This window comes from Syngnathoides biaculeatus, chromosome 23, assembly GCF_019802595.1.
Source record: "Syngnathoides biaculeatus isolate LvHL_M chromosome 23, ASM1980259v1, whole genome shotgun sequence".
In the NCBI taxonomy this organism is placed as follows: Eukaryota; Metazoa; Chordata; class Actinopteri; order Syngnathiformes; family Syngnathidae; genus Syngnathoides; species Syngnathoides biaculeatus.
In genome coordinates this window covers 9,547,477-10,670,912 of record NC_084662.1, presented here as the reverse complement: position 1 = coordinate 10,670,912, position 1,123,436 = coordinate 9,547,477, and the positions used below count along the sequence as shown (strand labels likewise).

The window sequence follows — 1,123,436 nt, the reverse complement described above, 5'->3', positions numbered from 1 at the left end:
GACCCAAACTGGTAAAATTTCAATGTCCTTCTGTTTTTCAACATAATTCGGGCCAATTTAACTAAAATATTGTGAACTTTTTTTTTTTTTTCTTTGCAATTTTTATTATGGGTGGATCAGCTGATAAAGCGCTGGCCTCACAGTTTTGAGGTCCCGGGTTCGATCCCGGCCCAGCTTGTGTTGAGTTTGCACGTTCTCCCCCCATGCCTGGGTGGGTTTTCTCCGGGTGGGCACTCCGGTTTCCTCCCGCATCCCCAAAAACATGCGATATTAATTGGACACGCCAAATCGCAGGTGTCAAACCCAAGGCCCGTGGGCCAGATCTGGCCCGCCACATGATTTTATGTGGCCTGCGAAGCCAAATCTCGAGTGTCAATTTCCATGATTCTTGTAAAAATCTGTACCAAAATTTCAAATCGTTGCCCCCTCTGAGGGAAAACCGGAACAACAATGTTGACTGCGAGAAAAATTTGACAGCTGCGGCTGTTTGTCTCGATGTGCCCTGCAATTGGCCAACGACCAGTTCAGGGTGTACCCCGCCTCCTGCCTGTTGACAGCATGTTTTTGGGGATGCGAGAGGAAACCGGAGTGCCCACCCGGATTGATGTTTTTTATGCGTGGTTTACAAGCGTAAACGCCATTATTTAGTCTCAAACCAATTCCTTAGCGTTCATAGTGTAGTGCAGAAGTAACTGGAGTGCGTCGGCATCCACCCGAGTGCCTTCAATCTGTCTTTGCAGAGCGCACCGAGCGCATACCAACACCCCCCGCGCAGAGTACACACAGTATCTCGTGGCAGGAATGAATTATTCAGCAGCGCGCCCGCACGGCCGACGGCGGTCATGCCCGCGGCCGCCGTGACTTCGAAGCTTCGGAGAGGAAAATAGGAAGCTGCGAGATGATTATGCACGTGTTGGCGTACGAGATGCCACGATATCGCACGAGGGACCGTATCCGCCGTTAGCTACAGGAAAACCAAAAACAGTCACTTTATCAAAAGGAAAAAAGGGGAAAAAAATGGTCTAACAAGATGAAAGATGTGCGCTCTCTGTACCTTTGGACTTGTGAGCTCCTACAGTCATTGTCTGTAACTCATAAGTGCACGAAATATTCTGTAAAAAAAAATTGTTCATCATCTCCAGCCTGTATTTGGATAACTAAGATTCTCGCTATCTGAAATCAAACTAACACACGGAGGGGGAAAAAAAAGCATCCAACAGAATGTAAAAGCCTTGCAAGTACAATCTGGATGTAATATTCCTGACTCGTTTTAAGAAGTTGCTCATTAACTTCCTTGTTGTAAGCGACAATACCAGACCGTATTGTTTTTAATGTAAATGTGGCAGATGAAGTAACGATGCTCGCCTTTATTGTCACCAGCGATGATGCTCGAGACTTGTGACTAAGAGCTGATGACGAGCTGAAACTTGAACCTCCACCCGTGTCCTTTTTTTTAGATGTAAGTTTATTTCAGCTTGTCCCGTTTCGACATCTCAGATGAACACTCATATTTGTTTGACAGAGTTTTTGAATGGCAGATGCCCTTCCTGACGCAACCTCTCTCAGCCTCATGACCCCCGGTTTACCAAACCAATGCTCTAACAACTTCGCTACGGGGCCTTTAGATGACATCCCCTTTTCGTGGGCCAACAATCGCCGAATTGTGCTTCCTAACCTACAGACTGGAGGTGGCCACGCCCACTCAACCGACTCGCTGGATGGCAGCCAAGGTGAGAGAAATCCTTTTTTTTAATGTTGTACCATGATTAACACATTATATTCACATTATGTGGGGAAAAAAAAAACTTTGGTTCCACAGTGAAAATGGTTTATCTGCAGGAAAGTTAAAAATACCAAAAATATTTGTAAAAAAACGTGCTGTAAAGTACTCGTTTAGGATTTTGGGTCCTTCCGAGGTACGCGAACAGAGTCAGGAAAAAAAGGGCGACATGCGTATCAAGTCATGTTCGTGCAATGCGACAGGAAGTAGACGAAGTAGCTTTACCTTTCTAAAAACAAACAAACAAGCGGCTCAGAATATGGATACGTGTATGTTATTGAAGAATTAATTAATTTGATTCCAGGTAAATTGTTTCCAAAAGAAAAATAATTTTGGGGGAAGTATTTTTTTTTAGGAAAACTTTAGTTGGATTGGAAAAAAACAACTTTAAAAATAAATTTGTTTTTTGAGAGCAATTAATTTAAAAAAATATGTTAAGTAATTTTTTTTCAAGAGCATTTTTAGGATGTTTTTTTTTTATTGCAACGAGAATAGTTGTACAACACACTCTTAATTAAATTTTCAATAATTAAATCCAAATTAAAGTAGTGTAGAAGTAGAGCAAAGTTACAATTTTTTTCTTTTTTTTTAGTATATATTTTTTTTCAATGCAATTTTAAAAAAAGGTGATATTTTTTTCTTTACCAACTTTACCAAGTCTTTTTTTTTTTTTTCCAGATTTTTTTTTTTCAAATCAAAACTTTTAGGCACTCTAAATTGACCCCTCCGTGGATATTGCGCAATCGGCGTCACTGACCAATCAGAGGCCAGAGATCTGCATAGACCAAAGCCCGTTTTTGCTCCCGCCATTTTCTCAGACAACATTGCATGGTCCAGTATAGGGTTAGTTAGCGTTTTATCGCGTATTTGGGTTATTTAACCAAAAATATGGTTAAGAGGTGTAGTCACGGACTTTGTAATCGTGACCACAGGTATCCTGAAAGGCTAGTTGGCGGAGTTCCATTCGTACCCTTTCCAAAACCGAAGACCCGGTACGAAAAATGCCAAACTTTGTGGTAGACCGCATCATCAACTAAATCCATCTAATATCAACCGGAACACACGTTTGCACGAAGGTATGCCCTATATTTGATTTTCAATACATGTCTCGTATAAATGAATTCGAAGTTCTTCGCCAGCATAACACTGCTGCGTGTGAACGATTGCCACACTTATTCTTTGTTGAGCGATATTTAGCGATGATCGGACTGCGCAAACGTGTCGCTTTCTTGCTGGCTCGCGGCCAGAATCTTAACCAGACTGTGTTTTCACGAAGATATGCCCTAAATTTGATTTTTAATACACGTCTCGTAGAAATGAATGAGACGTTCTCCGCTAGCATAACATTGCTACGTGTGAATGATTGAATGAAATCAGGAGCATGGAGTCTCTCTCAGTTAAGAATTTATTGTATTGTATTTGCCATTTTTACTGTTTGTCTTACGTGAGCGCACGTGGCGTGACGTCACTTCAGGAGGGTTCGGGTTAAGTGCCCTGTACGGAGGGGTCAATTGCCCCGAGGTGTGATTGTGAGTGTGGCTGTTTGTCTCGGTGTGCCCTGCGATTGGCTGTTCAGGGTGTTCCCCGCCTCCTGCCCGTTGACAACTTTTTTTTTTTTTTTTTTGGAGGGGGGGGGGGGGGGAGACTTTTTGCCAATTGCGCATCAGTAGTCCATGCTCCGCATCTTCCTGTCCGTCTTCCGCTGCAGCACGGCAGGAAGTAGCGGCAGACCGAGCTCCGTCATCCGTCGCGGTGGAGTCGAGCGGATCCCGGTAACCGAGTTCCTCTTGGTTCCGGCCACCTTTGTGTTCTTTGCTCCCCAAGCGTTTTTCTGCGAGGCGAAAGTGGGAGTTTTGGACCCGCTCACTTGTAGTCCAGAGGGCTCAGATGGGCTCAGGTGGACCAAGGAAACTTTCTTGTCCACCCCTTCCTTTAGCCCTCCGTTATGTAGGTGTGGCAGCGTGGTAGGCGGAGCTCTCTCCGTGGCCTCCAGGTGCATTCTGGGAGTAGCGGGGCTCTCCTGCGGCCCTGCAATCCTCAGGACAGCCTCCGCAGGACGCCCGCCGCCGTCATCCCAGCGGGGTTTTCCGACGAGCTGCCGCGTCGGTCGGACCGGCATGGAGGCGGCGCCGTCTCCCAATGGATCGGTGGGTGAGCGGGTGTGGCAAGGGGCGGAGTCACACAGGTGCGACGCGGTGGTTTTAGGTGGAGAAAGATGGACCACTTGGTTCTTTGTTGGCAAGGCTACGAGGAGATCATCATACAGTTACTATCAATTATATCAAACGTAATTTTTAGAAAACAACCCACATGGAAAATCAGTTTTTTATAGAATTTTTTGTTTTTAAATGAATTTCAATTTAAATATAGTTTTCCGATTTTTTTGAAACATTCTATAGATTTTTTTTTTTTTATTTTAGGAAGGAGTCGTAAGAAACTAATTTTAGCTTTTTTAAAAAAAGTTAAAAACATTTTTTCTTAGGATCGTTCTTGAATTAAATGAGTTAGCCGTATTTACATTTTAAGAAAAAGTGATTCATTTTATTAGTGTATTTCATTAAAAAAATAGAAAACAGTATGTGGGTTATTACATAGGAAAACGAGCCATGATAATTTCTTTTTAGAATAATTATTTTATGATTTAGAATTTTTTTTTTTTTTTTAGAATTTTAAAAAATATTTTTGGAAAAGTTTTTTAGAAAAAAAATATATTTTTTGAAAAATAACCTTTAATTATATAATTTTTAAAAGTTAAGAATTTTCCCAATAGACATGTTTTTTTTTTTTTTTTTTGTACCATCAAGATGCAGCAGAGCCTCCCTGGCAGAAGCTCCCACGTCTCCGAGCTGGCGTCTGAGTGAGGGGATGAAGGAAGACAGCGCTTTGTCATCGTCATCGTTGCCGTCTCCTCGTGGCGGCTGCTGGACTCCGGCGGCACCGCGGCGCCGCTGTGCCATTTGTCGGTTTGCTTTGGGACGTCTGCTTGGCGCCTTTTTGACCGTGACGCGGTGGCTCTGAAAGTATGTGGCGCAGGGTAAAGGGCGAACCAAATGACGTGACAAAGTGACTGACCTCAGCGCACCCGCGGCTCCTCTTGATCTTGGCGAGCAGCAAGTGGTAGGTGGCCATGACGGCGGAGGGTCGGTTCTGGGCGAGGGTCCGCGCGACCTCTGCGACCGAGTAGCCCAGCGTGTCCGTCATGTATGCCAGCACTGATGCGTCCGCGTCCTCGCCGCTCTGCCTGCGTGCCGGGGTAAGACCGCTTAGTAGCCACGTGCTACGTTGCTACGCTAATGCTTTGCGCGTTTGTTTTTACCGGTCAATACGGGCGTCAATACAATCAAAGGTGAACACTTTGTTCCTTCTTCTAAACATTCTTCCAACTTTTTGGACCATTCTCGTAAAGAATATCAAAGCAATGATGTCACGGCATTTTCGAAAGAGCCCCTCTGGCCACTAGGGGCCGTGTGTGCATCGCTAGGCTAGGCGTCGACGTAGCCGTGATGACATTTCCACACGGCTCCCCATAAAAGCCTTCGAGTTACACTTTAATACACAAAAGCTGTCACGCTGACGACCACAACAATTTTCATTTGCCTTCATTTCCTTCTGCTCAAAGTTCTCGCGTTACAAAACTCACATTGCAACGAACGTGGGACTTTTCTCCCGGGGAGCCGAAAGGGAAAAATACCGACTTTGACGGGAGGGTGTGTTTGTGTGTTCTCCTTGTTCACGTGTGTATGTATCAGTGGCAGGTTATGCATCCGGTTCCTTGTAATAATATGTCGCAAATAGAACTCCTCAACTCAACGCAAACATCTGGCAGAATCAATATTGATCTTAATAACACAAGATTGAACTTCTGACTGACATTGACGGCTTTTGCCGGGCCCGATTCTCCACCGCCACCACGTTGTCGCGCGAGGGCGAGCGCGGCGGCCTCTTGGCGTAGCCCTCGTTGATCCAGGGCCCCTCCATGGCGGCTCGGGCGCCGGGTCTCTTGTCGGGGTCGGCTTCCAGCAGGGACAGCACGAACGTCACCGCGCCTGCCGGACCGATGACAAAAGACAAACGCCGAGGCCGAACAATCGCACTCCGTTTCATCTATCAATTTTCTCTGCCGCTTATCCTCACAAGGGTCACGGGAGTGCCAAAGCCTATCCCAGCTACCATTAGGCAGGAGGCGGAGTGAACCCTGAACTGGTTGCCAGCCAATCGCAGATCACATAAAGCAGACTCACAATCACACCTCGGGTCAATTTCCAATGTCTAATTAATGTTGCACTTTTGTGGGATGTGGGAGGAAACCCACGCAGGCACGGGGAGAACATGCAAACTCCACACAGGCGGGGTCTGGGATTCGAACCCCGGTCCAACTCCAACGTGTTGATCCACCATTCCGCCTTCATGAATCTATCCATCCATCCCTTTTCTGTACGGCTTATCCTCACAGGGGTCACGGGAGTGCTGGAGCCTATCCCAGCTGTCAACGGGCAGGAGGCGGGATACACCCTGAAGTGGTCACCAGCCAATCGCAGGGCACATCGAGACAAACAGTCGCACTCACAATCACACCTAGGGGCAATTTAGATGGTCCAATTAATGTTGCACTTTTGTGGGATGTGGGAGGAAGCCCACGCAGGCACGGCGAGAACTTGCAAACTCCGCACAGGCGGGGGCTGGGATTCGAATCCCGGTCCTCAGAACTGTGAGGCCAGTGCTCTAACGAGGCGCTCCACCATTCCACCTTCACGAATCTAATACTTGCGAATTTTGTTGTACAAAAAAAAAATTAAAAATGCTGCAAGATTGAAAGTCAGGTCATTGTGACAAATTACTGGTGAGCCGTATACGCCGTTGCCGACCTTTGCTGACGTCGCCGGGTATGTCCGCGATGTCGCCGTCCACCATCTTGTGGTGCAGATGCTTGATGTTGAAGGGCTCCACGGCGAACGGCAGCGTGCCCGTCAGCATGGCGAACACGCTCACGCCTCTGACAACACACGCATCACGCACTAACGGAATATATTTGACTTGACATTGTCTTTGGTTTTTTTTTTTCCTGTCGGGGATGGTTTTGGAGTTAGGAGTGGACGGACGGATGGCATTTCAATTCATTTCAAAGTCGGAAATTTGATTTGAGACTTTGGCCAGAATGAGTTTAACTGCTCGGCCAGGGAATGAATTCAACTTTCACGTCAGGGTGCCAACTGGAGAAATAATACGAACAACTTACACGGACCAGACGTCAACTTTGGGTCCGTACTTCCTGTGGGCGAGGAGCTCGGGGGCGGCGTAGGCGGGGCTTCCGCACTGGGTGCTGAGCAGCTCCGGAGTCAACGAGTCCGACCTCAGCGTGTTGCTCAGGCCGAAGTCTGCGAGCGGAAAGCCAAGAGGTCGGCGGCTTTTGTCGCTCTCCGACGCTTCGCGACGCTCCGCGGACGTACCCACGATCTTGATGTTGTTGTGCTCGTCCAGCAGGAAGTTCTCAATCTTCAAATCCCTGATACACATCACAAAAAAAAAAACATACATAAGAGTATAAAAAATGTACACTTGGAAGCATTGGCTGGATCGTTGCGGGACTTTTCCATGACGCTCTAAAGTAGCCACACCAGTGCAAAGCCCCTGTCCGTCCGTGCTGCTCAAATCAGGCTTAAAAAATAAAATAAAATGCTGGTTTTACCTCTCACTGTGATGTGCGTACACTCATGTCAACAACGAGGCGCTCTAAAGTAGCCACACCAATTTGAAGCCCCTGTCCATGCACATTGGTCAAATCAGGCTTTAAAAAAGAAAAATTCTCCTGGTGCTTTCACCTCTCATTGTGATGTGCATGCACTCATGTCGACAATGAGGCACTCTAAAGCGACTATCCAAAGGGAAGCTTCATGATTTAGGTACAGCTAACCGTATGCCACAATCGTACCGGACAAAAGCCGAAACGGTGAAAAACAGTTGAACAACTTTCAGAATTCACCTTGCAGCACCTTCAAGGCGCAAATTTGGATTTTTGGCAACCTGACAAACACCCAAAAACGCTCCTGAAGCCATCAGCCTAAACGAACATCTGCGCATGTCATCCGGTCTTGGGAATCACGCACGTTCCTTTCAAGTTCCTTCATCTCGACAACAGATGCCGAGAAAGACGGCGAAACGAGACAAAAGCCAGACGGGCGACAAAAGGACCGAGGAACGCGTCAGCGGCGCCGCCGACGGGGGGACAAAACATTTGCGGTAAACCTCCTGAACGTGGGGGAGCGGGAAGCGCACTTAAGTGCAAATTTTCCACTTATCCCCGTGTGCGCTTGGCCATCGTTGAGGGACTTCATTAGAGAGGAAGTCGGTGATGTCGTGATGATGTGTGAATCATGGCGCCGGCGCAGCGTGATGAGGTCATCGCATGGTAATCACATTCCCACCTTCGGAGGAGCCAAAACTCCTAAAACCGACCGAGCCAACCTTGCTGCTATTGTGTGTCCCCCCCCCCCCCCTGCATTCAAATTCCTCTGTGTGTTTGTATTATATTCAAAATATGTACTTTCTACTTCTAACTTTGTGAAAATTAGCTCACTTTTTTCAACTTCACTGCATTGTATCAAGTACATTTATCACTTTAGTACTTTTACTCAAGTACATGAAGGAGTTGAATCAGTGCTGTCACCTTTACCAAAGTATATAATTTTCAAAAACTTAAAAGAAATGACAAACATAATTCAATCTAATGTAAAGAATTAAACAGTTTTCATGCTGCAATCCAATTCCCTGTGCTGCTCCTTCTGATATAAAATAAAAAAATTAAGGGTATTTTTGTAATTTCTTTCATTATTGAGAATAAATTATTTTGGGGTGAAATATGTAAAATTATTTATTTTAAAATATCTTATTTACAATAAATCAGGTCATAAAATACAACCTACCACACAGCCACCCAGCCTACCACACTCTACTACTAAAGCATACATTTTAAGCAAAAAATAAGTTAATTTTATTATGTAACGTACTTAAATTCTACATGTATTTCTACTATGCAATTTATTATAAGGAAAAGCTAAAAAATGCTTTTAAAAGCCCAATTTTTTAGGCTTAGAACGCATCATTTCTTTTTCCATTTGTTGTAATGGAATTTGGTTTTCGAACAAATGACTTCAACCGTTTTCCGGAACGGATTGTGGTCAAGAACCGAGCCATCACTGTATAGCATTATAATTAGCACATTTATGTTCAAATATTTGTTGTTTTTAAAAATGAAAATATCACTGCTAACATGAGCATTTCAAAGGCGTTTCGCGTTGGTTGTTAGCACTAAGCTAAGCAGACCTTCTCAGAGGTTCTTTTAAATGCGCAACTTGTAGGTTTTTGTCTTCTCTTTAGTTGGACAGTAAACGTCAAACAGCTTGCACTGAAGTACGTAGTGCGAGTACCTTTATGCTAATACATTGCGCGTGTTTGTCGCGTTTGCGTGCACTCCCACCTGTGCACGACGCCTCGCTGGTGGAGGTGCGCCACCGCCGACAGAATCTGCCGTGCGTATCGTCGGACCTCCTTCTCCGGCAGACGCTCCCTGTCGCAGATTCGCTCCATCAGGTCGCCGCCGCCGCACAACTCCATGGCCATGTAGTAGCCGTTCTCCGTCTCCAGGGTCTACACGCGCACGCCTCAGAGTAAAGACTCCCGTCGGGATTTCCGAGGCGGTCCGAAAACTCCGCCAACCTCCAGCAGGACGACGACGTTTGGGTGTCGAATCATCTGGTGGATGCGAGGTTCCCGCTTCATGTTCTTTTGGACGTAAGGGTCCTGACGCGCTTTTTTCTTGTCAATCACCTTAATGGCCACCTCGACGCCGGCAAAGAGGAAAGAAAAGGAGAAGTCAGTAAAAAAATAAAAATAATAAATGCGGGTTGAATTAAAATGATTTAAAAAAAAAAGCCCACCGGGTTGAATTAAAATGATAAAAAAAAAAAAAGCCCACCAGCTCAAGTCAACTGAATTAAATGGAAACATCTGGAGAAATTACCAATTAAAAAAAAAAAAGCTACTGTAACTAAATTAATAATTACATAAATTATTCAGTTGCAGTAAATATATGTTGCCCAAAAAGCGGAAAAAAATAAGATTTAAAGGGACAATCTTGGAAAAATGCTCACAGGAAAACATCCAAAAAAGTAAATCAAATAATAAATCCTGGTTGAAATAAATGTCTGTGATGGCTTAGAAAAATATAAATCAAATATATAATAATAAATATTCAAATATATATATATAATTAAAATACAATAGTAAAATGAATCAATATAAACATTTAAAAAATGAAATCAAATAAATCGGTAAATTCAGAAAAACCCATGCGTGGATATTAACCGAGGAGTCTTCTGGGTGGGGGGAATCTAAAACTGCATATTGAAAGTTGTGCCCTCCCAAAAAAAAAAAAAAAAAAAACCCACGCAAAATAGATCAAGCAATAAGCAATCTGTTATTGCAATACATTGTTCAAAGTGGAGGTTCACATTCAAAGTTGAAAGGTCAACAAATGTAAACAGGCGCAGCGCGTTTGCTCGTTGCCATGGCGACCATGCCACGTCGATGAGCTTTTGAGCCCTGCATCACACGGAGAACTTTTTATTAATTATTCATAAACTGTGGTACCTTCTCTTATAAGAGGCCCAACTTACAAATTTACAAAATAATAATAATGTGCAAAAAAATGATTTGCTATGCGACGGAAGTGATTGAGCGGCCTTCCCATTCACGAGCGTTCCTAATAAAACGAGCGGCGTGCGCGGGTAGCCGACCTTCTCCCCGGTGGCCAGGTGGAGGCCCTCCATCACCTTGGCGAAGGAGCCCCGGTTGATCATCTTGCCCACCAGGTAGGAGCCCACCCGCTTGCTGTGAGGGAAGCTCCTCAGCAGGTCCTCGCGGGGGGCCGCCAGCCAGGCCGGGGCCGCCCCCGCCCCCGCCGCCCCGTTCTCCTTCTCCTTCAGCGCGGCGCCCGCCATCGGGGAGCGTACCCCATGGTGCGACGCCCCGGTTGCTCGCTGAGGAGGGACGCGAGGAAGCGGCGGAGCTGCTTCCTGCTGAGCTGGTGCATCATTAACTCTTCTACGCGAGTGACATGCGACACCATAATTACGCACCCCCCCCACAGAACTACCCACACACCCTCGCTTCTGCAGCGCTTCCTCACAGTTACTCAGTAACTACTCAGAGCATCTCACCTCCACCTGCTCTTTATCAGACCGCGAACGAGGCCAAAACCGCATCGGCTGGACTTACCCGCAATTACAAACTCATTTTTCCTGCGGGCCACATTGTCGTTCCGGCTTCCCTCAGAGGGCCATTGGTGACTGTGAAACAATAGAAATATTTCATCATGTTGTCACGTTTACATCATCAATTTATGAGCTAGTTTTGGAATCAGAAATCAAGTGCAATGTGTTTTTCGACTGGTAACGCAAAAGTGCTTGTAATATCTCAACTTCATTATTTACGAAACGATTTACGACATTTTGAAATTTTGGTACACGTTTTGCAAGAATCATGGAAATTGGCACTCTATATTTGGCTCCGCGGGCCACATAAAATCATGTGGCGGGCCGAACCTGCCCCCCGGGCCTTGAGTTTGACACCCGTGCTGTAAAGTGAAATCAGAGATTTGTTTATCTTTGCTTTAAATGCACTAATTGATGAAAATCTAAGTAGCACCGAATTGCAGCAATATAATATTAAATGGCTTTGCCTTTTACCATTTCATTTTTGCAGATTTTTTTTTTTTTGGGGGGGGGGGGGATGACAAATGGAGGAAATTCGTTTGCACCAGCAATCATCAACGCACTTGTGACGTGCCGTTAGCTAGCTTTACCTGCATGTTTCATATTCATATAAATATTTCACATTTCTTACTTTCAGACAGTTGGCCGGGGGTGGCTGCTTAGAGAGCCTCGTTGTCTGCCTCAAGTGCATGCCAGAGCTCACATTGGGGATGGCAGAATTATTTTTGGGTTTGTTTTTTTTTGACAAAGTTTCTGGGCTGACAACACGTCGATACTTTTATGAAACTTTGATAACTCACGACTGGAGAGTGCTGCAGCCTATCCCAGCTGTCAACAGGCAGGAGGCGGGGTACACCCTCAACTGCTTGCCAGCCAATTGCAGGAAATGCATCTCATTTCCAATATTTGTTCTTGCAATGGGATATGTCAATATTTTTCACACTGATATATTAATATAGTGTGCAACGCAGCCATTTAAAGGGCTGCAGGGCACAGTTGTGATGAGTGGAAAACAGAGGTGAGGTTTCAATGAACTCGACCACCACGTGTGTGAGCGTGCATTTGGGTTCGGATTGCAGCGTGTCGTACTCGCTCGCTCACGGGACGCTCCAAAATGCCGTGTAACATGAAACACGCGCAAAGTCTGCTCTGATTGGTCGCTCACGCACACAATACATAATTGCACCTTCAATACACACACATCTATTTTATTTATGTCTAGTATAGATATGTTGGACAAACTCAAGTACCATTGACGCACGGTCATTTTGACACAAACAGGTGTATTAACAAAAGGGGTCGATTAGTTACACTTTATATTATTTTTATATAGTTTATATATTGGTTGATTCTTTTTTTTTTTTTTTAACGGATACTGTTATACTACTTTTGCGATGTTAATATTACTTAAAACAACACTTCCTACACACTTAGTTTTTTTTATGATGGATGGTAAAAGTTTGATTCTGGAACAAATTATTAATATTTTTTAAATGACTTCCTGTTATGTTTGATGGGGGAAATGATCGAAAGCCAAGGAAAGCATTGCATTGTTTTGGGAATTTTGTTAAAAATAAGATTCCAAACCGCAATCCCTCTAGAATGTATTAAAAAAAAGTTTTAAACCACAACAAATTCTCTCATGATGTTTGATATGATTGTATTGGTAATTATTTTTACAATAATGATTACTGTTGTTGAGTAAAGCGGATGAACTGTCGCTGCTGCCCTCTAGCGGCTGGAGCGACACAGTGCCGCAACCTGCACACCATTAACAATTTAGGACTTGACAAAGACTGTAATAAAGAGTGGAAAGTTTTGGTGACGTGTGAAAAGCGACTCAAATTTTATCTCGAAATAATTTGAGAAATTTTGCAAAGTAAAATTTTCCTGTTGGATAGGCATATCGTTTTAATTGAATATATTTCTCATTTCATTATTTTTTTCTAAGAGGCCAGTTTTTTTTTTACTAGGAAAAAAAATGGGAACCCCCCCTGCATAATTTCCCCTTTAAAAAACATCAAATTATTTTCTCTATTACATGTTCTGGAAAAAAAAAACAAATAAGAAAAAAAACCAAAAAGAATATTTTGAGCTCTTAAATTAATATAGCTTTAAAAAGCTCAAAAAGCAGAAGAAAAAACAAACAGATATAGAAATCTAGTTCTAAACATCTATATGTAAATCTAATGTATGGAAAAAACAAACTTTCAATGTGTTGTATTTACTGTATATTATTACAAATGAAAATGAATGCTATCAAAACTAATCCAGACGTCTGTGTGCATTTTCCAAGTCGCTTATCCTAACAAGGATTGCGGAAGTGCTGGAGCCTATCCCGGCTAACGTCGGGCAAAAGGCGGACTGCACCCTCAACTGGTCGCCTGGCAAGACTCCATGTGATGTCACTTCCTTTCTTGGCCTTTTCCTTTTGCATATTGCACAAACGCACACCCCTGCCCCCCCCCTTTCCCGCCACTCCACGTACACAAAATAAAAAGAAAAGCCAAGAAAAAGGAATTTGAACTTTGTGAGGCGCGATGAGGTGGGAATATTTCCTTTTGTTATTCTAGGGGGAAGCGGCAGCCATTGTGGTCAGCTGTGCAATACAATGTGTGCGTGTGTCTGTGCAGTTGTGTGTGTGACCACGTGTCTGCGTGCGTGTCCGTAAATGTGTGTGGATTTAAATATCATGTGTATGTGTGACCAGGTGTGTATGTGTGTGCATATACAGTATACATACTGCATATATAATGTTTGTGTGCGTGTGCATGCGTGTATGTGTGCGTGTGTTGAGTGGTGACAGGAGGCTGGGCCCAGTCCGTTTCCTTCAACCTTTTGCAGTGTTTCCCTTCTGAAAAGGCCAATTAAAGTTAAAAAACAAACACACGCTGGTATGCATTGAACACACACACACACACACACACTCCCCTGCTTATTAAACCAGAATGTGGTGCAGATTTGTGAGCACGTGTGTGTGTTTAACGCGTACCAGCATGTATGCGCGCATGCGTGCGTGTGTGCGTGACACATGTGGGTCGGGCCGCCAGGAAATGACTGGTTCGCTTCACTCTTGTCATCACCTTCCAACACGTTTCTTTCACATTTCAATTTGGGGAGCGGCGCAGCGGGGCGGCGCGCACACACACACAACGTGCACGTGTGCACACGAGGTCCACATTAGCAGCGATGCTAGTTTGGCCCTCACCAACTTGCGGTGTTGAAAAAGAGTGACACGATGGATTTCAAGTCATGAGAATGTGCAGGCAAGTGTGGCCACTGTTTTGAATAAGTTCTGTTTAGAATCGTGAAAATCATTTTTTGTCAAAATAGGAAAAAAACTGGATGGTTGCTCGTTTAGAACAAGCAGGTATAAATGGTTGAAATCTGAAAAGAATCAAATCAAGTCACGAAAAAAAATGGCCGCCCGTCGGTGAAAAGGTCGCCATTCATTGACGCCGCTTCAATGGCTCGACGGGCGCGCGGACGTAATCGGCCGCTTGCGGGCGGCGCTGAGGGCCAACCCGTTAATGACGCTTGTTAAATATTCCCGACACTAACGCCAAACGCCCCGCCACCTCCGCCCCCCTCTTCCTCTTCCTCTGCTCACCTCATTTGTGACTCGTTAAAAACCAGTGGCAGCCAGTGAATTTGGGACCGAGGACTTCAGTGGGGACAGCGTCGGATCGTATTTATAGAACATGACAAAAATGTCAATGGGCTACGTCATCCTAAACAGAACTGGCAAATCTGACATTTAATTGGTTAAAGAAACGGTCCCATTAGGTTGCGACAATCATCGGGCCAAAAAGGTTAATACAGTGGCGTCTCGGTTCTCGACTGCAATCCGTTCCAGAAAATGGTTTGAGAAATGATTTGTTCAAAAACCGAATCGATGTTTCCTATTACAACGAATGGAAAAAGAAATAATGCGTTTTAAGCCTTAAAATTTAGGCGTTTTAAACCAATTTTTTTTTTTTTTAGCTTTTCCTGATAATAAACAGCATAGTAGAAATACGTGTATAGTTAAAATGCTTTATATAATAAAATAATTTAAGAAATATATTATTTTTTTGGCTTAAAATGTATGCCTTAGTAGCAGAGTACGCTAGGTTGGGAGTGCATTGTTGTGACTCGGCCCCCAGCCTTGTAAACTTTTTTGTATTAACTAAACTGCAGAATAACTTTAAACAAACAATAATGGGGGGGGGGCATTTTTTTGGAGCCATGATTGGGGGTTAATATGGTAGTTATTGATAAGAAGAAAAACTACAGTTACTACTGGGACACGTCTGTGTTATACAGAATAACAAAAGTGCGCTGGTTGCGCCGTGCGCGTTGTGTCATTTCCGTTTTTTTTTTGTTTTTTGTTTTTGGGGGGGTGTGTTCGAATTGACAATAACAAAACGTGTCGTGGGTGGGTCAATTGCTTCCGCCGCGGTGGCGTGAGAATTCACAACAAAGCACGCCGTGGGTCAGCTGGTCTAGCTCCGTGCAATATGTTATTTCCGGGTTTTGTCGGGGGTGTTGAAGTACCGATTTTTGTTTGAAAAGAGGTGCAAAAAAAATCTTAACATTTTTGTTCGAAATCTGATTTGTTCGAAAATGGGGAAGTCCAAGAACCGAGCCTTTACTGTATTTAGAATCTGTGTAGATTAGGTAGACATGGCAACTCATGGAGGCTGAAATTTAATAAGACTAAACATTCTAACATCCGCATACACGTACTGAAAGAAGTGCAGCTAGGATAAGAAAAAAAAAAAATCATGGAGCAAATGTTGGAATTTAGATCGTAAATGTCGTTCAAGTGCCGGTGACAGCGTTTAGTCCGGCACAGAAGAGGGGCCAGAACTGCTCAAAAACGTACCCTGAATACGCCGCCGCTGCAAGTGCTCAATGCCAATGAAGTGCTAAGTGTTGCGTTTTATGAGGAGGAAACACACTGGAATAGCAGCAGTGTGTGTGTGTTTGCCACATACACACACAATCGCACACATTCACAAAGCCGGAATATGTTCTGAGTTACGACCTGTGCACTGACGGGACGACCGCTCAAAGTTTTCCCTCACTCGCTCATTAGCCTTCATGTGTGTTGCATTGTGGGAGAAGTCCAGTATCTGTGTGCGCATGTTGATTTGTGTGTCAGAATCTGTTGCCAATCGTTAACGTGTAATTAGCGCCGCGGAAGCGAGCGGCAGGCCGCGAGGCTACGTTGACCCGTCCCCGTGCACAACAAACCAACGTTAGCATCACAAACGCTTGATATTGTGCATGCAAGAACACGGGTTCGAGTTTAAAGGCGATCGCTACCTCAAGATGGCGAGTCGGGTGGGTGGCGAGACACTTTTTGCACGTCACGATCGTCGTTACCGCACAAATCGCACGCAGGAAGGGACGCTTTTGAAATGGTGCGGCGTCATGGCGCACTTGGAACACCGACAGCTGAAAAAGAAACTCAGTTTGTTGTGTTGCCGCGTGCAGGCACAATGTGCACACAAACTAAATCTAACAAACATACACATGAAGGTAAAGACACAAAATGGGAAATGGAATTAACGCGGATTATTGACAGAAGCTCCCGGCAGGCCTCTGTCGCCGCGACACCTTTGTTGTGACTTTGTGTCGTAAAAAAGTGTTTCTGTGTGTGAACGCCACGCCGTAAAGCGTATCCTCCTTTATTAGTGCCTGTGTGAGTGTGTGTGTTCATTAAGCACGTGTTATGTTGTTAATAGTACACCTCGTTGGCTTGCAAAAACCAGGCCGTTAAAGCGTCACACAACTCTGCTTGTGTGCGCCACAAAGACCAGCCTGTGTATGTGTGTGTGTGTGTGTGTGTGTTTGTGAAAGAGAGAGAGAGAGAGAGAGAGAGAGAGGAGAGAGAGAGAGAGAGGAGAGAGGGAGGGAGAGAGGGAGGGAGAGAGAGAGAGAGCGTATTTGCATACAGCTATGTTTTTAATAAATAAATAAATAAATAAAATGAAATGCATTTGCAGACTGCTGGGAGCATGCCAAGGCAACAGGTGGCGCCACTCAAGTCTTAACATTGAAGTCGTTGTAGCCAATAGGAAGCCAGGAAAAAGGCAGTTACAGAAAAGGCAAAAAAAAAAAGTTAGTGTAACAAATACAAAGGTTGCAGGAATACTAGAGTACATTTTATCAGCTGCTTAGGAAACAATAAAATTAAAATATGATCAAATCATTTACAAACATAAAAGGAATAATTTGCAATAATAAAAACAAAAAGTGAACATTTTGGTTTGTTTGTTTTTTTTTAATCCTGGCCAGAACTTTTCCCATTTATCGAAACCTAAAGTAATAAAAATGCAACTAATAAGTAAACAAATACAATTAAAATAGTTACAATAATTATATGCTACTACATCTACTACTACCAATAATATTATCCATCCATCCCATCTATCCATCCATTTTCTTCATCGCTCATCCTCACGAGGGTCTACCCTATCCCAGCTGTCAACAGGCAGGAGGTGGGGTACACCCTGAACTGGTTGCCAGCCAATCGCAGGGCACATAGAGACAAACAACCTATCGCAGTCACAATCACACCGAGGGGCAATTGAGAGTGTCCAAAATTAATGTATGTTTTTGGAATGTGGGAGGAAACCAGAGTGCCCGGAGGAAACCCACAGAGGCCGGGCTGGGGTCGAACCCAGGTCAACTGTGAGGCCAACGCTTTACATGCTGAACCACCGTGTCGCCCCAATAATATTAATAAAGCTGAAATTCTGAAAATGTAGGCCAGCTAAAAGTTGACCTGGTGCTTGTTTGTATACACTAGCAGGCTCTTGTTTTTTTCTGAAGGAGTTTGCGCCTTCCTGTATCGCTACGCTACGTCGCTTGTATCGTTATGGCTGTGCAAAAGTCATAAAGTGCCATAATCTGTAGATGTGCAATCTTTACATTTTACAGGATTGAGCCTGGAACGGTGGTTCAAGGGCACAATCAGAGCAAAGTTGTTTTCCATAACTGGAGTAGAAATATCAGTAATTCAAAAAGAGCAAAGCTTATTTACAAATGAAGTATTAACAACAAAACTGTCTGTCTCAATTGCCAGGTGGAGAAGGCCAACTAGAATAGCTTGAAGGGCAGCCTGGGCATTTTCAACCCAAATTATTGTGAAAACTGAAAAGGACTGCAAATATTAAAATAAAAAGTACAGTTTTTAAGTGTGCTACAACATTTGTGTCAAGTCCCGTTGCCTCGGGTTGGCCTCCGCAGCTACAACAGCTCGCCGACGCGAACCACGACTAACCCCGACTCATCTGCCTCCGTTTTCCCAACGCGAAATCTCACCACGTGTTAACGAACCCCCGTCTTTAATTTTAATGCGACTTTTACGCGGCCTTGTAACGAGCCATCCGGCGTGTCGCGTTTCGGCGTCGGGCCTTATCGTGCGGTGCCGGCTGCCCGTGCTAATGCGCTAATCTGCTGTTTAGTCCAACCAGATGCAGGAGAAAGCCGGGGGGGGGGCGAGAGAGGAAGTTACCTACAGAGATCTCCTCTCATTAACCACGGCCTCCATTTCACACGCTAACCCCCTTTCTGAAATCGGGCTGATTTTTCACACCCTGTAAAGTGAATTCAGAGATTTGTTTCTCACATATGTGAAGACAATTCCTGCAAAGACTGAGAACTAAATGTGGAAATACACCTTTAACTGTTTTTAGTTTCAGTTTTCCTGTTTTGTGGGAGGGGGGGGGGACGAGGCTAAAATGGTGTCTATCATGAGTAACCCCCCCTGACCCCTCCCCCCCACACTTAATAAAAATTGAGTGCTCATGCTCACATCTGCATCGATCTGCGACTTGCTAACTAGCGATGCCTACGCCCAGAAAAAAGCATTCCTGCTTCAGCGAGGCAGCTGACGTGGCCGGATTAGAGCGCCTCGTTGTTCGCCATGAGTGCATGCATACTGCTGAGAGACAGCAGAGGAGTGAGCCTGGGCTGGGTGGGGGTAAACCCAAACATCCTGACCCTCATACAAAGACCCACCGGCCGGCCGTATCCCTAACGCCACTCATTAGGCCACACCCCTTTAAAGACACAGATACAACACTACTCCTGATTTCAATGTGCAATAATTGCAACTTATAAAACCCGTTTATTTCTCGTTGCATTATTTTTTTTCACGTTTTATGTTTTTTTTTTTAATCCAATGCAGTACTATTAACTTTTTAATTCAAAAAATGTGGCGTTTTTGTGAGGTTCTTCGTCGCGGTAGCGCCGCACGCACACAGACGAGACCGACCGATCTGGAGTCGGCATGTGCAGTCGGCCCGCGTCCAACTTCCTTCCTCCTCCTCGCGTTCCGGCCGCTTTCATCTGCGAGCTCGGATGCTTTTTTTTTTTTTTTTTTTATTGTGGCATGTGCGACTTTTTTATGTGAAGTCGAGAAACACGGCGTGTGATGTCTGCGCCAACCTAGACGCGTCACGTTAGCAGGAAGCTCCGGCGCTGCGGAGTCAGATCTTCAAAAGACTTCCGTGCGCAAATGTACTGGGACACCTCCGGGGCAGTAAAAAGTCAAGAAAAGGCAGAAATGATCTCTCCTCGTCTTCTGGGAAGATTTTACAAGACGCAGTCTATATGCCAAGGTGTTTAACGGGCTTGTTCTTCCACACCAAACTTATCTCAGTGTCCTCCTCAACGGACTTTTGTCTACGTTGCTAACAAGATGCAGATTTCGGATCGCCAAATTAATTCAGAAATATGAAAACGCTCCACTCCGAAACGTATCCTTGTAAATTCCACATCTTTGATATCATTTACAAGCGACGTTTATTTGCCGCCTTCTGCAGAACCGCTCAGCATCTTTGAAAGTTTATTTGAATATGAAATAGTCGTGAATGGATGAATCTAGAGGCTGTAAAAAAACTTACTGTGCCTCTGAACGAGGGGCGCGGTGCCAGGCGGCGGTGCCATCGGAGACCAAGCAACGTGGCGCTGCTCTCGTGGCGCTTGGAAGGCAAGACTGCAACAAAGAAAACAAAGAAAAAAATTCAAACAAAAAGATTATTGCCATGGCTAGTTCGGCGACAGTGAGTGCAATACATTTAAAGGAAACGAGAGAAGCATCTCTGATTGGTCGCCACTGTAGCCGGGTGTAAACGCTCCCACGGTGGCGCAGCCTGCCCACTATCAGATCCACCAAATTCCCAACACCAGTCCAACCTGCCCACGGCACGCAGATTTTTAAGCCGTTCACAAATTTGGGGCCCAGGGACTCTCCACACTTTGCTTTTTGGTCAGTATTATTGCAAAACACACTACCTGCTGTATTGATACGCCTTGTCTTGGGTCTCGCTAAGGACCCAGAAACCCTTTTTTTTGTGAGGGCCCATGTGTATTTTTGATTAACCGTTACATCTGCAACTTTGTGACGGCAAAACCGGCGGCCCACTGATGAAAAGTGGTCCATTTGCAGCGCTGCTTTCGGGACGACGGGCGCGCCGCAGGCATCAAAAGATGGCGGATGGGAATATTTTCTCCTTTTCATCACTTGTTTCACCCCCCCCCCCTCCAACCCAAAGGCCCGTTCACAGTGTGGTCCCGGGCCCTGCCCCCTCTCCGCTTCCACCCCCCTCCCCCTTTTACCCGTCTTTCATCCTGTAAAGACTGAATCCAAACACTTTGACTTCCCCTGCACTCATCTTTTATTAATCACATCTCAGCGCCGCGTCCGTCGCCTGCTACGTGCGTGCTCATGCACACACACACACACACACACACACACACACACACACACACACACACACACACACACACACACACACACTTATGTGCACACGCACGCTTAAAAAAAAAAAAAAAACGCCACAAGTGTTTCATACTTGGTGTACCCCAGGGCTCGTTTATGGCCTGAAGAGGTGTTGAAGAAGGATTAGCGCGTGCACATACACCCACACATAAACACACACACACACGCACACAAAACACGTGCACGCCGGCAGGCCCGGCCAAAGCGGGGCGGATATTCCGGGCGCTGTTGTTCCAGGTGTGGAGTCATCGGGGGTCTCCATGCTGTGACCCCCGTTATCCCGGGAAGAGGGAGGAAGAAACGCTGGATGAAAAACACATTTCTCGCCCGAGGCCGTATCACCGCCGCCAAAACGCTGAGAAAAAGCGTTTGGGGCTTCGAGCGAGAAGCGGAACCAGCCCGGCACAGAAAACGGCACGTCGCTCGGCTTTTTGCACTTCTGCCTCACTTTTGACTGTTTCTTTTTTATTTGATTTATTTTTTTTTTTTACTCGTCATTCACACACTTCTAAACGTATGCACCTACCTTCAACAACCTTTATTCTTTATTTTATTCACATTTTCAGAAATTTATATATTTGGGGAATATTTAGAGCAATTTTTAAACATTTAAAAAACATACATTCATTATTTTTCCTGGAAAAAATAGGATTTTTTTAAGAAATTAAAAAATATTTTGGGAATTGATTTAAAGAGGCTTTACTTTTATAGAAAAAATTATTTAAAAGGGATTGTTTTTTTCTCTTAATATCATATCCATTTTTCACATAAAATTACATTTTTCTCCTATATTGTAAATAGATTTTCCAATAAAATGTTTTTAGCTCTGTGAGAGCTTTAATTTTTCTTTTTTTTTTAGTCCTGTTTTTATCCTTCTAAAATTAGGATTTAATTCCCTGTGTAGAAATAAATTGCTGACATTTAATTTCTTACTGGAAACAAAAATTCTAATATGCCGTAAATTCATAACATGCCACTTCCAATCTGTATTTTTGAAAGCCTGTTTTAAATTTACTCAAGTGCCCCTCTATGAAAAAAAAAAAGTTCAAATTTTTTTGGTTTTGTTATTTTTTTTTTACAGTCCAATTGTGTCCGGGCTTGGGTGTGCTTCATGTTTGAAAATGACCAGCAGGCCCACGAAAAAAAAACAAAAAACAAAAAAAAACATATTCAATGTGCAACTGCGGTCATGATGACGACTGAGAATACGCCACTGATGGGTGGAGGGTGGGGCAGAAGAAGAAGGTCAAGATGTTGGGTGGGACAAGAAAGTGATGAAATGGGCTCAAGGACAAGAAGCAAGCAGCCATTTCGCTCCGAAAGTCTTCACAGTGAAATGTCAACGTTTTGAAGGCGGAAAAAAAAAATTCATAACCAAGGAGGAGGGAAGGGATAAAGGACAATGGGTACAGCAATAACATCTTTTAACGCTAAACTATGATGTCATAAGGGCCAAGAACACGATGTAAATACAGTATAGCAGGTTTTGGTGCCAAAATGGAACTTCTGAAAGGAGGTATTCATGTTTATGTCGAAAAATAAGCCATTTGTGGGTGTGATAATGTTGACAAACGTGTCATTGACACTGCAATATAGCGAGTGTCTTCATGTTCAAATGTTTTTATGGACAAAAATCTGGAAAATTTAAGTAAACATCACATAAACATGTATGCTGTCTAAATAACAGTGATCACGTGCCCAAATATGGAACAATACCTCTTCTGGTAGTGTAGTTGGCTGGCAATCTTCACCCTAGAGCGCCTCGTTGTTGGCAGCGAGTGCACACCAAACTTCAAGAAGGACAAAACAGCAAGGAGGGATTTGTTTTGTAATCAAGCAATTCTGAAAATGGATGGATGAATATTTTTGATTGCACCTTAACAGCCAGCATGTAGACTGGGGCTTTGGGTCGGCGTGGCCGCTTTAAAGTGCCTCGTTGTCGCAAAAATTCCGCACGGTTGACATAATACAGCGCTGGACCTAAAAAAAATTTAATCTGAGCGTACAGCTTATGAATGGCAACATAAGGTTCCGACCAGGTGGACCCCTTCACATAAAAATGAGGGATCAGGCCCGAGGTTGTCAAGAGAACACGTGTAACGTTTGCGTGCAGCTTTCATGTCGGCGTTTGCCGTTAAAATGCAGTCATTACCACCAATTAGAAGGAGCTAAAAATAGGAACCCGCCAGAGAAACACTGGAAGACTTTCTTTCCTCTTTTTGCAACGTCCTCATAAAATCCAGTGCGTGTTTGCGCACATTTCAACTCCCTAAACACGCCAATAAAAGGACATTCCTTCAATGTGCGCTAAATGCTAGTTAGGGGGGGGGGGGGAGGCGGGATTAGCGGCCCGTTCCAATTTTTTATGACTTTTTCTTTGATTAAAAAACATTTAAATGCTTCCAGTTGCGTGGGAGAAAGAAATGGGATGGAAATAAGCCTTAGTTGGGCGCTTTTTAAGATGGCCGCGTGCCCCCTCTGTGAAACCTCACTTACGAGCTGCAGATGTTTGAGTTTCAAGATTATGATTTTCACATCAGCGTTAAGGACGCACGCGTCCTTCAAAAGGCACCATTTTGATAATTGTGACCTTTTTCCAAAAATAAAAAAAAACTAACTTTTCTGTTGAAATTAATTGGAAAAATTAGGAAAAATACATGTAATTTTTTGTTTAAAAAAACCCTTCTGACTGACAATAAACTGTTTTTCTAAATTATTTTTCAAATTCTCAAAATAACATGACTACAAAGAAGAGTTTTCCACACAGAGATGTTTTTTTTTTAATTTAAATAAAAATATTTAATCATTGAAAGTACATTGAATGTTCTAATCTTGCATTAAAAAATAAAAAATTAAAGTATCCACGTGTCCCCCTCCCCTAATTTTTTTTTTGAATAAATGAGATTTCATCCAAACTTTTAAAAATTCTATCCTCCTAAAAAAAAAAAAATCATATTTCGGGAAAAAATCCAAAGAACTTCAGAAAATTTACCGGAGCAGCCATAGTTTGAGATAATGAGGAAAAAAAATCATTTTTAGTACAACTGACATCACATTTGTGTGGGAAAAAAGTTGTAATCTTAATGAGTAATAATTTGAGAATATATAACTGTTTCAGAATAATTTAATAGAAAAAAATGATGTGACTTTATGTCACAATCTGTAAAAGTATTTTAAGGGTTTGTCAGTTTAAAGATAAAAAACATTTTTTAAAAACAATACTTTTGCCAATAAATGCATTTTAATTTTAGATGAAATTTGTAATTTAAAAAAAATCCCAATGTTAGAAAATGTTACTCTTTGAAGAAGAAAAAGGAAGTATTTTCTTGTTGTTTTACAAAAAAAAACAACATCTATATTTAGATGTAACACTTCCAGCAAATGGACAAATGAGAAAAATGTTTTGCAACTACATTGTCTTCACAAAATAAATAAAATAAACAAAATAATTGCCCTTGTGTGAAAGGAAATTCCTCTTTTATGATACAAACAAATTTTGTTGCAAAACCGCGAATGTTGACGAAGACGCGTTTGTCGTTTTCAGCACGGGGTGACGTCGCCGTCTCGTTTGGGGAGAAAGGAGGAGGCGGAAACTTATGAACGGAATGTCGGAAACACACAACAGCCGCCTCTCAGTTCGGTGATGCATTTGTTGCCGCCATTTTTTCCCGCCAACGGGTCGTTTCTTCGTGCGTCGAGTCGGAATGAGATGCCAAACGTGAACGCTTACAAAGTACGTACGTGCCATCAAACTCCTATAACAATGTTGTGTCCACAATTATGTTTTTATTTCCTCCTCTCCCTCATTAAAATTACACATCTTTTTAAAAAATGTTTTGAGAACAAAGTCGTGGTTTTAAGGTTTTTTTTCCTCATCGCATGAGAAAAAGGGGACATTTTGGGAATGAAAATGGGAATATTTTGAGGATAAAGTTACAATTCCTAAAAGGAAAAAAAATCTGTACAAATATAAAATAGATTTTAGTGGAAAAAAGCAATTTTACAAAATAAATAATGTAATTTTACCCAAAAAAAAAAAAATGGGACAGCAAAGTCCTAATTTTATGCTGAGGAAAAAGGAATTTTGCAAAATATAAAAATTGAAACAGTTGAATTCTCTGTTTTCTTCAATTCTAGCATTACTGTATGTTTTCACAAAATACAATACTACAGAGTGCTTTTTTTCTCATAAAAAAACAACTATCTAGTGAGGTGAAACGAATTGATGGCATTCTCATTCATTTCAAAGGGGGGCGGCGATTTGAGTTTTATTTATTAATTACTACACAGTGACTTAGTATTTTAATGTGTACTGGTCTGCGCTCCAAGACTTTACTGATTTTATCTGCTTTAGATGAATACTGATTGGTGTTGTAGTACAGTACATGAATCATGACCAAATACATACTTTAGCACTACTGATGCATTTTGTTGGTTTAGTTATCACTGGCAGTAATTAAAAGATTAATGACAACAACAATTTAATAGATTGTTTATTACTGATGCGTTTCAGTACTTGAGCTGTTAATTTGAGCTCGAGTCCTTTAATTATTGCGGATTTGTTCTTTCATGGTACAGCGATTACTGATCGTAGTACTTTAATTAAAATATTGAACATATGTCTTTCAATACATTTTAGTGGAGCAGATTTTTATTTTTACTGACATTTACAATGTCATGAAGTTTTTTTCTGGCTGCTGATTTGAGCTCACTTCTTTCAATTCTTGTTTATTGAGTTGTGATATTACCGAAAAGTTGATTACATTCAGTTGACTCCTTACTGCTCCATTTTTTCATGGCTCCAGGATGTAAATTTTAATTTTGTGTTTTCCACTGTATGGTCGGGTGTTTTCTAATATTTTGACACTCTACCAAGGACCAAGTAACCCAAATGTTTATTATTAATTACTGTTTTAATATGGCGTCATATTACATATACAGATTGTTTTTAAATGAAATACTTTGGTCACAAATGTTAATTTATCTATTGTTGCAATTGCCATCTGAATTTTATTCTAAATCCTTTCATGTTTTTTACCCCGTGAAGATTAAAATGAAAGCAGGAGAAGAGGCCTGTAGCTGGCACGCGCCTGCACACACACGCATGCCCCCCCCCTTTTTTTTTAAGTGCAGGTGCGCAAATCCAATAAGTCGTCAGCCGGCCCTCACGCTGATTGGCTTCTATAGTCTGATATTTGAGTTGACGAATTTTTGTGGTGACGACGCGGTTGCGCACGCACGCGAAAAAAAATATTCCATATGTAGTTTTAACACATAGTTTTTATTATTGCTGAAAGAGGAGGAAATAAAATAAATGCTGTCGTGTTTCGAGATTATATTCCGCCATTTTATGGTTGCCAGATCAGAACTGGTTACGAATATCACAGTAATGATGATGTTAATAATAATGACATTGATAATAATAATAACGACCATGGAAAAACATTGATCGTCACTAATATAAATGACATCTCTAACCACTAACCACCGGCAATAACATTTTTATTTTAACTCTTTTTTTTCCCCTTTTTCTACTTGGATGACACATTGAGCAGTTTAAAAAGAATACCGATACATTTCTTAGCAATATCAACAATGTTAATATAGACGAACATTTATAATAATGAAGACTCCATCTTACAAGTCAGACAGAATTAAAAAAAATCCTAATGATAAAAGATTGTACGTTTTACTTAACAATTCATAGAAGTAAACGAACGTCTGAATTATGAATGTAATGAATGTACCATTTATACCCCCCCCCCAAAAAAAACAAAAACTTAATAAAAAAATAACTGTTTGAAATTGAAAAGCAGATGCAAATTTCAAAATGATGACATCAATTATCATTCCTTTTTTTTTTGCAAACAAGCGGTGAATAATTTCCTCACGTTTTTTTCTCACCTGCTCGCTCTTCGTGGACGCTAACGGGAGACTGCAGGGAGGGGGGGGGGCGGTTGGGGGTGGCGGGGGTGTCGTCACCTTCCGTCACTGAAACACACAAACAGCGAAAGGCCTCAACTTTGCGTGACGAATCTTTTCGACTCAAGTAATACGGGACAGTTTTGGGAAATTTGCCTTTTTTCCCCCTTTCTTTTAATTTGATGAATACAAAAGGAAAGTACCGACTCCATATATATATATATATATATATATATATATATATATATATATATATATATATAAACGCCACGATGATCTCCCCTCCTCATTTTCATTGAACAAGAATGTCATTATGTCCTTGATGCGGTTAGTGAGTGACAAATGGAAGACTATGACGGGAAAATGGCATATACGCTACATATCTTCTTAAGACTTAAGTTTGTGTGGGGGGAAAAAATATTTTCCGCAATGACTTTGAAGTGGCCACGCACATCACAAGTATCATAATTCATGGCTGACGGCAGTACATCTTATACATCTTACTCAATGTATTCTTCGGGTACGTCGGATTTGTTTCAGTTTTTTTTGTTTTTTTTTTTTTTTGCTTAAACGTGCAAGATTTTGACGTTGTGTCAATTACACTGGATGTTTTATACTTTTGAAATATTGGATGCACGATCATTTATTTGACATGTATTGATTACTGTCAATAATATTACACCGAGCCTTTATTATAGTAATTACAATACAATGTTCTTTACTTGCCACATAACATGTAAAATCTTGGTTTTTTTTGTTGTTGCTTTGATTACATTTATTTTTAATTCCGCCTCAGTCTTCAGCCTCTTTGTTTTTGTTTGTATTTTTGTTAGCTGGACTACATTGGTCATGCGTGAATATCGCCGCTTTGACAATTGAATTCCTCCATAAATCTTTCCACTTATCTTTAATTACGACGAGACGTGCAAATTTCCCCATTTGATGCTCGATAAACGAGATGAAATAATGCGCCTAATAATTTGTCACTCTTGTTCAAATGCGCGGCGCATAATGTAATAAATTCTCGCTGCAGGCTTTGCTCCGGCGCCGCGCCAGTGGGCGTGGCCAAGGCGAGAACCCACTTCCTGAGTGGGCGCTGTTACGACTCGTGATTGGCCGAGCCTCGCTCTGATTGACAGGCGCCCCCCCCACACTACCCCCCTCCCTCCAAACAAAGTGCTGGATAACGGAGACGTCAGACGAGGAGAAACTTTGCAGCACTCAAGACTCGGGCACATTTTTGGCGAACCTTCTCCATCTTCTCCGAACCGGAGGTTCTGTTGACTGGCAGCCGCCGTCGGGATCCGAGTCATGGCCGAGAAGCGGCGCTCGCCGTGCGCGCTCAGCGTCAAGGCGCACGCCTTCTCGGTGGAGGCGCTCATCGGGGCCGAGAAGCGGCGCCGGACGGCCGGGGAAGGCGCTACGCCGCCCGCCAGCCCGGAGCCGGACCCCGAACCTCGGCAGGCGGAATACGCCAGCGACGGATCCCGTGAGTCAAAACTGCGCAAATAACGAGCGATGCCCCCCCCCCAAAAAAAAAAAAAAAAAAGTGCAACATCGGGTGCAATAACGCCAAGCGGAAAGTTGCAGACATCTCGGAAAACGTCCAACAAGAACATCGGCTCCCCTTACTTGACTTTATACGCACTTTGAAGTGCTAGAAATTGAGTTTTGTGTGCGTGCACATTTAGGCATTTTCTATCTTATCGTGATTAAACTCGACTCTTGCCGAAAATGGTCCGTGCAAACGGGACATTCGAGTTTGCGGCCGGCGTGTCAAGTGTGCGACGATTACGAGCGCGAGTTGCTCGACTTTTTTTTTGGCTTTCGGCTGCAGTCGTAAACACGCCAATTAGCAGCAGGACGCGAGCGGAAAGTCGGGACGCCAAGAGGCCGGTGCACAAGCCGCTTCGGAACCCAAAGGAACCTCCGGGCGTGCGTGCATGCGTGCAAACCATTTGGAAAAAAATAAGGTCCTAAATATGATTACTTTTCGCAAGGATCAATAAACTCAAATGACATTTACAAATTTATTGCGGTGAATGCATCCCGAACATGCGCAAATATTGCCTGGAATAGCTAGCTACTTTCAGAAGAAAAAAAATGTCCTAATTTGATAAATATAATGGTTGATATTCAGTCGAATTTTAGCACTCAAATGTAATAAAATAAATGATGTATAGTGCAGATTACAAAGTATATTAGAACGATATGAATTTTGTGCAACGTGTCTGCCGAACAGAGAGCGAGGACGCCCTGGCGGAAAGCCCGCAGCCCGCAACCCTTCGCCGGGACGCCGGCGAGCAGGAGCCGCGCGTGGACCTGCAGGGATCCGACTTGTGGAAACGCTTCCACGAGATCGGCACCGAGATGATCATAACAAAGGCCGGGAGGTACACAAATACCCCCCCCCCCCAACGAAAAATCGTTTATGTGTATTTATGTCTCTATATGCTGCGTTTGACTTTTCAGGCGGATGTTCCCTGCCATGCGTGTGAAAATGTCCGCTTTGGACCCGCATCAGCAGTATTACATCGCCATGGATATCGTCCCCGTCGACAACAAACGATATCGGTATCAGATACCCGCCACAAATATCACGCTTCACTCTTTAGTCTTTTTTTTTCCTAAACAGACACACAAACGGCGCTGCACGGGGAATGTTGTTTAGTTGTTCCTTTTGGACTTTTGACCTCAGCCTGATGGAAGGTCAAAGCAGCAAATGTGCCCCCCCCCAAAAAAAAAAAGAAAAGAAAAAGAAAGCACAACAAATCTTAACAAAGCTTCCAAGTGCCTTTTGTGCTCATCCACGCAAGCCGGAATGATCCCACTGTCTGCTTAAGAAATATTAGCAAAGCGGAACAATTATGGAAGATGATTATTCTTAGTCTCTCTTTTTTTTTAAAGACTCGCTTCTCATTCAAATTTTCAAATTGAAATTTCATATTTTCGACATTCCGCAGCATTTCATTGAGCATTCACGCATTCACACGGCATTGTCTCTTACTTGCCTTGCCAAGGTACGTGTACCACAGCTCCAAGTGGATGGTGGCGGGCAACGCCGACTCGCCGGTGCCGCCCCGGGTCTACATCCACCCGGACTCGCCAGCCTCAGGGGAGACGTGGATGCGGCAGGTGGTCAGCTTCGACAAGCTCAAGCTCACCAACAACGAACTGGACGACCAGGGACATGTAAGTACTGTTTTATTATTATTATTATTATTCATGGTTACACATAGTCAGGTATCAATGCATTGAGGTTTGAGCTTAACAATTTTACAAAATGTAAACCGAGTTTTTAATGCTGCCAAGATCCTTTAAAAAAAAGGAAAAATATCACTTGAATTGCACCCTGCAGAATTTAAACTTAGTCTTTGAGCATTTAATATTATTACAATAGCACTAATTGGCGATTATTAATAATAATTAAGACTACTACTACGACGTTAATATTGCTGGATGTTGAATCATTTGAAAAGCTAACAATAGTATTTTCATTATTCATTTCAAATTTTTAACACCACAAAATCCCTTGTTAAAAAAAAACCTAAAACATAACTATATTATATAATAGCATCCTGCAAAGCTCAGATCCCCACCAGGGTCAAATTTTAAAAAAATATCAAAAATGTGTTTTTCATTCTGTTCCAAGTTAGGATGGTTTGGCCTCAGCAAAAATCTGCATTCCAGCAGATCATCACCAAAATGTCACTCATCACTCTTTTTTCCTTAATTACCATTTTTTTGGAAAACACATTCCCCTAAATTTGAAATATCACGTAAATCCAAATTTTACAAAACTCAGGCAAGTGAACGTTTCAGATGTTTGGCCTTGGGAGAGAGCTGTAATCTGGGAGATGAATCTTTTTCAAAACCATGGCAAACATAAAATAATTTACTGTCAACACCAGAAAATTGTAAAACGTAGATGTAAAAAAAAAAAAAAAAAAAAAAAAGTAAAACGAAAAAAAATCATCTTTTTGCTCTCTGATCTGCAAGTGATGCCTTGAAATAGAACTGACTCGTTCCATGACCACCCTTGCATCTCAAATCATCTTTCCCCAATGAAATGAATGGAAATGCATTGAATTCGTTCCAGACCCGCCAAACTCACCAGAGAGAAATTGCGCTTGACAGTATTTCAGTGGATAACCTGCAATGTTTTGGCCTTAATTGCCCCGCTGTGGGGGTTGGTTAGCAAAGCAGCCCAATGGCACATTAGCGCCATCAACTGGTAATCTTCTTTCACTACACGGAAATCAATGTGAATTGACGGTGGCAGAATGTTGTGAAATTTGCTGTCGCAGTCTAGCAGTGGGATTCTAAATCGTACTCGTAGTGCAAGAAAAAACTATTTTATAAGTTTTGTCAAGGCACAGTAATTTATTTCAAGTTTGTTCCATTCCATTGCTTTTTTTTTCTTTTTTTACATACTCTATATTAATGATATTGTGGAGTTTGGGTGGATCTGAAATGCCTTCACTGTCTAAGTACAAATGAAAAGCATGGCAGCCAATTAGTGTCGATAAAACTGTGAGCTCACCCAAAATGAACGGTCGCTCGCTCCCAATCCAGATAATCCTACACTCCATGCACAAGTACCAGCCGCGGGTACACGTGATCCGCAAGGAGTACGGCGACGAGTTGTCCCCGGTCAAGGCCGTGCCCGCCGGGGAGGGCACGCGCACCTTCTCCTTCCCTGAGACCGTCTTCACCACCGTCACCGCGTACCAGAACCAGCAGGTCGGTACCTCCTCGTCGCCTCCGCACACAATTCCGACATTTCAAATCTTAGGATTTGGTGGTGCAGTTGCCAAGACTGAAAAATCCTCAAATTATCCAGTTGTGTGTGTACGATAAATGTAGTGACCTGGGGGCAGGTTGGATCAGCTGGTAAAGCGTTGGCCTCACAGTTCTGAGGACCCGAGTTCGATCCCTGCCCCGCCTGTGTGACGTTTGCATGTTCTCCCCGGGCCTGTTTGGGTTTTCTCCGGGCATTCCGGTGTCCTCCCGCATCCCAAAAACATGCAACATTGATTGGACACTTAAATTGCCCCGAGGTGTGATTGTGAGCCCGACTGTTATCTGTCTTCATGTGCCCTCCGATTGGCTGGCGACCAGTTGAGGGTGTACCCCGCCTGACAGCTGGGCTAGGCTCCAGCACACCCCATGACCCTCATGAGGATAAGCAGCAAAGAAAATGGATGGACAGGAATGGAAAAAAAAGGAATTCAGCTGATTTTCACTTTCCATCTTACAGCAGTCAATGAAAACCAGACATCTCTGAATTCTTCAAATTTTCAACTAGCCTGAAAAATGTATTTCCCATTGTAAAGGGACAATAACGTCACTGTCAAATGAAAAGCACGGATGTCCAAATGCTATTACTATTTTTTTTTTTTCTTTGCGGGTGGGGTTAATTTACCTGAAAAAAAAAAAGAAAAAATGTTCACCATTGAAAAGCGGCAAAAATACACATTGGCAACCCTACTTTAACCCTCTCTGGACCAAAACAAAATTTCGCAGAGAGAAAAATCAGATACTTTCATAAAATGATGCTCTGGATTTAAAATTTTCATTTATATTAAACCTGTCGTAAATTTGCAACCCATGCGCGGAAAAGGGTTAAAGTTAAATCCAGTTTTGTGTGCGTTGCGACCCTTCGCAAATGCCGATTAGGGCCACTGGGCACCGTACCCCCAATCCCGGAACACCGCACTAGTCGTGTCTTACTATTTTTGTCGCGTCCCTTCCACACTGGGAGCATTTCACAAATCCTACGTAGCTAAGATTACAGTAGTCAGACAATATACATATACAGTACATGTACAGTATATACTGTACCACGTTATACTGCTACGATCTGTTGTCCATCTGCCCTCTCACAAACTGTTTTGTGACTGGCGACATTTACAACAAATAGCACAATACAAACAGCCACAGATGAAATATTGAACATTAAACCCATTCGTGGGCAGCGTCCCATTTTTGGGACGTCATGATTTTCACGCATTATATCCTTCAGTATATCAAAATATTTAAGTGTTTTAATCTGATTCTGATTCTGGTTTTTGGGACGATCGACTAAGAAATCCCGAGTAGTAATCCCAGCGTCCCATTTTTGGGATGAGATTAGAAATGAGTAAAGTTATCATGTAACTTAACCATAAAGGAAAAAAAGAAGTGTTATTTCCTTGATTGTGGCCTGTTAGGAGGCTTTAATTTCGATAAGGCAAAAAAATTGCCCATGAATGGGTTGGAAGACATTTAAAAAGCCAAACTATCATTGCCATCCAATGCAATTATATCAAACTCGGGAATAAAATCGCTCGGTGATACATTTTTCGATCGGACGGTGAAGATGTCATTGATGTTCAATCAAAAGAATCTCCAAATGTAACTTTTCAACTTATCTGAAAATATGTCAAAAGGAATTTGGACATATATGTAAGATGAAAAACATCTATGTGTTTGTCTGTTTACCTGACATTTGGAAAAACATTTTTGCATTTTTTATTTTATTGGCCAGCGCCACAGACGCTCAGCAACTTTGCACGTGCGCGATTTTTGCCAGGCAGCGACGACATGTCCCGATTTTGTCACAGACAAATGAAAGAAAATGTTAATGTTAATGTTGCACAAAAAGCACGGCAAACTTAGAACCAAACAGTGGACGCGTCTTTTCCCGAACCCTGCCCACCCGCAAAGAACCCGCTCGGCAAAGATAACGCGACGCCGGTCGGACCTCCGGACTGAACGCAGAGTGAGGCCGAACATCTGACGCTGGATGTGGGTCACGCTGTTGAAACAAATGTTTTTTGACTGGGGCCGCGTCACATGTGCGCCGCAGCAAACACACTGCTTCAGTTTCCCAAATGTCAAGAGAGGGAACGCGTCGCACAAGCGAGGTTTTCACAAACACAAGACTTATTTCTGCTGGCATGGCCTGTCTGTTGTCATAAGATTTTGGGGGAATTTTGCTGTGTGTTCCAGATAACCAGGCTGAAAATCGACAGAAACCCTTTTGCCAAAGGATTCAGAGACTCTGGAAGGAATCGGTGAGTCCAGAACTCCGCTTTACCCGCCGCAACTGGGTCATGTTTGATATTCTTGCTGGCCTGTGGCGTTTTTTTTTTTGTTTTGTTTTGTTTTTTCTTGTCATGGTTATTTTTGTCTGATATTACGGGAAAGGAAAAAGCACGGCCTGCATTTATTTATCCTTCTCTCATGGGAAATGTGCGCGACGGGCCTCTAAGAACCTGAAAATCCAACCAGAGCGGAACTAATCGAGTCTTACCGCAGCGGCGTTCGGGAGATTGAATTGCTGATTAGTCGTCATTTCGTCACTTCGCCGGAGATCACATCACAGCCACTGAAATGAAAACGGCAAAAGAAGCAAGTCCGAGCCGCGCAAAACAACACATCAGGACGCAAACTGTTCCAAAGCTTCAAGTAATATGTCATCATAATAAAAGTATAATGGTGACATCACTGAGAATCACTGACAGATTCGAGAAAATCAAAGGAGAGGATAAAAAAAAAAACAAAACACTTCCAGATTCACACCAAAATTTAAAGTACTTACCTGGAATAGTAGCGCATAAAATAATATAATAATAATAAAAATAATAATAATTGTGTACTTCCGCCAAATTCTCTGTAAACAGTACCTGTGCGGGGCATGTTTTCTAGAATTTTCCAGATTTGATTTTCATCGGATACAAACAAAAACTGAATTTTGTCATTAATGTACCAAAATAGAAGGGGGGGGGGCACTCCTGTATCTGAAACACATTTCTTTTGGCCTTCAACCAAATTTCCTCATCTACCATAGCGATGAAAAGCAGCTTATGTCACAATTTTATTTCTTAAAAGTATATAAAAAATTGGTGCATTCCAAATTTCAAAGAAAGAAAAAAAAAAGCAAAAGTAAATTTCATCATTATCGTATAAAATAATGCCAATTTTCTGTGCCCGTCCCTGCGTGTCACAATTTTGTGGAATGCAATTAATTTTCACTTTTGTCCAGTTGTTTGATTCCCCGATGAAAGTCGTTTTCAGTGAGATGAAGTCAAACTTGAGAAATGTGACCGTACGCGCTTTTCATGGGGCAGCTTGTCTAAATTATCACCGCGGGTTGTGCGCATATGTTTTGGAGGGGGCGGGGGCGGAGGGCTTTCATCCTCACGCTAACGAGGTCTAACAGAGGAGTCGCGTTGGGCTTCCACGCCAAACCCACCTTGGAGGAGGATGGGCGGCGGGACGGGCAGGCGGGCGGCGGTGTAGATCCCACCTCATAAATCCTCACTGCGGCTTCCTGCCTCCTTGCTCCTGATTGGCCCATAAAAGCCGCGTGAAAGCAATTACCTCGGCGCGCCCGGCTGGCAGCGGCCAATGGCGACGTGGCGTTTATGCCTCCTCATTACCTGCACAGAGAGAGAGAGAGAGAGAGGAGAGAGAGAGAGAGAGAGGAGAGAGAGAGAGAGAGGGCAAGATGGCGGCCTGGCGCTGGCTTTACAAGGTGGCTAACCCGATTTGCGTTTGCAGGATGGGCCTGGAGGCCCTGGTGGAGTCGTACGCCTTCTGGCGGCCGTCTTTGCGGACGCTGACCTTCGAGGACATCCCCGGTATGGCCAAACAAGGTACGCCACGTTCTTGATTTGGGGAGAAACAGCGGCACCGTCACTTACGAGTGCCACGTCTTACCAGTTTTCCCAGTACAGTAAACGCATGGCTATATCGCGGTTCACGCGTTGGAGTCTCGCTATATTGTTTATTTGTATTATTGTGCAATACCTATTGTCTAAAACCGGGTCAGGCGGATCGTCTCTCCCGGATGCAACCGCCTTACTTTTTGAACTGTGTGTTATTATTATTAATTTTGATGATCAATTCTAAATAATTATAACAATACATTATATTCTAATTTTTAGATTATAATATAATATATATTACAATTCTATTATAATATCATTATAATTATCATAATATATAAAATAATCATTTTAAATAATTAATTTGGACATTTTCACCATTTTTGGGGGCGTTCTAGAACATTTATTATATCGAATCGTTGCTTAGTTTTGCGCCACCCTCAAGTTCAAAAGTTCAAACCCAAAAGGTAGACGATCTCCAAGTTACAAAAAAATGTCCCGCTAAATACAATTTGTGTTTGGGCAGGAATCCCAGGATCCCACGGGGGTGTCGGGGCATCACCCCACTTGCTCTCGCCCTCGCCGTGCTCGTCGCCCTTCCAGGTGTGCCCCCTGAGCCCGAGCGACTTCACCTGCAGCCGCCCGGCCCTCCCCCTCCACCGCTACGCCACGCCTCCGGAAACCTTCCCGCCGCCCCGGGGCCCGGTGTCCTTTGAGGGGGACCCCTTTTCCGGCCTCCCGCTCCCCACGTCGCAACTGGGCTACCTATCTGGCCACGCCCCGCAGGGTTACGCCGGGCTCCGCCTTCACACGCCTCCCTACGGCCTGTACGGCTACACCTTCCCGCCGTCGCCCCGCCTGGCCTCCAGCCCGGACAAAATGAGCGGCGCCGCTAACCATCAGAGCTCCCCGCTGGGCTCGTCACCTAGCGGGACCCAAACTGACAGCCTCGGCGTGCTCGCCGCCGGACAGCAGGGTTTCGTGTTCGACTCTCGGACCTTGGGGCTAGCGGGGAGCTCGTTGGGGAGCGGAAGCTCGCAAGTCGCCGCCCACCTGGGGTGAAACTGGTCACCGAAACATTCATCGAGAATGACGCTCAGGGGTCAGGAACGCTTCAAACGTCAGATGAAGAGGGTGTCCTGACAAGGGTGAGCCTGAGAGTATCACAGGTGATCTCCGGCCGAGAGACGACGTGGACCATGGACTGGTTGCTACCGGGTCGCAGTCGAATGACGCCATCGCGTGATGATAAAACATCCATCCGTCTTCTGTCACGCTTATCCTCATTGGGGTGAGTTCAAGCATGTCTCAACTGGTTGAGACCGGACTCCACCCTGGACTGGTCCAGAGCCGTTCGCGGTGACAATACAACAATTGGGGTGAAAACTGGAAGTTGTCATGGAAGGAGCATTGAAGGGAGCACTTTGTTGTTGTTGCTTGGGAGGAGACGCAAAACTTTGCTTCCTTTTCGACGGACAAGATCCCGTATTCCACAATATTTTATATATACATATATTTCTTTTTAAGTGACAAGCATCGAATGAGCCATCTTTCAAGCCGGTCTGACACAGCAGAACAAAGTGCCCAATTCCAATTCAACCCCCGTTATCTCATTTTACTTGTATTTATTTTGTCAATTTCAAATGATACATACCATACCTCGTATGGCTGCCTGAAACACGTGTACACGCATAAACGGCGCGTCTTGTTCTGTAAGCGGCAACAAAAAGCGAGCAAATGACAATACATCCATCCATCCATCCATTTTCTTCACCGCTTATCCTCGCGAGGGTCAGAGGGAGTGCTGGAGCCTATCCAAGCTGTCAAGGGGCAGGAGGCAGGGTACACCCTGAACTGGTCGCCAGCCAATCGCAGGGCACACGGAGACAAACAGCCACAATCACACCGAGGGGCAATTTAGAGTGTCCAACTAATGTTGCATGTTTTTGGGATGTGGGAGGAAACCGGAGTGGGCGGAGGAAACCCACGCAGGCACGGGGAAAACATACAAACTCCACACAGGCGGGGCCGGGATCTAACCCGGGTCCTCACAACTGCATGGCCAACAGAGCAAAACAAAAGTAATTAAGTGCGAAACCTGGAAAAGAATCCCACGAATAAGCAGGGGTTTCCGTGAATAAAGGCCGATAGGTCCCACCCCCCCCCAAAAAAAAAACAAATATCCACCAATGATGCCAGGGTCCACAGGTTAAGCATCTAATGTACCAAATTTAGAACATATTTAATGGTCCTTATGTTGTAGTTTGGATTTGTGTTATGCGGGCAGACGCAGGTGCGCATCTGTCACCGCCGACGTCGAGCTGGCATTGACGTGCGGCTATGTGACACCTGCGCGCGTTACGCTTGCAAATCCCTCACGTATCAGATTTGAAGCCGCATTTGGAACGCGCCCGATTCCCATGTGAGGAGATCCGATCCCGCGCGGTCACACTTCCGCGACGCGTTCTGCATCCCGACTGCGCCGCTCGTGTTTCAGCCGCTGCGCCGAGCATTCCGGTGATGTCAAGTTCGCGGCGACAATTTCCCCATCTATGAGTTTCTCCTGGGCTACCACGAAGACAACTGTAGTTGTATCGCTTGAATCATACAGCGCCAATCCAGCACACATCAAATCAAACTATTTGCATTAATCAGAAGGTCGATAGTATGCGTTGTACGCCGGACTTGGACAAACAAAGCAGCTGCTTGTACGTCTTTTCACACTGCGTGTGTATAGTGGCAAGAAGGAGATTACAGAACGGGGGGCCGGGGGGGATCTGTGGCATTTACGCACCTGCTACCCAACCTTGAACTTTAATTTTTTTTTTTTTTGGTCATCAGACTCTTTTTATACACACGCTCTTGGCCCAATAATATATTGCACACACACATTTATTTACAGTAACATCTTTTGTGCGGAAGTAAACGCAATTGCTGACATGTTATACCCCACTTTTTTTTTTTTTTCTAAATCTCAATCAATCAATTACATACAAGGTTTACCTTATGAACATTGACTTGTGGTCCGTCTTAATGTGCGTTGAAGACGCTGGCCTGTTCCCACCAGAATCTAGGAAAAACAAAAAAGTGCCATCAGAAGAAATACTTTATGGATTATGAATAAAGGAGGGCCTTGGTTCACAACTGTGCTAACCTCAATTACCATCCTACTTGGCATTTTCCATTTGTTTTATATTTATTTGTCCTGTCATGTCATTATCCAAGCCGCTGATCCTCACAAGGGTTGCGGGAAAGCCGGAGCCTATCCCAGCGAGCTTCGGGCGAAAGGCGGACTACACCCCGAACTGGGATATCGATTCCACGCTGCCCACACAAAAGGCAGGCGCGTGTAACACTACAGCATCAGTGACTCCTATATTTAATTGCGTTTCAAACAAATATTGACTGTGGTACGTGGCCTCCCTCTAGTGGTACACGAAAGAATCACCCAATTAAATTCACCAAGTGATGAAAGCTTGTTGCAATGCGTACAAGGAGTCTAAACTGTTTTCTTTTCAATACAGTACATAAAGTACAGTACATTACGTCCAGTTCCGTTGTGTATAACCTTGAAATACAATACATTTGCATTTAATCTTGTAAAACTCAACATTTATGAACGTACAATTTTTATTGAACTTATGTCATGTGCAATACATTTAAATGGAATCAGTATTACAGTACTTTTTTTTTTTTTTCCTTTTCCCATATTTAAGCGCAATGTTTATGTCCAAACTGTGCATAATGTTATAGTGGCTTACAATGATAAAAATATACTTTTTAGGAATAAATTTTTAATGAACACGTGGGCCTTCTACGTTCATTATTTCAATTTTGGGCTATTATGATGATTCTTGGAGAGCTGGGTAATTTTTAAGCTGGTACTTGATGTAACATGTTTAAGAATCACTGGACTTCAACGTAAATTTGGTTTATTTTCATTTCCGCAGAAATGCAATTGCGTCGTATAGCGGGGACCCAAACTGAAAATAAAGTTCTCAAAATGCTGCCATTTTCTCTCCGTTTTACAACGGAATGTCTAGAGTTTCATCCCTAGACAGCTTTTATGTTGGTTACACCACTAACTCCAAACTGAAATCCAGACTCCAGCGCAGACATGCAGCGCTACTCGTTGAGTGAATATCGGGGGTCTTCAGTTTATGGTCGCCACGCTGCAGCATCGTTAGCGGAGCACGTCCACCTCGTGGCTCTGCGCGAAAGGGGCAATGGGCATTTTCGTACTTGAAGACAGCTCCACAATCTAATAACTACACTGACAGCATACACGTGATTTATGCACCAGCAACATGGGGAATACCTCGCACATACGTGCGCAAACACACACTTCACGGGTACGTGTCACATCGGGGGGGGGTGACACACATTCCAAATACCCCCAATGTGAACCTTGGCATCTCCGGCCAACCAGCCTAAACCCTGATCTAATTCTGACTAAAGCCATAAACAGGCAACGTGGATAAAAGTGTTGTGTAACGGTGTAAGCAGACCCCCCCCCCTCGAACCCCCCCCCCATGTACGCCAAGACGGGTGTGAAGGTGCGAATGTGTGTGGCAACAGGTGGTTGAGACGTCTCAAAAGGTCACGCTGATCCCAGAAAACCCCAAAGAACCCCCCCCCCCCCCCCAGGAGTCCCCTTCCCTCCTCCTCCAGAGGCATTCTAACTCGGTGAGAGCACAAATCAAGTTACTCAACAACGCGAAATCTGCTCACAACGTACGGCGGTTAATTGCGCACACCTCGTTTCGGAATTAAAAGCCCTAATGGAATATTAAAACGTGTGTTCGTAGGGGTTTGTCTGGCCAACTTTGTGTTATTTTAACTTTCGAGGGCAGTCGTGGAGTCCACCCAAACAGCTAACGCGGCTAACATCATACCGCAGATGACTTTACTTGAAAATGACCTCAAACTTGATATTTGGGCTCATTGGTCACATTAAGGGTGGGGCCCATTTTGGAAGGGTTCACCTTAACCTCATTTTCTTAATGCTGTACCACAAAAAACCAAGATTGAACAGGGGTGTGTAGACTTTTTGCAAAAAAAAAAAATTACTAAATTCAAAATACCATCTATGAACTATATTAAACTCAATTTAACTGTACTTTGACTACGGAAAGTGCATATGATCGTGTAACCACAATTTAACGCGCACAATTGGACTGTTTTTCGACAAGCGGCAGCATCGGTGTCACAGGATGAACCGCTGACACGCCACATTAAAGATATACATCAATCATAGGCACTAATAAACAATAAAAAAAAGACTTTGACTGCATGGGAATATCGTTATAGAAAAAACACTTTTTAGCCGGCTCATGTAGAAACTGCTCTGAAGAACACGGTCGCCCACTTCCTCGCCGTTCCCCGGCTGTGGCCCCCTGTCAACGGGAGGGCGAGGGGACGCTGACGAGTCGAGCACATGTGAGGAGGAGGAGGGCGAGGAGGGCGAGGAGGGCGAGGAGGGCGAGGAGCTTATTTTAGAAAGCGCGGAATGGTCGCCTTGTTGTTCCTGAGCGACGGGGGGAGACGGGACCCCCGCGTATGACATGCACGTTTACACACAAGAACACGCATACTTTATGTAGAACATAAATTACAGGTTGGAAGCCCTTTTAAAATGTGAGAATATTTGTCATAATTTATGGAGTCCTCAACACACACACACACACACACACACATATATCCAGTGTCTCGGTGGTCCGGTGTTCTTCTGCCAGGGTGGGGGACACGGACACTTGCCCGCGGCCAGGTGCCGACGTGACAAATCTGTCACGCTTGCTGCGAAGAACCAGTTAGGGGCGCAGTGTCGAACTGCGGGGGGTTCACAGCAAGGGGCAGTGTGTGTGTGCTTATGTGTGTGTGTGTAACTACTATCATGGCTAATTTATGCAGGGGTTTCCGTGGCTCTTCATCTACCGTTGAGCATACTTTCAAGTTTAAGACATAACAAAATTGTACTAATTCTGTTTCCTAATGCCTTCAAATTGTGGGCACACGTCAGTTTAGACCACAGGTGTCAAACTCAAGGCCCGGGGGGGGCCAGATGGTGGCCGCTACATGATTTTATGTGGCCCACAAAGGCAAATCACGTGTATCAACTTCTATGATTTTTGTAAAATCTGGACCAAAATTTCAAATTTACATATCATAAATGATGACGTTGAGATATTGCAAGCATTTTTGTGTTACCAAACATAAACAATTGTTGAGAAAGCCATTACCCTTGATTTCTGATTCCAAAACTAGTTGATAAATTTAACGTGTAAATATGATGGGTCAATTAAAGATTTTCATGGTTTCAGTCATAATGGGCGTCTGACAAAAATGAGTTTGACACCCCCGGTTTAGACTTTCCTACGCATACTTATCTACTGTAGCATAGAAATGAGAAAGATCATTTAAAACAGTGAAATCGTACTAAATCAGCTTTTTTTGATGAATTTGCTAAAATCTTTTCATAAGTTAATGTATCACGCAAACTTTGTAGCTTTGACTTCAGAATTCTGATGCACTTTTCAGGGTTAATTTTTTTTTTGGGTCCGACTTCAGCTTCAAAATGGAAAACAATCCTAATAGTGTTTGTGGGATGGCTCAAGCTATGGTGGCGAAGGAGGACGTGGTGACATGAGTACAAATAGTAGTTAGAAAAAGGCACAAAAAGCGTATGACTGCTCCCAAACAAGTAAGAAAGTACATAACTCCACTCCCCCCCTTTGAGGGAGGACAATAACCTCATCGCTCAACACTCGAGTTAGCATTTGCATAAAAGCCAGTTGTGCGGTTTTAGTCTCGCTTGGCACGGGAGCGCCCATTAGCATTACGGGCCTCAGACGGGGCGGGTTCGGTTTTGCGGCGGTCGACTCCGTGACTGAGCATTAAAAGCGGCAGGTGAGGTCATAGTAGGCAGCGGCAGAAGGATCCGGAGGGGGTACAGAAACAATAAACGTGCACATGTAGGGCGAAAAGTAAAATTTTTTGTTTTACTTAGATCGTACCAAGACTAAAATGATTTCAAGGCACTTTGGGTATGAATGACATTTGGGATCACATTATTCAATGAAATGAGCCAGAAGACCTGTAATTCAATACTTTAAAAAGGCGAATATTGTGTAAAATTGATGTCTTAATATTTTGTATACACATCTCTCTGATTCTTTCTCTGAGGTGGATGACCACCAATCAAGTGTGAAAATACCGAGAATCAGAATTTCGTCAAGTTGCGACTGCATCAGGTTCAACAACCTCGGCACAAACGTTTTCCGAGCGGGAACTTTCTCGATCGAGGTCTTTGGATTCAAGTGCACCTGTGCTCTTTGCGGCGGAGGGAGGGTGAGGCCGACACGGCGGCCGCGGGTGCGCCGAGGATCAGTTCACCGCGTGAGCCGTTAACGACTCGACGGCTATTTGATGACAGTGGCGAGAACCCGAAACCCCGGGGCCGCCGTTTACAGCTGTTAAGACTTTGTCAAGTCAAGCGATGATTTAATGCGCCGCCAGCCACCAACGTCGCATCCGACACCGACTTTTTTTATCTATTTATTTTTTGGGAATGTTAAAATGCCCGAGGAATGCACCAAGTACTACAACAACAAGATTCCATGTTTTACGGCCAGCTAGCTGCCCGTTTTCATTACATTTTGTACCTTAAGGTCGTCGTATACGCACAAAAAAAAACTATTAACAGAATTGAAAGAATGTGCCACTCAAGTGTCAGAAACTTTAGAGTTTGAGCTGTCATCATCCGCCAAAGTTACAGAAGATGTAGAAGAAACAGAAGAAGAAGACAGAAGAAGAACAGCTGTCAGCAAATTCCTCATGACTTCTGTTTTTGGGGACACTTATTGAAAAAGAGAGGAGAGGAAGTCATCACATTGTCTTTAAAATTACACCCGAATTTGGGAGGTCAATATTTGCACGATCAAGTTGCACAAAATTTTGAACTGTTGTTGCCGTATGTATTGCCACAAAAAGATAGACAAAGTAAAAAGTAGAAGTTACAGCTCATCCTAAATTTTTTTTTACATTTCAGAGTTGCTAATTTCTTCTTGAGTTTGTGATATTTAACATTGTAGTTTACAAAAGTAGCACTATTTAGACCATCCATTATCTTAAACGCTTATCCTCACAAGGGTCACGGAAGTGCTGGAGCCTATCCGAGCTATCTTTGGAGAGGAGGCGGCCAATCGCAGGGCACATTAAAGTCCCCAATTTATGACACTTCAAATGTTATTCAAATTACATTGCCTGTACAGTAAACAAAGTTAGAGTCGACTAATATTTTATGTCCTCTACTTCTTCTGGCAAAAGTAGCAGTAATGGAATAGTAGATTCCACCATAGATCTGAAGTTTGATCAAACAGAACCAACGGATACTAAATGCCTGCCTTAGCCGTCTAAAAATCTGTGTATTATATCTCATTTTAACAAGAAAACAAAGAAAAGTTCCCAGAAAGCTAAAGTTCCCCCCTGGCTTGACTCGAGTAAGAACAGAGCCGGAACATTCCTGGGACAGTCCAGCTCGCATGCTTTGACTATTTTTAGATGGCAGATATGACGGATACAGCGGAAACCGCACTTTGGATAGAAGAAGCAGAAGCCAGACAGGAAGTGACTGGCAAATAAAATCAGTCTTCCAGTACGAATAAAATCTTGACTTCCAGCAAAAGGAAGCAGCGTTCAAGCATGACTGAAATTTCACTCTGATGGTGCTGATCCAATCCTGTCAACTTGACGGTATCAGGACAGAAGTATGGGGACTCACGTAAAACCGGAAGTGGAAAGTGAAGAAAATGCTGAGTTTGCCGTCCCATCAGTTTCCACTCTTCCAGATTCTGGATGATTTTGGAGTGATTATGTGGGGAATTTTGTCAATCCGCGAGGTCAGAGGAGCATAGAGCGGGTCTGGTTAAGTTCTTCCACACCAAAGTCACCCTAGCATGCCTTCAAGGATCTGGGTAAACTGAAAAGGGGGCTTCCTCAAAGTTCTCCAGATCTCAAGATTAAGATTAAAACTAATGAGTTCTAGTGATGAATTCAATGATTAAGCAGTCCCCCGCTCCTGTAGGTGGCAGTAGTCTGAATTAATCATTAAAAATGGAGACCCAAGACACCCAATGTTAGGGGGGGTTTGTTTGGACGGCTCACTTTTGCGTAACCAAAACAAAGCCTTATCGCGATCCCCGACGCCCACGCGTGCGTGTAGGTCATTTATAGCCGAGCAGCTCATCAATCTCAATAGTGCGGAGCTGCGCAAAGAGCGGATGAAACGACAGACGCGATCGCCATTCGGCGGACGGGTGTAAATGGGAGGAGGGACGAAAGATGAGGAGGAACAAGAGGTGGGGGAGGAAGGGGTGAAGGAGCGCGGTGGGAGTGAAAGTTGTGAAAGGTGGCGGGGTATAAGAAGGATGGGGCGAGAGAAACTGATCTTGGAGCTTGTTTTATAACAACGCGAGTGACCATAATGACTGACTGACTGACAGTTAAGCTTCTGCGTGAGCGCATCGGGGGTGAAACGGCAAAGCCACCATTCATCCGCCAGCCACAAATGTAGCGTCCAAACAGCTCTGATAATACACCCCCGCCCCCAATGCCCCAATCGCCGTCGGTGAAGTTTATGTCGAACAGCAAAACGGGAAATATGCCTGGCTCCGGCTTGCCGCAATTATAATATTCTATCGCTACAATTTAACCTTCCTGTACGACCAAAATACCACACAACACGCTGAAATCTGCTTTGTCACCGGTGCCCCATTTAACACCCACTACTCTGAAAAACATACTTTAACACTCAGTCGCAAGACGTTTCTGCATCTGCTCTATGCTCACCATGCATACCACCACCCACACTCTCCGCTGGAGCATTTTTATTGTCCTCTTTGTTCTCAAATGATTCGTTTCAACCTTCTGGCCTAAACAACGGGAACACTGAAACAAATAATTGAACTTAATTTATTCGTAGGCGGCACGGCGGTGCCAGCTCTAAGGACTGGGGTTCAAATCCCAGCCCCGCCTGTGCGGAGTTTGCATGTTCTCCTTGTGCCTGCGTGGGGTTTCTCCGGGTACTCCGGTTTCCTCCCACATCGCAAAAACATGCATTCATGCTCGACTCTAAATTGCCCGTAGGTGTGATTGTGAGTGCGGCTGTTTGTCTCGATGTGCCCTGCGATTGGCTAGCAACCAGTTCAGGTTGCACCCCGCCTTCTGCCAGTTGACAGCTGGGATAGGCTCCAGCAATCCCGCGGCCATCGTGAGGATAAGCGGCTTGTAAATGAAAACTTATTCCTCCCAACGTCATCATTTAAAAAGTTTGCGAGCAAAAATACATGATTGCCTCTTTAGAGCTTTTTAATGACCACGTAGCAATGTATTTTAACATATTTGTACCGTTTATGCAGAGTTGTAGGAAAATGTCCACTTTTTCGGTCAACATAAAAAACACAACCTGGTCCCGACTTTCTGCAATTACCTCACACGCAGACGCCACCTCCCCCTGTTACTCCTCTGATACAACCTTGGAATTTGTCATTACACATTGGACACACACACACAGTGGACGGGGTCACATACTAGGGCGATGGATCGCATTCTGCTGAGTGTGTGTACGTGAGGGCAGGGGGTCGGTCAGGAGTGAGGCACGGCGAGGGGAATATTTGTCAATGAGCTGTGAAGCCGTGCTGACACGGGCGGGACAACGTGTCTCCGTACAACAACAAAACGTCACAAAATCCCCACGTACCCAGTAAATAGTTACACACAAAAAAAAAAAAAAAAAAGCCTCGAGTGATCCTGTCATGTGTTGTACTTTCTTTGCCATACCAGCTGACATGAGAAATTGCAATATTGCAACATCATTATTCATCAAAACGAGGTTAATATGTTGGTACGGCAAGAATTGTCGACGTCGATTCACATGATTTGCTTTCCCGGGCCACAGAAAATCATGTGGTGGGCCAGATCTTCCCCCCAGGCCTTGAATTTCAAACCTGTGGTTTCATTTATTCATCCATCCATCCATTTTCTTTGATACTTATCCTCACCGGAGACATGGGGAGTGCTTTAGCCTATCCCAGGTGTCAACGGGCAGGAGGCGGGGTACACCCTGAACTGGTCGCCAGCCAATCGATACAAACAGCCGCACTCGCAATCACACCTTGGGGCAATTTAGAGTGTCCAATTACTGTGGGGTGTTTTTGGGATGTGGGAGGAAACCGGAGTGCCCTTCCGGAGAAAACCTACGCAGGCACGGGGAGAACATGCAAACTCCACACAGGCGGGGCTGGGATCGAACCCGGGACCTCAGAACTGTGAGGCCAACGCTTTCTAGCTGATCCACTGTGCCGCTTGTGGTTTAATTTATATCGTACATTTTTACCCATCACGTCCAGAACATATTTTCTGTGAAGACGCACAACTTGTTTTGTTTTTTGAGGCAAGAACAAACAAGCGCACATCAAAAGAGGCCCGAACGGCAAAATGTGCGGCGGCGCCGTTGTATATTTTGACGTATATTTTGCCTGCCGCTCGCAGAGGCGGGCGGGCGGCGACGGCAGCTGCGAGGGGACGTCACGCGCCCCATCTCCTCGCACTTCGACAGACAACGAGAGAGCGATTTATGGACGTGGGGAGAAGGACACATAAACACAAGTGGCGGCGCTGCAATAAACAAAAGGCGGGGGGAGATGATGATGCTGAAAGGGAAAGCAAGAGGGAAGACAAATACGCAAAGGAGACGGGGGAGGAGGCCGCGACGCTTTAACGTTCAATTCTCAAATGAGAGAGCGAGAGAGAGAGAAAAGGCCCGTGTTGGTTCCTCGGTTCCAAGGCGCACTCTCCCATGACGTTCATGTCAGCGACCCGAAGACGGTGTCAACAGACGACCCTGCATTAACGCCACACCCTCACACACACACACATGGCCTACAATATGCCCGCGTGTGTGTTGTTGTGATGGATCCCCGGGGGCGCTCACTGATCGACTCGTCGGCCTGCCGTGTTTGTTGCCGTAGGGACGGGGTTGTCGCTGCCCCCTACCACCCAGGAGGATCTGTCAATCACGGCCCACCACGTAGACAACTGAGCCGAACGTTATGACAACATTATCGTCAGGAGCCAAGGCTGCTCACGCTCATCTGGGCCCAAAACAAAAAAAGCACTGATTACTTTTCTGTTTTCAGCTTCAGCTACCTTAAATTGGTTCTTGTAGCTATTAGTTCTTTGGTTTAGAAACTCGGCGTGGGCGTTTATTATATAAATTAGATCCAGTATTGCATCACAATGCGGGAGGAAATTTTTTTAAAAATCACAAAGCAACAGGCAGCTAAAGATTTACTTGGTTTTTAAATTTCATACTACAGGACAAGCCGAAAGAAACACACACACATACTTGATGCAGGCACGCCAGAGACAACCATTTTTTTTTAAAAAGGGATGAGTAGCCATAGTCCGATAACAGCCCGGATTAACCGTATCGATCCGATAAATGTGAATGCTGCGTCAATAAAGCCCAAAAGGACTCTGACGAATCAAGTCCTCCTCACCAGTAGTTGGCGCTAGACGGCGACGGTTTGACTGACGAATCATCGTCGTGCATCAGTACGAAAGCAAAGTCTGTTCACAATAATCCGTCACCGTGTTCGTGGAAATTTTATGACACATGGCAACTCAAATTTCAATGTTGCATTTAAAATTAATCGTTTAAACGCTGAACGGGACAAACGAGTTCATCGCTACAACTCAAAGCAGATGTTGCTTCGTCGCACGTTGGCACGGAGGGGGGAGAAAATTAGCAGTATGGAATTTCGACATGACGAGCGCCATCCTAAATCATCTTTACCTCTTTGCTGACACGCTGATGGGTGACATCAAGGAGGCATGCTAAAAATTAGGGTTCGTCTTTGAAGGCTGACATCATGTTGTTGATGCATCACGAGATGCTTGTCGACGTGTCAGCGCGCATAAATATCGGCAAAAAGGAGGCGGGCGCCATGAAAAGAGGATGAAAAAAAAAATTCGACAATCATCTTAATTCGTATTGTAGTCGAGGAAAAAGGTAGGTTTAAAAGATATATAATTTTGTTCCAATAGCCCCAGAAAATGTTTTTTCTATTGATTAATATGCATATTTGGTTCACAATCCAACAACAATCCCTTAAGAATAACTGCCGAGTGTAGACTTTTTTTTTGTACCTCAAATTGTGGTTTTCCATTAATACAAAAATATAATTATTCCAGTAAGTTTATACAATTCTGTAAAATGTTTTAGTAATTAAACATTACTTTTGTACCAAATGTCAGTAAATATATTTACTAACTGTCATTATCTGAGCCTGTGAAATTCATTTTTTGCATCAGTACAAAAAGGAGCTTTTTCTTTGAAATGACTCCACAAAATTAATCAGAAGCACAGAGAATTAATACTGACTTTTTAACACAACCTTAATTTTCCCATTCATAAAAAAATGTTTTTCATGCAATGCTGTAAAATGTTAAATTTTGCTTTTTCTACAAAATTCTAAAACATTTGAGATGAATTATTGCTGACAGACTTGTTAGCTTGCACTTATTCTATTCATACAAATGGAAATAAACACTAAAAAAACAAAGCCCAACTATTTCAACAGCTCATAAAATGTCTATAAATGTGAATTCTTGCAAAATCCCATTAAATGCTTTCATTATTGCCGACTGCAGCATTTTCAATGGGTTAAAAAAAAAACCCTGAATACAAAACGAAAAGTAAATCATATCAAGTAACAAAGTGTCAACTTTCATCTAATTCCAGTGCATTAATTTTTGTGTACACCCTAATGAATTTTGGGAGAAAAACCGCACCAATATATTCGAACCTCCACAAATGTCGGATTGCTTATTCTCCATATTTTTGAGCCGAGTGCAAGACTCCCTTAATGAAGTCAGAGGCGATGTGCAGGGTGGTGGGTGGGTGGCGAGGGGGCTAATTAGGCGAATCAGGCCCTAATCCCTCTCCAGGGTCATCTGCTAGGGTCAGGCCTAAAGTGAGAAAGGTCACAGAAACATCCGGCCCACTGAATTAACGACGCCTTCGTACTGTAGAATGTGTGCGCGCGTGCGTGCGTGCATCGGAAGAAGGGGATTGGGTTCTTTTTTTTTTTTTTTCATAGTTAAATACAATCTCTAGAAAGCTTTCACAGGGGCATCTGTAAATAGTGAGTCATGTAAACAAACATTTAACAGATGTTTGTGTGACTGATCGCTTTCTATTGATCAGTGATTACAGTGCGTGGACGGGATTTACTGTATGGGACTGACCACATGCTCGAGCACATTACAGAGACTACCAGAGCCCACAAAGGGCAAATGTGCACGTGTGTGACCAGTCGACAAGGACAAGGATTAGCAAATGGGGATACGCGACCACTAAATTAGTAATGAAGATTTAAAAAAAGACGGACGTCAGCAGTACCGTAATTTCCGGCCTAAAGAGCGCACTGGATTATAAAACCCCCCCAGTACATTTGTAAATACCATTTGGTACATACATAAGCCGCACCTGTGTAAAAGCCGCAAGTGCCCACATTGAAACACGACATATTTACAAAGAAGATGGTAAACAGAAAGCGTTTTCAAAGTTTTTATAACACGGTAGCACGAACAGGGCTGAAAAAAAAGAACAAAAACCCAGCAGTGGCAGCTACACAGTAGCAACACGGTAGCACAGCACTAAGTGGGCTGGTTAAAAAAAAATAAAAAATCATATCTAAACCACCCGGCAGTAACACAGCAGCAACCGCCTAGCGCGGCGCTAACAGGCCCAGTTAAAAAAAAAAAAACATACCGGCAAAAGTCACTTCCTCGACACATACATTCCACCAGCCTCATTCTCAAATTTTCCACTGAAGTGCCCTCTTGCGGCCGTTAGAAAAAAAATGCAAAAATTTGCCACATCACCACATAAACCGTAGGGGTTGAAAGCGTGTAAAACGTGAGAAGTCGCGGCTTATTGGTCGGAAATTACGGTATTTCGTTTTGCAGTTACGTAGTAGGATTCGGTACAAAAACGAAAACAAACCCAAAAAGAGTAACATTCCTTTTGTGTGGATAGATAATAGGATCAAAACAAGTATACTATAATTGGAAGAATTTTTTTGCGCCGTTAAATCGAAGGACATTTTTTTTTATGCAGGGGATATTGCGGATATGTAATAATTCAATATATACAAATATGAGTTTCATAGTCAGAAGACTGAGACTGAGGAAAATCTTAACTACGAAGCAAGGGGTTTGTTTTACGTCGACTGAAAATCACTTCACCTTAAGATCTGGAAGGTTCTCCGCAAATCTCCATTAAGCCCCCCCTAACCCACCCTCATCGCCCCGAATGCTACCAGCGGTCCTTGGCAAACGTGCGTAAAACGTCCGCCAAGCCTAAACAAGCGTATTTTGACTGCTCTCAACAGAGGAGGAGGAAGCATAGATTGAATTTCCACGGGGGGCTTTAAAGCAGACAAAAACATCCACGCTGGAACCGGCGGAAATAGGCCTGCCTGTTAAACACAACACAACACACACACACACGCGCCCACCCTCGCAAGGACAGCGGCAACCAATCAGCTGTCACGGTCTGCCGGAGCCCGATAAAAATACAGAAAATGATCATGAATGACTTTGTCGGGGGTGAAGATGAAATGACGCGTGAAGGAAAAGTGGCTACCATAGTGCTAATGATTTGATCTATTATTGATTGTGATCATCCGAAAACATTAGTGAGCTGAAACAGACGCCCGCCCGTCCTTTAGTTATGAGTATCATAACTCGCGCGTGTGACAGACAAACAGAAAACAGCAGACAACAGATGTGTCCTGACTTGGGGCCAAACCGAAAGTGTATTTTCAGGGTTGCCAGGCAACACCTTATGCTTCACTTTGAATGGAACTGGAATTGTAATAGGACACGCTGGAGAGACCACGTCTCTTGGCTGGCCTGGGAACGCCTCGGGACCCTCCCAGAAGAGCTGGAGGAAGTGGCTGGGGAGACGGAAGTCTGGGCATCCCTGCTGAAGCTACTGCCCTCGCGACCCGACCCGGAAAAGCGGTAGAATATGGACTGGAATAGTTTAATTTTTTTCCTCAAATTATCGGCTTGACTTGTAATAACTTCTAGCCTGTTCACAACTCCTAATTTGGATCACATATTATTTTGTGCTTGTGTGCAAGCATTTTTGGGGTCACTTTTTTTAAAGTTATTGTTAAACAGCCATTTAAAAAAAATATATATATATATATATATATAACATGAGACAATTTCATACCTATATTTAAATAGCTTCCCTGCAAAGAAAAAATATATACAGTGAAGAAAATAAGTATTTCAACATCCTGCTATTCCTACTTGCTATTGCAAGTTCCCCCACGTAGAAATCATGGAGGGGTCTGAAATTTTCATCGTAGGTGCATGTCCACTGTGAGAGAGATCATCTAAAAAAGAAAAATCCAGAAATCACAATGTATGATTGAGCCCAGAAACCTGTCTGATCTAGAGAAGATCTGTGTGGAGCAGTGGTCCAAAATCCCTCCTGCCGTGTGTGCAAATCTGGTGAACAACTACAAGAAACATTTAACCTCTGTAATTGCAAACAAAAGCTACTGTACCAAATATTAACATTGGTTTTCTTGGGTGTTCAAATACTTATTTGCAGCTGCATCACACAAATATATTGTTAAAAAAAAAATCTTACATGATGATTTCTGAATTTTTCATTTTAGATGATCTCTCTCACGGTGGACATGCACCTACGATGAAAATTTCAGACCCCTCCGTGATTTCGAAGTGGGAGAACTTGCAATATAGCAGGGTGTTCAAATACTTATTTCTTCACTGTATTACAAAAAGACTGTATACATAGTGCAGAAATGTTCGCAGTGGTGTCAACGCACAAACGCTACTAGAACACGAATGTTTGCTAGAGACACCGATGTAAAATCATCTTTTTAGATTGTGTTAATCCGACTACATTAAATTTCCAATTGCAAATCTGTTTTCAATCGTCCGAGAAAGATAAATGAACAGGACATAAAATAAATATGCTCAATACTTGTTTATAATGTTTTCATTTGTTTAAGTAACTGTTGATGCGCCAATTGCCGCTGTTTGGGTTAGCAACGGAATTTGTGTCTGTGCATGTGATCAACATATTCCATATGATTATGTTCATGGGAAATACTGCGTGTACAGTTTATCATCTTGCGTGTGTGCGCGTGACCTCTGAGGGCCTCCCTGCAGCTGTAACTTCTCCAAGCGTGTTTTTGATAACGCCGCTTGTGAATGGCTTCGTTATTGTGACGGACGGATGGGCGCACATGTACTTGCGTGTAGCTACATGTCAGTGTTTGCTATACAGGTGCGAAAGTGTTAAAGACAAAATGTATGAGGACGTTGTGGTGCGTGAAATACTAAAAGTGGTTCTTAATCACACAGAAAAGCCAGAATGGCTGTTTCGAGAGCAAAAGACTCTAAAAGACATAAGGAAACCATGTGGGCACACGCATAAACACACATAGGTAGCTAATAAACGACATAGGTAGGTTATTAAGAATGTCAAACTCATTTTTGTCACGGGCCACATTGCAGCTATGGTTACCCTTAGAGGGTCGTTATGACTGTGAAACCCCAAAAAAATAAATCTTTAATCACCTCATCATATTTGTACATGAAATTTGAAATTTTGGTACAGATTTTGGCAAGAACCACAGAAGTTACCACACGATTTGCCTTCGATGGCCACATAAAAATATGCAGCGGGCCAGATCTGGCCTCCGGGCCTTGAGTTTGACACCTGTGCCTTAATCCTAAAGAGTTAACAAAAGACGAGGGCGATGAAACAAAAACCTCTCGCTGGGGGAAAACGACTTCACATCAACAAGCCCCTCCATCACTCCCAAATATCAATATCCCCCTTTTGTGTCAACACCCTCAGCATCCGGGCGCGCTCCGAAGCCGCAGACGGGCGCCAGAGGACGCGGATAATCTGCGTCCGCGCGCTCAAACGTGCACGCCGGCGGCGAGGCGAGACTATCGGAAGGGCTCATCGCATCAGATGTGGTCTGGCGGGACGAAGAGGGAGGCGGAAACATCGGGACTGGTTTCACAAGTAACAACGTGGCAACGCGAGGGAGCTTGTTCTGCTTCCCTGGCTCGAGTCCGTCTGGACTAGCGGTTCTCGAACTGCGGGACCCGACTCGCAGTATTTGCGGACGTAGCGCTATCTAACGGAAAGGCGGTTGCTCTGCTGCCATCTTGTGGCATCTATAGGCATTTATAAACCATTGTAGGAAGCAGAGGTTTTAATTGTTATATGGGGGGAAATAAAGGCAAACATTGATTTAGAAATTGGTAAGATCAAATTGAACACAGATCATCTAGAAAGACAAATATAGCATTTTTCTTATTATTAGTATCATATACATTTGCTTGTGTGTGCCGAGAAGACTTCCTGGCTGCCTTCATTTCCCACGACCATTCTCGCTCCAGGGAAGGACACGCCGTTCAGATGCTAATGTAGCATGAGCCCGGAACCACCACAGTACTGACCACGTTGTGTGTGCGCGTGCGTCTGTGTGTGTGTATGTGTGCGCGCGCCGCCCACACCTTTCTATCCGGTTGACACCCATGACCAAATAAACACGCTTCACACTCCATCCCAATCCACACATGCACAGAGTAATTGAAATAAAACGTCATGGGCTCTTTTATGATTTTTTTTGACGTTCCCACCGCCTTCCACATGTCGATCACACTTCGGTGACTCACGGGAAATGTGCAATGGATTACGGGTTTGGGACTTTAAAAAATAAATAAATAAAAATAATAAATGGGGACTTCACACATCAACATCTGGAGGCCAAAAAGAGTCAAGGGGAAGTTGGGAATTAATCCAGTTACAGGAATAAATTGTACACCTCTCCTGGCCTTATATTTGCTTGGCTCAAAGTATATCATGAATTCTGTATAGGGAAAAAAAAAAAAGACCCAGAAAAAAAAAAGATTAAAGTGAGGAATAATGAAAAAAAATAATCCGATTTTATTTCTAGTCCTATTGAGAAGCCTGTAGACAGTTGCTAGAAAATTAGCAAGCGTTTCTGAATGAAAATCCTCTTTTTCCATGGAAATACCAACAACTTAATTTTGTCCCATAACTGTTGACAATCTCCTCCAGATGGCCGCACGAGATGTTCCCATGTCGCCTTTTTCGTCTTGCCACTCATTTATTTTTCCCTGCGCGCGGAAATCCAAATTCTTCGTCACACGCCCGACCGTCCGTAAAAACACCCTCCCGACGCCCTACCAAAAACAAAACATTTCATCACTCCAGCACACGGCCATTCGACGCACACACTGAAGTTAAGTATTACTACCGGCCTTGAACTATGAACTCATGGGTTGTAATTCCACTGCCTGTCCATCCCGCACACACGCACGCACGCAAACAAATCACTCACAAATGTACAAGTGTGTTAGAAAGCAACTCAAGCTCGATATCTTGATTATAGCGGCTTCACATCTGTGTTGCATAGTGCAAGTCTCAGAAGGGATGAAGCCCCAAAAAAAAAAATTCTGCATGTGAAAAACTGGACTTTCTATTCTGCCTTTCTCTGCACGACCGGTGTGACGGTCTGAGTGCTCCCCCGTGCTGAAAAGTCTCCTTGTGATGAATGCGCATGCGTTTCTAACAGGGGAACTCTGGGCACGTAGCAGACGCTAACTGGGAAATCCCCCGGTCTCATAGTTCCCCATATTGGGAGCTAATATACGTTACATCCTAACCCACACCTTAAAACAAAAGTTGACAAAAATATATACACATATACGTACGCTCGCTGTGTTCATCTTTCTGAGACGTCCATAACGAAGATGAAAACTCGGCGACAAGTTGTCGACTGGCACATGTTGAAGCACGGATGGGGATGTTTCAGACCGGCCGGAAGTTTACAAAATACGTCACGTTTACAAACAAAAACGAATCTACACACCAAATAGACAATTCGCAAAAGAGGCTTCACTATAAAGAGCCTAAAATAGCGTTCTTCCACATGTGCTAACCTGTCAATTCAAATGGAGCCACCAAATGCGCTCGCATTTGTGGTCCCGTGCGTGTGCGGCGGCGTCGTAAACACTAAACATAGCGAGGCCGGGGCCCAGGCCAACGAGTGCTTGTGATTAGCGCCGTGAACGGAGCGCGGAGCGCGAGGGGTAACCGGAGAATGTCTTCTTCTTCTTCTTCCTTTTTTTTTTTTTTTTTAACGAGGTCGTCCATTTTAGAAGGCGCTCTGAATTAGCCGGTCCTGCGGTCGGGCTAATTTCAGACGTCGCTGTGTAAACGCTAAACATAGCATCATCAAGCGTCCCATCCAAGGATAAAATGATAAAAGGCATATTAGCAACAGTCGTGTGGCTATGAGAAATAGAAACACACACAAGATGGAGGGCCCAAATACAAAAAAATAATAATAATAAAAATGCTGGCTTCCATTTGAGTGGGCAAACCTTAAAAAGTCTTTTTTAAAAAAAGCTAATATTGTGGTAAAATCTTTCTATTAAACAAAAATACAGCAGAAATTTTTTTTTTTTTTACCCCAATAAATTTTTTCCCGTTATCTAATAATTTTGAAAGTTTTGGCTACCATTTTTGTTTTATCCCAATATGTGTTCTTTTAGACGCAGTGGATCAACTGGTAAAGTGGTGACTCAGGTTCGATCCCAGCCCCGCCTGTGTGGAGTTTGCATGTTCTCCCCGTGCCTACATGGGTTTCCTCCCACATCCCAAAAACATGCAACATTAATTGGACACTCTAAATTGCCCCTAGGTGTGATTGTGAGTGTGACTGTTTGTCTCTAGGTGCCCTGCGATTGGCCGGCGACCAGTTCAAGGTGTACCTCGCTTCCTGCCCGTTGACTGCTGGGATAGGCTCCAACGCTCCCCGTGACCCTCGTGAGGATAAGCGGCAATGAAAATGGATGGATGGATGTATTCTTCTATCACGCAAATAGAACTGAAAATCAGAAGTCGGCCAGGAACCCGCAACTGAATTAGACTTGTTTCATTTTTACTTTACGATGACAGTAGCATCAATCCAAAACAAAAATAGTGAAATGTTAGCACTTTTTGCTTTAAAAACAAAACAAAACAAATCATCATGCATAAATGTGTTCTGCAGTAAATCAAAGCAATTTCTAAAGGAATTTAAGGATTCACGAGCGTCCATCTATGCCGCGTTGTTTTCCAATGGTCCGTTTCAGTCCCCGCGCCGCATTCTCCGTATTGTTTTAGCAATTACTGTCAGCTTTACAACGCATGCTAACTGAAGACAGGAATCATACGTAATTGAATAAAAGCCCCTACATGTGTAGAAAGGGGAGGCCTCAGGGGGGGGTACGCAAAGGGCCGATATAATCTTTATGGTCCGAATCGACGCTTGGCGGACCGGGAAACGGGAGATGGAGCAAAACTTCCACTGCAAGTGGACCTTAAAAAATTCCACGTTCATCTTGGTCTCCACAGCGCCACTTGCTACTGTGTGTGCTTACGTTTTAATATAGAAAATGTCATTGCACCTTTGCATCCTCCAAACACAATTGTCAACTGAGGGGTGAGAGTGCAAAAACCTCTGCTTGAGAATCATTGATTTCAGCAATAAAAAGTGCTGCTTAGTCAAAGGACTGTAATTTGAGGAAAGTGCGAGTGAGTCCCCCTCCCCGCCGCATTCTCCCAGCATGCTTATCACCACCGCTCCCTCCCCGGGCCCGGCGTATCACCGCGAGCGCCATTTCGAGCGGGAGATAAGCGCCCGCTTGCCAGTGAGTGCGCGCACCGTTTCGCACTGCGTAATTAATGAGCCTGCGGGGGTGAGGACATTCCGTCAGACGTCTGTCTCCGGGTACGCAATCAGCCGATTACCTGCGAGACGAGGCGGCGGTGGCGAGGAAAAGCAGAACCGGCCTGCAGTCCAGCGTTTATCCCGCCGCTGACCTTGCAATGACTGTGAGACGGGGGGTGGAGGGGGGGTTCGGGGGGTAGAGATTCAAACATTTATGGAGCACAGTGGAGCAATTGGTTAGAGTGTCAGTCTCAAAGTTCTGAGGACCGGGGTTCAAATCCCGGCTCCACGTGTGTGGAGTTTGTATGTTGTACCCTGCCTGCGTGGGTTTTCTCCGGGCACTCCGGTTTTCTCCCAGATCCCAAAAACATGCATTGATTGGAGAGTCTAAATTACACCTTATTGGAATGTGTTGTGAAACACAATCGTACATTCATCTATTTTTTTTTGCCGCTTATCCTCACGAGGGTCAGGGGGAGTGCTGGAGCCTATCCCAGCTGTCAATGGGCAGTAGGTGGGCTGGGTACACCCTGAACTGGTTGCCAGCCAATCACAGCGCACATGGAGACAAACAGTCGCACTCACAGTCACACCTAGGGGCAATTTAGAGTGTCCAATTAATCCATCCATTTTCCTCACCGCTTGTCCTCACAAGGGTCGCGGGGAGTGCCAGAGCCTATCCCAGCTGTCAATGGGCAGTAGGTTGGCTGGGTACACCCTGAACTGGTTGCCAGCCAATCACAGCGCACATGGAGACAAACAGTCGCACTTACAATCACACCCAGGGGCAATTTAGAGTGTCCAATTAATGTTGCATGTTTTTGGAATGTGGGAGGAAACCCATGCAGGCACGGGGGAGAACACGCAAACTCCACACAGGCGGGTCCGGGATTGAACCCAGGACCGGACAGAACTGCGATCTTGGAACAATACCATCCTAACATCAAAAACCTTGTCTTGAAAGTTTCCAACGTGGATAAATCACCGCTTTTGCAAAATATAAATGGGCACCGTTTTTTTTTTTGTCATTAAGAAACTAAAACTCTTGTTTACAAACCTCTAGATGTTTTGTCAAAGTAGCTAAACATAACGCTAGAAAAAAAAAAAAAAAAGTCATGGAATCGCCAAGCCCTGCATTGCAGCGAGCTGGATTTCATCCGGTTGCTTGTCCGCTGGGCGAGGCAGCGTTTATTTATCACAGTGAAACGGTGCAGGCCCGCCAGGCGCTCCGAGGCCTTATTAGTCAGATTTACAGCGTGCGAGAAGGTTTCTAGCTGGGATGAGGTTAATGCGGACTGGGGGGGATCAACCATAAGCACTATCAGCTGTTCATCAGATCACCGCCAGAAGACGAGAGGCGGGTATACCCCGATAACCTGCTGCTTTACATCACATTTATTCCCCGGTCAGAGCTTGTGTTTTCGGCACCGCTTTTAACACATCTTTTAAAAATAAAAAATGAAAAAAAAAAAGAATCATCGTCAATTGCATTTATACAGTGCAAATTCACAACAGAAGTTATGATAAGGTACTTTCCATAGCCGGCCACCAATGACACAACACTGCTTTTCACTTGAAATGTTGCACTTTCTTCTCACGATAGCATTTTGGGGCCTTAAGTGTGACATATAATGCTTTTCTTTGAACAATTTAGGTTCAAGGATCTAAAAAAAATGTTTTTTTGCCGAAGTTAAATCTTTGTTCCCTGAAGTGGGCCTGTTTCGATTGGGTGGTCCCGTCTATGGAGGCAGAACTTAAATACTGAATTAAACTCGCCAATTAGTGTAATGGCTCTGTGTACGTAGCGCATAGACAAAAGAAAAAGGGCGGCATTTGGTGAATTAACCACACCGTTGCTTCGCAATCCGGCAACATTTCAAATGGCTTACAGAGCGAGTTTTTGGGAAGTAAATAGCTCACATTAATTACATATATTCTTTCTAAGTCCCGAAGTTCTCAATTAATCATCACAAATGCAGTTGACTATCCAGTTCTCTGTGTCTTTCTTAGGCCAAGACATCATTCACGGTGATATAAAAAAAACCCGAAAAAAAATGTGCCTATTTGAACAAAGTAGGGAATACACAGTACAGATACCAATTTTTATAGTAAATCTAGCAAATTTTATCAGAAAATTAATACTGAAGAACATCCAGCCATTGTCTGAGATGTTTATCCTCGCAAGGGTCGAAGGAGTGCTGGAGTCTATCCCAGCTAACTTCAAGGCAAAGGTGGACTACACCCTGAGCTAGTCGCCAGTCAGTTACGGGGCACAATTTTAGAACAAATACCCGAACAATCTACTTAAATCCAGCATCAAAGCATTTGTACATTGTTTCTAAAGTTACAATTCCTCCTTAGACTTGCTAACACGTCCAGAAGCACGTGTATCTTTCGCTAATGCGGCGTTAGCATCATTTACTCGCGTCCACAAAGTCGACGGTGTCAAAGCTGACAGAGTGCTTGTCGTATCTGCTGGCTACGAGCACTTATCGGGCCACTAAGTGCTTGAGAGGGTGAGAAAAATCAAGCCAGGGTCTCTGTCCAGTGTCTTCGTCGCTTATTGGGATGTCAGCGTCTGGCCCGATAGCGATTGTCACGCACTTGAGGCACAAGTGTGGCTTGATTTATGACCCGGCGCGACCAAAAGCTCGTCACTTTGCTAATTCTGAAGTAGGTACAAGGAGTGGAAAAGTATGCTTGTGTCAAGCTATTATTGATTACATAGATGCCAAAAATTTAAAAATTACTTCACACATCATTCCAAGTCACAAAGATTTGGAGGGAACAAAATGGTTTTTCAACCATCATCCTCAACCGATGACAGTTTCAAGATCCACTGGGTAAAAATTGGGACATAAATACATCATAACAGAACTAGTTTGGCATAATGATTCAAAAAAAGTAATCGCATTCTCACAGTTGCATTACACAACCTCACAATAAACCATTGCTATTCAGGGGAGGGGGGGGGGATCAGGACATGGGGGGAATAAAGATTTGAATTTCAAGGCAATGTTTATAATTGTGTAAAATAATTTAAACCATTATTTTACTCCAAATGATAATCCCAAATACACGGCAATATCATCAGTTATTAATTTTACATCACGCAAAAAAAAAAAAAGAAATGGGTTGTGATTTTGCCAATATCTGAGGGGACTGCTGTGTCTGTGACTTCTAACTGTCCGGAAGCCAATTTTCACGTCAGAGGTTTTAGAGTCGATGCCGAGGTGGCCGCCTTCAAATCTCACTTGAAAGGTAAATCCCGGTTTTAGTTACCTGGGCTATCATATTTACAATAACTCAAGAAATAGTGATTTCACCAGCGGACCAAAGAGTCTGAACCAGGAAGTAGACATATGCACGAGCCATTCACAGCAGTTTGTCACTTCCTGCGGTCCAGGACTGAACTTTCAGGGCACTGAACATTCTTCCTGATCTGAGCAAGCCAAGTTCTTTCAAGTGAAATCTACTTCCTGTGCTATCTGAAGACCGGGACGGAGCATCACAGAGAGGGAAAAACCGCAGAGGAAGCGTCATTTGAAGTGCAGCATATCAATGTCATAAGAAAACACTCCGAGTCCACAGCCTGTGTGCCTTCGTAAAAGAATCCATCAATAAGGTCTTTTATGGCGCGGGTCCTTCATCTGCTCCATCTTGACTTCTTTCACTGCTTGTCTCATAGCGGCAAAATGATGAGCCTCGCCGACTCCAGCGCTCATAAATTTGATAAGGCGTCTCCTCATTAATGAGATAACGGGCTCCTCCCCCACCGTGCTCGTGCATTAACGCAGTCTTTGCTCTTATCGGGACTGCGTACAAGCCGGACCAGCGGGCAGTGATTACATAAACAACCACGAGACGGAGGGGCCGGAAGACGAATAATGGGATGATAGCAGGAGGGAAAGGGACGACAACATGGCTCCATCCCGGAGAAGGTTGCGTGGAGCGGAAAAGCTCGTCTGCAGTGTGCTGGTTTCCGCCAGTCACGTGATGGAGAGATCTAATCATAAGCCAGGATGTAGTTTGACGAGGATCCCGGAGAGTAAACGGTAACTATGCTTCAATTCAGTGGTTGGATTCTGCCAAGGATGCAAATGAAGGACGTTTGTCGGGTGACTGTGTCACAATTCTGCCCCCAAAATGTGGCGTTTTTGCGCGATACTCATGGACGCATCGCTACAACGCTGAATCCATCAGAGACTGCAACTGAAGGCAGAGGAAACCCGTTTCAAGGTTCCTTCAAATACCACCTAGCACTCACAATTTTGTCAGCGACTCTTTTGGAGCCATATTGGTCTTATGCCACATCTTGTCCAAAAACTCACTTCTTTCCTAATTTCCCATGCTGCTACTATCCTGCAAATGATGTCCTAAAGCCAATACAAAGACCGTTTCCACCATTTTTGAACGCTACGTCACTATTATCGTATGACTGTTAATACAGTCTTGGACCGCATGAGAGGGTGCAGGTGTTCCTACCGTGGTGTCAGCCATCAGTCAAGAACGTCACCCTTCACCCCGTAACTTGCACCTCACCAGAAGAGATTTTCCATAAAATTTAGCGAGAGGTTTTACCGACCTCGAGGCGTCATTTAAATTTTTTTTTTTTTTTTTTTTTACAGATAGAGTTGGAAGGAAAAAGACCGATGGAGATAGAAGAGAGGAGGGGAGTCCACAGTGGCCGTGTCTGAAGAGCTGACACCGCCGATAAAAGACCAACGCTGGTTATTCTCAGCCACGCCGGGGAGGACGCGTGAAGTCCAGGGAGGGAAGGCCGTGCTGATTCTTTCCAGGAAATAAAGAAGACGGTGACATGGACGTTCTAAAAATGGCCAAAATGAGAATTTCAAGTGGTGACGCGCAACACAAAACATAAGGCAGTCCTGCTTGAATCTCCAAATACTAATAATAATGTTGGCGACTTTTAATTGTCGTCTCTTTTAAGTGCAGTGGTGGGTTCGACATTTGGTACGTGGCCCGTACCAGATCAAATCCATTATGATCATTTTGCATCTATATAAACGCTATATGAACACAATACAACTGAATCCAGTTTTGCTAAGCATATAATCGGGTGCAGTTCACAATCAATCATTACCTAATATGACAAAACATGAAAAAAATACAAGATATCCATCCATCATCTGAGCCGCTCATCCTCACAAGGGTCACGGGAGTGTAAGATGTGGAGTACACCCTGAACTAGTTGCCAGCAAATCGCAGAATGATGATGTCGTTCTGAACTTATGAAGACAAATTTGAAATCTGACTGGTTAATGAAAAGATGCTGTTTGTTCGCCAGCCAATGGCATTTGCTGTTACGTGTTTGCAATAAGGCGGTGGACTGAAAGGCAAAAGTTATGCGCCTGTTTTGAAGAAATTAAATTCTCTAACAGGGTAGCCCAGGCGGAATCTGTTTAGGAAATACAACAAGTCAGTGGAGAGGGAAAAAAAAATTATCCCAAACAAAGAGAGTCCAAAGTGGCGACACACAACATGAAAGACTCGCCATTAAGGCAATCTCCCGCCCTCTTAAATCCCATAATAAGCCGGTCGCTTTTAATTGTCGCCACACTCGAACGTGCAGACGATCCGAGCTTTGCTTCTCAGCAACATCAACGCGAGGTCTTAAATGTGGCGGTCAGTGTGTGCGAATCTCATCCCCGTTTCGGGCGCTTCCTCGTCCGCTTAACTTTATGGGCGCTTGCGGTCGGGAGGTTTTGGGTTATTTCTGAACGCAAACGGCGAGGAACAATCTGAAACATTTTAACGGGCCGTCCCTTCAAAGGGAAGCCGGCTCTCTGGTGAAGCTCATTAACAGACGCGGTCCAGATTGGATCCAAACGCTTTGGTTTTTTTTAATGGGGCCTTCCCCCAAATGGGCCAAATCTTTATAAACATTGAAGGAGATATTTTGGGCCTGCAGGCGTTCGCGCCCGACATCTCGAGTTTTAAAGAACGTATGACATCAATGGAAATGCGTACATCTGACAATTGGAACTTTGTACCAAAATGAATGCCCCTTGTGTTGACAAATAAGGGAAGGAAATAAAAAGGGGGGGGGGTGGAAGGTAAAGAGCAAAGAAAGGGGGGAAAAAGGGAAGGAGGTGAACAAAAGTCGAACCAAAGAAAGAAATTTAAGTCAAATAGTAAAGCAATGCAAAGTGTGTTTCTTATTCAAGCTGGAAAATTTAGCACACTTTGGATCACAATTAAGGAAACACACACACACACGAACACACAAACACGTTTTGTCCCTTTCAAGTATCGCATCTGAAATTGTCGTTAGAAGCGTTCGTCTCCTAAAAGCTCCCAGCATGGTGGTCATGTGTCCTTTTGCTGCTTTTCTTCTCATCTTGTGTCTTCTCTTTCTTCATTTCTCACACATCATTCTCGATGGCGATTTGAAGAGAAGTCTTTTCATCTTGCCATTTTTCTTTAGGTAGTTAGCGCGCTAAGCGCTACATTCCTTGCGGCGGCCATATTGGCGATGACCTTCAAGACCGAACGGAGATCACCGAGGAAAAGCCACCCTAAACATGTTCTTTTTTTTATTAAAAAAAATAATAATAAATCCATGTGGCAGGTGATGCTGTTCCACTCCTGTCCTGGTGATGGCGATAAAGTGCATGACAATATTGTAAAGTCCTCCCAATTTTTTTTCCCTACACAATTTGCTCAGTAACTAATTAAATAAAACGACGTGGTTATGAACCTTCAGAGAGGAAATACAACTAAAAACCTATCTTTAAGCCACAGCCACAAAAATGTTAATTTTTCACATTGAAGATGAATATAGTACATTTAGTTAAAATCTACAATTGTCCGATTATTCGCTGCCAACAAATAATCAAAATATAGCTTTTTACTTTTTGCCTTTGGTAAAGGGAATGAAAAGCTATTTCATTAAATCTACTGCTGCAAAAAGTATATATATATATATATATATATATACATACACACACACACATACACACTTCATATTGGCCAACTCAACATTTTGCCCTTGATGTAATAAAACGTTACACACTGTCACGTTAAATAAAGCAGTGAGCTAAAAGTGTGGCGGACGTCGTAGACTATTTACTGTCATCGCTTTAAAATGAGCGGTTAGCATTTGGTGCTACGACATCGCCGTACATTGCGGGACAGTCAAAAGGTTGAAAGGTCACGGCCCCGCTGACTGCTTCCGCGGCCAACGGTCAAGCGGCGTCCGTCGGAGGGTCGCGTAAGCACTTAAACTCGATTGAGGTGACGCGAGTGCGCACAGACAAAGCATGTCAAGAATTTGAAAAGGACTCAAGAAAAACTAATCGGCTCATTTTAGGGGAATGGCAGGGGGGAAGGAAGTGAGTGAAGAAGGAAAGAAAAAATGAAGAAAAAGGAAGAATAGAAAAGTAACCAAAATGATATAAAGGAAAAAATGTAAATGGACAGAATGGGAAAAGAAAAGAATAAGAAAAGGCAGAAAGAAAAAGAAAAAGGAAGAAGGAATGAAAACTAAAAAGCAATGACGGGAAAATAAAACCAGGGGAAATATGAAACGTGAAACCAAAGACAGGAAAACATGTGAACGCAAAGAAAGAAATGGAAGAAAAGTATAAGCAAAGAAAGGAATGCAAAAGTTAGGCGCTCGCTCCGCAGCTGAACGGGTCACCCCCATGCCCGCCTGCCCCTCTCTGCACTTTTCGGCCGCTTCAATTTCCTCCTTTCACTCAACATGTGCCGGCGCGCGCATACGCGCACGCTCCCCTCGCGCCGCTTTCAAGCGTCGCGCCTCCGAGCAGGAAGTTGGCCTCTGCCCCCGGCTGCAGTTGAGGCTTCATGGGTGGAGATTTCATTAGTCACACCTAACAGGCTCATTATCTGCTTCGGCGCACCTGTAAAACTTTACTGAGTGTCAATCTTGCAGAGCGAGCTGCGTGGGTGCATGCATCTCCGTGCCCGCGAGCGTTTTATAGCAGTACTAGTAGAAAGTAGGTACCGATCCTAGTTAGGTCTTTTGAATAATGCGGGAGGACGTATCAGAGAGAACCAGAGTTTTTAATTTAAAAAAGTTAAATAAATCCCCAAAATGTATATTGATTTCTGGGCATTTGAGTACTGATTTTGTTAATTAGCATACATTAAAAAATAAAAATCAGAATGGTTATATCGTTACGTTAGAAGGGCGTTACACTGGTTAACAGCTAGCTTGAATGCAGAAAATCTTGATATCAAAAAAGTCTACAGTGAAGTCCGTGTTTGTCACCGACTTGTAAAAATTAGGAGAAATTAAAATGCTTATTGGCGGCACGGTGGATAGGCTGGTAAAGCGTCAGCCTCACAGTTCTGAAGACCCGCGATCGATCCCGGCCCCGCCTGTGTGGAGTTTGCATGTTCTCTCCCTGCCTGCATGGGTTTTCTCCGGGCACTCCGGTTTCCTCCCACATCCCAAAAACACGCAACATTAATTGGACACTCTAAATTGCCCCAAGGTGTGATTATGAGTGCAGCTGTTTGTCTCGATGTGCCCTGCGATTGGCTGGCAACCAGTTCATGGTGTTCCACACCTCCTGGCTGTTGACCGTTGGCATAGGCTCCAGCATGCCCCGCGTCCCTCGTGAGGATAAGCGGCAAAGAAAATGGATGGATGGATAAAATGCTTCCCTCAGTCATGTAGCCGTGCCGAACGAACAAAGATGGAAAACGAGCTTTCCTACGATGTCGAGAAATAGCCGAATGTAGTTTGCTCCACTTAAAATAAAATGAACCAAATCAATATAATTGTTAAAGTGTTAACAAGACGTCGTTAATTTCCTGAAATTAGGATTCGGGTGTTTTGGGGTGTTCAAAGCCTTATTTTGAGCAAAATAGCATTTTAATGGAACGAAGCTTGTTCTAGGCTGGGGTTTTTTTAGCGCCACAATGCACCTGCCACCTGGATCCTTTTGCAGCATATGGAATTACCTGACCCGGGATTTCTACTCCACCAGAAAATCTAATTGAAGTCGATAACACCCACACAAGCATGCACTCCCCCATGACCCCCACCCCACCCACACACTCTTTTCGCATAAGGAACTTCTCACCCTTTTTACTACTATGAGTGGCAACAAAAAAAACTTTCATCCTAGCACTCCACACACTCACCGGCGGCCCCTGCCCCGGCGGCCTCTTTGTAGCGGTGTTGTGACTGTATCAGATGTGGGAGCAATAAAGCGCTGAACGGGTTGGGGTAATGGGTGGGGAGGGGGTGCGATGTGTGAATTTGTATTGTGCTTATGCTGGAACTTGCGGCCGCAGGAGAAGCGGGTGCCAAAACGCTGAGCAACACTCCCCCACACTCGCCAAGCAAAGGGGGGGCAGGGGGGGGGGGCAAACGGGAGGCCGACCGGAGCACCTCGAACACCTTTCATCCATGTGAAGGTGGAAGTGAGTGTGAAGTTTTCTGGAGTTGATCCACAACTTGCAGAGTTACAGTTTGGAAAAAGAGTCGTTTTCAAACTGGGCCCCACCAGACCCGCAAGCTGTAACCTGGGGGTCTCCAAAATAATAAGCTGTCATCCCTCACCATATTGTGCCTCACTTTTTACGGTTTAATGGCTTTTTAAAATAATACATAGTTAATTTTGTATCGTGGATTTTTCGCTACATTGCGGGATTTTGTGGAGATCGTTTTTCCACACGGACCGTTACTGGAAACCCAAACAGCAATGAGCGTGAGCCAGGAGGAAAGAGTGTGTAAAAGTCAGAGGATGTCTAAAGTTTAGGATCATTCAACACTTTAAAAAGGGTCTTGACTGTAATGTGGTACCCTAACTGCAAATCTACGGTACAGTTAACATTTTTAGCTAATTTAATAAAGCCAAACATTACAAAAAGTTGCTATCCCTTACAGGTGGGCAAGTATAGAATTGGCTCGCTGGTACACTTCCAATCCCTTTCTGGAACAAATAGCAAAAACAACCAATCAAATAAGATGGAAAAACATTCATTGATGAGCTGCCGATGGCCACAACTTACACAGAGCACCTCAAGATCCAGACTAGCTAACAGTTAGCCACTAAACAGCCAAAGCTATCCTGAGGCAACACAACCAACTTTACATTCTCATTCGCTGACTCCGACCTCAATCAACAGCCCAGGCCTCGCCTTTTGTGGCAACACGCATTCACAGATATTACAGTTAAGAACGGGAGCGCGATGCTCCCAGTGTACAAAGATAATACCTTCAACTCCGATGCATATTTCAATTTTCACGTGTTCTTTTTGGGAAAAAAAAACAGATGCCACAAGATTGGGCCGAGGGTCTAAGTATGAACTGGTCTCAAGGAAGTTATTTATGTTGACGGGATAAATCTCAATGGAGACGCAAGCTTTCAGGGGTAGATTAGATTTAGCCTGGGTCGTTAGTGGTGATACACGATCTCTTCCAGTGATTTTTTTTCTTTTTTTTTTATATTTGCGGCAGGGACCGGTTCCTGTGTCCCTATCACAGATAATGGTTTACTGTCAACGGGTCATGAATGTTTAGGTTGGAATGCTTCAAAAATAATTCATATGCCATTTTAGTCTTGCACATGATTATGATTATTTGGCATTAGGATTATCAAAGGATCCTAGGAAAATAAGAATTCTGGTCCCTGTACTAAAAAAAAAAAAAAAAAATCAAAGTCCCCTAATCTAGGATACGTCCAGTAGGATCAACTGCAGGACCTGTCAAGACCACTTTGCCCGGCCCCCCCCCCCCCCCCGTGCATTCTAGGTCCTGGAAGGTCATCGAGCAGCAGAGGAGCAAATGGTGTCTCTTCCCTCAACGCCAGGGCAAAGTTCAGCAGGGGGACTCTTACGGCAGCACTTTTTACCTACAGCACGGACAAATAAAAGGACGCTTTTTTTTTTTCTTCTTTTTACGGCCGCAAATGGCCTGTCGGTTTTGGACAACATCCCCTCCCCCCCGTGCCGAAACACATGAGGCTAATGAATTCAAGTGGTATGATGTCATCATCAAACAGAGATTTCGCTGCGTTGCTACATGATACGCTGCCATATTGCGCTAAGAACAAAAGACGGCTTGTGGGATTATGTCGTCGTCATGTCAGGAAATACAATTTTATGTTTATTTTTTTATTTAAAATGTATAACAGTACATGTTGTGGAAGAACTAACATATTCCTTCTAAGTCCCAAAAGGGATAGAAACAAAAAAAAAAATCCATTGCTTTGTGACCAATTGACAGCTAAACCGTGTCACAAACTTGTGAAATGAGAACTCCCGTCGTCACCTCCTGAGGGACAAACGTAGTTTTTACAAGAGAAAATGGAGAAAGTCTAGCTTTACTCAAAACTGATGGATCGGTTAAAAAAAAATAAATAAATAAAAAGTTGGATTTCAGTTCAGTCGAACCAGATAGACGACGGCAACGTCCCGAGGCTTCAATAATTGCGCCTTGAAGAGAGTTCACTTGCAAACTGCCGTCACCTTCACTCGAGTCCAAACTCAGCTGAAGGTCCCCGAGGTTAAGAAAATAAAAAGACATTTCATTGTTGCTCTGGCGGAGGAGGCTTTTCTTTTCCCCCGGGGCCCCGCTCTCGAAGCCGCTCCCTGGCGCAGACGTGCTGACTGCGGTGATTTTGTGGGCGCAGTGGACCGTGGTGCACTCTTCACCACTCGCCGCTCCGCAGGCGGGGTGCGCCGCTCAAGCGGAGACGCCGCGAAAGCCGTCTCGCTGCACCCCGCTCGGCGGAGGCCCGCTGGCTTATTATGGTATTATCATGTGGCCGGCCAGGTGGCGTGTCAAATAAAATCTCATATCTGCACCTTTTCGTCAAGAAGTTCAATAAAGTTTTTTTTTTGAGCAAGGTTGTCCTGACAAATATTTGTTAACCAGAACATGGGACGCCGTGGCTTTAAGAGACAATCAATCAATCCGGTTTTGGATTATCAAGAAAATTGGGACCAAGAAACACCAAGTTGAGATCAAAATCTAGGAAATCCTGAATGAAAACAATGAATACCATTGAAGCATTGCTGCATCACAACTGTATCCACTTTTATGAAGAAGAATAGTACTCTTTCTTCTGTTATTACTGTAAGTGAATCATGGAGTAATTTTTCAAAGAACATATACTTGTGAGTACTGTTAAATAACCTGTCTACCTGTGCTGTACCAACGTTTGTGTTCAAATATCAACTGGGAGTGGTATTAAACAGCTTGAAGTCTTTTTTGGGACCAATTGTTCAACATTTTGCCAAAGTGCTGTTCATTGGAGAGTTGAACTAAGTTCACGACCATCAAATTTCGAAAAACACACAAAGCACCATGGTATAGAACAGGGGTGGTCAATGCATCAACGATCGCGAGGCAGTCTTGGTCGATCGCGGGACGGTGTGCCAAAAAAAATTATAAATGTTGCAGTACTTACATCAATGTGTTTTATAAAGACAGGGTCCACCACCACTGCTTTAGTTAGCAACACAGTCTGGGCAACGTAGAGCAAAGACGAGCTAGACATGCTGCTTATGTTTACTTTCGATGTTAATGGAAAAAGTTAAAAGAAAAATGCTGTTATTTTAAGATGCCATGACTCTCGGAGTATGTGAATAATCGAAGAAAATTGGTTAAACTGGATGAGATTTTCTCTTTTCCAAGTGGGAAAGGTGTGGTCTGAAGCCAAAGTGCAGGATGAGATGGCGTGTCATTTTCAAATTCCACCTTGGCACAGCCTGATCCAAGTTGAGAATACGGTGCACAAAAAGCTAATTCTGTATTTTAAATATTGGAGGCAACATAACATTCACCTTAAAACGGTTTGGGAGCATCATCATCATCATCATCATCATCCATCCATCCACCCAACCCCACCCCATCCCTGTCGGTAGCTCGCGAGAGGCCAGCTGCTTGAAAAGTAGATCTTGGGGTAAAAAAGTCTGGGCACCCCTGGTATCGGGTAACTGCTCTTTACCACAAATATTCTATTTATCGTGTAAACACTCTGCTGTACTGATGTAACACCTGAATTTCCCCTCGTATGAAAAGGATTACCACAGTGTCTCATTTCAAATGTATTATTAAATAATCATTTGTATTCTTTACCATGTAGCTATGTATCCACCTTTGCCTGGAACACAGAACCAACCCGATAGCAACCATATGCACATTTTTGAAGCTCAAACTACTACATATTGCCGCTTTAATCCAAACAGTTTGACACCAACGATGATGAGATACTTTTACATCTGGAACAAATAATTAAAATGTGACTTTTATCAACTTTATCTCTATAACACAGGATGTCCTGACGCTTCACAGTGTGAAGTTGCCGGTGTCGGCCAGTGGGGAGTGTTGACACACTTGCGCTACCTCCGCCGCTGCACATATACACTGTCGCGAGCGCGCAAGCAACACACACACACACCACACACACACACACACACCACACACACACACACAACACACACACACACACACACAGACACACACACACACAGAGACACACACACACAGACACACACACACAGAGACAACACACACACACACACACACACACACACACAACACACCACACACCACACACACACACACACACACACACACACACCACACACACACACACACACACACACACACACACACACACACACCACACTCCTTGTGTACCTCCTGTCCCCCTCTGCTTCCACATATAACATATCAAAGCATCGCAGTGTGGCTGCGGATCTCAGCGAGGTTGCCCTTCACTTCCTCGGCAGGAATATTCTTGATCTCAACACTCGAGCGAGCGCGTGCATGCGCACAATGCAAGGTGATGAAGGATGGCACCCCCAGCTGATTCACACACACTTTCCCTTACCAAACACCTGCAATAACACCCTAAACACAGACACACACGCGCACACAAACGGCACAAATGTTAGCTTATGTTCGACCTGTGTGTGGTATACTTAAAGCCTAAGTGTCATTCCTATACACATAAAATATATATTGTAATGAAAAACACACATTATATTATTCACTTCAATGTCTGTACAAAAAACTAAATATGACCGGTGCGCGCGTCATCCATGTGCAAAGTTGCGGAAGTGTCATTCGACATCCAAGTGGTCGCCATGTTGGCTGCATCTACTGCCTGTGACATCGCCCCGGACATTTGCCATTGGAAACACGCTTTCCCACGTACTATGTGAGAAGAACACGCACCTTTTGACACGGAAGCTCTTTTCGAAGAAGAGAACATCCCACAACCGAGTGAAGTGGCAATATTACCCTATCGTTCCGAGCCATGTTTAGATGATATGCGGATCACGGCCAAACCACCTCCCCGCCCGATCCACAAGGCCTGCAGAGGCCATCCTTCAGCGGCTGGTGCACGGAAGCCTTCCGATGCACACATCGACACATTTAGCACCCCTGATTTTTTTTTTTTTTTTGTACACACCCTACCCATCATTTGGAACCCACGAACCTCTTGTCCTTTGCACCCGTGCAATCCATTTTTCACGACGAACCGGATCTTTTGGAAAAGTATGAAGAGCGAATCCATCCTCCCGAGTGTTCGAGCAATATCTAGTAAAGCAACGAGCCGGCATTTTGGCTAACACGAAGGAACAACGAGCTACCTTCCAGCAGGTAAAACTAGTATAAACAGAAGAGGCCGCTTGAGTGCGCGACTGCCCTGTATGTCACTTCCTGCTTCTTCTCGCAAACAAATCCCTCAAGAGGATTTTCATGGCGGGAGTTACACAAAAAGCCATAGACATCAAAATCATGTTTTGTGGTGAAAAAAATGCAAGGGTCAATACTGGCTGCTGGTTTTTCATTAATAACATACTAAAAATCATGCATTTCATGACAGCGGACCTTTAAACTGGAGAATTAATAGTCAATTTTAAATCAAACCCAAAACAGATGGAAGCTGAGAACTTGCCGTACACATCGAAATATCACTTTTCTTTTTTTAAAATCACTGCCAGCCTTCCAAGTTATATTTGACTTCTCCAGCAGTCAACGGCAGTGAATGTGCAATGTTTGGATACAAATGGTTGTGCGTACAAGTAGCTGGAACGCATAATCATTTCCAAATGGCCATAAAAAGATGAAACCTGCTAATTGCACTTCAGCATGAAATAAGAAGCGCACAGAGGACCAAATAGAAGAGCGGCTCGTTGTGCTATCGTGTGTAAAACGTCATGAGTAATTGCGCGGGCCTATCTGTGCTGATAAAGCCTATCTAGCTCCACTTCCTAGTGAGCAGCGGGGAGGAGGAAGAGGAGGGGAAGGAGGAATAAAAAGATTAGAGGGGGGAAACAGTGAAGCCATTCATGGAGATGCTTCCTTTGGGAACGTCGTGCTTTGTACCGACAAGAACTGTGTGAAGAGGTTTCTCGGTGTGTGTTGTGCGTGTCCGTGTGGGAGTCAGAGAAACCCCGTCGGCGTCGGGCAGAAATCACTAGAATAGGTGCCGGGTTCCAATCGAGCGGAACATGGTGTATGTATTTGATCCATATGTAGATACATGTATGGAACACACAACTCAGTGCGTGTGGTCTCATCCTCCCATCCTGTTTGGGAATGGGGGTGGGGGGGGTCTGCTTCCTTTGGCTCGGAACCCTCTGTTGTGACTACATTATAAGGCCCAACTCGGATGCCCCCCCCACGCCCCCACCCCCTTCAAGCTTGTAGGTGACCAACGGTTTGCAATTAATTAGTTTCCCGACGAGCAGAAGAAGAGCGTGGCCAGCTAGCGCCGTATTACGATTTTGCGTTTGATAGTTTTATATCTATGGCCGATAAGTGACAACTAAATGGGTCAATTTTTGTTTAAAATTAATTGACGCTATGAGATATATTAAGGTCGTAACTCAAATTCTGGTTCACAACAGAAAGCAAAAAACAAACAAGCGACAATAACTTGAAAAAAAAAACTATGAAGTCAAGGCACAGCTGTATTTCCTCTTTGGCCTTGCACTACTATTAAGTTTATTAGCGTATTATTACTATTATTAAGCAATAGAATAAGTTAGTAAGCCCCTCATAAAGGCCCAGGTACAAGACGCAGAGCTGACAATGTTTTTCTAACTTAATCATCTTGGAAAAACTTTGCAGACTACCAAAAATAAAAAAAATATAAAATGTCCCAGATCCTCGTAAACTGCCGGGCCTTCAGTTTGACACCAGTGATCTATTTGATTAATTCTCCTTTAAGGAAAATACTTGCACGGCAACACACCCTGTCGTACTAGACCCACACAAACACAGGCAAGCGAGACGGGGAGTCACGGGGGGGTGGGGAAACCTGGAATGAATTTCTCTGTGTTTACCCAAAATATACAGAACCCAGGCTTCCCTCCGTCCCAGCCGAGCGCCGACAAATCCGCCAACCGCTTATCAAATTAAACCGCCATTAGCAGGGTAAACACACGAGCTGGCGCGTACGCTCACAAACGCGGCCGAGCGCCTCACACATGCTCCTTCCTGTTTGTAATCGCGGCGTCTTCGGCAACTCCGGCTGAGCCTCGGCGACCCGTCGCTTTGGTCGTCCGTCGGCGCCCGTTGCTGCGTATGTCCGCCAGTGAGCACATTGCAGAGGTGGGTGGGGGAGTACTCTGACTTGGTACCCAAGCGCAATGGTACCTTGAATTATAAGTTGGTGTTTGAGGCCTGCACAAGATACGACGCATTAACCACGAATCATCAGTCGACAACAATTAGTTCAAATGAGGCCGTAGATGGAAATAAATGGCTTCTCTGAGCTCGAAATACGTGAAAAATCGACTTCAATACAGATAGAAAGCATTTTACTCCGAGATTCCCCACCACTGACGACAAATGGACCCCACTAGACCCCACCACCACCACAAAGTGCAGCATCCGGACTAATTCCTTCCATGCACGCTTGTTAAGGTGCAGAATTTTGCCGTAAAGCGGCGAGTGCAGGTAACAGTCTCGTGAAAGTCTGGCAGCTGCTGGGGGGGAATTTATCTCATAACGGTGGCTAAGGTAAACTGCCACAGTGAGAGATGCCTGTAAAAAAAAAAAACAAACAAAAAAAAAGAAAAACAAACAGTTCTTCCTTCCTTTTTCCTGTGTGGCCCTTAAGGGAGCGCCTGACCAGAGTGAATGGAACAGTCCATCAGCATAAAGCAGTCATCATGCTAACAGAGCGACATGGCTGGACAAATCGCCTTTATGGCCCGTGTCGCACGTACGGATAATAGTTAAGGACGTAAAACAAATTCATTATATCTGGGGGAAAAAAAATGGCCACACGTGAGGGGCATTCCCCATACTGATAAGCAATTGGATCTTCACGGGAATAGGCAACAATGGTCCGGTCAGTGAAGCTATGAGTAATGAGACCATCTTCGTGAACATAACTTCTTGGATCGGAACAATTATGGTGTGCCTGGTGATATCATTCAAGTTCAGTCTTGCACGTTGTGGCACATGGCAAGACAATATTCGGATACTATTACAACATCACAATATTTCACTGTAATTACCAAAAGTAACAAAAAAGTAGTTTATTATTATTTTGACAATCTGTTCTCTACCTCATCAAACATCTTCCTTCGTGGGGATAATGCTTAGTTTTGACTGAGCGATTCCATTTGACTCTATCAAAGAACTTATAAAGACCTAACCAAATGATGATAAGCTAACAAATTCCATCCGTCCATTTACTTGACCGCTTAGCCTCACAAGGGATTGCGGGAGTTCTGGAGCCTATCTCAGCTGTCAATGTGCAGGAGGCAGGGTAATGGCAGGTCGCCAGCCAACTGCAGGGCACATGGTGACGGTAACAATCACACCTAGGGGCAATTTATAGCGTTCAATTAACGTTGGATGTTTTTGGGGTGTGGAAGGAAACCAGAATGCCCAGAGAAAACCCACGCAGGCACGACGAGAACGTGAAAACTCCCCACAGGCGGGGCCGGGATTGAACCTTTACTGCAGAACTTTCCAGCTCCGCCACCGTAGCGGACCGAAAAAATAAGACAAAATAAACCTTCCGCAAATAACAGATAGCTTTCCCCTGCAACCCTCCAATAAGCGAATCTGTAAATGCCAAACTGCAAATATGCAGGGTTCCATTTTAATTCCACCCCCAAAATAATATATATATCTTTATAAAGACTGAAATGTTAAAATAGGATCTTGTACAAGTGACCTGTACCACTAACATTGGCTAATGTAGTAATTAAGACATAATTACAGGATTTATATGTGCAAAAACCAAGTAATTGTTGATGAACGTAATGTACCCAAGTATGTATTTTTGAGTCCTGTGACTGCATGTTCCTATACTGTCCAGAAAACTAGTTCATTGCGCACTTCGTAACATCATAACGTCTTGTGCCGGGATCCTCATAAACCGAAGACTCCGTATTAACAGATTGCACAGGGGTACCTAATCCAATGTACCTTTCGTTGCAGAAAATTACAGTCGAGCTGAATATTATGGCTAATAAAAATCTATTTTCAGTGTTTGTGTGAGTTATTGCTACGTACGGCAGAGCGCCTTTTAGCCTGAAACGCATCCAAACAGAAACCCAATTGTCCCTCACTGGAATTCCAGACCACGTCTTCTCCCTTTTTCTAATAAATCCAAGAGGGGGCCTTTCCCAGCTTTTACAGGAACAGCGAGTCGTGAAATGGTTGATTTCAGATGGCAGCGCGCGAATGTTTTCGGTTAACTTTATTGATCCGTGGCCCGCGCAGGCAACCTCGGCCCGGGCGGATTCACACCTCCCGACGTTTGGGAGACACCTTGAACGCCAGATGGCCGGCGGCCCGCTCACCCCTGCAGCGATGTGGAGGGAGCGTGTGGTGGTGTGCAAACCAAAAATAAGACGGTAGATTTTGGAACGTTGGGATTTGATGCCTATTTGGTTGAGTTAATGTTGTTAAAGATGTCACTACTGCTTAGCGCATCGTTCCGCACAATATTATGGCACTATTAGCACATCGGATTTGCCAAAAGTTGAAGAGGAGACCCTCTGTGACAGTGGACGACTTTCCAAACACTTACCTCCTCGATTCAGGCTTGGCTTGGCTTGGCTTGGCTTGGCTTGGCCCCGCTGGGCCTCCGGGCACGGCCCACTGGAAAGACACCCTGAGGAAGCGGTAGAAGATGGATGCTAACACAAAAATCCTTGTAATATCTCAACGTTGATAGACATGATTTGCAACCGTGGGCCACGTAAAATCACACGAGTTTGACAACCGTTAGTTAGATTAAATGCACAGGCAAATTACAGTAAGATACATTACATTATTTTCATAAAGGGTTGGTAAAAAAAATTACTCCGGTTTCCTCCCACATCTCAAAAACATGCACCATTAATTGGACACTCTAAATTGCCCCTAGGTGTGATTGTGAGTGCGGCTGTTTGTCTCTATGTGGCCTGCAATTGGCTGGCAACCAGTTCAGGGTGTACCCAGCCCACCTACTGCCCATTGACAGCTGGGATAGGCTCTGGCACTCCCCGCGACCCTTGTGAGGACAAGCAGCGAAAAACAATGGATGGATGGATGGATGCTCTCTAACATGACCATGATTCGTGTTTTTGTATCAACATCCCGCTTACATAGTTGAGAGTGGCAACATGGTAATAGAAAACAACTCCATTCTCACGTTTGGTAATTGAACAGTCGTAAAATGTAGAAAGTACAGTATTCCAATCACATCTGAGATCTCATCACTTCTTTCCGACTTTCTCAATTCTCCGAACCAATTGAACGTGTGATTTCACTGAGTTTGTCTTTGTCCACCTACGAGTTGCTGTTTGCTGATAACGCTTCTAAACACAAAGAAATCAATTATTCTTCCACTTAATGCAGCGGTCTCACTTCACAATGAGGTCCTTGTTGGCTCTCACACAGTTCTCTTCGGTTCTTATCTTTGTGTTTCACGGCTTAATAAAAAATAATAAAAAAAGATAGTGGGCCGACTGTATATTGTGTTGTTTTAGTTTTATATATTTTTTTATTTTTAAAGTAAAATCAGGTCTAAAATGTGTCCTGCCTTATTGTTCATGACATTTCTCTTAAATGAACATGGAAATGTGTTCTAACGGTCAAAAGTATTTACATTTTGCGATCTATACTGGATTTGCCAAATATTTGAGACAGTACCCACAAGAAACAAATTATGTATGGAACAGTAAGTGTAAGTGGCTCGCATTATAAATCTACATCCAAGTCCAAATGATGATCAAGATCCCAAACTGTCTTGAGATAAAACCCACTCGAGCGCACTCTTCTCTTATTGGTCACGAGAATATGAATTGAATTGAATAAATTAGCACAAAAACAAATACAAAATGGAGCAAAAACACCCTTTAAAAATAACCAATTCATCTGGACAAGCTAGCAGGCAACAAGTTGAGTTTACACTTGGACACGATAGAGAACTACGCAAGCTAGCGGCAAGCAGGCAAATTGGCTACTCGCTAATCGGAGGATACTCTCAAAGTCGGTAGATACGGTAATTATAATTATAATATAATCTGCTAATTTCGGAACAACCATGATCCATTTAATCCCTGGTCTAAATCTGCTTTCCAAACAACTAAAGTAAGGATTGCCTCCCTTTTGTCGCATGATCCAATGATAGCTTTCACATAAACCTCCTCGCGTTTGGGGCTTTTCCACTCAGAAGCTCCAAAAATTGGGAAGGGGAATTTTTTTTTTTTTTTTTTTTTAAATAAAATAATAGGGTGGAGTTAGGGGTTATTTTTATCGTGCCGCTAGGTGACCGGTATAGGCCGGAATGTGGGAGATTTTAGTGTCTAGAAGCACATCCCAGTGTTCCTCATTATTGTGTTTAGATTCGCTACAGACGAGTTCCCCCTTAGGGACGGAAACGCGGTGAGGTCCTTCTCTTCCCACAACTGCCCCGGCGGCCACTCGCCTGTCAATCATTTCCACATCGCATCGGGGCCCGCTGGCATCTCACACACGTCGACACACAGGGGCATGCTTGTGAAGGTGTTTTTAAGGTTGGATTTTTTTTTTTTTTTTTTCATATTTACTCAGCCTCCCCAGCCTCCAACGCACTAAAGCTACAACCTCGACATGAACTGCCTTTAACGACTTATAAGGAACATTTTGCACTTTTGTCCACAAGGTTTTAGGGTGACTTAACCTGCTTACATTTTGCATAAGGTCTTCAAAACTTCAACGGCATACGTGCAGAAGTCTGCTTTCTTACACGAGTTTTGAAAATGACAAAACTACACGCTAATAGCTAATACAACCATAATTACCCACGAATATGTTTATGTGACAATGATTGCACCAAATGGTAGACTTAAAGTCGTGTGAACTTTATCAGTTTCTCTTTAATAATGTTCAAAACTTTCAAATGGACTAAGTTTATCTTTTAACACTTGAAATAATAATTAGCATTTACAGGTAATATTTTTACTAAGTCTTGAATTTTTTTTCATTGCCATGTAAGTGCATATGAAATCTTATATACAATACATATATTTTGCATTTATTTTGGTCTGTGGAAATAATGACAATTTTTCTTTTTGGCACACATACCAAGCCCTGAGCTTCGGTAAAACCGTTTTTATGATTCATTTTTATCATTTATCAAGGCAAATTATATTTTTCTCCCTTGTCCCCTTTGTGTGTCGTCTAATATAATAGATTTTATTATATTTAACAGAAGGATGTCGTGATTATCATCTTAATCGTCGCTATATTATCCACATTATCTATTCTGACTGGTGAAATTGCATTGAACAGTTTGCAACGGTATTTTCCCAAGGTCATCAATTTAACTAAATTGCTTTTTTGAAATAAGATATCTTTTTTTTTTTGTTAATACCCCACGTCAACTTGAGAGTTGGTACATTTTTGGGTTCCATCCATTAGCGTGCTCAACTTGTCAATATCATGTGTTTCTTTCCACACACGCAAATTGGAGGCTGAAACCACCACGGCGCGCTCCATCATTACGCCAATAAGACTTCACATTAATCTTTGCGCACTGACGACGATTAGCTCTGCACCGCAGCGGCTCCGGGGCAGAAATAGTAGCCGTTTGGCCGGGTACGATTCCGGACGGCACCGTGCGAGGGACGCTTACGGAGTGTCGGCGTACAAACTGCCTGGTGGCCGGCGCACGCCCGCATGCACAAAACCGGCCGACCTTTAGCCAAGACTTATTATTAAAATGTTTTTTTCTTGTCTGCTCATACATCAACTGATCTGGACCATAACGACCCGCGAGACAGTTTTGCCGCTAATTAAATGTAACATAAGATCTTTTGAGTAAAAACATTTGGAGCCCTGGGATTATAAATCTTTGTGTTTTTTTTTTACGCTGACATGCAGAAAAAAAAAAGTGACAACTACAGTTTGTTCATTTGTTAGCTGGTGGGATGACGGCCAAAAAAACTATTACCATGACACTTTGTAAAATTTATTTTCACTTTGCCGTTTGAGCCAGCCGTCACGAAATTTCCCTCGGACTGGCGCGTTTGAAACCCGGCGCGGAACGAGGACTGATATTTCACGAAAATGTGTTTGTAGGCAGCACACGGGCAAATGAACTGTAAAATCTTCGTACATATTGCAATTCAAACATGGGTTTGCGTAGGCCTTGAATTATGGCGACTTGGCGTGCTCTGTGCCACAGTGCTGCCTCACGCAGGTGTCTATTGGTACTACAACAGACACTGCCATCTGGAGAGCACCACACAAAAAATGAGTGGTAAGAAAATATAGTAATGGAGAGGTTTTTTTTTCCCCTTTTCTTTAAAAAATGGATTAGATGGATATATGCGTACGAGACTTTTTGCTGTCTAACTGAACGAACAAACATGGAGGCGGTCGACAATTTTTTTTTTTTTTTGTGAACGGTTCGGCCTCGGTGGAGGTTGGTGCTGTTCTGGTTACAGTTTAAATAAACTGTTGCGCTTTAATCCCACAAGAACCAGAGGTCCAAAAGCGTCAAAGGCAGGGAGGGAGGAAATGTCAGTCTGAGGAGGGGGGGGGGGTGTTGCCGAGCCCCTTGTGCGTCTGGACAGGAAATGGGCCACTTTAAACTTTGACCCTGGTCCACTAGGCACCTCTTTTGTGCGCGCCTTGTAGCAGGTTCTTACGGGCTTGATGGACAGATGGTCGTCATCGAGACTCGTGCAGGTGCTCTGCCCCCAGGTGAAGATGGCGGCTGAAGGCCGACCGAGGGGGGGGGGGAGCATGGGACGGTCAACAGAAATGGCGGGAAAAAGGCGGCCAGGTAATGAATTTTCCGGGGAGTGTCCACTTTGATGGTCTGGGATCGGTTCTTGGCGGGAGAAAGCCACGAGGGTTGTTTGCTTCGCCGCTGGGCCGCAATAAAAGAAAATTGCCTCAGCGACCTTCCCGGAACACCGACTCAGATATTGTTCCCTTGAAAACGGTTTATTCTCCTTTCAACATTCTCGGACCGAACCGCAAACGCCGAGCGGGAGGAGGAGGAGGCGTGTGTGTGTGTGGGGGGGGGAAGCGGAGGCCCCACGCCCCCCTCGAGCGTCGGGGGCCAGGTCTCAACGCTGGTGACGCTCCTCTGAAGGCAAGTCGGCTGCAGGCGGGTAATAACAAACGCTCGCAGTTCTGGATTTCTGCCGGCGAGTGCGACTTCAGAAAGTTATTGACGAAACCAATGCACTGTTTTTGCTCATGGGTGGAAATCGCTAATTTAACAGATTCAGCTAGTTAAGTTATTTGTCTAACTTATTCGTGGCATGCTCAGATTTCATGTCGCCAAGCAAAACTGGCACTGGGTGCTGAATTCAGTTTTTGAGGAAGTGCTTGGGTTTTTTTTTACCCTTAAAAGGTATACTTTGCAGTTAAACAACAAAACAAAAAACAAAACACTTTTTCCTTTCTGAAAATTGAAGCAAAAGTGGCCAATTCAGACTAATTTGTCCAAATATAGTGTAGATTATTAGACTATTGGGGCAACTTCAAAATCACACACACCAAACTAATGTACAGTATTTCTACACGACGGTGAAGCGCAAACTCAACAATGGCGACTGATTACAGTTATAATAAATTTGGACAAATGAACCAAGGGCCTGAACTACACACACACGCACAGACAACTCGAGTTTGGCCAGCCAAAAACATCCATTCCAAAAAGTCTAATCCCAGGCCTCGCTGTGTTTGTTTTTGTGTTTACGGAAGAACGTCAGCCGTCCGAGGACACGACACGGAGAAAGGTCAAACCGCGGGACCCCCGGAAAGACTCGGCAAACACGGTTGAATTCTAATTTGTGATAGAAAGTATGTACGTGTGTGTGTGTGTGTGTGTTTGAGTAGCCTCACACACACCATTGATATTCTCGAGAGTCCAGGAATATTTGTACATTATATTGTTTTCCGACAAAAATGATAAAAAATTATTACAGTATTCTGCAGTTATTTCTCATTAATCGGGTGTTTCATTTATTTTCTGGATAAAGTAAAATATTTAATCTATATACAGAAAAAAAAATATGAAAAGGTTACAGACTTGCCAGGTTTTTTTCGATAATTGAAAAAAAAAATGGAGCAAGATAAATAATTTCAACAAGATTTCCAACATTAAGATGGCATCTAACCTAAACAATGACATTGATGGTTTTTTTTCCCTTAATATCTTTTTTGGAGGGAAGAAAAATGACTGCAATTTTGTGGTTGCACAAGTCTGCACACCCTCTTATAAATGTTATGGCTGTGCTCAGAATTAACCAATCACATTCAAACTCATGTTACTGGATATGGGATTACGCACGCAGCTGTCCCCATTGAAAGTACCTCCGATTAACCCGAAATACATTTCAGATATTCTTATAGGCTTTTTCTATCATGTTTGCCTTCAGGCAGAAAAGATCTTAATCACGCTAAAATAAAAAAATAAAAGGGAAGCCTCACCTATCTTTGTCTTTTTCACATCGTCATCAGGGAAGCCTGGAAAATAAAAATCCCAATTTGACAAAGCAAGGAAGAGAAAGTACATCGGTTTCAATCATGAGTAAAGAGAAAGCAGAAAGAGACACACGAGCACCGTGGAGTACAAATACTTGGGAAAAAAAAAAAAAAAAAAAACATTCATACATCGCGAGTCTCGCTTTATTTCCCACAGTCGAGAAATCCCTCTGCTTGACCGCTATGCATGTTGACGCTTTGTTATGAAATGTGGCTTAACGCCGGATAATTGGCACACATCGACGCTGACAGAGATGTAAACATGGGAGGCCGAGATCTTCATCGGCGAGGATGGAGACAACAAAGCCTGGCGCTGAAAGGTTGTTAATCTGTGATGGATCTTTGGCTCTCCGACACGGCGGTGATGGTGTCGGTCGGGAATGTTGCCGCCCGCCTGCATGAGGGGAACATGTGTTGCGTGTGCGCTATGCGGTCCGTGCGCTCATTAGTGCGAGCTGCAGTGCAGACTAGCTCCAGTTACAGTAGTAAACAACACCTTTGAAGTTTTAGCGGAGGTCCGAAAAGCCCAGCAGGCCCCGAGCGCCGCAAAAGAGGTGGGAATTGTGCAGGAAGAAAAGGGAGGGGACAACGGGGGGGGCACGTGACCGAGAGCTCGTTAAAGCAAATGATGCACAGCGTATGCACCTGTCCACTTAGGACAAACATATGGGAGATATATATACACATTTTCTTTTTTTGTTTTTTTTAAACTCTGGCGGCACGGTGGATCAGCTGGCCTCAGAGTTCTGAGGACCAGGGTTCGATCCCGCCCCCGCCTGTGTGGAGTTTCCCTATCCCAAAAACATGCGACATTAATTGGACACACTAAATTGCCCCTAGGTGTGACTGCGAGTGTGGCTGTTTGCCTCTGTGTGCCCTGCGATTGGCTGGCGACCAGTTCAGGGTGTACCCCGCCTCCTGCCCGTTGACCGCTGGGATAGGCTCCAACGCTCCTCGTGAGGATAGGCGGCAAAAGAAAATGGATTGATGGATGCATAGAAATGATTCCTAATTCAGCTGTAGGTCTCTAACAGGGGTGGGCACAGTATGGCCAGCGGACCACGTAGATATCACTTTCCCCTACAAAAGATTTTCTTCATTGATATGCCATATTAAATATAGTGACCCTGTGGTGACACTAAAGTAAAGAGACTCTTAGGTGACCGAAGAAAAAAAACAACATTGCATTCCAACCCAACCTTTTTATTCTGCCAACAATTAGAAAAATGAGAAATGTCTCATTTCGATTTTCTTTTCTTTTTCCTCATTCTTGGTTTTACTTCTGGTATTTTCCACTTTTTACAGAGCCAATTATTTCAAAATACAGTGTTCTCCCACATATTCGCAATTCCCTACTTGCAAATTCATCTGGGCTGTTTTTATTCATTCATTTTGCTAAGTCCAAAGATATAACCAATATTACGTTCTGGCCACATCATCTTGTACCTCTTTAGTACCAAGGAACTATGTTGACCTGAGAGGAGGAACTTTGTTTACAGACCGCACCCTATCTAATCGTATTTAAAAGTAGTATTTTGCCACCACCGTGTGCCATGTAATTATAATCCATTGAAGGGGCGGAGTCAATTACTAGCAGATTTTCACTATTCGCAACAGGACTTGATTTTAATCGTCAGAGTGTTCACGAGCGAAAACTTATGTTCAAATTCGGGCCATTTTATATATTTTTTTTCGATCAAATCTATGATACTGGTCAGTCCCCCCATAGCCCTGTTCTCATAACAAAATATTGTCCATTAAGCGTTGTAAATGACTTTCTCCCATTGACAATGCAATGTTGATGCAACGAATATGTCACTTTTTTGGGTGTCCTGAAAAGTGACAAGTGAAAATATTGTAGATGCACAAATTCCGCCTGGCATCAAAATACAGAAAGAGGTAACAATCATACACGGGCCACCTTTTGACAACACAAAGAAGAGTTTCCAATACATCAATTTTCAATGACTTGAAAAGTTTCAGTATTAAAAAAAAGCATCATCGTTTTGGACATACTTCAGCCCCAACACCTGTGTGCGTGTTCGCGCCATTACAAAAAATGCGCCCCTTTTAGCGATTTCACGTTCGTGTGGGCGGGTGTCCGTGTTGGCGAATCGGCAGGCGGGCATTGCAATAAACAGATGTTGAGTCTTTATGAGGTCTTTACAACAGGTTCAGCTGTGCCCAGATGTTTATGCACACGTGTGTGTGTGTGTGTGTGTGTATGAGAGAGCGAGAGAGAGAGAGCAAGAGAGAGAGAGCGAGAATGGAAATAAGATAATTTGTTCATGGGTCAAACTGACACCATCATATGTAAAAAACCAAAAAAAAAAAAACATTATTATATATTTACAGAAATATGAGATTTTGAACCATCATTATTTAGATTGACCACTTCATAACTCAAAAGTGAAGTAAGACTACTCACCCCTTCACTGCCTCATCACGAAGAGGAAACTGTATTGCTACAATTGTGTTGCATATCCTGCAAGTAAAAGATAAAATTAAATAATTCAGCATTTGCATGATAAAAAAATTATCATACTCGATCATTTATATTGTTGCTAGAGATCATATCAGATAGCCAAAATCTTTCCTTTGTCAACAATTTCCATTCCCTGCTCCGCGGTTATCATCACATGTGTCTCCGCTTGGCCATTGCAGTAGCATTTTGTGGCAACATGACGAAAAAAAAAGCCAAAGAAAAAGCAAAAGGTTTGTACAATCATTCTCCGGACGCTCATGTAGAGCTTTGAAAATTAAGCGCCTGGAGCAGCGAGAAAGGCGTCCACGCTCAAAAACACTTTTGTGATGAGTTTTAAATGAAAATAACAGCACTGTGTTGTGTAAAAATATGTAATATCTACGGGAAAATCTTGATTTAATATCAGTCAAATGTGTGTTCAAATCATACTTTGATTAAATTACATTTCCACCCCCACTACAGTTGAACGATATGTTATCTGAAGAGCAATTGTAACTCGAAATTTTACTGGCAATACTAACATACAAAAAAAAAAAAAAAAAAAAAAGACAGCATCATAAGTTCGGGCACTCGTAAGTCAACTCGGTCCAAGTACTGTATGATATATTTTAACTGTACTTATATCAGTCTTGTTTTGTTCAAAGAAATGTCTCGGTGGTAAAGTTCGAGACAGAATGTCGCTAGCTTGTTTTTCACCGACTTTAAATGTATTTTATTAATATCGCAAGGGGACAGTCACACACACAAGTGAGTATTTTTTATTTGCACGGTTTTAAAGCTAAAAAGGTACGCGAGCCATTTTATGGCCCAAATCACACGAGGATACAGGAAAATTCAAGTTGACTTTTCTTTCCCCTTCCACAATAACGTTCGGCGCAGAAAGACTTGCGGACACGCCGACTCCGTGCGGGTTTTTAGCACCTCTGCTCGTAAATTTGTGGAAAAACAAAAGAGAAGCGGAGTCAAAATAAAGGATTTACGGCGTGAGATGGGTGGGGGGTGCTGGAGATTTTAGACAATATGAAAATAAAAACCCGCAATAAAGCTGCGCTGGGCTTGATTGTGGTCGTCACAGGGACGTGGCGGCCCTCCAACGTGGCCGACTTTATTGCTACATCTGAAAAAGCAAGCAAGCGAGAGAGCGCGGCGGGGACGTCAACAGATTCGGAGATCATTAGAGGCAAATCTTTTTCCTGACGTGGCCGCGGTCTCCGGCTGAGGGGGGGGAGAGGGAGACCACCCCCCACCCCAGCCCATTTTTCAGGCCAACAGCCACGGAGGTTTCAGTTTACCGAGCTTTTTAGACACCTTTTCTTTCGCTTTTTCCTTCTTCATTGGCTTCTCGTAAATCTTTACGTCACACGGCGGGCCCGACTATTGAAGTGAGTTTTATAAACATCAGGAGGGAAGCAGGAATTTCTTTTTTTCTTTTTAAAGGTTGAAACAGAATCAAACAAATAGTTTTGCGCCAATTGCATTCACTGTAACGCTTTTGCCTGACTAAAACATACTGGCAACATTTGCGACTCGTGGCAAAGTGGTTTTGCAATTTATAGTGCACCCACAAAGCATTCAAAGTGTAAATGACACGGACTACTCTTTGGCAACGATACCCATGTCACAGAGCTTCATTAATAAACTTTTTTTTGAAGCAGGGAAACAAGTCTTGACCTGAATCTCAAGACCATGTACGTGCCGGGCTAAAGCTACAGAAAGAAGAAACAAAGCTGAAGTCTTGACCCTTGGATGTGTCACTGTGACACCTTCCCCGACATCGCCTGCCACTAGTTCCGAAAGTTAAGGGAACACCTTTAATTCAGTCATTGTCTTTAAAGTGACCGTTAATGCTAGTTCACTTCTTTTTACACTTGTACCAAGTGATTTAAAAAGATTTGTGAAGGGTGACAAGCCAATGTTCCACTATAGCTTCTTTTCACGTGTTTATCTTATTTTTACACTTTAAACAACGTTAAACTGGTGTCCCTGGAACTGATTATTTTTACTTCCATGACTTCCTTTGTGGGGGGAAAAAAAAAAGTTTTAAAATCCAAACAAAAATACAACATGTTGATTGTTTTAGGAGGTTGCACTGTGATTAAAATCCGAGTTTATGTACAGTACAGTATACCACTGTCCCCGTAGTGTGTGAAAAACAGTCGGTGCGGGAGTCTTGGTCCTTTTTGGCCAGCGCCGCGCATCAGAGGTTTGGGTTTCACGGATCATAGCAGGGGACCGCTGAAACTGTAGACAACGACAACAAACACGGCCTCTGTATTTTTAGGTTGCCAGTATAAAATCCACTTTTCGCAGTTTGATGCACAGGCAAAGCCAAACAAACTGTGGCCTTCAAAAAAAAAAAAAAAAAAAAAAAAAACAGGACCGGCATCCACAATTGGAAAAGGATCACTAGAACGTTCATAAATCCATACACATGTGATAATCATGTCCTCTATGTTTACATACGCTGTACACCATATTTCATTTGCAAGAACATGTCAGTTTGAAAGTGAGCAATTATGCGGATAAAGATATGACACCCAGGTACTACTAGGGGGAAAAAATAATAGGGAAAAATTTGGGGGTTTTTTTTGGACAGAAATCAAATCATTATAGGAAATTACACAAGCAGATATGCTACTCCATGTTGAAATTATGTTTCGGTGTGCGCTTGACATTTATGTTACTTTGCTTCCCCCTATCGAATAAAAGAGGGCACTGCTTTAACACAGAGGAAACAATACAAATTGGAATAACTTCAAAAAAGATAATACACATAGAAATATGAATAAGTGGAAACTCAAAGTTTATGTAGCTGTGTATATTTATACATTTACTGTAGTAGTACAACTATTGTAGCACTAAAGTTGTCTTATATTTGGAGGGAAATATTGTACTTTAACAACGTTATGAAAGTACTGAAAGGAGACCCAATCCATTTGAGAAGTTTAAAAATAATGTGATTGTATCACCTGGGAACACGTTGTGAGGGCACCCATCTTGGAAGGACGTCATCACTCAACTCGAGCAGATATTCCGTATTATTCCACAAAAAAGGAAAACAAACCCAATTTGTAATAAAAGAAAGTAGCCTCCCGTCAGGTTCTTGTTGAATTTCCCTCAAAACAGCAGGTCTTGGTGGTTTTGGGGTTATTTTAGCGGAAAGTGCGTCGTTTTCAATCTACCTCATATATTAATCAAGAGGAAGGTCACATGTGTGCTGATTGGGGTTTAAAATCATTAAGCCAATCAGATTTTAGCAACGTCTTCTGTCTAAAACAAATGGCGACTACAATTTTGAGCCAATCAAGATGAGATGTGGCTAGAATACGTCACCATGTCGGCCATATTGAATGTGCCATCTCACACCCTGAGTGCAATATAATAGACTCATTTCATAGAGAGAAAATTATGGCTCAAATTTTCATTTCAGAGAGAAAGTTATGGCTCAATTTTTTTTAAAGGGCAGCTCACCATCACGTCACATGTACCTTTGGCTGGCAAGGGTGGAAAGTCCAACGTAGCTAACGTGATCATTAACGAAATGGCTAACTAAGTCAAGAAATTCAATATATAAATGAAAAAAAAAAGAATGCAATACCTTTACATTGGTCATGGTAGACGTCATGGTTATGAAAGGAAGTAATAAGGAGTGTCTGCGGAAACACAACTTTTTATTTAATTAAAATATTGTGTGTATCAACTAACAAGACAGCAGAACTTTGCCTACACACAAACGTATACGTACATTCTAGCTTGAGGCTTCTTCTTTTCTTGATTTTATTATTAATATATTCATATAAAACAGTATCCAAACTAACAAAGACGTGTGAAACAGAAGCCTCTCCCTTCATGCTGCGCCCTCTTGGACAACTGGAAATGCTCACATGACACACACACGCACGCGTGCATAAACACTGAATTTCCCACTGTTCCGTGTCTTTAAGGCCCCTTGAAAATTATTTTAAATGTGTTGCAAACATGGGCTCAAATATAAATAGGAATCATTCATAACATTTAGGCAGAAACAGCAAGGGGCGGTGGGGGGGAAGAAAAAAAAATATGAAAATGGACACATTGAGAAGCAACGAGGTGATTCCTTAATAATCAGCCTAAAGCAGCAAAGTAAATCAATAACGAGGGATGTCAAGTCTGCAAAACATTTGAGGGAAAAATACATTTCTAATCAACTGTTCAGTGGAACGTCCAAAGTCAGCAATTTTTCTCTTTTCATCTTTCACAAAACTTTCAGATAATTGTGTTCCTCCCCGAGCCCTGCAATTTTATTTTTAAGATTTTGATTTGGAATTTGTTTGCATATTTTGTGTCCAAATAGTTTTGAGAAAATGTTTTTCTCCATATATTTTCAGATTTTGGAGGGGGAAATGTTGGGAAATTTTGTAAACTTTTTTTTTTTTTTTAAAAAGTATTTAAATTCTATTAGAAAAAAAGAAATCAATAAAAAACAAGTATTTTGTATTCTATGCTGCGCTCATTTACAAAAGCACGACTTTTCCGACCTCTCTTGCGACTGTTGTCAAAAACGCAACAAGCAAGTTTAAAATATTTATGAACTGACGGCTGTTATGAATTTGACATGGCAGAGTGTTGTTAACAACCTCGCCAAACTTTAATGATTGTTATGTACACAGACAAAAAAAAGACAAGCAATTATGTAAAATAAGGCTTCAAAATAGAGGGGGGAAAAAATATACTCCTGCACTTTAAGGATGTGGGCGTGTCTACCGAATGTGCTGAAACCACGTCTATTTTAATTCAGTCAAATATTATTTACGACTACAACCTTCAAAAAAATGAATGCTTCAAATCTAATTTTTGTGAAGACGAGGGAGTCGGAGGTGGAGTTTTCACCCCTTGTAAAAGAAGCCTCATTTCCAACATGGTAATAGGGAAAAAAAATCTGACATTTGGAGGTTCCACTTGGTATCGTGAAATGTGACATTTTGGACCAAAAACATGCAACACGCTCTCAGCGACCTGTCAATCCAAACATCAGAAGAACACGTTAACCTTGTACGAGTGTGTCCGAAACGTCGAGTATGGCGTTAAGGCGGGGAGCAAGGGGAAAAAGGCCGATGGACAATTTTGTTTGGAGAGAAATTGATAATAAACCCTCGCCTGGTCCCGAAAGCTAAACGAGAGGATTCACCAAGGCACACAAGCACAAATATGACACCTGCCAAATTTGATCCAATTCGCTTCAGAACCGTGTTTGTGTATGCTCCACAAAAGGACATGGCGAGGAAGCTGTGGATAAGTGCATGTGGTGAGAGCGTTGGGTACGTGATATGAGTCACGGGAGCGAATAAATATGCCACTTTTGTCTCTCCACCACACACACCAACCACATAAAGGCACATTGCTAATGCAGTTAAGACATACATATCTCATCTTCCATGTTGACGTACAATTAAACAATATAACCCATCTGACCAACGTTTGGTTATGAAGCACACGTGTTGCTCTTGTCTCATGGAAAGCACGTATGTATGTAGAAATTTTGTCATCTTCTTCTGGATACACTTGTCCAAATTCTGTGAATTCTTTCCTCTTTTTATCACCCCAAAATACTGTACTGAAAAAAGTTATTTATAAACAAAAGTTTTTTTTTTAAAACCCTCATTTTTTTGAACAGGAAAAAAAAAATAATTCGACAGGGAACACTGTTACTTTCCATGAAAAAAGAGAAACCATAAAATGTCATGATTAAATAATTTGGAAAGGGTAGGATAAAACTGTAAAATCACCATCTTTGGAAATACCAGTTTTATTAGACCGTGACGACAACACACACACACACACACACACACACACACACACACACTCTCATATTGTCGGGATAAAAAAATATCAAAAATGGGATTATCATTGGGTAGAGATGATCCACATACACATACACATTTCCATACCGTTGTTGTCCACTGTAAAGCATTGTATGGTCAAAGGGTATTCTTTGTTTCGTAATAAAAATTATAACGTTTTTGGCAAAAAAGCTGGAAAAAAAACCATTTAGAATTTTTGTGCATAAATATATTGAACTTCATGCTTTTCATTGGACAGCAACACGTAAGACTTCCAGCAAAAGAGCGAAGCATCCCCGTACAAATGTTAGAAGAAGGCGAGGGGGGAAGTGGAGGGGGCTATAAAAACAAAGTTTAGGGGCAGGGAAAAAGTTCCGGACTCGAGTGGGTGTCTTTGACCCCGCCCACTCGACGGAGACCTTACAGTTCCATAAAGCAAGCGCTCCTCCGGCGTTTTTTCTTCTTTCAAGTACAATACTAAGAGAAGGGTGGGGTGGGGGTCCAACATGGACCAATATTGGAGGAGGAGGAAGGGAAGCAAGGGGGGTTGGGGGCACATCTTGGATTAGCAGCAGCTGGGTGAACGAGCGTGTGGGCGTGCAGCCCCTTGCACACGCCCTTTCTGCAAAATTGCCGCATGAGAAACAGGTCTTCGGGAGGAAAAAAATAAAACACAAATCGGGACATTAAGGTTTTTTTTTCCCCTATTCAAACATTTTCAGAAATATTTTTTTCCTCCTTCAAATTGTTAATTTTTCTTTTCACCAAAAAATAAAAAAAAAAATCATTCATAAATCTTTACGCATAGATTTTCTTCACGATTCTTACTTACATTTCTAAAGAGTAATTATAGTAATACCACTAGCAGTAATTAAATTTTTTTTTACACAAAAAATTTCAAATGTATTTCAACTCCTTTCATTTATTAAACAAAAAAAAATGCCATTTTGGGGAAGAAAAACAAAACCCAAAAATATTCATCTTCGTAAACTTTTTTTTTTCATACAAAATATTTAAAATGGTGTAAATTTTTATTCTAAAAACTTAAATTTTGTTCTTGTTTTTCAATCTATAATACAAAAATACATATTTTGATGAACAGTTAATTTCCCAAATTATCTTAATCCATAGTTTTTGAAATTTTATTCCTTTTTTTAACATTGTAATTTAAATATTTTTTATAGAAAAGGAATACAGAAAAAAATTGTCCTTTTCAATTAAAAAAATGAAAAGACTTTTTTGGGGGAAAAAATTTCTCTAATCCTCATTCATTCCTAAATGATTGAAAAATGTATCTATTTTTAATGCCAAAATATTTTAGAAAAGAACCCCATTTTATTTATTTATTTATGGGCTTCGAAAACATCCATACATGCATTTTCTTAGCTGTTTATCCTTACAAGATGTCACGGGAGTGCTGGAGCCAAATCCAGATGTCTATGGGCAGGAGGCGGGCGGGGTACACCCTGAACCGGTTGCCAGCCAATCACAGGGCACATGGAGACAAACAGCTGCACTCACAACCCCACCTAGGGGCAATTTAGAGTGTCCAGTTTATGTTGCATGTTTTTGGGATGTGGGAGGAAACCGGAGTGCCTGGAGAAAACCCACGCAGGCACGGGGGAGGACATGCAAACGACACACAGGCAGGTCCGGGATTGAACCCGGGACCTCAGAACTGTGAGGTCAACGCTTTCTAGCTATTCCACTGTGCCGCCCTTTGAAAACGATACTGAAAAAAATAATAAATTTTGGTAAAAAGAAAAATCTTCAATTTGGAGTCATTTTACCCCAAAACATTTTTAAAAGATTACATGAAAATGTAATAAAAAAAAAACAAATGTATTTCTGAAATGTTTGGTATAAATGAAAAAAAAACAAATTTGGAGTCTTTTCAGGAAGTTGTATTTTTCGCCAAAGCTTTATCAACTCCCAATCCTGCATCGGTATCGAACGCACGGAAAAACGAGCAGGGCAACAGCCGGATTTGATGGGCAGCGTGAAAAGGGCTTGTGTGTGTGTGTGTGTGTGTGTGCGCGCATGCATGGGATTCGGGCTACCAGCCAATCAGGTTGGCCTTAGCCTTCTCTGTCAGCTTGCGTACGCGTCCTTTGGAGGAGGTTCCGAAGGTGATGGAGGAGTCCTCAAAGAGCAGCTGCCTCTGCTCCTCCTCCGAGTCATCCTCTACGTACCAGGCCGAGCGTCGCCCCTGGTTCCGGGTGCGCATGGAGCCCCCCGCCCCGTCCTCGCCCTCCTCCTCCTCATCATCCTCCTCCACCTCCTGGTGTTCCGCCACCCCTTCCCCTTGAGCGCCTCTTTCCGTCCGTGGCGTGGACGTGACGTCGTCGTGCGCTCGCCGGCTGCTCCTCCTCAGCGGCGAAGGTTCGGGGGTCTCCAAAGAGGTAGCAGTTGGAGGAGGAGGGAGAGCGGGGGGCGGGTGTGGCGGCGTTACCTCCTCAGTCCTGAAAGATCGCGGCCGGCCCCTCTTCCTCGGCGTGCCAGAGTCCGACGTCACCGGCGCAATCCCCTCGTCGCCAGTGGATTGGTCGACCTCTTCTTCGAGGGCGGGGCTAGCAATGTCCGCTTTGCCCTTCCTGCCGCGTTTCTTGCCCGGGGGGCGACCGCGCCTCCTGGACGGGCTACTCGGAGTGGCGGGGTCCGGCGGAGGGCTTGCTGGCAGGTCCGCTCGGGATTTACGGCCCCTCCTTCCAGGTCCGGCTGTCAGGTGACCGCCGTGGCCATTCAGGTGGGCTGTGGTCTGGGAAGGGGGGCTTTCCGGAGACCCTGAAGGGGATGTGACATACACAAAGTGTGTTTTCAAGACATTCACACACTTAAATACATATGATTGACATCCAATGAAAAGCAAGTACATTTGTCACCTGACTGAAGACTTTAATTTGCTCCATAGTTGCCATAAAGAAAATCAAATGTTGATGAAAGATGATCCACACACCTGATCTTCGTCTAACAGGCGTCCTCGGTTTCCGCCGAGTGCTTCCAGCCACGCCGCCTTCCACGGCCGGAGTGGGCAGCGTCCTATCGGCTGCTGCCGCGGGTGGCGAGGAGGCCGAGACAAAGTTGTGATTTCTCAGCGAGCGCGTCGACTCTATATGAGGAAAAAGTCACTTGAGAGATGTATAATCAAGACGTGATTAATTATGTGCATATTTTTTAAAAAATATCAGTCACATGTCTGCAAATTTCACGTTTAATGAAATATTTAATGATTACGACTAGCAAGTTAAACGTTAAACACCCCCCCCAGAACGTGTCACCCATTATATACTCTATTGCTGTTTTTTTTTTCCTGACACACCTAAAGATTCCACAGGGGGGCGCCAAAGAACAACACTGCCATGACCCTTGTTCACTGAGAGGGAATTCCAACCATTTTTTTTTGGGTGGGGAAATTCCCCAATGTTTTTTCAATATTTGCATCAATAAAAATTCAAGAAATGCTATTTTTCTCCAATCCTACTATTTTTTTCTGTCTTTTCTTATTTAAAAAAAATACAAAAATTCCAAACAGTTAAAATTTAAAAAAAAAAAAAAAAAAAAAAGGCATGCTGACCTGTAGTGTTAGCACTTTGCGCTAGTGCCGACGAGGTCGGCGAGTGCGCAAAGTGTCTTGCAGCGCTGCGTGTGCGTCCTGGCGTGTCTGTCTTCCCGTTGAGCAGCGGAGGTGTGTGCTTCACAGGGAGGTTCTGCCTCAGGGAGGGCGGCCGCGAGGGAGGCGGCGACGGCTCCCGCCTGCTCGTCACTCGGGACGAGACGCGCCTTTTCCTCTCTGGGCTACAAACAGTTGGCCGGTCACGTGACTGTCGTTTAAACCGAAGAACCAGGCGTTCATGTTGTACCTGGACGCCAGGCTGCTGGGGGGAGACTCGCTGCGCCGTCGCCTCTTGACGTGCCGCGTGGGTCGCTGGTCAGGGGTGGCGTGTCGGGACTGCCGTTCAGCGGTCCGTCGGGTCAGCTTTTCCGTCAGGCCGTGGATGGCCTGGTAGTCGGCCAGGATGGAGCTCATGTGCTCTTCGAAGAGCGCAGACAGCCTCAAGCTCATGCTGTAGATCTGAAGAAACAAAAACACACACAGACACCAATAAGCTACAGTGGAACCTCAGGTACTGAACGGACCCGGTTCACGGGGAAAATTTGGGAGGAAATATTGTTTTGGTTAAAGAACTCTTTCAGCTAACAAACAATCTTGTCATGATGCCGAAGGCTCAGTTGTGCTTTTCTATGCACATGAAAAACAAATAATTGTGTTTTTTCACTTATTTCTATATTCACTATATTTACTTTTTAACAACCAGGTAAACATCACATTCCGGGGCTGGGATGAATGAATTTTATTCAATTAAATTCAGTGGTAAACGTTTCTTTGGTTCCTAAATGTAACGTGTGCACGTGTCCTTCTCTTACCCTGGACTTCTTACTGGGCGTGTACGCTTTGGAGTTGCTGAAGATGAGCCGCACGTCCTTGGAGAGCTGGATGGGCGTCTGATACTTGCCTGCAGTCAGCGTGTTGAGGACAGTGCCGAAGTCCATTGGCGAGTCTACGATTTGGAGGTAATCCTGGCACAGAAAAATCAGGACGAGCAGTTTAATGAATGACCACCCACCCATCCACAGACACAGGTATTAGTCGTATCCATGCATGTTGCGCGTACCGGGTACTCCTGCAGATCCACAGGTTCTCTGAAGGGTTCAGAGTCCTCGCACTGAAAGATGAGGTCTAGCAGCTCCTTGCAGCGTCCGCGCCACGCTTGGGGGTCGTACGAGGGGGGTCGCGTCCGCAGTCGCCGGCGTGTCGGACGGCCCTCCTGCAAGTGAGAAAGAAAGCAGGCCACTCAGACATGATGTAGCTTGTCGCGCCTCAAAAAAAAGAAAAGAAAAAAATTAGCACTCCAACTACCAGTGCAAGACTAACAAAATACAGTAGTGCAGTGGGCCCAAGTGTTAAGAATGACCAATGTAGATAAAAAGAGAGGAAACCTTGTAGTTTTGGGTGGAGGTGCCCGGTGTACTCGTGTCCTCATCCTCTTCCTCCTCCTCCTCATCCTACATGGAGAACAGACACATGAATCTACTTACACTAAATGTGTTTAGTCAGTGCTTCGAGGAACACACCTCCTCTTCAGAGTCAGAGAAGGTGGCCTTCTTGAGGGTTTTGTAAAGTGGCATTAGGTCTGTCACACTTTGGTCCCTGAAAAAGGAAAAAAAAAAAAAAGCGTGGAAACATGCACTCGCTGCGCTGTATGCAGAGCTAAACCATAAAAAAAAAAAGTTTAACATCTTAAATTTAATACAGAGCAGTGATAAAATGGCAAACAATGAGTGGGTCATTTCCTCAGTGACTGACTTCCTGTTATGAGATTCGTGAGTGACAGATTGACTTTTGCCATTTTATGGGGATGACATAACGGTATATTTCATGCTACTTTAATGGGCTGCAGTAAATTAATAGAACACTGTTCATAGTTTGTTAGAAGGCTTGTTGTAGGAGCTTGTAGTCACCCTACTCACTTAATGAACTGCAGCATGAGGTCAGAGACAAACTTGGCAGTGGTGACGATGAAGGAGCCAGGCTCGTTAAACGTTTGCGCATTGTGCTCCACGTATCGAACTTCCCACATCAGAGATGACAGTCGTCTGAAATCAACCGACGCACGTTAATCCATCGTTTTAAATGCTTTCACACATGCAGAAATTCACATTTTGGTACCTGTAAAAGCGGTTGACCAGCCTTTGGCGTATGGTGCTGAGGTCCGTAATGTAAGCCACCACCGTGCAGTAGGTGGGGTACGCGTGCAGGTCCACTGGGAAAGCAAACGGTGCCGCGATGTCTGAAAATAAACATTGACACACTACGATCACCAAACTTGTGCAGTGATAACTTGTGTCGGACAAATATACATAATTGGAATTGTTCAGTTTAGACCTACAGTGTGAATCTAGTCTACGGGAGAGGATAGAAGTATTATGAGACGCGGCCGTTTTAAGGCAGTTGCTCTGAAAAGTCACCAGAGGGAGCAATTGCAGCAGTTTTCAGGCAAATGACTGGCTGTACACAAGAAATTGTGTTATGTCACATTACACAGTTTCCCATTATATCATGGTTCGCTTTGCCCCCTATGTCGCAGTATTTTATTTACAGGTTTTTCCCATATACATGCAACTCTGCATTTTACAGCTGTGGACGTTCAGTGTATTACACCATTCTGACACAATATGTCATTAGCCTGCATCCAGTCCAGTTTGTATTTTAGCATTAAGCTACCAAATATTCTATTTTTGGTGTTCGGATAGCCAATGTTTAAATAAGATTTATAGTAAACCTCAACTAGAGGTGAATTATAAACAGCATGAAGGCTACATACTTTGTCTCTTATTTGGAGTGATATAAAAACGTTTTTGTCAGATTTCTTGACAGATGGAGAACAGGTACTAAGAAATACTTTTAACACATACACTTATTTAAACACACTTTTTAAGGCAAAACAGGGGTTCACTGTACAGCACACACTGGTAAAGCAACAATGGGGCCATTGTTTCATGCCGATGACCTCAACATGTTGATTCATGATACAAGAAGCAGCTTTGTTTTGCATGATGAAAGTGGAATGAGGCAAGGCGAGAGAAGAACCGTGCTGATGAGATCCTACCCAAGGTGCAGAGCTGGTCGATGGCTTTGATGATGCGCTCGCACTCGTCGGCACGCGTGCGGCATCCCCATTCGCCGTCCAGCGGCACGTACAGGAGTTCGCGGTGCTCCTCCTCCGTGAGCGGGACACTCGTGCCCAACTCGTCCGGGAAAGAAGCTGCGGAAGAAAAGAGGCACGCTGGAAAAGTGGGACTTGCAATAAGTTGGTGTGTTCCAAAGACTCACCCTCATCAGGAATGAGCTCCATATCCCATGGACTCATCTTCTCAGTGTCTCCATTATCCCAGCTGGAAACACAAGAAATGTTTCAGCAACAAGCCTCTTTCGTCCTAAAATTCAAGATGCTATATTTTTAAAAAGTATTTGTTTTAGCATGTATCCCATTCCGTGTGGCGTTTGAACAACAACTTTTGTTAATATGGTGTATTGTGTAAGTTACACTAGTATAAATACATTGTTATAGAAATAATATGGAAAATTTAAATTTCCAAAAAAAAAAAAAAAAAAAGCAAATTTTGTGTAAGTAGCAATTGTGAGACCTTGAAACAGCAAGGACAAACTGCATATTTTAAGGGCAATTAAGTATTTAAATATTGCAATCTTATTCTTACGCTAGCGGGTATTGCGGAAAACCCAATTTTCCAAGTCTCGTGAATAGCTCACATGCAATAACATTGTCCAAATGAAAAAAAATTCACTTTTCAATTTTATTGCGATGCTTCAGGACAGATATTTCTTGTCATCTTATTCTCTGCCGGTATACACAAATCATTAGCTCTGCCAACTCTTGCGCAACCAACATAAAAGTGACCTTGAGAAAAACACGGAGAATGCAAATTCAATCCAGCAACGCGCAGACTGACCTTGTGACTCGTTACTCATTGCAAAACAAATTGATACTGGAAAATGAAGCCTTAGGAATTTAACTGGTAGAAATGTTGTCTCACCTTTACAAAGATTAGTGATTATGATAGCTTCAAGCATGCTAAGCAACATCAATATACTTAAAGCTTGGGTGTCCGTTTTGAAAGAACTTTCTCAAAGTTTGTGTGACCATTTTCAAAGCACTTTCTCGAGCAAAAACATTTTCTTCCACCTTTTTGAACGTTCCTGCACTTTTTTGCAAGTTTTGCAGTAATTCTCCACTTCTAGTACATTTCTGCACATTTTTACATGTTTTCAGTGGCATTAATAAGAATTACCTGTCATGATATGTCCTATTAATTAAGTGTTGAAACCTTTGGAGTCATGCAAAACGTGCCAGAGGATGCAGAGGCATGTAGTTCTTTGAAAACGGACACACAAATGTTGAGCTTTGTGTATGTAGATGAACATTCTCTTATAAATAATTGAAATAAGGTAAGCATGCACCTGTTATCAGCCACACGATCAGCAGCTACTTATTAAAATAGTAAAAATGGGTCCAGACCATCACTGCACTCGAGCACCATGCTGCCGAAACATTCTCTCCAACACCGTACGCAATGTGACTAAATTGTTTGTGCAATGTTACCAGACATTGTAGCATAGAAACAAGCTGTCAGGGTACTGCGGCTGGTACGGCTCGTGACTCTCGATGGTGCCGAACCACCAGGCGTCGTCGATCACCGAGCGAAACCTGTCGCCTGTGCACAGGAGACCACGCCTGTAGTGCACTTGCTTCACGATAACAAACCTGCATGTTGCTACGCTACCTATCGTCCACTGCCGCTTCCTCGCATTGTCGAACTGCTGCCGCAGCACCAGGAAGTCGATGACGTCTGGCATGTCGTGGTACCTGTGACGTAAAAGTATCAAGGCAGTCGTTCATCATGCCAACTTAAAAGAAAAAACAACAATAACAACAACATTATAAAGGTGGCTTGGGATTTTTACTTCATGGAGAAGGATCCTCCAGTTAGTTTGCCAGTGTCTGGGTCCAGGAAGGCCAGTTTGAGGCAGCATAGCGTGGGCAAGCCAACCTCATATTTTATCCCCACAATCTTCATCAGTTCCTGCTCCTGACAAGCACAAACACAAAAATATACATCATAAACACACAATTTATTTTAAATGACCAAAATTGCCGTGATTGAAAAGTAACTCCATATTTTAAAATACTTCCACTAAATTGGTACAGTTTGCATCCCCAAGAAATAAAACTTTGAAATGCACAATTCAATTAACTATAAAACACATCGTATCCTGTATGATTTGATTTGCACATTTAATCACTATGATTTTAAAAAATAAATTAACCTTGAACAATAGCAAGAAAATTACCAAATGTTACCTGTCCCTTCCTTCTAAAATTACTTTAAGTGATAGTCAAATCTTTTCGAAATGTCTAACTTTTCACATTTTAACGCTTTAACGCTGCTCTGCATCTTTATCTGAGATAGATATAGATTAACTTTATATTCTTTGTGTCCCTAAGTTTATACTCAGTCCTGTTACTGGAACACACAAGCCCCGAAAGTCACATGGTTCACAGAAAGTTGAAGCATTTGGATCCGCTTTAGGCTATGGGAAAGCCAAAAATATCCTGGCAGGATATAATTATTTTTAGAATCCCAATAAACTGCATGATTTAGTTGGTGGTGTTAAAATATTTTGCTTGTTTTGTAAGCGACTGCCTCAAACATGGAGCACAAACGCATTAATGACGATATGAATATCTTCATGGACCCAAATTGTTCTGAGTGAACATTGCAGCATCCACAAACATTTATTGCCTCTCATTTACAAAGGTCAGAATAATCATCTTTTCAATTATTAATTTATTTTTGGGGAGACAGTTGTTTACAAGTACTGCAATACAATTTCCTTACCCGCAGCTCCATCTTGTGCCAGGGTTGCTTCTTAGGGTTGATGCTGTAAATCTTCTTTTGTTTGGCCATCTCCACGTACGCTTCGTGGCCCTGACGGAAGTAGTACAACTGCGTGCACACGCACACAGCACGACACAAGACGGCAAAACAAGGTGTTTTATTATTTTGAGACAATGCTCCTGTTTTTTGACGTAAGGAGAAATTGAATTGTTCATGGAGTGTCAAAGTACAAAATACCAATGTATTCCTCTTCTCCCAATCACTATTAAATGCCCAGTATCCTTTTCAGTTCCTTTACTTAGCATCCCATGGTGACTATTTGAAGACACACTAATGGGCTATATCGTAATGTTAGCATTTGTGCAAACTAGCTAAACAGAATCAATCAATCAATCTATCAAATCGCCAATGCAATGCAAATATCCAATGTATTTGCAACTGAAGAATTAAAAGCCTCACACTCAAGAAAACACTATTTCAAGGAAAACAAATTATTACTTGTACAAACATTTGTACAAATAAAGGTGTGGCAATCTCTGTGGTTGAGTAAATAAACACCGCAGGACACGATATGAGGCAATATGGGTGTGTGCACCTGTTCTAGCTGCGCTGAGCCAAAGCTTAAACCGTAACAAACACCCAAAACATAGTTAAAATAAGAATAAAAAAACTGCACAAAAAATCCCACTTTCTTCTTGTGACAAAATCAATTATTACTTATTAAATTGAATTTGAGAAAAGAAGAATCTGTATGGTAGCAGATGTTTTTTTTCTTCTGCCATAGAAAAAAGTTACACTTTCAATCAAAAAGTCATTGTATATAACTCTTTCTTACTATGTATTTTTATTCCGATTATTGTTTTTTGTTTTATTTTTAATATATCGTGTGCTGCTGTAACACCAAAGTCTTATCTTAATGTACCTCGTCTCCCATCTGCGGAATATAAGGACACCTCCTGGGAAGCAGGTCCGTGATCCAGGAAGAGGGTATCCACTCCTCTAAAGTTAGCCCTTGCTCCTGAAATTCTGCTCTCTGTCAGATAACACACATGATTTTCAAACAAATCAATTTTTTTGTCCATGATGCTAAATTGTTGCTTTTTCTTAAAGATGACAAACCTTCCTCTTTTCCTTTGGATTTTTCTTCTTTGGTAGCGTGCCGTCCTTGTCGGCTTTGTCCTTCTTGCGTTCTTTCTTGGGGTCCCGCTTTTTGTCGCCGTCTTCTTCCGAGCTGCTGCTCTTCTTCTTCACCTTCACGCTTTTCTTGGGCGGTTCCAGATTGATGCCTGCGTCGGCCGTCCAGTCCGAGTAATCGCTTGAGTAGTCACTGTGCGGACAAGACGACAATGTCATGATGGATTTTGTGTCCTCGTTTACATACAATACGGTGGCTATTGGAAGGTCGGGGTGACAAATGTGCGCTGACCTTGAACTAGTGTTGATTATTAGTGTTTCTCATGATTAATTACACTCTTATATGGACCAGCAAGGCAATGTTTTTTTTGCTCATGTTATGTTAAATTTACATTAATTTGCTAAGAATCGTGATTTTTGTTTTGACAAAGTTTTCCAAGAGGAAGCATTCATTTTTGTTTGCTGTACATGTTTTTTTTTTTTTTAATAATTTCTTTGGAAGGTGATGCAAGTGAATGCTTTGGGTAAAAAAATGCTTATTTGATATAGAGGAGAAATATAGAAAATCTATGTAGGAGAGGGAATTATTATAATGAAATTTTCTTTCTCTATCTTTTTATGAGCGCTTTCATCTGACGGCTGTAATGCCAAGCCATACCTGGAACTGCTGTGATCATCAGGCCACGGCTCTTTTTGCTCCTCATCCTTCTCCTCTTCCGACGAGTGTCCGTTAATCTGCCGCACTTCCGTCTCTCCCTGATAACGCACGGACGTGCAAAAGTGTCAGATCGGGCCTGGGCAAATATTCATACTCAAGCGCTTCTATTTAAGGAAATCTTTAATAGAGGCCAAACGTGCATATGTTTGGTGTGTTCTACCTCCGAGATGCTGTCATCGTCGTCAGCCGCCTCGGCGCTCTGGCGGCTCGTCTCCTCCACGGCTGCTCGGGTCTGGTAACCGTGGTTACCCTGACTCCGCCTCCCCTCGTCGGCCGCACACTCTGAAGTTGGATGAACCTGTGAGACGGGAATTAGTAAAGAGGGAAGCCGTCGGGACTCGGTCCATTAAACAACCATTAGTGGGATAATAATCAGGTCAGGAAAAATGAGGCAAGGTAGACCGTGACCAAGGTGAGTTTGTCGCATCTTATTATCTCCAAGAAGAATTTGTTCTTATAGTGGCGACAGACATGCTTCCAATTTTTGTGTTAATACCATTACATAGTAAGTAGTGCGTCTGGAAAGTCCGCAGCAAAAGGGAAGCCATTTTGAAAGGAATAATTGAAACAAAACGGTCGGTCTGCCACTTGGAACAGATTATTATTATTATAACTAAGGTTTTGCCTGTCGAGGGCCCAAAAACACATCCATTCTTGCAAGGGCATGTATTCTAGTAAATAGGTATTCAATAGGAATTTGAGCATAAATGTGATCATCATTTGTAGGACTCGTAGCTTTTATTCACTAATGTGAGGAATATCGTTAATTCTTTAAATTGTCTTCTGTTCTTCTTCGAAGTGGCACCCAAAAACCATTCAGCCAATTTGATGCATGCCAATAGATGTTCAATACATTACATACTCAAAAGCACAATAGTAATGATGAAAACATTGCCATTGACCAACATGAACAACTATCTTTTTAATATCATTCAGGGTCATTTAATAACTCACCTGCTCTGTTCAGAAAAATATTAACATATATATTTGTATAATTTTATTCCACCAGTAAGTAAATATAAAGTTGTAAATGTGCCTTTGGCAAAGTTTTGTGATCTTCAGAGTGCAATTGTACTGTTCGTCTATTGAAGTGTAAGTTAAAAAGTTTGGAGGCTAATGTGTTCAGTCTCACTCTGCTCTCCTTCGGCAGGGAGTGGATGGTGCGTCTCCGGCGTTCCGACTGGTAAATGTTGATCTCCTCCTCCCCTTTAGCCTCTCGCCAGTTCACCTGTTTCCTTCACAACCAACAGACACACACACACACACACACACACACACACAGTCACCACACAAAGCATCCACAGTACAAAAACAAGTGTACATTGATCCCCGATATATTGTGGCTCATCGTTTCTGCCCTCACGAAAGTGCTGATTAATTTTTATTGTCTCCAAAGACAGTTCACATGAAGAGTTCATCTTCGCCTATGTAGTTTGACACTATGCCAAAAAAAATGTCTGGAACCAATGAGGTCCACAAAAAGACGTGGTGTAATTCACACCAAGGAGAAGTAGGGCCGGAGGAGTTCAACTCTCTTCTATTTTAGGTGTCAGTTCTATACTAGACTTCAATTGGGAGTTGCAAATAAACTGTTAGAAGCAGTTTTTGCCACTTATTTAGAGAACTGTGAGGGAGATGGTCTTCTTTTCATTTCCTCAAAGTGATGTTATACAAGAGTCGTACATTTTTTTCGGACAGCAAATGTGAGAACAGCCGGTACGGAATAGTTTAGGAGGTTCCTTTTAATATATTTAACTGTGTTTTAATAAGTTCAAAAAAGTTTGAGGGATGTGGAAAGGGCAAAAATATCTTTATTAATTTTTTTAAAGGTGGTATCTCTTGCGGGTGTCCGTATCCGATATTGATAGAACTGACGTGACATTGAATTGCTATTTTGTATTTTAAAAGTATAATTTGTCCATATTGGATTTATTGAGATTGTTTTGCAGGATTTGTATTTCGTTTGTAATTTATTTATTATTATTAATTTATTTTATTCTATTGTATATTTTTATGTTGAAGGTTAAAACTTCATGCAAACCAATGGTAGCAATGAATAGTTCAGTTCACTGTGTTGGGTTGTTGCTGCTGTTGTGCCTTACCTGACTGAGGCGCCCTCCAGCTCAGGCACCAGAACCCGGCGGCTCCATGCTACCAGGTCTCCCTCGGTGGCCATCTGGCTGCGCGGAGCATTGCTGTGCATCTGCCGCACGCCCTCGATCTGCCCACTGCGACGGAGGCCCACGTTAGGGGGTGAAGGCACCTCTGACGGAGAACCCACAGACGCTGAAGGATAAAATAGCAAGTCAACCACTATTTTACATTTGTGATGGTTGTAAAGGTGGTGTCGCACGGTCAAGTTGAGGATTTCATTAGTCTGCTCACCAATCGAATGTTATATTTTGTAATGGTATCAAAATTAGGCAGCACAGTGTAGTGACTGATTAGAGCGTTACCCCCACAGTTCTGAGGACCGAGGTTCGAAACCAGTCCCTGTCTGTGCGGATTTCCATTTTCTCCCCGTAACTGTGTGGGTTTTCTCCGGACACTCCGGTTTCCTCCCTTAGGTATAATTGTGAGTGTGAATTGTTGGTTTCTATGTTCCCTGGAATTGGCTGTGGATTATAGCTTTAATTTAAATTACAGTAGTTGGAGTACGAAGTTTTTAAGATCCTTTGCTTTAAAGAAAAAAGTACCTTGGAGGACCGAAACATGTTTTTAGTCAAGAATACAAAGAAGGAGGGGGACTTAATTTGAACTGACAATGAGTCTCCTCCAGTCTTTATCCCAAAAGTGATAGAATGAAAGAACACTTTTGTAAAAATAGTCACATAAACTCCTTTTCTTCTCACGATGGCTTGAAAGCCTTGCTGAGAACACAGTGGCAATTAAAACGTGTTTTTATCCGTTAATCGTAACTATTGTTTGTTCCAGCTCCTTCAGTCACTGGGTTGAATGCTGTTTGTTTCCAGGAAAAAGTGAATAATGTCGCTAATTTCCTAAACCTCGGAAATACTTCACAAAGAATGAATACCTCTGCTGACTCGGGAACTCGCAGTAACAGCAGCGGCAGAACCAGCAGGCGCAGAAGCAGCGGGCGTCTCGTTGGAGCCCAGCCTCTGGTCCTGTTCCTGCTGTAATCTTTGGATCATCGTGTCCAGAGGACTGGAACCATCTACTGCCTGCTCGCTGACCACTTGGTTCAAGCCTGGTAAACAGACCCCCAAAAAAAAAAAAAAAATACTAAGTGCAAATAAATACACAGGCCAACTACGGCGCCTTCACCTTTTTAATTATGAGCAGTCGGTAAGTAGCATTTAGTGGCTTGTTAATTAATAAGGTGTAGTTATTCCCCTAAAAGACTCTCGCTAAGCACATTAAAAGACAAATAAGGTTCTTGTATTTGCAGAAGAATAAAATGATATCTTTCGGTCGAACGAGTCATACTAATGCATTAGTAAACTTTTGTAATTGTATTTGATTTTTCGGGGGGGACAAATATGCTGGCTCAGTTGAGTTTTGAGGTTATTTTTCCCCAGACAAAATGTGAACAAAAACAACAACTCATGCTCATTTTAAATTATTCATAACTATAAAGACTACCAATTGACTGATCAAACAAAAATGTAAAACCTATTTTGCTAATATTTTATCAGTTTATGTAAAATTATATATATAGATGAAAAATGTGTTTAATATTTTTTATAATTGAATCATAATTGTTCAAGCAATTATTACATACAATAAAATATTTTATATTTTATCAATTTTTACAGTGAATCAATTAATTAGACATGAAATATTTAGTGAGTTGAACATTTTTTAAATATCTCCTCAGAAGAGCTGGATGATGTGGGTGGGGAGAGTTGCTGGTTGACTCCGTGACCCGACCTTGGATAAGTGGCGGAAAATGGATGGATAAACAAAATCGATAAAATAACACAATAAATATTAGGGACTCTGGAAACAAATTAACTGAATGTAACTGGTCTGTGGAGCAGATTAAAGAACAAAATTGAACAGAAAAAGGGGGGTTAATAACATTACATTCATACCTGAAGAGGTTACGCCCATTTGTGGGATGAGCTGCTCGTCCCGGCACCCCTCTCGGCCAGGCACCAGCCGTTGGTAGCGGGGCGGATGGGGGTTGCCGTCCACGTCCACCAGGAAGGGGGGAGGCATGAGGTGAGGCGCCTGCTGAGTCTGCTCGTCCAGGACGTAGTTGTTTGCATCACGGATCAGTGGTCGGTAGTCGGTGTGGAAGAACATTTGATCGGCGATCTTGAATACGGCAGAATTGATCAAATTAGTCCGATGCCATCATTAAACGTGTGAATATGCGGACGTGTGACCTCACCTTGTCGTACTTGCTGCTGGAGCCGAAGCCGAAGATGAGCAGGTGACCGTGGGAGTCGGTGGCGGCGAAGTGCTGACCGTCTGGGCTACACTTGCAGTCAAACAACGCCCCATGCCCCTGACCCTCAATCTGGGGAAATGTAGACAGAACAGTTTGAGGTACACCTCACTCACCTACGAGTGTGTCATAAATGACGTTGCGACTTTCAGCTTCAGTTGCATGCTTTGGCATGGAGAGACCAGACTTGGGTTTTTAAAATAAAGAGTGTTCTCCAGCCATTTTTTTTTTTTGCTTAAATTTGACACAAAAACACTGCATGGTTGGCAGTGAACTCAACTTAACTCACTTCACAACTATCTGCACATTGGTAGATCATCAATAATTGTCCCAAAAAGACACTTCAAGCTGGTTAACACTACACTTAATTGATGTTTATTGCCAAATCGAATATGAAAAGAGAATTAGACTTGTGTGTTTAACAGAAACTCATAGCTTAGCCTTAGAAGTCAGATTAGCTTAAAGCTAATGAATAATTCTAACCACTATGTCTCTATTATACTGCTTCCAGGTGGCCAAGGCACACACATCAGAAGGATCAACACAAGCCCCATTGAGTTCCAGAAAAAATGTGGCAAAAATGTTTCTCTTTACATATTTAATTGGTATTTTTCACATTTTAATGAAGTAAAATAATGCAGTGGGCTATTATTCACAATTAATATGTACATTTTTTGGGGAGGGGACAGAATTTGCTGATTGGTAATTCCATTTCAATGAGGAAAGATGACATCAGATACCAATATTTTCAGTTCCAAGATTTTGAGTTACAAATTCAACTCATATCTACTGTATATCTTAAATTGGCTTGCTTTTGCATCAGTAAATTTTAAGATAAAATATTCTACTACTCTTACTATGAATTTTGAAATAAATTGTAACTCGCTGCTGGCGCAATGCTTTGTTAATAGCCAGTGTGCATTCTGTTTCTAAGTGTATTCATTTATTCCGGCAGTACAAACAGCAAAATTGATGTAAAACATCTGCCACACATGTGGGGAGGAAGAAGTTCAATCTATTTTTTTTTCTTTTCGTGCCAGCTCACCATGTTGAAGTAGGAGCGGATCTTGAGGCCTCTGGCCAGGTCCCACACGATACAATTGCCGTCGTGCCCTGCCGAGAAGAGAATGCGGGGGTCGAAGGGGTGGGGCTCCAGGACAAACACCTCGTCCTCGTGACCCTTCCCAGATGAAATGCCCAGAATGAAGTTAGAAATTTCTACATCGCACTGGACTATTTTTATCATTGCCAGTACAATTTGAAAGCACCTTCTGTAAATGTACTGGGTTGACTGTGCACAACTGTTAATTAGTTAATTCAGCCCTTGGAGACGGTTTTACTGAGCAACATGAAATGTGATATGCATGTCTATCATGAGATCATGAGTAGGCCTGAAAAAAAAAAAAAGTCTCAAAAGGACAACTCTGGAAAGACAGAGGAAGTCTGACAATTCTTTTTGTAGCCACAACTTTAGGGCTCAATACCCTGCAGTCCTACAAAATCGGAATGTTTTTCAACTTCAGCCACTGAAACCAGTTTAATTTAGCAACATTGAACTTGGTATGCATGTTTATGATGAGTAGACCCACATCAAAGTCTCAAGAAGACCCACCTATAAAAGACACTGCAAGTTTGAAGCAGAAATTTTAGGAACAACTTGGCCATTGCTTCAAAAATTAATTATCCTTGAGGTCTTGTCCGATTAGCATACAGGGTTTAAATATGGTACCAAACGGATCAATGACACTAATTTGCCAGAATTTTAAGTCTGGGTCTTTTTGTGCGGGTAAAGCAAGGCTACAAAATTTGTGGACTCGCCATAAAACAAAATACTAAGAAGCCGTGTTTGAAAATACAAATCCAACCGCAAAAGACAGTTTATCGGATCAACATGAGATTTGGTAGGCAGGTCTATCGTGATTAGAAACGGGAGGTGTGCCATTTTGGTTTGAAGACTCATACGTACCATCAGGACATGAACCAGGTTCCCGCTGATGGAGTTCCACACCTTCAGTGTCAGGTTGTTGGCCGCGGTGATCACCGTGCTGTCGTGGCGGTCCCACGCCACCATGGTGACCTTCAGCTTAGTCACCTTATCTTCCAGCGGTGGCGGGTTGTACTTTCTGAGAGGGGGGGGTCCCCCCATATTATTATTTTCCAAACATCCATACAGTTTCAAATGAAAGACGATTCTAATAAACGGAGGTTCACTGAACACTACACATACCCTGGTAATTTGGTTTGCATATCCAGGAGGATGCTTCTCCAGCCTTGAGGGTGCAGCTGCCAGATGCGCGCTGTGCCGTCCCTGCTGCCGCTCACAAACCTTAAAAAAAACAAACAAACAAAAAAACACACGCACACACACATTCAAGCAGTAGCTAAAGTAACACAAAAACTCCCAAGTAAACACAACACCTAACATCCAACAGCTAATGTGTACCCTATTCATGTATCAGCCAATGAGTGAAGGTGGCATTCCAGCTGACAAGTCAGTGAGCTACCCATGGCTTCCATAATAACAAACTGCATTATATGCACTAAAAAAAAAAAAAAAAAAAAAAAACACCTCACTTGGCACATAAGCAGACACACAAACTTACCGGTCGCTGCAGTGTGAGAACTGGATGCTGTCAACTTTGTCCTGGTTGAAAAAAAATATGGAAGCAATGTAAGACAACTTTTCAAATTATTCTTATTCCTTCCAAAGTGGGATCTGCTCTACTAGACAATGTGCCCCATTCTTTACTACTTGAGCACATAATGACCACAAGTCAAATAAAAAGTATTCCTCCCTTTGTTTCTACATAATGTTGTTGCTTTGTGCCTTAGAATTTCTTGGCTACATATTTTAGTTTTGCATAGTATACAGTATGTTGTTTTTTTTTTTTTATTTGTTTCTATTCCCCATCTGTGAAGGCAAAAACCTGGGAGTTGCACCAAGATTCTGTTGTACTGTATTTGCAGCGCACAATGACAACAATGGCTTGCTCTCCTATTTCTATATCTATTTTCATTTTTAAGATGCCACAAGTTTACTTGTATGCCTCCTGCTTATAAACACCTTGCTTCTAACAGATGCCCGTGATGCTTGAGTTTAAATGTCCACTGGGTTTACTGACTGTGTGGGACTCCAGTTCTGAGATCTTCTCCGGTTGTCCCGAGCCAAAGTAGTACACCCTGATGATGTGATCCGTGCTTCCTGTCGCCAGGAACATCCCACCTGTACGGAATACAAACGCTCTTCTTTTCAATTTGCTATTCTGAAGTCATCGCATGGCGTACAAATGGCGCAGTTTGTAAACAAACAATTTTGAGATTAAATTGTTGTTCTCACCTGCGCTGAACGAGGAGCACATCATCTGGACCCCGGGTCTGGAACGCTCAGTGAACTTACTAGGCCTCTGACTGGGTGCAAGAAAAAAGATGGCTTCATCAAAGAGAGTACTGCCAGTGGTAGCAAGGGGGGGGGGGGGGAGTCCAATGACAACCATGTTACATCAAATGGAACTTTACTTGAGTGATACAAATAATTAACTGTTACTATAAAAACATGAAGCGATGCAATCAAACACCTTCACGATTACTCTCTGTCAGATGTCAAGGGATGAGCATTTAACTTCTATGTGAAATTGCATGAGAGTTTTAAATATTATATTGTAACTGTTACATTAAAATTTCTTTGGTACATCAAAAATGTTGGTTAACGTCACCTACTGCAGTTTGACTAGTAGTTTCACGTTTTTAAGGAAACTTTTTTCTGTGAATATTGATTAAATCAATATTGTATAAAAGGTGGTTAGCCTCACCTCCCTGTGTTTTTAAGACGTGACTGTCCAGAGATTATTTATTGTTTTGCTGGTTTTAACTGTTTGTGACATTTTTTTTTGTATTTTAACAGTGCCCTTTGTGAAATATTTACTTTCAAACTTAATATACCATGTTAATTCAAAGATATTGGAAAAAAATAGAGAATAAAAATGGGGGAAAAACAGGCAGCATAAGTTTTTTTATTAGATTTTTTTCCTCAAGGTTTACACTTTAAAAGGTTCAAATTTGACTCACAACATAACCAGACTTTAATGAAGATGAATTCATTTTATTCACATTAGTACTTAGGGGAAAATGTCCAATTATTTTAATGTTTGGCAAATCCACTCTACTGTATCAGCCATTTGTTCATATTATTATTTACATATATTTAAGAAAACGCAAGAACACTCATTACAGTAACAGCTGTGTCTCACCCGAATTTGAGTGTACGTGCGTCCCACTGCCAGAAACAGATGGTGCCGTCGGCACCCGTGGAGGACAGGTAGCGCTTGGAGCCACTGCACAGAGGAGAAAACTGCAAACACAAGCAGTATATGAGAACATGAAGAAGTAATAACCATCACAAAATGCAGCGAACACCCATTTAAACCCTCCACTAATTGATTAAAAAACACAATAAAGAGACCATTAAAAAAATTAAAAATTATTTTGATCCTACCACGACATGGTTTAAAGCAAAGCAAATTTATTTGTATAGCAAATTTCATACACAAGGTAACTCAATGTCCTTTATATAATTAAGAGCATATAAATACAAAGAAATGCAACATTTAAAAATGAGAATAAAAAATTAGCGGCTCCAGCCTCCCAGCGACGCCTACAGTATTAAATTGTAGTGCTCCCAGCATGCTTAGTGGCACTAAGGAAGTAAATAGCGTTTAAAGTGCATGTTCTGTGTCAATTACTTCTCCAGTCATTGTTTTATTATTTGCTAGTTATGCTATTCTGTTCACTCTGGTGTCATAATTTTACTTTCAATATGACACCATGATTGAGCATGACATGTCGTCTAATGACTTGCGGAATGTAAGCTTGTTCTTCTGCTTACAAAACGAAAAGTGCAATTGTTCCTAACACCTTCATGAGCGCCAAGGTATGTTTTACCATGCCTGTAGCCAATAATACGGTGTGCCAGATGTATGTGTCGAATACAAAAATAGCACTCGTAACAGAGACGACGCCTTTTAATAAGGTGCATCTTATGGTCGCAAAAATAGGGTAATATGGAAGAGTTTGTTTGTCCAAACGATGAACTGTGATAGGGGGGCCCTGTCAAACAATGAACCACAATACAGCGGTGGGACCCTCAACTCTCATAGCTGGGCACTCCTCACCTGCAGGGAAGTGATGGATGCGGCGTGGCCCTCCAGCACGGCCAGCGGCGCACACGTCTGCAAGCACCACACGCGGATGGTCTTGTCGCAAGAACCGGCGGCGATCATGGTGTTCTCGTAGCTCACGGCCATGTCAGAGATCTCGGCTGCGTGCCCACGCAACGTTGCGAGCAGACAGCCATTGTCTGTGCTCCAGATCTTCACCAGGCAGTCATCAGAGCCCTTAGGACGAAGCAGTCCATACGTCAAGACCGACTAACGTTTTTAAAGCAATGTGTGGGCGGCCAAAAAGTCATACAGTACGGATCTGTATTTTGGTACCTTTCAGATTTTCCCCACACAATAGGACCACAGAAGCAGAAGGAACCACAATTACACCAGGGTGCAAACTGCCAAAAAGTGGAACGGTAAGGATTGCTTATTTTGATACCCTCTAATAACTTTTAAAGTTGGAATCACAAAAATCAAAAGGTGCCAAGAAGTGGTACAGAAGGCCTGCTGTACTTTGGTACCATTTGTCACGCAACCACAATAACATTGGGGTGCCAAAAAGTGTTATGGAAAAGATCTGATCTTTGATATCCTTCAAAACTGAGAGGGGAACCACAACAGCATTATTATGCAAAGAGTGGTTACAGGACTGATGTGTTATTTTGGTAACTTTCAATATTTGGTAAACCTTCCAGACAATAGAACCTCAACAACAGAAGGAAATATCTTTACAACTTTGGACAATAGAAACATGCCAACGTAATGTGATTTTTGAACCCTTCACAAAATTTTGAATAGGAACCAACGCCGATGATGTCAAAACAGTTGCGATAGAATCTCAAAAACACAATCTATAGTGACTATATATATATATATATATATATATATATATAGTTACTGTACTTTAGTACACCTCACTATAATTGACACTAGTATTGTTTTTTTTGTGTGTGTGTGGGGGGGGGGCTCTAGTCTACTTTCCTTTGAAAAAAAAAAAAATGTAGTGCCACCAAAATGTGGTATGGTACAGGTCTGTTATTTTGCTACACTTGACGAGTCCTTCCCAGTACTAATGCGCTCTTCAGACGTACACTGGTGCCTTGAGATACAAATCTATTTTAACAAGGAAAATACCACTCTATAATCTTGCACTTTATAGAGACATACTGTAATAACAATTTCAAGAAAATCTAAAGAATTAAACAGTTTGTACAACACAATTTAATGGTTTAATTCAATTCATTGTACTGCTCCTTCTGGTGCGCTTATTGTAGCCATCAGGGGGCAGTATCACAAAATCATAGACAAACGAATAAGTTATCACTACTCAATATAGTGCAAAAAATGCAAGTCTTAAATTCACAAAGGATAAAGAACATATGTCTGCGAGTACTGTGACATTGTATGTCTACATCTGTTGCTTGACTGTTTTTGTTCAATATTCCGTAATGAGTTTTACCACCCTGACTACCGACGATAATCGTTAGTATGTCTATGGCCTTTTCCATTATGATTTAGCATTAAGTTAGGGGTTTGATTTCTAAAGCAAAGTTGATTCATTTGAAGTGCTCAATTTATAGCTTTGTTTTATGTTTATGCAACTAAAAGTGCCATTAAACAGCTTAAAGCCTTTTTGTTTTAAAAGAAATCTTCACTAGTATCTGCCAAACCGCTGCTTATTTTTAAGTGAGTCTCAAGTCTGCACTCACAAGTCAAAGCAGCATATATAAATAAATACATAAACACAATTTGCCCCACATCTCAAAACACTGTCAGGTCACTCACATCTCAAGGCACCACTGTAATGGGGAGCATCAATAGCTTACAGCTCCTTAACCCAAACAGTCAAGGAAAAACAATCAACACGTCAATCACAAGGTAAAACAATATAAATATGATTATCAAAAGAGACTGCAAACAGGAGGGGGGATGGGGGAGGGGAATGAAATGAGGGAGACGAAGGATGAATGTTAATTCTGGCATTTATCCAGCAAGCGCCTCAGAGGAAAGACATTCTCTCCAGTTGTGAGGAGGTAAAGCGGGAAAAAAAGAAAAGGGGGTGCGGTGTTAGGGAACGGAACAAAGGAGGGGCTGCATGGGAGGGGAGGAAAAATACGGCACATGCGAATGAGCAGAGGAAATGTACAAACTCAAAAGAGTGATACCAAAGGAATCAATCTAGTACACTCCCGACCCCCCCCCCATCACCCCTCCTTGCCGCTCAGCAGCCATTTATCCACATTTAAAGACGGGAACCGTGCAAATGGAAACGGCCAGTGTCAAGCAAACAAAGTCAGACAATCAAAAGACAACACTGATGGATAAACCGTTCATTCAGACAATAACGGGAGAGCCAAACAATTACGGGAGTGTGTGGGTCCATGAACTACGGTACACACACATACACACACACACGTAGACACTGTTGTCTTGGTACCCTGAACAACCTTTGACATCTATTATTGTATTTTGGGACCCTCAATGAATCTGCTACTCGAGTACCCTTCAGAACTTTTGACAATGGAACAACAAAAGAGCAAAGCTGCCAAAAGTGGCACTGTATACATTTTGGTGCCTTTCACAACTATAACTGCACACATGCAAGCACAAACAAAAACACACACTTACAGTGAAAATGCGCCGTCCAGTCCTGTCAAAGGTGACGCAGTAGACAGAGGAAAGATGGCCCAGGATTCTCTTATGCATTTTCATGTGCTGATACACTGCGGTGGGCACCAACTGGCGCAGGCGGTAAAAACCATTTAGCCGCCGACCGTGGCTCGTTTCAACTAGGACAGAAAATAGAGACACGCATAATATGAGGACACAAGACTTCAGTCGCAATATCAACATTTGTCTGAACTACCCCCAATTATATTACAAATTATAAAACGTTTACTTATAGCGTGCAAGCAGTTTTAAGAGCAGCGTGTCAAACAATAGCTGTAGATCAAAGCATTACCATGAGCAACAAACCTCATTAAATTTCACCACAGTAAGCACTTAAAGGATTAACTCTACAAGAGGTTTTTTTTTTTATTACACCCCCCCCCCCACACACACACACACACACATCAGGTGAGGCATCAAAAACTGACTGTCATATAGTGTGCAGGTTTGACAACTTGGTTCTTGACACTTGTTGACTGCTTTGCAACTTTAAATAATGAGCAAAAACAGCCTGTTGCAAAGTATGCATAAAGGCTGCTGAAATCATCCAACTAGCTGTCTATTTTCTGAGCCGCTCATCCTCATGAAGGTCGCGTGAGTGCTGCGTTCACAGTATACCATCAGTGAATGCGATTTCGAATGGAACAAAACCACAGGTGCTCTTTACCGATGTTGGCCGGGCTCCCGTAGATGATGGGGGGCTCTGGCGGTCGTCCGCAGTGAAGCGCCGCCAGTGCTGAACCCTTCCAGACCACATGCTTGCAACCTGGGCAACACCACAACCAAAAATGACGTGCAACACAAGCACCGGTGGGTATAATGTGGTAGACCTTCATTCAATATCCTTGATGTCCATCTTGAGGTGCATGTACCGTATTTTCCGCACTATAAGGCGCCCCTAAAAGCCTTTAATTTTCTCAAAAGCAGACGGTGCGCCTTATAATCCGGTCCGCCTTCTATGTGGATCAATATTGAGCCTTTAGTGCAGCTCCATCTAATGGATGCATAACGCAACGCCAGCCTCTACTGTAGCGTCTATGCTATGCGCCTTATATGTGAAAAATTTTAAAATGGGCCATTTATTGAAGGTGCGCCTTATAGTGCGGAAAATACGGTACTTTAATTCTTTGTCCACAATACTAAGATGGTAAATTGCAGTAGTAGAACAATTGTGTCTTACCAGTAAACAAACATTTCCGCTAAAGCCATCAACAACTGCATGAAATTTCTTTCTGCACACTAGTTGAACAACTTTGCCATACTGGCAAAACAGTACTTATTTGTCATCTATGATAAGACTGTACTAGTACACCAGGCACTGATAGAAGGAAAAGTAAAAGAGTGTACTAGTACGTAAACCTTAAGATGGATATCAAACATATCGAATGGATGTGCCTTTCCATATGTGTGATTGGTATGAAATACGTAAATCTGCTCACTCTTGGTCGTGCGGAGGAGATTCTGTCGGCCCGCCCCCAGGAGGCTGGTGAGTCCCGGCACGCTGGCTGGGACGTCCCGCTCCAGCAGGGGACACACTCTGGAGCATACGTGCAGCAGGTGCTCAGGGCTGATGTGGCGGTACAGCTTCACCTACAAAATAATAATAATAACACCACCAATACACACACACACACACACACACACACAGTGATGGTCAAATCAAAATACTGCAGGTTACTGCTCTTGCGTTGCTTTTGTAGGAAGCGTCAAGGAATGTCGTGCCTTAGTACTTATTTTCAAACACTATTTCACTGTGAATACGCTGTCAGTCCTGAAATATTTTAAAAATTATAATTGGAGTTGAGTGCATTATATATCCAACTTGAACACAAAATGAATGCAACACTAGCACGTACACACACACTGATTTCCAAGGACAACTTCAATATTACTTTTTAGGAACTTTCAATGTAACATTCAAAAATACCAAGTTAAATCTATTACGTTTGCACACAAAGATCATTCAAAAACATTTTTCCTTTTTACCCAAATCAAAAGAGATGGTCGAGAGTGATAAATCACGGCAAATGTTACGTTAATGCCAAAGGAGGAGACATTTTAAAAAGGTGAGCACCTTTATATTGCATTTTATGTCTAATCTAAAAAATAAATCATTCAGTCATGCAAAACAAAGTGACATAATTTCAAACACTACTCAAACCTTGAAAATGAAACACACTTTAAAGAATTTGGAGGACACGTGGAGCCGAGCAATTCTCCAGCATGTAAAAAACAAGAAACATAATAATGTATAACACACGTTCCATTGAACATGAATTAACGCTGTACCAAGATTATACTTAATTTACCAGTGTTTACCTTGAGTTGCATAAAAAAAAAAAGGGATTACATGTGGTAAGATACATTTGTGTATATTTAATACATTTACAAATCTAAACGCACATGTACACAACATACAACACTGTACTACAATAAAAAAAAAAAAAAATTGTAGCATGTACAACGCCATAACCCTCTACTAGCACCATCTGTGTTTAATTCTAATCCGGTACGGTGTCTTTTAAAAGATTACAATAAATCTCGTGGTTTGGGTTGCCTTTTATAAGTACGTTATATTTCAGTGACTCATTAACCACACGTGACCTGCGCATAGGTTTAAATACAGACATGCAACACACACTTTGTCCATTTCCTTATCGGTGCATTAAAAATCCTCTTTAACACACGCACACACACAAATTAATGACTGCCCATAATTACATCCAACATCTTTGCAGTAACTGGGGCCATGATCAGCCACAATACACACACGCCCGCACTCAGTGGCAATAGTAACATTTTTTTTTTCATCTGCACATAATGGCTCACTGCACATCATTGCAAAAGAAACCATATTCGGAAGTGTCCATTTCCATGCAGCACGGCACGCCGAAAATCAAACGTAACGCTAATAACACAACATGGCAAGATAGCTTGTCATTCACTAAAAAATATTTCTATATATAAACGTGCACAGCCCTTTGTGTATAAATGCAAATTTAATGTATTAATTTAATTAATGCATCTTAACTAATTACCCTTAATTAATAACAGTATAATAATAATTCTCAATCTCCATCATAAATGCACAATCCACTAGTGAGGTAGCAAAGCAACAACAACAACATAATATTAATAATTAAACAATTAATTAACGGAGACGTGACATAATCACACAGCAAGTTTTGTTCTTAAAAATTAAAATCATTTGCTGTATTTTTTAAGAGAATAATAGAGAACGCAGCCTTTGATTGACAGGCAGTGGGCGGGGCATGCAGAGAAAGAGCGTGCACAGCCAGAAATATATTATACTCAATAATTCCATAAAGATTACCTTAACATCCTCTAACAACCCACGTATAGCAAAAGGACAATAAATGTGAGTCGCAAAATTCATGTGAGTAAAATCACGCTCAAAATTCAACTATGGTGATTGCTAATGATAACTGATTAAATCTTACTTAATATTAATATACCATGTGAATAGCACATGTACGGCTCGAATTCAATTTACATATAGTCAACCATAGGACGGTTGGTGCATTCTCTCCACACCCTATCATGCCATAAAGCCCGCATTTGAGATTTTCATTTGCATAATTACCACATTAATTAACTGCATTATTTGTACATATGCAAATGAGAAACAGTCGCTCAGTCATATGGATTTGTGATTCTGGGTGTGTGGACAAATGCAAAAAGAAGAGCCAAACAGTTGTTGGAGAGACGCTCATCTGGTTTTGGACTGCTGCCGAGGTGCCCTTGAGCAAGGCACCGAGCCCACCACGAGGTGAAGTCAGAGTGAAAGGTGCTGGTTTCACTCTGACATCTGCCCTCGGATGCTTGCATGCGCGCCGAGATCGGGTTCTCGGTGTGTTGTGCAACAGCACAGCGTGAGTCAAATTTCCCCCTTGAGGGATCCTAATAAATACAATATATTTTTAAAAATAAATAAAATAAGAGTTTGCGTTACCTCTCATCTCCGTGTCCAAAACAACAAAATCCTCCAAAGCAGGCCAAAAACAAAATACATCCACCGATACCTTCCTTACTTCCTTCCTTTTTTTTTTTTTGTCTTCTGCCAGTCAGATGCTAATCCAGATTCAATCCAAATAAATAGAATACATAAATAGAATAGAAGAAAGAGTTAAATAATCCCGTTTTGATCTGAGGAGCCGTGTTGTGTGTATAGGAGCAGACTGGAAGTAAGTGAGGGAGAGAGACGGTGCACAAGTCCACTCCAGCCTGCCTGCCTGCCTGCCTGCCTGCATGCACCCACAACACTCGTGACGTAGCAACAATTACACCAGCGCTAAAACTCCACTTTCTCCTTTCGGGACCTGCGTGGGACACCACCTGATTGAGGATCCCCGGTCCTGACTCCACCACCCCTATAAAAAAAAAAATCCTCACCTAAGCCCTAATTTGTATTCCACACCCCCTTAAAAGTGTTGCTCCTGTTTGCATTGCTGGAAAATGCGGGAAATTCAATTCGTAAAGTTAACGTGTGGAAAGTTTCTCCCTGCAAAAGACAGAAGCCGCCTTACCAAATCCTCATACGTCCCGGGGTGTTCCTGCCCGGTCCAGTCCAACCTCCTGGGCAGCAGCTAAAAGGGGAATAAATGCACAAAATATTTCTGAGTGTCATCGTTATTTTTTAAAAAAGTGAGGTTTTAAAGAAATGGCTACGAGAAGTGAAGCAAAAAAAGAGGGGGGAAAGGGGGTAACTGCGGCGCCCGCGCATCTCTCCACTCCACTTACCTCCTTATCCTCCACCTCCCTTATCAGCGTCTGAAAATGGATTAAAAAAAAGACAACATGACGCCTCATGGCCGCCTTGATGTGCCCGAAACGAGCCACCGCCACCACCCCCCGATTCTCAAAACACCAACCTCGGCTGCTTCCTGGCAAGGTCCGGCTTCGAGAAAGCGGGCGATTAGGAAGTAGAGCTCTGGTGTGGGTCGGAGGGGACACAAGAAGAAGAAGAGGAACGGGGGAAGCTGCGTTACAAGAGGGCTGCCGAGCGCGGGGAGGGAGACGGGGGGAACCGAGAACGACAACCTCGGCCCGCTACTCACCAGAAGTCAACTGCGAGGTGTGCGAGGCCATGTTTTCGCCGTGCTTCGGCGGGGGGCAGCGCCAGAGCCGGAGCCGGAGCCGGGCCGCTGGGTGTCGGTGGCTGCCCTGTAGCTGTCACTGTTTATCCACCAGGAAGAGGCTGCCTCCATTCAGGCGCTCGAAAACAGTCCCGGCTCGCCTCCGCTCGAGGTGCTCCTCCGCGCGGAGGCCCAGCCTAGTGCCAGCCGGCCGGGTTTCGACCCCAAGCACCGCCGCAAATATCACGGACGCAAAACGGGCACAATCATACGCTCTTGCGAGGGAAAATGTTGATTTTAGTGGTGGGATTTTAATATTCCGTTCGCATTTGATAGACATCCCCCTCCCCCTCCAAAAGGGAAAACGCGAGCCCTCCGCGGAGGGATATCAGCGGTGTGTTTCACGCATAGGCCAATGTGGAGAGGAGGTTGTAATGGCACCCTACTCAAGGAAGATTTTTTTTTTATATATATATATAACTTCGAATTACTTGATACTTAACATCTAGGGCATTTGACGACTTGTTAAGCAATGATTGTCCGTGAGTCGAGCCGCGCGGATGGACACACTCTTTTGAGATTTTCTAGACGTAAAACATGGCTGCCGTATCCGCGTGCGAGTCGGGCTAGCTGTTAAAAGCCAACGCAATGTTTGCTCGAGAATTTCGTTTTCGTGTTACTCGAGCAAGATGTTTTGCCGAAACACTCGCCCTCCTCGGCACCCTGTTTTTGACGCGGAAGAAGTCCACCTCTCGTCAACGCCGCCTGACACTAAAATGGGGGAAGGGTTGTCGTTAGCGGCACAGGGGGGGCAACGACGCAGCCCGATGATAAAGGAAAACCTCGTGAATGACTGAAACACGATGGAAACATTCAAGCTACGTTACGGCGATCATCACTGATTTGGCGACTTTACACTCCTCTCCTGGGTTTACTACAACAGTTTAAATTAATATAAAGTGACTCAAATACACACATTGACAGATGTTGGCCGACGTTGAGATTCACGATATTTGGGTGAAATGGCGTGTGAAAATCAGCAAACATAGATCTTCACCGAAATGAACTTTGCTCTTGAGCATAGAGGTCTACCTGTATTTAAATGTACTGGAGTGTTGAGCAGGTAAATAGTCTTGCCGGACTTTGTGAAAAATCATTAATCTTACTGTCGGATATACTTGTATAGTCAGCTCATACCTAAGTCACATTTGTTTTCCAGTTTATATTTTTTTTTCAGCATAATACGCATTATAATTTGGAAGTTAGCATTAAGGTGTTTGTTTTCTATTGTTTTAGCTCAGTTTGAAGAGTCCGCTACAGCTCTAGACTAAAATAATCGATTGCCAATAAACTAATCCTGATGGATATTTAACTGACACATGATTTCTTTATTTTTTAACTTGGGTTACTTCTAGTACACATAATCGCAGTAAGATCCATAGACAATCTTGCTCAAGGGTAGTCATCCTTCAGCTATCCTCCGTAAGCAAAGTGACATCCTGGGGAACTCCTGCACAACTTTGAGTCCCTCAAGTGTTCGCTATGTGTTCCAGGTCTTGACACTGTGAGATTGCTGCGCTGAAGCTAAGTTGTTGCAAAGTGAGTTGCATTCCTATAATAAGGATATTATTCATTCATTCACTTTCCGAGCCACTTATCCTCACGAGGGTCGCGGGAGTGCTGGAGCCTATCTGAGCTAACAACGGGCAAGAGGCAGGGTACACTCTGTACTGGCTGCCAGCCAATTGCAGGGCACACATAGACAGACAACTGTCATACTCACTATTACAATATACAATTTGGAGTCTCCACTTAATTAATGCATGTTATTGGGATATGGGAGGAAACCGGAATGCCCGGGAAAAACCCACACAGGCAAGGGGAGAACTCCACACAGGCGGGGCCGGGATTTGAACCCCGATCCGCAGAACTGTGAGGCCAAGACTCTAACCAGTTGCTCCACCATGCCGTCTAGCGATATTATATACGGAATATATTAAAGAGAAATTACAAGTGACATCTGATGAGATCAAAAACACACAAACAGATGCCCATTCAAGAGTCACATGCATTTGAATTAGTTTTCAATGTTTTTGAGGAATGCAGTGTCTAGTAATACCAATCTACAAATAAAGTGCTCATGAAAACGTCTCACCTTTTTAATTGAGCTGAAGGACAGCTACACTGAATCAAATCAATAAGAAATAATGGGAATTGTTTTAATAATTACAGTTAAAGCCAAAACTTTAGCTACACTGCAAAAAAGATATTTCATTTTCTTGGCCTGGTGTCTGAAGTCAAATCAGACTAAACCTCTCCTGTGTCAGGTCAGTCTTGATCACTACATTATTTAATTTTGTTAAATGACACAATAATGAGATAGAGAATTTTATACCATTTTGAGGTCAAAAGTTTACATCAACGAAAAGTACTTCTTTAAAAAACATGGGGAAGCCCAGATTATGAGGTCATTTGAATAAATTGACGGCACACTTACAACACTCTGCTTCCTTGTTTGAAATCATGGGAAAATCAAAAGAAATCAGCTAGGAAATCAGACAAACAATTGTGGAGCGGCACAAGTCTGGCTGATCCTTGGGTGCAATTTCCAGATGCTTGAAGGCACCACGTCCATCTGTTCACACAATTATACAGAAGTGGGAATATTCAGCCATCACATGCCTCAGGAATGAGACAGGCTCTGTGTCCCAGAAATGAACGTGTTTTGGTCTGAAATATGCGACTCAACCCCAGAACAAAAGCTAATGACCTTGAGAAGATGCTGGATGAAGTCATGGCAGTTAAGAAAATGAGCATTATTTACAGGCGCAGACCACAATCAGATCAATCACGATCCCAACTGCTGTTGACTTTCCTGTTTAATTGTTTTTTAACATTTTTTGTGTCCTCATTCACAGAGGTTGAAAAATAATTCAGCCTATTTCAGAGTCAAATCCCTCCTTTCAATGTAGGGAGTGAAAGTGAAACAAATACTCAAATACATTTCGTAACCGTGTCTGTGAATGGCGGCAGAGGTGCCACATTGGCTAATTGCTGACTTTTCACTTCCTGACGCAGCGCTTTTTTTTTTTTTTTTACTCGTCTATCCCACGTGGCCTCACACAAAAAGATGTACAACTACACACATACATGCAGTAACTCACATAGCTGTGTAGAGATCCCCCCCATGCGCGAAAAAAACAGCATCAAAAGTCACTGTGTAATGCACGGGATGCAGTAGCGGAGTCTCCCGACACGTTTATGATCATCATGCTAACCACCGTTAATATAATATGCAGGTCGAAGGAGGTGTTTGCTTCTCTTTGTTTTTGTTTGAACCTACCTGTTATTTGTGGAAAAAAAACTCACCGATTTGCAATGTTTTTGTTCCATGGAAAGAAGAAAAACCTCTCAAAATGATTTTGGGGCAAAAAAGGCAAATAAGATTACATTTGTGAAAGTGTAGTGCAAAAAAAAAATGGAACAATTAACCTATCTTACCTTTGCTTTCTTTACATTCTATTTGATTATTACTTTCAGCACAGTGGTGGAGCTGCAGGGCGTTGGTCTCAGAGTTCTGAGGACCGGGGTTCAAATCCCTGCACCACCAGTGTGGAGTTTGCATGATCTCCCCGTGCCAGCGTGGGTTTTCTCAAGTTGCTCCAGTTTCCTCCCACATCCCAAAAACATGCAACATTCATTGGAGAGGGCGGCACGGTGGATCAGCTGGTAAAGCGCTGGCCTCACAGTTCTGAGGACCCGGGTTCGATCCCGTCCCCGTCTTTGTGGAGTTTGCATGTTCTCCCCGTGCCTGCGTGGGTTTTCTCCAGGCACCCCGGTTTCCTCCCACATTCCAAAAACAATGCGATATTAATTGGACACTATAAATTGCCCCAAGGTGTGATTGTGAGTGTGTCTGTTTTTCTCAATGTGCCCTGCGATTGGCTGGCAACCAGTTCAGGGTGTACCCCGCTTCCTCCCTGTTGACATCTGGGATAGGCTCCAGCACCCCCCGTGACCCTAGTGAGGATAAGCGGCAAAAGAAAATGGATGGGTGGATGTTTTTGGGATGTGGGAGGAAACTGGAGTGCCCGGAGAAAACCCACGCAGGCACGGGGAGAACATGCAAACTCCACACAGGCGGGGACAGGATCGAACCCGGGTCCTCAGAACTGTGAGGCCAACGCGTTACCAGCAGTGCCCATCCCAAACACATTCAACATTAATTGGACACTCTAAGTTACCTCTCGGTGTGATTGTGAGTGCGGCTGTTTGTCCCCATGTCCCCTGCGATTGGCTGACAACCAGTTCAGGGTGTACCCCGCCTCCTGCCCATTGACAGCTGGGATCGGCTCCAGTACTCTCTGCGACCCTCGTGAGGATAAGCAGCAAAAGAAAATTGATTGATTAATTGGAGACTCTAAATTGCCCATAGGTGTGATTGTGAGTGCGACTGTTGTCTGTCTCCACGTGCCCTGCAATTGGCTGGTAACCAGTTCAGGGTGTACACTTTCTCCTGCCCGTTGACAGCTGAGATAAGCTCCAGGACTTCCGTGACCCTTGTGAGGATAAGCAACTCAAAAAATGGATGGATGGATATTATTATTGATTTGATGATTATTGCCCTTTGATTTGATTCAGTCCAGTGCGGGGCTCTGCTGCTTAGAGTCCAAAAGCGACTAATAAATGGAGTCTTGCAGAAGGAAAAAAGGAAAGTTGTCAACTTTTTCTTTTTATTTGAAAATACTTTCCCCAACAGACTGAAGCCAATTGAGGTGCCTCTAGAACACGAGCACCGCTGCTTATTGCTATGTCACTCCGCAGCAGGACAAGGGAATTGGGGTGTGTGTGTGTGTTGGCGGGGGGTTTGGGGGTCGGGGGTGGGGGTGGCTGAGTGTAAGAGACAGAAAAATGTTGGGAAGTCCAACGCAGAAGACCGAGCATCTCGCCCCCAGCCCGGCACACGCATACAAAAAGAAGCTAATAGGCATTCTGAAAAGGAAGATCTGTAAAAATGCTGCAGTTGTTCTCCACAGTGACTGCCACTTTCTTTAAAAAATATGACAACTACTCATAAAATAAAATGACTACAGTGGAGATCAGGATGAAGAACATATGCAGCTGTCCTATCTTAAAAAAATAATAGAGTAAAAACATAAAGTTTGGATTATGAAGGTACTGTTAGGATTTTAAAAGGAGTGTGGACATGATATGGAGATTTTTGGGAAACGATGGGCGTTCATGTCTAGCATCTATCACAAGTCTACAAAAAATTTAGCATGTTACAAAAAACTTGTCGGTAGGAAAAAGGGAACAAAAAAAAGTGGCGCCCGTTGTCCTTATGCCTTTTCCTCTGTGGCTTCCTCGGCGCCCTCAGTTGCCTGCGGGGGAGAAAGACGGCAGCGATTAAGACTTTTACAAAGAATTTTTAACGTTAAAGATGGACTGCAACGCACTGCAAATACACAAGATTAAAAGAAATTTTACAGTCCAACCTCTAAAGTTGTAGGATTTAGAATTCGACCGACAAAGTCGCACAAAACTTCAGTTCAAATTGTTTCCATTGCATTCTTCACAAGAACTCCGTTTAGTCAGCATGAAAGAATCATTTTCTTTTATTTTTTGTGACACTTAGCGCCTCAACTACTGACGCTCCTAAAAAGGAAGTAGCCTAGTCGGGGCCTTTTCCTGCTGGTTTGGATGTAGAAAGGTTACCACAGAAAGCAGACCTGGCTTTGCTTGCCATGAGGAGGAGATTAAATGATAAGAATAAAACATTTGAGACCATGCTAGGTTTTATTTTGAGCAAACATTTGTATTGTTAAATACGCTACATCCAACCAAGTTAATCAATTCAAAGTAGTGGAGGTCTCAGTCCATCACTATTGCAACCTTAACCACGTCACGGTTCGAGAGCTCGGGACAAAGCGAAACTGCATTCATACATTTTCCCCCTCTCCATTTTCTGCTCTTTTCATCCTACATCTTATGACTAAGCCTGTATTTTTTTTTTTTTAAAAAAGCAAAGTTCTGTAGAAGTTTTTTAGAGCTCACAAAATAAACACTCGCAGAAATGTTTTCAGCTTGAACAAGAGGGTCTGATTTTAGATACCGTAATTCCCGGCCTGCAGAGCGCACCTGGTTACAAGCCTCACCGAGTACATTTGTAAAGGAAATACTATTTGGTACATACATACGCCGGAGCTGTGTAAAACCCGCAAGTGCCCAGATTGAAACCCGCATTGAAACACGAGATATTTAGACTGAAAGACGGTACACAGAAATAATTTAACACTAGTGTGGTGCTAACGCTAGCTAGCTAGCTAACGTGAAAATAAAACGTACCGGTAAATGTCACTGAGACACGCCAGTAAGACAGCAGCAACACGCTAACGCTAGCGCAGCGCTAACAGCGCCGGTAAAAGTCACTTCCTTGGCACATATATTCCACCGGTCCCATTCTTACCCTTAGCCACTCGAGTGCCCTCTTGCGGTCGCGAGAAAAAATGCACAAATTAGCCGCATTACTGCATAAACCACAGGGTTGAAAGCGTGTGAAAAAAGTCGTGGCTTGAAGACCGGAAATTACGGTACATGGATGGAAAATTCCCCTCTGGTGGACTTCAAACTATCGTCAAATTACTTGGTTAATCTTACGGAGTACGGCAGATAGTAAAAGGCTCGGTCGACGGTGCGCGATGGCGCCGCTAAATGCAGTGTGAAAAGGCTTGAATGCTGAAGGTGAAGCCGTGAGTTAGTAGGGCACACGCAAAAAGATGAGTTAGCGTGACACTCGCGTACCCTTCACTCTGACTGTCTCGCTCTGCCCTCGCACTGACATGGTGGAGGGAGCCGAATTTCTGATGGAGGACACACTGACAGACGGACGACACACAATGATCTGCGTGTGCGTGCATGCAAGGGTGTGCGTGCGTGTGTTGAAACACAAGTAAACAACATCATTATTAAATGTTCTTATTTTGTATATTTGTCGTCCCCCCCCCCCCCCCCATCCCATCTCAAACCTCGTTAGCCTTGGCATCTCCGTTCTGGGCAGGGCCGTCTTCCTTCTTCCCTTTGGTGGCGGTTTTCCGTGCCTTCAGCCCCTTTTCATCAGCCACCTTCTGCAGAACGAGTCGTGAAAAAGTCGATATTAGTTCCATTCACTGATCGGTAAGATGGATAAATGGTGGTGGGGGGGGGACGTCGGCTTTGGAGATGCTTGATAAGATGCACATTTTCGGACAAAGTGTGTACGTGCTTCACTGACCTTGACGACAGCCTTCTTGGGTTTGGCCTCGGGCTTCGGCGGTGCAGGTTTCTGGAGGACCGACAGAACCTAGTTAGACTCAGTCTGTCTGTTAGACGATGGACCTTTCCGACCTGTCAATCACTCGTACGATAATAGCCAATCAGATAGCCGCATTGTCTTAACCCCTGTCTTGACACGCCCCTCCCACCGTATTGTCCCACAAGCAATGCTGGTTGTCAGTTGCGTGTGCTTGGAAAAGTTAATGTTACGAAGGAAATGGTCCTCAGGTGCACTTGGGGAACGTGTAATTCTGATGAAAGATGTCCTGCTAGGTTACAAGGGGCCCGCTTGATTCAGTTTCCAAAGCCTAAAACACAGTTGACGAAGTGTCTACGATGGCTTAAGGCTCGCGGAAGACCGCACGTACAAATAAACGTAGACAATATCAACAAACACTAGGAGGTATGTTCGAAGGTAAGTGAGGGAGAAGTATCTTCTCTGAGCTTGATTGAATTATTATCAGTGCTTTATACATTGCAGGAGAACAACTTTTACTTTGTTAGCGTATCACTGACTTGCTGAATGAAGTGTGTCATTTTTTATGTGGAAGAGTCGGTCGGGTTAGTGATACGTAAATGCGCCATGTCATGGAAGAGAAATGTCTATTTGCCCATTTGTATCACATCGGACTTTTAAGACAGAGCGCTGGGTTCCATTACAAGCCAAATGAATACACTCACTCACTTCTGAAGTCTACAATGATATCACTCGCGATCATTCCAAGTAAAAAGTACTCACACTGCTTTACATGCGCAGTACGATTCCACTATTTTATCAATATGAACTTCGTGAGGCGTCAAACTTTTTTTTGCATCAATCGCCAACATTTCGCTGTAACTCTTGACAATGCGTCGTGCTGCGTCTAAAATCTTAAATTCCGTGTACATATCCTTGTGTGAAATAGTTGAGACCTCTCTGTAGAACTCTCTTGGACAAGTCTGACGCATTTGGCAAACATTTTTTACCCCAATATTATCTGGAATACACGATAGAGAATCCACTTCAAACATGTTCTCTCCAATCGCCATTTTGGAAGCTTGTGGGACATGGCCCAGGGGGCGGAGCTTAAGATCGGCATCGGAAAGGTCCATTTTTGGTACGATTTGTTTATCTTTACTTCTTTTTTCCTCATGTGTACATTTACGTGCAACTCAATGGAGCCGAGTTATGTCGTATGTTTTGTTTTGCTTTGTTGTGGAAGCGACGACAAACTCTCCAAGATGAATTTTCCTTTGAAGGAGCTCTGGAAATGTAAAAAAAGTGACCCTAAAATGGCTACTTTAAAACAAAATCTTTATAGGCCTAGGTTCATGACACCATTTTTTTTATACGCATACTCATGATAGACATACTTACCAAATGTCATAGTGCTAAGTGGAACTAGCTTTGGGGCTGCCATTTTCAAATTCAGTTATTAAAAATGTTGTTATTTTTTGGTCAGGACTCATCAAAGGTCATCGCCAGGCTCCACACAGAGGCAAGGACGACGACTTAAAATCATTGTCTGCGAACAATGAAGATTATTGAAATCTTTTGGTAAGAGTTTTACCCTTTAGAATGTAATAAATGTATAATGTGTGCTCCCAATGGATGTCGTCGTGTATAAAAGTACATTTAAAGGGCAACGATGGTGAAACATGCACACAACATTGAACAGACGTGCAAAGACACCATGCAGAGTTCTACGTACACGTTTAAAAAAAAACAAAAACAAAAAACGGGCTGGGTGGTGAAGCAGTTTTCCAGGAGAGCTCTTGTCGAGTTTAACAAATCTCACCACGGTTTTATAGACCTGGGAGTACCACGTGGTCTACCCAAACAGCTCCCACAAATTTAGAGGTATACAATTGTCCAAAAATGTGTTGAATTAACATTTTAGTCGTTCTAGTCCGACCCGTTATTAGTGAATTATTTGCTACTGCACCACACAGGACAAAAGACAAACATATAAAAGACGGAAATAACAAAACAAGCGCAAGACTTTGACGCTGAAGAATAGTGGTGAGGACAGCGAAGGGGGAGGAGGACCAAACTTACCGCTGACAACCTCTCGGACTTCCTGGTGGGCTAAGATGATCGTTAAGAGTGCGAGAGACAGCGACAGAAAGAGAAAGAAAGAGAGAGAAACATCAGTTGCACCTCCGCTGTCTTAGTCTTTACCTGGTCTGCTCGCTGCATGGCTGCTTCTCATGATGAGGAAAAAAATCAAACACAAGCACACGCAAACACACACACACAAGATGTACACTAATTTTTACCTCTTGCTTGGTGACCTTGGAGCTGTCCTTGCCCTCGGGACCTTCGGGAGACTATCAAGGAGAACAGAAAAAAAAAAAAAAAATCAGTGCACTAAAAGCGAACTTTTCTGACAGCTGGAGTTGAACAATTGTGAAAAGTTGAGCTCGGGACAGATGAACGCAGCGAGCCCGCTGACGTCATTTTGGATTTTATATGAAGACGCAACAAAAACCGGCAACACAACAATCCTCAAAGTATATTTAAAACACAACCGCCTGACAACTTGTTCGATAGAACTTTGGCTGTGACTATCTATAGAATTTCTATACCACAAAATGTTTCTGTCGAAATTCCTACAGAATTTGTACAGAAAATAATTTCTGTAGAACAATTTTCAAGCAACATCAGAGCTGAAGTCGCATCATAAAATGCATGAAGTATTTGCTACAATTGCGCTTTTACAAAAATCATCTGATATACATTACAGGCCTCTTTCCCAATGTTTTTTTTTTTTTATATTTTGCGTATGCACCTTGATGTTGATAATGGAATCATCCCGTTTACATGATCAGAAAAAAAGCTGCCTACACAATCAGCGAATTACAAATGCGGGTTGCTCAACGGCGCATGCGCAGCACCCAGAACAAACAGGCGGGGAAGGAGGAGGAGAGACCACTCGGTGTTGGTTTAGGATAGGCCCGAACGCCCCCCAGCCTCACTCACACACACATACACAATGGCAGCATCTAGTTAGTGCTCGAACGTGAACAATGATGACCAAAACGACCCCGAGCGGTCTCAATATATTTTTCCCCGTTATTAATTGGTAATTATTCGTAACGTGACATCATTCGGAGCGGAAGCCTTCGTTACTAGATTGTCGCCATGTAACCACTCGGCGCGTCCTCGTGACATTTGTGCACGGAAAACAGAAAAGCAGACGGTTCAAAAACGAGAAAATTACGGAGAAAAAAAAAACCCAACCCCACGTGTTTTCAAACTTGCACTTTCACTTGTCCGGACCCGCGCGCGCGCGCCGCAGTTTTTCATCTTTCAACGGCTAAAATTGCGACGCGAACGAGCCGTCAATTGCAGCGGCGACACTCACCTTCCTCTTCGGCATTGTTGCTCGTCAACAGAAAAGCACCCAAAAAAACCCACGACGCAAAGCTATAAAAATCAACTCTTGCAAATGTCCACGCGGTGGGATAAATCCAACTAGCTCGAAATAGCGGATCGATATCTAAAAAGCACCTTGGCTAATATGTTGATTATTATGCACTCCCCCCCCCCCCCCAAAAAAAAAAAGTCTGTGCCTCGGCACGCCATTGGCCAAGGCGTACCAAATCCTATCCCATGCTGACTCCCCATTGGTCAGTGCTGTCTCCATGTAAATAACAGCGTCACGGATGTTTTGATTGACAGTCGCAACCTGCCGCTCCCAATTGGCTGAGCGGCCTGGTTGTGTCCCGCCCCTTCCTGCGGTCCTCAAGGCGAGCGTGACAGCCAAACCTGCCTCGCTCTCGGCGGATCTGGCGCACGTCGAAGCGTATTGTTGATTGTCTCCAGAAAACAACAACAACAACAAAAAGGAGCAGGAAAATCGGCACAATACCACGCGCCGACCACATCTAGAACAGCGGGCCTTGTGGGCTGTGGAATTTTACCAGTTCTATGGCAGACTGCTAAAGCGCATGGCAACAAAGCATACACACAAACGGGGTTTCGCAGTAAGATTATTTGGATATCACCGGTTAACAACAAAGTAAACTGATATTGCTTTACAGAGGCAAATAAAAAAAAAAAAAATCAAGGTCAAATCCTAAAATAAATGCATGAATGTAAAGGTAAAACAAAACACTCAAATGACAAAACACACACACGCCCGGTGACAAAATTAAGACTTGGGGGGTCAGATCCAGCCCACCACAAGATCTGATGTGGTCTACTAAAGCAAATAAATCATGTCAACATGTTTTTGGCTCATTTGATTTATTGTTTTAATTCGGCAGCAAAGTCTGAAATTTCAATTATTCCTCACTTAAACCACTTTGAAGATTTAACAAATTCTATTTTTAAACACAAAATGGACAAGAGTTGCATTGAAAAATATTTGCTTGCTACTATTTGCCCTGATGTCAAATTTTTAAAATGTAATTTGTTGTAAATGTGCAATATACCATTATTACAGGATACTGAATGTTATTTAGTGTTGTATATTTTTAACAACAAAGTGAATGTGAAATAAGAACTCATGGAAGATAGTGGAAAGAAAATATTTTAGAATAAATGATGGAAATTGTGTATGTGCAATTACAGGCTGTGGTAATTATACTTGTGCTATTCACTGACAGTGTTAGCAGATCTCAGGTGTTCAGGTAGTTTGTTCCACGATTGAGGAGCAAAGACAATAATGCTGCTTCACATTATTCGGTTCTGGTTCTGGAAGCAGTCAATAAGCCAGCACTGGATGACCGGAGGGGTCTGGAAGTCTTGTAGGGGAACTAAAATGTATTATACTGTAACAACGTAAGTAATAATAGTGCTAGGTTGGAATGTGATTGCTTCATTGGTGAAAATCAATGCTAACAACATAGAGCAAGGGTGACAAACCTTCGGCTTTGTGAGACATACATGAGCCAGCAGGAACCAGGCCAGAGCCAAGAATTCAAATTTTTGAGAAAGCTGAGTTTATTTTCACTGCTCACACTCAAGACTGATAACACACAGACCTGAGTGATCAAGAAATCACTCAAACAGAACCTGTCTGACAAGATGAAGTCAGCCAAAAGATCTCAAAATGGTGCAACAAAATGCCACAATCCAAAAAATTTCAAGAATAGATGAGAACTCAAGTAAGTGACAGCTGTCAATCATTAAGGGGTTGAATAGCTATTGGTCAAGCTTTAAAACTCCAACTAACCACAGCGAGAACCATGATCCACAAATGGAGAAAACACGGAACAGTGTTTAAGCTTCCGAGGAGTTTCCATTTTACAGAAGTTACCCCAAGAGCACAGGGGCGACTCATCCAGGTGGTAACAAAGGACCCAAGGACAACGTCTAAAAAAAAAAAAATGCAAGTCTCCCTGGCCTCAATTAAGGTCACTGTTCATGACTCAACAAGAAGAAAGAGACTGGGCACAAATGGCATCCAGGGGAGCGTTCCGAGGCAAAAACCACAGCAGACCAAAATGAACTTATTTTTAGGGGAGAAAAGAAGTATTTGATTGGTCGCCAAAACTTTTCGAGAGCATATTTTTCAGACTAACCAGTCAAATGTTGAACTTTTTAGAAGACGTGTGTCTCGTTACCTCTGGTCTAAATGTAACACAGCATTTCAGAAAAAGAACATAACAAAAGTCAAACATGGTGGTGATAGCGCGACAGCCTGGGGGTGCTTTACCCTTAAGGACCTGGACAACTTGCTGTGATTGATGGAACTGTGAATTCTGCTCTTTACCAGAAAGTCCGGTTTGGCCATCACCTTTTGACCTCAAATTGAAGTGCAATTGCATTCTGCAGCTAAGTAACGTTCAAAAACAACATCAAGTCAACTTCTGGAATTTTTCTGGGGGTGGGTGGTGGGGTTAATGTTTTGGAGTAGCCCCATCAAAATCCAGATTTGAATTTGATTGAAATGGCCTTTAAAAGGCCGTTCGTGCTTGAAAACCCTCACGTTGGCGACCTAAAACGAAATATCTCCACAGAGATGTGAAAGACTCCTTCCAAGTTATAGAAAATGTTTCGAATCAATTTGATGCAACCAGTCATTACATTTTGGGAGCAATTACTTATTCACACAGGGACATGTATACTGTATTTGAATTTTTTCCCACTTAGTAAATAAATCTGCATTTTAAGTTTACTTGAGTTTGCATGTCTCATATTTACATTTGCTTGATTATCTTGAAGTGGAGAAACTGCCCCCCCCAAAAAAAATGATAGGTTGCAAATAAATTTTTATGGAACTATATATTTACTGTATAATATAATAACCGTTGGGCCATTGCATCCTTTTCTTTTCCTAAATTTAGAATGTTTTTCAGTGGCCCCGGAAAATGATATGACAAGGTGAGATATTACATTGCTTATAATAGATGCATATACATTTGTAGTGTATATACTCGAGTGCTCGTTAATCCCGACAAAATCCAGAAGCATGCAAGACCTTTGTCTGTAACATCACACAAGTAGAAGTGTGTAGTGAAAGCCACAAAAAAAAAGACAAAAGAGCTTTTTTTGCAAACAAAACCAACACCCCCCCCAAAAAAATCCTTGTCATGAATCGTGCACGTGTCGCAAAACACACTGTCAGCGGAATCAAACAATGCAGCGCACACGTGTAATACGTCAAGCCTGTATGGAATTGTGTAGAAGTGGCCTGTATACAACATTACGGTATCCCATGTTAGTATTGGACAAGGCCTCCGTTTAGAATCTTTGTGGAACTTTTTGGACATTACAGGAGCATTAAAGGCTTCTATTATGATAAAACTTAAATTCTCTTCATTCAACAAGAATTCTGTTTGAAATGGCAAAACTACATCAACCAATATCAAGAGAGATTGACTGATATTGGGATTTCCTTCAAAATAGAAAAAATGTCCCACCTCAAACACGTCAATGCCCCCGTTTTAATCTCAGGTGTTAAATTATCATTAAACATTTTTTAAAATCACAGGCAACGTTTCAAATTTCACTTTTTAGATTCTTACCTGCCTGCTCTTTCTATTGGAATAAATGTTGAAAAAGCAAAACAATTCATCATTTAAAGGACTTGTGTTAGATATTTGACTTTGTTTTTATCTCTGGGGGCAAAAAAAATAAATAAATTCAGGCGATGTCATCTGGTACCGGGATGTGTCATGGTAGGTACGCTGGAGTTAAAAGACAACTGTACAACAAGACTATTTATTATTATACTGCATTGTATGTATTTGTGTAATTAATGGTTAGAGAAAATGTCATCACTCTGCAGTGAGTATATCTTGTATACAGTTAAAAGCATTTATATACATTCCATACAAATGTTTTTTTCCTCATTGGCTGGCATGAAAAAAATAACTTTTTTTGTGTTTTAGGCCAGTTAGAAAAAAAACAACTTTGTATTTGCTAAATGCCACAATATTGAGGATTTTTTTAAATAAATTTTTTAGTACATTTTTTCGTGTCAGAAGTTCACATTTTTTTTCTGCACCATCGCTTTTAAATCGTATGACTTGGGAGCATGCTTCCGGTTGCTTCTGTATTACCGGATAATATTTTCCTCATGATTCCATTTAAATTGGGACGCCCACCAGCCCATCCCGAAGGAAAAACAACTCCACAACATAATCCTAACCCCTGTATTTCAAAGTTGGGATGGTGTTCTTGGCATTTTATGTTAACTTGGGTTATCTTTACCTTATATCTACATTTGTTTGATGATCTTTAAAAGGATAAGCGGGTCACAATATTGATGGATGGAAAAGATTAAACTATGGAAATAAAATGAAGGAGAAGTGAAATATTTATTCATGGTTTTGTATACTCCACCAGATGCCTCTGATTGCAATCCAGTAAGTGTGCCTTGACACACAGGCTTTGACTGACATCTTGTGGACATCTATAGAAATGCAGTTTACGTTTTTTGGGGGGGAGTTTCTGCTGTTCTAGGATCCACTTTTCTACAAATTAAATAACGAACACGTGCATATTAAATTCTTTTGAAAATTGAACATACAAAAGCATTCATCCTGTCTTCATGTGGTCTTTATTGTTAATGTGCTAGATGTTGACATTTGGCACATTTGTCTTTGTTTTGCCCAAGATTTATAAATAAGATCATCTATTTTTAATACAGTATTTTGAACTTCCATGCCCCGCCCCTCCTCCCCCTACCCCCTGAGTCCGTATGACGTCATTGGAGCGCCGCACTTGTCCATCGCGGCGCAACCGAGGAAATTACAAAGCGCATCCATTCACTTGCACGCCCACGCGCACGCAGGCCCGTCGTGGGTTCAATCGCACGACCGCGCTGTTGTCACGTCACCGTCTGAGCGGCGTTCCCATGTAAATGTGCAAAATAAATACGTGACCGCTGCCAAATAGGCGGGACTTCCTTCCGGCTGTCAGCAAGAGTTGGGCTGTTTATCTCGGTGCGGACACGCTAACGGTGCAACGATCAGATAGCCAGGTAAGCCTAATGGTGGCATTCCGTTTTCTGTCATCTCAATTTGGGTATTTTTTTTTTCCTCCTTCTCTCTCGCCGTTGAGTCGACGACGCGCTGTTGTTGCGGCGCACAAACGGTGCACAAGGGCCAACAATGTCTGGATCAAATTTGCCCCGGAATGCCGCTAATCTCGCGTTGCGCTTTTTGTTTGCATGAATGCATAACAACGTTTGTCCCCTATTGACAGAGCGTCGAATGTCAGAACTGCGCCGTGGTTTACTAATACCGGCGGAACCCCGTTTATCGCGGACATTTGACCGAGGCCCTCCCGATAAAGACACAACCCAGAAAAACGTCATTTTGATAGTTTTACCCCTCTTGGACTTTGTTCAAATGCACTTCAACTTATTACCCTCCGACTGAGAGGCAAAACACGCTTTATGGGTCACCCCCAAATTATAAGTTCATGGTCAAGATAAGTGTGCTGACACATAAAAGAGAATTACATCACGTATATTTTAACAGCATCTAATCTAACGAACCTCTTCTCCCTTAGTGTTAATGTATATTGTGCAACGCTGTATGGGCTGACCAATTTTATGGCAATTATTAACCCCCCCAAAAATGATACTTCAACACGTGGAGTGGCAACACATACAGAGTATAGAACACAAAACTCACAGGCATAAAGTTCTGCTTTGTGGGAACAACGACATTTATTGTCATAATAGTTGGGGACATTTTGCGGCCTCTTCTTCGTGCTACTAATTATGCTGCAATTCTACTTCCGGTTAACATTTGTGCTGCCCAGTATATTACTGCCTGATACTACACGAAGGCTGAATTGCTTGTACTTGCTTACACCAAAAACTTGTAAATGTGCACCAAAAAAAAAAAAAAAAAAAAAAAAAAAAAAATGTGAGAAAGCAATCTAATGTATAAACCTACAGTGGGAATAGCCAAATACATGAACTAATTTGAGTATTACACATTAGTACTCATGTAATTGGTCTGGAGGTTAAAAAATGCCGGAAAAAAGTTGTCCACTTTGAAGTAAAAATTTAGCTGTTTTTCATACACAAGTATAAATGGAATCTAACCACTGTTAATAATAATATGTTAACATGGATGGTGGGGCGCCACAGTGGCGCAGCTGGTAAAGCATTGGCCTCACGGTTCTAGGGACCCCCGACATGCCTGTTTGCATGTTCCCCCCGTTGCCTGCGCGGGTTTTCTCCGGGCAACATTCAATATTTATTGGACAGTCTAAATTGCCCGTAGGTGCAATTGATTGTTTGTCTCTATGTGCCCTCCGATTGGCTGGCAACCAGTTGAGGGTGTACCCCGCCTCCTGCCCGTTGACAGCTGGGATTGGGTCCAGCACTCCTGCGACCCTCGTGAGGATAAGCGACAAAAGATAAATGGATGGATGGATGGTCAGTGGAGTTAGTCCCAAGTATGTTTGGGGAAAATCCTTATGAGATGGACTATTACTCTATCAGGGTCATAAAAGTTAATCGTGAGCATCAAATATGTCACAGTGACATGTTCGTTTGTATTAGTCGTCAACAAACGCCAACATGGGAACGAGAGTTAGTTATTACATGTTAGTTAACTAAACCATTGGCTCACATTACAGACTCCGTCCCATCTTCTGTTGGCAGCTCTGACCACACGATGCAGGCTGGAGGTCCGGGCCTTCTGGCCCTCTTGTCGGCCCTGATGGCGCCTTTACTTTCCCTCCAGGACTTGGGAGAGCGCCCCAAGCTGCTCCTGGTGTCCTTCGATGGCTTCCGCTGGGACTACGTGCACCGCGTGCCCACGCCAAACTTCCACATCCTGATGGCGGAAGGCGTGATGGTGGAGCGGGTGGAAAGCGCGTACATCACAAAGACCTTACCCAACCATTACAGCCTGGTGACGGGCCTCCACGCAGAGTCGCACGGCATCGTCGCTAACGAGATGTTTGACCCGGTCCTTGACCGCTCCTTCTCCATGGAGGCGGACAGCATGTACGAGTCCCAGTGGTGGGAGCAGGCGGAGCCCCTGTGGGTCACCATACAGAAGTCCGGAAAGCGGAGCGGCGCGGCTATGTGGCCCGGTTCCGACGTGAAGATCCACGGAATGTTCCCTACTCGCTACCTCCCGCACAATGCCTCCGTTCCCTTCGAGACCCGGGTGGAGCACATGGTCCAATGGCTTTCCGCTCCTGACAAGGAGGCGGTGGATTTTGGGGTCCTGTACTGGGAAGAGCCGGATGAGAGCGGGCACGACTTCGGACCCGAGAGCTCCCAGATGGACGGCGTCATCGCCGACGTGGATGAGAAACTCGGCTTCCTGCGCAACGAGCTGAAGGAGGCGGGCCTGTACGGGAAGGTCAACCTGGTGGTGACCAGCGACCACGGCATGACGCAGCTCTTCGCCGACAAGATCATCGAACTGGACGAGTACGTGAGCCGAGACCTTTACACCTGGGTCGACAAAAGTCCCGTGGTGGGAATACTGCCCAAAAAAGGTAACTCTTACCAAAATCACCCTTACACCTGACGTCCCAGGGGCTTTTTTCTTCTTGGTCATTGGTTACGGTTAAAGGATTCCTGGTTCTCTCAAATGTACTTGGGTCTTGTTTTGGACCCGAATGATTTTAGTTCCTGTCATGGAAATATGCTAATCTTTTTATGGACGACGTGCTCAGTAGTTGTGACTGAAGACATAACATAACGGCGGCCCGTCTTGCAGGTAAGCTGGACGAGGTGTACGACAAGTTGGCCGACGCCAACCCCTACATGGCGGTCTACCGGAAGGACGCCATCCCCGAACGCCTCCACTACCGCCATAACGCGAGGATCACGCCCATCCTAGTGGAGGCTCGGGAGGGATGGACCATCGTGCAGAACAGGAGCACCCCGCTCATGCGTACGTCTCCACACCTGCTACAAATACCTCTGAGTGCCGCTCTATTATTAGCCCTACTTGAGTTGTGATTTTCGTTTCATGCTTTGAACTGATTCCCGCTTGATGAAATTAAAGAAAGAGTATGCGAGAGAGAGAGTGTGTGCGTGTGTAAAGCTTCCTCTTGTCTCCCAAAATTAGACATTTTTATAACCAGATTTGCGGTCAGGCGGAATTACTTGCATCTTTTGACACTTTGACACAGTAATGCTACCGAACAGCGTCTAAAAATAGTACTGTATCGTACATTTAAAAGGATCTGCTTTAGAACAATACCGGGTGAAACCGTGAAAACGCTGCCACGTTGCATTCATCGCGCAACAATGCAGGAAAAACGGGCTCCTTGTCAAAACAGGGCAGTGCGCACAAAGTGGAGACTGTCTGAACGCATTCCAGAGCTAAGCTAATATTAGCACGTGTGTTGATTTTTTTTTTTTTTTTTTTTTGGTCCTTTCTAGCCTAAAAAAATGAAAGTGTCAAATGTACTACTCTTGAAAACAGTACCCAGCAACAAATTGGGCATCCATCATCTAGAGCTAAGCCCATGTTAGTAGCATGTGTGTTTATGTTGTGTAATTTCTATCCTCCGAAATCGTAACAACGCTACATCATTCCAAACGGGCCACCAGAGCCAAGTGGAGACTGCGGAGTGTGAAACTCCAGCGTCCAGATCTTTCGGCTCTGCACTTATTTCGTCGCGGTCTCTCCTCAGGCGGAAATCACGGCTACGACAACACTCTGCGCAGCATGCAGCCCGTCTTCCTGGCCCGGGGCCCGGCCTTCCGCCAGAACTACGTGAAGCCCACCATGCGCTCCGTGGACCTGTACCCTCTCATGTGCCACATCCTGGCCGTCCCGCCTCTGCCCAACAACGGTTCCCTCGCCAACGTTCGGGACCTGCTGCTCCCGGAGCCCACTGCGTCCCCGCCCGCCGTACCCACCCCGGCGGGCCCGGCGGGGGCCTCCCGCTCCCCCGTGGTGATTGGCTCCCTCCTGGGGGTCCTGCTGGTTGTGGGCTTCCTGGTGGTGTTCGTTGGGCAGGTGACGCTCAAGCAGCTGCCCTCGCTCAGACACGCCAGTCGGGAGATGTCGCAGCCTTTGCTGCAAGAGGACTTGCACCTGTAGCCGGATGCGAGCGCAAATGCTGGACTTGTGCCCCCCGACCTGGAGGAGGTCCAATCAGCAGCAGGTGGGGAATCAAGTTCCACTGTGGTAGGACTTTCAAATCTTTCCGTGAAGCCTTTCCAGGCTTTACTGTGAATGTGAACAGGGTTCAAAATGGGCGGAAAATTCCCATTAAATGTTTGTTAAAGTACCACTAAATTTCTATAGGAAGCTAAGATATGGAATTAGGGAGATATTTCAAAGGGGAGACGTTCCGTGAGAATTACAGGAATTAACTTAGTATCGAGCGTCATTTTAATGAGAGATGTCGTAGTCGAGGGTTAGGGTTACGATCGCCATTTTTGTTACTTCGCTCGAGCGGCCGTGCTTCTAACGCTTCATCGTACTTCCTAATTTGGCTCACTACACAGTGGCTTAGTCCACAGAAACATGAAATTGGCTGATTTTGTCCGGATTATGCTAAAATGTATTTTCCACAACTTTATTTCAGTTGCCCTTTAACAGCCAATCGTCAATGTATTAAATTCCCATCTTTTTCCTGTTAATTCCCGGAAATTCCCATAGGAAGGTTCCACCTTTGAAAAACGTTTGCTACCTTTAATTATGAGCCTCTAACTTCATCACATTGTGTTCACACTCCTCGTGTTTGACATCCAAGCCCGATGTGAAGCTTTTGTTATCTAGCGCCATCTTTGCTCAGTGGAAAAGGAGACAGAGTGTCCACAACAACCGCTTTTACACTGCCTGCGAACCTGGAATTTTTCAGTCTTTTTTCCCCCTGTTATTCTGCATAAACGGAACCCAATGGGGGTGGGGGGGTGAATTTGAGGAAGAATTGAAAATCTTTTCACCTGCTATGGCGAAAGCAAATTTACACATCACCTCAAAGTCATCCGATTACCTGACTGCAGGACGTAGTGTTGCCGCGTGAAAACGCACACAGTCGCTCTCGTTTCGTTCTGCGTGGACACGAAAATGCCGATGTTCTGTTGCAGCGCCCATGCAGCCATTTTGCGGGATGTCTGTGGGGGGCGGGGGGGGGGGGGGAACAAGCGTTTAAAGGCTTAAATTGTTTGCACTGATGTGCAAAATACTTAAGAGAGGAAAAAAAGGACTTGCAACTTCTTGGTGTTTCCTGGTGTTGTCGTTTAAAAAAAATAGTAATATGAAAAATATCGCTGTGATAATGACGCGCCTGAGGGCTGGGATTCTTAAACGAGGGGAAGACTTTGATACGATTTCTCTCAAAAAATATTGTGAGGTGTGGCAAAGTGCCCGGGGGGGGGGGGGGAGTTTTCCTCCAATGAAAAGCCGTTTGAACATTTCTTTGATATTTAGGATAAGCTCCATGCAGTTCGAGGCGTCAAATTCATTTTTGTCGTAGTCACGGTTTCCTTCGGAGGGGCCGATATGAATGTCAACCCTTATAAATGTATGACTGCCTCACAATATTACATATATTGATTCATAGGTAGTTTTAAAACCAGAAACCAATTAAAAAAAAACAAAAAAAAAAACCGTTTGTTCAATTATTGAAACTGTTCTCAACTGGCTTACCTGGTTGGTCTGGTCAGTAGTGTAAAAAAACAAAAAACAAACTCAAACTAGTCGTGGAGAACGAGATGATGCAGTTGTAAACTCGTGCACAGTTTTAAAGTACGTCCGTCTCCAACAAATGTCCCTGTTGTAAACTTTGACCAAAAGGAGAGCAGATTGGTTCCGGATGACATACCCCCCCCCCCCCCAATTTAGTTGTCTTACTACTGAGAACCAAGAGCGTGCTTCGACTACTACCTGGATGTGAAGATGGATATTAATGACAAGTGATAAATACACCCCAACGGGTTTCCGTTTCCTTCTTCGTTTGAATGTCAGTCATTCCATTCGGCATCGCTTTGTGTCGTCGAGTCTTTCCGCGCTTGTGCTTTGTCCGTTTTTTGATCCGTGGCTGGAATGTGAAGTGCAGTTTTGCCATTGTGAGTATTTTCCCTTTTTGGAAGTTTTTGAATCCTCTTTTGCTTCGGGCCAGAACTGTTCCTGCCATTTGCACTACATGACCGACAGGGGGCAGTAGGTTATAAAGTGTCTACTTTGCACTTCATGTTGTAGTATTAAAAAAAAAAAAAATGAAACAAAAAAAAAAGTTAGGTGCCTCTCGCCAAAAATCAGCGTAGTTACAAAAGTGTTAGCAAGTTACTGAAATGAGTCATTTTCTTCCGTCTTTACGGCTTTCAGATTGTTGTTGCATTAACAAGGTACACAAACACCCCAAAAACTGACACTGTGATGTACTGTTTTTACATTTCTATGATACATTTTCAGCTGGAAAGAAAAAGTGTCTTGATGACAGGTGAATGAAAACGCACACACACACACACACACATTTGATTGATTTGTTCAAAGAATGATTGCCAGATGAGTTGCATTTGTGAAATGCAACAAATTTGGCCAAGAAATGAATTGTATTTACCATGCTAACAGGAATAAAATGCCTTCTGAGTTCAAAGGACTTCAAATCAAGTTGTTTTGATTCTCTGCTCATTGAATATTAGATATTGTTCAATATTTTCAAAAAATATTGAAATATAGCCAAAGATATAATTAATAAAGTAAAACTCGCAATGAAAGGACAAAAATAAATGTATCAAGTTATTTTATAAAGTAAAAAAAAAAAAAATCAACCAAAAAGGAGTTAAATTTTTTTTAATCATGTAAAGTGCATTGAGTATGAAATGCGCTAACCAAATAAATTTTTTTTGCAAACAATACTATAAATAAAAAGTAGTTTAAAAATAAATTAGAAATTATGAATAACAGCAAAGGCGTGGTTAGATTAAAAATAGATATTTTTACATTATATTTATATACAAATTTACAGTACAAGTGTGTGAATAGAAATTCAAAAAGAATTCCTGGACATAGAAATTAAAATTACATTTTAACAAATAAAGCACAAAGAAAAATAAATCAAAAACCCTATCGTCATAAATAATGTTTTGGTCCATTTTTTATCTTGCAGAATGGATTGATAAATCAAAATTAAGTATAAAAAATATTTGAAATGGTTATCTCATCTTTGATATACATTACATGACAGAACAAATATATATTTTACAATTATGTGCAAATAATTTATGAAAAAAATCGAAATGATCCCATCTAAAATAATAATGAAAAAAGAGGGTAAATTATGTTTTTATTTTTTTTAACGGCATGATGTTTTGACAGGTTGCAGGCTCGCTAGCGTTCCTCAAATTAAGGCCTATGAATGTCATGCGGGCAAGTTTGGACTTAAGCGGCCCAAAACTTTGCTCATCTGTTTTGCGTGTCAAGTGGAAGTGAAGCCGGCAGACTCCGGAGGGGAAGCTGGCTTTGTAAATGATCAGTGAGCTCGCGGGTTCAAAGGTCGCGCTCAGGGAGTCGCCGCCGTTGGAATTTGGCCGATCGGACGCCGCTTCGTGTTCAGTCACTCTCTCGGGAGGCAGCCGCCGCCAGCACCGCTCTGCTTCTGCGCTCCTCCTCCCGCGACTTCCCATCTCCAGCATGGAAGTGACCGTGGATGACATCATGGTCCACGTCTCAGCCGAGCAGGAGCACGCCTCGCCCGACTACATGGACACCAGGGACGGAGACAAACGTAGCCGATCCTCTTCGTCTTCATCCTCGTCCGACCACGAGGATGAGGTGAAAGCCCGAGAGAAGGCGGCGGCCAAGGTGCTGATGGAGATGAAGGCTACCTTCCAGAAGGCCCAAGCCGAGGAGGCGACCGGCTCGTCCAGGCGCTCCTCATCCTCCTCCTCTTCACCCTCGCCGGAGGACAACGTCGACGACGGGATGGTGATGGCCTACAAGCACCAAAAGTCCGACTCCAAAGCCGCCGAAGAGGACGAGCCGGTGAACTACGCCATCAAGACCCTGGAAAACGTCAGCCTGGATCCGACAGCCCTCGGGCCGGTCCAGCCCGACCATCCCGACAATCCCGAGATCTCGCTCTTCGTCAAGGTAGGACGCCCTCTACGCCGCCAGTTCAAAGGTCACCACTTGAACTTGTGTGCGCTTCCGCTTCTCAGTTCCCCAAAAGGTCCCATGTTCATGTCTGGCGGTCTTTCATCCTATAAATGCCTCAAGTTGCCGTTCCAGAATCCTGTTGTATACGCCGTGTCCGTTCTAGGACAACGTTTGGTTAAAATACGAGTCCCGATCTTTGCAGTGACCCTCGCGGGCGCGTCCTCACATTTATGACAGGTATATCTTATCTGCACCCAACATTCCGAGATTTACGGTGGGCAGAGGGCACCGGTGTGGAGTGCCACGCCCGAGTTTTGCACTGTTCTCCGCACTTCCATTTAAAAAAAAAAAAGCAACCATAGTAAGTTATGGAAAAATTAAGACGTATTAGGTTTCAGGGTCAAACTCTCGCCATCTTTAAACCTTCACTGACTGGAATAGAGAAAAATGTTTCAAGTGACATTTTAAAACTCAACTTTTATGTGTAAAACCACCCGCTAAATACTACTAAAATAATGTTAAACAATTCACTCTTTGACAATTCAAAGTCACTTTTTTTTTTTTTTTAGCAATTTGCCATTGTTGTTATTATGCCTTTTCTCGAAACTGACTTTTTTAAAAAAAAGCAATATTTTAGGTAATAAATTCAATGTAACAAATATACATAAAAATGTTCTTCAATTTATAATTTTTATTTTTGCACACTCCCAAAATATTTTTTTTGACATCATTGTCGTTGCTCCTTATAAATTATTTTTGTTTTAGTAAACAAATGAAATCTTACTTTTCTTATTGAATTTGAAATATGTTTTACATTTTTATTTCTTTATTCTTTGTCGCGAGTTGCCTCTGCGCCTTTTTCGGGAACTGCGACTTTTTCCAGGTTTCTGAAGACGTCGACGCGCTTCAGTTGCTGCAGTTTTCGAAACGTTACTGTTTGACAGGCCTGTTTATGATTAGCCTGACAAGTGACTGATTTTTACCACCATCTTTAAATAGCTAATCTGTCAGATATAAATATGGTTTATTTATTTTGTATTTCGTGACATTTGTTCAGTTTTGGAAACGTTTGGGCGACAGGAATTAAAAAAGGGGACAAATGGCGTTAAATATCATGATTTGAGTTTGCAGGAGGAAAAAAGTTAATTCACGAGGTTTGCAGATGTTTAATAATGAATATTACATCATGTGCATGCTATAAATTGTAATCACACCCAAAAAATGGAATCAGGAAGTCAAGTTTAACGCTAGCACCTCGCTAACGCTAGCACCGGATCGCCGCATAAACTGCAGGCTGGTGTGTGAAAATAGTCGCGGCTTGTAGGGCGGAAATTACGGTATGTCCCGAACCCCCCCCAATTTTTGCCATTTACAATTATATAGGTTTTAGGTCAGATTTTGTCATTGTACCGTGGATACTGTTTAAAATAATCCATATATATATGATGTAATTGCAATTACTGTATTATATGTGTTCATCATCTCAAGTTTTTTTTTTTTTTTTTTAACGAGAGATTTGTGTTGACTTTCTCCACTTGTTACAAAGGTGAACTCGTGGTATTAAGAAATGGAGCTCAGGCTCTCTTGGGACCATACACCCCCCCCCACCCCCCAAACCAATGCAGTACAGCTTGCCACCTGCTACCACTCAGTATAGTTCAACGGCTTGCCGCTTGCGTTACAGCTGCACTACTAAACAAATCTGACCTCAGTCCGCATCCGCGACCCATCAGCTGACTTTAGGACCACTTCGGGTCCTCTTCAGCGCACAGTCGGATTTCGACACCGGGACCATTTGTGAAGTTTCAAGGTAGAATGTAGCGGAGTGACACGTTCACGTGTTTGGCACAGAAGGAGAAACATGGCAGATCCAGACAGGGAGCCTGAAATTGAACTTTTTGTCAAGGTATGTTGTAAAAAAACGTATTTTTTTGGGAGAGGGGGGGGGGTATGAATGTAAAAACGTGTGCGTGTAGGAGTAACACAAGACCTGTAGCAGAGGTAAAGTTACATGTGATGCTCAGCGACGTGTGGCTTCTTCTTCTCCTCTTGTTCTGCATCCTCCTCCGGCGTTCGCCTCAGGCACCCCCGCCCCAGGGACTCGACGGGTGGGATGCGCTTGCACCAGAGGCAGGTGGCATAAAATGAAAAGAAAATAACAAATCATCCTCACGGGAACGCTAGCTAGTTAAGAATATTGACAACACGGCTTCAGAAGGTCTTACGGGATGTTCAATGAGTTTATTTTCTTTCCATTGCAGACGTGGCCCAGACTGGCCTGATGCCAAAACACATTTCATTTATAATTTTTTTTTTTTATGAATACTGGCTAATTTTTCTGACCATACTGTTGTGTACTGTGTGTACATCAGCAGCCTTTGTGTGTGTGTGTTCTCCATGTTACCTGTCATTCTGTTACATTATATGATTGCATGTGTTGTGTTGTTCTTGTTGTGTGGTAACATCGACACAAGCAGGCGCTGCGTTTAAGCTGACACAGCAGTGTTGGAATTTTGGACATGCAACTGGCCTACTGTTGTGTGTGCGTGTGTGCGTACTTGAGACATGCATAATTAAGATGGCGGTTGAGGTGTAAGCTCCCCACCGTGCGCCGAAACATGAGCTGACTCAAAATCAATAGGGCGCCTCTTGTTCAGAGAAGCATGTCGTCTCCTTTTCGTGACCTAATGTTAGTGAAAAGTGCCAAGTGAGGATAAGTGCTAAGGAATTTAAAATAAAAGTGTTTTAATATGTTTAATGTGGGCGGCATGGTGATTCAGCTGGTAAAGCATTGGCCTCCCAGTTCTGAGGTCTTGGGTTCAAGACCGGACCCACCTGTGTGGAGTTTGCATGTTCTTCCCGTGCCTGTGTCCCCCCCCAGGGCAATCCGGTTTCCTCCCACATCCCAAAATCATGCAACAATAATTGGACACTCTAAACTGCCCATAGGTGTGATTGTGAGTGCGACTGTTTGTCTGTATGTGCCCTGCGATTGGCTGGCAACCAGTTCGTGGTGTACCCCGCCTCCTGCCCGTTGACAGCTGGGATATGCTCCAGCACTCCCCGCAACCCTCGTGAGAATAAGCGGCAAAAAAAAATATGGATGGATGGATGTTTAAATCTGTGTGGGAGAGGACTTCTCAAGGGTATGTTTGGAAGATAAGACCGTTGTAAAAAATAAATGGGATTGTTTCCCTTACTGTCTAGTGACCCGTGTGAGGATAAGCAGCTAAGAAAATGGACGGATGTTTCCCCTACTTATAATGATGCCGAATTGTTTCCAGGCGGGCAGCGACGGCGAGAGCATTGGCAACTGTCCGTTCTCCCAGCGCCTCTTCATGATCTTGTGGCTCAAAGGGGTCGTCTTCAACGTCACCACCGTGGACCTCAAGAGGTGAGCCATCACGCCGCCGGCGTGCTGTTCAAATCTGGACGGACTATCGATAGGGAACTGCCAAAATGCGATACGATACGAGAGTGCCAGTATAGCACATCACGGCTGTCAAACGTAAGGTCCAGGGGCCAGTTCCAGCCCACCGTGTCATTTTATGAGGCCCGCTGAAGCGAATTGTTTGCATCTAGTTGCAAGTCTGGATCAAAATTGCAAATTGTCCTCACTTTTAATAACTTGAGCAATTGATAGGACCCCCTTTTTAAAATGACAATAACAATAGTGGAACAAAGTAGTTCCCTTGACCTTGTATAGCGAAGGTAGTTATCCTGCCTTTTGTGACAGTATAGGTAATAACAAGGCAATTAAACATTTATATGGTTTTCATGTCATCACTATGGAAACAATCGCCGTTTGGATTCAAAATCATTCACTCAGTCCCAACTCAAAACAATCTGATAAAGTTCCATTTTGTTTGAATGCCAGTTTCATATTTTGCAATTAATTCGGCTGCCTATAGGAAGCCGACGGACCTCAACAACCTGGCGCCCGGCACCCACCCGCCGTTCCTCACCTACGACGGCGACGTCAAGACGGACATCAACAAGATCGAAGAGTTCCTGGAGGAAATGCTGTCGCCGCCCAAGTAACACACACACAAAATAAGGTTTTAAGACGGGGATAGCGTTTCAATGTATGGGTTCAAGTCTGGGTTTGAGTCTTAAACAAGGATTTAGGTTGCAAATTAGGGTTTTGAGAACGGTGTTAAGGTTTCAAGGCCTGGTGTAGGTTTGTGTTCTGACTTGTTGAACTCCCTCCTTCTTGTTTCCTTCCAACATCATTTAAATACATCCCCACCTATTCCCTCCGCAACCCCAAATATCATTATATTATTTAGATGAAAAAAAAAAAAACGGCATGATAATTTTACAAATATAGTCATTCTGAAAACAATAACAATTGTTCTCATTCTCCTGCTGTAATTGAGGTACCCCAAACTGGCAGCCAAGCAGAGGGAGTCCAACACGGCCGGCAACGACATCTTCGCAAAGTTCTCCGCCTTCATCAAGAACACCAAAATGGACGCCAACGACGGTGAGGCAGCACGCCGCATTGTGGGAACTACAGGGTGACATACTTTATAAAAAAAAAAAAAAAAATTAAAAGGGAAGTTATAGTCAAGCCTGTCAAAATTAAAACAATTAAAATATATAATATAATAAATGTACAAATACGTTTTTAATGTTTTTATATTAAAAAATAAAATTAGATTTTGATTTAAATGATTTACGTGCAGAAATCCATTTTTAAAAAAAGGACATAAAAAAGCCTTTCAAAACTGTTTTTCCCACAAAAGCTTTAATAATTCTATTTAAGTTTATAATTAATTAAAAACAATAAATATGGAGGAGTGCGAATAATTCTTAAAGAATAGATTTAAAAAAGTAACATCCGTTTACTCTTAAATTTTTAATGAAGCTGTTTTAAAATATATCTCATTTACATATATATATTATATAAAGTTTAAAAGTATTATATGAATATTTAGGCTCCAGCACTCCCACGATTCTCGTGAGGATAAGCGGCAAAGAAAATGGATGGATGGATATATAAATATTATAATTACTAAGTAATTTATCATATTAATGAGTAGTCTGGCCAGGGTCAATGGATTCCTTCCGGCACTAGAGGGCAGCAGAATCCACTATTTGCATCCTGCTGAAGCCTTTGCTGCTACCTAGCGGACACAGCTTCACACCGCATTGGTTGCATGCGTTTTTCTTTCTTTTTTTTATAGCCCTGGAGAAAGCGCTGACGAAGGCCCTGAAGAAGCTCGATGACTACCTGAACAGTCCGCTGCCTGACGAGGTCGACGGCAACAGCGCCGAGGAGGAAAAGCCGTCCAGGAGAAACTTTCTGGACGGAAACCGGCTCACGCTGGCCGACTGCAACCTCCTGCCCAAACTGCACATTGTCAAGGTAGACGAAGAAAAGCCTGAAAGTTGACGTGCATGGCTGTCAAGACCGGACCCGCCTGTGTGGAGTTTGCATGTTCTCCCCGTGCCTGCGTGGGGTTTCTCCGGGCACTCCGATTTCCTCCCACATCCCAAAAACATGCAACATTAATTGGACACTCTAGGTGTGATTGTGAGTGCGACTGTTTGTCTCTATGTGCCCTGTGATTGGCTGGCGACCAGTTCAGGGTTTACCCCGCCTCCTGCCCGTTGACAGCTGGGATAGGCTCCAGCACTCTCTGCGACCCTCGTGAGGATAAGCGTCTAAGAAAATGGATGGATGGATTGAGAATGCAGCTAGTTTTACTGAGCAGAATGTTAATTAAGCATGTTTATCAAGAGCATACGGGCAAAAGTTTGATGATTCGCCATAAAACTCAAAAGCAGAGCCGCTCCAAGCCGCAATAATACATAAATAAACAATGCAATACACCACAAAACTCTCCTGAGCCAAGCGGACCGACATTTGAAAAGTTTGCCGTTTGCGTCTCGCAGGTGGTGGCCAAGAAGTACCGGAACTACGACATCCCCTCGGACATGACGGGGATCTGGCGCTACCTGAAGAACGCGGCCGCCCGCGACGAGTTCAACAACACGTGCGCCGCCGACTCCGAGATCGAGATGGCCTACAAGGACGTGGCCAAGAGGCTGGCCAAGTAGCCCCTTAACTCGCCCAACCTTCCTTTTTTCCCCTTGCCTCGGCCCTCCAGAGATTTATTAGTTTAAGGATGCTCAAAGGCGCTCTGATGCGAGCGGCGCTCCCGGGGCCTGCCGTCTGGATTTATACGTCGTGACACAAAGCTCCCTTTCACATGTGCCGCAAAGCTTTGACTCACAGGCGCGTCCAGGCGGTGAGATTTATTTATCCCCACGCCCGAGGCCGTCTCGCCCGACTCCGATGTTTATTATTGAGGTCCCGCCGTGGCCCGTCCTCCCCCGGGACGGCGCCTACGAGCCGTCAACGTCAATGTTCCTTTTGGTCCTCATTAAGCGCCGCCGGTTCTGCCTCTTCACGCTTTCACAAAAAGAAATACAGCGGGTACGGGGTGGGGGAGGGATACGTTCCGGGCCCACTCGTCATTTATGAAATGCAGAAACCGTAGGAAAAATTGGGTCTAGAGATGCGGGCCCCAAGTCAAATCAGTTTACTCGATCCCATTGTCAGCGCGATGTACGCTTTTTACATCTCAAATGAAAGAATATACAGAGTACAGCGGGTGGTGGAGAGGAATCCCAAGTCATTAAACATTCAGTGGGATAACAAATATTATCAAAAAAAGGAATAAAAAAAATAACCAACCATCATGTGGTTTATTTGTAGTTTCTATTACAACAGCAACGTGCAAAAATAACTTTCAGCGCACAATTGAACAACAAAAATCACTCAAAATGTAGTAAAACAGCATTAAATGCAAAGAATTATGGAAATAAATCACCTCAAACTGTGATCAAAGTGGTTTAAAAAATTGTCAGCTCCTTATTAGGCCACAGTAGTAGTAACCATTCCTTGCAGAGGATAAAGAATATATGCTTGTGAGTATTGTCATACGTGTGTTGCTGCACTATTTGTGTCAAAATATCCGCCGCTTAAAGCCTTAATACTGCAGTAATTATTAAGTTAGCCATTCTATGGCATTTCTCATTATGTGTTAGCATAAGTAAAGCTAGTGGGGGGGGGCATTCTTAAGTCAAAGTTGTTTTAAACGCACAGAAATTCTTTGCTCCATGTTTAGTTTGACAGCAAACTTTAACGTAGAGTGGCAATAAACAGCTTTAAGTAGCTTTTTTTGAAGAAGCGTTGACTATTTGCAAAAATGCTCGCTAAAGACATCGTTCATATCTCAAGTTTTTGCTTCTGCTCGGCAGGTACGTCTATCACCTATTTTTACTTGTTTGCACATTCCTCAAAAAACTAAACTTCAAACCGCTAACCGTCATCGCAAACAACGTAGGAGCAATACCTTGCGTCTGCTTGTTTACCGTGCTAATGCTAGCTTACTACAGCTAGCGCTGTTATTTAACACAACTTCAGAGTTTGGTGATGGAATTTCATGATGAACGGCCATGTTTGAGAATTGCGCTGGGGGGGGGGGGGGGGGGGGGGAATCAGGAAGGTTTAAGCTTTAAGTAGCTTTTTTGAACAAACAAATCTTGCTAGTGGTTTTAAAACTGAAAACTCGCCCTTTAAGTGGCCACGATGGAGCCGAAAGGTCCATTTTGATGTACTCAGTGTGTTATTGCGAGGTTTAAAGAACGGAAGTACGAAATTACAAAAAAACAAACGAAAAAAATTCATACGGTTTGGTTCTCAGCTAAAATAGGTCACAGTGGACCCAAATGAGCACCGAGTTCTGCTTGTACAACCCGCAAAATATCAGAGCTCTTTTGGGCTCGGCGGCTAACTCGAACAAGCGTCGAGCACGCGCCGCGGTTTGGAAAGATTAGCGTGAAAGCCGAGCACTCGGCAAATAAAATCTGACGCGGTGGCACCGAAATGACGGCTACAAACGAGAGGGAGCTCCCGCGCCAGGGATCGAACGCCGTCCCGTCTGGGAAAAGCCGAGGCGGGGCGCCGCGTGATCCGTCTCCGGTTATCCTCACTTGAAGAAAAAGCGCTCGTCCAATCCTCCGCGTTGGCCAAGTGCCGTCGAGTCGACGCCAGAGAAAATAAACGTACTGCCCGCCCTCCGCCTGCGTGGCATTTCCACGCCATCCAAAGCAGCGGCTGGCGAATTAGCACTGGTGAGAAGTAACGAATACTTTGTTCCTGTACTTAAGCAGATTTTTCAGTTCCCTCTCATTTTGAAAATCGATATTTGTACTGGGCGGCACGGTGGATCAACTGGTAAAGCATTGCCCTCACAGTTCTGAGGTCCCGGGTTCGATCCCGGCCGTGCCTGCGTGGAGTTTGCATGTTCTCCACGTGCCTGCGTGGGTTTTCTCTGGGCACTCCGGTTTCTTCCCACATCCCAAAAACATCCGACATTAATTGGACACTCTAAATTGCCCCAAGGTGTGATTGTGACTGCGACTGTTTGTCTCGATGTGCCCTGCGATTTCCTGGCGACCAATTCAGGGAGTACCCTGCCTCCTGCCCCTTGAAAGTTGGGATAGGCTCCAGCACTCCCTGCGACCCTCGTGAGGATAAGCGGAAAAGAAAATAGATGGGATGGATTAATTGGACACTCTAAATTGCCCCTAGGTATGATTGTGAGTGCGGCTGTTTGTCTCCATGTGCCCTGCGATTGGCAGGCGACCAGTTCAGGGTGTACCCCGCCTCCTCCCCGTTGACAGCTGGGATAGACTCCAGCACTCCCTGCGACCCTTGTGAGGATAAGTGGCAAAGAAAATGGATGGATATTTGTACTTTCGATTCCTTTGTCAAATTAGGCTTGTTACTGTTTTCCAACCTCCGTGGGTGGCGACGATGTAAACAAAAAACAAAAATTAACAAAATAAAATATTTTCAGCAGAAAAACTACAGTAGCGACACGGAGGAACGTGACCAAGGAACGCCATAGACAGGCGAACATAAATGAGAATTTTTAGCAGTTCAGGTCATTGTAAACCTCCCAACAAATGCTACTTGGACACACAGGGCGCCGCAACACATGTAAACCGAGCATACCACAATACTCGCAGCCATAAATCATCTTTGGGAAAAATGAGCATTGTTGGGGACCTTCTCTGCCTCTTCTTCTCGTTGTACGTATGCAAATGACGCAACATGGACTTCTACGCCATAAGAAAAAAAAAATCATTACTGCAAAATCCACACATTTTTTGCTGAACCTTTGCGAGGGTCACATTCAAGTGCGCCCCCACGTGTGTGGGGGGGCTTGCAATCACATTTAGCAGTTTGTTATCCGCTAATTAACAGCGTCCTGAAAACATCTGAACGCACAATGGGGGGGGCAGAGGGGTGTGGGCGTGGGCGGGGGTCGGGTGGGTGGGGTGTCGCCCCCGCGTCAGCGCTTGGCCGCGTTCCGCGGAGGCCTGTTCCGCATGAAGTTCTGGCACGCCGCTTACCCGCCTCGGCCTGACAGTCGGGATGATGTCTAATTCCAAACAGTGTCTCGGATCCGGGGGCCGCCCGCATGGGGTGGGGGGGGGGGGGGTGGGGGGGGCGACAAAGGGGTCCTTTGTCTGCGCGCTTGGTGGCTGTCCATGGTCCTGACACTTTGAAAATTGACGCCGTGCCTTTGAGGACCGAGCGCCTGATCAGATCTGGCAGATGTTATTGCATGGATGAAGTTGATTTAATAAGCGCACTTTTCTTTGTTTTTGCTGACTTCAAAAAAAATGTTCCGGGGGGGGGGGGGGGGGATGATGATGAATGATTTCTGGCTTGAAACCCGGTACAAATATAAAATCCGAGCTAACGTCGAGGTACAGTATATGCTTTATATGTTGTCATTTAAAATGAAAATATGGAGAATACGTCGCTTGATACGAGATTACAATTACTTTCCATATTCCCAATATTATATATTCGTATTGATATTACATAAAATATTTTACATACTTATGATCTCTGTCCACTTTTTTTTTTTTTTTTTAAACCAACTAAAACTCATTTAGGGCTGTCACTATCAAATCTGTGCAGAATAGATTCTCCTACTAATGATGAAATAATCAAATTATATAACCACCCCACCCCACCCCTTCACCATTAGTTTCCAAACAATTCCACTAAAAAGTATTTGATCCCCATTTATGAGGGCTGAAATTTGATTGTTTAACTGCATATTTTGGGACTGCGTGTAAGGTCAAATTTGGTGTACAAAACCTGTACAGAACTCACAGTTAGCGTTAGCGTGCTAGCAATTGCCATTTAAGTAAAAAAAAAGAAAAACTACCATTCAGCTGACTCATATTTTTCACGTTTTATGTACATGACACATTAAACTATTTTACGAGTAACTTCCAGACATTTCTCTGTCGTTGTGAGAAAAATTCTCACTGGCCCAGCACTGCGTCCGTCTGCGATTAATGTCCGTGTGAAACATGGCTTCCAGTGGTGTAAAAATGGTTCCAGGCGAAAGTGTTTTTTGTTTTTTTTCCCTACTTTGGTCCCGGCGGAGCTTCGAGGCAGAAATTTTGTGTCGACCTATTTTTCCATGTCGACTTGGCCGTATTAGACCTCCCGCCCCCCAGGATAAAACCATTACAACTACAAAATGTTTGGCGCATTCATGACATGCTCGACGCCATTTATCGCATTCCCCAAATACCCACATTTTCACACTAACTTTTTTTTGTTACATATACACCTCCTCCTTCCACATTTATTAGATTTGTTCAATACATTTCCAAACAAAAGATTCATATTTTATATTTAAACAATTTGAGTATATGCACAGCATTTTGGTTCAGCTTTGGCCCTCCCACGCAAATTCTACGCAAAGGGCGTTCTCTGGTGTGTTTTGTTGACGCCGTTTCAGAAAACAAGCGAGCTCTGGGACCCCAAAAAGTTGTTCCAAGTGGGGTTGGGGGGCGGGGGGAGGGTTCTAGGGGGGGGGGCTGCTTCAGCCCGTTGACTGATGATTTGTTGGCTTCTGCGAGATTCTTGGCAGATGCCTGGATGCGCTTCTGCCGCCAGCTGATCATTTCTCGCATTGGGTCAACAAAGACAAGTTGCGTTTATAAGTTGGGTTACGGTGTGTGTGGGGAGGGGGTCTTGTGCGTGGGGTGTGTGGGGGTGGTGGGATTCTGCGATCTGGCATTCATTTAGCTTGCAGAGGCAAAAGTGCGTTTGAGCGGCGCTAACTTAATAAGCACGAGCTAGCCTGCTTTTTTGGCTTCGGGGAGGGCGGCATGGGTGGGCCACCCCCTTCACCCGGCTAACGCTCATAAAAATCCACTAGGGGGCGCCAAAGTACACACTTGCTGTTGACTCAGTGGGATCAGATTAAATTGATTTTGGTTAAGTTTTAGGTTGATAGTGAAGCCACTTCCAGAGTGGACCTTATTGGCCAGGAGGTGGGGGGACCCAAACAGCCGTGGCCTCCACCCCCCCCCCCATGCTCAGGGGGGCCAAGACCTGCTCATTTGGATCGAGATGCACCTTTGAGCTTGGTCAGAAAAAGGACAAACAGTTTGAGTGAAAACAAAATCATTTCGAACATTGGAAAGAGTGCAGACCTGCGCCAAGGCTAAAAAGTCTTACACAAGTCCGTAAAACATTTTTAATCATACTTCCCGTTTTTAACTTCGTTTTATAAACCGCATGGAAGAATACAAAGATTAGATTGGCCAAGTCAAAACAGAGACTTAAACCCTATAGAGAGAATGCATAGAAATGTTTCTCTCTCTACCTATTTGGGTAATTTCAGTCTTGTAGATTTTCTTTGTGGGGGCCCACGCAGTGATGCCCCCCCATGACTCACCCTTCGTTCGCATCAGCATTTATCTGACGCAATTGTGCGTTACTCGGCCATAATTACTTGGCACATTTCAACCACTACTGCGTGCAGCCAGCTCGCGAGTGAGGCGCGCAGCCCTCCCCTCCGACCCCTTTTCGCCGCCCCTGGGCGCACATTAAACTGCCCTCTCAGGTCTGCCAGATTTACTGTAACTGTCACACACGATGAATAAAAAAAAATAATAAAAAAAAAAAGACTCTCAAAGAACTGAGACCGCAGACCAGTCATTTGCAACAATGAACAGTGTGTGCAATGTCTCACAAACAAACTCCATGTTCAGTTTACGTCTACCAACAAATACATAATAATTAACATTTGCAATATTTCTCTTACCGTGCATATTGCTTGATTTGTGAAACTCTTCGCCTTCCACAATCCTTTTCCTAATTTTCTTTACAATGCAAGCGGTCCCCCCCACATGCGCGTCCACACGCACGTGCGCGTCGACGTATAACGACGGAAGTGCGTCATCGATTTAACGCATAAAATGGGATTGTTTTTCATCTATTTATAAAATAAATGCTTGATGTAAAAAAAAAAAGTTACAAGTAGTTATTAACAACCTCGCCCCCAAAGCCGCCATATTGACCAGCGTAAAGATGACGTCGCCGCATACATACGTCATGAGCACGCGCAGACTGAGTGCAGCGGGACGGTTTCACTGTTTACATGATAAAATTTACTTTGAAGACAAAATTTAAAATGTAAAAAAAAAAAAAAAAATATATATATATATATATATATATATATATATATATATATTCCATCCAGTGGCGTCAATAGGCCTATTTATGGGGGGGGGGGTGCTGGCCCCCTCCCTAAAAAGTTGGCAAGCCCCCAAATAAATATTTTGTATGTGTTAATAGCCTCGCCCCCCTGAAAAAGTGATGTCATGTGCGAGTAAACAAATCCACAATATTTGAAAGCACAGCTTGATTTTTCACGATTTTGAAGGTTCTTTTTATATATGTGGCGATTATTATTATTATTTTTAATCTTTGAAATTTATTGTCACCCTGTAGGGTTGTTACAAGTATAAATTGCAGTTTTGCAAGGCCTCCTGTTGACCTTTCACACAGTAAACTTGATGCAAACGCCCTTGGGCTTCTGGCTCCTTTTACCTTAATTATTATAATTGCGCTGCACGGTGGATCAACTGGTAAAGCATTAGCCTCACAGTTCTGAGGACCCGGGTTCGATCTTGGCGCCGCCTGTGGGGAGTTGGCATGTTCTCCCCGTGCCTGCGTGGGGTTTTCTCCGGGCACTCCGATTTCCTCCCACATCCCAAAAATGCAACATTAATTGGACATTGTAAATTGCCCCAAGGTGTGATTTTGAGTGCGGCTGTTTGTCTCGATGTGCCCTGCAATCGGCTGGCGACCAGTTCGGGGTGCACCCCGCCTCTTGCCCGTTGACAGCTGGGATAGGCTCCAGCACTCCCCGAGACCATTGTGAGGATAAGTGGCTAAGGGAATGGATGGATGGATATTATAATTGCACAATGATGGGAATGTTAAACCAAAGCCAGTGACCCCCCCCCCCCGCCTCCATTTATTTCCAATTTAAGTTCACAGAAATCCCAAGAATGTTTTTGACGCGAACCTTCTAGAAAACACACTCATACACATGAGGATGGTGGGGGATCCCCCCCCCCTTTTTTCTTCTTCTCCTTCTTCCCAACTCATGTGAACACTTAGATTGGCTCTATTATGTCTGGGAATAATGTAAAACAGCTTCCCGGCGTGTCGACGTCTCTGCTCCCGTCTCTGGAACGCCACTTTGACGGCGGCGGGATTCTGGATGAGTGAGGCCCAACTACACCCCCCCCCCCCTCCCCACCTAAACTGCCGCCATCACCGCCATCCAAAGACAACTCAGACATAGCGACGTTCCCAAGGTGACACTGAACGGAAAAGTCGGAGTAACTCCGATGACGGACAGACGACGAGGAAAAAAAAAAAATCTGTTGGTTCGCTGTATTCCTCATTTATTATTAAAATATGTTGCCCCAGACATGACAATTTATTGAAAAAGTGTGGTCACAATATCACCTGCGCAGATGATGATGCCAATTTTTGACCGCCAAGAAGCTATCAGGCACGTATGAAATGCAAATGAATACTGTTAAAGGATTCCTGGAAAGTTGAATGACCAAATCAAACGCACCTTCCTGAGAAATAGTCAAACATCTGGTGGCAGGTTCCCAAAAAGGTGCGCTCTATTTGCTTCCCCAGATGTCCAGGTCTCTTGTGGCATCAGATAAAACCTACATACTGTATTAGCATTTTGGCTACATTGTGTTTGTATGTTGGGACCACAATTAAAACATCATCCCCACATTATGTCTGCGGCTCTGTAGAAAACAAATCGGACATTCGACCAAAACCTCACGTCACGCCTTTGTACCTTTAAGAGGAGGTTGGAGGAAACACTTCCTGATGACCATGTTTGGGCAAAACCGCCCGGAAACATTCTGACAAATGAAATCAATCACATTCAATCCCATGATAGAATTCCTGTAAGTCCTAAAATGTCACCCGACAACAAGGACGGAAAAACAAAACACACACACACACACACACACACACACACACACAACACACACACACACACACACACACACACACACACACACACACACACACACACACACACACACACACACACAGACAGGCCTTGGAAGCGATTGGAACACATGTTGGTAGTTATCGGCAGATTGAAAAAAAAAATGTCATTAAAATCTATCAAATCATCTAAAAGCTTTTTATTTGCTTTCTCCGGTTACAACACAAATACTTTAGACTGTTCAGGCTGAAGCTGTGGGAATGTCAAGTTTGTGTGTGTGTGCGTGGAATATCTGATTCCCTCTGCGTGCAAACCTTCAATCATTATCCTCCCAAAATGACTTTATTATATTAGTGCCCACTAAATAAGAGATTTTATGACAACCGACTGCCCACCATTGACGTCTGCGTCTCGTGAATTTTGGTGTGCCGTGACAAGGAAATTTGTTGTAGCGCTGAGAGTGCAAAAAACACTGTTCGCGATGACTGAAAAAAAAATTATCTTTGGATGAAACGATTGCCTCATTTCTCACAATTTAGTCAGGAAATCATACAAAAAAGCTCAAGCGGACTACTGTACAATAGAAAACTTTAAATAAAAAAAATAACCTGAAAAATAGAAAAAAGAAAAACAAGTACATGAAGTAAAATACAATTTTTTTAAATAAAAAAAATAAAATTAATAAATTAAATAAAATAAAAAGGAACTTTAAAACAGAGTAAGAACAATTCTTTCAAATGAAATAAAAAGTCAAAACCAGAGAAAAATGAAACGATCTCAGAAGAGTTCAAAACTTGTTTTTTCCCCCCACAATTTCCAAATTGTAATTTTTTTGTGTGTGCTAAATTTAAGTTGTTAGAAAACTTTTCCAATTGAAACTAACTATAACACGCTCAGTTTTGTACAAAATCCTACTAAATTTCAGCGAGGAGAGGCTCATTTGAAATTGAAAATGTGCTGTGACTAAACAAAAGCAATAAAACAGTTGACTCCAATCCCTAAAAAAAAAATAAAAATTGCACGCGTGCTACCAATTACAAAATGAAACTCGAATTTTGTGACACGTGATTTGCATCAAACGCAGCGCAGAAAGTGAGGTCACACAGGAAGCAGCCATCATCTTGACGACGCTAGAAATCGACATTTTGTACAAAATTTGACCAAAAAAAAAAAAATCTTGTACCTCTGTTTGTATTATAAAATGTCCCGGAATTGAGTACAAATAAATGAAAAACAAAACAAAAATACAATCATCTATCATAAAGCTGACGGAAAAAATTGTTTTCGAATAATTACCCTGTATTACATTTTTTATACAAAATCCTACTAAAATTGAGTGAGAAGAGGACTCTGGACCATCAAATGTGTCGGACGTAAGACGATCGATGACTACCAACAAGCCAATCAGGCGACGGCATGACATCACATGACTTTTGTAACCATCACTAAGTGCTTTTGCTGATTCAAGATGGCGTGAAAACAAGATTAGCAAAACAAAAAAGGATAACAATGCGAGTGTCAAACACCCCGACAAACTTTCTCAAAGTCGTCACATAAAACAATAACAACAACAAATCTTTCGGGTCCTGAGCTCTTTTATCGCAACTTCACCGATTGTCTGAATCGCTTGGCTGGAGGTGTCAAACTCGCATCTTTGGGTACCACTGGAGTTTTTTTTGGGTTTCTTTTTTCTTAAATGATCAGCTTTTTTTTGTTATTCTTTTGAAAAATGTAGTCATAAAGACGCAGCAAAAAAAAAGATATTGGGATGAGTCAAGTTTACAAAATACAATAATACATAAGTTATGGCTTCATAAGTTAAAACAGGAAGCGGAACGCCCTGTAATGTACACCTTTAAATAAGTCTCGATCCTCAGTGCGTCTCCGTATTGTCGTGTAGAAAAAAAAAAAAAACGAAAACATAGAAAAAACGTGCCTAATGCAAAAAAAAAAAAAAAATTAAAATAAAAAAGCATTAAAAGGACCAACCAGTATGTGACACACGTAAAATAAACAATTACACTCCCACATTAAAGTCCGACTGTTATCGGAACAAAGTCATCTATTTAAAAAAAAAAGTCCACTTTTAAAAAATATTTTGGAGGAAAAAGAAAAATTATATTTGAGGGAATATACATTTTTTTGAGGTTAAAAAATGTATATTGTTCAAAAAATACATTTCTTTTTTATTCAAGATAAGTATATATCCCAGTTACCAAAAAGTCTACTTTTTTAAAAATATTTTGGAGGAAAAAAAGTTATATTTGAGGAGGTTGAAAAAACATATTGTTCTGAAAATATATTTTCTTTTTTATTTAAGATAAGTCTATATCAGTTTCCAAAAAGTCTACTTTTTAAAAATATTCTGGAGGAAAAAGAATAGTTATATTTGAGGGAATATACATGTTTTAGATGTTAAAAAATGTATATTGTTCAGAAAATACATTTTTATTTTTTATTCAAGATCAGTATGTATCACAATTTCCAAAAAGTATTATCTAATTATCTTATTGTATACTTGCGAGAACAGTCCAATTTTTGACAAATGTGATTATTGGGAAAAGAAAAAAGTTGTAAATTATGTTTTCCCTCAAAATGTGTGGTTTGTCATATACTTAAAAAAATACACAAGAAAAATATCAGAGCTGAGAGGAGCGTATGGAAAAAAAGTAATATTTGAGCAAAAAAAGTTCTAATAGAGTAAACTATAGTCATGTTTTTTGAAAAAAAAAATTAATCTGACAATTTGACAAAAAATTGTGTACTTGAGAAAGTGTCATTTTCTAGAAACTGATATTTTCAGGAAAAAAGTGGATTATTTTTCCCCCTAACTCTGATGAGAAAAGGCATGTTTTAAAAATGCTCATATCGCCACTGAAACTCGTTCAGGTAAAACTCGGACTTCAACTGGGTGTGTAATTCGTTGTATTTTTGCCGTTCTTTGGAGTTTGTGCCTCACCTCACGCACGTCGGTGTTGGAGAGGTACAAAAAAAAGGTCCGTTCGGAACGATGTGCTGCTTATTGCTATTCTGAGCGGTCGGGGTCCGAACCTTTCCAGGAAGACGAGTCTGCACAAGTTGGGACGAACAAAAAAAAAAAAAAAAAGAAGAAGAAGAAGCAAAAATATCCCTTTTCAGTCAGGCGTTCAGTAGGGCCTCCAAACGGCCTCATCCATGCGTCCGCCCGTGTTGAGGACGGTGGGCGAGTTGCTGTGGCTGCCATCGCCCGCGTCCACGGCGCCGCCGTCCGCCTGGTTGGGGTTGACCAGCGAGGTCCCCGTGGAGGCGCTGGTGCAAGGGGGCGGGGCCACGCGCGAGGGCGACCGCTCCCCGCCGCCGGACACCATGGAGATCTGGTAGGAGCCGGACGAGGCGCCGTAGTACAGGTAAGGCGTGCTGCTGGTCTGGAAGGGTCCGCTCTGGTTCTGCGTGGAGCCCGGGTAGGGCGGCGGAAGGTAGGTGTGGTAGTGGGCGCTCCCCAGCGACATGGCCGAGGTGACGGGTGGCGTGTAGGTGAAGGTGGCCGGGTAGTGCATGCGGGGCCCGCTGAAGCGGCTCTCCGTCAGGGAGGACAGGCCCGGGAACTGACGCTCAAACTGGCCCGGGAACGGGCTCAGGTCCGAAGAACCTGCGGGAAAGACGGTCAGAACCGTCAGAGTCACCAGTACGGCGATGGCGCCTTCACTCGTTCACTGTGCTCGTGAACTCTGTTCGGATCCTCGATCCATTTTTAATTTAATTGCCATTAATCCGTTCCAGCACACCCCAAATTATTATTATTATTTTTACGATGTCTTTTAAATTAAAAAAAAAATAGTGCAGCCAGACTGGTATGTTTTTTTTTTACTCAACAAAGTGCGGTCGAACCGTTACAACGCCGCATGCTTTTATTTTGAAGGTCTGCCTCGTGCCAGGCTGTTTTGTGTGTTGCCGAGCGGAGCGAGGGAGTTATTGCTTCGAGTCGTTAGGAAAAGCTTCCGTTGCGGAATATGCCGGGCCGCCTGTCGAAGCTTTTTAACGCAACTTATGAATTGCTTCGAATGAATGCGCACCGATCCTTAGAAATGAATGGTCGCGACAAGTGGCTCTACAAAAACTGGAACAAAAATGATTCCAAAAAAAAAAAAAAAAATTGGGGGGTGAAAAACGAATTACATGAAAACAAGAGCATACAAAAGAAAAAAATTCCCCAAAAAGCACAAGAACATTTTCAAAATTCTACAGTGAAGATCGGTTAACTCCTTTTCATGCTAGCGACAACGGAGATAGTTAAAAAAAATGAGGTCCGGTTAAAACAAAGCACAGGAAATAACCAAAAAAAAAAACATACCGGTAAAAATAACTGAGATGCAGCAGTAACACAGTAGCAACACGCTAGTACAGCGCTAACGCTGGCGCAGCGCTAACATGGCCGGTAAAAGTCACTTCCTCGGCACTTGTATTCCAATGGTCTCATTCTTTCCTTTCCCGCTAGACTGCCCCCTTGCGGCCGTTAGAAAAAATTGCACAAATTAGCCGCATCCCCGCATAAACCGCAGTTGAAAGCGTGTGAAAAAAGTTGCGGCTTGTAGGCGGGAAATTACGGTATTTTACATTCTTCATTATAAAGAGTGACCAAAATGTATAAAAGATTACAGAAAAATTCAGAATTTTTCCATCTATTAACCCGTAGTAGGGAATAAATGTGACCAAAAAAAAAATAAAAAAAATGCCTGCATTGTTTTATTCATCATCTTCTGTCTGGCCGGTCGGCGGTGACGAAGCGCTTGCATGTTTACGCATATTTACGTGCGTGCGCGCTGAATGAGGAGCCGCACATGTGGAAACACTTTTGTGCACGAAACAGTTTCCATGAGATCCATAATGAGGCGGACCCCGGCTCTGATGTGGCTCCGACGCTCGCCTCCCGTCGGCTCCAACAAGCTCGTGCGCGTACGTGCGTGCGTGCGTGGGGGCTACATCCCCCAGAATAAAAAGTAACAGCCCCCCCCCCCACCCCCACCGGAAAAACCACAAACTGGCTGCGGCGAGCGCGGCACTGGGTGCAGAGTTAATTCAAAATGGGAGGTCTACGACTCCACGCCGTGACCCCCCCCCGGTGCCATACACCCCAGCCACGTCGCTCTCATCGTAAATCACGAGGCGTCTTCCCTGTCACCACGTCTGCTGCGAAAGGAGGATGAGTGGGGGTAGGGGCGGGGCCCGACGTGTTTACAACGCAAGTTAGCGTCACGTAGCATGCGATGCTAATTAAACGACAAATTCCTCTAATTATCCTATTTGGAATGTGAGGTCATGATGTATGTTTGCGTCATACTTAAAATCTCTCTTCTCTCTCGAGAAGCGATTTGTTCGAAAATCGAATCGATGTTTCCCATTACAATGAATGGGAAAAGAAATAATGCGTTCCAAGCCTAAAAAAATTAGGCTTTTTAAATCTTTGTTTTTTTTTTTTTTTTTTTTTAGCTTTTCCTTATAATAAACTGCATTTTAGAAATACATGTATAGTTTAAATCCTTTATATAATAAAAATCATTCAAGAAATATATTTATTTTGTGCTTAAAATGTATGCTTTAGAGGTAGAGTACGCGAGGGTGGGAGTGCATTGCTGTATCTGTAGCGATTTGGCCCCCACCCTTGTAAACTTTTTTTTTTTTTAACAAAAGTGCAGAATAACTTTAAACTAGCAACTTGCCTTCTTTGGAGAAAAGTGCGCCGCGCACGTTATGTCATTTCTGTTTTTTTTTTTTTTTTTCGGGGGGCATTTGAAATGACAATATCAAAACGCGTCGCAATATGTTATTTCCGGGTTTTGTCGGGGGCGTTCGAGTACCGATGTTCGATTGAAAACAGAAGAGAAAAAAATCTCAAAATTTTCGTAGAAAACGGCGACATTCGAGAACCGAGGCTTTACTGTATACAGTTCTAAGGTTGAATATTTACGTCATATACTACTACAATACAACCGTTCATGTACGTATAATCATCTATAGACAGCTATCTTATTTAGAGCCTATCAAAATGTGCTTGTGACTCAAATGTACAATATTTACATCACAGCTGCAGCATACACGTGCACATGACATTTTGTAGTGGTCCTAAGACATTTGAATGTGACTTTGAGAGTGTTTTTCATGTGCTCGGTCGGGGTGAGAGGGAAAGGTTATTTTTGTCCTCAACGGTGCACGAGAACAAAGAGCGACGAGATGAAAGACAGTCAGGGGAAAGTTTGATGGCGGTGAGTCAAACATGTGTACTGGCGGCATGTTGGGATTATAAAAGCAGAAGTACACTTTTGTCTTTTTTTTGGAGGTGTGTGGGTGGGTTTTGGGGTTTCTGCCAACGTGTCTCCATTACCAGCATACAGTATGTTAGCATGACACTAGCGGAAGTTCTTTGGACAAAATTACGTTATCCGGTTGAAGGTTTTGCTTTTTAAGGACAATGGCGCCTTGAACTACAAGTGCCCTGATTTACCAGTTTACCCTTTTTTTTGGGCTTTAATTTGAGAACAAAAATTTGAGATATGAGCAGCGTACGTTGGCGGGAGCTCAACTCACTTCACAGCAAGCGGAAGATAGAATTACACAACGAAACTTGTTCAAAAACGAGCGTGCAAGCGGTTTCATTGCCATTCCCAGTTGTCAAATTAAGGGAATAATAATCATAATTTCAAACAACCGCATCACTTTGCCCGAGTTAACTTTGTTTAGATTCATGCTAACAAACCGACGTGCTTGTTGTTGTGGCGGTATAACCTTTCAAGCGAATTATATATGAACTTATGATGCAGCATCACATGTAGAGAGACGATAATAATAATCACTTGCACATAACATAATTTCCAGTTTATAAACCGCGGCTTTTTTGACACGCTTTCAACCCTGCGGTTTATGCGGTGATCCGGCTAAATTGTGCATTTTTTTTCTAACGGCCGCAAGGGATTCACTCGAGCGGAAAAGGTAAGCGTGAGACCGGTGGAATATATGTGCCAAGGAAGTGACTATGACCGGTATGTTTTTTTTTTTTTTAACCAGCCCTGTTAGCGCCGCGCTAGCATGTTGCTGCTCTGTTACTGCCGTGTCTCAGTGATTTTTCTGGTATGTTTTTTTTTTTAACTGGCCCTGTTAGCACTGTGCTAGCATGTTGCTGCGCTGTTACTGCCTTGTCTCAGTGATTTTTACCGGTATGTCTTTTTTAACCCACTGTTAGTGCTGCGCTATCGTGTTGCTACTGTGCAGCTCTCGCGGCTGGATTTTTTTTTCTTTTTACCTGGATGTTTTTTTTTTTTAACCAGCCCTGTTCGTGCTACCGTGTTGTTGCTATGTTAAGCTAAGCTAATAAAACTTTCTGTGTCTTTTTCTGTGTATCGTCTTTCTTTGTAAATATCTCATGTTTCAATGTGGGCACTTGCGGCTTTTACACAGGTGTGGTTTATGTATGTATCAAATGGTATTTCCTTTACAAATGTACTGGGTGAGACTTATAATCAGGTGCGCTCTGTAGGCTGAAAATTACAGCATTTATCCGCACAATGCACAAAAGTTCCGAGCGAGCCTCACCTGGCAAGCGTCTGGGCACGTCACTGATGGAGGGCAGGCCGGTGCCCCGGCTGGAGGAGAGCGGGGCGGTGGAGTGCACCGAGGGGGACGCCATGGGACTCAAGTAGGACGGGTACGTCTGCTCGTACGACCACGGCGGCGACGACTGCGGCTGACGCGGGTCTGACGGGGTAGAAAGAAAGAAGTCAGCGCGGCAAAAAGAAGCTAAAGGAGGGGTGGGAAATGTTTTATGATGAAAGGCCACATTATATTTCATGGGGGATATTCACAACAATTCTTTTTTTTTTATATATTGCTTGTTTTATATACAATAAATTTTATGATAGTGAATAATGAAAAAAAAAAAAGAAAATTACCGGTGATCTGGGTTTGTCCCTGTGGCGTGAACGAGTTGGGCGCCGTGTTGAGCGCCGGTCGCTGGGCTTGGGTGGGCACCGCCACGCGCACCCTCATCCTCTCCAGCTCGCTCAGGCGGTCCGAGAACAGGCCCGACTTGGGGGGGTCCTCCAGCTTCTGGCGATGCCCTGAGGACACAGCGCAGACAACTGGGGTTACATTTTTGTCCCATGCGCCCACGATCTATTAGTGACGTAGACAAAAGTAATGTATGAATACTTAAGACATTGGTGTCAAACTCAAGGCCCGGGGGCCAGATCTGGCCCGCCACATGATTTTATGTGGCCCGCGAAGCCAAATTTAGACCGTCAATTTCCATGATTCTTGTAAAAATCTCTACCAAAATTTCAAATTCTCATATCGTAAATGATCAAGTTGAGATATTAGAAGCATTTTTGTGGTACCAAATGTGAATAGTTGGAAATACCCTTGATTTCTGATTCGAAAACTTGTTCATAAATTGATTTTTGCTCCACAGTCATAACGGCCCTCTGAGGGAAACCGGAACAACAATGTGGCCCGCGAGAAACATGAGTTGACTTAAGACGTACTCATATTACTTAACAAGAGTAAGTAGCTGCAGTCGTGGACGTTGTATGAGTTATTATTAGCAACTTAATAGGAGCTAATAGTGACATAAAAGGAGGTAATACACGTTAATAGTGACTTACAGAATGTGAAGCTAAGAGGAGTTATGTGGAACTTATTAGTAACTTATGAGGAGGTAATATGAATTAATCGTGAAGGAAGAGCTAATACAAGTGGCGGCATGTTAAAAGTCAATAACGACTTACAGTAACTTGAGTTAATGGTGACTTAAGAGAAGGTAATTAGAGTTAATAGTGCCATTCACACAAGTTATTAGTGTCCTAAGTGAGTCAAAATAAGTTCATAGGATCAAATGACTTTAGAGTGACATAAATGGAGGTGGGGAGAGTTAATAGACAGGTGGCGTTATTGAGTTAAGTGACTTAAGTGGTGCTCAAAGTCATTATGAGTGAATTATGGGGACAGTTCGAAGTGACTTAAGTGGAAGTCATTTGAGTTTACAGTGACTTAAATGGGTAAAACCAGTTATTAGCAACTCTGCATCAAAATAGTTAATATTAATAACATTAATGGAGGTCAAAGGAGTTAGTAGAGTTCACTGCAACCTTTTTGTTCGTTTTACTGCTCACGTCTTTGTCAATCTTGGCTGACAAATACGGTCTGTACAGTTTTTCCAAGCTTTTCCGAAGGTGACAGTTTGACCCAGGAAGTGATATGTGATTCCCACCCCCCCCCAAAAAAAAAAAAAATCGGAAATTCGTCTTCTACTGGCTCGCGGATCCTCTCCTGACTGCGAGAGGAAGCCGTGCGCTCGTTAAGCCGAGGCCCGTTCGTCAGGTAAACACAGTTTCTCACGCCACGCCGCCATTATCCCTACAGGGGTCGTGCGCCCTGCCAAAAACATTCTCGCCTCGCTCTCTTCCTGCATTCCTCCCGCAAAACGCGAACAGCCCTTTGTCGCACTTGCGCTTCTGCGAGGCGTGACTTACTGAATCTAGCACACTCGTACGTTCCCATCATGAGCCTCGCGCTGGCTAGTCTGGAGCGCATTTCCAGACTCAGGTGTGGACTCCCGGGCGAGGGCGTCCATTTTGCCTTTCGTTTTGATGCCGGCGCAGCTCTCATCTCAAGCGCCGGAGGAATTCCCGCCACGCTTTGGCGTCTCTTCAGCTGGCTCGCTAACAATCGCCGGCGTCACTCGCGATCTAGACTAACTTGCTCGCGGGAGGGTGAGACATCGGACCGCATGGAGTTTGCTGGAACGCGACGACGGAGACGTTTAACAAGAAATCACAAGATTTGCTCCCCCCCCCCCCCCTCTGTCTTTCTTGTATTTTCCAAAGAGTCCGAGTGGGACAAACTTGTTTTGACACCGTGGAGGAAAACCGGGCTAAGCCAATTTAGACTGAACCCCCATTTATCGTGGGGGATACGTTCCAGACCCACCTAGATATAGAGAACGTTATAAAAAGCTCGCCATGTCACTATTAAAAAAACATAATGAAAAACAATCAAAACAAGACAAAACAAAATTGATGTTTATTTTTTGTTACATATTTGTGGACTATTTATTTATTTTTGTTACCCCAAAATTACAAAAAAATAGTTCTCGAACACGATCCGTTCCACAAGGCTGGTTGAAAACCAAAACGTTTGAAAATCCGAAGCACGTTTTCCCATTACAATGAATGGAAATTGAAATAATGCGTTCCAAGCCGAAAAAAATTGTTTTTTTAAGCGATTTTTTTTAGCTTTTCTTGGGATCGATTCCCGCTCAGTGATGGCTTTGATATCTGCCCTGCGACTGACTGGCGACCAGTTCAGGGTGTAGTCCGCCTTTTGCCCGAAGGTGACTGGGCTAGTCTCCAGCTCTCCTGTGACCCTTGCTTGGATAAGTGGCTTGTACAATGGATGGATGGATAGTTTCATCCCTCCAACATGCTTCAAACACAGGATACAATTTAACAAATAAGTTTTTAAAGTATTTCTCGGTTCCCGTCTGTTTTCACCATTTCGCTGTCAAGAAATGGGAGTGTGTCATATAATATCACTTTGAGGAAATGATATGAATATTCTAGCAGCTCTTCAAAAAAAGAGGCAGCGCGTGCATGCTTCAAGCTGTTTATCCGTCACTCCCAAACAAAGTTTAATCATCTGTAAATCAGACATAAATCAAAACTGAACCACGCGAAATGGCGTAGACGGTCCAACGGAAATGAGTCTAGCTGAAACGGTCACTACAAACCTTCCAAAAAAACTGCCCCTTTAACACAGAGCAATACATACAAAACGAGCAATACTTATAAGCATCATATGTCTGCACTCGACAGGAACAACAAAAAGTGCAATGTAGTAATCTAGTTCCATTTCTGTTTCCTTTAGTAGCCTTTGCTGCAATAGATAAAGTAATTTATTGCGAGTCATATCATCAATCTACCCATACGTTTTCTTTTGCCGCTTATCCTCATGAGGGTCGCGGGGAGTGCTGGAGCCTATCCCAGCTGTCAGGGTACACCCTGAACTGGTTGCCAGCCAATCGCAGGGCACATGGAGACAAACAACCAATCGCACTCACAATCATACCTTAGAGCGTCCAATTAATGTTGCATGTTTTGGGAATGTGGGAGGAAACCGGAGTGCCCGGAGAAAACCCCCACAGGCACGGGGGGGGACATGCAAACTCCACACAGGGAGGGATGCGATTGAACTCGGAACTGTGAGGCCAACGGTTTACCAGCTGCGCCACCGTGCCGCCCTAGTCATATCATCCACTGGGAAAAAGAAACAAATCAAAATAAACACCACATCCCAATTATTCTATTTACAAAGTGCCATTTATGTAATTTTTACAGATAATTAAGGCCTTTCATTTGGGAAGAAAGTCCCGGAAGTTCAGTCACAAGACTTTGCATAATCCAAACATCCCCCGATCGCATCTCATCACGCCGCTCCCGTCACATATCACATTGTTACCGCAGGGTTCGACCCCCCCCCCCCCCCCCCCCGAAATAGTCGCTTTGCCCGTGAACGCGTACAACTCGTCTTTTAATAACAAACGTGACGCCGTGTGACTAACGCCGAATGGATTTATTGTCGGGACTTTACAAATACGGTCGCCCCCGGGAACCAAACACGGGGAGACGTCTCGGTTAGCGCGGCGTCGCCTTTCACAACACATTCGTGAAGCGCACGTGTCAAACATAAGGCCCGGGGGCCACATCTGAGCTGCCCCATCATTTTATGCGACACAGAAATGCAAATCCTTTGTGATGACTTTCACGATTCTTGCTAAAATATGTACCAGAATTTCAAATAGTCACATGTAGTAATATGTAACATGTAATGTTATGCTGAAGCAAAGAAAAATTGATATCATGCTTTTGCAGTCGTAATGGCCGTGCATACAATGTGCCCCACTGCAAAAATTATTTTTTGTGGCTTTTTTACAGTACCATAAAAACATTTACAGTTTAACAAAGAAAGTAAACTTCAGAGTTTAGGTTTGTTTGTATTTAAATATGGGATTTCATTCAGTATTTTAACCAGGGTCTTTTTTTTGTTTTTGGACATTGGAAAAAAAACCCCAACTGTTTTCTCATTGTAATGAGTAACTTACTCATTACAATGAGAAACCAGTTAGGTTTTTTTTTTTATAATGAGTAACTTACTCATTACAATGAGGAACTTACTCATTGTAATGAGTGACTTTCTCATTGTAATGAGTAACGGTCATCGTAATAAGTAACTCACTCGTTGTAATGAGTAACTCACTCATTACAATGAGTAACTTACTCATTACAATGAGAAACCAGTTAGGTTTTTTTTTTTATAATGAGGAACTTACGCATTACAATGAGTAACTTTCTCATTGTAATGAGTAACGGTCATCGTAATAAGTAACTCACTCGTTGTCATGAGTAACTCACTCATTACAATGAGTAAGTTACTCATTACAATGAGAGTGTTGAAAAATGGCTACCTATGGGTCGTAGCTTATATACCAGCTAGCGGTAGCTCCGTGAATAAGGATCTTTTATACATGCAATAGACTAGTTAATCATTACAATGAGGAACCAGTTTTTTTTTTTTTTCAAGGGCTCCGTAGTCCTCCAACTCCTACTTCTACTGAAGTACTTTTGCAACCTCTACTTCCTGGCTGGACTTTCCACGTTGTGAAACATTTAATTAAGCCCAATTACACTGTTTTGAGGGCCTTACCGAAAGCGTTTGTCTTTTCCTCCATGGCTCAACTTGTCTTGCACGATGCCAAAACTCACCGAGCTCACGTCTCAGCTCTTTTATCGGAACTCCGGTCAGAGGCTGCTGAGCAATGAGCCCGGGGTGTTTAAAAAGAAGCTGGAAAAGGGAGCCGGATGATTTCACCCGCCGGTGGGGAAAATCCCCCCCCCCACACGTTCCCATAATGGTCAGCAGAAATGGCAAAAGTACTCACACTCTGTACCGTATTTTCCGCACTATAAGGCGCACCTTCAATGAATGGCCTATCTCAAAAGTTTTTTTCATATATAAGGCGCACCGCATTATAAGGTGCATAGAATATATGCTACAGTAGTGGCTGGGGTTACATTATGCATCCACTAGATGGAGCTGCACGAAAGGCTCAATATCGATCCATATATAAGGCGCACCAGATTATAAGGAGCACTGTCGGCTTTTGAGAAAATTAGAGGCTTTTATGTGCGCCTCATAGTGCAGAAAATACAGTACGTACAAGTACAGATACACGTGTGAAATAAAACTTTGTGGTAAAAGTAGAAGTACAGTGAACCCTCACTATTCGTGACATGTGAAATTGACGCCTCCCCATAGGGGGTTAATGCTATACCGTAATTGCCTGTATATGCCACAGGATGGCGGCAAAGGACTACAATTGTCTAAATGAAGTACCACAACTCCAACATAATTTCTTACCACCAAGGTGCTACCTGAGTGGGAAAAAAAAAGAGTGAAAAGGGGAGATTTTTTTTTAGCAAATAATGCTCGATCGTTTTCCCCGAAAATTTGCAACTAGCCCAAAATCTGACATGTACGACCTTGACAGCAACATTGGACATTGCATGATGTTTGTTTGTTTGACTTCTAATTAAGGTGGAAATTGTTAAATTCAGTTTTTTTGTCATCTTGCTAACCAAATGGCTATCGGCTAACGAGCTAACCAGACTTTATTACTTGGCTTGTTAAAGTGATAAATGGCCGATTATTGAAAAATAATAGTGCAGCTCCTCGTCTGAATTTTTGGGAGTTTTACCAGTTACAGGCTGTCACTTGGTCATTTTTTTATGCTTGTAAAATTTTCGTTTGGTTCACTTACTCTGCCGCTCCAGTGACAGTACAATAAGCACAAAATGTCCCGTTGTATTTTTTTTTCCCCCCAGCCAAGGGTTATCTAGTGTTAGCTAAACTTTTACGCTATCAAAACAACGAGTTCCTGACAACATCATCCCATTCTCTTAAATTAAGTGACATCTTGGTTCCTAGAATCCAAACTCATGATTTCAATCAAGTACACAAACACAGTTTACCCTGTCTCACCCCCCCAACTTTTTTTTTTAAATGTCGTGCCCTAAGTTAAAAAACACAGTTTTACAAAGTTATCAAACATTGGGAGTAAAATTACACAGCCGTCAGAATAAAAAAAATACTCAAGTAAAGTACTCATACTTGCAAAACGTATTCAAGTACAGGAAGAAAGTGTTGACGCTTTACTGCTTTTCACCACTGGAAAGCGGCGGTGCGGATTAGCGATTGTGCCCTCCCGATCTACCCGCCACTTCCTTCCCTGCCCCGGCCGGCGGCCGGAAGCCTGAACAGATTCGCACCAGATGTGCGAGCGCTCGGCGGCCGCGTGCAAACCCTCGCTCGCGAGTAGTCGGAAGAAAAGCGATCCAAGAGGACTTATTATTGTTCCGAGTGAGGCTCCGCGGCCCGCCCCGGCTCATCAGATCAAAGGAAAAGCAACCGGGGTGAATAAAGGAGATGTGTGAGGATAATTAATGGAGGTGGTTTTTCTTTCGCGGGCAAGGCACCCATTCGTGTCGGGGATTTACAGCTACAGGTTTTATGTGCCGCTTGAAGGCATAATATCGGAACACAAGACGCCAGCGCTAGCTTAGCTTAGCTCAGCCTTGAGCAAAATAAACGTCATGCAGAATTAAGCAAAAATAAATGTCAAGCGGCGAGACTATTGGACGTCGTCTTGATTTACGCTCAACTAGGCTAACTTTGCCTCACTGTCTCACTTTAGCTTTAAAGATCTTTTATCCTAGCTTAGCCCTGAGCGCTACAAAAACAGAACTGGCCTTGTCCGGGATCAAGGAAAATAAATGAATGGGATGCAGAGCAACTTGGGTTTCACCTTGATTTATGCTAAACTAGGCTAATCTCGCATTTCAGGACAACAAATGCTAGCTTAGCATTGTTAGCTATACTATAGATAACTTTAGTCAACATGAGTTGGAAAAACTAATCAGGCTTTGCCGGGAATTGAGCAAAATAAATTTTAACCAGAGAGGACTTGTGGGTTTTGATTTATGCTAAGCTAGACTGGCGTCGCCTAAACCTCACTTAATACTGATTTATGATTCATTTCTAAATATGAAACCCTTCAGTTGTATGCCTGACAGGCAGGTTGCTGATTTAATTTGAAAACTATAAGACAAACATCGGTGCGATGTCTTTAACTGGATTTCATTTAAGCGTGTGGACACAGCTGGACTTGCTTTTACACAGATGTGATCTTAGCTTAGCATTGTTTAGCCTTGCATGTTGGAAAAGCAAGCCAGGTTTTGTCCACAAGCAAGCAAAATACTTTTTAAATATAAATCCTTTTGAAGCACGACTCGTTTGATGTGATCAATAACTGAAGCAGAAGCAAAGACACGGTAATGGCAATATATCGTGGCGCTAACATTCGACAGATTCAAGCGCCGTCAAAAAAACAAATGCGTGGGTCGTCAGTTGGCGAATTTTGTCAAAAATAAAAGGACACCCCGCCATGACCTCAGTGTCCAATGCGTACATCACAAAAATGCTTCAATACCTTAAAAATTCACTCAAAATCTTGATCTTTTTTACCACTTTCAGGACTAAAACTTGAAACATTTTTCTGAAATCCAAATGTGTTCACCTGCTAAAAACATACAGAAAATATTTTGGGGGAAAACAATATTTTATAATGTTATTGGGACTTTCAATACTAAAATGTGACTTTTTTTTCAGAAAAAATATTTAGTTTCTCGAAAAGCTAAGATTTTACTCACAAATTCAACTTTTCCGTGAGAAATCCATGCATTTTCTTCACCGCTTATCCTCACGAGGGTCTCGGGGAGTGCCGGAGCCTATCCCAGCTGTCGACGCACAGGAAGCGGGGTACACCCTGAACTGGTCGCTAGCCAATCGCAGGGCACATAGAAAAAAACAACACCTAGGGGCAATTTAGTGTCCAATTAATGTTGCATGTTTTTGGTATGTGGGATGAAACCGGAGTGCCCGGAGGAAACCCACGCAGGCAAGTGGAGAACATGCAAACTCCACACAGGCGGGTCCGGGATCGAACCCGGGACCTCAGAACTGTGAGGCTTTCCAGCTGAGCCACCGTGCCGCCAAAAATGCTTGAATACCATAAAAAACTCATTCAAAACCGTAATCTTCTTTCAAGACTTGAAGCATTTTTCTGAAATGCATTTCTTTTTTTCCTCTAAAAATATACTTTAAATATTTTGGGGAAACAATATTTTATAATGTTATTGGGAATTTCAATAATGTAAAAATATCTATTTTCTCTAAAAGCTATGATTTTACTCAAAAATAAAAAATACAAAAAACCAAACGACATTTTTGGTAGCTTAAAGCCTCTCTACGCGTGTGCGCGCATATCAATCATCCACAAATCCCTCCTTCTTTTTTAATCATTATTATTTTTAAAATCTGCACCCTCACAATAACCATTTTCACTTTGGGTGATGACATGAATCATTCCAGTGGATGACTTCCAGAGCGGGGGTGGGACGTAGCATTAGGTCGGGCTGGAGGCGCGGTGACAGGCAGGCGCCCGTCCACCGTGGGGGTCTTGTATCAAGGGAGGAGGGATTGGAAGAAATGAGGGCAGATGATAAAACCAGAGATGGAGGGAGGAGAAGGGGAAAAAAGAGGAGGCGGGGGGGGGGTGAAAGAGGAAGAGGAAAGGAAAAAGCGGGCGAAAAGGAGCCGCGCTGACTGGGGTGGAACGCCGCCAGGCGTCTGTGTGGTCCAGCCAGGGAAGGGAAAGCGCGCACTGTACGCACGTATAAAGACGTCCAGGACAGCCCCCCCAGGGCGATGCTAGCGTTTCACGCAAAAACACATTAGAGATGATTCTGAACTTTTTTTTTTTTTTTTTTTTTGCTCACTTTTTCAGCTGTGCGCTGAATGATTTTTGAGCGTTTCACGTCACACGCGCAGACTCGCACTCGGTCAGCCCCGCAGACGCTGGCGTAATCGCTCACACCGATTCAGTCAGTCGCACCCACGCATGCACGCACTTGGCACTTCTTCAAGGAACAAGCGACTGGCTGCCTCTGGAAAAGCCTGAAGCTTTTCTTTTTCACCCCCCCCCCACACTTCATTGCTCTTGATTTTGGAAGTTGTCGTGTGACTCGCATTGTGACTGATTGTGTTGTGTGTCACAGTGTTTGTGTATCAAGCAAGGGCTTTTATTATGACGCACACACAAACATTAACCGGACAGTTATACTAAGATTTCAGATAAAAATGTCCATTTTTTTTTTTTTTTTTTTTTACGACAGGGATTGCATGATGGTGGACAACCACAAAGCAAGCGTACTGCAACATTTGTTGCACTCATTTTCCTTTTAAATTGGGTCACAAGATCCATTTTTTAAATTGATTTCATGAAAGAAATCATTAATTCATCAAATGCAAAGAATAAAAAACATACAGTATGTATTGGAATTGTGTTGTGACTAAGAGCCAGATATATGATCAATATCAAAATGTTCATATGGTCAGATCTGCTTATTAAAGTTGTGCTGACTATATACATTAGCGATAAGGTCCAAAATATCACGATCGATCTTTATCCGACCTGCTCGTCAGTCATGGCGTCTCAAAGGGCTCCGTCTTAAATCATGTGCCTTTTTTTTTTTTTTTTACATCAAATAATATAATTCATTATTTGGTTCATTTTGATGCTACCATGGGCACATTAAAACGTTCAATACAGCAGGAAAACAACGACTAAACATTCGGCTTTGGCAAAAAAAAGGGAGTTTCCACACAGTGTGATTGTGACTCATGAACATTGTGAAACTCTGTTTTTCCCCTTCATAAAAAAAAAAAAAAAAAAAAAAAAAAAAATCAACAAAATTCTACTTTTCCAGCCCACTCATCTGATCCTTTTTTTTTCCCGAATTGAAAATTAAGGAGGGAAGCCATTTTTCATGGATGAATGATAAGAAAAATAACATGCATACATGGAAGATGGCGGCACGCACGGACAGACGCAGTGGCTTTTTTTGGGCTTTCCCTTTCAATACTTGTACTTTTATTTTGTCGTTGTTTTTCTGCGCACTTTGTTCACGCGATTTCTCCTATCTTACAATAAACGGCTATAAATTCAATAAATTCTATTCTATTCTCAGTACCACTCTACAGAAAACTCCTTGCTTTGCTTTAAACCCCTATCAGAACAAGAAATAAGTAATCATTAATAATGACATGACAGGGGTATCATTTGAGGAAATACAACATTTAATATTCATAAAGTTGTCTTTAAATCATTAAGGCACGTTATCCATATGACTCGCTTTTACCGTCTTGCTGTATGTGTAGCGTATATTTGTGGGCTTGCTAAGGAACCGCTAATATGGACTCCAGAACCGCTGCCTCCTCGCCAGACTTGTTAACACTCTGACCCCATCAAATCGGGCGCACGCGCTTAGCCACAAAGCTAACTTTGTGTGACACCGCAACGTTTTTTTGTCGCCTCTCACGCGAGTGCGTACCATCCGTTTGATTGGGTAACAGCCGATTTACCCAAAGGAAGAGTGCGCTTTTTGCTACTGTTGTGTGTCTACACACACACACACACACACACACACACACACACACACACACACACACACACTCGCGCACCCGAGCCTGCACATGGCCACTCCCTGCCACCTATTAGCCGCAAATGACATTTAATGAGGCCCATTAGTCGCGCCGAGCCTGCGTTCCGCTAATGACGCCATTAGCACACAATCACACACAGACAACGTGTCCTGACCAACATGCATAACACGCTTCAGATTTCAAATTAAGGCAATTGTGATGAAAGTCGAGTCACTGTCGACTAGTCGTTGATGACCTCAGTGATATTTTTTCAGTTACAGAAAAAAAAAAACTAATAGTACTTTTGAGTAATCTATATTCGGCGACAATGGCCAGCTCAAACAAACATGGTCGCCGCTGAGATGCCAATGCAGGTTGAAAATATTTTCAAAATCCTGCAATTTTTTTCTCTCTTTTCTCCCTCACTTAGCAAACATGCGTGTTCAGGTTACTTCAGTTACTGTTCCTGCCTGCAAAGAAGGATGCTTTGCTCTGCCTGCAATGAAGAATGCTTTGCTCTGCTCTAGAAAACGTGGCAGCAAATGTCGGATGAACAGGGGGGAAATGTAGGAATAATTGTGAATATAATTATCATACATCTGCTTCCAATAAAGAAATGGTTTGCTCTGCTCTAGATAACGTGGCAGCCGCCTAGCAGGAGATAGAAAGAACAACACCATCGAATCATCAGAAGTGTTAGAACCAGGAGCGCCTGCTGCCTGTTTAAGAAATGATGACCACACATGTACTCAGCAATCTTACACACACACACACACACACATGAACAAACAAGTACGCTTTGTTTCCAACTATGGACGAGTCCAACTTAGGAGAGGTTCATCAAAGAGTCCAGTGGCGAATTGTACGATAAGGTTCCTCTCCACCGTCACACTAGAACTGGTGTCTTTGCATCCTTTTTTGGTCCAGTTTAATTAATGTCTAATTGGTAATCCTGACAAGTGGACAACAAAACAACGACTTCCCCCCCCAAGAAAAAAAAAAAAAAAACCCCAAAAAAAACAATCAAAAAGTTGCAACCAGCATGCAAGTATGTTGTATGTCCGATATTTTCATAAGGAAACGTTCATTAAAAGACTGAGAAGGATGAACCGCGTTATCGCGGGAGAACAATAGATTGTACCTCAAAAAAATAAAATAAAATTTCATACTAACCCGAACTGAACTCAATGCAAACTGTTTGCACGCATGCCTTATTTTGGCACCTTTCGCCACTTTTACTAACCGCAAAAGCTTTGTTGACATAAACTGGTTGTTGTGGCGTCTCAACCGTTGGCCACCAGACAACCGCCTTCAAAAAAAAAAAAAAAAAAAGTAATGTGATGCGCAGCAGCAGATGCACAGGAAATGCTTTTGATCAAACACAGCGAGCGCGCGCGCGCGCCGGCGTGTTTTCTTGGCAGCGCTAGCAGCTTTCCTAGCGGCAAGAACGACATCGCTTGCTAATGCGAGCGCTCGCCGGCTCCGCTGTGTCCCGGTCCCACATGTGAGCCTTGTTTGTCACATCACAGTTATTTTATTTCTTCATTTTTCTTGAATTTCTCAAGGAGGAGGCAAACAGCTGCGTGCCAGACCAGTTGGCACTGACAGCTTAACTATAGTGAAGTCTTTTTTTTTTTTCTTCCCCGACTTCCTGCTCAGTTGTTTTTATACGGCCTATTAAAAAGAGCTGATGTTAGCAATCTTGCTACGCAGTGTAGCCTCTTAGGAATATTCCACCTCACTGTCTTGGTGTCTAAGATAGTATGGGAAAATGTCAAATAGTGTTACGTCATTCACGCGCACTTCTATATTGCAGAATTTTAAGGCCATCGCTTTTATGTTTTCATAATACAAAGGTGCTGCCTTGAGATCTGAGTATAATGCATTCTGAAAAACCAGTATCGCAAATCAGTTTTCCCCATCAAATTGAATGGAAATGCCATTAATACGTTCCAGCCCCCACCCACGAAAGAACAATTTTCAATGTATTTTTAGCAAGGAACGTTGTAGTCTGTAGTATTTAAAAAAAAACATAACAGAATTAAGCAGTTTTAAGCAGCTGGATGAGTGACTCAGCCAAAGAAGGGATTATATTATTATCATTCAGACAAAAACAAAGAAGAATTTGATGACTACTGCAAGTGACTCATCAAGTTGCAGTAACATTATTTTTTCCCCCTCAGAGGATAAAGAATATATACCCAAGTATTACCGTCTCTCCACGTATTGCTGCATCATTTGTGTTCAAATACCTATCACTTACAGTAGTGACTCTCAAAAAAATATGAATTCTTATTCAGATTTTTTTTCAGTACGTGTATTAGGTTCCCACACACATCTAGGCAAGTGATTGGCTCTCACCACTAGTTTAGTCCGTAAACAAACTTTTGGCGGAACGTCATATTCATTCGAAACTGTATGTAAAAAATATATTGAGTTGTATTGAGACATTTTTTAATTCTATAAAAGTGGGTCGGTTCAGTTGAGTTATATAACAATGCCATACAGACACTATTTGTTAGCCCATCTATGGCATTTCCCATTATGTTTTACCTTGGTTGTTTTAAATAAGCGGCGTGTGTTTTGTCCTAATGAAAAATGTCTACGAACTGACATAAGTAGAAATATGACATTTTTGGGCGGAGGTGTTGTTATTTCATGTACTCACTCCTGGGCTCTCGCGGTCCGTCCACTGTGACCTTGATGGCTCGGTGGTAAGTGGCCACCTGCGGCGGGTTGGTGAAGACGGTGATGGTCAGCGTGAAGCTTTTGCCTGCGGTCACATGAGAAAGACGTCCTCGTCGTTATCGACGTTGACGGAGAGAATCGACGGAGGGCAACATTATGACCTCATATCATCTCTCTCTAAGCGTGAGGGGACACTTTTAATTTGCACTTCCCCTCCTTAAAGGTCCACTGTCAGGAAATGCATGATTTTTAGTATGTTAAAAAAGAAAAAAAAAAGGCAGCCGGAATGGACCCGTCTGTTTTTTCACCACACAAGATGATTTCGACGTACATGGCTTTTTGTCACTCCCCCCATGAGAATCATCTCGATGGATTTGTTTTGGAGAAGAAGCAGGAAGGAGAAAGGAGCCCCCCCACCGCCCGACATGGGTCCTCCTCAGTACGCTACATACTGTCAGGGAGTCTGTTGTTAGTGAGAAGTGATCGCATATCATCAAAATATGGTTCGAAATGATAGCGTAATATTGCCCAGGTCATTTCATTTGATTGTGAGATGTTTTCTTCGAAAAGAGCTTCCGTGTCAGAAGGGGCGTCGGAAAAATCCGAAAATCTCTCTTGTTCCTTCCGCGAACGTCCCGGTGTGACGTCATCAACAGACGTTGCAGGCAATATGGCGACCACTTGGAAGTGGAATGAGACTTCCGCAACTTTACGCATGGATGATGCGCTCTCTCCTCATATTTATTTTTTCGTGTGGACATTGAAGTGAATATTGTTATATGTATTTTTCATTACAATATCTGTTTTAGAATGTTTGTCGGCATGACACTTGAGTTTTAAACAACAAACACGCTGTATGAGGGTTTGACATTTGTTTTTTGTTTTTTTTTTTTGTGCCGGGCAACATCACTTACATCTAGTGAGAGAGATTTAGCATCAGTAATTAATACATTCAGTGTCATACAATAAGTGCCATCTTGCCTTTTTAAACATCATTGTTCACAAAATATGGCCGACTATTGTCCTACTCTCTGTGTACCCCTGCATTCACAAATTTGGTTTTCGGGTGACTTTTTTAGGAACCTCTCGTCATCTTATCCATATTTTGTGCTCAGGCCAAAGCCTTGTCATATACAAAAGTAGTGCTTCAGTGCCATCTTGTGGTATCTATTATAATAACGGCGATCTTTTCGGGAGGGGGGGGGTAATGCATTTGCGAGTATTTGCTATATGCGACATGGCTGGGTTGTTTATGCCTCGAAAATAGTGGGGAAACACTTTACAGGTTAGCATTAAGATGCTGATTTTTAATTTGACGGAATAACATGGTTTTCTTGAACATTTTAGAATTTAACCATATCATCCTCTTTTGTTTTCCTTTTTGTTGTTTCTTCTTTTTGTTTCCAAGATTACACGACGGCACCGCAAGAGAAAAGACACCAAAGAATATTTTATGGGATGTATTTTAACTACGTTGAGGGTGATTTTAATATTTTTAAAGCATGTGGGTGGGGTTAAACTATTTCAAAATAGTATTCAACATATGATATGATATAAATCTGAACTTATTCGCTGATTGCAGTTGGTTGGCTATGAACAGGAATTCACTTGAATCCCAACTTTGAGCGCGTAAGTGTGCGTCAGCATCAGGAATGCTCTGAATCACACACGGGGGTAGGCCAGTCACGCCGTGAAAACCGAAAAGGGGATGCGTCACGTAACCGTGGAGACGGGCGGGGGACAGGAAACGGGGGCGGACCAAGGGGTTAAATGCGGCGACTCATCGCGGCAGCTGTCCGTGCGTGGGCGTCCGCCACGCCGGCCGTAAACACGAGGTCCGCGCGCGACAGGTGTGCTGCGTGCTTGGGACGGCGGAGAGGACGCATCCGTTGTGGGTCGGCCTTCCGACGGCTTCGTTTTCATTTCGGCGGCGCTTTGATTTAAAAACACATTTGTAAATGCTACTTGGGCTTAAAAAAAATGCCGTTACACACGGAAATTTGCACCATTTTTGCACCTGGGAGAATTCTGGCAAACCAGCTGAAGATTATTATTATTTTTTTTTTTTTTGCTGCGTCATAGTGAACAGGAGCTTAAGCACAGTCCTGGACTTCATAGACTCCGCCTTTCGAGGTTCCACTGGCGCTCTACCGAGCGTAACGATGCGATCAACAGTATCCGCTTACGCCAAGCTACCGGCGCTATCACGCGTTGCTGTCACGGCGCCGACGCGTCATCGGCAGCAACGTCCCGGGCCGTCACCGTCGCCCGGGTGTTCATTTCACGCGCGTCGTAGTCTGATCTCTCGCCCCCGGGCTCCTATGTCACTTCCTGTCGCCGGATTCTGTGACACCGGTTTCCTCGGCGACGGGCCAAACACTCCGACTTAAGAGACAACAGCACAAATGCTGGTGAGGCTCTGTAATAATATATTTTGTGATTTTTTTCGTCACCAGAATCGTGTGAATGAGCCGGCTGATTAAAGGTCATACGCAGGACCTCCATCAAGGAGTTATTTTATAATTATTTTATTTTAGTTGTGGTTGCTTATTTCATAACAAAGAGCCATGGTGTTTGGCCATGACAGTATCAAAAAAATAAAAAAAAAAAAAAGCTTTTTTCCCCCCCTTATTCTCTAACATAAAATCAGACGAGGATTACCAAACAATTTCTATTTGCTAAATTTCAGAATAATGGTAGAGATATATTTATATCTTTTCATCCAGCAAAGAATATTGGCACGCTTTGACTTTGACTTTGACTGCATATACTGCACAGCAGTTGTGCAGTATATGCTGATTCCAATTAGGATCGTTTGGCCTTGGCGGAGGTTTGCGCTCCGGTGAGGGTCGTACAAGTCGAGCCTTTGAATCAGACAAAATCAGGGAGTGGGAGAGAGAGACAATTATGCGGTTGCCACGGAAGCGAAGGCAACCGTGCGTGCGTTTGTGTATGCGCGTGGGGGTCATCACCTCGGCCACTGCGCCCGACGAAGCGCAGGTCGTTGAAGCGCGCCACCTGGTTCTTCATCACGCCCGAAGCGTTCCGCAGCTCGGCCGAGTAGTTTTCGTCGTTGCCCGCCATCACCGTCACCACCGTGCCGTCGGTTATGTCCCCCAGCGCCACCACCTGCCGGCAAAGGTGCAAGCTGACTCAATAATAACGCAAACAAACCAACATCTAAAAAGCAATAAAATACCGTGAGCCCCCCCCGCCCCCTACCTCCCCCATCGGCTTTTGAATACTTGTATCAAACAAGTAAAGCTAAACATAAATTAAAAAAAATAAAAAGAAATTTAAAAAAATGTGAACGATAATCTAAATATGTTTAAAAAATATTTTCAATAAAATGCGTAATGTTTTTCCTTTCCTTCCCATCTTTCCTTAACGCACCCCTTTGATCATTTTGACAGTTGGCACCCCCCCTTTAAAAAAAAACAACAACAACGGTGATTAACTTGAATTTCGTGCCTTTTGTCCTCATGCAATTCCAGAAGCAACTAAAAACATCAGAGGAACTCGTGGAGGAGCAAAGTCAAGTGCAGACCTCCACCAAGGCCAAAAAACACCAATAACGCTGCTCCTGTTTTATCTGTACAATGAATTATGGCCGTGAAATATTTCTTTGAATCAGCTGCGACTTGATCCATATCTGCATCGAGTGTCACACTTTAAGGACAACATATGGCAACGTGCCAACGCTGTGGCAGAGGCTTTTGCAAAGTACATCTCACGAGGCACATCAAACCACCTTCAAAGCGTCTTTTAATTTCAAAAGACAGCAAAAAGGCCTTAGTGGGACTCTTGTTAAGATTTCTGGAAGGAGATACACACACACACACACACACACACACACACAAAGGACTCGGCAGCTGCTAAAATTGCACAGACAGCAATAAAAGTGCTTGTTAAAAAAAGGAAAAAGAATGATGAAAAGCTTTTTTTTTTTTGGTTTTGTTTTGTAGCCAAGCAACACATTTCAACTGCGCTTGATCCATATTTTATATTCCTTCATATCGACGTAAAGGTCTTTTCATATGAAGTCACACCAGCGGCAATCACTCAAACGTGTTTGTCATTAAAAATGCATGTCTTTTTTTAAATGCATGTTGTAAAAGAAATGCTGAAAGTAAAGAGCATGTTTTGAGTTTTGAAATTATAGACTCGCTCTGTGGCAAGACCTCAAAAATAAAACCATTAGTTTTATCATTAATTAAATTCGCAACATTTGATTGAGCCACATTAAAAATGTTCTGACTTTTTTAAAGCTCATTTAATCAATTTGTTAAAATGAGAAAACATTAGGATCAATGAAGAGTGGAATGACAACATTTTTAAACATAAACTTGCTGTACTCTGGGTGCTTTGAAAACTGCTCCATAAGTCTAAACTACGACTACTATTCAGTAGCAAAATGGCGTTTTTTTAAACTTGATTTATTGATTTTTTTTTTTAAATAATGTTCATTTGGACTCACCTTGAAGGCGACCGGCAGCGTCTTGTTACAGCGCCAGTGCGACGGCAACACGGAGCACAAAAAGTTGGGGCTGTCGGTGCGCACCAGCTCCGCCGGGTGGTCGGCGATGATCTCGGCCATGCTGCGGTTCTCGTGGGCGCGCAGACGCGGAACCGCCGCCGAAGCCGCGTCAGCTTGCCCGCCGGGGCCACCCCCTCCACCTCCTCCTCCTCCTCCGCCACCACCGCCGCCGCCACCGCCACCGCCGCCGCCGGCACCCGGCGAGCCCACGTCCGTCATCTTGCCCGCGAGCGGCTGCAGGCTGCTGGACGGCGGGCTGAACCTCCGGCTGGCGCTCGGGTCTACGGGGATGCGCATCACACACGACCGGGAGTGGATTAACACCAAAGGAAAGCGGTCGTGGAAGACAAAAAAAAAAAAAAAAAAAAAAAAAGGAAGGTCGGGATCCTTCCTCCGTAGCACCGAGACTGGGGGGGGGGAAAAAAACTTTTCACGAAGACAGGAGGAGGAAAACCACGCGTGGGGAGTGTGAGAAAAAGGAGGGGAGGAGGATGAAGGGGGGTCGTGGTGGTGAGGGTGGTGGTCTCTGCGGCTTCTTAAAAAGTCCGCGCGCCACCACGCATGTACGGCTATAAATAACATCAAATGGGACTTCCACGCGTGGGTCTTACAAAAAAAAGTTCCAGGTGCGTCACTGACGAACTTGAAAGACTTGTTGAGTGTGGTTCACATACTCAAAAACAACACCGACTTAAAATAAATCATTAAGTAACAATCATTTAAAAGAAATATTCTAAAAAAAAAAAAAAAAAGCAACAACACGAACAATAGCAAACTAATTTTTCCCATTTTCCTTGACATCGTGAAGCGGCAGCGAACGGGATTTCCCGTCCACGTGTTTTTCTTTTTCAAGTTATTGAATACAGTACGTGGTACACAACTCGCGGGGGGGGGGGGGGGTCAAGCCTCCCTCGCGCGTGTACCTACCCGCATGATCCGCCGCGATGACCGCAGCAAAGTCATTCGAGCGTGTCGTGTTGCGTTCACGGACGGCGTGCGTTGCCTTCACTGGGCGACGGCACGCTTCCAGAACGCGTTTCGTTCTTGCTTTCACTGAGCGATTCGGCAACTGTTAAAGTTCACAGAGCGTGATGCGTGAAGCTTCCCCATTTCTTGCGTGTGTTGCGTTCACGGGAGCGTCTCGAGTGCGCGTTGCGTTCCCGGAAGAGTTCGAGTTCAGTGGCTTGCGCGCGTAGTGGCTCCAGCGGTTGTGTGGCGTTCAGGGACTGTCGGACCCTATGCGATGCGTTCACGGGGCGTAATAGCTACTACATAATCAACCGTGTAATTTCAAAAGAAAACAATAACTTTACCACCTGTAATAAAACGCAAACGAGCATCAAAAGCTCTTTACTTAAGCTTGTAGTATTTTTGAACATTCTAAATACTATTGTACGACTTTACACTAAAATATGCACAAATAAATCGAATTGGATACATTAAAGATACATAAAGATTAAATGATGGGTTATGCAAGCTCCGTAAAATGTTTTCCGGGGGGACAAATTCAGGTGAGAAAAATATGAAATACAAAATTATCGTAAACATTTGCTGCATGTGATGAAACTCAAAACAAGACTTTATGACGCGTCAAAAGAAAGCTCCATCCCGTGGCGGTTCTTCCCGAAAAACACATTTTGCAACCGAAATCCCCAAAGAAAGAACGTCTGTGCGGGACAAAGTTGTGTCAGTTCAAAAGTCATTTTCATAATGTTTCAAGTAATAAGCGGGCGGTGTGTACGCGGCCTTAGTGTGTCTGTCTACTGTAGAGGGCATCGTTGATCCTCTCTGAGGCTCTCATTCATCCTCCCCCCCCCCGCCCCCCACATCAGTCTCCAGTCAGTCTCCTGGCTGCCACATCACACACATATAAGCGTGCGTGTGTGTGTGTGATGCCACCGCTGCTTTTCCACTGCACTACCCAGCATTTATTACATCTGAGCACTTTGATTCCTTTCAAAATAAGAGTTGCACACGTCTGGGGGGGGGGGGGGGGGGGGCATTTACAGTGGAATAGATCAGAACACGTTTTATTGCTTTACTCCGCTCCTTATGTAAAATGCACACAGGATACACTTTGTGTGTGTGAGAGGGGGAGTTAACCATCCATACAATAAATTTGTCATACATCTAACTCCCGCTCATCATGGGCGTGACTATTCATAATCAATTGCAATAGGTGAAAATTGAATTTAAAAAATAGTTTCACTCCTCCCGCACGATAAACAATGTCATTAAAACACCTTAGCACCTGTACGGTAATGAAACGGGAGACTATCATACAACATCGCTTTCCGGAAATGAAAAAATGAAACAAATAAAGAGGCCGAGCGTGTTCGCTTCAACCTGTTTATTTGTCACTCCCACCAAAATAATTGACACGCAAAACAAACAAATTAAACATAATCCTGGCAGGACGGTGGTTCAGCTGGGAAAGCATTGGCCTCACAGGTCTGAGGACCCGGTTTGATCCTGCTCCCCCTCTCCTCTCGTGTGGAGTTTGCATGTTCTCCCCGTGCCTCTGTGGGATTTCTCCAGGCACTCCGGTTTCGTCCCACATCCCAAAAACATCCAACATTAATTGGACACGATAAATTGCCCATAGGTGGGATTGGGGGTGCGACTGTTGTCTGCTATTGGCTGGCAACCAATTCAGGGTGTACCCCGCCTCCTCCCCGTTGACAGCAGGGATAGGCTCCCCCACTCCCCGCGACCCTCGTGAGGATAAGCGGCAAAGAAAATGGATGGATATTTAATCCTATTGTTTTGTCAAATATCTCTAACCCTTACCCTGTCATATGAGGGGAAATGCCATAGATTGGCTAACGGAAATTATCATAGATGTTATGGTGATGATAAACCATCAGACTTTTACTACTTTAACACACGCAGAGCAGCAACACATAAAAATTAAGTATATAATGATGACAATCCGTAGGGACAGCAAAAATTACTGGAGTCGGGGGCCTTCTCTGCCTCTTCTTCTTTCACGTTTAATGCCATCCAGTTGACCTCACTGCTGCCCCACACATTGAGGCATAAAGTGGTACTACACCAAAGCCGTGCTACTCTAAATTCCCCGAACGACGCCAAATCCCATAAAAAGATTTTACTTAAAATTCGATGAAAGGCGATAAAGCCGGGGGGGGGGGTTGTGGGGGGTCGAAGAGCACCGCAAAAAGCCTGAAAGCACCGAAACGCATCTGGCACGTCGTCAGACGACGATCGGCTAACAGTTTCCGCCTCGGCGTGCCCGGCGCGACGGGATTACGCTTCACTTCGTCCCGACATTCCTAAACAGCACCTCACGCTCGGCGGACGGGGACGCAAGCGAGTCGTCGGAAAGAAATCTGGAATAGAGATAAACGGCAGGCCTCAGGCGGGAGGCACGCACATTCGCCCGCGATAGGAAAAGTAGTCCCAACAAATACGATGCAAAATAGTTTACAAACCAGCATCAAAAATCACAAAACAAGCATACAATCGACATTTTACCCCCCCAAAAAAATATTGTTCGGTAGCCGCAAACGAGCGCACCGCTCCGCGAGGTATTATGATTTATGGGAATATTGGAAAATCCGCCACCCGGCGCCTCTCTGTGATGTCGACCGACCCTCTGTTGAAGTTTCGCTCTATCCCGATTCCAACTTGGACTTGCTTCAAACCACAAACGACGTCCGCGCGCTTATGTCGAAAGCGCTGCTCGCTAAGTAGAATTCACAGATAATGGCTTTTCGTTATAATACAGAAACACAAGCGTGATTGCAAACAGGCAACAGCTATTAATACAGTAAGCGGTAAAGTTGATAGGGATTATGGAATACAGTATTTAGAATCAAAGAGACAGAATTTTAGGAGGTTAAAATAGACCCCCCTTGACAAAAAAAACTGTAAATAACCAAAACAAAACAAGGAAGGTGTGTCTCTACTGAATTCCATCAAAAAAAAAAAATGGAATGAATCACAAGAAAATATGTAAAATTGCTCTTTTTCGACAAAGTCCACCAACCTACACTTTTTAACCCGACGACAAATGAAGATATTCCGATTTTGGAGGGTCCCAGAGTTTGCCAATATTTGTTTCAGCGCTACCTTGACTTGCAAGTTTTGTTCCGTGACGCAATTCACTTGTGAAATAAAATTTCCCCTTGAAATGAGTTGAAATGTCATTGATCCGTTCCAGCTCCCTAAAATCCATCACCACTTTATGTTTTTATTCAATAAATGCACCACTGTATTGTAAAACGTACACAAGTATAAAACACGATAAATCCATCCATTCATTTTCTTAGCTGCTTACCCTCACAAGGGTAACGGGAGTGCTGGAGCCTATCCCGGCTGTCGACGGGCAGGAGGCGGGGTACACCCTGAACTGATTGCCAGCAAATCGCAGGGCACATCGAGACAAACAGCCGCCCTCACAATCACACCTATGGGCAATTTAGAGGGTCCAATTAATGTTGCATGTTTTGGGATGTGGGAGGAAACCGGAGTGCCCGCCCGGAGAAAACCCACGCAGGCACGAGGAGAATATGCAAACTTGGATTTGAACCCGGGTCAACAGTTTCCCGCTGTGACACCGTAAAACATGACAACAAAATATGAAAATGTGTATTAAAAAAAAAGAAAATTAAATGTAATTCAGCCAAAAGAACATACGTGCACACACACAAGCGTATTTGTGTGTTGATGTCTACCTTTAAGGGGCGTGGCCTATCAAATGACATCAGCATCTGGGGTCATTCGGGTTGGCCGCCGGTGCGTTTGCCCCTTGTGAGCGTTTTCATTTTGTATGTTTTTTAACTATTTGTCCAGGACGAGAAACGATTGAAATGATTATTATTTTTTTTCCCATTTCACTCGGGCGGCGTCAAATTCTGGCAACGCAAAGCAAAAAAATTCAACCACCGAGTGGAGCGTCCCGTGAAAAAAAAATCAAAAGTTGTTGTATAATGGTCCAAACGCTCTAAACGTGAACGCGCAACAGAGGCCTGGCCTGTATTTTTTATTTATTTTCTTTAACTTGAGGATTAAGGCTCCATTTCACAGCGGTGCGTTTTTCAAGACCCTTAATTACGGCTCGTTGGTGGAAGGCCGCCGGCGAGAGATGTTTCCACGTCGGAGGAGACGCCCGCCAGGTCCGGGATGCGGCCAAAAGAGCCAATCAGCGGGATAAAAGCGGAACGGGAGGGGCCGCCCGGGAGCCCCCGGCTGGCACCGGAGACGGCCGCCGACCCGCTCGAGGGCAACGAATGACGAAGGCCGGTAACCTTATTCTGGCGGTCCGGATCAGAGTTAATCCTTTAATTCGTGTTTGTCACTGCGCCTGTGACATCAGCAATCGTCTCTAGTACCGCACTCAACCTCTGAGGGTACGGTGCACGGGTGCACCCCCGTTTAGAAGTGAAAATGTAGTCGAAAGTGCGTGACAATCTATATAGTTTTACTTCTTACATGTGCTTCAATAACATTAAAACACTTTTTAAAATGCCATTATTAGCGATTCGCTATGCCCAAAGCGATTTTCTGTTATTTGCTGGGCTAATATTGCTTTGGTGCGGTTTTGCGGTAAAATGTAGACACAAGTAGTGATTTGTCGCCATCTTGTGGCACCTATATGCAATTACGGGCCCTTTTTGGCCAGAATATGGCACTCAAGGAATAGTTTGATCGCATCGGCCTGAGCAGATAATCAGCAAATGTGAGGACAGGACAGGTCATACCATTTATAGAGCGCTGCCTACCCATATGAGTTAAAAAAAATTAAAAACACTCGTATCTCAAAACCTCTTTCGCCATTAAAGTGAGCACAATTGCCCTTAATCCGTTCCAGCCTTCTCCCAAAAACCATTTTTTTTTCAAGCATCTACATTAATGAGCAAAAATAACTATATCCAGTAAAGTCTCGGTTTTCGAACGCTGATTTTTTTTGCTTCTGTTTTCGAACGAAAATCGGTACCTAAGCAGCGCTGAAAAAACCCGGAAATAACATATTGTATGCGGCCAGACCAGCTGACCCTCGACGCGCTTTGTTGTGAATTCCCACGCCGCCGACAAAAACGGGAAATAATGCGCGCGGCGCAAGCAGCTGACACACCCACGACGCGTTTTGTCATTGTCTAGTTGAACGGAAATGACATAACGTGCGCGGCGCAACCCGCGCACTTTTGTTATTCTGTATAACACAGACGTGTCCCAGTAGTTAGTGACTGTTGTTTGTCCCAAGTGCTGACATCAAAGCCACCTGTGCCAAGTGGGACGAAATCCATAATTTCGTCGAACTTCATCACACCATTAAATTTGCACTTTTGTTAATAAAAAAAACTTTACAAGACCGGGGGCCGAGTCGGTACAGATTCGGCAATGGACTCCCAGCCTAGCGTACTCTACTACCAAAGCATACATTTTAAGCAAAAATCAAATATATTTCTTAAATTACGTTATTATATAAAGTATTTATCCTATACTTGTATTTCTACTATGCAAGTTATTATCAGGAAAAGCTGAAAAAAACGTTAAAAAGCCAATTTTTTTAGGCTTGGAACACATCAATTCTTTTTCCATTGATTGTAATGGGAAACATCGATTCGGTTTTCAAACAATTCACTTTTCGAACCGTTTTCTGAAACAATTTGTGGAGGAATCACTGTATGTTCCACACAGCAATGACAATAAAATAGAATGTAAATAAAAAATAACTGTGTTCCACTTTTTACTTCAAGTTACTTGTCATTATGCTGCTCCTTCTGGTGTGCAGTGTAACAGTGTAAAAAAATTCTAATAAAAAAATCTGCCTAACAATGGCTGTATTTCAATTTTTTTTTTTAAAGTACTAGTTACACGTATCTCAAGCCATAAAGTATAATGGAAATTAGCGTAGATGTTACGGTAAATAAATATAAACCTTCAAGCAAATTTTCTACTTTTAACATACACGGAGCAGCAACACATGCAAACTGCGGGACAATACTGTCGGGACAACAGTTGGGAACAGCGTAAAAGGAGCGAGACGGAGACGCCGAGTGGGCGGCTTCGAGGCAAGCGAAGGAAAGGCAGTAAGATTTGGGGGCGGGGGGGGAGTCAGTCAAGCAAGCGGTGGGGGTATGAGGGCAATTTCCTCACAGCTCTCACTGCTCTGACTGTCTGCCGCCGGAGCGCCTTCACGGAGGTCCCTAATTGACATCACTTGAAGGTAAAAAGAGGCATCAGAGAGCAACTTCTATGGGCCTTGCTGAGAAAATAAAGTAGCGAGACCCGAGAGCGTTAAAAGACCCCCAAGGACGCGCGTGGGGGGGACACGTTTCCGCCCACAAACACAGTCCGGTTCAGTTCGGCTCACAATAGTACAGTTTGGATGGGGAGGTAGGAAGTAACCAAGTTCAATCACATATGGACAGTTTTAAAAGCTGTCGTACGAAAGAAGTGAACCGAGGGATGATTGTAAATCAAACATCCATCCATCCATCCATCAATTTTCTTCGCTGCTTATCCTCACGAGGGTCGCGGCTAGTGCCAGAGCCTATCCCAGCTGTCAACGGGCAGGAGGGCTGGGTACGCCCAGGACCAGTTTCCCAGCCAATCGCAGGGTACAACGAGACAAACAGCCGCACTCACAATCACACCTAGGGGCAATTTTAAGTGTCCAGTTAATGTTTCATGTTTTTGGGATGCGGGAGGAAACCGGAGAGCCCGGAGAAAACCCAAAAACGCGCAGGGAGAACATGCAAACTCCGCACGGGTGGGACCGGGATTGAACCCGGGACCTCAGAACTCTGGTTTACCAGCTACGCCACCCTGCCTCCTACAAATCAAACATTTGTTTTTGAAAACACTTATGAAAATATTTGACATACATTTTTTAACATATTTATTTATTTGAAACGTCGTCTACGAACGGCTTGGCCCATCGTACATCAAGGGCGTCAAACTCATTTTTGCCGCGGGCCACGTTGTCGTTACAGTTTCCCTCAAAGGGCCGTTATAACTGTAAAAAACATAAAAATCTTTAATCGCTTCGTCGTATTTACAGGTACAGATGAAATGTATGAACTAGATTTGGAATCAGAAATCATTGGCAGTGGGCTTTTCAATTATTGCTGAACACAAAAATGCTTGTAATATGTCAACGTTTTCGTTTACGATTTGGCAATTTCAAATTTTGCTACAGATTTGAACAAAAATCATGGAAGATGATTTGCCTATGTGGGCCACATCAAATCACGCACTGGGCCGGATTTTGCCCCCCGGGCCTCGAGTTTGACACCTGCGCGTAGACACAGCCGCTAATGTGTTCTGAGAGTTTCTGCGCGGGGTGACAGTGACTGGGTCGGCGGCCAAAAATATGCCCCCCCCACCCAGAAAAAAAAAAAAAAAGAGAGACAGGATTTCAACTTTTCCGCTTTTGCACGCAACCAAATATCTTCCCAGGCCTGAGGCGTTTTTGGCCCGTGCCGCTCTCCGTGCAGCCTTTGTGTCACTCGCGATACTATTATTAGCCTTTCACTTCAGCTCAGCCCACGCCAGCCGTCAAAACCCTGCACGGGGCGGCCCGCGCCGTTGGCCCGGGAATCCGTCCAGCGGCCGCCCTTGCTTTTTCGATTCCGCCGCCGAACGAGACCCCGTCGCGCTACCGCACCCGCCGGTGACAGGTGAAAATCCGCAACGCGGGATAGACCACATCAGGAAAAAAAAAAAGGACTCAATTGAACTAAAACAAGTTTCATATTTAATAAAAGACACATTTGAAAGCTGTCAAGAAACGGGCGACTATCATATAACATTACTTCGAGGACATGAAGACTCCCTCGCTAGTCACTTCTCTCCAAGTTGAAGTTTACTGACAAAACGAATCCAGTTTTATAGATTTTAAAATCAAAGTATGGGTTCATTGTATTCGTCAAATGATGACCCCCGCCCCCGCCCGTCCTCCCCCTCCTCGCCGTCCTGGAGGATTAACTTGAGAGGAAATGCAGCATATCGAACAACGGGAAGGAGTGTTGTTCTTGGACGGCGAGCCTCCGAAGGTGCTAAAGACAATACAGACCCTCGTTGTGGGCCAACATTCCGCTGGACGCCCCCCCCCCTTTCCTCTCCTCGCTACGTTTCGAGCGGCCGCGCTTCCTCTCCGCGCACGTGTATCAAAATATTATGAAGACATCGGGCGAAGGCGCGCTGCTCTCGCGTTATCCGGATCGAGGTTTCATCGGGCGAGGTAAAACCAACATCGGATTTAATCGGCCGCCGTTTCGCCTCTGTTGATGGCGGCGCCGCTCTCGAGACGCCGGTGGGATGATTGATGCGAAGACGGGCGAGTGATTAACGAGGCTCGGGCGGAGGGGGACGCGGCGACCGCGGGGGAACGCCGGGCGGCGCTCGGCGGGTAGGTGTCGGTTCCATTTTGAGGGAACGTAGCGAGGGACGGAACAGACAAATTATATATTTCACCGTTTTGAGTAGTGATAAAATATTACATGTACCTGGAGAGGTGTCGATACTGGGGTCCTCAACAGTCCGATTGGTTTCAAGTCAGGCAAAGTACAGAGTGTGAAGTACTACATGCAGGTAAATGAAGTACCTAAGAGAACCGCGGCTGCTCAATAGCCGATGACGACTCGGAAAACCAGACGGTACTACGGCGTCTTACAATATTTTTTTCTTTACGATGGTGTTTTATTGATCTTAATTAACCTTTTAAAGAGTGACTGCTCGAGTACTGACGACAATCTTGACAAAGTCCAGAATCCAGAACAAACAGACCGTGATAGAGTAGTATTATTAGCATTATTAGCGACATGAACTGCCCGAGATAAGTTCGGGTGCTCGAGTGCCGACAAGAACTCTGTGCACGCAAATCCATCCATTTTTTTTTCCAGTCCAGAAACGAGTTTGTGCGACTATAAATACCCATCCATCCATTTTCTTCGCCGCTTATCCTCACGAGGGTCGCGGGGAGCACTGGAGCCTATCCCAGCTGTCAACTGGTAGGAGGCGGGGTACACCCTGAACTGGTTGCCAGCCAATCGCAGGGACAATTTTTAGGATGTGGGAGGAAACCGGAGAGCCCGTAGAAAACCCACACATGCCTGGGGAGAACATGCAAACTCCATACTACAAATATCTTCATTATTATTCCCGTTGGCGATGAGGTTCCTCCTGAGCGCCGTCAAGAACGCTTTTGTTTCCCGAGCATATTTAATTTATTCCCGTGATGGAAATTTGTCACCGTTGAGTGACCGTCCCGCGACGCGGGCTCGCAAATGCGTGACCGCATTTTAAGAAACTTTTTTTGTTGTTGTACCACCCGCAGACTTCTGATAAAAGGTTAGTAAAGTTTTTCCCTCTTACCACGAGAGAATATTTTAGAAAGGGGAGCCTGAAACTTTATCCGTATGAAAAGTGCTCAGGGATAACTTGGAAAAAAATATGAAAAATCGTTTTAGCCGTTGCGTGCAGACGAAAGTGAATGCTGGTCTTCAATTTAATGGCAATCACTCATGCATTTTATTGGAAGAGAGAAATCCTGTCAAAAAAAAAGCATCGCAATCAAAAATCAGATAAACAGAAAATAATAATAACAATAATAATAATAATGATAAGAATAGATTTGGATGACGATTTCCGAGGGTTTGGCTCTGCCGATGACATTCCGGCTGGGAGCCACGCCGCAGGGTTGAACTCTGCAACCTGGACCGGCAAACCCCGACGGTTTTCACGCTATCGCTCGAGTACATGAGGAATTTTGGTCTGGAGCGAGTGCGAACACGGCCCGGAGCCACGTTTCCACCGAGCGGTCCAGTTCAGTTTGCCAGGGTGGGTAAATCCTGACCTGAACCCGGCTTGCATCTGGATTTGTGGGATGGTGAACAGTGCCATTAGCATTAGCATTAGCTCCTCACCTCCAGTAGCACGACAAGAGGTGACTTACGAGGAGTCCCATTGAACTGATTTTTGTTTTAAACCAAAATTTGTCCCACGCCGTGGCTCCGATGCACTTTCAATGCACCGATCAGGGTAAAACTGTCTAACACACAATTACACACGGATACTACAGCGTGTGGCGTGAGGGCTCGAACAGTACGCACTGTACAGTACAATATGTCCTTATGGAACGCGGTATTTCACTTTTGCACATGGGGTAAGCACTTGGAGCAAGTTACATAAAACAACACACCCTTTTCATGCGGTTGTGGATTTTGCGAACCGTCCGCGTGCGAGTGTGAAATCTTCACTCCAGCGGACGTTATTTGTCAACCGGAATCTGGAAATTAGGTGAAGGAGTTGCCACCGCCGATGTTTGTCAAGTACGTTTTTCAACGGGTAGCCTTGAAAGAGGGTCTCGCCCGGCTCGTGAAAATCACTGCGATGACGAAGACATCCCTGAACAGTTCTGAGGACCCGGGTTCAATCCCGGCCCCCGCCTGTGTGGAGTTTGCATGTTCTCCCCGTGCCTGCGTGGGTTTTTTCCGGGCCCTCCGGTTTACTCTCACATCCCCAAAAACATGCAACATTAATTGGACACTCTAAATTGCCCCAAGGTGTGATTGTAAGTGCGTAAGTGTTTGTCTACATGTGCCCTGCCATTGGCTGGCAACCAGTTCAGGGTGTACCCTGACAGCTGGGATAGGCTCCGGCACTCCCCGCGGCCCTCGCGAGGATAAGCGGCCAAAAAAATGGATGGATCGCTTACGTTTTAATATCTCACAATAAAGTCATATTTTGGTGGTTCCAACTTCAGCGGGCTGCAATGGATTCATATATTTCAATGGGGAAAATGGATATGCCATACTAGTAAATTGAAGTTGCCCATGGAAAAATAAAATCCATCGTCAAGCTTTAAGCAAGCACGCTTTGCCTCTTATTTACAGAACTCTACGAGTGGGATAATCTTTTTTTTTTTTATATCATTATGGATGTATGCCCCACCAAAAATTTTCTATCGAACATTTTCAAAGAATTTCTAAAGAACAATATAAGTCCTATAGAATTTCTATAGAAACATTTTTGTTTTGGAGAAATTCTATAGAAAATCACAGCAAAAGTTCCAGAGAACACGTTGTTCTGTACAAATTCTATAGAATTCTCTAGAATTTTTTTAGCAGGGGTCCATTATTTCTTGACAGTGAGAACGTGAGAACAATTAAACACCCCTCCACTACCCTCACTCCCCTCGGTACTATTCACACGGGCTGCGAAGAAGCAGCGCTACCGCTTTGGTGTCTCTTCTCATAACATTCCCGTCAGCTGAGCTCCGACGCCAGCGAGTCCCAGCGGGAACATCGGCGTCCAACTTTGCGCCTCTCAAACATTTCACGCTGTTGTATGATGGCAACGTCTACGGCGGGATGCGGTCGCGAGCTGACACTAAAATTGCGCGCGTGAAATACGAGCGGCCTTAAATCTCCCGAGCTGGGTTTCTTTATGGCCTCGTAGATCACGCGTAAAATCTCAGGAGGGGGAAAAAAAAAAGACGAAAAACGGTTCCCGTGTTTGGTCGTCGCTCACCGACAGACAATTAAAGCATCGATCTTGTCTTTTAAACAATGCCAGTCAAATGCTGGACTTCCTGCCAAACAGACTTTCAGGCGACAAGCAGGGGAAAGAAAATGATCGGTCGGCACGTAGTACGCTGGTGGACGTTTTGCAAACATCATTGTAAGTTTGGAATTGTTTTACTTGACTTTTATTTAGTTTTAAAATGTACTTTTTTTAGTCATCGGTTTTTGTGATTCACAGAGTATTTTGAACATTTACAAAGAGATTCAATTTCCCCCATTTATATACTTTGTAATTGGTTAAAAATGGTAAAAAAAAAAAAAAAAAATATATATATATATATATATATATATATATATTGTTTTTGCAAAATTAGATTTTATTTGTGTTTTCTAATTTCTTTAAATTTAATATATAACATTTACAAAGAGATTCATTTTTCCCCATTTAAATACTTGGTAAAAATGGTAAAAAAATACATTTTGACTTTTCCAAATTTGATGTTATTTATTTTTTTAAATTTTAAATTTAAAATGTAATTGCTGTTTGACATTTAAAAAATATTTTCTTAAATGTAAGTTAAAATGTTCCCATTTCATTTTCATTTTGAAATTCTTTTATTCAGCATCTTTCAGTGTATTGTAATTATTGTTTTGAAAGTACATTTCAATATTCCCTTTTCATTCTACTGGGCACCTATTTATTTATGTATGTGTGTATTTATGTATGAACTATTTATTCTTCATCCCCTCTTTCAAGTGTTGCAATTTTTTGCTACATCCAAATGTAATCACGCAATCGACGAAAAGAAAACCTGCGAGGGTCCATTGCACTTCACGCTAAACTGTATTATTATTATTTTATTATCATCATTATAACCCGAGCGTCCTTTTACGTTGCGCTCTAATGCATACATTTTTGATAAAGATTCACCGCAGATGAGCGCACATTTGTCTACTTGACGTGGATATTTTGACGGCCATTTAGTAGTGGAAACGCGGTCAGGAGGAAGAAGGTATCCATCATTCTACGCGCCAGAGGATGTTCTTTTCTCCCCAAAAATAATCACACAAAATTACAGCTCATCGCTGCCAGAAGCTGGAAAAAAATAAATAAACTTAAAAAAAAAAAAACAGAGTCAGCCCTCTCCTCACGCTACGCACTCACTGAACACAACATTAAGTATATATATATAAAAAAAATCCTGCATTTACAAAAACATTCATTTTTGTTAACAATATGTTCCTCTAACAGGAGTTAATTAAATAAAATTGCTTTCAATACTAAAAAGTATAAAAGCCCATTTATGCTATTTTATGCGGAAAGTGCAAAGGAAAATATTTATGTAGTAGTCTCATTTTTAAAATACTATTACTGGATATTCGCAGAGTGAAGTCAAATGCGAGCCTTTTAATAACTTTTCCAGGGCACACACTAAAATTCCAAACCTCTTCCTGAGCAAATTAATCAGCACGACAACTGGCCAATACGGGATCAAAATATCAAATGACATTGACATTTTGCAATCATATTTTGGATATATAGCAGGAAGCCAAATTTAGAAGCTTTTAAAGGCCACTTCTTTCAAATTAAAGGCATTGGGCTGACGTGGAGGTCACAATATTTGAAGAGGATTGGGGATTTTTTTTTTTGAGACAGTAGATTTAGGGAAGGCAAATTATGGAATATTTTCATCAAATTTAACACCTCTTATTCAGTAAGGATGACCCATGAGAGTGGGACAAAAGAAAATCAAATTTAGGAAAAGAGGGAGAATTCCTCATTCGTGTTCAAAATGGTGAAAGGCAAGCGCGCTCGGCAAAATCGAAAGAGTCCGCATTAAAGCGCTTCCAGACGCTCGCTTTGCAGCGGGAGGCACTAAGCACGGTACAAAAACGGTGAAAGAGTCTTTATATTAACCGTTTTTCCCGACGAATAAGGCCATAAACAAGCAAAAAGCTCCACTTGCTTCGGAACTGTCAGCAATAAATACAACAAAAAAGAAAAGATGTATTTTGTTTATGCCGATACGGAAGCACTCCCGACAACAAATGTGACGGAAAAGCGCGAGGTCGTTTCACTTTGCATCGGCAGTCGCTCCGCACGGCGCCTTCAAATTCAATCAAAAGCGTCTGATCAAATATTCCGTCCTCCTCCTCCACCTTTTTGCTCATTCAGCATCAGGAGAAGAAAAAAGGGAGAAAGACCTACTTCCTGTCGCGGAGCGGCGCAACAGTTGAGGGGGAGGCGACGAAAAAGAGCAGACAAACGACGCCGACTTCACACGACTGCAGTGACGGCGAACAGCGACGCTGACGGAAAAGACGCAAGATAAGACGCAAAATTTGACAAAGGCGCAAGAAAGCGCGTCTGATGTTTGGAAAGTTGCCCGGACAGCAGAAAACATACAAAACTTCGACACTTTACCCGGGCAAACTTTGACGACATTTTTAAAAATATTTTTTTAAGCCTTGTGATTTCAGACCAGGGGAACGGTGGATCAGCTGGTAAAGCGTTGGCCTCACAGTTCTGAGGTTGAGGGTTCAATGCCGGACCCACCTGTGCTGAGTTTGCATGTTCTCCCCTAGCCTGCCTGGGTTTTCTCCGGGTACTTCGGTTTCCTCCCACATCCCAAAAGCAAGCAACATTAATGGGACACTGCAAATTGTCCCTAGGTGTGATTGTGAGTGTGATTGGTTGTTTGCCTCCATGTGCCTTGTGATTGGCTCCAGCAATGCCTTGTGAGGATAAGCAGCAAATGGATGGATGGATTTCAGACCGGTGGCACGGTGGCCTCACAGTTCTGAGGACCGGGGTTCACATCCAAGTTTGCATATTTTACTCGTGCCTGCATGGGTTTCTTCCTGCATCCCAAAAACGTGCATTCATTGGAGACTCTAAATTGCCTCAAGGTGTGATTGTGAAAGGAAAATATGTATTTTTAAGGATGAAAGCAGAGCTACCTAACTGCATTTCCCCCCCAAAATTCGTTAAAGTTCAAGCAAATTATTCTTGGAATTCATCCATCCATCCATTTCCTTTTCCGCTTATCCTCACGAGGGTCACGGGGGGTGGTGGAGCCTATCCCAGATGTCAACGGGCAGGAGGCGGGGTTACACCCTGAACTGGTTGCCAGCCAATCGCAAGGCACATCGAGACAAACAGCCGCACTCACAATTCAGAGTGTCCAATTAATGTTGCATGTTTTTGGGATGTGGGAGGAAACCGCAGTGCCCGGAGAAAACCCACGCAGGCACGTGGAGAACGTCCAAACTCCACACAAACGGGGCCGGGATCAGGATCAAACCCGAGTCCTCAGAACTGTGAGGCCAATGCTTTACCAGCAGATCCGCCGTCCCGCCTATTCTTAGAATTGTTGGACTTAATTCTTTGACTTGATCCTTAAAAATGAAAAAACAAACACGATCAGGAGCATCCTGATTCGCAGGATCTGAGACTGGAAGAATCACACAAAGCCACACAAACAATTAAGAGTTCCTAGGAAATGTTTCATCGCTTGTTGATAAAGTTCAGTCAAGGTTATCGATTCGGTTCACCAAGAAATTTCACCTGAAGGCCTTTTTTTGCGGTGGTGTATTTTTCTTTGTCTCCCAGAAGGGAAGTCGACGACAATACGAGGGGCATCTGTGACCCCCCCCGCCCCCCACCACCACCGCCCACCAGTCAACATGAGCCGCACGTTTTTGTTTTCACTTCAAAAGGCTTCGCATCCACCTGCGCGCTCACACGCGTGCTCCTTTCGGGTCCGCGGGCCAAGTTCAAGTTCATTATGTGAGCCAGCGTGTGCCACAGGTGGTGCGCCGCCCAGTTACGTTTGCCATCAGCCTTTTTCCTGACAGCGTGGGTGAGGGCAGCGGGAGGAAAGGGGAAGAGGGGCTAAACGCTCGCTCGCCCCCACGTTGCCAGATGGGAGTTGCTTTTGATAAAGAAAAAGAAAGGGGGAAGAAAAAAAAAAAGGAAAAAAAAGCGCGCCTGCGGTTGTTCTCGTTCGGCGGAGCTAAACTACCTCTGCCGCGCGGAAATTGGCAATAATCCATACCGGGGGCAAACCGTCCCGCTCGTAAACGGTTTTATGAACCGCACAGACCGCATTTTAAGTGTAAAAAGAAGTTACCTGGTTTTCAGATAGAAAAAGGTTTTATGATAATCGCTTGAATATAATATAGCCGTGCACATTTTCGGAGAGACGTTCAAAGTACGAGGAAAATACGGTGAAAAGTAAAAACGACTACAACTTCGTAAGAAGTGACGATACGATTGTCTATCTATATTCATTTAAATGTGGAAAAAAAAAAGATATTACTGTTTCAAGGCCTTAAAAAATAAAAGTCTAGTATTACTGACTGTGCCGTTTTACTGCTTCAGGCGAGAATCTGCCGACCAAACTTAACTATCAAACAAATAAAAAGTTTACTGCTGTTAATCTATTACAATAAAAACAAAGGCGGAAAAAAAAAACAAGTTGTCAAACAGTAAATGTGATAAAACATCACCACCGTTAATTTAAGAAAAAAAAGAATGAAAAAAATGTTGAAACGGTAAAAACAAACATTCAATTACTTTTTTTTTTTTTTACATTATAGCATCACACAAGTGTAAAAATGTAAGAAAACTGCTTTATGTTTTGGAGCGGTAAACAACTAAATAAATAAACAACAACTTTGAAAATATTTTTCAAAGCATCGGCTGTTCCTGGACAGTCCGACGACAAGCGGTAAGAAAGGGGCACGGTGCCCGCAACGCCCTAAAAGGAAAGGGAGTGGGCGTCGCCTAGAGGGATGCGTTTGATCCGTTAGCGTGCTTCGCGGGGAGGGGGGGGGGTGTAATTTGAGCAAAATGTGTTATTAAAGACACCCGACACCCCCGGCTGCACGTCTGCTATTGTTCACGCGCACCTTTCTTTTCTTTCCCTTCTGAGTTTCCCCCTATTTCCCCCCCCCCCCCGTCCCACCCGGTGGCATCTGCTCAACACTAGCCGGCCATCATGGTATGCACATGCAAAGGCGCAGGGACGGGGGCGGTTAAAAAAAAAAAAAAAAAAAAAAGGAGCGTATGGGGGTAGGCGGGGGGTGGATTGTTTCCAGGTGGCAGTTTGAGTGAGAGCATTAATCAAGCCGACAGATCTTCCTGTCAAAGACACCTTAAGCGCACGTGCGCATTTAGCACTCCGACTGCTACGGTACACCTGCGCACCGACTGCCGGCCTCACAATTAAAGTCGATGATTTTCAGTGTGCCACCGCCAAGAACTGATATCAACGGCAAGAGTCGGAGAACGCCCTCGTCCGCATTAATAGCCGTCGTACCCAAAGACGAGCGAGAATGTGTGCCTGCGAGTATTGTTGTAAGTTTGTATGGGTTACTGCTCTGTGTGTGTAAAAAGTCAGAGTTATTTGAACGTTTAGGATGGTCGTGATGTCACTGATAAGTTATGTTAACCCGTTGATGGAGTTTTACATTTTATGTTAGCATTCGGATAGCGTAAGGGTGAAACTGTAAACAAGATTTTAATGGAGTTACTATGGAGTTCCACTTACGGATAATGTAATGTAATGTATGTTACAATATATTTGACAAAGATAATGCACAAAGTATTCAAGTATCTTGGGGTCTTGTTCACGAGTGAGGGAAGAATGGAGCGGGAGATCGGCAGACGGCGTCTGCAGTGATGCGGACTTTGTATCGGTCAGTTGTGGTAAAGAGGGAGCGAAGTCGAAAGGTGAAGGTCTCAATTTACCAATCAATCTACGTTCCTACCCTCACTTATGGGCACGAGCTGTGGGTCGTGACCGAAAGAACAAGATCCCGGATACAAGTGGCCGAAATGAGTTTCCTCCACAGGGTGTCCGGGCTCTCCCTTAGAGATAGGGTGAGAAGCTCGGTCATCAGGGAGGGGCTCGCTGTCTCCTCCGCATTGAGAGGAGCCAGATGAGGCAGCTGGGGCATCTGATTTGGATGCCTCCCGGACCCCTCCCTGGTGAGGTGTTCCGGGCGTGTCCCAACGGAAAACGACCCTGAGGACGACCCAGGACACGCCGTCTCTCGGCTAGCTTGGGAATGCCTCGAGATCCCTCCGGAAGAAATGGAAGAAGTGGCTGGGGAAAGGGAAGTTTGGGTATCCCTGATGAAGGCACTTTCCCCGCGACCCAATCCAGAAAACTGTTTGATAATGAATGGATGGATTGAATGAACTACGCTTCTAGATACAAGGTGACAAACGGTAATTTCATCCAAAGTCTGGGTCTTAAAGACAAGGAAACATGCTTAAGACAAAAGAAACATTGTTTTTTGGCTGGTTGCCAGATTTGCAAGCTCATTTTTTTTTTTGTATTTAAGACAAGCAAAACTCTGAAAACAAAAGCCAACCAAAGTCTTTCATTTGTTTTAATCAACCAATGTTGACAACGTGGATGATGAAGGTAATGTTTTGAAAACGACCTTCACAAGTACCTCTGCTGGGTCGACAAAGCTGACTTCAAACATGTTCACTTTGTATGGAAACAAAGCCGTCCACAAAGACCAAAGTCAACCGAATATTTTACGACTTCGTGTCTTAAATACCGTTAAGTATCTGAGCTGGCCATCAGAACCGCAAGACAGCTGAAGTCATCATTTCTGAACCAAATTAAGGAACACCCCTGTGTGAGTGAAATCAAGGCGTATGTGAATGGATTTCAAAAGGTTTTCGGTCCACATTGCGGCTCCAACACCTCCTGTGTTTCCTCAGCTAAAGAGTGGAAATTACCTGCAAACACGGTTAACATCCCACCTATGTCGTTCCTTTCATGACCCGCCGCTAAGTAAGTTTACATCGGAGGGGATGCCGCATTCCTACCAGACTAAACCAACACGGCGGAGGGTTGACCTCTTCCCTCCCTCGCGCCGCGGAACAGGTAAGGCCTTGTGCGTCACCGCTCTCGCTCACATCATTACGGAATTAAAAACAAACACCCGCGGGGCTGCGCGCGCTTTTATACGCCCTCGTCGGGTGGAAAGGAGGCTTTTGCAACGTGCAGACGTTTACGGGGCTTTTTCAAATCATTCGTTGTTGAAGTCCCCACGCGTTAAAATGATATTTTTGACCGGTTATGTCTTCTTTGCGTGTATTTCCACATGTCCAGTCTAACTGCTTTACCGTGGACTCCCATAATCTAAACGACAGCAAAAGCAGAGGCGGATATCATCTAAATATGCCACAGAATTGTCTCGACTATTAAATAAATTAATCGCCGAAATTAGATAAAAACGACGACAATTCAAAACATGTGATTCCCCTTTAGACCAAACGTCCTCTGTTCCCATTGTAGGCTACGGGAAAGAATGCCAGAAATGAAAGTCATCAAACGCTTGACTTTGTTTTCATGAACCAAATGTCAACGAGCTTGGATTGGGCTCCTCGGCGGATCTCCACTAGTCAGCAGCGTATACTTGCTCTCGTGAAGTCGGGGAGTGGGGGACTCGCACCAGAGACAAAGTGTGTGGTTTACCCTTGAACCCAACACACACACAAACAACAACAAATATCAGGAAAACTGAACACGGTAAAGAAAAACAAAACAAAACTAAACTGTTTAACGTTCCACATTGAAGGACTACGTAGTCGGTTTTCACACATTTTCAGCAGTTATCTCAAAACATTTATGATGTATTGCATAAACAAATCTCAAACGAAATTTTTGAATTGGATTTGACCTGGATTTCGTTTGGTTTGTTCAGGAGATTCTTTTGAAGCCATCTTGCTGCTTGTTTGAAGATCAAAAGCAGCTGACCCAGAATGATCTAAGCTCTAAACTGGTTTCCCTGTTTTGCTGGAATCACTTGTCTATCTTCAAGCATTTGAACGACGCCAGGCCGCTCATTACCACACCTTGTTACGCTGCTATCGACACCACAACACACAAAGCTGCTAATTGTCCGGCGCAGCCGAAAAGAGCATCACGCCGATACGCCCTGATTGGCCCGCGGGAATTACACGGGGGCGATCATAATATGTGTGGCTAACAGGCGCTAATAGCTCGCGCGGCTCCCGAAAACACACCAGCGCTATTTTGGGCTTGAAATGACACGCCGGTGGGGTCAAAGAGGGCCACCATAAAGGACGAGTCAGAACACAATGAAGCCACACTTTTCCCCCAATTTAACTATTGACGAATGCGCCTACGCAAGACTTTTTAGATGTTTCAGGCCTGCGGTTTCAAGAAAAGCCGTTAGCACCTTTTATTGATATCCTTGATATTCCACTAAACATCTACTGTTGTGTGCTTTGTACTCACTTGTCTGACCATATGACGCACTAGTAGAAAAACTGTCTTAGCAGGGATGTTTTTTTTTCCCACCATTATTGAAACTTTTGGCTAACTGGTACACAATTGAACCTATCAGGTAAACTAACTTCTGTGCTGCACTAGTAACACTCCCAGGACAAAATACAAGGTACGTGTCACACACAAGATGAATCCCAAGGAAGGACATCCGCTAAATCCTCCAACAGCTCTCTGTACAGCCATTTTTTTGGGTCATGTCCTCAATATCCAGAAGCAGAATGGTTATGTCGGACTAGCAGAACAAGCGAATCGTTGAAATGCAGACGGGGACGTCTCCATTTTTCCGTGAAATGAGTCCAATTTGCTGTTTTTATTCGACGACTGCGCTGAATTGTTGTACTTGTGAGGAGAAAAAAAAAAAGAGCATACTGGTACTGTAGATGGCCCTCAAGATGGAGCTGATGGTTATCAAAAGCTTTCTTAGATCTAAGCAATGGAAAGCCATTTGAGCATTTATTTTGATATCCATCTGAAAGTCATGTACAGTGGAAAATAAACGTAGATTTGGCAAACCACTGAGAAGAGGGCCGTTAACAACGATAATAAATAATTTTTGAAATAGTCAACGAGTATATGAAATGAGTCTTCAAAGTTCCCCAAAAAATCTGTTCTCTCTGCTCGCAAATGTTGTCCTCGTGTCCGCTGAATGGATTGAAACCAAGCCCGCTATGAACTACAAAAATGGACGCTACTCCATCTAGCATATGCAGACGCATAATTTCATGTTTGGGCTGTGGAAATATATCCGCTTAAAGCCTCTGGTGGCTGGAATATATCCAACCGGTTTGTCATGACAACGAGGCACTCTTAGGGAGCCATGCCAGTGAGCAGCCAGGCCGGCCCAAGACAACAATGGGGCACTCAAAAGAGGTTGGGCCAGCCCAAAGTCATAGCCCACGTGCTGGCTGTCAAGTCAGACTTTTCTTTTTCCCCTTTCTTACCCTCGTTGTCCCTGTGTGCTGTGAGGCACTCTAAAGCAGACATGCACCCCAACGGACTAGCTAAAGGAAAGATGCATTTTCGAGTTGCGCGTACGGCTGTATAACCCATGCTGCAATCAAAGGCATTGAAGATCTTACATGGTGGGGAGGGACAACTCCAAAGTCTGTCACAGACAGTTTAGCGAGCCCCACCCCCCCAAAAAATATGCGGCAAACTGAAATGGTGAAAAACCGTGATATCACCGCAACTGAGTCATACTGTTCAAATCCCTGAATATACTGTATTTTCCGCACGATAAGGCGCACTACATTAAAAGACGCACTGCATTATAAGGCGCACCTTCAACGAACGGCCTATTTTAAGACTTTTTTCATATATAAGGCACATCGGATTATTAAGTGCATAGAATAGACGCTACAGTAGAGGCTGGGGTTACGTTATGCATCCATTAGATGGAGTTGCACTAAATGATCAATATCGATCCATATATAAGGCGCACCCGATTATAAGGCGCACCGTCGGCTTTTGAGAAAATTAAAGGCTTTTAGGTGCGCCTTAAAGTGCGGAAAATACGGTACGTCAGTCAGGGTCTTGAAGGACCGTGTACGAGTTGGAAAAAAAAAAGAAGCTCGTGTCGTACGAGTGTGCGAAACTGTCCAACAAAATAGGACAGAGTGGACGAATCTCAACCTGATATCGCGGACATGCAGTAATAGCTCTTAACGGATTGTCACACGTTAGATGTAAGGCGGCACTTAAACGACAGAAGCCGTCCGACGTAAGTGTTCCGCCTTTAGATATTTACCCGGCTTTTCATTTTGGTTCCCGCCAGATAATTACTCCCACGACGTAATTATCTATTAGTAATTAAGTTCGTCACGGGGCCATCACGCAGCTGGCACCTTAGACGGTGCCACACAAGTCAAGGACTTCACTGCGGCCTCCGCCAAGCCCCCCAAAAATGTATTTCGGGCAATTAAATACAAAAGCGCGACGCCAAGACAAATCTCCACGGCGATGGGAATATTTCGCCGGCATCATCTTTCTTGCGGGAATGCGCCGGCAGCCCAAATTAAAAGTGTCCGTGACGGCAGCAGCGCGGCGCTGTGGCAAGCAAAACAAGAGATTCTTGTGACTTGCGTTCTGGGCAGAAAAAAAAAAGAAAAGGGCTGACGCCACACATGCATCCACGCACACGCGGGTGCAGCAGGAACAAGTTGAGAAAACATCGCGGACGTCTCAGATCTCACACTCGGGATTTAAGTTGACTGATGATGGAAAAGATGATTAATCTTTAGTGCTCTCAAAATACACGCGGCAATTTACATGTCCAGCGTCAGTTGAGTCCCAAACTTACGTCCACGAGCCGCAGCCTGGGGGGGGGTTCGCAAAATAATTTGCCATAAATGATGCATAGCTGAATATTGGGGACCGGCGGCCAATGAAACAAGCGCACCCAACAAATGATTCCTCCCTAATTTAGCTTTAGGCCAATTAAAAGCTCGGATATGATTGTGACATATGAAAAAAATCTGACGTCGCCGCATGAATAAAGTCAGTCTTTTTCGCTTTAGAACAAAAGACCTACTATTTATTACAGGAATAGTCTTTATTTTCGACAGCGAAAGGCATGTTTTTGGAGAATATAGAGTCCCATTTTTTCCGAGAAGAAAATTCTCCAGAATTTATTTATTTTTTAAAAAAAAGGTGTTATATCACAAAAACAGAATTGGATTTTTAAAAAGTCACTTCTCTTTAAGTTTTTACATATACAAATCTATTTTCATAACATTACAAGTTCTTTCCTCTCAAAAATATGAATTAATTATCATAATGTCACATTTTCGTCAAAAAACAGGCAACGTTCGAATCTCACGGGCATTTCGGGATGCTATTATAGTTAAATGAAGGCATTTTCTTTCCTTTCACCAAAAATATGTTTAAGACGCCAATCCTAGTCGCCCCACCGATACATAATACTTGTTTTTATTCAAAAATTACAAACACAGCCCGACACTCCGGTGGTCCCGGGGACATTTTGTGGCGGCGTCGACAGATTTACGAGCCAGATGATCGTAAAACGGCGCCGGAGGCTACATCAATCAGCGGGACGCCGTGAGAATCGATAGGCCATCGGCCGGCCGGGAGGGAGGGAGGGAGGGGAGGCCGAATCGCGCCTGGTGTCCCCCCCCCCCCCCCACCCCCTCTCGCCTCCGTCCTTCCCCCTTCGCACCTGAGCATCATCCTGCTTTCAATTTCCTGCCGGCCTCGCTCCTCGCGGGTGAGAGGTTAACGCGGTAATAGGCGGCGGCGATTGGTGGGAGACGCCGGAGCGCATTAAGAAGCCGAAGCTGCTTCTGTGGGGAGGCCCGCGGCAGATGTGAGCGGGGAGCCGCGAGACTTCTGACAAACATCTTGGAGATATTTGATTTGGACTCGAGCAAGAGAGAGAGAGAGGCTGCCTTGGAAATGTTTGTTTAAAATTTGAGCGCTCCTGTACAACTTATTTACCCAATTTTGTTGGTTACGTTAGGACGCCAGCACAATGCAAAAAGGCCAACGACGACAAAAATAAATAAATAAAAGAGATCATAAATTACAAAAATGATTAAGTTGCTGATAAAAATGGCACATCATAATCTTGCCAAATCAGCAGAGAATCCACGCATTTCCATAACTTTGTTATTGCACAACAAACAAGACACCGGCACAATCAAAATAGCACATAAGAACAACAACAACAACAGAAATGAGACCATAAATTAGAGTTGAAGATCTTTAAAGCACAACCAAATCTTTCCCAAAAAGATACAAAATTAAGGGATTTTCCATGCAGGTATTTTGTTTTACGGTGACTTGTGTCTGCCGCAATGCAAAAAGGCTACAAAAACAACAACAACAACGAGGACTGACAAACACTCAGCCTCCGTTTAGACCACATCTTAAGGGTTCCAAAGGAGTTAGGTAATAAGGACAACTTCTACACATTTCCGTAATATGGAAATATGAAAAGGCAAAAACACAAGTTATACCTGATTGTGCTAGTTGTGTCAGGACGCTGCCACCAACCAAAGGGGTGAAATGATAAAAACCCCAAAATAAAAATAAAAAATAGAGACCATAAGTTACAGTGCACAGAGGTTTGAAAATTGGTTGCTGAATTTGTTGTGTCAAAACAACACCACAATGCAAAAACACCACAACAACAGCAACAAAAAGAGACCACACACATCGCTCAGAAGACTGAAGATTATTAAACCACTGCGGAGGAGACAGCACTCTTTCCTACTGAAGTTATGGGGACTCGTGTACTGTATTTACATAATATTGTTGTTTTACATGATACAAGAGAACTATCACAGTGCAAAAGGGCCACAACAACGACAAAAAGACCGGAAATTACCACTCTCTGAGAATCATTCAACTCGTGAGCCATTTTATGGACACGTATAATTACCACCTTTCAATCTCTTGTGCGCACCCGAGTATTTTTAGCAGCTTTTGTCTTTGATATTTTTGCTACGGTGCGTACGATTCTATTTTACCAGCAATGACGCTCTCTCCGGCAGTGTTTTAAGGGAAAACATATCTTTAAAGAAACTCATCTTGACTACAGATTAGAGGAGTTTAACGATATTTAAATAGGATGCTTTGGGTTTTGTATATTGCGGGGGGTGTTGAAGCTTAATTAATGAGTACGCTCAACGATTCATGTTACCAAAAAAGTGCTTTCTGAATCTGGAAGTTTGTTTTGCAGAAATGCCTGCAAAGTAAATGAAATCCTCGTTCGGTTAATGGAGTGGATGAAGTTGGACCGGGGTTGATTGTGTCCACATCAAATCTGGAGAAATGATGCTCGCCCTTGGGAGCGAACTTCAAAAATTGTTCTTTTCACACAGCAAATTAAAGGCACTTAAATACGGAGCTAATAATTTTATATGCTTTGGGTGTGGCATTATGGATCAAATATGTTTTAAAGGCAGTTGCAAAAATGTGGTGCATGAAACTCGAGCTCTGTCGTACAAAAATTCAGACAGGAAGAATAAATGCTTTATACGCAGACGCTTTGTTTGGTTATTACGATGTTATGAAGGTTGATGGTTGCTTTGGTCCACTGAAACTGTTGCAGTCATTGTTTGGTTAAGTATAGAAATTCCTCTGCCGCAGTCAAATTAGATACTTGGGGCCGAACGCGGTACAAATCAAATGAAAGGCATTTAAATCGGAATATAGTATTCTTTTCTATTGTTTGGCTTTTTGTGTTATGTGCCAAAATGTGGTTCCGAAACCCGAGAGCTTTATCGTCTTAAAAAGTCTTCCTGCTCTGTGACATGGAAAAGGAGATGAAAATATGGAATAGAGCAAATAAAAAAGGGGATTTAAAAACGGCAATATAGTCATCATTTCACGTTTTTTTTGGCTGTTGTATTATGAAGATGTGTTGACCACGGCTGAATCGCCAAGTAAGGCTCCTGTGAATGGTCATCCGGGATGCTTCGCTCCCTCACATCCAAACACCTGACCCGTAGACCCCGCCCCCCCCACCCTCCGAGTCCTCGACATCGCGCAAGGAATCGAACGCGCTACTCACCCCAGAAGAAGTTCTGCTGGCATGGCGTGACGGTGCTGAAGAGGCTGTTTGACGCCATGCCGGGACCGGCTCTCGTTCCTCGGCGGTTTCCGTGAACTTTGACACGTCCTAAACCATGTCAGGAGCGGGGCAGGGGGGGGGGGGGGGAGGAGGAGGAGAGGGGGGGGGGTCGAAAAATAAATTCGGGTAGCCGCGAGACATGCGTTTAACGTATCAACTATTCGGACGACCGCAAGGAAGAAGCCGGTGTTGATTTTTACGGAGGAGATAAAAAAAAAAAAAAAAAGTAAAAAATTCAGATAGTGCGGCGTACTTACTCGCTTAGCGCCGTCCTTGTGACTGGTGCTGCTGGCCCGCGACCATTAACCATTGACGCTCCGGCCACGCCAAGCCCCGAGCCGCACGTCTGTGGTTCTGTGGTTGTTTTGGAGGAGCACCTCGTGCAAAAACCCCAAAACGGCACCAGCGGCTTTAAAAACTGCTTTTCCTGCCCTCCACGCGCCGTCACTGGAGAGCCCCGCTCACGTGCCCCCGCGACGTCACGGCGGCGGTGGGCAGGACCGGCGTTGTGGTTTCACTCTCTCCTCCCTCCCTTCCCTCCCTCATCCTCCTCCTCCCCCGCGGTTCAGCCGCGCTTCCGGGCTCTCGCGGGCCCGTCCGCGCCCGCGCGTCGGGACGCTCCGCCGCGGGCTGCGCTTTCGCTTTCTCGCCTCTGAGGACGTGCGGCAGAGCGGCGGGACGGCCCGGCGACTGCGTGAAAAGCGGAGGTGGCAAAGAGCGAGGGGCGTGTCCCACGTGAGGAGCCGCTTCTCAGGGGCGACACCGCTCTCTCTATTGTGCCCTAAAGTTAAAATGAAACATCTCAGTCAATTCCCGTAAAGGCTCGTCGCCGTCCTCTTCTACGCGCGACGGGCGTTTGATGCGCCGCGTCAGGTGCGCACAGTTGCCACGACGGGAATGTGTGGAATGAGGGCGAGAAAGTTGGTTAGAGTCAATAACTTGCCGGTGACTCAGCAGAGGAAGTCAAAGTGGGAAAGGGGGTGGGGGGGCATTTGGGCCAGGACGCGATTCATATACAGGGGTGTTGCAGAACTTTTTGACACAAATGAGCTTCAATTTGAACATCTATAAAAAGTAATAATCTTAGTGAAGGCTGGGAAAGATGGCCTGAAAATAGAATCCGAATTTTCTTTCAGCTGGTAAAGCGTCGGCCTCACAGTTCTGAGGACCCGGGTTCGATCCCGGCCCCGCCTGTGTGGAGTTTGCATGTTCTCCCCGTGCCTGCGTGGGTTTCCTCCGGGTGGGCACTCCGGTTTCCTCCAACATCCCAAAAACATGCAACATTAATTGGACACTCTAAATTGTACCTAGGTGTGATTGTGAGTACGACTCTTGTCCGTCTCCATGTGCCCTGTGATTGACTGGCGACCAGTCCAGGGTGTACCCCGCCTGCTGCCCGTTGACACCTGGGATAGGCTCCAGGTCTCCCCGTGACCCTGGTGAGGATAAGTGGCAAAGAAAATGGATGGAAATGCTGCGATTCATGGCCCTGTTACATCATGGTTGTTTTATGAAATTGTTATTACACTTGTTACTGTACTTTTTATACATTTTGGACAATATTTGTGTGTTTGCATTGTTTTAAAAGTGTCTTTAAAGATAAAAGTGCTGTAGATGGTACGAAACCATTTCGAATTTCACTTCTTACAGGGGTGGTCTATGATGGTGATGGTGGAGGGGGGGATTACTGTATTCAAAATGGATTTTGTGTTTTTACCCTTTTTGTATTTTATTTAGTTGGCAGCACGGGAAGGGTGAGTGGTCGGCGTGTGCTCCTCCCCGCTTTTTTTTTTTTGCAAGAATATGAAATCCTCCGCCCGAGATATGATTCAAATCTTTCGCGCTCCTCACTGTTGCAATACTTTTGGAGGGCCAGCGTCCACACTGATTATATTTTTACACAGATTTCTCTTCAGGTATCAGGTTTTATGGTGAGGTTGGCTTCATTGTCAAGTACGCTCAAATCAATAAAGCATATATTTATGAGCTATGAAATCTTATCCAGTTATTTGTATAATTGATGTCGGTGGGGCCCAATTAGCCGTGATTAAACACATTTTAATCGCCTCCATCTGTGTGTGTTTTCGGACAATAAAGAATAATGATGTTAAATCCGAGCCGCCGAGCAATTCCTCACGTCCTCGCCACTTACCGTATTCCTGCGCAGTGAAGAATTTACCTTGGCGCGGGGCGCTCGGTAAATATTTGCCGTCTAAAACAAGAACATGCCTCCCGGGTCACAGCGGCAGCTCGGGATTGGCCGTCGCCGTGCGGCTGTTGGCAGCGGGCAAACACGCCCTGGGCATCGGCGAGACGCGCGCCGGCTATTTCCACTCTGAGATTTAATGCGCGGTGTCAGCCGTGGCGTTTACCTTCGCCGCTAAAAATATCCCCGCTGTATTTTCTGGATATTTGGAAACGTTAGCCTCTCGAATAACAACTTTCAGCGCCGCGCGCCAACGGGATCGGATGCCGTGCCGTCCGAAGCGTTAAAGGGTGCGGTACGGACGAGCGCGGCAAATTACCGGCAATCTGACGGGAGCGCAATTTGGACGTCACGACCCGGGCTAAAAGACGGAATGTAAAATAAATCAGTAGAGCCGACCGGTGTGGGCAGGAAACGTCCAGACTGGCGCTCGAGGCGCCAAAGGAATCGTGTTAACATTTAGATGGTTGCGCCTTGAGATACGAGTTCAATTTGTTCCGTGACCCCACTCGTAACTCGATACAGTTGGATCTCAAATCATCTTTTCTCATTGATATGAGTGGATACATAAAGAATTCCTTTAAGACTTCCCCAAAATGTAGCACTTGTCGTGCAGTATATAATTAATCAGTATTGCAAAAATTCAACTGTTTGTCACATTGAATTGGCATTGTACTGCTCCTTCTGGTGTGCAAGCCTTGGCCACATGGTGGCAGTGTAAGACAGCCAGTTACACTGTCCAATGAGACCATCACCTCTTCTATCAGTTCATCAGTACGGCATCAATGTTAGCCGTATGCAGAGGATAAACAACATATGACTGTGCGTGCTGTTATATTGTCTGTCAACATGTGTTGGCGCACTATTAGTGGTCACTTCATTTCTTTAAAATAAATGCTATTTAACGTTGGCATTAAGATAGAGGACAGTCAGTCTAAGCTATGTGGTTTTAAATACAGGGTGGTGTAATTCTCTTTTTAATGGTCAAAATCTGTCCATTTTCTTTGCCGCGTATCCTCACGAGGGTTGCGGGGAGTGCTGGAGCCTATCCCAGCTGTCAACGGGCAGGGGGCGGGGTACACCCTGAACTGGTTGTCAGCCAATCGCAGGGCACATGGAGACAGATAGAGTCGTACTTAAAATCACACCTAGGGGCAATTTAGAGTGTCCAGTTAATGGAAACCGGAGTGCCCGGAGAAAACCCACGCAGGCACGAGGAGAACCTGCAAACTCCACACAGGTGGGGGCTGGGATTGAACCTTGTTCCTCAGAACTATGAGAACAACGCTTTTACCTGCTGAGCCACCATGCCGCCCATTTTAGCGTTTATACAATGTTTAATTCTCTTTAGTTTCATGAATAGTTTGAGCAGTAAACCTGAACTGGGTGTGACAAACAACGCGTCGCATTTTATTTGTGGAACTGTGGAAGCGAGCCGTTTTGTTTTCTACAATTGATGTTACACGACAGGCTCCTATTTCTTACATTCTATTTCTTATATTTTCTCTGATTCTATCCTTACATTCAGTCAAAATGTGTGGGGTAAACAAAAAAAAATTTCTCTAAATAGAATATAAAAAATGTTTTGTTTCGTTATTTTGTAATACTTGCTTTGGTCGGGTTCGGGCTCGCTCACCTCCGTCCCGCCAAAGCTCCACCACGAGCTCGAGCCATCCCAGGTCTGATCTCGGGGAGGGCACGTGCCGACTCGGGCCTCGGCTTTTGTTTTTCAGGCTGCGGAGGAAAAAAAAAAAAAAACAAAAACAACAAAGAGCGACGTCCTTGATTGGAGGGGATTTGGGACAATTACGTCGTAAGAGGAGCCCGAGCAAGTCACGCAAGAGCGCATTTGCGACGGGATCTGGAGTTCATGCGAGACGCGGTGTTTTCACGGATTTAACGTTTCTAAATCGCGCCGTCGCTGGATGTAAACAGGGCATGCTATTGCGGGGGGGGGGGGGGGTAGGATGGGAGTCCCGCTGTTTCGAGACAATTCCTGACAGCTGTGTTCACGTGAAAGGCTGGAATACGATATGGAATCTAATATTTAATTCATAAGATTTTCTCCTCCGGTGGCCGAATACGCCAGCGACTCGAGTTGAAGATGAAGAGCTTGGACGTGCCACGAGTTCTGCTCCGGGTTCTGGAAGGCCCACCCTGCCGCTCTACCACTCGGGACCACACATGCGTGTACCTTCAATGTTGTTATCACAAGCCCTCGCAGATACATAATAGAGGTTTCACGTGTTGCCGAAAATTACACCAGCTCGCGATGGTTTCCTTCCTTACTTCATCTTGGAAAGTGCTTGTTTTCATTTCTGGAAAAAGTACGAGTGGATAATGACAGCTAACGTGGAAGCTAGGGTTGGGTGATATGGCCTTAAAAAAAAATAAAAAGGAAAAAAATAATAATCTCCCATTTGAAGATCTGATTTCCGAATGCAATCGCTTTTACATTTAAAACAGATCTCGGTTTTTTTTTTTTTTGTGGCCACTTCTAGGATTTTTATAGATAATATGGTAAACGGTTCTTCCCCAGGAAGTTTTTTTTTTTTTCCCCAACCCCCCAGCATTAATTTCCACAGAGATATGGATATTCTGTAAATGGAGATCCATCTTTCTGAGAATAGATGCTGTTTTTTTACTCGATGAACAGTACTTGTTGTGTACATGTCACCTGTACTTGATATACAGCATTTGGTACAGTATGCAGTTGTTTGTTTTTTGTCAAGCCCTTCCCTTCGGCACCCAGTAGTAGTCACGATCGCCCCTCCCAAGGACCAGCGATCACGGCACTTTTACTAATTCAGTCGCTTGCATCAAACCGGTAGTCGAATACATTAATGAGTACACAAGAAGTCATTCTCAATTTCAAAAAGTACCGTCATTTCTTATTTATAATGCGTCCTGAAGTATAATGCGAACCCCAAAAGTTGACCTGAAAAAAAAAAAAAAAAAATCAAGAAAAAGCCAATGTACAATGCGCACCAAGTAATTCTCAATTTCAAAAAGTATCGTAATTTCTCGAGGAAATGCGCCCTCAAGTATAATGCGCACCCCCATAGTTGCCCAAAAAAATGTTGTTTTTTTTCTAAATTAGGAAAAGCCTTCTACCAGTGTACAATGCGCACCACCAATTTGCCGCTACCCATATGCTCAGAATATAGGAATGATGTGCATTCATATTTTGTGAGGTTTGTACTTGTATTGTTTTTCAAAAAATCTGTCCATAAAACAATCATTAATAATTATGTGCATGTGTGATGTAGCGGTAATATAATCTCGGGACAGGCCACAGGAAACGCTTGTCCTGGTCCCTGTAATTGAACAGAATCCCTCAACCAGCTAAAATAAATGCTCAATGATGGCACAACATTTTATTAATACTGTTAACACACATTTCAGTCTTAAAAATATAAACTCTTTAACATTGTTTATTAAACACTGCATTAAATATTTGTGCATAGTGCAGTTCATCCACTACATTACACATCCTTGGCCAAGCCTTCAAAAGAAGCATTATGACTCATCTCCAAATCCGAAAAAGATCCGAGGTAGCTTTATTTGGTGCATCGCTTTGGAACTCATCAGTGATGACTTGAAAAAAATTTATTTTAATCGCAAGATTGCGCAGCGCTACCTCTCCCCCTCCATTCGGCTCCAATCCATAGCATCTTTCACTATGGCAGCAGGTGGCTATCAAAACAAGCTCAAACTACGTAGAAACGCTATTTTTTTTAAAAGAAGTTGCACAACTAGCCGTTGTAGTCGCTATTTTTATGTCTTGGTTTAAATTAAAACAAACGTGCAGTCGATTCTGAGCTTTGGTGCAGTAGCTACAAACATGCTACGGTAACGATCGTAAAATGCAAACTCCCCGAGGAGGTCGTAGAGTTCAAGTTAGGGGCACATTATGGTAATAAATATAAACGTGTAACATAAGACATCGAATATCATATTGAAATGTATATGTATATGTTTTTTTTTTTACCACGCTATACCTGTATACGACTATACAATGTGATTGTATTTTTTTTATTTTTCATCCATACCTAAATATAATGTGCTCTTTTAACTTTTTGAAAATATTTTGGGGAAAAATTTGCGCATTATTTTCAAGAAATTACGGCACATGCGGGACTGATCGTCCTCCACCTCGGACGTAGGACAGTAGCAGTAACGACTTAGTAATAACCCGGTTTGGTGAGGCCATCAGAAGCACACGTATAAGGTTTCACTCGCTCATTTGGGCTAATTTGCAAACAGGCCTGCTTTCGTTGGAAACAAACACAAGTCATGGAAAGGTTTGGAGCAAAAAAAAAAAAAAACAAAAAAAAAAAAAACGCAAGCAGATGAAGAAATCTAATCTGCAAGGCCAAAGACGACGTTTGAAGACGTGAGGATCCATCGCGGAAAATTCTGTATTTTTCTTTTCGAGTCCAGCGGCAGTTATCTACGTGTTCTGGTGATTTTTTTTTTTTTTTTTGTGGTGTCTGGATGGCTGTTTTTGGAGTCGCGGGAAAAATAAAAGGGGGGAAATGTTTAATATTGAATGGCGCAAGCGCAACCTAAACAAGCAATAAAAATAGCTTTTAGGGTTTATATGAAGGGGGGGAGGAGGAGGGGTCAGATGATCAGATCACTGGCACAGGCAGTTGACCGCTGATCCCCCCCCCCCCCGCGCCCCACCCCCATTTTAATCAAGCTGCAGCATAAACACTCAGTTGTAGTTCAAAGGAAGCTGATGACAGACAAACGGTGATTTCTACGTCTTCGCAGACAAGTTGCTTTAACGTTTCTTCTAAGTAGATGGCGACGTATACATACTGGATGTAAATATGTATATATACAAACACAAAACGGGTTTTTGCTGGCTGACTGTTATTTTTAAACCCCCATAGCTCCCTCATCTAATAAAGTAAAAAAATGCGTATTTGTTGCGGGCGGCCTGAAGCACACTTATGCATCAAGTGTGACGCACTCCGTGAGGTAATTGGCTGTCAAACCAAATACTTTCCGGTCTTCTGCAAACTATTGAAAGAATAAATAATACGGCATGGTTGAACACTTTGCTCTTCACGTACAACATTTGATTTTCTTTTCGTTTTGTGTGTCAATTTTACAGGAAACTTCAACTGGGATTGAACATCCCACTTGAACATTTTGAAGCAAGCACGCTGAACCTCTTTTTTTTGGAGAACTGGCAAATGCAGAAAGGGAGAACAGGCGCGAAGAAATATTTTAAAAAGTGTTTCATTAAGTTAAGTCATTTTTAATACATTTACAATATGTGTTTGAAGCGTGCTGATAAAACTTGGGGACAATACAAAAGAGAGTCACCCCGAAATATCCGCAATTTAGCAAGAGCACAAACTACAAACCGAGAAATCCCTCAGGAACTCTGCAGTTCTATCCTCCGGCGACATTGTTATTGTTTGGCGAGGACGTTTGGCCCGGTTTCAACGCCCGAAGTGCAACGTCAGCGCCGGTAATTACACCCGGTCGCGGCGGTGATGCAAGCCCGACGCAAGTCACATGACGGCCAGCGTCGCAAACAGAAATGTGTCACCGGGAAAAGTGTGAGGACGACGCACAAGGCCCGCGTGACTCAAGTCAGCGGATGGCACGTCAGGCAACCCCGCTGATCTTACACATAAGCGGCCCATTATGTCCCAGTCGCTTTATTTGCCGCCGAGAACAAAGCCGGCCTGATGGCAGCGAGCGGCTCCCGTCGGAGAAGCGACTCTTTACGAGGGTGGCCCGCGTGGCAGCGACAATGGCGCAAACAAAAGCCTCCGCTGTGTTCTTTTTGTGACGGATAATTGCCCGCCTCGGATGATTTCACAATGCTGTGACTCCGCGCCCGGGCCCCCGAAAGCTGAATTTAGGACATTGTGGAGAAAAGGCCGCTTTTCTTCTTCGTCGCGCAGCTAAAAAAGACACAAAAAAAAAAAGGGAAGATCCGAGCATTGATGGATGACAAAATGCAAGCAGGGTTGCTTCCCAGCGACCAAATTATGGACTATATTGTTTTTGGATTATAATTTAAAACAGGAAAAAAAAAAAAGTTTGCTTGATGTCTTTAAAGTTGTTTGGAAATTCTTGCATAGCAACAAAAAGTCATGATGGGATCCAAAAAGATTCTTTGTAGGGATGGTGACAAAAATACTAAGCAAGGAAGGCATGCCAAGGTTCAAAAACTAGTGCTGCACACGTGAATTACAAACTCAAAGTTTTGCCTTCGATGATACACCAGTCCTCAAACTTCTCTGACACACTTCAGCCATAACTAGAAAGTCACTCAGCGGAGCGCAGAATACCGCCAAGGCCCAACTGTAAACTATCCCAGCGGTCGTTCCGGCTCTGAAATCGCTGCTGCAGTCGGAAGGTTTCCAAGCCAAACTTTTGTCCACGCCAAATCCGTGCCAGCGACATTTCGACGGGAGATCAAATAAGCCTTGCCATTACCGTGGCGCTACCATTACGGTTAGATAAGTGGGGAGGACGCTTCCTTTTGGATGCGAAATCTTTCACGGGTCCGACAATGAATGGTTTAATTCCGGCAAAAAAACGAGACCACTGCTCAGTACTGCACCCTAATAGGAAATAAATTGGACTGTGGAACAGAATTAAATACAAAAAGAAAATACTGGACTAAAACAGCGCCTGCGAAATACTAAATGCCAACTTTAGAGTACGATGAAGCACAGTAGCAATGGCCTATAAGTGTAATCAACCGGAGTTAATGTCATTATAAGCAACAAACTGCGTCGTCCCCAATGATATCCTAATTGAATTACAGCTGTAAAGCTCCAAAGCGCCATCAATCAAAATGCTTTATAACTTTCCGCTGTCCACGGACGCGAATTGATGAGCCTCGATCCGCTCAGACTGGTCCTAAATGCGGAAAGTGTGAGTCACTTAAGCGAAATAAACCCAGGATGTTTGCTGCTTGCGGTGGCAACGCGTTCAAAACAAAGATCGTTCATCAAACCTCGGGTTGCCAGACGCATTCAAAGCGCGCTTCTTTTTGAGAAAGACGAGCCACGCGGGGGGAAAAAAGGTGGGAAACCCTTGACCGCACACACCATCCCGACCCATACGAGCACAATCTCGGCCTCTCTTACAGCTTTTTGTTCACTACCAACTCGATGGGTCGATTTTGTCGCGCTTTTGTTGGGAAGACTTAGGCGGAAAAGCCAGGGGTCGAAATTGACAGCACTGGGGTCCAGACACGTCCTGGCGGCTGAAAAGCGAGCGTATCTTTACCCAGGCTCGTTAGCAAAGTTCTTGATCACGTGAACTGGACCAACTCAATGGGTAAGGCTTGAAGTCCATCCCGAGCCTGTTCTGATCTTTGTTTATCTTGACATTGTTTTCGATATCACTGACAATGTTTAGATATCATTTCATAATTTCTCTGTATCCTTCTTTCATCTCACGTCAGATTTTCTTCCCCACCTCAGGGCCTGTTCCTTGTGTTTACCAATCCTCCAGCCACGAGCGCCTAGACCAGGTCTACTTCGTTGTCTGGTCACTTTGCTTGCATTTAGTTTCCTTGTTTATTTTGGTCTGGTTCAGTTCATCGCTGTCGAAAGTCACACACCCCCACCCCCCACCCCCCACCCCCCACCTCGTCATCCCATGTCCCCTGCCGAAGTCACTCTCTTCCCTGAGTTTAATTGTTACTTTGAATTTTGATTCTTCTTCTTCTTTTCCTTTCGGCTTGTCCCGTTAGGGTTCGCCTCATCACCTCTTTAACACCCACAGTCCTCACGTCCTCCCTCACCACATCCATCCACCTTTTCTTTGGTCTTCCTCTCCCTCTTTTGCCCGGCAGCTCCATCCTCAGCACCCTTCTACCAACATACTCACTCTCATGCCTCTGGACATGTCCAAACCATCGAAGTCTGCTCTCTCGAACCTTGTGTCCAAAACATCCAACTTTGGCTGTCCCTCCAATGATCTCATTTTTTGATCCTGTTCGAACTGGTCACTCCGAGCAAGAACCTCATCATCATCATTTCTGCTACCTCAAGTTCTGCTTCCTGTTGTCTCTTCAGTGCCGCCATCTCTGATCCGTACATCATGGCCGGCCTCACCACTGTTTTATAAACGTTTCCCTTCATCCTAGCGGAGACTCTTCTGTCACACAGAGCACCAGACACCTTCCGCCAACTGTTCCACCCCGCTTGGACCCGTTTCTTCACTTCCTTACCACACTCACAATTGCTCTGGATTGTTGACCCCAAGTATTTGAAGTCGTCCACCTTCGCTATCTCTCCTCCCTGGAGCTTCACTCTTCCCCCTCCGCCCCTTTCATTCACGCAAATATATTCCGTTTTATTTCGGCCAATCTTCATTCCTCTCCTTTCCAGTGCATGCCTCCACCTTTCTAATCGTTCCTCCACCTCTACTTTGAACCATGTTTGATTGATTTGTTATTTGAGTATATGGATGTTCCCATGTCTTTTTTGCCGTATTTTTAAAATGTTTTAAATAAATGCCATGTTTTCAGATCATTCCTGGTGTCTTGTCTTGCCTCTCCGCTTTCATGCACTTGGGTGTACCTTTAACGCCACAAAAAGCCCAATGTGTCAACGGTCCATTTTTGAATAGTGTATTTGTGATCAGAGTAAAAACTGATTCAGAAAAATCTATGATGAACTTTCTCATTTTTGGATTTTCAAGAGCCGATTTTGAAATGGAAAGAGTGAATGATACACGGATCGCCGCGAACCGAAGCCTTTCCTCGAACATAGCCCGGCTGCCGCGCCATTATCATACAGTTTGCGGTTCGCGCAAGCTCCCTCCAAACATTCCAGTCGAGATGAAAATGCCGGAATGTGAGGCATGATGCTAATTTGAAGACAGAATAAATCTATAAATCTGACTGCATTTCTTCGCCCCGCGGACACGCAGCCACGATAATTACGGGTTGACTTTGCAGACGTTCAGACGTCTCTCATCAGCGCCGCTAATAGCAAAAGCAGCAGGCGGCTACGTGCTTACTCACCGTCTCGCGGTTGAGGGGTGAGTGGAGGTAAGCGGCAGCGCCGATATCATTAGAAGTGGCCACGACTCCGATTGCACGCTGTTATGACATAGTTTCGCCGTGTGGTTGAAAAAGCCATTATCTGTTTATGCTTGCGTGTTGTGTCTCGGCCCAGTGCTGCATCCATTTATACATCAGCCAACAAATCAATTTTTCGGAAAAGCGAATTAACTTTTAGGCCAACGCTTTGTTTCGTTTTCCAAATGCCGTAATAGGGTAACAGTGACTCACGCGAAGTTTTGTCAATAAATACGCGGGTTTCTGGAGCGGCCGCCCACCCATTGAGTGTGAAATCCATCCATCCGTTTTTCAAGCCTGCTCATCCTGGTTAGGGTCGCGGGGGACGTGGCCTATCCCAGCTGGCGCCCAACACCCTGAACTGATCGCCAGTCAATCGCGGGGCACATCAAAACACGGACAACCGTTCGCACTGACATTCACACCGTCACTGAGTCGGAACTGATCCTACAGTTGTGAGTCTTTAAATCAGATGACAAAAAAATATTATAAATGACAAAAACATCCATCCAGTCATTTTCTTCTGCTAATCCAACGTTGGGGCAGGATGGTGATCAACTAGTTAGGGTGTCTGATTCACAGTTCTGCGGACTGGGGTTCAATTCCTGGCCTGCACCCGTGTGGCGTTTGCATCTTCTCCCCATGCCTGCGTGGCTTTTCTCTGAGTACTCTGCCCACCACCCCATTCCCTGACCCCCCAAAAAATGGCAGGTTGACTGAAGATTCTAATTTGCCCATTGGTATGAATGTGAGCATGAATGGTTGTTTATGTGTGCCCAGTTGGCGGTACACCCCACACAAAGATAGCTGGAATAGGATCCCCACAATCCTTGTGAGGATAAGCGGAATAGAAAATGGATGAATGGGCGTCGCAGTGGACCAGCTGTGTTGGCCTCGCAGTTCTGAGGTCCGGGGTTCGATCCCGGCCCCACCTGTGTGGAGTTTGCATGTTCTCCTACGTGGCTGCGTGGGTTTTCTCCAGGCACTCCGGTTTCCTCCCACATCCCAAATACATGCAACATTATTTGGACACTCTAAATTGCCCCTAGGTGTGATTGTGAGTGCAGCTGTTTGTCTCTAAGCGATTGGCTGGCAACCAGTTCAGGGTGTACTCCGCCTAAGAGGATAAGAAAATGAATGGATGGATGGATAATCGAGTGCAGCATCTTAAACAGTGCACAACAAAAAAGGAAGACGTCCAATTTTGGAATGTTTACGCCATCTCTCTTGCATAATGCCCACCACCTCCGCGTCCAACGGGGACGGATGAAAGCTGGCTTTCATTAGTGGCTGGCTACGGATTGAGCCGCGCTTCTGAAAACATGGAAGCGCCTCGCACACAAGCGAGGGGCTGCGTGCACACACACACCACACACACACACACACCCGGTACAGTAGGAGGCGGGGTGGGGGGGTGCCGATGCTTGATTGCTGAAAGGGAGCGTGGCTCTTCTCCAGGCGAGGCCGCTCGGGAAGTCGCCACACGCACACGTTCTCATGTACTCAATCACACGCTCTTACGCACACGCAGGCAGCCACGCACACAAGCGGCTGACTTTTCAGCCGTCGGCGTGACGAGGTTACCTCTGGGGCCTGGGCTGCACAAACACACGCTTGACCCAAGACAAACTTTCACAATTCCGCCAGGTGCGCAAACAGCGGGCTGCGAAAATACCCTGGGGGGGGGGAAAAAAAGGGGTCTGACCGTGCAAAAACAATACAAGTGCCTCTGATGAACTCCAGCGAACGCAAACTGACAAGTGCGAGAGGCGGCGGGAAAGACGTCCAACGGAAGGAAGCCCGATCAGCAAGCTTGGCAATGTTTGAAAAAGGTACCGTGGCGTCACACTTTTTCGGCAAAACCGAGGCTCGTACGATGGAATCACGAGTGCGCCACATAGCGGAGTGGACTCACCGTGGCCAAACTTTTCAAGTGGTTGAAAGTTGGTGTGTGAGAATGTCCCAGTGTTGCATATAAACCAACCAAACCTGACTTGCAAATAACTCGGGCTTGATTTCCCAAGATCCTAAATTTTAAATTCAAATTCTATTTATTTTTTTTAACAGATTGGGCGCTGCTCAGGTGGGCGTGTTGCCGGTGATCCTGCCTGTTGCCCGTAATCAAACGCCTGCCGACCTTGAGCGACGTGACCAAACACAACTGAAGTGGACCGCGGTGAAAAATTTGAAGCTGGCGACTGTTTGCCGCCCACCGAGCGATCGTGCGCCGCACAACCGCCGACGGGGCCGCGACAAAAAGACGGCAATCCTGCATTGGGTTTTGGGTCTCTACAATACACTCGACAGCATTATTTATATTTATTGAACTTGAAACCTTACATAACGTTGCGTTTAAAAGTCGGGACGGGACACGTTCAAGCATCCTGATTTGGACACCATAACGTAAGAATTGATAAGGTGGTGGTGAAAGTTGCCGTGAAATTGATCAGAATAAATTCAAATTTCAATCTTAGAGTAAAGTGTGGCAATACAGGCACACTCAATCTACTCAAGACTATTCAAATATTCTCTTTCCAGAATGTGAACCCTCGAAAAACACAACATAAAAACCATTTTCACATTATATTAGTGCAAAATACCTCCCAATGTGAAGTATTGAGTTTTTAAATCCGTTGCATAATAGTACCTCTTTACTGCTAAATCTAATGACTATTTTACTCGTCAATTAACTGATTCTTTTAACTTAATTGGACCGGGTAAAAACGTTTATTTTTTTTTTTAATTTCCATCCCTTTATTCGCCCCCGAAAAAAAAATCCCAGGGCATTATTTCAAAACCGACAGTTCAGAAAATCCGCCACCATGATTGATTATGATTCAATTACTTGGTGGGGTCCGTAACAGGCCAGAAAATAGACAAAAATGTTGCTCATCTTTAAATAAAAGCAGATGCTTGCAAATGTCTTATTTTGATGAAACGCAAAGCTCATCAGTCTGCTTTCTTGGAGGACGAAAGAAACGTGAAAATATTTATTGAGGGGGCCTGGACCGTTCTACGCTCAACAATGTCTCTAAATGATGAATCGATTATCAAAATAATTTGCCGATTCATGGATGAGTTGTTGCGCCTCGGGGCAACTTGCGTATTTGGCCAGATTTGAATTGTCCGTACTCACACTTAACAGTATTTCCAGAGAGTCTGATACGGTTTTTGGCCTTCTGTCGCCGCCTGATATTCAAATGAAAGGTCCAAACACAAAAACAGACATTCCACTTAACATAATAAAAATAAATAAATGAAAATAAAATAGTGTTTGTCTTCGGTTCCAGGTTAACACGAAGAGATTTTTATGTTGGGCTTTGATGTTCTTACAAGACAAACAGAGAAGACCGAAATGTTCTCAAAAACTAAAAATTGGTGCTATTACATTTTGTGAATAGAATTAGCAGCAGGTGATGACGTCTCTCGTCGATTTCTGCAAATAAACGAATCATCACCGCCGTCGACTGATGCTGCGACCGGCACTGTGCGAGTAGGCACGGCCATATTTATGTCAAAATGGCGCCTGACGGGCCGCGCGCATTTGAACCTCAAATACTGTATTACCTCACACGACCCTTTTTGTGCCATTTTTCTTCATCTACAAACCGTATTTTTCAATTCAACTGTTCTTAGATGAGCTTCCACATGGACGCAGCAACAGCCACAAACTTTTTGGCACACGCGAACTTGGGAGTAAATCACACCTCTAGTGAACCTAAAAGACTTTTGGAGGGCGGTGATGGACGCGGACAACCCCGGCGGCTCGGAGCCTGTTCCTGATTACTCAGACGGACCGGCGAGTCTCGGCTTTCACGGCCCTCGCGTCTCTTTCGTCGGCGAGCGCAGTCATCACCAGGCCGCCTAAGTGATAGCACGTTGTTGGGAGCGGGGCGTCGCCCTCCCTTGGGAGCGCTGCCGCCTTCGCGAAGGCGGGCGTCACTTGCAACTATATCGGGATTAGCGATAGTTTATGTCCCAGCTGTTGTGACGATAAAGCGCGCTGAGAAACGAGGGCGTTTGGCAGGAAAGTCGTGACTCACGTTTTGCGAGGAGCCAGCATCTGTGATCATCCGTCTTTCTCGTCCCTCCGGCCGAGAGGAAACAACTTGTGAATTCCCCAGAAGCTGTTAGCATTTTGTCAAATTGTTGCTATTAACGCCACGCCGTAAAGTCAAACCTGTCAGAGTGTCTGACTCTAATGTGTGTCGACGTTTCAGATGGAACGAATGGGGAGCGTCTCGGTGAAAGTCGGTGCTGGGATCCTGACGTTTTGGCCGATTCTCGAGATTCAGCTGAAAGCAATATTTCTGGCACCTCGCTAGTCGGGCCAAACGGCTACAGATGGCGATCCAGCGTGAATGTCACGACCGTTTCGTGTTAGCCTACCAATTACAACGAATAACAGAAGGAGGGGACATTATCATGAAATAAAGGCCAAGGCAGAATGACGAAATATGTATTGGAGAGGACCTACGCTCAATCAGATTTCAACTACTGTTTTGCTCAGGAAAGTCTTTGGACCTCCTCTCCAAAAAATAATCTCGAATTTCCCCACTATTTCTCGCAAAACATACGAAATACAAAAGTTTCTATCTGAAGGACAAATGAGTATACTACTCGCTATTGCATGTAAAGCCCAAGTGTCATCCCGATAAACATTCGATCTCACAATCGAGTCAAGTGTCCGGGGCAATATTACCCTATCGTTTCGAGCTATATTAAATGATATGCGGATCACTTCTAACGAACAACAGACTCGCAGATAGTATGTATGACCCAGCAGGGCACGGCTTCGGCGGTGGCTCGTCCGCCCACCTACTGTGGGACATGGAAGCTCGGCTGAAGCCGTGAGCGGCGGACAGGGCACCGACGGCCACATCGACACATTTAGCACCTCTGACTTACGGACGCGGCTCTTTTGTTACGTTCTGAAAGGATTACGTCCTCTCTCTCAACTATTGTTTTTTTAGTAGCTCTGTACACACCTACCTGTCATTTGGAACCCACACAGATCTCGTCCTTTGCACGCGCGCAATCCATTTTTCACGACGAAACTTATGGGTAAATTCATCCTCCCAAGTGTTCGAGCAATATCTAGTAATGCAACGAGCCAGTATTTTGGCTAACACGAAGGAACAACGAGCTACCTTCCAGCACGTAAAACTAATAGAAACAAAGGAGTCTGCTTGAGTGCGCTACTGCCCTGTACGTCTCTTCCTGCTTCTTGTCGAAAACAAAATCCCTCGAGAGGATTTTCATGACGGGAGTTACAAAAAGCCATACACGTCAAAATCACGTTTTGTGGTGAAAAAACAGATGGGTTCACACCGGCTGCCGTTCTTTCATTAATAACATACTAAAATTCATCCATTTCATGACAGTGGCACTTTAAGGAGCTCAACTTACTTGGCTGAAATTGTGTTCTAATGTCTTTTTAGACAGCAAACTAGCGGAGACCGAATGATCATAATGGGTAATGCATGGAAATCATTTATCGGGAATATTTGGAGAACGTAATTGGCAGTGAAAAACTATCATTTGCTTCCTGGCCGAGTATAAAAAGGGCGTTCTGGACACATCTGCTGCACTAAAAAAGGACAACACACACACACATGCACGTGCACACAGACACACAAAACACTAATCTAGAACATTTCATCACACGTTTGGAGACAGGAAAATAAACCAAGGCAAATATTATTTCAAGGTCTGTGACGCTTGACGTTAACGGTGATGTATGAAGTGCAACGTATACGCTTTATAAACGCCTCTAAAATATGGCAGCGAATTCTTGGACGCAAACAGATTTTCGAAAGATGAAATGCTCCTGCACGCAGATTTTTGATACGTGAAAATGAACGCGCTGGAAAGAGAATTAGGTCAACAAATGTTTGCTTTTTTTGCGCTAAATGCCACCAATGTCCAGTACTCTGTCATACACGCATCATTTTAAATGCTTTAGGTTTTGATGAACGGCATTAAATAATACCCTTTAACAAATATTTCTTTCTGATATTGATGATTGCTGTAGGATATTTCCTCCCCTCTACTAAAGACAAAAACAGGAACGTACTCTTAGCAACTCTGCCACAAGCCCCTTATGCTTTTTTTTTTTTTTTGGTTTTGTTTCAAATCTAAAACTGAAATCTTGTAGAAGACTTTTCAGAGTGTATTTAAAATGTCACCTAAATTCCCACAGCGTGCAAAGTAATATCCAGAAGACAAAACTTATGTTCCTCTTTCCCACCCTGCCTCTTTAAGGACGGTACAAAGTAATAAATCTGTCACACGCAGGGCCTTTGCAAATCCTCCGAGCGTTTGAAAGGTGCCTTGACGTGCACTAATTGCCCTCAAGAAGCTTCCAGCATCTCCTCCACACTTTCATGTCCCCGTCGCCAATGGCGGCATCTGCTCGTCTCCACAACGTCCCATCAGAGGGTCTTGATCTCCAGGAAGAAGACCACCAATCTTGTACGAGCTTTTGGCACTCGCCAACACTCGCTCGGTCCCTCTCGGTCTCTCGCTCTCTCTCACTCTCTCTCTCTCTCTCTCCGGCGTGTCCATTAAATCATCTCGCCCCGCTCCCATCTCAATATAGCCGTGTATTTTTGAACTTGGACAAATATTTGACTTATGCATACTGTAGGTGCAGCACGGCTGGGTTTTGGCCAAAAACACCATTATCAAAACGCCCGTGAAAGGGGAACATTCACGGTGGGGAGGCGGGGGGTGGGGGTGGGGGCGCACATCAGGCATTTATTTTCTAGTCACTGATAAGCACGCGCTAAAGTACAGTAAAGCAAAAAAAAAAAAAAAAAGGATTAGAACAGCTGCAATTCGTATGTACAGTACGTAATTTGATTACTTGTACATACAGTATCTGAACCTTTAAGAAGTACAGCAAAACCTTGCCCATTTACGAACTTACCTACTCGCAAATTTCTCAGAGGAACACAGCTACTGTAAAACTGTTTTCTTCAAAACACATTGACACATATCGATTAAATATTTGTCAAACGTGTTTCTTTGGTTCTTCCATTTATTGACTGGTATTGACTGACTTTTTGTGAAAGTTTTCTGCATGAATTAGGTAAATAAAATTGTGGAACTAAACAAAATTCTTAGTTCTTGGTCACCTTGGTCTACGATTTGGTCGAATATCCAGTCTAAGCAAGAGTCCTGGTCTTGGTTCTAGTCTCAAACGAGCACCACTGAAGAACCAGACCACGGTACCTTATGTATTCTCGTTTTGTATTCTCGAGTTTTCCAGGTTTTGGCAGACAATCAAGAAAAATCAGAGAACCCCAGTGAAATTTCTGATCCGTGCAAGTCAATGTCATCTTTTTATGTTTGTTTGGTTTTTTTTTTTTGCTTGTTTTGATTTTCAATGCTGCCGGCACCTCGTTAGCGCACAGTATTTGTGTTCCAGCACGGAAATGAAATACTTTCTAGCAGTCTCATAACCATTAAACGTGAGAGGGTGCACATTTCCTTGTGCTTCACGTAAAGAGACTCCGATGACCCGGCCTCCCTCGCCTTGGTTGATCCTTCACAGATTGATATATTGTGCTATTTCACTGCTTACTTGTACAAGCTTTAATCAAATCCCAAAGTTTGTAATATCGAGCATCCGGTGGGGCTCGCATAAAAAGTTCAAAAGAACACATGTAGTTGTCTGTAGTTTCTCTCGCCTCTGGACAACGTGTCACGAGGACGGCTGCGCATTGGCCGCATCCTCCAAACCGTATTTGATGTTTTGTAGCTCTCCGCGTCGACCCCCTTCTGTTCATCTCTTCCTGTTTTGTGTTCTCCGCGACGGCGAATTAATGCGGCTGACATATGGTCACCATCCGTCGGTGTGATTTCCTCGTAATGGAGGAGGGACAGTGTAGGCGAATCAGCATCTTTGATCCAGTACAAAACCCTCCCACGGGTTTGTTTCGCTGCATCCTCAGCGAAATGCGGAGGAACCTCAACTCTGGAAGTGATTTTGGGCTTGAGGGCATAAGCCCCCATTGTCTTTGCGGATGCTGGGAAGGATCGAAGGCTTCTGTACTGGCAGCCGGTTGTGTTTCTTTGCCACTCGGGGCCTGTTCGCACTGCCGGTGCAAAATCCAATTTTCGTTGTCTGTGGCTTGAATCCAGCTTGATTTTATGAAAAGTAAAAAAGCAACAAATCTGATCTGAGGACTCTCAAATGATGTGCGAACCGCAGCGCTTCAAAGTTGGGGTTGATTGAAACTGGACACGTGTTGAGACGTGTTGTTGTAGCGTAAAGACCAAAAATCACATGAAATCGGAGGGACACCTCGAGATCAGAATAAGGGTTATTTTCCAAATACGCAGAAAGAAAAATCTAATATGAATCAGATATCGTATCTGCCAACACGACTGTACTGTAATTGGATGTATCGGATGCATCCCGTCGATGCGAGCCCAACGTCGGCAAAATACAGCGATTGATGACAAATATTCATCAATGAGTTTCACCTGACAACAACATTTTAAGATGCCCGACAATCACAAGTAGACTCACAAAAACAGTACACACAGGTTGGTTAATTTAGTTTGAATCAACCATTTTGGTCATTTCTACGGGACTCTTCAAAGATGAACATTGAGATTTTGTCTAATTACAACCGATTCAGGGTGTACCCTCCCTCCAGCACGCCTGTGACCATTGTGAGGATAAGCGGCTCAGAGAATGGATTGTCTGGATATTACCAATTCTGAATCACAAAACAGAAGAGGGCCAACACAAAATCGCAAAAATGATCATTTTTCATCAAGTCGCATTGAAGTCTGATGACTCGCCATAAAACACCACACTCTAATTTAAATTTGATAAAGTCTTATCTCAAAGCTCAAAATGAAATTTGCTAGGCTTGTCTATCATCGGGAAACCCAAATAAAACCTTCCAGAAGTGAAGCCCGAAAAGAGAAAAAGCCTGCCATTTGGCTTTGAAGTGTACATTTGACATCCTTCAAAGAAACCCGTCCTACAGGGTAATTGCTCCCAACTTTGTTGTTTCATTAAATCGAAACACTGGCATTGAATGAGGATCTTTTCGAAATGGATGTGCAATGAAGCCTACGATGTTGCGGTTCAACCTTACTGCCGCAGTTATGCTGCTTTTCTTTTTTTTAAATTGGCTTTTTTTTAACGTCTGTGCTCATTTCTGTTAACCACTCTATGCAGTTTCCCATTTTAAGTTAGCAAACTTTGAAGAAATTATACGGTTTGGTTGAACATTTTATGTCTTTTAAATATTCATTCCTATGTTTAACTTGAGCGGCACGGTGGATCAGCTGGAAAGTGTTGACCTCACAGTTCTGAGGAACCGGGTTCAATCCCGGGCCTCCCCGTGCCTGCGTGGGTTTTCTCCGGGCACTCCCGTTTCCTCCCACATCCCCAAAAAATGAAACAATCAGACTCTCTAAATTGCCCCAAGGTGTGATTGTGAGTCGGGCTGTTTGTCTCCATGTGCCCTGCAATTGGCTGGCAACCAGTTCAGGGTGTACCCCGCCTCCTGCCCGATGACACCCGGGATAGGGTCCAGCACACCCGTGGCCCTCGTGAGGATAAGCGTCTAAGAAAATGGATGGATGTTTAACTCTTATTTCTTTTACGTCAGTTTTTCCAGTAAATATTAATCAGTTTGGAGCAAGCAGCAGATTCCATTTCTTGACAATGAGTGAGAACAGTCGCTAAGGATTCCAGTACTTCGAAAAAGTTTGTTTTATTGCAATCAAAGGTGCTTAACATGCATAGGAAGGGTAAAACTATAAAAGTAATTTATATGGTCTCTCTGTTTTGCAAATTCTCACATATTACAGTCGGGTCTGGAACGTATCCCCCCGCGATAAACGGCCATTTTTCACTGTACACAATTGAGATACAGGCACGAAATGGAAATTGGGCACTTGGTCTTGCAGTGTAAATCTATCCTTTGTACCGACTGCTTCTAACGGGGCGAGGCTCCCCACCGTGGAAACTTCTGGCCTGTTGGGTGACGTGCCAAAATGGCCTCCAGATTTCCAACTTTCATCCCCCATTCAAAGATTACTCAGGGGCAATTAAGGCGGCAGCTGACAAGGCGACGACCCACGCACATCCGCGACGCCGAGCCGGCTGCTGATTGACTAATGTTGCGCGTTTTGAAACTGGCACAATTACAGCCTGTGAACTTCACGTCGGCAACCGTGGCGCACGGCAGCCCTCGCGGGCCTGCGGTTTAGGATTGTCACCAGGGCCATCTCCAGACACCTCGGCAGTAATTAGAGTAAGACCCGGCGAAGAGTATCAGTCATGTTCCTGCTCCGGTGACTTGTGACTTGACGCCGCATACCCACGAGTGTACATCGCACACCTCAGCGCCGCCTACACACACGTGGAAGCAGTCAGTGGACACCGAGCTCGGCCTGGTCTTAAGTCAAACGCGGAGGGGGGGCTTTGAATGGATGATCTGTTTACGGAGCAGAAGAAAGGCAGACTATCGGGTTGCCAGATCTGGAAGGCATTGATGGCGACGATGCTAGTTTGTCAGATGAAAAGTGCGCAGCAGATGACTCACGGGAGCCGTACACGCTCCTTGACAATTGACAAGGAGATGCGGATCTGGGAGCCTTCAAATTGTATTATCCTACGAATGACGGGGAAACATTACTCCTGTGCAGTCAAAGGCTTTGTCGTCCGCGTGGGTGCCAGCGGAAGGCAAAATATAATCGAAGATGAAAAGATAAAACCTGCTTGCTTCAAGCTGAATATTTGTCACTCACAGATGAGGTTTACTGGAGAACTTACACATAAAAAAAGATAACCATCCATCCATCCATCCATCCATCCATTTTCTTTGCCGCTTATCCTCACAAGGGTCGCGGGGATCGCTGGAGCCCATCCCAGCTGTCAACGGGCAGGAGGCGGGGCACATCCTAACCCAATTGCAGGGCACATGGAAACAGATAACAGACAACCACACTCACAATCACACCTAGGGGCAATTTAGAGAGTCCAATTACTGTTACGTGTTTTTGGGATATGAGAGGAAACCGGAGAAAACCCACGCAGGCACGGGGAGAACATGCAAACTCCACACAGGCGGGTCCGGGACTGAACACGGGACCTCAGAACCGTGAGGCCAACGCTTTTCCAGCAGATCCTCCGCGCCGCAAGGATAAATAAACATTTTATATTTAAACACCACATTGTTCAACCAAACAATACGACATAATTGAATCGAGAGTCCGCTCGGTTCATTCCGGCAATGTGCAAAACCACGCACGTGTTATTAAGACGGTGGTCTAGGCAGGACATGCCACTCTGAAATATGATTGGCTCGTGCATCACGGGAAAGGTGAGCTTCGCAGATGTAACGAGATGACCCTTCGAAATGTAATTTAAGTGCGAGTGGGTCAAGGTACATGAAATTCATAATAATGCCACCAAAATGAAGTCAAACGCGCATTCTTCGTGACACATGAATCATCATGCTAAAAGCCAACAAATTCTATTTTATTTACAGAATAGCCGGCGTAAAAACTGCGCCAAACAAATACGAGGGTTCATCCGAGATGACACGTTGTGGCGACCCCTAACGGGACAAGCCGAAAGAAATACACACAGCAGGAACTGACAAAAGAAGTTGCGTTGTACATCACAGTTGGGCACTTAACGTATGGACGGAAGACCGATCCAAACATCGATGAACACTTGCGTCGAGAACTTGCTGTGAGTGGAAGTGAATATCTTCTTTTTTTTTTTGCACCATTTCAAAATTCCACGCACGAAATGATCTGTAAACTTCTCAATGTATATATTTCGGGACACATTTTGGAGTATTGGCTAGTCAAAAAGATGTAACAGGCAGACAACACAAATGATGTCATCGCAAATTATAATATTTGTGCTAGCCATGTTTACTGCTGCCATTCGACTGTCATTTTTGGAGTGGAAACGTTGTTGGCTCCAGGTGGGGATTCTATTCCAATCCTCTCAAACTAAGTTTTTCGTCAAATTGCTCTCAACTAGACAACGAGATTTTGTTTGCCCGTCCAACGGCCTCATTAAAGAGTTCTGGGATTTTTTTTTTATTTTTTTTTCCCCCCTGAAGGAAACCTGGCGGTCGTCAATGTTTTGAGCTCAACAAAACCATCCGACTGAGCAATTTTAATTTAATTTTGTCCCCCCTCATCCTGCCATCATCTCCTTATAACATTCCTACGTTTTACAACGCAAGGGCGGAAAAACAGCTGCGAGTAAACTCTCTAAAAAACTTCGGCAAAGTTTCCCAGGAAATGGGCGGCAGCCGCTTTGTGATTATTTGTCCCGATTTTTTTTTTTTTAACTCAAACAGAAATACAGTTTTATTTTTAAGAGTGTTTGTGTGGGCTCAACAAGAACTGCAGACCATATCCTGTTTTTGAAGGCCCGGGTGCTGTCTTTATGGCACGTCGGGCATGTTTCGTCATACATTAAGGCAGAAGGACACTTAAACGCTACCTGATGTTAACGCCACTGGGACTTTTGCCCCCCCCCTCTCAAGGCGTGCCTCGGGAGAGCATGCACAACAATTTTGCCATTTACTGCGGTCTCACGATGGTGCGGAGCCGCTGTTATATTGGTTTGGAATGTACCATTCTATTTCGGAGCGAGACCACTCGGTGGGTTGTGGGCCGCGATGGTCACTGGCCCACTTGCAGCGGAGGCCGACGTTTGGCTGGGAAGCCGTGACTCTTTGACGCGGGACATTTTTGAGGGCAATGTGTCAACATTTGTACAATGCCAAGAGTGAATTACAAGAAAAAGCAAACTCCACCACTGTTTTGTTTTTTTTTAAAATTCTCATTATTGTTGTAGTTAAACTGCTTTGTCAAAAATTCTACGTTTCATTGTTTTTATTTTTTCTTTTAATGATCAGAATCCTAGTTTTGGCCGTGTTGCTCCTATTTGCAAAATGCAGCTTGCGAAAAGTATGACGTGCAGGGCTGGTACCTCCCTGTAACGGCTCTGAGTTTAAAAAAAAAAAAAAATTATGCATCCTTTCTTTTGGAATGTCAAAAAAAAAAAAAATGACATGAAATTTGACATGGGAAGCAGGTAAGCCAATGTGTCATCGTTAAAGGGCCACTGTCATGAAATGCATGATTTTTACCATGTTATTAATAAAAAAAACATCAGCCGGTATGCACCCCTCCGTTTTTTTTCCACCACAAAACATGATTTTGACGTGTATGGCTTTTTGTAACTCCCGTCGTGAAAATTCTCTCGAGGGATTTGTTTTCGACAAGAAGCAGGAAGTGACGTACAGGCCAGTAATGCACTCAAGCGGGCTCGTTTGTTTCTATTAATTTTACCTGCGGGAAGGTAGCTCGTTGTTCCTTCGTGTTAGCCAAAATGCCGGCTTGTTGCAATTCTGGATATTGCTCGAACACTCGGGAGGATGGATTTACCCTTCATAAGTTTCCAAAAGATCCGGGTCGTCGTGAAAAGTGGATTGCACGGGTGCAAAGGACGAGAGCTTCGTGGGTTCCAAATGACAGGTAGGTGTGTATAAAGCTATTAAAAAAAAACAACAACAACAACAACGCTCGCGGCTTCGGCTACGCTGGCTCATACATACTGTCTGGGAGTCTGTTGTTAGTTAGAAGTAATCTGCATATCATGTAAATATGGCTTGAAACAATAGGGTAATATTGACCTGGACACTACACTCGATTGTGTTTTCAATGGCGAATGTCTGGGGTGACGTCACGGGCAGGAGATGCAGCCAATATGGCGACCACTTGAGAATGAGACTTGTGCAACTTTGCGCATGGATGATGCGCTCTCCGTTCATATTTATTTTTTCATATAGACATTGAAGTGAATAATGTTATATGCATTATTTATTTCAATATCTATTATAGAATGTTTATAGGGATGACACTTGGGCTTTAAAGTGCACTTTCAGGAATTCTCAACATTTTTATTGATTTATTCATAAGCCTAAAAAAATATCCATCAATCAATCCATTCATTTTCAATTAATCTATATAAAAATCATTCCCCTTGTGGACTTTGATCAAAAAAAAATTCTAGCATGCAAGGTCGTCAACTCCCTCAACTGGATTTGGCCGGTCACTGCACCACTCGGATCCAATACAAGTCGACCGCCACGGCTCGGACTTCAAATATCTGCACGCGGTTCGGGATGTCATCACAATATGATAAAATTTGACTTGCAAATCGATCGAGTCATTGAGCGTTCTCGACGCCAATGTGTCAACATCAAAGAGTTCAATTTCTATCATCAAATAGCTCTTTCGGCCTTTCCAAAGTTCCTTTGTTGAAATCGTATTATTTGCCTTAGCCCGCGTTCAAAGACTCCTTGTTCTGCGTCGTTCATCGCTTGTAATTACAGAGCCCGACGCTGCCGTTGAAATTGCGCCACGGACTGTCAGAAGCGCCACTCGGAGAGCGAAACAAAATAAGCAACGTTTCGGCGCGTAAAAGTAAGAACTGCGCGGTCGCGGCGGCACCGCGTTTATTTTCCCAGACGGGCCTCTGACGGGCGAATCTCAGAATTAACTGACAGACTCAGAAATATTTACGGAAAGGCCACCGTAGGAAAGTGAACATCAGAGACGGGTTGAGAATCAATAAAAGTCTCCCTCGACTCTTGTTAGCGGTTGTGAATGCTGAACAGCTGTCCGCCTACATTAAACAAAGACTCCCGGGTCCTGAAAGATTTTTGTTGACTGCTAAATTTGCAACGCGAATAGTGCTACTAAGATCTGCTATCGACCTAGCAACAGGTTACAGGCTACCGTGTTGACATTCAGTGAATACAATTCTGTCAGGTAAGTTTACGCCATCATGTAATATTGGTGGTAGGACAAGAGAGTTTTGACAGTCTGCACGCATGTTTCGCATTGTTAGCATTGAAGCAAGCGGATATGATCGGTTTGAGCTAAACATTTCGTTTTTTGATTGTTTAATTCTCTTTTTTTGTTGCAACGAACTTCAATTGGGATTGACAAATAAACACCTGAAAGCAAACACAATTTGCCTATTATTTGGATAACTGTACATGCAAGAGCACCGCCCCCACCACCACCACCCACCAGCCGTTTCCTCAAAGTAATGTTATATGCTACATTTTGGGAGGGCTCCGGAATGAAAGAATTTTTTTTTTTTTTTTTAATATAGTTTCCATATCATATTCTATTGGTGACTGGTACTGTAGTTTACCTCCAAAAAGCTGCCTTCAATTTGCAGTAAATAATGGGACGCAGACAAGGCCGTGAAGGCCCCCCTCAGGGGGTCCGGCTGCCTGGTGCGGTTCTCAGTGTCTGCAGCTGAACTTGAATTTGAGGCTAACGGGCTTGGGTTTTGCCAAAGAGAATGGTACTCACGAAAAGACCTGGAAAGATGAGATGTGGTGGTCTAGTTCTTGAAGCTAACCAGCATATGATAGACTGTCCTGAATCTCAAACCGAAAACCTTTCTGACAAAGACATCCAGTAGGTCGGTCTCTCTGTTGATCGAAGCAAATTTTGAATTCAGCGTCTGTTTTTCCTTCCCAAATTTAGCAAGGCATCACAGCAGGTTTCAAATGATGAACTGTCAGATGAAAATACATACATATGTTAGAAAGACGCCCAAGAAAGTAGATTGTTCCGTAGATTTGTCGACAATTTGAAATTTTGGCAACCAAGTCGTTGCATCAGGCAGCATATCATGCACACCTCAGATAAAGCATTTTATCTTTCTGACAGGATATCAAGCAAAACGACTTGAGCGCATTTTAGCTACCACGTCCGTTTCGCTTCCAATTCTAAGCGAGGCAAGGCAGCAGGTAACAAATCAAACGCTGCCATGAATAATGTATCAAGTCCGTCAAACGGACATCCAAGGAAGCAAGTTTGGGCAAATCACGGCTACCGTGGCGCATTTTCTTAAATTAATTCATGAATCTGCGGCAGAGACGTTCCAAGCGTGTGTGAGGGTTGAGCAAATTCAGCCGACGGTGTCCATTTTTCTTTCATCCGCGTTCGGGGACCAGGTCTTGTGTGAAGAAGCGTAAACAGTATTTCTGAAACAATAGCGTCAAGCAAACGGATTTCTCCGTGGAATTGCAGTAATCTTGCGTCCCCCGTGTTCAGCCCAATAAAAGTTAGAACGTCAACTCGGGCTGATTTATTGGAAGTGGAAGGGTTGAAAATGAGTCACATGGTTTCAATAGATAAGGATGTAAAATAACTCATACAGGAGCCTGTCGTGCCAGGGAAAATGACGGACGGTGAAGACCACGATGCGCTTTCATTTTACGAATCACGCTAATGGATGTCAGTAATACAGCATGTCTATCACTGGTTTACCATATGTTTGCGATGTTAACCTATTTAACCTGTCGCATATTTTCGCCTCTTATTTGAAGAATTGCTTGCTATCTTCCCAAAATCGTACGCAGCACAATCAGGGAGGGAGAAGAGTCGGCCTTAAAAGTGAAAAGCGAAAAACGGAAGTGAGATACCGCAGTACTCCTCTAGTACTGCTAAACCGAGCAACTGTAGCCTACCCCCCCCCCGCTACTGCATATCATTGTTCGTGTTTACGACCTCGCTTGAGTGCAAATATTAATAACACTGACGAACATTCAGTGTACGAAAGATTCACACATGCTAACACTTGTGCATTGTGCAGTTCAACAGTTTGTTAGTTGCATGCCTTCACTTCGGTACCACGTAGTCCTCTAGCTTAACGCTAACATCTAATACGAATCGCCTGATAAAATGCAGAACAATATAAACATAAAATGACCTGTTAAAGTAACAATTTCTCATGTCAGTAGATATAACGCTGCTCTCTTTTCCCGACGCGTTACAAGAGATCAAAAGGAGGGTCAAGTGTCATTTTCCCTCGTTTTTTGCGCCGCGAAGTGGTCGACTGATCGGCGGCCAGCGGGCCCACTTTGGAAAACAGTTCTCTTTGTCGCTTCCTGAGCCGGTCCAAAGCCCTTTGTGACGAAACAAATGGAATTAATTACCCAACTGGAGCAAATTACTATATTTCTTTTAAACCCCCCCGACTTCCCCCAGTAGAAGCCTCTTGGTTTTTAAGGTATAACATACGCCTTCATGTTCGAAAAGAGAATCTAAACGGGGAAGTTGTAAAAGTTCATTCCCAGACTTGTCTTGAACAGATTCACTCCTTTGGACGGTTTGAGCTTTTATGCTTCTTTTAATAATTTCTCCCCGGCGATAATAACGAGGAAGACGCTGTCAAACGAGCTGCAGGCGGCCTTTGAGCTGGACTTTTACATCTGCTCTACATATTCTTTGCAGGGCCTTCTCACACACTGTACACACACGAGGATGAAACGCTCTCTGACTAAACACAGACGTGGTGAAATTTGATTGTGTAAAGTATAATAATTTAAAAAAAAAAAAAAAAGGGTCATAATGCTCAGATGCCCTCCCTAAAACCCAAACGTGTCAAACTCGACGTTAGCGTTTGGACAGCTCCCCTGATGTCAGAGTAACAGAACCAGTGAAACTCCTCACCAAAATGTTTTTTTTCCTCATGAAAATTTTCTTTTCTGTTCAATTTCGCACTTGAACTAACCATTTTCTGTCCATTAATCAATACACGGCACACCACCCCTTCGGTAGGTAGAGTATCATATCACAATAATAAACGTGACCTCAGCACACGTGTTGTTCAACTTCTCCCAATCAGCCTCGTCATTGTAAAAACACGTTTTGTTATTTACTCTTCTTGGGAAATCAGCCCGTGAACTCCCACACATGCAAAACCTTTCATGCGCCTTTTTTCCCAAGCTTCATGTACAATAATTAACATTCATCCGCTACCCCCTGTGATACGGTCTTTAATTTAACAGAACTTGAGTCCATTTTAATGAGAAGAAAACTAGAAATTGTCTCAAGTGTCCCAGAAACAATCGTCTAATATCCCGAAGGTGAGAATGTCTCTTGCTTTCTTTTATTTGGTCACTGTTTGAGGCCGATCCTTGTCTCGAGTGTACATAAATGTGTATATCTTTTTATCAACTTTTGTTTTAAGGTTAGGATAAAAGCACGTTAGCACCCTCTATGTAGAAGAAGGGGAACTATGAGACCGGGGGATTTCCCAGTTAGCGTCTGCTACGTGCCCAGAGTTCCCCTGTTAGTAACGCGTGCGCATTCATCACAAGGAGACTTTTCAGCACGGGGGAGCGCTCAGATCGATACACCGGGATTTGAACCCCGGTCCTCAGCACTGCGAGGCCAACGCTCTCCAGCTGCAACACCATGCCACGCAACAAATACATATATTCATAAAAAATGTTTGCACATACAAAAAAAGGAGTAAACAAATTCACAGATGACCCCGCATATCCTACAAAAAAACAAAATATTCAATTTTTTGTCACTGAACACTCTGTGGGGGGGGGGGAATATTGTAAGCATAGTAAGCAGAGTAAAAATAAACAAATAAATACATGTTTTGTGGAACGGAAGCACTTTTTTTTTTTTTTCCCCTGTGACTTGACATTCCAAGCCTTGCAAAAATACTCAAAAAGACAAAAACACGGGCACGGCCCGGAATAAAAACAAGCACGTAAGCACGCACACACGTATCTACACAGAATCTAACGCACACATTTACTGGAAGAGTGACAAAGCATTGCAGCGGCACAAGTAAAAGAAGGAAAACAAGTTGGCAAAACCACTCGGAGGGAGGGGCAGGGGGGGAATAAAACATCCTCCACTCCGGTATTATCAAGGGTGGAGCTCTGCCACAAGTGCATTGCTCATCCGATAGTCACTTCATCCCAACCATCCCCATATATTTATATTTAGATCAATAATAAACACCGTGCAGCAGCCACAGTGAAGAGGGGGGGGGGGGGATTACGATGACACCATTTACAGTAAGGTGTGATAAAAATTTCATATGGGCGATATTACCGTTTGTAATGTAATACATTCTACTCGAAAATGTATCATGTGAAGTTGGACTTTGCAGGGTTAAAACTGCCAGCAAGATTTGAATGTAGTCTCACTTCAATAAATAACCCCCCCCACCCCACCCCCACCCCCCAAAGAGTCTCTGACTAAGCCACACCCCTCACTAATGCGCACGGGCGCGATTCTCGAACATGGCCGATCAACACGCTGCATGATTGTTATCGCAGTACTATCTACAAGAAGCTACTATTAGCACTATTCATACGATGACAGCAGCATGAGCAGCAGCAGTTACACTGCTAGCATAATTTAATCGTGAATAGTTATTAGAACTCAACTTAATTTATTTATAGTGCACTTTTAAAGAGGAGGTCGGGGATGGTCGGCAAAGCTCGTTAAGCCGAAGGAAAAAGGTGCACGTGCACATAAGTCACACCGTCGTTGTTTGATTGGTTGTTTTTCGTCGGGTGTGGTGGTTTCTGTAAAAGGCAAGACGTGTTTGCCGTGTAATACTTTTAGATTTTTCATTGGTTTATGTTTCATAAAATTTGTAAAAACGTCTATTTGTTGTGTCATTTTTAGTATGATTCTTGAATATTTGGCTATCAGTAAAAAGTTTTTATGATGACCTCAAAGAAGAAGCGCAACATATTCAAAAGAAAATGAGTGTGTGACAGAGCGCTAACAAAGAGGCAGGGGAAGAAAAAGTGACTCAAGATGGCTGAGGGGGAGGGGTTAGAGGTCGCGAACCCGACACGTGTAGCTACTTGACCCCGAAAGTGAAGAAGCGGGCGGGTCATGGAAGGCAGCGCTTTATTGTTGTGGTTTACGAGCTGCTCTAGCCAGAGCTGTTAGAAGCTACTAAATCACACCGGGGAGCTCAATTTTCCCAGCTGAGATCTTAACCCTCCAACGCCTCATCAATAATCATTGAGAAGAAGAAAAAAAAAAAAAAGTCAATAGCTATTTCATTTAAAAGCAATTAGAGCAATTAGCTTGGACTTAACTCAAAATTATTCAAGCGAGTGCTAATTTATAACAAGTTTTTTTAAAATGGATATTATTTTATTTATTCCTATTAAGGGCGTAATGATATGCCAACTATAACAACTGTGTTATAAGGTGACAGTGTGGTTAACATTCATTACAAATTTTATTTTGAATTTAAAAAAAAAAAAAAAAAACTTGAAATCTCCCAAAATGTGTTATGGTGCACTGTGTTCGAGTTTGAACTTTCCGGCCACGATTCCAAAATGTACGTATGTAGGTTGGAGTTACTTGTGCAATCTTGATAAGACGTTTCATTTTTACTTTCACCTTAAAAATGAAAAAAAAAAAAAAAAAAATGGAGTCAATCAGACTTTAAGTCACATTAACTGATGGAAGTTTTGAAATAAATCCTCTTGGTCTTATTTTTTAATATCACAAAATCCTCCTATTTCAACAGGGCTGTGTAGACTATGTACTGGGTATGATTTTTTTTTTTTCTTGCAATATCAACGTATCTACGTTGGCATTTCAAAGGAGTTACGTCGGACGGACCGCCAAAATAATATCGCCAGCGAGAGGCTGAGCAGCACTGTAGTTGTTGACCGCGCTCCTCTGATTTCAGCCTCCGATAGTCAAACAGTAGGATGTTAGATGTTGATAAATAGTAACACAGAGCGTGTCAAAGGACAGAAGTGTTATGATGACGATGACAACCCCAAATGAATCCTCCGCTCTCCGGCGCAGTTTATTAGTTTAGGCCGGGGCCCACTTGTAGCCTCGCCGAGTGGACGCTAATTGTACGCGCGCTCCTTAAGCACCGACCGCAGCAATAATAGACGGAATTCTGCCAGAAATTCCCTCCAGATGTGCGCTCGCGCCCGGCTCCTTCCCTCCAAGTTGATGCTTCACACGCCCGCCATCTGCACGCACACACGCACACACACACACACACACGCACACATTGTGGCTTTGGTGAAGTGTTTGCATTGTCAGATTGTTTCCATACCGGGTGTTAGCATGCTGCGTTTCCTCACCGCCGCTGCAATTACAAGCGGTATTAGCTGATGAGTGTTTTGTTAACCTCCTAATAAGATGTCCTCCCGCCTAGGCTGAGCTCACAGAGACGCCATTCAATAATAAGCAAGCCTCCTTCAAGACGATGAAGACCAAGAGGAAAACGCCGGTGGACAACGGTAGACAGAATGTTAATGTGCTCAATCACTCGGAGACCCTGCAAAATTGCGTTTACAGTGAACCCGCGCCCATTAGTCAAATAATTCCGTGAACCTCATTTATTTATAGGTGAAAAAAAAACTAAAGATCCAGAGTGACCATACTTACACTTACCGTAATTCCGGGCCTACAGAGCGCACCTGATTATAAGCCTCACCCAGCACATTTGGAAAGGAAATCACATTTGGTACATACATACAGTAAGCCGCACCTGTGTAAAAGCCGCGAGTGCCCACATTGAAACACGAGATATTTACAAAGAAAGAGTTTTTAAAGTTTTAATACCTTAGCTTAGTTTAACATAGCAACAACACGGTAGCACGAACAGGGCTGGTTGAAAAAAAAAAAAAAAAAAAAAAAAAAAACCATAGCAGGATGAAAGATAATCGATGGGCAAAGGAAGTGGGAAAAAATTCCTGTACTCTACTGTAGGTAGAAGGGAAGAAATCATATGTGCACAAATATAACTTTTTCTCCTGAATGCATTACTGTGCGTATCGCATTCCTTCATATCGGCCCATACTCAAAATTTGTGATATTGGTGGTAAATCATCTCACAAGGTCTAAACAAAGGGGAAACAGATCCACCGCTTTCTCACGTGCAATTTTCCATCTTTTGGGGATATTAACAGTAGCGCTTGGAGAGTGATGAGAGTCGACCTGGACAAAAGGCAAGAGGCGAACAGCGGGAGGAATATAAGCGTCTATTTCTGGACGACGAGGAAGAGCGAAGAGGAAAAGCGCGGTCAGACTTAATTATTATGTACGCTGCAGCTGAAACGCCAGTCGGGACTTTTTCGGCTGCTTGCTCACGAAATGTTTCTGACGCCCGCTTGCTGTCTACTGCAACTTTGTTTTGTACTTACATTTTGGCCAATCACAGCCGAAAGAACTCCTTTAAGCGCTTATGAAAGCAGAGGCTATCAATTTGCATAATTTATTGTGGGATTTTTTCTTCCCCCCGCACTCTTGGGTTAGTCTTTGTGACCTCATGTTGTCCGCCTTTTCTTTTTTGCCTTTTCTATGTCCTGCATCCTTTTCTTGAGAACTAACTGCCCTCATGTCTTCCCTCAATTACAAATTTTCACCCAAATATCATTCTGCTTGTTTTTGCGCATTTTTTTTTTTTTAACCACAAACAAGTAGTCACATGCTAGTAACAAATAAATCCGATGTCAAATCAGGATTCGCATTGAAATGTATGGCAATCCCATTCATTTGTTCCAGCCCAGTCTCCACTTTTTCTCCAATTTTTATAAATTATAACCCCACAGTATTGTACTTTATAAAATCACAGTAATCACAAAATCAAACAATGTACAAGATTTAACGTTTTTAGCATCATGATTTCATGCGTCAATCTAAAGTGCAAGCCCGGGTCTATAAAAAGGGGCAGTATAATAAATATATAATAAAGCGTTGGTTCTCGAACGTCCCTTTTTTCGAACAAATCGGTTTTCAAAGGAAAATTTCCAGATTTTTTTGCTTCGGTTTTCGAACAAATCACTTCTCGAATCGTTTTCTGGCACGGATTGTGGTCGAGAACCGAGGCATCGCTGTACAGTGGTACCTCTACTTTACGAAAGTCTCTACTTACGAAAAATTCAGGTTAAGAAAAGCCTCCCCGGAAAATGTTTGTCTCTAATGATGAAAGAAATTCGGGAAAAATGGCGCTGGATTCAACCGGACGTAAACATGCTGTACTGTATCTTGGTTTGAAAGCGACGCGATAGAACTGCTCTCCCATTGGCCACCGCTGGAGCATTTTCCTTGCATCACATTGGCTAGAAGGGATGTCAGTCTTAAGCCATGACGCACATCATGCCTCATTTTTTCTTTAGTTTTGCTGGAAACGAACTGGGAGAGCCAATAAACATATACGTGTATTTTCTGCGCTAACAACCAGTGAAATGCCAGACGCTCACTCGTATGTAACATTTTTTGCTCACAAGACACAGCGGACAAAAAAAAAAAAAAAAAAAAAACGGTTCGTAACTCGAAAAAACTGAAGCCGAGAGGCACTGGTAAGTCGAAGTCCCGCTGTAGCTCTGTTTGTATACAAGCAATTAAGTCTCTTTTACCACAGTATATTCCATTTAAAGGAATAATCATCAGTAAGAATAACTGTTGACAAGCTGAAGTTTAGCACCTCGTAAGTGAGGTGCTTGCTACCGCTTGTTGTGGTGATGTCATGCGGCGATATTGAGTTTGCCAGGTGAGAAGCCGGCCCAACTAATCACTAGCGGCAGAGTAATTTGCCCGCAGACATGTTCCAGAGCCTGACTTCACCATTTCTCTCAACCTGCTGCTGCTGCTGCTGCTGCTGCTGCCCCAGGTGGCTGCGACGCTTGAATGCCCCCCTTTACCTGATCCCAGCGATGAGGGGAAAAGGGGGGCGGGGGGGGGGGTAAAAATAAAAACAACAGAAAACAGGAAAAGAAAAGTGGACTGTGCCGAGTCCAGGTGCCTGTGTTTGAGTTAAAAAGGGGAGAGGGAGTTGATTTCTGGTAGCCTTTTCATCACCCGGAGTGCTTATCAAACCCCTGGGTCTTGTTTGTTCTGTTCTTGCCGCCCGAGCAGGGGGGTTGCCGTGATAAATTATCCTGAGCTGCGGTTGATGTGGAGAAGCTTCCTGTCGTGGGCCTTGTTCCCCGGCGACTGCTTGGGTCAAGTCAACTACATCGCTGCCCTGATTTACGAGTTCCCCAATTTAGGAGTGTTTTATTGAAATCACGAGCCATCGCTTTGTCGATTTCTTTTTTGGCGAACACCCAGGTGCAAACGGAGAATAGTTGCAAAGACTGACACCGGGACTTAATCAGGGAGCTATTGATAGGTTTAAAAAAAAAAAAAAAAAATCTAATTGGATTTTTCCTTTGTTGGACAATTGGTTCTTGATTTCAGAATAGGACTGAGTGTAACCATTCAATTGTGATTCGTTATTCGTTAATGTCAATGTGAATAGCGATCTGAGATTTAGACAGAGTCCAAGATCTAGGTTTAACTACATGGGTTGGGGTAAAACCATTTTCATATGTGCACGAGTGAAGCTACGGTTGTAGCTCAAGGTTGGCGAGTGAAAGGTCATTTAGGGCTAAAACCCAGGTTGTTGTGGTCCCAAGTGGCCCTGTTTTCTCACCAGATGTGAACCAGGCCGGACTTTGGTTGGAACCCGAACGAGATATGCAACTGAGGTTTGTTTCTTTCTGGTGCAATTAAGGGGGTAAAACGAACTAAAGTAAGATAAAATCAGACAAACATGTTTCGAACGAGAAGTCGCCAGTTCAGGTCCTTGCCGACCTCCCCTGCCGGGCGCCCGAGTCGCTCAAGAATTTTTTTTAAATCACGACGCCGAGGTCTAATTCAATCATCCGGCGCACTCATCATCTTCTCCAAGCTACACACTACTAGGAAATTTACCGCCTTGCTGCAGAGGGGAGCAAATTAATTCACAGCCATGGCGACCGGCGTGAAACAAATGACATTTCAAGGAAGGAATTACTTTTAGCCGCACAGCGTGAAAGAGATTCAAATCCGATACCACTGCCGTTGCAATGAGTCTTTTATTGAGACTATTAGCCTTGACAACATATTCCCAATTAATTATAAGCTGTGCATCCCTGGCAAAGCGGCCTTGTTTTTGTTTGCGCTGCGGGTCTCGGCTAAATTTGGGAGCTCCTGCGGCCCCCCGGGTGGTCACGGCAAGTGCCAAAGATGACCCCCGTGTTTAATCGCCGCCGTTTATTTGTTTGCTTTGTGAACGAAGACGCTAGGCGGCGAGTTGGATCCTTTCCAGTGTCTCCTCATTACAGGGTGAGCGTTCATCCAGCTAGACTGCGGTAGCCCGATGTCCAGACGCCGCTGGGGCAAACTCACCTTTGGCCCGTGCGCATCTCACTATTTAGCAACGTGGCCAGACTGGTTGAAAGCCACAGTGACATCCCATCAGCAAACGGTTCTGTATCAACATTTCTTTGAAAAAAAAAAAAAAAAAAGTCACCCAAAGACGCCGTTTTTATTTGCACAGTTGTATCCAGAACAGTTCCTGTACTTGTCCGCACATGTGAGCGCTCATTCTTCGTCTTCGCAGTTTCGGCAAGGCCTCGGAGAGCGCCGGGCCTGGGCTCATCTGGCAGCCATTACCTGCACACATGCTCCCGTCTGAAGGTTTGATCCCCAGGGTTAAACAAATCCAGGCGACGAAGCGCAGTCCGCCAGAAACCGGCCCCCTGTCGTATAACAGCCGCGCGAGAGCCCGGCGCGACGAGGCTACCAAGTATGCTAAAGAACGCCCAACTGGGTTTGGTTCAGGTGATGGAATAAACGGACGTTCTGGCTTGAAGGGAAACGCCACCGAGTCATCTCCCTGGAAAGAGGCGACACGAATCATTTCTCATACAGCCATGTTCCAAACTAAACAGTACCAGGCTTGCCGTCTCTGTATTGAGTGTGGAATTTAGTAATTGCGTGGAAAATTCTGCAAAAACGTACACATTTACATTGTTCCTTGGCAAGCGGGATTTTTTTTTCCCCCCAACAAAAGTTACTTTTTTTTATTATTATTATTATTTTGCTATCAACAATGCTAGTTCAAGGACAGCTGCATTTCAAAACTTAAAAATGTATATTTTTTATGGTTTCTCAACTTTCCGAATGTATTCCTTGCAGATTCACATTTTTTGGGGAAGGGAATTTGCTATTTGCTCTCCCGTCCTTCCTTCCTTTCCCTGCACTTTGACTCTAAACAGACGTGCTGGCTTCAGGGGAAACGTTACAGAGTTATCCCCCTGGAAAGATGCGATACCAATCATTTCTGTGACAGTACCGGGGACGTCGTCTCCGTACCAAATGTAAAATTTCGGTAATTACGCACGGCATTACACTTTAAGCGGCATTTGGGGGTGGCGCGAAGGCCTCTCGGCGGGGATGTCACGGAACCGACAAGCCGTCCCGAGCTCACGGGGGTCGGATTTAATTCCAATCCCAATCAAACAAGACGGGATTCTGCTGATGTTTATTACATTTCCTGTTTCTCACATCATCGCGCCTCAATTGAATCAGACAGGGTAATTATAGTTTTCATCCCAAATTGATCCCAATCCATAATAGGACGCTCCAAGCACAGATGCGAGAGTGGGGGGAATTTGGGAGCACTTGGCGACGGTTCAGTCATCTGCAAGACGTATCGAGAGAAGCGAAGAAGGAAGGGGAGACGCTTGGAGATTGCGTTGCGGGTGTTCCCTTGATGTCCCCCTGACAGGAACCAGATTGGGAGTTGTGTGGCGTCGGCGCGTTGTGCTTTTCTTTTCTTTTTTTTTTTTTTCCGTCCGTCTGGCTCCGGCGGGTTTTTCCTGGCCCGCACGGGCCCGGGGGTTGCGAGACGCCGCGGCGGCCCCTGCTTGTGGAGCCAGCCTGCCCGTTTGAGTGAGAATAACAAACGCTTGAAAAATAAAAGAAAAAGAAAGGAGCAGCAGCAGCCGCAGCAGCACAATCCTGCTATTGTTCGTGCGAGCGCGACCACGTTCTCCCAACGTTTTACTGGCGGCTATAAAAGCGAGCGAGCCCCGCTGCCAGACTGACAGATATGCTCGAACAAAAAAGTGCTGGACGGTTCCGTATCGTCAATTTCAACTTGTGTTACTTGGCACCGTCCGGATCATTCATCTCGCTGAATGTACTGTAGCGGGTACAGGGTTGCTTGTGATGGCATGGCGCGCCGCGCAGTCGACGAGCTGGCAGGCGGATGTGCGCCGGACGTGAGCTTTCGGGCCCCCCCACGTATGCAAAGGCAACGCTACATGAGGCGTTCACGGACAAAACAATATTTAGACTTGTCAGTGAGAAATAAAGTTGCCAGTTATATTCGGGAGACGGCCTAAATATACTCTGAAAGGTTTTATTTATGATGTGAAGTGTGGAGCTGAGCAGCAGGGGGGGTGGCGGAAAGCGCCTCGGAGGGGAGATGAGATTAAAACTTATGGATTCAGAGATGAGTAAAATGAAATGGAAACAAAAAATATTGACAGAATATGGAGGTTTACTGGAATAAACCCATATTGTGAGATAGATACTGTGAGAATGAGAAATAAAAGTGAAAACTGGCGCCATAGAATCAAGTACTGATTTACATTTTGTCCTTCCATCGTGGGTTTTTTTTGGTTGCACAAAATAAATGCAATCAATGAAATGCAATCACCTCAAATGATAAGCCAAATATTGGGGATGTTAAAAGGAGTGCGTTGTTTAAAGAGTGCGGAAAAAGGCAGACTGAGAGGATGCGCCATTTTTTTGCATTTTCCTGAATTATTTGTGGCTTCCCTGTTGGGGTGTTGAAGGCAGTATATACCTTTAAAATTTGGGAAAAGCAGCATTCAACCATATTCCATTGGTTTGCATTTTTGGGCAATTTTTTTTTTTTAGCAACAAGGGGGTGTGTGGCTTAGAAAGTCTGATTAAGACTATGTTCATTTTGTGTATGTATTTCTTCCAGTATACCTTAAGATGTTGAAGGAGCTGCAATATTAAAAAAAAAAAAAAAAAAAAAAAAAAAAATACTCCATTGTCACATTTTTCAGGATCGCATTCTGTCGGATTTGTGAAAAAATTTCTCGCACCACCTTCGTGTTGGCGGCTTCAAAAGTTAAATTTCAGCTCCACCCCACATTTTTCTTCATTTCTTGCGCCGTCAGAATACTGAAGAGCCCGCTTGATTTTTTTTTTTTTTTCTGTTTGCGTAAGGCTAATTGAGACTGCACACCATTCCGTCGCATTTTGCTTAATTTCAATCATTTTTGCAGCTCACAGCCCATGCAAACACACACACACACACACACACACACACACACACGCACGTATTCAGAGGGCGAGTGAACACAGTTGAGTCTGTGCTTAATCAGTTGTGTTTTAAGTGTTCTCCCGCTCGCTTTTCCAACGCAAAGAAAGAAAAACGTCTGGTCGTGGGTGGCTTCGCTGGGTCACTGAGCCCACAGAGTGGAGCATTTCATAAAAAAGGGCCCACTTAATTCTGAGCCATGCATGGCATTAGCTGATTTACATGCGGACAGCTATCATTCTGTGCGCGGCGCTGACATTGATAAATGAGGTGTTTTACCTAATAGGTAATAAAAACAAATTACAGGCCTTAAGAGAAAGGATGTTCTTCATTTGGCTCTGTTTTCTGTCTCTCGGAGGGCACGGCCCAGATTGTTTCCATATGATCGCGCGGGTTCATTTGTTAAAACTGCAGACGTGGATTAATAACGCCGAGTTTGCCGACGATCCATCCCGACTGAAGGGGCAGATGTATTTGGAAGACAAATGGTAGGAACGAGTGAAAATGGAGAGCAACTGTTGCTGTTTGGAGCCGTTTGTTGGGTTTGCGTTATCTGCGGGTTCAGGGAAGTCGAACTGACGTTCTAAGGCCCCTTTGATCACACGTAACACCTCTCACACCGCTAGCGGACTATATGGCTTTAATATAAGACTGAACAGTGACTTTTTTTTTTTTTTGTCATCTGGCTCAAAGATTGTATTTTTTGCTAGCTACACAAACAATGATAATAATACAACAACAAAAAAAGATGCACGTGACTAATCGAAGTCCCCATGATCCGGATTATTTCTTTATAATAACGATCAATTAAAGCCTTAACTTGGGGGAAAAAAATAAACCCGATTCCTGTTATGGATTAGAATAAATAAAAAAAAAAAAAGATAATTTCAATGATAATGAAGGATCTACTTAAGGTCGTTTGGGGATTCTCGCATGCTGACACAGACGGTAAAATGAGAAATGACAGCACTAGAACCAGAGGGGTTTCCTTTTTATTTTCACAAGAAACTACGAACCAAAAGGGTACTTAGCGTGTGAGGGTGTGTTATTCTTAAACGGTTGGGACCCTCGCAGTCCCACAGCGGTCGTACACAAGCGCACTGGGGCTTCTCCAACGGAGCGTGAAACGGCTTCCCCTTCTGGCGAAACGCAAGCCTGACAGAGGACAAGTCGCCTCTATTCTCCGTGGCAAGTTCGTCCGCGAGGATGAGGCGGCCGCATCCACCCACGCGATGGGAAAGACCCGAACGCCCTGCAGGTGCGAATACGGTACACAAGCGCGCTGCACTTGAGCGTGCAGTGGAACCCTCCTGAAGATGGACAATATTCAGAGCATAATTAGAGGAAACATTATCTTCAAAATTATACAAAACATTAGATTTCAAACCAGATACGAGTTTAATTTGTTCTGTGATCTTACAATCTGTACCATCCTGCACCCCAAAACACAAGACTTGTCATAACTTGGTTTTTAAATCAGGAAAACAACTCCATAAAACATACAGCAAATACATAATTGAACAGAATGTACAGAATTAACTAGTTTGTGCATCTTGATTTAATGCTCCAATTCAATTCTTTGTGCTGCTCCTCCTGGTGTGCCCGCCTCGATCACGGTCCAGTTCGCCATTTGCAGGATTCTAAAATTTCCGACATGTGTAATAAGTTAAGCTATTAAACTGTTGTTTTAGGCGTTTATGATTTTTTTTCCTCTTCTGCCAAAATGACTGTGTAGTCATCGTGGGCCGGGGGGTCATTCGAAGTGTCAAATCGGCAGAAAAAGCATCAAGGGTTTGGAGCGCGGTTTTCGAACAAGCCTCAGACGAAAGGTGGCAATCAACTGCTGAAACACGGGAAAAGCTGAGGAAAGCGTGTAAGGGCGCTTACCCCACTCCCCCACCCCCTTTCACGCTTTCCTCACACCCCTCCCCGGGTTGGAACACGGAATGTGCGCTGAGTGACGGCAGAACGGATTCAGCAGTGTTTGGAAACACCAGTCGGCCAGTCTATTGCTTCGGAGCCGGGGTGTCTGCTAGGCCGAGCCCTCCCCACCAACTTCCCGCCCACCCAACCACTGTAAGCAGGATGGTACATGCAGCCTCACTACGGACCCCCCCACCCCCAAGCCCTAGAAGCACATGGAATTCTAAACAGCATCAACTTTTCTTGACTTGATTATATTGAGCCTTTCCAAGCTCTGACATTAAAAAGAAAAGAGAGACGGCGCAAGGGGGGGAAAAAAATTGGGGGGAACCTTAGAAGCTAATTGCTGTTGGTCTGGCGCGCACATTGGGCATTGTGTTGATTCGAGACACTGCAGTAATGTCGGAGCCCGAGAAAGAGCGGGAGGACGAGGGGGAAAGAGGGTGGGGGGAGGTGGGGGTGACATCTCCCGTGCGTTTGCGGTGGGCTCGCAGCTCAACGCGGGCTGCATGCGAAGCCGCTAATTAAAAGCAAGCGATCCGTAACTGTCTGGCTCACCAGGCCATACTCATCCATGTGGCCCCCATCGGCAGGGAGAGCCCCCCGACCCAGTGCAGACTGTTGGCGTCTGCATGGTAGTGATTTCAAGACAAAAAAAAAAAAAAAATAAAAAATAATAATAAAAATCATTCCCCAAGGCTACGCTGGCAGTATTACAGCACATTTATTAGATTACGTTTAAATGTTCAAATGTTTCAATGTTCTGTTCTAGATTTTCCAAACCTTTAATATATTTTTGGGTTGTAGTCTGACCTAAATATTTGTCATTTCAGTACAATCTACGTAAAAAAAAAAACTTCTCATACCGTATTATTACAGCAAAAAAAAAAAAAAAAAAAGACAACAGTAGTTTGCTAGACAAATATTTGATATCTCAGCAGAATAAAAATGGTTCTGATCATATTATGACAAAATGCAAAGCAAAAACAAAAACAAAAACTGAGTGGCTACAAACTGTGACTCTGATAAGAAAGATTTGTCCTTGAAAACGTCCTTTCTCGAAAGTCTTACTGCCCTTCAATTTCAGCCAAGGAACGAGGCGAAAAATCCCCGTCGCTTCAAACGCCATCGCTTGGCGACTCCCAAGCCTTGTATTGATTTAAAACATTTCAATTTCAAAGCATTATTTTTTTTGGTTTGTTTTTTAAAGAATTGTTTCGTGTTTGTTCAGTCCAAGCAACACCCCCTTGTGTACGTGCGAATGCAAAGTCGTTTCTGGAAAATATTTTAAAAGATCGCTATGACTGTGCTTTAAAAAAAAAAAAAAAAAGAAATTGTTTCAAAACTTGAAAAATTGGTCTGACAATCAAACAAAAACCCTGACTAAAATGTGAAAAATGAAATGTTTCTTCTTTGTAGTTTCCAGCAGTCTGGATGAGACATTGCTGCCACCCGCGGGTGAATCCGAGTACTACGCGCAGTTACGTTTAATCACGTGATCATTTTGGTTTTCGGGGAACTAGACTCGTGATCGTCAGCAGACGGATTGGTTTCGTATGAAGTGGACAACATCAGGTGGAGCACGCTTGAAATGTGACATTTTCCGGAAGGGATCTGAGACTCGCCAGTGCGGGATCCTTCAAAAGTTCATCCAAGAACACTATAATTACATTCTCTTCACCCAGAGTTTTCCCAAGCCTCTCTACACCAGGCAAAAAGAGGTTGGGCAGTTTTGTGCATTCTTGCGGATTTTCCAAGACCCCTCATCAAACTCCCAAACAAATATTCTCATGATGTAATGGGGCTGGAGAGATGCGGGCAAACAACGCCGCTCGCCGAGCGCTACGCCAGGGCAATTACCGACGGTTTACAGCCAGGGCTAACACTTTAAATATTTACCGACCTTAGCAAAACAGTCAGGGATTATCCTGCTTTGTCAAAGACGCTCATACTTTCCATATTTTCTATAAAGACGGCCTCAGGGGACAAGGGCTCCGATTGTAATCTCTTTGTACATAAACTAGCCATGGACTCGGAGTCTTCCTGTTGGAAGGAGCAATTCAGCGCCGCGAGACAAAGATCTCAGACATGCTAAACGTCTTGAAAATAAAAATAAATGCGGCTGTTGCTGTTGGATGGGAGGTTCTGTTTCAATTAAAGGAAGAGCCGCTCGTCGTGTCTCTTTCTGTAAGTCGTTGCCCCTGTGGTTTAGATTTAATTGCTGGAAGTGGGATGTGTTAATAAAAAAATGGATGACACGGTGGATTTTTTTTGGGGAGTACTTATTTATGCGTAGTAACAAGTTGGGAATTTTGTGACCATTTGTCAGTGGCTTTTGTTACTTTTAATTAAAGTTCCAAATATTTGAGTGCTGCAAAATTCAGGCTTTCAGACAATCCGCTCGATCCGTTATGAATGGTGATTTCATTCTGTTTTTTTTTCCACTGCAGGTGATTGATTTATAATCTGTCGCTTATAACACTATCGTCTTTAATTCAGTGAGTAACGCCACCTACAGATCTTTCTTAAAATCAAAACGCTTCAGTAGGGCAAAAAAAAAAAACAAAAACAAAAAAAAAACCTTTGACCACAGATATTCATCATTAGATTAGCGGCTGGCATGGGTCCGCTCTGACGCAACCAATAGGATTGCATTTCACGCAGTCCGCTAATGTCAGCGAGCGGAAGATTTCAAACTCGCAATCCGTCCGCCGTGTCAGCCATCAAAAAGCGCGGCCCCGCTGACGCCCGGATCAACGTTTTGTGTCAGCACAACCCCGCGAAACGCACACGCTCGCTCTGTCCTCAGGCATCCCATCAATCATCGCCACTTGGAGTTCCTAATTTCCTTCTAACGTCTGCATCGCACCAGGCGGAGAACGCATGAAAGTCCCCGCTCGTCCTCGCAACCTTCTCAGATGAGATAATACCTTGAGCTATTTTCCATAATACCTTGTTCTCCCTTGTCTTGTTATTTTCTCTCAACACCAGCAATAAGCAGCGCGGGCCTCCGACGACAGCGAGCGCTTCTACCCTTCAGCCTTCCCTCTCTGACAGATGGTTCCAGTTTACGCTTTTCCACCCGCCACTAATATAAAAGGCGCTTTGAATTGCTCTCGCATCTTAAAAAGGACGACGATAGCACCGCAGAGACGCACCTTGCAAACTGGAAGGATTCTTCTCGCCCCGTGGTTTATCGCCGTATTTATTTGACTGGATTAAAGGAACGGAGGGAAGTAGGACGACTAAGACACCGTGATGAAGGCTAATGTGTTTGACTGTTAAGACTGCGGTATTTGAAAACCTTTTCTGTGAATCTGCTTAAGTTATATTTATTGGATCAGTGGCCATTTTGTGGTTCTGAAAGGAGAGTGCAAAGATGGAAAAAAAAATCCATCTAGAGCATCTTCACGAGGCAACCCAAGACAAAGAAGATTCTGTTTAAGACATTTTCATAAAGTGGTGACATAACCCAAATTTGTACAAACCTCAAATCTGTAACTGACACTGATGAAATAGTAACAATTACTGCAGTAAAGTCCACTTTCAAGTCATCAACAAATACAGAAACAAATGCTTGATACTTCATGAAGCCATACTTGACAATTTGTTTCGTCATTCCAATTTGGCAGGGTTGTTAATAACACTGCTGCGTGTCAAATTTACAAGACTTTCTTTAGCCCATTCATGGGCAGGGTGGCCATTTTTTCCCTTATGGAGATAAAAGTCTCCTAACAGGCCACAATCGAAGAAATAACACTTCTTTTTCATTTAACGCATAAAACAAAGGGCAAAAAAGATGTACCCTCTTGCGGGACGGGTATGTTATCAGTTCTGTGAAGTGGCACATACTAGAGAGGTGGTTATTAATTAATTCTTATTCTAGAACGACAGTTACGCATGAATAATACTGATGGATTAGCATTTTGAAGACAAACCCAGTTGCATACCAACCTTTTCTCCCTTTCTTCTCTTGGAAACATGTGTACTTGAGGCAGCCATGTTGGGTCAGGAAGGAAAGGGAAATAACCCCGTGCTAACTTTGACCGATGATTTATCCTCTCCTGCTACCAAATTATGGCTTCAGATTAAAACACTCAAATATTTTGATATACTGAAGGATATAATTGCGTGAAAATCGTGATGTCGCAAAAATGGGACGCTGCCCACGAATGGTTAATTTTGAAGCTCAGATTGACAGTATAACGGACTGATCTATTCATGTAGGTTGGAGTGGCATTGGTACGTTTAGAAGAAGCTCGATACTGATCCGGGGATATCCGACTCATAACTACCATGATGTAGATTCCAGTTGCGACATGAACAAAAACCCCTGAAGTGTGTTGAATCATTGAAACTGGGCCCAGTCCTAGTCTGTCACATAATAGTCCTGCACAATCCAAAAATTCTCTTGGGAGTGTACTGCTCGGCAAACATGGATCACAGCAGCTGGAGTTCTAAAACATCCGGGTTGGTTACTAACGAGGTGGTTCCTCATGATCATCACCACCAACACCACCACCACCACCACCGCTACCCCAATGGAACATCTGCACATCTTGCCCTGACCCGAAGGCGCGGGAATACATCAACATAACTGCGGTCATCTTGTTTTCTTAAGTTCTATGTTAGGCCTTTGCAGTTGTGCCCTATCATGTTCCCCTGGAGTGGCCGATGCACTTCCAGAAACATAAACTCATTTTGTTGACCTTAAGCGGTGTGCTTACGCTTCATCGGTTGGCAGGTCAAGCGGTGAGTGGGGTGGGGGGACGACAAAACGGCGGCGTCAACAAAAGACGGGAGTTATGGCGTTGATGCAGCCGTCGGGGCCCAAGAATAGATGTGGAGGGCTGAGTCAGCCTCACAGCAACAAGCCACAGAGGCAGGAAGAGAGGCAGAAATGTGTACTTGTGAGGTGGCCAGATACAAAACGAAGCAGGAGGCGGAAACAAAGAGGGGAAAACAAATCCAGCTTCCCGTTAAGTTGGGGATTGTAAAAAGATCCCCGCTGTGAAGCGTTTGGCCGGTCGCCGTTTGACTCCGTGACTCTGCTGTTGACCTCGCGGCGCAGAAACGCAAGAAACCGCTTAATCACCCTGTTTACTGGAAAGTTGGCAAGATGGGGGACAGATGATGCGTACGAGGCTTGTGCCAACATTTGCTATTGGGTGGGCGACACCCAGAACCAATCTTTTGCAGCTCAACAATGCTAAATACTTTAGTTGTCACAATACTACCATCCCTTATTTAAGTCAAAATCACACCGCTCTATTTTATCTGAACGGTTTTTTGGTTCATGCCTGAAGTCTCCAACGTGTTTTGTGGGATTTAATTTAGGTTTTGCTCAATCCTGCCGATTAACCAATTAAAAGCCTTTTTCATACAGAGATTTAAAAAAGTGTCACGGGGAGGTAGTAATGTTTATTTGATTTTATATTTGTGTGGCAAAGTATAAAACACTTGCAACACCACAATCCAAAGAGAAGTGACTATGTGGTCTCGGGAGGCCAAATGTATGCGGGTAGTCCCAGAACGTCAGTACAGGAGAGAGCCGTTTGTCGGTCAGCCATTTTTGAATACGACAGAAGTTTTGAGTCTTGGGTGATAATTTACATACATTGGCTTTTGGATACAAACTTCCCCATTCGTTCTCTCCTTGCCCTTCTGCACCACCAGTGAGCTTTGTGAAAATCAGTTTGGTTCCCGCTTTCGTCATGGCACCTCACGCCGTTCGACCGGAGAGCCAAACGCACGTTGGCCTCCATTTGGAAGCCATCTCCTGTTGCCGTGCACCAAACGTGTGCGGCGTGGAAGCTCAAAGCTCTCGGCCACATCAAGAGAAACCATCCGTCCTTGCGGCCGCAAAGCCCCCCCCCCCCATCCCCCTTTCTCAGGGCGTAATAACAGAGCCATCAAATAGCCGTATTTATAATCTCCGACCAGGCCAATTTTAAAGTGGTCAGCTCCAGAGGTAAAGGAATTGTTGGGAGCAATTTGTGGTTTTCATTCTTAAAGAGGCACCATCCCAGTGGCAAATGAAATAAAGTCAGTTTCCTTTTTTTTTTTTTTTTTTTAAACTGGCTTGTCAATACCAAAGCTGGCTTTAGTTACGTCTTTGGCTCTCTTCTGATATCACTCTGGTATGATTTATTTAAATTGGGCCAGGCAAAGATTACATTATTATAATTCTGCTCCATGTTTGCACGGCGCCGAAATTGGGGCATTTATCAATTTCCCAGGCGGAGTGATTTAATAGCACACTGGTGCAATCCGATCATGTGAAAGCAATTATTAATCATCCCGGATGAGGGGTAGCGCGTCTCCACTTTACGGTAAACTTGACGAAAAGCTCTTAGAACGCAACAAATAAACTCAAGAACCACTCAGCGGGAAGAACCAACAGACGTTGGGATGTTTTCATCTGCCGATTAGCGTAGCGGCTAAAGAAAAGCGGCACCCCCTCCACGCTCACCCCCCGCCAGCTTCCAGCTTCCTGTCAGTCGCCGATCGCCTGACGCCACGGTCACGACATCCTGCTTTCGCTATACGTTGCGATCGGATGACTCTCGAGGGTGCTTCGAGTATGATGAATGTAGTAGCGTGTGAGGAGTGAGTCTTTTTTCGGTGTCAGTCTTGGCCTTGATGCAGCGTATCACACGGCGTTGGGGGAGAACTGTGCGAAGATAGCAGCTACTCAAAGGCAGATGTTTCATTTTGCGTGTGGGGCTGAGCGGCTGTAAACAATTTCATTTTCAATCAATAATTCCCAATCACGCACGCTTTGTTTTGGGTTTTTTTAGCGCAGAGGGCGCGACCAGCTTTTACTACTTTAGTCACAATATTTATTTATTTGGAGCTTCACAGCATTGATATACGATGACACACATTGGAACCGATGAGTCCCAAACAAAATAATACCATAACACGGCCAATCAGACCACAGTACTGTACGAACTAGGCCAGTACCCAGTTCAGAGTGAGACGTTTGGCTTATCTTATTCTCATAGCATCCGTATCCAAAATATCCACCAGTTTAGTCATCTGTTGCATCGCCTTTGCCGCGCGTATTTTTTTCTAAATATGAATATTGTGCTGTGTAGTTGTGTCCTCGTGTAAGAAATCTACAATAGGTTGTCCACAGGTGCGAGTGGACGCATAATGGAGCCAACGGGATCTAACCTTCGCTTAAACTATTCCGACATCTGGAGTTATCCAGAATGCAAAACTCGAAGCAGCTGCATCTGAAGTCCAATCATTCAATTATATATTTATGTTATCCCACTCTCTCTTTCTACTGTAAATGGAAAAAGTACTGAATATTTCAAACGGCAACGCTGTTGTTTATTGATGCCGCTGCCTATGACCGATTTTCGTGCACTACGCCGTTATTAACTGGTGCCTCTTTTCATCTCGCCATTCTTTCTTCTGGCTCGGCGCCTCTGAGGGGTTGTGCTCGCGCATGCCGCCGTGCTAATCGGCCATCCTGATATGCAAACGAGGCTTTTTTTTTTTTTTTTTCGCACGCGTGCGCTCGCTGAGCTGAATATATCAGGGGACAGCTGCTGAAATGGATGTTAAAGGTTTTGGACTTGAGGATAGTACCTGATTTGGTCTAACAGAGGGGGCTGAAGAGCCCTTGGCCCGGTTCCACTGCCATCTGAGCAGGAAGGAAACCGGGTTTTATACACTCCTCAACAACTTCCTGTTAGACATCTGCAAATCACAAAAGGATCTCCAATTGTGTCCATTTGGAAGCCAACCACGTCCTTGTGTGTGTGTTTGTACCAGAAAACCGAGGATGTTATCAACATGGGACCGATGAGTGACGAACGGCGTCCCACGGGGGCCCGGCGAGAGCCCGGCACATGTGCACAGTGCGAGGCAAGAATGGAGCCCGACGGAAGGCAATCATGAGTCAATTACGATGAACACTGCCAAAAACACGGTGCCCTTTTATACGTTCCAAAAGTTGAATTTATCAACACGTTTTGGAACTCCTGACTTCCGAAACACAAACATTTTGCCAAAGTTGCCTTGCCTCACCTGTACAACTGTACATTATGAGAAAAGAGCACGGGAATACTGAGGGAGGGTGGCGTTAAAGAGCTTGGACATTCCGCCCGTTTTTCGTGAAGTTCACCACGGCAAGCATGTCCATATTCGGCACTGGTTGCTAAGCTACCGTACAGGAAGTAGCCTGGTGCCTTTCCCTGCTGGTTTGGACAACAGAAAGTTCTGCTTTTAATGAGGAGATGTGATAAAAGTGAAGCACGTGTGACTGTAAAATAAGGATTCTGTATTGTTAAAAAACAAAGTCAGATTTTATTTTCAGGCCATATTACTCAGACGGAAAATTGAGGATGCGATGAGTGACGAAAGGGCCCGATGAGGGTCCCCCAACACACGTGTACGATGCAACCTCCCATTAAAAATGTATACAAAACTCCCGGAAGCTCTGACTCGGGGTCAATGGGCCTAAAGTCAAGCAGGGCCCCCGCTATCGACCACGCCCGTCCGCCACCCTCCCAGAGAGGGCTTCCTAATTAATGCCGCAATAACACAGCATATCATAATGAACACAGACAGCCCTGTTTTTCGGCCTTGTTATTTTTGGGCAGTGTCAAGGACACGTTGGAATATTTCTAGGTGAAGGCTGTTATTAAAATGCATGAGAATGAATGAAAAAAATAATAATAATGAATGCAAGGGCGCTCAAACGGGCCCTGGATTTTGGGTTTGATGTGCTTTCCGAACACCGCCGTTGAATTTATCATTTTCAGTTTTTGTTGCCGCTAGCGCGCCGAACTCCTGAAAAAGTTTTCACTTTTTCACGAGGAGTCTCGCCCGCCTGACTCTAAAGAGTTAAGCCTCTTTTCCAAGGAGAAGTATGGCATTCACTTTCCCCCACCGAGTGATGACATGGATGTCTTTTTCCACTACTGACTTCTCAAAGCTCAGAGGCTAGTTTTTCCTCCTGCCGCGAAGGGGATCTGTATCACTCTGACAGCCAGGTAGACAAACTTAATGCTTCTCCATTAGTAACTCTGGGCCGCGCCTCATGCCACCTCCCTGGACGTCATAAATCTCATTCTCTGAGCGTTGCTCAGATCTGAAGCAAGCTGATTTATGGTTACAACTTTTTGCAGACTTTTCATCCTTTATCCTGCTTTATTACCCCCCCCCCTTTCCGGGCTTTGCTCACTTTTTAACGCTCCGCTCACCGGGTGCCTGGACTCTGAATTAGCGCCAACGCTAGCCAAGAAACACAAAGGCTCGCAACGGAATATGATCTCCTTCTAAGGGAGTCAAAATTGGCTGTGGCATCCTTTATGGCACCGGTGTGAAACTCGAGGCTGGCGGGACCAGCTCTGGGCTTAATGTGGCCTGCGAAATTGTCAAGTTAATCACTGTACAGTATGATAAATCTATAAAAGTAAACCTAATCATGATTTCAAGATGCCTCAAACAACAGAAAGGGGACGTAGTGGCGTTTTATAAGACACATCGAAAACCCGTATATTCGCAGTTTGCCATTGACTGATTTTTTTTTTTTTTTTTTCCAGAAGCTATCCCACAATATTCACCTCAATGTTTGTCATTTACAAACATTGTCGGATTTCTGCAGCTCAAAAACCCATAGCAGCGGTTGCTTTGGTGACATCTGGAGACATTTAGAACCCATTACAATTTTTCTGAAGGCCTCGGTCCCTATCTGCCACGTTCTCCGTGTTGCTCACAAATTATTTTTTAAAAGTATTGAGCGGCGCTGCTCCTGATTTTGACTTCCATTAGAAGCACGAGTGCACACCAGCTCACTTGTCCTTCAAAAATTCCATACAGAGATTTTGCCTTGACTGTTTTTTGTCTTCCCCGAATTAAACTGAGTTACACTAATATCTGGTCTATCACTAAAAATAGTACCAACAAAAAACAGACTCAAGCAATTCACATTCGGGATCAGGAGATTTGCTGACGACTTTGGGGACGACCAAATTTTGTTTGACTTTTGAGGCACGTTTTCCAAGATAGTCTTCCTTCGACTTTTTATTTCAACTGCACATTTGATCCATGAAACGGACTTCATGCCAAACAATGTGGATGTCAATGTGGTTTAAAAAACGTTTTAAATAAAATAAAACAAGGTATCACAATGGGTTAGCACCTCCACCTCATAGTTGAGAGGTCTGGAGTTCAAATCCATGTTCCGGCCTTGCTGCGTGGAGTTAACAAAAGATTCTAAATTGCCCAAAGGTGATCATTTGAGACAGTTTTGTCTCCTGCGATTGGCTGGCGACCAGTTCAGGGTGTACACCCCCTCTTACCCAAAGTCAGATGGGATAGGTTCCGGCATATCCGCAACCCTGGTGAGGATTAGCAGTACAGAGATTGCGTGGATAAAAACAAGGTAAAAAAATATTTGTTAGAAGAAGACCATACATAGTCATACAACAACGAGTTTATCCCTATATGCTGAAACTGCATTAACTACTACTACTACTACTACTACTACTTGGAATTGCCCGTAAGACTCGCAGACACGACACATATTCTCACATTCGATGATTTAAGCTCCCGAGTTTTGTTTGACTTTTGATTTTCAGAAAATTTGGCTTGAACACCAAGTTTTACACCCTCGCCTAAGGACAGTGGTTATTTTGGCAGAAAACAAGCCGGCAAAACATCGTAACGAGCGCCGCGGAGGTAAACTGCAGTGTGGAGACTTGGCCTCTCGCTCCATCATGCATTTTGATCAGATCGACCCCGACCTCGCCTGAGGAAGTGAGCACGCAGATTTACTGCGGTGGACTGCGATCCAATGCTTTTGATGGCGCTGTAACTCCGCGAGCACTTGATGCACTTTCCAGATTATTTCGAGCGGCGTGCTGGAACGGAGGAACGGTACCGCACGCCGCTCGGTGATTTAGGAGGTTGTAATCTCTAAATGAGCAGTAGCCACTGAAAACCCGAGGCCCGCCGACACCTATTATAGACGACATCGCGCCGCCATCATTTTCATACATTACCCTGTGTGAATTGCGTGGCTTTTTTTTTTCTCTTTTCTTTTTCGTACTTTCTTTTTGCGCCCCGAAGCGCCATCGGAGACTTTGAAGCGCAATCCAATTGGTCAGCGCAATTCAAAACCCTAAAGGCGCTGTAGAGGTGTCTGCGCCCAAATGGAAACTTTTATTTGGATGTGTTTGCATTCAAAATAGTGGAGCCTTTGTTTTGCTTCCATGTCTCCAGCTCAGCTCTGGACTGACAGAATTTTTTTTTACCTTTGTCAGCCTTTTGGTGTACTTTTGGAACTCCGGTGGTAGGCTGGAAGGACTTTGTGAAGTCAGGTCAGAAAACCAGATCATTTGATAGAGTCACCTAAAATACTGACATGATATTACTCAGGTACAGTATCAAAGTGCCCCCGGCCCCCCATTCAAGTTCCTACAAAATAAACACAAAGCAAACATTCCAAACTTTCATCCATATTCCAACAAGGGAACAGGAAAGACGTCTGTATTAAAAATTTGCACGTAACGCCAAGCTGCTATTGCGACTGAGCTGATGTACGAGCGATCGTATGGTTTCGATTTCAACGCAAAAAAAAAAAAGAAAAAAAATCAAAACAAAAAACAACAGGGCTTGAAATGCGTCAGTTGCAGCTGAGTGTTGAAAAGTCATTACACTTTTCTCGACGGTATATGACGTTGCCTCCTTTCCATGATAAATGTTGCGAGTTGCGCGTCCAACAATAATGTACAACACTCGTACGTTGGCCATTTATATTCAAGAGGGGACTGAAAGGTAGGCAGCATAAAAGAGATTTACACCGACTATTGTGTTCATACATTTTCCTTTATGAGTGCACGTCTCAATTTGCATCCCCCCTTTGATATCCGGTGACCTCCAGTATTTGTGGGTCCCAGCGGAGAAACACAACCATGGATCCTGTAAATCATTGTCGCAGCTTCTTGACTGAGTGAATATCCATAGAAAAATTAACTTACAGCAAACTGCATTGCTTTAAACATTGACAAATACTTACAAATAGTTACTCTAGATCAAGACGAAACTCGCCAATATTTTAATCTTTTGAAATTCTAACTGCTATTTCTGTTTTTACATTTGAATGACTTTTTTTGTGAATACAAAAACAAGTTGAAGACAAAATCTGGTGCAAAATCAGTCGAAGACTAAATCGTCTGACGTTCACGAACACGCAGCCGCTTTATGACTAAATATTCGTTGTTCATGAAAATACATCAATGAAGTTGGTTTGAGACTTCAATATTTATGAAATACAAAAAAAAATGGTCAAAGATTAAATACAAAATACCTACTTTGTGAAAAACTAACTTGTCTTTGATGTTCATAGAAAAAGCGTATGACGAATGGAGACTGAATCTTCTTCTTTTACTTTCGGCTTGTCCCGTTAGGGGTCACCACAGCCTGTTTTCACTGCAGATCACAATATCTGCGAACATCATAGTCCAAGGGGATTCCAGTCTAACCTCATCTGTCAGCCTATCCATTACTACCGCAAACAGGAAGGGGCTCAGCGCGGATCCCTGATGCAGTCCCACCTCAAATTCTCCTGTCACACTCACGGCACATCTCACCACTGTTCTGCAAGTCTCATACATGTTCTGCACTGTTCTGACATTTCTCCACCACACCAGACTTACGCATGCAGTGCCAGAGTTTCTGTCTTGGTACTAGGCTTTCTCGAGATCCACAAAGACACAATGGAGCTCCTTCTGACCTTCTCTGTACTTTTCCACGAGCACCCTCAAGGCAAATAATGCATCTGCGGTACAATGAATTCAGTGAGGCCGGCCATGATGTACGGATTAGAGACGGTGGTACTGAAGAAACAGCAGGAAGCAGAACTGGAGGTAGCAGAAATGAAGATGCTGATGTTCTCGCTTGGAGTTTACAGGTTGAATGAAGACTGAATATTCTTCAGTTTTAATGAAATACAGTTAAGTCACGTTAGTCAACGTATGACTCCTCTTAGATGTTTTTGAAAACAGATAAGACTAAATAACCTTCCTGAAAACATACGGCAAAGTCGATGACGACCTGAGCAAGAAATCAATCTTACATATAGTTGAATAAATGTACACATCTGGCTCGTTGTCGTCACGTTGACGAAAACATCACGAAAGACTAAATTGCATTCTGTCTGTCCTCAAAAACGCTGGTGAGCCTCATTAAATCATCTCGCACGGTAGGAAAACACTACTTAAGGTTTACTGAGACCTTAAATTGTCTCGTAAATATTCCAGAAATAAACTCCAAGACAGCACGGCGCATGCAGATGTAGTGCACGTCAAATTGTGCCAAAAGATAAATAAATATTAGGAGCCATGTAAGGAAATGCTCTTTGATTGTAGCGTGTTGGCAGGGAAAGAGCTGAATGATCCTCTCAGCTGAATACAACTGAGCCAAGAGTGACACGTCGTACATCTGTTGGCTAATATTACTGGTTGATCTTGGCCCTCCGGTGTGGAGTTTTTTTTGATACGACAATCGCAGCGCATAAAAAGCAGACTCGAGACGTGATGTTATCGTATCCTTCGACTCCACTGTTGACGCTCTCAGCGCCGTCGACGCTGCGGCGTCGCAAATGGGGAGACGTCGTGGAAAGTTAATAAACAACGACTTTCATTTTCATTACAGCGCCACGCCTGTCCTTGGCGACGTTCCCCTTCCTCGCGCTTATCGTAATACTGCACAATCCGACGAAAAGGAGGCCCCCGTATCAACCGCCGTTATCGGAGAATCGGGAGAATATTTCCCTTCCAGAATCAGTTAAGGGTATTTTGGTTTCAGTCACCAACGGTGTCGAATCGAGCGATCGATTTCAATAGGTCCGAAACGACTGTCCGAACTCTCAGGAGGCGCCGGTCAAACGGTCAGGGTGCAAATAAGACACTTAATTTCGTGCTCGCTCCGAACTGTCAATTCAGCGGTCAAAGCTTTACCGCAAATGACCGATTTAGATGAAATTATTACCAGACGAGGGAATCTCCTTGACGAAAAGACCCATTCCACAGACGCCCCGGGCGCTTTAATGCTTAACGCAGAAGTGTGAGCTGTCAAACTCCGTGTGTGCATTAGCAACTGTTCATCTGACAACTACGACATCTGCAGGACATCATAAGCTGACCCGCGGGCTGAAAGTTAATTTCAGTACAAAAACAAAACAAAAAATACGCACACTGCAGTTAGTCCTCATTACGCTTGCCACCCCAGGGTGGCTGGATAGTCACCCCCTCGGCTACAGGCGTGCAGCCAAGAGCCCTGAAATACGAGGTGTAGGTGAGGTTTAGCGAGGGGGAGGTGTTGCATACCGCTTGGTTTATCATATACAAAATGTCCCAAGTGTGGCCCTTCTTCCCGGCCGAGACCCGAAGGGTAAACACGCGTGCTGACAGAGAGGAGGCGGCGGGGACGGCGGCCTACGCTACACCCATTGTGCTGCGGGGTTTTCCGTAATAAACAAAAACCTGCACCCTCCTCAAAAGCAAAAACTCCAGCAATCATAATAATTCAAGTTGCATTGACCTTTAAAAAAGTGGAACCATGAAATTATCAAACGTTGACATCAAGCGCCACCACATTAGGCGACAGAGGCAAAAGAAAATTTGCTTTTTTTTTCCATCTACTATTTCCATTAACCCCAAATGGCTGACTTCCTGTTCAATTTCACGCACAGATCCTTGGGAGATTTTAGAACATTCTGTTATGTCCACCCAATTTCGTGTCCGTTAGTGAAACTTGTCTTGGGGTAATATTTTCACATTTTCCACGGGGCGCTTCTGAGTGACATTTGGTGAGGTCAAGTTCAAACCCTTAAAATAAAAAAAAAAAAACACCAAAATAGGAGTTTTTGGACATGTCGAGACGCCGTATTGAGCATTTAACTAGTCCTCGCTTGAACCAACGCTAAAAGCATGATCTGCATGTTCTCCTTTCCTCTTTGGCATTTTAATCATTAAAATAAAGTTGTTATAAGATAATGGTAACTAAGCTTTAGTTACATGTAGTTAGTTTAGTGCTGTCATTCTTTTTTTTTTTTTAAGTTTCCTCTTTTTTGTCAATTTTTTTCCCATTGACTCGATGGAACTCTCAGCTCACATACTTTATTATTTGTTTTCAATTATCAAAAACTTCAGATATAAATGCTTTTCATTGGACAATAACTGAATATCCCAAGCAAATCAAGCACTACACCCCCCCCCCAAAAAAAATCCCATTTACATCCAAAGTTGAGTTAAAACATGACACTGCTGCTGAGGTTTTTTTTTTTTTTTTATTATTATTATTATTATTTTTTAATCATTTAGACTTACAAAGGCCAAAACGGCAAATGAAAAACATGTTTTTTCTTAAATCACAGACAATGTTTTTGTGGACATGAGGCCTTGGAGCCATGTGTCATTGTAAAAGATGTTTAATAAAATATGACTAATTGCGTTCAATGAAATCTGTCACTTCATACCTTATTTGGACACGATGGCTGTTGGAATTATGACTCAAGCTTTGTTGATCTGGGCTGGTGATGAGGAGGGAAAAAAAAAAGAGAGAGCTGTGTCATGGCTAAGGTAACACAGCAATGGTGACTGGGGGCTATAAAGTGGGAACATGGCTCCCTCCCAAACTCCACTTCGAGGTCTTTTAACGCCTCTGCCTTCTTTTCTAGGTCGGTTAAAAATTGCAAAATTGAGCAAAAGTCGGGGGAGATAGCGAGAGCAGAAGGGAAGCTCGAGTCAGACTCGCTCGGAGAAGCTGCCAGCCTCACATAAACGCGGCGAACTTGCGGAAAGTTTCACGGCCCTCAGGAGGATCCCCTCCTCCCCGCCGCTCCTTTTATTTACGTCTATCTGGCCCGCGACTCTCTTGTCCTGTTTTAGGAAAAAAATCGTCCGCCAGTGACGGCGTGCGCCACAGCGGCACTAAAAAGTCGTCAATGTGACAGTCACGAGACGTGAAATTCCATTTCACCTTTGTTTTAGCCAAACACTATAAATGCCGCTTCATCCGTCTAGTTTAGTTCCCAAAGTTTTTGCTCGAAATTTGGCCGTACCATAAAAATAATAATCTCACTCTAGTTGTCACCTCGGGGTGGAGCGTTTTGTGACAAAGGCTACGCTCACACAGCAGCTCAATTCATTTTTTTTTTTTTTCATATTAAACCAGACCCAGGCCTCTTTCTTATGTGGATAAAAATTTGATATGTATCCAATGAGAGAGAAAGTCTCACTCACCGCATCTACTTGTCATCAAAAGGCGACAAACGTCACAACGGCTCGGCAAAGCTGTCACGTAATAGCAGATGAAGAAGCAGAACGCAATCAGGGGTGAAAACAAGATTCTTCAGAACCGATAGAAATATGTTGACACTGGTCAGTTGAAAAATAAAATCCTCGACTGTAGGATTCTGTACACACAAAGTGACTAGTGTTATTACACGTGCGAAATGTGATGTAGGGTTTTGTGCACATGCATGTCAAGTCCACTGATCTAAAAAAAAAGACTGGATGGCTAATTGGCCACCAAAACTGGAGTCGCCATCCGCCATCTTGATACTCCCTAAACAACCATCCCGACCTGTGCGTTAATCCTCAGTTTACCTGTGAGAAAACATTCCGCAGGTAAGTTAGGAAGATTTACTTTGACATTGTTAAAGTTTGTTTGTAAAGGTTTTTTTTTTTAATTTTCAAATGAACTGAATTCATTTGAACCAAGTTTTGTTTATGGTTGTTCACTGTTCACTCTCTGCTTCACCTTTATGAACGGTTCACATTTTTTCGCGAAAAAGCAAACTTCATCAGTGGATAAAGCAAGAAAACACATTTTCTCTGAAATTATTGATGAATTTCATAATAAAGAACAAATTGAATTGGATTTGGATGAACCCAGTTTACATTTTCTGTCTGAAATAGGACGTTACAGAGACAACAAATGAACAATGCGTTTTGCATGTGTTTTCCCAATGCGTGTCCTTATTTCCAAAAATATATCGAACTGATTGACTTAAAATGTAATGTTTTTTTTGACATAAAATGCTTGGGTTTTTGCTGTGTTATGATGATAGTGATTCACAGCGTATTTTGGGAAAAGTTAACGCGTCACGGAAATCGGGCCCAAGGAAATATGCAAGGTTTCTTGCTAGTCACGGTGTTCTATGTCTTTCCTTTGCACATAGCCTCTTTTGGCTTACCAAGTCGAATTAAAAATCCTTCATGTTACCAGAACTGAAAAAAATGTCAAGCTCATACAACCAGTTTTAATTCTACATGCCAAACTTTGAGGAGAAACCCCGCCATAATCCAACCTGTAAACCATGACCTCCACACATTTTGGGAGTACAAAGATGGCGCCCAACTGGCTTCAACTGATCTACATACTGCTCGATGTGTATGCGCTATCCAGTCTTTTTTTTTTTTTTTTTTAGATCAGTGGTCACAGGAGGCAACTGGACAAGTATCGAGGGGCCCTGATGATTTTGGGGGGAAATCTAAATTTGCTCACATTATTATTCATCATAATACTTTCCTACACTGGATGCATACAGTATTCGTCGATCTATATTTGCATTTTTAGTGTCAGAAATTTTTTTTCAGGTCTTAGTAAATATAAGCCAAGTGAAATTGCATATGCATCGCTTGATCGGCAGGAAATGATACGAAGCTGGAAATGGACAGAACCTCAACCTGACTAACTTGAGCCTGATTTCATCAAAATGCACCGATTTAAGACTCGTGGGGGTCATGCGGGTTTATAGTGATCAATAAATGCATGCAGTTATTTTAGATCAATCAAAATACACATCAACAGGATCAGATTGAGACTAAAACCGAAATTGGTGTATTATACCTTCAGTGTAAACCCACCATTTGATGCCAGGCCAATGGAAATGGGATAAGGAGCCAAAAAAGTGGTCAACGGGCACCCAGGCCTCACACAGCGTCCCACTCGCGGCATCTCGAACAAGGGCAACATCGCCATCTGCAGGACGTGACCGTAACAACCCCTTCCAACTCCTCACTCCAAGAGTTCAAGTGGAAGTCATCTCCTCAGGTGGAACTTTGACCGGTTCCTCCTGCCTTTTCCCCGTGACTGGACGGCTGTCGTGTTTGTTTAGGCGTCGCCGACCTACAGGTGCCAAAAAGCAACATCGCCGCCAGCTGTTTGCGGGCCGCAGTCGCCCCCGGGCTGCCTCACTTCACCTCTGCCTGACTGGCTGATCTCACAGGAAGCGGCCGAGTGGTCGGGTTACCCAGTAGAAAATTTGAGGTTTACAAAAAAAAAATAAAAAATAACGTGGGGGGCTGGGGGAGGCTGCTTTTCTTTAACTCGACAGCTTGCCGTTTTGAGGCCACTTGTGTGATTTTAAATTATTGTCAAAAGTGGTCCATTTTGTTTATATATATCAATTCACAAAAAAAAAAGGTTATCTCAAGGCCTTTTACGCATTCAGCAGGTCAGAGGCACATTTTTCATTTACACACAAACATACACGTATATAGCTCATAAAAGAAAACCAATATAATCCTCAACAAAAGAGACTGACGTACGTAAAAGCGTCATGGTGGCAACAACAACGATATTGGTCCGCTCCCAAAACCACTATCTCTGACCACTATGCCCGGTATTTATCATTTATTTTAGCATTAAGCATGATGGATGGACGACTGAAGTTTTTGTTTCAATTTCTATTGTTTAGAATGGAAATTATCATTTTTAAAGCCAAACAATGTTAGCAGCTATGCTAGGTTTGTTGCAGAGAGAACAATACTGTTTTGTTCACACTGCGGCAGTTTGAAATAAGAACCCCCCCCCCAAAAAAAAAAAAAGTAAAAGACAAAACCCTTCATTTCACATTCCTTGCTTATTCAGTGAGATCCAAACTAAACACGGCCCCCCGCAGCCCACACAGCTACAGCAGACAAACTGTCCGGTCCCTACTTGTCAGAACGCGGGGGGGGGGGGGGGGGGGTGGAATTCATACACTCACAGTGAGGCGCCGATGATATTCTGCAAGTTGTTTTCATAACGCGGAGCTTCACAGTGTCAAGTGTCGTCAAGTGTCGGGGCGGAAAATTGTAAGCGACAACATTTTGAAAAGTTCTGACTTTTCCGGCAAAATGGCGCTGCTGTAATGTGTAGTAATGAAAGAAGTATATAGTGGTACCTTGACCCCCCCCCCCCAAAAAAAAAAAAATGTACAAAACACAGTTCAGCAGCTGAAACTGTCAATAACGTTTGACTTTTTCCAAAAGTATTGATCAGTCCTAGCCAATTTACAACAAATAATTATTTGCTCACTTCAGTTAGATGAGTTTCCCGAGGATCTTACGAGTAACCGCTGTTAAATCTCTTCTAAAAAAGAAAAAACAACATCGGAGCCCTCCATGTTAGCAAACTAAAGATTCATTTTCAAACAAGTAGATCATAACGTACTGCTAAACAGGTTGGAAACATGGGGAGAACTAATTGGAACAGTCCTGAAATGGTTCAGGTCCTACCCGGAAGAAATGAGTTATTTTGTCACCAGCGAAAGTGTTCACTCTCATCAAATGACAATGGCTTATGGGGTCCACATAGGGTCAGTTCTTGGACCCCTTCTGTTCATCCTCTACATGCCACCCCTGGGTCAAATTCTTCAGAATCTCAAAACCATACAGATGACACGCAGTTATATCAAGCACTAGTAGTCTCCAGGTGACTACAGTTCAAGTTACAGTTGCCAAATGTGGAATTTTACTAGTCAAAGCGTCATCAAGGCAGATTTGATGATTTGCTTGTAATTTAAGAAATATAAAATCCATCTAGTGCAGGACTGCTATCACTTGGCAGGCTTCCTTGAAGTTAGCTGTTCAGGACGGGTGCTAAAAAGCATTTTTTTTTTTTGCACAAAAAGATCAAATGAATTTTTGTTCCACTACGAATCACGCAACGCTCGATTCCGCCAAAGTCCCTGCTTTAAAAAAAAAAAAAAAAAGCAATAAGCATAATAGCCCCCTTCTACGTTTGTCCAGAAAAATATGGCGCTGGAGCAGTGTTTGTATTATTTAAGAGGATCCAGACGTGGAGCCAAATGTGACTCCAACTCCAAGCAAAAGAAACAGTCCTTAAATGTACTGAAGACGCATGCTGGTGCCGTGCCCGACGCTGAAATCATGGACTGTGTACTGCAGTATTTCACGGCAATAATACTGCAATTACACGCCAAGAGGGAGAATGTGCATTACGGAACGTGCCTCAGGAAACGGCCCAAACTTCTCTAACCACTAGAAAGAAACGAGCTGGGCCTCCGAAACGCCATTATGGAGCCCGTTTCCATAAGGGGAAAGCCTCATTTGTTAGTGTCGCATATCTAAATAGCATCTGAAAACTGCGGCTAGTGCTGATTACGTGGTAGCTGCGGGAACGATTTGGTGCCCAATTGAGCATTTTTTGGCCTGCTTGATCACAGAAACCTGGTGAGGTATCCTGTCCGGGATGCTGGATTTACACTACACGGGTCAAGTGACCTCATTACGAGGAGCACAATTTGGATCTTTGGTTGGAGCGACGGAGTCGGCGGTCCTTCTACGTTGGACGAGAGCAACGGAATTTAAATGGTGTCTGGCCAGGCCGGTTTATCTGTTTTAGTCATCAGCCATGAACACAACAGGCGAAATTTGACGGAGACGTCAAAAAGGGTTTCAAACATGTAAGACGATACGAGATCTCCTTCGGAGCGCCAGACTGATGATGCTCGCCAAGGTTCTGCTCGGTCAGATCATTGTGCAAACGCGGGGCAATGGGATAAGGCACCTGGATTCTGCTCCAGACAGACTTCACAAGTTTACGTTATCCAGAGAGTCCTCAGCCCCCTTTCAAACCTGCATGTCAAACTCGCCTTTTCCCACCCGTGTCGCTGGTCTGTGTGAAAGTTTGGCACTCCAAGCTAACCTCTCCCCCCTCGGTGGGGGAGTTCAGAGCAACGGTCACTTAAGAAAACTCACATTTTGTGAAGCTGATTCCTGTCGAAAAAGCTCCTTCAAATCAAAATATTCGATATTTTGTGTGTTTTGGCCGTGGGTTTTGAGTCTTTTTTTTTTTTTTTTTTTTGGTGGTGGGTCTACTCGCGATCGACGAGAGTTTGACTTTTGAATTCCTACTTTGCCCATTTTTAGACTGCCGGGTCCCGGCAGGCACTTCAGCAATCGTTGCCGTGCATAAAACTGTACAATGCGGGAAAGCCCCAACTGAAAACTATAAAACTGGATTCACAAAACCGTCGCTTCCGTCTGAGGTCACAGGCGACTAAATCACGCTTGATTGATAGACCCGCGACAAACACATTTAACCTTGTCAGTGCCTTGGGGTCCGCTCTTCTAACTTCTGCGGTGGCCGACGCTAGCTGACCCCTGCTCCGGGCCCACCAGAAGAGCGTAGCGCAGAGCCGGCATTGGGCCAAGTCAAAGATTTTAACTCGCGTAGACAAAAACAAAACGGTTTCACCTTTCCTCTCCTCATTTCGCCCAGTTCCTAAATATTTTTTCATCCGAAATCAAGCATCACGACGACGACTGACGTTTTTTTTTTTTTTTTTTTTTTTGGGGAAGGGGTCTCGTTGCTTTGTGCTGCCCTTGCAAAAAATTCGGCAAAAATCCCCTTCCACACGCCCCCTCTGTCTTTCTGCCCGAGTGCTGATTATTTTGCTTTTTGCCTTTTCTTTCCTCCTAAGTGTGTTATTCATCCTGTTCAGCATGTCTTAAGGCACACTTCAGAGCGCAAAATAAAATAAACAGTCGTGTTTTGCCCCCCAACCTCCCCCCACACTGTCGCTACAGGCCTTGACTGCATTTACCTGGAACAATATACAGCTGTTTCTGAGCTTGTTTATACTCATCTCCAGACATCGGGGGACAGAAGCACAACAGGAACTAGACTGTGCGTGTGTTTGGACACGCTAGGGCTACACCCACTGCGGAACGTCGCAGTGTTGGTGGACGCAAGCGGACCGTGATCGCACGGAGGCTGCCGGCAGCCAGCACGGACGTCTGGCACCGAGGGAGGTTTACCTTGGAAGCGCACCAACCATCTGCATGCTATAAGGACTCAATCGGCACACTTGACGTTGAACGACTGAGACAAAAGCAGTCCACGTACGTGTGTGTGTGTGTGTGTGTGTGTGTGTGTGTGTTTGTCTGACTTTGTGTATGACTGTGTGAAGCTGTACCAGGTATGTATAAACCCAAAAGTGGGACTGACAGCGATGGTGTTTTTGTATTTCCAATGCCAGAACCAAGAAGCGATTCAAGGTCAAAAGGGAGCAGCAAGTGATGGGCGCCAGTTGGGAGGTGCCCCGGATGAAGGGAACAGGGCGTGAGGAGGGTGCTTTTGGACCTCTTCAGGGCGGGACCTTTGTGACCAAATTCTTCTTCTTCACAATACATTTAGTCAAGCAGAATCTCCAGGAAGTTTGTCTTTGAAAGACCCGAAAATGTCCATGCTGTTGAAAACCCAATTGTCATCTTTATAAACATTCTAAAATAGATATTGTAATGAAAAATACACATAACATTATTCACTTCAATGTCTACGAAAAAAAATAAATATGAGCGGAGAGCGCGTCATCCATGCGCAAAGTTGCGGAAGTGTCATTCGACATCCAAGCCGTCGCCACGTTGGCTACATCTACTACCCGTGACGTCACACCGGACATTTGCCATTAAAAACACGCTTTGGCTCCTAACATGGGAGACGAACACGCCCCTTCTGACACGGAACCGCTTTTCGAAGAAGAGAACATCTCACAACCGAGTGAAGTAACCGGGGCAATATTACCCTTATCGTTTCGAGCCATATTTAGATGATAAGCGGATCACGGCCAAACTGCCTCTGCGTCCTGGGCCTTGTCGACAAGGCCGGTGGCGATTCGCAAGGCCTGCAGAGGCCGTCCTTCAGTGCCTTCTGCACGGAAGCCACATTTAGCACCCCCCGGCTTACGGATTACGCCCACCTCAACTATTTTTTTTTTTAGTAGCTGTATACGCACCCACCTGTCATTTGGAACCCATGAAGCTCTCATCCTCTGCACCTGTGCAATCCATTTTTCACGACGAACCAGATCACTTTGAAAAGTATGAAGAACGAATACTTCCTCCCGCGTGTTCGAGCAATATCCACCAATACGAGCCGGCATTTTGGCTAACACGTATGAAAAACCAACTATTTTTGTTAGTCGCTGTATAGACATCTATCTGTCATATGGGACCCACAAAGCTCTCATCAGTTTCACCCGTGCAACCCATTTTTCACGACGAACCGAGTCTCTTGGAAACTTATGAAGGGTAAATCCATCCTTCCGAGTGTTTGAGCAATGCAGTGAGCCGCCATTTTGGCTAACACGAAGGAACAACGAGCTAGCTTCCCGCAGGTAAAACTAGTATGAACAGACGAGACCACTTAAGTGCGCTAATGCCCTGTACATCACTTCCTGCTTCTTCATAAAAAACTAATTTTCATGGCGGGAGTGACAAAAAGCCATATACGTCAAAATCATGTTTTGTGGTGAAAAAACGGCTGGGTCCATACCTGCTGCCGTTTTTTCATGAATAACATCCTAAAAATCATGCATTTCATGACAGTGGACCTTTAAAAGATGCCAGACGCAGCATTCACGTCAACTTGCACCGTTGTTACTGATGACGCCCGTTGAATGAGCCTAAAATGGCCATTTGAAAACAAAACGGACGACTTCCTGTATATTTTTAGACCACAAATGCGTGGTCCGCCCACATCCTAAACATTTCCGCTATTTCTCAGCACACGTCTGTCTAGTCGACAAGGTTAAAAAAAAATAATGGCGATTGAACTCAATTTCTCACACCAGTTTGTCATTGACGGTCTACAAAAAAACGTCTCCTTCGAAATTGATGAGTCCGATGGAGTCCCAATTTAGGTTTTGTTCTCTTGATTTTGCCAACAAGTGATGAGAAAGGGGGAATTCGTAGCCACAGTAGGTCAGGTTTCCTTTGCGTCTGTAGGATCACTTAGATCAAGATAAATCATTTTACCTGTGACGGCAGCCTTGCTTGGGGTTTTTTTTTTTTTTTTAACGACAACACTGCTGACGACTAAACCCCGAGGCTTCGTGTCTGCTTAATTAGAATTGACTTTTTACAACGAGGGCGTTTGTTCCTTGATCCGCGCCAAGACTGGCATTTGAATAAAGACGGCATGTTTGGAGCCTATAATAGAACATCAAACCTGTTTTGGACATCTTCTGTAGTCGTTAAAAATATACCACTGCTTTCTTGTTCTTTTTTGGTTTGGTTTGGCAGCCCTTTCAACTTTGTAATTTGGATTTGTAACTAGCGTTCATCCGACATACACCCAGTGTACTTTGTTCTAACTAACTGACGTCAAGCTGTAACACTTCATGCCACGCTTTGATCCTACTCGAGCGACGTGATTCAAGATTCTAAGTGATCCTACAGATGAAAAAAAAAAAAAAAAAAGAAACTGACCTACGGTGGCTGGGAGAAGTCCACACACCCCTATTCAAATATCAACTTTTTGTGATAAAAAAAAGTAAATAAATAAAATGTAACGAATGAATAAATAAAATATAAATAAATGAATAAATAAAGCGATAAGGTGGATCAGCTGGTAAAGCGTTGACCTCACAGTTCTGAGTACCCGGGTTCAATCCCGGCCCCGCCTGCGTGGGTTTTCTCCCACATCCCAAAAACATGCAACATTAATTGGACACTCTAAATTGCCCCTAGGTGTGATTGTAAGTGTTTGTCTGTATTTCAGGGCGTATCCCGCCTCCTGCCCATCGACAGCTGGGATAGGCTCCAGCACTCCCCGTGACCCTCGTGAGGATAAGCGGCAAAGAAAATGGAGGATGGATGATGGATAAATAAATAGTAAACTGATATAATGTGGTTGCATTAGTGGACACGGCCCTCATAGCTGGGGATTTCTCTGTCACAATTCACCATCAATCCATCCATCCATTTTTAGCCGCTTATCCCCACAAGGGTCACAGGGAGTGCTGGAGCCAATCCCAGCTGTCAACAGGCAGGAGGTGGGGAACACCCTGACCCGGTTGCCACCCAATTGCAGGGCACATGGAGACAAAACAGCCGCACTCACAATCACACCTTGGGGCAATTTAGAGTGTCCAATTACTGTGGGGTGTTTTTGGGATGTGGGAGGAAACCGGGGTGCCCACCCGGAGGAAACCCACGCAGGCACGGGGAGAACACGCAAACTCCACACATGCGGGTTCAGGATCGAACCCGGGACCTCGGAGCTGTGAGGCCAACGCTTTCCAATCACATTTAATGTGTCAGCATTCACCTGCCACCCTTCTAAGTGCCTCTTAATAACCCAAATTAACAAAGTTATGTATTACAATAATGATTGAGTGTTCTTTTTGGAACACAAAAAAATAAAAATTAAAAAATTCAGTCTGTATGCATAGTAAATATTGATCATGCATAGCTGTTACATAAAACACCAGTGGCTACTGTATTCTTGCTGCTTTTTGCTCACATTGAATGCTGCATCTATATTTTGCACGTTGTTTTTTTTTTATATTTGTATACACCTGCTGACAGTCATAAGATTTTTATTTCATTCTCAACCGGGAGCAATTTTCTCTTCGTACAACGCTGTCGACATTTACTGCTGCTGTTCGCATTAACCTTTGTATTGAATACCTATGTATTTAATCACGCAGTGTGCCACTCACAATTTCACGTTTCCATAAATATGTAATTTTCGTGAAATAACTTACAATGCTGTCGACTACGCTTGCTGCTGTTCAAAGGCTTCTGTAAATATAGTATATAGATATCCATAATTTACTCATGCACTGCTGCTCGACAATGAAAATACGTGCAGAAAGTATTTGATTGAAAGTCGACTATTATAATGTAATAACTGGTAGTAATAGTTAAAGCTTATTCAATTGAGTCCATTTTAGCCCGATGCTATACTATCAGACTATGAATGATGAAAAATGTACAGTGTGTAATGTAATGACATGGCGGAACAGGCACATCATCCAGTGTGAAAGCGCAGTCGCGGCTGTCGCGTCTGTGGCTGCTTCCGATTTCGCGAATTAGGTTTCGTCGGCTTCCACGGTCGGGAGCCCACACACGGTTCACGCGATGGTTAAGTCACTTTTACATCTTTGTGACTAATAATGCCAGAGACGCGCGAATTCCGGACAGACGCTTACAATTCGGCAGACGGTGTGAAAAGCTTTCGCTGCCTTCACGTCACATTGGGGGAAGCAAACGAACAAGCGGGACAATTGCAGCTGGAACGCCGTTTGTCCCGCTCTAATCATCAAGCTTCTGGGCTCGATGGCTTTTCCAGAAGGATGTGGTACTTGCTGGCGAGGCAGCTGCTTTAAATAAAGTGACAATTTTTAATGGGGTTTCAAACCTCAGCATCATCGCCTGCTGCCAACTCCTCGGCGATGACATACATCTGATCTGCGTGTTTTTCCAATCCAACCGGACGCACAGGAAGCCGGTAAGAGGAAGCGCTTTATATAGAGTGACTTGGTGCACACTTTTAGGAGAGCATCTGCGCCGAATGCGACGTCGCTGGACGCACTTTTATTAGCGGGGACAGCTGCAGTGGACACACCAGAGAGGCGCGAACGCAATTACAGTCCGATTTGCTTCCTTTTTCGGTGGGGAACATCCAATTTGGCAGCAATTTTAGCAGGTCGGCGGCTGCTAAGTGATCATAATGAGCGTCTTAATGTTTTCGCGCAGAGCCGAGCGCCCCTCTGCGGTTTTATCCCCTTGACAGTTTGATCACCGGCCCAATCGTCTAGCGGGGAAACTGTCATCCGAACACTTTATGTGATCATTTACATGAGGCGCCATTACGCTGCCAATGGAGATGAGCAGTAAGCAGCAGCAACAGCTATTTTTCCCACTCCTTTTTCCTTTCGGCTTGTCCCGTTAGGGGTCGCCACAGCGTGTCATCTTTTTCCATCTAAGCCTATCTCCTGCATCTTCCTCTCTCACACCAAGTGTCATCATGTCTTCCCTGACAACATCCATCAACCTTCTCTTTGGTCTTCATCTCGCGCTTTTGCCTGGCAGCTCCATCCTCAGCACCCTTCTACCAATATACCGTAATTCCCGGCCGACAGAGCGCAGCTGGTTACAAGCCTCACTGAGTACATTTGTAAAGGAAATACAATTTCCCACATCTATATATATATACACACGCCACAGCTGTGTAAAAGCTGCAAGTACCCACATTGAAACATGAGATATTTACAAAGAAAGACGGTACACGTTACCGCTGACGCTGCGCTAACGTTAACAGGGCCGGTTAAAATAAAACTTATTGGTAAATATCACTGAGACACGCCAGTAACACAGCAGCAAGACGCTAGCACAGCGCTAACAGGGCCGGTAAAAATCACTTCCTCGGCACATGCATTCCACCGTTCTCATTCTTCCCTTTTCTGCTCGAGTGCCACCTTGCGGCTGTTAGGAAAAAATGCACAAATTTGGTCATTTAGTCAAAATACAGTTTTTACGGAAAGCTTTCAGACCCTCTTAAATGAGTCACTCTTTGTTGTAGCCCTTTTTTCAAAGTTAAAGTTCATTGTTTTCTCATTAATGTACACCCAGCACCCCATATTGACAGGAAAAAAAAATTTTGCAGTTTTTTTTAAAGAAAAATTCCTTAATCCTTAAGTATTGAGACCCTTTGCTCTGTCCATTTTTACACCTTCGCTGGAGTCGAGCTGTGCTCGCTTATATTGATTGGACCTGATTCCCGTGACCCTTGTTAGGATAAGCAACTTGGAAAATGGATGGATTTTTTTCCCCCTGTCTATATGGGTTGCTATGTGTACATTCATGTGGGGGCAAAAAAATTAACAAATGATTTTAGCAAAGGGCCGCAATATATTAAAAAAAAGTGGAAAATTTAATGAGGTCTTAATACTTTTCGTAACCCAATGTATTTTTCGAATTATGTATTTTTACAGTTTTGTGTAGAATATTTTGTATTGTTTTCTGACATTTTTCATCCAATATTTGCTTAAAAAAAGTACTTATTAAAAAAAAAAAAAAAAAAAAAATCACCCTTCTGCTGTTGTTGTCCTCCCCAGGTCACGACCCACACCTGACGGCTACCTCCGCTCCACAATGACAAAAGTGATGACTCCCACCCACCCCCTCCCCACCACAAATCTAAAAAAATTAAAAAAAATCTACCAATGTCAAATCTTTGCAATGCGACACACATAAATTTGATAAAGAACAGGAGCTGCTCCATGCATTGACACAATGACACACTAAACATAGCCAGCATTGGCCATTGGTGTGTGTGTGTGTGTGTGTGTGTGTGTGTGTGTGTGTGTGTGTGTGTGTGTGTGTGTGGTGATTACACAAACAGGCTCTTTGTGCCCCGCGGCCTTGATGAAGCTAGAGAAGCACAAAAAAAAAAGTTGTTTTTGACCTCGCAGATGGAAAATAAATACACCCTCCCGCTGCTGAGGGGAACGAGCGCGATTATTTATGTGAAAACTAAATAGTGAAACCTTATCTGAGCGAGTGGTCCCAGAACGCTGACTCCAATACATCTCACCGACAGAGTTTCGCATGTAAAGGAAATGGGCTTGTTGAGGAAGGATTTTTAGGGGGGAAAACAATCTTCTTTTGCCCAATACTTTAATTATATGGTCTTGCTTTGATGTGGATGGAAATTAATAGTTACATCTGTATGGAAATTTGAAGGCAGATTATTCAGGTTTTAATTAGGCTTCCTCTTCAGCCTCAAAAGAGTCAAAACCTTAAATTACTGCTATAATATTGACTCAGTATATATTAGGGAGGGGGAAAAAAAGTGATGATGATGGGAAGAATAAACACAAGAGATGAACAATACTGCCCCCTAATGGCGACATTAGTGGGACAATGCCAATGAAGATGAGCAGTAGGTGGCGCCACATTTTGACAGACACTTTATCATTGTATTTTTGTCCCATTTCTTTTTTGTACAATTGTTTTTTATATGTTCGACTAGTTAACTTTTTTTTTTTACTATTGTGAAGTGAAGCTTTAATATCTTAAATATATTTGCGATTTTTTTTTTTTAGCGAAGGGGTAAAATAATAATAATAATTTCTTTTTCACCCAATAGTAACCATGATTTAGGACATCCTGAGTCCCAAACCAACTAGCTTAATTTTCAAATTGACTATTCACATTTTTCAAAATCTCCTTGCAACTTCCTACCTTTGATGACCTTTGTCATAAATGTAAATCACGAGATTGCATTCGAGCCACGTAGCATACAGAGTATTGATTCTTTTCCAGCATAACTTATTGAATTAATAAACAGGAAAAAAATAATAATAAGATGCCTTACTACAATGTAGAGCCAACGTTGGAAGTGCACCGCTGTTGAACCTGTCAAGAGGGAAACAAACATCTGACTTTGCCACATGCAATATTTTTTTATGATAAATGTATACATGTTGACATGTTGACTTTTACCTTTATCCCCTGAAGCGCACTTGAGTTGAATGCCGTGCTGTGGTGACTCAGTGGCTGCAACGAAGTACACGTCAGGTTTGCTTTGATAGAAGAAAACAAAACAACAACAATAATCACACTGTGCTTAGATAGATGGTTGGAAAATGGATTGGAAAAGCGAAATACTGCAACATAACTAACAGCAATACCGCATAATACTCCAGTAAGATTCATGTGGTTCACCTGACCAATTAATTTGTTACGAAAGCATATGCACCTCTATAATTCCACAAATTGAAGTTGTGAAGCAATAGTTATCATATGATTATTACCCAGTTGACGGTTTGAACTTTTTTTTTTTTTTTTAAACAATGAGGACCCCATAAACTACCCACAGTGCCTGTTAGAATTTTACTAGGAACGCATAAACTTTTTATTACTTTATATGACCCACTTTAAAATAAGACACATGATGTGAATACTAAACATGCAGTGATGAAGCTACAATACCGAGTAGAGCAATAATTTAATCATGTCCAAACACAGAAGTGCAAAATTCTCAAAAACAGAGAACATCAAAATAGCCAATGACTGAAAATACCCTGCTAATGAATTCCTTGTACTGTACTGCGATTTTCCATGATGAGAAATTTCTCAGTGTTCGACCTTAACAGAATATGAATATATATAATTTTACATGTGCATCATTTGAGGTACTTTACTAACCTGAAACCCACAAATGGAATAAAGTCAACAAAGGCATTTAGCATTAGCCAGTTAATGGATAACATAGATATGAATTTGTAAATATGACGCGCCCCTTTTGAGCTACATGGCAACAACACCGCTAAGCTAGGAGGGTCAAGGTCTTTTGTGCATCCGATGTTGGTGGACCACAAGTAAACCAACTGAAAGGGACTGTTCATAGATAAAAAAATGTAATAATAATAAATGACAAAAAAGTATTTGGTTTTAAAATATATGGTATTTCAATGTTATATATTTCATGTAATAAAATTAAACAGAGTGGGCTGAATGCTTCCCATTTTGCCTTGTGAACCTAAAACTTTTTTGTTCTTTTTAAATCTACTTTCTTTTCTTCTTTTTTTTTTTCAAAATTCCTCTCACAATATTAGTTATGTATTTTTTTTAACATGATCCCATCCAATTAAATTGACATTTGGCCATTATCTACTTTGTAAATTATGACCTGCTCCCCCTTCATTATTTTATCATCTGCATGACATTTCGACACGTCGTTATCTATGTGCACCCTAGCGGCCGCGATATTGGACTGAACGGTGCGGAATGCGTTAATAATCTCCCCGGGCGTCGTGCGGCGTTTCAAGCCCCGTTGCGCCTGGTATCGATCCCAACGGTGTCGGGAATTTATTGTTATCGAAGCTATTAAGCGTCCAGCGGAGCGTACACTCATGCAGTAGTTCGGGTCGTACATCTTTCATTTCGCTAGAATAATAACGATAAACCCCTTCAAGACACGGAATGAAAAAATAAACAACGGGTTAGTCACCTTACAGCCGACGGACATACATTATACAACAATGCTTACGAAATGCACTGAAGAAAAATGTAAACTGCTGTGGTGAACATTCCTGCAGTCAGCGTGCCATTTGCACCCCCCCCCCCCCCCACAGAACTTGTGACATCTGCGCCATTATACGGTGTGATGAAACTGCACATTTCAGAGCCGGCTTCATTGCGGACAGCCTAAATGCACACCTGTGCAATAATCGTGATGTCCGGGATTGCGAGAGCGTGTCTAAGGGATGAAGAGTAATGGTTGAGAAAAACGCCAAAACCATAAACTGTTCATTTTTAATGTAAACAGATAATTGATGGGCCACCATCTAAGTCAAGGGTGCCCAGACTTTTTTATCCCAAGATCTACTTCTCAAGCATCCAGCCTTTCGCGATCGACGGGGGGGGGGGGGCGGGGGGGTTTAAAATGGGGGAACTAAAATGCAAAACATATTTATTTTAAACAATATCGAGGATTTCCTTATGTGTAAATGTATGTTTGTGTGCCTTTCAGAACCGCATGAGCCAATGTTACACAACATGATTAACTGCAAACATTTTTTGTAACTACTGATGTCTTTTTTTTTTTTTTCTCTGCACGCCGTCGCCATCGACCGAAACTGCCTTGTGATCGACGCATTGAGCACCAGCACCCCTGATCAAAGTCATTGGTTCCCAAACTTTTTTGGGGAGATTAAATTCTTTTTTGACACACACAGCATTTTTCTGAAAATACACATAGGCTTAGCTTGCAATAATCAATAAACCGAAACTGGGGCGCACCCCCCAGTTTGAATACCATTGGTCTAAGTAGAAAGAAGCTACAGTTTACCGTCCATCTTTTCATTGTTACAGGCGGACATTTTTGTGAATTTGCCGACAAGGATTTAAGGCTGCGCGTCAGCTGACGTTAGCTTTTGGGGCGTTTCCTCACGTTGTGCATCGTGTATATCAAGCAGCGCGATGTTTTCATCTGTCACAACCTGGTTTCATCTCCAGCTGCAAAGTTATCTTTACACTGCTGTCAGTTTTCCAAATAATACAAATTCACGCGCAAACACCCTTTAAATGTCACCATCCAACTACTTTCTAATTACCATAGCGCGGTGCTAATTGGAGCACTTGTGGCAGTCTCGCCGTGCGCCACAAACATCGCATCCACTCCAGTGTTCTCTCTGAAGGAGGCCGACGTACTTGAACGGTTACGCAGATGCATCCTCGCAAATTGCGTCCGTCTCCAGTCATATACCGTACCCCTCATGTTTAGGCGTTGAACCGCGAGCCATCCAAGATGGATTGATCATGGAGTGGGCTACATAATAGTGCTTCTCTTTATTTGTCAAATCGAAAACCCGTAGGGATTTTTTTTTTTTTTTTTTGCTCCCCCCCCAAGCGAGATGCACAAGGCAGTAATTACAGAGAAACATTTGTAGGGATTGATGCAGCTTTCAGGAGAACAGAACAAAGCTTTGATATCCAAGAACTATAATGGCAATTTTTATATATAATGGCATTTTGGTTGGGTACATACAGTACCAGGAAAATTAAAGTTACTATACCGCCTTGTCTCTAGCCATAATCTTTTCCTTTGTGTTACTAATGAATGACTGATTTGGAAGGGTAGAAGGGATGGCGGGGAGGGGTGCAATTAAGTTATTTAATTCTTGAACAGCTTATGTACAACTCCACTGCAACATGCTGCCAGTTTTATGCCTTGAGTTGATCTTGTTACACTTTTTCTGGACCAATCAGTATGAATAAGAGATATGACTGGCACGATTCCTAACTTTGAACTGGAAACACTCCTTAAAGTGCCACGGTCATGAAATGCAGGATTTTTAGTATGTTATTAATGAACAAAAATGGCAGCCGGAATGGACCCATCCATTTTTTTCCCCACCACAAAACATGATTTTGACGTATATGGCTTTTTGTAACTTCCGCCATGAAAATCCTCCCCGTTTTTGAGAAGAAGCAGGAAGTGATGTACAGGGCAGTAGCGCGCTCAGGCTGGCTTGTCTGTGTTCTATTAGTTTTACCTGCGCTAAGGTAACTCTTTGTTTGTTAGCCAAAATGCCAGATCGTTGAATTGCTGGATATCATTCGAACACTCAGAAGGATGGATTTACCCTTCATAAGTTTCCAGGAGACTCGGTTTTTCATGGAAAATGGATTGCACAGGTGCAAAGGACGAGAGCTTCGTGGGTTCCAAATGACAGGTAGGTGTGAAGCTACTAAAAAAAATAATACTTCGGGGGGAACGTAATCCGTAAATCGGGGTGCTAAATGTGTCGATGTGCCACCCTGGCTGAAGCTGTGATCGGCAGACCCGCCGCAGAGGTGGATCGGACAGGGAGGCAGTTTTGCCGTGATCCGCATATCATCTAAATATGGCTCGAAACGATAGGATTATATTACCCCGGTCACTTCACTCGGTTGTGAGATGTTCTCTTCTTCGAAAAGAGCTTCCGTGTCAGAAGGGGTGTCGGAAAAATCCAAATACCTCTGTTCTTTGTCGCCCATAGTAGGTGGCACAGCGTGTTTTCATTGGCAAATGTCCCAGTGTGATGTCACGGACAGAAGATGCAGCCAATATGGCTACCACTTGAATGTCGAATGAGACTTCCTCAACTTTGCGCGTGGATGACGCGCTCTCCGCTCATATTTATTTTTTCGTATAGACATTGAAGTGAATAATGTTATATGTATTTTTCATTACAATATCTATAGGCATGACACTTGCCCTTTAAATTTTGACACCCTTTGCACAGTTGCCACAGATTGGACTATCACGAATGGACATGATAGAAGACTCTGCATCCTTGCACAACTGTGAGTTTGATAATGAAAAAAAAAAAAAAAAAAAAAAAAGATGTACTCAAAGATGTATGTCATACGGCGCCAACGACCGGAGACAAATTCCTTGTGTGTTGTTACATAATTGGCTAATAAAGTTGATTTGGATTCTCATTGTGAAGCCAAAGTGGCAACATGCTGCCACTTCGCAACGTGACCTGCCGTCATCACACCCTAGCAGCGCGTGCACGCTGAAAAGGTTCAGAGACGGCGTGTTGCGCCCTGCTAAGTGCAGAATTGTAAATCTATCTGTGTGCCAGAGATGGCTTAAACCGGTGTCGGTACTTTCATCTTATAAAATTCTAATAATTACAGTTCTGACAGCTCTGGGTTGTGTCCCCCCCCCCCCCCAACCCCCCCGTTTTGCAGCTGCAGAGCGTTGGCCTGGCAACAATTTCATGGTGTACCCAGACTCCTGCCCGATGACAGCTGGGGTTCGCTCCAGCAACCTTCGTGAGGATAAGCGGCTCAGATAGAGAGAGAGATAGAGAGATAGAGAGATAGATAGATAGATAGATAGATAGATAGAAGATAGATAGATAGATAGATAGATAGATAGATAGATAGATAGATAGATAGATAGATAGATAGATAGATAGATAGATAGATAGATAGATAGATAGATAGATAGATAGATAGATAGATAGATAGATAGATTAGTAGGGGCAAATACGACGAGTTTCAAAGAAAGAAAAGCTGAGTGCTTTGATCGTTTTGCATACTTTTTCAGTCGTCTGCGCTTTGTTTCTATCGCCAGAGAGATAGGGTGTCTTTTTTTTTTTTTTAATTTTACATACCTAACAGGACATCAGTTGAACATCAGTATAACCATGAGTTGAAAAGCGCTTTTAAAAAGGTCAACATGTTTGAGAAAAGGTTGTCGCGGCATCGAAAAGGGCTTCGCAGAATGAGATTGTGACATCGACAGCCATTGTTCCGGTCTGACCCCCGTACCTCCAAAGACTCGGTTTCTGTCGTTATGGCAACAGGTACAGGAGTTAAAAAAGAAAGAAAGAAAGAACACGTCAGTCTTGTGTCTGACCTCATGAGACGTTCAAGCGCAGAGTTGGGTAAGGTAGCTTAAAATTTCGATTAGGTCAGAGTTAAAGAAAGGAAAAAGTTTGTGGGAAATAATTACTGGAGAAAGTGTCAGTATTAAGTGGGGGGTAAAAAAAAAAAAAACTCAAATACTGACTTGTGAGGAACTTCAGATTTGTTCATTTCTCAAATATCTCATAAACGTCAAATAGACAAAAATATACTTGCAGCCAGCACGGCAAGGACCACTCATGCTTACTGGCCTGCTTGCAGGACAACATTTTGGTCTTTAGACGCTTGCAAAAGTCCCAAAAGAGACCCAACCAGCTGCTGAACAAGCATTTTCTAAATGAACCCCTTTGAAGAGAATTTAAGAGGTTGTAACCCCCCCAAGTGGAATGGGGCCCCCCGTATTGTCATAGGTCAGAACAATGGCCTGGACAGCTCAACATGAACCCGCATCTGCCGATGTGGCCGTCCAATGTCCACCTTCGAATGCTCCATTTTTCGAGATTTCAAGTGAGGCTGATTACGCACTCCCCTCTCCCCTGCGTATCCTCTGATAGATTAGCAATTTGGTGGAGGGTAATTGTTGAGGCGGCGAAATTATCGCGCTCTGGCAAGACAGGACCACCGCAGGGACTAGACTCAGGTGTCATTATATCTTAAACTAGTGTACAACCTCAGTTGAAAAAAATAAAAATAAAAAATAAGCCTAAGACAAAATTTTACTGATTAATGCCTAACACAACTCAACGACAAAAGACAAAACAATTTAGCGCCACAAGGTAGGAAAAGCAGAACCCCGTTGTTTATCCAAAACAATCTGGGCATTCTTCCTAATGGACTAGATGTCGGCAATCCGCTTTATCCTGAACGCCACGTGAGCAAATACAGAAAACAGGACAGCTGACGTCCTGTGCATGTTACGCTAACAAAAAACATGCCTACGATTTGATTACATGATGTTTGGGACTGAACTTGCAAAACTGTTTTCTTTATGACTGGTATCGTCCAACAAAAGTATAGAAAAGTATATGTAAAAAATGAAAGAAGCTTAAGCATTGAATCTTGTCATCGTTGTTGCGGATCTGGTTACATCTTTTATTTAAAAAAAAAAAAAAAAAAGACATTGTAAATGTTTCAAGTCCCTACGGTTACTTTGTCACTGCCCCATTCGAACCGTGAGGAAGTGCTTTGACCCGTTTTACCAGCAGAATGTTGCGCATGTACCAGATTCCTGAAGGAAGAGGCAGATAAGCGAGAAATCATACAGAACCTTTTCATATTCCCCGTCTGAAACCAATATTCCTGCACTCCAGGAGGAGAAAAAGAAACCCACAGTACACTATTTGTATTTGTAGGCTCTGCTTAGCTAATTGTCTCCTAAATCAGCTCAACCTCAGAGAGAGTAACCTATTTAGTGGCAACTTGACAAATATGAAATACAACTGGAATTTGCATTCATATCCTGTGGTTGAATTGCTGGTTTGTTTCCACGGAGCGCTGCAATTTTGGAAGGCGGAATATACCCTCAACCCGTCGCAGGGCACACGGACACTGACCACAGTCGCATTCACAATCACACCTCGGGGCAATTTAGAGTGTCCAATTAATGTTGCATGTTTTTGGGATGTGGGAGGAAACCCGAGTGCCTGGAGAAAAGCCACGCAGGCACGGCGGGGAGAACATGCAAACTCCACACAGGCGGGGCTGGGATTTGAACCCCTGGTCCTCAGAACTGCGAGGCCAACGCGTTTCAGCTGCTACACCGACACCGTGCTGCTAGCTTTCTGCCATCTTTTATGTATACAAGTCCTCTTTTGAAAATGTCGTTTCTGAGTGAATCCTGTGATTGCTCATACTCCTTGAACCAAAACATATCGCACAAGCAATAATAAAAACCTGGAAGTAAAACAATATAAAGTTGTGTGGCGTGCATAACTGTTGATCTGAAAAGTTAATCGAGTAAACGTAACAGAGGAAATATAGGATGGTACTACCCTCTTTTATTCAAACCTTTCTGCGCTCTTAAATCACAAATCAGGTCTGTAATGAATATATTTCCCGATTTCTTTGCGCCGAGTGGCTCTTATTGCATAGCGGTGTGTCGCCTCGATCCTCAGCGTTAATTAAACACGCTATTTGTTTATCATTAAATAGGTATGCCAAGAAAGGGAGTTGAAGTGGGATGCGGTGGGCAAATCACCATGAGTCTGCCGAGACAAGTGGCAATAATACAAAAACATAAACTCAAGAGTAGCATGCCCATCTGTTTGATCCCATCTGAATGGCTGTTGACCGATGACGTTAGAATAGACGAGACTAGACTGGATCAGGGAATTCTGAAGAGACAATGTTGCACAGTTTTTATTATATCCCGTTTATGTGTAGTAAAACTGGGGTGTCGTCATTACTCATTTGTACCGAAGGGGACTGAGGATACATCCCTGAGTTGTCTCCAAATTCAGGGTATGTGTGGAGGAGAAGTTGTTTCTCATCCTGACATTTTGAGGTCTGTTACTGTGGAGGCCCAGTATCCAGGTCACCAATGAGCTAATGATACCCGGGTTACTCAGCTCCGTGACCAGTTTATGCTTTATTATTATTTCTTATTTGTATTTATGTAGCGCTGAAATCCACAGACAGCGTGACAATTGTGTGCAGTGCTGTATTAAGTCGGTCTTCTGTTAATCTGTTTGTCAGAAATGCAAACTTCTAGATTGGTAAAGCGACAGGAGATAGTTGTTCGAGCTGTGTTCCTTGAGCAATTTTTTTTTTTTCAACTTATTTTCATGTGAGATGAATGGTGGCCAATTGGTTAGTACATCTGCCTCACAGTTCTGAGCCCCTGGGTTCAAATCCGGCCTCGTCTATGTGGAGTATGAACCGTATTTGTTGAAATGTGACCCGCAATTAGCTGCCAACCAGTTCTGGATAATTGGGATAATCTTCAAGTTTAGAATCTAATTTTTAAAAACTACCAAACTAACATAAGAGTAAATATCAATGAAATACTCATCAACAGCACAGGAATGGAAGAGCCGCATGAGAGTTGTGAGTCGAGTTGACCGCCGGGTTAGTTTGGGAGTTAGGGAATTAGGTTCACCGCTTAGCTATCGGACTCCAGCCGGGCTGGTTTCCTGGCGGTATGCCGGCTACTGGTGCACAATGGTAAAAAGCCATTTGTCCCTGCAGCCTGCGAATAGGGCCCCCTTCTGCTTTGCTGAAGGTTTCCATTACTCCAGACAATTTGTTTCAGTAAAAGTAGAAAGAAATTTTGCTTGTGTCCGCTTGCCCGTGAAAAACATATACAAACGACATAATTTGGGTCATTTCCCTTGGATCCCGGAAAGCAAATGGCTCCAAAGCTCACCTCCAATAATCTAGCGAGGAAGATTCAACAGGTTAATGAGCTTGACGCGGCTCTCGAGAACCTTCCTCTTCACTTACAGCCCAAATTGCCTCAAGCCCCCCTCCGCCCCCCCAATAAATGTCAAGACCGATGTCAGCTCGATTTCTACCTTGAGCTTCACATCTATACAAGGTAATCATCACCTTCCTCCTTCCCCACTCTGAACTCATTGTGACCCAAAGGGTGCTAAAAATTCCATCCGGTATTTCATAAATCTGAGACGGTGATGAACGGCTTTCAAAACGTTTTTATCTCCTTCGCAATTGCTTGTTTTTCACCCTTAAGCCATGATCTTAATTTTAAAAGGTGGTTGCACCTTTAACTGTCACTGCCGACTCAAATTTGAAAAGGAGAAATTCTGTGCTACTCGTGATTTAGATAATCCATGCGATAACACGTGGCTGCTCCAATATTTTTGGACGACAGTGCAGTTGCTTTTGTCCATATCTGGCCGAATGTCAAATACAAAGAAAAAAAAAAAAATCACTTTCCCATGAAACAAGCCATGCAAACCGGTGCGCACCAATGGACGCGAGCTTCCATGATTAACAAATAAGACGACACTCGCTGCCTTGAAGCCGTTAAAATTTCTCAAAAAAAAAAAAAAAAATAAGAAAAGCGCATGACAAAAGGCTTTCCAAGCATAACGCAGATAAGTCATGTGAATTATATTTGCGGGTCACGCACATTGTATCTACAGTGCAGCAGCTCAGCTACTTTGTTATGATCAGTGAAATGAAACGGGAGCCTGAGAGATCGTGTATTTCTCTGACGCTGGGATGTCTTCCTCATCCTCGAGGGGCTTGGTCTCATCTCTCTGCATTAGAAGGGGGGAGGATGGAGAGGTGGGTGGGGGTGGGGTGGGGGGTCTTTCCATAGCGCTAACGCCTAGGGCCTTAAGACCAGAGTCTTATGTTTTCAATCAAACGGTTTATGAGAGAATACTAGTATTGTATTGTATTCCTGGGCATCTTTCTGCACTCGTCATTTGATGGGATTAGCCAAACGAATGCCAGTAGAGTTGATGTTGTAGGCGTTGGCTGTACAGGGACATGAAGTGAACATTTCGGATTACAATTATTATATGGATATTGCTAAAAAAAAAATAATAATAATAATAGTAATGAAATTTTCCGCACATCCAAATGGTTTAAAAATCTCATACCGAGATTATAGTTACCAAAATTTGACAGCGAGAGAGAGAAGAGAAGCTCAGGAATACATTCCTCAAAACGTGTTTAAATATTTAAAGGGGAGTTCCGGTGGTTTGCATAAACAATGTATCCAATAAGTCATGTAAGATGTACTCAATCTCGACAATGTGATGTTAAATCCTCTCTCATTTAATAGTGTTTGGCGAAGATTTTTGAAATCAACAATTACAAATTTTCAGGGGTGCTGACGTTTTCGCGAGTCACATGACCAACGTGGCCGTACGTGACGTGTTGCGTGCAGTTCCAAACGCTCGATTACATGGGACGCCATTACGCTCGGCGCTGATTTATCAGATTTATCCTCATCTGATGAAGAAATCGCAGTATCGGTTGATTGGGAAGACGGTGACTCGCGAAAATGGCAACGCCTCTGGAAATTCGTAATTGTCAATTAAAAATTCTCTCAAAACATTATTAAATGAAAGGATTTAACATCATATTGGCAAGATAGAGTACATGTTACATGACCAATTGGATACATTGTTAATACAAAACCAACGGAATCACCATTTATGCGCATGTGTGTGTTTTTTTCAAATCTATTTAAAGTTATGTGATCCGTTTGCGTCACTGTGTAAAGAATGTTCTGCCCGTGTCAGTTATGTCATTCCCATTTTCCTCATTGGCCGGCAGTTGCTCCTCATACCAAATCACTTCATTATTCATCCATCCATCCATTTCCTAGACCGCTTATCCTCAGGGGTTTCCGCTCATCTAATCGTGAGGCACATGCAGAGAAATAAAGAGCTCCAACGCTATGTTCTAAAAGTCTGCCGTGTCACGCCGTTGGCATCCGCTCGGGTACCGAAGAAACGTACGCGCTCGTCAAGTTTGCAATTACTGGGCCGTGGGGTTCCAGTGGGATTCCTCCGCGACAGCTTTTTTTTTTTTTTTTTTTTTTTGATTTGTCAAAACCTCCAACATCCAATTCCCATGCACCGAGTTAAATCATACAAAATATAGCTTTTATTCAGTGGGCGGCTTGCTCGAAATTATTAGAGCGATCGCTCTACTTTCTATAACTCGGTAATACGTTTGTTTGTCTTCCACAAACATCCACTTCAATCATTTTAAATTTCATTTCACGGTTGCTGATATTCCCCAAATGTTTCATAGTGAAAACCATTCCTGTTTTTTTTTTTGTTTTTTTTTTAATACAATGGTCTCTCCCATTTTTACACCAGTTGGCAACAGTGCGTGTAATTTATGAGCATGAGTAAACGTGCAATTTAATGATTTGGCATCTGAGTAAAAGTTGAGAATCTCACTCCATTCCTCCCACTCTAATTTGTGCAATCTTTGGACATGTTCAGAACATGGAAGTCTTTGATTGACCAGACCGCATCCGTAGATCAGGCCCGTAGTGCTGTCATTACTGTAAGTAGCACTGCTCAGTCATTAGACCCAACTTCTTACATCATTTGTTCTAATCATATTTTTAATTTCAAAGTAATGGACATTTTGTTAGTGGACTGGTCAATCCATTGATTGAGGGGGCTGGATATTCCTCTTAATTTCATTTCACACATCAATTGCTCCGCTATTTGCCAAATTGCATGCTAAATTACGCGGCACGGTGGTTCAGCTGGTAAATCGTTGGCCTCACAGTTCTGAAGTCCGGGTTCAATCCCTTACCCGCCTGTGTGGAGTTTGCATGTTCTCCCCGTGCCTGCGTGAGTTTTCTCCGACCACTCGGTTTCCTCCCACATCCCAAAAAATAATGCAGCATTAATTGAACACTCTAAATTGCCCGTAGGAGCGATTGTGTGTGCGCGGCTGTTTGTCTCGAAGTGACCTGCGATTGATTGGCAACCGGTTCAGGTTGTACCCCGCCTGCTGGCCGTTAACAGCTGGGATTGGCTCCAGCACTCCCTGCGACCCTTGTGAGGATAAGCGCCAAAGACAATGGATGGATGGACATGCTAAATTATAACAATAAATACTGGGAAACATTGTCATTTTGTGGGGTTAGTCAATTCGTGCATCCCATTTCTGGCACCAATTTTTACAATTTTCTACTATCGCCGCTCAGTGTGAAAGTCACGAAATGGGAACGAGAGTAAAAGCGTACCAGGAGATGCTCAAAGGCCTGTCGATAGCCGTGCGAAAAGGGAAGAGCGAACAAGCAGACGCCGTTTCGCACCAGCGAATCACAAACATAACCATAAGTAATTTTACGCAGAATTTCCGCAAAGAAAGGCAGCTTTGAGATGTGTCCCGTGTTAAAGCCATGTTAAAAAGTCAACTTTGACAGGTCTTGCTTGTGACTCCAACAGAAACGCGATCGGAGGGGCACCGACGCGCTGTCACATGGAAGTCATTTCCGAGGCTTTTACACCATGTCGCCGCTCACGTGCTACAGCAAGTGCACGTGTCACATGATCGAAAGGCGGGTGGGGGATTAAAAGGCATTGGCATTCCATTGGGAAACAAAACAAAACAAAAAAAGTGACACGCAAATGACTCTTCACATAATCAACAAAGGAGGCTTTTGTTATAGACAACAGCAAATTTGAACACAATGACGCGAGGTCGCAGCGCGGTAGAAGCCAAGTCTTCCGAGTGGAGGTGTTGCGACTTCAAACTGGCAACTCACGGTTCGGGTAATTATTGCAACGCAGCCTTTCCACTCTATGAGTGTGTGTGTTCCATTTTGACACGATTGAAGCTAGTTTGACATTTTTTTTTTTTTTTAAAATCCCACTTCTGCACACTTCTGTAGAAATGTCTATTTTACTCGAATACAAATACAGCGGTGCTTTGACTTGGTGAACAATCTTCATAAAAAAGAAAAAAAAAGAGACGCTTCAAGCCGTTTAATACCACTCCCACTTGAGGTTTACTGTCAAACTAAAAATAAAACAAAGAAATGCACATTATGTATTTAAAACAACCGCATACTTTTGCTTTAACGTCAGATGGCTTAACGCTAACACATAATGGGAAATAGAATAGAAAGCATAGTGAATAACATCTCTGTCGTAATGTTATAACACGTTAAGAAACAAATATTTGGACACCAACTATGCAGCAACACTTATAGACAGACGATTATAACGATTCTCACATGCATGTATTCTTTATCCTCTTTGAAAAATGCAGGCTGGGAAACCCCGAGATTTGTTCTTTTGTGGAAGGTTGTCATTCCTTGGAGTATTAATGTACACTGGACCAGTTGTTTTGTACTTAAAGCCCAAGTCATCCCGATAAACATCCTAAAATAGATATTGACATGAAAAATACACATAACATTATTCACTTCAATGTCTATACAAAAAAATAAATATGAGCGGAGAGCGGGTCATCCATGCGCAAAGTTGCGGAAGTCTCATTGGACATTCAAGTGGTAGCCATATTGGCTGCATCTTCTGTCCGTGACATCACACTGGGACATTCGCCATTGAAAACACGTTGTGGCACCTACTATGAGAGACGAACACGCCCCTTCTGACACGGAACCTCTTTTCGAAGAAGAGAACATCTCACAACCGAGTGAAGTGACCGGGGCAATATTACCCTATCGTTTGAGCCGTATTTAGATGATACGCGGATCACTTCTAACTACCAACAGACTCGCAAAGAGTATGTAGGAGCCAGCCCGGCTGAAGCCGTGCCTCGTGGCTCGTCCCCCCTACTACTATGGGAAACGGAAGCTCGGCCAAAGTGATCGGCGGACACGGCGCCGATGGCCACATCGACAAATTTAGCACCTCTGACTTAAGGACGCGAAGCTCTCATCCTTTGCACCCGTGCAATCCATTTCTCACAACAAACCGAGTCTCTTGGAAACTTATGAAGGGTAAATCCATCCTCCCGAGTGTTCGAGCAATGCAACGAGCCGGCAGTTTGGTTAACACGAAGGAACAACGAGCTACCTCCCCGAAAGAAACGAGCCCGCCTGAGCGCGCTACTGCCCTGTACGTCACTTCCTGCTTCTTGTCGAAAACAAATCCCTCGAGAGGATTTTCCCGACGGGAGTTACAAAAAGCCATACACGTTAAAAACATGTTTTGTGGTGAAAAGACGCATGGGTCCATACCGGCTGCCATTTTCTCATTAATAACATACTAAAAATCATGCATTTCATGACATTGGCCCTTTAACATTTCTCTTTTCCTCTTTCCTGTTAGGGTTAACCCTCTTCAAGCCGGAATTAGAAGAAATTTTGTCTTCTCGAGCTTGTTCTAAGGACTATTCTGTTACTTTCTTGGCAATGCTGTGGCATCAAAGAAACCACGTCCTGTCGTTTCACTTTTCTAAGTGCATGTATTAAGTCGTCTGAGTCTTTTTTTTTTTTTTTTTTCCCCTCTTCGCTTGAACTTTTGATTTTTCCACTGGAGTGACATCATCGGCCCACGGTCTCCATGGTCACGCGTGCTGCGTTCAGGCTGCTGTGAGGGAGGAGGAGGACGGAGCGCCGCACAGATGGATGTGACAGCACCACGCAGCAGGCACACGTCTATCTTCTTCTTCTGCTCCGTCTTCTACCACTAACATGGATTCTTCTCCAACGCCGCCCGCGTACGACCACTACCGCTCCACGCTGTCGCCCACCATGGACATCGGCGCTGGCTTCTACCTGCTGTTTATCAGTAAGTTCATTTTTTTTTTACCGTTTGCTTTTGTGAAAGGTTTGTGACACTTGGGAACATCTTGCTGTGGCTTGTTTACCATCCTCAACTCACTCAGACTCAATCAACCAATCAACTGTTGCCCTCTTGGTGGCTTTTCCCATAATTGCCATAGAACTGAAACATCAACCGCACACGGACACCGGAGTACATTTGAATACCGATTATGAGTATTCGGAAGCACGCTGGTGGTGGTGGTGGGGCCATCATAAAAGAGTCATGGAGGTATAAAAATGAGAGCAGTGATTGGCTCCAGAGCAGTTGCTTAAAGGAGAATAAAGGACGGGGGTCTGGCGGGGATGGTAGAAAGTCATTTGAAGCTGGCGTGGTGACATCATCTATATGTAATACACTAACGACATTATATCAAAATTCATTTTAAGACTGGAAGCGGTCTGGCGTGCGCGCACGCGACGGCGTTTGCTGGAAAACTAAAGGGCAAGGTTAACTGAAAGGTTTGCGCGTGCAAAAGGGGACGCGACGTAAATTGATGCGCGATTGAGCAATTCACATCCTACTTGTACAGTACAGGTGCAAAATTTTGGTATTTGAACTTTTAGGATTCATCTCCCCTTGCACGCATTTAATTGGGTCCAATTTGCATTGGATTATATAACACTTTTTTAAAAAATTTACTGTACCATTATTTCTCTCATTTTAGCACAACGTTAATGTTCAAAGCGTGCATACTGTTACAGCGGTTTGGCGTTACATATTCCTTATCTTTCATTTTTAATGAACACAAATCAACTACGTTATTGTATCGTTTTGCTTGGACTTTCTGGTATGGCCAAGAATTATTGAAGGTGGTAATTGCTGTAAAAGGTTTGAGGACCATTGACGTCAGGCATTTGTGTCAAACTCCCAGCCCGAGGGCAACATCTGGCCCATCAGGCAATCACATCCGGCCCGCGGAACCATTCGACAAGCAGCAACGGAACTGGCCCGCACGGCAAATTATAAAAGGCCGTGACTCGATATTCGTTACATCTGTCATTTTGTTTGTACCGTTAGAGAGATTGTTACAGTATGTTTAGTGTGCATTTTGCAAGGTAAGTGTTAGCTAATCGTTCCAAAAACAAAAAGCATCTTCCTCAAATAAACCCAAATGCCTCTGACTGATGCCTGCATGAAATAAACTCACCACAACATTCACATTTCAATATTTTTTTTTAAATGCATCATTACATAGGTTTGGGCATATGCACAACTGCCAAAGACTCAATACAATTTTTTTTGAAAAAAAAACATGGATTTTTTTTTTTTTTTTTTTGCAGCTGCTTGCTCGCCAAAAATGATCACTACTGTCTTTTTTTTTTTTGCAACTTAATAAAATGTTTGTCTTCCACCAGCACTTCCAATGCTATCACGGAAAAACTGTCGGAGCTATTTAAAGCACAAAAGTCTCTCAAATACACTACGGCGGTCCAGATCTGCCGGCCAAAGCGTGACATGAGCGAGTGAACACACAATACAGCGCTTGTTATCCAAAATCTTAGCAAATCAGGCCCGAAGTGTGGCCGATCCATGGATCTCTTTACTGACGCTGTTAAGGAAATATTTTGCAAGATATTACTGGAAGAAGGGCCAATCACGAAGCGTTGGCATTTAGCCATTTTATGGGGATGCTCAATCCTTGGATCCCACTTCTGACACCAAGCACGCTGGTGATATTTTCTAAATTGCCGTGACAAACACTGGGAAGTGCAATAGCGATGACATAATACCACAAGGCTACGTTATTCAATTGCGTATTATGAAATGGATTTAACTCAATTTAGGCAATAGAACAACTTTTATTAGTTTTGGAGGACATAAAATTGAAGGATACTTCTTTGATAATGTACGAAAACAAGAAGAGGAGGGACGCAAAAATGAGAGAAATGGAAGCAATTTGAGGAGATAAAAGTCAAACAGGTCTTTGAGGGTCAGAGTTCTACCTGAACAACCGGTGTTCAAATACTTATCACACAAATAAATCGTTAAAAAAAAAAAATCATACATAGTGATTTCTGGATTTTTCTTTTTAGATGATCTCTCTCACAGTGGACATGCACCTACGATGAAAATTTCAGACCCCTCCATGATTTCTAAGTGGGCAAACGTGCAATGTAGCAGGGGGTTCGAATACTTATTTTCTTCCCTGTACACATTAAGAAGAAAAAAACATTTCTTCGCAAGAACGTTGGCGTTTTTACCAATATTGGACAGTAGGTTAAAAATGGCCGAGGCATTTATGCTATTGGGCAAATGATTAATAAATCAATAATTTGTTTCAGTGTTTCTAATTAAATGCAATTGAGTAAGCTTACATTGACTTTTAGTGTAAACTCAATCATTTAGTAAATGCATTTTTATATGAATAAAATGTCAAATATTTGCGATGAGACGTCGGTTTGATTAAGAAGTCCTAATAATTGCGAGCGTGATCTGTTGTGTGCGTCCCAGCCGTGTTCTCCATCATGGGCAACCTGCTGGTTCTGGTGATGGCCTTCAGCCGTTCCTCCCGCATGAAGCCTCCCGAGCTCCTGAGCGTCAACCTGGCGGTGACCGACCTGGGGGCGGCGGTCACCATGTACCCCCTGGCCGTGGCCTCGGCCTGGAGCCACCGCTTCCTCGGCGGGGACGCCGCCTGCCTGTACTACGGCCTGGCCGGCTTCTTCTTCGGCGTGGCCAGCATCATGAATCTCACGGTCTTGGCCATCGTGCGCTTTGTGGTGTCGATGGGCCTGCAGTCGCCCAGTAAGTAGCAATATCGCGCCGATATACACCGAACACCTGCTTTTTGGGTTTGCGTTACCACGTTTCGCATTTTATGGTGGGTCTAAAAAGTCTGCACACCCCTGTTCAAATTTAATTTACTTCCTTTCAAAACATTCTCCACCATTAATGTGGTCATTGCGTGATGTACCAACTCACTAAATAGAAAAAGTTTTCTTTTGGTCTCCTCAAAATGATGTTAAGAGATAGTCGGCATGGTTTTTCTAATGAGTTAGAAATTCGCTTGTGGGGGAAATGAGTCGATCCATCCATCCATTTTCTTACCCGCTTATCCTCACAAGGGTCGCAGGAGTGCTGGAGCCTGTCCCAGCCATCAACGGGCAGGCGGCGGGGTACACCCTGAATTGGTCGCCAGCCAATCGCAGGGCCGATGGAGACAAACAGTCGCACTCACAATCACACCTACGGGGAATTTAGAGTGTCCAATTAATGTTGCATGTTTTTTGGGGATGTGGGAGGAAACCGGAGTGCCCGGAGAAAACCCACGCAGAGACGGGGAGAACATGTGAACTCCACACAGGCACAGACGGGATTTGAACCCCTGTCCTTAGAATTGTGAGGCCAACGATCTAACCAGTTGCTCCACCGTGTATCATTTCTGATAATCAATTAACCTTAAAAACTTTGAGCTTCTCAAAAGTTAATAATAATTGTAAGCCGCGTATTGTCCTCTGACTCGACAGTTTCCTCACACCCAAGCGCCAAATAATAATTCATTAAATCCGTGATATATGTTATCTAGAGGACAAAGTGAGCTGGCGGCACGTCAAGCTTCTGTGTTCGTGGTCTTGGCTGTACGCTCTGGTCTGGGCTCTCATGCCAGTCCTGGGCTGGGGCCAATACGGTCCGGAGCCTTTCGGCCTGTCCTGCTCCCTGGCGTGGGGTCGTCTGAGGAGCGAGGACTCCTCCTTCGTGGTGGCCATGTTCTCCTTCAACCTGGCTCTGCCGGCCGCCGTCATCGTGTGCTGCTACTTCGGCATCGCCATCAAACTCTACGTCACCTACAAGAAGTCTCTGGGACACGGGCGACGCATCCCCAATGTACTCAAGATGCACCGCAGGCTGTTCACGGTCAGTATTGTCAGTTCGGAAGATTGTTTTTTTTTTTTAGCTTGCTGATACTCCCCATGAACACCTTCGACAGGGTTCTAGACCCAAGTCACTTGACATTCTGAAACCAGATATGAACTCAAACTTCAGTTTGCGACACAAAGTGGAAAATCAACCAAGCAACGGCTACTAACTGGAAAATCGTAAATTAGGGTACTTGGATCCTGTTCTGCCTGAGCCCGCGTGAAACCGCGACCACCAACATCCTGTCCTTGTCCTGTGCTTTAGATGGCGGTGCTGATCAGCCTGAGCTTCATCGTCTGCTGGTCTCCTTACAGCATCGTGAGCATGTGGTCAGCCATCGGGCCCGGCAGCTCCATCCCGCCTCAACTCAGCGTTCTGCCCTGCATGTTCGCCAAGAGCTCCACAGCTTGCAACCCCGTCATCTACTACATTTTCAGCCAGAGCTTCAAGCGGGAGGTCAAGCAAGTGATGCGCTGCCGGCCGGGATTAAACCAGTGTTGCGGCGGTGAGGACGCCGAGCGAGCCAAAGAAGGAGCGTCCCAGTCGGGTTCCAAGGGGGAAGGGGGCGCGACCACGCAGGTTTGAATTGAAACGGAAAACGGGACAAAAGGTGATGCTTGCGGCGGTTTGCGTTTCGAAGGGACAACTGGAGTGCAAGTGGATTTTTCACAACATCAAACCACTGGAGGGGAAGATTTTGGGCCGGGGCTTTAAAGACCAAATGCGACAGAAATGGACAATCGTGAAGAAATTCCACCCAACAAACTGACACTTACGCACTTGTTGACTCACTGCAACAGAAAACGGGTTCATATTGGGAAAAAATTGTTTTGAAGAAACATAACTACTGATTTTTTTTTTTTTTTTTTAGTCAACTCCATTTTGATGGAAATTGTGTTCAAAGTGAATTTGTTGATAATGTCATTTGATATTTTCTTCAGTAGAGCACAGCAATCCCCAATCATTTTTGTGCCACAGACTGGTATCACGTGAAGACAGACTTTGACAGCTCAGCATAGAAGCATAGAAAAACATCCATCAGTTTTCTGAGCCGCTTATCCTCACAAGGGTCGCACGGATGCCGGAGCCTCTCTAGGTATCTTTGGGTAGAAGGCTGAGCACACCCTGAGCTGGTCGCCAGCCAATCGCAGGGCACATCGATACAAACGGCTGCACTTACAATCACACCTAGGAGCAATTTAAAGTGTCCAGTTAATGTTGCATGTTTTTGGGATGTGGGAGGAAACCGGAGTGCCCACCCGGAAAAAACCCACGCAGGCACGAGGGAGAACATGCAAACTCCCCACAGGCGAGCCTGTGATTGAACCCTGTACCTCAGAACTGCGAGGCCGACACTTTACAGCTGATCCACCGTGCGGCCACATAAAGACATACGTTTGTAAATAAAATTCACCTTTACGCTGAATATAGTTGATGTAATTATCGGGAGTCCTGCGCATGTTTGTCTTCAACGAACTTGTCTTATATTACGTGTCGTGTAGCACAATGATTCCCAACAAGGGTGCCTTGAAAGCTCATCAGGGGTACCATGGGAAATTATCAAAAAAATAAATAATTGTTCATTACAAATATGTCATCTATTGATCCCACCAATGTATCAGCAAAAGAACAATTCAATGTTTTTCCATTGGAAACCAGACTGTAAACCTGATCCCATTCATAGAACAGAATGCTAGTTTTAAGAGTTTCCCGTTCAATTAAATAGATCCGCATTTCACACTCTTGTTGATGATCTCACTCTTCCTACTTTATGTTACATTTTTTGCTTGTGAGGATGCTGTGGATTTCTGTTATTTAAAAAGAACACCTTGGGACAATAAAGGGTGGGAAACGCTGCCAAAGCAAGCTGGAAGGCTGGAAAAAAAAAAAAAAAAAGGAAGCATTTCCCTATTACGATCCCTGACACTGTATTTGTGTATAGGCCTGTTGTATATCTTTTGCAAGTGATTGTGCGAGCGGTCTGATTTTTTTGATCAAAGTAGCATAAGAACCACATGCTACATTGACATAAATCATCAGTCAATCACTCAGCAATTTTCAGCGACAAGTCGCGATGTTCGTGCGTGTCCGTGTCATACAACTTTCGTGTGGATAAAGTTCTCGTCAGCACACAGTCACTGTCCGTGCATTTTTTGGAACTAAAAACATTTGGGCCACAGAGATAACCTTGACGCCGGGAGGAGTCGAATTTTAAGACCGCTATTCAGATTTGATTCTCACCTGGGTGAACAATTACTTGTGAAAATATTCTTGATATTTAACTCATGGATTAAATATTAAATGGGGAACAAGTTTTTAAATCAGAAGTTGAGGATAGTTAAACTGTAGTTCAGGTTTAAAAGGTCCCGAGTTACACAGAAAAAAAAAAAAAAAAATCCTTGAAATATCTTAACATTGTTACATACATATTGAAATTTTGGTACACATTTTAGCAAGGATTATAGAAGTTGACGCAAATGATTGTTTCACATCCCACATAAAAGAATGTGGCGGGTTAGATGTGGCAACCGTACCTTGAGTTTTGAAATCCGTGCACAAAAATCTTCATTCCCACACGATTCGGCTTCGGTTGCACATACTGGTCAAACCTGAAAGCTGTCATGAAAGCGTTCACGTTGCGTAAATCTGTCAGTTTTCCAGCTGTCATCGGGAATATTATTATCATCATTTGTGATCACTTTCAGATACAGTTGAAGCCAGAAGTTTACATACATTGTGCAAAAACGTCTTTTTTTTTGGTCTCACTGTCTGAACTCAAACGTCCTCTCTCCGGTTTCAGACCAGTCAGGATCACCCATATTAATTTTGTTAAATGCCACAAAAATGAGCGAGATCATTTCTTTTTAGAATTTTACATTATTTCATTTGAGGTAAAAGTTTCTATAAACAAAAAGCAATGTCTTTAAAGAACATGGGGAAGCCAGGATGCTCATTGAGAGCTTAACTGACAACATGTGAGTTCAATTATGGCACACCTCAAGCAATATGCTTCCTTGTTTGAAATTATGGGGGGGGGAATTAAAAAGAAAATCGGGCCAGCAATTCAGAGAAGGAATTGTGGAGCTCCACAAGTCTGACTCATGCTCGGGGGAAATTTAGATCAATTTAATCTGATTTGACTTCAAACAAAATATACGTTTTTCCATAATTTGTAAATTTCTTGCTTCAACTGTACCTCCGATCATGTGGCATTGTGTGACTAATGGCACCGATAAGTAGGGCATTGTACGAAACATCCTTGCGGGTAAGGCAGACGAGACATCAAGACTTTACCTCCAGGGGAAAGAATTAAAAAAAAAAAAAAAAAAAACCGACGTGTTGCGTGATCTCCCACTGTTAGCCAGCAACATGGCTAAGTCAGCGAAAGCCTGGAACTTCACTATTTCCACTTGTAAACCTTTCAACCCCGTTTTTTTTTTTTTTGGTGTGTTTTTGTTTATTTAACTAGGTTTATGCTTAAGCAGACGCGCCACTCGAAGAAATTAATTACAGGTATATTTTCAGCAACAACAACAAAAAAAATCAGGTTTACGTAGCCGTATAAGGCACAAATTCAGCTAAAATAAGGTTTAGCTAACCATAATAAAACAGAAACAATATTGTTGCATAATCCCAATGTCTTCAAACAAGTACATTTTAGGATTACATCACAAATTTGACCAAAATGTCAAATTTTAACGTCATATCAAGATAGAGATCAAGTTTAATTAGGGTTTTACCTTTCTCTATTTTCCTTCGGGAGCAGCTGCTTTAAATGTCTGGGCAGCAATTACCGAAATTTTATTGTACCTGCAATGCAACGGGTGTAATGCCGTGACATCACCACGAATATGGTGGGGGCAGTATATCCAAAATGTGCCTCATCGGTCAAAGTTAAATATAAAACGAAGAAGTGTCATCGGTCTTCAGGGCGGAAATGTAAAGTCCTCACGTGTCACAGAAATTGCAAATTAAGAAAAACTTTTTTTTTCAAGTCTTCACGTGTCACAAACATTGTTAATGAAGAAAAACTTTTTTTTAGACGTCCTCATGTGTATACAGGTTATCAGGAGGTTAAAAAGTGTGTATATTCAAACATTGAAACCAATGTAATGAAATTAATAATCTTAACTACATGACATTCGGGCTTTTCCTGTTTGTAAAAAAATGTACATTTTCTGATCACTGAGCTGGAGACTTTCCGTTTAAACATCTCAGATTGGTGTAGCATTTCATTCAAAGAAATATATACAATGTACAAATATTTAAAATTCAGTGACATCCGATAAGGCAAACAAGAAATCATGCATCCAGTAATTAATCATCACCATTTGATAATGGATAACATTTTTCAACAGAGTACAAAAAAAAAAAAAAAACAAACAGAAAAACTACTGAAAATGGCAAGTGGGATACATTTCATCTGTATTCTACAAAAATCGCGGGCCGTCTTGTTTCCCTTCACATGGCCTGTCGGATGTTCTCCAGGCTCTTGTGGATGTTGTCCACCACGTCCACGGCGGCCTGCGGGATCCTGGTGCCCGGCCCGAAGATGGCGCTCACGCCGCTCTCGTACAGGAAGTCGTAATCCTGCGCACAACAGGGCGCCAAAGTTCATGTTGACTATCATTTCATTCCTCTGAAATGTGTTAGTCAAAGTACAATTTTTTAATTTAAATTTCTCTTTTATTTTTTATTCCAAATTTATTTCAACTTAAACTTCTTTATTTTACACTTATTTTCTATATTAAGTATCATTTGAATTAAATATAATTTAATTCCATTTTAATTTCATTGATACAATCATTGCAACTTCAATTTCATTGACGCTTTCAGTTAAATTTGAACACAATCTCTAAAGCAAATATTTGAAATTTAAAAGCAACTAATTTGTAAAAAAAAACTTTAAACTGAATTTCTTATCAATCAAGATTTCAATCCAATTTAATTTCAACTTTAAAATTACTTATTTTTATTATTATTATTTTATTTATACACATTAGAACTAAGTTAAATGTTCACTTTAACTTCAAGATGTTCTAGTAGTCTTTTTTCCTTTCGAGCAGGTTTTGTGCTAACAGACTTCTACTTCAAACTACAACGATGCCTTGGTTCTCGACCACAATCCGTTCCAGAAAACGGTTCGAGAAGTGATTTGTTCGAAAACCAAATCAATGTTTCCCATTACAATGAATGGATAAATAAATAATGCGTTCCAAGCCTAAAAAATTGGGCTTTTTAAAGCATGTTTTTTTAGCTTTTCCTGATAATAAACTGGATAGTAGAACTACATGTATAGTTTAAATATTTTATATTATAAAATAATTTTCAAAATATATTTATTTTTTGCCGAAAATGTATGCCCCCAGCCTTGTAAGCTTTTCTTTTTCTTTAATTAACAAATGTGCAGAATAACTTTAAACAAGCAACTTGCCTTCTTTGGAGCCATGATCGGGGGTTAATATGGTAGTCCTTGATAAGAAGAAAAACTGTACTGTATTCATAATTCATTGGGATTCTCTTGGCAGACAAATTGCTTGTACTGTAAAATGTGACTACAATAATGGCAGGGGAAATCTACTCGAACATCTGAATTTATAGTTGTTATAAAAAGACCAAAGACATAGACGTTTCAGATTCTGGCAGATTTTAAAACCCCCCCCCAAAAAATTTTTTTCAAAAAGCAAGACATGATGTATTGTCATTTAACGTCCCAAAAATATTTGATTTTCCGGCAAAAATAGTCTGTCACAAACACACAAAATTAAGACAGAACAAAAAAAAAAGAAGCTGGTTGTTACCTGTGGCGGGATGACGCCCCCGCAGATGACCAAGATGTCGGGTCGGCCCATCTTGCGGAGCTCCTTCACCAGCTCGGGCACCAAAGTCTTGTGGCCGGCGGCCAGCGTGCTGACGCCCACGCAGTGGACGTCGGCGTCCACCGCCTGCTGGGCCACCTCCGCGGGCGTCTGAAAGACAGTGGGCGGTCAACAAAGCACACATACACAAATTCATAATGCATAATGCATATCTCCTGTGTGTACCATACCCAGCCCCACTGTACAGATTTGTTTCCGTGAGGAGAAGGATCGTACAAAACCTGAAAGAGCGGTCCGATGTCCACGTCAAAGCCCAGGTCGGCGAACCCGGTGGCGATCACCTTGGCTCCTCGGTCGTGACCGTCCTGACCCATTTTGGCCACCAGGAGGCGAGGGTTCCTCCCTTCCTGGTTCTTAAATTCGGCCACTCTGCGTTCATTTTAGCGATGCAAAAAAAGAAAAGAAAAAGAATATTGTGAAGAATGAATATATGCCCGTGAGTATTGTTGTGCGCTCTGATTGGATGTGTTGTTGCTCCATGTGTATTTAAGTAGCTACAACAACATCAATGCTAATTGCGGTTAGCCCATCAATGGCAATCCACATTATATGGTAGCATTAAGCTAACATACTTTTGTTAAACAAAGGTATTTAGTGTATTTTTTTTTTTTTTTTTAATATATCCTACATTATCTGCTCTAAGTCTCACATATTCGCTGCTTGTATGCTCTGGAACATGTCCCTGTGACAAACGGGGGCTGAGTGCTATAGTTCCTGCTTGTTTGGGCGCGTTACCTGCTGAGGGCTGCAGCGATCTCTTGGTGCTCGCCGTACTCGCTGCGATACGCACCGCTCACCATGCGGCTGCTGGCCTTGTGCTCACCAAACACTTTCTTCATGGCGTCCGTGATCTCGCCCACGGAACATCTGCACACGGTAAGAAAACAAAGCTACAGTGCCGTATTTCACCCATACGATGAAGACATTTATGACGACTTGGTACAAACCTGGCGCGTGCCGCCTCCACAGCCAAACCGAGCAGGTTTCCCTTTCGGGTGCGGGCGCACTCCTCGATGGCGGCGAGGCAGCTGCGGGCGGCGTCCGTATCACGACTCTCCCGCACCTGTCACGGAAATGACACTCATCGCCCTCTAGACACACGTCACATTCGTGTATTAAGCGAGATGCATGCTCACTAGACACTTCATTAGGTACACCTGCTCATCCCATCCAATACCACAAATTTATTTCCATTTTTGTTGTATTACTTAAATGTTATTGCTGATAAAAAATAAATAAATAAATAAGAAGAATGCTGAAATGTTGAGATTTCTTTTCATTTTAACTTTTGGTATTATTACTGTTTTAATTGGGGTTATTAATACCTTATTTATGCAAAAGAAATGTTCTTTTATATTTTCCATTTTGTTACAGACTGGCTAATTTATTTTGACAACTAAAAGACTTACTATTAGAATTACTAACTCAATTAATATTGTCCCTTTATTCAAATTTTTGACATTATCTTTTTACAGAATTTGATTGTTTTATTTCATATAATAGTGGTTAGTTATTGAACTTATTTTTATACTGACAGCGAAGCCTTTAAAAATGTTACTGAAAAGGTCTTTTCATTTTCAAAACCACCTATACTCAATTTTAATAAATATCTATATTTTTTGACCAGGATTAATATTCCTTTCCGGGCAATGGTTGCAAATTTGCAACAGGTTTAATATAATCGAAAATTTTTATTTTAAGTATCGGATTTTTCTCCCTGCAAAATTTTATTTGGTCCAGAGAGGGTTAAAGCCAAGAGCAATTAATTTCATTGTATTACTGACCATACAATACAAAATCTAAAGGTTCCCTGAAAGTAAAACGAATATGAAGCGTGCATACTTCTTACCTTCTTCAACTTGTTGATCTGTTTCTGGCGTACGAGGGTGTTGTCGATGGCCAGCACCTCCACCGTCTCCTCCTTCTCCAGGCGGTATTTGTTCACCCCGACAATCACCTCGGAGCCTGGAGAAGTTACGTTATTGCTCTTAGGCAATGTCATCGCTTAAAAAGATTGGCGTCTCGACGACAGCGCCGGAGGGCAACATGGACGACGGCGGGCGGCGTCGGCGTACGCGAGTCGATGCGGGCCTGTCTGCGCGCTGCGCATTCCTCGATGCGGAGCTTCGGGATGCCCTCGGCCACCGCCCGGGCCATGCCGCCCATCTCCTCGATCTCTCGGATGAACTGCGGGCGGAAAGCGGCAGTGTCGTATTTACAGTCTCCACTCACTTTGTCTGTTTCCCATTGCGAGCGTTTCCCCACGCACCTTCAAGGCCGTGTTGTAGAGGTCGTCGGTGAGAGACTCCATCATGTGCGAGCCCCCCCAGGGGTCGGCCACCTTGGGGATGCCCGACTCTTCCTGGATGATGATCTGCGTGTTGCGGGCGATGCGGGCGCTCTTCACGGTGGGCAGGCCCAGGGCCTCGTCGAACGAGTTGGTGTGGAGCGACTGGGTGCCCCCGAACACGGCCGCCATGGCCTCGATCACCGTGCGGATCACGTTGTTGTACGGGTCCTGCGGGAAAAGTCGTTTTGTTCAGCATGGTTTGAATTGTGGATAAGGTTGCAAAATGCAAATCTTTAATGAAGTATTTTGAGGGTTACTCTGACAGTATCACGCAGAGGATAAAGATATCTTTGGTCTGTCTGCATATGTTGCTGTGTCATTTGTGTTCAAATATCCCTTGCTGAAAGGCTTTCAACTTTTGCAACATGGATGCTTATTTGATTAGCCCGTCTATGTCGTTTTGCATGTTAGCTTTCAGATCGCGTACCTTCCTAAATTATGAGATTTGATTACACCGTCACGTAATCTGTTTTTTCCCTAAACTGGGAATGAAATTATATCATGAAAATGGAAAAGCAAGTACTTTTTTGACAAATTGTTGACTGTTAGCAAGCTACAAGTTGAAAAGTTCGCAACCGCCATCCAGAGTTCCAATTTCTTTCTCTCACAAATCAAGAAAACATTTTTTTTTTTTTTTTTTTAACAAATCAGATGAACGATTCCTTGGATTGAAAAACCGTTGTGGATCACTTATAAGTCGAGCACCAGCTATAGAGATAAATATGTAGAGTCCATTTCCTGAAAGAATAAAACGAAAATTCAGAGGCTAGCTCGGCCCATGAAAGATGCTAATTATTTGCATTTTGAACTCCCCCCCCACGTAAAACATTTTGAAAGGGACTTTAACTGTATTTTTTTATACCATTTTGTACATATTTTAATGCATTGGGTCAAGATGAATGAGCAATATTTAACTCAACATTCATAATGTTATTTTGTAAGAATTTATTTATTTATTTTTACTTTTTCCACTTTCATTTGAAACTTGAAGTTGTGCTTAAGAGATAAATCTGTTGAAATGACTTGCTTTTAATTTATTTTTGACGAGATGTCTATTTATGACCAAACAAAATATTCATATGTATTGATTACTTACTTGCTCCGTGAGAGACCAACCGGACGTTTGGCAGTGAGTGCGCAGGAGGAGGGACTTAGCGTTTTGCGGCTGGAATTGTTCCCGCAGTAACGTGGACCACAGCTTCCTGGCCGCTCGCAGCTTGGCGATCTCCATGTAGAAGTTCATGCCGATGCCCCAGAAAAACGACAACCTGCAAATGGGACACGTGCGCATATACAGTTTACCTACATGCAGCAAGTACAGTAATGATTTGAAATAAATAAAATGACCCTTTTAAATTGAATTAAAAGTCATATTTTGAGGACTATTTTGGCTTTAAACCAAAGGTCAAATTTAATCAAATTTAACAAAAATAAAGCCAACAATTGCTAAAATATAACACAGTCAATATTAGAGGTAAACTTGAATGTGGTTAAAAGTGAAAGTAAACCTAAATTTGAAATAATATTAGAGTTTGGATTAAGTACAACCTCATTATGAATAGAATATTTCAATAAATTACATGATAGTCTAAAGTTAATTAAATTGGAGTATAAACTGGGAAGGAAATGACTTTTAATGTCGAAGCTAAATCTAAATTAAATTTAACGTTTAAAATGAGAGTTTAAACTGAGTTAAACTTAAACTGAATGTGTGAATTTATTAATTTTAGTTGCAATCTTAAATGTTATTAAATACTTTAATTAAAATTGAAAAGAACACATTTGAATTTGATAGTAGTTAAAGTTTTGATTTTTTTTTTTTTAAAAATGACAACTGAAATTCGAATAAAATAGATGACGTTGAATAACTCTAAAATCAAAAAATTTATTTTATGTTTCATTTGTAAAAAAAAAAGAAAAAAATGTGGCCAAGGGGGACCTTGTAATAAATGAACTTGCACTTGATGGGAAAAAGGTTCAACACCCAAATCACACAGTCGTGCAAAAAAAAAAAAAAAAGTCCTTAAAAGTAAGTCTATTGAGGACAAGCTGTTATTGTTCCAGACTTTGTGAACAGTATGTCTGGGTTGTCTGTCAAAGAGAGATAATGGCTTTCGTGAGAATGACTTTCACTTGATGAGAGTGACGGGCATCAGTGAATGGACTGCGTCTGCCACATCGTCGGCGGCGCTTAACCCTAATGTCGACGGGCCAGCGTTTCAGTTATTGAATGGCGGCGCCAAACGGCACAGGAAGGAATAGGAATGAAAGCAATTTCAAGCGGAGGAATTGGAACTTGTGTGAGGAGCGCGGCCTCTGGACCGGAACGTTCCACTGATGTGAAAACATTTAATCGAGGTCAGACGAAAAAGTATTAGCAATGAAATTAAGGCGATAAACCATTGTATGAATGATGATTACTGTATATTCCGCACCATCAGGCGCACCACATTGTAAGGCGCACCTACAATGAATGGCATATTTTAAAGCATTTTTCATATATAAGGCGCACCGCATCATACGGCGCATGGAATAGACGCTACAGTAGAGGCTGGGCTTACATTATGCACCCATTAGATGGGCTGCGCTAAAGGCTCAATATTGATCCATATATAAGGCGCACCTGATTATAAGACTCACTGTCAAATTTTGAGAAAATTAAAGGCTCTTAGGTGCGCCTTATAGTGCGGAAAATACGGTAATCAATGAATCGAACTGTCCAGAAAATGCACAAACATAAATTGATTATGATTTAGTTACTAGTTTGGTCTACAACAAAAAATGTCAATCAGAGAGTAAAAAACAAATTGGGCTGCGTCATCACTTTACCTGGGCGCAAACTCGTCGATGGTCAAGCCGGCTTTGAGTCCGGTGCGACAATACTCCAGCCCGTTGGCGATGGTGTACGCCACCTCCAAGATGGCGTCGGCCCCCGCCTCTTGAAGATGGTAGCCGCTGATGGAGATGGAGTTGAATTTGGGCATGTGCTGCGAATATGCCGAAGCGTTACCATAGACGGCAGATAGATGGCAGTATTCAAATCTTTTGAAGGCACACTGATCAGACGTGTGATTTGACTGAATGAAAAAATAATCACCAATTTTAACGTGCAAGTTGTATAAAATGTATTATGAATGAAATTTATCTAGTACATATATAAAAAAATGCTATTCTGTTTTCAAAATGTACACAATATGATCGTTCGTTATTTAGAAGCATACCTTTGCCCCCAAAAATTTAAAACTACTAAATTGAATTCAGATTTGCATCATGGCATGCAAACATACTTTCATAGCGAGTATATCGTATCCATTCGAAAATGCTTTAATTTCTTGTTCTTGTAAATGATTGAAACGCATGAATTTGACAACAATCATTAACGTCAAGTAAATAATACAGACATTTTTACTTCTGAACTCTCACAGTCTACAACTGGGGTTGGTTGTTGGCCTTGTGTTGACATCCGAATGTGCCGTTCCATCCAATCCCATCGGAATTTATTTTCGACATATCAATTTCTTTCACAGAGAAGTGTCTTTCGACTTGAGCGCCGCCATCGTGTTGACATAAAAATGGCCCCATGAACCGCCTCGTATACAACAAGGGTTTTCATTGGTCAGGAGGAACGCATTCGACCAATCAACTGACGCGTACCTAATCTTCCACCTCGGTTCCAAAAGTCGGACCGTAAAATGAACGAGTGTAGATTCTGGCACAGGTTACGGTCGGAATATTGCAGAAATAAAGAGAATATATATATATATATATATATGGTTTTTTTTGTTTTGTTTTTTTGATCAATGCAATTTAAAGACAGAATCCCGTCTATAAACGGGAAAATCACGTCTGATATATTGCAGTCTGCCATTCACAAGCGTAGCATCAATGTTAATTTTCATTTGCCCATTTATAGCTATTCGACTTGCATCTCGTATCTTGAAAACATCAATTCATATTTATTTAAAATATCTTTTGTTTGTATCTGTATGGTCTCTCTTTCAAAGATTGTTATAGGTGCCGAATACTTTCCCCGCAATACATGATGTGTACACTGTACATACCTGGGAGGTGTACGCAAAGATGTCGGCGATGGCGTGCATGGAAGGCTCCGGAGGGAAAATGTAGGTATTCCGCACCATGAACTCCTTCAGAATGTCGTTCTGGATGGTTCCGGTGAGCTTGGCCTTGGGTACGCCCTGCTCTTCGCCAGTCACGATGAACATGGCGAGGACGGGGATGACGGCCCCGTTCATGGTCATGGACACGGACATCTTCTCCAGCGGGATGCCGTCGAAGAGCATCTTCATGTCTTCCACCGTGTCGATGGCCACGCCCGCCATGCCCACGTCGCCGTGCACCCGCGGGTTGTCCGAGTCGTAGCCGCGGTGCGTGGGGAGATCGAAGGCCACGGAGAGGCCCTGCTGTCCGGCTGGGATGGACAAGAAAGGCCCGGATAAACCACACTCACCGGACATATTGGGATTTTCGTCACACAACGGGAGCAAAGCGTCGTAAAATATTACGAAGGCTATCGCTACCTTTGATGTTATCCTTGTAGAACTTGTTGCTCTCCTCCACAGTGCTGAAACCCGCATACTGCCTGATGGTCCAAGGTCTGCTGGTGTACATGGTGGGATAGGGCCCCCTAGTGTACGGAAACACTCCCGGTAGTTCGTCCGCACTCGCATCCGAGTCAGCCTTGGTGTACACCGGCTTGATGTCGATGCCCTCGGGCGTGTGCCATATCAGGTCCTCTGGGTTCTTCCCCTTCAGCTGTTTCTTGGCCAGGGCAGCCCACTGGGGGTGAAGCTCCACCTTGTCCCGACGCGGGCCCGAGGTGTGGAGTCCAGACACGTGGAGGGGCGCTTGGGCCAGGAGCCGGGCTGCGACGCACGCTCTGTGTGCCATCAGCATACTTCCTCTGGGCTTACACGTGCATGGATAACCTGGCAAAAGAGATGCAGACATGAACTTATAGTATTTTATTTTTTGGGTGGAGCAGAGACCTTTTTATAACATCTGTAAACAAATGTACAATTGTTTTTGTTCTCTATTCCCTTCACACAAAATGAAATCAATGGTGTCACATTTGTGATACATCAAATTTTGTACATGCAGTTGTCAAGTTCATCCTCAGTTTCCTAATAATGTGCTCAAGGTAATTTGATAACCTAAGGATTTTTTAAATCAACATATTAATGTTATTGCCGGCTATTTTTAAACAATATCTCTTCTTTAGTGTTCTTAACTTCTATGAGCAATATAACAACACAGTCCCCATGGTGACAACAGCTGAGAACCGTTGCATTCATCAATTTAACACAATCTAATAGACTATAAACACCATTTTAGCATTGGGAGCTATAAGCTAGTGGAAAAGGTCAGACTGTAACACGATCTACTGTTTAACTAAATTAAGTGGTAACGACCAAGTTAACCAGGATATGAACGTAATTATGTCCATTATGGATAAACTGAGACGACGTCAAGTTTAAAGGGGGGGGGGACTTAAGTTTAGCAAGACCAGCAGCTACAAAGCGCAAGTAGCTAATGGGTGGCGAACGAATTTTTCTGACAGATTGCGTTGAAAAATATACATAATTGAGCATTTATTCGTGGGATGTATTTTTCAGCAAGACTATTGGATATACTTTTAACATTTTTCTGACCTTGTTTCCTCTTCTTGTGGTCTTCAAAAGGTTGACCAAAGGGGTGTTAGCTTCTAGCCAATGTATTTTCATAACATTAGCTTTCAGCCAATCGAAGGAGACAGCGAGTTGATGAACTTTGAACTACAACAAACGGAAGTAAATAGTCAGCAGTTTCCTGTTTAGCAGCCATTTTGGTGCGGTATAATAAGCGCAGTTCATAAATCAGAGAAACTGATTTACAATTTTTACGCCTTTATTTAAGGGTCGTGCGTTTCCAAATTTTGAAATTAATGTTAACAAACCATATTTTCTAGATATAATTTGTTGTTTGAACTGCAAAAAAAAAAAGAAAATTCAGTTCATCATTATTCTCAAGCAAAACAAACAGGACACAGTGTAATTAACATGCCATATTTTAATTTTAGGGTTAATCAACAAAATGATAAGCAGCAACAGTTCTGTACGCCATCGGACCGGGTTGACTCAGGAAAACATACGTGCAGTAAATGCTTTTAATTGGGAGAGAGGGTTACAAATACATAGTTATGGCAATGTTTTGGGGTGGGGCGGCTTTCAGCAGGACAAACCCTGATTAAAGTGTCGATGCAATCAGGTCAGTAGTGTATGTAAGGGTTGCGTTTGTATAGAAAATACCCAGTCAAGACGTAGGGGCTTTATGTTTTTAATGTGCTTATGCTCTGTTGCTAACACTGTAAGGCAGTGAGTGTTTTGATTGCAGTATATAGAATGACTTTTGATGCATTGAGATCGTGAATGGAACAAGAGAGGGATGACGTTGGGGGGCAAGTTAGCGCATCAACCGGGTTCCTCCGCACAACTTTTTTTTTTTCCGTTCACTCCAGTTTGAGTAGTTCCACGTCGAAAACCAGGGTGGCGTTGGGAGGGATGACGCCGGGGTGGCCCGTGAGGCCGTAGGCGACATCCGGCGTGCAGGTGAGCTTCACCCTTTGGCCCAGGCTCATCTGAGGGACGAGAGCAAAATACAGACAAAAGGACTTTCGTCACAATATCAGAGCTATTGAAAAATGTGTACTTTAAAATTGTCGGTCTGCAACAGTGCATACAGTATTTTGCTATGAATATTTAAGATTTAAAAAAATGTACTGTAGTGTTTGACATATTTTACTCCATCCATCCATTTTCTTTTGCCGCTTATCCTCACGAGGGTCGCGGGGAAGTGCTGTAGCCTATCCCAGCTGTCAACGGGCAGGAGGAAGGGTATACCCTGAAGTGGTTGCCAGCCAATCGCAGACACATGGAGACAGTCGCACTCACAATCACACCTATGGGCAATTTAGAGTATCCAATTAATGTTCCATGTTTTGGGGATGTGGGAGGAAACCGGAGCGCCCGGAGGAAACCAACGCGGGCACGGGGAGAACATGCAAACACCACACCGGCGGCGCCAGGATTGAACCTGGGACCTCAGAACTGTGAGGCCAATGCTTTCTAGCTGACCCACCGTCCTGCCATATTTAATTGTATTACTATATTATTAAAATTTGTAATTTTTACATAGAACTGAATCTTCAAATGTTCAGCAATTAATTTGTATTTTTTTTCTATTTTCATTTGGTTTTATTTGTATGGTATTAGTTTTGTTTAATTTTTTTACATTTGAATTTAGTAATTGCTAGTTTTCATCTATTTTGCAATGAATATTTATTATTTAAAAAAAAGTTGTGCTGTAGTTTTTGACATATTTTACTATTCATAATTTTTCATTTGAATATGTGGCTAAAAAATGTCATACTTTGAAGGTCAATGGAAGACCTCTTCCTGCTATTTTTTTATTCATAATCTATAGTTCTGTCATATTTACATTAAAACCTGCGAAATGACTTTAATGAATTACAATATACATAACTGGTAACGCATTAAAGTAAATGAATTTTGTCCATTAAAAATAATTACTATACTTTGCATGTAACAACAATATTTAAGTGCCCTTACGTTCAGTTTAATATAATTGTGCTTTATTTGAGAATTCCTGCAATTTTGCTCTTTTCTTCTCGCAAGTTATAACGGCACGCTTTCCCTGAGTGAAAGCTGTCTTCTTCTTAATGTGCACCAGAGGGGGCTGTTGTACAAACTGAGACAAAGTCCGGCTTGTATCAGCTTCAATTAAATCTTTCCCTATTATTAATTATTGAAAGACGTGTTGTTTATCATCATGATGCTCCCATTTCCAATCAAGTAGAAAGAAAAGATTCCTTTGACTGACGAGTGGCAATCACAATCTCTCGCATAGATTGACATAAAATCCCATCTAGCCCGGCAGGTCCAAGGACCGCGTTTACGAGGAATGTTCTGGTTTTCCGAACCTGGGCCACGCCTTCCTCCCAGCCTTTGATCACCTCGTTGCGTCCGATCTTGAACTTAAAGGGCTTGTTTCTGTCTCGGGACGAGTCGAACTTTTTGCCGTTCTGCAGCATACCTGTCAAAGAGAACAAATCGCCACTTTAGGGTTATACTTGCAATGGCTTTTTAGGATTATGTCAGAAAATCCTAAATTGTAGCTGGGAGGGGATGGAGGGGGAGGGGGGGGGGCATCTTGAGTCTGGTTCAATTTTCCCTAATGCACAAAGACGGAATGTGAATCAGGAAGCAGTGGCCTGGTTTATTGGATTATTTTAAGTTAACAACTAGGCCATCGCTCGCCAGCGTATCAAGGGAGGGAGAAAAAAAGTAGAAACCCAGACGAGGAAAGATGGAAGAATCAGAGATTTTGACTATTAAAAAAAAAGAAAAAAAAACATGAATACATTGCCAACACCATGATCAAGACATAAGAAAACAAGTTTATCTTTTGATCGGGAATAACTCCAGAACCCAAAGAGTATGGACTTGCTCGACTAGCCCAATAGATGGTACCCATCAAACTTTTCTCCCCCCTTTTCTCCACTGGTAACTTGTGGCAAAAAAATGATATTTTATGATTAAAAAAAATCCACATTTAGTAACGATCCAGCCCGCCGCATGATTTTGTGTGGCCCGCGGAGGCGAATCATGTGTATCATCTTCCATGATTTTTTTTTTTGATCAAATCTGTACCAAAATTTGCCAACAGTGGTGAGGTCAGCCCCAAGTGGGAATGTTTTTAAATCCGGGTGGAAAACTCTTCTTTTTTTTCATGCTTTTTAGAGTATATCTACTTTTTAATCATATTACTTGTTTTAATACTTTTTTTTAAATATATATTTTGTTTGTCCTTTTTATTGTTTTCATCCTGCTTAAAATGTTTTATCGCTTTGTTTTCAAATGCTTTTAATTATGTAAAGCACATTGAGTCACCTCGTGTATGAAATGCGCTATACAAATAAATTTGCTTTGCTTGCCGATCATAAATGATAAACGTTGAGCGATTACAAGCATTTTTGTGGTTGGAAAAACCCCTTACTCTTGATTTCCGATTCCAAAACTAGGTCATAAATTTCATGTGTAAATATGATGAGGCGGTTAAAAATTTTTTAGCGTTCCACAGCCATAACGGCGAGTACAATGTGCCCCGCGACAAAAACGAGTTTGACACCCATGGTCTAGACTAAGGGCCTACCCTGGCTACCCCCTGACGACTTCTTCCAATACTACTACTACTATACTCCTCCGTACGATGCTTTAATATTAGTCATTACTGGTAGAAGATAAAGAATATATACCTATGAGTACTATTTTCTGTCTACACGCTGCGCCACCGTTTGTGTTTGACTATCAGCCACTTCGAAAAACCGCAACCATTAATGCAAACAGTGAGCATGTCACTTGTGTTTTGCGCTGTATTTCAGTGAGAAACTTGAGTGGAATTCCCACAGCCAAAGCGATGATGGTTTGAAATTCATGTGGAATTTGCTCTTTTTCCATTTCTATTGTCTTACTGAAGTGATTTGAATGGAGGTCACTGCCACCATACGGCACTTGTAGTAGTAACCAAGTAAGTACAGTCATTTCCGGCATACAGAGAGCGCCTGGTTATAAGCCTCACCCAGTACATTTGTAAAGGAAATACCATTTGGTACATATACACGCCGCAGCTGTGTAAAACCCGCAAGTGCCCACATTGAAACACGAGATATTTACAAAGACAGTACACAGAGAGTTTAACGCTAATGCTAACGCTAGCACCGCGCTAACAGGGCCGGTTAAAAAAAACATACTGGTAAAAATCACTGACACACATCAGTAACATGCTAACGCGGGGCCGGACCGGTAAAAGTCACTTCCTCTGCACATATATTCCACCGGTCTCACGCTTCCCTTTTCCGCTCGAGTGCACACTTGCGGCCATTAGGAAAAAATGCACAAATTAGCCGCATCGGCGCATAAACTGCAGGGTTGAAAGCACGTGAAAAAATTTTATAGGCCGGAAATTACGGTAAGCAAACTTGCGGGTTAAAATGATTAGACGGCGCTAGCCGAGCGCTGAAGCGATCCTCCTCCGGTAACAGCTCTTTAATTTGTGTCAGTCTGTGTTCACCCGGCAAGTGTGAATAGTTGGGGGTCTAAAGACGCTTTGTGAACGCCACACTAACGGGGATGACCGCGTCACCTCTCCGCTTTCACCGGCTGTCTATAATTAGCGGCACCGGGCATTTCTAAGAATCACACAAGGCCCGCCGATCGCAGACGGGCCGGGATCGGTTCCAAACAAGGAAGTCGTTGAGTGCAAACAAATCGAGGTCAGCGCCTGCTGGTGTCCCAGTAGCATCGCCGTACAGATCCAGAAATCTGAAAACCGTGTATCAGGGAAACTAAAAAAAAAAATGGACAAAATTGAACACAGAATTCTCTCAATTTTTTTCATGTCATCCAAAATCCAGACTAAATTGTATCGATACAGTATTATGACGGACAACACCGTGCCGAGGAAGTGACTTTTACCGGTATGGTTTTTTTCCCCAGCTGCGCTAGCGTTAGTGCTGTGCTAACATGTTGCTGCTGTATTACTGCCGTGTCTCAGTGATTTTTACCTGTTTTTTTTTTGTTTGTTTTTAGCTGGCCCTGTTAGCGCTGTGCTACCGTCTCAGTGATTTTTTTTTTTTAACCTTACCTGTTCGTGCTACTGTGTTGTTGCTATGTTAAGCTAAGCTAAGGTATTAAAACTTTGAAAACTCTTTCTGTGTACCGTCTTTCTTTCTAAATATCTCGTGTTTCAATGTGGCCACTTGCGGCTTTAACGCAGCTGCGGCTTATGTCTGTACCAAATGGTATTTCCTTTAGAAATGTACTGGGTGCGGTTTATAATCCAGTGCGCCCTGTAGGCAGGAAATTACGGTAGCTTTTTAATGCTATATGATCTGATCTAGGTGCTAGGTGACTCTTCTGCAAATAATAAAGGATAGGTTTAAAAAATGTCTTATATTCACTACGCACATATACAATGAGAATATGCGGAGGTTGATTGTATCACAGTAGAGATATTTGATGCGATGGACCACAATATCGTCCTTCAACGCTGGTGAATTGTGACACCGTATCATAACAAACCGACACGACATGCAATTGACATTTGATGCCGGTGTATCAATATCGTAACATTACAAACATCGACAGGCTATAACACGGTATCGATATTTGAAGAAGTCAAACGTACTGCACCAAATTTCTTCTAAGGCCCATGCGCTGCTGGTCTACAAAAACTCATTGTGGAGTTTTTGCTTTGTCATGAACTCTCACTCATTGGGTCATGGCCCTGATCCAAGCACACTGCTTGCGGTTTTACCATTTTGTGCTACCCTGTAGATAGTTTTTACAGCATTTATTTGATATCCTTGATCTCCAACTTAAGGTGAATAGTGAATATAGTGTGTGTGTGGGGGGGGGGGGTGTTCAAATCCTAACCAAGGAACTGCGATCACAAGTTAAGAGCGTGGTCGTGGTAAAACCTTAACAAAAGCGACAAATCTTGTTGGCTGGCATGTGAGTGGTTTGCAGCCGATGTCGATACTGCGACAGATGCAAATGTTGCCGACTGCCGCTTTTTTTTTTTAAGACCTGAAGGAGAGCTCTAACATTATGGGGTGATAAAAAAAAAAAATCTATATGATCTTGTTGCTGAAGTTATAAAAAGGGTGTGTTCCCATGAACCACTTTATTAGGGACAACAGCAAGCAACACAAGCCCTGACAGGTGTGCTCAGATTTTGCTCATGTATTTTTTGCATTTTATGATTATCAGGGTGTGTTCAAACACTGCAATGTGTGTGTGTGTTTTTTTTTTTTTAATATGGTCTCACTAGATCACAAATGTTCATCTACTGCCAATTTTTTTTTTTTTTTTTGAGGCAGTCGCCGCCGCTATCAGTTATGGGTGCTTGGGTGGAGTGGAAGTTCCCTTCCCTTCCTGATCCTGACGCCGCCGCTCACGGGTCTCAAGAGAAACCTCGGAGCTCTTTTGGCGGCGTGGGCATAAAAAAAAAAAAAACAGGGGCGGGGTTATTTTTACTCCATCGTATCCTGCCCCCGCCGCCGCCCCCCTCCCCTATCCACCCAGTCTCGAGGAGCATGAGACCCCGCACCCCCTCCCTCACTAAAAAAAAGGGTGGATGAAAAAAAAAGCTGCTTTCTGTCTGAGCCCGCACTGCAGTGAACGTCTGCAAGAATGGACCTTTCGGTGGCTGGGAGGACTTCGTGCAATGAGGGTGGGAAAATTGCAGCCGGTGGGCCAAAAGAAACCCACACAATGATTGGATCCAGTCATGAAGTCCAATTATGTGGTGCAGTCAACATAATGTAGACTATGGCACTGCATAGCATTTTTCATCACAATCTCAGCTTGTAGAATCAAACTCCAAGAGTTCCCTTTTTTCATTGGGGAAATGTCACATTATTATTCTCCAAAGAATGACTCCACATATCATATTCCCGTAATTCCCGGCCTACAGAGCGTAACACCTCACTGAGTACATTTGTAAAAGAAATACCATTTGGTACATACATACGGCGCAGCTGTGTAAAAGCTGCAAGTGCCCATATTGAAACCCACATTGAAACAAGATATTTACAAAGAAAGATGGTACACAGTAAGAGTTTAACGCTAGCACTATGCTAGCGGTAACAGGGCTGGTTAAAACAAAACTTAACGGTAAATATCACTGAGACACGCCAGTAACACAGCAGCAACACATGAGTGCAGTGCTAACAGGGCAAAGTCACTTCCTCGGCACATATTTTCCACCGGTCTCATTCTTACTTTTTTCCGCTCGAGTGCCCCCTTGCGGCCGTTAAGAAAAAAAAAACCCACACAAATTAGTCACATAAACCGCAGGGTTGAAAGCGTGTGAGAAAAGTTGCGGCTTGTAGGATGGAAATTACGGTATTCACAGATTTTTGGGGGAACTTCTCCTCCGTTAAATGTTCCTATTTGCAATTTTTTTTTGTGAAATGGCGAAAATGTGGGAAAATGACGTGGCTGCGTTGGCTAAGGACGGCATGGTGGATCAGCTGGTAAAGCGTTGGCCTCACAGTTTTGAGGTCCCCGGTTCAATCCCAGACCCGCCTCTGTGGAGTTTGCCTGTTCTCCCCGTGCCTGAGTGGGTTTTCTCCAGGCACTCCGGTCTCCTCCCACATCCCAAAACCATGCAACATTAATTGGACACTCTAAATCACAGGTGTCAACCTCAAGGCCCGGGAGCCAGATGCTGCCTGCGACATGATTTTATGTGGCCCCCGAAGGCAAATCATGTGTATCAACTTCCATAATTTTTGTTCAAATTTGAACCAAAATTTCAAACTGTCATATCATAAATGATGACGTTGAGATATTGCAAGCATTTTCGTGTTACCAAACATCAACAGTTGAAAAAAACATTACCCTTGATTTCTGATTCCAAAACTAGTTGATACATTTCATGTGTAAATCTGATTTTTATGGTTTCAGTCATAATGGCCCTCTGACAGAAACCGTAACTACAATGTGGCCCGCGATAAATATAAGTTTGACATCCTTGCTCTAAATTGCCCCTAGGTGTGATTGTGAGTGCGGCTGTGTGTCTCTATGTGCCCTGCGATTGGCTGGAAACCAGTTAGGGGTGTACCACGCATCCTGCCCGTTGACTCCCATGACCCTCGTGAGGATAAGCAGCTAAGAAAATGGATGGATGCTTTGGCTCACTATATTTTTGACACTGGACTCCACCACAACAGAAATGATCACAATTGTTGACATGTAGGAATTTTACCTTATGTATCCACCTGCTTACCTGTAAGGTGTTGACTATAACGTATTTTTTAAGCGCGCAGAAATGTTTGAAGACGTTTCGAATGCTAATAGCGTTTAGAGATCACACTTTGCAGGATATCGTATTTATGGTTTAAACCAGCAGGGACTCGCTGTTTGTTCGCGCACTCGAGGAGGTGTTGCGTTTCATGGCCAGTCACCAAACTTTGCTGCCAAGTTCCACCCACACCCAAAGGTGAAAACTCACAATTTTCACAACTAAGTGTTGTCCATCTGTCAAGTAAACTCATCTTAATCTTGACGGCGATCAAGAGACTATCAGGTATGAACTGATAATGGCCCAAATCACCCAAAAACAGCACCGTCGAACCACAATGGCCGACAAGCGATCCTTTCACGGCGTCCGTTCCTATTTTACGTCTATTTTGACCAACAAGCGATGCAGTGCCGACGTCTTCTGAGATTTTCTCCTCGTGAGTGGGTTCAAGCACATTTTTTTTTACATGTTTACTTGTTTTAACGGTACTTGGTTTGAACCATTTCCTCATTCTCATTTTCCGAAGGCAAGGTCCAGCCGTCAATTCCCATGTTGGGAGCACGAACATAGTAAGGAATGACGTCCACATTTAGACATGACCTCATCCCATCCTCTTGGCCTGCTGCTCACGCGGGCACCATTTTTGTCATCAGATTTGTATTTAGATTAGACAAACTGACAATTGTAATGTAGTCATTTAGAAATTTCTGATGTTGTGTGACATTTCTGGTTTGTTCTGGTTGTCTGGTGCAAATAAGGACTTCTCTATTAAGACCCCCATGTATGAAGATAAATCTGGCCTTCAACAGTTTTGGTTGTTTTGTGTGTGGTGTGCTGCGATAATCTCGACGCAGAACACCACACGCAAAGATTATGTTCCCCCTGGCAATCTCGAAATATCACGTGACCACATGCGCTTTCACGTGACACTTGTGGGTATGCGCCACTGTTACCCAAGACTTGGAAAATACTTCTTACTTGGGGGAACCCACTTTTATACAAAAATTGGCCAAGGCATGTTTTTTTGTTTTGAATGTTTATGGGTTTTTTTTGCAGCTTTAATTGGCTGCATGCCATCAGAAACCCCACACAAGATTTTGGGCTGAAAGCGGACATTATATAACACTGCCGGCCACTACCACCAGTTTTGGAGGCTATAAACAGGACAAATCTATTCTTAATAGATGTCAGACCTCAGGATAATGTTTCATCCTTGCCATGAAATTACCCTCAATCCCCGGTTAATTTTCATAATGCCCTTGGAGGGTTTTCCATTTGGAAAATCCCCCATCTTAAATTCCCATAGAAATTAACCTTATGTTTTCCACCCCATTCAATCTCAAGGAGTACCTAATGTTGTGGCCAGTGAGCAAATTATGAGATCAATAATAACAAGAATAATAATAATAATTTGTTTTCAATCTAATTCAAAAGCCGCGTGCCAGCGCGAGCGGCTTTCCCTAAAAATGTCAGCCTCGTGACAGGCTTGCTCTCCATATTTGGGAATCTTGCCTCCCGCCCGAGTCACGGGAGGGTCAGCTGCACGCCATGTAAGCAAGCGTCTGTGCAGTGCGTGCGTGCGTGTCTGCGTGGTTTGAATCCCAAAGGGAGCCTCACAAACAGCCGCGTGCGTCCGGCGCTGCCATTGAGTTTGGGATGAGGTGAGGACAACAAAATGTGACATTTGCTTGCAACTGAAAGTAAAAAAGAAAAGAAAAGAAAATACTACACAAACAGCACTATTTATCTTTACCTGCCTGGTGTCCCAATTCTTTCGCTAACCCCTATCTTCTATTGACTTCCTCTTCATGGGATCTTGGTTTAATCGTCGCTCTTATAAAACTGAAAGTGGCCCACGCATTCCCCCAGAGAGGCGGCAAGGACGCTCCCACGTAACTACAATTTCATGTTTTGTTTTGTTTTTTTGTGCAAGCCATCCAACTACAAAACAGTGCTACACCCAAAAAGACGATAACGGAAATATTCCCGCAATTAACATTGTCCGTGCTCTTCTAATTTGGTAACCATGACACACAATCTCTCCCTGATTATTACCCAAAGTGACCCTAAAATGTCCTTTTCAAACCAAAATATTACACTTGCTGTGCGGCGCATGACCTTTCAAACTCAGCTTATTAGAATTTCAAGTTTATTGGCAAGCTATCAAACTTTGCCACCCACAACCAATGACCAAGGTCTCACTGCCACAAGTCGGTACAGCCCAACTATCTACGAGCAATTTGACAAAAAAAAATTCATGATGCTCTGTGAACAATTGATTCAGGTTTTGTGGGGGTTTTTTGGGGGCGAGTCGGCAAATTTCACTGCCATCCTTCCTCCACATGCAGCGACGGAAACTTTTCCGTGTCGCCCTTTTGTCTTGTATGCATACTTTAATTTTGGAAGCAAACCAGTAATATCTCTATCAAGTTCCTTTCTGATATACTCCAAAAAAAATGGTCAAAATAGACCATTAAAACAGCAGACTTCTTATTCATTTTGTGTACCGTACGGCTTTTGAGAACATTAACTCTACATCAGGGCTCTCAAACATGCGGCCCGTGGACCACGAGATGATATTTTGCAGCCCCTACCTTAATATGAAAGTATAATGGTAGTGCGGCCCTTGAGTTTTATATGGATGGCACTTTTACAGTGTTGTGAGCAGAGGAGACCAATCACAGTGGGGTAGAAGGCTATCGGGTGTGTGACATCGAACGGGCTTGATGCTAGCAGAGAAACAATTTTCAATGAGAAAGTTACACCAGCGTTGCCAAGCAGGTTTTTTTTTTCTTTTTTTAGAAGTTTTACACACAAGTTGTAAACACCAGCGTCCTTCATCTTATTTTTTGAATTAAAAAAAAAAAGATGTTTGAGAAGATAGGATTGTTTTCATTTATAATTTTAATTCCACATAAGCCAGGGATGTCAAACGCATTTTGGTTCCGGTCTCCCTCAGAGGACTGTTATGACAGTGAAACAATACAAATATTTAATCATCTCATCATATTTACGTCATCAATTTATGATCTACTTTTGGAATCAGAATTGAAAATTGAAAAAAATTGCAATTGACACTCTGGATTTGGATTCGTGGGCCACATGAAATCACGTGGCGGGCCAGATCTGGCCCCCCGTGCCTTTAGTTTGACACCTGTAACATAAGTTAAACTTTTCAGACCCCTGCTCGAAATGAATTGTTGCCCATCAAAAATTTACATTCCAAAGAGAAACTGGCTTGCTCCTCCCACACGGAATGACAAAAGGAATTATAATTTTGCATCATCCATCTGTCTGTCTTATAAGGTTAAAATTTGGCTGCACTCTCATAAAATGAAGGAACCCTAGAGAATCGCCATGATTAACCAGAAAATGGCCATTTCAAAACAAAATGGCTGGCTTCCTGTCTTTTCCGGCAGGGCTTCATCAGACCGTTTTCCACGACAGACATGCCAACCCAGTGAAGCTGTCTGGGGGTGGGGGTGGGGGGGCTGATTTTTTTTTTTTTTTTTTTAGACCCCGGCCATAGTTTTCATGGCAGCCATTTCCCTATCGCAAAGTCGATAACAGGTTTATCGCTCCGTGGGGTCTGTCTGGCTGAACTGGAGCCAGCAGCGTGATGATTTAATGAGTCAAAATGGGGGAGGACATGCGGAGTGAGGCAATGCGGAGGATGTGAGTGACGCACACCAATGGAGACGTCCAGTCAGCGGGGAGGCGGACATGGGGGTGTTGATACCTTGTTTGGGAGGAAAATACCAGTAACGCAAACAGCACCGCTTCGCCTTTTTCCGATGGTTGGATAATACACTCGGCCGACCCATTATGTCATCGTTTATCGTTTGCGCCACAGTCAGCTGATTTTTAATACTACTCTATTTATGACTTAGGGACAGGAACATTAAAAGAAAATATATTGCAGGACACAATATCAACACGTCGTCTCTGTAAATCGCAGCTTTTCACCTGTCGCAGGAAGTTTTGGAACGCACCCCCTGCGGGAAACGAAAGTTGAATGGAATAAAAATGGTGCGGTTTCTTCTTTCTTGCTAAAGTTAGATAAGAGCTGCGCGCGTGTCTCGACTCCGCCACGTGCGTTTATGACAAAGCCTGAAGCGCAGCGCGTGAGGCGGGGTTTTTATAGCGCCGTCATAAACCTGTCGATCCGCAGACTGTTGCTGATACGAGACGAGCCTTGCTTTTTGTTTTGTTTACTTTCTGTCTGACCTACTTGTCTGCGTCGAACGAGTCCCCGAGGCGCACGCTAACCCAAATGTGTCCCCCCCCCCTTGTCCCGGCAGTGCGGCTCGCGAAAAAATTGGATGGTCTGAATAAAAGGGACTCTATAGTATGATCGCGGACGTACTGGACGGGATATTGAGCCCATATGGGACAACATGGGAGAGCTTTGGGCCACATTAGATTTCTCAAACTTTTTACAACAAATACCACCATCATAAACAAAATCAAAAAGCAGTAGCGTAGCAGGCTTAAGTGTTCATCAGAACAGAGGGGAAGGATATGAAAAATATTCTTGTAAAGAGTGTAGCCCATCGTAGGCAATACTTCTGATTTATCACATTTACAGGCGCACTACACATCACTACAATAAAATCAATGCTAATGATAATATATTACTATGACTCGCTCTGAAAATAAACATCTGCGTACAGCTACGGGAGGCAGCATGTCTACATTTGGTGAACTACGTACTATACACGGCGGCATGGTGGAACAGCTAGAAAACGTTGGCCTCACAGTTCTGAGGTTCCGGGTTCAATCCCGGACCCGCCTGTGTGGAGTTTGCGTGTCCCACATCCCAAAAAAACATGCAACATTCATTGGACACTCTAAAATTGCCCCTAGGTGTGATTGTGAGCACGGCTGTTTGTCTCAAGATGCCCTGCGATTTGCTGGCAACCAGTTCAAGGTATAGCCCGTCTCCTGCCCGGTGACAGCTCGGGATAGGCTCCAGCACTCCCCACGACCCTGGTGAGGATAAGTGGTGAAGAAAATGGATGGATGGACATACTCTACACAGGCCACTGATGCAGAAAACTAGCTAAACTAGCATGGCTAGCTAACGTTATTTCACAAAGTGGAGAAGAGCAGTGTAGCAGCTACTGCTACTCTTTTTCGAAGAAACGAGTACTTTTGCTGTTGTCACGTCATTATCCATGCCGCTTATCCTCACAAGGGTCGCAGAAAGCTGGAGCCTTTCCCAGCTAGCGAAAAGCGGACTACACCCTGAACTGGTCGCCAGTCGGTCGCAGGGCAGATATCAACACAGTCACTGAGCGGGAATCGATCCCACGCTGCCGGCACCAAAGGCAGGCGTGTGTACCACTACACCATCAGTGACTCCACTTTAATTTTATTTAAAAAATAAAAAAAACTTGTTTACTTTCATTGCATTTAATGTAATGTAATGATAATGTAAATACGGAGCACATTCAGTGTAAGAAAGATAACGATGACATAAAAGTTAGCCAAACATTTCAAAATAAAACATTTTAGGGCTGTAAAAGCAATACTGTGAAGTCGCGATATTTTTCCTCCGAGTTATCATATTGTTAGAATCGTATGGTAAAAAAAATGAGACCGCTTGAGATAAGACAACACGAGACGGCAGAAGACATCGCATAAAAGAATGACTCACTCACCTATGTAATGAACCACACACGTCTGACCCTTCTTTGGAAATGTGCTTCCTGTGGGGAAAATAAAATACGCATGAGTTCACATTATGGAGCCCCCCCTCCCCGTCCACCCCGATATTGCAGTACAACTACTGCGATACCAATATTTTTTTAGTACTGCTTCCTGGACATACCATATTGGTGACAATGTGTATTAATACATTTGCAAGTCCAAATTTAAAGTTACGCATCTTCAAGGGAGGAAGCACTGTGGGGCGACTAGTTAGAACATATGCCTCACAATTCTGAGAAAACGAGGTTCAAATCCCCGGCCCTGCCTGTGTGGAGTTTTGCATGTCCTGCGTGGGTTTTCTCCTGGCACTCCAGTTCCCTCCCACATCCCAAAAACATGCATTAATCGAAGACTCTAAATTGCCCTTACATGTGATTGTGAGTACGTATGGTTGTTTGTCAGCGCCCCCTGGCAACCCCGAAGATAGCTAGGATAGGCTACAGTACTCCTGCGACCCTTGTGAGGATGAGCGGCTCAGAAAATGGATGATATCTTCAGGGTAGTACCATATTGTACCACAACATGCCAGGCAATAAAATCACATTTATGTTATTGATTTAGCCACCTTTTTTTTTTTAACATGGTGGTTCCTTGGGAGTGCGAGCTTGATTCATTCTAATTGAACAATGCTATCTCAAATCATCTTTCCTCATCAAATTTAATGGCTATGCTATTAATCCCCCCAAATTGTTTTTTTTTTAAAAGCAAAATACTATTCTGTAATATAGTACTTAATGAAAAACGGAGTAATAACACAATTATTAAATGGAATGTTTTGGGATAAATTGAATGCATTGTGATTTAATACTCAAATTCAATAAATTGGGCTTCTCTTGGTGTGTGCGTCTTAACCAACTGAGGCCAGTCCTGCAGACATAACCGTAGAAGACTCAAAAGGGCAATTTCATTTGTCAGTTTTCACACAGGAGAAACAATATATATCTGTGATGTATTGTTTTCTTGCCTGTCTGCATGTGTTGCGGCGTGGATTGTTTTCAAATATGAATTGAATGCGTCACAACACAATAAAGCAATGCAATGCAATTCACAATGTGTTTATGGCCTTTTCCATAATGTGTTAGCAGTAGGCTAGCAGATTTAAAAGCATAGTATGTGGTTGTAAAAAAAAAAATATACACACACACACACACATATATATATATATATATATATATTTTTTTTTTTTTACAGTTGGTTAAGACGCACACACCAAGAGAAGCCCAATTTATTGAATTTGAGTATTAAATCACGATGCATTCAATTTATCCTAAAACATTCCATTTAATAATTGTGTTATTACTCCGTTTTTCATTAAGTACTATATTACAGAATAGTATTTTGATTTAAAAAAAAACACAGAATTTGGGGGGGATGGATTCGTTAATAGCATAACCATTAAATTTGATAAGGAAAGATGATTTGAGATAGCAGTGTTCAATTAGAATGAATCAAGCTCGCACTCCCAAGGAACCACCATGTTAAAAAAAAAAGGTGGCTAAATCAATAACATAAATGTGATTTTATTTTGGTTCTTTTAGAACCTGCGCCTTGTACAAACACTGGAATTTTAAGCATGAGGATATATTGCAGGATTGAATGAAAATATTAAAACGTTGAATAGTTTCGGGCCTGGGGGAGAGAACTACCAAGCCCCCCCCATCGGCAAGCAACTCACCATCACCGGGAGATATTGTCTCGACTTCCACGCCCATGGTTTTGGAATAATTCGTCGATTTCTAGCCGTAGAACATAAGCCCTTCCCAGGCGAGCGATTCCCCGTATGGCCGCTACCGTAACAGCTCGGTGTTCGCCGAAGGACAGCATGCAGTCGTCACCCGACCGCCGCCGAGAGCCACCCAGCCGAGATATGAGAGGGGCGAGAGAGCAGATTTTTGGGCTTCCACTGGCCAGCGGGCTGTTACAAGATGGCGGCGCCACACTGCGGCAGAGCGGAGTACTTACTGACCGAACAGCGGTTCCTTATTACATAGATTTGTGGCCGTTGTTTGGGATAAAATGTCAACCGCTGCAACTACGAAAAGTCAAACTTGCTGCTTTGAGTATAAATCCGAGGGAAAATACAATTCGAACGAGTGAATAGTCTCAGAATTAGCCCGGCGTCCACTTGAACTATGTTTCCCATGATGCATCTTCCAGCGTGGTGTTCGGGAATCACTTCCGTGTCAAAAGAGGAGTGGGAGATGTTTTTATAACGGATGCTGCATGGTCGTAAATTTGTGCTTTGTTTTAGTTTTTTTTTTTTCGACATATTAACTACACTGAATGCACAACACTTTTTACAAAGTTAGTCACAAAATACAAAAAAAATGAAAATGTTCCGTGAAGTTTATTAGTAATTGTTTTTGTTTTCTACGGAAGCGTATTACTGCCACACCAAAAAAAAAAAAGCCACGTTTCACATAATCATGTGAAACGATTCCAGAGGGATACGAACCCACAATCCCTGCTTTACCAAACCAATGCTCAAACCACTGATCCACAGGACAACCATAATAATACCTAATAGATAATAAAACCAGGATGGAAGAGAAGTTCAGAAATGGAAGGATGGAGGGCAGGAAGGAAGGATGGATGGAAGAGAAGATAAGGCAGGAAAAAGAGGGAGAGAAGATAGTGAGGAAGGATGGAGGAGGTTCAGAAAGGGAAGGATGAACTGAAGGAAAGATGGAAGAAATGAAGCATGGAAGAGAAGAGAAGGCAGGAAAAAGAGGGAGAGAAGAAAGTGAGGAAGGATGGCGTTAGAAGGAATAAAACCAGGATGGAAGAGAAGTTCAGAAATGGAAGGATGGAAGAGAAGATAAGGCAGGAAAAAGAGGGAAAGGATGATGGGAAAAAGTGCAAAATTAAGAAAAGAGAGGGCGAATCCTGCAAAGGAAGAAAAGACAAAAGGGCAGGAAGAAAGGATGAATGCCAGGAATGGTGCTCAGAAAGGGAAGGAAGGAAAGATGGAAGAGGAGATAAGGCATGAAAAGAAGGAAAGGAACCCTGGTGTTAAATGAAAGTATAACAAAGGTAGAATAGAAAGTTGGAAAAAAGAGTATGAGTAATGGAGGAATGAAAAGGGGTCCGTGAAGGGAGAAGGATGAAAAGGGAGAGAAGATAGTGTGGAAAGAAGGATGAAAGGAAAGAAAAGGATGGAAAGAATCAAGTGTGAAAGGAATGAAAAAGAGGAGGCTGACTAATTGGAAGGGGTGTGAGCATGGAAGCTAGGTAGAAGGATGGAGATGGAAGGAATAAAAACAGGATGGAAGAGAAGATAACGCATAAGAAAGAAGATAAGGATGATGGGGGAAAAGTGTGAAATGAAGAAAAGATGGCGAATACAGCAATTGAAGAAAAGACAAAAGCGTGCAAGGCAGGAAGAAAGGATGAATGAACTCTATAGTTAATAATTAAATGGCGTTTTACGACAATATTCATATCAATGAACAGTCGGCCTTTGGGGAGCAGCGTTTAAGTTAAACTGCATTTCCCATGATGCACTTCTCAAAATGACGCCAGACAATCACTTCCTGGTTTGAGACTTGTAAACATGGCGGTGCCCGGCAAAATGTGAAGTTACGGCATAAAACGTTCACCGCAAGCTTTAATCGACAAAGTACGTGTTGTTTACATGTTTATTTTTTTTTGTTTGTTGACGGGTTGTTTAGGTCTATCCGATCCTAAACGTGGAGTTAAAGCACAGCGTGATTGCATTCTAACACGTGCGCTCAGATCTTAATGTGGAAAATCATTCTGAAGCGGCATCATGGACGGAAAAAATGATTTATTTGAATTTCACGAGACTCTCACTACTATATGCTTTCCTACATAATACTATTAGGAATGCACCGGTGCCATTTTTTAAAGACCGAGTACAAGTTGTTCAATAACTCAACACGAACTTTTCTAGAACATGTACGTATATTTCTATCAAATACAATTTCCATAGTAACAAGTTGTCAATATTGACATTTTAATATTTTCCAACAGTCTTGACACACGTTCCAATTAAATGTCACGTGTAACACAAGGCAGTACAGTTAGATTGTTTCGTAGTTTGAAAATTAGTGACACCAGTTAGTAAAAAATAGATAAGAGGTAATAGAAGTAAAAGACCAAATATTGTCACGATTTGTATTTACATGGTTCCTACCCCTGCTTGTCCAGATGTCAGGCTGGTAAAGTAGCATAGCTCCTGGTTAATGTTAAAATTAGCTATAATTCATCAACCAGTGCATCCCTGATATTTTAGAGTTGTTGTAAACTTTGCATGGGAATTAGCAGGACTTTATCGGAAAGTTTGTGACGCTTCAGATATGCCGTCGCTTGAGTGAAGTGGAAAAAAAAAATGCAGCAGTCAAGGTACTGTAATACATTTGTAAGTGGGAAAGGACAGTGATCACTACTGTTTGGATGTGCTTATAATGGGACAAAATGTTAATATTTATGTTTGAATAAATTAAATCATTAATTCCCACATAGGTGTTCCGCTTTGGAATATTTCCCATTTTAGCTTTCCATGTAAATTGACAGTAATTTGTAATCTTCCACCCCTTTGGAACCCCATTTCTCCCACTCAGCAACGACTTATCTGGAGTTTGGGCCCTGAGAACGACAAATTGTCCTCTCCCCGACATGATTAAGTGACCGACGTCAGCGGCCTTGGGTCCCGAGGGTGTCGTGTCGAGGTCACCGCGCCTTAATCAGCTCTTTGTGCACGTCACCGCGCCCTCGGCTCAGGAGAGCGGATTAAGGCGCCGCCTTGGGAGGAAACCCAGGAGGGAGCCTTCGCGGGTTCTAATCTGCAAGGTGAGGAGCCACCGGCCGCTCGGATTCGTTTTTCCGCTTTCTGGCCGGGATGGACCTGGGCCGGGCCAAGCTGCTGCGGAGCGGCGTCAACACGCTGCACCAGGCCATCCACCCGCTGCACGGCGTGGCGTGGACCGACGGCAAGCAGGTGTGCCTGACCGCGTTCTACTTCCAGCGCGGCGAGGCCAAGTTCGGCGACACGAACGTCATCGGGCAGTTCGAGCACGTCCTGGGGCTCTTCTGGGGGCCGCTGTGCTGCCCCGACTCGCCCGCCCTGCTGGCCGTGCAGCACAAGAAGCACGTCAGCGTGTGGCAACTGCAGCTCAGCGCGTTGGAACACAACAAGCTGCTGTGCACGCAGACGTGCGAGATGAGCGAACCCTTCCCGTTGCTCGCCCAGGGCTGCGTCTGGCACCCGAAAATGGACATTCTGGCCCTCCTCACCAAGCGGGACGCGTCGGTGCTGTTCTCGGTGCGGGTGGACAACAGGAGGACCAAGGCGGAAATTAAAGGCAGCGGGCTGATTCACTGCGCGTGCTGGACTAAAGATGGCACCCGGCTGGTGGTGGCGATCGGTGCCGCCTTGCACTCCTACATTTGGAACGACATCCACAAGAGCCTGCTGGCCTGCTCCTTCTGCCCCATCTTCGACGTGGGGGGCTACGTCTGTGCCATCGAGGCAACGGGGGACTCGCAGGTTGCCGTGGCAACGGAGCTGCCCCTGGAGAAGCTGTGCGGCTTGAACGCCGGGATGGCCTTCGAGGTGGAAACTCCACGGGACCAGACGCCGGAAAGCGACCTCTCTCAGGACTCCAGGCGGCTCTCGTTCGACCTCGCCGAAAGGTCTCGCACGGCCACCCCGGGCCCGCTGGACCTCACCCACCTCCTGGCGAGACACCGGCGTTCAGATCCCAGCCCGCTCATCCACCTGCAACGCAAGGACACGGTGACGGGCTCCGGGCAGGACTCGTCGCATCTGGTGTTGATCACGTACGAGCGCAAGGTGGTCACCACCCGCAAAGTCAGCATCCCGGGGATCCTGGTGCCGGACTTGCTGGCGTTCGACCCGCGCGCCTCCACCGTGGCCGTGGCCTCCAACGCCTGCAACACGGTGCTGGTGTACCGCATCACGGCGTCGGCCATGGCCAACATCCAGCAGATCTCGCTGCAGACCGCCGACAGACCCAAGGGGGTGTGTTTCCTCAGCGAGAAGGTGCTGCTGATGATGGTGGGCCGGCAGAAGTCCGCGGACCCCGCCTTCCTCCCGTCCTCAAACACGGAGAAGTACACCGTGCGCCTGGTAGCCAAAGAGTTTGACGGGGAGGGTGCCCCCTCCCCTCTCAACGCAGAGCCTGCTTCTAATTTGTCACGGATTAGGAGGCACTCAGAGCACATGCCCAAGGAGGACAGGGAGCAGCTGGGGATAAAGGACTTGGTTCTCCCCGGGGCGGGAGCAGTCCCCCACTCACCCGGCAGCAGACGCAGGCTGGTGGAGGAGCTGAGGAGCCCCGAGCCCAGCCCCGCGGCCAGCTCCGCGGTCTTCTCCTATTCGGAACGAACCCCCGGCGTCGCCGCGGAGATCTCGGACATCGGCCGCATGGCTGGCCTGGCGGTGGCCGGACCGGCCAGCAGGGACTCCAGCCGGGCGGGATCGCCTCGACCGGAGGCGGTCCCGGAGCCGCCGCTGGCCCCGCCGGGCGGCTCCTCCAGGGAGCGCGCCCTGGAGCATCTGATCTTCAACATGGAGCGGCTGTTTGTTCGCTTCGCCGACGTGCAGCAGTGCCTGGGCGAAATCCGAGAATACACCCAGAACGGCAAGAAGATACCGAGTTCCTACCCGGCCGCCGCTGAGCCACCTTACCTCAACGTCACATGCCAGGTACACTCACGTTGAAAAACTGGAATCTCTCTTTTTGATTTGACAAAAATGTGTGGTTTTTTTTAGTACTTTTTTTTTCCTATGCCTACAGGACGCTGATGTTATGTTCCCTTTATAAACAAGTGATAATCTGGAATATTCTGCTAACGTCTAAGTACAAGGAGCCTCCATTTATCATGGGGGATGTGTTTCAAACGGCGATCGGCGAAAATCTTCCTTATAAAAAGCATATACAGTCAGGTGTCAAACTCAAGGCCCGGGGGCCAGATCTGGCCCGCCAACGTGATTTTATGTGGCCCGCAAAGCCAAATCTAGGTGTGTCAATTTCCATGATGTGAAGTTTCAAATTGTCATATATCATAAATGATAAAGGTGAGCTATTACAAGCAATTTTGTGTGACCAAACATGAATAGTTGAAAAACGCATTACCCTTGATTTCCGATTCCAAAATTAGTTAATAAAGTGATTATGTAAGTATGATGAAATGATCAAATATTTTTTTTCCACAGTCATAACGGCCCTCTGAGGGAAACCGGAACAGCAATGTGGCCCGCAAGAAAAATGAGTTTGACACCCCTGCAGTGCAACCTCGGTTCTCGACCACAATCCGTTCCAGCGGGCGGTTCGAGAACCGATTTTTTCGAAAACCGAATCGATATTTCCCACGTGTGCGTACAGAGGCTGCGTTATACACAATAACAACGTGCGCGTCTGGATCACCTGGCCGGGCCGCGCGCGTTATGTTATTTCAGGGTCTTGTCACAGGCGTTCGAGTACCGAAAACCGATTTGTACGTGTACGTGTTCCGAGTATTCACTGTACTTTTGTACCCATTGTATGTTGTTTTTTTTTGACGTGAAATATAAAAGTAAGTACAAAATGAAAACATTTGCGCTGCCGTAGGCCACAACTCCCGTCCAGATGCTCACACTGAGATTTAACAACCATGTTTCCCAATTCCACTCTCTAGGCCACACCCCTTAAAGGTACATACAACGCCGCAGTGATTGTTGTCACTCATTCCAATTTACAGTTAGTTAATGTATTCGTTAGACTATGGTCTTGGTCACAGAATGTCACGATATCACTGTATACATGTGCTGCGAAAACTGCTGCACTTGACTTTTGCGTTGTTTTTGCGTTGCGCAGAAGCAGCTGTCCGAGAACGTGTTCATCGACGAGCGCCGCCCGGTGCTGCTGTGCGACGGCAAGCTGTGTCTGCGCGCCCTGCAGGAGCTTTTCAACCTCGCCGTCGTGGAGATGCTGCACGGTACGAGCCGGCGATAAACTCGCTCCGCTGCTTTTCATTTGCTAGCCCGCTGAGCATTGACCCGCAATATTTGTTGTTTATGTAATGCGCTATAAAACGAGCAATTTTACATGCACATTTAACACGTTAATTGCATTAAAGAAATTACTATTTGTATTTGAATTACTAAGAATAATATCTTGAATTATTTTTCACATGATTCCACATTTTATATACACAGACGTGCTCCATCTGTCCCTTTTTAAAAAAGTTTGCCATGGTGTCGTGCGTTTGTGCTATTATTGGATGTGATTAGCAGCTTGGGAGAGATTAGAAGGTTTTAAGCAGAAGCATCTTATCTTATTGGCATACAACAATTGTAAAAACAAAAAAAAAACACCCGCTGGTTATATTCATATTTTTTGTTGTTTTTTTTTTTTCCAGGGCCACTGTGGATCGTCCTGGTGGCCGACGCCGACGGTTTCGTGCCCCTGACGTTCAAGCCCAAAGACGAGCTCACGGTACGCAACGGCAAGCGCAAATCCACGCTGCGCGCCCCCGGGAGCCCCGAGACCTCCTGCCCGTCAAGTCCGGCCCCCAGCCACAACCCGAACAACACCATAACGGAGGCCTCCACGTAGTTTTATGGACTTAGACCGCCACTTGGTCAATAAAGCAGTTTTGACAACTTTTTGTTTCACCTGTTGTTTACGGGATGGAATGGAATCACCAGATGATGTGCAATTTATGAGCAAAATAGAGTATTCCCATTTCTTCTTTTGTTTTTGCAATTTTCTTGAAACCCTGTCGTGAAAAATCTCCAATTGGGTTATACTGTCCTGCAATAACCCGTAGCCGCCACGAGATGGCAGGATTTTGCCTAAATCGCAACTTAGTTCAGCACTAAAGCAATTTTCATGCTTCGGCCTGTGCACAAAAATAGAATATATGAACTTACTAGCAAGGATAATTCCCTAAAATTCACTTTTCGTTTGACTATTCCGTTGCTGCGCTTTAGAGAGCCTCGTTGTCGACCCAAGAAAGATGCTAGAGGAAGAAGCATCCATTTTTACAAGACTCAATATATTTTTTTTTCCAGATAAATAATGACATACACTATCTAGTTTCCAAATATAATATCTGTGTTTGAATAGTACAGTGAGAGGCATTGCCTTTGTGACATTTTTCGTTTGTGTCGCTTTATAACGTTGACTTACGCTCGTTCACCGGCAGCATCAACCACATTCAATATGGCGGCGACGTTGACGTACTTGTCAGCGCCGTCTTTCCGGAGACTTTTTTTTTGTTCATCCTTTCAACTCTGACGTGGCTTTCGGCCGACTGGGGATCACGTGGTATTTTCGTGGGGCGTCCCAATTGGCTGAAACTTCAAACGTGCTTTGCCTTTACCCTCCCCGCCCACTGGTGGCATGTCAACAAACAGGTGGCCACGGGCGGACGAGTCGTATCAACATAAAAAAAAAAAAAAGGAAACTAACAATAATTCTATTAATAATAAGTTGGGATTTAAAGTCAAAACGAGGTGAGGAGCAAAAGCCATTCAACTATTTTACGTTGGTTTTGATCAGCGGTGGCGGTCAGGGTCAGGAATCTTTAAACGAGGTCGCAAACTAATGGCCACGTTTGATTTTTAAAGTTGGTTTCGGATCGTTCGTAGATGAGGAAGCGGGAAAGAGTAATAATTAAAAAAATACATAAATATTGAAATAGGTTGCTTTAATAATTGAATTACAATCGTGATTATTTTATTGATCATTTATAACTAATGATAACTTGATGAAATACATCTTAGCCGTAAAACGTTTCTACGTAAAATTATTGATTTTATTTTACTTTCTGTAATAAATGAACTATATTATTTTATGGAAAAAAATAATGACTGGGATTGGAAAGCGATGCACCTGCTGGCGGAACTTTTTAAAAGCTTCACTTTATTTGGTGTTTTACTTTTTTTTTTTTGTTTATGATTGATGACTTCTTGTGGAGAATTTAACCTCATTAACTATTTTTTTACACCATCAAATAAATCGAAATACATAAAAATCAAACGTGAATGTTAGATTTGAAAATCTTTCAGTCTTTTTTAGTCCAATCAGATTTCAGCCCCATAAGTGTCGCTATGCCAGTCTCATCTGCCCTGGGCCTTCTTCAGAATCCATAGTACTAGCTAGCCCACGTACACACTGAGTGCTACTTAGCAGGTTTCAACACATAACTTTCCTTTCAGCTTGTCCCGTTAGGGGTCGCCACAGCGTGTCATCTTTTAACATCTAAAACGCGCTATAACACGTTAATAATGCAGCCCGACGCATTAACTACTAATGCGGTAATGAGATGTGTTCGCCGTGCACCTATAATATTCTTGCGTGTCACTTTTCATTTTGTCATGAACACACATACACACACGAATGAAATTTATAATCCGGGGGTTACGCATGACCGACTATTTGTTTATTTTATTATTATCTAATGACCAGGCCAAAGCCATGTCTGATAAATATTTTGAAGTCTTCCATTTCAATTTGTTTCATCATGTTACGAGATACTGTGAAGTGCTTCAGACGATATACGCGGTGTATTGAAATTTTGCCATGTGATAGTTGTGGTATTAAATGATGGAATTGCCCCCCCCAGCAGGCAATGCCTCAACTGACATTATCGGCAGCCGTACAACTGGTCCTGCTGCTGTCGGCCTTCCCGGCCCAGTACTTTGTCCATAAATGGTGCGGAAACACGGCGGAAGAGCGCCTTCGTGCATCCTCGCAGTAAGAAACGCACACTCAATTTTCATACGCAATATCACAAATAAAAATATCTGCAAGTATCCGGCATTTTTTTTTTTTTTTGTATGTAGTGCAAGAAGTAATTACCTTAAATATTAAATGTACTTAAGTATTGGCATAAAAATGTTACCCCACCCCAACAAAATTAAGATATTGGTATTGTAATTGTATTTATCCATCCATCAATCCATCCATCCATCCATTTTTTAGCCGCTTATCCCCACAAGGGTCACAGGGAGTGCCGGAGCCTATCCCAGCTGTCAATGGGCAGGAGGTGGGGTAGACCCTGGTTGCCAGCCAATCACAGGGCACATTGAGACAAACAACCAATCGGACTCACAGTCACACCTTAGGGCAATTTAGAGTGTCCAATTAATTTTGCATGTTTTTGGGACGGGGGGGGGGGGGGACCAGAGTGCCCGGAGAAAACCCACGCAGGCACGTGGAGAACACGCAAACTCTACACAGGCGGGGGCGGAATTGAACCCGGGACCTCAGAGCTGTGAGGCCAACGCTTTACCAGCTGAGGCACCGTGTCGCCGCAATTTCGCAAATGAAATATCTGCAAGTATCTGGCCTATTTTCGTATGTAGTACAAAAAAAATGAATATGTAAATAATCTAAATAAATAAAAATGTTCCCCCACCCCCAAAATTGAGATGTTGGGATTGTGATTGTATTTATGTAATTTGAATTTATTTAACGTACTTGAGGGGTTATTGTGGAAGAACTGGAACGAGTGCGAGCGTGTTTTTGTGCACGGACAAAGACTTCCTGTTTTCAAGCGTGTAATTTTCATGACCTCCCCATACCAGTTTCCCTTCCACTTTAGGACAGGCAAGAAATAGTATGTCGTATCTGCTTTGCGCGCCACATTTATTACATATGATTACACGTATCATTGTCAACAAATAAAGGCTGCACATTTTATTTTAGGAAATTGTATTTGTCAAAAAGTATACATTTTATTTAAGAAATGAAAGTTGCCAGAAAAAAAAAAGTAAAATTTCCCGTTTGATTTTTTTCTTTTTAAAGAATCGCATCAGCAAATCTCGAGTTTTCTTAGCTGAAGTAATAAAAACATATTTACGAATAAGTGTGTTGGTGTTGCATTCAAGTCTAATTCAAGAGTGGAAAGAGTGGAGCGCTTCTTACCTGGACGTTTCCGTGTGGCACGAGTGGACCACGCGGCAGGTTTCCAAATTCTGGTGAGTTCTTTGAAGAACACGCCACGTGCTGGTTTCCTACAGCGCCTGAACTCACCTTGGTTGTCTTTTCGCGAAGGTCCGTGCTGGGTCTGGACCCGGACGAGGAGGGCTTGAGGAACACCATGGACACCATGTTGTTTGACAACGACCAGGGATTCTTTGGAGGTTTGGGCCTGCACAGTTTTAAAGTTTTACCGCTTCACAGCATCACGCCAACATCAGTTAACGTGGTTACCTTGCATCCATCCATCCATTTTCTTTACTGCCTATCCTCACAAGGGTCGTGGGAGTCCTGGAGCCTATCCCTGCTGTCAACGGGCGGGAGGCGGGGCACACCCTGCACGGGTTGCCAGGCAATCGCAGGGCACATGGAGATAGACAATAGTCGCACTCACAATCACACCTTGGGGCAAGTTATCCATCCATTTTCTTTGCCGCTTATCCTCACGAGGGTCACAGGGAGTCCTGGAGCCTATCCCAGCTGTCATCGGGCTGGAGGCGGGGTACACCCTGAAGAGGTTTCCAGCCAATCGCAGGGCACATGGAGACAGACAACAGTCACAATCACACCTTGGGGCAATTTATCCATCCATCCATCCATCCATTTTCTTAGCCACTTATCCTCACCAGGGTCGCGGGGAGTGCTGGAGCCTACCCCAACAGTCATCGGGCAGGAGACGGTGTACACCTTCAACAGGTTGCCAGCCAATTGCAGGGCACATGGAGACAGACAACAGTCGCAGTCACAATCACACCTTGAGGCAATTTATCCATCCGTCAGTTTTCTTTGCCACTTATCCTCACAAAGGTTGCGGGGAGTGCTGGAGCCTATCCCAGCTGTCAACGGGCAGGAGGCGGGGTACATCCTGAACTGGTTGCCAGCCAATTGCAGGGCACATACACACAAACAACCACACACACAATCACACCTTGGGGCAATTTAGAGTGTCCAAATAATGTTGCATGTTTTTGGGATGTGGGAGGAAACCAGAATACCCGGAGAAAACCCACGCAGCCACGGGCAGAACATGCAAACTCCACAAAGGCGGGGCCGGGATTTGAACCCTGGTCCTCAGAACTGCGAAGCCAGTGTTCTAACCCAGTTTCCCCATCATGCCGACCGGTTACCTTGCAGTAAAAGTTTGTTTTTTGTATCTTCTTTATTACGACAACGAGACAGCAAAAGGGCTTTTTCTTGCAAAATCATTCATCCTATCCCCACTGTACATACTTTACTGCGTGCCAAAAAAAGACCCGCCAACGTCAAAACCGTGACGCAGATGCGCTAACCACCGTTCCGCCGTGCCACCCGCGACGAGGGTTCAGCGGCTAAATGTTTGTTTCTGTCGCCGCAGCGTCGAAGGAGGTGCGCAGTCCGCGGCCGCCGTACGTCTTCCTGCGGGTGGGCGAGGTGGTGATGGAGCGTAAAGCCCACCGGATCGGCGTGGTGGTGAGCTGGGACACCGAGCTGAGGGCCCCCGCCCAGTGGGTGGACAGGCTCTACAGCAGAACGCAGGTCAGTCGGCATAACTACAGAGTTAAAAATCACAATCAATTTCAAGTGAGTAACAAATTTGATCTACCGTAATTTACGGCCTACCAGCTTTCAATCCTGCTGCTTATGCGGTGATGCGGCTAATTTATGCATTTTTTTCTAACGGCTGCAAGGGGGCACTCGAGCGGAAAAGGTAAGAGTGAGACCAGTGGAATATAAGTGCAGAGGAAGTGACTTTTACCGGTATGTTTATTTTTAACCGTCCCTGTTGGCGCTGCGGGGGGGTTGTGCTAGTGTGTTGCTGCTGTGTTACTGCCGTGTCTCAGTGATTTTTACCGGTATTTTGGTTTTTTTTTAACCGGCCCTATTAGCGCTGTGCTAGCGTGTTGCTGCTGTGATAGTGCCGTGTCTCAGTGATTTTTACCGGTATGTTTTTTTTTTTAACCGGCCCTGTTAGCGTCACACTAGCATTAACGCCGGGCTAGCATCTTTCTGCTTACTGCCGCGGCTCAGTGATTATATATATATACACACCTATTTTTTTTTTTTTTTTACCAGCCCTGTTAGCGTCACACTAGCGTTAACGCTGGGCTAGCATCTTTCTGCTGCAGCTCAGTGATTTAGGTGTATATATATATATATATATATATATTTTTTTTTTTTTTAACCGGCCCTGTTAATGCTGTGCTAACATGTTGCTACTGTGTAGCTCCCGTGGCTGTTTTTTACCGGTATGTTTTTTTTTTTAACCAGTGCTGTTCGTGCTGCCGTCTTGTTGCTATGTTAAGCTAAACTAAGGTATTAAAACTTTAAAAACTCTTTAAGTGTACCGTCTTTCTTTGTAAATATTTCGTGTTTCAATGTGGGGACTTGTGGCTTTTACACAGGTGGGGCTTATCTATGTACCAAATGGTATTTCCTTTACAAATGTGCTGGGTGAGTCTTATAATCCTGTGCGCTCTATAGGCTGGAAATTATAGTAGATAAATTTTTTTCATCGGGCAAAATGCGAATAACTTGATTGACACATTCTCGTATGATATATGTTGACATAACCCATGATATACGGTATGTTTGGATGTGTTAGAATGGCGTAGCAGAGAAGACTCCTCATTACAAGGTTCTGTTCAGCGGGACAAGACCTGAACATGTCGTGGTGGCCTACCTGCCGCAGACTCAACTCAGACGTGTCACTGGAACCAAAGTAGGAGCACGAGCAACACAATGCACACGAGACAAGCAAAAGACACACAAAATCGAGAAAACGTCCATGCACACAACACAACAACAACAACAAGCACACAAGAAACGCACGCGCACGACAGAGTCATCCAATTACAGCATTCCTCTGCTATTTGCCAGATAGAATTGACACTCCCCCTTAAAAAATGTTCATAACTGTCAATAGAAGCGATGAGCTGGTGGCAGAGCACAACTTTTTGTCTTCACCAGAACCGGCCCGTCAGGGAATCCAATCTGGCCCGCGGGAGTAAACAACGCATTGACTGCAATTTCACAACAAAAGTCATTGCGGCTTTTTACTTTGACTGCTTTGATTAATGCACTTGTGAGGATAAAACGTATTATGTATAAAATTCTGGGCCACCTTTGCACCACAATTCTGTCACAATGAATACTAACAAATTCAAATTAAGACATTTTAAGACTGCTTGTATGATTTGCAACAAGATAATATTGCATAATCGTGAATATTATCTAAATGTGCTTGTAATTATTTGCAAAATTAGGAATTGTTACTTATAGCTTATTTAGCCACAAATATGTCACTCCAACCCACTTGAGAGTAAAGGTGGTGTGAAAGTAGCACCTCAACTAAAATGCGTTGGACGCCCCTTACCCAAACGAAGCTCCTCAACTCACTTCAGCACAGTTCTTTGGAACCGACATGGCGCCAAAACGACCCTTTTATCACACACAGCCGCAACCCAAAATGAATGAGAGATGGAAAGTGCGTGCGCAGTTTGCATTATATTGATTGCGATTTGTGTTTTCAGCCAAACATTCCAATCTTGGAGAGCTACTTCACTCATTTTGACGGCGAACGCTTCTTCCCTCTACCGTGGCTGAAAGAAATATTTCCCGAAGACGACGTCGACAACGACTGAGCCTCGACGACTGCTAGCCCATTTTAGCAGGAGCTCATTTGAATGTATCGTGTGACAAAAGGTTTTTTTTGTGTGCGTGTACAAGTGTTAGCCACCATTACCTTTTGAATTAAACCGCAGCCATTTTGTCACAACATTAAATACGGCGCCTCCTCAAAATGGATACTCAGGAAAACAAGAACTTTCTACCATTCTTCATGATGTCAACATTATTGTTGAGGAACAATAGTGTGAACTCATGTCGTGCGTTCAATCTTTTAGCATTCTTCAAAAAAATAGGGCCAACTAAAATGAGTTTCATTTGTCATATTTTTTATTTTCAAATGCTTCCAGTGTAGGCTGCTCTTATGGTATCAAAAACAAATGGGGGGAAAAAGCCAAAGAAAATGCAAAATGCTAGAAATTCTTTCAATTTTCGGTTCCGAATTGTACGGTCTACTTATACCGTATTGTAATTGTATATATTGTAGGATCATATCGACTTTGGAGGTTCCACTGTATTACGACGCGCATAACGACACATACAGTTCAGCCTCTTTTTCTATTTTAATGGCTGCTTATGATGGGATCATCTCAAAATTATGTCACATGACTTTGTTGTACATGCCCACCTTTGAATGTCTAGTTATGAATGTTTGAGTTAATAAATGACAAGACGGCATTTATTGCAACCGACGCGTTCCGGACCATACGTGCATTGGTGCCTTGACATCCAAACACTTGTATGTTAAATCATCTATCCCCATTGAAAATAATAGGAATGCCATTAATCAGTTCTGGGTTTTGTTATTTAATAAGAGGGTAAAAAAAGCACTGTATAAAATAAATTATATAAAGGATAAAACAGTTTCTGCATCATGCTTTGATTTGATACATTGTGCTACTCCTTCTGATACGCCCGCATTGGCCACTTTGGGGTAGTATAATACAGTCCCACTGACGGATAACGAGTCACCGGTGGCTCTAAGTGATTAATAAGCCGCAATAATATTCATTGTTTACAGCATAGAACAAAACTCATGCATTCTCTCTGCTTTGTGGGAGTGCCGACTATTAAGAGGGTTAGCATGTAGTGGCACAACATGGTACTAGGCTGAAAATTCAGAATTGCCTAAATACTATAAAAACACATTAAAAAAACACCATGACTGAAAAATCTGATATATATTCAGGCACAAACGATGTGTAAAAAAAAACTATTGGCGTTTGAAATATATATTACAGGGTTCATACTCAGTCTGACCCAAAAAATTCAAGGGCTTTTTAGGGGCATTCTTCGGGGCTGACACGGGAAAATTTTAGGGCCATCGTTGGAGATCAAGAGTAAGGAAAAAAGACTCACCCAATGGTGCCATCAACCGTTCTTGGTTCATCAAATGTTCCAGTACCTCAGTACCTGTGACAGTGATCACCTGTCGCCCCTTGTGGTAGTTCTCATTGATATGACCATTGTCAACGTCGTCACATAACAGTCTACAGAAAAACAGATTCTAACTACAACTGCAACTATACACACAAATGTTTTCTACTGATGTCTGTCTCAGCACCCCTACATAAGCTCCTTGAGCCTACCCAGTACTTCCTCTATTTGTTGCTGCAGAGGTGCCAAAGCGTCTCTCTTGTCCTTTGCTCTGCCTCCGAGTGCATTGGCCTCGGTGATAAACCTCAGATTCCTCTTTTCTTCTGCCTCCTCACACAGCCTGTCAGCCTTCTCAATAAGCGTAGATATGTCCGTCTCTATTCTGGCTTTTTTGGCTTTGAGGCAGTAGAGATGAAAAGTGGGCAGGTACGAAGTCTTCCTTTCCCCACAGTGGTAGTTTTTAGCAATGTCGCTGTCTGGGAACATGACTGCAAACACTTTCGAATTATTTTCACAAGATTTGTAACTGGAATGGCTGCAGATCACTTTTAAAGTCCACACGATCTCTGCCTTTAACGAGTCCGTCTTCGTGTATTGAACTACGTTCATAAATCCTGACTTCGGCTGGTTGAAGTCGATGACTGGACAACTGTAGGCGCGCATGCACTGCTAGTACCACTGCCTGAAGTTGATGCTTCACTATCTTGATATTTTAGAAACAGATTCATACCAACGGAAGATGAGAGTTTTCGCCAAGTCAGCGTGTCTCCTGTTTTTCCGGTGCGACTCCAGAGCTTTGACGCCCATCTTTTCAAGCTGGAAACTCTGCTTGCACAGATGGCAGTAAAACATGTGCCGATCTTTTGGATCTCGACGAACCCAGCTTCCGAACTCCTTACTTTCAACCCAAGCTTCTTGGAAAAATGCACTTCCCCCCGTGATACAAGTTGGATCGATGAAAGAACTACGGTACGTCGTAACGAAGACGAAGTGAAATGCCTAGTCACGGAAACGAACAATGGAATATCGACAAGATGGCAACACGTTGTCAACACCGTGACTTCCGTTGACAATTTTCGGCTGTTTTGGACGCCTGACGGATCGCTATTTTTTTAAAATAAAAGATTTTTTTTTTAGGGAGAATTTTGGCGGTAGAGGTCCTCCCTTTGATTTTTTTTACATTTAAGGCCTTTTTAGGGGCTAGACCGGTTTTCGCGGATTTTTAAAGGACTTTTAGGAGCCCCTAAATGCACCTTCGAAAATTTAGGGGTTTTTAGGGACTTTTAGGGCCGCGTGCGAACCCTGTATTAGTATTTCTTCCTATTTCCATCACGCATTCGGAAGTAGACGGACACCCTCGAGGAGGCGGTGACGCTGGGTATGCGGGGAAGGGGGGCGGCCTGGGCGGAGGTGGCCTCTTGGCCCCGCCTCCCTCCGCCGCCTTCATCGTCCTCGTCCTCCTCGTGGCTCCTCCACTCCCGCGTCTCCTCCTCTCGCACCAGGGTGGGCGCCCCCAGGTTTTGCCCCAGCAGCTGGCTCACTCTGCTGGCCTTTTGCTGAGCGTTCTCCACAGCCAAAACACACGCGCTCTGCCTACACACACACATTTCCAACAGTGATGTAGAAATACTCAGTTACTATACTGAAGTACTTTTTGCAGGTATCTGTACTTTAATATGTTTATGGTGAGTTTTTACATTTCTACCTTTGTACATATGTACTTTCTCTTTATTAAAATTGATTAAAATAATGATAATAAAAACGTCATGAATACATCATTACATGACAGCTTAAAAAAACAGCATGAGCAGTACTGTTTGTTTGTTTTTTTAAATACAAGCACTATGCAAGAAAATAAAAAAACACAGAATTGCATGTTTTTATGTGCAGAGGTTTTTTTCCACATTATGCCTTATTATCAAAATTGGTACTATTTGAAAGCAAAAAAAAAATATTTGGTTCTTTTGTACTTAACCCACTTAATATTGTCAGGGTCATTTTGCCCCCGTTCCAAGTTTTATATTATTTAATGAGACCAACGGGTAAATTCAAATAACAGCAAGTTGACGAGATATAGTTCAGAGTGTCATGTGACCTACACACTATTTTTGTACACATGGGTAAGGTGGTAAAAAAAACAAACGAAAAAAAACTTGATAGATAGATAGATAGATAGATAGATAGATAGATAGATAGATAGATAGATAGATAGATAGATAGATAGATAGATAGATAGATAGATATAGATAGATAGATAGATAGATAGATAGATAGAGAGATAGATAGATAGAGAGAGAGACAGACAGACAGACAGACAGACAGACAGACAGACAGACAGACAGACAGACAGACAGACAGATAGATAGATAGATAGATAGATAGATAGATAGATAGATAGATAGATAGATAGATAGATAGATAGATAGATAGATAGATAGATAGATAGATAGATAGATAGATAGATAGATAAAAACAGTTAAGTTCTTTTCAGTCTGTCGTTTTTTTCGCAAGAGTTGAATAAGTACTTATAATATTACCAGACTTTTCTTACACTGGTTTCCTTAATTCGCTGACAGTGAGCATAAAGTCTACAGACCTGTGTTAAAATGTCCAAAAATGAGAGTAAGATGAATCATTTTTATCATCTTGTGGCAAAAAAAAAAAAAAAAAAGGCTTTTGGCTAACTGGCTAATTAGGAACAGCCACATTCACAGTTAGACGAGGGTGTGCACTCTTGTGCAACCGCATGATCCATTTGTTTATCTTTGCATCTAACTTTTACAGATAAACCATGACCAGTGAAGGTAACATCCAAAAGGTAAAATGACACCGAAAAAAAAAACGTGGTTACCGGACGTTGTTGAGACATTCGGCGCTGTGGAAAAAACGAGGCTGTCCCACCGAGACGCTCCTGTCCAGTTTCTCGAGCAAGACGCTACACGCCTGCTCCATTTTCTCAAAGTCCGAGAAGGTGACAGTCACCTTGGAAGGAAAAAAAAACAAAAACAAAAAAGAAAACCCCTCAATTATCCACATTGTTAGGCACGGCTGCATAATCAACTGTAAATTAACTCATTTCACAACAAGCGGCGGTTTGATAGCGTGAATAATTCTTCAAAAGAGACTTCAAGTTATTGATTGCCACTCCCAGTTTCCTTTTGAAATAATTAAGAAAATTGTTGTGTATTTAAAACAACTGCGTCGCATTGCTTGAGATACATGAGCCGAGTATTAACAAATAATGCAAAAATGCCAATAGCATCGGTGTCATGCGGCAACGGCTATTTAAACACAAATTGTGGATCTACACGTGTGAGGAGATGTATAAAAATACTCGTTATCCATTTATCTTTATTATCATTGCAGGACGACTTACATTACGGCATCTTACAATGGAGTTTTAACTGGCTCCACATGTATCGCTGTTCCTTTATTTACTGCCCTCTAGTGGGCAAGAAGTGACCCCTCCGAAGGAGCATCACAACGTGGATTGAATTGATGGGAGCGCCACCTATCGGAGAGGTTGGGGAACGACAATACAATTTAACCAAATGTTTGTGAAATAAGGACCAAATTGCAACTAGAAAGTGGCTAAACCAGGTAACTGCCAGATTGGAGACAACAAGCGTATTAATAAGCATATTGTGGCACTGTAACTTAATGGTACGCTACCTCTACATTCATGTGATACATTTCTTCATCCCGGTGAAGGAATTTCCTCACGGTGACCTCTTCTTTGACTCCATGCTGTCTAGTCATAAAGAAGCGTGAAATGTTAGGTCAGTGACACGTCTACCGATGGTACAACTAAAATTAAAATCAGTGGTGGCGAGAACTTTTCAGGCGCTTTGAGTATTTATTTTTCTGACTTTTTAGTTTTAATCCTTGCATTTGAAAACAAAAACAGACGTGGACTTTCCTCTCCTTGCTTTTTGAGAATATGCTTGCTAGTTTTTTCGAACCTCCATGGATGATGATGCAAAATTAAAAACCATTCTCACCCAGATATTTTTTACTCTGATAGTGTAAAAATACAGAGTAAGAGGACCTGTAGCTCAGTGGTTTAGAGCACTGGTTTGGTAAACCAGGGGTTGTGGGTTCGTATCCCACTGGGGCCTCCATTCCCTGAGAAGGGTTGCGTCAGGAAGGGCATCTGGCGTAAAAATTGTGCCAAACATATATATGCGTTCATCTGAGATGACACGCTGTGGCGACCCCGAAAGGGACAAGCCGAAAGAAACAGTGTAAAAATACAGAGTTAAAAAAAAAATATATGTGGTGTGCATTTTTTCCCCGTTGTGTGACGTTATCAAAAGGGGGATTGTATACAATTAACAGTAGATCATAAATACTGAAAAAATTATACACACTTCAAATAATTGCAAACTTGATGTTTATTGTAATTCGAATAATTTTTAACATGTAATTGAATTTACAAAGATTATTTAAAGCGTGTGTACACATTTTTAGGTCACCTTGTACATTTCAGTGTATGCATTTAGTTCAAATTGTTTTTAATCAGAACATCTACTTTTACATACTTATTTTAGACAAGTAAATCTACTTCTACTTTAGTAGCGTCGGAGTTAAATTACACTTTGTCATTTCTCCTTAAACCATTCAATATATCCACGACAAAACATAATTTAACACTAAAGTTGGGCTATGAGAATAATTTCATACCACTGTTTATAATTCTACACACAAAAAAAGACTGTTTGACCAAGATTTTTTGGTACTTGTATTTTAAGATAGCCGAGAACGTTTATCGCTCCGTGTTAAACTAAGCTAACACATGTTAACATTCAACGACCGTATATTGACACAGAATTTTTCATTTTTAATTTTATTTTACCTTAACCCACCTGATAGCTTGCAAAATGTATTCCAGGCGTCGCGACACGCTGCTGGTGACCTCGTTGACGGTCGCCTTGCTGTTGCCGACGCTGAGCCGCACCGACGCTCTGTCGGCCGGTTGGCTAACCTCCGCCGTCCCGGTCACATGGAGCTCCCTCGCCTGACTACCGGCGGGGCCGTGTCGACTCCCGGCCTGCGTCTCGACGACTCCTTGCTCGGCTTCGTTGACGGCAAAGGGGCTGACAGAAGAAACGGGCTGAGCCACGCCGGGGAATATTCGCAGCCTGTTGTCCATTGTTGTCGCTAGTCTGCTAGCTAGATAGATAGCTTCTCGCTGCCATGGCAATGAGTGAAATGCATGATGGGATATGTAGTTTATTTCCGACAGCAATTACCAAAATGTACAATTGAAACTGTCGAATTCTCTACATCTATAAAATGATAATTTCATAATCACAGTAATAATCTTGGTTGCACAGCTTCCAGTGCAAATTTGTTTTGTCTCAATCACATTTCAGCCGTTACATGGTGCCGTGGTAACGGGATTTTACCACCAATCACGTGTGAAAACTTTTTAATATCATTAATTAATGATATGAATTTCAAACATTCATTAAGAATGTTAAAATTCTAGTTGACAATTTTTCTTTCTTTCTTTTCATCATGGAGGCAATTATTCTTTGTTTCCACAACAAAATGTTTTAATGCAAAATCAATTTATCACACACACACACGCACACACACACGAATGACATAATAACAATGAAAATCATCATGATGAGAGGTTTTATTGCAGGGCTGCTGAGATCAGATTAATCATCACATTGGCAAATACACAATCTCAATGGCCCCCCATCCGACACATGTACACCACAATGTCTGATCGTCTCGGCACCAAATATGTCATAACTCCACGCTGATTGTTCGTCAACTGACGGAAATTAAATAAAATGGAGGAGAAGAAAAAAAAAAGTCAGGATTGCACATAATTTCCCCTTTGAACGGGTTTAATACCACATCCTACAGCTAGAGGGAGCAACACGCACAGAGAAGGAAATACGTTGCACGGGTCATTCCATTTTTTTTTTTAAATAATCGACATTATTTTTTCGTAGCTTTGTGGCTTTTCTCTTGACTGTCCTCATGTCACTTCCTCGGCAAAGCAACGCAACAAGCCCTACCTACCGTGTCGTCTTACCCCGCACATGATTCATAAATAATAAATAAGGTGTTGCAGAGCAACTTGACACAGCAATGAAAGAGGAGGGGGAAGAAAAAAAATAAAACCCTGATATACATTCATTTGTATGAATACTCAGACGATATCACGGCCGTACAGTACGCGTTGAAACGAAAAATGTTCACTTTAAAAAACAAATGAAGTCCCAGTGTAATATACACCAATTGCCACCAATTTCCCAGCGTGCACCGCTGGAACACAAATCCCGCGACCGGAATATTTTTCCCCACGTCACATCACGCCCAAGTCGTCTGAATTTCTGGAGACGCTGCTTTGTTTCCTGCGTTACATAAAATTAAAATAAACAGAACTACCAAATTTCATGTAACTGAGCGAAACTCGATTGTGACTCACCGCAGCTCTTCCAAGTGCAGTTTATTGCGCAGTCGCACTTTTTCCGTGATGGGGTACAGGAGCAGGATCATGAGGCCCGTGATGATGAAGGCCACCGGGGCGGCGCCGATGAGCAGCTTGAGCGTGTACACCACGGGGGCGGGCTGCTTGCAGGCACCGTTTTCGTACCCCGCGAACCTACCCGTGCGCAAAACAAAATCGTGTTTAAGCAAAACAAAATGGCAGACATTCTGTACATTAATTGCACACTAAATTGACCCAAGGTGTGATTGTGAGTGCGGCTGTTTGTCTCCATGTGACCTGCGATTGGCTGGCGACCAGTTCTGGGTGAACCCCACCCCCTGCCCGTTGACAGCTGGGATAGGCTCAGGCACTCCCCGCGACCCTCGTGAGGATAAGCGGCAAAGAAAATGGATGGATGGATAGCAAGTTACCAATCCTTACCACGATTCCCCAACAAACCGAGACGAAAACCAAATATTTTTCGCAATTTTGAGTTTCCCATCAATTTGTGTATTGTCGCTCTCTACCGCTGTCCAATTAGTACAAATATGTACTACATGTCTGTTTATTAACTCCGTTGAAAGCGTCTCCCTCGAATGTTGTAAAACTCCGTGTCCTCCCTCATTTTGCGGAAGCCGTACGCCACGGGTGTCAAACTCAAGGCCCGTGGGCCAGATCTGGCCGCCGCATGATTTGATGTGGCCCACGAAGCCAAATCTAGAGTGTCAATTTTCCATGGTTCTTGTAAAAATCTGCACCGAAAATTTCAAATAGTCATATATCATAAATGATAAAGTTATTACGAGCATTTTTATGTTATCAAACAGGAATAGTTGAAAAACACATCACCCTTGATTTCTGATTCCAAAACTAGTTCATAAATTGAGGATGTAAATATGAGATGCCTAATGTATTTTTGTTCCACAGTCATAACGCCCCTCTGAGGGAAACCGGAACAACAATGTGGCCCGTAAGAAAAATGAGTTTGACGCCCTTGCCTGCCCACGATTACGCCACCTTAAGATAGAAACTCAGAATAATCAAAAATCAGAATCGGGATCAGAAGTATTTGACCGAATGGCTGCTCCAAGGCAAACTGGAGTACTTGCAGTGTGTTTTCATGTGTGGGTTCGTCAGACATATTTCTAGGTGTACTCACTATAGACGCGCCTATCAAATTTGATGTTGTTGAGTGCAACATTTCAAATTCAATCGATCGGGTTTCACAGGGAACCATCAAACTCTGCGTGAAAGTGCCAAGGAGCCCGAACGCGAGTGACGGCGACTTACTCCAGGCACAGGGTGGACACGCCCAGAGACACGGCGGCGGCGAACTTGGTGAAGAAGACGTAAAAGGAGTAGAAGATGGCCTCGTGGCCTTTGCAGTAGGGGTTGGCCAGCCGAAAGTCGTCCACCACGTCGGGAAGCATCGACCTGCGGCGGTCAACGGCGACGGTTAAGACTGGCGGAAATACCGCGGCGCTGATTAACGGAGACTCACCAGGGGAGGAGGAGCGAGGCGGCCACGCTGAGTCCGGAGGAAACCGCCACCACGTACGCCACCACCACGTTGGGGATGAACACCAGCATCATTGTGAAGGGCATGATCCACTACAGAGACAAACCCGAAATCGAATCTCGCTTTTGTGACGCCGCGTGCAGAAAACCGCCACAAGATGTCGCCAAACACGCACACACAAATAGCCGAGTCATGATAATACCGTAATAAAAGTGAGAAGATTAACTCACCGTGATGCCGCAAAAAGCTGCCGTCTTCTTCCCGAACCTCTGCAAGAACCACTGCCACAGAGGGATGCTCACCACTGCGGATACCTGAGAGTACGCAATGTGTACAAATCCCAAAATAAGTACTCGAGTAATAATTTTAAGATACGGCTGTAAGATATTTTTAAAAGGTCATTTAAATCCTGATTTGCAAAGATAGTGACAAATGAAACAGCGACATCTTAGTTTTAATCCATCCATGCAGCCATTTTCTTTGCCGCTTATCCTCACGAGGGTCGCGGCGAGCGCTGGAGCCTATCCCAGCTGTCAACGGACAGGAGGCGGGGTACACCCTGAACTGGTTGCCAATCCAATCGCAGGGCACATGGACACAGACAACAGTCGCACTCACAATCACACCAACGGACAATTTAGAGTGTCCAATTAATGTTGCATGTTTTTGGGATGGGGGAGGAAAGCGGAGTGCCCGGAGGAAACCCACGTAGGCATGGGGAGAACATGCAAACTCCACACTGGCAGGTCCGGGATTGAACCCGGGACCTCAGAACTGTAAAGCCAGGTTACCAGCTAACCCACCATGCTGCCATTTTTAATTATATTTCTATATTATCAAAATTTGTAATTTTTACATTTAGCTGAACCTTCAAATGTTTAGCAATTCATGTGTATTTGTTTTCGACTTCTATTTGGTTTTACTTGTATGTTGAGTTTTGTTTATTTTTTTAAATTTTAATTTAATAATTGCTTGTTTCATCGGTTTTGCTATGAATATTGAATATTTTTAAAAAAACTGTACGTAGCTTTTGACATATTTTACTATTCATCATTTTTTATTTGAATATGTGGCTAAAAATGTAAATTCCACCCACGATTGAAAAATCACCCCTGGGGAACAGAGTTTGAAATAATGATCACTTATCCAAACATATTTAAAACCTAAAGGCAAACATTATGTCCCGAGTTTCTGTTTAATGAGCTATTTTCTGGGCCCGAATTTAAAGTGCGGAGGAAGTCAAACCTCTGCCAAGGCCCATTTGTGGAGGAATAAACAAGCTTTGAAAGACGCTTTCCGTCGGAACATCCAAAATGAAAATGTCAGTGCTCTCAGTGCCAACCGGTGGCTGTTTTTGTACAGCTATTAAATGTGATCAAAATGGATTTTTATGGGAAACTGGCCATGTCCCAGGCATACTGTCGCTCGACCAACTCTACACTGATTGGCAATTTTAATGTGAAAATGTAACATTTTACGTAGGGAAGCTACGGAGCCCCTAAAGGGACATTGAAAAAAAAAACCCAAATTGGTTTCTCATTGTAACGAGAAACATTCTCATTGTAATGAGGAAGTTTCTCATTGTAATGAGTAACTAGTCCATTGCATGTGTGCATGTATAAAAGACCATTATTCCTTATTCATGAAGTTACCGCTAGGAGGCTAATAAGCTACGACCCATAGGTAGCCGTTTTTAGACACTAATTGTGTTACTTACTCATGAGTTACAATGCGTAACTTACTCATGAGTGAGTTATTCTTTGTAATAAGCAAGTTATTCATTGTAATGTGTAACTTACTCATTGTAATGACAAAGTTCAATGACAAAGTTACTCATCACAATGAGAAAGTTACTCATTCTCAACTCATTACAAGCATTTTTGTGTTATCAAACATGAATAGTTAAAAAACACATCACCCTTGATTTCTGATTGCAAAACTAGCTCATAAATTGAGGATATAAATATGAGATGACTAATGTATTTTTGTTTCACAGTCTAAACGGCCCTCTGAGGGAAACCGGAACAACAATGTGGCCCGTGAGAAAAATGAGTGTCGTTGTAATGAGTAACCTACGCATTGTAATGAGTAACTTACTCATAATGGGTAACTTACTCATTAAAATGAGTAACTTACTCATGAGTAAGTTACGCATTGTAACTCATGAATAATTACTCATCACAATGAGAGTGTCGAAAAACGGCTACCTATGGGTCGTAGCTTATTTACCTGCTAGCGGTAGCTTCCTGTGTTCAGGTCGTCGTAGCTTATTTACCTGCTAGCAGTAGCTTCCTGAATAAGGAATAAGGGTCTTTTATACATGCACACATGCAATGGACTAGTTGCTCATTACAATGAGAAAGTTTCTCATTACAATGAGAAACTTACTCGTTACAATGAAAATTTTCTAATTACAATGAGAAAGAAGTTAGTTATTTTTTTTTCTTTCAATGTCCCTTTAGGGGCTCCGTAGGAAGCTGACCTGTATGAGGAAAAAAAATTAATTATTGAAAGTAGAATGAAAGTGTCCACTCACCAGGATGGTCAGCACAATGTTTTGAAAGTGTTCCCTCAGGTCGGCCGCATACGTGCAGAATAGGACAAAGTTGTTCTGCACCAGCTGCACATAAAAAAACAACAAGGAGTCACAAAATGGCGACCGAGCACACCAAACGTAGCAGAACTAGCAAGCGGGACTTGAATTCACTTGATTCCGCGACCGGGCCGGAACCCGTGAGAGTCGATGTGGTTGGTTGGTTTTTTTTTTTTTTACCTGAATGGCCACCAAGATGAAGAGGAATGCGGCGGTGAGGATGAGGTAAGGACCGTGACGCATCACCATGACGAAGCCGCGGTGGAACGGAATCTGCTTCTCCGTCTTTGGCGCGTACGGATCTGGACGAGAATCAGAATAAGGACTCACATGCATAAACGCAGACTTTTTGTTTTAATATACATATATTTATATGTTAAAGCTTTATGCATAATACCAATTCAAAATATGCATGTGGGGTGAAGGTATGATTTTTATCCACTCGGGGTCACTGTCCACCCATTCCACACAGCGGTTTCTGTGACTTTGAATTTGTATGGCTTGAAAAGGTGCACCCTCCCCCGTTGAGTGACAAGGGAGTCAGCCAATGAGATAGTTGACTTTCTATCGGATAACCCGTTAGCCAGTTTGCGTGTCGAGTTCGTCAGCATGACTTGTGGCCATCGGCAGCTCGTGAACGAATGCGCCCATTATGTGTTTATTTTCTTATTATGTGGTTTATTAAAAATGTTGAAAGTGCACTGGCGGCTGTTGTGTATTCTTGACCACCTGTAGAAGATTAAGACTTGTCCGAACTAGCGGTGGTAGGCTATATTAAATTTGCTAATGATGTTCATATCTCCGTAGATGTGCATTTTTTTTTTTTTTTACAGTAGAAACATTTTGGACTTTATCTTCTTTTTAATGCATGCAATAATTCCAAACTTTGAACATTCTCTGTCCTTTACGTACTCTTTATCAACCCTTGGCTTTTTTTTGGTACAATTCTTGCACTTTTGCTGCAAAACAAAAACCCTGCAAAAACCAACACTTTACACAAAATGTCAATTTTTTAAAACAACTTTTGGTGTCAACTTTGCCACTTAGTGAATAAATGCTGCCTTTTTATGGCTAAATACAGTTTTAATTTCAAAGTACTGCACACTAAATATGATGTTGGGGGCTGGAAAAGAGGTATTTTCAGTTTTTGAGACCATTTATTTTTTCAAAATGTTGCATTTCAGTGGGACACAAACCCTTCCCTACAAAATATATAATTTCTATGGGAAAATTTGACAAAATGTTTTTTTTTTAATGTCAACCACAAGCAAAATATAGTCCTTTAAGGCCAATGTGATGTTTTTGTGGTCTAATAAAACACTTTCCTGCTTTGCATCTTATGTGTCCGAACAGAAAGCGCCTGAGAGGTTTCATGGCGACTACTTTGAAATGTTTTCCTTCAGTTGATATTTTTAAAACCGCCAGGCTGTACCGCAGACTAGCATGCTAGTGCTCAACCTGTTCCCGAAATAAACGACATTTCCTTCTGACGATGAACACGCTTTTTGTTTACACTTTGGGGATGATTTTTCTCCTCCCCGTGCTGGTAGGACCGTGGTAGGTGAAGGCCTCACCGTCTTTCTCCTTGACCCCGAGGAACATGACCACAGTGCAGACCAGGAAGATCCCCCCGATGACACCAGCAGCGATCATGTAAACTTCTTTCTGCAACCAGAAGACGGCGTCACTCCCCCCTATTTTAGTCATTTCTAATGTCCTAAGAAACTTTTTTTTTTTTTAATCACACCGCTACCTTATTGGGGAGTTGTGTTACAGCGTGTTACTTTCTCCTTGCACAATACACTAGTGAGAAAACAGCGACGGCAAGCCAGACGCCCAAAATAGCGACTCTGCTGTTTGTTTGCTCCCCTTTCCCGCCGTCATTATTTGCGCTAGCCCAAACCACAGAAGAGGCTTTTTCCGAAAATGTTTCAGAAAGAACAACCTGCGGCCGAAAACCAAAATCCCAACATGTGACCTATCAAAATACTTTTCCACCATGCAGTGCCACATAATATTATATTTATTACTGTATATACTAATATTAGCGACGCAAAGCACCTGTGTGCGTTTCTGCTGTCACCGCTTCAAACCGACCTGACACCAATTTTACATTAATCGTAAGAAACCGAATACCAATCAAGATGTTTAAAAGCAAACACTGCATCGTATAAGTGTTATTTTGTGTGTGTTTTTAAAATCCAAATTACAGACATCATACTCTATAGAGCAAGAAACCTGATAAAATGTTTGTTTTTGTTTTTGTGAGTTTCAATTTGAAAACATATTGGACTAGTGAAATACTTTGTAAGATAGCTAATTATCTTGCTAATTAGTTAGCTAGTTATTTAGTTTATGAGTAAACTAGATAGCTACTTAAGCCAAGTTATTCTCACTCAGGACTTGTTGGAAACTATTTTTGAACTTCCCTAAAGTGCTACTTTTGTCAAAATTCCCAATTTTGCAGCAGAATAATTCGTTCATTTCCACTTCTTACATGGGTTAATCAGCTCATTATATACTTTGTAAGCTAGCTAATTAGCTAGCTAGTTAGTGACTCAGCTATTTATTTAGTTTACGTGTAAACTAGATAGCTTAAGCAGTTAAGTTATTCTCACTCAGGACTTGTGAGAAACTATTTTTGAACTTCCCTAAATTGCTACTTTTGTCGAAACTCCAAATTATGCAGCAAAATAATTCTTTCATTTCCACTTCTTACATGGGTTAGTCCGCTCATCGTATTTTTTGCATCACTCACAGCTCTAAAATAAAATTTTGTTCTATTTCCTTACAGCATGTGACAGGTATTCCTCTGAGCGCACCAAACTGCGGACCACCTCGGCCCCCCCGCTGTTGTTGATGGCACCGGTGGTGCCGTTGGGTCCCTGGCAGTGTTTGAGTCTGTGGGCGCTGGCCACGATCTGGCCCTGGATGGCGGCTCCGGCCAGGGTGCCCAACACCTCCAGAGTCATCCCTGACGGAAAAAAAAATGCACAAACATCCCCGTTATTCCCAAACCATTAACCTGTCGGGTCGCGTTTGGAAGGCGCTTACGGTAGGCGGTGGCAGAGTCGCGCTCCCGCTGGTCCGTGCTCAGGAACATGGTGAGAGCGGAATAAGGCACATGGTAGCACTAAAAATAAGGGAAAAAAAAAAAAATAATAATAATATAATAAAATACAAAAATAAGAAAAAAAATAAGAATAAAAGTGGGGTCACAACACAGAAAGACACACACAAACACGAGGAAGAATACAACAGATTTTGGGGTGATCAAAGATGAATTAGTCACCCAACTAACACGTGGTATGAGAATTTCAAGCGCTATGCAAGCAACGTCTATTAACAAGAACTCCATCGCCATGTCTGATTTAAGAGACAGCCTATAAATTAAGGAAATTATTCTTAAATGTGAGCATAAGAACCCCGATGACGTTGAATGACATCCAGGACGGCGAGCTATTCATTTTGACGGGCCACACGCGGCGTGAGCGGCGTTTATCTGGCGACTGTATACTTATCGCGCCGTCAGCGTAGCGCGCCATGACAGGCCAAAAGGGAAGATGAACGGAGGGTGATGACAAAAGACGCCAGGAATAGCTACACTTTCCCTTCGGGGTTGGGGAAGGGGTGGTGGGGGCGGGGGGCACAGAGCCCGACCGCGAACGTCTGACGTCTTTTTTTTGAAGCGGGAGGGTAATTCCCACATGTGATTACTCCCCCTGTCAACTTTCACCTTCAGCTCTCATCTCGTGAAACGTTACATTTAGATCGTAAATTGAGAAAAAAAACCAGACGTTATAACTTTGGCCTTAAAGCTATAAGGCTTGCCACGACATTCAAATGACTCAAACCTCAGAGGAACATTTAAAAAAGATGCCTTTGGCGGTGGCATTGGGGAGGTATGTCTGTCTTTGGGATGTGTGCAGCGATCAAATATTTTTAGAATGAATTATCCTACGGATGACTTCATTTATTATTCAAATGAAATTGACTTTCTGTAAAAATTACACAGCAAAAGATAGTCTACATTTGCAGGTATGGTTTTTGTACTCCTTTCTCACGTTCTGCACTGAAGTATCTGTGACTTTGAACGTGTGTGGCTTTAAAAGTCTGTTTGGGTGCGGTACTTTTGAAGCTATGGTGGCACTCTTGTCACTGGGGTGTTTACCCTTTTAGTGGGGTAGTATCCTACCCAATAGGGTTAAAATATTGTCAGTAGGGTGGTAGTCTTGTCAGTGCCTTAGTCACTGGGTGGTAATTTTGTCCAGGGGATGGTACCGATTTCTCGGTTCTTAAACACAATCCCTTCTAGAAAATGGCCCGAGAAGTGATTTGTTCATAAACCAATTCGATCCTTCCCATCACAATGAATGGAAAAAGAAATAATGCGTTCCAAGCCCAAAAAAATGTGGCTTTTTAAAGCATTTTTTTTAGCTTTTCCTGATAATAAAGTGCGTAGTAGAAATACATGTATAGTTTAAACACTTGATGTAATAAAATAATTTAAGAAATATATTTAGTATTTGCTTAAACTGTATGCTTTATTAGTAGAGCACGGTAGTCTGGGAGCGTATTGCCGTATCTGTAGCGACTCAACCCCCAGCCTTGTAAACTTTTTTTAATGAACAAAAGTGCAGAATAATTTTTAACAAGAAACTCGCCTTGTTTGGAGCCATGATTGGGGGTTAATATGAGATGATGAGAATGAGATGAGAAGAAAAACAACAGTCAATACCGGGACACATCTGTGTACAGAGGCTGCGTTATACAGAATAACCCAACAGTTGTGCTATTTTTTTGTAATTTTGCCCTCGTCGTGTAACTTTTACAGTTTGGGATAATACGTGTCCAGTACTTTTGCGGCCGTGGAAACGGTTCACGTTGCGAGTTCCGTACTCACCGTGATGAGGGTCTGGTAGAGGCAGTAGAAGCCGAGGTACCACACGAACCTCCCGGTAACGAAGGGGGGCACGTACCAGAGGTAGAAGTAGGACACCACCAAGAACGGCGTACACCCCAGCATCCTAAGGGAGGGGGTGGGGTGGGGGTGGGGTGGGGCACGGGTGGGGAGTCCATTTTAACCGCAGCTGTCAGTCAAACGTTGTCCGCTTTAATCTGTTATGTAACATCAGAACGGGGTCACAACGCTAAGATAAGTTCAACTAAGCTGCCTGCTTGAACCTTGTTGTGTAATACATACACACATTCGCATTGCACTCATTAGCTGCAGGTTTCTGCTCCCAATTTTTTAAATTTTTTTTGCTCTTTTTTTTTTCAAGCAGGCAGTTATGATAATTCCCTACAAATTCGCTGCGCCTCTTTGCGTGCTTAGATGTTATTGTTTAGTTAGTGTTTTGACGCTAAAATGGATCACATCTGTATCATTTCTCATCATCATTATAATCCATCCATCCATTTTCTTTGCCGCTTATCCTCACGAGGGCCGCGGGGAGTGCTGGAGCCTATCCCAGCCGTCAACAGGCAGGAGGCGGGGTACACCCTGAACTGGTTGCCAGCCAATCGTAGGGCACATGGAGACAAACAACCACACTCACAATCACACCTACGGGCAATTTAGAGCGTTCAATTAATGTTGCATGTTTTTGGGATGTGGGAGGAAACTGCAGTACCCAGAGAAAATCCACACAGGTACGGGGAGAACATGCAAACTCCACACACGTGGGGCCGGGATCGAACCCGGGTCCTCAGAACTGTGAGGCCAACGCTTTTACCAGCTGAGTCATTATTATTATTATTATTATTATAATTATTATATTTATTTCCATGATGATAACATCCCCCCCAAACGCTACTAAGCACAGAAGTCACCCCAAAAAAAAAAAAAACACAAAAAAAATGACTTTTTCCAATGTATGATTCAAACCCAGGCATATTTTTTAAGGACAAAAAAAAGGGGGGGGGGGAATGGTATCGAGGTGATGGTGCCAAAAAACAAACAAAACAACAACAAGCGACCTCTGACCCCCGCAATGCAGGAACAGGAATAATGAAGAGTGAGAGCCCGAGTGGTTTCTGGTAGCGTCCGGCTGCATCGCTTCACTCTCCTCCCGATTGTTTGCCATGACAAAAGATGACGCATAACGCTGGTGCGGCACTATTTGGGGAGGGGGGGGGGGGCGACAGAAATTTGCGTGGGGTGCGGGGGTGTGGGGGTGTTCCCACCGGTGGGGCATGAAAAAGTCCCGCAAATAGGAACGCTTCCTTCCCCAAGATGTCACAGAAAAGACTCCCTCCCTAAACGCCATGCAGCTGATAAGAAGAATATCTCGTTTGGCTTATTAAAATGGTGTTAATTGGATGAGGAGCAGAGAAACGGAAGGGATTTAGGGGTACCGCAAGGGCTGCTTTATGGCACACCTAAAGTTCCAGCAACTTTTACTTCTTGTTATTTCAAAGTATTGTTGTTTTAATTTTAGACATAAGAATATTTTAGAGGCGGGAAAAAAACCTCAATAAGCCCTGCGAATGGCTTGCAACCAGTTCAGGGTGTACCCCGCCTCCTGCCCGTTGATAGCTGGGATTGGCTGCAGCACTCCCGTGACCCTTGGGAGGATAAGCGGCAAACAAAATGGATGGATGGATAGTAAATTGGATTTTTGAACAGAATTACACTGGAATTTATCAAAATCCGTACAAATATAGTGAGAAGTAAGATTTTCTACAAAATGCACTTCATTCGGCGTGATTTTCTATTTGTTGATAGCTGTGATTGGCTCCAGTACTCCCGTCACCCTCGTGAGGATAAGCATCTTGGAAAATGATCTTGGAAATTGAATGAATGAATTCCATTATTCTGTTCCAGCCACCACCTAATTTTTTCGTAATGTGTCTTTTGATAGGGAAAAAAAATCACTTCATATATTGTAATTCATTAAAAATAAACGATTGGTTACATATTAAATAAAATAATTAAATAATTAGCGGCTCATCATTGACTCCGTGTGTCCTTCTGGGTTGGGCCACTTGGCAGTATAATACAGTCATGCAAACATATTTGCTAACAAGCTAAAGCAAAAACTCATCTGAAGGAAATTTCTTTGCCGCTTATCCTCACGAGGGTCCCGGGGAGTGCTGGAGCCTATCCCAGGTGTCAACGGGCAGGAGGCGGGATACACTCTGAACTGGTCGCCAGCCAATCGCAGGGCACATGGAGACAAACAGGCGCGCTCACAATCTCAACTATGGGCAATTTATAGTGTCCAATTAATGTTGCATGTTTTTGGAAACCGGAGTGCCTGGAGACAACCCACGCAGGCACGGGAAGAAATGCAAACTCCACACAGGCGAGGCCGGGATCGAACCCGGGACCTCAGAACTGTAAGGCCAACGCTTTACCAGCTGATCCACCACGCGATGGCTAATATCTAGAAAAAAAATTGTGAGTTCGTTCGCTTTTTCTCAATGCAACTGTGCGTCATTTTCGGTGGTTTTTATATTGGCGACGGTTTGACCCAGGAACAGACGATCGCCATGAGTTCGGTTTTGGCTTTGTCGCGTTAACTTCAGTTTCACTTTGTAAACCAGAACACCCGTCTACTTACGGCTGCTGGCTGACAGGACGAGCGGGAGTGGAAAGCCACTTTCCTGTCTAAGGAAGATTTCCACCAACGCGGCGGGCGAATAACGACAAAGACGTCACGCGAGTCGAAAGATTGTCGCTCGTACCGCAGCGGACTCCGGAAACGAACTCGCCTGCGGACTCCCCGATTCGGGCGAGGTGGTTAAAGTGGCCTCAGCTTCAGTCTGTTCCTCTTACTTGGTTTCTCTTCCAAGGCTGGTCTGGTCATACGCGTGTGATCTAAAGGCCTATAATGTATAAGCAGCGTTAAAGTCTGTGTGTAATTACGGCAGCTGCTTTACACAAAGCAGCCCGCTTCTTAAGTCCATCAGGGCAGTAAAAACCTCACGCGGGTAAATCCGGGAGACTGAAAACCAAAGATGCCGGTGGAAGTGGATGTCACCCAGAGTTGAAACGAAGCATTGCGTAAACGCGGCGGTTCGACGCAGGGTGCGTCAGGAAGAGCGCGATTAAAGCGCCATTAGCCGCAGGCGGAGGCTTTTTGTTGATTTAGGGTGAAACAAAATAAATAAACTACAAGAACCTAGAGGGGTGCCTTGAGGTACGACTTCACAATATCATGCCACTAGCAATTCACAGTGGTTTACTTGCGATCGAAGGACAGTAGCGGTTAAACTGGTTCACCAACCGCAAGTAGGCACCACAGAAGAACAATTAAGAATAAGAATTCGATACATTCATGTTATGTGGCTTTTTTTATAAAGTATAAAAGTTTTTGGTGTGTTTTTTTGTCATGAAAAAACATGTTAACCTAACAAATTGTGTGCTTTTGTGGGGGAGCTGGAACGGATAAAATGCACTTCCATCCATTTCAATGGGGAAGGAAGATTTGAGATATAAGCATAGTCACAGAACAAATTAATGTCATGAGCAAGAATGGACCACAGCTCAGAGGGACGTGGCCCAATCACCATTTCGGGTGGTCTTATCTCTGACACCTGTTTTGCCAGTTCGTTGCCCTGAGTTAGTCAGTTGTATTCACTGACAGTAGGAATCTCCACCACGGAGAATAGTGTGGTGTTGAGCTATGCTCGTCACAGCGTTTCTGTGCCACCAAAGTTTAGTCCTGTCTTAGTTTATGTTTCATAGTCAAATCCTAGCTCACGTTTCCTAGTTTGTTTCCTAGACATCAGACCTCGCTTCACGTTTTTGGATCCTGCTTTTGCTTAGCGTTTTGTGCCTCTGCCTTCTCGGACTGCTTACACCGTGTATGACCCTGTCCCTTGAATAAACCACGCCTAACATCATGCTGGCGTCTCAGAGTCCTGCATTTGGGTCCAGCCCCGCAACGGAGGATCGTGACAATTAAACTTGTATCTGAAGGTACTACTGTAATTTGTGTGGTTGTCCATGACCCGTCACAAATTAGTAAAGTAATAGTTTTTTTTTTATTTTTTTTTTGGGGGGGGGGTGAAATGTCACTTGCTACATTTGCACCTTTGCACATATTCACAACTAAAACTGAATATTTTTTTTTATCCCATTTTCTTCTTGTAATTACATTTCACAGGTCTTAAAAGTTACTCACCAGGGCATGAGTCTTCCGATCCTGGTCCACTTGGTCTTGTTGATGAAGAAGCCCACCACAGGATCCACCACGGCCCCCCAGGCCTTGCCGACAAACAGCACCATCGAGGCCTGGAAGGCGTTGATCTGCGCGGGGGCACATTTTCACCGGTATGGAAGCCTCGTCTTAAAGACGGCGCGTTTGGCATTCCGCCTCACCTGGGCGACGTCCAGCAGGTAGATCTGCAGGAAGAAGGCGGTGGCGCTGGCTGCAACCTCTTTGGGGACTCCTCCGATGGCGAAACACAGCTTGTTGCACACCGTCAGCTTCTGACTCAGCTCGGTCTAAGGGGGAAAAAAAAAAAACCAACAACGAATAATTTAACAATTGACATATTTTCAACATTTCACAAGATTTTTAGGCTTATCTAGAAAATACTCTGTAATTATTGAGATTTATGACAAAATTTGGTGTAATTAGTAAATTGGATGGTGGAACGGTGGAGCAGCTGGTAAAGTGTTCTGAGGTCCGGGGTTCGATCCCGGCCCCGCCTGTGTGGAGTTTGCATGTTCTCCTCATGCCTGCGTGGACACTCCGGATTCCTCCCACATCCGCAAAACATGCAACATTAATTGGACACTCTAAATTGCCCCGAGGTGTGATTGTGAGTGCGATTGGTTGTTTGTCTCTATGTGCCCTCCGATTGGCCGGCAACCAGTTCAGGGTCTACCCCGCCTCCTGCCCGTTGACAGCTGGGATAGGCTCCAGCGCTCCCCATGACCCTCGTGAGGATAAGCGGCTCAGAAAATGGATGGATGGATGGATGGATGGATAGTAAGTTGGTTTATTGAACAAAATTACACTGGAATTTTTCAAAATTCCTACAAATAAAGTGATAAGTAAGATTTTCTTGTATTTATTATTTAGTATTATTTTTATTCGGATTGATTTGCTATAAACAAATTTCGGTTAGCTTCGGTTAGCCTACTGTATATACAAATTGCACAGTAATTAGGAATGTTTACAAAATGCAATGTGATTATTGAGATTTCCTAGAAAATTCTTCTGTCCGTTTATCTTTTCATGTTTTTGTCTTTTAAGCCATTGATGGTGAAGCGGTACACACGCCTGCCTTAGGTGCGGGCAGCGCGGGATCGATTCCCGCTCAGTGATGATGTCGATTTGACTTTTGCCTGAAGCTAGCTGGGATAGGCTGCAGCTTTCCTGAGACCCTTGTGAGGATAATGACATGACATGTTTTTGGCTTTGGTCTTGTTCATTATATTAAAAAAAAAGGGAGAGTTTGTGATGACATGGAGACATTTTGCTGTCAATAAATAAAAATCCCACTAAAGCACCTTACATAGTTTGTGAAATTCCAGAGGAAAGAAAGAAACTGCGCGAGGTCTTTTATTTCCAGAGTTCAAAATATGCTCGGCCTTTGCAGAGGTCTAACAAGTTTATAAGCTGCGCATATTTGCGGTCCTCCGCCAGACCGTGCAATTAGCATATTCTATTTGGGAGGAATAAAAGCACCGAGCAAGACTTTTTGGGTGGCGAGCGTGCCCCGGCGGTTTGGGAGATTTCGGTTTGGCCGGTAAGTGCCCGGCGTCCGTGTTTAAGGGTTTAAAAGCGTCGGGTCGCGGAAGTCAAAAATGATGACGGTGTGGAAAGACTGCATTTGAATAACAAGGCGGTCAAGCGTCTATTGATTTGTCCTGTTTACTCTTGTTTATTTTTCATTTGTGTCAGCGATTACAACACAGTGAGCTGAATAGGGTCGAATTACATTAGTTGACGTTGCAATAAAATGATGAATATTGTAATATTATTTACTGGTTGCAATGACCCGAAATAGTACTTTCTAGGAGTCACAGTGAGTCATTGATTTAATCTTAACTGAGCCGTTTACGAGTCAAGTGTGACACAGATTTCTGCCTGCTGTATTTTTATTTTCATTGACAGCTCCATCATGTGTCACTTTATATAATGGAGGGTGAAACGTCTCACTCAACCTTTTGTATTTTTACACTCCCAACTTGAAGTTCCCAGAAACATGTTGATGAAATTCTGAGTCACGAATCCGAAGACGCCTCCGCGTGGTCACAAGCGGTGCGATCGTGCGTGCAAATCTCTTTTTGTTAATCGGGAGTTCAGTTCGTAGTTACAGATGCGGTCTTTGAAATTGTCACAGTGACAAAAATGCAAAACTTAATTAGGTATATCGTGAAAATGACACGTGGAGGCGTCCGAAAATGTGAAGGTCTTCCGTTTTCACAGATGGACTGCAGCACAGGTGTCAAACTCAAGGCCCGGGGGCTGGATCCGACCCGCCACGTGATTTTGTGATTTTTAGGTTAAATGGCAACATTTTAGTTTATTTTTTGCCGTTGTTAAACCGTTTCATATAACTATGAAAACATCAAAATGACGCTTGGAGTTGTAGACAATTGAGTCGTCGGTTTTCACAGACAAATGATAATCAAAATTCAAGTATCATCTGGTTGAATGCCGCAAAAAACACTGAAATGCTGCTTTAAAAGTTTTGACTTCAAAATTTGTTTTTCAGTCCAGAAAATGTGAAAATTCTGTTGTCTTGGTCAAAAATGAATTGCTTTCAAGGCGGCACGGTGGTGGCAGCTGTATCTGTTCTGAGGACCATGGTTCAATCTTGGCCCCGCATGTGTGGAGTTTGCATGTTCTCCCCCTGCCTGTGTGGGTTTTCTCTCAGTGCTCTGGTTTCCTCCCACATCCCAGAAACATGCAACAATAATTGGACACTCTAAATTGCCCCTAGGTGTGATTGTCAGTGCGAATGTTTGTTTCAAAGTGCCCTGGGATTGGCTGGAAACGAAGATAGCTGGGATAGGCTCCAGCACTCCTCCGACCCTCGTGCGGATAAGCGGCCTGGAAAATCAATGAATGAATCGCTTTCAGTCACCCATTGAAGTTGAGGCCGTCCTTAGTGCTGAATAGGAGCGACCCAAAGTCGAAACACCAGCAAAGCGACCACATCTCAGAGTGAAACGCTATTATTACCGTGGCCCTGTCAAAACATGAAGAGCGCGGGGAGCGACAATTACCAGGAGGGAGGCGTGTAATTATTCCATTGCGAGACGACCGGGGTCAGAGGTAAGTAAAGGCTGAGGCTCTCGCTGCAATTAAGGCTAATTGGAGAGGAAATCAAACTGTTTTCGGCGGCACCGCGCCACTGATGATGTGCAAAAATATGCCGTGGACTCGTCTCTCGCGATCTTTTCTTATTCTTTCCTTCCTGACTCTCCAGCTATCATCAAAGGGCATAAACAGGATGTGCCGCCTAATGTTGTTGGGGAAAAAAACTGCATTGCTCAACACGGACGTCAACACTTAACTCACAGGACACTTCAATTGGTACACATCATAGATCTTTCTTTTTTAGGTAGTTATTTTTCAACATTAATTTTACATCATTTTTTTAATGTACATGTATTGTATTTGCAGTAAATATATGTATTTAAATAATAGATAATCAGATAAAATAACAAATGGTTGAAATGTAATATTTAATAGTGCCTAATATTTTAATTATCTTCTATAGAGGGTCAAAATATTACAAAGAGCACCACAATGCACCGCTCCAAGCAAACAAAGTGATTATAATCTTAAAATTATACATTCTGAAATTTTTTTTCCATTCAAATGATTGTAAAAGTTTTACTTTATGTTTATACATTTTTGAAAGAAATGTATCTCATATACACAATAGATACATTTCAATATAACATTATTTTTAACAATATAATTTTTTCTATCATTTTTATTTTTATTTTTTTTTTTTTTCATGAAGACAAGATAAAAACAAATGTCACCAAAAAAAGTGCATAGTAAACAATATCTGTGCTTCATTTTTTCTCAGCTGTAAATTCATAGATATTTTTTGGGTTTGTTTTTATTGTAAAAAAAAATTATTATCGCATATATTTCTTATGCAATTGATATGTGTAATATTCAATGTGTCCATCTGAACAAGTGAGACCCATCCCAAGTGTTCACACTGTGAGACACACCGCCAGTGAAAACTGCCACAGGAACAGGAATCACACACTCGGGAAATTAGTCCAAAAATATGCAAACTGACTGCAAAGGCACAGAAGCTACCAGAGTTTGGATGATGATGATGATGCCAAATTATGTGAGTCATGTCTTAGCCTGTTTCAGTGACAATGTAGAAACTGAAGGCGCAGGAACAGGAACAACCAGAATCCGGCAGCCACATGCTTAAGAAAACGAGGCCCAAAATGCAAATCTTAAAGTTTCTGCAAAGTGAAAGTGAATATCTTCTAAATTTGACACACCACAGAGAAGATTGTTACCAACCCCGCCAAATTTAAAAAGAAAAATCAAGTTTACAAAATGACAAAATCACTTCTCTCTGCTCTCGTATGCTTTGAGCATCCTGCTCAACCGTCGATTCAAAATCAAACAAGGCTACTAGAACCAGAAAAAACAAACCGTGTTGCACATAACTAATGAACATGTTTCATTCATGAAAATCCTTCGGGAGCTGGACTATATCGCAAGCGTGCGTTTTCCACACTGCGACAACAAGGCACTCCAGTCCGAAGAATGAGAAACTCGAAAGTGGACATGCCAGCCTGAAGCTCCGGTCCACATGCTGGCTGACAACTTGGACATTTTTTCCCTCCTCCTCCTCACGCTCCAGTTTTTCTCTCCATAACATGCATGCACTCATGGCGGACAATGAGGCGCACCGAACCGGACACTCCAGTCCGAAGCCCCGGTCCGCACTTTGGGTGTCAAGTTGGATTTTTATATTCACCCCCCCCCCCACCGTCCTTGCGCTTCCGTCTTTTTCTGCGTGATGTGCGTGCACTCGCGGCCAACAACGAGGCGATCTAAAGCAGCCACGCCAGAGCGATAGCTAAAGGGAAGACGTACAGTATTTTCAGCTTAGCTTGCGAGCTAACTGGATGCAAACAAAGGTGTTGTTTCAACCACATCCCAAAGAAAATCAGGAAAACTGAAATGGTGGAAAACAGTTGAACGCTTCATCTCCCAAAAATGACTGCTCCATAATTCTCAGTCTTTGCACATTTTTTATCATCAATCATCTTCAAAGATGTACAATCTATTTCGAAACAAATCTCTGAATCCACTAAATGATTTTCTAAATGCACACCAGCAATGGTTTTCCTCATCCGAGCACCACCTGAGGAGAACTCACAAGGGTGGGCTGGTCTTACCTGCTGGGGGACTTTAGCGACTAACAGCGTCTCGGTGGGCTTGAGCATCTTCCCCGCCGCAGCCAAGCCCCCCTGGGCGCCGTTCTCCTTTCGGGCCATGGCGGAGAGGCTGTGGGTGAGGCGGCAGGTGCGCTTCTTCTGGGAGGGCGCGCCGAAGTGCGTGTGGCTGAGGCTGCGCGTGTGCACCAGAAGGCGGGGCGGGAATTGGACGTGGCTCTGACTGCGCGTCGGGAGCTCCGACTGCGCCTCCTCCTTCCTCTCCTCCTCCTCCTCCTCCTCCTGCTCCTCCCGGACAACTCGGATCCTGTCCGTCGCCATTCACATGCTCTGGAACGCGGAGGCCGGTGCCGGAGATGGAACGCGCACACACACACACACACACGAACACATGGACAAAATACACATCCTCAGTAACAAGTATGCACAACATGCGAGCTCAGGAATGCTGACCCATTATGTGCATAGAATTCCATCATGGAAAGATATTTGACACGCGCATTAGTACACACCTAAATGGTAATCACAGACTGCTCACTTCATTAGGTACACTTCACACTAAAATCTGCCTTTGTCAAGATAACATTCCCACGTTTTGTGTTAGTTTATATCAGTTCGACAGCAGTTTATTACATGCATGCATACTATTACAGCCTATAAAAACATAATCATTACAAATATTATGCAGTAATTCCCACTTTACGCTCAATTACCAGATATGAATGCTGCATAATTAGACTACAGTGATTACTTATCATATACACAGATATACAAGTGCCTTGCTTACGAGTTCTGCGGGATTTTTTTTTATTTTTGTGCGAAAGCGAAAATGCCGCCATACGTCGCAACATCAGGCCAGCTTCAATTCACATTGATTTCCTCGCAATGTAGGGAGAATATCAGTTGGTGGCACTAATGTACGGTTAAGATCGACCCTACCGAACGTGAAGAAAAAGGAAGGAGAAAAAATTGGGTACAGTCATTTTTTGGAAAGCTTTTTCCAGGTCTGCAGTTTATGTAGGCAGAAAATGTTATTATCTTTCAGATTCATCACATTTCCATTCATTTCAATGGCAAAAATGTGTTGAGACACGAGACTTTTGCGATATTTGCGTTCTTGTGCATTTTAATACGAAAAATATTTGCAATCATGATATGACACTTTTATTACAATTTATTACTGTAACAGTAAGATTATTAGATGTTTTGCTGTATGCTGTGCAGATTACAATAACATAAAATGCGGTTGTGGATGGTGTCCGTGAGCATTTTAATACCCCCAAAATGCCTCTATGAACAATATGTGACACTTTTATGATGATGTATTCTGTCATGTCATGGTCCAAGCCGGTTATCCTTACAAGGGTTGCGGGAAAGCTGGAGCCTATCCCAGCTAGCTTCGGGCAAAAGGACGACTACACCCAGAACTGGTCGCCAGTCAGTCGCAGGGCAGATATCGACACTGGCGCCGAGCGGGGATCGATCCCACGCTACCCGCACCAAAGGCAGGCGTGTGTACCACTACACATCCGGTTTCTCTATGATGAATTCTTTTTCATCTAATTAGTTTGTCTGTAGATGACCACCGTGTAACCCACAGGACCATCTTCTGATGCATTTGTGGGGGGGAAAAAAAGCACAATTATGGTTAATATTCTTGCTACATCACAGGAAGAACTGTTGGTATTTTTTGTTTTATTAGGCTGCACGGGAGGGCTAAAATAATAGAAACATCCATCATAATGATAATGATGCTTACGTTGTATGCTGTTAATTGAATAACACGTTTATTATGGCATATTTACAGTGCTGTAGATCTCCCAGTTATGGTTACCACGTTTAACCAAAATATGCATTGTAAGTGCTACAGCAAGCCCAATAATAAAAATACATCCATTGTTAACTTACTAATAACATCAAAATCAAACATTATTATCTTTACAGTACAAGTAATCGTCATATTATATAATTCATAGTCGGCATCTTTTCAAATGCACAATTTCCTCACCAGTGTGTGTATTTGCGTGTGCATGTGTGTACGTGTGAGTATTGTTTGTACCTAATGTTTTGTCCACAGAGTGCAAACGGGATGCAACGCGAGTCCCGTGTCAAAAAAAAAAAAAAAAAGAGTCCGTTACTATTCCTGGCAGTGCACATAAATAATGAATATTTATAAAAACACATATATACGCAAAAAAAAAAAAAAATTAAAAGGGTTGTGAATAAACACAAATGCTTTGTCTTACCTGCTGTTGGCGGAAGAGAGGCGAGCTCCGTGCAGCGGCGGGTTGTGTTGGGTGTGTGCGCCGGCAGCAGAGCGTCGGCGGCCGGGCGGGATGAGAAGGAGACTGCGGAGAACAACCAGAGTAGGCAGCCTGGCGGAGAGAAAGGCGGCGGTCGGATCTCTGCAGCGGCGACCCCGCGCGACCGTCACCGTGTACTGCAGGATTCATTCATATAAACAAATATACAAATGTGTATCGTGCGTTGTCTTTATAATTAAAGGTTGCGATATTTTAAAATGTTATTATCGTTACTGTCGTAAATAATCTAATAAACTAATAGTGATAATAATAATACCAGTTATCATCATCATCATCATCATTCTTATTATTATGGCTATTACATGCACTTTTTTATGTGAATGACAATCCAATCTAGATAAAGTACTGAAGCAAAAGTTCAATTTCAGTTTAATTGACTGCTGTCAAGTCACAATATTAGATAGACCTATGATACACAAAAGCCATTTTTAAAAAATCCTGCTGGTCCAAATAGAGACAAAAATCATATCACATTTCAATCACTTTAACTGATACACACTGTAACACATCCATAAATATTGAAATTGCAATAAAAGTAACATCTTAAAAAACAGGAAAAGTGCTGAATAATGAGGAGAAATGAATTTGACTTTTAGATGTAATTTTGCTGAATTTAGCATACGGGCCGATTTTGGGGTGTAACTAACGTGTCACGAGCGTATCAATCGGGACGTGACCTCCCGTTGTGATAAACGGTGAATCATCAGCGGAACCAGTTTGAACCAGAGACCGTCCCCGATGGCTCACGACATGACAATCGCATTTCCGCGGAGCTGCTTGCATAAGACGGAAGCCCTGCAGTCAAAAACAAAAAACAAAAAAAGTTAGCAGTCGATTAATGCCAGACACACACAAACAAATACATTCTCGCCCGACCCGCACTCGACAATCCAGCGTTGAGGCGTCCCGACCGACCCGAAATGCTGACATTCCAACTCGCATCGGTGGTACCCGGTACCTGCAATTAAGCAGCGGCAGGTTGGAATGCCAACAATGAAGTTTGGCTTCATGTCGCTGGCGGTGATTCAGCCCCGGTGAGGTGTGTGCCCTGTGAGAAGAAACCGGCCGCATCGTTCCCACAGTACATCATCGCTCAATGTTTACCGCATCGTCATGCGTGCAGCGCCCGTCGTCTGCTTTATTAATAGTATCCTGGCATAGGTCGGTATCACCTTGTTTGTCTTGCAAATTTTTCAACAAAACTCACGATGACATTTTTTTTTTTTTTCAGTTACATTTTCCAGGGCCTTTCTGTGCTTTGGAATTGTAATTTGTGGGTTTTCGACTACCTTTGCAAGGACTTAAAAAAAAAAAAAAAAGGTCAGTAGTTCACATTTGTGGCACGGTGGGAAATGGTAAAGGGTAGGGCTCGCAGTTCTGAGGTCCCGGGTTCGCTCCCGGGCTCACCTGTGTGGAGTTTGCATATTCTTCCCATCCCTGCGTGGGTTTTCTCCGGGCACTCCGGTTTCCTCCCGGGTCCCCCAAAACATGCAACATTAATTGGACACTCTAAATTGCCCCTAGGTGTCATTGGTTGTTTGTCTCTATGTGCCCTGTGAGTGGCTAGCGACCAGTTTGGGGTGTATCCTGCCTCCTGCCCGTTGACAGCTGGGATAGGCTCCAGCACGCCCCATGACCCCCGTGAGGATAAGAGGCAATAGAAAATGGATGGATGGATAGTTCGCATACAGCACGGGTGTCAAACTCAAGGCCCGTGCACCAGATCTGGCCCGCCATATGGTTTTATGTGGCCCGCGAAGGTAAATCAGGCGTCATCTTCGATGATTTTTGTTAAAAATTTCACATGGCCATGTCACAAATGACAACTTTGAGATCTCGCAAGCAGTTTTGTGTGAGCAAACATCGACAATAGTCGAAAAACCCATTTACCTTGATTTCTGATTCCAAATCAGTGCAAAGATAATGAGGCGATTAAAAAATTTTGATTGTTTCACAATCATAATGGCCCTCAGAGGCCGGTGGCAAAAAGGATTTTGACAACCCTGACATACAGTATTTATATTTATTATGGGGATGTATGGAATGTTGCCCTGGCAATAAACGAGAAACGACTGGAACCTCCCGGAGCTCCTGAACTTCCTCTCTCTCATGAATTTGTTGCTTGAGAATACTCCAGTAATTCTCAATAGGGTTCAACTCAGGGGATGGTTTATTAATATGGAACAGTGTATATGAGTAAATATTCACACTACTTCAGCAGTCTAAATGTGCTTCATACTCAAACTCTATGTCACAGTAGGGTATGGATCTGGGTACCGCACCGTCCAAACAGTAGTGGGGTATGCCACTGATATCCAAGCAATACGGAATTGGTATGCAGAGGTACAGCTTTTGATACCCAAAAGTACAAACCTCAATACCTGAACTGCAGGATACAATGTTTTGTACGCGATTGACAGATTACCTCAGAGGTGTCAAACTCAAGGCCTGTGGGCCAGATCCGGCCCGCCGGTCACAGCTGCTTCACATTGGGCACTGTGACTATTTAAGTTGGAGTTTTGTCACTGTGTATGCTTTCCCACAACCAGGGTTACTCATCCACTGCGCCATTACAGTCCACTCATGCTTTTGTTATGCTCTTTTGTTTATTTATTGTTATTGGACATTGTTTCTTGAGTTTTGGATCCTGCCTTCCGGACTGTGTTGTATTGCACAACTTTCGTTATAATAAAACCCACTGAACATCATGTCCTCGTCTGGGAGTCCTGCATCTGGGTCCGCCCGTGCACCGTCGGTTCGCGACAAAAATCTGTCCCAAAATTTCAAATTGTCACGTCATAAATGATAACGTTGAAATACTGCCGGCATTATTGTGTACCCAAACATCAGCAATAGTTCAAAAACCCATTACCCTTGATTTCTGATTCCAAAACTAACTCCTAAATTTCAGATTTTCATGGTTTCACAGTCATAACGGCCCTCTTAGGGAAATCGTAACTACAATGCGGCCCGCAACAAAAATGAGTTTGAAACCCCTGGATTACCTTGTTACGAGTAGGATACGGGAGCCTGGCGTCCAAATGAGGGAATACAGCCATTGGTACCCCAAACAGTACCGTTCCAAAAATACGGGCCACATCTAAAATTTCCCACACAATCGCACCAAATGTGGATGTTTTAGAAATCTTTTTCCTGCCTCTCCACCGGGGGGATTCCTATTGTGACAGTAGAAACACATCACAAGTGATCCGTCAATCACATGACCCACATTGACGTGGCTACGCCCCCCGCAATCCACAAAGGGGAATGTGCAAAATCAGACTTGAGAACTTGAAAGTAATTCCCTGCACGCTTTTACTTATGAAATATGGAACACAAAGGAAATATGCCTGCTTTTAGCCCCCCCCCCCCTCCTTTCGCCGAAACTCTCTCCTCCCATCTCCTCGTCCACACCTTAACCGAAGAATCCAGTTCGGAATCCTGCAAAGTGCATCAGTGTGAAAGTCAGAGGAATCGAGAACGTCCCCCACACTGCCGCCGTCCTGACCTTGACCGTTCACGTCCGCTAATCCCGTCTCCTGCGCGCGTTCCTCTGCCGGCTTTGAAATATTGACGACGGATAATAGCGTTGGGCCCAGGAGAATGGGGGGGGGGGGGGGGGTGTTGAAGGGAAGGAGTCCACGCTTAAAAAGACTCCTCATCCAAGCAGGGGAACGACCCTCATTCCCATTTCCCCGCGGCGGTTTTGATGAAATCAGACGACGGCGGATGCATTCTCGGGATTCGGCCTAAATCGTCACGCGGTGGTGCTCGTCATCTCCTTGTCAAGGAAAGCACCCCAAATGTTGGAAAATTTGAAGTGATAATAACAATGTAACGACACAATAGAAGAGGAGTTCAGGTATTGTAGTATTGTATAGTAACCCTGGGTTGCCAATGTTTTATGCGAAAAATACATCGGTTATATACAGTCATGACCAAAAATATTGGCACCCGAAATGTTCCTGGTCATAAAAATAGGCAATACAATTTTTTAGATATTTAATAGCAAGATTTAACTCATATGTCATATTCAAGCTATTGTTGAGGGCTTTCCAGATCTTCCATTATTTTGTCAGTCTATCTGACATCCATCCATCTATTCTCTTTTATCGCTTATCCTCACAGGGAGTGCTGGAGCCTATCCCAGCTCTCAACGGGCAGCAGGAGGGGGACACCCTGAACTGGTCGCCAGCCAATCGCAGGACACATGGAGACAAACAGCCACACTCACAATCACACCAAGGAGCAATTTAGACTGTCCAATTAATGTTGCAAGTTTTTGGGATGTGGGTGGAAACCAGAGTGCCCACCAGGAGAAAACCCACACAGGCACAGGGAGGACATACAAACTCCACACAGGCAGGGCTGGAATCAAACCCGGGTCCTCAGAACTGCGAGGCCAACGCTTTACCAGCTGATCCACTGTGCCGCCCTCTATCTGACATATTTAGCAAAATAAAACATGTTAATGGTCTTGCTTCGCTCAAGAGAGTAAATAAAAAAAATGAAAAAAAAAAAAGAGCTTTGCGTTTTAGTTTTTGAATAAATGTATTGGATGGAAATAATGCAGGCACGTAACATGGTACATTCAAAAATGAGTAGATGTTTAAAAACCAAGGCAAACCTCAAAACGCAAGCAGTGTCCAGGTTTGAAAAAGTGCATAAAAATGGCAATCACAATTTGGGAAGACTGTTTTGTTGTGGTGCCGATTCATTTGAATGGATGTAAATATGGATATGGAAGGTGAACGGAAGGTGGATTATGGGGCAAAGGGGGCGTGCGTGTTGAGGGGCCGCTGGACGATGACGGCGTTGGTCAAGTCCGCCGCTTCGAGGCTCAGGTCTTGGTCGTGGAGCTCCCGCACGGGAAGCGACGTGGTCAAGACGAAAGGGGGGCAGCTCCTCTGGCAGCGCGACACAAAGTCGTGAACGTCTACGATCCTGAGCAAGGGGGGAAGGCGGGGAGACGGGAGTCAGGGCGGAAACGAGGGATGCTTCAAATGCAGACGCCCTCCTGATGTACAATTTGGGGGAAAAAAAATGTATAAATCCTAGACCACTTGTTGTTTTCTCAAGTTTAAAAAAAAATCATGATATGGGGGAAAAATATAAATTATTTTAAAGGAATTACATCTAAATATCATGAGAATTTAAAGTCAACATTTTACAAGAAATAAATTCGTAGCTGTAATTTTAAATGAAAAAAAAATAAACATTGTGGAAAATAAAATTTGGTATATCCGTGAGACCAGAATGAAATGGTAATACTACAACTCAAAATAGCTCGAGAGTTTATGCTATGGTATTTAGTGTAAATTACTATATGTAAAATTAACGCAGTGGTCATGCAAAGATAAAGGACAGAAAATAAAGAGTCAATCTTAAAAGACTTTACAAGAATGAAGTGAAAATATTTGAAGAAAAATTTGTAATATCGCGCAAAAAAATACAAATTTAGAAGTTAAAAAAAGGGATATGGTGGGGAACAATAATAATAAATTAGTCAGAAAATTTATTAGTTATAGTTTTCAGAAATTTTATTTTTTTGGAATAACAATCAAAGCCTGAAAACTAAGAGGGGAAAAAAGTTATTTTACAAAACACTCACTTTCATAAGAAAAACTTGGACTGTTGCAAAAAATATATATATTTCAAAAATGTTTAAATCTAGATAACAAGCAAATAATTATGGTTAAAAAGACAGACAAGAAAGTTATGATTTAAGATGAAAAAGTCTGAATTTTACAAGAACAGGAGATTACATGAGGAAAAATGTAAGGTTATTGGAAAAAAAGATGTAACCCAATGAGGGGAAAAAAAGTGAAAAAAATGCCCCCTTTTTACAAAAAAAATGAACTGTAATTTACTCATGTTTGATTTTGTGCTACAGTTATTGGCAGTTGGACTGTGATAATCTATTTGTATTTGCATAATTTCCTATAGGGGGGGAAAAAAAGTGACAACTCGTCTTGTACTTTCTCCACATTTGAGCGAGGGAGGGGGATCTCTATTATTCATGAGCACCGCCGATCTCCCGCTCGCAGTGGACGGCGGCGAAGGTCGGAGGCTCGCTCCATCCTTGAGCTCCTCGCCCCCGTTACATAAACGCTGCATGGGGGGGGTTACGCAACGCATCGCCCTGCTGGGATTTGATCGACGCAACCCATCTCAGATTATGTTTAGCGTTACATAATCTAAACGGGGCAGGATTCTTCTGGGTCTGGCGATTTTGCCAAACTTGCAGATTAAGGATTTTTTTTTTTCTGTTTTGCCGGCGACGTTTATACGCACCGATGCGATAGGTTGAAGCGCTGCACCAGCCTGCGGCCGTCGGCCAACCAGAGCTGCAGAGAGGTGACGGGCAGGGCGTGGTCCAGGGTTACCATGGGAATGGGGGGAGATTCGCCGTCGTCGTGCACCGACGGCGAGCGGGCCACCACACGAGGCGCCACGCTGCAATAGCCACACATACCTCAGATTAAGCGTGTATCTATGATACACATAATGATGGTGGGAGGAGAAAATGAAGACGGCGCTTTTTTTTTGCAGCTTGTCAGGGTGACGCCGTGACCCGCTTAGTTTGTTTGGATTGTGAGCGACATCTTGTGGCAAGTGGTAGAATAGTCAACGGGTGAAAAGGAGAAACCCTCTACCCAGTCTAGAACATGGAAATAATCAAACCATCTATTTTCCATAAATCTTATCCACACATGCAATATGAAAAACGATTCTCAGCCTTTTCAAACAATTAAAGAAATTATTTTTTTAAATCATTCAAGGTGATTTATAGAAATGTAATAGAAATGTTTCTCACGATCCAATATTATTTTAAAGATATTTAAAAATAATCTTTAAAGCACGCATATCCATATATAATGCACACAAATCTGATCCTGAATCTGAAATGTTTATGAAATTAATAATCCAAATCCATTATCCATAGAATGATTTTTTGAAAATAAAAAATGATTGATGATGAAAAATTTGTTCACAATAGCTTTCATTTTTCTCAAAAGAAATTCTGAAATACAGTGAAGAAAAATGAAAAATATAAAGAATAGAAATTATTCGATCTAATTTGATTTCAGTATTAAATTATTTTATTTTGTTGTTTTAAAGGCACTTCAAATTTATTTTGAGGAGTACTTTAAAGTTTATCACATTTTTTAGGGGGGGGGGATTACATCAAATTCAAGACCTTTGTGTTACAAATGTTTTGTAATCATGAATTTATATTCAAATGTATCTTTTTAAAAATGTATTTTACCAAAATTATTTTTCTTGTTACTTAGTTTCACATAATGAGGAATTTTTTAGATTTTTGGACCACCGAATGGCAGATTGAAATGTTCATTGTCATTTTTAAGTATAATGAAGGACTGCCTCCATTGAGTAAAATATGAAACAAGACATTTTACTGACACCCGGGATGATAACTCGACGGTAATTTCACTGTTTTCGGTACGATATAAAGACTTCATGGCCCCTTCCTCACCTGCCGAGCCGGTATCCTCTCCCGCTGAAAGGGTGGAAAACCTTCTTCCTGGGAACGTACTCCTCCTCCGTCAGATCCTCCACGTTGACCTCCAGTTCCTCCTCCTCCGCTCGGCTCTCCCACTCTGCCGGAAGTTCCCTGTTTTGACGATCGCAACACTTATGAAGATACTTGCGTGACGTGATCTTTCGGAATTCTGACTATAAAATGGAAACTCGCCCCCTTTTGATGGCCTCCAGGAATTCCTGGTTTGCAGGGACCGAGTAGCTGCGGAACTCCTGGTCGTTGACGGTGAAGCCGTCCTTCCAGAGACGCACCACCATCTCCACCTGTGTGGATGTGGCCATTAATACCTATACAATTAAACAGCAATAACACTTAAACAATTTATTACTGACCTTAGCTGTACCCGAGGCATCATAGCAGATCTTCTCCACCTCATCTAGGAGGTCTTCCACGGAGAAGCTACACCGCATGGGAGCCTCCTCTTCGTTGTCATCGCTGGCAACCCTTTTGATACAATATTTTATATGACCAAAATTACACTATTAATGCCATTTATTGTAAGCTATTATAATGGACACATAATGTAGCGGTCAAAGCTTTTAAGATAGTTTTCCAATCAACAACACGAAACAGTTTTCAAACTTTGCGCAAGTAGTGTATCAAGCCCCAGATAAAAAATGGAATCTAACTACTCCTGTGTTGCAATTTCACGAAAATAACCATTTTTCTTACCAATTGTCATCATCTTCGGTGTCATTGTGGATCATGTCGTCTTGCCTTGTCCATCTGAAATCAAAAACAGCAAACATATAGGACAAGCATTCAAAAGGGAGGCTATTGAGAACATTTAAGTGACTTTACCGCGTCATTTCTTATAAAGCTTCCTCACATTTGCAAAGGACGTATATTTTTTAAATGGTCAATATTATAATTGAGGAACATCGTAGGTTATCAATAACGAACGTGGGCGATGAGGCAACAAAATCAACGCGGCACTGTATTGAGATTTAACTAAAATTAACAAAACAACATTTGGGAAAATGTAACTTAGGTAAAAGAACAATTTACCAGTCTGTGTGTATGTTTTGACGGCAAATCCGCGGATAAAACATCTGCAGGTGACTGGAGCAATTTACGGCAGCAGCTCTCTGACGTCAACACCCTCCGCCGTAAATTGGCCAGTAGAGTCGCAATGATGTTTACTTTTGATCATCTGTTGTCAAATGCTTGCGAGATCAAGAAGCATTTTATGCCATGTAATTCTTAAAACAAAGGAACAAAAGAGTAAAAGCGAGAGAGATTACATTTTAAGAGGATTAACATAGTGCAAATGACACTCTTAAATCATTGCCAGTTATAAACTTTTAATTGTATTACTGTTTTCGCGTTGCCTGATAAAATAAACAGTTGCAATTTACAGTAGTGTAGTATTCATGAGTGGCAACAGTTGTAGGCTAGATAATAATAATAATAATAATAATAATAATAATGGACGTGGTTATATGTGGCCCACGAAGGCGAATTATGTGTCAACTTCCTGGATTCTTGTGAAAATCTGTACCAAAATAAAATAAAAGATAACGGTATATTACAAGCATTTTTGTCTTACCAAACATGAACAATAGTTGAAAATCCCCCATTTCATCTTTATTTACGATTCCAAAGCTAGTTCATAAATTTGGTGTGTAAATATGATGAGGTGGTTTTTATGGTTTCACAGTCATAACGGCCCTCGGAGGGAAACCGCAACTACAATGTGGCGCGTGACAAAAATGAGTGACACTCCTGCACTAGATAGATGAGAAATAAAGTAAAAGTAAGTTTCTTTCGGCTTGTCCCTTTCGGGGTCGCCACAGCGTGTCATCTCAGATGAACGCACATATGTTTGGCACAATTTTTACGCCGGATGCCCTTCCTGACGCAACCCTGAATTTTTAAAAATAGCAACGATAAATCATACATAGCAACATGTAATAATCTCCAGGTACAAAAAATCTATACAAATAAAAACAAGTCAGTGTCAAAAATACTTAAAAAAACTACTTTGCCTTTGTTGATTTCTAACTTGACATCAGTCTAAACAGAGAATGAGAGACAACAAAAATGCAAGACAGAGAACATCAACATATCATGCATCATATGCAAAGGGAGAAATTTACAAAAAAAAACATTCTTTACTCAATTTTATTGTGTATTTTAATGCTTTTAATCCACTACAATAGTGTAACCAAAAATAATGACACAGGTTTTTGTGTTAACGCTTGATATCGGGCCATACTGTACTGAAAGTAAGAGAAACACACAAATTGAGCAGGAGAGCGCAAAAAAGTAAAATTGAAAGTCATTTTAATGGTAAATCAGTTTCATCTATCCGTTTTTTCCCGTGCTTATCTGAGTTACCACATCATCATCATAAAGAAGTGCATACTGTGCAGAAAGAAAGTGAGAGAGGCTGATTACACAACAAGAGTAGAAAGAGAAAAAACCGAAACTTTAATAATTAAACAATTATGAACATCCTTCAGTCATCATAAAGAGACACAATGTGCAGACATATAAAGTGACGAGCGGTGTAATTATCCGGAACGATGTACACAAGTTACGCCTAGTCGTAAAAAAAAGATGAAACAGAACAGCGTTTGAGAGCGGAGAAAACGGCTTCACTCATATTTATTTGTTATGATTTTTGAAATCTCATTTTATAAACTTGGCGATTGTTTCAATCCACTGAAATTTGGCAGGGTTGCTCACAACATTCTTCTCAGAGGACACTTATTGCCACTTTAGGGGGACTTTAAAGACAGTAACTTGACATCATCGTAAAGAGAAACATTGTGTACTGTACAGAAAGAAAGAAAGAGAGAAAAGAGAGAGAGAGAGAGAGAGAGAGAGAGAGAGAGAGAGAGAGAGAGAGAAAGGGAGAGAGAGGGAGAGAGAGAGAGAAATGGCGCCTCGGAGCTGTGCTCGATGAGCCAGTGTTGGGACCGGTTGGGAAGCTTTTCAAGCCAGACTAAACATGGTGAACACGCGTAACAGCTCGCGGCCGGGCAGCGGCCACTTCATCTCCTCCAGGACCCGTTCGTCGTCGAGGAACGACCGCAACTCCGACGAACATGTAAGCCGGTTTCCCCCTTTTTTTTTTTTTTTTCCACCCCCTTTGGTGAGCTAGCACAGCCGCCGCTAGTTGAAGCCGTAGCCGTGGCCTGGGAGGGAGCGACTCTCACATCGTTCCCAGGCGACATAACGCCGGCGCCGGGGTTGACACGCGCCGGGCTACGATGACACCCAAGCGAGCACCAGGACCCCGCGGTCCGCGCGCCTGTCATTAAAGTCGAACCTCATTTAAAACTCGTTGGAAGCCGAGGCTAGTCGCGTTAGCGGGTAGCTTCAAGTTGAGTTCCCTTTGTGTTTGCCAGTTGGACACGGGGGACTTCGGCTCGCGTCGGCTCGCCCGGTCCGGAACCCTCACGCGAACCCCACCGCGGGCTTTCGGCGGACGGTCGCCCCGGCTGACGCTTGCCTCCCTTTGTGGAAACATTTCACACTTTTTTTTTTGTGCTGGGGTGAAAGCACGAGCGGAGTTGGAGCTAAGGCTAGCCCGACAGGTTAGCCTTGTTGTGGGGGAAGGGATCACAACAGTTGGCTGGCTCGCGTCCCGCATAGACAAATCTGAACTTGGTGAACTTTTACGGCATTAATACTACACATGTGCATTATTGGAAAATTGACTCATTTAAGTTAAGATAGTAAAGATGATACAGTAAATTCATCCGAGGTTTGGTTCCATTTTGTGACCTTAAAACCGACTGTGAGCCCATTTGTGCCACAATGTAAAGAGAATGAGGGTGGGAAAACACAGCCTTATTATAAAATATCAAGAGTTACAACTTGACATAGATACAGACTTGGTTTTACAGTCACAATGTGAGTGACAGGAACATCAGAGGCGAGTTGGAGGAAAACAATGTAAGACGAGGGCACTGTGATTGTTGACATCATCTTCCAGAAAGGAAAGGAGGGCTAAAGAAAGCTAGAAACATGAATAAAGACAAACGATTACTAATTGTTACTCCCAATTATGCTAAACAAACAATTCCTCAACATCCTCAGTTACCACTTAACATCAGCATAGTGACAGAATGAGTGGCATACAAGCATAAAGGGGGAAGACAGGAAAAAAATGAAATTGTAAACAAAAGTTTGACATCTTCCTACAGACATAGTCTACAGAAAGAGAAAGCAACACACTCATGTCATAATTCTGGTTGCATGGTATGACTACTAAAGAAGTATTGTGATACCTCAAGCTGTCAAAACCAAGATGACATCAAGTCTTTGTGCTACCATTTTTCCCCCAGCTGCTTTGTGCAGTACAACAGATAACCAACAATTCTCCAAATAAGAGTCCTTGCTGCAAGTGGTTTGTCACTCCCATTTGACGTTGACTGTAAAACTGACATGTAAAAGAAGGAGGATTAAATAATGAAAGTGCACTAGCTTAATGATAATGCAAAATATGCACATCTGCATGTCTCACTCTTTAACCTACAGCAATGTTACACACGTCACAATATTTACGCGCATCTCAGCAGCTGCAAGAATTGTTTTAATAGCTGAACAGCTATTTTATTTTTTACACTTGTTTTTTCTATTTTTATTTAATATCATCCATTGCCTAATGTCATTTTAAATCAACACAAATTCAGAAAATTTGAAGCTTCATGTTTGTCTCTGTAAGATTCTACTATTAGTTTCTTTTTTTTAAGGTGTTTGCTATTTTTGTCATTACATGATCGATATTGAGCTATTTTATGCGGTCAGAATATTGGTCTTGTGATTACATTAAATGTAATACTAAATGTTTAAAAAATTTGAACGACAGCTTGATGCAGAGAGAATGCGAGCGAAACAAACACATGAGAGAGAATAAAGTAGAAAACTTTTTTTTTTTTTTTTTAACCTTTAAGCACAGGTTACTCTTAACCTAGACAAAGGGAAAGAGGATACGTTGCACACAATCTTTTATGGCAGCAATATTTATTCATTCATAAAGCAACAGGCCACCAACAAAGACTGTGGAAGAATAAAAAGTGGCTAAGCGACCTGAAGATGGTTGAGCTTGAGTAGGAAGACTTAAAAAAACATTTTAATAGCAAAATAATATAAAAAAATAATACATACACAGAGACAAAATAGTGTCAGTAATGTGCAGCAATGTGAACATAAAAATAGCTTCAATAATATAAGGAATAATATTACTATTTTTATCAGAAACTGCTTTGAACTCAAAATATTATAGAGATAGAAATGTGTGAGAGATCAAATTTTGATTGATGGAATAAGGTCATTTAAAAAATAAAAGAAAAGGAAGCACGCTAGAGACTTGGGTCAGCAATACTTGCCATGGCGCATTGACACTGGTGGGGAAAAGTGCAGTCGAATTCATTTTAAACAGTTCTGTCTTTTCCTATGTTTGAAAGGAAGCCCCTTTTTACTCTGTCCTTGACCCCATGACATTCCTCAAAGGTTAAGAGGGAAAGGTGGTGTAAAGCTTTGCTTTTATTTTCCAAAAAGGCCTGTAGAAACACTTGACGGTGCGAGAGAAAGAAAGCGTCTTCATAGTAAACAAATGCATAACTTCCTGTGTTGCCACTGGACATTATCCTAAAAAGAGATATACTGTACACCCAGACACAAATGATTATCCAGTTGGAAGGTCTTCCAACATTTAGTTCTAGTTTGCCAGGTGGCGTAAGAATATGTTCAAGTAACTTTATTGTCAGAAATGTTAGACATACGATAGATCACCTGGAAAGCGTTGGCCTCACAGATCTGAGGTCTCGTGTTCAATACCGGACCTGCCTGTGTGGAGTTTGCATGTTCTCCCCGTGCCTGCGTGGGTTTTCTCCGGCCACTCCGGTTTCCTCCCACGTCCCAAAAACACGCAACATAGATTGGAGACACTAAATTGCCCACGGGTGTGATTTGTGAGTGCGGCTGTTTGTCTCAATGTGCCCTGCCGATTGGCCGGCAACCGGTTCTGGGTGTACCTCGCCTCCTGACCGTTGACAGCTGGGATAGGCTCCAGCACTCCCCGCGACTCTTGTGAGGATAAGTGGCTAAGAAAATGGATGGATGGCAACGTGGTCACTTGGCACATGTTAGCATTACAATTAATGTTTTTCATTTATGTTTATGGCAGACTAGTGTCAAACGGCACCCCCCTCCCCCCCACCATTTCTTTAACGTCATTGTCTCACTGGACCAGAAGGAGATGAATAGTGACGTGAGCAGTCCGCCACTCAGCCCGCCCGCCAAGCGTCCCCACAGGGAGATGACGTCCGAGCCCAGCTCCAGCGACATTTCGCCCTCGCCCCAGACCAAAAGCCAGAGGGTGAGCTGGGACATTCCCACCTACCGCACCAGGTCGGCTTGCTTAACGTTATTTTACTGTTTAAGTGTGTATCAATTCATACACTACTCACAAAAAGTTAGGGATATTCCTCTTTTGAGTGAAATTTCACGACAAAGCTAAAATGGACAATAACCTGGACAGGTGAACTTAATTTGACCTTTTCTAAGCTTTTCAATACGCATGTCCAACTATTCATGACAAATGTTTCAGTACCTTTTGGACAACTTACTGTTCTCTTACAAGGAGAGAAATGTCAAAAATCACCTTGGGAATTTGAACCATGAATTGATCCTATTAATTTCCAAGGATGTTCACTTGTCTGGGACTCTTCCAGTCTGTCCTGATCTCTGTTGTTACCCGTTTGCTGACACTCCATAACATGATATATTTTGTTGCCACTTCCTGTGAGAAGTGGCGAAATGGTGACGTACTGTTGCTCATTTAACAAGTCTTGATCTCAGAAATGTCAAAAATGTGAACAGCATGATAAAAAAAGGACCGTTTAAATACTAATTTAAAGTGAATCAGGAAATGGACTGGGTAAAACATTTTTTTTTCTGAATTCTCCTCTTCAGACATTTCACACATAAGCCCAAAATTGCTAACCTTTTGTGAGTACTACATCACCAGATCAGCGCAAGAAGCCTAAAACAAATCCTGTTTATCATTTCCAGGTTATCATCTCGTATCATGCAAAACGGGCACGGTAATACTACACAAGGCATTCAACCTAAAAAAAAAAAAAAATATCACCTGAGAAAGAATTCCTGATTTAATTGCTAGTTTATTTTTTTATTGCATGCACAGGCCACATGGGGCACCGGAAGGAGGAGCTGGGGCAGGGCGACCACTCGCATATGAACGGTCACGGGGAGCTGAAGAGGAGTTGCCGCGTGAAGAAGAGCCAGTTTGCACACCTCAACCAGAGCCTGCTGTTTGACCAGCTGGTCAACAGGTAAGCGGGTTGGCAATGCTCATTTTAGACTTGAAAATGGACCCGTGTCTCAATTTGGGTCCACTTTCGGAACCTCCTACCCTTGAGGATGAACGTGGAAATTAATCTTGACATGCAACAATCATCTACCCTAGCATGTTTATTGGTATACGTCTGTGTGTTTTGCATACACACTCATCCATTTTTTATAAAGAATCCCTCTTGTTCAAGCCTTCAATGCATCAAGTTGCTGTGTTCGATATTTTTGCAGCACCGCTGAGGCCGTCCTCCAGGAGATGGACAACATTAGCAGCATCAGGCAGAACCGCGAGGTGGAGCGTCTCCGCATGTGGACCAGAGAGACAGAGGAGGTATGAGTAAAAAAAATAAAATAAAATGTAAAAACTAACAAAAAAAAAAGATTAGTGATTGTCAAAAATATGGTACTGATACCACTGGTGGTACTTGATAGAATCCGTGACCAAGTACTGTTTAGATGTTTTTAATTTTGAATTCGGATTAACTCTTGTTGGTTTTTATGGTGTTACGTGGAGAGCATTTTTTCTTTTTTAACATCGACATACTTGGTGTAAAACATTTTTCAGTCACTGTTCTAGAACTAACAATCAATGTGATCCGATTCTTCTTTCAGGAAAACATGGACATGTATTCTCGGGTGAAGCGGAGGAAGTCCATGCGCCGCAACACGTTCAGCCTGCCCGCCCACCACAAAGTCATGAGTAAAACGCAGGAGGAAGAGGAGGAGGGCACGGAAGGTGATTTCCTGACTCACGGAGGTAGATCTTTAGGAATCAGCCGAGTAAACGATGGGGAAAATGTTTTGTAAACGAGCAGAATCTCACGGGGAAGAAGAGGAGGAGGACGCCGAGGACGAGGATGACGACGGGGATGAAGCGGAGGAAGCTGGGGAGGGAAACGACAGGCCCTACAATCTGAGGCAGCGCAAGACTGTACAAAGATACGAGGCACCCCCGATTGGTAACCACCGTGCTTTTCGTTGCGTCTTTTTTCCGTAACGGCAAATTGCGAACAATCTGATCTCATTTCACGTCCTCAGAACCAGTGAACAGGAAGCAAAGCAACCCCACGCTCTTTGACACCCACAGACCAGCAAGAAGAAGCCATATACGGTCAGTGGTGCTAAATGCTGGTAGTTGGAATCCAACTTAATAAATTTAGTTGCCCCTCGTTTTTTTAAAATTAGAATAAAGAAATACGCCATCCACAGCAGCGACACGACCTCGTCCTCTGATGAGGAGCGGTTTGAGAGGAGGAAAAGCAAAAGCATGACTCGGGCCAGGAACAGGTGAGAAGATGCTCAGATTTTTTTTGCCGTTATTCTGATTTTGATCAGTGAGGTTTAGATTTTTGAGTTGTCAAATCTGATCCAGAAGTGAAACAAAAATACCACCAGAACCAACTAAAAAAGGGGCCATTTGAGACAAAGATCACCATTAGTGTTAGTATTTTTTGTCTTTTCCCTGTAGGTTTATTTTATTTTTTTTTTTATCTGTTATGAGAACCCAAAGAAGGAAAAAAAAATTATTCTGATCAAATGGATTCACTTAGTTATTAGTGCAATAATGTCATTCAGTTGACAATAATGCCAAAGGGTTGCTTAATTCTTCTGTTCAATCTCATTTTTGGCCGGTGATCCACTTTTATTTTGACATTAAAAATACATTTGGATTGTGGCTTCTTTGTGGACTTCTGCTAAGCAACGACTTTTATCTCGCAGGTGTCTGCCCATGAACTTGAGGGCAGAGGACCTGGCGAGTGGCGTCCTGCGCGACAGGACAAAAGCGGGTGCCAGCCTTGCCGATGTCGACCCCATGAGCCTCGACACCTCAGTGAGTCCATTCCTCTCTCACGTGAGACCACTGCGGTTGTGATTGTTATTTAAAAAAAAAAAAAAAATTAACGCATGCTCTCATTCAGGTGAGATTCGACCAAGTAGGCGGCCTCGCGAATCACATCCAGTCCCTGAAAGAGATGGTGGTCTTCCCGCTTCTGTATCCAGAGGTCTTTGAGAGGTTCAAGATTCAACCTCCTCGGTGAGTACAAACCTTTTTTTCCATAAATTTATTTCCAGGAAGTTGGCTACTTTATTGATCCCGACGTCAATTATGGAAATAACTCAACTATCAAGTAAATTTACAACATTTACATTTTCAACTATAGAATTATGCAATAATTGCATCTATTGAGCGAGGGCTTTATTTGTTCCAAAACATGTCCGTATTTCATTACGCAACTTTAATGGAAAAGCAACAAACAAGTGACATAATTCACTGAAACACAAATACGGCATACGCACAACATTGTGCAGTGACCGCACCTCAGTTATTAAATCGCGTCTGTTATTCTGCTGGCTAAAATTTCCACAATTTTGTTCCATTTGAGACCACGTTTGTCCTTCTCGTTAATGCGGAAGGAGTTGTTTAAAACTTTCGTGAAAATTGGCCAATTAACTCATGAATCCAATAATTAATACCGTGACCTTTAAAATTCTCTGAGCTTTATTTTATGTAGGTCTTTCCTACCTTGCCTTGGTGCAGCTGTTCCGGTTAGCAACAGAGTGGAAATGGCTCAGCAGTCAACGCTTATTCATAGCGTCATTAAACATATTTATAGTTTCTGCCTTTTTTACTGATTGAAAAATTGAGGCATTTTTTTATGGCATTCATTTTGGCATTTTTGGAGACCACTGAATTAGGGTGCCATGTTTATTGTGCACTGGCCACTATTTGAGGAAAATAGTACTTTGCGTGAAAAGACTTTTTTGACAAATTTTGCATCATTCGTGTTCTAAACCTAAATATTGACTGACAACCTTTTTGCAGGGGATGCTTATTTTACGGCCCGCCAGGGACAGGCAAGACCCTGGTGGCTCGGGCCCTGGCCAACGAGTGCAGCCAGGGGGAGCGCAAGGTTTCCTTCTTCATGCGCAAAGGCGCCGACTGCCTCAGCAAGTGGGTTGGCGAATCGGAGCGCCAGCTGCGCCTCCTCTTCGACCAGGCGAGTCACATTTCTCAAACACTCTTCAAAGAGGTTGATACCGGAGCTAGAAGCTTGGAGATTTTAAGTTTTGTTTCTGCTTCTTCCTGATCAGGCATACATGATGAGGCCATCTATCATCTTTTTTGATGAGATTGATGGCTTGGCTCCAGTTCGTTCCAGTAGGCAGGACCAGATACACAGGTAAAACAACATTACTGTGGTGTCCTCGCAGAAAACGAAAGTGATTGTTTGGCTGGCCTTAAAATGCACAGTTCAAGTGACACAATTCCTTTTTTTTTTTAAGCTCAAGGTAAATAAAATATAAAAAAGAAATCATGAAATAAGATCAAATTGGAATCAGGATGAATTTGGTGTAAGAATCTATATTGTATAACATATTAAATAAAATGAAAAAAATCAGATGTAGGCGTTATTTGGGGCACCTGACACTAGGCCCTGTCGTGTTGATTTAGCCTTTTGATTCTGCGCTGTAATTATTGATTTGCACCCGTCCCTGTCATTTTTAGTTCCATTGTGTCCACTCTGCTGGCCTTGATGGATGGTCTGGACAGCCGTGGGGAGATAGTGGTCATCGGTGCTACCAATAGACTTGACTCTATCGACCCGGCACTGCGGCGGCCTGGCCGTTTCGACCGGGAGTTCCTATTCAACCTCCCTGACAAGAGGGTGAGAGATGCTGTACCGGTATTATGAGCCGGAACTTGATTGATGCCAATCATAACCTGCCTTTTTTTCGTCGCCCTAAAGGGCATTTAAATGACATTTCTACATGGAGGCCTGAAGCAGTTAGGAATCCCCTGTGTTTTGGACTTTATGACCACACACTTTTATAAAGCAAGAATAGTGCCTGTACTCGTAAAAAACATGGTCATGTGATAAATGTTGTGGTCACGGAGTAAGAATGACTATAAATCCAACAATTTTATCAATGCGTGAGGGAGGGTGGTGGCAGCTTTCAGCTTTACGTGGGCTACATGTAAATGGTTGCAGAGATTTATTGAAATATTGTTGCATATTGTAATGATTATTGGAAATAATTAACATGATCAGTGTTCATAGCAATAAAAATATCTATAGGTAATCTGAGAAAATTTAGTTATATGAGAAGCGTGCGCATGAATCTGAACCCAAGAAGTAGCTCTCTGTTTCGAAAAGGCTGGTGACCCCTGATCTCAGCGTTGCACACGGTTGCATCAGCGAGCTTGTCACGATTTTCAAAACATGCTTCTCGTGCAAACAAAGGACCCGCTTGACATGTTGAAATTCAGATCGGCCCTCTGACTCGCACAATATTTAAGCTTGAACCAAGTTGGCCTCTCCAATCCACAAAGTGTGATGAAAGACGACGAAAAGCCTCGTGTTAACAATAGGGAGCACGCTTTGCTTCTTGATGTCTGCCTATCAAAGCAGAATCCTCCGTAACTTCCGCGGGTGACGCACCAGGCTCGCGTTGGTCGTGAAGCTCACCGTATGCAGCTGTCAGTTTCAAAATAAGAGCCCGAGTGAACCACCATGTTTATAGTTGCGTTGCATCCTGTTGTCTTATTCAACATGCCAGTCAGCAACCAGAGAGTTATCATTTCCTCATTACCTTCTTATGGAAGAAAAAACCTTCCCCTAATACAGAGAATGCATTAAACAGATGTTTTGTAGCAGTGCTTGCAGCCCCCCCAAGAAGATCCCAAACAGATCCCTATAGCTCTGCCCAGAGTCAAATAAACTCCCAACAATAAGCATAAATCAGGGAGACACAGCCAGATGGATGAAGACACTGAAACCATGCGGGAGGACACAGGATTACACAGATGAGGTTTTAACACCAAAAGCAGTTACCGTTATCCTCTCCTTCCTGCAATATCTTAAGATTTTCACACTTAACAGGGCTTGCCAGGTTTTAAGTCACACATATGAGAGCCACTAGCCTCTAATACATTTTATAAGGTTGCCTTTTTAATGTTCCATCCGCAAGGATTTTAGGCCCAAGGAGTATTACTGAAACTTTACTGTAAAAAGTTGTACAATTTTTCATCACTATTATGCTGATGTTGCTTGCTTGAAATGTTGTTTTTTTTTTTTTTTCTTTCCTTCCTTTGTACAGGCCAGAAAGCACATCTTGCAAATACACACACGGGACTGGAACCCCAAATTGTCTGAGCCATTTGTAGATGAACTTGCAGAAAAATGTGTCGGTAAGAAACCCCGGCAACCACTCATATACTTACTGTCTTCTCCATCCATCCATCCATCCATCCATCCATCCATCCATCCATCCTCAGTCCTTCTTATCCTCATTTGGGTCCCAGCTGGCTTTAGCTGGGAGGCAGGACACACCCTGAACTGGTGGCCAGCTAATTGCAAGGCACATATAGACAAACAACCATTCACACTCATGTTCTCACCTTTGGACAATTTAGAATCTTCATTTAACTGACCCATGCAGGTCTTTGGACTGTAGAGGCAAACTGGAGTACCTGTAGAAAACACAAAATAATGGAAATAATAATAAATCCACAGTTGGATAGATGGTCAAACTTTTAACCAAGCAGATGTTTTAAGTAGCCTTTTAACCTTTTTAACCGTCTGACAAGTTCAAAAAGGCACTAACTATTGTTAAGATGCAAGTCCAGTGTTCTTTGGCTTAGTGTCAAAAACAAAAGCAAGTGAGAAAAATCTGGTGTGTTCCCAGCATGTTGTTGGAGGAACAGTGATTGCACCAAAGAAGAATACAATGACACTTGAGTAGCATTTCCGGTTTTGCGATCATTCCTTTTTTTTTCCATTGCCTGCATCACTGCCAACTGGTTTTGGGGGAAAAAGCCAAAATAAAACTTAAACACATGACTGGCACTAATCCCAGATGCTCCTTGAGCTGAAGAATTAAGTATTAGTTTTTTTTCTTTGGCTTTTGTTTGCTTGTACAAAAGCCAGTGATGGAAAAATGTGACAATAAAACTGCAAATGTCACTTATTGCATTCTAGCCGTGGAAAACAAATTAACTCATTTTGTTGCTGTGTTGTTGACAGTCGTATTTTACTGAGCAGCTAAAGAAGAGATGTTTGTTTTCCTCTACGGTACAGCTACACACAAAATAATATTTCCAGATTCATTTATTTTTTAAGACCTTTTTCAAATAAGTATTTTTACTCTTAAAACGAGTTTTAATCATCACTGTGTTTTTGTTCCAGGCTACTGCGGTGCTGACGTCAAAGCACTTTGCACAGAGGCGGCGCTGGTGGCGCTGCGCCGCCGCTACCCGCAGATCTATGGCAGCAGTGTCAAGCTGAAGCTGGACGTGGCCTCTATCGTGCTGGGGCCCGCCGACTTCTGCCAGGCCATGAGGGCCATTGTGCCGGCCTCGCAGAGGGCCCTGGCGCCCCCGGGGCGAGCCCTGTCGCCCATCCTCAGGCCACTGCTCGGTGGTGTGTTCTCCTTGGTGCTCAATGCTCTCCTTAGAGTATTCCCTCATGCTCAGTGTCCGGAGAGGGACATGCACGGTAAGCAGAATTTTGTCTTGAGAGAGAGAGAGACTCACAGTTCCCACTCCCGCAACCCCTGTGAGGATAAGCACCTCGGATATTGTGCGTCTGTGGCAGGCGGTGACAATCAACTGCTCGAAGAGGCCATGTACAGTGATGAAGAAAACGAGGACCGCGCCACTTCCATCTACGAAACCCAACCCGCCTTGTGCCCGATCAGCCCGCCGCCGTCCTCGGACCCCGCCATGCATCGGCCCTTCATTCATTGCTCATTGTGAGTTCACCAGACAAAACATATTCAAGGCAGAGCTCTATCCCTTCAGTATCCGCATTGTATAGGAGTAGTTTACGATCTCAGTAGATTGCAGCGCGATTAGAACGGCGCCATATGCTGGATCTGGTTCTTCTTCTTTCTTGTAGTTCCCCCCATCAGCAACCCACAGCATACCGGCCCCGTCTGCTCCTGACTGGCTCCTCGGGGTCGGGACAGAGTTCCCATTTGGCACCTGCCTTGCTGCACCACCTGGACAAGCTGCCAGTGCACCGCCTGGACTTGCCCACCCTCTACTCCACGAGCGCCAAAACGCCGGAGGAGTCCTGTGCTCAGGTAATGGACACACTGACACACAAGCAATAAAATTCCTCGGTTAAAGCCTTGATTTTGTTTTTGTTTAACCGTACTCAGGTTTTCCGCGAGGCCTGCCGGAGCGTGCCCAGCGTGGTGTTTGTGCCGCACATCTCTGAGTTCTGGGAGACAGTGAGCGACACATTGAAGAGCACCTTCCTCACCCTGCTGCTGGACGTGCCCTCTTTCTGCCCTGTCCTCATCCTTGCCACTGCAGAAACGTCCTACCCGCGGCTCTCTGAAGAGGTCAGAACATGGCAACGTTTATCCGGGCCACATCAGATGGCGTGCAATTTGGTCCGAGAGAGACATGTTGCTGTATTTTGGGAAATGGAGGGTCGGATGAACCCTATGTGTAAGCGTATTCTGCAATGATTAGATAGGAGAGTGAAGTTTTTAAACTTTGGACAAATTTTGTTCTTTACAATTTTATATACAGCAGTTCCTTGATACGAGTATAACTTATTCGTTGATTACGCTCATAACTTAAAACCCCTTTATCTCAAATTGTCTTTTGTTATTCAAATGAATGGAAATGCCATGAATATATTCTGCCCTTTCCCAAAATGTGTATTTTATTGATGCAACATAGCACTCGATAATAATACACGTTATAAAACCATAAGCTACCCTAATGAGATGAAAAAAAACTTGCCACATTACCTCAATTAAATTGGCATTGTGCTGCTCTTTCTGATGTGCGTGCCTTAGGTTCCTGGGAAAAGTATAAGGGAAGCAGACATACACAGTTCATTGAGACGTGGCAGCTCATCAGTACGGCACTAATATTTTTGTTGTTTGCTAAGGATAATGAATACATGATTAAGTATAGTTATTTCCAGATACGTTGCCGTACTGTTTGTGTTCATTTCATTCTTCTAGAGTTATAGCACTGCAGCATTGATGCTATTTAGCTTTAGCATACTTTGGCATTAAGATAATGGACAGAAAGTAAAAACTTACGTGGTTGTTAAAATTCACATACATTTATCCGATTGTGGTCTTCACGCTGGATTTTTCACAACGCTGATGTGACAGTTCTGCCGGATTTCTGTGGGAAATGCACGGGCGCATAACCTCGATCTTCTTTTATGACTCTAATGCTGCCATTTTGCTGGTTCTCTCAGTGAAACGGGCAAAAGATGCGGAGGATCCATCAGAGAGCAATTTGTAGGATTACCTCTGAATACTCAGAAAATGGATGGATGGATGGATGTTAGAAAATCCCTCTTACCCTTTCAATGAGGATACAAGTAATTCAACTTGGCGCGGTCACCTCACTCACTCACTGACCAACACCCCCCACACACACACACCTCTTTTTGGTTTATGTTTTGATGAGCAATTGGACATCGAGCAGCATCGCCGACTCATCCGCTATTCCAAAACCAGAGTAGTCCAGTATTACTCATGATGACACTCTTCGACACTTAGTCTCCATTTTAATCCAGATATCATTGGTGTCACGCCAGTAGAACAGGTGTTAAATTACACATCGTCATGCATTATTCACCTCTTCCACGCGTCTGCACTCTGCAGACTTTTATCACCATGAGCAATGGCCGGCGTTATCACTCCCTTTTCCTCTAAGCAGCTACATCATTCCCTGCAAATTTATCCCCGTTTCTCCTCCATTTTTTTAAAAATGATTACCCACTCTTGTCCGAGGAAAGATTCCAGAAAGACGGAGAAGCAATTCAAACGCATTAAGAGATAAGAGAAAGGATTGATGTGAGAGAGGAAAAAGGAGGTCCGTCAGCAAAATGGTTACCCAGAGGGTGCAGCCTTAACTCCTAAGCACAGCAGCGACTGATTTGAAATGCAGCTGCTGGGATTGTCTTGGTAGTAAAAATGATTAAAGTAGTATTCTCCCCCCTCCCCTCTAGGTTAGGAGTATGTTCCAGAAGGCCTACGGGGAGGTGGTCACACTCCATCCTCCGAGTGAAGAAGAACGGAGGAGCTTTTTCTCCGACCTGCTGCTGGTCCAAGCAGCCAGAGCTCCACCGCGCCTCAGGAGTGCAGGTACTCGGGCACAAATATTGGGACACCTTTTACATTTGCTTGTACAGTGGTTGACCGGGCGTCCCCATAGTCGATTGTTGTGGGGGCGAGTCTAGAGTCTCATTCATAAGCTGCGCCATTATCATCCTTCCTTTTCCCCTCTCCGATATGATTGGATGATATAGAGAAGGGCTTTACAAAAAAAGTCTGCATACTGCACCAAAATAGCACGTTATGGAGACATCTACATGATGTACTGTACAGTACAACACAAACAGCGCTGAGCTCGAGCTACTAAACAACAGCTACAGATGCGATGTGAATGGGTAAGTATGTGAGCTGCCTACTTATGGCGACACTAAGCTAATGTAAATTCAGTGTTTTGATGGGAATTTCTCACTGCCAACATGGGTGCCACAAAAAAATAAATCTTTTAGCTGAATCTAGTCTTCATACTGTATGTCTCTGACAACAGCGGCACAAGGCAGAAATGTGTGTCCAAGTCTCTGCCCGCCAATTGAGTGACGGCGCCAATAAACAGCAGCAACCGATTCTGGAACTAAGACTTTGTCAAAGGTGGTTTGAGCAATAACGCAACACTGTTCTGGACATTCTTTTATGTCCGTATGAGAAATGATTATCATAGGAAATCATACTAAAATAATCAGATGGTAAAAACTGCTACCATCATGAACGCTTTGTTTATTGAACAAGAAATGTTTTAACCTTCCTATTACTGTTGTGTGTTTTATTCAATCACCATTATCTCTGCTCAAGAAAATGAAGTAAAAACAATTCAATTTTTTCCAATTTGATATTTTTTAAAAATACATTTTAATAAATTATTGATTTTAATCGATTTAAATCTTTTAAAATATTTCTGAATTTAAATGAAATCTTAAAGCCAATTTAACTATTTTTTTTTTTTTACTTTTGAATTGATTGTCAGTATTGCATGTGCATATTAACTACTGTGTGTTAACCACTTTAAAATAAAATGGTAAGCAAAAACACACTTATTCTCACTAATTTATTAAAACATGCACCCAGCGTTGTCCTTACAATGCGTTTGGATCAGAGCTCTTTCAAACTAAAGTTTAATGCAACAGGAGCCTAGTTTTCCTGAAAATGTTGGTAAAATTCAGAATTTTTAGGTAGCTCTGGACGCAGACAAAATTTCTTTATTTATATGCTGACCCCTTAAACCGACGTGCTCTAGAGGGCAGTGTTGGTCTTTGTGGGTTTCTTTGCATCTACAAACTTCGAATATGCATCTTTCAGGACCAAGCAGAGAAGCACAGACAGAGCCAAATGTAAGCCTCATTCATATTCTGTTTGCATATGTGAGAGCTAAATATTTGGCCCGTGAGGTGTATTACGTGGCTGGAGGATATGCGCGGATGTAAATGTTTCCTGGGTTAAAATCCCCCTCACCCCGTAGTATTTCCCATCACATCCTTATCCCAAGTGTTAATGTGTACTATACCACTGGGCCGCTCCTTTGTTCATGTGTAATATAGGCTCCCGTCCTCCCTCTCCTCCATAATACAAGGCTCGGGTCCTCTGTGACACTCTTTGGGGATCTGAGTTCCAGCAAGAAAAAAAAAAACTGCTCGAGAAGAACCAGCGTGTGAGTGCCAGAGCTATTATCCCTAATTAGAGTCAGGCAGCGCTCGTGATGGAGGAGAGGTGAGGAGCCACCGGGGCTTTCTAACCATGTCTCATCGGCCTACAGATGGAGCCTGGGCAGTGGACATCGGCTTTTCCTTACTTTGGACCAACACTCTACACTTCATCATTTATTTAGGCCAGGGGTGGGCGAACTTTTGTACTCAAGGGGAGCATAATGATTTTTAAAACGTGTAGATGAATCAGGCCATTCGTAAAAGAGGTGGAAAAAATGTATGTTAAATATGTAAAAAAAAAAAAGACATTTTCAATAGTTTCCATTTTTAAACATGATTTTCATTATTTTATGAATTAAATGAAAAATGAACGGAAAAAAGTTCTTCAATTTTAACTCATTTCGATGGTCTAGCCACCAACTGGAAACAAATCGTTTACTGCCACAGACTTATACGGTGGCACCTTTAGATAAGAGTTTAATTCATCCCGTGGCTGAGCTCTTTTTCAAGTTGGTCTTTTGTCAAAGCGGATTCCCCCATTGATATTAATGAAAATGCCATTAATCCGTTCAGGTGCCAAAATGCCACCCCATTTTTATATTTTATAGTATATTTTTAAATAACAAATATTGATTGTTAAAGAAATGGTTTCTCTTGTCACTTTAGCTCGGTCTCTTCTTTACACTCTTATCTCCGAATTTTATTGCAAAAAGTTCACTTTTGCTGAACTTATTTTGTATCATTTCAATTAGCTACTTAGCACTTAGCTTAATGTAATTTGCACTTAATGAACTTGAATTAACTTTATTACGACTATTTTTTTTTCATTTTTGCTTAGCCCTAGAGAACCCAAGACATCCAAATCCTCTTTTAAAATTGTGATCCATGGGTTCTCTAGGGTTAATTATGTTCGGGTCTTTTCTCTTCCATAACTTTGGCCTTTTTTGCAAGGCATTCTTTTGTCTCAACAGATGGCCATTTCAAAAATACCTGTGCAGGGTGGTTTGTTTGTGCCTCTTTTTAACGGTTTCTGAAATGTATAAGGCACGCGTCATTACATAGCACCAAAGCGCACGGCAAGTTGCAACATTTTCTGGATGTTTCTTCACCACAAAGTTCGAAACTTTCTCCCTCATTGCCACCACTTCCTTTATCTCGGTGTTAGAGATAGCCGCCTCCTCGTCTCCCCGCCTGAACTCTCTCTTTTCACCTCTTCTGCTGCTGCATCTGTCGCTCCTTTAATTCCTCCGTCATCAGCTCCTCGTCAGCTCTGTGGCTTCAAAATAATTTTCACGCCCTTGGCTGGAGTTATTGACTTGATGGATTCCTTCTGCTTGAAATACAGTGGCTGTAATATGAGTGTACCCCTTAAAGAGTGGAAAGGGGGGGCAGTCTAAAGCAGAGTATGCAGGCGAGTATGTGGTGGAGCAGCAGGTAGTTGTTAAGCATTTGGTGTGTGCTGCCAGCGGGTTGAATAAAAAGCGACTAAAACCCAGTGGTGACACCTTTTCCTCATTGCCCTTTACTGAGGGCATTCTAATATGGTTGCTGTAGAACGGTCATAACTCTTTGCCAAGTCGCTCACTCGTACCCCCTGTTTGTGTTTTTCTATTATTTCACATCCATCGACACCATCCTCTTCTTCTCACCGCTTTACTTAGTAGTTGCTTTCTCGGGCCGCATGGTTGAAAAATTCACTTGTACGAAATGCAAAATAAGAAAATGCAAGACGCAACCAAGCCGAGGTGCAGAAATGCAAAGACCGAGTGAAGCTCAAAGAGCTGAGCAGAACCTGTGCGTTTCAAATCTTAACGAAATTCAGGTTTAGAAATGACTTACTTTAATGACAAACAGATCCCCCTAGGTGGAGGCTTTGGATTTGATCTCAACATAGCTTTTGGTTATAAAGAATAAGTGGTTAATCACTGCTTTTCATGTGAAATAAGAGAGAAATGGCAACATGTTTGAAGTCTGACAAGTTTAGGCACCTCACACACTGTCCGCTTTGGTATCTGTTTTTCTTTTTGAAAAGTGTTTTAACCTAATTGGTTCATGCTTTCCTGTTTGATTAAATGTTTACTATATTTGGTGTCTGTAGAGCGGTGCGAGGAGGTGCTTCCCGTGGCCGAGGCTCCAGGCCCCAGGGTTTTGTCCGCTGAGGAGCAGCGTCGACTGGCTGAGCAGGAAGAAAACACGTTACGGGAGCTACGCCTCTTTCTCAGGGACGTGACCAAGCGCCTGGCCACCGACAAACGCTTCAACATCTTCAGCAAGCCTGTAGACATTGAGGAGGTGAGGATGGTGACACGAAGGTGATTTTTCTTTTCAATTTTTTTTCGCAATACGCCTGACTATGTTATACATCTGTCAGGTGTCAGACTACTTGGAGGTGATTGGACAGCCTATGGACCTTTCCACCATCATGACCAAGATTGATAAGCACCAGTACCTGACAGCCAAAGACTTTCTGGTGGACATCGACCTCATCTGCAGCAACGCGCTCGAGTATAATCCCGACAAGGATCCAGGGGGTAAGACTTAACTATTTGTTCATATATGTATGTATGTGTGTGTGTGTGTGTGTGTGTGTGTTCATACAAGACGTTCTTTTATTGACAGTGTAAAAAATCTCCTGTTTCAGTCAAATTTCGCACACAGATAATATTGCATCCATTATTCGCAGATTTTCATTTTTCGTAGAGGGTTTAAGAAACGTAATCCCCGTGTATACGATCTATGAAAACATTACACCATTACATGTCAATTATGTTCTTTAACTTGTATTAGGACGTTGTTGACATAATAGATTAATTAGTAATTACGAATACTGTTGATTTTGCAACGATGTGATATTAATCATTGGCAAAATGCAGTACTCTCTGTCACTTGCAGAGACGCTGTTGAGTCAACATGGGATGTTGAGCGGAGTTTGGATCAGTTTTTTTCCAAAATGAATCAAAAGAGATTCTGAAAATATCAATAAACTGTAAATTAAAGTTAAATTGAAGTAATTAAAGTTCTCTTAGTGTAAATTAATTCCACTCTTGGTTGTATTAGCAATTGTTTGTTTTTCTGCTTTACAATATTGCAGTATGTCACATTTTAACCATTATTTTTTAACTGAGGTGACATCTCAATACTGCACCGTTTGAATTAGCTCCAAAAAAAAAAAATTCACAACCGTAAAACACACAGTTTTCCGTAATCAGTCCGACAGTTTGTTTCTGTGGTTATGTTGCGCTCCATTAGTGATTGAGTGAATAAACAAAAAAATGGACTTAAAAAAAAAAATTCTAATGACTTATTAAGTGAGCCTACAGGCAAGGTAATTACAAAAGCGCCCAGCGCCTTTTGTACCCGTTGGAAATTCAAATGACGAAAGTCACTTCTCTGGTTCCCCGTTTGCTATGTAGAAAATGAGGAAGGCTTGCATATGCATGAAAATTTAATCTCGCCTCTTGTCTTGTAGCCAGAATTGATTTCCGCCACCCCCCCACCAGCGCACCCCCCCCCCCCCCAAATCCCCATTCTTTCGGTCTTGAGTCCGTGGAACATCACAGAAGACAAATGTATGCATAAACATTGAAAGAGGCCTGTTGTTTGCGTACACATTCATCCATATTTTGTGTACGCTGGTGAAAAATGTCAACGCTGGCTTAAAGAGAACATTAGTAACAGGGCGAAACAGAATGATATAAAGTGAAAGCAGCGTACAGCGCGAATAACTATTTTAATTCTTGCCTCGCGTGCGATGCTTAATGGGAAGCAGTTTTCTACCGGGCCAAATGAATAAATCATATGCTGCCATCATTTGTCTGCATGTGGGGATCTACCAAAGATATATTAAATAGGAGAAAATGCAATTAAACCGTTTAATAAAGACAAACCAAACTTCCATCCTGCGTACTGTGGCCGGGTAACAGCACAATTAAGCGCCTAATTATGCTGGGGAAGTCCATTATTAGCTCATTGGTGGTCTCTTTTCTTCTGTGTCAAAACAAGAAAGTGTTCTCCCAAAGAGGCTCCTGTATGTTCCTTGAAGTCTGCCTGACAGACTTATTGTTCCACTCCAATCCTGCAGGGGCTGGCGCTGGTTGGTACAGTAAGCATTTTTTAAGTAAGTGGTAAAATATTATTAGTTTATCACAGAGGTGCAGTTGTGTAAGCTAGTTCTGTATAGCTTTCTTTTTCAACTGAGTGCACCCAAGCTTTGGGGATTCCCTCTTTTTATTCACTTGTTTGACTTCGCTCATAGTCATTGCTAGTAACACTAATTGTGGAAAAATGATAAGAGTAAAATTAGAAGTGTATGATTTCAAATCTGCAATAGTGAAATCGTGAAAATTGAACTGCGAAAGGGCACGGTATGACTATTTAGTACAGTTTCATATTTTTTTACTGCAAATCACGTAGCGTTTGACGACCACTAAATAGAGCCAAGATTAACGGGGATGGTCCAACTGAAGCACAATGGGTCACTAATATGTCAATTTTAAGCTTTTTCACTATGAAGCAAAGCAGAAGTGCCAGTGAATAGTAGTAGTTGTAGAAAGAGACTTGAAGCAGATGAGCTCCCAGCAGGGCAGCTGTCATTAGAAGCCTCCGAAAGGCGTTTTTACATTTTTTTTCTTATCATGTGGGTCTATACACACACACACACACACACACACACACGGACACACTCTGCCTCCATCACCATTACGCAGCCATCGTCCAATTAGACAAATGCTGGCAGATTGCACCCCCCCCCCCCCCACCAGCCCCCTGCCGCTGCTCCATGCCTCCGCCTGCCTTGTAATGAGAGGCAGCCTGTTTACAGTGGATACGCTTCTAGCCTCACTCTTCAGCGCGACCCTTCAGTCACACAAAATGGGGGATTAATGATGCCCGGGGACATCAGAGACTTGGTGTGCTGGAGAACACATTGTTTTTTTAACACTAAAAACAATAAGTCAATAATTTGTTGTTTTTCCCAACAGTGTAACTCCACACATATTCATGGTTTACTTTTCCGAAATTTACATATTTGCGTTTTTTTTCCTGTGTGGAAACCATCCTCAAATATTCACAGAAAAACTTTTTTTTTTTTTTTGAAAGTCCTAAAGATGCCACAAAAGTCCTGTCTAAATAGGAAAGTAGTACAATAACTATGTCAATGGAAATACAGATTTACCACATGTTGTGATTTGCTGCTTCCCTTTTTTTTTTGAGCCTATCTTCTGTTCTCTAAAAAAAAAAAATCTACCAGCTCGCTGTTATTGTCCTCAGCTCAAAGTACTGTTTTTGGCTCAACCTACTGGCATCTAGGTGCCAAGGAACTACAGTTGCCTGACCCAACCCCTCTGCCCTCCAACCCACCCCCGCCCAATTTAAAAAAAAAAAAAATGTAAAAAATAAGAGAGAAAATATAGCCCTTCGGTTGGGCGGGGCGTGTCATTGTGGATTTTGTCACTTGCTGCAAGCAGAACACTGTACATTGGTAGCTTGAGCTATGAATGAGAGCTTTTGAGTTATGAGCAGCCGCTTGGCTGATATTTGCCTTTACGGCGCGAGCAAAAATTTAACACGCGAGACAGCTTCGGGTGTTGTACTGCTCGAGTTCAGTGGCGAGCTTCACAGCAAAATGTTAAATTACGCATGACTGGTGCTTTGTGCTTGTATTTTCAGTTTTGCAAATTTACATACCATACTGAGTGATGAAAAGAAAGCCGAACACTTCTATTCTACTCTCCTTTAACGTGCCATGTGCAGTTCGGCAGATGGCAAACAGCTCTTCCAAAAAAAAATTAAATATACTTGCTGTTTATTGCCATGCCTTGTTGAAGATTACTGTAAAACTAATCATAAAACAAGAATTACGATTTGTATTTAACCACACACCACATAACATTGTCTTGCAAAATTTCACAAGAGCATAGAAGAGCAAACAAAACTAGTACGGTAGTTATAAACCATAAGACTTAATGGAACATGAACGGTGTAGCAACACAATCTGTCAAATACTCGAGTTTTTCGCTCTTTGTGTCAGGGTTCCGTCGCTAGGACTTGTGGAAAAAAATGTGGAGATCAATATCTATTCTCTGGTTTCCAGACAAGGTGATCAGGCACCGAGCATGCAGCCTCAAGGACACCGCGCACGCCATTTTCGCCTCAGAACTCGACCCGGAGTTCGATCGGATGTGCGAGGACATCAAGGAGGCCCGCAGGAAGAAGGGTGAGAAACGTCACAATTTTTGCTCTTTGTAGTGTCATTACCAAAGATTGAAGACAGACGTTCTAGTACAGCGGGCTCCTTGCCTTATGAAAGTCCTGACATACAGTGCATCCAGTAAGTACTCGCAGTGCTTCAGTATTTCCATATTTACATGTTAATGGCCTTATTACAGAATGGAGTAAGACAAAGAGGAATACGCGAAACTGCTCAAAGATAAAGTTGTGCCAAACTGAAATTTCTTCCCGAGCACATGACTTCAAGGCCTCTGCGTTTTTGCCTCCGTAGCAGATTCTGCTCCGATTAGCTGTGATCAAGCAGATGTTAAATGATACACGAGGAGGCTTTTTTTTAATGTGTTTTTTTAAATGAATGCGGTCAAGATATTAAATTGAAGTGTGTAATCGTACGCAATATTTCCGTTGACAATCGGCCTTGTAGGAATTGGCTAATTAACATGCTTGCTTAAAGTAAGGACAGTATAAGACGGGGCTTCATGCTAACTGTATATGTGCTAGCCACAAAGTGAATATATTTACATTATTAAAGCTTCTTAGCTATTCAATTCATAGTTAACATTAGGAGTTCATCTTATCTTTGTACATAGTTCTCAAAGACATTTGCTCCAAATACCGCCTACAAAATTGCTTGACTCTCCAAGTACCACCTTCATGCCCAACATTAAAATTCGTTAGTGTACTAGGACCAAGTCTTTTGCCAAAAACAAAGCAGAGGTCGAATAACTAAAAGGTGTATGATATTTATTTCTATTGTAAGCCACTGCAATTTTAACATTAAGACCTTGCTTAACTTTTGGTAGTTGTTAATGTTAGTTTTATTCTAATCTGTGCAATTTATGGTAGTGTGCAACCTTTTGGGAATATATAGGTGTGGTAATTTTAAACAGTGCAACTTTTTGGGGAATGTTGAGCACTGTATGTTTAAGAGGATGTTCCGGACATCAGCCTTAAGATTGTTTTTCTGAACTGCGTTATACATAACCTTGACGTTCTATTGACTACCTACTTGAGCCCCAAGGCTGTCTTTGCACCACATCAGACTGTAAGTGTGGACTCTTGTCGTGTTTGATTATAGCCTTTTTGTGAACTTGACGCACATGATGCACCATGAATATTGCAAGAGCCAGAGGTCAGCTTCCAAAGAAAAGGAACGCAGCTCTATTAAATATTTCATCCTTCAGTCAAGGTCCTTTTATAAAGCTATCAATTAGTTGAGCTGTTCGCATGATGCTAGGGTTGTAGCGAATTTCTGGCAGTGCATCTGGGGATATGTCTGACTCGAGAGAGTGAATGAGAGGTGATAAAAATAAATGAGAAATGAAGATCTCATTGAAAGAGTTTTGATGGACGAACTCCACCTCGGTTTTTTAATGTCCTCTAACTCTCAAGCTGTCAGTATGAATTAGAAGACCAAGGTGCACACTCGTTAGAGTTCACAAGATCTGAATGTTAAATTTGAAACCGACATTCTGTGAGCAATTTCCACGGGGCTACTGTAAAAACTCCCACAAGTTTAAAATAAGACTACAATAAACCCTTTAAACATTGAACTGGTTAAATAAGACTTCTGTTAAACTTGCAAAAGATGTAGAGGTTAAGTAAGACTCCAAAGGTTGTGCACCTTGGGGTAAAACCCATTTGTACAGGTTAATATAAGACTATCGTAAATGTTTTGGTTTTTCTGGTTTAAATAAAGATTCTGTAAATAACCCAAAGTTATACAAGTTAATAAGTCAACTGTGAATCCTGATAACGTTGGACAGGTTACGGTGTATCCCCCAAACATGTTGCGCAGTGTAAATTAAAACTGCTGTAAAACAACCTCAAAAGTGCCCAGGATCAATTACACCTATTGTAAAATCCCATTATATTGTGGAGATTAAAACAAGTAAATAAATCCTCTCCAAATTTTTTTTTAGGATTAAATAAGACAAAATCTTCTGGTGAGATAGAATTCATAAGACTTCATCATTGAGAAAGACGTTTGAAAAAGCCTCAAGAACCCATGCCCGGAATTGCACAGGACATCTGCCATTTTTGACGCCGCCGTTTTGAGGTCACTTTGTCCAAAACGAGTCTCTTCTTCCCATTTCACTGTGCTGATTGATACTAATGCAATGCTACTTCTGTGCATATAGACCAATATATGCGTATAGTTTACTTCCTAACCTAATCTTCTGTTGGAATCCGCAGACCAGCAGACGCCAGTTCAGTCTGCAGCAGCAGCAGCAACGCCTGTGGCGGCGGCAGCGGCATCAACAGCAGCAGCAACAGCATCTCCGCCGAGTGCTTCCGGAAGCAGGAAGGCTCCTCCTGCTGCGGAACAACAGAGCAAGGCCAGCGCTCAGGGAGAGGCCACTGACAATAAACCATGCATCTCCAGTGAGTACTGCAAGATAATACACAAAGCAAATACTTTTGATTCTCTAACATGCCAAATGTAAAACTGAGGTCATGGCTTTTAGTATGAAGTTGTATAATCACTTAAATGCTTTCTTTACTTGAATAGAGACGTTAAGGTACTTCACATCGCACACTTTTTTTATCTAACCATTTTTACTTGCCATACAACTATAAATTAGCTAAGTGCTGTAAAATTTGACAAAGCGACACAACATTCACTTGTACCTTGTTCGTTTTGGAGAGTACCGTAATTTCTCAAGAATAATGTGTCCTGAAATATAATGTGCACCCCGTAAGTTGACCTAAAAAAATGAGGAAAACCCTTCTACCTATATACAATGCGGACCTCCAATTTGCCGCTACACATGTGCTCAGAATATTGGGAATGGTCTGTATTTATATTTTGTTAGGTTTGTACTTTTGTATCTGTATGCAACTATATAATGTGATTTTTATTTTTCATCCATACCTAAATGTAATCCGGTGTATTAACTTTGAAAATATTTATGGAAAAATCTGCACATTATTTTCAAGAAGTTACGGTAAATGTCTTTTGAAAAATCCTGAGAAAATGAAAACCAATGTATTTCTTTGTATGCATTTAACCTTTATTTATCTGGGGAAGACATTTGAGAAAAGTTTCAATTTGCAGTGCCAACCTCTCAGCAGGCACCTTAAACAACAAAGCAATGTGTAGACAACAAAACTGTAGTCCGATTCTGTTAGTTACATAAATACATATTATTTAAAAAAATCCTTCCTTTTGAATCTTAACCGCGGTCAACTGTATCATCTTATGACACCACACATGCACACAGACCACACGGCGGGGAGCCGATGGAAGATGGCAGCCTCATTAGCGGGGTCCTCCCCTCTCCTAACCACTCGGAACACGACCGCACCGCGGGGCCATTACACGGCCACCTGTGGCAAGCGGCAGGTGCGAGGCAAACTAATGGGTATGCTACCTCAACCACTCGCATGTAAAGTCACAAAATGCCCGCTAGCCTCTTACAATAAGCGACGAATAAACAAGTCTGCCAAGTTTCATTTGAAGTCCCTCCACCAAACTCTGGGTGGCGCTTGTCTTCCATGATGTGCACCGCTATGAAGGCTTGGTTGACCACCTTAGCATCTCTGCTCCTGTAAAAAAAAAAAAAAAAATTCATTCTGAATTAACATTAGGGTGGATGTACAGAAAAATGGCACAATATCGCTTAGTCATGTATGGACAGTCAGTATATCATATAGTCAGATTATTAAGTAATTCAGAAGCTTGTCAAGCAGACCCATTATTAAAACCCTCTGCCAGAAGCATCAATTAATTAAGCTAAGTCGGGTGATTAATTTGTGATACTGGCATCCTGTTCTCACCTAGAACTCCTCAGTAGGACAGCTATTAGGCTAATTGATCACTGATTGTGCCTAATGACAAGACAGGCAAAAGCTGATGGAAATGCTCAGCACTGTTCATGGAATTCAAGAGTCCTGCAAAGGTCTTATTTTCATACCTGAACGCGGCGTGCACAAATTGGACTGGTAACCAGGCATGAAAGACTTGACGAAATACTGTATATCCACTATTAATCACCACCTGCTCTTTTAGACATGGCTGCAGTTGAGTTATATCGTTTGAATTTGGGGTAATATTGCCCATTTTCAGAGTTTTTTTTTTTTTTCATGAAATATGAGCCCCGTATATATTAAACAGATGGACACGCTAAATTGCCACAATTTTGCGTTTCACGCACTGCATACGGCCGGCGCAGTTTAATGATGCCACATGAAAACCAAAAACTCCAGTACACCCTGCCAGAAAAGACACAAGATGTCTGCCATTTTGATTTGAAGGAGACATTTTAAGGTGCTGTGACCATTTTCAGGGATACTTTCAAAGTGGTCTTTCCCTAGAGGTGTGATTCTTAAACTTTTTACACCAATTAGCCACTTCCCAAAAATAGTAGACTCCACACATATAACAATCATGACATTGAACTACAGTAGTGTAATTTGAACAAGTGTTTATTTAAAAACAAGTAGAGGGTTTATTTGAAAATGCACGAGATAGGCTCAGGTGGAAAAATGACACGCTGTGGCAACCCCTAACGGAACAAGCCGAAAGGAAAAGAAGATGCTTTATTCATTTATTTAGTACATATAACAGTACTACATGCCACAGGAACATTATACAGGTTAAATCTTGATTCTGTGCTTAAATATAGAATATAAAACAAACATGTTAACCAGATAAAATTAAAAACTAGTCAAGTAAATCTTTGAAAACAGTCCTCAAAGATTACATGCTACTGAATTTCACTTCAAAGTTAAATACAGTTAAACTGTACTCGTACCACACTTTTGACAATGTATAACGTATGACAACAAAGTCTCAATTGACCTAAAGATTTTCTCTGGACTACTGCCAAATTTGAACCACTTATTATTAGTATAGCGATGGGTGATGCTATATTGCAAAAAAATGTGCAATTATGGGCGTTGGTTTTGGGAGATGTTGGATGACTCGCAAGGTAACCGAAATTACTAATAAATTCAAGAAAAGCGAAATGAAAATTCTAGCCCCATAAGCAGTTTCAATTTGGTAGCCATATCCAGCATGAGTACATCCATACAAGTCTCAAGAAGCCATGTTTGAATAGCTGCCATTTTGATGTGAAGTGACTACGGATTGCTCTTTTGTCTTTTTTCAGACACACATGAAACCTTTACCTTTTTTTTCCTGAACAATCCACTACTCCCTTCTTGCCAACCAAAGAAATATAACAAGCAGTGACAGCAGGGATGATGAGAGCCACATAATATTTACACATTTTTTTGAAGGCCGAATGTATTTGTGAAGCCGGGTGTGAAAAGCACTCGTACTGGCTGGACAAACCTGGTTGCCATGGGTAGATGCGTGGGAAGACCTTGAATGGACGGAATATGTTTGCGGTTCTCCCACTTCTGCTTGCCACGCGGCCGCTCACAACAGGGGCCGGTCCCCCCCCCCCCCCCCCATACACACACACACACTCCCCCCTCCCTGCTCTCCAGGGTCATTATCGGTCCTCCAGCTCAGGGTTCATGCACGGTGCATCAACACAAGGATCAAGTTCATTGTGAGTGCCATTCTTTCATTCATTATTTACCACCGCCCCACCCCCCATGCACCACCCATTTCTCTTATTCGGCCATGACTTTTTACTTGGTCACATCAGCCCCCTTGTCCCCGTCGGAATTCATTGCTACACAAGATATTCATGTCTGATAAAGCATGACTTTTTGTTGTTGTTGTTGTTGTCATTTTTACCGTCATAGCAGGTTGATGAGAACTGTTCCTTTCACAAAGGTTATTTGTAGTCGAGGAGAATAAAGATTCCGGCTCTGCATAAAATGTCCTCCGCATCAGTCAATAGCCTGCCCAAGGCACCAGGCGCCGAGGGTTGCTCTCTTATGGCTGAAATACTGCTGCGACCCATCCCTCCTCCCCGCCGCGCATCTTACATCACATTAAACGAGCGTCTATCCTCCCCGTTGCCAATGTCAATCCATCGCCGGGCCTTGATGGGATATTTGAACTCATAATAAACATTCCGCTTCCATTTGTGACGGCCGGGGTAGTTACTGCATAAAAGGAAGGCCTGGATTTGATTTTGTTTTAAGGACAAAAAGGACATAAGGCATGAAGTGGGTGAAGGGAGACTCCCCCCCCCCTTTTTTTTTTTTTTTTTTAAAGAGAACAAAAAAAATCCACCCAGCTTTTTGACTTTTCCATTACATACTAGGAAATACTACTCTTGACCAAAGTAGGAATTTCAACCTTGTATTTGAATGCCTCGAAGACTATTTTGCAATTTAACCCAGCAACGTTTGGGAGGATTTACTGTGGTCATGACTAGAAACCAGGGGTTGTGGGTTCGTATCCCACTGGGGCCTCCACTCCCTGAGAAGGGTTGCGTCACGAAGGGCATCCGGCGTAAAAATTGTGCCAAACATATAAGTGCGTTCATCTGAGATGACACGCTGTGGCGACCCCGAAAGGGACAAGCCGAAAGAAACAACTGTGGTCATGACTAGTGATTGGTTAAAAATGTATACAGTAGGTGACGCAAATTTTGCAGTGGGGAAAAAAAAAATCTGAAAATCTACAAAAGCATTTAACTTTTGGGCGGACAGTGTAACCTTTTGGAAAATTCATTACCCGAAGCCAGTTTTACTGAAGTCTCAATAACCCATGCCAAAAAATATAATTACCGAATATTTATCACATTGATTATTATAACATAGCATGGAATAATTGTACAAATTGTATTTTGCACTCATGTGTATTGCAATCAGTATTTGTCGGATTGTTTGCTACTTTTTGGGCACTGATTGCGACTAGTTACTAGATATACACTTCTTAATTGTACACTATTCATACCACGTTTGCAATTATTCTTGTCAGAGATTAAACTGACTAGATTTTTTTTTCCATGAATTGATTGATTCTACTATTCACACCAGTTTCTAATATTATAATATTTACCACCAAAGATTTTGAATATTGAGATTATCAAACAAGTGAATTGATGAACACTTTTGACTAATTGACAGTCAACATTTGTTTTCCATTTCACCTTGTTTTATACTCGCATCTTGATGATAAAACAGTAATATCACGCTTCACTTTATCCAATTTTTCTGTTTTATAAAATAAGTAACACTGATGTCATAATTTATTATGGATTGTCATTTTAGATGACTGATTATACTCCAGAAATCTAAAATATTTGCTTTGAAAGAATAGAATCAGAGTACTTGGACAATTTTAATTTAAAAAATGTCTCCAATCAATATATACTTGTTCAATGTTGTTATCTTATGTATCCTATAATTGATGATAAATGAGTTGTCAATTAACTGAATAATTGTTGCACCTCAAAGCTGACATTTTAGGCTTACATCCAGGGGGGATTCCGAGTGCCTCAAATAAAATTTCCTGAACTATACCCGAGTAACTTTTAATGGAGAAGCCCTTTTCGATGATAGCCTCAATCATTTATGTGTTATGTGTGTTTTAATTATAGCCAACACTAAAGTCGCTCTAGGTGGCTCGATAGTGGACCCGCCAACTCCCTCGGGCAGTCCGCCGCTCATCGCTTCCGGCTACCTCGGTCGGGGGATGCAGGAAACTAATTTTGGCAACTTGTTTCCATTATTAACGTCACCTGCTACCAACGGAGCTGACAAATGGGACCTTTTTTCTTCCGTGGGGGGCTAAAATTAGAACACTAAACAGCCGGCTACAAAGCACCCGTCTTCGGTTTGAGAATGTAGCTTTAACGTCCGATATTAGCGTGCTTTTCTTTCTAAAAAAATTGATTCTCAAAGGCAATCTGGTGCTTCACGGGAGAGACGCCAGGCTTAGCTGCTACTCGATGGGCACAAATGCCTCTTGGATGATTGCAAGCGGAATTAATATAAATCACCATTCTTTTGTACAGTATTAGGGTTGACATCCTATTACTGTCCACTGCTGTGTTTGTGGTTCTTTTTTTACTTTCCTTTCATCACCGTGTGTTGATGCCTTTTGTTGTTTGGTGATTATGCTAAAGCCCTTAAAGTGTTATGACCATATATGTCAAATATTTATAACGGTTATACATTATTGAGATAGTCTATACCAGGATTGGTTGATCAACAGTAACAAAAACAAATCCTTTCTGAACAAATTTCCAGAGGAGTCTTTTCATTACATTTCAAACATTACCCTGTTTGACATATTTGGATTAGTTAGTTTGGGTAAAAAAATGCAATGCCAAGAGCAGCGTAATGGCACTTGTTTCTGATTTTGGTTATGAGTTATAATTGACAGGAACACTTGTACAAACATAATGACACTTGATTAGTTCACTCGTGTTTCCTTGGTTTTCAGACTTTGTGCAGAACACAAACACAGCTTATAAAAGGGGATTTGCAGGTTTTGGCATCAAATGCAGTTGAGCTGCTTGCGCTTTATAAAATAAATTCAGGGTATAGATATTATACATTGATATATTGGCATGTACACTACAAGAGAGGAACTGTGGTACTGCAAGCGCAAGTCTGGTGTGGCAGAGAAATATGTTAGAATAGCACAGGACATGTAGAACAGCGGTGAGATGTGCCGTAGGTGTCTCAGAAGAGTTTAAGGTGGAGGTGGGACTGCATCAGGGATCCGCTCTGAGCCCCTTCCTGTTTGCGGTAGTAATGGATAGGCTGACAGATGAGGTTAGAAAAGGTTGATGGATGTTGTGAGGGAGGACATGAAGACTGTGGGTGTTAGAGAAGAAGATGCACGAGATAGGCTTAGATGGAAAAATATGACACGCTGCTTAACAGGACAAGCCGAAAGAAAAGACAACACTATCACACTGCACCATGATCAAAAACCTGTATATCGACACTGTAAACATATATATATTCGCCCCTTTCACAAATTTACCTATTTGCCTCTTTTCTATGTCACCTATCACCTCCTAGTTGCTAAAAAAAACTCACCTGTAGGTGTTTTTCGTCTTCCTGAAATGGCTTAAGATGCTCCAAAATGGCACCCATACCCTGGCTAAATAGGAAAGTAGTATGTTTAACTCATTCATTGCTATTGATGTCTTTTGAGGTCAAATATCCACGTTAACTGGGCGGGTCGGAGTGCTGTTAAGCAATGCATCTCGATTGAGATCATCTGTACGTCAGTGACAGGCCAGAGTCTTTTAGCATTTAGAGCAAATAGAATGTCCATTAGATTGTTAGTGCAGTGCAATGACTTTTCTTATTAAGTTTAGGAAAAATGCATATGGTACATTTTTTTTTTTTTTTTTTTTTTGTAAAGAAGACTTGAGCCTCTCTACTATTCCTTTTCCACAGATTTTTTTTTAATAGCGCTCCTTCTTTGTAATTATGCAAAAATGTGATCATTTAAATTCTATTATAGTTGCGGTCTTGTAGTTGTTGAGTACATTTAAAGCTAAAATTAATTCACACGGCACATTTCTCACCCCTAACAATAGGATAGAGAATAAAATAAGCCACATATTAGTTATTCGACCATGCTAACTGCCTCGGCGCCACCACCAATAAAGAGATGCTACGCGACTTCCCCCCGTCCGTAAGAATATAAATGTGCACCGAGTGTTTTTAATTACTCAAAATTACTGGGAGAACCTCACTTATCCACACTAATCGTGGACATAGCCATTAAATTCCACGCCGAGGTGCATTTTCCTCTCGCACATAGCTGTCCTCCTTTCCAGCTAACGACTCATTAAGATATGTCATTACAGTCAAGGGCAGCTCAGAAATTCATTAGCTTTTCCCAGCATCTGAGATTCCTCTTGCAGTTCATTGTTAGTCATCAAACCGTCTTATCTGCGCTACGCCAGTTAATAATGACCCGCATGCTCTTGTAGTACCAAAGTGACGAATTCATGTGAAAGCATAAAAATGTTGCACAACGTGCACTAACCCTTATTATTATCGTCACATTATCGCACTAACTCAGTCTTTGTTTTATCTCTGTTCCCTCCTTGAGAAGCAATTTTTTTTTTCCTTTTTGAAGGACACATTGTTTGCCGGCGAAATCTTTAATCACATGTGAGGTTTAGAAAGCAATTGCTTGAAGATAACAAATGTCCCGTGAGAAAAGACCTGAATTATTGTTTATTCTTTAATGTTAGAAAAAATTAACTGCTGCAAATTTAGCATTCTTTTCATGATAATTGTGAGTTCTGTAATGCCATTAGATGGCAATACAGAGAGCACAAAAAATGAAAATATTTTGAGTTATTCATTAACTGTATAGGTAAAGGTTATACAGGGGAATAAAGTAATCATTGATGAAATTGTGAATTACATATGGGCTTGGGTTCACAGGACTGTTTTGATTATTTGAGTGGTTAAGTCCCATTTGAGCCAAACTCCAAATATTGCAAAACATGAAAGTCCAGAGAAAGTGCTGTTCAGCAACAAATACAAAATTAATGACCTTCAAGGAAGAAAAAAAAAAAACACCAAGAAAAACCTTTTATTGCCTCATACTTATTTGGGTCAGGTTGACATCTATTAAATGTTCTCTGCAGCTACTCGTGCACGGCTTTGGGATACACCACAGGTAGCAGCTAAACACCAACTGTTAACTCAACAGCGGAAAGGGTGGAAATCTAGATGGATGCCCCTGAGGCAGATCTGAACTCTGACAGATTCTGTCACCTCCCACTGTGGCGCTCTAACGCAAGAGATTGAAAAATGTTGTTTTGCAAGCCAGTGAAATTGCACAGCCAGCCACAGCTTTGTCGCTGACGTCAATGCTATCGTGTCATTAGGCAAGAGACGTAGTAAGAAAGTGGGAACAACCCAACCGTTGGTCGGCGCCGGTCAGGGAACAATTGAGCAAAATGACTGATCGCCTTCATTTCCACGAGCCAGAACGGTACCATTTCTTGATCGGGACGTTTCATTAAGTGTCGGCGCAACGTGTCTCCTCACTTGACAAATGGCTGTCGTGCATTTTATGACCCTGCAGCCCGTGAGTCACCATCACACCATAGCTTGCTTTTCTGACAACTCTGCTTTTGGCAGTTTTGAGTTTTGCCATTACTTTGTTTTTTACTGGCTGTATTTCAGGCACAGTTGTGACAACATTGGTCACTCTTTTAATTTAGGTGGAGAAGAAATCCATGAATGGCGCAAGCCAGCTCTTTGCAATATAAGGCAATTCAAGGGCATTCACAGACTACATTCCGATATGTCATATTCAAATTATTGTCACAGAATTACTTACGGTATGTCTCAAATTCTTCTCCAACGCTCTAAAAGTCTGACAGTATACATTATATAACAGATGGGTTTTATCATGTATTGTGTTCCCGTGATCTTCACCTAGACTCTGAAAGGCTCTTAGTATAAAAGCATGACTGTATATAATTATATAGACAAACTCTTACACAATTGAGACTTTTCATGTGCAGTGTTCCTCAGAGATGCTGTAGATACCTGAAAGACTAACCCTAAATACAAAGGCATGACAGGTAGTTTTAACTTATACAAAAAGCTTCGCAATGAACATTTTCATGAATTGTGTTCCTTAAAGATACATGTTCTCAGCTTGAATAAAAAAAAATTTTGATATAAAAACATTGACATTTGGTTGCCAAAACAGTCGTTACATTGTAAGAAGCCTTAATACATCATGTATCTCATGTTTCTCAAATAGTTTATTTGAAGTAAATCCCAGCCAAGACCCATAACCCACATTCCTCCCACTGTTGGGAATCTCAAATCAAATATTCGCCAAGTCCCCATATGATTATTAAATTACACGAGTCAAATGCCCCGCCCCCTCCCCCAAAACAACCCCCAGCATTAGTTTTCCCTTGACCCCAAAATGCTACAGTATAATTTATTCCTCCACCATGAATGCACGCCAGTGTTCGCCCCCGTGTCCTAAATGTGAATTCATGGAGAATTGCATAGTAGAGCCCGCTTGGGAGCAAAAGGAAAATGTTGTTGATTGCCATGGAAACACCTCGCGTTGAAAACCCCGCCGTACGCTAGCTAGGTAAACGAGAGCATCTGTTCAGGCTTGGAGAGGTGTGTCGGAAGTGTATTGGGAATGATGCTAGCTGACTGGAAACCGCTCGCTGCGGGCTGTGCTGAAATTTTAAATCCGACCACTCAACCAAAACGACTTTATCAGTGGTTTTCATGGATCGAATTGAGGCAGAGGTGGCACCATTCTGAACGTTTACACGTGAAGTATGCTGCGCCACCAACTGGCTCAAACCAACCATTGTTATGTGAAGTATTAACGTATTGTATTTTGTTTTATTTTTGTCAAATTATTTTTTTATTTTAAAAGGCTCAGATAATAATAGTAATCATGTCAAAATTTTAGAGCTAGCGGCGGCCCAAAATTGGCAACTGCTTCCCAACTTCCCAACAAGTGCAGAAAAAACTCTAAAGTCTGGACTGTTAACATGTTTGACTTTTCGGGTTAAACGAGAAGAACTCCTGAAACGTATCAGCACTTACTGACTTAAGGGCTCAGAGACATTTGGGATCTTCAGTTCCAAAGTGTTAAATGGTGAGTCTGTGGTCTCTAACCCATTGAAAATTAGATGTGATCTCTCGACCCGCTTGTGTCAGTGGGTATTTATCGTAACCATCTCTTATATAAAGTGATGCCGTGTCGAATTGAAGGCCAAGGGTTTGTCTCCTCCACAAGACGCTGAATATTCTTTGTTACTCCTAATCAGCAAGTCTACGTCTGTCACTGATGTTCTATGTACCTGTGTTTTATTTCTTTGTCATTATTTTGTGCCCATGTATAATTATTAAGACAAATTATTTGCCTTTTCAAGTGCTTTCCCATACTTTCTACTGCTCCTTTCGAAAACAAAATGTTTTAGATATTGGAGCATGCAGTAAAGTATGATGATTTGCTGTCCGTCCAGTCATTAATTTGTCTATATTGCTTGTCTTCGTCAGGGTAACTGGTAAACAAAAGTGATTTGGAGGCAGGGCACAGTCAATCTGCCAGTTAATCTCTGAAAACATATTGACAAACCTCCATTTTCACATATGGAATATTTAGTATTCAAACATTGTAAGAGTACTAAATTACAAAAAATGTTCTTCACTGGACAATGGCAACTGTTGACTTGACATAAAAGTGTAAACTAATAATTTCCTGACCAACCTACGGGAAGAAATGTTTAATGTAACCAACTCCGCTCCCGACACTCCTGATATCCTTCAACCTCTGTCCAGAAGAGAAACAAGAGTAGCAATAATCATAACCAGGACAGGGCCGATTACGCTTCAAACACGGGTCACGGCTCCCAGTGAGGGCGACCCACGTGCCAAATGATACTCCGTATTAGCTTTTTAACACTTGTATTATCTCCTTTGGTACAGATTACTCAAGCAAGAACTCAATGAAATAATTAAGTAAAGAAATCAGTCATTCAGAGGCGCAATTCATAATTGCTTCCCCGAGCTGTGTTTGCGTGGACGATGCCACAATGATTTATCGACTTAATAATTGCTGGTACCATGCTTTGGTTCTTGTAAGGAATTTCATCTTCCTCTGTTCAGTGTTCACTTTAACTGGCACACACAAACTCAACATTTGGCACGCCCCAGCAAATATGACGACAACTTTAATTACGATTACAAAAGAGCTTTGCAACTAAGACCCGACTTCTGTCTTGGCCCTCCCCCCTCTGTAGTTGTCTGTTCATGCTCTGACTATTTTCATGCATCATTTAAGAGCCTCCTATGACGCGTCACTCGCTGCTACTCCGTCTCACCTTTTTCATCCCCTGGGTGCTTACTACACATCTTTGATGGTGATAGCTAAGTCCTCACAAGCCAACCTCCCACGGGGTTTTCTTTTTCTGTGTGTAAATAAGACATCTGGCTAGCTCGGGAAGGGAAATAGGGTGTCTTGTTAACGGCGGTGAATTTCCGCCAGGGTTGGACTTGACCTAGCCCTAATGATAAATATGGAAAAAAAACAAAAAAAAAAACAAAGCAAGTGCAGTCTTTTTCCAGTGTAGATGGCTTATGAAAGCTGGGAGTGGACAGTATTGTTTAACAAGCATTCCTGACCATTTACTCTCCATTGAGAGTTACGATCGGGCATATATTATTAATTATGCAAATGCCTTTTATCTGATTTATGCTCTTCCACTGGCCCTTGACAAAAATCAAATGGCTTGGACTTGATTGAATGAGTCCATTGTGGTCTACTCATCATATCAACGGAAGCATTGCCATTATACAACAACAGTAGCTTTTTATGCCATTCTCTACAGAGCCAAAATGGAACATTTAACCTCGGCCATCATAATTTATTTATTTTTTTAAATGTAATGAGTCTGGCATACATCTTTAGGGTTGTTTGGCCTTGTTAGAAGTCTACTTAGAGATCTGTTGTCTTTTGCGATACTGTATGACACGGTGTGATGATCGCCATTCAATTGCTGCAGCAACTACATGTAATTGTTTTTATTTTTCACATCATACACAAAGGGTTTGTTTCTAGCAACTTGAAATATTATCTCCCGGGAATGCACTCATGTTTTTTTTCCCTGCCCTGGCTAGGCGCCGTGTCCCGACGGTCTTATCAGTGCGTCAAGTGAAGGCAGCTATGTTAATGTTTTCCCCATTGCTTGCATTGTGCTGCGAGAACTGCCTTCGCTCCCTCCCGCCCCTGCATCCTGCTAAAACCTCCAAGCACTGTCTGCCATCTCCAGTGTCCAACGTGCCGATGTGTAGCTCTCATCTGCCTTTCCAATTTGCCGTCGTCTTGCCTGTTCGCATTTAAATGCAATCAATTCAGGGTTATAGCATCCTTACTGTGATCCAGTTGATTTAAATGACTATTACTATTGTCTTTTCAGAAGGGTAAACTTTGAACTAATGGCCTTTTACCCCCATTGTTTCCGGTATCAAAAGGGCAGTAAGTATAATTACCTCAGTTAATCGACACTATATTCTCACATGAACATTAAAAAGGCATGGATTGAGGCATTTATTTTCACTTTTACCTTCCTCTTATATGGTGTCCAAGTGTTGAATCTAGTTCTCAAGACGACACAGCACCACCACCTAGAGCATTGGAGTGGAACTGTTATATTTTGTTTTACGAGGGTGCTGTTTAGAATTTTACCAGATGGTGAAGAGTCCGGTTAATTTGCATCATACTCATATCAACCAGGCTTAGCAACGACTATCCTACAACGTTAATGATTTTTCTTGAGCAAGAACCACTTCATTTTGAGAAAAACTGGATTAAGTATTTCTTTGTTTTTACTCATTTTGTCTCACAGATCACATCAAGAAGAAACTCCGACGACGACCATCTTGGTTGCGCGGTATCATTCGCAAGCACAAACACCACAAGAAGGGCGTGGAAGAAGAGAAAGGGGAGGAACAGACCGAGGGCGAAACGGAAGCGGCGGGGCTGAACGATTCGTGTTTGACGCTAGATGGGGAGTCCTCCTGCGACACTCCAGGGCCCCATTCCAATGGCCTGCTCCCCAACGTGTCGTCTATGGAGGAAGAGAGCTCCAACGAGCCCCCAGTTGGCAACGTGGAAACTGGAAAGGAGTTGGAAAAACAAACACAGCTGCATTGCCTTGGAAACAATTCCCAAACCCGAGCAGATGGGGACAGCCAAACCGACACAAATCCTCTGATTGAAAAATCTGAATCTTCTGAAACTCGGCACATGGAGGCCCTCCATGGAGCGCAAGTGAATGGAAACGAGTCTATGGATAGTCTGGACTCCCGGTGCCTGGAGAAAATCAGCAAGGCCAGTGAAGAAAGCACTTTCCAAAGCGCGGTGGACGTTTGGGACAAAAAGCCGGCGAAGCGAGACCACAACAGCAATGACAAGGCCGAACTGACTCAGAAGGACTCTGGCCAAAGTCTGGAGGAAGAAAGCGCTTCCCAAAGCGCGGTGGACGTTGCGGACAAAAAGCCGGCGAAGGGAGACCACAACAGCAATGACGAGGCCGAACTGACTCAGAAGGACTCTGGCCAAAGTCTGGAGGAAGATCAGGACATAGAAGGTATGTATGGAGATAGAGAAAGCTTCCTCCCACAAGCAACTATGGCCACATTTATTCACAACATGTGCAGCAGGTGACACGTAACACCTTTCAGGCTGGATTCACACTCTGTTATCCAACTGACAGATTTGAATTTTAAGTACAGCAATTACAATATTCGTTATGGTGGTCCCAATCGGGAAAAAAAAAAAAAAAACATGGAATCAGTGACCTACATATGGGAATTACTGTAGGCCTCATCCAAATGGACCGGTAAGTAAAAATCATGGGTATCAGATTTCTGCAAATAGCTTTACGTCTTGAAATATATACCAGACTGTGAAGACGTGTCCACACAGCGCAAATAAACACGTTGAACACTTTCCGTAATATGTATTTTATGTATTATTGCTCACTTTGTGTTATCATTGCCTGGTGTTGACAATTTCAAAGTTATTTAGGGCAATTGGGGTGTCCACGAATACACCTTGTTTACAGTGTTCCATCATTGCAAACAGATATTTTTTTGATTTAGGATTGTTTAGCTTCATTACGCAAGAGAACATTAGAAATACAAGCATGGCATGAGCTTCAGTCACGCCCCCACTAGATAATGACAGTGACCACCACAACAACCACCCAATCCCAGTCTCACCCGTAATTCGAGATATGAGCTCAGTCATGGTAAACTCGAACGGGTATGTCAGGGTATTACTGTACATGGAAATAGTCAAAAGTTAATGCACAGTCAACCCCCGACCCCCGCCCAGTGTGGTTTGCCATTCACCAATACTCCTACAATAGTGCCTCCATTTACTTTATTTCGTTATGTCGTCATTCTCATAACTCAAAACACTCATCTGAAATTATTTCCCGATTGAAATGGATAAAAAATTCACTAATCCATTCCAGCTCTATACCGTGCTCCTTCTTGCTTTATTATTACTGTACATGGAAATAGTCAAAAGTTAATACACAGTCAACCCCCGACCCCCGCCCAGTGTTCATATATGCACTTGTAAACATTACTTTGTAGGGGGTGACTGTATGTAAGCATTAAATGGGAATCCTCCACTTGGACCTACACTGTAAATCCGGCCCAAGACCATGCCGCCAGTCAAACATGGTGGTTATGGCATCGCACTGTGGTGCTGTTGACCTCCCTTGAAGTCCACACATCCCTTCATCCAAAGCCTATTTGGACTTATTTGAGAAGATGGTCCCAATTACGAAGAAGCGCACCATCATTCGCTATAGTAAAAGCTTCCTTTCAACTGCAGAGTTTTTAGCTTTTTTTTTTTGCAGGCGGGTGTGAGTATTTGCCGCTGTGTGTTCCTATCAAGACGGCTTTGATGTCATTAACAGGAGACGCCAAAGCAGAGAAAAGCAAGAGGAGCCCGTCGGAGCAAATGAAAACGTCGGCCTCGAGAACGGAGGACGATCCCAAACCAGCACCCCCACCCCCACCTCCACTTGTGGTTGACCACGAGCAACTTTTGGTAATGTATTTATTTATACAGCACACTTTTATGATTATGCACGGCAACGAAATCTAGTGTTTCCATAAAGGGGGAGGGGGCAAAAGTAGGTACAGTGGAACTTGGATCTAACTAACGCGGGTTGGGAATCTTCCAATATAGCCGATCTTTTGGTACGTTGAAGCCCTTTTTTTTTTTTTCTGAGGCCATGTGTTGCAAATTCAAAATTATGACGCTCCGTGTTATCATACAAAAGTTATAACAGGGTCTTTTTTATCGAGGATCCACTGTGTACACTTTTTTTTTTTTTTTTTAATGAAGGAGGAACGACGGAAGGAAGGAATTGAATGTTTTCAAAGGTCAGAAGCGAGGAAGGGATGAAGGATGCTTGGATGGAATAGAGGAAGGAAATAAACTTTTATCACCATCGCCGTATCCATTTGGCACACGTTTAACGACTGTTTTGGTTAATTTCACACGCTCATTTACATGACCGATGTGGCAGCTGGGATTATTTGGCATAAATGAACATCCTTCAAAAATGAAATCCGTGACAGTAATGATGTTGGGTCAGGTGGCCAATTCTCCATCAGTTTTGTACGCAGATTACCCCATTAGCTTGCCCATTTGACACTTATTTTCTATGAGAGAAATGGTCTTTAAATTTAATGAGATTTTTTTGGGGGGTAGCATTGTTTTCAAAACCTATTTAAATTTTGTGAACTGGTGTTAAAAAATGCAGCTCCAAACATTGCGTTGTAGCTAACAAATAGTATTTTTGGGACTAGTTAATTGGAATTGGGTGATGTGTTTGGGAATCACTGGCGTAGACATACAGGCATTGCGAAAATGTGAAGCTTTATTTATGTATTTTTTTAACAATCTTTTTACGTATTGCCCTAATAAATGAGGGTGCTGCGATCCATTCATCAAAGCTTTCAGATTTCAAATTTATTTGGTCAGGTTACATACAATGAGTCGGTTGAACAAGGCTGGCAAGGTCTTTAAAGTCAAAGTAACGTTAGACATGGCACTGACTGTCAAAATTGGCCGTGCTTCATTTGAAGGTTGGCTAATAAAAGTAGCTTGACCTAGGCCTTGTACCCCTGCGCTCTTTGTATTTGTCACTGAGCCACCTTTCCTGTCTGTGTTTTACTAAGCCTGCTTAAACATAAACTTTCTGAACAAAGCAAAGACAATTCAAACATTTTTTTTTCAACCCTGTAGAATGACATTTACATTATACGCAATGGCAAAGCCCCTTCATGGAAGACCGCACTCCAAGTTCCCTTTTCCATCCATAGGTCTGTTTTGAAGGCACTGGTTGTCAGCTGTCCTTCTCAGATGGATGACTTTGTCAGGCTAATCCAAACTCTGCTTGCCCATTTTTTTGGGTTTATGTCGCAGTTCCTCTTGGTGCTGCCAATTACGCCATAACATCTTTCTCAATCAACAGATGTGCTTCCTGTACAAAGAAATAAGATTATAACTAATACATGGGTCACCATCCACTGTGCTCACCAAACAGAACATGGCAATGAACCCTGGCGCCGCTACTTTGCCCCCTCCACCCCCTACCAAAGTCGACTCGAAATTGGTAGCTTTTTAGCTCAGCGGGCTCCCTTGACGGCGCATCCCGATTGCAGTGGGTGGGTGGGCGTGGGGTGTAATTGGCGTAAAAGAAGTGCGCTTTTGACATGCACTCACATTTCCACCCCATTCCGAAGTGACATAGAGCCATCAAGCCATTATCGAGTGGCTTTTTACCCGAGTCCCACACGAACGGCGGTGTCAACGGCATCACTCAAACTGATTGGCAGGCCTTTTAGTTGGCTTGATCTTTTGGACTCTGACGGGATGGCGCTCTGAACAGCAACATGCGGCACTAATCTGCAGGCTTGTGGCTAAAGCGTGTCGTGGGTTGGGGGTGGTTGGGTTATCTTTAAGAAACAGATCGTGAAAATAGGGAGCCTGTGAATAATTGCTTTTTTATCCGCCAGCTTACGGAACAAATTGAATTTCCTATTGGCGTTGAGAATGAGTGTCGCCGTTTAAGCACCACTGTGCTCGCTGGTGTTTATTCGCATTTCTGGTAGATGTCAGCTTTTCTTCGGTTATATTCATTGATTGTAGGGTGCTCATTATGACCGACTGGCAACGTGATGGAAGAGGCTGTGAAATCTCTTCTATCAATTTAATACAGTCAGGAGTTTGGTCACAGACCCGAGGCTTGAAGCCCTTTTAGAACATCAGCATTTGATTGGGCCTTTCGGAATCACAATGTTGCTAATGTGCTAACTTGTTTGGTTTCTTAAAGGAGGTTTAACACATTTTTGAAAATTTTAAAGTTACTAAGTGTCTTATGAAAAGGTCCTGATGATGAAGTGCTGCCCCTACTACTGAAAGTACAAATTATTCCTTTACTGCTGTTTTTCTTGACACTGTTCGAGCTTGTAGAAACTGTTAGCCTAGTTGTAATCCCTAGCTCTGTGCCCTGGCCTCCATGGTCACAAAAGCCCACTGTATTGTGACCCCACATTAGAGAAAACTTTTATGTATTTCTCCAGAACAGTTCCTGTATGATAAATAAAAGGTCTGCGACATTGAATTTTGTTTGGCTGAAGGAACCAATTTTGGAACTTTTTGTACTGCGCTCTAAAAGGGACGTTTGGTGCAAAGTGGCAAATGCTGATGCCACTTAGGACTGTTTTAAAATGAAAAATAAACATTTATTTTAAGATGGTCTTTGTACCTGCTACAAGGTTCATGGAAACATGAACCGCTCAAAATAGCAGCGTCAGCACAAAACCTTCAGGCTTCTGAGAAAGGAAACAAAATATCACAAAAGGCCAAGTAGAACTCCTGCAATTTATTTGGGGTTATTCAGAGGCTATTTAAACGGTGGCAAAGTTTGAATGAGATTGGTTAGTCCTGAACACATCCCAGTTCTTGCAAACTTGTATAAGTTAACATTATTTCAGTTGTTCTTTTTTTACCCTAACACACAAAACAACACAAAAAAAATGAAGTTGTACAGGTTAAAGGCCACAATAATGGTGGAAAAGGTTTGTTGTTCTTGTGGTTTTTCACATCACAAAGCTTTGGGCGTTTGGACATGGTTGTGTTGATGTTTTAATTTCCTCTGTATGTTCCTTTCTATTGCCAGTTGTCTTGAAATTTTTGGACCCGAATGGATTCCCAAGATTGTTTAAATGACTAGATCCCGAGGCTCTACACCGTTTTTCTTTTTCCAAGAATCAGGCCATTGTGGAATAAGCGGTGCAGACGGAGGCTGATGAGATTTTTAAGACGTAAACATCCAATCTGGAGCCATCTCGCAGTTATTTCAGACTGTTGTTTTCCTTTACCCGCAGCCCAGAATGAGCTCTTTCCCCCCCGTCGCTGGCACAGTACGAGGCCCTTTGGGCGCGATGTGCTGCTATTATAGCATTTCACCATATCCTGTTTGAACGCAAGCCCGCTCGACAATAGCCACGTCCCAGTTTTCGTTTTGCCATCTTCGCTCACTTGTAGTCGTCACAGCGGGGAAGCCCCCATCTCCCCAGGGCAAAGTGACTATGTCACATGTTTGTGTCTCGATAGAGAATAGCATAATAATCATCATATGCCAAGAACAATATATTTAGGATATTTCTTTTGCTTTATTTTGTCCAAAAGCTGCTTGCCCTCACCCAGTTGTAACTTTAGGTGCAGTACTTTAGTGCCACATTCCCACTAAGCGGTTTGTTAAGATTTAATTTGGACTGGTAAAGCAAGGTCAGACTTATATTTTCGTTGCAAATCCGCTCTCCGGATGGACCAATGTGTACCAATGTAACAGTGGAGTGGAGTTCTGGAAAAACAGTTCAGTTCAAAATATTGTAATTTAACAACAAAGAAATGTAAAAACTGTTTTTGTGGAAGTCACATTCTTCAACAAACCGTACATGGGGTTTGATTAGCTAAACAAATACACACTCCTAAAACCCTTTTCACCTGATTTCGCTTCAGAATTGGTTTATGAATAAAGTCGGCGTTTATCCTCCTGTAACTTTTCACACAAGACATAGCAAAGCAGGACATCACAGTGTTGATGTTTCTAACCAAAATCACATAATATCTGTGACGAGGTCCACCAGCACCTGGTTTTTGACAGAGACGTGTCAGAAACTGTAAAACTTTACAAGTTGACTTTGACTCTGTGGCTATTCATTATGTAGTACCGTGAGGGAAAAGACAGAAATAGTTCTCTGTGTAACTTCACACCCTGCATTTTTCATTATTAATTTTTACACAACCGTTATCCCGCTTTAGAAGCTAGTAAATTCCATGGGTCAACTTTGACCATCCAATTTCGTGTCAGTCCTTTCTTATACTCAATGATTGGGGGGGTGGGGGGGCAGCTTTGATGGCAGTATGAAAGGGGTTTTGTACAATTTTTTTTTTCTTTTTCCCCCCCATCAAAGTCATGAATGCAATCTAGTATATGCTGAATGGCCTAGATAGACCCGGGAAATAGGTGAGCTGACTTCCTTTGGATGCTACGCAAACCGGTTTGATGACATAATGTTTGAAGCCGAATTTTTGCCAATTTGCCATTTCGCCAGCTGAGGGGAAGTGCTTCGACCTGCTTTGCCGAATGCAAAAGTAGGATGCGCTTATGCCGGACTCGTCAAGTCATTTAAAGGTTAACCTGTAAGGAATAAATTAACTTGGAAAAACTGACATAGCAATTCCGAAATTCCGGTACATGCTCGTGACATTTTTTTTGGGCGGGTGGGGGTGAAGATGTTTGTTTATTTTGATGAAAAGCATTTTACGAGTGCCGGCAGTCTATAAAAAGTCTTAGCAGATGAATTTTTTACTTACCACTGTATTGTGACATTGATCTCACACAAGGGCCTTTCAAGCATTGCTCCTTTTTTGTTCCTTTACAAGGAAGCGCACATAATTCACAGCTATCAAGTGTCCTGAGGATTTTTCCAGTGATTTGATGTTGGAAGCCAAGCCAGCCCCGCTGCATATTTTAAGGGACGTCGACAACCTCAGCAGGGACCTCTCCCCACCATTCCTCGCTGTTCGGGCTGAGTGCGTCTCATTTTAATCTTCAGAGACGACAGGCGTAATATGATTTGTCATGATCGTCCCTCACCCTCCTAACACCATCTATATTGCATTACCTGTGTGAACGCCCCCATAATCCGCCATATTTGCCACATGGACCGGAATATTATTTTTAAAATCAGCGACCTGCTATGCAGCCCCACGTCTATCACTCCTCTGCCCTCTCATAAGCTGAAACGAAGAGAAAACGATGTTCATTTATCATTTATTGTTTCCCTGGAAAAAAAAAATCTTGAAGCAGGATAGCAGAGCCTTAATAGTGTCCCAGATGAGAGTAGATAGATATGTGGATATCTGCCCTTGCAATGATCACTACCACACTTGAGCTAGACTTCTACAACACAATTCTACCTTTTGTTTCTCATTAGCTTTTCACACACTTCCAGTTGCAAAAAAATTAAAGTTAAAAGAAAAACTGACTCTAAATTATGTGTTCACTAGAACAGATTGCATGTTTGAGTGATTAACTAACATTGCCATCTTCTAAGATGCAAATACAAACCCCAATTGCAATGAGTTGCGACATTGTGTTAAACATAACGTAAAACAAATTTAAAAACACAATTAATTGATTTGCAAATACTTTATATTCAATTGAATGCACTCCAAAGTTATGTTCAAACTTAATGTTTTTTTTGGGGGGGGGTAGTATTCTCTCATTTAGAATTTTATGCCTTCAAAATTGATCAATAAAGCTGTTGACAGAGGCAATGAGGACAATAAGGGAAAGTTGCGGAATGGTAAAAAAAAAAAAAAAAAAAAACAACCTGTTTTACAAACATTCCACAGGTGAAGACGTTGATTGGAAATGGATGAATGTCGCAGTTGCATCTAAAAAAAAAGGCATTCCTGAAGGCTCAGTTGTTCACAAGTAAGGATCACTACGTTGAAATTACAAGGAATTTTGGGGATTTCATCAGCTACGGTCCATAATAGTAAGTTTCTTTCGGCTTGTCCCTTTCGGGGTCGCCACAGCGTGTCATCTCAGATGAACGCACATATGTTTGGCACAATTTTTACGCCGGATGCCCTTCCTGACGCAACCCTTCTCAGGGAGTGGAGGCCCCAGTGGGATACGAACCCACAACCCCTGGTGAGAAATCTCTGCATGTAAGCAGCAAGGCTTAAAACCAGCATTAAATGCCCCGGGCTCAAGGCTGAATACAGAATTTCTTGTATTTTCTCGATGCTATTTCCCATCATCTTTTTAAAAAAAAAAAAAAAACACACAATTACATGTTTGGTGTCGTAAGGCGGTTTTCTGTGCAGCTTTCATGTGCTCTATATAACCTCTCTGAAACACAAGGCAACTTATGCTTAGCATAACTCCTCTAAAAAGACAAATGTTGGTATTACCCAGGATAAGAAAAAACACTATCTTTGTGTCTTAATACTTTGAGTACTTTCTCTATGCAACCTCATAAAAAGTATTTGGGTATACGCATGAGACTTAAGACGACGGCAGGTAACGCAGGTAAAGGGAGGCAACGGGAAATAGCGCCAGGCCTCAACACCTAACGGGAGGCTGCGAGGTTAAATGGGCCGTGTCAGCGGTGCTCCTTAACGCATGGGATTACTGGCCTTTTGTGTAGCACCGCGCTTACTCAATCACCGAGCGCGTTGTCAGACACGCCGTCGCCATTTACCCCACGTCGCCGCCCAGCCCCTGACCAAGCTGACAAAAGGCAAGGGGGAGCGCAATCAGACCGCTCGCAGCCAGTGGGACACATCGAAGGGGATGAATAGAGCGGAAAGGGGGAAAACCGTACGGGAGGATGATGTGGAGTGGGGTGGGGTGGGTGGGGGATAAAATGCACTGCAAGAAAAGAGCTTTGTGGGGAGGAGGCTCTATAAAACATTGAAATGGGGAAAGGTGAGAAGATGCTCCATAAAACAGGAGAGAATGTGCGCAAAGTGCACCCAAAACGCAAGAGAAATGTGGCAAATATATATTTTCACACAGTCGCTCACTGTCGAGATGGACTATAATTACGCCAATTAAAGCTTTTATGCAAATTTTTTTTCTTCTTCTTCTTCCTTGACGCCTAATGGCGCTCCCATTTTGTTCCGGCTTTATGGCTCGGTGTTGCAAAAGATCCAAGCGCTCCCCTTTGGATCTTAACACGCGCACACGCCCTGTCAGTTACTGTATGAAAATAGGCTGATAAAATGTGCCGAGTGCGGCTCGGTGGACCGCAGAGCTAATGATGACTATTATTTTTGCGGGGGGATGTTATAAGAGTCCTCAGCCCTGGCTTTTTACTTAACAAGGGACTCGCACTTATTAGAGGCCAAGGGGGAGTTTTTGTCACATCTTAGCGAGGGGATTGTCTTACGCTGCCAGAATGTCTAATGGAAAGTGACAATACTGTCAAAGTTATTATGTGCTTAATCTGGTCTTTCGGTGTAGAAGAGCCAGTGGGAATAACAAAGTCCTATCTTTGATTCAATGTGCAAAAAAATACTCTTGTTGGGGAATGCTGTTTCACTCCTCTTCTGTAAGTGGCGATAATGCACAAAAATAACGTCTGGCAAGCTTTTATGTTAGATCTACTCTGTGGGGCACTCACTGCCCCACTCGAACGCATCGCCCTTAAGATGACGGAAAAAACGGAAAATACAGTCCTAGCCTGTCCGGGCAAAAACAAATTAACATTTTTCTTGGTCTGCTTTCTGGTGGAATGCGGTCTCGTCATTTTTTGCGTAATCGCCCAAGCTATGTAACCCACCATAAAGCAAACAAATAACAATAGTTTCTTTTTTTGTGTGTAATTTTGCACAATTGACATTATTAACACACTATATATATTTCACATCTTGCACGTCTTATAAGCAATAATTCCTATAAACAGAAATGTCTCTTGTTCTTTGTTCTTGTTGCTCACCAGGGCAGCACCGACCGTTGGAGAAAAATTCCTTGTGTGTTCTACACACTTGGCTATTAAAGCTGATTCTGATTATGATTATGATAGCTGGTTGCCTTACTAGCCACGTAACAAGCAAAAAAAAAAAACAACTTGTTTAAAAGGTCTCGTGGTGCTACTCAGCAAATATTAAGAGTCAATATAATACTTTACGTCACACTTTTTTCAAGATTTGCATCAAGATTTAATGGCCTCTTGCATGCTAGCTAACAGATTAGAATGAGTACACACTATACAACTAAAGTACAAACAATTTGTGAATTGTCATTGAAAAAGTCACCTGCTCAGGAAAAGCTATTTGCTTGAAAACAGCTCTATGCTTACGTATCTGCAGATTTTCAAAAAATTCGATATTGTATTTTTGTTTAGCAATTAAAAAGGCAGTTTATGATTATGCGCAAAACTACCAATGACCGTTATTAGCAAATTTTACATGATGTTGACTCAGTTATACATTTATACTCTCAGTTTTAAAATAAAAATAAAAAGTGCATATATTGCAAATTTCTCTTTAGTACTGTGATTAATGTTGAGTAACTAATCACAGCTCGCTGATGAGCTTTTAACTTCCAGCGAGCTGTCAGCAGCGCTGTGGACCTTTCTATGGAGCACGTTGAGATGTTTATCAAGCTCTTCTTCATCCTGCTGTTTGCTGTCTGCTCATGGCCATTGCTAGCTTTATACTAGTTCTAACGTTCCCAATATTGTAATTACCCCAGAGTTTTTGATCAAGGTCCTTGGGTCTGTCAAAAGGCGATAAATACATCTAAACTACATTGTTATTGTTCATTATATTCAAGCAATTTTCCGCATTTTTAAGCAGAGTCTTAGGTCTTCTCATCGGTTTATAATTGGGGAGACTAACAAAGCCTGGTTTTGTTTGTTCCTTCACTCTTTCCCCTAATGTGAACCCTTCACTGGAATCAACATCTATTGTAATCAAACCAGATTAGGCTCTGTGTGTAATTAAATCCCAATTCGTACCGAGGACTTCATCTTGACACGTCATTGTGAGGTTTTAACGCACGGTCACCGCCTTTCACCCGCAAAACCCTTTTCTTCCCCGTCGCCACTGACGGTAACTTTAATTAATGTGCCTCGGTTGACTTGAGTGGGCGCGTTGTGATGAGCTGTGCATTTTAAACACACACACACCGGGTCAATTAAAAGGGCTTTTCACTGTCCACAGTGTTTTAATTAAAGTCATCGTGAAATGCAAACTTGCTTCCTATTATGATTAGCTTTAATTAACTGTCACTCGGATCCACATCGTTTTGGTACGCCGCCGACCTCCAAATGCCGCCGCACCTCTTTGTCGGCCTTCGCCATTTTTGCCGCGCGCGTATTTCAGCGTGTCATGAATGTATTTTGCACTTCTCATTACTGCGCAGGTGCTACTCAACATGGCGGTGAGGAAGAGCGAGGGCTTCAGCGTGGAGCAGATGGAGAGACTCTACTCGGTGCTCAGCCAGTGCATCTTTGCTCACCGCAAAGAGTACGACAAGACGCGACTACTGGAGGTAAATGCTACTTACAATTCTCCTTGTTATTGTCAGAAAGGAATTCCCGGCCTACAGAGCGCACCTGGTTATCAGCCTCATCCAGTATATTTGTAAAGGAAATACCATTTGGTATATACATATTCCGCAGCCGTTTAAAAGCCACAAGTGCCCACATTGAAACACGAGATATTTACGAAGAAAGACGGCTAACGCTGGTGCCGCCGCGCTAACAGGGATGTTTAAAAAAAAAAAAAAAAAAAAAAACATACTGGTAAAATATCACCGTGACACAACAGTAAGACGCTAGCGCAGCGCTAACAGGGACGGGCCGGTAAAAGTCACTTGCTCGGCACATATATTCCACCTGTCTCACTCTTGCCTTTTCCGCTCAAGTTAGAAAAAAAAATGCAGAAATTAGCCGCATCACCACATGAGCCGCAGGGTTGAAAACGTGTGGAAAAAAGTCTCGGTTTATAGGCTGGAAATTACGCTAATCATAGTAGCGAGAGCTCCTGCTGAAATACCACTTTTTAAATTTTCTGAAATGTTGCATACTAGAAGATGATTAGACACTAAAACATTTTAAATTGAAGAATCGCCCATTGGTCAATAAGCACAAAGTCTTTCTACTTGTTAACATGCTGGGCCGAATATCTTTGTGCGGGATAAATCAATAATGGGAACAGCGAGTTAATCACATGACTGAAATCTGATTCTAAAATGCCACTTTAAATGAAGAGTTGATTGTTAAAAGGTCCGGCAGTAAAACCTTTGATTGCCTTTCAAATACAGACCGATGGAGCCACAAGTATTTGTACTTGCTAGTGGTACAAACACACAAACAAAAGTAGTCGTAAAATAATCAATGGAAAAAAGTTCTAATTTTAAGAGAATTAAATCCTATGAAATAAGTTTTGTTATGGGTAAGTAACGTTACAGGAATAAAATTACAAGAATGAAGTCGTATTGTGAGGGGGGGGGGGAAAGTGTTCCAATTTATGAGAATAATGTTATTATACAAGATGTTTTGATGAGAATAAGTTGTATTATAAAAAAGCTTTGGAAGTGGTAATTTTACAAGGACAAGGGCTTTAAGTTTATGAATATAAAGATGTGTTTTTTTGAGAATAACATCCTAGTGTAACAAGCGCAAAGTCAGATTATGAATACAGCCATCACAAAGACAAAAATGTACTGTACGGTGTGTCCATCTGGCTGAAATCTGTATTTGGGGAGCACAAATGTCAAACGCTTGTGTTTGCAATGCAAATCTGTCTTTGTAGCCGAAATGCAAAAGAGCAAAACAACGGTGCCCGCAGCTGCGCCACTGATGCCCGGCCGGGGTAAGTCGCTTCCGCTTACGGTTCCGCCGTAAATGGAGCGTGTCGGCGCATTTGTCCGCGCGCTCGGCCGGCCGCGCCCTCCGCGAGCCTCGCCGTCTCCCGCCGGCGGCGCTGACCTTTCGGCAGATGGAGCCGGACCGCACTCCGGCGACTCGTTAAAAGCCAAAGGGCACTCGCGCCGCATAGCCGTGCGCAGCGACATGCAAGCAGGTCCTAGCTACAAATTGGCAGTCGCACAGCTTTAGGCCTCCTGTTGGATTTTGACTCTCTCCCCCCCCCCCCTTTCAAGACAGCAATTACATCCTTTGTTGACAGCCTTGTTACCTCCAATGCCCACTTTTCCAGGCCTTGTTAAGAACATCCAATTTGCATGTGAATGCTTAGAGATGAAAGATTAGTATGTAAGTCATCATTTTACAACAGTCAAGTCGTAATATGGAGGGAGAAAGGGCATCATTTGATGAGATAAAAGATGTCATTTAGCAACGGAAAGACTTAAATGGAGGCAACAAGAATTTCATGTAGAGTATTGACTAAAGTAAAATCGTCTTGTCGTGAGACAAAGTCAAAATTGTGCAAGAGTGAATTTCTGTCCATGCATTTTCTGAGGCAGTGAACAACAATAATAATAACTTCACAAGATGAAGTGGATAATGTCATAAAACCACTCATAGAATAAAGAGATTATCAGAATAGTTGTACTACTATGAAACCGAAAACACGTCTTACATTTGAACAGAATAGTCATTGAGACAGCAGCAAAAGAATAAACTTATAATTTTACGACAGCAAAGACGCAATTGCGTGCGAAAAATAATTTGGAATTTTACGTCAATGGAGTTTTGCAGTTGTACGCTTTGAATTTTAAAGAATAAATATTCAAACTAGAAGAAGAGACATATGGGATTACACATAGTAATGTCACAACAAAAAGTCTAAATTTGAGAAAAATTGGGAGTAGAAATTAAATTTTATAACAATGAAGTTGTGACGTGACAAAATAATATTACACAAATAAAGCTGGGCTTAATTTAACAAGACGACAGTGCATTGTTTTTAACTTAGATTTTTTTCAATATTTTGTAACCAACACTTGCTCTGGACTATAAAAATCATCCATTTTGTTCTTTGCTTTCATTTGTCACGAGTTGCATTGACGCTCCCGCTAAATTCAGAAAAATAATAACTGTTGAAGAAACAAATGTAATTTTTTTTTTTCCTGTACCCATCTACAGTACAACATCGCACGGCTGCAATTGTACTTATTCCTTTCTTTTTATTGCAATTCCAGCGCGGATGTGTCGCCTTTCGCGTCAGAATGATTAATGGCCGACGTGGCACGTTGCCGGGCGAGAGCTTCTTTGGGGGGGGGGGTTTGAAATGTAATGATGCCGGGGGGGAGGGGGGGGGGCGCAGAAATCCCTTTCTCCGGGAAGAACTCGCTCGCAGCGCCTGAATTGCGAATTTTATCTTTGTCGATTGCGTCGCTAACGAGACACAACGCGCCAGATTGTCACTTCTCAAGTCCTTTTGTTTTTCTCCCGTCATTTCGCCACACAAAGGAGCTGGTGGTCCTCGGGGTAGGGGTGGGTGGGGGCTTGTAGCGTAGAAGGGAACTGGCACGCCCTCGGCGAGTAAATTAACTTTGGCTTTTGTCCAATAGTGCGTAAACAACAACAGAAAGCGATGGTTATGGGAATAAAGTCTCATTTTCCGATGATGATAATAATAATGATAATAATAATGCATTACACTTTACAACTTTATGCAATATTCATTTGCTCCTTAGTCACACCTTGGAGTGGGTAAACTACTTGCTACTGCCCGGCCAGTCAGATGGAAGCCTGGCTGCCATTCTGTGCCTACGGCCCCCTTCATTTGTTGGCAATTTGTATTAAGTGTCTTGCCCAGGGACACGGAGGGGGGTGGTGTGGGGTACGAACTGGGGACTCTCCAGTTGCCACCATAATCATAATTTGATAGAAAAGGACGTTTTATGAGCGACAAGTCGTTTGCAACAGGTTAGAGTGTTGGCCTCACAGTTCTGAGGTCCCAGGTTCAATCCCAGACCCGCCTGTGTGGAGTTTGCGTGTTCTCCGAGCACTCCGGTTTCCTCCCACATCCCAAAAACAGGCAACATTCATTGGAGACTCTAAATTGCCCCTCAGGTGTGATTGCGAGTACGACTGTTGTCAGTCTCCATGTGCCCTCTGATTGGCTGCCAACCACTTGGTGGGTGTACCTCGCCTTCTGCCTGTTGATAGCTGGGATAGGCTCCAGCACTCCCCGCGAACCTTGTGAGGATACGCGGCAAAAGAAAATGGATGAATGGAGATAATTGAGAATAAGTGTAAACTTATAGGGAAGTGACAAGATTTTAAGCCAATAGTCTTTTAAAAGGAAAAAAAAAATACTTTTTTTTTCAGGGAGAGTATCAAATAATAAAAGACTAAAATATTGAGAATTTTATGAGATGGAGGGTACGGTTTTACAAGAATAAAATTTCATATGAATCGAAACAGAGTCTGAGGTTTGGGACAAAAAAACTCAACTTGAGTAAAAACATAATCTTAGAAGACTAAATTTGTCATAGATTTTCATGTGAGGAAGCGACAAAATCTGATTTTCCTCGATTCAGGAGAACAAAGTAGTCATTTTTGACAATGAAGTCATAATATGTGGAAGTTTAAGAGGGAAAATAATATTTTTACAATGAAGTAAAGTAGAAATGTAAACTGAGAGTTAACATTACAGGAATAACATAGCATTCACATTTTCTCATAAGGAAAATAAAACATTCATGTTACATTCTTACCGAAAATCCGACTTTTCTGCTCCTCCGGTGAAAATCCTCCAACGTCCTGCTCTCGTTTTCCATTCAGCCAAAGTGCGCTTGAAAAGCGTGAAAAGCAAAGGTGTGTTCGTACATCAGCGCCGGAGCGGCTGAGCGTGTGGACGGCTAGCGTGCTACGTGCCTAATTGAGGCTATAAACCGAGGTGGGGGGGGGGTCAGTCGGTTGGAGGCGCCGGCCCGGTGATGTTGTTTATATTTCATATGGTCTTCAAAATGCTGCGATTCAGAGAACAATGACAGTAAACAATTTGTAGGAGCACAAAAGTATTCCAGTAAATTCTGCTTGTTTAGCGGGAGGCCGTTCAGGGTCGAGGTCCGTCCAGAGGCTCTCGGTAGCCGGGTCGTGGACTACTTAAGAGGTAGTTCGGTTAGCAGTGGAGGAATACAATTGCAAGGCCGTGGATGATTCACTCTGTGTATGATTCGAGATGATATACGGCAATTATTAAAGCAACATGATTCGCGCTTAAAATGCAATCTGTGATGAAGTCCGCTGCAGCAATTAATGTGTATAATCATTCCAGAACGGTAATTACGACACTGCAATACGGTGTTGGTACATTTTGCACCTGTTACCATCTGTTATGATTCCTCACAATCGCAAATCAAGCAAATTACGATCCGATCCGATTCGGTCTTACCAGAAGTGTTGTGACTGACGCTGGTAACGATTCTTCAAGTCGCAACAATTTTGATTCCATCCCAATTTAAAATGTTTCACAGCAATAAATCATCTGTGATACAGCAATTGCGACGAACCCCAATTCACGATAAACGCCAATACGACTCCTGACTTAAATTACGTTTCTGTTGAGACGGATCGTGATCTGATAATGATTCGTTCCAATTCCGACATTGTATCCATTTATATATTATTTGATTTACCGTAGGGTACAATATAATGGTTTAGTGTTTTGAGATTTTAATCCCATTAAGGTGCAACAACCAAGAATTGACCAACGATTAGCATTTTTGATCAGCAATTAATCGTTAAGCAACAATATTTCATCCGATTTTAGGAGTCTCTACAGTAACAGTAAATATTCTCCGATTTCTTTTGTAGTCCTGCAGGCCACAGGCTCTGTCTCGCCGACCACCCCCAAAACCCGGCAATGTTGGTCGCACTCAGTGGACCTTTCCAACTGGCGATCTTAAGCTCCGCCCCCTGAGCTGCAGTTGCCATGTCCCACAAGCTTTACTGCTCACATCCAAAATGGCGACTGAACAGAACTGGTTTGAAGTCGATTCTCTTATCGCGTATTCCAGATAATATTGAGTTATGTTTTTTGCCAAATGTGTCAGACTTGTCCAAGAGAGTTCTCCAGAGAGATCTCAACTATTTGGAAAATGAATCAAGCGGGCCCCTTGTCACCTAGCAGGATATCTTTCATCAGAATTGCACGTTGCGCATCTGAGGACCATTTCCTTCGTAACATTAACTTTTCCAAGCGCACGCTACTGACAACCGGCATTGCGTGTGGGACAATGCGGCGAGACGGGCGTGTCAAGCCAGGGGTTAATACAATGCGGCTATCTGATTGGCTATTATTGTAAGAGTGATTGACAGGTCGGAAAGGTCCATTGGTCCGTCCTGTCCCGTCATCATCCCCTAACACAGCATCTCGTTTTTGTCACTGTGCCCCGCAGGAGATGGAAGACAGGATCCAGCATTTTGATACATTCCTGTGAGAGATGGCGACGACAAAACCTCCTCAGGTAAGACCCTGAGCAACCACATCTCCCACCTCCCAACCCCCACTCCTGGACCTCTGAGCCCCCTTCCCCCCAACCCCCACGGGACCACAAAGACAAACAAACTGAGAGCGAAGTCAAGAGACATTCAATGGTGCTATCGTCTCAGGAAAATCTGCTTCTACACAACCAAACCCCCCCTCCCCCTTGTAGGTGTCGCGCTCACACGCACGCACGCCCGCCAACGGTAATAGGAAACCCCGGTGCTACTTGGGTGCTATACTAACTGTAATCCATGCTGCTTTTCTCGGCATTGTTCAACTCGGACGACGAGTCAAAACGACCCCTTTCACGCACGCGCACACACATACACGCAGATCCTCACCAGCAGAAAGGAAAGGTGTGAACGCCACTTGGAGACGAGGACAGAATAATACGGCCAATCAGTGAAGTGCACGCCGCTGAGCCAATCTCGCCCCGGAGTGGAACGCCATCATCATTATACGCTGCCATTGCCATCGTTTTTTTTTTTTTTTTTCCCCTTTCCCCCGTCTACTAGCTTATATTCCTGAGCCCTCCTTACTTGCTTGAAAGAAGCAGTTTAAAAAAAAAAAAAAAAAAAGCAGTGCAGATGGGGATCGTGGCTTCTAACGTAAAAAAAAAAAAAAAAAAGACATCTCGCTACCGTTTGCGTCGTATTTGATTGGCAGTGTGAACGGGGATCGTGGAATCGTTTGTGTGCAGTACCTTTAAACCCTCAATACTGAATCAACAGTGGGGTGGGGTGGGGGGCTGGGGGGCCAGCTTTGATTGACTTTGAAAGGAATGAAAACAAAACAAAAAAGTTAATGCAAAAGACTCCTGAAAAATCAATTCAAATTCACAGGACCGACTTTTTGTTTTTGTTAGCATTCCCGAAGGAGAAGAGCAAAATTAAAAACAAAAAGTTCAGATGACGTGAAAGGTGCAAGCGAGGTTTAATGCAAACGAGGCGACGCCACCGCGAGGTCTCTGAACTGCGTTGACTCCGATGCCTCAGTTCCGGATCAATATTTCATAAAGGACGGCAACGAACGTAGCTCGGACGTGTGGCGTAAAAGTGGGCGAGCGACAATGCGACGCGGGACTTAAACGTGCCCCTATTTCTGTCTTTGTACCTTTCAAACAGGACAAAGGGGTTCCGGATGACGGCTAAAAATCTCGCTGGTTAATTTAAAAATTGCGGAACTACACATTCCGTATTAATACCTTTTTTTTTTTTTTTTTTTTCTTTTTAATGGAAGACGAGGACATGAAATACAAGGTTGACTTCAACCCCTCCGATTCCATGTCGACACCCTAAGTTAACACAGGACAGCCAAAAAGCCTCAAAGGTGACTTTGAATGAGCGAATGAGATTCAACGTTTAAATATTGAGTATATTATTATTATTATTATTATATTGAAATGTTGTAAAGAGTTCAAAGTAGTGACTTGCCATGTGTTGATCGACCCCCGTTGGGAAAGCTCCCTGTTGTGTTCTTTCGCGATCTGAGGTTGAACTGATGTTGGCGCTAGGAAATGTTGCTCAGGCTGCGATTTTTGTCTTTAATAATTTCCTTTAGGCTAACGTAACAGAAATCTCCACAACGCGTTCACGACCTGTTTCACGCGCGCACTCACACAAATGCACTGGACGAGGCTCGGAAATGATGGTCGACTAGTTATGCAAAAAAAAAAAAAAAAAAAGCTGCCGCAAGCTACCTCAGTGTAACTTATTGTCAACAGTTTACTCGGTATACGCAAGCGGTATATATATAGAATTTTTTTTTATTGTCGCACCAACACTCGTTTCCAGTATCAGCGTGACCCCCCCCCCCCCACCAAATCCCCACCTACTAACCCAGTCGAGCAGCATTTTGTGATATCACTCAGCCTTCTTTTCTTGTATGATTTCATCTCATGTCTATTTATTGTAGATGATTTTACACTTTTGATTCCCTCCCGGTTTTTATCGATTTTTGTCAACCTGTAGCGTTTGTGTAGCAGGTTTTTCGGGCGTTTGGGTGTTCACGTACGAGGATTTTTACGTCTCTCAGGTTCAGCACATGGCCACCCCCCCCCCCCTTTTTTTTGTGTGTGTTTTTTGGGTTTCACCGCTTTTGTGTTTTGTGTGTGCGTGTATTTATTTCCTGGTGTTTTAATTCCCCCCTTTTTACTTTTTTGCATACTGAAAATTGTGGGGGAACAGGACCAGATGTTTTTTTTTTTTCTTTCTCCTTATGTCGCCAAAAGAAATATTAATTTAAATGAGAGTCATATTGGAATTAAAGACATGGTTTAGTTCAAATGTCATACATTGTGATATCGCTTTGTTTATTGTCGTAGCCAGTTTGGACTAACAACCAATTTTTGTCTGGTAGTTGAAACGACTTTTTTCTAGTCCAGTACGCCCAGCGAGTGAGATGTGACACTTTGTACCCGTTCTTCCTTCCTCCACTCGCCCTGACCTTTTTTCTAAGTGGAAAACATTTCACGTCGCCGTCGGGGTTTCTGTTCGGTGTTTTTGACCCGTTCAACACCGCGCAGCACACACTCGTTACCTTTTTTTTTTTTTTCCTCTGTAAGTTATATTTGGAATGGAAACACTGTGATATACTTGAATTAAAAAGGTTAAAAACTGCGACATGCTGTTGTCTTTTCACACGGACGTCGAAAACAATGTTTACTACGTGTATTTAAAGTCCACGAAAAAACAGTAGCCAGTATGGACCCATCCCTTTTTTTCCACCACAAAACATGATTTTGACGTGTATGGCTTTTTGTAACTCCCGCCATGAAAATCCTCTCGCGGGATTTGTTTTCGACAAGAACCTGGAAGTGACGTACGGGGCAGTAGCGCACTCAAGAGGTCTTGTCTTTTTCTATTAGTTTTACCTGCTGGAAGGTAGCTCGTTGTTCCTTCGTGTTAGCTAAAATGCCGGCTCGTTGTATCGCTGGATATTGTTCGAACACTCGGGAGGATGGATTCGCTCTTCATACTTTTCCAAAAGACCCGGTTCGTCGTAAAATGTGGATTGTACGGGTGCAAAGGACGAGAGCTTCGTGGGTTCCAAATGACAGGAAGTTGTGTATACAGCTACTGGTTCCCGCCGGCTTTGCCAACACTGCTTTGGCCGGGGTGGCTCGTCGCGGCGGCTCATCTACACCGCGGAGGTGGATCGGACGGGAAGTTGGTTTGGCTACGGCGGGGGCGGCGTCGCGAGCTGTCGGCGTTGTTTTTATCACCGCCACGGAGGTGGATCGGATGGGGAGGTAGTTTAGCCGCGGTGTCGTCGTTGCTCGCAGGCGGCAATGTTTTTATCACTGCCGCGAAGATGGATCAGACCAGACGGTGAGGCGGTTTGGCTGCAGGTTAAATAGTTACCACAAAAAGATGCCTGAAGTTCTCTACCTAGCATAATTATACCAGTTACAAGAAAGACAGGACCAAGCATTTATATCCATTTTTTGGTATATGTATTAGCTTTCCGTAATAACAAATGTTAATTTATGGATACAGATTTACAGACGTACCACTTTTTGTCTTTGAAATTCATCCTAATTTTTTTTGTCCTTTTTTTTTTTTTTTTAAACATTTATACAGAACTGCCTCGAGGTTGGAAAATATACATATTTGTCCTTCCTGGTATTTACAGAAGTCCACCTCCTAAACTGTACGGGCGGCTTTCAGATGAGACGTGTCATGGGTAGAAAAACCAGAATGCCAAAAAATATGATAACAGTCATGGGTGATTATTGTGCTTCTTTTGCTCAGCGTGGGGTGGTTGGGGATGAAATATTCCAGATAACAGGATGAGGACGAACGGCGTTAGTCCTCTCGGATCCGTTCTTCCTCTCCTGTCCTGTCCTGTATATATTAACGCTTATGTTAAACTCAACAGAAATGAGTGGCGTCAACTAAGAATGTTTACTAAAGAGTCCATGCGCCTGTTGGTGGGAAGACGGACAAGCGATTGCGCGCGAAGTACATTCTCCATTGGGAAGGAAACGGGCCCAAAAGTGGGGCTGGAAGGGGGGTGAGGGGTGGTGGTTGCCATTTAAATATTTTTTTAGGTTTGGCACTACGCGAAGGTCCGTGTCGGTGTCCGCCCCCCCCGGCCTCATCCGCTCTGGATGTACTTCTTGATGACCACGCAGCCGTGTCTGAAGAGCGGACAGGGAAGCGACTGCAGCAGCGTCCACGTGTTGGTGGAGGGTTCGAACGTCTCCATGTTGCCCAGCGCCGGACCCTCGCTGCTCACGATGCCCCCCGTGGCGTAGATCTTCCCGTCCAGGATCACGGCGCTGGAGCAGAGGACACACGGAAAATCATGGCTATTTTGGTTTGGAAACTCATTCGAAATGTAACGTAATTTCCGCCCTACAAGCTGCGACTTTTTTCACACGCTTTCAACCCTGCAGCAGTGAATTTGTGCATTTTTTTCTAACAGCCGCAAGGGGGCACTCGAGCGGAAAAGGTAAGAATGAGACAGGTGGAATATATGTGCCGAGGAAGTGACTTTTACCGGACCTGTTAGCGTGTTGCTGCTGTGTTACTGGCGTGTCTCGGTGATATTTACCGGTGAGTTTTGTTTTAATCGGCACTGTTAATGCTAGCTTTAGCGTTAGTGCCACGCTAGTACTAAACTGTTCCTGTGTGTACTGTTTTTCTTTGTAAATATCTCGTGTTTCAATGTGGGCACTTGCAGCTTTTACACAGGTGCGGTGTTTGTATGTACCAAATGGTATTTCCTTTACAGGTAACCAGGTGAATTACGGTATGATGGGGGCTCGGGTTGATTCAGGTTTAGGTCTTATGTTGGTTAGGAGGAGGAGGAAATTGCGGTTCTTTTAGGTTAAGTTTGGAATAGTGTTATTTCCAATTCGGGTTGGGTGTTTTCACCATTAGCGTTGGTTGGTTGGTAGGTTGTTTCAGGTGCTAGTTGGGTATGGTTCGGGTGTGTTTGGTGTTCTTAAAAGTTGAAGAATTTGTTAAAAAAAATAAACAAGTACCAGGTATAAGACGAGGTTTCAAAATCTCAAATGCTGCTGAATGTGCTGACGTCACCTCCCTGTTCAACTGTCCTATGACCTGTAACGGAGGTGAGTTTTGGGATTTAATGCCAAATCAGATCTGGTTATGGATTGAGATTCGCATCGATGTTGACGTTTAGGTTTGGGGGCCCATAGCTCAGTGGTTAGAGCATTGGTTTGGTAAACCAGGGGTTGTGAGTTTGGGCGTCAGGAAGGGCATCTGGTGTAAAAACTGACAAAACAAATATGAGCATTCTTCTGAGATGACACACACACTGGTCTTGGTTTTAGGTTCGATTATGGCTAAGATTTCAACACCAGGCTAATGGTTACTTGTTTGAATTAAGGCTGGGGTTGTCAAAAGGAAGAAAGGTTATCGTTGGCTCTCGGTTGGTAGTTGTAGTTAAATGTAAGCTAGGCTAGTTATTTGATGGGCTAGGTAGGTATTGTGTGGTCACTATTGGGATTGAGATTGGCGTGATTGTTGAGGTTTAAGTCTGTGGCCCCATAGCTCAGTGGTTAGAGCATTGGTTTGGTACACCAGGGGTCGTGAGTTCGTATCCCACATGAAGGGTATCTGGTGTAAAAACTGGGTCTAACAAATGTGAGCAGTGTCACCCCTAATCGGACAAGCTGAAAGAAACTTACTAGTATTAGTGTAAATGTAAGAAAATAGTTTCTTTCAGCTTGTCCCTTTCGGGGTCGCCACAGCGTGTCATCTCAAATGAACGCACACATATGATTGGCACAATTTTTTTTTTTTTTTTTTTTTTTATACCTGATGCCCTTCCTGACGCAACCCTTCTCAGGGAGTGGAGGCCCCAGTGGGATACGAACCCACAACCCCTGGTTTACCAAACCAGTGCTCTAACCACTGAGCTACAGGTCCTCACATTTACACTAATACTACATAAAGTATTGTATTCAACTAATGTTAGGGGAAAAAAAAAGCTGAACATAAGCAAATAGGAGGTTTCTTTCAGCTTGTCCTGTTAGGCTATACATCTCAGGTGAAACGCTCATATTTGTTTGGCACAGTTTTTAACGCAACCCCACTTGGGAGGCCCCAGTGAGATACGAACTCACGACCCCTGGTTTGGTTTACCAAACCAACCCTCTTAACCACTGAGCTACGGGGCCTCAAAATCTTACTGGGTGTCCAAGGTGAAAAGGGGGGAAAACTGAATTTGAGAATTCACATTTTGACTTAGAAATGAAAAGTGAGGGGAGGGAGGGAGGGTGGCCATAAATCTGTCAACCTCTTCCCCCCCCAAAAAGCAAATGTGCTTATTTGATAGGGAAAAAGAGAAACAGGAGTTTGTGTGCAGGGAAGATTAAAACTTGGGCTGTAAGCAGATTAGGGCTTTTGTGTCCGCTCTCACGCACACACCAAGTCATAAACGCTGCTGGAAGTGGAAAAGATTATTACATAAAGCTTAAATCTATTGGGTCTGACCAGGAGTGGAGCGTGCGGCCTTAAAAAAAAAAAAAAAAAAAACACAAGCTGCTGTTCTGCCTGCTAAACACGAGGAGCAGCGCACGTCCCGCTTCCAGATGAAACCTCCTCCTCCTCCTCCTTTTTCCCCTCTTCTGTATGATGACCTCCTCGACTTCATCCGCCGCACAGAAGCACGCGATGCAGCAGTACAAACGCACAGGGACCGTAAATGGCTCATTTCCACAAATAATTGACATTGTGATTAATTCCCTATATTAATAGTTCAAACAATAAATGTACTATATTACCCCACTACGATTGTGTCTTTTTTTTTTTTAACCATCTTTATTCTGATGAGCGCCATCTTGAGGGCCCTTCGGGGAGAAGTCTTTGTTTATGTTATATGGGAGTCCAGATGAATTCCGCAACTAACGCGCTCTTCGCTCATATTTATTTTTCCATATAGTAAGTACGTAAGTAAATAATGCTATATGTATTTTTCATTACAGCATCTATTTTAGAATGTTTATAGGGATGACACTTGGGCTTTAAAGACAGCTGCATGTCCTGTAAATCCATTTCTGAATACGATGCGTTTGTGCACGTGCATCCGTGTTACCTGCAGAACTGTCGGGAGTGGTTCATGTTGGGTCCCGCCTTGATGTTGCCTTTGTCTGGGTCGTAGATGGTGGTGGCCCGGGCGTAGGCTCCGCCCAGGATGTACACCAGGCCGCCCAGACTCACCGCCGGAGCGTACTTGTTATCTAGACACAAACACACACAGAGATCGCTGTTAAAACACAAAACCGCACAAGCCATTTTTCCATCCAGTCCGAATGACAATTTGTTTTTCCACACGCTCGCCCAAATATTAGGAACAACCCTCAGCATGCGTGCGCATCGACAATTGGACACGCGCAGAGCTGCGCTCGACGCCCAAGGCTGAATACTCACAGGGGTGTAAAAAAACAACAACATGAACGGGCGGGGGGGAGGTGGGGGAACGACAAAACAAAACATCGATAAGGAGTTTGGAGCCTGGCGTAGCATGTGGCGTCGTTTTTATCACAGCCCGATCCAAACATCGCCCGCGATGGCTCCAGTGAGCCGACGGCGACGTCTCGTCGCAAAGTTTTTTTTTTTGTACCGTACGAATTGACACACAAGTAATTAGCATGAATTATAAAAATTGGCTACGTTTTTTTATAAGTGGCAAATTAACTGTAATCCATGACAGTACTGGGAAAAGATGTGTAGTTAAAGTACACGTTTTGTTTTTGTAGTTTTTTTCTGAGATTTTGAGGCTCACACTTTCATTTTGGAACTTTTAACTATCATTTTGAGCATTTTATGGAACATTCAGTTATCATCCGAAGCTAAGTTGCCTAAACTGTTGTAAATTTGTCATTAGGATAAAATGGTATGATGGTTTTCCACATCTTGTTTACATTTTTCATGATTCGTTATTTACTGCAATTTCGAGACTTTTTTCCACACGCTTTCAACCCTGCGGCTTATGCGGTGATGCGGCTAATTTGTGCATTTTTTTTCTCACGGCCACAAGGGGGCACTCAAGCAGGAAAGGTAAGAGTGAGATCAGTGGAATAAATGTGACTTTTACCGGTATGTTTCTTTTTTTTTTTTTTTTTAACCGGCCCTGTTAGCGTTGTGCTAGCGTGTTGTTGCTGTGTTACTGGCGCGTATCACCGATATTTACCGGTAAGTTTTATTTTAACCGGCCCTGTTAGCATTAGCGTTAGCACTAGCTTTAGCGAAGCATTAGCGTCGCGCTAGCGTTAAACTCCTTCTGTGTAGTCCTTTTTTGTAAATATCTCGCGTTTGAATGCGGGCATTTGCGGCTTTTACACAGCTGGGGCGTATACCTGTATCAAATGATATTTCCTTTACAAATGTACTCGGTGGGGCTTGTAACCAGGTGCGCTCTGTACCGGGAATTACGGTAAACATTTGCGTAAAGAAATATTTGGTTAATTCCAAATAATGATCTGTTGTTTTGATGGTTTCTTAATTTTACTTTTGTGAGTTGATGTTGAACTTTTAGTAGCCAAAGTGAATTAAATCACATTTAAAAACTTTAAATAATAGGAAAAAAAATGCTGCCGTAGCATGCTCGTTAGACACGTTTATTTTTATTTGTTTTGCTATTTGTCTGGAATGAGTTAAGGTCAGACTGCAACACCAAAAAGTGTACGAATCAAAATTTCGACACGTGTATAATAAGAATTGACCAAACTAGCAAAATGGAATCCAGAGAAGGAGGAAACTCAAATCCCAGTTGTCGCAATTTTCTTGACAGCATTTTTTTTTTTTTGCTCAGGTTTTTTCCCGGTATGCCAACATGTGCACTCCAAAAAAAAAAAAAAAAAAAAAAGAGGTTTAAATAGTCCAATTATAATCAACGTAATGATCATCTGGGCTCGCCTGTTGTCATGGTCACACAAAATATAAAAAAGAAATCACAGCAATGAGGGACAATGTAGTGTTACAGTATGTTTGCCATAAAAGGCCCGCAAGGTGTTGGCTTGCTTGCCTCAGCTTGAGGGAGAACACTGTTGCTAGGCAACCGCGCTCAGGACTTTCAAAAAACTACAAAACAGCAGGTTATCATTAGGATGCGTTCAAAAGTAATTCAAAAATAAATCTCCCTTTGCACCTTGTTTTTGCTGAATAAAGTACGTGATAGCCAACATGTGGGCTATTGCAGAAATCCTGTTTTTGGTCAGTCTAAGAAAAGTTTTTCAAATTTTGGACCAAATGTAACTTTTTTTTTTTAGTTGTAGCTTGACATCCTGAGGTCACCTCTTTGGCTAATACGCAGTCACGTGTTGCATTATAATCTTTATAAAATTGTGCAATTTAACATGATGATTAAAAAAAAAAAATCATGTTTTTGTTCAGGTCGTGGATTTTTTTTTTTTATACTCGACGATGAGATTTTACTCGACATTTTAGGCCAAAGATAGAAAAGTTCCGGTCCCCTCCCCGACGTTACCGATCATGGGCGACTCGATGAAGCTCCAGGCGTCGCTCCGCGGCACGTACGACTGCAGCACGCACGCCGAGCGCCCCGCCTCGTTGACGCCGCCGAACACGTAGACTTTGCCGCCGCACACCGTGGCCGCCGCCGAGTGCACGGGCTTGGGCAGCGGCGACGTCGTCTCCCATTGGTTGGTGATGGTGTCGTACCTGTGAAGGGAACGCACGCGAAATATTAGCTGGCTTGTTTGCTCGGAATTAACTTCAGACTTTGACAGGGAAAACAGAACTTGGATTAAAATAAATACAAATTGACATTCGTTTGTTTCAGCCCCTCCCCAAAAAGTTTTTGGTGTGACTGAGAGTTTGCATTGAACAATGTCGAGCCTAATTTATGGGAAAAATTGAAATTTTTTGCACGGAAGACAAAGCAAAATACTGTAATAATTGGGTGAAGGATGCCTCACAAGCGGCACGGTGGATCAGCTGGTAAAGCCTCACAGTTCTGAGGTGCCGGGTTCGATCCCGGACCCGCCCGTGTGGAGTTTGCATGTTCTCCCCGTGTCTGCGTGGGTTTTCTCCAGGTGGGCACTTTGGTTTCCTCCCACATCCCAAAAACATGCAACATTAATTGTGCACTCTAAATTGCCCGTAGGTGTGATTGTGAGTGCGACTGTTTATCTCTCTGTGTCCTGCGATTGGCCGGCGACCAATTCAGGGTGTACCCCGCCTCCTGCCCATTGACAGCTGGGATGGGTTCCGGCACTCCCCGCGACCCTTGTGAGCATAAACGGCTAAGAAAATGGATGGATGGACGCCTCACTACTTGAAAAAAAAAGTATATGCCACAAGATGGCGCCAAAGCACTACTTTTATAGTAGATAGGGGTTTGTCCTGCGCACAAAACTGCATATAAGGGGACATTTCAGTATATAATAAAGAATGTTGGGGGGGGGGGGGGGGGGGATTGCCAAAGCACAGGCAACAGTAATTCTTGAGCCTTTGGGTATTTTGACAAAAACAGAAACATTTAAGGTCCAATGGGCTACATCATACTTAAACATAGCACTAATGGATCTCAACCACTCATGAATACACACACACACACGTCGGCTTTCTGAGTTTTGGCTGCGGGGGCTGACAGGCGTAATTAGCCCGACACGGGCACCACCAGGGGAGGAAGGAAAAAAAAGCGCAAGCAACGGGCACAACGACTGCAATTAAAGCAATTACGCAAAGCAAACATATGTCGGGCGACACACCCCATTAAGCACCTCGCGCCGGCCGCCATCTTGGACGGAAAAACGCCAACGCCCCTAACGCGTGCAGCGGCGCTTCTCCGAGCAACGGCACATCGGGTCCAGCTCCAGTCTCATCCCCGTGGTGCCTTTATTTATTTTTGTTGGGTACTTAGCAGATATAAAAAGTAATATAATATTTGAAACACGTTTTCATCCTCACAAGGGTCGCAGGAGCTTATCGCTGCTACCGTCGGCCTACACCCCGAACTGGTTTAATATGATTTTGAATCATCTAATTTTTGATTCACTCAAGCTTTTTAGAACAATTTCAAGCAACATGTACAGTATAAAACTTTGTATGCCCAAAATGCACAGGAAGTTATGACTTTTTCCCAACGTCAGTAACTTCTCGCACCTTATCGGCTAATTTTAGCCCCTCCCCCGCAAACGTAGCACACAGCGAGGCCCTTTAGCGAAGTTGATGATAGCATCCGGCTAACAGCGTCATAGAAAATCAAAGTATGTACATTGCTTACTTTTCTATTAGACTGGAATTTTGTGCCATATTTTTACATTTTTTTAAAATATGGAAATCCAGATAACTGACGTGCAAACTCGCTGCTGTTGTTTGTGTTTTTGCGGGTTTTCTTGTGTTTGTGTCCGTCGTGTCTGATAGGCAGCACTTTGTGAAAATGGCCCGGCGGATGAACACGTGAAATTCATTAGCGGCCCGGCGCTTGACAGCAGGGCCAGAGTGCATTGTGGGTAAAATAACAGTAATGCCACCCCATTGAGTGGCCGCTCGGCTTTGTTTACGCCCGCAGACGAGCTCGGCGGTCTGACAGCTCCCGGGACGATTTACTGGAAACGTCTCGAAAAACTCAATTGAACCGTCACAGAAAAGCCCCCCCCCAAAAAAAATAAAGTGTGAGATGCCTGTTACCAAAAAAAAAAAAAAAAAAGCAAAAAGGAACAGCAATCAAACCCTCGTCTGTTCGCAGTTCAGTGTGCAAAATGAAGTCGTCATTGATCATTTTGGGGGGGCTCGTTCCTATTAGCGCATCTTCTTGATACCGCCCGAAAGGCAGCAGCGGGGGTTTATTTTTTGGCGGTCAGGCGACCATCTGACGGAGTCGCTCTGACAGACGGACGAAGTCAAGGTCGGCCAAGACACGCGCACGTATGCGCCTGCACGGGCGCAGATTAAGGCTCATTTTGGCATCCCGCAAAAAAAGATGTTTCACCTTCACGTCATCCCCGCGGGTGGGACGCACGCGACGCAACAAGCGACCGTCCCGGATTGACATAATCGCTCGGAATTCACGCGGTCGCACCAGGTTGCGCTCGTCTCAATTTCCTCTCGCGGACTTCACGTTACGCCGGTGGTTACTGTTGCTAAGGCTGGAAGAAAAATTAATAAAATATATACACACACAACATAAATATAAGCAAATTCCAGCATGAAACCATTTTTGTGCGCTGTGATTGGCGGCACGGTGGATCAGATGGTAAAGCGTTGGCCTCACAGTTCTGAGGTCCGGGGTTCGATACTGAACCCGCCTGTGTGGAGTTTGCATGTTCTCCCTGTGCCTGGGTGGGTTTTCTCCGGGTGGGCACTCCGCTTTCCTCCCACATCCCAAAAACATGCGGCATTAATTGGACACTAAATTGCCCCAAGGTGTGATTGTGAATGCGACTGTTGTTTTTCTCCATCTGCCCTGCGATTGGCTGGCGACCAGTTCAGGGTGAACCCCGCCTCCTGCCCGCTGACAGCTGGGATAGGCTCCAGCACTCCCCGTGACCCTCGTGAGGATAAGCGGCAAAGAAAATAGATGGATGGATAGACCCAATGTAAATCTTAAGTATGAGCAAATTCCAGCATGAGACCATTTTTATGCGCTGTGATTGGCCAGTCTGGGTTAGGTGAAGGCCGCCCCCCCTCGTCTCCTTTTGTTTTGATGCATCCGCTAACTGTAAAATAAATATATTCATGAAAAAGTCCATCACGGGAGAAAGTTAATTTCGGGGTGGGGTGGGAATCATTTTGGCGGGACAATTTCAGAAAAAAAAAAAAAGAGTTTAATGACTTAATGAATGAATAATTAATGAAGAGATTTTCAAGGAAAAGTAATTTTGGCAGGGGTGCAAAAAGCCAATTCCCTCCCACCCCCCCAAAGAAGAGAAAAAAATACACGTTTAGGAGAAAAGCATGTCATACAGACTGCACAGCAATAGTCAAGGCGAAACAAAAGTGTACACACATCACGACCGCCAGTTTAGCCGATGTTAGCATTTTTTTGAAAGAGCCAAAAGCACGAGTTTACAGACGATACATTGCTTATTTTGGAAAAATCAAAATGAGATTTTTTTTTTTTAAGGGTTTCAAGTGAATATGAGGACAACCACATAACTTTAGCCACAGCTAGCTAAGGTAAGATGCAAAGCTCAAGGAGCCTAAACATAGAAAGGTTAGGGTTAAGCAAAAACATAAGGTTAGCTAACTAAAGCCAAATAAATTAGCCAAACAGATGCCAAATTTATAAATCGGTATCATCGACTTAAGGAACTCTTTTGTGAGCTGCAGCGTGACTGGACAATCTGAGTTTGAGGGTTGCGTCTTAAGCGAAAAGGTCGCTGATCTTGGGGCATGTTACGCGAGTTGATTGGTGTCGAAATAGCGTCGCGGTCACTCCTGGAAAACCAGCAGACGGGAGAGCGCGACCGCTCGTGACTGCCTCGACGGTGCCAGGCAGCGTTAGGCGCCCGCTCAGCGTGGGAAGGCTGCTCGTCCTATAAGGTCACTTGTCACGTTTTTATGATGAGGGAGGGAGGCGGTGAGCCGTGAGCCGGTGGCTGTCGCGTGCTAACGGGCGCTAATTAGCGAGGCGAGGGCGACGAGATGCTGTCGCGCGAGGCACGTCAGGCCGACGACGAGTAAAAAAAAAGGTTGGAGTGCCAATCATAACCCAGTTCAGAAGAAAATCGCGTATCCATCCGTTTTCTATACTAGTTTTTCTCGTTTACCGGTTGTCGGTAAATCACATTCGGTGAAGTTGACGCGCGTATTTGGGGCTGTGGTGAACAGAATTTTGTTAATGGCTCTGTGCTGACTTATTTTAGCCGACCATAAATTTACATTTTAATAGCCGTAAAGATGTACATGCTTAGTGTTTTGTAAATAAATGTGAGTGGAGTAATAACTTTTTTTAATATACTGTTTTAGCCTCGGTAGATTGCAAAAAGAACATGACAAATTTACCCCGTTACGGGTGAAGTTGAATGTTTCACATTTCTTTCTGGTTTCCATATTTGCAACAAATAAGACGAGTGCGATGTTACATCTTTTTTTTTTTTTTTTATGACGCCAACTTTTCATAGTCATGGCTCCACGGCGTCTGCGGCCACCCGCCTTCATTTTTTTTCTGCCGGTTTGGAAGTCGACCGGGTCCCAAAATGGCGCGATCCATCACAATGAACGTGGCGTCCGCGCACATTCTTCACCGTTATATTAGCCGGCGTGTTAAATAAAGTCTGCCGCCAATGAGGCTCCGCGTCTGTTTGATTTATTAGCGACGTGTGCATCGGGGGGGGGTTGTAAAGTCGGCGTCGATTTCTTCTCATCAACTCCTGACAGGAATAGTTTTGCAATGTCGAAAAGCTAAAATAATTAGTGAGAGAAAAATTAGGTTATGTGAGAGCATTTGTTTGATAGTTTGTCTTCATTTTTGGGGGCAAATGCGTTCTTCCGCTTCCGCGAGAGACCACATGCGGCGGCGAGGACCGAGGGTGTCGCATCGGGGGGGGGGGGGGGTCGGCCGCCGGGCCGGGCGGGCGTCAACCTTGACAGCCCAGCGGGTGCCCGGCGGCTGCTATCTTGCCTAATCCAGAAGAGCAAGGGATTAGCTCGGTTGGGGGGAACCCGCCTCGGCGGGGGGGCTTTGGGAGCCTCTTGTCGCCCACTGCTGCGGGGTCGCCCCCCCCCCTGCGGTGCGCCCCCTGGCACCGCCCACCACGAAACCACAACAGCTGGAGGCTCTAACCTGAGCGCCGACGTAGAAACTTTCAGATATTCATTAGCAGTGTGGAGAAATGAGAGAGAAGCAACTCTTCAAGGTGTCTTCCCATGATCCTCTTTGTTTCCCATGATCCCCTTTGGATCCCTATGAGCGTCTTTGCGTTTCTCTAGGTTATCGCATGTCTTACGCGCTCATCCCGACACATCCCTTGTTGAATTTGGAGCGGCAAAAGTTGCGAAAGAACCGACTCCGAGGGGGGAGCTGGCAACTGCTAATTGTTATTGGCAGCTTGAAAATCTGACTGAAATGAAAAGAGTTGGCATAAAAGAGGACGGCGGCTCTCTTTTCTTGCTTGCTTGACAAACGTTGCGAGGGGGGGACCAAAAATAACTCATCTGACTTTTTTTTTTTTTGTCAAGTGGAAACCGACTGTGGAGTGGAGCTAGCAACTGCTAACTTTCATTGGTGTCGCGCAAAACTGAAACGGGAAAGAGTCCGCGTCAACGGGGCTGGAAACACCGCACGGGCGTTGAGCGTCGGTTGACCCGCCTTAGTCCGCCCAAAGAAAAAGTCGGCCTTCTTTTTCTTTCGGCTTGTCTTGGGGATCTAAGCCTATCTCGTGGATCCTCCTCTCTAAACCCACAGAGTCTTCCTGTCCTCCATCACAACATCCATCAACCTTTTCTCTGGTCTTCCTCTCGCTCTCTCTTCCTTGACAGCTTCATCCTCAGCGCCCTTCTACCAACCTACTCGGGCTCTCTCGCTTCTGGACATGTCCAAACCATCGAAGTCTGCTCTCCAAAAGATCCAACCTTGGCGGTCCCTCTAATGAGCTCATTTCTAATCCTATCCGACCTGCTCACTCCGAGCGAGAACCTCAACATCATCATTTCTGCTACCTCAAGTTCTGCTTCCTGTTGTCTCTTCGGGGCCGCCGTCTCTGATCCGTACATCATGGCCGGCCTCATCGCTGTTTTATAAACTTTGCCCTTCATCCTGGCGGAGACTCTTCTGTCACATAGAACACCAGACACCTTCCGCCAACTGTTCTACCCCGCTTGGACCCGTTTCTTCACTCCCTTACCACAGGTCACGTCTCCAAATCGTAAAGTACAGTATTCCACATTTGTTGTAAAAAAAAAAAAAAACGTTTGTGCGGGTGAAAAGAATCGATCCGAACATTTAGTTGAGGTAAGTTACCAAAAGGGGCGGAGCCAGACAAGACTGACTGAATGGATATGAGTTTTTTTTTTTTTTTTGTTCCCCCGCTGAGTGACTGCTTTAACGGGAGTCGCCATGCTAACACCTCCTCATGAAATATTAAGCGTCAATGGCGCTTGAAGGACGCGCAAACCTGTGCGCAGCGAGCAATAAATAAAACAAAAGCGCCGCAGCGTGATTGACACATCATTAGACAGGCATGAATTATTCAATATTGGCGCAATCACATTGCTTTGCCAAAGGATCAAGACGCCGGGAAGAGGACGGGGCCCGGGGCAACTGATTGCCCGCAAAAAAAAGCCCCCCCAACAACGTCCCCTTTAAAAAAAAAAACAACTTGTCAGTCATTAGCGAGGAGAACTGTTGGGCTCGAGCGTCGCGAGTGTCGATTTGCGGCGAAGAAAGGCCGCATCCGAGATGCTTCTGATTGAAGACGAAATTGCGACCGCGGGGCTGGGATTTCACGGCGAGGCGCGCGAAAGAGGGACGGCGGCGCCGGTGGCACGGAAGACTGCAAATGAGGCGGCGAGAACGGCCGGGGAGGTACACACAGCCGGTGTAAAAACGTGAAATCAGCAACACCGTGGATTTTTTTCCCTTCTTAAAAACCAAAAAGAGCAGCAACCAAAAGCGATTTTCATGCGTGCGAATCCCCATAAAATGGATTTAAAATGTCAGTTTGCAGTTTTTTGGGGGGATGGTGATCAAGGAGAAGCGGGTTCCGCTGTGTTCGGTTGCACTTTTTCCTTCTTCTTCTCGCGTTTGTTCGTTGGAGAAGCTGAAGCGTGACGACTTTGTTCAGACGCAACGGCAGCGGAAAATCTGAACGAGAAACCGAAAATGCCAGTTTTAGTTGAAAAGGTGAGACAAGCTGCAGTTGGGTGGAAAAATTTTTCATCGCGTTGTAATATATGCGACTGACATCGTTATTTTGTTTTGTTTTGTTTTTTTGGGCGTCAAGAGGTTGCATTTTCTACGGAGGAGAACCCAGAAAAATAATGATGACCCTCAGAGATGCTAAATTGTGCAAGAAGGTGACAGTTTATTGCTTTCTTATTAATAAGCTGTTTCGTCCCAACCTGCCGCTACTTAACAAGATGGCTTCCATTATGGAAATCGTGATTTATGCTCGGTTACAGCAGGATGCAGAAGCTCTTTAACCCCAAATGATATTTTAAATGCGTTAATCTCACTAAATCGAAAGATGACGCCGTTCGTTTTTTTTAACGACGGCTCGTCTAATAAATGTGTTGACGGCGTACGCGCCGGCCGCAAGATGGGCGCGCAAACGATCGGCCGCGTGCGGGCGCATCCATCAGGCGACGGGCGACGCGGCGAATCAATTTGCAGCCGTCGCCGCGTCCCCCGAGCTGCCGTTCGCGTATCAAACATCGGCAGCCATCTCGAGCCGCTGAGTAATGATTCCGGAACGTTATCGAGCTTTCCGGCGGCCGTACGAGGCGCGCGCTGAGGCTTTCCGTTGCCGAGGGCCGCCGCAGACGACGGTGCCGGGCAGAACGTGGCCGAGGAGCGGCGCCGCTTATGTCGTCCGCCGTCGGACCTTTTCAAAGGCGAGTTCACCATTTCAGCGGCCGTTTGGATTTCGACTGACCCCGCGGGATCAAGTGTGCAGTGACCCAGCGCACAACCCCGAAGTGAAGTTTCTCCTCTTTCACCGGGGATTAAAATAATAATAAAAAAAAAAAAAACAACACTAAGAACACTGAATTCTGATCAAAACCTCAGATTTCCTCCCACATCCCAAAAAGATGCGACACTAATTGGACACTCTAAATTGCCCCCAGGTGTGATTGGTAGTGCGATTGGTTGTTTGTCCCTACGTGCCCTGTGATTGGCTGGCAACCAGTTCAGGGTGTCCCCCCGCCTCCCGCCCTTTAACAGCTGCGATGGGCTCTCCCCGCGACCCCCGTGAGGATAAGCGGCAAAGAAAATTGATGGAATATCTCTAGCGGAAAAGAAACTTTGACACTAATGTGTATTTTTCTTCATATCAGACAAAAGACTGAGCAAGGTCTTTTGAAGGCAAACTAATCATTTATCTTCCGTTATCAAACGACGAGGCTCAACTCGAACCGCATGACGTTCATCATTCACCTTCTGTATCTTTCTTTATGATCGCAACATAATGTCTATCCCAGCCTTTTCCCAATTCCAACATGCTGGCATTTCTCTCTGTTCTCGCATTTCTCTTGTCGACGTGACAAGCCGAGATTCGCCTTCCTCATCTTTATCTTCCGCTCAAAAAATGTGCTGACCGTACACCCGAAGTGACGCGACGCCGCCGACACGAGGGGCCGGTTCATCGTTCCAGAACATCCTTAGCGGTGAATGAGTAACTCAAAGCGGGCGTGAATAAGAAGCCTCCGGAAAGTTATCGATATGTGACTGTCCTGTCCAGTTTTCAGTATGAAGACTTAAAGGTTCCAGAACACACCCAGTAAGGGATTAGCCTCGTATTTATTTTTGTGTTACAAAAGAAATAGCTTGCTCATAATCTGTCGGAAACGTCGCCGAGCGGTCGCGTCTGCGCGTAATTTACGACACCTGTTTACCCGAGTCCACGTCGCCGACCAGCTGCTCCCTGTCGCAGCTCGTCTGATCGCAAATTTTTCCCCGTCGCTACCGCTCCGCCCCTCGAAACTCCCCCCCGGCCGTGCTTGCAAAATGAACGAGGGTCTCGCTTTGAACGCCCGACAAGTTTCTGACGTCCATCGAAATCGTTTTTTTCTGCTATCAACAAAAATGAACGGCGTTCTCGTGTTCTATTGGTCTGGTGACCATTTGAGGAAAACCTGTTGACAATTTCCATCTGGAGAGCGCCTAAAATGATGACCATAATTTTCAGCATATAAACTCCGACTTGTTCACACGCTTTCAACCTTGCGGTTTATGAGGTGATGCGGTTAATTTGTGCATTTTTTTTCTAACGGCCGCAAGGGGGCACTTGAGCGGAAAAGGTAAAGGGTGAGACCGGTGGAATATATGTGCCAAGGAAGTGACTTTTACCGGTCCGGCCCTGTTAGCCACACGCGAGCTTGTTACTGTCGTGTCTCAGTGATTTATACAAGTATTTTTTTTTAACGGGCCCTGTTAGTGCGACGCAAGCGTTAGCATGGTGGCGCTAGCATCAGCATTAGCGCAGCGGCGCTAGTGTTAACCTCTCTGTGTACCTTCTTTCTTTGTCAATATCTCAGGTTTCAATGTGGGCACTTGCAGCTTTTACACAGCAGCAGCGTATCTGTGTACCAAATGGTATTTGGTATTGTGGTAAATGGTATCAAAACAGATTCCTCCCAAATTCAGTAGTACCGTAATTTCCGGCCTATAAGCCTCGCAAGGGGGCACTTGAATCGAAAAGGTAAGAGTGACACCGGTGGAATATATGTGCCCGAGGAAGTGACTTTTACCAGTCTGGCCCTGTTAGTGCTGCACAAGCGTGTCAATGTCGTGTTTCTGTGAATATACCGGCATGTTTATTTATTTTTTTTTTTAACCGGCCCTGTTAGCGTGGCGCTAGCGTGGTGGTGCTAACGTCAGCGTTAGCTTGACGGCGCTAGCGGTATCGTGGTGGCCCTAGCGTTAAACTCTCTGTGTACTGTCTTTCTTTGTAAATATCTCGTGTTTCAATGTGGGCAGTTGCTGCTTTTACACAGCTGCGGCGTACATTGTACATTGTACCAAATGGTATTTCCTTTACAAATGTACTGGGTGAGGCGTCTAACCACGTGCGCTCTGTAGGCCGGGAATTACAGTATTTCCCAACCTCATGAACATCCGATCCCAGCGACTGCGGCCATCATCTTTGTGATATGGACACAAACCAACATCTTTATCCCTCATCGACAACGTTTGAGCACTTAAACTTCATATCCCAAAGAAGAGTGTTGTTAACAACTCGGCCAAAACGGAATGAATTAAAAACACCAAAAAAATCTCCATGGCTAATTGAATCAAAACAGATTCATCCTAAATTCAGGAGCAGTAAGAGTTCTTGCTCTATGGACAAAGCGATTACCAGCAGCTAACATCAGTGTTGTGCTTCCCAACGAATAAGTAAAAACGAGATGGTTTGTGTGTCATCCCTAAGTAGTGTTGCCAAACAAAACAAGCGTGTGGGTACAAATCAAATCTCCATAAAACTTTGATAGTAAATTATGCATGAAGCGGCTTACATTAGTCTCGCCTCACAGACGCCGCACACAGCAACAACAATAACGGCAAAGATTGCTCGCCTTCCTCCTCTTACTCTTCTTCTTCTTCTTCTTGCTCCTTGTCGCAGTGACACGCCGCTAGCGGCACGCGGCGCGCATTAGCCGGCTCATTCAACCGGGACATGAGGGTGGGTGGGGGGATGAAAGAAGATGAAATCTTTGGATTTTACCAGGAAAAAAAAAAATAAAAAGCAACCACGGTGACCTGGACTCTTTTAGATGCTATAGCTAAAATCCAAACCCCGTGTCACAAATGGTTTGGCCCGCACTGACCAGCAGCGTGCATTAGGCGTCCTAACCACTACTTTTCTGTCTAAGGTGACGTCGCTGGGTTGAATTTCAACTTAATGGTCTTGAAAACTGCTTTGTGTCTGCGGTGGTAAACCACACAAAGGCCTCAGCCTCGGTGGAGTCCTGCACTACATTGAGGTTATCTTACAGGACTAGCTTAGTTAACGGGATCGTGTACGACAATTTCTCTACGCTGGAACATTAAATTCCAAGGCACTCTGCGCCACAAAAGAGCAGGTTTACCGTTCCTAAAAAGTTAGGTGGGAAATTTCCTCGGGGAACGAGTGGTGACCGTTAGGAAGAACAAAAGTCACGAAAATGTAAAGGACAAGCGACGAGCTCTGTCTTGGCGGGAATAGTCCAGACGGTGCATGATATGCTGCTCATCTTTAAAAACTGAAAAGGGACATTTTCTCAGGTAAAAAAAAAAAAAAAAAAAAGTGATCTCCCTTTGGCCGAGCAAAAAAGATCATCGACGTGAACTCAGATAGTTACAAAAATGCTTAAAGTGAATTATGTTGTGCAATATTGGCACAAACATACATTTACACATAAAGAATCCTCAATACACTTTGAAATAAATATGTTTTGCATTTTTGCAGTGGGTAGATCTTTGTGACTTGGTCATTTGAAAAAAAAAAGTACAAATATTTGAAGGTAAATCATGGAATATTTTGTTGCATAAAATAATCAATCGGGAGAGGCTGGCTGCTTGAAAAGTAGATCTTGGGGTAAAAAAAAAAAAAAAGTCTAGTGTCTATCGTAAACCAAATTTAAGGGAAAAGGGACAGTAAAATCCTCACAACAGGGCACGGTATGCATCCCGGTCTAACCTCTCCACGTGGTCCAGATTCCCAGAGACGCCCAAACCCCCGATGGCGTAGAGTTTGCCGTCGTAGACCAGGCTGTTGTGTCTGCAGCGGGCCACCGTCATGCGGGACACCAGGTTCCAGTTGTCCAACAGGGACATGTAGCACCACACTTCAGACAGCATCACCCCCGACTCCGTTCCACCTGCAAAAAAACAAAAATACACGACATATTAATTGTTTCTTATGTTTATGTTCACCTGTACTGCGCCGTATCGGAAGCTTCCTCACAACTCAAATTCGGGCACATGACGCAAAGCGAAAAAAGTTGACCGAGCGACATGGAGGCACTCGGAAGCTAAATCAGACGTTAATCACGAGGATGTTCTTTAACGAGAGAAGCTCGACCAGGAGCTGATGGGCTAACCCGGTAGAAAAAAAAAAAAAAAAACCCTCTTGATTTCCCCAACGGTTTGTTGGACTCCCGGCGGACACGGCGGGGCCGGGGGGGGGGTCCGCTTGTTCCCGCTGCCAAACACGCATTTCCATTTATATGAAAAGCGAGCGAGTGAGTAGAGATGGAGCGGCCCGGGTAGACGATCCTGTCGCGGCGTCAAGGTGAGCGCGTGGCCGCCGTGCTGAGAACCGGGCCGCAAATGGAGCGTGGCGGAAGAAAAATGCCGTCGCGGCGGAAAAGAGCTTCTACGCGTCACGGAGGACCGAGTCGGGCCCGTCGCCCTGTTCACGCTCTTTAAACACTTCGCAAAAGTCACACGGCGCCGTTCGTTTTGACCTTGGCTGCTCTTTGTGACTTTGGGCCAGATCTGGATAAATCACGACACTGCTAAAAAAAAAAGCAAAAGGACGAAGATGACGGCACGAATCCCGGGATCAACTTTGACAATCGGCACTTTCTGTAGAGTGGGATAGTTAAAAGGGTGCATGACATGCGACCGCGCCGCTAAAACAAAAAATATATTTTCTTCGCTGATTTCAGGATAAAGAAGGTACAAAAGCGGCAACATTCGCATCCAGAGCGAAAAAAAAAAGTATTTGAACACCCTGCTATATTGCAAGTTCACGCACTTGGGAATCATGGAGGGGTCTGAAATTTTCATCGTCGGTGCATGTCGGCTGTGAGAGAGATAATCGAAAAAGAAATGATTTATTTGTGTGATACAGCTGCAAATAAGTATTTGAACACCTGACAAAACCAATGGTAATATTTGGTACGGTAGCCTTTGTTTGCAATTACAGTTTCCTGTACTTGTTCACCAGGATTGCACACACTGCAGGAGGGATTTTGGCCCACTCCTCCACACAGATCTTCTCTAGATCAAACACATTTCTGGGCTATCGCTGAGAAAAATTGACTTTCAGCTCCCTCTAAAGATTTTCTATTGGGTTTAGGTCTGGAGACCGGCTCAGCCATGGCAGAACCTCGATACGCTTCTTACGGAGCCACTCCTCGGTCTCACAGTGGACATGCACCGACGATGAAAATTTCAGACCCCTGTCCTTGATTTCTAAGTGGGAGATCTTGCAATATAGCAAGATGTTCAAATACTTATTTTCTTCATTCTACACTCGAATAGTCACAAAAGTGCGCGACGCGCTCTGGCTCACCCAACAGGTAGATGTTGTCGCCGGCCGAGATGACGCTGAAGAACTCGCGGTCGTAGAAGGGCAGGCTGGCGAGCGGGTACCACTTGCTGTTCTGCGGGTTGAAGCAGGTGACCGCCGTCGGGGAGCGCTGGTTCATCCCGACGGCCTGGCGCCCCCCCACCAGGACGATCACCTCCGCCACGCCTGCGAGGGAGGAAGACGAGGAGAAGCGTGATGAAAGTGGACAGACGAGAGGGGGAAAAACATCACCGCAGGCGTGAGATGCCGCTAAAACGACTGTTCGAGAAAAAGACTTTAGCTGAGGGTACAGTCGCAATGATGCATGATCGTACTGTATGTTACTAAGACTGCGACTGGAAGCCCATTCGCACATAAGCAAGTACACACACACGGAGAGGGTGGGATAAAGACGCCAGTGATCTCAAACACACAAATGGGCTGGCAGGCCGCCACTAAGCGACTCCCAGTCGGGCAACAAGACGGCCGCCAGACACGAGTGAGCGGCGTGCTCGCGAGCAGCAGGCATCCGGACGACGAGGGGCGGGGGCACGAGTACGTCGAGGATGCCCGGATGAGCGCGGGGGGGTACGCACGCCCTGAACGTTTGAGGAAAAAGGTGAGGGATGGAGGCCTAATCTGAATAGTCTGAAGAATTCAAAGCCAGAAAGCCCTTTATCGTTTTTTCTCCCCGGTCGATACCGCCGCTCGGTCGAGTCTTTGCACTGTGCACCGCTTCCTTCGCTTACAAAAACAGCGACAAATAAAGCGCGGTGCCTTCTATCCCTCTGAAGTTTCTCCGTCAAACCAAAGACGAAGATGGAGGTAATAAAAAAAGAAAAGATGCTGATGTAGAGCTCGGCTGACAGCCTGTGGATGAGCGGACGTTTTGCCCGGGCGAGGCTAGAAGAGAATCCCTGATGGATGTGACGGGTGATGTTCAAGGTGTTTTTTTGTTTTTTTTTTTAAAGCATCAGCTAGCTACTAGTTTGAATGGGGGGGGGAGACAAAGAACAATGAAGTGGAGTGATCGCAGTTTATAAGGGTGGGGGCCCGGTCGCTACAGATACGGCAATGCACCAGCCTAGCATACTTTACTACTAAAGCATACATTTTAAGCAAAAAATAAATATATTTCTTAAATTATTTGATTATATAAAGTGTTTAAACTACACATTTATTTCTACTATGCAGTTTATTATCAGGAAAAGCTAAAAAAAAAAAATGCTTTAAAAAGCCCAATTTTTTTAGGCTTGGAATGCATTATTTCTTTTTCCATTCATTGTAATGGGAAACATCGATTCGGTTTTTGAACAATTCACTTTTGGAACAGTTTTCTGTAACGGATTGTGGTCGAGAAATGTGGCCTCACTGTAGATGCCACTAAACTACGGTGGTTCGCTACATCTCACAAATCATCATGTGTGTCTGGAAGAAAAAGGACCAGTGCCATCGGTACGCTGTATTGATCTGAAAAGAAGCAGCATCGAAGATCGACATAACCTAACAACATAAGCGTCCTTAATTATTCTGAGCGGTTGGAGCGTCCGTGTGAGCGCGCACGGCAGCCCCCTGAGCGATTTCCACTCGGTCGCCCACGTCAGCATCTGCCCTGCCGACCGGTCCCCGAAGCCCGGAACGCGCTAGCTCGGACTAACGCGACTCAACGTGGGCCTGTCAGAACATGGTAGCGGTCACGGTGTGTGTGTGTGTGTGTTTGTGGCGTGGGGGGACTTCACGGCTTGCCAGGGATGAAGAGGATTTTGACAAGTTGATGTTTTCCTCCTGACAGGAGTTTAAAAGCCATTGGGCCTCACCGCCCCCCCTCCTCCCCCGTCTTTTTTTTCCTTTTTAAACCTCGACAAAGAGGGCAAATCCACTGAGAGCAGACGAAAAATCAGCTACTCGACAGGCATTTTATTAGCTACACGCAATGAGTATAAGTTTTATTTTATGACATTAGCTGTTTTATAAAATCGTTGTTTGTATCTCATAAAATTATAAATTATATTTTATAAAATGTGTGTAATTTTTCATCTTGGTATTAAAATGTATGATACAAATGTATTTTTTTTTACATTTTCAATGATATAAAATGTCTTTTAGCGATCTAATTGTCACGTATTTTTTATTTTATACAATTTAAATATGAAATCAAAAATATTTTACGATTTACTTGTATTGAATTTAATGTATTTTTAATTATGTTATTTTCAAATATATTTTTTTTTTGTTTTTTGATTTTATGAAAAATGTACTGTTTCGTCAACATTTGAATTTTAAGATTTTGTTGTCATGTATTGAGAAATATATTTCTGGTACTTAATATACATTTTATAACATGTATTTATTAACTATTATTATAACACAATTTAATTCGAAATTGAAAATATTTTACGATTTATTTAGATTGTATATAGTGTCTATTATGTTATTTTCAAATATTTTTATTTTATAAAAAAAATTACTGTTTTGTCAACATTTTAATTTTAAGATTTTGTTGTTATGTATTTAGAAATACATTTCTGGTATTTTATATACATTTTATTTTATAAAAATATTTTATTTTTTAATATTTTATAATTTGATTAACTATTCACACAATTTAATTCGAAATTGAACATGTTTTTCGCTTTATTTATATTGTCTATAATGTAGTTTTAATTGTTATTTTCAAATATTTTTATTTTATTGTTTTTTTATTTAATAAAACGTTTTTACTGTTTTGTCAACATTTTAATTTGAAGATTTTGTTATGTATTTAGAAATATTTTTAAGGTACTTTATATACATTTTATTTTACAAAATATTTTATAACATTTATTTCAATAACTATTATTTTATGCAACAAAATATTGCATGATTTGCCATTAAATATTTGTACTTGGCAAAATAGCCAGATGTTTCATTCCCTGCGTGTGTATTGAAATGGTCAGATGGATTTCTTATGTGACGTAAATGCGGATGACAGCAGAAAGTACAGTGGCCCTTTTAGGGATAATCAAAACAAACAAACAAAAAAAAAAGGTGTTTGTTCGGGCAAAGCGCTTTGTCACGCCTCCATCTTTGCTGTTGTCACTCATGAAGGAAACGGCGACATTAACGTCGAGCTCAACATGCTGTGACAAACTACCGCGGCGCCTCGCGCGCAAGTGGAAAAAAAGAAAAGTCTGTTTGCTCATAAAAGTGACACGTGTATACATAAATATTGTGCCAACTGAAAAGCGGCACATGCTCGCTCGCACACACACACACACACAGTACAGCTGTGGGAGACATTTTTATCTCGCTGCAGGTCCATAACCATTATGCCTTATCACGCTTCCTTTTTACTCCATTTGCTCTCATTTGCTAACCCTGTGATTTGTCTCCCAGGGTGCTAATTTGCAGTGACGATGTTGGGGGGGGGAGTGAAAGCGTATGTTAGCTTTTCCACTTAGCCGCCGAAGCCCTTAAAATGCCCTCCTGCCAGTGCATCGGGGGGGCAAAGGGGGTGCACTACCCAGTCAGATCCAGCATCCTTTGTGATTATATTTCATACAGAGCAATTTGTTATTTGTTGGAATTAATATGCCCAAAAACATGCAACAAGGGCAATGCAAGGGTATTAATTGGACACTCTAAATTGCCCATAGGTGTGATTGTGAGTCTTGGTCTCTATGTGCCCTGTGATTGGCTGGCGACCACTTCACCGCGACCCTCATGAGGGTAAGCGGCAAAGAAAATGGATGGATGGATGGATGGAATTAATATGTGCAGCAATCATTATTGTGCTGTTTTAGTGAATGTGAGATTTTCTATTGGCGGATGGGGCAGTTACGGATGAAGTCTGCATATCAACAGGTGACTGCGCAGGCCCGAAAGAATCGCTACAATTCCGGAGGAGGGACATTCCCGCGTCCGTAACCAACGCCGGATAACGCCGGAGCGGCTTTGCGGAGGCCCCCGCGGGTGGGCTTTTCAGGAGCGCTCCACCTAAGCCCGGACTTGGCTCCTCTGTGTCCTATAGACGAGTCCGCGCAGGATGAGATTTTAGCGATAAGCCGCGAGAGGAAAATTCACACACTTCATGCCTCCCGTTTCCGGAAAACGGATCCCGTTCCGGTGTCACGTGGAAGCCGGAGTCCCGTCCCGGCAGACGGTATGTGCAAAATCACCCGTCAATCACAGGAATGACAGGCAAACGGGATTTTGAATGCATGCCACTTTTTTTTGTTTTTTTGTTAAGGTGTATGATTGCTTCCTAGCCTAAATTATTTTTAAAAATTAAATATATGACATATAGTAATAAAATGCACATAGCGTCCTGTACTCCCGTAATTTCCGGCCTACAAGCCGTGACTTTTTTCAGATGCTTTTCAACCCTGCGGTTTATGCAGTGATGCAGCTAATTTGTGCGGTTTTTTCTCACGGCCACAAGGGGGCACTCGAGCGGAAAGGTAAGAGTGAGACCGGTGGAATATATGTGCCGAGGAAGTGACTTTTACCGGCTCTGTTTGTGCTGTGCTAGCGTCTTGCTGCTGTGTTACTGGCATGTCTCAGTGATATTTACCGTTAAGATTTATTTAAACGGGCCCTGTTGGCATTAGCGCGGCGCTAGCGTTAGCGCTAGCACTATGGCAGGGGTCAGCAACCTTTTTGAGGCTGAGGGCTACTTTGTGAGCACCGATCGTATGAAGGGCTACGTGACCTGTTTGCGTCAAATTTCAGACTCAGTTCATTACACGTACATAAAATATTTTTGTTTGACTTTATTGTATTAGGTGAAATGACAGGGATTTGAAGGTTTGAATTCACGTGAGCAAGTCAGATTCAGAATTTAAAGCACAAATAATAGGAACAATTTGAGGCCTATGGTATTTTTAGAACATCCCTCCCGGGTCCCTTATATGGTCCTCGTGGGCTACCATTCGCCCACGGGCACCGCGTTGGTGACCCCTGCGCTATGGTTAGCGTGGCACTAGTGTTTGCGCTAGCTTTAGCACCACCAAACGCTAAATCTAAACTCTTTCTGTGTACAGTCTTTCTTTGTAAATATCTGGTGCTTCAATGTGGGCACTTGCGGCTTTTACCCAGCTGCGGCGTATGTATGTACCAAATGGTATTTCCTTTACAAATGTACTCGGTGAGGCTTGTAACCAGGTGCGCTCTGTAGGCCGGGAATTACGGGACTGCGTTTAAACACAATTTCGCCTTGAAAACTGGTTTTCACCATCGAACTTGTGAGTTTTAGCAAAGACAACGTGGCGGCTTGGATACATGTCGTATGTGAGTCAGAAAACCCAGACAGAATCCATACGTGGTACAAGTAATCTCACGCTGCATTTACTCCTGGAGACGGACGGGCAGGGGGCTTCGTAATTACTCGGAGCCGGACAGGAATCGACAAAGTCGGGGTTAAAACGCTTTTAATTGTCTTTGTGAGCCACTGACGGCTTCACCTCGCCGCCTGCTTGAATGCAGACACAACACATTCAATTAAAGCGTGAAAGAGAGGCGCCGGCGTCGGCGAAATGGGGGGGCAAGAAACTCCGGATCAAGCCGTGTTAATTGGGACGCCGACAAAAAAGCGCCGAGCGGCGCCGGCGGCGGCGGCCTTCAGACGATGTCGGCTAGCGAGATATTTTTGCCCACTTGTTAGCAGATGATGTGATCGGCTGCTGGCTCGCGTTGTGCAAGGGTGAAAAAAAAACAAAAACTTAATAGAGCACTTCAAGTTAAAAAAAAAAAAAAAAATGCTTTCCTCTTGTTGAAAACTAAATTGTATTTAATGTTATATGTTTTAATAACATCGAAGACATTCCAGTTTTCAATTAATTTAACACTAAGTTTTTTTTATTTATTTTTTAAATCAAACAATGACTATTGAATGAACCTAACGCGTTTTTGTAATAAAGACATTTTAATCTTCAACAAAGCAAAGACTCCAATTTTCTCATTTTTTTAACTAACACCAACAAATCTTGAATCAAGCAAACGAGTTTGTATAACATCAAGGATTATTCAACCCTCGAAAAATGGATTTTTTTTTACCCCCCGCAGGAGACATAATTTAGTCTTCATTGACAATAACCCTTCTTTCTTTATAACAGCCCAAAACATGTTTTCAAAACATCAAAAGCGATTCAATTTGAAAGAAAACATGAATATTTTGCACACGTTTTTAGAACATCAAAAATATTTCACTTCAATTTGGCTAATGTCCGTCCATCCAGCCATCCATCCATCCATCATCTGTTTATCCTCACAACTGTTTTTCTGAATGACATTTATGATGACAAAACCGAACCTTTACTTTTTTTTTTTTTAGACCCTCAAAGAGAATTTAGCGTAATTTCCGGCCTACAAGTCGCGACTTTTTTCACACGCTTTCAATTCTGCGGTTTATGCGACGATGCGGCTAATTTGTGCATTTTTTCCCCCCCCTAACGTCCGCAAGGGGCCACTCGATCGGAAATGTCAGAATAAGACCGGTGGAATATATGTGCCGAGGGAGTGACTTTTACCGGCCCTGTTGGCGCTGCGCTACCGTTAGCCCTGTGCTAGCGTGTTGCTGCTGTGTTACTGGCGTGTCTCGGTGATATTTACCGGCAAGTTTTATTTTAACTGGCCCTGTTAGCGTTTGCTTTAGTGCTAGCGTGGCACTAGCGGTAGCACAAGCGTTAGCGCTCACATTAGCGCCCCGCTAGCACCGTGATATCATTAAACTCTTTCTCTGTACCGTTTTTCATTGTAAATATCTCGTGTTTCAATGTGGGCTAGTCGCTAGCTCGCGCCTCTCATCATGGGAAAAAAAATGACAAATTGTTTCCTCGCAATGTTAAAGCCCTCGCGTGTGTTGAGAAGCATTCAAAATTGGCAGGTTTGTTAGCAACACTTCTGACATTTATTTTGCACGTCACGGAGACCTCATGCAACCGGCTAACGCGGCGACCGCGGCAGTTTTACCCTTAAACTCAACTGTACCGTACACGCTGGACTTTTGAAAGCTATTTATTCGCATACATATCCAGCATGTAGACGATCACACACACACACGTATGTGCACACACCCCCACTCGGAGTCCACAGATTGACTTTGCTCAGCAAGAAGTGCTTCACGGATGGAAGTTCTCTTTTCTTTTTACGCTTGACAGTCTTATCAACAGAGCTCAGGTGGCGGGCCCATCTGCTTACGTGCCTTTTTTTACAACACGCACGCACGCGCGCACATAAACACGCGTTCAAGGACTAAACCATCTGGCCTTTTTTTCCCCCCACAACTTCCACTTCAGAGCACTTTAATTTATTTTTTTCGGGCAAGTTGCTGATTTTGAGTGACACGCGACACAATGCGGGAGAAGTTTCGGAGGGCGCGGTAGCCCCGCGAAATGGCAAGGGTGCAGCGTAGAGCCGGTCCGCTGCCCCGCGGCCGGGACCAAAACCACGTCGGTCCTCCTGCGGCTGACTCCGTTAGTTCGGTCACTCGTCGCTCTATGAGTTGCCGTCAGGAAAGCTTTCACTCTATTTTATGATTCTTTTTATATTTTATGGCGGCTGGTAAAGCGTCCGCTTCACAGTTCTGAGGTCCCGGGTTCAATCCCTGAACCGGCTGTCTCGAGTTTGCATGTTCTCCCCGTGCCTCCAAAAACATGCAACATTAATTGGACACTCTAAATTGCCCCAAGGTGTGATTGTGACTGCGACTGTTTGTCTCTATGTGCCCTGCGATTGGCTGGAAACCAGTTCAGGGTGTACCCCGCCTCCTGCCCAGTTGACAGCTGGGATAGGCTCTGGCACTCCCGCCACCCTCGTGAGGATAAGCGGCACATAAGATGGCTGGATTTTGTATTTTATTTCACACACAACCCCAATCGTCACGCATCTCGCATCCGACCGTCGCAGCACTGTTTACGTGTTATTACGCGTATTACGCCGCACGACATATAAATACTCACTCGGCGGTAAAACACGGACGCCGTCCGTCGCCGCCCGAAGAGGCCTACAGCGACATTTTTGCGTGTAATGAAAGAAAAAGAAATAAAAGCTTCCCTCCGTCACGCACGCTTAGTGAAGCAAACGGGTGTTCACGTAACCTCAGTTTAAAACTACGCGGCGGCGAAGTGGCTGTTGTGCATTGTACGACCATGCCACAGATTTAAGTGCTTTCAAATATAATAACATTCTTCTTGGAGTGTTAAACGGGTGACCGTGGACTCGTGTTAAGCAAATATTCCCTGAAGTTTAAATATACAATATATTTGACACAAAACTACAACGCTGCCATTAGCATTTAAGGTGGCTCATCGCGGGGAAGGTCAACAAATTGCTTTTTTGTTGTCATAAGTGCACAAAGCACATACGCAAGTGTAAGTCACATGCACGGGACTTTTTTTTTTTTTTTTTTTTTTTTTTTACACACAAGTGGAGCCCAAGGGAGCAATTTGCAGCGCCCCCCCCCCACCCACCCTCCACGAAGAGCGCTCATAAAATCCAACCAGGCATCAGAAGGTTAGCGGAACAAGTTCAATTCAGACGCTCATTTTTAGATGTAAAAAATATGTTACAAAAAGTTGTTTTTTTAAATCGCATTTCAATATAACCACACACAAAAAAGAAAATTTTAACCTGACAAGATTAAAAATTATTTTTTTTAATTAGAACAATGTGACAAAAAAGGTTTTAAATTTGTGTTTTATCTTAATCAACATTTAAAAAAATGAATATTACGTGATAGTGCCCTATTTATTAATTTAAAATAATTTCAGCTTTTTATCAAACTATGCACAATAATGAATGAATGTGATAATATTTCATACATTTTACAATTTATGACAATTACAAAAATGTAATAAGTTACAAGCTGTCACGCTAGTTTTCATGCAAATGTATTTTTTATACTCCTGCTATGTTATTTAATATAGACGAGTTTTAAAATTAATGATAATTTTATTTCATGTAAAATCTAATTTCTTTTTGTATAGGTACTTATTACAGAATTGTAAAAATGGTGGTTTTGTTTTATTGTTATTATGATGTTTTATTTTCCATTTTATTTATTTATTTATTGTTTTATTGATAAAAGGTTAGGTGGCCCCTTCCCCTCTTTGTCCCCCGTGTTCCGTACGTTTGGCCTTTGGCCGTCCCAAACGGACATCAATTAACTAACTAAGTAGCGCCCCCCCCCCCCCCGGCCTTCAAAGACCGTGCACGACGCAGCGACGACGCACCATTACCTTGCCGCCGGGCCAAAATCAATACGAGGCGACGTCTCGTTATGGCGACGCGACCTCTCGCTCACCTTGATGCCGCGCAGGATGAATAGCGGACATGGCCAAGTCCACTGCTGTCGTGTTGTGTTGTGGGTCAGTTATGCACTTTGCTTTTCTTTTTTTTTTTTTTTTTTGACACATGTCCACCAAAAAAAAAATACTAATAATTTGGGATGTTTTTTTTTTTTTTAAATCTCTTTTCCTGATGACTTATTCGTGTCATTTTTCAGCTTCGTAACGCAGCCGAGACGCTTCCACTACTGACCTTCTATTACTGATCTAAATGTAGTAGCGCAGTTCTAAAAAAAATGAGTATGTACTTCCCTGCTCTTTTCCGCTTTGTGATGTAACATCAGAGTGGAAATGACCTGGTAATATTTTGGCGAGGATGATGGAGATTCACGTTATGCCAGTGGCAGTGTTCCTCACCTGAGGTCCTGCTGGCATAAATCTTTTACACCTAGCGCCGATTAGAGCATCCAAGCTAGCAAGGTTATCGACTTATTGCCATCTTCTTCCATCTTACTTTCGGAACCTCCGAACCAAACAGAAATTTGAAGACAGTCGCCGGGTTTACGTGCAGACTTTGTTTCCTTCTTATTGTACTTCACAGCGAGAAAGTTAAGTGGGCGTGTCGACGGACAGTTGGTTGATGCGTCGGTTCTCGACCACAATCCGTTCCGGAAAACGATTCTAAAAGTGAATTGTTTGAAAACCGAATCGATATTTACCATTGCGATGAATAGAAAAAGAAATGATGCGTTCCAAGCCTAAAAAAATTTTGGCTTTTTTAGTTTTTCCTGATAATAAACTGCATAGTAGAAATACATGTATAGTTTAAATACTTTATTTAATAAAATAAATTAAGAAATATATTTATGTTTTGTTTGAAATGTATGCTTTAGTAGTAGTGTAAGCTCGTCTGGTAGCGCATTGTCGTATCTGTAGCGACTCGGCCCCCAGCCTTATAAATTTTTTTTATTAAAAAAAGTGCAGAATGACTTTAAACAAACAATAATGAGGGCGGGGAAAAGCATTTCTTTGGAGCCATGATTGGCGATTAATACGAGATGATGAAAATGAGATGAGAGGAAAAACAGCAGTCACTAGCGGGACACGTCTGTGTACAGAGGCTGCGTTATACAGAATAACAAAAGTGCTTAAAGTATTTCCGGGGTTTTTCGGCGGCGTGGAAATTCACAACAAAGCGCGTCGTGGGTCAGCTGGTCTGGGCGAGCGCAATATGTTATGACTGGGTTTTGTCGGGGACGTTCGAGTACCGATTTTCGTTCGAAAACGGTGACGTTTGAAAACCGAGGCTTTACTGCATGCGCTGCAGGTACGGCGAGTGGGCGGGTGCGTTACCGGCAGAGAGCCTCGGCCTGCTGCGCGGCGTCTGCATCTCCTGGCGCGCGTGGGGCAGCATGTGGTAGCGCTTGGCCTCGTTGACCAGGTCGCGGCACGCCTCCGACGACTTGATCAGCTCCTCGTTGTCGACCACGTTGAGCAGGTAGGACGGGTGGATGAAGGGCAGACGCACCGACGCCAGCAGATCGGACAGATGCTGGAAAGGAAATAAAAAACGCAAAGGGCCGTGAGGACAAAAAAAAAGGACGGCCCGCCATCTTCGTCAGTCCCGCCTACCGACATGCAAGCAAAAGTCCTCGGAAATCGTTGACATTAATTGTAAAACTTTTAGATTGTTCCCCAAAACTTCAGTTAAAAATTTGTGGTATTTTTTTTCTCAATTCAACTATCTCATGAAAAATTGATTCACATAATTATCAGAAGTAAAATATTAATAAAATGTACAAATGTATGCATACGTTCAAAAACCTTGTATTTATTTTATTTAACAATTAGAATTTTAAAATTATAAACTGCATAAAATAATTGTTTTGTAATCTAATTAGACCAGTTGAGGGTGTACCCCGTCTCCTGCCTGATGATGGGAGAGGTTCCAGCACTGCCGTGTCCCTAGTGAGGATAAGCGGCTACAAATATGAATGAATCCATGATTAATTGTAATTAAATTGCCAAACAGCATAATTTAAAATGAGTCAACTACTATTATATCAGTAAAATCAAATATTTTAAACACATTTGAACTTTTTTTTTTTTTTAAATATATAAAAAGTTTGCCCAACCCTTGTTTAGCACGTACGCAGGATATAGTTGCCATGGCAACTCCATCTAAAGACTGCAGAATGTGCACGCCCGTGTTTAATTGTGGCGGCGCGAACCCCCGCGGGAGCTTCGTCCAGCGCGACAGCAAAAGCTGTAAACAAGCCGCCGCCGAGTGTCACGACGGCGGCTCGAAAGTGACCGATGACCTCGGCGGGCTCGGCGCCATGCGGCCCAGCTGGACAGCGGGCGAAAAACAACACACGCCCCGCACACGAGGAAGGAGTCAATAAGAAGCCGAGCGCGTCGCCTCGCACACCTGAGCGCCACTTTGCCCTCTGACGGGTTGAACGCGCGTTCATGTCGTGAGCGGACACGCGAGAAAGTCTCGAAAGAAGTCTGCAAACGCACAGGAAGTCTTCCATTTTTTTATTTTGAGGCGGCCGTTGAGGCTCGATATTTGCCGACTGGATTTGAATAAGTTCCGTTTTAAAATTCTGCTCACAAAGACAGTTTCACTTCACATCATGACATTTGGGAAACACGTTTGTCATGACTAGACTGAGAAAAAAGTCTCAAGACTCGATGCCCGAATAGTGCTCGTGCACGTGCGCCACCGAAGTCACGTGACTGGCCATACTGCCAATCAAGCAAAGCATTTTTCAACGCTGACTCGGTTAGAGACGACACGAAAATACGTCTCCCTTAGTTTTGTCCGATACCGTTAAACATTTAGAAGGCGAAACTAAACGAAGGTATGTGGAAAAATGAGACACTTGGCATAGAGGACCCGTATTTAATGCTGAAGTCGATGTTTTCACTGATAAGAAATTGGACCGTTATCCGCTTCCGTACGTCTTGGACAATTCGATCTACACTTAGATCTGGTGAGTAAGTCGACCAGATTTACACTGAAGACTTTGAAAGCATATAAAAGTCTGGACTTATGCAAATACTTTGTATACAAGAATAAATCCCACATAGCGATGGAGCCACTCGAAATTTTTTCAATGCAAATAACCAATATTTAAATCGACGACCCCGGGTTTTACACAAAATCGCATTCATTAACTATGATTGGGGGAGGAAAAAAAAAGACAGCGAGTTGGCTCCTGCGTACACGGAAGCGTGTTGCGGCCACACACGTTAAACTTCGGTAAACTTCTCCATGACGGATGTTTTTTTTTTTAACATGCATTGTTCTCAAATGAGTCCAATGCGTACTTTAAAAAAGAAAAATAAACCGCTGAGAGAGGCTTCAGTCCCCGTACACGGAAGCACATTGCGTCCACATGTTAACCTATGTAAACCTCTGTCTGACCGACAGTTTATTTTCTTTCTTTTGCATTAGGCTCATTAGAGAACCAGTTCAGGGTGTACCCTGCCTCCTGCCCGTTGACAGCTGAGAGAGCCTCCACCCCTCGTGAGGATAAGCGGTGGAGAAAATGGATGGATATTGTAAAACAAAGAAAGCTCAAGTAGCAGGGAGTTGCTTCGAGTGAGAAGGCGGGAGGGAAGAAAAACTGTCGGGGCGGGGGCGGGGGCGGGGGACGCGGTGGTGCGGGAGGGCGGCCGTCACGGCGGACATCTGCTGATGACATTTCCTCTCAGCGAGCCCCGCAGATGGGACTGTCGGCTGCCGTCACCCGCGGGGGAGCGCGGCGTCTGCCAAAACAGTTTATCAAACAAGCGGCACGAGTAAACACGGGCGGGACCTGGCAGATTTCACAAGCGCTACTTCCCGCGCTCGGGCGCCTGACCTTCGCCACTCAATTAAAGTTGTCGGTTCAAACAGGTGCTGCCCTACAAGCGCCCTTGAAGAGAACACCAATTTGGGTTTTGCCAGGGCGGGACGAGAAAGCTGGCGGCGTCTGAAATCATTAGGCTTTCTCGTCGATGGCGGTTTTGTGTCATCCCTGACAGAACGTGAACATTTAACTACTTGTCAAACTTTCACCAATATCGCCGGGATGCCGTAATCCCAAATAAAGTTTGTACTGTCACGACGTGACCGACAAAGAGGATGAATCTGTCAGCCGGTGCCGAGAGGTTGCTGCGGCAACCGGCGCTGGGATTTCAAAAAAAAAAAAAAAAAAAAAAAAAAAAACTGTCAAGCTCTCGATACAGTGCTCAACTTCACTTGCTGTTTTTTTTTTTAATTTTTATTTCACTCTTTCCTAAACTAAACTTTCCGGGGAAGAAGAGTGGAAAAAGAAAGCCATCTGCAAATCCCCCCCCCCCCCCCAAAAAAAAATTAAAAAAAAACTGCATCTGCCTCCGCTTCTCTCGCCAAACAGGTGGGAAATTGGAGGGAAACTGCTTCGGATGCACAACATCTGGTCTCGGTTAAAAAGGTAGGAGGTGCGGCAGACGCACGCAAATGGGCCCGAAAAAAAAAAGAAAATGCTGGGAAAACAATCGGTTCTGTGCTCGCATCGCTAACGTCGGGCTGCTCATGTCAGAATTTGCAAACCATGGAATGGTGAAAACTTGCCTCCTGATTTCAGTTCAGTTGTGCGTCAAATAAAAAATAAATAAAAATAGCAACAGATGACTTAGTGAATAGCGAACAGCGGATATGCGGGGGTTTACTGTAGACCTGAACAATACATTCGCCTGCCTAAAAACATTAATAATTCCCTATATTAATGTTTTAAACCCTAAAATGCTTTAAAACATGACCCCCAAAGCACTTTAAGTTTTTGCAACGTTTAGCTTTATTTGTGAGTAATTTAAATAGTGTAATTTCCGTAGAATATTATGATAAAACAGTGTTTATATAATAATAATAAAACGGAAATGATTTATATAATGTGTTTCTTTGGGGGGGGATTTTATTAATTTTACAAGAATAATGCAAATGTGGGCGGCACGGTGAATCAGCTCGTTGAGCGTTGGCCTCACAGTTCTGGGGACCCGGGTTCGATCCCAGCCCCGCCCGTGTGGGGTTTGCACGTTCTCCCCGTGCCCGCGTGGGTTCCCCCCCGGTTGGGCACTCCAGTTTCCTCCCACATCCCGAAAACACGCAACACTAATCGGACACTCTAAATTGCCCCTAGGTGTGATTGTGAGCGCGGCTGTTAGGCTCAAGCACTCCCCGCGGCCCTCGTGAGGATAACCGGCAAAGAAAATGGATGGATGGATAATGCAAATGTGAAAAAAAAAAAAAAGTTAATGTAAAATTATTCTCACCTACCTCACCTAGTGAAGAGGCGAGGATTCACTGTATGGCTTTTTCGCAGTTTTTTTTTTTTCAGCTTTTGAATGATTAATGAAACAAAATCTAGCTACAACAATGCATTGTGGGACGTGCACTCTTCTCTTCCCCATCTCACTACTAAAGTACTTCCTCTCTCTCTCGCTGCTCCTCGCTCGTCCTCCTACGCTCGCGATGGAAATGAGATGCACGCTCGCTGTGAATACTCAAGCTGTCGGTCTCCATGGGGGGGGAAAAAAAAGGGCCACAAGTAGAGAAAGTTCTGCTAGCCCAAAAGATTGTCCTTGTTTTTTTTTTGTAGTTTTTTTGCACTATTGTCACTACAACCAGCAGAGGGCAGCACTGCCAACATACGAAACGTTTGCGACCAGCTTGTTGAGTCACCGTAATGCTACGATATTTATGTTTGCTGTGCTGCATGTGTTTATATGTTTATAAAATGTTATTGTAAATGTTTATGTGGTCATAACAGTCTTTACGATGTCGGAGAAACTTTTTTTTTTTTTTTAATTGTGGCGGTCTGAGCGCTCCGCCGTGCTGAAAAGTCTCCTTGAGATTACTAAGAGGGGAACTCTGGGTACGTAGCAGATGCTTACTGGGAAATCCCCCGGTCTCATAGTTCCCCTTCTTCTACATAGAGGGAGCTAACATACGTTATATGCTAACCTTGAAACAAAAGTTGATAAAAAGATATAAACATATACGTACGTTCGCTGTGTCCATCTTTCTGAGACGTCCGTAGCGAACAGAAACACTCGGCGACAAGTTGTCGAATGGCACACCTTGAAGCATGGATGGGGATGTTTTTAGACTAGCCGGTAGTTTAGAAAATACACCGCAAACAGGAAGGGGCTCAGCGCGGGTCCCTGATGCAGTCCCACCTCCACCTTAAATTCTTCTGACACACCTACGGCACATCTCGCCACTGTTCTGCTGCCCTCATATATGTCCTGTACTATTCTAACATATTTCTCCGCCACACCGGACTTGCGCACACAGTACCGCACTTCCTCTCTTGGTACTACTCTGTCATAGGCTTTCTCTCGGTCTACAAAAGACAGAATGGCGCTCCTTCTGACCTTCTCTCTACTTTTCCACGAGCATCCTCCAGGCAAATAACGCATCTGTGGTACGAGCGTTCATCAGCTGTTGTAAAATGGATTCCGTGGTGAAAACCGGTAGCATTCCATTTGGCGGTGGCTAAATCGTAGTCATGCAGAAACAGCGGTGACACAAAAACAAACCAAAGGAATAACGACACGCGGGGGAGAAATGACTGAAATGACCTAAAAACATCCAATCTGTCACATTATTTCTTTGCGGCACTGAAAACAAAATCAACGAAAATATGCTAACGGCATTCGTCGAGTTCATAAGCGACGGAGTTGTTGAGGGAGTTGATACTGGTTCCGATAGCTTCATAGCTACTGTAAGAAAAACGTAAACAATAAACTACTGAATAACCATCTATGTTCTATCAATATCTATGACAAAGTTTGCACAAAATGGTGATAGATCGCATAACCAAAATATGAATACGAGTTTATATAGCCATTATTGTGTGGTCTCAGGCAACCGCATCTGGCAGAAGTCGTCGTGAAATCGATTTGGCGCTCGGGTGCTCTTCAATTTCCCATTTTTCTCGACAGCAGCGCGAGCACACTCCAAACAGTCCGGTCCGAAAGCGGTACTGTACAGAGTTTAGAACTCGGCGTGGTAAGTCCACAAAACGACCTCTGCGCCCTCCGAGGGAACGCCTCCGCGAGACATTTACTCGTGACGTTCCCCAGCGGTGAACGGCCGACTCCATTTCTCTCCATCCTCGTCGAGCTCGCCGGCCATCGCTGCAGCTGTTTCTCTCTCTCTCTCTCTCGCTCTACCTCGCGACAGACGAATGTCGGGAACCGTCCCCTTCGTCTTCCCCTCGCGGACGCCCAGACGAGCCTTTAAAAGAATGACGACTTAAGGACGCGAAAGCTTGGTGAAAATGAAAAGACGGCTATTTATAGCCCAATTCCATCCAAATCAGATTTTCTGAACCACGAGTGGCCGAAGCTTAAACTGCCATCAGTTCTCCGCTACTTTTTTGGGTCATAAATCGCGTTAGCGCAGTTCCCGAAGCCTCTCAAAGACCGCCGGACAAACCTTTTTTTTTTGTCTTAATAGCAAAAAGGGGGGAACTTTTCAACATGATTCATAATTGTACGCCGCTTACAGGGATTTTAACAGTTTCTCTTGGTCCCGCTCATTTATTATGACAAGCGGCGTGCGAGTGCTAACATGCCCAACATATGGAAGCTCTCCGTGGGAGTTCCGAACTCATGCGCGGCAGCTACTTTTAGCTTCTTTTCCTTTTTTTTTTTTTTTTTTTTGGGTCGACTTCTTCTGTTCTTTCGGAGCAGGAGACCATATGCCTGAACAACGTGACTCCCGACATGCAACCCCCCCCCCCCCGCCCCAAATCGCTAACGGGCTCGGATAAGCGCTCGTGCCGCGGAAACGGTCCAGAAGGATGCGTGATGTCGTTTAGGTATCACCCAAGTTTCCACTCCGCTTCTGTAGGTGGCAGTCACGCAATTGCACTCCAACTGTCTGTCCCCACTGATAATTATGAAATTAATTATTAAATGATATTCCAGCCCCTAAGAAACACCATTTTTTTTTTGGTGGTGAAAGTCTGTAGCACATCCATATCTCGAAGTTTTCTGCTCATTTCCCATGATAGAAAAATCAGCCAAGTGATGACTCGTATCTAAAAACTGGGAAGTCAAGGGATCACTCCATAATCTATCCATTTTCTTTGCCGCTTATCCACACGAGGGTCGCGGGGAGTGCTGGAGCCTATCCCAGCTGTTAACGGGCAGGAGGCGGGGTACACCCTGAACTGGTCGCCAGCCAATCGCAGGGCACATGGAGACAAACAGCCGCACTCACAAACACACCTATGGGCAATTTAGAGTGTCCAATTAATGTGGAATATTTTGGGGATTTTTGGGAGGCAACTGGAGTGCCTGGAGAAAACCCACGCGGGCACGGGGAGAACATGCAAACTCCACATATGCAGGTCCGGGATTGAACCCGGGTCCTCAGAACTGTGAGGCCAACACTTTACCAGCTGACCCAGTGGGCAAGAAAATACATTTTCCTGTGAAACCTTTTGATGAATTTCATAACACACAACTCTGCAAATTGAATTTGATTTTCAAATGCGAGGAAAGAAGTTTAAATTTTCCGTCTGAAATAGGACGTCGCAGAAACAACAAATAAACAATGCGTTTAGCATTGTGAGTTTCCCAAAATATATCTGATTGACTTAAAATTTAATGTTTTTATGACAGAAAATGCTTGGGTTTTTGCTGTTATGATGAGAGTGAAAAGTTAACATGTCAGGGAAACATGGGCCCTAGTTAATATGCAAAGTTTCTTGGTAGTCACGATGTTATATCTTTCCTTTTTTGGCTTACCAAGTCGAATTAAAAACATTTCATGTTACCAGAACTGAAAAAATATCAAGCTCACACCACCAGTTTTAATTCTACATGCCAAACTTTGAGGAAAAACCCCGTCATAATCCAACGTGTAAACCACGTCCTCCGCAGGTTTTGGGAGTACCAAGATGGCGGCCGACTGGCTTCAACCAATCGACGTACCGCTCGACGTGCGTGTGCTATCCATTTTTTTTTTAAGGTCAGTGTGACACACACTCTGTGCACTCTCCCTCCGTCGTCGTCGTGGTAACAGCGTATGGGCGTTAAAGAGGGCCAGCCCGCCCAAAACTGGTTCATATTAGCTGCAGAACCAATTAATACCACAGATATAGAAGGGAGAGCCACACGCTGCTTCACTCGCTCTAAATACAAATATATGACAGCAGCCTGCTCCAGTAAATATTTCCATTAGAGCCTTGCAATGTGAAATGATTGCACCAAATAACACGCGCAGGGTCGTGCCGTCTGCTTGGGTTTGAAAAATAGTCTGGCCTCCCCGCTACGCATGGATAATAACACACACTCACACACACACACGCGTGCCGAAGAGTGCGCAGCCTCACAAACGAGCCCATTCAAGTGCAATGAGTGCGCGCTGCGCACATTCCGCCCGAGCAAAAATATGCTGGCGCTTGGCCACAAATGGTCGGGTTTTTTTTGTTTGTTTTGTTTTTTTTCGACGCGTGCGGAGAGGACGCCATGGAGAAGGGTAGTGAGGGGGTTGGTTGACGTGGGGAGCCGGGGAAGGGAGGGGGACGGGGGTGGGGGGGGGGGGGGTGGGGGGTTACGTCGCCCCGAGCCGCGACTGACGGGAGCGACGCGTTTCGGCGTGACTTCATTGGGAGGAAAAGGAAACGCGTTCGGCTGCACGACTTCTGCTTGCACGTGGGAAGACGACATGGAAGTCTCATGGGCTGTCTGCCCAAACCGTTAGGTACACCTGCACAAGGTCTGGATCAAATATTCTGCCTTTTATGAGTGCAAATGCATGGCGCTAAAATAATGTCAATGACGCTGGGAGGAAGTAGAATACAGTAATGGAGACAAAAACAAACAAAAAATGTTCTTCTACCACTACTTTTATGCAACTCTGTAAAAATTACCGTATTTTTCGCATCGTAATGACTGGCCCATTTAAAAACTTTTTTTTTTCATATATAAAGGCACATAGAATAGATGCTACAGTAGCGGTTGGGCTTACATTATGCATCCATTAAACGGCCTGCGCTAAAGGCACAATATTGATCCATATATAAGGCGCACCTGATTATAAGGCGCACTGTCAGCTTTTGAGAAAATGAAAGGCTCTTAAGTGCACCTTATAGTGTGGAAACTACGGTATTTATTTTCCATGGAGGATAAGGATACACGGTATGTTTGAATCTTGTCTTTCTACATATGTTTCTTCACCGTTTGTGTTCAAATAAATATCTGTTACTTCTAAAACTGCGTCTACCAATGCTAGCCGTTAGCATGTCAGAAGCATTTTCCATTTGTTTGTTTGCGTTAGGGCGGCACGGTGCGTCAGCTGGTAAAGCGTTGGCCTCGCAGTTCTGAGGACCCGGGTTCGATCCCGGCCCCGCTTGTGTGGCGTTTGCATGTTCTCCCCGTGCCTGCGTGGGTTTTTTTCCGGGTGGGCACATCCCAAATACATGCAACATTCATTGGACACTCTAAATTGCCCCTAGGTGTGATTGTGAGTGCGACTGTTTGTCTCTATGTGCCCCGCGATTGCCTGACAACCAGTTCACGGTGTACCCCACTTCCTGCCCGTTGACAGCTGGGATAGGCTAGTGAGGATAAGCGGCGAAGAAAACAGCTGGATAGATGTTTGCGTTAGGCCAAGCGGACTTTCCTAAAGCAAAGCAATGTGGTCGTTTTAAATGCACGTCTTCCTCTTTGTTTTGATTGATTTCACATTATTTATGGAGCCGTATGTGCACATATACAATAAAAATTGCTTATGACACTTCGTTAAGCAACGCTTACGCCACCTAATCAAACATCAAGTTTGGTATTTTTCAAATACAAATACCTCCAATTGAGTAATTGTTGCAATAATATCACAATAACGTTGTGATTGTAGTAGTTGCAGCATTATATTAGCTTCCAGGCCAAAACGTAGAGAAGGTTGCAGCCAGCGTACGCGAGCGCGGCTTTGACCTGCTCCGAATACAAAGTCGCCACGGTCGAGCGGGCGCGTCCATCTGGCTGCACACATCAGGACTGAGCACGCTCCGGGACCGGCACGGACACTCCGTGGAGGTCCACAGTTCACTGGCCTGCGTCCGATCTCCCGCCCCACCCCCCGGCTTTGAAAACACCAGGTGACGTGTACGTAATCACGGAGACAACGGCGACATTTACACCCGCTGCTCTCGCTCGCCGAATTCAATTTCATGGCTTTAACACAGCCCAAAACTTTTCATTTTTTTATTTCTTGCAGGAGCTCCTCTAAGAAAGTTGTAAAATTGACATCAATCTTTCTGATCGACGCGACATTGGGGTGAACGTGTCCATCAGAACAGAATGACAAAAAAGGTTTCAAGGACACATGTCTGAAAGCGTACAGGAAGTTGACCATTTTGATTTGAATCAGACATTTTGGACAATTTCCAAGGCTTCTATTAGGGAATTTGCTCAAATGAGTCCCAACCATAAGCAGGAAGGAATTTGAGCCGTTGAAGGCGTAAGTGAATTTGCTTTCGAGATTTTGTCCCATTCCCAGCACTTTTGAAGCACAATCACGAATTAGATTAAATTGTGAATTTTCCATCGTTAAGTGCGGGCGGTACAAGGTGGCGAAGTTTGATGATTCACCTTAAATCACAAAACTCGAGTTTGTCGAGGTTAAAAATTCAGCCCCTGAAGCCAATTTTGCAATTTTGGTTCAATGCGGCCACGTGCAGTGATTTAAAATCATTTTCAGAGATTCTTCAAAGACAAACTATGTAACTGTATAACATCCAGCTATTTAGTTTGTGGCATTTTGCAACGTGATTCAATGAGTGAGGCATGACCGGTTGTTACATCCAATGGCACAATTCACGTCCGTCCTGTAAAAAATGAAAAGAGGAAGCCACTGGTTTCTTTTAGGCAGCACACGGAACTTTCTCTAACAACAACTCCTGCTCCGCCATGCTCTCTTTTTCCTAATGTACCTAACAGCCCACTCTTAAAGACGTACACTCATAATTACAAATTTTACATTACTTACGTAGCCCATCAATGTGTTTTATAATGACAGCGTCCACCACCGCCGCTTTTGTTAGCAACACAGTCTGGGCAACGTAGAGCAAAGACGCGCTAGACGTGCCGCTTATGTTTACTTTCAATATTAATGGAGAAAGTTTAAAAAAATGCTGTTTTAAGATGATGAATTTAAGATGAAAAAGTGAAGAAAAACTGGTTAAACTGAACGAGATTTTCTCTTTTCTGAGCGGGAAAGGTCTGGTCTGAAGCCAAATTAGCAAGTGCAGGATGAGATGGTGTGTCATTTTAAAATTCCACCTTGGCGCAGCCTGATCTAAGACGAAAGCACAGACAATACAGTGCGCAAAAAGCTAATTATGTATTTTAAACATCGGAAGCAAACATAAAATCAACTTTAATGTTAACATTAACAGCCTCCCACCTGTTGGTCGCTCGTGAGAGGCTGGCTGCTTGAAAAGTAGATCTTGGGGTACAAAAGTCTGGGCACCCCCGGTAAGTGCATCGTATCTGAAATTGTTTGGAATACAATCGAGATTTGAAAATTTCCATCAATGTTTTTCTGACTGCGGTGACAAAGGGACATTCGTCCTCGCTTTCACTGGGCAGTCCTTTCTATCTCCACCGCACTCGTTCAATTACTGGAGTCCAGTCTCTGCCAAAAGCCTGAATGGGACCTCCATTAGGCCTCGCGTCGACATTTCATTTCATGGCGGAGCGTATCTGGCCAGGTGACAAAGGAGGCTGATTAATTGTCTCTTTGGAAAGTGGCCAGCGACTGTAGCACGGATAAAAAGGACACTTAATGGCATGTTTTGCCTGGGAAAAAAAAAAAAAGGCCTGCCTCGCCATTAGCGGGAATAACAATGTCCCCGTGCGACATTTGCGGTCCCCGAGCCAAATGAACACAGTTGACGCTATTACTTCATCTGCTTATGTGGGACTCTCACATTAAACTAATGTAATTTTCTTTTGTCTTTTTTCTTCGTTTTTTTTTTTTTTTTTTAATGTCAGAAGAAATTATACAAGAATGAATATCAGAGGACAAAAGTGCTTTGAGGCGGCGTGTGTGTGCCTATTTCAACCGATTCCCCCGGCGTCTAAAATGACAAAAATGACCCCGTTTTACCTGCAACGTCATTTTAATTTAGCCATTGTCTTCCGAGTTCAAAAGCGCCACAGACTTTTCATCGCTCCACGCCATTAAGCAAGGTTAATTGTATTTCTTGGGAGACAAGGAACTTTCTACAGTGCAATCGTCCTTCAGAGGAAACAGCTGAGATGCCTTCTGACTGCACTTGGGTGGCTTTTACACCACAGAGAAGTCATTACTTTGTTTTGATAAAACAAGCGTCGCCCACCTTGGGTAAGGAATGGAAGAGATTGAAGTGATGGAATTGGAAGTGTTAGTGGAAGAGGAAAACAAACACATTACTCAGCTACGGAAAATAAAGCGATCACGCCGATAATTTTGGGAAGGCCAGTAAATACAGTACATAAAAGCCATGGTTCACGAGATGTAATTTGTGCCAGTCTGACGTAACCAGTTCTCGGAGCGGCCAGCACCCGAAAGTATTTCTACTGGAAATTTGTCAACGTGCCCCAAGATTTGGTAGATGGCTGGAATTCGCCTGCATCAAAAATAAATGCTGACCTTATGTACAATTTCACGCATGTCAGTTCTGTCTTGATCGGTGAAACCATTGTCGGGGCCACATTTTTCTTTTTTAACTTTCCACGGGGGCGCAACCCCGCAAATTTTGGACGGGTCGTGTCGGAATCCCCCTGACGTGCAAACAATATTGGAATACACACTCTAATGCTCTCTAGCGTCTCTAAGCAATGTCCACGCCTCGTTTCCTGCCGCCATCAGACGCACACTGACAGGGTAGCGGAAAGAGAAAATTGCATATTATTTACCCGCCGCGTTCAATATGCCACTTTTCCGCTATATAGCCCACAGCTTAAGACACACAAAACGGGGGCCGCGCTGAGATGAATGCAAAGTCGCTGGCGCGCACACGCTGACAAGCTGACGGCTTAAAAGTCACGCGGCGACATGGTGCCCTGACATGTCATTAAAAGTTGTCACCGGTTCGCGGGAGTGATTTTCCGCCTCGGGATGAAGCCTCGGCGGATGCGGACCATAAACGCGGCACGACGGAACCATCCGCGAGAGGCGCTTTTCCGGTTCCCACCCGAGGAGGTCAGGGTGCAAGATTTGAAGTCGCCCATTGTTCCGCTTGGATTGTTTCTCCCCGTTTTTTTTTTTTTTTTAACCTTAGCAATCTTCTGTAGATTCTTCTTCTTGGCTCAAACATAAGGTGACCCGGGGTCTCCCGACTCAGGATTATGTGAATGGCTTGTTCAGACAAGCGGAAAAATGTCCCATTTTTTCCCCCTCCTAAGCCAACTTCGGAATAACTCTCCATTTCCATTAGAGGGGTGAGATTGCTGGACCGAGGGCTTTGGAGGTTTTTCAGTCTCACGCGACGTGCGGCGGGCATCAGTCAGTCGTCCCTGAACAGCAACGGGATCGGGATGGGTGAGCCGCAAAAACGGAAGATCACGGCTAATGCTGAGAGCAAAATCGAAAATTAAACTCAGAAAAACAAAGTGTGAGCTATTGTTTTGATCGCAGGATTACGAACCTGGTGCTGTGAAACTTGGTGGGGAGCTTGGAACAACTATCCGATTTTATTTATTTATGGACATTTTTGTGCAATAGAAGCATCGTCATTCGCTGTGAACCACAAACAGACCTTGCTAACATTATGGAGACAAAGAAAATTCATAATCATTTCAGCAAGCCCACTTTTTTTGTTTTGTTTTCCCCCGCACTTCTTCCGTCGCTGCCCCCCACAAAAAAAGGTGTTTTATATTGTTTGTATATTTCTTAGTATGCAATATGAGCCCAAAAAGTGAAAAACTTGTCGCTGTGAAACTTCAATTTTGCCGCAAAATCATACCAAAAAAAAAAAAAAAAAAAACGTTCAGATGACAATGTCTGATGTAAAAGTGAGTCAATTCATTCATCTCCCGGTAATTCCATAAAATGTCGACGCGCCTCGCATCAGATCATCGACAGCGCCTCGCCAAGACGCTAAGTACACTTGGCGGTAACGTGATAGGACCTCGGATCGAAAGCGCGACGCTCAACGAAGAACCAGGAATAATGATGTAGGCGTCGACGGGGAAGCATTGATTTTCGGACGTCTGATCCGGCGAATGCGGGCCGGCACCCGCGGACGAGAAGACGCCGCTAAGGATGGATGATTCCTCCGAAGACGGATGGCCAGCAATTTATCTGCTTATCTCGCCTCCTGTTTTTTTTTTTGTTTTTTTTTTTTTTACATTGGCCGTAAAAATCCGTGGCTTGGTGTTCGCGGTCTTCTTCGTCACCGGAATCAATAGAAAAAAATTGCATGACCCGAGGTTTTAACCGTGCACAGATATCCGTCGGCGCCCCGTTTAGTTTTGCGCCGAAGCGGGCCGGAGTTGGCGCTCCGACCTTGGGTTTTTATTGACTTTGCGCATCGTTATGACCTGCTCTTCCCCGCTGTCGATATCCATCTGGAGGATATAACCTTTGATTGTGATGAACTAACTCTGGGAATCTTTTGCAGACAAACAAACAAAAGACAGCAGTTGTGTGTGTGTTTGCCCTTTGATTTCTCACGGGAAAACCAAGAAAACATTCCGGGAGCAAAAGACTCACAAAATCTGGACGACGGCGTTTATCTTTCCTTACTTGAACTCTGTTGCCGGAGTCCCGTTTGATCCACTTGATGACCGTCTCGTACACCAACTCCTCCGCTTTGGTGTTGAGGCTGTCGTTGGACAGGTAGGCCACCAGGTCCTCCTTGCACACGCTCAGGATCTCCTCCTGTCCCGCCACCTGATCGTCAAACGTCATAAAAGTCGGCATTTTTTTTGGGACGAGTTGTCACCCTTGTGGTACTCTTATAGAATCTGGATCGAGGTATTTGCTATTCGTTGCCTTTCTCACAGGGAGTAGAACTACCTTCCCAGCCTACAGTACATCATAAACTCTAGATTCCAACTCCTAGGAGTATATTAAAAGTCACACGGAAAAAAATGGCCGTTCTGTCTTAAACTGCTGCGGCATCATAAAGGGGTAAACAGATACTTTTGCGTGAATAAGCAGCCAAACAGGACAGGTCGGAAAAGTAAAAAATCATTACATTTCCAGGTTCAGTGGAATATGTACCATGTTTTGACTGAAACAACCCCAAGTAGCTCCTATGAGATAAAATGATAAATGATAGATAAACGTCTGCACCTATGCGCAGAACATTAGTCATCCTGAATTAGAAATGATGACGAACTGGGAGCGGAAAGGGTCCCAAGAACAAGTTTTCATCTTTAATCTCTGCTTTCTGAAGTATTTTGAATTGGATCCCATCGAAATCCACAGTTCTTCTGGGTCATCAGACAAAAGATTATTCCTGAAGGTCAGTGGTTTGGCTGGCTGGGCCAGTGTCCTGATCTCAGAGAGTTTTGGACGGAATGTCACCGAAAACACACAGAGTTCTGACTCTGGCAAAGAACGGTGATCATCCCTGACAGTCTGAGGATGATTAGTTGACAATGTTGATCAATTAGGCATGGACAAGTCCCATAATCTGACCTGAGACCCCACCTACTTCAAGTATTTTAGACCAAATATCATTAAAAATCAACAGAGTTCTTCGTATGGTCAAGAACAAATAATACATAAAAATGTCAAGAAGATTTTTTGGGGATCCGGCCTGGGAGGTAAGTGATGAATTTCAATTTTCCCAACAAAATCTAATAACGTATCAACCAATCAGACAGTCAATCAATCAATCAATCAATCAATCAAGTGTAGAGAATGAAGAGATCATCTTCCGACGAAAAACCCCATGCGTCAAACATAAAATAATAAGATTGCGGTTTCTGGCTAGTTGTGGACTTACCTCAGGGAAGTTCTGCAGCGCAAAGGCTTTGGCCATGTTGTGCAGCTCCGTGCAATTCATGGCCTCGGCCATGGCCAGCACTCCAAGGCAATTGGCCGCCGTCAGCTGTTTCTCTGCAGCCCAGGAAGGAAGGAGAACGTTTTCAAGGTTCAAAGTGGAAAAACACAAATGTTAACGTTCAAAAGCAATATGAATCCAGACAAAATGAACGCATCCAAGGGAAAAAGATCTTATCGATCTCATCATCATCAAGAAGGAGAAGAAGAAAAAGATGACGACGACGACCAAGACGAAAACCAAGAAGAAAGTCCTCTCAGAAGACCCGCGAGGGGAGAACATAGACAGATTGATTAGGTCAGTAGCGAGATACCGGATGTCGAAGACGATGTCGAGGGATTGTGTCACAGCTTATCAGCTTTCCAGCTACCTCGACACATCTAATAACTCCAAACGCCTCCCGGGACAAACAAACAGGCGGGGGATCGATCGCAGCGAGTAGGATTAGGGATTAGGCGGGCACATTCAAAGAACTAGAACTTGAAACGGCCAGCAGGGGGAGATGTTAAGGGAGCCTGTGATCTCTGACAAGAGGTTGCTTTCAATGTAAATATTAATCAAAAGAGCAGAGGGAACGCTTGGAAATCAACACGCAATCAGACAGACAAACGAATGAAGTGGCGCCATCAAAGATGGCTGATGAAATAATTGCCCTCGAGAGGAGCCAGGCCAGGCCCGCTTTCTTAAAAACGGGCGACCGGAGCGGGCCCCTAAAACAAATAACGGTCAACAAAACCAAAGCCAAAACAGGCGGCAGATGAGTCGTTCCGCACAGAAACGGCCGTTGCCACGAGATTCGTCAGGAAACGGTGATGCGAAGGAAAACTGGCTTTGGGGGAGGAATTTTTAAATTCGTCTGATTAAGGAAGTAAAGGTCAGAGCAAATTGAGCCGTTTAGAAGTAGGAAAAAGGTAACTGGCAAAAATCTGGTAATTTAGTGTTGTCCATGGGTTGATATGGTAGCAATCAAAAGAAATCTTCAGAACGAGACTTTGAAGGACCCCCAAAATAGCCAAAATGACTGTACAACACGTACTTTGAACCAATACGGCAGACTTCCTCTGTCTTTTCAGGCATAACTTTCTGGGACTATTTATTATCTGGGTCGACATGTGATGGACACGTCGACTAAATTTCCCGTGGCAAGGTGAAATTGCCTTTGGCGGCTAAATTTTTATACTCAATTTGTGAGGTTTTTCCACAGTGATTTAATCAAACTTAATTCTGTCAGTAATGTTGCCCATCTGTCGACTAATTGTGGTTTACATTTTGTAGCAATTTAACATCTTTTCACCTTTCAAGAACTGCCTAAAAATGTCTCCAAATTGATCCTAAAATAGCAGACTCAGTCAAACTGCCTTTCGGGGCTGAATTTTCAAACTCACTACTTCGTGTGCTAACTAGTGGCCTTGCGTACAAAATACCAACAGATTCAATATTCTAAGGATAAAGATTTCCCCGCGAGTCGTCGTCTTCTGTGCGCTAACGTCAACGGGCGCTAACGTATGCCCCGCTATCGCTCAAGGACAAACACTTGCACCCGAACAGCGGCCCGGCCCTCTTTCCTCTAACGTGCTAAAATGTCATGAATCTTGTCCGGGCGGAATGAATTGACATCTCGGAGGAAATGAAGTCGACAAATGGCTTCCGTGTTTGCTTTTGCTTTTTCTGTGTGTTGTGTGGCCCAGATAGAGGGAAAACAAATCAATAGGCGCCGTTTCTGCCGTTTTCTTTTCCCCGCTCTCCCGCCTCTGACCTTTTTGTCGACATACGCTTCCCTCGTGTTCGCCATACCCCAAACAACTCTTGAGATTCAATGCAAATACTGACATTTGTGGCTATTGTTTTTTTTTTTTTTTTTTGCAGTCCTCCAACAAAACCTTTTCCAAACGGTTCAGGTGACGCACAAACGTGAAAGAACACGCCTTTCGAAATTCATGGCTTTGGAGGCTGAATCTCCAAACTCCTTTTATTAGATTTATTTTTTTTCCGGTGGCTCTTCAAATTTTGCCAGCATGCTTTGCTTTTTTTTTTTTTTTTCCCTGCGGTGGGCATGCGGTATGGCTGCGGCGTCATCGTCGGTCGCGGACTGGGAGGCGGTTTGTCCGCGGCGTCGTCGTCGCTCGCGGGCGGCGTTTTAATCACTGCCGCGCGGAGGTGGATCGGGCGGGGAGGTGGTTTGGCCGTGATCCGCATGTCATCTAAATATGCCTCGAGGGTAGTAGTAGGTAGGGTCATTTTGCGGTCACTTCACTCGGTTGTGAGATGTTCTCTTCTTCGAAAAGAGGTTGCATGTCAGAAGGGGCGTCTCCCATAGTGGGGGCCACAGCGGGTTTTCAATGGCGAATGTCCGGGGTGACGTCACGGGCAGTAGATGCATCCAATATGGCGACCACTTCGATGTCGGATGACACTTCCGCAACTTTGCGCATGGATGACGCGCTCTCCGCTCACATTTATTTTTTCGTATAGACATTGAAGTGAATAATGTTATATGTATTTTACAATTATCTATTTTAGAAAGTTTATAGGCATGACACTGGGGCTTTAAGGTACCGGGCTAACTCTCATTTTGGACAAAAGTATCGGTACACAACTCCGCCTCGTCCACACCCACCTAGGAAGGAGACGCAGACTTTGCAGAAGGTGTTGAACTGGAACTTGTTGGCGGCCTCCAACAGCGTCTTGGCGTTGGCCGAGTCGATGACCAGCGAGCCCGTGTAGACGAACTCCAGCAGCTGCTCCAGAACCTCGGCGCCGATGTTGCTCATGCTCAACTTGAGCACCTCGCCGTTGCGCGTCTCCCCCGACGACCTGGTCCAGCCGATGGCGGCAGTGGAGAAGAGAAACCGGGTTAGAGAGGGAAGCTTGCTTTTGGGGGCGGGTGGGGGGGGGGGTGAGAAAGGGGAGAGACAAAATTTGGAGATCATTGAATTCACAAAGAGCAAAGCGTAAATAGACAATGAGATTAGCATCCATATAAAACGATTACACGATACCTCCGCCAAGGCTGAGAGGCACGAGAGACGGACCGCTCGGGTGTCACGCCGGGCTCCAATGACGGCAATTTGTCCATGTGGCGGCGGATGCCCGCGGGGGAGGTATTAGGGCGTTAAGTAACACCTCACCCCACCCGTGTTTAATGTCCGACGTGAAACAATAATCCACTCAAGGGCTAACGCCGCCACACCGCAACCACTTTAACTTGTCCCTGCGGCTGCAGATCTCGCAAAAGTGTTCCGTATTAAGAGGGATGGAGACCCTTTCCTCACGTCAGTCAAAGGTTTAGCTTTTTTTTCGCTGCTCCTGGAGCAAATTTATGCATTTACAAAATATTCACACACACACACGATTGATGTTACATTCAGGAAAACCGGGAAATTTCCTGATGAAGGTGGATCCAGCGCAAAAATCCCTGTAATCAGAATTTAACCATCATATTTAAAGACAAGCAATATTTACTATATGTTCTCAAATAGAAAGTTGTGTTGCCCACATGAGTTAGCAATTCATATCAAATAAATTTTAATGATAATGGTAGATGTCATTACTGCAACACACGCATTGCCTGCAGAAAGGATGTGGCATCTGTAAAACTGATGTTGCCTGATGTAGAAAAGTACAAATGTAAAATGGGCAATTTCATAAAATAAGTATTAATTTTTATTGTATTATTTCTAATTTACTGAATTAACAAAAAATATTTAAGGTTTTTTATTTATTTACAATGAAAAAATTATTTAGAATCACATTAGTTTAAATTAATTTCACTTAATTTAATTTTAATTGAATTATTTTTCAAACAATTTTTAACAGAAAATATTTTGCAAGCATTGTTCTGTTATTGACAATAAATAGAATATTTCACAAGATAAATTACAGAGAAAATATTTTTCATATAATTTGGAACAGAAAATACTTTGCAAGCATTGTTCTGTTATTTACAATAAACAGTAAAATATTTCACAAGATAAATTACAAAAAAAAATTGTAATCAATTTTGGGGGTTAAAAAAAAGGTTAAATTAATGCAAAAACTGTTACAGCACTTTTGATGATGTAAATACTTGGTGGGCCGTTGCCCACCCGCTGATAAATTTAAGTGAGACACCAAACAAACGTGACGAGACAACAGGAAGGTGGGACGAAGGGAGGACAATTTAAAAAAAAAAATAAAGAGGAAGAAAAGGGTGAAGCAGGCGTGAGACGGTTCTTCAACAGCGAGCCAGCAGCCATCCTTAACAGGGAGGGGTTGTGTTGTTCCGTGACTTTTCAATGAGAGATAACCCCAACCAACCCCCCTAAAAAAAAAAAAAATAGCCACCACCATCACACCTGCAATAATATCCTGTAGTGTATGAATGAACTCAAAGACATTAGAAGTGCACTCAGCGAGGGAGGGGGAAGTGAGGACATCTCCCGCAAAAAAAAAACTTAAAAAAATGAAAAGACATTTAATTGTCTCCGCATGGCTGCAAAACCCCAAAGCTCTTTTATTCTTTTTTTTTTTTTTTTTTTTTTAATGTTTTGTCCTCCTGCAAAGCAAAAAGCCACATAGCGTTATTGACCTTTATCCTGCACAAAGGCCTCCCTGCGGGTGGTGGGATGTGGGCAGTTGGGAAGAAAGAAAGGGAGGCAGAGGGGAGGGTAAAAATGATGGAGGGAGGATGGAGTTAAGTGCTATAAATACCCAAAAGAAAGGGGGGGGGGGGAGAGGTAATAAATCCGGTCAATTAGTACGGCGGCAGGAAGCGTTTCGAGTGGCCGCGGGAAAAAAAAAAAAAAAACCGTTCGGGAGTGTCTGATTGCACTTGGGTGAAAAATGGAGCCGGGCGGACGACGAGTGACGGCGTGTCGAGATGAGCTCCAATCGGATGGTGGAATCTGTTTTTGTGTTGGGGGGGGGGGGGGGGGGGATACGCTACACTTTTCTGAGTGGAGGTGAAGAAATGAGGCCAAACATAGAACACACACAAACACGTCGGCGTGCATCAAACTTCGCCGCCCAGGTGGAACGTGGAAAATCCACCAATTTAAAATGTCTCTTCTGTATTGGATACTTGAGTCTAATTTGCTAATAATAATAATAATAATGATGCCCAATTTATAAGAGGAGTCAGACTGTGAAGGAGTTACGCTACGCTAACATGCTAAATGGCCGACTTCCTCTGTGTTTTCGGATGTGGATTCTTGAAACTTGGTCGCGGGTCGACGCTCGATGGACAAGTCCAGAAAATTTGGGAATACGAAGTGAAACCGAGAATTTGCGAGCTCAACTCATGAGAGTTCCATATTTCACCTCATCCCGTTTCCAGTCATCTCAAAAATGTCACTTTATGAAGACCAAGGTGACTTTGGGTCCGCATAAAATTCTCTCGAACAGGTTTCAGAACCTGCGGGCCAAATAAAAGCGCTATCGGGATCAACTAGAACAAAGACTATCATCACGTGAACCTGACGGGAATTGGACAAAGTCACGTCCCCGCCCTCCCGGGGGGAGGCGAGTCGAGAGGTCGCTTTCGCACGGCGAGAGAGGACGAATGCGTCAGACCGGCTCGGAGGTTTTTGCGCCGCGCAGTCGGGCCCGTGCGGAAAATGCGGATGGACGCCATAAATGAAATGGCGAGCGAGCGCACTTATTGGAAAATGCTGATGGGTGAAATGGAATTACAGGCCGTGATGCGGCCGCCTGCTCGGCGCAACCGGCCCTTTAGGTCTAAGTAAAGGAAACGAGCGGTTTTTTTTTGTTTTTTTAGGGTGGAGCAGCAATGGGCGAATGATTGCACCGCATTCTTTGGGAATCATGGAGAAACATATTCCAACAATTTAATAGGAAACTTAAAAAAAAAAAAACGTAAAACAACGATCTTTGTGGGCCAAAATAAATTTAAACAAATGACACAAAAAGTGTTACTGTATTTTTACAATAATTTCCCCCCTTAAAATTATTCTCAAAATTCCATAACAATAATAACTCAATTTTGTGTAGCAGTTTTCTTAAAACTCCACTTTAACAAATTTGAAAAAAAAAAAAAAAATAAACGTGTTAAATAAAATTATTTTGCCGCAAAAATATTGTTCAGTATTTTACTATGAATGCAACATTAACCCTTTCCGGGCAGGGGTTGCAAATTTGCAACAGGTTTAATATAATCAAAAATTTTAAGTGCAGATTATCATTTTCTGAAAGTATCAGATTTTTCTCTCTGCTAAATTTTATTTAGTTCAGAGAGGGTTAAATTCAGAAAAATGCATTAAAATGCTGCCACATATATTATATATTTTTCATTCATAAATGTCCAACTAATAGTAAATTAAATTTTAATTTAATTACATTTCAATTTCATTTCATTATATTTTATGAAGTCAAAACACATTTTAAAAAGTAACTAAATCTTGCCACAAAAAAATGTAAATATAAATTCAAAATAATATTTAAAATGAAAGCATGGAAGATTTGTAATTTGAGTCAAAAAAAAAAAAAACTGAAATTTAAACTAAAAATCTCAGTGATAAACCAACAAAAGTGATTTTTTGATTTGATCTGTGTTCGATCAATCGTATCAATTCACTGAACAAATGTCGTTGTCTCCAGGGCGACGGCAAAACGAGCCAAACGTCCCTTCTCGGCCGACTGCCGCAAAAAGTGACAAGAGTTATGACGCCGGATGAAAGCGAGCCCACAATCAATTCAGTGATTCATGAGCGTTTGGGCTTATTAGACTGTCAAAGTCGGGTGGCTTTCGCACCTTTGCGAATAAATGATGTTTCCGCATCCCGGAGAAGACAAAAAAAGCCCACGAGAGACAGCGAGTGATGGACAGCGGCTCACCCCCCCGCCGACCGTCAAAGGGCTCCCCGCTGTCGTCAAGGTCAGTGGCGGACTTTCGAAAAGTACAACGGCACCTCCGATCTCGGGTGGGACGAGATGCCAGCCATAAAAAGACGAGATTTGACCGTGTATATGAAATTTCATTTGAAAAACTGCATGGTTTAACAATACAAATGTTTTTTTTTTTCCTGACGCAATTTTTCTCAAAAAAATCCTCTACGTAACCATAAATTATGAATCAAATAAATTTTAAAAATTTGTAATTTTTTGCCTAAAAAGTTTTGCATTTAATAATAAATTACAAGTTAAGTGTAAAAAAAAAAAAATCACATAAAAATCACCATAACTAACTTTGAGGGAAAAGTTAAAAAAAAAAAAAAAACAGTTGAATGTAAAAAAAGGCTGTCATAATCTATACATTGCATTTGAAAAATGGCAATTGTTTTTCCACCACCGCCAGTTGATATTTTGCCATAAATTATGAATTAAAATGCGTAGTATATATAATATAATATAATAAAATGCAATATTTCCACAAATGCCCAATTGCACAATCCAATTCTAAAATCACATCTAATAATATTTTACAAAACTTTCTAATATTTTAAAATCAATTCGTACATATAGTATATTATTCAACTATGATTCAATTTATTTGTGTGTTTATGCCTCCAGAAGGCTATATTTTATAATAAATACCCATTTTTGTGAAAATAACTGCAGCATAAAAGTAGCATAAAAAAATGTACGCATAAAAAGATAAAAACGTGACGGGGTTTCTGACCCAGTCGACATTGGAGGTTCCGATGCCACGAGTTAAAAAAAAAAATAAACGGCATCGATGGAGTCATCATCTGATAAGCCGCGCATTTACGGCCGCGGGGCAATCGAGACCGACTCCCCCCGAGGCGCCACGTGCAGGCGCGTCTCGCCGATAACGCGAGCACGCCACGTAAGGACGGCGCCAAGCGGCGGAAACCGCTTTGGCTCCCGAGGAAGTGTTAAAAGTTGAAAACACCTGCAAGGATTTAAAGCCAGGATCAGGACATTTTGGGATGCATGGAATCAGTCGTGAATACACAAATAATCTCTGACTCTTGTGCCAAACAAAAGTGAATTATGAATGGCAACTGAGTGAGGGTGTGGTTACCCAAAAGACATCATCCAACACGTTATGGGTATTCCGCCGCCATTTTGTGAAATATTGACTGACAATTTCATTCATTTGATACTGTTAATAGAAAATTGCTCATTTTCTTTCAACTTTCTTTAAACTTCACCTAAAGATTTTTTTCTTCTCTTTTCATCATTTTATGTAGTTGAAGGTTGATGGTTGATTTCATCTTTAAAGCCATTTTAATTTAATTTAGTAGCATGAAGTTGTGTCAGAATAATACAGCCACAAAAAAATGACTCCATGGCCAAAAATGCTCGTGAAATTTGCCATTTTGCTCTCAAGCAAATATTTTACAAATTCTCTTTGGAGAGTTTGCTATCAAATTGCTTGATTTTTTTTTTTTTGTCAATGCTTGGAGGAAAATCACAGCAGCGAAAGTTGGATGACAGCCTTCGAATACTTCCAGTCCACAGATTCAGAATTTGGTCAATAAACACATCAATGCAATATACAGTGACGCCTCGGGTTTTCGACTGCAATCCGTTCCAGAAAACGGTTCGAGAAGTGATTTGTTCGAAAACCGAATCGATGTTTCCCATTACAATGAATGGAAAAAGAAATAATGCGTTCCAAGCCTAAAAAATAAGGCTTTTTAAAGCAGTTTATTTTTTAGCTTTTCCTGATAATAAACTGCATAGTAGAAATACATGTATAGTTTACATACTTTCTTTATACTAAAATAATTTAAGAAATATATTTATTTTTTTGCTTAAAATGTACACTTTAGTAGTAGAGTACGCAAGGCTGGGAGTGGATTGCTGTATCTGTAGCGACTCGGCCCCCACCCTTGTAAACTTTTTTCATGAACAAAAGTGCAGAATAACTTTAAACAAGCAACTTGCCTTCTTTGGCGCCATAATTGGGGCTTAATACGGTCGTCCTCCATAAAAAGAACAACAACAGTCACTACCGGGACACATCTGTGTACAGAGGCTGCGTTATACAGAAGAACAAAAGTGCGATGGTTGCGCCGTGAGAGATATGTTATTTCCGTTTTTTTTTCCAGGGGGGGGGCGTTCAAATTGACGAAAAAAAAGGTGTCGTGGGTGTGTCAACTGCTTGCGCCACGCGCGGTATGTTATTTCCGGGTTTTTTCGGCGGCGTGGGAATTCACAACAAAGCATATTGTGGGTCACCTGGTCTGGCCACGCGCAATATATTATTTCCGGGTTCTGTGGGGGGGTTCGAGTACCGATTTTCGTTCGAAAACAGAATAAAAAAAAAAATCTGGAAATGTTCATTCGAAAACCGATTTGTTTGAAAACGGAGACATTCGAGAACCGAGGCTTTACTGTATACATAAATGCAACGAGTCTTCTCTGGTCCTGACACATCAATTTCCTTCAAACTGCTATTTGGGTAACCACGGAGGTGGGGGTGCGAAACACACGGCGTGAAGACACCATTGGCCATTTTTCAATGCCACTGAAGCGTCCGAGTTCACGATTACGCTAGGCAACGACCGTTATCGTGTGGACATCTCGCCCTTCAAAATAAGCCGCGGTCGTGAAGCATTTGCGCTGCTCATCAAAACGGAAGGTTGAATGGAATGGTTAAAATGGTGTGATGGAGTGGGGTGGGGGGGCGGGGCGGGGGGTTGCAAAGACATGACAAGCTGTTGACCTTTATCTCCAGATTCAGATACATTCATTTGAGCGTGGGAGGGAGGCGGAGAGAAGGAAGGAATGGCTGCTGGCCCTGCGGCTAGAACCAAAAAAAAAAAAAAAAAAAACAAGTCTTCACGCACCTGCAAGAAAGATGGAAAGAAAGAACAGGAGGAGAAAGAGGGCTAGAAGGAAAGGAAGACGAAAGAAGGGGAAGATTAGAGCTAAACGGGGTTAGGAAAGCGACACAAATGTGCCCTACAAAAGAGAAACAGGTGGGATTGGAGGAGGAAGAGGGAGGGGAAGAGGGGGATGAGGAGGAAGAGGAGTGCTGTCAGGTAAAGGCAAACCTTTTGACCAGGTCCTTGAAATACAAGCTGCAGGAAGCTAGAACATTTTGGTGGACTTCAAACTCTTTGCCTTCAACAATTATTTTCAGGTCTGTAAACTCTTTCGCTCGCCGCTGCTGGTTGAGCTCCTTCAACATCTCTGCGGAGGAAGAAGAAAGAAAGAAAAAGAAAGAGAGAAGTAAAACAGACAGCGAGACATTTTGGGTTTAGAAGTGGTTGTCGTTTCATTTGCAGCAAAAAAAAAAAAAAAAAAAAAAAAAAACCACCGGGCCAAAATAAAATGGCGTCGTATTGCAGGGAGGAAGATAACGTTGGCGAACAACATTCACAGATCTCACCTGTTTAGAAATATGAAAAACACATGGAAATAAATATGATCTCCACAGTGAGAATTTGTAGGAATGTAGGAATGTTTCTGACTAAATACTCACAAGGTGCTACTTTTGGTACAAATTGCGACAAAATCCGAGACGAAAACCTGTTCAGAAGGGTCACATGATCACGACCGATGTGATAGCGAAGAAACTGCTACTATGCAATTAGCTTATCGGTTTAGGATGCTAAAAAAATATTCAAAATGCAAAAAATTGCACAGCGTTTTCCCCCAAATTGGGGATTTTTAAAGCTCATGCCCCAAATATCTTTCTGATTCATAACAATGTGCTACGTTTCTTACAAATTCCAACGCTAATAGCGTAATTTCCGGCCTATAAATTGCGACTTTTCTTGACACGCTTTCAACTTATGCAGTGATGCGGCTAATTTGAGCATTTTTTCTAACGGCCGCATGGGGGCACTCGAAGGGAAAAGGTATGCGTAAGACCGATGGAATATATGTGCTGAGGAAGTGACTTTTACCAGCATGTTTTTTTAACTGACTCTGTTAGCGCTTTGCTAGCATGTTGCTGCTGTGTTACTGCCGTGTCTCAGTGATTTTTACCGGTATGTTTTTTTTTTTTTTACCGGCCCTCTTAGCGCCGCGCTAGCGTGTAGTCACTGTTGTCACTGCCGCGTCTCAGTGATTTAGGTATGCTTGTTTTTTTTTTAAACCGGAAAACATTTGGTGAACAGCGGAATTTGCGACGCACGTAGTCGTATTTCCAAGTCGACTCAGATTGCGGCAGAGGTGGCAAAAACGCTCACTGTTTGTAGTGAGACTAAAAGGTACTTAAGTACAAAAGGAAAAAACTTTCAAAATATAAAATAAAAATAAAATGAACCCTACATGCAGTGTTCTATTCCTAAAGACGGGTGGCATTTAACGCAATGCCGGTTCTCCAAATCTTCAAACTGGAAGCGCAGCTGCATCTCTTTCAAATGTCCCCCCCCCTCCCACACACCCCTCCCTAAAACACAAAAGCATTCCACTCCAGCTCTTCGTGTCAGCAGGCCAACACTCTGACGACTGTCAGCGCTTCCAGACACTGAATAGTTTGGACTCTCTCGCAAAAAAAAAAAAAAAAAAAAACGATATGGCTCTCGCCTCCAATCATCCACACCGCGTAACAGCACTTTACACCATGAATAGAGCCCCCTTGGGGGGGCGGAGCGGGGGTCCGGGAGCAGACAAAGGCCGCCTCCCTCCGAGCCACGCCGACACACCTGAATTCTTGATACAGGAGCTAACTAATCATAGCTTCCAAGGCGATCTGAGGGGTGGGGGGGGGGGGGGGGTTTGCCCTAGAACAACCCGTGAAACTGCAAATGGCGTACCCCATTCTCCAGTGCGGGGGTGCCGAAGCTACGTCTCAATACGGGAAAGATGCGCCGAGGGACGTCAAGCGGAGTAACAAAGACCTACGCTAGCTCTCGCCGTTGGGACATCAGGCGGACGAGTTCACGACGGGAGCCGCCCGCTCCTGATTGGGTGCTCCTCGGCCTAGTAACGGCATCGACGCCCAATCGGGGTCCTCAGGTACGCCGACCAATTGGCGGGTGCCAACGCTTCGCCAATACCCCCCAAAAAATGAGGTGCCAAGACGCGATAGGTTGCCATGTAAGGCCGCGCCATTGGTTGCCGATCTCGGAGCCATTTTGGGGTCTGGCGCAGTCCTCAGATGTATTGGGGGGGCTTTCCGCCATTTTGTGGTCAAGGCGAAAATTTCGGTGAGCTTTGTCATTACGTTGCGATGATCTTATTTCATTTGCATTTGGAAATAGTCAAACATTTTGAGGCAAATGCATTTTTTAGTACTAGAAATTGTTGAATTATTGTAGGGGTATTCTTACAAAATTACCAAGCAATTTGTTGGGGGGAAATATTACTAACATGAAATTAAAAAGTCTATAAAGTCCCTATAAATATTTAAATATTTTTTATTTGTGTATTTTTTTAAGCATTATTAGCTTGTGAATTTAATGGCACCTTATAAAAATAATGTAATCAAATCAGACTTTTTGAAGCATTTTTTTAACCAAACAATACAAAAAAAGTATTTTAATATCCTGCATACTTCTAAAACATTCACTTTTCTGCTTTTTATTCAAAGAGAAAAATAGAGTGCAACAATGTGCTCGCTGTGACCCTTTTGTTCTCTTTTAAAGAAGAAGATAGTAAAACAATCCTCGGTTAATTGGCCAGAAAACAAACCGGCACGGCGAGCCAATCAATAATTCAATATACAACTCAACTATAATGTTTTTATTCAGAGCGTAAAGAGACAGCAGCATACTTTATGGCGTACATTAAAAATAAATTAAATCAATGTATTAAAGTATTTACAGTGCGTGCGCAGTTTCTTAAGTATATAAAGTGGATTTTTCATAATAAAACCGCGATCAAATGGAGGGATTCATAACTGCAAGATATTACTTCTTAGTTATCTTTTCAATTAATTATATGTGTTGAAATGTGATGGCAAATACAGAGTTTTCTCTCAATTCTAAATATTAATAAATATAATTAAAAGTTAAACAGTCAAAGGGACTAAAACGCATGCAAAGAAATACAGTAGAGATGAAAAAAGTATATCAAAATAAACATGCTCTATATTAACAACTATTTTAATCGCATTTAAACTAATTTACATGTCTTGAAACAGCAGGAAGGCTCTGGAATGAACCATTGTATTAATTTAGAATATATTCATTACAAGCACAGTTGGTAAACAATTTTAAAAACAATTTTTTTGGGTTGTCCAATACCAAAACAAATTATAATTTGAGTGTCATTGTGAATGAACCCCCCAAAAAATCTTAAACCGTTTGGTTTCTCAAAATAGAAAATACACATTCCACATTCAGCCTGGTATTCGTATAGATATTATTATTTTTTATTTTCATATTCTGTGTGAACGTGTGAATTTTATTTACCGCAATCATTTATAGGAGATAAAATGGCCCCTTTAGCAGATTTCCTTTCATCATATATTTTTTATTTCCTAAAAATAATCTTTTCAAGCCTGGTATTGATTTTTTTTTTTTTTTTTACGGTTTCATATTCTGCACTTGAGATTTTCTTTCAAGTGATAATTTAGTAAAAGATTAATCTACATTTTTATAAAATTGCACTTAAAACCCTCCTTTTGATTTGATAATATGAATTTTACTTCATATTTTTACATCCACACAATCGTACTTGGCTACTCGTCAGACAATTCATGATTATATATGTTGACATATATATATATATGACGTATTTGTTATATATACATATATAAAGGTTAGGGGTTATAACTATAGATGTTTAAAAAAAAAAATCCAATAAGTGTAGCGGTTTGGATGCCAAAGCCCAAACAACATAGAAAAATATGTATTCCTGTAGCCTTTGTCGCTTAGCTTTGACGCCATATATATATTATATTATGTTGAACAAACAAAATAGGACAAATGTAACTTCAAGCCTACGTATTCTTTGACTTTTTTAGCGATAATTCAAAGACTACAACTAAAAAGCCTGGCAAGTGTCTTTTTTGTTGCTGCTCGCGTGTTAAAAAGCAAGCGGAGATGAAAGCCGTCGGCGTCGTCGTTCCGCGGCGCGGTCACGTGACAAAATCAGACGGCGTCCAATGGCGTCGCTCCCCAATCAGCTGCATTCATTCCACAGGAAATCCGCTCGGATCGTCAACAACTCTCCACTCTTGCCGCTTGGGAGAACGATCCGTGATGATGATGCCCGTCGTTTCAAGTCTTGGTTTTTTTTTTTTTTTTTACATCCTTCATCTGCTCTAAAGTGCCGAGTTACGGAGCAGCCCGCCTGGGGCGGTGGGGGGGTGGGGTGGCGGGGTCGGCGAGGGGTCAGGGTGTGGGATTCAAGGACTGCGTAGGACACCTTTTGAAGGTGACCTGGACCTGGACCCTGGCGGTCCGGAGGTCAGGCCGCGCTCTGAGGGTAGCGTAAGGGGAAATCAGAGTACAAGCTCAAAAGGGGGGGGGGTTCAAGGACCCCAAGGCGGGGTGTGGCTTCAGTATAACTAAGCCGAATGAGACAGGGAATTCCAAGGGTACTATTACCATAAAAAAAGGCCTCATATAGGAGCGTCAAAGGCTACAGGAATACATATTTATCTATGAGGTTTGGGCTTTGGCATCCAAACCATTACACTTATAAGGAACATTTTTTACAAACATCTATAGTTATAACCCCTAACATTTTTATTTTGCACAATCACCGACATAATCTACATGCTAACATGCCTAAAATGTGTTTTTTTTTATGAAACAATTAATATTTTGTATGTATTTGGTGATTTCAATTTAGACATTAATTTGATCCGAAATGAGTTATTTTACCGTGTTTAACGACCAAGTGTGATTGTGTGGACTTAGCAGGTTTTCAAACGCCAGTCACGTTGTTTTATTCTGTTAAAATCATAACTGGGTAAAAGTTACGCAAAAATGACTACAATTAAAATATATTTTTTAACTTTAATACAAGCTCATATTTTAAACAGACCACATTTAATACATTTATGTATTTGGTTAGATCAACAGAAAATATATCAAGTTGAGTCAGCGAATATGATTTCATAGATTTTAACATCACATATTTATAAACTCTAACCATGTTAATCCATACAGTCAGTGGGACATTTAAAATGATGAGAAATGCTCCATTTTTTTATACTTACTTTAACACAAAACTATGAAGTTGATCCAATATCAACTCCATTTTTTTTTTTTTTGCATTTATCTCAAATATGATTGTGTGGAAGCTGTTATCACGAAAGTACAAAATTTGTAGCACACCCTCACTCTAAAAAGGGAAAACTTATCTGAAGAGAGCATTTGGGAGCATGCAAGTATTTGCTGCAGATAAAACTATTTGCTTACTCCACAAAAAAAAGTTTGTTAACTCGATGCTTTTTTATCTAAATAAAACTAGAAATTAAAAATAACATGAACGGGAAGACATCCAAGTGAGATTTTGATTTTTCTGTCGGTTTGGACACGGTTGCTGTTCTGCTCCTGCTCCTGCTGAGTTCTGTCATGTTTGGTCTTGGCGAATGAAATTTTTACCAACATGTCTGAGGTTGAAACGTGAACGCAATGTGCGCAAAAAAAAAAATTGCGGCGGCCAATTTTGTTTGTCAACATGCAAGTGGGGCCCCTTAGCAATCGAACTCAGCGCGAGATACGACGCGACAACAAGTCACGCGCCGCAGGAACTACCCGAACCGGCGAAAGCTGTGTCGGGACTGCAACCCCCCCACTCGAATAATTCAAGCATGGAGAAAAAGAGTGCAGACAAAAATGCTATTTTACATTATTTAGCAGCAGTGGAGGGTCAAAACATGACAAAATACTAAAAGTATGTATAAATGAAGCAAAAGTTTGTTGTACTGTAGATGTATGACATTCGATAGTCATCTAAAATATCTTGTTACACCTTTTTAATGTGTTTATTATGCTGGTTGAAGTTTTGCAACAATCCACTACTGCACTGACCTTTTCCCCGACATTTTTGTGCATCTTATTACTGGCTCAAAATATCAGAAACGGCAACACAACGCCAAAATTCCACTTCAAAGTAGTAAGATTTCTGTTGTCTTTGGTGTTGGACGGCATTCCGTGGGACAAAATAGGACCAGGAGGAATTTCATTTCGATTTCTACCGGGAATAACAAAATTGCTGCAGCGCTGACCCCTCCACGCCTTGAATAATTCAAAGCGGGGAGGAAACTGCAAACAAAAACAAACGCGGGGAATCAAGTCAAGACGTCCATTTGCTGTTCAAATTCATGTATTCCGAGAAAGTATTTAGGAAGGACATCGGTAGCCCTCCCATTTTGCTTACATTTGATGCCTTAAAGGGGGATAAAACGGGATTTTGCACATTTTCTCCGTTTGTCTTTGGCACTGAAAATTGGGACAGCGCTGCCAAAACACTCCCCGAATAATTTAGAGCGAGGAGAACGCGGCGCAAATAAAACCGAGCACAAATCATGCGACAGATCAAAAGGTCAGGAGGTCCCTTTTTCCACTCTAAATCAAATATTCAAATGAAGACTTGATGAGTGACAATCTTAAGTCCAATAGAAAAATGTCAACCTTAACAAAGGTTGCTTTAATGATGCCGTTTAGGGAGCGCATCCGGCATTATATAATTGATACACCTAATATATCTGACAATATGTTTACCATATAATGTTTTTATTGTGGTTTTATTTGTTGCACCACATCCTACAGTCAAGTGTTTCTAATATTTGCTAAACTTATTATGCTGCATTGAAGGCTCAAAACATGCGCACCATCCACACAGCACAAGCCCACCGATGCCTTTGTTATTAAATCCCACTCGATGGTACCTTAAAGCGACCCAAAACTCCATTTTCTGTTTTTTTTTTTTTTTTTTCCTCCGCCTCAGCTATTTAAAAATGCTGCAACACCTCAGCGCGGCCCACACACGCCAAGCATTTGCAGCAGTGAAATAAATACTTCCACGAGGGAATATGCCGAATAATGACATCCACTTCGCGTGCGGTTCCAGCCAACGGCACCTCATCACAAATGTGTAAAGATTTATTTTCCGGCACCGGTGTGCGGATCTCAAGCGGTGTGTGACGTTCCTGGATGTGAATGTGTCACCTTCAGGCTATTAAAAATATTTTTTTTTTAAATCATGCTATGGAAAGACTCCTCTTGACGGCTTCATTGCACCCGAATGGGATTTCGCCCTATTATTTGCACCATTATTTCAACATAAAACGCATACTAGTGCTTCCAAACAATTCTTAAAACTCCCAATTGGGAATGTCACATCATATCAAATATGATTCTACATAAAAAAAAAAAATATAATGTTTGCATAATTCCAAAATGTCTAAATCAGAAAATACAAAAAAATACCCCGGAAAGTGCACTCATCAGACGGGAACCATATCGAATTAATGAATTGTCAGGATCTGTTTCCAGCCTTGTGGGAAAACTGCCTTCCCATTGGTCGAGGGAGAGCCAGTCGGGACGCAGAGAGCGAGGGCCAATCACAATTCACACAAATCTGGCACGTCAGGTAAAACCGAAAGGATAGCGAAAAATACGTCCAATTCAATTGACACTGCAAAGTGTGATCACACGTTTTCTAATCATGCGTCCAATAACAAAAACAAGAGATTGTCATTAGCCACAGTTTCCACGAGTCAGGTGATATTTTGAATGAAACATGCAACCCATCATGAGGGAAACCCGTCCATTGTTTACCAAATGTGTTGATTCTATCCATCCGTCCATCCATTTTCTTTTGCCGCTTATCCTCACGAGGGTCACGGCGAGCGCTGGAGCCTATCCCAGCTGTCAACGGGCAGTAGGCGCGGTACACCCTGAACTGGTTGCCAGCCAATCGCGGGGCACATATAGACGAACAACCATTCGCACTCACAATCACACCTACGGTCAATTTAGAGTCTCCAATTAATTTTGCGTGTTTTTGGTTATGTGGGAGGAAACCGGAGTGCCCGGAGGAAACCCACGCAGGCACGGGGAGAACATGCAAACTCCACACAGGCCGGGCCGGCTTCGAACCCGGGTCCTCGGAACTGTGAGGACAATTATCTATTTTCATCGTTAATGTAATCAAACATTGTTCGTGTTCCGACAATTTGGACTGATATTTCGTACGAGGTGAAGAACCAACGCCGGTGACGGCACTCGTGATTGATTTTGCTCCGTCAGCATTATTTTTATAGCTGGCTTTCGTAAAGGTCACCACTTTTGACCTCCGCCACTGAAATAGCAACTTCATGTTACTGAGCTGACAAACAATCACTATGTGAGCTGTCAGGTGGTATTCGCTACTAGACATAAACACAACATCGCTACAATTTATGAGACTCATCATAACCGATGTCACTTATTGGTTAAGTATTACGCTCAATGTCTGAAATCGGTTGCGAGAATCACTACGTGTATTTTATCACCCAGAACCAACTAAAATCTAAATCCACTCTTGCGTCGGATCGCTAATTAATGACTTTTAATTCCAAATTATTAATTATTATTATTATTATTTTCATTGTGAAAATTGATGTTCAGCGATTCCAGAGGTTCATTAGCTTAAAACGCTAACTTAATCAAAATCAAAAGAACTGGACATATTTTGACAATTGCCCGATGAACTTTCATCCATCCATTTTCTTTGCCGCTTATCCTCACAAGGCTCGCGGGGAGTGCTGGAGCCTATCCCAGCTGCCAAAGGGCAGGAGGCGGGGTACACCCTGAACAGGTTGCCGGCCAATCGCAGGGCACATCGAGACAAACAGCCGCAGGCCGGGCCGGGATTGAACTCTCGACCACAGAACCATGAGGCCAATGCTTTACCAGCTGATCCACCGTGCCGCCTCCGATGAAATCAGATTTTTTAAAACATTGTAAAGTTCAAAGTGGAAGAAACAAACAACTGAGATCTGCATTTGTGGGATGAACCACCCCATACATGTTTTGGGAATCTAAAACAACGTGCGGAAGTTAAATTGAATATAGTTTACTATCCTATGAAAAAAAAAAAAGGTTGTAAATATTTAATTAACATGTAATAAAATCAAACTTAACGCATGAAAAAAATTTTAAGGCCTGAACTTTTGCAATTTCAACCACACGACACAAATGTCTCAAGTTACTTTCAGCGTCTTTTACCCTTCACGGCGGCATCGCGTTCACGACTCGCCGCGTTTCAGGCCGGCTTCTCGCCATGTCCACAAACACAATAACAACGTTTTAATGTCAGCTGAGCCCTTTAAGAATAAATGTCACTGTGTCCCCGCCGCGCGTTTACTGGCCGACGTCCTAAAAGTCAAAGCGGCCCAAGCCGAAAGGTTAGTTTGGGGGTGGGGGGGGGGTATGCAAACCTCGTCTTTGACCCTAACTGAACTATTTTTTTTTTTAAATAAAGTTTTTCTGTCACTAATATGTGTCCATGTTTAAGTATGACAGCTGTGACATTATTTTTCATTTTCCTGAGGACAAGCACAATATTTATAATTCAACAATTAATGATTCAGTATAAATACACCACGACAGCGTAAAATAACGACACGGCGATAATCAAACCCTCCCGTCATCTGCCAAAATAAAAAAATATCGATAATGTCGTGATCCGGCTTCGTTCGACGGCATCGCGCTCTCTGCGCCCCGCGCGGGATTTTCGTTCGCGGTCGGGAGCCATTATCATCCGTCTCCGTCGCGCGCAAACTATCCATCTTCCCCGTGCCGACCTTGTTGCTAACTCCCAGGAATAATAAGATGGAAGGGGGGGGGGGCTATTCCTGCTAATGTCTGCGCTCGTCATTAGTATTTATTAGATGTCCTGCATGCATTATCAAAGCCATTTAAAAGTTTTCTGGGCAGAAGTTTGACTCGTGTACTGCTGAATTGCTTCTGCGCCAGCCGAGGCTCGCTTGCCCCCACCCCCCCCACCCCCGCCGCAATTAAGCCTTCATCCGCCACACTGCAGACGGAGCTTCCTGGTAGCATCTGCCGCGTTTACCAGAGGTGGGAAGTAAACAACGACTCGTTCTTTTGAGTTTTAATTTGTTCCGCGATCGAGCCTATGACTCAATTTCTCCATTGAAATGAAGTCAAATGCTATTACTTTACACCGCGGCTTATTGGTAATGCGCGCCGCAAAAACACTTTGGCATAATCCGCCGCGAGACGGCGGCTCTCGGTGTAAGATCTGGCTGAAAAGATTGAGGCGCTTTTAAGAGTGAAATGATGTTCACGTTCTTCTTCTTTTCCTTTCGGCTTGTCCCGGTAGGGGTCGCCACAGCGTGTCATCTTTTTCCATCCAAGGCTATCTCGTGGATCTTCCTCATTAACACCCACAGTCTTTATGTCCTCCATCAACCTTTTCTTTAGTCTTCCTCTCGCTCTTTTGCCTGGCAGCTCCATCCTCAGCACCCTTCTCTCTCGCCTCTGGACATGTCCAAACCATCAAAGTCTGCTCTCTCTAACCTTGTCTCCAAAACATCCAACTTTGGCTGTCCCGCCAATGATCTTATTTTTAATCCTATCCAACCTGCTCAGTCCAAGCGAGAACTTCAACATCTTCATTTCTGCCACCTCCAGTTCTGCTTCCTGCTGTTTCTTCAGTTCCACCGTCTCGAATCTGTACATCATGGCCGGCCTCACCACCGTTTTATAAACTTTTCCCTTCATCCTAGCGGAGACTCTTCTGTTCCACCCCGCTTGGACCAGTTTCTTCACTTCCTTTACCACACTCCCCGTTGCTCTGTGTTGTTGACCGCAAGTATTTGAAGTCATCCACCCTCGCCATCTCTTCTCCCTGGAGCTTCACCATTTCTCCTCCGCTGTGAATCAATTTGCTTTGACATCAACAGGCTAAGTGAACGACTGACGGGCAAATGTCAAATGGCTCTCGCGCAACCTTTCCCACCTGGAGAACGACCAGTATTTAATGTGGAACATGGGAAATTTGCCATGTTTCAAAGCCACTGTCATCGCGTTTAGAGCCAAAACGATGAGAATTGTGTCAATTCCCCAATGTTTGTCGTATCATGTTTTTGTTCCAATGACTTGTGTGAAGCCAATACTGAAAAAATTTCCCTAAACAGGCCCTCAAAATACTGTAAAAAGTTCTTTGTGGTAAGTTGACTCTAGACTGTCATGCAAAACAAATATAGAGGCGGTGAAAATATGAGGTAGTATCAGTTTATAGCCGCGCGACTTGAATCACATTGGTTGTAAATGTCTCCTTGGATATGTTCGTGCCGCGGAAATCAACTTTATTTGATGACGGGCTTTCATGGCGCTCATAAAGTTTTTCCATTAAGTTTTTCGGGGGTTGGGGGGGGGCAATAAGTGCCGCTCCCCGGTGCCAAATGGACTCCAGCTGTTTCTACATCTTTCTTTACTGGTTTACAGTTCCCGATTGCATTTTGCTAACTAAATATATTGTAGGCTATTAATGATGCATTTGAGAAAACTGGGAAATTTGCCCTTTTGGTTGGGGGGGTGGGAGATGGTCTCAAAATATCAGGATCATTGAGAGGATTTGTCCATGTATACGTGGGCCTGTTCTTCACTGCAACCCGCTTTAAGATCAATTCTTTCGATAGCCATGTGTGGGGTCACGCCGCTGCATAAATTTGAGTACGTGAAGCTGGAATTTTCTTCATGAATCTGCGAGCAGGAACTCCGAACTGGACTTGAAGTTGCAATGACTCGAACGGACGTGCCCAAAAGGAGATCAGGTGTGAGGTGGGAACGGGATTACGGATGTACAACCTGATCTGTCGGGGCCGCGGGTTCGGGCCGGCGACGTTCAAAGCTTTATCGCCGAGATCCGAGTGATTAATGAAGCCGCCGCTGCGTTGTGTACGTGAGGAAGTCGGCGAGGGATGATCAGTCTTAATGAGCTATCCGCCGTCCGTGCATTAATTGCGCGCAGATATAATGCACGGGGGCTTCTGGCGGGGGTTCCTTGGCTTTCAAATACGATAACGAGGGAGAGCGAGCGAGGGGAGCGGGTGGTGGTTTTTCCTACCGCCGGCAGATTCCAAACCCACCCCCTTTCCCCTCTCTCTTCTGGCTCCAAAGGGGCCGAGATGTACGAGAAACTTCGAGACTGAAGCCGTGCTTATCTCAGCTAAAGGGGCCGACCTCTAATGACTGGGGTGGGCATAAAAACAATTAACCGATTAACCGACTGTTAAAATTGGTCTTTTTAAGCGTATTCCTTGCAATTTAGAAGAAAAACGGGATGCGCGGAACGAGGTACACTCGAGTTTTAGACGAACACGTACTGAATATTGAGCCAAACGATCAAATGGATCATTAAATGTTACAAACTAAATTGTTTACGATCACAGGGAGTAAAAGATCGTCAGAAGATGATAGCACTGAAGAAGTGTCCAATCAACTTGCTATTTTTGGATGGTTACCAGATGCTAAACTGAGCCACACAAACATCAACATCTAAGTACTCGAGCCTGTGTACATTTTTTTTTTTTTTTGCGTGCTGCCAAACAGGAAACAAAGATGGCGAGCGATGAGAAAGCGGGCCCTCGGTCTCACGGCGGCCGCCTTGATTAATCCACTTGGGGTGGCTATGGCAAAACTGTTTGCGGCAACGTCTAAAATCGAAACCACGAGCGGCGTGGCGTTAATAATACCATTTAGACCGCTTTATCTCGACGAGCGCTAGTGATCTACAGCACCTTCAAACAGGTCTCGGCGGCAGCCCACACTTGCGTACTGCCTCGGATGCTTATGCGAAGCGTCGAAATCTTTCGTGCCAGTGGTCACGCTATGAGACTAGGTATACACTCTGATGAGGTTTTTTTTTGTGTGCGTGTTTGCAGAGTTGCTGGACGGACGTGCAAATGGGAAGGTGGAGCAACTGACAACTAGCTTGCTGTACCTCTAAATATGCCCTTTATTCTAATCCAGACTCCAAAACGCTAATCCACAAACTCTAGACCTAAACATTACCTTGATACTACCCCGAACAAATACCATGTTGGAGAAAGAGCAGTTTACAATGCACATAACGCCACCTACATGAAATGATTGGGCTCATTCCAATGAAATTGGACATCAAAAGATAAACATTGCAATGAAAACCGAGCACAGGAGGCTGCTGCCCAGGTAATATAATATTTTGTGGCTCACATGGCTCATTGCCTGCCCCAAGTAGCTGTAAACAATTGCACGTTGGTGATTGTGAGCAGGCTCCGTGTTTAGCGCAGAGGTGAGAGCGACTGCCGTGTTAGCTCTTTATAAAATGCGCTCTAAGTAGAAAGAAAAAGTTTCATTACAGTAACGCAGTAAACCATTAAGTCTGACTGACATTTAAGACACACATTTCTATGGCAAACCGCTGTGCTGATCTTAACTCGGTGGGCCATCTTAATTGTGTTTGTAAGGGCTGCTCCTTCCTCCCCCGGTGATGTCTGATGTGAGCTGACTGGAAGATGAACTCCCCGGGCAGGCGGGGAGGCTGCGTGTCACTGCATGCGGATGTCTAACGTAGGCCTGTTGCCTCCTCGAGTGCATTTACGCATGTGATGGTCTCCGCCGCTTGTGTGTGAGCGAAGCACCAGTAAAGGCCATTGAGGCGGAAGCGAGCGTTAAGTGTCAGATAAAAACCTTGTTTTTTAAACTGGATATGTGTCAAAACCAAACGACGGCATGGACTATGTACAAAACGGACGCGCTTCATGGACAGTTCCAGCAGCCAATGAAAACGCCACAAAAAGAAAAATTTTGCACCCTACATATACGCTAGCACTACCTCAGGGATGGGTAACAGATTCGTAATCAGGGCTACGAGGAGGCGACATAGGACTGCGCCACTTGCTAACCAGATCTCCCCGGGAATCCCGTTGTCTCACGACGGTCGCATTTTGTTCACAGTAGCCCAAAACTGGGCTATCGTGGCCAGCGCTAACCCAATTTGAAGATATATATATATCGTGATACCCCGAACATCCATCCATTATCTACCGCTTTTCTGGGTCGGGTCGCGGGTGAAGTAGCTTCAGCAGGGATACCCAGAGTTCCCTTTCCCCAGCCACTTCTTCCAGCTCTTCCGGAGGGAACCCGAGGCGTTCCCAGACCAGCCCAGAGACATAGTCTCTCCAGCGTGTCCTGGGCCGTCCTCGGGGTCTCTTTCCGGTGGGACACCCTCCGGAGGAAACTCATTTCGGCCGCTTGTATCCGGGATCTTGTTCTTTCGGTCACGAGCCACAGCTCATGCCCATAGGAGAGGAGAGGAACGTAGATCGACTGGTAAATTGAGATCACCTTTCGACTTATCTCCCTCTTTACCACAACGGACCGATACGAAGTCCGCATCACTGCAGACGCTGCACAGATCCGTCTGTCGATCTCCCGCTCCATTCTTCCCTCACTCGTGAAGAACACTCCAGGGTACTTGAACTCCTCCACTTGGGGAAGGATCTCATCGCCGACCTGGAGAGGGCACGTCACCCTTTTCCGACTGAGGACCATAGTCTCAGATTTGGAGGTGCTGATTCTCATCCCATCTGCTCCACACTCGGCTGCGAATTGCTCCAGTGAGAGTTGGAGATCACGGCTTGATGAAGCCAACAGAACCGCATCATCTGCAAAGAGCAGAGATGCGATGCCGAGGCCACCAAACCGGGCGCCCTCTACGCCTCGGCTGCGCCTAGAAATCCTGCCCATAAAAGTTATGAACAGAATCGGTGACAAACGGCAGCCTTGGTGGAGCCTTAAAATGTAACGGAGCAAGTCCAAAACAAAGAACGCAAATTGTGACGATTAACTTTTTTTTTTTGCGTGTGTGCAGTTCGGTCAATCGATCCCGTTTCTGAGCGCCTCTGTGCCGAGCTCAACGCTTGCTTACTGTGGCTGACATCGAGCATCGATTTCAACGAGTTGCTCAATAGATCCGAGCTGCTTCTCGCAGCCCGTGCCCCGCACTCTAAAAGAGTACTTTAATCAACAATGTCAGTCACCTACGCTGACTGGGGAGTTTGTCTGGGCCAGCTGCACCACTTATTAGGGTTACAATAAAAAAGAATTTTTTTTTAAACGCAAAAAGGAGGGGAAGTGCACACCGTCGACAGGCAGGTATTACCACGAGTGCCTGCTGTGTGCGGCGAAACAAGGTGGGCAAAAATTATAGAGTGGCAACTGAAACATCACAGCAGGAGAGGAAGTTAAAAGTGCACACCAAGCAGACGATACACTGCACTTTCCTTTTTCCCTGACATATGCAGTCTCGCATAACTCATACTCGCTGTTTTGCACGGCCATTCAGCTCATTTGGCATTTGAGAAAATCGATGTAAAATCGGTTGACAAACAAATGAGCCAACTGATAGTGAGTCACGAGGTGGAGAAGTCTCATTTCTCTATTGTGAGACCTCTTACGCTCATTTCGGCACTGTAAAAAAAACATATAAGATGGTGGCTGACGTATATGTAGTGGCAGTATCCTTGCTGGTCATGGACATTAACTCGAATCGGAACTCAATAACCCTAAACCAGTCATCCGAACCCCTTACCCCCCAAGCCATTTTAGCCATTAAACCACAAACGCTAAACCCAAACTATAACCTGCTAGCCCTTATCACCGAACCCATAACAATAACCCAAAAGGCCTTACTCATAACAACTAACCCTGACCCAAAACCCCTCCCTAACACTGTTTGCGAATCCATTACTTACTGTACTGGTGTAGTAGTTTCATTGACTTTGTTGTTTACATTTCAGTGAACTTTCACTTTTACTCCACTTCTTCTTCTTTTTCTTTTGGCTTGTCGCCACAGGTGTGTCTTTTTTTTTTTTTTACATCTAAGCCTATCTCGTGCATCTTCCTCTCTAACGCCCTCAGTCTTCTTCAGCTCGCTCTTTTGCCTGGCAGCTCCACCCTCAGCACCCTTCTCTCTCGCCTCTGGACATGTCCAAACCATGGAAGTCTGCTCTCTCTAACCTTGTCTCCAAAACATCCAACTTTGGTTGTCCCTCTAAAGAGCTCATTTCTAAATTCCTCATTTCAACCTGCTCACTCCGAGCAAGAACCTCAACATCTTCATTTCTGCGACCTCGAGTTCTGCTTCCCGTTGTTTCTTCAGTGCCACCGTCTCTAATCCGTACATCATGGCCAGCCTCACCACTGTTTTATAGACTTTGCCCTTCATCCTGGCGGAGACTCTTTTGTCACATAGAACACCAGACACCTTGCAACCAACTGTTCCACCCCCCTATGACCCATTTCTTCACTCTCCATTGCCTTTATTCTTAAAAATGGGAACGAGTACACTTTTCCTCCATTCTTCTGGCATCTTCTCTCCTGCTATTACTCCACAGCCACCTTTAGATATCTCCACTGGTATGTCATCAGGGCCAGCTGTCTTTCCATTTTCCATCCAGTTCAGTGCCTTTCTAACTTCCTCTTTCCTAATCATTGCCACTTCCTGGTCATTCACGCTTGCACAATAAAATGTCTGCTGTCCTATTACGCCATCTTCGTTACTCGCCGCGACAAAAATGCAATTGCAATAAATTGGTCTCCTTTCATTTTGTTCAAATATGAACAAATAACGGTAAAACCATTCTTAATAAATTGCAGCTTGACAAAATGCCATGAATTTTGTGAAATCCCAGCACTCAATGCAGACAAGTTTTTCGTCTTTATCGCTCCTCCACACAAACCTAAAAGATGACACTCTACCCTGCCCCAAGCCTGAAGTCCCCTCGGATAGACTCCCACACATCCCTGACCCTAAGAAGGATTTTGACAACGGACGGCTGGATGGATTTGAATTATACGCTTAGCTGTGGCAGTCTTGTTTCAATTGTCACCTCAAACGGTCATTACACCATTGCAAAAATCCCAAAACTAATGGTGGCTTAAGGCTGTGTAAATACTTCATGTTTGCCGGTCAAGTGAATCTTGACACGAGCACGTATCGGCAGACGTGCGCACAAAGAAATAAAATCTGCTCATTGAAGCAGAGGGGGAGACAAATTGCAGTCTTTGAAGCAAAGACGGATCAAAGAGACAAGGTGCAATTTCTGCCACTGTTCTGTTTGGAGGCTGTCATCTGACCAAAAAAAAAAAAAAAAGCCACACCCGAAAGCACGCAGGCATTTAGCGGCCTGTTGTGTGGATTAAGAGCGCCGTCGGCGTCTCCGGGATTTGCCGTCAAACGCCGCGAATGCCGCGCCTCCCCGTCCCCGGCGAGGGGCGGAGGCGTGTCCTCGGGCGAGCGACTCGTTAAGAAGCGACGACGTCACTCAAGAGCACTTGGCTTGTTCGGCTTTTTGTCAAGCAATCACCGCCGAGTCCTTTCATGTCGGTCCCGTGAAGTGCGCCGCTGACGTCCTTTTCTGGCTTCCCTGAGAGCCTCCACAAAGCGATTCCGACTTCCTGTCCAGCAGCCGCGTTGCTCCTTTATCTTTGTTGCAAATGCATTTTTGAGGCCCTCCTACTTTACATACATTTCATAATACAGACTATTAATCCCCAAATGATTGTTTCCTTTGTTTTAAACTATTTGAATTTTTTTTTTTCATTTTGTATTTTTAATTCCAAGATTTGCCTTTTCTCAATCATTACTATGATCCATTCATTTAATGTTTTTTTTTTAAAACATTTAACTATATTTTTATTTGTTTTGTACTTTTTACATTTTAGCCAAACTTTATAGTTTATACAACAAACAAACAGACAAGACATGACTAAATAACAAATAACAGACTAACTAAACATATATGCAGTGTATATATTTGTTAACTGGTTATAAGCAAACTGATTATTAGTAAGCTTGTTTGAGTTAAAATTAACAGACTAAAAAAAGCATTTTGAGAAAGATTGGTTGCTAGAATCTTGAAGACGTGAATGTGATTTGTCCTGGAATCTGTCATTTGTTTTAAGCTACAACATTTACCGACTACCACCTGTTAAAAGGGTTTGCTAACCAGTTACTAGCTAGCTCGAATGGCGAGCAGCTACTGCACTTTTATCAGAACTGGATGACAGAATAAAAGTTTTTTTTTTTAAACTAGTCCTTGCCCTTTCCCAAATGGTTTCCATCATCTCTTAATCACATAAAATTTTTCTGGCCTGTTAAGATTATTGATACGTTACCATTTACCAGTTACTTGATTTCTTTGTTGTTGCTGTGAAAATGTCAGGAAATGGATGGATGATTGGATTGATTGGTTGAAAATGTAAAAATTACAATCGCGGATTGTTGTCGTCGGTTACGCTGGACTCTTCTGCAGACACGTTCTGGTCCTGCGACGCCGTAACAGCCGTCAAGCTCTGACATCCTGGGCCTCTTAGTGGGAGGTCAACAGAACCGCGCGGGTACGGGGCTTAATGGATCGTGACAGCAAAAATTCTCATTTTATAGAGACCAGACCGAGCCGACAATCCTGTCTAATTATCCGTTTGCAATTCTACCTACACTCTCATTTCAATGTAGCGCAGGCAGGCCACAAAATAATTGCTTTTCTGCAATCTACGAGTTCATTTGCCTTTGTTTTATTGATCGCAATGAGTCGGGAGGTGGCGCGGGTTTAGTGGGGGGGGGGGGGGGGAGTGTGTGTGTCGAAAAACAATCTCAACCTAAATGAAAAGCTTCATTAAATGTGAAAATTGTAGCGGGAATAGCGAACATCTGTTTCTGACGTGTCCCTGCGTCGTAAACTCCAAGGTTAAAACCAGACGGCGAATTCAGCCCGCGGGCCGTGAATCTACTTCGCCAACGACGTCGGAGAGTTGGAAACTGAAAGGTATTTGTGCAAAAGGATGATTTGGGGTGTCAAGACAGACCTGGTTTATCTATCAGCAGAGATGCTTCAGTTGAGTCGGAGTCTGTGGAAGGTGCATTAGCATCCTGGAATAAGGTACAACATGTTTCTTTGGCTTGAGGCCCAAACCATTTATTTCCACTGAACCTAACCCACTAAAACATCAACATTAAAACATTATTCCATTTTCCAAGCTGCTCATCCTCACAAGGATCACGGGAGTGCTGGAACCCAACCCAGCTAACTTTGGGCAAAAGGCAGACTACACCCTGAAGTGGGCCACGTAGACACCATCACTGAGCAGGAATCAATCCTAAGTTGACAGCACCAAAGTGTAGCACTCCACCATTGGCTACCTCGATAGTTAACCTGAAACCAGTAACCCATTAGTCCTGACCCTAATCCCCAAAACTCAGTTCCCCAACCACTGTTGAGGCACGGCACCCATTTCACATTCATAAAAATCTCATGAGACAGAATCAAACAAAAATGTCACTCAAAACATATGAATATTGAAACAATAATGATCTCATCGTAATTTATGCACAAATGTACTTAATGTGAAATCTGGTTCTGTTGAATCAAAGCTGATATGATCGCACCAAGTCACAACTTATTCAACAGGTGGCTACAAAAGTTTGTTGCGGAATTTGAAATTGCGGAAAACGTGATCATCTGTCGAGGCACACTTGGGTCCCAACGGTACCTCGGTGGCTAAATAATTCCACTAACCAAGAAACCAAACCCAAAAATGCTTAGCTACCCATTCAAACCTAACCGTAATCCTAACCCAAACCCATTAACCCGATCCACTCACCCCGATACCTTAAATCCGGCAGCCATTCCAGCATCACAAAATGCAAAAATCTAACAGTGCTTTGTGGCCACCTGGCAGAGAAACACACATTCTTTTAAAAAAATACTCATAGAAGATCGATTGTTGCCTTTTTGTCCAAGGCAGAGCCCAATCAGAACCACCATGATTCTCCATACGTTACTCGTGGTAACCCCGCCGCTCGCTTACCTATCGGATGTCCCGGATCGCTGAACTCGTACTTCCCCATCCCGACCGTCCGCAGCATTTGCAGCCCGTTCAGACCCTCCTGATTGTCGGCGGTGGGCGGGGTGGGGGCGGCGACGGGGGCGTGCGCGGCGACCCCCTGTCCGTTGGTGAGTTGGACGAGGCCCGGGTGGTGGGCGCTCAAGTGGCCGTTCCCCAAAATGCCGTGGGGGCTGGGGTGCACCACGTGATTGGACGGCGCGGTGGCGTAGGGCGGCTGGCCGGGCAGGCTCAGCACCATGGCGGGCGGCTGCGGGGTGGACTGCGGCGTCAGCTGGAAGTGGGCGGTCATGAGGGAGTGCTGATGATGGGGCGGGGGCACCGACGTCACCCCGATGACGGGCGACTGCGCCGTCACGCTGTGGTTGTAAGATGGCGGCTGGGGGAGGGCGTAGGTGTGGGGCAGGAGGCTGGGCTGGCTGACGGCGGCGACCGGCGCCACCCAGGCCGGACCTGGCGAAAACAAAAACAAATACAAATCCATCAATCTATCAATTTTCAAATGTTTATCGAGTGAGGACATATTTTACATCCATTTTTCGCACAATCATACAATCCTTTCCAGATTTGAAGGGTTGACGACAAGTGTCCTGGAACCTAACAACCAAGAACGAAAAGTTCCCGGAACTCAAGGTGAAGTGGGTTATTTAAAATGCAATTCTGTACAGTACTTATATTTTTCATCCAACTTTCAAAAACACGTTTGTGCAATCGTCCGACAGCTGCGCCGCTTACTGACAGGCTGAGGCCGCGTATGAATATTTTTGTATTCCTTATAACACAACCTCCCTTATGTATAATTAACCCCGGTGTAAGATCAACATCATCATGAGAGTTTAGCAAAGAGCAAACAAATTCAATGTGCTTTTTATGCCACTGTGGACTGTGTGTTTATCCGCATACTCTGAGCCAATCATTTCCTAGCCTGAGGCGGTCGGTGCATAGGGTGCGCTGGGAAGACGCAACCATATTGGACCCCAAATGATGCCTCCCTGCCATGCCTTCCTGCCACCTTCTAAAAATACCCGAGCACTGAATCAAAAAGGCCAAAGTCTAACCTGTGCTTTAAAAAAAAAAAGGGGGGGGAGGGAGGGAGGGAGGGAGGGAGGAAGTGGCGGGACGACGCTAGTATTATTCATGACGTGGAGGTGCCGATGTAGAAGTCAGACAGCTAACTAGCGCTGCCTTCCTTGCCCACCTACCTCAGCCCAGTTCACCCTACTTACTGCCAGCAATTATTTACTATACGACAAAAATACCGGGGCTAAAAATTAAAATCAAAATAAAAACCCCAGGCAAATGATTTCACGTGTAATTTATTTGTCATTATTATCGCTATGAAAAAATGTTGCTAACTGATACATTTGCATTTGTACTTTTTTCTGGTCTCAATAGCCTAACCTTGATAAATAAAGGTGAAATACATGAATAAATAAAAAATTTCTCAATCGAGCGTTCATAGTTTGCTGTAGAAGAGCACTCAAGTGACCCTTTTTTTTTTTTTTTTTGCTGTAACACCAGTCTGATGATATTCTTGCTAAAAAGAGACATTTTGGGCGAGTCGCGGCAGGTCAGGCAAGGAAATTAACTGCTCTGGGGCGAAGCCATTCTGGGTGGCTTCATTACAATAAGTCTTAGGGAGGAAAAAAAATCGAAAAAAGAGGAAACGGAGAGACAAGGGCATGAATAGCAAACTGTATAATACCGTCGACAGCGCTTTGACGTGGGCTAAGTCCACTAAGGTGGCTTCTTAGCATGTACGATCTTGACATTTCTATAATGTCATGCGTGAACAGGCAGGTTTATGTAAAAAAAAAAAAAAAAAAGCAGCTGTTTGTTCATTACGCCGAGTGGTAGTGCGTGCAAAGTATACAAGTTGCAAGCCGTGTACATTATATAGTGCATGGCTACAGGGAAGGCTGATTAGCATTAGCATAATATAGTAACATTATGATCTTTGTTGACAAAAAGCTGCTTGATATACTGGATGAGAGCTATTACAGACAAACAGAGCACGTGCAAAACAATCAAAATACAATAAATAACAATAAGAAGGCTCAATAACATTTGCAGGACAGAGGACCACCACGTAGTTACCGTATTTTCTGCACTATAAGGCGCATCTAAAAGCCTTTCATTTTCTCAAAAGCCGACGGTGCGCCTTACACATGGATCAATATTGAGCCTTTACTGCGGCTCCATCTAACGAATGCATAACGTAATCCCAGCTTCTACTGTAGCATCTATTCTATGCGCCTTATAATGGGGTGCGCCTTATATATGAAAAAGGTTTTCAAATAGGCCATTCATTGAAGGTGCGCCTTATAATGCAGTGCGCCTTATAGTGCGGAAAATACGGTATTTCTTTGCAAAAAGATGCAATCATATCAAGATACGGGAAACAGGAAGGAAATAGGAAGTAGACGCCTAAAACAACTCAACCAGGAACAGCAATAATCTTTGTTAGTATTAACAAAAAGCAGGAACATGTATTTAAATTGTTGCTTGATATACGGTAGAATGTAAAAGTACGTAAAGTTTTTAGTTTACAAAAAGCTGGCCTATATACTGGCTAAACACGGGCACATAGGATAAGCCCACCAAAAATAACAAAAACTTTACTTCAAAATGCACAAATCCAAGTCCACTCCCACCCCCCACCCAAAAAAAAAACCCCTGTTAAATGGCCTATCAAGCAGCTAGCATGAGAAAGTAATGAAGTACCCAACATCTTAGAGCTCAATCACAAACACACAGACTCAAAATACATAGCGAAAAGTCATCTCCTCCTCCTCCCCCCAAAAAGCATTTTTTGCGTTACCCGCGGCCTCGCCATCCCGATGCTGCTTGCTGGGGGGCTCGTCCGTGTCCCACGGCGTGAGCTGGTTGATGGGCGTCTGTCCCCACCTCACGCCCGGCGTGAGCAGCAGGCCGGAGGGTTGGCCGTCCCCAGGAGAGACCTGCAAACGCGTCAACAGCTCATTAATTAGGATGATTACGAAGCCATACTAAAACAGTGGAGTTGCAAGTTTGAATCAAAATCAAAATAAAACAATAAATAAAATAAAACTAACATGATACATAGGGTTAGGGTCCTGCATCTTCCTGTGCTCTGTTTTGGTGGTGCAAATTTTTTTTTTTTAAAAAGCCCACAATTCTGGAAACAGCGATGTCCTTTGTCCATCAAAATAAAATGTTTTTATTTTCACACCTGCTATGTTGAAAAATTGTGTTTTGTGAAGAAAACCCGTTATCAGGCGAGCGCAGCCTGATGTAACGCTGGCTCAATCGCCGGCGGACCCCATGGGACATCTTCCCCCCCCCCATTTCACCCGCTGCTGTGCTGTCTGGACTCGGCCGAGTGCGGCGGGTTTTCGAGGGTTCGGCGCCGAAGCCGGATTCCCCTCCGCTTGGCCTCGGAGTTAATAGAAAAGACCCGGATCCCCCTCCAAGCGGCGTTCTGGCCCTCCGTTCCATTATACCGCATGACCCCACTGTGACGCTATTTAGCTCCGGAATTCACAAGCGGCTTTATCATCCAGAACACATCCAGTTGTAGTAACACAAGAAGGAGTATAGAGCGGTAATAGAAACAGTATTACAATAATTGTCGCTGTGGTAGGTGCAGTATAATATAACAGCCCCCCCCCCGAGTACCACCATAATGACCACGTTAAAGCCCCAAGTGTTCATCAAAAGCGAAGCTGGGGTTTTAATTCTTAGAAAGTATATTTAATTTGTTCGTAGGCCACCGTAATTTTATACCTTTTATCCATCAATACGTAATCAATGTATTTAATTAACCTTTACTTATCCAGGTAAGCTACGCAAAAATAGATTCTCGTTTGAAAAACAAGGTCAAATAAAAGCACGGTTATGCATGGTTTACACATTTGATTTGGTGATTATTTTGTGGATCACGAGAGCAAGCCCGTGTACAACTAGTGGTACTCGTACCACACTATTGTAGTAAAAGTAGGATGAGGGGTAGTAGTAGGAGTTGGAGTCGTAGGATTAGTAGGAGGAGTCACAGTAGCAGTTTGAGTAGGACAGTCGGAGGAGTATAAGTAAAAATAATGGACCTTTCTGACCTGTCAATCACTCGTACAATAATAGCCAATCAGATAGCCGCATTGTCTTGACGCGCCCCTGCCGCCATGTTGTCCCGCAAGCAACGCTGGTTGTCAGTAGCGTGCGCTTGGAAAAGTTACCGTTACGAAGGAAATGGTCCTCAGAATCGCTTGGGGAACGTGCAATTCTGATGAAAGATATCCTGCTAGGGTTCATTTTCCAAAGCCTAAAACGCAGTTGACGAAGTGTCTACGATGGATTAAGGCTCGCGGAAGAGCGCACGTACAACAAAACGTAGACAATATCAACAAACGCTAGGAGGTATTTTTGAAGGTAAGTGAGGGAGAAGTATCTTCTCTGAGCTTGATTGAATTATTATCAGTGCTTTATACATTGCAGGAGAACAACTTTCACTTTGTTAGCGTATCACTGACCTGCTGAATGAAGTGTGTCAGTTTTATGCTGAAGAGTCGGGTTAGTGATGCGTAAATGCGCCATGTCATGGAAGAGAAATGTCTATTTGCCCATTTGTAACACATCGGACTCTTGAGACAGTCAAATGAATACACCCATGCACTTATAAAGACTACAATGATATTACTCGTGATCTTTCCAAGTAAAAAGTACTCACCCTGCTTTACATGCGCAGTACGATTCCACTATTTTATCAATATGAAGTTGGTGAGGCGTCAAACTTTTTTTGCATCGATCGCCGACGTTTCGCTGTAACTCGGAGATTGTGTCCTGCTCCGTCCTAAATCTTAATTCCGTGTACATAACCTTGAGTGCAATAGTTGAGACCTCTCTGTAGAACTCTCTTTGACAAGTCTGACGCATTTGGCAAAAAAAAACAAAAAAAAACCATACCCCAATATTATCTGGAATACGCGATAGAGAATCCACTTCAAACATGTTCTGTTCAATCGCCATTTTGGAAACTTGTGCGATATGGCTAAGGGGGCGGAGTTTAAGCTCACCATCGGAAAGGTCCATTGTTGTAGGACGCCAAAGAGTGAGAGTGAAGGTGGGAGTAAGCGTAAAATAGGAGTGCTAGTAGGAGAAGATGAAGGAGTAAGAATAGGAAATGGTGTGAGACTACAAGGAGACCATCAGTGGGAGGAGGAGGAGTAAGAGGAGGAGGAGTTACTGTAGTAGTACCTGTAGAAGTAAGCGCTGGATTAAAAACAGAAATGGTAATGGGAGTACAGAAGTATGTGTTAGAGAACGTGTGGGAGTAGGAGTTGTAAGAGTAGTAGTAGTAGTACAGTATTATTTGTTTGGAAGAGGAGTAAGTGGAGTAAGCGTGGAAGTAGGAGTGCGGCGATTAGCATAGAAATAGCGAGTTGTTGCAAAAAAAGGGCTGCTCCGATAGATCAGATAATGTCTTTGGGCGTTGTGAATCAGCATGCGGTTCACCGCCCAAGGTCGCTTTTTTTTTTAAAAACAATCATATATTTGCGATAATGAGGGGGCTTCTGTGCGCGTGACAGCAACTGCAATATAAATTGTCAATAACAGTAAACCCGAAACGGGACCCTGGGGAACGCCTTTTTGCAACCGCGTTGCGTTGTGGGATGAAAACTCAAGTTTCACGCGGGCAGACAAGCTGAATGCGTGTCCACTTGGAGATAAATCCCGACTGGAGCTTCCCTGACAGTTTGCGTGTGTGGGCGATGGTAGCCAAAGAACCCAAGGAAGGGAAAAAAAAAAACAAAAATGTAAAAAAATAAAAATAAAAAACAAAGACAAAGAAGTGATGGAGCAAGGGAATGAAGCCCAAGAAGACGAGCTGTCAGCTTCTTTTGTCCACTTCAAGCTGTCAACTCAAACGCTTTACTCAGAGAACTGGTCCATTCTCAAGGACTCAAAGGGGGAGGAGGGTCAGATTCCCGAGCATATCCAAGGTGAGAAGACGCACCTTCCAGCCCTTCTTTTTTTTTTTTTTTTTAATCTTAATGAGCGACCTTTCTTCCTCATCCTCCTTTCCCCTCTGCGACAAAAAGGGGAAAGCGCTCGTTAATGCTCGGAATTGACCCGCTCACTTCGCCCACGTACGTGACCTCATTAAAAATGAATAACAGTTTACCCCAAAACACGTCATTTGCTGCGGCCGCGGACGTTGGCCAACAAGATCTCTATTCCACCTCGTGCCAGAGGAAGCGCTGCAATGCCGGTTTTAAACGACCGTCGCACTCAAGAAGAAGTTAAAAAAAAAAAAATGACCAATGAAAGAAAAAAATAATAATTTGGACTGTAAATAAAAAGACTTTTGAAAGTTTTGTGCATTAATAATTTATGTAGTTTTGGCGCAATCCTGGTAACTCACTAAACAGACAACAAAAAAAAAAAAAAAACAACTAACTAGCCCACAGGTGTCAAACTCAAGGTCCAGGGGCCAGATTCGGCCCAACGCACGATTTCATGTGGCCTGAGAAGGTATCAACTGCCGTGATTTCTGCTCAAATCTGTTCCTAAACTTCAGATTGACATTTCATAATGATAAAGATATTCCAAGCAGTTGTGAGCTACTAAACAACAATTGTTGAAAAACACATTAGCCCTTGATTTCTGATTCCAAAACGAGTTCATCATTTCATGTGTAACTATGAGGCAGTTCAAGATTTTTTTTTATGGTTTCGCAGTCATAATGGTCCTCTAAAGGGAAACCATAACAACGTGACCCACGACAATTAGTTTGACACTCCTGAACTAGGCCCATTCATGCACTATAACACATGTATAAACGTACGTGTTATAGCTAAGGATAGCCAAGTAGTTATAAAAGGCTAACTACTCATTACTTGTGGATTTTTATTACAAAATTAGCGGGCTAGCTAGCAAACTAACTACCTAATGCAGAGGTTTGCCTTTTTGCAGATGCATTTTTTTTCTCACGCCCCACGCTACAGGGGACGCACCCTTCAGTTTGAAAACCACTGACCTGAGTAAATTAAAAAAAAAAAAAACTCAAACAAAAGAAAAAAGTAACAAAAAATATATAACTAACTGACTTGGCCTATCCATCACCACTTGTATATTGGTGTAATTGTCAAATAGAAAAAAATCAAATAAAACAAAACAAATGACTCAACCCAAACCATATCACACTAACAAAACTAACCAAAAAACTAAACACTAACAAAGCAAAAAAAAAAAAAAAAAAAGTTTGAGAAAATAAAAGTCAAGAAGCTTGCTAAGAGAGGAAAAAATATGTACCATGTATTGCAGATTAACTCAATATTACACACCAGAATATCGCGATGCATCAAGAGGAATATAAACAAGACTGGGCTAAGACTGTAAATACTGCTGTTTGCATACGCATACTTCTAAAACACACACACAAGGATTTATGTATCACGACACTAGACAAGTACGAAGGAGCTGCAAGTTCTGGGCGGGCTGATGACATTTTCTCAGCGTTCAATTTTTGCATCGCGTGGTTCCGGCTGCATCAATCGCGGGCGGTCCCATTATCGCGGGCCGGCAGATGATTTCTCCCGAGTGGACGGATAAGCATCTGCTTGGGTGCGCAGACGTGGGTTCCAGATTAATAATAATTGGGCGGGCTGCGCCGGAGCCGTTCTGGGCTCTCGTCGGGGATCGAACACCAACACGTTTGAGGTTGCGGTGCACAGAGAGATGGCAGGAGTGATGCCAGACACTTCATTAGGTACACCTGCACCATCTAATATTCTGCATAAAAGGTGCTCATCCCAATTTTTGACAAAGTTGTACATATATTATGCTCCAAACTTATTGGGAAATATTTGTAAAAGGCTCGCAGCAGGAGGCCTTCACACAAACATTGCTACAATCAGTTTATCGGAAAATAGATTTAAAAATCCCCATATTTATGCCTGAACGCATACATAATGGGTATGCAAGGCAAAAAGTAATAGAAAGCAATAAAAATATAATGCAATTGTAAATATGCTGTGCATATAGTAGCTTCAAAACACAAATGTAGATATTGCCAACAGCTTTATGATGACAAATGCTGATAACGTATTTTATAAAAGTTAAATAAATCAATCAAAGTGGACATTTTTCCATTCCTGGAGTGACAAAATCTAGCTAAGGATTTTTTTACAAATGACAAATTACGCCTACCAAATATCTGGGCGACGCTAAATGAAAAACTTTTTTTTTTGCCAAAGTCATGGGCCGAGCATGGGGTCAAAATCTGATGATCAGTTTGAGGATTTGCCACAGATGATCACACACGCACGCACGGCTGACATCATCGTGATTGCGACCGCGCCAGCCGTCACCATCTTGCCGCGGCAGGCGCCAGGCTCGATCCGAGCAGAACCTCGTGCTGATGATGATCGCCGCCATTTGGCCAGCGCGCGTGCGCGGCGGCACAGGAGGCGTCTCGCCGGGACGCCGAAGATTTTTGGGTTTTTTTCCATCGCTTTGAGTCCCTCGGAAAGAGATCCTTTAGATTGTTCAGCTTCGGGCCCGCAAAAATGTTATTACAAAATCGTTACAAGTTTGCTAAACAAAAATAAAAACAGCCAAGCACAGCATACCACAGGACACTTTCCTGCTCCTCGTGTTTCCCGGGACTTTTTCCATTTTGGATATATTTTTGCTTCTTTTAAAAAGATGTTTCCGGTTACACGTTATTAGAGTTTCAATTTGGCATCAGCCATCCGCAACTAAGCTATCGCAGCTAGCAACGCGCTTGCCTTGTTGCAATGTTTGCATGCGCTACCGCGCTACTGTTTCTTTGCAAAGGTCTTCTCTCTTCCGCCATGACCGCACCTGTGCGCTGTTGCTTCCATTAAAATGCACGACCACCTCCGCAAATCTGCTCGCTATCTCGGGGGAGACGCGTGTAAACAAATTTAATCAAGACTCTATATTGCTCCCTCCATAGAAATAACACCGCTTCGTAATTGCACGCGAGGAAGGAGGAGTGTGTGCGGGAAGTAAATGAAATTCATGAAATCCATCTGCTTGCTACTAATGCTTCCCCCCACCTTTCTTTTTTATCTTCAGAAATGTGTGGGTACACATGGGTGAAATGGTAAAGAAGTAAATAAAGCCACAAATAAAAGAATGCTAAAATAGTAGACAAATGTCCCAAAAAATACTGTAGGGAATAACTGAAAAATGAAAAATAAATAGATTAAAAAAATACACATATACTTGTGTATTTTTATTGCAATATTTAAAAAAAAACAAATACCAGCCCAAAATACACAAATTTAAATTTCAAATTCAGTGAAAAATTCAAAAATCTCTAAAAAAAAAAATATACAATTTTTAAAAAATGGCACCATGACCTGTGGATTGCTTTCCACTCGCCGTCCAAACTGTACACGAGGAGGAAGGAGGCGGACTACGCAAGGAAATTAAATTCATGAAAATCCAACTCCTTGCTACGAATGCTTCCCCCCACCCTTCTTTTTTATCTTCAGAAATGTGTCGCCACAGATGGGTGAAATGGTAAATAAGGAAATGAATCAACAAAAGAATGCTAAAATATTAGACAAATATACACAAAATACTGTAGGGAATAACTTAAAAATAAGATTAAATAGATGAAAAATACACATATGTGTATTTTTATTACAATATTTAAAAAACAAATTTAATAATTAAAAAAAATAGCCAAAATAATATTTATAAGGTAAGTTTCAGATTAATGGAAAAATTCCAAAATATCTAAAAACAAGAGAAAATATACAATGAAAAAAAAAAAATGGCACAGTGACCTGGACTGCCTTCCACTCACCCTCTAAACTGTACACAAGGAAGAAGGAGGCGGACTACACGAGGAAATGAAATTCATGAAATCCATCTGCTTGCTACGAATGCTTCCCCCCGCCCTTCTTTTTTATCTTCAGAAATGTGTGGACACACATGGGTGAAATGGGAAATAAGTAAATAAAGCCACAAATAAAAAGAATGCTAAAATATTAGACAAATATACACAAAATACTGTAGGGACTAACTGAAAAATGAAGAATAAATAGATAAATAAAATACACATATATTTGTGTATTTTTAATACAATATTTAAAAAACAAATACTGTCCCAAAATACACTAATTTAATAATTTAAATAAATGGTCAAAATAATATTTCTAAGGTAAGTTTCAGATTAATTGAAAAATTCCAAAATATCTAAAAACAAGAGATAATATTCAATGAAAAAAAAAATGTCACAGTGACCTGGACTGCCACATTCCACTCACCCTCCAAACTGTACACAAGGAAGGAGGAGGCAGACTACACAAGGAAATTAAATTCATGAAATCCAACTGCTCGCAAACCCCCCCCCCCATATCTTCCCTCCGGCCAAGCTCGGACAGATCTACCCGACTTGGCTGAAGTGTGCAAGATGATGGGTATAATGCCTCTTCTCCCACAAACATCCATCACGCACACTCGCCACGTCGCCTCCTGACCCATCATCTCTCTCCAAAAAAAAATTCCCACCTCCTTCGCCCGAAAGAAATCGAGCGAGCGTGGTCCGAAAGTGAGCGACAATTAACGTAACGCGTTCGCTCGGAGAGCTCGTCTCCATGGCGACGCACAGTCACCTGAATGCGAAGCCGATTAGTTCCGGGTGTCCCCGCATGCCGCTGTGTCAAATCTATTGGACCGGAACGTTGCTGCGCGCCGCGCAAACACACGCAAGTCAGTAAACAAAGAGAAAAGAAGCGCCATTTGCGGTAGGTGACTTCGTCTAAAATGGTGAAGCGTCGCATGCAGATGGCGGCTGCAGATGGAGGAGAAAAACAAAAATCAAAAAAACAAACAAAAAAAATCCCCCACTGGTAACTAATTTTTGAGCATGCTTTTTTCCCCTCAAATCAAGACGTTCACTGACGATGGAGAAAAAGGACAATGCTAACATTTTTATATTATATATATTATATTTTATATTAAATTGTTTTTTAAAGAAACTATGAAAAAATAATTATGAACAAAAATATTGGATTCAATTTAAAACTTGAAGAAAAAAAAAGGTCGAAATTTCAAAAACTGCATTAAAGATACATAAATTTACAAAATATAACCACAACCAATTCAGAAAAATGTGAAATAGAGACAGATACAAAAATCTCGACCGAAAAAATGCAAATATGTCGGAAAAAAACCCGTACTGTAATTAATTAATTATAATTCATATAATACATATATATCCTGTGCCCCTTGTGGATATACAGCTAAGAAAATGGACAGATATAATTATACAATTAATGAATTTATTCCGTGACCAGGTTTTGATCTCAAAACGTGTTAACTCAAAGCACCATCTACCAATGAAATGATTCAAAATATCACAAATCCGTTCCACCCCCCCTTATGGAAACCAGAACTATAACATATTGTACTTTATAAAAAAAAAAAAATGTAAAGAATGAATATTTGTGCATCACGATTAATTCATTGCAGACAAAGGAAACCTTCAACCAGCAACTGTAATCTGCAATCATTTGGAGATGATTTTGTGATAAAAGACCGACACATGTAAACTTGACTACCGATATACTCAAACATCACACAAAATATTTACAGTGCAGTGCTGTCACCTGGGGTATATTACACCATATTTCTCGGCGTCATAACATACTGACATCCCCTCGTGCTTCACGCTAACCCCCAGCCGACACGACAGGCCGCCATAATGAAAATAACACTTTGGTCTGCCGGGCGTGTATAGAGCTGACGCTCCGAGGAACGGATACGCTCTGTGATTTCTACCCCCCCCCGCCGCCGCTGAAAACTCGGATGCTGAAACCGCGAGATTGCCGACATGCTCGAGTGGGAAAGCGGAGCTAATATCCTCCGATTGCTCAGACCTCGCGGCGCCCGCAACCTCCCTTTTGTCTTCTTGTTTATACGCGAACGGGCTTCGTCCTCGGGGCATCCAGCAGTTGAGTTGTTGAGGGCTCCTTTGAGTCATGGGAAGAGCTTATCGAGCCCCCACCCGCTACCGCCGCTGCCCTTGCTGACCGGGTGACACGGGGGGTGGGGGGTTGTCTCCGGCGGGCCGTGACTGTTGAGCGTGTGGGGAGTGAACCATCCAACGGCCTGTCAGCGCCTCAAAAGAAGCTTCGTAAACGGTGTGACATCCATGAGGGGACACTGGCAACTACATCAATGGAGTGAGGGCAGTGGGATCAACTACAGTGAAGAAAATAAGTATTTGAACACCCTGCAATATTGCAAGTTCTCCCACTTAGAAATCGTGGAGGGGTCTGAAATACTCATCGTAGGTGCATATCCACCGTGGGAGAGATCATCTAAAAAGAATGCAAATAAGTATTTGAACACCTGATAAAACCAATGTTGATACTTGGTCCAGTAGCCTTTGTTTGCAATTACAGAGGTCAAACGTTTCCTGTAATTGTTCAGCAGGTTTGCACACACTGCAGGAGGGATTTTGGCCCACTCCTCCACATCTCCAGATCTTCTCTAGATCAGACGGGTTTCTGGGCTGTCGCTGAGAAACACGGACTTTTAGCTCCCTCCAAAGATTTTCTATTGGGTTCAGGTCTGGGGACTGAATAGGCCACACCAGAACCTTGATACGCTTCTTCTTACGGAGCCAGTCCTTGGTTTTTCCTGGCTGTGTGCTTCGGGTCATTGTCACGTTGAAATACTCAACCACGACCCATCTTCCACGCTCTGACTGAGGGAAAGAGGTTGTCCCCCAAAATCTCACAATACATGACCGCGGTCATCCTCTCCTTGATACATTGCATTCGTCCTGTCCCACGTGCAGAAAAAACACCCCCAAAGCATGATGCTACCACCTCCATGCTTCAGAGTAGGGATGGTGTTCTTGGGATGGAACTGCAAAAATAAAAGCTAATAAGCTAATACTTGTAAATACCAACATGTTGAAAATCCTTGCAGGTCTTTTCCAATATTTAATTGGAAAAAAACTCATCTTGGATTTTTTTTTCCATTTAACCCCAAAAAATGACTACGCTACTAATTCTGCTTTTTCAGCAATTCCTTGTTTCCACCGCAATTTAAAACCTGGGCTTGGCATTTAAGTGCTTTTAATTGTTATGGAAAGTTTTGTCACTAACAACAGTGACGAACTGCATCCTGGCCGGACCGCCAACAACACAAAGGAAGCACTCGGCAGTATCTATGGTAATAATAGACGCTCGTTTGTACAAGACTGTCGCATTGGAATGCTTTCAAAGCCGCCGCTTTAAACTGCTACTTACTGTTGGTTTTCGTACCAACATATATCTCTATCCTGGGGGGCAACAACAAGGCAGCCCCCCCCCCCGCCACTCACAGGCTGCTTTTCATCTGACAAGATGAAGCGGTCAGCGAGATCCCCAGGGGATCCCAGCACGCCCGGCGAGGTCGGGGTCCGTCGCAGCAGAAGCAAGGCAGGGGCCTTTAGAGTGCGGCAGGTGGGCGGAAAAACAAAATGAACCCCGCAAGGAGGGAAGGACTGTTTTGTGGGTCTTGAACCGCCTCCGGGCGGGCCGCGAACAATGTGAGCTCTTCAAATGCTAATACTAGTCCATGCACATGGCACAAGAATTTTCAAGGTAAGCGTCACACAAGTCTTAAAGGCGTTGAGCGGCAAACTTCATTTGGTTGCATTATACATACTCAAGTCAAATGTAAACAAACAATTTCCCAGCAATGACAGCATGGAGTTAGCGAGCTAGCTATGCCCGCACCCGATAATCCCCACTTTCCTTTCAGACAGTCCACTGGCATGGATGCCTCAGAGTGCCTCGTTATCAGCTGTGAGTGTGGGCACCACACCGAGAGATTGTATTTTGACAACAAATCAGACAATTTAAAGGTCTTGATCAGGGGAAAAACAATTATCAGTCACCTTTTTGTAAGTTTTCGGCAAGATTTGAGGTCTGGAGTCAATCGCATCCATGCTTTGTGGAACACGAGCGTTACAACTCTCACTAAGTGAGTGGAGAAGGACTTTATTAGGTTTAAACACGGGGCAAAGCCAAACTCTTATCTGCTCAAGCATAATATTCCTCACAGTGTCTTTGCGCCGAGAGCCCACTGAAACATGGATTTCATACATGGTTTAATCCTTTAATTTGGTTGTTCAAATCCGCCCCCCTTCTCTGAATGCTTCTTCGCGGGGAGATTGGTGCACCGCCGGTCTGTGGAAAGCGGCCAGCGCAGGAAAGCGCGCATAAGTTTAAATATTTCATTTATTGGTTTGAGTGGTCACACTGAGAAGTATTTACTACTTGCATGGTGCTCATTGAATTTTTCTCAACGCAGCGAGAGAAATAATTTCTTTTACAATTTTGTCGCTTTCATTGGTGAGAGCTGTCGGTAGTGCGACCTCAATAGTGTGCGGGGGTAGTGGAGGAAGTCCCACTGATTGACCATAAGAGGATGCACGAAAGTCTCAAGGACTCATGTGTGAAAGTGAACTGGACGTTTTTCATTTTGGCATGAAGCAGACATTTCGGGACACACTGGAGCAAACACCGTTGATATATCACACTGTGCTGTATTGTGGAATTTTATGAATGTACATACATATATATCGGGACTCAGCAGTTATTATTTTTTGACACATACTTACTGCAGACTCACATAGCAAAAGGTCCAAGCCAGGAAGACAGAGTATGAAAAAGAAAATGTCATTTCATTTCAGAAAAGTATCTTAAGTGTATTGTGCCTATTGCAAACTAAAACTAGCTTAACTTACACAACTCCATGTCTGTGTTAAACATCGTTAGCGAATAGCCCCAACAGAATGAACTGCTATCCCTCAGGTATTCAGGATCAAGGGAGAATAGATATACAGTAGGCACCGGTGAACTTTCAATGTCTTCATGGAGCAAATGGGAACAAAATACAACAACCAGAAGCCCAGTCCTAGACAACCTGCCAATGGCCTCACCTGACGCTGTCACTCAACAAGTGGCGAGCGGTTTTCGCCTTGCCGGCCAGACTGTCCACCACATACATACCAGTAATACATTAGGGCGAATTCCAACTTGTTCAAATTTAGGTTATGGTTACACACCAAAGACCCCCTAAATGTAGAGAATTCCAAACGACGCACCCTTTTCCCCTGAAGTTGACTTTGGGACTTTCCAAAGTTCTCAACTACCCGAGTACAATTTGTTTTGCTGCCACAGCACAGCGACATAAATCCAGTGTTGGCAGTCAAGCAGAGCGGCGTAGTAAACAATCAAGATGGCCGTGCTTGATATTCCGCTGCGATACATCCCGCTTTGATGGGTTCTGATAGAGATTCTGTGTAATACCTGCTGCCGGCATTCCATTAAGACACATTCTCGCCGCAAGGCAGCACGTAGCTTTCTGTTCCACTGAGCACAGCCATTTCCCTTTTCATCTCTCTTTTTTTTTTTTTTCACTGCCCCTTTTTATTATGAAAGGATACCATCATCCTGCAATGGATTTCGGCACCTGGGACGGACTCTGCTATAGTGACGGAGTACTCAGTCATCAGTCCAAAAACTACACACCCGCACCTCTTACTCTTCTCAAAAGCCAATTTATAATTGATTGAAAAGTGGGGAAGAATAAAATAAGTTTTTTTGTACAATTAAGTGTCATCACCGAAGTTTCGACAGCCGTGATCGATGTGGCACGTCGCAAAAAAAAAAAAAAGAAATCTCATCTGGCATTGTGTCTGGTCGGGCCATTGATCCGGGATGCGGACCCCATGCCGGAGCAGTCACCACGGGGGAACAGCGAGAGCCGGCTTAATCAACAGAGAAGGAAAAGCCACAAAATGGCTTTCTTACTTCACTCAAACGTCTGGAAAAGTTGTCTCGCTAATGAAATCAGACTTTAAGAGGTACGGTTCTGGGCTGGGGTTGTGTTTTAGGGTTCCGGTCAAAGTCAGGATTACTCTTCAGAGTTCGGGTGTAGAGTTAGGACTTCCAGGTGAAAGTTTAGAACTGAGGTTGGTGTCAGGATTAAGACGGAGACTTCGAGTTAGCATTAGGCAAATTAATTGGGAAAGAGGTTTTATCCCGAGACTTTTCCCTACAATTTACCGAGCATGAATTTTCAATTTTTCCTGCAACTCCCAACCGACAATTCGACCAAGCCACTGATGTTTTGCACACTTGTGCGCGAGAACCCAAAACAGACAAGCGGATTGTCCTCCATAAACCCACAAAGCAAAGGCAGTCTTTCTGACTTACTTTCTTTCTTACTTACTTACTACTTTCTTCCCCCTCGGAGGATCCTAAAAGTAAACCACCTTCACACTCTGCTGGCTGGATTTGATTTATTAGCTTCTCGCGGCTCGTTCTCATCCCATCCCCGACTCGCCGCTTGCTATTTGCATTGAATGGTGAAAATGTCAGCAAATCCTCCTCCTGAGAAGATGATCCTCCACAAAATGACCACGGGGGAGAAAACTCCTTCACTGGTGTGCCCTTCGTTTCTTAGCAATTTGTCACGGAACCCCGGAAGGTGAATTGAGTTGAACAGCTCTTTAGTCGCCTTTTAGGCTTCAGGTGGTGATGCTGTTGGGTTTATGGGTTAGGATTAGGGTTTAAGACTTTAGGGGAAGGATTATGGGCAGGGTTTATGGTTGTGGGTAGAGGTTACGATTGTGGCCTGAAGGTCGGGATTCATCTTGAGTGTTATGGTTAGGGATTGATGTGAGGGTTTGGGGGTTACAGGTTTAGGGTTAGGAGATCAGAGTTTCAGGGAGTGAGTTAAGCGAGGGCTTTAGCATGACTAGCAGCATAGGGGTAAACCATACACCCGTCCATTTTCCAAGTTGGTTATCCTCACAAGGTGTCACAGGAGTGCTGGAGCCTATCCCAGCTACCGTCGAGCAGGAAGCAGGGTACGCCATGGACTGGTTGCCAACCAATCGCAGGGCACGGAGACAGACAACAGTCACAATCATACCCAAGTCATCCATGTAGTTGGGACCGGATTGTCCGGAGAAAACCCACTCAGCCACGGGGAGAACGTGCAAACTCCGCACAGGCGGGCCCGGGATTTTTCCTCAGAACTGTGAGGCCGACGCTCTAACCAGTTGCATCACCGCCCCGGTTTAAGATTACCTTCAGTAAAATTTTGAATATGCAGAGGCAGATGTGTCTTGTCTAGAATTTCTTCAGGGATGTGGGGAGTGCATTGTAGTTGTGGTCCAAACTGCCAATTGGATGGACGATAGCCTTGAGCAGCCGTGGAGGGTGCTGGCTCCACACCAACAAACTATTAGCCTCCTAATAAAAAGTGCCACTTCTTGTTTCGCATTTTGGATTTGATTTCTCTTCCGTGGGGGTGTGTGGGGGGAAGGAGGGGGGCGGGTCACCGTTCCTTAAGGCAACGTCCATAAACCGGCTGGTCCGCACTGACGCCTGCACCTGATTTCATTTGGCTTTCAACAAGCATCATCATCGTTTTCCATTCACGAATGCGACGTCGCCGCGTTTGTGGACAAACAAATCAGCTCTGAAGCAGACGGCCGCAAGAGAGAGGGGGAGGGGGAAAAAGGGATTAAGCGGCAATTTTCCTTGAAGGAGGCCACACGGAAACTTTAACGAGGAATGTTAATTGTTAATCAAGGAGATGCTGAATCAACTGTCTGATGGGCTCCCAATCCCAGCACACCCTCAAAACCAGATTAGGACAAATTGTCTGGAGTCTGCTCCCAATCATGTGCAGAACTGTCCTCATGCTACAATGTGGCCCATTATAAATTCAATTTCGAAAGTTATTTCTCCTGAAGGTATGGCTTTCATTTCACTGTTCCGATCAAAGTACATTTACGGCGCTTATCTTGTAACCTCAGCTTGTCAAAGCGAAGTTTTTATTTGGTTTTATTTTTTTTTTAGATTTGAATGAATTGTCTGTCCATCTTAATTAAATTTTTCTTTTGGACTGACTATTTTTATATCTCCTTACATTTAATTTCCTAAATGTGATTTTATTTTATCCTGCAACTAAAAATATATAAATACCAATCTTTGAATTTTCAGGAGCTAATTGTCTAAAATTAGTGCGTATTATTTAATTTTTTAATTATTTTGTTATTTGTATTACATTTTGGGGGGCAGGTTGTGTTTGACTTTTCAAGAATGAATTATCACGATGCCCAATTCTATTTTTTTGCTATTAGTATGCATAAAGGTAAACGGATGATTTTATTAATCTTCCAAGAAGTGATTGTCATAATTCAATTGAAAACAAAAAATTCATTATTGCTGTTTACACCTTATGAAGTCACGTGAGCGACTTATCGGAACTGCCAGACGTCGGCACATCCACGATCGATTTATCTGGAGCCCACCGTCGTCGCACACGTCAAGAAATAGACTGCCGAGGAGAAGACTGGAAAAAAATAATAATAAAGGCGACAACAAAACAGGCACTCGGACAATGGCGACCAGATGAATCTTATCTGTGTGGCGCGCGTCAATCTCAGATGTGACCAGACGGGATGTCGGCGAGTTTTCATACAATTGCCGCCGCGTCCCGGAAGACCTTTGGCGTCACCGCTTTTGTCCCTTCAAATAAAGCCAACCTGGAGAATCTCCAAAGGCGCGGGTCCAAACGGAGGCTACATTATTAGTCCGGACGAGCGAGAATGGAAACAAACTCGGAGCCGACGAGTCCGACGGTTCAAACTAATAAGGAGTCACTGGATATCACACCGCGATGAAAGACGAGATGCGGCCCCGCCAATGTCTATTTATGTCACGGTGACTTTGTGAACGCTCGCGTCTTGTCGTGGCAATAATAAGCGGCGCGGGTCGCTCGTGCTGCGGGAAACTGAGAAAACCGACTCACGCTGAATGCGTCGGCTGAAACCCCACTGACGCTAACAAGTCAGGACAACAGAGGAGAACGGGGGTCTTCTGTATCTACTTCTTGACGTGTTGGGTAAGAAGACAAATTGTGTCAGAGTGGAGACCGAGGGCCAGGAGAAAAGGGACGAACCAAATCGGCTCAGGTGGTCTGGAGTCCATTAGGAGACGTGTACTGGACAAACTACATGGACGTCTGGTGTCATTTTGCTTGTTTAAAAACAAAATCTTCGGTAAATTTAGCAAAGCTTTAGCTTGACGTAAAAGACTAAGAACGTGCCCGGACTCAGTGTCATTTTCTTTCTTCTTTAACGACTGACATTACTGCTGAGGAGTGAACTGATCTTGGTCCGTCCCAGTTGGCTAACGCCTCCACACCCGGATGAGCGGCACAATCTTGCACGGAATTGAATGAGAAAGTCTGACATTTACTGTATCTTTATTACTGGTTTATGATCTCATTATACATTTGTATAAAATATTATATGGCGCTATTATTCCTCATTCAAAAAAAACCCATTGCAACATATTTTGTTGGGATTTTGGGAGTGGGGACTGGAATGGATTAAGGATAATTTCCTTTTAATTCAATGGCAAAAGATCAGTTGAGATGCGATTGTTTTGCGTTACAAGCGTGGCTAGTTACCCTATAAAACTTGTATCTGAAGGAACCGCCGTCATTTAAATAGTTCGGGGAAATCAGAGTCAGTTTATTTTTGTATCGTTTTTTTTTTTTGTTATCACATCATTGCAGGGGTTTTCTATGCATTGAAATATTGATGACATGAACTCTAAGCATAGTGACGATTACAAAGATGGAGGCACGCACAGAAAAGGAGAGGAATGAAGATTAGCTGAAGTAAAACAGAATATATGTGCATGAATGAGAGGGGCGGAGGGGGAAGGGTGAAGCTCCAGGGAGAAGAGATGGCGAGGGTGGACGGCTTCAAATACTTGGGGTCAACAATACAGATCAACGGTGAGTGTGGTAAGGAACTGAAGAAACGGGTCCAAGCGGGGTGGAACAGTTGGCGGAAGGTGTCTGGTGCTCTATGTGACAGAAGAGTCTCCGCTAGGATGAAGGGCAAAGTTTATAAAACAGCGGTGAGGCCGGCCATGATGTACGGATCAGAGAGTGGGGTACTGAAGAAACGACAGGAAGCAGGACTGGGAGGTGGCAGAAATGAAGATGTTGAGGTTCTCGCTAGGAGAAATGAGCTCATTAGAGGGACAGCCAAAGTTGGATGTTTTGGAGACAAGGTTAGAAAGAGCAGACTTCGATGGTTTGGACATGTCCAGAGGCGAGAGACTGAGTACATTGGTAGAAGGGTGCTGAGGTTGGAGCTGCCAGGCAAAAGAGCGAGAGAGAAGAAGACCAAAGGAAAGAGTGATGGAAGTTATGAGGGAGGACATGAAGACTGGGTGTTAGAGAGGAAGATGCACGAGATAGGCTAAGATGGAAAAAGCTGTGGCGACCCCTAACGGGACAAGCCGAAAGGAACAGAAGAAGGGTAAGCTCGCACACCTTTTTTGCATTCTTATATTGAAAACATGGTCTACCAAATGATTGTTGAACTGCCATTTCCGATCCTCAAAACGGATTCTTTCCTCTCTCGAGTGAGCGGTCATCGGGTTAAGCCAAGGCCAAGAGTGCACAATGAGGCTGTACAGAATTTGACTCATCCCGTCTGCACTTTCCATGCACGGCCACCGTGAATGAGCTTGGAGTGTCTTCGTCGACTTCTCGGTGGGCATTCTACCCGGGTCTTCGCCAGGACTGTCAGCGGAGGAGAACGGCGAGCTTGATTGTCAGGCCGAGCGTGTCGAGAGGCTCATCGCCGTCCGTCCGCCGACGGCGCCAAGTGGCTGTCGTCTTAGATTTGTCGCTGTCATCCGTCGTTGCCGCCGGCGGCGGCGTCTTGCCCCGCCGCCCGTCCGCGCGTGAGAGGCCTCTTGTCAAAGGTGAAAACGATACTTCGCCCGATTTTTTTTCCCCGCCCTCTGTCGTTTATAATTGGCTCGTTCTCCGGAGGCTAACGAGCGACTGCGAAGGGTTTGCAAAGTGCTAATGAAGAGAATTAGCAAAGACAGCTGTTGTCAGCTCCGAGACTCGCTGCCTTGAAAGTACAAAAAAAAAAAAAAAAAAAAATCCTGCTGGTTAGCGTCTTCATCTTAGCCACCGCAAATTGAGCTACACTGCAGCCCCTGTTTTCGCAGGGGCCACGTCGTCCCACCCACAATACGCTGTTTTGTTTTGCTGAGGACCCGTGTTCAATCCCAGCCGCTGCCGACCAGTTCAGGGTGTACCCCGCCTCCTGCCCGTTGACAGCTGGGACAGCCTCCAGCACTCAGTGACCCTTGTGAGGATAAGCAAGTTTTGAGAGAACTGGTGAAAGACAATCAATGCAGTTTGAATGATCATTTGAGACATTTTTGAAAATTTAGGATACTTTTTTTGTTTTAATTAAGGTTCTTTTTCTTTTTGTATGCACATTATGACTAGAGGGACTTTTCATCCTCAAAAGGAAGAAGAACAGTCATTGTGTTATTCGTTGCTGCGCAACTTGATCCAAATTAAAGCTTGGGACTACAGGGTGGGTTGGGGGGTTGGGGGGGAACCCTCTCTGGACAAAAATCTGTCTCAAAGTATGTTTGGTATCAGGAGGAAGAAAGCAAATCTCGGAAAGGGGGGAAAAAAAAGAGAAAAAGCAAAACTTGTTTTGAACAATGTCATTGTTGTGCGCTAGCCAGAGGCTAAGCCGCCCGGTGATTGTTTACACATCTGCAGCGAATCAAATGTTCCGATCGCAAAGTCGAACTCCATCTGCACTCTTAATAAATGTACAAGTTGAAAAATGGCATTTTTAAAGATAAAAAAAAAAATAGCTCTTAGTTGAGTAAACTGGATGTTCACAATAAATTCATGCCAATTTTTCCCCAATGGGTGCGCAGTCTAATTTTATTCTGTTCATTTAATATTCTATCCAGTTTTAAACACAGCCAGGAAACTGAACTGATATTATAATTTTTAATCATCAGCGTTGCAAAAATATTCACCGAGGCGACCAAGCCATTTCTCATTTATTATTATTATTCTGTTGATTCCATTGTGGGTGCTGTGTGCGTTGCGGTGGAGTTGCTTTGCGGCCCAGGAGTGTGGCGGTGGCGGGGGGCAGTCAGCCATTTTAATATTAAAAACATAAATAATAGATCACATATTAAATGTAGATTCTAATAGGGAGAGACTCAATCAGCATTTTGTGGTCTGACCTTAATGCCGGCTGAACAAATGACTCCAATCTCACTTTTTTCCCTTCATTAGGAACGTCTCGCTTCGCCACACGACCAGAACCGCACTAGTGTGTGTGCGCTCGCGTGTGTGTGTGTGTGTGTGTGGTTCTCTCAGGTTAGCTGCGGTGAACTTGACAATACTGAAAGGAGACAGTTTCACTCTCATTGGAGTCTCATGGCCGATGCATCATTTATTAACAGGCACTTTTGAGCTTTTCTAAGTGTACTCAATCAGGTCAATACTTGACACTTAAGGGACTTCAGAAAAGTGTATATATTTTTTTAAATGTATTTTATAAATTTGTCTTTAATTTATTTTTGTGACGCAAAGCTAAATTGTATCTAATTGTATTTATTTGTCTTTTAAAGTGAAGCCATTTACTTGATTCGTCCTACAGTGCCTGCCACAGCACAACCATTTATAAAGTGTAGCACAATGTGTGTGTCTTTGTCAGTGGGAGAATACAATGTGAATTAGCAAAAATTATTAAAAATCTGCAAAAGAGAAGGTTCAAATTGTTTATCGCCAGACCCAGATTAAAATTAGTGTCAATCTAAACAGAAAATGAGAATCACACATTGTGTGTTTACGAGAAACTCATAGCTTAGCCTTTAAATCTGCTAGCTTAATGTTGATGCCGCCAGATAATGGCCATAGATGGGCGACCAAATAGCATCTATGTGGCTGTGTTGTAAATCTTTTAGTTAGAGTATATAGCAATACTCTGTCATATATTCTTTATCCTGTGCGTTGAATGACTAATATTATTGCGCAGGAGTTGTGATTGGTGTACAATGGAGCCCGGATTTTTGCAGTGGATAGTGACTGAGCCCGAGTGACAGTTATGAAGCTATGTTCTATAAAAACACACACATTTAATCCTACAAAAATGATTAAATAAGTGGGGATGAAAAAAGTTATTTGGGAGTTTGTTCCCCCACATAGATAGATAGATAGATAGATAGATAGATAGATAGATAGATAGATAGATAGATAGATAGATAGATAGATAGATAGATAGATGATAGATAGATAGATAGATAGATAGATAGATAGATAGATAGATAGATAGATAGATAGATAGATAGATAGATAGATAGATAAAAAAAAACCTAAACATTTTCAAACCAGGCTTCAGTGGTCCCACAGCCCTTGTGAGGACAGGCAGCTCAGAAAATGGATGGACAGAATTTTTCCATTTATTTTATTTGTTTTCATTTGTGGAAAGGTGTCTGCGGGTGACAAACCGCGACTATGTAGGGCTTCACTGTATGGCCAGCTGTGTATAATACTGCCCCCAAGTGGCCAAGGTGCAGACACCAGAAGGAGCAGCACAATATGTATTGAAGTGAAGCAAAAAAAGACAAAATGGCTGCATTCTTTTAGCTATGTAGTTACAATATTACTACTATATCAATACAAGTCAAATTTTTCTTCTCGTGGCATTTTCATTGATTTCAACGAGTTGTGTGTAATATAACTTAATAATTAGATTTGCTGCCATTTTTTTAGGCCCGCCATCAGACTGTCATCGTAAGCATTGGTGGTAATATGTGGCGTTCCCCCCCCCCCCCACGCCCCACCCAACCCCATCTGGAAAACGCCTTGGTCAGAACCAATCCCCCACACTAAAGTTGACCAGACGTCAATGTTTGAAGAGACGGCGCAGACGGAGATGGCGATCAGAATTGGACAAGCAGACGACAGGCTGGCCAAACACAACAATCACTTATCGCGACTTTAACGGGTATGCTCTCGGATTAAGCCTTTGATGGAAAAACGTTTTTCCCCCCCGTTGTCGCGCTGATGAATCAGTTAAGCGTGCCGCACGGCAGAATTAAACACTTTGTTGTTTTAGATAAAAGCGGGCCTTTATTCTCCCCTCTGCCACCTCGTTCTTGTTTTTACCTCATTTTGGGTGCAAATGCGTATTCAAAAAAAAAAAAGTCAAAGGAGGAGCGTGCAAAATGTTCACAGGCGCAAGATGAGAGAAATGAATTATTAATTATCTGTGCGCTTCTGAGCTGGCAAATATAAAAGACCCGTGTTTGTCTTGCAGGTTCTTTTTGGCAATGAGAAAAGTAAAAATGGACGCGTGGTCTTCCACGGAATCTCGGGGGGGGGGAGTGCAGAAGAAACACTTTTCCCCCGTGGTGCCGTTTAACAAGTCTCCATTTTGCAGGTCACACATTGAAAGACCGCTTCCCCTCTTTTGTTTGGAACACTTTTGAGCTTTGTTTCTAACGTCAATATGAAAATATGGTTTTCATAAAAAAAAAATTTTTGACATTTTCTAAATCAAGTACATTTCGTGCCTTTAATGCGGCATCATATTTTCAAAAAAAGAGTTTTTTCTGTTCATTAATTTGTCATTTTTGTCAAAATAGTTTAACATTTTGTATTAAATGAAAATCAATTTTTATGTATTTATCTGTTTATATTTCCTATTTTGACAGGCATTTCATTCCTCAAAAGTACATCAAATGTATAGCATATAAGAGCCAAACAACACCGATCCACGCATCCATTCTGTACCGCTTATCCTCAATAATTGTACCAAAACTAGTGTTTAAAACAAACAAACTTGAAAGTGACTGTAAATGAAAATATAATGTACTTCAAAGCTAAATACAACCGAAATGTACTTAGGTGTTGATTCTGGCAGATGCCAGCAGAGGGAGCCGGCATACCGACAGTGGGACTGGCGCCACACAAAATCTTCTCACAGTGATTTTATAAAGTAGATTTTCTTCTTTATTTCCCACTATTTTTTTTTATGAATTTATCTCTCAATGCATTTATTTGTACTTTATTGCAGTCACAATAAAATAAGTCAAACCCCCCCCCCCACCCTTAACTCAGTTCATTCCTATAGAGTACTTTACTCTGGAACAAAGTTAAGGGCTAACCGAGTTTAAAAGTACAAAAAAAAAAACCCAAAAAATAAACAATTGGATTTTCTCTCACACACACAGAACAATACATAAGATTAAATATATTGTATTACACACGACACAATACCTGTGGAAGCATTTATGAATCATCATCTAAATACTAATTATGTGAGCAATTACTTTTGCCAAGTGTTGCTTCTCAACTCGCCAAACTATTAGCTTCAATTTGCCAGCTAATTGCGAAGCGGCGCGTCTCTCCGCTCCCGCGACGAGTCGACAGTTATTTCCCACTAGGACGTAATCGGATGACTGCAAGGTGCAGCTGAGGGAGTTTTACAATCTGATTGTCGTGCGTGTGGTCTAAATCTAAGGCCTACGAGACGTTTAGAACGTATAAAAAGAAATTTTATAAAAGTGTATTTGCGCACGGCACTCCGATGATTCCATTATTTCCCTCGCTTTAAAGTCGCATAGCTGCTTCACATCTGTGCTGCATGGGGACGGGCCAAGTCCAGGCACCTTTATACGGCAAATCACAGCATCAGGACTACTGGACTAAATCCTATGATTGCTATGATTACTGTTTCGGAAAAATTTTTCACATCTGTGCTGCGTGGAGCCCACCACTGAATATAATTCATTCATCGCAGAAGACAAAGAATATATGATTCTGAGTCCTGTTACATTGCCTGTCTCTCTGTTGCTGCACCATTTGTGCCCAATCCGTTATAGCAGGGCATTAGAATTAAGCGAGCAGAATGAAAGGCTAGTTGTGTGGTTGTTTAAAATACACAAAGTGTAATTGCCTTGGCTTACTTTGCCAGCCCTCTTCAGCTGAGTGGCAACACAAACAGCTTGAAGCTTCTTTTTGAAAGAATATTTACAAATTCTAAAATTGGACAAAGTGCTGCTTGTTGTGAAGTGAATTCAGTCACCCACGATCATGCGCTCTGCACAACTTTTTCCATCTTAAAAAAATGTGCAAGTCTGGTCAATGGACCTTTCCGACCTGTCAATCACTCGTACGACAATAGCCAATCAGATAGCCGCATTGCCTTAACCCCTGGCTTGACACGCCCCTGCCGCCATGTTGTCCCACAAGCAATGCTGGTTGTCAGTAGCGTGCGCTTGGAAAAGTTAACGTTATGAAGAAAATGGTCCTCGGATGCGCTTGGGGAATGTGCAATTCTGATGAAAGATATCCTGCTAGGGTTCATTTTCCAAAGCCTAAAACACAGTTGACGAAGTGTCTACGATGGCTTAAGGCTCGCGGAAGACCGCACGTACAACTAAACGTAGATAATATCAACAAACACAAGGCTGTATGTTGGAAGGTAAGTGAGGGAGAAGTATCTTCTCTGAGTCTGATTGAATTATTATCAATGCTTTATACATTGCAGGAGAACAACTTTCACTTTGTTCGCGTATCACCGACCTGCTGAACAAAGTTTGTCATGTTTTATGCCAAAGAGTCTAGTTGGTGATACGTAAATGCTCCATGTCGTGCAAGAGAATTGTCCATTTGCCCATTTGTATCACATCAGACTTTTTGGGGTTCGATTACGAGCCAAGTTAAACTACTGACTGAGTTAATCACCATTGTTTAAATGTAGAAAATCGAACATAACTCACTTATAAAGACTACAATGATATTACTCGTGATCTTTCCAAGTAATAAGTACTCACCCTGCTTTACATGTGCAGTACGACTCCACTATTTTATCCTGTTGGAGGCGTCAAATTTTTTTGCATCGATCGCCAACATTTCGCTGTAACTCTGACATTGCATCCTGCTCCGTGCAAAATCTTAATAACGTGTACACATTTGAGACCTCCCTGTAGAACTCTCTTGGACAAGTCTGACGCATCTGCCAAAAAACATACCGCAATATTATCTGGAATACACGATAAGAGAATCGACTTCAAACCTGTTCTGTGCAGTCGCCACTTTGGAAGCTTGTGGAACACGGAAACTGTAGCTAAGGGGGCGGAGTTTAAGATCGCCAGTCGGAAAGGTCCACTGTATCGCAAGCCGCCACTGTGCAAACGTTTGGAACCAATTAATTCCCTTTAGATGATTTCCTATGGGGGAAATCGTTTTGAATTAACCAGGACGTTCAGACTTGCGACTGGAGGTCATGACATGGATGGGGAAAGCGCGGTGTCCATTTCTTTAGTATTTTATTTCTCTACTTACTTATTTTTGCGGTTCCTTCTACAGGTTGTAAACCTGGCGTGGACCTACGGGGGCCTCGTTTGCACCTCGTCGCACGTCAGCGCCGCCGGCCTCGCGACGACACGGACACCACACCTTAATGAGGCCCCCACTAACTTGTAACTTGTTATTTAAAGCTGGGCGAGAGATAATTAAAGTATCCTAATAGCCAGTATTGTCAAGTTGTTCATAGCGCGCTATCAGGATGCTACAGTGGTTATTGCGCTTATTGCTCGCGTGAAGGAACACTTGACAATTATGCAGACATCTCCCAGAAACACGCACACGCACACAAGTACTCTACCTCCGAGTGCTGTTTTTTTTTTGTACCCACTTCACCCACTTCCAAATATATAGGGCCTCATTTCGCCGGCTTAACGACCTCATTTAAATGAGCTTAATGAAATGCGCTACAATACAGACATGACCTGCTCAGTGTCAGGCACGCAAACATGGGCGTGCGCACACAGACACAAACGCACACATCTTCATTATGAAGCCTGTCCGGCCCCCGTGGAAGAAACAACTTATTTATTGTCTCCTCTCATTTCATTTCTCTGAGTTATATTAATGGTGCTGCCATAGCAGGTGACATCCATATGATCTTTTTTTTTTTTTCCTCCTTCTTTTCCTTTCGGCTTGTCCCATTAGGGGTCGCCACAGCGTGTCATCTTTTTCCATTTAAGTCCATCTCTTGCATCTTCCTCTCTAACACCGGCTGCCATCATGTCTTCCCTGACAACATCCATCAAATCTTCTCTTTCGCCCGGCAGCTCCATCCTCAGCACCCTTCTACCGATATATACTCCCCTCTCTCGCCTCCTGGACAAACCGTCAAAGTCTGCTCTCTCTCACCTCGTCTCCAAAACATCCAACTTCGGCTGTTCCTCTAATGAGCTCATTTCTAAATCGATCCAACCTGCTCACTAAGCGAGAACCTCAACATCTTGATTTCTGCCACCTCCGGTTCTGCTTCCTGTTGTCTCTAATCCGTCCATCATGGCCGGCCTCACCACTGTTTTATAAACTTTGCCCTTCATCCTCATGTGTCACATAGAACACCAGACACCTTCCGCCAACTGTTCCAACCAGCTTGGACCAGTTTCTTCACTTCCTTACCACACTCCCCATTGCTCTCTATTGTTGGCCCCAAGTATTTGAAGTCATCCACCCTCGCTATCTCTTCTCCCTGGAGCTTCACTCTTCCCCCTCCGCCCCTCTCATTCACGCACATCTCTTTCGTTTTACTTCGACTGATCTTCATTCCTCTCCATCTTCCTAATTCTTCCTCTACAGATCACAATGTCATCCGCAAACATCATGGTCCAAGGGGATTCCAGTCGAACCTAATCTGTCAGCCTATCTATTACCAAAGCAAACAGGAAGGGGCTCAGAGCTGATCCCTGATGCAGTCCCACCTCCCCCTCAAATTCTCCCGTCACACCTCACCACTGTTCTGCTAGTCTCATACATGTTCTGTACTATTCTGACATTTTTCCACCACACCAGACTTACGCATGCAGTACCAGAGTTCCTGTCTTGGTACTCCGTCATAGGCTTTCTCTAGATCCACAAAGACACAAAATAGCTCCTTATGAACTTCTCTGTACTTTTCGACTAGTATCCTCAAGGCAAATAATGCATCTGTGGTACTCTTTCCAGGCACAAAACCAGACTGTCCACATGATCACAACTGTATTTTAAATACAATTCCGGAGCCAGAGATGTTTGGAAAAAAATGGTATTTGATTGACAGTTGAGCAGGGGAAGTGGGGCGGGGGGCTGTTCGCATTCACAGCAGAAAGAACGCCTGAATTTTTGTTTTCTTTGAATCGTTCAAATTTGTCAGGGTTGTGAACAACACTTCCCGTTGTGTCAAATTTACAAGACATTTCTTGTCACTTCACGCAGACTTGAAGAGAATAGTTTGATGTTTGTCTTAAAAGTACTTTGACATAAGTACCAAGTACTTTTGTCACCTCTGGAGCGGAGGACTTGGCGGGAGGCACTACGCCTGTAATTTGCATGAATAAAGAGTTCAGTTTTCCAGTCGCTGCGTCGCCACGCGAGTTTTATATTTGGCTGCTATGTGGAATTTTTTTTTTTCCCCATTCTTTTGGGGAACACAACTCATTTATGTGCTGTAAGTGATTAATCGTCTTATGAATATTAACGCTCTCCGGCAAGGTGCGACCGCTGTGTTTTCTTCATCTCTCCAATTATCACATGAAAAACAAGTCACCAAAATAAGTCCCAGTTTTCGCGTAACAGATGAGTGCCCCGATTTAAGTGTTTCCTCTTCATTAATAATCTTTTCAATGAGCTTGACCCTTATTTCATTCACATTAAACATTGTTCTTTAGTTGTAAATGTATAACATCCCAAAAATGAGTCCGTTTGCGACCTTCTTTGTTTTTTTTTTTTTTTTGTTTTTTTTTTTTTTTACTCGGGGATGTTTAGTTTTAAATTAGATATGGTAAGGGCAAGAAAAAAAAACCCAACAAAATTGCTCAATTTAACATAAAAAAACAACAAACAAGCAGTTAATTTGTAAATGAAAACATCTTAAAACTTTTCTTTTTAGGAAAATGCAACAATCGTTTTTTTCTTAATCGGAAAATAGGACCCATGCGCCTGGAGTGCAATAAAGAAATGTATCCAATTTTTTTACATTTATTTGTTTCTCTAGTTTTCCCCCCTTACAAAAAAAACTGATATTTTTTTCCTCAGATAAATGCAACATTTAATTCTTTAAAATCCTGAGCATTTTTCTTTCAGTTTGATTTGATTTACACTGCGGGACTTTAAAATAATGGGCACATCTTGTTCAACTATTATGATTTTTATATGTAAGTAATATTGCCGTGAACGCTGACGAGTTGTGTTTTTATGTTTTGTGTTTTCCTTTTTGTTGTTGTTGTAAGATGAATGCAAGGACAGCCATTGATAATTAACGGGGGTGAAAAAACATGGCTGCAAATTAACTACGGGCCGCTGTTCCGTGCGGTTAACTTTACATCGGTAACGGACAATAACGCCAGATGGTGCGCTTGTCGCACGCGCGCACCCACAGGTGAAAATAAAAGCCAACTTGTCCCACGTCGCACCGATCCACGCTACGATTGGTTGTGAAGATTACGGAGCATCGCTTTTACATGTGTCAGAAGCTCCCAATAGGAACTCCGCCGGCTCGCCAGCAGCTTTTATCCGATTTGACCGACTAGCAGAGGGCACGTGCGGGAAGCTGAGATGGAAAGCCGAGCACCGGAGGTGTTCGCCGGCTCTCCAGACGCCCGCGCCGTAATTAAAGCTGAGACGACCGATTTGCCTTTTCGACACGGTTGCTCTCCGTTGCCCGTTTAGTCCAAAGCTGCTGAAAAGCTCTGCGCGGGAAGAGAAGGTGGGAGAAATTTCCGGTAAAAACAAAATGGCCACGCGGGAGAAGCGCTGCGGTAACGTGCTCGTATCCCCTCCCCATCCGAAATATAATGAGTTTTATTATAGGAATGTCACCTAATTGCGCTTGAATGATGACATCGGCCGTGGCGGGAATTAGCAAGACTTGGCGAGGAACTGTAACCATTGGGCGAGCGCCAACGCAGATTTATGATTCGCAACCTGCGCGTTTTGCGGGAACTCTCGGCGCTTAAATTACAAGGGTCGTGTTTACCTCCCGGGAGAGTATCGATGCCATAAACTTTGTTTTTAACCAAACCGACAAATTTATAGTATTATTATTATTATTGTACAGTGGTGCCTCGGTTCTTAACCACAATCCGTTCCAGAAGGCGGTTCGAGAACCGATTAGTTCGAAAACCGAATCAACCGCTGCGCGAGTTATGTTATTTCCGGGTTGTTTTTTTTTTTCGGGTGTTTGTTCGAATTGACAATAACAAAGCGCGTCGTGGGTGGGTCAGCTAGTCGGGCGACGCGGATTCTGTTATTTTCGTTTTGTTTTTTTTTAGGGGTGTTCGAGTACCGATTTTCGCTCGAAAACCGAAGAAAAAAAAATCTCGAAATTTTCGTTCATTTTGTTCGGAAAACGAGACTTTTGAAAACCTGCTGATGCATCGCATAGACCGGTTCACGGTCCTGCCCAAAATTTGCCAGCATTGGTTACGCCAAGGATAAGATGGGTAGAAAAGAAATGAATGGAATATTTTGATGATGGTCTTGTAGTGGATATATAGTTTATGATAAGATATGATATGATAAGATATGGCAGCTGGCAGGTATACTATAAAAATGTACATGGGTCACTTATGGGCTAGCCAAAGAATAACAACTTACTGTACGGCCTCAAAGTCGCAAACAATTATTCAATTTATTCTGCCGTTATTTTCTCATTTGTTTGCTTTCACAGAAAAGTCGGACCGCCGCTGCCAGGAGGTCATTTGCATAATCAAAGAGCCGGGGCGGGGTGGTGGTGGTGGTGGTGGTGGGGGGGATTTTTTAAAAATCCTGGGACGACGAGCCTCGCGCTTGGCAGACAGAGAAAATGAGGATGGAAGGGGAAAATAGTTTGGCAAGAACCGAGGCGTTGACGGGAGCGGTTCGGATGGCGAGCTCTGAGACAGGTGGAGGCCAACCATGACGACGCGCGAGCAGTGAAACATTTCCGCAGAAAAGGAGACAGGAAGTTAACCGCAGAGGGAAACTTGACAGAAGGGGCGAGCTGGGGGGGTGGGGGGTGGTCTCCTACCTTGGCCGACGCCAGGGCGACCGATCCCGCCGCCGCGATGCCTCGTTTGACCGCCGCTTCGCCGCTCGACGTCGTCACGACGACGGCGGCGGCCGGCGCGGTGCGCAGCGACGGGATGACGGGGAGGGGGAGGAGCCCGGGGCGGTTGTTGCCGTTGACGGCGGAGGCACAGCTGTGATTGTGGAGGCCCGACAAGCGGATGTCGCGCCGCTCCCAGGGTCCCCGGTAGTCCCGTTCGAAGCGATGGTGGTGGCGGGACATCGCTTCTCCGTCCTCTCAGAGGGAATAACAAGGGCGGGCCTGCGGGACGAGCACATTACGAGGGGACAGGTCAGATTTGTGGATCAAAAGATGTACCCATAAACAAGACAATGACCCAAAAAAGATGGCAACAGCGGTATCAAACATGTCGCAAGGGAGACATTTTGTTTCCCAACTTTTACATTTTTGTAACATTGTGGTCCAATTTTTGGAGGATTTGCCATTATTTTTTCCACTTTCTTTCAATATTATTCAAAGTATTATTTGCATCACTTTCGTGTACAATATTTTACATTAGGAGCGTTATTGATACTGCGCAGCTGCACCTGATGTTTTGACTTTGGCCACTTACTCCCATGCGCAAAATCTGTGACATGTCTTTGAGAAATATTTTAATAATACTTACTGATCACTACAATCACGAAAGCTGTTTCCCAAACATTGAAAAACGTTTTTAAGAGTACGCTTAGCTGCTAAAAAAGCATCAGGATGTCAGCCTAAAAAGCTTTTTTTTTTTTTTTTTTTTTTTTCCTCTCCTCCTCTTCACTCGCCGGCCGCCTTCCCGCCTGCACGCCGCAGCCCTCCCACTTTAATAACCTTGAATTTTCGAGCGGCTACAGTTGTATTACCTCTAAAAATATGTGAAGCGTGGAGAGGAACACGGCGCTCGTCCGGCGGAACAATACCGGGGGTCTGCGCCAGCTAATACTTTCCCTTATCTCCACAGCTCCACACCGCAGCTTTTTGGGAGGAGGGGTGCGGGGGTGGGCAATCGGGTAATTCTTCCACAAAATGGGTGGAGAACAAACATGAAAATAATATATATATGTAAAGATTATCTCCTCAAGAGTCAGAATTGCTGCTGGAGCACATTTGCATGCAGGTTTTTACACCTTTTATGCATTTTTTGGGGGGGGGGACAAGAGAAATGGCGAACACGCCGTTCCGCAGCCATTGTGCAGGCGAGTAAGTGGGCAACACGCTGTTGCGCAGCCATTGTGCACGCGGGTCCACATTTCGTCGTTGTTTTTAATTTTGACATGTTTCAGGTTGGCAGCACGCTGGCACAGCTGTAAAGTGTTCTCCAGCACTCCGGCTCAAAAAAAATGGACGTTTAAGGTTACTGTGTATACTTCCTGGCGAATCTTTTTATTTTCTTCAAAGGATAACGATGAAAGTGAAGCTAAGCTCGGAAAGGGAAAGTCGTACACCTTGCAATGATCGTCCACTATTCTGCCTTCCGGATTTGAAAAAAATTGTTATGTTCCGAGGCGGCACGGTGGATCGGCTGGTAAAGCGTTGGCCTCACAGTTCTGACGACCTGGGTTCGATCCCGGCCCCGCCTGTGTGGAGTTTGCATGCTCTCCCGGGGCCTGCGGGGGTTTTCTCTGGGCACTTCGGTGTTCTCCCACATCCCAAAGACATGCAACATTAATTGGACACTCTAAATTGCCCCGAGGTGTGATTGTGAGTGCGGCTGTTTGTCTCTACATGCCCTGCGATCGGCTGGCAACCAGTTCAGGGCGTACCCCGCCTCCTGCACGTTGAGAGCTGGGATAGGCTCTCCGCGACCCTTGTGAGGATAAGCGACAAAGAAAATGGATAGAATCTGATCGAACCGTGCCCATTCTCGGACTCCCAAGTGAAACCAGCCACCAGGGTGCACAGCTAGCAAGGTTTTATTTCCAGCGTCAGAGGTAGAAATATGCCGACACAACAAACTAAACAAAGCGAAGCAAACCCAACTGCTACTCCCAAAACAATGACAAAAATAAAAGACGCACGCTTACCTCACTCTTAACCTAGCACAGGAGGAAATGGAGCTCCTTCTACCAATAATCCATGAAACGAAATTAGTGGCTGGTACTGGAAAAGCACTGCAGGCCTCTGCTGGTTAAAAACACCTTGGGACCTTCCTTTGGCCGATCACCTGGGGGCAATCACGTTAATGGAGCCAATGGGCAGCCCCCACCTATTTAGAATCAACCCACACGCACGCACATCGCAGCAACCACTTCCGAAGTAAAGGGGAAAAACACAACACAACGCAACACAAAACAAAACAACCGAACATGTTCGCAACACCCGGCATGATCGTAAAATGGGACTATTATGTAGAAATGCAGCAAAATGCCAAGAAGCTCGGCAGACTGGACGAATAAGTGGCACAGCTCACTGGAAGATAAACACACGCAAAAAAGTTGCTGGAAAAAGACCATGTTAAACTCATTCACTCCCGCAGACGTAGATTTGTCAACTTAAACTCGTCCATTTAAAGCCACCCACGTAAACATTATATTTGTCAAGTGTGTTTTTCAGTGGGTATGCGTGGAAGAGGGTCTGGAGGAACTTGTCTGTGAAATTCAAGTTTGTAAACCAATGAAAATGAGCAAAAGATCCCTGTAGATGGCGGTGTTGCATCCCCTCGCATTTGAGATCAGAACAGTTTTTGAGCAGAAGATAAAGATTTGGCGTTGTCACATCAATTGTGAGGGTAAAAAAAAAAAAAAAAAAAACTTGTTATCCTAGCCTTTTTGTCAGAAACCGGTGCTTTTGGTGAGACCAGCCCATATTCTACTGTTGTTTACAAAGGAAAACAGAAAAATTGCAATATTAATTTCTGTCAAATGTAACTTCCAATTGTTTACAATATGCGGTAAGACGACAATATGGTCCACATTGCATCGGGTGACAGGGAATTCATTTTGCAAAGTTCCGCGCTCAACACGGCAGGGTAACCTCACACCATGTGAGGACGCGCCCGCGTCTCTCGGCGCGAGTGGCAGCTGCACGACAGGTGTCAACTACAGAAAATCCCGCTACGTTTGCGATTGTGAGGCGAGCAGATGGATTTGCGCTTCCCAATTAGCGCGTCTTAAATTTGCTGCATAACCACGAGGTGGCTTTTAAAAAGGTCCGGGTGCGTATGTATGCGTGCGTGTACGCCAACTGCAGGCTCAGAGCGGGGCCTAGTGGGGAGGAGGATGAGGTTGGGGAACCAGACACCCGGCACACCTGTGCGCTCTGCCAGAATGCATAAAAACTTAAATTCATCACGACGCCCTGGGGATGCGGCGCCAATAGGCATCGGGCCATTTTGCGTCACATCCAATGGACGACAAAAAGAAGGAAAATGGTGACGGGGCTCCCGCGAGGGACGGCATCATCACGCAAAAGCAATTTTAGTCGCAGATGTAGTGATGCGCTAGCTTTGCCACCTCAGGGAACCTCACTCCAGTCTCTTGCCACCAGTCTCTGTTGTCGCCATAAAAACTTATCGTACATTTTCCCAAAAGCCGACAGTGTGCCTTATAATCCGGTGCGCCTTATATGTGGATGAATATTGACCCGCAACAGGTCTCGCAACTACGGTAAGCAGCCGCCGACTCCATTTTCCCCTGTGGAAGAAGTAGCGCGCGATACATGCTCGCATATATGAGCCATTTCATTTCCATTTCTGTGTTTGTGTGAAAACCCCAAAATGACTCCGATATTACTACTATGACTACAATACTACGTCTCTGACTTTATCCCGGGGAAAATAATAAAATAGCTGTTTACTCATTTTGGGAGTGAACGGAGTTGTCAGAACGCTGGTTTGTAATTATTAATAAAGTTTGACTGTCTTATCTGTTTTGTTGACATTCCCTTTTGCGCAGCGCCATCTAATGGATGTGTACCATAACCCCAGCCTCTACTGTAGCCTTATAATGTGGTGTGCCTTATATATGGAAAAAAGTTTTAAAATTGCCCATTTATTGAAGGTGTGCCTTATAATCCGGTGGGCCTTTTTAATGCGGAAAATACGGTACTTGCGAGCATTCGAGGTGGCGCTATCTTTATTTTTATTATTTCAAGAGTTCCAGTGAACCACGATATGTGTCTTTGTGTTTCCTTTTAACGTTTTTCGGCACCCACACCAGTCGGAAACAAACTGATCATGCATAAATGAAATGCGGCTATCGGTGAAACGGTAAAGATTTGCGTCCCCGTGTGGCGTTTTCGGAGAACTGTAAAACGTTTTGGCCTACGATGCTTCACATCGACCTCGACTTTGAACATCCTGCGCAAACTCATCTAAAAAGCAAAGTTTTGGTTAGCAACCACGTTCAAACGTTCTGCAACGGTGGTTTGCGCATCGTGGATGTAATTATTTCCTGCCAGATGACGAGCTCGCTGGCGCGTTTGGGTGTGCAAACATTGACGGCAGGTGATTAGCAGAATTTTTTGGGGGGGGGTCTAATTAATAAATAAATCCTTCTTTTTGAGGACAGCATCTGGCTGACGACGCGTCGGGCGCGTGCCACACCGAAACCACGCGAGAATATGCGTGAAGGAAGGTAAGGAACGTGACAGATGGATGTTACAAGCCAGCAAATGTCTTTCAGCGGCAGAAAAAGTCAACGTGTGTGTGTGTGTGTGTGTGTGTGTGTGTGTGTGTGTGTGTGTGAGCGCGCCGTGATGGCGGCATATGTGTGTGTGCATGAAAAGTGCAATGTTTGTTTTTTGCCATCACATTCTCAATCCGACTGCAAGGGATACTCCCAAAGAGGACGGGCTCCATTTCCAATCTGTGGTCGTATTTACTGCTATTGATCTGCTGGCGGCCCTGCCTCACACACACATATATGCACTCACACACTCGCTGCACTAATGATCAATTCATTCGTCGGGCAAGCCCCCGTGCGACAAATGAGCCTCGCCGAAAGTAGATCTGCTGTAAATTCTGCAGGAACAAGATATTGCTGTAAATGAGCAGCCCCCACGGGACGCGTTCGCGCGCACACGCACGTGCACAAACAGAGCAGTGAATGTGCTGACAGTTCTTCCATACAACACAATGTTCTTCCTGACATTTAAATAGAGCTGCAGCGCAGAAGGAAACGTCAAAAGCGACACACGCGCAGACGCAATCACACACACGCGCGAAAGCAATAAAAGGGCAAACATGCCCTGCAACAGAAACCATTTTAGATGTTCCTCTTCTGATTGGCTTTGTTGACTGAGAAATAGGATTTTCCCGATGCTGGAGGAAAGCGAATTGATGTTCCGGAAAGGCCACGAATTTGGAAAAAGATGGGAGGCTGGGGCAGGAACAGGAGCAGCCTCCGTCAGGCAGAAATCCCACCTTTGTTGGGGAAAATGAGGAAATGTACGACGATTAATTCAACGGCCTGAGCGAGCAGCGCGGGAACGAGACTTCCGAAAAAGACCTGAAAGGTTCAAACAAGGTCGCAGGTTTGGAAACATCCAGTTGGAGGCAAATGCAGGAGCAGGAACAAGCGAGGTTCCAGCAATCATTTTAAAATCCAAATTTGCAACTGTCTTTGGTGACCACACTGCATGAGAGTGAAACTTTCCGGACACAGGAGGAAGGCTTATTGATTTTCCGGAAAAAGTATAAGACTTTAAAAGTGCAAAATGGAGGCGACGGCAGGAACAGGAACGGCGTACATTAGCAAAAGTGTCAACTTCTAAAAAACAACTCCGAGCTGTGAAGTACTATGTTTGTCACTGTACTACTCATAGTGCTATTCTGCGCTGGTCATATACAAGGGGAACAACATCTAGCGTATATACATCATGACAGCTGCCCAAAGCAAAACAGAAAAATTAATTAGGTGAATGAAATCGTTTTAGTCGTGTTATGCTGCCAGAGGTGAAATTCCTAGATGGGCTGAATACAGATGAGAGCGAAAGCATTTGCCATTGTTTTCATCAATCTAAATTTTCTAGTCCAGGAAAAAGAATTATTGCTCTATTCTGCGTTTTCAAATATTCAAGAACAGCTTAAACTTCCACTTTTACAATTTTCTCAACGGACTGCCTTTACAAATGACATTAAAATAAGATTCATAGATTAATGGTGAATGACAGAACCACCATTTGACCTGCCAACATCAGTCATACTTGCTTCTGGACGCTTTGTTCTGACTTTTAAAACTCTGCTGCTAATCATTGCCTATCTGACTCAACAAGGGAAATTGTCATTTCTGCTCAAAATGTACACATTTTACAATATTTTCATCACGAGGTTGACTAAAACAAAGCGACAGTGATCGGATTTTGAGCTGCACAGTTTTGTATGCAATATATTGCAATATTCTTTGCCCACATCACTATTACATGTGGAATGACGCTGCTCAGCCGGAAGTGTACCTGACAAAGTGAAGTACGAGCAGAAGCTCTGCGTGGTCTCGCGAGGCCATCTTTTGGGGAACAACCAAGCGCAGAAGAACCTCGCTTATCTGCCACGCCGTTTCGTGGGATTGATTCTTTGCATTAGCTGCCGCAATTAATCCCAGCACTTGGAAGAGAATTAGTAGTTCTACTACAATTGCTACACCTCATTAGCACTCCAGAAAGAAGCAGGTAGTCAGTAGTCGGCCTCGTAATAAATATAGGACATCTAGACACAAAAGAAAAAGAAGAAGAAGAAAAAAAAGCCCGCAAGGCAAGCTGCTGTTTTGCAGCCCAAATAGCTTCTGCTTGGGTGATTAATAGCGACACGGAGGACGGCTCGGCTTAAATAGCTCCAGTTTAACGGGACAAGTGGGAGGCGTTTGACTCACAAACACATGTGAAATGCTAAGCAAATGGCAGATGGGATGGCTAATGCTACGCTCAAGCCCGTATGACACTGACGCTCACAAGTGCGAGTTCATGGTAGCGAGCACCTGCGCTGGTTGACGGGCAGGGTTGGCGACATTGTTTCCGACTCGATGGTCAGCAACTGGAGGCTAACAGGTTGACGCGAGGTCACTGATATGCTCGCACTCCCCGCTGAGCTTCTAATGGAAATGTAACCAACAGATTAGAGTCCCGACTTTGATTCAGCATGTTAGCATTATACAAGCTCAATATTTGCTGACTTGTTTTCATTTTTTTAAATCTCCTTTTCACTGTCTGAGTGACGATAAGGTGTACACGTCAAGCCTACGTAACCCAAACCCTAACACTAAAAACCCCAGCGCCCCATACTCAACCCTAACGCATTTGTTGTGATGAATGTTTGTAAACTCGAATTGCGCCGTGGGAACTCTTACCGAACTAGTCAGACGGACGGCGCTACCAGTGAAATCCATTTATTCAAACCGAGAAGACGAGGACTCGGACTGACCCTTTAGTTCATTTTAATCAGAGTCAGAGGAAGCAAACTGAAAGCAATCATCGAGGACACTGTGTAAGTAAGCACTGACTAAACAGTTCACAAAGTAAATTTGGTCAAGGGGGTGGATAAAGGAATAGTGTAAAAGAACTGTCACATTTAAAAATATGTCCACTCTATCCATCCAAGACCCGCCTGATCCTCTGTCAGACCCAGTTGGGACAAGTCCATCTGGCCTAGCCCTGCAATCTCCGCCAGGAATCCCCCAGTGTGATCTAATGCCACATTCATCTCCTCTGAGCGCAACCTTTTCAAAAGAGCACACAAGGAGTTGTTGTGTGGTTGGCGACATTTTCTCAAGCGCTGAAAATTCTGTCACTCCGGCCATCAAAAGACGTGAAAATCCCAGGAGAGGGCTCTCACTTTTGCCACTTATCGTGTGTCTCGGGGCTGCTGCTCGCCCTAAAGGCCCCTCTTTGTCTACATTTTACATCAGTATGAACACACATGGCCTTTCAGAGACGTGTGGTGAACGGCTGGAGAGGCTGGAGTGGTATTCAGGAGATTAATGGCCCGGCACACGGTCAGGCCGAGGAGGGGTTGGGGCAAAACTGGGACTCAAATGACTAAAAAGAGTGCAGCGGTATTGATCAGGAGACTGTTGGACACGAAACTGCTACACCTGGCTATTTCCCTTTGTGGGAATAATGAGTAACCCAAACGCAAGGCTCAAATCCCAAAAAAACACGGCTGTGAAAAGTACTCTTAATACTCCTGAATAGAAGTACACAGACTGATAAAAGTAGCAGTACTTAGCTAATGATAAAAATTTACAACTTACCTGAATGTGTTTTTTCCACATTAGATTGAAAAGACCAGAAAGCCGAGGCTTTTAGATTGGGACAAGACAACGTATTTGCTACAAATCCCTTTCGAAATCCAAACCAGTTCTCTCATGAAAGTCCATAAACATGTAATACAGTATATTGCTTCTCCGACTCGGACCTGTCAGTCGTTAATGCTCCATGGCTCAAGTTCAGTGGTTCCCAAAGTGGGGTCCACGGACCCCCAGGGAGTGAAAAACGTCTTTCCAGGGGATCCGCGACACGATGTCTGAGACGGAGTAAGAATAAAATGTTTTTCTGAAGAACAGAAAAAAAAAAAAAAAAAAAAATTCTTCTGTCTCGAGATAGCGAGTCGGGGTTTTCAACTCTATTAGATGTGAAGACGAAAAAAACATAAAATCGTCTGGAAGCTGATCCTGATGTGAGAATTGGCCTTTCCAGTGTTGAACCATGTTTTGATTAATTGTGCAAAAATAAAAAGCAAGAGCACGTGAGCCACTAAAATTGAGTATTTCTTTGTACCAGAATGGCATAGCTGTGTCCAGCACTACATTATTGGCGAAAGTTGAGGTTGGGGGTCCGGGAGCTTTTTGAACGACTCACTGGGAGTCCGGGCCCAGGTTGACTTTGGGAACCACTGCTCGAGTTCCTCCGTGTCGCTGCTGTCCAACGTTTATGCCACATCTGAGATCAAAATTTCAAGTACAGCTGCATATGCCTCTCTCCATTTAACGTGCGTTATGCCATCATCTGTGGAGATTGAAAAAAAAGGAAACAAGCCTACTTGACAAACTGCGTAGACGGAACAGATGTGTTTCCAAATCCAGAAAGTCAAAGTTAAGAAAAGAAAATGTACAGATGTACTTCCCGGCACTGCAAAAGTGTGTCCGTTTTGCTCCAAGCAGCTGTGTTAGCCCACGCATGAGAGCTCATTTCCGACAATTGTCTGACATCTTAACAAGGGAATGATTGATCCCTTCATCACGGAATGACCAGCGGATTAGCCGATAATTAAAATCTCTCATTAGCGGCGGCTTCCGACGCTAATTTGTCCTTCGTTACAAATGACTCAGCAGGGCGATGCCTGGCAAGAGGACATAAATCCACCCCGAAAATTTGGTAATAACCCTGAGCCCAAACCCTAAAATGCGACGCGAACCGCTAAAGCCTCAAACCAAGAAGCTCCAGATTCTCTTTTGCAAAACCCAGTGGGGCAATTTAAGGAAGCAGAGAGCGACACATTTGTTGACAACTTTACAAAATAAACTAATCTACTATCCAACTAAATAGATAAATTGATAGTTACCTTGATAAATCAGAGCACAAAAATGACAAAATGTGGGGAAGTGAAGTCATGGTTCTGTTTACATCTCCACATCTAACAAGAAAACAATAATAATCCTAAAATTATGCAAAGCAATGCAAGTTTCATTTGTACGGCGCAACTCAGCAACGAGGCAGCGTCAAGAGCTTCCCAAAGGACTTCAAAATACGACGTCAAAGGGAAAAAGGAAAAGAAACACTTCCAAAAGAAAAATGTAAAAATTGGTTAAAACAGCAAATGAAACCTCCGAGCGATAAAAAAAAAAATAATAAATAAATACAAGTAAGCGTTACACTTGTAGAGTTGGGAGTTTAAATAGACAGTATAAAAAGACCTTCTGTGTTTTCGTCAGAGGCAACAGTGAACAGTGATTTAAAAGAGCTCAGACTCTCAGCAGACCTGATTTTTCCAGGAGTCTGTTCCAGATATTTGGAGCAAAGAAACTAAATCCTGATTCTCCTTGTTTGAGTCCAACTCTGGCGCCACGGAGCAGACGTGCACCAGATGACCTGAGTGGTCTCAATGCTTCATCCTGGACTGGAGCATCTCTGATGTATCCTGATATGGAGCTTCATAAATTAACAGAATTACCCTCAAGTCCAAGAGCCAGAGCAAAAAGGACTGATGTGGTCTATTCTCTCGGTCGTAGTGAGGACTCTAACAGCAGCATTCTGAATCGGCTACAGCGGTCCGATTGACATACCGGTAAAGACACCGTCGTCACCTCGATTAAAGCTAGTTTATCAAGGTCCTTGAGCGACATCAATACTTTAATCCTATAAATAATTTCGAGGTTGATTATAAACTGACTTTGTAATTCTTTTAAGTGGGTCCTTTTTCAAGTCTGAACCCATGAAAACAGTCAGATTTCTAGCCTCATTTGCCATTTTTTAATTTTAGTGATTAAAGCCGCATGCTAACATTTGGATTCCTCCTTGGATACGAAAAACAATTACCACAGTTTTTCCCACCCTCTCACTAAAATAGATGTAGACACATCTGAATGTGCCGAACACACAATTAAAAAAAAAAATGACTGAAGTTTTGCCAAGACACAGTATGTGTTTGCCATTAAACACATTAACCGGAGTGGTCTCAGTGCTGCGATATGGTCTCAAACCTGACTGGAAGATGTCAAAGCAATAAGCAATCAAGAGATTGCCAACCACGGTTGAGCACGGTAAGGACTGTCGAGCGAGAATGTGGCTCACCAGTGGTCCAATTGTTTGAGTGAACAAAACGGAGCCACAGTTGACGGGATTAATTAACAGGGATTAATTTTTTTTTCTACCTTCTTCCTTTCACGCTCTTGTTTAACTCGTCTCAATTCCCTTGTCCCGCCCCAGACTCTGAATAAAGTTATCCGACCGTCTGCGTAGTCATTTGAATCAGTCAAAAAAAAAAAAAAAACAGGCAGTCCTTTGTCTGCTCCAAGTAGGGAATGTAGTTACTACCTCAAAATTAATGGTACAATCCTAACCATATACGCTAAAAGATAACATGAAACGTGAAAACATTACCCTAACCGTAACACCTAACCCTAACACAAAGCAGTAACCTTAATCCAAACATTCCAACTCTTAATCCTATTCAGTATACACCTTTAATCCATCCATCTATCCATTATCTACCACTTTTCTGGGTCGGGTCGCAGGGGAAGTAGCTTCAGCAGGGATACCCAGACTTCCCTTTCCCCAGCCACTTCTTCCAGCTCTTCCGGAGGGATCCCGAGGCATTCCCAAACCAGCCGAGATATAGTCTCTCCAGCGTGTCCTGGGTCATCCTCGGGGTCTCTTTCCAGAGGGACGTGCCCGGAACACCTCACCAGGGAGGCGTCCGGGAGTCATCCGAATCAGATGCCCCAGCCACCTCATCTGGCTCCTCTCAATGCGGAGGAGTAGCTGCTCGAGTAGGGGCTTGACCCATAATCATAGTGTAAAACATAACCATGAACCCCAAAACCTAACCCAAACCGGGGGGGGGGGGGGGGGGGGGGACATACCCAATCTGTAAACATTCAAAAGCAGCCTAAAACGCAACAATAACACAAACGGTGAATTTAATTCTGGAAACGTAACCCAAACTCCTAACTAACCCTAAAATTCTGACCCTAACTTTAAACCCTAAAACCAAAACTCCGACTCTACCAGTCACTCAAATCGTTCCCATTGTTCTTTTTCTTCTCCCCTCCACTAACGTAGAATCAGCCACGTGAAGAACAAGAAGAACAAGAAGAAGAAGAAGAAAAAGAAAAGGAGCGGCGAACACTGTCGGATGACATCAGAGAGACGAGGTGAGATAAAGCAGAAGAAGAAGATGAGGAAGAGGAGGCTAAATAAAAAGCGAGATGGAGGAGTGGTGGGAAAAAAAAAAAAAAAACATTCTTTCATCAACACAAGTCTGCGCTAAATCACTTTCCTGGCAAGAACAGAGCGGCTGCTATCTCGCCTTTTTAATATGTTGCCAGAGTGACGGCGCGTAATACAAGACGTGGACTAGCGAGTGGGGGAGGTGGACTCGGGAGAAGGGGGTAGGGTGGTGTTTGGGCCAGGAATCACACGGTACAGTATCTTATTCCAGTATTTTCTCGTTTTGAGTCATTTCATTTGTTCAGTGACCGAGCTGGAAACTCACTTTACTTATACGTATTCCAATTGAAAAGGCCATGAATCCATTCCGGCCCCCAACTAATTTCCACAATTTATTACATTTTTAGTCAAGAAAAATAGCGCTGTACTGTAAACATGTTTATATAAAACGGTAATACAATATGAACGGAAAACGTAAAGAAATAAACTGATTTTACAACGTCTGTAACACAGATTGCAGTATTTGTGCATTGTGTGGCGTGACCTCTTTAGTGATGTGTTTTCAAGCGTGCCTACTTGAGACTTTTCACGGGTCTAATTGTGACAGACACGCTGACGACATTTGACGCTGCTAAGTGAAACTGATTTCGGGGGGGGGGGGGCTGCATTTTATATAAAATTTGATGGCGTGATATCAAGTCAATTTTACATTTTGTGTAGATTGTTTAGGGCCCTCTTGGAGTCACTGTTGATTATCTTTCCATCTTAGCTAAACATACCAAAAAAGCACAAATTTTGCCTTATTTATGGGTGACTTATGGATCTCAAATGTTGCCCCCCCCCCCCCCCGCCGAGATAAAAGACAGGAATCATCATGATAGGCTGCAGCGTCCTTACATACACATACAGAGACGCACACAAACTAACAAACGCAGGTACACACTGGCTGCCTTATCTCGTGTCCTCTCTTGTGGACTCTTAATGCATCACAACCAGCCCTTCTGACTCAGAGTTCCCTCCTATGATATGAAAAAAAAAAAAAAGAAAGAAAAAAGATATGACAGTACATCGTTACAAACTGGGTGCTGTGCTCCAGTCCAGGTCACATTGATTTAGAGGATATTGGAGTGCTGTGTGTGTGTGTAGGGAGGGAGGACACCCCCCCCCCACACACACACACATACACTCCTGAATGTGCAACGCCGCCATCCAAGCGAGCAGATTATGCCCGACCCAGCAGCTTGACCTTCACTTAACTACGGTCCCATCACGCAGTGCCTCGTGTTTTATTGACTTGATTCCATTTTGTCGTCTTCAAACTGGACAGCAAATGTTGTTACCGAGAGTGTCTCCTCCATTGACTCCCGCCAACCCCGCGCACTGCTCGGCCCCCCATTTTAAAGTGGCGCTAAATAAGTAATGGGCCGTCTCATCGGCTTTGGCTAGCCACTAACCGGATGGGTTACAGTAAAGGGAGATTAATGGATGCAGGGATGGAGATAAACGGACGAGTGGCCTGTGACGACGGCTAAGTGACTTATAGTATGCGCCGCGCGCCACTTCGCCGACCGCATCGCATCCATTTGTGTGTCCCCGGAGCAGGAACGCGTGAAAAATGACACGTCAGGAAATCAAAGATTGTTGTCATGGAGAAACTGAGCTCCATGCAGGTCTCATACCCAAGGGGGGGGGGCTCACCAATTATTATTACTAATATTTTAACGTCATTTAAGTTGCATACAGTTTGTACACGGTGAAACCGAAAAGTGAGACCACAAAATCTGGGACAGCGCTCACGCTATTTATAAGACTCGGGGTGAAAGAAAAAAAAGAGAAAAAAAAAATTGATGTGAGAAAATGATATGGCACATGCACAAGTACATTAAAAAAATAGTAATAACTAAAAAATATACCATTCAAAATAATTGCAGTATTTTAAATACTGATTTTATTTCAATTTATTTATCTACTATTTTAATGGATACTTTTAAAAATATATTTTTAAAATGTATACATTATTTTTAAGAAAAAACAAATCTAAAAACTTGAATTAAATTAATTATTTTGCAATCAATTTTTCCAATAAACATGCAATCGACGACAGTAACCAAAAACTCAGGCAAGATGCTGAAATAAAGAGAAAAGTAATTATGATAATTGATAATGAACCCTATGTTAGCTCCATTGTTTCTATGAATTGTTTTAAAAAATGTGTTTGCATGAGAACTTCATAAAGATCCAAAGTTAAATGAATAAACAAAGGAAGAAAACCTCCAAAATTCATTTGATTAATGACTTCAGGATTTATATTACTTGTCACTTTCATTTTCTCCCCCATTTTATCAGCACTCCTTGTGCTTCTGCTGTCAATTGTGTTCTTTTTAAATTATGCATGAGGCACCGCAACGTTGACATTGCCAACTACTGGCCTGGCATGAATATTCCTTACAGCAGCAATTTTAGTCATTTTTATTTGGGGATAATGTGGTCGTGTGAATGTGATACGGTTTTGATTCAGTTTGGTAATAGGTCTGGGCAGACTCCGCAATAACACGTTAACAGCTTTTTCCCTCCTGCACCGAACTTTACAAGTGGGCACAACGCAGGCAACCGAGCCCACTTGGCAGGACCCTTAATGATGTGGCTGCGGTTCCTAAACGCTTCCATTTATTGCTACAACACCACTTGGAGTTGATGTCAGAATGTTTACGACGGAAGAAACTCGCAACAATGGAATCCCGTTACAATGTCACACTGAAGACCGACAAGCTCTTTGGAACATTGCAATTGTCCACATCCATTGACTGGGGAAGAGGGTGACTTCTCCAGAATCCATGTTCAATCGCACTGAAATAAGGCCACTTCAGAATAGCCCAAATCAGCCCCAGAACATAAAAAAGACCAAGCTTTTCTGAAAATGGCTACCACATTTTGTTCTAGGATAACTTGATCGTTTCGTGATTTTGCTGTGACCCGAAAGATTCAAGAAACCGTGTGCTAGATGAAGGAAAATAGCCCCGCTCCATTTAAATAGACATTGTGCTGCTCCTTCTGGTGTGTGCACCGTGGCCACCTGGGAGTAGTATTATACATACATAAATACATACACAGATATATTTGGAGACAGTAGCAACTGTGGGGGAAGAGTGAAGCTCCAGGGAGAAGATAACAACTTCAAATACTTGGGGTCAACAATACAGAGCAACGGAGAGTGTGGTAAGGAAGTGAAGAAACGGGTCCAAGCGGGGTGGAACAGTTGGCAGAAGGTGTCTGGTGTTCTATGTGACAGAAGAGTCTCCGCTAGAATGAAGGGCAAAGTTTATAAAACAGCGGTGGGGCCGGCCATGATGTACGGATCAGAGACGGTGGCACTGAAGAAACGACAAGAAGCAGAACGTGAGGTAGCAGAAATGAAGGCGTTGAGGTTCTCGCTCGGAGAAATGAGCTCATTAGAGAGACAGCCAAAGTTGGATGTTTTGGAGACGAGGTTAGAAAGAGCAGACTTCGATGGTTTGGACATGTCCACAGGCAAGAGAGTGAGTACATTGGTAGAAGGGTGCTGAGGATGGAACTGCCAGGCAAAAGAGCGAGAGGAAGACCAAAGAAAAGGTGGACGGATGTGGTGAGGGCTGACATGAAGACTGTGGGTGTTAGTGAGGAAGATGTACGAGATAGGCTTAGATGGAAAAAGATGACACGCTGTGGTGACCCCCTAATCGGGACAAGCCAAAGGAAAAGACGAAGAAGAAGAAGAAGAAGAAGGAACTGCCCAATCAGCTGCAGTAATATTAGTTGTTCTTTGCAGAGGATAAAGAACATGTCTGCATATTTTTGGCTCCACCGTTTGTGGTCAAATATCTGTTGCGTGAAGGGTTATGATATTCCTTATCCCGTTCATGGCATTTTGCTTTAACTACACAACATGTAATTATGTTTGTTTTATGTTTGGTTTGATATTAAACTGACGGGCAATAAAAATCCTTTTGGCGTCTTTAAAGAACTGCTCTGCCAAGATGCTTCTTGTTGTGAAGCAAGTTGAACGGAGTTCATTGCCACCGTACAGTGATGTACAATGGGCAGTCCATTTCTCCCTCGTATCCTTGGTAGTCTTCTGATTACACTGAACTCTGCACAGATTAAAAAAAATAAAAAATGTGCCCAACGTAGCAAAGCAGTCGAAGAAAGTTACCGAGGCCAACATTTATGAGATGCACAATTGGCTCACGAATGCCTTGATCGTCCTGAGATGTCATTGTTCCATGCACAGACTAAGGACTTCCTGTTCCAAACGCAGGAAAAAAAATGCACAAATTATTTTCTGTCCATTTGTGTGTCCATATCATAGTCAGAGTCAAGGTTTTCCACATGTATCTGTGCGAGTTCATTCCAAATCATTCGTGCACAAAAGCAGAGACTTGCAATTTGCTTTTGTGTCGAGACAAAAAAAAAAAAAAAAAAAAAAACGCAGTTGGAGCGTGATGGTCATATGTAATTATTGTAAACACGCCATTGTGCAACTTGTCACATCCTTTGCTTTGTTCCTGCCATTTTCGCATCCTCTCCCGCAGCGCCGTTGGCGGACCAAAGGACGCCGGGCGACCCCGCGCTGATCAATTTGCTCAATTTAAGCTTAATTAACCGCCCACGACGAGCGCAGCCAATCCATCTGCCTCGGCCCCGACTCGAATCGTCGTGACGCTTTGCCGGCATTCTCCCGCCCTCGAAACGACACCAAGGTTATCCTGTCACGCAGAACGCGCCCGACGCGGCTCCCCGTAAACCGACTGTTTAACAAGCACTCGTTTACAAGAAGCGGGCACTGCGGACGCAGTCAACAATGCCCCCGTGCCGTGCGTAAAGACGCGTTAAAAATCCGACCGGGTCCACTGTGGAAGTAGCTTGGGATTGGCTATAAAAAGCCACTCCCCCCACGTGCTACACCAGAGCTTTGTAACCACGCAAGATAATGAACGTCTCGGCGGGGCACGTGTTCATAAATAAAACAAGCCACAGTACAGCCGCCTGGCATTTACTGAGATCCCCCCCCCCCCCCCACCCCGCAGAATGGCAAATCAATTCTAATGGCGTGCACATGCACACACACACTGGGTAAATAGACATTACCCTGTGGCACTTTGACCTGTGGTTGGCGAAGACATGACCGTGCATGGAGAGAAGCAAATTTAGAGGAACTGCGGTTTTTAAAATCATCCAACGAAATGTAACATTTGGTATTCCGTGCGAGAAGATAACCTGGACAATTTTGAGTCCCTTCCCAGCAGATCTGATTATTAAGTCAGTCTACGTTTAATCCGAGGTTTGATGTTCGACCTTTGGCAGCTGGTTGATTGTTCAGTGAATTTTTGCAGTGTGCTGCCTTGGTCTTAAATTAACAACACACTACGGGAAGAATAAACAATTGATGCTATAAGGAGCGATGAACGGGCCCTAGAAGCTCTTTTCCGTAGCGAATCCTCAAAACGCTGATCAACATTTAAAGCCGTGCTTTTGATGGTGAAGACCAAAGACCTTGGCTATTTAGTTTCGCCCAAGCAGCTAGGATGCCTGCTTCCAATTGGGGATCATTTGGGAGTCTGTCTTACTCTCAGTTTGTGAAATTACAGAGAATGTCCCTAAAATACCGACTTCTCTCCAAAACGGCTGATTTCCTGCTCAATATTGACCATTGGTCCTTGAAACCTTTTCATCTGGATAGTGATTTTTTTATTTACCTGGTACCGGCGGCAAATTGTTTCAAGAACAGTCCACTTTTTGTATCATTTTTAACCTTAAAATAAACATTCAACTTTGACGTTAGGCTCTGTCAACATTTGAAGCCGCGGGCAAGCTAGCTTGGCAATTTAGCCTCGTCTCGCCATCGTCAAGAATACCTGCTTCCAGTTGGAGTGCATTTGGGCAAACTTCCCGGACGGAGTTCGTCAAAGCACTTGGGATCAAAGAAAAATGCCTGCTTCGAACCAAAATGGCCGACTTGTTCAGCGTGGGTCCTTGAGACTTTTCATGCGCGACTGAATCTGTGTACTGGCGTTGTTTTAAGGACTCCTACGAGTAAATCCATAAACTTTCACCAAGATGCATAGAATTGCAAAGACTGGCGAGTTAACGGGCAACAGAGGGGCAAGACGGGAGAGCTTTCACACCACCTGGTCCTCCAGCCCTAATAAGAATCTATTGGAGAGGGAAAACAGTGACAGAGGGAATGTTGTCAGGAAGAAAAAAAAATTCCACTGCTATTTATGCATCAGATATGAATCCAGTTGGATCCAAAATGCAACTCCTGAAGCGGCTCACAGAGCTAAACAACCTGCATGTGTGGCGGAAAAACTAGGAAGAACAGTCCCTGTCCAAAATTGTCATCCAGGTCTGGCGGGGATGAGCGTCCTATCATTGGTCAAACGGGAAATCCCTCAACGGACATCAGTTAAGAATTCTTGTGACCTTTAAAGGGAAATACCTCTAAAGATGACATTTTGTCTTGTATCTGTCCAAATCACAGTCCTGGCTTGGTTCTGAAAGAAGATTTAAGAATTGTGACGTCTCAAAAGGAAAATGTTGTTAGCGAAATGTTCCTATCGATCCCGTTTCTGACCTTGTCGCACATCACACTCAATCATCTCGGAGAGGAAATCTTTCCAAATTTTTAAGGCGCGTGCATTGAAAAAGACTGTCAGTGAAAGTCTGATAGTTGGTCATGTACCCATCACGCTGCATTAATAAAAAAAATAAATCAACGGGATTCTCGACCGCTTACACAACAACAATCGCCAAAACAATTTCTATTTGAAAATTAGAAAGACAGATGGGTACTGCCATGGATAATCATCGGATATAGCGTGGCAGACTACTCTTGCTGTCTTTTGTTTACATCGTATATATTCTGAAGCATTGGTTTCTGTTCATGTTCTGGATTTCTTCATAGTCAATACAGGGAGTCCTCGGTCTACGACTGAGATCCGTTCCTACAGTGGCGACTTCACTCGAATTTCGACTTGAGTCGGATTCCACCATTGAAGTCTAAAAAATAAAAAAAATACTGTACATGGAAATAAACACGATGATGTATTTAGCATTACTGCTGAGAGGTGGCTGGAGAAGAAGAAGGGGAGGCTGTGCTTAGCTATTGCAAAGGAACCTGGTCCTCAATCTTTTCCATCTCGACATGTATCAAAGAACCTTGTTTTGTGATCATTGTATTCGACATAGGAACGGAATCCTTCACATGCGCTAAAAAACTGGTTTTGTCTTTAATAATTGTCACCACGGTCGACCGACCGAAGCCTTGGAGGTTTTGGTGTCTCTCCTTTCTCCAGTCTTTTTATGATCTTGAGCTTCATTTCCATGGTCATGGATTTTCCTTTGGCTGCGGAAACATTGCTAAAAGACACAACTCTCTTATTCGGAGCGATAATGTCTAAAAACTGGGGCGAAAAATGCAAAGATACTCCTGGCGCACAAACACGGACGAGCAATAGCCAGACAAAATGGCGGACAGGGGATGGGCGTTGTAAAGTTGAAACGTCTTTGGCCGAGACCGTCTTAACCCGAGGACTCCTTATATGTAATACTACTGATGTAAATTCAAGACATGCCACCACGACGGCAAAGGAAAGTGTGACAACCCCTGAACTCAACGCTAATATTAGCGACGCTGAAATGCCATTAAGAAAAAAACGAAACCTCCTTCACGATCCGTCTCTGACAAAGGACGAGACGTCCTCTTCATTAATGCACGGAGGCGAAAAGCGGGAAGGTCGACCAGTCCCCTTCGCTCGGCCCGGTGTGTCCACATGGCACAAAAAAATAAGATAATAATAATAAAATCACGCCGACATCTGAGTTAAGAACTCATCAAGCATGAGGTAATGAGGGTACTTGGAGACGGTATCTGCCTTCAAGGTTAATGGAACACCTGCCAGTGCGGCGAAGAAAAAGATAACCCAGGAAGGTTTTGTGTGCGTGTATTTTTTTTTTTTCCTCTCCCCGCAGACGCGTAGCCTCGAGACGCCACTCAACAAAGTGACGGCGGAGTCGGCGGGCGGCGATGAAAGCCTCTTCAATGACACGAGTCACGACCCGAAGGTGAGGCGCAATCAAAGAGGTTCACGGGAAAATTTGAATCGACTGTTCGAGAGAAACGATACAGCTGGCGGATGACTTCTCGTTCCGTTCGTCGGGGCCTTTAACCGACAGACAAATATTGAGACGGCGGATCAAACGAGTCGGCGGAGACTTCCTGCTTCCTCCCGCCGGCTGACAGAAAGCTGCCCCGCTGAAAATTATGCAAATGAGCGTCAGGGATAACCGACGACAAGGATGGCAAATTGGCGGGCTGTTCAGTCTCGCGAATGGTGCTAATTCGGATGATTGCCCCCCCCCCCCCCTCCATTTCATTAGCCAGATTTTTAAACCCGGGGAAGTGAAGAAGAACAGCAAGAATTGCACTGAAAACTAACAAAAATAACATTCCTGCAACATTAACAAGACAACAAAACTCAGCTAACACTGAACTTCACCTCTTTTTTTTTTTTTTTATTTTGAGACAGCTTCAAATTCCTTCATAATCCTTCATAAATCGCTCGAAAAAAATATTCAAGTTGCCTGTGGTCTTGCAGAAGCCAAAATCCACTTTTAACCTCACTTTCAAGTTCTGCTTCCCCCCAAGGTCATAGCATTCATGTTTTGGGCCAGAGTGCAATTTTTTTTTTTTTTTTTTTTTAAAGTTGGCTGATAAATAGCCAACTTGGCTTGAAATGAAAAAAAAAAAAAAAGAAAAAAAAATTGATGATCTGCCACTTAAATTTGTCTTCTTCCTTGGAATGGGCACATTCATACCAACCATTAATATGAAGAGTAAAAAATATATCCTTTAGTGGCACACACTTGCCAAAACTTGAAATCATTACTTTTATAAAGGTAACCCTGGATTTTTTTATTAATTTTTTTTTTTTAAACAAACTTTGAGTACATGCGTGCATGTACTGTTAATGTTTGACTTTACGAGAGGGGCCCACTGAGATCTTTGGAATTAGGCTTCAGGTCAAGATCAGGAAAAGTAATTGGTCGGGTCTGCTGGGTTTTCTCCCTCCGAGTTCCAGACTCAATCAGCCGAGCAGATCACAATCACAACAGAGAGGCCGCCTCGCAGCTATCAGTGAGTCTCGGCCCTGCTGTAACAAGTACTTTTTTGTGTGTTTTTTCCGTTTTGTTTTGTTTCTCAACACTTTCCGACAAACCTTCCAGAGTTATTTGTGAAACTAAATAGCTGCACATCCCGGTATACGGCAATGGTAATAGAAGGTAAAGATATTACCATGACAACCTGATGAAGAAAGGGAGGGTGGGCTCGGTGGCGGTTGAGGTGGCGCCCTATCAAGTCGGAATATCAAATTAGCGACATGAGCGGCGAGCGAAAGGAAAGAACGGGAGAGCATTTCACTAATCGATAGAGCGTGGAGAGAGTGAGAGCGAAAGAGAGATAGAGAGACGGAGAGAGAATACCGGTGTTCATTAGTCATGGCTGGGGATGAGCTCAGGCCAGAGCAGAAAGATTGTCAGCGGCTCGTAATCAGATGAGCAACGCCGCTCATTAAATTCCCGCAGAAGCGCACCAACTATTGTCCTGCTCCTCCGCCGGAGTTTATCGCCGCATCGCTCTGTCGTCATCCTCTTCATCCTACGGCCACAAGGCTCCGAGGGCCCTCCTCGCGGAACCCCGGAACTCTTGCGTACACATTACAGCACGTCGTAAATAGTGGAGGAGGGTTGTTGGTTCACGAAAGCAAAGTCACCGGGGTGAACTCATATCCACTTCTGTAATCGGAGTGGAAATTTGTGTTTACTCGACTTCTGCAGGGGCCAGGGAAGCCACTCGTTCAGAAAGATGAGGTCATAAAACGGGTTTTTATTGGTAGTTTAGCGGCACAGATATTTTAGGCTAATGGCTCGTTTAGCCACCACATGTTGATCGATGTCTATCAGTGGAAAAACAGGTTCAGTTAAAGTTTTATTGCGGATTATCCATTATTATTCATCCGTATTTCCAAAAATAATACACTCCGTGGGGCCAAATGAAGATACTTGCTCCAAACATGACACTCGAACTTGTTTTTGTGGGCTGCTTAGCTACGTCAGTTAGCTATGTCAGTCCCGTGATTAATTTAGCTACCAGATTTTGACCGACAGTGAATCAGTCAAAATCGAATCAGCTAAAGACAAACATTTTGATTATCAATTAGAAAGAAGTTCACTATAAAGTATTTCAGAAGTTATTAACTATTATTAAGTAATTGAAGCAACTAGCAACCCAGTATTGACCTTCAACTCGCAATCACTAAGATGTCAGTTCTTTTCTTTAAAAGTAACGACGAGACCCAAATAACAGAGATTGCGCGCGGACCAATTCAGAAATTATAAACATGACGTAAACCAAGCCATTTTCATCCATCATTTTGCGACGCATTTATTAGAAGCTAACGGCTAATCCAGCCATCCGACACGATCAACAAGGTTTTTGCTCTGGCTTGAAGATGAGATCAGTCGCAGAAACCGAACTCCTCTGTCGGGACGGGATGGGGGAGGCAACAGGAGGCGGCAACGCTACAAGAGCGACACACAAAATCAATTCTTTCGTTTTAAGCGGCCCATTAAAAGGCGCCGGGGAGACGTGGAGCACTTGTTCAGGACGCACCATTACTGCGTATTATGCATTCTGTTCCGAGGGCGCCCAGCACGCTCCATTACACTGAAGCGCCAAATACGCGGCCGGGTCCATTTTGTGCCGACAATAAGGAGAAATTAAAGTCCTCGAAGAAATTACGGATGAAATACTCACTCACTGAACCAAAATGCTGCAGAAGATGACAAATTGAGGTCCTTGTGAGGTTAATATCACAGCCATCACCGCAAAGAATGCAAACATGTGCCAGAAAAAGGCAATGGTGGCTTGGACGGTCTTTCAATTTTTTCCACTGTTTAGAGCTTTACTTTGGAAAGCCAAAAGAATCAATATATCCTTAGATAAAAAATGATTTTTAAATCAAAACAAACTACTGCTTTTTATTTTTTTAAAATGGTTCGTATTAACCCCCAATCATGGCTCCAAAGAAGACAAATTGCTTGTTTAAAGTTATTCAGCACTTTTGTTGAGAAAAAAAAAAAAGTTTACGAGGCTGGGGGCCGAGTCGCTACAGATACAGCAATGCACTCCCAGCCTAGCGTACTCCACGACTAAAGCATACATTTTAAGCCAAAAATAAAAAAAAATTCTTAAATTATTTTATTATATAAAGTATTTAAACTATTCATGTATTTCTACTATGCAGTTCATTATCAGGAAAAGCTTTAAAAAAAATGCTTTTTTTTTGGTAGGCTTGGAACGCATTATATCTTTTTCCATTCATTGCAATGGGAAAAATCAATTCGGTTGTCGAACAAATCACTTCTCGCACCGTTTTCTGGAACGGATTGTGGTCGAGAACTGAAAAAATTACACATGTACTTTTGTTATCTGGGTTTTTTATTGTTTCTTTGTATTCAAATGCTTTAAGTCCCGTAAAGCACATTTAGTTACCTTATGTATGAACTGCACTATAAAAGTACATTTGCTTTGCATTAAGCCCATTATGTCCAAGATGTTTAGTTTATGGTTTGGCTTGGCAGTTTCGAGCAAAGATGCTGCTATTTTTACTCATCTCCCAGCTTTGACACAATAAAATTCTTAGTGCTACGCTAGTAAACACACATACAGCATAATAAACACAGAGTGCGGCGTGGCCCTTTAAAAAAGCTGCTCTCAGCGGATCTCCTCCTGTCAGAACCAAGAGCCAGAACTCTCAGTCAGGCCGGACCGGCTGGGGAGTTGAGAATCTTTGCACCACCGAGCCGCGCTGTGGTCCGGTCCATTTGAACAAGCCCACACGGTCTGAAGAACCCTCAGAGCCCAACTATACAACAAACTACTGTCATGTTTCCAACGGACTAGACGCAGTACAGTCCACGCGGCATCGGCCAAGGGAGGCGTGTTTTGGAAGAGAACTCTTGTAAGCTTACGGGAACAAAGTTTTTGTTACGAGGATAGAAATCAGAATGTTGCGAGAAGTTTTTCTAATATTACAGTTGCAGCTGTGGATTTGGAGGGGGGGGCAGAAACATATAACAAGAACAAAGATGGACTTTATAAAATGTTACGATAATAAAGTTGTATTTGTGCAAGGAAAAAAAGTTTTAATCTTGTGAGAATAAATACTTATTATTCAACAATGTTTTTTTTTTTTTAGATTCTTAATAGCAAAGTTGCGTTTTGAAATTATTTGCACTCAAATATCTAAAAAAAATATTTTGTATGTCTTGCAGGAATTTTGTTTTTTTAGATGAGGCCTGATTAAAAAAAATTAAAAGCTAAGTTTAATGTAATAATATTTCATATTTTATGACAGGTCAATTTTTTACAATTTTTTAAAGAAAAAGTTTTTTAAAAAATTACTTTTTGGGGGGGACTTTTAGTAACTATTATATACATGAAAAATATATTTATTCTGGAACAGAAAATAAATACTTTTTTTTCTTGAAAACATCATGCTTATTATTCTAAATACAGTATATATATATATATTTTTTTTTTAATTCTTGTGGAAAAAAACAACCTTACTCTCAGTGTACTTCCCCCTCCCCCCTCTCTTGAGTGTGGTCCTTTTGGGTTTTTGTTGTGGATGCATTTTGCGTGAAGCGGATCAAACGAAACTCCTCCTGATGTGATCCGCCTTTAAAGCCTTGGCTGAGTTCAAAGTCCTTGCCCTGGTTCCCGTTCCTGCCAGCCTCCGAAAATGAATGAACACTGGGTTAGAATCTCTTGATAAAACTGTCAACATTTGAAGCACCCCAGACCTCCCCCCGCCAAAAAAAAAAAACGCTGGGTTAGAATCTCTTGATAAAACTGTCAACATTTGAAGCGTCCAAAAAAAAAAAAAAACACATATATCCTTTGGCGGTGGCAAGTGCAGAGAGAGAAATAAGTAAAAAACAAAAACTCCTTACAGTGGCTTTCTCCTTCATTGTGCTCCTTGCTGAGCTTTCCACTTTCAACTTAAATTTAAAGCCCGGGTCGTACAGAGCAACTGCTGATCCGTGCATCCTTTTGTTTCTGCACAAATCGATAAACACAAATGGAACAAAAAAAAAAAGGCAGAGCAAAAGAAGTAAGAGGGAAAACTATCCTTTCTTTGAAAATACTTCACAGGGAGACTTCGGGTTAAGACGGTCTCGACCTAAAACGTTTCGACTTTACAACGCCCGTCGCCCGTCCGCCATTTTGTCTAGCTAATGCTTGTCCGCGTTTGTGCGTCGGGAGTATCTTCGCATTTTTCGACCCCCTTTTTCAACATTATCGCCCCAAAGATGAAAGCTGTGTCTTTTAGCAATGCTTCTGCGACCAAAAGAAAATCCGTGACCATGAAAACGAAGCTCACGATCATAAAAAGAGTGGAGAAAGGAGCGACACCAAAACCTCCAAGGCTTCAGTCGGTCGACCGTGGTGACAATTATTAAAGACAAAACCCGTTTTTTAGCGCATGTGAAGGATTCCGTTCCTGTGTCGAATACAATGATCACAAAACAAGGTTCTTGGATACTCGTCGAGATGGAGAAGATTGAGGACCAGGTTCCTTCGCAATAGCTCAGCACAGACTCCCCTTCTTCTTCTCCAGCCACCTCTGAGCAGTCATGCTAAGTACATCATCTTGTTTATTTCAATGTATTTGTTTTTTTTTTTATATATATACAAAGTATTTTGATGTAAATTCTGACTTTAATGGTGGAATCCGACTCTCGTAAGTCGAAATTCGAGTTAAGTCGCCACCATAGGAACGGATCTCAGTCGTAGACCGAGGACTCCCTGTACATGATCTTATTCCAGAAAATGTTGACTTTACTCCTGAAAGTTTAAGAAGTCTTACTCAAATCCATCCATCCATTTTCTTTGCCGCTTATCCTCACAAGAGTCGCGGGGAGTGCTGGGGCCTATCCCAGCTGTCAACGGGCAGGAGGCGGAGGGGTACACCCTGAACTGGTTCCCAGCCAATCGCAGGGCACATTTAGACAAACAGCAGCATTCACAATCACCCCTAGGGGCAATTTTTAGAGTGTCCAATTAATGTTGCATGTTTTTGGGATGTGGGAGGAAACCGGAGTGCCCGGAGGAAACCCACGTAGGCACGGGGAGAACATGCAAACTCCACACAGGCGGGTTCCGGGATTGAACCCGGGACCTCAGAACTGTGAGGCCAACGCTTTACCAGCTGATCCACCGTTCCACCCTTACTTAAATCATAAAACCTTTTTTGTGTGGAGCAACAAAAAAAAGACCCACATACCTCAATTTGGGATGCAAATGGTTGTGCCACACAACGACAGACGAGAACGGGCACTCACGCGCACTGTATGTATCCATCCAAAGGTTTTTTTTCTTTTTTTTTTTTTTTTTAAATCCATGTGCAAATACGCCTTAGTGCAGTATGTGCTTGCTTCTGTTTGCATATGGCCTTGTTTGTTTGTTTTTACTGCCGTTGTGTGCACATGTACTGTACAGTCTACTGTGTGTGCATGCGCGTGTGAATGAGTGAGAGCGAGAGAGAGGGAGAGAGAGAGAAAGAGAGAGAAGTGTGTCATCACTCCCCTGGTCCCTCATGACTGCTGTTTGCAGCCAAGTGAAACACCATCACCGCCATAAACGGACACACTACACAACCCCCCCACCCCACTCCACACACGCACATACACACAGGCTTTTGATAGTGGCGTTTCACACGTGCCAGAGCGTGAAAATGCTATTAAAAAAAAGGGGGGGGGGGACTTGTAGGGTTCCCTTGTGTCACCGAACATACGAGTGAGTCTCAATATCAATTAAAAATGTGGGAATAAGTTAACAGATAATGTTAGCGCAAATGATGCTAACGACGTTTCGGCAGCGTTAAGTGCATTAGAGCGCATACAAAATGTGCTCGCAAAAGCATTAATAATTGCTTAAACAAGTGCTTACAACACTTTGTCAGTAAAAAAATGAATACTTACATGTACATATATTACAGAAAAAAATTGTTCAATGTGCCAGGTAAAAAATAAATAAATAAATAAATTAAATGGGCTGGTGGGTGCTTAGCTTGGCCACTTTCGATTATGCTAAGTCACAGCAAGTGAGCAGGTTATGCATTTTCATTTCTCCAACATTCATTCGTGAGGCGTTATCAATCAGAGTGACATTTTTAAAAAACACTCCATGACGATTTTTAACCCTGCCACCAGGGTAAACGACGCGATTGCCCTCCGGCACTCCCGAACGTATAAGCGCTAATAGTCGAACGAGGAGAGGGAACACAAAAAAAAATAATAATACAAACGCTGTCTCTGTTGGACAAATCCATCTGTATTATAAATGTACAAATTACACTGTATCGCCTAAATGATTATTTATCAGTGGCAGAAAGGCAAACAAAAGTGAAACGTGTAGAAAGTGAATTGGTATTTTTTTTTTGCCAAAAGCAATTATATAGCGAGCTACGACACGGTAAATAAAACCGTGCCCGCTATCCCTCGACAAACTCTTCCGACCGCATTTTCTTATCTTTTTCAGTATTTATGGTTGCCATCATGCGCTGTGACAAAGTCGGTGCGACGGGAGCTTACCGAGCAAATCTAATCGACGTGACTGTTGCTCATCTAAATAGACAGAGCGGCCATTTAGAAGCACTGCTGCTGTTCATTACCGATTATTGAGTTATACAATGCAGCCGAGCTTGTGCCACATTTAAAACCTCCGCTTGAAACCCTAATTTGGAACCCTGACCTTTGCTGGAAACCCTAATTTGAAACCCTACAAATACTTTTTCGGTAACAATACGCGCAATGTCACAACGCTTCCTTCTCTGCCCCTGCGTGAGCGCTGCTCTCGTCTCCTTTTGTGCCAGGTTTTGAAAAGGATCTTTGACAGCTGACGCACTGGCAGCTCGAGTCCGTCCTCGGCGTCCAAATGAAAACAGACACACGCGCCCTTTTTACACTTTATTACTTCTCCCGCTGTGGCCGTCACCATCAAATGGCATCTCCCCCCTTTACTGTGGAAATCGCCCTATGAAATGTTAGTTTGCGGACCTTAGCGGACTTAATCAAGCGTAGTACTGAGGGTGGCTGTTAAACGCTCAAAGTGAACAGAACAGTGGCGTTCAAATACTGCGCAGAAATATGAAACAGCTTCTGAGGCGCCAGGAAGGAACGCCATTAACATGCACCAAGTGAGGAAGCCCCCGGCTAGTCTAATGTTCTCCGTTTCTGACTGGAAACCTTAATGTGAAACCATAACCGTCTTTTAAAAACCTAATTTAAACTCTAACCTTTGAAACCTTTACTTGGGCTTGAAACCCAAACCTTGGCTGGAAACCAGAATTTGCAACAGTAATTCTTGCTTGAAATCGTAATCCTTGACTGATAAATCAGGGTGGAAACCCTCATCTTTGCTTAAAACTCTAACCCACGGTATCCCCAGTTTAAAAACTTAGCGTGGAATGCTAACCCCAGGTTAGAAAAATCTAATAGGAAGAGATAATTGGAAACCCTGATCAAGTCTCAAGTGTTGAAACCCCTAAATTGAAAATATGACCCTGCCTTGAAACCTAAACCCAGGCTTGAAGCCCAAACCTGGAATTGAAAGCTAACAGTTGTTTGAAACCTCACCCTGTGTTTGAAACCCTGATTCTGGTTCGAAACCTTGTCTTGAACTCCGAATTTGAAAGCCAACCCCATGTTTGAAAAACCAACTCGTGCTTGAAACCCTGTTGTGAAGCCCACTTGAAAACATAACCCGAGCTTTTAAACTTCCACCCCTACCTTGAAACCTGAATTCATGCCTGAAATCAATGTGAAGAGGCTAAATGAGTCCATTTTTCATCGTTCTCTGAATCACTGGAGAAATGACAGTACAAAAGAAAGTTGCGACCCCCGCCCAACCCCACCCAGAGGGGGCCCGGAGATTCCCGCCAGCACCAGATTCAATTTGCAAGCCCAAGCGCCTTTGGCCGTCGCTGCGCATTTGCCGTCGAAGTTGCGTCTTCCCGACGAAAACCAAAGCATCTATGACACGGCGGAGATTGCTCTGTCCAAAACGCAATCATCCAGAGGCAGTGCCGCGGCGCTGATGAATTACCACGGCTTAGGAAAAGACAATGACTTGTCAAGCCGGCCGCTTTTCAGCTTTGTCCGGAGGCCCGAGGGCACTGTTGTTGCCGCCGACTAGGAACACTTGGAATGTAAGCGGCCAGAGGGAAGCTGATGGGAAAACCGGCTTCCTCAACGTCAGTCAATGATAGCTTAACGACAGGCTACTCACGCTGTCAAACGGAGCGCGATCAAACCAGACGATGCAAATAAATCAAACAAAAAGTGCAAACTTTTGTCTTGTCTGGTTCTGGCTCTTTTTATAGTTCTGGCTCTTCTTCTATTGCTTATTTTAATTATTTTTCAACTTCAAGTTTGAGATTTAGTTCTCATTGCACTTCTTAGACCATTTCTGGGTCGCTTCTATTTCATTTTCCCACTTCCTGTTCTAAGTCTTGTTTCATTTTTATTTTGTTTTAATTGTGTTTATGGTCTTGCTTGTTCTTCCGATTTTAGGTCTGGTTGTGCCTTCTGTTTTTTTTTCTAGTTGTACTTTTGGCAAGATGAATGAAAATTGATGCTTCTATTGTCTATGGTCCAGTTTTAGTTCTAGACATATTTGAGGGTTAGGTTGTTTTTCTGGTTATTAGTAAAAAATAACAATTTGTACCCAAGGTTTTCCAGGAAAAGAATTACTTGATGAAAATGTATTTGACGGAGAACCTTGCTCCAAACCTACTGTGCTCCATTTTTAGACCCAGTACAGACTGATGACAAATTCTTTACAAACCATAATTTAAAAAAAAAATGGATTAAAAGAATAAGACAAGTAAGGACTTCTAAGCAACCGGCATGCTGTGCACTTAATCGGCTTGGAGGAACCACATCCTTGTGCTTTATCATGAGGTCTCCATTTAACTTACCAAACACGGTATGTTACCCGGTGAAAAAAAAAAAAAAAAAAAAAAAAGAAAAAAAAGGGCGACATCGTGCGGCATTTCTACTTCTACACATCGAGTATAAATAGTAAAACCTTTAAAAATAGATACGGGAAAGGGTTCGGCACGGGGTCACTGGGAGTCGATGCCGCACCCGTCATCTTGATAACAACGGGCAAGGTGGCGTAAGAAGAGCGACATGCCCGCCGGGCGACCCCTCGAGCTGGGCTGCGCTAAAGTGCTGACTAGTTGCGGCACAGTGGAAATGCGCGGCGGTACGAGCCCCTTCTCGCTCATCAAATAGTAATGGGCCCTGTGCTGCGGTCAGGTAGCCGTGGTGGAAGGGGGGGTAGTGGCGTGGAGGGGGCAGGGGGGGGGTGCGAAGTTACACGGAGGGCGAGACGGTGAGGTCACCTCACGGTCACTAAACACCAGCACGCAAGTAGGGAACGGCGGCCACTGTTTCGTACAAGTACCAAGTACGATGACGTGAGCAAAGTCCAAATGTGCATTCGGACAGAAAGCAAAATGTTGAATGTGTATACATGCAGTACTCTGCGTTTGGTTTTTTTTTCTGTGGTATCGACTACTTTTACAGCGCTATTTTTTGGGCAAATGTCTTCATTCAAATCGCTAAGGACTCGACGCATCCGCGGAGCTCGGCTGTATGCTCCGCTGGGCTACCAACGGCGCTTGTTAATCGACTCGTCAAATGCATACACTCGGGAACAAGATTGCTCATCGCAAAATAAGTCACACCCTTTTCACTCGAAAGGAAATCTTTGAGACGTGTCGCATGCTAACCTGTCACTCTTTGAATTTGTGATGTATAATCTGGGATGACGGGCAGCGACGTTCCCTCCCTTCGCCGTGTCTGTTGGCCATGTAGCTAAATTATTTCCGTCTGGAAGGTCCACGGGAGCGCGACAGTTTTTAGACATTTGCTGTCGCTATTTCTCAGTCTCGCACATGCACCGAAGAAAGCACTACCCACTTAAGACACGGAGTTCAAGAGAGCGTTATCGCTGCCTTTTAAACCAAAGTTTTGTGTACTTTTTTAGTACATGTACGCCGTTCGACCTGAGCTGAGTTCCATTACTAGTTCTAATCACACTTGTGATTATAGTTCTTGTTATTATCACAGTCAGCATTGCAGATCTAGTCTAGTTCAACGTGTGTGTCTAGTATCCTATCATGGTCAGGATCGTGACTATATGTAATTTTGATTGTTGTTGTTTTAATTTTAGCCATGGCTGTAGTCGAGTACTGGTTGTACTTCTGCTTCTGCTGCTATTTCCAGATAGGTGTCTGGTTCTAGTTATGGTTTCAGATCCGTTTCTTGTTCTGGTTCTACTTGAAATTATGGTTCTGCCTCAATATACTAGTTGAGACTTACTGTAACTGTCCTTTAGGTTTGTAGTGCTGGTTTAGGTTCTGGTTTTACTTACGGTTTTGTTTCTCTCTCTCCATTCATTTCTATTTCAGTACGTGGCTGCAGTTCTGGATTGTAGCTCTAATTTTTGCCTTCACATGATTCTAGTTCTGTTTTTGTTCTTACACATTTAGTTTGGAAGGCAGCTTGATGAGGAGGTTTATTTTTGTTGAGCGCGTAGGTGGGAAGAGACCTTTCCCCTCACGGTAAAATAGCACCAATTCCACAAGAGTCAAAAATTGGACAAGATACTGCATGGACAAAAGTGTTGAGACGATCACCCTCAAACGCAGCAGCCGAGATCCAAATCAGTGGAGTGACGAATGACTTGAAATGCGCTGCAGACTCAGCAAATGTTCTCATTAGCTGCCTGAGTGGTCGGTCACGCGTGCACGCACACAAATGTGCACATATACACATTGCTGTAAACACTTTAGACTATAACAGCCCAGAACAACTGCGGTTTGTTCTCTTGGCCACTGGTTCTAGTACTACCTGTGGTCTACTTCTAGGTTTTTCCTCAGACTCGTAGTTATTGTTATTGCCATAAACTGAAGTCAGAGTCACAATCAGTGTCCTATAGTTTTGGTTCTAATAATGATCATAATCAAATTTGGAATTCTGGTTATAGTTCCACATCTAAATGAAGTTTACGTACTCGTTGGAGTCTGGTTGTAATCATAACCATAGTCAGATTACTGTGCCCGGTTGTGGTACTAGTCATAGTTATCCCGGGTTCTAGTACTAGTACTTCGACAGAGTTACAGTCAGAATTTGAGTCTCCTATCTAGTTGTCATAGTCATGAATACATATCAGAGTCTGGGTTCTTAGTGTAGTTTGGGTCCGTTTAAGTCATAGTCTGAGTCATCAGACTAGTTGTAGTTCTCATTGTATTTGTAGTCGAGAAATATGGTTTAAGTTCTAGTTTGAACTCTGGATTTTTGTTCTGGTAGCAATTCTAGTTATCGCCCCAGGTCATAGTACTAGTTCCAGTTACTGGACTGATCCATAGTGAGAGTTTTGAGTTCTGTTTCAAACAATCAGAATTCAGATTCTCCTTCTTGCTCTCGTTCCAGTTCTATTTTTTAGTTGTGGTTCTAGCTGTAGTTTTGGTCCAATTTCTGGATCCAAATCTAGTTCAGGTTTTAGTTGTACCGCTAATTCTAATTGTGGGGTGAATAGAGTTCTGATTGGAGCTGTGTGAATGAATCTGAATGACTGAATCTGTCCTCAAAGATGACGGTATTGATAGCCAAGCCAGCTGATGTGCGTTTATGCTTGCCAAAACAAAAGCAGCAGGGTGCTCAACACCTGATCCCATCATCCACAGGCCAGTTTTGGGACTATAACACCAGTTTTCCAGTTATTAAGATGAGTTTTTCTGTATATATTCCTTCTGCACTGAGTAAATTGAGATGCTAAAATTGAGGCTGCTTCTGTGGAGCGCCGCAAGGGGCAAAAATGAGCTCAGCGCTCGGGGCAAAAATGAGCTCAGCGCTCGGGGCTCGGGGCCCGGGGCCATCAGTCTCCGCTTTCGGGAGCTTTGACAAGGTCACGGTCCTCTGGGTGAGAGCCCTTGGGCCGTAACCACGGACACCCAGACAAACTAAGAGCTGTCACTCAAGCAGACGTGGTCGTATAAGACGGCAACGGGGGATAGCCAGACACCTGCTGCGTATGTGTGTGTTTTGTGTGTGTGTACCTTGGGAGATATCAGCAGACATTGAGAGGACACATGAAACACTGACTGCTGACAGTGACGAAATGTCTCCATTCCAAAATGACGGGGAAAGAAGACATTTGGCATACCCGTGACTTTTAAGAGCCTTTTAAGCCCAGTACAACGTAACAAACAAGTACGTGGTACAATGCACATTCACTGGCCCCAATATTGCGTACATTTGCTTCACGTAGACTCCTGACGGTTGAGCAGACCTCCAACCATGTTATTTGATTCTTTGAATAGAAAATCAAATATATTTTCAGTCCAGGCCTGCATCTGGTTCTCAGAATCAAAATGATCTTTTTTGGGCAAACATGTCAACTCCACACAATGAACTTGTCTGTTGTTGTTGGAGCGCCTCTAGTACGACATGCATGGCGAGTACGACAGCAGACGGACTGTGAATTGACAGTGAATACTTTTGAGACATCGAGAGATTGCATAAATAGTGACGGAGCAATAAGGGTTGGTAGTAAACTCGCAATGACTGAACACTTTTTTGGGACAATTGTGCAAAGGATGCAGAGCCTCGAGCATTTACAGCAATTTGAATCCCTAATAGAGCAATAGTCCAGTGCATTTTATTTTTAAACAGAAATTGAGCCAATATCTGAGAATTAGGAGTCTTAAACATCTTTTTTATGGAGACGAGGGTATTATCCAAAGGCCATTATGGATTTTTAAGCATGGAAGAACGCTCATTGGAGATTTTCTCTCGCAAAACAAAACAAAAACACCAATTCAGTCTAAAAAAAAAAAAGTTTGCAGCAGGACAAAAACAAATAAATTATTCAAACGTCTACCTTGCTAAAAAAATAAATAAATAAATAAAAATACAAAAAACAAAAAGAAAAAAACTCAGGATTTTGTCTCTCTTTGGCTCACATTCCGCCATCGATCCCCCTCCCGGTGGCGCCTTGCTCGCTAGCTCGCTTGTCATGCACCGAAAAAAAAGAAAATAAGAGCGTTACTCACCTGCAGGCGAGCGAGCGGCGTTGTGTTTTTTTTTTTTAAATTTTACTTCACAGGAGCAAGTGGCGCTCGGCAAAACCGTGCTAATCAACTTGGAATCGCGAGGCCTCATTTTGCGGTGAAGGAAGTGAGAAAAATGCCCCTCAGATGTGTTGTCATGGCCACGTTTTACTCCACAGTCGGCATTAATCAGCTGCTGAGCAGCCACATTTTTGATTGAATGTAGCCAAGTGCCCCAATGTGCCCATTCTGGCACATACCGCATATATTTGTGAGTAAATTGAGATATCACCATTATTTCAATAAACACTATATCATGGTTTACCGTACGCACCCCACTAGATGACAAAAAAAAAATCGTTTTTATATTATGCCTAACGTAAAGTCTGTTAATGACGTCTCTTAGCATAATCTGTAACATATTAATGACTTCCAGGCATCCCGTCACGATGAAAATGCAGTACAGGCAAACTCGATTTATCAATCTCGTGTGAAGTGAAGTGTGACACCGTTTCCCTCCGAGGCCTAGCGGGGGGGCTCTCGTGCAGCCAAGCAGGTTCGAAAGGGAACATTTCCCGTGTATAAAATGTGGGGTCCGAGATCAATAACCCCCTCGGGCCGAAGGAGCCAATCGCCAAACGGAGGTGAGCTGAGTCAGCGTTCAGCCTGGGGGCTAAAAGAGAATGATTGCTCTACAAGCGATAAAAATGCACAGCATTGTTGAGGACCCTCCACTGGAGGAGGGCGGCGAGAGCAGGCGTAAATACACACTCGCCTTGTAAACACAACAGCTTCTCGGGAGTCGGCGGCGCGATTAAGCTCAGACAGAACGGAGATGGAAGCATCCATCTTTAACTTCTCTCTATTCTTTTCTCTTATGACTGATCACAGACAAGTTGACTTTCAAATGGGTGTTAATTAGCTTCACTGACAGAGATTGCATCAAGGCCTCATGGTGCTCACATAATCTTTACGCTATTTTTTTTATGAGGCAGAGCAAAAATATGGTCGCTAAAAAATATTGTGACCAGCAACGAGCCTGTTTTTAGTCTTAGTAGAATAACGTTTACGTTTTGATTACCAAGATAAACTACAACGCAAAAGCATTAGCTAGCTAAAATAAATATTGCATCCAGGATCTAGCCCATTAGCTTAAGTGTTTTGGCTTGTAACAAGGCCTCACGTTGTTGAAGAACATTTGAATTTTGGTTAACAAGTGATCTAAAAGTCAAAATCAATAGAATAGCCGATAAAAAGGTTGAAACGCTGACTATGTAGCCTGGTTAGCTTAGCTGGCAACAGCGCAACAGATCACAACATTTGGATTTTCGTCTTCCTCCAACGCTCGACGTACACTCATAATTACAAATGTTACATTACTTACGCGGCCCGTCAATGTGTTTTATACTGACAGCGTGCCACAGTCTGGGCAACGTAGAGCAAAGACGAGCTCGATGTGCTGCTTATGTTTACTTCCGATATTAATGGAGAAAGTTAAAAAAAAAATGCTGCTGGTTTAAGATGCCACGACTGTCGGAGTATGTGAATAATCGAAGAAAAAGTGGTTATACAGACAAGTGGGAAAGGTCTGGTCCGAAGCCAAAGTAGAAAGTGCAGGATGAGATGGTGTGTAATGTTAAAATTCCACCTTGGCACAGCCTGATCCAGGATGAATGCACAGACAATACAGTGGACCAAAAGCTAATTCTGTATTTTAAATATAGGAGGCAACATAACATTGACCTTAAAACGGTTCAGGAGCATCATCATCATCATCATCATCCACCCCACCCCATCCCCGTTGGTAGCTCGCGAGAGACTGGCTGCTTGAAAAGTAGATCTTGGGGTAAAAAAAAGGCTCGGGACCCCCGATTTAGAGAATTATTATGCTTAGCGGAAATCTTGTAATTCCAAACCTTTTTAGTAGCGTATCAATTACCAGCAGGTTTTCGCAATTGGTACGAAGGCTCGGCCCCTTCAACCCATGAATAGCTGTGGTTGAGGAAATTCTAGGACAAAAATTGTCCCCCGTCCCTAGACCCAAAACGCTCAAGAGCCCCAGTCTTTGAGAGTGCGGCACAAGCAAACCGTTCCTGTAGCACCACCACACGGGGCACCAATGTATTAGAACTGAAGATCGTCTGTCAAGCTGTCTTTTTATTTGAATTAAATGTCACCGCAATGTCGGAATCTAATAGCGCGCCGGTCCGGCCTAACCCAGGTCGACGTAAAGGGAAGAAAATAATGTGAAAACAGTGCTGACGCATGTAAACAAATGGAAATTTTTTTTTTGCATTTGCTAAGAAATGGATAACATCAAGTGCGCATGAAGACGCCGGCGCCATCGTCGGCGTCGGCGTCTTTTCAAGTAGCTGTCTGGAGTCAAGCAAAGCAAATGCATTTCTGCTCAAATGCCATGTGCCACTCTCACGGATTGATTGTAGCAAACATGTTATAGACACTTCTGCTGACAATATGAACGATTAAATCATGACTACAAATATTCAATCTGAATGTTTGGCCCCATATGGTAAATGTCAATATTTCATCAAACAAAAATGCCAGAAAAAGAATAAACACTGAAATAATGACCTCCTCTCAATTAAATCACAAATATCCTGAATTATCCTGAAAAGTCTCGGCCTGTTTAGTTCAAAACAAAATTATTCACTTGTATGAATAACATGTCAATCAACATTTGGACCTTCGTCCATCTTCTTCCTCGTGAGAATTTCTACCACAACCCTTTCATATGCCACACAAGTTTTTTTTTTTTTTGTAAAGATAGTGACGGCGCATTTTTACAAGATTGAAAGATCGGATTGGGGAACAGGGACTAATTGGTCTGACGATTGAGCTGACCAACTATTTCGGAAGAAATAATGCCCGATTATGCATATTTTGCTTATAATTAAAATACAATAGACTTTTTTTTTTTTTTCCCTACGTTGATGATAATTTCGCAGCAAAGGTCACCTTAATGTTCTCATCTTGGCAATTTCCACCGCAGCCAAAATTCTCAGGCATAACTTTGCCCCGTTTTCCTCCAAATGGCAACTTCTACTGAAGCAAGGTGGCAAAAAAAAAAAAAAAAAGCACTTCCATTCTAGGGAATCAAAAAAAGGTGCCGATGACACAAGCTGGCAACAAAAACGTTTCTCAAAGATTCCATTTGGAATTTCTACTGCAGCTTTTTTTTTTTTTTTTTTTCGCAGAAAACGAGTTTGCTCAAAAATTAAGCGAGAGAAAACGTGTTAGTAAATTCCAAACACAAGCTCGGGAAAAAGGTTAAATTGTATGCATAAAATTGCCCATGGGTGACAAATATCCTTCATAATCAGTCATGAAACATCTATTAAACCGCATCCATCCTGTACCTTTCTACGCGGTGTAGAGATTAATTTTTCCGTAAGATCACATTGTATGCTGCGGCCACATTATTATGGCAATTCGTGAATTCGACAGAGCAGCAGAACGTGAAGGAGGAAAAAAGCAAGAGAAAACGGAGGAAAAAATGATCCCGGCTCGCTGATTGTCAGCGGTGCATTGCTCGTGTTGGACTCTCCGGCATTTCCCACATTCCTTGATACCAGCGCCAAGGTCGTTCTCCTCCAGCGACGTGCGGCTCTTAATCAGCCGCATCTCTCTTATGGCTTCCGAGCAACGAAAGCCTGCACTGCACGCTCGCATGCTTCGAAATCCTGGTCTGGGTTTTCGCTCTTTGCCATTCTCTGTTGACCAATCAGTTTGCCTTGGTTTGGCGTTTAGGTGTGCAAGTACTGCTTTTGGTACCCCAACAGAAAGGTGCTGAAAAGTACTAGGGTATAGATCTGTTGTTTTGGTACCATTTCGTCGTTTCGTAGGAAAAATAAAGAAATTGTGACGAAAGTTCTGTCATAAAGAGTGGTTGTTTGAGTCACTTAGTCATTTTTTTGTTCTCCGAAACGTGATCAGTACTACACTTGGTTCTACAAAAAAAAAAAAAAAAAAGGTGCCAAAAAAGTGGTACATTAAGACTCATTTGTGTTGGTTCCAAATATTCACCACATTTGGTTCCCCCGCTGTAGAATGCCGAAAAAGTGGTACATCAGGGATCAGTTCTTCACCACTATTGGTCCCGAAGGAACAGGGTAAGTGGTACACTATGGATCCGTTGTTTTTCTAACCTTTAGTACTCCTGGAAAAATAATCCAAACCATATTCGGTGACAAAAAGGTCTGATGGTTTTGGTAGCAAATCACTACTTTTTAGTGCCCAAAAACTGATACAGTAAAGATCAGTTCTTTTGGTACCAAATCACCAACATGTGGGGTGTCCTAAAAGCAGGATACTACAAAATTATATCGTAAGGTTTGCTTGCGTTGGTTCCTTGACATCAGGATGCCAAAAAGCGGTACAGTGGAGTAGTGATTGATTGTTTTGGACTCAAATCCCCACCGTGTTTGTTGCAGAACAGGCTGAATTCGAAATATTGGTACGTCGTGATAGGATGCTTCGGTACCAAACCCATTATTATCGTGCCCGAACCGAAGAGTGCCAAAACGAGACATGGTCGGGATCTGTTGTGGTACGAAATTCGAGAGTGGGCTGATCAATTGCCTTGGAACAGTTCAGTTTTTTTTTAACCAGATAATTGCCAAGTATAACTTGTTTCAATGTAGTTCGGGATTGATTGATTAGTTGATTATAAAGTGTGTACCGATACTCGCATCCACACCACCTCCATAAACACTTGATCTTTCTTTTTCTTCTCACTGCCTGTGTTTTTGTTCAATAGCAAAGGCAGACATCTTACTATATTGATTGCTTTGTTTCCAGTGCAGCGATACATAATTCATCAAGTCTCAGTGTGTGTATACGTCTGTGCAGGTGTGTGCGCGTGCGTGTGTGTGTGTGTGTGTGTGCACAAATAGCAAAAGGGGTAAACAATCAATCAAAGTCAACACTTCCTCTTCACACAATTACGAGAAGTGTTGCAGCAACACAAAAGACTGCCGCGCTCTCTTTTGGCCCAGCCAGCCCACGCAAGATTATTCGATACAGTTCATATATGAGAGTTTCAAACTTAGGGGCTATCCCTTAGTTTATTTATGCTCTGCTTTGCGAGACAGAATTTGAAATTTGGGAGCGTTTCAGATATGCAGCAATCCAAGTGAAATGGGGGGGGGGGAGCAAGAGAGAAAGTGGGGGCCGTCGTCGCTGGTGCACATTCTGCCGTTTATTGAACGGGGTAAAATAAATGCGAAAAGAGAACTGCTGTAGGCCACAACTCACACTCGGACGCTCACCCTGATCCAGTGCCTGGCAAAAAGCCCCTTGACTCGATTCACCGACTAGAATCCAACTGATTACTGGCGCCTGCGATATATTCATCAGCTATGTTGCTCAACGGGTAGGCGAGTAGGAGCACCTGCCCTCGCCCAGCTTATCTGTGAAATTCAGTTCTTCAATTCTTATATCGTTACTGGGTCTGGAAATATCTGTCCAGATGCTGGAAAACGATACGGTCAAGTAGGAGAGGTAGTTCAAGGGTTCACCAAAAAAAAATAATGACAAATTCAATGCTGGTATAATATATGGTGCTCATTCGAGATGGATCTATGTCCCTGCACCACGCCTCTCCACCACTGGAGTCCCCCAAAGTCTTGAACCCCCCAACTACGAACGAAGGTTTTTTGGCCCCCGGAGTACCCGCCTCCAGTAGCCGAATCCCAAAGACAACTCCCGCGGCCTGTTAGATCGACGCTATCGCAACTCCGTTCGGGCTGGTGTCACCAGCTCAACAACTATCAGCATCGACGCGACAACAACATCGTCGATAAATGCCCATTTTGCGACGTCGCCCCCGTGCTCAAAAACCGACCACGCCGACGGTGCAACACCTGTGGAGTGCCCCGGCCGATGTGGCTCACTTTCTGGACCTTGATACAGAATAACGACCGTCGTACTTAGCTACAACAACCAAAAATAATACTACTGTAAGCCACTGAAACATAATGCCCAGACTGAAAATTAACATTCCACTGAAATATAGAACAAATTTTCAAAACTATGTAAATCACGATTGCGCGCAAGTTGAATAATATACCTAAATAAGTGTAAAAACAAACCATTCTGAAAGTTTACGTGCAAATCTAACATACTTAACTGTTAAATACAACCAAAGTGCACTTTAAGGAATGCACCGTAAACGGTTTTTAATAAACGTTTAAGTCATTGCAATATTTTCCAGTGCACTCATTGAATCATTATTTTGCGTACAACTAGAGGGCGCTACGTACCATTAATGGTAACAGTGCCTGTACTACCCTGAGTTGAAGGCACAAATACGAACTACCAAGGAATTTTTTTACTGTTCTTATACAATCCAGTAATGTTTTTTTTTTTAAGTGTTTTAGTGGTGTCTGAAAGAGATGAAGAGCATTTCAATTCATTTAAAAGGGGAAAAATGTATTTGATACACAAGTAAATTCTGTCACGGAACAAATTCAACTTGTAAGTCAAGGCAGCACTGTAAGTGAAGGTCCAAGTCCATTAAAAGAACACCAAGAGTTCACGAGCCTTTAAGTTAAAATTGGGTCGGGGAAAAGGGGGCCGGCTTGGTCCCCGTAGCGGTCGGGACAATTCCCACCCCGGACTCGATGGCGGTTGCGGATCGACGAGTCCGCGGATGCTTTCCGATATGAGCTCGGGCCAGCGCAAACAGCGCGTCGCCGGTTGATTCGCAGACATTGATTAATCTCATCAGGGACCGAGCTGGACACAGCAGTAATAAACTGCAAATTGTCTGGCGGAGCTCACATCAAATCACCGCCACGGGTGAGGCGGGCCGCCGTCCACACGGCCGCCAACAACGGCCATGTCTATTCTGAGCTTTAATGCGATGGAGGTAATTAAGTACGTGCTAAACAAACTCGTTTGAACGGAATTGCTAATAAGTAATAAACAAGCGAGACTTCCTGTTCCCGCTCTTTGTCCCTTGATAGGCGTGCTCCATTTTAAAACGCCCACGCTTGGAGAGAAATCTTCAACAGAGACGAGGAAACAAAATACTTTTTTTTTTGTTTGTTTTTTTTTAATTTTCAGACATTTACTTTGTTTTATAAAAAAAAAAAAAAGCCTTTATTAATTCTTCTGACTTTTTTTGTGGGTCTCTGACTACAAAATCAGCGGTGTCAAACTCATTTTTGTCGCATGCCACATACTTCCGTTATGGCTGTGAAACAGGTTTAATATAATCGGAAAAAGTCCAGAGTATCATTTTCTGAAAGTGTCAGATTTTTCTCTCTGCAAAATTTTATTTGGTCCACAGAGGGTTAATATCTCGACGTTATCATTTATGCTATGACAATTTGAACTTTTGGTACAGATGTGAACAAAAAAATAAATAAATCACGGAAGTTGATACACGTGATTTACCTCCGTGGGACACATAAAATCATGTGCCGGGCCAGATCTGGCCCCTATGCCTTGAGTTTGACACCTGTGTGCTCAATGAAACGGACTTTGGTGGCCAAATTTTCCAACCCAAATGATGAATGTTTTGCTGGCCAAAATGGCCACTTCAAAATAAAATGGCTGATTTCCCAACTGTATTTATTTTGATCCTTTTTTTTTTGCGTATCTACTACATATCATAGACATGTCTACCAAATTACATGACCCTAAATGGAACCAGTTTTGCCACTGAGACAATTTCCATTTCATGGTCACAACCGTTACCAAATTTAAGTATTACAAAGATGAACCTGCCACAGAAACTCAATTTGTTAAGTTTGAGAAGTATGGAAGTATGAGTATGATTTTAACAGACAGTAATAACTTGAGCTATTGTGCGGCGGTAGAGTTTAAGAACACCCAAATGTCACTAATGGAGGCGAGCGCACCCATGAAATATTAAACAGGCGGAGAGAATCTAATCCCAGACTCAATTGAATAAATGAGAAAATATATTAGATTCATTTATTCAGTGACTCATTTGTGCGCCAGTGGCGAATACGAGACTGTGCGACGCTCCCACAAATACGATATGATTAAATATGAACTTAATATGACGAAGAAGAAAAAAAAAAAAAAACATCTTGCACTTTAAATAAATAATGGTCTAATTGGAGCGTCGTTAGGTTTCGAGTATCCTCAAAGCATCCAGAATTTGACTTGATGGCGCTCAACAGGAGCGACAACTCGAGAGGTCTCGGCGGATTTCGCCGACGGAGTAAAAAAAAAAAAAAAAAAAAAAAAGGAAGAGGAAAAAAAATAGAGAGCAGCTAGCTTTACAAAGAGTACAAATGTCAAGACTAACAGCAGGAATTCAGCGTTTAAAAATAAATTCAATTCGGCGGATGCTCTGAAGCGGCTACTTGTTAAGCTTCCCTTTAACGCCTCCTCTTGAAGAATTCCTTTACGTTTTGTGTACGGACAGACGCGTCTTTTCATCTTTTACATCAGGAGAACGCATATACAGCAGCGAGACGAGTCTCTTCAAAGGCGAGAGAAATTCTCACAGTCTTCCTTTTGTTTTGTTTAGAAAGTATCAGCTCCGAAAATGAAGCCGTCCAAAAGGCAACAGAAGGGCCGGCCTCTTGTTTTTTTTTTTTTTTTTTTTTTTTTTTGGCGATTCGGATTTGAATGAGGTCGACGGGGCGGCAGATGGTCCGAGAAAGGCTGCCACCAGACACGTCCAGCCCAGCTGGGTGAGTGGATTTGGCCGCTCGCACGCTCACGCGCAGCCGCAGCCGCACGACAATGTGTTTCGAGCACCTGCGCCGTTCTGGACGCTCGGAAGCGGGAACGCTTCCAAGCGTCAACGCGAAAAACATCTGAGGCGCGTATTCGGTCCAAATTGGAGCCGTTGGACCGAAAAACGACTCAAGGTCATGTGTAATTTCCGGACTCCAAAGTGTGTCACGTGGCACCATTTTAGACGAAGTGGAAAAAAAACAAGTACTAACCGAGTACTATTTACTGGGTCTTTACACGTTTCTAGCGGTTACAGTGAAGCAACTGCTATGTACAGAAAAACACCATCAAAGCATGTTTCACAGTAGGGACGGTGTTCTTGAGATGGAACTCATCATTCGTCTTCCTCCAAACACAGTTAGTGGAATTATGACCAAAAAGTTCCATTTTGGTCTCATCTGACCACAAAACCTTCTCCCATGACTCCTCTAAATGGTCATTGGCAAACTTAAGACGGGCCTTGACATGTGCTGGTTTAAGCAGGGGAACCTTCCGTGCCATGCATGATTTCAAACCATGACGTCTTATTGTATTACCAATAGTCACCTTGGAAACGGTGGTCCCAGCTCTTTCCAGGTCATTGGCCAAGTCCTGTCGTGTAGTCCTGGGCTGATTCCTCACCTTTGTACGGATCATTGAGACCCCACAAGGTGAAATCTTGGATGGGGTTCCACTCCGATTGAGCTTGACCACCATGTTTAGCTTCTCCCATTTTTCTAACGATTGCTCCAACATGGAAGTTTTTTTCTCCGGCGCCCTTTCCAGCCATGTGGAGTTGTACAATTTTGTCTCTGGTGTCGTTGGACAGGTCTTCGGTCTTGGCCACGTTACAAGTTTGAGTCTTACTGATTGTATGGGGTGGACATGTGTCTTTATGCTCACACAGGGTGCATCTGATTCAGGATTACATGGAGTGGAGGTGGACTTTTAAAGGCGGACTAACAGATCTTTAAGGGTCAGAATTCTAGCTGACAGACAGATGTTCAAATACTTATTTGCAGCTGTATCACACAAAAAAAAAAAAAAAAATCATACTTGACATGATTTCTGGATTTTTCTTTTAGATCATCTCTATCACGGTGGACATGCACCTCCGATGAAAATTTCAGACCCCTCAGTGACTTCTAATACAGGAGGGTGTTCAAATACTTATTTTCTTTATTGTATCTTCAAACATCAAATCTCTGAATTCACTTCACACGGTCTTTAACGTGTTTCACTATGCGCAAGACTTATTGTTACACTTTAAATCCCTACCTGTAGAGTTAATAAATGGTTTATAGATAGTAGCGGTGCCCGGAACTACTCACTTTCCGTCATTTCCTATGGGAAATAACGAACACAAATATTTGGAACCAAATTTCGCGGCAATCAATCAAAGTCAGAACTTCTCATCCGCCTATAAGCTCCGCGAATATCAAGTCGGTACCGATTCATTCGACAGGACACAAAATGATCCCAAGAAGCAAGCGCGGGCGCAATCAGACACTTTCTGGAAAGAAAAGAAAAAGGAAAAAAAAAAAGCGGTTGGGAGCAACAGCTGCTGTCTTTCCAAAAACAACCGGAGGGTTTTTGATTGGGCTCCCGACGCCCTCCAGAGAAAACACACATCTGGACCGCCACTTGCAAACCGCACAGCCGAGAGAGGAATCGAACTGCACGGGCCAGCAGAAAGCACACTGACGTTTTCGGGATGAAGGCCTTGTGCAAACATGGATGAAGAGCAGCGTTCGACTGCCAAAATAATGGACGCAATTTGGTGGACGCATTAAAAATGCACGTAAAAAAACAATGCTAAAAAGATGTTTGTAAATTCCATGAAAAATGATTGGTAATTCATTTCTACATATTTTTTTTTATAATTTTTGTGTCATTTGAAAATGAGTTCAATAAATACAGCATTTTTGAAAAGTATGAATAAATATGCTGTGGTAACTCTACTTACGAAAATTTCTAGTAACAAAAAAATTCAGGTTGCGCTTCTTTGGAAAAATATTGTCTCTAGTTATGAAGGAAAATTCAGGATACAAAAAGGAAAAAAATAGTTCCTTTGAAGAAGATGCAGATGAAAGCCCGATATTGCTGACATATCTGCGTAAATTTGCCAGTGAACGCGTCTACTTTGTTTATCAGCGCAGTGCAGAAATGGTTTGGTTCTGCAAAAAGCGATTGGTGGGAGGTCTCAGACGTTGTTGGAGGTGAAAGCGCCGGATGTGGATTTCCTCGGCTGGCGCGGTTACACACGGCCTGCCCGGACGCAACTGCCAAAATTCCCCGAAAGGCGTTTGGAAACGCCTTCGGCTGAGGAAATGAGCATTTCTTTCCGGCAGTCAGCATATCAATTGCACGTGTCCTCAAAAGTGTCTGTGCCATTTTTCATTATTATTGTGGATAGCCTAAGGCACGCTTGTTTAATAATCAGCATCAGCTTTTATTTTATTTTTTTTTTTTTTTTTTTTTTGCCAAATGCAACAGTGTGCATCAGAATCAGAATGATCGTTATTCGCCAAGCACGTCAGAAACATGCAAGGTATTTGTCCCCCGTTAGTTGGAGTACGACATACGTGACGATAACACTAAACACAGCCTGGATCTTGGCTCTCTGCTCACCATGCATACCACCACCCGCACTCTCCCCAATTCCAGGAGCTTTGTTAAGGTCTTTGTTGTGCGAGTTATCCTCGTTACAGCGATTCTGTGCCACCGTAGTTTAGTCCCGTCTTTGTTCATGTTTCCAAGTTTGCGTCCTCGTCATCCGACCTCGCTTCATGCTTTGGGATTTTGCTTATAGCCAAGTGTTGTTGTGCTTCAGCTTTCTCGGACTACTCACACCGCGTATGACCTCAGCTTTGAGTAAAAGCACGCCTAACATCATGCCCTCGTCTCTGAGTCCGGCATTTGGGTCCGCCCCCGTACCGGAGGTTCGTGACTGCTGCCAAGTCACGTTGCATTTATATTCTTGTTTAGTGTTGTAAAAATAAACTGCAACAAAACGATTTATCTGACATTTTACTGTTTTTAAAACTACCGTTACAAGAAATGACAATCGAGTACACCGCGATGTTCCATCCATCCATCCATCCTCACAAGGGTTGCGGGGCGTGCCAGAGCCTATCCCAGCTGTCAAGGGGCAGGAGGCAGGGTACACCCTGAACTGGTCGCCAGCCAATCGCAGAGCACATAGAGACAAACAGTTGCACTTATAATCACACCTATGGGCAATTTATAGCGTCCAATTAAGCATGTTTTTGGGATGTGGGAGGAAACCGTAGTGCCCGGAGAAAACCCACGCGGGCACGGGGAGGACATGCAAACGCCACACAGGCGGGGCCGGGATCGAACCCGGGTCCTCAGAACCGCGAGGACAACGCTTTACCAGCTGAGCCACCTTGCCGCCCCACCACGATGTTACAAAAATAAAAAAATAGAAAACGTTGCTTTTTTTTTTTTTTTTTTTTTTTGAAAGTGATGCTCCTGCCGTAATCGAAATACGGCGGGATTGAACAAAAAAATCGTCTCGGTCGTGTTTGCACTTGGCGGAGCCCAGAGGAGGAAGAGGAGGAGCAGGAGCAGATGAGGAAGGCGCGCCCGCAGGCCCGCTGACCTACATCGTGACTGAGCGGGGGACGATATTAGCGCAGCAATTAAAGGAGATGACAGCCGTCAGGCAGGCAGTGACGGCGCACAGTCTTCTCTCGAGTGTAATAGCTATTGATTTTGTGCACAAGCAAAACAACACAGCCTCCAGACACAAAGGAGAGGCAAAGAAAGGGAGCACGCAGGTGACTTGTAAGGGGAGGCGTTCCCCTCGGCTCCGTGCCTGGATGCTCAAAATTTGTTGCAGAGATGAGAGGAGAAGCTTGTATCTTTTAAAAACAATAGAATGGAAATCACGCTCAGAAAGTAAGGTTTTCTTTTAATATACATAAGTCGGGAAAAAAACAGCTCCGTAATATTGTAAATCAATCAATTTAGTAGTATGTAAACAAATGTAACTCAATGAACATTGTGCTGCTCTTTCTATTTTGCACGCCCTGGCCACCTGGGGGCAGTAGAATACAGTTAAACAGCGCGGTATACATGGAGACAGTCACATCTCTTCAGTGCTTCAGATGCTGTAATAAATCCTCGGAATCGATTCATCTCCTGTCCAGTGAGGATAATTTGCTTATTTGTATTCCATTAAGGAAGCAGGAGATACTGTATGTTTATATCTCTTATTGAATCAATAAAGTATTTGAATAAACACCGAATTGAGTCACAAACTAAGGAATCATAAGGGAATCGAATCACAACACCCAGGCCTACCTTTGAGTGTTATATTGTCTGTCTAGACGAGTTGCTCTGCCGTTTTTTTTTTTGTTTTTGTTTTTTTTAATTCAAGTATCTGTTGCCTATTTGGTTATGAGACAGATACCATTTTTTTTTTAGCCCATCTGCGTCTTGGTACCACCCGTATGCGAAGGGACCACTGTAAACTGCAAGAATAAAACTGCGATATTATGTGGGGAAGAAAAGTTGCGTTTTGGAGTCTATTAGTAGATATACGGTGAGTTATATTGTATTAGTCATACACATGAAAGATATGGAGACAAAACAACCTTGAGAAAAATCAAGAGTAGCGACCATTTGACTTTTGAGAAGATTGCACATTGTGCTCTTTTTCTGTTGCTGTTATTGCTTCAGTAACAACAGCCGCAACCTGAGAGAAAAGAGCATCACGGGAAATGTAAGCGGAAAAAAAAAAAAAAACACTTATTACATGAGAGCTGCATTTAAAGCGCCTCACAGAGCTGGCGGGCTGAATCCCAGCATGCATCGCTGCTATGCTGAAGTTGTGATCGCATCCTGGCGGGAGGTTGTAAGCTTGACGAAGACAAATAAAAACAAACAAAAAAGCCAAAACGAGGGGAGAGAGAAAAAAAAAAGAACAGCCATATCATACTCAGTAGACGTCTATGTTGCTGCTTTGCAAAGTGCACAAATGACTACTTCCCATTTACAATTTTCTTTTCCGTGTTGAATTCTATTCCACACCTTCTGACCGTCTAGAACGAATTGACTGGATTTACATTATTTCCAAAGAGAAATATAGCTTTGGCTTTCATCTGATTCGGTTTTAGTCAGACTTAATTATATAGGGGCAGAAAAATAAATGTATCAACTTTTTATAAGTTGTCAACACGGTGATAGAATAGCAATATTTTATAGCAGCCATGAGGCCACCTGGTGAACGCGAGGCCCACGGAGGCGTAGAAACGCACTTTACGATCGCCTTTAGGACTACTCTGTGCCACATCTGCGTTCTTTGCATCCGTGAAGCTGCGCATGTTTTTCTATTAAGCACGCTTTTATGCGGCGTGCGGCCAGGAATTAGCCGGATCCTTTATGGATCACCCCGACGTGAAATGCATCACGGCTACGAGCGTTCATTTGGAAAATGTGCGATATGTTTTGAAGAATGCACGCACTGGGCTGGTCGGGCTTGTGCACAGCTGTGAACATGCTATAAAACATCTTGAGAGGTGCACACGTGTGCATGTGAGAGAGAGAGGAAAGAATGCAAACATATGTGTAAGGAAGCCATTGTTGCTAATGAAAATAAATTAAAAGGTATCCTTAGTGACCAGATGCCTTCTTTTTTCAATTTTAGGCATCTAGTATACACAAAGCGACCCACAAAGAGCTATTCTTAAAATCGTTCGGAATTCAACTAGTCTTCTTTAGACGGCAAGAAAAACAGTTTTCGTCAGCATTCGGAACAGTAATACCTCACTCCTATGTGTTTATTGAAGACTGTACGCTCACTGGTTGTTTTTTCGTCATTTGAAATAAAGTGGGAAAGAAAATATTATCGGCGGTCAGCACACGTCCTTGGTTCACAGATTTGTTGACTTTTTTTTAAGTAAGCAACACCAGAAAAATAAAGTTTAATTATTTGGGGTTCCATTACTTGAATTGTTATTCTGTTACAAAGAATAACAGCTAATTTTCAAACTATCTTTAGCAACCAGACGTCGATTTCTCAGGACTTACAAAAAGCCACTCAACAGGATTTATTTTTACTCATCCGCAGTTTTACTACTTCAGTCAATATTCTGTCGGACTGTCAAGTAATTGGCCATTTTTTTTTTTTTTTTTAATTTAACCCCAAGTGTAAGTCGTCTTCTCGTTCCATTTTTCGAGCTCTTTTCAGAAAGCAATTCGCCGTCCTTCCTCGGGTCTCTCCGTGCGGCCATTGGCCATCTTTTGAAGTCGCCGTTCCGGCCGTCGTGTTCATCGTTGCAGCGGCTACGCTGACAAGACCTCTCATCGTGACACATAAAACCACAAAAGCTTACCTCCTATTATACGGGAGAAGGAACGAACAAGGTCACAGAAATAATTACCCGCTCACATGACATCGCCCGCGACAGCTCCAAGTCCAAGAGCCTGAAAATAAATACCCGCTTAAGCCGCTCAACAACCTCGAGGGAAGAAGACACCCCGTATGAAAATCAATAGGAAGTCGAAAGTCTTAAATAGGACTGCTGCTGACGTGACGGACACACGAGATGAGAAAATGATTTTTGCGGGATTTGGAGTGTTCGCCGCGACACCCGACAACAGCGCATGAATACAACTTAGCGTCTGACTCTTTCACTTTGAAGAGAACCTTGGATGGAAAAAAAAAAAAAAACAAAACAAAACAGTCGTCGGGCGTTTCATATCTGCGGCGGCGGCTTTCAAAGCCCAAACAAACCGCAACAAAAGATGGAGGAGAAAAAAGGTTTCAAAAAGACTCGCTGGTGTTCAGTAGAAGACCAGCTGGCTCTTTTTCTTCTAATGAAGTCGTTATGAATGCAAGAGACGTCACGTCGCCTTGTTGATTTAAGCCGCGCGGCTCAAATGCGGCTCAAAGACACAAAAACTCGAAAAACCCGTCTTTTAGGAGGGGAAATCTCAGACAAAGCAGAATTTTTCCATTCTTCAGACATGAAAACGCTTGCTCACTTTAGTCACTAAGCTACTTAGCCTATAGCGGCGGCAAAAACAACATGATGACCAAGTGGCCATCGTAAACGTTCCCTGCGCAATTCAAACATCTGTCACTGTCCGCGTGTGAAAATAAAAACAACACAAGATGGTTTCACTTGAATCAGAATACTTCATTTCTTGGTTTACGTTTGCAAAAACAGCATTGAACTGGCTAGCTAGCGGTTAGCAACTTGCATTTTCTTATGTGGTTAAGCGTTAAATGGAATGTTAACAACACAGAAAAAAAAACTATGGATGGGCAATATGGCCGCTGCGAGATCAGCTGTAGTGATTGGTGAAAGCCGCAATCTCTGTTGCTTTGTTTTGTTCGGTCAAAGTTTAATCATGCGAGATTTCTGTCTTGGAGCACTAGATTCTAGATCGCCGGTGGAAAAAACTTGTGGGTGTTGTGCGCCATGTTGAGATTATTGGAACACGCATTACAATAAACTGTTAAATTCCTTTTTTTTTTTTTTTTTTTTTACTTTGTGTGTGGTCTTCATAAGAAAATCTTTTTTGTGTGTACTACGCCTTAGAGAGTATTATACAAGGGGACGGAGCAATAAGGTAAGTCGTGTGATGGTAAAACGCTGCAAATAATGACAGGCAGTCCGAGATTTTGAATTTATGGTCAATGATAGTCAGTTTCTCCCGTTAGGGGTCGCCACAGCGTGTCATCTCAGATGAACGCTCATATTTGTTTGGCACAGTTTTTCCGCCGGACGCCCTTCCTGACCCAACCCCTCTCGGGGAGAAGAGGCCCCAGTGAGATACGAACTCAAAACCCCTGGTTTACCAAACCAATGCTCTAACTACTATGAGCTATGGGGCCTCCATAAAAATCTTAATCAAACCCAAGATCAACAATAACCCCAATCCCGAGCCATAACCAATGACAAGCGGCAGTAATTTGTCAGCTCTGAATGTAGTGACGCTCATAAAACGGAGCGGACCAGTGAAGTCCAGGTTTAAGGACAGGACAGGGAGGCATCGTATAACATCACTTTTTCTTAATCTTCCCAGATTTTCCCCGAAACCCAGAGCCCGGCCTTTGCGATCAACAGTCACAGGATAAATTCACCTCGCTCCGACATAAGAAGACAAGCTTCGTAATGTATGCCGGGTGAATTGCGGCCCCGAGCAGCAGTCACGAGCTGTTGCCGCTTTTGTGAGACGGCCATCCATAAACTACATGCTAGATACCTAAAAGCGCTGTCGCAAATCGTCCGCGATGCCTCGCACGCCGCAAAAAAAGTGGCCACTTGCGCGCATTATTAGCCTCGGCGACCCGAATACGCTCTTTGGACCAACTGCTGTGCACCAGTGTGTGTCCGCCTCTTATGATTCCACGCTTAACCACGCGACACCCCCCCCCCCAACATACTCACATCTTAATTTCAGCAGGGGAGACAATAATATATGAAGTAGGAATCATGAGCGAAAAATCTGACCTTCCACATACCTCATCATGACGGTACACCTTGAAGCAAGTTCAAGGGTCACCTCATTACCACCGCCCCAAACACCCTACGTCGGCCATATCTACAATTGTGCTTTGTCAGCAAGTTAGGAAGAGTCTTTTTTTCCCCCCCCTCACTTGGCAGATAATTCATTAAGTACTCCAGCATTTTCTAATGTCATCTAATACAGGAGCTGTTTCTAATATTTCAGTAGCTAAGGGGGGGAAAAAATACACTTCTCGGTATAACGCCGTGCAATAACAATGTTATTACACAATAATACACTAATGCATTTAGAAATTAATATATTATTACACATTAATAACGTTACATTCGTGCCACACCCTATTTTATTCAACAACAGTTTAGTATGGGTTATTTACTTGATGCAAAGTGGATAGGTGGGTGAATAAAGTTGAGGAGAGTCAGTAAGTTATAACGGAATTTCAAATTTTTTTCTAATTGTCTCTCATCAAGTATGTGGTTATTTTCTACAAATAATACAACTGCATAAAAACGATTGAAAATGTATTAATTCTGTAAAAGAATGCTCAACAAAAATTCCAAAACATGAAAAGAAATTATGTAATTTCAAAGGAAATGTTTTTTCTCCATTATTTTTTTAGAAAAGCTCAAATTTTTGAAAATGAAAGCTGTTTTTAGAAAAAGAAGTGGTATAAACACAAAGGTGGCTTGAAGACTATAACATTATTTATTTTTTAAATAAAATACCATTGAATTGTACATACACATGTAGGAAGCTTCTAATTTCATTAAATAATTGATTCAATTGGCTATCATAAACAAATAGAACAAAATGAATGATTTTATTGCTATAAATTTTACAAACGTTAGTCTCTCCTTTCATCGAACCACGTCTACAAACGCCCAAGCCCACGAGTGTCTGGTTTAAAACTCAAACTGTGTCCCTCAAGCACAAAAGTCTGCCGCGCAGTGGCACCGAGCTGCCTCCCGTCACTACCGGTCACTATAATTTACTGCAGCGCTCAGCAGGACGGACGAAGGCCGCGTTTCCCGCGGTGCCCTGCAGTTTTACACCGGCGGCGGGCGAATTCCGCGGCGTGCCTTTGAGCGTCGTTCTCTGCGTGTGACCGGCAGAGACGCTTTTCCTCACCGCGGAGGCTTGTCATTCGTCATTACGCGAGCTAAGCGCCGAGAATGATGCGGCCCGACAGCTGCGCTTTGCCTTCTGGGGTCTCCGAGTAAACGGCACGCGCCGGGCCGATCGCGACCGTTACTTTCCGAGGTGCGTTGTAAAGTAAACGGATCGTGTCTGTCTACGCTCGGCCTACCGCCGAGTCGTTTTGATCTGCGGGGACCAAACAATCCGAGGAAGCCTGAGCAGGGCACGCCTTGTGGGGGTTAGCCTGTCAACCAGAACAGAGCGCTTGCTTGATCGTAAAGCAGTTATTTTGCTAGAGTCGACGTTTTCTTCTTCTTGCCATCTCGTATTACATCGACAAAAATTGAGCGAATTCTTCCTTGGATATAAGACAAGTTTGACTGCGATAAAATGTGTGAGTGCTCCAGTAGCAATTACAACCGCAGAGTCACGTGACCATGAATCTCAGCTTCATCAACCATCTTGGATCAGTGTGTCATACTAAATTTAAGACAATCATCTTGGAAAGTATAAGGACACTAAATCGCGAGAGTGCTCGACCAACAACTAAAACTCACCTGACCTTTAACCTCAGCTGCATTGACCATTTTATGTTGGACAGAATCCATAAAGTTCTTGCTTAGATGTAAGATAACTGTCACTCAGTTTGAGAATGGGAGTATTAGCGAGATCTAATGTGGCGGGTTTAGCTAATCGTGGATATTGTACCAACTTCAAGCTGCATTTTTGCTTGGACGAGAGACATATCAATGAAAGTTGAAAGGAAGGAAAAATTTCCCACGAGTACTCAAATCCCGACTCACAGCATGCACTTGCTTGTTCAGAAAAACTCAGCTCCATGAGCAATCTTCTATCACATCATTCCAAAATGAACAGAAGTCTTGCATAGATGCAAGTCAATAATCCCTTGCAAGATCGAAATTGATCAGATTTCTCTCTGGGGGAGCGCCGACGTGAACCATGCCCTCTCGTGTCCTTAAAGCTCCGCTAAATCAACCTTCTTGGATCACCTATTGTACAAAACTCAAGAGGATTCTTGCTCGAATTCAAGACAGCAACCCCTGAAGATTTGACGATTGCTACATTTGTGAAGGCTAGCAGCGCAAAAATACAACCTTGACTTGAAACCTTAGCAATACCGACGAACTTGCATCAGAGATTGACGCAAAATTGATAAAATTCTTACTTTGCTCCAGGACAACCCTTGAAAGTTACACGATCGAACTGATGAGTGCTAGAGTGCCGACGAGAACCACACGCTGCTTGTGAAACTGTTAAAACTTAACAACCGCTCCCTGATATGGCGATAGGATCTATCCAGGGACCTGAGCACGAAATCTGGATGGGATCACTGACCGCAACAACCCCCAGAAGTCAGTTGACTTCTGGGTAATTCCGTTCTATCGCGTCAGCAGCTGCTGAACTACCCCCTTTCCCAGGGTCCTGACTTCCCATCTCTAAATGACCCGAGATCAGACTCCAGCAATGGGCAACAGCTCCACAAACACACTCGCACTCCATCAGTTCCTAGTGACATTTGACAGGAAACAAAGAAACTCGTTTTGCAAGAAACCGAGCGGCATAAATGGCACCATCTATCGAAGTAATTCTCGATAATCGGCCACCTTTTTCCACTGGAGCGGAACACGGATATGAATAAATAAGCCCGAGATCAAGAGTAGTAGCGGGTGTAAGAAATGGGACCTACTACCCTTTTCCATAGGATTTACAACCCATTAAAGAAAATGTATTGCGAGCGTCGACTAGAACTTGCTCCTAAACCAGAATAATTGCTTAGATGCGAGACAATCATCCATCAAAGCTCAAGAATGCTCAAATGTGTGCGCTCGAGCGCCGACTAGAAAAAGGCCCTCGCTAAATTGACCGTCTGGTGTCAATCTCCTTCCCAAAACAACAGAATTATTGTTTCAATAATCTCAGAGCGTCGATGACAAAATTCTTCACATTAAGCCTCATGTGCATCCATCAGTTTGTGTGAGATCTTTTCCCAAAGTTTCCAAACCAGCAAACTGCTTGGCTAGCTGCAAGACAAATAACGCCTGAAAAGTTTTCGGATCGTTAAAATCAGTGCATGCTCGAGCGTCGAATAAATCCATGCACTCGCTTCTCCATAAACCTTAGCGACATCACCCTGCGAGGATTGTCTCTGGAAAGTTCGCTTTTTAAGTGTTACCCGAATGTCATCAAAAATTTTTTTACACTTTTTAATCGCAATTCTTCGTACCAAAGTCAAAAACCATTTTTTTTTTTTTTTTTTTTTTTAAACGACGCACCAAAAACGCCATTCTATGTATCTTTAGCATAATTCAAAATGTCTTACCTTCAGTCTGTGGCGAATGACGGTGATGCTCATCACAGACAAGTTACATCCGGTACGTATTTCCGTGGCACACCTGCGGAGACGACAAAACTTTACAACTTGACGACGAAAACGATTATCAATCCAAAGGTCGGTGTGCCAATATCCTCGAGCGTTGGCCTCCGAATGATGAAAATGAGGCACCTCTTTTGCTCAGATTAAAGAGAATCTGCATCTGGAGATGTATTTGTGCAATCGCCGCAATCTGGAGACCGGATAAACGACTCTGCCGGGACCGGCGGCGCCGACGTCCTGAGAGGACATTAGCGCACCGCGTCAGGTAATTGGGCGGCGGTAAAAAGGTCAGAGCGGAGGCGTGTGGCTGCAAAAGTCGGGAAAGCTCTCAAGGGATTGGACGCCGTCGCAAAAATGAATAAAAGATATTAAGTCGTATGGAAAAAACAGAGTTAGGACGACAAAGGTTTCTTCGTGGAGTTTAAGATGAGAGTCACGATGGTAGAGCAGATGAGGGCGGAGGGGAGTACTGATGAGACAAAAAAAAAAAAAACGACAGATTTATGAAATTTAAAGAAGCAACAATCAGTGAGGAAAAAAATGACATCGGGCTGACTACAAATATGGCTTGAAGGTGTGGAAAAATGGATTATTTACAAATGTGTAACCCTCCCATAACGGGGTAAAAGCAATCTACGAATACCACAGTGTAAAAAATGATACTATGGTGTAAAAAAAACAAATGCTGCATAAATATCTAATATTGTGATGTAAAAACAGAACATTACAGTGCAAAATTACAGTTTAAAACCATGACATCCCGCTGTAAAAATGACATTGTAGTGTAAAAAAAAAACAATATCACGGTGAAAAATGTTGCAGGATTACGACAAAAAAACATGACGAAGCAGTTTAAAAATGGAACAATGAAGTGGGAAAACATATCATCATGTAAAACATCACATCACAGCAGAAAAAAAAACTGACATCATAGTGGAAAAGCATGACGTTGTGACATAAAAACACATCAGTGTGGTGTAAAAACAACATTACGCAATAAAAAAAAAAACCACAACATTATTCCGTGTGAATATAACCTGACATGGTAAAAATACGACATTGTGGTGTGAAAACACAACGTCGCGCTATTAAAAACGCATCATTGCCGCGTAAAAACACGACAATGTGGTATAAAAACAATTCATCGCGGTGTAAAAAAAAAAAGAAAAAAAATAATCAACGTTTTGGTGTAAAAAGGGGCGACGCGGTGGCGTAAACGCGACGCTTTGGCTGTGTCGGCGTGCGACTGCGGGGGGAACTCGCTGTGCTCGTCTTAACCCGGCGGAGAGACTCGAGTCTTGCTGGGATCAGGAACAGATTCCACATTCAGCCCCGAGAAGATCCTGAATAAAGCATCACTCACCGCAGACGCGTCTTACTCCTCACTTAACACTGACAAGCCACAGTCAGTCCCCCCGCATATATTTCTACACCTACGAACGAATAAAACACAGACTCGAGCGTTCCCTCTTGGGTGTTTTTCTGGGGGAAAAATAGGCTGCAATGCAAATAAGAAGCATTCAGCAGCTCCAGTTTGACAGCGTGCAAAAGAAAAAAAAAAAAGAAGAATGAGTGAATCTTTTTTTTTTCTTCTTCTTCTTCCCCAGCCAGTGTTTGTAAGAGTGCCGGAACGCCAGAATCCGCCGCTGCCGGAATATCGGCAGTGACAGTTTTTTCCCGGCAAAACTTCTCCAAGTGTTAAAAAGTGAAAGACTTAATAATAAGAGTGTGGAGGACGGACGGCGGCTTTCGGGATGAAGTCGTGTTTCTCACGACTCGTTTGTGATGATTTTTTTTGGGGGGGGCGGGGGGGGCACACAAAAGTGCCTCCTGGCAAAATTCTACCCGGGGGGGATTGTTGCACGGAGAAGTTGGCTGGGAGAAAACGGCTTCAGTCTAAAAAGCAGAAAGAAAAGGAAAAGAAAAAATGTTGCAAAAAGGACCTGACTAAATATGAATAATTAAATAGGATTATATAGGATCCATACACTAGAACTTTCGAGATCAGTTCCCACGATTTTTCCAGCGACTTTAACTGTATTACATATTTACAGACTTTTTTTTTTCATGTTTTCGGGGTATAAATTTGCAAACTTTAAATTGTAAAACAAAGTTCACATTCACATCATAAAATCACGCTATGAGCAAATAAATGTTCCATGTTTTATAAAGTGCCATGTTATGAAGTGCTATTTTTTTCCTTATTAAAAACACAAACTAGGTTTTTTTTGGGGAGGCGGGGGCTTGAACGGATTAATGACATTTCTATTCATTTCAATGGGGAACGATGATTTGTGTATCTCAAGGCAACGCTCTGCATTAAAAATACAGGAATATTTAATTTCAAAATAATGTGGCAGGTGTGCAAAATTAATCGATCCATCCATCCATTTTCTTTGCTGCTTATCCTCACGAGGGTTGCGAGTAGCGCTGGAGCCTATCCCAGCTGTCAACGGGCAGGAGGCGGGGTACACCCTGAACTGGTCGCCAGCCAATCGCAGGGCACATTGAGACAAACAGCAGCATTCACAATCACCCCTAGGGGCAATTTTTAGAGTGTGCAATTAATGTAGCATGTTTTTGGGATGTGGGAGGAAACCGGGGTGCCCACCCGGAGGAAACCCACGCAGGCACGGGGAGAACATGCAAACTCCACACAGGCGGGTTTCGGGATTGAACCCGGGACCTCAGAACTGTGAGGCCAAGGCTTTACCAGCTGAGCCACCGTGACAATACTATGTCATGAATAGTAAAGCGCAATTACGAATGATGCAAATGTGAGATATCTTTGCAATAAACCAGCGAGAAGCACCTCTTGTAAACGGGGGAGACAAAAATCTCATCGAGCGGCAGAATTAAGAAGCCCGCGGGGGGGGGGGGGGGGGGATGGGTTGTAGCCACCATGAAATGAGAGATGCTTCCCCATTAAGTGCGGGCGTCATTAACGAGCTCATTGACTTCTCCCTATAGATGTACATTTTGCCTCCTCTATGCGCGATAAACAAAACCTCAAGTAACAAAGTCACTTAACTAACTTTAGCTGGTCGGACGGCTTTCGCGGCAATAAATCATCCGCGTAATCTCGCATCGACCCGAGCCGCCGCTCGACTGTGAAATATGCCGGTGGGGGTTGGGGGGGCTAATATAAAATAGAAGGAAAAAAAAAAAAATCAGCTTTTAATCAGGCGAGGTCAATTGAGACCTCGGTGATGTCAGCGGGTTCTCGGGGACAGATGCGCCCCCTTCAAAATGTTTCTTCTCCCGTCGGGCCCGGACATCCGATATCCCGCCCGCGCCCCGGAGACGTCGTAAAGTGAGTGGCGGGCAGCCGCGTCGGTCACTTTATCACAGCGTGCGCGCGAGTCTTTAAAAATGAGCCCGCCACAACCCTTCACGACTTTCCTCATCGACGTCGAGCTCCGAGTGAGAGTGTCAACGATAAAGACGGGATGAAGCAATTCGTTGTGTTTTCGGAGCTTAGAGTTGACCCATCAGTCGAGGGTTGTGCTTCCCCGACATTTAGTGAGCCAAGGCGCGTATTTCATATCGGAAGAAAAAACGTATACTGCATAGTGCTAGCATGACGTACACGTTTTTAAAAAGCGTTTTACGAGCTGGCCTGTGGCGTGCGATGTGGGGACGGGGGAGGGGGGCTGGGCGTCCACCCAGACGGGGGGGCCGTCCCCCTCGCCCCCATTGACGACGGGCCTTTCGTGTTAGTTCTCGCTGCCTGGTAGACCGTAAAAAGCGGCCCTGCCTCGATACGCATTTGCATAGATAAACGTTATTAATCCCATACGGCCAAAATCAGATTAAATTGCGTTCGAAAAAGTTACGAGCGTTCTTTTCATTTCGAGTTATCGTCTCATTCGCCGGCTTTTAATCATTTGTCTGCCGCGGCGAAGGAATAAACACGTAAAAAGCTTCTCCGGGCAAACGTCTCATTTGCATCCGTGCCTCTTGACTTAAGAGGATACATAAATCATATTTGCGCCAAGGTGTAGGTGCGCATTTTAAATCCTATCTTATTTACAGCCCCTCTGCCTTCGTCGTGAAATATTGGCGGCGGCACGGCCGAGCCGTCTCACGCCGGCCCGTTGATGAATGAACGCCGGCGCTGGATTTTTTGCTTGCGTAAATAAATACCTGCAGCACAAAAGCATCGGGGGTCATTAATTGTCCTTAGTGATTACTTCAAGTAGCGTCTGGCTGGTAACGGCAAATCCAAACGCACGCTTCCTGAACCTTCATTAAGACGAGCAATGCGGGGCTAGCTCAAACGCGAGCTTTTCATTAAAAGCGACAAGCATATGGCGCCCGAGCCGTCGGCGGCCGACGTCCGCCGTTCAGCGCTGCCGTTTGTCAAACGCGAAAAGTGCCACGAAAAGCCAAAGACGAAAAAAATGAAGATGCCGGAATAGCCAAATGAAAAGTGCGCTATCCAACCGTCTGGTTCAAGTCAAAATGGCCGACTTCCTCTTCAGTTTCAGGCTAGGGTGTCGAGACTTTTTCATGCGTCGGGTTACGATAGACCAACGTGTCCACTTCCGTGTCACTTGGTGTAACTGTTGTCTACTAACAACATACAGAAGCAAATTCATGCATTGTAATTTTGAAGTCAACTTTGGGGGTGTGCGTATTATTCAATGGGTGCGCGTTATACATGACAAATGACGGGAACTAAAATAATCCCGACTTTTCATTAAAGTGGCCTTCCATTTCAACTTTTTCCCTCAATTATTCACATTTGCGATTATTACAATGAGATATCCGCGTCGTTCTGTTCGGGTTTTTTTTTTAAACTTTCAGCTTAAATAGTGGTCGCACAAAGTTGAAATAACAACCGCAGGGAACGTCACCGGCGAGAACGCCGAGCGGATAGACATGTTTTGCCAACCCGCCCGCCCCTCCCGTGTGCCCGCGGCCATCCCGCTGTGTCATCATATGAGGCTAACAGGCTTAAGTGGGCCCCCCCCCCCCGTGGAGACTCTCAAGACTCGGGCCCCTCTCCATCAACTGCCGCCCCCGTCGTGACGCCTGACGAACCCGGACCTCGCAGCGGAGCGCTCGACCCCGAATGTTCCGAAACAAACCGCGTGAAGCGTGAGTAGGCAACGAGGAGCTGTTTATGACATTCAACAGGCGCTTCTCGAAGGAACGATTCTGCAAAACGGTGAGCGAGACGACTTTTAAAACAAGTCACAAGAGAAATGTTGGTAATAATTTGACAAAACGTCTATCAAGGAACCCAAGGACGCTTAACATGACTTCGCAGCTCGCAACGTTTTACCAATGAACAGCAATTACCGTAATTTCCGGACTATAAGTCGCGACTTTTTGTCACACGTGTTCAACCCTGCGGCTTATGCAATGATGCGGCCAATTTATGCAATTTTTCCTAACGGCCGCGAGGGGGCGCTCGAGCAGAAAAGGTAAAAGTGAGATGGGTGGAATATATATGTTGAGGAAGACGTGGGCCTTATAGACAGGTGCGGCTTATGTAGGTACAAAATGGTTTTTCCTTTATAAATGTACTGGGCGAGTCTTATAATCAGGTGCGGCTTATAGTCCAGAAATTACAGTCACTATTACATACTAAAACTGCCTGGTAAAGAAGGCCACATTGGACCAAATTTCATGTTGCTAAGTAAAACGGGCTTGGACTGAACGTAACTTTATAGAGCTTCGTTTGGTCTTGGGTCTTCTGAGGCCCAACTTCGAGCCACTTTTGTAAGCTAACTCACGGTTAACTTGTCTACCAAATGTCATGCTGATATTTGAAACCGGGCGGCACGGTGGCTCAGCTGGAAAGCGTTAGCCTCTCAGTTCTGAAGACTCGGGTTCAATCTTGGACATGTTCTCCCTGTGCCTGCGTGGGTTTTCTCCGGGTGGGCACTCCGGTTTCCTCCCACATCCCAAAAACATGCAACACTAATTGGACACTCTAAAAATTGCCCCTAGGTGAGATTGTGAGTGCAGCTGTTTGTCTCCATGTGCCCTGCGATTGCCTGGCGACCAGTCCAGGGTGCACCCCGCCTCCAGCCCGTTGACAGCTGGGACAGCTCCAGCACTCCCCGCGACCCTTGTGAGGATGGGTGGATGGATGGAACGTCGTGGTAAACTCGATTGTCATTTCTTGTAACAGTAGTTTTAAAAACAGTAAAATGTCAGGTAAATCGTTTTGTTGCAGTTTATTTTTACTAAACTAAAACTCATCTTGATCCAATTTTGTTTTATGTAAAGTCATTATTATTAGTAGTATTGTAAAGTATTGAAAAAGGCAATTCGCCACCGTGTGCTCAGGCCCCTAATGAGAAATGTTGTTCATTTGATGGCCGCTATCACCAATACCTACATTAGGTGCGTCTAATACATTTATTAAGCGGTGCACGATTAAAAACACACTTAAATTAATCAACCCGAACACTCCTGTGACTTTAAAAAAAAAAATAAAAAACAATAGAAAGCCTCAATCTAATTGAAGCCGTCAACGTTGTCTAGTTTCTGGGGAGGGGGCAGGGGGTGGTGGTGGTGGTGGTGGGGGGGGGGAATCCTCTTTTATCACGTAATTAGCAGGCGGCGCACGTTGCGGCCAACCCGAGCCACTTCCATCCGACGCGCTAATCAGCGCCGGCCGGCACTGGACGACGCGTCGTGATCAATGACGGCCACTAAAGCGATCAGCGCGCGGAGCAATTAGGCTAAGTGCAGGTGGGCGCTGTGTTGCTGGATACAAATGCGAGCACGTTGGGGTTTCTAAGACATTTCACTCAAGCCATCGCCTCTTCAGCACCATTAAGTGTAAAAGGAGTTTCTTTTTTTTTTTTTTTTTTTAAAAAAAAAAAGATGCTAATGCTAATGAAGGACTTTTACTTTGTCGAATTGCTTTTTGCGACACTCTTGTTTGCACTAAATCAGCTGTTTGAATCACTAAATAGACAGATCCGATCTGAAAAGATGAATATTGAAGGATTGCACTTAACGTGTTGCGCTCGCCGGAGTTCGGCAAGACGCGGCGACCTTCACCACTCGAGAGGCGCCCAGTGAGCAAAAAAAAGTAAATAAATACGCAGCCGAGCGCATCGATGAATTCATTTTTTATTTTATTTTTTTTAATAATATGCAAAACATTTATTTCATTGGGTTGTTTCACTTCCATGAGGTGTTTTACATTTCTATTATAGTTTGCTGTCGCAACATGCGGATGCTGGATGTGTAGCTATATAAAATTTGGGAAATTATATATTATTATATCATTATTACTTACTTTTTACTTCCTATTATTATTACTTACATTACTTATCATTGCATTATTGTCATTATTATCACTATTATATACAGAAAAAAAAATTTAAAATATTTTTTTCCCAAGAAAAAGAAACAAAAAATGGAGCTACATGGTGCTTTAGATTGAATAATATAAATTTTGGTTTTTTTTAATTGTTCAACACATACTACACACACCTGCCAATTAACTGAAAAAAAGGTGAAAATAAGGTTAAAAATAATCAAAACATTAGAAAAATGAAATAAAATATTGGTAAAAGTAATGATCATCTTTGATTAAAATGAAATGTAAATAATGCAATAATCAACACAAAAATAAAGGTTAAAAAAACGAAATAAATACAAAAATTGGGTAAAATTCGAAGAACTTCCTTTCTGACGAGCTCTGTAAAAGGCAGAATTTTTATTGTGACTCTTATATGATTGCCCAGGTGTTCCTAATGAAAGACTGTCTAATTAAAAAAAAAAATTAGCTTTTCAACTCTGCCTGCATTTTAACGCCTGCTAACATTTGCTACTACATCGCTGATGCAAACACAAGCATTATGAACATAAAAAAATATCTCACGCCACCACAGATTTTACGAGGAATGTTGGGACCGCTTCACTTTTTTTATTTTTCCAAATCACGGCACACGGCCTCAAATCATCATCACTGGCGACCAATCCAAGAGCCCGCACAAACTTTTGTCACAACGTCTCGCTAATCTTTCAGCAACCGCTGTCGGATGCCCAGAAACACGCCGAAGTAGGTGGGTGGGCGATTCCGTTGCGGTTTTAACAGCGCAAAAAACAGACATCGCTAATAGTACGAAAATATGTGTATGTTAGCCAGTAGGCTAGTACCTGTTCACAGAAAATATAGTACTGTAATACATCATGCGGGACTGTACCATTTGGATTCTGGAGCGGGGAGACACTTTTGTTCAGATATTGATATTGAAAATAAATTCCTCTAAAACAGCCAAAAATACTGTAATTTCCAGCCTATAAGCTGCGGCTATTTTGTGCATTTTTTCTAGCGGCCGCAAGGGGGCACTCGAGTGGAAAAGGTAAGAGTGAGACCGGTGGAATATATGTGCCGAGGAAGTGACTTTTACCAGTATTTTTTTTTTTAACCGGCCCTGTTAGTGCTGCGCTATGCTAGTGTGTTGCTGCCGCGTCTCGGTGAATTTTACATTGTTGTTATTTTGTTTTTTTTAACCGGCCCCGCTAACGCCACACTTGCATTAGCTGCTGTGTTACTGCCGCGTCGCAGTGATTTAAGTTTTTTTTTTTTTTTTTTTAATCAGCCCTGTTTGTGCTACTGTGTTGTTGCTATGTTAAACTAAGCTAAGATATTAAAATTTTGAAAAGTCTTTCTGTGTATCATTTTTCTTTGTAAATAGCTCGTGTTTCAATGTGGGCACTTGCGGCTTTTACACAGGTGCGTCTTATGCATGTACCAAATGGTATTTCCTTTCCAAATGTACTGGGTGAGAGAGAGAGTGTCTGTAGTTTAGCTCACAAGATAACATTTAGTTTAATTTCAAAAGGATTAAAGCAATTATAATCTGAGGCACTTCTGCCTCAGATGGCAAAAATAGTAAATACATTCCGTCAAAATAAGAAAACCTAATGAAACGATTACCGGTAATTGAATGAGACCGTACCATCTGGGTTCTGGGGCGGTTCCGCTGGACCTCAGACTGCAAAAAAACTAAAATGGGTCGGCGCCATATTAACGTTCGCCTGTCCGTATGTTAGCTGGCAGGAGTTTTCTTGGTTCATTAAGATTGCGAAGATGACTGCCATTAGTATTTTGAAATGGGGAAAACTTCTAGAACTAGTGCAGCGGAAAAATTTGAAAATAAATTCTACAAAAAATAATTGTAATAAGCAAAAGGCAATTATAAAGGCAGTGTTTGTTGACATTGACTATTTACTCACTGGTTTGTAAAACATTATGAACAAACTGTCGGGATTGTACCATTGACCATTCGGGGCAGTTTTGAAATTAAATTCCCCATTCTGCACTTTCGTCCCAATTTCTGCTTAATATTTACCAGGTTTTTAAACAAAAATTGGCCTCAACCCATCCTTCGTCATACCTTGGTGCTTGGCGGCAGTCATAACGACCACAAAAAGGCCCTGGTGGGGGGGCGGCTATAATTTGCTGAGCGAAGCGTCAACGGGAGCCATCGGGGTAATTGGATAAATGTCTCCGGTCGGACCTCCAAATGAATTCCCGGGCTTGGGAGGAATTCACATCCGGCGAGGACCGGTTGCCCTCAAACCGGGAAAGAACTGTACTGTACTGTACATAGAGCAGAGATGGCAAAATTACTTGCACTTTATAGTTAAGTACAAGTACGGATAATTGGGTGGAAAAAAGTACTCATTCAACTCAGTAACCGTAACAAAAGAAAAAATAAAACATATCTACCTTGTATTTTGTCACGGTCGGGTGGTAACCACATATGCCCAAATATGGTTATCATAACATTTCCTCCACCCCCACAGAAATCGATACTATTGGTCTATTCCAACATCATTTTTGTTTTTTACCCTCCCCTGTAAAAAAAAATATATATATACATATTAATATCAGTATTGAATACTTGCTGTAAAACTCCGCCTCTTCTTCAGTTCGCGGGAGCCGTGCAGGGTTACATCGCCTCAAGATTGGAAGTCTGCATTGCCTTCTTCAGACGATGTTTGAGTGAAAATAGGCTAAGCGTTTTGCGAAAAACGGTATTATTGCTTCAGTGCAAACGGAACTGTTCAGTCGTGAAGGTAAATGTCGCGCACGTTCATATCCGGATTTTACGTAGCTTAGTCAGCTCATCGTTTTATTAATTGCATCACTTGTGTTTCTAGGACTCGAACAATTTTCTTAAATGAGCTGATGGCTAATATCTCGCATCTCCTGTTAATGAGATCACTCCCTGGGTCACGTTCCTCCATTTTTCCACCTGACAAGACCCCAAAATATACATATTTTACCTCATGAAGCCATCTTTGGACGTTGAAAAAAGAAACAAACCTATTTGGACAAACTAAGGTGCATAAAGTTTGCAAACGCAAAGTCAAAAGTCGTCTGAAAAGATCTAAAAATCTACTTTGTCACGCCGCATATTTGTGATGACGCTCATAAACGCATCGGCGGCAAGAAGTGAGGCTTGGCGTGGGTTGATAAATCATGCTAAATATGGAGGCCAGTTTATGATAATACCCATCAGTGGAGTCAACGTGACGCCCGGCGCTTTCTTGGCTGAGTCCGGCGACGACTAAATATAGACCCGGTTAAGAAGTTGCTCCAAGAACACAACAAACAAACAAAATGGTGATGTTTCTTATCATTTTGATAAAGGTTGGAGGCAGAGTTCCTAATATTGTGACCCTCTTAGTGCAGCTACGGCATTAATATGATTCTGTGAAAATGCAAACATTTAATTATCAGCACAAAAAATGTACGTTATTGCATTGTAATGGGGTCCAAAGTGCACTTTTTGTCAGGGCTCCAGTCATTGTTTACATCAGCAGACTTAAAACAATGCAAGCGGAAGACTGAATGTGCTTGGGAATAAACAATAAATCCTAATTATGGCTAATCAATATTTCATCTAGATTAATTCCAAACAATACAAATGTGGATTGATTCTGACTTCCATAAGTCCCTTTAATGAATGGGACCAGCTGCATGAGTGTAACATCTAATTACAGTAATGAAAAGGGATGGATGGAATCTCAATAAAATGTCAAAAATAAAAATGTTATGCGAGTTATGTTTGGCGGTCAGCCTCAGCGGCTGCTCACAACCTTTAAATCTATGGATTGGTACCGTGACAAGTGACCGACTCGCGTCCGAGCTGACGGCCGACAGACGAGCTCCGAGAGGCGGCCGCGGGCTGGCTTACCTCCGCTCGCGGCTCCGCCGGTGCTCGCTTCCCTGGCCCGGCCGACAAGCACCGCCACCAGCGGCTCCGGTTCGGTGCTCCTCTTCTCCCTTCCGACGCGGTCCTTATCCGGCAAATAAGACGCACGGCTGGCGCATTTTTTTTTTTTTTTTTTTTTTTTTTTGTCCGAGTGGGCTCGGAGGAAGGCTGGGGAAAAGGTGAGCTCGGTCGTCGGCGTTGCGGGTCACCGATGTCGGAGGAAGGCTGATGAAGACTGGAAGAAGATGAGCGGCACCGGGCGAAGGAGACACTTTACTCCCGAATAAGCTCCTCCCCCTTAATGTGGTGCGAATCCTCGGGCCGCACACCGGCGCGACAGCATCTCCTACAGGCCATTCGCTGGAATTGCAGGAGCGGTGCTCGCCCCGAGGGAGTTTTTTTTGGGGATGCAAAACTGAAATGTTTGCCTTACTTCGTTTTGGGGAGGATTCCGATGGTCAAACTTCTTCCTGACACTGTTTTAGATTTTTGGGAAGGGTGTATTTTGGGAGATTTTTTTTTTTTTTTTTTGACTGACTGTGCAATTTTGGATGCAGTACTGTGATCATTTTTTTTATTTATTTATACATTTTACACATTTTTTTCTTTAGTATATTTATATATTAAATAACTTTTTTTTGGTGACATTTTTTAATCAACATTTTGGTCTTTTATGGCAATTTTATATATATATATATATAATTTATTATGTATATTAAAATAAATAATAAAAATTATATATATAGTAGGAGTACAACTTCTTCAAATTTATATATGTGTATATGTATATATATATATATATATATGTGTGTGTGTGCGTGTGTATGTATGTGTGTATATAGACTTTTTTTTCTTTTTTTGAGGGGAGGTGGGAGTACAACTTCAGGACATTTTGGGTGATATTTTGCCAACAATATTACAGCCAGTGTTGAGTTAACATTTTTTGTCATTTTTTTTTTAGTGACAGTTTTGCTCAACATTTTATGTATGTATTTATTTGTTTGTTTGTCTATTTATTTATTTATTTATTTATTGTTGTTATTATTAGTTTAGTTTATTTACTGATCTACTTATTTATTTTTATTTACCTATTTATTTACCGGTTTAGTTAGTTTGCTATTTATTTATGTATTTATTTATCATTCTGTTTATTTATTTACTTACTTATTTATTTACCAATTTAGTTCGTTTGCTATTTATTTATTTATCTCTCTGTTTGTTTATTTAGCTATATATTTATTTATTTATTGTTATTTACTTATTTATTTACCGATTTAGTTAGTTTGCTATTTATTTATCCGTCTGTTTATTTATTTAATTATTTTTATTCTGTTATTTATTTACCGGTTTAGTAAGTTTGCTATTTATTTATTTGTCCATTTATTTATTCACTTATCTGTCTGTTTATTTATTTATGGTGTACGTATTGTGGATTTTCGGTCATCTTTGCTCTCACGCCGACTCGCGTTCCGACGGGTTCCGGTGTTTTGAATCCAGGCGGCGCTCTCAATCCAGAAGGGACGGACAGACAGACTTATGGAGGGACGGCGTTTCAAAAGGCGCGCTCGGTCCTCCTTATCTGGCAGGGACTGACAAATCTTCCGCTTGGCTGCGTGCAGATGAAGGCAGAGGTGCTCCAAAAAAAAAAAAAAAAAGCAACTTCAGTAAAAAGGTTCCATTCCAGCAGATCGTCGGCCTTCTTATCAGCAATCCTTTTTCCTCGTCTCGCTTTTTCTGCAGCCGTGCGCTTAATTGACTTGGCGGAGGGCACTCGAGAGTCCCAACCGCCCAAACATATTTCAATCTCATCCCGTCGTGTACACAAAATGTTCATGTCACAGTTTTTGGTGACTATTTTTGTCCCAATTTGTTCTTTTTGTGACTTTTTTTTTTTTTTTTTTTTTGGGTGGTCCCCTTTCGATGACAATGTCTTGCGACAAATTCAAATTTAGATGAATTTCCGTCGTCGCCAGACCGCCGGAGTGACGTGCGAGGGCTCGCTGACCTCTTGACCCCCGAGCTCTCGCTTGCGTCAAAGCACTTCCTGCTACAGCCAGGACAGCTGATGGAGGTGGAATTACACACAAAAACAACATTTATGCTGTCAGACGGTCCGTCTGCGTTGATCCATTATCTCTGTCTGGAAATGAAACGCCATTAATTCACTCTCCAGCGTCGCCACTGAGCTTTTCTTTCTTCTTTTCTTTTTTTTTTTTTTTTGAAGGTTAATTGCTTGCTATTATGCTCGGATTCTTCCTTCAAGGAAAGTAAGACTATTCATGTGGAGTGACACAGTCCGTCTTACGTCGGATAAAAAGTGACATTAAACCTTTATATATTATTGGAGATTGTAATTTGGGGATTTGGGGGTTTTTTTTTGGTCATCATTTTTGAGTTTTTCATTTTCTTTTTCTTGTCATGATTTCAAGTGACTTTTTGTGTATTTTTATTTTATTTTATTTATTTATTTTTTTTTACCATTTTTAGTTACAATTTTTGTGATTTTGGGGCACAGTTGTTGTTTCAGACCAAAAATAAATGACATTACTGGAGACTGGGTGATTTTTTTTTAGGTCACATATCTTGGCGATCATCCATCCATCCATCCATCCATCCATTTTTTTAGACGGTTATCCTCACAAGGGTCGCGGGGAGTGCTGGAGCCTATTCCAGCTGTCATCGGGCAGGAGGCAGGGTACACGCTGAACTGGTTGCCAGCCAATATCAGGGCACATCCCGATGGGTTCCGGTGTTTTGAATCCAGGCGGCGCTCCCTTGTGAGGATAAGTGGCCAAGAAAATGGATGGATGGATATTATTGGAAATTGTTATTTGGGGATTTGTTTTTTTTTTGTCATCATTTTTTAGTTTTTTTTTTCTTGTCATAATTTCAAGTGACTTTTTTTGTCACTTTTTATTTATTTAATTATTTACTATTTTTGGTTACAATTTTTGTGATTTTTGGTCACAATTATTGTGTCAGACCAAAAACAAATGACATTACTGGAGACAGGGTGATTTTTTTTTAGGTCATGTATGTTGTCAGTTACTTTGTTGCAAATTATGAGGGACATTTTTGGGTTAAAAAAAATTGTAACATTTTTCGATCTTCACTATTTCTGGCTCCAATGTGATGGTGACATTTTTTTGGTCAAAATTTTTGGGTCACACCTTGTGTTGACTTGGTGACATTTTTCTTGGTATCATTATACGGGGATATTTTTGTCTCATTTTTTTTCCCAAAAATTTGGGGTAACAATTTTGGGTGATACTTTGGTTACCACTTTTCTAGACTTTTTTTGTGTGACATTTTTTTGTGGGGAGGAATTTTTTTTGGTCACATTATTTACTGATACTTTTTTTTTTTGGTGACAGTTTTTGCTCACAATTTTGGGTGACATTTTATTAACTTCTTGCAGATAATAATTTTGTTGACATTTCTCTACATTTTATGGTCACACTTGTTTAGTAACATTTTTCAGTCACAAATTTTGGTTAAAATTTTTGTGATTTTTGGGCACAATTGTTGCATCAGACCAAAAACAAATGACATTACTGGAGAGAAGGTGATTTTTTTTTAAGTCACATATCTTGTCAATTACTTTATTGCAAATTATGAGGGACATTTTTGGGTTGAAAAAAAAAAACAATATTTTAGCAACATTTTTCAATCTTCACTATTTCTGGCTACAATTTCAATTTCACAATTTTTGGTGAACATTTTTTGGGTCAAAGCTTGTGTTGACTAGGTAAAATTTTTCTTGGTAACATTTTACGGTGATATTTTTGTCTCCTTTTTTTTTTTTTTCCCAAAAATTTTGAGTAACAATTTTGGGTGATATTTTGGTCACCACTTTTGTAGACTTTTTTTCTATTTTACCAGGATTTATTTGTTAAGAGTAACATGATCATTATAAAAATTGTTGTTCTTGTTATTATAATATTCTATTTTATATTTTTCAGTTGCAGGCATAGACTTTTGTGGCCCGAAGGCATGCACGTTACGGGACGCCCGTTACATAAGATAACCTAAGTCAACCTAACATCAGATGACGTGATGAGATGACACGCACGCACACACACACAATATGCACACGTATGATGAGGCCCTCGGGTGTTTGGATTACGCAATTAGGCGTGCGCTATTCCCATCAAACAAGGTCACGTGTCGCCGGTGGCCACATAAACGTACGGCCTGCAACATAAAAGTTGATGTCCACGCAAGAGCAGGACGGCGCCGATGAAACATTTTATTGGCGCGTTAAGTCCTTGACAAACGAGCGACATAAAAAAAGGAGCACAAAAAAGCTGGCGGACACGAAAGCTCTCGGTTCGGAAGAAAAGTGCATCATCGCCAGGGAGATTTTTGGGTGATATTTCATTTCATCTTATTTTTGGGGAGATATTTTTGGATGTTTTTTTTTTGTTGACTATTTTGTGACGATTTTGTTATTTTTTTGTGTTTAAATGTTATTAACATTACCATGGGAGATCATTTTTGGGGAAGCTTTTTGGTGATTATTTTTGTTGACATAATTTTGTGGCAATCTCTTATTCACTTTTTCAGGTGATTATTTTTTTACAAATTAATTTTGCATGAAATTTAGCCCTCACAACTTTTTTTTGACATTTTCATGACGTTTTCTAGGCACTTTTCTAGGTAGTGACTTTTTTTGGACACAGTTGTATTTTTGCCTCACAATTTTTAGAGGAAGGTATTGCAAGATATTTTGGTCACAATCGTTAGAAACTTTTGGTGAACAGTTTTGGTGAATTTTCCCTGAAAAAATATTTTTTTAATCAATTTTTTTTACTCCAATTTTGGTGACTGCAATATTTTTTTGGGGGGAGAATTTGCGTTGATTTTTCACAAATTATTGCATATTTTTTGGAATGGGAGTTTTGGGGGTCTTAATGGTTCAACCAAAATTTTTTGTTCACAATTATTTGGGCGTTTTCTCCTGACACCAATATTTTTCAGATTTTTTGTTGTCATTTTTGTATATTTTTGCTAAATATCTTTTGTATTTTTTTTTGGGTCAAGATTTTTGGGTGACATTTTTGTTTCGTGGGGAGGAAATTTTTTAGTCACATTATTTACTGATATTTTTAATTACTTTTTAAATTTTATTTAATTTTTGGGGGTGACTGTTTTTACTCACAATTTTAGGTGACATTTCACTAACTTCCTGAAGATAATAATTTTGTTCACATTTCTCACCATTTTATGGTCACAATTATCTGGTAACATTTTTTGTTCACAATATTTGAGTGTAAGATTTTTTTTGTTATTGGAAGTTTTTTTTCTTAAACATTTTGGTCGTAATTTTTAGGGGTGACACGTTTCCTAGTGGAAATATTTTTGTTCACATTTTTTATTTTTTTTAAAATATGCTGACATAAATTGCCTTGTAATTAAATCAATCATTATGTAAATGCCAATAATTAACGCGTGAGCCCACCCTCGTACAGTAAACGTTCTAGACTTGCGTATGCGCGCCCTCTAGTGTTGAAAGGTACGAATAGCAAGATTAAAAAGAAACCACCTGGCACATAACCACATTACATAATATTCTTTCTAGAGGTCCGATTGGACAATATTTGGCACGTGGGCCTAAAGATACTTAGTGGGACTTATTCGGCCTGTTTGGAAAAAAAAAATGAAAAATAACAGTGGCCATCTGTTGTGTGTGTGATTGTTGCATCTGCACATATCCGGATAAAATACACGCACACATTTTTTGGTCAGTTTCCATGCGTCTCCAGGGACCATTTCCGACAGAACCACACTAACATATACCGGGTACTTATTATAATAAAATATATAAAATAAAAAGACCTACAAGTTATTCCAATAAATATGACATTTTTAATCTTCTTTTTTATCTTAAATTCCAGGTAAAAATCGGATTCCGCTGCAGAAAATGAATGGATTTATTTTGATTGTGTGCATTTTTTTTCTTTTATTAAATCCTGTCAATATTTTTAGCTTTTGACTGAATCGACATTCGTCCATCTGGTCTCAAAATAAATGCAAAACAATTTCAAATCACACAAAAAATAAAAATAACCAAGGATGAATATCAAAATATTGATACTGATGACAGCTGGCATTTGTAAGAATAATTTGTTTCATTTGACTATTTCCTAAAATATCACAACATATTTTATATTTATATTCATATGTTTTGTACGTTGTACACGTTGTTTTCCCACACGATGGAACTCAAGTACTTTATTTTTACAGTATGATGAGAACACAATTTGTTATGATGAACTTAAGTCATTTTGCGCAAAAATTGAAAACACCCATAAAATAAAAAGAGCAATGGAAACTAATATTTATCAATAAACACCAACGTACAGAAAAAAATATATATTTTTAGGAACAAATGTCTGGTAATTTTCTCAAGTCTCAAATTTTTTTTTTTTTAAATGGCTGAAATTGGAGATGTGCATCAACTTAACTGGGATAGTCTCAGCACTCCCCGCGACCCTTGTGAGGATAAGCGGCTAAGAAAATGGATGGATATTCCAAAATTTTATGAAAATATTTTAACTTTGATTTGTCTTTGGGCACCTTTAATTTAATACATGCTTAGAAAAAAAACCCACACCAATCGCAGTTCACAATTTTATTTACGGAGTAATAAATTTGGACAAAACACCAGAATTTCTTTTTTTTTCCCATTTTTCATTTTTTTTTTTTTTTTTACAATACACTCAGAACATCTGAGGCAGATATCCCACCATGCACCACCAAAGACATCCTTCCCTACCTCCACGTCTAAACATTAGCACCAAATCAGCACCAACTTAAATCAAAAAAGGAAGCTCTGTCTACCCCCCCCAAAAAAAAATGTAAAATAAAACACAACTGGCTTCTTGACTCGTACAGAGGGAGAATTTTTATTTAAAGCTGATAAAAACCCAACCCTTGCTTCTAGTCAAGCTTTCGTGGACGCATGCCAATAGTATTTTCTTAAAAATTATTACTATTATTATTACAAATTCAAGTAAGATGGAGGATACCGTCAGCGAGTGACAAGGGGGGAGTGGCGGCGGGCGTACTGGCACACAAGATGGCTTCCCGGCGTGAGACAAGCATGTCCTGTGTCGAAAAAAAAAAAAAGAAACCCCAAAACAACCTGCTATGTAGTAATTTTTAAATATAGAGATTTGTAGTTGTATTTATTTGTAGAATATATATCTATATATATATATATATATCATTTGAATTTAAATAAACGCTGCGCTCTTCTTTTTCTAAAGACTTTAAATAGAAAATTTCAAAGGATGGCGGCGGAAGACGCTGAGAAAATTGCGGGAAATTTAACGTCAATTTAGGGGAATAAACGGGGAAAGTCGGGAATTCTCACATTCATTTTTTTTTTTGGGGTGACGCCTAAAACCAAAATATTAGTACTTACAAAAATGACTCCGGTAATTACAATATTGGGCTAGTAAAATGTATTTTTTTTTTTTTTACACTCGAATATAAAACTATTCTATACTATACTAAAAATGTTACTTTTTTCCCAGTTTCAAAAGGTTTTATTTGTTTTGTATTTAAATGCTTTTAATCACGTAAAGCGTGTTGCGTTAGCTCGTGTATGAAATGAGCTACATAAACAAATTTGATTTGCTATTCCATGTAATTAACCTTTAATCCCCCCAGGAAAAAATGTTTTAAAATCTGGAATCGTCTCATGATTGCTCGGTTTAGGCATTGAAACGCTTGGATCAGTGCAATCCATTTTTCAGAAATTTGAGTAAAATTAATGGGTGACAGTCAAATATAAATAAATAAATACAAACTAATTTACTTTTTAAAAAAAAATCTATTATAGTAGCTACGGTCATATTTATTTCAACTACAGCATAATACATTCAAGTGGATTTAAGAATGTTTATTCTCCATAATTCCGCAAAATGTATGTTAATTGTGACGGAAAGATTCCAATTTTGACAAATCCCAGAAGTTCCAAATTGAAAATGGCGGCCCAAACGGTGTCAGCGCCGCAGTTGCGAAAATTTTGCTGAGGAGATGCCAATTTTTTTTTTTTTTTTTTTTAATCCCGGAAATGTTGAGGAATCCTGTCGTCAGTGTGTCCCTTCATGCTTGCCGTAGTGTAAAAAAAAATAATAATAATAATAATAAACGTGTCTAATGGTTACAAACACCACATCAAACCGAAACAAAAAACATTTTTTTTTTTCCTTTTTTGAAAAAGCACATGTTGCTACATTATTATTTGTGGGTCAGCCTCTGATGTTCATCATGCCGGGCTTGGAGTATTTTTTTTCTCGTCTAAATGTTGAATGGGGGGTGGGGGGGGGCAGCAACAACATGGCTAAACTACAGCCGCGGTCCGTCCGCTTGTGCTTGCGCTCAGCTGAACAAGTGCTCCTCTTCCATGTTCACATCGGGCACCATCTGGTCCGGGTCCCCGCGGCCGCCCGGCGCCGCCCCCGGCGGGGACGCGGCGGCGGCGGCCGCCGCCTCGAACCACGGGTGCTGGAGGATCTCGCGCGAGGTCAGGCGCTCGGAGGGCTCGCGGCGCAAAATGGCGCGGATCAGGCACTTGGCCTTGGGCGTGAGCGCGTCGGGCACGCTGAAGTGGCCGCGGCGGATCTTGCTGAAGAGCGAGCCGGGCTCCACGTCGTGGAAGGGGTAGCGCCCCACCAGGATGGTGTAGAGCATGACACCCAGGCTCCAGACGTCGGCCGCCTTGCCCGAGTAGCTGCCGCCGGCGTTGAGGATCTCGGGGCTGACGTAGGCCGGGCAACCGTGCTTGTCGGAGAGCGAGTCGTCGCCGCCCGCCAGGATGTACGTGTCCTCCAGGCTCTCCAGCTTCAGAGCGCTTCTTCACGAGGACGCGCCGGGGGCACACAACAACAAGACGTCAGCAAAACGCCCGCAAATTGATGCCACTTTGCCACCATTTTCATAACATCTGGGACGTTAAAAGAGTTGAAAAGACACTGGGGAGGTGCTGCAACTCAATCCCCGTGACGAGCCTGATCTTTGTCTTCTACTCAAAACTTGTGCTGAGCTCAACTCAAGAGCGGCGCAACATCTCCCTCTCCTGGCGTCTGATAGTCATTACAGTTATGTAGCAGCTTGAATTTCACAGACAAGCTGGGCGAGAGAGAACCCGTTCACTGCGCTGAGCTCGATGAGGGGCAAGATCAAGAAGCAGAGAAGGGCCCCTACCACGATGGCCATTTGGTGTGTTTCAAACAATTCATTTTGCTGAAAATTTTGGTCGAATACACCTGTGGAAAAGGCACCTGTGGTCTTCTCCTCAGAAGCAGTTGAGTAATTTGACAAAAGAGGCCGCTAAGGACAATACAGCGTAATAAAGGAATGGAACTCACCCCCGTTGACGCGAACTGCGCGTGAGAGGGGAAAGTAATTAAAGAGGCGCGAGCCGGGGGTAATAAGCCTTGACAGGAAGTCCTTTTGAAGACGGGAAGGAAGCGGGCCGAGTAATTCCTCAGGATTATCGGCGCTGACATTTGCTCTCGCTCGGATGGAAAAAGCCAAACGTGTTGGCGCAACGAGGGGATTTTATTTTGTTAAAAGTGGGCGCGGATAAGAATTGCTGATTCCCTGCCCCCCCCCCCCTTTCCCCCCCAACACACACGCACACAAATCTAACAGCTTGTGTTTGCTCTGCAAAGCTCACAGGAAGCAGCCGCCGAGATACCCTGAAGTGCTGTTAAGTAATAAGCGCTTGTAAGACAGATGAGGATGTGGAAATTGTGTGGAAGCAAAATGCCCCCCCCCCCCCCCCAAAAAAAAAAAAAATAAAGTTTAAGGTACAGTTTTGTCATCACTTGTTCCCCCAGCACGGCGAACTAATCCGCCATTTCTAAAGCGGGAGACTTGCATTGTTTGCCGTCGCCATTGTGCCTAATACGATTATTTCAATAAACGCCCGTATGGAGGAAATCCCAACTGAAATTAAAACGTGTCGACGGCTTCAAAGTGCACGCGTGTAATTATATTTGCATAGCGCCACATTTGAATGATTCCGGCGGAGCGTGCAGTCAATTTGAATTTTATTGTGCGGCGTGGTAGGGTCGGCACACGGAACTTCCCAATTTAACCAGACGAGGGCGCCGTTTATTTCGTTCGTTCCCGTGCAGATGCTAACCTGTGTCTGGGGCGCCATTTATTTTGTAGCTTCCTGCGCAGATGCTAACCTGTGTCTGAGGCCCAGTTTATTTAGTTTGTTCCTGCGCAGATGCCGACCCGTGTCTGGGGTGGCGTTTATTTTGTTTGTTCCCGACCTACGTCTGACGACCTAGCTGCCTAAGTATCGCTGATCGAACTACTTCCTGATCTGCCTTCGGTCGCTTTCCTAGCGATGAACCTCCCAACCAATAACCCCACCAACCGACTTGCCGACCAACCTACCAACCGATTCCTACCCATCAAATCAACCGACCCATTTGACCTACCTCCCGAGAAACTGTTCTGCTAACGGATGACCAGCCACCCGACGAATAAACCTACCGACCCGGCAACCAACCAATTTCCCGCCATTCCCTGCTCGTTATTTAGCAACCAAGCTACAAAACCACCAACAACTTGCCCAGATCGCCTACGTGTTGACGTTCGACCAGACAACTCACCTGGCCTCGTTCTTGAAGACAAACTTCCTCAACTTGAGGTCTCGCAGCACCAGGCCGCCGTCGTGGCAGTGCGCCACGGCCGAGACGATCTGGTAGAAGAGCCGGGCGGCCTCGTCCTCGCGCAGCTTCTTGCAGGTGCGCACGAACGAGTGCATGTCGCCGTGGCTGCGCTCAAAGAAGGCGTAGGCCCGCGTCTCGCCCAGCAGGACCTCCAGGACCTGGTTGATGTGCTGGTGGCGGCCCAGGGCGAAGTAGGCCGCCAGAGAGTCCTGGTAGCGCCCCACGTCGAACACCTGAGGACGACGCGAAAAACGAAACCACGTCAGGAGGCATAACTAAAGAGCTTTGACGCAATCTAGTGGTATACACGGGTAATTACAAGCAGTTTTCAGGTGAGCAGATTTTTGCGGCAGGGGCCCGAAAGCGACATCCTGTACGCCGACAAGACGATACGCCAGAAATAAACGCGTATGCGCCGCAGCCCCCAGGTTGTACTGCCTCTTTAGTTGCCATGGCAACACCCCTCCCTCCTCTTCTTCAGTCAGATTGCCTTTCAGCTGAGAGTGCCCCCCCCCCCCCCCCCGCAGTCAAGAGGAGGAGAACTCCCCAGAAACCTTCTCGAGACGATTTGGCGGGTGGGGATCATGCACGTCGATTAGCTATTGATGGGATGGGAGGAGTGGGGGCGGGGGGGGGGGGGTCAAAGAGTCAGCTGGTGGTTCATGCATGTATCAAACTCAAGGCCCGGGGGCCAGATCTGGCCCGCCACGTGACTTTGTGTGGCCCCGCGAAGGTAAATCGTGTATGTCGGCTTCCGTGATTCTTGTTCAAATCCGTACCAAAATTTCAAATTGCCATCTCAGAAATCATAACGTGGAGGTATTGCAAGCATTTTTACATGACCAAACATCAACGATAGTTGGAAAAACCCATTGGCCTTGCTTTCTGATTACAAAAGTAGTTCATAAATTACAGGTGTCGATACGATGAGGCCACAAACGATTTTTATGGTTTCACAGTCATAACGGCCCTCTGAGGGAAACCCGAACTACAATGCGGCCCGTGACAAAAATGAGTTTGAATGTGACAGAGTGAACGCCTCGTGGATTTTGTATTGGGATCAATTAGGATCCAAATCGCCACCCCCCAAGTCGGGCTCTTGGGGTGCAACAAAATTGCAATTTACTCTTGCGAGGATGAAATTTCAAGGATTTGAACGATTGGAAATTAAACAAGATCCAGAAATGACCAATCGATTATCAGAAGATTACTCAGTCCATTTGATAAATCGATTTTTTGTCAATGAATCGATCAACTGTTGCAAACAAAAACGCCTAAACCAAAATGTAATGCCCTTCTTGGCCATCTGGGGGCACCACAGACCACAACTAACCATTACTAAGCTTGATTCTCCTGATTTATTTCACCTTTTGATTGTTTATATAAACAAGCACTTTTTTTTTCTTAGTAACGATCATGCCGATCGTCACGTTGCACCGCATCAATAAATCCGATGCTGCTATCATAAGCCAAATCTGATAAGATATTTACGCAAACCGGCGTGATGCAAAGCTCAACAAAATTGCACACACAAAAAAAAAAAAAAAAAATCAGGCGTCACCTTTGAAAAAATAATTTTTAGATGCAACTCTCGTGTTAGATTGGAAGTGTGTGTGTGTGCTTCCTGCCCCATTGTGAACGTTACGTCATAGCGGCCATTCACTTTTTCCATTAGAGTCTCTCTCTCTGGAGAGAGAGGATCTCTAGAGAGAGCTCCTATATCGCTCTCTCTCTCTCTCTCTCTATCTCTCTCTCTCTCTCTCTCTCTTCTCCTCTCTCTCTCTCTCTCTCTCTCTCTCTCTCTCTCTCTCTCTATCTCTCTCTCTCTCTCTATCTCTCTCTCTCTCTCGCTCTCTCTCTCTCTCTCGCTCTCTCTCTCTCGCTCTCTCTCTCTCGACCCGATGAATGCGGAGTGCCGGCCCCAGGCTAAACTAAGCCTTTGTGCACGAATGCATGATGAAATATGAATATTCGTGCACCTGAGCAGGTTATTACAAAAAAATAATAATAACAACACATTATCGTGTTGGTGCGTGGTCACCTTGCAGACCAGCTCCTCGCCGCTGTGCAGGTGAGCGGCCCTGAAGACGTGGTCCCCCTCCAGGGGCTCCAGCAGCAGGTAGTCCCCGATGCGGGAGATGCAGTGCGAGGCGTCGGGGGTCTCCGGCGGGCTGGGCGAGCCGAGGTTCGGGCTGAAGCTCTGGGGCGACTCGGCGGCGCTCCTCAGGCAAGACAGGTCTTCGAAGTCGTGCGATTTGTGCCGCGATCGTCCATGACGTGAAATGTTAATGGGACGCGACCTCTGTATGTTCATTGGGGGAATGTTGGTGCGAGAGCTCCACCGGGATCGGCTCAGTTCCTCTTCAGGGGGGGGGGGGGGAGGGATGGGTGTGTGGATTGGGGTTTGCTGCACCGGGGGTACCGCTCGGTTAGCGGGATTGGAGGAAATGGAATGACAAGCAAGAAGAAGAAGAAGAAGGGGGGCAAAAACCAGCTGGCTCGACTCGCCTTTGTTTTCCCATTCAGCGTTGACAGCCGGCTAAAGCGTCCCAATGACGACCCCCGAAATCCTCGGACCACCACTTCGAAAAGCACTTTAATGTCCTCTTATGTTGCCTGGAGTTTTTTATATATATATATATATATATATATATATATATATATATATATATAAAATGCATTCAACTGTTCCAAAAAAAAAAAAAAAAAAGTCAATGCATTGAAAGCGAGCTTGCTCAAAATGAAGCGCCTGCTCGTGTGCTAGCTTATTTTACCTGTGTAAAAAAAAAAAAAAACTAAATAAATAAATAGTGGCACGTTTCGTAAAATAGAAACAAGTTGAATGCTCGTTAAAGCAGTAAAAAAAAAAAAAAAAGGAGACAAAGTGTTCCCTAGTCGATAAGAGGAAAAAATAAAAATAAAACACGGTGGTTAGCAGGTGGAGCTAACAAGTGAGCAGCGAGTCGGCCCTTGTTCCATACAATCCACGCGTGGGGACCGTCACGGCGGACCCTGCACAGCACAGCGGAAAGGGGGGGAGTCGCGGCGGTGGTGGTGGTGGTGGAGAGTGGAAGCCAGACGTCGTCGTCGTCCGTCGCGGTGGTCCGCTCTCGCTTCCAGGCGGAAGGCTTGTCGCGCGTCGCGCTGCGATGAGGAAGGGACGGGGGCCGGCCGACTTTCCCCGGGCCTGTCCCTCGAGTCAGCAGTGCATCCTGTCGTACGTGGGCCGGAGAGATGGCAAGCTGCGAGGGAGGGGTGGGGGGGGAAAGGGGGGAGAATCCCGTCTGCTGGCTTCCGTGCAGAGTGGAGCTGCACACTGACTCCGACCTGCGCGTCACACTCGCCAGCCAGAAGCCTCCTGCCCCGCCTCCGACTACGTCACCGCAATGCGCCTTTTTCATTGGCTGCCGCCGCGCCCCTCCCCTCCGCTTCCACAATCGGCAGGTCACGTGACAGGTGGAATTTGACTGCGTCGCGTGCTGTGCGGATGTCGGAGGAAAAAAAGGTGGGGGGGGGGGCACGAGTGGGTCTCCTCTTGGAACCAGGATCGTGGGGGTGGCGGCTGGGAATGGTGTTTCCCTCCCTCTGGGAATGCCGATCAATTCATCCAAGCCACCTATCCTCACAAAGAGCTCCGGGTGAAAAGCGGACACCCTGAACAGGTCGCAGGTGAGATCTCGACGCCATCACTGAGCGGGAATCGAGCCCACGCTGCTCGCACCGAAGTCAGGCATCTGTACCACTACACCGTCAGCGACTCCTGCGTACAAACAACGTACCAGTTGTCATTTTATTTATAAGACACATTTTTATATCCGTCAGAGCACGGGAAGCATTGAGAAACTGCAAAAGTGCCTGCATGGAATATTTCACATATTCTATACGTGCACTATAGTTTACTTTAGGGGGTGCAGGGAGGCATGTGAGCAGGACTTCATGAACCTTTGGGGGAAATCGTCGAGTGAGCATGAAGAGTGAACCAGTAGCGTACATGCGAGAAAAATTAACTGCAACTTTTAAATATGCGGTGCGAATACGCACAGAAATGAAAAACATAAAGAATATCTAGGACAGAAACATCGAGCGCTAGAAGTAAAACATATTTAATAACCGTCGGGGCCCTCACAGGCCTTATCTGGAGCAGGAGATGAGTACTGCAAATATTTGTATACGTCACAACGTGACGTGTTTTCAATCAAAGTGCAGTTTTACGCAACAGTGAAGCCATGCAGCTGAGTGAATTATTGACAAAATATTGAGAAATTAAAATCGGGAAGGTTCACTGTGTACAAAAAGAATGGTGACGAATATTCATGAAGTTCTAGCAAATACTTGCTCTTCTTTAGCGGCCATCAAATGATGATAGTTGATGCTGTGCTATCAAAACGGTATCAAGGCAAAACTATTTTGTCCTCCCGCTTATGCCTACCGAGTCACAACAATCACGACACACGGCGTCTTCCACGTTAAAAACATGACTTATCGAGATGGGGTTTGTCAATTTGGGCTCAGCCTTGTGTAAACGAGACGCCGGCGCTTGCAAATTGCTTTTGTGCAATGGCGATGCGCGAGTGTGTGTGTGACACAAAATGATGCCCTAAAAAATGAGAAAGAGATATGGCACGTTGTAAAAGTGTTCCTCGGGGCTGTACGCTCTATTTCCCGAAGAGATTTCTTTCACCCAGTGCCGGAATGGGGGGATGGGGGTGGGGGGCATTCATAGGCAATGCCCTCCCAAATGGATCACCGCGTCTTCCCCAGCCCCAACCGTGGAATACAGCCTTTTCCGTGGCAACCCTTATTTTTTTTAATCCGTGCAAATCTATTTACTTAAAGGGGAAATCCACCGGTTTGCATTAACAATGTATCCAATAGGTCGTGTAATATGTACTCCATCATGACAATGTGATGTTAAATCCTCTCTCATTTAATAAGTGTTTTGAGAAGATTTTTATCGATAATTACGAATTTTCAGGGGCGCCGCCATTTTCGCGAGTCACATGGCCTACGTGCGCGGATGTGACGTGTACCGTGCTGCAACAAAGGCTCGATTACACGGGACACCGTTTATCCCTAGCGTTGATTTCTCTGATTTATCCTAATCACCTCACGCAGAGTCTGAAGAGTGAGCTCCGGCGGCGGGCCGCGAGCCGAGCTTCAGCATCCGGGGTGGCCGTTAGCCGAGCTTCGGCGTCCGGGGTGGCCGTTAGCCGAGCTTCGGCGTCCGGGGAGGCCGTTAGCCGAGCTTCGGCGTCCGGGGTGGCCGTTAGCCGAGCTTCGGCGTCCGGGGTGGCCGTTAGCCGAGTTTCGGCGTCCGGGGTGGCCGTTAGCCGAGCTTCGGCGTCCGGGGAGGCCGTTAGCCGAGCTTCGGCGTCCGGGCAGGCAGTTAGCCGAGCTTTGGCAGCGGCGGAGGCCTTTGGCTGTGCTTCGGTGTCCGAGTAGTCAGACTCCGCATCATTCCGCCCGAAGAACCATCCGAATATTGAACATTATTTACAGCCACAGGTTCAAATCTGTATGTATATTCCTCCGTCTTCCTGATCAACCGATACTGCTATCGAGCGTTTGGAACACCACGTAACGCGTCACATCCGCGCACGTAGGTCATGTGACTCGCGAAAATGGCAGCGCCCTAGAAAATTCACAATTGTTGATAAAAATCTTCTCAAAACACTCTTAAATGAGAGATGATTTAACATCACAATGTCATAATAGAGTACATATTACACGACCTATTGGATACATTGTTAACGCAAACCAGTGGATTTCCCCTTTAAGCCACTCAGCTCCGACAGCAATGTGCGAGAATGTTGAAGGTGCGAGTTCGTGTTTTTGCCGAGATGGATGAGCGCATTCATTGTTGACAAGGAAGTAATATTACCGAGCATTTATTGTGCCATGACGCCGACGCTGCCTCCCCCACGTCGGCGGGAGCCTCTCATACGCCGGCAGCACTCGAAATCCGAGGGTGTGATTATCTCGCTATTATGTCTCCGCACAATGTGGAAGGTCAAGGGGCAGGGGGGTGGGGAGGGATACATGTCATGGCGTTCCGCGGCATGCGAGATAAGCGATGGACAAGTGACAAACGGGCGATGTCCTCGTTTGGCCTTTGGTTAAAAAAAAAAAAAAGCTTCCACACACACACATTCATCCACCCTGCTGCCATGGCAACCCTTCTCCATCCCTCAGGAAATATTATACAGCAGCACAACATAAACACACACGGCAGACTCTTATCAAGAGTTACCTGTCACGCGTGCTCGCAGAGGAAAATGACGGCGGCGGCGGCGGCGGCAGTCAGTCAACGTGACTCATTTGGGGCCGCGCCCACGCATCACGAGGCCCTTCGCGTACGCTTCGGAAATAGATTAGCGACTCCCGATGTGCCCGCCCGTGTTGCACGGCGGCGTTTTTCATCACGACAGAAATCTGCCGTGCAGAGATACCCCCCTTGTGCTGAATCGATAACAGTTTTTAGCCATCGCAAAAATACTGATTTCGAAATGGATTCGAGCACCGTAAATGCAACATCAACCTGGACTTCTTTGAGGCCGACGGGTTGAATCCTGTAAAAAGGATAAATGGGCGCCCGCACGTCAACACCTGAATCTCGACTTCCTGGCCGCCGCTTCCCGTTTCGTCCCTGGCAACGCGCGCAAACGGACGCATTCCTCGCCGCATCCGCAATCCCTCCCCGTGTTGACGTTTTGAGAGCGTATCCGGGGAGGCGGCTCGTGATTTCAAAGTTGATCACATGAAAATCGAGGCCACGCGGGATTGAGGGCAAAGGCAGATAAGAGCGGCCGTCGTTCAGTTCAACAACAAACAAAAAGCTTGACGGACACACACAAAAAAAGGGGCCTATGCCCCATTTGAAGGATGAAAGCGCTATTTAAGATAATAATAATTTGACTGTCGCCTCGAAAGACCGCCGCTGCGGGCCAAATAGCTCGAAACCAGACAAGGAGGAAAAACAGCATTGATTACTGTCAACGTTAGCGGCATTAGCGCTGACGCTAATAAGCCATTTGCGACATATTTGGCCGTCGGAGGCTGGCGCAAGTCGGCATGTTTACCGTACGTGAGCGCTTAACAATGCCCGAGGGTGCCAGTTCGTAGGAATGTTTTTTTCCTGTGGAACCCGTCCTCATCGATTTGTCAAAATCATCAATTTGGGAATTTCTGCAGATTTTTGGGCTCTTTCTGTAACACCCAAAGATGGCGTCACAGCTCTGGCGAATAGCAATTGGTGTCAAGGAAGTATGCATCTTGACTATTTTGATATTTGTAAGTTGGTGAGGAGCTAAGTTTAGCCTGGGAGTGAGTGGCATTAATTTTTAAGTGTAACGTAAATAGAGTTTGCCATAATACTGCCAATAAGTCGAGTTTTTCAGTCTTTACGGCGAGAAGGTTGCAGTTATACATTACGACGATCTGATGAAAAAACGGTTGACCATTCGTACTTGGGGGGTTTGAGACTTTGGACGACTCCAGGGGTGGAGAGGCGTGGTTAGATCCATCTCGGATGAGCACCCGGGATCGCCGGCTACAAACCCAACAACTACCCGCCTCCAGTAGCCGAATCCGAAAGACAACTCCCGCGGCCCGTGCGGTCGACGCTATCGCAACTCCGTTCGGGCTGATGTCACAAGTTATCTACTGTCAGGATCTACTCGACAACGATATGCATCATATCTTTGACTGTGCTCCAAAACCGACCACGCTGACGGTGGAACACCTGTGGAGCGCCCCGGCCGATGCGGCTCACTTTCTGGACCTTGGTACGGAATAACGACCGTCGTACTTGGCTACAACAACATCTGGTAAAAAGATCGCATGTAGACGACCCCGTGCGAATGAGTGAAAACGGATAAATCCGTCAGATTCGAGTGCCGTGAGTGCCCCCGAACAAGAAAACACATTCGTGGAGCCTCTACGTGCTCACAGTGACCTTCGTCGCCGATCGGGTCTGTCTAATCGGTTTACTTTTCGGGCCAATTAGCGCTACTAGCTAGTACACAAGCAATCAGGCTCAAATGGCTTCAGAGCAAGACGGAGAGAGAGCAGGGAGTGCAGTTCTGGATGTGGGAGTATTATCCCCGCGGCGTGAGATCATATGAGCTCTGACAGATAGCTTTCTAGCACCTGTGCAATATGGAGAAGGCTGGGGTGGGTCGGGGGGGCGGGTGTAATAAGTGCCACCGTTATGAGGGAGACGCAATCTCCTCGGACGAGAGATCACATCGCGCTTTGGAGGCGGCGCAAAACAAGGGAACAATATCAAATGCGATATGAGAGCAGCGGATGGCATCTTAATGACTCCTTCGCTTGAGATTGCGAATATACAGACTGCGGTTACGGGGGGGTCGACTATAAACACTTTCACGCTACGATTGTGCTCACAGTAAAGCTGGAATCGATTCACCCGGGACTTTCGTAAACAATTCCCGGAGCGTGACCGTCTGCGTTCACATAGCCAATGCGGGTTGCCACATTGACATAATCCGATGCATAGTCGGAACACACATGAAATTTGATGCTAAGGGGCGATACAAACAACAGGTGCACAATAACGATTAACGTCATTTGCGGGATAGCGACAGACGGATCGGTGCGGCGTCTGCAGTGATGCGGACTTTGTATCGGTCCGTTGTGGTAAAGAGGGAGCAAAGTCAAAAAGGTGAAGCTCTGAATTTACCAGTTGATCTACGTTCCTACCCTCACCTATGGGCATGAGCTGTGGGTCGTGACCGAAAGAACAAGATCTCGGATACAAGCGACTGAAATCAATTTTCTTCGCAGGGTGCCCGGGCTCTCCCTTAGAGATAGGGTGAGAAGCTCGGTCATCAGGGAGGGGCTCGGTGTCGAGCCGCTGCTCCTCCGCATTGAGAGGAGCCAGATGAGGCGGCTGGGGCATCTGATTCGGATCCCTCCCGGACGCCTCCCTGGTGAGGTGTTCCGGGCACGTCCCACCGGAAAGAGACCCCGATGACTTCCCAGGACACGCCAGAGAGACTACGTCTCTCGGCGGGCATGGGAATGGCTCGGGATCCCTCCGGAAGAGCTGGAAGAAGTGGCTGGGGAAAGGGAAGTCTGGGTATCCCTGCTCAATCTACTTCCCCCGCGACTCAACCCGGAAAAGCGGTAGATAAAGAATGGATGGCAAAGTTGAGTTCATGTCATACCTAGTACCTGTGATGTGCTACGTTACCATACTATGCTAACTTTAGTACTATGTTAGCTTATTGACTGCTATTAGCTTACTGAATGCTACTGCTGTTGCAGCGTGCTGTTAAATTGTGTTTGATAATATCCTGGTTAATGCACCCTATGCAGCTGCTGAATGTAACTCAGAGTAGCTTGTAACCCGACTTAGTTACTTTTAAAATCAACATTAAAAATTGTCATCGTCAGGTGACGTTTTCAAGGTAACTGCGGCAGATCACACTTGGAACATTAAAAGCGCAACAGTCGAGCTAAGATTAATTTTAGCGTTTTGCTGAAGAGTGCCCTATTAGTAGTGCATTAATAGTGCATGTGACTCTGGCGCCAAAACGGCCTTTTGGCCGAGACCGCATCGTGACAGCCAAAGTGAGGCGCGAGTCTTGCAGCCGGCCGGCTTCGTCTTTTCTGAGTCAGACTTCCAGAGGTGTGAACGCCCGTCTGTCTGCCGCACTCTCGCGTGGCCTCCCGCCAGAGCTCTAATTTAAGCCGCGAGCCGTCTGCGGAAGAGAACGGAGATGTGGCGGTGGGAAGGGGGGGTGGGGGGGGGTTGAGTCGTTTGAGCCCAGGCAGAACCCCGGAGTGGAGTGGAGTGGATGGCTGTTAAGATCATCAATGGACCGATGAGTCATCGGCAGTGCAGTCTCTTACTGTACGCGTCGTATAGTCGATGTTTGCACTGTCACCTGAGAACAGGAACTCTGTGCACTAACGGAGTCAAAGAATCTACGCGCGGGTCTTTGGGTTCAGAAAACCTGTTAGTCAACAATTTCCACATCCGCCTAATTCTCAAAGGTCAGAAGCTTTCAGACCGCCGCCTGCGCCTTGCATCCGATTTCCATTTGGGCCACTTTCACTTTCAAACCTCCCACCTTCCTGCCTTGCGCGCACTCCTACGGACCTTCATTACCTCTTAGCGGGGGCGGGGGAAAACACCAACTACTAATGTAGACGGGAACCAAACTTGGTTTTCGTCTTGTTGCGGTAATGAAAGACAATGACTGCCGCCGAGAGGACTGGAGCGAAACAGGATCACCTCGGAAAACAAGCGAGTGTAACGGCGACGTCTTTTGTGACAAGAGCCACGAAAACGACACGAGGATCCATAGTTGAAATCAAACGGGACGCAAGAACTAGTAACTGGAAGAAGTCCTACTTGTCCTGATCCTGCCGGTCCCCCGACACACCTGCAGTCATCAGGAGCCGCACACCTGCGCCACATCCTCACCTCACCTGCAGTACTTGTAGGACCCGGTGGAACGGTGTGGCTTTGCCAGATCGTTGCCATCGACGCTTCGTTCCCGCACTTCCTCGACTGAATAAAGATATTTCCCGGACTGCCTCCACGTTTCCCGAGTGGTGCATTTGGGGTCCGACTCCGCGTTGTGGTTACGACACTCCTTACACAATCCATCGATATCTAACTTCATTCCACTTCCCTCTTTGTTGTTGCATGGATTTTTCTGGAAATGACAAAGACAAACAGATTTTTTTTTTTTTTGTTCATGTGGAAAGTTGTTTTGACAACAAAATTCCGAGCGGGTCAACTGCTGATCGCAACTTGGCAAAGCTCGAGTCGAGATGTTCCTCTGTGGTCTCACAGGGGATGATTTGGTGTCCACATGATCTCCTATGATTGCGCCAAATGACTGGGAATGGAACTGGACCGCCGGACCGCTTTGCCAACCCCCCCGGAATGAAAAAAAAAAAAAGAGCAGAGAATCTGAATAGCAACGAATCCAGGTGGCGGGTGGCGGCCGTCCCTGCGAAGGCTATCTTTAAATTCCGTGTTGCCGTGACGCCTGCCCCGGAAAAGATTCCCAGCTAAAATCTTATCGGCTTTATTTTTGCGCCGCTTATCACCCGGCCGAGTGCCGCTCGGGTCAAAACGCCCCTCCGTACTTCCCTCCAGCCCTGACGGTGCGTGCGCGTCCGCTACCTTCGCCGCGTCAGAAAGTTGCCAGCCAATCCCAACTTTCGCATGCCCGAAACCACATTACAAAACAAGCTAACTCGGCACTCGTATCCCAGCTCACATAAATTGATGCGCACGACCGCTTCCAGCAAAGCTGACCTCATCCTTGAGATGTTTTCAACTATTTATATAAGCAATTGTTAACATTTTTTTTAGGGTGGGACGTCCATGACGCCGGGCTCGGTATGCGACCTCCGTGAGTAGCGGGGGGTTCGCCGCGCGCGGTTGCCACTTGCACAAGAGCCGTTGTCATGCATGTGGGATCGGAATGCGTACGCCGTGTACTCCTCGCCGAACGCGCGCCGTACGGTACACTTCCCTGCGTACTGTCTAATGGATGTGCCATGACCACCCTCGGGCGCGGATTGTTTGCATTATCATTGCAAATAAGATGAAGCACGTGGATGTGGAGATGGGGGGGGGGGGGGGTCACACACGCACACAACTGCACACACTTTTAATTAGCATAAACACACACGCGCGCACACAAAGGAAGGCCTGTAGTGACTCAACGCTGCGATGATTTCAGATCACAATACCAAAGGAGAGCACGCAGTGAGTCACAGTTTCCATTGTGGCCTGCGCTCTGCATGTGTGCGTGTGCAGGTGTGTGTTTGTGTGAAGCACTTCAGGCTCGCAGGGAAGGGAGGGGGGCGAGGTGATTGGGGGGGCTACACCGGGGCAAAATCTGGACACGCTGCTCCAGAAACGAGATAACTGGATGACATTTTGGGTGTAAACATTGAATCACGACGAGCGGCTTCCGAGCCCAGTAACACAGTTTCCCCGCCGAGGTGATACCTGGAAGAGGCCTCCCCTCCCAAGAACCAGTTTGGACCGGCTGCCGCATTAGTTAGTCCGCTGGCTCTCATGTGACGGCTTAGCATGTGACAAAAACGCTTCATGTGATCTTCTCGTGATCGCCCGCAGGTTCTTTTGTGCTTTGGTTTCTTCAAAATGACGGTTATTTTTACACTTCATTGAAAAAAAATTTTTTTAATGGTAATTCTTTGCAATAATGATGTAATTTCTAATGTTTTTGTTCACAATTTTTATCAAAATATTTTTTTTTATTTTTATTGCTTGAAATGTATTTATTAGTTTGTATTTTCTTATTTTTACAGTTATTTTCATGTAATTAAATAGTATATAATTTTTAAAAGATAATTACAGTATATAATCATGCAATTTATTCTTCCATTTTTTTAAAAAAAATATATTAAAAATAAACAATTTTTGGTCCATTTCCTAATTTTATATATTTTTAAAATATGCCAACAATTTAATTTTGAAGTCACATTTAACTATTTAACAAAGCACATTTTATCACATTATGAAATTAGCATTGTTCTGGATGTGGGGTTTTATTATTTCCAAGATGATAATGAATCTTTCTAATGAAGCTAAGTATGCTCACAATAACATCTCATTTTATTTAAATTATTCCGGATAAAGTTTCAACCACGTAATTTCACTGCTTCGATGTGTGCTGTGGTACCAATTACGACGCTTGGCTCGGGTCTTTGTTTTCTTGTTTGTGCCACGCGAAGCACGGAAATGTTATTTTTCAGCCCTGACTGAGGTCTGCTAAAAATACGGGCGCTAACTTGACAGTTGTTAGGAAAATGACAGCTTTGAGTTCCTTTCAAGGAGGCGAGAAAAGGGCTGATGGTGCTAAAGGAAGGAATTCAGGGGGCCAGTTAATTGCGATTGCCGCCTTACTGGAGGACAGGAAGCGGCGAGCGTTGGCGTCCCCGCGTGCATCTCGTGGATTTTCATTTATAAATCATGCATTGATGGAGGACAGAAGGGGTGGCCAGTGTACTCGTACGCAGTCCTGAAGTATACACTGCAAATACTGTAATTTCCGGCCTATAAGCCGCCACTTTTTTCCCCACACTCTTTCAACCCTGCGGTTTACGCCGTGATGCTGCTAACTTTTTGAGTGAGACCGGTGGAATACATGTGCCGAGGAAGTGACGTTTACCGGTCCGGCCCTGATATCGCTGCGCGAGCGTGTTACTGCCGTGTCTCGGTGATTTTTACCAGTATGTTTTTTTTTTTAAACTGGCCCTCTTAGCGCGGCGCTAGCATTAGCGTTAGCATGGCGGACAAATATCTTGTGTTTTTAGAGTCGCTTTCCATGTGGGAACTTGCGGTTTTTACACGGCTGCGGCCTATGTACGTACCAAATGGTATTTCCTTTACAAATGTACTGGGTGAGGCTTATAACCAGGTGCGCTCTGTCGGCCGGGAATTACGGTAGTTGTGCATACAAACTGGTGAAAGAAGAAGCACTGATTCCACTCCCGTGCTTAAAAGGAAAGTTTGCAGTTGAAGAGAAACACGTCACATGATTAAAAATATGAGTATAAACTTGACTGTAGTACTTTGATAAAATAATCGACGAGAAAGAAATATTTAAGAAACCACCGTGCCTGAAGAAAATCAAATCGGAGACAGAAGGTGTTAAACGGTTACTTCGCACTCGCGGCCACACCGCCCGCAGCCTTGAGGTGACCTGCTTCCTCGGGCTTCAGGAGCTTTGCTGAAACTATTACCTGGCATCCGCTTCAGGGTTTCGCAACAAAAGTTCAAAAAGAAGGAATTGGACTAATCCCGAGACAAAACAAGCGTGAACATAGAAGCTAGCAACATTGCTGCTTTATTTTCCATCGATTATATTCAGGAAAAACTTCAAACAGGTGACATTTAGCCTTCTAGCAACGCTGTGACAAAGGATTCACGCTACCAACGTAGCAGTCACGGCTGACGTCGGCTTGTTTGGAGTGCGGACGAGCTTTTTTTTGACCAAGTAGAGAGAAGAAAGTAAAGCTATCTCCTTTCAAATCCACTAAAACGACTCCAGTACAGCTCTTAAGTACACCAACAAAGTATTTGTACTCCTCAACTGGAGGACAGGGTGATCATTCGAAGAATGTTTCATTTGATCGTGTCGACTTTTTTTTTGTTTTTGGACACACTCCACCAAAAAAAAAAAAAAAAAAAGTTCTGATGCAAAGTTTGGCAGGCTTTGCCTCAGTCTCGGCATCGCGCCCGCCCGCCGCCTCTCCGCGTTGCGTCTCTTGTTGTGGCCCCCGATCGGAAGATGACGCAACGCGGGGCGGCGAGCGAGAAACAGGCGGCGGGTGGCGCAGGAGCGCGGGAGGAGGGCGCTCACCTTGAAGGACGAATGACGGAACCGACATCAAGGACGTCCCGTGATGCCCGGGGGATTTGTGTGCGCAACCCTCGGCAACACCGTACGGTCCCGTAAAAAAAAAAATTAAATTAAAAAATCGGGTTGCGTACGGGCCGAGCAAGAAGACGATTTTCACCCCAGACAAGACATGTAGAGAAAAAAAAAACAACAATTACTACTTTGTGTGTGCAAAGTTATTTAAATATATTTATTAGTTATTTTGGACATATGAAGAAGTTGATGGTGCTCACAAAATAGTTGTTCATGAAGTACCAGCAGCTCTAAGGAGAATAATAAGACATTGACTACTAGAGCATAAGAAAATAAACGTACCCTGGAGACAATTTGAGATGTGGCATTTGTAACAAGTCTGTAAAAGTGCGCTTGATTTGTTTACCCTCTCATCCAGTGTGGAGGCACTGCTACTTCGTGCACACGCAGAAATTATTTCATGTCCACTTTGCAACTATTTCTTGTGCACAAAATAGTCTGTGTGCACAAAATGAACCATAATTTCTTTTATGTAATGTCATTTTAAAGTCACTTTTACATATTTCCACTTTCACAGTTCAGCCCTTCCAAAGTCCCAGGAAGAATGTTTGGAATTAAACTATTATCGGTAAGAATCTTGAAATTATGGTCATGGTCAGGCTACTTTTTGACATGTTGGAATATGCCATAACATCCATCCATATGTACATATTTTTAGCCGCTTATCCTCATGAGGGACGCGGGGAGTGCTGGAGCCTATCCCAGCTGTCACCGGGGAGGAGGCGGGGTACACCCTGAAGTGGTCGCCAACGAATCGCAGGGCACATCGAGACAAACAACCAATCGCATTCACAATCACACGTAGGGTCAATTTCCAGTGTCCAATTAATGTTGCGTGTTTTTGGATTGTGGGGGGGAAACCGGAGTGCCCACCTGGAGAAAAGGGAGAAGAACATGCAAATTCCACTCAGGAAGGTCCGGGATTGAACCTGGGACCTCCGAACGTTTTCATGCTGAGCCACCGTGCTGCCATTTTTTTTTTTTTTTTTGGTATTAGCTTAGCATTGTACTTTGTAGCATGACAGATAGAAAAAAAAAACTGAGTTTTTTTAAGGGGGGGTGGGGGGTTAATGACCCAGTAGAAGTGTTTCAACATTGTAATTTCAGGGCCATCTTTGAAGTTCACTAATGAAGTACAAGTGAATGCGCAGACGAGGGGGGGGGGGCGTCGGAGGCGTTATTAATTTGTTGTGTGAATGCAAAATTTATTAAAAATGGAGCTTTTGATCTGCTTTGCTTATTGGCTTCTAATTAGCGACGCACACCAGCAAAATGCCTTCTTTTTGTATCGGGGAGAGAGGGCTGACAAAAGAACCCCCCCCCCCCAAAAAAAAGAAGAGTATTACACAGTTAGTCTGCCTAATGAGATTGTTGTCGTCACCGCAGCTCAAAAACAATCTTAAACTCTGTGCGCCGCGTCGGAAGCCGCCAATTAATCCTATTGAACGCAGAGTTGCTTTTGTGAATCGAAGCGTTAAAAGCGTGCCCCCCCCCCCCCTTCCGTATTTTAACGCACGGGCAAAAATAAAAGCTTTGATTCCTCTGGCCGCTGAGGCGATGTGCTGCATTGCAGTAAAAAGACAACCAATAGCCTGCCAGAGACAGCCTTAAAAAGTTTGCGGAGAGGCGAGACATCATGGCCGAACCCCATTAAATCCGCGCGCACACACGCACACGCTTGCACGCCCGTTGGTGTGGCTGTGTTTTTGCATAGGGCCGCATTATTGTCACCTCGCTGAATTGCATTAAAATAGGCCAGCGGAGGCAAAATCCTCCCCGGAATTTGATCCGTTTCCCTTCCGTCGTAGACTCTCCATCCACTTCCCCACTAATGACGCCCTGGCCCGGGAGGTGGAGCACTTTTTCTCGGGCTAATTCATTCAGAGAAAGACTCCTCCTCCATGTGGCAGAAAAATATGAAAAGATTCTAAGAATCGAAGGGGGTCTTGAACGTGGAGCCGTTTTTTTGGGTTTTGTCTATGTTGCTAAGGTCAGCAAGCTAGCTACAAGCTACCTAGCATGCCTCAAGGTTTTGTCATGGCTAGCTTTTAAATACTTTTTAGAAGACGACAAATGGAAAAATAAAGGGTCCATAGAACCACCGTCGAGGGTGTTCCGAGAGGCGCTTCCTTTTATGAGCGCTTCTTCCTGTAACAAACATTAGCAACAGCGCTACCTCACCGCGGTCTGGGCTTTTAAGTGTCGTGAGTGGCAGGAAGCCTTGTGAATCACACAAATGCGACAGGCGGCCGGGGGATGGACGGCGGCGTAATGCAGAAACTCGGCGGCCGTGTACTTCAGCAAATACATGGGGGGGGGGGGGGGTTACTTTGAAATGGACCGAAGAATTAAAGGACACTGGTCGGGTCGGAGTTATGGATGAGTAATCAATCAACTCTCCCGGCCGGTCGGATTTTGTCTTCATGACACCGTGTCACGGCTTTTACACTGTGTATAGCGCAGGTGTCAAACTCAAGGCCCGGGGGCCAGATCCGGCCTAGCACACAATTTTATGTGGCCCACGAAGGCAAATCACGTGCGTCAGATTCCGTGATTTTTGTGAAAATTTACAGCAAAATCTCAAATTGTCAAATCATAAACGAAAACGTTGCGATATGACAAGCATTTTTGCGCTATCAAACATCAACAATAGTTGAAAAACCCTTGATTTCTCATTATAAAATATAGTTCATACATTTTATGTGTAAATATGCCGAAGCGAATGAAGATTTTTGTGGTTTCGCAGTCATAACGGACCTTTGAGGGAAACTAACGACAACGTGGCCCGCGGCAAAAATGAGTTTGACACCCCTGATGTATACTGTATACTTTATCACCAGCCCGCCAGCACAGAACCTTTGCAAAACAAACCTTCCTAATTCAGCAAATAGACAAGATATTTACCAACTGCGGGACCAAATCAATGCTAATTTGGTGGCTTTTCTTTTCTTCCGGCAACTTGAGTTGAAGCAACCTCAAATGACATCTCGACTTGGGTTCATTTCGGCTATCCATCCGCCCGTCACAAATTTCGGAATTTAGCCTTACAAACGCTCTGCAGATAAATGCGAATAAGAGTTTGTAATAAAGAAAGTTTTTTTCTGTGGGCAGTCCGGATCTGGCTAAGTTGAGCTAGGGTAGTGTCAGTCTGTGCGAGTCTCGATTACACAAGGCTTGGGTAGTTTCAGACTTAGATACAGTTTTTGGCGAGGTAATCCTGTTTTGTATGGAAACCACAGTCCATCACTAACCTGTGCTCGTACAGTAGTCCATCCATCCATTTTCTTCCGCTTTTACGGGTCGGGTCGCGGAGGAAGTAGCTTCAGCAGGGATACCCAGACTTCCCTTTCCCCGGCCACCTCTTCCAGCTCTTCCGGAGGGATCCCGAGGCGTTCCCAGGCCAGCCGAGAGACATAGTCTCTCCAGCGTGTCCTGGGTCGTCCTCTGGGTCTCTTTCCGGTGGGACACGCCCGGAACACCTCACTAGGGAGGTGTCCAGGAGGGATCCGAATCAGATGCCCCAGCCACCTCACCTGGTTCTTCTCAATGCGGAGGAGCAGCGGCTTGACACTGAGCCCCTCCCTGATGACCGAGCTTCTCTAAGGGAGAGCCCGGACACCCTGCGGAGGAAACTCATTTCAGGCGCTTGTATCCGGGATCTTGTTCTTTTGGTCACAACCCACAGCTCATGCCCATAAGTGAGGGTAGGAACGTAGATCGACTGGTAAATTGAGAGCTTCGCCTTTCGACTTAGTTCCCTCTTTACCACAACGGACTGATACAAAGTTTGCATCACTGACGACGCTGCACCGATCCGTCTGTTTATCTCTCGCTCTGTTCTTCCCTCACTCGTTGAACAAGACCCCAAGATACTTGAACTCCTCCACTTGGGGAAAGATCTCATCCCCGACCAGGAGAGGGCACGCCACCCTTTTCCGACTGAGGACCATAGCCTGGGATTTGGAGGTGCTGATTCTCATCCTATCCGCTTCACACTCGGCTGCGAATCGCTCCGGCGAGAGCTGGAGATCACGGCTTGATGAAGCTAGTAAAAGTCATCATTACCATCGATATTTGTGTATCAGATCTAGTCCATGAGTACAAAACGATCAAACGTGAAACATTAACTACAGCGCAATTTGACCTTTTCTCGTTGGCTGATGTTTAAAGTGATGTCAGGACCGTCGTTTCTGAAGGTCCTCGGACTCGTAAAGCCGTCGTCTGAGCATTTCAATGAGTATGTACCTCTTAAAAGAGCAAAAACATATCCAAATGTAAAAAAATCGCAAGTAGCGTACTTTAGTTTTGAGAGGTGCTGTGATTAGCCAAGTCTCCGGTTTTGGGGGTGTGGCTTGGAGAAAGGGGAATTCTTTCCAAAATAAATGCTAACATTTCAGGAAGAATAAATTACTTTACATAAAAACTAAAAATGCATTATTCGCACAGAAATTCTGTTCACTCTTTCACCTTTTTTTATCCTGGAAGAAAGTAGACGGATATTTTGCACACTAGAAAACGTTTCTGATGAACCTGTCAGCGGTTTTACGCTACGTGTTCTCAGCTAGTGTCTAAGCGAGCCCATTCGCGGCCCTCACGGTGAGAACATTTTCATTTTCAATCCGCAAACGAGGCTCGGAGAGAACCGCGCCGACATTTATGAAAAACCCGGCGAGTCCTCATCTTTTTGTCTTGCCGGCGGCCGCGTCGGCATGGCAACGGCGGCGGAGCGAGCGAGCGGGAGCAGGAGGGAAATGCCGGTCCGTGGGCAAATGGGTCACGCGCAGAGGAAAACCCGCAAAGCTGCAAGACGGCGCCAATAAGCGTTACGGGCTTTGCCCCTGACCTATTTGGGCGCCCGGCCCGCGTCTCGCAACCTACAGTTAAACCGAAAGCCGTGTTTGGATTTTGAATCCTGCGAAGACGGCCAAACAACCGTTCGATCATTGAATACACATTTATGTGACGAGAGCCATCATGTGAGACGCAAAGATGGCGGATCGAAAAGTTAGTTGTAATAACAAAGTATGTGGGGAGGTCAATATGGATGCATCTGACAAAAGAATACAAAAAAAAGGTTGTTTTTGAAAATATTCTGGAAAAGTATTACATGAAAAATACAAAAAATATTTTCAAAACTACAAAACATAAATGTTTAAAAATATGAAGAAAAATTCAACTGCGTAGCTAGAAAATACAAGTGTAAAAATCCCCCCATATTTGGTGAAAAATATGATTTTAAAAAAATAAATATATCATAAAATAATGTATAAAAAATGCCGGAAGATTAATGCACATATTTGAGGAGGAAATACTGAAATACAAACAAATACACAAATATTAATCAAAATACAAAATGATCAGACAGAAATCCATCTATCCATTTTCTTTACCGCTTATCCTCACGAGGGTCGCAGGGAGTGCTGGAGCCCATCCCAGCTGTCAACAGGCACGAGGCGGGGTACACCCTGAACTGGTCGCCAGCCAATCGCAGGGCACATGGAGACAAACAGTTCCACTTACAATCACACCTATGAGTCCAATTAATGTTGCATGTTTTTGGGATGTGGGAGGAAACCGGAGTGCCCGGAGAAAACCCACGCAGGCACGGGGAGGACATGCAAAGTCCACACAGGCGGGTCCGGGATTCAACCCGGTGACCTCAGAACGATGAGGTCAACGCTTCACCAGTCACCGTGCCGCCTCAGACAGAAATATCGGAGGTAATGACAACACTAGATAAAGATTTTTTTTTTTTTTTTCAACAAACGACACCAGCGGTCGTACGACCTCCCAACGTGTAACTCGAGGTCATTGGCGACCTTGTAAAAAAAAAAAAACGCACACCGGCGGATCCGACTTTCGCAACCGCTCGTAAACGGTGTCGCGGGTGACGTAAGGCGATACAAAGAAAGCACGCAGGCACATTTGCACAGCGGTAGCCTATATTTCGCCACGTCTGAGCGGCGGGGTCGCCTGGCGTCGGGTTACATCATCCTTCAGAGAACGGATGCTCCCGTTACAGGAAAGGCAAACACGGGGCCCTCCGGGGTCCTTTGCGCGCTTATGCAACCAATCGGAACGCCCGTCGAGTTTTCCCCGCGGATGCCGCCGGCTTCGGGTTCGAGTTTCATCGCTCGATCGGACGCGCAGATCGGGGGGCCTCGTTTGCGGCGCGGAGACGATGCAGCCGTCTCCCCGGATTGCCTGCGCGACCTGCTGACATGTCACGTTCGAACGCACACGTCGACATTCCGCGTCGCCGCCATCGTGAGCGCAAAGGAAGTCGGGCTTTGCGGGGATAAAGTGCAAAAGAGTCCAAACGCCGTGGATTTGGGGTGGGCGTCTTTTCACGGAAGGGGGGGGGGGTATTCATTAATTAATGTCAAGAAGATCATCTAGTTCTTTTCTGTAATTTTGTGTGCGTGTACTTCGCATGGGGGATGGATAAGCAAACGAAACTAATATTTAAATAAAAACATAAAACGTGATATTCAAAGTGCATAAAATGTTAAAGAAACATCTGAAAAATAACAAGAAGAAAGCAAAATAATATACAGAATATTTATTTGGAAAAAAACACAAAAATGTTTAATGATATATGCAAAATATTTTACAAAAAATACTAAAAAAAACGTGGACGAATAAAATACAGAATTGCTCAATGAAATGAACATTAATTATAATCCAGGGAAGCCCAACGAATTAATGGCGTGGTTGAGTCCTGCTATGATGCATTGGTGTATTATATACCTCCCACGGGGATAAACAAAATACTCCGACACGTGCTCTGCGTGCAATCACGGCGGCGAATATCCCGACATTTCCCCGGGGGTCTCCGTGACTCATCGCTCATCACGTCAGGAAAATCCTCTCGCTGCCGCTCACTCGAGAGCAAAACAAAACGGGCTTTTTCTATGCTTCTTAATGAGCTACGCCGACGGTGGGGGGTGGGGTGGGGGGGGGGGATCGCAGGCTAGCCCGCACCCGAGCTGCAGGTGCGATCACATGACCTCGCCGGATGAGTCATACGCCAGGTTTGCGGGCGGAAAAGTCATCAGCCGTGCGCCGCTGAGCCAGAAAGCTGGCGGCCTTCTGTGACTTTTCTGGTTAACTGATGTTTGATTTGAGGTAGCGTTGCCCCCCCCCCCCCCCTTTCAGCAACCCCCCCCCCTCCCCACCTCAATCAGGGCGGAGGCTTCAACTGTTTCACACCTCATTTAATTCATTAATGCCAAACTGGAAAGGTGGAGGCGTCCTTCTAAGACCAAGAAAATTGTCTGCTACCAAACCGACCAAAAAACCAACCGGCCAACCTACCTAATGACTGACATACCCAGCAACGGAACGACTTATTGATCTATCTACGGACCGATCAATGCACCGATCAAACTCACCAACCTAACTACTGACTGATCTGTCTACAGACCAACCTACGCACTGCAGAGCAACCCAACATGCCAATTTACAATCCAACATACAACCCACCAACTGCCCCATCTAATGACCGAACCAAGGAAAAACATACCTGACCAATCTACTGACCAACCTATCTGCAAACAGACCTACCGGTGGACCAACTGACTACCGAACCAACTAACCAACCTACTGTCGACCAACCTACTCGCTGTCCGACCTACTAGCTGACTGACTGACCTGCTTATCAATCAATTCTCTACCCAACCAACTGCCTTACTGTACCTGCCTACAGACCAACCCACCTAACGACCAACCCATGCATTGTCCGACCTGCTGGCCTCCCTACCAACTCATCTAATCATTGACCGACCTATCGACCGAACTACCAACTGACCAACCTATCTGCAAACAGACCTATCAGTGGACCAACTGACTGACCTACCTACCAACCGAACCAACTAGCCAACCTACTGTCGACCAACCTCCTCGCTGTCCGACCTACTAGCTGACTGACCGACCTACTTATCAATCAATTCTCTACCCAACCAACTGCGTCACTGTATTTGCCACCTAACGACTAACCCATGCATTGCCCGACCTCCTGGCCTCCCTACCAACTAATCTAATCATTGACCGACCTCCCGACCGGACTACCAACTGACCAACCACAAGTGGCTGATCAACATATCGACCGACCAACTTCCCGACCAGTCAACCAAGCCACCCACTTAGTGACAGTCTCAATCTGACAGTGTCAGTCAGATGCGAACATTAGCTTTTTAAAAGCAGAATTTTCTCATTACGTATTCTATGGTAGATAATATAGTTTGGCCCCTGTCGTTAATGTCTCAGGGCTTTAATTCTCGTAAAAACCAACGCCATACTGAAATATGTAAAACGCAATTGTACGATGAAGGTGTGCCAAACCCGATGTCCAGCGAATCTGAAATTGACACGGGTGAGTCATCGCCTGGCGGTGTACTACATCACTGATGCGAGGGTCCCTGATGAGACCGACAGACGAAGATCCCCGCGGAAAGAATCTGCCATGGCGATGCCGCGTTTCTATGGCAACCCGGTCCTGACTAGAACGTGACGTTATTTTTTTTTTTTTCCCCTCTCTCAAATGAGGCGCCGTTTGAGGTTCCAAGCGGTGGTCTTCGTGTACACAAAAGCCACGGAGGGCTGCCCGGTCGCGACTCCAGAGGGAACATCGCGTCTCGGGCGAGAAGTCGGGGGACAAAAAGAATGACCTTGCTGCTTTCGTGCATCGTTGTGGTGTTAAAAGCCAAGGTGACCCTCAAACCCCCTTTGACGTGATTATGGACCAGGGGCAGACTGAGCTGAATCTACTGTGACCTACATGCCAACTGATCAACCTATCACACCGGCGGAGCTACAAAGTGACCTATCCACCGAACGCCGCTAATAATTCCTCCTAAGAAGCGGCCTTTTGCTTCCTTTTCACACACGTGTTGTCTCATCCAAGGAAAATGGACCCAAAGCAAACGCTCGGCAGTCCATTTGACATGAAATATCGAGACACTGTATATTTGACTTGATGAAAAGCAATTCGCCTTTGAGCCATTGAGTCAACAAGCGCTCTCCTCGGCGAAGCCGCGAACGGAATTCATTTAAACCGGGAGTCGCTTCCCTTGGACCGCTTTAAAAGGCGCTCCCGGTAATCTCTGTGAAATCTCCCCTCGCCGCGGGCGATTTGTTCAGATTGGAGGTTTACGCCACAGGATTCGGGTCCCCGCTATTGAAACCCTCAGAAAAGACCGAGACGAAAACAACGCCGCCGAAGCTGAATTAGCTCTGGAATCTTGAGTTGTTTTAATATTAGGGGAGTACTTATTGACGGCCAACTGGAAGTACTGCAGAAAGATCCCAGAAAAATGTGTAGCTCATTATCACGTACTACATTAATTCTTACAACACAAACAGCTAACAGAAACCTTGCGAGCATTTTCTACATGGCGAGTTCTCAAAAACATTTTATGTCCTTGACGGCATCCTCAATCCACATTAAAAAAGGTTTGCCCCCCCCCCTAAAAAAAAGAATTGCCATTCAACATTACTCAACTGTCTTGTATTTTATATACCTGCCTCTGATTGCAGCTCATTTGGATTAAAGCGACATACAGACGAACGAACTGAAGAAATAACTGATGTACCAACCCATCCACCAACCGACCTGCAGTATGTATCGGCTTACCGACCTACTGCACCTTCCTATTGAACTACTAACTTACCAAAGACTCAACCTCCCAATCGACTGACCTACCGTCCAACCTGCCAAGTCACCTAACTACCGACTGATCGATTGACCTACCAACTAAGCCACTAACTGACTTACTCTACCTACGTACTGACATTCCAACCAACTGATCCACACCTAAATATCGACCTACCAACCTTCTGTACCTACCTCGCGACTTACCTACCAACCATTGACCTAGAACCAACCCATCAACTTCTCAGCCAACCCTACCGACTGACCTCTTTTCTACCGAGCAATGTGGTTCAATCCAGCTGGATACAGTACACGTTTTCCCCCATTTCTATCGAAAAGAAAACTTCCCTGATCCATTTGAAAACAAAAAAAAGCAGGCAGCCCCGCACAGAAAACTTCCCGTCCTGGCATCCATTTTCTGCCCCAACGGTTCCCTGTTATTACTGTATTACGCAAGACCGAAGCTGGAGCTCCGCCATGTTTTACAAGGGCACAGTCGGTGCATCCGCGGGTTAACAACGGGGCTGCGGTCCGGGAGATATTTGCTTTGGTTGACGCACCGAAAAAAAAAAAAAAAAGATGAACGGCCAACGTGCTGGGTCTGAACTGCTCGCTGAATTGCGGCTTTTGCGATAGCTCGCTGAACCCGATTGAAGGGAGCGAGGGACGGGGTGCTAAAATTCCACTTTTTCCCGTTCCACACTAACGTCAACCGCACACATGTAAATATTCAGAACAGGTCATATTCGATTAGCACATTGTAGTTCATTTTGACTGGTAACATGGTGCCGCAAGGGAGTGGGGGAGCCAGGAAAGAATCTGACACATGGACCAAGCATGACGTTGAACATGAAGCCACATAACGGCTGCCGGCTGCGTGTGCGCAATATGTGATTAGAGGCTCCGAGCGGAGGGGGGGGGGGGGGGAGTGATGCAACTCCCCAGAAGCCGAGCCAGAAAGGACACGAGCGGGGCGGCCAAAGCGTCGGCCAGGAAGCAGGGAGGAAGGGGGAGGGAATGCTGCTTTCGGGGTGGGGTGGAAGAATGTGCTGACGGAACACTTGCATTGTGGGAAAACACCTTACGTCTAAAACCAAAGGGCTTTTGTCTCATATTAATCAGCTTTTTGTTCTTGTCCCAAGAAATTGCAAATATTTTTGTCTCTTATACTTTTCTGTTTGTCTAATATTGAGGACATCAAAAATTATTTTTTAAATTATTTAATTTATTTTAATTATTTAATATTTTGTATTTATTTATATTTGAGAATTTTGATCTGTTTTTCTACTTTTTTTCTGACATTTTGTATTTTTTTTCAGTTTTTCATTTGTTGTCTTGAGCTTGGAATATAGTTGCCCAAAGGTAATATCTTGCATTTTTGTCAAGTTTATTTACTAATACTATGACTAATATATATTTTTTAAATTCTCAATTTCTTTTCCATTTAGTATTTTCTCATTTTGTTGAGTATTTTTGTGTTTTTCTTAAATGCATTATTTGTGTTCATTTTAACATGTTCTATGTTCTATTCACGGTGAATGTTAATCTTCATAACGTTAAAAATATCTTTTATTTTTCTGTAATGTTTCTCTAATGTATTTCTGAGTTCCATAATTTTTTGTTTTATTTTAGTTAAATACAAAATATTTTGTACATTGCATAGATCCATTTAATGTGACATGTCATGCTTGTATTCAAGTACTTTTTAAATATATATTTTCCCATTTATTTGATGTTTATATATTTGGCTAATATTTTTTGCAGTCTTGTCTTAGATTTTTGTATTTTCCCGCTAATATTTTTTTTTTTGCCTTTTGCATCATGTTATTTTTTTTCATACTTTTGTACGTTTAAAAATATTTGTCATATTCTATTGTTTTGTTCCCTCCCCACGCCCTAATAATTATGATAATTATGACTTATTTCATTTTTGAATTTCTTCTTTCCAGGAAGCGAGGCAGTAAGAGGGAGGGGGGGAGGGAATGTTACATGTGCAGGGGTCTCTGGAAAATGTGCTCACAGAACAATAGCATTGTGGGAAACACCTGCCCCCCCCCCCCCCACACACACACACACACACAAAAATGTACCAAACGAGCGTATGAGTCATTTATTAACGCCGGGATCTATTTTAGCTGCAGTAGGTACGCTCTCTATTTCTGAACGAGGCGGCAGCGGGCGGCCGGCCGTCCTTGAGGCGTCTCAAGTGCGGGATTCGGTTACAACGGAGGGAACACTGGCAAGGACGAGTGAAGGAGGGAAGAGGAGGGGAGGGGAGGGGAGGGGGCCGCTGGAGAACGCAGGCGGTGAGTCAGAAGCCAAAGTAATTCCAATCTCGGAATGCCGTCTTGTCTTTTCATCAATGGGAGGATGGAGAGGCCAGAGCTGTTCAATGAGAGGCCGGAGAGCGACGGAAAAGGATCGTCCGTTTTGCGACAAAGCGGCCTGCGGGCACGGCGTGAAATCGGCGTCTTTTTGTCGAGCGCCTTCCCACTCGATCATTCGCTCCGCGTGCAATGAGCCCTTCTTCGCTTGGAGTTTTCTTCGATAAAGTCGTCGGAAGAACGCGTTTGGGGAAACAAATTGGATTCGCGGCAGACAAAAATGTCCCCACGAAAAAAAAAAAAAATGGAAAGAATGATGAAAATTGAAACAATAATGGTCTCGCCTCAATTGAGCAGTTTTGTAGCCCTCTGAGGAAAAGATATTTGAACACAAATGGTGGAGGAACACACATAGACCGACAATATTCCAATGCAAGCGTTAATTTGTGTGGTGAGTTTGGCAAACATCTTTTGAATAAATGCCTATTTAGTCTAATATTTGTGTACTTTTAGTATAATTTCTTTTTGGTCTCACATTTTTCGCTTTCAATGACTATTTTGAAAATATTTGAAGGGGGTTCCTAACATTTTCGCTCAATAACTTCATTTGTTTTTATCTAATACTGTTGTATTTTGCAAATGTTTTACATATTTTTTTTTACTTTTCGTAATAGTTTGTATATTTTATTGTCATTTTTGCATTGTATTAAGTCATTTTTAATTAATTAAATTAATTTAATTAATAATTTCGACATGATTTACTTTATTTTATGATGGCTTTTTGACGCAGGAACACACACAAAAAAAGAGTAACTCGGAAGTCGACCGTGGCATCACCGAATCTGCCGCGACCCTCGTGAGGATAAGCGGCTCAGAAAATGAATGGATTTCCTCTTATAGCATAATAAGTTTGAGCTGCTATCGCCTGACTGGCTGCGTGGGAGGAATCACATTTTTTTTTCTTCTTCTTGTCCTTGAACTAGTCGGGTTGACTGTCTAACCATTTTCTGTGCCGCTTATCCTCACGAGGGCCGCAGGAGATCTGGAGCTTATCCCAGCTGTCAACCGTGTCCGATTCATGTTGCATGTTTTTGGGATGTGGGAGGAAACCGGAGTGCCCGGAGGGAACCCGCGCGGGCACGGGCGGAACGTTGCGGAACTCCACACAGGCGGGGCCGGGATCGAACCCTGGACCTCAGAACTGTAATTGTGCAAACTATGAGGGGAAAAACAAGGCCAATGTTTTTTTTTTTTTTTTTTTTTTTATCATCCAATCATGCAACACACACACAAAAAAAGCCTGTTGATGGAAAGGTTTGGCCTCGTGTTCCTGCAAAAAGCATCAAGTCTCATCAAGCCAACAGAACCCGACCGCAGCTATGAACGTCTGCTTTCAAGCCTCGCGATGTCCTCATCTTGTTCTCGAGGTTCTGGCTCGGCTCGCCAGGTCTAGACTTTGGCGGTGTGGCAGTCAGCCACCCGAGACACGCCTGAACTCTTGTTTTGTTTGCGTGTGTGTCTGCAAATACTCGCTTTCTTGACTACTCGGGTGACTAGAAAAGATCCTCCCAGATCAAACAAATGCATTTTTATATTCATATTCATAAATGGAACGACCTCAAGACCTCATATAACCTTAAAGCGGGGGTCTCAAACTGGCGGCCCGGGGGCCATTTGCGGCCCGCGAGATAACATTTTGTGGCCCACACCTGAACATGAAAGTTTAATGTTAGTGTGGCCCTCGAGTTGTACTATATATATATATATATATATATATATATATATATATATTTTACACTTTTTACACTGATGAGCCTCCCGATCAGGGTATTTGGCTCTCGGGCTTGATACAAGTGGAGAAACATTTTTCATTGAGTGAAATTGACAGCAACGTCGCCATGGAGGGTTTTATTCATAGTTTTGCACACAACTTTGTTCACACCACGGTCCTTTCTGATCTTATTCATCCATCCGTCCATTTCCTTAGCCGCTTATCCTCACAAGGGTCGCGGGGACTGCCGGAGCCTATCCCAGCTGTCAACGGGCAGGAGGCGAGGTACGCCCTGAACTGGTCGCCGGACAATCGCAGGGCACGTAGAGACAAAGAGTCGCACTAATTGTGTACCTCTTCGTATATGTCGATATTTAGTTGTATTTCTTTTTTAATATCCATCCATCCATTTTCTGAGCCGCTTATCCTCATGAGGGTCATGGGAATGCTGGAGCCGATACCAGCTGTCAACGGGCAGGAGGCGGGGTACACCCTGAACTGGTTGCTGGGCAATCGCAGGGCACATAGAGACAGACAAACAGTCGCACTCACAATCACACCTAGGGACAATTTAGAGTGTCCAATTAATGTTGCATGTTTTTTTGGCTCCGGCGGCCCCAACGTGAATTGAGTTTGAAACCCCTGCCTTAAGGCAATGATCCGAGCGTGACTTTAAAAACTCTAAACTGCAGAAGGAGGTAATAACACATTCCATTCAATCAAAATATGACGGTAAATTGTTCATTAAGGTACAATGACAACAAGACGCACAATCGAGTTGATATTTTTCACGCGCGCCGACCCGAGGTCCAAATCGTGCGATCTTAGCGCCGGTTCCGCTTTTAAGAGACCACAATCGGCGAACGCTGTCCAAAAACACGGAAGGAAATGACGGCCGTTTATTGGTGAGGGAGCGAGAGGGGAGCGGAAGGCCAGACGACCGCAGGACACGGAGCCGGACCCCGCGGCGGTCTGGCTCGGCCCCCGTGTGCTCCTTTGGTACAAAGAGAAAACGGCGGTTCTTCTTGGAGCGCACAGAACACCGCCACGCCGCTGCCAGTTAGGTTCTATTTTTTTAAGCGTCTGCTACGACTATGAGTCATCGCTGGGAAGAAGCTGCGCTGCAAGGACGTCCGAAGGATTCACGTTTTCACAACGTTCTGGTGCAGCCCGCGGGATTCATTTTTCTCACGTATTCGGCGTTAGAATCAACTTGCGTCGGGGCCCCGAGTGAGGGGAGGGACACTCTGAATTCAGCAAATCGGGTTGCAGTTAAAGAGTTCACACAAAAACAAACAAAAAACTAACTTTGTAATGGTCATTACTGCCCCCTCGAGGACTGGGGTGAAATTGCATCGTTCGACACATCCGATTTTGATTTTGTTTGATTAATTGCACGTTTTTTGTTTTTTTTTTAAATCAACAGCACAAAACTAAATAGAAGTCTGGTGACTTGACAATTAAGTCTTTCACATTTTTTTTTAAATCTTTACTAATCTAACATGAGATCCCCCCCCCCACCTCAATTAAATTAAAACCACACAATGAAACGTTTGGTCACCCGACATTGAAATCCATCAATTTAACGCGCGGAGTGGAACAGAATAAAAGGTTCCGTTTGCGTGCAGAGCTCCGTTCGGTTCTGAGCGCGGCATGAGTCACCGGAGCGAGGCTTGCGGGATTCATTATGATAAATGGAAACGCTGTATGGATTTCTTTGTGGAGGAGACAAGAAACCTTGGCAACGGCACAATAACCCCTCTGGCCCGTTCAAGTGGCTCCGCATACGTGCTTAAAGTGTCTTTTGCATATCTGAGGATGATTTATGCCATTGTGCATATGAATGGATGACTTACACTCCTCCTTGAATGTGTTTGGCTAATAAATTGCGCCATCTGCTAAAATTTCACGATATATAATTATAGATTATATAAACGGATTTCAGTAACTAGTTTTGCATTACAAGCTGATGTGCTTACTTTCCTGTTGGATTTCTGTATGAAAAAACGTTTAAAAAAAAAAAAAAGATGAAATTGATTACGTGAGGCTGCAACCTCGCCATCTTCACCATTGGCACGATGGCGCCATCGTGCGTTCATAAAAAAACACAAACTAAAGATGTAAATAAATCAGCACATTAACGACTGATACGACAATAGATACCAAAAATAAATAAATTTAAGCAATGAAAGTGGGCCGTTATTTATTTCTTTTGGATTGCTTTTGTTAGCTAAAGCAATTTATCAGATCCGGGAGCAGTCAATTGCGGTATGAAATGCCGACTTCGACACTGATATTAAAAAAAAAAAAGACAATTGGTTGAAGCCAGTTGACCGCCATTTTGGTACTCCCAAAACGTGTGTAGGACATGGTTTAGAGGTTGGATTATGGCAGTGTTTTTCCCAAAGTTTGGCATGTAAAATTGAAACTGGGCGCGTGAGCTTGACATTTTTTCAGTTTCGGTAACATGAAGGATTTTTGGTAAGCCAAAAAAGGTTAAGTGTAAAGGAAAGACATAGAACACCGTGACTAGCAAGAAACCCTGCATATTATCTCGGGCCTGATTTTCGTGACATAACGTTTTCCAAAATGCGCTGTGAAGCACGATCATCATAACAAAGCAAAAAATTAAGCATTTTTTTCGTCAAAAAAACATTATTTTAAGTCAATCAGTTAGATATATTTTTCGGAAATAAGGGCTTGCAATGGGAAAATACATGCTAAACGCGTTATTCATTTGTTGTCTCTGCGACATCCTATTTCAGACAGAAAATTTAAACTTGTTTCCTCGCGTTTGAAAATCAAATTCAATTTGCAGAGTTCTGTATTATGATATTCATCAAAAAAAATTCACAGAAAATGCGTTTTCTTGCTTATCGGCTGATGAAGTATGGGAAAATATTGACGTCCCCTTTTCGCGAAAAACCGTCGACCTATAAAGGTGAAGCATAGAGTGAACAGTGAACAACAACCGTAAACAAACCTCTGTTCAAGGGAATTAAGATCATCAGAAAATTAATAAACCATTTACAGACAAACTTTAACAGTGTCAAAGTAAATCTTTCTAACTTACCTGTGGAATGTTTTCCCACGGCAGTTATTTGCTGTCGCTGCAGAGGTCGGCATGGTTGTTTTGGGAGTATCAAGATGGCGGATGGCAATTTCCGGTTTGGTGGCCAATGACCCGTCAAACCTTTTCTTTTTTTCTTTTTTTTTTTTAATTCTGTGGAATCGAAACAGGGCTGATCTCAGAACGGTCAACGGACACCGGATGTCGATGCTTGCAGTTTAGAACAACGCAAGTATTTCGTGCTTTGACTGGGGTTTTGTTGGCTCGACAACGAGAGCAGATCCAGGAGCAGCACCAGCGGGGTTCTATTAAAAACTTCAAGGAAGCAATGGAGGCAAAGGTTGACGCCAGATCGGTTGCAGGAGCAACCGGATGTTGACAGCGCAGTAAAAGGCACGTCAAATAAAGCCACATGACGCATGCGTACACCGCTCGCTGACTCGGAAAACAGATCTACGGCAAGTGTTTAGGGACACAGTAAATATATACATTTTGCGAAGGCGAACAGTTAAAATAACATTTGGCTAATGACTGCACACTATAATTGACTTAAATATATTGCGCAATTTGGAGGGTAATGTAAATGCATGCTGCAGGGTTATTAAGTGTCACAATCTTTTTTTCGTCTCCAAATAGTTTGACTTAGTGGAGTTGCCGTCCAACCGTCGCGCAGATTAAGTTCCGTGTGCGTCTCGGGTAAGCGACGGCACCGTCGTTCAGGGGGGCTGCCATTTTAGCGACCTTACGGTAAGAGATTTTTCTCCGTCTCCCTCGATCCAATCCGCGACGGACGCCCGCTCGATCCGCTAACATCAGTCAACATCTCGGCGTTTTTCGACTTTTCAACGTAGCTGTCGTTAGCGCCTTAAAACGTCGTGTTGACAGCTTTGCTTAACGTTCATCCGAGTAGCCAAGACAACGCAAACCAGACAATTTATGTTATGTGAAAATCAGTTTTAGTCGTAATTTTATTGTCTAACTGTAAAATATTAAAACAACTACCAGTGGGTTTAGATGTAACATCAGCTATGATCTATGCCCGTTTAATTGCGGCGTTCTTACGTTCACAAAAGGCAACGGCAAATTTGAACTAGTGGAGAACCGCCTCCTTTTCATCATCACCAAAAATCACCATTCCCCGTTGAAATGAATATAAATACCATTAATCTGTTCTAGTCTATGTAACGTTATCACAAAAACAAAACAAAAAATACATGCTGCTCATTCTGTTGTGCATGTGTTGGCCACCTATGAGTCGTATAATCAACAAAACTCGTATACAAAATTTTGGGTTGCAAGTCAAAGGAAATAAACAGAACAAACAAATGATAAACTCGTTAGTCAGGGTTATTTCCTCCTTTTTGCCCACCCTGAATAAACTGCAGTGACACCTGTTTCCATCAGAGTCACTCCATGATGGGCATGGCGGTGGTCCAGCTCACGTCCCAAGCCCACCACAAGAAGCTCCTGAACGCCCTGCACCACATGAGACTGCAGGGACAATTTAGCGACATAACTGTGCAGGTGGACTACCAAGGCCACTCACAGGCATTCCAGGCTCACCGAGTGGTCCTCGCCGCCTCTAGCGGCTACTTCAGGGACATCCTCCTTTCCCCGGAAGGCACGACGGACCTCGTCCCTCTTTCCAACATGCTCCCGAGTGACTTTTCGGATTTTTTGGAGTTTGTGTACACGGGTAAGGTGGAGGTGGCCCAAAGCAGGGTAGCCGACGTGGAAGCGGCGGCCAAGATTTTGGACTGTGAGGATCTGGCCAGGGTTTGCGGCGAGAACAGTACATCCGGGTCACATGCGGGAGACGAGTTATGCCCAGTGACCGAGACCGGCAAAAAGAAGACACTGTTGAAACGTCAACCGGCGCCAAAAAGCTCGGAGCGCATTTCGAAAAGAACCCAGCTGAAGACTACCAAGCTTAAAATGAGCTTGGGTGGCCGCAAAGTCCTGCAGAGGTCTATCCCGGCTCAAGGTGAAGAAGTGTTTAACGCCGAAGAGGAAGATGACTACATGGACGCGACCTCGCCCAACTCGCCTAACTTTGACAAGGACGTGCTGAGTCTGAGTGAAGATGAGGAACCCTTGCTGTTGTCGCCGAGCGAGGACGAAGAAGAATGCGTGGCCGAGTCCAAGAGTACCTCGAAGTTCCTGTGCAATGAATGCCAGCGGAGCTTCCACTACGAGAGGAGCTACCTGAAGCACATGAGGTATGCGCCGAGTTGACCCGACAAGTGTTCCCAAATTTTGGGGATCTGGGTATTCATTCACTGCCATAGACGTTTATATCCGTCAACTAGAATCCGACAGTTTACTGCCACCAACACAGCTCCCAACGATTCAAAATTAAAAATCCAAATGTCCAATCCAAAGTCTGAATTTCGATAGTTTCAAGAACTTTGTCAAGAAGTAGTCGTTATCATAACCCTTAATAAATTTGTCATTTTGTTGGGTGAGAAGTTCGGTCATCCGGGAGGGGCTCAGTGTCAAGCCGGTACTCCTCCGCCAGATGAGGTGTCTGGGGCATCTGATTCGGATGCCTCCCGGACGCCTCCTTGGTGAAGTGTTCCGGGCATGTCCCAGCGGAGTGTTAGGTCAAACCCTAACCTGAAACCCGAAAAAGTCTGGTCTCCTGCCAGTTCTCCAACCCGTTCCTCCTTTCGAGTCACTGCAGCGCCTACCACGGAGTCAAAGCCGACCTGGTCTTCCGCTGCGAGACCTGCCTGAAGACCTTCTCGAACCGCAGCAATCTGAGGATCCACGAAAAGCACGTCCACAGCACCGAGCGCCAGTTCACCTGCAAAGTCTGCTCCAAGACCTTCAAGCGCAAGAAGGACGTGGTCCGTCACCACAAACAGGTCAGGACAAGTTAGCAGCAAAGAGGTGAAAACCCTGACAGATTCCCGTAAAGTTTTTACTAGATTTCCTAGAGAAATTCAAAATGATTATGCGAATATGTATTTTCCCCATCTACAGTATAAAAGCCAACCTGTGTAAATTCCTGGTTTATTCTCATTTATGGTAACAAATTGCCATTAATTCTCATGGATAATTTCCGAGTTTAAAAATTCAAGGAATTTTGCAATCCTACGACCAACACCCCGTTCCCATCACCCGTATTCCATCCGTTTCCTAACTCGTCCGCCTTGCCTTTCAGGTGCATGACCCGCGTATACACGAGTGCTCCGACTGCGGTAAGTCGTTGAGCTCCAAGGCGTCGTTAATGCTGCATAAGCGGACGCACAGCGGCATCAAGGCCTTCGTCTGCACCGATTGCGGCGCACGCTTCACCCAGAAGTCGGCCCTCAAGATGCACCACAGGTAGAAGCTTCATTATGGAATCAAAATAAAACTGGCAAATCAAGGTGATAACATATTTTGTATCGGTGTTCATTAATTTATGCCAGCAAGGTGTACTGACAGGTATAACTATTAGATTATCTTCCATTAGACACCATAGAATGCATTCAAGTAAGCTCTGTACTGTAATTACTGGCCCTACAGAGCGCACCTGGTTATAAGCCTCGGTACGCAGAAAGAGTTTAGCTAACGCTAGCGTGGCGCTAACACCGCATAAACCGCAGGATTGAAAGCGTGTGAAAAAAAACTCGCGGCTTGTAGGCCAGGAATTACGGTAGTTACGCTATTCACGAGGAATAGTGAGTGACTGAGTAGTGGGAAACTAGTTATCCGAAGTATAGTTTAAGAAGTAAATATCACAAGGCCGGGGAGGAAGTCTGGTTAAAATTTTTGTTTTGGAGTTTTGGGGAAAGATGGCATCTAAGGAGTAGGCGGTAGTCATCAGATGTGTTCCGGAGGGTGTGAGACCTCTTGTGGCCGTGCACAAACCACCAGATCTCCAGAACTGCTCACAATCAATGCGCTTTAACACTGGTGTTCCACAGGGACGACTACACAGGCCCATTTTGTTCCATCCTGAAGAATAACGCCCATTAAGATATTCCAGCTGACTGCCGTCTTGTGTGTTGTTCATGTAACATGAGACATCAGTGGTGGTTGTCTTTAGGATTCACACGGGTGAGAAGCCCTTTGCCTGTGACGTGTGCGACGCACGCTTCACCCAGAAAAGTTTGCTGGCCTACCACAAACGCTCCCACACCGGTAAGACGACAACCCAGTCATGTCCTCTCCCGCATCCTTGTCAAGTTCTGTTGTCGCTCAAGGTGAGAAGCCCTTCATGTGCGAGGCCTGCGGGAAAAGCTTCGCCTCCAAGGAATACCTGAGGTACCACTCCAACATCCACACCGGCTCCAAGCCGTTCAAGTGTGAGGAGTGCGGCCGCGGCTTCGCCCAGAGGAACTCCCTCCGGCAGCATTTAACGGTGCACACGGGTAAGGGTCCGATTTGTGTCGGCCGAGTTTGAAAATTGAGTGCGTTGTCGAAACCCCGTCCTGCTCCGGAATCAACCTAGGCGCACGTCCCTATGGCTGCACGTACTGCGACAAGCACTTCACGCAGCTCAACGCCCTCCAGCGGCACCAGCGTATCCACACCGGCGAGAAGCCCTACATGTGCGGCCTGTGCAACCGCACTTTCACCGACAAGTCTACGCTCCGCCGCCACACCACTGTGAGTAAGGCGTCGTCTCGCGACTTAACTAGAAGACCCAACAAACCAAAATCCGACAAACTGTGTGACCAACAAAAACCCAATTGGTCAACCGCTAACTGGAGAGCAAACTAGCTAGCTAAAAACAGTAAACCTCTTCTTGCGCCGTGTCTCACCTTCAGACTCATGATGCCAATGCTCCGTGGAAGAACTACCTGGTGGTCCTAGAGGGCAACGTGGAGGAGAGGAAACCCAAACCTCAAAGCAAGGCAGGGGCGCCGCTAGAGAAAAAGAACATTGGTAAAAAAGGATCCCAAAGCAACGTTACCTCCGGTGCTGACGACCTCGCCGCCTTGGTGGTGCCAACCGGTGCGGGAACCCTGCCGCCCGATCCGGTTGCCCCGCCGCAAGAATGGGCCGGGCCGGGCGCCATCACCCTGGTGAGTCACGGCCACCTGAGCGGGATCGCCGTCATCCACGCCGAGATGCCGCCCGGGACTCAGGTGGTGACGTCGGACGGCGGCAACATCATCGCTTTGGACGGGCCGTTCGTGGTCCCTGTCGAGGCAAACTCCTCGGAGACCGCCGACGCGCTCCCCGCGGATCCCCCCCTTGTACCGTCCCTCCTGGGAGAGGACGTGTCGCAAAGCATTCTCGCTACCAAGGCGGATGTGGCTCAGCTCGACATTCAGACGGTGGTCGTGTCGGATGAAATGTGTAAAAACGCGCAAATGCAGCAAAGGACACCAGAGACCAAAGACCAGGCCAATCCCTAGAAAATGACTGTCAACCCCAGATTAACGCTATTTAGATTGTTTAGGCTGTTTAACGTGGCTGCTTAATCATGTCATAAACGTTAACAATATTAATAAGATATAGAATAGCAGCAAAACTAGTGGCTGTCAGTCAGCCGCTCATGCAAGATAAAGAATCCCAAAACACACTGTGTGAGACAGTCTTGTGTCCAGCAGGCCTTGGGCCTGGATTAGACCAGAGAAGATGCGGTTTCTCACAGTGGTACTATATCAGACTCCCGTAAAATCTTGATGTATTATGATCAGACACTGGCAACACTGCACAACACATATTATGATACTACAGCATCCTGTCTTTTCTGATCATTGGACTTTTATCTTCTCAAATCAAACACTCAGGTGAGCAGGAATGGAAAAGATGCTGCCACTGTGAGCTACAACTGTTACCATGGCAACAAAAACTGCATCAATGTATTAAATTATATGCAAAAAAATAAAGTGGTGTCATCAATGGGTGCTACTAAGAGGGCGTTTTGGGCTGAGATTGAGGTAATTTTCATGTACTTTCTAAAACCGCTCACTATGTTTTGTAGCTAGTGCTAACATTTGTAGGTAAACATGTCTTGGCATTTTGATTAGTGCTGTGAGTTTCCAATAAACGTTGGTTTGCGCGCCTATAAAGGGTAAAAATGATCAGCAAGGAAGGCGTCACGCCAGTGTGACGGTCTGAGGGCTCCGGGGGCTGAAAAGTCTCCTTGTGATTAACGCACATGCGTGTATATTTGGTAAACTTCCGGGCAGTCTGAAACATCCCCGTGCATGCTTCAATATGTGCCATTTAACAACTTGTCGCCGAGTGTTCACGTTCGCAATGGACATCTCAGAAAGACGACCACAGCAAACGTACATATATATGTTTATGTTTTTATCAACTTTTGTTTTAAGGTTGGGGTTAGGACATAACATGTTAGCTCCCTCTATGTAGAAGAAGGGGAACTATGAGACTGGGGGTTTTCCCAGTAAGCGACTACTACTACGTACCGAGTTCCCCTGTTAGTAATGCACGCGCATTAATCACAAGGAGACTTTTCAGCACGGGGGAGCGCTCAGACCGCCACACGGGTCGCAATCTGCTGTATGCCGACATCAGGGCACTAACGCTGAAGGGTTGTCATTTCTATGCCGAACTACTGGAGTTTTACAACAAATGCAAGACTTGGTGCACAAAACTGCTGCGGCGCATCATAGGGATAGAATACAACTTTATTGTCCGTTCACACATTTAATTTTTTTCTTAAAGATTCGGAAGAAGCTGGATACTTTGGTGAGTTGAGGGAGTGGGGGCATGCTTAGTGGGGGTGGGGGGGGGGGGGGGGGGGGGCTGGGGGAGAACAAACTGAGATGACATCGCTCTCGACATGGCCGCTTAGCAGTCAGCATTGAAACTGGACAAAATCAAAAATAAATCAAACAATCCTGAGGTACCACAATCACGTCGGGAGGAAATAATAACGCGTCTGATAATATGTTTAACAGTCCCTTCGATGCGTTTCTGAACTTTCCGAACTACATTGTGATCATGAATGTATTTATGGATAAACTACAATGCCCATTAAAATGATTGCTCCTAACACTTCACAATTTGAAATGCGAGTGATTTTAGAGCCTTTTGCAACGTTTTAATTGGCTTTGTTCACCTTCATTTTGTTGCAAAGGAGGAAGCGTCTTATACAATAAAGAAACGAGATTGGGGAAGACCTGCGTGTGACCGGCGATCAGCTAGCTGCCTCTCACAGTCCTCACTCAATGCGTCTTTTTCTGGATTTTGCGAAGCACTATCGCAACACCGCAAATGCCGCCGCTCGTATTGAGTGACTGATCGGTATCGATCACGTTACTCGGGTTCGTCTTATGAACCGCAGTTGAGTGACTGATACTGATCGATAATTATGTTTCTCACCAATGAAAAAAAAACACCTTTTTCAAAATTCAGATTTACCCACCTTAAATATTTATCGGAATCAGTGATAGCGGCGCTGTATCTACCCGGTATTGGATTGACACCAAATGTCGGGCGCTATGCAAAAAAAACCTGAAAACGGTCATGAAAATTAATTTGGATGAAGCCAAGATGGGAGATGCTGCTTCCATGCATTTACCTGGTACTGGGTTGCCACCAAATCTTGTGGTATCGCGCAGCGCGACAGAGAAAAGCCTGAAAAAGATGCATCAAGTACGTGATGTCGTACCGGAATAGCGGCGACGCTGTGAGCGCTCGGCGTGGGTGTCGTAGTCCCGATTCTGGATGGTCACGTCGTACACGTCATGGAATGTTCACAAAAAAAAAAAAAAAAAAAAAGACTAACGTGGCGAAGTTGGTAAAAAGGTTTGCAGCAGTCCTCCACGTGATAGGATCTTTACATTCCGACTGGATTCGGAGGGTTGTATTACTCTAAAGCGGTGCTGTGTTGTGTACGTGTATGAATGTGTGTGCAAGTGTGTGGGTGATTGGGTGGGGTGATGTGTGGCGAGGGGGGACCATGCGCTGACTCGTTTTGTCCCGTGCCTCCGCTCGCTCTCATTTGAGGTCTCCCTCGTCGCCCTGGATGGTCTTTTTGATGCGCAGCAGCAGCGCGGTGTGCCACTGGTCCAGACGTGAGATGGAGTCAAACTCCTTCACCTGCAAGACGGAGGGAGGGAGGAGGGAAGTCAGAGATGAGTCAAGATTGTCACCGGGATGTAACATTTGCCATCATTTCAACATACCATAATTTCCGGCCTACAAGCCGCGACTTTTTTCCACACGCTTTCAACCCTGGGGCTTATGCGGTGATGCGGCTAATTTGTGCGTTTTTTCTAACGGCCACCAGGGGGCACTCGAGTGGAAAACGCAAGAGTGAGACCAGTGGAATATATGTGCCGAGGAAGTGACTTTTACCGGTTTGTTTGTTTTTTTTTTTTTAACCGTTCCCGTTAGCGCTGTGCTAGCGTGTTGCTGCCACGTCTCAGTGAATTTTACCCGTATGTTTTTTTTTTTTAACCGTTCCCGTTAGCGCTGTGCTAGCGTGTTGCTGCCACGTCTCAGTGAATTTTACCCGTATGTTTTTTTTTTTTAACCGGCCCTGTTGGTGCCGCGCTAGCGTTAGCGCCACGCTAGCTGCTGTGTTAATGCCGTATCTCAGTGATTTAGGCATGTTTTTTTATAAGTGGCTCTGTTAGTGCAGTGCTACCGTGTTGCTACTGTGTAGCTGCCATAGCTGTTTTTTTTTTTTTTACCGGTATGTTTTTTTTTAAACCATCCCTGTTGGTGGTATGTTATAAGCTAAGCTAAGGTATTAAAACATTGAAAACTCTTGTGTGTACCGTCTTTCTTTGTAAATATCTCGTGTTTCAATGTGGGCAGCTGCGCCTTATGTATGTACCAAATGGTATTTCCTTTCCAAATGTACTGGGTGAGATTTATAATCCGGTGCGCTCTGTAGGCCGGAAATTACGGAAATTACGGAAATTGAGCAAATTAATGCACAACTTTGCTGTTAAGGCAGGGCGTTGGCGCCAAGCGGCCAAAAGGCTTTCCGCCCTCCTGATTTTTAACTCTTTTGCATGTGTGTCACATTTAAATGTTTCCCATCATCAAATTGAAAAAGTCAAATATAACACAAGTAAACACAAACTGGAATTTTCAAATGAAGGCTATTGTTATTAAAGGAGAAATTTGCCCAAGGTAATGTGTTAAAGTGACATCTCAGATGAAAGAGAAAGTTTGTACGGTACGTTGAGAAAGAGCTAAGTTTAGCTTGGGTTGTTAGAGGAGTATCTTTCCACTTTGTGTGTGTGCGCACACACAAACACGCACGCCCGGTGGGCAATTATTCTAAATCAAATCAACTGTAATCGATGTATGTTTCACAGTAATGTAAAATTGGTTTCAAATGATATTTAACCTTTTTGAGTCTATTTACTGTTTACAGGATTGATATATGTAATTGTAAATATTTTTGTGCGGGAATCTCAATTACGAGCTCGTGTTTGAAGGAACTGCACAAATCTCCCTTACCGCCTCTGTGAAGGCCTCGCTGTTCTGTTCCTCATGAGCCTCAAGCAGTTTCTTCAATTAATAAAAAAAATACAACAGCAAAATGTTATTATAACTAAAATGATGAGAACTTTCAGCTGATTGGTCTCTACCTTCAACAGTTTGCACTCTCTGGAGTCAGAGAAAGCTGGGAACATCTCCTCGTACTTCTCCACAGCGATCTGCAGGGAGACACGGGGATGAGATAACATCCCACGAGAAGCTGCGGAAAGGAACTTGCAAAACGACACGCTTGCCTTGGCGTTGAGCTCGTCCACGATGAAATGACACAGCGCCGCTTTGAAGAAATACTCCTTGGCGCTATACTTAAGGAGCGGGTTGTCCATGGTGTTGGCGCCGACCTTCAGAAACATAAATCCTCATCTACACGTACACGCTCATATTGACCACAGTGCAAGTAAAGTATACATTTTTATTAGTGTCCCACAAGGCTCAATGCCGTGCCCCATTTGTTTCCCCAAACCGTATGGCTATCTTTTTTACCTGCTCATAGATCTCAATAGCTTTCTGGTATTGCTCCAACTGAGCACAGTAGGCCCCCACCTTCAGCAAACACTTGTTGGCCGAACTGCAGGAAGAAAGCAAGTCGTAACGTAAAAAAAAAAAAATATGGGATGTCCTCAGACAAAGAGTCGGAACCTAAGCTTACACTTTTCTGGAATGGGGGTCAATTGAACGTATAGATTTTTTAAAAAATGGTTGTGCGAGCAGGTTAACAAAAGTCAAAATAAAGATGAGAAAAACATCAAAAACATCCTTGCCGAGGAGAGAAATACTTTGAAACAGTAATTTCAATTAATTTTACTTACAATTATCCCTAAAGCAAAGCAAATTTAGGCTAAATGAACTCTGTTTGCTCCACATTTATTCTAAGCATAATTGGTGTTATTTTATGATTTATCAACATGTAGGTAAGGTACATTAATCAATATATAAAAGCAATTTGTCCAGTACAGCCCTTTATTTTTCTTCCATTCTAATATGGATTTCTAAATGGAATACCTGTTTGATTCCTCTCCCTTGTAGTAATCCGCCGCTTGCTCGTAATGTGCAATCGCCTTTGGAGAAGACAAACAAATATATACAAATTATATGTCACGTTCTCACGCAATAGTGCCTCATAATTCCATAATAAATTCTACATGTACTTTTTCAATGTCCACCAGGTCGGCCTCGTATACTTCGGCTATACTGATGTGATGTTTGGCGGCGATGGTGAATCTTCCCTGGAAGTGATTGTTTGACTTCAATGAATTATTTTGTAGTTAAATGAATACCACTCTAAATTTTGTATTATTATCATTTAAGACAGCTTTTTTTAGAAAATTGAATATCGATATCTTGCCTACTTCGTGAAGTACTTGTTAGTGCGTATTCTGCTTTCTTACCATGTCTGTGTAAATATCGATGGCGGCATTTAAACACTTGATTGCCTCTTTTGACAGCATAAAGAAGAAGAAGAGGAGGAAGCGGAGGAGGGAAATGTGAAGACATGAAAAGAGTTAGTTGACATGACAGGACAGAAGTTAAAAAGCAAAAGAGAAATAGACACAAAATGGCTGCCGGAAGACAACAAATTGCGTACAGTAGAAATTTCTGAGGGGCATATTTTACTAATACACCTGTACAAGAGTTAATGTTAAAATGTAACTGGATAAAAGGTGAGGTTATATGACCTCAGCAACTGGACCCTGGAACATATTAGTTCCATTTTCTATTATTTTGCTCAATAAGAAAACGTTGATCGTATTGGACCATAGAGGCCTTATTGTAGTTTGCGTTGGAAATCTACTCATTCACTAATGGCGGTAACGTGCGCTAATCTGGATCATTCCATGAATTGGGAATTTCGCGTTGATGTCTTCGATCCGTAATTCTCACCGTTGGGGTCAGACTTCTTGTACGCGTTGCCGGCGTCGATGAAACTGGTGGCGCAGTCGTGTTTGTTCTGCAGCTGCATGTGAAGATGCGCCGCCTTGCAAAAGGCTCCGCCGGCAGCTAAAACAAAAATGTTTAAAAAAGTGAGTTATTTAGGATTTACTACTATGAGTCAGCATTAACTTGACGGCACCTTCGTAAAGTGATGCGGTGTGCAAAAAAAAAAAAAAAAAAAAAAAAGAAAGAATATGCAGATGGGTTTTTTTGTGTTTATTATTCATGTTGTTATCTCACCGCTCCAGTTCTTAGCCATCTTGAACATGTTGGCCGCTCTGCAGTACATCTCGCAGGCCTCCTCCACTTTGTGATGTCCTCTGTGCAGAAAATAGAGGGGGCGGGGTAATGGATACATAAGGTGTCAATAAATCATTGCAGAGTGTAACAAATTAATCGACATAAAACCTCTGCAGAGTTAAGCGTGATAGTAATTATAATAAACGATGGAGCTATTATCATGGTAGGGGGAAATGACATTACTGCAGTGTCAGCCACAGAATTAACAGCTCGAATTAAATCAAATACTACATTAAAATTTGCTTTTTAGAATGACATCACAAATTCAAATATTTTAAATGCGAAAGCTGCCATTTTAAAAGCTCAATATTCCGATTGATTAATGAGGATGTGGTTGCGTGTTTTTTTTTTAAAAAGAATTTACGTGAAGTGAGTCGGTAGTTGCCGAAAAGGAGAAAAAATGTCGTGAAAAAGTAAAAATAAATAAATACAATTGCAAGCTAGCTCATTAGCATTAGCGACAGAGTAAATGATGAGTTGCATAAATAACGAGCATTGACGCTTCAGGTTTTTTGGGGGGAAAGGGGGGTATTAAAAAAAAAAGGTTACACGGGAGGGGGAGGGGGGGGGACGGGCTGTCTGCCGACAATGTTGCCAAGGTAATATATCACGCCACTGCTTCCTTACCCGCCGAACATCCCTCCCAAAAAAGAGCCCGACGACTTGACTTTCTTGTCGGCGTCAGCCATGAGCTGTATGGCTTCTTTTTCTTTCCCGCTGTTGTCCATGTTTTTCACTCGACGTATTTCGAAGCAGGAAAAAAAAAACCGCAGAGGATTGAGTTGTGCGGAGGGATTACAGGCGGTGGGGGCTCACTATGGCAGTGTGTCTGTCATCCCGCTCGTGGCGCATTGTGGAAGTTGTAGTCCTTTTCCGTTCCCGAGCCGACAGAGAACTACAACTCCCAGCTCAATGTTACTCAAACACGTTTTAATATGCGTGGAAGTCACGATAACGTCTTTTTTAAGCCTTATATTTTATTCCAAACCTGATTTCTTATAGACGCCTGAGAATATATCCCAAATATAAAATAAAAAACGCAAACACAAACATTAAGTAGCTGACAATTCCTGCCAGCAGATGGCGCCAGACGATTAAAACTTTCGACAGTGCCGTGCACATTTGTTAGTAGATGAAATGTAAAATATTAACGCACATTTATAAGACAAAAAAAATTGATATATATCGCGGTCTGCCTAGTCTCCGGCCATTTTGACTCATTTAAATTACCGAATACAGCACAGCTCCTTCTAAACATTACATTTTTACCCGACATGTATAGTAATTCAAACTATATTTACTCGTGTAACTTGGCTCTTGGGCTGGAAATAAGTAAGCACGTACACACACAAGAAAAGGAGAAGAAAAACAGGTTCTGCTTATTTAATTGAATCGATTGCGCTTGTTCACTCCCTGCAGCAACAACTCATTCAGTGTGAATGCAAGCACTTTACATGACATTGCGTGATATACACCACCATGCAATAAAATATGGATGCTATGAAGTACTAAGTTGTGGTTAACTAGACACAATGTAACAGGAATCCCCCACCTTTAAGGCTGCATATCTATCAATCAAAAAGAAACTTAAAACGACCAGACGGAATAAATCATAGAAAAATAGAAAAGGAGTGGAACCCACCAGCACCACTACATTAAAATTGTATCGAGTTTAAAAAGTGACGTGTTGCGGTTTTTACGCTTCAAGTGCCACCAAATGATCATGTGCAGTTCTGAAATTCAGGAAAGCCCCCCCCCCATCATCTGTCAAACGCAAAAAAAAAAAAGAAAAATGAGTTAACTACAAAATAAAAAAGCCGAAATGCTAACACAAGCTGGGCAAAAATATTGGCTACATGCCCAAAATAAACGCAAGAAAATGGCACATCCTGCTCTACTATAACATTACAGTAATCCACCTTTTATGTCACCCATTTTTCTGTTAATTTCTGTTTTATGTTGAAATACACTTATTCTATGTTTAAGAATGTGAGTTCAGTGTGTGGGAAGGGGTATTTTAATGCTCGAATAAACTTATTTTTTATTCAGTTTTTCCGCGTTACTGTAGAAAAAATGATTTGGTCACGGTAAGATACAAATATCTCACCATTCTCGTTTATTACTATGACAATGTGGAATTTTGGTACAGATTTTAGTAAAAAAATTCTGAAAGTTGATGAACATGATTTGCTTCCGCGGGCCGCATAAAATGATACGGCGGGCTGCATCTGGCCCCCGGGCCTTGAGTTTGACCGATGTACAGCTCAGTTCTTTCAATTTTGTGTGCCTGTGAATAAATTTACAATGTTTTTAGAAGTATGTTTAAATGTTTAACGCATGTGAGTGGGATATTTTAAGGCTTAAACTAAAACAATGTAGTTTTATGTGATCTCTCTGAACTGCATAGTCACGGACGGGTCTGCTATCACTCCTGCAGTCAACGGTGGCACTGCATAATGCTCATTAGTCGCATATTAACACATTAATTTCCCTGGTTGATATCAAAACACAGACAAGTCTTCTCTACAATCAAAACGTGCGGTGGCCATTTTGTGCGCGTCGACGGAGGTGCTTGAAAAGTGTGAACTCAAAACACGCTCAGTCCCTTTCGTGAGAACCGGAGAGGGCTACGAGGAGCTGAGGCCCGAGTCGGACTCGGCGCTACCGCTGCAGGCCCGCTCCTTGTTGGCCACGCACGGCACCGTGGAGCACGGTATGGAGTAGCAGGAGCAGGCGGGACTCTTGAGGGTCTCCTCGGTGATGACCTCCCGCAAGGAGTGTTGCTCCTCCACTTGGAAGATGTTGGGCTGCTCTGCTTGGTCCTCGCAGATCCTGGAGAACCCCCCCCCCAAAAAAAAAAAACTGTTTAATATGGTAATGCGACAAACACTTATATTGGCGCATTCTCAAGTGTCTGACTTTCATTAAGCTAGCAATTTGCACTTGAATGATACAAAAATGTATTCATGCGCTCATTTTTGTGTGCCGTAATTTCCGGCCTACAAACCGCAACTTTTTTCCCCACACGGTTTCAACCCTGCGGTTTACGCGGCGATGCGGCCACAAGGGGGCACTTGAGCGGAAGAGGTAAGAGTGAGACCGGTGCAATATATGTGCCGAGGAAGTGACTTTTACCGGTCTGGCCCTGTTATTAGCGTGTTACTGCAGTGTCTCAGTGATTTTTACCGGTATGTTCTGTTTTTTTTTTTTTTTAGCACGGCACTAGCATTAGCGCGGCGGAGCTAGCGTTAACCCTCTGTGTACCGTCTTTGTAAATATCTCGTGTTTCAATGTTGGTTTCAATGTGGGCACTTGCGGCTTTTACACAGCTGTGGCGTATGTATCTACCAAATGGTATTTCCTTTACAAATGTATTGGATGAGGCTTATAACCAGGTGCGCTCTGTAGGCCGGGAATTACGGTAGCCAAGTTTACAGTTAGCTAAAAACAGCGAGCTAGCTAACATTAAGTTCTGCGTGCGGAGGTTTGTGAGTCATGACTATTACGTGAGTTTTCTTATCATTCATAAATTCATTACTCAACGTTGATCTGCTTGTGTCATTCATTATTGCATGAATATCATTCTTATGGGAACTCTATGACAGGAAAATCCAGATTTCCCTCCGTTATTTAAGGGTTACAAGTCCAAGAATTCAATGATAACCAGACAATGGCGATCGCTGTCAGAAAGAAAGGAAAAGCCGTTATGCTCATGAGCATGACGCATCATAGCAAAGGGGTGGATGAAGATGCTACAAAAGAAAAAAAAAAATCCAGGTCACCGCATTCCAAACCCACACAAAAGGAAACGTAGACACATCAACAGATGCAAACAGGAGAAAAAGCGCTGGCCTTCGATGCTGCGGTACAACATTCTTGACATCAGCCTGCCGAATGCTTACAAGAGTTGCATCACCAATGCACGACGCCGCTTATGCAAAAGGCTCCCGAAGAACTTGACCACAGCGGAAATGAGGAGGCAAGTGGAGGTTCCCCCCAACTGCAAATGCCGATTGCAACCGAGGCAACGAGAAGGTGTGGTGTGAAAAAAGCCAAAACAAAAGGAAGCACCAGAGAGGCCCAAAGAAAGAAAAACAAGTCTCGGATCTGCCCGATCGACAAAGACGGCGATTTGGAAAATGCAATGTACCTGTCTGCAATGATCACAGCCGGGAACTAGTACTTTCTGCGGGACGGCACGGCTCAGGTAGCGAGCGTGGTCGGTCGTCTTCGCAACCCGAAGGTTGTCGGTTCTATTCTGAGCCCCAACGGGCTCCTTGACAATGCTGCATCGTCGTGAGACGCACGACAAGAGTATTGAAGTGTTTCCGAGATGGATAAGTGGTTTGCAAGCCCAGATCTATTGTGCTCACCGTGTCCTCTTCCATGATAATATTCAGATATCATGAGTTCAGACAAATACTTTTGTCTCTCACCTGGCAAGCATCTTCCACTGACACTTCAGCCCTTGGGGCGTGAGCCATCCAAAAATATTTGTCTGAAGACTTGAAATCTAAAACTTATCAAATCAAAGTCTGTTTACCCATTTACTTTGCCACCAATTCCGAGTCCAACGTGACAAAAAAATGAAGCGCGTTACACACACACATCCAGCCGTGAGCGACTTCGGCTCACAAGTTACACACACACGTTCATACACATGCCATCCCCACGCACGCACACAGATTGTTCCATCAGCCCGTCGTGCATCTAAGGGTTAATTAATTATGCACTTAAAGCGCGTGCGCTTTAGTATCGTGTAGCAGCTACAGTAAGTATCCCAAATGGTACGGGCAGAAAGCTGTTGAGCTTTTAAGCTTTTAAAGTAAAGCGAGCCTGTAATCCTTTTAAGGACGATCATTTTTAACACCGCCGCAGAGATCAAAGCCGAGGGTTTGTTCTTGAACGTGCACGATCGCGCTTTTTCAAGTTCGCTCTGTGAAGGCAGAACTCTCAACTTGGCTCACTCATTAGATCCACGTACAGTACAACCTCGGTTCTCGACCGCAATCCGTTCCAGAAGGGCGGTTCGAGAACCGATATTTGCCACTTCTGCGTACAGAGGCTGCGTTATACACAATAACAACGCGCGTCCTGGAGCGGCTGGTCGGGACGCACGCGTTACGTTATTTCCGTTTTTTTTTCGCGGTGCGTTCGAATTCACAATAACAAGGCGCGTCGTGGATCAGCTAGTCGGGCCGCGCGCGTTATGTTGTTTACGGCTTTTGTCGCAGGCGTTCGAGTACCGATTTTCGTGCGAAAACTTCTACTTCTTTGTCTTTTGGCTTGTCCGTAGGCGTCGCCATCAAGAAGCAAAAAAAAAAAAATCAGTTCGAGAACGGAGACGTTCGAGAACAGAGTATTCACTGTTGTTGTCCAAAGCTTGGCCGCTGAGGGCCATTTTGTGTCCGGTGGCTTTTCTAGTGGAAAAAAATGCATGTAAGATACCAAGTGCCTCATGCAAGCCATTCATTCGCGTTTGAAGCAACCCAGCCATCAGTAAGGCATGCCAGGGTCCATATGCTTTGGCAAAAAGAAATGATAAGACAAGGCAGTTGACCCACCATTTCAGTTTACCCCCAATGCAACTATTGTGGATTCATAAATCAAGAGTCAACTGTCTTGCGTTATCGTCAAGAAAGAAGCTCTTGCTTTTAAATGTTATGCGCATCCAACCGCTAGAACGGCAGAGAGACTTTACAGCAATCTGAGGGACTTGACTCAGAATTTGGCAGGAAGACGTCTGTAATTCTGGTGGTGGAAGAAAAAAAAAAAAAGAAGAGTTAACACAAAAGCCTTTGGAAAATGTTGAACTTCTAGATGCGGAGGAATGCAGAGAGGTCGCTCGTAGGTTTTGATTTTCTTGTCTGTTATGACGAGAATGAGGACGTGGAGAAGTCACTGTTGCGAAAACTTGAAGTGAAACAAACATAACCTGCTGAGGACGCAGCTTTTCACCACTGCTCTTTGACCTAATCTTGAATGAATACAAAACCGACTGGAATGGCGCAGGACCGCCGCTAAAGCCAAACATCTCTCAGAAATCCGCTATCTGCGCAACATACTTCTGCATTCTGCAAACCAGTTAAAAGCACCGCCTCGTCGTTTCGGTAAACGGGGAAGGGGATTTTTTTTTTCCCCCCTACAGAAGATGTCTCCGCAGTGCCACCAAGGATGACCATAGATAGTGCTTAGGCTACTGCCATGTTTACATGTATCGTATTTGAATAAATAAATGACATATATATCTAATGTTTATCCGAAAATACCAGTCATGAAGATAACAAAATTTTTAGCAAGCTAGGCTTCATGTCATCAACCCATAGCATACACACGAAGTCAGCTATCTGGACTTCCTCGTTGGTTATCTCATGGTCCACATATAGAATATTGCCGTGAAATGTCGCGCAATGTTGTTCTACTCCAAACCTGTTGGAGGCGATAGTGCAAACAATAATTTAGTCTTCATAATCATGGCACGGGTCCTCATGTGGGTCTGTTATTTTTACAAATTAATAAACAATCTAAAGCAGGGGTCTCCAACTCAATTTAACTTGGGGCGGCTGGAGGCGGAGTCTGGCTGAGGCTGGGCCGCAGCCTCAGCGCACGTGAATTTATGTGGAATTAAAATTAGAAATTTAAAAACAATCCTGTCTTCTCAAACACACAATAAGATGAAGGACGCTGGTGTTTACAACTTGTGTGTATAACCTCTATAAAAAAAAAAATAATTAAAAAAAAAAACTCTCCTTGGCAACGCTGCTGTAACTTTCTCATTGAAAATTGCTTGCGTCAAGCCCGGTCGATGTCACACGCCTGATAGCCATCTCTCCCACCGTGATTGGTCTGCTCCGCACACAACAATGTAAACATGCCATCTATATAAAACCCAAGGGCCGCGGTGCCATTATACTTTCATATTAAGGTGGGGGCCGCAAAATATCATCTCGCGGGCTGTAAATGGCCAGCGGGCCGCATGTTTGAGACCCCTGGCCTAAAGTATTATTCTAAATAGTTTAAGAACATTAATGATACAATGTTTACATAAAACTATGCCTGTTTCTTCCTGCCGATCAGCGAAAATATGTGTCCTGCGACCAGTCTAGATTGTACACAGTCTTAAGTCAGCAGATATTAAATTGATTGAAAAAACAAATACAAATAAAATCTGTTTTACCGGTCATAGATGAGTCCATCAATGCCTTGCTCTCTCAGCTTCCTCCTGTTCTCGTGCTCGTTGTTGTCATCACCCCAGCAGAAGACCACCAGGCCTTTGCCCTGCGCCTCACCAATGAGGCTCACATTGGTCAGCAACTCCTCGGTGTGGGCGCTGATGCCCTGGACGACACGTTTGTTGACATTCTTGAGCCCGATGCCAAACACGGGAATATTGCTGTTCTGTTATGGAAAAGGAGGCTTGTGGTTGGGGGGGTTCGTACCAGGATGTCCTCACTCTGAGCGAAGCTCATGGCGATTTCCGTGGTCTGACAGCGGATGTCCATCAGCTCTGGATACTTCTCGGAGATGCCCTGCGTCAGGAAAAGGATGGGGTACTTGTTCTGCTTGCGGCGAACCCTGAGGGATAAACAGACGTCATCGTGACTGTGACATTATATTGTTCCAGACTATTTAGTTATAAACTATTTGCTGAAACCTATGATGAATTTGTTAAAATGCCAGCTTTTAAGTTCCGTTATTTTAACTTGTGTAACCTAATTGGCGAGAGTGAGTCCTAATTACCTGGATTAGGTCATCTAAATTTGTTGAGTTAGTATTTACCCAATTAAGTAGTTGACACCACTTGAGAATACAGTAAAGCCTCGGTTCTCGAACGTCCCCGTTTTCAAACCAAAATTTTGATATTTTCTGCTTTTATTTTTGAACGAAAATTGGTACTCCTAGCCTAGCGTACCCTACTACTAAAGCATACATTTTAAACAAAAAATAAATATATTCCTTAAATTATTCTATTATATATAGTATTTAAAACTATACATGTATTTCTAATATGCAATTTATTATCATGAAAAGCTAAAAAAAATGCTTAAAAAGCCACATTTTTTTAGGGTCGGAACCCATTATTTCTTTTTCCATTCATTGTAATGGTAAACATCGATTCGGTTTTCGAACAAACCACTTCTCAAACTGTTTTCTGGAAGGGATTGTGGTCGAAAACCAAGGCATCACTGTAGGTTGTGTGAGCTTACATGGAGCAGACATCTGGGTCGAAACAAGAGAAGACGACCCGTCGCCTGCCTCCTTCTCGTAGAACGCAGGACAAAATGATGTCTATGAACTTGTTCATATTGAAGTAGGATGACATGTTGCTTTCCCACGACCCGTCCTGTCGGGAGAAACGCTGAAAACTTAAGTCTTCGTGCGCCATTTTAGCTGTTGTGTTTTCAGTTTTTAGATCCGTCACCTTCATCTGACAGATCCACTTGAGCTCGATGTTGAAGCCCACATGTTCTGGAAGTGCCTGGAAAAGCTGCAGCGGGGAGGAGGATGAAGGATTTGAATTAACCAAGTATGCAAAGGAAGTGGTTGATGCTTGTCTCACCTGCGAGAGCGACGGGAAGGGCTGATGCTCATCGATCTCGTCCTCATCCTCCAGTACGTCTGAAACAAAATACTTCTCAGTCAAATGCGTACTGTTAATTGAATTAAATTAGCTTTTGAAAAGAAAAAAAAAAAAGACCTCGGAGATCGCTTCCCTTCATGGCAGTCACATGAGCCAGCTGAGTAAATAATAAACACATACACAAATAAACACCTTGAGAACTACGTGATAAAGTCACAAATCTAGCAAAATTGGCGTTTACCTTCAGAAGCTGCAGCTGATCAAATGTCAGATCTTTCACCGGCACCTCGATGAGCTCCAGTTGATGATCATTTTTCTACAAAAAGGGAGAGCAAATATCCAAGATGAGGTGTCATTTTTCCTCATTCGACATTCTCCTCTAATTTCACACGACTGTAACAGTCACCCCTCGTTGTCGAGATGTTGTGACGTCTTTTAGAATTGCAACTTCAATCCGAGGCTGTTACCTTCTTTTTGGTGGAGATGCAGCACGTGAGGTCGTGGTACACGATGGGCACGGCGTCCTTGGACAGGTGGACGTCGAATTCCACGTAGGCGGCCCCCTGCTCGTTCAAAAAGTATTTTTAAATGGTGTACTGCACAAAAGGTTGCGCTGGCTTCGTCACCATCGATTAACATACGTGCTTTGCGGCACTCTTGAACGAGGCGATGGTGTTCTCTCGGACTCTGTGATGCCTGGAAAACACAAATAGTGCACGTTGAGAAGGTGATAAGCAACCTGTGAGGGTAAATAGTCAAAAGCCCCTTTAACGCAGCAAGTTGTCGGTACGGTGCCTCAGCTGGTAAAGGGTTGGCCTCACAGTTCCGAGGTCTCCGGTTCAATCCCGGCCCCGCCTGTGTGGAGTTTGCGTGTTCTCCCCGTGCCCGCGTGGGTTTTCCCCGGGCACTCCGGTTTCTTCCCACATCCCAAAAACACGCAACATTAATTGGACACTTGGACACTCTAAATTGTCCCTAGGTGTGATTGTGAGTGCAGCTGTTTGTCTCGATGTGCCCTGCGATTGGCTGGCGACCAGTTCAGGGTGTACCCTGCCTCCTGCCCAAAGATAGCTGGGAGAGGCTCCAGCATCCGTGCAACCCTTGTGAGGACAAGCGGCTAAGAAAATGGATGGATGGAATAACATCCTTTGAAAAAACAGACCTTCAAAATAAAACCTTGACAGCATAATAACAGTTTCATAAATTCTTTGGGCCCTTATTTAGCAGTCAATATCTATTTTTATTATGTCACATTTTTGTGCAAACCAAACGTATGAAAACCGGGACAATAAAAAAAAAAGCTGAAAACCAAATTGTGAACCGTATTGTTCGAAAACCAAATCGATTATTTCCCACGTCTGCGTACAAAGGCTGCGTTACACACAATAACAACGCACGTCATGGATCATATGATATTATGATATTTCAAGGTTTTGTAGGGGGCGTTCGAATACCGATTTTCGTTAGAAAAGAGAAGCAAAAAAAAATCTCGAAATTTTCATTTGAAAACTGATTTGTTGGAGAACGGGGACGTTTGAGAACCGAGGCTGTTTTGTACTTTCCAAAATAGCATGAAATTGTTGTGACAGCAGTTTTTTTTGTGAACAGCTGACAAAAAAACTGCAAATGGTGAACCACGGGGGGGTTCAACGCACTTACTTGGCGGCTTGTGTGCTCCCAGCTCCCCGGTGGCCCACGTTGAGGACCCTTCCTTTCTTCCAGTACTTGGCAAAGGTGGCGCTCATGTCGCACTCCAGCCCAGGGATGGGCCTGATCACTAAGTAGTCCACTGCACCACAACAGACAATTGGGCTTCTTCCTCTTCGCTCTCCACGGTTCCGAATTCCTTACCTCGCACTTTGCCGATGGTCTGCCGGGAGTTGCGCGCCATGATGGGCAGCGTGACCAGGCCGTGGTCCCTGCCGCTCTCCAGGAAGGTGGACGAAAGGAGGCAGGCGGTGCCCACGTGCCCTGGATGGACGTCGCCCTGGACCACGTGCTCGCTCAGATCCTCCTGAAAGTCCCGCTAAATTAGAGGAAGCCTTTCAAAGTCATCGTCACCTCGACCCGGGCGATCTTCTTGCCTCAAAGAACTCAAAGGTCAGCTCCAGGTTGTCGGGGTCCATGCTGTGGATGCTGTACTCGGTCCACTGCGAGGGCTCCAGGGCGTAGCCGCACTCGGGCTGCGAGTGGCGGGACTTGTAGCACTTGGGGCTGATCATGCTGATCTCCAGGGTAGTGGGCACCTTGTGCGCTGAGGAAAGGTTGCGCGAGTTCTCCCCCTCCTCGTCCTCCTCGTCCTCCTCCTCAATGCCCTCCAGCGTTAGTTTGATCCTGACGGATGGCCAGTGAGCAAATGGTCACGTCTCATCCACAACTGGACCCGACAGGGAATTGTGTTCAATATTCAGGTTGACATATTGATTTATGTTAGCAAGGACAGTTAGCCTCATCAATTCCCAATTTGAAATGATGCAAAATCCTTGCTAGTTTTGGATTAAAGTTGAAATCTTGGAAATATTGTCAGGGTGCATACCAGTTTTAATTTTTAAAATTCTAATCAGAAACGTTATCATACTAGAGTGAATGATGCAATTTTTTTTTTTTTTTTTTTTTAAATCAAGCTACATTAGAACGTTATGTATTGTATGCTAGCATTGATTGTCAGTCGTGAAACATACGTAGCCCTGAAATTACAACAAGCCCACTGTCAAAAAAAAAAAAAATACCTTGGTGCTAGCATATTAGCATATTTAACATCTGATCAGTTCTCATTGGAAATGGTACCCAACAAGCTAGCAAATGGAAAATCCTCATCAAGGTGCCAAAGCGCATTCCATATTACAATTTAGCATTTCATTCGGTCGTTAACTTTTGCTTGTCCTTTCAAAATACAAATTGAAAGCAGATTTCAAGCCATGATGCAAAATACATTTATGCCAGTTCTGGCCTAAATAAACAAAAGAAACATGGATGCAAGCACACATTTTGCTATTTTTTTCCAGATAAAAACCAAAGAATACAGGGACTGTAATTTCTCAAAACTCTGACCTCCACAAAGATCAGTATTAATGATAACTTTATGAAAAACAAAACAATTACAAATATTAAAAAATACAAAACCTAGCAAAATAGAAATAGATAATTCCGAATATTTTGAGCATACGGATAGCACCAAATTAGTGGTGCGCATTGTAGGGTAGAAGTCAACTTTAGGGGTGCGCATTATACTTCAGGACGCATTATACTCGAGAAATTACAGTATATGGTTTCATTAGACAAGAAGCATTTTTTCACCGGATACAGAAGAGCTCAACGTGCTTGTGTCTCATTTTGTATGGACGACGACGAGTCAGCTCTTGTTTTACTCTTGGCTCAAAAATTTCTCCCAAAACGGTGGGCGTTGAGGTTCAGCCTACCTGAAGCGGGACTTCTTGAATTTCTTCTTGGTGATGGACACCGGAGACGTCTTGGAATAGTGCAGACGCAGGCGAATCTCCGTCTGGCACGTGAGCCAGCCGCTGTCGACGCACTTGGCCCCGTCTGAGGCGGAGGACAGGAAATAAGTTTGTCTACATTGTCTGATGTGGTCGCTGACGGTGAGGATTATCAGATGGTTTCGGGTCTGTGGTATTTAAAGGTTTGGATGTTATAACAAAAAACACACCGTATTGTTATAAAGCTGCAGCATTGCAATTCACACACAAGCAACATCCTCGACGACAAAACAAATCTACTCTGATTGGTCACCTTCACGCAGCTTAATTTGCATCCATCCATCTATTTTCCGAGCCGCTTATCCTCACAAGGTTCGTGGGGAGTGCTGGAGCCTATCCCAGCTGTCAACGGGCAGGAGAACCTGAACACACCCTGAACTGGTTGCCAGCCAATCGCAGGGCACATCGAGACAAACAGCTGCACTCACAATCACACTTAGGGGCAATTTAGAGTGTCCAATTAATGTTGCATGTTTTTGGGATGCGGGAGGAAACTGGAGTGCCCAGAGGAAACCCACGCAGGCACAGGGAGAACATGCAAACTCCACACAGGTGGGGCCGGGATCGAACCCGGGTCCTTAGAACTGTGAGGCCAACGCTTTACCAGCTGAATCACCGCGCCGCCTGCTTAATTTTCATGTTACAAAATAAAAACATAAAGACACTTAGTAATATGACAGTAGCTTTTTTTCCTCAATGGTGGATGGGGATATTTTTGCAATAAGGCATTTATTGAGTTCGGATCTTTTTTTTTGTGTTTTTTTTGAGTGGGGGGTGGGGGTCCATTACACTTACTGTGAATTCCAAATTGTCCATCGTTGACACTTAGGTGAAATGCTGCAATGAAGGCAAACAGTATTAGAAGCAGAGTAAAAAAATATATTAAAATTATTTTTTTTTAAATAAATAAATCCAAAGAAGCTCCCATTCATAGTTGCTACTTGACCACTTTAACATTAAATAGCAACAATTAAACAACATGCTCTGAACTTGCTGCCTTGTCTCTTCAACAGCTAAACACCACCAGAAATTGTCATACAAAAAAAAATATCTGTAGGCAACAATAATCATGTAACACTAATATGGGATCAGATGACAAAGGTGTTTTTGCAGCAGGCTTATCTAGAACCAACATGATCCGCGTGAGCAAACACAACGCGGTATTAAGCGTGTGACAGCAAGCAACTATGGCAGCGTTTACTGTGTGACAAAGCTCGTTCCAGAAAGTATCCTTGCTCAACACTTTCATAAGCAACATGTGCTGAACAATCTGCACGGGAAGCTTGCTTCCCCTCGTTCTTTCAAAGCTTTACAGGAAGTTTATCGACACTTTTCCCGAGCCAACCACATGGTGCAGCTGTTGGAATTGATACCTGTGGGGCTCATGGTGCGGGGATGATGATGGCTCTCCCACGCATTGACTATCACCTGACAAGGATCGCCCACAGTCTGCAAGTACAACGTTTGTTTTTGTTTTGTTTTTTTTAACAGGTGTTAATGGACACAGAATAAGTAAAATGCTTCAGTCTGCTCCTCGAGTCAGCTCTGGACCAGACCATCAGTCCTTCGGACGAGGGTGGGGTGCATATCTGAAAAGGGGGGATTTGTTAGAGGAAATGGAAACAAATTACGTCGCAAATACGAGCCTCCCCAAGGGGTCGCTGAGTTCACTTGAAATTAAATATACGTCGCACCTCAAAAAAAAAAAAAAAAAAAAAGATAGCAGACACGACAAGGAAGCGTTAATTACATTTGATGTGACTGCTAGCGCTATGTTACGATAAGACATATTATGCAACATCTGTAAAGCTGCAGGCATAGTATAAAGAGAATGTATTTACAAAGAATTTTGGTTTTGAAGTAAAATGGCTGATAAATTATATCAATAAATAAATGTAAAAAAAAAAACTGAGTGGCAATAAATACATTGAACCTTTTTTTTCCCAAGTATTGTGAACTTAACTAAATTATTGTTTGGATTGCTGCAAATCAAACAAGAGAAGGAGAATTATTATTATTATTATTTTTTTTTTTTTTTAATCAGCTGAATGACACCTCTTACCTCTAAAAATTCGACCCGTATGACAAGGTACCACTGAATTAGCTTATCCGGTTATTTATGGATGCAAAGTATGGACATACAGTATATTTGTAGCCACCTTTAACCTTCAGCAATCATTAAATTTAGATACCAGTAATCTTTCACAAGGATTCACAGGAAGGTGAAGGTCAATATTTAACAACATCGTTACGCGTTATGATTCAGAGATGCATTCGCAGTCACAACAGGGGAAAAACAAGAGTGTCCTTGGGACCTTCCGAGGGGGAAACGCGACATCAGCTAGATTTCGTTTGGCCTTGCGACAGAACAGAAAATATGTGTGAATAGTCATGTTGGCACAAAGTATTTGCTTCAGGGAAGGAACGGGGAGAGGCTCTCGCTTGCATTTTTTACATATGCAACAGAGAAAATACCGTAATTTACGGCCTATATGCCGCAACTTTTTTCCACACGTTTTCAACCCTGCGGTTTATGCGGTGATGCAGCGAATGCGTGCATTTTTTCTAACCACCAGTAGGGGGCACTTGAGCGGAAAAAATAAGAGTGACACCAGTGGAACATATGTGCCGAGGAAATAACTTTTACCGGTATGTTTGTTTTTTAACCGGCTCTGTTAGCGCCGCGCTAGCGTGCTTCTGCTGTTTTTTTTTTTTTTTTTTTTTTTTTAATCAGCCCTGTTCGTGCTACCGTGTTGTTGCGATGTTATGCTAAGTTAATGTATTAAAACTTTGAAAACTCTTTCTGTGTTCCATATTTCTTTGTAAAAATTTTGTGTTTCAATGTGAGTACTTGCAGCTTTTACACAGGTGCGGCTTATGTATGTACCAAATGGTATTTCCTTTACAAATATACTGGGTGAGGCTTATGCGCTCTGTAGGACGGAAATTACGGTAGTTGTTTTTTTTTCCCACCAGAAAAAATTTTGTCTATCATGCACTGCATAACAGGAAAAAATAAAATGTAAATAAAATCAATTTCTTGCTCTCTGATGACTTGTGGTCCAGCGATTAGGGAACAGACAAAACAAAAGTCTACTCAACCTTATTTATACATATATATAAAAACAAAAAAGATGACATGAAACATTAAAAGTTAACTTCTGTTAACATCACACGGCAAATCTCTTCACAATGACCAAAGACGACCATTTTTACATTTCTTGTTCTATGGTTGGACAGCAAAAGCGCTTTTAGACTTCACTACCATCTAACATATTTTCCTGAAAATGTGGTCCAATTTTCAAAATTCAAACTCTCCTTTGCAACTCACACCCGATGACGACTCCAGAAGACATTTCATAATTGAGATCAGAGCGTGAATGTACAACAACTCACGTTGGCATCCAGAAAGAAGCCTTTGAAGTAGCGGTACTTGACCTCGACTCCCCTGGGAATGGAGACCGTTGTTGTCCATGTGTCCCTGATGGAAAAAATGGGGATATTTTAGTCAGGATGGCGGTTAAAAAAAAAAAATTGCTCTTTTGAACGGTTGTAGGGTGGCAAAAACATGCATCCACGAACCCGTCATCGTTTAGAGCATCCAAGATCAACGCTTTTTGGTAGCTCCAGCTGCCCAGGGCCTCCCAGCTCCCAACCACGGCGATCACCTCACCTGAGGAACACGTGGGAGTTACAATTTTAAACTTAAAATACATTGTCATACGTTAAAAAAAAAACACATTCTGCTGTATTCATTATGGCATAATAGAAGACAAAAGAGCTGATTCTGAAATGTTCATAATTTCCAAAACTAATGCAGTGGAACCTTGAGATCAAGAGTTTTATGTGAAAGTCTCAAATTGCCATCTGACCAATTTGACGCATTTTTGTAGGCAAAAATACGTCACCGTTCCAATCAAGTGTGACCTTTTGTGTCTTCATTACAGATCATGCTCTATTTTCACCTTCCTGGGAATCAATTATTGATCCAATTTATGTGAGCCGTTTCACTTAATGTTACCCAATCCCCTACAGAAATAACATTTTGAGAATATTTTTTGCAAATGTAGAGACTGGCATGAACTGGTGCATCTTTGAGCTTGTCGTGTTATGGTTTACACAAAATTTCACGAGTAGGTGAGTGAAGTTTACGAATCAGCGAGGGTTGAGCATATTTGTACTTGATGTTTGTCTTGCGTCGGCCGGGATGAACAAACCTGGACACGTTTCTCCTCTGACAGTCAGGGTCACCTGGGATACCTCCATTGTTGACAGATTTGACGACTGGCACGTGCTAACATGTAGGGGGGAAAAACATTTTTTTCCATGTAAAAATGTCTCACACCTAAATGAAATGTAAATACTGTCAACGGTGCACAGTTACATTTCATATCTGCCAAGTGGTCACAAAATTACACACCATTACTGATGTCGAATTTGTGCCCTAATTTTAATCAGAATTTCCGTGTTATAATGACAGAAGATTCTTCTTCAAAGAGCTTCACTGGTCTTTTAATCCGTAGTTCAAAGCTAATGAGAACCAAAACGTTATCAAGTAGATTTTCTTCAAAGAGCTCCTCAGGTCTTTCAATCCCAAATTCAAAGTTAATGAGAAACAAAAACGTTATCAAGTTTATTTAGTGTTTTATTTCTTCATAACTGTGTTATTTTTAACCACACAATTTAATGCAAAAGGTAAGTATGACAACAATGGGTCCGGATACGGATACATTGCATTTCCATTCACTTCAAAGAGAAATATTATGTTAGTTTCATAACGTTTCGGGCTGCGAAAAGTGGTTACGGAACGAATTAACTTCGTAAACTGAGACTACATTGTAACACGTTTACATTAACAGCGACGGTTTACTTTAAATATATTGCCAAATTACGCGTTATTTGAAGTACTAGGTCGTGTAAAGATAGCATTTTTCAAAAGAATTACCTTCTTATACAGTGATGAAGATCTTCATGTTAGACTGGAGGCCAACTGGTTATGTTACAAAAGCATCTTTATGAATAGTCACGAACATTCTCCCAAGCCTGCCGCGAGCCATTTCCGTCCAACACCGAACACTACCGCTCAAACTTAACTTTTACTTTTTAGCAATGTCGACGTTAAAACCTTAACGCCCGTGTAGGAGCACAAAACAGCCGCGTTTGTCCAACACTGAAGCGTCTGAACTAGCAGTAGCAGCGAAAGACATTACAGAGGTTAGCTCCACTCGCGAGGATTTCAATTTAAAAATTAACCAACGCGCTGAAATGTAACTTTCCTGAAACGCAATCACGATTATTTCATATTTAAAAGAATAAATTAACACGTAAATCGATTTCATGTGCAAATATTGATTTTCAATCATTTTCTTCCACAAAGAACACGCCTGCGGTTTTATTTTGAAAGCCCACGTTGAGGTTGTCAGTCTTGTTTTTTTTCCGGTTTCCCCCCTCCCCACGAATACAGAAACAAGACGAAACCGCCTAGTGCTGGATAACGCTTATCATTTCGAAAGTTAAGGGAAAACACTCGCGTTTTTAGTAACCGAACCGTGTTCACGTGTTTAGTAGCCAAAGTCAAGTGATGTTATAAACTTTTTTTTTGTGTGTGTGCTTTTGTACGGGGGTCAAACGTCAGTCTCGGTCGCCATGACGCGTTAAAGAACCACCGCGGTGGTCGTTCGCCACACTTTCACTTTCTGAAAGCCCAAGTGAGAACACTCTTTGGACTTAGTTGCCGTAATGATGCAAAGTTAAGGTTCCACTCCTCGAAAGCAATTTGTGTAATCGTTATCAAGTTTTAACGTCACCCTTGGATTAGTAATTTAGAAAATGTTTTACGACCCACCATGAATGCAACATTCGTCAGATGGCTTGAATAAACAAACTTTGACATACACTTTAAAAAATTGCCTTTTTGTATAATTTGTTGTGACGTCACTAACGTGTCAAAATATTTGCAAATTCGAGACAGGTGTGGACCAGGGTGCCGTGAAGTGTACGCAGGTCCATTAATGGTTATATTATATATATATATATATATATATTATATATATATATATAATATATATATATATATATATATATATATATATACACACACACGCACAATACATATTGCTGGTAGGGACAAATTTGAAATTATAAACTGATGAAAACCGAAAAACTCAAGATTTGGGGGGTTAACAGGCAGGCAGGATAGTAATAGACTAGTAATAGATTTTGTCCAATTTTAAACACTCATACAAAATAAATGGGTGACATTGATTTGGGAGAAATTCAAATTTTATTTTCGTCAAGAAAGTGTGATGAATCACCATAAAACCAAAAATATTTAATGTGTACATTTTTTCTCAACTGCGGGCCTGTGAAGCTCTTTGACACCTTTATGGTTAAGGCCTGCACAAATAAATTTGAATTATTGTATGAAAACATTCAGCTTCCCTTGGAAAATTCAAGAGCCATTTCTGTCACAAGTAGACCGGCAACAAGTAATTCAACCTTTTTGTGTGTGTGTTTGTTTTCTATGATTTTGCGGCATGGTATCAAAGCAAGCTTTAAGTCTTTTCCACCACCCAGTGTCGGAAAAATAATAATGCAACTTCCCGAACAGGCGATAAACCTGCATGCGTGAAACCTCATTAATTCTAACTGGGAATGGAGGCTCATTAAACCTACTGCGCTTATTTAATTTTGGAGGGGACTCATGCATGTCTATTAATGACCACTGATGGGCGTTGAACGTGACGTGGTATTATCCATAGAATCTGGAGTGAAGGCCAGGATTTGTTCTGTCTTGTAATTAAATATGGACCCCTGTTGCAGTGGCGCGCATAGAAAAAAAAAATCGAGTCAAAGAAGTAAGATGGGAGTGTAGCGGGAAGACGCATGAATATTTTAGTATATTTCTCACACCAGGGAGCTTTCACACTTGTTACAATCTTGCACTTCCATATGTAGAGTCACGGGTAATTGTTAAAAAAAAAGTAGACTAATCCAGTCGAATACAGTCTGGGTACATTTTAATGCAACGAAATGCAATGCAAAGTGTTGATTTGAGGTCAGGCTACTGCATAGAGTACGCAAAGACGATTTTACATCGGAGCTTAAGAAGTTGAGCAAAAATTGCGACGTGGTAAACGTTTAGACGCTTCGGTTCTCGAACGAATCAGTTTTCGAACGAGCTTTTCGAGATTTTTTTTGCTTCTGTTTTCGGACGAAAATCGGTACTCGAACGCCCCCACAACACCCGGAAATAACATATTGCGCGTGGCCAGACCGGCTGACCCACGACGCGTTTTGTTGTGAATTCCCACGCCGCTGGAAAAAAAAAACGGAAATAACATAATGTGCGTGGCGCAACCAGCGCACTTTTGTTATTCTGTATAACGCAGCCTCTGTACACAGACGTGTCCCGGTAGTGACTGTTTTTTTTCTTCTTATCAAGGACTACCACGTTACAATCATTGCTCCAAAGAAGGAAAGTTGCTTTTTTAAAGTTATTCTGGACTTTTGTTAATAAAAAAAAATAAAGTTTACAAGGCTGGGGTCCAAGTCACTACAGATAAGGCAATCCACTCCCAGCCTAGGGTACTTGGCTACTAAAGCATACATTTTAAGCAGTAGATAAATATATTTCTTAATTTTTTTATTATATAAAATATTTAAACTATACTTGTATTTCTACTATGCAGTTTGTTATCAGGAAAAGCTTTAAAAATGCTTTAAAAAGCCTAATTTTTTTAGGCTTGGAACGCATTATTTCTTCATCCATTCATTGTAATGGGAAACATTGATTCGGTTTTCGAACAAATCACTTCTCGAACCGTTTTCTGGAACGGATTGTCGTCGAGAACCGAGGCATCACTGTAATATTCCCTTAAAAACTGTTTCTTGTCCTTCAGTCAGTTACGGTTGGTACTAAGGTTACCTCAAGTACCAGCTTTGTATTAAGGTTTAAACTAAACCACAAGTGCTCTAAAATAGACTGAAAAAGACGGAATTTAGAAACGGACTCGCACTCCTGCTTGAATTTAATGACCAAATGCGGATTCATTGAACAAACTGATCTGTCTCTGTAATGCCCACAAAAAGCCTAGCATGATTCATCCTATGATAATAATCCTACGATAATAATCTCCTATTGTCAGATGTTATTGCCGCGAGTTGCAGCCGCAGACTCTCCAGCTGCATAATCGCACGTGTCGGGAACCTTTCAAAGTAAACTTACACGAGTGAAACGTGTTCGTGTTCAAGCACCCGTGACGGATGTTTTGGTTTGCGCTCGTCGTGGTGGAGTGAATATCAAAAGATGTCGGTTCATCTTTTCTGTCACGCTCACACGTTTCTGTTCACGTTGAGTCTCCTGACTCTGCATGTCACAAGGACAGAGTCTTCATCAGAACGGTTTCAGGGGGACCCCGTAGACCTCACTAATGTTCTCAATGGCTGCCTGTTGAAATGTAGATTCATCGAGCCCAAGGATACCTTTGAGTTACTGTGAACTGATGAGCGATCCTGTGCTCGAATATGAAGGATTCCCTGAAAATGAGGTCCATGTCCCATTTTCCAGGCCACTTATCCTCACAAGGGTCGCAGCCAACGTTAGGCTATCAAGTTACGTATGTATCAAGTTACGTTAGCGAGTCAAGATTTGGGTTTCAAGTTGGAGATTGAATTCTGGGTTGGAGTTTCTAATGAAGATTAGGGTCTTAAATGGTTTGGGTTTCAAGGAAATGTCATGATTTGGACAGGATAAGGTTTTCAAGTCAGTGTTAGAGTTTCAAGCAAATGTTATGTTTATCAAAACAGGATAAAAGAAATTAGATTCAGGTTTAAAGTGTTAGTGTTAAAGCCGTGGTTAGGTTTTCAAAGTAAGGACTTTGTGAGCATTTCAAAGAATCAGGAGGGTTCGGCCTGGGACACGCCAACGTATTATTACTGTCCTGGAATCTGACAACAATCTTGAGTTATTTCCTTTCACACAGACCGTTATCTCTCATGGAATCGTTGTAAAGCAATATGACAAAGACTGAGCGCGTCCGGCAATAAACACTTTACTTTGTTGCTAGGCGCGTTTTCTACTGCAATACAATGACATGCACTGACGGAATAACAGGTGAATAGGAAACCATAGATGTAAAAGTAGCAGCAATAATTCATGGTGACGAAAAAAAAAAGGGACAAACATGGAACCCGGAACCTGGACTCTGAGGTATCAGTATGGTACCATCGTGTTCCAAAAGGGAGTCAAGGGTACCTTCGAGGGTAGCACCCAAATGACAGGCCGTGGTAACCCGATAGTGTGTACCCTCTTCCAGTCACCCGTATCTTTCCCTCTTGGTACACTAATGTAACCCACAGGGCTTAGTGTTGGACTTCCTGGAAAGTATTTGTACCTCTTCCCGGACCAAAAAGTTAAAGCTATGTTCTAGAGTCGGGTAGAACAGCAGAACCTGTAAGGGTGCAGCCCTATGTTTCTACCTTTTCCACTGCCAAATAACAACAAATACAGTTGATATGTTCCAAAGAAGAGTCAAAACAAGGAGAGTCGAACTTTTTATCAAATAACCGTGTTTTGTCCTTTTTCCATGACCCAAATGTTACATGAATTTTCCATAGAAAAAGTCGAGGGTAGATGAGCAGACTTTTTGAGGGTTTTTTTTTTTTTTTTTTTCTCAAGAGGTGTCAGGGGTAAAACAGAGGCAATGATGATACTACCCCATCTGATCTGGATGCCTCCTGGACACATCCCTGGTGAGGTGTTCCAGGTATGTCCTGGAAAGAGACCAGAGGGACGACCCAGGACACGCTGGAGAGACTATGTCACTCGGCTGGCCAGGGGGAACGCCTCGGGATCTCTCAGGAAGAGCTGGAAGAGGTGGCTGGGGAAACGGAAGTCTGGGTATCCCTGCTGAAGCTAATTCCCCCGTGACCCGACCCAGAGAAGTGGTAGAAAATGGATGGATGGATGGATGGATGGATGGTAAGGCAAAATATACTGGTATATGCCCCCCCACAAAGTCAGAGTTGTACACTTCGGTCTTTTGCAGGACCTATAAGGATACCAGTTCATGTTTGTACTTCTTCCAGTGCCCAAAAGCCACAGGTATGGTTTTAAGTCAAAGGTAGTACGATGGAACCAATATGGGTTCTAGCGCAGTAATAAGCTATGGTGATCCTTTTTATGAGAGATATAAGGTGTAAAAGTATGTTCCAAAGGAGAGGCAAGTGAACAAAAGCAGAACATTTGAGGGTTCCACCACATGTTCGCAGCTTTTCGAAGACTTGAAAAGAAACAGTTTTGTCCAAAGTGTAGAAGCCAAATCAGAGATAAAACCAGAATGTTTGTGGTTTAAACAAGTATGGTATACCGAAATGTACGGTACATTATAGGCAATCCTCAAAAGTCACTCAAAGAATTTGTTCCTGCTCTGTACTTGTCTTCTTGGATGTGCCTTTGTCTGACTTGCACCTAGTGTCTTGCCCTCGCCAAGGGCAGAACGGGATTTTGCGAACCCAAGGCCGTGACAGGAGCCTGGTTGTGATACCGAAAGGTAGGTTGTAAATGTCCTCAGTTTCCATGGTACCAGAGTTGTCTAGGTGGACTTCGTCTAGAGCGAACAGTCCACGCTCACGTACGGTACCTGAATCCCAAGAAAAACCTTTAAGAAAATGAACAGGATTACCCCTGAGGGTGCTTTAGCCTTGCACTTACCGGGAATGGTATTGTCCAAGAAGAACCCCAGGAAGCCTCCAACAAACATATGAGTGCTAAAAAGGATCTGCAACACGGCGTCCACTTCAGGTAGGCCTGTGGAGAAACCCCAAGACATTTGTTTAGGGTCAGAGGTTCTCAAACTAAGGTACACAAATGTTTGAAAACTCCTACCTTGGGCTGTAGTTTCATGGCAGCGGAAACATACCTGTGGCCAAGATACCCGGATTCTTGGCAATCCAAGTGGGAATGACCAGCCCAGAAAACAAGGAGAAACCAAACACAAAGATGTTCCTGGAGGAATTCATATCTGTTGACTATAAAAAAGAAATTGAAGTAGTAAAGTCAGGATTAATTGATAAGAAAATACAGTATTTTAGAAGAGGAGTTGACCTGCAAGTTAGATATCCCCGTTGCAGCAATGACACCAAACATGATCAGGAACATCCCTCCGATCACGGGGTTAGGGATGGTGGAGAAGACGGCTCCAATTTTACCCAGAACCCCCATCAGGATCATGACAACCGCACTGAGTAGAATCACCATTCGACTTCCCACCTGTGTCACGGACGCACAACCAGACCTTCACGAAGTTAGAGGTCCATGGACGAAAGGGTAGTGCCATGTTCCAGAGATGTTCAGGCTTAGGAAAACGTAGACTCTCTTTTTGTGTAAAAAACTACATTTGATAAAAGGAACATTGTGTCGAATAAAACATGGTGGTTGCAGTGTCATGATGTAGTGCTGCTTTGTTTCTTCAGGAATTGGATGACTCGCTGTGATTAATGGAGCAATGAATACTTCGGTCTACCTGCAAATCCGGCGCTCATCTCGGGTAGTTCCTGTTCTTAAATTGAAGAGAAAGATTTTTTTCAAAGCATCGTAAAACCAGATCCTTTGAAGGTACCACCCCACAGTGGACCTATGATGTAACAGAATCTTTCAAACCTTGGTTATGCCCAGGGCGGCCACGTTCTCGCTAAACGAGGTGGTGCCGTTGCCGGTGCCGAAGGCCCCCGCCAACAAGCTGCCGATCCCTTCCATGCCGATTCCCCGGTTGATGGCGTGCTTGGGCGGAGGCGGCGCGCCCGAGAGCTTGGCGCACGCATGATAGTCGCCTACCGACTCTGCCATGGAGCACACTATACCCGCCATCATCCCGACAACGCCTGCCAGGCTCGCCTTTGGTGTGCCCCACTGGCCTGGAGAAACAAGTTGTTCTGTATTAAAGATTCTCAAAGTGGAATCAAGGATCTGTGAGCCGTAGCTTGGGTGTCACTTGACCCAAAAATCTCGAGAACCCCTGTCTTACATCATCAACAATATTTCTGGATTGGTAAAAAAGCTTACCGGGATAAGGGAGGACAAACCAGGAAGCCTGACCAACTACGTCCCCCTTCACGTCCGTCCGGGCCTGGTGTCCATATTTGTCCGGTTCTGATGGCAGCACGTTGTAGATGGTGAGCAGGTGGCACACTAACCACGAGACGGTGATGCCCAGCAGAATCTAATCGACATCAACTGTTAGCATCATACGCTAACTGGACCATAGCATCTAAAGGACCTACTGGCATTGTCTGAAAGATGTAGAACTTTTTGGTGTCCAGTTTCCTGGCCTTGCTGTATGTGGGAAATGGCAGCGCGATGAATCGTAGGTACTGGGAGAACAGGATGATCAAGGCTGCAGTCCTGTGCATGTTCAAGCACTTTAGTACCACTTCAGTACAGTAATACACACTTAAACCTTTTTGAGTCCTGGAAAACCCTTGCAGAGGAGACATTTTTCCAAGAACCAGACTTAATCCTAACGGGAATGATTCATTTTCATTGACCTAAAGCTAAACTGGAAGCCCAGGTTGAGAACCACAGACTCAACACACACAAACATTCCACTTGCATGTTGGACAGACGCACATGACTGAGATTCCCCAATGGCTGCCCGCCCTGACTCCGGCCACGTCGAATACGGATAGACCGATGAGCGCGATGGTAGGCGCGATGGTGAGGGGTCCCACGAAGCGCATGAGGAAGCCCACCAAGCCGGAAAAACCCACCAGGATCTGCAGGAGCGAGGCCAGCATGATAGAGCCCTGCAGCTGGGGGACAGGAGAACGCCACATGGTCCGTTGTCGTTCCAGTTTCAGAAGGTTCGCAACGGCTTACCGTTCTCACTCGGGTCTGCCACACTTCAATGAAGACGGGCGAGGACGCGTTCACCAGGCTGGCGTTTTGGGTCCAGGAGGGGCACTGGAACTCGGGCGTAGACAGGATGGCCAAGGCTGGGGAGAGTAAGGCAAACGTGCCCCCCTGGAGGATGGGAAGCCTCAAGGGAACAACAACCAGAGAGAAGTTATGGTTGGGAAAAAAAAATGCTTTTCAAAGTTTATGTGACAATTTATGGTGTCCAAAGTAGTAAAATAACCAAATGTCAGAGTCTTTGTGTCCACCTGATGCCGAAGGTGACCTGCATAATGGTGCACAGGCCCGACACAAAGAAGACGGTGTTGATGAGGTGACTCTGGGTCAGGCCGTCGTGCTGCAAGCACAGGCCATCCGTTAAGATGAGTGGGATGGCGATGTTGCTGCCGAACGCCGTCAGGTAATGCTGTGGACCGGACGAGACGCGGCGGTAAATTGGACGGTTGGCTTTGCCAAAATTTTTTTTTTTTTAACCACCTGGACAGCGAGGAAAATGGACAGGTACCAGGGCGGGACCTCCGTCACGCTGTACATGAGTTTGTTATGGTCCGCTTCCCCACCGGTGTTACCTTTGAACGGTTTAAGTGGCTCTCCAGCGGGCTGTACTTGTTCCTCGTCCATCTGATTGTGCGGCAAACACATGCAAAGAGCACTCAGTAAAGATTAAAAAAAAAACACCTTTATTACATTGTAATTACAAGGACAACTACTGTATATGTCTCAACAGTAAACGTTCTGAAGCTGAAGCAAAATATTTTTTTTCAAAGCATTGTAAAAGCAGATCCTTTGAAGGTACCACCCCGCAGTGGACCCATGATGTAGCAGAATCTTTCACACAAATTTACATTAATAAAAGCCTTACAGTTACAAATCTAAACCGCTTATTACTACTTTATTACACATTTCAATGCCAATACAACTACATGTCTCAACAGTAAGTTCGCTACCTTCCAGGGATGTTTTAGTCCATTTAGGCATTGAAACTCTTATTTTGATACTAATTTCGACTCTCCACAGGCAACGTGCACGTAGCTGAGATCGAAAAAGATGATTGCTTCCGATTCATGTACGCAGGAGCCATCTTTGTGTAACTTTTCCAGAAGCAATCCTAGTACCTATTATTACATTGATTGTTAAGTAATTTAATGTGCAAGTGTGTGTTAAAAACAAACTTTATTGAGTTACTTATAATGTTTTGGCAAGACATATAAACTCTTATTTTGATACTAATTTCGACTCTCCACAGGCAACGTGCACGTAGCTGAGATCGAAAAAGATGATTGCTTCCGATTCATGTACGCAGGAGCCATCTTTGTGTAACTTTTCCAGAAGCAATCCTAGTACCTATTATTACATTGATTGTTAAGTAATTTAATGTGCAAGTGTGTGTTAAAAACAACTTTATTGAGTTACTTATAATGTTTTGGCAAGACATATAAACTCTTATTTTGATACTAATTTCGACTCTCCACAGGCAACGTGCACGTAGCTGAGATCGAAAAAGATGATTGCTCCGATTCATGTACGCAGGAGCCATCTTTGTGTACTTTTCCAGAAGCAATCCTAGTACCTATTATTACATTGATTGTTAAGTAATTTAATGTGCAAGTGTGTGTTAAAAACAAACTTTATTGAGTTACTTATAATGTTTTGGCAAGACATATAAATTGTTATGATGTATGCTAATAATTGCAGATGGGTTGCTAATTGTTTATGCTAACTGGTGCTTACCTCATATATTCATTGGTTGTCTTATTTAAAACGTCAGCTTTTCAATAATTATTATCATAGTAGCAGCCAATTTGAGTTTCTATTTTGCACTTAGTGTTGACTGTAAGTTATTAATAGTCATAGCTAATAATTTTTTCTCTTCACTTTTCAGTTACTCTCTTACAATGACTAACAGTGTCTTGCATCATCAATTCAGAGTTTAGCGCACCGTCTAGGACATGACAGTGAAAAGGAGGGAGCTCATCAGAAGTTCTGCAGGAAAACTAAAACTAAAACTGGATGATGCATCACCGTCAACAAGATCTCCGAAAAGCTCGAGTTCGTCCACATCCCGCGCAACGATTGGAGCGTGTGGGCCAAAACCGAGACGGCAAAAGCACAAGCTTCGTTCTCTGAAAGGAAAGAAAACCCCGAGTCCAAAGTGCAGAGCTAGAACTAGCAAAAGCAACGTTAAAGAGAGGCGCTTGCAGCCGTTGCCCAAGCTGAACCTGCGGAGGCAGCCGAGAAATTGCAAGCGGAAAAACTGGATTCAGCCACTCGTGAAATTGTACGGCAGTATTAAGCGCAAAAGCCGAGTGGCGCTCAAGACGCAGCAAAGTCAGGATCAGGAAGCAGGAAACGTGGCAGTAGCTGGTCATTATATGGACTTAAACGCCACCCCACAGTCTTTTATCTCCCGCCAGGAGTTGCTAAACTTCGCAAGCTAGCACCAGAAACCAGATTACCTAGCTTGATATCTTGATCACGGCAATTTCTTGAATAAGAATCGACCGTGATGGTTGTCGTTTCAATGCCACTTTCAGAGTCAGACTAACTCTGTATTTTCCGCACTATAAGGCGCACCTAAAAGTCTTTTTAAAAATTTTTCTCAAAAGCCGACTGTGCGCCTTATAATCCGGTGCGCCTTATATATGGATCAATATTGAGCCGTTAGCGCAGCTCCATCTAGTGGACGCATAACTTAACCCCAGCCTCTACTGTAGCGGCTATTCTATGCGCCTTATAATCCAGTGCGCCTTATAATGTAGTGCGACTTATATGTGGAAAAAGTTTTTAAATAGGCCATTCATTGGAGGTGCGCCTTATAATGCGGTACTCAAATGATAGCTCTTTTAACGTGTACTTTTCCTATTACATGGTACCTACACTGTTATTACATAGCAATTTACAACTATTTAAAAGGAGTTTTCTCATAGCCACATTTAAGTGAATTTATGTGAACCTGTAAAAAAAGAAGTAAACATCCATCATCAATGGATAGTTGTTTTTTTTTTTCTTCCTAAAAATGCACATTTAAATAGTTGCATATTTTTAATTATAATAAAAATAGTGTGCAAGTGCATGCGCTACACTCATCGCTAAATTTATAGTCTTGAGACGCCCATTTGCATAATAACAGTTTCAGGGTGCCGGCCCGCTAATGATTTTGCGTCTTAATTTTTCATGTTGGAAGATTACGGAGGCAAGTCACACATTAAGACTTTTTATTATGACGAGAGAAAAAAAAAAAAGAGCCCAAAGGTCTCACAAATACACACTAACTAGCCTACTAACCCCCCCCCAAAAAAAAAAAATTGTCACATGGAAACCAATTATGGCCTTAACTCAAAAAGTGCTTCCAATCGTGAAACTTTCAAACTGAAGTGAAATAAGTGAGTAAATATTACAAAAATGAATATATATGTGTATATATATATGACAAGGAATAAAATTTACATAATGGACTGTACCATTGTGCATTGCTGTATAGTATTTAAGGCTGGAGAAAGTGTTTAGGGAGAGTCAAACAGTTTCAAAATACAGGGTGTGAACTGTGATGCCGCAATAAACGATGGATTATTGTAGCCATAAAGTCAAATGAAGTATATAAAAAAAAAAAAACAACCCTCTTCTAACTCTTTAAATTTCGCAACAAGAACAGCCGTCGAAAAAAAGGTCAGCGTCTTCCCTAATTGATCATCGGGCCCCCGCTTTGATTGACACCCGTCGCCCGAGGCCCGGGGACGCGCCCCGGAAATAATCCGATTGTGTCCGTCTGACCTTTCACCTGCGCGAACAACACTTAGCGTCACTGCGGCGTTAACCGAAAAGGAAAGTTCCAAGCCACGCCGGCGGTCACCTGAAATTGTTCGTCACGCTGACTTTTGTTGGACACGAGCGAATTCGGACGTAATCGCTCTCGGTTTGATTCAACTTCGCTGTCCTTAGTGCAACGGGCACACAAGTCCGGACGTAATGTGCGCAAAATGCTTATTAATTATTCATCCGCAAGGATTTTGGCTCAATAGTACTTATAGTCCTCCATTTATTACCTCCCCAAAGAGCTCATTACGGTCCTCCTTATCTTCCCGCCAGCCCCTTTCTCCTTCATTTATTGCTCATATATATGGAAAAAAATGAAATCAAGTACAAGAACTCCGTGTTCCTGCGATGTGCGCGCACACACACAAATCCTGAGTTCACGTTGGGCTTTTGCAACAGAAATGTGCAGAGAAATCATTTATTATTATTATTAGTATTAGTATTGCAGGATTTTTTTTCCCCACTATAAACATTCATGATAGCAATTAGCAGGAGATCGAAATGAGAAAAATTCAAAACTATCAATGCATTTCACACCGGCAATGTAAAATATAAAAAAAATAATAATAAAAATAATTTACATACATATATAATATAATACTAAAAATAAAATAAATAATAATACATAATAATATACATATATAATATAGTAATAAAAAAATAAATAAACAATAATATATAGTAATATACACATAATATAATAATAATAATAAATAATAAATACATACATTTTTAAAATGATTTGAATTCTGAGTAGTTTGTCGATGTTAGCAATAGCATTTGTAAAGTACAGTATTAAGCTACTAATTGTGTACCTCAATATTTAGTGGTATTTCTGTTTTAATATCCATCCATCCATTTTCTTTTGCCGCTTATCCTCACAAGGGTCGCGGGGAATGCTGGAGCCAATCCCAGCTGTCAACGGGCAGGAGGCGGGGTTACACCCTGAACTGGTCGCCAGCCAATCGCAGGGCACATGGAGACAAACGACAGCCGCACTCACAGTCACACCTTGGGACAATTTAGAGATTTTGGGATGTGGGAGGAAACCGGAGTGCCCACCCGGAGAAAACCCACACAGGCACTGGGAGAACATGCAAACTCCACACAGGCGGGGGCTGGGATTGAACCCAGGACCTCAGAACTGCGAGGCCAATGCTTTCCACCTGCCTCACCGTGCTGCCCCTTTTTTAATATACTGTTATTAATTTAAGAATAATACTACATACTTTTAAATCAATATACATCATGATTATCTGTCATATTTAGGTATGATTTTGTGACGTGTACCTACCCAAACAAACTCCTGGCATTGTGACGAGCTGTCTTGGATCCACGCGGATTTCCCTTGTTCAAATGTTCCTGCAGCAGAAGAAGAAGGAGGAGGAGGAGAAGAAGAAGACGCTTGAGCCTTGCAACCATTCATGGTTGTGGAAGGTCCTCGTCGGACACTTGTTGGGCTCGCACTGTGGCGCTTTCAAACTGCACCGTAGTTTGCCATTGCTGGCAGCTAATGATTGAAAGGACCAAACCTCCATCCAATGTTTGCACTGTAAAGTCCAAATTTCAAATCATCGCATCTTGCGTCACGTGACTATTGTAGTTACAAAAAAAAAAAAAAAAAAAAAGAAAAAGAAAAAGTGCATGGCCCGAGCTGTGATTGTGAGCACGGCTGTGTACCTCCACGTGCCCTGCGATTGGCTGGCAACCAGTTCAGGGTGTAACCCCGCCTCCTGCCCGTTGATAGCTGGGATAGGCTCCAGCACAACGGCGACCCTCGTGAGGATAAGCGGCTAAGAAAATGGATGGATAGATGTGCATGCTGTAAAGAGAAATGAGAACATGAGATGCCCCCTCAAAACTGTTAGCGCCATTATCTCTCCACTTGATGTCTTTTTAATGATTTTGCAATGATTTTTGTACCCTTTTAAACAGTAAAATCCCTCCAACGCAGTAGAGCTCCCTTAAGAGGATGTGACTACGGAAAGCCTACTAGACCATCTGAAATGTATTTGGGAAGAATCACATACACTTTAAACAGTAGGTGTGCGGATTCATAATTAATGAGTTGGAATGAAACATGGCCGCGTCCCTCGTCATGAAGGTGTGCACACTTTTGCATCCACATGATCGCAGTTGTTTATTTTTTATTCCCCCTCTTGAAAAGATTTCTTTCTATGTTCCTTTTTTTAGTTTTTAAGTTAAACATTAATATTGAAAAAAAAGATTGGTAATGATTTATCTTGGTCTCATTTGTTTTTAGATGGCAAAAAAAATCTGGCATTGGTACAGGTCAAATGAGGTGTGCAGACTTTTTATATCCACTGTAACTAATTTAAGGCCGGCAACTAATGGATTAAATTATTAATGAACCAACAAATTACCTTCATTGTATTTATTTGTAAATATACTGGATAAATAATTAATTTTAAAATAAGTATCCCTAAGTGCTTTACATTTTAATAATTCATCAATTTACATAACATATTAATTAAAAATAAACTAAAGATATTACAATGATCCGAAACATACAGAAATGTAGAAAAAATATATGATATACATATATACATCCATCCATTCATTTTCTTTGCCGCTTATTCTCACGAGGGTCGCCAGGAGTGCCGGAGCCTATCCCAGGTGTCAACGGGCAGGAGGCGGGGTACACCATGAACTGGTCGCCAGTCAATTGCAGGGCGCACAGAGACAAACATGAATCGCACTCACAATCACACCTAGGGGCAATTGAGAGTCTCCAATTAATGTTGCACACTCAGAATCACCCCTATGGACAATTGAGTGTCCAATTAATGTCGCGTGTTTTTTGCGATGTGGGAGGAAACCGGAATGCCTCGAGAAAACCCACGCAGGCATGGAGAGAACATGCAAACTCCACACAGGCAGGTGCGGGAATCGAACCTGGGTCCTCAGGACTATGAGGTCAATGCTTTACCAGCTGCTCCACCGTGCCACCGTGAGTAATCTTTAATATCTTGCAAGAAGAAATAATAACTGCATCGAAGCCAGCATGGGAGGTCTGCGGCTGTTTATCACGTCGCCTGCGCTAAAACCCGAGCGCGAGCCGGTCGTTGCCGACAACAAAACCCGACTCGCAGCAGCACATTATGGAGCACATTACGCTTTATCTCTTGTCCGTGTCTTTTATTAGATTGGAGTGCTTACTGCTGCACCTCTTCTTTCATATAACAAAAAAAATAATAATAAGTCCATAGAGCATCATCACAGGGCGTCATATGTGAGTGCACACTGTTGATGAGAGTGTGTCAGGCGTGGATGATTGAATGCCGCTAGCTTGAACCCCCCCCTCCGCCCCTTCCCCATTTCATCCTCCCAGCGGAATTCACCCAACTGCTCGTATGGACGATTCTCTTAACAAACCCGGACGCCGCACCCAAAGTCCCCGACGGCTGCCGTTTTAACCTGCGCGGGCCGTGATTAAATGTGAGTGCGGCATAGACGTAAAAAGGTCTTCATGTAAAACGTGTTTAAGGAGGGCGGCACGGTGGATCAGCTGGTGAAGCGTTGGCCTCACAGTTCTGAGGTCCCGGGTTCGATCCCGGACCCGCCTGTGTGGAGTTTGCATGTTCTCCCCCGTGCCTGGGTGGGTTTTCTCCGGGCATTCCAGTTTCCTCCCACATCCCAAAAACATGCAACATTAACTGGACACTCTAAATTGTCCCTAGGTGTGATTGTGAGCGCGACTAAGTGTCTCCATGTGCCCTGTGATTGGCTGACAACCAGTTCAGGGTGTACGCCGCCTCCTGCCCGTTGACAGCTGGGATAGGCTGAGGATAAGCGGCAAAGAAAATGGATGGATGGATGTCCAAGGAGCTTTACCATGGAGGATCTTGAGGCGCGGGTCGTCACAGGATATCGCCAAATGGCGGTGGGAATATTTACGCTAGCAGGCGAGATGACGAGAGCCAGTCTGCTATGTGCCAAAAAGAAGAGGAGACACCCAAACAGTGGCCGAAATGCACACACCTACCGGCAAGATGAGAGAGTGGATATAAATGTAATGGAAAATAATATAATGTACTGTATAAATATCAGGCAGCTTCCTTGTCGCTCAGCACGCTGGCTATTGTCAGCGAGAGCCGGACTCCTGTTATACAAATACTCACCAGTAAGTGTGTGCTTTGTAATACAGTCCATCGTTCATTTAACATACATACCAACATAAAAGATACATAAAACTGTACCAAAATAAAACTACACACCCATGTTTGGTGTCTGATAGAGCCTTTGCCATCTCGCCAGCAAGTGTATGCGTAACAAGAGGTGGGCGCTCGTAGAACCATCTTCTTTTTGAGACATATTTTGCCATCCTTCAGAAGTCCAGTGATTTAGGTTTTGGTCTATATTATTGTTTAAGATATTTTTAAACAACTAGAGCATTTATTAGAAATTTATTTTCCCTAACAAACCTGATATTTAAATCTTAACATTTTCATACAAATTAACTATTACAAAAAAAATTAACTTATTTTATCAAATGTACAGAATAAATAAAAGTAGTAGAATTATATTTTCTTAAATATATGCATGAATGAAAAAATGTGTCAAATGTAATACAATTTAAATTTTTAAATTTAAAAGTTTATTGCATAAAACTAGCAACCATGTAAACTTGTTCTTTGTATTTTTAAAATATTTTTGACACGAGTTTATCTATAAATATAAAATATGACAAAATATCAGACATTTGTAATGTACTTTTAACAATTGTATTGCATATATGAACGTATAAATGTATGTATAAATCTAAAATATTAATTGCTCTCCTATTTTGTCTATTATTTGATGAGAAATGTATCCTTTGCATAAAAACACTTTAAAGCAAAAGTAGGAGCATATCATAGTAAGATTAACAGCCTGTGCAATCATTACGGTGCCAACCGGATCTTATACGACTGTCGCTAAAAATGGGAGTCTTGATAATGAAGTTTGCAGGGTGTGTGATTGCCAATCGTTGTCGTGCCTCCGGGCGCCATGCGGCATTCGCCCTCACCCCCCCCCCCCCCCCTCCCGCCGACAACAGCCCTGTTCCCCTCAATAATGTTTAAAGCATCACCTGTGTGATGGCTAACTTTGTCCGCGGGGGGAATACGAAAACGAGTTGTTGCCGCTTCTCCCTGCAGGTCTAATGAGTCATGACATGAGCGTCCCCTCCCATACGCTTTCACACCCCCCCCCCCCCCGCTCCCACCTTCCAAGCGCCTTTATAACGAACGCGCAAGTCCTCCTTCTGCACGAGCATCATTCCCGCCGCATCGGGAGGCTCACCGGAGTCCACAAGATGACTCCTCCGCTTTTCCTCTTGCTTGGGTTGGCTTTACTCGCAGGTGAGTCCAGCACCACGGACAGCGACTCTCGCCACTTTTGGCAAGGCATTTTGTCATTTTCATTCCATCATTTGTATTCATTAAAGCCCAAAGTTGTTGTCTCCCCTGCAGGGAATCAAGCGCTTCCACTCGGGAAGGAGGGCCAAAGAGAAGATGTGGTAAGTCATTGTATAAATTACCTTCATATACATGCAAAAGAGAGTCACCGATTGTTTAGTGGTACACACGCCTGGCAGCGTGGGATCGATTCCCGCTCAGTGATGGTTTCGATATCTGCCCTGCGACTGACTGGCCACCAGTTCAGCGTTTAGTCCGCCTTTCGTCTGAAACTAGCTGGGATAGGTTCCGGCTTTCCCGTAACCCTTGTGATGATAAGCAGCTTGGATAATGGGTGGATGGATGCAAGCATAACATCCATGCAGATGCTGTGCATGCAGAACTTGGATGTAATTGTAAATAAACGCATGGGCGGCGAGGGGGGGGGGATAAATCAGAACCATCCATGCAGACAATCGTTACTTTGCGTAAAGGACCTCACACTGATGCCGTCATTCATATCTTCAGGAATAAAATAACAATGTAAACCAAACATTAGAAACAAGCTGGGGGGGGGCATCATTCAGTGTTGTTCAAATATTTGTAATACTTGTACAACTGTAAGAAGTTAAAATCAACAAAATGTAAAGACTTCCAAAAATTGTTTTAAAAAATGGTATGAAAGTATTCAACAGTGTTCGTTCTTTCTATTATGATTGATGTCAACCGTTGGATCCCCTTTTATGTCCTTACGCAATTATTATGGCTAAAGAAATTCACTGGAATATCATACTCAAATAAAATGTTTTGTTCTCAAGATCTTGAATTACTTCTATCGGTCCATAAATTTTCCAAGCCGCGTATCCTCACAAGGGTCACGAGAGCGCTGGAGCCTATCCTAGCTAACTTCAGGCATAAGGCGGATGAAACCCTGAAGTGGTTGCCAGTCAGTAATAGTAATAATAACAATAATAATAAGACCTTACATTCTTATTGCAGTTTGTTCTTGAACGTTTTTTTTGGTTGTTGTATATATTGAGGTCTTCCTCTTTAAGAAGTCGAATCATTTTCATTCCAAAATATTCATTTAAACAAAAACAAACAAACAAAAAAACATGCTTGCATTAGAACTCATTTCTCAACATTTTCCTTAGAAATATGACTAATTAGATTTTAATTTGAACTAACTCTCGTCCACTCGGGCAAAAATTGGTCAGGTTTTTTTCATTGCATTAACCAATTATTTATAAAACTCATGATAAGAAAAGTGTAAAAAAAAAATCCTGTTCTTCCTTGGTCAACAACCAAATTCTGTCAAAAATGTTTGTGGAATGTTGCTGACAAATTGGGAAAGGTGCTTCGCAAATTGCAAAAATTCATCATAAAAACATTCCTGATTGCTTAATCAGGTGACAAGATGTTTGGTGGAGGTTCTGTCCAAAGCTCTCTCCCAGCCGGACACACAAATGGACAAAGAGTGCAAGGAGATTCTCCGAGCAGGTTTGTGCTGCGTTCCAGTTAGTTAAGGATGAAAATGATAAACAAGTACGTCACCCATTTCGTCCTGTTCGCAGGGATTAAACATGCGCCGCCAGACAAGAAGAGCAACGATGTCACCGATGAAGAGCCCGTCAAAGATCATGAAAAGCCTGAGGCCGAGGGCTTGGGTGCACAAGACATCCAAGAACTTCTGAAGTCAGTGGAACCCAACCAGGAGACCTTGAAGGATGAACACAATCAGGAATCATGGAGTCTGGAGAAGAGACACCAGGAAAACCATGGCCAAGAAGAGGAGCAGGAACGGGAGAAGAGAAGCAACTGGAGACCAGGAAGATTCCACCAGAAGAACCACAAACGCGACGAGGAATCTTTGGGAGGAGAGTCCAAAGAGGATGGGGGTGAAGAACGCAGTCAGGAATCCTGGGATTTTGACACTTTGAGGGAGAAGAAAGACTGGAGGCCTGGGCGATACCACCAAAGAAGACACAAGCGTGATGAAGAAGTGTCAGAGGATCCAAGAGAGGAACCAGATGATGAACGCAGCCAGGAGTCTTGGGGTCTCAACGACGACAGGGACAAGAGGAAATGGAGGGTCGGGAGATACCATCAGAGGAGACACAAGAGGGATGAAGAACTCTCAGAGGACCCGGATGAAGAACGCAGTCAGGAATCTTGGGATTTTGACACCGGCAGGTACAAGAGGGGATGGAGACCAGGTAGATACCACCAGAGGAGACACAAGAGGGATGAGGAACTCTCAGAGGATCCTGATGAGGAACGTAGCCAAGAATCTTGGGATTTTGATATTGACAGATACAAGAGACACTGGAGACCAGGAAGATACCATCAGAGGAGACACAAACGTGATGAGGAACTCTCAGAGGAAGCCAGAGAGGAACCAGATGATGAACGCAGCCAGGAGTCTTGGGATCTTGACGATGAGAGGGACAAGAGGAAATGGAGGGCCGGGAGATACCATCAGAGAAGACACAAGCGGGACGAGGAACTCTCAGAGGACCCGGATGAGGAACGTAGTCAGGAATCTTGGGATTTTGACACCGGCAGATACAAGAGGGACTGGAGACCAGGTAGATTTCACCAGAGGAGACACAAGAGAGATGAGGAACTTTCAGAGGATCCTGATGAGGAACGTAGCCAAGAATCTTGGGATTTTGATATTGACAGATACAAGAGACACTGGAGACCAGGAAGATACCATCAGAGGAGACACAAACGTGACGAGGAACTCTCAGAGGATCCGGATGAGGAACGTAGCCAAGAATACTGGGATTTTGACACAGACAGATACAAAAGGGAGTGGAGACCAGGAAGATACCACCAGAGGAGACAGAAGCGGGATGAGGAACTCCCAGAGGAAGCCAGAGAGGAACAAGATGAGGACCGTAGCCAGGAATCATGGAACTTTGACATTGGGAGGGAAAAGAAGACCTGGAAGCCTGGGAGATATCTCCAAGAGAAGTCTAAGCGTGATGAGGAACTCTCTGAGGAGAAGAGGGAAGAATCGGACGGAGACCGTAGTCAGGAGTACTGGAGCTTTGACAAGAGACACAACAATGATGACATAGACTTTGAAAAGCGCATCTGGAAACAGTCACATCCGCAAAATCACCAGATATACCGCAAGCCTGGAGGGGAGGAGTTGTCTGAAGATGAAGACCTGAGGGATGATTCTGACAATTTGGAGGGGAGGAATGAAGCTCTGAGGTATTTGATTCTTCTGCTGGACCAAAAGACCCAAGTCTGTGTAGAAGCAGTAGTTGTAGCAGTAAACAAAATTTCCTGGTCCTGCTTGTTTCTTTAGATATCTGACTGACAAGCGAAACCCATGGATCTACAGAGGCTACTACCACCCTGCCTGGTTTAAAAGGGACCCAGAGGACCATGCTGCTCCAAATAAGGTACACCATCTGTTTAGGATCTTTGGACTCAGTGCAGTTCAGGTCCAGATGTCAAGTATTCAGACTTTCGAATGCAGTTCTGACTCTCAAATGTGTGCAGATGGATGAGGCGGCCAAGCTGCTGAGTCAAAAGATCGACCAGCTCGCCCACCGGGAGGCAGCAGAGGGAGCCATGCACCCGAGGGGGCTCACTCCGCACGAGGTTCTTTAAGCCACATTTTTCTGAAAACACAGCATCCCACTTTCAGACAATTAGTCAATGCCGGCGTCTGGTATGTCGTGTAAAATAGCTCTTAACACCCTCGCCTAGCATTGCCAGAAAGATAGGTCTTGCCCCACAATGTAGCATCTTAAGTACTTCAGAATGTGGACGATTGCTGTGTCGGCTACAACCCACCATTGGGTGTCAGTCTCCCTAATACAGAGTGCTAAAATCTTGCCAAAAAGTCCAGAAAATGTGACATTAAACCAAAGAGACTCACAAAGCCTTCAAGACGGTTGCCCTGAGTGTTCTTAACAACATCCTGCTGTGGAAAATCTGTAAAAAGTTTGATAACGTGACGCTCTGCGGGTAAACTATGTTCTATCTCGTGCTCGTTGACCCGCTAAAGCCGCAGAGCACGTCCAGTAGCTCCTCCGCAACCTTGCTGTGGGGGAGAAAGCCCAGCTCATTATAAAAATGTCCATTCCGCGCAGACATGCCGGGGCCTTTGCTGTACGAGTGCACATTGACAACTTGGCGCAGAACTAGCGACGCCGCTAATATTCCAGAGCAGAATTTTGGCATCCCTGCACTGCCCGCATCTATTTTTTCCGCCCTACAAATTCTCCTTCATTGGCCGCAGAAAGAGTAGCGTTCCTTATCTGCCGCCGCTTTCCCCCCACCCGCGCCAAGCACAGCACACCGGAACGACCTCCCGGGGCTACCAAAGTCGTCAACGGTGGCTTCCGTGAAAAATGCGGTGCTAAACTTAACAATTAAATCCGGAGGTAACAGCTCCATATGCCCAACATGGCACATTAGATTTTATTTGCTGACTTGTGGAATCGTTTAAGTTTTTTTTTTTTTTTTTTTTTTTTTTTAAACACGGTTACTCTGAGGCCAAGTTACTTGCAACTTTGGGGGCTTTTCCTATAGTAGCCCCACTACGAAATTCTTTGATAATTCGGCTCTAAAAGTCAGTTTTGTTGTCCTAACGTGAAATTTGATAGGCGTATGAGTAGAATCATTAAAAATCATGTCTGATAAAACACTCAAGTCTGACATTTTGGTGTGAAGCAGTCATTTGCGGTCATTCTGGCCAATTTCAGTCTTCCCACAAAGGAAGAAAATTTTTGAAAATTCAGCCACCAAGGCCAGTTTAAGATGGCAAAATGAAATTTGGGAGAAAATCACTCATGAGAAGAGCCACAAAAAAAATTCTCAAGATCCTATGTTGAAAAAAAATAAAAACATAGGAAGTCTTCCATTTTGGTTTTAAACCACCATTTTAGGGTCAATGTCCAGGGACCCTTCAAAAATAAGGTTACTGTATAGCTTAAGGCTTATTACTACCAAATCCGAATATTTATGTCAACTTTTGAGATGAAGTCCGTGCTCAGAAAAGCCATAAGACGCTCATTTCCAGCCAAAACTTATAGATGCAATAACGCCACTCAGATCATAACTATTATTTTTTTGCAGGAGAAAGCACTGGAAAACCTGGCGGCAATGGATGCGGAGATGAAGAACATCGCTGCCAAATTGCAGGATAAAGAATAAGCTTTGCTTTTGATGTTTAAATGGGGGGGGGGGGCACTGTTCATCATGTCTGCCAAATAAATCTGCGTTAAAAAAATAATTTTAAATCACAACCATGGAGCCTTGCTTTAAAAAAACGGAAAAAAAAAAACGTGACTGTTATTATTGTATTTGTGCTATTTTGATGTGACATGAACGTGAGCATGAGAATGTTTTTTTGATGTTTACACATAGAGATGCTCCAATATTGACTGATGTCATTTGTCTTTTCAAGTGTTCGTGCTAAATAAAAGTTATTCTGGGACCAAACACACTCTCTTTGTCCAGTAAGTTCAACACATTTCCCCACTAAAATAATTACAGTTCCATTATATTGTTGGACCCAACCAGAATGGAGCATTGAAAGAAAATGTAAGAAAAAAAAATGCATTAAACTCTAAATGAAAATGATTATCTTCTAAATTTGACAAAGAATATTGCTACAAACAGACAAATGTAAATGATAAAAAAAGATAAAGTATATAAAATGAGGCTTCAAAGTCATTTAATTCACTGTAACCAAGGAGCGCCTGGAAAAATCTTTGTTGGAGACATTAAAATAAAGTTATCCCGCGTCAGAATCTTTTAATTCTGTGAAGTTTCAGATGTTGCAAAAAAAAAAAATTAAAATAAAATTCTCTGGAAATAAAAAGTAATAAAAATATGCTGACCTAAATGTCAGACAGAAAACTAGGGTGAGTCTGTTTTGAGGCCTTTCCTTGCTTAACTGCCTGGATGAGTTTGTGACGGATCCAAACAGACACAACTGTCAGCCCAGCTGCTAATGTGCCCCGAACCGCAATCTGCAGGGCTTTTAAAAGTTCTTTAGCTTTCTGTCACTTTTTGTTTTTTGGCCGCCGGCTCCTCTGAATCAGTCTGGCCTGACCTCTCCGTTTCCACGGTGATGCCCGAGAGGAGATAACCGCTGCCGCCGCTCATCAGCAGCTTGGGATGCGTCCTGTTGGGCAGCACCTGGGAGGGCAAAGCGCATCGAGGTTATGACGAGGTCCTGAGGCCATCACGGGGTGCTTGTAGGTCACCTGATAATGGCGCAGCCAGGTGTCGGTGAGGCGCAGGTTGACGGTGCCGCCTGCCTCCTTCAGTTTGGTGAAACACTCGACCAGTGGCTGCAGAGATGAAAGCAAAATGAACGGAGTGTGAGGTTCCCGATGCTGTCAAGATTGCAGTCAAATATGGACATTTGTCAACAAGGAGCAGCAAACAGGACTTTTCTTACAATTGGTTGAAGAGCATTTCTATAGAACAAGTTTTAGCTCTGAGCTTCAAGGTCTACATCCTATTTTCCTTATTTTGTTTTGTTCCAGACAAGGCATTTTACTATTGAATCATGAGGACAATTACTTCCATTTAATTTCCTCGTGGAATGAAGAAATGTTTTCCTCACTCTTTTGCAGCTGCGGGGAAGCTCATTCCCCCGCTAGGGGCTTGCAGAAATGAGACCCGCATTAAATAATGACCCTTGTTCGGAGGGACCGTCGTAAAACTCATATTGAGCTCACCTCTTTGTACTGCGAGTACACCGCAAAGGGCCTGGAGGGCGACAAGAACTTGAGCAGGCACAACAAGACGGGACAAGGGTGGAAGAGAGAGGCGATGACCAACCTGTGAGGAGGCAAAACACAATGAGTCAAGAAAACCATCAAACATCGTTACCAGAAACGTCGACGGATGAAAAAGTTTGCATACCTTTATATTACAGTATTTTTTTTATAAATCATCCTCCAGTGTATAGAGCTCATGCACCTAAGTCATAAAATCACGTGACTTTTGTTTACATCGGCATATTGCCGGTCGAGCAAGTCGGTTGGAGACAACACGAAAATATGTCTTGTCTTGTCTGAGATGACGCGATCGCTACACAGGCGTGTGTGTATTTTGGTCGGACACCATCCATCGTGTTTAATTGCCGAAATCCATTGATATTTTCTGGTCTTTTCATCTGGTATTCCATAGAATGACGTCTTTGAATATCTCTGTCGGCTGTTGTGACAACCAACAGCAGAACAGGTCTCGGGTATTGTAAATATTATATATTATTCCGGTTCAATGTCGAGCAGCTGCATTTGACTGGCGCGGTGAAAACGGTGACGTCACTTGCACCAGCTCCATACACCTTATAAATATCTTAGATGAATAGAAAATGGATGGAGTTGACTTCCTGTGGCTGCAAAAGTAGTATACATCTGTATTCTTGTAACATTTCTTGTCCTATGGTAGATTTTCCCATTACGTCTATAGCTTATAAATCACGGAGTTGGAATTATAAAAACTCACCCGTCTGCGTTCCTCCCCTCTAACAGGGCTGCCGCCGCCGCTAGCCTCTTGCGCTTCTCCTCCTGCTTCGCCCTCTTGATCAGAGCCTAAAACATTTGAAATAACATTAGAACCGTGAAGGTGTCAGTCACACCCAATCATTTGTCATACCTTGGCCTCTCTGCTGCGCTCGCGTTCCTCGTCTGTGGGTTGGTCGCCGCCGGCGTTCGTCTCCGTGTTCTTCGGCGTGTCCCGCTGCTCTGTTTTGGGCTGCTCCTCGCCATCCACGTCGGCAGGAGGTGCCTCTGAGAAGTCGTTACCTTGGTAAGGCATAGTTTTCGACAATAATCTTGTACTGGATCCCATTTAAAATCTTGCAGATGTTCCTAATGATGTGTCCGGTACACGTACCCTCACCAGTACCGGGTTCCTTGCTTCTTGTGTCCAGCGTGCCTGCTAGCAAAGCGTTGACGTGGCAGATGGGAAACTCGTGCAGCGTGTCATGGAAGTGGGTGGGGAAGCCAAAGTTCTCCACTCCTGCTCGGACCGGCCCAGCCCCCGGATACATTTGGATCACTGATCCGAAACCTGCATGAGTGGAGCAGGAGAAGGCGATCGGGTCATTAAACACTAAGACAAAGTCATAAAATGAATAGGCATTTTTTTCTGCATTAAGGGCCACCAGATGGCGTCATTGTTATTACAATGTAAAGTGTATCATGTATTTATTACACCAATTATTATATTATTTTTTTTAAATATGCTTTGTATTGTTTTGGATTTGCATCTGACTTCTTGCTCTGGTGACGCGATGCGGTACTGAACACGGGTTCTGCCGAGTCACAAGTGATGTCATGAGCAGAGTAAATGCCATCAGAGCAATATTGCTAAAAGCTAGAAAGGGATGTCAAATTATTATTATTATTATTTTAAACATTCTTATGGTTCCTCTCAGAGGGCCTGAATATTTAAACCATATAAATGTATCTGTAATCAGATTTGAGTGTTATTATGTACCAACTCGCATGCCCTCGATAGCTTAATGATAATGCAATGGAAAACCACAACAATAAGCATAAATAGTCGCATTTTCATAACCCTTCAAAAAAGGGATATTCTAAATGTGGTGCAACGTGTACTCACAGGCATATAATCTTTATCCTTCTTGAAAAACAGCCATTATTATAGAACTTTACTGATTTACAGAGTAGTAACGACTCTTCATTTGTGTCTGCAAGACTGTGTTGTATTTAATATGTTGTCAGTCTGTACCAAAAAAATGTGGTGTAATGTAAAATATACGCCTTGGGAAACGCTGAACAACACACCCACCTCCCATTCTTTCCATGATGGACCCCAGCACGAGGCCAGCACACGTCTCAAACACCAACACTTTGCTGCCGGCGTGGATGTTGGCCAGGTTTAGCATCAGCGCCAGCGTGTCGAATCGCAAGTGACTGCATCACATACACACACACACACACACGCATGTGCGCGCACACATTACTCACACTGTTGTGGATTTCTGCTGCTGGTTGGAGGCAAAAAAATAATAAGAAAAAAAAAGAACTCACCAGATCTTTCCTGGCTCTCGGCCGTGGTACATGAGCGCCAGGATACGACTAGTTGGCCTCAAAATGGTCACAGTGTTCTCGTACCTGAAATTGCATAAGGTATGCATAAAATACATTATGTATGTTTTTTTTTGTAATGTATACGTGCCGGGCTTACTTCTTCTTTTTCTTCTTGATGTACTTGTCCTGGGCATATTCGGTTTTATTCTTGAAGCTAGAGCTGTTGTCTATGAGCTGTTGGATTATTTCCTGCAAACCAATCAATATACTGAAATTGAGTAAAGTATATTATTAAAAACAGTCATCCCTAATTGATACTATACCATTTCCAGGGCTCTAGACCAACGTTTGCATAGGTAACATTGGTCCGACCTAGACATGATTTGATCACACCCTTTCATCTTCTTTTCCTAAATAAACGGTTTACTTTAGGTCCAAATTAACGGGAAAACATCTGGCTATTCCCTGTTTGGTAGTTTGTGAACCAGTAACAGATGTGAACACGCTAGTGCCGGGCGTCTGTCGTCCTCGCGATGTACACCACAAAGTGTCATGGTGCACGTCCTTGAGTTTCCATCAGTACCTGACCCTTCAGACCTTGCTCTTTAAGCGTCTCGATATCCTCCCGGGTCAGCTTCTGCGACTTGCCATCGTCCACGATGTTGCGGTTGTCCGTGCCCGCCTCCTTCACATCTTGCAGAGTAAGTGTTAAAGTTTGCACGGTTCTCATTCTTCAAAAACCCTTTGGTGTTCATTACTTGAGAAATAAGAAAAAAAAAAAAAAAAACATACCACAAGCAGCACTCTGCACATCTTTCACAGGCTGCAACTCTCCTCCGGATACAATATCAAAAGTGGTGCTGTACAACTGCCCCACGGCGTTGTCCAAGAAGAACCACTTCTTCTCGAACACCACTTTCCTGGAAAAAAAATGCTGCTTTATTTCACTGTCATAAAAACTTATGTCAGACTGGGTCTCCATTGAAATTCCTTCTTAACACGGGCATGAAGTATCGCATTGAATACAAAGTGACAGCCTTAGACTATAAAGTCCAGTTTGAAACGAACCCCTGTCACGTTATCTTGTTAGCTGCCCACAACGGGACACTTTATTTACTTTTAGACTTACTTTCTCGACTGTATTTGGACAGCTTTGTAGATGTCTCCACGCTTCAGCACGACGTGGTCGCCCTCGTTGATTTTATCCAGGGAGTCGTCGTCCCCGCCGTCCGCCATTATCGGTCAAACTCGACGACTGATGGCACAGTGTCGAGAGCTGCTAGAAAACCAAAACCCACCGTGGTTCGTAAAAATAGCAGTTTTACAGTTGTGGAGCGGACGGTGCTATAAAATTGCGTCTCCACGTGTTAGCTTTCACTTCGCAATCGCTCAGAGGGAAACCAATAGACAGCAGAAATGCGCTACTTCCGCGTTTTCACCATTCTCAGCAGCGATTGGTCCGAATTGACAACAACCAGCCAATCACAGATGACGTCAATTATTTGGGTGGGTGACGTGGATTTCAGAATCATCGATGTAATATTTTTCTTACATAAATTAAAAGGAATAAGCTCCAACCACTCCGGCGACCCTTGTGAGAATAAGCTGTTCAGAAATTCACTAGTGTATAACCATAACGAACTAAGATACATAATACTTTAAACTTTATTTTTAGAATAAAAAAATAAAGGTTAAAAAAGAGCAAAATCAAGCCAATCAAATCTTCAACTAAATAGAAAAATAACTGTGGCAGATAAGGTAAAGAAGGAAGTCTCATAGAGGTAATAAAGACATAAAAATGTATTTATTGTTACAAAAGTCAAGTCTTACCAAGTTTGAGGGCAAAATTATTTACAAAAACAACACCAGGGCTTGGCCTCAATGCAGATCAAAATGCTGAAAAAGTTTACAAAATGATAAATAATGAGCACACAATTCATGACATCGTTGCCATGTTGAGTTCTTTGACTGTAAACCAGTGGGATTTTTTTTTCCCTCAATAAAGAGTATAACTGCATCATGACTAAATGAAAATGAATTCTGTCATTCTTGGCCTCCCGTCAGTTTGTGGAACAGTTCTTCATCTAGGGTCTCGTTCTGATCTTTGGACCGCGTCGAGAGGAAAATGTAGCCGCCGATGAACTCGTGCACCACCTTGCAGTCACAGCTCAGGCAGCAGAAAGCGATGGTCACGTTCTGGTCAAACTCGATGGTCACCTGCAACCACGCACGATATTGCAGCCATTCGCAACCTGGGTATCAGCTGAAATGGCCGGAATGACCCGGAAATGGTTGCCTCAATCCACAAAATCCGACTTCCTGTGTCTTTGTTATCACCTACTTGTCTTATCTCCCAGTTGACGTTCCACTGCTTCATGTTGGCGAACCTCCACGTGGTGACGGGCAGGCAGGTGGACATGTCCAGACGGATCAGGCGGTTGTACGAGATGCCGAGGATCTCGTCTTTCTTGCTCCCCCTGAACCTGATCCGACGAAGACACCGTTCGTAAAAATTGATCATCAATTATAGTTCCATTTTATTTCCGCATTACACACTACCTGACAATGTAGTAGTTGATGCCAAACTCCGGAAGAGACTGCCAGGCCTGGATAAACCGCATCTTGGCATCCATGAGGGACAGACGCGCTATGTTCTGGTGGGCCTCCAGGATACGTGCTGTGAGCTTGACGCGGAAATAACAGTGAGCGCAAGCGGCGGGAATGACGTAGTTGCTCTTAAAGTTGGTGTATCGTCATCAACCTGCTTGGTCTTGTGCTTCTTGGCGTAGCGCGGGGACACGAAACACTCGGCGTTCATGTCCATGGCGTCCAGGTCGGGCGCCGCCTGACCGGGAGGCGGCGCCAGGCTCTTCATCTGTAAGAAGGACTGGATGCTGCGCACTTCGGACTTGTACGAGCTGTACGCCATGGTCTTGCCCTTGGAGGCCAGGATGCATGCCGCCTTCCACTTGGCGTACTGGGTCTCCTGCGGGACCACAAAATCGTTGTTCTTGATACGCCTTATATCGTTACAGAGTAGTTGTTTTTTTGTTTGTTTTACCGATCTAAAAAAATACTGACATCTGCCGTATTGCAGGATTTTGCGTGTATGCTGTAATTTATTTTTTTTGGGTGTAAATAAATTCTTCAAAGGTGAAAAAAATCATTAAAACACATTTTAAAAGGAATAAAATGTATATTGTTTACAGTACAGCTGTGTATTACTGTATGTTTAAGAATTTAAAAGAAGAGTATAAAAAGTGTATGAGTGTGGAGGAGTTTCACACAGCTTGAAAACATGTATTGTATTGAAAAAAAATATGGTCAAATCTTTGCGGATTTCACCTATTGCGGGGGTGGTCCGGAACACCCCCCCCCCCCCATGATAAACAAGGGAATTCTGTAATGTAATTTCCGGCCTACAACCCACGACTTTTTTCCACACGCTTTCAACCCTGCACTTTATGCGGTGATGCGGCTAATTTGTGCATTTTCTCTCACGGCCGCAAGGGGGCACTCAAGCGGAAAAGGTAAGAATGAGACCAGTGGAATATATGTGCTGAGGAAGTGACTTTTTCTGGCCGTGTCAGCGCTGCGGTAGCGTGTTGCTGCTGTGTTACTGGCCTGTCTCACTGATATTTACCGATAAGTTTTATTTTAGCTGGCCCTGTTAGTGTTAGCGCAGTGCTAGCATTAGTGCTAGCATTAGTGCTAGCATTAGGGCTGTGCTAGTGTTAAACTCTTTCTGTGTCCTGTCTTTCTTTGTGAATATCTCGTGTTTCAATGTGGGCACTTGCGCCTTCTACACAGTTGCAGCATATGTATGAATCAAATGGTATTTCCTTTACAAATTTACTCATGAGGCTTGTAACCAGGTGAGCTCTGTAGTCCGGGAATTACGGTACATGTAGCACTATAATATTTTACTGAAAATGTCCAGTGTCAACTTCAACTTTATATCTCCCTGCGCAAGTGCGGTGTACGCCACAGGAGCTTACGTTGTCGCAACGGATGTACACCTCGTTCATCCCATCCGCCACTGGCAGGAGGAGCTTGATGCCGAACTTCTTGTCCGTGACGTTAACGTCAGGGACGATTTCACAGCCTGAGGAGAACACGGCCACGTAAGTTTAATATCGTGTGCTCGCAAGGATGAATTAGGAGTGAATTCATATCGAGCCAAACGTTACCTCGTAGGTGAAACTGCTCTATGGGTTCTCCCACAGCGGCCTCTTTGTTCTTGTAATAGGAGATGGTGGTGTCCTTGAATACAAACCAATACTCTTTGTAAGGCCGAAGCGTCAGTCTTTTTGGTCTGAGTTAAGAGAAAGTCGTCAAGAAAGTTGTTAGCTTCTTTTTACACTTGTACAAACATAAAAACGAGTCTAATCTTGGATTGTTTCAAGATGTATATAATTTAGTGTTTGCACTTGAATGGATGTATAAAAAAAACTCCAATCTTTGATTTTTAGTTTTAGACAGTATTTAACTGTTAAAAATTAATCAGATTTTGATTTTTTTTTTTTTTTAGAAAACATTTTCCCCATTTGCATGTTGATTAAAAATGTTGAGAATCCAATCTGAAAATGTCATTGTCTCGTTTATAATAATCAGTCGAACCTCGACACTGGTAACAGAGTAATGATAACAGGAACGTATACAGATGGGATTTTACCGGAAGAGTCGGAGGGAATCTGCCAGTTCGGGAATGTCTGTAATATCTTCCTGGAGGTTGGAACAAACAAGTGTGAATTATCCTACTATATATTCCGGCCAAGATGAGACAATTAAAGGAGGCCCACCAGTAAACCCCCCATTGATTTCCACTGTAAGACCCTCAAAAGAAGAAATGACAATTATCAAATACATTTACCAGAATTCTGTCCGAGACGCCGCCTTCAAGTGTCACCTCCAGGTTTGAAAGGGCGGCTTCTACTTCATCGATTTCTTGCTCTTTGGAATGGTCCAGGGGCTCACTGGACATGGTCAGTTTACAGATGTGATACTGCAAAGACAAGACGGAAACTGAAGCCCAGGTGGAACTGAATGAGTCTGTCGCGATTGTCAGAAAAGATGACACAATTCTGCCCACAAACATTATGAACAGAATTGACATATGGCGGCCTTGGTGGGGTCCTAGTCTCACCGGAAATGAGTCTGACTTAGTGCTGGCAATGCGAACCAAATTTTGACACCGGTCGTAGAGGAACTGAACAACCCGTATCAGGGGGTTCAGTTTGCCATAGCCCCGAAGGACTCCCAGAGGAACACAGTCGAACGTACCAAGCCTATGCCAGAACATGAGCAAAGTTCCATCGGAGGTTGGGGTTGAAACTACTTCTGACGGGAATCTGCCTGCCGCTCCCAGCAGACCCTCACAACATGTTTGGGCCTGCCAGGTCAGACCAGTATCTTCCCTCACCATCGGGTCACATTCACCACCACGTGGTGATCAATTGACAGCTCCGCCCCTCTCTTCACCAGAGTGTCCAAGACATACGACCGCAAGTCCGATGACACGACCACAATTTCGATCATTGAACTGCGACATCGGGTGTCCTGGTCCCAAGTGCACATATGGATGCCCTTATACCCCGGTAACCTGCCTCTGGGCAAGGAAACCTAAAATCACTGTTCTCAACCATCATGGGGGTTTCAACGGTTAACTGTCAACATTGGCTTTGATTTTGGAAAGTAATTCCTCTCAGTCTGCAGCCATGTTGTTAATGAAAGCAGTGCATGTCAGTTTGCTTGCATGGAGCCTGTCACTGTGACATACTTACTCAATCACAACATTCACCTTGAAACAGACAAACCTGATCTGTAGCAGTATCTGGTTTTGATGCATGATGATGTCGTCATATTCACCTGAAGTGAAGCAAACATGAGCATCTCCTCCTCGGTGCAGTCGATCTCCTCCAGCAGGATGGCCCAGCGAGCCTGCTCGTACAGCTGCGTTATCCTCACGGCGTCATACTAGCAGAGGCAGTTTAGGACAGAACAGGATGTATCAACACTACTTATTGGTATGCGTACAAGAGGTGTCCACATATTTCATAAATACAAATTTTTGTCTGTCCTACGAACGCTGTTCTATGCACTCTTTGAAAAATGAAGGTCTACCGCAATGCCTTTGACTTACTTTGGGGTTAAGGTCAAAGAAGACGTTGTACTTAAAGCGTAGTAACAGCTTGTCATTGTCTTGAATGTCCTGCTCCATGAGCGAGCGCGAAGAGTCCAGCCAACTGTCAATCACACATCAAAGTGGTTCAAATTAAGAACGGCACCAGAGGAAGGATGATGTACAGTAAAACTTTGAAGTCTTCCTACCCGGCATTTCTGATGGCTTTGTCCTCCAGGGACAGAGGCTGGTAGATCTTGGCCAGCTCGGCAGGAGGCAGGTTGGGCTGGGAGTCGGCGAGGGGGTTCTCCCCGAACCATAGGCTAGTGGCGGACACCGGCATCCCGTTCTCGGGGTCGTAAGTGGCCGTCATGGTCTTGTACGTTGTTGCTTGTTTGGGGGAATATTGGATCTCATTAGTTTGGATGGGTTAGGGTTGACGTTGGGGGGGTTACGGTATTTGGTTGATTGGGACAGCTGACGGGTTATCGTTATGAGTTGGAGGTTTGGGTTTAGGGTTGGGATTAGGTTGGTTAGGGATAGAGTTGGGGTTCTAAGTGTAGGGTTTAGTCTTTAAGGGTTAGGGTCTTGGGTATAGGATAGCTGGGTTAGGGGCTAGTGCTTAGAGTTTTCAGTTCTAGGTAGAAGGGTAGAGGATTCAGGAGTTACTTTTATGGTTTCAGGGTTTAGGGAATAAAATAAGCGGTTTCGTATTAGAACAGTCCCGCTATATTTTGCCAGTACCTGAGCCCCCGCCGCTGACTAAATCAATGTCCCAGATGTCCTCCAACGGAGAATTCTTGCCCCTGTTTTTCTTCTTTTTGGAGTGATCGTCAGGAGGCTGGAGCAGGGACAGTTCCTCAGGCCGCCTGATGTCTGACATGAAGAAGAAGAAGAAGAAGAAGGCCAATTGAGGAAAAATGTAGTTAAATTTGAGCAAAGGGCTGGGGAGAATGCACTCACTGAGGATTTGACAGATCTCCGCCACTGCCTTGAAGACCATGCAGGAGAAGCTGACGGTCATTTTGATGGTTTTCATGTTGGGGAGCTGCAACAGCATGGGTTTGTGTTGGGGGGTGTAGCGCAGGTCTGCATCAGCCTGTGTGCGGGTGAATTAAAAAAAATGTTACTGAGCTATAGTAGCAACCTAAAACTCGCAAAAACTGAGAAATCCGAACCTCATTAGAGGCATCTGTTGAAACATGAGACACGCAAACAAATGAACAACAATGGAAGGTAATGAAGGTGTACTGAAGACACATTTTATCGACAGCAGTAGAAGAAGGGACCAGCATTTTTTCCCCATTAAAACACTCGATGCGGAGTTATTCTAAATGTTTTCGCAGCTGAGAAACGTTTTGGCCTTGAGCGCTCCTTCGCAGTTATTTGCCAAACAGAAATGGATTTCTGATTTAAATAAAACAACAACATTTTGGTGGCTACATTTCAAGGATGTCCTCCCCATTTTCTCCCGTTTGTCCCACCTGAATTCCATACTTGTCCAAGGTCCAGTGGGTCTTGAGCAGCCAGCATTTCCTCTGCTCCCACCACAGTGCGTGATCAGACCAGTCCTGGGGAGCCTCTGCGCATAAAAACGTCACACATGTAATATTTAAAGACCACAGATTTGTTTCGAAATACATTGTACACGATTGAAGAGGATTGCTGAGAGTTTACATGCAAAGACTGAAAACTATTTACCGGTAGGACTCAATTGTAAACATACAGTGTTGAACACCGCCTCTACGCCACTGTTGACGGGGCATAGGGATCGGGGATCAATTGATGAGTGTTATAGTTGCATTGAAAAATAAATACTAAATACTAATAAATGAATAGAGTCAACTGTTTAGAGCGTTGGCCTCACAGTTCTGAGGACTGGGGTACAAATGCCGGCCCCGCCAGTGTGGAGTTTGCGTGTTCTCCCCATGCCGAACTGGGTTTTCTCCGGGAACTCATGTTTCCTCCCATATCCCCGTAACATGCATCAATTGGAGACTTGGCCGTAGGTGTGAACGTGTGTGTGACTTTCCGCAACCGTTGTGAGGATAAAGTGGCTAACAAAATGAATCTATGCACAAATAAATGAACAAATAAATATTTTAAGTTTGTAGAAACGGGTGTAAATCACCAATGAGCCTTTTGGGGTTGCCTCCGGCCATCGAGCACAAAATGTCATGTCATTATCCAAGCCGCTTATCCTCACAAGGGTTGCGGGAAAGCTGGAGCCTATCCAAGCGAAAGGCGGACGACACCCCGAACTGGTCGCCAGTTAATGGCAGGGTAGATATCGACACCATCACTGAGCGGGAATCGATCCCACGCTGCCCGCACCAAAGGCAGGCGTGTGTACCACTACATCATCAGTGAATATTACTATATAACATTACGGGTGGGGAAACCCCAGCCATATTATAGGCTCACTATCTTATTTGTTAGGGTTTGTATGTTCATCTACTGACACATATGTATTAATTTCCTTCTCTCAAAATTTTTGTGGACCCCCAAATTTGCCCCCCCCAACATCCCCCCACCCCCCACGGTACGCCGCCGCATGCTAACACTTCAAAGTCCTCCACGTGAGCTCCTCCATGTTTACAAGGCTGTGCATGATCAAATTAGACCCTTGCTGGACTTTGCGTCCCGGGGCAACCTGAGCCATCGCGGTTAAGAACAATAACACTTCAGCGTGGAGCAAACTAGGGCGCGGCCCGGCAAACACTTGTATAGAGTTTTAAGAGCGGCTGGCGTTCAGCTGTTCTGTCGTCTGACACTTACTGATTTTCTCCACCAGCTTCAGCATGAGGCCTCCGATGTGCAGGTCGCCTTTCACGCGCAGTTTGAAGCGCATGGACTCATCGCCGTCTTTTTGGTCCACGTGCACCTGCAGCTCCCACGACGTCTCCCCGTACTCGGCCGCTGTGATCATGGCTCTGTATAGACGGCAGGGATAGAATACATACATTATATAAATAACAAATAATGTGTGACAATACAGGAAGAAAATATGGCGGAATGGAAAATAAAATATGAACTATGCCGTGATGCAAAAAGTCAAATAAATATGGATAATAATGCAAAAAAATGAAATAAAATGTGGATGATTGGGTGAAGTAGTAAAGTATAAATGACACAGAAAAAAAACAAGAAATAAAATGTCGACAATGGAATAGTAAAATGGAATAAAATTTTCAGGCAAAATAAAATTCAAACAATGGTAACAATATATAGGATGTCCCCCAAAAAATTATACACACTTTAAATTGTGATATTTGTAAATTATTTTTCATGTTTAAAATTATTCAAATTATAATAAATGTCAAGTTTGCAATTACTTGAAGTGTGCATACATTTTTTGGGACACCTTGTAGGTGGGGAAAATAAAAATTAAATCAAATATGGTGAGGTTGATATTTGATAACAGTTAAACAAAAATGCATGATGACCAAAGTATATATTAATGAGGATACTGCACCAAAAACAAATAAAAAATAAAACAATGTGAAGAATGAAAAATAACCACTGTAAAATAACGTATAATTATTATTAGTGGTATTATTAAAAATAATAAAAATAGCTTATAGCTAAAATATGGATGATCGAAAACAAAAATAAGTAATAAATAACACATTATGGATGATAGGCAAAAATTATAAAATCCAGGTGATTGAGAAATGAAAAAAAATTCAGTTAGATGTAAAAACATTACACATCGTTGCTTATAATTAAATGCATGCCTGGGGGAATTCCACTCAGCTATGTTGTTTTGGGACTTTGAAAATATTGGGCAACAACTGGAGCAAAAGACGTAACAGATCTTTCTCAACTTCCTGTGATCACGTCCATATTAATTTGGCCGTCGCTTAGTAAACATTACAACAGCAGGGCTATACCGAAGACGAAAAAATACTTTAAGCAAGTGGATTAAAGTCGGAAAAAAATATTCACAAGGAAAAGGTTGATTCTGAATGAGAAGACACCATTAGTCAACAAAGTCAATTTTAATATGATTGCAAAAAATAATTATATTTCTTTAGGATCTTTTACTTGGAGTCGAGCGTTCACCTAACACAATTGTCAAAATAATTTTCAATATTGTCCCCCTACTGTCACCGTAACCTCAACTTCTGCATGCCTTGCAAAGCTAAAATCTGCTTCTACATTAATTAAAATCATAAGTGTGGGATAACGATATGGAGGGGGGGGTGCAGGTAATGAGGGTAGACGAAGAGGAGGAGGAGGAGGATCAGGGAGGCTTCAGCTGTGGAATGCATGACGAGCAGGGACACGAATGTACTGCACTGGAGAACCAATCTGCAGCTTAGAAATATGAGAAATGCTGAAAATGCTGGAATAGTGATTTATTGGTCCTGGGAAATCGGGGCAAATCAGTAAAATCAATATCGAGTGCTTTGAATCATGATTTTGCGTCACCGTTGATCTTATTATAAAAACTGCACATCCATTTTATGTTTTTAAAAAACTGAGCAAAAAGAAAACCATGGTTTTTTTTTTTAATATCTGAAATCATTAAAGAGGTGTGTGCCTGTATAAATATTTGCTTAAAAATGTGCAATTAAGCTGTGATTCATGTGGACAAGTTAACTGTTAACAGTTCGAGACAGCTCAGCAGAAGAAACAAAAAGAATAAAACAATATTGATGCTCACACTAAAAACTATATTTACTAATCTGTTGCATTTTAGTTTTACTGTTACAATGATTATTGTGTGTGTCGGGGGGGGGGTGAACAGTAAGTTAAACATTAATTACTTCAGCACACACTTTGAAAACCAACAACAAAAAAAACAAGTTTCACACACAATATCATGTTTTCCTCGTGAAAATTCTTGTACTTAACGGGAGTTTTAAAAGCTTCTTACCTGGATTTGGGAATGTGTGGCACTCCCGGTGGAGTTCTCGTGAGAAGTGGGGTGAGGAAGCGAGTGAGAACGAGAGCTCGTCGGAGATGGAAGCCGCGCCCCCTAACCGCCAGGTGAGTCAGATAACAGAAGTGGTCGTCCATCTTCGCGTTGCCTGGCCCCCAGCTGAGTAAGAAGAGTGAGGCTTGTGAACACAACAAAAACACTTTATTTTGGGTTTACCAACACACGGCTACCTGTTTTAGTTATGATGAAAACATTTAGAGTTAGCGGCTGTCTTTCTGCCTCTTAAGTAGCGTAAAAGCAGGTTGTAGCACTCAGTTAGCATGTTAGCTCGATTCCATCAATTATCGTTGTGATTTACGACTTTAAAAAAAACATATTGGATGAAATATAAAGTGAAGTGGTCTCTATTTTTCTTCTTCAGGTCGCCGCATTACGAGGAAAAAAAACAACGTCAAGGTCCAGTCTTTGTGCCCACATCCTACCCAGTGAGTGAATCAGGATGAGTCGCTGGATAGCATCACCAATGTACAAAAACATGGTCACTTTTACCCAAATTTTGATTCAAATCTATTTGACACGGCCCCTTGTTCGCTGTCAGTGAGTTTTAATCCTGCCACCCTTTGGTTTCTTTTTGTAAAAAGGTGCAATTAATGTATCCAGTATAACAAAACGCTTTCTCTCTGGCAGCACCACTAATTTGGTATGTGAAGAAAAAAAACAACGTTTCATTGAAATAGCTTTGAAAACCCTTTAAAATTACACCCCAGTTAGAGATAGCTTGAGTAATAAAGATATACAAACTTTTTTTTTTATGTCGGTAGGCATTTGTGACCTTTCACCAGGTTGAGTGATACATGGTGATTGGTTTATTTTTCCTGTTTATCAAGATTATTTTTCAGTCAACTCCTGTATCTAGGGGATGTTTGTTGAGCATTATGAGCCACAATTTGGCGAGCGGAGCATTCTAAAATTTATTTAAAATATATTTAATTACACAATAACTGAGTCGGTGTAATGCGACTTTCGAATGAAATGTAAAATGGTATGAAACCAAATTGACAGGATCCTCAATCACATTCCAACATAAAGGAATAAATCAGTTTGTCTATAAATCTATAAATGTCACATGAACGTCTCAAGTGGTTCTTGTGACTGGAAAATGACACAATAAAAACTCAAACGTCAACTGATTTGGAAAAATTTAAAAACATGCAGATGACAGGGGTTTTCCGACTATGTGGAATCTTACGTGAATCTTAAGGAATTTCTTACAAGTTGATGAAAAGGGAGGTTATACAGCAGTAGTTTTGTGGGATGTAGTTTACATTTTAACATGAACATTTAAAAAAATATGAGTGTATTAATCTGCACACCCTTTGAAGGATTTATAGGATAGGGCTGCAGTTTTATTTGAACTTGCTCGACATTTCAACAGTTTTTACAGTAGCGGTGCTGTAAATTTACTTTTTCCTGAGGTGGACCTTCAGTTCAATCCCTCATTTATAACATCGCAGGAATTATGATTGGGCAGGGTCCTCATACGGTTTGTAAAATAATACAGGCTCCACTATGGTTTGAACTCTTCAAAATACTTGGGAAAGTCAGTTATGACTCTACAGACAGGTGAGTAATTATTTACTTAGCAAGAATAGAGTTACTTATTAGTCACACAGTAAGAGGCACATGACTAAGATCACTCACGTCCACGTCTCAAGTTTCTACATTAACTTGCAGAAAGAATGAACTGGGGGGAAAAACAAATTAAAATGACAGTTAATTATTTTACATTTGTCTGCTCAAAAACATCAACACAGTTGCTGCCACATGATGGCGCCAGTAGATCACGTCAGAGGTGAACCCATGCCCACTGCTGGTAAAATTTGTGGACTAATTTTCAGTTTTGTTGTCTTAAAAAGATCAAAACAAGGGTTGAAATTTTCCTCCCTGATGTAACGCCGATTTGGTTTTAAAGGCTGTAACTAGCAAAGCGCATCCAATTAAATTAAACAATCCCAGGGGGGACTGAGTGTTTATGGCAGGCAAACATTTTTACATGTCTTGGCTAACTGGAGGTCTGTGCCTAACCTTTGACCTTTAGTGAGCATTTGAGATGGCTAAAGACATGGTATCGTGGGGGTTTCAAAGTCCAGTTTCCTGTACAGTCTCGCTGACCACTTGACCATTTTGGACCGCACCCTGCAGATGAGATCACACCAAGGCCTGAAGAAATATTCTTGAAATTTCACAGGAGAACCAAAAGAACAAACAAAACCCAAAATTCAGACACCCCAATCCTGGTGGCACTGATGTTACTGTATACTCCACAATCTCCACTTTGCTGCAACTGCCTGTTTCCTTGTCGCCCTCAGTCTCCTCCCTATTAAAATTTGTCTCCATACTTTGCCACGTCCTCTGGATGCTGCAGCATTATACCTCACAGTTTCCTTCTGGATACTATTTTTCTCCTTATCTTAACCTGTGGATTCTGCCATTTTGTACCCGAAATTCATTTCTTTGCGAGTAGCCTTTTTTTTCCTGTCCTCAAAGAGCAATGTTCAGTGTGGTAAAGAAGTGAAGAAACGGGTCCAAGCAGGTTGGAACAGCTGGTGGAAGGGGTCTGGTGTCCTTTGTGACAGACGAGTCTCTGCTAGGATGAAGGGCAAAGTTTATAAAACAGTGGTGAGGCCAGCCATGATGTACGGATTGGAGACTGTGGCACTGAAGAGACAACACGAAGCAGACCTGAATGAGGCAGAAGTGAAGATGTTGAGGTTCTCACTTGGAGTAAGCATGTAAGATAGGATTACAAACGAGCTAATTAGAGGGACAGCCAAAGATGGATGTTTTGGAGACAAGGTTGAAGAGTGCAGACTTAGATGGTTTGGCCATGTTCAGAGGCGAGTGAGTGAGTATATTGGTAGAAGAGTGCTGAGGATGGAGCTGCCAGGCAAAACAGCGAGAGGAAGACCACAGAAAAGGTTGATGGATGTTGTGAGGGAAGACATGAGGACAGTGGGTGTTAGAGAAGAAGATGCACAAGATAGGCTTAGATGGAAAAAGATGACACGCTGTGGCGACCCCTAACGGGACAAGCCGAAAAGAAAAGAAGAAGGAGTCTTAATTTGAAGAAAATTTGTGCCAATAGTAAATACAGGAGAACCTTGTTTCGATGCATTCAGTGCGGCAGTATTTTTGCTTTCCTGGTACTACTCAGGTGGTAGTATTTTGAAGTATAATACTGACAATCCCGTTAAACTCCATTTGGTTGCACCACCCCTTACCCCTAAACAATCATGGCGAATATGTTGTGCCGGGACATGAGATCACCCCAGAGGGCTTGGGCTAGAGGAAATGTAATTTCTATGGAAGGGAACAAAAAAACAAACAAATAAACCCTGAGCTTCGGAAAGCGTGGAAAATAACCAGTCAGACTGAGGCCACGTCGGCATGACACCTGCACTGTGTGGTGGAAAAGGATGGATATTGATATTAAAGTCCGCTTTTTGAGACACAATAAATTACATGTGAGGAAGCCCAACATAGCATCTGTTGAGGCCTTTTTTTTTTTTTTTTTTGCAGATTTTCCGTATTTACGGATAGGGAAAACCTCACGGTGACCTGGGAACACGCTTACCCAATTAGCAGCCTCGCCTTATGGATCAAATGGAAGTGAAAACATTCACTGCCATGACGGAGACGCATCACAATGACCCATTCATGCCGCCAAGGCTCGTGCTTTGGGGAAGATTTGAGTGGGGGGGGGGGTCTTCCAGAGACTTAGTGGGGCGGAGGGGATAGACGTGAGGGAGTCATGAATGCAACAAGGAACTACCTCACCGTTTGCTTTGATGGCTCGACGGAGGCCTAATTCATGACTCAATATGGGTGCGGAGGTAAACACTGTTTCAAAAGTGTTGTTTTCATAATGTTACCAACCCGCTGCCACCCGCCCCCATCCCTTTGGACGCTCTCACCTCTGCAGGCTAGCAAGACCGTCGGGCCCGTTCCTGTGGGAATAGTGCCGAAAGGGCGACTGAGGGAGTCAGGAGGCCTGAGAAGTAGCACGGAAAGAGAACCTCTTGACAGCACCAGACTCAGGGGACTGGAACGGGGGGCTGCCCTATGCCACCACTGAGAGCTCAGATTCATCGAGCTCCCGAAAATACATTTTCCAGTCTCGGCTTCTTAATTTATTTTTCGGAAGCCTTCGACCTCTGCAGAGGTCACGAAATCCTTCGTCGCACAAGATAACATCCATGCTGTCTTATTTAGTTTACAAATCATATTTAGAAAGTTTTCTCCTTAAAATTAACTAATTGATGAACACAAAATATGGTATCTTCAGAGGGACTGAGTTTGCGCTGCGACCCAAAGCTCAGCATAAAGGTTCCTCTATTTCCAGGTTAATTGTTTATTTACATGAGCGTGGAGCCATCGGCGCTTCTATTAATGGAACCATCTAGAGGTTTCCGCTGAGGCTTATAAAAATGTTCGCTACACGCAATAGAAAATGCAAAAGTGTGAAAACTTTTCAGAAAGCAAAATGTTCAAAGTGACAGTCATTGCCAAGTTTGCAAACAAATCTCAGCTGCCCTACTTGTTATTGATGCTTTTTATCAGAGAAAGTTAGACTATGATGCATTGTTTCTAATACCTTGATCCGCCGGCATTCCTAGTAGTACACAGGGGTCGCATGGGTGACAAAATTTCAGGATATGTGATTAAAAAAAAATATATAGACATGCTCTCATCAGATTTTGGATTCTGCAGTGTTATACTCCTAAGTCTCCACTTTGCTGCAGCGATCCATTTTCCCAGTCTTCTCCTGGATCGAATTTGCCGAGAATTAAATGCAGATTACTGTATTTTGGATGCATTCAACGTGGCAGTGTTTTCAGTTTAAAGTGGCATATTCTCTTGCAGCCCTTAATCTCCTCCTAGATAAAATTAGAAACAAAATAAATCCATAATACAAATGCGGTTCTGCACACTGGAAAAGTCTAAAATGCTGGGTGGCCTTCTGCTTCTATCAAGGGAGAAACAAATGCTAGCGAGATGGGCTGTGCAAGGATGATGGGAATTACATTGCTGCACGCCACAGCCGCCACCTCCGTTGTTTCTCCACGGCGTTCTCCGCATGGAAACATCTGATGGGAATAAACGTTTTCATGGTGCCTCCTCGGGCTGTCATAAATACTGCTTGTCAGCGGCATATAAGGCTGTTCTGTTGAGAGGGTTTACAGCAAAGGACGTAATACGGCGCCTCTTTGGGAAACGCGGCTACCTTAAACCACCAGTATCGTTTTACCGGTCGCTGGTAGATCCTTGTCATTCTTCAGTTCGAATTGAAACTGAAAGATGGCGATGATCCACCTGAAAACGTGTTCTTGTCTGACTAAGATGCAAATTGTAAATAAAATCTGAATTATCTTGCTTTCGTCGTCACTGTCAGCCACCATGTGGGGAAGTTCGATGCCGTTTTTTAGTCCTTTTGTGCTCGTCAGGTGTGCTGACTGAAGCCATATGCGCTCCCGTGACTTTTATTAGCTTTGTCAAAAGCCTCAGAGACTAGAGAAGGAAACACTGCGCCTATAATGGCTTTAAAATACCACCTTTTCCTCTGCAGGGCCTGGATTTCAGAGGCAGTGGCGTGGAAGCGATTTGATGCCGTGCCGTCGCACGCTGCGCTGTGCTGCGGAGGAAACGGGCCCCCTGACACATTGGAGAAGCCGTGACCGATCTCACAGGTAGAGTGTAAGAGGAAGCGGGGGCCTCGCGTCGTTTCCCACCGCACGTCCACTTTTCCGACTGGCCATGAATGGGTGCCATTTTGAATCATGTAAATCCGGCTAGCCTCTGCCTGTATCAGCTGATGTTGGTTAGTGTTGTCTTTGGCCCCGACCTTAAAGGCCCGGGGGGATGGAGAAAGACGTACTGAGGGTTAGAAAAGGTTGCATAAACTCAAGCCGGGATAACTTTACCGACACTTTCCGTGGCCGGCTTTCTGTGAATGGAGCCATTGTGGGGGTGGAAGGCAAACCCCGACAGGATTCTGTTCATTAGCACCTAGCTTACTGTTTGAACTTAGCTATTCATCCGGTAACTGAAAGGAAGCACTGCTCACGCACACACACACAAACACACACACACTCGTATATGGATCGGGTGCGGGGGACCATAGTGCATCTCGGACAGCAACCTTCCTAACCTTGGGAATTTACTAGAGTAATATATAATGAAGGATTAGAAAAAAGTTGAATAATACCGCCTAGAGGAGTTACCACAGCAGCAGGTATTAGTAGGAGAAGGATGTAGATGAGCTCCCCATTGCAGTTTTTCTTTTGAGGACTGTAGATGAGACTGACTCAATTCTACATTTGCGTGGGCAACTAGTTCTGAATTTCTTTCTGCCGGCTGATCTGTTTACCAGTTAGTCCATCTGTAAAATCATCTGTCCGTCCATTCGTCCGTCTGTCAAAGTAACCAACAAGGATCAAAGAAAACATAATGCACGGTCCTGTAGCTGGATTGTGTTGCTCCGCTTCTCGTGTACCTGCTCTTCAGATCACAAACTACTACACAAGTTAAAAGGTCCTTTACCCCACAATTACTCAACACTCTGTAGTGAGCACATGCCATATATTCATTCATTTTAATTTGAAAAGCTTGTTAGTAAACCTGAAATAATGTAAAATAGCACCAAAGGAGTATTCCACGACCTTTAAATCACACACGACTTTTCTCTCTGTGATCTATTTGGGAGACATCCCTGGCGTATGTTGAGCTAAACCTCCTTTCCACTTTTATGGCACGTGTGAGACGCCCTGTTTGTACATGCTTTAGGGCAAATTAGCACACCAGCTGCACATGACTTTTTCATTCCATGTTGACGTTTCATGATAAAAATATGCCTTGGCAAAGCTCCGACTTGCATCCAGAAAGAGACGTCGCGTTCATCCCAGGAGTGACACCTCTTCGTATTTACAATCCTTGTTCCTGGCATGAGAAAGGAAAGAAAGTTGAGGGCGGTGGGAGTAAATAACGGGATGGGGAGGGGGTGGAGTGGGCTGACACAGACGGACCACCGCTGCAGATGTTTTCCACATGTAGGAGGAAAACAAGCTTGCAGCAAGATGAGTGCGAGGAGAGGGAAGCAAAAGGGCTGCACCTGTTGTGGGCCGATCGCTGGCCAGGGGTGAGCTCACTCCCTTGAATGCGTAAGGCTGCTTTTGCTATTAAGCGGCTAAACAACAGGCAAGGTTCACTTTGAGCACGTTTCACATTCATATATCCCAGCTTTGCGTTTGCATAGCTCAGGATTTAAAAACTCAAAGCTGCATTCTTTTATTGCCGCCGAGCGTCAAATTGGGTCACCACTTGAAAAAGATGCAAAACAGAAGTTTGATTGTGTAATCCATAAAGTGGTTTACAAGATAAGACGTGTTTGTTTTAAACAGCTTTTACTGCTTCAACTACTAAAGTAAAAAAACAATCATAAAAGGCAGACACTTGCCAGATGTAAAAACTAGAAAGGCAGATTGAAAGCACGCCTCTGCAAAGCCCAAACCATCCTAATTTGGATTAGCACCAGTTAAATCCTGTACTCCACAGTCTCTGCTTTGCTGGAGAGGGTTGTTTTCTTGCTGCGCGTGGTCTCCTCCTTGATTTAAAATTTGTTGTGGAATAAATACGAGACATTTATTTGGGTACATTCCGTGCTACAGCATTTACACAGGCAATTTTGTGCTCTATAAATTATGAGGTTGTACTCCACAGTCTCCACTTTTTTGCAGCGACCCACGTTCTTTCTTCCATCAGTTTCCTTTCGGATAAGATTGGTCTAAAAGTAGATGCATGAGACCCCCTTTTGGAAATGGTCATTAGGGCAGAATTTTTTTTTGCAGTTTGTCAGGGGCTTTTTTTCTTGCTGCCCTCAGTCTCCTCTTGGATAAAATTAGTCCAAAGGTAATTGCATGAGACTGTGAGTACTCACACAAGACAAAAGATTACTAATTTGGGCCAGGACTGTGGGACATGGAAGCAGGACTGCTTGTTGAAATGTAAACAATGGTGAAAATAAAATCCAGAGTCAGCACCTTTGCGGGTTTACTCCACAAAGTTTGTATGTCTGTCAGTCCGTCTTTCTTAAACTGAAGTGAAACCCAACATGAGAGCATCTGTGTTAGGATGTTTTGGAGCAGGAGAGTTCCTTAAAAAATATTTGAGTCAACATTGCACACCTGCCCGAGTTCCATCGATCACTCAAGACTCTCTTTATTTCTCGCTACACTTCGGAAAAGTGGTAGGTAAATATCATTTCTGACGGGGTGACAGGAACAAGGCTTGGTCCAGCGTCGGAATGGAGTTCTTGGGCTAATCATGCATGATTGCAGCCCTCGCGTGCCAAAACACACTTGACGTGAGAGAGGCTGTTTTCAACTCCTCGTTGCTGCTGGACGACAGCTTGCTATTCTCCCGAGGGCTCCCCCTCAAAAACCCATCTTGACCGGACTGGTTTGTAGCAGTTAGCGGGGGCTGTCCGGCGACTGTCCTGTGGGACCCAGGTAAAGTTGGCAGCGATTGGCATTGTGGCGAGCTGCGGACACTATCTGGGTATCTGTTGTTGTTGCAAACTGTTTGTGGCACCGCTCTCGTGTGGAAAGTAAAGGCTGTCTAAATTCCAGTTCCAGACAACTTTTACTCCAACTCACCTGTGCCGTGAGTGTGGAACCAAGTGACCCAGATCTGGATGGAAACCATTGCAAATATTTCCCCACACAGTCTTTGGAAGAAGCATTTGCTGGGCCTCTCGGTGGGGAACTGCACAAACTGTAAATGCTTCTGACTCTTCCAGTTTGTGTCATCTGTTCCAAAGAAGTGGTAAACAGTCAGTTTGCCATCAAGCCATTCTGCACGTAGCCCAGCTGTGATGCAAGGTGTGGATTTAAGTAGAAGAAAACGTCAGTGCAAGGCTTGACAACGATGTATATCTTTACTTCCTGAATTATTTCTTGTATAACGAGCAAAGAAGGACTAATTAGAAGCAGAGTGGTCGGATGAGAAGGGAATCTGTATCTCATTTCCTTGTCTGTGCAGTGCTCCTGGCAAGGACCAACCTCTTTTGCCCGAACTCCAGCTCAGTTTAGAAGCGCAGGCCATGCTGCAAATATTTTGGTTGGCTGTGGATGTTGAATTATATTGGCACAGGGAGCGTAGATATAAAAAACAGCAACTAGGGAACAATTATGAAAAAAAGTGAAAAGCAGTCCAACGAAAGTGCTACTAGTGGTGGATGTGCTTTTCTTTTCCTGTCCTTTTCTGTCCTGTCCACTCGTAGAGTAAATAATGACAGGCCTGAAAAGAGGAGAAAGCAGAGTCTGCTATGAACTTGATGAACAAGAATATAAATACCATTGACAATATGGATAAACTCGTGCATAATTTCTTCGGTCTGATGACAAACTATAAGAAATGAGTGATACTTTATCAGTGGCTTAATATTTACCAACGCTGTGGTACTAGAGGACTGGCCTTAAAACTACTTTCAGTTTCTCTCAGGCATAGTCCTTTTCTCAGACACGTTACACACGTCGTTAGGTCGAGCAGTGTCACATACTGTACATCATAGTAGGCTGCTATACACTCATAACTCAAAGAAAGTGTATTTACCTGGGCTGAAGTCCACAAAGACTTTTTTCTTGACTTGGTCTTAACTATACATTGTTTTAATCTTGATTCAGTCTCAATAGCTCAACGTTTTGGTCTTCACTCAGTCTAAACTCTCCAAAGTCCAAGTTTTGAATCAGTCTCAAACCTACAACTCAACCTGGTCAACTTGGTCTTGACTTGATACTTTTTGTTATAACTTAGTCTGAAGTTCTCAAAGTCTTGATCGTGACCTGGTCTCAATTTATGTGGTCTTGACTTCACTAAAGTGTTTAACACTTTTACGGAAAATGTAAGGCTAAAGCTGATTAAGCACTAAGCCGTCTGGATAAAAATTGGATCACACAAGATGTATTAGATTTACGCTCTAAAAACGTGCTCATCAGCAGGCCATTGACTTTGTCCTGTCTCATTTGCCATTGAAGCCCAACCTGCAAGACAACAAACACATCATTCCTCTCATTGACACAGGCAGCGAGGCAGCTAGCCAGCTACCTAGCTAACCATCATGCAAACCTTTTTAGCCAGCTTTGTTTGTTCACAGCTGAGGCTCAAAAGAAAGGCAGCACCGGTGCACTAACGGGCCAGCTTTGACAATTTTCACACAAAGGCAGCACTGTTGGCTAACAGTGAGCGGCCTGTTTCTGGGAGGTTTGCACTGTTCCTGGGGCCCATTTCATGGAACAGTTAGCAAGGCCAAAGGCAACCCGTGGACTGGAGTGATAGTTAAGGCCTTCGAGGCAAAACCTGGGTCTGGGCTTCCAACTCTCCCCTTGTACCCCCACCCCCCTGTTCAGATGCTTTCACAAGGGGGAACTCTGGGTGCTGCAGGTGTCCTCTCATAGAGGGCCACAACACATGGGCTGCTGGCTGATGGAGTGAGCTGGCATGTTTTCCCTCACCGCAGGTGTTGGAAAATCTGGACAGAAATGAATTGGCCTTGCAGGATTTGGAGTATTAGTAAATATGATTTTCATATTGTGAGTTTGTAAATAGAGCACTGCAAATAGTGTTGAGATTTTATGGTGAGGTTGGACGTGAAGTTTGAGGCTGTGTTCACACTTTGGTTCTCTGGTTTGGATCACGCCCCAAAAATAATACATGACACGTTTTATATCACACGTCGGGGACTGGTTCAGTCTAAAAGTAAAACCATGTACAATTGGATATTGTTTGTGACATATTGCACTGTAAGCCAATTTTTAGAATAAAATTGGTGTTCCAGAAATAAATAGGCTCATGGGAATTTTGTTTACTGGCCCATGGTGGTGTTTTTAAAATATGACAGTCAGAATCATCTTTTGTGGAAAAGTTTGATAAAACACAAAGGGTTCGTCTCAGGTAGTCGGAGGCCTCTCTTGTACAACAGCAAACAATCTACGATAACGAAATATACATTTAGGACATACACTTATAAATAGCTTAATCATTGCGTTGTAAGTGTACCTGTAGTGGGATAATGTTGATACAAAGACAACTGTGCAAATGGTGAAGAGAGTCTTCAAGCAGTTTAAAGTGTCATGTAGTGTGGTCATACTGATGAATACTCACCTGAATTTGTTTCAAATGAACCAAACGTGATGCTGATGTAGATGGACTATTTTAAGAGATCTCTGATGTCTGTCTGGTTGTCAGTGGATAGATTAACTCCAAAAATAAAATTATGAATGTAATATGAGCATTACTCCAAAGTTGGCTTAAGACAAACCGTTCATGTTAGATAGTGTTAGATTTGCGGGTTCAACTGCTGCAACTTTATCTGCAACCCTATTAAAATTGTTCATTTGACTCCTCAACGGGATGGAGAAATGGGAAGAAAACGTGTAAGAAAAAGACGGCAGAGATTACTATCCAGCCTTCTCTCCTTCCCTGACCGCAGAGTGGTCTTAAAGAGCCCACTTCCTCCTTGATGTCAACCCTTAGCCGTGCCTGTCCTGTAGTTTTCAGTTTGGTTTGGGCAGTTGAGGCGGCCTGGCCTGCAGGGGCTGGGAGGACAGGGCCCAGGCTTTCCCACATCACTCACAGCTCTCTGATAGGCGGTCGCACAGGCGGGTAATGACAGGGGCAGACATTTTAGTATTAAAGTCTCCTCTGCTCCTGTCTGAAATCAGACTGTTAAATATGGGGGATGAGAGCATGGCATAGCGCTTTAGCGAAGGGAGCTAGACCCATCTTATGTACACAGTCAACTCTGGCTGGGTTGTCTTGTGTGTCCTGTGAAGACAAACGATCGAGGGGGATTTGGGATTGGTCCATCATTAAATGGATTAGCATCGACCACAAATACGAAGACAGTCAAATTAAATTATCCTACTATTTATTCAAGGAGGGATTTGCATACTACCGTAGTGAGTGTAAGTCTTTGGTCTAGCATAGCAATGATTCTTTTTAAGTCAGTAGTTGTTCGTAAATTTTGTATCCAATACACGACATATGTGGTTCTCCCTATACATTGTATAATATTTGAGTTCATGACAGATGAACTTGAAAAGCCGTCAAAACGGATTGAGACTAATAAATGTTAAATGTCATGAGTTAAAAGACCTCATTGTCTTTAGCGGTTTGCAACTCAACCGAATAACTGAGCAGCTCAGCAACATTAAAGCGGGCTGGTTGCTGCACCTGCATCGGTAGATCATCACACCATTGTAGCATTTAAAGAAAAGGCCCCAGTCAAACACGTCCCCTGACCTTCTGCAGCTAACATAAACTAATTAGGCTGGCTCTGAAAGGAATGCCCCCGCCGTTAGATTAATCAGCCTCCGCAGATCTGGACCGCGCAATCCTGCTCCAGCCAGCTCGGCCCGCTAGACCCTCATTATCTCACATTTTCAAAGGAGCGCGGTGGCAAGGAGCAGTGGGGGCTGCGGTGGTGCAGGAAGGGGCTTCCCCAGTTCAGACCGGGAAAAAAATGTCAAGCGTGAAGCTCTGTGAGTGGTCAGTGCTGCTCAGTCCAGCGGGCAGCACAGAGGGGGTCTTTGTCCCCCATCACTTAGCACCAATTACAGCCCGTCAAAATAGTTTTTCTGCTGCAGGGCGACGTGTTAATGGGCCCGGCGTTGGGTGTGAGGAGCGGCCTTGTCTACACACACCAACTAGGGGTCAAGGGTTAATAGATCCCCTCTGATGTGGCGGATGAGATTTTTGCAACCTTTAGCTGGTGAGGGAATGCCAGGACAAAGGCTGGAGAATGTGATACAATTAGGCGGACAGCTAGCCATCCTGAATAGAGCAGGCAACGGATAGCTGCTCTAGCTAGGACCAGATGGGCAGCTGGAATCCAGCCAAAGCTGCACCAATGAAGGTCAAATTCCATCCCACAGCCATTGAATGGACCCAGGTGAGAAGCCAAAAAGCATCCCAACTGGAGGGCAGGCATCCTTTGGAGTGAGAAACAATTAACACTCCTGGGAAGCAAACTTTGGAACTGTTTTCTGGAGAAAAGTAAACTCAGTTTGTACTCAGGAAAAGGTCAGAAAGCATTCAGGCTTCTGTAGGATTTCCCATTATCAAACTGCACAACAGTTCCATAAAGCCTGTCCTTAGTCAAACTTGGAAGCTGTCTTTTTGTCTTGTATGGGAAAATGAACCTGGGATGGCTGGCGTCTGACCCGCTCGATGTTTCCTGAGTTTAAGTAATCAGTGATTATCTGATGTAAGGATGGAAAAAGTCAGTGTTCGTGAAATTGCATTGTGCTACGTGTGCTTTGGTCTGGATATGCGAGGACAAAGCCAGGACGTTTAAAACCATAAGTGTGGGAACGGAACCGTTGCCAAACAACCTGTGCCAGGGGACTCTGGAGATTTTTAGGAAAATACTCCACACCACACGGAGCAAATCCAACCACATGCAAGACTGTGGGAAGTAGTGGGTGACATCAATCCACATATGAGTAGTCTCAAAATACTTTCTGGATGTAGTGGTGTACAAATCTCTTCCCCACCCAAACCTTGAGGAAAAGGTCGTGGTGACCCCCCCCCCCCCCCACACACACACACACTTTAATTGACTCAACATTGAAATGAAGGCGCTGATTGAAGTTGGGGTCTCCGGACTAGATTTGTTTAATCTGCATCAAGTTTGAACATCTTGTGTAAACACAGGAGTGTGTCCTGATGCCAGAAACGTACTGGAAAACGTAAATGTCTGTGGTCAAGTTTGGCTGAGAATCACAAGAGCAGAGGCGGAAGAGAGAGGCCTGCGCAGAGATCAGCTAACCTCAATTGTTAGTGGAGGGTCAACGACTACCGCTTCCATCTGCAAATTACTTTCTTAAAATGGCAAGTTTGGATCATGGTTCATTGAAGACCACGAGGGGATATATTTTATCGTTTTTGTTTTATCATGGACAGACGACACTCCGAAGTACTCGGCTTCTGAACCAGCCTACTTGTCGGACGTTTTATAAACTCACAAGCTCTGTAAACATACATTGTGATCTCATAACCTTTACACCAAGTTTTGCTTTGGCGAATGACATGGAAACAAAAATTGAGCTTACACAAACAGCGTTAAGAGCTCATGTGTTACTTTTCAACAACGTTTCTACTTTTCAATCTGTCTTATTGGTCTCTCATTTCCTTAATGGCTTTGCAGCTGTATTCCACCCTTGCGTTAGGCCGCAAGTCTTTGGCAGGCGACGCGTCTGACGTCTCCCTTCCCCCATTGCCTTGTTTTCCTTCTGAGATAAGTGAGAATACGACTTTGGCAAGATGGGACGAGTTCTCTCTTATTTATAACTAAACCTGTACCCCTTCAAGTCGAACTCATTATAGAGAGTATTTTGGTGAGGAGGGGGGGGGATGCAAAAAGGGGTAGGTGTCTGGGAAGTGAAGGTCATTGGAGGTTAATTCCAATCGTAGTGCTTCCTTGAAACAGCGTGACAGCGTGTCTCCTCCACTCATAGATTGAACGAGTTACAATGACATGTTCTTTTCTTTCTATTCATTATGACGTTCATTGTTTGGCAGACCTTTTTATATTGTCTGGAATGCCACGGATGTTGTTTTATCTTGCATGTACGTCAGTCAGATGTTTGGACCATTTCATAAGTTGTTTTCTGTGTGAGATTTATGACCCACACTGATATGTTACTGCACCGACCTCCTTCTTGTCATTGTCTTTCAATATTTTCATCAGCCCAGCACTGGCTTTGTGATTCTTCAAAGTAAAAGAAAAAGGAAGAGATAATGGAGACAAAGGACGTCGAAGACACAACAGCGACCGAAGTGTGTGAGCGAGAGAATGCGAGGCAGACAGAAATGTTGCACTAAAAGGAAGAAGAGAAAATAAAGGAAAACAAAGCCAGGCGAGAAGAAGTGAGATGTGGGCCATTCATAAGCAGACTCCTCTAAAGAGATCCAGGGCCAGCACACCTGCTACTATTCACTTCAGAGGAAATAGACACTCTGGAAGAGAGGCTTTTGGCCTCAGGACAAAACCACTGCAGCGCCAAATTAGAAACAGGAAGGACTGTGGCTAAGGCTCAGATTAAAAATGCACTCTCCACATGGACTCAATATACTGCAGCCCTGATCCCACTCTGGAAACCCAAAACCCAACAGCACTATTTTATGCCCCAGTCAACAGAATGCACCATGTTTGCACAGCGACAGTACAGAGATTCTTTCCAGTGTCAACTCGCGTATGTTGGTAAACTGTGAACCTTACAAATGGCAATTGTAAGACGAAAAGCAGAGCAGATCCCTCAGTGTTCTTCATTACCTTGTCATGATTCTGTAAAAATGGCGCAGTATGCCTGCACTTCTGATGAGGCTCGGCATTGTAGGCAAAGAACATGCACATGGACCGACCTAGATTTTTGTTTTTAAATAGGACATATGGTAGAAAAATAATGTGGCACTGCGGACCGCATCAAGTGTGAACTCGCACAAACCAATATACATTTCTGTGAGCTCCCTATTTCAGAAAATAGCTCAATAACTGAGTGCTGCCTCCATGAGTGAAAATACAATCAATTCCTTTGTTGATAGTGGGCTCGGGTTACATTTCTTGGAAAGTCAAAATTCATATTTGGGTCTACAAACCTGATCGTTATGGTAATGAAAGCCATTCTTGTGTTGGCACACCCTGCCGTAGAAAGGGGGTGGGGTGAATAGGTCACTCGCATGAAATAAGTCCACCCACTTTGAACAGGGGTGATGAGAGGGTGAAAGTGTGAAGTAATTTTCTGATCTTGGATAGTATTTTCCACAAAACCTTATAGAGGTGTGGCATATAGGCCGAAGAAGACCCCATTATATTTTGGTGAGGATCTGGATAACTGTGAAGAAATGTTATTTCTGTCTGACTGACAGAAGTATGAATTGTCTGTCGACCAGTCATTATAAATCTGCGTGTGTAGCTGTACAATTACCCCAGGTTTTGTACAAATAAAGGCCTTCAATAAAATAAACTCTGGGTACTCCACAGGTGAGAAAATAAACGAGAATGTGAATAGGAGGCATTTGAATGGTAATGTATATCTGTAGAATTTAGATTGTCATGAACACATGGAAAAGTACAGTTTTGCTATAGAAAGGTAATTGTCAGCTGTATTCAAGAGTAAGCTAATAATTTTGTAGTAACTAGCAACACATAAATATTCAAATATCCTGTCTACCTCTCAGTGGGTTCTGCTGACAGTTGCCGAAAGGTATTTCCTGGCCATTGACGTACAAACGTATGTAAAAGAATATATATATAAAATAAAAAATACTTCAAGTCAGCGGAAAAAATGTACTCTTGCTTAAACAATATTTCCATTTAGTCATGGGCCTGTGCAAGCAGTGTAGTACGCACTCCTCAATCTATCATTTGTCTGCGGTCACTGATGGTATAAAGGCCCACTGTAATTATTCCTCCATATATTGAGGGCATCTAGAGGTTGTTCCTCCACCGCACCGGAAAACAGAGCTACTCCCCCAGCCCGTAAGGTCAGTTTTTCATTATGCAGAGCTCAGTAAAGATTCGGAGAAGGACTTTTTACGAGGAACTTGAAGGCACGGCTCTGACAAGGTAACGAAAGGACACGCTGACGTGTTCGTCACAGCTATTTGAAGTGAGGTTCTCCTCCACTAGCCTTCGTTTCGCCAAAGAGGTCATCACTTGAAGCCATAAAGAGCCACATTCATTGTGTGGGCCCTGAGACTGATTTCTTAGCCTGAGCCTGCTGATGGATGTTCACACATTATGCCATGACTGACTCCCGGGAGGAAAGGGAAAAACCTGCCATGACATCACCCACGAGTTGGAGTGCAGGTGCAGGGCGGGGATAGGAAGTGAGTAACAGGAAGCAAACTTTACCGCGCTGCTGTCAGGCTGTTGGTCAGCAGGTTGAAGGAGTGACAAATACACCTTGCAACTGACTTGGCTATGGGACTTCAACGGGGTGCAGCACCTCATTAGCATGTTCTAGTGAAACAACTAGCCTGTGTTACTCATTAGGGCTGGGAATCAGAGTCCGGAATTTTTTTTATTCTGAAAATAGAAAAGAATGATTTCCGAGTATTATAAAACAACACAGCACAGTTATGAGTTTTAATAGTACAAACACAAATACAGGTAGTTTAATTTTTCGATGTATGTCGTACATGAACAGCGATTGTCTTTTGTCTTGATGCAGTCATCAATCTTCAGGTCTTCTGCTAAATCAAGTCTGCATGAATCTGACTCGATTCAGCGAAATCAGGCTTTCATCAGTCGTTAGCTCAAAACATCTTCAGTTTAAGGCAATATAGCAGTGACTGGTTCTTATCCTGATGCTGTTGTGACTCTGTTGGAACATAACGTTAGAATATGTCTCCACCTGTCATTTAGATACTCAGTGTTGATCTAGATAATAGCCCTAACGACTGGGACCGCCACCTCGATGTGGATGAGCTGATGCGTGTGTCCTTGACGATAGATGTTGTACAAAGCGTATTAGGTTAATGAGAAAAGTGTGGTGGAGGGAAGTTCTGCCATACCACCCAGGCAAAAGAGAGCCAGTCCCCCCCTTGGCGTTCTGCATCTGGAAGCAGCCTTCTGGTAATCTGCGCTAAGTACAAAAAGTTCAGCACCAGCTTGATCTCATAGACCACCAAGTGAGCCCTCCTCGTGGCCCCACCCAAACTCCTCAACAGGTCTCCTTTCAGAGCCCAGGATCAACGGATGCTCTGCAAAGCAGAGGCCTGGAGCCCCTCAAGATGCTGCATCGGCATTGAACTAACTCATGACAATATTATCTTTGGTCTTTTGCGATAATCATAACTCAGCTACGGTTCGCTGTAAATACTTTTCTTTCTTGACAGCTGCCAGAGCTTTGACCATTGACCTCAAAGGTTACAAAAAGTCCACAATTTGTCACAACAAAATTGGAGGACTAGCTACAAACGTGACCGTCCATGACGGTGAGATTTACTGTTTCAGATATGGACATTTATTTAACAGGCGTGCTGTGGGATGTCATGTTGCTCACTGCCTTTGATTGATCTCTTCACTTCCTGCTACAAAGATGGAGGCCGCTCCTGTAACCACACTTCCCCTTTCAAGCTCTGGGTGTAGGAGACGCCCTTCGGCGAGCGTCCCAGTCATCAGTCGCTTTTCACCCCCCACCGCCATTCCCCACCACCAAAAAAAAAAAAAAAAAAAAAAAACCCAACTGTAACCATCAACAGGAATAAACACAGCACTGACCTTAGATCAGTGTCTAGAGGCAAATCCATTCACCAGCCCATTTTAGAAGTCCATATGTGGTCCATATGGAAGCCCTTCCTGTATCCTCTGTAGAAATGTGTTGGTGCACAAAGGGCTGGAAACACATCCTGAACTTATTTGATCACAGAGCAACAGTAAAATAAAAGTAAAGATGAAGAATTCCCCCTCCTGTAGTTTCCTTTGATAGTCCCTCAAAAAGGAGCATGATTTTGAATCTTACAGAAGAAATGTTGTCATTCAGTCCATGTATGAGTGATGAACAGTTTGAGAAAGTGATTCCTGTTGCCCAAGGGGATTTAAATCACGTTTGAAATGCTGTTCGCTCCTGTATCTATGTATTAATTTATTTTTAGTGTTTGCCACAAGGTCTTGTCCATCAACGGTTTTCTCCGATGTTTCCCCAAGGAGCTCGTGGTGATTAAACAGCCATTAAACTTTGGACATGGCAATACGTTTTAACTTGTGAACGTAGGACTTTATAATGGACTCTTCCAAAGCCAGAGGTAATGACCTCAGTATGTCACCCCAGGCCAACTCTGCAGCGATTGCACGGACGATTAACTCTTACAGCAATGGCGCTGGCTGAACATATGTAGGAATGGTCTCCGTGTTGTCAATTCCTGCCTGGGTTTTGTAATGTAAATGTAGCGATAAACGTCCAAACAAGCTAATTTGTGGCACATGTACCCCAACAGAGTCCTGCTCACATGACTAAGTATGTATGCATATAAAAGCACTCTCAACTGTGCAATAATTTCCTTATTTGCCCCGCTAAAGCCGATTCTGTGGACGCGTGTCCGTTTGATGTGTTCAGAGCTGCAGCACAGATGCCACAATTTTAGCTATGTTCGACGTCATCTCGCCGGCTGTTCTCGGAATACAGAAAAAACACCACCAGCACCACCTCTAAAATTAGTGTGCGCAGCGCACGAAAGAAAAAAAAAAAGGGTTCGTAAGTAAGAGAAATCCTCCGGAGGTTATCGTCTGTCCTCACTTTGATAAGTTTTTGTCAGCATTTGTGCGGCCACAAGCCAATTGGAGATCGCTTATGGTGACTTTGTGCCCTTTCTCATCAAGGATAAAAGCAGCGAGTAAATATATTTCTCTTCTGGGTCATGCCAGGAATCTGGAAATCCGATTTTATATCCCTGCATTTGGATAGTTTGTGTCACAACCATGCCCACCGCACCTGCTCTTTTGTGTCTGAACCCTTCCATTTTCAATCCGACCACTAAATGCCCAAGACATTTTCCTTAAGCTTCCCAGGCCAATTGCTCCAGTTCAGTTCCGATGTCTGTTTGTTGGTGTGTCTGAGAGAGCAGCTGCATTACTGACAACCCCTGTAGGGTAAACGTCAGCGAGTACCACAAACAGATCTCGAACTAGAACGGGACTCAGTCGATCGCAAACCTCTGCCAAAGCCGAACTCATGCATTTATTCCACTCCAGACTTACAGGGAGTGGTAATGTGCATTATCTGCATCTAGTGGGGCACTGCCCAACTTGGTCCGAATGCAAACAGTGAAAATGTGAAAATGAAATATTTGCTGGACTTTTATCCAGAACTAAATCTCAGAGATCAAACCGATTTTGTCCTCTTCAGAGTCAGCAAAATAAAACTTTTATTTTCCAATTAGTAGTTAATTATGCTAGGAAATGGACACTTGTTAATACATAGTAACCACAACAGCCTGCATTATCAATGATTTACTGAATCTTCCTCCAAAATGAACAGCAACAGTTGTTGAGCACCTGCTCACAATGTCCTGAGCAGCCAACAGTTACTGTCCGAAGACATCATCGCTGTGCTGGAGCAACCTAAATTGCCACCCGACTTGGCGAAGGGTGGAAAAGTGTGTTCGATTCCAGGGGCGTTACTTGGGAGGCGAAAATTTGTACTTTGTAGTTTGGATTTGATATGTACATTTTGTGACACCGGTCCTGGAACATTTCTGGCACATCAATGCATTTTTCAAATCACACATGCAGCATTTAAAATAAATAATTCAGGGTCTTTCTGCCTGCTTTGGTTTTAAATTAATGATAATACAAGGATTTCCCACCTGTTGCAGTTGCTGCTGCTCTGTTGTTGTGCATAAAATCAGATCATAACACCTTTTAACGGATGCACCAGATGTTAATGGAGAAGCAAAATAGGTGGTTGAGTGGAGTGGTGGGGAATTCGGAGGCAAAGTCTGTGCAGCAGGTGAGGGGACGGTTTCCAAAATCACTTGTTGTTCTTGAAAGAGTGATTGAAAACACACACTTTTGTGATTTTTTTTTTTTTTTTTTTTTCAAAGTTCTTTCTTGGTATAAAAGAAATGGTTTGAGAGCGAAGTGAGTGAGTTCTGAATGGTGGCCTCCAGTTCCCAGTGGCTGACCACACTTGGAAGCCAGCGGTCCGCGATGCAGCCTGGAAGTCAACTTGGTAATGGCGGCTATAAGAGGTCCTTATTACTTTGACCCCTGACACCTGTTCTTAGCAAGAGGTTTAGGAGCAGTCCCAGAGGACTTGTCCGATACTAGTGCGGAGGAGGAATTGGCGCGGGAACTACAATCCTTATTCGGCTGTCGGGGGGAGTCTTAGGAATGATCGCGACCCATGTATGCTACATCCAGGGAGTAGTATTTTTACTCTCAACCAATGAAAGGTTTATAGACTTAAACTGTAAAGATAAACCACTAAATCTGACGCTTGTTTTTAACACAAAGATACCTCCCCCACCCCCTTTCGTCCGGCTTCCGACGTTACCCCTGGAGTCCCCTCGTAAGAACTTCCAATGTTGTTTTTATCAAATGTTAATTAAATGTGCCCATAAAGTGACTTCCTCCCCGAGACCGTTAAAAGTAGCTACTAGCACAAGTATGTGCGGCTCATGTGCAGCCTTGTGGTATATGGTGGGGTCCGTGGAACAGAAATGGACACCAGATGGGGGGGGCGGGGGGGTGGGGGGGTGGGGGGGTTGGAGATGCAAGAATAAAATAACACATGCAGAATATTGCGCTTGTGAGTGCATCATATCATCACGCTGTTGCATCATCTCCCAAAGATGTGCACATTTGGAAAAGATATTCAATCGCGCCTTTCATTTAACGTTCTCTCGATGTTACACACGCTGCCGTCTCTTGTTGAAACACACACATTTATTTTTTTGCACCCACCAGGAAGCCCTTGAATAGATGATTGAAAAAACAACTGGTGCGCTGGTTTTCCACGCAAGCGTTTCATGGAGTCCGAGATTGAAAACCAACATTCCACGGTCCCAATGTGCGTGCACTTAAAAAAAAAAAAAAAAATCTATTTAGAGCATTTTGAGAGGCCCTGTGATCCCTCCAAAAACCTTTTCCTAATGCAAACACAGCAGAAAATGCAATCTGTCAAAACTGTGCAAATCTCTTCGTGGGCCTGTTTTCTCTTCCACACACACACACACACACACACACACACACACCTCCTCATTATCTGATCCTGCCATTGTGGCCCCCCTGCCCTGACTGTCTTATATATATTTGAGCCTTCAGTTGAGGCTAGAAATGACAGTGCCTCCATCATAAAAAACATTGCAAGCAGGAAGATATTGACACAGGTGTTCCTGCTTGAGACTGTCTCGCAGAAACACATGATATGTTTTGTTTCTGCCAGCTAGCCCATTCCCACTGTCTTAGCGAATAAGACTCTCAAGCTGTTTTCACTGTTAGTGTGCGCTTTTGTTTGCCGTTGCGACACATTCCTAATTTCCACCTTGGGATTGTTTTTGTTTTATTCTTCCCGCATTGAGACACAGCAGTGACTCAGTAGTGTGAAGGTGGAATTAATCTGTCCCAGCACGAGCTGTATGTGAACAGGTGTAGGTGTGAGGTGTGTTTGCTTAATTAATTTAAGTGCGAGTGGGTTTCTTTGTGCCCCCGAAGGCCTGTTGGCGTGGTCTCTGTCTCCATGTTGTTGCGTGATCTGAGAGTCCGAAACCTTCCCAATGATTCAACTGAAGGTTTCCCTTCTTTAATTAGGGCCGTGTTCAGACCTGTAATTTGGTTCTCTGGTCCTGGCCAAAGCACCAAATGATACAGGGTGCGTTTTGAATTAAGCATTCAATCCTAATTTACTTAGCAAGCTACAGTGTCCCAGACATGACATGGGGGAAAAAAGAAGTAAATAGTGTCCAAAATATGGATATACTGTATTGCACGGACAAAATTCCAATTTGTGGACACAAAATAAATAAGTATAATAGAAAGTGTTCCCAAAATACAGATAAATAATATTGCTATCAATGATTTATACTAAGCAAATTGAGGACACCTTCTCTAGACACGCAAAAGTTGAGTATAATTTAAAGAGTCCAGTGAAGGTGTTCTCTTTTGGCCTCCCTAGACCATTCCCATTATCATTTTTAATGGGAATGTTATTCAACCCACATATTAGCATTTTGTGTGCAAATTATTCCCACTTCATTGCAACAAATTAATATGTTGTGTTCATAATTTTGGGCTCCAAAATTTACCCCATCCATGTCATGTTTGGTGCTCTGTCGCACTCACACTGGAATCGATAAAGTTGCATGTGATCAGTTTGATTGGAGATGGTTTTGTATGACTCAGTCGTCGGCTGCCCTACTTTAATTAAGGCTCTGTTCACTCTGTTTAGTCGTCCGATCAGGATCAAAAAAGAAAATGATACACTGCGTTTTGCGTCAGGCATTTTCTCCCCGTTTACTTCACACTTAATTAAAGCCATGTTCATACCTGTAATTTACCGGTAGGTTATCCAGTCCGGGCCAAACCTGATCCTCGGTGCATTTGGTTCTTGGTTTAATTGCCATTGACACCGGCATCAATTAAAAGTTGCCTGTGAGAAATTAAACAGGGCTTTGTACAACACCTTTGGATTGTGATTTGTAGTTGCCAAGATGTAAAAATAAATAACCACATGACACCGTAATAAAGTGAAGATGTGGGTCTCAGTCATCTTATTTTGTGCGTACCAAGGTTTGACTGTTTCCAATGGAAAAATCCCAAATGTTGAACTGACTAAATCATATCTGATTATGTCAATGAAAATTTTTTAGCAGTTGAGCAATAACCACCCCCGGAGTTTTTCCAAAGTTCTTTTGACCAAGTGTTTAGGCTTAATCAAGCCAAAATTCCACGACCTGTCATTTGATCAAACACAGATGAACCCCATGTTTCTTTTAGCTGAAGTTAATTATGTATCAAGAAACTGCACCACAGTACAGTAATAGTAACAGTAATTTCATCTAAGGCCCACATACAGCATTTGATTGAAACACGGTGAAATTGCACCGTTTCTTTTCATGGTCGATTGTAGTTTGTAGAAATCGCATTAGCAATCTTTTTTTCCCTTATCGGAGTTATTTACGCATAAATAGTTACATTTAACCAAGGTGAACAGAGTTGATCAGTACGGAAAATAGAATCACACTACTGTAGCGTTCATTTTATCTGGTCTTCATACTATAACTGACACACTGATTAATTTCAGCAATTTCTTTTAATCTAAGTTGATCAGTCCCAAGAAATTGTGCTAATTTTTTTTCTGAGGCATTCATCTTTGACCAAAAACAGAGAAATTGTAAATGAAGTCCAGTTCATTTTAAACTCGTGCACGTAAATATTTAATCCAAGACGAATTTAGCCGAACTGATCATACTCCATGGTAAGCGTGGAGAAATCACACACACGAGTTGGTTTTGTCTGAGGCGTTTGCAAATGATCAGCGAGAATTACTTCAATTAATGTCAACCAAAGTGTTGACTTGATCATAAGTACGGAGAAATGTAACTCAAGTTCATTTGAAAGAAAGCGTTAATACTTGATTAAACTGGAAAAACTGCAGCCGTTAATCTAAAATGAAGCCTTCATCCTTAATCAAACGCAAAAGGGGAATCGCAACAGAGTTTGTATTAACCGAAGCAAAGCTGTCAAGTGTGAACATACTTTTCATCTGCTAATTTGACAAGGAAAAACACTGGGAACTGGTTTTCACAAGCGTCTTGGGGGTCTTTGCCGTCATTCTTGGAAAACAAGCGGCGATGTTTTTCTAATCCTCCCGTGGGAGTCTGTTGCGCTTGTGTAACTTGTCTCTGGCGTCCTATGACTGCACCTCATTGCAGCAGTGGCACTCTGACCTCAGCCGACTACACTATTGTTGTTGCGCTCCAGTTACACTTACCATAAAGAGCTCACTGCTTGCTTTGCAATCTTTGTAAGAAAACACGCTTCTGGTTGTGAGTTGTGTATATTTCTGTCTCTTGCCCTATGTCGCTTATATTAGCAGAACTAGAGGCAGAGCACATTTTCTCACGATAAATACACATTATTTATTTACAAATTAAGTGGTTATAATAGAAATAAATACAAAATAAAAATCTGAGCATTGTACTTCATGTGGTATTGCACCCATTTGGAAATGTACATCAAAAATACATTTTCAAAACCAGTAAAAGGAATATATTCCTCTGATTAAAATATTTATTTCCCAACTTTACGTAGACATAAATATAATCATATAGTTTTTTTTCTTTTTTTAAGTCTTCTTCCAAGATAGCTCTGTTTGTGTCTTTTCATATAAATAATGTCTTCATTGGGAAACCGGGTGTCCATAATAACCTTTGATGTCTCTTTTTAGTCCTTTTTAACACCTTCTGCACGGACCCGCTGTCCCGTTCTCACCGGCAGCCGCATCCCTCCACCACCATGTCTTGGTAGTTTTTAAGGATCACCTTCTCGTATTCATCCAGGTAAAGCAGGGAAATGGGGCTGAGGTCGGTGGGCACGCAACACGCCTTGGGAATGTTTGAGTTCACTGAGTTGACCAGGGTCTGCACAATGGCGTGGTTGGTGGAATTAAGGTGGTCCGCCAAGGGGAAGGGACACTCCCCGTGACAGTAAAAGGCATGGTAGCCGGGGGGCGCCACTATCCACTCGTTCCAGCCCACGTCGCTGAAGTCCACGTAAAGGGCGTGCCTTTTGCAGTTGGCCTTGTGCTGGTGCTTCCGCCGCTGTTTGCGCAGTGCGGCCTGGCGCTTTTCCCGCGTGTGCAGCACCGAGTCCCCGCGCCCGTCGTGGCTGTACGTCACAAGTAGGGGCCTGGCTTGAGGCCACGAGTCCTGGTCGTGGTGCAGGGACCGGCTCACCCGCACGTGCCTGCCGTGTCTCTGGGCGTGCTCGTCGCTGGTCTGCCGGTCCCCCGGGTGGTGCACCTCCACCATGAAGCCGTGGTTGTGGCCTTTCCCAGAGGTCCACTGAGACACGGCCGGGCTAACGTCGAAGCTCTCCCACCGGCTCAAAGAGTCCTGTACCAACCGCGTGTCTAGCAGGCGTATCAGAGGCTCTCCGTCGCCAGCTTTAGGAGCCCCAAATATCTCGTAAATGTTGATGCGATGCAAGCCAGCGACCGTCGAGCTGACGTTTGCGGAGCTGTCGCTGGGGGTGACGGGGGCTCCCCTGACTTGGTCCCTGTAGATGCGGAGCTCCGCCGAGGTGATGCGCTCATCCTCAGGGATGGAAGTGAGGTTGAAGTAGAACTGCTGGGTGGTTTTGCCTTTCAAGCTGAACAAGGCCTCCATAGCCTCTAGAAAAGGGAATCGGAGACAGGACGTGGTGAGTTGCGGTAAGCCATTAGGGCCAGCACAAAATCATCAGAATTACTGACTTACATTTGCTAATATGAGGATGTTAGCTTTTTTTTTTTTTGGCTAATCAGATTTCATGGTCTGTCATGTCCATCTTTTTGTTTTTGATATAGTGACTGTGGACTTCTCCAGCTGATGGACGTGACACCGTTGCCCGCTGATAGATTGTGTTTTTGTATAATATTAATGGGTTCTATTCTTTTGTGAGGTGAAGGTGCCAGTCTTAAGTGGATTAAGTTAAGTTTCCACTGAATTCCACTGCATAATTAACAAGAGTTTAAGCACGCCATAATAACTGGATATAATGCACATTGTAATTTACAGTCTTTTTAACTAGCACTCAGGTTTCATTAATGGCGAAGTTATCATACCACAGTAACAACTCTTGACAGGTATGACTTAAATCCATGTTCATCAAATACATTCACCTTTCGGTGCTGTAAAATACATTATTAAGCCTACTGTTTCTGCATCAATGCATTAATCCTTGGGAAACAAATGGGATTAATTTATCTTTGGATCAAAACAGTTTTAGAAAGTCCTGGAAAGATTTTTTTTTTTTTTTAAAACATGTAAGTGCATTTAGACCGGCCACATTATTATGACTGTCCCGAGGCATGTTTAAAAACACAACAGTATATAAACTTATTGGTATTTCTCTCCTTGCTGTGTAACAGACACAAATTACAGGGCTGCATGGAATTTTCTGCGCCGCAGTCGCGCTTGGAACGCTTACTTGCGAGCATGACGAGCGGCCATGCTCGCACCGCCGTCGCAGACTTTGAACTGTGCACACCATCATTCAAAGGAGCCATTTAGGAAACTCTACCATCTCATCCTAAAGCTCCCACCACAGGCAAAAAAAGACTTCAATTAGGCATATCGCTTCTTATTTGATGTGGGAAAGCCCCCAGTGCCCCCACTCCACCTTGTCTTTCCATCTTCCTAACACCGTCTTTTCTTCCCCTGACTTCCAAATCCTCCTGTTCTCCGTGTCCCAAATCCTCTTTGCTTCATCTTGCTCACCGTCATGGTGTCTTTAGCTCCCTCCCCAGCCTCCTCCTCCTCCACAGCAAACAAGTCTAGGCTTGTTGAAAACGTGTGAACCGTAGATTCGCATTTGTCAACATTCCTAATTTCTTTTCACGCGCCGTGTCAAAGCAAAACGGGTAGAATGCCGCTTGGGTTGTGTGTCGCGGGACCGTTTCACGCGGACGCTTTTTATTTCTGGCTCTTGACTTTGGAGGAACCGAGTATTTGAGCAAAGTGATTATCAGAAGCAGATGTGTCCAGCGTTTTATTTTGCTTTGTCTCTAGAGATCGGGAGAGCTGTTGCACAGGATGAAAATGTCAGGGGGAGTATAAACACAGAAAAAACACATTTTCAAAAGGTACATGTCAATGCTGCCAGTTGAAATATGAAAAATTGTATTTTCTTAGGCCCCTGTCAGTCATGAGACCTTTTTTGCCCTTGACATGTCTGGCCTATGCTATAACCTCAATCCTCATCATTTTGGACCCCATGCAGAGCTTCCTGTTCCTCCACTGACCTAGCCCATGCTCGACCCAGAATTATCATTAATTTTGTCACTCTTAACAGCACCGCTGGCTGTCATACCCTGTGTAGACCTTCCCAATCGTCATCCAGTCTGGCTGACATCTTAAACCAGAATCATTGTCACTATGACCCCTCTTTAGGTGATCCGGGTACCCACCCTCTGCAGAGGTTTCCTGGTCCTCACGAGAGTCATCATCGCTTTTGCATCTTCCCCAAACAACACCACCTGTTTCTAGTCCAGAATATCATCACTTCTGCCACCCTTGCAGCTTTCCCATCTGCAGAGCTTCCTGGTCCTCATCTCTGGTCTATGCTTTAGCCCAAACTGTCAGCCCTTTTACCTCTTTCCCCAACCGTGCCCCTTGTTTCCTACCCTCACCTAGGGTTCCTGGCCCTCTACTGGTCTACACTCTAGCAAGGCTTGTTTGCAGTGTGTCCGAGTCATCACTGGGTGTCATTGCACCGGCGCAAACGCCCCCTCTGACTCAGCCCTGATGGAAACTTCCCCACTATACACACATTCACATGCCGTGTATGAGGTCTCTGTGTGCAACCACCTATATAACTTTTATGTGTCACCAAGCCCTACGTTTAGGAATTAACTGGTAGTCGCAATTATTTTAACATAGCGACGTGCCGAGTGGGGTTATTTGACATTTAAGGGCCATTTAAAGTGGTTTTCAACACTTAATCAGTAAAATGGACTGAAACCAAGATTCCAACTAATCTGGTGGTAGCAGACGTATTAACAACGCAATAGTGGTTTTGAGCAATAGTGCAAAACGCAGGGGGATTATTTGGACATGATAAGTTTGCAATTGCGTCTGACGGGATGACGTGTTTGCCTTAATGCCATGTTGTGTGTTGCTGAAGTAACCCGGGTCGAGCGATCACCTGCACAAAGGCAAACGCCGCCCTTTATCCTGCTCCTGCAGTGCGTGTCCGGAAAAACTGTTTTCAGAGGCCCAGAGCAAACACCATCAATTATTAAGTAACAAATTCACCTAAGGGATTCCACAGCCACTTGGATAGGTTTTGAAGTGCTGGCGACAGCTGTGGCCGTCAGAGGAGTAGCACTCACATGCTGTACTTAATTAGAAGTACAGATATTTGTGTAAAAATAAGAGTACTAATTCAACTTTTTTAAGTTGTATTACCTCATGATTATAATTGGAATATATATATTCAGGTTAAATGTTTTTTTTTTTTTTAATGGAAGAACATGATGTATTTTAGGTAACGTATTTGCCACAACTTCTTCTTGAAGTTGAGTTGACAATTTTCATAAATAAGGCCATGGACAAGGAATATCTTGCTTCACTGAATTTGTTGTGTCATTGTTGTTAGTTCTCCCTGGTTCCTCTGTGTCACTGCGATAACATTTTTTTCTGCCTCATATGCCGAGATCTCAACTAATCAAGATATCAGCCACAGTCGATTCATCATCCGCGGAGGGTGACAAAATAAGGAAAGTGGTCAGAAAAATTAATACTCGGGTATAGCACGGTGTCTGGAAAAAAATTGACTTATGCAGTCTAGGACGGAAGTATTTGTTACACCCCACCGCTGGTGGCCAGGCCCCAGTGTTTGCTCAAATGTCTTGCGTCTGCGACGTTTTTGAAGGGTCCCTAAATCTTCCATCAACAGCGCAAATAAATTAAGACGCATCTCACCCGGGCGGATGACGAAAAACGCACCGTAAAACACCCGAGTGCTGTGAAGTCGGCGCGCTGACACACTGAGTCATTTTTAAGTACATGTTTGGACTGTCTGAGGGAGCACAGGAGGTGGAGGCTGCAGGTAGTGGTATGTCACTAATACGCACCTTCGTGGTGAAAGCTTCTAATCGTGTTGGCCTCGCTGGCTGCCCTCTCGGCGTGCCTCCCCATACTCTTGGGCCGTCGGGCGCTGTGGTCGCCGTTGGCAGAGTGCATGCGGTACAGGTCCACCATGTACCGCGGTACGACTGCGTGCTTGCTCGGCGACGGCCTGCGTTTCAGGCCGAACATGCTCAGGAGCCGTAACTCGAACTCATGCAGGACACCCGCCGACTGCTGTGGGCTGTGCCGGCCCGACTCGCTGTACCGCCTTCGGCCCACCTCGGGGATGAGTCCCGTTGTGCCTTCCATCAACACCTGAGCCAGAAGCAGTACCATGAGAGAGCGGACTACGGCGACCATGATCAGTCAGTCCCTGAGGAGGAGAAAGTGGGGGTCCTGTCAGATTGGAGAACAACATGGAAGAAAGGGGAAGACACCTCTATGCTTTGAAAGAGTAGGAGGAGGTGGTTGTGGTGGCGGGGGGGGGGGCAGTTGGGAATTAACCCACGGCGTACAGATTGATCTCGAAGATGAAGATGGAGGAAGTCTATGAAGGACAGGAAGGGCAAATCAAAGAAGTCTCCAATTAGAAATACGCTGAAGGAATGCAGGCGAGTGGAGATCAGAAGAGGCATGAAAGAGTCTCCTCGAGGAGGGGGGGGGGGTGGAAGAGGGGAAAAAAGAGAAGAAGAGAGGAAAAAAAAGTTAGGCAAAGGAGAGGCCCAGCCTGTCTGCCAGCCGGCCGGGTGCTACAAGCTTCAATTTGCGGAGGCTTTGACTGTATAATCATAAGGGATAGGGTTACTTCAAGAGGCTTGCAGGTGTTAGATCTGACGTGAGCCACTGGGGCCAGATGTACAACACCAAAAAAAAAAAAAATGCCTCCAAAGGAAAAGTGCATTTTACCCACACTTTTACTCCTTCCACAAGATTTGGAGTCTTATTAAAGAGTATATCATGCATGCAAAGCCAGATAAAAAAGTGACTGCTTTACTTTTATATCTTACACATAAATCGTAGTTTTACTTTTTCTTCTCACCTGACGACGAAGCGCTGTGTCCGGTCGTCGTTCCACCTTTGGGCTCCGATAAAGTCCACATGAAGTCGCGTTAAATCCACGCTGCTTCTCCGCGGAAGACCACAGACAGACAGCCCGACAGCCTCACCTGTCCGCTCGGGCACATAATGTCGCACGCGTCGGCTCGCTTCTCTTTGAATTGCGTCTTTTTGCGCAGAAAAAAACAAACAAACAAAACAACAACAATCGGGCAACCAAACGCGTTCTCGTCAGGACGACGCGTGTGCGCGCAAGAGGGAGCGATCAAAGTATAAAGCGTCTCGGTGGAACATCTTCCAGACAACGAAGTAGAGCGTGGGATTTCAAAAAAAAAAAAAAAAAAAAAAGAAATAAACTATAAATACATATATATGAAGAAGAAGTTCGATTTGGTGCGCTCTGGACAGGAGTTGCACGGTCGCGCCGTGCGCCACCGGGAGAGTGCTGCGATTGATTGGCGCCGTCCCCTCGGCCGGCGACTCTTTTTGTCGTCCAGTGATGTCACCGAAGGGCTGTCAATCACGCGGCCGCCCATGAAAGCGCCTCCCGCGGACTTCGAGCCCTCCGGCGGACGGGAGGGGCGGTAGTAGTGCTGGTGGTGGTGATGGTGGGTGGAGGGCTCACACCCAAGCCAACTTTTTTCTTCCTCTCTTTCTCTCACGTCAAATAAACACACTAGAGTGTGTGTGTGTGTGTGTGTGTGTGTGTGTGTGTGTGTGTGTGTGTGTGTGTGTGAGTCCCCACCCCTCCTTTTTTTTTTTTTTTCCCAGGATAAGATATGGAAACCCTGCAGAATCCTTCTGGATTCTCCCCTGGGGGACATGATCGGGAAAAGATACAGCAGTACTTAAAACAATGCTAATTTGGATTAGCATCAGTTGGCAAATCTTGATAAATACAGTCCTTCTCCTAATATCTACCTTCATGCATGATTCAATTCAAAATGTTAGATTTTTGGTGTGCATACAAAGCCAATTTGACAATGCAAATACAACAATTACTTTTTTATAAATAAAACGGCAAAATAAAGAACCAATACATTCATCAATAATGATGGACAATATGTCTTTTAACCCTCAAAAAATGTTTTTTTTCCGTCTCGCTCCTCTTTTTCTCAGAGATGAGGATTTATAGTATCCTTGCCATTTTGCTGTATTAGTCCAATTAATTGAAAAAAATACCAATAAATATTTTGATTAGAAAATCAAGTTGGTTTTAGAAGTTAAGAATGCATGAAGAGCTCACTGACATTACAAAAGTAAATGAAAAAATAGATCAAATGACTGAAATTTACTTTTTACTTATATTCTATAATATATGCCAATTATCTCCAAAATTCATTTCATCATAAATTTTCAAAAAATCCAAAGAAAACTCCTGGATACATGTAAAATATTCTGTATGTTGTGTCACTACTACTCTATGTACACTGTGATTGATTGGCGACCAATTCAGGGCGTAATCCGGCTTTCACCCAGTTAGCCGGGATACGTTCCAGCGCTTCCACAATCCTTGTAAGGATAAGCGGCTTGGAAAATAAATACACATGCTATAGTTGAGTGCCCTCCACACAGTATTATGCTGCAATGATTGAAAAATTGCTGGCATTTCTTAGATTTGACGATATACTGGCTGCATGAAAAATGTGGCCCACCTGTGTGTTTCAAAGTCCCAACTTTCAAAAACATTACATGTGTTGAAGCTAACTATGGCCTCCGTTTTTAGTCCAAAATCATTTGACAAGTGTTCGCATTGATTGCATCCGTGACTTTTGGCGTGGTAAAAATAGTGGTAAAGTCAACACTCCAAACCATACTGCTGCTACTTACAGTACGTGCGAGCGTCTTGTACGTGGAAATAGCATCAACCTGTTTGCTTATTGCGATTTTTTGCGGCCAAGAGCTTCCTGCCGTCTCCCCTTGAATCTTGGATTGCGTCCAATTCGAGTGTGTCACTTTGGTGTCATGAAGAGTAGACATGAATAATTTTGACAGCATCACTAGTGAGTACAACGTATTTTGTGTAAATTGTTTTGGATCTTATTATTAGACAAATATTGATCCTGAGCTGCTGCAGTTGATATAGTGTATATGGCACAGTTGTGTGCTGTTACATTGCATATAGCAATAGTTTCTGTAATTGTGACTTGATCAGAATAATTTAAATTATAGTATTATTAAGAGATTAGTTCAATTTGGTAACTCCCCACTGGAAGCCAAGGTACCAAATGCACAGCCACGCAACTGCAATGTACTTGTTTCATTGGTACAAGGTGAGAATGTTGGGTACTATTATGTTGAGCCTAGCCTGGGAATGACATTTTTAATTTTTCATTGTGTTTATTTATTTTTTTGAAGGGATGCATCTCCATGAGAAAAGCCCCCATTGATCCCGCTTAGTGGGGTCCATTAGGCCGTGGTGGTCAGGCCAGGTGGCTGTATTTTGGCCAAAGCGGCAGCTCTGTTTTCGTCCAGAGTAATGGCAACAGATTAAAACCCGCAGAGATCACAAGATATCTTTGTCTCCTCCGCGGGACAATAACATTTGATGAGGGATAATCCCAGATCATCCATTTAGCAATTAAAATACAGAGAGGCCCCCGGTTGCATACCGTTAGTCACCTCTGTGCTACAGATGGAGTTTATGTTAGTACTAGTATGTTTACACTGCTGGAATCTTAGCGTACCTCCAAAGTTAATCATGCAACAATATTTCCTGTAAAGCAAAAAAAAAAAAAAAAAAAAACCCTAACAAAATATTTTTTAAATCAAATAAATTGAATTATGCCATGTAATCCTATAAATCACGGAAACCTACTTGTGATTAAGTCAAATTCAAATAGCTTGAGAGTCACCGCCAGAGTTTAAAGGCTGTTCTTCCTCCATTCACGTTCACGTCTTAATGATGGGAGAGTACCTTTATTGCTGTATATACTGTAGTACAGTATAATATTTTGCATGTACAGTAGTTGTTAGTACTGTGCTGTGAACACCACCTATTAGCTCACTCCAATCCTGCTTCAAAGAGCGGAAAAATGCAATTGACGCACCCAGTCAAAATATTTCTCGTTTAGTAATCCTTTTAACTGTCAATACGGTATATCACAAACTTGATTCCTAAATATTTTAATATCAGTTTAAAGTCCTCTTAAAATTTCCTGAAAATAAATGGCTTCAGATTATTTAATTTTAAAAAATGGACCAGCGGTGCACGTTTATATGTGCATTCAGCAAAGACCCTTTATACTCTCACTTACAACCCAGGCTATTGTTATATACTGCCCAACATACTTTGCAACAAAACTTCAATTTCACCAATTACTGCAATCCTATTATTCATGGCTTTGGTCCGATCTTGAGCGCAGAAATAGCCCCCCCCAACACACACACACAAAAAAGAAAAATATGATGAGGTGAATAAGTAAAAACCAAACAGCGAAGAGGCAGAGTTTCAATATCACTTGTATGAATAGTATGTTACTAAAATCTTAGACATGTGATGACATATTTGTTTACGGTATAGCAGTGGGCATCAATAGGCGATCTCTGGCCTGCATCTCGTCAGCCAGTCACCAAGGCCACCAAGGCCGACGACCCACTCAGTCGTTGTGTACATGTTGCCGGTGCAGTGCCGTGCGCGTGGTGGGTGCGGCGTTCAAGGTAAGCGCCACGAACACCAAGTTATTGCTTTACTATGTGTTCCGCTTTGGTCAGCCCATGTGTACTTGTTGTCCCCATGCCAACGACACAAAGGCAGCCTGTTACATCGTCACCGCCGCTGCTGGGAACAATTTTGAACTTTCACTTTCGTTTCTTAAAGAGTTGTCAAAGCATTGCTTGCACCAAAATTTCTTATCCCAACCTCAAGGATAACCTGCATTTTGTAGGGTCTTACATTTTGTATTTAGGTGTTAGCAGGGTATGCTCCTATGAATATTTTTATTCATTCAGCTCGTTTCATTCTCAGGGGATTAAACTGATTGCAATTGGACTGTTCTGGTTGTCTTAAAAGACGTTTCGCCCCGAGAATTAGCAGTGTACTGTAATGGTATGCCAAAAATCCCAGTTCAGTCTGTATCTTGCTTTTAAGGTCACGGTTCAGTTCACATAAGGTGGAGGAAGTAAACAAAATGCAAAACGTCAAGATGATTTTCTTTTGCATAAACAGGAAGAAGGGTTTCAATGACATTTAAAATAAAATGTGAAAAAAATTCAAATATTCTCCAATAAGGAAAAAGGCTTCATAAGAGCTTGGTTTTCACCCACATACAGTGGTCTGGTATTCACGTCGGTTTTGTCAGTTCAAGTCTGAAAGTAAGTTAAGACATTCAATACTTTTGATTGAATACAGGGGGTCTTCAATTTATAGGTTACAAACCATGTGCGAGAAGGCGTGCTCAGTCTATGCCTTATTTCCTGGGGTTTTTTTTTTTTTTTGCTTGATTGCCTCATATTTATGGCCGACAAATGTTTTTCATATCACTACTTACTCTAAATATGACTTCTGCATTTATATAGTTTGGTGATGGACTACAGTGTGTTCTGGTTTACGTGCCAATTTGAGGTACCGGTATGATGTTGCCGTCATTGGAAAGGACGGTGTGTTAAAAACTGAAGACTCCCTGTATGTACATATAAAGTGACATTAGAAACTGCATTGTGGCTATCTTCACATTTGTTTATATATGGGGGGCGGGAAGCATTCAAAATGGACGGGACAACTTTCAGGACTGTGTTCATCCTTTCAGTGGGATTTTTTTCTTCCTCCCTCGGATGAGTAGCGTTCCAGTTCTTTCCGGCTAGTGCTGTCGATAAGAAATAGACCTCAGTCATTGCTTCATCCAGTGCATGACAACCAACGGACACTCCATCGCCATCGGCCCTGTACTTCTTTTCCCCTCCAGCGTGCATTTGTTTGTATATGCGATCCGCAAATATTCCCTGAACAAAAACAGAAGGTCAGGCCAGAGGGGCTCCCACACAGAGCTCACGACACTATAAAAGTGAAGGGCTTCAGATTAGTTTACTTTTCTTCCAGCCGTGTTTTTTCCCCGATGCTTCGAGCAAGGAGGGAAACATCATTCAAGTGAAATGCAGCTCTGTCAAAACAAGCGCGTCTTATAGCTTTTCCCACACTCTTGTTCCAATTGGGAACATTTCCATAGGTCATGCTAAATTTTTTGATGGTGGGGGAGAACCTCTTCATTGTCAGAACTCGGGAAAATACACTCAAAAGGTTTAGGCCGCAGGGAGCAATCCTGGGTGCGATTGTAAATTTTGGAATTCAGTCCGGTCAAGCCCGATGTTGACATCTTTTAAGGACAGTATTGTAACAAACACATCTGAACACAAATAAACAGATAACCTGTACGCTGCGCAGCAAAGATTTTGTAAACGGATCAGTAGAAAATAAGAAAAGATTTCACCTGACATACACAATTTCAAAGTCTATACGACTATTATGCGACACGCTTAAAAGAACACCATTCTGATATGAAAACATCCTAAACCATTAACTGTAGTCCTTTGCAACTATTATTGTGAACATTTTTTAGATCGTTGTCAAAAAAATGATTGCGTACAAGGCCAGGGAGAGTGTGTTTGTTTCATTCATCCATTTTTGTCTTCCCCGAGGTTCCTCTTCTCGGACTCCTCACTCGGTCGTTCATTTGTGTCGCAGATAAGATAGCGAGCCGCGGCGGCTTGCTCCGCAGTGTTGCCCTTTCAATCGGCGTGTAATTGCATCAGCGTGGGGGCTGAGATTAGATAAGTGCCGCGTATCTGTCTCGTAGCAATGACATACACGATATCAGACCGAAGAAAGCGGCACGATCTCCTCAACTCTGGTACTCGCCGATCAGCTTCTCCTCAAATGCTTGTATGGCTTCGTAATGGCAGCACACTCACTTCAAATCAAAGTGCGCTCCGTATAGAGACAAAAAAAGCCTAAAGTTAAAGCAGCCCCGGCTTGCTGAGGTCATTAAATAGTACCTAATGCATCTACTGTAAATTTAAAGCCAAGTCCGGTGAACTCACACAGTCAATCGGAGAAAATCTGCCATATTGAGAGCTGATACAAATTGCATTGAGCTACCACGTCCGAACACATCCATAGATGTACAAGAAAAGGAGGTGTAACTCTTGTACAGTGGACCCCAGCATACTTCATCTATATGCAGATAGGGTTTTTTTTCCCCATTTTTAAAAACTGCGTTTTTTATGTTTTCTTTTTTAGGAGGAATCAATCCCAAAAACACTTATTGGTGGTTTGTCCAAAATGCATAAATGTGACAAAAGCGTTTGGAGTTCAGTTGGTGGAGAGAGTTTTGAGTGGAATCTGTTGCTTTATTTCCTAGTAGACCTGAAGACGCGGTTGGTTCTCCATGTGTGTCCACGTGCACGTTTTGGTCTGGATGCGGATGGTACGACCCTCACTTGTCATCACCTACATTCCATGAATCGGGGGCGGTTTGTGGGGAGGGGGCAAACTGAAGCCCTGTGATGACACCGCAAGATCCAGCCATTAGCCTTTCACCTGCTGTTAACAGCAACTTGGCCAGACACACGGCCTGCATTCCACTGCCTCGCGCCAGATGGACTTTTTACACTCTCAAACATGCTTGCTATAAGATCATTTCTGCAGATTTAGCCTTGAATTCGCGATTGTGAGTCCACTAATTCGACGGTCTTTTTCATGCATTTGGGTAAGTCATTCAAACTGGAACGAGCCACATGTTTGACAGCAGCAGCACGCCTGGCCGGCTATGCCGAGCACGTGCGTGCGGTCCGTATGGGAGGGTGGTGGGTGGAAATGGGACTGATTCCATATAGGTTGGTCCCGAAATGGAAAAGCCACTAGGGTCAGAGACGGCCGGCGAGAAAAAAAGCCAGAGTCAATATTTATGGATACTGAACATGTGGCACGCTTCTCTTACCCACTAATTAGAGCAACAAGTCCATCTCCAGATTATACGGCCCCCTCGCAGATCACAGGCGATCAAGGCTCCAAAAAAGCACGCACCAAGGAACGCGCCGACGTGGGTCGCGCGCTACAAACACCGCGTAATTTAGTAAGCTGTTTATTTGTTTGCGGCCTCTTTTCCATGACACACTTAATCTCCACGCTTGGCCTGTAATTATAAGCATGCGGGGCAACCTCCTAAGTCAAATAAGGAGTCAAACCAAAACTTGCTGGTAAAACGTCTGCCTCAAAAGTCAAACAAGGAATGTCGGTATAACTACTGGCAAGCGCCCCTACCTTACAGGTGCGCGGTTCTGGGTTTGAAGCTTGGCTTTTGGCCTGTTTGTGTGGTATTCTTGGGTGGCATTTTCCGGGAGCTTGCATTGCTTCAGTGAATAATCTTTGAATGTGATTTGCGATCGTGAATGGGTCTTGGTCTCTCTGTGCCGAACGACTTGCCTGGCTGAAACTCCCTTAATTGTGACCTAAATGAGGATGAAGGGTGTAAGAAAGCAGGTGAAAAGAATCCAATCAAAACTTGTTGAAAGTATCATTCTTACTGAAGGATACAAGTTCTGACAAAATGTGGAAATGGGATTTTAGTTGCTTGTCTACTCTGTAGAGCAATACAGTGCAGCTGAGCCTTGAGCTAGCAGATGTCCTGGCTAGCGACGTACTTTAGCACATTGGAAAACTTGGCTGAAAGGGCTTTTCCTTCAAAAAGACAAAACTATCAATGCTGAGCTTTCCCTAAAAACAAACAAGAAAAATTCATGTTCACGCAAAAGATGAGAATTTTTTTTTTGTTCTATTACTGTAGTAAATTCTGAACCGAAGTGGGATTTTAAAAACAAGGTACACGATAAACACACATTTGATGCACCGTTACATTGCTACTTCTCAATTCTCTTCATGTCTGTGAAACTCTACTCTTTAACAGTTTTGGTCACCCTTGTTTCCTTTCCATCAAAACGTGAGTAGTTTTGCTTTAAACATATATTTGCACTTATGCTGAACTTGAGATGTGAATTAAAACATTTGATGATGCTGACAATTGCATGCAACATCATTTTCCAAGGGGACTTTCACTAGATAATGTGAAAACAATTGTAATAAAGCAATAAAACTGACTTTCTTAATAACATGTAATAGGAATGATACAAGCGCACGCTGCATTTAGCCAGCCGGTTGGGATGAGACTCTGTCACCTCAGTTTTTAGAGAGACAAAAACATGGAGAGGCAGCAGGAGAGGGAGAAGTTGAATGCAGCTCCACTCATAAAGAGAACACGCATCACTCAATTATACATTGGCATAATTAGGAGCTGCGTAAACAGCCAACATAAAAATTTACATTTTACTACTTAGCGGCTCGAGCTGTTTACAGGCTGAGGAAGGGGAAGCACTTAGCGAGTGTACTGTGCGCTATCTGTCTAGCGTGTAAGTTCGCCACATGGTTTGTTCTTTCCGTTTATAGAGGAGGCCTACCAAAGTCCAACATAGCAAAAAATGGAACAATTTGGAGTGGACCCCATTATCTCAGGAGGAGAAATGTAAAGATTGGCGCCAGAGAAAATTGATCTTATGGTGATATTACTGCCTAGTACAGTATGTTCAATACATATTACAGTACTTGGATATCAGTTACTTGCATATAGCTGAAAATCATAGGTCAGTATGTACCTTAGTTTAAAAAAAAAAAATTACAAATCATAAAAGTAGGAATCAATCTCATGAAAATGACGCATTTAAAAAACCTGCCAGAACATTCTCCCCAAAATCATAGACTTGCAAATAACCAAAATATGTTTTCACAGTTAAATATTTAATGGTGAATGTAAAAGTAATATCCATCTGTCCATTTTCTTAGCCGCTTATCCTCACTATGGTCGCAGGCGTGCTGTGTACATCCTGAAGTGTTTGCCAGCCAATTGCAGCTGCTCGGATTCATCAGTAGATTTTCTTTTAAAGAAAGCGCAGCATCAGTTGTTTGTGTTCTTTTTAGGAAAATGAAATAGCAATACTGTAGTTCTCCCCCCCCCCCCCCCCCAGAAATGGTTCTGAATTGTGGAAAAAAAAAAATCTAAATTGCGTCCTTTGATGCAATTGCATTCATGTAAATCCGACCTTAGAGAAGCTGATGGCCTTGGTTTGGAAAGTAGTATCACAATCAGAAAAATACACAAAAAGCCAATCAGGAACATCGCGACATACAAGTGACCTTCACCCTGAAACACCAAAGCCTTTTCAATCACCTGCCCGCCGAGATGAAAATTCTTATGGGTGGCATGTAGTTCATGGCGGGCATCTGGGGACTCAGAAATACGAACCTCCAGATGCACCCTCCAAAAGGTCTCCGCTTTTGATTAAAAACGCATTGCCCCACCTCACAGGATGACTTTTGACTCTGATGTATTAAATGGTGCATTTTATCAGCACGTCTGATGTCACATGCGAAATAGTGTGGCAGTTTAAACCGAGCCCGGCATCTCATATCAGACTGAGCAAGGTCAGATTGTCGATAGGGTGTTAGGTTAAATAAGACCAATGACTCTAAACACAGTTGCCGTCGATTTATTTATTTTTTTCCATCCTTCGATCCAATGAATGGCTTCATGGTTTCTGTTATATCTCACAGTCAGCATGCAAAACTGATGCTCTGGTTTAAGGAGGGGTAGGGTGGTTTTGGTTCCCAATGGAGCTCCATACACAAGAACCAACGTAACCCAGTTTTGTACATTAGTCGGAACTTACCGGTTACTTCGAATGCGCAATTTTTTTCTTATTCAAGTGTTTTGAATTTTGCTCGAGTCAATTTTAGAAGAACGGTAGTCTTTCTTGAGTACAATCATGTTTAAATATAATTTATAATTGGTCGACATTACGTTAAAAAATAAATGCCTCAAAGACTCTCCATAACTCTCACTACTACCCAAGCTAAACCCTCCTCCTCAACATATCAAAGCCTGTCTCTTAGTTGAGATGTGTCACTTTAACATGCTTTTTTTTCATCAATTTATACACCAATTTCTATGTAGTCAAGGTTTTTGGCAGCAACTTGTGGTAATTTTTGGGGGGTTCAGTGTGCCCCCAAGGACGATTTCATTCTTTTTCCATTATTTCTTGTATTTCGGAGAAATATAAAGTTGAAAAGTAGACTTCGGAGCCTCCACTATATTTATTTGAAGAGAAAGTTATCAATTTCAGGCATGTGTCTCGTTGGCAGGTTTACATTTCACAGCTGCGGTTAGCCATACAGGGTTACGTGCAAAACCTGGCCTTCACACGGCCCAAGTTAGTCCTGGACTCCGCAATTCTCTTGTCACAATTCATTAAGCCGCCGTCGCACTATGTCTGATCCCGGCGTCTGTCGGGCCTGCAGGAGGAAAGGAAGCAGCAGTCGGGGGGGGGGTATGAGAAGAAGAATAAGGCTCGCCGGTTGCAGGGAGGACCTGATTGTGCTGTGGCATCCGCAGAATGACATTATAGCAGCGCGGTTTGACGATAATAATAATCCTCCACGCAGCTGTATAAACATTTAACTGACATCCACTCCCTGGGCACGCCGTATGTATCTTTAACTTTTTGGGCCAGTCTGATGCAACTATTTGTATCCCCGCCCAGCTCGCTTTGCGTCCCGCTTGGGCAATACTCCGTCCGCATTTGAACATTGCTGTGAATGTCAGCGGGAAATGAGCGTTCGCATCACATCCGAGGAGAGGGAAAGCACGTCGTGTGACGAGTACAAGCGTGTCGTTGACTCTTTGAAAAGTGGGAAGTCCTTGTGTGATTTTCTTCAGGCAGCGACAACCCCTTCGCTATCTCGCGTATTTCCCGGTAACGTTTGTCTCCATTTGTGGCACTTTGTGTAAATATTTATAGGACTAAACTAACTCTACTGTATACAGTAACCCCTCTTACACACACAATCTCCTCTGGAATGCCATCTAATTGGCGGTTTCCTCTGTTTATCCCCTCTCCGTATGGTGGGGTGATGTACAATCAGGTGAAGATGAAGCCCTAAATTGAAAAGGAAATCAAATGAGGTTAATCATGCACACCCCACCTTCCACCACACACATCGACCATGTCTGCACTTCACATGCTAGATTACTATTACATGTCATTTGTGTTTGTGATACAATAAACAGACTCCAGATGGCTCTCAGGGTAAGATGTATACCTACAGAAGCCAGGCGCTCGAGAGCTGCCGAGTTTGACTCCGCTTCAGCTCATTCTCTGCTCAATCTCATTGCAACCGTGAGGAAATAGCAATTAAAGCTTCCCAGGTTGGGGGATTAATGTGTGTCGTGTCCCCTTCAATAAAAAGGCATGACTATGATTCGACAAATCTGAGCACATTGAGAAGCAGTTCAAACTGTCTGACTCTGCTTACCTTAGCCCGAACACATCCTTGACACTGTGCAGCCGTGTATGTAAACGGAAGGCAGGAAACGAGATCCGCCAATTTTCGCTCTGCCCACACCATGCTGTGTTTTTGTATATGTCTATGTAACAAGCAGACAAGTCTATAGACCGGTCTTGAACACGTACAGTTTTACGGTGACCTTCATTCTTTCCACGACCGAGCTCATAACTGAATTTACACCTATCAAATACATTCTCCCCATTGACATGTGATGAAATGCAACTAATCTGTTCCACCCCGCCTCCACTCCCAAAAGTTTTTTTCATTCTTTTTAAAAATAAAATATATTTGAATAAACAAAAATTCGTAATTAATGTACATACTGTACAATTTCTGTTTAACCCATTCATGGGGAGGGTGGCAATTTTTTGCCTTATTGGGATAAAAGTCTTCTAACAGGCCACAATCAAGCAAATAACACTTCGTTTCTGGTTAAGTTTTTTGTTAACTTTATTAATTTATAATCTCGTCCTGCGAGAGGGTACTTGGGTTTTCTTAGTAAATCGTCCCAAAAAATCAGAATCAGATAAAAACACTTAAATATTTTGAAATACTGAAGGATATAATGCATGAAAATCATGATGTCCCAAAAATGGGACGCTGCCCACGAATGGTTAATGTCTATAAGTCACCTGGCCTAGTGAGTGATGTCAGGAGCTGCATGTGAATGTCTTGGCGTGAGCCGTGGCCAACAGCAGCTCCACCCAAATATTTTTTAATTTTCTATGGGTGTGCTGGACTGATTGTGCTGTTCAAACAACAAATAGAGGCATGGAGCTGTTCATATGTCTCTCAGCTCGTAATGTACATATATACTGAAGCAAAAGACAAGGTTCTGAAATTCTTGCAGATGTCACCGTAGCTTGCATCAATCAAACTTTGCTCAGTGGGGAAAAAAAGCATTTATTCATTTGCCAATAGATTTCGCTGTCAACAACATGATATTCATAAGCAGTTACGCCCATGTTAAAGTTGTTCTTAAAGTGAACTTTCAGGGTTGTCATTGCACGAGATGTTGATGAGACATCTCCATGGCGACGGCTCTCCTTCATGTCCACTGGTGATTTATCTACTGTTACACAGTCAGTCTATATTTGGGGTGGGCAAAGCCCACTCATTCTCATCATGCTGGAACACTGGGCCTCTTGTCACTACGTCAAATTTTTTAACCCAGAATGAAACATTCTATTTTCTTAACCTGGTTAAGTAATCATATTACCTAAGACGCCATAATGGGGAACAAACAGTAGCGTACAACCTGGGCTTCTTTTTATGTGCCTTGAGTGGCAGATTGGCTTTCATCAAAGAGCCCCGGCGAGTTATAGAGTCATTCCGCTGCGCCCGAGCATACGAAATTGATCCTCATATGCGCAACATATGGTGGAAAGCAATTTCCACCCGAGTGTTTTAGTATTTCCTTCTAATTAATTTCGCATGTACGGGACAAGCGCAAGCGGCCTCCCAGAACCGAGGCACAAAAGCCGGCTTTGTTTCAATGGTTCGTCTGCGGTTTTCGAACTCGCCTGTGCCTTTCTTGACACACCGTATTCACACCGAAGGCAACATTTTGGGCAGAGAAGTCACATCTTGCACTCAAGAGGGCCAAGGGTGAACTTTTATAATCAGTCAATCGGTGACCTAAACAAAGCCATGCCATGAACATGTAGAATGAGGAAGGTGGAAGGTAAGGTCCCAGTCCGAATTCGAGCGACAGAGTTTTAAACGTGTTTGCGGTTTTTCCGTAATAGACCTTTTAACAATGGCTTTTCTGTTCACGTGGGAGGAAATTGCTTTTAAATGATGCAGAAATCACAAAAGATGTTCACGATAAGTCGTACTGTACTATCATTCATAGGTCTCAATTAAAAGGAACAGGAACTATGATTTAAACTCTTCAAGAATAGCATTCACAGTAAAGGGTTTGTGCATTTTCATCTCATTTTTTCTTCGCACTGAGTTTGTGGAGTTTGGTTTGATAAAGCATTTTTTGATCTTCTCCAACATTTTTGTTGGATGACGTTTAAACCAAAACAGCTACAGTAGTTTTGTTTATAAATCCTGCTCACAGAGTTGGAACACTCCCGTGACTGATCAAATGATCGAGTAAACCACATCGTCATCAAATGGGAATACAGTCTAGGCTCATTTCCCAGATGGTTTCCTGGGTGGGTTAATTTAAACTCGAGGTAGTCTTGAGACGATGCGCGGATGACCACAACCCGACCTTGATCCGATATGGTGTACTCGCGCTGTAAGGTTCAGCCAACTTTGGTCTGCTTGGAGTTTCCACGGTGTGAACACCCAAACTACAAAGTCACGGCCTGGCTGTGAGACACAACAGTTTCTTGTTCTTACTTGTCGGCACGTCAAGTCAAAAGACTTCCTCGAGCATTGGCGTCGACACATGAATAGTTGCCTTGATCAGATTAATCATTAAAGTCGGGAGATAGGAGCATATCTGGGCTTTGTTTTTAACCCAATCTCCATGCTGTGACACCTTTGTTTGGATAGGGCGTCTGGGACCACCTGGATGAATGTAACTTTTGTTTGCCTGCACGTATCTCAACTTAAAGGCCTCTTCTTCTCTTCTTCCACTCCTCCCTCCCTTTGACAGTCAGCTTTTTATCTCCAATAGCTCTTCATCTTTTTTTTTTTTTTTTTTTGGAGATGCGACGCATGACTACAGAAGAAACAACTGTCCAGAGGTAGCGAGCGTCGCCAAAAAACGCACAGATAAAAAAGGGAGTGCTATTTTACCGCGCAGATTCAAAAGTGAGATACAAGCAAGTGTTTACCGGAATGTCTGAAGTTGAAGGGAGATGGTGTGTACTGATTACAGCCTTGTGGAAGACTGCGGACACTGAATCAAAGGTCTTCACGTTCTTCCTGTCGCTTGTTTCTTCAAGCCTTTTGGATTTCATTCATTTGATATCGCATATTCATTGCTGTGCACATTTCCACAGATAGATTCAGATTTTGATAACCTTGATGCCAAGTAGATTCTTTAATTCTTTGATGTTCCAGTTAAACTTGGTGGGATCAACAAACCACTTTTGCAAACTAAGAACAAAATTTTATTTGAACCAAAGGTCAGAAACTGTCCAGATGTCTTGTTTTGGTAGCAGTCTAAATGGAAAATCATCATATTTTTTTATCAAATCTCATCATGTCCGATTGTCTTTGTGGTGCTTATGTAGGGTCTTACTAGATTTTTTTTTTTGTGGGATCTCAAAGAAATTCTTCCTTTTAGCCATGAATACCCTCTGTCAGATTTACATGGCAGCTACGATCCCATATGTCCGTATACTTGCAATGGTAGTTTTTAAAGATATCAGATTAACTCATGATTAGAAGAGGCCTCATTTCGATCTCAGAATGTTAGATTTTGCTCGATTATTGCGCTTTAAAACAAAAAGTCAGAATTGAACTTGAATCCTGGAGCATAAATACAGTCTTCACTTGGTTAATTTGCACTTGACAAATGTTTAACCCTTTGTGGAGATCTGTGTTAACTTGCTAAAACCCCAACAACCATTCCAAACACCATAAAATATGTCATAGTAACTTCTACACTCCTGTATCGGTCAGTGTTTCTGTTTGCAGGATGAAGACCTCACAATGGTTTTAATGTTCTCGAAAACCCCAGTCTGTTTGTGGCATCAAAGCATTTTTGCACAGCGGCAATAGTACGAGCTCTTTGTGGCATGCCTCATTTGTTGGGAGCGTTCGGCGGAGCGACTCGTTTCACCGTGGAGTCTACACTGGTCTCAGGTTACACCCGTGAATCCCCGGTATTACAAGCTGATGACTGACAGGAAAAATGGGGTGAGGTCTTTTGCGGGGCTCAAACAAAAACACCAATAAGACGGAGATGGGGGAAACAACAGATTAGATGACTGATCTCAAAAATGCTCCTCACTTCTAGTTATTGGGAAATAACAGCTCTGCAAAGAAAGACATTTTAAGAGGGGCCCTTTAATCAATTCTCTCACAAAGATAAGCTCTAATTTGTGTCTTCATGGTGTCCAGGCATTTCCCCAACAAGCTCTCCTTCACACCACAGCGGTCCTTGATGCCATGTGTGAGCGTAAAAGCTTCCAAGGCTCCCTAGTGGTAAAAATTGCATTGCCAAAATGACCACGACCTCTAAATGAAACACTACCCCCTTTTCAAAAGGTTCCATTCAAAAGCCATTGGTTCTCTTTTTTTTTTTTTAGGCACATAAGGTAGCAATTTCCCTCAAATATGGCGTGGCCCAATAACTGCAGAAGTAACTGACACCATGTCCGCACAAATGATTTTTTTTTTTTAAATGATGTGTACATATGAAGCACTAGCTCAATTCAAGATAATAAAAGAGGGTAGGAAGAGGTGGTGTGATTGTTTGCAAACATGGAGGCTGATATTGTCCTGCATGACATTACCACCCAGCTCTGTAATTCCTCATGCCCTTTTTGTTTTATAGAGCAAGTGGTCGGGTCCAAAGCACTGAGGGAATACATTGTTCATTCCAGAGCTTGTGCAAATCTGTTTTAAGTTCAAGAGAGGAGGAACCCTTTAATTTAAACCCCCAAAATGAAGTCATTCATTCTCCGCTAAACTGCAGCATGACCTATAAGGTTAAGTAAACAAATGTTGCGTTACTGTCAAAGGAGCTCCAGCCCTCGCTCTGCCATCGCGTCGCCTTCCGTGATCCTGTTACAGCTGCGCCGTGGGTAGGAAAACTGATTCATCCGTTGGTTTCTTTGCGACATGGTGGTGAGGGAACGTGAGGACCTGAGTCCTGTTCTCAGGAAGCTTCACCCGAGGTAGAAAAGCCATCTTGTTCCAGAAGAAAAGCAGAGAACGAAGCCCGTGGTGTGCCCAGCCCAGCGGGGCTCGGTTGGGCCTCCAACTGGTTTCGGCAGCTCCAACGTGGGCTGGAATGTGAAGAATCCTGCTGGGTTGAGGTTTGAACGAAGGGGTCAGAAAACCTCACTGTGCTGCTCACAGCTCATTTTTCTCTTTCCACTTTTTCGCGGTTTTGTTTGGCTACGGGAGGAATGTCAACTGTAAACCCTCCACTGCTGACAAAGACGTGCCGTTATGAAGTGTTTAAGAGAGAGATCCCTAAAGTCCGGTTTCCACCAAGGACTTTGGTTTGGTGTTGTGCGCATTTTTATAATGTTTCTATTGTAATGGTTCCCAAAATATCCAACCGATACTGTGGGCTCTCTTTAGCCGGAGTACCAGTCACTAGCTAACATGGGCAAGCCCAACTTTGTCTTGGATGTAAAGTTAAAGATGGGGCTAAGTATATACAGTTCAAAAACTGGTCTTAAAAAACAAACAAAAAAAAACATATATATATATGATATATTTTGTTCATGCAAAATTTTCAGCTGCCCAGACTGTATAGTGATAGAACAATCACTTTAATTGCTTTTTCACTAGCTTGGTGCAATTAACCTGGTCATCCATCGGTTGCTGTTCATATAGCAGAACGACACGTTTGTGTTCAACTAAACAGGCTGATGTTCTTGTTCCTTGTGCGAACCATAATAGTCTCTTACATAATAGTCTATCCTATTACAATAGATGATTGCACCTACTTTTGGTTATTGTCTATATTTGAACGGATGTGAAAGAAAAATTCTGGCAAGATATCGTGGGCAACATAAAATCTGAAGGGGTGAGAGCTGGCCCACGAGCTTTGTTTTTGACGCACCCCTGTAACCATCCGCAGTAAAAAGCAAAGTCCCGATTCACCAAACTAAACCAAGGACTTCACTTAAAAGTCAAGAACCTTGCTTGCACGCCAACCGTAACCGTATCAATCAAAACATTTGTTTCAGGATGGGAAGGAGCTGCTGCTGGTTGTGCTGCTCGGCCACCAAAAAGAAAAATTCACTGAATATACCTAATGTGACACTAATTGGTTCTTAGCCTGTCAGAGGACAAGAGAGAGAAGAAACAGAAAGACAGAGGATGAGGGTAAAATGGGTTGAGGAGGTGGAGGGAGGGGGGGACTCTGGGTGCTGACTGAGGCTAGTAATGACTGCCAATGGAATGTCTACACCCATAATCCCCTCTGTCACCGCTGACAGATCCTCTTGACCTGTGAACTCCCCATGTAAGGAAGGGAAAGACAGGAAGTCACAACTTAATGAAATGACCTGGTAGTTAGTTGTCCGTGTGGCCATCAGGGCGGGTGGCGGGTGACAGTTGCTCGCTAATGGTGTCGTTGTAGCTTTGGTACCCGCATCATGTCAAAACAAGAAATGAAAATCAGTAATAGATGAAGTAGTCTTAATGGTTGTTCGCCCTGTGATTGACCGGCCACCAGTCCGGGGTGGACTCTGCCTTTTGGCCAGAGTCGGCTTGGCTAGCCTCCAGGTCCCTGCAGCCCTGAACAAGATCAGGGGTAGAGAAAATGGATGGAATTTTAGGTAGTGTGATCATAATTGACAAAAAATCACAAGACTCTTTTACTCGTTTAAGAGCCCCTGTTTGTCAAGAGTTCTCCTAAAGTCTGGACCCGCAGTCACTCTATTCCTTCTCAGAATTAGATAATCCCTTGTAGGATGTTTTCACACTGGGTGTCAAAGCTGACGTTCTCACCGTGTAAGTGTTCTGTGGGAACGATTCTGAGTAGCAATGGGAGGATAAAGTCGAACCGTGAACTTCCTGGAGTTGGAAGTCATTTCTGAGGCGGAACTGAGGCGGCTGTATGAAAGAGAACGACAGCTGGGACCAGGGTGCGATTCCCGAGACTCACTTTTTCTGTCGCCTTTACGTCGAAAACAATCGTCTCGACCAGCATTTTATACGTCAAACCAGAGACACAAAATCAGACATGGTCAGACATGGGTTTGTGGGTTCTGTGTGAAACAGAACAGTTGAAAGTCCAGAAGGGATGCCGAAATTTTGTGTCGAAAGCGAGGGAGCGATTCGGCAAATATTTTACCGTATTTTATTGCTCACAACCAAATTGACCAATTCAAGCAGGAACTAAAGGGTTTAAAAAAAAAAAGACATCAAAGAAAGGCATTTTGACTCTCAATGTGTGATTCAGAACCTGTTTGCTGACCCTCAGCTCACGAGAGGCTAATTTTCCTCACGTGCATGCTCACCAATGTGAAAGCGACTCAGAGCAGTTTACCCCAATCCTTTCCTGTTCTTGATTTAACACATTTTTGCATGTATCTTCTGAGCAATGTGCGTGTGTGTGCGTGTGTGTGTGTGTGTGTGTGTGGTGTGTGTGTGTGTGTGTGTGTGTGTGTGTCACAGGCACACTGCAATCTATATTTTATCAGACAGGCCCGATCTGAAGACGTCGGACAAAACTGTCAAAAGTTTGTCATCGATTCTCCTCACCTTGTCATCGCACTTATCTGATCTCGCTGTGTTTTCTGGCTGGAGTTTTTTCTCCTCTGTCGTGGAAACAAGTTGGATTCCGAAAGCATGTCCATTCTGCTGTCTTACTGATTTCTTTTTATTCCAAACACGTTTCTATGCTTTATCTTGTAGTCAAGTAATGCGAGGGTAGTTGTTAGCTCGAACAAGGACGTCACTTTCCAATGAAAAACACATCTTTAAAAAGAAACGTATTAACGTTTCGGAAACCAAATCCTTTATATTGCACAACAATGATATCCAGTCAAGTCTCTCCTGGCTTTACAGATCCACGAATAGCGTATAATTTATCTGCAATCGAATCTTGGCATGTTTATTATTTGGTTATGTTCTCTCTTTATTGGTCACCTTTACATTGTTTGCCACTAATATACTATATTTGTATAGTGGGAGACCGGCTCTGCCATTGCTTTTGACACACATCCACACAGTCGTCCTGGTTACAGACTGCTGCGTGCATGTGAATTATAGTTTGGACGAAACCTTTGAATTATATTGAAGACGGGGAAGAGGAAAGATGCTCTTTGCCTTGTGCTGACAGCGACCTGCTGAGGATGAACTCCCAAATGCAACCGGCCCAATTGCCAAAACACGCTCGGGACAACAGCATTGCAGGCATTCCTGCCTAATTGTACATCGGTACTCTTTTTCAAGAGGGGTGGGTGGGGATGAGGTGTCAGGCCAGATCCAAAAGCAGCTGGGATAGGATTGGGCGCTAGGGCACGGCATCCGTACCCAACCGCGTCCTCGGGGCTATTTAAAGGTGCAGTAGGCTGTATTTTCCGCCGCGCAGCCAGGAACCCACCCTTCCGGCGGGCTCCATATTGGAACCAGATGCTGCTGGATGCGAGGCCCCGCTAATTTAAGTGAACGGGGCGGATGGAAGCAACTCACACTACTCGCATACAACCCCCTGTTGGTGTCCACGTCATGAAAAATACCTCGTATGGATCCATTGCAACTAGAAATACAATTGGAATGGGGAGTGTGTTAAAAAATGATTTGGCTAAAAGTCTGTTCTACTGTATCTATTGTACTAAAAAATGAAACCAAAGGTCAATAGAAAAGGAAAATTTTAAATATATAGTACAAATGTTTTTAATACAGTATATATAAAATAAGACATGTATGTTTTCGAGGGAAATAAAAACAGATTGTTTGATTTTATCACAGTTGCTTTATCTAAAAAAGTTCATCACATCCAAAACTGAGTAATTCCAGATTGCTTATTGTTTGATCCCCAGTAGTTAGAGAAAAAAAATGAAATTAAATACGACCAAATATTTTCCCACCTAAAAAAACCAAAAGTTTTTCATTCGAAAGGTAAGAGCTTCTTTCAGCTTGTCCCTTTCGGGGTCGCCACAGCGTGTCATCTCAGATGAACGCACATATATGTTTGGCACAATTTTTACGCCAGATGCCCTTCCTGACGCAACCCTTCTCAGGGAGTGGAGGCAATTGAAAAATAAAAATCTTAAAAACATAAAAACCTTTACAGCTACACTTTAGCATATAACACAACAATACTATCTAATGAGTTGCTGGCTTCACATTTTCACAGGTTTGTTTTTCATACCTCTTTCTAAAAAGAAAAAAAAATCGCAAAATTTGAAGGTAAAATGCCTTTGATTGACCAGCAACAAAACTTTCTCTTTTTTGTGTGTCGTGCAAGGCCAACAAAAAGTAAAGGAGCATCAGCTGGGGCGGCATTCAACCTGCAACCCAATCCCCGTTGTACGTTACCGTGGCGCCTAGCAACCCAAAGGGCTATTGTGCCGCCCCTCGCTGTGCACACGTGCGCCAACGTACACGTCTGCATCAAGAACGCTATAGAGGTCAGATATATAAGGCAGACGTTGATGCTGATGCGCTGAGATGTGTGCAGGTGTGCCTAATGTTGTGTCTGGTGAGCGTTTCATACAAAGGAATCCTTACTAAATAGTCCACGGTGTTGCTAAGTGACAGCCAGAGCTCGTGCCTCCTCCCGAGGGAGCATCTGGTCAATGTACATCTGCGGAGCTGCGAAGAAGGGAAAAACTCGCTGATCGGCCAAGAAATTTCCTCTTTGATAGCATTTGTTTGTTTAGCTGGAGTCGCTTGACCCGCGTTGACCCGTCCTCCATGGGCTCAGCGGTCCGCAGCCAAGCCGACGAGCGTTCTGCCCTGCCGCTTGCATTCGAAAGGCTAGATTGTGAAATTGAAGTTTTTGCTTCGATGACATGTTCTGCCCGTATTACGCGGTGTCGGCAAAAAAAAAAAAAAAAGCTGGGCAGTTTAGCATCGTCCTTCTGTCGAGGAAAGTTTCAAGCAGCAGTGAACGGTCCCTCGCGCTCCCATGTTCCCATTCCTCAAATTTAGGTGACAATTTGACAAAATTATCCCAAGGCACCAGTCTAACACTAACTTATCAATCATTCTGAGACAAAAAGAGTAGTTGATCCCTAAGTGCAACTTTCATGCACCGTGCATTAAGGAACACACACACTCACGCAACACAAAGGCAGGGAGAAGGGGTTAAGGGGTTGCTTTGTTATCACCGAGGTGCCCCTCGGCTGTGATTAAGTGTTGTTTTCACTATCCCTCTGGTGTCCTAAAGCTTAGCGAGATGTGTCGCAGCTATGGCAGGAATGCTTCGACGCTGAGGCCAAGAGAGGGTCACGGCGAGGATGCAAACATCAACATTTTCTTTCTTTCCAAAGGATTTTGGCGAGAGGGAGAAGTAGGTCCCCGCCCCCGATCCCTAACGCCGCACCTGGCCCAAGGCGCGGGCCTCTGACCGTCTTACCTGCAGGCTTAATCCTCATTTGAAAACCATTTGCAGGGCCCAAAACTGACCTTAGATCAGCATCTTAGCGCAGCCCGGGCTTAGTGTTGCGGTGGCGTGTAGGGATTGAGAGAAGGGATTTAGCCTAAGATTGCTATCATAGTGGACGGAGGTTTTTTTTTTTTTTTTTTTTTAAATAATAAGCACCCATTTTGGAGCTGTGCCATGACCACAATCCTCAGACAATAGACCCTTTGTGGACATTTACCTAAATCTGATCAATCCTGTGACGTGGCTAGCTTTGCACCATTCCCGAAAGCAGTATATACTAAAGTCCCTCATATTTGCAAATAACAATAACAGTAATTCCCTACATATTTGTGTTTCACTGACGTTTTTTTTTTTTTTTTTTGGGGGGGTCTCTTCATAAGTCGAGGCTTGCATCTTGCTACCGTAGAGCTTAGCCCAGACGTATTGTGTGAACAAGAAAGGAGATTGCCCTCACATGTACCAAGCAACCAGTTCTCGCCAGAAATTCCTGCAGCTCCTTCGATGTTTGTCGGCCTCTGGGCGGCTTCCCAGTCTTCACTGTGTATCTCTCACGCTTCCACCCACAGCTCGATTAATATTTGAATTATTTGTGAAAATCCCATTGATGTGGAAGCTCTCTGCGGACCGCGGGATTGCGTCTTAACTACAAAAAATGTCGAGAAAATCTGAATTTTATTGAGGGTTACGAAGAGGCACTTTAAATGGCAGCAGGCGTGTGCTGACTCCCGTTCAACATGAATGTCAATGTGATTGGTTAATTTTGAACACACCCACATTGCAGTTATGGGAATAGTGAACCATGACTATATGGCGGGTTTAAAAAAAAAAAAATGAGAACATCAACTGGATGTTTTACGCAATCTAAAAGATCTTGAAATGGCTCATATGGAAGTAGTAATTATTTTTATGTGGCCAGCATCCTTTCACTTGCGTATTAACACCATTCCTGATTTTTCATTTTATTTTATATTATTTTTGTGGTATATTTAGGATTGGAACTATTTCTATCAGCAATTGCAAACCTTTTGCAGTAAGAGATATCGCTATTTACTGTACAACGCTTTAATTCCCCCGCAGGGGCGAGAGCACCACTTCTCTCGAAGCAGCTGTGTAGAAATGGTTTGAATTAGCCCCGCCGTTTCCCCCCTGAGACTAGGCAGTAATGATGCAAATTTAGGGGCTTTCTGACAAGGTCTTGACATTCGATATGTTGGTCAACTCCCCACTCGGTGTTGGTCTTACCAATCCATAAATATTGGATCCGTGGAGACTTGTATGAGCAAAAAGGGGACCAAAAAAAAAAAAAAGAGAGAGAAAGGGAGCAAAACATAGATAGATTGGTCTGGTCTCAGTTTTTCTTTGAAAGTGTAGCCTGTGAAAGGCTGGTGGTTTGCAAGCGACCCCTAGTGGTCTTTTCGGAAAATGACACGTTAATGTGCTGAAAATATTGATCAGCCGTTAATATGCAGTCGTGATGCTAGTACTTTACTTCACAGCATTATCTTAATATTTTAACAACAATCATCTCACAATTCAGCAGATGCAAGACGGAAATAGCCTTTTTGGACATAAAGCATATAAAATGTAATAAAGAAATTATTTTCCAAATATTGGTCATAATATGTATTTTTTGGCTGCAGAATATTTTCTTCTAAAACAAAATGTATAGAAAAATTAAATGAAAAATACTTTCCTGTAAATCACCAAACAAATATGTGCTTCTATAAGCAGTTTATGAGAACTGCTTCTCTTTTTTTTTTTTATTGCATTTGATGCCGCAACTGTACATGAATCAATAGATGCTACATATACATACATGAATATGAACAGCAGCAAGATTAGTCAGCACCATTGCTGTCAAAACTACACACATAAGCACTACAGATACCAAAGTGAGTAGAACCGGCAGCAAGAATAGTCAGCGATAATGTAATAAATAGCTTCAAAGGTATCAATAAGTAGCGAGTATTAAAAACATCTGCATATAATAGTATTCACATAAAATCTACATGTACATGTTAACAAACAGTAGCAGAAATCGTAGCATTATATGCTGCATCTATGAACAGTCCTGTACATGGAGTAAATACATTTTGGGAAGAAACCAGTTAGTGACCTGACAACTGTGGAAAGATAAATAAAATGTAAAATCAATAAAAGTAGACAACAGTTTATGAATGTTTCTCCTGACAAAATCTGAGCTACACTGGATCTTGTAAGTCATTTTGTTGCAAAGCTGCAGCCCCATCTACTGTTGCACAAGAATTTAAAAAAAACAAAACAAACAAACAAACAAAAAAGGGGGGACGGCAGAGTTAGAATTGGAAGCACATTGAGCAAATCCTTTCTAGTTATTGTTCAGACCGTTGTATTGGAAAACACATTTTAATGGCTACAAGTCACTTTCTCCCACCATTTCCATGACACCCCCCCCACGCCTCAGCTCAGACGTGCGCGTTTGTGCAAACGCAGCGCGGGATGTGGACCTTTTTTTAGGCTGCGGCCGCAAAGCATGTCATCTACAGCAACCCTTCCGCTGGCCTCTGTCTGGAGTCTGCACAAGACTGGATCCGCAAACGCTTTTCTAGTCCAGGCCGAAGAAGCCAGACTTGACTTTGCAGTCCATCCATAGTTTAGACAATGTTTTTGCAAAAATTAGACTTCAAGCTGTTTATTGCCACTCCCAATTGAAGTCTAGGAAATATAAAATAAAGAGAACTGCATGTTGTGGAATTCAAACAACCAGAGTTTTAAAATTGGCTAGATTAACACACCTAATTGGAAATGAGATGGACAGGCTCATGAATAGCATCTATGTGGTGGTGTCATAATCCTCTATGCAATGGAAATTTAAACAGAAATAACAAAAATAGAACAATACTCCGAGGCATACATTCTTTATCCTCTGTGACGAATGATTGTTACCGCGGCTTACCGGGGAGTTTGGACCGTATGTACAGTGTGTTTCATACCAGATGGCCACAGTCCACACACATGAAAGGGCAGCACAATGTCCATTGAACTGAAGCAAAAGCATTTTTTTACATTCTATATCATGTCAATACATAATTGGAAATCTGTGCATGGCAGTCAATATAGCATTGCCACAGATTAGTCACAATGTCTCTACTGCTGTTTTTACAGTTGAGCTAGTGCAATCAATGGGCTGTCGTGCCACGTCAGTCGGTATAACAGCATCACCGGTCGCCGTTTGATGTGAGTTCTTGTTAATTGTTGGTCGTGACTGAAGAAATCCGTTCTGAGTCCGTTCAGTGAAGTCATTAGTCTGGTGTACACCATTACATCAGTTAGAATGTAAGCATCTCGGTTTTGTCAACTGCCAAGTGTCCTCGTTTTCTTTAGCTGGCGGCCGTTCAGGGTGTTTGCATCCTATCTTAGCCCACCACGACATGAGTAGCATGTAATTTGTCCTTTTCTTGTCGGCACGAGTGTAAAAAGACACCATTACACGTCTCGGCCACTCGTCAACCGTGTTTTCTTTCCCACCCCCGTTTTTGGGCTTTGACGCGAGTCGTAATGACTTCTTTGTGACAGACGAGCGAAAACCGGCCGCCCAGCTGCCGCTCATGACTGATGTCTTTGACTTCCTGCTTGAGCGTGAAAAGGCCTCTGTGTGGTCCCGCTCGCCTGACGTCGCACAGGTTGGGAAATGTGATAGTCGCCAATACTCGGCTGATTGTTGACATTACCAACTGTTGTGTTTGTGCTACCACGTGCGTGTGTGTGTGTGTCTGTGTGGCAGTGGTCCTCAAAGTGGGGTCCACAAGACGTAGCTTGGGGGTCTGCAAATTATTTTGCAATAAATTGTTGTGTCATAAAAAACTAAAAACCTGCATTCCTTCATAAGAAAAGCAGAAAACAGCTAGATAGACATCAAGCTGGGCAGGCAGACAAATGTACAAGACAGATCGATCAGCTGTAATATTATGAAAATCAAGTTATAGTTACTTATTTTTATATTTTCCTCCAGCATGCCAAAAAAGCAATTTTTTTCCCCCAATGAGAAAATTGTGATTTTACAGGGTTAAACAATGCCTATACAATACATATTGTACATGCAGACAGTCTCAGCTTCTCAGTATGCCCGTATATTAGTCATTCTTCGAAGACGATAAAGAATATATGCCTGAAAGTATTGTTATATTATCTCTGCTGCCGCATCACCACATAGACGTTAACTGTTAGATCGGGTCAATGACGTTTGGCAACGTTAGCATATCTGGCAGCCTCTTCGGGAACGTTATCATACTGTTTTGGATCTAAACTACAAGTTTTCCTCTTGGAAGTAATCTCCCTGGAGTCTTTACGCGCTTTCCCGGCCTTCTTTATGCCTTAAAGCACTCATGGACTGACTTTCTTGTGGTGCTAGTCTTCAAAACGAGCCTCCGTGATGATCACTTTGAGATGGTGGAAGAGAGAAAAAAAATCATCCAAGTCAGGTGAATAGTGAGGTTGCTCCTGCAGAGCGATGTTGTCCTTGGCCAGGAAGTGTCAGATGCTCAGGGCATTGTAGACAGGTGCGTTGTCATGGCCATTTTTTGGGTGGCAAATTTAGCAATAGTAACATCAAGCCTGGGTTTTTTTCCGACACACTTCATACATCCATTGTGTGCATCCATGTTGTGTGTGCATGTGGGATCGTTTTGTTCCAGATCCCTCTCTTTTTTTAATGAAAGGGAAGAACACCTGGTCTCTTTTTTTTCCCTTCAGTGTGAGATAAGACAAACATTCGGTTTTGAGCAGAAGTAGCAAAAAAAAAAAAAAAAAAAAATCAAACAGCAGCAGGAATTTGAGTTCTGAACATACAATATGACCCTGCACATGCTCCTTTTCTATAAATTTGGTTAATTCCACTGAATGAACATCGTTTTTTTTTTTTAACTTGTGTCGTCTCACTGTAGGGTAGTTTCATGTTGTACCACAGCGCCATCTGCTGATGTACTTTCACATCACGAGTGGATGGGTGCAACTTCATTGAGATCGCACCAGAAAAAACACAGAAGTAACACATATTAGGGTGTAATTTGCAGGGATCCCTCATAATTGGCGAAGAGCGAAGATCTACCGCTGTGATGATAAAAGATGAATAAAAATTAAATACATAAAAAGTAGTAATAAAAGCATTAACAGTCATAATAATCATAGATATTCAATTTTAAATATAAAAATAAGTACTTCAAAATAATTACAATCAAAACTAATCGAGTGCATATCCATATTTAGTAAAATAAATAGTACATTGCGTAAAATATAGATATATTTCTACAAATGAGATTTTTTTATGCTTTAATTATTGCATTAAAAACGTAATGAAATAATTGAGTGTTGAAGAAATTTAAACTAAATTATTGCTGGAATCATCAGAAAATAATGATCATTCTTAAAATTGTATTTTTTCTTTTTATTAAACCACACCATAACTGTAGCCACACTATTGTTTCCCAAAAAATTTCTAAACACCATTTAAAGAAATCGACTACATTACTTACATTCATCAAATAATTTCACTTTACCTTCATAATAAATGTTGAGTTGTCTTCAATATCTACACGGGGATGATGTTCTACTTGTATTACTGCAACTGCACCGACGCAGTCATCCACGAGGTGTCGCTAGTGTGTTGTACTACACACGCTGGCACTGTTTTGTTGGGGTTCACACAGGGGGCATAGCAGCCCGTTCAACTGGCAGAGACCTCTTGTCCTTCCCCGAGGTTCATACATTACTGAGATGAGATTGGCTTTTAATGTTTGCCATCCACTGCGGCAGTCTTGGCTTCCCGTAAGGCGGAATAATAACAAAGTTTACAATGAAAGATTTTCCACAGCTCCTAACTCATTTCACATGCTGAAGTTTAACGAAAGAATTTTAAGCGCAGGGTGGACGGAATCGTTAAAACGATTCCGGTACTTCTGTCAGGCGGCACCCGGAAGGCATGCGGGGCCCACGTGATCGCAACAACAGTTTGCTGAGGTGCTAACATAATAGCAAGATTTAAGAGTGAATGTTGCTTGCGTAAAGTCGTTTATTATTCCTTATAGTTGCTTATCGTTGAGGTAAACTGTAAAGCTCAGCGACATACCAAAAAGAACTACATCTATTCAATGTTAAAATACATCACGGAGTTCGTTTTTTTCATTTTTGTTCCCAAAAATAGCTGGCTCAAAGTTGACACATCACGAATGAAAAAACACCACTGACGAGCTCACAAAAATTTGCATGTCATTCGTGGCACTGATATCGCACAAAGTAATGAATATTGGTAAACTATAAACACATAAATGCAGACATGTACTGCAGTTCCTTTATGCGACACTATAAAATGAGTAAATTATGTGTGACGATTGCAGAAATCGGATCGAACTGATATCTGTATCAAAACTCGAGGCTGCTGTATTGGATCGGAAGCGGAAATGTTGGATCGGGACATCCCTAAAGATGACACACCCGCGTGTGGACTGACCATATGTGACAAAATATCAACTTCACCACTTTTGGACTTCTCGTTCATGCAGGCCATTTCATTCTCCGGACTCGGAACTGACTGCAGCCCCGGCAAACAAGCGGAACAATTCAGTTGCGATCGACTGAACGGCCTGATCAAGTGGACGTAGGTGGTCCCGGCCCGGGGCCAGCGATATGTCAAACATTTGGAAGACGCTCAGTGGGAAACATTGGATTTGAAAGTTTACAAGCAGTTTCAAATTGGTAAGGAACCTGTCAGGTTTATTTTTTGGGGGAGTGGGGGAAGAATTTTACAAGAAATAAGCATTAGTTATGGATGTAAAACCATGTCGATGCGACTGTGTTCCGACTTAGAAATGAATCTGTTGTAATATTACGTGCAACGAAGTCATGTGCTTTTTTTTTTTTCTTCCTTGGAAAAAATCCTACCCAACTGTCATGTTGCCGTAAACGAACCAGCAAAAAACTCGGTGAAGTTTCTCCTCCGGGAGACGAGGTTGTCTTCACCCGACGGTCAGATGCCAGAGTTTGGACTCTTCTGCCAAGTGGAAGCTGCCAACTGGCTGAGTCACGCCTGCCGCGTCCTCACTCAGAGGTTCGCTCGCTACTTGCTTGGCTGGAAAGACGCAAATGAAACAAGACTGGCCTTCTTAAAACCAGCGACTCAGACCCCCGCCCCCGGAGACCGGCTCGACTCCCCCAGACAGACGGACGGAGGGAAGACGGTGGGACTGCGTTCACCCCGCGAGGCTTTCCAGCGCAAGATGCGCGTGACGGACATGAAAGGCCCAAGATTGAGCATGACTCATTCCGGGGTGTAAAAAACACCAGCGTGTCCTCTACTGTTCTCAACTTAAATAAGCGTGTGAGTCATCAGCAAGCCCATTTTCTCATCCGGTCCCTCAAAATGCTGTCGCACTCGATCAAACGCGAAATTTGTCACTAAAGATTCGACAGGAGGCGCAAGTCCCTAGTCAGTTTTTTTTCTGGGGAAATGACGGAGAATATCCTGAGGGCGGCTGAGGGGGTGTGTACGGCGGTGGCGGCTCATGTTTAGTTGAAGCAGAAAAGTTAAAGACCTTCAGGCACACTTTCGACTCCAGTAACTCACTGGAGTTATTTTAAATCCAGGGGAAAAAAGAATGAGACTCAGACTGGACTTTATTCCTTGGCAATTTGTCACTCCCAGCATGCTTTGCAAAACAGGCCCGGGCCACATAATGACCACCGCATCGCCTCCGAACGTGACGGACGGAACATGTCTCTGAGCCGTCCAATTTTTCTTCTTCGCGTCGTCTTCCCATTCCATAAGTCCTCGTGCGTTACTCACCAATCAAAGCTGTCTTGTTCCGCCCACGTCTTACATTTATGTATTTCACGACGCAACATAGTAAGCAAGCCGCAAGGTATTGTATGCTTGGGATGACCTGTCAGATGTAATACTCATACAGTGGTGCCTTGGAATACAAGTGTTTTGAGATACAAGCCATTGCTCGGCTGATATTTTGCCCTGACTTGCGAGCAAAACAATTGAGACAAGTGGCATTGAACTCGACTCTCACGGGCACGGGGGCGCCAGATCACCTTCAATCCTCATCCATCCATCACGTCTCCTTTCTCCTCTTTACTGCGAGGCTCCTCCAGTCTTTCCTAATCAGTCATTCAGTCCGTGGAGCTCGCTCGCGTCCACTCACCCGCCCCCTCGCGCACGCACACGCACGAGCCCATGAGGACACGCCGCCGCCGTCGTCAGTGCGGGGCTGCGCGGCGCACTGGCACCGACCCTGCTGGGGGGGTCTCCGCAAAAAAAAAAAAAAAAAAAAAAAAGGAAAGGAACATTCGTATTTTGGGGAGGGGGGACGGGGGTTGTACAGAAAGGAACGAGGAGGAGACAGACTGCTGACTCTTTTTTTTTTTCCCTCCCTCTTTCACGCGTGGAGGACTAGATGGCAGGGGCTCAGCCAGGAGTCCACGCGCTGCAGCTCAAGCCGGTGTCCGTGCCCGAGAGCCTCAGACGGGGCAACAAATTCATGAAATGGGACGATGTGAGTCACCGGCAGAGAATGTCTTCGCCTTATGTTTCTGCATGCGCCGATTTGCTTTGTGCTTCTTACCGCTCAATTCTTTTGACACAAGTGTGCGCGTGCAGCGGATGGATGGATGTGACAGTGCGTCCCGCGCGTTCACGCTTTGTTTACACGCCTTGTAGTGTGTAGTAGGCTCGCGTGCGTGAGTGTCTTTTTTTAAATTTCTGAGTTGGCTAATCACAATCATCATCAAGCCCCCTCTTTGTTATCATTGCGTGCGTGAGGCTTCAGACAAATGACCTTGATTAAAATTGACTACACGCTGAGTGGCTTCTCAAAAGCGTCCATCCACAGTGTAGTACTGGCCCCTTCCAGCGAATAGCCACATCCCGCGCCCGGCTGCCTGGGTGCTGCATCGTGCCCACTGCCAGTAGGCAGCATCTTATTCCACTTGATGAAATGTCTCTCGTGTTGTAACCAGTCACCTTGTTGCTATTGTTGCCCAACTCGGGCCGTCTCATTTGAATCCTGCCCTCTTTCTAACCATGAATGCATGTATCATTATTGAAGTAATATTTGTCCTCCAATACAAATAGACTGTAAGGTGACTCATGGACAGTGATGTCACGCGAGGACCCTAAATCAGCGAGCGGCAGCAGTTATAGTGGACACTCGTTATTTACTCACCTGCAGCTAGAACCAGGCGGAGATGTGGGACACGTCGAAGTCATGCCAGTGTGTTCAAAGAAGACAACCATTTGTACGTATAGGTTTGATCAGTAGTTGTCAATGGGTGGCTGAGAACCCTAAAGTGGGTCACAGATTCATTCGGGGTTGGTTGGTCTCGACATGACTTACTGTTCGTGTTGTTGTTTTTTATTCAGATATAGAATTTACTGTAATTATTACTTTATAACAGTCTCAGTATATGTCAGTGATATATTACTAACCTGCACTGACAGCTCTGGTGTAGGCACCGTTGTATTTGTACGTGGAACATATTCGGTGAGGAACTTTCCAGAAAAGAAGAAGTTAATGCCAGGATATAAGTGAAATTTTGTCTGTACGTTGTGCAATTGTGGTATTTAATTTCGCTCCATTTTTTTTTGTCCATGCAGAATTCATGTTTATTCACAGTTTCATTAATAAAATGCGTAGTGCAAAGTCCGTAAAAGCACGTTGCACTTATCGCTGAAAATATGAGATGCCAGCTTTATGTGCTGCGTAAGATTGTTGCATGGCCGTGAGATCACGCCAGCACGTGTTTGGTTTGCCATATGTTTTATTGCTTATCAGATCGTATGGGTTGGTTTGTCAAAATGGCAACTTACACAATTTTTTTTTTTTTTTTAACCAAGACCTCAGTCTTTGTGTCCTCCTTTGGGTTGCTGCACGGCCTTAAGACGATGCCAGTGTGTGGGTTTTGTCTGACATAGTATCAGTTCATTCATAAAACGTGTTTCATCCCAATACATAGGAGTTGCTTTGTGTTCTACTTGGCAGAGACCAAGACCAAGCCAATTCGTGTTTGTGGTGTTTTTTTGTGACGGTGAGAACACAAACCAAATCACAGTGTACCAAACGCTGCCAACCACGTAAATGGAACCCAAGTAGCAATGTGGTGATCCTAAAGGTCATTGGAGTGTATTTTCCAGAGTGGAACAAATGCGGTGCTTATTTGTCGGATGGTTTTTGGCTGTGACGCTGATGAATGGTGTGTTTTGAGAAGGCTATGAGGTGTTTCCCCCGAACCCTTAAATGTTTGTGTACCGACTGACCGTTTGTGGCTGCGGGCTTTTCTCCAGAACAAAAAAAAAAATGCCCGCCGTGTCCTTTTTTCCCTGTGAAAATACAACACCCTGGGAAAGATGAGTACAGATACCTCCTTTTGTTTAATTTCCCATGCACTCCTTCCTTCCTCTTTCCTCGCTTCTGTGTGGCTTCATGGAAAGAACCCAGAAACAGACAGACAGAGACAGAATGTTCAAGTGCCAGGGAGATCAATCAAATTTGGTGCTGTTGTGCTTTTAAAAATCTCAACAGGAAATGGTTCAACCACGTAATTGCAACTCATCCAATGGGGTCGTTTTTGTTCCTATTTACACTGGTGCCTTGAGATACAAGTGACCTGACTTACGAGTTGCGTGTCTACGTTGAGGTGTTAACACTTCACGCGATAAATATTTGAACACAAAGGGTGCAGCAACGAAGGTAGAAAGACTATAACAGTACTTAGTGTCATATATTATTTATACTTAACAGAGAGTGACAAATAACAATGACAATTATTACCATATTTTCCGCACTATAAGGTGCACCGTATTATAAGGCGCACCTTCAATGACTGGGCTATTTTAAAACTTTTTTCCCTATATAAGGCGCACCACATTATAAGGCGCATAGAATTGACGTCACAGTAGAGGTTGGGGTTAAATTATGCATCCATTTGATGCGCTGCGCTAAAGGCTCAATATTGATCCATATATAAGGTGCACTGTCAGCTTTTGAGAAAATTAAAGGCTATCAGGTGCGCCTTATAGTGTGAAAAATCCGGTAATCTATATAATATATAATTCTGAGACTGTCTCCCTCTCTGTATACTGGCCCCCGGTGACCCAAACAGGAGCACAAAAAGGTGCAACAAAATGGTCAAAAAAAGATTCCCCATTAAATATGTTCGTGTTTACGTAAAAGAAAATCCGTTTTACGTTTTGTATACACAATGCGCGTTTGACATCATTATCCGATTTTTGTGGGGCTGCATGTGAAAAGGGGATCGTAACTTGTTGTATTTCATCCGTGGCGCTCCCAACGAACGGCGGCGTGCCTTCGTTTAAGAGAGTGGCGCATAGGCAGCCATCCAAAAGGAGTCGTTTTAAATATGAGTGACGGATCTTGGCATGCAGATGTTGAGGGGTCACTGTCAACACGTCTTTTTCTTAATATTAAAAATGAGATGACGCTCGTGTCGTGCAGTCTACTCTGATGCTGGCTGAATAGAGGATGTCATCGGGCTCGGTGGGAGACGTGGAAATCCCATTAACATGGAGGAACGTTTTTTTTCCAGGTGTAATGCAAAATATGCCCGGCTGCACGCGCCAAGTTAATAGCTAATTGTAAATTCTCATTTTTTTTTTTGTTTTTGTTTTATTTTTGCCATTTGATCTCACCTGTTAAAGCTCCGTGAAGCTGATGAAAATGACACAATAGTCCTGTAATACTACACTGCACTCTATTTAGGAGGGTCACCGTGGAAACTTAATGTTATTATAAAAGAAAATACCGTCATGTCTGGATGGTTGTGATTACATACAAGGGGTAGGATTAGACCTCTAAAGGGATTACAATATAAAAGAATATACAGTTTTATGTAATATCTACATTGTGGTGGAATGCGTCTGTATCATATTTTGTATTTTTCATTATATTTCAATAATTTAAAATGAATTACCATTTTATGACATAATTGGCACATAATTGAAATGTATCTATTTGTTTTATTTATAGTGTCTTTTACAGTTAACTAATTTTTTATAATTTATTTGTGGAAGAATTGATGAAAAATGTGCTTAAACCTGCAACTATTTAAAAATACAAATGACTATTGAAGCTTTTGTAAGTAAAGGCCTTTCACTTTACCTATAAAAGACTGTCTGGCTAAAAAGTTGCAGTATTACATGATGAAAAGATAGCGTTTATATTTATTGTTTTGGGTTCTGCATAGTATAATTCAAGGCACTGATTTTAATGATCATTCATCCCTGTATTAATTTTGTTTTTTTTTTTGTTAAAAAAATTAATCAATTGATGAAAGATCTCTGCAGTTAAGTAACTACACCACTCGCCCCCGGCTGCCATCTATACTATACACTACACTATATTAGAAGATCCGGTAATCTATTTTAGTATTGCTGCATTATATTCCTGTATGCATTTGTTGCACTGTATATGCTTGGTACACTGTATTCACTTGAAAAGTGTGGGTGGTTTTGGGTGGATCTACTTTACTTTTATAATGTATTAAAATTTAACGGTCCCACAAAAAAAACACACACACACAATAATAATAATAACAAAGAATCAGTTTTGCCTTAGTACAGTAATAAAAATGTGGCCTGCATAAATACTGTATGCAGTAGAGGAAAATCAGTATTGGCTATAAATATTTGCACTTGAGAACACGCATAAATTACACACTGTAATTGACGTGCATTCCACTGCATTGTTGAAGACTTTTGTCTCTCGTCTGTTAAGATTGTGCAGTCATGTGACGCAGCCATTATCATTCCTCCCCGAGTCGCCACACCTGATGCCTCCTCATCGGCGAGCGGGAGGTTGCCATAGCGCCGTAACGCTGTCATGCCGTACGTAGTCTTATTGCGGTTTTGAGCTGGAAAGCTAATGGGATACCGTGTCCTTCGACCCTTTTAATGTCAGGGCCTTTAAAAGCGTCACCCCCCCCCCCAGCCACCCACCCACCCACTCGCACAGCCTTGCACCAGTTGGGGTCTCGCATCCAATACGATGCGAAACAGATGCCAGGCAATTAGCGTTATCGGCAAATGCCGCAATGGAGACCTCATTAATAGCTTTTTCCTCCTTTGAAAATATTCCCAGTGAATACGACGGACGATGGCCTGGCTGAACTTGAGGACGCAGCGTTCAGGTGAACAGTTTGCTGCTGTGTGTCTCTCTTTATAAACGCATCCAATAATATCCAGCCTGCCCGGGGGTCAGAACTCAGCGTCTTCACGAGGCTCGGAGTCAACTTTGTTTCAGGAGATGGAAGAAAATAGAATAACATCAGCAGAGCAAGCTCAGGCCTCCATCGTGCCCAAAGCCAAATTGGATTTTGGAGAATATACCGTCTCTTAATTGCTCTCATGGGGCCCCCTAGTGGTTGCAGGGCCTTTTTCTTTTTTTGGTCCTTGCATGTTTCATCAGAAATCATTCTTAACACCTGCACACTTTTCACTTCTCTACATAGTTGGAAAGTTTCCCAGTCAATAGGCCACCGAGCCCCAACCCCCCCGGTGTCCGTCTTTAAGCTCTCACTTAAATGGCCTTCACTGCGAGAATTATCACCGTAGTGGTGGGAGGAGAGAGGAAGCTGTCCCAAAGGGTTGGAATGATATTGACTCCTCTGGCTCTTGTTAGAAATGTTTACAGTATATCTAGAAGAGGCACTCACTTCTTCCTTTTGTGTCGAAACTTGTTGGGGTTTGTGTGGTCAAGTGTGTACGCGATCATTTGAGCCCTGGTGTGGACCAAACAGGTGTAGCTACGGTAGAACTATTGGAAGAGGTAGTCTTTGATTGGTATCTGGTGGAGTTCTGTTCACTTCACCTCGAGTGTGAACACTTGCTTGGACTGGCACAAGGCGAACACTTAATACTAACTGGTGTGATTTTCTCTGCCAGTTCAATTTTTTTTTTCAGGATCTATACCATTTAGCAAATTATAGACAAGTAGCAGAATTTTAAAGTCTATTCTAAAGCTGACTGGAAGCTCGTTTTTTTAGAGAAGGCGTAACAACAGCTACGTTAAGAGCTTTCGGAAACTCACTAGACTGAAGAGCGCAATTGATTATTTGTTGCAAATCAGTTAGTATTGATTTCACAATAGTTTTGAAAAAAATCAGATGGTATTGAGTCAAGACAGCTCGTTAATGGTTGATGAACAGTTTTCGCTACAGTTTTTCCGGCAACCGTATCAAATTCTGATATGGTCATCGAGATTTCCTTGGGTGACTTCAGATGTAGTGTCATTCTACTGATTTGTGCTGATATTGAACCTGATGGATTGTTTTTTTTTTCACTAAAATAACAGACAAACTAATTGCATTTATCAGCTGTTATCAGTTCTGGAGTTATGTGATTCAGGGGGTTGTGAATTTGTCAACCACAGCAAACAGAGTGTGAGTATTGTTGAGGTTCTTCGTGATGATTTTAGAAAAGTGTTGCTGCCTAGCCTTGACTAACTCTTGGTTAAAATTACGAAGTCACTGCCTGCACAGGTCATGGTCAAGTTGGAGTTTAGTTTTTCTCCACTTGCGTTCTACCTTCCTACACTTTGATTTGGAGCTCTTAACCATCATTGCGCTCTTCTACAGTGTTTTAGATCTTAATTTTAACAGGAGCGACAGCTAGTACGGTCATGCTTGTCCTTTTTGGTTTGGTTGGAAATAAACGATGAGATTGGTCTGTTTCTGTTTTCTGAAATGTGAACAGTAGCATCAGAAACCTGGTCCACAACAAACAAACTCTCCTGGCCCGTTTACAAGTGAAAGTGAACATGATTTTGGTCACGTACGCTAAACAGGGCCGCTTGGGGTGGTCGTGGTCCACTTGCAGGTCGACTCTTGTACGATTTGATTCACTGAATGAGACTTCACTTCGCTTGAAAGGAACTCTATTGTGATTGCTTTGGTTCATTTGGTCCAGTGAATGCTGTCACGTAAACCCCGGTGCCCAACAAATAAGTGAACCCAGAATTCTTCCGCAGCTGGTCTCAGTCCACTTGCACTGGTCCGGCTTGATTAAAGTCAGCTGAAACGTAAGCTGTTTTTAAATGTTGATGTTCTCAGTCAAACAACCTTGTCCTGTCATCACTTAACCAATTGTCTTTTTCAGTTAAAAAGAGTTCTCCGTAAGCTACTCAAGTAGTTGGAAGAAGAATTCTCACGTGTTTTGGTTCTGTTTTCTTCCAGGACTCCACCACTGTGAGCCCCGTGACGGTAACCGTCGACCCCAAAGGCTACTTCCTGTACTGGACGGACCAGAACAAGGTGAGTCTTTTGATGGGTATATTTGCAGTTCTGCAATCTAAGTGTCTGGCTTGCCCCCCCCCCCCTTTTTTTGGGTGCAAGTGAATTAAAGTGGACACAAATACAATAAAATAATACTCCACAAAGCAGTAAACCTACAGTATTTATGAAAAGTTGCCAGTTAAATGGTTAACACCTGACTCCTGAGGGATTGTTGTTAAAATATTCTATTTTACTATTCACCCTTATTGGGAAATAGAACAAAGCTGTGACATTTTCTAACAGTGAAATCAAATATTTGGTTCAGGCACATAACCCAAAACCCGTGAAACGATGTTCGCCTTGTCCTCTCAAAGTCTCTGAAGCCACTCTGTATTGTGATCACAGTTTGTACACTCAGCGCGTAGGGCACGATGGACTCTCCGTGCTATTGCCGCTTGTATTTCTGTACGTGTCTGTGCCACACTATTAAATAGCCTCCATTGATTTTATGTTGGTCCGCATGAGAGCATCTCGAGACGTGCGCGGGACTGCTGACGCGGCTTAACCAACCCCGAGCCCTAATTAGCATTAGCGTCCCGCGCGAAGGTAGTCGGGGGTTGTCGCTCGTGAGTAACTGAATGTAGACCGTGAAGGGGGAACAACCTTCATCAGACAGGACCTGAGGACTTTTACACTCTGTTTACACACGCTACATGCTTGAAAGGTCACTTGTAGTGTACACAACATGGTGTAAAAAGATGTATTGCTCAAGGGCACATATCCTTTGCAAAAGATTAGACATTTCATTTTGGAACAAGTCCATTTTGCATTTTATTTCTGTGCCGCATGCGTTTGCAACAATTCCACCTTTTTCAATTCATTGTCTTCTCCAGAAATGACTTTCATCGGCCTTGTTGTTTGCTCACATTGTCTAAGTGTTTTGCGTATGCTGTGCTGCATTATGCCGGTTTCAAGCCAAATTTCAGGTCACCAAATGGTATAGTTGAAAAGCAAACAAACTGTGGTGTGTCTGATAAAGATGCTGCAAATTCATATTTCAGAACCGCACGATAATCAAGTGTAACCCCACTTAACAGCTGTGTTAGCTTCCTTTTTTTTTTTGGATTGGGAAGTGGCAAAACGTTTCGGGGTTATGCCATAGCACACCTTGTTTGCTTTGGCATGCATTTGACTGGCACGTTTTTTTTTTTTTTAAATGTCATTGCCAAAAATAGTTTCATCCATTAGTGTGTTGTGAAAATTTTCCATTTAGCTTTTATGATTTTAAAGAGGCTTCAAGATTTGTTTTCAGTCTGTAGCAATTCTGTCCCTTCTGGTTCACTTGTCGTTACAATGGTGTGTGGTCTCCTCTTCACTCTCAACAGCCTCTGACACTGGTCCTAAAACTGGTATTACTGGTCCCAAGCGCAGCCCCTGTGAAGCTCTATAAGGACATGCGCTACTGTATATCCGCTGTGCGGTTTCGCGAACATCAGCTCGTGTTTACGAAGCCGTCGCGTAGTACTCGCCGCACATCTGTTGAGCAGGCCGTCGTAAACACAGCGCAAGGCTGCCTGCGTCCAGTTGTTCTGTGCCCGTTTGGGGGTGGGGTGGGGGGTTACTGGCTTGATGGCCTGCAGAGTAAAAGCATTCCTGGGATTCCTTCAGGAACCTCAGCCAAAGTGGAGTCAACTTCCCAGTAAACTGTACTCACTGAGGGTCTCCAGATTGGATTTACTTACTCACATTACTAATATTGTCTGCACGGATGTTTATTATACAGTACATCAAATGTAACACTTCCTCGGTGCAATAGTTGTAATTAGGATGTTTCCAATCATGAGTTATAATCTACACTGTAGATGGTGCTTTTACACTAAAACCTATAACTACAATAGTAAAAAAATTGTAACAGGGGTTTCGCTTTGTGACAAATTTACATTTACCTGGCAATGATACGCAACTGAGAATGCAGGACTGTGCTTCTGTCTCGATCAATATCAGTAACCAATACTAATGCGTTACTAAAGTCAGAATTACAGTCAATATTTGTATGAAAAACAATACGGTGCTAATTGAAGTGTCTTGCTGCACCACGTCAGCAAATATTATCACTCACCTGCGCTAAATTCTTCATTGCACGCCCGCCATAACCTCAATAACCTTGTTTGTTATTGCACGTAAACTTGGGATTGCATATTTGCAACTTAATTTTTGTGGTTTGGAATATAGAAAATAAGGGGCTGGATATTTTTCCACCTAATGCTCACACATCAATTTCATAAACAAACTCCACTTGAGTCTTGTAGATGTCTTGGCCAACGGAAAAATGAAAAATAGTAATTGGTGGTGCAAATTCAACTTCTACAGGCATTTAAAGAGAACGCCCCTCAAGTCATATAATTTTCTTTTTGACTCTTCAAACAAATACACTATTTGAATATGGCCTGGAGTCTTTATCTTACTTCACAGGGGAGAGGCCGTCTCAGAATTAACTTTGCTGCTTTCTGCCTTTTCTGGGCCCTTTTTTGCAAGACTTACAATATTCCAGAAGAGGGAGCAGCCTTGACAAGGGTTGTTAAGAGAAGTCAAACGAGAATACACACGAGAATTCACATAAGGTGGACTCTATCAAAGTTAAGTTCGACTGCTTATTCCGTTTGAGATACCCTTGACAGTGTTACGCTTGTTTTTACATTCATTAAACTGTGCAAATCAAGCATAATGGCGACAAGTTTTAACTTATTGTCACACTTGTATGACAGTGAAGAATGTTGGAAAATTGCATAAAACACCGCTAGTCCTGTAAATAAAGGGTTTAATGATAGTGTTAGACAGCCAACCTTTTCTTTACTGTATTGTTAATGAAATGGTTAATTAACAAAAGTGATCTTTATCTGGTTGGGCGTCGGTCGATTGTGCCGGTGTACTTAATGAAGTGTCCAGAGATTTCACATGTTGTTAACGCATACCAGCACCCACACATTCTGCCATTTTTGGACTCCGAACAGGTGCTTCTTTCGAAGTTTAAAAATAATTGTCTCTACTGTCCTTACAGACTGAGTGCGTAAAATTAAGTCCTTTCGCTTTAGTTGCCATGCGACCGCTCTCACACCACCTTTTCAAATGTCACATTCTCTTTGGGCCACAGCTCGTCTCCCAGAGAATACCGCATGTTCCGAGAGCGAAATCCTTGGAATGTGTGTTTGTGCTTTTTTCCCCCCGAGCGAGCAAACAAAAGGTTAAAAAGCTCTCAAGCAAGGTAACCCTGTGCCAGCGTTGCCAGTTTCCCTGAATAAGCGCTCAAGGTTTTGGGTATGAGTGATGTGCGCAGGTGACAGGCAGTCAGACTACCTCCGTTCCACCCTGTGTATCTGCGGTCCCTGCAGAATTCGCCCTGTGTTCCCCCGAGCACAGCAATTTTCCTTGATTACCGAGCTTTTTACCCCTCCTTCTCTGTCAGCACTTTGGGAGAAGAGAGGCGCAACAGCATAAATCCACAGCCAATCTAAGGGAAAGTGAAATGTGACCTCAACCGAGTTATAGCCTGGTACACTGTGGCGCTTTTTCATCATTTGCACCAGAGACAGAGTCTGAGAGACTGAAAATAATGAGAGAAAAGTCACAAGTTCACACTTTAAGCCACATTTTCACAAAGGAACACGCTTGATTTCCGTTTAGTTTGGAAATTATTTGTGTATCCCTTCTAAAAAGGCATGCATAGGACCCAAAAAGACATCCCTTGCTAAGGCCACCACCAGAAGGACCCTGAGGCATGTCCTAGTTCTGTTCAGTTCCATCTGGTTGGACATGCCAGTGAGGCATCTGTCAAGCATTGGAGATAGAAGCCCCAACCACTTCAATGGGCTCTTAATGATTTTCAGCCTTTGGTGCAGCCATATCTTGATCAGGAGTCTAAGTCTTTGAAGTCCTGGTTTTCCTAGAGCTGAACATTAACCAGTGACAATAGACAGGACTGTCCCCGAGGAAATTCCGGACTTTTCGCTGATTTGATTTTGTATTTTTCTCAACAATACCCAAACAGGGCAAGATATTTCTTGAACAGCAATTTAAAATAAATGATCAAATCTAGGAAACGGGAAAAAACTGGGCATAATTGGTGCCAAGTACAAGAGTAAATAAACACCTCCCAAGACACTATGGTCATCTAACTCTATAGAACAATCTGACTTGTTGATGACTTCTCATTCAGATTCCAGAAGGATCGTTGCCACCTAGCGCATGTTCTGAGAACCCCTGGATGTGACCGGAGTTGTCAAGAGGGTTGGGGACCTGACCTCCATTGGGAAGTTAGTTACATCCATGGCTCATGCTCATTAAAGTTCAGGAACTGACAATGAAGATCCTGAGTAAAATCCTTTGCTACCAGTTGAAAGACTTTGTGAGTGTGGTGACACATTTCTTGCTTCCCTAACGAAAACACAGGCACATCATGACCTCTGGTAGTAGACCAACCTCAGTGGTAGGGGGCCAAAAGTATTGAGCTTGACTGGTCTACAAACAGAAATCAGAAATACAGAACCAACCTAAACCATACCACCTTTTGGTGATATGGCTTTTGAGACTTGATGTCAGATCTAAATCCTCTATTTTTATGGACCCTTTGTAAGGGTGTGACAGTCTGTGAGTTGGTCTGTAGAGCTGCAGTTAGGTGGTTTTATCGTAATTCACTGCACATTGTATTGTCAATTGAGCTTAATCCTTCGTAGAAGGGCAACATACCTCAGGTAGGAAACATCCAGAAATTAATGTTCAGACATTAATTTGAAGTTTATGCCTTGCAACCGCGTGGCTAGGCACTTATTGATATTGACCTTATATGTCTAGGGACTGTAACATTTTATATCGGTTGTTTATTGGCTGGCTACATAAGTGTTATGATCCCCAGGCCAGTGTTTTGATGAAGACTGCTTAGATTTTCCTGCCACTTTTACCAGGCAGCTTGTGCACTCCAGAATGGCAGAAAACTAGAAAGTATAAAATGTTGACCTGATGCATTGTTAAGTAGATGTGTCAACCGAGTCCCAAGGAGAAAAACAGGAGCCGGATCTTTGCCCAAAAAATCCAGGGGATTAGCAGCTCTTGGCTGACTTCAGAGGGGTTTGTTTGCACTTGACTCGCCCGTCTTTAACTCTCTGAATTTTGATTAGGACTTTTTCCGCTTTTGACTGATGCGCGTCTCCTCTCCCGGTAAACAACTAGAAACGCTTCAGCAGGCGAGCACAGTCAAACATGAAAAGTATCGTTGGAGAGAAGGAGGCAAAACACGGCTTGGTTGTTTCCTTTCACAAACAAGTCGCAGCTTCCCATTCAAAGTCAATTTTAAGAACTCTCGGTGCTGCTTAACGTTAAAAGAGACGTGCATATAATTTTACAATTTAAAACGGTTTCCAAATGTCTAAATTAAAGGTTTAAATGACAAAAAATAACATCTACCTTACTTGGAACAGTGGTTCTACTGCATGCAAATTAGCCACTGCTAACGTTGCCTCCCCAATGTAACTTTACGGCTTTTGTTACTGTGACGACTGGTGCTGGAGCTTGGGCGTTGCAACAAAGTGAGAGTGAGAGGGAAAGAAAAAAAAAAAAGCCCCGATGAAATTTTTATCTTCATTCGAGAAGACAACTACTACTACTTGGTCTGTTATGTGTCTCATACAGTGGATACATAGACACACCTTAATTCCCCCACTGTGTTGACAACTTAGCCAAACACTCAAGTACGCTCGGGCTATTTAAATGCTAATGCTAACAACAGAAGATGCGGGACTACATTTGTCTGTTGATGTAGTTGCCAAACACAAACAACTCCCCGATTTCATTTGCATCATGACACTAACACTGCAGCTCTGCTTTGTTTTTGGCTTTGATGCAATACTACTTCTGAGTCGTTGATTCCAAATTGTGGATTTTCACCCAGTGTTACTACCAAGTCACTGTGGAGATACAATGTAGGGTGTGGTATTATATAAAGTAAACACACTAATGGCACATACTGGCAAAGTTTATAATTGCTCGTAAATCGGTCGCTAACAAAAAGATGTTTTTGATTGCGTTACACTTGAGTGGGAAGTAACGATTTGTATAGGAAGAGCTAAAAAGTCAGTTTTACTGAATATATCCTCTTTAACAAAGTTCTCGCATTAGGCTCCTGCATGCGGAATCATTTACTCAACTAATTTGTCGTGGGAATATGATTACAGAGAATGAGTCGAAGGTGGGGGTGGGGTGGGGAGAAACATAATTCATGTGGAGTGTTGAGTGTGATTGGCTGGTCGTAAAGTGCTGCATCTGATTGCCTACCAAAATCTGCCAGAGGAGTAAAGAGGGTGATTAAGTGTCTCATTGTCTCTTAGGCAGAGGTATTTTTAACACAGATGCTGGCCCATTTCTGGCCCGCTTATTAAAATAAGGATGATCTCCATTGTGTCGGTTTGTGTCGTAAAAGTGGGCAAATTAGTATTGTGATGCAATGCACCGCAGCTAATTTAGATTGTGTTTTTTTTTTTTTTCCGCAAAATGTCACTGGGATATCATAAAACTTGAAATTCAGCTCTCAAATTGACAGAAAATACACGTCCATAGTGGAGGACCTTGACAAAATCGAAGTCAATAACTCCTTTCACACAGAGTTTCTACACAATTGTTGCACCACGGACGTTAGAGCGGAGCCCGGCATTTATCCTCCTGTGATTTTCACAGAGAACCCACGGAAGCGGGATATCGACCTCTCCAAATTTCCCACTGTGATAATCGGATGCGTGACGATGTCAGAGACATCATCTAATGGAAGAGCAGCAATTGCTTTTTTTAAATGGGGAAGGAGAAGTCAATGATTTTCAGGAATTATACGTCAGAGACTTCCGATACAGGAAATTCAACCCACCACCGATAAGGTAAAGAGAAAAACCATGATTACTGGGTTAGAACTAAAGACAGGACCTCGGTGCTTCAAGGTTTAATACCTGTTTTTACACTGGTCATTCGAACAGGTTTTCCCAGCTCACTGCTTCCCTTTGCACATTCTACGTAGACCTAACCCTAAAATGAACCCAAAATCTTTTGCAATTGACGTCACAGTCGAGAGTGCAGCAAAAGACATCAACCAATATGCAGAGTGATGAGGGTTTGAGCTGCGGCCAACGCTTATTCAGGGCCAGTCTCCACCCAGGAAATGGTATTAATTCCTCCCCCACTATGGGTTTGTCAGAGCTTCCTGCGGTGGGAAGAAGCTCTGGTGGGGCAGCAAGTTCCCGCTCTGGAAAAAAAAAAACACTTTTAGCTCCTCTCAGTGGGCAGCGCTTGTCGGGAATGGGTTTCACTCTCCAGGAAAGCTTGATTCCTTCGCCGTGATATTTTTTCATTACAAGCTTGACTTGCTCCAACAACTCATCATTTGACTTACTGTATATTATTACGACCTCCAGTAAACACAAGTGAGAGGTGCAACTTTGAATGCAATTAGGTACTTGGTAACCGAGTGAGCTAGCTTAGTAAATAGTTCATTTGTGTGTTTGTCAGTTTTTTAGTTAGCTAGTAAGGCAGAAGGTAGTAAGGTCTTTGGGAAATTTGTGTGTTTGTTTGATAGCTTGCAAGGAAACTAGAGAATTAGGCTGTTAGTGCGTTTTTCATTTCGTTAGTTAGCTGATGAGGTAGCTTGGTCATTAAATTGTGAGTTATATTGTTAGTCATCTGCTGAGATTATTATTTAGAGTATTTAATTACCGAGGGTGGATGACTTCAAATACTTGGGGTCAACAATATAGAGCAATGAGTGTGGTAAGGAAGTGAAGAAAGGGGTCCAGGCGGGGTGGAACAGTTGGTGGAAGGTGTCTGGTGTTCTATGTGACAGAAGAGTCTCCACCACGATGAAGGGCAAAGTCTATAAAACAGTGGTGAGGCCAGCCATGATGTACTGATTGGATACGGTGGCACTGAAAAACAACAGGAAGCAGAACTTGAGGTAGCAGAAATGAGGAGGTTGAGGGTCTCGCTCGGAGTGAGCAGGACCGATAGGATTAGAAATGAGCTCATTAGAGGGACAGCCAGGGTTGGATGTTTTGGAGACAAGGTTCGAGAGAGCAGACTTTGATGGTTTGGACTCGTCCAGAGGCGAGAGTGAGTATATTGGCAGAAGGAAGGGTGCTGAGGATGGAGCTGGCAGGCAAAAGAGCGAGAGGAAGTCCAAAGTAAAGGTTGATGGAGGACATGAAGACTGTGGGTGTTAGTGAGGAAGATGCACGAGATAGGCTTGGATGGAAAAAGATGACACGCTGTGGCGACCCCTAATCGGGACAAGCTGAAAGGAAGAAAAAGAATTAGTACTGTATGTTATATATATATATATATATATATATATATATATACACAGTAATTCATTAGCATTGTAAGGTTACTTGCTAGTTAGTATATTTTTCATCATCCAAAATGGCGCAGTCCCTTTTTGATGGGTGCCTTGTCATTGCAGGTGACTTCCAACAAAAGCAACATTTAGAAGGTTTGAACGTTTACCCTCGTACCGGGAGTTCAATCCCTGCTCATCGCCCCCCCAGGCAGCTCGGCGTGATGAATAGATTTAAATGTGCTGCCGTTGCTGTAACTCGCATTTGCACAGGTGCGGGCTCAGGTGCTTTGGTGTCAAGGTTTCTTCGAGGGAGAAAAAATAAAATTAACCAAATTTCACTGAAACAAATGCTTTGAAGTGCTGTTTTTACTTCGTTGGCTGGTATGTTAGCAAAGTTGAAACATTAGCTAAGCAAAGCTAATAAGTTAAGTTGTTTGTTAGCAAGGTAATGAGGGAAATAGTTGGTAAGGTGTTTTTTTAGTACGGTACCAAGGTAGTTTGATAGCGTATTCGTTTTTCATTTTTTTAATCAGTTGGTTGCTTAATTAACTAAGTAGCAAGGCAGCTAAGTAGTTAGTTGTCAGTTCCTTAGTGCGAAGAAAAATTGGGTCGTCAATTTTTTTTAACCCCCTCCCCCCAAAAAACCCTCTATTTGAGTGAAAAAATGAATTCATTGCTCTCCCTTAGTATCAAATGAGGACCGAGTGGATTAAGCCTTACATATCTTAGACCCCTTTCCATACGTTCCTAATTACCACCCCTGCCTGTGTCGTCACTTATAGATCTCTGTAAACTATTTATTTTGCAGGTCTGAAGGGATTCATTAAATCCCTTGGTGGTGGCTTTGCTCTATTACTTTTAATCCCAGCAAATCCAACGTCGAAATTTACACAGCGATGACATTTAAAACTGGTTGCCATGACAGTCCACTTTCATGTCTTTTTTTAAATTTTTCATTCGGGTATTGGGGGATGCAACAAAGTAGTTTGCCAGCCAGTCGTTGGCTTCCAGCGGGGAGGCCTTTTGAATGAAAGCATCTTTTTGAAGTTTGACAGGACAGGTAGTAGTTGGCTCAGTACAAAACACCTGACATTGTGCTATCTTCTCTCATTGTCTCAAGAATGCAAACAGGAAGAAGGTATAGAGTATGTTCTAGGAAAGGAAACTATGACAGTTTTTTTAGTTGGTTGCTTGGTAGGCATGTTGGCTTGTTAGCTAAGTAGTGAAGTAGCTTGGGAGTAAATTTCTTGGTGTGTTGTGTGTAATTGGAGAGTAAGTGTGGAATTTGTGCATTATTCGGTTGATTTGTTGATTTCTTAGTTAAGTAACCAGGTAGGTACAGGGGTAGTTAGATTGTTTGTTTTTTTTTTAGTTACCTGAGCAGTCAGGTAGCTAAGTAGTAATTCATTTATCGTTGAGTGGGTAGCACGGCAGTTTAAAAGTTTTGGTTCGTTGGCACACTTTCCACCACAAGGATTCGTGTCAGACTTTGCTCCAAACCATTGGTTGATATGGTTGAAATCCCACGATGTTCTTTGCACTATGTTCACACATGATGGAGAGAATGCGTGAACATTTCATTAAAGCAGACCAAGGGAGAGTAGAACTGTCACCATGCGCTACCCGTTGTGTTGTCTCGGCCATTATTTCACCTCTAAAATGAAGGATCATTCATGAACAAACCTTACGTTATTTTAGGCAATTAGTATATTTATTTCACTGAGCTATTTGTCAGATGTAATTAAAAGAACATTTGTTCAGCTTTAGCTGCATAGCCTGGTTAAAAATAGGAGAGGGGAAAACTGTTTTCGCAAGTGCTAAATTGTAATCCTCTTTTTAATTTATCATAACAATGTGATGTATGTATGTATGCATGTACTGTATGTACTTTCGTCATTTGTGACCTGCCAAGTATAGCATTGCACGCCCTTGAAAATTGTTTTTTTTCTAAGATCAATTGATTTAACCAGACACAGTAGACCATATGATCCATGTAACACAAAAAACATATAACACAAAATATTCCGCGACAAAAGCAAGACAATACAATTTTCGGAGGTTTTGTGTGAAAGTTACAAACCTGGCATTGGCCTGAAGTGCTTTAATTTAAATGTTTAAATCTTGAAATTTAGAATATGAGAATAAATTTAAAACATGACATACAGTATAATGTATTTTTGAAAATATGTGAATAGTTTGAATGTCCTAAATTACTTGAGATTGTAAATATCTTTAAATTATCTGCATTGATTTGAAAATGTCATGGGGGAAAAAAACACAGAAAACTGAAAAATAAAAATGAAGAATAATGAAAGGTTTCTCATGTCACAAATGAGCAAAACATGTTGAAGTTGAATAAACTGATTGGGTTGAATAAGTAGAGAAATGTAAGAAAAAAAATGCTCACCTAGATGTCCAAAATGAGTTGAACATTTTGACCATACAATGGTTGAAAACAGTTGAAAAATGTATTTAGTAAGCATAAGAAATTGGGGAAATAATAAATTAAAAGAATTATGGTGCACACACAAACACACAAAATGACAAAACAGCATATACTACAGAACCTGAACAGTTGAATTTCCAAAAATAATCAAAATTACTGCTTAGTTTTCAAGCATTACCGGATATATCGGGAAATTTCAGGTAGTTAAAAAAACAGTCGGTAATGCATTTACCCCATCTATCTAGTATTCACTGCAGTCTTCGATAAATGTCGAATTAGTCTGGGTTTAGTGTCCAAAGGCTTCCACTTTAAGGCCCATTTTCTCGCCAGGCAATTAGCAAGGGTCCTTTTTTTTTTTTTGCTTTGCAACAATTTCCTATTGCTTCCTGCCGCACGTCAACGAAAGAGCGGTGGCCGCTCGAGTGGGCGACTGGAAAATAGAGAAAGGTCTTTAACTCCATAATGGCAGGAGGAAACGACGGATGTTGAGTGGTGAGTGGGATACTGAGTAGGCATAATAACCCAGAGCCGAGTTTTTCTTTTCCTCATTCAGCGACCTTGTTAATCATTTACAACCATAGAAGGGGATGCGTAGCTTGTGTTCACTCACTTCAACTCAGAACTCTGATCTCCTTCCTGAGCCCAAATTATTACAGTAGATACAATTTTCATCTTGAATCCAAACATTACAAACGTCACTTTTCTCCTGTAACTTTTTCTACCAAGGAGTCACTCTTCTCCATCGTCACCCTTTCTCTTGTTTGTCTCCCTGCCCCGTTTCCACTTCGCGGACCAAGTGTGTCACAAATGTGGGTCAGTTGCGCACCCCCCCGCCTTCCCTTTGCTCAACTCAATTGAATTTCAGCAGGGCCCCACAAGGATGTATCAAATTCAGGCGGCAGGAAAGGTGCCGGTGAGACAAACCAAAGAGGGTCCATCCAAATTTGAGGCCCATTTGTGACACTTGCCCCATAAGAAACTGAAACGAGAGGTGCATGGAGAGATATTTCAGAGGACCCTTGAAAACATATCAGTCATCTTGACAGCCACCAGGAAGTTCACAAAGGTCCACTGATAAAAATATCAGTCAGGTTAGGTAAGGTACTCGATTTGGTCATGAAATACTTCCGAGGTATCTAAACATGTATGTGATGTGCTTTCATCAAAATACCGGAATAATCAAGAATTATACACTCAGAAAGACTCGCATAGTTCAGTGTTAAGAGTGGTCAGAGCTGGAATTGTGAGATCCAAGCCCTTTGCAGAAACTATCATCAAGGGAAGTGACTGGAAAAATACCCTTTTTTTTTTTTCCAAGAAACGTGGGGGGAATTAAAAACATTTTAAGTCCACAGAGACGGACCCCATAATGAGTCTTTAAGAGTGCTCCAAGCTGGAATCTTAGCTTGTGTAAGTGAACTGACTCGAAATGGACTAGTTTTATGCCCATGGGTTAAAGATATGAATTCAACTCCAAATAATTGGTTAAAGGATCTCTTCTAAGACTTTGTCCTTCCAATGTAAAACTGAGAATGGATCCTCCATATTGTCAAGTGCTTCAATTTGCTCCTGCAGCCTTTTGTTTGAAGTCATCGATCTTGTCGGGAAGAATGTAAGCTAAAATGATAAGCAGTAAGAGTATATGGGATGCAATAATGGAAAAAGACCTAACACAGGCATGGTAGATTTGGCCGCAGAGCGAATGATGAATGGGATTCTCTTCGTTGTCCGCTTTGTCTCGACATCAATAGGCACCGCGGCTGCTGTTTGAGGTGGTGCCTGAGCAAGCGAGGTGGCAGAGCTGCTCTGCTCGCTGCCACGGCTGTTGATCCTCAAAGGACTCTGAGTGTAGATTAGCCGCACGAGTGCATGCGATGTTCAGCACCCAGTCTGGATTGGAAATGTCTGCGCAGGGTATAAAAAGATGTAAATTTAAGAAATTGTCTGAATGGCGCAAATGTCACTCCTGTAAAAGCTTGGAAAAAAAGACAAATGGCTTTCTTGTTGAGAGAGAAGAAAGACAAGGACATGCTCCATGCTCACCCGGAGCAAAGTACTAGATGATTGAACAGAAGCAAAACCTGACATTAAAACATTTTGTGTGAGGACTCTGAGAGTGTGTGGGTACTTTTACTCTTCTCCACACTATAGTAATGAATAAGTGTGGTACCACAGGAGCCCCGTCCAGGTGCAATCCACAATAATGTCCTTTATGGCATTTCGAGCTCGGACCTTTTCCGGGACCACAAAGGTGTTGGGCTGTCCAGTTATAAAGGAGGATTCTTTGAGGGTACCAACCCTGATGACGATGAAATTGTAACTGAAAAGATGCAACCCTTTTCACAAGAGCAGGTATAACAGGGAATTCTGGTTCTGTTCTTCAAGGCACAATCTACATGTTCCCAGTCTGTAATGGTTGGGACTAAAAACATATATATATATTTATAACTAGGGTGTAAAGCAGATGCACGCAGTAGTTTTTGTGTTTTTGTATGTAATAATACTTTGCCAAACAGTAAAAGTAAAGAGTCAAGGGTACCTAAGCAAAATGTGTAAGGGCACTGCACCCCTAATAGTACAATTCGTACAATTTTGGGAGAGTATTTCCATCTATCACCTCTCAAATTGTTTTAATTTTCCATACACCTAAAGATTATTAGCCATTTCCAAAATTGCTCTTTACCTGTAAAAGCCAAGGATGCAAAAGCTGAACCCTTTAGGAGAACCAGTCAGTGAAAATTCATTGTACCCCTAAAGCTACAATACTTTTCCGTGAGTGCAGACATTCAGTACTTTTGTGTGTTGTTCGGAAATGCTTTGGGTCTGTAACTGCTGCCCCCAAGGATAAAATGATTGCACTTTTTGGCGCTGAAGAGTGAATTTTCAGCCCTTGAGGTACAGTCTACCCTAATGTACCTGCCACAGTGCCAATTATTGGACTCCAAGGTACCTTCTGCCTGTTGTTTCTGTTTCTACCTTATCCAGGAACAAGATATTACAAGTATCTTGCCAAAGAGTAAAAAAAAAAAAAAATCAAGGCTACCCAATCAGAACCTTTGAGGGCATCTTGATACAAAAGATACAATTAAGTACTTTTACGGAGAGCCTCCTCGTTTACTTCCCGTCTATGTGTTTCCACGTTTGCATTTGCATGGACTTGGAATGATGACGTCTTGAATGTTCCAATGTGTCAACCATTAGGAGGCCCTGAAGGAGGCTCTCGCAGATGGAAGAGCACAGGTGGTGAAAGAAAGGCCGAGGAAGTAGGGTACGGGGAAGGGGGGGGGGCGTTGCTGTTGCGTGTGCCCGCGATGCAGCGCTGACATGACAAGATACGTACTGCCATCCAGAAACAGGAGGCAGGGGAAAAAGCTGAGCGAAGAAGGCAGCTGTCCACCGAGAGGACAGGTGAGAAATTGGGTAGAGGTAGGGGGGTGATGCGGCATGTTGGACGGACAACGTCTCCCCACCCCCCGTCATCCAGCAATACTCTATCTGTCAAACTGGAGTGCACTCCTCTGCCTTCCACAGTCCTTCAGTGTACTCCATCCGTCAGGCGTAGGAGCCAGAGTGCGACAGTGCATGTGCGCTCATTTGATTGGACTGGAGGAACATAGTTACCAGATGCTGGGTGTTTACAGTGCTGATACTGCATTCTCACAATAATCAGAATAAGAATCAGCGTTATTGGCCGACAACACACAAGGAATTTGTCTCCGGCAGCCGGTGCCGCCCTGGTATGACATTCAGAACAAAGAACAAACAAACTAACAAGAACAAAGAGCAAGAGACATTCCGTGAATAGGAATTGTTACAATTTAACAACTTAACTGCCAGTGGGAAAAAACTGAATGAATGCTAGTTTTGACTTGCGTTGATCAGTGGTGCTTACCTGATGGAAGGAGGTGAAAGAGATTGTGGAGTGTCCAAAAGGATCCTGCCCGCTCTGGATCTAGTTCTAGTGGGGTACAAGTCTTCAAAGGTGGGTAGGTTGGTGCTGACAATCCGATCAGCAGTTTTGATTGTCCGTTGCAGTCGGAGTTTGTCCTTTTTTTTGTGGCAGTCCCAAACCAGACTGTGATGGACGTACACAGTACTGATTGGATGAAAACTGTGTAGAACTGCCTCAGCAGCTCTTGTGACAGGCTGTGCTTCCTCAGAAGCTGCAAGAAGTACATCCTTTGCTAGGCTTTTTGGAGATTGGAGTTAATGTTTGTCTACAACTTCAAATCCTGTGAGATTGTATTGGCCAAGAACTTGAAGGTCTCGACAGTTGACACAAGACAGTTGGACAGCGTCAGTGGCACTTGTGGATGCCTCTTGAAGTCCACTATCATCTCTACAGTCTTAACAGTGTTCAAGACTATTTGTTGTATGACTTGTCCAATGAAACACAGATGAAGACACTTTGTTAGCATGTATGCTAGCAGGTTTTTGTATGTATGTCAGCTACCATATGATGGCGTTCACGAGGCAGAAAGGAATAATTGCTTTTTTTTTGCTTCTATAAGTAGAAGAAGGTTACATTGCCCAATGGACTGCCTGTGTAGGCAGATCATTAATGACGATGTTGTACACACTCACGGTGTCTGATCGGTACTAAAATGATCACACCACAGCAAACAAAGTAGCATAACTAACAAATTACAAAACAAATGAAACATGCTCTTTAAACGCTAGTCACATGTTCCCAACATACTTTGGAGCGCTCCCATTGTGCAAATCATTTCTTGTGGAGTGAGGGGGGAACCTCATCTGATACCTTGAAATATCTGGAATGTTATCTTTAAGAGACGTGACAAGCTTCTCCATTTTCGCAGCATCCACCATGGCTACCCACAATAGTCCGTTCTCATGCTGTGGTTTGAACGCCACAAGAGAAGTCATTGAGAGGAGGCCGAGGGTGAAATATGACAAAGATCATTAGCTCAGTATGTGCTGCTGGCTGCACTTTATCTCAAAGGTCTTTTATCTCACCTCATTTCTCTCTTCCCTCAGCCGTCGTTCGCTACTTGAGTTCCATTAAATATTCAATCTGTGGATGTAATGTCCAAATAATTCAATCTTCCATCTTTGTGAGATTCGCAGAGGCATCCTGTAGAATTTACTCGATGCATGCACGGGAGTCCACTATTTCCCCTCCACGTGCGGTCTCTGCGCATCCACTGGAGATTCCAGCTCCCTGTTGTTCTGAAGCAAAGACACTGATGAGTGGAATGGATGTGACTTGCCATGCAAGCGCCACCTGTTTCCTGGCTGTCAAGTGCCACTTTACAAGGGCCTGATGCCTGCCGCTTCTTTCACTTTAGGGAGCAAGCATTGTTAAGACAGGGAGCCAATCACATGTGTATAGACTGAGGACTCTCGTCACGCAGCAAGACAATGACCCACAACAATGACAGAGACTGACGAGTGTCACATTTGAAGGTCTCATGCCTGTTCTTTCTGTTACGTGTGTATAAGGGAACAATTATTAAGAACAGTCGATGCCAAACGCTAATGAACAGTCGGTTGTGTTTAGCTCGAGTATCAGTTTCCAGCAAGATAATGTCACAAAAATACATAGTCGAAACCACTAAGGACTTAATCAAGGCCAAGAAACACAAGGTTTTAAACTGAGTAAGTAAATCTGCAGACTTAAACCCTATGAAGCATGCATTGAGGTGTTTTTTTTAACTAAAAAAAATTTTTTTAAGGTCTGTCTTGTTACAAGCGGGCAGTTTTGAGGGTAGTGTGCTGTTGAAATTATTTCACGAGGTTAATTCAAAAAGTCGAACTCGCCGAAAAAAACATTTCTCAACAGGTGAAGTCTGACCTTTTTTGTAAATTAAAAATTATTTTTATTGTTTTTTATGTAACAGTACAATTTCTTGATGAGGTAATTATGGAATTCTTTTGTTGAAGTGAAGGTTGTTGAGTGAAAGATTTTTTTCTGCGTGTAGTAATCCTCTGTAAAATTGGATTTTAGGATCCTAGAACAATCTCTAGATGAAGTGATGCATCTACCTTGTCACATGACTTGACAAATGTAGGACTTGCGACTTGGCTAAAACTTTTCAAGACTCGACTTGAGTTGAAATGTGTGACATGTTTACATTTGACAGTCTGATGAGATTTGAGACTTATTTGCGATGTGAATACTGCTTATGAGACTTCCTCCCAACTCTGCCAATTACTACTGTCTTACTAGCCAGGGTTTTGGCGAAATCAGAAAAGCTGAGGATAGATTCCCCAGAAAAAAAAAAATACAAACAGCCTAATTTATGATGAGCGAAATGCGAATAGGTGGGTGTTTTTTGTACTGAAATAGTTTTCCACAGTATTTATTGTCATCATTTATATGGTAATTTCATCATTGCTAAAACAAAAATTCAAAATGTGAAGAAAGAGATGTTTGTCCAACACAAATAGCAAGACATCCATCCCGCAAAGGTTCAAGTCATTGCTGCACTTGCCGCGAGGGTCGCGGATGAACAGAAAGCAATGTTTTCCATTAGAAAGGCAGCATGCTGCAGATTCATCAGGGCGATCCACACGCATTGATATCGCCCGCGGCCGTCGCAGGTTAAGCACGCTCATTAATTTCTGTAGTTTCTCCTCCGCCGCTGCCGCCGCTTGCTTGCCAGACGTGCCGCGTATGCTAATAGGCTTCGGCTTGCTGTCTTTTTCTTTGTTCTTTTTTTTTTTGCCCGCCGAGATGGTTTGAAAAGGCAGAGGAGGCGACAAGGCTGACGGGATTTTGATGAATAATATATATTGCACGGTGGCGGCGCTGCTTGGATGTGAACAGTGGATATCAAGTTTTGTACCAAATGCTAATTAAATGTTCACACAGTAGTTTGTTGACTTACTTTATTAAATTGAATATAAAGAAACAGTTTTTGCATCATGATTAATTCATTAGGGCTCTTTCCGGTATGCATGACTTGGCCACCTGTCTGCGATATTATGCAGTCATGCAGACACAAGCAAAGACTTTCACGACTATACTGTAAGTGACTCGGTAACTGCAGTAATGTTAGTCGTTTTTCACAGAAGATAAAGAATATATCTCTGTATTATATTTCTATGTGCTGAAGCACAATTTGTGTTCAGCTAGCCGTTACGTTGAGAGTTCTAGTACTGCCACAATGCTATTTGTTGGTATTTCATTGGTATTTCCCATTATGTGTTAGCCTTAAGATAGCGGACTTAACAGCCTATAATTTTCTTTAGTTTTTTCCAACCAAGACTGGCAAGTAACGGTTTGAAGCGTCTTTTTTTTTTTTTCAAGCAGAAGAAGAACTGTCGACTTGCTATCCGCCAAATTGTTGCCTGTTGTGAACTGACTTGAGTTAAGAGACGCAGGATGCTGCGCGGGTGTTGTGGCGTTCTGCCATCTAGTGGTGCTGCATCTGAAGCTTACTTGCAACATTAAATTTGGTTTGCAGCGCAAAGCAAAAAAACAAAACGACAAAACCACCAAAAAGTATGTATATTGCAACCAATCATGATTATCGCACAAAACCGCTGTATTGTGATACCACTGATATCATTAGCGGTATTATCATATTGTCATGTTCAATCACATTTTATATGCTTCCTGTACAGCAAGACTTTTGTTTTTCCTGCAACACATTCCCGATCACGCAGTCACCGTATCAGGATACCGTTGATATCGCTGTCATCAGTTACTGCGCTATTCCAGACCTTAATCATCTTTAATCGGAAACAAGCTGCGAGGAAAATGAGGTTGTTGACAAAGTATCTCCATCAAGAGGTATCGGTCCCCCGCCCCAGAAGTCATATAGAGTAAGAGCGCTGCCACTTAGCAGCACGTCCCCTGTCGCTCTCCATAGAAATGAAGCAAATAAAAGCATTTTGCTGTTTGCTCGTAAAAGACAAGAACAAGCGCGGGGCATCAATTATGTTAGCCTGCTTTGCACAGAGGGAGTGTATGAGTTAAAGGTTAGCACCTAGGCTTAAAACGCATAGCTACAGGGGGTCAGGGGGGTGAGGGGCACACGGGGGTTCCGTGCAGCGGAAGTGGCTTGCTGCTGTGGTGTCCCCAACACTCGAATGGTGCACTTTCAAGTCGCTGTATTCAACAAATGATAACAAAATTAATTAATCTACAATCAATTGTCGCCAACAGTCAATGCGCTGACTCACTAACCAGAGCTAACAACAGCCGACTACACTCTCGTTCGCTGACGCCAATATGACTCACCTTGGCAGGCCCTAGGGTTGCCTTTTGAAGCCACACCTATTCAAAGTCACAGACACTACAGTGTAGAGCGTGAAGATACAGACTCCAAGTGGACAAAAATTATAACTGTACTTCACTGGGACTAGTCGGCTAGCTAAATAAGTATAAAATAACATGATGTTGCCAACTTTGGGTAGTTGAGCTACATCGCACCAGTACGTCGAGAAAGAAAATACTTGAACGATTAGGAACAATGAAAGGATGATGAGCGCTGCAAGTGGCCACAATAGACTCACTTCGACTCAACGTCATCAATATCCCCCTTGCCTTTAATGACAAAATTACACGTCCATTGCATAAAAGACATTGGCCGCAAATCCCAGCACAACACTGGGGGTGGGGGTGGGGGTGAGGGAATCAACTTGGGGTGAGCGAGCAGTCGTCTATGGATTTGCAGATAAGGAGTGGAAAAAAATCAGGTTGCAATTTTCCGCCGCGAGTCGATGGCGAGATGACGCGCCGTCTCATTTTCCACCTCGTGTACCTCCTCTTACTCTCACCAGTATTCCACGCTGATAAAAGGGTGTGTGCGCGTGCGTGTGCGTGAGAGAGAGACTGACTGTGTGTAGAATCAATATATACTCACCTTTCCATAATATGAGCTTCCCTCCAAAACAAGATGTATATCAGTCTGCCTTTACAAACACAACTGGAGACCTCGAAGGCCAAACATGTTGGTGATGACAAATTCCGCCATCGCCGTCAGTTTTGTGGAAACTGGTTTTGTCACTTATAATTATTTCATTCATTAAATTAATAATTAATCACTACTACTAATAATAATAATAAGTCATTCTGCACTAAAGTGCATCAGTTCATGCAGTGGTTGTTTTTCAAGTGCCATGTAAACAAAAAACGAGTTGTTGGATAAATGAAATTAAAAAATACATTTGTCTTGGGTTATATTGTTGGATTATTTGATGCATCCATGATCGCTGTGATGTTCTTCTCTTTTGCAGGAGACTGACTTACTGGACATTGCTTACATCAAAGATGCCCGCAATGGAAAATGTACCAAAACACCAAAGGTGAGCCCACACAGCTTTGGTCCTTATTGATTATAAGTGACCAAAAAAAAAAAAAAAAGACCACACAGACTTTGTTGGCTTGAGCGAGCGATTCTAGACGGGGCGCGTGACGCCTTAAGATGGCCGATGCCTCAGTAATCCATTACCACGAAATGGAGATGAGCTGTCTGATGGAGTGATGAGGCCAACAGGAAAAAGAAGAATGCGAGGAAAGGTGGAAGGCTGGAAGCGTCTTTGGGCTGCGCAGTATGGTCATTAGCAGGCTGCGTTCGGGTTCTAAAATTAGAAAAATGATCATAAATTATTGTTTTGATTATTATTGTAGATATCTAAATAATTTGCAAAAATAATTAAGTGAAATGAATGAATGGTGGAAAGTGAAATAAATATCAATATTGTGTAATTTAACATGACTGTGGATATTACAATTGTACAGATGTTATGTTCAGTTTTTATTTTATTTTTCCAACAACTGAAATTACTATGAAAATATCTGTCAACAAATAATAAATGATAATGGAGCAAAAAATAAAGATAATTTATATTCTATTAATTAATACTATTTGATTATTATTATTATAATTATATTTATTATATTATAATTATTAATCATACAATTATACATTAATTGTTAGAGGTTGATATTTAATTTATTTTATAATTTACTCATAAGTTATAATAAAATTATGAATCAGCGATCATAAACTTTGCTAATTAAATCCAATAAACGCACCGTACTGCTTAAGTGTAACACTGTAGTCCCGCACTTATACTCTAGAAATGGTCCTTTAAAAAAATAACAAAATAAAATTCACTCATAAGAACAGAAAATGAAGCAAAATGTACGGAGGACAAATTCTTTTTTAGGACGCCTTATTCTTTAGAACACAACACAATTTTAGAATGTTCCGCTTTTCTTACAGGTTCAGATTCTTACAATGCATCACCATTTTTTCAATGTCCCTCCACTGCACAGCTGAATCAAATCAGCTTTAAAAATGAATGAAGACAATCAATATCACTGATCAACAGTGGAGAAGGATCATTGAGAGGGAGAGGATAGAGAGAGAGGGAATGCGTTGATCCATCTTCATTCGATTTTCCATGTTTCTGTGTCGATTTGTACGGCCAAATTGTCCCAAACCGACACGGTCGCCGACAGCTTTGATTTGGACGTAGTCGCGCTCCATAGACGCCTTCTCGCCTGTTGCGGTCTCGTTTCCCTGCTGCACCCGCTTCAGATTTTTTTTCTATTAGGAAAAAAAAAAAACGATGCGCCTCATTGTCTCGCCCCCGAATGCGTGGGCGGCCCGCCGGCCAGCCACCGACCTCGTGCCACCCTGCCTGAGAGCGGTCGCCGCTCGTACGTGACTCATATGACGCTCACCCGCATGACGTATATTGTTATACTGTATGCTCTGGTTGGTTTACTGTCAAACTAAATGTAAAACAAAGCAGATTACGCATGATCTACAAAATTTAGCTTTGGTTAGGAACTCCTGCTTAGTTTAATGCTAACAAACGTTATCCATTAAGACGCTAACGGTTAACATTGATAGTTAGTGTGATAGATAGGAACGTATAATTGAACACAAAAGGTGGAGCAGCACTTTTAGACAGACAATATGACTATACTCACATAAATTCTTTATTCTCTATAATGACTGGCATAACAGAATCTTACTCTCACAGTCGTAGTAAAAGAAAAAATGATATTCAGATTAATGGAATTTACATTCATTTTAATGGTGAAAGATCATTTGAGTTAGTCTTTACCCAATCGTTTTTTTGTTTTGTTTTGTTTACAAATCAAATCATCTGCAAGATGTTTATTTTCAAGGGTAATATTATAGAATGAGTTTGAAGTTATTTTACAGTGGTATATTTAGGGTTTAATTATTCATGGCAAGAGTCAATTCCTATATCGTGTAGGGGATGATTGTAAACACACACCCACACCCACACTGAGACGAGCGACATTGTCCTTGCCGTCACTAATTAGCATGTGCCCACCCGGCCGTCATTCACGCCGATTAGATCTGCGGCTTGTCAGAGTGGCGCTTTGTGTGCCAGGGCGGATCTCCGAGTCAATCACAGATGAGCGGAGGGACACGTTGTCTTCTTTTCTTCTCTTTACCGACTGTCTGTGGTTATTTTTAGTGCTTTTGTGGCCGCCGCCGAATGTTCCCGCCGCGGTGGCGACAGCAGCGAGTGCTGCGGGTTTCATTTTGAATCTTGCCTTTGTGGCGGCGGCCAGGTTTTGCAATCCAAAGCCTCTTTTCAGCCAATTTGCTGAGGCTAAAGTTTGTTTTTACTGGAAGACGCACCGAGCAGCGCAGTTTGATTCAAAATCAATCAGTCTTTCTTTTCATTGTGAAAAACTTTGAAATGTGCCGATATAATAAATGGCTACGGTGGATTGGAAATGAATGAAAATACCATTCATCCTTAGCGGCCTTAATCCCCAAAAATGTCAAGATGTTTATTTATAAAGAAATTGGCACTCCGTGATAAGGCACTTGCAATTGGGGCTGCAACCTACAGATATTTTAATAATCGATGAATTGGATTAAAAACACGTTTTAAAATTATTTTATTGTAAAATAGAATAAAATTTCTCATTAAGAGTGCAGAAAATGTACAATTATAAATTTAATCATAATCAATTGAATTTTACTGGTTTGATCTGAAACATGTCATAAAATGGGCAAAAATGTGAATTGTTTTCAATGATTAAAGATGTTTGCAAATGTCTTTTTTGATGAAAGATAACCAGTCAGCTTTATTATTAGGATAGCTATAATCAATATTTATAGTTGAGTGGTTGAAATTCTGACATATCTAACAATTTCATTTAATCAATTACCCAAAATCATCACTTAATTTGATACTCAATTCATTGTTGATCAATCTAGTTACAGTATGTAAAAATATTGTAATAACATAAAGGAATAGGATGCAAATAAATATACTGTTAGCAAATATTTGTCACTTAAAATGCTAAAATAATGCTATATAGATATTCGTTAGCCCGTCTCTGGAATTTCCAATTTTATTCTATTATTAAGGTAGTTGATTTAAAGATTTAAAGGCGAAATTATGTGGTTGATTTCTCTCTTATGTATAGTTTGACAGTAAACTTGCACTAGAGGGACATTAAAAAGCTGGATGCCTTTTTTTTTTTTACAGAATTTTTATAAAGTATTCACCATACCAAATTGCTGCTTGTTGTGAAGTCAGCTGTGATGAGTCACCAGTCAAACAAAAAATTGTCCGAACGACAGCTCGTGTATCAAAAAAATTCGTACGTCGGGCCACTGCAATCTCTCGGCACCACTGACCCCCCCCCCTCAGGAAGGGGATTTACCATTTCCAAAGGGTACTGTTGCAAGCTAAATGGCCGCGGCCGGCTTCCCGGCAGTGTCAGCTTGCAGCTCGCCCCAGTAGGCTGCTGCTAAATACGGCTCAGCTAGTGTGTGCCCAGCCTTGTAACCGGATCTGGATAAAGACCAGCAGGGCCTCGGCTCGATGGAGACCGCAATAGCAGCTGACTGGATATCCGAGAGTGTGGACACGGTGTGGTCAACGCATGTCATTGTCCACACAAAGTGATTCAGAACTACAGCAAAACTGTTGCTTGATCCAGGAAGACCTCAGATTGGAGGGAAAAACAGTTGAAAATACAAAACAAATCCATTTGAGACTGGAAATGTGGTCACTGTAAAATCTTTCTCAGTGATGGTTAACAGAATGATACGACAAGTACTTAACGACTTTTAATTGCCAAACATGCTTAGTCTTAACTTTTATGCATAATGACTAGCGTATTTTCCGCACCATAAGCCGCACCTAAAAGCCTTTCCTTTTCTCAAAAGCCGTCAGTGCGCCTTATAATCCGGTGCGCCTTATATGTGGATCAATATTGAGCCTTTAGTGCAGCTCCATCTAATAGGATGCATAACATAACCCCAACCTCTATTGTAGCGTCTATTCTATGCGCTTTATAATGCGGTGCGCTTTATATATGAAAAAAAGTTTTTAAAAAAGGCCATTCATTGAAGGTGTGCCTTATAATGCGGTGGGCCTTATAGTGTGGAAAATACACATCATACGAGTATAACGTGAACCACTGTGAATTATCCATCATTTATTTTCTGTCGCGGTTATTCTCATGAGGGTTGTCGGTGAGATTAAACCCTGATCCTGAAAACCTTGAGGTAGACCTGCCAAACAATACTCCACTAGGCGGAGCCCGGTTTGAATATTAAAACATGAAAACAGAAAAATAATTTAGCCCCCGTCAAAACAATTTGGCAGCGTCCATGCGTGAAATGGCCTTTTGAGGACAAGTGATGATCCATGTAAAGTGTACTTGTCGGCAGAGTCACTTCCAAAATAATTACTTTCGAGGAGTTAGAAAAAAAACACTATAATCCTTGAGTTCCAAAATACTTTATCATTGTTTATGATATGTCATCACTATCATATACCGTTGCACACCAAAACCCCAAAAATCACGTTCAATCGCTATTTTAATACACATAAAGATTTGCTCGTTTATTACATTGTCATTGATTAAAAATGGTAAAATGCGATGCCGGCTTGCCGCATCAAAGTCTGTGATTCCACAAACAAACCCTCACTGCAGTTTCATCATCTTCTCAAACTCTTTTTCAAAGGTCTTTCAGCCATAAGTGATGCAATGAATAAAAGGATGAGCTGACCAAGGAGTTTAATAGCCACTAAAGAATCTGCACACACTCGATTTCTGGGCCGACGGATTCTTTCTCCACCGAAGCAAAACAGTGATCCATTTTTAACAAAACTAGCTCACTCAAATATGTCTAACGGAACTATCTTCACTCGTTATTGTCTGAAAAACAAGAAAAATGAAGACTCTTGAGAATCTTGAGGCAACAATATGCCATACGCCTCCCGCAGAGTGAGAGAAGTGGTGAATTTTTGCAACACTTCTCAGACAGACGAGCGTTCAAAAGAGTTAATCGATATGTTCTTGAGCTATTGTCAAACCCTTTGAATTGATTAATAAAGCGTAAAAATAACAGACAATAAGATCGATTTGAGGGGAATAATATGATATTGACCTCCTGTGAGATATTTTTCTCTGAACAGCCATTTGTGGAGGCTGCTCCTTCAGTGTCGCAATGAATCCAAAGAAGAAGCAAAACGCAAGGAAGAGATCATTTCAAGGCATATTTGACAAATCCCGCTTTGAGGTGTGCAGCGAGAGATAAGTGCTTAATTAGGATGTTGTTGTTGGAGCAACGCTGATCACGCTGCTTAAGACGGTCGACGTGAAACAAGAGCATTAACGTTATTCATCTGCCTTGAGCCCCGCCTTCGTGATAACCACGTAGAAGAAAAACCATGCGTGGCGGGGAAGGTGGATGATCAGACAGGCGGGCGGGGGTTGAGGTTCTCATCTATTAGCAGTCACCCATCCAAAAATGGCTGTGACAAATGTGTACGTGTTTGGGAATTCGAGAGGTAACCGCACACCAGACATCGCTGCGTGTTTGTTAGCTAATTCTGGCTCGCCATACCCGTAATCGGACTGCATTATGGCATTTTCCCCTCTTTAACTTTCAACACATTTCTATTTTTCTTTTTAGGAAAATGTACTTTGTCTTCCTTTAAAAAAAAAAAAAAAAAGCCACCGTTTCCCCAGGACCCAATAAGTTCAATATTGATATTTAACATCTTGAAATGTCTTTGCAGCTTGTCTTCTTTTGAGTACATCACTACCAGTCCAGTTCCCCATAAATAAAAAAAAAACAAAGTCCCCAGCAAATCCATTCTTGCACGAGCGGTTGTGGCCTTTGGGTGACCTCCTGGCAGGGGAGCGCTCGGAGGTGTTAGGCAGCAGTGGAATGAGAACGGCTGCGGTGCCAGTCATCGCAACACAGGCTTGTCACTGCAATTCCCAGCTCGGCAGTGTTTTTTTTTTTCCTTCTCCTTCTTCTTAGTTTGTCACTTGAAACAAGGTCGACACGCAAACGCATCGACTCATACCTCATTTTAAAGCCCTCGCAGGGCTCTTTTCAGCTCTGCTGCTATTTTCTCATTGTTTCATCATATGGTCGCACAGTGACGCAAAAAAACAGTATAAGAGCTGCTGAAATAATACAAAGATAGCGTGTTGCACTGCGTGTAACCCACTGCAGTGGCTTCGTGGCTGCGTGTGTTTGTGGGGGGGGAGATGATGTCATAACTGCACAATTTAATGCTTCTATTTTTGGTATGTCTCAGTAGTTGTTAAATGGGTGTAACGGCCGCGAGCGCGACAATGCCGGGTTTAGCGCTAAACCATTAAAGAGTTCTGGGGTGATGTGTTGCTTGTTAAGCAATGACATGTGCAGACAATATTAATATACAAAAATATGAAAGTTCACTTAAGGTTCATCCTGAATTTCACTCAAAAACTCATCCATCCATCCATTTTCTGAACCGCTTATTCTCATGAGAGTCACAAGAGTGCTTGAGCCAATCCCAGCTGTCATCAGGACGAAGGGGTACACCCTGAACTGGTCGCCGGCCAATCGCAGGGCACATGGAGAGAGACAACAGTCACACTCACAATCACACCTATGGGCAATTTAGAGTCTCCAATAAGTTAATGTTTTTGGGATGTGGGAGGAAAATGGAGGACCTGAAGGAAACCCACATAGGCACGGGGAGAGCATGCAAACTCGACACAGGTGGGGCAGGGATTTGAACCCCGGTCCTCAGAACAGTGAGGCCAGCGCTCTCATTAATTGTGCCACCATATATTATGTAGAAATATGAAAGTACACTTTAGGTTCATCGTGAATTTCACTCAAAAACCCAATCGGCTTAATATTTTGTGACCTGTGTTTATGGTTCTACTCATGTTGTTTTTTACTCAATCGATTAACCTCTGACGAGATGGACAGATGACTATTAAATCTTTTAAAGGCCTAAGTCTAACCAAAACACGATCAATAATCATTTGTATATATTTCATATCTTCCTTAATTGCTATTGAACTCCAACCGCAGCCTTTCAGACTGAGCTACCGGTACCCCCGTCTGAGATTCCACAGATTATCGATTTCCATAAAAGAATCTGAGGATCTTTCCGTGGTGGTAACGCACCAATGGGCACAAAGTGGCAGCAAAAAGGTTAGCAAGATGGACCGACGTGGCTTCGGTGGTCTCCTTCTGGCGATGACTCAGACGAATTCTAAAGAAATCGAAGGCGACGCTCGTTTGGCGTTGATGCTTTTTGGTCCTTGTAACGGCGTGAAATGGAGAACAGGGTAATGGACGCAGATTACTATCTTGGTGAAAAAGGGTCTGGGGAAGTACAATGGTGCACCTGTTCTCTCCCCCAAAATCGGAATGTCTCCAACAGACGGTTACTTTGTCTGCAAACTTCCCGTGTAGCTCATCTCGTATTCCAAAGGAAGGATATTGCTTTTCCAAAAGCGTAAGATGCATTAAGCCCTCGTGAACATTTTGCACAATAACGATTGATTTGTCTCGGCGCTCTGAAATGAACAAACAATGTAAATACACCGTGAGCCTTATTAAAACTAACCCCTCCCCCCGACAACACACAAACAACCCTCGAGATCGATGCCGAGTTCACAAAAAGGGCAAATGTAATGTTGCCGACTGAAGGTCAGGAAGTTCTGCAAATAACTCCATTCGTGCATTTCAGAAGAAAGAATTGAATTCGAACATGAATTTTGGCTCCGTACACTGTCGGTATCTCGACTCGTGGCAATAAAATCCAATGTGACATTTTCGTAAATACAGCAAAGGTCGACACAGGCAGACCTTTTAGATAACCGATAAACAGGAAGTGTTTGGGACAGGCTTAAGAAAATATGTAGTCGTAGGCACTGTCTTTGTGTCTGAGAGTTTAAACCAGCTCCCTTTTTCTGTAGGGGTCCTACCCACGGTGCTGCTCGGCACCCTGGTTTTCTTTGAACTGAATTCAATTTTCCTTGACTTGCTTGAGGAAGCTGCTGGACGTAATGGACTTTCACCTTCGCACCTGTGAAAGGGTGACAGCGGTGTTAATACGGACTGATATCTGCGCCACTTTCTATATACTGGAAGCATTGCACTTCTCCAGGCCTCCGTTCCACACTCAGTGGATTCCCTCTCTAGCATTGGTAATCTATATTTGTTCGACTCACTTGAACTGAAGACCTCGTTTATGTTTAGTACATTCTGACCTGGGACTTTGTGCGGATTCTATCACCTCACTGTAATATAGGATTGAATATAGATTCTGGCGACTGCATGTAATCCGTGACAATTTATAGACATGCCTGAGACTCTGATGTAAGACTTTCTCTTGGTTCCAAAGATTAATATAGGATCTTGTCTACATTTGTTCATCTCACTCTGACGTGAGATATTTTCTTTGCACTGAAGCTGTCCTTGGACCCTGTCTACTTTTGATAGACTCATCTCCAAACTGTCAACTCTGTCTATATTCTCTAAACTTTATCCTGGCAGAACATCTGCATTCTGTTGAATCCAACCTGGCACCTGGATAGAATCACTCTGTTCAGAACCCTGTCTTTGTTCATTGTACTTTAACCTGGAACCATGTATACAGTTATTACACTCAAACCTCGGATCTTCATTCATTAGATTCCATACTGGAATCTTCTATACATTTGTGACTTCATATCTACATTCACTAGTGGTACTCCAAGACTTTGGAAAGACTTGTTGCCTGACCTTAAGATGCAACCTTGTCTATAGTCAGCAGATTCTAACATTGGATCTTGCCCTTATTGGTAGTTTCACTCTAACCTTGGACTTATGGCTTTATTTTAACACCGCACCTGCTCGCTCTGTTCCCTTGGAGTTCATCTATATTATGTAGAATCATAACTTATCTGAGACTGGCTATGTTCTGTAGACTTGTTCATTAACCTTGTCAATATTTAGTTTTCCAACTCTGACCAGGGTCTTTGTTTTCTAACCTGATACCTTGTGTACAATCTGTAGACCCATAACTGCGTAGAACCTTTTCTACAGTCAGTCACTTAACCCAATTTGAGCCGTTTGGCTGTATTGACAGGTGAGTTATTGTGGTTTACGAGTATTTCATACACAAGCGAGTTTCACAAATCACACCTGGGACAACAGGGACCGGCCCGTCTTCCACGTCAGGCTTAACGCACGTTGGTTGTCTCAGCGGGTTTGTTGCCACGGAAATCGCCGGTAGACGAGCACGGGAGGTAACGAGGGTGGCCAAGGTTCTCTGGTGCACGGTGGCTCTTCTTTCCCTCTCTGTCATGCACTGTAATTAGAGATGATAATATAATTAAATGGATTCTCATAACGATGAAACGACCTGAGTTATTATCGTTTTTTTTTCCCTGCTTTTTTTTTTATGCTCCATTGAACACACGGGCGGCGTGGATTGATTCTGTTTCATCAACATCCAAACTTCCCGGCTGATTAATGAGGGCACACATCTGCAGTTGGCTGAGAAAGGAAGCACATCAAACCGTATTTTTCAACCGTTATTTCCGGGAGGATTCTCAGCGAAAGAGCTGTGCTTTTTTTTTTTATTATTGGCACCAAAAAGCGGCTTAAAGTGACTCATCCCATTGATTGAAAAGTGTGAGTCATTTTAACCACAGCAGTGCAAAAAGGTGCGATGCTAATGATCGTCACTTCAGAGGGTGACGCCTCCTCCCGGTTACATAAGCACGCCGGCGGCGGCCGACTTTCTCGACGCTTCCTCTGTCAATTGGCCGTGCTTTAATTGGAGCCGATCAATATCTCCCTTGAATTTAGCACCCCCCTGTTATCATCCCTCTTTTTTCGTGACTGATAAGTGTTGGGGGGTGGATGGAAGAAGCGATGGCTCAGCTCTTGGGGTATATATATATTTTTTTAATTGCCGCCGTGGTCACACCAGTCAACGATTGATCAGAAAGTGAACACATCACACGCCACCACAATGATCGTTTTCAGTGGACGTAATGCGCGTGTGTGGTTGTGTTTTAACAGCCTTTGCCGCAGAGAAACATTAAGAGACGGGCCACCTTTTTAACTACCAACCACACCAGCGTGTCCGTGGGCTTATTTAGTTTTCGATAGTAAATTTTAAGGGGGGGACGAAAAACTAAATTTGTGATTCCTCTGTAGGCTTAAAGGCACCATTAATATCCTCAAAAGGAGTCAACAGTGCCAGCAGATGTTTAGTCCTTTCTTTTTCTTAGCACTAGTTTTTAAAGCCCTTTATAAACACTCACAGGCCACTGCATTAGGTACACCAGAGGTCCAATAAAAGAGCTAGTTAAAAACGTCTGTCTTTACAAAAAGTCAGTCTTTTAGCCTACAAATCATGTGTCTTTGGGTTTCTTTCCCATCGTTTTTGAGCCATCAAGGATGACGAGCCAGACCGCCCTCAGCAGCAAATAACCCCAAGGTTTGTTAAAAGTCAAAGTCGTCCTTTGGCTCAAATTGTGCGTGTCCGCGTAGCGACTCAGCCACAGGGGCAGATGGCACGAGGATGTCCAAAACAGCAGGCGATCATGATGGCTAATTGCTGCGTGGCCCCCGCGGCCATAAATCCTCGCAGCCACCCCACGGGTGGACTAAGCGAGGATCTTCCAACAATTGTACACATTTTCAATGGTCCCAATCTGAAAGCGATCATATTGATGGATTATTGCACACATTGTCGAATAAAAAATAGTGAATCTAGCAGGAACATAGCATCTCACACAAACTGACAGTTCTCCAATTAATGACCACGATGACGGGCCATAAAACGCCTCTCCCATGATGAACGGTCCTCATACGGCATAATTAGTTTATGATTTTGTTATGCCTCTGCTGTGTTTGTGTTTAGGTATAGAGGTAATGATGAATGAGCGGTGGTGAAACGTGAAAAATGCAGTAAGTTGGTTTAATGTTGGCTATTATGGTCACTTTTGCAGCGCACATTGGCGCTTTGAAGCCTATGATTGTTTGGACTACACATTGGTTTTCGCGATAATGACTACACAGAAAGCCAGACCTGCTCGTATAGACCATGTTGGTATTTACTACACTTGTAGACCATGTCTGCATTTCCAACAGTACTGGACCATGTGTTTTTTTTTCTCCAGTTGGAGACAGGTGTTGTAGAACATGTTTTTCTTTTTGACAGTTTTGGACTGTTGGCTTTTCTTTTAGACCAGGGGTGTCAAACCCATTTTTGTCACGGGCCACATTGGATTTACGGTGTCCCTCAACCGTAAAAATGAATTTCATCAGTATATTTACAGTACAAACAAAATGTATGAACTAGTTTTACAATCAGAAATGAAGGTTAACGGGATTTTCTATTTTTGTTCATGCTTGGTAACACAAAAATGCTTGTAATATTTACAGATTTTCACAAGAATCATGAAAGATCGACACACATTGTTTGCCTGTGCGGGCCACATAAAATCATGTGGTGGCCGTATATGGCCCCCGGGCCTTGAGTTTGACCCATGAACGTTAGACCGTTGTCTCCTATCTTTGTCGATCTTGATGGTGGATCCTACAAACGTTGACCGTGTCAGTGTACCAACTTCATCTTTTCTACATTTGTAGACAATGTTGATCTTCCCTCCAGCATAGATCTTTGTTTTTTCATAGACTTGTGGACCAAATTGGTGTTTCTTTCACCGTAGACTGTCATGTCCATCATTTGTTCGAACATATTGGTCTTTCTTACAGCTGTTGAACATGTGGTGTTTCCTGCAGTTGTAGACCAATTTTCTTTCCTTTACCGTAGACTGTCTCTTACTTTTGTGGCGCATGCTGGCCTTTCCTACAGATGTAGACCACGTTCATTTTTTTTCCTATAAATTACCTGGCAACCAAGAAGGCACAGATGCACATACTGTACTGTACGCCCACACGACGAGCATGGACGGTGCAAAAATAGACGCGGAACAGTCAGACTGGAAGAAATCGGCGTAGACATTTTTTGATTGCACTGAACTAACTCCCCACAATCAACAAATGATCGGTTGCTTATTCGCTCGGCTTGACGGCTGCATTCAAATTAAAATGACCACACAGTTGAATGATGTGTCTGAGGCTGGTGTTTTGTCGTCCCGCATTTGTACTTTAGCATGGTCCAAAAATACAATGCGACATTTTCTTTCCAAAGAAAATCAGCCACCAAATGCCTTAGATGATCTTTTTTTCATATATTTTTTAGCCTCTAGTTCTGCCCTAAGGGGCTCCCCAGGGGGAGAAACCACGATGGGGCAAAAGAGTAAATAATTGACAGTGGAGCCCTCGGGCTATTGTCCACGACCCACTGGTATTCCAGCATAGAGGCAGCATATGTCCGCTCCCCCTTGAGCTGTTTTCACTGTTGCCAAAACAGCCTTCTGTGTCCCAAAAATCCCGTCTTATACATTTGGGACACTAAGCAGATTTCTCCTCTCATGACATTTTTTATTTTTTATTTTTTCAAAATAATAATTTGCAGCTGAAGTTAGCTGTTTTTTAATGGGGCACATTCCTCAGCCGCGGAGGCTGTGCAGCATCACTCGTGTCCAACAGGTTACATTATGTAATGTTATAATAATATGGAAAGAACACAGATGTGCATTAAAGTGGAGACTTCCTGTAGTATGTCGGGCCCAACAAATACGACACCGTCAGTAGATCTTCATTCATTGCTTCAAAATGTTTTCATTGGGACACGTCGTGAACATTTTGAACCTTTCCCAATTAAATTGTGGCGGCCAACATGTTAATTTCAGAAATGTTTACACTGACTGCCGGGGCCGGCATTCTGCCAGCATTGTGTCGCCGTGACATAATGTATGCGCTTGCAAGACTGCGGGCTAATTACTGTAGTTCTGTACCTGCCACTTCCCAGTGCCCGCTAGCTGTTTTAAGTGCCCACCGCCGCCCGCTTGACGGACGGCTGGTGCCAAATGGGCTTCAGCTCGCTCGAGAATTCATGCGGATGAGTCAGAGCGAGTGGGTGAGCGTGAGAGGAACGGAATAATGAGAACACGGCAATAAGGAGGAAGTGCTTTTAAAGACAGCTGAAAGAGTCTCCCATCAAAATTTAAAAAAAAAGTTACACTTTTTTTTTTTTTTTAAACTATACCAAGGACTGGGTCAATCCTTAAATGGTATCACAGATTAAAAGACATTTTTTCTAATTGCAGAAAGTATGATTTGAGTCATACATTTTTCAGCAGCTTGATTGAAAGTGGAGATTTCATTACCTATCTTAGGACTTTTCAAACTCTAAACCAAAAACAGAACCTTTTGGGGAAAGCCCCTCTGCGTTAACCTGAGCCCTAATCCTTAACCCTCACCCTTATCCTGATCCAAGTTTTGTTGTTTTCAAGGGTGCACATAGATGATCCCATATTTTTATACCACCAATCGCAGAACAACTAGTGTTGAACAGAATATTAATTACAACCAATAAATCTGGTTGACGTGGCCTTGTGGCGGATACAGCTAGTTCCAGTAATCATCCCGCAGTCTTCCGGCGGAGAAACTCACAACAAACCAACTCCTCATAACCTGCTTGGCAAAGGTAACAACACAGAATACAATAGTAATTGTTCCCAATCCCCTTCAAGCATCTGCCGCTTGATGAAATTCCACCGCGCTCGGATTTGGCAGCGTCACGCGTCATTATGCAACTGCTTTGCTCACGCACGGAAGATGAAGTCTCGCCTATTTGGTTTTGTGTGATTCTGTAATTAGGCGTGTGTGTGCGCGCGCGAGTGTGTTGAGACTGATGGAGTTGACGTGCAGGAAGAGTGCGCGGCGGGCAGGTAGAGCGCTTCCACCTGATCAAACGCAGCCCTCTTGCCCCCCTTTCCGGCTCTCCAGCTTTGCCTGGCAGTGATGCACACTCAGCGGGATTTACATCTTTTTTTTTATGGGGGTGGGGTCTCTGTCGCTAACCCTGGAACTTTATTTCAGGCACAACCATTTTTACCCGTTTGGCCTCGTTGTTAATGTCATGTGTTAATGTCAGGAAGAGTTTGTGCTGCGTGGTCTGCATGCCCCTTCCTGTATTTTATTCAGGAATTTATACCTTTATATGCGTTTATAGTTTATACTTCGCTTTTCACAATCAAGGGACTCCTGATTTCTGGCCAAGCTGTGGATGTGAATAGAATTATAGGCATTAAATAAAATTTGGGCTCTTTGACCGGCTGAGACAATCCAGCCTAATTGTCCTCCCTGAAGCACGCCGCTACCCACACAGAACACTTTTCGTGTCCATTGTTTGTTCTCATTAAGCGAATTCAACTAAAGTGGAATTAAATGTTGAAAAAGAGCTTGTAATGGGCCTCATGGTGCTGTATTATTGCAGCTCCTTACATAACGACACATTAAAAAAAAAAGAGCACATTTCCCGTCTGTGAATAAAATGTTCCAATTTCCTCTTTATTTCCGCTGCTTTATTTCTTACAAAAGTCTCGCTGCCATCATGTGCGCTCGGTCAAGACACTCGAGGCCGCGTTGACCGCAGAATGAAAAGCGTTCGCGGCGCGTGCTGCACCGCCAAGATGATAAAAAGACTATTTTTTTTTTTTTTTTTTTCAAAATTGCCTCCACAATTTTTCATCTCAAGCACTTTATTGAAAAGAATGACAAGGAGAGTAAATGGAGGGAGAGCTCCACTGCGACAGCTTAGCGAAGGCTAAAGATAATGATTTACTTAGCGGGATCACTGTGATTGGCAGGCAAACACCCACAGGTAATTTATTTGGTTTCCTGGGTGACATTCACCTGGGAAGAAGTGCCACTTAGGCTGTTCTCCCATTTCTATCTTCCCTGTCGACCCCTGGTGTGACACACATTGTGGACTGAAGAAGTGAGAAACTAATGAACCCAATAATTATTCCATCAAGGATTGTTCTTGCCTGCCATGTTCTTAAATCTTCATCTTTTTGGACATGTTGGACATTTGGATGCTTCCAATTTTGTGCGCAAGGTTGGGGGCATTTCCATTTCTATAACCTAGTCCACGAATTATGATTTGTAACTTTAAAAAAACAAAGCCTGACCCTAACTTGAAATCCATAACCCTGGACCTTGACCTTACTCCTCTTCTTAACCTGAACTTCACCACCAAGCCCAAAACCTAAAACTATAACCCTGAACTGTAATCTTAACAATCGCTCTAAATCCTAAATTTAACCTCTAACACTTGACTTAATCCTTAATCCTAACCATACAGCGGAGCGTCACCTTAACCCCTGAGCTAAAAATCCATCCTAATTTAACCCAAAGCCTCACCTAAACTTTTGAACATTTCCATTTCCTTGTTTTCGCATTCCCTCTGCCATGGTTAAGACATAGGATTTATTTACTACTGGTGGCAGTGGCAAGGCTTTGATTTTTCCCACCTGGAGAAACAAGTTACATTTTGGTGAATTGTTCTTAAAAAATGGAGGCATGGATAGATAGGCCTGTGTTTGCATAGTGTACTTTCCGTGTCTTCTTGTGGGATATTGAGGCAAGTGTCTTCTCTACCGACTGAAGTGACAGTTGAAATAAAGTCGTGTGAAATAACAGAGACAGAACCGCTGCTGTAATTTACATTTCAGCTCTTTTTTTGACTAAAAAAGGACATACAAATCCAGATATAGATAACATAGTCATTGAGGGACTCTCTAAATAATTTAAGAGCTAGCAATAAATGATATGCTTTAAACTTTTTCATGAAATGTACTGTATTTTCCGCACTATAATGTGCAGCTAAAAGCCTTTAATTTTCTCAAAAGCCGACGCTGCGCCTTATAATCCGGTACGCCTTACATATGGATCAATATTGAGTCTTTAGTGCAGCTCCATCTACTGGATAATAACATAACCCCATTCTCTACTGTAGCATCTATTCTATGCGCCTTATAATGCGGTGCGCCTTTATACATGATTTTTTTTTAAAAATAGGCCATTCATTGAAGGTAGTGCGGAAAATACGGTACGCATGCTCCCAACATTTCAACGAGCCTGCTACTAAATGGTTGTTTTTGTGACTGATGCTGTTTGACTTCTCAACCAGGTTTGACGTAAACCCAAAAGTAATTTGCTAGCCACGACCTCCAAAATATTGTGCGGCGTAAGGAAATGTGCTTAAGATCAAATACGCATTTTAATGGACTTTTGAACAATACATCAGCACTAATGTAGGGCAGCTCAACTACATTCCTTAATGGATTAATTGGGAAAATGATCAATCAGTGGTTGTAGAAAATACAATGACAGTAAAGTTGGAGCTCACCATCCATCGATATCAGCGGTGTTGTCTCTCGACTCCCGTGACCTACGAACTGTCCCTGCAGGTGGCGGTCACAGTGAGCTATGAGAACAATCAAACGTGGAGCCTTCAGGATGCGGGAGGTGTTACTCTGCATTCGTGGGTAATGGAAGAGCCGCAATAAAAGACGCCCTCCCTACTTCGATCTCCTTCGTCTTGCTGCCAGTCTTTTTTATTTATTTTTTTTCTCCCCGAGATTTGTCCATGTCATCTGCTAGCTCACCAGACAGTCACTGTTCGGATTTTGAAAGGTTTCCACACAATTAAATAGGCCGTTTGATCAGTGGAGAAGCTTTAAAGCTCAGCAACACGCCCACAGCAGGCACGGGAGATTAAAAAAAAAATGGAAAAAGCTTTGAGGCTCCCATAGTGTAAGGTTTTTAAATTGCCTTGGCAAAGCGGGATTAGCGTTAGCTCTGCCTGAGTTCTGTGCAACACAAACGTTTGTAGTGGGTGTAAGATTTGGTATCAACCCAACACCAAGTACTTCCTGTTTTCCGTTTAATGGTTTCATAATGATGCCCTCCAAGTGTTTTTCATACAAATAATGACTGTAATTATGATTTTTACCACCGCCTTAGTGTGGGCTTGTGATAGACTACGGCACGTTCGGACTTGCGTGCACATTTGAAATTCTGTTATGTTCACAATTTTTTTATTTTCTTACACCTCCAAAGACATTTAGTTGTATTGTTTGAATGGAGAGAGTTCAACGCCCCCTCGCTCACTATACGCAGTATTAGGGCGAGTTGTTGCTTGCGAGGTTTCATCAATCATTCATCCTGACATTTCCTTTCATCCGGTTTCTCCCCCTCGTGGACGTACGTGCACCCGTGACTGATGTCGCCGGGCTTGCACGTGCATGCGCTGGCATCTTCTGTGCGTTTGTGTGACAGATGCCGTGCTGCAGCTTTAATGACCGAAGCCTCGGCCAGACGCGACGTTGGAAGAACGACGTAACGGATCCCCTTGAACTTTTCACTGGGTCACCTTTGTACAGTACAAGATTTGTTATCGTTTGAGGGTGAAGGATTTGTGATTGCTGCTTCTGTTGAATTTGTTCCCGGTTGTTTGGAAAGGCTTTGGCATAAAATTGTTTGCATAAGCCCAGCACAGTGATCTTGTGGTTAGCACATTTGCCCACGTAATGTCTCGCTAGAACGGACAACGAATGAACCTTGCGATTGATTAATTGATGAATTTATCCGTCCGCAGTATCGCGGCGCACAAAGGCCTCCTCTTATTCCAGTTTAATGACCCGTCCGATCCCGCCCACCGTTTTGGCCGCCGCCGTCACAGTAACTCACAATGCCCCGGCGCAAATTACATTTCACTCCCACCGCTTTCACCCATTCCTCATCCGTGACTTTCCTTGCGTCGCCCTTCTTCTTCTGGTCACTCCCTGCTATGTGCCGACGCGTTACAATGGAACGCTAATGGTGCATTTTAGCAAATTGAACGTTACCTTTCCCCACTGACTTTTCTACGGCTTGATTGATTTTTTTGGGAGAGATTGATGTAGGCCTGGCCGGAATCAACCGGCAGCTCGATTGTCTGTCGGATGACCAAAAGTGAAAAGTGGTGCCGGAGGGGTTCTGGAAATGGTGCCAAAATGGGGGTGACGTTCCATCCCGGCCGGCCCGGCTTGATGGACGAGTGTGGCGGCGCACAAAGCTCTTTGTTTGATTTGTTCAGTTATCACAGCTCGTTTGCTTTCCCTGCTAAGCCTTCACAAGACCTTTTGTTGTTGATAATTAAGCGACTGTTTTGTATGCTGGGCCGCGGAGGGAGCGAGGGAGTCTTATTCCTCCTCTTTTCCGCCTCAGAGGTATTTTGTATTTCTCTAATGGTCTGTGCTCCACACAGATGAGCTTTCTAAATGTATATTTGTTTTACTGCCTCCTCCTCCTCAGGCAATTAAATCCTCCGATGCGCATCCCGGAGTCGATCCTGGCGACCTGGAACGCAGCTCGGATGCTTTGTTTTTTTGTTTTGGTCACACAACATTGAAGCTTGCTGAAATTGCTCAATGAATCCGATCACGTGAGGTTCTTGGAAGGGGGATCGGATTTGTAGTTGAGTGACTTTATGTAGTTGGGATAACTGCACAAGTGTTATATTAAACATTTAATATATTTTTGCATTAAACTAGCTCTATTTCCCCCGTATTTGGTTAATTAAAATGTATGAATTTTTTATCAATTTATTTCCAATGTTAATACCTTAAGTAAATAATTAAGTTACATTTTTTTTTCAAGATACGTGGCATTGTTCCGCTAAAACTAAATAATAATAAATAATTCTTGACAAAGAGGCTTCAAACCTTTTAATGCCACTTGTAGTTCAAGTTTACAGTCAAACTAAATATGAAACAAAGACAATTAGACATTGTGTATTTAAAACAGGAACATGACTTTTCCCTAACATCTGCTAGCTTAATGTTAACACATTATGGGAAATGCCATGGATACGCTAATGAATGGGATACATGTGAAGTAACGGATGTAACTTGATGTGGAGTTCTTCAGGGAATTGTTTTAGGTCCATATCTTTTCTGCAGTTACTTTAAATGCAGTGATGTTGGCCACATGGCGCGAATACATAGATTCTTTCATAGTCAAAGGTCAGCTAGCGTCTTTTGTTTTTTTCCAAGGTCACTTTTGTGGTCTAACAGGCAATGAAAGTGAACATTTCACATGTCGTCAGCTTTTAAATGGCAGAACAATCAAGCGCTTTTCACCTCTTCATGTCTTTAAAGGGCAAAACCAAAAGAACAAGACATGCCCTGCTTTTGTACATGACAGTGTGGCACTGTGGCGCCGCTCTTTTCGGGCCGCTTAGCACCTTTTTGCCATTTCTTCCACTCCGTTTCTGACCCGGCTGTGTCTTCTGTGTGTGTGTGTGTGTTGAAGGAGGCGAAGCTGCGCGAGCTGCTGGACGTCAACACGCTGGTGGGCAAGATGGAGAACAGGATGCTGACGGTGGTGAGCGGCACTGACATGGTCAACGTCACATACCTGAACTTTATGGCCTTCCAGGAGGAGACGGCTAAGGTAAACGCGAGTGCAAATGTGTAATAGTGAATGCCGACAGATAAAGAATGGGAAACTGTTCTTGATCCCAGTCTCCCCCTGTACTGTAGTAGTAGTGATATACTGTACTGGAAATGCGGCCTCATTGAAAATAAAATAAATGAAACATTTTGACGTGAAATTTTCTTTTATTAAGCCCACGAAAGGGCATGGTCAGAATCTGAAAGTCAATATGAGCGCTGGCGCTAATGCTAAAACGACACCAATTGTGTCATGTCTGGTCCAGTTGTATAATAGTCCAAGGCAAGCTGCCATGGCAACCACTCTTTCTGCATTGTATTATCCCGATCACTATGTTATGTCCTTTGAACGTCGGGTTGTTTTATATTATTGCTTTTAATCCACTGGCTATGACGATTCTGGAAAAGCCTCCTTTTACGCAACTTGCACATAACTATCGACATAACTTTATGAGTTATTTAGGAGGGCTGTGTATGTATGTGTGTGTTATATTTCCCTGAGGAATGGGCGGAGGAGTTGTTCAGCTTGGCTTCCAACCTGCTGGTGCAAAACATGTCCAGAGAGGCCTGCCTGGAAAAAGCGTAGGCATACACGCACGCACGCACACACACGTTTCAACACACACACTGGTCGTCATAAATCGCCGACCTCAGTTGACACCTGTTTTGCGGCGTAGTCCGTCGAATGACCCGGCCAACGGCTTTTAAAACACATCTTTGTCAGCGCCGCACCATCTCCAAGCACCCGGAGTCACCCGGAATATGAATCTGCCGACAACACGCGACTATTTGTTGTTTATCTGCGATCGGCTCCCTCCCTCCTTTTCCTACAGCAGGCAAATTGACTTATGACACAATAAAAGCGTCCATCGACCGCGCACTCGGCTGACTTCTGTCGGCTTCTGTCCTCCAGCGCCGTGCTAATTTGCAAGAGGAGGAGAGGCGAACAATTTTTGTGTAACCAGGATTCAATTAGCTGCCAGCAGTTTTGGTCCCACTCATTTTACGTATCATCTGCAGGCAAAAAGAAATATATATATAATAAAGTTCATTCAGCCCATGTTTTACGTTGCTCGTGAAAAAAAAAAAAACACATAAAATGGTGATGGACTCACCACAGCCGAGCAGGCCCGCTTGTTGCTAGGCAGATCTTGTTGGACGTGCCCTTTCATCCAATGGTAAAAAAAAAACATGTCAGCAACTGTTTAATTTCGAGCAACTGGAACAGAGTATTATGAAGCTAGTCGTAATCACGCGGTCATCATCATTTGTCACAGTCCTCTATTAAATATAAAATCTGATTTTTAAAAAAGGGTCTAATACAGTAGTCTTAATGCAGTGTGAGTTCCATAAGTAGCGGACACTGTAATGGATATTAATTATTAGCCAGCAGCCACTTAAGGGCCCGTCTATTTCTAGCAACGTCTCAGATTCAGCACACGCTAAAACTGCAATCTAACTGCCATCGTTGATATACTCCAATCATATGGCACAATGTGTTGTACATCCAGTAAGTATGATTATAATGCTTTTTGTTGTGTGCAGATACACGCGACTCAAGCTGCAACTCAACCCTGAAGGTCGAATCCCCGTCAAGAAGTGAGAAGAGTCTTCATCCTCCCGCTCAGGGTTTATGTTGGCACTTACAGAGAATATATACGGCCAGCCTTAAAAGTGTGCAGGGAGCCAGGGTTTATACACGTTCTAGTGGAATGAGCCAATTAATTGAAGCTTTAATTAAAGGTTGATTGATTAAGGCCACGCTGAGGCCTAACGGTGAGAAGGAAGGGGAATTTATCTTGCTACACGAGCAAACTTGCCTTTAAAAGTCAGCCTAACCTGCCATAAAAAAAGTGAATTGCAAGCAGGCGTTTGGGTGTGTATTTTTTGCGCAAATTTAACTAACTTCATCACTGCCATGAACGTTTATGTTTATCAACTTGGATCCAACCAGTGAATGCCAGCGACGTATATATTCGTCAAATATGTTTTTCAATGCGTGGGCATGGAAGAGGTTCTCGCCCAGTTCATCTGTGAAATGCTGGTTTGTAGACAAACCACTGTAATGGCTAACTGATCCCTGAAGATGGCAGAGTTTTATGACTTTGGGTTTCAGATCATCACAGCTTTCGAGCAGAAGATAAATATTAAGCGGTGTCGCGTTGATTAGGAGGGACAGCAATGGCAGAATCTTAGATGTTGGACAGGTTCATGCAGTTCACCGTCTTACAGAATATTTTTAAGAGTATGTGTCACAGTCGGTAGTAAAAAGCAGAGGTGGGAGAAAGTCACATACTCTATGTGACAAGTGAACTCTCCAAGTTTCAAGCAAGTCGCAAGTTTCTGGGGGAAGAAGAAAAACAAGTCAAGTCCAGTCATGAGTGGCCTGCCAATATTTTTTGGGGGGGTCAGGAATTCTCTCAATTCTGTGCTGACGTTTGTGCGTTTGTGTCATCCTCGCAGCATCTTCAGGATATTCTCGTCAGACCGCAAGCGGGTGGAGACGGCATTGGAAAACTGCAATCTTCCGTCTGGCAGAGTGAGACACAAAACATTCCTCGTTGCCCCTTTCCTTTTTGTCGTCCTCGTCTCTCCTCCTCGGTTCTCATGCATCCGTCAGCCCCGTTGTCTGAGTCATCCTCGCTTGTCATGACACAAACGCACCCGAGGGAGCCGCATCGATGCAACTGCTTTATTTTTACCCTCCTCGTATGTCACCACACCCCCTCATGTATACACATTGGGGACGGCCCTCCGGCCGGTAACGTCACCCGGCCCATGAAAAATCATTGATTTCCACATTGTTCTTTGCAGTATATTTTGAACATCACCCTCTGATTAAAAGCGTGTATTTTTTTTTTTTTTTTTTACAAAACACGCAAATTTCATCTTCAGATTATAAAATGTGGTAAAAAAAAAAAACAAAAACGCTTTTCATTGGGTGTTTAGCATAGTTTTGTATGTCTGGTTTTCCTTAATTATTTATGTTGTTTAAAAATTTACAAAATGGGGAGATAGATCCTTTAATCTTCTAACATTGCCTTTACAAAGAAAATCACTCACAAAGCGCCTAGTGTGACATCTTATTTGTGGAATTAAAAAATGTTTTGGGTTTTTTTATTGCATAAAAGTGGACAAAATGTGGTGACACATGCTTTTCATTAGAGAGTCTGGTTGTAACTAGTCCCCATCGCCCATTAGTTAAAAGTGTGTCTGCAATCTAGGAGCGGCACGTGTGCGAGTTTGGGTGTTTGCAAAGTGCTGACAAACGCTTGCACGGCAGCGTAAACGCGTCGTCAAAACACAAGCCTAATGAATGGCCTCGCAATACGAACACCACAAACGCGAAATGCAAGCACACTCGCACACATGCATGCTTGTGCATATATATATATATATATATATATATATATATGTAGAGCGAGCAGGAGCTAATTAGCGCGAGGAGCAAGAGGAACAAACGTGTTGCCTCGTGAAAGTCTGCCGGGATTTGCTGCTGTTCCTGCGGGCTCGTAATTACACCTAAATGGTACGCCTGTTAATCCCTAAAACATACACACACACACACACACACACACTATGATAACCGCAGAACAGGAAATGGAACACAACTATTTAAAAGTATCAAAGGTTTTTGGACACAAGCGGTTATTAAATCAGCAGTGGGCAAAAAAAAAACAAATTAATTGGATCAATATTTACCTTGGTGAGGAGAAATTGGATGTTGAACTAGCCTGAAAATAAGCAGAGATGTTTGGCAATGAATTTTAAATCCTTCCTTTTACCACACGTAATTTCATTCCACAACAGTTTGTTTATTTTTTTGGCATTTTGTAAACCGACAGAACGACTCCATCCCCCAAGAAGACTTCACGCCAGAGGTGTACAACCTGTTCCTCGGCAACATCTGCGCCCGGCCCGAGCTGGACCACATCTTCTCTGATATGTGAGACATTTCATTCGCTCTCCTTTTTCACTTTCTGTTTTTTTAATCCAGCATTTTGCAGGGAAGCCATCACCTTGGTAACCTCCTAAAAAAAAAAAAAAATGGCAGACAGTGTGGGATAAAGGGCACGGCTATTTGGGGCCACGAAAGAGGGGTGATTCATTGTTCCGCTCACACGGAGGCTTTCGGGGGAGGTAGTTTGCTGGAGTTTGGAGAGGAATTGCGCATTTGGAATAACTTTTGATTCCGTATCCGCTTAATAATTGGTCATCGGTCGTTCTACTGTAGGATGTGTCAAGACGCTTCTGGCTTTTGAATGATGCCAATCTCAAGGCTGTGGTTGCTGAAGCAAAAGAACGCTATCGATTTTACGTGAAAAAGGTCGGCAGAAAGGTTTTCCTGTTTTAGTCCCTGAATTTTGAGGACAGTTGGTCCAATGGCAGACAAGGCAATAATCCTATTTTTGTTTTCACACTTACCCAAACTCAACCAATTGTTGTGGCATTCCAGAGAAGGAAACGTTGATTTTGAATGATATCCGACAAAGGGGAGTTAAAGCTGCTGAACAGTTTTACTTTTCTTTGGAATTTATGGGGTGGGACAAGGCGAGGGCCCCAGCAACCGTATTAAGTTTGAATGGCATCCGATTGAAGACAACTTTGCTGAAGCTCGAATCAGAGCGGTTTTTTTAACATTATTATCTCTGTCTGTAACAATTTTCAACCAATTTTTCGAGAGTTGATTATTCTATCTGAACAGGAACCGTATTGCTTTTGTTCAAAGAAGGAAGCGGTCATTAGATGGAGCAGTTACTCTGAAGGAAAGAGCCTGATAAACTTGACAGGCCACTCAAGCTTGTGTCATATTTTGTATTATTGTAAATATATTTAAAATTCCTGGATTTTGTCTTCCTCTTCTTGCTTCGGTCGGGTGCCGGCGGTATGTCAGGGGTGCAAAGAGTCGTCCGTACCTGACCGTGGAGCAGATGACGGAGTTCATCAACAGCAAGCAGCGAGACCCGCGACTCAACGAGATCTTGTACCCGCCCCTCAAGCCCGAGCAGGTCCAGCAGCTGCTGGACAAATACGAACCCAACGCCGCCCTCGCGCAGAACGGTCGGTATAGCTGCCACCTTGTAGCTGCTTTTCGATGGTAGAAAAATGTTTTGGATTATGGCTCTTCAATGATTATTTAATGACAGACCAAAGTACTGAGCGTGAGACACGTGATTCAATCAGTGATGAACAAAATTATTAGTACGAATCTTCGCATCAGCTGAATAATTGATGGGCAAAACTCCACTTTTTCTTCGACTTTCCCTTCCTGTAGGTAAACAGAATGTCTAGTTTTCAGTCGTGATTTTTTTTTTTTCTTTCAAATTTTGAGTAGAGGCAGGAGGGGAGTGTTGGGGGAACAATGTTTACACAAGTAGGACCACCGAAGGTGGACCCCTGCCTGTTGAAAAGATTGCAAGTGAGCACGCGAGGCCAGCCCGCTTTTTGCCAGTTAAAAAATTCAACATCAGAAGTGACGAGCGAGCGAGCGAATAATTCATGAACGAGCAGCGAGATGAACGAGCCGCAGCGAATCAAGAAGTGCTCGCAAAGTCATCGCAGGTGCCAGCCTACGCACACGCTGCTGCCTTCAAGGACAAGCGTCACAAAAGCTGTTGAAATCTAGTCCACGATGTAGTGCTGCACTGGGTTGTTTTTGGAGTTTTTATTGGGTAGTACAATGTTTTTTTTATTGAGATGTTTGTGAATGATGTTGATATTTGTTTAAAGTATTCAACCACAAAAATACTCTATGTTAAATTCTTCATATTCCCTATTCAGCCCTATTTCAAATGTTCTGGTCCATCTGGCTAGACAGATGGATGCATATTGTAGGTAGAAGGATGGATATGTAATGCAAATAACGTTTCATGCATCCTGTTATGATAGACAAGTTCACCTAGTTTTTTTTTTTAATGTCTTTTATGTATCTAGTAGCTAATGTAGTCAATCAGGTTTTTTTTCTAAAGCACATTCAAAAAAACGTGTTATCATGCCGTAACCGCTGGTGTGCTCATACTCACGCTTCTCGGAAGCTTGCCCTTCTCTTGTCTTTGTGACGACGCGTCCCCCCAACGCACCCAACCCACACATGTAAAGTATTTATCCCGCCGGAAGAGAATTGCGGCCATCTGCTCGGCAGCGGGGTCCACGCGCTCATCCGGATGCCCGGCTTTCACCTCCCTCAATGACACTTCCATTTACATTTTGGTCTTGGCATTCTTTGGATTGAACATTTTTTAATCAAGTGATTCTAAAAAAAAAAAATGGATGATCTGGCCTATCTTTCCATTCAGAAATCTCAAACGTGACCCGTAAGCCCAAAAGGTTCTCGCACTTGTGCATCACTGTGTACCTAATGTTGCGTCCAGTGAGTGCACATGCAGCGCTTTCCACAAAGAAGATCGGATGTCAACTTATTCCATATCACTTCTGCCATAATAAAAATCATCTCCGAGCTGCCTTTTAAATGGCTTGGCTAACGTTGTTAAGCGGGGGGAACAAGATACCACTAGAGTACCGTCTTTATTGTCGCAGAGAGGAAGCCTTTATTCAAATGGAACTTAATAGGGCATCGTTAAAATCCTAATAAATGTCCATGCCAGAATTGTTCCGAAGACTATCCTTATGTGGCCTTGAGCATGAAGTGTGACGGGTCGGTAGCGCCCCTTGAACATTTTTTTGAAAATTCAGCCACTTTCCCTGAGGGGTGTTTCATTTTGCAGGTGATCCACAAAATAGTCTCAAAAAGCCAAGATGTAAATTAAACCCGCACGTCTGCCATTTTGGATTGAGGGAGCTATTTCGGTGGTTAATTTGTTGAGTTCGAAAACTACTCAAAGCCAGTATTTCCGAGTCACATAAAAATGCTTATCATGGGGCGGCACGGTGGATCAGCTGGAAAAGCGTTGGCCTCACAGTTCTGAGGACATCCCGACCCCGCCTGCGTAGAGTTTGCATGTGCTCCCCGTGTGCCTGCGTGGGTTGTCTCCTGCCACTCCGGTTTCCTCGCACATCCCAAAAACTTCTAACATTAATTGGACACTCTAAATTGCCCCTAGGTGCGATCATGAGTACGACTGTTTGTCTCTATGTGCCCTGTGATTGGCTGCCAACCAGTTCAGGGTGTACCCCGCCTCCTGCCCTTTGACAGCTGGGATAGGCTCCAGCACTCCCCGCGACCCTTGTGAGGATAAGCGGCAAAGCAAATGGATGGATGTTTATCATGAGTTGACACACAAAAGGTTCCAATGACTCATACCAGCAAGCAAACTAATTTGGTCTGAAGCTCCCATTTTTGGGTCATTTAGGCCATTTCCTGGGATCTGTCAAAGATCCAATCACAAAAAAATTAGCGCAATGTTTCATTTATCACCGCAGCAGCTTTCATTATGACTGTCTTTAATTGGTAAAAGTGCCCTGTCTGAAGTAGGCACCTCCAGATGTCGACCGCGTTAACACCGTTTCTCCTCGTTTGGGCTTCTTGGAGCACGGTGGTAGGGGTTGGAGGGCTAGAGACGTTAGACCTCCCGGCGGCGAGGGGAGGTCCCCCCGTCGGTCTTTGGGGAGAGGCGGGACGCCGAAAGCAGCGATTTCACAGATGGAAGCCCGGCGTTAATTAGAGAAGTGACTCTGCAGAGGGCGGCGCCGCACTAATTAGCATAAAGTGGCCGAGGGGACTTGCCGCGCCTGCCGAGCACGCGGGTCGCTTTGCATATTCAGAATAACGTCAGGATAAGTGTGCGCGCCCAGCACACCGGGAGTGGTTTTTCCTTCGTTTATTTTATTTTTTATTTATTTTTTTGGTCCGAGCATTTGTCCAGTATGCAAAAACTAGACAAGATTAGTACTGTATGTGGGTTGTATGCTAATTTGTTGAAGGTTTGTTTTTTTTTTTTATGGAATAGGGGAGACAAAAAAAGATGACCTTGACAAACAGAAGAACATTAAAGGTCAATTACTAAACGTCATATTCTATGCTCACCAGCAACAACAAGGGCTGCATAATGTGGTCGCCATGGTTTCCGGGCATGCTTCGCCCACGTTAAACTCGAAGCAAAAAAACGCCTGGCAATTTAGCATCTTTATGAATATAATACTTAAATCCAGTTGGTGCTCATTGGGCAAAGTCCATCAGAGTTTGTCAAAGCCCTGGAAATTGTCCCGAAATGTCTGCGTCAAACGCAAAATGAATGACGTTCTCTTCTATTTCGGGTAAAGATCCTTGAGATTTTTTTCAAGTCTATTGTTATGATTGACGACGCCACCAAATTTCGTGTCGATATGCGAAAGAGGTGTCTGGAGCAGACTTGTTTTTCTTCACTTGTTCCAAATCAAATTGGCCAACCTTGTCTTCAATTGCCGGGAGGCGTCCTTAAAACTTTGGGGGGGAGATTTTTTTCTCCCCCCCCAACATTCTAATAAGGACAAGGACTGGAATTTGCCACCGAATGTCTGCTTCAAACCAAAATGGCTGACTTCCTGTTCAATCATAGACATGCTTCCTTGAGAATTTTTCATCTTAAAAGAACTTGGAACAGATGACAAATGCAATGAGTCTACCTGCTATTTTAGTGAGAAAAAAAAATACAATTAATTCGGTCAAATGTCAGCACAAATCTGAAGCCACCCAGGGAAAACTTGTCAGAATTTGATACTGTAGACCAAAAAAAAACATGGAGAAAAAGCGGTTTAGCAGTTGAAACCATCAAGGAGCTGTCTCGACTCAATACCATGTGACTTTTTCAAAACTAGCGTGAAGTCAGTGCTCGCTTATTTGCAGCAAATAATCAAATGCTCACTTCAGTCTGGCGAGTTTCCTGAAACTCTTAAAGTAGCCTCCTCTAAAAAAAAACAGAAACTGGACTATTCCATGTTAGCAAGCTATAGACCCATCTCTAATCTCCCTTTCATTGCCAAGATTTTTTTTTTTCCCACCTTCGCGTGCTCCTACATGAAAGCGGAAAAAAACATCATCCGTTTGTGTCTTGAAACGCATGAAGAAATCCCGGACTTTGCCGTCTGGCTGGCCTGAGAGCCTTCATCTCCAGTTGATGGTGTGTGTGTGTGTGTGTGTGTGTGTGTGTGTGTGTGTGTGTGTGTGTGTGTGTGTGTGTGTTGTGTGTGTGTGTGTGTGTGTGTGTGTGTGTGTTTTTCTGACAGGTCAGATCTCAGTGGAGGGCTTCGCTAGGTACCTGAACGGCGAGGAGAACAGCATCATCCCCCCGGAGAAGCTGGACCAGAGCGAAGACATGACCTTTCCCCTCTCACACTATTTCATCAACTCCTCGCACAATACTTACCTCACAGGTACAAACACGCACACCCACACACACACATTTATTGTTATTCATAAGCTTTGTCTTATAACTGCAAGAACAAGATGCCCCAACCATTTCTTTTTTTTTTTTTTTTGTCCTCCCTTCAGTGGGTGTTTTGTCTTCTTCTAGTGATTCAATTTCATTGTCGGCCGGTCTCTTTTGAAGTGGATCAGAGTGTGGCTCCTCTGATGGGAATTCACTGAATTTCTTTAATGGCTGGAAAAATGTGGAAATGAGAAAACTGTTGAATCTCTTACTGTATGGCTGTGATGTTACATTTACAGTGTTTGTGTATGAAAGGAGCTTTTTCACCAGTGGTGTGCCTGCCATGGTATGATTTGGAATTCTATTGAATCTGGATTTAGTTCCATTTTTCCATCACAGGATGTCAATAAAGTGGAACGTCTCGATATTAGATAGACTTATAAAAAGATGACAATTTGCGTACAGATCACAGGATTTTCTTGTAGTTTAGAAAAACATGGCTATTTTTTTGTATTCTTCACATCCATCGTTGGTTAACACTATTTTGTGTGGGAAAACTATAACAGTTACACATTGTACAGTAATTGCTTCAGAAGGAAGCCTTTTCTTATAAAACACGTAGTTATATTACAATCATGAATTTGAATTCACAGTTAATCACATTTTGAGTTTTAGGTATTATTTCAAATGGGGGTTGATAAAATGCTAACATGCTAACTGTTGATATGCTAAATTACTGTCTAAGTTCAACGTGAGCTGGGAAAATACAAAGACAGGTCTACAAAGATTACATCGCAGGGTGTGGTCGGGTAGTTTTTCAAACTTGAGTTGATCAAATGCTAGCATGTTAGCATCTAGCTAGATAGGAACCTGAGCCACAACATATAAAATGCTAACAGTTGGTGTACTAAAAATATGCTAAACTATAGTATGATAGCAACCTAAGTACAAAAAGCACCAATGCTGATAGATTTTTTTATTTGTAAGGAGAATTACTCAAATACTAGCATGCAACAACCTGATCACAATGTGCTAAGGGAGCTTTTAGGTGTTAGATCTTGTCCTGTATGACGAGAGTTGCCAACATGCTAGTTTGCTAACAGGTCTTAAGTGTTTGTTGTTTTGCTCATGTAGCGGGGCAGCTTGCAGGCAACTCGTCCGTGGAGATGTACAAGCAGGTGCTTCTGTCCGGCTGCCGCTGCATCGAGCTGGACTGCTGGAAGGGACGCACCACAGAAGAGGAACCCGTCATCACTCACGGCTTCACCATGACTACCGAGGTCTCCTTTAAGGTACCAGCCGGGAAAACAAAGCCGATCGCTCAACAGGACACCGCTTAAACAAATACGGGTGTCTTTTGGTGTGTTTAGGAGGTGATCGAGGCCATCGCAGAGTGTGCCTTTAAGACCTCGCCCTTCCCCATCATCTTGTCTTTCGAGAACCACGTGGACTCGTAAGTCTTTCTCGGGCAGCGAAAGCCAAATAATACTTGGATCTTAGCATAGGGAAGCTCAGGATCAAACTGCATGGAGCTATACCTTAACTAAGTAAGCAATAAACTGTTCATCGCGGTTATTAGCTACACCTTTTATAATGATGTCAATGGACCAACCAGGTCGCAGCTCTAAATATTAGCATGAGCATTGTGTTCCCAAAATTAGTCTGTCTAAACTCATCAGCTTGCGTTGACTTGAATTGCTGCTTTTTTCAATGCCTCCTTTAAAAATTAGTGACAGTTCATTTTTTTTTTTTTTTTCTTTGTCTTTCAGACCCAAGCAGCAGGCCAAGATGGCCGAGTACTGCCGCTCGATATTTGGTGACGCTTTGCTGACAGAACCGCTGGAGAAATATCCCGTGAGTCTGACACATGCACGCCACGCACACACACACACAAGGGACACTTTATTAGGTACCCCTGCTTGCTGCGTTTCCAATCAATCATACATTAGAGAAACGATAACTGGTGTACAAAATTATTGGCACGCATGACGTGTTTTCATTTGACACTCACACGCAAACACATACACACGCACTCAAACACACAAAGTTCCCCGGGCACATGCCAGTCAATTTGTGGTCTCACATAACACGGCTGGTATCGACAGTTTGTGTCACATTTGGCAAGGCGTGCTAGCGCTCGTTACCCTCCACCCCACCCCCGCCCCCTCCTCCATCTGTCACACTTCAAAATGGCCTCCCGCAGATGTGATTCATTTATGCGCATCTTTCTGTTTACATGCCTCGGAATCTTTTGTTTTCTGCGCCTCGCCTCTAAACCGATTCAATGTTCACGTCGACAAAGTGCGTCGCGGCGTAATCTCTGCGTCGCTTTTTCTTGGCGGGCCTTTATCAGGCTTGCCTCTGTTGCCATGGATACTGGGCCCCAAGTTTGCTTTCTCCTTTTGTCGCCAAACTCTCCCATAACGTCCCGCTACTCGAATCAAAATGTGGCATTCTGTGGATTGACGCAGATCAAATTGTGAACGTCACACGCTAATTTTGTATAAATACCGCAGAACGATGGAGTGCGCTTCCCCAGATGGGCAAAGTTAGCACCTCTTGATCCTTCCAAGTCATTATATAAATATTACATTTGATGTTTTATATGGGCAGTACGGTGGGTCAGCTGAGGACCCGGGTTCGATCCGGACCCCGCCTGTGTGGGGTTTGCATGTTCTCTCCATGCCTGCGTAGGTTTTCTCTTTCCTCCCACATCCCAAAAACATGCAATATTAATTGGACATTCTAAATTGCCCCTAGGTGTGAATGTGAGTGCGAATGGTTCTCCGTCTCTATGTGCCCTGCGATTGGCTGGCAACCGGTTCAGGGTGTACGTTGCCTCCTGCCCATTGATAGCTGGGATAGGCTCCAGCACTCCCCGCGACCCTCGTGAGGATAAGCAGCAAAGAAAATGGATGGATGGATAGATGGATGGATGGGTATTTTATATGGTGGGTGTTATGTGGCTGGAGTGAGGTTCCAGACTCCTTTTAAAAGATGCCTTGCACAACCTTTGGTGGAAAGTGATTAGGGTTAAATTCCCCAGGTTGGAGGAGTTCACATGTCAAATTGTCAAAAGTCGGCATTCCCACACCTCATTGCAAAAAGTTACCTAACCAAAAAGAGTCATTGTACACCGAACAATCGTTCCCCAGAGTTAGCTTCATCGTACCTATTTGTCTTTAATTGTTAACAAAGCGCGTTATTGCGTATTATCTTCACGTGCCTTTTTCCTGGCGGCCCTTTATCAGGCGCTCCTCTGTTGCCATGGCTACCAGTCCAAAGCTTGCTTTGTCCCTTTGTCACCGATCTCCCCCTCTTTCACCAAAGGCGTCATTGTGCGGATTGACACAGGGCGGTTGCGTGAGGACTTTGGTTTCTCCCGTACACAACGCCCCCGCCGCTCGCGCGTGATCCAGCGGAGACGTCTTGTCAGAAGCGAGCAGGGCCGCAAAGCGTTATCTCCCCTCGGCAGAGGCTCAGTCGGCCCTACGCCTGGGGAGGAAGCGGGGGCGGGAATGTCCAATTTCCACCAGTGGGCGTGTAATTGCGGGGAGAAGGTGAAGGCAATGACGTCCTGGTTTGGTTGTATTTTATTTTGTTCCTGTTGGAAAGTTTTGTCTTTCAATGACAAGATGTTGATCTCTGCTGCACTTCCACGCGTTTCCTTTTGTTTCAAACTAATTAAAAAAAAACCACACCAAACTTTTGTGCTAATATCAAGCTGTTGATCAACTCTCTGTCGTTAATGCCGTCCTTTGACGTCCTTCCTTTCAGTTTCAGCCAATCTGCTGCTTGAATTTATCACCGCGTGCGACACAAACGCATGAAAAGAAAAGTGACAGCAGAAGTCAACCTCCTGTTTCCCCCTTAATCGCAAATCTCACAAGGACACTCGGGAATTTGTTCCAACTTGAGACAGCAACAGATTGGGTTTTTTTTTTTGGAGGGTGGGGGGCTTGGGGGGTTGACCATCAGGCATCTCTCGTGACACCTCCTGTTTTCCTCGCCAGAGAAAAGCGCTTGAGGCATGCGGGGCGGCCGAGTTAAATTAAACTCACCCAAGAAATTTGGGGTCTAAATCAATCCACTCGGTGCTGTGAATGCCAATCAGGAAAGGCGTCGAATCTCATATGCGATCCGTGGCGTGCAGCGAAGGCCGGGAAAATGAACACCTTCTTGCTGGTTTCGGGTTGCATTTCAATTAAAATTTATATTCTTGTTGCTTGAAGAAATTAAGATGATGAGTTGTGTCCATCGTTAATTTTTACAAACACATCAAGAAAAAGCTGTCCAAAGATGTAAATACATGAAAGGCGTCCCAATCTCCTTTCAGAGTCTTTGCCATCAACGTGCACTTTTTTCCCTGTAAAAATAAAAATATGACATAAACAGTCATACAGAGGAAGCAAAAGACCAGAAAACGGTTGATACGTCCATGATGCAATGCACCAAGAGCACAATAAAGTTGTACAAGGCAGGTGAATTGAGTTTGGTACGGACCGTTTCCGAACCGATTAAAACCCAGCGACTGTACGAAACTGGGACAAAAGTCAGCAAAATAAACAAACACAAATGTGACAAAAGCTGGGCCATATGAAAACAGAGGTTCTACATGTGGCGGCTGTTCGGCTTACATGTGACTTGATTGGATGATCAGTAAAATTCTGGCGATGCAATGACAATATCACTATGACATTATCACTTGATCTCGTCTGTATTTTTGCCTAAAAAGTTATTTAGCAAGAGCCAGTGTCCCAAAACAACGTCGCAATATGGTCCCTTGTAGCTGCTCGCCATATCAGGGATCTGATTGGACGTCCGGGTCATGCCGTGACATCATCTCTGGCAATGTCCCACCATCATTGTTCTAGTAAAACAGAATCTCCTGAATGACATCCACCATTTCTCAATTTTCTGATGCCATCGCCACGAGACTATTGCATAATCCTGGGTATCGTTTTCATCTTAAATCTTGATCCCCCCCCACCCCACCCCCGCCCTCTAATCTAGTTGGAGTCCGGCGCACTTCTGCCAAGCCCGATGGAGCTGATGGGCAAGATCCTGGTGAAGAACAAAAAGAAGCACCACAAGGCCTCATCGGACGGCAGCGGCAAGAAGAAGCTGGCTGAGCAGGTGTCCAACACCTACAGCGACACGTCCAGCGTTTGCGAGCCGTCCTCGCCCGGAGCCGGTAACGCGCACACACACACACACCACACACACACACACACACACACACACACTCTGAGGTTGTTATGATGTGTTGCGGTCAGTGGTGCAACACAGCTCTCATTGTTTAGCATTCATCACTTTCATGGGCCTCTCCATCAGCTGAGTGGATTGCATACACTTCCTGTCAGGCACGGACGCCGCCTGCTCACCCGGGTGCTTAAACACGCAACACACACACACACACATTTCTTCACAAAATGGCGTCTACGAAGGTGTAGCTTCTGGACCCGGATAAACAATTTTCATTCAATCAATTTTTAAGCATACCTGCAAATGGGACGGTGAAACAAATATAATTAACTAATTAGTCCTCTGTTATTTAAATTTGTGACAAAGGCTATTTTATGATTGCGATGTGTCGTCAAATAAATCTGAAATGAATAAAAATGTTGTTGTTTTTTAGGGGAAAAACTGTTTTTATTACAGCAGTAATGTTACTAATTGGTAAATAATATCCATGAGATAATGGCGAGATTTCATTAAGCTGTTTTCTGTGCACAGGTTCCACAAAGGAGGAGGTGACTGAGTCCTCCCAGCCGGCAGAGGGCGCCGAGCTCAGTCTGAGGCCTCAGGGTAGAAAGTCCATCGGTTAGTCCCGGGGGTCCCGGGGGATTATTACCAGTCATTGTATTTATTTCGATTGTTTAGTAACTGCTAAAATTAGCAATTACTTTCATTATGTAACACATACATAAAATGCCTTTTTTTTTTTAAACTTTCTGCATTACATATTTCTAGTTTTCTATCTTGCAATGCGGCTCCTATTGTTAATAACTGCCAAGATGAGTGAGTGCATGCAAGTAATTATATGACTCACTGATTATACATTGTGGAATTGTATTTTCTATTATCTATTTACAATCGTGATCATTTCTAGTCCTTGTGTTTTACTTCTAATGTGCAAGTCCAGCATCTCAAATTATGTCGCGTAACTTTTGTTGTGGTTTTTCGCTATGTATGCATGCAAACCGATTACACTGAGACAAGTCCACGCAAGAAAGAATCCAGCTCGTATAAATGCTCTTGATCTTGTCTCCCGTTCAAGGTGAGGTGGAGGCTGAAAGCGAGGATGACGATGACGACGACGACGACTGCAAAAAGGGATCCATGGATGAGGTGGATGACGGAACCATGCCGCCCTCTGCTGTTCATTTTTAGATAACGCTCATGGAATATTGCCTCTGGCATCAAGTAAGCATTTTGATCCTGTGGATTATTGTCAGGGCACGGCGGGCAGCGAGGCGTTCGCCACGGTGGAAATGTCCAACCTGGTTATCTACATCCAACCTGTTAAGTTTAACAGCTTTGAGGCTTCCAAAAGTACGCGAACAAGTATTTTTTGTATTTTTTTCTTCTCCTGTACTTTGCGTATCTTTTATTGTTATGGTGTACCCACAGAGGCAAGTCGTAGCTACCAGATGTCGTCCTTTGTGGAGACTAAAGCTTTGGAACAGCTCACCAAGTCTCCCGTGGAGTTTGTGGAGTATCCTGATCGCGCTCAACTCTTCACGCATCAGACGTGGAGAAAAAAAAAATTGCAATGCAAGTGCCAAAAACATCGAGCATTTATTTCATTGTGGTTTCAAGATTGAAGTAGGGTCTAAACAAAGTTTCAAGTTTTAAAAAAGGATTATGGTTTCAGGCAAAGGGTTTTGGTTTCAAGAATTCAATTAAGATTAGAGTTTTAAAATAAGATTCATCTTCTAATGAGGTGTTCTAGAATGAGTAAGGTTTCAAATCGAGGTTTCAACCCTGGGTGTAAAAGCAAAGTTTAGGGTTAGAGTTTTAAGAAATTTGGGTTCATATGTTGGGCCGAAATTAGGGTCTTTGGTCTATGCAAGACACTATTCGGGTTTCAAGCCTCAGTTAGGGCTTTAAATTGGATTTTCAAGATTGGGTTGGGGTTTCAAGGAAAGGTCAGGGTTTAAAGACTGACAAAGGCTCGAGTTTTAAATTAGGTTTTCTAGACACGTAGCGTTTAAATCTAGGGGTTGAAGTTCAAGTTAGGGTGTTAGGTTTACACACGACTGTGTTTGGGTATAAAATTTGGGTTTCAAGCCAAAGATAGGTGTTAAGGGCAATGTTTCATGCCAGAGCAAATTTTAAAATTTGAAATCCGTATTGCATGACAGCGTTAGGGTTTCAAGACGGCATTTGGATGTGGTGAGGGAAGACATGAGGGCAGTTGGGGTTAGAGAGGAAGATGCAGGAGATAGGCTAAGATGGCAAAAGATGACACGCTGTGGCGACCCCTAACGGGACAAGCCGAAAGGAAAAGAAGAAGATTTGGCTTTGAAATGAGGGTTCGAGTCCAGGTTGAGTGCAGCAACATTCCCTTTCAAATCCGTTAATATTGCTAGCTGTGTTGTCCTTAACCTTGCTCGCTTTGTTCAGATACAACAAACTTCAGCTAAGCAGGATTTACCCTAAAGGCACCCGAGTGGACTCGTCCAACTACAACCCGCAACTCTTCTGGAACGCCGGCTGCCAGCTGGTGGCGCTCAACTTCCAGACCATTGGTGAGGAAACCCCATCGTGTTTTTTTTCTTCTGATTTACAAGCTGTTACGTTTTTTTTTTTGTTTTGTTTTTTTTAATGCCGCCCACATTTCTGCCTGCAGATCTATCCATGCAGCTCAACCTGGGCATGTACGAGTACAACGGGAAGTCGGGCTTCCGGCTCAAGCCGGAGTTCATGAGGCGGCCCGACAAGCACTTCGATCCGTTTACCGAGAGCACGGTGGACGGGATAGTCGCCAACACGCTCTCTGTCAAGGTGAACAAACAACACAGTTGACAACTATATCTTCAAATTAAATCACATTTACTTATATAGCACTTTTCAGATATTAAAATGCAACACAAATTGATACCCGGTATGACGTCAGACAATTAAAATGGCATCCCCACATATAAATACCGCCACAGTATATATTGATGAAAGGTGTAGAGATCCCCCCCTGTGCCATCCCGTCCCGTCCTCCCCGTTGCAGATCATCTCAGGCCAGTTCCTGTCGGACAAGAAAGTGGGCACCTACGTGGAGCTGGACATGTTCGGCCTTCCGGTGGACACCAAGCGCAAAGCCTTCAAGACCAAAACGTCGCAGGGGAACGCCGTCAACCCCGTGTGGGACGAGGAGCCCATCGTCTTCAAGAAGGTGGTCCTGCCCACGCTGGCCTCGCTCCGGATCGCCGTCTTCGAGGAGGGCGGAAAGTTCATAGGGCACCGCATCATACCCGTGTCGGCCATACGGCCAGGTCGGTAAAAAAGGCGAATTAGGATTATTAAAATAGGGCCGGAATGTCAAATTAGGGTTACAAGACGGAATTAATGTTTTAAATTACAGTTTCAAGGAAGGAAAAGAGTTTCAAGAACAGGTGCGGAGTTCAAGTTAGTGTTTCAAGCCTCCATGTGCCTTCTTGCCACAGGTTATCATTACATCAACCTGAGGAACGAGAAGAACCAAACTTTGACTCTTCCCGCCCTCTTCGTCTACGTGGAAGTCAAAGATTATGTTCCCGACACGTTTGCAGGTGAGCGCCCACTCTGACAACTGACAACTCTGTCAATCCCACCCTAACGGCTTCTACATCATCATCGTGGTCTCCATCCTCCACACTCAGACGTCATCGAGGCTCTTTCCAACCCGATCCGCTACGTCAACCTGATGGAGCAGAGGGCCAATCAGCTGGCTGCTCTCACCCTGGAGGAGGGCGGGGACGACGAGGCCGACAAGGAGGCGAGTCTGCAACGTGTTTATACGCTACTTTCTACAGTAAAAGGACTCAGCTTGCAGCACACGTGGATTGGTTGCATCTGGTACACATTTCAAAATAAAAGCACATCTTTATATGTATACAGTATGTGGAGCGTAAGCATTTCATCAATTCTTCCTGTCACTGCAAATTTAAAAAAAAAAAAAAAAACACCTTATTGTGCTTAATTGATTGTAGCTTAGCTATGTAATTGCAACCTTTCAAAATAAATCCACTATATGAAAATTTGCATCGCAAACTTAGCACTATAAAAGCTTGAATATAAAAGTGCATGGCACGAAAGAAAAGCACAAAGCATTAAATAGACTCCTTCTTTATTAAAGGTCTGCCTTTCAAAGTAATAGCGCTACCATACTGGGGCTAGAACTGCTTGCATCTCCATTATGTAAAAACTACCGCACGGTATGTCGTGATTGGGTTGGTTGCCTTCAGACAATGGAAAGATTCGTTTACATAAAAAAAATAACAAAAAAAAGGACACAAGTTTTTTTTTCCACTGGGGGAGAGCACGTTTGAGCTAATATGGCTTATTGTGCGCCCATGGCAACAGTCTCCAAGACAGCTGAGACGAATGCCAACCCAGATTGGGAGAAGGAAGTTGACAGATAAGAGCACATAGTAGCGGAGATGGATAAATACGTGCAGACGCTCGCTTACAGGCGTTACGTTGACGGAGTGTTCCGGAACACACAGGAAAGTTGCACCGGTGAGAGGGACAATGCAATCTGATGTTGCGTAACGGCGGTGGTCTCGCCGCTTATTTTGACGCGCAGGTGGAGGCGGGTAGCGACCCCCCCTCAGAGTCCAAGGCGGACCCCAGGGCCGCGGTGCCGGCAGAGAACGGACTGAGCCACGCCCCTTTCGCCCCCAAGCCCCCGTCGCTGGTCGGACATCAGCCTCAATCTGCAGGTCAGTGACGCCCTTGGACACTCCATTCGGTACACCTTGGCATCCTAATCCTGTCTAATTGTCACGTTTTGGTCGTTAAAAAAATAAAGGCAGACAAGGACTGTCTGTGTCTTCTGTCTTTTTGACATACTTGGCAAAATAAAGATGATTGGGATTTTGATATTATCAATATTTTTGCCCACTTTCAGACACACGTTGCAGACCAAATCGGTCACTGAATCCTAATCAGTTGTTGCAAATCTAAAATACATTTTTTTTATCCGAATCTTCAGTTATTTAAAAACAGTCATAGACAGATGAGTTGACTATTAAAGTAATAGTGAGTTGCAGCCGTAGACGAAACGTTCAGATTTGTAGAAGTTGAGCTTGCGAGAAAATGTGCGTCTTTCGAGAGCTGCTCCAGGGCACCGCCCAAACCCCTGGTGGTGCTACCGCATTACTTTCCTTGATGACAACAAATCCCAAAATAAAAATACTGATAATACAATACAAATATTTCAAATATATTTGGGTGAATGCATAAATAGCATGTAGTTATTGTTGAGTAAAGTTGTTTCATTTGTCAGTTCTTGCGACGGAGTATTGTGAGTGGTCGAGGGCACACCCAAATCTTTAGCGTTTGACTGTCGCTAAAGTTAAAAAAAAAGATTTATGATTGTTGTTTCCTGTTTTAAATTGAAAAGACAATACACTGGGTCTCAAATAAGTATTTGAACACCCTGCTGTATTACAAGTGGAGGGGTCTGAAATTTTCATTGTAGCTGCATGTCCACTGTGAGTGAAATAATCCAAAAAGAAAAATCCAGAAATAACAATGTATGATTTTTTTTTTTTAATTATTTGTGTGATACAGCTGAAAATAAGTATTTGAACACCTGAGAAAACCAATGTTAATATTTGGTACAGTAGCCTTTGTTTGCAATTACACAGATCAAATGTTTCCTGTTGTTGTTCACCAGGTTTGCACACACTGCAGGTAGGGTTTTGGCCCACTCCTCCACACAGATCTTCTCTAGATCAGACAGGTTTCTGGGCTCAATCATACATTGTGATTTCTGGATTTTTCGTTTTAGAATATCTCTCACAGCAGACATGCACCTATGATGAAAATTTCAGACCCCTCCATAATTTCTAAGCGGGAGAACTTGCAATATAGTGTTCAAATACTTATTTTCTTCACCGTAACTTCACTTCAAGTCACTCTTGTTATTGTTCTCTTGAGGCTCTTTGAAACCTCCCGTGAAGACCGAGGACATCATCCAGAGCGTCCTCACCGGTGAGAAGTTCATCTTTTGCCGTACTAGACGACCTCGCTAATCATGTTCTCCGCCGCGCGGTGTAGAAGTGGAAGCGCTGGCGCTGGAGGAGCTGAAGCAGCTCAAGGGCTTCGTACGCGAACAACGGAAGCAGTACAAGGAGATGAAGGAGCTGGTGCGCAAACACCACCGCAAGACGGCCGAGCTCATCAAGGAGCATGCGGCCCGCGTGGGCGAGCTGCAGAGCCAGCAGCAGCGGCGGCGCAACGCCCTGCACAAGAGCCACAAACGAGATGGTAAGAAAAGGTAGGTGGCGCTCTTCCTCTTTTACTCCTCCTGCAACTGATGCAACGTTCATAAAAATTGCGTTACATTATTGGGGACCGAGGAGGAAAATTGGCTGTCATTTTTATTCTTTTACGCAACTGCAGTGCCGCCTCGATTGACATGAGATTTAGTACACGATCGTCATGACAAGGACGCACAAGTTTCAAGAACCCGCCCCGTTTAGCGCGCGGGAAGTCGGCCATTTGGATTTGAAGCCGCCGGGGGTTCTTTTTTAACTGAGAATCATTTGGTGTGTGTGCAGCCGGTCAGAACAGTCGCTGTCCACGCTGGACCGCGAGCTGTGCGATCTGGACCAGGAGTGTGGCCGGCGTCTGTCCGAGCTGAAGGAGCAGCAACAGCAGCAGCTCCTCACGCTGCGCCAGGAGCAGTACTACAGCGAGAAGTACCAGAAGAGAGAGCACATCAAGCAGGTCAACCCCCCGTGGCCCACTAGCTACAACACGCTCCTCCTGCAATGCTCAGAACGTGACACATTTGTAACGCAGTAGTAACTTTTTTATCATTGTTTATGACACGTCAATAACAGGTTAATACATTCGTGACGTAACATTTATGATTTATAACAATTGCTCTATACAATCATGAAACGTATGTGGCACTTTTATGAGATGATGTTTATCACAGGTTCATGCATTTGTAAAATGTTTACGTTAAAGTTTATAACATTTTTAAAAGGTTTATACGCTTGTAAAGGGCTTAAAACACATCAGATTTTTTCAATGTTATAACAACCATAACACGCATAACAGGATTATACATTTATACACTACATTACATTTATGTTCATAACGTTTAAAAATCTTTATCACAGTTCTGTACATAGTCTACCATTTATCGCATATTACCAGCTCAATAATGAGACATTTACATCATTAATAAATAAAATTTTGACATTGGAACTTTTTAACAAATTTCTAACATAAAAGATTTGATTTGTAAATGTTTATTTACAATTACACCACATTTCTTACAACTTTGTAGATGAATAGCATCTTTGCATACAACTTTGCAACATGTTTGTGAGATATTACTAACAAGTTTATAAATGATGTCTTATCAGTCGTACATGTTTCCTCTCGATTTGTGCAAAAAGTTCTCATTTCATCGTCAACATGACTACATTGTTGGCTCGGTGTTCTGTGTCGCAGGCTCTGACTTGCTTATCTTCATCGTGTGCTGATTCATCCACATCAAACACACACACGCGCACGTACTTACATTTAATAATTCTGCGGCGCGTCTGTTGTGGGAAAATTGATTTCCTCTGCTCGGCTTCACCCCCATCCTCTGGCAAGTCATCTCTCGTCAAGCAGATTGTAACGAGCCTCTTGAATCATCGGTTTTTGAAAATTCAATCGGAAACTTGAAATTTGGTCGGGTCCTCACCAAAATGTCGTCCCATCGCAAATCCATTTGGAGAATGGATGGACGATGCTAAATTTAGTGGAAGTAAAATTTTAAGACTTGCTGTATGAAAAAAAAAAAACCCTCAATTCAGCCTGAGGGCCCATTCGTTGCTGCGGCTTTAATTCTTTAAGTTTGCATCCTGTGACCATTTTCTCACGTTGTCTTTTTTTGTTTGCAAGCAGCTGGTGGAGAAGTTGACCGCCCTGGCCGAGGAGTGTCAGAGTGCACAGCTGAAAAAGCTGAGAGACATCTGCGAAAAGTGAGCGCGTCCTTCGGCATTCATCGAGTTTAAAAAAAAAAAAACACGGGAAACATGTTATCGCCGGCTCTCGTTCTGCAGGGAAAAGAAGGATCTGAAGAAGAAAATGGACAAGAAGAGACAAGAGAAGATCAGCGAAGCCAAGTCCAAAGACAAGAACGTCACAGAGGAGTGAGTGTTGTAATGCATCCATCAGACCACCAGATGTCAGGATAGACCTCCCCAAAATGTGAAAACACCCGTTTGGTGTTGCTTTCGTCCCCCGCAGAGAGAAGCTGGAGATAAACAGGTCGTTTGTCAACGAGGTGGTGCAGTACATAAAACGGGTGAGAAAGCCGTCGATGCAAAATGGAGAACGAACAGAGATGACGATTATCGTTTGATTATTTTAATAAACGCTTTCAAAGCTAATCGGCGTGTGGTATTATGACATTATTGCCAGCTCATGTTCACGGAATTGAGCTGAGTGCAGACCTCCCCCAAGGCAGATCAAATCCGCCCTTCTGTCATTATGATTTATTCCTCAGTCAGAAATTAGTGGGCGAGCTTTTCCTTGATGTCATAAATACATAAATCACTTCTGCAATTATTTAGAGGGTATATCTTACTTTTTAATACATTTTAACCAAATTGTATATTTCTATTTTTATCGTAATTGAATTTTTTTTTAATTTTTTAGTTAATTTCTGAAGAAAATAAATTGAAAATTTTAAATCATAAACGTATGTGTTTGAAAAATACTACATTAACATATATTGATGTGCTTTTAGAATACAATAGTTGTTTTGTTTGTGTTTATAATGTCACAAGAAATGACTTCGTTTTACACCTACCTTAATTTTAGGAATGTATAGTGTATATTTTTCATATTTAATAACATTCCAATTTTTCATATGGGATGTATATTTTCTTATTTCTTTGGTCCAACAGCCACACGACAATTCTCAGTCTGCATGGGCAGCATTTCGTTTTTAGCTTGTTCAAACGTGCCGAATGTAACTAGCAAGTTAATTATTTTTGGTTTTTTTTTTTCTTTTTAATTGGAGACAGCTTTTGTGAGTGACACATTTTTGTGTGCGTAGCTGGAGGACGCGCAGAGTAAACGGCAGGAGCATCTGCAGGAGAAACACAAGGACATACGACAGCAGATTTTGGATGAAAGGCCCAAGGTATGCATATGAAATGAAATAGAAGTATATATGTATGCCAAGTGATAGATGTTGCACACTACAACTTCCTGAAGAGGTGCTGTGACATCACAACAGACGAGAGGGGTGATTAGCGACATCACCGTCAAGTCGCCAATGCCGATTTTTTTGTGGTATCCCCACTTTTAAATCCGCTAATCTCCATAAATGTGCATTTTTCATTAACGAGAATTACACAATGCGATCGTGCAGTGTTGTGTGCGTGCGTGTGCCTTTCCTCACTGTGCAAGCGTCGACTTAAACACACACACAAAAGCGCACGTGTGGTCGTCATGGCAACTTGGACCCCCCCCACCCCTACCCCACCTCCAGTACCCCTCCCCCCATCCTTCATGACACTCTGCAATCTGCTCGTTCGGAAGTGACTCCTCCATCTGTGCCGAGGAGAGTGCGAGTCCCAAAACCACGCGTGTGCATGTGTGTGTGTGTGTGTGCACGTCAGACAGGTTGGAGGGAGTCAATCAAGACGGTAGCTATCGCGTTCCCTCGCCCAGACTTTGATCTGCATCGTATCGGCCTGCCAAGCTCACATTGATAAAGCGTGACACACGCAGCGAACAATAGGCAACGTGCTAAAATCCACTGTGCATGTGTTTGTGTGCTTACTTGCATGTGTGCGTACATTGGGTCCTGGACAGTGGAACCCCGACAATTTTCTGCACCTCTCTAAGTCGTTTCTTGTCAGACTTGAGCTTAGTTATTATCAAAACGTCATTCCACATGATTGGCTTTTTGAAATTGTTAAATAGTAGTAAACTTTTGAGACTTTGTTTCATTATACAGGTTTAATTTTCTAAAACTTATTTTGTAATTTTCATTTTTTTTTATAGTCCTCTTTTGACACTCAATTTTTTTACTTCATTTGACACTTTAACGTAAATTTTTTAAACGATTTTTTTAATAATTAGAATTTAATTTCCCCCACTTTATAAAATGATTGGATCACATTTATTCGTTTTGATTTTATTTCATCATTATGTAGCTCATTCAGATCATTACTTTGATTTCCATGATTTATCTAATTTTAGTTATTAATTTCTATTTTATTACACTTAATTCATTTTATAATCTACATTTTTATCCATTTTATTTACTTTTTATTTTATAACATCTTGTTGACTTTTTATTTCTCGTCTTTCATTTTATTTTGTATATTGTAGTTTGATTTGATTTTACTTAATTATTAAAAGTGAGTTTTTATTCGATTTATTTTTTTTCTTCTATACTGTTATTAACAGTAGGTAATTCCATGATTGTTTGTTTGTTTTTACTCATGTTGGATTTTAGGCATTTTAAATGTAAAAAAATGAACAAGTCTTGTAGCAACTTTCTGAATAGAAAGAACACCTCCAGCATATGAACATTTCAAAGCACTTAGATTATCAACTATCTCATCAGAAGCTTCCCTTTGGATGTCCTCCTTTTATGGTGGGAATGACTGCTTTCCTCTTTCCTTTTTCTTTTTTTTTTTTCGTTCCCCTCCCGCTGCAGAGGAGATTTTGCGAAAAGGCAAAGTGAAGTCAGGGAAGGACACAGATTGTCAGAAGTGTCTGCTTCTGTTTCAGTAAGCGTTCGTCTCTTTGGTCCCGGCCGCCGCGGTCGGCTTCCATAGTTGGGGGCCGCATAGCCCGGAGAATATCAATGAAGTGAAAAGGTGTTCCGTTTCTTCTTTATGCGATGCGCACCCTCACGGGCACAGCGGGCCAAACAAGCCTCCTCCTGTGATGCTGACAGGGTGCTGACCCCTCCCGTCTCATCTTCTGGATGAGTAAGTTGGTTGGTTTTCGGGCCTAATTGGGATGTGTTTGGAAACGGGACGCTTTCTTTGTACTGTGGAATTGAAAAAAAAAGAAAGAAAGACGGCAAAAATACTCTCTATGAACAGTTCATTAGGTACACCTGCACAATCCGACATGCATTCATTTCCTATCGTTATTTTACTGAACTTTTACCGTATTTTCCGCACTATAAGGCGCACCTAAGAGTCTTTAATTTCCTCAAAAGCTGACAGTGCGCCTTATAATCAGGTGCGCCTTATAGATGAAAACAGTTTCAAAATGGGCCAGTCATTGAAGGTGCACCTTATAGTGCGGAAAATACGGTACTTATTACTTTTTTTTGTTGATTATTTGTTGTTGTTTTTCATTTTGAGGAAAGAGAAGGCTTTCAGGAGTTACTAAAAAGAAAAGTTTTTCCCCCAGCACCATCTTCAGCGACCCACACGAAATTATGTCGACACGTCTGAAGCACGAAAACATCTCAAGGGCCCATCGGCCACATCGAATAGCAACTCAGCGACTTTGTTTTTGCAGCGACGGTTCTGTACTAATTCCAGCTCTTTGTTAACCTCCATACTGTGGGAATTCACCCATACGATCCCGAGTCCGAATCAAGATATCCTCGACAGATGGGCGGCGCGAAATTGCCGTGCTTCTCGCTTTCCCTCGACGGCTCCTCGAAAGGAGGCCAGCCGCTGAAGAAGGTCACGCCGCGTGTTGTATTTTAGGCAGCGCGCGCCCGGGGTGGGTGGCGCACTCGCGTTTGTTGACCAACGTCGAAAGACTCTTCGGGACATTGGGGAGCTGGTGGACGTCCAGTGTGGATGTAAATCAGCACGAAAACAACTTTACTTCTTTCTGACCTCGTTTCGTGCATGGAGCCATTGAAAGGAGCTGGGGTGGAATGCCGTTTATTTTATTTTTACTTTTAAATCGTTTAAAAACTCAACGCTGTGACACTTCTGATATTGCTAGCTACCGTTCAAGCTAACCAAAAACTAGTTAACAACAGACATCCTAACCAAAGCTACAAGCAAATAGCTGACAAGGTAAGTAACTAGCTAACTAATTGGCGACTATCCAAAGAACAAACTCCTTAACTTAAGGTAATCACCAACCGCTAGGTAACAAGCTAACTATAGAATAACCAACAAACAAGCCAACTAATTACACTAACAGACAGATGCACCAACTAACTACGTAATAAGATACATAACCAACAATTAAATCTTTTAAATATTAAATAGTGCCCTAACCAAGTAACTATACAACTGACAATCTTCCTTACTTGGTTGCTAAACCATAAGGTAACAATGGACCTTTCCAACGGCAATCTTAAGCTCCGCCCCCTTAGCCATGTCCCACAAGCTTCCAAAATGGCGATTGAACAGAACATGTTTGAAGTGGATTCTCCTATTGCGTATTCCAGATAATATTGGGATATGTTTTTTGCCAAACGACTTGTCCAAGAGAGTTCTACAGAGAGATCTCAACTATTTCACGCAAAGATATGTACACGGAATTAAGATTTGGGACGGAGCACGACGCAATGTCAGAGTGACAGCGAAACGTTGGTTATCGATGCAAAAAACAAACTTCATATTGAAATCGAACAGGATAAAATAGTGGAATCGTACTGCACGTGTAAAGAAGGGGGGAGTACTTTTTACTTGGAATATCATTGTAGTCTTTATAAGTGAGTGGGTGCATTCATTTGACTTAGCTCGTAATGGAACCCAGTGCTCTGTCTTAAAAGTCTGATGTGATACAAATGGGCAAATAGACATTTCTCTTGTATGACATTGTGCATTTACGCATCACTAACCCAACTCTTCGGCAAAAAACATGACACACTTCATTCAGCAGGTCAGTGATACGCTAACAAAGTGAAAGTTGTTCTCCTGCAATGTATAAAGCACTGATAATAATTCGATCAAAACTCAGAGAAGATACTTCTCCCTCACTTACCTTCGAACATACAGCCTTGTGTTTGTTGATATTGTCCACGTTTAGTTGTACAGACGTTCTTCCGCTATTTTCAATCCATCATAGACACTTCGTCAACTGCGTTTTAGGCTTTGGAAAATGAATCAACCGGGCAGTATATCTTTCATCAGAATTGCACGTTTCCCAAGTGCATCTGAGGACCATTTCCTTTGTAACCCTAACTCTTCCAAGCGCACGCTAATGACAACCAGCATTGCTTGTGGGGCAACATGGCGGCAGGGGCGTGTCAAGTCGGTTAAGACAATGCGGCTATCTGATTTGCTATTATTGTATGAGTGATGCGTTTGCTAGCTAAACAAAATCAGCTGCTCAACGAAACACCACCCTTCCTTACGATTTAACTCGCTATTAACCAAACTAACCAAATATCTAGCCAGGTAGCGAGCTAGCCAAATAACTTCATTTGCTCTAAAACAACGTTTTTTTGTTCATATAGCTACGTCAGCAGGTCGGGTCTCTTATGTCCCCAGATCCTTTTGAGTCTTTTTAATTCTTTTACTGTTTAAATTCTGCTATTGTTACACCCACACCCTAGCACACGTCTCTCTGTGGTCCTCCGTCCCCCCCCCCACCTCCTCGGCATATGCCAAGGTGTCATCCGAGGGGTGAAAGATGACAGTTTTAATCAGGGGCTGCTCGCACCGCGCGCCAGGCAGACTTCCACGTGCACACGCTTAGATAGTCCCACCCCCGAAGTAGGTCATGCGCAGTGCAGCGCGTGGTGCATTTTTAGCCATCTGCTTGTGATGTGATGAGCTATATGTCCGCTCTGTGAGAGCCGCACTGAGAGTGAGACGCAAGGAGGGAAGGAAGGACGGATGGGAAGGAGGGAGGGAGCGAGAGAGTGAGTGAGAGGAGGGGAGGAGGGGAGGTGAGGGAGGTGTACAAGGTGACCTTGAGACGCCGCGCTCCAGAGCATACAAGGACTCCAAAATTCCGTATTTTCGCGAGGCCTTCATCGGGCACGGGCGTTTGCATGCACCTCACCCTAAAAGTGACCATATGAGAACCTATGAAGTGGAAGGATAACAAATGACAAATATGAAATTAAGTCGCTGATGGTGTAGTGGTAAACACGCCTGCCTTTGGTGCGGGCAGCGTGGGATCGATTCCCGCTCGGCGAAGGTGTCGATATCGGCCCTGCGACTGACTGGCGGCCAGTTCAGGGTGTAGTCTGCCTTTCGCCGGAAGCTACCTGGGATAGGCTCTAGCTTTCCTGCAACCGTTGTGAGGATAAGCGGCTTGGATAATGCGATGAGATGAGAAATATGAAATTATAAATAGCAAACAATAGCTTTTGCTTCAATATACCAGGGCTCTCAACTTGAATTCACATATTCAGCTAAACCTTTTTTTTTTAACTGTTTTTGATTTTTACCTATATACGTATATTTTCATGTTTGTATTACATAGATGATTTTGATTTTTTTTCCAAATTTATTTTAAATTAAAATGAGAATTTTTAACTACAAAAGTATTTCCTTCCATTTTTTATATTTAGATTTTAATTTTTACATTTTTCATTTCTTTGTGATGATTTATATTTGTATTTTTCTTTAAACAGTACTTAATAATAATGTGTCATTCATGTGTACAGAAGTACACACATATATATATTAATTTTTTTATTTTTATTTTTTTATGGTAGGCTCAACACGCTAATCAAACCAGACACGCCGCACTCGAATTACGCTTTTATCTACTTTATTTGCATGATGGAAATTTGAGAAAATCCCAAAGCTGGGCTGCGGGGGTCCGCCGCCACGTTATTATTTTCAAAATGTCATCCCCGGCCAGCAAGGTTCCGCTCGTTACGGACTCAGTTTCGCTATCGCTTTGGCCGCGCCTGTGGCCAGGAATCTCGTAAAAGTCGAAAATTGGACGGCGCGTCTGGAAAGTGCGATGTGTTTTGGATCAGCTGAGCGCCAATGTCAGCGTCTTGCCAGAAGACTGCGACGGCGTTGCTCTTTTAATTACGCGGCTCCCCGGGGGAGCCGCTCGGGTAGTTAAACAGAGAAATCAGCATTAAAGCAATTATTGGCACTCAATGAAATGAATGCTGTCATGTGTAATCATTAGATCGGGTGGGGGCCGGGGGGTTGCCGTATTCGAGCACCTCGGAGCAAAACAATACCGTCGGTAAACATGCGTCACCTGTGCGGAGGGTCATGTGACCACTTGGAAACACCAAGTCCATCAAGAGTGGATGGACATCCACCCATCCATTTTCTTTGCCGCTTATCCTCACGTGCGTCGGGGGGAGTGCTGGAGCCTGTCCCAGCTGTCAACGGGGTTGAGCCGGGGTAGACCCTAAACTGGTTGCCAGCCAATCGCAGGCCGCACGGTGTCACGAGCCAGGCTGGACCACGCCCAAGAGGGGACTGTAATTAGATGGTGTGAGTTTTCCTCACTGCCATTTGCCAGTTGGTCGTGTGTTGTGCCCTGAGTTAGTGAGTTGCATTTGTTCACAGTAGGAATCTCCACCACTGAAAACCTCTGCCTGTATGACGTCAGCTCTGAATTGAAAACTGCGCCTAACGTCATGTCCCTTGTCCTGGAGTCCTGCATTTGGGTCCAGGCACTCACAATCGCACCTCGGGGCAATTTAGAGTGTCCAATTAATGTGGATGAACGTTAGAGATTGATTTATTCTGAACTATGTGTTCTTGGTGAAACGGAACTAAACCGTACTGTGTGGTAAAAATGTAGACCAGAATGGGTTCAAATAAAAAATCTGAGGAATATAATTATGCGCACCCCCGTTTCTAGGGTTAGGAGTGACCGCCCAGGCGTCAGGAGTTGAGGCGGCAACGTGGAGGTCTCGCCAGAAGTTGCTCGTTCACGTTTTTCCCACTTCTCCGTCCTTAGCTGCAGAGTGACCTGGACCAGGAGTACCAGGACAAGTTCCGCCGGCTGCCCGTGGAAATCCATGAATTCGTCCAGGACAGCGGCAAGGCCAAGGCGGGCGACGCCGCCAACCCGGCCGCCTCCTCCTCCTCCGCCGGTTCCGCGGCCGAGCGGCTCAACCACAAAACGTCGCAGTCGGAGGACGACGCCGAGGAAGCCTCGCTGGAGCGGGCCTACGACACACCCCTTTAGAGGCGGACGCAGGGCGCGTTTGCCGAGCCGTCGTAGGACTCAGTGTGGTGAGTAGCGCTGGTCCCGCCGACCCCCCCCCACCCCATGTACATAGTACCTTTGTTGTATTTGTACATCACCTGTGTATCGTCCACACTATTTGGGTGCGGCCACGGTTCAGTGCCACTAACTATTGAAGGAATAACGTACTTGAACTATTGCAGATTTTCTAACATGTTAATGTCCGGTCATCATTCACTCCTGTAACTTTTGTGTATTTTTTTTGCACTGATTTCTCACCCCCAACCCCCCGACATTGTGACCCGGTAGAATTCACGTTCTTTTCGTTCTCACGGAACGACGCTGCTACTTCCTTTCAGTGCCACCTTTTTACCACCGATCGATGTCGTTTGTGCAAATGTTTGTTTTGGACCAGGACATGTACAGTTTTCTGCATGTACTCAAAACTAACTGTAGATGTAATGGTAGCTCTGTAGCAGTCGATTGGAAAGGGGGGAGGAAGAAATGAATTACAACAAATATTCAAGCATGTAGGAATTTTTTTTTTTAATTATTATTATTTTGTGAATTTATACAGTGAACCCCCTGCATATTTGTTGCAAATTCAGCTCTGAATTTTTTTGGTTGAACTCATTTTTCGCTGCTTTTGTGTTCAAACAAAAAAGTGTTAGTGAATTGAGGAGTTTCATGTAGACAATAGGAGTCCACTGTCGCCATCTTGTGGCATCTGTCGGCAATAACAAATCTTTTTGGAGGGTTTCGCTACGGTTGCACCAATATCTAATGCATTGTGCCTGACAAATATTTGCCTGTTTCAGACATATTTTACATTAGGGAAATCCCACCCCTCAAAAAAAAGTTTAATTTCAATTTAATAATTTAAATAATTTAATTATTCAGTCTGTCACTTTACATCGGTGAGACATTGTTTTGTAAAACAAATGATTGAAATGATGATAATTCCTGCGGCACACCTGATGTTATTTCACAGCATGTTAAAATGCTTTTGAATCACTGATCTAATCTCTTATAATCATTTCATGATTTTAATCTCATTTTAATTCTGTATAACAAAAGTGACTCAGTAATTGCAGTAATATTTGTCATTTTTTCACAAAGGATACAAAAATCCCTGCGAGCAGTGTCATATTGTCTATCTACATATTTCGCTCTGTTTGTGTTCAAATATTTTTTTTCTTAAAGCGTGAAAACACCGCCACAGAGATCGTATTCGTTTGCACGTCTATGGCATTTCCCGCGATGCGCTGATTGTTCTCTATGTTGTAAACTGCTGTTTTTTGGGAAAATATTTGTCATTTTTTCACTAAGGATACAAAAAAATCCCTGCGAGCAGTGTCATATTCTCTATCTACATATTTCGCTCTATTGTTTGTGTTCAAATATTTTTTTTCTTAAAGAGTGAAAACGCCGCCACAGAGATGTTATTCGTTTGCCCGTCCATGCCATTTCCCACGATGCGCTGATTGTTCTCTTTGTTGTAAACTGCTGTTTTTTCGGCGAGTTGCGTTCACTGCCGCCATCCAGCACTTGTATCGCACATTTTTGCTCTCAAGTCAAATCGCTCGTATTTCAAGGCACCACAATTTGAAATGAAAACACAAAAACAAGAAAATGGAATATAATAAACAAAAAAATGTATCCATTAAAAAAAAATAGCAGCCCCCACTCAAGTTTGTTTTCATCACATCTACTCTAAACGAAATGTCACTTCTCAATTATTAATACAAAAACTTCATCCAGGATCTACATGCTGCATTGTTGTTTTTTTTTTTTTTACTTATTGATGGATGTCTTCTGATTATTTCATTTTAGAAAAAAAAACAAATATACTGTATATAACGTCGACGGAGTGGTAAACAAAAAGACTCTTTGAGCGGTTGAGCGTATGACGAGTCCCGTGCCTTTTTTTTTTTTTTTTTGCATCCATCGGCCTTGTCGTGATGTGGAACGTGCGGAATGTGTCCCTCCCGCTGTTATTATTCTGAAAACGATGAATTTTTTTTCGTGATATTTCGTACTTTGTTACTACTACTGACGGAGTAACACTTGTGATTGTGACCACAAAAGAGAAGGGGAAAAAGCCTTTTTATTCATTTGGTTACTAATTTATGCAACGTCTTGACTGACTACTTGATTTAAAGCGTCACGTGTATGCACTCTGGAATTGTACATGTATATATATATATATATATATATACATACATATATAATACTTATAAATATATATGGCGTAAAAGCTACAACATGACGTGGATCAAATAACAGTATCGTGTAAAGCAATTTTGTTTGTAATTAAAAAATAAATGTGGTTGTTATTATTGGTGGGGTGGATTTTTGTGTCAAATGTTTTATAGTTTTTTTTTTTTTTAGCTTCATTATTTTTTTGTTTATTTTGATTGACTTCTTGAGGGAAAAAAAAAGTGTGCATATCTTACTATTTTACAGATATCTTGTGCATTTTATGATTATTTGATGTATTTTTTTGTTCCGTATCAAATGGTATTATTTAAATTTGATCTTTGCATTTTCATTTTTTAATTTATTAGTATTGTTATCTAGACTTGATATAGTTTCTCTTTTAATTTAATTTGGATTTGATGACAGTCCTTTTTCAGTTCATTATGTATTTTTGTTTTCTTTTGAGTTTTACTTTGTGTGACTTTCACCACCAAAAACATCAATTTAACAGAAAAAAAATCTGTTTAAAGTATAAAATTGAACTTGATTCATCATTAAATTTCATTTTATTTTAATATGACCCCCGTAAATATCTTTTTTATTTTGATTTACATTTTAATTTTTAATTAAAAAAAAAAATTTGTTATACATTTTTTCTTAAAACTACCGCTGTGCTCTGGTATGATCATTTCAACATAATTATATATATTATTAACTGTCATACTTTTAGTATTTTCCATGGAGGAACGGGTATTTATTTTCCATTTAATTTGCCCCCCAAAATGACCCCAAATTGTACTTTAATACATACTTAATGATTTAGCTATTACGTTTTATTTTAGTTTGTAAAAAAAAAATGTCGCCGCAGTTGCTGTGATTTGGTGTTTGCTCACCTTTAAGGACCTGTTTAGCAAATGCGGCTGAAAGGTCCTGCATGATGGTGTGCAACCTTAACAGGGGCCTGTCGTGGTTAACTAGTAGTCCGAATAGCGGTCGCACCGACTCGTGCCGAAATGGCATAAAGGACGCCGTGTACGTTCCGTCGAGCGCACTGCGACGAGCGCGTAAGTGGAAGCCATTAACGAACCCACTTGCTGTCATCTCCTTGGCAACAACACATTCCAAAGAAGTCCCGAGACGAAGGTGAACGGCAGGAACGCCGCGACGGATCGATCCTTTGCTGCGTTGGATACGGCGAGCGGGCTCGAGGATTACCTCGGCGAGGGGACGACTTTTCGACGTAGGACGTCAGCTGGAAAGCGTTGACCTCACGGTTCTGAGGTCCCGGGTTCAATCCCAAACCCGCCTGTGTGGAGTTTGCAAGTTCTCCCCGTTCCTGCGTGGATTTTCTCCGGGTGGGCACTCCGGTTTCCTCCCACATTCCAAAAACATCCGACATTAATTGGACACTCTAAAATTGCCCCAAGGTGTGATTGTGAGTGCGGCTGTTTGTCCCCGTGTGCCCTGCGATTGGCTGGCGACCACTTCAGGGTGTAACCCCGCCTGCTGCCCTTTGACAGCTGGGATAGGCTCCAGCGCTCCCCGTGACCCTCGTGAGGATAAGCGGCAAAGAAAATGGATGAACATAGAACCAGCGCAGCGAGCTGCGTTTAACCAATAGGAAGTGACTCACCACCTCCCACGCACATGCAAGAATCTGCCTCGTCTTCTTCAGCAAAGAGTGAGTACGGCTTTTATTAATACTTTTTAAACTTTGGTTCACGTTTACATTTATGTACTTAAAAATGTGACTTGAAATGTTGCCTGTACTTTTGAACAGCATGTTTAGACCTCTGCGACATGTCATGCTAGGAGTTGACGTGGTGGCCAAAAGTAGCAAAGACGGAAGGATGCACGAAAACATGGAAGGAAAGAAAAAAATTGATGGAAGGGTTGAAAGGACAGATGGGAGGAAGAAAAGAAGAATGAGTAAGAAAAAAGTAGAGGAAGGAAGGATAGTTCAGGGTGTACCCCGCCTCCTTCCCGTAGACAGCCGGGAAAGGCTTCAGCACTCCTTGCGACCTTTGTGAGGATAAGCGCCAAAGAAAATGGATGGATGGATAGAAGGAAGCTGTGAAGAAAGTAAGTCAGAAATTTGCGATCACCACACTCACAAATCTAAAACCGGAATTGAAACCACACATTAATTTTTTTGTGCGTGTGTTTTTTTTTTTTTTTTCGCAGGACGGACGTGGCGACGCGAGCCCCCCTTCCCAGGTCGCCCCCTGCAACCGATCGCGGGGGCCCGAGCGCCTTTAACGAGATTCTGAGGAGGGAAACGAGGGTGACGGTAACGAGGCTCTTCGGCACGCCGCTGCTAAGGTCGGGCAGGTATTTGCACACAAACCCAGATGTACTGAACACGTGCATACGTGCGTGGGATCGATTCCCGCTCGGCGATGGCGTCGCTATCTGGCCCGCGACTGACTTAGCGACCAGTTCAGGGCGTAGTCCGCCTTTCGCCCGCAGCTAGCAGGGATAGGCTCCGGCTTTCCCGCGACCCTTGTGAGGATAAGCGGCTTGGATCATGACACAATTTGTGTTCTCCACCCGCGTTCAACATCTTTACAGTCACGCGGGCTGCGTTTCGCTTATTTCATGTTATGATATTAAAAAAAAGAAGCTATAAACATATCTGAATTGTGAGAAATTTCAATAATTAAATTGTGATGACAGTTCATATCTTGAAAACTTTTTTTACAGTACATGCATCCATGATTTTGTTACTTTATTTTTATAATTCAACTTTATTACCGGAACTGTTCTATTTATAAAATAATTGTACATTTTGGATTTTATTCTTAAAATTTCAGCTTTGTTGTCCTAATGCTCGGCCTGTAGTTTCAGAAATGTTATTCTAGTAAATTTTAATTTAAATTTTTCTGTGCAATAGTGCCACTACATTGCCTTGTACCTTTTGCAGCCGACAATCCAAATGTCAATACTTTTTATTTACTTTCATAATTTTTTTTTTTAACTTTGGCCACCAATAACTTCGAGTCTCACAAGTAAATGTCAGAAAGAGGAATTTGAAGGAAAAGCTATAACAAAAAGTAAAGGGTAATTTCATCTTGCACCGAAAAAAAAAAAAAAGTTAGCATTTGGGTTGGACAGAACATCAATGCCAATTTTGTACGTGACGAGCGAGTGCGGTTCTGTGTGACGTGTCTGAAAACCCGCTGCGTGACTGCTGCGTGTTGTTTACTCAGCCTAACAACCTGCAGACAATGTCCTGACTTTTATTTGTTGTGCCAATAGACGGCAACGTTTTCATTCAGCGGCAGCTTTTTGCCCCGCAGCGATGATCCACCCGCGCAACCTTCATGTTGTGTTTTTGATTCCTTTATCAAGTGTGCGTGTTGTCATATTAGTCCTTTTTTTTTTTTTTTTTGCAGATGATAAAAAAATACATGCATGTGAGAATTATTGTTTGTCTACATGTGTTGCTCTTGCGTTTGTGTTCAATTAAAGCAGTCGCAGTGCTGCCATATAGTTGCTCTTTGTTAGCCCATCTATGGTGTTTCCCATTATGCGTGAGCTTCGAGCTGGCGGACAAAATACACAATGTATATATGTATATATCCATCCAATTTCTTTGCCGCTTATCCTCACGAGGGTCGCGGAGAGTGCTGGAGCCTATCCCATCTGTCAACGGGCAGAAGGCGGGGTACACACTGAATTGGGACAATATCCGACAAATATAATTACACACATTGTAATGTTTGAATACAACAAATAGTTTTAGCGAAAATCGCCATCTTAATCCTGTAACGACAAAGTAAAACCTTTTGACGGGCTTACAAAAATTAGCGTTAGAACTGATGGCCCACAGGAACGATAATGAATATTTCAACATAAACGCAAATACAGACGGGTTTAAACTTTTTTTTTTTTTTGGATCAGAATTTACGTGTTTAGCTCAACGCCTTGCACGCACCACGTTGCCATTAAGAAGCTAAAGCACGCGTCGCACATCTGTTTTTTTTTTGTCTACGTTGTTTGTGGCATTTAAGGGCTGGCTTTGAGGCAGAAGGAGTGACTCATTGTTGTTGTCTGCGTGCAGAACATCGGCAAAGGTTAAAATCATCACGTATTGATCTTTCCTTCCGCCACAATTCCTTTCAATTATTTTGGTCAACAAACACAACACCCGTTTAAATTTCAAAATGCTTCCGTGTGCGTACGGGCAGTCGCTTTGCGCCGTATGCAGCAAAGCGACCCCGGCTGGAACGTAACTGAAACGCAGCCCCAAATGTCGTACAGGCTGTAACCATCCTGTGCCGGATTCAACAAAGGAGACCCAGAACGTCACCACGACCGGTCTTTTTGGGTGGCACGGTTTGCGAGAGAATCTGTTCGTAGTTTTCAGATTTCATTGCATCAAGACATGTTGTGCCGGATGCAAAAGATCAACAACAAAAACACAGGACATAATGAAAAACCAATCTTTCTGATACTATGTGGCAAATTTTGCTTCAGAATGTCTTGATAAGTCTTGAGATTTCAGTGTCCCAAGACACCCTGTGCCGGATGCAGCAAAGTAGCTCAACAACTTAACTAAGAATCAAGCTTTCTGATACTAAACATCGCATTTTTTCCCCCCAGAAATCCTGGATATTTTTGAGATTTCACTGAGCCCTGCACCGACTCAAGCCGCTCTGCGCCGGAAGCAAACCAAGCTTTCTGACACCTATCAGGGCATTTTACTTTGGAACGTCTCGATCGTTTTGCAATTTCATTGCACCCAGCACCAAGTCAAGACACCTTTTTTTTGGGGCTCCAGAATCCAACGGGACTTTAATTGGACCCTGCACCGACCTGAGACACCCAGTGCCCGATGTAAGGAAGCAGCCCCGGGAACATCACTGCAAGCACACTTGCTGACAACGGTTTTAAGGCACGCCGGTGCTGGATACGTAATACTTTTTTTAGTCATTTTTTTTCCCCCCACCCCTTTTCTTGCTTCAATATTGCACGCTCCCGCAATTTCTCTGATGCATGCCGTTACTAATTAGTTATTCATTTTGTTCCACGTACGATGGGGGGGGGGGGGGGGGGCGTTCGTCAAGACACACAACGGCTCCACTAGTCAGCTGTTAGACCGGCAGGGAGGAGCTGGATGTGCTCGGGCTGGATGACTCACGCTCGGCGCACACTCATTCACTCTCTCTTTCTCTCTTTTTCTCCCTCACACACAAACATAGCAAAAAGAAGAAGAGCAGCTTGCAGGTCGGACGGCCGCCGCTCAGTCTCCACTGGAGGGCTACGCGAGCACCGGGACGACCAGCGGCAACTAGCAGGGGGAGACCAAGACGAGGCAGCCGGGGAGGGAACAAGCCGCGCCGGACTGCTCGCTGGACTCCTCTCGGTACTCAGCACGCATCCTTTTCCTCGCGGATTAAAAAAAAAAAAAAAAAAATGCCAATTACGTTAAAAGCTAGCTACGGTCCTAAATGCTTCTTTTAAGATACCGTCTGTTGCTCACGTTTTTTTTTTTCGTGTTTAAGATGAATTTAAAAAAAAAACACCACCCGTTCGGCTCTCATCCCAAATATTCCACGCACAGCTGGAAACAGTTGTTAGCTGTCGTGGCTAACTCGCTAGCGTGCTGGAAACGTTAGCGGGTTAAAAAAAACGTGACAAGTGTGTTTTTACGTGTTTCTCCAGTGTGTGTTGGGCTCGAAATGCGAGGGGGGGGGGGCAAAAACGAGACTATTGATGTTTCCGCGGTGGGTGGTGGTGGTGGTGGGGGTAGGCAGGCACCAGCTAGCTGTGTAGCGGGACAGAGGCAGAATGCAGCCGGGGAGTGACAAAGCCGGTGCCCGCTGTGCAAAAGGCTACTGGAGAGAGAGTGTGTGTGTGTTTTTTAAACAGGTTGTTTATTGGAAGTGTGGTACTTTTCGTGTCTGTGCGTGTCCATCCCGAATATTAGTCCTGCGTTGCAAGGTGTCATTGCTCAAGGTCTCTCCTCCAGCATTGTGAAATCGATAAGCGGAAGATGTTCTGCACGTTTTCATATCAATGCTCTTATTTTGTCGTTGGAATTCTTGCAGACTGCTGTTATTTGTGTGAAGCCGCAGAAGTACGTGGAGGAGAATAGAAGAAGAGTATATGTACATTTGAAATATTGCAGGAATAAAGTTGTAATATTGACAGGGGGGGAAATAGCAATATTACAAGCATAAGGCTGTCATAGTCCCAAAAAATAAATAATTTTATTAAGATAAATTGACAGTATTCCTAGAAGAAACATTCTTACACTGATTTTATTTTACATATATTATCTATATATTTATAATATTTTTGGGAGACGGAATCTGATGTGAAATATGAGAACAAAGTTGTAATCTTACCTAAAAATAATCAAGTTGTGTTACCTTAACAAAGTCATAAAAGTTCCTAAAATATGAAATTGTAATATTACGAGAACAAAGTTGTAATAGTGACTGAAAATGAAATTGTAATATTGATAGAATAAAGTCGTCATATTCCCCCGCCACCACAAAATAGAGAGATTATGAGAATAAAGTCATAGTATTGCCAAAAATACAACACAAGATTTTGAGGCTGTGTTTGTAATGTTATGAGAATAAATTAGTATTTGAATGCCAAAATATCGCAAGAATAAAGTTGTAGTATGCCAAGACAGGAAAAAAAAAGAGAATAAAGTCAGAATGTTCAGAGCATGTTTTACTTTTTAAGGTGGAAGAAGAAGAATTACGTCATATTGATCCAAAAGTTAAATTGTAATCTGGTGTGAGAAAAGTAATTGTCATGAATTATCACACAATAAAAAATTTTGAGGGGAAAATGTATAATATATATAAAAAAGTAGAATTTTGTCATTTGACTTCAACACACTTCAAATTTTACAAGAACAAAGTTGTAGAATTATAAGAAGACGTGCACTAATGTGACAAAGCCAACGTTACAAGGACAAATGCTTTTTTTTCCAAGATGACAGTCGTAACATCTGAACAAAATCTTAATGATGTCATCTGATCATCGACATTGACCAGCATTAAAATGAGTTACATACTTTATTACACCCCCCCCTTCCCCATTAACGGCTTGCGGCACTTTTTTTCCTCGTAAATTTCATTTTTTTTCTGCTGTATCGCAGTAAGTAGCAAGTGTGAACGGCAACTTGTCTTTTGTGTTTGATCACACGCGCTCGACACATCAAGTTCTCCGTATTTGTTCAATCTAATAACCCGCAGGCAAGCCGTCGGCTTTATTTGCTTTATAAACAGCTCCAACCGCATGTGTACCATTTTCAAGAAACTTTCACTTTTTTTTTTTTTCTCCCTAAGGTGACGCCATGTTGTCGTCGTGCACGTGAATTTCGGTACCTCAAAATGCAAAGAAACGCATTAATATCCGTCTATCCCTATTCTGGGCAACATTAAAGTAATATATACTATAGATTTCGCTGGAGAATAATGCACATTATATTCTGTATGAACGCAACTGTGAGCATCAGCTTTACAGATGCCACATCTGCTCAGCAGGATCTCTGTGGTGCAGGCGTCTACAGTGTCACAAGGCTGTTTTTGTATACGTTTTTTTCCACTGTTTCATCGTTTTAGTCTTTTTTAGTATTTGTTGAAAAGTGTTTAATTTATTTGTGGCAGAACACTGAATAGAAATATGAAGCAAAAGTGGCGGTGTCGACTTTGTGAGCAAAGATCTTCATAAAAGGGACAGTCCGAGCGGTGACACGCGTGGTGAGCGGAGAGCAAAGATGAAGCGACATCGCTTGTCACAACAGACATTTCGGCGGATGTAGCCCAACCGCCCAGGCGGTTTTGTCATCTTCAGACGGCAAACTGGTTGAGAATGGCGTGTCAACGGACCAGCTTTACAGATGCCAGTCACTCACATTTGACGAGCGCACGCGCGCGCTCGCAAATCTGCACATTCGAGCATGAAAAATCACACACGTAAAAATTTGTTACGAGTAGAAAAACGTTGCTTTATTTCTGTAGTCTTGACCTTAATTTACGGGGCCGGGATTGAACCCGGGTCCTCAGAACTGTGAGGCCAACGCTTTACCAGCTGAACCACCGTGCCACCTTAAATTTGTTTATTTTGTTTTTAATTTACAGTTATGTTATATTAATCCAGTGAATTATTTTAAGGTCTTGATATTCCATCCCGAATCACACCCGCGACTTTATCCGCAAGGACGACTGATTGCACCTGTACATTTTTCAAATGTGAGTGACAGAGATGCCATATTGCGACACATCGGTGCGGTCGCTGTGGTGTTTGTTCGTCCTCATAGACGAGCGATACTTTGTCGTTAATTAGGGCACGCCATCTTTTAGCGGGGACTTATACATCCTGCTCACATCCACATCCCAGGAGGAGCTCGCACCGTCGCCGATTTCCATCCGTTGCGATTCGTGTGGTGTTTTCCCGGGCGGGAGGGAAGGAGGGAAGCGTCGGCCTCCTCCCCCGCCGAGCTTCCGACTGTAAAGCGGCCAAATAAGTCCCGACGGCGTGATTGATGAAATCCTCTCCCCTTCTTACCGTATGTCCTTTTTTGTCTCTGCAGGCTGGCCGAGACATGAGTGCATCCCGCTGAACGTAATTGATGCAGAACTGGTGAGTAGTTGTTTTTTTTTTTTCTTCTTTTTTTACGACCAGTGATTTTTCTTCTTGTGCTATTAGGCCTGAGCACTTAAAATTGCCTCGTCATTGTTACTCTTGGGTCCAAAACAAAAAAAAAAAAGCCTTATTTCCCATAAAATGTTGCCATGAGATATTAGTGACTCGACGTGATACGAGCCATTGTTCGGACTTTTTTTTTTTTTTTTTGGTTGGACTTGCGAGCAAGATACAAGTGCTGCATTGTGGCAATTAACTCAACTCGACTGAGTTCACACTCGGCGGCATTGAACTGAACAGTTCTTCAAAGGAAAAGGCCTTGGGCCACTTTGGTAAAAAAAAAGTAAACAATTCTTCAAAAGAAATTAAAAAAAAGTTTTTTTACTGCCACTCCCAGTTGAAGTTTACTGTCAAACTAAATATTAAACTGAAAATTAAACCTTTTTGTATCTAAAGCAACCACATAGCTTAGCTTAACCTTTCATTCTACAAGGTTAATGCTAACGTGAAAAAGCATCTATGTTGTGGCGCCGTAAGCCTTTGAAGAAACGGAATGAACACAAATGGTGTCGCAACACATGGAGACAAAAAAATAACTGTCCTCACGGTCATATTTTTATCCTCTCCAAAGAATGACTAATTTTAGTGCCGTACTGATGAGCGGGGAATTGTAACGTATCAAAGAACCGAAAATCCATCTGTCCTCTGATATTGGTGGTAAAGATTAATTGCGTTGGCATTCATTTCAATGTCAAAATATGTTTTTAGAATGTTTTTTTATTGAGGAGCGTGGTCACAGAACAAGTTAATTTGCGTTTCGGTGTAAATTAAATGTTGTAGCTGTAGCATTTCATACCTGAAGCCAGTTTAACTGAGCTACATAAAATTTGGTAGACACGCCTATGATGAGAAAATGAACAAAAATGTCTCAGGAAGCCGCCGTTTTCCTTTGAAGTGTCCATTTTACCGTTGTTTTGCCCATTTTCGGAGGTCTTTCAACGGCAAACTCCTCTTGGAGGTTTTAATGGATTTCTCCCAAATTTAAACCACGTACGGATACTGACCAGAATTTTTTCCAGACTTTGGAGGTTTCAGTCACTGCATTGTGGACTGCGTGCGCCGCATTGCATCAGTCACCAGATAGACGCCGTAATGAGGCAGGGAAGTGATTGCTCTCCATCCCGGCTTCTCTGGCTATTATGTAATCGGTATTAATGATGTCGTCATGCGTAGTGTGAGGGCCGCTGGCCGGCGGGGGCTGATTAGCTGTCAGGTGTTTTGCGCTTCACGTTCTACGCATCTCACGTTAATGTTTATCATCCATCCATTTTCTTAGCCGCTTATCCTCACAAGGGTCGGTACTAACCGACAAATACCGACTTTTTAGTTGTACAATATGTATTCCAGCTCCGAAGGCTCGGGTTCCGTTCAACGCTCCCCCCCCCCCACCCCCACGCCCGCCGACGCCTCCGTCCGTCCACGGTTGGGGATACACGTGAGCGGAGTTTGCGCTTCCAATTAAACTGCCGACCTTGGTTCCGGGACGCCGGAATACTCGACGGCGTCCCATCCTCTGCTGGATTGCTATTATTACACACAGCCGGCCTGCTGAGGGCTCTCCGATGGACGTCAGCAAAAAAAAAATAAAAATATATATATATATAGCAAGTGTGCGAATTACTATTTTGTTTTGATAAATTCAGGTAGAAATATAGAGATTTCTTTTCCTATAAGTGTTATTTTTAGAAATGTAAAAATTTGGTAAAAATATTCAGCCGCTGCTCAAAAATTTAAAAGGATAAAACTACAATTAATCTATTTTGGACAACATTAAAAAAAATACATTGAAAGTGTGATAATTACAAAATAGTTATTTTTTTTTAGAAAATAATTTAGGTCAGATTTACAAGCGGAACAATTCAAGAATGAACTGATTCCTGGTCGACAACCAATCCAATATCAGCTTAATCAACAACCATTTTGATTTCACTTGATAGTTTAGATGTCTTGTTCAACTTAAAATGATTGAAATCCTCATAATTTCAGCCACAGAGTAAAATATAGTCATGATTTCTGTATTCTTCCATTGAAGTGTAATCAAAATAAACGTCTGGTTTTATTTACTTTACACAGATTTTTCTATTATGTTGCAGACCAAACGAGTAACTGAATCTTTAATTTATGTTGGGCATTTTCAGGGTTTGAAATAATGTGGAAATAAAAAAAAATGAATACAATTTATCCAAAAAAAATTTGACAGATTAATCAAGTATTCAAATAGTCATTGCTTGCAGCCCTACTCAGAATGCAATATCATATTTTTTACATGATGAAAAACATGACATTAAAAATAAAATAGTGTATGTTATACTGTAATTGCCCTTTTATGTCTCCATTTGCTATTCACGTTTCCAGTTACTAGTGACCAGCCAATCACAATCGACTCATCATTCCTCGTACTATTCAGAAATGAAGATGTCATTGTTAACAAAAAAAAAAAAAAATCCAATTTGATTGAAATAAACTAAACTACTCATAAATTTTGTCACAATACCAGAAAGTTGACCGTCGCCGATTGCATTTTGACAAGCGCTTCTCGCGAGAGGATTTTTTAAAATTATAATGTGGCCGTGTTCTGTTTTACGCCGGTCGCACTTGCTCAGTCGCCGCGAGTTAGCCGTTAGCTCCCGTCAATCATCTGGTACTTCACTTTGAATGAATTTTGCATACTTTATCCATTTTATCCTACCCGGGGCCAACCCTGGAGTGTGGCCATCAGACTCCTCGTTCCGCAGAGATTATCTTATTTTATCCTGTTCTGTCCTGTCCTATCCATTCCCATCCTAGCTTATCCTATCCTGTACTATCGTATCCTGTCCTGTCCTAGCCTGTCCTATCTATCATCCATTCATAATATAGATATATAATAATCTGTCTACATACATTTTGAAAAAGAAATGTAGGAATTTAGTTCCGCTTATTAAAATGTTATTTTTCTTATTAAAAAAAAATATATATATTTTTTTAACATCCCAAGGAATAACACATGAATATTAATGACCTTCTGTATTACATGCACTGCATATGCAAATGAGTGTCGCACGATTTCTTTGGTCTTGGCGATTGTCTGCACTCTATTAAATGAATTTAACGGGCAACCGTGATTGTTGCAAGGTTACTTGGCGGCTCACCCGGAATAACACATTGATCTAAACGGTAGCCGCTCGGGCACATGCGACTCGCAGATGACTTGACAAGCGGCGGGAGCGTCGTTCCCTCATCCTTTCACCGCCCCGCTACATGTGTGCCGCGAGCCAACGTTACAACATAATAACTCCCAGCAATTATGTAACACTTAGCCGGCGATATGTAGCGCATGGCGCATTTGTGCCTATTGGGTGGCATCTTCCAAATCCACTGACCTCGCTCTTAAACCAGTGGAAAGGATTGAGCCTAATTTACGGCCTACATTTTGGACCCTGTCTTTTGAACTTTATTGCTCGTAACCAACCTCCCCCTCAAAAAAAAAAAAAAAACTGCGACGCATTTGAGGATTATAAAGGAGAGTAATGGATTTCTGCAGCCATCGCCAGATATTCGTCAGCAGCTACTTCTCGCCGCTGTCATTTAAACAAACATCTGGGCCTGCCGTATAAATTCGTTATTAGGAGGCTGTCATAACAAAGTGGGAACGTTTGGGAAAGTACTCGCAATCAAAAGCGCATCATCGCTCAGCCGCTCTGGTGTTCTGAATGATGCTTCTTTTATAGAAAAAATAAATAAATTGGTTGAAACTAGCTTATTCCCCAAGCTAACTTTTAAAAAATGGACAATCAAAGTAAAGAGTGTAAAATGTTTATTTATATACATATATACAGCAGAATACACATCTGTTCCCAGACTGCTTTGTTTTGATTCGAAAAATAAAAATCCCATAGGAAATAATAGAAATACTGTACAAATAATATGTTCCAGGATCAGCACATCACTTTTGAGGATTGTTTTTAACCACATGAACAAAATATAAGCCAATTTTCTAAACATTAATTACTGCAATATCAGTCTTAGAGTTAACTTCCATCCATCCATCCATTTTCTACCACTTTTCCGGGTCTGGTCGCAGGGGCACGAGCTTTAGCAGGGATGCGCAAACTTCCCTTTCCCCAGCCACTTCTTCCAGCTCTTCTGGGGGGATCCCAAGGTGTTCCCAGGCCAGCCGGGAGACGTAGTCTCTCCAGCGTGTCCTGGGTCGTCCCCGGAGTCTCTTTCCGGTGGGTCGTGCCGGGAACACCTCTCCATGGAGACCAAATCATATGCCCCAGCCACTTCATCTGGCTCCTCTCAATGCGGAGGAGCAGCGGCTCGACACTGACCCCCTCCCGGATGACCGAGCTTCTCATCCTATCTCTGAGGGAGAGCCCGGACACCCTGCGGAGGAAACTCATTTTGGCCGCTTGTATCTGGGATCGTGGCATTTCGATCATGACCCACAGTTCAATGGAGTCTGACGCTGGTCGTACAGGGACCGAACGGCTTGTATCGGGGGGTTCAGTACCCCATACTCCCGAAGGACCGTCACAGGACTCCCCCAAGTTACACAGTCGAAGTCCTCAGAACACATGTAGACTGGTCGGCGGAGTGAACTACCGTTATTAATTTGGGAAATAATCCATTCCTGGGACAAAGCTTTGACTCCTTTATAACCCAAGCAGGAAATTATAAAATGACATTTTAACATTAACTGTAGGGAAAGTGTTAAAGAACACGTTTAATCACTACTAACGTTTTTACGACATCACGTAGCGACAAGTGTCATTTTGGCTGAGTTCACAATAACTTGAGTTTTGCAAAGTTTTGAGACTTTGAGATTTTTTTCCCTTGTCCTTCAATCCTATTTTGTATAGACTAGATACTGTTCAAACATTCAGAGGCCCATTCACCACATTTGCATTTAATCCTGACTCACGCATCCGGTCGTTGGTCGTTCGTCAAACCGTGGCCCGCATCACTGCTTTTAATCGCTAATTATGCAGTACTTGGGTGCCCGGGCGAGAATGTGTTCCGTGCCACACAGACTAGATTTTGCCTTTAACAAGGGAACGCCGTCATTCTTTTCAAGGTGCAGGAAGTGCAGGAAGTGATGTTCTGTGTTGTCTTGCTGACTCACTAACGCGAAAGAACAGAACAATGACACAGTTTCAGCTTCCGACCCAAAGCCCCTGCCTGCTTTATATGTACGTGCCGGATATCGTTATTCTTTCAATCCATTTCTTTACATAGTACCAGATCGGCTCATTTCTCCGAGAATCTATTGCTTCAAACTTTGCGAGGAAAGTAGAGCCAGGACGTTGTATTTACTGTATGTTTGTCTCGGTCGCTTTAGTGAAGAGCTTGTTAAAAGAGATTTTGTTGTCGTTTCCATTAGACTGATTTACTTCTGTTTACGCTCGTATGACACTTACGAGAATTGACAGATCCTAAAACCGTTGCGTGTGTGGTTAATCGAGGTTTTACGACTGTGACTGTTTGGATTCAAACAGCAAAATTGACTACAGGTCTCACAGATCTCAGTGGAAAACGTTCCTATTTGGACCCAAAAGAGCTTTTGCTCAGTAAACCTCTTGAGCAGAAAGTGTTTCATTGTCCTTTCAAGAGGTCAGAGTGCTCTTCTGGTTAATTGATTTATGACTCGAGTAAACTGTCTCCTCCATTCCGCGGCCTTAGGGATGCTCTTTCCCGTCTGGCAAAACCCCTCGCGCCACCCCAGGGGGGTTGCAGCTGTGTGACAAAAACACGGAGATTTGCTTTTTTTTTTTTTTTTTTTTTGTCTATGTCCCGGAGGAGCTATATTAAAGTGGAAGACGGCTGACTTAAGGGGCCAGAAATACCCCCATGAGGTGTTCGGGGCAGCCAAGAGTCCCGCAGAGACCTGGGCCTGATCCCAGGGTTCCTGAAGAGATGGCATAATGTAGTTTAAAGATTACAGTTCCTAACGCGAGAAATTAAGATATTGTAGCTTGAAATGTTTGCGATTCAGCCCGCAAAGTGGATTTTGCAACCCTTGAAGTCATTCTTTACTTCTCTGACTTTATCACTGTACTCCAAAGAGTTCTCCCAAACGATGAGAGTGGTAAAAAAGAGGAAAAACCGCAATATTTTAACCACAATATATTGTTTGCTTGCTTGATTGTGGAAAAAATGTGCAAAGAATAAAAACTTTGACGAGGTGTTGTGACAGAGCAAAATAACTTAAATCACTGTGCTTATTATTTTTGGACTGAAAAATATAAATAGTTGATGTAAAATAGTCATTGATGCCAATTTTAACTGATCAACATTGGGTGAAGAGGTTTATTATCACAAGATTTCAAAATTGGAACTGGAAGATGATCATTTTGGGTTGAAGCAGTCCTTTTGCGTGTATTCCAGTGTTCAAACAGTACTTCGACCTACTCAATCCATCAATTTTCTAAGCCGTTTTTTCCTCACAAGTGCTGGACTCTAACCCAGTTATCTTCGGGCAGGGTTACATGTTTTTGGGATGTGGGAGAAAACCGGAGTGTCCGGAGAAAACCCAGGCAGGCACAGAGAGAACATGCAACGGATCTCAAGAACTGCGAGGCCAACGCGTTAACCAGTCGCACAACCGTGCCGCTGACAAAATCCGACTTTTGGCACTTTGCCTGAATACGCCCCAACGGGAAACAGATGGGAATCAATCTCGCTTTACCTGTTAAAGCTCCCCATACAGTACTGGTGGGGAAAGGCATCGCCTGGTACGTCAGGATTTTTTCAATTAAAGAACTTTGTTGGTGATTACTCTGTAATCGCGTGCGGTTGTGATTTGATTGTGCAAGAACATCGCAGTTAGTATGCGTGCGACGCTATATTTAGAAGAGCCATTTCCAGGTAACATGGAAAGAATGTCACTTCCGCACTGTGACCCATCTCGTGGTACCTGTTGAAGATGATGTGTGTGTGTGTTGTTTTAATCTCCTGCGGCATTGTTATTGGTAAAGTGACGCAGCTCGCTGTGCCTCTCTTTTAAATCCTCACGTGCCTTCATGATGATTTCACGTTGCGTCCTCTCAAAATAACGTGAACACACCGGATATACACGACTATCGCTACTACGTCACGCAGAACGGATCTCTATGGTCTTGCCGGAGAGCCCTCGACAAGATTCCCACTCGAATGTGTTGAGCATTTTGGGTGCCACAGAGGCTCCGTCGTCCTTGACGCCAATTCGCGTACAAACGGAAAATGTTGTGAGCATACAGTACATACACTCAAAATTCCAATTTGATTTTTGTACAGACGATAAAGATTGATTGCAAATCGGAATCGACTCGTTTCTCCTTGTACTATTTAGAAATGACGCTTATTTGAAAGCTATCTAAAGAGTACTGTACAGGAAGTTGGTTGCTGCTTTGTGGCCACCGCGTCTCCATCTGGAAAACTTCCTAATACAGGGAGTCCTCGCGTTAAGACTGTCTCGACCTGAGACGTTTCGGCTTTTATAACGCCCGTCACCCGTCCGCCATTTTGTCTGGCTAACGCTTGTTTGTGCGCCGGGAGTATCTTCGTATTTTTCGCAACCCTTTTTCGACATTATCGCCCCAAAGAAGGAAGCTGTGTCTTTTAGCAATGCTTCTGCGGCCAAAAGAAAATCCATGACCATGGAAACGAAGCACCACCAAGGCTTCAGTCGGTCGACCGTGGTGACAATTATTAAAGAAAAAGCCCGTATTTTATCATGCTAAGTACATCATCTTGTTTATTTCAATGTATTTGGGTTTTTTTTTATGTACAAAGTATTTTGATGTAAATTCTGACTTTAACGGTGGAATCCGACTTGAGTCGAAATTCGAGTTAAGTCGCCACTGTAGGAACGGATCTCAGTCGTAGACCGAGGACTCCCTGTACTGGCGTTCAGCAAATAGTAATAATTTGGATCATCCTGATTGACCTAAAGCGGGAAAGTTATCGTCGCATTTCATGTCAGACAGAAAAAAAAAAAAGCAGATGTCTTTTATACATACTGTCAAGGTTACAAATATCGGCCTCTGTGGGGTGCCAATGTTGTTAGCTAGAACTAGAACTAGAACTAGAACCCGAGAACTGCTGTGAAAGCTGTGGCCACTTTGGGGGAGTGTGGTGCATGCATGAAGCTACACTTACGTTAAGCTAACAAAATATAGCTCTTTATTCATTGAATGTTTTTCACAGAATGTAAAGAATAGCCTATCTACTTGTGAGTATCTTTAAGTTACCCATCTGTATGTGTCACTATTGCGTTTGTGTGTGAATTTTCAATATTGGAAGGTAAATCCATCCCATGAAGTCAAATGCTAATTTTAGGTAGCTCGTCAATAGGTTTTTCCATTTAGCATTAACGTCGAGTTGGCAATCATTGCGAAGCCAAGTGTTTTTTGTGTAAATATATACGTTGTTTGTATGTTGTGCTTTTAGTTTGACAGTAAAAATTTTAGTTAACATATGCATGCTGCAAGCCATGTAGGGGATGTCTACGGTGCTTTTACGATGCAAGAACTCGCGTGCACAACCTGCGCCGTGGCACATGAAGAGTTTTCGAGCTTTGAATATTCGCCCAGCCCTAATATACACATGAAAGTAATTTTTTAATCATTGAAAACAACAATAGTAACTGTTGTTTTTCATTTGTTGAAATTGTATTTCAATGGATTTGACCACTACGCACGTGTATATGAGCAAATAAGGTATTGTGCGTACGACCTACTGGATGTTGCTGGGCAACCGGGACGTGGGAAAGATAGGACATTCCATAAATAACATTGATTATAAACAGGGACGCTCCCGAAACGCGGCCTCTTACTTCTGCAGATGTGCCCTGTGCTGCCTTGCACTTATCGGTTTATCTTTGTACCAAGCCAACCGCACGACCACAAGCACTTCCTGTCCCGCTTGGGAAAAGCCGAGGAATTATTCAGCACTTTTAACTCCTCTTCAGAATGGGCACCAAGATTATCGACGGTGTCTTCTTCTTTAAACGCATTTACGTGTAACTTTTCATTTTTTTTTTTTGTAACGTAGCAATAGAGAACAATGTATCGGTAATACAGTGTGTGCGTGCGTGTGCATGCATGCATGCATTTGTGCGTGTGTATATGCCCATCCAACCCCCTCGAGGCACTCGTGTTATTACTGTAAGTGTACACAATGAGAATGAATAATAAGGTCAGCAGCGTGATTACACTCAAGTAAGATTTGATTTTCTTCTCGCCGTCTCCGTGACCCCCTTTTTTTCTTTCTTTCTGCTTTCAGAGCGGCCTCGCGCTGTCCTTTGCTGTTTCCCCCGGCCCCTCCCCTCGTTTTGCTGACCCGCCTCGCTCGGTAAGTACGCTCGGAAAAGTTCGGTTCGTTTTTAATTGAGAACAACTAACAGAGACCGCTTTAGTTCCAGCTGTCCCTAGAAGTATTAGCACTAATTACACATGTAATTCAACTACAGACAATCGCTTGTTGAACTTTCGCTTACATTTTTACATTTTGTTTCACGTCACGCGCTTCCTTGTATTTGACCGTGCTACTGGTCTCGTTTTAAGTCAAATATTGCCACTTGCCTGAGGCGCCGCTGCTTTATAGCGGCGCAGACCCAATGCGCGTCGATTTCAAGGAGCCTTCTGTACTGCCCCTCATGATCGTCCCTTCGTCGACCCCACGCTGTAACCGTCACCGCGGCGCGGTTTAACCCCTAGAACACAGGTGTCAAACTCGAGGCCCGGGGGCCAGATCTGGTCCGCCGCATGATTTTATCTGGCCCGCGAGGCCACAAGATAAGGATAAGATAAAAAAATATATAAATTTTGGTTAAAATGTTGTCAAAAGTAAGATATACCCACTGAACCAGTGATTTCCAACCTTTATAGAGCCAAGGCACATATTTTACAAAATTAAAAAATCCCACGGCACACCAACAAAAGTGAATGTCACCAAAAATGGATCGATTAATTACTGTATGTACTTCCTGCCATCTAATAGAGGAGGATTTTTTTGTTCTGTCTGTCATTGTGCCTCAGTGGCATAAATAGATGAACAAAGATACAGTATTTCTTGGAAATAAATGTTTTTTGAGCCATTACATAAAATTGGATAACTTTTCACGGCACACTAATGTACCCCGGCACGCTGTTTGGGAATCACTGATCTAGAGTGTCGATTTCCACGATTCTTGTAAAAATCTGTACCAAAATTTCAAATTGTCATATGTCATAAATGATAAAGTTGAGCTATTACAAGCATTTTTGTGTTACCAAACGTGAATAGTTGAAAAACACATCGCCCTTGATTTCTGATTCCAAAACTAGTTCATGAATCGATGATGTAGATATGATGAGATGATTCAATAATTTTGTTTCACAGTCATAACTGTGGTGGTGGTAAATGAATAAATTTTCCAACACCCACGTCCCACAACAGCGACAAAATAACAGTATCGAAGTAGTTGACAAAAAGAAATGGGCGTCATTAGGCAGCAGTTTAAAGGTCGTGCACAATTATTTAAAGAGATTCTTTCATCAAGCGGCACAAACGAGATGTGTTTACTGCACAGGTGGGGATGGAAACAACTAAATGTGTGTCTAATGATGGGTCAAGCAATGTGTGTCAAGGCCCGAGGGAGAGTTTGGGCCGGGTGGCCTTGTGAGTTCCCTCCAACCCCGTCAGTATAAATACACACTGGGGTCCAGATCACAGGATGGAATGTTTGTCTATGTACTTGTTATTGAGTCAGTAGCACGCACGTCTGCGCGCGTGTGTGTGTGTGTGTGTGTGTGTTCACGTGCATCTGCATGATGTCGCCGCCGCTGAAGGCCGCGAGTGGCCCGCTGGGTTACCATGGCGACCAGTTGTGTCAGCGATGAGCAACATCTGCGGAGTGTTTGTTTGTCAGGCAGGTTTTCGTCCTCCCGCTCCTTTCGGTGTCTGCCTGGGAAAAACTTGTTCCAGGAGAGTATTTATGCGACGAATATTCTCTTTCATGCCGAACATCTCCTTTTATTTATGTCGCCGGTGCGGGCGGGAGAATTGACGCCGCACTCCGTCGTTAGCCCCGCCAAGGAGCAACGTTTTTATTGCCGCCGTTTTGATTTGCGTCGATCAAACCCCGGCGGCTGTAGGCCTGCTTGTGAATCGTTTTCTATTATTTGGTGCGCTTCATGCCGACTTTTGGTTGTCATCTGAGCAAAAGTAGAGGAGAAAAAAAAAAAAAATAAAAGTGCACAACCTGATTGGAAAGTCTCATTTCCAAAAAGAAATGCGGTCTGTTATTGTTTCATAGTTTAGGACTGTTACGATTTACCGCCGCGTATTTATTTCCCACACCCTTCCATCATTAGGAAGCTGTCAACTGGCGGGTCCGTCGGGAGTGTGGCTCCCTTGCGCCCTCGCGCAATCTTCCGCTCCCCCAAGTCGTGTCCTCATAGATAGACGGAGCTGCGTGAATAATAGTCGTCTTTCCCGCTGCCGCTCTGTCGCGGCTTCAGTCGGGTTTGCCAAAGGACCCCCTCGCAGTCGGTTGAGCCCAGTGGAAAGCTCGCATTCTGGGGAAGCACGTAACCCCTGGACCTGGGAGCTGCTCCTCCTCCAGCTCCTCTCTATATGGACATGTTCTATTTTCCACAGCTCGTCGGCTCCTGGCTGCCTCACCAGTAGCTCGCTAGGGGTGCGCACATTCTCTATTAATGCATACTTATTTGGGCAAATGGGAGAAATCCCTTATTTCTGTCCCGCTCATCCTCCCCCCCTCCTGTCCTCCAGCGTTCTGTCTCTGGCTCTCAGGCATCTGTTCATAGAGGTTTTCCCCTCGCTAGGTTATGCATGTTTTCTTCCTTATGTTGTCGTGGAGAGCGCATTTCAGATATGTGTGTGCGCTAACCCGTAGGGGTACAGTAGTTTCTAGTTCATTTCTGCATTTCAAAGTTGCCATAAATCTGTACGGTGGAACAATTTGAATTTGTTCTGTAACTCCATTCACGAACCAAAGCATTTGAGGTGATTTTTACCAATGCTGCTGCTTCTTCTTTTTTTCCTTTCGGCTTGTCCCATTAGGGGTCACCACAGCGTGTCATCTTTTTCCATCTAAGCCTATCTCGTGCATCTTCCTCCCTAACACCCACAGTCTTCATGTCCTCCATCAACCTTTTCTTTGGTCTCCCCCTCGCTCTTTTGCCTGGCAGCTCCATCCTCAGCACCCTTCTACCAATCTCAAACTCTGAGCGAGAACCTCAACATCTTCATTTCTGCCACCTCCAGTTCAGCTTCCTGTTGTTTCTTCAGTGCCACTGTCTCTAATCCGTACATCATGGCCGGCCTCACCGCTGTTTTATAAACTTTGCCCTTCATCCTGGCGGAGACTCTTCTGTCACATAGAACACCAGACACCTTCCGCCAACTGTTCCACCCCGCTTGGACCCGTTTCTTCACTTCCTTACCACACTCTCCATTGCTCTATATTGTTGACCGCAAGTATTTGATTAATTTTTACCAATGCAATGAATGAAAATGGAATGAATCCTTGCCAGTCCCCCCAAAAAAATAAGTTATGTTTCCGTTGTTTACAAGCCCTCGGAACATACGTCCTGCTGTCATATAACAGTGAGTACTTAAATACCACCACAACATGGTTGGCTAGGTTGGGTGAAGATCCGCAGCCACTTTTAAGCAACACTGTCTGAGAATGAGGACCCATCACGCAAAACCTTTCCACATCCTCCTCCGGTTTGACACGTTTGCAGTCATGTCAAAGCCAAAACGTAATATGAGCTCCATGCACAGATTAACACCTGATAAGCGGCACATACTCGATTGCTCGGTGAAGTTATCGACACGGCGGTAGTGGCGTATTTGTATTGGGGGATGTTTCGATTCGCCGCACACGGTACTCAGTGTAACGTATCCATTGCTGCCCCCACGATTGAAAATTGATTTCTACAAGATATGAAATGGGGTGTTTTATTGTAGATTTTGATGCCCGCTGTATTTTGATAAGCGAGTACCCAAGACAACGAAAGCAGCACAAAAAAAGCGTTTTTTATGTGTGTGCTTGAGAGAGGAGTGTCCTTAGTGTGTATGTCGAGTATTTCTGACCATCTTTGGGCAAACGTGGTGCAGGAGATCCTTCCTCAAGCCAAGTGTAGTTAGGCAAAGTGAACTTTTGACCTCCTAATCTGGTATCACTTAGACCATCAGAAACACACACACAGCAGCTCACAGCAATAGCCGGTGGCCTGTGATATAACAAAGTAATTTGGGCATAATGCGATGTTTTCGCTTTGCAGGCAAAGGCCAGTTACCTAACGTATTTTGTTCAAAGAATTCCAGCGCTGGCAGGTGGTCCGTGTCCCCAACCCATCCCCACACCCCACGCCACCTTTGTCACCTCCAAGTCCGACACAAATGCATCTATGCTCAGATTAGGCTTAAGGCAGTTGATTTAGAAAGTAATGTCCTTACATGTCAGCAGGAAAGATTATGATATGAATATTAGGCCAGCCGGGTGTGTTCGATGTGCGTAACAACATGCAGTTTGGACCCAAATCCACTCTCATCTTCATGAGGATTTTGACTTTTTAATTTTTAACATTTTTTTTTAATTCAATTCCATTGTGTTCTGTTGCAAACCTTCAGTACAGTTATCCAAACAACCAATAAAAATATGTCTTACAACGCCATGTTTCTTACAAGCATATTCGTTCGTTCCCAGACATGTCGTTCAAAACGAGAGGTGTAGAAATTAAAGGACTCTACTGAACATCCATCCAACCATTTTTTTTGGGCGCTTATCCTCACGAGGGTCGCGGAGAGTGCCGGAGCCTATTCCAGCTCTCAACGGGCAGGAGGCGGGGTACACCTTGAACTGGTCGCCAGCCAATCGCAGAGCACATTTAGACAAACCGGCGCACTCACAATCAAACCTAGGGACAATTTAGAGTGTCCGATTAATGTTGCATGTTTTTGGGATGTGGGAGGAAACTGGAGTGCCCACCCAGAGAAAACCTGCGCATGCACGGGGAAAAATGTAAATTACACACAGGCGGGGCCGGGATCGAACCCGGGACCTCAGAACTGTGAGGCCAACGCTTTACCAGCTGATGCACCACGCCGCCCTCTGAAGAGTAAATGTTTAAAAAAAGAAGAATTTAAAGGAACATTAGCAAAGCTGTTGTAACAGGCTCCCAATTCACATGCGCCATTTTGAATTTTTGTGATTCTGTAGTTTTTGAAGTACCCCCAAAAAAGTATTTTGTGTTTTACTGCTGTTGGCTTTGTTCTTTCTAAGCATACAGTCTAATTCCGAATAAATCGGTACAATGCTTGAAACCGAACCACCGTTGCAGCCCCCCGCTGGTTCCATTCAACATGCTCCCATCTAACCTGAGGACAGACCTTATTTAATCCCCATTCACCCCCCCCCCACCCCCCCACGCATTTAATAGCATTCCTACACTGCGATTATTGCCTTCAGCTCAGCAGACACGCACTCAGTCTCGTATCGTCTATTCAGTAAAAGCTTCGGGCCATCGTTTATTAGTGGGATGCTCCGTCTAATAAGCCGTGTGTTAAATTCTTTGTATAACTCAATTTGGCAGCGTGCATATAGTAATGACTATATATAGAGCTCTTTTGGACACCTCTATTCTTGTGTGTGTACGCGTGCGCAGACGAGTGTTTTAGCAACTCATTTGCATATTCCGGCAGGAAATAACACTGAATATTGAGCCCACGGCTGCGTTTGAATCTGGCTAATCCGCTAAATGATTCATATCCGAGGCAAGAGCGGAGCCGGTCGGCGCGCACTCGGGTGCTCTTTAGAACGCCAAATGAATGATGTAACCCGGGGACCGCTGAGTGACGGTGAACTATAAAAGGCGAAAAGAAACAGGGGAGGCCTCCCCCGTGGCACGGCATTCTTCATTTGAACCGGCAAACCACATGGGATAAAATTACGAGAATAATCAATTCTAAAAATATTCGATAGCCCCAGTCCTCGCGTATTATGTTCTAATATTTGCACGGTTGTTTAAGGTTGAGCACTTTAATCCTTTGCTGTTATGAACGCAGCATTTTGCATGTTTTTAGTTTTGTTACGTCTTGTTTCCATTTGTGGCTTGTTCACGTCTTCTTAGCTCCTTAGGTTTTCGTCTCCATTTGTTCTTGTCCGCCCTGTTGCTTGTGTGTAGGAATCGGTTCCTTCCAGCCAATCCCGTCTAGACAACGTGTGCCTCGTTGTCTTTTCAATTGTTTTGTATTTAATTCCCTCCTTTTGTGTCCGAAGGGTCCTTCGGATTGTTGCCGCCGCATGTCACAGGTAGTTTTGTCACATTTCTGAATGTTTGTTACTTTGTAGTTAGTTAGTTTTTTTTTTGCAGACCTAGTACAGTTCAACCTCAGTTCTCAACCGTAATCCGTTCCAGAAGGATGCTTCAAGAACCAATTTGCTCGAAAACCGAATCGATATTTCCCACTTCTGTGTACAGAGCCGGCGTTATACACAATAACAACGCGCGTTGTCGATCAAATGGTCGGGCCACGCGTGTTGTTATTTCTGGGTTTTTTTCGTAGGCATTCGAGTACCGATTTTTGTTCGAAAACAACCATCTATTCATTTTCTTTGCTGCTTATCTTCACGAGGTTCGCGGGGAGTGGTGGAGCCTATTCGAGCTGTCAACGGGCAGGTGGCGGGGTTACACCGTGAACTGGTTGCCAGCCAATCGGAGGGCACATACAGACGAACAACCATTCACACTCACAATCACACCTAGGGGCAATTTAGAATGTCAAATTAATGTTGCATGTTTTTGGGATATGGGAGGAAACCGGAGAAAAAAACACGCAGGCACGGGGAGAACATGCAAACTCCACACAGGTGGGGCCGGGATCGAACCCGTGTCCTCAGAACTGTGAGGCCAACACTTTACCAGCTGATACACCGTTCCGTCCGTTCGAAAACCGATTTGCTCGAGAACGAAGACGTTCGAGAACCGAGTATTGTGTGCCTTGGTTTTCTTTTTGTGTTCTTCAAAAGAAACATTTATTTATTTACTTACATGTGTCTTGGTGTTAGTTGTTGTGACACTTTGATGGTTTTTGTTTTACTGTAAAAGGTTCCACTTTAGATGGCGTTTAAAAATATATATATATATAAACTATGATGTGTCGAGGCTGTTCTGCCACACTGACAGTCACTCCTTTAGCAAAGAGTCCCGACAAGGCTAACGAAAACACACTTAAGCACACATTGACACAAGGCACTTTAAACACAGACATCTACGTAGACAAATAGTCAGACGGAGACGTGGGGATTTCTACCATCGCACAGATGTAAAAACAGGAAGTGAAAAAGGACAAGTCGTTGACTTTTCATGATGCGTCTCCGTTGGGTGCAAGAAATTTGTCGGATTTAATCATTCCTGGTGTCGCAGATCCTGTGAAGGATCTCCATCCGTGTTCAGGCGACTGCATGTTTACTTTGCTTTGCTGTCAACTTCACTGACTCGTGAAAAAAAAAAAAAATATTGATTCTGCTGCCTGTGTCCTGTTTGCTTAGAGGACGTCGTCTCATATCGCCGTCATAAACTCTCTTATTGGATTAAAGACGTTTTTTTTTTTTCTTCTACCGTGTAAATACTGCAACTGCGTGGGTGGTACGTGGCGCAAAGTCGAGCCAAACACAAAATGATAGAAAATGATAACTTGTCACTGAGCTTTGGCTTCAACGTGATGGACAAGGTTATTCACTGTCGAAGCAGGTCCAAAGTAGTCCTTTTATTTCATATTTGCATCTATATGAATTAGGAAGCAATCATATCAGATTATTTTAATAGCCCTTTTCGTAGAAAAAGTGTAAAAAGTACATTTATTGTAATATTGAGTAATTCCAGGACTTAACTAGGATATTGACCCAAATGAGGTCCAATCAGAAGCAGGTACGTATACTCGACAATTAGGCGACGTTCAATTGTGAGCCTTTTGTTGTCGTTCAGTTTGAGTGAAGCCCGTTCATTGCTGCGTCCTCGTTTAATGATGATATTTATATTCATAAGGAGTCCCCTCGAGGCGGCCCAAGGATGCCACTATTGAATGAAGTAAATTGCTTCCGTCCGGCGTCGATTCAGCCACCGGGACGTAAGCGCACACGGCATCTAGTCGCAGCAACACCTCCACTACCACCAACCTCAACCAAATGTCACCCGTCATTCATAATTACATGTTTTATTTTTTATCCATCAAAATTCACGGCACTTTATCTTGTTTTTTTTTTTAAGTCATTGTATATGTATGGTATATCTATCTGTCTGTCTATCTATCTACACACACATATATGTTTCATACGAAAAAATAAAAGCAAATATAAATAAATGGACAACAGACATGAACAATGAAATGCGGTTACATATTTACACAATACATTGTCGTAGCACATGATGAATTAAAACGTCACGTGCAATGTCCCTCAGTAACTTTTAAGAGTGATATTGGGATGAGTGAGGTGAGCTTTAATATTTGTTGCAAAATATTTTCGTTTTGGGCACTGAAAAGAAGATGGACCCAAAATTAGTGCTGACTTTGGGGATGAAAAATTTCCTAAAAGTGCTGGAACGGAAGAGGGTAGTGGTGGTGCGGGTGGTGGTATGCGTACTGAGGGGAGAGCGAAGATCGCGTCTGGGTCTTGCCAATGAGTGTTTTAAAGAAAAACCTTTCAAATTCAAAATCAATAACTATTCTTGTCTTTATTTTCAAAATGGATATGGTGAAAAACGAGCTTTTAATATCGGTAAAAAGTGCAACTCTGCCATGGATGTAAATCTTTAGTCCGTATTCCGAGGTGAATTTTATGTTCAGTCCGCCTTCGAGGTTGCTTCTGCTGCAGTAAATAAATGAGAAGTTGAGCGCAGCGTGAAATATTGTATCAATGCGGCTTGTCATAAAATGAAGACCTAATGTGGATTGAACGTGGCCTCAGTCAACCTTTACACCGCCTGACGGATGTAGCCTCATTTTAGTTTATGAGGTGTGGGACCGCTGGGTGTTCTCTATCTGTTGCAATTATCTCCTTGTCAGGGGTTGGACGCGGTAGGGGAGTAGGGGGTGCTCGGACCTTGCCCGCCTCCGCCTCGGCGCCTCACGTGCACGCCATTGTTGCCTTGAGCTGTATTGGACAGGCGTCATCCCACTGAAAAAAACATTACGCGGAGATCTAGCCGAGCATCCGACTGGGCGGCGCAACCCAATTAGGCTAAATTAGGATCCATCTAAAATGTGATTTGGGATTATTTGTCAGATGTAATCATCTGTTATTCAATTGAATTCTGGATGGGGAAAGACAATCTGTTCAGATATGAAATACTGACTCTGGCGAGCCAAAACTACTCTCTGTCCGACAAATAAATCGTCGTTTTGACGGCTTTAGCACACTTTATAAACGCTACCATTTTTTTTTTTTTTTTTTTTTGTAGTGGTGCTTGAAGATTTTGCCCACTTCGTACCAAATTTGAACTTAACATTCTAAAGAGATAGGCGACACAGACTTAATATACATTTGGATTTTCATCATTGCACGTGGGCCAAGTGCAGCAGTGAATTTTGATTGCATGCCATTAAACAAAAATCTGTAAAAAGTTCACTTGAAAAATTTAGCAAGCCCCCAAGTTGTCACATCCCAGCGGTGCGGAGGCGGACCCAAATGCAGGACTCCCGGCCAAAGGCATAATGTTCAGTGGGTTTTATTCTTAACTATAGAGATGCTCAATTACACAGTCCAAGAAAGCAAGATCCCAAAAAACGAGAAACAGGGTTCGATGACTATGAAGCTGAGTAGCGGAGAAACCCGCCCAGAGCAGTGGCCTGCCCACGCCCCTCTTGGCAGTGGGCAAGCTCTGCTCATGACACAAGTCAATTTTCACAAAGCAACAACACTCAAAAAAAAAAAAAACTCTCGGCATGTCTAGCATGTGTACATCCAGAAGAGTCGATGACTAAAAACTGACCAAAAGTCCGCCATTTTAGTTTGAACCAACCATTTTAGCCGTTTCCAGGCATCCTTCAAAAATAAACTTTAACATTCAATCCAATTTCTAGCAGATTTGACCTTTATGCGCTTGACAGCTTGTCAACACTAATTTTCTTTTTGGTGGTTGTGTGCGGGCGGAGCGCATTGGTGAATTTTGATGGCCCGCCATAAAACGTGAAACTCCATAAGGTCACATCTTGACCAAACATATTGTGATGATCGCACCATCAACAGATTCAGAGTACACATGCAATACCGGACAAATTTTAGACTTAACCGTTTGTGCCTATACCCCAAAAGGTCCAATAACTTTGCGAACATTTTGTGCTGATCCACTTTATCCGCCAAGTGCCGCCAACGTGATCTCGTTTTCTGGGTTTTGCTCTACGGGCGCCCCGCCCGCTCTCAGTCATGAATCAACAGAGGAAGCGAGGGGTCTATGTTTTGGTTCCCTTCCGACACGCCGCGTGCATCTGTTATCCCGGTCTCCCGCTGGGACGCCACAGATGGTAGAACGGCGGGTCGGATGCACTCGGCCAATTTTTTGTGTGCTCGGCCCGGCGTCGGGTGCGCCGATCCGGCCAAGCGCGCTGTGGAGCTGTGACGCAAAACTAGCAGGCATGAAGAAAATAAAATAGAAAAACGGTTCAAGGGGAAGGGAGGTCAGGTTAGTAAATAAGCTTTCAGTAGGATATGGTTGGGCATTTTTCAAAAAGCATTCAACCAATAAACTTATTTGGTTACTCGCTAGTTTTTTTTGGTAATTTTTTTTTTTTGCAAGCTCTTCATATTATTCGCGAGAGAATAAACAGACAAGGACCCGATAAAAGGCGAGAGACGCTACAAAAAAAAGGTCGAGAGGCGGATGAGGCCGACAGCTGAACGTGACAGAGTGTGGAGCGAGGCCAATGGGGGGGATGTCTGCTCTTGATGCGGGCGCTACAGATCAGTGCCAATGTCGACAGAAGCCACACGAAACTCTCGCCAAGAGCAGGATCAAGCCTGCCTTTTTGATATCAAGATGCAGCGACTCTTACCTCATTCGCTGCGTCGCTGTTTGTCAACTGGACTCCAACTGTTTACTGCGACCGACGTGGTTTTAAGCCATTGTACAATACTGCTGGAATAGAGTAACGGCGTTTATTTCAATAGAGGAAATTCAATTTGTGCGTCAAGGTACCGATCTAATCATCCATCCAGCCATCCGTTTCCCAAGCCGCTTATTCTCATTTTAAAACTGTTCGAGAAGTGGTTTGTTCGAAAACCGAATCGATGTTTCCCATCACATTGAATGAAAAAAGAAATAGTGCGTTCCGAGCCGAAAAAAATTGGGCTTTTTAAAGCTTTTTTTTTTTTTTTTAGCTTTTCCTGATAATAAACTGCATAGTAGAAATACATGCATAGTTTAATAATAAAATAATTTAAGAAATATATTTATTTTTTGCTTAAAATGAATGCTTTGGTAGGAGTATATGCTAGGCTGGGAGTGCATTGTAGTGACTCGGCCCCCAGCCTTGTAAACTTTTTTTTTTTATTAACAAAAGTGCAGAATAACTTTAAAGCAACTTGCCTTCTTTGGAGCCATGATTGGGGGTTAATATGATAAGCAGAAAAACAACAGTAACTCACGGGACACATCTGTGTACACGGGCTGCGTTATACCGAATAACAAAAGTGCGCTGTTTTTTTTTTCGGGTGGCGTTCGAATTGACAATGGGTCGTGGGTGGGTCAGCTGCTTGTGCCACGCGCATTATATTATTTACGGCATGGGAATTCACAACAAAGCGCGTCTTGGGTTAGCTGGTCTGGTCGGGCGGAATATGTTATTCCCGGGTTTTGTCGGAGGCGTTCGAGTACTGATTTTCGTTCGCAAACCGAAGCAAAAAAATCTCAAAATTTGCGTTCGAAAACCGATTTGTTCGAAAACCGATTTGTTCGAAAACGGAGACGTCCGAGAACCGAGACTTTACTATATTTGGATTTGTATACATCCCACCGCTGGTTATCTCACCCATTCAACGTTAATCCCCACAATGAAAATGGTTGCAGATCAGCGTGTAACATCTCTGCATACCACATTTCAGGTATAACATAGTGATTTCCCGTAGTCCACCGTGAGAGCTGAAGGCCTTTGACAGCGTTTTGAAACAAGGTCTTTAAAATTAAGATGTACGCAGCTCAAGTCAAGTCAATAAATGTTCCAGGCCGTTAATCGCGCCGCAGTTTACAACAAGTGGTGCTACGTTACGTCAGGCTGACAAGGGAAAGGGATTTAACAAGGTCAGGCAGAGAGATCGTTATAACTCTTCAAAGTGTCAGAAGATAACTTTTTTTTTTAAATGATAAAAGCAGGGGAATGGAGACAAATGAGACATGTCGGAGCGCGCAAGAACGCAAAGTTTATGACAAACTTGTGATTCAAAGTATAAAATATCGTACTGCACACCTGCACAACCTAATAAAATTTACAGCTATAATTGTTTAACAGTCCTTCCATTGATGTATTTGTTTATTGTTTTCGTTATCCAGTATTCTTTTGCTTAGTTGGAGGTGTTTGGTTTCTAAACTGTAGTATCTGTGACTTTGAGCGGGATTATTCTAACTAGCGGTGCAGGCTACATTAAGCTTGCTGCAGGTGTTTTCATGAGCGCGGAAGTGTGTTTGTGTTCTGTTTTGCAGCGGACACGTTGCCACTTCAGCTTTCTTTCTTGCACTCTTTCCTTCCACCCTGTGTGACAAAATGTCCGCCGCAAAACCCGCGATATAAAACCAGGTATTATGTACGACTTGAAATGATGTGCCGCAAAAAGTGAACCGCGATGTGGCGAGGGAGGGGGGGGGCTATAGTTTGAAATTTTGAGTGAGTGCCTTGAGAAAGTTTTCTTCATTTTTAATCCAATAAAAATGTTGACATATTTATTGCATGCTGTCATAACTGTCATTATTATTCTTATTGTTGTTTTGATGACTCCCATGCCGGTTCCGTATCGGGCCCACGGATAGCAAGCTGTGTGGCGTATTTGAGAGTGACTATATTTGGGGCAGTCTCATCAAGATAACGGGTTCCTGTCGTCCCCCCTCCTGAGTCGGCACGTGGCCGCACACGTGCAGGTGCGCGCGTGCATGAGGCGGCCCCTGAATCAATCCTTATCTTCTTCTCGCCGAGTGATTAAAAAAGGCTTCTTTTGTTCACGTCATTATACAACGGTACCCTGGATCATTATATCATTTATAGCGTATGACCCCCCTACTCCCCGAGGCCCGCTACGGTAGACCCAAAAGAAGTGGAACAACGCTTTTGTGTATATTTGACTATTTCCCCCCCCTGTGCGCCGCAGGTCCGCGAGCAGCCATGACAAAGTCGTACGAGTTCAACTGGCAGAAGCATGTGCCCGAGTTCATGCAGGAGGGGGCCCCCTTCGACAGGTTTGATGAGGTACGAATCAAATCGAAACGGGACTAATCTGTCAATCATAGGCAAAAAAACAAGAATTTAATATCTGCTATTTGTGAAATGTATAAAAACTAAGGCACTATATTCTAACTTTAACGACATGACGCTTTTATGTCTTTTAATAATTTTACAGAAATAGTTGAAGTCATAATTTAACATTCGGAACTGCTCTAAAAGTGTAAAACTGAGTTAATTGCTACTAAAACATAATAAGACACTCAATCTTAACTTTAATGACAAGCGACAGAGTTTATCGTGACATTCAACTGTAGTATCTGTGACTTTTGAGCGTCTATGTTGAAGGATTTTTACACGGAGTCCGTGTGGAAAAGGAATCTTTGTGAAGCTTTCAGGCTGAGATTTTTGCTTCAACTTTTTTTTTTTTTTTTTTTTTTTTTTTTTTTTTTTTTTTTTAAGAGTGTCAGTCTTATCTTTCCACCCAAATGATTGTCTTCATTAACCGTGCAGGCAAATTTGAAAGTTTCACTTTAACATTTATTCCTAGACGTTTTTAGCTTCTGGCATTTCACATGCAGAGCAAAAAAACAAAAAACAAAAAAACATCCAGAATGAATCCCATTATAATCCAAGATAACAGCATTCACTGAGGCTTTTTTGTCGGTCGCCATCGCTGCGATGTCGGTGCGCCTGGCGTCGTTGGCGGCGTCTTATCGTCATCTTTCATTTCTAACCGCTTTCCCCCCCAATCTCTCATTACACCCGCACAGAGAGAGGAGGCGTGCTCGACAACCTCGACACTTTGTTTGCGCTCATTAAGCGGCCGTTGGGCGGGGGCCGCGTCACAATATAAATATATTCTCGGCACAATTATACAACAATACTTGATATTTGACATTATTTTTGTTTGTTTTATTTTGTTCTGGACCGCCCTTCATCACGGAACACTTAACCAGGACATTTTGCAATGAGACTGCAATTTTCACACACACCAACGTGTTTCCGGTATATAAACGCACGTGATGATACCCCCTCGGTCCTCTTCTTTGACTCAGAAGGGGTGAGGAGGATATTCCACGCAAGAAATTGCTCTTTAAGTTTCCTATTTTTGCATTCCTGGACGGTGCTCCTCCCCATTCAAAGTACACAGCAAAGTCTCAAGACCTTTTTCTATTTTCCGCAAAGGTATTTTTTTCCCCATACAACTTTTGAAGGCTTTCCAGTCAATGTCTACCGTAATTCCCGGCCTACTGAGCGCACCTGGTTACAAGCCTCACCGAGTACATTTGTAAAGGAAATACCATTTGGTACTTAGAGTTCATACGCTGCAGCTGTGTAAAAGCCGCAAAGGCCCACATTGAAACTCAAACACGAGATATTTACAAAATAAGACAGTACACAGAAAGAGATTAACGCTAGAGCTAACGTTAGCGCCGCGCTAGAGCTTACGCTAACAGTTCCAGTTAAAATAAAATTGACCAGTAAATATCACTGAGACACGCCAGTAACAGGGCAGCAACAAGCTAGCACAGTGCTAACCCTGCGCAGTGCTAACAGGGCCGGTAAAAGTCAATTCCCCGGCACATATATTCCACCGGTCTCATTCTTGCCTGTTCCGCTCGAGTGCCCCCTTGCGGGTGTTGGGAAAAAAATGCACAAATTAGCCGCAACGGCGCATAAACCGCAGGGTTGAAAGCGTGTGGAAAAAGTCGCGCCTTGTAGCCCCTAAATTACCGTAATCCTAAACTGCATAATTTTTGGAGGATTCACAGCAGTTGTATTGGTTCGGTGAGATCGGCACGGTACGCCCACGACCCTCGTGAGGATGAGCCGCTCAGAAAATCGACGGATGGATAATTTATAGAAAGTACTACACGATAATTATTGATAAGCGCGAGGGTGTGTGAAACTGACAAGCAGATCCAGTTGACAAAAAAACAAAACCCCGATGTAAAAGGTGCAGCAGTAGGAAAAGTTTGATATAGCGGTGGGGGAACACTGCGTTCATTTAAAAACTAATTTCACTTTTCCGATTGATTTTCGAGTCGGGTATTTCAAATCGGTCATCTGATGAATGGACGTGCATGAAGGTCAACTTTGCCTTCGGTAATCAGTCAAGATAACGGATAGCGGAAAGGCTTCCCCCGGCCCCCGCCCTCGCATTCCGTCTTTTTCGGAAATGATTCGCCGACGGTTGTTTGTTGAAGCGCCGCGTGATGATGACACTTAAAAACAATATTTATTATGTTGTTGAGTCGGATCGATATAAAAAAAAAAAAGTCAGAGCGGGCGACTCCAAAAAGCCTGAGAAACACGGCGTAAAAAAAAATCCCGTCCTGAGTGTGTAAGCTTTTTCCTCTGTCACACATTCTGGCAGGTCGGCTTTTAACAGTCCGCCGTCGTTTTCTTCATAAAAGTGTTTTGTTTTTTTCTTTTTTATGACGTGAGACCGACGTCCGCGCTTGACATTCAAACCACTGGAGCTTTTAAGTCATCTGTCATGCGGCAGTGGGGTTTTTTTTTTTGTTTTTTTGGGGGGGTTCAGTTTCATCAAATTGAGAAGCAGAATCCAAGTACGATCAATCAAATTTAAGGTTGTTTTCTTTTTACTGGAGAACCCCCTTTTTTTTTTTTTTTTGTAATGTAGTCTTATTTTATCCTGTGCAACTTTTGGGGGAGTTTTACTGTATTTCATTTTTGACAGCACAGTACAACTTTTGATGCTTTTATGATAGTTTTTGATAACCTGCGCACATATGGGGAGTTTTATGGTAGTTTTACTTTACCAATGGGCTTTTTTTTTTCTTTTTTTTACTGCATAACTTTTCAAGGTGGTGGGGTTGAAGTTTCATTTTAACTTTTTAATTGTGGTTTACAGTAATTTTATTTTCACTCAAGTAGCTAGTTGAGGCTTTGGTGTAATTTTATTTTCACCTTTTTTTTTTTTTTTTTACTTGTACAATTGTTAGTGGATTTAAGGTAGTTTTATTTTCATTTTTGTAATTTTGGGGAGGGATTAACAGTAGAGCTTCATTAACACTTGTGCAACTCTTGAGGTGTTGACGGTTGTCGTTTTTTAGCCTGCTCAACTTTTCGGGGGGCTTATGGTAATTCAGTTTTACTGAGCACAACTTTGAGGGCATTCATGCAGATTTGTGTGACTTTTACTTCCTGTACACGGGTGTCCAACTCATTTCTGTCGCGGGCCACGTCATAGTTACGATTTCCCTCAGAGGGCCGTTATGGTGAAACCATAGAAAAAAACCTGAATGGCCTCATTATATTTACACGTGAAATTTATGACCTAGTTTTGGAATCAGAAATCAAGCATCATGGGTTTTTCAACCATTGTTCATGTTTGGTAACACAAAAATGCTGATAACATCTCAACATTATCATTCATAATAGACAAGAATTTGAAATGTTGAGACATATTTTGACACCAGTGCTGTAAATGTTGCACTCAACTTAAACGCTGATTCATTCATTGCTCGACACATTAATTGAGGTGCCAACTGTTTTGTTTCTTCTCTTCAGGATCCGTACATCTTTGAGCCCAATTGTCAGGTGAAGGTGGACGAATATGGCTTCTTCATCTCCTGGAGAAGTGAAGGAAAGGTACGAACGTCAGCGAGCATCAACGTAAAACCCCACAAATGACTTTCTTCACAGGTTCTTTAGTAGCATTGATCCAAATGTTACGCGGCCAGAGGTGTCAGCTGTATTCGGGTCACTGTGACCCGTAGTCACGTCGCTGCTGTCAAATGAATATTTCAGACCCGTCACATGTCAGGTTCCCGTCTCTCTAATTATTATTTTGCCTTCCTGTTCACGTATTGTCCCCCATTTGCAGGAGGGACAGGTGCTGGAGTGCTCCCTCATCAATAGCATCCGCGTCGGCGCTGTGCCCAAGGTAAGATAAATTGCACGGCGTCCAAAAAAAAAGATGTACACCGATGTCATTCTTTTATGTCTCGAGCTGCTGTTTTGCTTCTTTTGATGTGCCGGGTCAAGGAGTTTGCACGTCTAGGTCAAAAGCCGACGCGGAGAAGACGCTCTGTTCCTCTCAACACGAGTCATTACGTCACAAAATAACACTCGCTCCTTAATCGACACCCACTTGGAATTTTCCGTTGTTTTCTTTCCTTATTTCCTGAATATGAAGGAAGAAAGTGGTGTCACTATGTAGTTAAGAATTTGAAGATGGATGGAAAATGAAGCATGTGGTGTGTGTAGTAAATGAATGCATGAATTCATCAAAATGAACATTTCTTTATTCTATTTACCCTATTTTCCGTACTCTAAGGCGCACCTCAAAAACAGATTTTAAATTTTCTCAAAACCAGACGACATGCCTTATAATCCGGTGCGCCTTATATATGGATCAATATTGAGCCTTTAGTGCAGCTCCATCTAGTGGATGCATAACGTAACCCCAGCCTCCACTGTAGCGTCTAGTCCATGCGCCTTAAAATGCGGTGTGCCTTATACGTCAAAACAGTTTTGAAATAGGCCATTCATTGAAGGTCCGCCTTATAGTGCGGAAAATACGGTAGGTTATTGCAATTAGCTTTTATAAAGTACAATACTATATCACAAAACATTGGATTATTTTTCCCTTGCTTGCACATTATTTGCAGTTAAGGCAGAACGCCAACATCGTATTTAGGAGTAGTACCTTATCGCGACAGCGTCTGCGTGCGTGCGGGTAGGTGACGGCCAGCCCACATAAAGTATAATTAAGATGCACGGCGTCACGTCGCGACACAGGTGCAAGGTTGTTTGCGCGCCCATTAGCAGCCCGCGCCGCACAGTTGCCGGTCACCAGACGTGCGCTTGTTTGATCCTCAGAGTGTGTGCGTGCACGCCTAGATGTGGAAAGGCACGTCGCGAGATGCTGTGGCTCTTCTCGTTTGTTGTGTTGCTGCTGCTGCAGCGTGAGGCTCACACGCACACAGAGTGTCGATGAGAGGGCTCCTTCTGCAAATCCAACGCCGTTACTTACACAAGCACACGTAATGCAATGAGCCACGCGGGAGACGAATGGCACCCGGCGTGCGCGTCTGCTGGCCTCGCTTTGCCTGTTGCTGGGTGCTTTGCCTCTAGCCTTAACACACACACACTCACACACGCACGCGCACACAGCACATGACGGGGGGGGGGAATATGCATATGTGATGACAAGAAACAAAGTACAAAAAAAATACTTTGTTGCTGCACTCAAGTTGACTTTCCAGGTATTTGTGGTAGATTTGAGTGTTTATTTTTCCGAAGACTTCATTTTTACTGCTTTTATTCGACAACAGAAAACTACTGTATAGTAATATCTTATGTTTAAGATCAGCACTTGTATTTTTTATTTTTTTTTACATTTTAATAAATTTTTTTCTGCATTTTTACCTAAGTACACATTATGAGTCTTTTTTTCTTTTTCTTATCTTTTTACTGTAGGAAATAATCTGCCTGCTAAATATTTTTTTATTTTTTATGAACTTTTAGTTATTTAGGATCTGTGCAACTTTTTAAGTAACATTTTAAGATTGTTAACTGAGTCAAACAAGTGTGAAAAGAACAAAAAAGGTGATACGATATTGTTTTATTATCCAAATCAAATAGAAATAAGAATGAATGTTAAAATAGAATAAAAAATGTCAACATTGTTATATATTTATTTCATGTTTTTACTGAACCTAATTTTCTTTTTTTTAAATATTTTGTTTGTCATTTTTATTGTTTTGATGCTGTTTTAAATGTTTTATCTCTGTTTTCAGATGCCTTTAATCACATAAAGCACATTGAGTTACCTCGTGTATGAAATGCACTATACAAATAAATTTGCTTTGCTTTGCTAACTCATCTGTCTAAAAATGATCTTTCTTTCGGCGCCAGGATCCAAAGATTCTGTCGTCGTTCGAGGCCACGGGCAAGACGGAGGCGGACCTGGAGGGCTGCGTCATCTGCATCTGCAGCGGCGCCGACCTGGTCAACCTCAATTTCATGTTCATGGTGGCGGAGAACCCGGACACAGCCAGGGTAAGAGAAATGACACGCGCTGCGTAGGTAATGGAAAAGCGCAAATGGAGCAAATGCAGGTTTATAGGCATGCAGTTGAAAAAAAAAAAAAAGATAACTTCTACATGATCCTCAGTTGCGCTCCAACCTTGCCACAAAAGGCCAGCAGTGAACGACAAACAAAAAAGCCTCCTTTCAGCCGGGTCCGCTTTGAAAGGCTTTGAGTGGCGCTGAGTTTCCACGAGACGCCCTGCAAATTGCGCATCAGTGAATGCTCGGACTCCCACACAGTCTGATTCACTCCAGAATTCCTCGTCGCGCGTGTCAGAAATCGAAATTTGCAACTTGTGTTTTTGTTCTGATCAGTTGAAGCCCTAAAGTGGGCCGCCAATTTTTAACATCTTAATGGATTTTTAAAATGTGAGAGAGCGCTCCACAAAGCAGATCGGCAAAGAAAAAGAAAACGTTCACACACCCCGCACCACAGGATAATCTTTCAGAGACATCCGACAATCAAGCCGCTGCCTACTTTGCCAGGGCAGAGAGATGATTAGATTCGGTCGTGTTATCAGTATGTGTGTACGTACAGCATAAATGAGCCTTTTGACATTGAGGAGGCCTCGGTAATAGCATTTAGCGGTTTAACATTTGGGAAAAAGCTCAATTTTGTTCAATGTGATTTTTCCGCTAAAAAGTCGAACTGAGTTTCCCAAAACTCGGCCAAAGCTTTGACTGCTCTTCCCAAGCTTTCTGCTCGATTTGTGCCGCCGTACAGATCTCATCTTTCGAGATCTCCTTGTTTATTGCAGGTGTACTTAATATTGTGGTCGTTTCGAATCAATGGCGTTCCATGAATACGAAGTCACGACGCCTTGCCTGGTGCACGTCTTCCCAGAAGGCGCCTGCGGATGAATCCGCACCACCTGAACGATCCGCCGCTCGCTTGTCGCCGTTCTTCCTCTAAGACAAACAGCGGGGACGGCTTTTGTGTGTGGCGCTGACTCGAAATAGCCGCGTGACTTTATATTCATCGTGGCGACAGAAATTGTCTATCAGTGTAGCTCGGTCACGCTGATTTTTTTTTATCATCGACACTTACTTAGCGAACGCTACTTTTAGCTCTCTCCACTCATGCAACGTGACAAATCCGCTAGGTCGATGGCGGTTGTGTTTACACCAAGACTAGAGACAACAATATTTGGACTTGTTTCTCTGCAAGAGGCAAAGAAAAGACGTAATACATATCCACCCATACATTTTATTAATCGCTTATCCTCACAAGGGTCAAGAGGAGTGTTGGAGCTTTTTCCAGCTGTCAACGGGTAGGAGGCGGGGTACACCCTGAACTGGTCGCCAACCAATCGCAGGGCACATGGAGACAAACGACAGCCGCACTCACAATCACACCTAGGGGCAATTTAGAGTGCCCAATTAATGTTGCATGTTTTTGGGATGTGGGAGAAAACCGGAGTCCCCGGAGAAAACCCACACAGGCAACGGGGAGAACATGCAAACTCCACACAGGAGGGGCCGGGATTGAACCCGGGACCTCAGACCACACCTCACACCTCTTCACAAAGAAACAAAAACAATAATCCAAACGAATCTAAAATAACAACTGATTGAGGAATTTTGTATGCAGTGCATGATGTGCTGCCTGCTACTTTTTATGACTAAGAAACAGGGGGCGCTCAGACTGAGAAATATGATATTTTGGCATCAAAAAGTACATCAAAGTCAGATTATGTATGTCAAAACGGTACATGATATGCTCTTTGCTGGTATTTCTCACTCAACTTTCTTTCTTTGTCATCTACACCAAACTCATTTTTGTCGCGGGCCACATTGTAGTTCGGGTTTCCCTCTGAGGGCCGTTATGACTGTGAAACCACAAAAAAATCTTTTTTCGCATCATCATGTTGACGCGTGAAATTTATGAATTACTTTTGGAATCAGAAATCAAGGGTAATGGGTTTTTCAACTATTGTTGATGTTTTGTAACATAAACACGCTTACAATACCTCAACAATATGATTCGTGTTATGACAATTTGAAATTTTGGTCGAGATTTGAGCAAGAACCACGGAGGTTGACGTGCACGATTTGCCTTCGCGGGCCACATAAAATCATGTGGCGGGCCGGATCTGGCCCCCCGGGGCCTTGAGTTTGACACCCGTGATCTACACCTTTCTTTTTTGAGCAAAGAACCACAAGGAGGCACCTGAAAATAAAAAAAAAAAACGCATTGGCCAGGGTTGAAACGGTGAATTTAAGGGGGTGTCTTTTTCTTTTTTAATTTTAAGAGAGGCTGTTTGTGGTTTTGCGCCGTCGCGTTCGCCGCCATGGGGTGACCCCATGATATTTATTCATCGACGCGCACACGCAGGCTCACCAAGACACCAACCGGCACCTCCCTGCATGAACAAGACCCGCAGCGGCAGACCTCAGGACGTGATAGTTATTTACATCAGTGCGCACACACTACAAACAGACTCGCCCTGCAGCCTGTGTTATCTCGCTTAATGGCTTTATCTTGATTTCAGTCATGCGGCACAGACCCGCTGGCACAGATATCGATAAAAGCCCCCCCGCCCCCACAGTACATGTCCTATTCATTAATGTTTCCATCTTATCGTAATTTGTCAGTTTGTTGGAAAGAGGGAGCTTGTCCGTAGCACGGTAAAATGCGGTTATACAAAAGATCAGTTCTGCTCTGTGGTTGGTGTCTGTGCAAAACACTGGAACAACAAAAAAAAAAAAAAAAAATGTTTTTGCTGTTTTGTGTGTACAGAAATGGACGGAAGGGCTGAGGTCGGTCATTCACAACTTCAAGGCCAACAACGTGTGTCCCATGACTTGCCTGAAGAAGCAGTGAGTGCAGTTGGCAACCAACTGGCGCGCAAGTCCTCCGCCAATGTCTAATTCTTGTGTGTCCTTGTCTTCAGCTGGATGAAAATGTGCGTCCTGACCAACGTTAATGGCAAGATTCCCGTCAGAGGGTAAGTGCCAATTGCCGCCGAAGCCATCGCTCATTTTTATGCCACTAAGTCCCCGCCGCCCCTCCCTTTAAAGGATCACCCGGACGTTCGCGTCAGGCAAGACGGAGAAGGGCATCTTCCAAGCCCTGAAGGACCTGGGCCTTCCTAGCGGCAAGGTGGCCTCGCGCATGCCCCCGCGCGCAACTGCAGCGTGGATCAATCATGAGACGTTTTTCCATTTGTGCCCGCAGAACGACGAGATCGAACCCCCGCTGTTCACGTTTGACATTTTCTACGCGCTCACGCAGAAGATCTGCCCGCGCACGGACCTCGAGGACCTCTTCAAGAAGATGTGAGAATCCGTCTTTGCGTCCTTGTTATTGTCGGGGACGTACCTGCAATAATACAGTGGAACTTCTAAGATGGAAGACGTTCTCTAGTCAACTTCGGACAACATAGCAAAAAAATTGAAAAAATAATACGAAACGTAAAGATTTGGGGATTTATTTTTTGTTCTTTGATTTTGACCTTTCTTACCCTCAGGATGCAATGGAATTATTACATTTCCAGGTTAAACTGTCACTATAACAACACATTCATTAACTATGGATATCGTTTTAAGTGCATCGCTACAATACCTTTACTACACACTAGTACTTCCGATCACTTGCAAATTATCTTTCCCAATTGAAATGAAGGGAAATGCTGTTAATCCGTTCCAGTCCCCCCAAATAACAAAAAATATCTGTGGATTTTAATGATAAAAATAAACGCTACAATATTGTACTGTATGAAACACACTGTAATAATATAATTTATTAGAGTGCACAGAAGAATTCATCAGCTATTGCATTATGACCTTATTCTTAAATTTAATGGACATTGTGCTGCTCCTTCTGCTGTGTTCGTTTTGGCCATTGGGGGGCAATGTGGCATATACAGTACATAATACAAACACAAAGACCATTGCAATTATGCTGCAATAGTGTTAGTTGTTGTTCACAGAGAGATGAAGAATATGTGCAAGCAAATATTGTTGCAATTATAAAATCTCTTTTGCACGTGTTGTGTTCAGTAATCAATTATTTAGAGGTGTATAGCTACTCCAATCTTAGTTTTGTTAGCCCATCTACGTCGTGTCGTATTAAACTACCAGACTTTCATTAGGCAATGCTGGTTAAATATGTTTTGTATTTAATTTGACTGTAAAGTTCAATAAACATCTCGAAGCAATGAATAACCGCGCCTACTTTCGAGACATTTTCTTCCCGGGCCGACTTTGGAGGTTCCACTGTAGCTCATTTTGAAACCCTCAGAACCAACAAACAAACCCAAAAATAATTTCTGCCCTCGCATTGCATTCACCTTAACTTATCGTAACAATATTCCCTGTTACGTTGTTCGCCTACCGCTGCATCCTGTCGTAAATAACGTCGACAAAAAACATCGTCGCTGCGCCTGCTGCACTAACGAAAGAGCCTGTAACCCGCTTCTCCAGTTTTCCACCATTAATCGTCTTCTATCTAATGACGTTTTCAACAGGGACGACAAAAAAAAAGAACAAAAGAAGAGAGTTTGTTGTGTCTAATCATGTGAACTGACTGCCTGCTGCGTGAACGACTGACTTTTTCCAGGGGCCTAACATTTTTTGTTTTCTCTCTTCTAATCAATTCCTTTGCAGCAATGGGAGCAAAAGTGATTATTTAACAGTAGACCAGTTAGTCAGCTTTCTCAATGAAGTAAGCTCTTTATTATTTGTTAACTTTTCAGTGTGTGTGTGTGTGCGTGCGCGCGTGTTTGCCTCGCCTTCACCACCCTCATTATCTCCAATAGGACTCCATTAAGGAGGCCGTTTCACTTCCACGGGCAACTTCTTCCAGTGCCACCTTTGCATGCCATCCCTCATCCCAACCCCCCCCCCCCCCTCCCCACCACCAGTCCCGCTTTTTACGCCGTCCTCCTTTCCCGCCTCAGCCTAGCCGGTATCTGATGGGCGTTGCCATGGTAACTAGAGAGTAGAAGTTTCCATCCTGTTGCTTCCCGCTGACTGTGCTGTGTTTCTGTGGCCGATACGACAGAGCACCTAGTTTCGATTTGGTGTAGCGTTTGAATCATCGTCCCCGTGTGCTGTGTGTCAGCCGTGCCACCTTATTGTTTTATTCTATTTCATATTTTTTTAAGAATGCTGTGCTCTAATGCGTAGGTTGCTCATTTTTTGATTGTCGTGTTGACGTTCGCTCCCCAGAACCAGCGGGACCCGCGGCTCAACGAGATCCTCTTCCCGTTCTACGACCCCAAGAGAGCCATGCAGATTATCGAAAAATACGAACGGGACGACGCGCTCAAGAAGAAAGGTGAGGAGGGAAAAGTCCAACAAGAAGCAGGAATTACGTGTGCCTCTGCTGCCATCTTTCAGTGCACAAAGGAAACTACATGTAGTCCTGCCACATTGTTGCCGAGGAATTACACCAGATTTAATAAGACCACTCATTTTAACTAATAAAATAATAAGTGGTTTGTAGTTGATGAAGTTTATATTTTTTTATCACATTATTCAAACCCCAAAATTTCAAGGTGTAATCCATTTTTGAAATCGTGAGTCTAAATTAAGATTATTATTATTATTATTTTCAAAATGTTTTTCTATTTGTGCTTATTTTATGCATATATTCATTTTATTATTCTGACAATTACTGACAACAAATTTGTGATTATAAAATATTTTTCTTACTCTGAGATAATTGAAAAATGAATGAAAAATCAATAATAATTTATATAAATATAAAAAATAAAATGATATAAATAAATAATTTCCATATCAATTGAAATGGTGTTTTAATTCTAATTTGTTAATTTCTGTACTTTTTTTGTCGCTAAAATGTCCTTGTCTGCTCAAAGGTTAAATGATTTCATGATGAAAAATCACAAAAACAAACCAACAAATTGAATCTCCAGGCCACATGTCCAGCGACGGTTTCTGCCGCTACCTGATGTCGGACGAGAACGCGCCGGTGTTCCTGGACCGCCTGGAGCTGTACCAGGACATGGACCAGCCGCTAGCCCACTACTTCATCAGCTCGTCCCACAACTCGTACTTGACGGGCCGGCAGTTCGGCGGAAAATCATCAGTGGAGATGTATCGCCAGGCCCTGCTCTCCGGATGCAGGTAGCGACCAAATACGCGAATTGCCGATGCAGCCTGAGAACGCAGATGTCGGTCGTCCGTGTCAGATGCGTCGAGCTGGACTGCTGGGACGGCAAAGGAGAGGACCAGGAGCCCATCATCACTCACGGCAAGGCCATGTGCACCGACATCCTGTTCAAGGTGAGCAGTTCATCGCTCTTCCGTGGTGTGTGGATGACCTCTAGCGTCGAAGGTGGGGTATTACATCTGGCCTTGACTCTACACAGGATGTAATCCAAGCCATCAAGGACACGGCCTTTGTCACCTCAGAGTTTCCTGTTATTTTATCCTTTGAGAACCACTGCAGGTATTTATACTCTTTGTATGCGGTGTACACTGCTTCCGGAAAAGTATCAACACCGCTTCACTCATTCTATGTTGGAGCCAAAATGGATTTATCAAATTCAACTTTTTCTAAAAAAGTTTCCTCTGACTATTCTTGAGATGTTCACACAGCTAAATCATGAATTGTATTATTTTTATGTTAATTTTTCCTTTGGAAATGCAACATTCTGAGTTTGGATTATTAAATTATTTATAGTGGGTTTTTGGGGGGGGATTTTTTGTTAATCTGTCAAAAATATACTCCTTCACAGAGTTTACCAAATAAGATATAGAAACATCTCAGCAATGATCAGTAGAAAAGCAAAATTTTCAGCTTCATGGTGAAAGTTGTCAACACTTATTTTTATTAGTTTTGATTTGAAATACCATCCATTTTTCCATCATCCAATTTCCCTCAAATATTTTTCATGTCATCATTATTCCATTTTGGAATAAGGCTCTAATATAGAAGAAATGTGGAAAAATATGACTCTCTGTGAATGAATGCTGCATCAGCTGTAATTCCCGTCTGCTTATGTGCATCCAGTAAACCGCAGCAGTACAAAATGGCCAAATATTGCGAGGAGATCTTTGGCGACTTTCTCCAGAAGTTGCCTCTGGACAATTTCCCGGTAAACTCGCCTTCTTTCAGAACGCTTTCGGCTACTCGCTACAATTTTCACCGTGTGCCGATTCCCCTTTGTAGATTGAATCCGGCCGTCCTCTACCCTCGCCCAATGACCTCAAACGGAAAATCCTCATCAAAAACAAGCGCTTGAAACCGGAAGTGGAGCAGAGTAAGTACACGACTTGTGGAATGTGTCTTCACTCGGGTAGCCTTCTTTTAGCTTATTGTGGGGTTTTTTTTTATGCGGCATACAGAGCAACTGGAGGCCTTCAAGAAGCACATGGAGGCAGGAGAGACCAACACCACCGCCATCATCATGGGAGAGGAAAACGAGGATGACACCGAGAACGGTTCGGGCATCCATCCCACACCACCTCACCAATGACGACATTTTTGCAAATCTGTTCAAAAATAAAAACCAATGGATCCACCGTGCTGCAGTCCTCCATCTCCATACTGTAGTTCACTTTTTTTTTTTTTTTTGCAGTTTCCCCTTTCTTCTCACTATTTAAAAAGGTTTATTGTGTCTTGCCGCATGTCAAAAATTCAGTGCCAAACTCTTTGCGCAGGAGAAAAGGAGGCGGAAGATAAGGACGCGACCTCAGAAGCGCCCAGCAGCCTGTCAGAGGCGCCCAGTGACAAAGAGGCCAACAGTGACCCTCAAGCAAACGCTGTGAGCAACAAGAAAGCCGAAGAGCGCAGCAACAGTATCAAGAAGGTGAGTTTGAAGCCCTTTTACTAGACCACCGGATCCACCATTAACGTCGCATCGTCTTTGGCTCGGGTTTTCAGGTGCCGGAAGACGAAACAGCGGAGATATCCGAAGCGACGGAAGCCGGTGACGTCACCGATATCTCCGAGGCGTCTGACCCAGACAACAACAAGAAAGTAAATGTGTGACTTCGCCCGCATCTGAGCCTGCAGTACATGCGGTCTAATCTACCGGAAATTTTTTGGATAATGCGCGTTATTTCTTCCAAAAAATACTCAAAACTCAAACGTGCATGGTAAAAGTCTGAAAATTGGGTCACAGTGAAATGAGGTGCACGAGTAGATATGTTTTAGAACAGCCATCAATTAGTTTTAATGTTGCAGCGTTAGAACGAAACACTAGAGTGCGACACACTATTAAATATGTTACTAAAGAGTCATTAAACATCAGCATTAATGACACTGTTCAGAATTGATTAAAAAAAAAACAATTAGGAGGGAGGATCACCACTAACACTTATTACATATAAATACACTATATCGATGGATGGAAAGTCGTGTGTGCATTGATACATTCGGAGTCAATTTGGGGGTCTTTGAATTGAAAAATTTCTGAAATTAGTAGTTTGTGTTCTTATTCAGGGCGGCGAAGGCTCCGAAGACTTGGAAGAGACTCTGATCGCTCAGTACACGTACGTGGGCGCGACCACCAACATCCACCCGTACCTGTCCGCCATGGTCAACTACGCGCAGCCCGTCAAGTTCCAGAGTTTTGACGTGGCCGAGGGTGAGCTCGCGTTTCCCACCTCAGATGTCGCCGCTAGATTTGTTTTCCAATTGCCGACGTGTTACAATATATTTGTACAGTAGCCGTACAGTACAATGAAACATTTGTTTTGCAAAACCAAGATGTGACTGACTTGATTAATTGAAAATGGACACTTTGCTGGCCTTAAAACATGACGTGAAATCGCCCGGGTCTTCACTTCTTGGTTTATTCATTATCATATTAAATGTTGATCTTTATATTTGTCTTTGTTGGACACAACAAATCCAAACAGTTTTCTTATTAGTACACACAAAGTAGAATTGAAAAATGCGTAACTGCCATGACGTGGAGTCACAGGGTTACGTCGTACAAGCTACAATGTGTCCTTTTTATTTTTCTGTCTTAATTGGTCCTTGCCTGGTCATTTCCCCTTCAGAGAAAAACATCCATCACAACATGTCGTCCTTCAACGAGTCCGTGGGCCTCGGCTACCTCAAGACCAACGCCATCGAATTTGTCAAGTATCCTTTGAAATCTGTGGTAGTTCCATTTATTTATTGAGCCAAGGCAATCACGCGGATACCCAGCTTGATTGTCATTTCTGTTCATCTCGTGGAAGAGAATTTATCCAATAAAAAAGAATTATTATTATCTTTGGAACAGATAAGTGACATCAGCTCATTACACACCAATGTGCTCGGACAGTGGTTGGGAATTACTGAGTTGAAGGAACGTTTTGTAGTAATAATGGAAAAATGTGACACTTTTTATTTTTTTTGCCCTTGGATGAAACGTGAACTGTCGCTTGGCCTGACACAAACGCTCTCCCTCCAAAAGGGTCTGCTTGACCCAAGCTGTTCACACTAAAAATAGTCCTGCGGTGCATCAGATGTGCGCGCGCACACACACACGGACATGCACGTATTGCATCTTTGCCGGAATGTTCCTGAGCCCGAGCGCAGCTACAACAAGCGTCAGATGAGCCGGATCTACCCCAAAGGGGGGCGAGTGGACTCCAGTAATTACATGCCTCAGATCTTCTGGAACGCCGGCTGCCAGATGGTCTCGCTCAACTTCCAGACCCCAGGTACCGCGTCACGCCACGCGGGGCCCCTGTCGACCTCGCGCGCGCACACACGGGTTATAAATATTCGTTCCCTTGACGGTTAAAGACGCGGGATGGACAAAATGTTTCTGAGAGTAAAATTTACGAGTCTCAAAGGCTGCAGCAGGTGCAGAGATACTGTATGTTCTTACTTAGTTCAACATTTGTTCATACGCTATTTTGACGCAATTTATCCCACAAGTCCTGAAAATTGGAAAACGTTAAATGCCGCAGTCTTTGCTTTTCCTCGCCAGCCTTCTGTCTTAAAAGACCTGAAGACAGTACAGCAGGGGTGTCAAACTCATTTTTGTCAAGGGCCACATTTTACCTACGGTTCCCCTCAACATTATCATTTATGATATGACGCTTTGAAATTTTGGTACAGATTTGAACAAAAATCATATGATATACATATGATTTGCCTTCGCGGGAGACATAAAATCATGCAGTGGGCCGGATCTGGCCCCTGGGCCTTGAGTTTGACCCCTGTGCAGTACAGCTTTTTCCCGTCGGATTTTTGTCCGCCCTTAATCTCCTCTTGTCGTAAAAACTGCATTCTTAAAGGGGTAAACAGAAGAGAGCCTCTTTCTCCATCATCTATGATATCTCCACAGTCTCCCTTTTGCTGCAGAAAACTCTTCCTAAAAAAAAAAAAAATATATATATATATATATATATATATGTATGTATACACAACATAAACAGGAGAGCCTCCATTTTGTTAGCTTAGCCTGTTCAGTAGCGTTTTTTTCTGCGACATTAGATATGTATTTTTGCGGGGCCATTATATATGAACGTCAATCTAGTGGTTAGCACCTCCGCCCCACGGTTTTGAGGCACCGGGTTCCAAAGTGGTCTCCGGCCTTCCTGCCGCGTGGCATTTTCGGGTAATCGGGCATCCTCCCGCATACCCAAAAGACGCGTGTCGAGTTCACTGAAGACGCTTAACGGTCCGTGGATGTGAACCTGAGCGTGAAGGCTGGACCTGGGTGCCAGCATGTTGTAGAGCAGCTGTTGCCCCGGCACCCGAGGCTAAAGGCCTCGCCAACATATGGCCCCTCCCGCAGCTGGCCATACGCGAGGCCGCAGGCGCTGGCACGAGACGACGAGCGCATCCTCGGCCTTTTTTTTCCTCTTTTTGATTTTTCTGTGCTTTTCTCTTGCGCCGTCAGATCTGGCCATGCAGCTGAACCAGGGGAAGTTCGAGTACAACGGCTCCTGCGGGTGAGCGCATCTCGTCCTTTTTCTCTCCGTCTCGTTCGCCACTTAAAGCTTGTCACATCTCATTAGCGGTTGCCGTCGGCGACGACGGTAGCCGCCGCCTGGCACTCCCCGGGGCCTGTAAGTGGTTTTCGGAGAAGTCATCTGTCTCTTCCTCCTCTGATGCCGCACCCCCCGTCCCCGCCGCCCTCCACCCCGAGGACTCAGACTTCAGTGCTCATGCTGGAAATATAATATGCGGAATATACGGGGGAGGTCGCGGGGGCTTTTGCCAAACAGTCTAATGGGATGCGGGTGCACAATGTCTTGCATTTGCGACGTCTTTGAAAAAACATCAACTGAAAGGGAACCGCATCATTTCATTGATTTCTCATTTTCTGTGTGCTTCAGGTACCTCCTGAAGCCCGACTTCATGCGGCGGTCGGACCGCATGTTTGATCCCTTCTCGGAGACGCCGGTGGATGGCGTCATCGCCGCCACGTGCAGTGTTCAGGTTCGCTGTCAAATGCGATTCACGGTATATTGAGTCTACCTTTATTGACATGAAATAGTCCAAGTGACATTATTCAAAATGTGTCACAATTGGGTTATGTACTATTGCTGCATAAATTAAAAAATATATACATGTTTTTTAATTTATTATTTTTTTGTGTGTATGTGTCTTCTAAATTTGACACACCATAGTGTTGTTAACAACCCTGCCAAATTTGAATGATTTAAAAAAAAAAAAAAGTATATAAAAAGAGGGCGGCGCGGTGGGTCAGCCGGTGAAGCGTCAGCCTCACAGTTCTGAGGACCCGGGTTTGATCCCATCCCCGCCTGTGTGGAGTTTGCATGTGCTCCCCGTGCCCGCGCGGGTTTTCTCCGGGTGGGCACTCCGGTTTCCTCCCACAACCCAAAAACATGCAACATTAATTGGGTGTGATTGTGAGTGCGGCTGTTGTTTGTGTGCCCGTTGACAGCTGGGATAGGCTCCAGCACTCCCTGCGACACTCGTGAGGATAAGCGGCAAAGAAAATCTATGGATGTGAATGTAATTGGAAATCTTCGAATAGGACTCAATGCAAGCGCAGCTTCAAGGTGCAGATTGGATGCATCCCGTCATGCCTTTGTTTCGAATTATGATTTTTCTTTAAATCAGATTCTCAATCATCCAGTTGTCCTAAAAAAGTCAATTGTGACTTTTCATATTTAGTGTTATTTATGAATGATCGTTGCTGTTTGTGGTGTTACTTACTGTACACGTAACGTGTGATATGTCATTTAAAACGTACGTAGCGACAATTGAATACAGACCGATGGAATTTGGACGCAGTGTAAACCCGGCCATGTTTGCGCCCATTTTTTGGGGGGGGTCGTCACTGCACAAAATTGCAACCCACTGCATCCTTCCCGACGCAGGTGTTCTCGGGCCAGTTCCTGTCGGACAAGAAGATCGGCACGTACGTGGAGGTGGACATGTACGGCCTGCCGACCGACACCATCCGCAAAGAGTTCCGCACGCGCATGGTGATGAACAACGGGCTCAACCCCGCCTACAACGAGGAGCCCTTCGTCTTTCGAAAGGTACGCCCGGGGGAGGGGGCGCGCGCACGACTGGAAGGGGGACGTCAGCTGTTGTCGCTTGTGCGTGCGCGATTGTGCTGCTCTCAGCACAATGCGAAGTCTTTCAGGCGTGACTGTGACTCCAGCGCCCCTTAACACAGCCCATCAATCGCGGCTACGTGGAGCGCTACACACGCGTCAGCGAGGGGCATCACGAGCTGCCGGCAAGATTCCTTTTGTCACACGCGCACACGCGGCCTACACCTTGAAAAGCTCAACTCACGGATGAGTCACGGGCGAGGCTGTGCGGCACGACGCCGCGCTTCTCCGCCGTTCATTCATCTCTAGTGAGGATTCTCTTATCGCTCTTCGCCGGGGGATTAATCATCCTCCGTTCTTTGTTCACTTATCTCGAGTCTCCGGCTTCTCTCAAGGATGCCGTTCATTCCCGTACACAAGCGCACAAGTACATCGATATAAATATACAAGATATAGCCCGAGATGTGCTTGTTGTTATGGAGATGGCCTTGTCAGTCGTCAGATAGACTCTGCGCTTTGCATCTATCGCAGATGATCGTGACCCTCTCTTACTTTACTCTTGGACGATGAAAAAATCAGAATTAATTAAATGAATTTTGCGTTTTTCTCTTATATATTGATTTTTTTTTTTTTTTTGTCATTTCAATTTATGGTCACTTCCGCGATACTAACTGAGGAGCACACAAAAGGTAGATGCACAAATAGATGTGTTTTGTGTTGTTTTTTTTTGCGGCCCGGCAGGTCATCTTACCGGATCTGGCGGTCCTGCGCCTCGCCGTCTACGACGACAACAACAAGCTGATCGGCCAGCGCATCCTGCCGCTGGACGGCCTGCAGGCCGGCTACCGTCACATCTCGCTGCGGAACGAGGGCAACAAGCCCCTCTCGCTGCCCACCATCTTCTGCCAGATCATCCTCAAAACCTACGTGCCCGATGGCTTCGGAGGTGAGCGAAACAAACGTACAGCGGCGGTCCAGTTTTACGGGTGCGGGTTTCCTTCACGCCACTCGGGTTAGAAAAAGCTTTCGGGGCAACTTTGTTTTCCTTTTCTTTGAACTTCCTTTGTCTGAGCTTCCAGTTGGTTTCCCAGCAATGATGATGCAAGTCAACATACTGCCGCAAATGCTTTAAACATGCAAATGTGAAGACATTAGCAGCTGTCATTAAACGAAGCCGACGGGTTTAAGCCGGGAAAATGACCGCGCTAGTTAGCGCCTCCTAGTGCTTGGCGGGAGGTCCGATGCGACAATCATTTTGACTTTGTTTGTTTGATTGCTTTTTTTAATTATACATTAGCTGGATGTGCTTATGCTGTGCTTGTGTTTGCTTTTTCTTAATACCTGAACTGGCTCCCAGCCAATGGCAGAGTCAAATAAAATCTAGTAATTGTCAAATTTCATAGAATACAGTATCTGAATATCATGAGGCCCTGTAGCTCAGTGGTTAGAGCACTGGTTTGGTAAACCAGGGGTTGTGGGTTTGTATCCCACTGGGGCCCCCACTCCCTGAGAAGGGTTCTGTCAGGAAGGGCATCCGGCGTAAAAATTGTGCCAAACATATACGTGCGTTCATCTGCGATGACACGCTGTGGCGACCCCGAAAGGGACAAGCCGAAAGAAACTTACTTACTTACAGTATCTGAATATCTAAATTTGTATTGTATTGAACTTAACTGTGAAAGTCTCATTACACAGCATGATTGCATACATACGGATTTGAAGGTCAAATAAACCAAAATCTTAATGAAATTAAGTTTGAAAATTTGAGTACATAATAAAGTCTAAATACCAAGCAGAAAATACATGTGGATGTTAAAATATTTTGAAAAATAATACTAAGAAATGAATTTATTCAAGTTGTATTCAAATATTTGGGGAAAAACAGTAGCTTATTTTGTCCATATTCATTTTACTTACATGTATTTATATAGAATTAAATTCAATCATAACCTCATCATTTAAATATTTTCTCTGAATTTTATAAAGTACATACAATCAATAACAATCCTCAGAATATAATAAAATCTAAACAATGTATATAGAAAAATAAAAGAGATGTTAGTACAAGTGTTTCTGTAACAAAGCGCAGCTCAATAAAAAAGTTGATGTGTTTCAGCGATCGTTGACGCCCTCTCCGACCCGAAGAAGTTTCTGACCATCGCCGAGAAGCGAGCGGACCAGATGAAAGCCCTCGGCATCGACACGGTACCCTTGCCCGCGCGTAGAAAGGACGCCCCGGGCGGGCTATGGTGAATCCTGACGGTCGCGTGTGCGTCCCGCCTCAGAACGACATCGCCGACGTCCCGAGCGGAAGCTCCAAAAACGACAAGAAGGGAAAGGGCAAAGGCGACGCCGTCAAGGCCAGCGTGACGCCGCAGAGCAGCTCGGACGTCGCTCAGTCCTCCAACGCCGCCCAGAACAACACAGCGGAGACCAAGAAATGTACACATACATTACACACCCGTACATTCTTCATAAATTACACACGCACGTGAGCTCAGTACGTGTTGTTTTGCGCTGTCGCAGATAACGCACTGGTTCCTAACGTCAGCATTGATGATTTAAAGCAAATGAAGGTGCGTACATTATAAAACGTGTTTGTGTTAAAAAAAAATAAATAAATAATCAGAATCAGACAAGTGATTTGTGTCTCTCACTCCAGACGTACATTAAACTCCTAAAAAAGCAGCAAAAGGAGCTGAGCACGTTAAAGAAGAAGCACTTAAAGGTGAGTGTCACAGTGATTCAATACTTTCTCCTTTCGTTGCTTCTGAAAGTGGTTTTTTTGGGGGTTTTTTTTGTCTTCTTTAACAGGATCAAAACACGATGCAGAAAACGCACTCGACGCAGGTGGACAAGATGGCGTCGGCGCACGACAAGGAGAAGAGCACGCTGGAGAAACTTCTGGAGAAGGCCATCAAGAAACGAGGGTAAAACAGCAACTACAGTCATACCCGCTTTTGGCTTGCTGCGTTGGGCTCAGTGCAATCAAATTGATACCAAAATAGAACATAAAACAAAATGTAAATATATTGACATTTAAATGTTTTCTTCTGGATTACCGTAATTCCCGGCCTACGGAGTGCAACTGGTTATCAGCCTCACCGATTATTTGTAAAGGAAATACCATTTGGTACGTACGTAAGCCGCAGCTGTGTAAAAGCCGCAAGTGCCCACATTGATTCCCACATTCAATATTTACAAAGAGGGTACACAGAAAAACTTTCACCGGCCCTGTTAGCACACCGCTAGGGCCGTGCTAAAGCTAGCGCTAACGCTAGCGCCGCACTAGCGCTAACACTAACAGGGCCAGTTAATATAAAACTTACCGGTAAATATCACGCCAGTAACACAGCAGCAACACGCTAGCACAGCGCTAACAGGGCCGGTAAAAGTCACTCCCTCGGCACATATATTCCATTCAGTCTCGTTCTTACCTTTTCCGCTCGACTGCCCCGTTGGAAAAAAAATGCATAAATTAACCGCATCGCCGCAGGTCGGAAATTATGCTACATAAAGTTCTCCACTGATACTGGAACCGAGACAGCAAAAATGAAAGCCTCGGAAGAGGTAGAAGGCGACCAAAATATTCGAAACAGCTCTTACTATCATGCAGTTTGACAATAAATAGAACTTTTTTTCTGTCAGTGTCAATCAAAAGTGGGTCTTATTATTATCATATCGCATTGAGTCCATTTTTCGCGCGTTCTCCATCAGGGAAAACAACTGCCAAGAGCTGAAGAAGGAAACCGAAGTCAAAATCCAAACGCTGCTCACCGACCACAAAAGCAAGGTGCAACGTTCGCGGCCATCTTTTGGTACTTTCTGGGCCGCCGCGAGTCTTGACGTGCGGGTTGGGCCGTGCGCGGCAGGTGAAGGACGTGACGGCGCAGCACACCAAGGAACGGTCGGAGCTGCTCGGCGGCCACGCCAGCGAGGAGCAGGAGATGAAGGACGCGCACGTCACGCAGCAGTGCGAGCACCTCAAGAAGCTGCTGAGCGGCGTTCAGGAGCAGCAGACCGGACATCTCAAAGTCATCCACGAGCGGTGAGAGACCCGCTTGGTACGGGAAAGTGGGCGGGGTCGGGCGCTCCTCAAGCCGCTTGTCGTGACGCAGGCAGAGCAAAGAGATGCGCGCCAACCAGGCCAAGATGTCCATGGAGAACAGCAAAGCCATCAGCCAGGACAAGAGCATCAAAAACAAGGCGGAGAGGGAAAGGTGCGCCACACGCAGACGCGTGAACCTTCAGAGTGAATTTCAGTCCGCGTGTCGCCATTTTGTCTTTGTGACCTGCAGGAGGGTGCGAGAGCTGAACAGCAGCAACACCAAGAAGTTCCTGGATGAGAGGAAGAGGGTGCGTACGCGCGCACAGGCCCGTGCTGTCGTCGGACGCGAGGCTGAACTCTTGTGCGTTTGCGCGTTTCAGTTGGCCATGAAGCACCAGAAGGAAATGGAGCAGCTGGAGAAGAACCAGAGAGAGCAGGTGGACAAACTGGACACGTTCAATGAGCAGGTACAAGTCGGCTCTTTTATTCAACGATCCGTCGCCCTGCGTCACATTCATACAAAAATATTAACGCTCATCTCCATCTGTGTGTGGATACATGGATGACTTCATATTGCATGTATGTGTACACGTATGTTCATTTTTTTTTTAGGGTTGTTTTTAATATAATTTGCTTCTCCTGGCACAGCTTTTGGCATCACACCATGCAAACAAACAAAAAGGTAGGCACCACCGGCACACTTTCCCCAACATATACTACTTTTTTTTTGAGGGGGGGAGTTTCATCATTCGTATGTTTAGAAGTGGCCGCAACGTTGACTTTAAAGGACTTCTCGGAAACTGTACTTCTCCTTATCTACAGCGAATACTCCGTTCTCAAACAAATCAGTTTTCGCATGAAAATTTTGACATTTTTTTGCTTCTGTTTTCGAACGGAAATCGGTATTGACACTAGATAAGTTGTTTGGGAAAGAAAAAGAAATTCCAGGGGGCGAGTCACCCCCACTGAAGAGATTTGATACAGTAGTTGCTTTTTTTTCTTGTGAACTTTAATAATGCTATGTTCCATTAACATTTCTGCATTTTTGCTTTGTTTCAAAGATTTCGTTAACTCAAGTTACGAGTTAATTTTTTTGTAATTTATTTTTGTAAAAAAAAAAAAAAGAAAATTTTTTGCTTATTTCCCCCCCTCATTATTATTGTTTGAAGTAATTCCACACTTTTGTTTTACATGGCTGGGGCCCGAGTCGCAACAGATATGGCAATGCACTCCCAGCCTAGCCTACTCTACTACTAAAACGTACATTTAAGGCAAAAAATAAATAAAATTCTCAACTCATTTTATTATATAAAGTATTAAAACCATACATGTATTCCTACTACGCGGTATATTATCAGGAAAATCTAAAAAAAAATGCTTTAAAAAGCAAAATTTTTTAGGCTTGGAACGGATTATTTCTTCCATTTCCATTCATTGTGATGGGAAATATCAATTCGGTTTTCGAACAAATCGCTTCTCGAGTTAGTTAGTCAAAATCAAAGCCACCACCACATCTTGGTTTGACGTCAGCGGCGGAAACGGAGACCGAATTTATATATGAAGTAGCAACATTTACTCATACTTGGGGTGTGTCGACTTTTTCTATCCGTAACGGCATGTTTTGGTGTGCGTTTCAAGGCAAAGGACACGCAGCAGACGGCCAAGTCGGAGCTGGAGATGGTGGGCAGACCTTCCACGATGCTGTGAGCGTCTGACACACACAACCACACACACCAAAAGCGCAGCCCACCACACCAACACGCTGTAGCCACACACCCCCCCGACCCCCCCCCCCCACCCAAATACCATTTTGCTTTGAAACTGTGCACATGAACACTTTGTTTGTACGTGACATGATTGGAATGTAGCACTGTTTGTACAATCACACTTGATTTCTAACGCAAAGCTGTTTTTTATATATATATATATAAATATCATATTTTGTTGAAGTAGCACTGCTAAAAAATGTTTTTTTTTTTTAAAAGCTCGCAGTAGTGAGTTTACATAAACGCTCATCGCGGTGTTTCGTTTGCTGACAAGGTGATGTGTGGCCCACTTTTCACCCTTTTTTTCCGGCTTTTCTCATAAAGCGCTTCCGTACGATTTTGTTTTTCGCTAATAAATCATTCAGTGATGAATATTTTTGGATCCAACTGTATGGAAGCCTTGGGTAAAAGTTATTCATTATGAATATGATTTCACTGCAGAAAAAAAAATTTTTTGTTCAGTTGTAAATTGGATAGCTGAAAGTTTACTTTTTTTTGTTTGTTTTGTTTTTATTACACATATTCTTCACTCTCACCCTTAAAATGTCGACCAAAACGTGTAAAACAGGGGTGGGCAAAATCCTTTCTTGAATTGCATTCGCATTATTAATTATTATTGTTGCATTCCTTTAGCAGCTTTTCCTCAAAATGAATTCCTCGAATGTATTTATTCATCTTTATTTATTTTTCTTCATCACATTACAAATATTTTTTAATTCAAGTATTACTTGATTAATTTTCATAAAATAAATAAGTACAATTATGACTTTATTAACGTAGAGACTATTTTTATATCCACGTTTGAACTTTTTGTTTTTACCTCATCTGTTGGTGACCCAGCCCAGTGGTTGTCAAACTTTTTACGCCAAGTACCACCTCGAAAAAAATAACACCGTATTTGCAATATTCAAATAGTTGCGTAGTAGGACTAAGTGTTCATCAGGGTTTACCTATAAAACAGGTGTCAAAACTATATTTAATATAGGCACTGTAACATTAGGCAGTTTGTTCATCAGCATTGCACTAAATCATAAGATAGATAATTCATCTATCCATCCATTTGCTTATCCGCTTATCCTCACGAGCGTTGCAGGGAGTGCTGCAGCCTATCACAGCTGTCAAGGGGCAGGAGACGGGGTACACCCTGAACTGGTCGCCAGCCAATCGCAGGGCACATGAAGACAGACAAGAGTTGTACTCACAATCACACCTACGGGCAATTTAGAGTGTCCAATTAATGTTGCGTGTTTTTGGCATGTGGGAGGAAACCCATGCAGGGACGGGGAGAACACGCACGCTCCACACAGGGGGGTCCGGGATCGAACCCGGAACCTCAGAACTGTGAGGCCAACGCTTTACAGCTGCCCGAAGTAAATCCCAAGATTTTTTCTCACAAAGTGTTCGTAAGGATTCAGGATTAAATGCTAATACATCGAATTTGGTTAAATATAACTGAACTGCTTTTTCTCTCGCGTGCCACTAGAGGGCGCCTGCACAAGGCTTCACCAAGCAAACCCATCCGTCTGTTTTCTAATCAAATGTGGGCGAAGGTTTGCCCACCCCTGATGTCAAATAATACACAATCGCAGCATCGCCGGCATTCAAATCAAGTTGACGTCCCCCCTCCCCTCTCAAAAACCCGACAAAAATGGCCACCCTAAACGCGACTATGCGCGCAGCGTCGTCACATCTGCTTTCTTTTGTATTTTCTTTCTAAATATGTTTGACAAGAGGTGGCGCCCCCCCCCCCCCATCCCCAATCGAGGCGCACGCGAGTACTTCACTGGCTGAGAAAAAAAAAAGACAAACAAAAGTGCTTTTCTTCTTTAAATTTGCAAAGTCTCTTAGGATTGTTGTTTGTGTTAACTTATTGCGGCGAGGGTTATTTATATGGAGAGCTCTATATACATACATATAAATGAACATATATATTAGATATGATGATGTGTAGTTGAATTGTTTGTTTGTTGGAGGCTTTTAGCTTCCTTTTTTTTTTTTTTTTTTTTTTTTGCACCTACGTTGTCATTCGAGTCGGTCCAGAAGCAAAAGTTATTTTTGCAAATGTTTTTCCTTTTTTTTTTTTTTTCCCAAAATTGTAGCTCTCAAAGCAAATCATAATGTGTGTGCGCGTGCGTGTTCTTTTTTTTTTTTTTTTTTTTCGTACTTCTATTGTACTGTTGAACTTCTAGCGACGATGACGGCTCCTTTAATACTGTTTTATAGTATGTGTACCAATAAATGACAGTCGAACATGGGACCTCAGAAATCTGATTGGTTGTTTGGGGTTTAAAGAAAAAAAATAATAATAATCCATCCATCCATTTTTTGCTGGCAGTTTTTGAAATAACTTTGTCGTGTTTTGGTAAAAAGTCCGGCTGCAGTCTTACTGTTTTAACGTGAGTCCGTTTCCAGTGTGTGCTCGTCGTCGGCTTCTCTGGTGGAAAAGAAAAAAAAAATGCCACAAAAAAAAAATCATAATTTCCATGTACACACTGACTCCCCGTCCCCTCCCCGAAAAATAATAAGGATAAATAAGATTTATTTCATCCAGAATCACAAGGAGGTGCAAAGCAGAATAGGAAAGTAGTCCAGTTTCCATGGAGACCATAAACATTCTCGTTTGCAGCAAGCCCCCCTAAAAATAATGAAAAATTAATACTTTTTGGGTGACCTTTAAAAAAAAAAAAAAAAGTACTGTAGATTTTTTTTTTTTAACATGGGAAAAATATTTCCAAAGGGACCAGAAACAACAGCAGCAAACATCCCACGATGCCCGTTTGACTGCATCAACAGATGAAAAAATAAAGTATTTTAAAAAAATCGTTATGAAGTGGAAATAAAAAGTTTTTTCAATTCAAGTTTTAAAATTACTTGTTTTCCTTCCCAGAAAAAATGCTCTATTTGGTGCTTTGTGGGAACAAACAAGTGTAAGTAAGAAAATGTAAAAAAATAAGAGTAAAACAAAAATGTTCAAAATGCAATGCATTGGAATCTAATCATATTTTAATACATAAAATATTTCCACCTTGGTCCTCTACGGGGACCAAAAATATCATTGGAAAATACTACTTTAGTATCCAAACAGTCGCCCGCAAAAAAGTAGTTTTTTTTCGTCCAAATTTGTCAAAAGTGTATGTGTAAATGCAATTAAAAGTATACAAAAAATATTTTAAATATATATAAGAAAAGTTACAAAAAATCTGTTTGTTTTTTTAAAAAAGTGAATCCTGTTGCTTTTTATCAAAAAAAAAGTTGAAATATATGTAAAAAAAAAAAAAATATCCGCCAAATAAAATGAATGAACGCGCCGCTCATTCCGAATAAACTCCGAGCGACGTTGACTCGTGGCCGGCGCGTCGGCCGAGAAGAAGTGAACGCTTTCTGTGAGCTTCTGCAGCGTTGACGCAGGGGGAGGGGGCGCGGCGGTCTGCACCCACCCCCAACACACGTACCTCACCCACGACCTGACACTATTCCAACCCTCGATGATAATCCACTTTCAGTAACAGTTTGGAGACTCCATTTTCTGGAGAGGAGACGCCAGACCTCCCTTGGAAAATCTCCTTTTTCCCGCTTTACTACCGCGCAAGTCCCCGCGAGCGCCGCGGAAGAGCGCCGGTGCGCTTTTGCGTGGACGCAGGGGTGAAGGCGGGGGCTTCGGCTGCTTCAGGTTGGGGGTGGGGGTCTCCCGTCACGCCTCACTCGCGGCGCAACCTGCAGCAGGCCAGAGTGCGGAGGCGCCACTGCGGGGATCCGGACGGAGCGACGCTCTCGCACTCGATGAGTTTGGGGGAGGGGGGGGGGCAAGGGGCTCCGCTACGCATCGTCGCGGAGTTTGGGAGAATCTGCAACCTGGACCGGATCAAGTGGATTTCTTTTTTCTTCTCTTTTTTGTTATTGGGGTGCATTTGTGAGGATTTGAGTGGAGGCATCCCCCCCCCTCCTCTCTCTCTCTCTCTTTCTCTCGCTCTCTTCCATCATTCCTCCCGCCTCTTGCTCTTGTTCTTGCTCTCTTTCCCCGCTCGGCTCAGGTGCTCCCACTCGCTCCGGGTTCGCTTCTCCGGCGGTTTTGGACCTGCTGGATGATGGGACGAGCGGGCTTCAGCACCAAGGAGAGCGGCCAGCTTCTTCTCCTGGGTCAGTGTGTATTTTCGTTCAGTGTGTGTGTGTGTGTGTAACTGTAGTGACTCCACACTGCAGTGTGTATTGCATGTTTCTTCACCCAATTTGATCAAGATGATTTTTTCATAATATTTTTGGGATCAAGAGACAACAAAACATAATCTATATCCAAAAAATGTGTTGATTGATTAGCAATTGTGTGTTAAATGATTTGCATACACTTTCGATGAGATTTGAATATTTTGAAACTGACCGTCATTTAATCCCGAGGAGCCGTAAATGGCCCCAGTGCCAAAGATTTGTAACCTCAGTGTTTGTTTTGTTGTTGTTTTTTTATTTTTGTTTGTTTTTTTTGGCTTTTTTGGCTGACTGTGCCATATTTGGGGGAGTACTGATTCTGTGCGGGTGGTTTGTGTGTGTGTGGCTGTCGTGACTCCACATTGCTGTCTGTGCGTGTCTTACTTATATGTACAAAAATACATATTTTTTTTGTGACACGTAATGAGTTTTTTTGGGGGGGGAAACGATAAATTTATTTTCAGTTAGATTAAATCTAATCTCCATGAGCCACTTTGTTCTTTTATGCTCAATGTGTGTTTTTGTGGTTTTGTTGGGGGGGGGGGGCTGATCCAGTTAATGTGTAGGTGTGCACATGCGTGTGCGGTTATCGCCTTAAAACTGCTATGTGTGTCTTTGGCGAAAAGCCTCCTTTGAACACAGGAGAAAAATGTATGAAAAATGGTTTTAATATTAAATCAAGTCATCCAGTGATTTCTGATACTTCTCGTAACGCTGCCTGTCATTATTATTATTTTTTTTTGGTCGAGCCGTCCATTCCTCACCCGTTTTTGCCGCAGGTGCGTCCCTGCTGCTGCTGCCGTCGGTGTCGGTGGGCGAGCAGGAAGGCGAAAACCTGTCGGGCCTGTCGGAGAATCCCGACCGGGCCATCTTCGCCGTGCGGGAGAACGGGACCACGTGCCTCATGGTGGAGTTCGCCGTCAAACTGGTGGTGCCCTACGACGTTCTGGCCCTCAACCGCATAGACGTAAGGAGGCCCCGCCCCTTCATCGCCCCCCCCCCCCAAAAAAAAAAAAAAAACATCAGCATGCTGAAAAAGTGGGAAGGGGGTCCTTACTTGTGGTCAATACATAAATGAAAAGATGAATTATTGAAACTAAGTAAATACAAACATTTTAAATCAAGGATAAATTAAAACAATAAAAGTACAATAAATCAGATTAAATAATGCAACAGCAAAACACTAAATATATATGCAAATATTAAGAATGAAACAAATTAGGAAATATCACATGAATACATGAGAAAAACCCAAATATTAGCGCGTTTGACTGTTGAAATTGCTATTACTGGAAAATGTGAGTCAATTATTAAAACTAAGTACGTGGCTCCAGTGATGTCATCATGTAATTTTTACATTTTAGTTTTATTCTCAGGGAGGAGGTTGCGTCCGTGCGTAAAATGCTGAGTCATCATTTTCGCTTTCAAATAAAATGCTCATCGTGTTTTTCTTTGCAAATTAATACACTTCAATTGGTTTTTGAGTGTTGGTTGGTTTCCAAATATGACGAAAATATTTTTACATTTTTCTCCAACGAAAGGAAGACTATACATTTATGAACCATAATTGTTTTTGGTATCGCATTTTTAAAAAAAAAAGTATGACAGCATAAAAGATGTTTTTGTAAGCACAATTGACGTAAATGCTCTGGGTTGGCACGCAGCTGATCACCGAGCAGGCGTCGTTCGCGCTGCCTCGCGGCGCGCAGATCGACGGCAAGTGCGGCGGCGCCGAGTCCGAGATCCACATCAGCTGGAAGAACAACGCGTACGTGCTGCGCTTCTTCTTCTCCAAGGTGCGACGCCAACATTTTTTTTTTATCATTTTTTAATCTTTCATTATTTGTACTGAAAAATAGGCCAGTTGGATAAAATAGTTTGATTTTTTTAATATATATATTTTCATATTTTGTCTCTATTAATCGAGTTTGTTAATTTTAAGTCTTTCCTGCATTTTTGTCATTTTTTTTAGGTTGTTTTTGCTCAACCAGTTGTATTTTTTTTAATATAATTTTTCCCAATATGATTAAAACGATTTATTCCAGTGAGATATTCATGTCCATATTAGTAGTTTACGGCGTGTATGCGCGCATTGCAGGAGGCGCGCGGCAACGGTGCGGAGGTGTGGAAGATCAGTAAGGTCCAGTTCGTGTACGACACGTCGGAAAGTTCTCACTTCATCAACGCCTACAACCGTGAGTCGGCTTTTTTTTTGGGGGGGGGGGCTCTTTACCGTGACTCGGCGGTTTTGCACCCGCTGGCGATGACGACGGTCGCTACTTCTTTGCTAACCTTGACTTACAAATCGAGTGTGACCAACCTCATTACTCAATCGCTCTTATGTCGAATGACTTTGCCGTGAATCTGCCGCGGCTGATTTGAAAGCGGCCGGCGTTGAATGACGTCGTTAAGTCGGCTCACGTTTTGGCTCTTAAGACAAAGCGGAAAGTAAACCGAGCGGCTCGTAACTGAAAACCGCTCACAAGTAAGTCAAGGCAGCCCGTAATCAGCGAGCCGTTATTGACGGTGTTGTCGCGTTTCCCCCCCCCCCGCCAGCGGGCAAGCACACGGCGAGCACCCGCCGCCTGTCGGCGTTGGTGACGCCGGCGGGCCGTTCATTCGTGTGCAGCGCCCAGCAGACGCTCACGCTCATCAGCAGCGACCACCAGAAGGGCGTCACCGTCCACATGTACGACATCCAGATTCAACCCTTCGACATGACCGCCGACTTCGTCTTCAGCGAGCGTGAGTAGCGCAAACGCTTGCGGTAGCCTAGCGCTTCACGTAGCTGGGTGACTATGACTGAGAACTATGTAGCGCTGAATTGTGGATCTTCATGGAAGCAGTCATGCACTTCCTGAACTAGCTTTTCCTACACCCCCAAAATACATCAATCTGCAGACAGTCAGCTGGCGTGGCCACGTTAAGAGTGCCTCGTTGTCCCCTCTGAGTGCGCACGAGGTTGAAGGAAAACATTCCGACGTGACGGCTTCACGGTCCTGTGGCCACTTTAGAGCGCCTCGTTGTTTAAATGTGGAAACGTGCCACGGCGGCCTGCTAGTGTGTATTTGATGACAGTTTAGCAAAATTAGTGGAGAGTCTGGCACAGAATAGCTTGATTTATTTTCCTTTTTTATCATTTTGAAGGGGCGGCACGCTGGCTCAGCTGGTAAAGCATTGGCCTCACAGTTCTGAGGTCCCGGGTTCAAGTTCAACCCACCTGTGTGGAGTTTGCATCTTCTCCCCGTGCTTGCATGGGTTTCCTCCCGCATCCCAAAAACATTAACTGGACACTTTAAATTGTCCCGAGATGTGATTGTGAGTGTGGCTGTTTGTCTCTGTGCCCTGCGATTGGCCGGCGAGCAGTTCAGGGTGCACCCCGGCACGCCCCTTGACCCTTGTGAGGATAAGCGCCAAAGAAAATGGATAGATGGATCATTTTGAAGGCTCATTTTGTCTATTTAAGTTATTCAAATTTGGCAGAAATTTAGAACACTCTTCACTGTGTTGTTTGAAGATTTTGTCACTTAATAGACTAGACAATTTTTTTTCTCCACATTTTGATATACAAAGAAAGAAGAAAAGAAAAAAAAAAACAATTTACATTCATTGACAGTGGGTTAAAAGACCTTTTGAAAATGACAGGGACTTGAACACAATGTGTATTTTTGATTTTCTTTTTTTTTGTGTCCCGCGCTCAGCGTACAAATGCATCACGGACCAGCGCGAGCGCCTGGAGGAGACCCTGCCGCTGATCCTGGGCTTCATCCTGGCGCTGATCATCGTCATCACGCTGACCGTCTACCACTTCCACCTCAAGCTGAGCGCCAGCCCGACGGCGCCGCAGCTGCCGCGCGACCGCTCCATGTACAAGAACATGTAGAGGAGTTTTCCTCCTCCTCCTCCTCCTCCTCCGGAAAGCCCCTTTCGCCATTTCTTCCATCTCCTCGACGTTGCGTTTAAGGTCCGTCCGCCAGTCCGCTCTTTGTCCTCGCCGGGAAGACGACTCAAGCGCGCCGTTTGACGGCTTTCCAACACGCTTGCCCCTTGAAGTCGCATCATGTCCCTCCCGTGTCGGGAATCGCTCCCTCGCAACCGTAGAGTGCCCTGAAACACTCACTTTGGCGTTTTGTAGACCTTCGGTTGGTTCCTCGACGGGGCGATTCCGCAGCACTTTCGTCAACCGCGTCCTCGCTGCTAAAAGTCGTCTCGTGTCGTCATTTCCTGTCGCTTTGGGAGCGCGCGCGTGTGAAACAAACCCAAAGCGGCAACGAGCCTGCTCAAATGTGTCAGATGTTATTTTCCTGAAAAACTATGCATAAAAAAAACCTCTGCTGAAAACACTTTCCCTTGTCATGTCATTATTCAAACCGCTTATCCTCACAACGGTCACGGGAGTGCTGCAACCCATCGAACCTACCGAAAGGCGGACTACGACCTGAACTGGTCGCCAATATCGACACCGTCACTGAGCGGGAGTCGATCCCACGCTGCCCGCACCAAAGGCGGGCGTGTGAACCGCTACACCATCAGTCACTTGTTGTCTTTCGAGTATTTTTTTTCCCCACAGCCTCGCTGCCGTCCTGCGAAAGAGACTGACGACGCGCGGTGTCAAGCGCGCAGATGAACTATTGATTTTTGTCATCTAAATTGAAAATGACTTCGATGTCTCCGCTTTGGACGATGTCGTTTCAATTTGAGTTTGGTTGGCTTCCATTTTGTGTCGCTGTCGCACTGCCATTAATAATCATTCAAAGTCAAACTTGTGTCTTTAAAACATTTGTGCGTCATCGGAACTACTATAATAATATACAATAATAATAATATAACCGTTAATTATTAATCCAATTTCATAGTTTTTCATATTCATTTTACAATGTTTGCGGAAGCGAAATCAATGAAGTCCATTTTGAGGCGAAGTTTATAGACCGTTTTCAACCACGTGACTACATCTGGGCCAAGTGGCCATGTTGGATGGGTTCCCTCTATGGCTTTCGCATACAGACCGGAGTTACACAAATGTTTGTACGACTTAAAAGTGACGCATGATGGCTTAAAATACTTTAGAAAGTCATCGGGGCTCACAAGATGTTGTTTCAAGAAACCGCTACGGCAGGAAGTGCGCTTTGATCGACAATATCGACTCATACGCCTTGGGGAAACACAAACGCAGCACACAAATGTGGGCGTTTGTAACCTATCCAGACATCGTCAACTATTTCCTCTTCTCGACAAGCTGTCATACCGTCGACCAACTAAAGAATTACAAAAGGTCTGGAGGCCTACAAGCAATTCAACAATGGCTGGGTTCGACATGCGGCCGTGCCCATTGTAAGCACACTCTCAAGGTTAATGCAATGCAATTTCAATATGTACCGCGTGATCACGGTCAGCATTGTGCTAAATTATGTTGATTATACAACGAAAGAGGTGCAGATTATTATTTTTGTTACTGAAAGAGAGAGAGGTTCGACCGTGACGAGTCCCAAGTGGACCTCGCACCTCTTTCTCCACGTCCACGGCTACATTTTTAACTCAAGTCACGAAACAGCGTGCGGTGCGGTAACTCGTTTTTTGCAAATTTACAATAATGATCCATCCATCCATCCATCTATCACATCTAGGGACAATTTAGAGTGTCCAATTAATGTTGTATGGTTTTTGGTATCTGGAGTGGCCTGAGGAAAACCATGTAGGCATGGAGAGAACCCGCAAATTCCACACAGACGGGGGTGGGATTGAACCCGGGTCCTCAGAACTGTGAGGCCAACGCTTTACCAGCTGAGCAACCGTGCCGCCTTATAATAAAACAGAAATACAGATTTTTTGAGACATGCATATCATTCACACGCGAGCAATATGTCGACCCCTGGCCATAAAGAATACTTCTCCTTCACGGAACTTAGTTATAGCTAAGTAGGTGTGAAATTCTAAAAAAGGTATTCAATACTTACCAAGAACAAAATGCTCGGAGCAAATTCGGACGTCAGGGAATGACTTGGCTGCTGCATCGGCTCTGCTGATACGAGACAGCCGCAGTTGTCGCCGTTTGGTTGCTAACTGCTCCGTTTTCTCGCACTGGTTCTTGATCACAGCTAGCAGTCGAAAGAAAGACGCTTTACAACCCCCACTTTCGTTTGAGCGACCGATAACATAACAGTGCTCCCCCATTCATACGCTTTTCTGAAATGATTCCTGCTTAATTACCGTTTGTTTACTTGAATTCACCCAACCAAAATGGCGCCCGCGTTCTAAAACGCAAGCCATGTGACGTCATTCGAAAACCGGTTGATTTCAGACGCAATATGTTAATCACTAAGTTATAATTTAGTTTTTTGGTTACATTTAGCAGCTGCGTAAGGCACATTAATCAGGTTACAGACATCAGACACAACTCAAAAGCCGACACGTTATGAGCACGGCTTAACGCACATAAGTTGTAACGCTTGCTAACGTAGCAACGAACTTAGCATACCTTGCTAACTTAACACAAACAAAAAACGAAAGTCCACACACAAAGTGGTGGCATTTTATGAATTCGAAAAATAAAAAATGTGATAATTATAGAGTATGACAACTGCAAACCGGTGTTAACGAGCCCTGTGTCTTCCGGGTGATTTTTTTTTTCGCTTAAACTTGCGAGCGCAAACATGAGATACGAGTGCAGTACGGTGGAAAACTCACTTCATGAACAACAAGCAGCTGTTTGTCGGATGGGGGACGAATCCTCAAAAAATGCTTCAAGTATTTTCAGCTAAACAAAGCAAAGAAAATTACAGTACACCTTCTCCGCCAGCCTGATGCTAACGCTAATAGACTCTATTTTGTAGTGCTACCACCAATGACGTCGTATAAAAACTGGACTGCGCACTCCGCATCCATCATTGGTTCCGCCATGGTCAACAGGCTGTGACTTCCGGCCAGGGCAAAAAGTATGGTAAACAGACACACATTGTTATGGGAAACTATGCGATAAATATATAATAATATATATCATAATTAATTATAAAGGTTAAGCTGCAACACACTGACTTGAAACTTGAAAAGTTACTTCCTTTCAAACGCCGGCACGGTTTTGACAGCTAACAGCCCAACAAAAAAGCTAAACCTAATGTATTACAATTAAATTCAATATTATTATGTTTCACAATGTACAATTGTAAGGATGTCAAAGGACGTCAACTTTCACATGAAATTTTGAATTACGCCATCTTGTGTGTCATAGAGGTCAGAGAACACAGCTTGAAGTTTTTTTTCTGTCATTAATTTATCCGATTGGTCTAAGGACTGTGGTGACGTCATTGGAAACCTATTCATAGTACCCAAAGCAATGTTTTGCCCTGACCGGGAGTTGACCATATGAAAGGAGCCTGCGCGCAATCCACTTTTTATTCTATTTCATTGGCTACCACCCAATAAGCGACAGCTTTAACACAAACGCTGCAGCAACACGCAGAGAGATGTAACAGCACTAGCAACCTATCGTCTCCAGTGGCGAAGGGACTCGTGTGAGTGGCGTACCGATGAGCTGTGAGGAGTTCAGATGTCTTATCCTGCTTTCAGGCATCTGCATCAGAGAGATTGCAACAATGGCCGCTAATGGTTTAATTCTATTGGAAAATGTTTTTTTTTTTTTTTTTTTTGTCATTTGAGGGTAGAAGTCTTAGTTAAAGCGTTGGCCTCACAGTTCTATGGACCTGAGTTCGATCCCGGACCCGCATGTGTGGAGTTTGCATGTTCTCCCCGTGCCTGCGTGGGTTTTCTCCGGGTATTCCAGTTTCCTCCCACATCCCAAAAACATGCAACATTAATTGGACACTAAACTGCCCATAGGTGTGATTGTGAGTGCGGCTGTTTGTCACCATGTGCCCTGCGATTGCCTGGCGACCAGTTCAGGGTGTAACGCCGCCTCCTGCCTGTTGACACCCGGGATAGGCTTAGCACTCCCTGCGACCCTCGTGAGGATAAGCGGCAAAGAAAATGGATGGATGGAAGTTGAAACAGATTAATAGCATTGCCACTCATTTCAAGGGGGAAAGACGATTTGAAAAAGGTACGTTCCGAGTTGTAAGCGTGTCTGCAGAATGAATTCAATTTGTGGCACGTGCGGCATTTTTGGGGCGTGAGTGAATGCTGGACACACCCCCAAGTACTTTTGGTGTCCCTCATGAGAGTCAAAATGATTCATATTTGATGCATTTATAATACCATCTTGTATTTTCAAAAATAATCTCCTTCCCGGACGACATTTTATCATCACATCTTCGTGAAATCGGGGGATGCAAACACCACCTGACCTTTTGCGACAAATCACGTGCTCGCGTTTTATTTAGTGGGGTGTCGTCGGAGGCCGAGAGGAGAAGAAGAAGAAGAAGAAGAACAAGAAGAAGAAGTTGCTCTCTTGTGTCGGGCCTCAATCAATATCCCATTACGCCGCAAAGCACTTGCAGCACAACAGAGACAAATAAGACCATAAATTACGGGCTACACCTCCTCCCTCTCTTTCTCGGCTCCGGGCTGGTTTTGGACTTTTTATTTATTTTATATTTTTTTTTGGGGGGGGCGTTGATGAGACGACGAAAAGAAGTGAAGATGACGGAGAGGAGAGAAAGAAGTGATCCATGCAACAAGACGAATGTTCTCATGGAAGTTTGTTTTAATCGAAAGCATCTTCACAGACATGCAAGCGTCACTCACTGTACAACAAACACGCACGCACGCAGTCGTTATTTACATATCACAGTGACTGATGGGTCAAAATGGAGGCCAATGACGTGGAATCATTTTTTTTTTTTCATTTTATAGCTTGCCTCTGGTGTAAAAAAGTAGTTTATTATTATTGTGATGATGGTGATCATGATTTCCTTCAATGTTGTGTGCTACAATAAGTGCGTCAGACACACACCGGCTTCGACGGCTCCCTGCGATAACTTCACATATGCAGGCAAATCATAAAAATGTTTATGTTAACATGATTGGTTGCTTGCAAAATCAACTGTTACTGTAGATTAAAAAAAATTATATTTATATTTTCCTACATTTTTTTATTTGAAGGTATTGTATTTATTTTTATTTATTTAATAAAATAAAACCAATGTGTAAATAATATTGTGCAGTAAGTATGAATTTATTTTATTTCTAGAATTAAAAAAAACGTACAAATACAGCAATTCATGTAATGTGGACTTTAAAAAACGTTTTTTAATAAATGGTATAATTTGTCTTCATTTCTCTTAATTTAAAAAAAATTATACTATTCGTTGTAGATTATAGATATAATAAAATACATTTTGCAAAAATCATGGCTGTCAGGCAGAAACCTCTGGCCAAATATTGTTTATTTATTTTAGACAATATCGAGTCAAAGTAGTTGAGTTTTGAGTACTTGAGTACATTTGTGTAGGCATTTTTTTTTTTTTTGGAATGATTCGGGGCAGAAGGAAAACTGGCCGGCCACAGACTTCATTTAATTTTAATATAGTTGTGCGATTAGAGCATCTAAATCATCGATTAATGCGATAATTGCAAGTTTTAAAAATGTGCTGTTAGGAGTTGAATTCATTTTTGGAAAGGATTCTGCCCAACCGGGAAGAAATATTAAATGTATCATATGCAGTAAATTGTCAGTGATTATTATAGTTGGTCACTTACAATATCTGGTTTCAATGATTGAAAATATTTATGTATGTATTCATATTTGAATGATTGCTGGGTTATTTAATCATTTAAATATATATTTTTATTGACAAAAACAACATCACGTTGCTATTTCACTGCTTTTCAAGCAGATCCCTGTTGACCGTTTCTTTTGCATGAAATATATATTTTTTTTAAATTAAGAAAACGAATGAGGAAAAGAAAAGGCCACACGAGACAAAAATGAATTGCAATAAATAAATAAATACTTGAAAAAGCTCATAGAAAATGTTCAATATTACCCTTTTTCTTTTTTTTTTTTTTTGCCCGTTTAATGGAAGTTCTGTCTACAAAGATAGATCATAATAATAAATATATTTAGGTTTTTGTTTCTTTTTTTTTTTTAGTAACAGCTGGATTCAAGTGGTTTTATTTGGGATATGTGTGTGTGTTTGTGTGTGTGTGTATATATATATATTTTTTAAATATATTTATCAATGAAAAAAAGTGTATTATAAAGAGTAGGAAAGTCTATTGAATACTGCTCATATCACAATGGCTACCACACCATCAAATACTCAAAGTTATCAAAACTGTACACTCAATCTTACAAGTTGCTCTTGATGAAAATACAAGTGCGGGCGACGGGCCGAGGCCCCGCCCACGTTGTAGAAGGGGGCGGGGGGGGTCTCATGTCCACGTAAAGTTCAATATTTTCTCGGTACTTCGTATGGGTTAGCTAATAATCTACGTCACGGTTACGAGTGCGAGTGTTGTCGACAGGGTGGGAGGGGGAGGGGGGGGGGGCTGAGGGGGGGTCTGGGACCACAAAAGTGTGTGTGTGTGTGTGTGTGTGTGTGTGTGTGTGTTCAGCGGTGGCGGTAGTGCCTCATGAGGGGCACGATGCACGACGGCGGTCCGGCCAGTTTGAGGAAGGGATGCTGGAGGAGCTCCTGCGCGGTGGCCCGCTGGGACGGCTCGCGCACCAGCATCAAGTCCAGGAAGGAGCGCAGCACCGACGACACCTGCGGCAACAGACGGGGGCGGGGTTGGGTTTTGTTATATCATTTTTTTTTTTTTATTGATACATTTGTAAAATTATTGTTTGACATTTGTGTTGTGTATTAGTTATAGGTACATTTTTTAAGCATGTTTCATTTCTTGAACATTTCTGTTGTTTTTTTTTCTGTTGTGTTTAGTGCCCGCTCAGTGATGGCGGGAAGGCAGGTGGCCTGCGACTGACTGGCGACGAGTTCAAGCCCGAAGACGACTGGGATAGGCTCTAGCACGCTTGTGAGGATAAGCGGCTCGGGAAATAGAGGGATGTATTTTTTTCTATTGTGTATTTTATTTGTAATATTTACTTTTACATGTGTAAAACAGATTATTATTTGTATATTTTTTATATATTTCTATATTTATATTATATTAATTTCCTTTAATATAATTGTCATTTTTTATATTTTATATTTCATTTAATATATTTTACATTTTCATTTTTGATATATTTTATATTTTATTTAATATATTTTACATTTTCATTGTTTTCATATATTTAATTATTTTTTTATATATATCATTTTTCATTTTTAATTTCTCTTATTCCTTTTCTATATTTATTTATCTATATCTGGAAGTACGCATTTAAACATTTCAGCGTCGGCAACCAACAACGAGCCGATGATGGAACACTAACGAACAAGTCTGTCGTGTGCAAATACTATATATATATATATATATATATATTTCATATGTAATATATAATTAATTACTATTGAATATATATACCATTCGTAGACGACGACTACACAAATGGGCAGTTGAGCTAATCCCTTGGGCAATTAAGGTAACCGCGTGAACGTCAACAAACTTTCCGCGCCTTCCGGTTAGCGCCGGGCACGGCTAGCCGACGCTCACCTTGTGGGACTCTTTTAGCCGCGGGGGCAGGTTGTCGCGTATCCTCCTCATGGCCTGCAGGGGGGGCTCGTTGAAGTACGGGGGCTCGCCGTCCACCATTTCGATCACCATGATGCCCAGCGACCACACGTCCACCTGCACGCGCACGCGTCAAACTAAGTATTGCGATCTTAGCGTCAGGTGAACATCGCGTAGGACACGCTCGTGAACCGCCTGTAATACGAAAATATCTCGTATAAAGAGAGAACATTTAAACACGTTAACATACTTTGAAGACATTTGGACTAATTAAAACACATTGTTTAAACAGAGTATTTGTAAAAAAAAAAAATTGTTAGCATAGAAATGACTGTGCATATTCTGGTATCTATGTTAGATATTTGGGATTTTTGATATGTTTTTTCAGGCCAGTACAAGTATAAATATTCACTCTTTGAGTACTCACTGGTACCGAGTACCCAATACCACTAGAACTTTTCATACTTTAAGGTTCAATGGACACAAATGACAAATAATTGTGAGCATTTCTTCTTGTAGTCGCACAAGACGATTTGCATGTTAAACTATTGCAGCGTAGTGCCAACTCGTGGCCCGGAGGACTTAGTTGATGTCACTTTTTCATATTAATCTTAATCTCATCAGTTATATTCATCTTAATTCAAGGATGGTCGTGGTCCCGTTCACAAGTACTCGATACCTAGAAATAAAATCAGCAGTATCAACCCGATATTGACAGCAGGTATTGGCAGTTGAGCACCGCTTGTAAAAACTGAAATTTAAACGGGATAACGGCATTACATATTCCACCCCAAAAATATCTACAATGTATCAGAACTTTTTACAAAGATACGGCTCTGCATGCGTGTGTGTGTTGGGTCGCAGGTCACCTCCGTCCCATAAGGCAGTCTGGAGATGACCTCCGGCGCCATCCAATATGGCGTCCCCACCAGCGACTTCCTCTTGGGCACCTCTTTGGACACTTGGGCGCAGAAGCCGAAGTCGGACAGCTTGATCTGCACGCGCGCATTTAAAAATTCAAAAACAAACAATAATAATATCGTCAGACATGTTAGCCGCTGACTGCCTCAAGCTGTGCATGGATTGTTAAATCATGCAAACATTTTTATAATTAAAAATAATCATAATAAGTATAGATAATTATTCCATAAAATTATGAAGTCACGAAATGTTAATTAATTATTTATTATCAAATGTATTTAAATGTATTATATTATTATTATAAATTTATTTAATAATAATGAAAATAATAAAATCTTTAAAATGCTCTCGTGCTTAATACAATACTGTACATTTCTCAGTGTTCGAATGTGAAATAAAATCCACATTAGTCCATTTAAAAAAAGTAGTAAATACATGTAATACAATTGTTATATGTAAAATGTACAAATTAAAACCAAAAATGTAAAAAACAAACTAACAATGAGCAGCAATACATTTTGAAGAAGAATTTTGAATTTCATTGTGCACTCTTCTAGTCTATTACATTTTATTCAATTCTTAATATTCTGCTTGTATAGTTTGAAAAAGTAAGGAAAGCGCTGCAATCATTTGATCTTCTTCTCCTTTCGGCTTGTCCCGTTATGAGTTTACAATTCTGAATTTCAAAAAAAAAAAAAATCAAATAGTGTTTTATGGCCTTTTGTCATGTAGTTTGTACACCATCACAACTTTATTGAAAAGCACTTTGCAAACCTTATGTAAGTACTTTTCAACGATTAGCATTTTTAGCCAAAATGGTGGAACGGAACTGGGGGGGGGGGGGGGCTGCAGCTTTCTGATTGGCCAAGCTCCGTCTTATTGTATTTTATGTATTTCAAGATATGGGCCCGAGCGTTTGGCGCGTTTACCCGTCCGTCGCTGGTGAGCAGGATGGAGTCGCTTTTGATGTCCCGGTGGATGACGCCTTGCGTGTGGAGGTAGCAGAGCGCACGCAGCACCGACAAGCACACCGTCGCGATCTGCTCCTCATTCATCCTGCCGCAAAATTTACAGCTTCAATAAGTACACGCACGTTCGTCCAGCTGCCACATTTTGTCTGTGTGTGTTGCTGTGCGGTGCAACCCTTAACATAATTTTCGTGTGTGTGTTTTTGTCGTTGTGGGGACATTTATGTGTGTGTGCCTGCGTGCATCCGATTACGCAAATGTCAAACGAGCATAAAGTTATGCTCATTTGGAGCCGAGCGCATCATCCTGGCTAAGCGGACAAACGCACAACAACACACATCCACACGCTCGGTGACACAAATATTTGTGCAGAGCAGCAAGACAAATGAGCCTTCTGTTTCCGAACACACAATGAGTGGATGCGCACACGCACTCCAAGGTGAGAATCATCCAAAATGGAAAATTGTGGTTCAATATAACGATACAAAATATGATGAACTCAAGTACAGTGGTGCCTCGGTTCTCGACCACAATCCGTTCCAGAAAACGGTTCAAGAAGTGATTTGTTCTAAAACCAAATTGATGTTTCCCATTAAAATGAATGGAAAAAGAAATAATGCGTTCCAAGCTTAAATAATAATAATAAACTAACTAACTAACTGCATAGTAGAAACACATCTATAGTTTAAATACTTTATATAATAAAATAATTTAAGAAATATATATATATTTTTTTACTTAAAATAAGGTCGCTAGCTAGCTGTGTTTTATCGCTTCGCTTGCTCGGGCCAGAAACATTTTCGTGTTTCCTGAGCACATTTGCAGTTGTCGTGAAAACCGCAGCTGTAATTTCCACAGTTATTTGAGGCTAAAATGATCATCTCGGCTCACTTTTTAATGACGCACGACCATGTTGAATCCCCCCCCCCCCCCTTTTTGTATTCCTGTACGAGGGAAAGTGCAAGCAGTCTGTTTGTTCCGCGGGCAATCGCGTCGTTAGCACGCGCCGACAATCCACACAAATGATTGGAGTGAAAGCGGCAAAACAATAAGCGTGGAAACTCATTAACACACACAAACAATTAAGGAAACGCTCGTGAGTTAAAAAAAAAAAAAGTGTTGTGAAAGACTTGATTGCAGACCATCTGTGTTGCTCACGTTCCTCCAGCGCTGACGTTTTCTTTGCTTTTGCAGGGGGCGGCGCCAAGAAACCACCTCCAGCCCCCAAATTTACATGTTCCACGCGTGTCGCCATTTGGATTCACACTCCAGCCGCATTTGACCAGACGCACCACACAAACAACCGCAACATTCTTCAAACTCTTTGTTTAGTTGATAAAACTTGCGATAATCTGCTAATTGCTACTCGTGTCTGCATTCTTGATAGATCTTCATAGTTTGTCTATGTTTTGTCAAAAAGTCACGAGCAGGAACCTCCTAAAAGTCGCGTGGAGATTAGAAATTTTGTCGGCGAATTAATGCTTGAAATATTGCTGCCCGAAGGCTTTTGGGCAGGTTAGTTTTAGCTTCGTGACATTTGCTTGGGAGCAATGTGGAGCATCTTGAATTTTTTTTTTACATATTCGAACAAAATTTCCTCCAGGTCGCAGGAGCTAAGATATGAAAGGAGAAGTTGCTAAGGAACAAAAAAAAAAGAATGACGAGGCCTTCGTACTTTGATGTCTTTGTGCGAAACTAAGCTGACGTTGCCGTTTGGCTGTCCTGTGCCTTTAAACTCAAAAGGCAAGAAATGGGGACTTTTCTATATTTTTGGGGGTGTCACCACTTCCTTCAAAGACATCCATCCTATCCATCCATTTTCTTTGCCGCTTATCCTCACGAGGGTCGCGGGCCGTCCTGGTGCCTATCCCGACTGTCAACGGGCAGGAGGCGGGGTTACACTCTGAAGTGGTTGCCAGCCAATCGCAGGGCACATAGAGACAAGATAACAGTCGCACTCACAATCAACACCTAGGGGCAATTTAGAGTGTCCAATCAATGTTGCATGTTCTTGGGATGTGGGAGAAAAGCAGGAGTGGCCACCCGGAGAAAACCCACGCAGGCACGGGGAGAACATGGAAACTACACGCAAGCGGGGCCGGGATCGAACCCGGGTCCTCAGAACTGCGAGGCCAACGCTTTACCAGCGGTCATGCGTACGCTGCGCCCTACCTGGTGTGCGTGACGATGTCGGTGAGCGCCCCTCCCTCCAGGAACTCCATGACCACCCACAGCTCGTCTCCCACCAGGTAGCTGTTGTACATGTCCACCACGTTGTCGTGGTGATAGTCCCTCATGATCACCACCTACACACACACACACACACGCGTATATTTAATATTAGCTCTTCATCATCGTGGGTGTTTTAACCGTAACAGGATTACACGTGCGGATTAAACGGATTACAATGCAAGTAATTAGCCGCAGAATCGACGCCCGCCGAGAGCGCGCGCACACGTTTACAGCGTGATAGCGGCCGATAAAGGAAATCCCAACGTGGTCAAACGCGACAACGGCTCTCTCGTCCCCGTGACGCGTTGGTCCCGGTTTGCACGTTGGATCCATTACGTCCACATCGCGCAGCGCATGGCGTGTGATACCTCGTTGAAGAGCAGCTCCCTCCTCTGCTGCTTCCTCAGGTCCATCTTCTTGACGGCCACCTGCTTGCCGCTGTGCTTCTCGCTGGCGATGCACACGATGCCCGTGGAGCCCTCGCCGATCTTGATGAAGCTGTCCAGGTACTCGCGAGGGTCGCCTGATCGCGCAGTCCGCAATGTCAGACAAAAAAAAAAAAAAGTACAGGTAAATCATCCACTAACGCAGTGGTTCTCAAAGTGTGGGATGAGTACTACTAATGGTACGCAGGTTCCCTCTGGTGGTACGCATGAGAATCACTCAATTGGATGAATGAATTTACCTTTTATCATCTTTTTTAACTTTTCAACTGCAGTAAAATACAGTTCAATTAAATTCAGTTAATCCATCCATTTTCTTTGCCGCTTATCCTCACACGGTCATGGGGAGTGCTGGACCCTATCCCAGCTGTCATTGGGGAGGAGGCGGGGTACACCCTGAACTGGTTGCCAGTCAATTGCAGGTCACATGGAGACAAACAGCCGCACACACAATCACACCTAGGGGCAATTTAGAGCGTTAAATCAATGTTGCATGTTTTTGGGATGTGGGATGAAACCGGAGTGCCCGGAAAGAAGCCACGCAGGCACGGGGAGAACATGCAAACTCCACACAGGCGCGGCCGGGATCGAACCCGGGTCCTCAGAACTGTGAGGCCAATGCTTTACCAGTGAATTTTGGTTCAGTTAAAGTGCTTTTTACATGTAAATAGCCTAATCCGTTCCAAGGTCCCAACCCCCCACCATAAATAAGCAATGGAAGTACATAATTTAAAAAATGATAAAAAATTATTTCGCGAAAAGAAAGTTGAGTACAAATGGTGAATAAAGATGAATAAACTTGCAAAAAACACAAATTATATCGTTGATACCAATGTGCGCTAGTGAGTGAAAGCGCTAGCATGATTCGGCGACAGTCGACTGTCCAAGGAAAACAAAAAGCATCATAGGTAAAGATCTCTCCTAGCCAATGGGATGCCAGGAAGATGCTACAGCGATAGCCAATGGGAGAGAAGCTCTATCGCACCACATCCGCATCATGTTCGGTTGAATTTGGGGGCTCCGAATCAAGCGCTTACATTTTCCTTTCGTATCCTGATTTTTCCTTCGTAACTAGAGGCAATATATTTCCGAGGAGGCGTTTTGTAACCTGAATTTTTCGTTACTAGAGATGTTCATAAGTAGAGGCATCACTAATGCAATTTTATTTATGAATGCACAGATTATGGTTTTTTTTTTCAGTCACCTGGATTGACTACTAGTTGCAGAGCGGCCCGGAACTGCTCGTGGGACACCCTGGAGGGCTGAGTGTCGGAGCCGGAGCCCCACGAGGGTGGGGGGTACGCCCCCGGGGGGATGTAGGGTGACGACGGCTGGGAGTACGCCCCCTACAGGTGACACACAGCAAGAAAAATGTACAAGTTGATTACTTGCATCATCCCGCTTAAAAGTTTCGAAGGACAAATTCCTCAAGCACATTCAATACAGTGAGAAAACACGTTTTATTGTTTTTACAGGCTTTGGCTTATTTTTACACTTGTGACCAGAATAAAATACTGTAATTTCCGGCCTACAAGCCGCGACATTTTTCCACACGCTTTCAACCCTGCGGCCTATGCGGTGTTGCAGCAAATTTTTTTCTAATTGCTGCAAGAATGAGACCGATGGGATATATGTGCCGAGGAAGTGACTTTTACCGGGCCTGTTAGCGCTGCGCTAGCGTTAGCACTGTGCTACCATGTTGCTGCTGTGTTACTGGCGTGTCTCAGTGATATTTACCGGTGAGTTTTATTTTAACCAGTCATGTTAGCGTTAACGCTAGCGCCGCACTAGCGTTAAACTCTTTCTGTGTACCGTCTTTCTTTGTAAATATCTCTTGCGGCGTATGTATGTAAGAAAATGGTATTTCCTTTACAAATGCACTGGGTGAGCCTTGTAACCAGGTGCGCTCTGTAGGCCGGGAATTACGGTCGGTTATTATCAAACATAAAACAAAACGCACTTTAGCAGAAATCAAACTCAGCACAACACATTGGATGGGGGTACGGCGTACCTGCGGGGTGTACGGCGGGCTGGGCTGGGACGGCGGGTGGTGGTAGGGCGACGGCTTGTAATGGTGAAAGACGGGCGGGTAGGGCAGGTGCACGGGCGGGTAGCCGGGGGGCTTGGCGTGGTTCTGAGGTAGCTTGAGGGGGCCGCGGGGGAAGGAGTCCCTGGCCGCCGCGTGGGGGCTGCCGTCCCGCAACGGACGCTCGTAGTCGCCCTGCGGCAGGTCGGGGCGGCAACTTTAGCGATGACGATATCATGATTTGGGTTTGGCATTTTACGAAACGTGCACCGGCGCAATTGAGCGCCTGGGAGTCAACTAGCGGCGTATTCCTGGCCCGTTCGCTCTCGCACATCGGAAGGAAGCGCGGGAGGATCAGCCCTGACATGTTGGGAGGGTGTATAATTACATGCTGTGAACTCTTATAATCAATCACTCAGAGCAGCGTAAAGAACGTCCCCCCCCCCCCCCCCCAAAACCGGCTTCCCACTGTACCGTCGACGGGCTGGCCATCAGCCAAAAGGGGTCTCCTGATCCATGTTGGTTAAACGCGCATTAATCTGAGTTTGGCAGGGTAATCAACAACCTAACTCAAGTGTGAAATTGAATTCGGCGGCGGGAACACGCTCCAGCCCGCTTTTATGCTAAGGCTGCAAAAGAGGAAAGGGGAAGAAAAAAAAAAAAAACTGCCGCAACATCAATTTGTCACCGAGAGCTGCTGCAGAGAAAAGAAAGAAAGGAGGGGGGCCTGTGTGTTTACTATTACGCGAGAGAGGGGATATATAAAAAAAAAAAAAAAAAAAGCGGGTGTGGGGGGGCTACATTGAAGGAAAAAAACCAGGGTTGTGATTTCTAAGCTTAGCGTTTATAGCGCAGGGACGAGCAAAGTACAGCCCGCGGGCCACGAAAGGGTCGCGGGTAAATACCCGGTGGGCCGCATTCAAGAACGGGGCGCCGTTCTTTGATGCGGCCCGCCGGGCGTTCACGATACGTCATCTCGAGTCCACGGTCGCTCCGCATCTGGGTGAGTTTCTTTCCAAAACGGTTCATTAAAATGTTTTCATTCTTTTATTTGGATTCATTCATCTCCCCCAAAAAATGAGAGTAAAATGAGCAATTATAGTATGGTTTTGCAATTATCTATTTATTTATCATTTGAAATGTGGAATTATGATCAAATGAACCATAATACAAATAATTTATGATAAAAATAAAACCTCAGACAAACCACAAATTTGACATGTATTTATCAATTGTTTAGCTCATTAAATAATCATATCATTAGTTTATTTTTTTAATTCTAAAAATGGTACATATGCATTTAACTAATAAATAAAAAATATTAAAATTAACATTTATCACTACTAGTTTATTACTATTATAATAAGTTATTAATAATAATTACAATTTATTATGATTAATAAATTACTTAGAATTCGTTTTGATTGATCTGAACATATTTAATATTTAAAAAGTGCTGACCGTGTTATCTTGAAATGCATTTCAGATAATTCCAATTAAAATGAGTTGTGCTAAAATGATTTCCTCACTTTTACACCCTCTGACGATTACTGCAGTCCAATCCTGCATCGCTTGCATCCCCCCCACCCGTACCCCCACCCCCACCCCGAGGTTCTGTTTATTGACGCGTGCGGGTTAAACGCTTTTTCATCAAGGGTCCACATCAGCAAAGCTGCCTGACTCGCCGTGTGTGAGGGAGGCGGGGGGGGGGGGGGGGGCAGAGATACAGTACGAGTGCCGCAGATGCCATCGAGCCTTAATGGAGCACGGCGAGCGAGCATAAGGAGCAACCCCCCCGGCCGCCGGGCCCCACCCCTCTCCTCCCGTCGCGGGTTGACTGCACCGCTACCTCCCGCCCGCGCTGCAAATACTCCAAAAGTCGCAGTGCAAGCGTATGTAGTACATGTTTGGAGAGAAGGAGGGAAAACGTGCCAGGACTGCGAATACTGGAATACTCGACTGTGGAGATCTAACTTAAAAGTGTTCATCATTTCAGTTTTCCTTAATTTTATTTGAAAGGGGGGGGGGGCATTGGTAAAATGGCATCACGTGACACTAGGTAAGAACTCAAGCGCCCTCCGTCGTGGGTTTAGCCGCTTATAGCTAGCTTTAGAGCGCCTTGTTGTCTGCCGTGAGTGCTCACACATCACAGAGAGAAGGCAGAAGAGGGTTTTTTTTCCTTTTTTAAAAAATTCCCGGTTATTAAATATTGAGATATGTTGTCTCTTTAAAAGTACTTTTCAAATAGGTATGATATCCATTTTTGATGTTCTGATCAGGAAAATCTACCTTCAAAAGAGCCATATCTAAGCGAAAATAATAATTTATTTTTATTTTTTATATATTTCTGAAGTTTCTTCCAAAACCAATAAAAATGATTTTTTTATCAAAATTTGGAGATACACATTTCACATTACAATTAAAGATTTTGCTGGGTTTGTATTCATTTTTTTTCCCGTTTTCACTTTCAGTTTTGCCTGTTCAATATCTTTTATTTTAATATTTAAAAAAAAAAAGTCACTCAGCACTCTGGTGGAACATGTTCTAATGTTCAGCTTCGAATAAGATTTCCTCTAATATCGTGAACTTATTTTTCCTCAGAAAAGTTACACGCAATCCTTTCCTATTTATCTCCTTTTTTTTTGAGCGTGCTCCTCATTGTGCTCTTACATAACAATCCCATTCCGACGCAGCATATTATTATTTAAATGTCGTCTTGCTCTGGGACATCTCTTTATTCTTTTTGTCGTCAACCCCGCTCGCCCTCTCCCTCGGCCCCCCCTTCCCCCCCGGCTTTCTTTCCGCTCTCCCCCGTCACGGCCGCGCGCTCGATACTTTAACCGCTAATTGATCCGACTGCGCGGCGGGAGCGAGAAGACGTCCATTCATGTCGGCAGCACGCCCGGCCCAAATCTACTTGAAATAAAACGGAACTCACGGGGACACATCGATGGGTACGCCTACAACTGTAGTTTTAGCAGAGATGTTTTTCATATTTTTAGCTCCGTGAAAACGCCAAGTAGAACAATACCGTAAACGTTGTTTACCTTGCTGATGGTCTGCGAGGCGGCGAGGCTCTCCGACAGGCGCGGGTACGTGTAGGAGCTGTACGGGTGGGCCTGGGCAGGGTTCTTGAAGGGCCCGCCGGCCGCGTAGGGGACGTTGGGCTCCTGGAGCCCGGAGCCCGAGCGGGACCGCTGCCTGATGGCCGGCGTGGGGCTGGTCTGCATCACGTACGAGCTCTTGGGCCTCTTGTCGTAGTCGTCCCGCGTGGCGCCGTAGCTCCACTCGCTGTCCGGGTAGTTGATCTGCTCGCTGCGGAGGGAGGCGCGGGACGGGGTCCCCACCGACGTGTCCCGGTAGTCCTGGCTGGACGAGCCGCCCACCGACGCCCGGTAGTAGCCGCTGGAGCCCACCCCGCTCCCCACCGTGGAGGCCACCTCGTCCGTGGAGCGCCCCTTGCTCTCCAGGTAGGTGTGGTAGTCCGGCGGGAGCTTGCCGTAGTCCGACTTTTGGGGCATGGCGTCCGGGTAGAAGGGGCTGCGGATATGGTGCGAGTGGCCATTGTGCTTGGTGAAGCGGTAGTGCCGCCCCACAGCCCAGTCCCCGTCCACAGAAAAGCCCGGCTTGTCCAGGGCGTAGTCCCGGCTGCCGGAGGGGTCCAAGTCGCAAGAGTAGCGCGAGTAGTAGTGGCCGAAGCCGTTCTCCTCGGGACCGCCGGGCCGGGCGCCCGCCGTGGGCCTGGCGCCGGCGCCGGCCTGGTACGCGCCCGGCGGGCTCTCCTTGCGCAGCGAGTTGGAGCGAGTCACCGAGATGTTGTCGAACTCCTCCAGCAGGCCGTTGATGGATGCGTCTTTGGGGGGTCGGTTCCCCCGCACGATGGTCTGCAAGAGGAAATGAAAAAAAAAACCTTTCAAGTAACCACAAAAAATGAACGGGGTGGGGGGAAGAGTGGGGGGCAGGGGGGGTGGGGGGGTCGGCAGGCCGGTAACGATAGGGGTGCATTCCATTTCAGTTCAACTTCAGTCATTCCAGTGTGAGAACTGAATGAATTGAAATCCATAAGGGGAGACAATTTCAATTCTTTTGGATCTGGGACAAGTATGAAGTCAATCATCACTTGCAACCAATGAACAGGCAACCGTCCAGCTGGATGGACGCCACATGCTTCAAGTCACACCATTTAGTCCTTGCCCCATTTCTTCTCTTCGGTGGCACAATTCGGATATCCTGACACTGAAATCAAGCGTATTCTGTTCCATCCAGGCATCCGTTTTTCTCGAGCTATGAATCTATATAATGCGGTCTTGAAATTTGTGTTTTGAACTATTAAAGAAAAAAAAATACAAAATACAAAAAATACAAAGAGGATGATAACTACCGGACTACTTGCTACTAGCTACCTAGCACAGTGAACACCAGTTTGTTTCTGTTCAAAATAGGGTGGGAAAAAAAAAATCCTAACCCTAACTATAAATAAAAAAAGTTCCATTCGGAACCAAAGTTTGTGTTGATAAAGTTTGCCAAGAGCGTCTGCAAGTGTTTTTTTAGATGTACATATAACATGATAAATACGAGTGATTTTCCTTAAAATGGCTATCGCTAACACGCTAATCACGTTTGCTAGCCATGCTAGCGTTTAGTATTTTGTCGTTTCCCTTTCTATAAACCAAATTTAAACCTTACACTACTCAATACCAAGACATGTTTAAGGATTTAAGCCAATAGATGTTAGTAATTATTAAATGTTAAATGTTAGTAGTAAAAATATATATACATATACTTTTTTTGGGGGGGGCGATTATTATTTGACTTGTGATCAATAATAAATAGATAGATAAAATAAAATAGATTTTTTTTTTTTTTTACATTTCATGATGCACCTCCAGAGAGCGTCCAATGGAAACATAAAAAACAAAAAGATTAGAAAATAATACACCTTCATACCACAACGTGTTTGCTGAAATAAGGAAGTCGGCCATTGTGATTCTGAGCTCATGGATGGAAATTTGGAGGTGGGGGGGGGCTTCTTTTTTTTTCCATTTTCTTTGCCAACTTATCACTGACTTTTGGTACGATTGTGCCTAAATCTGAACTTTTCCAGGCATTACGCCTCGGCTTCAGATGCTAACAGGAAGCCGGCGGTGGATCCGAGCCGCTCCTTCCCCCTGCCCCATTTCCCTCGCAACGGATTAGCTTCATTTTCAGTGGGCGTACCGGGGTGATGCGTTGTAGTAGTCGTGACATCGTGCGTGCGCGCACACACACGAAGCCCGAGCGATTAGGGGCGCAGAGGCAGCTTAAACAGGGGGTGCTTCTCATCCCCTCCTACCTCGCGCTAAGCCCTTCACGCGGCGCTGTCGCGGTGAGTCACGGGAAGCTAGCGCTGCGCTAGTAGTGGCTCACGACGCAAAAGGCTCACTTCAGGGTGTGTGTGTAGGAGAGGGGGGGGGGGGGGGGCAATGAAGCAAATCCAAACACAGCAGGTGCTTGTTTGTACAAATCTGTTGCCTGAGTACTGCGTGGGTTGATTTGAAATTAGTGCACAATTGTCAAGCAACATAAAACTTCCCAGGTTAGGCTTTTCCATTGTGTGTGAGCATTAGCAACAAGCTAGCAAACGTAAAAGTGAGGCTATTTTCGAAACAAAACATTGATTTCTCTTTTTATGGTTATTTTGATAATAAAATTAAACAAAGTCCAATTGTGACGCCATTTTGTTCACTATTAGCATCCGACGCTAAAGTGTGCACCTCCGAATTAAAGCAAAGCGGGACGACGACGCAACTGTAGGTTTTGGGAATTGCGTTAAATCTTTTAAACCATACTTAATTCTGGTAAATCAGATATTTATATGTCAAATGACATCACATTCACCGGGACATCCTGGTATTCTTCCTAATGTATACTTTTACCACCGCCTCTGGTTTTCACGTCAATTTGGGCCGCGTGTCAGCGCTAATGCGTGTGAAAATCTCAGCATCGTGGATATTTCACGCGCTAGGCCGGCTCTTTAATACAGTTGCATATTAGAAAACGGTGGCAATCACACTGAAGCGCATGAAAGCCGCTAAATTAGCTGTCAGCCAGTGCGCCTGTTTTCATTCCCGCCGGGGAAGAAATACAGCGGACACAAAGTTCTTTTTTTTTTTTTTTTATACACCTTTTTACGGTTGAAAGGTGGGTCAGAAAGAAGTCACATTTTCTTGATCCGGGTGAAAATGTATCCTACGTAAAGTAAATTGATGACGGAAGGCTGCCATCTGTCACTCACGGCAACACAAAATTGCTAAATATTTTATATTTAATGTTAGCGTGGCATTGTGGGCCATAAAACACAAAACTCTAATAAGTTGAGTTGGATAATTCAGTCCTTTAAATCAGTTTAACCGGGTATGCCCAGACTTTTTTTTCCCCCCAACATCTACTTTTCAAGCAGCCAGTCTCTCGTGAGCTACCGATGACGGGGTGGGGTGGGGTTGGTGGGGGCGGGGTTGGGGGGGGATTTAAAATACAGATTTAGCTTTTTTGTGCACTGTATTTTCTGTACTTTCATCCTGGATCAGGCTGTGCCAAGGTGGAATTTTAAAAATTCCACACTATCTCATCCTGGACTTTGTACTTTGGCTTCAGACCAGACCTTTCCCGCTCGGAAAAGAGAAAATCTCCATCAAATCTCGTTTTTTGTTGATTATTCACATACACTGACACTACACTCGTCACGGCATCTTAAAACAACAGCATTTCTTCCTCCATTAACATCAAAAGTAAACATAAGCGGCACATCTAGCTCGTCTTTGCTCTACATTGCCCAGACTCTGTTGCTAACTGAAGCAGCAGTGGTGGACGCTGTCATTATAAAACACATTAATGGGCTGCATAAGTACTATAACATTTGTAATTATGAGTGTATGTTTTTAAGAGCGGTTGTAAGGTAAACTAGGAAAAAGAGAGTGTGGCGGAGCAGCTCTTGTTAGAGAAAGTTCATTGTGCTGCCTGAAGGAAACCAGTGGCTTCTTCGTTCATTTTTTTTTTTTTTTTACCTTATGTATGTGACTTGTGCCAGTGGATGAAACAACCGGTCATCCCTCACTCATTGAATCACATTGCAAAATGAAAGAAACTGAATAGCTGCAAGTTATACTTTCAATTTGCATTGGATTATTTTAATTTTTTTGCGCGCAAAGCAGAATATCTGCAAAGAGACTGCATCAGCGTTGCACAATTGACGTCCTTTTTTTTTTTTTTTTTTGGGCACGCCATCCTGCGATCGACCAAGACTGCCTCGGGATCGACCAGTCGATCGCGATCGATGAATTGAGCACCCCTGAGTTTCACTAACCACACGATTGGGATTTTTCAGGGGTTTTCATTTGACCATAATTACATCATTTACTTTTTTTTGTTGGCGGCGCGGCCCGACTTTCCTCCACGTCAGCCGTCAGCCCGTTCTCAGTTTTGACGGCCCCTGTCGCACTCGCGTCACATGCGCTGAGGCAGCAAGGCGGCGCCGCGCCGATGTGCTGACACGACAACACATCTGGGGGGGTCTTCAAACACCGGTCGCACCCCCCGAGCTCCCAACCCCCCCACCCAGCAGAGCGTAAACACGCACATCGGAATCGCCATCCTCAACGCGGGGGTATGAAATACGGCCAAGGATGGAATTTCTTTAAAAAGGGGTTTGATGACGTTCTGAGGGACTGCTGGCAATCCATCACGAGTCGCACAATTCGAAACATCCAGTTGCTGTCAGATTTGGGGGAGGGGGGGCACTAAAGTTTTATTACCGTCACGTCATTAAATCGTACTTCCTCCACTCCATTTTCTTTGCAACAAAATATGGAGGACAAGGGAGGGCAAAAGGAGAGGAGGAAAAACTTGCGTTTATTGCTCATTTCGTCGCAAAGAAAATGAACTCATTACGAAATGAAAGTGCAGAAGTAAACAAAGATGGAAAAGATGAGATTTACTGTTCCGGGCAAGATGCGGCGTTTCCCTTTTTTTTTTTTTTTTTTTTTTTTTTGATAAAATGTGCAGCAGATCAAGACAATCTTGTTTCCAATTATCATTCAAATAAAACATTGACCTTAAATTAAGAAGGAGATGGAGTCATTTGCTTTTCTGCAGATTTCAGCAAATAAAAATACACAAACGTTGCATCAGTTTGCTTTTTTTTGTGACATATTGTCATCACTCGAGGGCCTCATCTGTTCACATTCATAAACACACTTTTTTTTTTTTAATCACTACCTTTAGGCTAGGAGTGCTTCTTTCAGCTAATACATATGTTTCAGACAATAAACTTGCGGGTCAGCGCGTGAAATGGCTGCGGTGAGGGCTGCGGCCATTGTTGTTTTGCAATACCGGGGCAAAGCGCAACGGCGCCCACCGCCTCATTTAATGACCAAATTATGGAAGCCCCCCCCTGTGTGAAAAGTGCGCAGAGCAGCGGCAGTATCCAACTTTGCTGGGTTTTGCGTAAGAAGGTACGAGTGCTACGCAATTAGCCTTCAGCGCTGACCACCTCGTAAGCGGGAGGCAGAAACATGGCTGCCTGGGGGGTTGGATGGGGGGGGGTAAGAGAGAGAGAAAGAGGGAAGGTTAATTGCGTGCCAAATCACTGTCGGGATCACGCCTGGAAATCTTTCCATTAATTTGAATGAGAAGGCTTATAGCGACCGGCCCCCGCAGAAGCCGCCCCCTGTGCCACTCGCGCCCCCACCCGACGCCTCTTTACGCCCTCACGGCCCTCGCGCACGCCGTCGGCTCTGACAGCGGCCATATTTCACCGGCGTGCCGCGTTGGCCTGTCCTTTAGTGATAAGCTGTAATAGATCTGCTCACCGTGGACCGTTCAAGGTAAGTACAGAAGGGGGGGGGGCAGAAGGAGGCAGAGGACAGGATCGGAAATGAGAGCGGAGGAATGACAAAAGAAAGACGACGGAGAGTATGGGTGAAGATGAAAGGCGAGGAGAAAGGGAAATAAAAGGAACAGAACTCAAATGAAAGGACTGGAAGGGGCAGGAAAGTGGAAGAACGAAGGATGGGATGAAGGGAACTGATGAAAGGACGAGAGAAAGAACGAAGGAAGGAAAGGAAAGTATGTCGCGGGACAAGACAGGACAAAAGAGCGAAGGAAAGGGAAAAGAATGGATTGAAAGGGGAAGAAAAAAGGGGGAGATGGAGAGGGGACAGAAGGAGGGGAAAGGAAACGGGTGGAGGGGAAGGGACCGGAAAGGGAGGAAAAGAAACGACAGAGCAAGTGCAGTTAGTGGAAATAAGAGTATACAGCACAGGTGTCAAACTCAAGGCCCGGGGGCCAGATCCGGCCCGCCGCAAGATTTTACGTGGCCCGCAAAGCTAAATTAAATCTGTGTATGAAGTTCCAAGATTTTTATTCAAAACTGTACCAAAATTTCAAAATTATGATGAGGCAGTCAAACATTTTTATGGTTTTGCAGTCGTAAAGGCCCGATGAGGGAAACCGGAACTCCAATGTGGCCCGTGACAAAAAACGAGTTTGACGCCCACGGTGTGCAGTATAGCGAATGACGGGAAGGAAAAGCAAGGGAAAAAGAAGGGAACTGAGGAAAGGAAAAGAAAGCGGGAGACAGGATAGGTAAGGGGTAAAAAAAATGAGAAGAAATGAGTAGGGAAAAGAAAAGACAGGATGGAAAAATGAAAGAATACAAGGAAAGGAAATGATTTAAAAATGTGAAAAGAACAGCAAAGAAAAGGGAAGTCAAAGAAAGGAAAGAGGGGAGAAAGTTCAAAAGGTGTAAACGAAGACTGAGGGTGGATGAAATGAAAAACGCGCGAAAGGAAATAAAACCGGACGAATGACACGACAAAGACAAATGAAGAGGAAGAACACAGTCGACTTTCTCTGAGAACAAAAAAGAAAAGAAAGGAGGAGGAGGAGGAGGAGAGGGAGGAGGGGGCGGGTGCATGACAAATGAGGCTCATTGGGGGAGATAAGGGAGGATTAACCTTGCTGCTAACCAAAGCAGCATAATTAACGAGCGTGGCCTTCCACTGAGTCCCGGCTGCTTTTTCGGAGGCCGACGGGTCGGCCGGGGACGCTGCAAAGTACGGCCTTTTATGGGGGGCACTCAAATGCGTCAGCCATTCACTTCGCTGGACCTCCTTTCTCAGATTTCACGAGAAAAAAGATTTAAAAAAAACCTCCCAACGGTGAAATACGAGCGCGCTAAAACCTTGCCGGCGATCTGGGGTCATTTGCGCCTCTGCCGCAATGCATGATGGGAATGCCAGAACAGGACTAATGAGCACCGCTTTCATGCTGCTGGTGCGACGTTTAAAATTCTTGTGGAAAAACTGCCGGGTCGGCGCCGTTCACACAGAACACCGAGGAGAGCAGAAATATTTCGAGTTACGGGAGTCCAACCTTGGCGCCGAGGCCCGCTGGAGCGTTTCCGTCAAGGGGGGAGGGGGGGGGGATAAGGACAACACTTCCCAGTCGGTCGGCATGACTTAACCTTGACGTCGTTTTGATTTATGGTTTTTGTTTGCGACGTTAGCATGCACAAGACACGCGCCGCAGATGCAGATCTCCTCTCTTGTTTGGGACTTTACCACCAAAACTCTGAATTTCTGAATTTAGACCCGCGTAGTACCTTCTAGAGATCTCTGGGTTGGGTCTGCAGGGCTGAATGTAACAATTTGGAAGCGACTACAGTAGTTTTCGGCACTACCAGTCCCAGAGAACAAATGAGAGCCAGAAATTTCCCATGTCCTACACTCTGGCGTCCTCTGCTGGATGTTAATAGTTATAGCAACAGTAACTTCGACTGCGGTGTTAGGAATAACAGTTTGTATGGGACAAGCCGAAAGACACTTACTTTTTTACAGTAATTGCAGTTAAGAAGCTTAAAGAAGGGAATTTAAATAATTGATTGGGGGGGGATCGCTTAAAGGGAAGTTTGCCCCCCCCCCACAAAATTGGTAAAATCATCTGGAAAAAAAAAATCTGCCGGGACCATTTGGTAATGCGAATATTTCCGGAAATATATAAAAACAAAGTCTCACATATTTATGATATCATTTTCCTATCATCAGATGGAGCTAATTTTTATTACAGCGAACACGAGCCCACAACAGCCACTGAAATGATGTCAAATGAAATGAAAGATGTTCAATTTTAACTGGAAAAAAAGGAATTTTGTTTATTCTTGCTGGCTTGTGGCCAATGTAATTTTTCAACTGTAAAAGTGACCAATGCAGTGATTATTACCAGCTAAGCTTATGCGTATTGATTGAAAAAGCGTGTATGTGTGTGTGTGTGTATATATATATATATATATATATATATATATATTATATATATATATATATATATCGAAGGGGAGGGGGGGGGCTGAAAATAATTTAATCTCAAAAGGGGGCGCTGCAAAAAAAAAAAAAAAGTTTGGGAACCACTGACATAAAGGGAAAATAATCACCAATAATATAGAATTTCCATTTTCCAAGCTGCTTATCCTCACACGGGTTGCGGGAGAGCCGGAGCCTATCCCAGCAAGCTTCAGGCAAAAGGCAAACGACACCCTGAACTGGTCGCCAGCCAGTCACAGGGAACATCGACATAACCGCGAACGTTTTGACTTTTGCAGCGTTCAACGTCACCGCTTTGCTTTATTTGCAGGGTTTACGTCTTGGCCTCCACCCACGGCCACACCCGCTTTGACCCGGTGCCCTTCGACCCCAAGTCTCAACGACAAGCTGCAGAGTTTCATCCCAAAAAAAAAAAAAAATAATAATAATAAGATTAGCGGCAGAGGCATAATGAAATACAAACAAGTCCCATCTGTGACCTTAAGCATATTCGTGGCCTACATCCTGGACCAGCATTAGGAGACAAAAGGGTTGCTCTGCGGGGTTCCAGTCACCGTCGTCGCTATTTAGGACGACCTCAACGTCTGCTCAAATCTATCAGTTGTGATTGATTTCATGAGGGGGAAGAAAATTGTAATTCATAGTTCGTTATTGGGATAAGACCACTCTGCAGGATCATGTAGCTGAAAAGGACAGCTTTAAAAAATAAATAAATAAAAATGAGGAGGAAAAAAAAAAACGTTTTTTATTATTTACATTTAAAACCTTATTCATAAATTTTCTCCCCTCATTGTAATTTTAAAGACTGCATAAAATGGACGGAAATTGTTTAAAAAAATTATTTAGGTAATTAATTTTATAACCACACTTTTAACATATCACATGATTACATCAGAATTTGTATTCAATGATTTTGTTTAAACCACTTTCTCGGATTTACGGTTGAGTTGCAGTTCCACGCTTCGCCATACGAGGGCGCCACAGGAGTATTAAAGTAACAGCTTTTCGAGCTCTGAATGTCTTGGGATGTGATTCAAGCTTGTCCTTGTTCTACATAACAACAGTATGAGGAAAAAGTGATTACGCCAGTAAAATGTTGATGCAAAAATTGTTTTCTTCTTCATATTAATTGTAACTATAAACCCAGCGGGAAAAGACTTCCAAACAGAACAAACCTCTCTCTCAAGAACCAGAACCACCAAAAAACAGGTCATCATATGCTAAGTACTGTATGTGAGCATCCAGCAGCACCAAATCTATCAGATCTCCTGGCAAAGACCAAATTTCAGTTGCAGTCCCAGCAGAATTTTCACCCAGACAGAAATCCCACCTGTTGTTGTGTCCCCTTAACCTGGCGGAAGTCCGGCATCCCTCCGAAGGCCCTGGCCTCGCCGGTGTCGCCGGCCTCCCCGGCTCCTTGACACCCGCCCCCCCGCCGTGACCGTCGCCGGTCACCGCTGTCCTCCGGCTGGAGACCTTCTCGCTTCTGAGCAGCGGCACGATCGGGTTTCCTCTAAAAGGGTCGGCGGGTGCGGGGCGGCCGGATGACATTTCGAGCCTGGCAGGTATCACGTGCCGCCATTTTGACTTTGATGCCTTACTGCCCCCTATTGAACGTCCGAGGAACCGCACCCCCCACCCCCCTGCCCCGATGAAATGATTTAAGTCTTTTCGAGCAAAACTGGCAACCCTGTGTTGGCGTTCCAAAACAATTCTGCATCCATGAAGTGCTTGCTGACAATCTACCTCTTCCTGGATGATGTAAGGCTGAACGTTCAGCTTCCTGAAAATACTCTGAGATTTCTCCGCCCACACTACCCACAGTGCACTGCATGCGCCTCACGGACACAAGTGTGTGTGAGTGTGTGTGTATGTGTGTGTGTAGTGGGTGGGTGCTCCATGGCGACAGGAAAAAAAAAAAAAAAAAAAAAAAAGAGGAAGTCTGTTGTGTGCAAAAGATCCTGGATTGCAATGCTGGTCTCAATCTTTCAGGTCATTCTGACATTCATAAATGATCGGTTTACATTTTTTTCCCCCGGATTGTTTTTCCTAGCGGTTATCATGTAGTATCGCTGGGGAGAATACATAATTGAAGGCCCACCCCACCGCCAACATTTTATAAAAATGTTCCTACATTAATCATTTCAACCGTAACTATGCCACAAAATATGATCCGGTTTTAACATCATTTCAAACTCATTTTACGACCTTTAAAAAAAAAACAGCTTACAGATGCAGCTAAAGTGGGTGTGTACATGCAACTTCCGACAACAACCCAGACTAAACCTATCTCCTCCCATTTAGATGGATGCAATCTATCCAGCCATCCATTTTATTTGCCGCGTATCCTCACAAGGGTCATGAGGAGAGCTGGAGCCTATCCCAGCTGTTCACAGGGAGGAGGCGGGGTACACCCTGAACTGGTCGCCAGCCAATCAGAGTGCACATCGAGACAAACAGTTGCACTCACAATCACACCTAGAGGCAATTTAGAGTGTCCAATTAATGTTGCATATTTTTGGGATGTGGGAGGAAACCGGAGTGCCCGTAGGAATCCCACCCAGGCACGGGGAGAACATGCAAACTCCACACAAGGCGGGTCCGGGATCGAACACGGGACCTCAGAACTGTGAGGCTAACAGTTTCCAGCTGACTCACCGTGCCGCCAGATGTAAACTACTTTGGAATAATTAACTGTACGACTTCCCTGCTTAATCAGGGCGTGAACACCATCTTATCACAATATATTTTTCATCTAATGTATTCTTTCATAACACAAAAGAAAAAGATGAAAAACAATGTAAAGCGCTAACTTCTTTTGTCGCGTGGAACGAGATGACTTCACGCGGTTCTTAACCTCAAATGTCAGGACCCGTTGGAAAGGCAGGATTCCCTGTAATCAAATCCCGGCGGACGTTACGAGGGCAAACCACTCACATTCTCGGCATGTCGCTCCCGTCGACCGTAATTGCAACCGCAGCTGAGAAAACCTGAGCAAAGTCCACGTAGAAGGCAACGTGCGCCCACGTGAACGCACGCAAACCCGTAGGCGGGCATACAAACACCCCATCGCTGTATTTGAGGGTGTGAAAGTCCAAAGTGCAACATGAAACCACTTTCATGACTCCCACCAAGCCTTGACGCAAACACGCTTGAATTTTGAAATCAACATGACACCTTTGAGACAGCCGTGTTTAAGACCCACACTCGTGAATTAGCCTGCCTGGTGGTGACGATGACGATGATGATGATGGCGGCGGTGGGGAGCCGGAAAGCAAAGCTAACGCTCCAGCGGAGATGAGCAGCCTGACAATCAAGGCTACGGCCCTCACGCATAAAACATGAGACCGCCGGCGGGACGGCAAGGGTGCTAGTAGACGTTATTACGGCTTCACGGCAGGAGTTCTCCGCTTGGATTACCGGATGACACGCACACGCACATGTGTCGTAGCGCCATACATACCACGGCAGAATTTGCAATGTCTAGCGATCATGCATAACATTAACAGTGCAACCTTGGTTTGTCTGTTAATCCTTTCCGAAAAGTCGAAAACCAAACTGTGCAAAAACCAAAGCAAAATTTTGCTTAGGAAATCATGTAAATGCAAATAATCTGTTCCAAAAGCCACACCACAATCCGTTCCAGGAAACGGTTCGAGAAGTGATTTGTTCGAAAACCGAATCGATGTTTCCCATTACAATGAATGGAAAAAGAAATAATGCGTTCCAAGCCTAAAAAAATTGGGCTTTTTAAAGTATTTTTTTTAGGTTTACCTGATAATAAATTGCATAGTAGAAACACATGTATAGTTTAAATACTTTAAATAATAAACTAATTTAAGAACTATATTTATTTTTTGCTTCAAATGTATGCTTTAGTAGTAGAGTACGCTAGGCTGGGAGTGCATTGCCGTATCTGTAGCGACTCGGCGCCCGGCCTTGTAAACTTTGTTTATTAACAAAAGTGCAGAATAACTTTAAAAAAGCAACTTGCCTTCTTTGGAGCCATGATTGGGGGTTAATACGGTAGACAAAGAGAAACAACAGTCACTACCGGGAGACGTCTGTGTACAGAGGCTGCGTTATAAAGAATCACAAAAGTGCGCTGGCTGCGCCGCGTTCATTATGTCATTTCCGGGTTTTTTTTCCGGGGGGCGTTCGACTTGCCTTTAACAAAACACTTTGTGGGTGGGTCAGGCGCTTGCACCGCGCGCGTCATGTTATTTCCGGGTTTTTTCGGCGGCGTTGGAATTCACAACAAAACGCGTCGTGGGTCAGCTGGTCTGCCCGCGCGCAATATGTTATTTCCGGGTTTTGTCGGCGGGGCGTTCGAGTACCGATTTTTGTTCTAAAACAGAAGCAAAAAAGTCTCGAACTTTTCGTTCGAATACGGGGATGTTCGAGGACCGAGGCTTTACAGCGATAAACTCGAGTTCAACAAGCTAGCAGAAAACAATGTGAAACCCATACAAACAACAAAACAGAAAATCTTATTCTCTTTTATCCAATATAATATTTAAGATATCTCATCTCCCACGACAATCGTAATCCGCTACTGGTAAGTGATCTGTCGTGAAAAAGTTTCCCTCAAGAAATCGCTGCATCTGAACTTACTTAAATTTGCCTGACAAAATATGTATAGAACAGAAACACACACACCAGAGTAGTAAAAAAGCAAAATAAAATCAACGGCAAATAGCAGATGTGCCCATGATGCAATGCAGCATGACAAAATGTTTACAAGCTGTAAAAGTGAAGTGTCAATAAAGTTCCATACGCATATGGAATGCTTTTTTTTTTTTTTTTTAAATGAGTGGTGGACTCACACCAGCAGGCGGGCGGGATTGGTACGGATCGTTTTCAAAGCGACAAAAAGCGAGCGGATTCACGAAAACCGGGATTTCCGTTGTGTTTTTAATGGGATTGAAATCAAAGCGCAAGGGCATTTCAGATTAGCTCGAATTGTTAAAGAAAAAAAAATCTATTTGTTCCCATTCAATCATGTTTTCCCTCAAAATGGGAATAATTAGCAAATTCTGGTAGCCTATGTAAACTCATGAGCAAAACCATACACACGAGCATAACACACACTAGCCATAATGTATTATTTGTTCTTAGTGTGCACAGGAGTGCTAGGAACAGAACTGCCAACATCATATTGCTTTCGCCATTTCTTTTATACGTATAAATATCCACACATTTGTGAGCGAGGGGTGTTCAATCCTAGTGCAAGAACACTAGCACGAGTCTACGAACGGCTGTCGGGTTCCAGGCAATCAAATGCGAGGAGGCGACGCAAGCTAAAAAGCTACAACGTTTCCTCCTCGAGCCGACGCTGAGAAAGCTGATTTTCTCAACCATTGTTTGTGCGCCCCACTTATTACTATCGAAGCGCTGCTTCAAAACTTAAAAAAAACAACAACAACAAAAAAAAAAAACCACACAACCGCCTCGAGACTCCGGCTGAGCCTGATGATTCAAGACAAACTGCTGTCTTTTTTGCAGAAGTGCACAACTTGCCAGGCGGAATGTATTTAACACGCACACTGTAAACCTAATTGTATGTTGGAAATACGGTGAATCCTCATGATTATTTTTTTTAGCAGGACAAGCAGCACCCATTAATATTGTATTTACTTAACAGTAATAAACACAGTAAATAGGACAGAAATGTCATCAAGATGTTTGTCTGTATTATCTTAAAATACTGCCCCCTTGTGGCCGAGGCCAGTACATAAGGAGCAGCACTGAAATTTATATATCATGATGCACAAACAATTGTTGAATTATGTTAGTGCTTTATGGTTTATGAAGTACAATATTGTAGTGCACCATTTTCCCGATTTTTAAAAAAAATTGCAGGGTGGAGGCGGGAACGGATTAACGACGTTTCCCATCGTTTCAATGGGGAAATGTGATTTGTGATACTGGTTGGCTTATGGATGTGGTCTCAGAACGAATTCATCTCATACCTCAAGGCACCAACTGTGGTTTCTATTGTGAAAATGCTGCAAAGGTTTGAGGAAATATGCTAAAAATGGCACTTCGCAGCATGTCAACAGAGCAGAACAAGCTTTCACAGAGCCACTTTGCACCAATCATTATTATTTCTATGATTAGCATCATCATCATCATCATCATGAGAGGATCATGGGAACATGCGGCTATAGCTCATCTAGCGTTTCCTGGGGAATGGGGGGGGGCGGCTCATGCGGCTGAAAGAAAGCGAAGGGTGGAAATGAGCTCTAAGTAAAGACTTGGCAGAGCAATGTCGTTATGTCATGTGTGGAGTCGTTCCGCCGGTTCCCGCCTCCACCGAAATGCGCGGCGGCGGGCGGCGGCGAGGAGATGCAATAACAAGGCGGCGGGGCAGGGTTAGAGTGCAAGGTGGGGGGGGGGGGGGGCAGACGGGTAGCGGGAGTCATACTTTGGGCATTTCGGACGGCCGCACCTTCTTGGGAGATATCTGTGAAGAGAGCAAGACAATTATCTTCTTGTTCCCCCCTCTTCAGAGATATTTCCTGTGGCATATTGCTGTTCTTGGTTGTGATCATTTTAGCAGTGAGAGCTAAAGAACGGCACGAGGTAATTCAAACGTCGGCCCGAAATGATTCGTACGCCCTGGCTGCGATGCGGAGTCGGAGGTGAATTGTTATTTGTATTTCCAGCCGGAAAGGACACAAGAAACTTTCGTTGTGATCGACTGACCAACAGTTTTCCGGGGTCCGCCGACTGCTTTGGTCAGTGTTTCCCGACTTTTGAGCCAAGACACACATTTTACATATAAAATATATGTCGGTCACAAAGAGGTTTGCGTAGGTTAACCTGTGGCCGCAACACACTTCCGTGTACAGGGGCTGAAGCCTATCCCAGGGGTTTATTTTCTTTTTATAAATACGCATTGGACACAGTTGAGAACAATGCAAATTTTAAGAAAAACATTGCTGTTGGGGAGAGGTTTACCTAAGTTTAACGTGTGGCCGCAACGCGCTTCCGTGTACGAAGAGCCCACTCTGTGTCTTTTTTTTCTTTCCAATCATAGTTAATGAATGCGAGTTTGTGTAAAACCAGGGGTCATTTATTTAAATATTGGTATTTGTATTGAAAACATCTGAGCGGCTCCATCGGTATGTGGGATTTATTCTTGATTGAGAACAGATCCACCAACGAAGTATTTGTAGGCGTCCAGACTTTTCTACGCGTTCAAACTCTTCCGCGTGAATCTCGACGACTTCCTCACCAGATCCGTGTGTAGATCGAGTTGTCCAAGACAAGCGGAAGCGGGTTAATAGTCCAATTTCTGATCGGCAAAAACTTCGGCATTAAATACGGGTCCTCTATCCCAAGTGTCTCTCATTTTTACACATACTTTCATTTATTATCACCTTCTAAATGTTGAACCATATCGGCCAAAACTCTGGGCGTCGTTCTATTAGACGTATTTTTGCGTCATCTCCAACCGACTTAGCATTGAAGAATGCTTTGCTAGACAGACACTTCCGGCGAGTGACACGATTTGATGACGTACGTGTGCGAGCTCTATAGATATTCTTTTAGATAAAACAGTTTTTTTCATGTTGTTCCTCACTGTAACCAATCCATGCGCAGGTTACACAGCGAATCTGTATTTTTCGCAATTCTAACAACGACAGTTACTACCTGTTGCTCGTGTCCTGCTGGGAAAATGGAGGAGTCTATAAAGTCTTTAATCACTTGCTTGTGTCACCCTCAAGCCAATCCACAAATAAATCTTCACTGGAACGCCACATTCATTCGGGGCTTCCCCGTTTGCTGAGCGGCATCCGCACTTTGAATGCAGAAACAGATCGATGGTTAATTTCCAACCTGGAGGGCGGTGAGGGGGGTCCTTCTGGAAATCTGAACGATTAGCGGAGAAACGACGAACAGTGTACGCGGACGTTCGGCGCTGGCACAACCGTTACGGGTGGAGCGCTGCGGCCGGTCGGAATCTACTCAAACGTCTTTTGTGAGTATCGGTGCGATAGCCAATGAACAACAACACAACAGAGGAGACACTCAGAAGGGTCAGAGATGAGGACACACAAAAGAAAATGGAGATTTGCATTGATGCTCGCGGCTAAAACAAAGTTTAAACCTGCAATAAGCGAGCATATTTCCCTCATTCTTGTTTCCACCGAGACGTGTTTTTGCAGCCAGCTGGGACGACGTCAGTTTACCAAACATTTGCCTGAGTCATGTTTGTCATCTGCTCCCCAAAAATGTAGGTCTTCAACATTTTTTTTTTTTTTTTTTACAATGACAACAAACATCAGTAGCGAGATGCGCTTGTTTTCCCACTTTCATTTCCAGCCGCTCAGATCTCAAACCGCTTTGAACGCATCGCATCAAAGAGAATATGCAGAATAGCGAACGGCACTGTATCCAAACGCAGAATCCTTCAATGGTAGCTCGACTCAATCATTTAAGTGTTAGTAGGAGGACGCCGTATGTTATCCTACAAGTTGCTTCACAAAAGGTCAATCAGGTTCTACTAATAACTTGTAACTACTGTGTAATAACTGAAAATGAATATTTATCCTAGTTCACAATAAACAGCATTTTAGCCGCAACCCGTTTGTTGCCAATCCCAGTCGAAAATCTACTGCACGATTACACGTCGCGTATTTAACAAAACTATAGAAATCCGCAAGGGCACGGCTGGGCATGTCAGACGGTAACAATTGCTTTCAACACAACAGGGGCGGGAGAACAACGTGTCCGGTGCTGGTACTGCGGAATACACTTACACACAGGTGTCTTCCCGCCCCGCTCCTTGCCGGTGTTGAGCTTGACAACCCTGTCCACGGTCGTTACCCCTTTACAAGCGAGTAATAAACAGCTTAATGCAGGTTTAAAGCAGCGCGGCGCGCCAGGATGTGATTATTAGCGAGCCTATTAAGACTGATGTAATAGTGCGAGGTGGACAGATGGCACTGGAGAAAACAAAGGAACAAGTGTAGGATTGGAGTGCTGAGAAGCGGCAGACATGCTCAAGTGAAAATGTATCCTTAAAAAAAAAAAAAAAAACAATCAGATAATCTGAAGAAGACAAACTGGAAGAGTTAGCGACATCCTAAAAGGAAAAAAAAAAAAGTTCAGGCACGGCTGGATCCATCTGGGCCGGCCCCTACCTTCATGGGTGCAAGCTGGATGGGGGTGATGTAGGAGGGGTCCACCATGGGCTTAGGCCGGTTGGCCGTGTCGGCCAGGAGGCTCTGCCATTGCTGCGGCAGCCCGGTGAACTTCTGCTCCCGCGGATCGAAGCCCGTGTGGACCCGGTGCTCGAAGTTGGACGGGGCCGAGATCTCCAGCCGTTTCTTCTTCTTCCCAAACATGCTGGAAAACCCTGACAAACCTGCAAAAACGACGGACAACGAATACATCACTTGTGACCTTCCACCAAAGAGTTGCTAGCTTATCTGACTGTCGCTAGCGCGGCTCATCTTCGATCGCTCGCTGTAAACTGCGAACTTTGATGTCTGTTTTTACTGGACTGCCGCTAGCTCTGCTCGTACCGTCACTAGTTGCCATCTTGGGTTTTACTTTTTACTGGACTGTCGCTAGCTCTGACAATGCTTCCATTTGACGATGACTAGCTCTGTTAATGCTATCACTAGCTGGCAGTGTACTACGCGTGTAAGCGCTTCCAGCGTGTTGCTAGCTTTGCTAAACGGTAGTCACTATACGTCTCTTAGCTATTCCTGCATATAACTTCAAGCTCATTTGTAAAGTAAAGGAGCTACTATGCTACTACTACGCTGCCTTTGCATCTACTTTTAAGTACACTCTATTATAATACACTTGGTTACACAGTGACGAAATAGAATGTGCAGTCACGCGTTCTAGTTTACGATGCTGCGGGACAAACGAGGCAAGTACAAATGTCTCAACGTGCCAAAAAAAGAAGTCCACTCGGTTATATAATTTAAACAGGAAAAAAAAAAAAGCTAAACTTCTTCCACTGTGGTGGAACAAAATGTCAGACAAATGACGCCAACTTGGGATTTTACTGCTTGTTTCGGGACTGAGCGCGTTCTGTGAGAGTCACATGAAGAGCGTGGCGTCCCTCGCACAAAATGTCATCCCGCTCGCCGTGAAAGGGGGTCATTGTTTTGCCCTTTCTAGAAGCCGTTGTCTTCGCTCATACTTTGGGCAGTCCAGTTTTCCTTTCCTGCATCTGCTATGGCACAGATCATATTAATCAGTAAAGCATTTTTTTTTTTTTCAGGACACTCGAAGGGGTTACGCTTGAACCACCGACAATCTGTCTCAAATTCAAATGGGCTGACGGATGAAATATTGAAGTGTTTACATTTCAATGCGAAGAACAAGCCTCGGAATCGCAATTATTTCCTTTGTTTGGCCAGACGGGCCAAATGAGCTACTTCAAACGGGAAAAGACAGAGCGATGCAAAAAAGATGACACGAAGAGGAAGTAAACATCGGGCTTTTGTGGCATAAAACCACAGCGCAATGTATGCTAATCGTTTACTGTGGACTTGAGGGAACACTCAATACCAGATCAAAAACATATTTCATTACACAGGCCGGCTTGAGGATGCGTTGACGCTTGAGCCGACATTGCGAGTCAAGCGTATGTCGTGTTTGCACAGCCTCGGGATACAACAGGAACATGCTGTGACATAACAGATACTTTGATTTAATTGCGATGAGACTACACCGTAGGGACTAAAAAGCGTTTGGCACTTACATACCGACAATTGGGGCCAAATTTGAAAATCTTCCCTTGCGATCATTGTTCCAAAGGCCCGATCGTCCGTTGTCTTCTTTTCAGCAACATCGATAGTTTGTCTTCTTTTTAAGAAATGAAGGCTGTACACCAAAGCAACAGTTTTAACGATGAGTGAAAGCAGGGAGCAGGTGGAGGAACAATTAGAAAGATGGAGACAAGCAGTGGAAAGGAGAGGAATGAAGATGAGCCAAAGTAAAACAGAGTTTATGTGCGTGGATGAGAGAGAGTGAAGAGATGGCGAGGGTGGACGACTTCAAATACTCGGGGTCAACAATACAGAGCAACGGAGAGTGTGGTAAGGAAGTGAAGAAACGGGTCCAAGCGGGGTTGGAACAGTTGGTGTCTGGTGTTCTATGTGACAGAAGAGTCTCTGCTATGATGAAGGGCAAAGTTTAGAAAACAGTGGTGAGGCCGGCCATGATGTACAGATTAGAGACGGTGGCACGGAAGCAGAACTGGAGGTGGCACAAATGAAGATGTTGAGGTTCTCGCTTGGTGTGAGCAGGTTGGATAGGATTAGAAATGAGCTCATTAGAGGGACAGCCAAAGTTGGATGTTTTAGAGATAAGGTAAGAGAGCGCAAACATCCATGGTTTGGACATGTCCATAGACGAGAGAGTGAGTAGGTTGGTAAAAAGGGTGCTGAGGATGGAGCTGCCAGGCAAAAGAGCAAGAGAGAGGAAGACCACAGAAAAGGTTGATGGATGATGTCAGGGAGGACATGAGGACTGTGGCTGTTAGAGAGGAGGATGCGGACTGTGGCGACCCCTAATCGGGACAAGCCGAAAGGAAAAGAAGAAGAAGAATATGCTATAAATTTAGTAGCAGTACACAACCCACTCTGAATGACTCTGCGACCTAATTTTATGTCCTGACCCACTAGTTGAGAATCATTTCCCTAAAGTATTACTTTGATGGTTCTCATCAATGTCCAACATCCGAGATCTGGAGGGGGAATATTGCCAAAACCGAGCAAAAATCTGCATCAAATGATATTATAATTCCCTCCACAGGTCTCCGATTAAATAAGCAGCCTGCAACGTGAAGCCAGTCCTTCCATTCAGCGCATTCTTACGCAACACGGGCTGACGTCCACTTCCACCGCCATGACTCAACGTCCGTGCCAACCTTGTTTCCGTTATTAGCGCCGGCAACGCGCAAGGTGACCCGCCGCAAGTCGGAATATTGACCCGCAGATCATTGCGATAAGTAATGAGAGTTGCCAACGGTGACGAGGCTGAAAATGACGCATGAAGAGGGAAGGGGGCTCCACCGCAAAAGGTTTTGGTTCCCCAAAGACAAATGGCTCAACAAGTGCATCGTTTTCCCAGAAGATTCAGTAACTGATGCTTAAATGTGACGGAACTCGCACCCTGATGCGAACGTGTGCTCTGGAAAATGCGTGGATGGATAAATGAAGCTAAATGCACATCCAAATTAATTCTCACGTGCAATTTTCTAAATAAAAACACACACGGACAGAATGTGAAAGGGCCGAGTCGTCCCCGGGCAAAGATCCTGACTCCCAGGCTGATTTGTCTCCAAACCATCTGTCGCCAGCTTCGGCCTCCACAGGCATTTCCTCATGGTGTTGTTTTTTTTTTTTTTTTCGGGTGGTTAACAGCCACTGCGCACTGGAAGCTGCCCCACCTTGCAGCAAAGCCCACCATGTGCACCCATCCGGAAACTTAGTTACACCACTTCACATTTTCCACATTTTGCTGTTATAGCCTCATTCCAAAATTGAATTTTTTTTTTTTAAGTCTTTAAATTTTCCACGCAAAGCACCTCAGAATGACAACAACATGGGGGCGATTTCGGAACATTTAAAAAATAATAAAATCATTGGTGAGTCATTTATTAAGGATAAAGTAAAACAAAGCTATATTGGAACTGTAGTTTGTGGCATGTCGAGAGCTTAAAATATTACTATGAGCAATTAATATTTTTCAGGGAGAGGTGTAAGTGCCCATTAGTTATCAATTTTGTCACTATTGGCACCAAAACTCGGACCCCACCCCTTCTGAATAAACAGAATTAACCTACATGTTTGCATGCTCATTTTAATCCTTTAAGATTGTTATCTGGAGGCTTAAAATTTGCAGTTGAAATGCTGAATAGGTCGTAACCATCCATAATTCAAAATGCGACAGTGTAAACAAAAAACGTGTGATAAACAAGCAGTGAAAAAGGTAATGAGTTAGGGAGTTCAATAAAAAAAAAAATTAAAAAAAAAGTGACTTTCTAAAGGGCGCCTTACGGGGATTTAGGACCAGCAAACATCACAAAGTTGTTTGCGGACCCTCAATCAATAGATGACTCGTTCGCTTTGTCATGCTCAATCATCTGCGTCGGCGTGTTCCCTCAAGACACGTGTACCGTTTAATTGGCTTAAATTAAAAAAAAAAAAAAAAACATTTTAAAAAATAGACTCGCGTTTCACCTTCCGCTTCCTTCAATATATTTGCTCAGTCGTAAATAACCGCTGAGAGGTCTGTGGCCGTGAAAGCAGAATTCAACTTGAGGGTAATAACGCCGAGGATGATTCATCTTAAGCAGAGTGCACGCAAACATATTTTTAACCGTTTGAGAAGATACATAGACATTTCTCCAGTGTCTACACTGTAAATGTTCGTATATCGGTCAAAATGTCGGACACTGGCTTTTAAAAAACCGCAACATCGGTATTGGCATCGGCTCCGCCCCTTTCGCCATGTCCCACGAGTTTCCAAAATGGCGATTGAACAAAACAGGTTTGAAGTGGATTCCCTATCGCGTATTCCAGATAATATTGGGCTATGTTTTTTCCAAATGACTTGTTCAAGAGAGTTCTACAGAGAGGTCTCAACTATTTCACGTAAGGATATGTACACGGAATTAAGATTTTGGACGGAGCAGGACGCAAAGCTCTGACTTTGCGTCCTGCTCCGTTACAGCGAAACGTCGGCGATCGATGCAAAAAAAAAAAAAGTTTGACGCCTCACAAACTTCATATTGAAATCCAACAGGATAAAATAGTATATTTAATCGGATAATAGTAAATAATTCAATCAAAATCAGAGAAGTTACTTCTCCCTCACTTACCTTCGAACATACAACCTTGTGTTTGTTGATATTGTTCACATTTAGTTGTACGTGCGCTCTTCCGGGAGCCTTAATCCATCGTAGACACTTTGTCAACTGTGTTTTAGGCTTTGGAAAATGAACCCCAGCAGGATATCTTTCATCAGAATTGCACATTCCCCAAGCGCATCTGAGGACCATTGACCATGAACTTTTCCAAGCGCACGCTACTGACAACCAGCATTGCTCGTGGGACAATACGGCGAGAGGGGCGTGTCAAGCCGAGGGTTAAGACAATGCGGCTATTGGCTATTATTGTACGACCGGATGACAGGTCGGAAAGCTCCGTTGCTCGGGGTGGTGTTCCAGACGCATCTGAAAATTGGGGCCTTTCTGACTTTAATCAAAGAGGGCACGAAGTGGATGCAAACGCTCAAATTTGCCAAGTGCGAGGCGCTTACCGCTGAGACTGGCTAACTGACCTCATTTATGCTTGAAGCAATTTGACTTGTTCACCGCGCATCTAATGATATTGTGGAAACCTGCGTCGGCATACAAATTCGGGTTACATCACCACCACCACCGGAAGGATCAGATAAACCTGCATTGTAAATGCCATCCAGTTGTTGCTGCTCTTACCTAGTAGCAAATGCCGGATGTCTTTTAACCAGTCCAAGTGCTGGCGATAAGCCATGACCGACTGCAAAGGTGCAGTCAGATCCTGGTCACATGTTGGACTTTAAAGAGGACCGCTAATGGATCTGTTGAACGCCACAAAACAAAATGAGCCTTGGAATCCTTTTGGGGCCTACTAGCGATGATTCAGGTCAGCTCCCGGACCCTCAGCAGCCCCCCCAGAGGGATAGTGTTACTACGACGACCAGCCCGTGACTGCATTTGTGCCTGCATGCTCTGATAACTCCCAAAGCGAGGCGCAAAAAAAAAAAAAAAAAAAAGCGCCGATGCCAGCAGCCCGCCCGGCACGCCAAGGCGCGGCCAGACAGTTTAAGCCCGGGTACGTCCCGTTCTGCTTTCATTGTTTGCCTAACTCCGTCTGACCGGGCCGCATCCCAAATCGAGCGCTCTCTGACCTTGCGCTGTCAAGCGTCCCGCCCGACCCGACACGCGAGGACGCGAGTTGCGGCAAATTGACGGCGGCTCTTTGTCGCCTCCTCTTTCAAAAAGCACAACTGGTCTGGCAGAGTAGGGAACAGCTGATCCGGTCCGGCTGTGGCAGAGCCACGGATGGACATTTGGCCGCTGACGGGAAACGGAAGACCCAAGTTCCATCCATTGAAACAGACTAAACCATTTGGGTCCATTTTAACACATTTCAATATGCATGTGGGTGGACGGTCGCAGCTAAAGCCATCATTTTTTCACAAAAAGATGCGTTTGATGGCTAAAAGGGTCACGCAGCAGTCACACCCCTCACTGCAAGTGCGAGCTATAAATACAGCACGCCACCTTCGAGGGTCTCGCCCCAGGGTCTTCTCCATGCTGAGGCGGGGGGGGGACAGCTGCACGCTAAATACAGAGCAAGGCAAGGAAAATTATGACAACCGAAATGCAGCCTACACTTGTGTCACGCAATCTTGGGAGGGTCAAGATCATTCTGGAAGCTCATTCGTCACGTGAATAAGGATTCGGCTTCAAATAGATGAATAACACAGAATAAGACAAGGGTGAAGGGAATACATCCATCCATTTTTTGCCGCTTATCCTCACTAGGGTCGCAGGGAGTGCCGGAGCCTATCCCAGCTGTCAATGGGCAGGAGGCGGGGTACACCCTGAACTGGTTGCCGGCCAATCGCAGGGCACATTGAGACACACTGCCGCACTCACAATCACACCTACGGGCAATTTAAAGTGTCCAGTTAATGTTGCATGTTTTTGGGATGTGGGAGGAAACCGTAGTGCCCGGAGAAAACCCACGCAGGCACGGGGAGAACATGCAAACGCCACACAGGCGGGTCTGGGATTGAACCCGGGACCTCAGAACTGTGAGCTTTCCAGCTGGGCCACCGTGCCTCCCACTATCTAAAATCATCATTTGGAAATGCCTTTCATCTGTTGCAATCTATAGCTATCTGTATTCGAATGAGGAAAAAGCACATAATATTATTGTTCGTCAAAACACGCAGTAATAACATACTTCAGTTTTTGTCACACCAGATCAATTGAATGGCTCAACATGCTGCTTTGTGCATGGCTTTTCCACCTGGATGCAGTATAAGATATACCGGCTATAAAGTTCATTAAAACGTCTCAACTCCTTCATCAGTACGGCACTAATATTAGTCGTTCTTAGCAGAGGACAAAGAATATATGACCGAGTACTGTTATATCTTTTTATGCGTTTCTCCGCCTCAACATAGAAACTATTGAACATTAAGCTAACAAGCTGCATAGTTTTGTTTTGAAAAATTTAACTATTTTTATGATTATCCTAATCTACTTTAAAAAAATAAAATACAATTTAAAACCCCAAAAAGTTTACCATCCCCTGGAACAAGGGCAATTGTGGGGGCAAGACCCCACCATATATCACGTTGCTCTATTCTGCACCTCTGGGGCAAACATCTGTCCGGAAGCATAAAACTACAAAATAACAAACCAATGTTTCTTCTATCAAAAGCAGAGCAGAGTTTGTCAAAAAAAAAAAAAAAAAAAAGGAATGAGCGGTAATGCTGCTGGGCACAAGCATATTTGTTGATATTAGCATCGCTGTGAAGCGTCTAATCATAAGGCAGGACAATATATTCTGCGCCCCGCAATTATTCAAGAGATCAATGTGAAAATGAAAACGTTTAACCTGCCTGTCATGTTGCGGCTTATATCGACTCATTTAAGGAAAGATTTGAAAAACTGCAAAATAAGATGATAAAACCTTTAGAGGCCTAACTAGCAAATGGGATCCGAATATATTGCAATCGTTGTTTCATCAGGACAACTACGCGGTCAAAATGGGTTCTTAGCTCTTTTCTGCAACATTCACGCAACACATTAAGTCTCCCGAGTAAGTGATGATCGTTGCTAGTCGGCTCTCATCTCGCCGCCTTTTAAAATAACGGACTTCCTGTGGGTGGTTTCCAGAGCGAAAAGTACCACATTTCCTTGAAAGCCTTCTGCTTCTCTCCTGATTACCTCGCATTAAACCCGCAACTTCATCGTGTATTATTGATAACCTGCTGTGAAGCCCTCCACTTCCTGTTGTTAAAGCGAAAAATGTGTTTTTTTTTGTGATCAGGACATAAGGAAGATGGATGTTAGCCGCGTTTGGGTGGTGAATTTGAGCAATTTGTAAAATTAGACATCAATCTTCCTAAGCATCACATTCCTTCATTTTTTTCTCTTATAATATTATGCTGTCTTGTCATCTGTTTTTTTCTTTAAAAAAATACTTAAGTATTTCAATTTTCTCACCCCAGAACCTAGAACTTGAAAATTACGACCACTGTAATTTCCGACCTACTACCCTGCGGTTTATGTGATGATGCGGCGCTAGTGTTAGCGCGGCGCAAGCGTTAGAATGGCGCTAGCGTTAGCACGGCGCTAGCGTTAAACTCTTTCTGTGTGCCGAGGCTTATAACCAGATGCGCTCTCTAGGTACTCTGACGGCATTGACATTTTCTTAAATTAAATCAAAATAAAAAAATAAATAAAATTAATTTAATTAATTAAAACTATTTTATAGTATATTGATGGACCAATTCTTGTAAAGTTTCTATCTTAAAGTTTTGCTTTGTCATAAAATGACACTATTTCCTCCCAAGTTTCTTTACTTGAGCAATTTTGCAAATTCACTCTCTTTAAAACTACAAATTGTCTTTATGAGCAGGCTAATGTGGCGCTGATGCTATCAATCTCTTTCACGGCAGGCAATGATAGCCGGCGGGTAAAAAAAAAAAAAAAAAAAAAGAAAGAAAATGTCAGCTTTGACAGATGACCCTCCCACAGGATTTTCCCCGCGCGTCCCGCTCGCCGTTTGCTGTTAATCCCCGGAAAGAAGAACGTCATCGTGACCTCGTTTTGGGGAGAGCAGAAGTTCACGTGACCATCCACTTGCAGGCAGGTGGCACGAGATGGAGGAGGAGTTCTGCAGCAGAACTCTTGATGTACTTTGTGGGTTGAAGAATCATCAGTCGCTACAAAGTAACAACAAAATACTCAAAAAGTAATAACGCATATCTAAAATAAACCTAGAGAGATCGTGACACGGGCGCAGATGGAAATGACTTCAACAACGCAAGCGAGGAAATGTAACAATTAGTGAAAGAAACGACGGGGTTAAATACGCAAATATTGACAACGAGAAACAAGACACGAGTGGGTGGAGGGAGCTGATTGGTCAGGACGAGGGAAGTAGATAAACGTGAGCAGGTGCACGAGACGTGGAAAACGCCGGAAACAAACAAAATCAAGCTAACACAACCAAAACAAAAGACAAATTATTGTTATACTTTCAAGTCGTCGAGACTGTTTCATCATTTTTCTTCAGTGTTTGCTTTTAAAATTGCACTCAAGTCGGGTTGTAGTTGAAACTAGCTTAACTTTACCTTGCAGGCAATGCCCACACTTTTACCAGCTTCTGACTCGTTATTATTCATTTATTACTACTAACGCTACTGTACTGTCTTGAGCAGCAGGGACAGAAATGTGCATAATGGAGCTTTCCGACCTGTCAATCACTCGTACATTAATAGCCAATCAGATACTCCGTGGCTTGACACGCCCCTGCCGCCATGTTGTCCCACAAGCAATACTGGTTGTCAGTAGTGTGCGCTTGGAAAAGTTAATGTTACGAAGAAAATGGTCCTCAGATGCGCTTGGGGAACGTGAAATTCTGATGAAAGATATCCTGCTAGGTCACAAGGGCCCCGCTTGATTCATTTTCCAAAGATCTAAAACGCAGTTGACGAAGTGTCTACGGTGGATTAAGGCTCGCGGAAGGGCACGCGTACAACTAAATGTGAACAACATCAACAAACACCAGGCTGTATGTTCGAAGGTAAGTGAAGGCCAAAGAAATATCGAAGTATAATCGCTTGGTTACGCTAATTTAATTGATGTCTTGCTTCAACATGGCGAGCGTGTATTTGGTGAGGAGCTGCTGGGTGTTGGTGATTGGCAGAGGACATCATTGGAAGTGACGTTCTTTGTGTTGCTTTTGTTGACTGTGTGTGCGTGTGGAAAACACAACACAATGCAGCGAGGTTATCTGGCCCAAACAGGCGGCAGCGTCGGGCCGCGCAGATAAATTGAAAGTTATAAAACATTGATCAGAGCGCCATTATGTTCTGTCCCTTTATCCATCGAGCCCCCTTTTCCACTCTCATCCGTGGACAGTAAATGGAAGCTTGTACCTGTTGACCTACATTGCTGTCATCTTGAGTTGTGGTAATCCTGTCGTCGCGTGGCTTGACTTCTGCCACATTTTTGGCAGAAAATGACTTTTTAAAAAAAATATATATACACTTTTGTATGAGATGTACGAGGTTATTCGTCTGCAACTGAACGGCAAAGCTAACATGGAACGCTAAAAGTGTACGTTCAGATGGATGTCGTTCCACTCGAGTCCTGAAGCTGTCAGTAGTATACGTTTCAAACTTCATAGTGACTGAGAACGAAACAGTCCATCTATCATCTACCACTTTTCCGGGTCGGGTTGCGGGGGAAGTAGCTTCGGGAGGGATACCAAGACTTCCCTTTCCCCAGCCACTTCTTCCAGCTCTTCCGGAGGGATCCCGAGTCGTTCCCAAGCCAGCCGAGAGACGTAATCTCTCCAGCGTGTCCTGGGTCGTCCTTGGGGTCTCTTTCCGGTGGGACGTGCCCAGAACGCCTCACCAGGGAGGCGTCCGGGAGCCATCCGAATCAGATGCCCCAGCCACCTCATCGACACTGAGCCCCTCCCCGGTGACCGAGCTTCTCGCCCTATCTCTAAGGGAGAACCCAGACACCCTGCGGAGGACACTCATTTGGCTGCTTGTATCCGGGATCTTGTTCTTACAAACAGTGATATTAAATTCTGGCATGGGCCGTTATGATTTGTCAAACCGAGGTCCTCCTCCTGAAATTTGAATGTTTTGTTACTGCCGTATTAAGCTTCTCAGAGAGTTTGATCACTACGTAATTGGAGTCCACCTTTTACCCCAAGTTAGCTGGGACAGGCGCCGGCATTCCCGCAACCCCCTGTGAGGATAAGCGCCTTGGAAAATGGATGGTTGTTTACTTTATTGCTAACCCCATTATCATTTCAGCTGTGTGGAACCGGAATGCTGATGATAAAGAATGGCGACAACAAAAGTAACTCGGAAATGGGCTTGAAATTTTAGGGTTTACTGACGGCGTTATAATAACTGCTAAGCTAGGAGGCGGTTGCTGTTCCACTTAAGTCCTGTAGGTGTCAATGGTCTACTGAATAAAGCAAACGTCTTACCGATAAGCCTAAAAGTATTAGATTGAAATCTGATTTATCGGGAACAAGTGTCCAGTTTTTCCATGCAGTACTGCACGACCCATTACGCGAGTAGGGAGGATGCGTAAGCCCTGTCGTCTCTTCAAAGTGACAAAGGGTGAAGTGCGTGTTTCTTTATGAGAAAAGACACGCTTTTTACCTTCACCGGCTCTCCGAGCACGAGAGCAGGCGGAAATATTTATGACCGGAGCGGCAGGGGAGGCGAGCGCGCCGTCGCTTGCCTTCAAAGGGCGCTCAGAGGCCGCAGCGCCAGTTACTATGCCAGCTGCGCGTTGCTCAGGTGGCCCCTTCGCCGCTTCGCCTTCGACGGGCCCGGAGGAGAAACGAGCTGCTTTGACGGTGGCGGGTGTCTCCGGTTCGGACTGGACCTGACATTTCATGGACGGAAAAGAAAAGGGCGGTTGTCGTGGGTGTGCGTCACATCTCGTGACTTATTCCCTGAGTTATTTTAGGAAGCATTGTGAAATCATGTACATTATTCATCATGTGTAGCAGGAAGGAGGCTCACTTGAGGACATGCCCGTCAGAAAACGGTAGTCTCAGACCCAATAGTAGCCAGAACACTCCTTTTATACTGCTACTCTAGTTTTAAGACCAATAGGACCAAAGAGTCGGTTTGGCGTCCGTCGTTGAGGGTGGACCCCAGCTCCTGCCCGAAAATAGCCGGGAGAGGCTGCGGCACACCCGCGGCCCTTGTGAGGATAAGCGGCTCAGAATTTAAAGTCGTCAGTCATTACCAGAAGGAACGAGTACTGATTGGTAACTCCGGACTGGTCCTTCGTCAGATAATCGGCCAGCTAACGTTATGATATTCCATGACGCGTTGTTAGCATCGTCGTTAGCGTGTTCGTGGTTCACTTGTCACAAATTCATATATTCGCATTTCTTTCTGTACTAGCCGCTGAAAAAGTCACCTGATGTTCTTTCTGAAAAACTAAGATGCCACATGATGGTGTTGAAGCCCTGACAAAAGAGAAAAAAGTGCTAGAGAAACTCGCGTCAAATAAGTATTTTGGAAGCCTTGACTGAGAGAAAAGCTTTGTTGTTTTGGGAGGATTTAAGTTTAGCCTGGGTTAAAAATGGAGGAATGGAGAGTGTTGGGCTCGTGTGCATATATTTGTTTTTTGGGGTTTTTGTTTTTTTTTTTTCAAAATCACATCATTTTTCATGGTAATGTTGGAAGATGAATGTGAAATTATATAAAATTATGCTAGGTTCATAGTTGGTTGAAAATTTACAGTTCAAACTTCCATCCATCCTTCCATCCATTCATTTTGCTCATTTTAGTATTTTAGTGTTAGTCCTTGTCGTAAAGCACAAAACTAATTGAGTTCCTTAAGTGAGCCACATGGAACTTGGGGAGAGGAATAAACACCAGAATATCAGTATTTTGTATTTTATTATAACAGATATTTTTTCAATGTTTTCTCAAATATTTTCTCTTTTTTGACAATTTTATATTTTCAAATTTATTTGTTTGTCTATTATTTTAGATTTTTTTTAATATGTAGGTTATCAATTAATTTTATAAATATTTTGGAGCTATTCATGAGAAACAGGGGCCAATCGCGACCACAAATGACAAAAAACATGCAGCAACATATGTAGACAGACAATATGACAACACCCGCAAGCATATTTTCTTTCTACTCTGTGAAAATGACTAATGTTTCTAGAGTTTACCAAGTTTGTGAAAAGCATCCATTTTTTTCGCCGCTTATCCTCACGAGAGTAGCGGGGAGTGCTGGAGCCTATCCCAGCTGTCATCTGGAAGGAGGCGGGGTACACCCTGAACTGGTCGCCAGCCAATCGCAGGGCACATCGAGACCAACAGCCACACCCACGATCACACCAAGGGGCAATTTAGAGTGTCCAATTAATGTTGCATGTTTTTGGGATGTGGGGGGAAAACCGGAGTGCCCACCCGGAGGAAACCCACGCAGACACGAGAGAACATGCTAACTCCACACAGGCGGGTCCGGGATTGAACCCGGGACCTCAGAACTGTGAGGCCAATGCTTTACCAGCTGATGCCACCGTGCCAACCCAGTTCAAAATTAACGCAGGAAATTCTGAACATTCCAGCAGGTTGCGTCAGTCACTAGCCGGGTTTGCTGGTCTTGCCGAATACCGAATGTTATTTTAGCAGGTTTGTGACTCCATAGAGCTCGAGGTCCGGTGTGACTCACTCGACAGAGGTTCCCAGCAGATGTTCTAATCAGAGCAGCAGACTCATACCGGTCCACATGACTTCACACGGCCGACGCGCTGAGATAACACGTCGGGATTAGGGCCGCATAGAGTCCCTCCGCGGTTGCGTGCACCGACGTGTGCAAAGAAGCAAGACGAGGCAGTTCCCAAGATGGGGTATTAAAAAAAAATCACCATGGGGTAAATCCGGGTGGGGGCTGTTAAAAACCAAAGCGAGTAGCAAGGAAGAGAAAAGTCGCGCTAAGGAACGGAAAAAATCACTTGAATCATTTCAGTTTTTTTATGCATGATCAGAAGGAGCTCGGTGGAAAATGATCGGTGCTGATCTTTCAACTCCAACTTTATGAGGGTCAGTTAGCAAAGCCGATGCGAATGTTATGAGAGGAACGAGCTCGCTTTCAAACTGTGCTCATCGTGTGAGAGAGAGAGCGAGAGTGTGAGAGCGAGATCCAGAGACACGACGCTAGCAATCGACCTAATGGGCAGCTGACTTGATGAGCGTGCAGCTGCTGGTTACTGAGCGCTACTTGCATACCACACACGTTAGCGTGTATCTTTTTTTTTCTTTTTTTTTGCGTGTGCTGCCATCCCACAGCGGCGGTCGTTTCCTGCCGTTTCATGCCCGAGCATCCAAGAGGGCACAGCTGTGTCCCCAGATCGCCGCTTTTCATCTATTCAGATGCCGCATCCGCGCTAACGTTTTGCGCTACGTCATGAACAACCGACCTCGCGCGGTCTTTGGGCTGCGATCGTCGCTCGTGCATAGAAATCGCTGAAAATCACTCGTGACAAAATCACCCCGCGCAGTGCGCCGTCAACTAACCCATTCATTTTATGTGCTGACGCAGCGCAGCGACGTGACTTCGTGTTGTGTTGGTGGTGTTGCCTACGTTGAAAAACTTTCAATTCAGCATCAATTCGACATCTCAGCGCATCCATTCGGAAAGACGGCGGTGGAGTCATCTCAGTGAAAAAAGGAAGCGATGAGAAAATGGAGGGGGAAATGATTGTTTCAAGACAAAGGGCAAAAATTGCGCAGTCGAGTGATGAAGAAGCAATAGATAGAAGTATTCAAGACTTTGAAAATACAAGGTACGGGTTGCCCAGACCTTTTTTACCCCAAGATCTACTTTTCAACCAGTCAGTCTCTCGGGGGGAATGTTATGTTTTCTCTTATATTTAAAATACAGAATTAGCTTTTTGTGCACCGTATTCTCATCTTGGATCAGGCTGTGCCAAGGTGGAATTTCAAAATGACACACCATCTCATCCTGCACTTTCCACTTTGGCTTCCGACCAGACCTTTCCCACTTGGAAAAGAGAAAATCTCGTCCAGTTTAACCACTTTTTCTTCGATTATTCACATACTCCGACAGTCATGCGTCTTAAAACAACGGCATTTCTTTTATAACTTTCTCCATTAAAATCAAAAGTAAACATAAGCGGCATGTCTAGCTCGTCTTTGCTCTACGTTGCCCAGATTGTTTTGCTAACTGAAGCAGCGGTGGTGGACGCTTTCATTATAAAACACATTGATGGGCGAAGTAAGTACTGTAACATTTGTAATTATGAGTGTACGTCTTTAAGAGTGGGGGCGGAGGCATGTGAAAGGTAAACTAGGAAAAAGAGGGTGTGGCGGAGCAGCGGTCGTTGTTCGAGAAAGTTCCGTGTGCTGCCTAAAAGAAACCAGTGGCTTCTTCTTTTTTTACAGTACTTATGTGAATTGTTCCGTTGGATGTAACAACCAGTCATCCCTCACTCATTGGCTGACATTTTTTTTTTTTTTTTGGCACGCCGTCCCGCGATCAACAAAGACTGCCGAGCGATTGCGATCGACGCATTGAGCACCCCTGTACTAGGTTGTGGGAGAAACACTTAATTTTTTGAAATATTACCGATAAAAATGGGACCTTTCACAGCATAGCTAAACATGCTTAGTTGGTTAGGGTTTCTGTATTTCAACTTTTGTAGTATTTTTGCGGGGAGGTTTAAATGTCAGACCGAGGCGACGTCGAGCAGTATCTAACGACGGCCCTGCTCACTGGTGGATCTTGCGCGTATGGCGCCAAAGATTTACTGTTAACTCTCATACCACACGCTATTCTTTGAGGCGTGCCCCCACCCGGTGGGTTGTGGAGCCGGGGCGTGGGGTGTAATGAATCACGCGCACCCGTAACGAATGTCCTTGTTCAAGTTTGCTTTGATGCAATTCCACCTGACTGATCTCAATTCACAGAACAAAACTGCGTCTCCGCTGACGGATTCCTTCAGGATGCGTGACTTTTCATCACGAGTCTCTTCCTCCACTCTAATTCCCTCTGCAGGCAAAACAAGGAAATTTGATTTTTTTTTTTTTTTTTAAATGCCAACATTGCACTTGCATCCCGCTCAGTAGAGCAAAACATAAAAGACGGTGGGGTTTAGTGTTGCCAAGCTGACCCAGGATCTGTTTTCAATCAATTTATAAGCTCTAAATAGGCACTTAATTCATTTTCAGAGACCAAACACTAAAATTCACAGTTCAGTTTTTTTTTAAGGTGATGGTTTGGTTCATATTGGGTACAGCAATGGAACAAAATGTATCGATAAACATTGCTGCAGATACAATGGAACAAAATACTTGCAGTCAATTCAAAAAACGCAAATAGACACATAAATTAATATTCACGCTTGTAAAGCAGCTTGAATATTTTTGTTTTACAAAAGCACCTTGTGTTCTTTTCTGGAAACTGCTAGCAGTAAATTCTCCCTCAAAAAAATCAGTCCTAAATAACCAAAATAATGTAGATAAATGTTTTTCAAAAATTAACATTGCATGATATTTAACAGCTTTTTTTTTCTTTTTCAGGAATGTGGAACATTAATAGTTTGTCTTTTTTACAGCGTGCTAATAGTCAACTCCAATAAATTAAAGATCCTCAAAATAATGTACACAATATTTTTAAGTCAAATTTAATATCTTTTCTTTTTAGGAAAGTGCAACATTAATAATTTTAGTTTTTTTTTTAGAGCGTGCTAATAGTCAACTCCAAGAAATTTAAGATCCTCAAAGTAATGTATACAATATTTTTAAGTCAAATTTAATTTTCTTTTTAGGAAAGTGCAAAATTATTTTTCTTTTTTTAGGAAATGAACCAGCAGACAGGTGCAACATGAGTAGTTTGACCTGCCAGAATTCTTATGCAATAAAAACAAGTTCCACAGAATGCCAAAATTACTAGCCATGGCCTTGCCGAGCCAGAGTCTGAGCTGCATTGTAGTTGTCTGCGAAGTCCGGCTTGAGCGCAACACGGAATTCTTTACAACTGCAATTTAATCGAATTTCCTGGTGGAAATATTTCCAAGAGATGTTTTTTTTTTTTTTCCTTTTTTTCTGCCCGATCTCCTCCGTTGGACTGGTTCGCCTCCTTGGCGATGTTTGTTTTAGGCGTGCTCACATCCCCACTCTATATATTCATTCGAAAAATCAACCGAGAAAGGGCGATAGTTCTCTCAGGTGTGAGCAATACGTGACATTTTGGGAGGTTTGATGACGCAATCTCAAACAAGCTGTGCCAAAAAGCAACTGCTGCTGTTCGGCGTCAGCCATCTTGTACTGTCAGCCTCCTAATACTCGTATTGTTGTCTCATTGTGGCAGTAATGACTCAATTTTGCTGCTGGGGGTGAATGGGGGGGAATCCAGACACATGCAATGTTAATTACGTGCGCAGGTGATTAAAACCGGCTTGGTTGGTGTCGATAAAGCGACGGAAAGTGATTGAAGGGGCAGACGCCGAAGCAATTGGCTTTCTCGGCCCGGTATCGCTTTAAATGGCGATTACACTGGAATTAGGAGGCGACCGGTCTAGTCCGTGCTCACGAAACCAAACGGCGAGGAGGAGACTTGCACAATTTAGTGGCTAACAAACATAAAAAGAGTCAACAAGTGACTAAAACAAAAATAAAATTGAAAAAGACTGCAATAGTCCAGGCAAAAGCACCAGTGATGCACAAATGAACATGTGACCAGATTGGAGTGAAAATTATTACTTGTAAACATGACAACACATAGAAGAGTGTTGTTAACAACCCAGCCAAATTTGAATGAATTACAAAAAAAAAGTCAGTACATAAAGTCTCCCTCTTCTGTCGTCTCAACGTGACATGCGCCCGCTCACAGCAAACAACGTGGCACTCTAAAGCGGCCACGCCAGCTCGAAGCCCTGGTTTGCTAGTTGTCAAGTCAGAACCCCCAACCCACCCCCTTCGTTTTGTGACCTCCATGCACGGCCACCCGACAACGAGGCCATGACAGTGGCCCATACGGGGATACATTGTCAGGGTGTGGGCATAACATGTCGGAGTTAAGCAAGATAACCGCTGATGCGGGCAAAGGTGATCAAGTTCTCATACAATGGGGGAACGTCGAATCATCGCAGTTGTCACTTTTTGTACATTTTCAGGAAAGAGCTTCAAACATGAGAGGCAAATGTCTTCGATAATAACCATAACAATCCATCCATCTGTTTTCTTTGCCGCTATTCCTCACAAGGGTCGCGGGGAGTGCTGGAGCCTATCCCAGCTGTCAACGGGCAGGAGGCGGAGTACACCCTGAACTGGTTGCCGGCCAATCGCAGGGCACATAGAGACAGACAAACAGTCGCACTCACAATCACACCGAGGGGCAATTTAGAGTGTCCAATTAATGTTGCATGTTTTTGGGATGCGGGAGGAAACCCGAGTGCCCAGAAGAAAACCCACGCAGGCACGGCGAGAAAGTGCAAAATCCACACAGGCGTGCCCGGTATTGAACCCGGGTCCTCAGAACTGTGAGGCCAACACTTTACCAGCTGATCCACCATGCCGCCAACCATAACAATATTAATCACAACTAAAAACAATGTAGTTTACAAAGCAAATATATATATATATAATATATATATATATATATATATATATATAACTAAAGCTATGAAACCAGATAAAGATTAGGTGAGTCCATGTACATGAAACATAACAACAAGTAGGCCTGTAAATTACAATAAACAAAGTATGACATAAATTAAATCAAATAATACCAATCGATACATGAAATAATAAATACAAAATGACAAAAACAGCTCACCGATGAACTGTTCGAATCCATGCACACTAAACAACAACAACAATAGAGAATAAAAATGTTATATACCAGCTAGGACTGGTCCAGTCCGTGCATACGAAACACAACAAGGAGGCTTGCCAACACTGCAAAAGTCACACCAGCTTGACAAAAAAAAAATATATATATATATATATATATATATATTATTAAATAAATACAGCGAACAAGTATATAAATAAAACAGCATGAGTGGCTCAGCCTGAAGGGTCAAGCGAGTCGGGCAGCTGAGGCAGATGCGGCGCTCCGAGGCCCCAAAGCGCGGCGAGATGTTCAGGCTTCACTGGGCCTCCGCGGCAAAACACACACACACACACACACACATTGCCAGAAGAAGTAGAACAGCCTCATTGAGTGGAGAAATGTGAAAAGGATTTAGGTTATGTGTCTATTTCTACAGAAATATCCGACTTAACTCTTTCTGTGTATGTGTGCGTGTGTGTGTGTTCATGCGATGCACATTGGAAATGACAAAAAAAAAAAAAAAATGCCGTGACATCAGAATTCTCTTGAGGTATGGCGCTGAAAAACAGAAAAACTACAAAACGACTTTCCCACCATAATTCCGCATGTAACGTTTAGCATTGGCAAGCGTTGTTGTTGTTGTTGTTGTTGTTTTTAGCTGTTAGCGATGCTCTTTTGGTTAGCAATTAGCTTGACGGCCCACTCAAAGACGTTTGGGTGAAACTCAAGCGTAGACATTGACGGTCGCCTGTCCGTCTCCCTCGTCCTCATCCCTTATCCTTAGGATACCTGTTCCCTGTCCTAATTTGCATACAAAAATAAAAGATTCAAAACATCCAGGGGGCTCTTTGGAGAGGCTCCAAACTGTCACAGGTAATCACTCCGGCATGAAGATGTCGCGCCGGATGATGTAACTGCCGACTTCCTCCTCCTGGTTCCGTTATTCACCGTGTGACTCCGTCTTACATAATTTGGTGTGAGCAACCCCCGGCCACCCAAAATAAACGCCTGCCGAGCGCCCAGAAAAGGGAAAAACCTTGCAGAAGAGGACGACTTGAACGCGAGTTAGGATCCATATTTGTTAAGTGTAGGCTGCGGCGTTGAATATTATGTAAATCTCCGGTGGGAAGACGACGCGCACGGGTAAAACGCACACCAAAAATTCGTTGTGCTTTCCATTAAAAAAAAAAAAAAGTTGGAATTAGACACTACAGTTCAAAAATTTCAGGGTCACATCGAAATGTACTAAATTTGGAAAGAAAAGCACACTTTTTAAACATCTTAGCAATATTATGGCTAATTCTGATGAAGTCATTCACTGCCGTTTCCATTTCTATTGTATTCCATTTTCCAAATCGCTTATCCTCACAATTCCTCAACTGAAATACAACCGCCTGCTGCCATCGACGTAAATATTCCTCAATGTGTGTAAGACGGTCTTGTCCAGCTCGTCTTGGAAATTCCGGTTTGTAAAACCACTGTCATGACGAAAAGATCCCTGTAGATGGCAGTGCTGCATCACTTGGGATTGAAGATCAGCACAGCTTTTGAGTAGAAGAGAAAGATCAGATTTAGATGCATTTTTCTAAAATCAAATCATCCATCTGTCCATTTTCTTTTCTGCTTATCCTCACGAGGGGAGTGTTAGAGCCTATCCCAGCTGTCAATGGGCAAGAGGGGGGTACACCCTGAACTGCTCGCCACCCAATCGCAGGGCACATTAAGAGAACACCCACACCTAGGGGCAATTTAGAGTGTCCAATTAATGTTGCAGGTTTTTGGAATATGGGAGGAATCTGGAGTGCCCGTAGGAAACCTGCGTAGGCACGTGAAGGACATGCAGACCGGGATCGAACCTGGGTCCTCAGAACTGTGAGGCCAACCAGTTGAACCACCGTGCCGCCAATCTTATCATCCTGAGGGAAATGTTTCAAGATGAGTTTTGAATTATATTAACGTGTGTAGGGATCACTGTGTTGGAGAATATTTTTCAATATGAACAATTATCTAAAATATTGGAGGGTAAACGTGTCTATTTCCAATTTTTTTTTTTTTTTTTTTTGCTATTGACGGGCGTTCTTGGTCACTGCAGATGAAATTCCTGATGGGGATGGATCACAATATTGATCTCAGACTAGACAATTTACATATGAAAGGAGTTTGAATGTAGTATTTCAAATGATGTGTGAGCAAGACATTCGTGCTCATTAGCGAGCGCGGAGGGGCACGAGTGCGCGGTAGAAGGTTTAATGGGTGTATCATGTTAGGTTGATTAAACGGCGCCAGGTCATTCTTGAATTTATGGTCAGTGAGGGGGCGGCGGGCTGGCGTCGTGTTTGTGTGCCGCCATTTGTACGTCGATTCCATACAATCGTTTCATTTGATTAGAACATAAAAACAAACAGTCTTTAAATTGGCCTAAAATATTGCATAAACACGGGCGGACACAAAATGGTAGCGCGATTCTACAGGCACATAAATAGTTGTGTACTCCAACCTGACAGTCTTTATGTGCTGCTGTTCCGGTTAGCAAATGAATTAATACTGGTATTTGAAACAAATTGAAATAAGAGTCCAGGTCAGAGAAATGCAAAGAAACTGGAAGATGGGACGCAGACTGGTTGGCACTACTAGGTTACGCAACTTCCTAAAACTGTCATGGACGCACACGACTTTGGGGAGCGACCAACATCTACTGGAACATTAATTTTTGCTTCTGGCATATTTCTTAAAAGTGTCAGTACAAATCTGACAGTAGTACAGTGGTTAAGAAAAATGTGTAAAAACTGTGTGCTCCATCTTGCACCCCAAATTTGAGATTTAAGAACGCACCAAGCACGTGCAATCATCGTCTGGCAGACCAGAAGACTAAGGTTGTTTTACGTTTTAACAGGGGCAGCACGGTGGATCAGATGGTAAAATATTGGCCTCACAGTTCTGAGGACCCGGGTTCGATCCCGGCCCCGCCTGTGTGGAGTTTGCATGTTCTCCCCGTGCCTGCGTGGGTTTCCTCCGGGCACTCTGGTTTCCTCCCACATCCCAAAAACATGCAACATTAATTGGACACTCTAAATTGCACCTAGGTGTGAGTGCGATTGGTCGTTTGTCTTATATGCCCTGTGATTGGCTGGCAACCAGTTCAGGGTGTAACCCACCTCCTGCCCGTTAACAGATGAGATAGGTCCCAGCACTCCCCACGACCCTCATGAGGATAAGTGGCAAAGAATACGGATGATTTTCGAAAAATGCATCTTAGTCTGATCTTTATCTTCTACTCAAAAGCTGTGCCGATCTTGAATCCCAAGTGATGCAGCACCGCCATCTACAGGGATCTTTTAGTCAAGATTTTACAAGCTGGAATTTCACAGACAAGCCGAACAAGACCCTCTTCCACACATTGACGAATATTAACGTCAACGGCAGCAGGCGGTTGTATTTCAGTTGACGAATTGTGAGGATAAGCGATTTGGAAACAACAGGTGTCAATTTGAGGGAGGTGTTTATCTGTCCTTAGTGGAATGACACACAAGTGTATGTCAGTGACGTTCACGATTTGATGTAATACATCACGTTTTTAGTACTTCCTGCCAACCCTTCTTTTCCCCGCTGTGACAAAATGGAACAATCCGACTGGATTCTACAAACGAAGGCCGGAATCAAACAAGTCGCCTGCTGAAGCGGAGCTCCAGGTCTTGTTGACGAGGTGTCTAATTATTATTACCTCCGATAGGTCAATAGGCCTGGGGCGATTACGAGATTAGCAAGCGTGAGTGGGAAAGGGGGAGGGGGGGGGGCGGGGGGCGTGGGGGGGGGGCAAGCTCAACACTTTTAATTTTCCTCTCCACTACGCTATTCTAAGCCCACGGCCAGAGTGAACTTGAAAAGCGGCCATCTGTTGCCCTTTATTTACCTGCCCTACATTAACACGCTCCGCGAGTGTGTGTGTGCTATCTGCCGTGGTTAATCAAAATATGATCAAACGTCTGCTTTTACTTTGGAAAAAAATGATCAATATTATTCCCGCATCAGAATCAAAAGGGGGGAAAACTACGTTTTCATCCATTATAAATAATCATTATTTCAAGCGTTAATATGAATAACCTGTAACATCTTGTCTGTTGAACCCAAACCAGCCTCAGAATTGTATATCAAAACTAGTATCCTTACATATTAATCAATAACCAGGAAGCAGCTCTCGGTTTCCAAATTTTGTACAGAACATTTCTAAAGAATTATAGAACTTTAGGACCCAAGTCCTAGAAATTCTATCGTTCTATAGAAATTCTATAGAAAATCACAGCTAAAGTTCTGTAGAACAAGTTGTTCTGTACAAATTCTATAGAATTTCTATAGAACATTTTTAGCAAGGTCCTGTGATATTATTTGATTTTTTAAAAAATCATTTAACAGTTATACATTTAGAAGCACTAAACGTAATGTGAAATAAATATTTTTACACAATTATTCAATTGAATACTCAATAGTCATTTTTTTTTTTGTATGCCATGTGTCATTGCTTGTCATACAGTAGTAGTGTTATGAAAAATACACAATTAGTGTACCGGTAGTGGAAGGGATGTGGTCATGACACAAGTGAAAGGACGGAAAATAATTCAGGGGAATGGTTGCATTTGTTTTTGCGTTGCATTCGACAGGAGGGAGAAGAAGAAGGCGTGCAAAATGCTGCAAAAATCAAGAATTGCCACTGAGAATGGTGTGCGTGCGTGTGCCGCCTGCCCACCCGCACCCGCACCCGATTTACTACCAAGGACAGCGGCCGACGCTGACAGCCATGACAACGACACGCGCTCCGGCCCCGACAAAATGACAGCTGCCTTCCCGCAAGAAGGCCCGGAAGAACCGAGCCCGAGTCACCGGGTTAGTCGGACACATTTTAGCCGAGAAGGGATTCGGCTTTTCCCGCAGGCGAGCGTTCGCGTCCACCCTCCTTTCCTTCCTTCCTTCGTTCCTTCCTTCCTTCCGCCACCATCAACCGAACCATGCACTACAGTCACCCCAAATCCGAGGTGGGGGAAGGAGGGGGAAAAATAAAACCAGGCCAGCGCTCACCTGGTCTTGGCCGGGGTGGAACAGCTCACATGTCCCGTCGCTTTGTCCGGTTCTCTCCTACATGGACGACGTTTACGTGTGAGCCAGCAGCGGCGCCATGTTGATGGGTCTCGGGGAGCTGCTGCTGCTGCTGCTGTCCTCCCGTGCGCCACATCGGGGGAGAGGGGCGGAGAGCACCGAGGGGAGCGGGGGCGGGAGGTGGTGGCGGTGGCGGTGGCGGGTGAACAAAACGGAGGAGCACCTGTGACAAGCCCCGGTGAGAAAGCTCACCTCGTCGGTCACTGGCGAGCCTCCTTCCCCTGACTGTCGCTGTCCGCCATGTCGTCACGGGCAGCTCTTGCCGCGCTAATGTTAGCACGATGCTTACCGCCCCATTGCAATTACATTAGCCCTGCTAACTGGGTTGAGCGCTGACGTCACTGCTAATTAGCATGTACAGGTTAGAAAGTTGATCTTCAATCAGCTAAAAAAAAACACACACACACAATTTGACTGAAAATGCTCATAATAATACAGATTTTATATAATACTGCACTCACTGCGGGGCGTTAAAAAACGACAGAAAGCGTTTTAATAAATACAATACTGTACTATCCTCTTGTGACGTCATAGAAACGTTGACAACGCCATCTCGTGGTGCATTGCGGGAATGCCGGGAGTGCTGCGACAACCAATCAAAAATAGTGACGTCATCTGCAGTTACAGTAATCTGTTTTTCTTATGAGATTAAAAAACCCACATAAACAAAATGATTACTAAAAGTTAATATTATACTGTTAAACAATTGATTACGTGGGAATGGGAAATACCTAAACATTTTGACAACGTAATGAATGGCATAGTTTTTAAAAATATATATTTTAAAACTAAATTAAATATGTAGTTAGTTAATTTTTGGTTAAATGGTCATTTTAGTTTTAGGGTCAAGATAAGTAATTCCTGCTTTAAATTTTTTTATTTTATTTTAAATTTACATTTAGGTGATGAATTTTTTTTTATTTTATCTAGAAAAATCATTTTGATCTCAATTTGTATTGATTTAAATCACGATGTTCAGATTTTATTTTATTTTTTATTGCAGCTCTAGCGCAACATGACGACTGTTCAAAATCAATTAGCGATGCCTCAGTTTGTTGCCCAGTCAGCGTTAATTTGAAGTATTCCAAGCTTCTGTCATTTATGACATTTTTTTTTCTTTCCGTTAGCTAATCTAATCAGGAGACTCGCGGACAACCCAGCGGCATTGTTAAATCCACTGATTTGAGACTATTTGTTGTGGGGTTGCCACGGAGACGTATTGCAAATGTGCGCTCTCGTCTCCTGCTCACTGATATTCCGGAGTCTGAAAATGTACCAAAAAAACCCAATTTGTGTTCTAACGATGAAATAAATCCTGCCATATACATTTCACCTCGTAGTTCAATGAACTGCAATCATTTTTAATTTATTATTATTATTATTATTTATTACTTTCATTAGATTTGTGTTATGGCAGCAGAAAAAAAATATCAAAATAGTTCAAATGAAATCTACAATAATGACAGCTTATGTACGCGTGTGTACATCATACTTCATCATCATTTCATTCATGATGAAATATTTTTAAAAATAAAGAAATAAAATCTAAAATAAAAACAAAATTGGCTTCCTACAAACAAACAAACAAACCCGGGTGGAGGTCATAGGTCAAACAGAATCTTGGCTGCATAATAACAATATTTTGTGGAATTGAAGAAAAAATGTCATGGTAGCAGTTGGAAAGGGGCGTGGCCACAAAGTGGGCAACTTTTGCCGGATATAAAAAAGTGGATTTCGCTGCATGTGCCTGCCTAACCGCTTCCAGTCGACTCTTTGACAGAAACATCCAAACTGCAGCCCGTCGACAACTCCAACACCACAGGTAAGCTTTATTATTATTATTATTAATAATATTTTATGTTGCTCCCGGATGACAAAGCAGTTAACATATAGTCATTTAATGTTATTTTGAGTCAAATGCGAATGTGATTTTTCTTTGGGGGGGTATTTTTTTTCATCACAACACTTTGACTTATTATTATTTTTATTACATAAAGTACTGAACAAATGTATCGGCCCACCTGTCATCAAGAAAACATCACGAGGTTTTTTAATGTCAACTAAAATCACAGAAACAAATTAGTAATACGTGAGTCTAAAAAAAATGCACGAGCAAAATAGAAAACAGAAATTTGAAAAATATAAATAAAATAGTAATACGTGAAAATGTAGAATTTTAACAGACACTAGTGTTACCGTTTTGCTAATAAAACAGCTCATCTTAACTATTTTACTGTTTAATATTTTTATGTAAAACAGTACATGTAAAAATGAATGCATGACAATGATTCTATTTTAGCTTTAAAAATGTTATTCAATATTCTACATACTGTGATCAATTTTTTTTTAAAATATTGGTTGAAGGCTGTTGGCTGTTATTTTAGATGAGCGAGTCTAATGCAGACGCTCATCCCCGCATATTTTCATGTTATACGTGCATACTTTCCCCCTAATTCAATTTTTGGTCACAAGAGCAAAACAATGCGCTGAAATCAGGACGAACGGCGACGTTGTTGACTTGCGCTCGCCCTCAAAGACCTTTTGTATCATCTGCGTGACTCGTCGTCATCGCTCAATTAGAACGTTGACTGCGAGCTCAGCAACATTTAGCCGACGGCTGGAAATAAGATGGCGTCTATGAACAACATATTAGGATCGTCACCCAACACTTTATTGAAAATAGCGAGGAGCATTCCGTCTTTTTGTAAACCTCAAAGACATTTTTTTTTTTGTATAACTCTTTAGTTTAGCCAGAGGTGTCAAACAAATTTTTGTCGCGGGCCACATTGTAGTGATGGTTTCCCTGACTGCAAAATCATAAAAATCTTAAACCGCCTCATCTTATTTACATCAATTTATGAACTAGTTTTGGAATCAGAAATCAAGGGTAATGTGTTTTTCAACTATTGTTCATGTTTTGTGACACAAAAATGCTTGTAATATCCATCCATCCATCCATCCATTTTCTGAGCCGCTTATCCTCACAAGGGCCACGGGGGGAGTGCTGGAGCCCATCCCAGTTGTCAACAGACAGAAGGCTGGGCACACCCTGAACTGGTCGCAAATCGAGACAAACAGTCGCACTCACAATCACACCTAGGGGCAATTTAGAGTGTCCAATTCATGTCGCGTGTTTTTGGGATGTGGGAGGAAACCGGAGTGCCCGGAGAAAACCCCTGCAGGCATAGGGAGAACATGCAAATTCCACACAGGCAGGCCCGGGACCTCAGAACTGTGAGGCCAACGATTTCCAGCTGATCCACCGTGCCGCCCCTTGTATTACCTGAACGTTATTATTTATGGTATATGACAATTTGAAATTTGGTGCAGATTTTCACAAGAATCGTGGAAGTCGACACACTTGATTCGTCTTTGCGGGCCACATAAAATCACGTGGCGGGCCGGATCTGACCCCCAGGCCTTGAGTTTAACACCCGTCCGTTAAGCTAAGTGTCGAAGGCAAAGAAAAGGTCTGCTTGGTTTAGGATCATTCATGAACCCAGTGTACATTTTTTTGCGAAACATCAAAGACCATGAAAAGTCATCCTCGAACCTGAACCTAAAATAATGGAGACCGCTCAGGGTCACAGAGTAAACGTCAACGTTTGCGGAAACGTTGTAGCTGATTCAGTCTTCGGTGAACCAGACGCCTCAGTTTCGGATAATCGACAAACCTCACATTTTCGCGCAAACATCAAAGAGGTCAAGGCAACGATCGTTTTGCGGCGTCGGTATTTTCGTGAACGTCGAAGAACTCATTGACGGATGATCTTTTTGTAATTTCCCGCTGATTTGCGGAAGGTCTTGTTCTCCTCAGGCGGCATGGACGTAAGTAGCCCCCCGAATTATCAGTTGCAAGCACAGGTAAGAACATTTGCTTACTTTCCGCATCCGAACGTGAACGTTTGCGCGGATGTCGCACGGTCAAGTTGCTGTCGTCCATCGTGTCGACCCTCTCGCTACCTCGCCTCGCCGTCCTGACCTGCGACCCCCCGCCCTCTCCTCCCCCGCTTCAGCACGCCGACCTTCTGTGCGGCAGCTGCCCGCCCGGTTCCGCCCCGCAGCCCGGCGCCGTCTGGCCCGGCCAGACGCCCGGGGGCGCCTTCCCCGTGTGGCCGGCGCAGCCCACCCAGCAGGTCCCGCAGGTCCCGCCCGCCCAGCAGGTACGGCTATTTTTATTACACACAAAAATATATACACAAAAATCTGCATTATATCAAACTACTAAATTATTATTTTTTTAATTGCCTGAAAATATTTCAATATTTTTTTAAAATATTTTCCCTTTGCTGTTAGAATTGAGATTTTTATTTGACAAGATGTACACATTTTTTTTAGTTGAACATTTATATTCCCCATTTATAGTGAAATCATACCAGCTACATCAAAACACATTAAATAAAGTTAAATCAAATATATATATATATTTACATATGTATAGAAATACACAATACATACAATTCAAAACATTCAACCGGCTACATTTATTTTACAAAAGCATTCAGTTGATATTGAAATATAAGTCGGTTGAAATGTCAGATAAAATATGTCCAATATCAGCATTTTTAGTAAATTTTATACAGCTGTTTTATTACAAATAGTATTGAAACACAACACAATTTTTTTAAAGTAAATAAATAATTTAATAGCTTTACTGGTATATATTTTAATAAAGTAAAAACAATTATAAAACAATACAATTAAAGAAAAATGTTTTGACAAATGATAAAAGTGAGGAAATGCAAAACACAAATTAACATTTAAAAAATGGAATAAATGATTTGTTGACAGTACTTTAAAACACTTGCATCAAACTCTGGTGAAGGCAATAAAATAGCGCACGTGGCCCGGAAATTGTTTTATGTTTTATATGAAAAGTCACATTTATGTCGAAATATGCATTTCGTGTTCACGTGTATTCTCTTCCTGTGTCAAGGCCCCTCAGGCTGCGCCGTGCTGGACCGGGCAGCCGAACACCCCCTGCTGGTTAGGGACTCAACCGTTGCCGGTCTCTGGGCCCACCCCGCTTCCGGTCCCAGCTCAGATATTAACACCTTCTCCCGCCCCCGCCGCGGCTCCGGCTCAGGCCGTGGCTCCGGTTCAGAGTCAAATCTGCCAGCCTTGTTGGCCGGGCCAATACCAGCCTGCTCAACCTGTCCAGGCTCCCCAACCTCCGGTTCAGGCTCAGATACCCTTTCAAGTACCAGCTGTAAATCCGGTCGCTCCCCCAGCACCTGCCCCCGTTTCCGCCCCAGCTCACGCTCCGGCTCCGAGCCTCCATCCATCCGTCCCGTCGTGGGGCGCCCATCCCGGCTGGCCTTACAACCCCGGGCAGCCGGGATGGCCCGGACAGACCCCGGCCCTGGTTCCGCAACACTGGCTGCCGCCCACATCGGGACCGCTGGTGAGTAACAACCCAGAAAACTGGACTGCAGTATCTTCCGTAATCATCGTAATGGGTTGTTGTTTTTTTGGGGGGCATTTAGAGCGTACCGTACAACCTGAACCTGGCCCGAGGAGTGTACGATAAGATGATGATGACAATCCTGGGGCAGATCAAACCCAACGCGAAAATGTAAGTTGTCCGCACGAAGATTCCAGGGGGTCCGTTTTCAGCAGTTTTTCAGGGACCAACAGGATGTTTCAGTGGACCCTTTTTTTAGGGAAGAAACTTTGCGGTTTGACTCTTCTGGTCTCATCCGAACAGGCCTCATCACCGACGAGCAAAAAGATTCTGAAATAAAATTAAATGGACCCCAAAATACCCACAAAAATGGTCTAGAACCGCCATTTGAGGTACTGATGGAACAATACGGTTGCAGGTTCACTATAAACTTCCTCCGAGGCAACGACATCGCCTTCCACATCAACCCTCGCTTCACCGAGGGGGGCAAGCAGGTGCTGGTGCGCAACCACAAGTTGGGCGAGCGTTGGGGTCCCGAAGAGAGGGACCTGAAGGGACCCTTCCCCTTCGCCCTGGGGAGCCCCTTTGAGGTGAGCGGCAGGAAGCGTCCCGACGAGCCCGGGCACACGCGCGAGACTAACTGATGCTACACGTGACGCCCTTGACCGACTCCAGGTGACCTCTCCTCGGGTTGAATGTCAGGCTAACGTTTGGCTGAAAAGGTGGAAAGGGTTGGAAAGGCGATTGGGAAAGCTGGTCCTAAATCAGCGAAGTGCCGCCCCGCAGGGAGACTCCTGGAGGTCAGTCGCGGTCTCATGTTGTTGCGCGATAGCCTCACTAACTACAAATCTGGAGTACAGTAAAACGGTAGCGCCGACATCAAAGACACTGCTAACTATTCGACTAATCGGATACAGCGTTCCCTCACATTCACGTTCGCCTCCGTACATTCGTGGAAACTCTTTTTTAAAATGTACTGTATTTTCAGGATCATATAAATCTTATCTTTTACTCTAAATAGACGAGGCGCCACATCACACATGGCCATAGCGCACTTTATGTGTCCGGTGTTAGCGTGCATGCTAACACGTTTTTAGTGTATATGTAGTCTACCGTTTGATGGCGCGCACGAGGTAGTGAGAAACCATTGTATTTCGCATCTGTAAGCGGAAGAAGAATTCGCACACACACCGCCTGTACAGGTAGATCATTACCAATGATCCAAACAAAAAAAAAAAAAAAAAACCACTGACTAGCGTATACATATCTAGCAGCATTGCCGCCATCTTGGTACTCCCAAAACGTATGGAGGAGATGGTTTACAGGTTGGATTACGGTGGGGTTTTTCCTCAAAGTTTGGCATGTATTAAAACTGGACGTGTGAGCTTGACATTTTTTCATTTCTGGTAACATGAAAGATTTGTAATCCGACTTGGTAAGATTAAAAAAAAGGATAAATGTAAACGAAAGACATAGAACACGGTGACTACCAAGAAACGTTGCATATTACCTAGGGCCCGATTTCCGTGACATGTTAACTTTTCCCAAAATATGCTGTGAAGTTGTATCATCATAACATAACAAAAAAACTTACATTTTAAGTCAATAGGTTTGATATATTTTTTTAAATAAGGACTCGCAATGGGAAAATACATGATAAACGCATTGTTCATTTGTTTGTGCGACGTCCTATTTCAGACAGAAAATTTCAACTTGTTTCCTCGCATTGGAAAATCAAATTCGATTTGAAGAGTTCTGAATTATTAAATTCATTTAAAAAATGTCACAGAAAATGTGTTTTCTTACTTAAACACTGATGAAATTTGGGGGATTTTTTTTTTACATCAGAGAGTAAACAGTGACCAACAACAACCATAAACAAAACTTTGTTCAAGTGAATTAAGCTCATCAGAAAATATTTGTAAAAAGCCTTTACAAACAAACTTTAACAACGTTGAAATAATTTCTAACTCTCCCGTGACGTGGATTAACTGCTGCTGCACGGTCAGCATGGTTGGTTTGGGAATATCAAGATGGCGGATATCTGCTTTTGGTGACTTCAGCTTTGTTGGCTAATGAGTTTTGTAGCACATTTTTATGACGGATTTTTGGATCAGTGATCATTACTGACGATGTTGTACAAACTCACGGTGTCACAAATATGCACATCGGGTATGCTGTCCACTATGGAGAAAATTGACGACTTTTGAGTGCATCCTATGATTACAAAAATATGGTGCATATCATACATAGGTATATTGATTAATACTGTGTCCATTATTTGCACATTTTCGTTATTCGCGGGGGTGTGAGCAACGTACCACCGCGAATAACGGGGGAACACTGTAATCGTGTTTCTGTCAACACTTAAGACAACGCAGTCCTCAATAAAACCGAATCACGTTTTGTACGCCAGACTTTTTAGAATCTTCAGTGAAACTTCAGAAAACTCATTTTTTGCACGTTATTAATCAAAAAATCAGCGCGGATGTTTTCGTACGTTTCACTTGCAGCCCGAATATCAAATCATCGACTGACTCGAGTGTGTGCGCGCGCGTTTCAGATGAAGATCCTGTGCACGCAGGAATCGTTCCGCGTGGCGGTCAACAACATTCCCTTGTTCGAGTTCCGCCACCGCGTCCGCGAGCTCAACCAGATCAACAGAATCAACATCCTGCACGACGTGGTCCTCACCTACGTCAACGTGGAGACGCTTCCATAGGAAAATGGTCAAATTCAGCAGCAGCGCCAACAACATATGTTGACATTTCATTGGGTGTGTGACAATATTACTCACTTGAGCTCCTTCACCATTAGACGCACACTAATATTCATAAAGATGACACTGGTATTGCATTTTTAACAGCTTTAATATCAGTGCATGTTCTACCACATTAATTTGTGCACATTTTCCATTAACAATTAAATGACTCCAAAGTAAATGGTGAGGCTCTGTGAATTTCTGTTTTGATTAAATTTATGATAATGGGTGACTCATTTTACATTTATTTATTATCAGGTATAACACCAATTATGATTATATTACTTTTGACGGGAACGCGAGATCGTCTGCGGACTTTGTATCGGCCCGTTGCGGTAAAGAAGGAGCTGAGTCATCCGTCCACCCATTTTCTTAGCCGCTTATCCTCACAAGGGACGCGGGGATTGCCGGAGCCTATCGCAGCTGTGAACGGGCAGGAGGCGGGGAGAAAAGCGCCCTCATCTGGGAGGGGCTCATAGTACAGCAGTAACAGTCGTAGTAGTTTTTATTTCACGGACTACATGAGGTACAGTATGTACAATGTACAGCGACACAATTGTTCATTCATACAATATAAAATCTTTTTGCATAATAGTCTTTAACATTTTTTCTGATTTTTGTTTTCGTTAGATACTATGCATCTGTATCGTACTACGATTTCGACCTTCATAAAATAGACAAGGCAATAATTTCTTTATGAAAATAAGGCCAACTGCTTGACGTGCGAGTGACTTCCCGCTTCACATCTTGCCGTCCAGCTTCCTCTCCACGGACTTGAGCAGAAGCTCCGCGTACTGCTCCAACAGCGCCAGGGCTTTGTCGCCCTCGCCTTTGGCCTCCGAGCCCCAGGGGGCGCCGCTGGACCTCGAGGAGCCGGGCAGCGGGTCGAGGTCCGCCTTGGCCGACGCCAACGCCTCGGACAACACGCTCACCATCTCCCGGTGGCCTTCATCGCCGCGGTCCGCAGGGCAGTGGAGCAGCTGATGTGCACACATTGCATAACACAATAAAAACAGTTTTACATGTGTACTGCCGTCATGGCGCCGATGTTGGCTCACTCGTTTTAAAATACTAAAGTTTCATTCAAAGTTGAAATTCAGTTTCAGTTAGCAACGTGAAATCATGTAGGCGAGTCTGTCCCGAGCAGACCCACAAAAAAAAAAAAAAAAAACAAAGTCATCCATAAGGTTTTGTCCGATTGGAACTAAATTTGACACCATTTTGTCAACAGGGCTGTAAGCTCGGCCACATTTATCTCTATTTAGCCCTGGTTGCTAAGCAACCAATCATGAAGTAGCCTGGTACAGTGACTGCATTACAGAAAGTTTTTTTTTTTAGATCCGTGGGAGCTAGGGACGTCACAACTCTTCAAATATTAGTAATTCTTCGCAGAGCTTAAAGAATCTATGCTTGTGAGTATTGTTAAATCCTCTGTTTACTGTTGGTCTAGTTTGTTTTTAAATATCTGTCGCTTAAAGTGCTATAACACCAGCAAATAATAGATGCTATTTATTAGCAATTCTATGGAGTTTCCCATTGTACTGTAAGTGGGCGTGAGCTTTGAGATAGCGGACTTAAAGGCTAAGCTGTGTGGTTGTGTTAAATACACAAATACATATTCATTTGACACCAAACGCCAGATGAGAGTTGGAAGCTTAATTTTTCAACAATTGTTCACTAATTGGATTTCTTATCTCCGGACGCACTGACCTCTGTGTAGAGCGTGACGGTTCGCCTTAGACTGAAATGAAGCTCGCTCGCAGCCTGCCTGCACGCGTCCAACGTGACGGGATCAACTGCGGCGTAAATATGAAGACCAAAGTCATTAAAAGAATGAAAAAATGCAAGATACACACACACGCACGCTGATGTGGAAAAAGCGAACAGCACGAACAAGCCGAGAATTGCATCGCCGGGACACTCACCAGCGTGGCACTGCCAGGCGGCCGCGGGCGCCACAGATGGCGACACGCAAGCCAGCGGCGGCCAGCGCGAGGCGGAGTGGCGACGGAAAGGAAGAGGAGGAGTAGGTGGTAGAAGAAAAGGAAAAGAAGTGCTAGTAAACGGCAGGTTAGGAGGAGGAACACCTGGATGGCTGAGGGGATCTTCCGCCACCAGGGGGAGCTCTGCAGGCAGGGGCCCTACAGCTTGGTTACTGGAGGAATAAAATCACGTGTATAAGAAAATTTTACACTTTATGTATATTTGTGTTCATGTGTTAACATTTTGCCATACAGTGAGCCTAAACAAGACAACTGAATTAAAAAAAAATGTTTGGGTGGGAAGTTAAAATCAGCAACTAGGATGCTGTGGTTGCACAAATGCGCACACCCTCAGAAACCATCTATGAAAGTAGTTTTGAGCAGTGGAGGAAGTTGCACACAGACAAAATACAGAAACAGAGTTGACAATATTTTGTCAAACTCACCTTTCGTATGTGGTCACTTTGTTCTTTGCTGAACCTTGAAAACGGAAGAACGACAGAAGAATCAAAAAAGGAACAAACGTGGAAACACGGATGTTTGTAACTTTTTTTTGTTTGTTTGCACTGCGTATGTTTGCCGGCAGTCACGGCACACCCGTTTACATGGAATGGAGCGTGGGGTGGGATTGCGTTTGTCGCCCATGCGGAATCGAACCAAGCTTTCCTGTCTGAACCTTTTCCACAGTCGGCGTCAGCGTAGGGGGGCCACACACTGCCGCTCAATAAATGTCATTTATCACGTCGATGTGCCACCTTTGCCCGTCCCGTCCCGCCGCATTGTCTCAGGACCATCTACTTTTGTCTATGGTGGCCTGAAACTGGGACGCCGTGGCTGCCGGGAACATGGCGGAAAGGTAGTCTCACCTGTGTAGGGTGTGACATCACATGGGACTGCCACGGTGGGAGAGGAAGCTTTGATTGGACTTCCTGGAGAAAAAGCGCCGTCTTTCACCTCCAAGCAGAGGCTGCGTCGGGGGCTGAGAGGCTGCTTGGGCTGAGGGATGCGAGATGGCGTCGGCGGGACGGCGACGAGGGGGTGCCAGGCGGTCTCCGCCGCGTCCAGATCCCCCCAGGATTTCCGAGCCTTGGGGAAGGGGGACAGCTCGAGGCCAGGGTGGACGCCCTCGCCCACAGAGGACGAGCGGCTGCTTTTGGCCATGGAGCTGGCCGTGGGGTTCATGTAGGAGCGAGGAGACTGAGGCGAGCCCGGCGAGGGTGAGGACACTTGCAAGGACGAGGACTTGAGAGGGTCTCGGTCCAGGGGGAGGTGCTGGGGCCTCTTGCACCACTCCTTGCGGTCGCTAGAGGGCAGCGGAGAGCGTGGAGCTGAAGGGAGGTGGAAGGGGGTGGAAGGGGGAGGACATTTTTAGAGTTCCACTCATTTTCTTCCTTCATTTTTATTTGAGCATATCGATAATTTATCTTTCGATTTTTTGGGGCATTCATCAGAAATGGATTTCAGCAAGGTGCCACGTTAGCCTCACAGTTCTGAGTTCTGATCTTTGGTGGCGAACTTGGCACCCAAACTACTGAAATGCAGATGGGATTGGGTCTTTATTTGTAATATTTTTTTTTTTAAATAATATTTTTGGAAGTTGTTTACAACGCAATAAAACTGCGCTTACTGTGTGTGTGCTGCTGTTTTGGTCAGCAACAAAACGACCAATAATAGAGGAAATGCGGGATTGCAGTAGCAATGTAACCTACAGGCTAAAGTGAGGTTCTGGGCGGACTGGGACTTGTGCAGACTGACGGTTCTTTCGGGCGGCGGCGGTCTGGACGGTGGCGTGGAGAACCTCCAAATGTGGGAACCCGAAGTGGTCTTCTTTTGGGGTCTCGGGATAACTGCAGAGCCCGTGACGAGCCTAAAAAGTAAGAAAAAAGTGGTTGCCAAGTAACACAATCCGGACGGTTGAGTGTCTCCTAAAAGTCTTACCTTGGCCCCTGGGTGGCACTCGGAGAAACGGGGGTTTTGACGTCCGCGGTTCTGCTCATGCCGTTTTCCATCAGGGGGCGGACTTTGGACACCGGCGGCTTGTGGGTCAGGGTCAGGCCGCCTCCTGCTTCCTTTCCCTGCGCTTTGGAAAACGGAGGACCCCCCCTGCGGCACACAAACCAGTCGAGTGTATTGCGGGTTTCCTGAAGGTTCTGCCACGAGGAGGTCACGCTCACCTGTTGTGATGTCCTCTGGCCAGGAAGCGCGAAGACATGCTCAGCCTCGGGGCCCGGCTCGGCTCGCCTGTAAGCCGCACAGCAACAAAATCAGACAATAAGCTCAAGAAGTACACGAAATAATCAGCGAGACCGTCGTACTTTTGCTGCAGGCATCCGCCAGCGTCTCAAAGTTCTGTTTGAGGAAATCTTCTTGTCCGGTCCGAGACTCGTCCGGACGGATGACCTCGGCTTTCGTCACCTCTTCTTCGTCCTCGTCCTCCGAGCTGTCCGGGCTAAGCGACGTGTTGTCTGCGGAGTCTTGTCGGTGATACGTCGAAGCGCGTAAACAACAATTCTAGTGATTTTCCTGGACCTGACGTGCGTCTTACCGTCCAGGACGCCATCGGGACTGGTTCCGCGGCTATCGTAACCCAGCGAGCAGGCGCTGTCCGGGCTGCAGCTGTCCTGGCTCTGGCCGAGGACCTGACGCTTCCTGCGACACGAAGCCTTTGCTGCGTCGTCGCTGGACAGAAATGAGGAAAAAGAAATTGTAACGTGAATGCACGAGTGCTTAGCTCGGCTTTCAGTTCTAACACACACACCTGGAAATGACCTGAAAATAAAAAAAAAAATTCAAATCAAAATGTAATAGACATGCTTACCAAATTTCAAGATGAAAATCTAAAAAAACGACTTTCAGGACTGACTTTTACAAAAATTCAGTCACCAACCCAAGTTTTGGATGTTCTTATCTTGCATTCGACAGCAATTTGTTCAAACATACATGGTGGACAAAGGTCATTGTACCTGTCTTGTGGATCGGCGCCATCGTCGTCGTCCTCCCTCGCCAGCCTCGCCCGACCCGAATCCTCCACGCCTTCAGACGACAGCCAATCACAGCAGGCGACGGGCTGACGGAAGTGCCCGTCGGGACGGTCCGGGCTGGTGCCGCCCGCCCCGTCGGCAGGTTTGTTGGATATGAAGGTCTCCAGCTCCCTCAGGTCCAACATGGACACCACCTTGAGGTCCAGAGAGCCCTTACGACGAGACCAGCGACGACGAGGACGACGACTGACGACCGGCGTGGGCGCGGCGAGCTGGAAAAAAAACAACGTGGAGGGGATGACTTTTAAACTAGCAAGAAACCTATGCACACACACTTATTGTCATATTACCGTAATTCCCGGCCGACAGAGCGCACCTGGTTATAAACCTCACCCAGTACATTTGTAAAGGAAATATCATTTGGTACATACATATGCCACAGCTGTGTAAAAGTGCCTAAATTGAAACACGAGATATTTACAAAGAAAGACACTACAGAAAGACTTTAAAGCTAATGCTAGCGCCGCGCTAACAGGGGTGGTTAAAAAACATACTGGTAAAAAACATTGAGACACGGCAGTAACACGTTAGCGCAGCGCTAACATGGCCGGACCGGTAAAAGTCACTTCCTCGGCACATGTAGTGTAACTCTTACCTTTTCCGCTTGAGTGCCCCCTTGTGGCCGTTAGAAAAAAATGCACAAAGTAGCTGCATCACCGCAGTTTATTATCAGGAAAAGCTTTAAAAAATGCTTCAAAAAGCCAAATTTTTTAGGCTTGGAACACATTATTTTTTTTCCATTCATTGTAATGGGAAACATCAATTCGGTTTTCAAACAAATCCCTTCTCGAATCGTTTTCTGGAACGAATTGTGGTCGAGAACCGAGGCATCACTGGACTTTTCAAAGGTTGCAAATGTAACACCGAGAAGGTTTTAAAGCTAACAAAGGCAAACGGAAACGCCTGACTTACTTTTGCCGGTTCCCATTCCGGTGCTTCCTCCGAGCCGCCCGTGTCTTCCTCGCCGTGACTGCTGTCAGCGGATGCGCTGTTGCTGGAGCCGTCTTCGGAGTCGCCGGCGCGGCGGAGGCTCACGTCGTCGTCGTCGCGTTCGCTGTCTGAGGAGAGGCCCCGCAGGGCCGGAGCGCTGCACGCCTCTCGCCTGCCGTCGGTCGCCACAAATTACACTCAAAGTCGGCGGAAATGGTTTTCCGGAAGGAAGGAGGGGATCACCTGAAGGGGGCGGTCTTGAGAGGCTGTCGGAGGTGAAAGAGCTTCTGTTGCATGCTGATGGTCAGCTCCGGAGCCAGACGCCACACAAAGATGCAACTGCGGCAGAAAAAACAGGAGAAAGGGCTTCGCGGCGAGCGTGTGCAAGTCGTCGGAATCTGCCCCGCGCGATTGGCGTCCGCACCTGTCGCCCGACACGCTGATCAAATGCTTGCAGTCGTTGGTGAACCTCAGACCGGTCACGATCTCTGAAACGCGCAACAAAAATGCAGCGCAAATTCACAAATACTCTGCTACCTGATCACATAATTGATAAAAAAAAAAAAAAAAATGTTTTGAAAGACATCACTGAAGATGTGTCCTCGTGTGTGCGTGTGTTTATTACCTGAGTGTCCAAACATGGTGGCTACACACTCGCCGGTGTAGAAGTCAAAGATGCTGATGTTTTTGTTGGAGCAGCTGGCGGCCACATACTGACCAGACGGATCGATCTGAACCTGCAACCCCCGTAAAAATAACACGCACAAATGCCCGCACGTGCAGGTGAGTGCTCATTTTATTAGGTACCCGCGCACACGCAATCCAATGGCGAGCGGACCGCCTCACCCTGAGCAGGCTCCCGTCGTCGCTGAGCGAGCCCTTGTAGAGTTTCTTCTGTTTGCCGTTGCTGACGTTGAAAATTCTGTTGGCACAGCCCCCGCACCCCCAAATAAACACGTAGCACCCCACCTTGTTGTTTCCGGGGGTGCGCTTGAGGTGTGCACAGACCTGATGCAGCGGTCCTGGCAGCCCACCGCCACGTGCTTGCAGCTGGGGTCCACGTTCATGTCGTACAGCGTGGTCTTCCTCACCGTGTGGTGAGAACGGCGGAACTCTGTTCCTCTATCGCTCTGCAAAATCAACCAGATAAATGTGCGTGAAAACGTCCATCCATCCATTTTCCCTGCCGCTTATCCTCACGAGGGTCACAGGGTGTGCTGGAGCCTATCCCAACTGGATACACCCTGAACTGGTCGCCAGCCAATCAGAGTGCACATCAAGACAAACAGCTGCACTCATAATCACACCTAGGGGCAAGTTAAAGTGTTCAATTAATGTTACATGTTTTTGGGATGTGGGAGGAAACCGGAGTGCCCACCCGGAGAAAACTCACACAGGCACGGGGAGAACATGCAAATCCCACACAGGCGGGGCAGGGACCAAACCCAGGTCCTCAGAATTGTGAGGCCAATGCTTTACCAGCTGATCCACCATGCTGCCTTATACCAAATAAATGCTTTTTTTTAATAGTTATGCGATATACAAAACTATTGAGGTATAATATCCAAAAGTAGCAGTTTCCTAAATGTACCTTTATTTCTATATTATTGTTAACATTGGTAGGTTATTTTGTATTTTAAAAAAATATATAATAGTATATAAAATGAAATTTTTATTTTGTATTTTCCACACTTTAAAATATTGTAATTTTTTAATGATTTTTTTATCAATTTAAATTTTCAGCAAATGACTTTTTACTATGAGGAACCTCTCAACGCAAGGTTTAAATCGTAAAGACATATTATTTTAAAGAATTTCAAAAAGTGTGTTTTCTGCCTTTTCTCTGCTGTTTGTTTTTTGCATTAAAGAACACATTTTGATTTACATTCCTGGAAAATAACGGGCGCGCGCATTATTTCCCTTGTCACTTTGCTAGTTGGTGGGGTGACAAATGTTCAAAACAGCGCCAGTGCTCATTATGCGCCCGGCGTGATCACCGGGATGCCGGATCGGGCTTTGCCGAGACCTTCTTAAATCTCGGCGGCAACTCAAAAGCGGTTGTTTATCACGTTGTCGCGGACAAACGCCTTCTGACGGAGAAAAAGAAGAACGAATGGCGGAGAAAAATGGACGCCGACGGGAAAAGGCCGGCTGCTCCACACTTGACGCCGAGCTACTTAGCGCAGATTTAAGAGCCCTCGTAGGTGTGTCGGGTGTGTGTGTGTGTTGACTTACCGTGTGTGCGGTGCGGAAATAGATGCTTTTATCCGCCCCGCAACTGATCAACCTCACTTTGCCGTCATTGGCTAAGAATCACAGGGGGTGAAAACCAATTAAAATGTAATTACTGCGTGGAGAGAGAATGAGTCCAATACTGTACACAATACGGATAAAAGCATTTCCTCAAACGGCGTCGCAACGACAGCCGAGCCAGTCGTCAATAATTTAGGAGGCCGGCGTCTCAGGGGGGGCTCACCGGCGAAGCGAACGGCCGTGATGGACGACGAGTGCTCGTCCAGCGTTTGCACCAGGCCGTAGTCGGACGCGGCGTCCAGCACGTGAATCAGACGATCCCGGCTCGCCGTGGCCAGAAGCTGCAGACCTAAACGTGAACCAAACAAATAATAATTCATAATTCATTCATCCTTTGCCCGACTTGAGCGCCGCGGCACACAGACGCTGACCTGTTTGTGGTTTGCTGTACTCCAGGCCGAGGATTTCCGCATCGTGAGCTTCCACTTTCAGAATCTCTTCCATGCTGCTGAGGTCGTGAACTCTTTAAAAAAAAAAAAGACAATATTGGGCTTCATCCACTGCGGTGAAGAATGACAGCCAAAATTATGAAATAGTTGTATTAGTGAGGGATTAGGTAACTAAGTCGCACGGTGACCGAAGGGTTAACGTTTGGAATCTCCTGAATGGCAGCAGCTGCAAATTGTGTGCGTGAAAGGGTTAATGAGAGCTTCCGGAAAGCAATTTGGGCACCGTGAAGGTGGAGATAAAGCGGAATAACAAATGCACTCCATTGAATGTCACATTCTAAATATTCCATCCATGCATCCATCCATTTTCTTAGCCGCTTATCCTCACAAGGGTTGCAGGGAGCACTGGAGCCTATCCAAGTTGTCAACGAGCAGGAGGCGGGGTACACCCTGAACTGGTTGCCAGCCGCACTCACAATCACACCTACGGGCAATTTTATTGCATGTTTTTGGGAGGTGGGAGGAAACCGGAGTGCCCGGAGAAAACCCAGGCAGGAACGCGGAGAACATGCGAAGAGTTCAAATCCAAAAGCAGATATATCCATTTTTGTTGTTTCTGTCGATTCTTTAATTTATCTATTATATAAATCAAAGAATCTACAGAAACAACAAAAATGGATATGTCTGCCTTTGCGTCTGAACTCTTCACGCAAACTCCACACGGGCGGGACCAGGATTGAACCTGGGACCTCAGAACTGTGTGGCCAACGCTTTACCAGCTGATCCACCGTGCCACCCCATTCTAAATATTTTCAAATAAAAATATTGGGATATTTTGCAACAGTCAACTTAAAGACTGTGAATGCAGAGGTTTGTTTCTGAGGGAGTGAAATGAAATATTAATAATAAAATTTAAAAAAAGAAGAAGCGATACACTGAGAGAAGGCTTCTCCTGTGGCTCTCACCTGAGGATCCCGTTTCGGTCCCCAGACGCTAAATGTTGCCCATCCGGGCTGACGCAGACTGTGCGGATTCCGGTCCTGCTTTCCGCCGGCTGTCCGTCCGCAGGTTTATCCGCATTGGTCAGATTCTCGGCTTCCTGCAAGCCGGCCGTGTTCGCGCCCGTGTAGATGATCTTAAGGAGGTCCTGCAACCACAAAAAGCAAGAAATGTGCATCTTTCTTTAGGGGCTGTTTTCTTTCTTTTTGTTTGTTTGTTTTTTTTTCATGAAGTGAAACCGACGGTGCTGAGGATGTTCCGAGAATGAAGGCCCGCGCGCTCGTCCACGCGCCAAAGTCTGATGGTGCTGTCGGACGAGCAGCTGAGGAAGGCGCCGGGCGACAGACTCGCCGTTATCACCCCGGGAACATCCGGAACCATCTGAAAGAGCAATTAGTGCATAAAATAACCACGTGAAAATAGGAAAAACTTATCGAAAAATGTACGTATGCTACGCGTTGGGGCTGTCAATTATTCTTCCGTCGCAGGTTTGCTTACCTCGAGGTCCCAGACGCAGGCCGCGTGGAAGAGGGCCGAGTGGACCTTGGCCACCCGGGTGAAGTCGGCCACGTCCCACACGAACACGCTGTGGTCGGCGTACACGCAGCTCAGCCAGCGGCTGACGGGGTCGTAGGTTACGGCCGCGGCGTCCGGGTAGCGGGCGTCGGTCCTGCTGCAGAGTAGATGACTGGAAGGGGTGACAGGAAGTCAGCTGAGGGTTTTTTTATTTACATCTATTTTGCAAAAGTGATGTTTACGCTCAAATCACTCTTAGGATGTTAGTTGTATGCCCATTTTCATTTTTTTTTTCATTTGAGCTAATATTTTTACTTGATGTTACAAGTGCACTCGTCTCTCTTTCTTTGATATTCAGAGTGAGGAAATATGGATTTTGTTTTAGAATCAATTCTCCTGTTGTTGATAGAACAATCATATATTGTGCCCGCTACTATTACAAAAATAAACACATTTCTTATATGCCTTTAATATCACTTATGAGGGATTTCCTTGTTGGTACTGTGTGTACAGTTTAAATTTTTATGTAAAAAAAAAAAAAATGCTAACTACCGTTCAGCTCACTCATACTTATCATGTGTTATGAATATAACACATTTAACAGTATAAAATAACTTTTATAGATGCTCCTTTGTCTTTTTTGGAAAATTTTATCATTGGCCCAAAAAGAAGTCCGTCTGGAATAAATGTCCATTTGAAACATGTTCGGGCGGTGCGGTTCTGGGCGGGACTTTTTTTGTGGTGTTTTTGCACAAGTGTGGCAGGTTTAGAGTGCCTCGTTGTGGGCCGTGAGTGAGCGTAAGAGGTAGGGTGGATGGCCCAAAAAGCGGGAAGGGAGAAAATAAGAAATAAACGTCAAAGTTGACAGCCAGTGTGTGGACTTTGGGCCGGGATGGCTGCTTTTGAGCGCTTTGCTGTTGTGGCGTGGAAAAGTCCCACAATGACTCGGTGGGATATATTCCAACCGCCCGAAGCTTTAAGCGGATACATTTTCACGACACAGAAATTTATAAATATTATGTATATCGTTACACACAAACACAGACAGGTGGACAGGCGCCTCCTCACCTGGCTTGGGTGACGGACGCGACGTCCGCTCCGAGGGGGTGCGGCCGAGGCAGCGTGCAGACGAAACGCAGGTCAAGCGGGCTGAAGACGCGAACCGTTCCGTCGGCGCAGCTGCAGAAGATCCGGTCCGAGGACAGAGACAGAGACTGGGCCATGCTGGTCTACGCAACAACCAAGAAAAACCAAAAACAAAAACAAAACAAAAATCCCATTACACTATGAATCCGATTACATAGTGCTCCATACTAAAGGATGCAAACATTCTTTAACTTCATTTATTTGAGGAAGAATGGTGAGGAGGGAGGAAAAAAGTAAAAATAAAAAGGAAGATGGGGAGGGAAAGAAGGATGATTTGAAAGGAAGAACTGAAGAAACAAAGAGGCAGGAAGACGGAGTGAGGCAGCGAGAAAGGAAGGAAGGAAGGAAGGAATGTAGCAAGGAAAGCAGGAAGGCAGCAAGGAAGGAAGGAAAGCAGCAAGGACAAAAGGCAGCAAGGAAAGCAGCAACGAAGGAAGGAATAAAGGAAGGAAGGCAGCAAGGAAGGCCGCAAGGAAGGAAGGAAAGAAGGCAGCAAGGAAGGCCGCAAGGAAGGAAGGAATAAAGGAAGGAAGGCACCAAGGGAAGCAGCAAGGAAGGCCGCAAGGAACGAAGGAAGGCAGCAAGGAAGGCCGCAAGGAAGGAAGGAAGGAAGGAAAGAAGGCAGCATGGAAGGAAAGAAGGAAGGCAGCAATGAAAGCAGCAAGGAAGGCCACAAGGAAGGAAGGAAAGAAGGCAGCATGGAAGGAAAGAAGACAGCAAGAAAGAAGGAAGGAAGGAAGGAAACAAGAATGTAAATAATGACTGAAAGGCAAAAGGCAGATGAGAATGCGAGAAAGGGTGAAGGGTAGGATGGAAGGATGGTTGGAAAGAGTAAATGAAGGATAAAAGGAAAGAGGGAGGGAAGAAGGAAGGAATTAAGCAAGTTAATGAAGGAGGGATGGAATGAAAATGATGTGTACTCGAGTACTTTGGGCCATCCCTGTACATTATTATTGAATCTCTTTTTTTTTTTTTTTTTTACCTGCAGGTCGACCCACTTGTCCAGCATCCTGTTGCCGTTGAACTCGCAAAGCAGGCCGGAGAACGTGACGCAGAAAGTGGAGTCGGACTTCTGGCCTCGCCCGCAGGCCACGTCGCAGAAGAAGTTGTTCCTCAGCTCGCCCGGTAGACCCGAACGCCCCAACAGAGGGACCGGGGTGCTGGCCTAAAATAAGACCGGCTCGTGATTTTAACCCGTGACCTCAGAACTGCGAGGCGAATGCGCTAACCGCTCGTCCACTGTGTTGCCCTACATCGACTTATGAACTCAAAGTATGATTTAAACAAAGTCCGTTATTTAGTGACTTTGAATGAAATGAAATTAATTAAAAGTGTCATTGGAATTAATTCAGTACGGCTAAAATAAACTACCGTAATTTACGAACTGTAAACCGCAACTTTTTTCTCACACGCTTTCAACCCTGCGGTTTATGCGGTGATGCGACTAATTTGTGCATTTTTTTCTATCGGGCCCGCAAGGGGGCACTCGAGCGGAAAAGGGTAGAGTGAGACTGGTGGAATATATGTGCCGAGGAAGTGACTTTTACCGATCCGGCCCTGTTAGCGCTGCGCTAGCGGTTTACTGCTGTGTCTCAGTGATTTTTACCTGTTTTTTTTTTTTTTTTTTAACTGGCCCTGTTAGCGCGGCGCTAGCATGAGCGTCAGCATGTCACTAGCATTACCGCAGCGGCGCTAGCATGACTGAAAGGAACCAAAGTGTGATTGAAAGAAACTTCAGTCATATACGATTTTGTGATCATCAAATGCTCGGTGAATAAAATTAGGCTAATACCTTCGTGGCCTTGCAGCGGTCCAGATACCAGAACTTGACATGCCTGTGGCCCACCGTCACAAAGTAGGAGCTGTCCTCAGAGAAAGACACTCCCGTCACCTTGCTGGACACCTTGTTGGCGGCTATGACCACATCCTTCTGCGATTAAAAACACCACACGGAGACGTCGCAGACCCACGCGCCAATGGAATCGCCTCCGTAGCCGTGCGCTTACTTTCCAGGCCCAGACATTGACCATCATGTCGTGCTGGTTGCCCACGCTGACGACGTACTTGCCGTCGGGCGAGAAGGCCACGCAGGAGACGCCGTACTCGTGCTTTTGGAGCTCAGACACCTGCCGGCGCTCCGACACGTCCCACAGCCGCACCGCGGGAAGGTGGCCGCTCTGGGGGAGGCGGTCGGTCGGAACGTGAAGTGCTTTTCGGTTAAGCCGACGCGAGCGTGCCGGTTCGATCGCGTATTACGTGTGATCAAACGAGCGCAAAAGCAAGGACGAAAACATACAATCTGTACATCTGATTAAAATGAACAGTATGCATTCAATGAAAACAGCGGCGCCTGCGCTGTGTTGACCGAACATAACGGGGGCTGAGGTGTTCTATTCAAAAGCTTCAATGTCAAGGCTGACGGCGGAGATTATCCTTCCAGTTACATGACTTGTAACCCTCTCACATCGCACCCCGTGAGGGATCACTGAGCTATTTCCGCCACGGAGCGCTTGGAAACGACAAAGTCAAGGTCAGTCCTAACTAGTGAGGTAGGTCGTCCAGCGTGGGGGGAGGCAGGGGGGGGACACACCGGACGAGGAGGTCTCGCAAAAGCAGGAGATGGTGCGTTACAAGAGATGGTACGCGACTGCAATTGCTCTTTTTTGTCGTTCGAAAACCGTCGGTGCTGTTATCCATTGTGTGAAAACACAACGTCGGATGGTTACGTCAGGGATAAATTTGCATGCCACTGGATGCACGTGCAGGTACAGATTCACTATTACATATTATAACATAGACATAGGGATAGCGAAAAAGCCAGACCACAAGTCGTGAAAATCCGCTAATACATTGACAAACATCCATCCATACATTTTCGTAGCTGCTTGTCCTCACAAGGGTCACGGGAGTGCTGGGGCCTATCCCAGCCGTCGACGGGCCCTGAAGTGGTCGCCAGCCAATCGCAGGGCACATAGAGACAAACACCCAATCACAGTCGTAATCACACCTAGGGGCAATTTAGAGTGTCCAATTAATGTTGCATGTTTTTGGGATGTAAGGGGGGTAACCGGAGTGCCCGGAGAAAACCCACGCAGGCAAGCGGGGAGAACTTGCTAACTCCACACAGGTGGGTCCAGGATCGAACCTGGGATCTCATAAGTGTGAGCCAACGCTTTCCAGCTGATCCACCGTGGTGCCCAATTGACAACCATTGAAGTTGAATTAGAAATAAAAATAAGTTTTAACCCCTGCAAAAATTCTTGAAGCAGAACTATATTATAAAAAAGTGTTTTTCATTAACCCCAGTGAAAAAAGTTAATTTAAATACACTAAAGTACAATTAAAATCAACTGAAGTATGATTACAAATTTTAAAAAAAATATCACTGAAAGGAACTTAAAAGTATGACTGCAATGAATTAAAGTATGATTAAACTTCTGTGTGAATGTCAGATTAAAAAAAATGTTTTGAAATCTAAACATAGCAAGCCAAAAAAAAAGGAGTAAATCCTGCCAATATGCCAACTTTCACATAACTGTGTTCTATAATCGGCCCAACGAAGAAAAATGCTGATGTAATAATCCCACATTTAAAAAAAAAAAAAAAAAAGTACTCACTTGCTTTTGAAGTTTACCCTCATCTCTCACGACAACCCGCAAGCGCACTCCCACTTAACACGGCGAATTCTGTTAATCAGCTTTGATTGGCCGGTTGGGGCCGATTACGCCGCTTACTTTGTTTCCAGAGGTGATTTGATGCCAAGCGGCCATCCTAAGACGGGTCGTGAGGAGCACGGAACCCTTCGTCGAACGGCTGTGCAAGCGCACCTAAATCCTGTTGGTCATTTTATCAATGAAACTGCAGCATGAATGATATTTTATCTGATGGTCCAATTGTGCACGTTTCAAAACGTTGCTAATTATTAGTTGAGTGAATAGTTTGATAAAGGATGATCACATTTTTCATGAAGGTGCTGTTGGGTGGCAACCATTTCAGGGTTTGTCCTTCCTGCCTCTCGCCCATCGTCAAAAGGGATAAACACCAGAATATCAGTATTTTGTATTTTATTTTAACAGATGTTTTTTCAATTATTATTATTTTTTTTATTTTTTCTCTTTTTTGACAATTTTGTATTTTTTAATTTATTTGTTTTTCTTATTTTTTTTTTTTAAGTATGGAGGTTATCAATGTATTTTATAAATATTTTGGAGCTATTCACGAGAAACCGGGCAATCCCGACGACAAATTCCAAAAAATGTGCAGCAACATATGTAGACAGACAATATAACAACACCCCGGGCATATTTTCTTTCTACTTTGCGAAAATGACTAACGTTACTACAGTATACCAAGTCAGTGAAAATCTTCCGTCCATCCATTTCCTTAGCCGCTTATCCTCACGAGCGTTCCTGAAATGCTGGAGCCTATCCCAGCTGTCACCTGGGAGGAAACCGGAGTGCCCGTAGGAAACCCACACAGGCACAGTGAGAACATGCTAACTCAACCGGGGCCAGGATTGAACCCGGATCCTCAGAACTGTGGGGCTAATGCAATGCTGCCCCACCGTGCCGCCAGTGAAAATCACTATAAAATTTGTTAATTTGTGTGCGTGTGTTGTACTGTCCCCCAACGGGGAAGTTTCACACACCTTGGGTACGTCGGAATGAATTATTGTCATAATGGGGTTGTGAGTTATAAAATATTGTTTTCATAGGCTGCCTTTGAAAAACAGACTTTCGCCTCCCTGAAGACACCATTTTTGCTTGCTAGTCTACGTGAGATTATCTGGCACGGGTCCAGGGTCTGCCCCCGCCCGTACTCTCGCCCCAAAACCAGCCCGGATGGAGCGCCGGGGATGTTCCGTTTGCGTGCAAATGAGCTGATCGCCCCCTCACCTCGCCGGTGACCAAGTATTTGCCATCCTGGGAGAAGGACAGAGCCGTGATGGTCTTCCTGCGAGGAGGAAAAGGAGACGCGGGGATGATGTACGAGTTGGAGGCGCGTTGTCATTTCGACGCGGACGAGCTCACCTTGACGTGTTGATGAGGTGCTGCTGTCTGTTCTTTCTGGGGTTCAGCAGTACCACAACACACCTACGCAACGAGAAATACATGCAAAAACAAAAAAACCCATGCAGCTCATGTAGACTGCAACGGGACCGATGTGAGTACCGTAATTTCCCGCCTATAAGCCGCGATGTTTTTCACATGCTTTCAACCCTGCGGTTTATGCTGTGATGCGGGTAATTTGTGCATTTTTTTAATAACGGCCGCAAGGGGGGCACTCGAGCGTAAAAGGTAAGAGTGAGACCGGCGGAATATATGTGCCGAGGGAGTGACTTTCACCAGTATGTTTTTTATTTAAACCAGCTCTCTTAGTGCTGCGCTAGCGTGTTGCTGCCACGTCTCAGTGATTTTTACCGGTATGTTTTTTTTAACCGGCCCTGTTAGCGCTGTGCTCTCGTGTTTCAGCTGTGTTACTGCCGCGTCTCAGTGATTTTTACTGCTATATTTTTTTTTAACCAGCCCTGTTCGCGCTAGCGTGTTGTTGCTATGCTAAGATAAGGTATTAAAACTTTGAAAACTCTTTGTGTACCGTCCGTCTTTGTAAATATATCATGCTTCAATGTGGGCACTTGCAGCTTTTACACAGGTGCGTCTTATGTATGTACCAAATGGTATTTCCTTTACAAATGTACTGGGTGAGGTATATAACCAGGTGCGCTCCGTAGGACGGAAATTACGGTAATCTCTATTAATCTGTTATTATCTTCGTCCTGTGTACTGCTAAATAACAACTGCAAGGAGGATTACATAACACAGAAGAGCATTGTGCACACTAATTACCTTGTTCGGATACCTCTTAATAACAAAATACTCTGTAAATTACACTATGTAAAAATAGTTTTTTTTTTTTTAACGTCCCCTCCTCACCCTGCAGGATAAGCCACCAGTCCAGTTTTTGGGTCACAGGCCAGGCAGCTGTTGCCCAAAGCGGTGATACCCAGAACTTTTTCTAACGTCACCTGCAAAGCAATATGGATACCTTATTTCTGAGTATGTTACACTAAGCATAGACAAAGACAAAGATGCACATACAAAATACAGATTTAGCATTTTCTAAATTTTTTCAAAATACATATACAGGTGTCAACATAACAAATTTTTCATCCACTAGTGCAGTTTTAAAAATTCCGCCCCCAAAGCTAGTTTCACTTGGCAACATAAAATTTGATACACACATCTACCGTGATTAGTCTTAATAAGCCATGCTGGAAAATCCACAGGAAGTCCACCATTTTGCTCATTTTAGCATTTTAGTGTCAGTCCTCGTCATAAAGCACAAAACTAATAAAATGAGTTCCTTAAGTGAGCCACATGGAACTTGGGGAGAGGAATAAACACCAGAAAATCAGTATTTTGTATTTTATTATAACTGATATTTTTTCGATGTTTTGTAACATTTTCTCTTTTTTGACAATTTTATATTTTCAAATTTATTTGTCTCTTATTTCAGATTTTTTTTTAATATGTAGTTTATCAATTAATTTTATAAATATTTTGGTGCTATTCATGAGAAGCAGGAGCAAATCCCGACCACAAATGACAAAAAACGTGCAGCAACATATGTAGACAGACAATATGACAACACCCGCAAGCATATTGTCTTTCTACTCTGTGAAAATGACTAACATTACTATTGTTCACCAGGTTAGTGAAAAGCATTCATCCATCCATTTTCTTCACCGCTTATCCTCACGAGGGTCGCAGGGAGTGGTGGAGCCTATCCCAGCTGTCATCTGGCAGGAGGCGGAGTACACCCTGAACTGGTTGCCAGCCAATCGCAGGGCGCATGGAGACAAACAGCCGCACTCACAATCACACCTAGGGACAATTTAAAGTCTCCAATTAATGTTGCATTTTTTTGGGATGTTGGGAGGAAAACCGGAGTGCCCGGAGGAAACCCACGCAGGAACGGGGAGAACATGCAAACTCCACACAGGCGGGGCCGAGATTGAACCCGGGACCTCAGAACTGTTGAGGCCAACACTTTACGAGCTGAACCACCGTGCCCCGGGAAATACAACTATTATTATGAAAATCCTTTTACTATTACATTGATTGTAAATTGTCGATTAAAAAACAGGAACACGCCTGCGGATTTCAGTTTTGTTCATCAATGACTGACCCGGCCCATCCGTCTGTTTTAAAAATCAAATGTCACCATTGAACACAGAGGTGCCCCCCCCCGAAAAGCAACCGCAATAAAACACCCAATATGTAAATGTGCACGTATGTATACATGCCTTTCCTTCCAGGTTGTCCCTGCGGTCCTTCCCGTGTTTGCCCGACGGCGAGCTCAGCAGTTTCCTGATGCGACTTTTGATGGTCAATCCGTCACCCGGCATGGTGTCCCCGGGGACCCTCGGGGTGGGATTTGCCTTCAAGTCACCTCGAAAGAATCAGTCCGACAGTTCCTTCCCGGGCTGTACCGAAGGAGCCTCACGCAAAGTGGGACAGCAAACCTGCTGGCGGGACATGTGGAGGCTTAATCTCCTAAAGGGGGGTTTAGCCCGAGGCCCGCCTGTCGCCTGGGCCCGAGCCTCGTGATTACATCAATGGTGCCGTTTGTGCCTAATTAATTGACTTGATTGGATTAAAGGCACAGAGGCTGAAAAAGAGAGAGAGGATGTTTGTTAGGCGTTATGTTAAGGTAGAGTATACTTACTTCTTTGTTATCAATGAACAGCTCGGTAGTAGAGACTTGGTAGGGGACTTTGAAGGTGCGTCTATCACAGGAGTGTCAAACTCATTCTTGTCGCGGGCCACAATTTACTTACGGTTCCCCTCGGAGGACCGTTATGACTGTGAAACCATAAAAATCTTTCACCGCCTCGTCAAATTCACGAACTCGTTTTGGAATCGGAAATCGAGAGCAATGGGTTTGTCGACTATTTGGTAACGTACCTCAAAATAAATATCTCAAGGTTATCATTTATGATATGGAAATTTGAAATTTTGGTACAGATTTGAACAAAAATCATGAATGTTGATACATACGATTTGCCTTCGCGGGCCACATAAAATGTATGCAGCAGGGCGGATTTGGCCCCCGGGCCTGGAGTTTGACACCTGTGGTCTATCATGAAGAAACACATAGAAAGAAAAAAAAAAAAAGTCTCAGGAAGCCATTTCTACAGAAGTGTATTAATGCCACCCCCCCCCCAAAAAAAAAGGTCACGTTTCATATTATAATGTGAATATTTTAGCGTTATAACGTAGATTCGTTTCACATAATAACATAGATCACTAAATGACGCCTTACGGAAGCGTATTGCTACCGTCCACCCGAACAAGAATTGTCTTTTGGGAGGCGAGGTAATGAGGGCGGAAATCTATTTATTATTTTCTACGTTACGTGAAACGAACATGTTATGTGAAACCAACCAACGTTATGAAGTAAAACGATTCACATTCTAATGTGAAACGTAACCTTTTTTTTTTTTTTTAAGTGTGGCAGTAATACGCTTCCGTACATTTCTGAAATTACACAAGCATTTTAGCATTTTGGCCTCTTTTATGGGACAGTGTGAAACAAACTTCTGGATTTATCCAGTAATTACCACCCAAAAAAAAAAAAATCTCCAGTTGCACATTAACAAAATTTGCTGATTTATCCAAAAAATACCAAACTCCAAAAACTCACCTGAGCTTGGCAATCGACATAATGCTAAATATATTAATCAATACATATTATACACAGTCCACAGGTGCTCAATCAAACAGCGAAGTCAAGTAAGCAGAACAGTGAAAATAAAAAAGATTCCAGTTATTCACAATGAGTCCATTTAATAGGTAAGAACGGCCATTTTTGTATTGCCAAAAAGTTTGCAGCCAACTAACTCAATTCTTGTCAAAAACAAAGTGCTGCTAACAGTTGTTTGTGCCAAAGGCCAATGGAACAACAAAAATCATATTAGTAGTGTGACAAACATGGTTATCTGTCCCAATGTTGTTGTTGACAAAAAAACAAGCGAACCCAAAAAAATGCCATAAGGTCGTAGAAACCATGACACGAGCTCCATACATTCAGCAGGTCAACTAATGCTACCTGATATCGTGGTACCAAAACATTCTGATTTGAGACCAGGAAGCAAGGTCCAATATTCACAGTGGTCCGTGTACAAACGAGGGCGACGCGATTCAGTGAAATCTCAAAAGTCGGTACCTTTTCGTCAGAACCGACGTAGCCGACAAAATAAAATGAATCTCGCTTTCACCGCGAGATTAAAACGACAAAGGTTCAAGTAGATTCATGTGAGAGAGCAGTTGCGTTGTGTGACAAGCCAAAATATGAAGTGTACGAGCAATATTAAAATATGCTCAAGTGGGGGAAAAAAAAAAAACTATTAAAAAGTGAGCGATTGAGTTACTGTAATGCCCTTTCTATTTTGCATGGGTGTCTGTTTATGACAAAAGTTATGTTTCACCATCAATTCACAGTTGTTTACTCCAATATTTCCCAAGATTTCAATTTGGAAGAAAAATCATTTGAAAAAATTCCCCATCTTTATTTTTATTTTTTTGCCAGTCATGTTCTTGCCACATTTCAAAGCAACCGGGGCACAAATGTTGCGGTTTCGGTCCGTCACATTCGGCTTATTCGGAGTCCGAGTCGGAGTCCAGCTCCATCTCCAAGTCGATCCAGGACTGCCGCTTGGCGCTGGGGAAGTCCTTGCCCAGGGAGCCTCTGGTGCGTGGCCGCAACGCCCCACCGCTGCCGGCGCCCCCCGAGGAGTGTCTGAGGGTCTGGCTTTTGGGGGGCCGTCCTCGCCTGCGCCCGTTTCCCCGGCTCCTGCGGTCCCTACTCGGGGTGAACGTTTGGTCCTCGTTTGTCTTTGGTTTCCGTTTTGGAGGTCTTCCCCTCGTACGACGTGCGGAGGGCTTCCCAGTAGCTGTCGTCGGCACACCTTGGAGCCCGTTGGCGGGGCCCCTCGTTCGTCTGGGTCTGTCCTGGTCTGCGGGCCTGGCTGTTTCCGGAGATGTTTGGTCTTGGCGGACGGTCGAGCTGGCGTTGGCAGGCGGGACAGCAACGTCTGCGTCCTTCTTGGGGTTCATGAGCATGAGCGTGTATATGCCCTGGCCTTTTAAAATGATGAAAATGAACGCAACGTTGGAAATGTTCATACTTCACAGAGCAATAAAGCCCATTTTGTCACACGGGGGACGCACCACGAACGACACAAGAAACGCTCATAGTCCAAGCCTCCCCGCAAAATTTGGACACATTTAACCTTACTAAAACAGTTTACACCCAATGTAAAACTTTTTTAGCAAACAAAAAATGTACAAGAAATACAGTGGTGCCTCGATTCTCGACAACAATCCGCTCCAGAACGCCGGTTGAAAAGTGAAACGTTGGAAAACCAAAGCGCGTTTTCACATTACAATGAATGGAAAATGAAATAATGCGTTCCAAGCCTAAAATATTGGTTTTTTTTTTTTAGCTTTTCCTGATAATAAACTGGATGGTAGAAATACATATATAGTTTAAATAACTAATCATTGAAGAAATATATTTATTTTTTGCTTAAAATGTATGCTTTAGCAGTAGAGTATGCTAGGCTGGCAGTGTATTGCCGTATCTGTATCGACTCGGCCCCTAGCCTTTTTTTTTTTAACAAAAGTGCAGAATAATTTTAAACAAGCAATATATATATATATATTATATATATATATATATATATATATATATATATATATATATTTTATATTTGCACAGGAACTACATAACGTAACGGGCCTTCAAATACCGATTTTCGTTTGAAAACTGAAGCAAAAAAATCTTGAAATTTTCATTCAAAAACTGATTTGTACGAAAACAGACATTCGAAAACCGAGGTACCACTGTACTGTGCAGTATTGAAAAGTACTGTGCGTTGTGACGACCCCTAGATGGCAGTAAAGTCAGTGAGTGCTTACTGTTCAACTGAAAATGATGACGGTGGGTAACATGCGCTGATGCCACATTTCATAATGAATTTGAATGTCTATAAATAAATTATTGTGCCTTCAAAAGCCCTGTTTTGTCTTTTTTTGTTTCATGTCTTGAGATGTCACAAAGGCAAGAAAATAACAGCATCAAAGAAAATGTCCCGCTTGACGTTTCCATTTTTTTTTTTTTTAGAAACCTTTTATCTATGAACCCAACCCATGTTCTACTGATGATAACTAAAGAACTTGAATTCTTTTTTTTCTGGTGAAAGAAGAGAGTCAACTTCTTTGTGCAGTATCGCACCGAGCGGCAATTGTGCTTTGAAAACATGTTAATTCAATTTATTTGTCTATCTATTTATCAACTACTACAAACATATCACATGCTATAAATGGTGCTTTTCAAAGTGGGGGACGTGCCCCCTTTTATGATTTTTACCATGAATACTTTTCATCACTTGACACCCAGTTGTTCATGTTTTTGTTGATTCCGAAAGAATAATGTTATGTTTGCGAGTGGGGGGGGGGGGGGGGTGGTACCGCAGAAAATTTGCAACCGGGGGGTGGAATTCATTTCCAGAAAGGCAGGTGCTGGAAAGCAAAAAAAAAAAAAAAAAAAAAAAAATTGCTATAAAGAGAGATGCACTTGTGTGAACTTACCAGGTCTCATCGACGACGGGAGGATGAGCCTGCCGGTCTTCGAGCGAACCAGGGGGATGGTAAATTGTTGTGTGGGCTGCCTCACCATCATTTTGGAGGGTGGCGCTGGTGCCACTTGGCGCGTTCTTGGGCGGGGATTCAGAGGAGGTGGCGATATCGTCGGTTCGTCGTGGGACGCTTGAGGCGGACGTGACGGCGGGGCTTCAGGCTGGGGTTTTTGTACTGCGGGCAACTCCGACCGTTCTGGTGGGAGGACCGGTGGGGATGGCTTGGATGGCGGCGGTGGTGGGGCCGGGGCCGGGATCGGGACTCGGGTCGGGGGTTCGGTAGAATCATCGGTAGGTTGGTCATCGGACTGGTACCGACATGTCACGGCAGGCTCTGCGTTGGAGCCAACTTTGTCCTTTAAGCCACTGAAAACGGTGTTCAAATTGCGTTTGATCAGTTCCTCAGGCATTCCTATAAAAAAAATGAAAAAAATAATTCAGCTTTTGCTGTTTTTTTTTTTTTTTTTAAACTTTGTAATCATACATAATGTGCTGTACACACCAGACAAGCGAGACAACTTCTTCAAATGCAGTGCCTGGATCTGCATCAGCTCCTTTTTCCTCTCCCACAGCTCTTTGGCGAGCGCCCTCTGCGTCTGGATTTCTTTCAAAGCCTGAGACCCGCACACATCAAGCGGGAAAGGTGATTATAAAGCTTAAAATTCATAATCGTCAAAATGCTCCTACTCCATCGGATAACATCCATCCATTGTCAAAAAGTAAAATTAATAAACAATTCAACCCAAAGTTTTTTGGCTTTGTTGACAACATAGGCAAGTAAAAATGGCAGCAATCTCGCAATTAAACCAGGGTGCAACCTACCATTGACAGAACATGGAGCCTGGAACCGCCTTGTTCGCCCAGGACGTTCTGCAGCTCGTCAAAAAGCGTGCGGTGCTCGAAGCGACGCTGCTTCTCCATCACAGAGTGGTCCTTGCGCTTCCTCATGTCGCGGACAACCTCCGTGCTCTTCCCAGCTGTTATATTTTGGGCCAATTCCTTTAGATTCGCGATGGCCATTTCCTGTTTGGCCTGGTCGATGCTCTCAACGTCCACTAAGCCGTCCGCCTGGGTACAAATGTTTGAAAAACAAGATGGCGCACACTCATTTCATGCCACAACCTTGAAAGGAAAAAAAACAACTTTTATAGCATGTACATCCATCCATTTTCGAAGCCGCTTATCCTCACAAGAGTCACGGGGAGCGCTGGAGCCTATCCCAGCTGTCAACGGGCAGGAGGCGGGGTACACCCAGAACTGGTTGCCAGCCAAATCGCATGGCACATGGAGACAAACAGCCATACTGCATGTTTAAGGGATGTGGGAGGAAACCGGAATACCCGGAGAAAACCCACCCAGGCACAGGGAGAACATGCAAACTCCACACAGGCGGGGCCGGGATTGAACCCGGGTCCTCAGAACTGCGAGGCCAAAGCTAGAGCATGTACAGTGTAGGTTAGAAATGTCCCGTGGCCCATCCGTCTAGGAAATTTGTTTTTGATCAGTACTCATTTGGACAATTCCTTAGAAGACGTTCATCGGAGTACGAGTCTTGGAATTTGCCTTTACGTCTGCTTTAAGGAAAATTCAGGTGGTTTGGAGTAACAATGTATCCTCTAATAGGTCATGTAATACGTACTCTATCTTCACAATGTGATATTAAATCCTCTCTCATTTAATAGTGTTTTGAGAAGATTTTTTAATCAACAATTATGAATTTTCAGGGGCGCCGCCATTTTCGCGAGTCACATGACCTATATACGCTGATGTGATGTGTTACGTGGGGTTCCAAACGCTAGATTACATGAGACGCCATTATGCCGAGCGCTGATTTTGCGGATTTATTCTCGGAGTTTGTTCGTCAAAAAAATTTGTAGTTGCCGATAAAAATCTTCTTAAAACATTAATAATTAGAGAGGATTTAACATCATATTATCAAGAAAAGAGTACATATTACATGACTTAGTGGATACATTGTTACTCCAAACAACCGGAATTTTGCTTTAAAAACAAAATGTCCAAGTTCTTGTTGAATTTCAGTGGTCCTTGAGACTCTACTTGTGTGCACGCTTTAACAAGTAAGTCAGAAGTGGGGGAAAAAAAAAAAAAGGTTCTTGAGACTTTATCGTGCATCCAGTTATGACACGTTCACCCAATATTTCTACACTTCCTGAGGGAGTTTGGGTGGGTCTATGTTTAGAATAAATTTTCACCAGGACACGTGGTTGTATTAAAAGGTTTAACCGGTACTCACATCACTGTCGCGGTCCCCGCTACTATCAGCGTAGCTGGAGTAAGAATCTTCTGAAGAACTAATCAGGTGCTCGTCCTTCATCATGCTGGTTTCATTCACCGCGACCGGGACTTTCACGTCCGACGTCACCTCTTGAGGTGCATCGCTTTGTGATTCTTTCGGCGGCTGTGTTTTGGGTATCTGAAGGAGGGTGAAGCCCCCCGGCAGGCCGATGCTGGCCCGTTTCTTTTCCTTCTGGCTCGGACCGGACGGCGGGCAGATTCTGAAGGAGTAGGTGCCTTGCTGATGCAAGAAGCTGGGCGTCTTTAAGGAGGGCGACACTGTGAGGGAGACGGGCGAGCGGGGCATCCGCTGGAAGAGGTTGGCGGGGGCGACCGGGATCGGCTGCCCCAATGTTGGACTTTTGGTTTCTGTGTTCTCACTCTGCTGCTTTAGCAATTGAACTGAAGAGACCAAAAGAAAAAACAAAGATTATAAACTTCAAGACAGTATGATAATCCATGCATTTGATTTGGTTTTTTTTTTCTTTTGATTTAAATAAACTGAATCTGAATCATTTTTTGTTGTTTAAAAGTGGGCGGGGTGGGTAATGAACATTCCAATTATGGTGTATTGCCAATAAATCACTATGTAATTAATATTTTTTTTTGGGTGCTGAAAAAACATTCTGTAATTCAGAGATTTTCATGTTCAGACGTGAAAGTGGATCAAACACCCCTGTTGTGAATTTTATCATTCAGCTAAGAGAACAAAAAGTACGGAAAAAGTATTTGAACATTGAAAAGTTGGAGATGCGCATTCACATGTTTTGAGGACATCGCATTAAGTTACCTGTAAAAATTATTGCATTTTAGGTGCATAAAAAAAATGTACATACAAAACGGATAAGTCTTGAAATCAGTGCAGTTACCCGGCAACACCACCAGGGGCAGTAATGTGCCGGTCGGCTTGAAGTTTAGATGGACAGGTTTGGGGTCGACTTTGCACGCGATGGCGGCGGCGGGTTTGGCGTCGACTTTGCGTGCGGCGGGGGCGCCGGCGACTCGGTCCGCCCGGCGGACGAGGTCGGTGCGAGGCTGCAGCCTGCCCGTGGCATATGCCGCCAGCCGGTTGGCCGGGTGCAGTGAACCCATGCTGCCTAGCAACAGGTTGACGTGGTTATAGATTTTGCCGTTCACCTGTTTACGGGGAAACAAATGTACGTGAAAAAACAATAACGGGAAAAAAATCTAATAGGAATTACAGCTAAAAATTCAACTAAACCATGGTCCAAACATTTAACTCCATACAATGTGACAAAACTGGAGAAAAAAATAATCTAACAACAACCCTAACTATATATATATATATATATATATATATATATATATATATATATATGTGTGTGTGTGTGTGTGTGTGTGTGTATATATAGAAGAAAATAATTCAATAATATTTTTAGTATAAAATGGAAAATAAATAGTGAGAATCTATATGTTCTCATCAATCCATATATACATATATTTGCATTGTTTCATCCGGGGAATATTTTTTAAATCCTAATCAAATGAAAGTCACACATGATCCCAGTCCAACCTTTATGAGTTCAGAAGACTGTCTGCTAACTGGCTTGGTTCTGGCCACCATCAGTCCGGCGGGCAACACGCCACCCAGGAAGTGCTTGACTCCTATCGGGCTCGGCTCCTCCTTCCCAACGCTGACCCTTCCGGGTCGACTGATGCGTACCTGGAGGATGAATGATGTCATTTCCTGTTCTACACCACAGACGGTTCACATACACGGGTCCTTATACTTTCATAACATATAGACTTGCAACTTCCCAGATACAGTTTTTGGGTATACCAACTTAGAATATTTGATGACAGGTAGGAATTCCAAGAATCCACACATTAAAATCATAAAGGGATGAAAACAAAAACAAAGATTATTTCAGCTTACTTAGTCGGTCGTCACACTCTTTTTCATTTTTGTCTATGTCAATATTATACTGCCCTCTGTGGCCAAGAAAAAGACAGTGCTTGGATGGCAGCATATTTTTCTCCAAAACCTGTATGTACCTTTCAACATTAATGGTTCCCTCACTGATGTGTATAGTACTGATGCCACTGCCACTAACCTTCCCACCCCCATAGCATCACAGATGCTGGCTTTTGAACTTTCCGTCCATAAGAGTCCAGAAGGATTTCTTTCATCTTTGGCCCGGAGGATACGACGTGCACGATTTCCCAAACCAATTTGAAATGTGCACTCGTCAGACCACGGAACAGTTTGTTACTTTTTATCAGTCCATCTTTGATGAGTTTAGGCCCAGAGGAGCCAGTATTGTTTCTGGGGGTGGTTGATAACTTTTGCTTTGCATAGTAGAGTTTTAAGATTACAGATATAGCACCAAACTGTACTTACTGATATTGCTCAATCTCCACTAAACTACATGCAACAAAATATATACATATCAAAAATACCAAAAAATATGGGCAAACTGTCAGAAGGAATACAGAATTTAGTGCCTGCAATTTAAATCTATTGTAGACACAGAAAACTCACCCGATAGGTTAGCCTGGACCCGTTTGGTTTGTTGATAAAGATTTTGGTGATCGGGCGAATGTAATATGGTCCGATGCTGAAGGGCTCCTTCATGTTATCCTGATTCAGGTGCTTACACAAAGTCTCAAGAACCGTCTCTCGATCTGCCCCCCAGCGACATACCGACTGGATCTCGATTTGTTTTTTGACCTGCTTCACTTGGGATGCTGTGTTTTCAGGGGCAAAAACAAACAGGACTTACTGAAGGTCTGACCGGTTCTTGCCGGCATGTAGTGCGGCTCTGTGGTGCTTTTTGGGGCTCACCTGCGGGTTGATCCTGGTCCTGGTTGTCATTATTTGGCACAGGAACGTCACTGGGTTCGCTGGCGCACTGAGACGACTGCTTGCTGTTGAACGCACGCACCCGCGCGCACGTCATGAAGCTCTCCAGGTACTTGTACACCGGATCCTTATCCTCTTCCTTCATCTACAATTACACGTTATTAAAATTGAACAATTACAGGAAATATAACTTTAAAAAAAATATATATATATATATTTTTTTAACCTGTTGCTTGAGAGACGCTGGATGTGACCTGCTGGATTGTTCAGGGGGCACACTTTCGGTTTTAGCTACAAACACTGGATCTGGATCTTTATCAAAAATGTTGCGATTCCACAGTTTAAATGAACGGGGCTTGCGCTCTAACAAAGACATAAAAGATAAAATCAAAACATTAATAAATGATACAGTTTGACTCCTGCAGTGGAACACATCAGGTCACATTTGCTAATATGCTTTGACTGACACATTAAAATGGCAACCTTCCCATTACCCCCATCATTGTGTTCCCCACCATCTTGTGGCGTCTGGTTGCAGCCGCATTCAAACATGCAATCCGGCCGCTGGCAGTGGTGCCGGCTCACGGCGGGATAACGGAGGCTGACGCACACGCAGCCCAGTCGGCAGAACTCCTGGCCGCATTCCGGTTCCGCCGCCTTCTTAGTCAGATGCGGGGGGGATTCCTGACACTGGAAGGCAGCAGTCACGCCATGATTTCGAACATTTTGCAGCCAATGAGGGACATTTAGATATTGAACAAAGACAAAGGGGGTGGAGTCTATCTGGTACCTCTTCAGTCACGACAGCTAGAGAGGCTGAGACTCTCTCTGATGTCAGCTGCATTACTGAGCGAACCTGGTCGACGACATCGTCCTCCATCTCCAACAGTTTCTGCTGGACTTTGGCTGGGGTGGACGATTTGAAGGCCGCCTTGAGCCCGGAAGCCTGCACCGGTCTGACCGCAACGGGATGGGAGAAAAGACCATTACGCAAATGTTTGATCTTGTTGACTTCCAAACACACAACAGAGTCAATACGAGAGGTCACTTTGATTTAATAAATCAAGTTTAAAGATGATCATTGAACACAAAATGTCTGACTGATCCATTGCGGGTCTAATTGGTTTGGCCAAATCATCCATTCGCCTTTCCATCCATCCATTTTTTATGCTGCTTATCCTCTCGAGGGTCGCGGGGAGTGCTGGAGCCTATCCCAGCTGTCAACGGGCAGGAGGCGGGGTACCAATCGCAGGGCACATGGAAACAGACAACAGCCGCACTCACAATCACACCCAGCGGCAATTTAGAGTGTCCAATCAATGTTGCGAGTTTTTGGGATGTGGGAGGAAACCGGAGTGCCCGGAGAAAACCCAATCAGGCACGGGGAGGACATTCTAAATCCACACAGGCGGGTGAAGGATCGAACCCGGGTCCTCAAAACTGTGAGGCCAACGCTTTACCAGCTGCTCCACCGAGCCGCCCCATTCACCTTTTAACCATGCTGATGTGTGTTTCGTATAAAATAAACTGCAATCCTTTAACAATGATGAGAAAACTGTTCATAGCTTTTGCCCAAAAAAAAAAAAAATATATATATATAATAAAATTGTAGAATACTAAAATCTACCTAACAGGTTAAATGTTTCCCTTTAGGAAACTGTATAAACAATAGTTTGACTTGTTATTAGAAAAATAATCAAACAAGTGCAAGAGTAACCGTTTCAACATTCTGACATTTACAAAAAAAATACGAGAATTTAAATCTTTCGTTTTTTAGAAAGCTCCACATCAACAATTTGATTTGGTTTTTAAGAAAAGAAGGATGAAAGAAAAGTGCCTCAGTAATTGTTTAAAGACAGCATGAAATCTGCAAAAACTGCTGTCAGTAAAGCCACTAACAAATTCTTACCTGTCTGGATGAGAGGTAGAAGCGGCAGCGGTCGCATCTGTCGGAAGGTGTGGAGCCGGCGATGTCAAGGCGGCATAAAGCAGAGGGTTGAAGGCGAGGGGGCAGGTCCTGGTGCTGCTCTTGCGGTGCTTGAGGGCGCTGTCCAGCGTCTTCACGTAGCTGGCGCCCTTGGCGGGCAGCTGGTAGGACACGGCGCCATCGGGGCTGGCGGAGAAGGCGGCCGCGCGCTCACTGATCTGCTGGGCCTCGCTCTCCAGGTACTCATCCAGCATGTTGCTGCAGAAGGCCGACAGATTCTTCTGGGGGGCTGGAAACGAGAAATAAAATGAATAAAAGTTTACATTTAGAGGGCAGCGCGAGACCCAGGAGAAGATAGAAGCCACCCCACCATCGCTTGGCTGGTTGCTTTGGACAAACTTGTTCTTCCAACCCTTAATTTTGGTCACGTCACTCGTTTTTCCTGTTCGGGAGATGAAAGGCAATCCCTCACCTGCAAAGCAAACACGGCTGCGTCAGGATGTCACTTCCACAAGGTTCTGTTCACTCTCAGGTATGGTTGACGCATCAGCCTCATTGATGAGTTCCATCTATTTTTTTTTTCCTTCATATTTTTTCATTTTTCAATTAAGAGATTTGATTTTGTGGTTATTCTAGCCCCTCGAGTAACTTTTTATTCCACTAAGTAGAAAATATTGTTCCCAATTAAAAACATATATGTGAATGATTTGTTTTCTTACATCGTTGTGCATTTGGCGGCATAGTTATTTTATCTTCAGTCTGACATGTTTGATTTATTTTGGGAAAATGTATTTTTTGTAAAAAATAAATAAATCATTATAATAATATAACCAACTCTCTTTTATGTTACATATGCGCCGTGCGATTGGCTAGCAACCAGTTCAGAGTGTACCCTGTCTCCTGCCAGATGTTAGTTGGGATTGGCTCCAGCGACCCTCGTGAGGATAAGCGGCTAGGAAAATGGATGGATGGTCTAATCCATCGCAATTTAGATATATTTATATAATAAATTGTAAATGTGGGTGGCGTGGTGTTTCAGCTGGTAAAGCATTGGCCTCACAGTTCTGAGGTCCCAGGATCCATCCCGGACCCACCTGTGTGGAGTTTGCATGTTCTCCCCGTGCCTGCGTGGGTTTTCTCCGGCCACTTCCAAGCCTTTAAGTTTGACATTTCTTTTGGGGATGTTAAAAATCGCTGAACATTAAAATTGTAATTTATGAAGGCTGGTGTTCACATCAATATTTGGAGTGTAAGTGTTTTGCGGCGTGTGTTTGACCCAGGAAGAGCAGACTTACTTTCGCGGTCCTGCGTTGGCAGCTTGAGGGGTGGAAGTGGCAGGCAAACACCCAGGTAGCACAAGTCGACGGTCATGCTGACGTCCAGGGAACTCAACTTTAAGCCAACTTCGGGGGAGACAATTTCTTACAGTTTGTTCCGAATATGGGATTGGAGTTGTTTTAAGTATGAGTATGTGTGTGTGTCCACTTACCCTCCTGCAGCGCAGGGTGGATCACTTGTCTGTGCTTGGCCACTTTGAGTTCCTGTAGTAAGATGGCCTCCAGGCGAAAGATCTTCTCACTGGTCTCTTGAATGTCCTCATCTGTAATACGTCAAAAGATTACATTTCATATGTCAAACAACTTGTAGGACCTTTGTCAAACAACAGAGAGGCGTTGTACCAGTTTCCATTGGCCAAGTGGGAGTCGTTAAGGAGGAATCGGGCGACGCCAGTTGCGTCTTAGCGGCTGCCGTGGCGCGGATGTGATCCTCCAGAGCTTCCTGTGAGACAGACGAGAAGCCCGGTTTAAATGTGTACAAAAGACAACACAAACATGTGCAAACTTGGTTTACACTATTTTTGCTTCACGCCTGCACTATTTTTTCTCTTCACAATCTTGACGGCAGAATGTTCAGTTGTGCTTTTTCGCAAGTGCTCAATGGCACCGGGCATCACATATTGCTGGTGTATATTAAGTTTTGCTCTAAATTAGAAATTAAAGTGGCTTAAAAAAACTGTTCTGCACAATTGACTGGTGACATGAACAAATAGAAAAATCGCTGAACATGAGAAGGGTGTTTGTGATATAATTCTAATACCATACGCGTACTATTGTAATAATAAAGCAAATTTGTATGGCACTGTGCCAACCCCCAAAGATGAATCACGGAAAAAAAAAACAACAAGTAAAGAAAATATATATTTTAAACCCTCAATCCAAGGTGGATACAGCTTCAGAATCAGGATTCGCCCACGCTTCTACCTCTGCAGGAGCAGCAGCCGCTAACTAGCGATGGCGAGCAAATGGCCTCAAAAAGCATTGCGCTGGTTTCGAACGTCAAGTGTTAACCGCACTGGACTGTTGTGAAAGCCTTCCCGGGTTCAAGCTTTAGCCATGGTAGGAGCGATAACCGGTGAGATGTTACGAAGCGTCACGGTTAAATATGCACCTAAAAAGTTCCTTCACTGCCCCACATTTTGACATGCAGTCTTCCATTCCCATGATTAAACAGCCTTGTTTACATTCACCGTGGATACCGCATCCCAGAATGCAACACGGGTACCAAAACATAAAAGTGCCATATGAGAAAAGGCTAAGACGTTCCCGGGTAATCTGCCAGTGCACACGTTTTTGTTTCCCACATTAGTGTGCTTTCACCTATTACGATATCGTACCTGATTTTTTTTTTAACCTCACATCGATAAATAAGGCAAGCGTGACTTTGTTTGTATTTCTGCGGATTTCAGAGGAAAACTTAACTTCATTCGCAAACGGAGCGACAGAACAGATTAAATTCTTGAACGGATATTTCACTTTACATCAAAATTACACAAACAAAAGGGGGTGCTGGAGCCAATCCTATTCATCTTCAGGCGAGAGGCGGGGCTACATCTTGAACTGGTCGCCAGTCAATCGCAGGGCACATAAAATCATTTGCCACGCTCCATTATTACATTTCTAATTTGTATTTGTTGTTCCTAACAGTAAGAAATATTAACATTTTTAGGTTATATTTCTGTCAACATAATATGAATGGTGAATTTCAGCAGTTAACGCTAATTTGAATCCATTCCTACCAATCTAATGACATTGAATTGAATTTTGGTAACGACATTTTAAAAAGTAGATCCCTGCGTAGATTTCACCCGTTTACCCTGGTGTCGAATGATAAAAAAGTGAGGCCCTCGACTTCATCCACCGCAGTGATGCTCATTGAGGGCGGGCTGCGTGATGCGGGCGAGGCGGTCGGCGATTTCCATCCACCGTCGAATCTGGTCCACTGCCCCCTCCGACTGCTGCGCCGCTGCACGCTGGGCACAGAACTGATGCAGGATGTTTTCTGGCTTTCGATGTGCAGTCGCTTTTTAGGCGAGTCGCCGCCGCCGTCGTCTTCGCCGCTCGTCTTCAGCGGACATTTAGGTGTGAGCACGAGATCTTTGAGGCCTTGTCTGCCGTCCATGCGCAGGGCGATCGGTTCCTGGTTTGCGGTCGTGGTGAATGTGATGGGTTTCAGGACCAGTTTGGATTCCGGCTCGGTCGGGGGGGAAGCGGAGTCGGGGCTTGGAGGCCTGTGAGACGACAACCACAAATCAACAAATACATTCAGACTACGTCATCTCCACAATTCATATTTTTAAACAATTCGTGGAAACCTATTGTAACGCAGCAGTGAAGTCATACAGTAAATAGCGGGACCATATCCATAAATTTAAACCAATCATTGAGAAACACATATTAGTAAGCAATGATGACCTTGTGTAGTACAGTAGGTCTTTAATTCTGCTCCTCGGTGGATGTAAATGGCTACATCCGTAAAAATATTAGGATGAATGAATAACCGAAACGATTACCTTTCATCTTCGGGTTTTCTTTCCGGTCTTTCCTCAGGCGGAACCATCACGAACTGCAGGATCCCCGCAAGGCCGCTGCCCACACGCGGCACGGCCCGGTCCTCCCTGAAGCCCTTGGCGAAAGGATTGTGGTTGATCTTCAGCTGGGTGATGAGAAAATTCTGGTAGGTGGTGACCGCCATGAACTCCGTCTGCGGGAAGGTGAACGTCATGCTCTCCGGTCCGATGACCAGCGGCGGTCTGATGTCGTCGGGCAGGGGGATGACGTGGAGCTGGGGGATGTAGCGGTGCATGGAGGTGAGGACGATGTGGCCCTCTAAGTCTTGGGGGTTGTTGGTCACTTTGAGTTTGTAGAAGGAAATCATGCCGCCCATGAGGTCCGAGCCGCGGCACAGCGAATTGTGGTGAGTAAAAGCTCGCCTCGGAACCTGGGCCTGGTGCTCCGCCGGCCCCACCACCTCCCACTTGGGCGAGTTCCAGCGGTACTTGTACTTGTCTGAGGGTACGATGGAGAGTACCAGGCCGTAGCGCCGGTCCGGGTCAAGTCCGGCCAGGCGGTAGCGGCAGTACGGGAACATGCGGCGGCCCTGTTTGGTGAGGATCATCTCCGTCCCGCAACTGTGGAATTGCTTCCAGACGCGGTCGTTCTCCAGTATCACGCGAACGTTTTTGCACGTCAGCGTGTTGGGGAGCTCGGCGTTCGGGTGCGGGCGCACGAATTCTGCCACCGCCAATTTCGTGACGCCGACGGCGCACGCCGCAGAGTTGGACGCGCAGGCGACGTGCGAGCCGGCCGGGCTCGTCCCAGAGACGGTGGGCGACGCCGTGGCGGGCCTGGCCGGGCTGCCCTCGGCTGGGGAGTGGAGGGCCGTCGCTCCGTCATCCTTACTCGCCATGGAGACGGCCGAGGTGGGAGAAGGGATAGCGACGGCGGGGCCTGAGGTGGGGACGTTAGCTGGGAACCCCTCCTCATCACGCTGGTTCTCTGTGGATACAGCTCCGGAGTGTGTCGCGGGCATCACTGGATTCAATTCATTCTATACAAACAGAACATAGACATGAGAGCGGTGAAGTAAACAATCGTTCAATCGGGCCCTAGGCTAGAATTCATAATGACAAAGCTGATAGTGGAGGTGGCATATGAATTTAATTAAAAAATGTTAGCTTTTCCGCAACAGAAAACAGGGGACCCGGTTCCAAGCATCTAAACTAAGTCACCTTTGCAAATTCGGACACGTTTTCTCACCTCCATTCCATTTTGTACCACCTGTACAGGCCTCCCATTGGTGGTGTGGTCAGTAAAGGTAGCACAGCTCGGTACAAGAGTACCACCCGTTACCATTTGACAAACTGAAAGTTACGTTAATATCACATTACTATCACGCCGCCTCGAAATGAACATGATCAACCAGCTGTGAAAGTTCCTGCGCCTACAACTTGTAAAATAAATGCTACAAACTCGCTACCAAGGGGGAAAAAATAGCGAACAAGCACAGCTAATATCTGTTTGTTTGGAAATGAAAACTTGCACACAAACATTTCAAAATAATACAAGTGAGACCGTGAACGGGCAGAATTTTTGCTCACCATTATCATACTGTTGAGAATATGATAACCAGTTTAACATATATAAATCTAACACCTAATAGAATCGCTTCATATCACTGGTGTCGGTGGGGCACGATCACTCCAAAAAACAACAATTTTGTTGAGCCATTACATTGCGTCATCAAAGAGTGCTAGCCATTTTTAATTTAACCCTTTAGATTGAGCAATACTTTGTTTTGTTTTTTTAATAACATATTTACTAACCAAAAGTACCGATTTGGGAAAAATAAATGAAATCCCAATGAATATTTCAAACCGTATTGGGGAATGTGAGTTGGTTAAATGATTCCCATCAATCAAAACACACCATGCTTTTTTTGTTTTGTTTTACCTTTTGCACGAACCATGTATCTTTAACGTTGTAGGGGCATTTTTTTTAATATATATGCAAAATAACATGTGCATCACCAAGTTGAAAGTAGCTAAACAGAAAGTAAACGGGGATTGACTGTCAATGAAATGACATTACGGTGTTTTGGGATCATAGTTTGGAAGATGTTTACGGTTCCAACTTTTACTGAAGGTAATTTTAAGCATTTTAATGAGGTTTTGGTCTGTAATTAGAAAAAGAAGAAGACAATAAAAGGACGGGTAATAGATTATTCGTGAACGTGAGCCGGTTTTATCACACAGTAATAGATCACGCCCATCAAAACACTCGTGGCTAAAAACTGCAAGACGGCGCGCGTGTTGTGTTTTCAAACGCTCTCGTGGTTCTCCCCGCTTCAAACCGACACCGAGGAAAAAAGTGGACTTTTGACTTTCCCGGTGCCGGTTGGACCTCGTCGGCGCGAGCGACCAATGGCAGCTCAGCGTCCCCGCGTGGAAGACATGGCTGACACCGACGGGGCAAGGATCCCGTGCTCTTTCAACTCGGAACAAACGAGGAAAAACGCCACGGGTGTGTGCATCGCGTGGAATTTAAAAAACAACAACATTACATTCAATTAACGTTGCGTTTAGTGGGAGAAGGTTGGGGAGAAGGTGGGGGGGGGGGGTGCAGGTCCACAACGCCATAAAGCTACACACACAGAGGTGTTAATCGCTATCAAAAGGCACGTCGCCACTATGTGTCGTCGTCGTCCCCCTCCGCCGTCGGTCGCTTTCTCGCGTCCGTTGCAATGTAAATAATGTCGGAAGGGGCACGTTAAAGTCAATGGAAACGGAAGGGGGGAAGATGGAGAAAGACGGCGTAGGCAGGCCGCCACTCACCAAGTTGGGAAAGTTGCAGTTTCCTCAAATGCCTCACCTCACGGCTCCGCCAGGCCCGCCTCGTGGCCTCGATGGCGGCCGTGTTAGCCAACGTGGGCCGGTGCGGTGTCGGTGAGAGAGAGAGACAGAACACTCCTTAAAAACTGTTGCTCCGTCGAGGCAAAGTCGCAAATAATGGAGGCCGAAGGGGAGCCACGCCAAAGCCTGGCCCCACGGGCTCTTTCTCTCCTTTGCATCGATCGAGCCAGCGCGCGTGCACGCCAAGAAAGCGCATGCACGATATCACCCCCCCCCCCACCTCGACCAATAGCACGTGATCCTCGCTTCGCCATCGTGAGGGAAGCGGGAGATTGTTTCTTTCTTCCGCCTCCCGGTCCCGTCCCGACCGTTCCAAGCAACAACAACAACAAAAAAAAAACTCTACCAAGTTGTCCGCAAAATGTTCCCCGGGACTTGTTCGGCGTCGCGTTTGCTTACCTACCTGCTCGGACTCGCCAGCCACGGACACGCGCACTCACTCACACACACACAACAAACGTTGGGAAGTGGGGTTGTGACGTCACATATTGGCGCCACGGCTCCGCGGTAGCCAATGAGCGAGCTGTTTATGCCCTCACCCGAAGTCAACTATGTGGCCAAAATGTAGCCTCCGATCGTTATTTCATCAAAAATAAAAATAAAATAGCGAACAACAACGGAAATCCACTTGGTAGAGCGACTGTGCGCTGTGCAAAATGAGACTCAGTGAAGAGTCAGCGACTTTTTGCGATTTCAATGAGAAGAGAGCGGTTCGACATTGGTCGAGTGACCCGGTTGGGACAAAATGGCGGCTGCCGTTTACGGTGCCGTATTTACACTAATGTCAACGCACGAAGATCATCAAATTTATGGCACATGAACAAAAATCAAATCCTCAGATGATCTGACACAGGAACGAAAAACTAAAGCCGCCTCATTTTTGTTTTAAATTTTCAAAAGCAATGTTTGTGTGGCTTTGTTGTGATTAAAATGGCCGCACTGTGAAAATGGAACAACAGAGCATGACTCGGGGATTCACTTTAAAGCAGTTTGAAGTTTGTAAAATTCGGAATCTCATTGGTGTTTCTGGAAGAAAAGAGCTTACATGTCGTACAAAGCGTCCAAATTTGTCGTGCAGTCACGCAAGCTAGCTCAGTGCGACACATAAATTTATTCTTATCAGTCTGACAATGAGTCTGACAAGATCCCGTATAAAACAGATGGGAAACTGCAGCATGTATTAAAAAATTCAAATGAGTCCATCATTTTAAAAATTATTTAAATCAATGTTTGTGACTGTTGAAAAAAAAATCAGACAAGAAGTGTCAAGTGTCTAAACCTAGCATTTTATTGATTCCGTGTATTGTCATTAATGATACCTTTTGTATGCACTTGTGTGATGGTTAAGAACACCTGTGAAGCAATATTCTTATGATGAAAAATTTAGCTTTCGTAAAGTAAATCGTTTATAATTTTATACTTCAGACTGGATGTGTTCGAGAAGTATTTTGTGGTACATGAGCCCGTGTTGCAACAGCAATCTGAACACCTCCGATATTTAACAAAAATTGGTGGTCCATTCAGCCCTATAAAATATGAATAAAGCACACCAAAATGTTCTGTTCCAGATATGTCTAAAAAATAAATGTAAAAATATGAATTATATTTAGTATTTCAGGCAGTGGCAGTTTCTGGTATGTGTAATATGTTTAGCTGCACAAGGCAGCATCATTTCTGTGGGGGTGGTATTGCCCCCCGCCCAAAAAAAAAAAAGAAGATAGAAATGGTTTCTATTGACATGTAAATAAATTATTAGCGTTTGTGTGGGGAATTTGCGCCCCTTTGCGGAGACATTATACTGGGTCTTCAAGAATGTTGCCAATCAATACCAAAGCTAACGTCAACATTGATTAGAAACATTCTCGATGGTTATCGGTGTCAAGGAAGTATGAAATCTTTGTTCCAAGTGTAGTGGGGTGGTTGGGGCAAAATGTGGTTCGAGCAAAGGGTGTCGTTCAACCTGATATCATCAAGTTTGACGCACAAATTGAAATTCAAAGGCGTTTTCTGAGCCGCTTATCCTCACGAGGGTCGCGGGAGTGCTAGAGCGAATCCGAGTTGTCGTCGGGCAAGAGGCAAGGTACGCCCTTAACTGGTCACCGGCCAATCGCAGGGCACATGGAGACAGACAACAGTCTGACACACAATCACGCCTACGGGCAATTTAGAGTGTTCAATTAATGTTGCATATTTTTGGGATGTGTGAGCAGCATGCAAACTCGATTGATCGATTGAACCCGGGACCTCAGAACTGTGAGGCCAACGCTTTACGAGCTGATCCACCGTGCCGCCAGCTGCGCCATCATGTCACCTGAAATTCAAATAATTAAAAAAAAAAAATTATATAGTCCAGAAGACTTTTGTACGGACTGCTATTGCCTCTCAACTCCTGAACTCCAGAAGTGACAAATTTTATCATTACGACGCGCGGCCACTTTAATATTTATGAGGCAGATAAAACGAACGGCCTGTGTAACAAAAGCCCCGCAATAAACCCTCTTTGAGAGCGCCAAGCATTATAATGTACTTTTTTTGGGTGGTGGGTTGGGAAGTCAAGCCATCCACACTAGCTGCAGTCTTGACATTTATATTTAACTGGACTGCATTGCCAGTTAGGGTTAATATTGCATAACCAACGGTAGCATGAAATTTAATTCCGATGGATAAACTAAAGGGTTTTTTTTGGGGGGGGGCACATTAGACCTCGAAAATGTTGGGGAGCCTCCTGTTTAAAAATTGTTCAGGATTTTTTCAATAAAGTCTTGATAACATCTAGAAACGACCTTTTCTAGTAGGTTTTGGAAAAACAACAAGCTGTTTCTGCTCACATACTCGTATGGAGATGAACAACGTGGCTCTGAAGAACTCAAGTCCTGCTCAAAAGGCAATATTTGCAGGGTTTGAAAGTCCAGATATCTAGTCCAGTCCACTTGGAACGACCAGGTTGTTGTCTTATTGAGTCTTCAATACAAAAACACCAAAGAAACTAGTTTTTCCAAAAGTTCTTCATGGCGAAGAAGCTTTTACCTATCCCCAACGCGTACGGACTGATGGACGTGTAGGACGTGGAAAGAAAGAACTCCAGTTCTATCCAAAATGTAAAGTCGGTGGTGTTGAAAACCATTTGCAAAACCAGATAGAGCGTCCAGTCTAACTGGAACAAAACCATCGCCGCCAGGACCGCGACGGTACTGCGGTGGAACCTCGGAACCTTACGAAATCCTTCAGTCTGGGTGGAGCCACTCACGCTGGCGACAGGCTTCACCGCGGTCCTCTGTCCGAGCAAAACGGCGACGATGAGGCAGCTTGTAAGCGTGACGACGACCAGAGGCAGCAAGTAACACAACAGGATGAAGGCGTACTTGTAAATGCGGTTCATCGACGGACAGCGGTCGCTGCTGCATAGAAAGAAATCCAGCTGGCATCCCGTCTGGTTCCAAGTATGGTTCCCTGTGAGATTCCCCGTCGGTCCTGGCACTTCCATGCTAAAAACGGGGGCACTCAAGAGGATGGAGATACCAATGGAAAACTGGATCACCTTCCGGGCAGCACGGATGTTATCCAGGTAGATGGGAATTTGGAGCCTCTTGTTGGCGTCTCTGAGCTTCTGGTAGCGATAGACGCCGATGAGGACAGTGAAGAGGATGCTGCTGATTTCCCCCAACACCATCAAGAACTTCAGCGAACGGCAGAGCCACACGTCCCAGACGACGTAGGACCTCTGGAGGATGACAAAGTCGTAGATGTTGACGACGGCGATCTCCTCCAGGTTGGCCGTGGCCAATCCCAGAAGAAACAACTCGAAGGTCTTGATCGAGGAGGTTTTGGTCTGAATGATGCAGAAGATGAGGAAGACATTACCCACAAGGCCCACGCAAGAAATGAAGACTCTTAAGACCAGGAGGTGGCAAGAAAACTTGAGCATGATTGAACTGACGCGAGATGCGCGCATGATTTTGAAAGAATCCGCCTCAATCCATCCGAGACCAAACAGAGTCCTTAGAGACGCCGGGAGCTTGCCGATTGGCCGACGGGGTGCGCTCATTATACAAACGGCAAAACGAAAATCAGGATGGAAACATTTGAGGGTTTGGGAGTCATTAAATTTTCACCTTTGAGCTTTTCAAACGCATCACCCAGAGACCAGCGAGAGCTCCATTCGGGTTTTGATTTAACGCTGTGACATGTCGTTGGGTCGAGTTTTTTTTTTTTCCCCCTTCTTCTACCGACTGACTTTAAGTACGCCTACAAATGTAAATTTACAGCACTCGCTTGCCGTTTAGTTTTGTAATCAATCACTTTGCGAATTTGATCCGCGCTGTCACCGGCCAGTAGCCGCAACCTTATGATTAAAGAGCAGACATCAGAAGCTCTTTAAATCTCCCGGAAGCCCGGACCTGCCATTACGCAGTATATCAACCTTAATGCTACGTACAGGCCAGATAGACCATTCATTCATACCGTTTATTGGCTGTTAGCGGGGTCCTTGGTTTGCAACGGCCATTTTGAGATTAGGAACAGCGCACAATGAAGCAGTTTTAACAGCGCGGTAAGTGTTTTTCATGGGAAATATTTCCTGCAATTATGACTTTACTACTGTGTTAGCTTAAGTTGGGTAATTTACGGGGACCTGGGTTTACTTCCCACGTGGAAATTGCAACAGTCAATTGCTAACTAATGCTAATGCAGCAGCAAAATCCTTATATCAGAACTCAGTTCAACGACCGTCTTAAGGAATAATTTATTCATCCGAATTGTCTCTGAGGGTGAACTGAACAAACGCCACCTGCGCCGAAGTCTGGCGAGTAATGAATTTTGTTTACCTTTACAGAAACCGATCATTTCTATTTTTTTTTCCTCCAATGGGAGTAAAAATTGTTTTGAAGTCCAAAAACATCATAGGAGGAACAAGTCGAGCTGGACCCCGAGAGGTTCCACTCTATTTTTCCCATCATGTGACATCTGAACGATGGGTTTAACGGTGGAGCAAACCATAATGGGACACAGGGGGGGGGTCTGGTGATGTCGACAGAGGACCGGCTCATGTTCCGGCTTGTCCCCTTTTTCCCACTGCTAGCGCATCATCTTATCGATTCGTTAGCTGCATCCTGATTCAGCTTAATGGCGAATCCCAGTGTGTGTTTGCCTGCGATTTAAGGATGAGCGCTCGCCACACCGGCGGTAAGTGCCGGAAAAGCACCGGCGGGAATGGCGCTTTTGGAAGAAAATAAATATTAAGAAGCTGGAGAAATAAAGGGAGTTTTTTTTTTGTCACATGAATAAATATTTCTTGTTCTTGCTCAAAGATGCGTGTGTGGTTTGTGCACTACATTTCTTGGACTGAAATATTAACAAGGTGTTACGTCTTTGTGGTATTGATATTAGACTTTTAAAGGGGTTACAATCAGTGGGAAATTGTCTCAATGTACAGGAATAAGTAGGTAGCAGACGATTTTAATCAGACTGGCATGCAAAGCCATAACTTCTTAAAGAAAACATTTTTTTTACACCTCTGTTGTTAAAATTAAGATTTAATAGGGGGAGGGGTCACCTCCCAGCAATATCACATGTGCTAATTACACTACAGAAATAATATATTCTTTATCTTCTGCGAAGAATGACTAATACAGTGTTAGTGTCATACTGATGAGCTTGGAGGAGGGTTTTTGTGGGGGTGTGGGAAGAAACCACAGTACCTGGAGAAAAATCGTGCAAATTCCAAACAGGCAAGGCTGGACTTGAACCCTGGTTCTCAGAATTGTGAGGCAGATGTGATAACCAATATGTCGCCCCACCAGATTCGATTTTTTTTTTTAAATGTAAAATGTGTCTTGGCTTGACACGTCTTATTTTACAGGTGGAAAAGTGACTTAACTGGCCAGCAACATGCACACGGGTGGAGTCAGTACACCGGTCCAGTGACGTCACGGCGGAGACCTCCTGCGAAGTTGCCGGGGCGGGTGCGCGACGTGCGCCTACCCCGCGGTGTGGTCACGCGTGGATTGCCCTTTAAAAGGCTCACCATGTTGCCATCACATGCTCCGGCGGCGCGCGAGTAGGATGTAGACGTCCCTTCTTCTTCTCCTCTTTTTTTTTAATTCTTCTAAACATTAGCAAAAAACAAAAAAAAAACAAAAAGACAGGAATCGCCCACCAAGCCAGAGACTTTTTCCCATTCGGATTCCGGTCGAGCCTGGCTGTTGGCCGCCCGGGCTGTTGTTCCGCACGCCGGCAGGAGGCGGCTGCGCCAAGCCAGAGAGAAGATCCGTGTAGCGGCTACGAGCCGAGCCGAGCTGGGCAGGCGGTTCCCGGGATCCCTGGAAGTGGTGGAAGCGCCGTTGACCGGAGCTCCGAGTTGTCGGTAAGACGGAGTTCGAAAGATCGATCGAGCGAGCGAGCGAGCGATCGGGCGGTAGGGGGCCGGTTGGATCGGATTATTGGGAAGCGGTGCCCCCGGCCGGCTGGACCCCCGCACCGACGAGCTTGAAACGGCTGCGAGGCTCAACTCCATCGCGGTAAATCCTCCGATATGATCTCCTCTCGTCGCGGCCCTCCTAACAAACTCACGTCCCGAGGACGTTTTCAGACGCATAATCCCGCTATATTATTAAGAATATGACTAGAAATCGTCCGGGTGGAAGAGATTCCCAGGGAGTGGTAGTCTGGGACTTGTTTGTTATCCCAGTGCACCCCCACCAGCAGCGGCGGCTTCACACACGCATTTTCCTCCACCGCCGAAGCGCAAACATTGTAGTAATGGAGCCAAATGAGGCGAATTAGTCGCGTAAAATGCCATATGTCGGAAATGCAACGGGAGTCTAGTATAGTGGAGCCGCTAGGACTATAACCTTTGCATTATTGCACCATTTGCTCGGAAAAAGGTAACTGGGTAGCTGTAAAAGTCAAGTGTGTCGGGTATGCAAATGGGCAAAAAAAAAAACAAAGGAACTCTGTCAAAAGAATTTATGGGACTCGAACTGCATTATTGGATTGATGGTCGCCCCAAAAGGTACAGCTGTGTTCCCAAACAGAAGGCCTTAAGTGTCAAAGTTAAAAAAATCACACATGAAAAATGTAATCCTGGTGTAAATGAAACAAAATATATGTTGAGGGGAAAAAAAACATTGGAACCCGGTCGAACAAGAGTTCACTTCTGTCATGTATTTTTTTTTTCTCCACGTATGCTGCAAAGCTCAAGTGTCAAGTGAAGAAAATAGGGAAAAATACATCAGAACTTTCTCTCTATAAATGATTTTATTTTGCATGAGCTACACTCTTGGATTTATTGCACCGGTGAGCGATAAAAGTGAAATGGAAAGGCGACAAAACTGAAGCAATATTGAAACCATGCAATATCCAAGTCAAGATCCAAGACTAATTATTGAATCAAAGCTATTTTTCTAAGATGTACAACAGTAATTTGAGCTATAAAAGGACTTATGCGGACTTATTATACTCTTTTCAAGACCTATAAAAGGTACAAGTACATTTCATTTAAGCTATAAAAGTTCAGTGTAAAGGGTAAAAAAAATCCTGCAGTAAATGTTTATATAAATATAAAATGAGTCTTCCAAAATTTGAAAATGCAGTCGTTGTCACTTCTCTCGAGAGCTCTTGGTATGTTTGTTGAATATGCACAAGCCACGCCCCCCTCAACTGCCAATCAAATATGGCTGCTAGGACCTGGAAAAATGAGCGCTACTTTGTCATCTTTCTTATGGCGATACGTAAGTGTGTGTTTGAGGCTGCGAAAATACGAACGTTGCCGGACTTTATCCCACCGAGTCGTCACGCGGATATTCCGTGGCGCAACGACGAGGCGCTCTAAAGCAGCTCCTGTCATCATGCTGGCTATCGCATTGATTTTCTGCCTTGTTTCTGTGACTTGCACGCTATCGAGACCAAGAACAAGGAACTCGAATGCCACCCCCCGCCCCAAAAAAATGTAGAAAACTGAAATTCTGAGAACTTAAATTATGCGACATGTCCATAATTGCATACTGTATAATTCTCTGCCTTTGCGCGCGTTCAACAATTATCTTCAATCATGTATATCATATATTCATAAATAAATCTCGGAATTCACTCCATAGGGTCATTAAGTGTGAACTAACCAACTCAAGCAGGCTCAGCTGGTAAAGCCTTGGCCTCACATTTCTGAGGTCCCGGGTTCGATCCCGGCCCCGCCTGTGTGGAGTTTGCATGTTCTCCCCGTGCACTCCGGTTTCCTCCCACATCCCAAAAAACATGCAACATTAATTGGACACTCTAAATTGCCCGTAGGTGTGATTCTGAGTGCGGCTGTTTGTCTCTATGTGCCCTGCGATTAGCTGGCAACCAGTTCAGGGTGTACCCCGCCTCCTGCCTGTTGACAGCTGGGAAAGCCTCCAGCACTCCCCGCGACCCTCGTGAGGATAAGTGGCAAAGGAAACGGATGGATGGATAAACAACCCAAAATCTGATACGTGAAAGGAACCAAAGTATCAATTTCACTGCACGAGTATTGATCCATATCAACAGTTGGATCAGTCGGGCCTCTACTAGTAATATTTTTACAGGACCTTAAATGTCGCTTAAAGTACATAAGTAATCCGGTGTCCGAAATGACGTACCCGCAGTTACCTTGACGTTAAATAAAGACTTTTACGGGTTCCATCATAAAGCTGCAGGAGCATCAATTGACTCTCCGGAGGCGGCGACTTAACATCTTAATAAGACACTTTATTTCTCTCATGTCCTTAACGTTTATTTTTAACCTCCAGGCTGTGTTTTGCTCTCAGCGTGTGACTCATGGGGAGGGGTGGAGTGGGGGTCCGGGGGGGGGGGGGGCTTAGGGGGAACCATAAACACAACGTACGCTCGCATTAAAGCGCAACGACGGTCCGCTGGCCGCACGCGCTCGCCGGCGAACAAACGCACCCCCCGCGAGTATTTGGAATGCTCTGATATGTATTTACAGCCTCTGCTTGTGTGTCATCACAGAAAAACACGAATTACCACGATCGTAGAATTGAAGATGAGGTCGCGACCTCGTGAGGGCGTGATGACATCACGACGTCGCTGATAAATCTGATGACGCCGCTTTTATGATTCACTTGCCCATGAGCAGGGTGATGGGAGATATTCCGAGATGTAAAAATCAATATATTGGGTTTATGATTATACGGGGATGAACTTTTAAGATCGTGATTGAATGTGAAATACCCCCATGCTGTTCTTTGATGCAGTATTTTTTACATTATTGCTTAATATTATATATATATATATATATATATATATATATATATATATACATACATATAAATAAACTACTTTTGAAAAAATGTATTTGTATATATATATATATATATATTTAACATTTTTTTTTAAAAGTCGTTTTTTCTCCTTTACAGCTTTTTCTTTCCCCCACCCCATTTTCAATTCAAAACTGTACCTAATCTATTGTCCATGCTTTTTCTTCTTTGGAGTTTTTGGGCGGCTGGCAAACCGCTTGGCTGTTATTTTACTGCCACCAACTGGCACTGTCCTGGCACTGCAAGGAAACCAATGTCAATTGATTTTGGGCGCATACTGTGAAGTTTGCGTCATCTAGCGGTCGGGGTCTGAAAGAGCTCCAATTTTTGCTCATAACTCAAAATTTTGCTTGTATCTTGAGACAAAATAAATGGCCAAGGGACATCTTGCATCTAAAAAAAAAATCATAAGTCAAGGCGCTTGTATTCCATTTACATTTTGCATGTACTGACAATATTTAAATATTTGCCAACATTTATCATTAAAAAAAAGGACACCGCTGCAAATAATTAACTCAATTATTCCCCACAAAAAATAAAAATAAAAAAAAGAAGTGCCACTTTATTATAGTTGACCATTTACATATCGATTTTTTTAAATTTCTACATACATATTTTACCTTCCTGACATTATGTGTTTGGGCCCCGCCCCAGCAGGCCTTGCCTCTACTTAAGAGTCATAAATGTCATACGCCGTCATTTTAATTAGCGGCACCTGCTGTATTAACCTCAATAAGCAATACTTATAATTGAGCCGGAGCAATTATCGGTGAACTGCCAGCGTGGAACCAGGACCACTAATGACTCAGTGAATGAGAGAATGACGATCTTGCCGTTTAAGAGAAGCTAGTCGCACTCAGTCTATTAATCCAGTAGTGCCCTGAATCAGGAGTTATCATCTTCTTCGCTGCAAATATGTATTGCCTTTTTACACTTACAAATATGGTTCTGTTTTAATGCTAATTGTCGCAAGGAGGACATCGCCACATAATCTTACATGTCCCATATTTTGCGTACCATGTTTAGACCGATTGTCCAGAAAAGGCCTCTTGACAGCTACTTGTGTTTGACCCAATTTTGCATCCGCTTTGTCCATATTTGGTGAAGTCCCCCCCCCTTTCCTCTGATTGGTTGCCTCCATGCAGAAGACCCCCTTGTGAGACTCTCTTGTTATGTAGACAGCTCTAGCTCGGGAGCGGAGAGGTAGGCGGAGGTCTTGGCTAGCTCGATTCGTTCGAATGCGGGAGAAAACGTCTGGAACTCAGGAATGCGTGTATGATTTTAATTCTACTTTATACTACAAAAAGTATGGTAAAATGTGGCACCTTGAACAAACGTGGTTCTATTGGAACGCTAACCTTTAACACGCGCATGACCTAAGATTTTCTGTGCAGATTTTTTGCGCTAATTCAGATGAGAAAAAGACTATATGTACTGCAGTAGGTGCTGCTGATTTGGTTAGCAATGGCTGCAGCAGTTCTAAATTTTGAAAGATGTCTATGAAATTAGATTTTTTTTTTTTTTCCCTGCAAGGCAAAAGGATCAATTTTTTTAATGGCACCCAGGGATGATTTGCACTCTATTAGTATATCTGTTTGATTTGGGCGACACGGTGGAGCTTTGACTTCACAGTTCTGGGGGCCCGGGTTCAAATCCCGGCCTGTTTTTTGTGTGTGTGTGTGTGTGTGTGTGTGTGTGTGTGTACCCGACCTCCTGACCTATGACCGCTGGGATAGGTTGCAGCACTCCCGCAACCCTTGTGAGGATAAGCGGGTCACAAAATGGATGTACTCTATTTGATTTGTTTTTCAAATTTGAATTTCTGGTTTCCTTGCAGTGACGGAATGTTTTTGGCAAACTCCTCGCTGCCGACCACGTGACTCCTCTGTAGACAAAACAAGAGAAAGGCCCACGGAACCGACTCGGAACTGAGCTCAGCTTCTTCTGGTCCAACTTGGGCCGTCCTTTTCGTTTCATTTCGTTGGCCTTTTACCGTTCTGCTGAAAGAGGCCGTTAAAACATTTGAAAGCTTTTTGTTGTTGTTTTGTTTGTTTTATACTTGTTACAGTTCATGTTAAATTGATGCTGACAACATCACCTATACAGATTTTTGAGATGGTTGGGTGCTTAATGATCTGATCCGATCGACATTTAGAAATGATGATGATGCGTGTGCTTGTGTGTGATTAGTCAGTATGGTAACAGTGCAAGAGCCAGTATTGATTATTGATTTTGTGGCTGGACAAAACCGTCCAAGCTGTTTTGTTCCAGTATACTGTCACATTTGGCCACACTATCATAACTTTAATCCTCTTTTCTAGTACTCATTTTTACGCAGACCAATAAAAAAAAAAAAAAAGAAACAAAAAATTTGAACCCCAGTTTTCAGAACTGTGAGGCCAACTAACTAGTGGCTCCACCGTGCCGCCTTCCAATGTTATAAAATGACTAACTTATATTTTGGATGATTACAATATCTTTTAAAAAAATGCTAAATTCTCCTTGTATATTGAAGGAAAGTCACAAAACTGGTCTCAGTTCAGTTAGCTTTTGGGAAATTCCAGTTTTTGTGAATGACAGGAACACCCCCCCCCTTTTGAATACACCTTTTATATTTTGACTGATAATTCAGGGGAAAGACACACAAAAAATGTCATGAAAAATCTGCTAAATTCAGCTGTTTGGGTTGCCACGTAATTGGCTCAAATATCCACCTAACTGGTCTCAATTCAAATTCAGTTTGCTTTTTGGAAGTGTCAATTATATCTAACCACGTGTGCTTGATTTTGAACCTGATTTTTTTCTCTCTTTTTAAAAAAAATGTGTTTTTTTTTTCTCATTAGTTGGCATGCTCGCTGCAAAACGGCTCATTTTGTATTCCGTTTTATATGTGCACATTCCACAACCATTTTTTTTAATCCAAGCATGGTTCCAAGTCGTTTAAAAACATTTCTTTAACAAACCTCTTTCCGTTCAAACGATTAAATTAGTGTCAATTTATATTCCTTTTTTTTAAACACCACTGTAAACATTGCAACACGATATTTTGTTTTCTTTGTAATAATTTTGGCTGTTTTAGCCTGTCAAAGGGGTGAAAGGTGACAAGAGTGATTCGGTTTACTTTTCACCGTGAAAATATTTTGATTTTTGCCTGTTAATGTGGGGATGGGGTGGGGGTGCACGAAACTGGAATAGTTTGCTTCAACGCGCAACCAGGAAGAAGATGCTCGTGCACGCGCACGTCCACAAAAGCCAGCGAGCGTCCTCCACTGGTCGCCAGCTCTCCCAGTCGGGGGCGGGAGGGGGGGGGGGGGGCGTGCCATCATCGCACCAGTCCGGTTCCCTCGCCTCGCTCCCCGGGCGCACGCTCTCTCGACGCCCCCACCCGCTTCCACCCTCCCCTCCGGCAAAAAGCAGCAGGAAGTGCGGCGGTAAGTTGTCGCCTCGATCGCGGTCGTCGCCAACTTGCCGTGGAGAATTTGTTGCCAAAAATGTCACGCGTTTGTCGAGGAAGACGGGGAGGGCCGGGTGGGGGGGGGGTGGGGTGGACGGGGGGACATCTGCCGTAGCTGTCGGCGCTCGATCGTATCCGCTGCCGCGTCGTTAATGAGGAATCCGGTTAGAAAATCCCATCGGATCGGAAAGGGAGGAAAAGAAGGGAGGGGGGGGGGTGCCTTTTATTTTCCTTCTGTCCGCCCCCGCCCACTACTGTACCGCCACCTTCTTACCTCAGCTCCCTCCCCCCAAGCCGCATTTAGAGCCTCTTCACGCAGGCGAGCTACGTTACTGTATCGCAACCTCCCGACTGCGTCGTTATTACACATTTACTGTACATGCGTTCATGCGCGTATTGATGTGAGCGTGCATGTACAGTAGCGGTATAATGTGGTTTGCATGCGGTGCGTTCAAGTGTATGTGAGGGGAAACAAAACTTGGAATTCTTTACAAGCATTATTATTGTTATTTTTGTTAATTTCCAAGAACCTCGAACATGCTGACGCCTTTTAGGTGTCATGTCTATCTTTGTCAGTGGGTGGCATTCAACATGCAAACGACAAAAACTGCAATTTAGGTCTGTTTTCATAATTGACATGTGATGACACGGGTGTACAATATTTGGCAAGGTGCACCGAGAGCAGGGGCCTCTAACTCAATTTATAGGGCGGGGAGGGGGGGGGTGTTCTGGTGGCAGAATCTGCCTCAGCCGAAGATGCACACGGACACAATTTAATCAGACTTTTTTTTTTTTAAAAAATAAACAATCTTCTCAAATTTAATCTGTGCAAAACTACTAATAAAACTTGGCAACGCTGCTGTAAATTTCACTTGATGAAAAATGCTTCCCTGCTCGTATTGATGTCACGCCCCAGAGAGCTATGCGCCGCGCCGTGATTGGGAGGTTTGTCGGCTCCGCGCACAACGCTGTGAAAGTGCCATTCATAAAAAGAAAATAATCCTCGAGGGCCAACCTAAAATTAACCTTTCATTTATGGTGTGTGCCACAAAATATCATCTCGTGGGACGCAAAATGGCCCTCAGGCCACCAGTTTGAGAACCGTGATCTAGAGTGTGAACATGCAAATAACTTACACTTGTGTCATCGAAATGAGTTTATGAGGTGTTTGCAAAGTAAAAGAATGTTCCTAATAATAATATAGGTACAATTATTAGTTACTGATTGGAAAATTCATAGCAAAAAACAACAACAAAACAACCCCAATAAAAAAACAATCATAATCGTGTTGTCTTAATATATCATTTAAGAAAAACGATTTGTCAGTCGCGTTGAGAAAACATCACTTCCTAATGTATTGGCAAGATTTTTTTTTTTTAATTATAATTTTTAAATAGAAGAGTTCAAATGCAGAAGGAGACATATCCATCCATCCGTTTTCTGAGTCGCTTATCCTCACGACGGTCATGGGTGTGCTGGAGCCTATCCCAGGTGTCAACGGGCAGGAGGCGGGGTACACCCTGAACTGGTCGCCAGCCAATCGCAGGGCACATGGAGACAAACAGCTGCACTCACAATCACACCTAGGCGCAATTTAGATTGTCCAAGTAATGTTGCGTTTTGGGGGTGTGGGAGAAAACTGGCGTGCACAGAGAAAACCCACGCAAGCACGGGGAGAACATGCAAAGGCCACACAGGCGGGGTCGGGATTGAACCTGGGACGTAAGAACTGTGAGGCCAACGCTTTCCAGCTGAGCCACTTTAGCAGCAAAAGCATCCAAATATTGAGCTGTCAGTATGAGGCATTAATAACGCACATTGCTGGTTTCATATAATAATTCAATACAGATAATGTCAATCAGAGGGAGAGAGTTATCTTATCGGATTGTGCTGGCATTCCTTGCGTCTAATTGTTTGTTTCGAGGTGGATGGAAGTCATCAATCTATTTGGAAATCCTTGAAAGAGAAAATAAATCCATTCCTGAGCCAAGCAGTCGTCATCCAAACAAAAACTTTTTTGATGTTATTGCCCGAAGGCCTCCTTCCCTCCCGGGGTGCCACCGACTCCGATTTCCGTCCCTCGTCCGCGAGTATTTATGGAATCCCGTCTGCGCGGGTTTCCTTCCTTCCGCGCTGTCACCGCGGCCGTCAGCCGTGTCGTGCGCCGCTAACGCCGCGTGACGTAGCCTTGATTAGCTCGTCTCTAGCGTCTCAAGTGTGCGGGTTGGAAGGAGGGTGACTGGGATGGATGCGGATTCAGAGATTTTGTTTGCAAACACTGTCCGTACGTGATGAGGGAACGGATGAAATCTTGCACAAGAACAGAACAGAACCCGAGTGCCGTGGTCTGCATCGGCGATTGCAAGAATTCGGCCAGCTAGCCAAAAGCGCATCTTCCCTTCAGAGAGTCTGCTGGCATGGCTACTTCCGAGCGCCTCGTGGTTGGCTGTGCCCTTCGGCTCCGAGGCTCTGGGTTTGAATCTCGGAGGCTGTATGTTCCCCCTCTGTCAGTTCTTTTGCGATGTTCCCGATTAGCTTGTGGCAGAGAACCTGGTTTTCTTTTTCTCACGCTCGGGTTCTGCCATTGATTTAGTTCTCGTTTGACAAATTTTCTTTGTTGACTGGGCTTCTTTTGACTAATTTGGCTTTTGTGGTTGAGGGTTTTTGACATTGTCCCTTTCAGGCGATGAGCAACGAGTGACAAACCGTGCACCCAAACACACACACCGTCACTAATATTACGCCCTCGACGGTGAGTCAGATGTGTTCCAAATGCAAATCGAAGGCTCTCGTCAGTCATCTCTTGTTTGGATCTTGTGCGTTTAAGTCCGGAACGGGAAAAGCGCGTAAGGATGATTGTTAACGGTCACGACTCAACGCCACGCTCAGCGTCGGTCCCGCTCTGAAGGGGCGCTTTGGCTCGCTGCCCAACCCGTTCAACATCTGCTGTATTGCTAAAGTTGGCTGGTGGGCAATAGCCGACGCTAATAGCACGACATATACTAGCATTTTGGGTTTTACTGAGATGAACCTGGTGATCTAGAAAATGTTGTTAGGATGTCAGAATCCTCAATGAAAAGATTTGGAAATGTCGTTCTCTTTGGCAGGGACCACTTTCCTGTCGTCCTCGCTCCTCCAGACCTCCTCCAGAAGCATGTGATGACCCACACCAAGCTAAAGGGGTCCCGCCGGGACCGCCACCCTCTACGGCCGCAAGGCGGCGCTATGGGCGGGGACCGGACAGAGCGTGCACTCCGCTTCGGCCGGACGAAGAAGATCAACGTGGTCGTCCGACCGAGGAAAAATGAAAAAGCAATGAAGGACAAGAGGGGCAGTAAAGTGGAGGGAAAAAAGTGGGACAGGAAATTGTATCCTCTCCGAGGGAGGCTTGGAGAGGGCCTTAGCTGCCACGTCCTTCTCACGAGGTTGGAGGAAGGCATCCGGAAAAAAACTGAAGCGAGAGCTCACAAAGACAAGTCCCGGAAAGAGAAGCAAGGCGAGGCCAAATTAGCATCGAAAGTCAAATCAATGCTTTTAAGCGCTCGGATATCGCAACCCCGGAAGCGACGCCTGGCCTCGCTCAACGCCGAGGCCGTCAATAGTCTGCTGCTGGAAAGAACCACCGACCTCCAAGTGACGGGCAAGTTGGCCAAAAGACACCATGAGGGACCCATCAACGGAGGAGGCTCAAGGGATGAAGCGGCGGGTCCCAAGGCCTCTCGATGGACCGTCTCCAAACCGCCGCCGTCACGTAAACCTGACCAAATCTCCAAAAAGGTCAAGAAAGCCAAGACCACCCGAGTAGTCGTGAATCGGTGCTTGAGTTTGGAGATTCTGGATACGCCGACGCCAAGGCGACTGGCTGGACTCAACGCTGCGGCCTTGTTGAAGTTGACCAGCTCATCTGCTGTGTCCAAGCAACGAGTCAAGACCGTACCTACCGCTACCGCCACGTCAAACTCCAAGATCCAGACTCAAAAACTGCCCCCCAAAATCAAACACAAAGAGGCTTTCCAAAAGCAAAAAGAGGCTCAGGTGAAGGCTTCCCTCATGCACTGCAGCTGCACAGCCTGCAAGCAGAAGGCAGACTTTGAGCCCAAAGTGGAATGGGAGTCCGGCACCCACGTTCTGGCCAAACCGGGCTACCAGTCCCGGAGCATGTTGGGCTACTCCCTCAAGAATGTGAAGGAAGAGCAGCTGGAAACCGAGCTGAGCCCCTGCTACTGCTGCCCCCCTGAGGGCTCTGTGGAGTACTGCCACCGTTTGGCCTTCTTCCTGAGCCACCCCGAGTCGGGCGACCGCGACTCCCTGGGCTCGGGCGCTACCCCTGTCAAACACGAGTGCCTGGTGACCACGCAGTCTCTGACGCACCCCCACCCGACACTTACCCTCAGCCCCCATCCTTGCCTGTGCTACTACGTCCACATCGCCCCGCACCCGCCCCACACGGCAACGTCGGCAACACTCGCCCCACGGCCTCTGAACTTTACACCACCCACCTTGTGTCCCAACCGGACAATGAGCTCCAAACCGCCTCCCGCCCCCCGTGTCACCCACACCTCGGGTGTCCCTCACCCGGCCTGCTGCAACTCGGTGTCGTCACCGTGTTATGGGGACGCCTGCGGGATGGGCGGATACACCTGCAGAGCCATACCCCCCGTCACCAGCAGGGGGTGCTCTTTCAGCACGGGGTGCACCGGATGTTCGCATGGCATCAAAACAGGTTGGTAGGCCTCTGGGCATACTTATCCAGTGCTAATGGAGTTATTATCAATATTTCTTGCAGACACTTTTTTTTTTTAAATCATCCGATCGGGATCAGATTTAGATCTTCCCTGATGAGGTTTTTATGTTGTCAGAAACTACGTGTACATGAGAGTCCTCATTTTCAAAGACCCCTCTTGTCAATTAGTGTTTGGCCTTGGGTTAGCCTTAGCTAATTCAGAAGCGCCTCGCTTCTAACTTGGTGTATCACTTTAATGGAATTTCAAATACTATCAATGTCGTGTACACACATTCAGAATCACAATCCCGAGGGTGTGATTTTTGTGATCACAACAAACACAACAAGGCTACTGAATGAACTCCCATTAGCTAAAATCGCTGCTTGGGTCCACCGCACAAATGGGGCCAAAATCTCCCGTGAGGCAAAAGCTGCTCAATTAGGCACTTTGCTGGCTGCGCACATTCTCCCGTCTACTTAAGTCTGCCAGATGCACGCTAGCTAAGTGGAGCAGCGCTAAATTGCGGCCACGTTCTCTCTTGCGTACTTCACAGGCTGCATGTAGTAAGTCGAGTGCCCTGGGAAGGTGAAATTTCATATTGCAATTGAAGTTTGGATGGAGTTATGTGATACTGATATGAGATGATCAACTAGGCTGAGTGAAGACTCAGAGATACTTAAAAGTGTCTCTAGATCTGATCTGATCTGATTTTATCTGGATCTGATCATTTTCTCAGAATTTGATTCTGATACTGACACTGAGACTGATATGAGGAGATGATCAGCTAGGCTGACCGAAGATCCAAAGATACTTAAAAATGTCTCTGGATCAAATCTGATTTGGATTTGAACATTTCCTCTGAATCTGATTCTGACACTGACACTGATACTGATATGAGGAGATGATCAGCTAGGCTGAGTGAAGATCCAGAGATACTTAAAAATGTCTCTGGATCGGATCTGATCTGGATCTGATCATTTTCTCTGAATCTGATTCTGATATTGACACTGATACTGAAATGAGGAGATGAAGAGCCAGGCTGAGCGAAGATCCAAAGATACTTAAAAATGTCTCTGGATCGGATCTGATCTGGATTTGAATATTTCCTCTCAATCTGATTCTGATACTGACACTGATACTGATATGAGGAGATGATCAACTAGGCTGAGTGAAGATCCAGAGATACTTAAAAATGTCTCTGGATCTGATCATTTCCTCAGAATCTGATTCTCATTCTGATACTGAAATGAGGAGATGATCAGCTAGGCTTACTGACGATCCAAAGATACTTAAAAGTGTCTCTGGGTCTGATCTGATCTGATCTGAACATTTTCTTCAGAATCTGATTCTCATCCTTATACTGAAATGAGGAGATGATCAGATAGGCTGAGTGAAGATCCAGAGACAATTTTAAGTATAAGGGACTTCATAGTCTCCAACATTATCATTTAGCGTCACTATCATGTAGAATCACCCACAGTCTCTGTGCAATTGACAACCCGCTATCATGTCAAGGCCATATGGTAAGCAGAGCTGCAACTGGTTTTGCTGGATGCACAGATTAGCATTAACCATGAGATAAACACCACGCACAGTAGGCTACTTCATCGTTCAGGGGAAGCTGTTGGCATGACATTTGTGAATGCTAATGTGTCACTGGGCAACAGACACGCAGTTCGAAGCCACTCCTGGCCATCATGGGAACAAAAGCCATACTTGCTACTTACTAGAAGTACAGTTGAATAAGACGGGATAGCTGGGACTATTTGAAAATAATGTGACAGACATCTCGTTAAGACAAGAATGAAGCTTGTTTCTAATTGAAGCCATTATGATGACGGTGACTTTCCAGACGTATGACATTGCGCTTTTCCCCATTTTCCAGAGACGTACTCCTCTCCTCAGGGTGACCACAGCCCCTCCATTCTGGCGCCACCGTCCTTGCCTCTCTCCAGCTGCCCTTTATCCAGCGTGCCCACTTCCACCCCGACTACTAACCCCCACCTGCTCACCGCACTGTCAGGCCGCCAGCGGCACCAGCAGCAACGACCGCTGCCCCGGGCCCGGTTAAAAGTCGCCGCCGACCGCCCGTGCGGCGAGTCCCACGGAGACCAAAACTCCGGGCCTCGGTCACCTCAGCAAAAGAGAATCGTCCGCAGACGTGCCACCAATGGATGGCGGCCGGTGGGGGATCCCAAGGAAAAAGAGGTTTTCATCGCGGTGAGATTTTTTTTTTCTACTCGCTTACTTCAAGGCGCGAGTGTGTAATAATCTCCCATGGGGGGGACAATAGAATCTTGAGCCTTGGTTTTTGCGGTGGCAGGGGGAAGACGAGACGGCACCCAGGCAGTGCTACGAGGGCGTGGAGAGGGGCGGCGAGGTGATCCGCGTTCGGGACACGGTGCTGCTGCGCTCGGGCCCCAGGAAGAAGTCCCTGCCTTACGTGGCCAAGATATCAGCGCTGTGGGAGGATCCCAAAACCGGTAGGCGACACCAAGGATTGATGGATGTAGCGTCATGGCGGCTGACGTGTGCGTTTGTGTGGGTCGCCTCAGGAGAGCTGATGATGAGTCTTTTCTGGTACTACCGACCGGAGCACACGCAGGGAGGCCGAGACCCGAGCGCACACTGCGAGGTGAGACCACTACGATTATTATAAACAATAACATCGCTGGGACACAACATTAGGTACACTATGGCAGGGGTTCTCAAAATGTACAAGTCACGATCTTAATTCCGTTTTAACAGAACTACGACGGCCAATGTGCACTATTTTTCATGCGTCATTATATATTCATATCCTGTTTAATAGAAAGGAACGGAAGTTAGGAAGGTATTTTTAATTATTTATCGACGAATTTAGGTTTTTCATTGGCATTTTCTGTATTGCGGTGCCATCACACAAGGCGACATGAGACACTGCCATCGGTCCAGCTCCAGTGCTCGTATCTCTCTTTTATTCGGACGCACCAACAGCACAGTAAGAAACACACAAAAGTGCGGAATTAAAGCGATTTCTCCTTTTTCAGAACGAGATCTTTGCCTCTCGACATCAGGATGAGAACAGCGTGGCGTGCATTGAAGACCGCTGCTACGTTCTCCCGCTAGCCCAGTACTGTAGGTGAGCGGCAACACGAGTACCAAAAAGTTGAATTCAAAAGCTTGGACTAGACCCAAGAAATCTTGCCAAGTCATGGTGGACGATTGTATGATTTTTTTTTGTTTTATTTTCGCAAAACGGCTGCCGTGCAGCCTGAGCTACCGATTGTCCTGCAGCAATTTTGCAGGGTCTCTGTTTAGGTGAAGCGTTTGTCCACATAGTGAACCTGAAAGTTCTGACAGTTTTACGACGGTATTAGCGTTTTTTGTTGGCGGTTTTCTAACATTGTTTTTGTCTGCGTAGATATTGTGCCTTGATGAAGCGTCGTTCCGAAGGTGCCCTACCCGACGGCGGCGTGGTGCCCTGCTGTCCGGACTTTGCCCCGCCCTCCCACCGCTGTGTGCCCACAGACGTAGACCCCGAGCTGGTCTACCTCTGCCGCCACGTCTACGACTTCCGCTACGGACGCATCCTGAAGAACCTGCAGTAAAAGTCGGGCGCGGCGCCGCTGTCATTACTGGGCATGGGCTGGTATCGTTATGATGACCATCAGCAAAAAAGTTGTGGTCCTGTAGTTTTGCACCAGATGTATCATTTTGGAAACATTTGAGTCGATAACGTTTTGCAATTCAACGAGGTCAATCGTAGGCGCGCTAATTCTCGGAGCAGATTGCAAGAATTCATTTCAAGACAGTTGTCGTAGCCAGGCAATCGCATTGTTCAGTCGACATCTAGTTCCAGGAAGGCCGCCACTTCCTTCGGGCGTTTCCACTGAGCCATTACGGCTGCGCAGTTGAAGATGTTCTGGGTGTTCGCATATTGGACAGGGGTTGACGATATGCGAGTATGCGGCTTTGTGATAGTTTGGATCTTGCGGCCCGCGGAAGATCGATTTCAGTTTTGTCCACCTCAGGGGTAGGGTAGCCACCAAGGATGACTACCGGTTTGTAGCTGGTCACTGCGTCTTCAACCGCCGTTCGATGGAGCCTACGTAGCCCGTCTCGGTAGGCTTGTTCGTCGAACACCGTGTCGGTGGGGATGTCTTCACGGTATTTACGGACGTCATGGTGAAGTAAACGCAGAGGCAGTTCGTTTGACACCTACAGGCGCAGGAAGGTGGCAGCGTAGCAGATACTGCCGGGCGAGTAGTCCGATGTGTTGCTTCACCGGTAGGATTTTGATCTCACGATGCAGGTGGTCCTCGTTAGCTATGGCCAGGCAGCCGGTGTATTAATATATCAGCGTTAGTGTGAATTTTGACAGCGTAATGGATGGTGCTCTCGAAAATGTGATACCAGATTGCAAATATCGCCTTCAACTTTTCATCAGCACGCTTTGCAGACTAAACTGCAGTACCTCTACCTAGCTTCTTTTGACAGCTCGGAAAAGTTGTTGGGCTAACGGTCCAAACCACGGGAGCGAGGAAAAAATCGTGTCACTTTGCCGGCACCGAGGACTCAAAATTAAAAAAACAAAAAACGGCTCAAACTGCTGATGGAAAGAGTACGTAATCTTGAATTCTTTACAAACCGTGGTGTACCTTAAACCGGGTAACCGGCCCATGCCAAGTATTTACAACATAACGGCGACAAAAACGTTGAATGACAGCGCCGGCGTCGTGTATGGCGGTGACATTGCGGTAACGTTACCGATGTTGGTGACGTTGTAACGTCGTACCGGTGGCGACATGTCGCAACAGCAACGAGATTTGTGGCAGGTAGCAAGTGGCCCACAAGTGATGTTTATTTTATTCACCTTGACCCCCCCCAAAAGGATGATGATGTGTGGAAAAAGCAAAGCACAGAGCTCTTTAGCTAGCTGAAGAGGTCACAGTCATATCGTTGTACGACGTCTCGGTCAGCTCGCTCGTACTTCCTACTTCCATCGAATCAGACTTTTCCGCTTCAACCGATCCCCCCGCCACGGCCCCCGCCCCCACCCTTGCCTGCCAGGCATGCTGAGCACCAAGCCGATTTGGGCGACTGTCTATCGCATGCCCCCCCCCCCCCCCTCCAAAGCACCTTAGCACCGCGTTTGTTCCATTTGTAAGCCAGCGGCTAAGGTTCCGTCACGGAACCGCTTCTGAAGGAGTAGCTAATGGACAGTTGCGTGTCTGTGTGTGTCTCTGCCTGTGTGTGTCTGTGTGTGTATGCCCTCAGTGTTGACAAACGTGGGAATGTGTGATATGTGCGCGCGTTGTTTTCTGTTTGGTTTTTCTTTCCGGAGAGGCTTTCAGGCAATCAAACCAAACAAAAGCAGCTTTTTACACGAAGCCAATCTCTCGGCGCCGCTCGCAGTCTGACTGTTGTTTTGCTTTTTATTTCTTTTTTTTTTTTTTCTCCTCTCTCTGAACGTTGCTCCACACAATCTCCACGTCTGACCAAAGTCCACACAAGATGTCTCTTTAACTTCAGCGAGCATCGTCTGGGGGTCAGTGATGCCGCGCAGATATTTTGGATCGCAAAGGTCTGACGGCACCCCGCCGAACAGAAAATGTAAATATACCGAAATCAAAACGATGTCATCTCAATTTACCCAGACTGATGTAACAGATTAGCAAACTAATATTCACTAGCAGGTGTGAAATTTACCTTCAGCTATCGAGTAGAATATTATATTGAATATTTCTGCCTGCCACTATACGCAGTACATCGCTGACATAGATGGACAAAGATACGTTATTTGGTGTAAAAAAAATAATCATTTGGGGAGCAGTCAAGTCCATCCATCCATTTTCTTAGCCGCTTATCCTCACAAGCCCCAGTCAAGTCAAATTGAATAATTTACTTTGGCTGTTCAGTAAGTTCAAAATTTAATGAACTACCATAGACCCGAAATGCAAGCAAAAAAAAAAAAAAAAAAAAAAAAAAAAAATATATATATATATATATATATATATATATATATATATATATTTCAAAGTGATAAATCCAACGTCAACACTAAAACAAAAAGGCTTCTGCCGATGATTCGATTGCTTTGGTCTGAACTCCCAACTCTCACTTAATTTGAGCATTTTGTCACAAAGCTATGTTCAAATTGCACTAATATGTTCCTATTATTTTTCATTTTTTTATTTTTTGGTGGAGTGGGGAAGTCATAAAGATGTCCGCTTTTGTCAACATAATGAAAAATATGAAGCATCACTTGACTGGTGAAGAGGTTACAAAGTGTTGCAATTGAATCGCTGGCCCAACGGCTCGTATATCCATCCATCCATTTTCTCAGCCGCTTATCCTCACAGGGGTCGCATAATGGCTAGTATATGACCGAAGCTGATCCTTCTGAAAAAATACTACTTAGTTATTGAAGCCAGTATTGTGTGTCGGAGTGAGCACAAATGTGGCCCCAATCACATCCCGATCATGTTCACGATCATCGTATTGATCCCGACGAAGCCCTAATTTATTCAGAATATTTGAAGTTACTTTCCTAAAATGGGACATGCAATATATTTTTTTAGATAACTAGTTTATCATCGCTGAGGTTGAAAGCAACTTAATAGTTGTATTTAATTTCATTGGCATTTTCAGTTCAATTAACATTAAATATTAAAAAATGTGTACATATTTAATCCAAGCACTGTTTGAATAGACACAAAGTGTAGTATTTTTCTGTATTAATTCTATTTATGGTAAGGATATTTAAATGGAGTCAAGTGTATAATATACGTACTTAAAGAGTCAATTTAAGTTATTATTGCTTTGATGGATTAATTTTTTTTTTTTTTAATATGACCAAGACAAAAAGTTTTTTTCTTTGATTAAAATAAACCATCATGGACAAAGTATACAAGTGACAAAATACTCGTCGATATGCACTTAATAAAACATATGACAACACATTGGTCATTATCACTCGTGGAGGAAATTGTTAGATTCCCTTCTGTGGGGGAATTTTAATTTAATTTTTTTTTCGATTATGTTCTAACAGAATTCTCGTACCAAGGCACATTCTCATTTCACGGCCTCCATCTTGTAGCTGACGACGAGAGATATGCTTTTTTTTTGTCATGTCACATGGGAAGTGCCGGGAGTGAACACAAACGCATCCTGCGCCGCTGCTTGTCGTGGACGTATATTTTGATATATTTGGGAAAAAGCGTCGGGGCTGAGGGGTTATGAAAATGAATCATAACAAAAACAATGTTTTGATATTTTTGCAGTAGAGACGTGTCTATCAGATATTATTGTCACTTTTTTTCCTGTCGGTTACTCAAAGATCCGTTGTAACATCCCTTCTGATTTTAATGTTGCATTGAGAGAATATTTATACATTTTAATGAAGTTCTTTGTGAAAATTGTGTCGGCCTTTTTTTCCCCTCCAAAAATGCTCATAGTCCAAAATTCCTTTCAAGTTTGGGTCCTGATAAAGACTGTAATCTGTTTTAAATTATGAAAAACCTTGTTTCCATGCATAATTAGTCTCCATCCATCCATTTTCTTCGCCACTTACCCTCACGAGGGTCACGGGGTGTGCTGGAGCCTATCCCTGCTGTCAACGGGCTGGAGGCGGGGTACACCCTCAACTGGTCGCCAGCTAATCACAGGGCACATAGAGATAAACACTCGCAATCACACTTTGGGGCAATTTAGAGTATCCAATTAATGTTGCATGATTTTGGGATGTGGGAGGAAAACGGGAGTGCACGGGGAGAACAGGCAAACTCCGCACAGGCGGGGCCGGGATTGAACCCGGCTCCTCAGAACTGTGAGGCCAACACTTTACCAGCTGCTCCACTGTGCCACCCTTCCCTGGTATAGTGTCAAAGGCAAAAGGTAAGCAACGCTGCGTTGAGTTTTGTTGGAAGCACAGATGAGTGTTGCTTTCTACAAGGTGGTTTTCTTATTTGTGTTTGGTCAACTTTCTTTTTTTTGTGTCTGAATTTAAGATTTACTTTTGTGATTCCCAATTTTCTTTCAAACATATTTTTAATCAAGAAAACTGCCTGGTATTTTGTAACATTTGACATTGGATGGTGTAATGTTTTAATTTTTCATTTTAATCAGATTTTTAAAAAAACTTATCAGCGACATGTTATGTATAATTTATTTAATCAGATAAGGGTGTGGAAAGTGTATTATATTTCTTGATCTTGGGCACATTTCACAGACATTTTATTAAAACACTCAAACTGCATTAATTTCTGGAAAAAAATTACCATATTCTGTACTGTATTTATACGTGCAATATTTTTAACCCCTTTTTTTTCTGTTTTAGACACGTTTAGTTTACGCTCATGCCCCCCCCCCCCGCCTCCTCGAGATGGCGTCTGAGTGCACAAGGGAAGTTCTCCTCTCCACGCACGTGATGAAAACAGGAAGTGTGTGAAGTTCTCAAGTGGCGAGATAAACGTGCATTCAGATGTCCACAGGAGGGCACCAGTGAGGCAAGTGTGTCGAATATTTGGAATTGTGGGGACGTGACGAGGCTCAGAACCGTTCCTGGACTTAATGAGGTCGAGACCTGCATCTGTTGAGGCAGAAGCGAGTAAACACTCCCCCCACCCCCAACCACACTCACTTCCGTGGTAAAGAATTGTGCCCCCTCCTCAAATTCTCGTTTTATGGCATACTATCCTCATTTTGTGTAAGATCATAAAACAAAGATAACTCACATAAAAATATAAAATCCTGAAAAGCAACATTCATGATGCTGCGGTGATTGTAAAAAAAATACATCAAAAATAAAAGTCAGCATGTGGCGGAAGAAACGATGACACAATATTTTCTCTCCTTTGCCCGTTCATCATATTTTCATCCTGATGACGGCAATTAATCAACAATATGTCTTTAAAACGCAGCGCACCACAGATGGCAACCTGACTTAAGTACTTTGATTTTGTAGTTGTACAACCGGGTCAGTGGCTGTGTTACTGTTATTTCACAAATCAATAAATATTTCAAGTTTAAGAGTGACACGCTGAAAACCTCCATCCCAGCGTGTTTTGGATATTTTTGCAAGTTATTATCTACAGCGTTATAAAGTTTGACCGGCTTTGTTGACAAATCTGCTTTTAAAAGAAAGATATGCAGCGATTGTGTTTGAGGTTTTTTTTTTTTTTTTTTTTTAGCAACAATAACTTGTAGCTCGTTAGCTAGCTAACTTAAAATAGATTTTACTTATTTTTTTTATGGATAATGATTCCTTTTTTTTAAAACTAGCTTTGCTGGTGTAGCTGGCTAAGACGGTTAGCGTCAAGGAGAGTCAAAAGTAAAAATAAAAATAAAACCCAGTGGCTCCCAGCCTGCCCAGTTAACATGGCTATATGACGTCCATAGCCGTCAATGGCAGTGTATGTGTTTTAATGCATTTAATATTATTTTAAAAAATCACAACATTCATTATTTTTAAAATGTTGATGTTATTTTCACAGGAAAAGTCAGACTTATTTCAAATTGTTATTGTTTCCAGATTATGCGAGGATGTTTATTAGCTACAGTTTTTTTTTTAAGCGTATCACGTAGGAATTTTTTTTTTTTTTTTGGAGGGGTAGGCCTTGATTGTGAAAGTGTTTCGCCTCATGTTTACGTCCGCAGCGGTCCAAAGTCTACCCCCACTGGATTGTGCGTGGAGACGGATTATCAGGCCCTTAATCTGTCCTCTGAGTGACATCAGCCTCTTTGCGCCCTCACTGAAGAGAGCCCGCGAAGGTGCAGGTGGGCGGCGGAGGGAAGGTGACCCACATCATGGCTTCGGGCACGGCCGAGGGCCTCGCGGAGGAGCTGGTGGACCCCGGTTTGGGCATGGAAGAGGACCCCGGGGCCCTCCTCATCAACAAGGGCTCACTGAAGCAGAGCTACCACCGCAGCGACTCCATGCTGGCGCCTGATGGCGACTCCATGACAGGTAGCTGCGACTTCAATCTTCTTCTTCTTATTATTTTTAATAGTAGACACCAGTTTTGGTCATGAAACATTTCTTAACTTATTTTATCTATTCTGATGCGGGCGTATATTTATATATAGTCCGGAAATATACCTACTATATCGCAGGTGTCAAACTCAAGGCCCAGGGGCCAGATCCGGCCCGCCACATGATTTTACGTGACCCGCAAATCCAAATCCAGAGTTTCCGTTTCCATGATTCTTGTAAAAATCTGTACCAACATTTCAAACTGTCATATTTCATAAATGATCAAGTTGAGAAATTACAAGTATTTTTGTGAACCAAACATAAAGACTTGAACAACATGTTACCCTTGATTTCTGATTGGGAATCTGGTTCATAAATTGATTATCTAAACATGATGAGACGATTAAATATTTTTTTATTGATTTACAGTCAAAATGTCCCTCTGAGGGAAACACAAACTACAACATGGCCCGCGAGAGAAATGAATTTGACACCCCTGTACTGTGTCATTTGACTCCAACAAAGCACTTGCGTCTCCAGGCGCAAGTGCATTTTTCACTGTATCACCCTTTGGTTTTTATTTATTATTATTACTTTTTTGGGGAGCGGGGGGTCTAGTTGGTCGATGCAGTACAGCCTTGATGATTACGATAACTCCCTGGACTGTCCTCTCATTTTCCGTCTTGTCCTCTGGTACATGCAGGCGTTGAGATGCTGCATAGGCACTCCCACTCTCGAGCGGTCGCACTTCCTCGCCCAGTCCTACGACACAAGACTGTGCCTCAGTATTTGTTCCACCGATTAAAAAGGGGCGGGGCAGGAGACGAAAGAGTTAAAGAGAGTGACTGGCTTCAAAGGGAGTGGTTGGCCGTTTCGATGTCGAGACAGTTTGCATGTGGACACTAAAATGGCATGACTGGTTCCTGCATCTCCACATGAAAATGCTTTGCACATTTTTTTAAATTTATATTTTAGATTTTATGCTCAATAGAAGCTGTAAAGTGAATCCAATTTCTTATTCCTTGTGCCAGTATGTCGACACGCTACTGCACATCAGATAGTCCCTAAAGAACACTGAAATGAACAGCCTTGAAGGACACGTTTGTGCATCTTGAAGCAGTCAAAGGAAGGTGACAGCAGCTGCCACCGAACACCATATTTAGAATAACCCGACGCTCATGTGAAGGACAGAAAAATCTATTTGCGATCAGAGATGAAAAATACTGCAGATGGTTCTCAAAAGGGTTATTCGGATTAAAACGCATCAGAAGGTGCGCGTATGAAATGTTTCCAAAGTTCTCCTGAAACGGTGCATCTTTTGAAATGTACAACTTCGATTATGCGTGTGTTGACATATATTTGCACGAGAGGCATTCAGGGAGCGCGCGCTCTTTTTACGTCTGAGAGGGAGCTACGGGCTGCTAATTCCCTTTTACAGGAGTGGGATTATGTGCTATTCTAATCCCAATCCCCATATGGGGTGTGTGTGTGTGTGTGTGTGTGTGGGAGGGGGCGGGGGTGGGGGGGGGTCGTGGCGTGGCGATGTCTTCCGGTTCAAGATTAGTTTTTCCTAAAATGAAATTAAATGAAATGGCCTTAATCTGTTGCAGCCTTTCAAAGAATACCATCCATCCATCCATTTTCTTAGCCGCTTATCCTCACAAGGGTCGCGGGAGTGCTGGAGCCTGTCCCAGCTATCAACGGGCAGGAGTCAGGGTACAACCTGAACTGGTTTCCAGCCAATCGCAGGGCACCAAAGGACAGACAATAGTCGCACTCACGATCACACCTGGGGGCAATTCACAGTTTCCAGTGAATGTTTTTTTCTTTTTGGGATGTGGGAAAAAAACGGAGTCCCCGGAGAAAACCCAGACAGGCATGGGGAGAATCTGCAAATTCCAGACAGGGCGGGGGGCGGGGGTGAGATTTGAACCGCTTTTGTCAGAACTGTTAGGCCAACACTCTAACCAGTTGCTGAACCATGATGCACGATGCAATAATATTCTTTTTTTATTCATAGATGGTAAGGAATCCATTCCGAGGTGCGAGTATAGTTATATTGTCTGTCAACATATTTTTCTGCTGCCGTTTGTGTTCAAATATCTGTTTCCTAAAAATGTAACTCCGCAACAGAGATGCTATTTGTTAGCCCATCGATGCTGTTTCCTATTTTGCGTTAGCATCAAGCTAATCGGTGCATTCTCATTGTTTTAGCTATTTGAGATTGAATTGTATTTGTTTTATGTTTAGTTTGATCGCAAACTCCAACTGCGAGGGGCATTAAACACTCACAAAAACCACTTGTTAAAATTCTGATGACAAGTGAAAACATCGAGGCTATTAGAGCTCCAGGTTGTCCCGGTCTGAAACTGAATCCATTCTTGCTCCAAGGATGTGTTGCAAATCCCTCCTCCTCTTCCTCCCCATGAAGATGTCCCAAAAAAAGTCTCAATTTCTGTCAGTGACATAAGGTTTATGCGAGAGGCCAGTGGGGCGGGGTCAAAGAGGCTCAGTCTGGGAGATTATCATTGTACCCCCTGACACACATACACACAACAATTCAGGCTGATTTGGACCACCGCTGAGGTTTTAAACACGGAACGAAGGGCTTTAAAGCGTCGGAGCATCCCGGTCGTGCCGTCAGTCGCCGCGGAAACCGGAACTGGCTCTGCATCGGGAGACGCGGATGCGGCGAGGTGGACCCAACGCTTGCGTCTGTGGAGGATGGAGGGCGACTGGGACCGTCTGAGAGGATCCAGAGGAGGCGCCAGGGGGACGGAGAGAGTGTGCTCTCGCGAGGAGAGGAAGAGGAGGAAGTCGGCCAAACTGGCCGAGGAGGCTCCGGCGGCCGCGCAGAAGTTCCATCGCGACTTTTCGTCGTCGGCGTCCAGCGGCTCGCATGGTAGACCGCCGCTTTTCTGTTGTCACCCGGACTTTTGTTTACCGTCCCGTGTGTCCAGCTTTGCTCTGACCTCATTTGGTTTTGTCCGATTCTCGTGCGTGAGGCGGGAAGGGGGTTGCAAAAGCTTAGTCTTAATGCTCACCAAAGGAAAAACATGGATTTTTTTTTTTATCTATTCATATCCGGTTAGTACTGTATTATCATTTATTTTTAAATGATTTATTCCGAATGATTTTTTTTCTTTAAAAAAAAATCATTTTTTTCAAGTACTCTGGCTTCCTCCCACATTCCAAAAAACAAAACAAAACAAAACAGGGATTGTAGGTTAATTGAAGATGCTAAAATGCGCGTTAGTATTTGTTTGACGATACTTGTGTCGATACGCGTGTCGATACTTGTATATGCGCTACGGCTGACTTGTTACAATAGCCTCCAGTTTACCGGTGATACCTAACAACGAAAAGTGCGATGGAATATGGATGGCTGGATATTAAAAAGTCGTGATTCTCAAAAGTGTGGTACAGGGACCACTCGTGCTACGTGGGCTCCCTCTAGCGGTACACAGAAGAAGCAGAATGAAATACAAATGAAATTTACATTTCCCATATGAAATACAAACAAATGTGAGAATGAGTTTATATTTAATATCCAGTCAAGGTTTTTTTTTCTATTTTTTATGTAGAGTATATTTCATGCTTTCAAAATACACCACATTTAACTGCAATCCTGTTGTATTATTTGAAGTGGTACTTGGTGGAAAAAGTTATAGAACCACTGAGAATTCATTTTTGACGATCAAAATTTATTTTACTTAATCATAACTTAACTTTTTGATTTCCGTTTCATTGGTAATCAAGAAACAGTGGACTTTAATTTTAAAACCATCAAATTTGTTTTACATACCATGTAAATAAAATTCATTATTCTTGATATGAAATTCTGTCATAGTAATAGTTTGTTTTTATGGACATTAAGGATCATGTGGTAATTTGTATTGAAATTTGATAATACCTGATATTTTTCTTTTGAAAGATAAAAATTACTGTACTGACTTGTTGATTAACATTTTTCTTTATTGTCTTTGAAATCCATTTCGTATTGTTAAAAAGCAAATGACACATTTGATATTCTTTAAGACCTTTGAGAGAGATGGCTTTTTCCTATTGCAGAGCATATCACAATGACATTGTTTATTCATCAATTTATATGATCACTGTATGTTTATTATATATATTGATTCATAGTTCACAGAGCTAATTTTTTTCTCATGAATATTAGGGAATGCAATTGCACAGTTGTACACAAGAAGTGTCCGCTGACACGGTGACAAATCCGTGTGCTTAATCGTGAGACCTGATACAAACAAGCCGGCGAGATTTTGCATAACGAACGCTGACAACATGGTGTCATTTGTTTGCCACCCCCCCCCCACCTCCCACCCCGTGCCCCCCCCATCCCCCCTCCCCTCACAGACGGTCGCAGCTCGGCGGCCAGCAACTTGGACGTGGCCGACCGGCTCACCTACCTGGAGCAGAGGATGCAGATGCAGGAGGACGAGATCCACCTGCTGAAGATGACCCTGGCCGACGTCCTCAAGAGACTCAACCTCTCCGAGGAGCTCCAGGCCGCCGCCGCGTCGGGCAGGAGGACGTCGGGCACTAGAGGTTGGCAAAGAGCTGCGTTAACTGAGCCATCAGTTTTGTTCATCGGCCTGTACGTACAAAAATATTAAACTAAGGTAGAGGGCAACGATTAATCGTGTTTATGTGAGGTGTAAACCTCCATTTTAAAAAGCAAATGTGGTTCAATAAGACTAAAAATGTGAAAATTACAGTGGTTAAAGAAATCCAATTTTTATGAATTTTGGTGTCCTCCCCCAGGGAGGCCCATCTCGTTGGGTCTGCCCCCGAGAGCACCCATGGGGTCCTCAGGGGTCATCTTCAGGAAGAGCTCCACGCTGCCACCTGGAGCTACCTGCAGGAACTACAGCCCGACGCCCCCTCGCTGGTGAAAAGGATATCACGATAATTTCAAGAGAAATGAATTGGAGTTGGGAACAAAGAAGTCCTTACTTGTTGTGTCTTTAGTGGCGTCAGGAGCCCGGTGGGAAGCGTGAAGGACAGTCCATGCAAGACCTCTAAAACGCGGCCGTCCTCGTCGGCGTCGTCCTGTACGAGCGCACAAGAAGGGTAAGAATGCGTCTTCATTCCACGTTGGCAAACATAAGAAATAAGACCGAACAGGAGAGCAATGATGAGTAACGAGGAAATCAACAGTTGGGCTAGTAAAGAGCCTTGAGGTACACCTTGGTTAAATACAAAGAGAAAATTAACCTTGGCTTCAAACCCTGTTTTGAAACCCCAGCCTTGGCTTCAAATTCTATTTTATCTATATAGCTACAATATTTATCTATATAAAATTCCTTCACCCAGTTTTATTTATTATGATCTGATTTGTGTTTCTTCCGGTTTATAAAAATCTCATAAATATAATAAATATATAAATATCGGTGTGTAATATTTTTAATCGCTTGCCTCTTTGTGGGTGAATTTGCTGTACGCCCTTGTTAATACAAAAAATATGACAATATTTTCTCCTGTTTTGTTGCCAAACGGAGCAGCAGATCCAAGGAGGGACCTGTGAGTTTTGGTAAAAGATTTGAATTTCAGTTTTCATTTCTTGAAGCAGTCTTTTCATGGGGGACTGAATATAACGCATGTTTTTACCCCATAGGCACGAGGCGAGTAACGCACAGCAAAGGTAGGATCTGCCCCCGATGACCTCGCTACGCTTCCTAGTGCTGAGTCTAGTGTTTGAGTTGGGTTTCTGTGTCCACCCTACATTTTTTTTTTCCACATCTCACCATGACTTCTCTCCCTCGACTCTTACATGCCCCGCCTTTCCCCTTCACCACCATCCGGCCCCCCTCCCCATCTCACCACTTGACTTAGTGACTATGCAGATCTATCTGAGCCCCCTCGCAAGAAAGACTGGGTTTTCTGAGACCGCCGCAACCTCGGCACCGACTGTCCCTGCAGCCGGCGGCAGGGGTGCCAACCTGCAGGCGAGGGGTGCGACTAAATCTGATGCGAGGAGGAAGAGCCCCTCATTCATGATGAATCTCCAGAAGACCGGCACCAATGTCACCAGTCAGCAGAACACGCAGAAGGATGCTAACAGCTACAAAAGCCCCCAAAAGTCCTCCAGCCAGTACTTTCAAATTTGTTACTGACTAGCAAGTAACAACGTCGACATTTTGTTATTTTACCTTTTGATTGTCATTGCTTTGGACAGCTTTTGGCTTATTTGTTGTTTTCCCATATTCCCGCGAATAGTAGCCGTCGAGCAAATAGTGGTAGCTCTAGTAGTGAGCCTTGAGGAACGCCACAGTTACAGAGTTCGTTTAACCTAAGCTTCAAACTCAAATTTTAAAGAAACAGTGTCTCGTTTGTCACTCTAATGTGAAACTCTATCCCATTTTTGGAGCACAAAGCTCCAATTCTGGCTTCAAATCATGATTTATTGCTCCAGATCTTTTGGAAACGAAAACCGAGCTATGAATTCAATTGGAATCAGAACCTTAGTTTGAAATTAAAAACCCAACTTCAAAAACAAGCCCTTGTTACTCAATTGTTGGGAGGGGAAAACGTCTACCGGGCGGGTGGTGGGGCCTTTATTTTTATACATTTTGAAATTATCTATATTTTTTGTCACCCAATATGGTTCAACAGGATCATATCATAATCACTAAAGCCGCAATTTCCTAAGAGCAGACTTTAGATTCACCCATGACATTGTGTACTTCATAGGGTGCTGCTGTTTTGGTTAGCAACTGAGTTCCAACGGTGTCAATTAACCCTTGACAACGACAATTATCTCTAGAATCCAAAGATTTATTTTTTTTTTACTTGGAGACGTTTAGATTTATGGCCACTTTTTGATGAAATATGGTATTTTCCCTTAGTATGGAATAGGTTTTCTCACATGCTGTTATTATTATTATTATTATTACCTTCATATTGTTATTGTTTTGGGGGAGTGTGTGTAATGGCACTGATTGTGTCTGCTGTTTGTAGCTGTATTTCCGCAATGTGCATTGTGAACACATACAGTACAGTATGTACTAGAATGTAAGATGTTGTGGAGTGAAACAATAAATTAACTTGTGCTGTGATGTCTGGTTATTCCGTAGATTGATTAGACTAGTCTAACAAAACCTAAAACATAATTATGTACACCTAAGAGACTCTTCTGGTCATATAAGGCACCACATGTATAGTACTCTTTAAATGTAACATACTTTCATAGAGAAACGACTGCATATTAATTTTAAAAAATACCATCAAAGCATGTGGACGATACAGAAGGACTGTATTTATCTATATACCTAAAGCTTGAAGAAAAACAGTTCCAAATGGTACATTTCAATTAAAAAAAAAAAAGCAAAACCTGCCAAAAGGACACAAATTCATACAAAAAAATGACTTAAATGTAGTAAAGTAAAGGTAAAGGTAGTGGACTCTTGCAGTACCCGTATTAGCCACAGAAGGCCGCTGGATCTCATCACTTATTTCCTGGCAGCTCATTGCCACCACATATAGGAGGATAACTAAGAGCCCGGGGGAAGACGGCGAGCAGCGACTCTCTTCCAGCTTTCTAATCTCCGGGAGGTCGGCGTGCAATCGTGAGACATAGCACCACACCTATTATATTTTTCAAAACATACACATTTGACCAAAAAAAAAAAAAAAAGCGTGGCCGATTGGTGTAGCATTTCCTCCAACTTGTTGCCCTGACCCATTAAGCTAACATCTGCACACCGAGCAACGGCAGGAGGTGCTAGCAGCGCATCATTCAGCACCACAAGAGAGCCGCTGAACCTTTGACTCAGACACGGGAGCGTTAAAATGAGGTAAGAAAACTTTTTTCATTGTTTTTGTCGATTCAAGAACTCGGTATAACCCTAAAACCCCCCAAATGCTACATTTTTACTTCAAATCTTAGCTAGACTTTCACCGTTTCCCGCCAAATAGAAGGTGCGTTGGTTGTGATCGGTCGGCAGGAAGGTCACGTGTGTGCACTGCGCATGCGCACTAACCGCGCGCATTTTACTTTCATTTAAACGTACTTCCAGATAAATCCACCCAATCAGGACCATTTCCGGTGTTTCTTGACAATTATTGGTCAGAAAAGAAGGAAGTGTTTGTGGGTTGTTTTGGAAACATTACATAATGTTAATTACTGGTAATTACATCATTGCTGTGAATACTGTTGTTTTAAACTTAGTGCATTTTACATGATTGATACAAACACAGCACTTGATTTGTGCTTGTTGTGAGGTTTTACTGTACTTATGTTAAATATGTTTTGTCAGAACAAGTAGTCGTGCTGAAAATAAAGTACTACAAAAGCAGTTTTTTTCCCTATGCTGACACAATCTAACCTGCATAGATTTTAATTCTTGGTGACTGTAGTGCTAAGTATTATAGAAAGGAATCGCCACAAGGTGGCAGTGTGACAATTGCAAACTCTTTACAGTGTGACTAGATTCAGGAACTGAAGACTAAATCTGAGCACAGCACAAGAGGTGATCAAACAGAAAAACAGAAATAAAGAGTTGGTTTACGCTTCTCAAGTTCAATTAATGTTCTTAATTATTAGACTAGAATATTACAGTGACCATTGTTGTTCCATACTTGTGCCCATGCATTGTCATAGGGAATAATAGCGCTATAACTATCTGTCTCCTTGTCGGTTCTTTTTTTTATGGCCCCGGTAACATTTTGAAATCAAAATTCATTTATTTCAGATAAAGGACACTATTTCCAGTTGAGAGTGCAGAAAATCCTAAAACATAAATTGCTTATGATTCAATTACTGGTGTGGTTCGTAAGATGTAAGAAAATAGGCAATATTCAATATTTTGAAGGATACTACCATGTACAGTGATGTCTTGAGATACCTTATAGGGCTATTAAAAGACTTGCCCAGTCAAAAATGATATTGCAATAATTGCCCTTATTTTGTTGACTGACTCTGTTGTGGTTGCGTGTAAAGCGTCCTGATGATGACCCAATCCCGGCGCACTCACGCTGTCCAATAGCGGGATCGATGAGCTGGCCCGAATATCACCCGTGGTGGCCGATGCGTATTGACGGCGACCGTTGTGACCCATATGAATAATAATAATAGTAGTTGTGTGGCGGCCGAATGCGGGACAAGGGCAAGCTGCTCCGTTTAGTAATCCCCCGATTGTAAATTTCTACCAAAAGACTTCAACTCATCACAATCACCTCATATGTTTTTTATATTTTCCCATTTATGCAACTTAGTTTTAAAACAATTCCTAGACAGTTCATGCAGATTTTTATGATACAGTGAAGAAAATAAGTATTTGAACACCCTGCTATTTTGCAAGTTCTCCCAATGAGAAATCATGGAGGTAGGTGCATGTCCATTGTGAGAGAGATAATCTGAAAAAAAATCCAGAAAACACAACGTATGATTTTTTTAACGATTTATTTGCGTGATACAGCTGCAAATAAGTGTTTGAACACCTCAGAAAACCAATGTTAATATTTGGTACAGTAGCCTTTGTTAACAATTACAGAGGTCAAACATTTCCTGTAGTTGTTCACCAGGTTTGCGCACACTGCAGGAGGGATTTTCACAGTAGGGATGGTGTTCTTGGGATGGAACTCATCATTCGTCTTCCCCCAAACACAGTTAAAAGTTCCATTTTGGTCTCATCTGACCACAAAACCTTCTCCCCTGACGCCTGTGTATCATCCAGCAGGGTGTTCAAATACTTATTTTCTTCACTGTAGGGACATTTGGACCCTGGTGCAAATATCTCAGGGATACTAATTATTGGAACTTGTGTGCAGCTGCATCCATTATGAGTCACCGCAATGACATTTTTAGCAATAATTAAGCGCTCTGACAACCTTAACTTGATTGTGTGTGTCGGAGGAAAATCCAGCGCCAGGTGTGAGCTACTGTGACCTGTTGCTAGCATTGAAGTGCATTGTGGGGGATATCAGTGCGTTGAAGGCAGAGCGGTGCCTGTAGCCTCTGTGGAAATGGATTTGGCAAGCCTGCGGGTGACGAGATGATTAGAAATCACTCAAAAGGCTGTTAAATGGCCGGCATTGAATGAGTTTCAACGTTTCCAAAATTAATTATTAATTAATAGACAAGGACTAAACTGCAGCATCTATGATTGGGCCGCAAGGCAATGTGAGGGGATCAATTAAAAGAATCTTGCCGGCCAAAAACAGCAGGACGCGGCTTGAGAGCACTGTACTAGAAAGGGAGCACGCGTGGTGTCAATATGGCAGGGATTTATTGGTTCCCAGCCACGATTGCTCCAGAGATGATTATTTTTTTTTCCAGTGTTGTACATCACTTATAATCTGGGAAAGATGAAAGCACGTCGATATTAACGGGTCAAAGGTTCCGGCGTGACTGGAATTCTGATTTGATGAAAAGCGTAAGCCAGCAAGTCAGGTGCTTTTTAAAAAAAAATAAATAATTATATATATATATATATATATATATATATATATATATATATAGAGAGAGAGAGAGAGAGAGAGAGAGAGAGAGAGAGAGAGAGAGAGAGAGTGTTCATTGACTTGTACAAAATTTTATTTCTTTATTGAATATGCTGAAGGTTGACAATTAATAAATAAATTAAATTGTAATTATCGGTTTTGACAGGATGGGAGATACTGCGTGTATATTTTCATAGTTTCTTTCTGTACCAGAATTCAAGACATGATTAACCGACCATTAATTGCAATAATATTCACATTACCATTGCCTCATAATGCCCATCCCTCATCGAAACTAAAGCTTTTATTTGTCACGTGTACTATAAACTCTTGATTGTCTGACGATTAGGCCACTATTTTGAGGAAATACATTAGGTGCTAATTCTATGTATTAGTCACATTAATTCAACAAATAAAAATGTATTAATTAGTAACAATAAAAATGTATTTAAATGTGCAAATTTGGTCAAATTTAGTCACTTGTCAAATCGCTTTATTTCTTTAGATCTAGAAGAATGTTCATGTTCATTCATTCCTAAGCATATGTTCATTCATATAAGTGCAGTACAGTGATGCCTCGGTTCTCGACCACAATACGTTCCAGAAAACGGTTCGAAAAGTGAATCGTTCGAAAACCGAATCAATGTTTCCCATTACAATGAATGGAAAAAGAAATAATGTGTTCCAAGCCTAAAAAAAAAAAAAAAAAAAGGCTTTTTACAGGGTTTTTTAAGCTTTTCCTGATAATGAACTGCATAGTAGAGATACATGTATAGTTTATCTACTATATATAATAAAATAGTTTCAGAAATATATTTATTTTTTGCTTAAAATGTATGCTTTAGTAGTAGAGTACGCTAGGCTGGAAGTGGATTGCCGTATCTGTAGCGAATCGGCCCACACCCTTGTAAATTTTTTTCTGATAACAAAAGTGCAGAATAACTTTCAACAAACAATAATGGTGGGGGGGAGCATTTCTTTGGAGCCAGGATTGGGGGTTAATACGAGATGATGAGAATAAGATGAGAGGAAAAACTACCGGAACACTTCTCTGTACAGAGGACGTACAAAAGTGCTCTGATTGCGCCGCACGCGTTGTCATTTTGTTTTTGTTTTTTTCGGGGCCGTTCGAATAGACAATAACAAAATGCGTCGTGGGTAGTTCAACTGCTTGCGCCGTACGCATTACGTTGTTTCCGGGTATTTTATTAGTTTTTAGTATTTTTTTTTGTTATTACGTTTTTTTTCGGCGGCGTGGGAATTCACAACAAAGCGCGTCGTGGGTCAGCTGGTCTGGCCACGCGCACTGTGTTATTTCCGGGTTTTGTCGGGGGTGTTCGAGTATCGATTTTCGTTCAAAACAGAAGCAAGAAAAGTTCGAAATTTTCGTTTGAAAACCGCTTTGTTAAAAAACCGAGGCTGTGATGTATATTTGATTAATTCTCACATATAATATTCTTTTTTTCCTATGTTTATCTATTCATTGATTGTCGTGCTCTGATAACAGGCGCAGTATGGGCCATGATTAAAACTGATATTTGACGCTTCCTTTCGTCACATGCTCCCATTGACGGACATTCACGGCAGTGCATCACTGTCTGCTCTTGGTCTCTCCCTCCACCTGCGTTCGACTCTCTTAATGAAACGTGTGAGTGGGTGTGAGTCCTCCGATGTGAGCCATCCGATGAATTAAATCCTCTCTCGCTCGCTCTCCCTGTCCGTCTTTCCACGTGGTTTTACGCTCGCCCAATCCAGCAGATGGTAGGGGGGGAGGTGGATGAGGTTGATGGAAGACGAAGAGGAGGAGAAGGGGAGGGAGGGGAGGACCAGCTCTTGACACAACTGAGAGGGGACCAAAGAGAGGGAGGGAGGGAGGGATGGATGGATGGAGAGGGAGTAGGTAATCCAATGAGAAACCGAGAAGAGAGGCAGAGTGAGGGCAACGCCTCAAAGCACCGGGAATCTCTCAATCGGCCTCTCTTTTTTTTTTTCTCACAATCTTGTTCTTTCACTCCCGTCTGGTTTTAGCCGCTGACTGGAATGCTGTGTTTCCTTTCGGGGGGGCAGCATTGTCACCTCTGTCGACTGTAGAGTCATCTTTGTTCATTCAAGGAGGGGAGATTTACTGGGCAATTTTTTTGGGGGGTAGCGGGGTAAGAAACGGGGATGCCTTCCTAGCATTTCGGGTGCTATGTCGCCTCTTGAACTCTGACGTCGCCTACGGAAGCCTGGACCTACAAAAAAGGGAGACTCTAAACGGTTGGGGGGGTGGGTGTTCTTTATTCACCGACATGGACATCAACCTTCAGTCGCACCGCTTCTACTTCCCGCAGATCTACTGCGCTGAGCCAGGGGTGCAGCAGCAGCTAAGCGAGTTCAAAGTCAGGTATTTTATTTTACGTTTTTTAAATTTATACAGGAAGTAATGATTGTGTCACTTATGTGGTGGTCTCTGCCATGATGGTTCCATTGGCCTGAGAGAGGCGAGGAGGGGATGAATGCTCGGGTATCTGCCCCCCCACCCCCACCTCCTCAGGAGCAACATTGATGGTCAGTGAAGGCTTGCCAAGCCGCCCAAAAGCACAACGGCAGTGGTAGCGCCATTCGGGGGGGGGGCGCTGACAACGCCACAGACGTGTTGCAAACGTGGTCGCTCCCCGGGCGTATCCTTTGTTCTCCACGCCGGCGTCTGTGCGCCTGTGTTGCAGCCACAGGCGGCCCTCGCGTTTGCCCGAGGGGCCACAAACGAAGCGGCTCCCAGATGGTCGCCGCCGGTCGCTCAATGCGATTTTGTTCCAGTGTTTCACAGTCGCAAATTGCAAGTGTGCTGGTGGAAACAGTTTAATAAAGCGGTCTTTGTGTATAAATGTTTCCCCCCGATTATTGTGGCGGGTATGCGAAAAATCCATACCAACACATATAATTTTGATTTACTTTCATATTAATCCATTGAAATCCTTTTTGAACACAGCACACACAAAAGAGCATGAAATGTGTAGAAAATACTGCTCATATTTTAGTGTCAGAGTGTGTCTTTAAGAAGTGGGGCCTTTTGAAGTGGGTGAGTGTTTTGGCATGAGCTGTGGCTGACAGCAGCTCCTTTAGTAGGTGGTCTTTGTAAAACTCAACTGCATGTTCGCCACCTATAGGCCTGGAGTGGGACAACGAGGTTCACAGTTATTGTCCTTTTTCTGTGTACTTTGAAATCTAGCAGGAGTCTTCTGCTACTTTTTTTTTTTTCTTTTGCATCAAAGCAGCGGTTGTCCTGGCTTCGCAGATCGTGATAGGCTTGCCCACGACTCCTCTAAGAGCTCCGATTAGTGCAGCTTTAAGAGTTGCCAAGAAGCTTTTTTCTTTGGCAGCGACGCCCCACTGTTTGAACCGCTTTACAGAGCTGTGACGCTTCACTATGTCACGGTCACTACAGCGAGCTATACTTGCCCTCGTTGGATGTACATGTTGACATGCTCCTGTTGTCATACTGTTGGGAAATACGCGTGGTAATTGTAAGAAGAATTCACAATACAAGATTCCGTTAGGCGTACGGTGGCGCATCTCTCGATTGACCCATAGAGGGCACATCACCCTTTTCCGACTGAGGACCATGTTCTCAGATTTGGAGATGCTGAATCTCATCCTAGCCGCTTCATACTTTGGATAGTGAGGCTTCAAAAACTGCGTTATCATGTAAACTAATACTGAGGAGTCATAGTTAGGATGCGAACGCTTGAGCCATTATCATTATTAAAAGCCTTTTTACTTGGGGTTATCACTTTCTTAGGCATTATTACTTATTGCATATTTCAAGTTAATTCAGATTTTACGTCGTCATCATTCTCATAATTTCGCTAACCCTCCAGTCACAACATTTGATAATTAGGGACTCTGCCCGTAATTATATTGAGTCATGTTGTGGTTTTGTTAGAAAGCACCACAAGGTGATACTAAACAGCGTGGTGGCACTTTTTAAATTCATTTGTATATTCATGCTAATGTTGGATGACGCCAGGCTTTAACCGCTATTGATGCTGCTAGCTGTATAGCCTAGCTGTAGTCACCTTGTTTTATGTGTTGTTATTATGATACATAATGAATATACAAGCAATCATGTCTCAAGTATAGCTTGAGCATTATGTTTCACGTGCATCCTGGCGGCTTTCAGTTTTCCAGGATCCCTAAGGGGACAGCAAACGCAGGTTATCGCCGTCCATGTGCCGCACTCCGGCAGATTAAGGCCGAAGTCAAACACGCGGTGAGGGAAGCACTGCTGGGAATTTGTCACTCTTCTGGGTCAACGGACGCACGAAAGTGATGGGTCACGGCTGCACGCAACCACACGTCCGCCACGGCCAATTACAGATACGCCGTGAGATGTTCAAATCCCACTGCGATGCAGGGCACTTTGCCAAGTGGACACTAAACATGTTGACAACTGGGGTGGGGTGGATCACATAAACACAGATGTGGTTTTAAGATTATCAGTCTGAGGTTATATATTGATTATTAGGGGGGGGACAACTAAACACAATTGTATGTTTTCATTTTAAATTTTTTTTGCATGTGTGTTTGTGTAGTGTCTCTTCAAGGTTGCTTTGACCTCCATGTGTCGGCTGCACACGTGCTTATTATGTTATGTCACAGGATTTGGATTTGGTCTTTAAAAACCGTGTAAAGTGAATTCACCGAATTTCCAAATACATTGTACATGTGTGGAGATAACTGCCAAAAACAGAACGTCTGAAATGTGTGTAGCACTTAATTATGGAGCTACACCATTAAATTGTTTCACTTTTTGGGGGGGTATCCCGGTGACACACTTGGATTTCCCACACAAATCACCTTATTAGCACACGAGTGCCTTCGTTTACATCAGCGATTATCCGTTTTGGTTGTAATTTGCAGTTACCCAGCTAGCTATGCCTACATATACAAAAATACATCTTCCGTTCCGATAGTTCACTGGCGTGACCGCTTTAGAGGGCCTCGTTGTCGGCAGTGAGTGTGTGCGGATCACGCAGAGAAAGGCGGACTCTTTCTGTTCTGTCCTAACAGCACGGAGGCGGAATGGGTTGATGAAGCAGTGCTGGCTATTTTCCGACTTTATCTTCTTCTTTTCCTTTCGGATTGTCATCTTTTTCCTTCTAAGCCCATCTCGTGCATCTTCCTCTCTAACACCCACAGTCTTCATGTCCTCCCTCACGACATCCATCAACCTTTTCTTTGGTCTTCCTCTCTCTTGCTCTTTTGCCTGGCAGCTCCATCCTCAGCACCCTTTTTACCAACCTACTCACTCTCTCGTCTATGGACATGTCCAAACCATGGAAGTCTGCTCTCTCTAGCCTTGTCTCCAAAACATCCAACTTTGGCTGTCCCTCTAATGAGCTCATTTCTAATCCTGTCCAACCTGCTCACTCCGACCAAGAACCTCAACTTCATTTCTGCTGCCTCCAGTTCTGCTTCCGTGCCACCGTCTCTAATCTGTACATCATGGCCGGCCTCACCACTGTTTTATAAACTTTTCCCTTCGTCCTAGCAGAGAGTCTTCTGTCACAAAGAACACCAGACACCTTCCGCCAACTGTTCCACCCTGCTTGGACCCGTTTCTTCACTTCCTTACCACACTCTCCGTTGCTCTGTATTGTTGACCCCAAGTATTTGAAGTCGTCCACCCTCGGCATCTCTTCTCCCTGGAGCTTCACTCTTCCTCCTCCACCCCTCTCATTCCCGCACATATATTCTGTTTTACTTCGGCTAATCTTCATTCCTCTCCTTTCCACTGCTTGTCTCTATCTTTCTAATTGTTCCTCCACCTGCTCCCTGCTTTCACTGCAATCACAATATTTCCGACTTTAACAATGCCTGTAAAAGCTGACTTTTTGCCTCTTTACACCTTTTTTTCACATTACTGCTCTGTATAAATGGACCAACCCTGCTAATTGCAGCTGCTGAGGTAGTAACAAGCCCATTTACCAATTTTTGCGGAATCTGACATTTTTTCAGCTTTTTTTCTGTTTTTTCTGTTCTGTACTTACGACCCCAACTTGGGGTATGAAGTCATCCCAGCTATTTTCCAGCGTCTACACCATTAGCCAAAGCCAGGATTTTGCACCGTTTTCCCATGTTGCTGTTCCCTTTCGGGTGAATGAAAACGGGTTGCGTGTCTGTTATATTCAGGACCTTCTATTCTGACAAGTCTGCAGTCTCTCCGCATGTAAACGGCTTCAGAGGCTGCCGCAGCGAGGTTTCTTTTCTCTGCATGTGTTCACATAAAGCATTAAAGAGTTTCCTGGTTGCTGATGCTCGGAGATGTGCTCCAGCAGGGGAAGGAAGAAGGAAGGAGGTCGATGTGAAAGTTTAATGAGACGCTTTTATGCAGGCATTATCAAGCGGGCCATCTAAAGGCAGCAGAGTTCAAAGTGGTCGTGACGGGAAATGTTCCCGAGGCTTCGAGCTGCGCGGACAGAATTGTCAAAACCACTGAAGGCGACTTGAAGGTCATTTCAGTTAAAAAAAAAAAAATAATACCATGTCCTGAAGCTCCTAATCCAGACACTGGCGAGGCAGAGTGTACTGCCACGGATTTATCGCAGAGGCGGAAAATAACAAAAGCTTGACATTCACGGCTTCCGCTAACAACACGGCTTCAAACAGCAAAAGGCTCGTTTACAAAAGGAAAGTCGGTGTTGACAACAAGGCCATTTGGTTGCTATTTTTAAATTCCCGCTTAAAACAGGCATTGTAGAGTCATTTTAACTTTTTTTTCTGTTTTTCCAGTTTGTTCCCGAGCCACGCCCCCAAAAATAATTCAATGCGAGGGCCAGTTGTGCACATTTCCGAGGACCAGTTGTCCGTCCCATCAAATTTCACTCCCCGTCCTGGCGATGGAAAATTCCCATTAGTGCAGGGCTGTCACAGTTCTGATTCTGCCCCCAAATGCAGAAAATGCATTATTCATTGATTGATTCAATTAACCGATTGATTAAAGAGTGTCTCATTATTTCTGTCCATATTTCATTCAGCTTTATATTACTTGGCATACTAGAAGCGACATTCACGTTCCCAAGAGAGATTTGCGTACAATGATTATGCGGAGTATTATTGCTGCGTTAAGGAGCCGACACCCGAGAGTAATGAATGGTTTTTATTTATTTATATCATATCGCTGCTCATTCATCTTTTCTTCCTCGCGAGGCAGCCATATTTTCTAGGCCAGAGACAATATTCTATGGCTGTTGTCATGCCAACAGATTAGCTTGCTCGTGCATGCTCGTGACGGTCTAATCAGTATGTGGGCATTTTGAATATGTTCTTGTGTGTGCGCACGTATGTTTGTCACACTGTTTAATTCGGGGGGGGTCTCCCTCCAAACGTCAAGCGGCAAGCGGTGTGGGTGTAATGTGCAAAATTATGAACATGACGAGGTTTTTTGTTCCACAATTGACGCCATCAGCGCTGGACCCGCGGGCAAATTCCGTGGCCTTAAAAAAGGATTACGTGAATTAGCATTAAAACTGTTGTCAGTGCTCCAAGCGGCCAAATAAGCTTTATGCTGACTTATCCTGTCTCCCCCCACCTCCCAAAAAAAAAAAAAAAAAAATCTCCTGCCAGCTGTTTTTTTTTCCACACTGGCAAACATTAACAGGATCTGGTTCTGTTTCCGAGACAGAAGACACAAACATATTCATAACCAAAGCGACTGTGTTTGTTTAGCATGTTAAATCTCCGGGAATGCTGAACGTTTCATTGCATTTGCGTGACGTAGTTTGCATTTGTTTTTACGGGAATGGGCACGGATGATTAGCATAAACCTCAAAATGTCCTCCGCTTTTTTAATTTTCACTTACCGAGCCTTTCATATTCCCCTTTCAGTGGGCCAAAAATCCAACATTTGGTGAATTGTACTTTACATTTATAGTGAATGCTCGCCCACACCAAGCTTCTAAACGCTAGAAGACGGCGTGATAGTGGACCAATGAGAGCCAACCTGTTTTCCATATTTAAATTGAGGAAGATGAGCTATCTAATCAGAGCATTACAGATTTTCATATCACATATTCAAGTGAGGTGCAGCCGTCTCAAATGCCAGGTGGAAAAGAACAGCTAGAATAGCTTGAAAAAGGACATTCTGGGCATTTGTAACACAAATCATCTTGCAAACCCTATAAAAGGATGACAACAACTAATAATAAATTCCTTAGTTATGAATGTGAGCTTGAATGATTGTTTTTCTCTATGTTGCTATCATTTTTACATATGTGGCACAAATAAGCATCATTAACAAAAGTGGTCTGTTTCCCCCTGTATCGCAACCTTAGTGGAGCCTTTTTAGCTGCAGTTTAGTCCATTTTTATTGGAGCTAATGTAGCTCTGTCCTCGTGTGTTTATAAATGTTTGAGCCATCAGCTGTCCTAACCTCTTCTGCCTCGTGCAGCTTTTATAGTTCCATGCAGAGGATGCAATCGCACATCCACAGAAAGATTTCAATGAAAACAAAAGCACAAAACATTTTAGGTCGACTGTTGCGGGGATTTGGACGTTAGCGCAGACAGCTGCCCGGCACTACAAAGATGGCTCTTGTTAGCTTGTCCTTTAGTCACACTGTGATGGAGTGTGGAAGAATCGGTAACTGTTACGTAGACTCAAAAGGGAAAAAAATAACACAAATTGATCACTGTTTACAAGTTTCAATGGACACTGTGGATAATGCTAAACTAAGACAAAAGTGTGAGGAGCAGCGAGAATAAAAGTCCATTTGAAAAAATAACAAGCTAATGTTATGGTAAATGAGGTGTGCAATTATTAAAACTACAATTGAAAAAAAAAACCTTAAAAACTATAAACTGCAAAGAATTAAGTCATAATATAGTATGAAAGACTTTTTTTTAATAGCACGACATTAGGTGAAAAAAAAATACTGTATATGCAAATGCCGAACCATAAAAATTGTACTTTTTAAATAATAATGTTGTACATTTTAGAGCTAAAATGTGTAGTTTTACAAGAACAAAATCACGTTTATGACAATAAGGTTACTGGAGTAAAGTATTAATTTTGCTGAAATTAAGTTGTAATTTTGTGAGCGAATTAGCAAGACAACTGTCAATAAATACTGAGGGGAAAAAAAAGTTGTCACGTTACGATAAAGTTAAACGTTTTAAAGTCGCTCATGTAATGCTGCAAGAAGCAATCGGAACTATTATAAGATTGTCTTGGCAGCATTTTTGTTTTGACAAGTTGCGTCGCACATCATTTCGCAGTAGAAATCACAACATGCACACAGACACCCGCATACGCATTCCAGGGTGTGCAACCATGTTTTAAATTTATTTTCTTTAACTTGTCAACTCAGTTAAACTTTAAAGCACTACTTCTCCAAAACTGTCAGTAAATGGCGTCAGAGAATCCCAGTGGCATTGAAGGCAGCATGAATAAATTAGACGCCGGTGCTAAAAGAGAAGCAAAGTAGGCAGATCGGCGGGGAGGAAACAGAAACATGCGCGCACACACACACACACATGCGATAGACACACTTGTATGCAAGCAGAGTAACTTGGAAACTGGATGAAATATGAATCGTTTCTCCACAAGACATGAATAAGTTACACGTACGCACGCACATTTAACGTCGCCCAGGCTAGCACTGCAAATTTTGACAGAAATCTCACGGAGACGCTCGCACGTGAACAAGAAGAGTTATTAATAACGTGACATTTATGAACACATTTTGTACGCTGGGCCTCAACTGATGAGAATTCACCCTCAGAATATTCGGGATGACTTTGCCGTGACTTTGTAAAGATGAGAACTTTGTTGCGGAAAAGGAAAAGTGTGATGCGTGGCTGGAAAATATTGTCGTTTTCTTTTTTGGGCGGTCCTTTTTGTTACCTATTCTAATAGATGACAAATCTCGTGAGATTTTAATTCAGTGAGCACCAAAAGCTTGATTTGGTCACAGATATTTTCATTTTTTTTTTGTAATAGTTGGTGTCCGAACCACATATAAATGCTTTCCTTCACTTTATATTTTTTGTGCCCAGGCTCGGTGTAATGAAGTGCATTTCTCCAACCACAATGACCAATATCGTTTCATCAATATAGTTTAATCACTCCGTTGCAATTATACAGACATGAATAAATAAACTGTGCATTAACGTATCAGTTCATCTGCCCACCGACCTTTAATCCTCACTTACACTAATTGTTTAAACCAAATGCAATCAGGGGCTTGTCCAACATCTGCTGACGTTCTTAATGAAACAATGCGTGTATTTGTGTGCGCGTATGCCCTCCAGTGTTGTGTCTGGCTGCTTTGTCCACCCGACTGCATTTTTCTCAGTGCACCGTGGCGCCCTTTGTCGTCACACTTTTGTAATCACACACACACTTGTTATGCACACAACAGGCACGCGCATAAGTGGGAAAGGGAGCTAATTAAATGGAATTACAGCGCGTACAAGGCTGGAAACAAAAAGACAGACGGGGAGCAGAGGAGCAGTTTTGACTTGCAAATGAGATGAATGAGAAGCGAAAGGAGAAGGCGAAGAAGACGAATTCCCATCTGTGTCTCTGCCGCCCCGCCAAGCTAAATTTAGACCGTTGACCCTGGAGGCAAAGACAAAAAAGCCGCGTCAGAAAAGTCAAGAAGGTAGTTTAAGTCGCGAAAGAGTGACAGTGCGGCGGGAGGAATTCTATTATGCAGAACACACTTGGTACGACCCTCGGATTATTACTGCCGTAATGAGAAAGTGAGCCAGTCTCCATGTACTGTGTCTGTGTGGGTCACCCATGCACTAGAAGGAGGTGCACAATGTCCATTGAATTGTCAAGAACGATATAGCAAAAACTTAAATGCATTTGTTATTTAATGATGTCTTAATGCCACATTATTATGAAGTACAATGTTAAAAATGTATTATTTTTTCCTAAATCAATTTTTAGGTGGATGCTGGAACAGCTTAATGACACTTTTATTCATTTTAATTGGCAAAGGGGAAAGATCATTTGAGATATACGAGTGTTTTGAGTTACAAGCATGATCAAGAAATAAATTTAACTCATATTGCAAGGCCTCACTCTACCTACTTCTTGATATAAATTAGCATTATTTTCTTTAAAAAAAAAAAGAATTATCAATTCCACCTTATGTTTTGGCTCATTTTGTACTATAACTAGAAGGTAATTAGCGTAGTATAGCACAAACAAGCAAACGGGAGTAGATGCTGACCACCCGCTGTGCTCCAAAGTCGCTAATGAAGCTATTTCGTACTCATTAAATTAAAGTTGCATACTGGGCAGACTCAAAATAAACAGGTTGCGGTTAATCAGGCGCTTCCTGTTCAGGTGCAAGGCAGCAGCGTTACACCAGTGAACAAAAATGAAATGGCCATGCGTGCACATTTCTTCCATTATGCTTTGTGTCCTAATTGGTTTGTTGTTTTGCGTCACGCGCTCCCCCCTCAGCGAGCAGAGCATCTGCCAGGCGAGGGCGTCGGTCATGGTCTACGACAATACCAGCAGGAAGTGGGTGCCCATCAAGCCGGGCCAGCAGGGCTTCAGTCGCATCAACATCTACCACAACATCCCCAGCAACACCTTCAGGCTGGTGGGGGTCAAGCTGCAGGACCAGCAGGTGCAGCGATGCCGTCATTCGCGTACGCACGCATACCTGCGGCCGATTACGTGCACACATATTGTGATGTCAAGTTGGGCTGCCACAATTTAGTATTTTTGCAATCCACTATTTTATCCATTGACTCATCCATCCATTTTCTTAGCCCCTTATGCGAATATTTATTGGTGAGTGGCGGAAATCAGACTTGAACAATTTTAAGAGCGCCCCTGGTTATAAGCCTCACCCAGTACATTTGTAAAGGAAATACCATTTGGTACATACACACGACGCAGCTGTGTAAAAGCCGCAAGTGCCCACATTGAAACATGAGATATTTATAAAGAATGACGGTACACAGAAAGAGTTTAACACTAGCGCAGCGCTAATGCTAACGTTAGTGGCACGCTAATGCTAGCACAGCGCTGACAGGGCCGGTTAAAAAAAACTTACCTGTTAAAATCACTGAGACACGCCAGCAACACAGCATCAACACGCTAGCACAGTGCTAATGCTAGCGCAGCACTAACATGGCCGGTAAAAGTCACTCCATCTGCACATATATTCCGGTCTCACGCTTACCTTTTCCGCTCGAGTGCCCCCTTGCGGCCGTTAGAGAAATTGCACAAATTAGCCGCATCGCCGCATAAACCGCAGGGTTGAAAGCGTGTGAAAAAAGTCGCCGGAAATTACGGCAATCGGTGCCTCTAAATGATCTTGTCTTGTCTTGTCTTGTCAGGCGTGTGCACAGGTGGTCATCAACTACTCCATCGTGAAGGGGCTGAAGTACAACCAGGCCACGCCCACCTTCCACCAGTGGCGGGACACCCGGCAGGTATACGGTCTCAACTTCGCCAGCAAGGAGGAGGCCACCACCTTCTCCAACGCCATGCTCTTCGCCCTCAACGTGCTCAGCGCCCAGGACGGAGGTGAGGCACTATTATTTCATCATATTATTTACAATAAACAGATGAAGCCATTCATTTCGACGTGTTCTCACCCCCTCTAGTGGCGAACAGGTCGAATGCTGTAGGCCGTATGTAGAAAAGTGTCTTTGGACCCAAGAAAACAAATAAAAGTCAGACTTCAATCCAGGCTTTTTTCACTTTTTTTTTTTACCCCATCTGTAAATACATTTATCCCTGGGCTATAATCGTCATGTGTTTGAAACCTGAAAAGACTGGATTTAATGTCCCTTTTAAAAAGGGGGGCGGCGGGGAGGGGGGGGGATTCAGTCTGGCTGGAGATTACTCTGATTAGAGCGAACCTGCTTGTCGGACGAACAGATGAAGAAATAAAATGTAGCGGAAAGGTTCCAGGACCGGCGGAACAAAATCCCAAATATGAGCGTTTTCCCATGCAATTTAGATCAGATGATTTTTTTTTTTCTCTTAAGCTTAGTTCAGTTGTTTTTACAATAATCAAGATGGTCGTGATGACAGAACCTGGACAAAAAAAAAAATCCTTCCAGGAGATTACTTCCGAGAGAAAAACGTGGATTTGAAATACATCGCTGGTCGCACCAGTCTCTGATCTTTTCTGACAAACACAGCACAATGTTTTTAAACATTTTGGAAAAAAATGTACAGTATCTTTTCAAGATAAATGAATGTACCACAAACATGATTCATTTTTAACGTCATAGCTTGGCTGAAGTGTTTTTTACCCGGTCTTGTTTTTTTTAAAACTTGTTGCTAATCAGGGTTTCTGAAGCAGAAAACAGTTTTCAGTGAACAAATTAATGGTCCAAAAAGTGAACTACTATGAAAGGTAAAAACTGTGATTTTAAGCCCTTTGGTCCTCGCTGAACTGAGGTCTCGTGAAGGCCGTTCTCGTCCCTCTGTTGGGGCAGTAGCTCCCCTGCCCCTCCTTAATAGACTCAGCTGGAACGGAAACATGACTCCGGGACGCGCTGCACTCCTGCCGCCTTGGAGGTTTGCCTTACATGACGGAGGATCCTTGGATACTTGTTGGGTTGGGGGTGGGGGTGGGGGTGGTCAGGTGAGGCGATGATGGTGGGCAGCAGCGAGTGGCTGTGTCGGTGCTTGTGCGTCTGCTACAGAGGCTTCCTCGTCTTTGGCATGTCATGTAGGTGCACGATTGTACAGCATATTTCATTGTCAATCTTCTGTGCGATCATATGATCTGATGTAGCGACTCGTTTGAAGATGATTAAGATAGCGGTTAGCTCAGCTAGCTGTGGCCGGCTATCTATTCCAGGTATCTATTATACATGTCTTATCTACTATAGTATCGGTACATTATACCCACTGGAAAATGATCCACTTTTACTTAATTGGTCCGAAAAATTGCATTTGAAAATGTACTTTAACACTTATGTTTGTTCATCTATCTATGCCAGCGACGTATAGTGACAAACAGAACAAGGAAAGCAGAAGGTACAATTAACCCGTGTATCCGCTTGTTGCCATTTGATGTACTATGCTTCCTGACATCCACGCAGAATGCTCACTTGTGCTCATTCGCTCTGTTTATTTATTTGCATTCTCTTTTGTTGTGTTTTTTTTATATATATTTTTACAATATGGTGCTATTTGGCTTTATTACAAACATAAGACAAAACATTTTTATGCTTTTTGGGGGTCGCGGGCAGAACAGATTAATGGCATTTGTATTCATTTCAATGGGGAAAGTTGATTTGAGATACAAGTTGCTTGAATCAATAACGCTGTCTGCATTAGTAAAATGTTAAAATGTATTGTCCCTGCTTCATAATGTGTCATTATTCAAATAAAGCGTCTGAGCGGTGTACGCAAGTGTGAATTTTTGGTTTCGTGTTTACTTGCCCTTGGTTGTATGCTTCATTGACTTTTTATTGCTGGTTGTAGATGGCTGAGCTCAATTTCATCTTATATTTATTCACATCTTTTATTTTTCCCATGCAGGTCCACCATTGCAGCGCCAAGTCCAAAACGAACCAAGTTCGGAAGAGATGGAAGCCCAGAGATCAAGGTGTGTAGTTTTTGTGGTACTGTATGTAGTATATATAGCCACCGTCGGAACACGGCTTGGATGCTAATGCTATTGCGCTAGCAATTAGGTAGCTGGCTTTTACCACCACTTCACTGACTTGTCGGCTCTGGATGAAAGTTGACTGCCGTTTCCTCGGAGCCGCCTGGAAAAAGTTGATCTCATCTCTTCTCAGTTGTCATATTTTTCGCGATAGTCTCGTAGTGGTGTCAAATATTATGTTCCTTAACAACACCTTGCAACACCGAAACTTGTTGCAAACACACCTTGCCCAGAGTTTTTCCGTGCATTTCTATAAATAAATGAAACTGAAAATTCTACACTCCGAATCTACTTTTCTCAGCTTGGATAATGACATATTGGCTAATGCTGTTGTCGTCTTCTCTGATCAAAACTAGCGGATAATCAATGAATTACATCTTATTAAAAATATTTGTTCCGTGTCTTTTATGCATTCTTTCACTTTTAAATTATCCCGTGGCCCTGATCGAACCTCCTTGTGAGCCGGTCCCGGCACACTGGCCATATGTTTCACACCCTTGGTATATACAGTACTTTTGTACCTTGATATACGAGGGCCAGAACACAACTATTGTTTACGTGGCGAGCTCTCAAAGACTTGTAAGTGTTGTTGTTTTTCTCAGCATCAAAAATGGAGAGTATCACTGATGGGGAAAAGCAAATCTGCCAAATCCTCTTTGCTGCTACCAATGATGATGTAACCCCGTTCCAAAAAAAAAAAAAAAAAGAGTAAAGACTAAAATTAAGGCAGACCTTTGACCACGAAATCCCCGCAGTCACCCAAATAATCATCATTTGACGTCGGTACAGTATTATTATTATTTTATAAACACTTTTAAAGCCATGCGCTGTTACCAAAATTCATAAATGCCATGCTGCTCGTCATTTATTTCATTATAACCAATGGCCATCCTAAAATACCTAATTGCACACGTTATCTAAATAAAAATTAAAAGAATCATCATTGGTGTGGCAAGATTATTAACAAAGATCTTGGGCTTTATTTAGTTGTTGTTATATTAAAGTGCAGTTTTCGGCTCTTTAGTATATTTAAAACAAACACCGACAAAAAACGTGGGAGGGACTTGTCTCCAAAAGCAGGAGCTGAACTCCGCGTGAACTCAAAGACGCGAGCTGCAGTGGATTCGTCCGACGCGTGCGTACGCGAGCTCTCGTGTGAGCTCGTGTTTGCGTGGAGTCGACGGTGTGTCTGAATGCATGTTGCGCGCATGTACTTGAAACTCAGATGTACTGACGGCTCGGTTAAATAACAGCAACACAACAAATATATAACATAATTTCTCGAAAATAATGTGCAATTTTTTCCAAAGATATTTTCCAAACGTCAATAGAGTGCATTATATTTAGGTGTGGATGAAAAATAAAAAAATACAATCACATTTTATAGTCATATACAGGTACATAGATAGAGTGGTTAAAAAAGGGTAGCCATATAAATTTTACATATATTCCATTGATGTTCGCCACCAACTTGAACTCTGAACTCTGACCTCCTCGGAGACGTTTTGCATTTTACGATCGTTAGCGTAGCATATTTATTGCTGCTGCACCAAACATCAGAAACAACTGCCCGTGGGTTTGTTGAGGGATTCTGTTCTGACAATTACATGACAAGCGTGTCCTGTGGCGTGTCCCGAGATACATATTGCAGCTGCATCATTACATGCACAAAAATTATTAATGATTGTTGTACAGACTGTTCTTTTTTGGGGGGAAACAATACAAGTACAAACTAGCAAAATAAAAATACAGATAATTCCTAATATTTTGAGCATATGGATAGCAGCAAATTGGTGGTGCGCATTGCACATTGGTAGAAGGGTTGTCTTGATTTTTTTTTTGTCAACTTTGGAGGTGCGCATTATACTTGAGAAATTACGGTACATTGTAAAAACCCCAAATGGGACGCCTCAGGATAGAGTAGTAGGAACCATGTGATTTCCGCTGGCCAATCAGTGAAGACGTCGGACAGTCATAATGGGGAATTGTTTAAAGCCTGTATTAATTTTCTATCAAGTTGATGACCTCTTTAAGACGGTATTCCAAAGCGATGCACAAAGGAGTTCCTCAGGGCAATGTTTGAGGTCCATTTCTTTTCTGTAAAGGTTCAGACACTTGACTTGTTTTCTTTTAATTTCACTTCTTGTATGTGTCCCAATATGTTTATACGGAGTACTACACACCATATGAAGAATATCGCGTGTTCTTGTAGGCAGATGATGGAGCAGCAGCAGCAGATGCAGGCCTACAAGGAGCGGGAGCGACACTCCCCCAACTCGGGTAAGTGACGTCTCACACTGATGATGTCATCTTAAAGCAAAATTGCCGCTCGTAAACTCCCCATTGCTATTCTCCTTCCTACTAGGTTCTCCTTTCCAAGGCCACCCCGCTGTGCTTTCGGTGGCACCCCGGGTCCTAGTCCCCCCCGGAAGCATGGCTGCGGGACCTCCGCCTCCGCCGCCGCCACCTGCGGGACCCCCGACGCCCACTGGCAGGGCCCCGCCGGCGCCGCCACCCCCTCCGCCGCCGCCCCTGCCTCCCCCGCTGTCCGGCCACAGGGATGAGCCGCCAACCCAGATGGGGCTTGCCGCCATGATTGCTGGTGCCAAACTGCGGCACGTCCAGAGGGTGAGGCCCGCCGATGTTAATAATGATATTATAAGATAAATATTATTCACCTGAGAGGCTGCCACACATGGCCGGTCCCTAGAAGGCCTTCGAATCTTACGTATTGACAAGTCCTGTTCTTGTGGATGTGTTAACATAGCAGGGTTTTTTTTTTTTTTCGCTAATTGAATTTTTTCATCAGTTAAATGAATATATTATGTTAAAATATTATTTGTAAATAAAATTTTAAAAAAGATTCGTAATTGTGGGAATTTTACATAATTTTCAGTGTATTTAACACTTTTATCATGAGCAGAACTTGAGGCTGAACCCAAGGTGCTCGACTCTGGAGGCCAGGTACCGTTTGAACAGGAAGTTAATTCAGTTCAGGGTCGGAGCACAGGAAGCCAGTCCAGAAAAGTGACAGTAACGGAATCGGCAGGCGAAGTGGGCAGGGTCAATCCTCCGAGAAGTCAGTAACACGAGACAAGGTAATGTGGGAACGTGACGAAAAGGTACAACGATCTGGCGAAGGAGCAGATAATTAGCGTGAACAAGAACCAGATAACCGAAGACGTGCGCTCAAGGTCGAGACAACTTATTAGTTTAACTTTATTAATAACTATATTTTGGGTTCATCATAGGCACTTTAGGTGGTGGCAGATGTGCTTGACATGAATGTGACTGGTGTATTCTGAACAAAGCCACATCAGCGGTTATAAGAGAGTGCTCAAATTTTAAAATGATTTCTCTCGGTCACTCTTTATTCTCACCAGCCGGAGGAGGGTTTCTCCAGCTCGCCCAGTTCGTCCAGCGCCAAAACCAACGACGTCAAAAGGACGAGCGGCGGCAGCCGAGGACTGATGGAGGAGATGAACGCGCTTTTGGCCCGCAGGTCAGGCACAGCAAAAAAAAAAATGTATCATATTGTCGTTAACTGTCTTCACTTTGGTTGACTTCTAGAGAGGTTTGAAGTTTGAGTTGTTACCATATATGGCTCAGTCAGTACCCTATAATGTACTAGTATTTTTTTAGATAAGATTTCAATGGAACTGGCATCATATCTCCTTTTAATTTAGTATATAAAAATAAAGTATATTTTTTAAAAATGTGAAATAATTTTAAAATACACATTTTAGTTTCATATTTAATTACTTTAAAATAAAGGAATATAGAAAATACATTTCAAGTTACAAATAGTGTGCACTTAAAAATATGAAATTTATTAAATACACTTATTGTAGTTTCATATTAAATTATTTTAAAATAAAGGAATATAGAAAATACATGTTTTAAGTTACAAATAGTGTACACGTAAAATTTAAAACTATTTTAAAATATATAATACCTTTTGTAGAGCTCATAAATTCTTTAAACTGGTACCTACAATTTTTATTTCATTGACATTCTTTGGAATTTATTTTTTCCCCCTTTCTACTAGAAAAAAAGCAGCGCCAGAGAAGTCAGAGGACATCCAAAGTGTGAGTGTGCACGTCATCCTCCTATAATAATCATCAAATATTTGTATAGATTGTCACTGTGGTGTCAAAAGGGGTTAAATATACAGTAAGAAAATAAAATTAAAACACTGTGACGTGTGTGTCTTCCATCAGGATGACCAAAATTCTTCGTCGCCCAGCACCAGGGGGGGTCAGAGCGCCATAGGTGGGCTAGCGTTGGCATTAGACTCACTTCGATATCTTGCATTTTGATTGAAGTATTTGGGAGATGTCAGATAGATGCTTAATACTTCATTTGGATTACCATATGCAACTTTTTGAGATAGATGCTCCAAGAAGGCCGTGGGACAGAGCCAACTCTGTGGATAGGGCCATGGCTCCAAGGTGAGTGCAAATGTGATGCACAATGGCGGAGAAAATGTTGAATATACTTTATGCTTTCATGACGACAACGCAGAGGACGGCCTGCGGGGAGCGGCAACGACGCAGACTCGATAGACGTGGACAGAATGAAACAGGTACGCTGTTCTTTTTAAACTACAAATTAATATAAAGCGGAAAATAAAATTGATTTGTGTGTCCCTTTAGGAAATCTTGGAAGAAGTATTCCGCGAGTTGCACAAAGTGAAGGAAGAAATTATCGATGGTGAGAAACACTTCACTCGATATAAAAAAACAATCAGTATTTTTTTTAAAGTCATTTTTATTTAAGTACGCATTTTTATTCTATTCATTTTATCGTCAAACGATCTTTATTTAAACTATGTGCTATAAAGTAGTGTAATGGCCACTGTTTTTATTACAGTATTAGATGGAAGTGGTATCTTTCCAAGAAAAAAAAGGTTGTCCCTTTACTGCAATTAAGTCATAAAAGTACAAAAATACTTAGTACTTTTACTTTGTTTTACATTCTCATTGTGAAGTTGCAACATTGTGTGAATAAATTGAATTTTTACAGCGTTGCATGAAGAAATAGACTATTTATCCATCCATTTTCTTTACCGCTTATCCTCACGAGGGTCACGCTGGAGCCTGGATGCAGGGTACACCCCTGAACTGGTTGCCGGCCGATCGCAAGGCACGTCGAGACGACAAACAGCCGCACTCGCAATCACACCTAGGGGCAATTTAAAGTCTCCAATTAATGTTGCATGTTTTTGGGATGTGGGAGGAAACCGGAGTGCCCGGAGAGAACCCACGCAGGCACGGGGAAAACATGCAAACTCAACACATGCGGGGCCGGAATCGAACCTGGGTCCTCTGAACTGTGAGGCCAACGCTTTACCAGCTGATCCACCGTGCCGCAAGAAATAGACTATTCAATAAAATACACTTTAATCGCTACGATTTACGATTTTTTTTAAGTCTACAGCTTTAATTCACCCCCCAGAGTGGTCCTAATACCTTCTCGTAGTGTATTATTGAACTGCACCGGCTTTAGTGTCCCCTTATCGGTTGCAATGCCAAACTGTGACCGCTGGGTGGCGTTTTCGGCATTATCTGGATGTTGAATAATCACTTCCAAAAAAAGTAAATGTGAAAATCTACGCGTTGAACAGCAATACATTATACTTCAATAAAGTCAGTTAAGGAATTTAAAAAATACACATTTATATTGACTGACGAACTTCCTAATTCTTAATGTTTTTGATGGTGAATAATTGTATTGATCAGATTAATCGCATTAGATAGGCAGCAAACTTCAAACTAATCAATCAAATGGCGTTACGTTGCTGTTTAATATTATATTGTGCTAGTATTGGAAAATTTATATTTTTAAAAGCTGAAAATTGACCTTTTTTCCCTCTGTGTCAATAATGCAAGCTTAATGTGATATAGTCCGATTACACTGACTATTCAAACAATATATTGGGCTGATTATCGTCATGAGTGTCTACCGTCAAGTTTTTTTTTTTTTTGCCTAAGACTAGATTCTAAGCGTTCAACCAACTTGAAACCAAATAGCTGTCAATTACAAATATTTCATAATTGTATTTATTTATAATCAGGCACATTATTTAAAAGTGTTGTTCCTTCTGACTATTATTATGTATTTCATGTGTTTTTGGACTTACAGTATTGTGTTTTTGTTTTTGGTCCTCCACAGCCATAAGACTCAGTCGAGTGAGCACGACATAATGTCGCTCATCCGAGGAAGAAGAGGAGGAGTTGGGGCCCGAACCGTGACGTCGAGGCGCCGCCGTGTTTTTGGAGGCGTGCGTTGACTTGTTGCAAGGCGCCGCGTTTGTGAAGGGACTGCCCCTTCTTTATATTTGTCTTTGATTTCTCCTCTGTCTTGGGCCTGAAAAATGTGAAAAATGTTCAAATAGTTTTATTGTGTCCAGGAGTTCATGAACACTTGAAAAAAAAATAAAAATGTGTATATCAATATATATATGTATGTATCATTTTCTCTGTTTTTTGTAGAGCACCACAACAGCTATTTTGGGGGGGGGCTGCCTCCGCCATGCTTATCGGGCGGTGCCCAGTAACACCTAAAACGGGTCACCAGTGCGGTGCCCGCGGGCGCGTCGTTGTCCACGAGGACCACTGAAGGCGCCCGTGAGGCATGCTCTAAGGATTGGGACAGGTCATAAATTATTAGTATTTGTGGTTTAAAATTTGAATCTGACTTTCTTACATAAATTATGTTTTTAAAATAATGTCGTATAATATCAAGTATTTATATATTTGTAAAGTATAAGGAGTTTTTTCCGCAAACAGGGCATGTAGCACTTCATGGTTGGTGACACCTGACCTAAAATCGGCTTCCTGTCATGCTGTAGAGCGTTGGCCTCACAGTTTCGGGGACCAGGGTTCAAATCCCGGCCCTGCCTGTGTGGAGTTGGCCTGTTCTCTTTGTGCCTGCGTTTGTTTTCTCTAGGCACTCCGGTTTCCTCCCACATCCCAAAAACATACACCAATTGAAGATTGTAAAATTGCCCCTAGGTGTAACTGTGACTGCGACTGTTGTCCGTCTCTATGTGCCCTGCGATTGTCTGGCAACCAGTTCGGGGTGTACCCTGCCTTCTGCCCGATGATAGCTGGGATTGGCTCCAGTGCTCCTGCAACCCTCGTACAGATAAGCGTCTCAGAAAATGGATGGATATATATATATATATATACACTTGCTATCATATTCCTCATTAATGAAATTTTATTGAAGGGTCACAAAGACTGAAAAATAATCCAATAACCATTTTCTGTAGCAGTTGGCTGGAGGTCAAATTATATTATATTCCATTTTAGTTTCAACGGTTGCCTGGAATTCAGACATTCACATTTCTCATCTTGAACGTTTTATCAATCAGAATTAGCTTTATTGGTTAATCATTTCCTTTTATATTATTCACGCAATACAAATCTTTCTCATAAAAAAAATTATTTAGACCAAAACAGCAAAAAGCAGCTTTTCACCAACAACAACCACTAAAAGTAAAAAAATAATAAAAATAACACACCAGAGTATTTGTGATCATATTGGCAATAATTCTAAAATATATATCAGCTGCCAAGTATTGTTCATTCTTTTCTCTTTATGATCAAAGTGCTTTCTTGTTGAGCAGAAGAAAAACTTCCACCAAGTTTTGAAATCCAAATAAAACTGAACAATGTCTTGGATAAAAAAGGCTGACTGTCTTATTTTTTTGTCTTATATTTGCAGAATTTCTTTCATTGCCTTGATGCCAACCCAAAGTGAACTATTTACGGATATGGGTGCTACATAGTGATGTAAATAAATACATGACTGCGGATATGTATATAAAAAAAAACCACATTTGAGTTCTCAATATGAGTATTTAGGACCTTCATGAGGTATGTGGGCCCAGAATCAATATATAAATGTGGAAATTAAAAAATACTTTTGGAAGAAACAGCATATTTATGTGCTCAATATAAGTATTATAAACACATATCTCGGGAGGTTTCTCTACATAAATATGTAAATATATAAATTATTTTTGTTTTTTTACCCGTCAATATGAGTGTTTTGTTTTGTTTTTGCAAAATGCAAGAAAAACAAAGTACCGTGACAACGTCCGCCTCCCGAGCCACGTCTCGCGATGTTTCCTGACGTAGTTGCAAAGCTGCGGCGAGATCTGCCGCGGGACGGAAGAGTGGCGAGAGTTGGAGCCGAAGAAGAGGCAGCGAAGTCGGACGGAGCGAGATCCGGAGCTGGGGGTGGGGGGGCGTGTGAGAGTCAACGCGGCCGCGGCGGGGTTCCGAAAACCCGAAAAACAGGTGCATAAACGCGGCGTTGATGAGACAGGCAAGCTGGAGGACTTCGACATGGCAACCGGAGAAACCCTGTACATCGGGTCGGACGGCTCGGAGATGCCGACCGAGATTGTGGAGCTCCACGAGATAGAAGTGGAGACCATTCCGGTGGAGACAATCGAGACCACGGTGGTCGGCGACGACGACGAGGACGACGACGACGACGAGGAGGAGGAGGAGGACGACGACGACGACGACGTCCAGCCCATGATTGCGCTCCAGCCGCTGGACGACGACCCGGGATCCATCCACCACCAGTACCACCACCACCACCACCATCCAGAGGTTATCCTAGTCCAGACGCGCGAGGAGGTGGTCGGCGGGGATGACTCCGACCTCCACACGGAGGACGGCGGCGGGGGGTTCGAGGACCAGATCCTCATCCCGGTGCCGGCCCCCGGCGTGGAGGACGAGTACATCGAGCAGACGTTGGTGACTGTAGCCGGAAAGAGCTCCATGGGTCGGATGAAGCGAGGCGGCGGCTCGGGAGGGAAGAAAGCCGGGAAAAAGAGCTATCTGAGCAGCTCGGAGGCCGGGGCGAGGAAATGGGAACAGAAGCAAGTGCAGATAAAAACTCTGGAGGGGGAATTCTCCGTGACGATGTGGGCGTCTGGTAAGTTGCAGTAGTTAGCCGCGCTACGGCTGTCACTTATCGGCTTCACGACGAGGCCTCCTTTGCTAGGGCGTTGTCCTGCTCGCTGCACCAGACTAGTTCCTGGAGTGTTCCGTACCCGTCGCGGAGAACGCACGAGGCTTTCGGCTTCGACGGGCAAACCTCGGGCAAATGTTTTTGTTTTGACGGGAAGCCATGTTTTTGGTGTTACTGGGCGCCGCCATATTCCCCGAGTCGTGAGAAGTATGGCGGCGGCGGCGGGCCCCCGAAAAGATGGCGACCGCGGCGGGGCCCGGCCAACGTCGTGCGACGGTGTTGCGGTGCTCTTCCAAACACCGAGAAAAAATGACACATAACGCCCGGGTTTAGGTTGGCTAAAGCTCACAACGCTCTCTCGGCGCTGATTTTAACACATACATTTTGCGTTAATTGACTCAAAGCCTTTTTTGTGGGTCATGTAAAATGTATTTAATGTGTACTGTACACCCCCCTCCCCCTCCGTCAGTTCGTTAAATTCAAAAAGCGGTTAGCATTTAGCCACCTGGAAGGAAATAGCAGGCCTCAGTTAGCCTAGCTTTGTGTAGCGGAACAAATTCGTCACACACATTGTTATTCTCTTGTTTATTTTATTGCTTTGATAGTTACATAAAGTGGGAAAAACAACTGTAAATTATAAAATCAGCACAAATTTGATAGAGTTACTATTATCGTAGTCTACTGCTACGTTTTCAAACCATGATAAAGCAGGTCACAGCCCTTTTAGAAAATTTTCACACAACTCCACTGAACAAAAATGTAACGAAACGTGCCGATACTGAAACAACACCCTAAACTGATCTGCTCCAATATGATCCCAGGGAGAGGCGGCATTTCTGTTCATAAATGGCAGAAAGTGGACACTCAGGTTTGTTTACTTTTTACTGGAAGCGAAATTAATTCTTCTGCTTGTCACTACACGTCGTCTGCAAAAATAGATGCGGAGAATGTGGAAAGTTGTTTATTTCAGACACATTAAAATTGATTAATTTGAGAAAATTAATCCCTTCACGGCCAGGGTTGGAAATAAATTGCATTGTAGCAATTCCCTTATTGATACCTCCTTATCAATTCTCACTGGATTGGAGAATGGAAAAATACAAATAACACAGATACCAGTAGTGTTATTCCCTTGTAATTGCTAATACCACTAGTATCTAGTTGTGAACAGAGATTTGTCTTTCTGATGCACATGATAATTTGGCAACGTGACAAACTTCTAGAAATAAGGTCGGAATCAATACTTGGCACCCATCCTTCCATATTCTACTGTTTGTCTGGTTCTGGGACGCCCAGACTTCCCTCTCCCCGGGGGATCCCGAGGCATTCCCGGGCCAGCCGAGAGACATATTCTCCCCAGGGTGTCCTGGGTCACCCCCGGGGATCTTCTTTGATTTAATTCCTGCCACGGGGATGACAGAAGTTATATCAAAAGCTTTATTTTACGCACACTTTAAACGTTTTATCCAAACCCCGAGTCCAATCTCTTTTCATAATCAAATGTAGGCCTGAGGGACCAAAGTTTCCCCACCCTTTCTTTATGCTTGATGTGACTGCTTAATTACTTTTACAGTTATGTAGATGTATTTCATAGACATTGAATGCACAAAATAACGTGATAGTTTTTTCTTTCTTTCTTTCCTAATACTGTCAAAAGTCAAACCGCTTCCCGCCGGCTCTCCTCCAAGGAAATGGCGTTGTGTGTCCGGTTCAGTTCTGTAATGTATTCCTAGACGACCATCAAGACATTGACCACGAGTCGGTGGTGGAGGAGCAGATCGTGGGCGAGAACTCGCCGCCCGACTACTCCGAGTACATGACGGGCAAGAAGCTGCCCCCCGGCGGCATCCCGGGCATCGACCTCTCCGATCCCAAGCAACTGGCCGAATTTGCCAGGTGCGAAGTTCTTTTACAATAATGCAATGATTCCATAATGCAGGAAATGTACGAATAAGCTTTTTCTCTGGAATGTATTTTTATTTTTTGGGGTTCTGGGGGGTCTTAAACAGGATGAAACCCAGGAAAATCAAAGAGGACGACGCTCCCCGGACGATAGCTTGCCCTCATAAAGTGAGTTTAATTGTATAAATAAGAAACAAGGCAAATTGCACATCACAGTTCTGCTGTCATGTGGAGTTTGCATGCGTGGTTTTTCTCTGGATACTCTGTTTTTCTCCCACATTCCAAAAACACAGACAAATGTTGCATGAAGAGTGAAATTGTGCGTCAGTGTGATTGTGAGTGAGTGCAAAAGGTTGCTGGTCAATATGTGCCTTGCCCAAAGTCAGCTGTCTAGCACTCCCTCAACCCCAGTGAGGTACGCAGGATGAAGAAAATCTGAGTTTTAATGATTTAAATGTACAGTGGAATCATAGCACGATGCAAAATGTTATGATATGCGTTTCTATGTGGTGCTAAATACAAGAACAAGGACTACGTATTTACCACGGGTGCGAAATTAATGGGGTGTAAGCTTAATTGTATGCATAATTTGGGGCAAAAAGTTTTAAAATATTGAAAATTGAAAAACTCATATTTGGAAAATGCCAATTTTGAAAAAATAATGACCTTATTAAGTGGTTGTTTGATGGTTGGTCCCTTAACTGTACAACTAATCATAGAGAATAAATACATAGAAACCACAAATAAAACAAATAATGAACTTATTTAGCACAGGCGGTCAAAACACATTGAAAGACGAGCCCATCCGTCAATGGTGTAAAAATACTTATATTGAGGTTTCTCAAAATATCACAATATACAGCTAGGTAGGTATAGTTCCTAATATTATATTCAAATACATTTGAGAATGCCAGATACAAAGGAGAGATTTGGAAACATATGGGTGGTCTGCAAATGTTTTTTTTTTTTTTTTTTTAAATCCAAATCAATTTTTTGTAAAATATACTGATCCGAGTTTCATGATTGAGGCAAATTTATGCAACGCCCGTCCGCTGCGTGTTCACTCAACCTCGGCTCATCTCGTTATATAGTCAGTCACTTTCCTAATGAAGCGTCTTGTGTGTATAATTTTGCGTGTCAGACGCGAGGAAGTAAAGTAAACGCGAACGCATGTGATTTAGCGCCGAAGATAACACCCACATATTCTATTTTGGTGCGTGCCATCTTCGCAGTCAAACCCCCCCCCATCCCGACCCCTCCCTTCCTGCTGACACCAGGTGTGCGCTCATTTTCCCTCACCAGGGCTGCACAAAGATGTTCAGGGACAACTCGGCCATGAGGAAGCACCTGCACACCCACGGCCCCCGCGTCCACGTCTGCGCCGAGTGCGGCAAGGCCTTCGTGGAGAGCTCCAAGCTCAAGCGGCACCAGCTCGTCCACACGGGCGAGAAGCCCTTCCAGGTGGCCTTTAAAAAAAAAAAAAAAAAAAAAAGACTATTACAGGGTTGTAGCAACACGAATTAGCCGTTATCAAGCTCCTTGATATAACGTGAGAGGGAGTTTCATGGCTTCAGTTCAAGGGTTAACGGGCTGTTCCAAGTGGATGAATGATGGGGGGGGGTCACAAAGGTGACATTTAAAGGCGGTCTTTTTTTTTTTTTTAAACGATAAATGGAAGCTTAATTGAATAAATCCTTTTGAGATTTTGCACAGGGAAAGATAAGATTTGAACACAGTGTTGACCCTGCTTAAAATGCTATTCTCACGCAGCTCATTACATTTTCCGTAGGATTCTACATCAGGGGTGTCAAATTAATTTCTCTCGCAGGCCACGTTGTAGTTCGGGTTTCCCTCAGAGGGACGTTTTGACTGTGAAACAATCAAAATGTTTAATCGTCTCATCATGTTTACATAATTTATGAATCAGAAGTCAAGGGTAACGTGTTTTTCAACTCTTCATGTTTGCTATCACAAAAAATGCTTGTAATCTCTCAACTTGATCATTTACGAATTATGCCAATTTGAAATTTTGGTACAGATTTTTACAAGAGTCCTCGAAACGGAAACTCTAGATTTGGCTTCGCGGGCCACATAAAATCACGTGGCGGGCCGGATCTGGCCCCCAGGCCTTGAGTTTGACACCCGTGTCATTTTGACGTGTGGGGGGGGGCTGAAAAGTTCCTCCCTGCGAGTGCCCCTTTTTGTATTCGAGTTCTCCCCCAACTTCAGTGTAAATCTAATATGTTTAATCCACGTTTACATCTTTGCTAGAAATTATTGGGACCGGGTGATTTATTTTATGGTGGCTTCTAAAAAAGTCTAAAAAACATGAACTAGCTAATCACATTTGTCTGCCATGTTTTTTTTTTTTTTTTTTTAATTATTATTTTGTGGTGTACTTTCTCGTCAAACGGCAATCTAGATGTCATTTTTCCAGATGCGATGTTTCCTCGGTGGTCTGCGAATGAAGACAATTACATTGATACGTCCTCATCACAGTTGTCAAATGTTTACAATTTGCATGCCGCATCTACTCGGTAGGCAAATATTTCAAAACAATAACACGGAAGTATGTGTTGTAGAAATTAGGTTTTACAAAGAATAATTCAAAACAATAGTCATACTAATAATGAAAAAAGTGTGCCTTAAAAACAGCCGTTGTTACAAATTAAGAAATTGTTACGAAAAAATAGACTACAAAAATAGGTTAAAATAACAAATAGAATAATAAATATACCTATAAACTCTATAATATAATAAGGAATGAAAAATAACATTACAAAATGCATTACAAAAAATTGCACGTGACAAACTAAAAATGCACATGAGAAGATTGTGGCGACAGGGACTCTCCACGCTTTGCTTCCCGGCCCACATGTTAAACTCTCTGCACGTGTCTTTGTGTGTGTGTCCCAGTGCACCTTCGAAGGCTGCGGCAAGCGCTTCTCGCTGGACTTTAACCTGCGCACCCATGTGCGCATCCACACGGGCGACCGTCCGTACGTGTGCCCCTTCGACGGCTGCAATAAGAAGTTTGCGCAGTCCACCAACCTCAAGTCGCATATCCTCACACACGCCAAAGCCAAGAACAACCAATGAGACGTCTCCCCTTCCTCTCCTGCCCCGATGCAGCGCAAAGAAAAACAAAACAGCGAAAAACACTGAACCCCCACCCACCCAAACACGAACACCATTTCGAATGGGAAAGATGGAGTCCCCCCCCACCTCTGTCCCCACACAAAAGACTTGTTTTTACTTGACTGGTTTTCATGAATTTTATTTGCCATACCGGTGTGCATATTGTACACCAGGGGTGCGCAAGTCTGGGCACCCCTGTTGTACACCAAAAGTTCTATCTTACACTAACTCCCTCTTTGTCGTCATCATCTTGTCAGCACATGAAATCAATAATCACCTATACTCTCCTAAACGTTTGGACAAAGAGGTTGCGATTCTTTTAAGCGTGTTACAAAATCTTTTAGTAGCGTTTCCTGTTTTGTACGAGCGAGCGACGAGAATCGAGTGTCACTTCCTTTTTTGTTTAGAATGTGGTGTACAGACTGGAGAATAATTACTCCTCCCTTTTTGTCTCCATGTTGTTGTATTTCGAATGGACGCAATAAAAAAAAAATCCCTCTTGGAATAATAACTGGTGCCGAGCGTGTCTCTTAATTGACTTATTTGGGGGGGGGGGGGGGGGGTGCAAGTGCGTGTTTATTTTGTGAGTTTTTAATTTCTCCAAAAATCTGCATTTACATGCGGGTAAAAGTATTTGGTAATTACATTTTTGGATTTGAATTTATTCAGATTTTTATTGTGAGATGGAGGGTTTCAATCTAGTTTTATAGTTGAATTTTTTGAAATCGGGAAATACTTGTAAAGTGTTGTTTTGAAATTTGAAGGTTTATTTTTTTCTCAATTTGTATGATAGCTTTTCTTGGTCTGTTTATTTTTTTCAGATTTATTTTCAAAGATTTTTTTTTTTTTTTTATTGGAAAGAGTGCCATTTTTCCACTTGTAAATTCGCTCTTGCTGTGCTCATTCAGCAGGGTTGTCTTCTTCATGGCCTGATTGTAGCCGTTTGCGTGCAGTCCCTGCCCTCTGCTGGCCACAGGTGTAACTCCACCCAGGAACTCTCCTTGGTGCTGCTCAATAATCTCTTCGTCATGTGAGTCCAGAATAAATATTTAAAGTGTCTCTCACGCATGAAACAGGCAAATTTGGGAAGCCGAAACACGCACAAATGTCACAATTTTGGGGTCAAAACACCCCCATGTTACTTGAGTACCTAAACTGAGACCACACAAAGGCGAGCGTGTGCTGTGGGAGCTCGTGCAATCAAACAATCAATCTATCAATCAATCAACCTATCAATCAAATACTGCCCATGTTTACCTGAACCTTTTGACTGATTATGTACCGGCACAATTAGATGATTTTTAACCACGTTTTGAAATTTTTTCCTGCAGTGCATTCGGGCCAGTTTGTTTGTGGGTTTTCAAAGGAAGATATGTATTACATTAGCTTAAAAAATGTTTTTTAAAAAAATAGTGTCAACACTTCACGTAGAACAAATATTTTCTTTTGCGTTTGCGATACTTCTATTAAATTATAGAGATTTTCAGACACCCTGTATTATATTAAAAAATAAGCATTTCACAAGTCGGCATAAAATGAAGAAAAATCTGGATGAAAACAGTAAAATGTGAAATATCATTACTTTTTTTCCAAAGTCAAATGCTCACATTAGAGAAAACAATAGTGCTTCTAATATTTCCCCCCTTTTAAACGAATGGAGGTGTTTTTTTTTTAATTCAAATAAAACAACATAAAATAACATTCGGTAGTTGAACAGAATGTACATAATTTAACTGCATAATGATTTATACGTTGCAATTCCTTCTGGTGTGCCCAGTTCGACCACCAGGTGGGGGTATAAGACAGTCATGCAGAAAATGAAGAAAAGTTTAACTCTACTGTCAGTAACTCACTGATCTACACTAATGTTAGTCATTTGACGCAGGAGATAATATATATATATATATATATATATATATATATATATATATATTGTACTGTGAAATTGTCTATGTGTGGCTGCACTGCTTGTGTTCAAACATCCATTCCAGCAACACCACCACACGCGTTCTATTTGTTAGCCTGTCTGTTGTTTCCCATTATGCTTCAGTATTAAGCTAGCAGAGAGCGACATGGTTTCAACCTTGGCTATAGAGTCCATTTAGCTTAATGCTAACAAACATTGCAAAACACCATAATTTGGCTAGCAAATAGCATCAATGTGCAATAGATATTTGAACACAAATGGTGGAGCTACACGCGTAGACAGATAATATACCAACACACTCCATAATTACAAGCATTTATTCTTTATCCACTGCAGTGTACAACAAAAAATATTTCAGCTTACTGGGGAGTTGGGACCACCTCCGTATAGTTGTATGTATACATTATAGTGCCACCAGGTGGCAGACCATAGGGAGCATCACAATCTCCATTGAATTCATCCATCCATCCATTTTAGCAAGGATGCCCAGACTTCCCTTACCCCAGCCACTTCATCCAACACTTCCGGGGGGGATACCGAAGCGTTCCCAGGCCAGCCGAGAAACGGAGCCTCTCGAGCGTGTCCTGGGTCGTCCCCAGGGTCTTTTTCCGATGGGACGTGCCCGGAACACCTCACCGGAACATCTTGGCGGCATCCGGATCAGATGCCCCGCCCACCTCATCTGCCTCCTGTCAATGCGGAGAAGCAGCGGCATCCGCACTGAACCCCTCCCTGATGGCCGAGCTTCTCTCCCTATCTGTAAGGGAGAGCTCGGCCATCCGGTACGGGGACTCCGGGATCTTGTTCTTTTGCTCACAACCCACAGCTCGTGATCATAGGTGAGGCCCGTCGCAACGTGACAAATTGAGAGGTTCCCCTTTCGACTTAGCTCCGTCTTTACCACAACGGAATGGTGAGAGACGCAATCCCCCCCCTCCCCCTTCTTGAAAAAAAAAAAAAATAGAAATTGCATTTAAAAGGCACACTTTGCCCTCTGTGGAATTCCACCGTTAGGTACCGAAGAATTAAGATGCCCCCCCCCGCCCCCCACCGCAGGATCGCTGTTTTCTTGGTGTGAGTGACAACGGCAAGGGCAGAGTAAATGCTCTACTTGTTATGCAGCTGCAGTCTGTCAAGGCTCCAGCAGCTGCTCTCTTTCATGCGTTTATTTCATTAGACCCCCCCCCCATCTCACCGACCCCCCCCCCCCCCTCTCTCTAATCCCTTTGCGCCGTGTTTACCTGCGCCGTAGTTACTTGCATTCGCTGCCTCTGAGCAAACGCACGGTTTTCGCTCTCTTTTTCCCTTCCTCTTTCCGTCTCCCAGATACAAAGACGGGCGCACTTTGCCTCGTAAAGGCGGGATCTTCCACTACGGCTCTTGTATTGGATGTGATGGCACGCTGCAGAGGTGGAGAATAATCATAATAATAATAATAAGGCGGCAACAGCTTGATGAACACTTTCTTGCCCTTTTGTTATGCTGGCGGTATTCAGTACAAGATGTATCAAACTTTAGAAGTCCGGTACATGCTCGCAACTGACATGTAATTGGGTCACATTTTTACTGGGCGTCATCCATCCATCCATTTTCTAAGCCGCCGGGATGGTTAACATGCAGTAGAATATTTATATATTAATTCATTTTGTATTCATTGTTTCATTTTCAATTTTTTAGAGGTTTGGATTTTGATCAATTTCACATTCAATATTTTATTCTGTTTTAGATTTAATTTGACGTTTATTTTTGTGTCCATTTTATCATTTTGTGTTTATGGTATTTTTGAATCATTTTCCTGCTTTTATTATAGATTTATTTTATACATTAAATATAGCTTAATGAACTTGAAAAAAAATCATTTTATTTCTTTAATTACAACAAATTTCTTCATTTTGTACTGTATTTTGTTCCTCTTTGTATTTCTATTTGTAATTTGACTGACTTAATATGCTAATAACGTCCAATGGAGGCGCCATACAGTACAAAAAATAATAAATAAAAGAGTCTATTTATGTTCTGCGTGTTTCCATGTTAGTTAGCAACCGCGACGTATCGTGACCATACTTGTACCTCAAAAACTTAAAAGCCACAATTAACTGTCATAAAAGCAAATAATAATAATAATAATAAAAGAATAAAGACGCGTCAGCATCTAATATAAAAGCAGTGACCGCAATCTGATTGCATCGTGTAGGTGTACCTAATCAAGTGTCTTTCATCACATCTTGGAAGGGCGTAACAAGGTAAGACCACCCCCCCGAACCCCCACTTTGCTCCCTCTATTAATTTTTATCAACTTCAACCTTTTCTAATATATTCAATTGTTTTCCTTTTGTTTGTTTGTTGTTTTTTTTTTTTATCCCAGCACTGAGGAACGCGGACGGCCAGGGTTGCTATTTCCATGCAGAAAACGCGTTGCCAAGGTAACAGGCGAGCGCGAGAGCGACTCGGCGCTTGTGCGCGTACGCCGCCGACAGGTTTTTTTTTTTTTTTGCTGGGCGTGCGCCGTCGCTCGTTACACATCTGATTGCTGCCTTTGAGTCGTCGAAATGTCAAGGCCCGTGTTTTTCCCCCTTCTCTCCCTCCGTCGCCCAACTTGTAATTCATCCGCCGTCGCCGTCGTCGACGCGCGTTTCTTCTTTTCCTCCCGTCTTGCTTGCGCTCATTTGCAGTCGGCGTCCGGTCCCCGCCGCCCGATTTGTGTCGCCGTGCCGTAATTAAAGCCCCGCAATGAGGCCCGGTGATATGCGACGCCGCAGCGTGACCGCCGGCGCCGAGCGGCTTTGGCCACGTCTTGTTTTTTAATCGGAATAATTGTTTTCCGAATCGCTAATTAGGTCATTCCGGCGACTCGCGCAGGCGCGCGCGCAGATGTGTTTGGCGGCTGGTGCTTAAGCCGAAAAAAAAAGGGCCCCAATCACTAAAATTATTCATTAAAAAAATGAAAAAGTGTAGTATGTCTTCCACTAGTATTTCAGTATGAATAAAACGACTTCACAAAGGAGGCTAAAGGAAGCCATAGTGGATATAAAGTCTACACACCCCTATTCAAACGGCATGCGTTTGTCGTTTACAAACTAAGAGACTGTGAAGAGTCATTCTTAAACGTGTTTCCACTCTAAGTTAAAGTATATCATGTATGATTCAATTCCAAAACAAATTAAGAGCGAAAGGAAATATAAACAACTGAAATAATGTGGTTGCAAAAGTGCACACACCTGCTTAGAAATGGAGATGGGGATGTGTGCAGACTCACATTCAAACTCGTGTTTAATGGGGGGCAGGACACACCTGCAACCATTTAAGGTGCCTCTGATTAAACCCATATAAATTCAGGTGGGAACATATGTACAATACTCCCAATGTCCCTCAAATATCAAAACACTTTGTGGAATTGATGACAAAGAGGGTAGTTTTCTTTCTTTTTCTCATTTTTTTGGCCCCATAGCTCAGTGGTTAGAGCATTGGTTTGGTAAAAACCAGGGGTCGTGAGTTCGTATCTCACTGGGGCCTCAACTCGCCAAGAGGGGTTGCGTCAGGAAGGGCATCCGGTGTCAAAACTGTGCCAGACAAATATGAGCGTTCATCTGAGATAACGGGACAAGCCGAAAGAAACTTTATATGATTGAAGAAGTAAATGCACTGCAGCAATGAGCCCACTTTTTACCATCCAGGGCAAAAAGGGCAGACGCCTGAGCACCACTTTGGGTCTCTCTATGCACGTGCCTTTGCCGAGGACATTGCTGAAATAATTTTTTTGGCTCGTTTGAAATCATTTGTTGTCTTTGTCAGCTGATTTTTTTGGCAATTTGAAATATCGGCCGACCAATCGGTCAGAATCTCGAGTCTACTGTATGTACTCGGGCGATAACATCTGTTATCTGTTGGGGCTTTCGCCAAACTATCTTTCCACGATATCGACCACTGCTCGGCATCAGCCGCCTCGTTTCGCCAGACCCGATTGCAGGATTACAATTTGCGCCAAATGACACGTGACATTAAGTTACATGCCTCGCGTTTGTGCTGGTTTTTTTTTTTTTTTGGACCACATCTCCAATTGTGCACGGTGCGCCGATCAGATAATGAAGAGAACGCCGGATGCGAGGAGGTCACTTTACCCCGCCATCCGTCGATGTACGCGTGTCACCTGTCTATTTCTGTTTTTCTCTCTGTCCCCGTCCAGCCCAAAGGCATCGTCGACCTTTTCCGGGGATGAACGCTTTGTACCGCTGCCGCCGCCCTGGGAGGTGAGCCGCTGCATCTGCATTTCAAATTCTCCTTCAGCCCGTGTCGCAATTTAATCAACATCCGCATTGCAAATACGGCCGCCTGTTTGATCAGAAAGTCGTGACTCACCATTCACAAAATCGCCGGCTGACAACTTCGTCTGTAGAGTCTACAGAAGAAAGAAAAATAAATCTGAGGGTGATCGTGTAGTTATGAGATGTAGTTATGTGAAATTTTATTCCACCGTGCCGCCAGAAATCACACGCATCACGCAAAAAAACAAAGATGTCTGCTTTTGCGTTTGACCTTTTGGGCTGTTTGTGATGTATGAAATATACCAGACAGTGCCTACGCATCACTGAATCAAAAAATGTCAGAAAATAGCTAATATTAAAAACATATAATAATCTTCCGGCGGCACGGTGGCTCAGCTAGAAAAGCGGTGGCCTCACTGTTCTGAGGTCCCGGGTTGAATCCCTGCCCCGCCTGTGTGTAGTTTGCATGTTCTCCCCGTGCCTGCGTGGGTTTCCTCCCGCATCCCAAAAAGATGCAACATGACTTGGACACTCTAAATTGCCCATAGGTGTGATTGCGAGTGCGACTGTTTGTCTCTATCTGCCCTGCGATTGGCCGGCGACCAGTTCAGGGTGTACCCCGCCTCCTGCCCGTTGACAGCTGGGATAGGCTCCAGCGCTCCCCGTGACCCTTATGAGGATAAGCGGCCAAGAAAATGGATGGCCGTATAATAATATTCCATGGTTCCAGGGTGGAACGCACACAGCAGCGTCCTCAGGATTCTGACACATTTCTTAAAGACGCACATTCAACACACTATGTACAGTAATTACACTTTTATAAAACTGTTTAATTCTTTATATTCTATTTAATTGTATGATTTCTCCCTGTTCATCCTCCATTTCACTCCCAAGCTGCACGGGACAGCGGAAGATGGCGGACGATCACGCCGTCGCTGCGAGGGCCGCTGCTGACGCGCGTTGGCGTGTTAGCCTAGCGCGCCCCAATTAGCGTGACAGCTGCGTTAGCGACACACTCCACAAGCACACTTAGATGAGATCAGCGCCGGCAATAAATAAGATTAACACGCACAAAAAAAAAAAAAAAAGACTGAATTGGTAATCCTGTGTGATCCGGATGATGTAATCCCCCGGCATCTGTGTCGATTGCTGCTCCGTCGCTATGCCGTGACTCAGCATTTGGAAGAGAACCGCGACCCGCTTTTCCCGACTCCCTTGGCAGCTTCCCGTCGTCTTTTACGCTAATTTGTCAAACCTGTTGGGTGCAGGGAGAAATTCTTCCAAGCCGTCCGTCATACGCTAAAACATAACTACCGTGTGGACGCTTGAATGGCATCGGAATTCAAATCCTGCCTGTTTTGAACACGCAGACAAAAAAAAAGGTCAATTCCTATTTTGATGAGGGGGGGGGGGGAATGGATAATACAAGAGCAAAAATGTACAGTTTACCTTTCCTCAGACTGCTCCAGCTACACTTACATGTTGGAGATTATCTATTTTTTTTATTCTATATGAAGTAAATCCAATGAAAGTAACTGAATAAGGATGCTTATGATGCAATGCAAGTTTGGAGATATACGATAAAAAAAAGGGGGTGTGCCAATTACCCTGCTCTTGAGCAGTGCTCCCCAACCTTTTTTTGCGCCGCAGATGGCTTTCACATAGATATGCAAGTAGCCTATCATAGACTTCATCTTTTCAAGCAGCTGTTTCGGCCAGTAGCGATAAGGCCTCGCTGAACTCCTCGTCCAGCCGCTAGACAGGCCTGAAGCGTTAACAAGATTAGCATAAGCACTTATGCAAAAGTCCTAATTGCTAAAGTGGCTTTCAACGCAACGGATCCCCCGTTCCTTGCTCTCTTTACGATCTCCCAACATTTGGACAATCAATGAGAGCTCCGTCACGGCCGAGCACGGATGTTGAGCGGACCACCCGGATGAGCCATTGCCGCTATCAGGCAAATGCTCGCTAATGGCGGCTGGCTGTGTCGCCCATCTGTCCACTTTGTGATTCCCGACGTTTATTAAGCCAGGGCGCATGGTTTTTATTTTTTATTTTTGTGTGTGTGTAAAATCTCACAAGACACTTCCAAACAAAAATGTCACAGAAAGTATCTCTTGCCATATTGCAGTTCAATTTTTGATGATCTGCATGGCAGATTTATCAATACATATCTAATTCTCTATCAGGGACTTTTTGAGTAGATCTTGTTGTTATCTTTTTTTTTTTTTTCTAAATATTTTTTAAAAATGTTCAAGTGGCCTGAATTTACTTGAAAAATGTCTTCTGGTTCAGAGCGCTTTGTTGCACCCCGCTGGCATGCCGCCTTGGCTCGGCCGGGCGACTCCCCCGTGCTCTCTGAAGGCAACCCAGAGAATCCCGAAAAAAGCTCACTCGCTTTGCATTTTGGCTCTGTAGAAAATCCTCTTTTTTTTTCCTCTCTCTCCATATAACAGAATTGCACCGGCGTGGCGAGGCGGCGCCAGTCGAGCGGGTTGCTCGGCACTGTTATTGGAGCGGAAGCCGTCACAGTGGGTGCTCAGTAAACAAGGCGGTGCACGTTGGAGTTGACGATTCCATTTAGAACTTGCAGCATGGATGAATGCGTTTTTATGTTGTGGAGGATGGCTGGACTCAATCCTGGTCCTACATACTGAATCCAACCTTGGTCCTAAACCTTAAACCTAACCCTTATACCTAACACCTAACCACAACACTGACTCCAACCCAAAACTCAAACCCTTCATCTTGACTCTCAACCAGCGGTCCCTGAACCTGACCCCAACCCAATTGATACCCATTGTCAATTAAACCTAACCCTAACCCTATTCAGTATGTAGATACAAAATCCAACATTGGTCCTAACCTAGCGCCTAACCACAACACTGGCTCCAACCCAAAACTCAAACAATTAATGTTGACTCTAAACCAGTGGTCCCCAACCAGACCCAAACCCTAACCATTTTTCATTCTCATATAAAGCCCTCACACTTTGTTTCTAATCATAAACCCTAATCATAACCCGGACCCCATGCCCCAGTCCTCACCTGAACCTTTGCACAGCAGCTGCAGCTCCAAGGTTGGGACACTCGGCATTGCTTTAGCGTCGCAAAGACGACGCAATCTCAGTCGTTTTTGAGTAAACGAGGAGGTCCACGTTGGAATTGACGATTCCTTTCAGAATTTTCAGCATAGATAGATGTTTTTTTTTTTTTTTTTATGTGTGGAGCATGGCTGAACTCAATCCTGGTCCTACATACTGAATCCAACCTTGGTCTTAACCCTTACCCCAACCTTATACCTAACGACTAACCACAACACTGACCCCAACCCAAAACTCAAACCCTTCATCTTGACTCTCAACCAGTGGTCCCTGAACCTGACCCCAACCTAACTGATACCCATTGCCAATCAAACCATTTTTCCTTCTCATAGAAAGCCTCACCCTTTGTTTCTGATCATGAGCCCCAATCGTAACCCAGAACCCATTCCCCAGTCCTAAGCTGAACCCTTGCACAGCTTCTACAGCTCCACGGTCAGGACACTCGGCTTTGCGTTAGCGTCGCAAAGACGAAGCAATCTCAGTCGTTCCTGAGTAAACAAGGCGGTCGCCTTGCGAAATGACCATTTCAGTTTCCCCTCCCATCCTTCTCGGAGCCCAGACGGCTGTTTTCCCAGAAACAGGAGTCACATTCACTATTAATGAGCTAGGATGTTCATCCTGGACCCATTTACTCTTTTCAATAATGCATACTCCATCATAATTGCCCGTGCATATTTTGTTACGCCGCCACCTCCGCCCCAATGAGTGGGGGGCGGGTATTTTGGTGGCCCCAGGCGCTCTCTTCGTCGCATACTCCCGGGGACGGGCAAAACAATGTTTTCACGCGGGAACGGTAATGAGAGCGCCTGCTGCAGGAAGATAATGAAACGGCGGCCGGCCAAACGGCGCTAAAATGCGCTTTTGATGAAGTATTCCTATTACGTGGAGGATTCAAACGGCCTCTTCAGTTTGTTCTAATAGGCCCGCCGATGTATTTAAAAACAAAGACGGCGGCACCGATCGGAGCCATCGGCACTCCCTTGGATCGTGGTGATGGCCAGCCTGGCCCCCATTAAGGGATTCGGGCCGTCATCTCAAAAGCGGCACAAAGACAACGACAAGCTTATTAAAGCAGAAATGGATTTTAATTGGTGGAGGAGCGGAGGTAGGAAAAGACTGTCTGATTCAAATTGGATGTAGGGGGGGGGGGTGTAGGCGGGACGCAACACTAGTACTACCAGAGTACTAACCTTGGTCCTAATTGTAGCGCTATATAGATCCTATAAGGTGAATAGAAAGATTTGTTTCACAAAAATAAAACACACAATGGCTGCGAATTAGGTACGACTCAATTATTAAACTGTTTTCCACAGTTTTTGGGGGGACTTGGCTAAAGCAGCACCGCATGGCACACTGAAATCCACCATAAGTCGCCTCTCGCCAACTGTACAAGAACTTGAACGTACTCACTCATGACAACGGTTATCCGATCCAACCGTGATGTGCAGTTAGCAAGCTCGTCCCCAAAAATGCATCTTCCTATCTGATTGTGCGCTGGTGTGCCCACTTTAGAGTGCCTCGTTGTCGGCCGTGAGTGTGTGCGGCAGAGCGAGGTGAGCGGAAAAAATGTTAAAAGCTGACTTTCCAGCAAGCGGGTGTACGGGTTTCTGTACGCGGCCATTTAGAGTGCCTCGTTGTCTGCTACCAGTGCATGAATTAACTTGGATAGAAGGCTTGCGCCTGAGGGGGTGGGAGTGTGAAAAGTTATACATGACAACCAGCAGGCTGGTGTGGCCACTTTAGAGCGCCTCATTGTCTGCCATGAGTGTGTGCATGCCATGCAACGAAATGCAGCAGAGTGAAGAGAGTGGAAAATTTTTTAAAAACTGACTGTAGGCGGGGTTCTTGCAAGCACAGTCATTTCGAGTGCCTCATTGTTGGCTACGAGTGCACGAATGTCTCGGAGAGAAGGCGCAAGACTGAAAGGGCGGGAGTGTGGCAAGTTATACGTGACAAGCAGCAGGCTGGTGTGGCCACTTTAGAGCGCCTCATTGTCTGCCATGAGTGTGTGCATGCCATGCAACGAAATGCGGCAGAGTGAAGAGAGTGGAAAAAATGTTAAAAACTGACTGTACGGGGGGCTTCTTGCTAGCACAGCCATTTAGAGTGCCTCGTTGTCGACAACGAGTGCACGAATGTCTCGGAGAGAAGGCGCAAGAGTGAAGTGGCGGGAGTGTGGCAAGTTATACGTGACAAGGAGCAGGCTGGCGTGGCCACTTTAGAGCGCCTCGTCGTCAACTGCAAAATATTCTCACCACTGGAGGCTTTAAGTGGATAGCTCAAAAATATAGTTGCGTACATTTTATATATAATATATATAAGCATAAGGCATCCGAAATGTGGCGCAAGGTCGCATCCATTTGTCTGATCCGTACTTCTGATATTTGATTGACAATTGATTTCTGAGGAGGACGTGGTACAATCCGACGGTGGAGAGAATTCCGGGCTCTTAAACGTGTCCGCCTCAAGTTGTTGCCATGGCGATCTTCACCTCACGCTGAGGTTGCAAAAGCCCGCTAACGCTCACTGCTTAGCCAGCTCTGTTGGAGTCGGCCCCTTTTGCTCTTTTTTATTTTTATTTTATTTTTCTTCTACAGCTTTGCTACAGCGCTGGGTGTTATATTTCATTAGCTTGCTGTCACCATGGAAACAACCTGTGGGAGGGGGGCACCACTCAGTATTCAAAAATGCGTTTTTACGTTCCGTTTATGAATTGATCTCATTTAGTAACTTAATGCTATAAAAACAGAATTAAAAATTGTAAAATGATTTTTTGCTCAAATTTAATGTAAATAGAAATTTTTTTAATGACACATTTAACATTTTTAACTAAGATTAATTTAATTACTGCTAATAATTAGTTAATAATTGTACATTACATAATTTATATTCACATTGAATATTTCTGACTTAATAATTGTTTTATAGATCATACAATTGAAAAAATAAGTAAAAATATATATGGTGGCTGAAATAATTTTTGTACAATATGAATAAATGAAACTATTGGTAAAATACTATTTAATGTACTTTAAGATTCGTTCCTGAAATTCACTCTGCCGCAACTCCTGCTTGCCCCCCCCCCCCGTCCCAATGCCGTCACCCGAATAAGGTCGTCTCCCCCCCCCCCTCCCGTCCCCGCCTTGGGCGGCTGCCCTGATGCGGCCGAGCCCGAGGCTGCAAACGGCGGATGCGCAAAGATGTTCCTCCTCCTCTTTCTCGTTCCTTCCCTCTCCCCCTGTGGCCTCTTTTTTTTTTTCCTCCTCCTCCTCCTCGCCGTATTTGTTTCGCAAAACCTTGTCTTTACGCCCCCCCCCCCTTTATTATTTATGGGCACCTCTGGCTTTCTATCACCAAGAACAAACCGAGGCTCTGGCCAGGCTCCTTAGCATTTTAATTAGCCCTAATGAGCGCCTAACGCTGAATAAAAATGGTGGAAACCAGCTGGTACCGATGAAAGTGATACTTTGTCGTACATGCCCCCCCCCACACACACACACATCGACACACCCCGGATGACTGTACATATGATAGCCCCCCCCCCCACCCCCCTTCTCCGAGACGCCCTACTGCGAGAAGCAGAGCGCACGTATGAATCAATCGGGCAACATCCGGCGCCCAAAATACACAAGAGATGAGCTCATGTTGATGTCGCGTCGCGGCCGCCGCCTCGGTTCAGTATTTGATGGATACCAGGCTACACTGGGATGCGGTCAAGTTCGGAAAGGTCGGTTCTGGTCTTCCAGCGCCGACCGTAAGCCTCGAGCCAACCGGGCGACGCGGTGAACTCGACCGGTCTGCCGACCAGCTTTCTAGTTTTGCCGCCATTAGAAACTGCATTGCGTCATCGCAGATGGAAAAGCCAATCGAAAGTACTCATGAGGCTTCATTTTTTAAAAAAAAAGTACTTTCTAAGTGTAAAGCAAGTAATTAATACAATACAGTCCCATAAAAAGTGTGACATCATTACCAGCAAGCTCTTAAAATATCCTCTCTTCTTCTTTGTGGCTGTCATCTTATTTCTCGACAATCGCGCCATGTTTTTGTGGTTCAGTTAAAAAGTATATATTGCAATGCACGACACTGCATGTGGAGCCTCAAAACCTGACGCAAAGTTGCAGTTTTTCCGGTGCTGCGCATCGGTAAATGTGCAGTGCTCAATCGCTTGAGTCGCAACGGTAATTTTTGCGCAACGGCTGGGTTGCGCGTGACGTCACGCTCGCTCGTCCGGGTACTTGATGTACTTGTCCGTCGTCATCGTGCCAGATTTTCGTTGCGTCTCCGGATGTGGAAACGGAGACATCGGGAAGCGATTTTTCCGCGTTCCGAAGATTAGATTGCGCGAAGGAGAAGATACGATGGAGTTATCGAAAAAACGGATCTGAACGAAGCTCGAGTACAGGAGGCAAAGAGTTATTTGAAAATTAGAATTGTTTTGTAAGCGGTAATCGTGTATTCCTCGCATTGGGATATTCTACTTCGGAGAAGTTTTTCAAATCCTTTGAAAGTACGTCGTTGTGCAGAGTACACGGATCGATCTGTCCATATCTAGCTTTGGCGACATCATCGAGAGAATTCAAGTAGCCGGAAAACGTCCGTCGCTGGCCGCTTACACATGTGGACGTTGCCGTGGTGATGTCGTCTGTAGAAATGGCGGCGACGATCACGTGATTGCAACCCAAGGACGGTCGAGTCATTCCAAGTCCGAACCTCTTAACGGAACCTGAAGGAAGCGCACTTGCGTAACAACCCAGCATTTGCGTTTTTTTTTTTTTTTTGGGGGGGGGTGTTTAGAATTCATCACAAACTACTGAGTCACATTCTTCACATGAAAGTAAATTTTGGCGTGTCGACATGATTACGTAAGGGACGCGGACATCCCGCCAACGCACCCGGTAGGCCAAACCCGAGTCAGATCGCCATAGACCGTGGAAAACTGCTCTCAACACCCCCCCCCCCCCCTCCACCTCATCCCCAAAAGTAAAATCAACATACACTGCGTCGTACTGCCGTACCGGACATGCCAAGTGAAATGTTCCTTTGTATCACCGCTTTATTTATACTGTTAAACATCAAACAGAAACAACAGCAAAATCAAGAGCTGACTTCCCCCCAACCCCCCCCCCCTCCCAATTCCCACTTGTGCTTGTTCCTCTTACAAGTTAATTTACAGCAGCGTGGTAATACTCCAAGAAAGAAAAATGGGGGGGGGGAAAAAATTCTGTGGGTGTGTTGGAGGGAAGCATCCCAAATGTCTTCATTCATCCGGAAGTCGCCGTCGTCGCCACCCGTGCCCGTCGGGTCTTGACGTAATTGTGCCGTAAAAAGGGATTTGATCGATTCAAACCGGAGGGCGGTATCGGGCCGAGTCAACTTGTCCAACAAAAACAAACAAAAAAAAAAATGCTGCATTGTGCTGCGTCTGGGATGTAAAAGCACATTCATTATCTCAGCACACACACACACAAAAAAAACCAAAACTGCGCCAAGGTCACTCGCAGGCGAGTCCTCGTCTGTCTTTATCGTACAAAGCGTCCGGGTTACTGCATTCGGAATGACAATAAGGGTCGCCGATGGGAAGCCGTTTGGGAACTGATTCCGTATCCTTGCTCTCCAGCTGCAGGCCCGTGCACTACAATGCTCACTAGTACGAGGACAGGACGAGGACTACTTAGGTAAAATTTTGCACTAGCTGACATCTGTGTGCTACTAGGAAAACAACTGAAGGTGTTTACCACCAGAATTCGATGTGACTAGTAGCACACTGTCAACAGAGACCCCATAGCTCAGCGCTTAGACCATTGGTCTGGTAAACCGTGGGTCGTGAGTTCGTATCTCACTGGGGCCTCGGCTCCCCGACAGGGGTTGCGTCAGGAAGGGGATCCGGCGTAAAAACTCTGCCAAACAAATATGAGCGTTCATCTGGGATGTCACGCTCTTGCGACCCCTAATGGGACAAGCCGAAAGGAACTTTAAACTCCTTAGTAACACCCTGTCAACGGGTTCTCCAGTTTTTGCCTTACCGGTTACATTTAGTCGTCCGACTAGTACGCCGATAGGTGTCTGGTGTCTTAAGTGACAGAAGAGCCTCCGCTACGATGAAGGGCAAAGTTTACTTGGGGTCAACAATCCAGACCAACGGCGAGCGTGGCAAGGAAGTGAAGAAACTGGTCCAAGCAAGGTGGAACAGTTGGCGGAAGGTGTCTGGTGTTTTATGTGACAGAAGAGTCTCCGCTAGGATGAAGGGCAAAGTTTATTAAACAGTGACGAGGCCGGCCACGGTGTACGGATTCGAGACGGTGGCACGGAAGCAGAACTGGAGGTAGCAGAAATGAAGAAGTTGAGGTTCTTGGTCGGAGTGAGCAGGTTGGATAGGATTAGAAATGAGCTCATTAGAGGGACAGACAAAGTTGGATGTTTTGGAGACAAAGTTCGAGAGAGCAGACTTCGATGGTTTGGACATGTCCTGAGGCGAGAGATTGAATATATTGGTAGAAGGGTGCTGAGGATGGAGCTGTCAAGGAAGAGAGAGCGAGAGGAAGACCAAAGAAAAGGTTGACGGATGTTGTTAGGGAGGACATGAAGACTGTGGGTGTTAGAGAGGAAGATGCACAATGAACATGCGGCGGCGGCCCCTCACGGGACAAGCCGAAAGGAAAAGAAGAAGAAAAATGACAACAAAGAGAACGCTAGTACATGGGCCTTAGGCTGGATGTCAAGGATCTGGAATCAATTCACCAACGGCTCTCCGTAGTCGGCTTGTGTTATCCGCTTTGGAAAACGTTTGTACAGGAGCTCGTTTTATACACGTTGTGCTTCTCGGTCCACTCGTGAAGAAGACGTCGATCAGTTACAGTGTAGAAAACCAAAGTCGGCTCCGTAAACCCGCTTGTATTCCCTTTGATACGCGAGGGGGGGGTGCGGTCTTCGAAGCCCCCGGAGCGGCCGAGCGCCACCGCCGCCAACGAGGCGAGGCGGGCGGGCCGCAAAACCAGTTGAGGAAAAAAACAAGTCGGTAAACTCCGAATCATAAGGTGCTCTCCAGGAGCCACTCGGAGCGGCACAGCTTGGCGCGAGCCCGATGAACGTTTGCGGCGTTTTGAAGCTGCGGTAGCTCGCCGCTCATGGACAAGCTGCGCTTGGAACGCAGGCTGGCCCCCGTTTTGGGGTAGGCCACGTACAAGCGCTCCCTGGACGAGTCCGCGTTGAGGGAGTGTCTGCGATTGACCCTGACGCCCCCCGCGGGTACGGTCATGTACTGGCGAGGGACCTGCTGCGCCCTCGGGACCCTGGGACCCTGAGTCCATTTGGTCGGTTGGGCGCGGGATACCACGGGCGCCATCTTGGCCTCTGACGAGTTATTGCGGTTGACGTTGTTGAGTTGGACGTCCGCTTTCGCCTCGGCCCGCCGGATGTCTGAGGTTTTTGACGGGGCGCCGGCACGCTTTACCCTCGGGGCGCCGGGGGAAGCCGGGTGCCAGCTGTGGCTGGCGGCCGAGGTGGACACGGTGCAGTCGGGTAGGGAGGGTTTGGCGGCGGCGGCGGCATTGGGGGCGGCGATCACGACGGGCGCTCGCTGCTTGGACGGCTCCGGGGGCGGTAGAGCCACTCGCAGACACTCCTTGTCATTCTTCTCCGGACGCAGGATCTGCTTGGACAGAGATTTGGGGAGTCCGCAGCCCTGAAGTTGACCGTCGCTGCTCAGGGAACGAATGTCGCCCATCTCCAGAGCCTGTTGGGAAGGAAAGTTGCAGGTAGGGATAAGCGGCATAATCGTCCCATGCATACAATGCTGTCTATGTGCTGCACGTGGGGCCTTCTGTACCGGTAGCCAATTACATTTCAAATTCATCTTCACAGGGCCAGAGCTCCGACCCTCAATTTTTTCCGTGCTCTGATTGGCTGATCGGCGCAAAACTGGTGAGTATGATGTATTTTTGTTGTACCATAATTTATCAAAACATGCAATTAAAACCAATGTAATTGTTTTTGTCACACTGCATTCATTGAAACGTGTTGATATGCCCGCCTTTGCCACATGGGGGCAGTATAAGACATACAGCTATACTCTTCAGTGAGACTTTCGATTCCTCTCGGCTCATCATTACAGCACTATTAGTTGTATCAGATCATCAGTACAACACTAATTCTAGTTCTTCTTTGCAAAGGATAAAAAATATATGACAAGGATTACTGCAATATTGTCTGTCTACATGTATTCCTGTACCATTTCTGTACCGTCACTGTTCTGTTCAGACTCACCTTGTCTGCGTCTCCCTGGTTGCAGACTCGGTACCGCACGATGAGAAAGATGATAAACGCCAGCACCGAGGCCACGATAATCCCCCCGATGATGACCACGATGGTCCCGCCCAGGAACTGGGACTGCATGAAGTGGCACCTCAGGTACTGCGGCTCGGTGGTGAACTGAACGCAGCCGATGACCCGCGTGGCGGTCAGCGAGGTGACCTGGTCGTCGTATATGGCCAGCACGCAGAGGTCGTACTGCGTCCCCGCCGCCAGGTTGTTGACCAGGATGCTCTCGCTGGTCGGCGGGATCATTCTGGAACGAGGCGGATGGGACTGGTTTCGAGCAGAGGTTGACAAAGTCTGGCATTTACGCGATCAAGAGTCCTGCAATATTCGTTGCATTTCTCCTCAAAATTTGTCAACAAAATGCATTTATTAGTCATTTTTAAAAGAATGCATTCATTGCGGGCGGCATGGTGGGTCAGATGGTAAAGCGTTGGCCTCAGAGTGCTGAGGACACGGGTTCAATCCCGGCCCCGCCTGTGTGGAGTTTGCATGTTCTCCCCGTACCTGCGTGGGTTTCCTCCGTGTACTCCGGTTTCCTCCCACATTCCAAAAACATGCAACATTAATTGGACACTCTAAATTGCCCCAAGGTGTGATTGCGAGTGCGGCTGTTTGTCTCTATGTGCCCTGCGATTGGCTGGCGACCAGTTCAGGGTGTACCCGATGACAGCTGGGATAGGCTCCAGCACTCCCCGTGACCCTTGTGAGGATAAGCGTTGAAGAAAATTGATGGATGGATGGATGGATTTTTAAAATGATGCATTCATTGATTTAGTCTTCTTTCTTTCTCATACGTTTTAGAGTGCTTCCACTTTTCAGTTATAGTCAGTAAATTTAACAATTATTAATTACAACAATAAATAATGTAAAAAAATTAGCATTAAATGGCCTGGGAATAAAATGAATGTCATATTTTTGTCCATAATTGGTTAATGAAAATGTATTAAGCCATTTTTATTTTTAATTTTTTTCCCCCTCTATTTAGCTAATTAAACAATGCGTTGATTCGTTTATGCTGAACAATAAAACAGGCAAAGAAATCAAATGAGTCATTTTACGCCGGGTAAAGATAAATAATGAAGCTCAAGACCGCGTGACTATTTTATTGTTCAAATAAAAATGTTTGTTCAAACTCAATCCGGGCACGACCTGGGCCACGTAAAAACCAAATTTGACCCCCCCATCCCCCCCCACCCCGGATTAGCGCCTCATCAAATTACGCCGCTGATTGTTTGGGTTTTGACAGCCCGCCGCATCCCGGGGGGGCCCATTCGAGACGTGTCCGCATTTAATCGCCGGTGACATTTCATTCATTCTGGGCGGCGTCTTTTTTTTTTTTTTTCGCGATGAAAGGTTCAGCATCAAGGCTTCTGTTTATCTTTCTGTCTTCCTGCATCGCGGGCTCGTCACCGAAAAAAACGCGCTGTTGACTGCAACATTTTTGTCCCCATCCTATCATGTCCTGGTGATGAGCGTGCAAGCAGAGAGTGAAAAAGATGAAAGACGCCCGGGACGCTTTTTTTTTTTTTTTTATTAAACTTTTGCCAAATGCCGACTAGGCTGACGGCGCTTTCATCTTCATCTTAGTGCTGACATTTTTTTTTTTTTTAATTATTTTTATTTTTTTTTTTTCTGTTGATTAAGCATTATCAAGGCGGTAAATGGTACACTCCGGCAAAAGGGGATTAAGAGTTGAAGAAAGAGAAGTCAGATGCGTTGCGTTGGTGCTCCTGATGGGATTAACGGACACCGCGAATAATCGCAAAGACGGTCCGGTCCGGTCCCGGCCGAGGGAGGACCAAATACCCCGAGGGATTTAAGTGTCCTGAGATGGTAAAACGAGGGTCGCAGCAGTCTTAATAATAGGTTTGAGGTCATCTTAAATTGTGTATGAGTTTAAGATGAGGTGGGACTTGTCTTGAGCAAGGCTTGGCTCGGACTGCAATTAGACGGCCATTTAAATTGGAGTTTTGTCATTGGCATTTGCCAGTTCGTTGCCTTGAGTTAGTGAGTTGCATTCACTGCCTGTGGGACCCTTTGCTTCTAAGTCACAGCAATTGTCTGCCCTTTTGTTTGATCATGTCCTGTTGAGTTAGTTTGCTTCAGAGTGATCCAACCCTTGCTGTCTGTCTTTTGGATGCCGCCTAGCCTGGCGTTTCTGTGCTTCTGCCTTGTCGGACTGCTACACCGTGTATGACCCTGTTTCCAGAATAAACCACATTGAACCTTATGCCTCTGCCTCGAGGTCCTGCATTTTGGTCCGCCCCCGCACCGTTGGTTCACGACAGGACGCGATGCTCGTCAGAGGTTCTAGTTTCATCTCTCGGTTCCGGCCCGCCTGCGTGGAGTTTGCAGGATTTCTCTGCCTACTCTGACTTCCCACATCCCCCCCAAAAAATTGCACATCAGGCTAAAGTTAAAAAAAGCTAAATTGTCTGTCGGTGTGAATGGTTGTTTTTCTTTCAAAATGCCGTGCAATTGACTGGCAACCAGTCGGGGTGTAACACCGCGTCAGTTGAAACCGGCTCCAGGTCACCCGGAATCCAAACAGCCATTCACACTCGCAGTAGAACTGACGGACAAATTTGAACGTATTTTGGGAATGTAGGAAAACCCAAGAAGCTTCAACTTCCTGCTAATATTCAAGCTTGGATCTCCTGATTGGGAGGCAGACGCAAGAACCTCTCGTCCAACGTACTACCCCAGGTTCCCAAATATCTCCCCTTCATCCTCACCTGTACACCAGCGAGTCATCGTAGGTCCCGTTGTACTGGATCTGAAACATGCGGATGCCCGGAATGTTCCTCTGGAAGTTGAAGTGGACCATGGCCGAGGTGGACGTGGCCTCGGCTATGACCACTTTCTTCTCCTGGCCGGTCTTGGGGTTCCCCAGGGGCACCCCGCCGCCCGGACCCTCCGCCCCCGTCTTGGTCACCGTGGCGATGTCCGAAGACCCCGGGTCGGGTTCCCGGTCGGCGGCCGTGTTGTTGATGACGTGCGGCAGCTTCGCGATGAGCAGGTCCACCTTCTGCTGGGCTTCGCCGGCCGGGTTGGACGCCACGCAAGTAAAGGAACCTGCAAGGAGGTAAAATCATGACATTCGCGTCCTCGCTTCTTTTTTAATTGTAATTGGGATAAAAATAGTAAAATATATACGGTTTGTCATTATAACCAAACACATTTATAAATGATCTAAAATTAGACTTGAATTTTTTCATTTCATTAAAAGAATCGGCTTTTGAGCACGAAAGGAACCCCTCCCCTGTTCTAATCCTCAGAGTAGAAATGTGTTTATGTGCTTTTAAAACAACAGTGTTTAGGTCCATTACGGCTACATTTAAATGTATTTACAGCGAGCTTCATTTAGCACAAATGCGGCAAAGGTTGAACATTACCAAGGTAATAAAGAGTCGAGCCGCACTTGTTAAGTGGACTATTTAACGGCGCTACATCTCAGACGCTAAGTGTAAGAACACTGAGCGCCAAGTCAATAAATATTTTTAGTCTTTTTTTTTTTTTTCCCTCTTTAACCTGTTATTACGCTATTTTCCCACTGTATTAACGAAAGAAGACGCGACGTGTGAATTCGCAGGCAGGTTGAGGAGGCTGTTGTTACTTTTGCTAGCGAGTTAGGATAAAAGCTAGCTAACCTGTGATAGCTTGTTTTCTCAACCATCTCAAATTTTTGGAATACAGCAGTGGGTCGTTAAAAGTGTTTTTACCATTTGAACAACAAAGGCAGGACGCGTTGGTGAGTTTCGAGGTTGTGTTTACAAACAAACAAAGCGCTAAGAGGGTTAAACGGCAATGTGTTTACAAGCTTAGTATGCTAACAAGGAAGCTAAAACGTAGCTAACCCTTGGCAAGCCATCGTTTTACTTTTACTTGGCCATTTTCCTCGCTCACTTCGAAACATTTCAACATGTTCTGGAAGATGGAAGGCGAGCGATGTGAAAATATATTTTAAAAATACATAAAGTTGTGAGTCACAATTTAGCACATGCTAATGAGATCCAACACAGTAGCTGTATCCAATTAGTCAAATGGGATCATGAGCCTCGGTTCTGGGAAGTGTTGTTCTTTGTGTGAATGCCGATAAGCCCTTAAGTCATGCACAAAAAAAAATATTATATTTTTACTATTATTATTCTTCGGATATCTTTTTTTGACCTCAAACTTTTGTCAACTAAATCCATCTTCAAACTATAAAGCTCGTTCACCCATTCAGAGAACTACTACACTATCCTTTTCCCATGAGTTCTCTCTCAAAATCAGTTATTCAAATTAATGTATGATTCAACCAATTCCACTTTTTGCATTTTATTTTAATATTATTCGCATTCCCACTATTTTGTATTTATTTGTATTATTCATGCTCGCTAGGCTTACGGCCTCGCTTCCCTGAGAACGTCCGATCTCGTCAGATCTCGGAAACTAAGTGGGTTTGGCTCTCGTTAGTACTTGGACGGGGGAGACCACCTGGGAATGCCAGGTGCTGTAAGCTCCTCTCCCCGGCTAAAATGCAGACGGGTTGCGTCAGGAAAAGAATCCGGTGTAAAACTTTGCCAACCAAATATGTGCGCATCTAAGATGACACGCTGTCGCGACCCCTAACGGGACAAGCCGAAATAAACTTTATATGATTGAAGAAGAAAATCTACTGCAGCAATGGGCCCACTTTTTACCATCCAGGGCATAAAGGGCAGGTACTTGAGCACCATTTTGGGTCTTTCTATGCACGCGCCTTCACGCGCGTTTCTCGTGGCTTCCAAGCGACAAATGTAGCACAAAAGTCTGCCTTTGTCGAGGACGTTGCTGCAATCGATTTTTTTGCTTGTTTGAAATCATCGGTTATCTTTGCCGGCTGTTTTTTGGCCATTTGAACTATCGACTGACCAATTGGTCGGGATCTAGGGTCTACTGTATGTACCCCAAACAAATATGTGTGCATCTAAGATGACACGCTGTGGCGACCCCAAACAGGACAAGCCGAAAGGATAAGAAGAAGTATTATTTGTGCGTGCTGTGGTGTATTTTTTTTTTTTAATGGCTGAGCTCGATCATATGACCCGAGCGCTGTTCCACACCAACCTGAGTCCTTGACTGTACTGATGAGGATGTCCAGAGTGCCGTCGGCGTGCACGGAGGCCCTCGACGAGTTAGACATGAGGCGTCCGTCGGGGGCGATCCAGTGGATGATGGGGTCCGGATCCCCCCGAGCTTTACACCGTAGCGTCACGCTCTGACCCTCCAGGGCCCGCAGCTCCTGCAACAACGCCGGGCTGATATATTGACCACTTTTGGGCTTTTTACAGCTCCATTCCCCGTAAACGTAATCGACTATTGATCGGGGGTCGTACCGGTGAATTTGCGCGCCCGAGGGTGGCGCAAAGCGATAAATGTCCGGCGTGATGTAAAAGAGGCGTGAGATACGGCTGATCGTCGCTCGATGGGATCGTTTTATTTGGATGTTTGTCTCGACCTCATCGGCGTAATGGCAGCTCGAGCACAATACGGCAAATAGCTTATTACTATTTCGTCCACAAGCGGGATTCGGTACGCGCATACTAATTTTTAGGATCCGCTCTTGTACTGTGCACCGTACTGAAGTTGACTAGCGCGACACACAACACGCGTAACAAAACTATATCGTAGTACCTGATCTGTGAAGAAGACCAAGTGGAAGTAGTACTGTAGAAATACTAGTGGCGGTAGTCGTAGTAGAACCCCGACACAGCTGCAGTTTTGAAAAATGTCGTCGGGCCGTTGCTGACTTTGATTCCAAGGAAAATGCTAAAATTTAGCTCTACTGTATTGTTAATAGCGCGTACAGGTACATTATCTGTGGTGTTCCCCACACCACAGGATAATCGCTCAGTATCATCTTGTCAAGAAATCTGATCATTACGCCGTGGCTAAATGATCACAAGGGAGGGGAAAGTTGCTCAGATTTGCCGAAATGATCGGTATACAGATAACCCGCTTTAGCTAAATTGTGTCCACAGTATCAATATTTAACAATATCCCGTTAGCGCAGGGAAGGCCCGTGGGCTTTAAAAGTGTGATATTTGATGCGAGGCTACGGCGGATTAACTGAGAGTTTTGGGGGGTCACACCTGAGAGTGCCTTGTGATGAGCGGAGGCTCGCACAGGAACTCCTCCTCCGACACGGTCCAGAAATAGCGTCCGGCGAGGTGTTGAGGCGAAGCGCACGTCTCCAGGTCGTCCTCGCGTCGCAACCGGCGCAGCCAGAGCAGCTCGCAGTTGCACCGCAGCGGGTTCCCGCCGAAGCTCAGCGCGAACGATGTGGGCCCCATGATCCCCGAGGTGGCCAGGACCCCCGCTCTTTGGAAAGTGGAAGAAGTGAGGGACTCCGCTCGTATGACTTGACTCACATTCGACAGAGGCTGACAATTTTAGGTTTTGCTTTGCTAAAACTGATCAAAAACTAGCAAGATATGTCACGTGTCCTTTGACTTGCCGAACCCAAGTAATGCTTTAGCTCGGTTCGGTTGAAATGTATCAGGGACCCGGCTTGGATGATTTGATTTTTGCCACGGTAACTTGGGACTTGCTTGAAAGCTGAGACTTACTTATGGCTTGCGCTCACCTCTGGAATATCGGGTCCGGGGGTAGCTTCTGCAGCTTGTTGGAGGTCACGTCCAGCCTCTTGAGCTTCTGCAGGCCCGAGAAGGTCCCCTCGGGGATGTAGCTGAGCATGTTGTGGTCCAGGTTGAGCGTGTGGAGGCTGGACATTCTCTGGATGGCCACCCAGGGAACGCTTTCCAGGTTGTTGTAGGAGAGGTCGAGCTCCTCCAGCGCCGTCAGGTCGTTGAAGGCGCCGATCTGGATGTGGGTGAGCTGGTTGTTGTTGAGGATGAGGTGGTGCAGCTTGGACATACCGCTGAAAGTGTCGTTGGTGATGCGCGTCAGCCGGTTGCTGTCCAGGTGGAGCGCCCGCAGGTTCTCCAGGTCCTTAAAAGCGTGCGGCACGATTGTCCCGATGGTGTTGCGAGAAAGCGTCAGGTCCACCAGTTTGGTCATGTTGGCGAAGTCCTTGCGCTTGACGCTGGTGACGAAGTTATCCCCCAGGCGCATTTCCACCGTGTGGCGGTCGATGTTGGGGGGCACGAACAGGAGCCCCTTTTTGTCGCAGAGTGTGGCCAAATTGGGGTTGAGCATCTGGCACACGCAACGCTTGGGACAGACTTGAACCTTGTGGGCCTTGACAGCTGCACCCAGGACCATCAGATAGAGCAGAAGGGTCTCCATTGTCATTCACGTGCTTACGCCTGCAAAGATAAAGCAGAAAGAAACACAGATAGAAGGAAATGGTTTATCGAGCAGAGACGGCGCAGCGCTGTCATCGCTATTAAACATTCATTTGTCTTGCTGGGGGAATTCGCTCCCTTCAAGACGGAGACGCTTTTGAGCCTGAAGCACTTTACAACTGGATTGAAAATAGAATCATCGGCTCAGCACTGTGGCCAAACTGTAAGCAGGAGGTCAGCAAACAACCAACGCCGTGCAAATTAGACGTGGAACTAATTAGTCACCTGCGGATTTCAGAGAGCCCCGTGACTGCTCTGTGTTGTATGGTTTTTGGAAACGTTTAGCTCGTGTTTTTTTTTTTTTTTCTCTAAACCTTTCATTTACCCACTGGCGGGTTGGTACGGCTAACAAGAACAAACTAAATTCTGACATTTGTTCCATGAAATTGCATTAATTTATTCCCAGCAGTCTCTTCTCTTCATTTTCTAGCATTTTGCTCAGCTATGCTACGTCCAGTCCATGTGGGTATTAGTTTTTTTGTAAAAATATTTTGGAGACAAATTCCGTAATTTCACATAGCCGCTGTCCCACTCTTTTAGGCCTCCGAAACTACCGATTCGGTGGCAGTCCGATTCACAGGAGGGGGAAAAAAAAAAAAAACAACAACATAGCATTGATGTGCAATTCGAAAGCGATTTATGTTTCCAAAGCGGTCGGGGAACGGCAGTCCCGCTTTCCTGCTTTGCTAATGCCGTCGCTTTTATGTTTGGGTACACGGGGATGCAAGTCTGAAGTGTCTGTCCGAGCTCCTGATCAAGGATTCGACGGTTATCTGCCGGGATCATGCGGTCAAAAGGACGGGATGATCGGGCTCAGTGGCTCTGGGACGATGTGCTCTGCCTCGCCATTGATTTTTTATCTCACTACTCTTACTTATGACACAGCAGAGATGAGGGATAAGGAGAGACCCATCTGATGAATCCGGAGATCTTGTCAGAGGGGACGGAGCGCTAAGTGGAGATTGTATAGTAACTGTCAGGAACTGAAATTTGGGGTCATTTTTCTGTCTTACCAAAGTGAAGACCAATCCAATCAAACACCGAGAACAAGAGATCCTAAAACCACAACTGCACGGAAAAATCTACAAACTAACCTTTAAATAAAGACGAGAAAGCTCTGATTTATAGTGATGGCAAGGCCGTTTGCCCGTAATGACTCCATTGTCGGCGCCGGGTCTCGACAGCGTGGAAAAAGAATCTGGCCTCAGCACGGTGCCCTGCGAAATGAATAGCCCCGTGATTCCACAAGCCCCACATGTGTCTAATAACCTCGACAGTCGGCGCGGGAAAAAAAAAAAAAAGATAAAATGGAACGGCGACGTTTCAGGGGGATGGGGGGGGGTCAGCGACCGCGGTTACACTTTGACAGGCGAGGAGAATGTAGGACAGAAAGAGGTCAGATTTGAAACCCGCCACGGTGGTGACGATAACGGGCGAAATGATGTCGTCGCAGCGAGCCTGCTGGGTATGACATTTCTTATGAGGACTGCTGATCAAGCTGCAGTGAGGAGACACCCTCGCCGAGTCCCACACAGAAATTATCATGATGTGCGAACGTTGAGACACGCTGTCACGTCGTCGAAAAGAGAACGCTAGAAACGTCGATCTGCCCGCGTTTCCAGAAACCGCAACATACTGACGGTCGCGTAGCAAGTTATCGATTTTGTCTTTGGATCACTGTACAGTTTACTTAAGTACAGGTATTTGTGTAAAAACAAACAAACAAAAAAAGATAGGTGCACTCACAACTGACAACGGGGCACTCTAAAGGAAGATGGATTTTTGGAGCGTAGGCATACCGTTGCGAGCCAGGTACCCGCTGACGCAAACGTTCTAGTTAAGTACTGTGAAGTATTCCCAAGAGCCGTAATTTAACGCGATGCCAAAGCAAAATTGTTTTCGTGCGGGTGATCTCGAGCGACGATTGGGAAGAAAACGTTTCGGAAGCGGTAAATGTTTACGGGTGAGGAATTCAAAAGCTCATCAAGGTAAATCGTCAGTGGAGAATCAACCCAGAGAGACCGAAACATACTTTCTATTGCATTTTAACACCTGCCAAGATTTAAAGATGAGCTTGTTGTAGTTGGATGGGGAGTGTATCGCGTGAATCGGTTCACGTTGACGAGGATCCGAGGTGTAGACGTTTGTGTGGATGAGGATCTGAGGTGTGAAAATCTGTTTTTCGGGGGGGGATCTTAGCCATCATATTTCATGATAAGGAACAGACCTGTATAAGTTCATGTTTATAAGGAAATGAGTGATAGAGGTTTATGTTGATGAGAATCCGATATATATTTTTTTACATTAATGAGGATCGGAGATCTTTAAGGTTTATTAGACAAGACAGGTTAGAGAGAGCAGACTTCATTCGTTTGGACACATTCAGAGGCGAGAGAGTGAGTATGTTGGTAGAAAGACGGCAAGGATGGCGCTACCAAGGAAGAGAGAGCGAGAGGAAGACCAAAGAAAAGTTTGATACACCCTGTGGCGACCCCGAATGGGGCAAGCCGAAAGAAAAAGAAGAAGAAGACGAGTCTGAGGGCTATGTTCCAGTTTTTGGGGGATCTGAGCTATTGCAGTTCAGGTTGATGAGGTATAGAAATGAGTGTGGAAGCAGAGTTGAGCTGTATACTGTAGTTTCACGTTGGTGAGGTTCTGAAGTATTTACTGTTCATACGGATCGGGATCTGAATAACAGAGGTTTATGCGGATCAGGATCCGAGCTACAGAAGTTCACATGCTATGTACTCCTTAAGCGTACGTTGACATTGATACGATGAACGCTGTTAATGAGGCTCTGAGGAGTAAATGTTCTCGGTAATTTGGAGCTTAGCTCGGCGTTGACCCCGGTGCCGCGCGTGTTGTCGTTAATGAAGATCCGAGCCGTTTTTGCCCGCGTGCAACGTCCGCGTTGTCCGCCGCTCCGGGGATGACTGACAAGGCCTCTGCGGATGTGGAATGAGGCGGAGACGACCCTGCAACTTTCAGGCTCAAATTGCGCTCGAGACAGGATATTGATTCACTGCGCGGAGATGGAAGGTTTTTTTATTATTTATTATTATTTATTATTTTTTTTTTTTTTGCTTGCTCGCTCTCTGCCCCATTCCGCGGAAATTTTTCACTGGACGTGACGCGAATGGTTGCCGCCGTAACCCCCTGTCGATGCCGAAACAGGACAAGAAATATCCACCGCCCCTCCACCCCCACCCCACCAATTTCCATGTAATTACAGCCTTTTCAACTGGGATTTGCATAACAGGTTGCACTCTTCAGGTTTACGAACAAATAAGCAGATAATCAATCACCGCACTCATCAATCACTCGCTTGATGTTCTAAATGTCACACCGCCGCCGGAAAGTCGTTATCCTGGACGTCGGAAACGCTCAATTCGCACCGCGTTGCCGGTCATCCCCTGGCCAGTCAATCACACATGTTGCTTTACTACCACCCGGCTTGTCTTTGCGCCCCCCGGAGAACACAACAGACTGACAGCGCGCGCCCACACGTGCGCGCCAGTGGGTGGATCGCTGCCTAATCGAGGCAGCTCGCCACACAACCGCCCCCGGCCACGAAAACAGACGACTGCAGCATAGCGCTGGTGCTCGGCAGCAGAGGCTATCAATGCTCTCTCAGGGGCGGCCTGGGAAAAAGATGCCCAGCAAGCCCGCCGTAGCGTGACTCGTCGCGGGGGTAGCATTTTCCAGCGGTGCAACTTGTGTCTAGAAAGCCTCTGCGAGCCCGCTTCTAGTTGGGGGGTGGGGGGGATCGCGGAAAGGCCACGCGAGGCAAATGGGATTGCCGAGAAGAAGCGAACGCAAAGCGCTTACATTTTTCACATCTTAATTACTTTTTTTTTTTTTTTTACGTGAAACTGAAGGGGGGGGGGCTTGACGTTGTGGTGTGGGCTCGAAAAGATTATCCTGAGCAAATTATCCTCTGAACTGGGGTTAAGAGTGGGTAAAGCCTGCGACCCCCACCCCCCACCCCCCTCGAGTCTGCTTGGAAAACAGTCAGGCCGACAATCACAAATGTTAAACCTGTTCTCGATCTCAAGTTGCAAATCCGAGGCAAACCCAATTGCGAAAGTTTCCCTTGAGGACTCTTGCGCATTTACAAACTAGTCCATGAGGGTGCTGAGTCGCATCGCACCGAGACAGCAAATCGGAAGCCAGCTTTCTCGAACCCGCCTTTATGTGCAGATGCGCAGTGACGGGTCGAACTGAACCACCCACGTGATGGGCGTATTGGCCACACCCGAATCAAACGAAGAGATGGATGGCGTCTTTTTTGGGGGTGTGCGGGGCACGCTGTCGCGATCAACCATAACTGCCTCGACTGGTAGATCGCGACCGACGCGTTGGGATCACCTGCTCAACACCCTCAACAATTGGGCCAAATTGAATAATCGCATTGCTTTGCAATCAAAGCCAGCAAAGGCCCAAATCCTCTGTCTTGACCACACACGCAAAGATTTGCTATCGTAGGTATTGAATGGGTTCAACATTTACGCCTGTTTCCCGCAAATGACTCTTAACACACCTCACACCACAGGATTGTCATTCATGATCATCTTTTAGAAACTCCCAACGCTATAGCCTTTGTCGACTTGGATCGTAAGAGGGGAAGAGGCTCAAATTTGGCCCGATTATCAGCTTGTGCTCACACCACACCACAGGATAATCACTTAGGATCATCTCTTTGAGACCGATAATTAGATCTTTGCCAGCTTTCAGTCACATTATCAGTATGCGGGGATCTCGCTGAAAACGCCACACCACAGGGTATTTGCTGAGGATAATCTTTTAAAGATCTTAACTGAATTTGATCGCAAGGAAGAGGAAATGCTCAAATTTGCCTCGATTAGCAATATGTGTGATAATCCCTTCAATCATCACGAGCCGCAAGGTGGCCGCAACATGGCTCCGGCAAGGCAGTTCATGAAAGTGACCCAACG

The 1,123,436-nt window shown here is 43.6% G+C and overlaps 39 protein-coding genes, 11 long non-coding RNA genes and 1 other non-coding gene across 112 annotated transcripts; 21 read left to right on the top strand and 30 right to left on the bottom strand.

Moving 5' to 3' along the window:
- Positions 1–864: 864 nt before the first annotated feature.
- On the top strand, positions 865–4,712 carry LOC133496719 (uncharacterized). The gene is made up of 4 exons (XR_009793844.1): positions 865–1,459; positions 1,523–1,730; positions 2,713–2,856; positions 4,585–4,712. It is a non-coding gene; the product is annotated as an uncharacterized LOC133496719 (long non-coding RNA).
- LOC133496716 (hormonally up-regulated neu tumor-associated kinase) lies at positions 2,867–26,833 on the bottom strand. Of its 8 annotated transcripts, none has more exons than XM_061812597.1 (14): positions 26,732–26,833; positions 22,704–22,807; positions 22,544–22,617; positions 19,950–20,041; positions 16,360–16,491; positions 11,054–11,124; positions 9,494–9,616; positions 9,255–9,424; positions 7,017–7,283; positions 6,646–6,773; positions 5,652–5,826; positions 4,853–5,021; positions 4,578–4,794; positions 2,867–4,024 (listed from the first exon to the last, which is right to left on the bottom strand). In XM_061812597.1, exons 7-14 carry the CDS (start codon positions 9,554–9,556, stop codon positions 3,444–3,446), a joined length of 1,770 nt encoding a protein of 589 aa, XP_061668581.1. In that variant the 5' UTR covers positions 9,557–9,616; positions 11,054–11,124; positions 16,360–16,491; positions 19,950–20,041; positions 22,544–22,617; positions 22,704–22,807; positions 26,732–26,833; the 3' UTR covers positions 2,867–3,443. The 8 variants fall into 8 exon arrangements, with proteins under 8 accessions (XP_061668581.1, XP_061668582.1, XP_061668583.1 ...); XM_061812598.1 differs by having other exon boundaries at positions 26,719–26,769; XM_061812599.1 differs by lacking the exon at positions 16,360–16,491.
- Positions 26,834–27,943: 1,110 nt separating this feature from the next.
- On the top strand, positions 27,944–39,060 carry tbx18 (T-box transcription factor 18). Its single transcript, XM_061812780.1, has 8 exons — positions 27,944–28,238; positions 28,992–29,142; positions 29,222–29,323; positions 29,770–29,941; positions 31,325–31,492; positions 33,743–33,807; positions 35,297–35,391; positions 35,930–39,060. Exons 1-8 carry the CDS (start codon positions 28,061–28,063, stop codon positions 36,463–36,465), a joined length of 1,467 nt encoding a protein of 488 aa, XP_061668764.1. The 5' UTR covers positions 27,944–28,060; the 3' UTR covers positions 36,466–39,060.
- LOC133496789 (uncharacterized) lies at positions 35,252–57,435 on the bottom strand. The gene is made up of 3 exons (XR_009793860.1): positions 57,353–57,435; positions 38,407–38,473; positions 35,252–35,403 (listed from the first exon to the last, which is right to left on the bottom strand). It is a non-coding gene; the product is annotated as an uncharacterized LOC133496789 (long non-coding RNA).
- Positions 57,436–60,270: 2,835 nt separating this feature from the next.
- LOC133496787 (uncharacterized) lies at positions 60,271–87,932 on the bottom strand. 5 transcript variants are annotated; one of them, XR_009793856.1, is made up of 6 exons: positions 87,688–87,932; positions 86,847–86,959; positions 84,662–84,718; positions 82,180–82,215; positions 76,292–76,375; positions 60,271–62,100 (listed from the first exon to the last, which is right to left on the bottom strand). It is a non-coding gene; the product is annotated as an uncharacterized LOC133496787 (long non-coding RNA). The 5 variants fall into 5 exon arrangements; XR_009793855.1 differs by lacking the exon at positions 86,847–86,959; XR_009793857.1 differs by lacking the exons at positions 60,271–62,100; positions 86,847–86,959 and adding an exon at positions 63,805–63,886.
- A 440-nt stretch (positions 87,933–88,372) lies between these two features.
- phip (pleckstrin homology domain interacting protein) lies at positions 88,373–122,952 on the bottom strand. Of its 2 annotated transcripts, none has more exons than XM_061813077.1 (40): positions 119,188–122,952; positions 119,002–119,060; positions 118,871–118,900; positions 118,657–118,716; positions 115,549–115,699; positions 114,777–114,875; positions 114,068–114,228; positions 111,449–111,670; positions 110,528–110,628; positions 109,618–109,688; positions 109,403–109,503; positions 108,884–108,924; positions 108,508–108,606; positions 108,247–108,403; positions 107,326–107,460; positions 106,224–106,352; positions 105,922–106,147; positions 104,901–105,074; positions 103,969–104,152; positions 102,999–103,101; positions 102,027–102,164; positions 101,807–101,904; positions 101,134–101,341; positions 100,937–101,047; positions 100,015–100,122; positions 99,080–99,204; positions 98,899–98,981; positions 98,718–98,829; positions 97,430–97,491; positions 97,206–97,382; positions 96,266–96,386; positions 96,067–96,192; positions 95,671–95,746; positions 95,536–95,601; positions 95,211–95,363; positions 94,963–95,115; positions 94,398–94,609; positions 94,112–94,332; positions 93,494–93,646; positions 88,373–93,321 (listed from the first exon to the last, which is right to left on the bottom strand). In XM_061813077.1, the coding sequence occupies exons 1-40, from the start codon at positions 119,216–119,218 to the stop codon at positions 92,594–92,596; spliced, it is 5,565 nt and encodes a 1,854-aa protein (XP_061669061.1). In that variant the 5' UTR covers positions 119,219–122,952; the 3' UTR covers positions 88,373–92,593. The 2 variants fall into 2 exon arrangements, with proteins under 2 accessions (XP_061669061.1, XP_061669062.1); XM_061813078.1 differs by having other exon boundaries at positions 97,206–97,361; positions 119,188–122,951.
- A 988-nt stretch (positions 122,953–123,940) lies between these two features.
- hmgn3 (high mobility group nucleosomal binding domain 3) lies at positions 123,941–130,038 on the bottom strand. 2 transcript variants are annotated; one of them, XM_061813083.1, is made up of 6 exons: positions 129,864–130,038; positions 128,776–128,826; positions 128,555–128,584; positions 126,476–126,526; positions 126,231–126,329; positions 123,941–124,586 (listed from the first exon to the last, which is right to left on the bottom strand). In XM_061813083.1, exons 1-6 carry the CDS (start codon positions 129,876–129,878, stop codon positions 124,545–124,547), a joined length of 288 nt encoding a protein of 95 aa, XP_061669067.1. In that variant the 5' UTR covers positions 129,879–130,038; the 3' UTR covers positions 123,941–124,544. The 2 variants fall into 2 exon arrangements, with proteins under 2 accessions (XP_061669067.1, XP_061669066.1); XM_061813082.1 differs by lacking the exon at positions 123,941–124,586 and adding an exon at positions 124,598–126,106.
- Positions 130,039–134,695: 4,657 nt separating this feature from the next.
- On the top strand, positions 134,696–141,461 carry enpp5 (ectonucleotide pyrophosphatase/phosphodiesterase 5). 2 transcript variants are annotated; one of them, XR_009793901.1, is made up of 5 exons: positions 134,697–134,933; positions 136,575–137,425; positions 137,650–137,826; positions 138,575–139,051; positions 141,310–141,461. XR_009793901.1 is itself a non-coding variant. In XM_061813079.1 (4 exons), exons 2-4 carry the CDS (start codon positions 136,588–136,590, stop codon positions 138,985–138,987), a joined length of 1,428 nt encoding a protein of 475 aa, XP_061669063.1. In that variant the 5' UTR covers positions 134,696–134,933; positions 136,550–136,587; the 3' UTR covers positions 138,988–139,001. The 2 variants fall into 2 exon arrangements, 1 of the variants encoding a protein (XP_061669063.1); XM_061813079.1 differs by lacking the exon at positions 141,310–141,461 and having other exon boundaries at positions 134,696–134,933; positions 136,550–137,425; positions 138,575–139,001.
- Positions 139,642–140,686, bottom strand: LOC133496955 (uncharacterized). The gene is made up of 3 exons (XR_009793905.1): positions 140,545–140,686; positions 139,889–140,009; positions 139,642–139,773 (listed from the first exon to the last, which is right to left on the bottom strand). It is a non-coding gene; the product is annotated as an uncharacterized LOC133496955 (long non-coding RNA).
- clic5b (chloride intracellular channel 5b) lies at positions 140,858–149,927 on the top strand. 2 transcript variants are annotated; one of them, XM_061813080.1, is made up of 7 exons: positions 140,858–140,963; positions 142,216–142,989; positions 146,280–146,389; positions 146,907–147,032; positions 147,375–147,481; positions 148,185–148,366; positions 148,897–149,923. In XM_061813080.1, exons 2-7 carry the CDS (start codon positions 142,366–142,368, stop codon positions 149,059–149,061), a joined length of 1,314 nt encoding a protein of 437 aa, XP_061669064.1. In that variant the 5' UTR covers positions 140,858–140,963; positions 142,216–142,365; the 3' UTR covers positions 149,062–149,923. The 2 variants fall into 2 exon arrangements, with proteins under 2 accessions (XP_061669064.1, XP_061669065.1); XM_061813081.1 differs by lacking the exons at positions 140,858–140,963; positions 142,216–142,989 and adding an exon at positions 145,002–145,134 and having other exon boundaries at positions 146,254–146,389; positions 148,897–149,927.
- Positions 143,000–155,414, bottom strand: LOC133496954 (uncharacterized). 3 transcript variants are annotated; one of them, XR_009793904.1, is made up of 6 exons: positions 155,160–155,414; positions 148,232–148,382; positions 147,379–147,523; positions 146,961–147,018; positions 144,986–145,113; positions 143,000–144,878 (listed from the first exon to the last, which is right to left on the bottom strand). It is a non-coding gene; the product is annotated as an uncharacterized LOC133496954 (long non-coding RNA). The 3 variants fall into 3 exon arrangements; XR_009793903.1 differs by lacking the exon at positions 146,961–147,018 and adding an exon at positions 146,254–146,432; XR_009793902.1 differs by lacking the exon at positions 146,961–147,018.
- A 3,878-nt stretch (positions 155,415–159,292) lies between these two features.
- On the bottom strand, positions 159,293–301,906 carry runx2b (RUNX family transcription factor 2b). 2 transcript variants are annotated; one of them, XM_061811860.1, is made up of 12 exons: positions 301,693–301,906; positions 301,494–301,575; positions 280,433–280,512; positions 280,305–280,345; positions 209,924–211,102; positions 209,607–209,714; positions 183,178–183,518; positions 181,673–181,829; positions 178,681–178,785; positions 165,311–165,478; positions 164,955–165,116; positions 159,293–161,019 (listed from the first exon to the last, which is right to left on the bottom strand). In XM_061811860.1, exons 6-12 carry the CDS (start codon positions 209,662–209,664, stop codon positions 160,538–160,540), a joined length of 1,473 nt encoding a protein of 490 aa, XP_061667844.1. In that variant the 5' UTR covers positions 209,665–209,714; positions 209,924–211,102; positions 280,305–280,345; positions 280,433–280,512; positions 301,494–301,575; positions 301,693–301,906; the 3' UTR covers positions 159,293–160,537. The 2 variants fall into 2 exon arrangements, with proteins under 2 accessions (XP_061667844.1, XP_061667845.1); XM_061811861.1 differs by lacking the exons at positions 209,607–209,714; positions 209,924–211,102; positions 280,305–280,345; ... (1 more) ...; positions 301,494–301,575; positions 301,693–301,906 and adding an exon at positions 184,165–184,451.
- Positions 284,105–299,544, top strand: opn8b (opsin 8, group member b). The gene is made up of 5 exons (XM_061813114.1): positions 284,105–284,169; positions 294,861–295,065; positions 297,553–297,846; positions 298,628–298,956; positions 299,224–299,544. Exons 2-5 carry the CDS (start codon positions 294,969–294,971, stop codon positions 299,542–299,544), a joined length of 1,041 nt encoding a protein of 346 aa, XP_061669098.1. The 5' UTR covers positions 284,105–284,169; positions 294,861–294,968.
- Positions 301,907–303,178: 1,272 nt separating the features above from the next.
- On the bottom strand, positions 303,179–312,991 carry mmut (methylmalonyl CoA mutase). Its single transcript, XM_061811859.1, has 13 exons — positions 312,858–312,991; positions 311,727–312,134; positions 311,250–311,617; positions 310,018–310,175; positions 308,285–308,456; positions 307,108–307,356; positions 306,914–307,025; positions 306,688–306,803; positions 305,786–305,901; positions 305,574–305,705; positions 305,060–305,207; positions 304,761–304,928; positions 303,179–303,549 (listed from the first exon to the last, which is right to left on the bottom strand). The coding sequence occupies exons 2-13, from the start codon at positions 312,100–312,102 to the stop codon at positions 303,421–303,423; spliced, it is 2,244 nt and encodes a 747-aa protein (XP_061667843.1). The 5' UTR covers positions 312,103–312,134; positions 312,858–312,991; the 3' UTR covers positions 303,179–303,420.
- Positions 312,992–313,234: 243 nt separating this feature from the next.
- Positions 313,235–328,948, bottom strand: fkbp1b (FKBP prolyl isomerase 1B). The gene is made up of 4 exons (XM_061812585.1): positions 328,460–328,948; positions 326,736–326,783; positions 315,185–315,297; positions 313,235–313,822 (listed from the first exon to the last, which is right to left on the bottom strand). The coding sequence occupies exons 1-4, from the start codon at positions 328,494–328,496 to the stop codon at positions 313,694–313,696; spliced, it is 327 nt and encodes a 108-aa protein (XP_061668569.1). The 5' UTR covers positions 328,497–328,948; the 3' UTR covers positions 313,235–313,693.
- A 268-nt stretch (positions 328,949–329,216) lies between these two features.
- On the top strand, positions 329,217–335,649 carry wdcp (WD repeat and coiled coil containing). Of its 2 annotated transcripts, XM_061812584.1 has the most exons (5): positions 329,218–330,403; positions 331,368–331,596; positions 331,772–333,475; positions 334,626–334,746; positions 335,170–335,649. In XM_061812584.1, the coding sequence occupies exons 3-5, from the start codon at positions 331,967–331,969 to the stop codon at positions 335,364–335,366; spliced, it is 1,827 nt and encodes a 608-aa protein (XP_061668568.1). In that variant the 5' UTR covers positions 329,218–330,403; positions 331,368–331,596; positions 331,772–331,966; the 3' UTR covers positions 335,367–335,649. The 2 variants fall into 2 exon arrangements, with proteins under 2 accessions (XP_061668567.1, XP_061668568.1); XM_061812583.1 differs by having other exon boundaries at positions 329,217–330,403; positions 331,368–333,475.
- Positions 335,650–336,140: 491 nt separating this feature from the next.
- si:dkey-261l7.2 (uncharacterized protein LOC569751 homolog) lies at positions 336,141–343,150 on the top strand. Of its 2 annotated transcripts, none has more exons than XM_061813020.1 (7): positions 336,141–336,268; positions 337,384–337,511; positions 338,648–338,737; positions 338,814–338,902; positions 340,093–340,253; positions 341,320–341,436; positions 342,248–343,150. In XM_061813020.1, the coding sequence occupies exons 2-7, from the start codon at positions 337,387–337,389 to the stop codon at positions 342,356–342,358; spliced, it is 693 nt and encodes a 230-aa protein (XP_061669004.1). In that variant the 5' UTR covers positions 336,141–336,268; positions 337,384–337,386; the 3' UTR covers positions 342,359–343,150. The 2 variants fall into 2 exon arrangements, with proteins under 2 accessions (XP_061669004.1, XP_061669005.1); XM_061813021.1 differs by having other exon boundaries at positions 336,142–336,268; positions 337,381–337,511; positions 342,248–343,149.
- Positions 338,979–339,426, bottom strand: LOC133496920 (uncharacterized). The gene is made up of 3 exons (XR_009793897.1): positions 339,365–339,426; positions 339,186–339,247; positions 338,979–339,074 (listed from the first exon to the last, which is right to left on the bottom strand). It is a non-coding gene; the product is annotated as an uncharacterized LOC133496920 (long non-coding RNA).
- Positions 343,151–343,325: 175 nt separating the features above from the next.
- irak1bp1 (interleukin-1 receptor-associated kinase 1 binding protein 1) lies at positions 343,326–348,895 on the bottom strand. The gene is made up of 4 exons (XM_061813019.1): positions 348,584–348,895; positions 347,391–347,469; positions 346,570–346,700; positions 343,326–345,311 (listed from the first exon to the last, which is right to left on the bottom strand). Exons 1-4 carry the CDS (start codon positions 348,868–348,870, stop codon positions 345,026–345,028), a joined length of 783 nt encoding a protein of 260 aa, XP_061669003.1. The 5' UTR covers positions 348,871–348,895; the 3' UTR covers positions 343,326–345,025.
- Positions 348,896–349,375: 480 nt separating this feature from the next.
- mfsd2b (MFSD2 lysolipid transporter B, sphingolipid) lies at positions 349,376–368,958 on the bottom strand. Its single transcript, XM_061812290.1, is given in 13 exon segments — positions 349,376–350,095; positions 350,170–350,346; positions 351,463–351,606; positions 351,674–351,783; positions 351,922–352,005; positions 354,228–354,311; positions 354,465–354,586; positions 355,859–355,949; positions 357,077–357,258; positions 357,339–357,417; positions 359,188–359,311; positions 363,416–363,738; positions 368,641–368,958. Coding segments are annotated over 13 exon segments (1,887 nt in total). The 3' UTR covers positions 349,376–350,046.
- A 5,971-nt stretch (positions 368,959–374,929) lies between these two features.
- On the bottom strand, positions 374,930–379,673 carry ubxn2a (UBX domain protein 2A). Of its 3 annotated transcripts, none has more exons than XM_061812237.1 (7): positions 379,327–379,523; positions 379,198–379,251; positions 378,858–378,969; positions 378,679–378,788; positions 378,460–378,597; positions 377,256–377,417; positions 374,930–375,978 (listed from the first exon to the last, which is right to left on the bottom strand). In XM_061812237.1, the coding sequence occupies exons 1-7, from the start codon at positions 379,332–379,334 to the stop codon at positions 375,639–375,641; spliced, it is 924 nt and encodes a 307-aa protein (XP_061668221.1). In that variant the 5' UTR covers positions 379,335–379,523; the 3' UTR covers positions 374,930–375,638. The 3 variants fall into 3 exon arrangements, with proteins under 3 accessions (XP_061668221.1, XP_061668222.1, XP_061668223.1); XM_061812238.1 differs by lacking the exon at positions 379,327–379,523 and adding an exon at positions 379,534–379,673 and having other exon boundaries at positions 374,937–375,978; XM_061812239.1 differs by having other exon boundaries at positions 374,938–375,905; positions 379,327–379,516.
- Positions 379,674–381,039: 1,366 nt separating this feature from the next.
- Positions 381,040–438,371, top strand: atad2b (ATPase family AAA domain containing 2B). Of its 4 annotated transcripts, none has more exons than XM_061811954.1 (28): positions 381,040–381,580; positions 384,737–384,891; positions 385,555–385,586; positions 385,688–385,835; positions 386,086–386,185; positions 386,467–386,590; positions 386,670–386,813; positions 386,893–386,965; positions 387,040–387,141; positions 387,574–387,685; positions 387,774–387,889; positions 388,679–388,853; positions 388,948–389,036; positions 389,363–389,522; positions 390,955–391,045; positions 392,043–392,351; positions 392,451–392,607; positions 392,754–392,940; positions 393,019–393,204; positions 394,845–394,980; positions 398,683–398,876; positions 398,956–399,115; positions 402,676–402,798; positions 405,009–405,197; positions 418,070–418,813; positions 420,158–420,291; positions 429,710–429,838; positions 435,665–438,371. In XM_061811954.1, the coding sequence occupies exons 1-28, from the start codon at positions 381,482–381,484 to the stop codon at positions 435,704–435,706; spliced, it is 4,410 nt and encodes a 1,469-aa protein (XP_061667938.1). In that variant the 5' UTR covers positions 381,040–381,481; the 3' UTR covers positions 435,707–438,371. The 4 variants fall into 4 exon arrangements, with proteins under 4 accessions (XP_061667938.1, XP_061667941.1, XP_061667937.1 ...); XM_061811957.1 differs by having other exon boundaries at positions 384,734–384,891; positions 387,064–387,141; XM_061811953.1 differs by having other exon boundaries at positions 381,041–381,580; positions 384,734–384,891.
- Positions 438,372–439,088: 717 nt separating this feature from the next.
- LOC133496665 (kelch-like protein 29) lies at positions 439,089–612,948 on the bottom strand. 3 transcript variants are annotated; one of them, XM_061812508.1, is made up of 15 exons: positions 612,644–612,948; positions 601,404–601,476; positions 546,630–546,929; positions 517,485–517,623; positions 514,628–515,116; positions 494,903–495,041; positions 487,558–487,754; positions 484,884–484,996; positions 483,674–483,820; positions 469,249–469,447; positions 458,636–458,818; positions 457,034–457,214; positions 445,216–445,409; positions 442,822–442,966; positions 439,089–440,035 (listed from the first exon to the last, which is right to left on the bottom strand). In XM_061812508.1, exons 3-15 carry the CDS (start codon positions 546,888–546,890, stop codon positions 439,852–439,854), a joined length of 2,571 nt encoding a protein of 856 aa, XP_061668492.1. In that variant the 5' UTR covers positions 546,891–546,929; positions 601,404–601,476; positions 612,644–612,948; the 3' UTR covers positions 439,089–439,851. The 3 variants fall into 3 exon arrangements, with proteins under 3 accessions (XP_061668492.1, XP_061668494.1, XP_061668493.1); XM_061812510.1 differs by lacking the exons at positions 601,404–601,476; positions 612,644–612,948 and adding an exon at positions 553,050–553,310; XM_061812509.1 differs by lacking the exons at positions 601,404–601,476; positions 612,644–612,948 and adding an exon at positions 548,681–548,829.
- A 5,641-nt stretch (positions 612,949–618,589) lies between these two features.
- On the bottom strand, positions 618,590–626,007 carry trib2 (tribbles pseudokinase 2). Its single transcript, XM_061812881.1, has 3 exons — positions 625,406–626,007; positions 623,305–623,597; positions 618,590–621,527 (listed from the first exon to the last, which is right to left on the bottom strand). Exons 1-3 carry the CDS (start codon positions 625,676–625,678, stop codon positions 621,053–621,055), a joined length of 1,041 nt encoding a protein of 346 aa, XP_061668865.1. The 5' UTR covers positions 625,679–626,007; the 3' UTR covers positions 618,590–621,052.
- Positions 626,008–626,910: 903 nt separating this feature from the next.
- Positions 626,911–640,159, top strand: LOC133496473 (uncharacterized). The gene is made up of 3 exons (XR_009793798.1): positions 626,911–627,033; positions 638,335–638,385; positions 638,476–640,159. It is a non-coding gene; the product is annotated as an uncharacterized LOC133496473 (long non-coding RNA).
- Positions 627,027–654,952, bottom strand: LOC133496471 (uncharacterized). Its single transcript, XR_009793797.1, has 3 exons — positions 654,638–654,952; positions 633,746–634,052; positions 627,027–627,124 (listed from the first exon to the last, which is right to left on the bottom strand). It is a non-coding gene; the product is annotated as an uncharacterized LOC133496471 (long non-coding RNA).
- Positions 654,953–655,161: 209 nt separating this feature from the next.
- On the top strand, positions 655,162–660,427 carry gzf1 (GDNF-inducible zinc finger protein 1). Of its 3 annotated transcripts, none has more exons than XM_061812102.1 (8): positions 655,162–655,381; positions 656,039–656,853; positions 657,309–657,501; positions 657,801–657,964; positions 658,671–658,765; positions 658,828–658,995; positions 659,076–659,233; positions 659,395–660,426. In XM_061812102.1, exons 2-8 carry the CDS (start codon positions 656,048–656,050, stop codon positions 659,986–659,988), a joined length of 2,178 nt encoding a protein of 725 aa, XP_061668086.1. In that variant the 5' UTR covers positions 655,162–655,381; positions 656,039–656,047; the 3' UTR covers positions 659,989–660,426. The 3 variants fall into 3 exon arrangements, with proteins under 3 accessions (XP_061668086.1, XP_061668088.1, XP_061668087.1); XM_061812104.1 differs by having other exon boundaries at positions 657,318–657,501; positions 659,395–660,425; XM_061812103.1 differs by lacking the exon at positions 655,162–655,381 and having other exon boundaries at positions 655,388–656,853; positions 659,395–660,427.
- A 165-nt stretch (positions 660,428–660,592) lies between these two features.
- napbb (N-ethylmaleimide-sensitive factor attachment protein, beta b) lies at positions 660,593–667,130 on the bottom strand. Its single transcript, XM_061812105.1, has 11 exons — positions 666,923–667,130; positions 666,236–666,315; positions 665,945–666,061; positions 665,452–665,498; positions 665,212–665,289; positions 665,066–665,121; positions 664,547–664,631; positions 664,300–664,404; positions 664,156–664,224; positions 664,025–664,075; positions 660,593–662,647 (listed from the first exon to the last, which is right to left on the bottom strand). Exons 1-11 carry the CDS (start codon positions 667,021–667,023, stop codon positions 662,546–662,548), a joined length of 891 nt encoding a protein of 296 aa, XP_061668089.1. The 5' UTR covers positions 667,024–667,130; the 3' UTR covers positions 660,593–662,545.
- A 534-nt stretch (positions 667,131–667,664) lies between these two features.
- Positions 667,665–684,216, bottom strand: gpcpd1 (glycerophosphocholine phosphodiesterase 1). Its single transcript, XM_061812234.1, has 20 exons — positions 683,319–684,216; positions 682,591–682,667; positions 681,956–682,046; positions 681,770–681,854; positions 679,747–679,822; positions 679,169–679,210; positions 678,296–678,419; positions 676,961–677,210; positions 676,728–676,890; positions 676,536–676,665; positions 675,518–675,572; positions 675,344–675,439; positions 675,118–675,192; positions 674,994–675,033; positions 674,856–674,914; positions 674,718–674,783; positions 674,503–674,639; positions 673,735–673,870; positions 673,473–673,633; positions 667,665–669,127 (listed from the first exon to the last, which is right to left on the bottom strand). The coding sequence occupies exons 2-20, from the start codon at positions 682,637–682,639 to the stop codon at positions 668,923–668,925; spliced, it is 2,040 nt and encodes a 679-aa protein (XP_061668218.1). The 5' UTR covers positions 682,640–682,667; positions 683,319–684,216; the 3' UTR covers positions 667,665–668,922.
- A 3,566-nt stretch (positions 684,217–687,782) lies between these two features.
- LOC133496572 (solute carrier family 23 member 1-like) lies at positions 687,783–696,626 on the bottom strand. Of its 5 annotated transcripts, none has more exons than XM_061812318.1 (12): positions 696,394–696,626; positions 691,764–691,907; positions 691,535–691,692; positions 691,251–691,410; positions 691,002–691,183; positions 690,656–690,776; positions 690,438–690,594; positions 690,036–690,289; positions 689,481–689,645; positions 689,296–689,404; positions 689,088–689,183; positions 687,783–689,016 (listed from the first exon to the last, which is right to left on the bottom strand). In XM_061812318.1, the coding sequence occupies exons 1-12, from the start codon at positions 696,523–696,525 to the stop codon at positions 688,784–688,786; spliced, it is 1,911 nt and encodes a 636-aa protein (XP_061668302.1). In that variant the 5' UTR covers positions 696,526–696,626; the 3' UTR covers positions 687,783–688,783. The 5 variants fall into 5 exon arrangements, with proteins under 5 accessions (XP_061668302.1, XP_061668303.1, XP_061668304.1 ...); XM_061812319.1 differs by having other exon boundaries at positions 691,002–691,177; XM_061812320.1 differs by having other exon boundaries at positions 691,856–691,907.
- Positions 696,627–700,416: 3,790 nt separating this feature from the next.
- On the top strand, positions 700,417–706,059 carry chgb (chromogranin B). The gene is made up of 9 exons (XM_061813113.1): positions 700,417–700,462; positions 700,574–700,620; positions 701,908–701,998; positions 702,073–702,423; positions 702,526–702,660; positions 702,760–703,723; positions 703,821–703,917; positions 704,018–704,119; positions 705,602–706,059. Exons 1-9 carry the CDS (start codon positions 700,417–700,419, stop codon positions 705,677–705,679), a joined length of 1,911 nt encoding a protein of 636 aa, XP_061669097.1. The 3' UTR covers positions 705,680–706,059.
- A 126-nt stretch (positions 706,060–706,185) lies between these two features.
- On the bottom strand, positions 706,186–710,994 carry trmt6 (tRNA methyltransferase 6 non-catalytic subunit). Of its 3 annotated transcripts, none has more exons than XM_061812949.1 (12): positions 710,675–710,994; positions 710,338–710,465; positions 710,129–710,238; positions 709,703–709,794; positions 709,546–709,629; positions 709,304–709,428; positions 708,383–708,559; positions 708,143–708,291; positions 707,993–708,078; positions 707,218–707,248; positions 706,738–706,824; positions 706,186–706,669 (listed from the first exon to the last, which is right to left on the bottom strand). In XM_061812949.1, the coding sequence occupies exons 1-12, from the start codon at positions 710,779–710,781 to the stop codon at positions 706,523–706,525; spliced, it is 1,323 nt and encodes a 440-aa protein (XP_061668933.1). In that variant the 5' UTR covers positions 710,782–710,994; the 3' UTR covers positions 706,186–706,522. The 3 variants fall into 3 exon arrangements, with proteins under 3 accessions (XP_061668933.1, XP_061668932.1, XP_061668931.1); XM_061812948.1 differs by having other exon boundaries at positions 707,218–707,320; positions 708,143–708,276; XM_061812947.1 differs by having other exon boundaries at positions 707,218–707,320; positions 710,675–710,993.
- Positions 710,995–711,374: 380 nt separating this feature from the next.
- fermt1 (FERM domain containing kindlin 1) lies at positions 711,375–720,922 on the bottom strand. The gene is made up of 17 exons (XM_061812945.1): positions 720,785–720,922; positions 720,549–720,713; positions 718,445–718,599; positions 717,151–717,248; positions 716,630–716,765; positions 716,411–716,542; positions 715,876–716,056; positions 715,688–715,790; positions 715,414–715,521; positions 714,419–714,550; positions 714,221–714,270; positions 713,736–713,860; positions 713,544–713,650; positions 712,307–712,531; positions 712,105–712,229; positions 711,887–712,028; positions 711,375–711,762 (listed from the first exon to the last, which is right to left on the bottom strand). The coding sequence occupies exons 2-17, from the start codon at positions 720,689–720,691 to the stop codon at positions 711,589–711,591; spliced, it is 2,136 nt and encodes a 711-aa protein (XP_061668929.1). The 5' UTR covers positions 720,692–720,713; positions 720,785–720,922; the 3' UTR covers positions 711,375–711,588.
- Positions 720,585–860,132, top strand: plcb1l (phospholipase C beta 1-like). 2 transcript variants are annotated; one of them, XM_061812942.1, is made up of 36 exons: positions 720,585–720,661; positions 720,976–721,039; positions 726,181–726,301; positions 779,140–779,332; positions 781,030–781,134; positions 787,826–787,903; positions 807,883–807,951; positions 827,181–827,321; positions 827,823–827,902; positions 828,866–828,919; positions 829,784–829,859; positions 831,166–831,266; positions 832,215–832,381; positions 836,483–836,629; positions 837,760–837,917; positions 837,996–838,078; positions 838,395–838,479; positions 841,639–841,819; positions 842,362–842,448; positions 842,906–842,976; positions 843,084–843,180; positions 843,259–843,343; positions 844,255–844,379; positions 844,481–844,635; positions 844,853–845,117; positions 845,289–845,393; positions 845,484–845,599; positions 846,410–846,545; positions 847,768–847,821; positions 847,888–848,107; positions 848,391–848,559; positions 849,739–849,815; positions 849,897–849,986; positions 850,084–850,141; positions 850,898–850,984; positions 857,677–860,132. In XM_061812942.1, the coding sequence occupies exons 5-36, from the start codon at positions 781,036–781,038 to the stop codon at positions 857,905–857,907; spliced, it is 3,747 nt and encodes a 1,248-aa protein (XP_061668926.1). In that variant the 5' UTR covers positions 720,585–720,661; positions 720,976–721,039; positions 726,181–726,301; positions 779,140–779,332; positions 781,030–781,035; the 3' UTR covers positions 857,908–860,132. The 2 variants fall into 2 exon arrangements, 1 of the variants encoding a protein (XP_061668926.1); XR_009793877.1 differs by lacking the exons at positions 849,897–849,986; positions 850,084–850,141; positions 850,898–850,984; positions 857,677–860,132 and having other exon boundaries at positions 720,590–720,661; positions 847,888–848,097.
- Positions 745,278–751,687, bottom strand: bmp2b (bone morphogenetic protein 2b). Of its 2 annotated transcripts, none has more exons than XM_061812869.1 (3): positions 750,988–751,687; positions 749,954–750,263; positions 745,278–746,509 (listed from the first exon to the last, which is right to left on the bottom strand). In XM_061812869.1, exons 2-3 carry the CDS (start codon positions 750,255–750,257, stop codon positions 745,605–745,607), a joined length of 1,209 nt encoding a protein of 402 aa, XP_061668853.1. In that variant the 5' UTR covers positions 750,258–750,263; positions 750,988–751,687; the 3' UTR covers positions 745,278–745,604. The 2 variants fall into 2 exon arrangements, with proteins under 2 accessions (XP_061668853.1, XP_061668852.1); XM_061812868.1 differs by having other exon boundaries at positions 749,954–750,321; positions 750,988–751,683.
- LOC133496885 (uncharacterized) lies at positions 815,581–824,490 on the bottom strand. Its single transcript, XR_009793882.1, has 3 exons — positions 824,233–824,490; positions 817,095–817,260; positions 815,581–815,994 (listed from the first exon to the last, which is right to left on the bottom strand). It is a non-coding gene; the product is annotated as an uncharacterized LOC133496885 (long non-coding RNA).
- On the top strand, positions 855,861–855,932 carry trnaq-uug (transfer RNA glutamine (anticodon UUG)). Its single transcript has one exon. It is a non-coding gene; the product is annotated as a tRNA-Gln (tRNA).
- A 1,638-nt stretch (positions 860,133–861,770) lies between the features above and the next one.
- LOC133496880 (1-phosphatidylinositol 4,5-bisphosphate phosphodiesterase beta-4-like) lies at positions 861,771–917,501 on the top strand. 3 transcript variants are annotated; one of them, XR_009793878.1, is made up of 43 exons: positions 861,771–862,188; positions 862,291–862,437; positions 864,712–864,945; positions 865,311–865,474; positions 868,667–868,716; positions 878,026–878,094; positions 891,110–891,207; positions 894,721–894,801; positions 895,037–895,096; positions 897,073–897,216; positions 899,987–900,066; positions 900,141–900,194; positions 900,268–900,349; positions 900,425–900,525; positions 901,855–901,912; positions 902,419–902,527; positions 903,129–903,339; positions 903,405–903,498; positions 903,585–903,664; positions 904,229–904,313; positions 904,388–904,478; positions 904,564–904,659; positions 904,879–905,027; positions 905,102–905,197; positions 905,663–905,807; positions 906,226–906,310; positions 906,752–906,876; positions 908,067–908,118; positions 908,506–908,608; positions 909,517–909,681; positions 910,441–910,645; positions 911,816–911,904; positions 911,985–912,141; positions 912,226–912,275; positions 912,362–912,427; positions 912,514–912,629; positions 913,417–913,492; positions 913,572–913,747; positions 913,818–913,919; positions 913,998–914,055; positions 914,128–914,214; positions 914,360–914,429; positions 915,386–915,427. XR_009793878.1 is itself a non-coding variant. In XM_061812943.1 (43 exons), the coding sequence occupies exons 7-43, from the start codon at positions 891,124–891,126 to the stop codon at positions 915,460–915,462; spliced, it is 3,723 nt and encodes a 1,240-aa protein (XP_061668927.1). In that variant the 5' UTR covers positions 861,771–862,188; positions 862,291–862,437; positions 864,712–864,945; positions 865,311–865,474; positions 868,667–868,716; positions 878,026–878,094; positions 891,110–891,123; the 3' UTR covers positions 915,463–917,501. The 3 variants fall into 3 exon arrangements, 2 of the variants coding, with proteins under 2 accessions (XP_061668927.1, XP_061668928.1); XM_061812943.1 differs by having other exon boundaries at positions 914,396–914,429; positions 915,386–917,501; XM_061812944.1 differs by lacking the exons at positions 861,771–862,188; positions 862,291–862,437; positions 864,712–864,945 and having other exon boundaries at positions 865,211–865,474; positions 914,396–914,429; positions 915,386–917,501.
- A 148-nt stretch (positions 917,502–917,649) lies between these two features.
- Positions 917,650–926,585, bottom strand: LOC133496884 (uncharacterized). Of its 3 annotated transcripts, none has more exons than XR_009793881.1 (4): positions 926,398–926,585; positions 925,668–925,808; positions 920,478–920,697; positions 917,650–917,947 (listed from the first exon to the last, which is right to left on the bottom strand). It is a non-coding gene; the product is annotated as an uncharacterized LOC133496884 (long non-coding RNA). The 3 variants fall into 3 exon arrangements; XR_009793880.1 differs by lacking the exon at positions 917,650–917,947 and adding an exon at positions 919,452–919,591; XR_009793879.1 differs by lacking the exon at positions 917,650–917,947 and adding an exon at positions 919,846–920,343.
- Positions 919,591–923,990, top strand: lamp5 (lysosomal associated membrane protein family member 5). Its single transcript, XM_061812950.1, has 6 exons — positions 919,591–919,650; positions 920,493–920,680; positions 921,378–921,509; positions 921,812–921,908; positions 922,270–922,458; positions 923,415–923,990. Exons 1-6 carry the CDS (start codon positions 919,596–919,598, stop codon positions 923,594–923,596), a joined length of 843 nt encoding a protein of 280 aa, XP_061668934.1. The 5' UTR covers positions 919,591–919,595; the 3' UTR covers positions 923,597–923,990.
- Positions 926,586–928,278: 1,693 nt separating the features above from the next.
- On the bottom strand, positions 928,279–982,511 carry pak5 (p21 protein (Cdc42/Rac)-activated kinase 5). 4 transcript variants are annotated; one of them, XM_061812642.1, is made up of 12 exons: positions 981,930–982,511; positions 958,381–958,604; positions 955,656–955,694; positions 940,922–941,758; positions 937,860–938,069; positions 937,053–937,194; positions 935,774–935,928; positions 935,346–935,479; positions 933,135–933,261; positions 932,154–932,279; positions 931,267–931,401; positions 928,279–930,374 (listed from the first exon to the last, which is right to left on the bottom strand). In XM_061812642.1, exons 2-12 carry the CDS (start codon positions 958,582–958,584, stop codon positions 930,219–930,221), a joined length of 2,265 nt encoding a protein of 754 aa, XP_061668626.1. In that variant the 5' UTR covers positions 958,585–958,604; positions 981,930–982,511; the 3' UTR covers positions 928,279–930,218. The 4 variants fall into 4 exon arrangements, with proteins under 4 accessions (XP_061668626.1, XP_061668629.1, XP_061668627.1 ...); XM_061812645.1 differs by lacking the exon at positions 937,860–938,069; XM_061812643.1 differs by lacking the exon at positions 955,656–955,694.
- A 966-nt stretch (positions 982,512–983,477) lies between these two features.
- On the top strand, positions 983,478–991,055 carry LOC133496483 (galectin-3-like). Of its 4 annotated transcripts, none has more exons than XM_061812142.1 (8): positions 983,478–983,829; positions 985,809–985,871; positions 986,024–986,170; positions 986,944–987,411; positions 987,494–987,582; positions 987,830–988,001; positions 988,087–988,211; positions 989,975–990,105. In XM_061812142.1, exons 2-8 carry the CDS (start codon positions 985,830–985,832, stop codon positions 989,976–989,978), a joined length of 1,047 nt encoding a protein of 348 aa, XP_061668126.1. In that variant the 5' UTR covers positions 983,478–983,829; positions 985,809–985,829; the 3' UTR covers positions 989,979–990,105. The 4 variants fall into 4 exon arrangements, 3 of the variants coding, with proteins under 3 accessions (XP_061668126.1, XP_061668125.1, XP_061668124.1); XR_009793800.1 differs by lacking the exon at positions 988,087–988,211 and adding an exon at positions 990,931–991,055 and having other exon boundaries at positions 983,486–983,829; positions 989,975–990,187; XM_061812141.1 differs by lacking the exon at positions 988,087–988,211 and having other exon boundaries at positions 983,487–983,829; positions 985,825–985,871; positions 989,975–990,332.
- Positions 990,469–1,008,896, bottom strand: LOC133496481 (mitogen-activated protein kinase-binding protein 1-like). The gene is made up of 31 exons (XM_061812139.1): positions 1,008,795–1,008,896; positions 1,007,422–1,007,513; positions 1,006,519–1,006,581; positions 1,006,384–1,006,441; positions 1,003,495–1,003,665; positions 1,003,281–1,003,418; positions 1,002,471–1,002,653; positions 1,001,411–1,001,571; positions 1,000,325–1,000,514; positions 1,000,070–1,000,207; positions 999,793–999,974; positions 998,810–998,901; positions 998,602–998,727; positions 998,361–998,431; positions 997,134–997,255; positions 996,972–997,047; positions 996,751–996,862; positions 996,550–996,613; positions 996,369–996,464; positions 996,108–996,297; positions 995,118–995,407; positions 994,700–994,833; positions 994,470–994,628; positions 994,329–994,395; positions 994,093–994,257; positions 993,864–994,021; positions 993,021–993,482; positions 992,601–992,634; positions 992,260–992,327; positions 991,883–991,968; positions 990,469–991,152 (listed from the first exon to the last, which is right to left on the bottom strand). The coding sequence occupies exons 1-31, from the start codon at positions 1,008,894–1,008,896 to the stop codon at positions 990,913–990,915; spliced, it is 4,290 nt and encodes a 1,429-aa protein (XP_061668123.1). The 3' UTR covers positions 990,469–990,912.
- Positions 1,008,897–1,008,975: 79 nt separating this feature from the next.
- Positions 1,008,976–1,027,728, bottom strand: magl (MAX dimerization protein MGA-like). 7 transcript variants are annotated; one of them, XM_061812134.1, is made up of 20 exons: positions 1,025,332–1,025,495; positions 1,024,086–1,025,122; positions 1,023,389–1,023,803; positions 1,021,915–1,022,014; positions 1,021,725–1,021,835; positions 1,021,531–1,021,638; positions 1,020,606–1,020,707; positions 1,020,218–1,020,524; positions 1,019,099–1,019,264; positions 1,018,803–1,018,998; positions 1,018,535–1,018,671; positions 1,018,291–1,018,453; positions 1,017,988–1,018,193; positions 1,017,019–1,017,168; positions 1,016,321–1,016,621; positions 1,015,444–1,015,886; positions 1,014,012–1,014,257; positions 1,013,692–1,013,803; positions 1,013,143–1,013,601; positions 1,008,976–1,009,016 (listed from the first exon to the last, which is right to left on the bottom strand). In XM_061812134.1, exons 1-20 carry the CDS (start codon positions 1,025,425–1,025,427, stop codon positions 1,008,991–1,008,993), a joined length of 4,881 nt encoding a protein of 1,626 aa, XP_061668118.1. In that variant the 5' UTR covers positions 1,025,428–1,025,495; the 3' UTR covers positions 1,008,976–1,008,990. The 7 variants fall into 7 exon arrangements, with proteins under 7 accessions (XP_061668118.1, XP_061668122.1, XP_061668121.1 ...); XM_061812138.1 differs by lacking the exons at positions 1,008,976–1,009,016; positions 1,025,332–1,025,495 and adding exons at positions 1,009,020–1,009,159; positions 1,027,383–1,027,728; XM_061812137.1 differs by lacking the exons at positions 1,008,976–1,009,016; positions 1,025,332–1,025,495 and adding exons at positions 1,009,020–1,009,159; positions 1,027,387–1,027,728.
- A 2,241-nt stretch (positions 1,027,729–1,029,969) lies between these two features.
- LOC133496974 (uncharacterized) lies at positions 1,029,970–1,030,908 on the bottom strand. Its single transcript, XM_061813112.1, has one exon. The coding sequence runs from the start codon at positions 1,030,906–1,030,908 to the stop codon at positions 1,029,970–1,029,972; it is 939 nt and encodes a 312-aa protein (XP_061669096.1).
- Positions 1,030,909–1,032,640: 1,732 nt separating this feature from the next.
- On the top strand, positions 1,032,641–1,049,550 carry LOC133496948 (bromo adjacent homology domain-containing 1 protein-like). Of its 3 annotated transcripts, none has more exons than XM_061813076.1 (7): positions 1,032,641–1,033,344; positions 1,042,838–1,044,453; positions 1,046,340–1,046,674; positions 1,046,778–1,046,937; positions 1,047,010–1,047,089; positions 1,047,484–1,047,575; positions 1,047,858–1,049,550. In XM_061813076.1, exons 2-7 carry the CDS (start codon positions 1,042,890–1,042,892, stop codon positions 1,048,042–1,048,044), a joined length of 2,418 nt encoding a protein of 805 aa, XP_061669060.1. In that variant the 5' UTR covers positions 1,032,641–1,033,344; positions 1,042,838–1,042,889; the 3' UTR covers positions 1,048,045–1,049,550. The 3 variants fall into 3 exon arrangements, with proteins under 3 accessions (XP_061669060.1, XP_061669059.1, XP_061669057.1); XM_061813075.1 differs by lacking the exon at positions 1,032,641–1,033,344 and adding an exon at positions 1,039,601–1,039,707; XM_061813073.1 differs by lacking the exon at positions 1,032,641–1,033,344 and having other exon boundaries at positions 1,041,103–1,044,453.
- Positions 1,049,551–1,056,894: 7,344 nt separating this feature from the next.
- Positions 1,056,895–1,061,474, top strand: LOC133496328 (echinoderm microtubule-associated protein-like 1). Of its 5 annotated transcripts, none has more exons than XM_061811752.1 (7): positions 1,056,896–1,057,311; positions 1,058,784–1,058,975; positions 1,059,192–1,059,318; positions 1,059,399–1,059,500; positions 1,059,932–1,059,960; positions 1,060,045–1,060,071; positions 1,060,274–1,060,462. In XM_061811752.1, exons 1-7 carry the CDS (start codon positions 1,057,134–1,057,136, stop codon positions 1,060,312–1,060,314), a joined length of 696 nt encoding a protein of 231 aa, XP_061667736.1. In that variant the 5' UTR covers positions 1,056,896–1,057,133; the 3' UTR covers positions 1,060,315–1,060,462. The 5 variants fall into 5 exon arrangements, with proteins under 5 accessions (XP_061667737.1, XP_061667738.1, XP_061667736.1 ...); XM_061811750.1 differs by having other exon boundaries at positions 1,056,898–1,057,311; positions 1,060,263–1,061,474; XM_061811751.1 differs by lacking the exon at positions 1,056,896–1,057,311 and adding an exon at positions 1,057,321–1,057,496 and having other exon boundaries at positions 1,060,263–1,061,474.
- A 382-nt stretch (positions 1,061,475–1,061,856) lies between these two features.
- On the top strand, positions 1,061,857–1,085,968 carry evlb (Enah/Vasp-like b). The gene is made up of 14 exons (XM_061811746.1): positions 1,061,857–1,061,995; positions 1,062,117–1,062,223; positions 1,076,328–1,076,496; positions 1,077,215–1,077,404; positions 1,079,382–1,079,448; positions 1,081,721–1,081,788; positions 1,081,874–1,082,136; positions 1,082,892–1,083,010; positions 1,083,557–1,083,596; positions 1,083,729–1,083,780; positions 1,083,902–1,083,959; positions 1,084,033–1,084,093; positions 1,084,164–1,084,221; positions 1,085,683–1,085,968. The coding sequence occupies exons 2-14, from the start codon at positions 1,062,219–1,062,221 to the stop codon at positions 1,085,712–1,085,714; spliced, it is 1,182 nt and encodes a 393-aa protein (XP_061667730.1). The 5' UTR covers positions 1,061,857–1,061,995; positions 1,062,117–1,062,218; the 3' UTR covers positions 1,085,715–1,085,968.
- Positions 1,085,969–1,087,699: 1,731 nt separating this feature from the next.
- yy1b (YY1 transcription factor b) lies at positions 1,087,700–1,094,030 on the top strand. 2 transcript variants are annotated; one of them, XM_061811747.1, is made up of 5 exons: positions 1,087,700–1,088,466; positions 1,090,236–1,090,398; positions 1,090,512–1,090,572; positions 1,091,707–1,091,865; positions 1,093,321–1,094,030. In XM_061811747.1, exons 1-5 carry the CDS (start codon positions 1,087,866–1,087,868, stop codon positions 1,093,501–1,093,503), a joined length of 1,167 nt encoding a protein of 388 aa, XP_061667731.1. In that variant the 5' UTR covers positions 1,087,700–1,087,865; the 3' UTR covers positions 1,093,504–1,094,030. The 2 variants fall into 2 exon arrangements, with proteins under 2 accessions (XP_061667731.1, XP_061667732.1); XM_061811748.1 differs by having other exon boundaries at positions 1,087,703–1,088,466; positions 1,090,248–1,090,398; positions 1,093,321–1,094,028.
- A 419-nt stretch (positions 1,094,031–1,094,449) lies between these two features.
- On the top strand, positions 1,094,450–1,111,256 carry LOC133496540 (uncharacterized). The gene is made up of 7 exons (XR_009793810.1): positions 1,094,450–1,094,572; positions 1,097,664–1,097,712; positions 1,097,835–1,097,892; positions 1,099,653–1,099,716; positions 1,110,480–1,110,588; positions 1,110,695–1,110,754; positions 1,111,122–1,111,256. It is a non-coding gene; the product is annotated as an uncharacterized LOC133496540 (long non-coding RNA).
- Positions 1,109,809–1,118,428, bottom strand: lrfn5b (leucine rich repeat and fibronectin type III domain containing 5b). 2 transcript variants are annotated; one of them, XM_061812243.1, is made up of 7 exons: positions 1,117,761–1,118,422; positions 1,117,267–1,117,495; positions 1,116,242–1,116,416; positions 1,113,886–1,114,225; positions 1,111,097–1,111,397; positions 1,110,278–1,110,566; positions 1,109,809–1,110,226 (listed from the first exon to the last, which is right to left on the bottom strand). In XM_061812243.1, exons 1-7 carry the CDS (start codon positions 1,118,420–1,118,422, stop codon positions 1,109,862–1,109,864), a joined length of 2,361 nt encoding a protein of 786 aa, XP_061668227.1. In that variant the 3' UTR covers positions 1,109,809–1,109,861. The 2 variants fall into 2 exon arrangements, with proteins under 2 accessions (XP_061668227.1, XP_061668226.1); XM_061812242.1 differs by having other exon boundaries at positions 1,109,809–1,110,566; positions 1,117,761–1,118,428.
- Positions 1,118,429–1,123,436: the final 5,008 nt, after the last annotated feature.

Excerpts from the sequence above, each read along its gene's own strand:
- tbx18 (XM_061812780.1), top strand. The coding sequence starts at position 28,061 with ATGGCCGAGAAGCGGCGCTCGCCGTGCGCGCTCAGCGTCAAGGCGCAC. Across the intron at positions 29,942-31,324 it reads AACTGGACGACCAGGGACAT|ATAATCCTACACTCCATGCA; the intron begins GTAAGTACTGTT and ends CTCCCAATCCAG. Across the intron at positions 33,808-35,296 it reads AGAGACTCTGGAAGGAATCG|GATGGGCCTGGAGGCCCTGG; the intron begins GTGAGTCCAGAA and ends TTGCGTTTGCAG.
- fermt1 (XM_061812945.1), bottom strand. The coding sequence starts at position 720,691 with ATGGACGACCACTTCTGTTATCTGACTCACCTGGCGGTTAGGGGGCGC. Across the intron at positions 716,057-716,410 it reads AGTCAGCGGCGGGGGCTCAG|CAACAACGTACAAGACCATG; the intron begins GTACTGGCAAAA and ends CCCCCAAACAAG. Across the intron at positions 712,230-712,306 it reads AGAAGCACAAGACCAAGCAG|CTCACAGCACGTATCCTGGA; the intron begins GTTGATGACGAT and ends TTCCGCGTCAAG.
- LOC133496948 (XM_061813073.1), top strand. The coding sequence starts at position 1,042,788 with ATGTCAGAATCCTCAATGAAAAGATTTGGAAATGTCGTTCTCTTTGGC. Across the intron at positions 1,047,090-1,047,483 it reads ACCCGAGCGCACACTGCGAG|AACGAGATCTTTGCCTCTCG; the intron begins GTGAGACCACTA and ends CTCCTTTTTCAG. Across the intron at positions 1,047,576-1,047,857 it reads CCGCTAGCCCAGTACTGTAG|ATATTGTGCCTTGATGAAGC; the intron begins GTGAGCGGCAAC and ends TTGTCTGCGTAG.
- lamp5 (XM_061812950.1), top strand. The coding sequence starts at position 919,596 with ATGATGGGACGAGCGGGCTTCAGCACCAAGGAGAGCGGCCAGCTTCTT. Across the intron at positions 920,681-921,377 it reads TGGCCCTCAACCGCATAGAC|CTGATCACCGAGCAGGCGTC; the intron begins GTAAGGAGGCCC and ends GTTGGCACGCAG. Across the intron at positions 922,459-923,414 it reads CGACTTCGTCTTCAGCGAGC|CGTACAAATGCATCACGGAC; the intron begins GTGAGTAGCGCA and ends TCCCGCGCTCAG.
- si:dkey-261l7.2 (XM_061813020.1), top strand. The coding sequence starts at position 337,387 with ATGCCTCAACTGACATTATCGGCAGCCGTACAACTGGTCCTGCTGCTG. Across the intron at positions 337,512-338,647 it reads CGCCTTCGTGCATCCTCGCA|TCTAATTCAAGAGTGGAAAG; the intron begins GTAAGAAACGCA and ends GTTGCATTCAAG. Across the intron at positions 338,903-340,092 it reads CGACCAGGGATTCTTTGGAG|CGTCGAAGGAGGTGCGCAGT; the intron begins GTTTGGGCCTGC and ends CTGTCGCCGCAG.
- LOC133496716 (XM_061812594.1), bottom strand. The coding sequence starts at position 10,776 with ATGGCGGGCGCCGCGCTGAAGGAGAAGGAGAACGGGGCGGCGGGGGCG. Across the intron at positions 9,425-9,493 it reads ACGTCGTCGTCCTGCTGGAG|ACCCTGGAGACGGAGAACGG; the intron begins GTTGGCGGAGTT and ends GTGCGCGTGTAG. Across the intron at positions 5,827-6,645 it reads ACCCGGCGACGTCAGCAAAG|GCGCGGTGACGTTCGTGCTG; the intron begins GTCGGCAACGGC and ends TCGGTCCGGCAG.
- chgb (XM_061813113.1), top strand. The coding sequence starts at position 700,417 with ATGACTCCTCCGCTTTTCCTCTTGCTTGGGTTGGCTTTACTCGCAG. Across the intron at positions 702,661-702,759 it reads GGACCCGGATGAAGAACGCA|AGGATCCTGATGAGGAACGT; the intron begins GTCAGGAATCTT and ends AGGAACTCTCAG. Across the intron at positions 703,918-704,017 it reads ACCATGCTGCTCCAAATAAG|ATGGATGAGGCGGCCAAGCT; the intron begins GTACACCATCTG and ends AAATGTGTGCAG.
- runx2b (XM_061811860.1), bottom strand. The coding sequence starts at position 209,664 with ATGGCGTCAAACAGCCTCTTCAGCACCGTCACGCCATGCCAGCAGAAC. Across the intron at positions 183,519-209,606 it reads CCAGCAGAACTTCTTCTGGG|ACCCGAGCGCCAGCCGGAGG; the intron begins GTGAGTAGCGCG and ends GCATCCCCGTAG. Across the intron at positions 178,786-181,672 it reads CGTCGGGCGCAGTGGCCGAG|GCAAAAGCTTCACGCTGACC; the intron begins GTGATGACCCCC and ends ATGTGACCGCAG.
- plcb1l (XM_061812942.1), top strand. The coding sequence starts at position 781,036 with ATGGCAGGGGCTCAGCCAGGAGTCCACGCGCTGCAGCTCAAGCCGGTG. Across the intron at positions 847,822-847,887 it reads CATCCAGAGCGTCCTCACCG|AAGTGGAAGCGCTGGCGCTG; the intron begins GTGAGAAGTTCA and ends CGCGCGGTGTAG. Across the intron at positions 849,816-849,896 it reads CTGAGAGACATCTGCGAAAA|GGAAAAGAAGGATCTGAAGA; the intron begins GTGAGCGCGTCC and ends CTCGTTCTGCAG.
- mmut (XM_061811859.1), bottom strand. The coding sequence starts at position 312,102 with ATGCTGATGGCACACAGAGCGTGCGTCGCAGCCCGGCTCCTGGCCCAA. Across the intron at positions 305,208-305,573 it reads ATCGCTGCAGCCCTCAGCAG|AGTGGCCGAATTTAAGAACC; the intron begins GTAACGCGCCCA and ends AAATGAACGCAG. Across the intron at positions 304,929-305,059 it reads ACATCGGACCGCTCTTTCAG|ACGCCCGCGGAGGTGGCCCA; the intron begins GTTTTGTACGAT and ends ACTGTCTTTCAG.
- evlb (XM_061811746.1), top strand. Across the intron at positions 1,076,497-1,077,214 it reads TCAAGCTGCAGGACCAGCAG|GCGTGTGCACAGGTGGTCAT; the intron begins GTGCAGCGATGC and ends TTGTCTTGTCAG. Across the intron at positions 1,084,222-1,085,682 it reads GAAGGAAGAAATTATCGATG|CCATAAGACTCAGTCGAGTG; the intron begins GTGAGAAACACT and ends GGTCCTCCACAG.
- opn8b (XM_061813114.1), top strand. The coding sequence starts at position 294,969 with ATGGATTCTTCTCCAACGCCGCCCGCGTACGACCACTACCGCTCCACG. Across the intron at positions 295,066-297,552 it reads CTTCTACCTGCTGTTTATCA|CCGTGTTCTCCATCATGGGC; the intron begins GTAAGTTCATTT and ends TGTGCGTCCCAG. Across the intron at positions 297,847-298,627 it reads GATGGGCCTGCAGTCGCCCA|AGGACAAAGTGAGCTGGCGG; the intron begins GTAAGTAGCAAT and ends TATGTTATCTAG.
- trib2 (XM_061812881.1), bottom strand. The coding sequence starts at position 625,678 with ATGAACATACAGAGGTCGCGTCCCATTAACATTTCACGTCATGGACGA. Across the intron at positions 623,598-625,405 it reads GCGAGGAGCTGGTCTGCAAG|GTGTTCGACGTGGGGCGCTA; the intron begins GTGACCACGCAC and ends CGTCGTCCTCAG. Across the intron at positions 621,528-623,304 it reads GTCTTCAAGAACGAGGCCAG|AAGCGCTCTGAAGCTGGAGA; the intron begins GTGAGTTGTCTG and ends GTCCTCGTGAAG.
- LOC133496880 (XM_061812943.1), top strand. The coding sequence starts at position 891,124 with ATGACAAAGTCGTACGAGTTCAACTGGCAGAAGCATGTGCCCGAGTTC. Across the intron at positions 904,660-904,878 it reads CGAGGATGACACCGAGAACG|GAGAAAAGGAGGCGGAAGAT; the intron begins GTTCGGGCATCC and ends CTCTTTGCGCAG. Across the intron at positions 906,311-906,751 it reads AACGCCATCGAATTTGTCAA|CTACAACAAGCGTCAGATGA; the intron begins GTATCCTTTGAA and ends GCCCGAGCGCAG.
- bmp2b (XM_061812868.1), bottom strand. The coding sequence starts at position 750,308 with ATGGTCGCCGTAGTCCGCTCTCTCATGGTACTGCTTCTGGCTCAGGTG. Across the intron at positions 746,510-749,953 it reads TAGAAGCTTTCACCACGAAG|AGGCTATGGAGGCCTTGTTC; the intron begins GTGCGTATTAGT and ends TCCCTTTTCTAG.
- napbb (XM_061812105.1), bottom strand. The coding sequence starts at position 667,023 with ATGGACAACAGCGGGAAAGAAAAAGAAGCCATACAGCTCATGGCTGAC. Across the intron at positions 666,316-666,922 it reads TTGGGAGGGATGTTCGGCGG|AGGACATCACAAAGTGGAGG; the intron begins GTAAGGAAGCAG and ends TTTTCTGCACAG. Across the intron at positions 664,405-664,546 it reads CTATTGAGATCTATGAGCAG|GTCGGCGCCAACACCATGGA; the intron begins GTAAAAAAGATA and ends ATGTTTCTGAAG.
- trmt6 (XM_061812947.1), bottom strand. The coding sequence starts at position 710,781 with ATGGCGGACGGCGGGGACGACGACTCCCTGGATAAAATCAACGAGGGC. Across the intron at positions 709,795-710,128 it reads AGCAAGGTCTGAAGGGTCAG|GAAATAATCCAACAGCTCAT; the intron begins GTACTGATGGAA and ends ATTGGTTTGCAG. Across the intron at positions 709,630-709,702 it reads ATCAAGAAGAAAAAGAAGAA|GTACGAGAACACTGTGACCA; the intron begins GTAAGCCCGGCA and ends ATGCAATTTCAG.
- gzf1 (XM_061812103.1), top strand. The coding sequence starts at position 656,048 with ATGATGGGCATGGCGGTGGTCCAGCTCACGTCCCAAGCCCACCACAAG. Across the intron at positions 657,502-657,800 it reads TGGTCCGTCACCACAAACAG|GTGCATGACCCGCGTATACA; the intron begins GTCAGGACAAGT and ends CTTGCCTTTCAG. Across the intron at positions 658,766-658,827 it reads CCACAAACGCTCCCACACCG|GTGAGAAGCCCTTCATGTGC; the intron begins GTAAGACGACAA and ends TTGTCGCTCAAG.
- hmgn3 (XM_061813082.1), bottom strand. Across the intron at positions 128,585-128,775 it reads CCAAGGTCACCAAGCAAGAG|CCCACCAGGAAGTCCGAGAG; the intron begins GTAAAAATTAGT and ends CGATCATCTTAG. Across the intron at positions 126,527-128,554 it reads AGTCCGAGAGGTTGTCAGCG|AAACCTGCACCGCCGAAGCC; the intron begins GTAAGTTTGGTC and ends TCGGTCCTCCAG.
- gpcpd1 (XM_061812234.1), bottom strand. The coding sequence starts at position 682,639 with ATGGAGGTATCCCAGGTGACCCTGACTGTCAGAGGAGAAACGTGTCCA. Across the intron at positions 682,047-682,590 it reads CAGAGGAGAAACGTGTCCAG|GTGAGGTGATCGCCGTGGTT; the intron begins GTTTGTTCATCC and ends CGTGTTCCTCAG. Across the intron at positions 676,666-676,727 it reads GACCATCGGCAAAGTGCGAG|TGGACTACTTAGTGATCAGG; the intron begins GTAAGGAATTCG and ends GTTGTGGTGCAG.
- wdcp (XM_061812583.1), top strand. The coding sequence starts at position 331,646 with ATGGACCTGGGCCGGGCCAAGCTGCTGCGGAGCGGCGTCAACACGCTG. Across the intron at positions 333,476-334,625 it reads ACCTCAACGTCACATGCCAG|AAGCAGCTGTCCGAGAACGT; the intron begins GTACACTCACGT and ends TGCGTTGCGCAG. Across the intron at positions 334,747-335,169 it reads CGTCGTGGAGATGCTGCACG|GGCCACTGTGGATCGTCCTG; the intron begins GTACGAGCCGGC and ends TTTTTTTTCCAG.
- yy1b (XM_061811747.1), top strand. The coding sequence starts at position 1,087,866 with ATGGCAACCGGAGAAACCCTGTACATCGGGTCGGACGGCTCGGAGATG. Across the intron at positions 1,088,467-1,090,235 it reads CGTGACGATGTGGGCGTCTG|ACGACCATCAAGACATTGAC; the intron begins GTAAGTTGCAGT and ends ATGTATTCCTAG. Across the intron at positions 1,090,573-1,091,706 it reads CGATAGCTTGCCCTCATAAA|GGCTGCACAAAGATGTTCAG; the intron begins GTGAGTTTAATT and ends TTCCCTCACCAG.
- enpp5 (XM_061813079.1), top strand. The coding sequence starts at position 136,588 with ATGCAGGCTGGAGGTCCGGGCCTTCTGGCCCTCTTGTCGGCCCTGATG. Across the intron at positions 137,426-137,649 it reads GGGAATACTGCCCAAAAAAG|GTAAGCTGGACGAGGTGTAC; the intron begins GTAACTCTTACC and ends CCCGTCTTGCAG. Across the intron at positions 137,827-138,574 it reads CAGGAGCACCCCGCTCATGC|GCGGAAATCACGGCTACGAC; the intron begins GTACGTCTCCAC and ends GTCTCTCCTCAG.
- LOC133496665 (XM_061812508.1), bottom strand. The coding sequence starts at position 546,890 with ATGTCCCGCCACCACCATCGCTTCGAACGGGACTACCGGGGACCCTGG. Across the intron at positions 483,821-484,883 it reads CGCTGCAGAACTTCCCTGAG|GTGGCGGGACAGGAGGAGAT; the intron begins GTAAGTCCACAA and ends TTTGACGATCAG. Across the intron at positions 440,036-442,821 it reads CACTCCCGACAGTTCTGCAG|CGCCGTGATCCTGGACGGGA; the intron begins GTAACACGGATG and ends CCTCTGCTCCAG.
- ubxn2a (XM_061812237.1), bottom strand. Across the intron at positions 378,789-378,857 it reads ATGCCTCGGGTACAGCTAAG|GTGGAGATGGTGGTGCGTCT; the intron begins GTCAGTAATAAA and ends ACATCCACACAG. Across the intron at positions 378,598-378,678 it reads CTGGAGGCCATCAAAAGGGG|GGAACTTCCGGCAGAGTGGG; the intron begins GCGAGTTTCCAT and ends TCGTCAAAACAG.
- LOC133496481 (XM_061812139.1), bottom strand. The coding sequence starts at position 1,008,896 with ATGCCGGGTGACGGATTGACCATCAAAAGTCGCATCAGGAAACTGCTG. Across the intron at positions 1,007,514-1,008,794 it reads GGGACAACCTGGAAGGAAAG|GTGACGTTAGAAAAAGTTCT; the intron begins GCATGTATACAT and ends ATTGCTTTGCAG. Across the intron at positions 996,298-996,368 it reads CTCAAGACCGCCCCCTTCAG|GCGAGAGGCGTGCAGCGCTC; the intron begins GTGATCCCCTCC and ends GACCGACGGCAG.
- irak1bp1 (XM_061813019.1), bottom strand. The coding sequence starts at position 348,870 with ATGGACAACAGGCTGCGAATATTCCCCGGCGTGGCTCAGCCCGTTTCT. Across the intron at positions 346,701-347,390 it reads TGTATCACATGAATGTAGAG|GTGACTGTCACCTTCTCGGA; the intron begins GTAGCGTACCAT and ends TTTCCTTCCAAG. Across the intron at positions 345,312-346,569 it reads GAATGTCTCAACAACGTCCG|GCAGAGCGCGTGTGTTTTGG; the intron begins GTAACCACGTTT and ends GTGTGTGTGTAG.
- LOC133496328 (XM_061811750.1), top strand. The coding sequence starts at position 1,057,134 with ATGGAGGGCGACTGGGACCGTCTGAGAGGATCCAGAGGAGGCGCCAGG. Across the intron at positions 1,058,976-1,059,191 it reads GAGGACGTCGGGCACTAGAG|GGAGGCCCATCTCGTTGGGT; the intron begins GTTGGCAAAGAG and ends GTCCTCCCCCAG. Across the intron at positions 1,059,961-1,060,044 it reads GGAGGGACCTGTGAGTTTTG|GCACGAGGCGAGTAACGCAC; the intron begins GTAAAAGATTTG and ends TTTACCCCATAG.
- clic5b (XM_061813080.1), top strand. The coding sequence starts at position 142,366 with ATGATCAGTGAGCTCGCGGGTTCAAAGGTCGCGCTCAGGGAGTCGCCG. Across the intron at positions 147,033-147,374 it reads GAAATGCTGTCGCCGCCCAA|GTACCCCAAACTGGCAGCCA; the intron begins GTAACACACACA and ends GCTGTAATTGAG. Across the intron at positions 148,367-148,896 it reads CCAAACTGCACATTGTCAAG|GTGGTGGCCAAGAAGTACCG; the intron begins GTAGACGAAGAA and ends TGCGTCTCGCAG.
- LOC133496483 (XM_061812141.1), top strand. The coding sequence starts at position 985,830 with ATGGACGTAAGTAGCCCCCCGAATTATCAGTTGCAAGCACAG. Across the intron at positions 986,171-986,943 it reads AGGTCCCGCCCGCCCAGCAG|GCCCCTCAGGCTGCGCCGTG; the intron begins GTACGGCTATTT and ends TCCTGTGTCAAG. Across the intron at positions 987,583-987,829 it reads ATCAAACCCAACGCGAAAAT|GTTCACTATAAACTTCCTCC; the intron begins GTAAGTTGTCCG and ends ATACGGTTGCAG.
- atad2b (XM_061811953.1), top strand. The coding sequence starts at position 381,482 with ATGGTGAACACGCGTAACAGCTCGCGGCCGGGCAGCGGCCACTTCATC. Across the intron at positions 386,186-386,466 it reads GGACCAGAGAGACAGAGGAG|GAAAACATGGACATGTATTC; the intron begins GTATGAGTAAAA and ends TTCTTCTTTCAG. Across the intron at positions 386,814-386,892 it reads ATACGAGGCACCCCCGATTG|AACCAGTGAACAGGAAGCAA; the intron begins GTAACCACCGTG and ends TCACGTCCTCAG.
- LOC133496572 (XM_061812318.1), bottom strand. The coding sequence starts at position 696,525 with ATGAATGGTTGCAAGGCTCAAGCGTCTTCTTCTTCTCCTCCTCCTCCT. Across the intron at positions 691,184-691,250 it reads GGCAGACCCGAGTGAGAACG|CTGCAGGGCTCTATCATGCT; the intron begins GTAAGCCGTTGC and ends CCTGTCCCCCAG. Across the intron at positions 689,646-690,035 it reads CCGCCCTGGGCATAACCAAG|GTGGGAAGTCGAATGGTGAT; the intron begins GTTTGAAAGATT and ends TCCGTGACACAG.
- LOC133496974 (XM_061813112.1), bottom strand. The coding sequence starts at position 1,030,908 with ATGCTCAAGTTTTCTTGCCACCTCCTGGTCTTAAGAGTCTTCATTTCT.
- lrfn5b (XM_061812242.1), bottom strand. The coding sequence starts at position 1,118,428 with ATGACAATGGAGACCCTTCTGCTCTATCTGATGGTCCTGGGTGCAGCT. Across the intron at positions 1,117,496-1,117,760 it reads CCGGACCCGATATTCCAGAG|AGCGGGGGTCCTGGCCACCT; the intron begins GTGAGCGCAAGC and ends CACTTTCCAAAG. Across the intron at positions 1,111,398-1,113,885 it reads GATGACTCGCTGGTGTACAG|AATGATCCCGCCGACCAGCG; the intron begins GTGAGGATGAAG and ends GCCTCGTTCCAG.
- phip (XM_061813077.1), bottom strand. The coding sequence starts at position 119,218 with ATGGCCTCGCACACCTCGCAGTTGACTTCTG. Across the intron at positions 97,492-98,717 it reads TTTCTATGCTACAATGTCTG|CTGGGATAATGGAGACACTG; the intron begins GTAACATTGCAC and ends TTGTGTTTCCAG. Across the intron at positions 95,602-95,670 it reads TCTCTGACTCTGAAGAGGAG|GATGAGGAGGAGGAGGAAGA; the intron begins GTGTGTTCCTCG and ends TTCTCCATGTAG.
- magl (XM_061812132.1), bottom strand. The coding sequence starts at position 1,025,427 with ATGGTAACGGGTGGTACTCTTGTACCGAGCTGTGCTACCTTTACTGAC. Across the intron at positions 1,023,804-1,024,085 it reads AGAAAACCCGAAGATGAAAG|GCCTCCAAGCCCCGACTCCG; the intron begins GTAATCGTTTCG and ends GTCGTCTCACAG. Across the intron at positions 1,013,804-1,014,011 it reads GGCTCCATGTTCTGTCAATG|GCTTTGAAAGAAATCCAGAC; the intron begins GTAGGTTGCACC and ends TGCGGGTCTCAG.
- fkbp1b (XM_061812585.1), bottom strand. The coding sequence starts at position 328,496 with ATGGGCGTGGAAGTCGAGACAATATCTCCCGGTGATG. Across the intron at positions 326,784-328,459 it reads GACAATATCTCCCGGTGATG|GAAGCACATTTCCAAAGAAG; the intron begins GTGAGTTGCTTG and ends TTTTCCCCACAG. Across the intron at positions 313,823-315,184 it reads GGGAGGAAGGCGTGGCCCAG|ATGAGCCTGGGCCAAAGGGT; the intron begins GTTCGGAAAACC and ends CTCGTCCCTCAG.
- pak5 (XM_061812642.1), bottom strand. The coding sequence starts at position 958,584 with ATGTTTGGGAAGAAGAAGAAACGGCTGGAGATCTCGGCCCCGTCCAAC. Across the intron at positions 955,695-958,380 it reads TCCAGCTTGCACCCATGAAG|ATATCTCCCAAGAAGGTGCG; the intron begins GTAGGGGCCGGC and ends CTCTCTTCACAG. Across the intron at positions 935,929-937,052 it reads GCAACTAGTAGTCAATCCAG|GCGACCCTCGCGAGTACCTG; the intron begins GTGACTGAAAAA and ends CTGCGCGATCAG.